Source organism: Chrysemys picta, chromosome 13 (assembly GCF_011386835.1).
Source record: "Chrysemys picta bellii isolate R12L10 chromosome 13, ASM1138683v2, whole genome shotgun sequence".
NCBI classification, from domain to species: Eukaryota; Metazoa; Chordata; order Testudines; family Emydidae; genus Chrysemys; species Chrysemys picta.
In genome coordinates, this window is record NC_088803.1 from 7,749,973 (window position 1) to 8,892,422 (window position 1,142,450).

At 51.6% G+C, this 1,142,450-nt stretch overlaps 25 protein-coding genes, 4 long non-coding RNA genes and 8 pseudogenes across 31 annotated transcripts; 19 read left to right on the plus strand and 18 right to left on the minus strand.

The window, feature by feature from the left end:
- Nucleotides 1-8,405: 8,405 nt before the first annotated feature.
- LOC135975475 (olfactory receptor 11A1-like) lies at nt 8,406-9,377 on the minus strand. Its single transcript, XM_065566525.1, has one exon. The coding sequence runs from the start codon at nt 9,375-9,377 to the stop codon at nt 8,406-8,408; it is 972 nt and encodes a 323-aa protein (XP_065422597.1).
- Nucleotides 9,378-17,333: 7,956 nt separating this feature from the next.
- Nucleotides 17,334-18,296, minus strand: LOC135975516 (olfactory receptor 14A16-like). Its single transcript, XM_065566732.1, has one exon. The coding sequence runs from the start codon at nt 18,294-18,296 to the stop codon at nt 17,334-17,336; it is 963 nt and encodes a 320-aa protein (XP_065422804.1).
- A 10,500-nt stretch (nt 18,297-28,796) lies between these two features.
- On the minus strand, nt 28,797-29,844 carry LOC135975211 (olfactory receptor 4D1-like). Its single transcript, XM_065565346.1, has one exon. The coding sequence runs from the start codon at nt 29,842-29,844 to the stop codon at nt 28,843-28,845; it is 1,002 nt and encodes a 333-aa protein (XP_065421418.1). The 3' UTR covers nt 28,797-28,842.
- A 7,931-nt stretch (nt 29,845-37,775) lies between these two features.
- Nucleotides 37,776-42,976, plus strand: LOC135975476 (olfactory receptor 4D2-like). Its single transcript, XM_065566526.1, has 3 exons — nt 37,776-38,059; nt 40,553-40,620; nt 41,955-42,976. Exon 3 carries the CDS (start codon nt 41,975-41,977, stop codon nt 42,974-42,976), a length of 1,002 nt encoding a protein of 333 aa, XP_065422598.1. The 5' UTR covers nt 37,776-38,059; nt 40,553-40,620; nt 41,955-41,974.
- A 12,958-nt stretch (nt 42,977-55,934) lies between these two features.
- On the plus strand, nt 55,935-56,891 carry LOC135975212 (olfactory receptor 14A16-like). The gene has a single exon (XM_065565348.1). The coding sequence runs from the start codon at nt 55,935-55,937 to the stop codon at nt 56,889-56,891; it is 957 nt and encodes a 318-aa protein (XP_065421420.1).
- Nucleotides 56,892-66,037: 9,146 nt separating this feature from the next.
- On the plus strand, nt 66,038-67,009 carry LOC135975477 (olfactory receptor 6N1-like). Its single transcript, XM_065566527.1, has one exon. It carries the CDS (start codon nt 66,038-66,040, stop codon nt 67,007-67,009), a length of 972 nt encoding a protein of 323 aa, XP_065422599.1.
- Nucleotides 67,010-78,780: 11,771 nt separating this feature from the next.
- On the plus strand, nt 78,781-81,491 carry LOC135975478 (olfactory receptor 10A4-like; annotated as a pseudogene).
- Nucleotides 81,492-139,650: 58,159 nt separating this feature from the next.
- On the minus strand, nt 139,651-140,737 carry LOC135975213 (apoptosis-stimulating of p53 protein 2-like). Its single transcript, XM_065565349.1, has one exon. The coding sequence runs from the start codon at nt 140,675-140,677 to the stop codon at nt 139,820-139,822; it is 858 nt and encodes a 285-aa protein (XP_065421421.1). The 5' UTR covers nt 140,678-140,737; the 3' UTR covers nt 139,651-139,819.
- A 107,670-nt stretch (nt 140,738-248,407) lies between these two features.
- LOC135975517 (apoptosis-stimulating of p53 protein 2-like) lies at nt 248,408-249,388 on the minus strand (annotated as a pseudogene).
- A 3,491-nt stretch (nt 249,389-252,879) lies between these two features.
- Nucleotides 252,880-255,866, plus strand: LOC135975231 (uncharacterized). The gene is made up of 2 exons (XM_065565390.1): nt 252,880-253,862; nt 254,090-255,866. Exons 1-2 carry the CDS (start codon nt 253,196-253,198, stop codon nt 254,818-254,820), a joined length of 1,398 nt encoding a protein of 465 aa, XP_065421462.1. The 5' UTR covers nt 252,880-253,195; the 3' UTR covers nt 254,821-255,866.
- Nucleotides 255,867-256,209: 343 nt separating this feature from the next.
- On the minus strand, nt 256,210-756,377 carry LOC135975479 (uncharacterized). Its single transcript, XM_065566528.1, has 4 exons — nt 756,371-756,377; nt 755,956-756,252; nt 753,816-754,109; nt 256,210-257,223 (listed from the first exon to the last, which is right to left on the minus strand). The coding sequence occupies exons 1-4, from the start codon at nt 756,375-756,377 to the stop codon at nt 256,613-256,615; spliced, it is 1,209 nt and encodes a 402-aa protein (XP_065422600.1). The 3' UTR covers nt 256,210-256,612.
- Nucleotides 258,764-262,544, plus strand: LOC135975518 (uncharacterized). Its single transcript, XR_010592455.1, has 3 exons — nt 258,764-259,329; nt 260,490-260,658; nt 262,388-262,544. It is a non-coding gene; the product is annotated as an uncharacterized LOC135975518 (long non-coding RNA).
- On the plus strand, nt 269,024-277,623 carry LOC103307131 (alpha-1B-glycoprotein-like). Of its 3 annotated transcripts, XM_065565350.1 has the most exons (6): nt 269,269-269,356; nt 269,441-269,479; nt 269,663-269,959; nt 273,984-274,280; nt 276,231-276,323; nt 277,113-277,623. In XM_065565350.1, exons 1-6 carry the CDS (start codon nt 269,326-269,328, stop codon nt 277,118-277,120), a joined length of 765 nt encoding a protein of 254 aa, XP_065421422.1. In that variant the 5' UTR covers nt 269,269-269,325; the 3' UTR covers nt 277,121-277,623. The 3 variants fall into 3 exon arrangements, with proteins under 3 accessions (XP_065421424.1, XP_065421422.1, XP_065421423.1); XM_065565352.1 differs by lacking the exon at nt 276,231-276,323 and having other exon boundaries at nt 269,024-269,356; XM_065565351.1 differs by lacking the exon at nt 276,231-276,323 and having other exon boundaries at nt 269,321-269,479.
- LOC135975430 (olfactory receptor 5AP2-like) lies at nt 350,073-352,840 on the minus strand (annotated as a pseudogene).
- Nucleotides 357,174-362,896, plus strand: LOC135975215 (olfactory receptor 10A7-like; annotated as a pseudogene).
- Nucleotides 368,402-369,373, minus strand: LOC135975431 (olfactory receptor 11A1-like). The gene has a single exon (XM_065566480.1). The coding sequence runs from the start codon at nt 369,371-369,373 to the stop codon at nt 368,402-368,404; it is 972 nt and encodes a 323-aa protein (XP_065422552.1).
- LOC112061788 (olfactory receptor 14A16-like) lies at nt 377,585-378,541 on the minus strand. The gene has a single exon (XM_024114729.2). It carries the CDS (start codon nt 378,539-378,541, stop codon nt 377,585-377,587), a length of 957 nt encoding a protein of 318 aa, XP_023970497.2.
- LOC135975519 (olfactory receptor 4D2-like) lies at nt 388,975-390,061 on the minus strand. The gene has a single exon (XM_065566733.1). It carries the CDS (start codon nt 390,051-390,053, stop codon nt 389,043-389,045), a length of 1,011 nt encoding a protein of 336 aa, XP_065422805.1. The 5' UTR covers nt 390,054-390,061; the 3' UTR covers nt 388,975-389,042.
- Nucleotides 401,934-402,944, plus strand: LOC135975432 (olfactory receptor 4D2-like). The gene has a single exon (XM_065566481.1). The coding sequence runs from the start codon at nt 401,934-401,936 to the stop codon at nt 402,942-402,944; it is 1,011 nt and encodes a 336-aa protein (XP_065422553.1).
- Nucleotides 415,449-416,974, plus strand: LOC135975216 (olfactory receptor 14A16-like; annotated as a pseudogene).
- LOC112061153 (olfactory receptor 14A16-like) lies at nt 418,656-421,858 on the plus strand. The gene is made up of 2 exons (XM_024113855.3): nt 418,656-419,037; nt 420,671-421,858. Exon 2 carries the CDS (start codon nt 420,698-420,700, stop codon nt 421,652-421,654), a length of 957 nt encoding a protein of 318 aa, XP_023969623.2. The 5' UTR covers nt 418,656-419,037; nt 420,671-420,697; the 3' UTR covers nt 421,655-421,858.
- Nucleotides 432,498-444,325, plus strand: LOC135975433 (uncharacterized). Its single transcript, XM_065566482.1, has 10 exons — nt 432,498-432,701; nt 432,786-432,824; nt 433,008-433,304; nt 437,411-437,613; nt 437,662-437,707; nt 440,871-440,963; nt 441,075-441,084; nt 442,410-442,470; nt 443,491-443,591; nt 444,223-444,325. The coding sequence occupies exons 1-10, from the start codon at nt 432,671-432,673 to the stop codon at nt 444,323-444,325; spliced, it is 984 nt and encodes a 327-aa protein (XP_065422554.1). The 5' UTR covers nt 432,498-432,670.
- On the plus strand, nt 522,887-527,863 carry LOC135975520 (uncharacterized). Its single transcript, XR_010592456.1, has 3 exons — nt 522,887-522,956; nt 523,141-523,437; nt 527,543-527,863. It is a non-coding gene; the product is annotated as an uncharacterized LOC135975520 (long non-coding RNA).
- LOC135975521 (apoptosis-stimulating of p53 protein 2-like) lies at nt 620,876-622,061 on the plus strand (annotated as a pseudogene).
- On the minus strand, nt 653,845-684,125 carry LOC122172861 (Fc receptor-like protein 5). Its single transcript, XM_065566483.1, has 5 exons — nt 683,860-684,125; nt 683,690-683,728; nt 680,062-680,358; nt 678,078-678,371; nt 653,845-654,203 (listed from the first exon to the last, which is right to left on the minus strand). Exons 1-5 carry the CDS (start codon nt 683,882-683,884, stop codon nt 653,845-653,847), a joined length of 1,014 nt encoding a protein of 337 aa, XP_065422555.1. The 5' UTR covers nt 683,885-684,125.
- Nucleotides 720,002-721,175, plus strand: LOC135975522 (apoptosis-stimulating of p53 protein 2-like; annotated as a pseudogene).
- On the minus strand, nt 728,203-750,371 carry LOC135975434 (alpha-1B-glycoprotein-like). The gene is made up of 7 exons (XM_065566484.1): nt 750,335-750,371; nt 741,546-741,839; nt 740,455-740,760; nt 738,485-738,826; nt 737,637-737,738; nt 731,039-731,160; nt 728,203-729,468 (listed from the first exon to the last, which is right to left on the minus strand). Exons 1-7 carry the CDS (start codon nt 750,369-750,371, stop codon nt 729,322-729,324), a joined length of 1,350 nt encoding a protein of 449 aa, XP_065422556.1. The 3' UTR covers nt 728,203-729,321.
- Nucleotides 756,378-765,421: 9,044 nt separating the features above from the next.
- Nucleotides 765,422-767,272, minus strand: LOC135975218 (uncharacterized). Its single transcript, XM_065565355.1, has 2 exons — nt 766,735-767,272; nt 765,422-765,924 (listed from the first exon to the last, which is right to left on the minus strand). The coding sequence occupies exons 1-2, from the start codon at nt 767,270-767,272 to the stop codon at nt 765,422-765,424; spliced, it is 1,041 nt and encodes a 346-aa protein (XP_065421427.1).
- A 23,816-nt stretch (nt 767,273-791,088) lies between these two features.
- Nucleotides 791,089-806,290, minus strand: LOC135975523 (alpha-1B-glycoprotein-like). Its single transcript, XM_065566734.1, has 6 exons — nt 806,033-806,290; nt 802,225-802,512; nt 795,100-795,399; nt 793,393-793,722; nt 792,857-792,958; nt 791,089-791,435 (listed from the first exon to the last, which is right to left on the minus strand). Exons 2-5 carry the CDS (start codon nt 802,490-802,492, stop codon nt 792,864-792,866), a joined length of 993 nt encoding a protein of 330 aa, XP_065422806.1. The 5' UTR covers nt 802,493-802,512; nt 806,033-806,290; the 3' UTR covers nt 791,089-791,435; nt 792,857-792,863.
- Nucleotides 806,291-878,332: 72,042 nt separating this feature from the next.
- Nucleotides 878,333-886,808, minus strand: LOC135975524 (uncharacterized). The gene is made up of 3 exons (XR_010592457.1): nt 886,652-886,808; nt 881,191-881,312; nt 878,333-879,619 (listed from the first exon to the last, which is right to left on the minus strand). It is a non-coding gene; the product is annotated as an uncharacterized LOC135975524 (long non-coding RNA).
- Nucleotides 886,809-927,046: 40,238 nt separating this feature from the next.
- On the minus strand, nt 927,047-933,308 carry LOC135975480 (uncharacterized). The gene is made up of 6 exons (XM_065566530.1): nt 933,300-933,308; nt 930,931-931,062; nt 930,171-930,176; nt 929,057-929,450; nt 928,521-928,622; nt 927,047-927,119 (listed from the first exon to the last, which is right to left on the minus strand). Exons 1-5 carry the CDS (start codon nt 933,306-933,308, stop codon nt 928,528-928,530), a joined length of 636 nt encoding a protein of 211 aa, XP_065422602.1. The 3' UTR covers nt 927,047-927,119; nt 928,521-928,527.
- Nucleotides 933,309-980,886: 47,578 nt separating this feature from the next.
- LOC101937067 (uncharacterized) lies at nt 980,887-981,592 on the plus strand. The gene is made up of 3 exons (XR_010592128.1): nt 980,887-980,999; nt 981,080-981,118; nt 981,302-981,592. It is a non-coding gene; the product is annotated as an uncharacterized LOC101937067 (long non-coding RNA).
- Nucleotides 981,593-994,430: 12,838 nt separating this feature from the next.
- LOC122173027 (Fc receptor-like protein 5) lies at nt 994,431-1,035,427 on the minus strand. The gene is made up of 9 exons (XM_065566531.1): nt 1,035,278-1,035,427; nt 1,027,723-1,027,843; nt 1,027,551-1,027,589; nt 1,026,374-1,026,670; nt 1,020,177-1,020,470; nt 1,006,977-1,007,270; nt 996,263-996,604; nt 995,808-995,908; nt 994,431-994,686 (listed from the first exon to the last, which is right to left on the minus strand). Exons 1-8 carry the CDS (start codon nt 1,035,425-1,035,427, stop codon nt 995,814-995,816), a joined length of 1,632 nt encoding a protein of 543 aa, XP_065422603.1. The 3' UTR covers nt 994,431-994,686; nt 995,808-995,813.
- Nucleotides 1,035,428-1,048,771: 13,344 nt separating this feature from the next.
- Nucleotides 1,048,772-1,051,757, minus strand: LOC135975219 (olfactory receptor 4D2-like). The gene is made up of 2 exons (XM_065565356.1): nt 1,051,439-1,051,757; nt 1,048,772-1,050,101 (listed from the first exon to the last, which is right to left on the minus strand). Exon 2 carries the CDS (start codon nt 1,050,079-1,050,081, stop codon nt 1,049,071-1,049,073), a length of 1,011 nt encoding a protein of 336 aa, XP_065421428.1. The 5' UTR covers nt 1,050,082-1,050,101; nt 1,051,439-1,051,757; the 3' UTR covers nt 1,048,772-1,049,070.
- Nucleotides 1,051,758-1,064,569: 12,812 nt separating this feature from the next.
- Nucleotides 1,064,570-1,065,637, plus strand: LOC135975183 (olfactory receptor 4D2-like). Its single transcript, XM_065565244.1, has one exon. It carries the CDS (start codon nt 1,064,570-1,064,572, stop codon nt 1,065,569-1,065,571), a length of 1,002 nt encoding a protein of 333 aa, XP_065421316.1. The 3' UTR covers nt 1,065,572-1,065,637.
- A 12,425-nt stretch (nt 1,065,638-1,078,062) lies between these two features.
- On the plus strand, nt 1,078,063-1,079,141 carry LOC135975525 (olfactory receptor 14A16-like). The gene has a single exon (XM_065566735.1). It carries the CDS (start codon nt 1,078,063-1,078,065, stop codon nt 1,079,023-1,079,025), a length of 963 nt encoding a protein of 320 aa, XP_065422807.1. The 3' UTR covers nt 1,079,026-1,079,141.
- An 8,364-nt stretch (nt 1,079,142-1,087,505) lies between these two features.
- LOC135975546 (olfactory receptor 6N1-like) lies at nt 1,087,506-1,088,642 on the plus strand (annotated as a pseudogene).
- Nucleotides 1,088,643-1,142,450: the final 53,808 nt, after the last annotated feature.

The following is a 1,142,450-nucleotide window of genomic DNA, read 5'->3' on the forward strand; positions in this document are numbered from 1 at the left end:
TCTAGCAGGAGGGTCTCTGCCGATTGCAGTCACTAAAAACAGGATTGGGGACTTCAACAGCAGAGTCCAGGGAAGGGGTAGGGACGGTTTTATGGCCTGCAGCATGCAGGGGGTCAGACCAGATGATCATAATGGTCCCTTCTGACCTTAAAGTCTATGAGTCTATGAGTATGAGCCAGAGAAGCCATTGGGGGGGCTACGCCACTGATCCCCACCAGAGACCTGGGCCATCCTTTGGACTCTCTGGTGAGAACCCTCAGCCTCCCGCCCTCAGGAGCTCACTTCAGTTTGTGGTGCGAGTGTGAGGAGCTGGGAGGAAGAGGCGCAAGGAGCTGAGAGTGAGAGGGTGTGCTGCTGGAGGACTGAGGAGCACAAGTGTTATCAGACACCAGGAGGAAGGTCCTGTGGTGAGAATAAGGAAGGTGTTTGGAGGAGGCCCTGGGGAAGTAGCCCAGGGAGTTGTCGCTGTCATGCAGCTGTTACAGGAGGCACTATAGACAGATGCAGTCCACAGGGCCCTGGGGTGGAACCCGGAGTAGAGGGCGGGCCCGGGTTCCCCCCAAACCTCCCAATTGACCTGGACTGTGGGTTCTTCCAGAGGGGAAGGTCTCTGGGCTGTTCCCTAACCCACATGGTGAATCTCTGAGGCAACAAAATCCGCCAATAAGCTCAGGACCCACCAAGATAGAAGAGGAACTTTGTCACAGTACCTAACAATGTATCCTGGTGCCCGAGTAGCAGCTGTATCTAATGCCCATCGATTTCCAATCCCACTGGGGGTCTGGGTCTTGAGGTGCCAAAAAAACACCCGAAATCTGCCCATCTGTGCACCACCTCCCATCTACAAATCAGGGGTAATGGCATCACATATGGGTAGTAGGGGGATAGATACATTCAAGGCAGTGAGGTGCCCAGATACCAGGGTGATGGAGGCCAGGAAAGGAGCTAGGATAGACATGACTTGACAGGACTTTCCTATTCCTAAAATCAGTCACTTTGCTTTCGGTTCGAAGTTTGAGAGAGATCAGTGCCCAGTTTCTCTTTGATTCCCATGGGATTAGTTACTGACCTACACTGTCTCAAACTCCTCAAGATTCAAGGATCAGAGCGGAAAAGATTGATTTACCTCTAAGGTGGGTCTGTCAGCAGCTGGGGTCTCTGTTGTCACCTGCTCACACAGCATTTCAGGTACCAGAATCCAGGTTATTCAGTTCATTTTCTGCCTCCGCTGCATTTACTCACTTCCATGTGCCCAGAAACTGGAACGACAACCTAGAAAAGCTACTGAGACCCCTTTGCCATGTCTGGTAACATGACCCTGCGCCTCATTCCCTCTGTCAAATGGGGAACGTCTTTTCTGATTCTTTATATATCCTTTGCGGGGAGAGGCCGTGTCCCGAGGCACGTCTGCTGTGGGGAATGCAACAGGCAAGGGGAAGCTGGTATTTACTGACATTTTCTAAAACTAAACCAGAGTCAAATTTCTAATCTCAAAGGGAGAGTCCTGGCGAGGGAAGAAACTTCCAATCTTGAAACAAATGTCTCTCTTTATTGCGTGAACGCTAGGGTGACTGTCAAGAAGTAATGCACCAATTCTAGATTTTACAGCTGCCAAAGTGATTTAGACACTGAGTTCCCATCCAATCCCCTTAGAAAGATTTGAAAATGGCACCAGAGTTAGCTGATCTTACATGTTCTCCATCCAACCCCCTGTTGCCCTCCATAGCAAGCACACATGCACCCAGTCCCCATCCAATGAGCTCACTCAAGTAGTTCAGGTAACATTTTAAAAAGACTGTAAGTGATTTAGAAGCCTAAGTCCCATTTTCAAACGTTTCTCAGTTACTCAGGCTTAGCAACCTAAATCTCACTGCAAGGCAACGGGACTTCGCCTCCTATGTCACTATTGACGTTTGCTTCATTGTTTTTGAAAATGTTACCCTTAGCTCAAGGCTGCTGGTCAGTGGTATCCGAAACGAGAAAGTGCAGCCTGCTGTGAGAAAATGCCGGTGCAACAGGTGCTTTACACATTGAGGTTGGGATCTCCAAAGGGGGGTTATGTACACAAGAAAGACCCAAGTCCCGTGACATTGCTATGAGAATTTGTCACCTAACTCCCATCGGGTTCTTGGAAAGGCCCATACCATGGAAGCATGGAACTCAGAGACCTGAGATTATAAAGTACAAATCATTTCTTCCCACGTCCCAGAAAAGTTTCAGAGTCTCACGCATCTTCAGAGTCACAGCACTTAATACAAATCATCTAATCCTGTGCCAGAAATGTAGGTCTGTAATTGGTCCGTTAGCGTTTGAGAACCAAAGAATAGCACTGATTCCATCCAGTAAAGGACACTGCTCTACATTCACAGTCGCCAAATCATGGGCCAGTTTGGGTACAGTCCATATAGTCATTTCAGTTGTGTGTATTGCAATATATTCTACAACTTGACTCCAACACTGCCCTTTTTCAGCATGAAGATTTTGACCTACTGTCACCTTTTTCCCTGAAGGGAAGGTTTCTTCCAGCATTTACAGAAGGATACAAATATCCACTTATATCTGAATGAAAAAAACAACTAGGAGACAGTTATAATTCCCAGTTCTCTACTACCATAATTTGCCCCCTAACCGTGCAGTAAGGTCTCGTTCCAATTTATCCCCAGAGTGAAAAATGTTGTGTCAAAGCTTTGTTGTTCGTAATGTCCAAATGTTGACTATTTGTGGCTCTCATAATAGCATTTTGAAAAAAAGGGGGTTGTTTGTTTGTTTCTTTAATTGACCTCTGGCAAATACATTGCTGACTGGCCTGGGTGGTGCATATTATACGCTGAGGGAGGTGAAAACTCCCCAAACAGCCCAGCATGGCCCGGCCCACACTCCACCTTGAGGCCCCTGCCTGGCTGCCGCTTTCTCCTTGGCCCCAAGCCCTGGCAGGTTGCTTGTCTTCTGGGAAGCGTGCTGGAGCTGGGGCTGGGGCTGGGGCTGGTGCCTGCAGCAGGGACTTGAGGCAGTTGGGGCTGCCCAGCGCTGGGAGCCCCTGGCACTGGGGCCATGCCGTCCACTGCTTGGGGGGCTGTGGGAGCTGTGGAGGGGTGGCCTGGTGCTCTTGTGGCGGGGTGCGGAGATAGGGGCTCGGGACTCCAGCGGGGCAGGGGAGGTGGATGGGGGCGGGGCCTCAGGCAGAAGGGGAGGGGCTGGGGGCGTGGTTCTCCCAAGAAGCGGCTCACACCCCGTCAATGCCAACAGGGATGAAATCCCATTGCTTAACTCTTCAAGGGAAACACGTCTCACCAGCACATTGGCTAGAAGACAAGGAGAGAGCTGAATCTTCTCACACTGCGGGTTAGGGTTTTAATTCCAAGTTGATTGACTCTTCATCACTTTAAGGATTATTAAACCTGAGATTTCAGTTAAAAAGAATTATTTTATTTGGTCGTTTCCTGTGATCAGCTGCCATGGAGAGATCATTAACAAGGCTACATAAAACATTGGCCACATTAACCTCTGCTTCCCCCAATGCCCAGTGCACAGTATAGCCGCCCCCTTCCCAGCCTTCCTCCCCTGCTCTCCCTAGTGCCCCCATGCTACAATAGAGCTGCCCCTTTCCCATTCCTCACCCTCTGCTGCCCCAGTGACCCTTAGCCCCAGGTACATTCTTGCATGTGCAGCTGGCACTGTACAAAACCAGGATGTACAGCAGCACACTGCTGGAAACCAACCAACCAACCCCGAACGCCATTCTGGGATGTATTAGCAGGTGTGTTGTAAGCAAAGTGTGAGACACACTTCTTTCCCTCTCTACCACGCTTATTAAGGCTGATCAGGAGTATTGTGTCCAGTTCAGGTAAGATGGGGACAAATAGAAAAAAGTCAACAGAGCCGACAGCAAGAGAAGAGAAGGGGGGCCGAGGACAGCCACATCTAGAATATGGAAATACCTTCCGAACCGCACAGGGACTGTGGAAGTAGCTTCAGTGAGATTTGAACTGGATGAATAGAGAATTTGCCCCTATGAATGGAGAAGATTTTCAAAGGCACATGTGACAGCCAGTTTCCCAAACACTTAAAAGTATTTAGGTGCCTAATTCCCATAGAAATCAATGAGAGTTAGTGACTGCTTTGACCACTGGGATACAGAGTCATTTTCGCTCACTATGAGGCCCGAGGAATATTTAACTGTTTTACACAGTGGAACAGCTTCAGCAAGAGCGATTGGAAAAGCACCGTATCAGGATATCCTTTAGTTAGGCTTGGCAGAATCCCATTTTTTTTCTAATTTCAATGCATGACACCAGTGTGCACCTTGAAGCATTCTGTTTACATTTTTATCAATTTATGTTTTCACAGTTGTGCAAAATTATGAGTTTTAAGGTTTTTTAAAATTATTTTTATTGATTTGAACAATCACAGTGTTAGAGGGTTTTCCGTTCACCTCCTACCCTGGTTCTCGTCACGCAGACAGAAAGCAGAAGACCAGAAGTCTAAAGTGCAGGCAATGTGATGTTTATTGGGGTTAGCCTCAAGCAAACATATCCACAGCTCTACATGCCGGCCGAGTCTGTTTTCCAGTGTTCCGTTCCCAGCTCTGATGCCGCAGAGCGTTTACCCCGTGTCTCCCTTCCTAGCTCTGACACCGCAGAACCTTGCCTGTGTCCCTGTTCCCCATTCCCCACTTCTTAGCAGGCCCAAATATACCTGCTGTGCACACCCCTGGTCCTACCCTTTACAACTTACGGTCATATTCCATTTTGGAGGGTCGTGAGTCTGGGGTCTTCATGCGACCTCTTTTGTACTCCATCGGAGAGGTAAGGAGTGACGTTTTGTTCTGGCCATGGCCAGACTTTTCTTTGGCTTTTAGTGTGTCTTATGCCTGCCCCCCGCCCCATTCCTCCTTGCCCTTCTTGATTGGTTGCTTGACCCTGGCTTGAGAGAAGATCCAGGCAACTTTCCAGTGTATGCTCACATATTACACTCCCACCATACCCTGTAAGACCTTAACACTATCTGCTTGTGGGCAGATGTAACACACACCGTCTTTGTTCTTTGTTCACACATATTAGTAAGGCTATAAGAGTATCAAAAAGTCAAACCCCAAATTCTATGCCAGGCTCACAAACAAGCCTATATACTAATACACAATTGTGGGAAATTGTGAGGATGGGTGACACAACAGGGCTGGACAGACAATAATTATTTATTGACAGGAAATGTTGATTTTAAAAAGTCAAAGCTTTATAGCTGTTAAAACACACAGTGACAACATCCATGCCCTGTCACCCAATCCCAGATTCTGGCAAACAGAGGCTAGGGACACCATTCCTGCCCATCCTGGTTAATAGCCATTGATGGACCTATACCCCATGAACGTATCTAGTTCTTTTTTGAACCCTGTTATAGTTTTCAACTTCACAACATTCTCTGGCAAGGAGTTCCACAGGTTAACTGTGTGTTGTGTGAAGGAATACTTCCTTTTATTTGTTTTAAACCTGCTCCCTATTAACTCAGTCTTTTAGCTCCCCTTACCCCAGGCTGATCCAGGGCCCATCCACACTATAACTCACGAGTCAGCGAATACCTGGCTCTGCAATCATTGCTTATGAACTGGTTCTTCTGCATGGGTCTTACTGTAAGTATTAGAACAGCTCTGGTAATTCAGGGCTCCCACATGAGCTGTGGTTTGCTACATCACACCATCTAATGAGTTCCTGTGCAGGCCAGTAAATGATATGATTGCCTGCAGTGGTAGTGAGATTAAAATGTATGTCTTGTGATATGGTGTCATTAACATACACACAGCTATCATTAGCTTGGAAGAGTAAGTGTCCTGTCAGGGTAGTTCCTTGTCCCCTACCCTCCCAGCAAACGTAGTCATAGACAGTGACAACTTCTCCTGGCTTCAGTTTACGTGTACACTGAAGCTGTGGGGGTTCTAATGGCCAGAATGTCCACAGGTTACCTAACCCCATCCAAATGTCAGGTGTAATCCTAGGAGCACTAACTAAGAATCGATTGGGCATACCAGGTGGTCTAATTTCCCAGATGTCTCGATGAATTACCCAATCCCATATGCATCCTCCCCATGGACCCGGCAGGATACGGTATGTGGGAGCCCACACCCCCTGTACCGGTCCATATGCTTGGAAGGAGCACTGAGAACGTCCACACTTCCACCCAGAAAGTTTCCAAGTATGTCTCCATGGCCACAGATCAGATGGTACTCCTGACGTGTCTGTAAGGGCAGTGGGCCAAGCCTGGTGCTCTAGATCATTCCGAATGGCCATTAGCTGGTCATTCAAGAAATCCTGAATCTCTGAGCATGCTAGATCCCACTGCAATGCCTTCCCAGCCTCAGTGATATTCAATACCATCTCTGTCATTAACTTCTGGGTCATAGAACTAAGGGCGGAGATAACATGTAACTCACCAACTCCAGCCTGTACCTGGGTTAGTTGTGCTCCAGAAACAAGGCCTATGGCCTTCTCTAGTTGGCCCAATTTCTCATCATGTTCCTGATTCTTAAAAATATTCCAAACTGCTGCTGCACTATTGGCCCCATCCCACAGGGATCCGGTCAAGTCTCTTCTCTTTCTAGAAGAAATAACCCAAGCCCTCTGTTGTGCTAATCTAATGGCAGCCCCTTGTGAACAGTTCGGGTATGTAGAGGTAATCTGGAAACTGGATAAGGGCAATGAAAATTTAACAGTTCCCAGTGTGGTGTTAATCACAGTCCATCGATATCCTACTACATCTCTCTTTGGTGTAGTACTATACCACATCTGTTGGTCAAATACCTTTATGTATTTCCGGGAGGCATTAACATTAATGGTATAAGATGGAGTGTATTGCAGTAAGGTACAAGTCACATTATCAGTCACTGGAATCATTTCTATGCAGGTAAAATTTCCAGTGGCAGAACAAACTCTTTGAGTGCTTGTTCGATTGTTCACTAATTGGGTGATCAAATAACAATAAGGGCCTCTTTCATTTAACACAGTACAAATTCCAGGAACAATCATCATATCTATTTCACTATAGAACCCATCAATTGCAGTTATTAATTCTTGGGGTTCACTAGTAGTGATATCATGTACTTTTATCTCTACAGATCCATTTGTTTTCCATTCAATTGTTTGCTCATATACATTATCTTGAACTTTAAAGAATAATTTCTCTGAGCAAAATTTCAGTAAATCACTGAGATGTGAAAGTCTTGGCCAATGAGTTTCATTGGAATGTGTAGTACTGTTTGTATCTGGATAAGTTACAGTGGTGGTGGCAAGGGTCAAGGGACTAGTGGTAGGTGTAGTCTTTGTGGTGGCAAGGCGTTTTTGATATTCATCATCTGAAAGCCAATTAGGGAGGGCAGTGCATCCTGAAGGTACCTGTCCATAAGCACAAAGCCCTGATCCTGGAAAGAATCCACCCCACCACTGGACCCCACATTCCCAGGAACGTTCCCCACAGTTCCCTCCTTGCCAATAAACAATACTTCGTTTCTTCCACCAGGGCCAGTTCTTAATGTCTTTTGTAGTTAGAAAGTTCTGGACTTTGGTGGTTTCAGCAGAGCGAGTGTTTCTTCTTTTCTTCTTCAAAAACAGTTGTGATTCACCACAGTGCAGGGGAGAGGTTACTAGCACTTCACCCTGTACTGGTGTGGTTCCTGTAAAAGAATTCAAAGGCACAGTAGATCTGTCAGTGGACAAGGGAGAGGTTACTAGCACTTCACCTTGTCCTCTTTCCCTGCTGTCCAGGAGGCACAGCAGAGCTAGCAGGAGAAACAGGCTGATCAGCTGCTGGAGAATCCTCTCCAGGCGGAGGGGTCTTTTTGCAGTGCGAAGCATGGGTCCAGGTGGGCAGTCCTTGGCACTTCACAGCAGTGTTGGTAGTTAGCAGGACTTGGAAAGGACCTTTCCAGCGTGGAGCCAGGGCAGTCTTTCGCTGATGGACCTTTATGTAGACCCAGTCTCCTGGTTCCAGCGAGTGGCAGGGCTGCACAGGATCCTTGGGTAGTGCTTCTTTCACCTGTGTATAGAAAGACTTAACACATTTCATTAGTGTCTGACAATACTTAAGCATTGTGTCATCCATTAAATGAATGTCCATCTGAGCTAGGGTCAGTGGGGGTGCAGTTGGTAGTCTCATCGGGCGCCCTGTCAGAATCTCATGAGGGCTGAGTCCAGTCTTTCGATTGGGAGTGGCCCTCATACTCATTAGTGCCAGAGGAAGGGCATCTGGCCACTTCAAGTTTGTTTCAGCACAAATCTTGGCCAGTTTATTTTTCAGAATTCCATTCTGGCGTTCCACTGTTCCAGCAGACTGCGGATGGTGGGGACAGTGAAGGTTGTGTTGAGTCTGCAAAGCTGCACATAACTCCTTTACACCTGTTATACACATTGAATTGCAATCTACAATAAATGCCTAGAAAAAAGTTTGTGATTGGTTATAAAAGTCATAGTCTTACTTAGAGCTTTTCTCAGAGCCTCCTTGACCTCTTTGTTTCTCAGACTGTAGATGAGGGGGTTCACTATGGGAGTCAGGACCGAATAGAAGATGGAGAACACTTTGTTCAGTGCCGCAGTGTCTGGGAGCATGTAGACAATGAACACGGTCCCATAGAAAATAGTGATGATGATGAGGTGAGAGGAGCAGGTGGAGAAAGCCTTTTCCCTCCCCGTGCTGGAAGGGATTCTCAGGACAGCGTGGATGATACACACGTAAAATGTCAGGGTTAAGAGAAATGGAGGAAGTATGAATATAAAGGAGAGAAGGAAATTCACAAGAACCATCCAGCTGGTGTCACTGCAGGACAGTTTTATCAATGGGGTGTAATCACAAAGGAAATGGTCAATTTCATTGGGGCCACAGAAAATCAATTGTGATAACCAACATGCCGCAATGGTGCTGACCACAGACCCACTTAGCCAAGACCCAGCTGCTAGCTGGAAGGAAAATCTTCTCGTCATGTGGGCTGCATAATGCAGAGGTTTGCATATGGCTAAATACCGATCGTAAGACATCATCGATAAGAGACAACATTCTGTAGCTAAAAGAGAACCAAAGATATCAAATTGTACGAGGCAGCCACTCACAGAAATGGTTCTGTCCCCAGTCAGGAGACTGGCCATCAACCTGGGCAGGATGGTGGAGCTGTAGCAGGTCTCCAGGCAGGACAAGTTCCCCAGGAAGAAATACATGGGGGTGTGAAGGTGCTGATCAGCCAAAACTAGTGCAATGAAGAGGATGTTCCCGGCCACAGTCATAATGTAGATCACTAGAAACAGCGGGAAGAGAAGAATTTGAAGTTCATGGAGATTCCCAAAGCCCAGGAGGATGAATCCAGTAATGGACGTTTTATTTCCCTCTGTTGTGTCTGCCATGGGGTCTATCAAGAAAAGTAATAATTAAAAAGCAGTAACAGTAGCCTGTGGGACATGACATGAAACAGATACATTTGTGGAGGGGTGGGGGTGTTACTTTATTTTATTTGATGTTTAAACTGGTTATAGAGGTAGGGAGAGGCTCTTTGGGATTTCTACACTTCGGGGGGAGGGATAGCTCAGTGATTTGAGCATTGGCCTTCTAAACCCAGGGTTGTGAGTTCAATCCTTGAGGGGGCCATTTAGGCATCTGGGGCAAAAATCTGTCTGGGGATTGGTCCTGCTTTGAGCAGGGGGGTGGATTAGATGACCTCCTGAGGTCTCTTCCAAACCTGATATTCTATGACCTTTCCCCTGCAAATACCATCAAAATCAGCAAGATGGATTTAGTTTAGATAGTAGAAAAACATTCTAACTCTAAGGGTAGTTACGCCCCGGAACAGGTTACCAAGGCAGGTTTTGGAATCCCTGTCATTGGACATTTGAAAAGCAGCTTAGACAAACACCTGTCAGAGATGGTCTAGATGGTCAGCACAGGAGGGTGGACGAGGTGACATCTCAAGATGCTTTCCAGCCCTTCATTTCTATGGTTTATGATTCTATCTCCTTGTGACACACATCTCTGAATTTTTTACTGATTCCTTAGTGGTGAATTTGTATGTGAAGTTTTAGTTAAGCAGTACAATATTAGTAGGTTGATTGTTATTCTATGTCTTTTTTTAGGGTGTTTTAACAGGTTTACAAATCCTAGACATGTAAATATCAGATACAATACTTGCCTATTTCTTCTTCATGTCACCTAGAAATTACATTATTTCAGTCATATCAAACTGTAAGCTCATGTGTTATAGGGTTGCTTTTATCGTCTGTAACCTAAAAAGCACTCTGATGACAAATCAATGAAGAAAGAGAGATAGATGGATGGAAGGAAAGGGAAAACCTTCTCTACCTCCTTCTGGGGTCTCACTGACCTCTGGGCTATAACCAACAACAATCCTGGAGGTTGGCTTTTATGCAGTGAATGACTGGGGATATACAAATGATCATAAATCCTCTGAAATTCCTGCCATTTTCTCTGGCTAGGGCTGACTGAGTAAACCCAGGGTGTTCTACATGCATCTAAACTGTCTGCTCAGGGTGTGTCTCACAGAAAGAAATCTGTTACACATCATTCATGACAATATACATACCTTCTGTGAATCTGATGAGAAGCTTTGTGCTTCCTCAAAAACAAGTATAACAAAAGCTGGACTCTCTGATGTGACCTCTTCATGCAGTCTTTCGCAGAGTACGATACAGGATCTAGAGTCTATCACCATCATCTTCATGGACCTCAGTAAAGAGACCTGAGAGTTCTACACAGGATGCCCAGTTCCATTCTCCTACTTGGCACTGCTGGCTTTTAACTGATCCCAAAAGTGACTGCCTCCTCTTATTCATTACACGAGAGAGCCACAACTCCCTGGAAACTTCTGCTAATGGGAATTTTCAACTGCCTCAAAGACAGAGTTAATACTGCATTTATTTTTAGAACTTACAAACAAGTGTAACAAGTGAACTCCTAACCTAAGTGAGAAAGTTGTGGAGATAGGAGAACTTCTAGCTTCAAAGAAGGTGTTTCTCTTTACCAGTGCTAAGGAACATAGGAGTTGCCACTTTACAGGAGGTCAGTCATCGACCTTACCCACTCTTCTATCTCTAAACTGGCTAGTACCAACTGATTTAGAAGAAGGTTCATAGTTGCACAGCAGAGACATTGAATCATCTTCTCTGACCTCCTGTACATAGCAGGACATTACTTTTAACCCAGTTAACTCTGTATTTAGTCCAATAATGTGTGATTGGTTAAAGCAACTTTCAGAAAAGCATCTGTTTTTGATCTGAAGAGCTCAAGAGGAGGAGAATTCACCACTTCCCCTGGTATCTTGTTCCAATGGTTAATCATCTTCTCTGGAAGAGTGACTCCCTGGCTGGCGTGCCTCCTCATGTTTGGGCATGGCCTAGCAGGGTCTTCTTCTTCGGCACCCCGTGCCAACTATCACTTTGGCCACTCTCTGGTGGTCTAGTTCTCGTGACTTGGCCCTCCAGCTAAATCACATAGAATCTCAGCCCTTCTGAGATAAACTTAGTTTAGCTCAACAGTAGTTCAGCAGCTGCACACCAGATCTTCAGCCTGACTTCAGATTTCATTGGCCTTCCAGCTCATCTCTGCGGGTCTTCTTTCCACCATCCTCAGCAGGCTGGTAGAGGAACCCCGGCCTGCCCTCTACTCTGGGTTCCAGCCCAGGGACCCTGTCGTAAGCAGCTCAGCTCTGTCTATTCACTCCCATTGCCTCCCCCCTGGGCTACTTTCTAACTCAGCCTGTCCCTAGGCCTTTCTCAAAGCCCCAAGAGCTAGTCATGCCTGACTAATCCAATTGCCTTCCATGATGAGCTAACTGGCTCTGTGGATGAGGGGAAAGCAGTGGACGTGTTATTCCTTAATTTAGCAAAGCTTTCGATACGGTCTCCCACAGTATTGTTGACAGCAAGTTAAAGAAGTATGGTTTGGATGAATGGACTATAAGGTGGATAGAAAGCTGGCTAGATTGTCAGGCTTAATGGGTAGTGATCAATGGCTCCATGTCTAGTTTGCAGCTGGTATCAAGCGGAGTGCCCCAAGGGTTGGTCCTGGGGCCGGTTTTGTTGGATATATTCATTAATGATCTGGAGGATGGCATGGATTGCACCCTCAGCAAGTTTGCAGATGACACTAAACCGGGAGGAGTGGGAGATACACTGGAGGGTAAGGATAGGATACAGAGGAACCTAGAAAAATTAGAGGATTGGGACAAAAGAAATCTGATGAGGTTCAACAAGGACAAGTGCAGAGTCCTGCACTTAGAACGGAAGAATTCCATGCACTGCTACAGACTAGGGATGAGTGGCTAGGAAGCAGTTCTGCAAAAAAGGACCTAGGGGTTACAGTGGATGAGAAGCTGGATATGAGTCAACAGTATGTCCTTGTTGCCAAGAAGGCTAACGACATTTTGGGCTGTATAAATAGGGGCATTGCCAGTAGATCGAGGGACGTGATCATTCCCCTCTAGTCAGCATTGGTGAGTCCTCATCTGGAGTACTCTGTCCAGTTTTAGGCCCCACACTACAAGAAGGATGTGGAAAAATTGGAAAGAGTCCAGCCGAGGGCAACAAAAATGATTAGGGGGCTGGAACACATGACTTATGAGGAGAGGCTGAGGGAACTGGGATTGTTTAGTCTGCAGAAGAGAAGAATGAGGGGGATTTGATAGCTGCTTTCAACTACCTGAAGGGGGTTCCAAAGAGGATGGATCTAGACTGTTCTCAGTGGTACCAGATGACAGGACAAGGAGTAATGGTCTGAAGTTGCAGTGCGGGAGGTTTAGGTTGGATATTTGGTAAAACTTTTTCACTAGGAGGGTGGTGAAGGACTGGAATGGGTTACCTAGGGAGATGGTGGAATCTCCTTCCTTAGAGGTTTTTAAGATCAGGCTTGACGAAGCCCTGCCTGGGATGATTTAGTTGGGGATTGGTCCTGCGTTGAGCAGGGGGTTGGACTAGATACCTCCTGAGGTCCCTTCCAACCCTGATATTCTATGATTCTACGCTTCTGTGGTTCTGTGAGTTGGCTGATTCCTCAGCTGCCTGGCTGTCCAGATGCCCATGCTGTCTGCCCATCTCCAAAGCTCCCAGCTGCCCAGCAGGAAATGTCAGTTTTGATGAAATCACATTTTTCAAGGGAAGAATCTCTCATGTGAAAAATCCCAAGCAGCCCTTGAAAGAATTTAAGGGGAAAAGTAAAGGCAGATTTCCTCTTGCAACCTTAACTCTGCCCCTCTGGGAATGCCACTCTTCAGTCTCCACCTTTGATCAAACAAACCCTTCTCAGGTCTACATCAATATCCATAATTTGTGTAGCTAGGATAGGAAAGGGTAGTTTGGAGCGCCCCTGGTGGCTTGGGATAGCTCTGCAGTGCCCCGACTTCCATTTGGCTTATGGGTCCCTTGTTGGGGTCTGGCTTATTAACATACATTTCAAAATAAACACAAAAGAATCGTCCAGACCAGTCCCAAGCCGGACACAGCCCCTCCTCAGTGAGGTCTCCCTGTCTGTCTATCTTCGAGTTCCCAAGTTGGGAACAGCTTTTCATCCCTTCCCAGGATCTGCTTCTGCTCTCCCCTGGGACAAAAGTCTGTCTCCTGTAGGAGCCCACTGAGCCCTGCAGCCTCTGCCACAGCTTCCTCCCCTATTTCCTGTTTCCCTCTGGCTCTTTAGAAAGAGCAGCTGTCCTCTATCAGGCCCCACTGAGAGGCTGGTGATAAGGTACAGATGGGTTGGGCCTATTCTCTCTTCAACGCCCAACTCACCTGCTGAGTGGTTGAGTGAAGAAAAGAAGGTTGAGTTGAGTATTATTATATTGGTTGTCAGACAAGGAAACCTTGTTCCCAGGAATATTCTCCCAGAAACATATGTTGTGGTGTCATTTCTATACATTCTCAGTTTACCTGATTTGTGTTTGAAGGCCTGATTATTTACAGCTGGGAGGACTAACAATTCTTTAAGTTAATATCTCTTAGTGGTATTTCTTATCCCACAATCATTCTTCCATGTTGATTCCCCAACAGAAAACATCTGCTATAACAATCATCACGTATTAGTTTCCCAAGGCTATATATGCTTATGTTAGCATTTATATATATGGCACCCAAGATTTATTAAATACAGCATAATGAATAAATTCCTAAATAGGGTTACTTATCAGGCAAGGACAAGTGTTACGAACAGGTGCTAACTAATGTAACTTTTTAAAAAGTTATCAATATAAAGCTGATTGGGAAAAACAAAATATTTCACGAATCTACAGAACAATTTCAAAAACATTTTCATTAAAAGGTTTTGAAACTTACTCCCCAAAAAAAACATATTTTACAAAAGATTTTTTTTTACTACTTCTGTCCCCATTTTCTCTATTTTTACATTCTTCTCTTTTTCTAAGGAAAAATGAAGGCGGGGAGGAGAAAAAGTGGAAGAAAAGCAAAACCCAAAGAGTAAATTAATTCAATTTTCAACTTTTTATTTTTATCCTCACAAAACTCTGGAAAATGTCTGATAAAATTTTCACTTTATTTCACTTTATTTATTTCAATAAAAAGCAACTTTTTTCATCATAACAAAGATTGCGCATCTCTGTTTACAAACACACTTTTACATCAGAATTGAGAGGAATGACAGCCAAAGAGAATTGAAGTTTAACATGTGAAGATAGAAATAGTAAAACATTGTATATAGGAATTAACTCCAATTATCTTTGAAAATAAACCTTCCGTTCACTAAGAAAGTTAATGATCCAAAATTGGTATGCTGGATATTAAGACTTATTTGAGGAGAAAATAATGGGGGAATGGACTATTGTACACATCACTCCCTTTCTGGGCCCTTAATGAAAGAAAGAATGTTGTGAGGAAAGTACAGAAAGAAGAAAAAGAAGAACAGATGGAGGATTCCGGATTGAGCTTCACCATCATGGCTGCCACGCCTACTGTCTCCTGGGACCCCAGGCCTTCGTCATCCTGACCCTGGGCAACAGAGAAGAGCCCAGAGGACATCGCCACCCCTACCGGCTCCAGCTGAATCCCAGCCACCACCTGGGATCACAGTTATTTCCATCTTTGATACCATTGAAGGGACTGACAAACTAGGAGGTTTTGCTTCTAAGACGGGACAGTAACAGCAACAGCAACAATGAGAGCTCCAGCCCAACTTCTTCTCTTTTCCTCAAAAGGATTGTTATTACCATCCCTGAACTTGTCTTCACTACCGGGGTAATTTGACTTAAGTTACTCTACTCCAGCTACATGAATAACGTAAGTCAACTTACCCTGGTTTCTTAACTGCGCTGCGTCGACAGGAAATGCTCTCTGGTTGACTTCCCTTACTCTTCTCAGAGAGGTGGAGGACTGGGGTAGGTCTGCACTAGATCCACTAAATCAATCCCTGTGTCGATCTCCCCATAGTGAAAACATGCCCTCTGATACCTCTAAGAGACTGCCAAATAGCTGGGGGCGGGGGGAGGGGTTCCTTTTAAAACTGCCTCCAGCTAAACTGAAAAGAACAAGGGGTGTGGATAAAATGAAAGCCTGACTTAATACTTTACATTTCAAATACTGTGAGTGGTTTCCTTTCCTGTCTGGATATTTAATAAAAGGTTAACCGGATTTTTAGTGGTGTGTTTGCCATGGTGAGAAGCAGGCTGTGGTCTCTGGACACCAAGCTCCGGAATTTGATTAAAACTGTTTAGTGTTGGACAGTGACTGGGTTATGTTAACACCTTCAGCCCATTTTTTCCCATCTAAATGAATAAATTAGGCACTTATCCAAGGGGCAAGGCCCCTAACATGTCATTACTAATACAATACAATCCCAGCACCATCCAAATAATCCTTTCAGTAGGAAAACAGCCATGCAGAAAGCTACAGAGGCTCCTTCCCATGTCTTGGTCATTGTGGAAAGCAAACTTTCAGCTTGCTCAGGAAATAGATATATCAAAGAGCTGACACATTGGCTTCCCAACCACAAGACCAAATATTGACACCCCATGTAACAATCATTTCCCTCTCCTCCCCCAAAAGAATAAAAGAACAAAACCAAATTGACCAACTGATCAATAAAACAATACAAAAGGCAGATAAGGAAGGTGTTAGAACGTGGCGCTTATCCAGCTGTCCAGTCACCTGTCTCTTGCAAGAGGGCCCAATCAATGGGAGCCACGTACTTCCAAGGCAACTTCATCTGGGTAGAGTCTCACCAGTGTTTCTAGCTCTGGGGCTCTAGGGAACACTCTGATCCCCTTCCATTGACTGTGGGAGGCCATTGTCCAGCTGCCTTAGAGTTCAAAACCAGTATCTGAGTTCTCCCAAGCCCCCAGTCACTCACACACTCCACCAGAGCTTCACCTAGCATGTGGTCCCTTTTGGCTTCTAGCTAAACCTCTTTAAGAAGAACAGGGCAGGAAGGCAAGGAACATGGGTGTAGCAAAGGGAAACTTTATGCCGTAAGCCCTAGACTGACACAGATCTGTAAAACAAGACAGTTCTGAGACAACCCCTCCCCTGGACTGATCGCACTGATTCTGTGAGTCCAGGGTTCATCTGTGTTTCAAACTTGGCAGAGTCCCACAGCCATCTTGCTTCTGAAAGTCTTTATTACACGTGGCCATGGATGGCCCCATGCGACCCCAACAGGGGCATTGCACTGTTAAGTAGGCCCCAGTCTCTTGGCCATGGGTTCAAACTGTGAAGTTCCATCTCCAACTTCCATGCCTGTGGGCCCCCTGTATAGAAAAATCATTTTCTCTTGGGGCTGGCAAGTAGCGGAGACACAATAAAGATGGATGGCCCCAGACTCTAGTCTTGATGGGCTCTCAATGACGATCATTCAATGAGGTGTCAAAGACCTCTCCCAGGCAGGGCAGCTGACTGGAATGCAGCACAATAGGCTGCCATTGAGCCAGGTCAGACTTGTCCTGTTACCGTGACAATATTTCCACATATACTACAACAAAGTTCACAACATGACACCATCACACCACACTGTCACACAAGCAAACAATTCACCAAAAGCCATGGTATCCAAAGCAGCATTTATACCCCCAAAAGGAAAAGGGTCAGAGACCTCATCGAGTCCATTGGGAACTTGATTATGGCTATTCGTTTTAGGTGGAAGGTGCTGAGATGGTGTGATGGTGGGTGGCAATACAGGATAGATAGATAGATTCTGATCTTATTTATACAGTTTTAAATAGATAGTAAGTCCATTGTCCTGACTCTGCATTTTTATCAGTGTAAATGCCCCTTTTTGCATAAGCAGATTTCAAAATATGGTTTCAATAATGTTTTCATTTGATTATATTTAAAAAGAAACACAGAAAGAAATCACGATCAAAGACGAAAGATGGACAGTTCATTTTTGCTGAATAACCTCCCCACCATGAGTTTCCTCAGGGCAGCTTTGATCTCCTTGTTCCTCATGCTGTAGATGATTGGATTCATCATTGGAGGCATCACAGAATAGAGAACAGGCACCATGAGATCCAGCACTGATGTTGAGCTTGAGGTGGGTTTCAGGTAGGCAAAGATTACAGTGAAGAAGAACAAGGAGACCACAATGAGGTGAGGGAGGCAGGTGGATAGAGCTTTATGCCGGCCCTGCTCAGAGGGGATTCTCAGCACTGTGGTGAAGATCTTAACATACGACACAACTATAAAAACAAAGCAGCTGAAGCCTAAGCATGTACTAAAGAGAATAACCCCAGTTTCACGGCGGTATGTGTCAGAGCAGGCAAGCTTGAGGAGCTGGGGGATTTCACAGAAAAACTGATCCACCATGTTGCCTCCACAGAAGGATAGTGCAAACGTGTTCCCGGTGTGCACTGCAGCGTAGACAAAAACAGTTATCCAAGCACTGGCTGCCATTTGGACACAAGCTCTCCTGTTCATCACTCTCTCATAGTGCAATGGTTGGCAGATGGCGACGTATCGGTCATACGCCATGACGGTAAGTATGGAGTACTCGGTTACAGCAAAGAACATAAAGAAAAAGACTTGTGTGACACATCCAGAATAAGAAATTGACTTGGTGTTCATGAGGGAGTTGGCCATGGATTTGGGGACTGGCACAGAAATGAAGCCAATGTCTAGAATGGACAAATTCATCAGGAAGAAGTACATGGGGGTGTGAAGATGGTGGTCGAGGGCTACGGCTGTGATGATGAGAAGATTCCCCACCAGGGCTGCCAGGTAAATTACCAGAAACACCACAAAGTGCAAAATCTGCAGCTCCCGAACGTCAGAGAATCCCAGGAGAAGGAACTCAGTCACGGTGGTTCGGTTGGACATTTCCATCTCCATACATTGTGTCCTGCCTGTGGATGGAAGGACAAGGGCAATGGGCAAGATTAGACTGACAGAGAAAATGATCTAATTCTCTCTCCGTAATATCTCATGATGGGCATGTCAAAGGTGCACAGTTCTTGTCACTTCCACTGAGAGTGCTCCTTACCCCTGAGAGTCAGAGCACTAGTGAGATGCATTGTCACATCGGTGAATACTGGATTATTGCCTTTAAAGCTAAGGGCGATGGATCAGTTTACACCATCTGAGGATCTGGCCAATGCGGTATGAAGGCTGGAACAAAGTACAACTACATCCAACATTAATAGCCCATATGGTACCCGATTGTGAGAAACAGAAGGCTCTAAATTTGCGCATGAAATGTAAATACTAACATGGCTAATACTGATAGCAATGCAGAAATAGTGATTCCCACTTTCCAGAGACGTTTAACATTGACTCACCCAGCCTCCTACGTGGCAGCTTTTCTGTAATGATTCCACCCCAAGACCATGTAAATGGCCAACTACTGATTTACACATTGATTTGTGGCAAGAGAAGTGTAAAAGTATAATTAGGCAGGCCAGAAAAGAATGCGAACAGCAACTAACAAAAGACACAAAAGTTAAGCAATTTTTCTTAAGTATTTCAGAAGCAGGAAGATTGCCAAAGAATGAGTGGGGTCGCTGGATGGTCAAGGTGCAAAAGGAGCTCTCAGGGAAGACAAGGCCGTTTGAAGGAAGCTAAATGAATTCTTCGCATCAGTCTTTGCTGTAGAGTATTTGAGGGAGATTCCCACACAAGAGCCATTCTTTTTAGGTGACAAATCTGAGGAACTGTCCCAGATTGCGGTCTCAGTAGAGGAGGTTTTGGAACAAATTGATAAATTAAACAGTAAAGTCTCCAGGTCCAGATTGTAGTCACCGAAGAGTTCTGAAGGAACTGAAATATGAAATCGCAAAAACTACTAAATGTGATAAATAAACCAACACTTAAATCAGCCTCTGGACCAGATGACTGCAGGGTAGCTAATCTAATGTGATCCAGTTAATATAACGTACTTGGACTTTCAGGAAGCTTTCGACAAAGTCCCACACTAACAGCTCTTCAATGAAGTTAGCAGTCATGGGATAAAAGGGAAGGTCCTCTCATGAATTAGTAACTTGCTAAAAGATAGGGAACAAAGGGTAGGAATAAATATTCAGTATTCACAATGGAGAGAGGTAAATAGCTGTGCTCCACAAGATCTTCCCTGAGACCTGTGCTGTTCAACATATTCATAAATGGAGTGAACAGTAAGGTGGTAAAATTTGCACAGAATACAAAATTACTCAGGATTGTTACGCCCAAAGCACACTGCGAAGAGCTGCAAAGGGATCTTACAAAACTGGGTGAATGGGCAATCAAATGGCAGATGGAATTCAATATTGATAAATGCATAGTAATGCACACTGGAAAACATAATCCTAACTATACATACAAAATGATGGTGTCTACTTTAGCTATTACTACTCAAGAAAGATCTTGCAGTCATTGTGGTTTGTTCTCTGAAAATATCTGCTCGATGTTCAGTAGCAGTGAAAAAAGCTAACAAGATGTTAGGAACCATTAGAAAAGGGATAGATAATAAAGCTGAAAATATAATGCCAGCATATAAATCCATGGTACGCTCATAGCTTGAATATTGTGTGCAGTTTTGTTTGCCTCATCTAAAAAAAAAAGATATATTGGAATTCGAAAAGATATAGAGAAGAGCAACAAAAATGCTTAGGGGCATGGAACACCTTCCATATGAGGAGATATAAAGAGACTAGAGCTTAGAAAAGAGATGACTAAGGGGGAATACGATAAATGTCTATCCAATCATGCATGTTCTGGAAAGAGTGAACAGGAAAGTGGTGTTTACCCCTTCACAGAACAGAAGGACCAGGCATCGCCCAATGAAATAAATAGGCAGTAGGTTTAAAACAAACAAAAGGAAGAATTTCTTCACACAATGCACAATCAACTTTTTGAACTCATTGCCAGGGGATCTTTTGAGGGCTGAAAGTATAACTGGGTTAAAAAAAGAATTAGACAAGTCCATGAAGGATACGTCAATCGATGGCTAAGAGCCAAGATGGTCAGGATGCAACCCCATGCTTTGGGTGTCCCTAAACCTCTGTTTGCCAGAAGCTGGGAATGGGCGACAGGGGATGGATCATTTGATAATTGCCCTGTTATGTTCATTCCCTCTGATGCTTCAGGCACCAGCCACTGTCACAGACAGGAAACTGGGCTAGATGGACCATTGGTCTGAGCCAGTGCAGCTGTTCTTATGCTCTTATTATTTAAGGCGCCAAATCCCACTGCATTTCCATCTCTGGGTGATGACAGACTAGTAGCATCCCTCCATTACTGTGCTGTATCCTTTCCCTCTGCGACTTTATGTCTGTACAGGCAGGAGACTTGGGTTCTGTTCTTGTTTCTGCCACTGACCTGCTGTGTGACCTTGGGACAGTCACTTCTCTTCCCTGTACCACTGATTCCCAAAACCCCTTTCTCTGGCTTGTCTTCTAGGACTGGGAGCTGTGGGGTGGATGGCCAGTGTCTTACTATGCGTATGTTCTGAGCACGTCTTGGCAGCATTGCCGCTTAGCTGGCTGCAGTATGGGACAGAGACTACAGTGGCGATATCCTAGGGCATGGTCAAGATGGAAAGGTTTTGGCTGGGAGCTTTGACTCTGTGTTTTCGCTTCAAGATGTTAGTATGTTTAAAATATATTCTGGTGTCAACTTCGCTTCTCACTCAGATTATCCAGCCTGCAACTATCCCTTTGTAACAGAAATTATAGAGAATGGGGCAGAGGGACTTGGGGATGAAATTTTAATATGAATTGAAACTATTAATTTTTCACACCCTAGCACAAATCTAAGTTTCCAATTAAGGACAATCAGACTTTTTTGGCTTTAATTATCACAAAGGAAAATTGGGTTTTCAATTGAACACATGTTGATGGAAAATCTCTGCTATGCTCCATATGTATTTTGTTTTTCAAGGATAGCAGAGGCTAAAACTCTTCAGTTTTCAACAGCTCTTGCCTAAAATTGCCTTGTTCTCACTTCCCAGAATGACAAAAAATGTTTGGCTTTTCCCAATTTCAATGAAAAGTCTATTTTTGCTGCTAGAAACATTTACAAATAAGTCAGTCTGACTGGTGCCAGATTAAATTGATAGTAAAAGACTTCAAGAGTTCTGACTGTCATGCGTATTTATGTTCTTAAATCTGCCCTGTGTATTAACAGTGGTAGCGTCCCTGGAAGGACCCTTGGCGAAAAACCCAGGGCTGAGGCACAAAGGGTGCCCCGAGGGGTTGGCAGAATAAAAAAATATATTTACTGTAGTATCATGTGACCTGGAATAGCTCGGAGCCCAGCGGCACCAGAAACTCAGTTGTCCTGGAATAGCCTGTTCCTTCATTAACGCCACATCATTGCCACTGCCGGAGCAGAGATGTCGTTCCCTTGCATTGCATCAACAGCTCTTGGGATGCAGCCACCACAGGAACCCACAGCTCAGCCTGCCCTGGCTGGTTGAATTGGGTTATTGAATTGGTGTGTATTGACAAAGTTCCACTGTCTTCGTAGTAGCTACGGCTATTTTCACCAACTGGGGATCTGGCCCTTTGATTCTAATGGAGCAATGGCTGATGTACACCAGCTGGGAAACTGGCCCATTACACAGTTTTAAATCAGTTAAATACAGTTTTAAATTCTTTGCCTGTGAGTTTAAACCGATGAGTCACAAGTACCGGACCTGTTTATTCATTCTTAGTTCTTTGTCCGATGGGATTAATTACAAGAATGTAACTTTTAAAGATTATGCTGTGATTAATTCTCACCAGGGCAGAACTTTGGAGGAATTCAGTGCTGCTAAGATTTTCTCTATCTGAGCTTCAGTTCGTATTGAGATGAATTATCCAAATTCTCTTGCTTGTTTTCTCAGCAATTACATTATTTCCTTACCTCAAACAACCCTGAAGGCGCATTAGGCTGCAGGTGCAATGCTGCATGACATTTTAAGATGTTTAGTTCATACTGGTTGCAGGTATGGCAGAGAGGCTCAACAAACATAAACGCCCAGATCCCCAGATGGTGTAAATTGGCATACTGCTGTGGAGCTGGGTCAATTTACATGAGCTGAACATCTGAAGTGTGAAACGTAGTGTGATGTTTATTCCTCCATCTGAGTTCTCTTGGTTTAACACCCAAATCCTGTTTTAATATTCCAAGCTGATGGTTAACATGCAGAAATCTGTGAGATGTGTACCCAGCTGGTAAATGAACTGATTAATATAGGGGCACAAGGAGCACCAGTATAATCAAAGTTGCTTGTGACACAGTTTAAAAGTTGACCTTTCGAAGAACACTAATATTGACATGCTTAGGGAAATTCCTTTGAAATTTGATGCTCTTCAGCTGGGTTCAAGTTAGGGTTAGTGACCCAAATTTAGGGTCATTTGAGCTAAGAGTTACAGAGATAAAAGTCCTGGGGGAAAAAGCAATTTCTCCAAAAAGTCATTTGATTGAGGGGGTTGCAGAGAGGAAAAAGGTTTCTAGGGCTGTTTTTGTGCACAAATCATTAATGTGATACGGGTCAGAAAGGTCTTCATCTTCCCAGTTTATTCCCTCAGGCTTCAGGTCCCTCACTGTATTTAAGGAAAGGTTCAGTGTGAACAGTCCGTATGCACCAGCACAGAGAACGGGCCTGGCTTTCCATTCCAGCCATGTTATGTGCTTAACTCTTGTAAGTGCTCTAAAATACAAATGGTCACTCGGATTGTTTTCAAGTTTGGTGTGCCTCATGGTGGGATAGGGCAGCATTAGTGACCCACATCTGGGGTCATTGCACCATTGGGTTCCAAGTTGTAGCCCTTTACCCTAGTTTCCTTTTGCTGCCTTGAACCATGAAACGGAGAGGTCCTGATGAGTGGATGAATCACAGAGATCGCTGAGAATGACAGCTGTGAATTCACCCTTCAGTCAATGGAACTAGGGAGCAGTTAATCACAAGAACCCCCTCAAACGGAGTCCTGGAACTCATGGCAGCCTTTTAAGAGCCCACTGCATGGCCAGGCATTCCTTCTCTATGGCCGCAGAGCCCTGCTCCCGGGGCAGCAGCTTCCTCCTCGGGTACATGACGGGGTGTTTCTCCCCCTTTGCAATGGCCTGCGCTGGCTCCGCACCCAGTCCTGTGTCTGGGGCATCGGTGAACACCATAAAGGGCTTGTCAAAGTCTGGGTTTCCCAACACCGGGCCCTTGACCAGATCCTCCTTCAGCGTGCAGAGAGCCCTCTGGCACTGCCTGGTCCAGACCAGCTTGTCTGGCTTCCCCTTCCTGCATAGCTCAGTGATGGGAGCTGACACAGAGCTAAAGTGGGGCACAAACCTCTGGTTGTGTCCCGCCACCCTAATAAAGGCCTGGGCCTGTTTCTTAGTCTGGGGAGCAGCCAGTCTCTGATCGCCCCCACCTTGGCTGGCTCTGGTTTTAATCAGCCATTTCCCACCTTGCGGCCCAGGTACGACACCTCTGCCATCCCCACCTTGCACGTCCCAACTTTTGCAGTCAGCCCTGCATCCTGGAGGTGACTCGGACCCGTCTTCACCTGGGACACATGGTCCTCCCAGGTCTGGCTAATGACACCAATATAATCCATGTACGGTAGGGTAAAATTCTCCATCCACCTCAGTAACTGATTCACCTGGTGTTCGCAGGTGACTGGTGCCTCCTTGAGGCTGACAGGTAGGACCAGGGACTTGTACAGCCCCAAAGGGGTGACAAAAGCAGGTTTCAACCTGGCATCTGGATCCAAAGGCACCTGCCAGTAGCCTTTGGTGAGATCCCTGGTCATGAGGTACTGAGTCTCCCGCCCACAACTTATCTAGGATCTCATCAGGCCTAGGTATGGGCAGGCACCAGATATGGTGATGGCATTGAGCTTCCGATAGGCCACAGAGAATCGGATAGACCCGTCTTTCCTGGGGACCAGCACCATGGGAGAGGCCCCCATGCCCATGAAGACCCATGAGCTCAGCGAGCTTTCCCCGGAAAGTCAGCACATGCTCCACCACTGATTCTCCACCGGGGGAGGCCTTCCCCGCCCACCAGTGCCTCACCAAGCCCAAGGCCACCTTCTGAACAGGCTCCTCTAGGACAGGCCGGTGTCCCAAGGCTGCTTTCCCCTTGTCCCAGGCCATTTGCCCCTCTGGACAAGGCAGCCCTGCTTGGCAGCTGTCCCACCCTGGCTGTGGTTCCCCACACTCAACTGGGGTCTCCGACCCCCCTGGGCTCAGCTTTGCCCCTTCTAGCCCAGTGAGGGCAGGCAGCGACCCCGCGGCTTTGCTCACAGCACCAGAACCAGCGTAAGCCACGTCCCTCGTGTGTGGGGGTGGGGGGGGGGGGGCATCTCTCTGTCGCACTCAGCTCAAGGGCTCTGGTTACAGACAGGCAGGTATCCTGAGCCCAGCCGCTCCTCCCGCCAGCCAGCCAGATCATTTGCATTTTCACTGACTGCTTCACTCTCAGCCAATTGGTTCCCTGGATTCAAATTCAAATCCTCGGCCCTTACAGGAGCAGGGCCTATATCCTGTCCCAAAGAGACACAGTTCATTCCTCAACAGGACCTCACAGCCGGTATCCTGGAGAACCCCAACTACCAGCCAGCCCATCCCCTCCTGTGTCATAGGCAGGGCGAGGGGCTTCATCCCTGGGACCTTCACCCAGGTCACACAGCCCCTTAGCATCTCATGAGGCTGCACCACACGGGGCCTGACAACAGTTCTCTCTGTCCCTGGATCTCGCCATCCCAGGAATGTCTCCCCAAAGACCACCACCTTCCACTCCCACTGGGGGTCTGAGGGTCCTCAGCCCAGGAGACTCCAGACAGACATATATGCTGAGGCTGGGACTTAGAGCCAGTCGGCCACCCCACCCATCTGGTTTAACAGCTCTATGGCCTTGGGACCCAGGAAGGGGGCTATATGCTGGAGCCTTTCCTCAGGGCCAGCCTGGTTCCAATTGCCAGCCTTCCCAAAGGCCGTGAGACAGGCATCTATAGCTCCCCCTTTCTTAACCTGGGGCAGCAATTTAGTGTCGAGGTTCCCTGCTGAATTGGCACCCTGGGGTCCATCCCCACTCACCCCTCGGCGGGTCCTTCTGCCTCTCAACTCGGCCATCGCCAGTTCATGCTACCTCTGTCTCTCCTGCTGTTCTGCTTCAAGCCTTCCCTGCCTCTCATGGTCCTCTGACTCCTTCAGTCGGAGCTCCAATTCCCTCCGTCTCAGATCCACCAACGGGGAATCCGGTGGAGACCCATGGCTGGTCGGGGACACGGGTCTCCAGATTGCCAGGTTGCTCCCGGCCTCTCTCATGCCCCCAGCTGGATCAGGAGATGATGCAGGTCTTGGGGCTGCCTGACTGCTCCCAGCCTCTCTTGCGGCCCAAGGTGGGTCAGAAACCAGTATGGGCCCTGGGGCTGCCTGGCGCCTCCCAGCCTCTCTCTTGCCCCCAGCTGGGTCAGGAACCAGCTCCTTAGAGCGATCCTCCTCTTCCAACTGAGCAATCAGCTGTGCATTAGTGAGCGTCCCGACAGGACGTGATAAATCGATCCCCGAGAGGTCGATTTCTACCCGCCGATTCAGGCGGGTAGTGTAGACCTAGCATCAGTGAGCTTTCCAATGCACCGCCCTCTCTCTGCACAGCTCTACAATGTCCTTCTTAAGGAGGTGGTTATAGGCCATATCCACGCTGCTCCCAAGTGGTCACAGACTCACAGGCTGTGCTCTCTCTGCTCCCCACAGTCCCTGGGAGGAACCCTTCAGTGTGACAGCCCTTCCTGGGGATCCACTCTTTCTCAGGGTTAATCTGTAGGCTCCTGCGCCTTCTGAAGCCACACCTCTATGAGCCTTCAGCCTGCCTGTCTCTCTTAAAAGCCTGCAGCTGGATCTATTTAAGCGGCGTTTCACATTGTATCTGGACCACACACCCTGCCATGGCTGCATCAGATAAGAGGGACCAACGTCAAGCCCTGAGGTGGAGTCTGCCATCCAGGATTATGAGATGGAGGTGGTCCATGTTAAGGGGAATGCAAATGTTATAGCTGATGCTTGTCCCGGAGAAGGAGGCCTGAACTTCCCGAGGTCACTGGCTAAAGTGACCCCGCTCAGTTCGGGGGAGAGAAGTGATGAAATGGGGATTTTCCCTTGTTATGTTGTCTGTGAGTCTTACTGAATCATGGAATCCCAGGGTTGGAAGGGACCCCAGGAGATCATCTAGTCCAACCCCCTGCTCAAAGCAGGACCAATTCCCAACTAAATCAGTAAATTAATGCTGGGTGTGACTTTTGCTGAGGCTGCTCCAGCTGCCTGCATGGATGCTATGGCCGCAGCTTCATAACCTGAAATACAGGAGGAGGGTGGGACCAGGTGACTCTGGCCTGGGAAGGCCTTTTTTTTTATCGGCTGGCTGAGCGTCGCGTCTGACTGCGGAGTCGGGGGGCAGGGCCCTCTGGCCCCCCCAGGACCCCACCGAGGCAGACTCGCTGCGGGAAGCGCACGGTGGGGCAGGGGAAGCTGAATGCTCTGAGGTCAGACCCAGAAAGGTGGAAGCTGTGGAAGCTTCTTGCCCCGGAGACAGTCTGATCACAGAGAGGAGACGCCCCAGAGTCCTGCCTGGCTTCATAGGGAGCAGTTCCAGAGTATTGCCCTGGTGACTCCGTGACAGCCCTTCCCCTCCACACCCTGCCCCTGTAATCCCTATGCAACCCCCTCCCCTCCACACCCTGCCCCCTGTAATCCCTGTGCAGCCCCCTCCCCTACACACCCTGATCTCAGTGACCCCTGTGAATCCCCCTCCCCTCCACACCCTGCTCTCAGTGACCCCTGTGCATCCCCCTTCCCCATTGCATCCTGCCCCCAGTGACACCTGTGTGGCCCCCTCCCCACCATAGAGTAACCTCAATGTCCCCTCTGCAACCCCCACCCCTTCACACCCTGCCCCCAGTAGCCCCTGTGCATCTCCCTCCTCTTGACGTCCTACCTTAATGACCCCTTTTCAGCCCCCTCCCCTTCACATCCTGACATCAGTGACCCCTGTGCAGCCCCCTCCTCTTCACACACTGCCCCCAGTGACCCCTGTGCAGCCCCATCCCCTCCACACCCTGCCCTCAGTGGCCTTTCTGCACCCCGACCCCTTCTCTCTCTGCCCCCCATGCACCGCCACTGAATACCCGTACTTTTTCAGATATTACTGCCAGAAATAGTATTTAGCTGTTCTTTCAGTGCAGAGTTGGTCAGGAGGTCTAAAAGGAGTTCAGACAGTTTTAACTAATTTTTGGATTAGAAAATCCAAGTGTGATACTCATTTCCCAGAGCTTTGTTCAGGAAGAAGTGCTAATTTTTACTTAAATATTTTTCAGTGCACAACAGTCTCTTCAGGAATTAAACTTTAAAGACATAGAAACTGATGAGAAAGAATCCCTACATTTTTTTTGAAAATTTACAAAAATATTTTTATTTAGAAATTTGTGTAAAGAACTGTGTATTTTCTCTTATAGTATAATTTCAAAATCTTCCCCCCACTTTATATAAATTTCACTTTCTTTCTTTCTTAGAAAAGAAAGGAGTAAATGTGGAAAAATCAAAATTTGTATATTTTGAATGAAAAGGATAATTTTAAGAAAATCCATCAAACATATTTCCTATTCTACTCCCATTCTATATCGGGATTAGAAGAAAAAGGAAACAAAGATAACTTCAGTTTAAACTGTGAAGTTATAGATAGAAATGTAATTTAGACACAACTAAAACCAATTCTTTTTGAAGGTAGGTTTTGTTTATCTTTTTAAAAAGTTCTGATGAGACTTGACACGATAAATGTAGATAAGTGGTGTATATATAGATAGATAGATATGATAAAAGAATTAGCCATAAAATAAAAGAATTATCTTATTCTCTGTTGGAACATTTGATAGAAATTTCATCACAATCAGTACAGTCATTATGATACATAATTTATTCAACAGACTTTTGTAAAGAGGATATTGATTTTCATGGATTTCTCATTAGAAAGTTAACCCCGCCCCGGGAGACTCCCTCCGCCCTCCCCCCCATGGAAGCTAACCCCGCCCCGGGAGACTCCCCCCCCGTAAGATCCCAACCTCAGAAGCTAACCCCACCCGGGGAGCCCCCCCCTCTGCAGCAGCTAATCCCACCTGGGGACCCTGCCCCAGCTCACTTCGGCTCCGCCTCCTCCGCTGAGCATGCCGGCGCCGCTCTAATTCTCCCCTCCCAGGCTTGCGGCGCCGATTGGAGGAGACTTAGAGCGGGAGCTGTGTGCTCAGCGGAGGAGGCAGAGTGGAGGTGATCTGGGGCGGGGAGCGGTTCTCCTGTGCGCCCCCCCCCCGGTACTGAGGGTGGCCCTCCCCGCACCCCCCCACCCCAGCTCACCTTCACCTCCTCGCCTGAGCAGGCTTTTAGGCACCCCCAACCACTAGGCGTCCTAGGCGGCTGCCTAGTTTGCCTAAATGGTTGCACCAGCCCTGGTTTTTAACACAAATGGACATTGAAAGATAGAGACATAATTTATCTCCTTCCCTGAGCACAGCATTCTGCTCATCAGCCTCCTGATGGCCTTCTTCATCTCGGCATTTCTCAGCGTGTAGATCATCGGGTTCAGCATTGGGGTGATTGCAGTGTAAATGACTGAGATCACCTTATTCAGGGTGAAGTTCTTGAAGAGCTGAACATAGATGAAGATGCTGGGTATGAATTGTAAACATATCACGATAATCTGGGCTCCACAGGTGGACAGAGCTTTCTGCTTCCCATCCGTGATGTGTGTCCTGATCTTGACTAAGATGGCGGTGTAAGAAACAAGCAGAATGATGAATACTATTATAATCGCTGCTCCATTGTTGAAGATCATCTGCAGTTCAGCCAACTGAGTGTCAGTGCAGGCCAGTTTGATGACCTGTGGGACATCACAGTAAAAATTGTCCAGGACGTTCGGCCCACACAACGGTAACTGGAGGAGCAGTCCAATCTGAACAGCAGAGTGGGCCAATCCACCCAGCCATGCCAGTACCATTATCCCCATGCACACACGCTGGTTCATGATAGTCAAGTACCGCAGTGGTTTATAGATGGCCACATACCGATCAATTGCCATCCCCACAAGGCATAACCCCATAGCACCAGCAATGAAGTGGAAGAAAAACATCTGGAGAATGCACTCATAGAATGAAATGGTTTTATGCTGTGAGAGGAGACCTGATAGCAATTTTGGAGTATTGACTGATGAGTCGCTGAGGTCTAGGAAAGCCAAGTTGGCCAGCAGGATGTACATGGGGGTGTGGAGCCGGTGGTCACTGATCACAGTGGTGATGATGATGAAGTTTCCCAGCCAGGTGTTCATGTAGATTATGAAGAAAGCCACATAAAGGAATTGCTGCAGCTCAGGACTCTGGGTGAGGCCCAAGAGGACAAATTCTGTCACTGGGTTGGTGAGATTCTTCTTCTCCATTTATTACCTTCTAAATAGTCCTCAAGAGGAAACGCTGATGATAATAATTATGATGTAATCTTAGTGCATTATGGATATTGCTAACTCCATGTTAACTGATACACGTGCTTGGAAATTCTCTGTGTTTACCATATTCCAGACTGTGTCCTTAGCCCCAGTGGTGAGTGCCCTGCTGCAGCAGAACACCTACACCCCACCAGTGGTTATCCCCAGTTTTGTGTGTTTGGGCATGAACAGTAGCAACCTACACACTCAAAATGCCCCCTGTTAACAACTGTCCCCTTTTGTCTTCCTGAACCCCTGGTGGTGCACACCTGGCGCAGGCCACAGATTCCTCATGTGCCCTAGAGGTTCAGGGTTGGGGAGAATGTGGATTTTCTGGGAGTCCAAGGATTCCAACAGTCCAGGTTTCTCATCGGGAGTGGGGGGGAGGGTCTGTCACATTCTGGGGTGCAATCCAGACCAGTGAGGGTTTGAGGCACCGCCTGCTCCATAACCCTGTGTGCCTCACAATGCTTTGCTGGTGTAGCTCCCAACCTGGGACACTCACAGCCAGCCTAGCAGCATGCGAGCTACACCCTGAGTGTCTGTGTAGAGATGCAGCACTGGTCCCGTATCTCTGACCCCAGCAGCCTGTCAGCAACACACCAGCCACACTGCGGCTTCCACCAGCCTTGGTTGCTACTTGCAGGTTGACCCCAGCCCACATCCAGTCCCAAATTTTCTCAAAAACCTGTGTTCTGCACTGTGCTGCCCTCTGCTGTACAGTTCAACTATTAAAGGTTCATTGCTCCTGTACAGAGTCAATATTCAATGGTTTGCCAGTTAAACTGGAGTTACCAAACAGTTCAGTTGAAACACAGCATTGGATTGGTTAGAGTTCAAATAAAAACAATGTATTAACAAAAAAGACAATATTTATAGTGAATTCAAATATAAGAGACCAAGTTAGAAATGGTTACCAGCAAACAAGCTTAGGTGGAGTGAGATTCCTTTCATAAAATATTTGGTAACAAACTTCCTTAAGCATTGGACAAATAGATGTGTTTTTAGCCTTTCTCCAGAAGGTTTTCCATTGTTCCAATTGATATCTGCTTTTAGATTTTTTTCTCATTTTCCATAAATATTCTCATGTCTTCCAGGTACATAAGAAGATAAGAACGGCCCTACTGGGTCAGATCAAAGGTCCATCTAGCCCATTGTCCTGTCTTCCGACAGTGGGCAGTGCTAGGTGCCCCAGAGGGAATGAACAGAACAGGTCATCATCAAGTGATCCATCCCCTGTCGGTCATTCCCAGCTTCTGGCAAACAGAGGCTAGGGACAATATTCCTACCCATCCTGGCTAATAGCCATTGATGGACCTGTCTTCCATGAATTTATCTAGTTCATTTTTGAACCCCGTTATGGGCTTGGACTTCACAATGTCCTCTGGCAAGGAGTTCCCCAGGTTGACTGTGTGTTGTGTGAAGAAATACTTCCTTTTTTTTTTGTTTTAAACCTGCTGCCTATTAATTTCATTTCATGATCCCTAGTTCTTGTGTTATGAGAAGTAGTAAACAACACTTACTTATCTACTTTCTCTACACCAGTCATGATTTATTGACCTCAATCATATCTCCCCTTAGCCATTTCTTTTCCAAGCTGGAAAGTCCCAGTCTTATTAATATCTCCTCATATGGAAGCTGTTCCATTCCCCTAATCATTTTTGTTGCCCTTTTCTGAACTTTTTCCAGTTCCAATATATCTTTTTTGAGATGGGGCGACCACATCTGCACACAGTATTCAAGATATGGGTATACCATGGATTTATATAGAGGCAACTTGATATTTTCTGTCCTATTATCTATCCCTTTCTTAATTATTCCCAGCATTCTGTGAGCTTTTTTGACTGCCACTGCACATTGAGTGGATGTTTTCAAAGAACTACCCATAATGACTCCAAGATCTCTTTCTTGAGTGGTAACAGACAATTTAGACCTCATCATTTTATCTGTATAGTTGGGATTATGCTTTCCAATGTGCATTATTTTGCATTGATCAACATTAAATTTCCTCTGCCATTTTGTTGCCAAGTCACCCAGTTTTGACAGATCCTTTTGTAGCTCTTCACAGTCTGCCTGGGCCTTAACTATCTTTAGTAATTTTGTATCATCTGCAAATTTTGCCACCTCACTGTTTACCCCTTTTTCCAGAACATTTATGAATATGTTGAATAGGACTGGTCCCAGAAGAGACCTCTGGGGGACACCACTATTTACCTCTCTCCCTTCTGAAAACTGACCATTTATACCTACCCTTTGTTTCCTATATTTTAACCTATCTATCCATGAGAGCACCTTCCCTCTTATCCCGTGGCAGATACTTTGTGTAAGATCCTTTGGTGGGGGACCTTGTCAAAGTACACTATATCCACTGGGTCCCCTTTGTCCACATGCTTGTTGACCCCCCTCAAAGAATTCTAGTAGATGGTGAAACAATTCATAGGACTAGGAAGTGGCACATTTCATAGCTTGTGTAGCATGAGCTCATTGCAGACACAGAGGGTTTCTTGCATTCTCCCTGCCCCCCCCCCAACTTCCTCCTTGAGACTCTCCCATCCCCCTCTATTTTAGGCACTCCCTGTTGCTCTCTATTCTCCTCCACCAGGTGTTCTACGTGCCACCCATGCCCCCTATTCCCAGAGTCCACCTTTCTCTCCCCAATTCCCACCATATGCACACCCCCATTCCCATCTTTCACCCACATGGCTCCCCCCTAGTTATTTGTCTCCTCTTCTCTGGGCAGTAAGTCAGTCAGGGGGTCAAACTGTTCTCCTGTGTTGGGAGGCTGGGCAGAGATGGGATGCAGTATTGTTATAATGGAAGGCCCAAAATTTTGGAATCGACCAAATGCCGTATTCAAGAGTGATCACATTACAGAGAGACAGACAGAAAAATGCTGATGAGTTTAGTGGAAGGTCATCATGAGCTCAGACAACCCCTGGGAAAACAGATTATCTGAAGTGTCCTTTCCCTTAGTTAATGGGTCAATCATTTTTAACATTCTACTGAAACTGTGGCTCCCCACACTAGATTATAAACTTTTTAGTTGTTTTTCCCCCAAACCCTGACATAAAATGTGTTTTTTGTTTGCAGTGTTGTTGCAGCTGCGTTGGACCCAGGATATGAGAAACATGAGGTAGGTGAGCTTGAAAACGTGTCCCTACCACATTTTATTTCTCTATGAAAAACACCATTTTTATTATAGTTGAAAATCATGAAAAATATTCTCAGAAATGCTCTGGTTTTTTTCCAAAAGGAAAGCAAAAAATCTGGGAAAAAACACACTTTTTGTCTTTCCTCCACCATAAACAGTTTCTCTACCTTCACTTATTTTTAGTAGGAAAATAGACAAAAGACTACTACTACTAATAAAAACAACCACAAAAGACTGAAATATGAAAATCTGAACATTTTCACTAAATGTTCATGAAAATTTTCAAACATTGGAAAATCAGTTCTTTTTTATAAAATTAATTTTTATAAAGCTTTTAAAACATTTCAAAAATAAGTATAGCATGTGTTTTCTTTCCTGAGAAACTCTATATTTGTAAGAATTGATAGTTCTGTTGTGCAGCTCTGCAAAGTAATTCAGTCAAAATGGCCTCCTCTTACTCAATTCAGAGATCTACTAAGCATGCGTGGTTAGTCATGTTTTCTGCAAAAAATATAAAAGAATAAATTGTAAATGCTGTTACTCCTCCCAGCCCTGCTCAGTGAACACAGATCTGGGAAAGTGGCTGGTGGCTGTTCTTGGCTGGAATATCTTCAGCACAATCGTGAAACGATTTTTCATCCAAGACTCTTGCAAAGTGACTGAAAGCAGCAGGGGTGCACAGTAGGGTGGGGTGCATAGGGGTCAGTGAGGGCAGGGTGTGAAAGAGAGGGGGCTGCACAGGGGTCACTTAAAGTTTGGTTTTGCCTGTAGAACGTTTGTTGCTGTTGATGATGACAGAGAAGTTGAGACAGCTTCACGCTCAAGTCCCAGGCTGAGTTCACAGAAGATGTAGGTAGGGAATTAAAGTTTGATTGGTAAACGGAGGCAAGTGTCCAAATGGCCTAGATAATGTCATTTTTACAGGCACGGTTCAGAAAGTTGTGCAACAGAGCCAGGAAGCTGTCCTAAGTGCGCACAGAGTGGGATGTCACTGGAGTCTGAAGACTCTGAATATTTTCCCTTCAATAGCCATTCATTGGCTTTATTATTGGTGTGTCAGTGCTTTAGTGCCTATGAGCACCAGTCCTGGGCCAGGACCCCAGTATGCAAGGTGCTGTACAAACACAGAACAAAAACACCACCTCTGTCCCACAGCGAACCTCACAGCTCACCTAGAACCCACTAGCACTGCCTCCTTTCCTCCTGCACTAACCCTTTGATAACATTTCTCTCCAGTGCCAGGAATAAAACTCACTGGGGTTCTCTCTGATTCACAGGCCATTCAAACACCCATTTCTTTCCCTGCACCCCCAACATCCCCCTTGTGTCCACCCAGCCAGGCAGGGAATTGCAGAGCAGGTTGGGTTTGGATGGCTAAAATAAACACATAACTGCACTGAGCCACTCCTGCAATTTATTAATGATTCCCCTTGTGCAGACTCCTGGAGCACTGGGGAAGTTCTCAAAGACTGGAAGAAAGCTAATGATGTGCCAATTTCCTTAAAGCGTCACTGGGATGACCTGGGAAATTGTAGCCTATTAACCTGTGATAAATGAAGGGTGGGGGTGGGGTGTAGCTCCCTTTTATGGACACCCAAACCAGCCAGTAGCTATAAAATCCCTCTTAGTGACTGTTCTCTAATTGCTCTACCTGTAAAGGGTTAAAAAGTCTCACTGCTATACATAGGTAAAAGGAAGTGAGTGGGCACCTGGCCAAAAGAGCCAATGGGAAGACTAGAACTTTTTAAAACTAGACCAATCAATAATTAGTATGGCACATGTTATAGGGATGAAAAACTGGCTAAGTTAGAGGTCTAAGCATGTAACTGTTAATTTGGGAATTGTCATTAAGCAGGTGTGTTTCCTTTGGGGCCCCACAAGGTACAATTCTTGGCTCTACCCTACACAATACTTTTATCAAACATAAAATCATCACTAATAAAGTTTGCAAATGACCCAAAATGTGGGGGAGTGGTAAATAGTGAACAGGACAGGTCACCGATTCAGAGCAATCTGGATTGCTTCGTAAACCAGGCACAAGCAAATATGCCTTGTAGCACAGCAACAGGTAAATGTATGCATCTAGGAGCAAAGAATGTAAGCTGTACTGAAAGGATGGGAGGGGGGGACCATCCCGGGGAGCAGTGACCTGACAAAGACTTGGGGGCCATGGTGGATAATGAGCTGAACATAAGAGCCTAGTGCGACACTGAGGCCAAACTAGCTAATGTGACCCTGGGATGCATAAACAGGGGAATCTCAAGCACTTATGCAACCACTGCTTGAAAACAGTGTCTAATTCTGGTGCCACAATTGGGGAAGGATGGTAAAAAAAATGGGAAAGGGTTCAGAGACGAGCCACTAGAATGAGTAAAGGGTTAGAAAATGTACCTTATAGTGATAAACCCCCAAGGCTCAATCTATTCAGTTTAAGCAAGAGAGAAGGATAAGGAGTGATTTGATTGCAGGCTAAGTATCTACACACTCCATATATTTATTAATGATTCCCCTTGTGTCTGAATCCCCAAAGCTGTGAAGTAGCATCTTCTTGATCGGGCCCGGGAAACCTCAGAGGGATTTCAGAGCATCTCTGATGTTAGTGGCAGCGTTAGTGCATGGGTCAGATGTGATATAAAGGGAAGATTTCTGAGGCAGTGTCCTCTTTGGAACAACATCCTCTTCCCCTGCCTGTTGGGAGAGCAATAATCAGTCTTCAAATGTGACTTTCCCTGGCCACCCCGATCATTAGGAGGCAGTCAGATCTGGGATCAACAACACGGCAGATTGTACAAGGTAGTGACTATTTTTATAAAAACTGAAATTTACTACAAGTGATGGGCTTTGTTACTGCAGGGGGGAAGAGGTGGTTGGGAGGCTTTTCAAATATAGGTGTGGGTTTTAGAGAAGTCTACGAGTTACGAGAACATCCTACAGAGCCTTGACAACCAAAATTATCTGAGACCTTTGTACGACAAGCTCTGTCTTCTCCTTAGGCAGCAGCTCTATGCTGCTCTGATCTGAAAAATGTTTTCCCTGGGGCTGGTTGGAGCTGGAAAGTTAAAAATGGAAAAAGCTGAGGGAAGTGCTCATATCTGCTTATGAAACCTAAGTGAGATTCCCAGCACCTACCTCCCTAATTCTACGATGACAATCCTAGACTGAAAAGTGATGTGAGTTACGGAGGGTCCCAGAAGGTGTCCATGGTAGGGCAGAAATTGAACCCAACTCCCCAGAATCCACAGCCAGTGATGTATCCATAAAGCCATCCTCCCTCTCACCTCCCGACACAGAGCACTGTCCTTTCAGAATGTGACTTTTAGGACTGGTTGATATTTTTTGCCCAAAAAAGAGAGAAAAAAATCTTGAAGAAAATGAGGTTTCCTCAAAACCTAAGTTTTGGGGAGGAAAATCAAGGTTTCCATTTTTTTATTAGAAAATTGGAACTGAACATGTCACTTCTTCTTTTTTATGTGCAAGCAAAGTGAAAGAAAGTGTTCCCTCACTGTGATGTTATCTAATTAAAATATAACCATATAGATTATTGTTGCAACCACTGTTATATATTTGCAGCAAATATTGTACAAAAGTTGTCGAGTGAAGTGTCTATGAAAAGGTTATGATTTGCTGGTTATGATTATGCTGTCTGTATGAATATACCATTTTTTGTATGTGAAGTTATAAGTATTGACTCTATACTTGGATTTCAAATGTTGGCTCCTGAGGTAACACCCACAAGGCAGCTAGCCAGCACATCTTGGAGGAGCTGTTCAAATTAAGTGGTTCATCACGAAACACTTGGTTGACAATGGACCATAGGAGATGCCCATCTACACTAAGTGGACTGTCGTGTAAATGTGCTGTCTGGAGTGTAGATAATGGCTTTCTGCAATGACTGAGGGAAATTGGGCATGAACATGTGACTTGCCCATGTGACTCCAAACTCCATCTTGTTGTTGTAATTTTCCACAGTAAGAACAATGGGGTGCCCTCCACATGGCAAAAGCTATCAAAGGTCCTGGAAACACCTCCATTTTGTCTTCAATCCTGCTTCTTACCTCTGGAGGGACCTTGCTACAAACTGAAGCTCTGAACAAAGGACTGAATAACCCATCCAAGCTGTGCATGTATTCCAGAGACTTGACCTAGCCCAGCAGTTTATTCCATCACTGCTGCAAGCCTGAACCAAGAACTTTGCCATTTCTGTATGTAACTGATTCCTTTAACCAATTTTAATGCTTTTCTTTCTTTCTTTCTTTCTTTCTTTCTTTCTTTCTTTCTTTCTTTCTTTCTTTCTTTCTTTCTTTCTTTGAATAAACCTTTAGATTTTAGATACAAAGGATTGGCACCAGCATGATTTTTGGGTAAGATCTAAGTTATATATTGACCTGGGTGTGTGGCTGGTCGTTTGGGATCAGAAGAAGCTATTATTTGATGAGACTGGTTGTAAAGAGCCACTCATCTCTGAATCCAGTGGTTGTGGTGGTGATATAAGAACTGGGATGCCTGAGGAAACTGCCTGTATGTTTTCTTGTTAGCCAATGTGCTGAACCAGGAGTTTACTTTTGTGGCTGGTTTGGTAAATCTTATAAAAGAATAGCCACCGGTTCTGAGTTCTGTTTGCCTATTTCTCAGCAGTTCGTCCTGAATTTGGCATCCTCAGTTGTGACCCACTAAGGCCCGGTTACAGTGGCGTAGTCTGGCTAGGATCCACAGAACCCCACGCTAGTCAACATTTGCTTTTTGATATTGAGAGTTTTAAAGGTTAAAGATCAGTGGCCATGAGGCATCAGCAGAAGCAATGAAACTTCAAGCCCTGAGAGACACCCCGTGTCTTAAACAGGAACAAAGACTGGCAGAGCTTAGAATGCAAGAGAAGCGAGCCTTGGCCCAGCTGGAAAGAGAAGCTTACAGGAGGCGTATGGAACGGCTGGCTGCAGAGGAGAGGGTTTGCCAGATGCAGCAAGAAACTGCCAGACTTGAGCTCCAAGTCAAAAAAGCAATGGAAGAACAGCACAAACTGTATCATCTTTAAAGTCCAGTTTATAACAGTGTTGGTATGTTGTATGACTCTGAACGGTTCCTGTGTTTAACCAGTTTTGCTCTGGCCAGGGACGGGGTGACTCTAACCTGGGAAAGGTGGCAAATAGCTGTTGGTCTGTGAATGAGGTTTCTGAATGTCTGTCTAGTGTCTCAGAAGAACTCACTGATCAGGAAAATGTTTATCTAGAGCAGATTAAAGTGGATGGTCAGGTTGAAGCCCTAATTGAGGAAGAAAAGGGGAGAATTGTTATGAGTGATGGATTGTTGGTTAGTAAAGCTTGGGAAAGTCAGCCTGACCCAGGTAACAGTGATGTGCTTAAAGTAGCTCAGCGTAATAAGACACTATTTGTGGAAAACAGCAGTTTGTCTGTTAAGGGAGGGGAAGGCAAAGAGAGTTTAGATGAGCAGAGGCAGCCCTCTGAGCTGATGGCTTTGTCTAATCAGCAGTTTGGGAAGGCCAGGTTAGTGGAACATGAGTATCCCTATACCTTACCTGTTACCAGTGTGGAGAATTGTGACAGTGAAGGAAATGTTCCTGTTTCCATTTGGGGTAATGACTTGCCCATGAAGGGAGCTACCCCGATCTCCAAGCCGGTGTCTGTGAATAGCCATGTGTGCTGGGACAAAGGAAAGGATATCCCAAGCTGTCTGTCTGGTAAAGGGGAATGTTTCTCCAGCTCTTTCTTGTCTGTAAAGCACACAGAAGAAGGCTGTCAGCCTATGATGGTTGAAAATTTATCAGTTGACCAAGAGTTGATTCTGGATACAACTAAAACCCAGGAAGGAAGTGGTCCTGAATTTGTGTCTGCTGGGGATGATGACACTGTAATTAGGTTGCATCCAGTTAATGTCACAGATAGCTCCCAGAGACCAAGCGATTCTGGTGTTTCTATTTTGCCTGTTGCTAGTGTGTTGCTGAGTAAAGATATGACAACTTGTCTGATCAGGGTGGTATCATGGCCAAGGCACAAGGAAAGCATGAAGGTGAATTGACTATGTTACCCAATGGCAGTGTGGAAACTTGTAACAAGGAAGAGAATACTTCTAATCTGTTAACTCTGAAGTCTAGTCGTTTACTTGAAAGGGGGTTGTGTGAAAATCCTCCTGATGGGCCAGAGGCGAGTCTGGATGTATGTGAAACTCAGAAGGAGTTTGATGATTTCTCTGTTGTGCCAAAAGGACATAAATAAATCTCAGAAAGAATCGGTTGCAGTGCAGGATATTGCAGAAGAAAAGGAATTTCTTGGTGAGGTCTTGAAAGTCTGGGAGAAGGAATTGTTTCCATTGACTCTTAATGGACCATTGTTGATAGTAAACAGTCTCTCTTCTGAGGAAAGGTGTTGGTGCCTAATGGGCAAAGTCTTTCAAACGTGTATGAATCTGCTGGCCTTGCTTTAGAAAGACCCAACGTGAATAGCTTTGAAGAGTTCAGATGAAATAAAATTTGTTAGGGAGTTTAAACAGCCTTATAAGCTTAACCAGCTTGTTGGGAAGACAATGTTATTGGTACACGAATGTCTCCGTGCTGATTCTTTGAGTAAGCAGTCTGTGACTCAGGTACTGAGGAAAGATTGGGTTACTTGTTTTTCGGAGCAGAACAGCCTTATGACTGAACCCAGGAGGATGCGGGGGATGGCAGGTAAGCTCTCATCTCTAGACACTTTGGATATGACTTGTAGTCTCTTAGTGGACTTAACGTCTGATTCCATTTGGAAGCAGAGGTTGGTAATGGAAGGACAAAAGAACCTTGAGTCTAGTGAAAATGGATGGTATCTCTTTAAGACAGAATCCAGCCTTGGAATTGGTAACAGTTAAGGATCTGAAAACTAGTAAACAAGCTAGTGTCTGTGTTGATGCAAATTACCTGACTGACTGGGGGGAGAAAGACTTGCCTGTAGCTGTTAGCAAAAAGGACAAACCCAGCCAGCCAATGGATTCTGTTAAGCAAAAGAACTCAGATTTTGACCCTGTGGAACAGAGAGAAAGGGAAAAAGTTTATCATGCTAATGAAAGCCACAGGTTAACCCTAAAATGCCAAAATCCCAATGGTATTGAGCCAAAGGCGTGGCATGAAAAAATGATTGTCAATGTACACCTGCAATGAATTTGATGTTAATATTAATGCTAATGTTAACTCTTGTGACTAATGTGTTGCTAATACCAAGAACTGTAAAAATTTACAAGGTGCCTAATCTTTTGGAAAAAACCCTTGAACATGTTAAGAGTGATACATAAGAGCACACTTTATGTTAAAAGATGTCGTGATACTAATATTTCACAGTTACTGCCTGTAACTAATGTGGAAATTGTACACGGAACAGAAGACATTGCAGACCTAATGTGCAGTATGAGAAGGGAAACTGAGGCACACTACCATATTGGTTTCATGGCTAAATGCCAAGATTCCAACACTATAAAGAACGTTAATATCTACATTGACTAGTTCTTAACTGGATTCCAAACATTTGCCAGAGCTCTCTCTCTCTCTTTAACCTAAGCAAGCCAGCAACTTTGGGTCTCCGGGAGAGATTCTGACCAAGGTAAGGGTCAGTCACCATCTTTCTGGAAGGCTGTGGGTGAGAAAGATTATCTCAATCAAAGCCTTGAATCAAAACTTTCTAGATTTAGATTCTGACTTTTAGCTGTGTTTTCGCGTTTGTTTGCTGGTAACTATTTCTAACTTGGTCTCTTATATTTGAATTTACTATAAATATTGTCTTTTTTGTTAATAAATTGGTTTTATTTGAAATCTAAAGCAATCCAATGCTGTGTTTCAACTGAACTGTTTGGTAACTCCAGTTTAACTAGCAAACCATTGAATATTGACTCTGTAGAGGAGCAATGAACCTTTAATAGCTGAACTGTCCAGCAGAGGGCAGGACAGTGCAGAACACAGGTTTTGGGGAAAATTTGGGACTGGAAGTGGGCTGGGGTCAACCTGCAAGTAGCAACCAAGGCTGGTGGAAGCCGCAGTGTGGCTGGTGTGTTGCTGACAGGCTGCCGGGGTCAGAGATATGGGACCAGTGCTGCATCTCTACACAGACACTCAGGGTGTAGCTCGCATGCTGCTAGGCTGGCTGTGAGTGTCCCAGGTTGGGAGCTACACCAGCAAAGCATTGTGAGGCACACAGGGTTATGGAGCCGGCGGTGCCTCAAACCCTCACTGGTCTGGATTGCACCCCAGAATTTGACAGACCCTCCCCCACTCCCGATGAGAAACCTGTACTGCTAGAACCCTTGGACTCCCAGAAAATCCACATTCTCCCCAACCCTGAACCTCTAGGCCAGTGGTCTCCAAACTTTTTTGATCATGCACCCCATCAATAAAAAATTTTTGAGCACGCACCCCCTGCCGCCGCGGCTCTACCATTTTTGCCGAAGCACAAAAAAAAAAAAAAAAGCCACTCGGACTCCCACCCGAACTGACGATGCAAAATAAATAAATATTTTTTTTAAAGCGCTCCTCCTGCTGCACACCCCCAAGGATCTCCTTTGACACCCCCCGGGGTGCACGCACCCCACGTTGGAGACCACTGCTCTAGGGCACATGCGGAATCTGTGGCCTGTAGGAGGTGTGCACCACCAGGACTTCAGGAAGACTAATGGAGACAGTTGTTATCCGGGGGCATTACGAGTGTGTAGGTTGCTACTGTTCATGCCCAAACACCCAAAACTGGGGATAACCACTGGTGGGGTGTAGGTGTTTTGCTGTAGCAGGGCACTCACCACTGGGGCTCAGGAAACAGTCTGGAATTTGGTAAACAAAGAAAATTTCCAAGCATGTGTATCAGTTAACATGCAGTTAGTATCCCTTTCATATCCGTAATGTACTAAGATCAAATTATAACTATTAACATCAGCGTTTCCTCTTCAGGACTATTTAGAGGTTAATAAATGGAGAAGAAGAATCTCACCAACCCAGTGACAGAATTTGTCCTCTTGGGCCTCACCCAGAGTCCTGAGCTGCAGCAATTCCTTTATGTGGCTTTCTTCATAATCTACATGAACACCTGGCTGGGAAACTTCATCATCATCACCGCTGTGATCAGTGACCACCGGCTCCACACCCCCATGTACTTCCTGCTGGCCAACTTGGCTTTCCTAGACCTCAGCGACTCATCAGTCAATACTCCAAAATTGCTATCAGGTCTCCTCTCACAGCATAAAACCATTTCGTTCTATGAGTGCATTCTCCAGATGTTTTTCTTCCACTTCATTGCTGGTGCTATGGGGTTTTGTCTTGTGGGGTTGGCAATTGATCGGTATGTGGCCATCTATAAACCACTGCGGTACTTGACTATCATGAACCAGCGTGTGTGCGTGGGGATAATGGTACTGGCATGGCTGGGTGGATTGGCCCACTCTGCTGTTCAGATTGGACTGCTCCTCCAGTTACCGTTCTGTGGTCCGAACGTCTTGGACAATTTTTACTGTGATGTCCCACAGGTCATCAAACTGGCCTGCACTGACACTCAGTTGGCTGAACTGCAGATGATCTTCAACAATGGAGCAGCGATTATAATAGTATTCATCATTCTGCTTGTTTCTTACACCGCCATCTTAGTCAAGATCAGGACACACATCACGGATGGGAAGCAGAAAGCTCTGTCCACCTGTGGAGCCCAGATTATCGTGGTATGTTTACAAATCATACCCAGCATCTTCATCTATGCTCGGCTCTTCAAGAACTTCACGCTGAATAAGGTGATCTCAGTCATTTACACTGCAATCACCCCAATGCTGAACCCGATGATCTACACGCTGAGAAATGCCGAGATGAAGAAGGCCATCAGGAGGCTGATGAGCAGAATGCTGTGCTCAGGGAAGGAGATAAATTATGTCTCTATCTTTCAATGTCCTTTTGTGTTAAAAACCAGGGCTGGTGCAACCATTTAGGAAAAGTAGGCGGCCGCCTAGGACGCCTAGTGGTTGGGGGTGCCTAAAAGCCCGCTCAGGCAAGGAGGTGAAGGTGAGCTGGGGTGGGGGGGCGCGGGGAGGGCCACCCTCGGTATCCGGGGGGGCGCACAGGAGAACCGCTCCCCACCCCAGATCACCTCCACTCTGCCTCCTCCGCTGAGCACACAGCTCCTCCAATCAGCGCCGCAAGCCTGGGAGGGGAGGAGATGGGATTAGCTGCCGCAGAGGGGGAGCTACCCGGGTGGGGTTAGCTTCTAAGGGTGGGGGCTTGAGGGGGGAGTCTCCCGGGGCGGGGTTAACTTTCTAATGAGAAAGCCATGAAAATCAATATCCTCTTTACAAAAGTCTGTTGAATAAATTATGTATCATAATGAATGTACTGATTGTGATGAAGAAATTTCTATCAAATATTCCAACAGAGAATAAGATAATTCTTTTACTTTATGGCTAACTCTTTTATTATATATATCTATCTATATATACACCACTTATCTACATTTATCGTGTCAAGTCTCATCAGAATTTTTTTAAAAGATAAACAAAACCTACCTTCAAAAAGAATTGGTTTTAGTTGTGTCTAAATTACATTTCTATCTATAACTTCACAGTTTAAACTGAAGTTATCTTTATTTCCCTTTTCTTCTAATCCTGATATAGAATGGGAGTAGAATAGGAAATATGTTTGATGGATTTTCTTAAAATTATCCTTTTCATTCAAAATATGCAAATTTTGATTTTTCCACATTTACTCCTTTCTTTTCTAAGAAAGAAAGAAAGTGAAATTTATGTAAAAGGGTGGGGAAGCTTTTAAAATTATACTATAAGAGAAAAAACACAGTTCTTTACACAAATTTCTAAATAAAAAATATTTTTGTAAATTTTCAAAAAAAATGTAGGGATTCTTTCTCATCAGTTTCTATGTCTTTAAAGTTTAATTCCTGAAGAGACTGTTGTGCACTGAAAAATATTTAAGTAAAAATTAGCACTTCTTCCTGAACAAAGCTCTGGGAAATGAGTATCACACTTGGATTTTCTAATCCAAAAATTAGTTAAAACTGTCTGAACTCCTTTTAGACCTCCTGACCAACTCTGCACTGAAAGAACAGCTAAATACTATTTCTGGCAGTAATATCTGAAAAAGTGCGGGTATTCAGTGGAGGTGCATGGGGAGCAGAGAGAGAAGGGGTCGGGTGCAGAAAGGCCACTGAGGGCAGGGTGTGGAGGGGATGGGGCTACACAGGGGTCACTGGGGGCAGGGTGTGAAGAGGAGGGGGCTACACAGGCATCACTGAGGGCAGGCTCTGGAGGGGAGGGGGCTGAAAAGGGGTCAATGAGTGAAGGGTGTGAAGGGTAGGGGGCTGGACAGGCATCACTGAGGGCAGGTGGTGAAGGGGAGGGGGCTGCACAGGTGTCATTGAGGGCAGGTGGTGAAGGGGAGAGGGCTGCACAGGGGTGACTGGGGGCAGGGTGTGAAGGGGAGGGGGCTGAAAAGGGGTCATTAAGGTAGGACGTCAAGAGGAGGGAGATGCACAGGGGCTACTGCGGGCAGGGTGTGAAGGGGTGGGGGTTGCAGAGGGGACACTGAGGTGGAGGGGAGGGGGCTGCACAGCGGTCACTGGGGGCAGGATGCAATGGGGGAGGGGGCTGCACAGGGGTCACTGAGAGCAGGGTGTGTAGGGGAGGGGGCTGCACAGAGGTCACTGGGGCCAGGATGCAATGGGGGAAGGGGCTACACTGGGGTCACTGAGAGCAGGGTGTGGAGGGGAGGGGGCTGCACAGAGGTCACTGGGGCCAGGATGCAATGGGGGAAGGGGCTGCACAGGGGTCACTGAGATCAGGGTGTGGAGGGGAGGGGGCTGCACAGGGGTCACTGGGGGCAGGATGCAATGGGGGAAGGGGCTGCACTGGGGTCACTGAGAGCAGGGTGTGGAAGGGAGGGGGCTGCACAGGGGTCACTGAGGGCAGAGTGTGGAGGGGAGGGGGCTGCACAGGTGTCACTGGGGGCAGGATGCAATGGGGAAGGGGGTGCACAGGGGTCACTCAGGACAGGGTGTGAAGGGGAGGGGGATTCACAGGGGTCACTGAGAGCAGAGTGTGAAGGGGAGGGGGCAGCATAGGGATTACAGGGGCAGGGCGTGGGGGGGAGGGGGCTGCATAGGGATTACAGGGGCAGGGTGTGGAGGGGAGGGGGCTGCACAGGGATTACAGGGGCAGGGTGTGGGGGGGAGGGGGCTGCATAGGGATTACAGGGGCAGGGTGTGAAGGGGAGGGGGCTGCATAGGGATTACAGGGGGCAGGGTGTGAAGGGGAGGGGGTTGCATAGGGATTACAGGGGCAGGGTGTTAAGGGGAGGGGGCTGCATAGGGATTACAGGGGGCAGGGTGTGAAGGGGAGGGGGCTGCATAGGGATTACAGGGGGCAGGGTGTGAAGGGGAGGGGGCTGCATAGGGATTACAGGGGCAGGGTGTGGGGGGGAAGGGCTGTCACGGAGTCACCAGGGCAATACTCTGGAACTGCTCCCTACGAAGCCAGGCAGGACTCTGGGGCGTCTCCTCTCTGTGATCAGACTGTCTCCGGGGCAAGAAGCTTCCACAGCTTCCACCTTTCTGGGTCTGACCTCGGAGAATTCAGCTTCCCCTGCCCCACCGTGCGCTTCCCGCAGCGAGTCTGCCTCGGCGGGGTCCTGGGGGGGCCAGAGGGCCCTGCCCCCCGACTCCGCAGTCAGACGCGACTCTCAGCCAGCCGGTAAAAAAGAAGGTTTATTAGTTGACAGGAACACAGCATAGAACAGAGTTTGCTATTACAGGAATCAGTGACTTTCAGCCAAGTCCATCTTGGGGGGAGGGGAGCCCATAGCCAGGGCTCTGGTCCTCCCCCTGCGCCCCAAGCCAGCGGAGACTGACTCGCTTCCAGTTGCCTGGTCCCTGCCCTGCCCGTTGCTCCTGTCTTACTTCCCAGGTCAGAGTCACCTGGTCCCACCCCTCTCCTGGATTTCAGGTTATGAAGCTGCGGCCATCGCATCCATGCAGGCAGCTGGAGCAGCCTCAGCAAAAGTCACACCCAGCATTAATTTACTGATTTAGTTGGGAATTGGTCCTGCTTTGAGCAGGGGGTTGGACTAGATGATCTCCTGGGGTCCCTTCCAACCCTGAGATTCTATGATTCTATGATTCATGCAAAACAGTAAGACTCACATACAACATAACAAGGGAAAATCCCCATTTCATCACTTCTCTCCCCCGAACTGAGTGGGGTCACTTTAGCCAGTGACCTCGGGAAGTTCAGGCCTCCTTCTCCGGGACAAGCATCAGCTATAACATTTGCATTCCCCTTAACATGGACCACCTCCATCTCATAATCCTGGATGGCAGACTCCACCTCAGGGCTTGACGTTGGTCCCTCTTATCTGATGCAGCCACAGCAAGGTGTGTGGTCCAGGTACAATGTGAAGCGCCACTTAAATAGATCCAGCTGCAGGATTTTAAGAGAGACAGGCAGGCTGAAGGCTCATAGAGGTGTGGCTTCAGAAGGCGCACGAGCCTACAGCTTAACCCTGAGAAAGAGTGGACCCCCAGGAAGGGCTGTCACACTGAAGGGTTCCTCCCAGGGACTGTGGGGAGCAGAGAGAGCACAGCCTGTGAGTCTGTGACCACTTGGGAGCAGCGTGGAGATGGCCTATAACCACCTCCTTAAGAAGGACACTGTAGAGCTGTGCAGAGAGAGTGCGGTGCATTGGAAAGCTCACTGAGGCTAGGTCTACACTACCCGCCTGAATCGGCGGGTAGAAATCGACCTCTCGGGGATCGATTTATCACGTCCCGTCGGGACGCGACAATCGATCCCCGAATCTACGCTCTTACTCCACCAGCGGAGGTGGGAGTAAGCGCTGTCGACAGGAAGCCGCAGAGGTCGATTTTGCCGCCGTCCCTACAGCGGGGTAAGTCGGCTGCGATGCGTTGGATTCAGCTACGCTATTCACGTAGCTGAATTTGCGTATCTTAAATCGACCCCCCCCCTGTAGTGTAGATGTAGCCTAAGGCACAGCTGATTGCTCAGTTGGAAGAGGAGGATCGCTCTAAGGAGCTGGTTCCTGACCCAGCTGGGGGCATGAGAGAGGCCGGGAGCAACCTGGCAATCTGGAGACCCGTGTCCCCGACCAGCCAGGGGTCTCCACCGGGTTCCCCGTCGGTGGATCTGAGACGGAGGGAATTGCAGCGCCGATTGAAGGAGTGAGAGGACCATGAAAGGCAGGGAAGGCATGAAGCAGAACAGCAGGAGAGACAGAGGTAGCATGAACTGGCGATGGCCGAGTTGAGAGGCAGAAGGACCCACCGAGGGGTGAGTGGGGATGGACCCCGGGGTGCCAATTCAGCAGGGAACCTCGACACTAAATTGCTGCCCCAGGTTAAGGAGTGGGGAGCTATAGATGCCTGTCTCACGGCCTTTGGGAAGGCTGGCAATTGGAACCAGGCTGGCCCTGCGGAAAGGCTCCAGCATATAGCCCCCTTCCTGGGTCCCAAGGCCATAGAGCTGTTAAACCAGATGGGTGGGGTGGCCGACTGGCTCTAAGTCCCAGCCCCAGCATATATGTCTGTCTGGAGTCTCCTGGGCTCAGGACCCTCAGACCCCCAGTGGGAGTGGAAGGTGGTGGTCAATGGGGAGACATTCCTGGGATGGCGAGATCCAGGGACAGAGAGAACTGTTGTCAGGCCCCGTGTGGTGCAGCCTCATGAGATGCTAAGGGGCTGTGTGACCTGGGTGAAGGTCCCAGGGATGAAGCCACTCACCCTGCCTATGACACAGGAGGGGATGGGCTGGCTGGTAGTTGGGGTTCTCCAAGCTTTCGGCTGTGAAGTCCTGTTCGGGGATGACTGTGTCTCTTTGGGACAGGATACAGGCCCTGCTCCTGTAAGGGCCGAGGATTTGAATTTGAATCGAGGGAACCAATTGGCTGAGACTGAAGCAGTCAGTGAAAATGCAAATGATCTGGCTGGCTGGCAGGAGGAGCCGCTGGGCTCAGGACACCTGCCTGTCTGTAACCAGAGCCCTTGAGCTGAGTGGGACAGAGAGATGCCCCTCCCCACCCCCACACACGAGGGAGGTGGCTTACGCTGGTTCTGGTGCTGTGAGCAAAGCCACGGGCTCGCTGCCTGCCCTCACTGGGACAGCAGGGGCAAAGCTGAGCCCAGGGGGATCGGAGACCCCAGCTGAGTGTGGGGAACCACAGCCAGGGTGGGACAGCTGCCAGCCAGGGCTGCCTGGTCCAGAGGGGCAAATGGCCTGGGACAAGGGGAAAGCAGCCTTGGGACACCTGCCTGTCCTAGAGGAGCCTGTTCAGAAGGTGGCCCTGGGCTTGGTGAGGACTGATGCGCGGGGAAGGCCTCCCCGGTGGAAAATCAGTGGTGGAGCATGTGCTATCTTTCCGGGGAAAGCTCACTGAGCTCATGGGTCTTCATGGCCATGGGGGCCTCTCCCATGGTGCTGGTCCCCAGGAAAGACGGGTCTGTCCGATTCTCTGTGGCCTATCAGAAGCTCAATGCCATCACCATATCTGGTGCCTGCTCATACCTAGGCCTGATGAGATCCTAGATAAGTTGGGGGTGGGAGACTCAGTACCTCATGACCAGGGATTTCACCAAAGGCTACTGGCAGGTGTCTTTAGATCCAGATGCCAGGTTGAAACCTGCTTTTGTCACCCCTTTGGGGCTGTACAAGTCCCTGGTCCTACCTTTCAGCCTCAAGGAGGCACCAGTCACCTGCCAGCACCAGGTGAATCAGTTACTGAGGTGGATGGAGAATTTTACCCTACCGTACATGGATTATATTGGTGTCATTAGCCAGACCTGGGAGGACCATGTGTCCCAGGTGAAGACGGGTCTGAGTCACCTCCAGGATGCAGGGCTGACTGCAAAAGTTGGGACGTGCAAGGTGGGGATGGCAGAGGTGTCGTACCTGGGCCACAAGGTGGGAAATGGCTGATTAAAACCAGAGCCAGCCAAGGTGGGGGCGATCAGAGACTGGCTGCTCCCCAGACTAAGAAACAGGCCCAGGCCTTTATTGGGGTGGCGGGACACAACCAGAGGTTTGTGCCCCACTTTAGCTCTGTGTCAGTTCCCATCACTGAGCTATGCAGGAAGGGGAAGCCAGACAAGCTGGTCTGGACCGGGCAGTGCCAGAGGGCTCTCTGCACGCTGAAGGAGGATCTGGTCAAGGGCCCAGTGTTGGGAAACCCAGACTTTGACAAGCCCTTTATGGTGTTCACCGATGCCCCAGACACAGGGCTGGGTGCGGAGCCGGCGCAGGCCAATGCAAAGGGAGAGAAACACCCCGTCATGTACCTGAGGAGGAAGCTGCTGCCCCGGGAGCAGGGCTCTGCGGCCGTAGAGAAGGAATGCCTGGCCATGGTGTGGGCTCTTAAAAGGCTGCAGCCGGATCTATTTGGGCAGCGCTTCACTGTGTACCTGGACCACTCGCCCTGCCGTGGCTGCACCCGATGAGGGGGCCAAAGCCAGGCTCCTGAGGTGGAGTCTGTCTCCCAGGATTAGGAGATGGAGGTGGTCCACATTAAGTGGTGGGCAAATGTTATGGCTGATGCTTTGTCCCAGAGAAGGAGGCCTGAACTTCCCCAGGTTACCAGCTGAAGTGACCCCGCTCAGTTCAGTCTCGAAGGAGGGCGAGATGGGACAAAGTGGGGATTTCCCCTTGTTATATTGTATGTGATCCTATGTGAATCTTACTGTATTGCATGAATGCTGTGTGTGCCTCAGTTTACCTTGTATTGCACCAATGTCTAGGTGGTGGGAATAAGGGAATGAGACTTATGCCGAGGCTGCCCCAGCTGTCTGCATGCATGCTATGGCCGCCCCTTCATAACCTGAGACCCAGGAGGGGGATGGGACCAGGGATACGAGGGGGAGTGGGCTGCACAGGGGTCACTGAGGGCAGGGTGTAAAGGGGAGGGGCTGCACAAGGGTCACTGATGTGAAGGTGTGAGGGGGATGCACAGGGGTCACTGAGGGCAGAGTGTGGATGGGAATGGGCCGGGCAGGGGTCATTGGGGCAGGGCATGAAGGGGAGGGGCTGCACAGGGGTCATTGAGGGCAGGGTGTGACAGGGAGGGGGCTGCACAGGGATCTCTCAGGGCAGGGGTGAAAGGAAGGACGCTGAGTCGTGGTCACAGGTGACAAATCTGAAGACTCTGCCCAGCAGCCCAGCGACGGTCCATAGCAGCTTGCGGCATACGGGCCCTTGGCAGGGAATCGCTAAGGGCAAGGATTGAAGAGCCAGCTGTCATCCTGCCATGAGTTCCAGGACTCTGTTTGTGGGGGTGCTTGTGATTAACTGCTCCCTAGTTCCGTTGACTGAAGGGTGAGTTCACAGCTGTCATTCTCAGGACCTCTCCGTTTCATGGTTCAAGGCAGCAAAAGGAAACTAGGGTAAAGGGGTACAACTTGGAACCCCATGGTGCAATGACCCCAGATGTGGGTCACTAATGCTGCCCTATCCCACCATGAGGCACACCAAACTTGAAAACTATCCGAGTGACCATGTGGATTTTAGAGCACTTACAAGAGTTAAGCTTTAAATCACATAACATGGCTGGAATGGAAAGCCAGGCCCTTTCTCTGTCTCGGTGTGTACGGACTGTTCACAGTGAACCTTTCCTTAAATATAGTGAGGGATTCGAAGCATGAGGGAATAAACTGAGCAGATGGAGACCTTTCTGACCCGTATCACATTAATGATTTGTGCACAAAAACAGCCCTAGAAACTTTTTCTCTCTGCAACCCCCTCAATCAAATGACTTTTTGGAGAAATTGCTTTTTCCCCCAGGACTTTTATCTCTGTAACTCTTAGCTCAAATGACCCTAAATTTGGGTCACTAACCCTACCTTGAACCCAGCTAAAGAGCATCAAATTTCAAAGAAATTTGCCTAAGCATGTCAATATTAGTGTTCTTCGGAAGGTCAACTTTTAAACTGTGTCACAAGCAACTTTGATTATACTGGTGCTGCTGCGCCCCCATATTAATCAGTTCATTTACCAGCTGGGTACACATCTCACAGGTTTCTGCCTATTAACCATCATCTTGGAATATTAAAACAGGATTTGGGTGTTAAACCATGAGAACTCAGATGGAGGAATAAACATCACACTAAGTTTCACACTTCAGATGTTTAGCTCATGTAAATTGGCCCAGCTCCACAGCACTATGCCAATTTACACCATCTGGGGATCTGGGCGTTTATGTTTGTTGAGCCTCTCTGCCATACCTGCAACCAGTATGAACTAAACATCTTAAAATGTCATGCAGCATTGCACCTGCAGCCTAATGCGCCTTCAGGGTTGTTTGAGGTAAGGAAATAATGCAATTGCTGAGAAAGCAAGCAAGAGAAGTTGGATCATTCATCCCAATACGAACTGAAGCTCAGATAGAGAAAATCTTAGCAGCACTGAATTCCTCTGAAGTTCTGCCCTGGTGGGAATTAATCACAGCATAACCTTTAAAAGTTACATTCTTGTAATTAATCCCACGGGACAAAGAACTAAGAATGAATAAACAGGTCAGGTACTCGTGACTCATCGGTTTAAACTCACAGGCAAAGAATTTAAAACTGTATTTAATTGATTTAAAACTGTGTAATGGGCCAGTTTCCCAGTTGGAGTAAATCAGCCGTTGCTCCATTAGAATCAAAGGGCCAGATCCCGAGATGGTGAAAATAGCCGTAGCTACTACGAAGACAGTGGAACTTTGTCAATACACCAGCTGAGGATCTGGTCCTTAGTTTTTAGTGTGTGCCTCTGGGTTCCTCTTAATAACCCAATTCAACCAGCCAGGGCAGGCTGAGCTGTGGGCTCCTCTGATGGCTGCATCCCAAGAGCTGTTGATGCAATGCAAGGGAACGACATGTCTGCTCTGGCCGTGGCAATGATGTGGCGTTAATGAAGGAACAGGCTATTCCAGGACAGCTGTGTTTCTGGTGCCGCTGGGCTCTGAGCTATTCCAGGTCACATGATGCTACAGTAAATATATTTTTTTATTCTGCCAACCCCTCGGGGCACCCTTTGTGCCTCAGCCCTCCCATGTTTTTAGCCAAGGGTCCTTCCAGGGATGCTACCACTGTGTGAGATCCAGGGCAGGTGCTGTTCCCCTCTCGGGGATTGGGCTCAGCTAGGGCCCGTTGTTAGGGTGGTTTGCTCCAGAGCTGAGAGCAGAGCTGGGTTCCCAGCCCTGGAGACCATATTCAGACATTTAGCCCCAGAGCAGGGACATCCTGCGCTGTGACCATCTCTGGAGCCTGCACAAGCTGGGGTCAGCTCTAGAGATAGGAGGGGCTTTCAGTCCCTCATCCTATTTAGTTCATCACGTCTCGGCCAGGAGGGGAGCAGGGAGCATCCATCTGTGGAGTGGATCCCTGTCTGCTGGGAACTGCAGAGAGACCCAGCAACTCCAGTGGAGGACACGGAAAGGGCTGTGGGCTAATACAGTGATGGGGGCATGAGAGACAGATAGATCAATAATGACAAAATAATCACAACCCTGGAGGATCAAATGCTTCGCTAGCTGTGAGAAATTCCACAAAAATCTGCATCGTAAGTTTGCTTTTTCAACTGAATATGTTGGTGTATTAATACACAGGGCAGATTTAAGAACATAAATACGCATGACAGTCGGAATTCTTGAAGACTTTTACTATCAATTTAATCTGGCACCAGCCACACTTATTTATTTGTAAATTTTTCTAGCAGCAAAAATAGACTTTTCATCGAAATTGGGAAAACCCAAACATTTTTTGTCATTCTGGGAAGTGAGAACAAGGCAATTTTAGGTAAGAGCTGTTGAAAACTGAAGAGTTTTAGCCTCTGCTATCCTTGAAAAACAAAATACATATGGAGGATAGCAGAGATTTTCCATGAACGTGTGTTCAATTGAAAACCCAATTTTCCTTTGAGATAATTAAAGCCAAAAAAGTCTGATTGTCCTTAATTGGAAACTTAGATTTGTGCTAGGATGCGGAAAATTAATAATTTCAATTCATATTAAAATTTCACCCCCAAGTCCCTCTGTTTCATCCTCTATTATTTCTGTTACAAAGGGATAGTTGCAGGATGGTTAATCTGAGTGAGAAGCGAAGTTGACACCAGAATATATTTTAAACATACTAACAACTTGAAGCGAAAACACAGAGTCAAATCTCCCAGCCAAAACCTTTCCATCTTGACCATGCCCTAGGACATCGCCACTGTAGTCTCTGTCCCACACTGCAGCCAGCTAAGGGGCAATGCTGCCAAGACGTGCTCAGAACATACGCATAGTAAGACACTGGCCATCCACCCCACATCTCCCAGTCCTAGAAGACAAGCCAGAGAAAGGGGTTTTGGGAATCAGTGGTACAGGGAGGAGAAGTGACTGGCCCAAGGTCACACAGCAGGTCAGTGCCATAAACAAAAACAGAACCCAAGTCTCCTGCCTGTACAGACATAAAGTCACAGAGGGAAAGGATACAGCACAGTAATGGAGGGATGCTACTAGTCCGTCATCACCCAGAGATGGAAATGCAGTGGGATTTGGTGTCTTAAATAATAAGAACATAAGAACAGCCGCACTGGCTCAGACCAATGGTCCATCTAGCCCAGTTTCCTGTCCGTGACAGTGGCTGGTGCCTGAAGCTTCAGAGGGAATGAACAGAACAGGGCAATTATCAAATGTTCCATCCCCTGTCGCCCATCCCCAGCTTCTGACAAACAGAGGTTTAGGGACACCCAAAGCATGGGGCTGCATCCTGACCATCTTGGCTCTTAGCCATTGATTGACCTATCCTTCATGGACTTGTCTCATTCTTTTTTTAACCCAGTTATACTTTCAGCCCTCACAAAATCCCCTGGCAATGAGTTCAACAAGTTGATTGTCTGGTATGTGAAGAAATTCTTCCTTCTGTTTGTTTTAAACCTACTGCCTATTTATTTCATTGGGTGATGCCTGGTCCTTCTGTTCTGTGAAGGGGTAAATACCACTTTCCTATTCACTCTTTCCAGAATATGCATGATTTTATAGACATTTATCATATTCCCCCTTAGTCATCTCTTTTCTAAGTTAAACAATACCAGTCTCTTTATATCTCCTCATATGGAAGCTGTTCCATGCCCCTAAGCATTTTTGTTGCTCTTCTGTATATCTTTTCAAATTCCAATATATCTTTTTTTTTTTTTTTTTTTTAGTTGAGGCAACCACAACTACACATAGTATTCAAGGTATGGGCGTACCATGGATTTATATGCCGGCATTATATTTTCAGCTTTATTATCTATCCCTTTTCTAATGGTTCTTAACATCTTGTTCACTTTTTTCACTGCTACTGAACATCGAGCAGATGTTTTCAGTGAATGAACCACAGTGACTGCAAGATCTGTCTTGAGTAGTAATAGCTAAATTAGACACCATCATTTTGTATGTATAGTTAGGATTATGTTTTCCAATGTGCATTACTATGCATTTATCAATATTGAATTTCATCTGACATTTGATTGCCCATTCACCCAGTTTTGTGAGATCCCTTTGTAGCTCTTCGCAGTGTGCTTTGGACGTAACAATCCTGAGTAATTTTGTATTCTGTGCAAATTTTACCACCTCACTGTTCACTCCATTTATGAATATGTTGAACAGCACAGGTCTCAGGGAAGATCCTTGTGGAGCACAGCTATTTACCTCTCTCCATTGTGAATACTGAATATTTATTCCTACCCTTTGTTCCCTATCTTTTAGCAAGTTACTAATTCATGAGAGGACCTTCCCTCTTATCCCATGACTGCTAACTTCATTGAAGAGCTGTTAGTGTGGGACTTTGTCGAAAGCTTCCTGAAAGTCCAAGTACCCTATATTAACTGGATCACATTAGATTAGCTACCCTGCAGTCATCTGGTCCAGAGGCTGATTTAAGTGTTGGTTTATTTACCACATTTAGTAGTTTTTGCGATTTCATATTTCATTTCCTTCAGAACTCTTCGGTGACTACAATCTGGACCTGGAGACTTATTACTGTTTAATTTATCAATTTGTTTCAAAATCTCCTCTACTGACACCTCAATCTGGGACAGTTCCTCAGATTTGTCACCTAAAAAGAATGGCTCTTGTGTGGGAATCTCCCTCACATCCTCTGCAGCAAAGACTGACGCGAAGAATTCACTTAGCTTCTCTGCAACGGCCTTGTCTTCCCTGAGAGCTCCTTTTGCACCTTGACCATCCAGCGACCCCACTCATTGTTTGGCAAACTTCCTGCTTCCAAAATACTTAAGAAAAATTGCTTAACTTTTGTGTCTTTTGTTAGTTGCTTTTCGCATTCTTTTCTGGCCTGCCTAATTATACTTTTACACTTCTCTTGCCACAAATCAATGTGTAAATCAGTAGTTGGCCATTTACATGGTCTTGGGGTGGAATCATTACAGAAAAGCTGCCACGTAGGAGGCTGGGTGAGTCAATGTTAAACTTCTCTGGAAAGTGGGAATCACTATTTCAGCATTGCTATCAGTATTAGCCTTGTTAGTATTTATATTTCATGCCCAAATTTAGAGCCTTCTGTTTCTCACAATCGGGTACCATATGGGCTATTAATGCTGGATGTAGTTGTACTTTGTTCCAGCCTTCATACCGCATTGGCCAGATCCTCAGATGGTGTAAACTGATCCATCGCCCTTAGCTTTAAAGGGGATAATCCAGTATTCACCGATGTGACAATGCATCTCACTAGTGCTCTGACTCACAGGGGTAAGGAGCACTCTCAACTTCGAGTCTGTGGAAGTGACAAGAACTGTGCACCTTTGACATTCCCATCATGGGATATTACGGAGAGAGAATTAGATCATTTTCTCTGTCAGTCTAATCTTGCCCATTGCCCTTGTCCTTCCATCCACAGGCAGGACACAACGAATGGAGAGGGAAATGTCCAACCGAACCACCGTGACCGAGTTCCTTCTCCTGGGATTCTCTGACATTCGGGAGCTGCAGATTTTGCACTTTGTGGTGTTTCTGGTGATTTACCTGGCAGCCTTGATGGGGAATCTTCTCATCGTCATAGTTGTTACCTTTGACCACCACCTTCACACCCCAATGTACTTCTTCCTGATGAATTTGTCCATTCTAGACATCGGCTCCATTTCTGTCCCAGTCCCCAAATCCATGGCCAACTCCCTCATGAACATCAGGTCAATTTCTTATTCTGGATGTGTCACACAAGTCTTTTTCTTTATATTCTTTGCTGTAACCGAGTACTCCATACTCACCGTCATGGCATACGACCGATACGTCGCCATCTGCCAACCACTGCACTATGAGAGAGTGATGAACAGGAGAGCTTGTGTCCAAATGGCAGCCAGTGCCTGGATCAGTGTTTTTCTCTACACTGCAGTGCACACCGGGAACACGTTTGCACTATCCTTCTGTGGAGGCAACATGGTGGATCAGTTTTTCTGTGAAATCCCCCAGCTCCTCAAACTCGCCTGCTCTGACTCATACCTCCATGAAACGGCGGTTATTATCTTTAGTGTTTGCTTAGCCTTCAGCTGCTTTGTTTTTATAGTTGTGTCGTATGTTCAGATCTTCACCACAGTGCTGAGAATCCCCTCTGAGCAGGGCCGGCATAAAGCTCTCTCCACCTGCCTCCCTCACCTCACTGTGGTCTCCTTGTTCTTTTTCACTATAGTCTTTGCCTACCTGAAACCTACCTCCAGCTCAACATCAGGACTAGATCTCATGGTGCCTGTTCTCTATTCTGTGGTGCCTCCAATGATGAATCCAATAATCTACAGCATGAGGAACAAGGAGATCAAAGCTGGCCTGAGGAAACTCATGGCGGGGAGGTTATTCACCAAAAATGAACTGTCCATCTTTCATCTTTGATCGTGATTTCTTTCTGTGTTTCTTTTTAAATATAATAAAATGAAAACATTATTGTCTCCCTGAAAACATGTTTTGAAATCTGCTTATGCAGAAAGGGGCATTTACACTGGTAAAAATGCAGAGTCAAGACAATGGACTTACTATCTATTTACAACTGTATAAATAAGATCAGAATCTATCCATCTATCCTGTATTACCACCCACCATCACACCATCTCAGCTCCTTCCACCTACAATGAATAGCCATAATCAAGTTCCCAATGGACTCGATGAGGTCTCTGACCCTTTTCCTTTTGGGGGTATAAATGCTGCTTTGGATACCATGGCTTTTGGTGAATTGTTTGCTTGTGTGACAGAGTGTGGTGTTATGGTGTCATGTTGTGAATTTTGTTGTAGTATATGTGGAAATATTGTCACGGTAACAGGACAAGTCTGACCTGGCTCAATGGCAGCCTATTGTGCTGCATTCCAGTCAGCTGCCCTGCCTGGGAGAGGTCTTTGACACCTCATTGAAGGACCATCATTGAGAGCCCCCATCAATGCTAGTCTGTGGCCATTGATCTTTATTGTGTCTCCGCTACTTGCCCACTCCCAGGGAAAATGATTTTTCTATACAGGGAGCCCACAGGCATGGAAGTGGGAGATGGAACTTCACAGTTTGAACCCATGGCCAAGAGACTGGGGCCTTCTTAGCAGTGTGATGCCCCTGTTGTGGTTGCATGGAGCCATCCATGGCCACGTGTAATAAAGACTTTCAGAAGCAAGATGGCTGTGGGACTCTGCCAAGTTTGAAACATGGATGAACCCTGGACTCACAGATCAGTCCGGGGGAGGGGGATTCTCAGAACTGTCTTGTTTTACAGATCTGTGTCTGTCAAGGGCTTACAGCATAAAGTTTCCCTTTGCTACACCCATGTTCCTTGCCTTCCTGCCCTGTTCTTCTTAAAGAGGTTTAGTTAGAAGCCAAAAGGGACCACAGGCTAGGTGAAGCTCTGGTGGAGTGTGTGAGTGATTGGGGGCTTGGGAGAACTCAGACACTGGTTTTGAACTCTAAGGCAGCTGGACAATGGCCTCCCACAGTCAATGGAAGGGGATCAGAGTGTTCCCTAGAGCCCCAGAGCTAGAAACACTGGTGAGACTCTACCCAGATGCAGTTGCCTTGGAAGTACATGGCTCCCATTGATTGGGCCCTCTTGCAAGAGACAGGTGACTGGACAGCTGGATAAGGGCCACGTTCTAACACCTTCCTTATCTGCCTTTTGTATTGTTTTATTGATCGGTTGGTCAATTTGGTTTTGTTCTTTTATTCTTTTGGGGGAGGAGAGGGAAATGATTGTTACATGGGGTGTCAATATTTGGTCTTGTGGTTGGGAAGCCAATGTGTCAGCTCTTTGATATTTCTATTTCCTGAGCAAGCTGAAGGTTTGCTTTCCACAATGACCAAGACATGGGAAGGAGCCTCTGTAGCTTTGTGCATGGCTGTTTTCCTACTGAAAGGATTATTTGAATGGTGCTGGGATTGTATTGTATTAGTAATGACATGTTAGGGGCCTTGCCCCTTGGATAAGTGCCTAATTTATTCATTTAGATGGGAAAAAATGGGCTGAAGGTGTTACCATAACCCAGTCACTGTCCAACACTAAACACTTTTAAACAAGTTCCGGAGCTTGGTGTCCAGAGACCACAGCCTGCTTCTCACTATGGCAAACACACCACTAAAAATCCGGTTAACCTTTTATTAAATATCCAGACAGGAAAGGAAACCACTCACAGTATTTGAAATGTAAAGTATTAAGTCAGGCTTTCATTTTATCCACACCCCTTGTTCCTTTCCCTTTAGCTGGAGGCAGTTTTTAAAAGGAACCCCCCCCCCCCCCCCCCCGCAGCTATCTGGCAGTCCCTTAAAGGTATCAGAGGGCTTGTTTTCACTATGGGGAGATCGACACAGGGATTGATTTAGTGGATCTAGTGCAGACCTACCCCAGTCCTCCACCTCTCTGAGAAGAGTAAGGGAAGTCAACCAGAGAGCATTTCCTGTTGATGTAGCGCAGTTAAGAAACCAGGGTAAGTCGACCTATGTTATTCATGTAGCTGGAGTAGAGTAACTTAAGTCAAATTACCCCGGTAGTGAAGACAAGTTCAGGGATGGTAATAACAATGCTTTTGAGGAAAAGAGAAGAAGTTGGGCTGGAGCTCTCATTGTTGCTGTTGCTGTTACTGTCCCATCTTAGAAGCAAAAGCCTCCGAGTTTGTCAGTCCCTTCAATGGTATCAAAGATGGAAATAACTGTGATCCCAGGTGGTGGCTGGGATTCAGCTGGAGCCGGTAGGGGTGGCGATGTCCTCTGGGCCCTTCTCTGTTGCCCAGGGTCAGGATGACGAAGGCCTGGGGTCCCAGGAGACAGTAGGCGTGGCAGCCATGATGGTGAAGCTCAATCCGGAATCCTCCATCTGTTCTTCTTTTTGTTCTTTCTGTACTTTCCTCACAACATTCTTTCTTTCATTTAGGGCCCAGAAAGGGAGTGATGGGTACAATAGTCCATTCCCCCATTATTTTCTCCTCAAATAAGTCTTAATATCCAGCATACCAATTTTGGATCATTAACTTTCTTAGTGAACGGAAGGTTTATTTTCAAAGATAATTGGAGTTAATTCCTATATACAATGTTTTACTATTTCTATCTTCACATGTTAAACTTCAATTCTCTTTGGCTGTCATTCCTCCCAATTCTGATGTAAAAGTGTGTTTGTAAACAGAGATGCGCAATCTTTGTTATGATGAAAAAAGTTGCTTTTTATTGAAATAAATAAAGTGAAATAAAGTGAAAATTTTATCAGACATTTTCCAGAGTTTTGTGAGGATAAAAATAAAAAGTTGAAAATTAAATTAATTTACTCTTTGGGTTTTGCTTTTCTTCCACTTTTTCTCCTCCCCTCCTTCATTTTTCCTTAGAAAAAGAGAAGAATGTAAAAATAGAGAAAATGGGGACAGAAGTAGTAAAAAAAATATCTTCTGTAAAAAATGTTTTTTTGGGGGGAGTAAGTTTCAAAACCTTTCAAATGAAAATGTTTTTGAAATTGTTCTGTAGATTCGTGAAATATTTTGTTTTTCCCAATCAGCTTTATATTGATAACTTTTTAAAAAGTTACATTAGTTAGCACCTGTTCGTAACACTTGTCCTTGCCTGATAAGTAACCCTATTTAGGAATTTATTCATTATGCTGTATTTAATAAATCTTGGGTGCCATATATATAAATGCTAACATAAGCATATATAGCCTTGGGAAACTAATACGTGATGATTGTTATAGCAGATGTTTTCTGTTGGGGAATCAACATGGAAGAGTGATTGTGGGATAAGAAATACCCACTAAGAGATATTAACTTAAAGAATTGTTAGTCCTCCCAGCTGTAAATAATCAGGCCTTCAAACACAAATCAGGTAAACTGAGAATGTATAGAAATGACATCACACCATATGTTTCTGGGAGAATATTCTTGGGAACAAGGTTTCCTTGTCTGACAACCAATATAATAATACTCAACTCAACCTTCTTTTCTTCACTCAACCACTCAGCAGGTGAGTTGGGCGTTGAAGAGAGAATTGGCCCAACCCATCTGGACCTTATCACCAGCCTCTCAGTGGGGCCTGATAGAGGACAGCTGCTCTTTCTAAAGAGCCAGAGGGAAACAGGAAATAGGGGAGGAAGCTGTGGCAGAGGCTGCAGGGCTCAGTGGGCTCCTACAGGAGACAGACTTTTGTCCAAGGGGAGAGCAGAAGCAGATCCTGGGAAGGGATGAAAAGCTGTTCCCAACTTGGAAACTCGAAGATAGACAGACAGGGAGACCTCACTGAGGAGGGGCTGTGTCCGGCTTGGGACTGGTCTGGACAATTCTTTTGTACTTATATTGAAATGTATGTTAATAAGCCAGACCCCAACAAGGGACCCATAAGCCAAATGGAAGTCGGGCACTGCAGAGCTATCCCAAGCCAGCAGGGGCGCTCCAAACTACCCTTTCCTATCCTAGCTACATAATTTATGGATATTGATGTAGACCTGAGAAGGGTTTGTTTGATCAAGGGTGGAGACTGAAGACTGGCATTCCCAGAGGGGCAGAGTTAAGGTTGCAAGAGGAAATCTGCCTTTACTTTTCCCCTTAAATTCTTTCAAGGGCTGCTTGGGATTTTTCACATGAGAGATTCTTCCCTTGAAAAATGTGATTTAATCAAAACTGACATTTCCTGCTGGGCAGCTGGGAGCCTTGGAGATGAGCAGACAGCATGGGCATCTGGACAGCCAGGCAGCTGAGGAATCAGCCAACTCACAGAACCACAGAAGCATAGAATCATAGAATATCAGGGTTGGACGGGACCTCAGGAGGTATCTAGTCCAACCCCCTGCTCAAAGCAGGACCAATCCCCAACTAAATCATCCCAGCCAGGGCTTCGTCAAGCCTGACCTTAAAAACCTCTAAGGAAGGAGATTCCACCATCTCCCAAGGTAACCCATTCCAGTCCTTCACCACTCTCCTAGTGAAAAAGTTTTACCTAATATCCAACCTAAACCTCCCGCACTGCAACTTCAGACCATTACTCCTTGTCCTGTCATCTGGTACCACTCAGAACAGTCTAGATCCATCCTCTTTGGAACCCCCTTCAGGTAGTTGAAAGCAGCTATCAAATCCCCCCTCATTCTTCTCTTCTGCAGACTAAACAATCCCAGTTCCCTCAGCCTCTCCTCATAAGTCATGTGTTCCAGCCCCCTAATCATTTTTGTTGCCCTCGGCTGGACGCTTTCCAATTTTTCCACATCCTTCTTGTAGTGTGAGGCCTAAAACTGGACAGAGTACTCCAGATGAGGCCTCACCAATGCTGAATAGAGGGGAATGATCACGTCCCTCGATCTACTGGCAATGCCCCTATTTATACAGCCCAAAATGTCGTTAGCCTTCTTGGCAACAAGGACATACTGTTGACTCATATCCAGCTTCTCATCCACTGTAACCCCTAGGTCCTTTTTTGCAGAACTGCTTCCTAGCCACTCATCCCTAGTCTGTAGCAGTGCATGGGATTCTTCCGTTCTAAGGGCAGGACTCTGCACTTGTCCTTGTTGAACCTCATCAGATTTCTTTTGTCCCAATCCTCTAATTTTTATAGGTTCCTCTGTATCCTATCGTTACCCTCCAGTGTATCTCCCACTCCTCCCGGTTTAGTGTCATCTGCAAACTTGCTGAGGGTGCAGTCCATGCCATCCTCCAGATCATTAATGAATATATCCAACAAAACCGGTCCCAGGACCAACCCTTGGGGCACTCCGCTTGATACCGGCTGCCAACTAGACATGGAGCCATTGATCACTACCCATTAAGCCTGACAATCTAGCCAGCTTTCTATCCACCTTATAGTCCATTCATCCAGCCCATACTTCTTTAACTTGCTGTCAAGAATACTGTGGGAGACCGTATCGAAAGCTTTGCTAAAATTAAGGAATAACACGTTCACTGCTTTCCCCTCATCCACAGAGCCAGTTAGCTCATCATAAAAGGCAATTGGATTAGTCAGGCATGACTAGCTCTTGGGGAATCCATGCTGACTGTTCCTGATCACTTTCCTCTCCTCTAAGTGCATCGGAATTGATTCTGTCAGAATTGATACTGTCAAGTTGAAGTCAACCAGGAGCCTGCCTGGTCTCCACTGAAAGTTTCAATTTAATCAACACATTCCCATGAAATCTTCTTATTCTGTCAAAGCAGCATCTTTCAATGGAAAATTGTTCCATAGGGTAATTTTTGGCCAGCTCCAATCATTATATTTTAACATATTTATCCCGCTAATGGGATGATGTGCAAGTTATTATCAAGACCACTCAAGAGAAGAAATGAGAATCCAACCTAGAGGTCTTCAGCTTCTCCGCTTAGCCCATTATGTGAGAAAGACTTTGGGTGAACATTGCATACCAAGCTATAGTAGTTAGTCCCTTACCAGTAATGATCAATGGGAAATTTGGGTAAACAAGAAAAGTAGGTTTTTACCCCCAGGACATCACTGCTTTTAGTGATAAATTATTTATTGCTTCAGATTTACCAGCAGTATCATCCCATATTAAGCCAACAGTTAACCGATTTGGATACTTGGAGACTTTCTATGGGGTCCTGGGGTTCTACCTCTCAGTCTTATCAAAAAGATGACTGAGAAGTGACTTGATTACAGCGTAGACCTTCCTTCATGCGGAGAAAGGACCTGGTACTAAAGGGCACTCTTAATTTAGCAGGACAGGAACCAGTGGCTGGAAACTGAAGCCAGACAAATGTAAATTAGAAAAATGGGGCACATGTGTTTAACCTTGAGGGCTTGAAGGGGGACACTGACTCCACACTGGCCGGAAAGAGGTTAATGAGGACCTGGGAGCTCAGTCAGCCCTACCCTATTACACCTACGAGAGAGGTCAAACCTTAAGTGAGGAATTAATAGAGGAAAAGCCCAATACAGTAGGGGATGAGCAGGAGAAGGGATGGTTCTCCTGTGCTAGCAACTTGAAGGAAGGGCTGGCTGAGGTCAGAGAAAAACTATAGATTGCATGGAGGAAGGCTAGTCTGGGGCCAGAGGATGTCCTGAGACTGATAAATACAAAGAGCCTCTTAGGGGCAGATAACCCTGGTGTAGGACCTCTACATTAGCTTTGTTCACCATAACAAATCTTCTTTCCTTCTGGGACTGTGGAGGAGTGGGCCCAAGAAGGGGCTTTGAGAAAGGCCTAGGGACAGGCTGAGTTAGAACATAGCCCAGGGGGGAGGCAATGGGAGTGAATAGACAGAGCTGAGCTGCTTACGACAGGGTCCCTGGGCTGGAACCCAGAATAGAGGACAGGCCGGGGTTCCCCTACCAGCCTGCCGAGGATGGTGGCATGAAGACCCACAGAGATGAGCTGGAAGGCCAATGAAATCTGAAGTCAGGCTAAAGATCTGGTGTGCAACTACACTACTGAACTACTGTTGAGCTGAACTGAGTTTATCTCAGAAGGGGTGAGATTCTATGTGATTTAGCTGGAGGGCCAAGTCACGAGAACTAGACCACCGGAGAGTGGCCAAAGTGATAGTTGGCACGGGGTGCTGAAGAAGAAGACCCAGCTAGGCCATGCCTAAACATGAGGAGGCACGCCAGCCAGGGAGTCACTCTTCCAGAGAAGATGATTAACCACTGGAACAAGATACCAGGGGAAGTGGTGAATTTTCCACCTCTTGAGATCTTCAGATCAAAAACAGATGGTTTTCTGAAAGTTGCTTTAACCAATCACACATTATTGGATTAAATACAGAGTTAACTGGGTTAAAAGTAATGTCCTGCTATGTACAGGAGGTCAGAAAAGATGATTCAATGTCTCTGCTGTGAAACTATGAACCTTCTTCTAAAGCAGTTGGTACTAGCCAGTTTAGAGACAGAAGAGTGGGTAAGGTGGATGACTGCCCTCCTCTAAAGTGGCAATTCACATGTTCCTTACAACTGGTAAAGAGAAACACCTCATTTGACATTAGAAATTTTCCTATCTCCACAACTTTCTCACTTAGGTTAGAAGTTCACCTGTTACACTTGTTTGTAAGTTCTAAAAATAAATGCAGTATTAACTCTGTCTTTGAGGCAGTTGAAAATTCCCATTAGCAGAAGTTTCCAGGGAGTTGTGGCTCTCTCATGTAACAAATAAGAGGAGGCAGTCACTTTTGGGATCAGTTAAAAGCCAGCAGTGCCAAGTAGGAGAATGGAACTGGGGGTCCTGTGTAGAACTCTCAGGTCTCTTTACTGAGGTCCATGAAGATGATGGTGATAGACTCTAGATCCTGTATTGTACTCTGGGAAAGACTGCATGAAGAGGTCACATCAGAGAGTCCAGCTTTTGTTATACTTGTTTTTGAGGAAGCACAAAGCTTCTCATCAGATTCACAGAAGGTATGTATATTGTCATGAATGATGTGTAACAGATTTCTTTCTGTCAGACACACCCTGAGCAGACAGTTTAGATGCATGTAGAACACCCTGGGTTTACTCAGTCAGCCCTAGCCAGAGAAAATGGCAGGAATTTCAGAGGATTTATGATCGTTTGTATATCCCCAGTCATTCACTGCATAAAAGCCAACCTCCAGGATTGTTGTTGGTTAAAGCCCAGAGGTCAGTGAGACCCCAGAAGGAGGTAGAGAAGGTTTTCCCTTTCCTTCATCCATCTATCTCTCTTTCTTCATTAATTTGTCATCAGAGTGCTTTTTAGGTTACAGACGATAAAAGCAACCCTATAACACATGAGCTTACAGTTTGATATGACTGAAATAATATAATTTCTAGCTGACATGAAGAAGAAATAGGCAAGTATTGTATCTGATATTTACATGTCTAGGATTTGTAAACCTGTTAAAACACCCTAAAAAAAGACATAGAATAACAATCAACCTACTAATATTGTACTGCTTAACTAAAACTTCACATACAAATTCACCACTAAGGAATCAGTAAAAAATTCAGAGATGTGTGTCACAAGGAGATAGAATCATAAACCATAGAAATGAAGGGCTGGAAAGCATCTTGAGATGTCACCTCGTCCACCCTCCTGTGCTGACCATCTAGACCATCTCTGACAGGTGTTTGTCTAAGCTACTTTTCAAATGTCCAATGACAGGGATTCCAAAACCTGCCTTGGTAACCTGTTCCGGGGCGTAACTACCCTTAGAGTTAGAATGTTTTTCTACTATCTAAACTAAATCCATCTTGCTGATTTTGATGGTATTTGCAGGGGAAAGGTCATAGAATCATAGAATATCAGGATTGGAAGAGACCTCAGGAGGTCATCTAATCCAACCCCCTGCTCAAAGCAGGACCAATCCCCAGACAGATTTTTGCCCCAGATCCCTAAATGGCCCCCTCAAGGATTGAACTCACAACCCCGGGTTTAGAAGGCCACTGCTCAAATCACTGAACTGTCCCTCCCCCCGAAGTGTAGAAATCCCAAAGAGCCTCTCCCTACCTCTATAACCAGTTTAAACATCAAATAAAATAAAGTAACACCCCCACCCCTCCACAAATGTATCTGTTTCATGTCATGTCCCACAGCCCACAGGCTACTGTTACTGCTTTTTAATTATTACTTTTCTTGATAGACCCCATGGCAGACACAACAGAGGGAAATAAAACGTCCATTACTGGATTCATCCTCCTGGGCTTTGGGAATCTCCATGAACTTCAAATTCTTCTCTTCCCGCTGTTTCTAGTGATCTACATTGTGACTGTGGCCGGGAACATCCTCTTCATTGCACTAGTTTTGGCTGATCAGCACCTTCACACCCCCATGTATTTCTTCCTGGGGAACTTGTCCTGCCTGGAGACCTGCTACAGCTCCACCATCCTGCCCAGGTTGCTGGCCAGTCTCCTGACTGGGGACAGAACCATTTCTGTGAGTGGCTGCCTCGTACAATTTGATATCTTTGGTTCTCTTTTAGCTACAGAATGTTGTCTCTTATCGATGATGTCTTACGATCGGTATTTAGCCGTATGCAAACCTCTGCATTATGCAGCCCACATGACGAGAAGATTTTCCTTCCAGCTAGCAGCTGGGTCTTGGCTAAGTGGGTCTGTGGTCAGCACCATTGAGGCATGTTGGTTATCACAATTGATTTTCTGTGGCCCCAATGAAATTGACCATTTCCTTTGTGATTACACCCCATTGATAAAACTGTCCTGCAGTGACACCAGCTGGATGGTTCTTGTGAATTTCCTTCTCTCCTTTATATTCATTCTTCCTCCATTTCTCTTAACCCTGACATCTTACGTGTGTATCATCCACGCTGTCCTGAGAATCCCTTCCAGCACGGGGAGGGAAAAGGCTTTCTCCACCTGCTCCTCTCACCTCATCATCATCACTATATTCTATGGGACCGTGTTCATTGTCTACATGCTCCCAGACACTGCGGCACTGAACAAAGTGTTCTCCATCTTCTATTCGGTCCTGACTCCCATAGTGAACCCCCTCATCTACAGTCTGAGAAACAAAGAGGTCAAGGAGGCTCTGAGAAAAGCTCTAAGTAAGACTATGACTTTTATAACCAATCACAAACTTTTTTCTAGGCATTTATTGTAGATTGCAATTCAATGTGTATAACAGGAACTCATTAGGTGGTGTGATGTAGCAAACCACAGCTCATGTGGGAGCCCTGAATTACCAGAGCTGTTCTAATACTTACAGTAAGACCCATGCAGAAGAACCAGTTCATAAGTAATGATTGCAGAGCCAGGTATTCGCTGACTCGTGAGTTATAGTGTGGATGGGCCCTGGATCAGCCTGGGGTAAGGGGAGCTAAAAGACTAAGTTAATAGGGAGCAGGTTTAAAACAAATAAAAGGAAGTATTCCTTCACACTACACACAGTTAACCTGTGGAACTCCTTGCCAGAGAATGTTGTGAAGTTGAAAACTATAACAGGGATCAAAAAAGAACTAGATACGTTCTTGTAGTATAGGTCCATCAATGGCTATTAGCCAGGATGGGCAGGAATGGTGTCCCTAGCCTCTGTTTGCCAGAATCTGGGATTGGGTGACAGGGCATGGATGTTGTCACTGTGTGTTTTAACAGCTATAAAGCTTTGACTTTTTAAAATCAACATTTCCTGTCATTAAATAATTATTGTCTGTCCAGCCCTGTTGTGTCACCCATCCTCACAATTTCCCACAATTGTGTATTAGTATATAGGCTTGTTTGTGAGCCTGGCATAGAATTTGGCGTTTGACTTTTTGATACTCTTATATCCTTACTAATATGTGTGAACAAAGAACAAAGACGCTGTGTGTTACATCTGCCCACAAGCAGATAGTGTTAAGGTGTTACAGGGTATGGTGGGAGTGTAATATGTGAGCATACACTGGAAAGTTTCCTGGATCTTCTGTCAAGCCAGGGTCAAGCAACCAATCAAGGAGGACAAGGAGGAATGGGGCTGGGGGCAGGCATAAAACACACTAAAACCAAAGAAAAGTCTGGCCTTGGCCAGAACACAACGTCACTCCTTACCTGTCCCATGGAGTACAAAAGAGGTCGCATGAAGACCCCAGACTCATGACCCTCCAAAATGGAATATGACTGTAAGTTGTAAGGGGTAGGACCAGGGGTGTGCACAGCAGGTATATTTGGGCCTGCTAAGAAGTGGGGAATGGGGAACAGGGACACAGGCAAGGTTCTGCGGTGTCAGAGCTGGGAAGGAAGACACGGGGTAAATGCTCTGCGGCGTCAGAGCTGGGAACGGAACACTGGAAAACAGACTCGGCCGGCCTGTAGAGCTGTGGATATGTTTGCTTGAAACTAACCCCAATAAACATCACATTGCCTGCACTTTGGACTTCTGGTCTTCTGCTTTCTGTCTGCGTGACAAGAACCAGAGTAGGAGGTGAAGGGAAAACCCTCTAACACTGTGATTGTTCAAATCAATAGAAATAATTAAAAAAAAAACTTAAAACTCATAATTTTGCACAACTGTGAAAACATAAATTGATAAAAATTGAAACAACATGTTTAAAGGTGCACACTGGTGTCATGCATTGAAATTAGGAAAAAAAATATGGGTTTCTGCCAAGCCTAACTAAAGGATATCCTGATACGGTGCTTTTCCAATCGCTCTTGCTGAAGCTGTTCCACTGTGTACAACAATTAAATATGTCTTGGGCCTCATAGTGAGCGAAAATGACTCTGTATCCCAGTGGTCAAAGCAGTCACTTCAGAGGTGGAAGATCCCTGTTCAGATCCCTTCTCCTGATTGACCTGAGGGGGGGATTTAACTGGGGCATCCCCCAGCCCAGGTGGGTACCCTAATCACTGCGCTAAATTTTATAAGGGAAGACACTGCTGTTGCTTCCTCCCCCGCCTCACCATCTTCCTCTGGCCACATTTTGTAGAGTTCTGCATGTTCCGAGCCTGCCTACTGGATAAGGTTTCACAGGTGAGATAGGCAGGGCAAGGCCCATCTTCACAGGTCTGTGGATTGTGCTGGGACTTAGGTGTCAGATGGGTGTCCAGAGGAGCATGCCCACACGCAGCAAGTTAGGCTCTTAGGGAATATTTACAGCTCAAATTTAGGGGACATGGGCCAGATTAGTAAAGGGATGGATTTTGGTGGGGTTTTGGGGCTTAGAAGCTTTTGAAAATCCCACTAGGTTCCTAAATACCTTTCAGTATCCGGCCATTAGTAATGTTAAGTGCCTACAGAGTTAAATGGCAGCAGAACATGTGATTGTGGATTGCAGTGGTGCCTAAAGCTGCTTACACCTAGTCTTCAGGTCCCTCGTCCCCTTGCGGAGCTGGGCCTGGGGGACCAGAGGTCATTGGAATCTGCTTCACTCATCGAAACACTCAGACACTAGGAACTTTAGCTCCTTTCACCTGGTCTGCTGCCACTTGACTTGTTATTTTTTGAGACCCTTACACGATGGGTCTGAGACATCAGTGTGTTATTCCAATTGTACAGTGACTGAAACTCCTGCAATCAAAGCTATTGTGCTGGCACGAAGCCGGGTGTGGAATCTTCGCCCGGACGTTGAAAGTTAACAATTAAAACGTTAAGCTTTACATGATCCCTTACAGGTGGAGAGTTTTCATTTTTCCCATTTTGTAATCAGGAAAGTCAAACAGAAAATTATTCTGATTGAGCGTTTCTGGAACACCATGAAAGTGTGCACGGGGACATAACTCACAAATAAAGGGAAAATGTTTTGCCCCAAAGTCATGTTGTGCTAAGTACTTTGATTTTATAGGATTAATTATTATTGTTGTTATTATGGTTGTTTTTATTTTAAAATCACGTAACATTTGATTTTGTTTTAACCACCATGTTAGCTAAAAAACACCACCACATATAAAATTGCCATCCTACCAGATCGCTAAGTAAATAGGTAGGTAGGGAGATAGATAGGGATGGGGATGGGTGGATGGATGGATGGCTACACACCATTCTCCAAGTTACCCATCTCCCATTGGGCACTTAATGCCACTATTCTCCTGGGAAACTCCTAGCCCGGGATCCTCCCACCAGCAGGGTATTTTCCAAATGGCAAAATTTGGAAAACAGTAAGAAATTGAGGGCGGGGGGGGGAACTACTTTCTGACTTTCCGCCAACTTTTTCCATTTGGAAAATAAGTGCAGAAAATATTACTTTCAGAGAGAGAAAGCAATACTTTAACTTTAAAAAAAGCCCACTTTCAATGCTTAGGAATATTCTGTGAAGCTGGAAATCATTTGGAAAAGATAAGAAAGTGTGGGAAAAAAACCAACAGTTTCCTATGTTTTCAAAATTTCATGCAGGACAATTGGAATTTCCAGACAGGAATATTTCTAATGGGGATTTTCCCCATAAACATTTCCCCAGGAAAATCCTGATTTTCCAGCCAGCTCTACCCAACATCAAGAGTTTTCCCACTATCACCAGAAAGATCTTGGATCCTCTTTCCATTCAGAGAACGGGTCAGGTGTTCACTTTAGCAATGCTCCGTCCTCTACTGATCCACATCATGTCAGTTAATCATGATCAGGGTGCAGTGACAATCAAATAGTTGTTTGTGAGCCACCTGTTGTATCCCAAGCTCTCAGCGATAGGGTCAGTATGCATCATTTGGGGTGAAATATTACCCTCCCCAGAGAGCCAGTATTAGGCCTACACAACACTTCAGCCATATTTGGAGTACTTAGCTGGGAGTCAGGTGGTGCATGGGCCTTTTGTTGATCTTCTGAACAGCAGTGAGTTTCACCCTTTAAGAACTCATGGCCTGGTCCAAAGCTCACAGACTTTAATGGGAGTCTCTCCATTGACTTCACTGGGCTTTGCCTCCATCCCTAAGAGGATTGAGAGACTCAGGAGTTGGTCAAAGGGTCTGTGAGAAAAATTCTCTTCTGTAGTGTATCTAGAATGGAGAAATTGGAGAACAACAAGCCAGCTGGCCTACTTTATATGGACCAGTTCTAGGAAGGAGAGGGAAGTATGAATGTCCATTGTCTTGCAACTTGTGCAATCGTTCCCACCTCTGAGTGAGAATATAAATACTCAGGATCTGTTTCTTCCCTGACTTATGCCTCTGTTGTCAGTGCAGTTGTTTCTGATTTACACGGGTGTCAGTCAGAGAAGAATCAGGCCTATCATTCTGCTCTGGCAGCATTTTACATTTCGCTCTGTAATTGCTTTGCACAAGTGTAATCGATGGCAGAAGCTGCAGGACCATGGAGAATCAGCCATCATACGCCAGGGTTTCTTTCAAAGCTTGGCCAAACAGGGCAGGGATGAATGGAAATTTGGAGGAACTTTCCTCACATATAGATACGCGTCTCGTGAAGGAATGACTGAACCACCAGTTTACTTTACAATGGTCAACTAAACATTCATGATTAAAAATAGCATTTGGTCAACCTTGACCTTAATCATTAAGAAAGGGAAAGATAATAAGACAGAAAATATCATATTGCCTCTAGATAAAGGCATGGTACACCCACATCTTGAATACTGCGTGCAGATGTGGTCGCCCCATCTCAAAAAAGATATATTGGAATTGGACAAGGTTCAGAAAAGGACAACAAAAATGATTAGGGGTCTGGAACAGCTGCCATATGAGGAGAGATAAATAAGACTGGACTTTTCAGCTCGAAAAAGAGACGACTAAGGGGGGATATGATAGAGGTCAATAAAATCATGACTGGTGTGGAGAAAGTAAATAAGGAAGTGTTATTTACTCCTTCTCATAACACAAGAACCAGGGGTCGCCAAATGAAATTAATAGGCAGCAGGTTTAAATTTAAATTTTAAAGGTTTATTCCTTCACACAACACACAGTCAATTTGTGAAACCTCTTGCCAGAGGATGGTGTGAAGGCCAAGACTATAACAGGTTCAAAAAAGAACTAGATAAATTCATGGAGGATAGGTGCATTAATGGTTATTAGCCTGGACAGGCAGGGATGGTGTCCCTAGCCCCTGTTTGCCAGAAGTTGGGAATAGGCGACAGGGGATGGATCACTTGATGATTACCTGTTCTGTTTATTCCCCCTAAGGCACCTGGCATTGGCCACTGTCAGGAGACAAGATACTGGGCTAGGTGGACCTTTGGTCTGACCCAGTGTCATAACTATAAAGGGAAGGGTAACAGCCCTCCTGTGTACACTACTATAAAATCCCTCCTGGCCAGAGACTCCAAAATCCTTTTACCTGTAAAGGGTTAAGAAGCTCAGGTAACCTGGTTGACACCTGACCCAAAGGACCAATAAGGGGACAAGATACTTTCAAATCTTGGTGGGGGGGAGGAAGGCTTTTGTTTGTGCTCTTTGTTTTGGGTGTTGTTCGCTCTTGGGACTGAGAGGGACCAGACATCAATCCAGGCTCTCCAAATCTTTCTGAACAAGTCTCTCGTATTTCAAACTTGTAAGTAAATAGCCCGGCAAGGCGTGTTAGTTTTATCTTTGTTTTCTCAACTTGTAAATGTACCTTTTACTAGGGTGTTTACCTCTGTTTGCTGTAACTTTGAACCTAAGGCTAGAGGGGGATTCCTCTGGGCTCTTTAAGTTTGATTACCCTGTAAAGTTATTTTCCCTCCTGATTTTACAGAGATGATTTTTACCTTTTTCTTTAATTAAAAGCCTTCTTTTTAAGAACCTGATTGATTTTTCCTTGTTTTTAGATCCAAGGGGGTTGGATCTTGATCCACCAGGAGTTGGTGGGAGAGAGGAGGGGGGATGGTTAATTTCTCCTTGTTTTAAAATCCAAGGGGTTTGGATCTGTATTCACCAGGGAATTGGTGAAGAGTCTCTCAAGGCTACCCAGGGAAGGGAATTAGGACATTGGGAGTGGTGGCAGCAGACCAGATCTAAGCTGGTAGTTAAGCTTAGAAGTTTTGATGCAGGCCCCCACATCTATACCCTAAAGTTCAGAGTGGGGAAGGAGCCTTGACTCCCAGTATGGCCGTTCTTAATGGTGCAATGAACCTAGAAGTGATGCTCTTCATATCCCCTTCCCAGATCCATGCAAGCCCTTTCCAGTAAATACAGATATCTAGAAGACAGTCATATACACATGTGGTCTCAAATACAATGATTTTACATAAAGGACATTAACATTATTTTCCAAAATTAGATATCTCAACAACATTTTTCATTCCAATTTTGAGTTGAAATGAAAACAATGAGAGACTATTTACATTAAATGCAGATGATTTTTTGTAATTTTTTTCTGTGTTTCAAGCAGCTATGAAGATAATCATCATTTCTGAAACATTGATTTCTAATTTGATTTCTGATTTCAATGCACACAAAAAATTTAAGAAATGTTAACATTTTTATGTGTTTCTTTTTGCAGTTTTTGAACCCTAGTTCAACTGTAGCATTGAATGCCACTGACTTCAAAGAGCTACTCCAGATTTGCACTGTTGTGTAATTCATATCAGAAAAAAGATATGCACCCAAATTACTTTCTGTGAGAAAATATTTTTCTCTTTCTCCTGTCTCCCAACAATCTCTTCAGAGCCCCATCACCTCCTTGTTTCTCAGGCTGTAGATAAAGAGGTTTAAGGTGGGGGTGATGGTTGTGTTAATCAGAGAGAGCATGTTGTTGCAGCCTTGTAAGTGAATAGAATTGTGTCTTAAATAGATCAGACTGCGTCTCCCATAATACAATGTCCCCACAATGAGGTGTGAGGAGCAGATGGAGAAGGCTTTGTGTGTGCCTTTGTGTAGGAAATGCTCCTGTCCTCTGAGAGGAAGTTCACCAGCATCTTGGGGACAGCGACCGAGGTGTAGCAAATCTCCAGGAAGGATAAGACCTGGAGAAAGAAATACATGGGGGTGTGAAGGGCTGCGTCCATGGTGATGATTATGAGAAGTTTTTTCCCCATGAGGGTAATGGTGTGAATTAACAGAGAGACGGAGAACAGAGGCACCTCCAGCTTGTGGTGGTTGGACAATCCCAGTAGAATGAATTCAGTCACCGTGGTGAGGTTCCCCCTTCTTGATTCTTCTGCATATTTCATCTGTGGGAGGACAATAATATCTAGATGACATGTAGAGGAATGACCCACTGCAGGAACTAATGGGGAGATGTTCAAAGGCACACATGGGAGTTATGGTCCCAATTCCCAAGGACATTCAGTAGGAATTGTGGCCCACATCCCCAAACATATGTAGGTGCCTAACTGTCATTGATTTCTATGGGAGTTAGGCACCTAAATACTTTTAAGTGTTTGGGAAACTGGCTGTCACATGTGCCTTTGAAAATCTTCTCCATTCATAGGGGCAAATTCTCTATTCATCCAGTTCAAATCTCACTGAAGCTACTTCCACAGTCCCTGTGTGGTTCGGAAGGTATTTCCATATTCTAGATGTGGCTGTCCTCGGCCCCCCTTCTCTTCTCTTGCTGTCGGCTCTGTTGACTTTTTTCTATTTGTCCCCATCTTACCTGAACTGGACACAATACTCCTGATCAGCCTTAATAAGCATGGTAGAGAGGGAAAGAAGTGTGTCTCACACTTTGCTTACAACACGCCTGCTAATACATCCCAGAATGGCGTTGGGGGTTGGTTGGTTTGTTTCCAGCAGTGTGCTGCTGTACATCCTGGTTTTGTACAGTGCCAGCTGCACATGCAAGAATGTACCTGGGGCTAAGGGTCACTGGGGCAGCAGAGGGTGAGGAATGGGAAAGGGGCAGCGCTATTGTAGCATGGGGGCACTAGGGATAGCAGAGAAGGAAGGCTGGGAAAGGGGCGGCTATACTGTGCACTGGGCATTGGGGGAAGCAGAGGTTAATGTGGCCAATGTTTTATGTAGCCTTGTTAATGATCTCTCCATGGCAGCTGATCACAGGAAATGACCAGATAAAATAATTCTTTTTAACTGAAATCTCAGGTTTAATATTCCTTAAAGTGATGAAGAGTCAATCAACTTGGAATTAAAAACCTACCCGCAGTGTGAGAAGATTCAGCTCTCTCCTTGTCTTCTAGCCAATGTGCAGGTGAGACGTCTTTCCCTTGAAGAGTTAAGCAATGGGATTTCATCCCTGTTGGCATTGACGGGGTGTGAGCCGCTTCTTGGGAGAACCACGCCCCCAGCCCCTCCCCTTCTGCCTGAGGCCCCACCCCCATCCACCTCCCCTGCCTCGGTGGAGTCCCGAGCCCCTATCTCCGCACCCCACCACAAGAGCACCAGGCCACCCCTCCACAGCTCCCCCAGCCCCCCGAGCAGTGGATGGCAGGGCCCCAGTGCCGGGGGCTCCCAGCGCTGGGCAGCCCCAACTGCCTCATGTCCCTGCTGCAGGCACCAGCCCCAGCCCCAGCTCCAGCCCCAGCTCCAGCACGCTTCCCGGAAGACAAGCAACCTGCCAGGGCTGGGGCCAAGGGGAAAGTGGCAGCCAGGCAGGGGCCTCAAGGTGGAGCGTGGGCCGGGCCATGCTGGGCTGTTTGGGGAGGTTTCCCCTCCCTCAGCCTATGATATGCACCACCCAGGGCAGTCAGCAATGTATTTGCCAGAGGTCAATTAAAGAAACAAACAAACCCCTTTTTTCAAAATGCAATGATGCGAGCCACAAATAGTCAACATTTGGACATTACGAACAACAAAGCTTTGACACAACATTTTTCACTCTGGGGATAAATTGGAACGAGACCTTACTGCACGATTAGGGGGCAAATTATGGTAGTAGAGGACTGGGAATTATAACTGCCTCCTACTTGTTTTTTTCATTCAGATATAAGTGGATATTTGTATCCTTCTGTAAATGCTGGAAGAAACCTTCCCTTCAGGGAAAAAGGAGACAGTAGGTCAAAATCTTCATGCTGAAAAAGGGCAGTGTTGGAGTCAAGTTGTAGAATATATTGCAATACACACAACTGAAATGACTATATGGACTGTACCCAAACTGGCCCATGATCTGGCGACTGTGAATGTAGAGCAGTGTCCTTTACTGGATGGAATCAGTGCTATTCTTTGGTTCTCAAACGCTAACGGACCAATGACAGACCTACATTTCTGGAACAGGATTAGATGATTTGTATTAAGTGCTGTGACACTGAAGATGTGTGAGACTCTGAAACTTTTCTGGGACGTGGGAAGAAATGATTTGTACTTTATAATCTCAGGTCTCTGAGTTCCATGCTTCCATGATATGGGCCTTTCCAAGAACCCGATGGGAGTTAGGTGATAAATTCTCATAGGAATGTCACAGGACTTGGGTCTTTCTTGTGTACATAACCCCCCTTTGAAGATCCCAACCTCAATGTGTAAAGCGCCCTGTTGCACCGGCATTTTCTCACAGCAGGCTGCACTTTCTCGTTTCGGATAACACTGACCAGCAGCCTTGAGCTAAGGGTAACATTTTCAAAAACAATGAAGCAAACGTCAATAGTGACATAGGAGGCGAAGTCCCGTTGCCTTTCAGTGAGATTTAGGTTGCTAAGCCTGAGTAACGGAGAAACGTTTGAAAATGGGACTTAGGCTTCTAAATCACTTACAGTCTTTTTAAAATGTTACCTGAACTACTTGAGTGAGCTCATTGGATGGGGACTGGGTACATGTGTGCTTGCTATGGAGGGCAACAGGGGGGTTGGATGGAGAACATGTAAGATCAGCTAACTCTGGTGCCATTTTCACATCTTTCTAAGGGGATTGGATGGGAACTCAGTGTCTAAATCACTTTGGCAGCTGTAAAATCTAGAATTGGTGCATTACTTCCTGACAGTCACCCTAGCGTTCACGCAATAACGAGAGACATTTGTTTCAAGATTAGAAGTTTCTTCCCTCGCCAGGACTCTCCCTTTGAGATTAGAAGTTTGACTCTGGTTTAGTTTTAGAAAATGTCCTTAAATACCAACTTCCCCTTGCCTGTTGCATTCCCCACAGCAGACGTGCCTCGGGAGACGGCCTCTCCCCGCAGACGGATGTATAAAGAATCAGAAAAGACGTTCCCCATTTGACAGAGGGAATGAGGCGCAGGGTCATGTTACCAGACATGGCAAAGGGGTCTCAGTAGCTTTTCTAGGTTGTCGTTCCAGTTTCTGGGCACATGGAAGTAAGTAAATGCAGCGGAGGCAGAAAATGAACTGAATAACCTGGATTCTGGTACCTGAAATGCTGTGTGAGCAGGTGACAACAGAGACCCCAGCTGCTGACAGACCCACCTTAGAGGTAAATCAATCTTTTCCGCTCTGATCCTTGAATCTTGAGGAGTTTGAGACAGTGTAGGTCGGTAACTAATCCCATGGGAATCGAAGAGAAACTGGGCACTGATCTCTCTCAAACTTCGAACCGAAAGCAAAGTGACTGATTTTAAGAATAGGAAAGTCCTGTCAAGTCATCTCTACCCTAGCTCCTTTCCTGGCCTCCATCACCCTGGTATCTGGGCACCTCACTGCCTTGAATGTATCTATCCCCCTACTACCCATATGTGATGCCATTACCCCTGATTTATAGATGGGAGGTGGTGCACAGATGGGCAGATTTCGGGTGTTTTTTTGGCACCTCAAGACCCAGACCCCCCCAGTGGGATTGGAAATCGATGGGCATTAGATACAGCTGCTACTCAGGCACCAGGATACATTGTTAGGTACTGTGACAAAGTTCCTCCTCTATCTTGGTGGGTCCTGAGCTTATTGGCAGATTTTGTTGCCTCAGAGATTTACCATGTGGTTAGGGAACAGCCCAGAGACCTTCCCCTCTGGAAGAACCCACAGTCCAGGTCAATTGGGAGGTTTGGGGGGAACCCGAGCCCGCCCTCTACTCCGGTTACCAGCCCAGGGCCCTGTGGACTGCAGCTGTCTATAGTGCCTCCTGTAACAGCTGCATGACAGCTACAACTCCCTGTAGTACTTCCCCATAGCCTCCTCCAAACACCTTCCTTATTCTCACCACAGGACCTTCCTCCTGGTATCTGATAATGCTTGTGCTCCTCAGTCCTCCAGCAGCACACCCTCTCACTCTCAGCTCCTTGCGCCTCTTGCTCCCAGCTCCTCACACTCGCACCACAAACTGAAGTGAGCTCCTTTTAAAACCCAGGTGCCCTGATTAGCCTGTCTTAATTGATTCTAGCAGCTTCTTCTTAATTGGCTCCAGGTGTTTTAATTAGCCTGCCTGCCCACTGGTCTGGGTCTGTCACAGTACCTACCAGCCTTTGGAAATCTGCCCTGAAAGTCACACAAGGGGTTGGTGAAGAAGCAGGGAACTGAACCAACATCTGCCCAATCCAAGGCCAGCGCTTCAAACACGGGAGCAGCCTCCGTTCCTCTCTCACCTCCCCTCCTCACCCCTACAGCGTTGTGCCCTCACTGGCAGCTCCGCCGTCACGGGGCGCTAAGTGAACGGCCGTGGGGAAAGCAGAGCTGCTGTTGGCTGCTGTGCTCGGTGCTCGGGGGCAGACACTGGCTGTAAGTAGACTTGGCAACATCGGTTTCTTTCTCCCCTTAGAGGGTTAATATTGGGATTATTTTATCTTTCAGATTTTGCCCCAATTTTTAACTATTAAGTTTTACAGTCACAGGAAGCTCAGGAGGGTTAAGGTGCGCGTCAGGGCGAGGACAGCGCTGCCAGTGGGGGGGAGGGGGGGCGGCTCCCGACCAGCTGAGGGACCCAAGACACCAGGGCACATGGGGCAGGGAAGGCGGCGGCCCTGGCCAGTGGAGCAGAGATCCATGGACAGGGCTGGGAGCAGGAGGAGGAGGCGGTGAGCCCCCGGCCACGGGAGTGGTCACCTCATTGTTGAACAGTGCTGTCGATGGGAAGAAACCATTCAGTAGCGGGGTGGCCTCCGCACAGCCAGAGACTCACCATCCTCCTCACAGCCCAGGCCCGCCAGGGCCGCAGCCTTCCCCGCACATTACGCCTGCAGGGATGGGTGTCGCCAGTCATGCGGCCATGCAGGAAGCCCTCAGCAACTCTGCTGTCCCAGCCCCGCTCATTGATTCCCGGGACCGCTGGGTGCAGAGGGCTCCCTGCCCGGCCGCAGGGCCGGTGACACCATCGCTGTGCGTGCAAGGTGCAGGGAGAGGCTGCACTAACCTCCACTCTTACTGACAGTTTCTGTTGTTGGTTTGGTTTTATCAGCTGATATCGACCTTTACCAATGTCTGTTGATGGAAATCAAATCCAGCCGAGCTGTACGTTTAAAGAAAGCTCAAGGCGTTCGCTGTCCAAATCCCTTTGAAATCAAAGGGGCCCATCCTAGAAGTCAGTGGAAATTTTAACTTAGATGTCAGCGGAGCAGTCTCGGACAGAACAGAATTATTCCCAGGGTGTAAAATTAAACTTGTGCATAACTCTGTGCAGGATCTGGGCCTTATTGAGCAATTAATAAAGATTAGTAAATCGGTCCGGGAAAAGTTACAACCTCACCCACCCTCTCTCTTTAAGGATCAGTAATGGGGAGAGACACAGTAATGGAAGACTAGAGAGAGAGGGGGGATTAATATTTCTTTTAACCAAAGATAAAGAAGAAAACATAGAGCTGATCAATATTTCTGATTGGCATTTTTGATGAAAAAAAGTTTTGTTGATAGGAATCAAAATGTTCCAGGGAACAGATCAATTTCTATGCAATTTTGATTAGGAAAAAAGTTATTGTATAGAGCTTTATGAAATAAAATAATATAAAAATGAATAGAAATAAATGTAAAGATCTATAATACACAATGTAATATTCTATAAAAATATCATAGAAAAAATAAAAAAATAGGTAAAAACATTGTAAAAAGTAAAATTGGAATGAAATCCAACATCTGAAATCATCCAATTGCCGATGAAATGGAAATTTGGGTCCTACACCACTCTCATAATGTGAAAATTGCACATTTCTTACACATTATGAATTTTATCCAGAATGTTTTCTTGCAAGGGAGGATCAATTTCTAGCTAATGTGGTGGTTTCTAGCAGGAGTTGTTTTGGTTTTGGTTTTTAATGAAGATCTCATCTCCATATGTCGAGTGTCCGACGGCAGGACAATGAAGTAGTGTCCTAGGGAAGGAGAGGCATTGGTCTGATGATAAAAACTTTCCAATGGCTCTGCTAGAGTTAGGTGGCCCATTTCCACTGCAATTCACTTGGAGTTGGCTGCCCACACACTGCAATTCCCAGCCTTTGTTGTTTAGTTTGTTTCTCTGTTGCGGCTCCCTCTACAATATCCAATCCTGGCCCGGTTCGCCCCTGGATCTCCAATCGATAAAGGTCATTGCCCTGCTCTGAGACACCAGGTAGTGAAACATGTGACTATTTGAAGCAACACGTTTTTGTACTGTTGTACCTAAGCCCCATCACCTTAATATTTGAGTGCTTGGTGTCATCTCTCAAGTTACTGCACGAGTTTCCAGAGAGATTAATGTTTTGTTGAACCTGCAGTCTGCTCAGATATGAAATCTGCCCCTGGGATCACGAGATGGCATTTCCCCTCCCCTGGCCTCCATTCTCCACTCACCCATATTTCCAGTAGCTAGCAGAGGGGGACAATGAAAAAAAAGGTTATGTTTTATCGAGTGAATTTTCTTCATTTATGTGGCAGAGTTCATTTCTTTCCCGTAGGGAAACCAAACGTCCATCACAGAATTCATCCTCCTGGGATTCGGGGATCTCCCAGAACTGCAGGTACTTCTCTTCCTCCTGTTCCTAGTGATCTACATCGCGACCGTGGCAGGGAACGTCCTTATCGTTGTGCTAGTTGTGACTGATCAGCACCTTCACAGCCCCATGTACTTCTTCCTGGGGAACTTGGCCTGCTTGGAGACCTGCTACAGCTCCACCATCCTGCCCAGGATGATGGCTGGTCCCCTGGCTGGGGACAGGACTATTTCATTCAATGGGTGTGTCACACAATTTTATTTCGTTGGTTCTCTGATTGCTACAGAACGCCTTCTCTGATCAGTGATGTCTTATGATCGATATTTAGCCATATGCAATCCTATGCACTATCCAACCCGTATGAGTCACAGGTCTTACCTGAAGCTCGCAGGTGGCTGTTGGATAGGTGGATTCCTAGGTAATATCATAAATATGTTGTCGATATCTCAGTTAATATTCTGTGGGCCCAATTGTATTGACCATTTTTTTTTGTGATCTCATCCCCCTTGTAAAACTCTCCTGCAATGACCCTCACCTGATGGAAATGGTGACTTTCACACTCAGCTTGCTATTCTCACTGGTCCCATTCCTGCTTACCTTGATATCCTACATCTGCATCATCTCCACCATCCTAAGAATCCCATCCACCACCGGGAGGTGAAAGGCCTTTTCCACCTGCTCCTCCCACCTCATCATGGTGAGCATTTATTATTCAACTCCGCTGACTGTCTATATGTTCCCAACCACCGACATCCTGAGCGACTTCAAGAAAGTTCTGTCTGTTGCTTACACAGTCCTGACTCCCCTGGTCAATCCCCTCATCTACAGCCTGAGAAACAAAGAGGTCCAGGAGGCCCTGAGGAAAGCTTGTAGAAAGTTCATGTTTGGACCACGCTAACCTGTCAATTTCCTTGGGTTAAAATAGATATAACATGGGTTGGGGTAGGGCCTGAAGCGAATCCTGCTGTAGTCCCAGGTCGTGTTTCCCTGAGTTTCATTGGGCTTCATGTCCTGCTCTTAAAACAGTGTCTCGCACCTTTCCAGGCGACTTTACCCCCTTCAGGAGTCTGATTTCTCTTGCCTATCTCCAAGTTTCACCTCACTTAAAAACTGTTTGCTTACAAAATCAGACATAAAAATACAAAACTATCACAGCGCACTGCTACTGAAAAACTGCCGAGTTTCTCATTGTTACCATATAATTATGAAATAAATAAATTAGAATACAAATATTGTTCTTACCTTTCAGTGTATAGTCTATAGAGCAGTATACACAAGTCATTGTCTGTATGAAATTTTAGTTTGTACAGACGTTGCTAGTGCTTTTTATGTAACCTGTTGTAAATCTAGGCAAATCTCTAGATGAGCTCATGTACCCCCTGGAACACCTCTATGTACCCCCAAGCTACACATGGCCCTGGTTGAGAACCACTGCTCTGACAGCCCTGGGAGACAGGCAATTTTGGCAATTAATTGTCTTTGACTACTAGCAGTAAATATGCCCAATGGCTTGTGATGGGATGTTACATGGGGTGGGATCTGAGTTATTACAGAGAATTCTTTCCTGGGTGTCTGGCTGGTGAGTCTTGCCCACATGCTCAGGGTTTAGCTGATCGCCATATTTGGGGTTGGGAAGGAATTTTCCTCCAGGGCAGATTAGCAAAAGCCCTGGTTTTTTTTTTTTTTTTTTTTTTTGCCTTCCTCTGCAGTGTGGGGCACGGGTCACTTGCTGGAAGATTCTCTGCACCTTGAAGTCTTTAAACCATGATTTGAGGACTTCAATGGCTCAGACACAGGTTTGATACAGGAGAGGGTGGGTGAGATTCTGTGGCCTGCTTTGTGCAGGAGGTCAGACTAGATGATCCTAATGGTCCCTTCTGAGCTTAAAGTCTATGATTCCATGAAAATGGACAGGCATCTTGATAGACAGACAGCAAGAAAGACAATTAGATGGATGGACAGATGATTATACAGATGGACAGTTGGATGGATGGATAGTTGGTTAAAGAGATGATTAGGTAGATCAGTGGGGATACATGTGCATGCTCTCTGTCTCGCCCCCCCCCCCCGACTCACCCCACATCAGGCAGTGTGCTCCATAAGTGCCCCAAGGTGCTCATTTCTATGGGTCAGAACCCAGAAGTTTGTTCACACTCCATGTCTATTGTCCCTTCATGCGGCATCTGAACCTGCCAGGAAGGAGGCCAATTGGTGTGGTCCACATGTGGCTGCTTGTCCAACTAAGGGCAGGGTTGAATGACCAGGGCTGTGAAATTCAGTTCTGGATTCTGAAACTCACCAGGTTTATTGGGGGTGTTTGGATCTGAGTTTTTTGTCTCAGATCCTGAAGTCCAGGAAGCTTCATTCAGGCCGGTTGCTGCTGTGGATTAGACTGAGACCACCAAGTGATTCCCAGAGCGGCTGGACAGAGCTGCAAGACCGTGGCAATAAACACTTGCTGCCAGTGATGCAGATGGCCCCATGGATGTCTCAGACAGGGTGCATCTAGCATCAGTCAGTTGAAGGCGCAGCTCTGTGGAGAACCATTGTGCCTGGACATCAGTGGTACGGGCAGCGATCAGGGAGACATTTGGAACATCCGGCTAGCTCCTCACTCTCGTTTTCACCACCCAACTCAGTTGTCCACAGTGGAGCTACTTTCACTTACCCCAGCTGAGGGTCTCCTTTCAGCTGTCTGTTACACAGAAAATTACAACTCTCACAAACACTAACCAAGAATTCATTTCCCAGCACGCACACACTGATACACAGGCAGGCACAAGGAGACACCCAGAGAGACACACACAATGCAGAAATACACAAAGCAGGCACTCACAAGCATATTCCATATAAGGTGGTTCACACAAAGGCCCCCACACACAATATGCATCCACACACACACACACAGTAGCACTATCACATACAAAGGCCCTTTGTTTTGAGTTTTTACCAATTTTTACTGAAAATTTACCCCAAGCTATTTTTTTTAACCAATTTTCACCCTAATTTTGGACCACTCAAAAGTACTGATGATGTTAAAGCCGGGGTTCTCAAACTGGGGGTCAGGACCCCTCAGGGGGTCACGAGGTTATTACATGGGGGATCGTGAGCTGTCAACCTCCACCTCAAACCCCGCTTTTTACTGTGGTTGGACACAGTGTGCAGAAGGCACTTGGAGCTCTATTTCCTTGGCCACATGTATCCTGTCCTTTTTCTGGTGGTTCGTCCAGAAAAGGAGGACAAGAGCTCACTACTGCTACCATCTGAGGGAGTTGCTGGGTTGAGATCAGCTGGTAGAAGGAGGCAATAGCCCAAGAATCCGGGACTTCAAGCCCCTAGAGTGACCTCTGACCTTTATAGACCCCCCCCCCCATCATACACAGCTATTTTAAAGTTTAGCGTGATAGTAAAGAGACCCCTTTTCAACCCTTCACCACACAAGAGAGAGCCAGCAGCATTTGTCATTAACTATTTATTTCTCCTCTCCTGGCTCCCAAACTGCTTCTCCTCCCTACTGCCGCCAGCCACCTTCCAGTTCTCCCTCTTCTCTCCCCGGCTCTGCTCACTTGATTGCAGCAGCTCAGCGGATGGTCCAGCTTTACTCTCACTTCCATTCTCCTTCCCTTCTTTGGGTGGCTGCATTTGCCATTGAGCAGCTGATGGAAATACCTGAGTGCTCGGCCTAGGCCAGGGGTCTCCAACACGCGGCCTGGGGGGCTATTTCTCTAGGTGAGCGGCTCCAGGCCAGAGCTCAATGCCGTCCTGCACCCTAACCCCCTGCCATGAGCCCCCTGCCTGCACCCCAACCCTCTGCCACACCTCACAATCCCTCCTGCACCCCACACAGCAACCCCGTGCCATGAGCCCCCTGCCTGCACCCCAACCCTCTGCCACACCTCGCACTCCCTCCTGCACCCCACACCCCAACCCCCTGCCCTGAGCCTTCCCCCTGCACTCCTGCCTGCATCCCAAACCCCAACCTCCTGCCCTGAGCGCCCTACCTGCACCCCAACCCTCTGCCACACCTTGCACTCCCACCTGCACCCCACACCCCAACCCCCTGTCATGAGCCTCCTGCCTGCACCCCAACCCTCTGCCACACCTCGCACTCCCTCCTGCACCCCACACCCCAACCCCCTGCCGAGCCTCCTCCCTGCACTCCCGCCTGCACCCCACACCCCAACCCCCTGCCCTGAGCCTCCTGCCTGCACCCCAACCCCCTACCTCACCCCTCCAACTCCCTGCGCTGAGCCCCCTGCCTGCACCCCAACCCTCTGCCACACCTCGCACTCCCTCCTGCACCTCAACCCCCTGCTGCACCCCAACTCCCTATCCTGAGCACCCTTCAGCATCCCGTACCCCTTCTGCACCCTAACCCCCTTCCATGAGCCCCTGCCTGCACCCCAACCCTCTGCCACACCTCACACTCCCTCCTGCACCCCACACCCCAAGCCCCTGCCCTGAGCCTCCTGCCTGCACCCCACACTCCAACCCCCTGCCATGAGCCCAGTGCCTGCACCCCAACCCTCTGCCACACCTCACACTCCCTCCTGCACCCCACATCCCAACCCCCTGCCCTGAGCCTCCTGCCTGCATCTCAAACCCCTGCTGCACCCCAACTTCCTGCCCTCAGGCCCCTGCCTCATGCCACATCCTTCCTGCACCCCAAACTCCTGCCCTGAGCCCCCTGTCTGAACCCCAACCCTCTGCCGCACCTCGCAGTCCCTCCTGCACCCCACCCCAACCCCCTGCCCTGAGCCTCCTGCCTGCACCTCAGCCCCCTGCTACATCTCACATCCTTCCTACACCCCAACTTCCTATCCTGAGCCCCCTTCTGCATCCCCCACCTCTTCTGCACCCCAACCTCCTCCCGAGCCGCCTGTCTGAACCCCAACCCCTCTGCCACACCTCGCACTCCCTCCTGCACCCCACACCCCGACCTCCTGCCCAGAGCCCCCTACTGCACCCTGCATCCCGACCCCCTGCCTCACCCCTCCAACTCCCTGCCCTGAGCCTCCTGCACCTCAACTCCCGCCCTGAGCCCCCGCCACACCCGTCCTGCCCCCTCTGGGGGCAGGGCTGGGGACAGTGAGTGGGGGTGTCAGCGATGTGGCCCTCGGGCCAATGAACTAGTCCTCAGGCGGCCGTCATGGTCATTTGAGTTTGAGACCCCTGGTCTAGGCTCACAGGCCCAGCAGCTAAAGCCAAGCCCCACTGAGAGCAGGGGGAGATTAGCCTGGAGTGTCAGGAGTGGAGGCTTGGCCCATGGGGACCCAGGCACTGCCGCTGCTGCCACCTTCATGGTGAATCCTCCAACGCCTCGCCAAAGGGCTCTTCCCCATTCTGCAAACTGGCCTCACGGGCTGACTGTCTAGGAGAACAGAAACCCTTTGTTAGAGCCAGAGAGGCTCTTGCCACAGCTCCCTGAGGGTCACAGTCAAACACCTGCGAGTCTCTAGGAGGCTCTCAAGCAGTTCCCTGCTCAGGCAGTTGGCACCCACTAGCAATGGTCTCTGACAGCGGCATTGCCAAGGGGAGCTCAGCAGATGGTCCCTTTTATGGCTTCCTGAGTGGGAGGGAGGTTGGTCTTGTCATTTAAGGCCTAGTGTCAGAGTCAGGGCTCCTGGGTTCTCTGACTTTGGAAGTGGCTGGAGTCTAGTGGTTGGAGCTGGACTGGTATCAGTCCCACGCTTCCTTCCTGCCTCTGTCAGGGACATCGTGTGTGACCTTGCAGCCAGTTGCTTTCTATCCCTATCCCTGTTCGCTGGGGCATAATACTGACCCCCCTCAGAGGGGCTGGCACGGGCAAGGTGGGGCTCCAAGTGGCCCTCCCTGAATGTTTCAATCACTTGATGGTGGCAGCGCTACTAAGGCAAGGAAGGAATTTGAGCCTTGGGGAAGTTTTTAACCTAAAGCTGGTAGACATAAGCTTAGGGGGTCTTTCATGCAGATCCCCACATCTGTACCCTAAAATTCAGAGTGGGGAGGGAACCCTGACATGCGCTGACCTTAGAACCTAACCCCCACGTAAGATGTGACTCCACTGTCTTCATTTTTGATAGTTTAGCGACGCTCCAGGGGGAGGGGAGGTGCTGGCCTCTCCTTTTGCCTCTCAGTTAGGGCTCAGTCTATAATCAGCTTGGCTAGGCCCCAGGCTGTGCAGCCCAGGGGAAAGCACCCTGTTACAGGCCTGCTCTGCTCACTCTGACTGTTCGTGGCCTGGGGTCCTTGCTCCCCATTTCACACCTGTTTTCCAGAGGGACTGAGGACACACAGGCTCCTCTGCCTGGAACTGGAGTTTTCTCGTTCTGGTGACTCTGACATTCAGAGGCTGACAGGTTTGGTGAGGGAGCTGGAGAAACCCCACTGCTGCGGGAAGAGGAGCTGGAGACAGGAGATGCCAGGTGATCAAGACTACCCGATGCTCTCTTCATGCCCCAGGGGCTGGAGTCTCCTGCCAGAAATGCTCTCAGGAGTCCAGGTTCGAGGACGTCTCTGGAGAGCCCCTTCCTAGGAAGGAAACCAGGGTGGTAGGATGATGGAGAAGTCTCTGTCCCAGAACTGGGAGCCAGGGACAGGGGAAGCTCCCAGACAGGCTATGCATCGGGGATGCCATTTTTCCCCCAAGAGACCCACACGCCCCAAGGAGTAAATGGCTCTTACCTCCATGAGGGACTGGGCTCTTCCATCTAGGCCTCTTTGAGAGCCAGCATTGCTTGCTTGGATGGGACGAGGTGACCTGTCCCCACTGCTCCCTGACGTGGCTCAGCTACAGGATGCGCCCGTCTGGGAGGCTGTGCCAGATCCCAGGGCCTGGAAGACAGCTGGGAAGGAGGCTCCTATTCCTGTCATACCTAGAGACCCCATAGAAGGGCCAAGGGCAGAATAAAGGGCAGGAGATGAAGCTAGCCCTGAGCCTCTGTCCCACCCCCACCTCCTCAAAAGTGGAGCTTTCCGAGCTCCAGTGGGCTGTGGCCCTGACATAAGGGGCTTTCTGCACCATATGGGCGCAGCAGGAATGGGAGGGGGTAGACCAAGGAAAGGGGGAAGGGGAGTGGGTGCAAGGGAAAGAGATCCTGCCCCATATGAAGGAATTTGGGGGGCAGAGGGAAGAACCCTGCTCCACAGAGAGGGGGGGAGAGAGTTTCTGTGAGTGCCAGGGGGCTCCATTTCCCCTTCCACTAGCTCTCCCTCTCGCTCTCCCACTCCAAGGGGGGCCACGCCGGCTGGCCCAGTCTGGTCTGGCCCAGAGTCTGCAGGGTACCAGTGGGCCAATAATAGGGCTGGGCGGTTTTGACAGGGTTGGGACTCACCACCATGGCGCCTCCCGCTGGTCGCTCCAGGAATTAGCTCACTCCATGGGGAATGCCCTCTGCTGGCAGCATCCCATCCATCTCTTGTCCTCTGTTGGCATCGGGACCCTTGTTGCTCACCGCTTGACAGTGCCCTTCAGCCACTGCCACTCCAGCAGTGCCCACTAGTCCATCCTCACCCCATTCCAGGGGGTGGGATTTAGCAACACTCCTTGCACCTGCCTCGGTGGCCATCCGCAACCTCCAAAGTTTAGCCCCTTGTCTCAAGGGCCGGTTACAATTTGTCTCGGCCATCGGATGGCCAGGTGCAGTACTGCCCAGCCCGAGATGCTGGTCTCCTGCTCGGGAGACAGACCTTCCCCCATGAAGTTCTGGGATAGAGTACCTGCTGCTCGCAGGGGCAGCCTTTATATAGGGCCTAGCCTAGCCCTGATTGGCTGACTCTAATCTCGGTCCTGACTGACTCTCATTTGGCCCTTCTCTGATTGGCTGCTAGCCTGTGCAGTCGCTCTGGCCTACTCTAGCGCCCTCTTGCATGGGGGTGGAGCAGCCGCCCTACCTCAGCGATCAGCTGTCGCAACCAGGTGCGGGGCCGGCTCCAGGCACCAGCGGAGGAAGCCCACGCCTGGGGCGGCATTCCGTCCATTCTTGGGGCAGCACAGGCCGGGCGACTTTTTTGTTTTTTGCACTTCGGCAGTTCGGGTGGCGGCAGTCCAAGTGGTTGGGGGTTTTTTGGTTTTCTTTTTGCTCGCTTTGGCAGTCCGAGCATTGTTTTTTGGGGTTCCTTTGCTTGGGGCGGCAAACGTGGTTGAGCCGGCGCTGCTGGGCTGAGGTCACTCAAGTGGTCAGCCTCTCAACACAGTGTATCGGGGGTGGCTCAGGCCTGGGCAGGGCCCAAGCACCCCACAAACAACCAAACTTCAAGGGCGGGCCCTGGCCTGGGTGGAACCCTGGCAGCCAGCAAACAGACAGACTTGATAGGGCTGGCTCTAGCCTGGGCGGGGCCCCGGTGGCCAGCCAACAAACAGTTCCTGTCCTGGGCTACAGCCTCCTTGCACTGTGTAAGGGGTCAGCCACCCGGGGTGGGGTGGCAGGGGGACGCGGTCCCACCCTCCTCCCCCGCGTCCCAGCCTAAGGCACTGGCAGGGGCAGGATTGCTTGCCCTTGCATCGACGGGGATCCAGCCGCAACACGCCGACTGAGTCGCGCCGGGCTCTGCAGCCAGCAGCTCCCGGGCTGCCTCTGGGCTACTTCCTGCCTCCCCGGGGTTTGGTTGCTGTGGCCTCCAGGCCTCTTCCGGCTCCTTGAGGTAAACTGCAGTGGGTACTCCGGGCCAGTCCTCGTCCATGCCTCGAGTTAGGGTTAGGGTTAGGGACCTCTGGAGAACAGTCCAAGTGTCCTCCTCTGTTGCAAGCTGTCCCCCAACTGTGGTGCAGGGCCGGCCTTTTATATTTCTGGCCCCACGCCCCGGTCCTTACGGCGAGGGGGGCGGGGTGATACAGGCTCCGCTCTCCAAGGGGCGTGTAGAGGGCCCCTCGCTCTCCTGCTGGGAGGGAGGCCACTCAGTCGTAACAGAGTGTACCAGAGGCCCCGGTGGCCGGGCAACAAACCGTCCAACAGATGAAGGGGATGGAGCGATATAGGCTCCGCCCTCCAAGGGGCGTGTAGGGGATCCCTCGCTCTCCTGCTCGGAGGGAGGCCACTCAGTCTCACCACACTCCCCGTTTACAGGGAGTGGAAGTTGCTGGTGGCCTTGGAGGCAGAACTCCTGCAGCGCCTCCAGCACTTGGCGCAAGTGCCGGATGATGTAAAGTTGGTTCATTATGTTGGCCGTGACGTCCTCCTGCTGCAAGAGAACGAGGACCTGTCAGAGACTCAGAGGCCCCACAGAATCATGGGGAATTAAGGGCACCTGGGACCAGCAGCATTTCCACCCAGCACCCGCGTACCTCTGAGGGATGGAGTCCCCCTCCTGACCCCCAGAATGGAGTCTTTCTAGGGACTCCAGTGTCAACCCCCCTCCTTGTAGGGGGAGCTCCTGCCACCTCCCGCCCAGTGACCCTGACAGCTGTTCCACCACCAATCCACAGCTCAAGTTCTCCGACCCCTCTCCTCCACCCCCACCCAGGTTGGGCAGGGAGGGGGCTCTAGCGGGGGTGGAGGGATTCTGGCAGCAGTGAAGTGGGATGTGGGGAGCTTGAGAGCTTTCCCCAAGTCATCCCAGCCACTGAGGCTGAAGCCACAGGATGGCAGCCCTGGTGAATGGGGCAGATCAGCAGCCCCTGCTGACTGAATCCTCCCGTTCTCTCTAGAGCGAGTCCAGCCCTGCCAGCAGCAGGACGAGCTTCCCCCGCCCACGTGCCTCAGAACTGCCCGGTCAGTCGCCATCACCCCTCAGTCCTTGGCCTCCCAGGCTGCCAGTGACGGGAACAACTCTGGGTGGTGGCGCGGGTGACAGGAGAGGCTCGCAGAGGGCATGTAGAGGACTCTGCTGCCCTGCCCAAGAACAGAAGTCTGTGCTGAGGCAATGCTTGTCATTCATTAGCCTTGCTAAAGAGCTGGGCTGGAACTGCTCCGGAGACAAGCTGGCTCCCTCCTGCTCATGGAGGTGAATTCATCTCCCTTCCCAGGAGCAGCTGCTCTCACTCTCATTCCCCACCAGTCGCCTTGCTGCCAGGCCGGCGAATGGCCAGAGGATGGGAATGAGGCCTGGGCCCCGCCCCAATCTCCTGAGTCTAATGCAGCTGCTCACCTTGCTCCCCATCAGCTGCTGGGCTTGCCCCAGGAGGGAGTAAGTGAGGAGCAGCCCAGCCTGGCTGACACGCAGCAGGGGGTCGTGCATGGCCAGCACTGCTGTCTGCAGGAAGAATCTTCTCTGCCCCTCCGAGAAGAATTTGCCAAAGACCTGAAACCAACCAGATGTGAGGCTTCAGCAGATTGCCCAGAACCAGGCTCCAAATCCTGGCCTAGAACGGCAACTCCGTCGCGTGGCTCCAGGAGGCAGCCACCTGTCCTGCAGAGCTGTGCCATGCGCTGGCAGAGTGTCCTTACCTCCCCCACCCTGGCGGTGTTCTTGTAGCCCAGGAGCCTGCTGTCCTGGTGCCAGTCCCAGCACCAAAGGTCTTCGACCTCATGGATGTTCAGGTCTGGGAAAGAGAGAGACACATACACATTGGTCATTCTGGTTGCAGGGCTTGTGTCCTTCCAATCCCATTGGTGGCTGCACAGTGGGCAGAGCCCAACAGAACTGCGGGGGTGGTGGAGAACACAGAAAGAGATAGAGAGAGAGACTTATCCGCCAGCCGGGGTCACTCGGAGAGAAATTGGCTGGGGTCCCAGTCTCACTCGTCTAACCGGGTTCCTTACCCCTCTGGCGCAGCAGGAGCTGGTAGAGCCACTAAACCCCCTCCCTGGCCTGCTGGCTGATGTCCTGGTCTGGGTCACTGATGGACAGAGCCAGCTGTGCCACGTGGTGGCCCATCCTGGGGAATTCGGCTGAGTTCTAATGGAAGGGAGAGGGAGAGGGGACTCCATCAGCATTTTCCTGTCAGCTCCCAGTCCCCGCCTGGGCCAGGACTCTCCTTCCCCTCAGCCCCTCTGCAGGAGATGCTAGAGGATAGGAGCTAGAGCTGGATCCTTAATTCTCTCTGCCCGCAAAGGAGCCCGGAGAACAGGGATGAGGGCAGGGCCCTCCAGGAGCATTTGCTTCCCCAACTGCTTCAGGATGACAAGAAGGCAAGAACCTGGAGCATGCTCCCCTTACAAGCGAGAGTCGCCACTTAACCAGGACAAGAAGAACTTGACTCAAGCCAGGCTCATTCTCTGCTCTGACTCTGCCTCCCCAAGTGGATCACTCCTAGCCCACAGCCCCTGCAGCAGCAGATCCTCCAGCCCGTTGGAGCCAGCCCCCCTACGCCTGGAGTCAGGAAGCTGGGCTCAGAGGCCACTTTCGTCAAAGTCAGGGAGGGTGATGACGGACGTGAGCAGGGCCGCGCTGCTCCTGATGGCCCTGGCTCTCTCTTGTGGCACCCTGGACACGGTCCAGTAGTTAATGTGCTGTGGGGAAAGGAGGCAGCTCAGGATTGATGGGGGGGGCGGGTGCATGTGTTGTGCTAATGTTGTACTTAAAGTACTGCACAGGATATTTTCAGGGGGAATAAGGCAGAGCACCACATTTATTAGGAATACATGTATTCATTAACACTGTATTATATGCATATAATATATTACACTTACACTTACACTCACACACACACACAAACACACTCCGTCTTGTTGTTACCAATTAGTTGCTCCCCTTAACTTCACTGGCCAGGTGAGTTAGATGGGGGAGGGGGTGGAGCCGGGCTTCTGCCGTTCCGGATCGATGCTCCCATGTTGACAAGATGAGACCCGGGGTCCTCTGCAAGACACCTCACTTTTATAGCAGCTTTCCTCTTATGCAAATCTATACCAGATTCAAACTCTGTGTCTGTGTCCATTGGTCCTTTGTGCTGCTTTCTTTTGAGTGTTGTCCCAATGCTGCAAAGAGGGTGTTTCCAAAGAAGGTGCTTGCTTCTAACCCCCGAGGCCATCGGTATGTCTGCTTGTCTTTAATGAGCCCACTTGACACATTTTATTGTCCTTGGGTCTGGCTCCCAGCCCCTCTCCAACAGTTGAGGCTGTCTGGAGGTGCTGCCTTCCATGCCTTCCTCATTCACACCTCATTCATTAAACAGGGCAATTGATTAAGAGTGGGGTGGGGGGAGAGCTCTTGTTCTACTGCTAGCAAAAAGAAATTTTTCTTCTATCTTATTCTATCCTTAGGGGCTATAATATTATACCAAGGGCAATGCAAAGTTTCTAAATGAGGCTTTGATACAAAGTCCCATGAAAACAGAGGTCACACGTGGGTAGACCCACCACAAGGTTATATGAAGAGGCACAATGTAAAGTAACATGAAAATTATCAGAGATTTATCTACACTAATGGCCCCTCTCCTCCCCAGGGGGCTGAGACATTGCATGCGGTTGGGGTGGAATATCAGATTCATTGACCGCAGAGCTTTAGAAGGGGACTCTTGCCCCAGGACGATACTTGTATCCTGCAGGTCACAGCTTGTCATTGTCTCTCTAGATTGGGACAATGCTTGGTGTCCGGGCTGGTCCCATCCTCCCTGAACTCCTGATTCCTGAACAGCTCCCCAGGAAGGAGACAGACCCCTCCCCCATCCCTGGTTCTCAAGTCCTTGGCTGGGTGAAGGGACTGAGTGTGAGCACAATCCCCCCAGGAATCTCGGGGCCGTGAGAGACAAGGACTGATTCTCTGGGGCCCTCCTGTTTCTCTAGGAATGAGGCTGTGGCTCTTCTCTGAGGACCATCTTCTGGATCTCCCAGGAGGGGTTCAGACTCTCACTCCCCAAGCCAGCCAGCGGCCCTGTGCTTAGTGCTCGACACAACCAGGCAGAGCTCTGGGTGAAGTCCCAGCTTCTTCCTCTGTCCTTCAAGGAGGAAGGGCCTGACCCTGCATTGCACTGACTGCCCTGACGAAGGACAGCCACTGGGGGCCCAGCTAGGAGGACAGATTGGAAAATGGATCTAAGAGTGAAGGTCAAATTGCCCCCACCCCTCTCATCGGGCTCACCTCCAAGATGTAGTGGAGCTTGTCCGTGTCTGGGGTCTTTGCCAGCAGGTTCCCCAGCATGGCGTCCAGAAGGTGTGGTATGACCCTATGCAGATCCTGCAAAGCAAGGGAGAGCCATGGGTCAGACTTAGGGAAACTGGGGCTACACCTGCCACAGGATGGGAAGAGGGGTCTCTGGGAAGCACTGGGGAGACCCCAAAACACATATCCTGGCCTCTCTCATTCACATCCCACTGCAGGCAATTAGCAAGGATTCGGGCAGGATGACAGCTGGTTCTTCAATCCATGATTTCGCTGATCTACCTGGACTTGAGTGGTGCCCTTCTCCGTGCCCAGGGTGAAGATGGCGTGCAGGGCGGCTTGGAGGAGGTGGGTCTCCAACTCCGGCTCCAGGGCAGGTGTCATGGTGCTGGCAAGAGAGTGTAGCCGGTATTAGACTGTGCAGTGCGGGGGTGGGACTGGCACCGACACGGACGTGAAACTGCAGGGAAATAGGCAGAGGCTGGCGAGAATGGAAACTGAGGCACCGAGCCAGGGAATGATAAGGCCGAGGTTTCCCAGACAGACTGTGGCAGGGCAGGAATAGCGCCTGTTCCCTGGACCCTGCTGCCCCTCCTGTATCTGATCCTGGGAGTCAGCCTCTCCCCAAAGCCATTGCAATGTGACTGGAGTGAAAAGCACAGAGCAGCCAGGAGTGGGAGTGACCCTTCCCCCCACCTCTAACAGAGGACCCCCCCCGGCTTAGGAGTTTAGCTGGGAGTGGGAGGGGCAGTGACTCCCAGCCACGGGCCTGAGCAGCACCGGGGTTGGGGAGAACCGGGCGGGAGGGTCTCGGTACCTGAGGTTGGCCACAGCAATGAGGGAGTTGGCCAGGACGGCGCTCGGTGGAGAGTCGGGAGGAAGCTCCTCAATGAGCTCCTGTGAGACCCAAAGGAGACAAAGGAGCGTGTGAGATTCGGGCCTCACTGACACTCCCCAAGGAGGAGATTACACAGCCAGCAGGATCCCCCCAGCTGCCTCCCGCTCCTCCGATTCCTGCCCACTAGTTCTGCCGTCTCTTCTCCCCAATCTTCAGCCCCAGCAATCCCTGCCCTCAGCTGCCCTCCAGCACCAGCCATCCCCCAACTGTAGGCCCGGGGAGACCCCTGCCTCTCCCATGTCTCTGTCCACACTCCAGCTGCCAGGCGCCGTGTCTCACTCACCACAATCCTCTCCACCACAGCCGCCTTCGAGCAGTGTGGCTCCAATGTGTCGTCCCCTCTCTGCTGGGCAGCGAGGCACGCGGGGTAGATGGCGTGCAGGAAATCGAGCTGCTGCGCCTGGTCCTGCGCCCACCAGGAGTGGGGTTAGGGGAGAGAGAGCCAGTTAGCCAGGGACCTCCCTGCCCCAACCACACCAGCTGCAGGAGTTAGGCCTGAATGGGGGATAGTGGGGACCCGCCTATTGCCCAAATCACCCACGACTCCTCCACAATCAGGGTCAGGAACTGGGACAGTGCCTGTCGGGGTAGGAGACCTCGGCTGGTGTGTGACAAACACCCCCATCTTGGGGGTCCCAGATCATGAAGGAGAAAGGTCCCCATTAGGGCCAAGACCTTCTGCAGGGGGTCGGGATGCTGGGAAGGAGCAAGACAATCTCAGTTCCAGCACAGCTGGGGAACGTTTGTACCTTTTCTCGGCCATGGAGCTGCTCTCGGATATTCATGAGAGCAGCCTCCTCCGTTACCAAGTCTACCCGTTCTTCTTCCTCCTCCTCTTCCTCGTCCTTGGAGTGCCTGGCGGACGCTGCACCAGGGAGAGATGGGGACAGGGTGACGCCTGCTGCCACTTGGGGGAAGGACAGGGGCATGGTTGGACAATGTGTCCCCTTCCCTCCTCCGGGACATAGGGCAGATTGGGCCCCACACTCCCCCCTCTCAGTGATGGCATCAGCCCCCAACTCCTTCAGGAGCCCATAGCAAAGAGACCCCCCACACTGTCCTGGACTCCCTTGGAGGTGCCTCCCCTCCCCAACCCCCACGCAAAATGGAGCACCAAGGACCAAAGTGGCAGCATCTAGTGTCCGTTGGGTTCACATGGCTCAGGCCAGACACCTGGGGGCTGGAGACCCACCCCCGTAGCACTGCTGGAGGGCCTGGGCCCAGGGTGTTCACAGCCCCCTCCTCACTCCTCCCTGAACCCAGCCTGGCTCCTCACCTTGAACGAAGCAGAAGCGTCCGTCGGCCAGGCTGCTGTCCGAGTCGCAGGCGCTGCTGCTGTCGGATGGGGAGCGGCCCAAGCTGCTGGGGCTGGCAGAGGGATCCTCCACCTCCTGCCCTGGGGAGGCTGGAAGGTCCTCACTGACCGAGCAGGGAGATGCCCCCTGTTGGAAGTTGGGGCTGGGCTACTGGGGCCGCTGCTGTCCACACAACAACAAGCCCCAGAGCCACCCTGCCTCGTTCCGCCCCTGGCTGGGTCCTGCCTGCCCAGCCGCAGCCTGGCCCAGCTCCATTTTGGCCTGGGAGGTGATGCTCCCACTTTGGCGCCTGTGCCGGGAGTGGGTTTCCTCCGCCAGAAGGCTGGGCACTTCCACCTCCTGGCGCGGCCGGGATCTGCTTCCCCGCCAGCGGGGACGGAGGGGCTGCTCCACTCCTGGGGAAGATGGTGGCTGCTTCCCTCAGGCTCTGGGGCCACCTGCAGAGCCTTCTTCCTGAACATCCTCAGGAGCCCGGCCATCCTGGAACCCAGCGGGGAGCAGGCGTGAGTCTGGGGTCAAGGCAGCCGCTCACTAACCAGCCTGTTTGGTCCCTCCCCATCCCTGCCCCAGCCAGAGCAGCTCCTGCTCCCCCCATGGGGGTGCAGGGAGTGCAAGCTACACACACTGGCAGGAGTTCATTGCATGCTCTGCTCCCCCTCAACGCTCCCCCTCGTCATCCCTGGGGCTGCAAGAACCGGGGAGTCTCGTCCTTTTCGAGCACTGGGGTCAGTCACAAAGACCACTGGTCACTTTGGACAGGCAGCTCCCTCTTGCCACCCCAGACCACACTCACACCCCCCACCCCCGGCCCAGGCTAGAGAAGGAACAGAACCCAGGCAGGGCCGGCTTTAGAACAATTCGCCCGATTCCCCGGAATCGGGCCCAGCGCCTAAGAGGGCCCCGCACACTCACCCCGGCGGCAGTCGTCTTTGGGGCTCCTGCTCCCCTTGCCAGAGCGCCGGCCGGAGCGCGGCAGCCCCATAGCCCCGCAACCCAGGCAGGAGCACGACAGTCCTGTGACCCCGTGACCCCGGCTGGAGCGCGGCAGCTCCACGACCGCGGCCAGACCACAGCAGCCCCACAGCCCCACGACCCCAGCCGGACCGCGGCAGCCCCGTGATCCCAGCTGGAGCTCCGGCCGGAGCACAGCAGCCCCACAGCCCCACGACCCTGGCTGGTCCGTGACAGCCCCACAGCTCTGCGACCCTGGCCAGACCTCCAGACGGAGCACGGCAAGCCCCGCGGGGCCCCCTCCCCCAGCCGGCAATCCGAAGTGCCTCCCCAGGAATCGGGCCCCGCACTTGCTAAAGCCAGCCCTGAACCCAGGAGTCCGGACTTCTTCTGCGAAACCATTCCCCACTTCAAAGTCCCTAGGCATAGCAAGGCCAGGGCCCCCTCAGTTCCCATTGATTTCCATGCTCAGCACCTCACGGGGTCTGGCCCAGCTTACAGACTCTCAGCCTGGGGAACAGTCTCCCACAAGGGAAGGGCTGGGAGCCCCATTGCTGGGACCTTGCCAAACACACTGGAGATGGCTCTTGAGAAGCCCCTCCCCGGTCTGAGTGCGAGGGGTTCCTGGGGGCTGTTTGCAAATCCAATCTCCTTTGGGAGAGATTCTCTCCCCGCCTTTCTGCCTCTCCCTGGACAGACAGGGGACGCCACCAAGGAATCCTAATGCCACTCACTTGCTCTGGTGACGGAGCGATGGATGGAGGATGTTCAGGGTCGTCCCTCGCCCTTCTCCTCACTCTCCAAGCCCAAGGCAGGCTGGAGAGGGTGGTGGTGAGCTGAGGAGTTACCCTGCCCAGCAAGCAGGCAGGGTGATGGCACGGGGCGATCGGCTGGCTGTGAAAACAAGAGTCTGTCTTATTGCCAAGGGACAGAGAAACTCGGCCAGCGGCAGGGGGTGCTGGACACCGTCCTAGTGCGGGGGTGACAGCGTGTCCGGGATCCCCACATCCCAGCACTTTACACACCTTCCTGGAGCCTCCCAACCCCCCTGGGCTGTCGGGACTGCGACCCCAACCCCACTGATGAGAACCAGACCTGGGGAGGGGAAGCTACTGGCTCAGGGTCACACCAAGTGTCAGAAGAATGGATGGGACCCAGCAGGCCTTCTTTCCAGGCCCCTTCGCTAACCACTGCTGCACACTCCCTCCCACAGCTGGCAATTACAACCAGGCCCTCACATCCGCTCCCCCTGCTTTGAGAGGGAGTGTGGTCCGCTGGAGTGACTGGACCAGGGGATTGGGAGTCAGGACTCCTGAGTTCCATTGCTGGGTTTCCTGTTGGTTCCACTGCTGGGTGTTTTCTTTTCCCTGTGGGACTTTGAGCAAATTGTTCCCCCTTCTCTGGCTCTGTCCCCAGCAGTCAAATGGGGATTTCATACTTTCCCACTATTGGAAAGTGCTGGGAGAAGCCCCCAGCAAAAGCTGCTCTGACAACGCTAAGCAGCATCTGCCCATTGAATGTGAGAGCGCACTGCCCAGGAGGAGGAGTGTTTGGCTCTGGGGTTTCACTTCAGCCCAGTCTAGAGAGAGGGGCCCAGCCATGGAGTCTGGCTCAAGAAGACCAAATCTCCAATTTGTTAAGGGCGTTTTGAATTCCAATCCTGTCCTCCAAAGCGCTTGGTGTCATTTGCAAATTGTAGAAGCATGCTCTCCACTCCATTTTCCAAATCCTTAAGGAAAATATTGAATACTACCGGCCCCCAGACTGATCCCTGCCGGACCCAGTAGGTATTGCCTCTCCGTTGGACAGCCAGACATGGAGAAGGGCTCTTGGAGTCTGGGCTTTCAACCAGCTCTGCACTCCCATTACACTGATTACATCTAGACCACATTTCCCTCGTTCGCTTGTGAGAATGTCCCATGGGACTGTGTCAAAAGCCTTAGAGACACCAAGAGAGATCACATCTACTGTTTACCCACCTCCGCTAGGCCCGGAACCCTGCCAAAGAAGGAGCTAGGATTGGTTTGGAATGATTTGTTCTTGACAAGTCCACGCTCACTAGTCCTAAGAACCAAATTATCCTGTTGGTGCTGACGAAGGGATTGTTTAATGATGTAGTCCAGTCTCTCTCCAGCTATGGAAGTGAGGCTGGCTAGTCTGTAAGTCCCGTTTCAGTCAGAAAATCCCATTCAGACTAAACGAGTTTGTTTCTTGAACTCATAACAAGTGGGATGAAAGTTCTTTGCAAAAAGATTTTGTTGCAAAACAAAAGAATCTCCTGTTTGTCACAGTGTGTTAAATTGTCTCCTCGCACACCAAGATCTCGAGAATTAGATAAGATGCCTCAGTCTGAACTAAGTAGTTGCTGCTCTTATCGATTTCAAAATAAAAAAATACAAATAAAATTGACTATTTCAGCTATTCTATTATGTCACAATCTGATCTGAGTAAATGTGATAGGACACCTCATCTTATGCACTGCTCCTAGTGACACTCTCCAATGGATCCCCAATGGATCCCGATCCTCCACCCACCGAGAGGTAGGTAGGAGCGGATCATTATTATCCGTACTTGAAAGAGGGAGAAGCTAAGGCTGAGAAAGGAGAATTGACTTGTCTTAGGTCACACAGCCAGTCAGTGGCAGAGTTGGGACTAGGACCCAAGAGCCCTGATTTTCAAACTAACCATCGGATCTTGAATTTCATACATTGAATGACCTGAATAAAGTGCTCTCAGATGTGTTCCAGACCAACAACAGTGCACAGTAATTATTCAGCAAGTATTTGAGGAGAACTGCAATGGTAGAGAGAATCATGAGCTGCTCAGAGACAATTCATGCAGAGAAGCAGCAAAATTCATCAAACCTAGAACTGCTTATGACTTATTTACTTGGTCTTAAAAGAGAACAAGGACCTGAGTCTCCTCCCTGTCAATAACCCCCTGCTCAGCCAGTCAGGGTAGAGGCTGAGGACGGGAGGCTGAGGGTTCTCACCAGAGAGCCCAAAGGATGGCCCAGGTCTCTGGTGGGGATCAGTGGAGTAGCCCCCCCATGGCTTCTCTGGCTGTGCCGTTCCGCCCCCGCGGCTCCCCCATGGCACCTCCGATCGTGCCCCCACCCATGGCTCCTCCGGCCATGCCGTGCTGCCCCCCTCTCCCCGCCCCGCATGGCTCCTCCGGCCATGCCGTGCCTCCCCCTCGGCCCCCGCCATGGCTCCTCCGGCCGTTCCATTCCGTGCCCTCGGCCCCCCCATGGCTCCTCTGGCCATCCCATTCCGCCCCCGCGGCCCCACCATGCCTCCTCCGGCCATGCCGTTCTGCCCCCACGGCCCCACCATGCCTCCTCCGGCCATGCAGTTCCACCCCCACAGCCCCTCCTCATGCCTCCTCCGGCCATGCCGTGCCATCTTCGTCCCCCCCATGCCTCCTCCGACCATGCCCCACCCCATGGCTCCTCCGGCCATGCCGTGCCGCCCCCTCGGCCCCGCCATGGCTCCTCCAGCCATGCAATGCCGCACCAGCGGCCCCCCCATGGCTCCTCCGGCCGTGCCGTTCCGTCCCCTCGGCCCCCCCCCATGGCTCTTGCGGCCATGCCGTGCCACCCCCGCGGTCCCCCCCATGGCTCCTCAGGCCATGCCGTGCCGCCCCCTTGCCCCCCCCCCCCATGGCTCCTCTGGCCGTGCCGTTCCATCCCCTCGGCCCCCCCCATGGCTCCTCTGGCCATGCCGTGCCGCCCCCTCGGCCCCCCTCATGACTCCTCCGGCTGTGCCCCCGCCATGGCTCCTGCGGCCATGCTCTGCCTCCCCCACGGCTCCCCTCTCATATTCCTCCGGCCGTACCATTCCGCCCCCGCGGCCCCCGCATGGCTCCTCCGACCATGCCGTGCCGCCCACGCCATGGCTCCGCCGGGCAGGCCAAGCTTCCGAGCCGAGCGTTGGCCCCACCTGCTGGAGCCATGGTAACCCCTAACTAAGGCGCCGCTTTTGGAAAATGTGCTGAGGGGAAATGGCTGCTTCCCCTGCACCCCCCCAGCTACGCTACTTGTGGGGATCACTGCCAGGGCACTATTTCAGCCCCACATTTTTGGGTGGACCTCCCACTGTGGGAGCTGCAGAGCACTCCCCGGCGAGAAACAAACACACACAGCCTGGTGCTGGGAGGGGAACAGGGCAAAGGACAAAAGAAGCAAGAGAATAAGAGAAAGGAGGGAGGGCTGGAGGAAAAGGTGAAACAAAACGGACAAACCCCAATGTCCCCAGTGATTCTAAGGGACAAAATCCCGGGTGTGGAATAAAATGCTGCCTCCTTAAGCTCGTGTTTTCCATGCCTAGAATTCAACTCCCACCCGATGGATCAGACTGAACAGGTTTCACACCTGGAGGAGGCTCTTACCTTCTACACAGGGATGTCTGCTTTCTAGTACAATCACGAAAAGGGAAGAGAACACTCGACAGAGGTTCCTCCCGCCGCTCACGTACGTGAACCCGAATGTTCTCTCAGTCCTCAAAGAGAGACCTCGAGACAGAGACTTGCTGAAGCAAAGCCCCAGGGGTCTCTGAGCTTTCCCGGGCCACTCGCCTCTGTCCTGCCTGGCTGATGTCAGCATCTCTCTGTGAGGTCACCACCTTTGACCAATAGTCTGAGGTCCTGCAAAAAGCCTTTGTGATGTCACTGCCACGCCCCTACCTTGCTGTGCTAATGTCCTGCCCCTGGCCAGGCACTTGGGAGCTTTGAGCTATTCACTGTGGATCACCCCACTCAAGGCGTGTTCATTTTAGGAAGCGAGCCGACTAGACAGTAAAACCTCAGACGCTGCTCCCAATGCCACACTCCGTTTTTCAGAAATTACTAGACTTGATGGCCAGAAGAGACCATTAGAGCATCTAATCTGACCCCCTGCATGTCACTGGCCTCCTGTATGACACCATAGCTACTTTGGGGGCAAAGACATTCCAGAAAGGCATCTAGTCTTCATTCAATGACATCAAGAGATGGAGAATCCTCCACTTTCCTTGGTAGCTTGTTCCTGTGGTGAATCATTCTCGCTGTTGAATATTTGTGCTTTATTTGTAATATGAATTTGTCTCTTTTCACCTTCCAGCCACTGGGTCTTGTTCTGCCTTTCTCTGCTCGATTAAAGAGCCCTTTAATAGCCAATCTTTTCTCTCCATTAAGGCACTTCAACACTTCAATGAAGTCACCTTTCAATCTTCTTTTGATAAGCTAAAGAGGTCGAGCTCTTTCAATCGCTCACTAGAAGGCATTTTTCTCCAGCCCTCAGAACATTTGGTGGCTCTTTGCCGCCCCAGCTCCAATTTCACAACATCTTTTTCAAAGGAGGACACCAAAACTGGATGCAGTATTCCAATATCAGTCTCACTGATGCCGTGTCACCTCCTGTGACGCTATTGACATAATCTGTAACTGTATAGATCACCGTTGCCACCACTGTTATATATTTGCAGCCAATATTTTCGTGGAAGGGGTCTATGGAGAGGTTCTGATTGGCTGATTAGAATTATGCTCTCTGTATATGTGTAGCAGTTTTGTAGTTGACGTTCTGAATATTGGTTTTAGTTCTGCCTAGCCTGCTTGATGGCCCACTAAGGACCATGAGCTATACAATTGACCCATTGAGAGAAGGTAGATACACCTTGTGACTCAGCAAGGCATGCAGGGACCTGCCTATGGACAGAACTCTAAGGTTTTTCTATGCCACATGCTGGAGAGAGTGTCCTTGGGACAAAGAAAGCAAAGACCACACGGCAAGAGACTATAAAAGGCTGATGCCTTGTCTCCATCTTGTCTTCAATCCTGCTTCATACTTCTGGAGGGACTTGGCTAAAAAAGGAAGCTCTATACAAAGGACTGAATGACCCATCGCAGCTGTGGATGTACTCCAAAGACTTGATTTGAACCTGCGGTTTATTCTATCACTGCTACAAGCCTGAACCAAGAACTTTGCCATTACTGTATGCAGGGCTGGATTTAGGAAGTGCGGGGTCCAATTTGAACATTTTAGGCGGGGCACAGACAGGGATGAGTAAAAAAAAAACACACGTAAAAAACCCCCTTTCATTTCTTCCATGTATTATTTACTTTCCATAACTATATAAATAAAATCAAAATTATATATTACATATATTGCTTGCTGGAGGCAGGGCAGGGGCAGGGCAGGGGTTGATTGGAAGTAGGGTCTGCCTGGAGGCAGGGCAGGAGGTGTGGGGCTGGCTACGGGTAGGGCAAGGGGTGCAGGGCTGGCTGTGGGCAGGACAGGGGGTGCGGAGCTGGCTGGAGACGGGCTGGCTGCGGGCAGGAGAGGGGGTGCGGGGCTGGAAGCAGGGCAGGGGGTGCAGCAGGGGCTGACTGCAGGCAGGGGCTGGCTGGAGACAGGGTCTGGTGGGGGCAAGGGGTGCGGGGCTGGCTGCAGGCAGAGGGTGCGGGGCTGGCTGGAGACAGGGGCTGGTGGGTGCAGGGGGTGTGGGGCTGGCTGCAGGCAGGGGCTGGTGCGGGCAGGAGAAGGGGTGCGGGGCTGGAGGCAGGGCAGGGGGTGCAGCAGGGGCTGGCTGCAGGTAGGGCAGGGGGTGCAGGGCTGGCTGGAGACAGGGGCTGGCTGCGGGCAGGAGAGGGGGTGCGGGGCTGGAGCCAGGGCAGGGGGTGTAGCTGGGGCTGGCTGCAGGCAGGGGGTGTGGGGCTGGCTGCAGGCAGGAGCTGGCTGGAGACAGGGCTGGTGGGGGCAGGGGGTGCGGGGCTGACTCCAGGCAGGGGGCGCGGGGCTGGCTGGAGACAGGGGCTGGTGGGTGCAGGGGGTGTGGGGCTGGCTGTAGGCAGGGGCTGGTGTGGGCAGGAAAGGGCGTGCTGGGCTGGAGGCAGGGCAGGGTGTACAGCAGGGGCTGGCTGCAGGTAGGGCAGGGGGTGTGGGGCTGGCTGCAGGCAAGGGCTAGTGCGGGCAGGCAGGGCCGGCCTTAGCAAGAGCCCCGCTCGGGCTGGGGTCGCGGGGTTTGGGTCCGGGCCGGAGCCGTTGGGGCCGGGGCCAGGCCGGAGTCGCTCGGTCCGGGGCCGAGCCGGCGCGCCGGGGCCTGAGCCAGAGCCGCCTGGGCCCGAGGGGCTCGGGCCAGGGCCGCTCGGGCCAGCACCCCAGGGCCCGAGCCGGGCCGGGGGTGCTCGGCCGGGGCCGGAGCCGTGGGGCCCGAGCCGGGCCGGGGGTGCTGGGCCGGGGCCGGAGCCGTGGGGCCCGAGCCGGGCCGGGGGTGCTCGGCCGGGGCCGGAGCCGTGGGGCCCGAGCCGGGCCGGGGGTGCTTGGCCAGGGCCGGAGCCGTGGGACCGTGCTGGGGGTGCTCGACCGGAACTGGGGCCACTGTCCCAGGGCCCGTGCCGGGCTGGAGCCAGAGCCGCCAGGGCCACTCGGCCAGGGTCGGACTGGGCCGCACCGCGCCTCCCAGGAGCCCTCCTCGCGCCCCGCCCTTACCTGTTGCTGCCGCCGCCTGCCCCTTTTCAGACTTCCCGCGAACATCTGATTCACGGGAAGCAGGGGAGGGGGAGGAACAGGAGGCGGAGCATTCAGGGGAGGGGAGAGGAGGAGGGGGAAGTGAGCTGGGGGCGGAGTGGACAGCTGTGGCGCCCTCTTAGGCACGGGGCCCAATTCAGCCAAATCAGCTGAATCGGCTTAAAGCCGGCCCTGCGAGCAGGGAAGGAGGTGCGGGGCTGGAGGTAGGGCAGGGGGTGCAGCGGGGGCTGGCTGCGGGAGGGAGAGGGGGTGCGGGGCTGGCTGGAGATAGGGGCTGGCTGCGGGAGGGAGAGGGGGTGTGGGGATGGAGGCAGGGCAGGGGGTGCATCGGGGGCTGGCTGCAAGTAGGACAGGGGGTGCGGGGCTGACTGAAGACAGGGGCTGGTGGGGGCAGGGGCTGCAGGGCTGGCTGCAGGAAGGACACGGGGTGTGGGGCTGGCTGGAGACAGGGGTTGGAGGCAGGGCAGGGGGTGCGGGGCTGGAGGCAGGGCAGGGGGTGCAGCAGGGGCTGGCTGCTGGTAGGGCAGGGGCCCCCCTGCTTCTACCACTCTGGCCCTTTAAATAGCTGCCGGAGCCCTGGGGAAGCTGTGGGGCTCTCGTGGCTATTTAGAGGACCGAGGCAGCAGAGGGAGCTGGAGCCCCGGCACTTTAAATAGCCCCCAGAGCCCCCTGTTACTCCAGGGCTCTGGTCCAACCACTAGACCCCTCTCCCGAAGCGCCAGAGCTCCCCCTTCTCCTCCACTGGGTACATAAAACTATAAGGCCCAGAATCCCTTGCTTCCCAGTCCCACCTCCTGAAGTGGCAGCCAATGGGCCGAAGCCGTTTCTGATTGGCAGGTGCGCGCGCCAGTGGGGGTGATCCCTGTCCCGGCGCGCGGGGGCAGCAGGCGATGGCGGCGCCGGGCTGGGAGCGGGCGCTGCGGCTCGTGCTGGGCGCGCTGGGGCTGGCGCTCTCCGTGTACGCGCTGCACGTGGAGAGCTCACGGGAGCGGGATCCCGTGTACCGGGCCATGTGCGGCCTGAGCCCCTCCGTCAGCTGCTCCAAGGTCTTCATCTCCAGGTGTGCGGGGGGGACGGCCTCATTGCAACCCCCCGCCCCAAGGCACGACTCCCCCTCGCCCCATTGAAACCCCTCGCCCCAAGGCATGACTCCCCCTCCCCCCATTGCAACCCCCCGCCCCAAGGCATGACTCCCCGTCGCCCCATTGCAACCCCCCGCCCCATGGCATGACTCCCCCTCCCCCCATTGCAACCCACCGCCCCAAGGCATGACTCCCCCTCCCCCTATCGCAACCCCCCGCCCCATGGCATGACTCCCCGTCGCCCCATTGCAACCCCCCGCCCCATGGCATGACTCCCCCTCCCCCCATTGCAACCCCCCGCCCCATGGCATGACTCCCCCTCACCCCATTGCAACCCCCTGCCCCATTGCATGACTCCCCCTCTCCCCATCGCAACCCCCCGCCCCATGGCATGACTCCCCCTCCCCCCATTGCAACCCCTTGCCCCATGGCATGACTCCCCCTCCCCCCATTGCAACCCCCCTCCCCATGGCATGACTCCTCCCCCCCCCTTGCAACCCCCCGCCCCATGGCATGACTCCTCCTCGTCTGCAACCACCCGCCCCAAGGCATGACTCCCCCTCACCCTATTGCAACCCTCTCGCCCCATGGCATGACTCCGCCTTGCCCCCATTGCAACCTCCTGCCCCATTTCATGACTCCCCCTGGCCCCACTGCAACCCCCCGCCCCATGGCATAACTCCCCCTTCCCCACCACCGGCCCCATGGCATGACTCCCCCTCGCTCCTCTGCAAGCCACCTACATCCCATTGCAGCCTCCGGCACCATTGCATGACTCTCCCTTCCTCCATTGCTACCCCCCGCCCCATTGCATGACTCTCCCTTCCCCTATTGCAACCCCCCGCCCCATGGCATGACTCCCCCTTCGCCCTATTGCAACGCCCTGCCCCATGGCATTACTCCCCCTTCCCCACCACCGGCCCCATGGCATGACTCCCCCTCGCTCCTCTGCAACCCCTGGTCCCCACTGCAATCCCTGGCCCCATGGCATGACTTCCCCTCTTGCCCCACTGCAAGCCCAGCTCCTTCTGCAATCCCCGGCCCCATTGCATGACTTCCCTCCCTCCACTGCAATCCCCGGCCCCATTGCACGACTACCCCTCGCCGCACTGCAACCCCAGCTCCCTCTGCAACACCCTGGCCCCATTGCATGACTCCCCTCCCCCCATTGCAACACCTGGCCCCAGTGCATGATTCCCCTTTGCCCACTGGAACCCCTGCTCCCCACTGCAACAGCCCAGCCCCATTGCATGAACCTCCCCTGCTCCCTACTGCAACACCCCTGTGCTATAGCCCCCTTTCCTCAGTCTCCCTGTGCAGTGACATCCGTGCTCCTGCCCTCCCTGTGCACTAGTCCCCCAACTGCCCCAGCCCCCCGTGCAATAGCTCCGCTGCCCCAATCCCATGCGCTGTGTTCCACCCTGCTGCCCCCTGTGCTGTGCCCACACCACTATGCCATGCTGCAGCCCTGTGCCCCTATCCCATGGGGCATACCCCAGCCTCCTAGGCCCTATGTGCTTTCCCACTCCATGGGAGAGCCCTGTGGTTGTGCACTCTCTGCTTAGTCCTTTCCTGCTGCCTCAGCCCTGCTGATGACCTGGCATCTCTGTTTCCAGCCTGTCCCCTTTGTGCTCTGTGTTGCCAACTCCCCCAGTTTGTTTGGTAGATCCAGAGAGACCCTGAGATCATCTGGTCTGACCTGGAGAGCGCAGGCTGGTCAGTTTCACCCAGTTAACTCTGCGTTGAGCGGGATCAGGCAGAGAACAGGCAAAACTGAGGGGGCCCCAATGCCTGAGGCCCTCGCGGTGCCAGGGAACGGATTAGCTGAGATGTGCCCAGGTGATCCACGCTGCAGAGGGAGGTGAAGTCTCCCCCAGGGTCCCTGCCAGTCTGAGCTGGGGGAATTCCTCTTCCCAAATCTGGCAACCCTCAGTGAGTCGGACCCACCAGCCAAGTGGCTACAACGTGGTTTCGCAGGAGCTCAGAGCTCTTGCTCAGCTCTCAGAGACAAGGTTTGTCATCTTGGCCCTGGTTTGTACAGACCCTGGAGCTGTGGGCTGTTGATCCTTCCTTGGCGCTTGTAGGAGCAACTGTAAAGATACCGAGACTGGGGAGTTTTAAAAAATATAGAGAAAATGGTTATAAAATGGCAAACATTTGGCAAAGGAATTGGGGGGGGGGGCACTTACAACTCCTTTTCAGTTGGAGGAGAGCGGAGCACTTGAAATTACTTTCCATTTCATTTGGAGGCCCTTGAAACGTCTTTTTCAAATGTTTTTGACGGGTCTGGAGTGAATTGCTGTCCTTTTTAGTAGAGGGGGAAAATGTTCCGAGGGGCGGAGGGAAAGAACCAGGGTTAAGTTTACTCAGTCTTCTGCAAACAGCCAGATCGAACGCAGGGATGGGGCAGAGGTGACGGATGCTTTATCGCTGGCAGAGAGAGGTGGAAGGGGAATGACCCTGGCCTGTCAACAGAACCAGGGAGGACTGGGCCATGTAGTGAGGCACTGGATTGGGACCCAGGAGATCTTGGTTTTGTTCCCAGCTCCGCCTCAGATGCTGCATCTGGGCCTCAGTTTCCCCATCTATAAAATGGGGAGAACTATCCTTTGTCTGTTTAGACTGTCAGCTCTGCGGGGCAGGGACTGTCTCACTGTGTGTCAGTCCAACATCTGGAACAATAGTAGGCCCTAATCTTGGTCGCGGAGTTGGGGTCTGTGCAGCACCTGGAGCAGTGGGAGATCTGGTTTTGGCTGGGGGGGTCCATGCAGTGTCTGGCATGACGGGGGTCCCAATCTCAGTCAGGGAAGGGCAAGTCAAGTCCATGCAGTACCGGGCACGCGGGGGGCACTGATACCACTTGAGGAGGGTGGGAGAGGTTTGCCCAGCATGACGGGGGGCCCTGATCTCGGTGAAAAACACACATGCGGGAATCTGGGGCGCGGGTGAAACACCTGTTCTGATACCGTCAGGACTCGTGTTTGGCTGTGTACGGACCCGATTGCGTGCACCTCAGACGCACACACATTCCTTCTGCCTGTGCTCCCCCCTCCCCTCGCAATGGAAAACACCCTGAAACATCTGGCAGCTGGATAAACAGCTGGCTTCCCTCCTGTGAGGGGGGGTGGGGAAGAGGGGAGTTTTTATCAATCAAAGCGTTTCCTGGGCTACCAGTCCCGCCTGCCACGCTGTGATGGGCGGGGGCCGTTGTCAGTCATTGCCAGGGTGTTCTATTTCTGCCACCGTTGTAGGGACTCCGTAGCGGCTGGCAATTGGTGGGCTCCCGAGAGCTGCAGTGTAACCCGGTTCTGGTCCCTATTAGGGCCCCAGGGGCTGTTCCACTCAGCTGAGCCAGTCCACCCCTGCGGCCCCCCAGCCTCAGCTCAGTGGGGTCCTTCAGTGCCAGGGGGTGTGAATTGAGCTATGAGAATTTATAGGCCCCCCTCCCTCCCCAGCTGGAGCAGGAGTTCGGGGCTTAGGAGTCAGGACTCCTGGGTTCTATCCCCGGCCTTGGGAGGGGAGTGGGGTCTAGTGGTTAGAGCAGAGTCCACATTGTGGAAGACAATAGCCGCTGTCTGTACGCAGAAGCCAATTCTAGTTCTCATCTATATCTTTTTCTCTTTCTGAATAAACCTTTAGATTTTAGCGTGGGGCAGGAGCGGTGACTGCGGGCCGGGAAGGTGGGGGGGGAAGGGCTGTGCTGGGGGAGGGTCCCGCCGAAAAAGGGGAGGGTCTGAGGGGGAAGGGCAGGCTCAGGCTCAGGGAGAAAGGGGCCACTAGGACCCTGAGGCAGCAGTTGATCCAGGTAGGCAGCATGGATCTGCACAGGAGAAGCAGGGACGCTCTGCTCCATGACCCCAGGGAGGTGCATGGGGGCAGCAAGGGGAAGGCGCGTGGGGGCGGCAGGTGAGGCTGGGGGCGGTGACCCGGCCCAAATATTGGTGGAGCCGGGCCCCTGGGCTCCACCAGGGAATATAATTCGCAGTCCCGCTCTCCTCATCAGTCTTTACCACTCGGCAGTATTTTGGCACCCGCCAATCTTAGCAGCAGTGATTCTACGTTATCTCCCAATTCACTGATCAAAAATATGTTTAAAAATGAGTCCTTGAGAGCGTCTTCAGACACTTAGTCCCCAGGACCTGCTCCCCACAGCACAGGGAGAAAAGGCCGTCCAGCCCTGCTGGGACCCGGGAGAGAAGCACTGAAGGAAGCAGGATCTCTCCCTCAGCAAGTGCCTGAAGTTCCCTCGCCCCGAGGGAAGGGAGGACCTGCTCCTGTTGCACCAGGGTGTGGTGTCTGTCCCAGCTAGTGGCGCTGAGACCACCTAGAGAGAGAATTAAAGGAGTCAGCCCCATAGCCTTAGCTACTAGCCCGTTGGCTTTTAGCTCCTGCTGGAGAGGCTCATGCACGAAGCCCCAGGTTGGATCCTGCCCGCTGACGACCGGGGTCTCTCGGTGTTCTAAGTGGGGGGTTGTGACATGAACTGTGACCGTATCGATCCTTGCTGCAACCAAGGCCCTAGAGTTGCACCAAATCTTGTACGCAGGTCATGTGAGGTGTCTGTGGAAAGGTTGTAATTTGCTGGGTATGATGCTGCTGTCTGTACGTGTGTATCACTTTTGTATTTGAAGTTATGAGTATTGGCTATGCACTTGTATCGCAATGTGTTTGGTTCTAAGTAGCATTCGTGAAGCATTTGGTCAGTTTCTTGAGAAAGGAATTTTCGGATTAAGGGCCCAATCAAGAATCACTTACCTCACAATGGAGCTTGGGAGACTTCAATCCACGTAGGAGATGCCTTCCTGGGAACGTTCAAGGTAGCAAGTGAGCAATGGCTGCTCTACCTGTAAAGAAGGGACTCACGCATGGACATGTGACTTGCCCATGTGACTCCAAACTCCACCTTGCTGCTGTGCTTTTCCACAGTAAGAACAAAGGGGTCCTTCCACACGGCAGAGGATAGAAAAGGCCCTGGAAACCCCTCCCTTCGGGAGGAACTTTGCTACCAACTGAACTCTGACAATGGCCTGAATGACCCATCCCAGCTGGGGATGTTCCAGAGACTTGATTTGTGCCTGCAGTTTATTCCATCACTGCTACAAGCCGGAAGCAAGAACTTTGCCATTTCTGTATGTCATTGATTCCTTTAACAATTTTAACTCTCCTCTTTCTTTCTTTCTTTTTATGAATAAACCTTTAGATTTTAGATGCTAAAGGATTGGCAACAGTGTGATTTGTGGGTAAGAGCTGACTTGTCTATTGACCTGGATGTGGGGCTTGGTCCTTTGAGAGAACCTTTTTTCTTTTCCTGGGGTATTGGTTTTCATAACCGTTCATCCCCATACGGAGCGGTGCTGGTGGTGATCCAAGGGAACTGGAATCTCTGAAGGAATTGCTTGTATGACGTCCGATTAGCCAGTGGGGTCAAACCAAAGTCCTCTCTGCATGGCTGGTGTGGCTTTAATAGTAAAGGACCCCCAGCCTTGGGCTGTAACTGCCCTGGTCCAAGCAATTTGTCCGGAATTGATACTCTCGGTAGGGTCCCGCCAGAGGCCGCATCGTTACAGGGGTCGTCCGGGAATACAACTGGGAACTCAGGACGCGCTTCCTCAGCTAGGGGAAGTATGTAACCACGCAGCTTGTGGGTGTGGTGGTGGGTCCCAGCCAGTGGCACCAAGACCACTTAGAGGGAGAGATAAAACGGGTCTTCTCCACAGCCATAGCTAACAGCCAGCTGGCTTTTAGCTCATGCTGTAGAGGCCCATGCACTAAGCTCCAGAGGTCTCCGGTTCGATCCCGGCCACCGACGAGTCGCCGACCGAGATCTGTCAGCGTTACAGAGGCAGCTGCCACCCCAAGAAGGAGAGAGCTGCCATGCCACGTCCGGCCGCGAAGAGGTGCCAAGCACCCTTCAGAGCTTCCTGTGATAAACTGCGAACTTTGGACAATAGCCCTGGGCTCCCCCACCATCTGCCGCGCCCTTCCCCCCCCCAAAGGGCTGAAACCCTGACCACTAGGCAACACCCCCCATGAGCGAAGGCCATCACGTGGCATTCGTCTTCGAAAGTTTGCAGAGGATGCAGGAACAGAAAGGGGAGAGAGGTTGAGGGTGGCTCTTGGGAAGAGAGAGAGAGGGAGCCTTCTGTGTTACCAACTTTGCCCATTACTTTGGGGTATGCTCATTTATTCGGGTTACTCCCCTGGGGAAGGGGGTTCTGTAATCCTGTCAATGTACTGCTTGTGTCACTTGTGTTTACATATGGAGCTCTACTTCTCCCTTCTGCAAGTCCCCTCCCAATGGAGCTATCTTGCAGGACCTCGGGTCCCAAGGGCTGGGTTACTCCCCCCCCAGAACCGGATGAACACCCACACACCCACATGTACATTAACGGAGCAAGTCTGAGTGGACCGGGTCAATCTGCACTGTCCAGCTGACCCCTTATATGTCTCTGGACTCACTGGGCTGGAGGAAGCAGCACTTTCAAGCTGTCTCTCCTTATATGCCCCTGGGCTCCATGGACTGGGTCAAGCAGCACTTTCAAGCTGGTACCCTTATGCGTCCCAGATTCAGCACGTCCCTGTCCCTATCCCCACTCCCCCAAGACAATTGTACTGGCAGTAACCTACTCGATGAGCGAACCCCGCAGTATTTTGGGCGCTGCAGGGATCTTTAGCTTAGGTAAAAGAAGCATTGCTGTAGAGTGAATGGGGGAAGCTAAAAACACAAACGAGTAAAGTTCAGCAAGAGAGAGAGAAGCAACCAACTTAACCATAGAAGTTATTTATTGAATAATAGTGATAACTACACAAGGAGGACTAAACCAACATAACATACATGATTAAAGGTTAATACCTAAGGTAGAAAGGAAAACAGAGAGAGAGAAACGGGGGGTGGTCTCACCCACTCCATGAGGCTTGAACTGGTCAGGGTTCCCAGATGATGGTGGTAGCTGAGGGTCCTGAGGGCAGGAGACAGGCAGAGCCCCCAGCACGATCAGTCAGGAGATGGAGTTCCAGTGGAACTGATGCATAGTGTGGATCTAAGCATCAGAACCCTGACTAGAGGGTGAGTAGGGATTTTTGTAGAGAAAATACAATGGTTGAAGGGAGAACACTAGATTTGTTTCTAGGTAAGCTGATGACTCAAGGGTTTTCTTTAGACTAGACAATAGGAGTTGATCACTCTGGGCTATGGGTGGTGTTTTCTTCCAGGGAGCTCACAATGCAACTAGGCTGCTTCAGTATTTGGATATCAATTAAGGATTCATGACTAGAATTGGTCTGATAACTGCTGAGCGGGGTGTGTGCAAGCGTAGGTTCATTAGCATCTGGAGCAGAGATTCCCAGGATGCAGTGCTTCCCTGCTTTTTCTGGTCCCAGAATTAGGTGTGGTTCTCTGTTCTCCATTCTGTATGGAAATTGAGATGTCTTCCTGTCCCATCTTTTATGCAGATGAGGCTGGGGGAGTTGTCTTTGCTCTCCATTCTGTATGCTAATGGAGATGTCTTAATCTTGTCACCCTTGTCAGGAGGGGTCTAGGTGTGTCTCCCAACGCCCTCCACTGCTCTCTGCAAGTTTCCTTTTTCTGATGGGTTTTGGTTTAAGCAGAGCCTGCGGAGGGGCAGGGGGTGTCTTTCATGAGTCTGGCTGGATACTGCACCCTGGTTCCCCAGGAACACAGAGGTGTCTGGTATCAAGTCCCCCCGTTGATGGGGTGCTTGCGCTGAGCGAGTATCCCCATCACATCCTTCCTCCGTGGTACCGGGTCTGATCTTCCATCCATTGCAGCCGCCGCATCAGTCGTTGTATCCAACAAACCAGCAGAACCAGACCAATTGTTAGTATCATTTGGAAACCGATGATCACCACTATGGGGTGAAGCATGACATTCAAAAGACCGGTTGCACTGGGGCTCCACCCAAGCAAAGTCTCCCACCAAGAGTGATGACCTGTGTTTTTACCTTAATGGCAATGAGACCCATTCCCAGTGAAATGGGGGAAACCTCCTTGTAGAGCTCAGGATAGGCATTTAAATGTTGTACAGTTCATATAGGCACAGAAAGCTTAACATCACAACTAACAATCGTGGTTACATTATAGAAACAGCGATTAACATAAGGCACCATGGGTTGGACCCAATGTCCCATTAATTAATACAATATTACATCTTGTCCTTACACACACACCTGCTTTACCAACATAGACAATAACAGACCCCTCTTCCTGGATAACATCTTAGGCTAGGTCTATACTACCCGCCTGAATCGGCGAGTAGAAATCGACCTCTCGGGGATCGATTTATCGCGTCCCGTCGGGACGCGACAGTCGATCCCCAAATTGGCGCTCTTACTCCACCAGCGGAGGTGGGAGTAAGCGCCACCGACAGAAAGCCGCAGAAGTCGATTTTGCCGCCGTCCTCACAATGGGGTAAGTCGGCGGCAATACGTTGAATTCAGCTACGCTATTCACATAGCTGAATTTGCGTATCTTAAATCAACTCTCCCCTGTAGTGTAGATGTACCCTAAGGAACATTGAGACTTATTCCCAGGTTACCCATTCATCCCAACCCTTATGGCTAGTTCCAATCAAGGGAGCACATGCAGGTGCAATGTGAATTTAAACTAAATCGCTGGCATGAGCTTGTCACAATGTGTGCCCCTTTAATGGAACTACCCAGTCTGGGGGACCTTGCTGAGTCAGGTCATGCTCAGCTAAAGTCCAGTTCAGCCGTTCCCAGTTTATGAGGAACCGTGTGATATTCTTGCCTGCTGGTGTGATCAGAGACAGCTGCAGTTCCTCTCTGGGTAACGGAGGTGTCTGAGTTCCAATGACAATGATGACAAGTAGGGGCATGGTTGTTCCCCAAACAGCGGAGGAAACCAGGGCTACCCTGCACCTTCCGGCACCCAGGAGGCTGTCACTGGGTGTGTTTGATGGTGTACGTCCCCATTCGAGACCACAACAGCTTATAGAAGAATGGGGTGGAGTCTGGAGTGATCTTAGTTTCATAACAAAAATTGAGTGACTCTCCGGTGGCACTCTGCGTGCTATTGGCAACGCTTTCCCAGGGGCAACCCGAGGAGTTGCCAACAGCGTAGAACTGGTAGCGATGCTGCAGGGCAAGGAGGTTGCTCCCAATCCCATAGAATCCATGCATGTGGCACAGCAATTTTACTTTCTGGGCTCCAGCTGGCAGGCACCTCCAGAGGTTCAGAGGGATCACAGGTACAGCATAGAGCCTGGACAGCATGAGACTCCAAACACTTATGAACAGCAGGGTGCTGGTGCACCGGTGAGATGTCATGGCTCGTGTACGGGACCTGTGAGGGGGCAGAGAAGAGAGAAAAACTTCCCACATTCCCCCCGTATATACTGGGAGAGACGGGGACCAATATTACAAGGTGAACATGAGGCAGTGACCTAGGTAAGGGTGGCCATAATAAGTTAAGGATTTTTCTGGCCTTTCCCTGTCTCAACATCGGGGTAGGCACTGACCAGCCCACTCGATGCGTATTTTCCAACGGCTCAAAGCCGTTCCTTCTTGATGGCCAAGAAGGGTGGCCGACAGAATGAAGAAGACAGTCTTGAGGGTCAGGTGGTTTATCCTTCCATTTTTTGAGCTGTGAAGAATGAAAACATTTCCGCCAGGGTTTTCCATTTCTCCCATTCAGGATTTCTACCTGACACACACTGGGGCTGGCCCGATTCACAATAGAGCAGCGGCCATCCCAGGTGTGTGTAAAGAGCTGTTTAGCAGTGACAGAGGCAGTGTTGGTTTTAGTAGGGATGGCTTCCACCCTGGATTTTTCTAAAACAAAGTCAGTGGATTCATACAAAGTTGAGAAACTTTAGCAGCTAGAAACTGAACCAAATTCCTCAGCACCTACACTGTTGCTTGCTACAGGCAAGGATTCATTCTGAGCTAACTCCATCAACTCACTTCCACACCCTTCAGTTGCAGCAAACTGCTTGCAAAGCTAGCATGAGGTTTTACTCCTTCAGGAGCACTTTTAGGCAATAATTCATTTTCCCCAGAAATGTTTCCTTTCCCTTTTCAGCGAGGGGTTGCTCTACAGAAACATCTTCCTGAGCATCTTTCTGGGTTTCAGTTGAGTCTAGAACGACTTCTGAGACAACGGACATATCCTCAGTCAGCATAAGCTGAGAGACACATTCTGTCTGCTCCTCAGAGAGAAGATTGGAGACAAACTCTTCCCCAGCAGATAAACTGCCATTCTTAACAGTCACCAGGTTTGGAATTTCTTCCCCTTTGTTTCCAGACAAACTTTTGGAGATTGGGATATCTCCTTCCACGGGCAAGTCATTGCCCCCAACAGACACAGTCCTAGGAACACTTCCTTCCTGGGTTTTAGTTGAGTCCAGAATCACATCTGGCACAACTGACAAGTCCTCAGTCAGCATAAACGGAGAGGTCCTTTCTGCCTGTTCCACAGACAGAACACTGGAGACAGTTTCTCCCCCGGCAGTTAAACTGCTTTTCTGCCTAGACAAACAGTTTGAACTTCCCTCCCCATTGTCACAGACCACATGAGTTTTCACAGACAAACACTGGGAGATTGGGATGGCTTTCTTAACAGGCAAATCGCCACTCCCAAGAGACAAACCACGGGAGACAGTTTCTCCCTCATACCCGTTGAGCTGAACCTGTTTAGTGGTGGGTCTCCCTTCGGAGATCCTGTCCACTGGCAATTGGGCTAACATCCCTGGGTTCCCCACTGTAGCCCTCACAGTGGGTCTCCTCCATACGTCGCACTGACGTCTTGCGATCAGCTGGGGAGGCCCGTGGGGAACCGGGCACCCCTACTGATCGTCAGACTCCCAGAGCCTCCACTCAGAAGAGGGGGCAGGGATCTGACAGGGAGTGGACGTGGGGGATGGACTCTGTACCGGGGCAGTGGGTTGTGGGGGAGATCTCTGCATTAACTCCATTTTCCGCATGACGTGAGACAAAGCATTAAGCAGGATGCTGAGGGGCTGGCAATCATATTTTCCCATATCCTCCCCTAAATTCACCAGCTCCTTCCAAATCATGTTCCTAAGGGTCTCCTTGGGTCAACGCTGCCCAGGGTTGTGGGAGGTAGGGGAATTAAGATTGGGAGGGTGCTTGGCAGAGTGAGGACCATTATTTGTAAATGTGATAGCCTGCACAGGCTCTGAGGTAGTCTTTTTGCTGACTTGTCTTTTTAAGACACCAGTTTCTCGCAGCAAATCTCCTGCTTGTTTGATTTTTGCCACTAGTTTACTCCAGGTGAGGTGTTCTAAATCCACAGTCCCCATGGTCAATTTCGTCTGAGAATTTAGTCCTGCATAAGTGCTCTGTACTAATTCATGTCCCTGATACTGGAAAGTGATGATCCCATTCTCTTCTGTCTGGGGTCATGAATCAGAGAGAGCTGCCAGCATTTTCTTTCGAATTAGGGAAGCTTCTGGGGCCTCTCCTGGTTTCTGCTCTTCCATTATATACAGTTTCTTAAGGGAAGACGCAGGCAGTAATATTTTAAGAGCACTTATCATCCATTCCCGGGGTGCAGGGGCAGTCCGCTCCCAAGAACTTATGCCTATGTCTAGAGCATCTGCATCACAAGGAGAGGCACATAACTGAGCCAGTTGGGTTAAGTCCATGCCATCAGCAGAGGGGTACATTTGCCAAACACGGGCCAACCATGCAACGGCTGTGTCACGGTTCAGTGGCCCCAGTCTCTCAGCAATAGCCTTGGCTTGACTAGGAGACCACCTTACTACATCCGTGGCCAGCTCTGTTGTGGGAAGATCAGCTCCTGCAACAATGCGCTTAACCTCCCTTGTGGAAACGGGCAACATTATGCCTGTGTGGCCAATTGGGGTTAAATGGGTTTTGTGGGACAGCATCAGGGGGTATCTTTGTTTTCCCAGGGGGCTCCAAATCACAATCCTCTCTTAACCTTACAGCTGCTACCACCCCGTTATGGGCACTGAGTTGGGCACGCAAGTTACTAATTTTTGCCTCACGCTCCTGATGGTCGGCTGCTGCCTTCGCTGCCCTGTTCTCTTCTGCCAAGAAGCCAGTTGCTGCTCTTGCTTCTTCTAACAGAACTTTTGTGCGTGTTAACTCTTTCCTCTACTGTTCTGCAGTCCTGCTGGCCTTGTCTCTCTCCTCTTGTATATCTCTGAGTACAGTCACCATTCTGAGCTTTTCTGCTATCAACTCACACCCGTCTGTCTCACATTTATTCAAACGTTGTTGTAACTGCTTTTTCTCCAGCTCTAATTCCTGCCCTCTCTTTACCATTTCAACCATGTCCAGACATGCATCAAATAATGCCCATGCAGCAGCTGCATCCTTTGCAGTGCCACGTGGCTTAACGGTTGTGCAATATTGTTCCAAGCTCAGACTAGCTTCAGTCAGGGGATTCTCACACTGAAAACACCCCCTTTCCCAAGGGCATTTCCCCTTTTTTATTACCCATCTCTCTAATCTGTTGGTTTTCTCCTGTCTCAAGCGAGCAGCAAAAAGGTCTTTTTCAGCCATCTCTATTTCCTTATTTCACTAATGATCCCCACCAACAGCTCTTTCTAACACCTTTACTTTGAAGGCTCTACTCTGAACTCCTTATTTCACAGTTCTACAGGTATTCTAAGCACAATTCTTATCAGAAGGTTACCAAATAGTGTATGAGAGAGAGAGAGACCTTGCTAGAGGAGCTTGGTCTGAAAAAAGAACAGAAAGAAAGGGTCTGTGCCTTAGTTTCCCCACTCCACAGCAACTACTCAACAATTACCACGTCATTAGAGTCACGTGCTGCCTGCATTCTCCACCCGTTTGTTACCAGATTTGCCCATTACTTTGGGGTATGCTCATTTATTGGGGTTACTCCTCTGGGGAAGGGGGTTCTGTAATCCTGTCAATGTACTGCTTGTGTCACTTGTGTTTACATATGGAGCTCTACTTCTCCCTTCTGCAAGTCCCCTCCCAATGGAGCTATCTTGCAGGACCTGGGGTCCCTCGGGCTGGGTTACTCCAGCCCCAGAACCGGATGAACACCCACACACCCACACGTACATTAACGGAGCAAGTCTGAGCGGACCGGGTCAATCTGCACTGTCAAGCTGCCCCCTTATATGTCTCTGGACTCACTGGGCTGGAGGAAGCAGCACTTTCAAGCTGTCTCTCCTTATATGCCCCTGGGCTCCATGGACTGGGTCAAGCAGCACTTTCAAGCTGTTACCCTTATGCCTCCCAAATTCAGCACGTCCCTATCCCCACTCCCCCAAGACAATTGTACTGGCAGTAACCTACTCGATGAGCAAACCCCGCAGTATTTTGGGCGCTGCAGGGATCTTTAGCTTAGGTAAAAGAAGCTTTGCTGTAGAGTGAATGGGGGAAGCTAAAAACACAAACGAGTAAAGTTCAGCAAGAGAGAGAGAAGCAACCAACTTAACCATAGAAGTTATTTATTGAATAATAGTAATAACTACACAAGGAGGACTAAACCAACATAACATACATGATTAAAGGTTAATACCTAAGGTAGAAAGGAAAACAGAGAGAGAGAGAGAGAAAGAGGGGGGGTCTCACCCACTCCATGAGGCTTGAACTGGTCAGGGTTCCCAGGTGATGGTGGTAGCTGAGGGTCCTGAGGGCAGGAGACAGGCAGAGCCCCCAGCACGATCAGTCAGGAGCTGGAGTTCCAGTGGAACTGATGCATAGTGTGGATCTAAGCATGAGAACCCTGACCAGAGGGTGAGTAGGGATTTTTGTAGAGAAAATACAATGGTTGAAGGGAGAACACTAGATTTGTTTCTAGGTAAGCTGATGACTCAAGAGTTTTCTTTAGACTAGACAATAGGAGCTGATCACTCTGGGCTATGGGTGATGGTTTCTTCCAGGGAGCCCACAATGCAACTAGGCTGCTTCAGTATTTGGATATCAATTAAGGATTCATGACTAGAATTGGTCTGATAACTGCTGAGCTGGGTGTGTGCAGGTGTAGATTCATTAGCATCTGGAGCAGAGATTCCCAGGATGCAGTGCTTCCCTGCTTTTTCTGGTCCCAGAATTCAGTGTGGTTCTTTGTTCTCCATTCTGTATGTAAATTGAGATGTCTTCCTGTCCCATCTTTTATGCAGATGAGGCTGGGGAAGTTGTCTTTGCTCTCCATTCTGTATGCTAATGGAGATGTCTTAATCTTGTCACCCTTGTCAGGAGGGGTCTAGGTGTGTCTCCCAATGCCCTTCACTGCTCTCTTTAAGTTTTCTTTTTCTGATGGGTTTTGGTTTAAGCAGAGCCTGCGGAGGGTGTGTGTGTGTGTGTGTCTTTCATGAGTCTGGCTGGATACTGCACCCTGGTTCCCCAGGAACACAGAGGTGTCTGGTATCATCTGGGAATCTGTTTACCGCCATCAACCCAATGATCAGATCATTGATGCCTAGAATCTTCCCTGACGTGTTGTAATTGATTGGATCTCTGAAAACGGTTCCCACATTTGCAGACGGAGAAATGTCAGCGAGTTGAGTGGAAGGCCATTGCAAGCTCAGCTAATTATGCAATGTGGCTTATGCCCCATCTAACAAGTTCCTTAAACAATAGCTCTCAATTGTCATTCACATTGTTCTGTTTAGTGTTTTTCTCCAAAATACTTTCACTAATCATTTTGGTCAGCTCTGGAAAGTTAGCCCTTTCAGTGCACCAAATATAAATATTGCAGGTGGGGACTGCCCTCTATTGGTCATAAGAACAGCCATACTGGATCAGACCAATGGTGCAGCCAGCCCAGAATCCTATCCTCCCACAGTGGCCAATGCCAGGTGCCCCAGAGGGAATCGACAGAACAGGTAATCATCAAGCGATCCATCCCCTGTCGCCCATTCCCAGCTTCCGGCAAACAGAGGCTAGGGACACTTCAAGAGCATGGTTTTGTATCCCTGCCCATCCTGGCTAACAGCCAATGATGGACCTGTCCTCCACGAACTTTAGTTCTTTGTTGGACCCTGTTATAGCCTTGGCCCTCACAACATCCTCTGGCAAAGAGTTTCCCCAGGTTGACTGTGTGTTGTGTGAAGAAATACTTCCTTTTGTTTGTTTTAAAACTGCTGCCTATTCATTTCATTTGGTGACCCCTAGTTCTTGTGTTCTGAGAAGGAGTAAAGAACACTTCCTTATTTACTTTCTCCATACCCGCCGTCGTTTTATAGACCTCTATCCTATCCCCCCTTAGTCATCTCTTTTCCAAGCGAAAACTCCCCTCAGTCTTATTAATCTCACCTCATAGGGAAGCTGTTCCATACCCCTAATCATTTTGGTTGCCCTTTTCTGTACCTTTTCCAATTCCTATATATCTTTTTGAGATGGGGGGACCAGCTCCAGTATTCAAGCTGTGGGTATACCATGGATTTATAGAGAGGCAATATTACATTTCTGTCTTGCTATCTATCCCTTCCCTAATGACTTCCCAACATTTTGTTTGCTTTTTTGACTGCCAATGCACATTGAGTGGATGTTTTCAGAGAACTATCCACAATGATTCCCATGTAATTTGATTTAAAGGTCAGGTTGCATACCACAGTTAGTACGGCAATTTCACATTTGAGTTTCTTCAGAACTCTTGGGTGAATACTATCTAGTTCCGGTGACTTAGTGCTGTTTACTTTATCAATTTGTTCCAAAACCTCCTTATAGAATAGTCAAGTCATGATCACTGGCCCCAGAGCAACCACGGCCATCCAGTCCAGTGATCAGTTCATCGTTATCCACCACAAGGAGGCCCACAATAGAGTCACCCCTAGTTGGGTACAAAACTTTGTATTAGAAAAGTATCTATAATTTTTCAAAATCTCCAAGGACAATTTACTCCTGGCTATGTGAGACCTCCCCCGTCTGTCTCCCAATAGGAAGTCCCCTGGGCTAACCTAATTTCTTCCCACAAGTCACAGACAGGTACAAAAGGAGAAACATTTCCTGCTCTCTGGTTTGGATTCAGTGAACTGTGCCAGCCCCCCACCGGTTTATCTGCTGGGCTGTGTTAGTTAGCAGATTGATCCCTGTCCATTCGAGGTCCTGGGGTTCTCAATAACGTAAACCAGGTAATGATGTATCTAATGCAGGGGTTCTCCAACTTCACTGCACTCCGACCCCCTTCTGACAACAACAATTACTACACGACCCCAGGAGGGGGGACCAAAGCCTGAGCCCTCTCAAACCCCAGGTGTGTGGGGAAAGCCAAAGTCCGAGTCCCCCCACCCTGCGTGGGGAGGCCAAAATCGAAGCCCAAGGGCTTCAGCCCCAGACAAGGGGCTTGCAACCTGAGCTTGACTGCCCAGGGCTGAGGCCCTCAGGCTTTGTCTTCGGCCTCAGTCAGTGGGGCTCAGGCTTTAACTTTGGCCCCAGGCCCCAGCATGTCTAAGCCAGCCCCGGTGACCCCACTAAAATGGGGTTGCAACTCACTTTGGGGTCCTGACCCACAGCGTGAGAACCGCCTCCCTGCCCACCACTTTTTGTACCCTCTCTCCCCTACCTCAGTGGGCTGTAACCAGCGACAGGAACATTACAGTCATACCCATCGTCCCCCCGGGTTTCACCATTTCCCCTCCCCAGGGAGAATTTCCATCTCCTCTTCCTTATTGCCCAGATTCCGCTGCCAAGAGCAGTGTTGCTTCCCTTCACGAGTGATATCCTGCAGTGCACATACACCACAGCACAGCATTCCCCAGCGTCCACACTGGTGTTCCTGGCTTACAGATAACTCATCCCGCAGTGAGAGACTCCATCTCCCGTGTCCCTTTCTTCCCTCCACTGCAAGGTGCTGGGGGAGAAAGAACATGTCCCGAGGGCTGAGGCCCCATGGGATTGCTGGCGTTGCAGCATGCTCTCCAGGAACCCTCAAGCCTCTGCAGCATCAGAACAGCAGAGCCTGGATTGGAGCAAGGGAAAGGCCTGTTTTCCCCAGAATCCTTCCCTCAGGCCTGGAGCATTTAGAGCAGAAATCCCTGGGGGAGTTAATGTTGCTCTAAAAAGAGCTGCCAAGGGGGGTGCAGGTTCTCGACACCCCCACACAAAGGGATCTGTTTGTTGAACTGTGTAAAGCCCTGCACTGATTCTCGGAGAGGATTCCCCTGAGCAGTTGGGGGAGGCAGGACCTTATTCCTTACCTCCCGTGACAGGACCATGTGAGAGCTTGTAGGAGGCCAGAGGCAGCTTTCTAGAGGGTTAATTCAGAAAGTCCCTGTGGAACCTAGGGGCTGCGGCCTACGGCAGGAAGGAGCCAGGCGGTGGTTGGAGAGACTCTAGGAGGAACGCTATGGGATGGCGCTCTGATCTCCTCTTCACTCTGCTTCTTCCCACCCCCACCTTTGGGGTAAGTGCATCACCTTCTCCTTACTGCCTGTGGGCTGGAAAGCAGAGATGGCAGGAGAGAGGTTGCCCATTCAGCCCATGCACAGGGGGATCCATTGCAGCTCACGTCCTCCTGCTTGTCCCAGCCCAGAGCAATGCCTCTCTCCGAGCCTGGACTCGGTGACTGCATTAGTCGCCGACAGGGGAGTGTGGTAGGAGAGGACACAACATGTCTACACAGAACTTTTTCTGGACTGCTGTGGTGGGGGGAGAGAGGCCAGATTCCATCTGGCTCTTTAGGGCTCTGAGGAAGCTCTGGGATCTGGAGAGACGTCTCTGGAGCCTCGGAACGTGCAGGTTTGGAGACATGTGGCTCCTACCTAGTCCAGCGTAACCTGCCGTGTTCCCCCACAAGAGCCATATGAACAGGCAACACTGCCTCTATTTCCTTGGCCACATGTACTGGGTGCTTTTCTGGTGGCTCGTCCAGAAAAGGAGGACAAGAGCTCACTACTGCTACCATCTGAGGGAGTTGCTGGGTTGAGATCAGCCGGTAGAAGGAGGCAATAGCCCAAGAATCTGGGACTTCAAGGCCCTAGAGTGACCTCTTACCTTTATAGACCCCCCCCCCCATCATACACAGATATTTTAAAGTTTAGCGTGATAGTAAAGAGACCCCTTTTCAACCTTCACCACACAAGAGAGAGCCTGCAGCATTTGTCATTAACTATTTATTTCTCCTCTCCTGGCTCCCAAACTGCTTCTCCTCCCTACTGCCGCCAGCCACCTTCGAGTTCTCCCTCTTCTCTCCCCGGCTCTGCTCACTTGATTGCAGCAGCTCAGCGGATGGTCCAGCTTTACTCCTTCACTTCCATTCTTCTTCCCTTCTTTGGGTGGCTGCATTTGCCATTGAGCAGGCTGATGGAAATACCTGAGTGCTCGGCCTAGGCCAGGGGTCTCCAACACGCGACCTGCGGGGCTATTTCTCTAGGTAAGCGGCTCCAGGCCAGAGCTCAATGCCGTCCTGCACCCCAAACCCCTGCCATGAGCCCCCGGCCTGCACCCCAACCCTCTGCCACACCTCGCACTCCCTCCTGCACCCCACACCCCAACCCCCTGCCCTGAGCCTCCTGCCTGCACTCCCACCTGCACCCCACACTCCAACCCCCTGCCATGAGCCCCCTGCCTGCACCCCAACCCTCTGCCACACCTCGCACTCCCTCCTGCACCCCACACCCCAACCCCCTGCCCTGAGCCTCCTGCCTGCACTCCCACCTGCACCCCACACCCCAACCCCCGCTCTGAGCCTCAACCCCGTGCTGCACCACAACTTCCTATCCTGAGCCCCCTTCTGCATCCCCCACCCCTTCTGCACCCAACCTCCTGCCCTGAGCCTCCTGCCTGCACGTCAACCCCGGGCTGCACCCCAACTCCCTGCCCTCAGCCCCCTGCCACATCCCACATGCTTCCTGCACCCCAGCTCCCTATCCTGAGCCCGCTTCTGCATCCCCTACCCCTTCTGCACCCCAACCTCCTGCCCTGAGCCCCCTGCCTGCACTCCCTCCTGCACCCCACAGCCCAACCCCCTGCCCTGAGCCTTCTGCCTGCATTTCAACCCCCTGCTGTACCCCAACTTCCTGCCCTCAGCCCCCTGCCACATCCTTCCTGCACCCCAACTTCCTATCCTAAGCCCCCTTCTCCATCTCCCACCCTTTCTGCACCCCAATCTCCTGCCCTGAGCCCCCTGCCTGCACCCCAACCCTGTGCCACACCTCGCACTCCCTCCTGCACCCCACACCCCAACCTCCTGCCCAGAGCCCCCTACTGCACCCTGCATCCCGACCCCCTGCCTCACCCCTCCAACTCCCTGCCCTGAGCCCCCTGCACCTCAACTCCCGCCCGGAGCCCCCGCCACACCTGTCCTGCCCCCTCTGGGGGCAGGGCTGGAGACAGCGAGTGGGGGTGTCAGCGATGCGGCCCTCGGGCCAATGAACTAGTCCTCAGGCGGCCCTCATGGTCATTTGAGTTTGAGACCCCTGGTCTAGGCTCACAGGCCCAGCAGCTAAAGCCAAGCCCCACTGAGAGCAGGGGGAGATTAGCCTGGAGTGTCAGGAGTGGAGGCTTGGCCCATGGGGACCGGCACTGCCGCTGCTGCCACCTTCATGGTGAATCCTCCAAGGCCTCGCCAAAGGGCTCTTCCCCATTCTGCAAACTGGCCTCACGGGCTGACTGTCTAGGAGAACAGAAACCCTTTGTTAGAGCCGGAGAGGCTCTTGCCACAGCTCCCTGAGGGTCACAGTCAAACACTTGCGAGTCTCTAGGAGGCTCTCAAGCAGTTCCCTGCTCAGGCAGTTGGCACCTACTAGCAATGGTCTCTGACAGCGGCATTGCCAAGGGGAGCTCAGCAGATGGTCCCTTTTATGGCTTCCTGACTGGGAGGGAGGTTGGTCTTGTCATTTAAGGCCTAGTCAGGGCTCCTGGGTTCTCTGACTTTGGAAGTGGCTGGAGTCTAGTGGTTGGAGCTGGACTGGTATCAGTCCCACGCTTCCTTCCTGCCTCTGTCAGGGACATCGTGTGTGACCTTGCAGCCAGTTGCTTTCTATCCCTATGCCCCAGCGAACAGGGATAATACTGACCCCCCTCAGAGGGGCTGGCACGGGCAAGGTGGGGCTCCAAGTGGCCCTCCCTGAATGTTTCAATCACTTGATGGTGGCAGCGCTACTAAGGCAAGGAAGGAATTTGAGCCTTGGGGAAGTTTTTAACCTAAGCTGATAGAAATAAGCTTAGGGGGTCTTTCATGCCAGTCTCCACATCTGTACCCTAAAATTCAGAGTGGGGAGGGAACCCTGACATGCGCTGACCTTAGAACCTAACCCCCGCATAAGATGTGACTCCACTGTATTCATTTTTGATAGTTTAGCGACGCTCCAGGGGGAGGGGAGGTGGGAGGCACTGGCCTCTCCTTTTGCCTCTCAGTTAGGGCTCAGTCTATAGTCAGCTTGGCTAGGCCCCAGGCTGTGCAGCCCAGGGGAAAGCACCCTGTTACAGGCCTGCTCTGCCCACTCTGACTGTTCGTGGCCTGGGATCCTTGCTCCCCATTTCACACCTGGTTTCCAGAGGGACTGAGGACACACAGGCCCCTCTGCCTGGAACTGGAGTTTGCTCGTTCTGGTGACTCTGACATTCAGAGGCTGACAGGTGTGGTGAGGGGGCTGGAGAAACCCCACTGCTGCGGGAAGTGGAGCTGGAGACCGGAGATGCCAGGTGATCAAGACTACCCGATGCTCTCTTCATGCCCCAGGGACTGGAGTCTCTTGCCAGAAATGCTCTCAGGAGCCCAGGTTCGAGGACGTCTCTGGAGAGCCCCTTCCTAGGAAGGAAACCTGGGTGGTAGGATGATGGAGAAGTCTCTGTCCCAGAACTGGGAGCCAGGGACAGGGGAAGCTCCCAGACAGGCTATGCATCGGGGATGCCATTTCTCCCCCAAGAGACCCACACGCCCCAAGGAGTAAATGGCTCTTACCTCCATGAGGGACTGGGCTCTTCCATCTAAGCCTCTTTGAGAGCCAGCATTGCTTGCTTGGATGGGACGAGGTGACCTGTCCCCACTGCTCCCTGACATGGCTCAGCTACAGGATGCGCCCATCTGGGAGGTTGTGCCAGACCCCAGGGCCTGGAAGACAGCTGGGAAGGAGGCTCCTATTCCTGTCATACCTAGAGACCCCATAGAAGGGCCAAGGGCAGAATAAAGGGCAGGAGATGAAGCTAGCCCTGAGCCTCTGTCCCACCCCCACCTCCTCAAAAGTGGAGCTTTCCGAGCTCCAGTGGGGCTGTGACCCTGACACAAGGGCCTTTCTGCACCACATAGGCACCGTGGGAATCGGAGGGGGGTAGACCAAGGAAAGGGGGGAGGGGAGTGGGTACAAGGGAAAGAGGTCCTGCCCCATATGAAGGAATTTGGGAGGCAGAGGGAAGAACCTTGCTCCACAGAGAGGGGAGAGAGTTTCTGCGAGTGCCAGGGGGCTCCATTTCCCCTTCCACTAGCTCTCCTTCTCGCTCTCCCACTCCGAGGGAGGCCATGCCGGCTGGCCCAGTCTGGTCTGGCCCAGAGTCTGCAGGGTAGCAGTGAGCCCACAATAGGGCTGGGCGGTTTTGACGGGGTTGGGACTCACCACCATAGCGCCTCCCGCTGGTCGCTCTGGGAATTAGCTCACTCCATGGGGAATGCCCTCTGCTGGCAGCATCCCATCCATCTCTTGCCCTCTGTTGGCATCTGGACCCGCGTTGTTCACCGCTTGACAGTGTCCTTCAGGCCACTTCCCCTCCAGCAGTGCCCACTAGTCCATTCTCACCCCATTCCAGGGGGCGGGGGTTAGCAACACTCCTTGCACCTGTCTCGGTGGCCAACTGCAACCCCCAAAGTCTAGCCCCTTGTCTCAAGGGCCAGTTCCAATTTGTCTCAGCCATCGGATAGTTAGGTACAGTACTGCCCAGCCCAAGATGCTGGTCTCCTGCTCAGGAGACAGACCTTCCCCCATGAAGTTCTGGGATAGACTACCTGCTTCTCTCCTGGACAGCCATTATATAGGGCCTAGCCTAGCCCTGATTGGCTGGCTCTAATCTCGGCCCTGATTGGCTCTAATTTGGCCCTCCTCTGATTGGCTACCAGCCTGTGCAGCCGCTCTGGTCTACTCTAGCGCCCTCTTGCATGGGGGTGGAGCAGCCACCCCACCTCAGCGATCAGCTGTCACAACCAGGTGCGGGGCCGGCTCCAGGCACCAGCAGAGGAAGTACATGCCTGGGGCGGCATTCCGTCCATTCTTGGGGCAGCACAGTCCAGGCGACTTTTTTGTTTTTTGCACTTCGGCAGTTCGGGTGGCGGTAGTCCAAGTGGTTGGGGATTTTTTGGTTTTCTTTTTGCTCGCTTTGGCAGTCCGAACGTTGTTTTGGGGGGTTTTTTTTCCTTGGGGCGGCAAACATGGTTGAGCCGGCGCTGCTGGGCTGAGGTTGCTCAAGTGGTCAGCTCCTCAACACAGTGTATCGGGGGTGGCTCAGGCCTGGGCGGGGCCCAAGCACCCCACAAACAACCAAACTTCAAGGGCGGGCCCTGGCCTGGGGGAACCCTGGCAGCCAGCAAACAGACAGACTTGATAGGGCTGGCTCTAGCCTGGGCGGGGCCCCGGTGGCCAGCCAACAAACAGTTCCTGTCCTGGGCTACAGTCTCCTTGCACTGTGTAGGGAGTCAGCCACCCGGAGTGGGATGGCAGGGGGACGCGGTCCCACCCTCCTCCCCCGCGTCCCAGCCCAAGGCGCTGGCAGGGCCAGGATTGCTTGCCCCTGCGTCGGCGGGGATCCAGCCGCAACACGCCGACTGAGTCGCGCCGGGCTCTGCAGCCAGCAGCTCCCGGGCTGCCCCTGGGCTACTTCCTGCCTCCCCGGGGTTTGGTAGCTGTGGCCTCCAGGCCTTTTCCGGCTCCTTGGGGTAAACCGCAGTGGGTACTCCGGGCCAGTCCTCGTCCATGCCTGGAGTTAGGGTTAGGGATAGGGGCCTCTGGAGAACAGTCCAAGTGTCCTCCTCTGTTGCAGAATGTCCCCCAACTGTGGTGCAGGGCCGGCCTTTTATATTTCTGGTCCCAGGCCCCGGTCCTTACGGCGAGGGGGGCGGGGTGATACAGGCTCCGCCCTCCAAGGGGCGTGTAGGGGATCCCTCGCTCTCCTGCTCGGAGGCAGGCCACTCAGTCTCAAGAGAGTCCACCAGAGGCCCTGGTGGCCAGCCAACAAACAGTCCTCCAGGCGAGGGAGGTGGGGCGATATAGTCTCCGCCCTCCAAGGGGCCTGTAGGGGATCCCTCGCTCTCCTGCTCGGAGGGAGGCCACTCAGTCTCACCACACTCCCCGTTTAGAGGGAGTGGGAGTTGCTGGTGGCCTTGCAGGCAGAACTCCTGCAGTGCCTCCGGCACTTGGCGCAAGTTCCGGATGATGTAAAGTTGGTTCATTATGTTGACCGTGACGTCCTCCTGCTGCAAGGGAACGAGGACCTGTCAGAGACTCAGAGGCCCCACGGAATCACGGGGAATTAAGGGCACCTGGGACCAGCAGCATTTCCACCCAGCACCCGCGCACCTCTGAGGGATGGAGTCCCCCTCCTGACCCCCAGAATGGAGTCTTTCTAGAGACCTCCAGTGACAACCCCCCTCCTTGTAGGGGGAGCTCCTGCCACCTCCCGCCCAGTGCCCCCGACAGCTGTTCCACCGCCAATCCACAGCTCAAGTTCTCTGACCCCTCTCCTCCACCCCCACCCAGGTTGGGCAGGGAGGGGGCTCTAGCGGGAGGGGGGGGGCGGATTCTGGCAGCAGTGAAGTGGGATGTGGGAAGCTTGAGACCTTTCCCCAAGTCATCCCAGCCACTGAGGCTGAAGCCACAGGATGGCAGCCCTGGTGTATGGGGCAGGTCAGCAGCCCCTGCTGACTGAATCCTCCCATTTTCTCTAGAGTGAGTCTAGCCCTGCCAGCAGCAGGACGAGCTTCTCCTGCCCACGTGCCTCAGAACTGCCCGGTCAGTCGCCATCACCCCTCAGTCCTTGGCCTCCCAGGCTGCCAGCAACGGGAACAACTCTGGGTGGTGGCGCGGGTCACAGGAGAGGCTCGCAGAGGGCACGTAGAGGACTCTGCTGCCCTTCCCAAGAACAGAAGTCCGTGCTGAGGCAATGCTTGTCATTCATTAGCCTTGCTAAAGAGCTGGGCTGGAACTGCTCCAGGGACAAGCTGGCTCCCTCCTGCTCATGGAGGTGAATTCATCTCCCTTCCCAGGAGCAGCTGCTCTCACTCTCATTCCCCACCAGTCGCCTTGCTGCCAGGCCGGCGAATGGCCAGAGGATGGGAATGAGGCCTGGGCCCCGCCCCAGTCTCCTGAGTCTAATGCAGCTGCTCACCTTGCTCCCCATCAGCTGCTGGGCTTGCCCCAGGAGGGAGTAAGTGAGGAGCAGCCCAGCCTGGCTGACACGCAGCAGGGGGTCGTGCATGGCCAGCACTGCTGTCTGCAGGAAGAATCTTCTCTGCCCCTCGCAGAAGAATTTGCCAAAGACCTGAAACCAACCAGATGTGAGGCTTCAGCAGATTGCCCAGAACCAGGCTCCAAATCCTGGCCTAGAACGGCAACTCCGTCGCGTGGCTCCAGGAGGCAGCCACCTGCCCTGCAGAGCTGTGCCATGCCCTGGCAGAGTGTACTTACCTCCCCCACCCTGGCGGTGTTCTTGTAGCCCAGGAGCCTGCTGTCCTGGTGCCAGTCCCAGCACCAAAGGTCTTTGACCTCATGGATGTTCAGGTCTGGGAAAGAGAGAGACACATACACATTGGTCATTCTGGTTGCAGGGCTTGTGTCCTTCCAATCACATTGGTGGCTGCACAGTGGGCAGAGCCCAACAGAACTGCGGGGATGGTGGAGAACACAGAGAGAGATAGAGAGAGACTGATCCGCCAGCCGGGGTCACTCGGAGAGAAATTGGCTGGGGTCCCAGTCTCACTCGTCTAGCCGGGTTCCTTACCCCTCTGGCGCAGCAGGAGCTGGTAGAGCCGGTAAACCCCCTCCCTGGCCTGCCGGCTGATGTCCTGGTCTGGGTCACTGATGGACAGAGCCAGCTGTGCCACGTGGTGGCCCATCCTGGGGAATTCGGCTGAGTTCTAATGGAAGGGAGAGGGAGAGGGGACTCCATCAGCATTTTCTTGTCAGTTCCCAGTCCCCACCTGGGCCAGGACTCTCCTTCTCCTCAGGCCCTCTGCAGGAGATGCTAGAGGATAGGAGCTAGAGCTGGATCCTTAGTTATCTCTGCCCCCAAGGGAGCCCGGAGAACAGGGATGCGGGCAGGGCCCTCCAGGAGGATTTGCTTCCCCAGCTGCTCCAGGATGACAAGACGGCAAGAACCTGGAGCCTGCTTCCCTTAAAAGCGAGAGTCGCCACTTAACCAGGACAAGAAGAACTTGACTCAAGCCAGGCTCATTCTCTGCTCTGAATCTGCCTCCCCAAGAGGATCACTCCTAGCCCACAGCCCCTGCAGCAGCAGATCCTCCAGCCCGTTGGAGCCGCCCACCTGCGCCAGGAGTCAGAAAGCTGGGCTCAGAGGCCACTTACGTCAAAGTCAGGGAGGGTGATGATGGACGTGAGCAGGGCCGCGCTGCTCCTGATGGCCCTGGCTCTCTCTCTTGTGGCACCCTGGACACGGTCCAGTAATTAATGTGCTGTGGGGAAAGGAGGCAGCTCAGGATTGATGGGGGGGTGCATGTGTTGTGCTAATGGCCCCTCTCCATCCCCAGGGGGCTGAGACATTGTATGCGGTGGGGGTGGAATCTCAGATTCATTGACCGCAGCACTTTAGAAGGGGACTCTTGCCCCCAGGATGATGCTTGTATCCTACACGTCACAGCTTGTCATTGTCTCTCTAGATTGGGACAATGCTCGGTGTCGGGGCTGGTCCCATCCTCCCTGAACTCCTGATTCCTGAACAGCTCCCCAGGAAGGAGACAGACCCCTCCCCCCTCCCTGGTTCTCAAGTCCTTGGCTGGGTGAAGGAACTGAGTGTGAGCACAATCCCCCCAGGAATCTCGGGGCCCGTCAGAGACAAGGGCTGATTCTCTGGGGCCCTCCTGTTTCTCTAGGAATGAGGCTGTGGCTCTTCTCTGAGGACCATCTTCTGGATCTCCCAGGAGGGGTTCAGACTCTCACTCCCCAAGCCAGCCAGTGGCCCTGTGCTTAGTGCTCGACACAACCAGGCAGAGCTCTGGGTGAAGTTCCGGCTCCTTCCTCTGTCCTTCAAGGAGGAAGGGCCTGACCCTGCATTGCACTGACTGCCCTGACCAAGGACGGCCACTGGGGGCCCAGCTAGGAGGACAGACTGGAAAATGGATCTAAGAGTGAAGGTCAAATTGCCCCCACCCCTCTCATCGGGCTCACCTCCAAGATGTAGTGGAGCTTGTCCGTGTCTGGGGTCTTTGCCAGCAGGTTCCCCAGCATGGCGTCCAGAAGGTGTGGTATGACCCTATGCAGATCCTGCAAAGCAAGGGAGAGCCATGGGTCAGACTTAGGGAAACTGGGGCTACACCTGCCACAGGATGGGAAGAGGGGTCTGTGGGAAGCAGTGGTGAGACCCCCAAACACATATCCTGGCCTCTCTCATTCCCATCCCACTGCAGGCAATTAGCAAGTATTCAGGCAGGATGACAGCTGGTTCTTGAATCCATGATTTCGCTGATCTACCTGGACTTGAGTGGTGCCCTTCTCCGTGCCCAGGGTGAAGACGGCGTGCAGGGTGGCTTGGAGGAGGTGCGTCTCCAGCTCCGGCTCCAGGGCAGGTGTCATGGTGCTGGCAAGAGAGTGGAGCAGGTATTAGACTGTGCAGTGCGGGGGTGGGACTGGCACCGACACGGACGTGAAACTGCAGGGAAATAGGCAGAGGCTGGCGAGAATGGAAACTGAGGCACCGAGCCAGGGAATGTTAAGGCCGAGGTTTCCCAGTCAGACTGTGGCAGGGCAGGAATAGCGCCTGTTCCCTGGACCCTGCTGTCCCTCCTGTATCTGATCCTGGGAATCAGCCTCTCCCCAAAGCCATTGCAATGTGACTGGAGTGAAAAGAACAGAGCAGCCAGGAGTGGGAGTGACCCTTCCCCCCACCACTGCCAGAGGACCCCCTGGCTTGGGAGGTGAGCTGGGAGTGGGAGGGGCAGTGACTCCCAGCCAGGGGCCTGAGCAGCACGGGGGTTAGGGGAAACGGGCGGGAGGGTCTCGGTACCTGAGGTTGGCCACAGCAATGAGGGAGTTGGCCAGGACGGCTCCGGGTGGAGAGTCAGGAGGAAGCTCCTCAATGAGCTCCTGTGAGACCCAAAGGAGACAAAGGAGCATGTGAGATTCGGGCCTCACTGACACTCCCCAAGGAGGAGATTACACAGCCAGCAGGATCCCCCCAGCTGCCTCCCGCTCCTCCGATTCCTGCCCACTAGTTCTCCGGTCTTCTCTCCACAATCTTCAGCCCCAGCAATCCCTGCCCTCAGCTGCCCTCCAGCACCAGCCACCCCCAACCATCGGCCCGGGGAGACCCCTGCCCCTCCCATGTCTCTATCCACCCTCCAGCTGCCGGGCGCCGTGTCTCACTCACCACAATCCTCTCCGCCACAGCCGCCTTCGAGCAGTGTGGCTCCAATGTGTAGTCCCCTCTCTGCTGGGCAACGAGGCACGCGGGGTAGATGGCCTGCAGGAAATCGAGCTGCTGTGCCTGGTCCTGCGCCCACCAGGAGTGGGGTTAGGGGAGAGAGAGCCAGTTAGCCAGGGACCTCCCTGCCCCAGCCACACCAGCTGCAAGACATAGTCCTGAATGGGGGATAGTGGGGACCCGCCTATTGTCCAAATCACCCACGACTCCTCCACAATCAGGGTCAGGAACTGGGACAGTGCCTGTCGGGGGAGGAGACCCCGGCTGGTGTGTGACAAACACCCCCATCTTGGGGGTCCCAGATCATGAAGGAGAGAGGTCCCCATTAGGGCGAAGACCTTCTGCAGGGGGTCGGGATGCTGGGAAAGAGCAGGACAATCTCAGTTCCAACACAGCTGGGGAACATTTGTACCTTTTCTCGGCCATGGAGCTGCTCTCGGATGTTCATGAGAGCAGCCTCCTCTGTTACCAAGTCTATGCGTTCTTCTTCCTCCTCCTCCTCGTCCTCGGAGTGCCTGGCGGACGCTACACCAGGGAGAGATGGGGACAGGGTGACGCCTGCTGCCACTCGGGGGGAGGACAGGGGCATGGTGGGACAATGTGTCCCCTTCCCACCTTCGGGACATTGGGCAGATTGGGCCCCACACTCCCCCTCTCAGTGATGTCGCCAGCCCCCAACTCCTTCAGGAGCCCATAGCAAAGAGACCCCCCCACACATTGTCCTGGACTCCCTTGGAGGTGCCTCCCCCCCCAACCCCCACGCAAAATGGAGGACCAAGGACCAAAGTGGCAGCATCTAGTGTCGGTGGGGTTCACATGGCTCAGGCCAGACACCTGGGCTGGAGACCTACCCCCATAGCACTGCTCGAGGGCCTGGGCCCAGGGTGTTCACAGCCCCCTCCTCACTCCTCCCTGAACCCAGCCTGGCTCCTCACCTGGAACGAAGCAGAAGCATCCGTCGGCCAGGCTGCTGTCCGAGTTGCAGGCGCTGCTGCTGTCCGATGGGGAGCGGCCCAAGCTGCTGGGGCTGGCAGAGGGATCCTCCACCTCCTGCCCTGGGGAGGCTGGAAGGTCCTCACTGACCGAGCAGGGCGATGCCCCCTGTTGGAAGTTGGGGCTGGGCTCCTGGGGCCGCTGCTGCCCACACAACAACAAGCCCCAGAGCCACCCTGCCTCGTTCCGGCCCTGGGCTGGGTCCTGCCTGCCCAGCCGCAGCCTGGCCCAGCTCCAGTTTGGCCTGGGAGGTGATGCTCCCACTTTGGAGCCTGTGCCGGGAGTGGGTTTCCTCCGCCAGAAGGCTGGGCGCTTCCACCTCCTGGCGCGGCCGGGATCTGCTTCCCCGCCAGCGGGGACGGAGGGGCCGCTCTGCTCCTGGGGAAGATGGTGGCTGCTTCCCTCAGGCTCTGGGGCCACCTGCAGAGCCTTCTTCCTGAACCTCCTCAGGAGCCTGGCCATCCTGGAACCCAGCGGGGAGCAGGCGTGAGTCTGGGGTCAAGGCAGCCGCTCACTAACCAGCCTGTTTTGTCCCTCCCCATCCCTGCCCCAGCCAGAGCAGCTCCTGCTCCCCCCACGGGGGTGCAGGGAGGGCAAGCTACAAACACTGGCAGGAGTTCATTGCATGCTCTGCTCCCCCTCAACGCTCCCTTCGTCATCCCTGGGGCTGCAAGAACCGGGGAGTCTTGTCCTTTTCGAGCACTGGGGTCAGTCACAAAGACCACTGGTCACTTTGGACAGGCAGCTCCCTCCTGCCACCCCAGATCACACTTACACCCCCGCACCCCCGGCCCAGGCTAGAGAAGGAAAAGAACAAAGGCAGGGCCGGCTTTAGGCCGATTCGCCCGATTCCTTGGAATCGGGCCCGCGCCTAAGAGGGCCCCGCGCACTCACCCCGGCGGCAGTCATCTTCGGGGGCCCCGCTCCCCTGGCCAGAGCGCCGGCCGGTGCGCGGCAGCCCCGGAGCGGGGCAGCCCCGTAGCCCCGCAACCCAGGCTGGAGCATGACAGCCCTGTGACCCCGTGACCCCAGCCGGAGTGCGACAGCTCCACGACCGCGGTTGGACCGCAGCAGCCCCGCAGCCCCGCAGCCCCGCAGCCCCACGACCCTGGCCGGACCGCGGCAGCCCCGTGATCCCAGCTGGAGCTCCGGCCGGAGCGCAGCAGCCCCGCAGCCCCACGACCCTGGCTGGACCGTGAAAGCCCTGCAGCTCCGCGACCCTGGCCAGACCTCCAGACGGAGCATGGCAAGCCCCACGGGGCCCCCTCCCCTAGATGGCACTCCGAAGTGCCTCCCCAAGAATCGGGCTCCGCACTTGCTAAAGCCAGCCCTGAACCCAGGAGTCTGGACTTCTTCTGGGAAACCATTCCCTCTTCAAAGTCCCTAGGCATAGCAAGTCCAGGGCCCCCACAGTTCCCATTGATTTCCATGCTCAGCAGCTCACCGGGTCTGGCCCAGCTCAGAGACTCTCAGCCTGGGGATCAGTCTCCCACAAGGGAAGGGCTGGGAGCCCCATTGCTGGGACCTTGCCAAACACACTGGAGATGGCTCTGGAGAAGCCCCTCCCCGGTCTGAGTGCGAGGGGTTCCTGGGGGCTGTTTGCAAATCCAATCTCCTTTGGGAGAGATTCTCTCCCCCTCTTTCTGCCTCTCCCTGGACAGAGAGGGGACGCCACCGAGGAATCCTAATGCCACTCACTTGCTCTGGTGACGGAGCGATGGATGGAGGATGTTCAGGGTCGTCCCTCGCCCTTCTCCTCACTCTCCAAGCCCAAGGCAGGCTGGAGAGGGTGGTGGTGAGCTGAGGAGTTACCCTGCCCAGCAAGCAGGCAGGGTGATGGCACGGGGCGATCGTCGGGCTGTGAAAACAAGAGTCTGTCTTATTGCCAAGGGACAGAGAAACTCGGCCAGCGGCAGGGGGTGCTGGACACTGGCCTAGTGCGGGGGTGACAGTGCATCCGGGATCCCGACATCCCAGCACTTTACGCACCTTCCTGGAGCCTCCTGACCCCACTGGGCTGTCGGGACTGCGACCCAACCCCACTGATGAGAACCAGGCCTGGGGAGCGGAAGCTACTGGCTCAGGGTCACACCAAGTGTCAGAAGAATGGATGGGACCCAGCAGGCCTTCTTTCCAGGCCCCTTCGCTAACCACTGCTGCACACTCCCTCCCACAGCTGGCAATTACAACCAGGCCCTCACGTCCGCTCCCCCTGCTCTGAGAGGGAGTGTGCTCCGCTGGAGTGACTGGACCAGGGGATTGGGAGTCAGGACTCCTGACTTCCATTGCTGGGTTTCCTGTTGGTTCCACTGCTGGGTGTTTCCCTTTCCCTGTGGGACTTTGAGCAAGTTGCTCCCCCCTCTCTGGCTCTGTCCCCAGCAGTCAAATGGGGATTTAATACTTTCCCACTATTGGAAAGTGCTGGGAGAAGCCCCTAGCAAAAGCTGCTCTGACAGCGCTAAGCAGCATCTGCCCATTGAAGGTGGGAGCGCACTGCCCAGGAGGAGGAGTGTTTGGCTCTGGGGTTTCACTTCAGCCCAGTCTAGAGAGAGGGGCCCAGCCATGGAGTCTGGCTCAAGAAGACCAAGTCTCCAATTTCTTAAGGGCGTTTTGAATTCCAATCCTGTGCTCCAAAGTGCTTGGTGTCATTTGCAAATTGTAGAAGCATGCTCTCCACTCCATTTTTCAAATCCTTAAGGAAAATATTGAATAGTACCGGCCCCCGGACGGATCCCTGCCGGACCCAGTAGGTACATCCTCTCAGTTGGACAGCCCGACATGGAGAAGGGCTCTTGGAGTCTGGGCTTTCAACCAGCTCTGCACTCCCATTACACTGATTACATCTAGACCACATTTCCCTCGTTCGCTTGTGAGAATGTCCCATGGGACTGTGTCAAAAGCCTTAGTGACACCAAGAGAGATCACATCTACTGTTTACCCACCTCCACTAGGCCCGGAACCCTGCCAAAGAAGGAGCTAGGATTGGTTTGGATTTGTTCTTGACAAGTCCACGCTCACTAGTCCTAAGAACCAAATTATCCTGTAGGTGCTGACAAAGGGATTGTTTAATGATGTAGTCCAGTTCCTCTCCAGCTATGGAAGTGAGGCTGGCTAGTCTGTAAGTCTAGTTGGGACTAGGACCCCAAAGCCCTGATTTTCAAACTAACCATCTGATCTTGAATTTCATACATTGAATGACCTGAATAAAGTGCTCTCAGATGAGTTCCAGACCAACAACAGTGCACAGTAATTATTCAGCAAGTATTTGAGGAGAACTGCAATGGTAGAGAGAATCATGAGCTGCTCAGAGACAATTCATGCAGAGAAGAAGCAAAATTCATCAAACCTAGAACTGCTTATGACTTATTTACTTGGTCTTAAAAGAGAACAAGGACCTGAGTCTCCTCCCTGTCAATAACCCCCTGCTCAGCCAGTCAGGGTAGAGGCTGAGGACGGGAGGCTGAGGGTTCTCACCAGAGAGCCCAAAGGATGGCCCAGGTCACTGGTGGGGATCAGTGGCGTAGCCCCCGCCATAGCTTCTCTGGCTGTGCCGTTCCGCCCCCTCGGCCCCGCATGGCTCCTCGGGCTGTGCCCCCACCATGGCTTCTCCGGCCATGCCACCCGCATGGCTCCTCCGGCCGTGCCGTTCCGCCCCCGCGCCCCCCCATGGCTCCTCTGGCTGTGCCCCCCCCATGGCTCCTCCGGCCGTGCCTCCCCCCTTTGCGTGCAGGAGGTCAGCGCCGGCCGGGCAGGCCAAGCTTCAGAGCGGAGCGTGGGCCCCGCCTGCTGGCGCCATGGTAACCCCTAACTAAGGCGCCGCTTTTGGAAAATGTGCTGAGGGGAAGTGGCTGCTTCCCCTGCACCCCCCCAGCTACGCTACTGGTGGGGGTCACTGCCGGGGCACTAGTTCAGCCCCACATTTTTCGGTGAACCTCCCACCGTGGGAGCTGCGGAGCACTCCCCCGCGACACACAAACACACACACCCTGGTGTTGGGAGGGGAACAGGGGAAAGGACAAAAGAAGCAAGAGAAGAAGAGAAAGGAGGGAGGGATGGAGGAAAAGGTGAAACAAAACGGACAAACCCCAATGTCCCCAGTGATTCTAAGGGACAAAATCCCGGGTGTGGAATAAAATGCTGCCTCCTTAAGCTCGTGTATTCCATGCCTAGAATTGAACTCTCACCCGATGGATCAGACCGACCAGGTTTCACACCTGGAGGAGGCTCTTACCTTCTACACAGGGACGTCTGCTTTCTAGTACAATCACAAAAAGGGAAGGAGAACACTCGACAGAGGTTCCTCCTGCCGCTCATGTACATGAACCCGAATGTTCTCTCAGTCCTCAAAGAGAGACCTCGAGACAGAGACTTGCTGAAGCAAAGCCCCAGGGGTCTCTGAGCTTTCCCGGGCCACTCGCCTCTGTCCTGCCTGGCTGATGTCAGCATCTCTCTGTGAGGTCACCACCTTTGACCAATAGTCTGAGGTCCTGCAAAAGGCCTTTGTGATGTCACTACCACGCCCCTCCCTTGCTGTGCTAATGTCCTGCCCCTGGACAGGCACTTGGGAGCTTTGAGCTACTCCCTGTGGATCACGCCACTCAAGGCGTGTTCATTTTAGGAAGCTAGCCGACTAGACAGTAAAACCTCAGACGCTGCTCCCAATGCCACACTCTGTTTTTCAGAAATTATTAGACCTGATGGCCAGAAGAGACCATTAGAGCATCTAATCTGACCCCCTGCATGTCACAGGCCTCCTGTATGACACCATAGCTACTTTGGGGGCAAACACATTCCAGAAAGGCATCTAGTCTTCATTCAATGACATCAAGAGATGGAGAATCCACCACTTTCCTTGGTAGCTTGTTCCTGTGGTGAATCATTCTCGCTGTTGAATATTTGTGCTTTATTTGTAATATGAATTGGTCTCTTTTCACCTTCCAGACACTGGGTCTTGTTCTGCCTTTCTCTGCTCAATTAAAGAGCCCTTTAATACCCAATCTTTTCTCTCCATTAAGGCACTTCAACACTTCAATGAAGTCACCTTTCAATCTTCTTTTGATAAGCTAAAGAGGTTGAGCTCTTTCAATCGCTCACTAGAAGGCATTTTTCTCCAGCCCTCAGAACATTTGGTGGCTCTTTGCTGCCTCAGCTCCAATTTCACAACATCTTTTTCAAAGGAGGACACCAAAACTGGATGCAGTATTCCAATATCGGTCTCACTGATGCCGTGTCACCTCCTGTGACGCTATTGACATAATCTGTAACTGTATAGATCACTGTTGCCACCACTGTTATATATTTGCAGCCAATATTGTATAAAGGTTGTCGTGGAAGGGGTCTATGGAGAGGTTCTGATTGGCTGATTAGAATTATGCTCTCTGTATATGTGTAGCAGTTTTGTAGTTGACGTTCTGAATATTGGCTCTATACTGTCTGTATTTCAAACTTGTGCTATGCTTCCAGGGAAGACCCCAGACAAGTTGGTGTTAGTTCTGCCTAGCCTGCTTGATGGCCCACTAAGGACCATGAGCTATACAATCGACCCATTGAGAGAAGGTAGATACACCTTGTGACTCAGCAAGGCATGCAGGGACCTGCCTATGGACAGAACTCTAAGGTTTTTCTATGCCACATGCTGGAGAGAGTGTCCTTTGGACAAAGAAAGCAAAGACCACACGGCAAGAGACTATAAAAGGCTGATGCCTTGTCTCCATCTTGTCTTAAATCCTGCTTCATACCTCTTGAGGGACTTGGCTAAAAAGGAAGCTCTATACAAAGGACTGAATGACCCATCCCAGCTGTGGATGTACTCCAAAGACTTGATTTGAACCTGCAGTTTGGAAAAGCAGAGGGCACTAGTTGAACATCAGGCTTGCTTAGGCCAGATGTAGCACAATGCCATTTGCTTGTAAGCAGCATTTCAGCTTATGGAATGCCCCCCTCCATTTGTGAATCCTTTGATCCTTCATTTGTTTTCAAGCACATTCTTCATTGCTTTCAAGTTACATTGTTATTAAAATAAGTCTCATGAAATTGGAACTAACACAAAATGATTTCTTTTATAGAAGTGATAAATCACCCTTGATTAGAACTTCATAACTCGGGATTCTGTGCAATTTCATGCCAAGCTTCTTTGCCTTGGTTTAATCCTTGGGTACAGCCCCAGCAGGTTGTGTGATATATATCCTTCCTTGTCATTTAGCCGTGCCCACCACCACTCAATTTCATCTTCATCTTCCCGGCGTAGTATTGTCCTGCAGTCTCCTTCTTTCATGGACAACTCATCGTCATTCTGTGCTTCATAATCCCAGAGTGCGTAGATCACTCCTTTGTTCATTATCCCCATTTTCTCCTGCACTCCGTACAGAAACTGAGAGCACTGGGTGTAGCCTTCTTCCATTTCTTCACATTTGTCTGCAGCTGTCTGCATGTCACTGTAGGTCATAGCAAACACAGCAGCACCTGATTCCACTAGGAATTTGCACACCTGGACGTTATTGCAAGATGCCGCGCAGTGTAAAGGGGTCCATCCATCACTATCTGCAGCGTTAACATTCACACCAAACTGTACCAGAAACTTTACAATCTCGGTGTGACCAGCACACACGGCATTGTGAAGTGCTGTAATTCCTTCATCATTGGGCAGGCTGGGATCTTCAACCTCATAAATGATTCTCTGCACAAGGTCAAATTCTCCCTCCAAAGATGAATCTAAAAGCAATGCAAGGGGGTTGAATTTCACTCTCATTCCATGGGCAATCCTCTCTGAGCCAGTTTTACGTAAGTTCGTCCTCTTCCCAGGAGGTAAGGAAAACTGTCCAGTGACTTCAGGGGGTCGCATACTGAAGGAGTCCTCTCCCAGTCCCTCTGGTTCTCCTGATGGGTAAGGTGGTGGTGGGTATGGAGGATATTCCTCCATGTAAACTTCCAGTGGTTCTGATGACTCTAGACTTGGTTCTTCCATTTCAGACTGCATGAGTGCATCACTGTCTGATGTTACCTCAGGCACGCTACCTAGCCCTGCTGAAGGTAGAGGCACTTCATTGTGATCTGTGCTTCTATCACTGCTACAAGCCTGAACCAAGAACTTTGCCATTACTGTATGCAGGGCTGGCGTTAGGAAGTGCGGGGTCCAATCTGAACATTTTAGGCGGTGCCCCGACAGGGATGAGTAAAAAAAAAAAAACACGTAAAAAACCCCCTTTCATTTCTTCCATGTATTATTTACTTTCCATAACTATATAAATAAAATCAAAATTATATATTACATATATTGCTTGCTGGAGGCAGGGCAGGGGCAGGGTAGGGGCTGATTGGAGGTAGGGTCTGCCTGGAGGCAGGGCAAGGGGTGTGGGGCTGGCTGCGGGTAGGGCAAGGGGTGCAGGGCTGGCTGCGGGCAGGACAGGGGGTGCGGGGCTCGCTGGAGACAGGGGCTGGCTGCGGGCAGGAGAGGGGGTGCGGGGCTGAAAGCAGGGCAGGAGGTGCAACAGGGGCTGGCTGCAGACAGGGGGTGCGAGGACAGCAACAGTGGGGTTCGTTGCCCGGTGTGCTTCGCGCCAATAAACATACCGGGGTGGAGAAAGAATCAAAGTTTATTTGAGATCTCAAAGTGATGCAAGGAGACAGGCAAGTCTCAAATCAAGCACACCAGCAAAAACAGTTTCTCTCTTCTTATACATTTTACAACTAAGCCCCCCGTCCCTCCCCGTCTCTATCACCCCCCCTCTACTCCCCCTCCCCTCTCTACCGAAGGCATGTTTATACATTTAAGCAATTAAATAATTCTAGGGCTATAAATCTAGCTTGTTAGTAACACTCCTCTAAACAGTTATTTGGTTCTGTTTACCCTGAGTTTATTACCCCTTCCCCAGCTAGAAACATGCAAACCTCATCATTATCGCTTGGTACCTGGTATGAGCAAGGTCGTAATTGCTAACTGGCTGTTTACACATTCCAATTCCTGTCCTTGGTTTTTGAGGCTGATTAGAGTTAAACATGGAAGAACTTTGGCTCAGGTAGGCCTAGTGACTCCAACAGCCCCACATGCCTTTTCCTACCTGCAGCCAGCCCCTGCCTGCAGCCAGCCCCACACCCTCTGCCCCCACCAGCCCCTGTCTCCAGCCAGCCCCTGTCTCCAGCCAGCCCCTGCCTGCAGCCAGCTCCGCACCCCCTGCCTGCAGCCAGCCCCTGCTGCATCCCCTGCCCTGCCCGCACCAGCCCCTGCCTGCAGCCAGCCCCTGCAGTGGTGGGAGGCGGAGTCATGCAATGGGAAGCAGGGGGGTTGCAGAGGAGCGAGGGGGAGTCATGCCATGCGGCGGGGCGTTGCAATGGGGGCAGGAGGAGTCATGCCATGGAGTGGGGGGTACCAATGGGGGGAGGGGGAGTAATGCCATGGGGTGGGGGGTTGCAGATGAGGGGCTGTCATGGGGCCGGGGGTTGCAGTGGGGCGAGGGGGAGTCATGCCATGGGGCCGGGGGTTGCAGTGGGGCGAGGGGGAGTCATGCCATGGGGCGGGGGGTTGCAATAGGGTGAGGGGAAGTCATGCCATGGGGCGGGGGGTTGCAATAGGGCGAGGGGGAGTCATGCCATGGGGCGGGGGGTTGCAATAGGGCGAGGGGGAGTCATGCCATGGGGCGGGGTGTTGCAATAGGGTGAGGGGGAGTCATGCCATGGGGCGGGGGGTTGCAATGGGGCGAGGTGGACTCATGCCATGGGGCAGGGGGTTGCAATGGGGTGAGGGGGAGTCATGCCATGGGGCGGGGGGTTGCAATGGGGCAGGTCCCCAGCTGACGGAAGCTATTTAAAGTGCTGGGGCTCCAGCTCCCTCTGCTGCCTCGGTCCTTCCCCAGGGCTCCGGCAGCTATTTAAAGGGCCAGGGTGGTAGAAGCAGGGGGGCCCCTGCCCTACCTGCAGCCAGCCCCTGCTGCACCCTCTGCCCTGCCTCCAACCCCTGCACCCCTTGCCCTGCCCGCACCAGCCCCAGAGACCAGACAAAGGTGGTGGAACCGGATCCCCTGCCAACGACTGCAACAGCCATAGTGGATCCAATCCCAGAGATCCAGCCAAAGCCAGTCCCAGAACCGGAACTGGCAACACAACCAGCACCAGAACCACTGCCAGCACTGAGTCCAGCGCTTGCAAACCCGTCTACAACTCCAACGCCAGAGGGCACCAGCGAGCCTGACCTGGCAGAAGCAGCAGATAACCCTACCCAAGAGGCTCAGCCAGAGCCTGAAATACAACATAGTGCACCAGCGGACAGCGGTTCACAGTCAACGGAAACAGCCCCAGCACCCGCATCATTTCCAGAGGGACCAAGCCCCAGTCCACAGTCCAAGGAAGAACTGATGTCTCCAGCATCAAGGGAACAGTTCCAGGCCGAGCAGGAAGCAGATGACAGCCTTCAGAAAGCTTGGGCGACAGCGCGGAGCACCCCACCGCCTCTCAGCTCTTCTAACCGATCCCGGTTTGTTGTAGAACAAGGACTTTTATACAAGGAGACTCTTTCTGGTGGGCACCAGGAAGACTGGCATCCTCAAAGACAGTTGGTAGTTCCCATTAAGTATCAGGTAAAGCTCTTGAGCTTAGCCCATGATCATCCCAGTGGCCATTCTGGGGTGAACAGAACCAAAGACTGGTTGGGGAAGTCCTTCCACTGGGAGGGAATGGGCAAGGACGTTGCTAATTATGTCCAGTCTTGTGAGGTGTGCCAACAAGTGGGAAAGCCCCAAGACCAGGTCAAAGCCCCTCTCCAGCCACTACCCATAATTGAGGTCCCATTTCAGCGAGTAGCTGTGGATATTCTGGGTCCTTTCCCAAAGAAGACACCCAGAGGAAAGCAGTACGTACTGACTTTCATGGATTTTGCTACCCGATGGCTGGAAGCAGTACCCTTAAGCAACACCAGGGCTAAAAGTGTGTGCCAGGCATTAGCAGACATTTTTGCCAGGGTAAGTTGGCCATCCGACATCCTTACAGATTCGGGAACTAATTTCCTGGCAGGGATCATGAAAAACCTGTGGGAAGCTCATGGAGTAAATCACTTGGTTGCCACCCCTTACCACCTCAAACCAATGGCCTGGTGAAGAGGTTTAATGGAACTTTGGGGACCATGATACGTAAATTTGTAAATGAACACTCCAATGATTGGGACCTAGTGTTGCAGCAGTTGCTTTTTGCCTACAGGGCTGTACCACATCCCAGTTTAGGGTTTTCACCATTTGAACTTGTGTATGGCGCGAGGTTAAGGGGCCATTACAGTTGGTGAAGCAGCAATGGGAGGGGTTTACGCCTTCTCTGGGAACTAACATTCTAGACTTTGTAAGCAACCTACAAAACACCCTCCGACACTCTTTAGCTCTTGCTAAAGAAAACCTCAAGGATGCTCAGGAAGAGCAAAAGGCCTGGTATGATAAACATTCCAGAGAACGGTCCTTCAAAGTAGGAGACCAAGTCATGGTCTTAAAGGCGCTCCAGGCCCATAAAATGGAAGCGTCGTGGGAAGGACCATTCATGGTCCAGGAGCGCCTAGGAGCTGTTAACTATCTCATAGCATCCCCCACCTCCAACATAAAGCCTAGGTATACCATGTTAATTCTCTTAACCCCTTTTATTCCAGAGAATTAAAGGTTTCCCAGTTTACAGCCAGGAAACAGATAACGCGGAGTGGCCTGAAGGTGTCTACTACGAAGAAAAAAGTGACGGTGGCGTGGAAGAGGTGAACCTCTCCACGACCCTTGGACGTCTGCAGCGGCAGCAGATCAAGGAGCTGTGCACAAGCTTTGCGCCAATATTCTCAGCCACCCCAGGATGGACAGAACGGGCATACCTCTCCATTGACACAGGTAATGCTCACCCAATTAGAACCCCACCCTACCGGGAGTCACCTCATGCCCAAACTGCTATAAACAGGGAGATCCAGGACATGCTACAGATGGGTATAATCCGCCCCTCTAATAGTGCATGGGCATCTCCACTGGTTCTAGTTCCCAAACCAGATGGGGAAATACGCTTTTGCGTGGACTACCGTAAGCTAAATGCTGTAACTCGTCCTGACAACTATCCAATGCCACGCACAGATGAGCTATTGGAGAAATTGGGACATGCCCAATTCATCTCTACCTTAGACTTAACCAAGGGGTACTGGCAAGTACCACTAGATGAACCCGCCAAGGAAAGGTCAGCCTTCGTCACCCAGGCAGGGGTGTATGAATTCAATGTACTCCCTTTCGGGCTGCAAAATGCACCCGCCACCTTCCAAAGACTTGTAGATGGTCTCCTAGCGGGATTGGGAGAATCTGCAGTTGCCTACCTAGGTGATGTGGCCATTTTTTCTGATTCATGGGCAGAACACCTGGAGCACCTGGGAAAAGTCTTCGAGCGCATCCGGCAGGCAGGACTAACTGTTAAGGCTAAAAAGTGTCAAATAGGCCAAAACAAAGTGACTTACCTGGGGCACCAGGTGGTCAAGGAATTATAAATCCCCTACAGGCCAAAGTGATTGCTATCCAAAAGTGGCCGGTTCCAAAGTCAAAGAAACAGGTCCAATCCTTCTTAGGCTTGGCTGGATATTATAGGCGATTTGTACCACACTACAGCCAAATCCCCGCCCCACTGACAGACCTAACCAGAAAGAAACAGCCAAATGCAGTTCAGTGGACTGATGAGTGTCAAAAGGCCTTTAACCAGCTTAAGGCAACACTCATGTCTGACCATGTGCTAAGGGCCCCAGACTTTGACAAACCATTCCTAGTAACCACAGATGCGTCCAAGCCTGGTGTGGTATCTCTGGAAGGTGCTAAACAGAAGCTACTAAAGTTAGATATTTTAAAATCAGCAAGTCCAGATAACTTGCAGCATAGAGTTTTAAAAAAAATGATTGCGGAGTTCGCTGGACTTGACTGATTGGATATTTTTATAAAAGATCCACTCTAGGAATTATTTTCGGAAAGCCCTATGGTCTGTGTTATCCAGGAGCTCAGACTAGGTGACCACAATGGTTCCTTCTGGCCTTGGACTCTATGAATCTATATGGGAAAGAATTTGCCGGTCAAAGTGGAGGGAGAATCAACCCATCTGCTGGCAATGCGGAGGATCTGACACAAACCGTGTGAGGGAGCACACAAATACCAGGTCTATCGATGAGACAGAGACTGAAGTAGGTTGGAGTAAACTTTAATTATGAAGCAGGAAGGGAGGGGAGTTTACAAGAATTCATACAGCTTGGAAACGAGTGGCAGATGGGATCTGGAAAATGAGAAGAAAGGTGAGCTTTCTTTCTTTCTTTCAGTTTAGAAGCAGCTCCCACATCAGCAGTGGAACCAACGGCAGTGATGTGACATGGAAGATTACAACAGCAGGCTAAAATATATTTTGTTTTGCATTCCCGGTGCTGCACAGGGTTCTAAAGCACATGATGTGACGTTATTGACATAAACTGGGACCGTATAGATCATTGTTGCAACCAAGGTCCTGTAGTGGCACCCAAATCTTGTATAAAGGGGGTCAAATGGGGTGTCTAGGACAAGGTTATGGTTTACTGGTTATGATTATGCTGTCTAGATGTGTGTATCAGTTTTGTAGTTGAAGTTATGAATATTGGCTCTATACTGTCTGTATGGCAAACTTATGCTATGCTTCTGGGTGACATCCCAGACAAGCTGAGATTAGCTCTGCCTAGCCTGCTTGATGGCCCATTAAGGACCATCAGCTATACAATGGACCCATTGAGAGAAGGCAGATACGCCTTGTACCTCAGCAAAGTATGCAGGGACTGGCCCATGTGACTCCAGACTCCATGTTGCTGTAATTTTCCACAGTAAGAACAAAGAGGTGATCTTACACCTGGAAAAGACTATATAAGGCTGATGCCTGATCTCCATCTTGTCTTCAATCCTGCTTCTTACCTCTGGAGGAACTTTGCTACAAGCTGAAGCTTTGAACAAAGGACTGAGGACCCATCCCAGCGGGGGATGTATTCCAGAGACTTGATTTGAACCTGCAGTTTATTCCACCGCTGCTGCAAGCCTGAACCAAGAACTTTGCCATTACTGTATGTAATTGATTCCATTTAACCAATTCTAACTCTCATCTCTATCTTTTTCCTTTTATGAATAAACCTTTAGATTTTAGATTCTAAAGGATCGGCAACAGCGTGATTTGTGGGTAAGATCTGATTTGTATATTGACCTGGGTCTGGGGCTTGGTCCTTTGGGATCAGGAGAACCTTTTTCTTTTACTGGGGTATTGGTTTTCATAACCATTTGTCCCCATAACGAGTGGTACTGGTGGTAATACTGGGAAACTGGAGTATCTAAGGAGATTGCTTGTGAGACTTGCAGTTAGCCAGTGGGGTGAGACTGGAGTCCTCTTAGTCTGGCTGGTGGTTTGCCTTAGAGGTGGAAAAAACCCCAGCCTTGGGCTGTAACTGCCCTATTTGAGCAATTTGTCCTGAGTTGGCACTCTCAGTTGGGTTCCGCCAGAACCGCATTGTCACAGTGGCGTAGTCGTGCTTGGATCCACAGAACCAGGTCAATTAAGCTTTGGGTCAGAACCCCACGCTATCCAAATTTGAATTTTGGGATTGAGAGTTTTGTTGGTTAAAGAGCTGCTGCAATGGCTGAGCAAAGAGCATATGAGGGACTTGGGAAAAAAGCCCTGGAAAATTTGTGTTCAGAAAAGAGGATAAGCTTTAGAAAGAAAGCTACAAAGGAAGAATTGAGAAATCTGCTAATAGCCAGTGATCAGGGGGCAAGAGCACAGCCCTTACCTGAGGCTGCAGAAGATGCAGAAAAAATTAGGATGCAAAGGGTGACAAGTCAACTGCAATTTGAGCATGAACAGAAGCTGGCAGATCTTCGATTGCTGGAGAAGCACAAAATAGCAGAGTTAGAAAGAGAGAGAGAGAAAGAGGCTGCTGAGAGAGAGAAAGAGGCTGCTGAGAGAGAGAAAGAGGCTGCTGAGAGAGAGAAAGAGGCTGATCAAAGAAAGAAGGAGGCTGAAGAGAGAGCCCGTAAGGGGCGTCTAGAGCTGCTCGCTGCTGAGCAGGAGACTCACAGGATGGAACAGGAGACTCACAAGATGGAACAGGAGACTGCCAGACTTCAGCTCCAAGTAATGGAAGAGCGGAGAAAGTCATCCCCACCTGGTACTCCACTTCCCCCCCGCCATGAGAAAAACTGGGAAAGGATGTGTCCCATTTACAATGATACTGAGGATATAGAGGAGTTTTTGTCTACCTTTGAACGCCTCTGCAATCTGTACCAGATCCCTGAGGGTCAGCGAATGCCTGTCCTGCTAACCAGACTGACTGGAAAAGCCAGGGAGGTATTTAATGACTTGGGGGAACAAGAAGCGTTAAATTATGAGCGGTTTAAGGATTCTGTGTTAAGGCGATTCAAGGTTACTCCTGAATCTTACAGAGTTAAGTTTAGAGAGTTTAAAATGCCTAAGGATTGTACTTTTGTAGAATGTGCTCATAAGCTGATGGGTTTTGTTAAAAAGTGGGTTATGGGAGCCAAGGTTCATGGGAGTTTTGAAAAACTGCTGGATTTAATAACTTTGGAACAGTTCTTAGACATTGTGCCTGACAATGTGAGAGCAGCTGTGTGTGACAGGGACCCTGAGTCAGTCCTACGGGCAGCAGAGATTGCCGATGCCCATACCCAAAACAGGGCTCGAGAAGGGTGTAAAACCCCGGGGAAAACTGATCACCAGTCTCCCCAGTTCAAGAGGAGGGAAGGATTTAAAAATAAACCTGACTCTTCTAAAGGAGTTCAAGGGGGCCCGGAGGGTAGGAACTCGCATCCCCAGCAGGTTACATGCTATCGCTGTGGTATGCTGGGCCACATGAGACCAGACTGCCCGACACTGAAGGGCAGCCCAAAACCAGCAACCCCAAATGCCACGGCCAATGCTAACCCTGTTGTTGTAAACTCACAGGCAAGCCACACAGAGCCCAGCATTGGTGCCCTGTGTGCAAATGCTGTTTCTGTGGTCTCTGAAGGATTTGATCTTAAAACTCACATTAAAGCTAAATATGGGGGAAATAATGCAGAGTTTATTAGCAGTGCAGAAGTGAATGGAGTGAGGTGTATGGCATGGAGGGACACCGCAGCAGATATTACTCTGGTTAAAGCAAGTCTTGTCAGGAAGGAAGATTATTTGCCAGGCGAAGATGTAACTGTTGTAGCCTTATCTAAGTATTTTGTCAGGGTGCCTTTGGCTAAAATCCACCTGAAATGGAAGGGATTGGAGGGCACCATGGTTGTGGGAGTAAAAGACATAATCCCTAAGGATATTATGATTGGAAATGATATTAAAGCTATGGTCAGTCAAGTTAATACAAACCAGGCACAAGAGAGGATTGATCCTAAGGTTGTGCCTATGGAGGGTTTCTCCAAAAGTTTGTCTTTGGAAAGTAGCTGTTTGGCTGTGAATGAAGTTTCTGAATGTCTATCTAATGTCTCAGAAGTAAATCTGGAATTAGATCAAGCGAAGGGAGAGGAGAACAAGGAGATTTTGGATGAGCCTAGGCAGTCTTATGAGCTGATGGCTTTATCTAGTCAGCAGTTTGGGAAGGCAAGGAGAGTGGAAGATGAGTGCCCCTATACCTTATCTGTTTCCTGTGCGAAGAACAGTGACAGTGAAGGAAATGTGCCTGTGTCTGTCAGGGGTGTTGACTTGCCTATGGAGGAAGCTACCCCAGTCTCCAAGCAGTTGTCTGTGAACAGCCCGGTGTGCTGGGACAAGGGAAATGAAATCCCAAACAGTATGTCTAGTAAAGGAAAATGCATCTCCAACTCTTTTTTGTCTGTGGAGCAGACAGAAGGTGCCTTTCGGCCTGTGATGGTTGAGAGTAATTTAGTTGTCTCAGAGTTGGTTCTGGATTCAACCAAAGCCCAGGAAGGGAATGGTCCTAAGTTTGCATCTGCTGGGGAGAATGGCCCCGTAACTAGGTTGCATCCAGTTAGTGGCTTAGCAAAATCCCAGAGACCAAACAGTTCTGGTGCTTGTATTTTGCCTGTTGCTCATGTGTGGTTGGAGAAGGGTGTAACAACTCTGTCTGATCAGGGTGATACCCTAGCCAGGGCACAAGGAGAGCAGAAAGGTAATTTGGTTGTGTTACCTACGGACAGTTTAACAACTTGTAGCAAAAAGGAAAAAATTCCTAAGCTTGTGTGTGGCAAAGAGAAGGGAAGTATTTCTAACCTTTTATCTAGGAAGTCTATGGGTTCGCCTGAAAGGGGATTGTGTAGAGATCTGCCTGATGGGCCAAAGGTGATCCTGAATGTAAGTAAGACCCAGACAGAGTCTGTTGTTGCTCAAGAAAGTGTGCCTTTAGAGCAAGCCCTAGGTGAAGAGGGTAAGGGCAGAATTTCTGTGAGGGGTGAATTGCTGCTTGGAAAAGCTCCTGGAGAAAGGAATCCTCATGGTACTCGGTGCAAGCAGTTCCCTGCAATTGAAGGGTGTGAGAGTGATTTAATCAAGGAAGTTTCAGTTCCTAGCAGCCAAAAATTGTCTGTTGTGAAGGGATCCACTAACTTTCCTTGTAAAAGATCCAGTGTGGGTAGCTTTGAGAAGGTCTCAGAGGAAGTAAAAGTTGTTAAGGGATTGAGGCATCCCTATAACCAAGTGGCTGTGTGGGGCCAACTTGTTGGGGAGACAATGGTGTTGGAACAGGAATGTCTCCTTTCTGATTCTTTAAATGAGCAGTTTGTGCTTCAGGGTTTGAGGACAGATTTGGTTACTGATGTGGCAGAGCAGAGCAGTTTTATGGCTAAATGCTTGAGGATGCGGGGGAGAGGAAGCAAACTCTCACCCGCAGACTTTTTGGATTTGTGTGGTATCTCTTTAAGACAGAGTCCAGCCTTGGAGATGATAGCAGTTACGAATATGAAAACTGGTGGACTGGCTCTGGTCTGGGGTAGTGCAAATTACTTGCCTGGCTGGGAAAGGAAGGACTTGCTAATAGCTGTTAGCACAGAGGGCCCACCCCATCAGCCAGTGAATTCTGTTAAGCAAGAGAAATCAGGGTTTGATCCTGCAGGACAAGGAGGAAAGAGAAAACTGAATTTTGCAAAGGGAAGCCACAGGTTAACCCTAAAATGCCCAAACTCCAATGGTATTGAGCCAAAGGGGTGGCATGACAAACATGACTGTAGATGGACACTTGCAATGAACTTGTTGTTATTGCTAAATTTTGTAATTAATGTGTTGCTATTGCCACAAACGGTAAAAATATACAATGTGCCTAATCTTTTGGAGAATTCATTGAACATGTTAAAAGGAATACATGAAAACACACGTTATGTTAAAAGGCCTTGTTACACTGGGGTTTCACAGGCAATGCATATAAACAATATGGGAACTTTTCACAGGGGAGAGGACATTCCAGACCTAATGTGCTGTATGAAAAGGAAGACTGAGGCACACTACCATATTGCTTTCATGGCTAAATGCCAAGATTCCTGGACTATGAAGAACATTAATATCTGCATTTATTCGATGTTAATTGGGTTCCAAACATTGGCCCGAGCTTGTATGGATAAAGTAGCAGTTTTCTTTAGCTCTTGGCAAGATCACATGGCACATACAGGAACCATGCTGCCAGAGCAGATCCAATCCACTATTGTTCTAACTAAGTGTTACCTTGAGTTTGTAAAGAGGTTCAATCATGTTATTGAACATGACTTTGATGAACCATTTCTGTTATACACTGGTATGGCTTCTAACCCAATACTAGCTGTAGTGAGACAGAACCCAGGATGGGGAGCTCTTGGGATGCAGTCAGTGATGTTTGTGTCATCCCTTCCTGCATCAATTTTGCGTTGGGGGTGTGACGTTATTGACATAAACTGGGACCGTATAGATCATTGTTGCAACCAAGGTCCTGTAGTGGCACCCAAATCTTGTATAAAGGGGGTCAAATGGGGTGTCTAGGACAAGGTTATGGTTTACTGGTTATGATTATGCTGTCTAGATGTGTGTATCAGTTTTGTAGTTGAAGTTATGAATATTGGCTCTATACTGTCTGTATGGCAAACTTATGCTATGCTTCTGGGTGACATCCCAGACAAGCTGAGATTAGCTCTGCCTAGCCTGCTTGATGGCCCATTAAGGACCATCAGCTATACAATGGACCCATTGAGAGAAGGCAGATACGCCTTGTACCTCAGCAAAGTATGCAGGGACTGGCCCATGTGACTCCAGACTCCATGTTGCTGTAATCTTCCACAGTAAGAACAAAGAGGTGATCTTACACCTGGAAAAGACTATATAAGGCTGATGCCTGATCTCCATCTTGTCTTCAATCCTGCTTCTTACCTCTGGAGGAACTTTGCTACAAGCTGAAGCTTTGAACAAAGGACTGAGGACCCATCCCAGCGGGGGATGTATTCCAGAGACTTGATTTGAACCTGCAGTTTATTCCATCGCTGCTGCAAGCCTGAACCAAGAACTTTGCCATTACTGTATGTAATTGATTCCATTTAACCAATTCTAACTCTCATCTCTATCTTTTTCCTTTTATGAATAAACCTTTAGATTTTAGATTCTAAAGGATCGGCAACAGCGTGATTTGTGGGTAAGATCTGATTTGTATATTGACCTGGGTCTGGGGCTTGGTCCTTTGGGATCAGGAGAACCTTTTTCTTTTACTGGGGTATTGGTTTTCATAACCATTTGTCCCCATAACGAGTGGTACTGGTGGTAATACTGGGAAACTGGAGTATCTAAGGAGATTGCTTGTGAGACTTGCAGTTAGCCAGTGGGGTGAGACTGGAGTCCTCTTAGTCTGGCTGGTGGTTTGCCTTAGAGGTGGAAAAAACCCCAGCCTTGGGCTGTAACTGCCCTATTTGAGCAATTTGTCCTGAGTTGGCACTCTCAGTTGGGTTCCGCCAGAACCGCATTGTCACACATGACCAGGGAAGAGACCTGCAGAATATTCAAAGCAAATATGTTAAGCTTCACAACACACGCATGGAAGGTGGAGATCATGAACACCATTTGTCAGATGGGGAAACCGAGGCAAGGGGCGGGGAAGATTGATTTGGCCTCAGCATCACAGACAGCTTGGAAAGATTCATGCTAAAGACCTTTGGAGGTTCTTCTTCGGGCTTGGATCTCCATCCTGTGATTCTCCTAGGAATCTGCAAACAAAAAGTGACAATACTGGAGTCTATACCACGCTTCAGTCCCACCTCTTATTTAGATCTCTAGCTAAGGGTGGGGGAGGGCAAGTTCTGAGGAAGGAGGGATGAAACTGCCGGGGGGAACAACCAGTGGCTGACTAACCGATGCTCTCCATGGGGCTAGGGGCACTGTGCTGCAGATAACAGGGTGAGCAGGTCACTAGGGGGCGCTCTCCCCCTTGGAGTCAGGGGTGACCCCACTTTCCCAGATCTGCAATACGGGGCTCTGCACTGCAGGGCGTGGGGCAGGGACACAGTAGCTGGTGCTCTCCCCTGGCAGTCAGGGCTGATGTCATAATGAGTCTCTAGGGGGCGCTGTGCTGCCGGGAGCCCCACGACCGACTGCTGGAGTGTGACCCCCAGCGATCAATCTCAACACAGCTGATTCCGCTCGGCCTACCCCCTTCCCACCCCTGCCATTTCAGTTCAGTTCAGGAGACTCCTTTGCTCCCCATCCAAAATGTTTGGGCAGCTGTCATGTACCCAACACACCCCGCCCCAGAGGTGGCTGCATGTCACCTGCCCATGACTGAAGAGCTGCCCATGGGAACAGAGCCTCTGACATACACGATACCTAGCCAACTGTGGTACTGGTAGGTGCAACCATCCCTCTGCAACTAACCTTGTGTAGGCTGAGAAAGAAAAGGGGAGAAATTTCAGCCTTGGTGGGTCGTTTTGAGTTCGGGGACAAGTCCCCAGGACCCTGCCAATCAGAGCTGCCTGCCCCGGAAGAAGCCAGTTACCTTCGCACTTCATCAGGAAGTAGGTGACGAGGAAGATGAGGCTGTTGAGGGTGAAGAACAAGCCCCCCACGGCCAACTCCCGGGACCAGCTGCCTGTGTGGGCTGTGAAGAGGAAATGTGATGGTGACGGAGGGGCAATGCACTGCTCAGTGTGTGTGTGTGTCTGTGTGTATGTGTGTCCCTGCCGCCCCCTGCTGGATGGGGTGATCCCTGCTCTGTGTGTGTGTCTGTGTGCGCATGAGGGCTGGGGATCATACGTCCTGGCAGCTGCTGAGAAAGACAGAAAACGAAGATCCAAGATATGAAACAAAATAATATAATAATTCTTGATTGCAATAATAAACAAAAACAACCACAAAATGTAACTGTTGCTTTGCAGGTACAGGTACAAAAGATCTCCGGTCTTCCCCAATGTTTCTGTTGGTCTTATTTATTTAGTAGTCCACTGACTGTGGGGAAAATAATGCCAAGTGACTTGGGGAAGTGTTTGTGCATGTGATAAATGAAGGTGGGGAGGGGTTACTTCCTTTTATGGACACCCAGCCAACCAGTTAGCTATAAAAACACTGTTAGTAACTCTTCTCTACTTGCTTTACCTGAATGGGTTAAGAAACCCACAGGTAAAAGGAAGTGAGTGGGCACCTGACCAACAGAGCCAATGGGAGAGCTGGAACTTTTTAAAATTGGGAAAAGACTCCTTGTCTGTGTGTTGTGGTTCTCTGGAGAAGAGGGGAACGGGGCAGCAGTTGTGCTGTGAGAAGCTTTAAGCCAGGTATGAAAAACCATCAGATCATACCTAGATCTTGCTTATCTCAAACCCCAGACATGTAAGTAAATTAAGGAATGTCTGGGAAGAGGCAATTAAGGTTATTTCTTTTATTTTGTATTGGCTTGTGGACTCCTCTGTGCTAACCCCAAATGCTTTTGTTTTGCTTGTAACCTTTAAGCTAAACCTCAAGAGAGCTATCTTGATGCTTAATTTTTGTAATTGTTTCTTTTAAAATCTAGCAAAAAGCCTAAGTTTCAGATGTATTTTCTTTCTTTTTGTTTTTAATAAAATTTACCTTTTTAAGAACAGGATTGGATTTTTGTGTCCTAAGAGGTTTGTGCATATGCTGTTTGATTAGCTGGTGGCAACAGCTGATTACCTTTCTTTTCTTTCTTAGCTCTTCCCCAGAGGAGGGGTGGAAGAGCTTGAGGGTACCCCACAGGGAGGAATTTCCAAGTGCGCCTTCCTGGGACCAAAGAGGGTTTTTTTGCACATGGGTGGTGGCAGCATCTCCCCATCCAAGGTCAGAGAGAAGCTGTGTCGTTGGGAGTTTAATAGCAGCCTGGAGTGGCCAGTATTAAGTTTTAGAATCCCTGCGGGCCCCACCTTCTGCACTCGCAGTGCCAGAGTGGGGAATGAGCCTTGATGGTGCATAACAAACGTTTGCCCCTGCAAGAGCAGAACAACTCATAGGTGCCGACTCCATGGGTGCTCCGGGGCTCAGGCACCCACCAAAAAAAATAGGGGGTGCTCAGCACCCACAGGGATAGATGACTCTTTCATGGGCCCGGCATCTGGACCATGGCCCGCCCCCTGCTTTGCCCCAAGGCCCTGTCCCCACTTGGCCTCTTCCTCCTGATACCTCACCCACACTTAGCCTCCTTCTCGTAAGGTCCTGCCCCCCGCAATGCTCCAAGGCCCTGTCCCCACTCAGCCTCTTCCCTCCACGGGCTGCCTCCCACTCACATGGGGGGAGGGGCCAGAGAGGAGCTCCCACCAGGAAAAAACAAAAGTCAGAACCTGTGGGACAACTAACAAAATGGCCACCTACAAAATGGTTTCACAAAAAAAAAAAAAAATGGGTCGATATTCCCCTACAAGCCGAGACAGCATGTTTATCCCCAGACTCTGTTTTACATTGGAAACTTTGGAAATTTAAAAAATAATCTGGAAACATCCCTGGACCCCAGGTTGAAAACCACTGCCCTAGAACAAGGATTTTGGTATTTTCCCCTTCGAAAGCGTGGGCAACAGCTACCAACAGGATTGGTTTTAAAAGTCTGTGGAAACTTTCCTTGGTTTAACAGCTTTTGAAAAGTAAGTCAGGCTCTTCTCTCTGCTACAAAGGGCGATCAGATCTTTTAGTCTTTAAGTCTTTCAAGCAGTTTGGGTTGCTTTTGCACCCTGGGCAAAACTTTCATAAGAACATAAGAACGGCCACACTGGGTCAGACCAATGGTCCACCTAGCCCCGTATCCTGTCTTCTGACAGTGGCCAATGCCAGGTGCTTCAGAGGGAATGAGCAGAACGGGCAATCAGCGAGTGATTCAAGAGCACTGTTTCTACCAAATAGCCCTTGCGGTTTTTATTTTGAAGAAAATATTCCCGAGGTTTGATGTTTTGATTCAAATGCAGGGGACAGGGCAGGAGGACGCGATGCTTGCTGAGAACTGTTGAGCTCCCAGCGGCTTAGCATCCTTAAGTGATCCGGCATATGGGCATAACCGGCAACGGCTTTAGAAAACCTATTCTGCTGGGCTCAGCCATGCGGCGGTGGATCCCCGAGACTGCCATCTCCTCGACTTGCTGCCATTTGTGTGGGGATGGGGACCGCCCTTGGGGTGTGGTGCTTTTTTCTCTCTGCCATTTACTTACCTTGTAACAGGCTGGGGGGCAGGGCAGAGCTTTCTTGCTGCTTTACAACGTTTTCTCTCACTTGATTTTCTCTCTTTCTGTGACTGGCCGGAGGGCTTTCCTGATGTTCTAACACTTTTCCTTCCTGGTTGATTTAAAACTCACTCTCTTCCTTTTTTCCCTTTCCTGCAGGTTTAACATTTTCTGTCCTTTCCCTCTTTTGCAGTTTTAAAACTCTTTCCTTGTTATTTTCCTTTCCTGCAGTTTTCAGACTTTCTCTCTGACCCTTTTCCTTTCTTGATCGCTAGGTGAGAATCCGCTTTCTTTTGTAAATGATTTAAAAGGGGCTCAACCTCCCTTTACTCGCTGTTATTTAAAATGTGTAGACACCTGGTTTTGTTCAAAAATCTTCTAACCTGAGCACGTGAAAACACACACAAGCTTCCTAATTCCCCACAGAAAGAAAAATGAAAACATGAATCTTTTCTCCAAAATGCCCAACATGGCAAAAGTGCACACATCCGTAAATGAGACTGGAAGGTGGGACATAAAGCAAAAAGGGGACATGGAAATCTCTCAAAATTGGTATGCTGGATAAAAGATGCAGAAGTACTACGCTCTCTCCTCAGGGGAGAAGAAGCCTGGTTGCTATTGACACCCACCTCCCCCCATCGCAGAACCACCAGCAGCTCAGCACCAGACAGGCCAAACCTGCAAAAAAAAAAAAAAAAAAAAAAAAAACCCACAGAAATTGGGCTTGTTTCTTCCTTAATAGGCTTGTGAGTTGCTTGATGGCTATTTTTTGGCTTGTAGCTTGTTGCTTCTTTTTTTTTATGAGCTCCCAGCAGGCAGGGGCAAGGAGAGGCGGGGCGGGGAAGAGAGTCAGGGATGCACAGCGGGCCCACCACAGTCCCAGACTGCACGCCGGGGGGATCTAGTCACATAGAGTGTTGGGGTTCTTAGGGATTGGCTTGTTGTGGCCTTGTTTTTCCCAGTACCTGCAGTAGGTACTTGGTCACCTAATTGGTCTCAGATGCCCCAGCCTATGGCCCTTGGGTTTCCCAGACACTCTAACAATGGCTGGTTCTCACACAGTTTATCAGACCTCTGTCAGGGCTTGGCTACACTTGCAAGTTAAAGTGCATTAAATGAGCACCGGGCACCCTAACTCCTGAGGTGGCCACACTGGCAAGGCACTTAGAGCGCCTGGACCCCGCGGCTGGAGTGCCCCAGTAATCCACCTCCACGAGAAGCATAGAGCTTGCTGTGCCCCGGCTGGAGCACCAGGGTGTCAGTGTGGATGACGTGTTGCATTACTGCGCTGTGATTGGCCTCCGGAAACGTCCCATAATCCCTTGAAGTCAAGTGGCCGCTCTGGTCATTGTTTTGAACTCGGCTGCAGGCGTGCGGATGTCCCCTTTCAAAGCTCCATTTCTGACAGCCGGCTGCTTATCTGCTCCAGGACACAGCAAACCATCACTGTGGAACGCTCCTGCTGCTGAGGCAGGCGTTTGTGCATGTGTGTGTGTGTGAGAGAGGTGAGGGGGTGGGGGCTGATGTCGGGGTTTCCCCCTTCCCCCTGCCATTGTCTGAACTTACAGGACAGCATGCTGACACACACTGCCCCCTAAAACACAGTGTCTCTCCCCCCACATACACACAACACATTCCCTGTCACACTCCACTCCGCCATTTGAGAAGCACGCTGCAGCCACTTGCACACTGGGATAGCTACCACAATGCACTGCTCTCTGTAGCGTTGCAAGAGCTGCTAATGTGGCCACATCACTGCACTTGCAGCTGACAGTGTGAACGCACGACAGCGCTTTCCCTGCTGCTGTTTCCAGGGGCTGGTTTAACTCCCGGCGCTCTACATCTGCTAGTGCAGCCATAGCCTTTGACTCAGGAAAATGCTCCCACGAGTTCCCTGGCAGATGGTTCTCTCCCCAGCTCCAGGAGGGGAGTGGGGTCTAGTGGTTAGAGCAGAGGAGGGCTGGGAGCCAGGACTTGGGTATTGCAGGGAACTCCTTCCTCATTCTGCCGCAAACAGCTGGTGACCTCGTTAGTGGCTAATCACTGAGATCTGTTAATCTCTGAAGCCAGAACAGCCCTTGTCCCTCTCACTTGGCCAACCGCTTTGTGCATTATCCACAGGCCCTGCTCGGCCTTTGTGTGGCAACGCCAAGAATGAGGCAGCCACCCACATGCCTCCCCTGTGGTCCTACATAGGCACCTGAGAAACCTTCTCCGGTTAAGGGGCTTGCGAAGGGGTTGACTCACTGCGAGAGCGCCTTCTCATGGCTAGGCGGGGCATAGCAGCTGCCTGTCGCTGTGGCACCCCCTGCTGATGTCCCTCGGCCAGGTCACACTATTGATGTCCACCCTTTTTGGGGTAACAAGTGGCAGCAACTGAAAGACCAACCAAAGTAACTCTGAGACCTTATGTCGGATCTCTGGTCCCTGTGGTCAGCACATCCCTGCGGGCTCCGGAGTGTGCTTAGCCCCTTAAATCAGGGGTCTTCACGCCACTGTCCCGGGGCTGGGTGGGCAACCTGGCCCTGTCTGCTGCAAGCCAAGTTCTGCGCCTGTCCCCACGCCTTGGGGCTGCTTTCCCACAGGTTTCTTCCTGCCCAGCCTCTCTCCAGCTTTCCTCCCACAGCTTCTCTGGCTTGACCCTTCTTTCAGGGTCCCTGGGCTCATTCTCCCCCGTGCCCAGGTTTTTGTCCTGTCCCTAACTCTGAGAGGGGAGTTGGGTCTAGTGGTTTGAGCACTGAGGGCTAGGACCCAGGCCTCCTTGGACCAACACCCCCTATCTAAGCCTCCCTTCTCCTTGTCCCCGACTGCCCCCTCCTGAGACCCCCCACCCTAACTGCCCCCCTAGGATCCCACCCCCTACCTGTCCCCTGACTGCCCCGACCCCATCCACACCCCCACCCCCTGAGAGACCCCCAGAACCCCCGACCCATCCAACCCTCCCTGTCCCTTGACTGCCCCCAGGATCCCCCGCCCCTTCTCCAACCCCATGTCCCCCTTACCGTGCCGCTCAGAGCAGTGCGCAGCCCCATTCCCCCAGAGTGCTGCCGGTGCGGCGCACTGAGGCTGTACGGGAGGAGAGGGGGGAGCAGGGGAGGGGCTCTGGCTCCTGGAGGCCCCGATGTGAGTGGCTTAATCCGGCCGGGCCGCCCTGTCAGCCGTGCCGCGCTCTGCATTGGGAGGGAAATCCCGGACCTTTTGAGAGTTTTACAAATTCCTCCCGGATGGCTATTTAAAACCCCAAAAGCCGGACATGTCTGTGAAAATACGGACGTATGGTAGGTAACTCTAGAATGGGGAACAAGTATGGCCAAGGAGTAGAAGGCTTTGCCCAGATAGCCCCTTCAGAAGACATCCCCAGACTGGATTAGGGATACTGGTGTGACCTCACCTTGCAGCCCCCAAAGAAAGAATTGGGTGGACAAAATGGACAGTGCCCCTCTCTATCTGAAGCCTAGCAAGGGAGGTACGTGGATCCCACTAGAATTGAAAATGAAAAGTAAGGGAGGGGAGGCTCTGGACCTGGGCAGCTTTAGATACAGTACCAGGCACAGAGGAGGATTTCCACTTCTGAGCCATGGAAGCAGAAATTGACTTTTCCTTTCCAGATATAGCCAATATTCAGAAAGGGAATCTAGCACCTGCCTTCCAGATTTGAACACCCTCAAAATTCAGGAGTGCTCACGCTCAATTTGGGGAGCTGGTACTTCATTTCCCCCAAATCAAATATACTGATCCACTGGAACTTGCTGTAGAAAAAGTAGAATAAATTGAGCAAGAAATGCTTCCCAGTGGTTATTTTCAACAGCCATTGCCATTTTTTTTTAGTTTTGTTTGTTTTAAAGGAAGACAGTGATATTGCATTGGCACATTCCCCGTAGAAACAAAGAGTGGAACGAAAGAATAATAAAGGCACCTCAACTTGTCCTCATTTATGTAGGACAGTCTTATAATATGCATCCAGATATCCTCCAATCACACAAGCTGAAAATTGTTCCACTTTACTGCAGTTCTGTAACCATAGGGGAACCAATCCTGTCTGTGTTCTGAGCACATCCAAAATTGCTGCTGAATGACCGGCCCTGGGAGCGAGTTACCAGTGACCCAGGGCAGGGGCGGCAGGAGGGTGCAGTTGTGGGGGGGAGGATAGCCCAGGGCTGTGGCGGCAGGGGGGTGCAGGTGAGGGGGGGGGCAGGGTTGGGGCAGCAGAGGGGTGTGGGGGGAGCCCAGGGCTGGGGTGGGGGGCAGCCAAAATTTTTTTTGCTTGGGGCGGCAAAAAATCTAGAGCTGGCCCTGCCTCCAGGTGCGGTTAGGTAACATAACCGGCCTGTGTGGGGCAGGCATGCTGTCCCAGGGCTTAAACCTCCCTGTGGTTCTGTTCCCAGGCCCTCCAGCACTTGGCACAGTCCTGGCATCTCCCTGGGCCAGGTCACAGGCCTCACATGGGATCTCCAAGATCTGCTCCTAGAGACGCTCACCTGGGTTCTCTCACCTGGTGGCATTTCCAGCTTCTGGGCTTTCCCCTCACTCTGGTTACTGATGCTCTTGTGTGTATTGCTCTTCGGTGATGTGCCAACTCCTCCCCGCCCCCAGCTCCTGTTAGGTGGAAATAAAGATGATATTGATCAGCTGGTGTCACTTATAAATCATGTTCCTCTCTTGGAGGTAGATAGATAGATTAGTGTCTGGGGATGGACAGACAGAGGATAATCTCATGTGCAAAGCCCTGAACACTGAATCGAAGATCAAAGCTGGGCCGTGAGACACCGCTGGTTCTGAAACAGCTGTTTCATAATGAAGTAAAAGGTGATGATTATTTCAATGAATAGATTCAATTAATTGTAAGCAAGAAGGTTCCCCTTTGAATCTGGTCCCAGGGGTGGGGACTGACTGGCTCATGGAGTGGGACATGGGGCCCTTTCCCCTCTAGCGGGTGGTGTCTCTGATCTGGCTCCAGGGTGGGGGACTGACTGGCTCAGGGGGTGAGGATGGAGATTTCGGGCTGCAGATGGAGCATTTCAGGACAAGAGAATTCAGGCTCAGATCATGAGGTTGCATCCCTGGCCGTCCTGGATAATAGCCATGGATGGACCTATCCTCCATGAACTTATCCCGTTCTTTTTTTAACCTAGTTATACTTTGGGATCTCACCACATCCCCCACCAGTGAGTTCCATAGGTTGACTGTGTATTGTGTGTGAAGAAATATTTCCTTTTTTTAGTTTTAAAATGGCTGCCTATTCATTTCATCGGGGGACCCCTGCTTCTTGTGTTATGAGAAGGGGTAAATAACACTTCTCTGTTCACTCTTTCCACACCAGTCATGATTTTATAGACCTCCATCATGTCCCCCCCTTAGTCATCTATTTTCTAGGATGAACGGTCCCAGTCTTTTAATCTCTCCTCATAGGGAAGTTGTTCCACACTCTGATAATGTTTGTTGCCGTTCTCTGTACCTTTTCGAATTAAAGTATATCTTTTTTTGAGATGGGGCGACCAGAACTGCATGCTGCATTCAAGGTGTGATAGTGGCGTTATATTTTCTATCCCTTTTCTAAAGGTTCCTAACATCCTATTAGCTTTTTTGACTGCCGCTGCACATTGAGCAGGTGTTTTCAGAGAACAACACGTGATGCCTCCAAGATCTCTTTCTTGAGTGGGAACAGCCAGTTTAGACCCCTTCATTTTGCAAGCACAGTTGGGATTATGTTTTCCAATGTGCATTACTTTCTGTTTCTCGGCATTGAATTTGCAGCAGTGTTAGGCAGAAGATGGGCCCCCAAAGGTACATGTTTCAGCTAGGAGTAGTCATAGCATGATTTTACAAGTTAAAAACTTTTTGCACCTCACTCAAATCCAACCTATCGGTTTGTATCAGTTTCTTAACTTGTTCGGTACCTTCCTTAGCTGGGCACTGATCCGTGAAGACATCTCCCTGGCTTGTACTAAGACAGAGAATGAATATGTCTTGATTTTAAAACATTTCCTATCAGTTTGTTCGAAATGCTCAGTTGTGTTATTGCAGGGTATTGTGGGGTGTAGCTTAGCAGACGCGAACAGAACTCTAGGAAACCATAGGTTAAATCAGTTCTTATAAGTGCCGAGGATTTGTGCCATGTAGTATACACTCTCCTAACCTAGCTATCTGTTGGCCAACAAGCAGTTATTTGCAAGGAAGTTATAAATAGATTCCCTTTCACAGAGGAACTTGTGATACTTCCTGTGCTCACATCACCTCTTTTGCTTTAACCCCTGTCACCCAGTGAAGGTGAAGCACAGACGGATTCTGCCCAGGGGCTAGGAGAGGACCCACCACCAAAATGCAGCCCCGGAGGTTTCTTCCAGGGGGTTAGCCAAGAACCATGCTCTTAGTTTCACAATGTGGGGTGTTTTCCCTGGAGCCCCAGCTGCAGGAGTCATGGGGTTGAATCACACAAAACAGCCAGAGCGGGAGCTCCCACCTCACTTTTAGTCCAGAGGCCCAGGTACCCCCCAGTTTGAGTTCCCCCTCTGCTTGATGAGGAGCTGGAGTCCTCAAACTTCCCACCTCCTTGTCCCCCGCTATGGAAGAAAGCAAAAAAACCTCAAGGTCGCTGCCAGGCTGACCTGAGCCCCACATGCTGGGGGAGTGCTCTACACACCAGGGTCATTCCAATGCCAGTGGAACTGCTTCAACAGGAGAGATTGAGAGGCTTCCCCATCAGAACACCCCATAGCTCAGTGGGGGACACTCACCTTGGATGTTTTTCTAAGAGATCTGCTTGAGGAATGATGTTGGGGACATTCTCTGGCCTGTGTCCCACAGCAGGTCAAACCAAGATGGTCCCTTCTGGGCTTGGAATCTAGGAAAGCTAGGTCTTATTTTCTTCAAAGTTCATGCTTAAGGGTTTCAGTCTGCCACCCGTAAGTGTCAGGAAGGGATTTTCCCCCTCCCCAATGTGTTCTGTTTTTTTTTTTTAAATCTTCTTGCTCTGAAGCATCAGGGATGGCCACGGCTGGAGATGGGCCATTGTGGGGTGGGCAGGGCTCTGAGGTGGCACCCAGAATCCTCTGTCTCAGGCGTTCAGCTTGATGCTTCTTGCCCCCATGCTCAGGGTCTCACTGATCGCCGCATGTGGTCAGGAAAGGTATCTCCCCCCAGGTAAGATTGGTAGCAACCTTGTTGGGCTTTCACCTCTTTCCGCAGCGCGGGGCATGGGTCACTTTCTGATTGGAACAAGAGGAACTGGTGGAAGGTGTGAGGACTGTAGTGTCTGGAGTCTGGGGCCTATTGCAGGGGTGGGTGGGTGTGGGTCTGGAGGTCAGATTAGACTATTATAATTGTCCCTTCTGGCCTTGTAGTCTATGAGAGTTAAGAAGTGGGATGCAGGTTGTGACCGGAGTCCCAGTGAGGAGCCAGCTATGGTCACTCAATTAGGGTGAACTGCAAAGAAATGGGGCAGCCAAACCCCAAAGAGCTGGTGGATCTTCCAATACTTAGATTTACCAACCAGCATAAAACAGCTTCTTTATTACCTTACTGGTTACTCAGAAGTCCAAACAACACAGTTCCCTTAAAGTGATCCAGCCTCAGGCCTCCATCCAGGTACCCACGTCAAATATGATGATTTCTGAAAATCTTCTTTCATCATATAAAAGAAAAGGTTCTACCAATACCAAAGGATCGGACACATTACCTCCCAGGTTATTGAATATTCCAGATCTTACCCAAATACACGCTACAGCCAATTCTTATTAACTAAAATCTAAATCTTATTTATAAAAAGAAATAAAGAAAAGGTGAGAGTTAAAATAGGTTAAAGGAATCAATTACATACAGTAATGGTAGAAGTTCTTGTCTCGGGTTTGTAGCAGTGATGCAATATACTGCTGGCTTAAGTCAAGTCTCTGGAATACATCCACAGCTTGGATGGTCATTCAGTCCATTGTTCAGAGTTTCAGTTTGTAGCAAAGTTCCTCCAGAGATAAGAAGCAGGATTGAAGACAAAATGGAGGTGTTTCCAGGGCCTTTTATAGCTTTTGCCATGTGGAGGGCATCCCATTGTTCTTATTATGGAAAATTCCAGCAACAAGATGGAGTTTGGAGTCACGTGGGCAAGTCACATGTCCATGCATTTCACCTAGTTACAGAAAGAAATTTCATTTAGTGTAGGTGGGCGTCTCCCATGGTCTATTGTCAGTTAAATGTTCTTTTGATGGGCCACTCAATTTGAATAGTCCCTCCAAGATATGCTGGCTAATTACTTCATGGGGGAGGGATAGCTCAGTGGTTTGAGCATTGGCCTGCTAAACCCAGGGTTGTGAGTTCAATCCTTGAGGGGGCCATTTACGGATCTGGGTCAAAAATCTGTCTGGGGATTGGTCCTGCTTTGAGCAGGGGGTTGGACTAGATGACCTCCTGAGGTCCCTTCCAACCCTGATATTCTATGATTCATGGGCATTACCCGAGGAACAAACATTTGAAATCCAGGTATAGAGCCAATACTTATAACTTCACATACAAAAGTGATCCATGCATACAGATAGCATAAACATAACCAGCAAACCAAAACCTTTTCATAGACATCTCACTCGACAACCTTTGCTGCAACAATGATCTATATGGTCATATTTTAATTGATAAAGTCACACAGGTGGTCTGGCCAAGTAGTCAGGTGTAGTGGGCAGAGCAGGCATCCAGTTGGGGAACAAAGCTGAGGGTCAACACCAGAGACAACGGCCAGTTAGGAGAGTCGGGGTCAAGCCAGAGGCAGAGAGTGAAGCTCAGGAATGGAGCCAAGGTCAGATACCAAACACCAGGGACAAGGGTTGAGCCAGAGTCAGAAGCTGGAGGCCGGGGTCGGAGCCAGGACTGGGAACTAATGGTTCAAGGCCAGGCATACGGGCAGGAACTGGAGGAGAAGGAAGGATCAAGCACAGAGCAGGAGCAAGGTGGGAACAGGAGCAGAGCAGGAACAGGGTTGGGTGCAGAAAGCAGCCACAACAGGAAATCACACAGCTGCTCAGACAACTTCCTTCTGGCTTAAATAGCTTGGTCAGGCCAATCGGTGGAGACGGGCGATCCTCCTATCATGGTTCCCGTGGGTGGTGCCTTGGCCGAGGTTCTGGTCCTCCTAGTTTCTGGTGCCACCAGCTGTTAGGGTTCTTGGGTGGAGACAAGGCTGAGGCAGCTGTCTGGGAATGCCTAGGCCTGGGTTCGAGAGCTGAGATGTCACAGTGAGTCTCCTGGCTTCTTGCAAAAAGGTGCTGAGTTCCTGACTAAGAATCTCAACCAGAGATAACCACCTAACTCTGGGAGAGGTGGGGTGTTTAGTGTACCTCCATATTCTTTGCATCTCTCATGGGCAAGCTCAGGTGGGGCTGGCCTATGTGACTAGCAGGAGATGTCCCTATCCATTGCACCGGGAGCCTAGCCGGGGTTTTGCTCATTCGGATCCTCTTCCCCTGGGTTTTTCCGTGTCTGCGCTGACCCCCCTGCCTCTCTTCCAGACCCCCTGCTGGCCCCTACGCTCACACTGCACCCGCCTCACTCTGCCTATCACCCCGGGGAGCTGGTCACCCTCAAATGCACGGTTCCCGGGGCCCACAGAGCGACGAGATACAGGTTCTACAAGCTAAAAGAGGAGAAGATCCTGGACGAAATCCCAAACCTGACCCAGCAGGATCTGGTCAAGCTCGCAGCTGCACCTGGACCATACACCTGTGACTTCATCCCCCGGCAATCCGCCCAGGAAGCCGTGTCTTTGCCGAGCCTCCCCCTTTTCATACCATTTCTCCTCTTAATATGCAACACTGGAGCCTGGTGGTAGAACTAATCTCCCACTGACTTTTATTAAGGTTTCCCACGACTCCACTTCCGTATTCCTTTATTAGACCACAGGCCATTTGGGGTTAATTACACTAAAAATACCGACACAGCCATACACACCCTTCGATTTTATAGCCTACCAGCAATATAGTTATAAGTCAAAATACTCATGACAAAATTGGGCTCGGACGATTCCTTCCCATCCTGGTGACTCTCCAACGGGGCAGAGAAAACTCTTGCACCAGAAAACCTTCGATTTCATAGAGATAAGACGGGTTGGGTGATATCTTTTATTGGACCAATTTGCGCTGGAGAATGGCTGACAAAGACCCCTGTGTAAGGTCGAAAGTTTGTCTCTCTAATATCCGGGGACTGACATGACTACAGCTACTCTTGCTTTATACCCATTAAAACAAACAAGTAACGTTATTGCTGGTCATTGGACGTTAGCCAATGCCAAAAAAGGGAGTTTCAAGATTACACTCTCTACATGATGGCCAGTTAACTATATTTTCTGTATTTCCATTACTTTAGCCCAGACTTCAATACACTAACGGTATGTCCAGAAACCCTACAAATTGACCACAAACAACTTTGCTTTCTTACAATCTTGGTCACATGTTTTAAGCCCATTACTCATGCTAATGTTTGAACTCGATTTGAAACCATCCATTTACTTAGGGCCTGTTTTCACACCTATTCTTACACAAGGCGTGGTGTTATATTGGGTGAATATATTGTAATATTCAACTTGCGGTGGGGTGGGATAGGGGTTCCCATCCTGGAAGAATTTGTGGGTTTTTTTGAAAATTTTTCCATCCTAGATCAAACTAAAACAGCACCATCTCATGGATTTTTGGGAACCAAAACAATTCAGTTTGTCTCAATTGAAACATTTTGTTTTCATCATTTCAGCCAGGCTCATTTCAGGCCCGACCCCCCCCCCCCAGCCTTTTCTTAAACCTTTTTTTAGTCTCAATTACAGATCAGAGAATTCCATTCCTCCTGGGATGCGGGGCAAGGCGTGGGATTAGAAAACTGGGGTGTAGATTAAACAGAAAAGTTCTCAGAAAGGATTGGCTTTTCCCATTTCGGGGAATATTAGACACCCCAAAAATAAAAAAGCTTAAGGGAGTCGGCAGTTTTCAACCTAAACTCTTCTGGTTTGGGGTTTTTTGACAAAATTCTAAATTTTGGGGAAGAATTACAACCAATTCTAGAACCAGAATACATTTGTCCTCCATATTCCCTTCCCACACTGCTATGCCTCTATTCCAGACTCCCTGCTGGCCCCCACTCTCTCTGAAACCCCCGTACCCTGCGTATCTCCCAGGGGAGCGTGTGACCCTCAGATGCTCGGCTCCGGAGGGCTTGGAGGTGATGGACTACAGATTCTTCAATCAGGAAGGGCAGCAGATCTTCAATCAGATCCCAGATACAAATGCAGAAGCCCAACTGGAGGTCACGGCAGAGATGAGGAAGACCGGGGCATACACCTGTGCATACTGGGCAAAGGAAAACATGCGAGTGATGTCATCTAGGGACAGCAACCCCATCTCCATAAAAGTGACAGGTGAGTCCCTGCGTTAACTGCTGTGAGATGGGAGAATCTCTAGGAATCTGCAGTTCCCCCCCACACCCCAGACCATTAACTTCACCCAGTCTCTGATCAGTGTTGTTCTCTGGGTCTCAGACACTCTGTGGGCAGCAGGGGTGCCATCAGCACCGAGGCAGGTGCCCAGTTGAGCAGTAAAGAGGAGGAATTAACAGGGCACTGCTGTGGGGAAGCTCACAGTCCTGAAGTCCTGGCACTGATGGGGCATCCAGGTGCGAATACTTGGCATCAAGCAACCCCAGGGCCATCAAAACTTTTTTCGTGGTGGAAAATTGCATTTTCCCTTAGACAAAATCTTCAGTGGAAATTGTCTTGTTTCCCCATTTTTAAAAAAAAAATTTCTTTGGACAATCAACCCCCCTTAAATGCAAAATTTTCAGTGCTTTTTGGCAGACATGTTGGGTTTCTGTGGCAGAAAACTGCCTGAAAAAATTCTTTTTAGAATTTGGTTATTTTGACTACAGGTCAGGTTGACCAGTGGAAGTAGAAACCATCCCCCAGCCAGCAAGACAGTGTTAACACTTTATCACCCAAGCGGTTAGCCATGAATGAATTTCTACCCAGGGAAGGTTATTTAAATTGCCCTTTTTAGTACCCCCCCTTCCCCCGCTTTATATTGAGCTCAACAACCCGTCCCTCTCTTCTTAAAGAGCAGGTCGGCTCCAAAATGTGACTTTTTAACACTAGCTTCTTCTGAATTGCAGATCTGCCGCTGGGTTCCACTCAGGGCCTGACTTGTCGCTGTCTAATGCATTGTGAGGTGATCTACCTGCAGGTCAAAGGGTGGGAAACTCATAGATTCATACATGAGATTTGATCAGTGTGTGTGTGTGCGTGTGTGTGTGTGTGTGTGTGTGTGTGTGTGTGTGTGTGTCAATGCTGTCACCTGCTGGAGGTAATGAGCCCTGCTCAGTGTATGTGTGTGTGGGGGGGATCTGAAGAATCATACATTGTCAGGTCAGCAAGGAGCAGTCTGATCATCTCACCCGGCCTCCTGCATAACACGAGCCAGAGACCTGACCTGCATCAATCCCTGTTTGCAGAAGAGGAGATCTTCCAGTGAAACCTCCCACTGCACCAAACCGCCCTCTACCCAACACCCCCTCCCAGTGCCTGCTGCCCTTGGAGGGTCCCCCAGTACCCCACATCCCAATCAGGCTGGCCCAGGGGAGAGCCCAGCTGGGGGACCCATGCACAGCTAGGCCCGGGGCATTAGCAGTGAAGAGGTGCTGGGCACTGTCTGGTCCCACTGTCCCTGGTCCCCTCAGGACCCAGCCCCCAATCCCCACAACCATGGCATCTACCCCAGCCCCACTACACCCCACTGCCACATGAGCCCCTTCTGGACCTGGGAGGAGGGGAAGAAGCTGCAGAGAGAGAACCCAGCTCCATTCACGCCATTGTAAGGTCTGGGTGTTGTCTGCCTTCCCCCCGCCATGCTGACCACCCCATGCTGACCCGTCCCTTTGTTGCCTCCCTCAGATCCCCCTCCCCAGCCAGTGCTGAGCATGGATCCCCCGTCTAGAGCGGTGAGTGAAGGGCTCCCCCTTCTCATCACCTGCGTGGCCCCCAGGGATGCCAGCGAGAGGAGGTTTCGCTTCTACAAGGATGGAGCTGAGATCATCCCCTGGGACGCAGGGTCTGAGATCAGCACCACGGAACCCGGCACTGGCTCTATGAACGTCTCTGTGCTCAGCATCCCATGGGCCGGTCCCATCAGCACTGGAGAATTCACATGCGGGTACGAGGAGACTGTGGGCGGGAGGTGGGTCCCGTCCACCGGGAGCCAGGCCTGGAATGTCACAATATCAGGTCAGGTGGCCCATGGCTGCTAAAGTCTCCCCAGATAAATTCACCCTCCTACCCCCACACACACTTCACAGGAGAGCACCCAGAGCCCCTGATAGCCCAGCTAAGACAGGGCAGGTCACAGGGGTGTTGGAGGACAGGCAGACAGGGGAGGGACACACAGAGAAGGGAAGAATCAGGAGTCAGTATCCACCTGAGAAGGTCTGTGGGTGGTTTTCACATCTCAGCTTGATGGCTCCTGAGATCCAGGGGAGTTTGTCACACGTCCTAGGGGCAAAGACACACCTACATCATCTGGGTCACCATTAGCAGTGACGTTCACCTGCTGGTTCCACTTGTGATTCTCCTCTCTCTGCAGGTCACAGCTTCCTCTGGGTCTGGGAGCTGGCAGTGGGTGGCTTCTTCTTTCTCACCAATGGCCTCATCTTCCTTGTCTCCCACTGCTGCTTCTAGAGCCCGGTAAACAGCCCTTTATGCTGCATCTCCAAGTCTCCCAGCAAAGTGACCCATGTGGGTGGAAAACTCTCCCTACCATTCTCAGCCAGGAAGGGTTGGTTGGTCCTGGGGAAATCTTGATCGGTGTGAAATTGACACAAACTGATCTGGAGCTAGCATCATTGGCCAGCTGGGATAGAACTGAGGCCTGGTCTACACTATGGGGTTAGGTCGAATTTAGCCGTGTTAGGTCGATTTAAAAATGACTGTGTCCACACAACCAACTCCGCTCCGTCGACCTAAAGGGCTCTTAAAATCGACTTCTGTACTCCTCCCCGGTGAGGGGAGTAGTGCTAAAATCGACTTCGCTGGGTCGAATTTGGGGTAGTGCGGATGCAGATTGACGGTACTGGCCTCCAGGAGCTATCCCAGAGTGCTCCATTGTGACCGCTCTGGACAGCACTTTGAACTCCGATGCACTAGCCAGGTACACAGGAAAAGCCCCGGGAACTTTTGAATTTTATTTCCTGTTTGGTCAGCGTGGTGAACTCAGCAGCACAGGTGACCATGCAGTCCCCCCAGAATCGTAGAGCGTAGAATGTTTCTACACTCCCCCTATCATCTTCACCCCGAGGTTATCGCAGATTATAAGGCAAAAAAACAGCACTCGCAATGACATGTTTTCTGAGCTCATGCAGTCCTCCCGCTTAATGCATGGAGGCATTCAGTGGCAGAGGCCAGGAAAGAATTAAGTGAGCACGAAAAGCGGAGGCAGGATGCGACGCTGAGGCTAATGGGGGAGCAAACAGACATGATGAAGTGTCTGTTGGGGGAGCAAACGGACATGATGAAGCATCTGTTGGAGCTGCAGGAAAGCCAACAAGAGAACAGACCCCCACTGCATCCACTGTATAACCGCCTACCCTCCTCCCCATGTTCCATAGCCTCCTCACCCAGATACCCAAGAATGCGGGGGAAGGGGAAGGCTCTGGGCACCCAGCCACTCCACTCCAGAGGATGGCCCAAGCAACAGAAGACTGTCATTCAAACAGTTTGATTTTTAGTGTGGCTACAATAAGCAATGTGGTCTTGTCCTTCCCTCCTCCCTGACCCCACCCGGGCTACCCATTATCTCATTTTTTAAAAAATTAATAAAGAAAGAATGCATAGTTTCAAAACAATAGCTACTTTATTTCAAAGGGGGGAGGGTGGTTGGCTTACGGGGAATTAAAATCAACAAAGGGGGCCGGTTTGCATCAAGGAGAAACACACACAACTGTCAGACTGAAGCCTGGCCAGTCATGAAACTGGTTTTCAAAGTCTCTCTGATGCGCAGCGCGCCTTGCTGTGCTCTTCTAATTGCCCTGGTGTCTGGCTGCTCAAAATCGGACACCAGGCGATTTGCCTCAACCTCCCACCCTGCCATAAACGTCTCCCCCTTACTCTCACAGATATTATGGAGCACACAGCAAGCAGCAATAACAATGGGAATGTTTGTGGCGCTGAGGTCTGACCTAGTCAGTAAACAGCGCCAGCGAGCTTTTAAAGTGCGTGACGGTGAGCTGAGCGGGCTCCATGCTTGCCGTAGTATGGCGTCTGCATGGGTAACCCAGGAAAAAAGGCATGAAATGATTGTCTGCCATTGCTTTCATGGAGGGAGGGGGACTGACGACATGTACCCAAAACCACCTATGACAATGTTTTTGCCCCATCAGGCATTGGGAGCTTAACCTATAATTCCAATGGGCAGTGGAGACTGCGGGAACTGTGGGATAGCTACCCACAGTGCACCGCTTCGTAAGTCGATGCTAGCCATGGTAGTGAGGACGCACTCAGCCAACTTAATGTGCTTAGTGTGGACATACACAATCGACAGTATAAAATCGCTTTCTAAAAATCCACTTCTATAAAATCGACATAATTTCGTAGTGTAGACATACCCTGAATCTATGATGGGATTTGAAAGCTGTTTAAACAGGCCCAAATTCAACACTAAACAGTGGTCTCCCTGCCGGTGCGGAGATGCAGCCACCTCTGGGGTGGGCCATGGCAGATCTGTGAGAGCCACAGGGCAATGCTGCATAAGGGACAAGAGAGGGGGAAGCCCGACACCAACTGGGGCTTTAGGGGACATTTTCAGGAATCAGCTGGTCACAGAGGTGCCAGGGGAACAATAAAGAACATGAGTGAAGAGGCAGCCAGATTTCCATCTGAAACGACAATACAGCTCCTGCAGCACAGCGCCCCCTAGCACCACCCTGGAGCAGTGGGATCACAACTGACTGTGAGTGGAGACCACCCCCTGCTTAGCTCCACACCAAACTCCTTGCAGCACAGCGCCCCCTAGCACCACCCTGGAGCAGTGGGATCACAACTAAGTCTAAGTGGAGACCACCCCCTGCTTAGCCCCACACCAAACTCCCTGCAGCACAGCGCCCCCTAGTGCTGCACTAGAGTCTGTGCTGACTCTGTGGGAAGAGCGCCCCCTACCACATTCCCTGCACCACAGTGCCCCTTAATGTGCATTGCACAGGTTTAGCTAGGGATCTGAAATCTCTAGAAATGTTGGATGCATGGGAAACAACTAAGTTTTTTTTTCCAGAAAAAGCAAAAATTTGGGGGACAATTGAAATACCTGCAGTAGTCACTTGCTTATCAAAACTAACTTTATTGACTTCTTTAAGAATGAGCAATGTATCATGTGTAATTATTTAGTACATAAATATACCAATCTGTACTCTTTTATGAAATAAATAAGTGTAAATTCTTTAGTTTTGATTCAAATAATACTAGCAAATATACCTAGTATATCTGCATGATATCCACATGCCTCAGAAATAGCACAGACCCGCACAGCCAAGGAGGAGAGTTGATCTCTCACGTGGTTCCCATCTCCACCAGGAGGGGCCAGCTGCGGTACACAGCTGAGGCAAAGAAACCAGCACCTCAGGCCTGGATAATCCAGGCCAGTCAATGGATTACAGATCATACTTTATAGATTATGAGGCCAGAAAGGACAACTGTGTCCATCTAGTCTGACCTCCAGCATTGCACAGGCCAGAGAACTAGAGCAGAACCAGTGCTAACGTCCCTCTGGCCCCCACTCCTGCCTCTTCTGATTCTGATTCTGCTTATTATCCTCTCTCCCTCCTTCAACGCTGGACTCTAGTCTCTGGATTTGCATCTGCTCCTTTTATTTCCCTCCTCTTCTCCCCCCTCTTTGCTCTTTCATGTTCCTGATGAGTCTCACGCCACAACATTCAGCCCCAACAGGGCTGCCCAGCATCCTGAGGTGAATCAAGAGGCTCTGGACAGAGAACACAGGTCTTCCATGAATACATTGAATTCTGGGCACCATCTCCACTTTCTCTCCCTCCATGTCCCTGCTGAACCCTCTCCTTTTTTGATCCCTGCAGATCCCCTTCCCCAGTCGGTGTTGAGCGTGGTGAGCGAAGAGCTTCCCCTGCTCATCACCTGTGTGGCCCCCCGGGAACTCTGGTGAGCAGTGGTTTCATTTCTACAAGGATGAGGCTGAGATCATCCCTGGGAATGTGGGCACCGGCTCTCTGAACATCTCTGTCCTCAGCATTCCCCAGGCCGGTCCCAACAACATCGGGGAATTCACCTGTGGGTACGAGGAGAATGTGAGCGGGAGGTGGATCCCGTCCCCCAGGAGCTGGGCTGTGAACGTCACTGTGAATGTCACCAGGACTGGTGAGACTTCCTTAATTTCTTAATTCAGCTCCTGGGAAAGGGAGGTCACATGAGGTGAGAGATGTCACATGGAGATAGAAAACAAAGTGGAGGCGGAAATTTCCTTTCTTCCCCAGGCCCTTTCTATCTATGATACTTCGATGGCCCAAGTATCTAAGCGGCTTACAATTTGTTAAAGGATATCGCTCCTCCATGCCCAGTGTAGAGATGGGGAATGGAGGCAAAGAGAGGGTAAGTCCCACAGGGGGCCTGAGGTACAACAGGGAATCCAACCCCGATAGCCAATGCCCCAGGCCAGCCCCATAACCACTGGACCGTCCTTCCCCTCTTTGGAACAAGAAGCAGGCTGTTACAGACAGGACGTGCCATAGACACGGTAAAGGGTTGTCACAGCAAATTTGTTGCAAGTGCAGATTCCTCTGTGGGACCCAGACCTTGTCCCAGGGCTGCCTGGCTGTTCTCATGTCCCCTCCCCTCTCTTTTCTTTGTCTCTTGCATAAACAGCCTCACACAATACCCCTGATATTCTGCTGACAACAGGCAGCGTCTTGCTTCTGGTTGGAGGCCTGGCTGCTCTCATCTGCTACTGCAGGAGGAAGCAAAGAGGTGTGTGAAAAGGGGTGAGGGGTTGTGAGTTCCCACCTGCTCCTACGATATTGTCTAGCCAAAAAACCCTATTCTGTAGTCATCAGTGTAAATAGTTTTAAACCATTAACAACCACAAAGCACCATACACGGTGTGGCTATGGAAACCAAATGGAAAATATGCATCGCAAATGAGGTATTTACCTTTCAATGAGAAGACAAAGTAGAAGAAGAAGATGGAGTTCTAAAGAAATATCGATGGGCTTCCCAATGTCCATTGGTGCATGTTCCATTGATTAGCGCAGGATGTCCAATAACCAGCTCAGCTGACGTTTGATGGAAGACAATCAATCAATCCCTCATACAGCGCTGCACAGAGAAACGCACGTTGTGCAATGCTCCCTTCTGACGCTGTTTGGCAGCTGCCTGGTTCATCCACTGCTTGCAGGAAGAGCTGCCGTTGGAGCTGGTGGGGGCTTGGAACCAGAGTGGGCCGGGAGCCCCGCCATCAGCTCCCCTAAGTTCCCTGTGCGGCAGCCGCCCAGCAGGCTATCAATCGCCGGCAGTTCAGGTGTCCCTCCTGCCACTGCCACGTGCTGCTCCAGCCCTCTGCCTTGGGACTGCTCCCGGGAGCCTCCTGCTTGCTGGCGGGGGAGGGGGGAAGAGGGGTGCTGATGTCAGGGTGTCCCCCTCCCTCCGCTCCTGCCCCCCACTCCTGTACCCCATCACCACAGAGTGGGTGGAGGGGACACGACAGGGCTCTGGATGGAGGGAGCTTGCTGGCAGCAGCTGCTGTCTCAACTTGCTGATCTACTTAAAAGGCAATGTGCTTAGAGTGGGGTCAGCGTATTTACAGCCAGTGGTGAGCTGGAGCCGGTTCACACCAGTTCGCGTGAACCGGTTGTTAAATTTAGAAGCCGGTTTAGAACCGGTTGTTAAAGGGCTGGGCAAACTCCGGGCTGCAGGCCACATCTGGCCTGCGGGACTGCCCTGTCCGGCCCGCCTGAGCCCCCGGCTGGGAAGGCTCCCCCAGCCCCTCCCCCACCTTCCCCCCTCTCGCAGAGCCCAGTGCCAGCGCTCTGGACCGCTCCTGGGCAGCTCTGCAGCTCCTGACGCTTTGAGCGGCATGGTAAGGGGGCCGGGCCGGGCCTGGGAGGAGGGGTTGGATAAGGGGCAGGGAGCAGTTGGAGGGGGCAGAGGTTCTGGGGGGATGGTCAGGGAACAGGGAATGTGGGGGGTTGGGTAGGCGTAGTAGTTCTGGGGGTCTGTCGGGGTGGTGGTGGATGGGGTTGGGGCAATCAGGGGACAGGGAGTGGGGTGAGTTGGATAGGGGGTGGGGCCCTGGGGGGCAGTTAGGGTGGGGGGGCTTGTACTCACCGGGCGGCACTTAATAACCGGTTCCCTACCGGGTCATCGTCGGCACTTTGGCGGCAGGTCCTTCACTTGCTCTGGGTCTTCGGCGGCACTGAAAGACCCGCCGCCAAAGACTTGGAGCTAGTGAAGGAACTTCCGCCGAAGTGCCGCCGATATGGTGCCCGTGCTACACCAATATTTAGGAATGTGGGCCTGTCTCCACCAATGTTTGGGCTTACCGTGCTTTGGGGGGCCCTGTGCTTCAGGGGGACGGAAGCTGGAAAGAGGTGGGGGCGGGGGTTTGGGGGAAGGAGTGGAATGGGGGCGGGCTGGGGCCAGGTCACTCCCTGCTGCTGGCCCCAGGCCGTTCGCTAACCCCCCAGGCCGCCCTGGACCCCATGTCCTCCTGAAGCACGGGGGCCCCAAAGCGCGGGGCCCGGGGCAGTTGTCCCGGTCTGTCCTGTGGACAGGACGGCTCTGGATCCAGGGTTGCCTGGGGAGTTAGTGGCCAGCCCCAACCTGCCCCTTCTCCGCCTCCATTCCACCCCTTTCCCCAAGCCCCCGCCCTGCCTCTTTCCGGCTTCCACCCCCTTCCCCGAGTGACGCCGGGAGCCAGCGGGGCGGAGCGGAGTGGGGTGGGCTGGGACAGGATGGCTCTGCTTAGACCTGTTCTGGGCACCACCAAAAATTGTACAAACCTGGTGCCCATGGGAGTGGTACACTCCAGTGGGATAACCTGGGTTCATCATCATGTTCAGTTTCCACAGGGAATGTTTGCAGCCGCTGCCATCTGTCCATTGTGTCTCCTCCCTCCATCCCTGCTGCCCTGTAGAGGGTGAGGCCACATTAACAATGTGTTAACCCTTGAGGGCTCAGCCGCGTGGTAGTTCATCATTTAGCAGCAAGGCATTCCCTGGGAAATGTCCCACCCTCTGACTCCACCACCTCAACCAAGCTTCACAATCAGCATTGCTGTGTACATTATTCAATTGTTTGTTTAACACTTATACTGTGTACGTGTATGTATAATGTCTTGTGTCTGGCAAAATAAATTTCCCTGGAACCAAACCCCCTTATTTACATGAATTCTTATGGGGAAATTGGATTCGCTTAACATCATTTCGCTTAAAATAGTATTTTTCAGGAACATAATTACCACATGAAGCGAGGAGTTACTGTATTAGTCTTTTAAGAATATCTTTAGTGTTTAGACTCTACGAAATGCTTGTATGTTGCTGCCTTCATTAATCTCACTGATAATATCCATATCCCATGTTATAAGCAGACATGCCAAACCCACGGAAAAAAAACGCGGCAATTGGGCTTGTTTGTGGCTTAATTGGCTTGTGAGTTGCATGTTGGCTAGTTTTTGGCTTGTAGCTTGTTTGTCTTGTAACTTCTTGTAGCTTGTTGCTTCTTTTTTTTGATGGGCTCCCGGCAATCAGGGGCAAGGAGGGAGAGAGTCAGGGATGCACAGCGGGCCCACCACAGTCCCAGACTGCACGCCGGGGGGATCTAGTCACATTGCGTGCTGGGGTTCTTAGGGATTGGCTTGTTTTTGCCTTGTTTTGAAATGGGATTAGCTTGATTTTGGGCTTATTGTGAAATTCAGGGTGTTTATTTATAGGGTGACCAGATGTCCTGATTTTATAGGGACAGTCCTGATTTTTGGGTCTTTTTCTTATATAGGCTCCTATTACCCCCCACTCCCTGACCCGATTTTTCACCCTTGCTGTCTGGTCACCCTATTTATTTACCATGTGAAAGTTGGCAACTGTGGTTATAAGGTGATATTTAAGTGTTTCCTCTGGAATTGTAAATGCCCACACAATCTGGAGAGAAGCATGGCCAAGTGTGAAAAACACGTTTGCCACAGGAGGTATAATTTCCTGCCCTGCAAAAGTAGGCCCACAGACACCAGGGAAACCATTGGAACATGAGAGGACAAAACACTTTATTGATTGCATCCCCCCACCCATGAAGAGGAGATGTGGATGGGAACTCGTCCCATCTTCTTGAACTCTGGGAGAAGGGAATAAAAATCCCTGATAAGAAGAAATTGCATCTTTTCAACTGTCTGAACTCAGAAGGGCCAGAGACACTGAACGGAAGCCAGAGATCCCCAGGGCTGCCTTCTAGGGCTGCCCTGACCTGAAAGACCCTTTGAATTGACAGATCACTACAAATCTGTCACTCTTTGGGTTTAGATGTTAACTCATGGGTGTGTTAATGGTTTTTTTTTTTTTTTTTTTTTGCGCTTTAACCTGCAGAGAACTCTTAATATTTTGCCTAGTTAATAAACCTTTAGATTCTTTATCACAGGATTGGCTACAGATGTTGTCTTTGGTGGAGGATCTAGGGTACCAGTTGATCTCAGGTAAGTGACTGGTCTCTTGGGCCAGGAAGCAACCTAAATGTGATGTGATTTTTGGTGTAAGTGACCATCACCACTAATTCCAGCTTGTCTGGCTGGCAAGAAAGACTGAAGAACCTAAGGGGACTGTCTGTGACTCCATGACGAGGGTGGTATAGTGATCTAGGAGTCCACATTTGTTACTGGCTTGGTGCAATCTAATTCTAGAAGCAACCACCAGTTGGGGTGTGTAGTGAGGCGGAGTGGCCTCCCTCTGAGCCAAAGCGGGAGGGACCATGCTCTGAGCCAGGCTGTGACTGACCCTCCCATCGGAAGTTAGGAGGCGGGACAGGAAGTATAAAAGGCGGGTCCTGGAGCTCAGTTGATCTGCAGCCCCCAGAGGAGACAGACGCCTTCTGCTCACTCCCGAGCCTGGAGACTGACGGGAGCCTCGCCGAGCTGGGGACTGGCCAGAGCTGCTGGAGCCGCCAGCCGACATAGACACTGAGAAGTGGCTGTGACCGCTGCTGGCTCCCTCCCCCGAGGAGACAGAGGTCACCCAGGGACACCCCGAAGGGAGGGGAGGACGTGGCTCAGGGATAGCGACTCCAGTCTGGCTGCATTGCAGTGTGAACGCAGTCAGCGTCTTACGGCTGGATTCCCTGCTGACCCAGTGGCAGTGCACCGCACCACCGTTAGGGCCTAGGCTGGGAGATGGTGGAGTCAGGTGGGCCCCAGTTCCTCTATGCCCTGCTGACAACCCCACCTGGAGGGGGCAGCCTCCCACCAAGGCCAGGAGGCCTGTGCTAGCCTCCCGTCTTCCAGAGCCAGGACGTTAAACTATCCACTGCTCTGCCCTGCCCAAGCCCTGAGCCTCCCAGACTGTTCCATGCTCTGCTCTGCAGCAGGGCCTGAGCCCTGAACCTTCACTGCCCTGCCCATGGCCTGAGCCTCCCAGACAGTTTGATGCTGAGCCCCTGCCCAAGGGCCTCCTGAGCCTTTGCTACTTATATCCTGCCTGCCCTGAACGTTGGACCTGCTGAAGGCTTTGAGCCCAGCACTGTGAGCTTCCCCCCAGAAGTGCCTAGTAGATGCTCAGTCTTTGCTGGGGGGATGGGACCCCCAAGCCCACCACAGAGTAGCTGAGATGCAGGGAGTGGCAGTGACTAGAAACAGGGGGAGAAACTGGGATGTTCAGGTGGGCTTCAGATTCCCAGCAACTCTCCCATCAAACTGCAGGAAAAGGGGGTTCACCTGTCACTGTGGTGGAGATGGGGGCACTGTCTCTAGATTGGATGTCTCCATTGGATTCCCATCTCCAGTACGCACTGGTTCATGACTGTTTCCCTTCTCTGCCGTGAGCTCCATCCGGGCTCCTGCATTTGGGACTATGTTGGGGAGCTGCTGCCTATTTGGATAGAAGGATCTGTACCCCAACACCAGTTCACACCAAGGAGCCTCACACCTCAGGATAACCCGCTCCCCTGTGGGTACACTATGCAGAAGGGATCCCAAGAGACTGCTGGGGAAGGCCGGCTAACTAAAATAGCAGCAGAGGGATCAATAAACGGACTCCTTCCTACCTTGGCTTCCCTCCTGGCCCTTTCCCCAGCTCCTCCCTGGGCTGTCTGCACAGATGCTTCTCTCTGGACCTTCACTCCAGCCTCCAGCCAGGCGGGAGAGCTTCTCCCCACTGCCTGTGGTGACGACACAGGAAAGGAAACAGAACGCCAGGTTTGTTGGTAGCCAGAGAGCTTCAAAAGCCTCTTGCAAAAAGCCTCCCAGGAAAACTTTCCTGGGTTTTTATTTCTCTCCTTACTTTGTTTACAACTCTTCTTAGTGGTTACATTCTTGCGCATAGAAAAGCCAGGCAGTATACATGCACATAAGATAACGAACCCATCTCTTGAGCGCGTGAACACCAGCTGCGAGGGTACAATCAAATCAGCCAAATAAGTTTCCCAAACACAAACGCTGGATTGAAGGTCACTCCTGCCTCGTAGCCATGGGAGCAGTTTGCCGCGCCTGTGGGCTAGCGATTCGGGAGCTATGCGTCCCTACAACTGCCCCCTCCATCTCGTCTGGGCTGCCTCCCTTTCTGCTCACTTCCCAGCCCTTCCCCAGCTGGGCTCCATCTCCAACTGGGCCGGGCCCTCCAGCTCCCGTTACCCCTCTCAGTGACAGTGTGGGGTCAATACCCATCACACGGGGTCAGGGTTTGGGGACTGGAAACCCTCCCCATCCCCGTCACTCCCCATGTGTGCTAAGCTCCCTGTGCTGCAGCAGAACCTCCAAATGTTAGATTAAAACACACCCCAAGGCCACAGCAGGACCAGAGGGCTGGTTTCCGAGTCTTTGCTGTGAATGAGCAAGATCCCCGCTGGGTGTCAATGGGCCGTAGCTCCATTGAGTGAATGGGGCCAGATCCCAGCTGGGGTCAATGGGCTGTAGCTCCACTGGAGTCACTGAGGCTAGATCCCAGCAGGTGTGAGCCAGTGTAACTCATCTGAGGTTCCTTTGCACCAGCTGAATCCCTGGCTCACCCCTGGGGGTGTCAGTAACCTGCGGCTGCTGCCCCACCCCCACACCAATTGTCAGCTCTGATAAATGGCCACGTCCCCTACGCATGCCCTACACACCAGGCGCCAGTGTCTCTCCAGTCCCTGAGCTGAGCAGTGACCACGTCTGAGGCTTTGACTTCCTCTGCCTTCGTCAGAGAGGAGGGGCCCATCCCTCTTCTTGCACCCAGACAGGGCTGGTGGCTGAGCTGAGAACCCAGCTCCGAGCCCAGAACGACCAGCTCAGCATGGTGCTAACTCTCCTTCTGCCTCTGCTGGGTAAGTGACCTTCCGCAGCCCCCCTCCCTCTGTGTGTCTGTCCAGTGATACCCCCGTCCCATATCCCTCCATCCTCATACACCCCCCATCCCCTCCCCAGAGCTCTCACTCCCTCTGTTCTCTTCTCTTCCAGCCCCTCTCCTGATTCTCCCCAGGCCGGTGACCCCTGCAGGTAACCGTCTCCTGTCCTTGCTGAGATGCTCGCAGTGGGGTGGGGAGGTCTCAGGCAGTGGGGGGTGGGAATCCCCCTCCTCCCACACTGTGATGTGTGGAATTCAAAGGAAGGGGGGATCCCTGGGTGCCCCCATGTCATTGGCTGGGTGGTCAGGCCGCCCCATTCACAGGCATCTCCTGTGGAACCTGTCCCAGCAGCAGCAGCTCCGGTCCGGAGCTATGTCCGTGGGGGTGGAAGAGAGACCCCAGCTGATGCCTCCCTTTGCTGGGTCCCAGCCCAGGCCATAGGGGAGAAGATGCCCCCATGCCCATGGGAGATACCCAGCCCCTCATTGGCAGCCTCAGCAGAGAGAGCGAGGGCTGGACGGGCCATGGAGACTGAGCACCAACCTCCCCATTACACTGAGTCCCCCCCAGACAGGGGTCCAGCAGGATGGGGCTGTGTGGAGGTGGGAGCTCTCCCTACCCCAGCTCTGGGCTCCCACAGTGGACTCAGGGCCAGGGGGCACAGACCCAGCACCGCCCAGTGGGACATTAAAAGCAGCTTCTGCAGAGACCCCAGAGGAAACATGGAGGATAGAAAAACTCCCCCCTCCCTTCCCCACATCCGCCTGAACTTCCTCATTTCTCTTTCACGCCTTTTAGCTACTGCCAGGCAGGTCTGAAAGTCGGCTGATGGGTTCTCCCCCCTCTTGCACTTCTGTCCCCCAGATGGAGGATGTGGGGTGAATACCCTGATGGGAATGAGGGTCTTGGGGCTGAACCATTGCATCAACAACCCTGCCCCATTCAACCCCCTCTGCACCCCACTTCCTCCAGTGTGGAGAATGTGTGGCAGTGAGAACCCAGCCCCACAGCTCCCTCGCATGAACGTGTTACTGGCTGAGACTCCAACACCCTGCGGGAAGGAGGGGAGAGTCCAGCAGGGACCGGAGGCTGCTCATTCCGGTGGTATCCAATCCCAGCTGTTCCCGGCTCATCTCCCACCCAGCTGGGGTGGGTGTAGGGCTCAGCCACTGGGAGAGGATCCAGCCCTGCTGCGCTGGGCCCAGCAGGTACTGGGGAGGGGGCTCTGTCCCCCTGGTTTACTGGAGAGCTCCCCCAGGTATATCTGCCGTGGGTTATTTCAGTCAGGGGGCAGGAGAAAGGGAGGTGGGACTAGGTTGAGGCCCTGCGTTGGGGTCTTGTTCCCCCACCTGCTCTTCCCCTCTGTAGCGAAGTGAGACTCACCCCTGCAGCGCCTCTTGCTGGTCATCTCGGGAATTAGCTCTTCCAGCCTCTGGAGCATCCTCTGCCACTGGACCCCATGTCCCTCCCAGACCCCAGTGTCCTTTACATCAGGGTTCTGCCCCCTACCAGCCACCCACAAACTCCCCTCCCAGGGGAACCCCCAAACCCCTATCCCCACCTTGCCTCAGTGGCTACTGCCAGTCTCCATCTAGCCCCCGCTCCCTGGGGCAGACGCCGTCTGTAATCCACTCATCATCGGCCAGGGGGGTTGGACCAGCTGCATCTGCCTATTCCTGGGCAGCCCCTCTGCAGCCCCAGTGCCCTTGTTGTGGGCCCTTAACTCAGCCTGGGGCTTAGCTAGGCCGGAGCTCCCCAGCTCCCTCTGCCCTTCCCCAGCACTGCTCCATCCTAGGTACCCACCTCAGCTCCCAGCAGCCAGGTCCTTCGCTCTCTAGCTTCTAGAGAGAGAGTCTCTCCTACAGCCTCTGGCCCTCAGCCCTATTGTAGGGCCAGCTGTGGCCTGGTTGGGGCATGGCCTCAGCTATGGCTGCTTCTCCAATCAGCCTGGCTTTTTCCAGCCACAGCCCTCTCCAGGGCTGCTTTAACCCCTTCAGGGCTGGAGCAGTGTGACCACCGTGCTACACCCTCACTCCATGGGGGTCTCTCCCCTGCCTCTATTCCAGACTCCCTGCCGGCCCCCAGCCTCAGGTTTCCACCTTCTGCCCAGTTACATCTGGAGAGAGAACGTGGAGATCTTGGTGGCTGTACAAGGACCATCAAACGCTCTCCCCATCCCTGGTCCTCAGCCACTTCTCCCTGGCAAAATCTACACCAGGATTTATTTCCTAGAGCAGCCAGGAGCTGGTCACCCACCTAGACACCACAGCGATCGGCAACCCAGAAACCCCAGTGGTGGCAGACTGGATGTGTGGTTTGGACACTGAACTGGGTCTCAGTGGGTCTGGGTCCAATTTATATTGCTAGGTAGTGCCATGGTAGACATTATGGGAAGCCCTGAGACAGATGTGTCTTGACAATTCGACAGTGCGCTGGGACTTAGAGAGGGTCCAGTTCCCAGTCCTGCCACAGAGTCTCCCCTTGGCCCTTGACCAGTCACTTCCCTTGGGGATCTCCAAGGAGACGAAGGGTGTTTGGTGCCAAAATCCCATTGACATTTTTTGGGAGCCTAACTCTTTTAAGCGCCTGATGCACTCTGTGCCTCAGTTCCCCCAATTAGAATGGGGATAATTCCTCCTTCTTGCCTCTTAGGGGTGGGGTGATGGCACATGCACGAATGTCCATGGCATACAAAGATGCCAGGATGAGAGACGCCATCTTACTCCTGGATTTGGCCCTGGAGTGACCACTGCTGGAATCCTGCATCCAGTTCTGGTCTCCACCATTCAAGGATGGTGATAAATTGGAGCGGGGGCAGGGCAGGGTTAAGGTTCTGATTAAACAGTTGCAAAACCTGCCTTAGAGTGAGAGACTCCAGGAGCTCGAGGTATTTAGCATAACAATTAGAAGGTTCCTATCTAGGGAACAGAAATTTGATAATCGACGGATCTTCGATTCAACCAACAAAGATCAAACAAAATCCAAAGGCTGGGAGCTGAAGCAAGACTAATTCAGACTGGCAATAAGGTGCAGATTTTAGCAGTGAGGGGATTCACCACTGGGACAATTTCCCAGGGTCAAGGTGGATTCTCCAGCACTGGCGATTTCTGAATCAAGCCTGAATGTTTCTCTCAGAGATCTGGTTTAGGTCACAGAGGAATCAGTTCAGGGAAGTTCTAGGGCCTGGGTGACACAGGAGGTCGGACTCCATGATCACAATGGTCCCTTTGGGATCTATGAAAAGATCCCATAGGGAGGGGGGGGGGGGAGAGAGAGAGAGAGAGACGGGCTGTGGTTCATTTGCCGTGGTGTATTTACCAGTGGGGGGGTGGGGGGGGGGCTGGGCAGTGAGATGAGGCTGGCTCTCCAGGACTCATTTCTTCCCCTTTCTCCCTTCTCCTTATTCCATCATGGCCTCTCCCTCTGCACTGACCCCTCTGCCTCTGTTCTAGATCCCCCGCCGGCCCCCACACTCTCTCGGTACCCCGAGTACACAGTGTATCTCCCAGGGGAGCGGGTTACCCTCACATGCTCGGCTCCTGGGTCTGAGCAGGTTTTGGGATACAGATTCTTCTCTCAAGAAGGGCAGCAGGACCCCAGCGCAGTCCAACACCCGAATGAAGGCCCCCGGCTGGTGCTCACAGCTGAGAAGGGAAATGCTGGGACATACACCTGTGCGTACTGGAGATGGGAATCCAATCGAGAGATCTCATCTTGGAACAGCAACTCCGTCTCCATCCCAGTGACAGGTGAGCCCCTGGTTTTCCTGCTGTTTGATGGGAGAGTCTCTAGGGATCTGACGCCCACCCTGTGACAGAGCCTCAGGTGCAGTGCTCTAGAGCCGCTCTGGAGCAGTCCCTGGGAGGGCCCCTTCCATGTGTCAGCCCCCGTAGGGTCACAGTCTCACTAGGGGCCATTTGGCTGCAGCACCTCCTGGGACTGAACCTTGGAGCCTTCAGCACCCCTGGGTCACGCCTCGAGCTCCCCGCAGCGACACCACCTCATTGCACACCTGAGACAGACACTTGCACACCCAAAGGGAGCAACGCGCCCCCCCCTTCCTTAAACTGCAGTGACTCTCAGCGAGTGCGGTAACAGCAGGAGGTTTATTGGCTATTTCGGAACCAGCGTAGAAAGTCCTTAGTTACCGTCGAGAACAGAAAGTTACAGCAAAGTCCATCTGGGTCAATCCAGAGTCCTCTGGCCCCTCTGTAGTCCCAGTCCCTGAGCGTCTTCTGCTGCCAGCAGCCCACACTGAGCAACCCCACCTGGCCCCTCCTCAGTCCTTTGTTCTTGTTACCGGGGAAACCTTGTCACCTGACCCTTCTCCTTAGCCCTTTGTTCTCCAGCTGGTGACAGCCCACTGCCGTCCTGCAGAGGGGGGGCCATCCATGGTCGTTAGTTGCTGGACATCAAATGTCCGGGAAATTGGAGTGGCCACTGTCTTCTTGGGCTCCTCATGGGCATGGGGCCCCAAGCCCCAGGCTCTAGGCATCAGCCACACCCAATATCTGGGTCTCTGCAAAGAGTCAACAATCTCTTCCCACCACCTCCTTAGCCGTGCAGCACATGGGGGAAACTGAGGCATGCACCCTTGTAATAGAAAATTGCCATATGGTGACACACCCCAACGTCTCAGCTTTATTCCCTGCCTCTAGTCAGAGCCATTCCCTGCATCTCAGACACTTTGTGGTGGGCACAGGGGTCCCACCTGATCAGCAAAGAATGGAAAACGAGAAGGCACTGCTGTGGTGAGCATGTTACTGCCAGAGACTCCAACACCCAACGGGCAGGAGTGGAGAGGCCAGCAGGGACTGGAGGCTGCTCATTTCTTGGTGGGATCCCCTCGCAGTTGTCCCCCTTCCCTCTCCCATCCAGGTGGGTGGGGGTTGGAGCTCAGACAGTGGGAGAGGATCTAGCCATGCTGTGCTGGGCCCAGCAGGTACTGGGGAGGGGGCGCTGTTCCCACAGGTTTACTGGAGAGTTCCCCCATGTATATCTGCCACCAAGTATGTCACAGGCACTGGGGCACGAGACAGGGAGGTGGGACTAGGTTGAGGCCCTGTGTTGGGGCCTTGTTCCGCCTTCTGCTCTTCCCCTCACTCCCTGGGGGTCTCTCCCCTGCCTCTGATCCAGACTCCCTGCTAGCCCCCAGGCTCTCTCTGCACCGTCCTCCGTCCGCCCCCATACACCATGTATCTCCTAGGGGAACCGCTCACATTCATCTGCTCAGCTCTCGGGCCTGTCGGAGGGATGAAATCAAGGTTCTACCAGGACTTGGGTGAAATCTCCAACCCCAGCAACTGGGACCAGATGGAAATCAAGGCTGGGCCAGGGCCCTACTCCTGTGACTATGCAATACACCAGGCTCCAGCAGAGGCCATATCCATGCGGAGTGACCCTCTCTCAATAGCAGTGCAGAATAAGGCCTCTTTCTTTTTCTCTTTAGCCCTGGGGCCAACCTACCTGATCTCCTACATCACACACAAGTCACACGGTACATTGGGTTGCAGGTCGATGCTGTACTGGGTGCAGTGTGGAGGTATCTAGGGCTGCAACTTCCTCTCCTATTGGTTTGCAGTAAGATCCTGGGGTGTGGTGCAGTGCTCTGTCGGGGTGCAGTGTAATACTGGGGTATGGTGTGATGCCAGATTGGGGTGCAGGGTCAGGTTGGGGTGCAGTTGAATTGCCGGGGGCAATTATTCTTCCTGTGGGATCCCTCCCTCGCTCCAGTTAGCCAGTAACAACCTTCTCTCCAGCATCTCCTCCTCCCGGCTCTCTGAGCCCCTTCTCCTGCAGTGAAATCTCACCCGTTGTCTTTTCCAGACACCCCTGCAGCCCCCACCCTCTCCCTGAGCCCCCCACACCAGCTGTACCTCCCCAGGGAGTCTGTTATGTTCACGTGTTCAGATCCTTCCAGTGATCACACTGTTACAGGATTCCAGTTTTCCAGATTATCTCCTCCAGTAACAGTGACACGCACACCCTGAGATATGTAATGCAGAAAAACACCGGATCATACACTTGTGCATACTGGGTAGAAGCATCAGCTGCAGGGCCAGCTCCAGGCACCAGCTTAACAAGAAGGTGCTTGGGGCGGCCAAGGGAGAGGGGCGGCACCTGCGGCAATTCGGGGACGGCAGCTCCCTCACTCCCTCTAGGAGCGAAGGACCTGCCGCTGAACTGCCGCCGCCGATCGCGGCTTTTTTTTTTTTCCCCAATTGCCGCCACCGGTCGCGATTGCGATCGGGGCTTTTTTTTTTTTTTTTTTTGCTTGGGGCGGCAGAAATGCTGGAGCCGGCCCTGATCTGGTGGCAGGATGAAAAATCTGTGGAGACTCCCCCTGTTTCCATCAACGTGACGTGTGAGCTCTGAGCTGTCCCCAGCTTCTCTTGGAGTTTGTACATTCTCGAGACACCCCATTTCCTTTGGGGAATCCAGAACCTGCTGCCAATGAGATGAATGTCACACACACAGAGCAGGGCGGATCCCCTCCAGCAGGGGGCAGCAGGGATAGACACAAACAGACATTGAGACACACAAACACACATGGATCTCTACTGAATGCCAGTCCCCCAAACCCCTTCCCCCACCTCCAGCTGAGCTCCTTTCCCCAACGTCTCGAGATGGACAGCGTGGGGTGAGGCGGCCTATGGGAATGGGGCTGTCAGAGTTCCATCAATGATCCTCCTGGCCTCAGCTTTCCAATCTCTGCCCAGTTACACCTGGCGAGAGAACATGGAGATCTTGGTGGTTGTACAAGGACCATCAAAGGCCCTCCCCATCCCCACTCCTCAGTCACTTCTCCCTGGCAAAATCTACACCAGGGTTTATTTCCTAGAGCAGTCGGGAGCTGGTCACCCACCTAGACACCACAGCGATCAGCATCCCATATACCCCAGTGGTGGCAGATTGGATGTGTGGTTTGGACACTGAACTGGGTCTCAGTGGGTCTGGGTCCAATTTATACTGCTAGGTAGTGCCATGGCAGACATTATGGGAAGCCCTGAGCCAGATGTGCCTTGACAATTCGTTAGTGCACTGGGACTTGGAGAGGGTCCAGTTCCCAACCCTGCCACAGACTCTTCCCATGACCTTGGATCAGTCACTTCCCTTCGGGATCTCCAAGGAGACTAAGGGTGTTTGAAGCCAAAATCCCATTGAGATTTGTTGGGGTCCTAACTCCTTTAAGCTCATGATGAACTCTGGGCCTCAGTTTCCCCCATTAGAATGGGGATAATTCCTCCTCCTTGACTCTCAGGGGTGGGGTAATGGCACATGCCCATACAAACATGCCAGGGTGTGAGAAGCCATCTTACCTCTGGATTTGGCCCTGCGGTGAGTACTGCTGGAATCCTGCATCAAGTTCTTGTCTCCACCATTCAAGGAGGATGATAAATTAGAGAGGGGGCAGGGCAGGGTTAGGGTTATGATTAAACGGTTTCAAAATCTGCCTTAGAGTGAGAGACTCCAGGAGCTCGAGCTGTTTAGCGTAACAACGAGAAGGTTCCTATCTGTGGAACAGAAATTTGATAATCGACGGCTCTTCAATTGAACAGACAAAGAACGAACATAATCCAAAGGTTGGGAGCTGAAGCTAGACAAATGCAGACTAGAAATAAGGCGCAGATTTTAGCAGTGAGGGGAATTAAACCCTGGGAGAATTCCCCAGGTGTCGTGGTGGATTCTGCAGCGCTGGTGATTTCTGAATCAAGCCTGAATGTTTCTGTCAGCGATCTGCTCTAGGTCAGAGAGGAATCAGTTCAGGGAAGTCCTAGGGCCTGGGTGACACAGGAGGTTGGACTCCATGATCAGAATGGTCCCTTCTGGCCTTGGGATCTATGAAAAGATCTCGGGGGAGAGGGGGAAGAAGAGAGAGAGAGAGAGACGGGCCGTTATTTATTTGCTGTGGTGTATTTCCCAGCATGTGGGGTGGGTGCTGGGCAGTGAGATGAGGCTGTTTTGTGATCATGGTTGTCCAGGATTTAGCTCTTCCCCCTTCTCCCTTCTCATTCTATCATGGCCTCTCCCTCTGCATTGACCCCTCTGCCTCTGTTCTAGATCGCCCGTCGGCCCCCACACTCTCTTTGTACCCCTGGTACACAGTGTATCTCCCAGGGGAGCGAGTTAACCTCACGTGTTCGGCTCCTGGGAGTGAGCAGGTTTCAGGATACAGATTCTTCTATCAAGGGCAGCAGGACCCCAACGTAGTCCAACCCATGAATGAAGGTGCTCAGCTGGAGCTCACAGCCGGGAAGGGAAATACTGGGACATACACCTGTGCGTACTGGAGACGGGAATCCAGTCGAGAGATCACATCCGAGAACAGTAACTCCGTCTCCATCCCAGTGACAGGTGAGTCCCTGTTTTTCCTGCTGTTGATGGGAGAGTCTCCAGGGATCTGACGCCCACCCTGTGACAGAGCCTCAGGTATGGTGCTCTAGAGCCGCTCTGGAGCAGTCTCTGGGAGGGCCCCTTCCCTGTGTCAGCCCCCGTAGGGTCACAGTCTCACTAGGGGCCATTTGGCTGCAGCGTCTCCTTGGACTGAACCTTGAAGCCTTCAGCACCCCTGGGTCACACCTCGAGCTCCCCGCAGCGACACCACCTCATTGCACACCTGAGACAGACACTTGCACACCCAAAGGGAGCAACGCGCCCCCACCTTCCTTAAACTGCAGTGACTCTCAGCGAGTGCGGTAACAGCAGGAGGTTTATTGGCTATTTCAGAACCAGCATAGAAAGTCCTTAGTTACCGTCGAGAACAGAAAGTTACAGCAAAGTCCATCTGGGTCAGTCTGGAGTCCAGAGTCCTCTGACCCCTCTGTAGTCCCGGTCCCTGAGCATCTTCTCCTTCCAGCAGCCCACACTTAGCAAGACTCTTCTCCTTAGCCCTTTGTTCTCCAGCTGGTCACAGCCCACTGCCTTCCTGCGGAGGGGGGGCCATCCATGCTCATTAGTTGCTAGGCATGAAATGTCTGGGAAATTGGAGTGGCCATTGTCTTCTTGGGCTCTTCATGACCATGGGACCCCATACCCCAGGCCGCTAGACATCAGCCACAGCCGATATCTGGGTCTCTGCAAATAGGGGAAACTGAGGCATGCACCATATTAATAGAAAATTGCCATATGGTCACCCCCCACACACCTCAGCTTTACTCCCTACCTCTAGTCAGGACCACTCCCCCCATCTCAGACACTCTGTGGTGGGCACGGGGGTCCCACCTGATGAGCAAAGAATGGGCATTGAGAGGGCACCGCTGTGGGGTAGCTCCAGCACTGGGGTCCCAGGTGGGCACTGCTCAGGGGAAGCTCACACTGCTGGAGACCTGACTGGGCACTGTCGGGGCCACCCACTGTGGATCTTCATCCCTGCAGCTGCCTGGATTCCTCAGTCCTGATTTCTATCAGGAGAGGGATTGGTTCCTGTCATGTTACCCTGACCCCCTGCTGGCACCAATACGCCAGGATCCTCTGCTGCCTTCGTGTATCAGAGGGGAAGGTGCTACCCCGAGGTGCTTGGCATTCGATACATAGGATACAAATTCTTCTCTCAAAGCAGGGATTACGTCTCTGAAGAAGGGTCGGTGTAAGGATATTTTGTGCCATCCGCGAAAGTTCCAGCTTGCCTCCCCCCTCCCCCGCACATCAGTTCATTGAGGGCCAAATCCCAATGAGCCTTTGTAGACCCCAGGGGCCAGCCTGCCCAGGGGCTGCTCCCCAGACCAGGTTCCCCCCTTCCCGCCCCCTGAACTCCCCTGGAGGGTGCACAGCCCCGCGCGAGCCCTCCTCTCCTCACCCCACCCCGGTGGCCCCCGCCCCGATTCCACTCACTGGCTTTGCCGGGCTTGGGCCGCTGCAGCAGCTCGGCAGGGAGGAGCTGCCGTCCGGAGGCACCGGAGAGCCAGAGCGTCGGCGGCGAGCCCCAGCCATGGAGGAGTCGGCACGGCGCAGGGGGGCAGCAGCTCTGCAAAGGCGGCAGCACGGCTAGTGGGGAGCAGCCGTGCCCCCCTGCCCCTCCTGCCCAGGCTGTGGCCTGCCCCCCCCCCCGGGGCTCCTGCAGGCTGCAGCAGATACATGTGGGCGCCAGCCCCCATGCACCCCCCGGCTTACCCCTCGCCACTCTCAGGCTCTGTAGCTCCCGGGCGTGTGAGCCGCCAGGGCTCCGCTTTTTGGTGCCCACAACCACTTGGCGCCCTAGCGACTGCCTAGTTCACCTCGTGGTTGCACCAGCCTTGCTCTGAAGAGGTCCCTGGTCCCGGTGGAGATTCGCACAGCTGAGACAGAGACAACCCGTCCCTTACCCCTACTGTGAACTGGGCAACCCAGTCCAGCCAGCGGATCCCACACAGAGTGTCCCTGCCTCCAGATGGGTAACATGTGGGCACAGTGCAGGGTTGGGGTTCAGTGAGATCCAGGGGGCAGTGAGAGGAAACGCGGTGGGTGGAAAAACTCCCCCCTCCCTTCCCCACATCCACACTGGCTTCCTCATTTCTGTGCAGTACTTTCTAGCTGTCACGGAGTGTGGGGAAGTCAGGGTCCTGCACCCCCTCTTCCTGTGATTCACTGTGACTCTCAGCCAGCCAGTAACACAGAAGGTTTATTAGATGACAGGAACCCAGTCCCAAGCAGAGCTTGTAGGTACAACCAGGACCCCTCAGCCAGGTCCCTCTGGGGGGGAGGGGAGGGAGCATAGACCCCAACCCTGGGGTTTCCCTTCATTTCCCCAGCCAGCTTCAAACTGAAACTCCCCTGCAGCCCTCTCCTTCCACCCTCCCCCCGGCTCCTCCTCCAGCCTTTGTCCAGTTTCCCAGGAAAAGGTGTCACCTGGCCCCATCCCCCTCCCAGCTCAGGTTACAGGCTCAGGTATTGTCCCTCAAATAAAGTCATCCCCTATGCAGGCAGTCCCAGTAAACCAAGAGGACATTCCCAGGTCAGTCGGCCCCACTCCCTACTGCGTCATATTAGCTACTGCTAGGCAGGTCTCATGGTTGGCTGACGGATTCTCCTCCTTCTTCTCCCTCTGCCCCCAGAATGGAGAACGTGGGGTGAATACCCTGATGGGAGTGGGGGTCTTGGGGTTGAAACGTTTGCATGAGCAACCCTTCCCCCCTCCAACACTCTTTCTGCACCCCACTTCCACCAGCATGGAGAGTGTGGGGTAGTGCGAGCCCAGCCCCACAACTCCCTAGGGTGAGCGTGTTACTGGTTGAGACTCCAACACCCACCAGACAGGACTAGGGACCGGAGGCTTCTCATTTCTTGGTTGGATCCCATCCCAATTGTCCCCCTCCCCTCTCCCGTCCAGGGGGATGGGGGTTGGAGCTCAGACACTGGGAGAGGATCTAGCCAGGCTGTGCTGGGCCCAGCAGGTCATGGGGAGGGGGTGCTGTTCCCGCAAGTTTACTGGAGAGCTCCCCCATTTATATCTGCCATCAAGTATGTCACAGGTACTGGGACACAAGAGAAGGAGGTGAGACTAGGTTGAGGCCCTGGGTTGGGGCCTTGTTCCCCAACCTGCTCTTCCCTTCACTCCCTGGGGGTCTCTCCCCTGCCTCTGTTCCAGACTCCCTGCCGGCCCCCAGGCTCTCTCTGTGCCCCCCAACCCCACCCCATGTATCTCCGAGTGGAGCCGCTCACTCTCATCTGCTCGGTTCCTGGGGCTGTCTGAGGGATGAAATCCAGGTTCTACCTGCACTTGGGTGAAATCCCCAAACCCAGTAATCGTGACCAGATGGAAATCAAGGCTGAGTCAGGGCCCCACTCCTGTGACCTCAAAATAAACCAGGCTCCAGGAGAGGCCATATCCATGCTGAGTGATCCTCTCTCAATATCAGTGCTGGGTGAGGCCTCTTTCGCCTTGTGTTTGGCCCTGGGCCTGACCTACCTGATCTCCTACATCACACACAAGTCACGCGGTACATTGGGTTGTAGGTCGATGCCGTACTGGGTGCAATGTGGAGGAAGCAAGTGCTGCAACTTCCTGTCCTATTGGTTGGCTGGTGTGCAGCGCGGTGCTTTGTCAGGGTGCAGTGTAATATTGGGGTGTGGTGTGATGCCAGATTGGGGTGCAGGGTCAGATTGAGGTGCAGTGGAATTGCCGGGGGCAACTATTTCTCCTGTGGGTGTCCCCTCCTCGCTCCAGTTAGCCAGTAACAACCTTCTCCCCGGCATCTCAGTGCTATGTCAAGGTGCAGTGTAATATTGGGGTGTGATGTTAGATTGGGGTGCATGGTCAGACTGAGGTGCAGTGGAATTGCCGGGGGCAACGATTCCTCTATGGGTATCAGTTCATAGCCGGATTTGATCACCTGGATGTTTAATTGAAACCGAGATTTAGGGCCAGGACTGTAACATTCGTCAGTATCATACAAACATCGAGATTTAAAAATCACCAGTGATGGCGCAACCGTCTGCCCCCCTCTGGGTGCCGGGAGCCAGGACGTAGGTGGTCTGGCCTGATTGTCTGAGCAGGGCCGGAACTAGGAACAAGTTCGGAGCAAGGCAGGAACCAGGATGGGAGTGGAGCAGGAACAGGGCTGGAGGCAGATTTCAGGAGCCAGGCAAAGACCAGGGTCCCACGCAGCAGCAGGACGTCACAGCTGCTCTGACGGCCCCCAGCCAGGTCATTTCCTGGTTTAGATAATGGGTGCCAGCCAATCAGGTGACCCCAAGCCTTGGGTATCCCGTCAGGCCATCCTATGCGGCCTGACATGCCAGCATTACTGGCAGCTGCTTCATCTGTCTCCCTTGGTGATGAAGAGGGAGCATCAGAAACCCTGGTTCCCCCCTGCCCTGGGCTCCAGACCTGCCCACTCAAGGACCCCACTCTCAGGTCCTTAGGATGGGTCCCAGTGCGCTTCATGGGTCTCAATCCATGCACCCTGGCACCACTGGAGCCCTTTGGAAGGGGGGCACCAGAACTGTGCAGAGCAGCTGGGGATGAAGTGGAGGCGGGAGAATCTCTGGGTGTGGCTGGCTGAGGGGCCAGGAACTTATTTCATACTTGGGGGGGGTTATTATTTACTTGAGTAGGATGTCGTTTCTAAAGAACATTCTCTCCACCCTCCCCACCCACCTTCAGTCCGTCCATCTGCCTCCAAACTCACTCTGAGCTCACAATACTTGATATTCGCAAGTGGTGAATCTGTGAGCCTGACATGCTCAGACCCCCTGTCTCCTGCTGTTTGCTCACCCTGTGGCTGGGTATCTCTGCTCCAAGTACCGGGTGTGACACAGCTCAGTTTCTCAGCTCCAGATGGACCCGTTCACCGGGTCAGTTTCAACCCCTGTCTCTGCTCAATGTCACTCCCTGGGTCTCTGGATCCCCTGGTGTGTTTGGAGGGAGCATAGCTGCTACTTTGGGGTTTGGGGGCTGCCAGTCAATAGTAACATCTGAAAGCTTAGGGTGGTTAATGAAACAAACTCCAAATCTCCCCCATATGTGGTCTCTGTCAGGTCCTGGTGTCATAGAATCATAGAATATCAAGGTTGGAAGGGACCTCAGGAGGCATCTAGTCCAACCCCCTGCTCACAGCAGGACCAGTCCCCAACTAAATCATCCCAGCCAGGGCTTTGTCAAGGCTGACCTTAAAAACCTCTTAGGAAGGAGATTCCTGCACCTCCCTAGGTAACCCATTCCAGTGCTTCACCACCCTCCTAGTGAAAAAGTTTTTCCTAATATCCAACCTAAATCTCCCCCAGACAAGCCGTGGTGGGGTTGGGCTCCCCAACAGAAGGGAGAGGCTCCCAGCTGATCAGTAAATTTGTCATTTAAGGGCACTGATTTGGGGAAGCTTGCAGCCCTGGGCACTGCTGTGGAGAGCTCGCTACATTGTCCATTCTAAGCCTCCAGACCTACCACTTCATTCATGATTATCATCCGGAGATGGATCAGTTAATGGCATCTTACTCAGTCCCCACGTTGGCACCAATACGCCGGAGAGGGATAATCCACTGTCTGCTGCTGGGTAACATGTGGGCACAGTGCAGGGTTGGAGCTCAGTGAGGTACAGGGGTACAGGGAGTTTCCCATGGAGAAGTTTCCATCCTCCTCTAATTCCTGAGATGAATTTGACCTGGTAACATCTGCCCCTCACCTCCCAGGCCTTCCAGAGCTCCTGGCCAGGTCGGACTTTCTGTATCTAACCCTGACCCCTGTTTTCCAGACCCCCTTGTGGCCCCGTCCCTCTCCCTGAGTCCTGATCTCCCCGGGGACCTGCCCAATGAGCCTGTTCCCCTCACATGCTGGGCTGCCCCTGGGGTCACAAAGCTGAAGGATCCAATTCAACATGGTGGGGGCATGGAGCACCTCAGCTGGGGGCTCATCCAGGGATAGCTTCACTCATCCCTAGAGCATTGCACAGCTGGGGGGCTCTGGGTTCGGCACCTGTCTGTACCGAGTACCCCGATCCAGCCGGGAGATCCAAGTTGGGAAGAGCCAGTCTCTCTCCACCAGCCTGGACACAGACCTGGGCATCCAACATGGTCACCTTGCACATCTACCCCCTGGGAAGGTAGAATCCCAGCAGGTTATCCAGCTCTCACAGTCTGGCCAGACGGGGCAGGAATCACAAGACGCCCTGGGCCCTCCCTGTCTACAGAGGGCTCCATAAATATCAGGGGCTGGGACACTGGTAATGGAGAAGTGACAGAAAACGAGTCAGATGCTGGTGACCCACGCCACCTTCTGACCCCCACATCCCAGCCCATATAATATCTGAAGGAAGCCATCCCCACCCCTTAGCCCGGCTCTCACTTATTTCAGTGGGGAGCCCCTCAGGATCCTGAGGTGAAGCAAGAGGCTCTGGAGAGAGAACACAGGTCAGCTCTGAATAAATTGAATTCTGGGCACCATCTCCACATTCCCCACTGCCATGTCCCTGCTGACCCCTCCCCTTTGCTGCTCCCACAGATCCCCCTCCCCAGCCAGTGCTGGGGCTGGATCCCCCTTCTGGAGCTGTGAGTGAAGGACTTCCCCTGCTCATCATCTGTGCGGTCTCCAGAGATGCCAGAGAGTGGAGATTTCACTTCTACAAGGATGGAGCCGAGATCGTCCCCAGGGACATGGGGTCTGAGATCAGCACCATGGTGCCTGGTACCGGCTCTGTGAATGTCTCTGTGCTCAGCATCCCACAGGCCGGTCCCAACAACACCGGGGAATTCACCTGCGGGTACGAGGAGAATGTGAGCGGGAGGTGGATCCCGTCCCCCAGGAGCCGGGCTGTGAACGTCACTGTGAATGTCACCGGGACAGGTCAGACTTCCCTAATTTCTTCATTCACCTCCCTGTGTTACTCCCATTCAAGGAGAACCATCCCCAGGAGCTCTCCTGGGAAAGGGAGGTCGGATGAGGTGACAGATGTCACATGGGGATAGAAAACAAAGTAGAGATGAAAATCCCCCTTCTCCTCCCAGGTCCTTTCTATCTATGGCTGGGTCTACACTACCCGCCTGAATCGGCAGGTAGAAATCGACCTCTCGGGGATCGATTTATTGCGTCCCGTCGGGACGCGACAATCGATCCCCGAATCGACGCTCTTACTCCACCAGCGGAGGTGGGAGTAAGCGCCGTCGACAGGAAGCCGCAGAGGTCGATTTTGCCGCCGTCCCTACAGCAGGGTAAGTCGGCTGCGATACGTCGAATTCAGCTACGCTATTCGCGTAGCTGAATTTGCGTATCTTAAATCAACCCCCCCCCGTAGTGTAGATGTAGCCTATGACACTTCCATGGCCCAAGTATCTGAGCCCCTCACAATGTTGTTAATAGATTTAGCCCAGAGGTGGGCAAACTATGGCCCGCGGGACCGCTCTCCCCGGCCCCTGAGCTCCTGACCCGGGAGGCTACCCCCAAGCCCTCCCCTGCTGTTCCCCCTCCCCCGCAATGCTCTGGGCGGTGGGGCTGTGAGTTCCTGGGGCAGCGCAGCTGCAGAGCCCAGCCTGACCCGGTCTCTGTGCTGCGTGGTAAGGGGGCAGAGAGCAGGGAGCGGGGGGGTTGGATAGAGGGCAGGGGAGTTTGGGGGAGTGGTCAGGGGGCGGGGGTGTGGATAGGGGTTGGAGCGGTCAGAGGGCGGGGAACAGGGGTTGAATGGGAGCAGGGATCCCAGGGGTGCAGTCAGGAAGGAGGGGGGGGTTGAATGGAGCGGCAGGGAGAAGTCAGGGGCAGGGGTTCCGGGGTCAGTCAGGGGACAAGGAGAAGAGATGGTTGGATGGGGCAGGAATCCTGAGTGGGCCGTCAGGAATGAGAGGAGGGGTTGGATGGGGTGGCGGGGGGCAGTCAAGGGCAGGGGTTCCGGGGCCGGTCAGGGGATGGGGGATGGATGGGGCAGGAGTCCCGGGGGGGCGGAGAGGGGGTGGGGGCCAGGCCATGACCCCCTCCCCTAACCAGCCCTCTATACAATTTCTGAAACCCGATGCGGCCCTCAGGCCAAAAAGTTTGCCTGCCCCTGAATTAGCCCTTCGGTGCCCATTTTAGAGATGGGGAATGGAGGCAAGGAGAGGATAAGTCCCTCAGGGGTCTTTGGGAGAACAGGGAATCGAACCCCGATAGCCAATGCCCCAGGCCAGCCCCATAACCACTAGACCATCCTGCCCCTCTTTGGAATGAGGTTATTACAGACTGAACGTGCCATAGACAACAGTAAACAGTTGTCAGAAAGCCTTTGCAGACAGTCCCAGTAAAACGAGACGACATTCCCAGGACAGTCGGCCCCACTCCCTACTGCGTCATATTAGCTACTGCTAGGCAGGTCTCATGGTCGGCTGACGAATTCTCCTCCTTCTTCTCCCTCTGCCCCCAGAATGGAGAACGTGGGGTGAATACCCTGATGGGAGTGGGGGTCTTGGGGTTGAACCATTTGCATCAGCAACCCTTCCCCACTCCAACGCTCTTTCTGCGTCCCACTTCCCTCAGCATGGAGAGTGTGGGGTAGTGAGAGCCCAGCCCCATAACTCCCTAGGGTGAGCATCTTACTGGTTGGGACGCCAACACCCACCAGACAGGACTAGGGAATCCAGCAGGGACCGGAGGCTTCTCATTTCTTGGTGGGATCCCATCCCAATTGTCCCCCTCCCCTCTCTCATCCAGGGGGGTGGGGGTTGGAGCTCAGACACTGGGAGAGGATCTAGCAATGCTTTGCTTGGCCCAGCAGGTACCGGGGATGGGGCACTGTTCCCACAAGTTTACTGGAGAGCTCCCCCATGTATATCTGCCATCAAGTATGTCACAGGCACTGGGACACAAGACAGGGAGGGGGGACTAGGTTGAGGCCCTGGGTTGGAGCCTTGTTCCCCCACCTGCTCTTCCCTTCACTCCCTGGGGGTCTCTCCCCTGCCTCTGTTCCAGACTCCCTGCCGGCCCCCAGGCTCTCTCTGTGCCCCCCAACCCCACCCCATGTATCTCCGAGTGGAGCCGCTCACTCTCATCTGCTCGGTTCCCGGGGCTGTCCGAGGGATGAAATCCAGGTTCTACCGGCACTTGGGTGAAATCCCCAAACCCAGTAATCGTGACCAGATGGAAATCAAGGCTGAGTCAGGGCCCTACTCCTGTGACCTCAAAATAAACCAGGCTCCAGGAGAGGCCATATCCATGCTGAGCAACCCTCTCTCAATATCACTGCTGGGTGAGGCCTCTTTCGCCTTGTGTTTAGCCCTGGGCCCAACCTACCTGATCTCCTACATCACACACAAGTCACGCGGTACATTGGGTTGCAGGTCGATGATGTACTGGGTTCAGTGTGAAGGTATCGTGGGTTTCTACTTCCTCTCCTATTGTGAGAGGTAACTCTTGTCTATTAACATCTCCCTAGACAAATTCACCCTCTTAACCCCACATACTCGTGCCCAGTTCCCTTAATGTCCAAATGAGGACAGGGCAGGTCACGGCAGTGTTGGAGGACAGGCAGACAGGAGGGGGACAGACACACAGATGGGAAGAATCAGAAATCGGTGTCCACCAGTGTAAGAGAGAAGTGCTGTGGGTGGGTTTCACATCTCAGCTGGATGGCTCCTGAGATCCAGGGGAGTTCATCACAAGTCTTAGAGGCACAAGCACACGGACATCATGTGCATCGTGCTCAGCAGTGATGTTAACCTGCTGGTTCCATTCAAGCTTCTCCTCTCTCTGCAGCTCGCAGCTTCCTCTGGGTCCGGGAGCTGGCAGTAGGTGGCTCCTTCTTCCTCATCAATGGTCTCATCTTCCTCGTCTCCCACTGCTGCTTCTAGATCCAGGTAACTGGTTTCCTCTGTGAAGGGGGCCCTTCATTCTGTGCCTTGGATTCTCTCCACAAGGTGACCCATTTCATCTGCAATCTCTCCCCTTGAATTACAACCTGGAGGGGGCGGTTCTGGTGGAAAGTCCAAGTGTGAGATCTGAGAAACATCAACAGGATCTGAAAGGGCTGTGGGAACTAGGAACACTTCAGCAACCAAGCAAAATGCAGCTGTATCTGGGGTGGGGCACGGCCGCTGTTTCACAGCGGCACAACCCTTGTGCACAGAATTTGCTTGCCCAGTGTGAACCCGGACAGTCCTGTATTCACACCATACAAGAGGTTGCAATGACGTGCGTACAAACTCTGCCTTGCGAGGTATCATTTCAAACTCCCACCACACTGGTCAATAATATCACTGTGGAGTATAGGTGAGAACACTGCAGGTGGAGATATGGCCGACCTCTGTGAGTCTCTTTTAAAGCCTGTATTTGAATACAGGAGAACCAGGTCTGCCCAGGGCTTGAATAGAAATGAAGCCGGGTGACCAGTGACAAGAGAAATAGGTGGTACATGGGCGTTAAACAAAGCCATCGAGCCACCAAGGAGAGGAGGTGACGACTCAGCTATCGACAGGGTGGGAGAAGGCACCCCCAGGAGACCTTCCTTCTTGAAGCAGTGTCAATGAACATAGAGAGACATGCTCTCCTGGACTATAGAGAGAGGAGCAGTGAACCCCCAAATTCTCTTCCCCCTAAGACAACAAGGGAAACCAGCACCTCGCACTTCCCAGGAAGGTCAGGATCGAGAGCCTGTTGCCCAGGCCAGACCAAGAATAACCGGAAAGCGAAATCACCTTCAACGCAGACTGTGCCTTGCTGCCTTGAGTTTGAGCCTTTCAGCTGTGTGTTTTCACTTTGATTTACTTGTAACCAACCCTAACTTGGTTTCTTTTCACTTGGCATCGCTTAACCCATGGCCTCTTGTTAATAAACTTGGTTTATTTCAATCTAAACCAACCCAGGGCTGGTTTGAATTTAAGTCACTGGCAATTCTAGTTAATGTGGGGAGCAGCTGGGGATTGTCTCTTAAACGGAGCAAGAGAACCTTATTATTTCTCTGGATGCTGCAGGAGAGGGCTGGACATTTCAGGGCAGAAGGTTTGAGGGACATTCAGGCCAGGGGAATGTTGGGGTTCCTTGGCTAGCAGTAACCGAGGCTGCTGGGGACCAAGGCATGGCAGGAGGTACCAAGCAGGCTGCTGGAGTCGGTGTTGCTAAACCAGGGCTGTTGATCACAGACACTCAGTAAATGCTTGTCTGCTGGCCGGGAAGCTGCAGCAGCCGAGCATTTCAAGGCACCCAGGGTTACAGGGCAGGTGGTTTTGGATCAAACCCCAAAACGTGACACCCAGCGCTTCCATTCACCCCCCCCCCCACCCCACGCTGTGGGGCAGAGTGGCTTTTCTGCCATGTCAGTGAGCAGCGATCCCAGCCAACATCCACCCATATACCCCCCGTCCCCAGTGTAGGACACCGGAGCTGTTGTAAAAAGGCGCAGACCTTTATCCATGAGCTCAGCAGAGCAAGATTTCTGTACCCAGTGGAAGAGGAGGTGGGAATTTTGGGGACAAGAGGAGCCAGTGGGTATTTAATGACCCTGCATGTCATTAGCTTCTCTGCACACCTTCCACAAGGTGACAAGTCCAGCAGCACAATACACCCTAAGGAGACACTCACGCCCCTTCCTGAAGCACAGCGCCCCCTAGCACAGTGCAGGGCATGGCAGCCAGCACTGCGTGCCAGGGGAGAGTGCCCCAGCTAATCCCCTGCGTTCCTCCTTCTGCCACGGCACCCCCAGGGCAATACAGTGAACATGCTTGGGGTCACCCAGTCTTGCTGAGCATGAGAGATTGGAGTGGATCACAGCTCACAAGGCAGGACATTGTGGGAAATGGAGCCCCAAGAGTTAGTGACCCTTCATTGCTCCTCGTGCTGCTGTCTTCTGGGGATTGCAAGAGGACAACAGGCAGAGCCCACAGGGGCTGTAGGACAACAGTGCCATTCTCTGGCACCCTCCATCTCCGTGATTCTCCATTGGTTTGGCTGAAGGTTCATGATGAAGAGTTGTCTCTGGTCCTCCCGTGCGTTCTTTTGAGGCAGCCAGCAGGGGGACTGGGAACCAGGTCTCCTGGGCTCTATTCTGGACTCTGGGAGTGGGGTGGAGTCTCATGGGTTCGAGCAGAGGGGAGCTCAGAGTCAGAAGCCTCTGTTCTAATCCAAGCTCTGGGAGGGAAGTGGGAGCCAGTGGGTTGGAGATGGGAATAACACAGTTACTCCGCCTTCAGTTAACCTTTCCAGCCCGCTTTGGTTGCTGTTCTCTTTTATGCTTTTTCCTACTGCAAAATGTCCACAAAGCTTGGAAAATTACATCCATGGTGTTTATGGGCCGTGCAAGGGAAGACAAAGAAAATCCCTAAAGCTCTTTGTCACTGGGTTCATCGAAATTTCTGCCTCGTACGAAGGCCTGAAACTCACAAGGCTCAGAGCGCAGAACTGGAGAGCAAAGCTGCAGCAGGTTCAATGCTGGTCTTTAGGTGGCAGGTTCACGATGAACTGAAAATGATGGATTTTCTCATCGGGGGGACATGAAAATTTCACCCTGAAAAGATGGTCTGTCCCCAGGCCAAGGTCTGGCTGGGTGGGGAAGAGGGGACTCACTGCTGGAGCTTCCCCTTGTGGCAGGGCCTGGCATAGCACCACTGCTGACAGTTCCTCAGGCCCTGCGGTGATTTCTCCACCCATGATGGGCCCTACAGCCGGCTGCCTCCTATGGGGATAAACAGAGAGTCCAATAAATTAAACTCAAATCAACATAATTCTCCATCTCTCGCCAGCCTCCCCCGGCCATCCCCCATACAGCCCCTTCACCGCTCCCCAGCTTCTGCAGGGTCGTTGTCTGGCTCTTGCACAGACCAACGCTGAGTAGAACTTTCTCTCCAGAGACCCTCCCCCAAACTCAGCAGTGCTTCTCCTTCTTGTGCCGGGGGATCTCACCCACCGTTCCCAGGGGCCGAGAGGGGAACCAAACCCAGAGTGCTGTGGTGAGCAGCAAGATCTGCTCCCCCAGACACCTCCCAGCTGCCTCCTGGACTCCTTCCTACCTTGGCTTCCCTTTGGGTCCTTTGCACAGCATCTCCCTGACCTCTCTGCACAGCTGCTTCTCTCCAGACCTTCCCCCCAGCCTCCAGCGACCAGAGAGAAATCAGAGAGCTTCTCCTCACAGCCCCCACCTTGTCTGGGCCACCTCCCTTCTGCTCACTTCCCAGCCCTTCCCCAGTTGAGCTTCATCTCCAAGTGGGCCGGGCCCACCCTCCAGCTCCAGTTACCCCTCTTAGTGCCAGTGCAGGGTCAATACCCATCACACGGGGTCATGGTTTGGAGATGGGAAACCCTCCCCAGCCCTGACACTCCCCATCTGTGCAAATGCTCCCTGTGCTGCAGCAGAACCTCCAAATGTTAGTTCAAAACACTCCCCAAGGCCACAGCTGGACCAGGGGGCTGGTTTCAGAGTCATCGCCGTGAATGAGCGAGATCCCCAGGTGGTGTCAATGGGCCGTAGCTCCACTGGAGTCAATGGGGCCAGATCCCCAGAGGGTGTAATACACTGAAACTCATCTAAGGTCCATTTACCCCAGCTCAGTCCCTGGCCCAACATCGGAGGTATCGGTCACCTGGGGCCGCTGCTCCAGCCCCCACACATACAGACAGCATAACCATAACCAGCAAACTACAACCTTTCCATAGACACCCCACTTGACCTCCTCTGTACAAGACCTGGTGTAACCATAGGACCCTGGTTACAACAATGATCTATACGATCACAGTTCATGTCAATAACACCACACTTACCTAGACACTTCAACACTGGATTAGATAAAACAGTAGAACAAGTTTATTAATTACAACGAGACAAATTTCAAGGAAGTATGAGCAATGAAGCATCAAAGTCAGAAATTGTTCCAAGAAAAATAAAGATGAAATGCTTCCTAGTATGTGCTTAAGAAACTACTGGAGTTACAAAGTAAACTTTCTCACCTTGTGCTCCAGCAGATGACATCAGGACCCCCTCCCCCAGAGTCCAACAGCTGTTTCCTTTGTCTTCTCCGGTGCAGAGAATGAGGTGCGCAGGGAGAGAGAGAGAGAAAGGTGTCTTGGTGTGTTTGTCACTCCTTTTGATAGTTTCAGTCCCCCTCTTGAAAATGTTTCCAGCTGAGACCCAGGAGCCAAAGAGTCTCTTTGGAAGGATGTTCCCTGCTGTTTTTTTCACCTGTTTGAAATTCCTTTGTTTTCCCTCCCTGCTTGATGACTCTGTTTACTGCTTAAATGCAAATTAAGGAAAGCACATGTTCCTTCCTTTGGCTGGGACAGATCTGCCTGAGCAGAGCTGTGGGGTTTGGAGCATGTGTTAATCTTGTAATGTCACATACAGTGGCATCACACATAGATTACCAGGACAATAATGACCAGCAAATTATGAGTTTTCAAATGGTACCTTATAAGGCATGCTTTGTAGAAAGATTATTACAACAATGTGTAGGGCATCAACATAGGAGTGTATTCTGTCATAAACACTCCCCTCCCAGAGCCAGGATAAAACCCAGGAATCCTGGATCCTAGCCACTTGCTGTAACCCACTGGACCCCATTCGTCTTCCCAAGCCAGGATAGAACCCAGGAGTCTTGGCTCCCAATACTTTTCCTGTGATCACTGGACTAGTACCTCTAGCTGATGCGCACAGATTGCAATAGAGAATTTTCGACAGTCAACAAACACAGTCAATGTCTGAGAAATAGTTCATTGGCACCAGCTGGGGATCTGGCCAATGAACTCCAATGTCGCTATGGCCGATTGACACTAGCTCCACTGAAGTTAAAGGATCAGATGCCCAGACAATCTACAAGAACGCCATATTGGTTAAAAACCTGACCTGATTTAGAGGGAAAGTGAAGGCAGCTATATTACCAATGGAAGAAAGAGAAATTGATAGTAATAAATATAAAACACAAGTTAGGAATTACAGAAAATTGATAAGGGAAGCAAAAGGAACACAAGGAGAAATCTATGGCCAGCAGCGTTAAGAACAATAAGAAGGAGGGTTTTAAGTATGTTAGGAATAAAAAGCATCCTGACAATGTTATCGGGCCATTACTAGATTGAAATGGTAGAATTATCAATAATAATGCAGAAAAGGCTGAAGTGTTCAATAAATATGTCTGTCCTGTATATATACAGATGATGTAGTCTCCTCATATGATGATGATAACACTCTTTCTATTCCACTAGTATCTCTGGAGGGTGCTAAATAGTAGCTACTAAAGTTAGATATTTTTAAATCAGTAAGTCCAGATAACTTGCAGCAAAGAGTTTTAAAAGAGATGACTGCAGAGCTCACTGGACTTGACTGATTGGATATTTTTCTAAAAGATCCACTCTAGAAATTATTTTGGGAAAGCCCTATGGTCTGTATTATCCAGGAGGTCAGACTAGGTGACCACAATGGTCTCTTCTTGCATTGGACTCTATGAATCTATATGGGAAAGAATTTGCTGGTCAAAGTGGGGGGAGAATCTCCCCATCTGCTGGCAATGCAGAGGATATGACACAAACCATGTGAGAGAGCACACAAATACCAGGTCCATCGATGAGACAGAGACTGAAATGGGTTGGAGTAAACTTTAATTATGAAGCAGGAAGGGAGGGGAGTTTACAGGAATCCATACAGCTTTGAAACGAGTGGCAGATGGGATCTGGAAAAGGAGAAGAAAGGTCAGCTTTCTTTCCTTCTTTCTTTCTGTTTAGAAGTGGCTCCCACATCAGCAGTGGAACCAACGGCAGTGTTGTGACTCGGAGGATTACAACAGCAGGCTAAAATATATTTTGTTTTGCATTCTCGGTGCTGCACAGGGCTCTAAAGCACATGACCAGGGAACAGACCTGCAGAATATTCAAAGCAAATATGTTAAGCTTCACATCACCCCAGATTGAAGCTGAAGATCATGAACACCATTTGTCTGATGGGGAAACTGAGGCAGGGGGCGGGAAAGATTGATTGGGCCTCAGCATCACAGACAGCTTGGAAAGATTCATGCTAAAGACCTTTGGAGGTTCTTCTTCAGGCTTGGATCTCAATCCTGTGATTCTCCTAGGATCCTGCAAAGAAAAAGTGACAACACTGGAGTCTATACCACGCTTGAGTCCCATCTGTTATTTAGATCTCTAGCTAAGGGTGGGGGAGGGCAAGTTCTGAGGAAGGAGGGATGAAACTGCCGGGGGGAAAAACCAGTGGCTGACTCACCGATGCTCTCCATGGGGCTAGGGGCACTGTGCTGCAGATAGCAGAGTTAGCGGGTCACTAGGGGGCGCTCTCCCCCTTGAAGTCAGGGGTAACCCCACTTCTCCAGAGCTGCAATACGGGGCTCTGCACTGCAGGGCGTGGGGTGGGGACACAGTAGCTGGTGCTCTCCCCTGGCAGTCAGGGATTGACTTCGATATTGCAATGAGTCTCTAGGGGGCGCTGTGCTGCTGGGAGCCCCACGACCGACTGCTGGAGTGTGACCCCCAGTGTTCAATCCCAACACAGCTTATTCCGCTCTGCCTACCCCCTTCCCACCCCTGCCATTTCAGTGCAGTTCAGGAGACTCCTTTGCTCCCCATCCAAAATGGTTGGGCAGCTGTCATGCACCCAACACACCCCGCCCCAGAGTTGGCTGCATGTCAGCCGATGGCTGAAGAGCTGCCCATGGGAACAGAGCCTCTGACATACACGATACCTAGCCAACTGTGGTACTGGTAGGTGCAACCATCCCTCTGCAACTAACCTTGTGTAGGCTGAGAAAGAAAAGGGGAGAAATTTCAGCCTTGGTGGGTCGTTTTGAGTTCAGGGACAAGTCCCCAGGACCCTGCCAATCAGAGCTGCCTGCCCCGGAAGAAGCCAGTTACCTTCGCTCTTCATCAGGAAGTAGGTAACGAGGAAGATGAGGCAGTTGAGGGTGAAGAATGAGTCCCCCACGGCCAACTCCCGGGACCAGCTGCCTGCGTGGGTTGTGGAGAGGAAACTTTGATGGTGACGGAGGGGCAATGCACTGCTCAGAGTGTGTGTGTGTGTGTGTATGTGTGTCCCTGCCGCCCCCTGCTGCAGGAGGTGAGCCCTGCTCTGTGTGTGTGTCTGTGTGCGCGCGAGGGCTGGGGATCATACACCTGGCAGCTGCTGAGAAAGACAGAAAATGAAGATCCAAGATATGAAACAAAATAATATAATAATTCTTTGGGGTCACTTGATTGCAATAATAAACAAATGCAAAAAAACAACAAACCACAAAATGTAACTGTTGCTTTGCAGGTACAGGTACAAAACATCTTCGGTCTTCCCCAATGTTTCTGTTGGTCTTATTTATTTAGTAGTCCACTGACCTGGGGAAGTGTTTGTGCATGTGATAAATGAAGGTGGGGAGGGGTTACTTCCTTTTATGGACACCCAGCCAGCCAGTTAGCTATAAAAACACTATTAGTAGCTCTTCTCTACTTGATTTACCTGAATGGGTTAAGAAACCCACAGGTAAAGGGAAGTGAGTGGGCACCTGACCAAAAGAGCCAATGGGAGGGCTAGAACTTTTTAAAATTGGGAAAAAACTCCTTGTGTGTGTGTTGTGGTTCTCGGGAGAAGAGGGGAACAGGGCAGCAGTTGTGCTGTGAGAAGCTTTAAGCCAGGTATGAAAAACCATCAGATCATACCTAGAGATGGCTTGTCTCAAATATCAGATATGTAAGTAAATTAGGGAATGTCTGGGAAGAGGCAATTAAGGTTATTTCTTTTATTTTGTATTGGCTTGTGGATTCGTCTGTGCTAACTCCAAATGCTTTTGTTTTGCGTGTAACCTTTAAGCTAAACCTCAAGAGAGCTATCTTGAGGCTTAATTTTTGTAATTGTTTCTTTTAAGATGTAGCAAAAAGCCTAAGTTTCAGATGTATTTTCTTTCTTTTTGTTTTTAATAAAATTTACCCTTTTAAAGAACAGGATTGGATTTTTGTGTCCTAAGAGGTTTGTGCACATGTTGTTTAATTAGCTGGTGGCAACAGCTGATTTCCTTTGTTTTCTTTTTCATCTCTTCCCCAGAGCGGTGGTTAAAGGGCTAGAGCAGGGGTAGGCAACCTCTGGCACGTGTGCCGAAGGCGGCACGCGAGCTGATTTTCAGTGGCACTCACGCAGCCTGGCCACTGGTCCGGGGGACTCTGCATTTTAATTTAATTTTAAATGAAGCTTCTTAAACATTTTAAAAACCTTATATACTTTACGTACAACAATAGTTTAGTTATATATTATAGACTTAGAGGAAGAGACCTTCTAAAAACATTAAAATGTATTACTGGCACGCGAAACCTTAAATTAGAGTGAATAAATGAAGACTCGGCACACCACTTCTGAAAGGTTGCCGACCCCTGGGCTAGAGGGTACCCCACAAGGAGGAATTTCCAAGTGTGCCTTCCTTCGCTTACTGTTTTCCCTTTCCTGCAGGTTTCACATTTTCTGTCCTTTCCCTTTTTTGCAGTTTTGAAACTCTTTCCTTGTCATTTTCCTTTCCTGCAGTTTTCAGACTTTCTCTCTGACCCTTTTCCTTTCTCGATCGCTAGGTGAGAATCCGCTTTCTTTTGTAAATGATTTAAAAGGGGCTCAACCTCCCTTTACTCGCTGTTATTTAACATGTGAAAAAACCTGGTTTTGTTCAAAAATCTTCTAACCTGAACACGTGAAAACACACACACTTCCTAATTCCCCACAGAAAGAAAAAATAAATCATTAATCTTTTTCCCATAATGCCTAACATGGCAAAAGTGCACACATCCGTAAATGAGACTGGAAGGTGGGACATAAAGCAAAAAGGGGACATGGAAACCTGTCAAACTTGGTATACTGGATAAAAGATGCAGAAGTACTACGCTCTCTCGTCAGGGGTATTACAGACTGGCAGGGCTCACCTCTCATGACCACTGGCTCACTCCTCCTGGCTGGGACATTCCGTCCGGACAGACGTACCCAGTATGAACAGCTGTACGACCCAAATACCGTTGGTCCAGTGATGTTCAAGTTGTAGATGTAGCTGTTCTTGGATGCAGCCAGCACTAACACAGTTATTCCATCTCCAAAGTACTGGAAACCTTTAACCCTGTCCACTGAAGGGGGTGCTGAACACACGAGTCCCACGGAGTCACCAGCATGGTACACCCGGCGCCGGGGATTCAAGGAGAGGGATGGGGCCGCAGGAGCATCTGGGAAACATCAATGGCACCTATCCATCCTAATGAACACAGGAACAGCATCTTCAATCCCAACCCAGTCCCTTCAGGCTGTGGGGGACCCCTCCCCAGTCTGTGGCCCACCCGTGTCCTTCCTGAGGTCCTCGTCAGAACTCACCGAGAACCCCATGGCCTGGATTAAGGGGACGCTGTATGGCAAATGTATCTGTGGTGCTTATACAGCCAGAGTAGCTGAGTGTCTCCCACTCTTTAATTCAGGAGGGGGGCAGTGCTGTTACTGGAGCAACGGGCACTCTCTAAAAGTGGGTGAGCCATGGGCACCCAAACCGTGGTCCTGCCCCTTCTCCCTGAGCCCCCACCCTTTTGTCACCCCCTTCCCCTGAGGCCCTGCCCACATGCCACCTCTTCCCCCCAAACACCCCACCCCCAGCTCGCTCCGCTCTGCCCCCAACCCTGCCCCCTCACCCTTACAGCTGGTAAAAAGGGGTAGGGCAGAGTCCTCCCACTTATAACAGTAATGGGGCCCTGCCTCCCCTCCCCGTTCTGGCTCCTCTGACTCCCTCCCCTACAACAGATGCTCAAAGAGCCAATGATTGGAGTTAGATGCCTACATGGCCCAGGCCCTTTGGAAAACCCCACTAGGGACCTAAATGCCTCTTGAGGTGCCTAAATACCTCTGAGAAATGGAGACTATGAATTTCAAAGGTATTTAGATGCCTAAAGACAGAGGTAGGTGCCGACCTCCCATTGATTTCATGGCTTCATAGATTCCAAGGTCAGAAGGGAGTGTTGTGATCATCTGGTCTGACCTCCTCTATCACCCTTGCCAGAGAACAGCCCCAAAATCATTCCTGGAGTGGCTCTTTTAGAAAAAAGATCTCCTATTGAGTTAAAAATTGCCGGTGGTGGCGCATCCACCATGACCCTTGGGAGATTGGTCCAGTGGTTAATTACCCTCACAGTTAAAAATGCCTGGTAATTTCCATTTCAGTGGGGGTTGGGTTCCACCCGTTAAGGGGGCTGCTCTAACCACTGAGCCATCTTCCCTCCCACAGCTAATACAGAAAAGGCCGAGCTAAATTAGGCATGTAAGCTCCTCGTTTGACGGCATTGGTCAGGTTTCTGTTCAGGACCAGGACTGAGAAGAAAGGAAATGCCTTCAAAGGATGAACCCAGGAGCTTAAATTCATGACTTTGCTAGACACCCAAATTCATGGACTCAGTAGAGACATTGGATTTATGGCTCGTTGCAACAGTCTCTCACCTCCTAACCCTCCTTCATCCTATAACTGCAGAGGTGTTCGCCACCCTTTTCACCTTGAATGGTTGCTCACAATGTGCTTTAACTCCTAGTGCTGAATAATAGGTTCCATCTTGGATGTAGCCATTCCGCCGTGACACCCCGAGAACCTTCCCCAGTCCAGAAGAAGAGCTCTGTATAGCCCAAAATGGAGTTGCCAACCCTCCAGGATCATCCTGGGGTCTCAAGGAATTAAAGAATATTCTCTCATTAGTGATGATGTCATGCGATGAAACCTCCAGGAATATGTCCAACAAAAATGGGCAACCTTAGCTCAAAAGCTTATTGCTTTCATCCACAGAAGTTGTTCCAATCAAAAAAATCACCTCCCCTGCCTTGTCTCTCTAATATCCTGGGATCAATACGGCTAGGACAAGGTGGCAGATTGGAGGAGGCTCCAGGGGGTGGGTGTGACATTCTCTGATTAAAATATGACCATATAGATCATTGTTGCAACCACTGTTATATATTTGCAGTGAATCTTGTACAAGGTTGTCAAGTGATAAATCTATGAAAAAGTTATGATTTGCTGGTTATGATTATGCTATTTACATGCATGTATCATTATTGTATTTGAAGTTATGAATATTGATTCTATACCTGGATTTCAAATGTTTGCTTCTGGAGTAACACCCACAAGGTAGCACCCAGCACATCTTGGAGGGACTATTCAAATTAAGTGACTCATCAAGAAAAACTTGGTTGACAATGGACCATGGGAGATGCCCATCTACACTGAGTGGACTGTCATGTAAACGTGCTGTCTGGAGGGTAGGTAATGGCTTCCTGCAATGACTGAGCGAAATGCATGGACATGGGACTTGCCCATGTGACTCCAAACTCCATCTGGTTGCTGTAATTTTCCACAGTAAGAACAATGGGATGCCCTCCACATGGCAAAAGCTATAAAAGGCCTTGGAAACACCTCCAGTTTGTCTTCAATCCTGCTTCTTACCTACAAACTGAAGCTCTGAACAAAGGACTGAATGACCTCTCCAAGCACAGTTGCCAACTTTCATGTGGTAAATAAGCACCCCAACTTTCATAATAAGCCAAAAATCAAGCTAATCCCATTTCAAAACAAGGCCAAAACAAGCCAATCCTAAGAACCTCTATGTGACTAGATCCCCCGGCATGCAGTCCCTGGGCCCACTGTGCATCCCTGACTCTCTCCCGACCTTGCCCCTGCTCGCCCCTTGCCACTGCTTGCCCCCCCTTAACCCTGCTTGCTCGGATTTGATCAAAAAACAGGAGCAACAAGCTACAACAAGCCAAACAAGCTACAAGCCAGAAACTACCCAACAAGCGACTCACAAGCCAATTAAGCCAAAAACAAGCCCAATTTCTGCATTTTGTCCATGGGTTTGGCATGTCTGCATCCAAGCTGTGGATGTATTCCAGAGACTTGACTCAAGCCAGCAGTTTATTCCATCACTGCTACAAGCCTGAACCAAGACCTTTGCAATTACTGTATGTATTTGATTCTTTTAACCAAATTTAACTCTCAGCTTCCTTTCCTTCTTTTTATGAATAAACCTTTAGATTTTAGATACTAAAGGATTGGCACCAGCGTGATTTTTGGGTAAGATCTAAGTTATATATTGACCTGGGTGTGTGGCTGGTCCTTTGGGATCAGAAGAAGCTATTATTTGATGAGACTGGTTGTAAAGAATCCAATGGTTTTAGTGGTGATGTAAGAACTGAGGAAACTGCCTTTATGTCCTCTTGTTAGCCAGTGTGGGGAACCAGGAGTTTATGTTTGTGGCTGGTTTGGTAAAGTCTATGGGGGATCAGCCACCAGTCTTGGGGTGTCTCTGCCTTATTTCTCAGCAGTTCGTCCAGAATTTGACATCCTCACTTATAACCCACTGAGGCCCGGTTACAGTGGGGGATGAACATGCAAACACAAAGACACACAATAACTCCTCGCTTAACGCAGTAGTTCTGTTCCTGGAAAATGCTACTTTAAGCAAAACAATGTTAAGCGAATCCAATTTCCCCATAAGAATTAATGTAAGTGGCGGGGCGGGGGTAGGTTCCAGGGAAATGTTGCCAGACAAAAGACATTATACATATTTATATATACACATAACCAGTGTAAGTTTTAAACAATTGAATACTATACACAGCAATGCTGGTTGTGAAGCTTGGTGAGGCGGTGGAGTCAGAGGGTGGGACATTTCCCAGGGAATGCCTTGCTGCTAAATGATGAACTAGCACTTGGCTGAGCCCTCAAGGGTTAACACATTGTTGTTAATGTGGTCTCACACTCTACAGGGCAGCAGGGATGGAGGGAGGAGACACAATAGACACATGGCAGCGGCTGGGTTGGGGAGCTGCATGTGTGTGTGAGACAGAGATACACACCATGTATGTATGTGTGTGTGTGCAAGAGAGACAGACAGACACACACACATTGTGTGTGAGGACAGAGACACGCATTGCCCCTTTAAGTACGCTGATTCCATTCTAAGTACATTGCCTTTTTAAGTAGATCAGCAAGTTGAGACAGCAGCAGCTGGTGCCAGCAAGCTCCCTCCGTCCTGAGCCCTTTGTGTCCCCCCACCCGTTCTGTGGACATGGGGTACAGGAGCAGGGGCAGGAGAGGGGAGAGGGGGACACCCTGACATCAGCACCCCCACACACACCCCGCACAGCAAGCTGCCAAACAACGTTATAAGGGAGCATTGCGCAACTTCAAACCAGCATGTTCTCCAATAGATCAGCGATGTAACAACGTTAACCGGGGACGGTAAGTGAGGAGTTACTGTACCCTTCACTTGAACGGAGACAGGCTGGCTCTTCTCAGATGGGGTTTCTTGCCCGGATGCCCCCCTCCAGTATGCACAGCTGTAGGCCCCAGTGGTTGCCAGCTGAGCTGTGAGATGGAGCCGAGCTTCTCTTAGGAATCAGGGGGTGTTTCGAGGAGCCGCTCCCCACTTTGGTCGAAGAACCGGTACCCTGTCAGTTCTGCAGCCCTGGGAGCCGAGCACCTGAGTGTCAGACGCTCCCCCTCAAAGAATTCCGGGTGTGGGGGGTGCAGAGAGAGTGTGGGGGCTGATAGGGGAGCTGGAATGGAAACACAGGGGTTAGTGCAGAGGGTGAGACCACCAGGGAGTGAGGGGGAGAGGAAATGCAGGGAGGAAACCTCGACACAGACCTCCCGCATCCCCCTGCCCATTCCTCCCCGGCCACATGAGGAAATATCCCAGAGCAGATACAGCACCTCTGGGTACATTAAAGTCCCTTTACCTGTAGGTGACACCAGGCTGGGGAAAAATCTGGAGAGAGGCTGAAAAAGAGAAGCGAGGGAGTGAGAATTCTGCAAAAGAAAGAAAGAAAGAAAAGGAGAGCCATTGGAAAGAAAGTCTCTCACCCAGCACAGGCAGAAGGAAAGTCAATTCCATGCTAAGCTGGTTCCTCTGCTGCTGAAATTTGAGTTCTCTGCTCAGCCACCAGCCTCGTGTCCTGCCTGGGGCCGTACCAAGCACTTCCCCTCCGCCAGCTGCACAAAGCCCCCTCTGGCAGATTTCCGGGGCTCAGCCCGGGCACACACCAGGCTCCTGGGCCAGGCTACTGCACCTGCCTGGGGCTCTAGGGATGTTTCTTCCCATACCTCTGCTTTTCTCTGGGAAATGGGAAGAATAATACTTGCCTGCCTGCCATATGGGATTATTGTATAAGGATTCGATTGAGATCTGTGGGGCCAGGAACATTACATTTTTAAACCTTACGTGACTTGCCACAAGCTGTCAGAACATATTAGTATTAGAGCTGGAAATGTCTCTCAGCCCCGATCCCCATTCTGCTCCTCTACCCTCCAGACCGCTCCCTCTCCTAGCTAATGAGTGAGACGATGGAGAATAAGGTTGTTCATTGGCATATCTTGTATGTCCAGCCTGACCAAAATAAATGTGGGTTTTTCTCTAAAGTCCAGTTGTGGTTAGAAAAGCGGCTCTTCAAAAACATCACCACAGTCACAGGCCTCCACTTGCTCTGTTTCAGGTCAAATCTGTTCATTTTATGGGTACAAACATGTTTTTGCTCTTAATGGTGCAAGAACCAATATCAGTCAAGGAACACAAGTTCTATTCTGTTTGGTCTCAGACAACAACAGAAGTGTTGAATGCATTACAGCTGAAGATGAAAGAAGCAGAAAGAACCTAATTTGGCTTTCAGGGTTACGCAAGGGCAGGAATTAAGAAAATTAACGGATCCAATTTAATCTGGAGTCAGAGGAAGAGGAACTATGGGAAAGCAACATTTAAATAGTAAATACAATATTTAAATATTAAGTAAACGTAAAGTTACAAAGTATTATGTGAATCTGTGAGCATGAGATAAAAGGAGATAAATGAAGATGAACTAAAATGAATTAAAAAACAAAGGTTTGTTTTTAACCACTTTCTAACTGCTATGCCATTGTTCTGTGATCTTATCTGAGATTTCCATTAGACACATAGTTCCTGGCAAAGACATCTAAATTTTCACATAATGCTGGGAAATACAGAGATCTGTGTGGTTACAAAAGTAAAATCCACAGTTTTAGTGCACAATAAAAATATTAACTACAAACATGAGCTCATGAAAACCAGTAAAGAGACTGGCAACTATTACTAGAACAAATAGAAGAATGCAGGTGATGACCAAGGGGGTTGCGTTGCACATGGGTTTCTTTTTCTAAAGAAAAACAGAACCGGAAAAGAGAAGTCCCCCCAGAAAAGAGAAGTCCCCCAAATTATGTTGAGACCAGGAACAGGGAACCAGCTGCAGCACGGAGGCATGGCGCAAGCGGCCAGGGATGAGAGCAGGGTTGGTTTTGTTCAACGGAACTGGCTCTGGTGTTGGGCCTGTCACGAAGTCAACAGTAAAGTCAGTAGCTCAGCCAGAGGCTAGGGGCTATTAGAGGAGCAGGTGGGCGAGGTTCTGTGGCCTGTGAGGAGCAGTAGGTCAGACTAGATGATCATGATGGTCCCTCTGGTGGAGGGTCACAGGGCTCCTTCTGCAGTCGAGGTAGCTGTGCTGTTCCCTTTGACCTCACCCGGGAAGCCAACGTCTCTGCTAGAGCTGCATGGGAACCAGGCGTATTGACCAGTGGTAGATTTGGCTATCTCAATTTTACTTCCCCTTCTGAAACGAAAACCAAGAGTTTCAAAATGTCCCCTGAAATATGATTCTGAGAACTCATCAGCGATCCCAAGAAGGTCACCGCAAGGACCCAGCCTGACCTCTCCTGCAACATATAATTCCTAAAGCCGATCTTTCAGAGAAACATCCCATATTGTTTATAACATTGTCGGGACAGAAAACCCACCACAGACTTTGGGATGTGGTTCCAACGCTCAATTCCCCTCACCGTTGAAAATTTGCACCTGATTTCCAGGCTGAATTTGTAAAGCGTCAACTTCCAGCTGTTGGATCATGTTAGATCTTTGTAGGCTGATGGAAGAACCCTCAATTATCCAATTTCTCTTCCCCCCATAGGCACTGATAAATTGTGATCAAGTCACCCCATAATCTTCTCTTTCTTTATCTCAATAGATCAAGCTCCTGGAATCGCTCACTCTAGGCAGGTTTCCTATTCCTTGAATCTTTCTCATAGCTCTTCTCAATCCCCTCTTCAATTTATCAACATCCTCCTTTTAATCTACAGGGTCCATAATTCAAGATTTCGAGGCTGTTCTGACCTCTAGTGCGACCTCCCGTCTAACTCAGAGCTGGGCACAGGATTTCAGTAGCCATCGAACCAGTGAGTTGAGGGAAACATTGTGTTTTGATGAAATCAGAACAAGTTTTGGCCAAAAAGGGACCCAAATCTCAGATGGCATCATCACTCGATGATTATCTGTCGTGTTCATTCCCTCTGAAGCACCTGGCATTGGCCACTGTCAGAAGACAGGATACTGGGCTAGATGGACCTTTGGTTTGACCCAGCAAGGCCACTCCTACGTTCTTATGACCTGTCAGCCGGAACGGGGCCAGAAGATTTTGTTCTGAGTTTGATCTTTAAAAACCTTTCCGTACAAAAACATTTCTGCTGCAACAATTTGTTCCAAAATGAAAAATCAAAGCAATCGGTTTTGAAAGGGTCCCAATGGATCATCATCAACATGCTTCATTTTGGGGCAGGTTTGTTTAGTGACATTTTGCCAAAATTGATACTTTTTTCTAAATATTTCAATTTTGACAAAACCAGCATGTGCGGAGGAAAATTGTCCACAAGCTTTGGCCCGTGCTGCAAACACGAGTTTTTGATTTGCCGATCACCCTCCTTCACTGAGTCAGCTGGTTCCCCTGCCATGGGGCCAAATCAGAGCCAGCACCCTGACCAGAGCCAATGGCCTCTACAGAGGAAAGGCCCCGTGTCCCATTCCCCTGAGCCCACCAGTCCCCACGCTGGGAACGGATCAGAGCTGAAATTGACTCAGATGAGGGCCGCAGCTTTGCAGTAGAGTCACAGTGAGCAGTGTGGTTGGGTGAGGAGCAACCCGGCTTCCTTCCTGTTCTCAGGGACCATAGAGGACAAACCTGACAGAGGCTACTGCTAATGTGAGGAGCATGTCAACCACAGGAAAGCAGCCTGGCAGAGCAGAGCGACTGCCTCGAAACAACGGCACAATCTGTCTGTTGTAGAATGAGCAAGGAGTCACCCACAGTAACCAAGAGAATACGCTCCTTTCTAAGGGCTTCTGAGAACCCAGGAGTCCGGGCTCTTTCCCCTCTCTTATTCTCTCTCCCTCCTCTCCTTTTCTCCCCTGCCCCCAGCTTTCCCATTAACCACCGACTCCCATCTCTGGAGGGAAGAACCCGGGAAGGTTGCAATGGCAGGATCTGAGCGAACCCAGAGGTTCTAGTGTAACAGGGTTGCACCGTGCAGGAGCTGGGAGGGTACCTGAGCAGAACAGCCCAGCCCCACTTGTAAACCATCACAACCTCCCCCATGGGAGGTGAGCTTCATGAGCTTCATGTGACTGATGGGGAAACTGAGGCACGGGGCAGGGCAGGTGATTACATACTGGAATTTTTTTTCTGCCCCGGGTCCCCAACCTGGGATTTTCCTTGGATTCCCTAAACGACAACACCCCCCAGGCTGGTCCTTAACCAGTGTCTGTCCTAGCCTGCTTGTGATCACAGCTGTAGTGGAGCCAGTCAGCCAGGGTCAGCATTTGGCTGGGAGACATTCCTGGGTGGTGAAGGGGGTGAAACTGATACAATAGGGGGCGCTGTGCTGCAAGAGGTGAGGTGAGGGTCTCAGTAGGGGGGGCTTTCCCCTGTAACTCAGTGCTGACCGCAATACTCCTCCACTATGCTAGGGGGTGCTGTGCTTCAGGGAGGAGGGCATGGGCTCAGCACCGCAGATCCTGCCCTAAGGCTGGGGCAAGCAGTGTGGAAACGTGGGCTGTTAACAGCCGCCATGCCCTGCTCCAGAGCCAGCTGCATTTCAGTGCTAGGCAATTTAGTCCTGGCCAGTGACACTTGGTGGCTACTAAACAGCAGCTGCGCCCCACCCCAGAGGCAGCTGCATCTCAGCAGGCAGCTCCAGGGTGGTGAAAGGCGAGGTAGAAGGGGGCTAGTCTTTTTCTCACAGCTCACACATCTGGATGCACCCCCAGAAGAAGCCCGGCACAGCTGAGAACCAGTTAGAGGAACTTGATAACCCGAGGCTGTGAGCTTCTCCGCAGCAGTGCCCTGTCAGCCACCAACCAGGGCCCCCAGTGCTATGAGCTACCCCAAAGCAGTGCCCAGCCTGGGGCCCCCCAGTGCTGTGAGCTTCCCTGCCACAGTGCCCTGTCAACCCCCAACTGGGGCCCCCAGGGCTGCAAGCTTCTCCCCTGCAGTTCCTGTCTGCAGGGGAAGAGAAGGGAAGATGGGGAGCAAAATCCCAACAAACATTCACCACCCTGCCCAGGATCCGCTGGGCGGGGGAGGCAGATCCCACACCGCTAGTCGCTAGTTGCCCAATGGGCACAGCACTCAGAAGAATGAGGTCGGGGAGATGAGGTTTCCCAGCTGGGTTTCCTGCTCCACCCCCATTCGACGGACAGACATTCCCCAGGGGGGACATGGAGGTGCCCATCTGGATGGTGCCCGGATGGGATCCTTCACCCAGCTTCCAGTACCCAGTCCCAGCAGGTGCCCACTCCAGCACCCCAACTACCAACAGCTGTCGTCATCGGCTGCCCCTGTTCAGAGGCTCTTGCCTGTCCCTGAAAACTCTGAATCCTGTTACTGCAGCCACCCCAGGTCACAGTCACGACAGGATGTCCCGATGAACCAAGATATCGGGGGGGGGGGGGGGGGATCCCAGGCTGGGGGGCCTGGTTGTGGGGGGTCAGGGGTGCAGGCAGAGGGAGGAGAGATCCCAGGCCGGGGGGGCTGTTTGGGAGGAGTGGGAGCCGGGGCAGAGGCAAGAAGAAGTCGGGGGGATCCCAGGATCGGGGAGTGCTGGTTGGGGGGAGGGGAGGCTGGGGGGGCAGGTGGGGGGAAGAGGGATTCCAGGCCGGGGGAGGTTGGTTGGGGGGTGTGGGAGCTGGGGCGGGGGCAGGCAGAGGGAGGGGGGATTCCAGGCTGGGGGAGGCTGGCTGGGGGGAGGGGCAGCGCTTGGATCTGCAGGAAGAAAAGGGCTGGGGAAGCCCAAGGCAGAGGGGAGTTCCCCTTTTCCCTCCCCTTCACATTGTCACAGGGGTCCCCGTCTCCCCTGCAGGATCGATGCCATCGACTGGGTTTCTCAGGCGGCTGGAATTTGGATCAACTGGTGCCAGGGGACCAGGGACGTGGTTCGGGGCAGGGGGGAGAACCCCCCTTCCAGTGCCCCCCCCCATTGCCCTCTGCTGGGAGAGGCTGGGACTGGAGTAGCCGTGAGCCCCAACCCTGCACACAGCGCCCCCTGTCAGGAGGAGAGGGGTGGGGGAGCCTGGCTGGTGGCAGAACCGGGTCCCCCCACCAGATGGCTCTTCTGTCCCTCCCCCTCCCAGCTTCATTCATATTCCAGCCATGTCTCCCCTGCTGCCCCCACCCTGAGCGCACACCCCCATCTCACAGAGGAGGGGAGGGGAAATGGAAGAGTGAAGGAGCCGTAATATTTAGAGGCCTGGGATTGCCCCTCACTCTTGATCCGCAGCCCCTGCTAGCCCAACCTGCCGGTGACCCTCACTCTTGACCCGCAGCCCCTGCTAGCCCAGCCCTGCCCCGCCCCTCCCCAGCCCTGCCGGTGCCCCTCACTCCCGACCCGCACTGATTTTACTCGGGGAGGGCAGAGGAGGTTTGCCCAGCATGACGGGGGGCCCTGATCTCGGTGAAAAACACACATGCGGGAATCTGGGGCGCGGGTGAAACAACCAGTTCTGATACCGTCAGGACTCGTGTTTGGCTGTGTACGTGTGTTAGCGTCAGGGGGCCTGATTGCCTGCACCTCAGACACACGCCAATTCTGCCTGGGCTCCCCCCTCCCCTCGCAGTGGAAAACGCCCTGAAACATCTGGCTGCGGGATAAACAGCTGGCTTCCCTCCTGTGAGGGGGTGGGGAAGAGGGGAGTCTTTATCAATGAAAGCGTTTCCTAGGCCACCAGTCCCACCTGCTGCGCTGTGATGGGTGGGGGCCACTGTCAGTCATTCCCAGGGTGTTCTATTTCTGCCACATATGTAGGGGCTCAAGCCTATGTAGCGGCTGGCAATTGCCGGGCACAGGGGAGCTGCAGTGTAACCTGGTTCTGGTCCCTCTTACGGCCCCAGGGGCTGTTCCACTCAGCTGAGCCAGCCCACCCCTGTGGCCCCCCAGCCTCAGCTCAGTGGGGTCCTTCAGTGCCAGGGGGTGTGAATTGAGCTATCATCAGAATTTGTTACTGGCATCAAAATTGCAAGGGGGAGGCAGCAAACAGGAAGGGGACATAGCTCCCTGCGCTAGGGGCTGCAGGAATCAGAGCCCCGCCCCCAGCTGGAACAGGAGTTAGGGGCCTGGGAGTCAGGACTCCTGGGTTCTATCCCCAGCCTTGGGAGGGGAGTGGGGTCTAGTGGTTAGAGCAGAGTCCACATTGTGGAAGACGAGAGCCGCTGTCTGTACACAGAAGCCAATTCTACTTCTCGTCTATATGTTTTTCCCTTTATGAATAAACCTTTAGATTTTAGTGTGGGGCAGGAGCGGTGACTGCGGGCAGGCTGTGCTGATGGAGGGTCCTACTGAAAAAGGGACGGATCTGAGGGGGAAGGGCAGGCTCAGGGTCAGTCTTCCCTGTCTGGGGAGAAAGGGGGAACTAGGACCCTGAGGGGGCAGTTCATGCAGGGAGGCAGCATGGAGCTGCACAGGAGAAGCAGGGACGCTCTGCTCCGGGGTCCCAGGAGGTGCATGGGAGCACCAAGGGGAGGCCGGGGGACGCGTGGGGGCGGCAGGTGGGGCCGTGGTGGAGACCCGGCCCCAAATATTGCTGGAGCCAGGCCCCTGGGCTCTGAATATTGCTAAGCCTGGGCACCACCGGAGAATAGAACTCGCTGCCCCGCTCTCCTCATCAGTCGTTACCACTCCGCCAGTAGCTTGTCACCCGCCAATCTTAGCAGCAGTGATTCTATGTTTTCTCCCAATTCACTGATACAAAATATTTTAAAAAAATAAGTCCTTGAGAGCGTCTTCAGACGCTTAGTCCCCAGGACCTGCTCCCCACAGCACAGGGAGAAAAGGCCGTCCAGCCCTGCTGGGACTCGGGAGAGAAGCACTGAAGGAAGCAGGATCTCTCCCTCAGCTACTGCCTGAAGGTCCCTCGCCCCGAGGGAAGGGAGGACCTGCTCCTGTTGCACCAGGGTGTGGTGTCTGTCCCCGCTAGTGGCGCTGAGACCACCTAGAGAGAGAATTAAAGGAGTCAGCCCCATAGCCTTAGCTACTAGCCCGTTGGCTTTTAGCTCCTGCTGGAGAGGCTCATGCACTAAGCCCCAGGTTGGATCCTGCCCGCTGACGACCGGGGTCTCTCGGTGTTCTAAGTGGGGGGTTGTGACATGAACTGTGACCGTATCGATCCTTGCTGCAACCAAGGCCCTAGAGTTGCACCAAATCTTGTACGCAGGTCATGTGAGGTGTCTATGGAAAGGTTGTAATTTGCTGGGTATGATGATGCTGTCTGTACGTGTGTATCACTTTTGTATTTGAAGTTATGAGTATTGGCTATGCACTTGTATCGCAATGTGTTTGGTTCTAAGTAGCATTCGTGAAGCATTTGGTCAGTTTCTTGAGAAAGGAATTTTCGGATTAAGTGCCCAATCAAGAATCACTTAACTCACAATGGAGCTTGGGAGACTCCAATCCACCTAGGAGACGCCTTCCTGGGAACGTTCAAGGTAGCAAGTGAGCAATGGCTGCTCTACCTGTAAAGAAGGGACTCACGCATGGACATGTGACTTGCCCATGTGACTCCAAACTCCACCTTGCTGCTGTGCTTTTCCACAATAAGAACAAAGGGGTCCTTCCACAGGGCAGAGGATAGAAAAGGCCCTGGAAACCCCTCCCTTCGGGAGGAACTTTGCTACCAACTGAACTCTGACAATGGCCTGAATGACCCATCCCAGCTGTGGATGTACTCCAGAGACTTGATTTGTGCCTGCAAATTTATTCCATCACTGCTACAAGCCTGAAGCAAGAACTTTGCCATTTCTGTATGTCATTGATTCCTTTAACAATTTTAACTCTCCTCTTTCTTTCTTTTTATGAATAAACCTTTAGAGTTTAGATGCTAAAGGATTGGCAACAGTGTGATTTGTGGGTAAGAGCTGACTTGTCTATTGACCTGGATGTGGGGCTTGGTCCTTTGAGAGAACCTTTTTTCTTTTACTGGGGTATTGGTTTTCATAACCGTTCATCCCCATACGGAGTGGTGCTGGTGGTGATCCAAGGGAACTGGAATCTCTGAAGGAATTGCTTGTATGGCGTCCGATTAGCCAGTGGGGTCAAACCAAAGTCCTCTCTGCATGGCTGGTGTGGCTTTAATAGTAAAGGACCCCCAGCCTTGGGCTGTGACTGCCCTGCTCCAAGCAATTTGTCCGGAATTGATACTCTCGGTAGGGTCCCGCCAGAGGCCGCATCATTACAGGGGTCGTCCGGGATTACAACTGGGAACTCAGGACGCGCTTCCTCAGCTAGGGGAAGTATGTAACCACACACCTTGTGGATGTGGTGGTGTGTCCCAGCCAGTGGCACCAAGACCACTTAGAGGGAGAGATAAAACCAGTCTTCTCCACAGCCATAGCTAACAGCCAGCTGGCTTTTAGCTCATGCTGTAGAGGCCCATGCACTAAGCTCCAGAGGTCTCCGGTTTGATCCCGGCCACCGACGAGTCGCCGACCGAGATCTGTCAGCGTTACAGAGGCAGCTGCCACCCCAAGAAGAAGAGAGCTGCCATGCCACGCCCGGCCGCGAAGAGGTGCCAAGCACCCTTCAGAGCTTCCTGTGATAAACTGCGAACTTTGGACAATAGCCCTGGGCTCCCCGACCATCTGCCACGCCCTTCCCCCCCGCAAAGGGCCGAAACCCTGACCACTAGGCAACATCCCCATGAGCGAAGGCCATCACGTGGCATCCGTCTTCGAAAGTTTGCAGAGGATGCAGGAGCAGAAAGGGGAGGGAGGATGAGGGTGGCTCTTGGGAAGAGGGAGGGAGGGAGCCTTCTGTGTTACCAGATTTGCCCATAACTTTGGGGTATGCTCATTTATTCGGGTTACTCCTCTGGGGAAGGGGGTTCTGTAATCCTGTCAATGTACTGCTTGTGTCACTTGTGTACGGGACCTGTGAGGGGGCAGAGAAGAGAGAAAAACTTCCCACACTCCCCCCGTATATACTGGGAGAGACGGGGACCAATATTACAGGGTGAACATGAAGCAGTGACCTACGTAAGGGTGGCCATAATAAGTTAAGGATTTTTCTGGCCTTTTCCTGTCTCAACATCGGGGTAGGCACTGACCAGCCCACTCGATATTTTCCAACGGCTCAAAGCCGTTCCTTCTTGATGGCCAAGAAGGGTGGCCGACAGAATGGAGAAGACAGTCTTGAGGGTCAGGTGGTTTATCCTTCCATTTTTTGAGCTGTGAAGAATGAAAACATTTCCGCCAGGGTTTTCCATTTTTCCCATTCAGGATTTCTACCTGACACACACTGGGGCTGGCCCGATTCACAATAGAGCAGCGGCCATCCCAGGTGTGTGTAAAGAGCTGTTTAGCAGTGACAGAGGCAGTGTTGGTTTTAGTAGGGATGGCTTCCACCCTGAATTTTTCTAAACCAAAGTTGAGAAACTTTGGCAGCTAGAAACTGAACGAAATTCCTCAGCACCTACACTGTTGCTTGCTACAGGCAAGGATTCACTCTGAGCTAACTCGATCAACTCACTTCCACACCCTTCAGTTGCAGCAAACTGCTTGCAAAGCTAGCATGAGGTTTTACTCCTTCAGGAGCACTTTTAGGCAATAATTCATTTTCCCCAGAAATGTTTCCTTTCCCTTTTCAGCTAGGGGTTACTCTACAGAAACATCTTCCTGAGCATCTTTCTGGGTTCAGTTGAGTCTAGAACGACTTCTGAGACAACGGACATATCCTCAATCAGCGTAAGCTGAGAGACCAATCTTCTCTCTGAGGAGCAGACAGAATGTGAGACAAACTCTCCCCCAGCAGATAAACTGCCATTCTTAACAGTCACCAGGTTTGGAATTTCTTCCCCTTTGTTTCCAGACAAACTTTTGGAGATTGGGATATCTCTTTCCACGGGCAAGTCATTACCCCCAACAGACACAGTCCTAGGAACACTTCCTTCCTGGGTTTAAGTTGAGTCCAGAATCACATCTGGCACAACTGAGAAGTCCTCAGTCAGCATAAACGGAGAGGTCCTTTCTGCCTGTTCCACAGACAGAACACTGGAGACAGTTTCTCCCCCGGCAGTTAAACTGCTTTTCTGACTAGACAAACAGTTTGAACTTCCCTCCCCCTTGTCACAGACCACATGGCTTTTCACAGACAAACACTGGGAGATTGGGATGGCTTTCTTAACAGGCAAATCGCCACTCCCAAGAGACAAACCACGGGAGACAGTTTCTCCCTCATACCCGTTGAGCTGAACCTGTTCAGTGGTGGGTCTCCCTTCTGAGATCCTGTCCGCTGGCAATTGGGCTAACATCCCTGGGTTCCCCACTGTAGCCCTCACAGTGGGTCTCCTCCATACATCGCACTGACATCTTGCGATCAGCTGGGGAGGCCCGTGGGGAACCGGGCACCCCTACTGATCGTCAGACTCCCAGAGCCTCCACTCAGAAGAGGGGGCAGGGATCTGACAGGGAGTGGACGTGGGGGATGGACTCTGTACCGGGGCAGTGGGTTGTGGGGGAGATCTCTGCATTAACTCCTTTTTCCGCATGACCTGAGACAAAGCATTAAGCAGGATGCTGAGGGGCTGGCAATCATATTTTCCCATATCCTCCCTTAAATTCACCAGCTCCTTCCAAATCATGTTCCTAAGGGTCTCCTTGGGTCAACGCTGCCCAGGGTCGTGGGAGGTAGGGGAATTAAGATTGGGAGGGTGCCTGGCAGAGTGAGGACCATTATTTGTAAATGTGATAGCCTGCACAGGCTGTGAGGTAGTCTTTTTGCTGACTTGTCTTTTTAAGACACCAGTTTCTCGCAGCAAATCTCCTGCTTGTTTGATTTTTGCCACTAGTTTACTCCAGGTGAGGTGTTCTAAATCCACAGTCCCCATGGTCAATTTCGTCTGAGAATTTAGTCCTGCATAAGTGCTCTGTACTAATTCATGTCCCTGATACTGGAAAGTGATAATCCCATTCTCTTCCGTCTGGGGTAATGAAGCAGAGAGAGCTGCTAGCATTTTCTTTCCAATTAGGGAAGCTTCTGGGGCCTCTCCTGGTTTCTGCTCTTCCATTATAAACAGTTTCTTAAGGGAAGATGCAGGCAGTAATATTTTAAGAGCACTTATCATCCATTCCCGGGGTGCAGGGGCAGTCCGCTCCCAAGAACCTATGCCTATGTCTAGAGCATCTGCATCACAAGGAGAGGCGCATAACTGAGCCAATTGGGTTAAGTCCGTGCCACCAGCAGAGGGGTACATTTGCCAAACACGGGCCAACCATGCAACGGCTGTGTCACGGTTCAGTGGCCCCAGTCTCTCAGCAATAGCCTTGGCTTGACTAGGAGACCACCTTACTACATCCGTGGCCAGCTCTGTTGTGGGAAGATCAGCTCCTGCAACTATGCGCTTAACCTCCCTTGTGGAAACGGGCAACATTATGCCTGTGTGGCCAATCGGGGTTAAATGGGTTTTGGGGGACAGCATCAGGGGGTATCTTTGTTTTCCCAGGGGGCTCCAAATCACAATCCTCTCTTAACTTACAGCTGCTACCACCCCCTTATGGGCACTAAGTTGGGCACGTAAGTTACTAATTTTTGCCTCACGCTCCTGATGGTCGGCTGCTGCCTTCGCTGCCCTGTTCTCTTCTGCCAAGAAGCGAGTTGCTGCTCTTGCTTCTTCTAACAGAACTTTTGTGTGTGTTAACTCTTTCCTCTACTGTTCTGCATTCCTGCTGGCCTTGTCTCTCTCCTCTTGTATATCTCTGAGTACAGTCACCATTCTGAGCTTTTCTGCTATCAACTCACACCCGTCTGTCTCACATTTATTCAAACGTTGTTGTAACTGCTTTTTCTCCAGCTCTAATTCCTGCCCTCTCTTTACCATTTCAACCATGTCCAGACATGCATCAAATAATGCCCATGCAGCAGCTGCATCCTTTGCACTACCACGTGGCTTAAAGTTTGTGCAATATTGTTCCAAGCTCAGACTAGCTTCAGTCAGGGGATTCTCCCCCTTAAAACACCCCCTTTCCCAAGAGCATTTCCCCCTTTTTATTACCCATCTCTCTAATCTGTTGGTTTTCTCCTGTCTCAAGCGAGAGGCAAAAAGGTCTTTTTCAGCCATCTCTATTTCCTTATTTCACTAATGATCCCCACCAACAGCTCTTTCTAACACCTTTACTTTGAAGGCTCTACTCTGAACTCCTTATTTCACAGTTCTACAGGTATTCTAAGCACAATTCTTATCAGAAGGTTACCAAATAGTGTATGAGAGAGAGACCTTGCTAAAGGAGCTTGGTCTGAAAAAAGAACAGAAAGAAAGCTTACTCGGGTCTGTGCCTCAGTTTCCCCACTCCACAGCAACTACTCAACAATTACCACATGATTAGAGTCACGTGCTGCCTGCATTCTCCACCAATTTGTTACCAGATTTGCCCATTACTTTGGGGTATGCTCATTTATTCGGGTTACTCCTCTGGGGAAGGGGGTTCTGTAATCCTGTCAATGTACTGCTTGTGTCACTTGTGTTTACATATGGAGCTCTACTTCTCCCTTCTGCAAGTCCCCTCCCAATGGAGCTATCCTGCAGGACCTAGGGTCCCTAGGGCTGGGTTACTCCCACCCCAGAACCGGATGAACACCCACACACCCACACGTACATTAACGGAGCAAGTCTGAGTGGACCGGATCAATCTGCACTGTCAAGCTGACCCCTTATATGCCCCTGGGCTCCATGGACTGGGTCAAGCAGCACTTTCAAGCTGTTACCCTTATGCGTCCCAGATTCAGCACGTCCCTATCCCCACTCCCCCAACACAATTGTACTGGCCGTAACCTACTCGATGAACAAACCCCACAGTATTTTGGGCGCTGCAGGAATCTTTAGCTTAGGTAAAAGCGTTGCTGTAGAGTGAATGGGGGAAACTAAAAACACAAATGAGTAAAGTTCAGCAAGAGAGAGAGAAGCAACCAACTTAACCATAGAAGTTATTTATTGAATAATAGTGATAACTACACAAGGAGGACTAAACCAACATAACATACATGATTAAAGGTTAATACGTAAGGTAGAAAGGAAAACAGAGAGAGAGAGAGAGAGAGAGAAAGAGGGAGGTCTCACCCACTCCATGAGGCTTGAACTGGTCAGGGTTCCCAGATGATGGTGGTAACTGAGGGCAGGAGACAGGCAGAGCCCCCAGCACGATCAGTCAGGAAATGGAGTTCCAGTGGAACTGATGCATAGTGTGGATCTAAGCATCAGAACCCTGACTAGAGGGTGAGTAGGGATTTTTGTAGAGAAAATACAGTGGTTGAAGGGCGAACATTAGATTTGTTTATAGGTAAGCTGATGACTCAAGGGTTTTCTTTAGACTAGACAATAGGAGCTGATCACTCTGGGCTATGGGTGGTGTTTTCTTCCAGGGAGCCCACAATGCAACTAGGCTGCTTCAGTATTTGGATATCAATTAAGGATTCATGACTAGAATTGGTCTGATAACTGCTGAGCTGGGTGTGTGCAAGCATAGGTTTATTAGCATCTGGAGCAGAGATTCCCAGGATGCAGTGCTTCCCTGCTTTTTCTGGTCCCAGAATTCAGTGTGGTTCTCTGTTCTCCATTCTGTATGTAAATTGAAATGTCTTCCTGTCCCATCTTTTATGCAGATGAGGCTGGGGGAGTTGTCTTTGCTCTCCATTCTGTATGCTAATGGAGATGTCTTAATCTTGTCATCCTTGTCAGGAGGGGTCTAGGTGTGTCTCCCAACGCCCTTCACTGCTCTCTGCAAGTTTTCTTTTTCTGATGGGTTTTGGTTTAAGCAGAGCCTGCGGGGTGTGTGTGTGTGTGTGTCTTTCATGAGTCTGGCTGGATACTGCACCCTGGTTCCTCAGGAACACAGTGGTGTCTGGTATCATCTGGGAATCTGTTTACCGCCATCAACCCAATGATCAGATCATTGATGCCTAGAATCTTCCCTGACGTGTTGTAATTGATTGGATCTCGATTTGAAAACGGTTCCCACATTTGCAGACGGAGAAATGTCAGCGAGTTGAGTGTTAGGCCATTGCAAGCTCAGCTAATTATGCAATGTGACTTATGCCCCATCTAACAAGTTCCTTAAACAATAGTTCTCAATTGTCATTCACATTGTTCTGTTTAGTGTTTTTCTCCAAAATACTTTCACTAATCATTTTGGTCAGCTTTGGAAAGTTAGCCCTTTCAGTGCACCAAATATAAATATTGCGGGTGGGGACTGCCCTCTATTGGTCATAAGAACAGCCATACTGGATCAAACCAATGGTGCAGCCAGCCAGAATCCTATCCTCCCACAGTGGCCAATGCCAGGTGCCGCAGAGGGAATCGACAGAACAGGCAATCATCAAGCGATCCATCCCCTGTCACCCATTCCCAGCTTCCGGCAAACAGAGGCTAGGGACACTTCAAGAGCATGGTTTTGTATCCCTGCCCATCCTGGCTAACAGCCAATGATGGACCTGTCCTCCATGAACTTTAGTTCTTTGTTGGACCCTGTTATAGCCTTGGCCCTCACAACATCCTCTGGCAAAGAGTTTCCCCAGGTTGACTGTGTGTTGTGTGAAGAAATACTTCCTTTTGTTTGTTTTAAAACTGCTGCCTATTCATTTCATTTGGTGACCCCTAGTTCTTGTGTTCTGAGAAGGAGTAAAGAACACTTCCTTATTTACTTTCTCCATACCCGCCGTCATTTTATAGACCTCTATCCTATCCCCCCTTAGTCATCTCTTTTCCAAGCGAAAACTCCCCTCAGTCTTATTAATCTCACCTCATAGGGAAGCTGTTCCATACCCCTAATCATTTTGGTTGCCCTTTTCTGTACCTTTTCCAATTCCAATATATCTTTTTGAGATGGGGAGACCAGCTCCAGTATTCAAGCTGTGGGCAGATCATGGATTTATAGAGAGGCAATATTACATTTCTGTCTTGCTATCTATCCCTTTCCTAATGACTTCCCAACATTTTGTTTGCTTTTTTGACTGCCGATGCCCATTGAGTGGATGTTTTCAGAGAACTATCCACAATGACTCCCATGTAATTTGATTTAAAGGACAGGTTGCATACCACAGTTAGTACGGCCATTTCACATTTGAGTTTCTTCAGAACTCTTGGGTGAATACTATCTAGTTCCGGTGACTTAGTGCTGTTTAATTTATCAATTTGTTCCAAAACCTCCTTATAGAATAGTCAAGTCATGATCACTGGCCCCAGAGCAACCACGGCCATCCAGTCCAGTGATCAGTTCATCGTTATCCACCACAAGGAGGCCCACAATAGAGTCACCCCTAGTTGGGTACAAAACTTTGTATTAGAAAAGTATCTATAATTTTTCAAAATCTCCAAGGACAATTTACTCCTGGCTACGTGAGACCTCCCCCGTCTGTCTCCCAATAGGAAGTCCCCTGGGCTAACCTAATTTCTTCCCACAAGTCACAGACAGGTACAAAAGGAGAAACATTTCCTGCTCTCTGGTTTGGATTCAGTGAACTGTGCCAGCCCCCCACCGGTTTATCTGCTGGGCTGTGTTAGTTAGCAGATTGATCCCTGTCCATTCGAGGTCCTGGGGTTCTCAATAACGTAAACCAGGTAATGATGTGTCTAATGCAGGGGTTCTCCAACTTCACTGCACTCCGACCCCCTTCTGACAACAACAATTACTACACGACCCCAGGAGGGGGGACCGAAGCCTGAGCCCTCTCGAACCCCAGGTGTGTGAGGAAAGCCAAAGTCCGAGTCCCCCCACCCTGTGTGGGGAGGCCAAAATCGAAGCCCAAGTGCTTCAGCCCCAGACAAGGGGCTTGCAACCTGAGCTTGACTGCCTAGGGCTGAGGCCCTCAGGCTTTGTCTTCGGCCTCAGTCAGTAGGGCTCAGGCTTTAACTTTGGCCCCAGGCCTCAGCATGTCTAAGCCAGCCCCGGTGACCCCACTAAAATGGGGTTGCAACTCACTTTGGGGTCCTGACCCACAGCGTGAGAACCGCCTCCCTGCCCACCACTTTTTGTACCCTCTCTCCCCTACCTCAGTGGGCTGTAACCAGCGACAGGAACATTACAGTCATACCCATCGTCCCCCCGGGTTTCACCATTTCCCCTCCCCAGGGAGAATTTCCATCTCCTCTTCCTTATTCCCCAGATTCCACTGCCAAGAGCGGTGTTGCTTCCCTTCACGAGTGATATCCTGCAGGGCACATACACCACAGCCCAGCATTCCCCTGCGTCCACACTGGTGTTCCTGGCTTACAGATAACCCATCCTGCAGTGAGAGACTCCATCTCCCGTGTCCCTTTCTTCCCTCCACTGCAAGGTGCTGCGGGAGAAAGAGAACATGTCCCGAGGGCTGAGGCCCCATGGGATTGCTGGCGTTGTAGCACGCTCTCCAGGAACCCTCAAGCCTCTGCAGCATCAGAACAGCAGAGCCTGGATTGGAGCAAGGGAAAGGCCTGTTTTCCCCAGAATCCTTCCCTCAGGCCTGGAGCATTTAGAGCAGAAATCCCTGGGGGAGTTAATGTTGCTCTAAAAAGAGCTGCCAAGGGGGGTGCAGCTTCTCGACACCACCACACAAAGGGATCTGTTTGTTGAGCTGCGTAAAGCCCTGCACTGATTCTCGGAGAGGATTCCCCCGAGCAGTTGGGGGAGGCAGGACCTTATTCCTTACCTCCCGTGACAGGGCCGTGGGAGAGCTTGTAGGAGGCCAGAGGAAGCTTTCTAGAGGGTTAATTCAGAAAGTCCCTGTGGAACCTAGGGGCTGCGGCCTACGGCAGGAAGGAGCCAGGTGGTGTTTGGAGAGACTCTAGGAGGAATGCTATGGGATGGGGCTCTGATCTCCTCTTCACTCTGCTTCTTCCCACCCCCACCTTTGGGGTAAGTGCATCACCTTCTCCTTACTGCCTGTGGGTGGGAAAGCAGAGATGGCAGGAGAGAGGTTGCCCATTCAGCCCATGCACAGGGTGATCCATTGCAGCTCACGTCCTCCTGCTTGTCCCAGCCCAGAGCAATGCCTGTCTCCGAGCCTGGACTCTGTGACTGCATTAGTCGCCAACAGGGGAGTGTGGGAGGAGAGGACACAACATGTCTACACAGAACTTTTTCTGGACTGCTGCGGTGCGGGGAGAGAGGCCAGATTCCATCTGGCTCTTTAGGGCTCTGAGGAAGCTCTGGGATCTGGAGCGAGGTCTCTGGAGCCTCGGAACGTGCAGGTTTGGAGACATGTGGCTCCTACCTAGTCCAGCGTAACCTGCCGTGTTCCCCCACAAGAGCCATATGAACAGGCAACACTGCCTCTATTTCCTTGGCCACATGTACTGGGTGCTTTTTCTGGTGGCTCGTCCAGAAAAGGAGGACAAGAGCTCACTACTGCTACCATCTGAAGGAGTTGCTGGGTTGAGGTTAGCTGGTAGAAGGAGGCAATAGCCCGAGAATCTGGGACTTCAAGGCCCTAGAGTGACCTCTTACCTTTATAGACCCCCCCCCCCGCATCATACACAGCTATTTTAAAGTTTAGTGTGATAGTAAAGAGACCCCTTTTCAACCCTTCACCACACAAGAGAGAGCCTGCAGCATTTGTCATTAACTATTTATTTCTCCTCTCCTGGCTCCCAAACTGCTTCTCCTCCCTACTGCCGCCAGCCACCTTCGAGTTCTCCCTCTTCTCTCCCCGGCTCTGCTCACTTGATTGCAGCAGCTCAGCGGATGGTCCAGCTTTACTCTTTCACTTCCATTCTTCTTCCCTTCTCTGGGTGGCTGCATTCGCCATTGAGCAGCTGATGGGAATCCCTGAGTGCTCGGCCTAGGCCAGGGGTCTCCAACACGCGGCCTGCGGGGCTATTTCTCTAGGTGAGCGGCTCCAGGGCAGAGCTCAATGCCGTCCTGCACCCCAACCCCCTGCCCTGAGCCCCCTGCCTGCACCCCAACCCGCTGCCACACCTCGCACTCCCTCCTGCACCCCACACCCCAACCCCGTCATGAGCCTACTGCCTGCACTCCCGCCTGCACCCCACACCCCAACCCCCGCCCTGAGCCTCAACCCCGTGCTGCACCACAACTTCCTATCCTGAGCCCGCTTCTGCGTCCCCTACCCCTTCTGCACCCAACCTCCTGCCCTGAGCCCCCTGCCTGCACTCCCTCCTGCACCCCACACCCCAACCCCCTGCCCTGAGCCTTCTGCCTCCATTTCAACCCCCTGCTGTACCCCAACTTCCTGCCCTCAGCCCCTTGCCACATCCTTCCTGCACCCCAACTTCCTATCCTAAGCCCCCTTCTCCATCTCCCACCCTTTCTGCACCCCAATCTCCTGCCCTGAGCCCCCTGCCTGCACCCCAACCCTCTGCCACACCTCGCACTCCCTCCTGCCCCCCACACCCCAACCTCCTGCCCAGAGCCCCCTACTGCACCCTGCATCCCGACCCCCTGCCTCACCCCTCCAACTCCCTGCCCTGAGCCCCCTGCACCTCAACTCCCGCCCTGAGCCCCCGCCACACCTGTCCTACTCCTCTGGGGCAGGGCCGGGGACAGCGATGGGGGGTGTCAGCGATGCGGTCCTCAGGCCAATGAACTAGTCCTCAGGCAGCCGTCATGGTCATTTGAGTTTGAGACCCCTGGTCTAGGCTCACAGGCCCAGCAGCTAAAGCCAAGCCCCACTGAGAGCAGGGGGAGATTAGCCTGGAGTGTCAGGAGTGGAGGCTTGGCCCATGGGGACCCAGGCACTGCCGCTGCTGCCACCTTCATGGTGAATCCTCCAACGCCTCGCCAAAGGGCTCTTCCACATTCCGCAAACTGGCCTCACGGGCTGACTGTCTAGGAGAACAGAACCCCTTTGTTAGAGCCGGAGAGGCTCTTGCCACGGCTCCCTGAGGGTCACAGTCAAACACCTGCGAGTCTCTAGGAGGCTCTCAAGCAGTTCCCTGCTCAGGCACTTGGCACCCATTGCCAAGGGGAGCTCAGCAGAGGGTCCCTTCTATGGCTTCCTGAGTGGGAGGGAGGTTGGTCTGGTCATTTAAGGCCTAGTGTCAGAGTCAGGGCTTCTGGGTTCTCTGACTTTGGAAGTGGCTGGAGTCTAGTGGTTGGAGCTGGACTGGTATCAGTCCCACGCTTCCTTCCTGCCTCTGTCAGGGACATCGTGTGTGACCTTGCAGGCAGTTGCTTTCTATCCCTATGCCCCAGCGAACAGGGGTAATACTGACCCCCCTCAGAGGGGCTGGCACGGGCAAGGTGGGGCTCCAAGTGGCCCTCCCTGAATGTTTCAATCACTTGATGGTGGCAGCGCTACTAAGGCAAGGAAGGAATTTGAGCCTTGGGGAAGTTTTTAACCTAAGCTGATAGAAATAAGCTTAGGGGGTCTTTCATGCAGATCCCCACATCTGTACCCTAAAATTCAGATTGGTGAGGGAACCCTGACATGCGCTGACCTTAGAACCTAACCCCCGCATAAGATGTGACTCCACTGTATTCATTTTTGATAGTTTAGCGACGCTCCAGGGGGAGGGGAGGTGGGAGGCGCTGGCCTCTCCTTTTGCCTCTCAGTTAGGGCTCAGTCTATAGTCAGCTTGGCTAGGCCCCAGGCTGTGCAGCCCAGGGGAAAGCACCCTGTTACAGGCCTGCTCTGCTCACTCTGACTGTTCGTGGCCTGGGGTCCTTGCTCCGCATTTCACACCTGGTTTCCAGAGGGACTGAGGACACACAGGCCCCTCTGCCTGGAACTGGAGTTTGCTCGTTCTGGTGACTCTGACATTCAGAGGCTGACAGGTGTGGTGAGGGGGCTGGAGAAACTGCTGCGGGAAGTGGAGCTGGAGACTGGAGATGCCAGGTGATCAAGACTACCCGATGCTCTCTTCATGCCCCAGGGGCTGGAGTCTCTTGCCAGAAATGCTCCCAGGAGTCCAGGTTCGAGGACATCTCTGGAGAGCCCCTTCCTAGGAAGGAAACCAGGGTGGTAGGATGATGGAGAAGTCTCTGTCCCAGAACTGGGAGCCAGGGACAGGGGAAGCTCCCAGACAGGCTATGCATCGGGGATGCCATTTCTCCCCCAAGAGACCCACACGCCCCAAGGAGTAAATGGCTCTTACCTCCATGAGGGACTGGGCTCTTCCATCTAGGCCTCTTTGAGAGCCAGCATTGCTTGCTTGGATGGGACGAGGTGACCTGTCCCCACTGCTCCCTGACATGGCTCAGCTACAGGATGCGCCCATCTGGGAGGCTGTGCCAGATCCCAGGGCCTGGAAGACAGCTGGGAAGGAGGCTCCTATTCCTGTCATACCTAGAGACCCCATAGAAGGGCCAAGGGGAGAATAAAGGGCAGGAGATGAAGCTAGCCCTGAGCCTCTGTCCCACCCCCACCTCCTCAAAAGTGGAGCTTTCCGAGCTCCAGTGGGGCTGTGACCCTGACACAAGGGCCTTTCTGCACCACATGGGCGCAGCAGGAATGGGAGGGGGTTAGACCAAGGAAAGGGGGGAGGGGAGTGGGTACAAGGGAAAGAGGTCCTGCCCCATACGAAGGAATTTGGGAGGCAGAGGGAAGAACCTTGCTCCACAGAGAGGGGAGAGAGTTTCTGTGAGTGCCAGGGGGCTCTATTTCCCCTTCCACTAGCTCTCCTTCTCGCTCTCCCACTCCGAGGGAGGCCACGCCGGCTGGCCCAGTCTGGTCTGGCCCAGAGTCTGCAGGGTAGCAGTGGGCCCACAATAAGGCTGGGCGGTTTTCACGGAGTTGGGACTTACCACCATGGCGCCTCCCACTGGTCGCTCCGGGAATTAGCTCACTCCATGGGGAATGCCCTCTGCTGGCAGCATCCCATCCACCTCTTGCCCTCTGTTGGCATCTGGACCCGCGTTGTTCACCACTTGACAGTGTCCTTCAGGCCACTTCCCCTCCAGCAGTGCCCACTAGTCCATCCTCACCCCATTCCAGGGGGCGGGGGTTAGCAACACTCCTTGCACCTGCCTCGGTGGCCAACCGCAACCCCCAAAGTCTAGCCCCTTGTCTCAAGGGCCAGTTCCAATTTGTCTCAGCCATCGGATAGTTAGGTACAGTACTGCCCAGCCCAAGATGCTGGTCTCCTGCTCAGGAGACAGACCTTCCCCCATGAAGTTCTGGGACAGACTACCTGCTTCTCTCCTGGACAGCCATTATATAGGGCCTAGCCTAGCCCTGATTGGCTGGCTCTAATCTCGGCCCTGATTGTCTCTCATTTGGCCCTTCTCTGATTGGCTACCAGCCTGTGCAGCCGCTCTGGCCTACTCTAGCGCCCTCTTGCATGGGGGTGGAGCAGCCGCCCCACCTCAGCGATCAGCTGTCACAACCAGGTGCGGGGCCGGCTCCAGGCACCAGCAGAGGAAGTACATGCCTGGGGCGGCATTCCGTCCATTCTTGGGGCAGCACAGGCCGGGCGACTTTTTTGTTTTTTGCACTTCGGCAGTTGGGGCGGCGGCAGTCCAAGTGGTTGGGGATTTTTTGGTTTTCTTTTTGCTCGCTTTGGCAGTCCAAACGTTGTTTTTTGGGGTTTTTTTGCTTGGAGCGGCAAACATGGTTGAGCCGGCGCTGCTGGGCTGAGGTCGCTCAAGTGGTCAGCCTCTCAATACAGTGTATCGGGGGTGGATCAGCCTGGGCAGTGCCCAAGCACCCCACAAACAACCAAACTTCAAGGGCGGGCCCTGGCCTGGGTGGAACCCTGGCAGCCAGCAAACAGACAGACTTGATAGGGCTGGCTCTAGCCTGGGCGGGGCCCCGGTGACCAGCCAACAAACAGTTCCTGTCCTGGGATACAGCCTCCTTGCACCATGTAGGGGGTCAGCCACCCGGGGTGGGGTGGCAGGGGGACGCGGTCCCACCCTCCTCCCCCGCGTCCCAGCCCAAGGCGCTGGCAGGGGCAGGATTGCTTGCCCCTGCGTCGGCGGGGATCCAGCCGCAACACGCCGACTGAGTCGCGCCGGGCTCTGCAGCCAGCAGCTCCCGGGCTGCCTCTGGGCTACTTCCTGCCTCCCCGGGGTTTGGTAGCTGTGGCCTCCAGGCCTCTTCCGGCTCCTTGGGGTAAACCGCAGTGGGTACTCCGGGCCAGTCCTCGTCCATGCCTGGAGTTAGGGTTAGGGTTAGGGGCCTCTGGAGAACAGTCCAAGTGTCCTCCTCTGTTGCAGGCTGTCCCCCAACTGTGGTGCAGGGCCGGCCTTTTATATTTCCGGTCCGACGCTCCGGTCCTTACGGCGAGGGGGGCGGGGTGATACAGGCTCCGCCCTCCAAGGGGCGTGTAGGGGATCCCTCGCTCTCCTGCTCGGAGGGAGGCCACTCAGTCTCACCACACTCCCTGTTTAGAGGGAGTGGGAGTTGCTGGTGGCCTTGGAGGCAGAACTCCTGCAGTGCCTCCGGCACTTGGCGCAAGTGCCGGATGATGTAAAGTTGGTTCATTATGTTGGCCGTGACGTCCTCCTGCTGCAAGAGAACGAGGACCTGTCAGAGACTCAGAGGCCCCACGGAATCACGGGGAATTAAGGGCACCTGGGACCAGCAGCATTTCCACCTAGCACCCGCGCACCTCTGAGGGATGGAGTCCCCCTCCTGACCCCCAGAATAGAGTCTTTCTAGAGACCTCCAGTGACAACCCCCCTCCTTGTAGGGGGAGCTCCTGCTACCTCCCGCCCAGTGCCTATGACAGCTGTTCCACCGCCAATCCACAGCTCAAGTTCTCCGACCCCTCTCCTCCACCCCCACCCAGGTTGGGCAGGGAGGGGGCTCTAGGCGGGGGGAGGGCGGAGGGATTCTGGCAGCAGTGAAGTGGGATGTGGGGAGCTTGAGACCTTTCCCCAAGTCATCCCAGCCACTGAGTTCAAAGCCACAGGATGGCAGCCCTGGTGAATGGGGCAGATCAGCAGCCCCTGCTGACTGAATCCTCCCGTTCTCTCTAGAGCAGGTCCAGCCCTGCCAGCAGCAGGACGAGCTTCCCCTGCCCACGTGCCTCAGAACTGGCCGGTCAGTCGCCATCACCCCTCAGTCCTTGGCCTCCCAGGCTGCCAGTGACAGGAACAACTCTGGGTGGTGGCGCGGGTGACAGGAGAGGCTCGCAGAGGGCACGTAGAGGACTCTGCTGCCCTTCCCAAGAACAGAAGTCCGTGCTGAGGCAACGCTTGTCATTCATTAGCCTTGCTAAAGAGCTGGGCTGGAACTGCTCCGGGGACAAGCTGGCTCCCTCCTGCTCATGGAGGTGAATTCATCTCCCTTCCAAGGAGCAGCTGCTCTCACTCTCATTCCCCACCAGTCGCCTTGCTGCCAGGCCGGCGAATGGCCAGAGGATGGGAATGAGGCCTGGGCCCCGCCCCAATCTCCTGAGTCTAATGCAGCTCCTCACCTTGCTCCCCATCAGCTTCTGGGCTTGCCCCAGGAGGGAGTAAGTGAGGAGCAGCCCAGCCTGGCTGACACGCAGCAGGGGGTCGTGCATGGCCAGCACTGCTGTCTGCAGGAAGAATCTTCTCTGCCCCTCCGAGAAGAATTTGCCAAAGACCTGAAACCAACCAGATGTGAGGCTTCAGCAGATTGTCCAGAACCAGGCTCCAAATCCTGGCCTAGAATGGCAACTCCTTTGCATGGCTCCAGGAGGCAGCCACCTGCCCTGCAGAGCTGTGCCATGCCCTGCCAGAGTGTCCTTACCTCCCCGACCCTGGCAGTGTTCTTGTAGCCCAGGAGCCTGCTATCCTGGTGCCAGTCCCAGCACCAAAGGTCTTCGACCTCATGGATGTTCAGGTCTGGGAAAGAGAGAGACACATACACATTGGTCATTCTGGTTGCAGGGCTTGTGTCCTTCCAATCCCATTGGTGGCTGCACAGTGGGCAGAGCCCAACAGAACTGCGGGGGTGGTGGAGAACACAGAAAGAGATAGAGAGAGACTGATCCGCCAGCCGGGGTCACTCGGAGAGAAATTGGCTGGGGTCCCAGTCTCACTCGTCTAGCCGGGTTCCTTACCCCTCTGGCGCAGCAGGAGCTGGTAGAGCCGGTAAACCCCCTCCCTGGCCTGCTGGCTGATGTCCTGGTCTGGGTCACTGATGGACAGAGCCAGCTGTGCCACGTGGTGGCCCATCCTGGGGAATTCGGCTGAGTTCTAATGGAAGGGAGAGGGAGAGGGGACTCCATCAGCATTTTCCTGTCAGCTCCCAGTCCCCGCCTGGGCCAGGACTCTCCTTCCCCTCAGCCCCTCTGCAGGAGATGCTAGAGGATAGGAGCTAGAGCTGGATCCTTAGTTCTCTCTGCCCGCAAGGGAGCCCGGAGAAAAGGGATACGGGCAGGGCCCTCCAGGAGGATTTGCTTCCCCAGCTGCTCCAGGATGACAAGAAGGCAAGAACCTGGAGCATGCTCCCCTTACAAGCGAGAGTTGCCACTTAACCAGACAAGAAGAACTTGACTCAAGCCAGGCTCATTCTCTGCTCTGACTCTGCCTCCCCAAGAGGAACACTCCTAGCCCACAGCCCCCGCAGCAGCAGATCCTCCAGCCCATTGGAGCCGGCCCACCTACGCCTGGAGTCAGGAAGCTGGGCTCAGAGGCCACTTATGTCAAAGTCAGGGAGGGTGATGAGGGACGTGAGCAGGGCCGCGCTGCTCCTGATGGCCCTGGCTCTTTCTCGTGGCACCCTGGACACGGTCCAGTAGTTAATGTGCTGTGGGGAAAGGAGGCAGCTCAGGATTGATGGGGGGGGCGGGGTGCATGTGTTGTGCTAATGGCCCCTCTCCATCCCCAGGAGGCTGAGACATTGTATGTGGTGGGGGTGGAATATCAGATTCATTGACCGCAGAGCTTCAGAAGGGGACTCTTGCCCCCAGGACGATGCTTGTATACTGCAGGTCACAGCTTGTCATTGTCTCTCTAGATTGGGACAATGCTCGGTGTCGGGGTTGGTCCCATCCCCCCTGAACTGCTAATTCCTGAACAGCTCCCCAGGAAGGAGACAGACCCCTCCCCACGCCCTGGTTCTCAAGTCCTTGGCTGGGTGAAGGGACTGAGTGTGAGCACAATCCCCCCAGGAATCTCGGGGCCGTGAGAGACAAGGGCTGATTCTCTGGGGCCCTCCTGTTTCTCTAGGAATGAGGCTGTGGCTCTTCTCTGAGGACCATCTTCTGGATCTCCCAGGAGGGATTCAGACTCTCACTCCCCAAGCCAGCCAGCGGCCCTGTGCTTAGTGCTCGACACAACCAGGCAGAGCTCTGGGTGAAGTCCCAGCTCCTTCCTCTGTCCTTCAAGGAGGAAGGGCCTGACCCTGCATTGCACTGACTGCCCTGACCAAGGACGGCCACTGGGGGCCCAGATAGGAGGACAGACTGGAAAATGGATCTAAGAGAGAAGGTCAAATTGCCCCCACCCCTCTCATCGGGCTCACCTCCAAGATATAGTGGAGCTTGTCCGTGTCTGGGGTCTTTGCCAGCAGGTTCCCCAGCATGGCGTCCAGAAGGTGTGGTATGACCCTATGCAGATCCTGAAAAGGAAGGGAGAGCCATGGGTCAGACTTAGGGAAACTGGGGCTACACCTGCCACAGGATGGCAAGAGGGGTCTCTGGGAAGCACTGGTGAGACCCCCAAACACATATCCTGGCCTCTCTCATTCCCATCCCACTGCAGGCAATTAGCAAGTATTCAGGCAGGATGACAGCTGGTTCTTGAATCCATGATTTCGCTGATCTACCTGGACTTGAGTGGTTCCCTTCTCCGTGCCCAGGGTGAAGACGGCGTGCAGGGCAGCTTGGAGGAGGTGGGTCTCCAGCTCCGGCTCCAGGGCAGGTGTCTTGGTGCTGGCAAGAGAATGGAGCCGGTATTAGACTGTGCAGTGCAGGGGTGGGACTGGCACCGACACGGACGTGAAACTGCAGGGAAATAGGCAGAGGCTGGCGAGAATGGAAACTGAGGCACCGAGGCAGGGAATGATAAGGCCGAAGTTTCCCAGACAGACTGTGGCAGGGCAGGAATAGCGCCTGTTCCCTGGACCCTGCTGCCCGTCCTGTATCTGATCCTGGGAGTCAGCCTCTCCCCAAAGCCATTGCAATGACTGGAGTGAAAAGAACAGAGCAGCCAGGAGTGGGAGTGACCCTTCCCCCCATCCCTGCCAGAGGTCCCCCCCGGCTTGGGAGGTGACCTGGAAGTGGGAGGGGCAGTGAATACCAGCCACGGTCCTGAGCAGCACTGGGGTTAGGGGAACCGGGCGGGAGGGTCTCAGTACCTGAGGTTGGCCACAGCAATGAGGGAGTTGGCCAGGACGGCGCTGGGTGGAGAGTCAGGAGGAAGCTCCTCAATGAGCTCCTGTGAGACGCAAAGGAGACAAAGGAGCGTGTGAGATTCGGGCCTCACTGACACTCGCCAAGGAGGAGATTACACAGCCAGCAGGATCCCCCCAGCTGCCTCCCGCTTCTCCGATTCCTGCCCACTAGTTCTCCCGTCTCTTCTCCCCAATCTTCAGCCCCAGCAATCCCTCCCCTCAGCTACCCTCCAGCACCAGCCATCCCCCAACCATCGGCCCGGGGAGACCCCTGCCCCTCCCATGTCTCTATCCACCCTCCAGCTGCCGGGCGCCATGTCTCACTCACCACAATCCTCTCTGCCACAGCCGCCTTCGAGCAGTGTGGCTCCAATGTGTCCTCCCCTCTCTGCTGGGCAGCGAGGCACGCGGGGTAGATGGCGTGCAGGAAATCGAGCTGCTGCGCCTGGTCCTGCGCCCACCAGGAGTGGGGTTAGGGGAGAGAGAGCCAGTTAGCCAGGGACCTCCCTGCCCCAGCCACACCAGCTGCAGGACTTAGGCCTGAATGGGGGATAGTGGGGACCTGCCTATTGTCCAAATCACCCACGACTCCTCCACAATCAGGGTCAGGAACTGGGACAGTGCCTGTGGGGGGAGGAGACCCCGGCTGGTGTGTGACAAACACCCCCATCTTGGGGGTCCCAGATCGTGAAGGAGAAAGGTCCCCATTAGGGCCAAGACCTTCTTCAGGGGGTCGGGATACTGGGAAGGAGCAGGACAATCTCAGTTCCAGCACAGCTGGGGAACGTCTGTACCTTTTCTCGGGCATGGAGCTGCTCTCGGATGTTCATGAGAGCAGCCTCCTCTGTTACCAAGTCTACCCGTTCTTCTTCCTCCTCCTCCTCCTCCTCGTCCTCGGAGTGCCTGGTGGACGCTGCACCAGGGAGAGATGGGGACAGGGTGACGCCTGCTGCCACTCGGGGGAAGGAGAGGGGCATGGTGGGACAATGTGTCCCCTTCCCACCTCCGGGACATAGGGCAGATTGGGCCCCGCACTACCCCCTCTCAGTGATGTTGTCAGCCCCCAATTCCTTCAGGAGCCCATAGCAAAGAGACCCCCCCACTGTCCTGGACTCTCTTGGAGGTGCCTCCCCTCCCCAACCCCCACGCAAAATGGAGCACTAAGGACCAAAGTGGCAGCATCTAGTGTCGGTGGGGTTCACATGGCTCAGGCCAGACACCTGGGCTGGAGACCCACCCCCATAGCACTGCTCGACGGCCTGGGCCCAGGGTGTTCACAGCCCCCTCCTCACTCCTCCCTGAACTCAGCCTGGCTCCTCACCTTGAACAAAGCAGAAGCGTCCGTCGGCCAGGCTGCTGTCCGAGTCGCAGGCGCTGCTGCTGTCCGATGGGGAGCGGCCCGAGCTGCTGGGGCTGGCAGAGGGATCCTCCACCTCCTGCCCTGAGGAGGCTGGAAGGTCCTCACTGACCGAGCAGGGCGATGCCCCCTGTTGGAAGTTGGGGCTGGGCTCCTGGGGCCGCTGCTGCCCACACAACAACAAGCCCCAGAGCCACCCTGCCCGGTTCCGCCCCTGGGCTGGGTCCTGCCTGCCCAGCCGCAGCCTGGCCCAGCTCCATTTTGGCCTGGGAGGTGATGCTCCCACTTCGGCTCCTGTGCCGGGAGTGGGTTTCCTCCGCCAGAAGGCTGGGCACTTCCACCTCCTGGCGCGGCCGGGATCTGCTTCCCCGCCAGCGGGGACGGAGGGGCCGCTCTGCTCCTGGAGAAGATGGTGGCTGCTTCCCTCAGGCTCTGGGGCCACCTGCAGAGCCTTCTTCCTGAACCTCCTCAGGAGCCTGGCCATCCTGGAACCCAGCGGGGAGCAGGCGTGAGTCTGGGGTCAAGGCAGCCTCTCACTAACCAGCCTGTTTGGTCCCTCCCCATCCCTGCCCCAGCCGGAGCAGCTCCTGCTCCCCCCACGGGGGTGCAAGGAGGACAAGTTGCATGCTCTGCTCCCCCTCAACGCTTCCCCTCGTCATCTCTGGGGCTGCAAGAACCGGGGAGTCTCGTCCTTTTCGAGCACTGGGGTCAGTCACAAAGACCACTGGTCACTTTGGACAGGCAGCTCCCTCCTGTGACCCCAGACCACACTTACCGCCCCCCACCCCCGGCCCAGGATAGAGAAGGAACTGAACCCAGGCAGGGCCGGCTTTAGGCCAATTGGCCCGATTCCCTGGAATTGGGCCCCGCGCCTAAGAGGGCCCCGCGCACTCACCCCGGCGCAGTCGTCTTCAGGGGCCCCGCTCCCCTGGCCAGAGCGCCGGCTGGAGCACGGCAGCCCCATAGCCCCGCAACCCAGGCTGGAGCACGACAGCCCTGTGACCCCGTGACCCCGTGACCCCGGCCGGAGCGCGGCAGCTCCACGACTGCGGCTGGACCACAGCAGCCCCGCAGCCCCACGACCCTGGCCTGGACCGCGGCAGCCCCGTGATCCCAGATGGAGCTCCGGCCGGAGCGCAGCAGCCCTGCAGCCCCACGACCCTGGCTGGACCGTGACAGCCCCGCAGCTCCGCGACCCTGGCCAGACCTCCAGACGGAGCACGGCAAGCCCCGCGGGGCCCCCTCTCCCAGACGGCACTCCGAAGTGCCTCCCCAGGAATCGGGCCCCGCACTTGCTAAAGCCAGCCCTGAACCCAGGAGTCCAGACTTCTTCAGGGAAACCATTCTCCACTTCAAAGTCCCTAGGCATAGCAAGGCCAGGGCCCCCTCAGTTCCCATTGATTTCCATGCTCAGCAGCTCACCAGGTCTGGCCCAGCTCAGAGACTCTCAGCCTGGGGAACAGTCTCCCACAAGGGAAGGGCTGGGAGCCCCATTGCTGGGACCTTGCCAAACACACTGGAGATGGCTCTGGAGAAGCCCCTCCCCGGTCTGAGTGCGAGGGGTTCCTGGGGGCTGTTTGCAAATCCAATCTCCTTTGGGAGAGATTCTCTCCCCCTCTTTCTGCCTCCGAGGACAGACAGGGGACGCCACCGAGGAATCCTAATGCCACTCACTTGCTCTGGTGACGGAGCGATGGATGGAGGATGTTCAGGGTCGTCCCTCGCCCGTCTCCTCACTCTCCAAGCCCAAGGCAGGCTGGAGAGGGTGGTGGTGAGCTGAGGAGTTCCCCTGCCCAGGAAGCAGGCAGGGTGATGGCACGGGGCGATCGGCTGGCTGTGAAAACAAGAGTCTGTCTTATTGCCAAGGGACAGAGAAACTCGGCCAGCGGCAGGGGGTGCTGGACACCGCCCTAGTGCGGGGGTGACAGCGCGTCCGGGACCCCGACATCCCAGCACTTTACACACCTTCCTGGAGCCTCCTGACCCCCCTGGGCTGTCGGGACTGCGACCCCAATCCCAATGATGAGAACCAGGCCTGGGGAGGGGAAGCTACTGGCTCAGGGTCACACCAAGTGTCAGAAGAATGGATGGGACCCAGCAGGCCTTCTTTCCAGGCCCCTTCGCTAACCACTGCTGCACACTCCCTCCCACAGCTGGCAATTACAACCAGGCCCTCACGTCCGCTCCCCCTGCTTTGAGAGGGAGTGTGCTCCGCTGGAGTGACTGGACCAGGGGATTGGGAGTCAGGACTCCTGAGTTCCATTGCTGGGTTTCCTGTTGGTTCCACTGCTGCGTGTTTTCCTTTCCCTGTGGGACTTTGAGCAAATTGCTCCCCCGTCTCTGGCTCTGTCCCCAGCAGTCAAATGGGGATTTAATACTTTCCCGCTATTGGAAAGTGCTGGGAGAAGCCCCCAGCAAAAGCTGCTCTGACAGCGCTAAGCAGCATCTGCCCATTGAAGGTGGGAGCGCACTGCCCAGGAGGAGGAGTGTTTGGCTCTGGGGTTTCACTTCAGCCCAGTCTAGAGAGAGGGGCCCAGCCATGGAGTCTGGCTCAAGAAGACCAAGTCTCCAATTTGTTAAGGGCATTTTGAATTCCAATCCTGTGCTCCAAAGTGCTTGGTGTCATTTGCAAATTGTAGAAGCATGCGCTCCACTCCATTTTCCAAATCCTTAAGGAAAAGATTGAATACTACCGGCCCCCGGACCGATCCCTGCCGGACCCAGTAGGTACTGCCTCTCCATTGGACAGCCAGACATGGAGAAGGGCTCTTGGAGTCTGGGCTTTCAACCAGCTCTGCACTCCCGTTACACTGATTACATCTAGACCACATTTCCCTCGTTCGCTTGTGAGAATGTCCCATGGGACTGTGTCAAAAGCCTTAGTGACACCAAGAGAGATCACATCTACTGTTTACCCACCTCCGCTAGGCCCGGAACCCTGCCAAAGAAGGAGCTAGGATTGGTTTGGAATGATTTGTTCTTGACAAGTCCACACTCACTAGTCCTAAGAACCAAATTATCCTGTAGGTGCTGACAAAGGGATTGTTTAATGATGTAGTCCAGTCTCTCTCCAGCTATGGAAGTGAGGCTGGCTAGTCTGTAAGTCTAGTTGGGACTAGGACCCAAGAGCCCTGATTTTCAAACTAACCATCGGATCTTGAATTTCATACATTGAATGACCTGAATAAAGTGCTCTCAGATGAGTTCCAGACCAACAACAGTGCACAGTAATTATTCAGCAAGTATTTGAGGAGAACTGCAATGGTAGAGAGAATCATGAGCTGCTCAGAGACAATTAATGCAGAGAAGCAGCAAAATTCATCAAACCTAGAACTGCTTATAACTTATTTACTTGGTCATAAAAGAGAACAAGAACCTGAGTCTCCTCCCTGTCAATAACCCCCTGCTCAGCCAGTCAGGGTAGAGGCTGAGGACGGGAGGCTGAGGGTTCTCACCAGAGAGCCCAAAAGATGGCCGAGGTCACTGGTGGGGATCAGTGGCGTAGCCCCCGCATGGCTTCTCTGGCTGTGCCATTCCATCCCCGTGGCTCCCCCATGGCTCCCCCGGCCATGCCGTGCTGCCCCCTTGCCCCCTGACCATGGCTCCTCCGGCCATGCCGTGCCACCCCCTCGGCCCCCCCCATGGCTCCTCCGGCCATGCCGTTCTGCCCCCTCGGTCCGCCCCATGGCTCCTCCGGCCATGCCGTTCCGCCCCCGCGGCCCCCCCTCATGGCCCCTCCAGCCGTGTCGCCCACCCCATGGCTCCTCTGGCCGTGCCATTCCGCCCCCTAGGCCCCCCCAATGGTTCCTCCGGCCATGCCGTGCCGCCCCCGCAGCCCCCACCCATGGCTCCTCTGGCCGCGCCGCCCCCCCCCATGGCTCCTCCGGCCATGCTGTACCGCCCCTTCCCCCCCCCCCCATGGCTCCTCTGGCCATGATGTGCCGGCCCCGCGGCCCCCCCTCATGGCTCCTCTGGCCGTGCCGCCCCCCCGCATGGCTCCTCCGGCCGTGCCGTTCCGCCCCCGCAGCCCCCCCCATGGCTCCTCCGGCCGTGCCCCCCCCACATGCCTCCTCCGGCCATGCCGTGCCGCCCCTTCAGCCCCCACATGACTCCTCCGGCTGTGACCCTCCCCATGGCTCCACCGGCCATGTCGTGCCGCCTCCCCTGTCCCCCCATGGCTCCTCCAGCGATGCCGTGCCGCCCCCTCGGCCCCCCCCATGGCTCCTCTGGCCATGCTGTGCTGCCCCCTCGGCCCCCGCATGGCTCCTCCGGCTGTGACCCTCCCCATGGCTCCACCGGCAATGCCGTGCCGCCCCCGCGGCCCCCGCTCATGGCTCCTCCGGCAATGCCATCCTGCCCCCCCGGGTCCCCTCATGGCTCCTCCGGCCATGCCGTGCCGCCCCCGCGGCCCCCGCTCATGGCTCCTCTGGCAATGCTGTGCCGCCCCCCCCCGGGGTCCCCCCATGGCTCCTCCGGCCGTGCCGTTCCACCCCCGCAGCCCCCCCATGGCTCCTCCGGCGTGACGTTCCGCCCCCGCAGCCCCCCCCCATGGCTCCTCTGGCCGTGCCGCCCCCACATGGCTCCTCCGGCCGTGCTGTGCCGCCCCTTTGGCCCCCCCCCATGGCTCCTCCGGAGATGCCGTGCCGCCCCTGCGGCCCCCCCATAACTCCTCCATCCATGCCGTTCTGCCCCCGCGGCCCCCCCAATGGCTCCTCCGGCCGTGCCGCCCCCGCGGCCCCCCCCTCATGGCTCCTCCGGCAATGCCATCCTGCCCCCCCAGGTCCCCTCATGGCTCCTCCGGCCATGCCGTGCCACCCCCGCGGCCCCCCGATGGCTCCTCTGGCCGTGCCGTTCCACCCCCCTCAACTCCTCCCATGGCTCCTCCGGCTGTGCCCCCCCATGGCTCCTCTGGCCGTGCCGTTACGCCCCCATGGCCCCCCGTGGCTCCTCTGGCCATGCTGTGCCGCCCCTGCGGCCCCCCCCATGGCTCCTCCGGCAGTGCCCCCCCTTTTGCGTGCAGGAGGTCAGCGCCGGCCGGACAGGCCAAGCTTCAGAGCGGAGCCCCGCCTGCTGACGACATGGTAACCCCTAACTAAGGCGCCGCTTTTGGAAAATGTGCTGAGGGGAAGTGGCTGCTTCCCCTGCACCCCCCCAGCTACGCTACTGGTGGGGATCACTGCCGGGGCACTAGTTCAGCCCCACATTTTTGGGTGGACCTCCCACAGTGGGAGCTGCAGAGCACTCCCCCGCCACACACAAACACACACACCCTGGTGTTGGGAGGGGAACAGGGGAAAGGACAAAAGAAGCAAGAGAAGAAGAGAAAGGAGGGAGGGCTGGAGGAAAAGGTGAAACAAAACGGACAAACCCCAATGTCCCCAGTGATTCTAAGGGACAAAATCCCAGGTGTGGAATAAAATTCTGCCTCCTTAAGCTCGTGTTTTCCATGCCTAGAATTCAACTCCCACCCGATGGATCAGACTGAACAGGTTTCACACCTGGAGGAGGCTCTTACCTTCTACACAGGGACGTCTGCTTTCTAGTACAATCACGAAAAGGGAAGGAGAACACTCGACAGAGGTTCCTCCTGCCACTCACGTACGTGAACCCGAATGTTCTCTCAGTCCTCAAAGAGAGACCTCGAGACAGAGACGTGCTGAAGCAAAGCCCCAGGAGTCTCTGAGCTTTCCCGGGCCACTCGCCTCTGTCCTGCCTGGCTGATGTCAGCATCTCTCTGTGAGGTCACCACCTTTGACCAATAGTCTGAGGTCCTGCAAAAGGCCTTTGTGATGTCACTGCCACGCCCCTCCCTTGCTGTGCTAATGTCCTGCCCCTGGCCAGGCACTTGGAAGCTTTGAGCTACTCCCTGTGGATCACCCCACTCAAGGCGTGTTCATTTTAGGAAGCGAGCCGACTGGACAGTAAAACCTCAGACGCTGCTCCCAATGCCACACTCCGTTTTTCAGAAATTACTAGACTTGATGGCCAGAAGAGACCATTAGAGCATCTAATCTGACCCCCTGCATGTCACTGGCCTCCTGTATGACACCATAGCTACTTTGGGGGCAAACACATTCCAGAAAGGCATCTAGTCTTCATTCAATGACATCAAGAGATGGAGAATCCACCACTTTCCTTGGTAGCTTGTTCCTGTGGTGAATCATTCTCGCTGTTGAATATTTGTGCTTTATTTGTAATATGAATTTGTCTCTTTTCACCTTCCAGCCACTGGGTCTTGTTCTGCCTTTCTCTGCTCGATTAAAGAGCCCTTTAATACCCAATCTTTTCTCTCCATTAAGGCACTTCAACACTTCAATGAAGTCACCTTTCAATCTTCTTTTGAGAAGCTAAAGAGGTTGAGCTCTTTCAATCGCTCACTAGAAGGCATTTTTCTCCAGCCCTCAGAACATCTGGTGGCTCTTTGCTGCCCCAGCTCCAATTTCACAACATCTTTTTCAAAGGAGGACACCAAAACTGGATGCAGTATTCCAATATCGGTCTCACTGATGCCGTGTCACCTCCTGTGACGCCATTGACATAATCTGTAACTGTATAGATCGCCGTTGCCACCACTGTTATATATTTGCAGCCAATATTGTATAAAGGTTGTCGTGGAAGGGGTCTATGGAGAGGTTCTGATTGGCTGATTAGAATTATGCTCTCTGTATATGTGTAGCAGTTTTGACGTTCTGAATATTGGCTCTATACTGTCTGTATTTGAAACTTGTGCTATGCTTCCGGGAACACCCCAGACAAGTTGGTGTTAGTTCTGCCTAGCCTGCTTGATGGCCCACTAAGGACCATGAGCTATACAATTGACCCATTGAGAGAAGGTAGATACACCTTGTGACTCAGCAAGGCATGCAGGGACCTGCCTATGGAAAGAACTCTAAGGTTTTTCTATGCCACATGCTGGATAGCGTGTCCTTGGGACAAAGAAAGCAAAGACCACACGGCAAGAGACTATAAAAGGCTGATGCCTCGTCTCCATCTTGTCTTCAATCCTGCTTCATACCTCTGGAGGGACTTGGCTAAAAAAGGAAGCTCTATACAAAGGACTGAATGACCCATCCCAGCTGGGGATGTACTCCAAAGACTTGATTTGAACCTGCAGTTTTGAAAAGTAGAGGGCACTAGTTGAACGTCAGGCTTGCTTAGGCCAGATGTAGCACAATGCCATTTGCTTGTAAGCAGCATTTCAGCTTATGGAATGCCCGCCTCCATTTGTGAATCCATTGATCCTTCATTTGTTTTCAAGCACATTCTTCATTGCTTTCAAGTTACATTGTTATTAAAAAACGTCTCGTGAAATTGGAACTAACACAAAATGATTTCGTTTAGAGAAGTGATAAATCACCCTTGATTAGAACTTCATAACTCGGGATTCTGTGCAATTTCATGCCAAGCTTCTTTGCCTTGGTTTAATCCTGGGGTACAGCCCCAGCAGGTTGCGTGGTATATATCCTTCCTTGTCATTTAGCCGTGCCCACCACCACTCAATTTCATCTTCATCTTCCCGGCGTAGTATTGTCATGCAGCCTCCTTCTTTCATGGACAACTCATCATCATTCTGTGCTTCATAATCCCAGAGTGCGTAGATCACTCCTCTGTTCATTATCCCCATTTTCTCCTGCACTCCGCACAGAAACTGAGAGCACTGGGTGTAGCCTTCTTCCATTTCTTCACATTTGTCTGCAGCTGTCTGCATGTCACTGTAGGTCATAGCAAACACAGCAGCACCTGATTCCACTAGGAATTTGCACATCTGGACGTTATTGCAAGATGCCGCGCAGTGTAAAGGGGTCCATCCATCACTATCTGCAGCGTTAACATTCACACCAAACTGTACAGAAACTTTACAATCTCGGTGTGACCAGCACACACGGCATTGTGAAGTGCTGTAATTCCTTCGTCATTGGGCAGGCTGGGATCTTCAACCTCATAAATAATTCTCTGCACAAGGTCAAATTCTCCCTCCAAAGATGAATCTAAAAGCAATGCAAGGGGGTTGAATTTCACTCTCATTCCATGGGCAATCCTCTCTGAGCCAGTTTTACGTAAGTTCGTCCTCTTCCCAGGAGGTAAGGAAAACTGTCCAGTGACTTCAGGGGGTCGCATACTGAAGGAGTCCTCTCCCAGTCCCTCTGGTTCTCCTGATGGGTAAGGTGGTGGTGGGTATGGAGGATATTCCTCCATGTAAACTTCCAGTGGTTCTGGTGACTCTAGACTTGGTTCTTCCATTTCAGACTGCATGAGTGCATCACTGTCTGATGTTACCTCAGGCACGCTATCTAACCCTGCTGAAGGTAGAGGCACTTCATTCTGATCTGTGCTTCTATCACTGCTACAAGCCTGAACCAAGAACTTTGCCATTACTGTATGCAGGGCTGGCTTTAGGAAGTGCGGGGTCCAATTTGAACATTTTAGGCGGGGCCCCGACAGGGATGAGTAAAAAAAAAAAAAATACGTAAAAACCCCACTTTCATTTCTTCCATGTATTATTTACTTTCCATAACTATATAAATAAAATCAAAATTATATATTACATATATTGCTTGCTGGAGGCAGGGCAGGGGCATGGCAGGGGCTGATTGGAGGTAGGGTCTGCTGGAGGCAGGGCAAGGGGTGTGGGGCTGGCTGCGGGTAGGGCAAGGGGTGCAAGGCTGGCTGCGGGCAGGAGAGGGGGTTCGGGGCTGGCTGGAGACAGGGGCTGGCTGCGGGCAGGAGAGGGGGTGCGGGGCTGAAAGCAGGGCAGGAGGTGCAGCAGGGGCTGGCTGCAGGCAGGGGGTGCGAGGACAGCAACAGTGGGGTTCGTTGCCCGGTGTGCTTCGCGCCAATAAACATACCGGGGTGGAGAAACAATCAAAGTTTATTTGAGATCTCAAAGTGATGCAAGGAGACAGGCAAGTCTCAAATCCAGCACACCAGCAAAAACAGTTTCTCTCTTCTTATACATTTTACAACTAAGCCCCCCTTCTCTCCCCCTCTCTACCAGCCCGCCTCTACTTCCCTTCCCCTCTCTACCGAAGGCATGTTTATACATTTAAGCAATTAAATCATTCTAGGGCTATAAATCTAGCTTGTTAGTAACACTCCTCTAAACAGTTATTTGGTTCTGTTTACCCTTAGTTTATTACCCCTTCCCCAGCTAGAAACATGCAAACCTCATCATTATCGCTTGGTACCTGGTATGAGCAAGGTCGGAATTGCTAACTGACTGTTTACACATTCCAATTCCTGTCCTTGGTTTTTGAGGCCGATTAGAGTTAAACATGGAAGGACAGAGTTTAAACATGGAAGAACTTTGGCTCAGGTAGGCCTAGTGACCCCAACAGCCCCGCACGCCCTTTCCTACCCGCAGCCAGCCCCTGCCTGCAGCCAGCCCCACACCCCCGGCCCCCACCAGCCCCTGTCTCCAGCCAGCCCCTGCCTGCAGCCAGCCCCTACTGCATCCCCTGCCCTGCCCGCACCAGCCCCTGCCTGCAGCCAGCCCCACACCCCCTGCCCCCACCAGCCCCTGTCTCCAGCCAGCCCCTGCCTGCAGCCAGCTCCGCACCCCCTGCCTGCAGCCAGCCCCTGCTGCATCCCCTGCCCTGCCCGCACCAGCCCCTGCCTGCAGCCAGCCCCTGCAGTGGTGGGAGGCGGAGTCATGCAGTGGGAAGCAGGGGGGGTTGCAGAGGAGCAAGGGGGAGTCATGCCATGGGGCCGGTGGTGGGGGAGCGGGAGTCATGCCATGGGGCTGGTGGTTGCAATAGGGGTAAGGGGAGTCATGCCATGAGGCGGGGGGTTGCAGTGGGGCGAGGGGGAGTCATGCAATGGGGCCAGGGGCTGCAATGGGAAGCAGGGGGGGGGTTGCAGAGCAGCGAGGGAGAGTCATGCCATGTGGCGGGGCGTTGCAATGGGGGGAGCGGAAGTCATGCCATGGGGTGGGGGGTTGCAATGGGGGAGCGGAAGTCATGCCATGGGGCGGGGGGTTGCAATGGGGGAAGGGGGAGTCATGCCATGGGGCGGGGGATTGCAGACAAGGGGGAGTCATGCCATGGGGCCAGGGGCTGCAGTGGGGGGAGGTGGAGTCATGCCATGGGGCGGGGTGTTGCAGTGGGGGGAGGTGGAGTCATGCCATGGGGCGGGGTGTTGCAATGGGGTGAGGTGGAGTCATGCCATGGGGAGGGGTGTTGCAATGGGGTGAGGTGGAGTCATGCCATGGGGTAGGGGGTTGCAATGGGGCCAGTCCCCAGCTGACAGAGGCTAATTAAAGTTCCGGGGCTCCAGCTCCCTCTGCTGCCTCGGTCCTTCCCCAGGGCTCTGGCAGCTATTTAAAGGGCCAGGGTGGTAGAAGCAGGGGGGCCCCTGCCCTACCTGCAGCTAGCCCCTGCTGCACCCCCTGCCCTGCCCGCACCAGCCCCAGAGACCAGACAAAGGCGGTGGAACCGGATCGCCTGCCAACGACTGCAACAGCCGTAGTGGATCCAATCCCAGAGACCCAGCCAAAGCCAGTCCCAGAACCGGAACTGGCAACACAACCAGCACCAGAACCACTGCCAGCACTGAGTCCAGCGCTTGCAAACCCGTCTACAACTCCAACGCCAGAGGGCACCAGCGAGCCTGACCTGGCAGAAGCAGCAGATAACCCTACCCAAGAGGCTCACCCAGATCCTGAAATACAACATAGTGCACCAGCGGACAGCGGTTCACAGTCAACGGAAACAGCCCCAGCACCTGCATCGCTTCCAGAGGGACCAAGCCCCAGTCCACAGTCCAAGGAAGAACTGATGTCTCCAGCATCAAGGGAACAGTTCCAGGCCGAGCAGGAAGCAGATGACAGCCTTCAGAAAGCTTGGGCGGCGGCACGGAGCACCCCACCAGCTCTCAGCTCTTCTAACCGATCCCGGTTTGTGGTAGAACAAGGGCTTTTATAAGAATCGGGTAAAGCTCTTGAGCTTAGCCCATGATCATCCCAGTGGCCATTCTGGGGTGAACAGAACCAAAGACCGGTTGGGGAAGTCCTTCCACTGGGAGGGAATGGGCAAGGACATTGCTAATTATGTCCGGTCTTGTGAGGTGTGGCAATGAGTGGGAAAGCCCCAAGACCAGGTCAAAGCCCCTCTCCAGCCACTACCCATAATTGAGGTCCCATTTCAGCGAGTAGCTGTAGATATTCTGGGTCCTTTCCCAAAGAAGACACCCAGAGGAAAGCAGTACATACTGACTTTCATAGATTTTGCTACCCGATGGCTGGAAGCCGAACCCTTAAGCAACACCAGGGCTAAAAGTGTGTGCCAGGCATTAGCAGACATTTTTGCCAGGGTAGGTTGGCCCTCCGACATCCTTACAGATTCGGGAACTAATTTTCTGGCAGGGACCATGAAAAACCTTTGGGAAGCTCATGGAGTGAATCACTTGGTTGCCACCCTTTACCACCATCAAACCAATGGCCTGGTGGAGAGGTTTAATGGAACTTTGGGGGCCATGATACGTAAATTCGTAAATGAACACTCCAATGATTGGGACCTACTGTTGCAGCAGTTGCTTTTTGCCTACAGGGCTGTACCACATCCCAGTTTAGTGTTTTCACCATTTGAACTTGTGTATGGCCGCGAGGTTAAGGGGCCATTACAGTTGGTGAAGCAGCAATGGGAGGGGTTTACGCCTTCTCCGGGAACTAACATTCTAGACTTTGTAAGCAACCTACAAAGCACCCTCCGACACTGTTTAGCTCTTGCTAAAGAAAACCTCAAGGATGCTCAGGAAGAGCAAAAGGCCTGGTATGATAAACATTCCAGAGAACGGTCCTTCAAAGTAGGAGACCAAGGGTATGTCTACACTACGGGATTAATCCGAATTTATATAATTCGGATTTGAAAAACAGGTTGTATAAAGTCGAAATGTATGCGGCCACACTAAGCACATTAATTCGGTGGTGTGCGTCCAAGTACCGGGGCTAGCGTCGATTTCTGCAGCGTTGCACTGTGGGTAGGTATCCCATAGCTATCCCATAGTTCCCGCAGTCTCCCGCGCCCATTGGAATTGTGGGTTAAGATCCCAGTGCCTGATGGAACAAAAAACATCGTCGCAGGTGGTTCTGGGTACAGCCTCACCTCCTTCCTCCCTCCTCCCTCCCTCCCTCCCTGCATGAAAGCAACGGACGGCAGACAACCATTTTCGCGCCTTTTTTCCTGGGTGGGTGAACACTGCAGACTCCATACCACGGCAAGCATGGAGCCTGCTGAGCTCAAGACAGCAGTCATGAACATTGTAAACACCTCGCGCGTTCTCGTGGAGTTTATGCTCAGCCAGGACCAGAAAAACGAGGCGAGGAGGCAGCGGCGGCGGCAGCGCAGTGACAAGCATGATGAGGACATTGACATGGACATGGACACGGACACGGATACAGAATTCTGTGAAACCACGGGCCCCGGTGCTTTGGAGATCATGTTGTTAATGGGGCAGATTCTATCCATGGAAAGCCGATTCTGGGCAAGGGAAACAAGCACAGACTGGTGGGACCGCATAGTGTTGCAGGTGTGGGACGATTCCCAGTGGCTGCAGAACTTTCGCATGTGTAAGGGCACTTTCATGGAACTTTGTGACTTGCTGTCCCCTGCCCTGAAATGCCAGAATACCAAGATGAGAGCAGCCCTCACAGTTGAGAAGCGCGTGGTGATAGCCCTGTGGAAGCTTGCAACGAAAGACAGCTACCGGTCAGTCGGGAATCAATTTGGAGTGGGCAAATCTACTGTGGGGGCTGCTGTGATGCAAGTAGCCAAAGCAATCACTCAGGTGCTGCTACGAAAGTTAAGTATCAGGGGGTAGCCGTGTTATTCTGTATCTACAAAAACAACAAGGAGTCTGGTGGCACCTTAAAGACTAACGGATTTATTTGGGCATAAGCTTTCGTGAGTTAAAACCTCACTTCTTCGGATGCAACCGAAGAAGTGAGGTTTTAACTCACGAAAGCTTATGCCCAAATAAATCTGTTAGTCTTTAAGGTGCCACCAGACTCCTTGTTGTTTTTACGAAAGTTAGTGACTCTGGGAAATGTGCAGGCTATAGTGGATGGTTTTGCTGCAATGGGATTCCCTAACTGTGGTGGGGCGATAGACGGAACCCATATCCCTATCTTGGCACCGGAACACCAAGCCACCGAGTACATAAACCGCAAGGGGTACTTTTCAATGGTGCTGCAAGCACTTGTGGATCACAAGGGACGTTTCACCAACATCAACGCGGGCTGGGCGGGAAGGGTTCATGACGCTCGCGTCTTCAGGAACACTACTCTGTTTAAAGGGCTGCAGCAAGGGACTTACTTTCCGGACCAGAAAATAACCGTTGGGGATGTTGAAATGCCAATAGTTATTCTTGGGGACCCAGCCTACACCTTAATGCCATGGCTCATGAAGCCGTACACAGGCAGCCTGGACAGGAGTCAGGAGCTGTTTAACTACAGGCTGAGCAAGTGCAGAATGGTGGTAGAATGTGCATTTGGCCGTTTAAAAGGTCGCTGGCGATCATTATTGACTCGCTCTGACCTCAGCCAAAGAAATCTCCCCATTGTTATTTCTGCTTGCTGTGTGCTCCACAATCTCTGTGAAAGTAAGGGGGAGACCTTTATGGCGGGGTGGGAGGCTGAGGCAAATCGCCTGGCTGCTGATTACGTGCAGCCAGACACCAGGGCGATTAGAAGAGCACACCAGGAAGCGCTGTGCATCAGAGAAGCTTTAAAAACCAGTTTCATGACTGGCCAGGCTACAGTGTGAAATATCTGTTTGTTTCTCCTTCATGAAAACCCGCCCCCTTTATTGACTGATTTTCTGTAAGGAACCCACCCTCCCCCTTCCCCCAGCTTTCTTTCAAACCAAATAAAGTCACTATCATTTAAAAATCATTTATTCTTTATTAATAGATTAGAAAAAGAGGGAGGGAACCCGGGTGGTATTTGGGAGGAGGATTGCTGGGAAGGAAAAAGCCACAAAGAAAAGGTTAAAAAAATGACAGCCTTTTGCTTGGGCTGTCTACTGGGGTGGAATGGGAAGGTGTACGGAGCCTCCCCCCCCCGCGTTCTTACACGTCTGGGTGAGGAGGATATGGAACATGGGGAGGGGGGAGGGTGGAACAGGGGCTGAAGCGGCAGTCTGTTTTCCAGCAGCCGTTCCTGAAGCTCCACCAGACGCCGGAGCATGTCTGTTTGCTCACGCAGCAGCCCCAGCGTTGCATCCTGCCTCCTCTGGTCTTCCTGACGCCACCTCTCATCTCGAGCGTCTCTCCTCTCCTCACGTTGGTCCCTCCTGTCCTCACGTTGGTCCCTCCTGTCCTCACGTTGGTCCCTCCTGTCCTCACGTTCACTGGCTTCTTTCCTATACTTTGAAACTGTTTCCTTCCACTCATTCAGATGAGCTCTGTCACTGTGGCTGGATTCCATAATTTCATAAAACATCTCGTCTCGCGTTCTCTTCTTACGACGCCTTATCTGTGATAACCTTCGGGATGGAGGAGGGAGGCTTGAGGAATTTGCAGCTGCTGTAGGGAGGGGAAAAAAGAGAGAATTGTTTAAAAAGCTACATTTTGCAGAACAATGCTTATACTCTTTCACGGTGACCAACACTATTCACATTACATAGCACATGTGATTTCTGTGCAAGGTCGCATTTTGCCTCTTAATGCTGAGTGCCTGTGGCTTTGCTGCTAGAGATCACAGGTCTGGGCAACAGAATTCGGCTTGCATGTGGCCATGCTAAGCCATTGTTTTACAGCTTCTGCGCCCTCCTTTCCCACATACCAAGCATAGCCTGTAGAGTGCTGCGGTTTTTCTGTTAACATTCAGCAGCAGCAGCAGAAAACAAACTAGCCCCCCCCCCTTCTCGCCATGAATTCTCTGGGATGATCGCTGTACCCCTCCCCCCCACCGCGTGGCTGGTATCAGGGAAGATCCCTGCAGGCACCAAACTAACCACCCCCCCCCGCCGCCGCCCCCCTCCCGCCATGAATTCTCTGGGATGATCACGGTACCCCTCCCCCCACCGCGTGGCTGGTAACTCAGGGCCAATTTCCCATCTGTGCTTGGCTAACTGCAGGGAAGGATTTATTTTCCGCCACAGGCAAACAGCCCAGTAGGAGCCCAGTAGGAACGGCCACCTCTGTCCCCTTAATTAAGTTCCCGTATTTCAACCAGGTTACCAGGAGTGATATCACTCTCCTGAGGATTACACAACAAGATAAAGAACGGATGTTGCTTGAATGCCAGCAAACACCGGGACCATACGCTGCCAGGCTTTGTCAGGCAATGATACCAGATTACTTGCTGCAAGCATGGCGTGGTCAAGTGTCCTACCATGGAGGAGGGAATAAGGATGCACTGCCCAGAAACCTTCTGGCAAGGCTTTCGGAGTACCTCCAGGAGAGCTTCATGGAGATGTCCCTGGAGGATTTCCGCTCCATCCCCAGACACGTTAACAGACTTTTCCAGTAGCTGAACTGACCGCGAATGCATCCCAAGTCCTCAGGGCAAAGTAATCATTAAAAACCGTTTGCTTTTAAAACAAGTTTTATATTTTAAAAGGTAAACTCACCTGAGGTCCCTTCCATGGGGTCAGAGTCTTGGGTACTGGCTTGGGAGGCTTGGGAGGGTACTTCAGTCAGGGTGAGAAAAAGATCCTGGCTGTTGGGGAGAATGGAGTGCTGTGTGCTCTCTGCAAGGTCATCCTCATCCTCCTCCTCCTCCTCTCCCCCATTGGCAGAATCCTCAGGCGTCGCTGATGAGACTATCCCCGACCCAGAATCCACGATCACAGGTGGGGTAGTGTTGGCAGCCCCCCCTAGAATTGCATGCAGCTCGGCGTAGAAGCGGCATGTCCGCGGCTCTGACCCGGAGCGACCGTTTGCCTCCTTTGTTTTTTGATAGGCTTGTCTGAGCTCCTTGACTTTCACGCGGCACTGCTCAGAGTCCCTATTGTGGCCTCTCTCCATCATGCCCTTGGAGATTTTTTCAAAAGTTTTTGCATTTCGTCTTTTAGAACGAAGTTCTGCAAGCACTGAATCCTCTCCCCATACAGCGATCAGATCCAGTACCTCCCTCACGGTCCATGCTGGTGCTCTTTTTCGATTATCAGCCTGCATGGTTGCCTGTGCTGATGAGCTATCTGTGGTCACCTGTGCTCTCCACTCTGGGCAAACAGGAAATGAAATTCAAATGTTCGCGGGGCTTTTCCTGTCTACCTGGCCAGTACATCCGAGTTTAGATTGCTGTCCAGAGTGGTCACAATGATGCACTGTGGGATAGCTCCCGGAGGCCAATACCATCGAATTGCGGCCACACTATCCCTAATTCGAAATGTTAAAATCGATTTTGGCGCTACTCCGCTCATCGGGGTGGAGTACAGACATCGATTTAAAGGGCCCTTTACATTGAAATAAATAGCGTCGTTGTGTGGACGGTTGCAGGGTAAATTCGAATTAAAGCTGATAAATCCGAATTAAAGTCGTAGTGTAGACCAGGCCTTAGGAGCATTGATAATTCCCAGTAGGTGCCTGTCTCCCTCTTTGTAATCCTGGCCCATAGATAACGCAGAAGTTGGGCTGGAATCAGGGAACCCTGGGGGAGATCACGGGCTCTGTGCTATGTAGGGGTCAGACTAGAGGACCAGAATGGCCCTTTTTAGCTTTATCACCTAGGCATCTATGCACTTGCCTCTGGGCCTCTGCTGCTGAGCTGTGCAGAGCTCCAGGGAGTGAGTCCCACTAGCCCTTAGGAAATAGACCTGGATAAATCACCTTCCCGCAGCATCAGTCCTTTAATGGCAATGCAGCTCAAAGCCAGCTCCACACAGGTCATCTGCAGAGAACAACAGGTGTGAATCCAGTTGTGTCAGTTCAGTCTCAGATTGAGGGGTGAAGGATTCTCAGATACTTGTGCCTTCAGCTTCTAGATTCTACTATGCAGATGGATATTGAACAGAGAATCCTGGTGCTGGATGACTGCATGCGTCATCTTTAGGGGGGAAATCCACAAAGACCAGTACAGTAAGTTTGTTATCTCAATTAAATATATTGGGAGATCAACATACAGGGGGAAATTAAGATGATAAATATGAAGTACAATATGAACCAATTAAGACGTTTCTCAGTTTAATCAATACCTACGGCTGATTGGTATTTTCCACCCTGCAGGAAAATTTTGACTTTTCATTGAAAACCCAAAATCTTTTTTTTTTTTTCCATTTTTTTGCAAATGAAAACTTTCTGCTGAAAACTGGACTTTTTTAAATCACAAAACCAAAACTCTTCGGTTTTTGAGTTTTTGTTTCTTTACAAACCAAACCAAAATGTTTGAGAGAAGCAGACAGATTTCTTTCTTATATTCATAAGAGTTTCCTTATGAATATAATCAGCTGATGACATTATTGCCTCCATGAGAAAATACTGTGCAAACCATTTATGCAGAATTGGGTATTTACACTTGTAAAAGTCCTGACAAACATGACTCAAGATAAAAGGATTAACTATAGGTTTACACCAATCTAAGTAAGAGTGGAATCTATCGATCATATCCTGCTATCCATCACCATGCTATCTTGCCCATAAAATCAGTAGCCATAGCATAGTCCGTACTGGGGTCTCTGGCTTTTCTTAGTTTGGGGGATAAAAACTCAGATTGAGGTATCAATGTATTTGTTATTTGTGCTTTTGTTTGTTTGTTTGCAGATTTTTATATTATTTTTGTTTAGCTGGTTGGTTGGTGATTTGGTTTGTTTCTTTGTTCCAGGAGGTCCTAGAGGTGCAAAGGGGAGATGGTGAGCATTTGGTTAGGCAGGATTTTCAATGTTTGCACTCTCTTGGGGGGCCCATATGGCATCTCTTTGATGGGGTTTTCTGAGCAAGCTGAAGGTTTGCTCCCTGCAATGATAAAAGGGGTAAAAGAGGTTTCTGCAGTGGCTTAGGACACACTGAAATGACTGTGTGTGTATTGTTGGGGTATTATTGGATTATTGATGGAAAGTTAGGGACATAAGAACCTCAGCTGGGCCTCTTTTTTATTATTTTAACCTAAATGAATATGTAAAAACGGTGTCATTCTTGCTAGGGTGGAAAGGCTGATTTCGAGAGAAACATTTTCCAGAGTTTCCTAAGGAAAACCTGACTCAGATAACGAGGCCAAATTGGGATTCCATGGAAATCACTGTGGTTTAGAACTTCACTTCAAGGACATCAAGATTTCGCCAATAGCCTCTACACACAAGGATCCAGATTTGGCTGACAGCACCCTGGAGAAAGTGAGTGTGACAGGGAAGTAAGGGTCAGATTTCCCAACTCAGCTAGACCAGCCCCAATGCAGAGATGACCCATTGGAATCACCAGTTTAATACTGAGGGGGTTCTGGCCCAGAGTCTCTGGGCTGCACTCAGTAGTGACATGAACACCAGTGTAATTTTCTTGTTTGGAGTCATTTTGTTCTAACCTTTGTGACGGGGCAAGGCCAGATGGCTACAGTAAAGTAATGAGGAACAGGTATGTTAGCCCCAGGCTAAACAAATCCCTGGTACCATGGTAACCAAATGGCAGTTGCTCCAGATTAATCAAGACACCTGGGGCCAATTAAGATCCTTCTAGAAAGCAGTGGAAATAGCTAGATTGATTGGGACACCTGAAGCCAATCAAGGGCTGGTTGGAACTAGTTAAAAGCCTCCCAGTTAGTCAGTGAGGCGCGTGCCAGGAGTTATAGGAGGAAGCTGTGCTGTTGGAGGAACTGAGCAGTACAAATCCATATCAGGTGCAAGGAAGGAGGCACTGAGGTAACGGTTAAGTAGATATTGAAGAAGTGGGGGCTGCTGTGGGGAAGTGGCCCAGGGAATTGTACACGTCCTATTTCCAAAAAGTCAGCTACCATAGCTGCTAATTTTAGGGTCCCTGGGCTGGAGCCCGGAGTAGAGGGCGGGCCTGGGCTCCCCCCTCTCCTCCCCAATTAATCACTGAGACTGGGAGACAACAGAGACGTGCGAGGGAGGGCTGCTTCTCCTCGCCTCCGTTGCTGGCTTCTGATGAAAATGGCTCAGTAGGCTGTGACCCTTGTCTCTAGAGAGAGAAGAGCTAATTTATTCATAATGACAGATTTCTATTTGATTGTGAATTATGTCAGCTAGCTAGAGAATGAGTCATCTATGGAGATGATTGTGCAAATTATTATGCTTCTTTTCCTGTTAACGATTGTCTATGTCCAGATCATAATTTTCTTATGAGTACTCCTTATTAAACATTATTTATCAAAGATTTTTTTATGACTACATCTTAGTCCATCACTCATTTACAAACAGTTCATCTTTAAGTGTGTGGGGTTTGAACTTGGAGCCGTTTTGACTGGATACATTTTGAACATGCTCTGGTTTGCTTCTCTGAACAAACGTCAGTTTCACTCTCGGTATCCTTGAAAATCCAGGGGCCGATCGTCAGCTGGTTTAACGTGACACAGCTCGACTAGAGCTCCGAGAATTGACACAGCTGAGGATCTGCTCCAGACACTCCTGATTCTGAATACAAGACTCATTTCCTTTGACTAGTCTGGACAGAGGCCCTGATTCCACAGCTGCTTCAGCACATTCTTAAATGTAATCATATGAGCGGCACCATTGAATTTAAACGCATGATTAAGTCCCTGTTGGATATGGGTGAGGAATATGGACAGGGTTGTCGTGGAAAAAGTCACCCACGCATTGATTTTAGTTCACAGACTCAAGCCTGAGGCCAATTTATTGCAAAACAAAGCAACGCGTTGGGGTAGCAGTCCGAAAACTACCACACCTAGCACAGCACGCAGGCTGCTTTATTCGCTCAAACCGCAAGCATAGTACAAAGAATGGGTCATTTATGCGTCATTTATGTGAAAATAAGAGTAGGGGTCTGTCCCTTTTTTCTGGTAGCTCCCTCATTATTTACGAGAATTGGGGGCCTATTGGGTGGGGGGGGTTCCGACATGGGTGATACTTGGCACCAGTTGGAGTGTTGTTTTCGTCAGGGTACATATTGTTTTTTTCCGGGGTTTTCTGGTTAAGGGCATGGGATGCCCAAAGATGATATATGATTGGCTGATTGGCAGATAGCTGGAACTATAGGGGAAGTTGGCATTTCCTAGAAGCAATTTCTTCATATAAGCCGTTATTATTTTTCATAAACAAGCACTTATCATGTTTTTACAGATAGGCAGTTATCATGTTTCACAACAAGCGGCTATCATGTTTTTCATAAACAAGCAGTTATTATGTTGCTAAGCCTTTCGCATTGCTCCCTCACACCCCTTTCCCTCCTCTGGTCATAGCCTTGACAGGGGCTTGTACAGCTGTGTTGTTCAGGCCCTGGCCTGTACTGTTCTATGTAAAGGCCGTCAGTATAGTCAGCTTCTGTCAGAGGGCCTGAACTTGGGCCTTCGGTGTTACTTTGGCTGCCATAAAGAAGGCCACCTAGTTCTTTGTCCCCACAGGGTTTAAGGCTAACACCAAATTGGTGTCAGACCCTCACACTGTCTCCATTTCTTTCCTTTCCCAGTCAAATAAAGCCCTACAATTGGTGCATGGGAATTACTCTCCACTTCTGGGGTCTGGATTAGTAACATAAAATAAAAGAACAGGAGTACTTGTGACACCTTAGAGACTAACAAATTTATTTGAGCATAAGCTTTCGTGGGCTACAGCCCACTTCATCGGATGCATAGAATGGAACATACAGTGAGGAGATATATATACACATACAGAGAACATGAAAAGGTGGGAGTTGCCCTACCAACTCTAAGAGGCTAATTAATTAAGAGGAAAAAACTTTTGGAGTGATAATCAAGATAGCCCATTACAGACAGCTTGACAAGAAGGTGTGAGGATACTTAACATGGGGAAATAGATTCAATGCGTGTAATGCCTCAGCCATTCCCAGTCTCTATTTGCATATCACTTCAAGTTCAGCAGTTTCTCATTGGAGTCTGGTTTTGAAGCTTTTCTGTTGCAAAATTGCCACCTTTAAGTCTGTTACTGAGTGGCCAGAGAGGCTGAAGTGTTCTCCTTCTGGTTTTTGAATGTTATGATTCCTGATGTCAGATTTGTGTCCATTTATTCTTTTGCGTAGAGACTGGCAATGCCCCTCTGCCATGTACATTGTCCAAAGCAGACAGTCTCTTATTTTGCAATAAGATTCTGTAGAGGCAACATGATGGATCAATTCTTCTGTGAAATGCCCGAGCTGCTCAAGCTCTCCTGCTCTGACATGTACCTTGGTGAAGTTGAGTTACTCATCTTGAGTGTTTGCTTAGGCTTAAGCTGTTTTGTTTTTATAATTGTGTTGTATGTTCAGATCTTCACCACAGTGCTGAGAATCCCCTCTGAGCAGGGCCAGCATAAAGCCTTCTCCACCTGCATCCCTCATCTCATTGTGGTCTCCTTGTTTGTTTCCACTGCCATCTTTGTCTACCTGAAGCCCACCTACAGCTCAGCATCGGTTCTAGATCTCATGGTGGCTGTTCTCTACTCCGTGCTGCCATCAGTGATGAATCCCATCATCTACAGCCTGAGGAACAAGGAGATCAAAGCTGCCCTGAGGAAACTGACTCGGTGGAGGTTATTCACCAAGAATAAAATGTCCATATTTCTCTTATGAACATAGTTTTATCTGTGTTTCTTTACACATACAATCAATTGATGACATTTTCCAATAAGAATATGGTGTGTGATTTTTTTTTATGCAAAATGTTGTATTTAAAGTGGTAAATCCATGGTAACTCCACAAAATCCATGGAGTTATTCTAGGTTTATATCACTATAAGAAAGACGGATATCTCTATGTTTCCTGGTTTTATACTGCCACCCATTGCCATGCTATCCGAGTGCCTTCCACATAAAATACCCAGTGGATTTCACGCAGTATCTGGTGGTTCTGCTTTTCTGGGGTCAACATTTTGTTTGTGGTCTGATGGCTTTGGGGTGTTCTGTTCACTGGTGTGGCAGAGTGGGCTATGACAGCATCAGATCATGGTCTCTGTGTTGTACTAGGTGTGGAACTATCAGCACGGTGACCGCCCCAGCCCGGGTTTGCTCCATAGCAGCCTATTGCTCTTTGTTCATCGCAGCTCTTCTACCTGAGAAAGGTGCATGTGACCTCGCTGAAGGACCATCACTCAGAGCCAGCAGGAGTGACGGTTGGTGCCTTTCACCTCCATGCCCTGCTGCATGGAACAAAGGCTTTGCTGTATAGGACGTCTGCCAGTGGGGGCTGGGGGAGCATGACTGGTGGGTCTGAAAATCTCACTTTTAGCACATGATCCTTAGAGAGTGGACCAATTTATGTGGTCAACTGACTCAGGCTCATGGGGCTCGCACTACAGGGCTAGACATTCCCACTTGGGCTCCAAACCCGGCAAAGGGGGGTGGGTCGGCAAGCCTGACTGGGACCGTCTACACTGCTATTTCTAGCACTGTAGTGCAGACCCAGTTCCAGGCTCTGAGACCTACTGCCATTGGCAGTGTAGACGTACCCAGCGAGGTATTACCCCTCTCTCCTGTCTGTCCCCCCCGATCTGTCCCCGCCCCACTCTCCTGTCTGTCCCCGCCCCACTCTCCTGTCTGTCCCCGCCCCACTCACCTGTCTGTCCTGGCCCCAATTTTTACCCCATAATAACAGGGCCACCCAGAGGATTCAGAGGGCCTGGGCACTTTGGCGGTGGGTCCCGGGCAGAAGGATCCCTAGCCGCAGGTCTTCAGGGCACTTCGGCGGCGTGTCCCGGAGTGGAAGGACCCTCCGCCGAATTGCCGCCGAAGACCCGGAGCGGAAGAAGCTTCGGGGGCTTGGGCCCCGCGAGAGTTTTCCGGGGCCCCCGGAGGAAGTGAAGGACCCCGCTCCAGGGGCCCTGAAAAACTCTCGTGGGGGCCTCTGCGAGGCCCGGGGCCTGGGGCAAATTGCCCCACTTGCCCCCCCCTCTGGGCAGCCCTGCATAATAATCATCCATAAATGAATCATCCACACCTCCCTTTGGAATTTTTTGGGGGTCTGCAAAAGAAAAACAGTTGAAAACCACTGATCTCCACCAGTCATGATTTTATAGACCTCTAGCATATCCCCCCTTAGTCGTCTCTATTCCAAGCTGAACTGTCCCAGTGTTTTTAATCTCTCCTCGTACGGAACGTGTCTGTAACTCCTCGGGGGAGGGGGATGGTAGGGTGACCAGATAGCAAGTGTGAAAAATTGGGACACTTATTTTTCGGAGCAGGTGTAGAGTTGCCTGGATAAGACAAAACCTCTAATATCAGGGGTCTGCTCACACTAGGGGATGATAATGTAGTTGCTGTGGTTATCAGCCCCTTTGAAGACACCCCCCTGGAGTGGTTCTCGTCTATTAGCACAAACTGGATTCTCCAGGAAGCTAACAGGCAAAGGAAGGGTTTGTAAATGAACCGCCTGGTTTTCAGTGGTCTTGGGCCTTTTTCCCAATGGACGGAGCCTCTGGCCCACGGCGGGTCGCCGAGCCTTAGGGTGCAGTTGCGAGGACTTGGCCCGCGGAGCCCCCCTAAGCCTAGCAGCTTGTTCTGAGCTGACGTTGTGATGAACAGAGAACCACAAGGAATTCCCGTGGGTGAGGTCTTGAAGCAGTGCTCCTGTTAGAGGAGTGAGGTAGGGGTGTGTGTGTGTGTGTGTCACTGCTGCCCCCTGCAGGAGAGGATGAGCCCTGCTGTGTGTGTATGTGTGTTTGTCCCTGCTGCCCCCCGCTAGAGGGGCTGACCGCCTAGAGGGATATGATGGCGTTCAGTGGCTAGAGGAGAGGGGACGTCCTGTCGTGACTGTGACCTGGGGTGGCTGCAGTATTGGGGTTCAGAGTTCACAGGGACAGTCAAGAGCCTCTGAACAGGGGCAACCGACGACGACAGCTGTTGGTAGTTGGGGCGCCGGAGTGGGCACCTGCCGGGACTGGGTACTGGAAGCTGGGTGAAGGATCCCATCCGGGCACCATCCAGATGGGCACCTCCATGTCCCCCTTGGGGAATGTCTGTCAAACGGGTGCGGGGGAAACCTGGCTGGGAACCCTCAACCCCCCCGACCTCATTCTTCTGAGTGCTGTGCCCATTGGGCAACTAGCCGTGTGTTTTGCTCCCCCGTCTCCTCTTCTCTTCCCCTGCTGACCAGGCACTGCTGAGGGGAAGAGAAGAGAAGAGAAGAGAAGAGAAGAGAAGAGGGGGCATTGCGGTCAGCACTGATTCACAGGGGAGAGCACCCCCTACTGAGACCCCCACCCCGCTCCTTGCAGCACAGCGCCCCCATTGTATCAGTTTCACCCCCTTCACCACCCAGGGAGGTCTCCCAGCCAAACGCTGACCCTGGCTGACCTGCTCCACTACAGCTGTGATCACAAGCAGGCTAGGACAGACACAGGCTAGGGACCAGCTTCGCGGGTTTGCCATTTATGAAATTCAAGGAAAATCCCAGGATGGGGATCCAAAGTAGGAAAAAAATTCCAGTGTCTGATCACCTGCCCCGCCCCGTGCCTCAGTTTGCCCACCAGTCACATGAAGCTCATGAATCCTGCCTCCCATGGGGGAGGTTGTGATGGTTTATAAGTGGGGCTGAGCTGTTCTGCTCACATTCCTTTCCAGCTCCTGGATGGTGCAACCCTGTTATGCTAGAACCTCTGGGGTCACTCAGATCCTGCCATTGCAACCTTCCCGGCTTCTTCCCTCCAGAGATGAGAATTTGTGGTTAATGTGAAAGCTGGGGGCGTGGGAAGAAAAGAAGAGGACGGAGAGAGAATAGGAGAAGGGAAAGAGCCCGGACTCCTGGGTTCTCAGAAGCCCTTAGAAAGGAACGTATTCTCTTGGTTACTGCAGGCTACTCCTTGCTCATTCTACCACAGACAGCACATGCCCTTGTTTCGGGCCAGTCGCTCTTCTCGCCTGGGCTGCTTTCCTGTGGTTGACATGCTCCTCACATTAGCTGTAGCCTCTGTCAGATTTGTCCTCTGTGGTCCCTGAGAACAGGAAGGAAGCCGGGTGGCTCCTCACCCAACCACACCGCTCACTGTGACTCAGCCAGAAACGGTTGCAAAAACCTCCCCGCCCCGACCAAGGAACTTAAAATGCTCCATGCCGTGGAGCCTGGTGGACCTACCAGCTCACTCCGCCCCAGGACAATGCTGACCCACCGGACGTCTGACCCATCCGTAGTGGAACCTAAGTGAGATCTGGATTGGGCAGATGTTTTCAGCTGCAAAGCTCGGGCCCTCATCCGAGTCTGTTTCAACTCTGATCTGGCCCCTGGATGGGGGGAGGGTTTGCTCAGGGGAATGGGACACGGGGACTTTCCTCTGTAGGTGGCATTGGCTCTGGTCAGGGCAATGGCTCTGACCTGGCCACAGGGCAGGGGGACTGGCTGACTCATTGAAGGAGGGTGATCGGCAAATCAAAAACACGTGTTTGCAGCACAGGCTAAAGCTTGTTGGAAAATTTTCCTCCGCACATGCTGGTTTTGTCAAAATTGAAATATTTAGAAAAAAGTATCAATTTTGGCAAAATGTCACAAAACAAACCTGCCCCAAAATAAGCATGTTGATGATGATCCGTTTGGACCCTTTTAAAACTGAGCACTTTGATTTTTCATTTTGGAGCAAGTTGTTGCAGCAGAAATCTTTCTATACGGAAAAGTTTTTAAAGATCAAACTCAGAACAAAATCTTCTGTCCCTGTTCCGGCTGAGAGGTCATAAGAACATAGGAATGCCTTGCTGGGTCAAACCAAAGGTCCATATAGCCCAATATCCTCTTCCAACAGTGGCCAATGCCAGGTGCTTCAGAAGGAATGAACAGAACAGGTAATCTTCAAGTGATGATGCCATCTGAGATCTGGGTCCCTTTTGGGCCCAAAACTGTTCTGATTTCATCAAAACATGACATTTCCCTCAACTCACTGGTTCGACCGCTACCGAAATCCTGTGCCCAGCTCTGAGTTAAACGGGAGGTCGCACTAGATGGTCAGAAAAGCCTCGAAATCTTGAATTATGGACCCTGTAGATTCACAGGAGGATGTTGATAAATTGAAGAGGGGACAGAGAAGAGCTATGAGAAAGATTCAAGGAGTAGGAAACCTGCCTAGAGTGAGAGAGTCCAGGAGCTTGATCTATTGAGATAAAGAAAGAGAAGATTATGGGGTGACTTGATCACAATTTATCAGTGCCTATGGGGGGAAGAGAAATTGGATAATTGAGGGTTCTTCCATCAGCCTACGAAGATCTAACATGATCCAATGGCTGGAAGTTGACGCTTTACAAATTCAGCCTGGAAATCAGGTGCAAATTTTCAACGGTGAGGGGAATTGAGCGTTGGAACCACATCCCAAAGTCTGTGGTGGGTTCTCTGTCCCAGCAATGTTAAAATCAAGATAGGATGTTTCTCTGAAAGATCGGCTTTCGGAATTCTGTGTCGCAGCAGAGGTCAGGCTGGGTCCTTGTGGTGACCTTCTTGGCATAGCTGATGAGTTCTTCTCATAATCGTATTTCACGGGGCATTTTGAAACTCTTGGTTTTCGTTTCAGAAGGGGAAGTAAAATTGAGATAGCCAAATCTACCACTGGTCAATACGCCTGGTTCCCAGGCAGATCTAGCAGAGACGTTGGCTTCACGATGAGGTCAAAGGGAACGGCACAGCTACCTCTACTGCAGAAGGAGCCCTGTGACCCTCCACCAGAGGGACCATCATGATCATCTCGTCTGACCTACTGCTCCTCACAGGCCACAGAACCTCGCCCACCTGCTCCTCTACTAGCCCCTAGCCTCTGGCTGAGCTACTGACTTTACTGTTGACTTCGTGACAGGCCCAACACCAGAGCCAGTTCCGTTGAACAAAACCAACCCTGCTCTCATCCCTGGCCGCTTGCGCCATGCCTCTGTGCTGCAGCTGGTTCCCTGTTCCCGGTCTCAGCACAATTTGGGGGACTTCTCTTTTCTGGGGGGACTTCTCTTTTCTGGTTCTGTTTTTCTTTAGAAAAAGAAACCCATGTGCAACGCAACCCCCTTGGTCATCACCTGCATTCTTCTATTTGTTCTAGTAATAGTTGCCAGTCTCTTTACTGGTTTTCATGAGCTCATGTTTGTAGTTAATATTTTTATTGTGCACTAAAACTGTGGATTTTACTTTTGTAACCACACAGATCTCTGTATTTCCCAGCATTATGTGAAAGTTTAGATGTCTTTGCCAGGAACTATGTGTCTAATGTAAATCTCAGATAAGATCACAGAACAATGGCATAGCAGTTAGAATGTGGTTTAAAACGAACCTTTGTTTTTTAATTCATTTTAGTTCATCTTCATTTATCTCCTCTTATCTCATGCTCACAGATTAACATAATACTTTGTAGCTTTACGTTTACTTAATATTTAAATCTTGTATTTACTATTTAAATATTGCTTTCCCATAGTTCCTCTTCCAATTTAATCTGGATCCGTTAATTTTCTTAATTCCTGCCCTTGCGTAACCCTGAAAGCGAAATTAGGTTCTATCTGCTTCTTTCATCTTCAGCTGTAATGCATTCAACACTTCTGTTGTTGTCTGAGGCCAAACAGAATAGAGCTTGTGTTCCTTGACTGATATTGGTTCTTGCACCATTAAGAGTAAAAACATGTTTGTACCCATAAAATGAACAGATTTGACCTGAAACAGAGCAAGTGGAGGCCTGTGACTGTGGTGATGTTTTTGCAGAGCCGCTTTTCTAACTACATCTGGACTTTAGAGAAAAACCCACATTTATTTTGGTCAGGCTGGACATACAAGATATGCCAATGAACAATCTTATTCTCCATCATCTCAGTCATTAACTAGGAGAGTGAGCGGTCTGGAGGGTAGAGGAGCAGAATGGGGATCCAGGCTGAGAGACATTTCCAGCTCTAATACTAATATGTTCTGACATCTTGTGGTAAGTCACGTAACGTTTAAAAATGTAATGTTCCTGGCCCCACAGATCTCAATCGAATCCTTATACAATACTCCCATATGGCAGGCAGGCAAGTATTATTCTTCCCATTTCCCAGAGAAAAGCAGAGGTATGGGAAGAAATATCCCTAGAGCCCCAGGCAAGTGCAGTAGCCTGACCCAGGAGCCTGGTGTGTGCCCGGGCTGAGCCCCGGAAATCTGCCAGAGGGGGGCTTTGTGCAGCTGGTGGAGGGGAACGGTGCTGGGTGCTGGGTACGGCCCCAGGCAGGACACGACGCCGGTGGCTGAGCAGAGAACTCAAATTTCAGCAGCAGAGAAACCAGCTTAGCATGGAATTGACTTTCCTTCTGCCTGTGCTGAGTGAGAGACTTTCTTTCCAATCGCTCTCCTTTTCTTTCTTTCTTTCTTTTGCAGAATTCTCACTCCCTCGCTTCTCTTTTTCAGCCTCTCTCCAGATTTTCCCCAGCCTGGTGTCACCTACAGGTAAAGGGACTTTAATGTACCCAGAGGTGCTGTATCTGCCCTGGGATATTTCCTCGTGTGGAGGTGGGAGGAAAGGGCAGGGGGATGGGGGAGGTCTGTGTCGGGGTTTCCTCCCGCATTTCCTCTCCCCCTCACTCCCTGGTGGTCTCCGCCTCTGCACTAACCTCTGTGTTTCCATTGCAGCTCCCCTATCAGCCCCAACACTCTCTCTGCACCCCCCACACCTGGAGTTCTTTGAGGGGGAGCGTCTGACACTCAGGTGCTCGGCTCCCAGGGCTGCAGAACTGACAGGGTACCGGTTCTTCGACCAAAGTGGGGAGCGGCTCTTCGAAACACCCCCTGATCTCTACAGGGAAGCCCAGCTCCATCTCACAGCTCAGCTGGCCACCACCGGGGCCTACAGTTGTGCATACTGGAGGGGGGCATCTGGACAAGAAACCCCATCTGAGAAGAGCCAGCCCGTCTCCGTTCAAGTGAAGGGTACAGTAACTCCTCACTTACCGTCCCCAGTTAACTTTGTTTCATTGGTGATTTATTAGAGAACATACTGGTTTAAAGTTGTGCAGTGCTCCCTTATAACCTTGTTTGGCAGCTTGCTGTGCAGGTGGGGGAAGAGGGGTGCTGATGTCAGGGTGTCCACCTCCCCCCGCTCCTGTACCCCATCTCCACAGAGCGGGTGGGGGGACACGACAGGGCTCAGGACGGAGGGAGCTTGCTGGCACCAGCTGCTGTCTCAACTTGCTGATCTACTTAAAAAGGCAGTGTAGTTAGAGTGGGGTCAGCATACTTAAAGGGGCAATGCACGTCTCTGTCTCTGTGTCTGTCTGTCTCTCTCTCACACACACACGGTGTGTGTCTTTGTCTCACACAGACATGCAGCTCCCCACCCCCAACCGCTGCCATGTGTCTATTATGTCTCCTTCCTCCATCCCTGCTGCCTTGTAGAGGGTGAGGCTACATTAACAACAACATGTTAACCCTTGCAGGCTCAGCCGAGTGCTAGTTCATCATTTAGCAGCAAGGAATTCCCTGGGAAATATCCCACCTTCTGACTCCAGCACCTCAAACAAGCTTCGCAATCAGCATTGCTGTGTACACTATTCAATTGTTTAAAACTTATACTGGTTATGTGCATATATAGATATGTAGAATGTCTTTTGTCTGGCAACATTTCCCTGGAACCTATCCCCGCCCCCACCTCTTATGGGGAAATTGGATTCGCTTAACATCGTTTTGCTTAAAGTAGCATTTTCCAGGAACAGAACTACTGCGTTAAGTGAGGAGTTATTGTGTGTCTTTGTGTTCGCATGTTCATCCCCCACTGTAACCAGGCCTCAGTGGGTTATAAGTGAGGATGTCAAATTCTGGACGAACTGCTGAGAAATAAGGCAGAGACACCCCAAGACTGGTGGCTGATCCCCCATAGGCTTTACCAAACCAGCCACAAACATAAACTCCTGGTTCCCCACACTGGCTAACAAAAGGACATAAAGGCAGTTTCCTCAGTTCTTATATCACCACCAAAACCACTGGATTCAGAGATGAGTGGTTCTTTACAACCAGTCTCATCAAATAATAGCTTCTTCTGATCCCAAAGGACCAGCCACACACCCAGGTCAATATATAACTTAGATCTTACCCAAAAATCACGCTGGTACCAATCCTTTAGTATCTAAAATCTAAAGGTTTATTCATAAATAGAAAGAAAGAAAGCTGAGAGTTAAAACTGGTTAAAAGAATCAAATACATACAGTAATTGCAAAGTTCTTGGTTCTGGCTTGCAGCAGTGATGGAATAAACTGCTGGCTTGAGTCAAGTCTCTGGAATACATGCACAGCTTGGATGCAGACATGCCAAACCCGCACAAAAAAAATGCAGAAATTGGGCTTGTTTTTGGCTTAATTGGCTTGTGAGTTGCTTGTTGGCTAGTTTTTGGCTTGTAGCTTGTTTGCTGCTTCTTCTTTTTTTTTTTTTTTTGAGTCAGGGAATCACAGTGGGCCCAGCCCAGTCCCAGACTGCACGCCAGGAAGATCTAGTCACATAGTGTGTTGGGGTTCTTAGGGATTGGCTTGTTTTGGCATTTGTATGTAATGGGATTAGCTTGATTTTTGGCTTTTTATGAAAGTCGACGTGATAATTTACCACATGAAAGTTGGCAACCATGTTTGTATAGGTCATTCAGTCCTTTGTTCAGAGCTTCAGTTTGTAGCAAAGTTTCTCCAGAGGTAAGAAGAAGGATTGAAGACAAAATGGAGGTGTTTCCAGCGCCTTTTATAGCTTTTGCGATGTGGAGGGCATCCCATTGTTCTTACTGTGGAAAATTACAGCAACCAGATGGAGTTTGGAGTCACATGGGCAAGTCCCATGTCCATGCATTTCGCTCAGTCATTGCAGGAAGCCATTACCTACACTCCAGACAGCACGTTTACATGACAGTCCACTCAGTGTAGATGGGCATCTCCCATGGTCCATTGTCAAGTTTTTCTTGACGAGTCACTTAATTTGAATAGTCCCTCCAAGATGTGCTGGGTGCTACCTTGTGGGTGTTACCCCAGAAGCAAACATTTGAAAGCCAGGTATAGAATCAATATTCATAACTTCAAATACAAACATGATACATGCATGCAAATAGCATAATCATAACCAGCAAATCATAACTTTTTCATAGATTTATCACTTGACAACCTTGTACAAGATTTACTGCAAATATATAACAGTGGTTGCAACAATGATCTATATGGTCATATTTTAATCAGAGAATGTCACACCCACCCCCTCGGGCCTCCTCCAATCTGCCACTTTTCCTAGCCGTATTGATATTAGGATATTAGAGAGACAAGGCAGGGGAGGTGATATCTTTGATTGGACCAACTTCTGTGGTGAAAGCAACAAGCCTTTGAGCTAATGTTGCCCATTTTGGTTGGACATATTCCTGGAGGTTTCATCGCATGACATCATGGTTAATGAGAGATTATTCTTTAATTCCTTGAGACCCCAGGACGATCCTGGAGGGTTGGCAACTCCATTTTGGGCTATACAGAGCTCTTCTTCTGGGCTGGGGAAGGTTCTCGGGGTGTCACGGCGGAACGGCTACATCCAAGATGGAACCGATTATTCAGCACTAGGAGTTAAAGCACATTGTGAGCAACCATTCAAGGTGAAAAGGGTGGCGAACACCTCTGCAGTTATAGGATGAAGGAGGGTTAGTAGGTGAGAGACTGTTGCAATGAGCCATAAATCCAGTGTCTCTACTGAGTCCATGAATTTGGGTGTCTAGCAAAGTCATGAATTTAAGCTCCTGTGCTCATTCTTTGAAGGCATTTCCTTTCTTCTCAGTCCTGGTCCTGAACAGAAACCTGACCAATGCCATCAAACGAGGAGCTTACATTCCTAATTTAGCTCGGCCTTTTCTGTATTAGCTGTGGGAGGGAAGATGGCTCAGTGGTTAGAGCAGCCCCCTTAAAAGGCGCTTCAGAAGCATGGAGGAACCCAACCCCATGGAAATTACCAGGCATCTTTAACTGGGAGGGTAATTAACCACTGGACCAATCTCGCAAGGGTCATGGTGGATGCTCCACCCCTGGCAATTTTTAACTCAAGATGAGATCTTTTTTCTAAAAGATCCAATCTAGGAATTATTTCAGGGCTGTTGTCTGGCAAGGGTGATAGAGGAGGTCAGACCAGATGATCACAACACTCCCTTCTGACCTTGGAATCTATGAAGCCATGAAATCCATGGGAGGTCGGTGCCTACCTCTGTCTTTAGGCATCTAAATAGCTTTGAAATTCATAGTCTCCATTTCTCAAAGGTATTTAGGCACCTCAAGAGGCATTTAGGTCCCTAGTGGGGTTTTCCAAAGGGCCTGGGCCATGTAGGCACCTAACTCCAATCGTTGGTTCTTTGTGCATCTGTTATGGGGGGGGAGTCAGGGATGACAGAACGGGGGCGGGGCAGGGCCTCATCACTGTTATAAGTGGGAGGACTCTGCCCTCCCCATTTTTACCAGCTGTAAGGGTGAGGGGCAGGGGTCGGGGGCAGAGCGGAGTGAGCCGGCGGTGGGGGTCTTGGGGAGAAGAGGTGGCGCGGGAGCAGGACCTCAGGGGAAGATGCCGCACGAGGGCAGGGCCTCGGGGGAAGGGGCGACACTAGGATGGGGGCTCAGGGAGAAGGGGCAGGGCCACGGTTTGGGAACCCATGGCCCACCCACTTTTAGAGAGTGCCTGTTGCTCCTGGGGAAGTAACAGCACTGCCCCCCTCCTGAATTAAAGACTGGGACACACTCAGCTACTCTGGCTCTATAAGCACCACAGATACATTTGCCATACAGAGTCCCTTTAATCCAGGCCATGGGGTTCTCGGTGAGTTCTGACGAGGACTTCAGGAAGGACACGGGTGGGCCGCAGACTAGGGATGGGTCCCCCACAGTCTGAAGGGACTGGGTTGGGATTAAAGATGCTGGTCCTGTGTTCATTAGGATGGATAGGTGTCATTGATGTTTCCCAGATGCTCCTGTGGCCCCATCCCTCTCCTTGAATCCCCGGCGCCGGGTGTACCGTGCTGGTGACTCCGTGGGACTCGTGTGTTCAGCACCCCCTTCAGTGGACAGGGTTAAAGGTTTCCAGTACTTTGGAGATAGAATAGCTGTGTTAGCGCTGGCTTCATCCAAGAAGAACTATACCTACAACTTGAACATCACTGGACCAACGGTATTTGGGTCGTACAGCTGTTCATACTGGGTACGTCTGTCCGGACGGAATGTCCCAGCCAGGAGGAGTGAGCCAGTGGTCATCAGCATGAGAGGTGAGCCCTGCCAGTCTGTAATACCCCTGAGGAGAGAGCATAGTACTTCTGCGCCTTTTATCCAGCATACCAATTTTGAGAGATTTCCATGTCCCCTTTTTGCTTTATGTCCCACCTTCCAGTCTCATTTACGGACGTGTGCACTTTTGCCATGTTGGGAATTTTGGAGAAAAGATTCATGTTTTCATTTTTCTTTCTGTGGGGTTTAGGAAGCTTGTGTGTGTTTTCACGTGTTCAGGTTAGAAGATTTTTGAACAAAACCGGGTGTTTACACATTTTAAATAACAGTGAGTAAAGGGAGGTTGAGCCCCTTTTAAATCATTTACAAAAGAAAGCGGATTCTCACCTAGCGATCAAGAAAGGAAAAGGGTCAGAGAGAAAGTCTGAAAACTGCAGGAAAGGAAAATAACAAGGAAAGAGTTTTAAAACTGCAAAAGAGGGAAAGGACAGAAAATGTTAAACCTGCAGGAAAGGGAAAAAAGGAAGAGAGTGAGTTTTAAATCAACCAGGAAGGAAAAGTGTTAGAACATCAGGAAAGCCCTCCGGGCAGTCACAGAAAGAGAGAGAAAATCAAGTGAGAGAAAACGTTTTAAAGCGATCACGATCTGCAGCGGCAATTCAGCGGGAGGTCCTTCGCTCCGAGCAGGAGTGAGGGACCACCCCCGAATTGCCGCCGAAGAGCTGGACATGCCGGCCCTCTCTGAAGTGGCCGCCCCAAGCACCTGCTTGGTAAGCTGGTGCTTGGAGCTAGCCTGGGTAAATGCTGCCACCACCCACGTACAAAAAAACCCTCTTTGGTCCCAGGAAGGCGCACTTGGAAATTCCTCCCTGTGGGGTACCCTCAAGCTCTTTCACCCATCCTCTGGGGAAGAGATGAGAACGAAAAGAAAGGTAATCAGCTGTTGCCACCAGCTAATCAAACAGGATATGCACAAACCTCTTAGGACACAAAAATCCAATCCTGTTCTTAAAAAGGGTAACTTTTCTTAAAAACAAAAAGAAAGAAAATACATCTGAAACTTAGGCTTTTTGCTAGATTTTAAAAGAAACACAAAAATTAAGCATGTAGATAGCTCTCTTGAGGTTTAGCTTAAAGGTTACAAGCAAAACAAAAGCATTTGGAGTTAGCACAGAGGAGTCCACAAGCGAATACAAAATAAAAGAAATAACCCTAATTGCCTCTTCCTAGACATTCCCTAATTTACTTACATATCTGGGGTTTGAGATAAGCAATCTCTAGCTATGATCTGATGGTTTTTCATACCTTAAAGCTTCTAACAGCACAACTGTTGCCCTGTTCCCCTCTTCTCCCGAGAACCACAACACACACACAAGGAGTCTTTTCCCAATTTTAAAAAGTTCCAGCTCTCCCATTGGCTCTTTTGGTCAGGTGCCCACTCACTTCCCTTTACCTGTGGGTTTCTTAACCCATTCAGGTAAAGCAAGTAGAGAAGAGCTACTAATAGTGTTTTTATAGCTAACTGGCTGGCTGGGTGTCCATAAAAGGAAGTAACCCCTCCCCACCTTCATTTATCACATGCACAAACACTTCCCCAAGTCATGTGGCATTATTTTCCCCACAGTCAGTGGGCTACTAAATAAATAAGACCAACAGAAACATTGGGGAAGACCGGAGATCTTTTGTACCTGTACCTGCAAAGCAACAGTTACATTTTGTGGTTGTTGTTGTTTTGCATTTGTTTATTATTGCAATCAAGTGACCCCAAAGAAATATTATATTATATTGTTTTGTTTCATACGTTGGATCTTCATTTTCTGTCTTTCTCAGTAGCTGCCAGGATGTATGATCCCCAGCCCTCGCGCACACACAGACACACACACAGAGCAGGGCTCACCCCCTGCAGCAGGGGGTGGCAGGGACCCACACACACTCTGAGCAGTGCATTGCCCCTCCCTCACCATCACATTTCTTCTCCACAACCCACCCAGGCAGCTGGTCCCGGGAGTTGGCCGTGGGGGGCTCATTCTTCACCCTCAACTGCCTCACCTTCCTCGTCACCTACTTCCTGATGAAGTGCGAAGGTAACTGGCTTCTTACGGGGAAGGCAGCTTTGATTGGCAGGGTCTTGGGGACTTGTCCCTGAACTCAAAACAACCCACCAAGGCTGAAATTTCTCCCCTTTTCTTTGTCAGCCTACACAAGGTTAGTTGCAGAGGGATGGTTGCACCTACCAGTACCACAGTTGGCTAGGTATCGTGTATGTGAGAGGCTCTGTTCCCATGGGCAGCTCTTCAGCCATCGGCTGACATGCAGCCACCTCTGGGGCGGGGTGTGTTGGGTACATGACAGCTGCCCAACCATTTTGGATGGGGAGCAAAGGAGTCTCCTGAACTGCACTGAAATGGCAGGGGTGGGAAGGAGGTAGGCAGAGCGGAATCAGCTGTGTTGGGATTGAACGCTGGGGGTCACACTCCAGCAGTCGGTCGTGGGGCTCCCGGCAGCACAGCGCCCCCTAGAGCCTCCCTGTGATATCGAAGTCAATCCCTGACTGCCAGGGGAGACCACCAGCTCCTGATTCCCCGCCCCGCCTCCCGCACCGCAGTGCCCCGTATTGCAGCTCTGGAGAAGTGGGGTCACCCCTGGATCCAAGGGGGACAGCGCCCCCTAGTGACCTGCTCACCCTGTTATCTGTAGCACAGGGCCCCTAGCCCCATGGAGAGCATCGGTGAGTCAGCCACTGGTTGTTACTCCAGCAGTTTCATCCCTCCTTCCTCAGAACTTGCCGTCCCCCATCCTTAGCTAGAGATCTAAATAACAGGTGGGACTGAAGCGTGGTGTAGACTCCAGTGTTGTCACTTTTTCGTTTGCAGGTTCCTAAGAGAATCACAGGATGGACATCCAAGCCCGAAGAAGAACCTCCAAAGGTCTTTAGCATGAATCTTTCCAAGCTGTCTGTGATGCCAAGGCCCAATCAATCTTCCCTGCCCCCTGCCTCAGTTTCCCCATCTGACAAATGATGTTCATGATCTTCATCTTCTATGTGGGGTGTTGTGAAGCTTAACATATTTGCTTTGAATAGTCTGCAGGTCGCTTCCCTGGTCATGTGGTTTGGAGCCCTGTGCAGCACCGGGAATGCAACACAAAATATATTTTAGCCTGCTGTTGTAATTTTCCATGTCACATCACTGCCGTTGGTTCCACTGCTGACGTTGGAGCCGCTTTTAAACTGAAAGAAAGAAAGAAAGAAAGAAAGAAAGAAAGAAAGAAAACTGACCTTTCTTCTCATTTTCCAGATCCCATCTGCCACTCGTTTCCAAGCTGAATGAATTCCTGTAAACTCCCCTGCCTTCCTGCTTCATAATTAAAGTTTACTCCAACCCACTTCAGTTTCTGTCTCATTGATGGACCTGGTATTTGTGTGCTCTCTCACACGGTTTGTGTCATATCCTCCGCATTGCCAGCAGATGGGGTGATTCTCCCCCCACTTTGACCAGCAAATTCTTTCCCACATAGATTATTAGAGTCCAAGGCCAAAAGGGACCATTGTGGTCACCTAGTCTGAGCTCCTGGATAACACAGACCATAGGGCTTTCTCAAAATAATTCCTAGAGTGGATCTTTTAGAAAAATATCCAATCAGTCAAGTCCAGAGAGCTCCGCAGTCATCTCTTTTAAAACCCTTTGCTGCAAGTTACTTGCACTTGCTGATTTTAAAATATCTAACTTTAGTAGCTTCTGTTTAGCACCCTCTAGAGATACTAGAGGAATAGAAAGAGTGTTATAATCATCATATGAGGAGACTACATCATCTGTATATATACAGAACAGAAATATTTATTGAACACTTCAGCCTCTTCTGCATTACTATTGATAATTCTACCATTTCAATCTAGTAATGGCCCAATAATATTGTCAGGATGCTTTTTATTCCTAATATACTTAAAACCCTCCTTCTTATTGTCCTTAATGCTGCTGGCCATAGAGTTCTCCTTGTGTTCCTTTTGCTTCCCTTATCAATTTTCTATAATTCCAAGCTTCTGTTTTATATTTATTACTATCAATTTCCTTTTCTTCCATATGTAATTAAGCTGCCTTCACTTTCCCTCTAAGCCAGGTCAGGCTTTTAACTAATATGGCCTTCTTGTAGATTGGCTGGGCATCTGATCCTTTAACTTCAGTGCAGCTAGTGTCAATCGGCCATAGCAACATTGGAGTTTATGGACCAGATCCCCAGCTGGTGCCAATGAGCTATTTCTCAGACATTGACTGTGTCTATTGACATGTCTCAACCAAAGGAAGGAACATGTGCTTTCCTTAATTTGCATTTAAGCAGTAAACAGAGTCATCAAGCAGGGAGGGAAAACAGAGGAATTTCAAACCAGTGAAAAAAACCAGCAGGGAACATCCTTCCAAAGAGACTCTTTGGCTCCTGGGTCTTAGCTGGAAACATTTTCAAGAGGGGGACTGAAACTATCAAAAGGAATGACAAACACCCCAAGACACCCTCCCCACTCTCTCTCCCTGTGCACCTCATTCTCTGCACGGGAGAAGACAAAGGAAACAGCTGTTGGACTCTGTGGCAGAGGGTCCTGATGTGATCTGCTGGAGCACAAGGTGAGAAAGTTTGCTTTTCAACTCCAGTACTTTCTTAAGCAGATACTAGGAAGTGTTTTATCTTTATTTTTCTTGGAACAATTTCTGACTTTGATGCTTCATTGCTCATACTTTCTTGAAATTTGTCTCGTTATAATTAATAAATTTGTTCTACTGTTTTATCTAATCCAGTGTTGAAGTGTCTAGGTAAGTGTGGTGTTATTGACATGAACTGTGACTGTATAGATCATTGTTGCAACCAGGGTACTATGGTTGCACCAGATCTTGAACAGAGGAGGTCAAGTGGGAAGGTTGTAGTTTGCTGGTTATGGTTATGCTGTCTGTATGTTTGGGGGACGGAGCAGCAGCCCCAAGTGACTGATACCTCCGATGTTGGGCCAGGGGTAAATGACCTTAGATGATTTACAGGCTCTCTGGTTCCGCGCTCTGAGCCTTGTGAGTTTCAAGCCTTCGTACGAGGCAGAAATTTCGATGAACCCAGTGACAAAGAGCTTTAGGGATTTTCTTTGTCTTCTCTTGCATGGCCCATAAACACCATGGATGTAATTTTCCAAGCTTTGTGGACATTTTGCAGTAGGAAAAAGCATAAAAGAGAACAACAACCAAAACGGGATGGAAAGGTTAACTGAAGGAGGAGTAACTGTGTTATTCCCATCTCCAACCCACTGGCTCCCACTTCCCTCCCAGAGCTTGGATTAGAACAGAGGCTTTCTGACTCTGAGCTCCCCTCTGCTCGAACCCATGAGACTCCACCCCACTCCCAGCGTCCAGAATAGAACCCAGGAGACCTGGTTCCCAGTCCCCCTGCTGGCTGCCTCAAAAGAACAAAAGGGAGGACCAGAGACAACTCTTCATCATGAACCTTCAGTCAAACCAATGGAGTGTCACAGAGATGGAGAATGCCAGAGAATGTCACTGTTCTCCTACAGCCCCTGTGGGCTCTGCCTGTGGGCCTCTTGCAATCCCCTGAAGACAGTAGCACAAGGAGCAATGAAGGGTCACCAACTCTTGGGGCTCCATTTCCCACAATGTCCTGCCTTGTGAGCTGTGATCCACTCCAATCTCTCATGCTCAGCAAGACTGAGTGACCCCAACCATGTTCGCTGTATTGCCCTGGGGGTGCCATGGCACAGGGAGCAAGAGGATTAGCAGGGGTGCTCTCCCATGGCAGGCAGTGCTGGCTCCCATGCCCTGCATAGTGCTAGGGGGCGCTGTGCTTCAGGAAGCAGCATGAGTGTCTCTTTATGGTTAATTGTGCTGCTGGACTTGTCACCTCGTGGAAGGTGTGCAGAGAAGCTAATGACATGTAGGGTCGTTAAATACCCACTGGCTCGTCTTGTCCCCAAAATTCCCACCTCTTCTTCCACTGGGCACAGAAATCTCACTCTGCTGAGTTCATGGATAAAGGTCTGCGCCTTTTTACAACAGCTCCGGTGTCCTACACTGCGGGGGTTGGATGGGTCAATGTTGGCTGGGATCGCTGCTCACTGACATGGCAGAAAAGCCGGTCTGCCCCACAGGAGGGGGGCTGAATGGAAGCGCTGGGTGTCACGTTCTGGGGTTTGATCCAAAGCCACCTGCCCTGTAACCCTGGTGCCTTGAAATGCTCGGCTGCTGCAGCTCCCTGTCTGGACATTCCCGGCCAGCAGACAAACATTTACTGAGTGTCTGCGATCAACAGCCCTGGTTTAGCAACACCAACTCCAGCAGCCTGCTTGGTACCTCCCAGGCCCTGGTCCCCAGCAGCCTCGGTTACTGCTAGCCAAGGAACCCCAACATCCCCTCGGCCTGAATGTCCCTCAAACCATCTGCCCTGAAATGTCCAGCCCTCTCCTGCAGCATCCAGGGAAATAATAAGGTTCTCTGCTCCCTTTAAGAGACAATCCCCAGCTGCTCCCCACATTAACTGGAGTTACCAGTGCCTTGAATTCAAACCAGCCCTCGGTTGGTTTAGATTGAAATAAACCAAGTTTATTAACAAGAGGCCATGGGTTAAGCGATGCCAAGTGAAAAGAAACCAAGTTAGGGATGGTTACAAGTAAATCAAAGTGAAAACACACAGCTGAAAGGCTCAAACTCAAGGCAGCAAGGCACAGTCTGTGTTGAAGGTGATTTCGCTTTCCGGTTACTCTTGGTCTGGCCTGGGCAACAGGCTCTCGATCCTGACCTTCCTGGGAAGTGCGAGGTGCTGGTTTCCCTTTTGTCGTAGGGGGAAGAGAATTTGGGGGTTCACTGCCCCTCTCTCTATAGTCCAGGAGAGCATGTCTCTCTGTGTTCATTGACACTGCTTCAGGAAGGAAGGTCTCCTGGGGGTGCCTTCTCCCGCCCTGTCGATAGCTGAGTCGTCACCTCCTCTCCTTGGTGGCTCGATGGCTTTGTTTAACACCCATGTACATCCTAATTCTCTTGTCACTGGTCACCCGGCTTCATTTCTATTCAAGCCCTGGGCAGACCTGGTTCCCCTGTGTTCAAATACAGACTTTAAAACAGATTCACAGAGGTCGGCCATATCTCCACCTGCAGCGTTCTCACCTATACTCCACAGTGATATTATTGACCAGTGTGTGGGAGTTTCAAATGATACCTCGCAAGGCAGAGTTTGTACACACGTCCTTTAAGCTGTGTGTAGGATGTGAATACAGGGGTGCCTGGGGTCACACTGGGCAAGCAAACCCTGTGCACAGGGGTTGTGCAGCTGTGAAACAGCGGCCTTGCCCCATCCCAAATAAAGCTGCATTTTGGTAAGTTGCTGAAGCGTTCATGGTGCCTAAAACCCTTTCAGATCCTGTGGATGTTTCTTAGATCTCACACCTGGACTTTCCACCCGAAGCTCCCCCTCCAGGCTGTAATTGAAGGGGAGAGATTGCAGATCAAACGGGTCACCTTGTGGAGAGAATCCAAGACACAGAATGAAGGGCCCCCTTCACAGAGGAAACCAGTTACCTGGATCTAGAAGCAGCAGTGGGAGCCGAGGAAGATGAGACCATTAATGAGGAAGAAGGAGCCACCTACTGCCAGCTCCTGCACCCTGAGGAAGCTGTGAGCTGCAGAGAGAGGAGAAGCTTGAATGGAACCAGCAGGTTAACATCACTGCAGAGCGCGATGCACATGATGTCCGTGTGTCTGTGCCTCTAAGACTTGTGATGAACTCCCCGGGATCTCAGGAGCCACCCAGCTGAGATGTGAAACCCACCCACAGCACTTCTCTCTCACACTGGTGGACACCGATTCCTGATTATTCCAGTCTGTGTGTCTGTCCCCAGGGCCGGCTTTAGGCCGATTCAACCAATTCCCCTGAATTGGGCCCCGCACCTAAGAGAGCCCCGCGCCCAAGCCCCGGTACAGCATACCGGTAAGAGCCCCAGGCCCTTTAAATTGCCACCAGAGCCCCACTGCTGGAGCCCTGGGTTAGGGTTGCAGGGCTCTGAGGGCTATTTAAAAAGTCCGGGGCTCCCGCTGCCTCTACCGCCCCAGCCCTTTAAATAGCCGCCGGAGCCCCATCGCTTCCCCAGGGCTCCCACGGCTATTTAATGGGCCGGGGCAGTAGAAGCAGGGGAGCCCCGGGCCATTTAAATAGCCCCCAGAGCCCTGGGATAGTGGGGGGCTCTGGGGGCTATTTAAAGGGCTGGGGCTCCAGCTGCCTCTGCTGCACCCCCCGCCTGCACCAGCCCTACATCCCCTGCCCTGCTCGCAGCCAGCCCCTGTCTCCAGCCAGCCCTGCACCCCCTGCCCGCAGCCATCCCCTGCTGCACCCCCTGCCCTGCCTCCAGCCCCCCACCTCCTGCCCGCACCAGCCCTGCACCCCCTGCCCTGCCTCCAGCCCCGCACCTCCTGCCCGCACCAGCCCTGCACCCCCTGCCCTGCCTGCACCAGCCCCGCCCCCCCTGCCCTGTCTCCAGCCAACCCGTGCCTCACCCTGCTGCAGCGCTGCCCGTAGCCAGCCAGCCCCACTAGGGTTACCATATTTCAGTGAGCAAAAAAGAGGACGGGAGGAGCCCCGCCCTAGCCCCGCCCCTGCCCCTCCCACTTCCCGCCCCCCCTGACCTCCCAACCCTCCCCCCGTTCCTTGTCCCCTGACTACCCCCTCCTGGGACCCCTGCCCCTAACTGCCCCCCAGGACTATCTAAGCCTCCCTGCCTCTTGTCCCCTGACTGCCCCAACCTTTATCCACACCCCCACCCCCAGACAGACCCCTGGGACTCCCACGCCCCATCCAACCACTCCCCACCCCCTGACAGCCCCCCCCAGAACTCCCAACCCATCTAAACCCCTCTGCTCCCTGTCCCCTGACTGCTCCGATCCCTCTCCGCACTCCTGCCCCCTGACAGCCCCCCCCAGAACTCCCAACCCATCTAAACCCCTCTGCTCCCTGTCCCCTGACTGCTCCGATCCCTCTCCCCACCCCTGCCCCCTGACAGCTCCCCCCCAGAACTCCCAGCCCCCTACCCCCCCTGCTCCTTGTCCCCTGACTGCCCCCTCCTGGGACCCCTGCTCCTAACTGCCCTCCAGAACCCCACCCCCTACCTAAGACTCCCTGTTCCTTGTCCCCTAACTGCCCCCTCCTAAGACTCCCCCCCAACTGCCCACCAGGACCCTACCCCCTACCTGTACCCTGACTGCCCAAAACTTTCTCCACTCCCCCCAAAAAGCCCCCCCCGTTTCTTGACTGCCCCCTCCAGAACCTCCCTGCCCCTTCTCCTGCCCCCCCTTACCCTGCTGCTCAGAACAGGGTGTTGGGCTCTGTGCGAGCCGGACACGTGGCTAAGCTCCCCAGCACAACAAAACCCGGTCCCTGGCCCTGCACAACAAAACCCGGTCCCTGGTCCGGACCGGGTTGCAGGGGAGAGCTGCCCTTGTATCAGCACAAAGTGCTCTCGCTCCCGTTTTGCTACGCTGCATGGCAGAAACCGCTCCCAGTTGCAAAAGGGGAGGGCTGCACTTTGTGCTGAGACACTTGCTCAGCATGCAGGGCGGAGCTCCTCTCCAGCTGCTCCGGAGTCCAGCCGGGGACTTTCCTGCAGCCCTCCCAGCCGCTCGCTCTGCTGTCCCGGGGGAGGGGGAAATCCCGGACATTGTGAGTGCTTTACAAATTCCCCCCGGACGCTATTTTTAGCACAAAAAGGAGGACATGTCCGGGTAAATCCGGACGAATGGTAACCCTAAGCCCCACACATACCTCTGCCCACACCAGCCCTACACCCCCTGCCCTGTCTCCAGCCAACCCCTGCCGCACCCCCCTGCCTGAAGCCAGTCAGTCCCGCACTCCTCTGTCTCCAGCCCTGCCAACCCCTGCCGCACCCCCCTGCGGCCCAGCCTGAAGCCAGCCAGCCCCACACACACACCCCTGTCTCTAGCCAGCCCCGCACCCCTTGCCCTGCCTGCAGTCAGACCCTCCCTCCAGTCAGCCCCTACCCTGCCTCCAGCCAGCCCCATGTCCACTGGTGCCCTGCAGTTCCCAGGGCAGTAACCCTGCACACCTGCTTCAATGAGAGGGGCAGGGAGCAGCTGGGACCCACACATGTGCACATCACTAGGGTGACCAGGCAGCAAGTGTGAAAAATCGGGACGGGGGTGGAGGGTAATAGGAGCCTATATAAGAAAAAGACCCAAAAATTGGGACTGTCCCTATAAAATCAGGATATCTGGTCACCCTAGCACACCCCCAGGGAGTGGCGGGGACCCACATATGTGAAACGGAGCTCATTAATAACCGATCAACAGCATATATGACGCAATGTACGTAATATATACTTTTATTATTTATATAGTTATGGAAAGTAAATAATACATGGAAGAAATGAAAGGCTTTTTTTTACATGGTTTTTTTTGTTGTTAGTCATCCATGCTGGGGCCCCTCAAAAATGTTCGAATTGGGCCCTGCACTTCCTAAAGCTGGCCCTGTCTGTCCCCCTCCTGTCTGCCTGTCCTCCAACACCGCCGTGACCTGCCCTGTCCTCATTTGGACATCAAGGGAACTGGGCACGAGTGTGTGGGGTTAAGAGGGTGAATTTCTCTGGGGAGATGTTAGCATCCAAGAGCCGCCTCACCTGACACTGTGATGTTCCTGGCGACAGTCACGGCCTGGCTCCTGGGGGACGGGATCCATCTCCCGCCCACATTCTCCTCGTACCCGCAGCTGAGTTCCCCGGTGTTGTTTGAACTGGCCAGCAGGATTCTGAGCACAGAGGTGTTCATAGAGACAGTCCTGGGCTCTGCCGTGTTGATCTCAGACCCCACGTCCCCAGGGATGAGCTCGGCTCTGTCCTTGTAGAAGTGAAACCTCCGCTGACCGGCATCCCTGGGGGCCGTGCAGGTCATGAGCAGGTGGATCCCTTCGCTCACTGTTCCAAATGGGGGATCCACTCTCAGTGCTGGCTGGGGAGGGGGATCTGTGGGGAGCAGGAAATGGGAGGGGTCAGCTGGGACATGGCAGTGGGAAATGTGGAGATGGTGCCTAGAATTCCACTTATTCAGAGCTGACCTGTGTCCTCTCTCCAGAGCCTCTTGTTTCACCTCAGGATCCTGAGGGTCTCCCCCCAGAAATGAGCGAGAACTGGGCTAGGGGGAGGGGATTCCGTCCTTCAGATACTTTATGGGTCCCAGATGTGGGATCAGAAGGAGGCCGGCGTCACCAGGACATGACTTGTTTTTTGTTATATCTCTCTTACTAATGTCCCAGCCCCTGATATTTCTGGAGCCCTCTGTAGATAGGGAGGGCCCAGGACATCTGGCGATCCCGCCCCCTCTGGACATACTGTTTGAGAGCTGGGTGGCCCTGCTGGGATTCTACCATCCCAGAGGGTAGAGGTGCAAGGCGGCCATGTTGAATATCCAGATCTGTATATTCTTGGGCTAGTTGAGCAGCCATATCTTGTGCTGCTGTCTGAAAGTCAGTCAGATTGGAAATCAGGCAGCTTCTCCAGTTACGTAGACAGGCTGCTGCAGGGACACAGTGAGCCGGGGAGCTGGGACGGGGGCTGGAAAAGACAAGGGGGTCGGGGGAGGAGATGGCTACTTGGACAACTGGTGACACAGAAGCAGAGGAAGGGCCAGTGAAGAGCAGAAGAGGGCGGGATCCTGGACACAGACCCCAGCCAGCCCTAGCTCAGTGCCCAGGTACCACGTCCCCACCGGGCCATGCAAACACTGAGCAGCAGAGATCTCACTGCCGGGGAACCCAGTGGGAGCAGCGTCCCCTCCTTGGTACCTGAGGGGGCAGCTCCTGCCCAGGGCCAGCTCAGCCTGCAGGGGCAGGGAGGGGAGGGCTTGTGCGGCTGAGGCTGGGGGTGTCGGGGAGCTGCCCCCAGCAGGCAAAGACCAGGCTTCCCTGTACAAAGGACACATGGTAGGAAGGTGCCTCAGAGCCCCGGGCATCCCCTGGGGAGCATCACACAGACCAGCTGGGATCTGGCCACAGTGACTCAAAAGGAGCTCGGGCTCATTTTCATTGGTCTTGCTGAACCCATAGACAACTTTGGCGATTTTGCTGATTCTCACCAGCCGGGATCTCGCTCATTCACAGCGAAGACTCTGAAACCAGCCCCCTGATCCCACTGGGACATTGGGGTGTGCTTTAACTAATGTTTTTGCTGCATCACAGGGAGCGACGGGGAGTGACGGGGATGGGGAGGGTTTCCAGTCCCCAAACCCTGATCCTGTGTGACGGGTATTGACCCTGCACTGGCACTAAGAGGGGTAACAGGAGCTGGAGAACTTGTCACATCAGAATCCTGCAAGTTGGTGATCCCTGGGGCAGCCCAGCATGTGAGGGGAACCGGCTCTCCAGGGGGGAACCCGGGGAGATCAGGCCTCAGGGAAAGGGACCGGGCCACAGACAGGTCTGGAAAACAGGGGTCAGCGTTAGATACAGAAGAAGGTCTCACCCGGCAGAGGTCTCTGGAAGGACCTGGGTGGTGAGGGGCAGATGTTACGCGCTGAGCCATGCAAACACTGAGCAGCAGAGATCTCACTGCCAGGAAACCCCGTGGGACCAGCGTCCCCTCCTTGGTACCTGAGGGGGCAGCTCCTGCCCAGGCCCAGCTCAGCCTGCAGGGGCGGGGAGGGGAGGGCTTGTGCGGCTGAGACCAGGCAGTCAGGGAGCTGCCCCCAGCAAGCACAGACCAGGCTGCCTCACGCTAAAGGCAGATGGTAGGAACATGCCCCAGAGCCCTGGTTATCCCTGGGGAGTGTCACACATGCTCTCTGCTGAGTAGGTCGTGCTGATCACTGACCATGTTGGATGCCCAGGTCTGTATCCAGGCTGGCTCTTCCCACCTTGGATCTCCCGGCCGGATCGGGGTACCCGGTACAGACAGGTGCCGAACCCAGGGCCCCCCAGCTGTGCAATGCTCTAGGGATGAGTGAAGCTGCCCCTGAATGAGCCCCCAGCTGAGGTGCTCCATGCCCCCACCATGTTGAATTGGATCCTTCAGCTTTGTGACCCCAGGGGCAGCCCAGCATGTGAGGGGAACAGGCTCACTGGGCAGGTCCCCAGGGAGATCAGGACTCAGGGAGAGGGAGGGGGCCACAAGAGGGTCTGGAAAAGACAACGGGTGAGATTTCACTGCAGGAGAAGGGGCTCAGAGAGCCGGGAGGCGGAGATGCCGGGGAGAAGGTTGTTACTGACTAACTGGAGCGAGGGAGGGATCCCACAGGAGGAATAGTTGCCCTGGCAATTCCACTGCACCCCAATCCTACCCTGCACCCCAATCTAGCATCACACCAGTCCCCAATATTACACTGCACCCCGACATAGCACCGCGCCGCACCCCAGGATCTCACTGCAGCCCAATAGGAGAGGTCGTTGTAGCCCCAGATACCTCCACACTGCACCCAGTACAGCATTGACCTGCAACTGAATGTACCGTGTGACTTGTGTGTGATGTAGGAGATCGGGTAGGTCGGCCACGGGGCTCAACACAAAGCACAGCACTGCTATTGAGAGAGGGTCACTCAGCATGGATTTGGCCTCTGCTGAACTCTTGTGTATTACGTGGTCACAGGAGTACGGCCCTGGCTCAGCCTTGGTTTCCACCTTGTCCCGGTTGTTGGGGTTGGGGATTTCACCCAAGTGCTGGTAGAACCTGGATTTCATCCCTCAGACAGGCCTGGGAGCTGAGCAGATGAGGGTGAGTGGCTCCCCTCCGAGATACAGTGTGTGTGTGTGGGGGGGGGGGGGGCACAGAGAGAGTGTGGGGGCCGGCAGGGAGTCTGGAACAGAGATAGCGGGGAGACCCCTAGGGAGTGAGGGGAAGAGCAGATGGGGGAATGAGGCACCGACACAGGGCTTCAACCCAGCCCCACCTTCCTGCCCCATGACTGTGAAATAACCCACGGCAGATATACATGGGGGAAGCTCTCCAGTAAACCAGTGGGAACAGAGCCCCCTCCCCAGTACCTGCTGGGCCCAGCACAGCATGGTTGGATCCCTTCCCAGTGGTTAAGCCCTACACCCACCCACCTGGACGGGAGAGGAGCCGGGGACACCAAGGATTGGATACACCAAGGAATGAGCAGCCTCCGGTCCCTGCTGGACTTTCCCCTCCTTCCCGAGGGGTGTTGGAGTCTCAGCCAGTAACACGCTCATGCGAGGGAGCTCTGGGGCTGGGATCTCACTGCCAAACATTCTCCACACTGGGGGAAGTGGGGTGCAGAGGGGGTTGAATGGGGCAGGGTTGTTGATGCAAATGGTTCAACCCCAAGACCCTCATTCCCATCAGGGTATTCACCCCACATCCTCCATCTGGGGGACAGAAGTGCAAGGGGGGGAGAACCCATCAGCCGACTTTCAGACCTGCCTAGCAGTAGCTAGAAAGCATCAAAGTGAAAGAGAAATGAGGAAGCTCAGGCGGATGTGGGGAAGGGAGGGGGGAGTTTTTCTATCCCCCGTGTTTCCTCTGGGGTCTCTGCAGAACCTACTATTAATGTCCCGCTGGGCAGTTCTGGGTCTGTGCCCCTGGCTCCGAGTTGACTGTGGGAGCCCAGAGCTGGGGCAGGGAGAGCTCCCCCCTCCACACACAGCCCCACAGTGATGGTCCCATGCATGGGGGGGACTCCATGAAATGGGGAGGTGGGTGCTCAGTCTCCAGGGCCCATCCAGCCCCCGCTCTCTTTGCTGAGGCTGCCAATGAAGGACTGGGGCATCTTCTCCCCTATGGCCTGGGCTTGGACCCACCAAAGGGACGCCCCAGAGAGGCATCAGCTGGGGTTTCTCTTCTGCCCCCAACGACGTGGCTCTGGACAAGAGCTGCTGCTGCTGGGGCAGGTTCCACAGGAGACACCTGTGAACTGGACGACCTGACCCACCCAGGGGATGATACAGGGGCATGCGGGGATGCCCCCTTCCTTGCAATGCCAAACATCACAGTGTGGGAGGAGGGGGATCCCATTGCCTGAGACCTCCCCACCCTCAACGAGAGCATCTCAGCAAGGACAGGAGATGTCGTTACCTGCAGGGGTCACTGGCCTGGGGAGAATCTGGAGAGAGGCTGAAAGAGAAGAGAACAGAGGGGCTGAGAGCTCTGGGGAGGGGATGTGGGGTGTATGAGGATGGAGGGATGTGGGACGGGGGTATCACTGGACAGACACACAGAGGGATGGGGGTTGAGGGAGGTCACTTATCCAGCAGAGGAAGAAGGAGAGTTAGCACCATGCTGAGCTGGTCGTTCTGGGCTCGGAGCTGGGTTCTCAGCTCAGCCACCGGCCCTGTCTGGGTGCAAGGAGGGGGACGGGCCCCTCATCTCTGATGAAGGCAGAGGAAGTCACAGCCTCAGGTGTGGTCACTGCTCAGCTCAGGGACTGGAGAGACACCGGCACCTGGTGCGTAGGGCGTGCGTAGGGGAGGTGTCCATTTATTAGGGCTGACAGTGGGCGGGGGACGGAGCAGCAGTCCCAGGTTACTGACACTTCCAGGGGTGAGCCAGGGTGCAAAGGAGCTTCAGATGAGTTCCACTGGCTCACACCCGCTGGGATCTAGACTTAGTGACTCCAGTGGAGCTACGGCCCATTGACTCCAGCTGGGATCTGGCCCCATTCACTCACTGGAGCTACGGCCCATTGACACCCAGTGGGGATCTCGCTCATTCATACCAAAGACGCGGAAACCAGCCCTCTGGTCCTGCTGTGGCCTTGGGGTGTGTTTTAAACTGACATTTGGAGGTGCTGGTGCGGTGCAGGGAGCTTAGCACACACAGGGAGTCACGGGGCTGGGGAGGGTTTCCAGTCCCCAATCCCTGACCCCGTGTGTTGGGTATTGACTCCTCACTGGCACTGAGAGGGGGAACAGGAGCTGGAGGGTGGGCCCAGCCCAGTTGGAGGTGGGGAAAGTGCATCATTTTTCATTCCCCTACCAGCCCCCGGGAATGGGGGCCGGGATTCCTAGACACAAGGAAGAGAAGCACCGCTGAGGTTGGGAGAGGGTCTCCAGAGGGAAAGTCCTAGGAAGCGTCGGTCTGTGCCAGAGCCGGATGAGCCTGGGGAGCGGTGAAGGGGCTGCGGGGGCAGGGGAGCCGGGGGAGAGATGGAGAATTATGTTTATCTGAGTTGAGTTTACTGGACTCTTTGTTTATCCCCACAGGGGAGAGTCTTTAAAGTGACCCGGCTGAAGGGCCCCATCATGGGAGGAGAAATCATCCCAGGGCTTGAGCTGCGCCCCACCCCTGACACGGCTGCATTTTAGTAGGTTGCTGGAGCATTCATTGACCCCTCTGCTGCTATTGTAGTTAGCCGGCCTTCCCCAGCAGTCTCTTGGGATCCCTTCTGCAGCCGGTTTGCTTCCGAACCGCACCTAGAGACCAACTGTACACGCTCGTGCTCCACACGTTGCATTTCCTCATCCACAAAGTGGTGGGACTATTTACCACCTGTGGAGGGTGAAGAGCCCCGCTGGGCCAGTGTCTATTCTGCCCTGGTCCCACGGCCCGCCGGGGATATCGGTTGGCAGCTCCTTCACAGAGCCGTGAACACAGGCATCTATCTGGCATGGTTCACTCCCATTCCTGAGGCCTGCCCCTTCTGCAGCGTGAGGGAGAACCTGGCGCATACCTACCTTGAATGCACCAGGTTGCAGCCCCTATTTCGGCTCCTCCAGAACCTCTTGTTGAAGTTCTGGCTGCACTTTTCCCCACACCTGTTTATTTTCGCACACCCTATCCTTGGCCCCACAAAGTCACAAGACCTCTTCGTCAACCTTCTCCTGGCCCTGGCTAAAGTCACCATCTATAACACCAGGATTAGGATGCTGACGAGGGGGTGCTCTGCAACTGTGGGGCCTATTTCCGTTCCTCCCTGCTCTCACGTCTCCGGGCAGAGTTCCACTGGGCAGCGTCCTTGACAGCTTTGAGGAGCAGTGGGCACTGTCTGGTGTCCTCTGCTCGGTGTCCCCATCTGGTACCCTCATTTTGAACCTCTGACCACCACTCCCGAACCTGTTTTCTCATTAGTTGTCCCAAGGAATCAGTTGGAACCTGGGTCCAGTGGTCCCTCCCGCTAGGCTGGGGGAGGGGCCTTTAGAAGTGGGCCGACTTGCGCCCATTCACATTCCAGGCTTTCCAATAAGCCTCACTACACACCCCAACAGGTGATTGGTTCTATAATTAGATTTCACCTAGCCAGTAACAAATGTGGACTCCTGGATCACTTTACCAGCCTTATCATGGAGTCACAGGACAGTCCCCTTAGGGTCTACAGTCTACCTTGCCAGGCAAACAAACTGGAATTAATTGTAATGGTCACTTACACCAAAAATCACATCACATTTAGGTTGCTTCCAGGTCCAAGAGACCAGTCACTTACCCCAGATCAACTGGTACCTTAGATCCTACACCAAAGACAACACCTGTAGCCAATCCTGTGATAAACTGTCTAAAACTTTATTAACTAGGAAAAAAGAATAAGAGTTATCAGCAGATTAAAGTAAGAAAACATTTACACGCCAATAAACTACCATCAAAATCCGAAGAGTGACAGATTTGTAGTGATCTGTCAATTCAAAGAGTCTTTAAGGCCAGACCTAGAAGGCAGCCCTGGGGATCTCTGGCTTCAGTTCAGAGTCTCTGGCCTCTCTGAATTCAAAAAGCCAAAAAGACGCAATTTCTTCTCGTCAGGGATTTTTATTCTCTTCCCCCAGATGTGAAGAGGACGGGACGAGTTCCCATCCACGTTTCCTCTTCATGTGTGGGGGGGACACAATCAACAAAGTGTTTCGTCCTCTGATGTTCCACAATGGTGTGTCAGGTCTCTATGGACCTTGTGTTGCTGGGCAGAAAATAACACCTCCTCTGGCAAAGTTGTATTTCACACTTGGTCATGCTTCTCTCCAGACTGTGTGGGCGTTTACAGTTACAGAGCAAACAAATATCACCTTATAACATGGGATATTGACATTATGCATGAGATTAATGCAGGCAGCAACATACAAGCATTTTATAGAGTCTAAACACGAAAGACATTCTTAGAAGAGTATTAACTATTTAGAGCAAAAAGAATATACAGGTGACCTGCTCTGATCTTCAGCTATGAGGTTGTCAGTTCTTAGCTAATGCCTGCAGCCTGGCAAAAGCGGAGCTCAGACTTCCCAGCATCACACAAGCCGTCCTGTTTTTCTTATCTGCCAGTTTGCTTGATGCATGGAGACTCATAAGTCCACATTCCTTTGTCTCCGGCCACCTTGTTTATCAAGTATCAGAGTGGTAGCTTATGCTCCAATACATCTGTTAGTCTATAAGGTGCCACAGGACTCTTTGTCGCTTGTTTAGCAACCACACCCACAACATATTTCCAGCATACATATGTAACTCTTTCTAACAACCCCTACATACATCATACAGTGATATTCCCGGGCAGTGGGTCACAAGCTTTTGTATGATACCCGACAAGCTGCTGGTTGGCTAAATAGTCTGACAAGTGTGTTGGGTGTGCGCTTTGCCAAGTGGCATAAAAGGGATCTTGAGATATAAAGGGTTAAGGATACGGCTGCCTGGAGGAGGAGAAGATGCAGAGAGACGTAGAGAGGGTTTCCCCTCCTTATTTAGCTGCCTTTCGGGTGCGCGTTGTCACCACCTCGCTATACAGCACATGCTGATCTTCAGCAGGCTTGGCTTTGTTTTTCGACTGGGTTGCCTGGGCCTCCAAGGCCGGGAATACCATGAGCGCGTAGGTGACTTCAGAGCCCTGGTGGGGGAGAAAGAGAAAGGGTGAGAGGGAGGGGTGCACGGACTGGTTGCACTGGTTGCAAGGATATTGGAGGACAGGATGAAAGTGAGCTCAAAAAATTGGAGAATTGCCCTAAAATCTGTAAAATGAAATTGAGGGAATTACAAAGTACTCCAGCGAGGAAGGAAAAATGAAAGGCAGCAGTACAAAATGGGGTATAACTGACGTGACAGGAGTGTTGCAGGAAAGGTGTTCTAGTGGAGCACAAAATCCATATGAAGCAACAGCACGGTGCTGCTGACAAACGGCTATCCCATAGGTAAGACGTGGGAGGTAATTGTCCCGCTCTACTCAGCACTGGGGAGCTCTGATCTGGCGCGCTGGGTCCAGCTCTGGGCATCGCACTTTAAGAAAGATGTGGATGAACTGGAAAGAGTCCAGAGAAAAGCAACAAAAATTGTAAGACATTTAGAAAATACAGCCTATGTGGAAAGGGTGAAAGAATCGGGCATCTTTAGTCTAGAGAGGAGAAAGCTGAGGGGGGCATAACTGTCTTCTAACATGACATTGTAAAGAGAACAGTGATCAATTGTTGTCCATGTCCACAGGGCCGGTGCAAGGAAGTTTCGTGCCCTAGGCGAAACTTACACCTTGCACCCCCTCCCAGCTCCCTGCCCCCCTCTGCCCTGAGGCGCTGCCTGCGGCAGCTCCCCTCCCCCCGGGGACCCATGCAGCTGCACCCCACCCCAGCTCACCTCTGCTACGCCCCCTCCCCGAGCACGCGGTCGCCGCTCCACTTCTCCCGCCTCCCAGGCTTGCGGCACCAATCAGCTGTTTGGCGCCGCAAGCCTGGGAGGGGAGGAGAATTCGAGCGGGGGCGGCGTGCTCGGGGAACAGGTGGAGCAGAGGTGAGCTGGGCTGGGGTGCTGCCGCATGGCTCCCCGGGGGGTGGGGAGCTGCCGTGGGGGGGAGCTGCCGCAGGGCTCCCTACTCCAGCTCACCTCTGCTACACCCCCTCCCCGAGCATGCCGCCCCCGCCAGCAATGACAATAATTGCATGGAGCGGCCGCTGCGCTGGGAGAGGGAGTCTGAGCCAGACGTGTCAGCGCGCTGCCAGCAGCCTAGCCCAGGAACGCTGTAAAAAAAATTGGGGGCACTGCTTTTTGGTGCCCCCAAATCTTGGCGCCCTAGGCAACCGCTTAGTTTGCCTTAATGGTAGCACCGGCCCTGCCTGTCCACTGATGGTAGGACAAGACGTAATGGGTTTTATCTGCAGCAAGGGGGATTTAGGTTGGATATTAAGAGAACATTTCTAATGAGATGACTCCTTGAGGTCCCTTCCCAGCCCTACATTTCAGTGACTCAGTGGAGGTTTGGGGTGATGGTGAAAGGGGTGACAAGTTCCCAGCGATGCCTCCTGTGTGAGCAAACCCTGTGCAGCATCTCGTTGTGGCTGTTCTCTGTCTGCCCCACCCTAGACAGGGAGCTCTATCTCAGGACTGCGGAAAAGATCCAGGCTGTGCAATGTTGAGGCCATTGGACTGTGCCTGGGTTTGAAGCTTAGCCTATAAATCCATTTTGTTACCTGTTCCATCTGCTCTGCACCAGGAACCCTGGCTTCAGATCCCTGATGATCATGACCAGGATGCAGGTTTCTGGCACATCCTCTGGGCTCAGATCCCTCAATGCTTTTCTGAGGCTTTGGAACTAAAACAGAACCAGATGAAAATGGAGATGAAGTCTGGAGTATCATGAGGAAATGACTTGCTATAATGTGCAATCTGGAGAAAGAAGAAGTTACACTCATCTTTTTACCTGTTGATTTCTGTACGTGTGTGATTCTGCAGCTTCTACCAGGGCACAGGGTGAAAACGGAGCCAACAATTTATCTCTGTTTGTTTAAGTTTATATTTCCCCGCACTTAACCATAACCACAACTGATGATCTTCATACTCACATCTAACCTTAGAGTTATTGCTTAGCCACAACCCAGCCCCTCACCATAACCCTAACAACTAACCCTAACAACCTGAGAAGAGGTTTGGACCTATCTCAGTGCTCTTGCCTTGGGTATGGGGAAACCAAGTTTGGACTGTCTGCTCTGCCACCCACTTCCTGTGTAATCTTGGACACCATGGGAGTTGGGCACCTCAATACCTTTAAAATTCTGGCCCATGGTGCCTCATTGTTCCACATGTGAAATGGGGATAATTGTCTTTCTCTGTCTTGCAGCAGTGTTGGGAGGATAAACACCTTAAAGACTGTGACATGCTCAGACACTTTGGTAATGGTGGTGATGTAAATACCTTAAAAATGAAATATGGAGCCCTTAGCCCAAACTCAGCTAATTAGTGATGGGGTTTCTTAGAATGGAAATAGATGCCCAAATCCTGATGAAATTAATTAAGGGGAGAAAAACTTTTGAAGTGATAATCAAGATGGCCCATTTCGGACAGTTGACATGAACATGTGAGGATACTTTACCCTGGGGAAATAGATTCAATTAGTGTAATGACCGAGCCATTCCCAGTCTCTGTTCAACAGTCTAATGACTCTTTGCCTCCTTTGAGAGTCACAACCTACACTTAAGATGAACCTCAGAAACCCAAAATTCAATTTGAACCCAAACCCTGAAGTATCATTGTAATGTTAACCCTAATTCTACATCCTATATTAAGTGTACCCTTGATCTAAGCTCTAAGGTCTGTGTTGTTGTTATGAAGACACAGACAGCTTGCATCCAACAGTGGAACTCTCTGATATTCAAACAGAGTAGCACACAATAGCCAGAGTTTGCTGTTTGTAACAGTCTGTAGTTTCCTGGTCTACCTGCATCGCTCACCTCCGCCTTGCAAGGGGAAGGTTGATCTTTGATCTCTGTTGCCACATCCCACTTTCTTACACGACAATGACAGCTATTCATCCTCAGCCCCTAGCTCAAAGCAGCCGGGACCTTGGGTGTTTTTCCCCGTCCTCTGCAGCAGGGGGAACACATCACCTGCTGGGATCATCTGAACACGTCTCTCCCAAGCAATCCCCTGCCCTTTCAAGTGTGTCCAGGCATTGGTGGGACGTTGGTCCCTCCTGTTCTCTGCTGGTGGGCTCAGTATAGGGGTGTCTGGCTGACATTAATAGCCCGTGATATATAGGAGGGGAGCGTAGATGATCTAATGGTTTCATCTGGCCTTGAACTCTATGAATCCCCTAATTCCTAGATTTAAATTATGCCCCAGTGTGACACAGGGCCTACATGACTTGCAGGCTAATTGACCCGGATTCAACCTTTACAGACAGATTAGTAGATAATGATTGTGTTTTGTGTGTGTTTACATATATATTGACAGGTTTCAGAGTAGCAGCCATGTTAGTCTGTATCCGCAAAAAGAACAGGAGTACTTGTGGCACCTTAGAGACTAACACATTTATTTGAGCATAAGCTTTCGTGGGCTGTGGTGACGACGCAGGAAAGGAAACAGAACACCAGGTCTGTGGTAGCCGAAAAGCCCCTCTACCTCCAGGAACTTTTCCTGGGGCTTTTATTCTTTACACTTCCCTGCTTACAACGCTTCTCATTGGTACAAATCTTGCGCATAGAAAAGCCAGGCAGTATACATGCACATAAGATAACGAACCCATCTCTTGAGCACGTGAACACCAGCTGCGAGGGTACAATCAAATCAGCCAAATAAGTTTCCCAAACACAAGCGCTGGATTGAAGGTCACTCCTGCCTCGTAGCCATGGGAGCAGTTTGCTGCGCCTGTGGGCTGACGATTCGGGAGCTATGCATCCCTACATCCCCCCCTGTTTTATTTTATAGATGCAGTGTTTAAACAAAACACTCTCGCAGGGTAACATACACAATGCCACTAGATTGGGTATACACTAAACAAAACAGCAAAGCAAAACGTCAATCCCATAAGGCTTGACCAATTGCCAAACACCCCCCACGGGGTTTGTAAGTAAAACAATTAACTACTTTGGCACAAGTATTATTGGCATAATTTGCTACAAAGGGGGTATAAAGCTATACCTAATCAATACTCTATTATTGCAAATTGAGTGGTTTGCAAACAGGAACAAGGCAGGTACTTAACAGACCTTGCATTTATACTTTTCATTACAGAAATAATGAGGGACAGCTGCATTTTGTTATACATAGGCCATCTTGATATCTTAATTCCTTACTTGTTTTGACTCTTGCCAACATACAATATTTTCTAGACCTTATCTACACAAGGTCACAATAACTTCTCACACAGTACTTTCTCACCCGCCTCACACAATCCTCGCTTCTACAAATCTCGCGTTATCAGGGTTACAGTTAGCCTGACTCTTACTAACAAACTGTCATGCATAACAGTTCTTTTCTGACAGTTCTTTCTCTGCTTCCACGACCCCTCCCCCCTTTTTTATTTTATTATTATTATTTTTTTTTTTACTTCTAGTACAACAAACATTCTTAAATCTCTATTTGCATTAAGTCCTGGACTTCAAATTCTACATCAGATGCTTCAATCTTAGGGGTTCTGATTGGATGTAATGACAATGCATGATTAGCATAAACATGAAAGGTACTACTATTATTACGTCTTTTACAACAATGATAACATAATCCTAAGCTAACTAATAGCAACACAAGCAATAACATTCCCATAACAATAATATAATGGGGCTGTTGTACAATCTTAATCATAAAGCACAATACATCCTACTTAGTACATAAAATGGATACTCTATAAGCTGTCTGGAAAGCATACTTTTCAACTTAATATATATTATAAAGCATGTGAATTTGCCCTTGTACTTCAGAGATTTTCGGAATCTCTGGTAACAGTGAAAACAAATTCTGAAATCAGATACTAAACTAGTCCAATTAAAGGGTATCTGGAACCTAAGGGCTACTTGAAAAACTCTATCTGCAGGCCAGTAAATAATATGATTGCCTGCAGTGGTAATGAGATTAAAATGTATGTCTTGCAATGTGGAGGCTTTAACATACACACAGCTATCATTAGCTTAAAAGAGTAAGTGTCCTGTCAGGGTAGTTCCTTGTCCACTACCCTTCCAGCAAACATAGTCATAAACAGTGACAACTTCTCCTGGCTTCAGTTTACATATATACTGAAGCTGTGGGGGTTCTAATGGCCAAAATGTCCATAGACTCCCTAACCCCATCCAAATGTCAGATGTAATCTCCGGAGCACTTACTAAAATCAATTGGGCATACCAGGTAGTCTAATTTCCCAGATGTCTTGGTGAATTACCCAATCCCACATGCATCCTCCCTATGGACCCGGCAGGATTCGGTATGTGGGAGCCCACACCCCCTCAACCGGTCCATATGCTTGGAAGGAGCACTGAGAACGTCTGCACTTCCACCCAGAAAGTCTTCAAGTATGTCTTCATGCCACAGATCAGATGGTACTCCTGATGTGTCTGTAAGGGCAGTGGGCCAAGCCTGAACATGCTAGATCCCACTGCAATGCCTTCCCAGCCTCAGTGATATTCAATACCATCTCTGTCAGCAACTTCTGGGTCATTGTCTGTATTTGGATGTGTTACAGGGGTAATAGTGTAATAGAGGAGATGGCAGGGGCAATGGCAACAAGGTGCCTTTGGTACTTATCATTTAAAATCCAATTAGGGAGGGCAATACATGCTGAAGGACTTATCCAAAACACAGGGCGCAGCCTGTAAAATAAACCTTAAAATCTAATCAATACCACGTTCCCAAGCATGGGTCCCAGAAGTTTCTTTCTGCTAGGGTATAATTCTTTGTTTCTTCACCAGGGCCAGTTCTTAATGTCTTTTGTAGTCAGGAATTCCTGGACTTTATGGTTTCAATTAAGCAGGTGTTCCTTCTTCTCTTTTCCTGAAACAGTGTGGTTTAGCATCATGTAGGGGAGAGGTTACTAGCACATCACCCTGTAATGGTTTTGCTTCTTCTAGAAAAATTCAAAGCAACAGTAGGTCTGTCAGTGGACAAGGGAGAGGTTACTAGCACTTCACCTTGTTCTCTTTCCCTGCTGTCCAGGAGGCACAGCAGAGCTAGCAGGAGAAATAGGCTGATTAGCAGCTGGAGAATCCTCTCCAGGTGGAGGGGTCTTTTTGCAGTGAGAAGCCTGGGTCCAGGTGGGCAGTCCTTGGCACTTCACAGCAGTGTTGGTGGTTAACAGGACTTGGAAAGGGCCTTTCCAGTGTGGAGCCAAAGCAGTCTTTCGTTGATGGACTTTACATAGACTCCGTTTCCTTGTTTCAATAAACGGCAGGGCTGCTAGGGTCTTTGGGTAGCACTTCTTTTATCTGTGAGAAAAAAACCTAACACATTTCATTAGTGCCTGGCATTGTTTTACAAATCTCAGTTGCTTGGGCACATTCAGGCCCCCCCCTTTTCGTGGCTGTCAGCCAGGTCTTATCTTTGGACTGAGCTTGCTAGCTATTTTTTCCTCAGTTAACTCATTCCGTGCTTTTTCCTCTTCTCCCTTTCTCGGCTTCTTTTAACCTACAAAGGAAACTTTCACTCTTCACTTATACACTTTTTTCCAACAATGAACGCATACACATTGCCATTATACAGTACATTAGTCTTATTATTCAATGTATGCCATGTACACTCTTCCAGTAAAATAACTTTATTACAGAGCTTTGGAGCAACAAACCGGGACAAGCACACCCACTTTTGAGGAGTTCACTCGGTACAATCTCAGGTGTCTAATCGCTTTCCTCCCTCCCCAGCCCTCTGGCTAGAAATCTGAAGTAGCCAGAAGGATTCCATGGGCAATATGGGGAGTGGGTTAACCTTCCATGTCCTTGTTTCCAAAGACTGTTGGTATGCAAATTTTAACAACAATTTTGCAATTAAAAATCTGGCCAATGAAGTTTCTTTTTCTTACTTAAGCAAATATATTAGACTTTAGTATATCACATTTTCCTGATTTATCCAAACACTTTGTATTCCAAGATGAATAAAACAAGTATCTGCTTTTTGATTTAACCCTTCTATTTAAATTTGAGCTAGACTGTCCTATGAAAATATTAAATCCAACAATTCTGGCCACAAGACAAACATCACAAGACAGGACAAAGAACACAAAAATAATTCCTATTGTACCAGTAAATGCATGGTACATCGAATGCTATTCAGCTGGCATCCGTTTTCTCTGATGATCTGAAAGACAAAAGAACCGAGGTCTACCCCTTCTGGGCAGTCAGTCATTACTTAAAATATTTCCTTTATATACACATACTCTTGTTGATTTTAGGCAAAACAGAGAAATCACCACATATTTCCTTGTATTTGTTTCATATGCAGCCCAGGTTTCAGTGGCTACTACCTTATTAGTTAGAAAATTGCATTAATACAGATGCTTTCTGGCTTGCTTCCAGATCCAAAGCTATCCACGGCTTAAAGATTCTTACTTAAAAAGGGACACAATTAACTTTCCCGGACTTTTGATTGCCTTTTACTTCTTTACAGTGATCTGAACAAGACAACACAACCTATATTGGTAGGTTTGCATTTCTTATACTTCTACTACAATATATACTGCACATGTTTTCCACAATTCAATTTCCACAACACTAGCCACATCAATTTCTACACAAGGTGTAACTATTTCTTTTTAAACACCGGGTAAAAGCCATTTACTTAACATATAATTCAAAGAGCTATCCTTAGAGGGTTTTACCAGAGAGTGTCTCCTTATCCTATTAGGACTCACCTTATCGGAGCACGAACCCCAGGGGCTGCGGTGAAGCAGAGAAAAGGGGCGAAACACCCCGTTGGCGCCATTCCCAGTTCGCCGCAGCCGTCCGGAGTCCAATGTCCGAGCCAGGAGAGTCCCGGCGGAGTCGCCAGAAACTGTTACCGAAATATCGGGTCCACCTAGCTGAGAGCCAATAACAGCCAGACAGGGATAAGGAGGAGTTGCTTTATTCTGCAGAATAAAGGAGAGCTTTGCACCTTGGTACAAAAACTCTGTCTCATACACATTTTACCGTTCCAGTTATCATCCTGGGGATTTGAAATCCCCATGCCTATAATTACTTACTCCTTTCCTTCCTCTATGCCCTCAAAGTTTCCAACCTGTTTTCCAGTCAAGAAGCCATACCGACCTGCAGTCCAGATACCAGGGGCACTGGCGGTCTATTTCCCTTAGGGGGTCCTCAATATGAGCGACCGGGACAACGATGCATGATCGCTGCCGTGTAATCTTGAACTCTCTTGTGTGCTCCTTCTGGGCACTGGAAAGTTCGACCCCCATACTCACGAATAAGGGGCGGCAAACAGCCGCGGGCGCGCTCGGCATATCCAGCCGGTGAGTATGGGGTCGTCACGTCGGGGTCACCAGCTGTGGTGACGACGCAGGAAAGGAAACAGAACACCAGGTCTGTGGTAGCCGAAAAGCCCCTCTACCTCCAGGAACTTTTCCTGGGGCTTTTATTCTTTACACTTCCCTGCTTACAACGCTTCTCATTGGTACAAATCTTGCGCATAGAAAAGCCAGGCAGTATACATGCACATAAGATAACGAACCCATCTCTTGAGCACGTGAACACCAGCTGCGAGGGTACAATCAAATCAGCCAAATAAGTTTCCCAAACACAAGCGCTGGATTGAAGGTCACTCCTGCCTCGTAGCCATGGGAGCAGTTTGCTGCGCCTGTGGGCTGACGATTCGGGAGCTATGCATCCCTACAGTGGGCTACAGCCCACTTCTTCGGATGCATAGAATGGAACATACAGTAAGAAGATATTTATACATACAGAGAACATGAAAAGGTGGAAGTACCCATACCAACTGTAAGAGGCTAATTAATTAAGAGAAGCTATTATCAGCAGGGGAGAAAAACTTTTGAAGTGATAATTAAGATGGCCCATTTCAGACAGTTGACAAGAAGGTGTGAGGATACTTTAACATGGGGAAATAGATTCAATTAGTGTAATCACTGAGCCATTCCCAGTCTCTGTTCAAACCTAAGTTAATGGTATCTAGTTTGCATATTAATTCAAGTTCAGCAGCTTCTCATTGGAGTCTGTTTTTAAAGCTTTTCTGTTGCAAAATGGCCACCTTAACATCTGTCACTGAGTGATTAGAGAGGTTAAAGTGTTCTCCTACTGGTTTTTGAATGTTATGATTCCTGATGTCAGATTTGTGTTAGTTTATTCTTTTGCGTAGAGACTGTCCGGTTTGGCCAATGTACATGGCAGAGGGGCATTGCTGGCACATGATGGCATATATCACATTGGTAGATGTGCAGGTGAACGAGCTCTGATGGCGTGGCTGATGTCCATCCAGGACACACCACACGATCCATTGTCTACAGCCAAGCTCTAAGATATAACCGCATTTGTTCCAATCCCTCAGACAGAGACAAACACCTACAAGGTCTCTATCAAGCATTCTTAAAACTACAATACCCACCTGCTAAAGTGAAAACACAGATTGACAGAGCCAGAAGAGTACCCAGAAGTCACCTACTACAGGACAGGCCCAACAAAGAAAATAACAGAACGCCACTAGCCATCACCTTCAGCCCGCAACTGAAACCTCTCCAGCGCATCATCAAAGATCTACAACCTATCTTAAAAGATGACCCCTCACTCTCACAGATCTTGGGAGACAGGCCAGTCCTCGCTTACAGACAGCCCCCCAACCTGAAGCAAATACTCACCAGCAACCATACACCATACAACAAAAACACTAACCCAGGAACCTATCCTTGCAACAAACCCCACTGCCAACTCTGTCCACATATCTATTCAAGTGACACCATCATAGGACCTAATCACATCAGCCACGCCTCAAGTACTCCTGTTCTTTTTACATATATATTGTTAGAGGTTCATAATGTAACCAAACAATTCCTGTCTGTATTCTGTTAGTTCAGAGATCAAAAAGAGATGTTAACACTTAGATGAACTGCGAATGTAGTAATATCATCCTTCTTATTTCTCTTTGAAGTTTGTAGTAAACTACCTATAAATGGCTGAAGATGGGTAATTACCTTATGCTAATCAATGTAGCTAATTACCGGTGATGCTTAGAAAATAAGAGGCCTACTTCAAAGGGGCAATGCTTTTCCTATTGTTCACCCAAGAACTATATGCTGTCCAGAGGCTGCAAGAGAACTACAAGATAAAAGGAATCTTGGGTCCTGATCGTGTTATCTCAGATCTGCTTAAGCTTCATCAGGGGACGTTTGAGTTGCAAGACAGATGTCTCCAGTTCCATTCTGGATTGCCCTGATATTGGACATTGGACTGGAACCTATGGAACTTGTTCCAAAAAGTCCTTTCAGAATTCTAAAGCTCATCATCTCTACCACGAAACTGACCTAAGATCTCTATTCATACCGGTATGTACAATGATCTGTTAACCTACACTCTCCCTATCTTTTCCTTTTTAATACATCTTAGTGTAGTGAATAAGAATTGGCTGGAAGCGCGTATTTGGGTAAGATATTCATTATCTTGGTGGGTAAGTGTCCAATCCTTGGGCACTGGTAGAGCTTTTCATATGATGAACAAAATGTTCAGTAATATTTGACTTGGCTGTCTGGGTGGGAGCCCAAGGCTGGGTTGCTTTAAGGGAACGGTGTTTTCGCTTCTGGGTAACCAGTAAGGTATCGTGGAAGCTGTTTTGTTGCTAGCTTGGTAAATCTAAGTATTAGAATAACCATCAGTTTGGGGGATCATCTGCCCCGTTCTTTGCCGTTTGCCCTGGTTGAGCAATCTCAGTGTGGGCCCTCTGGAGCCCCAGTCACAACCAGTTCTATACTTTACCCTCTCCTTAACCCTAACCCTAACCCTAACCACTGAACTAACCCCTCAGTCCCCAGCACAAAACCTGTGAACGGTTTTCAACTCTTTTGAATGTACTGATAATCTGCTGCTTGAAAACACAGATTACTGCCTCTCAAAAGCCTGTTTCTTTACCGGTTTATTGATGTTACTATTGGTAGTAAATATTAATCTTTTATGATTCCCTTTTGTATAAACAACTCTTGTTATTCCTCGGCCCAAAAGCTCAGCATCCTTTTAGCTAAACTCTACTCCCAAAGAGTGTTTTGTTTTAGACTAACGAATGTCTATAATCATAGTAGGTCTGTACTCAGCCTGTTCTCCACTCTACTTTTCCCCTGACCTTTTTGACCTACCCAGATATCCAGAAAGCAACTGCTAGTAAGTGACATGTCATTGCAATAGACTAACTGGTGTAGTTTATAAGGGATGCTTATAAATGCTCACTGTGGTTAATAAAATATTAGTAGTTACCAACATTTACAGGGAATATTTGTTATAACACATGTATTCTATAACCAGTATAACTGCAAACCATTAAATAATGTATTGATTAATGTCCAAGTCATTAAGAGCAAATTGTGGTGATAGACAGTCCCAGTAGTGATAGATTATCAGGGTTGAAAGGGACCTCAGGAGGTCATCTAGTCCAACCCCCTGCTCAAAGCAGGACCAATCCCCAGACAAATTTTTACCCTAGTTCCCTAAATGGCCCCCTCAAGGATTGAGCTCACACCCCTGGGTTTAGCAGGCCAAAGGATTTTCTTTGTTTTAAACCAGTATATAAGGTGTGACTTTGGGGGAGTGAGTTAGAAGTGAAGTAAGCTGCCAACACTTCTCCAGGCTCAGAGGGTTTGTACGTTTTCTTTCTTTTCTCTATAGACTGCAGTATTAAGGATTGATTCATTGTCTTAAATCAAGCTTCAGCTGAGTTGGTTAGCTGACAACATGTGTTATTAAAATAAATACGTACCAAGATACATTTGAAAACCCATAAATATTTTTACATCTCTATCTTCTTTTTAAACACTGCCTGCTCGTTGAAAGGTACATACCTCATTTGCCAGGCATAGTTCAGATTTGGTTTCCATGCCCACACCATGGCCCGTTGCTTTGCGGTTGTTAATAGTTTAAAACTATTTACGCTGATCACCACAGAATAGTTATTGGCAAGACCATATCGAGGGAGCAGATGGGTGATCACAGTGCGTCTCCCCCTTTCACTCACCTCTTTTCTTCCTCCTGCAGTAACAGATGAGAGCAGCAATGGCTCCAACCAGAAGCAAGAGGCCACCTGTTGTCAGCAGAATATCACGGGTCCTGTAAGAGGCTGTTCACGCAGCAGAATAAAAAAAGAGAGGGAAGGGCCATGAGAACAGCCAGACATCCCTGAGAAAAGTTCTGAGACCCACAAAGGAGTCAGATTTTGGTGCAAGGGCTTTCTAACCACTGTTCACTCTTGTCTATGGCACGTTCAGTCTGTAATAGTCTTGTTCCAAAGAGGGGAAGGATGGTTCAGTGGTTATGGGGTTGGCGTTGGGAATTGGATATTGGCGTTCAATTCCCTGTTCTCCTGCAGGCCCCCGGTGGGACTTACCCTCTTCTTGCCTCCATTCCCCATCTCTAAAATGGGCACCGAAGGGCTAAATCAGGGGTGGGCAAACTTTTTGGCCTGAGGTCCACATCGGGTTTCAGAAATTGTATGGAGGGCTGGTTAGGGGAGGGGGTTGTTGCCCGGCTCCCACACCCTATCCGCCCCCCGGGACTCCTGCCCCATCCAACCCCCCTCATCCCCTGACGACTCTCCCAGGATCCCTGCCCTATCCACCCCCCCATCCCCTGACCGCCCCCGGAATCCCTGTCCCTGAATGCCCCCCACCGCCCCATCCAACCCCTCCTCTCATTCCTGCCGGCCCCCCGGGACTCCTGCCCCATCCAACCACCCCTTCTCCCTGTTCCCTGACTGCCCCCGGAATCCCTGCCTCTGACTGCCCCGCCACCCCATCCAACTCCCCCTCCTTCCTGACTGCCCCCCCGGGACCCATTCAACCGCCTGTTATCCGCCCTCTGATCACCCCGACCCCTATCCACCCCCCCCCCCGTGACCACTCCCCCAAACTCCCCTGCCCTCTATCCAACCCCCCCCCCCCCCCCCTGCTCCCTGCCCCCTTACCACGCAGCACAGAGACCGGGTCAGGCCGGGCACTGCAGCTGCGCTACCCCAAGAGCTCACAGCCCCACCACCCAGAGCATGGTGCCGGTGGCGGCGGAGCGAGCAAGCTGAGGCTGTGGGGGCGGGGGAACAGGGGAGGGATAAGGGAGCAGGGGAGCGGCTGAGGCTAGGCTCCCAGGCCAGGAGCTCAGGGGCCGGGGAGAACAGTCCCGCAGGCCGGATGTGGCCTGCGGGCCATAGTTTGCCCACCTCTGGGCTAAATCTATTAACAACATTGTGAGGGGCTCAGATACTTGGGCCATGGAAGTGTCATAGATAGAAAGGACCTGGGAGGAGAAGCGGGGTTTTCATCTCTACTTTGTTTTCTATCCCCATGTGACATCTGTCACCTCATCTGACCTCCCTTTCCCAGGAGAGCTCCTGGGGATGGTTCTCCTCGAATGGGACTAACACAGGGAGGTGAATTAAGAAATTAGGGAAGTCTGACCTGTCCCAGTGACATTCACAGTGACGTTCACAGCCCGGCTCCTGGGGGACGGGATCCACCTCCTGCTCACGTTCTCCTCATACCCGCAGGTGAATTCCCCGGTGTTGTTGGGACTGGCCTGCGGGATGCTGAGCACAGAGACATTCATAGAGCCGGTGCCAGGCTCCGTGGTGTTGATCTCAGACTCCATGTCCCTGGGGACGATCTCGACTCCGTCCTTGTAGAAGTGAAATCTCCACTCTCTGGCATCTCTGGAGACCACGCAGGTGATGAGCAGGGGGAGTCCTTCACTCACCGCTCCAGAAGGGGGATCCAGCCTCAGCACTGGCTTGGGAGGGGGATCTGTGGGGAGCAGCAAAGGGGAGGGGTCAGCTGGGACATGGCAGTGCCCAGAATTCAATTTATTCAGAGCTGACCTATGTTCAGAGCCTCTTGCTTCACGTCAGGATCCTGAGGGGCTCCCCACTGAAATAAGTGAGAGCCGGGCTAAGGGGTGGGGATGGCTTCCTTCAGATACAATATGGGGCTGTGATGTGGGGGTGAGAAGGTGGCCAGGATGTGACTCATTTCCTGTCACTTCTCCATTTCTAATGTCTCAGCCCCTTGTATTTATGGAGCCGTTGGCAGATAGGGAGGGCTCAGCTTGTCTGGAAATCCCGCCCCCTCTGGGCAGACTGAGAGCTGGATGCCCTGGTGGGATTCTACCGTCCCGGAGGCTAGAGGTGCAAGGCGGCCATGTTGGATACCCAGGTCTGTGTCCAGGCTGGTGGAGAGGGGCTGGCTGTTCCCAGCAGGGATATCCCGGCCAGATGGGCATATCTCACGCAGACAGGTGCATGGCCCAGAGCCCCTGGCTCTGTGATGCTCTAGGGGTGAATGAAGCTGCCCGTGGATGAGCCCCCAGCTGAGATGCTCCATCAGCCCACCATGTCGAATTGGATCCTGCAGTTTAGTGAACACCAGGGGCAGCCCAGCGTGTGAGGGGAACAGGCTCTCCGGGGAGTTATTTGGGGTGCTCTGGGCTCAGGGAGAGGGATGGGGCCGCACTGGGGTCTGGAAAACAGGCGTCAGCTTTAGATACCAAAGAAGGGTCACACCTGGCAGGGATCTGGGAGGTGAGGGGCAGATGTTACCAGGTTACATTCATCTCAGGAATAAGGGGGAATGGAAACTTCTCCATGGGAAACTCCCGGCACCCCTGTACCTCACTGATCCCCAACCCTGCACTGTGCCCATATGTAACACAGCAGGAGGCAGGGTCTCCCTGTGTGGGATCCCATGGCTGGACTGCTTTAAGGACAGGTGGTCTCTGTCTCAGCTGTGAGCATCAGCCGGTCACTCCACCGGGGACCAGAGAGCTTTTTAGAGACCAAATCCCTGCTTTGAGAGAAGAATTTGCATTGATGGCGTTTTCCCCTGGGTGCTGAGCACCTGTGGGTAGCACCTTCTTCTCATGGGCAGCAGGGGATCCTGAGGGCATTGGCGCTGCCAGGGAGTCGAGGTAACATCAGTAACTGCTCCTGCTTGTGATAATAATCATGAATAAAGAGGCGGGGCTGGGACCTTAGAATTGGTTGCCCTGTCAGGTGGGATGACAGTGCAGCGAGCTCCCCCACAGCAGTGCCCTCTCAGTGCCAAACTTTACTGATCAGCTGGGAGCCTCTCCCTACTGCTGGGGCGCCCGACCTCCCCACAGCGTGTCTGTCACCAGGGCCTGACCCCTGCTACAGATGGGGGAGATTTGGGGTTTGTTTCCTTAAACCTCCCCAAGTTTTCAAAACCCAAAGTCGCACCAACACTCCCCCCAAACCCACCACAGGATCCAGAGAACCAGGGAGTGACACTGACCCGGTGGGTGCCCTGTCACGAGCTGAGTGACTGGGCTGTGATTCACCCCGTGAATGAAGGAGAGATACCCCGCCAGAGGGTGAGCAAACAGACGGGGGGATTCACCTGTCACTGCTATGGAGATGGGTTGGCTCCTCTCCGATGCAATTTCTCGCCCAGACACTGTCTTCCAGGATTCACAGCTGTAGTTTCCAGCTCGCAATCCAGACACCCCCAACAGTCGAATCGACTCAGAGTAACTGTCCCGGGGTGAGGGGAGTTCCTTGGAGTGGATTTTCTGGCCGTTCCTGAAGAACCGGACCCCGGACACGGTGGGCGTCCATGTAGCTGAGCACATCAGGGTCACAGCTTCTCCAGTTACATAGACAGGCGGCTGCGGGGACACGGTGAGCTGGGGAGCCGGGAGGGGGGCTGGAAAAGACAAGGGGGTTGGGAGAGGAGACGGTTCCTACTTGTGCGGCTGGTGACACAGAAGCAGAGGAAGGGCCAGTGAAGAGCAGAAGAGGGAGGGATCCTGGACACAGACCCCAGTCAGCCCCAGCTCAGTGCCCAGCAACCATGTCCCCGTCGGGCCATGCAAACACTGAGCAGCAGAGATCTCACTGCCGGGGAACCCCATGGGACCAGCGTCCCCTCCTTGGTACCTGAGGGGGCAGCTCCTGCCCAGGGCCAGCTCAGCCTGCAGGGGAGGGGAGAGGAGGGGAGGGCTTGTGTGGCTGAGGCCGGGGGTGTCGGGGAGCTGCCCCCAGCAGGCACAGAACAGGCTTCCCTGCACTAAGGGTAGATGGTAGAAAGGTGCCTCACAGCCATGAGTTCCACCCTGGGGAGCATCACACACGCCAGCTGGGATCTGGCCCCATTGACTCCAAAGGAGCTCGGGTCATTTACATTGATCTGGCTCTACCCATAGACTCCTTTGGAGATTTTGCTGATTCTCACCAGCCGGGATCTCGCTCATTCACGGCGAAGACTCTGAAACCAGCCCCTGGTCCCACTGGGCCTTGGGCTGTTTTTTAAACCAATGTTTCTTCTGCGTCACAGGGAGGATTTGCACAGACGGGGAGTTGTGGGGATGGGGAGGTTTTCCAATCCCCAAACCCTGACCCTGTGTGATGGGTATTGACCCCGCTCTGGCACTATGAGGTTTAACAGGCACTGGAGAGCTTGTCCCATCAGAATCCTGCCGGTTGGTGACCCCCAGGGCTGAAAGTGAGCCGGGCCGGGCCGGTACAGCGCACCGGTAAGAAGACGGTACCGGCCCATAGTAGCCCACATTAAAGCGCTGCCACGGCAGTGCTTTAACGTCCCTGCCCCTTTTGTGCCCCCCAACGGCGGCCCTGCCGGTAGGGTCCGTACTGGCAGGGCCGCAGACGGGGAAGGGGAGTGACGTTACAGCACTGCCGCTGCATCACTTTAAGGACCCTCAAAGTGCTGCTGTGGTGCCGCTTTAACGTTGCTGTCAACGCGGGGGGGAGTAAAAGGAGTATCTGCCCTGGGGCCGGCGATTTAAAAGGGCCTGGGGCTCTGCCCGACGCTGATGCTACCGCAGCACTGGTTGCAGCCCTGGACCCTTTAAATTGCCACTGGAGCCCTGGGCAGTGCGGATGGGTTGGCTGGGGGACGCTGACTCCCCCAGCTCTGCCCCTTCCGCCTGAGGCCCTGCCCCTTCTTTGCAATTACTTTCACCCCTGATGAACCCCGGGGCAGTGAAGTGTGTGAATGTAACAGATTCTCTGGGGAGGTACATGGGGGGCTCAGGGAGAGGGGTGGGTTCACGGGGGGGGCTGGAAACAGGCGTCAGTTAGGGTTACCATACGTCCGGATTTTCCCGGACATGTCCGGCTTTTGGGGGCTCAAATCCCCGTCCGGGGGGAAATCCCCAAAAGCCGGGCATGTCCGGGAAAATCGGGAGGGCTCGGTGGTGCTCGGCCGGGGCCGGCGGTGCGGGCCGGGGGCATGGTGCCGGGCCGGGAACCAGGGGCGCAGTGCCGGGCCAGGGTCACAGTGCCGGGCCGGGCGCGGGACCGGACGGGGAGCCGGGGGTGCGGTGCCGGGCCGGGAGCCGGGCCCGCGGGGAGCCAGGTCAGCCGGGCCGGCGGGGAGCCGGGTCAGCCGGGCCGGCGGGGAGCCGGGTCAGCCGGGCCGGCGGGGAGCCGGGCCGGCGGGGAGCCGGGTCAGCCGAGCCCGCGGGGAGCCGGGCCGGCGGGGAGCCGGGTCGGCCGGGCCAGCGGGGAGCCGGGCCGGCGGGGAGCCGGGTCAGCCGGTCCGGTGGGGAGCCGGGCCCGCGGGGAGCCGGGGAGCCGGGCAGCCGGGCCCGCGGGGATCCAGGCCGGCGGGGCGGGGAGCCGGGGGGTGCGCCGGGCCGCCGGGGGCCGGCAGTGCTGGGCGGGCCGGGGGTGGTCGGCCGGGGCCGGCACCCCAGGGCCCGAGCCGACCCAGGCTGGAAATGCCGGGGGCCAGCCTGGGCCGCGCCTCCTCCCCCCCACACCCCCCTTACCTGCTTCAGGCTTCCCGCGAATCAAATATTCGCGGGAAGCAGGGGAGGGGGCGGAGACTTTGGGGAGGGGGCGGGGGTGTGGGCGGGGCTGGGGGCGGGGCCGTGGGCCGTGGAGTGTCCTCCATTTGGAGGCACAAAATATGGTAACCCTAGCGTCAGTGTTACATACAGAAGAAGGGTCACAGCCTGCTGGGATCTCTGGAAGGATCTGGGAGGTGAGGGGCAGATGGTACCATGTTACATTCATCTCAGAAATTACAGGGGGATGGAGACTTCGCCGTGGGAAACTCCCTGTACCTCACTGAGGCCCAGCCCTGCACTGTGCCCACATGTTACCCAGAGGGAGGCAGGGCCTCTCTGTGTGGGAGTCGTTGGCTGGACCAGATTGCCCAGTGCACACCAGGAGTATGGGAGGTCTCTGTCTGAGCTGTGAGCTTCAGCCAATAACTCCACAGGGGTCAGGGACCTCTTCAGAAATCTTCCATAGAAAAATTTGCATCCGTTGGTGCCTTCACCCATGGGTGCAGAGTAACTTAGGATAGCACCTTCCCCTCTCATACACATATGCAATAGGGGATCCTGGTGTATTGGTACCGGCAGGGGAACTGGGTAAGACGCCATAAACTTATCCATGTCCCAGTGAGAATCATGAATGAAGCTGCAGGGCAGAGGACTTAGAATTGGGTCCCCTCAGCAGGGATCAGGGCTGTGAGCTTCCCTCCAGCAGTGCCATTATAATGCCAAACTTTAGTGTCTGACAGCAGGGTCTGACACTGGGCACAGACGGGGGAGATTTGGCGTTCATTGCATTAAACGTCCCCAAGTTCTCAAATGTTACTGCGGGCTGGAGCCCCCGAACCTCAAAGTAACACCGACCCCCCTCTCAGAAAACCATTGTAGGGCCCAGAAATTCCAGTGGGTGGCTCTGTGCAGAGCTGAGTAACCAGGCTGTGTCTCATCCCATCCATAGAGAAGCGATACCTGCCACTGGGCCAGCAAACAGCGGGAGACAGGGGCTCTCACCTGTCACGGCTACGGAGATGGGTCGGCTCCTCGCTGATGGGATTGCTCGCCCAGAATCTATCTCCCAGTAATCACAGGTGTACGCTCCGGCTCGCAGTCCAGACACCCCCAACAGTCGAATCGACTCAGTGTAACTGTACCAGGGTGAGGGGAATTCCTTGGAGTGGATTTTCTGGCCGTTCCTGAAGAACCGGATCCCGGACATGGTGGACACCCCGGCTGAGCACGTCAGGGTCACAGCTTCTCCAGTTACGTAGACAGGCGGCTGCGGGGACACGGTGAGCTGGGGAGCCGGGCCGGGGGCTGGAACAGACAAGGGGTTCAGGGGAGGGGATGACTACTTCGGCGGCTGGTGACACAGAAGCAGAGGAAGGAAGGGCCAGTGAAGAGCAGAAGAGGGCGGGATCCTGGACACAGACCCCAGCCAGCCCCAGCTCACTGCCCAGCAACCACGTCCCCGCCGGGCCATCCAAACACGGAGCAGCAGAGATCTCTCTGCTGGGGAACCCCGTGGGACCAATGTCCCCTCCTTGGTACCTGAGGGGGCAGCTCCTGCCCAGGGCCAGTTCAGCCTGCAGGGGTGGGGAGGGAAGGGGCGGGGCTTGTGCAGCTGAGGCCGGGGGTGGCAGGGAGCTGCCCCCAGCAGGCACAGACCAGGCTTCCTCACGCTAAGGGTGGGTGGCAGGAACATGCCCCAGGCCCTGGGTATCCCCGAGGAGCGTCACACATGCTCTCTGCTGAGTAAGTCGTGCTGATCACTGAGGTGCCCTGGCTGAAGACCCCTTTGGGGATCTGCTCCGCTCTGTGATTGAGGAACCTGTATCCCGTCGTCCTCTCACTCCTGGGAGCTGAGCACTTGAGGGTGACTGACTCCCCTCAGATAGAGATGGGGCGCAGGCAGCCAAGAGAGAGCGTGGGGGTGTTGGAGGGTCTGGAATGGAGATCGAGGAAGGAACCTCCACAAAGTGACGAGGACGGGGAGCTAGATGAATAAAGTCCCTAACACACACAAACCAGCCCAATCTCCCTTCCCAGTTCCGTCTTCCCCAGGCTGGTGGCTCTTCCCAGCTGGGCTCTCCCGGTCGGACAGGCATATCCAGTACAGGGAGGTGCATGACCCAGAGCCCCCCTGGCCCTGTGACATTCAGGGTATGAGGGAAGCTACCCCCAGATAGCCCGCAGCTGAGATGCTCCATGCCCCCACCATGTTGAATTGGAATCCTGAAGCTTTGTGACCCCAGGGGTAGCCCAGGGAGACCAGGGCTCAGGGAGAGGAACGGAGTTGCAGGGGGGTCTGGAAAAAGAGGGATCAGGGTTAGTTACTGAAGAGTGTCACACCCGGCCGGGATCTCTGGAAGGCCTGGGAGATGAGGGGCAGATGTTACCAGGTTACATTCATCTCAGAAATTAGAGGGGGATGGAGACTTCTCTGTGGGAAACTCCCTGCACCCCTGTACCACACTGAACCCCAATGCTGCACTGTGCCCACATCTTACCCAGATAGAGGCAGGGCCTCCTGGTGTGGGATCTGCTGGCTGGAATAGGATTCCCAGTGCACAGCAGGGCCAAGGGGCGGCTGGTCCCTGTCTGAGGTGTGAGCATCAGCCGGTCACTCCACTGGGACCGGGGACCTCTTTGCAGAGCAGATCCCTGCTTTCAGAGAAGAATTTGGATCTTATGGTACTTTCACCCCCGGGGCCCTAGCACCTCAGGGTGCACCTTTGTCTCCCACAGACATGGGCAGTAGGGGATCCTGGTGTATTGGTGACAGCAGGGGGATGGGGTGACAAGAGAAACTGATCCATCTCCTGATGATAATCATGAAAGAAGCAGCAGGGCTGGGTCCTCTGTGAGTCAGGAGAACAGGGCTGTGAGCTCTCCACAGCAGTGCCCAGGGCTGTGAGCTTGCCCCACAGCAGTGCCCTCTTAGTACCAAACATTAGTGATCAGCTGGGACCCTCTCCCCCCACGGCGTGTCGGACACCAGGGCCTGACACTGACCAGAGAGGGGGGAGATTTGGGGTTTGTTTCAATAACCATCTCCAAGTTTTCAAATGTTACTTCTGCCTGGGATCCCCCAAAACTTAAAATAACAGCAATGCCCCACCCCAAAAACCCACCACAGGATCCAGAGAGCCAGGGAGTGACACTGACCCGGTGGGTGCCCTGTCATGAGCTGAGTGACTGGGCTGTGTCTCACCCAGTGAATGGAGGAGAGAGACCCCGCCAGAGGGCCAGGAAACAGCAGGAGACAGGGGGGGTCTCACCTGTCAGTGCTATGGAGATGGGTTGGCTCCTCTGCGATACAATTACTCGCCCAGACACTGTCTTCCAGGATGCACAGCTGTACTCTCCAGCTCGCAATCCAGACACCCCCGACAGTCGAATAAACTCAGAGTAACTGTACCAGGGTGAGGGGAGTTTCTTGGAGTGGATTTCTTGGCCATTCCTGAAGAACCGGACCCCGGACACGGTGGACACCCCAGCTGAGCACCTCAGGGTCACAGCTTCTCCAGTTATGTAGACAGGCTGCTGCGGGGACACGGTGAGCTGGGGAGTCGGGAGGGGGTCTGGAAAAGACAAGGGGGTCGGGGAGGAGACGGTTCCTACTTGGGCGGCTGGTGACATAGAAGCAGAGGAGGGGCAAATGAAAGAGCAGAAGAGGGCGGGATCCTGGCCACAGACCCCAGCCAGCCCCAGCTCAGTGTCCAGTAATTTCATCACTACCAGTCCATGCAAACACGGAGCAGCAGAGATCTCACTGCCGGGGAACCCCATGGGACCAGCGTCCCCTCCTTGGTACCTGAGGGGGGCAGCTCCTGCCCAGGGCCAGCTCAGCCTGCAGGGGCTGGGAGAGGAGTACTAGTGCGGCTGAGGCTGGGGGTGTCGGGGGGCTGCCCCCAGCAGGCACAGACCGGGCTTCCCTGCACTAAGGGCAGATGGTAGGAAGGTGCCTCAGAGCTCCGGGCACCCCCTGGGGAGCATCACACACACCAGCTGGGATCTGGCCCCATTGACTCCAAAGGAGCTCGGGTCATTTACATTGATCTGGCTCTACCCATAGACTCCTTTGGAGATTTTGCTGATTCTCACCTGCTGGGATCTCGCTCATTCACGGCGAAGACTCTGAAACCAGCCCCTGGTCCCACTGGGCCCTTGGGCTGTTTTTTAAACCAATGTTTGTTCTGCGTCACAGGGAGGATTTGCACAGACAGGGAGTGACGGGTTTGGGGAGGGTTTCCAGTCCCCAAACCCTGACCCTGTGTGACGGGTATTGACCCCGCTCCGGCACTACGAGGTTTAACAGGCACTGGAGAGCTTGTCCCATCAGAATCCTGCCGGTTGGTGACCCCCAGGGCTGAAAGTGAGCCGGTACGGGCCCGTACAGCCTACCGGTAAGAAGACGGTACCGGCCCATAGTAGCCCACATTAAAGCGCTGCCACGGCAGTGCTTTAACGTCCCTGCCCCTTTTGTGCCCCCCAACGGCCGCCCTGCCGGTAGGGTCCGTACTGGCAGGGCCGCAGACGGGGAAGGGGAGTGACATTACAGCACTGCCGCTCCATCACTTTAAGCACCCTCAAAGTGCTGCTGTGGTGCCGCTTTAACGTTGCTGCCAACGCGGGGGGGAGTAAAAGGAGTAGCTGCCCTGGGGCCGGCGATTTAAAAGGGCCGGGGGCTCTGCCCGACGCTGACACTACCGCAGCACCGGCTGGAGCCCTGGGCCCTTTAAATTGCCACTGGAGCCCTGGGCAGTGCGGATGGGTTGGCTGGGGGACGCTGACCCCTCCAGCTCTGCCCCTTCCGCCCGAGGCCCTGCCCCTTCTTTGGACTTACTTTCACCCCCGGGGCAGTGAAGTGTGTGAATGTAACAGACTCTCTGGGGAGGTACATGGGGTGCTCAGGGCTCAGGGAGAGGGGTGGGTTCACGGAGGGGGTGGGGGTCTGGAAACAGGCGTCAGTGTTACATACAGAAGAAGGATCACAGCCAGATGGGATCTCTGGAAGGATCTGGGAGGTGAGAGGCAGATGTAACCATGTTACATTAATCTCAGAAATTAGAAGGGGATGGAGACTTTGCCGTGGGAAACTCCCTGTACCTCACTGAGGCCCAGCCCTGCACTGTGCCCACATGTTACCCAGAGGGAGGCAGGGCCTCTCTGTGTGGGAGTCGCTGGCTGGACTGGATTGCCCAGTGCACACCAGGAGTATGGGAGGTCTCTGTCTGAGCTGTGAGCTTCAGCCGATAACACCACAGGGGTCAGGGACCTCTTCAGAAATCTTCCATAGAAAAATTTGCATCCGTTGGTGCCTTCACTCTTGGGTGCAGAGTAACTTAGGATAGCACCTTCCCCTCTCATACACATATGCAATAGGGGATCCTGGTGTATTGGTACCGGCAGGGGAACTGGGTAAGACGCCATAAATTTATCCATGTCCTGATGAGAATCATGAATGAAGCTGCAGGGCAGAGGACTTAGAATTAGGTCCCCTCAGCAGGGATCAGGGCTGTGAGCTTCCCTCCAGCAGTGCCATTATAATGCCAAACTTTAGTGTCTGACAGCAGGGCCTGACACTGGGCACAGACGGAGGAGATTTGGCGTTCATTGCATTAAACGTCCCCAAGTTCTCAAATGTTACTGCGGGCTGGAGCCCCCGAACCTCAAAGTAACACCGACCCCCCCTCAAAAAACCATTGTAGGGCCCAGGAATTCCAGTGGGTGGCTCTGTGCAGAGCTGAGTAACCAGGCTGTGTCTCATCCCATCCATAGAGAAGAGATACCTGCCACTGGGCCAGCAAACAGCGGGAGACAGGGGCTCTCACCTGTCACGGCTATGGAGATGGGTCGGCTCCTCGCTGATGAGATCTCTTCCCCAGACTCTGTCTCCCAGTAATCACAGGTGTACGCTCTGGCTCGCAATCCAGACACCCCCGACAGTGGAATCGACTCAGTGTAACTGTACCAGGGTGAGGGGAATTCCTTGGAGTGGATTATCTGGCCGTTCCTGAAGAACCGGACCCCGGACACGGACCCAGCTGAGCACGTCAGGGTCACAGCTTCTCCAGTTACATAGACAGGCTGCTGCGGGGACACGCTGAGCTGGGGAGCCTGGAGGGGGGCTGGAAAAGACAAGGGGGTCGGGGAGGAGACGGTTCCTACTTGGGCGGCTGGTGACACAGAAGCAGAGGAAGGGCCAGTGAAGAGCAGAAGAGGGCGGGATCCTGGACACAGACCCCAGCCAGCCCCAGCTCAGTGCCCAGGAACCACGTCCCCTCCGGGACAGGTAAATATAAGGGGATTGTTGTCCCCTTACTAACATTCATTGGGATGTTTTGGTTGCTAGCTCCCAGTACCAAAAGGGGAAGAGTCAATGGAAATCAGGGGCCTGAGACTGACAGTCCCCAGGGGCAATGGGGAGAGGCCAATGCTCCAGGTCAGTCTGATTGACAAGAAGGGCAGGATGATCAGGGAGTCAGGAGTCCAGAGGGGTCCTGTCCTCCCTGTGAGCTGGAATGGCCTGGGTCAGACAGAGGGGGGCCGAGCTAAGGAGAGAGCAGGGGCCCGAGCTGAGATGGGGAGCAGAGCTGGGACAGCCGGAGAGAACCAGAGCACAGCCCAGAGAGCAGGTCAGAGCTGGAGGCAGAGTCACAGAAGCAGCCCACAGAGCCGACCTGTGCTGGGAGCAGAGCTGCAGCCACCGGAGCCAGGGGGCCAGAGAAGCCGCCCAGGGAGGCAGAGCAGCAGCAGCCGAGCTGGGCCAGGTGGTGGGGCTGGGGCTGGGGCAGGAGCCGTCCGGAGCCGGGTGCGGTGAGCAGCTGGGGAGAGCGGGGGTGGGGGACCCCAGGCAGTGGGCCCAGCACAGGGAGACGCCCCCAGCCAAGACGCTCTGCAGGCCAGACTGGGAGGGGGATCGTAACCCCGACCGGGCGGGGGTGACACGGAGTCCCCGGGCGATGCTCTTGAACTGCTCCCCACAAAGCCAGGCAGGACTCTGGGGACCCTCCTCTCCCTCGGAGCAGACCATCTTCAGGGCAAGAAGCTCACACAGCTTCATCTCCTGGGTCTCTCCTGGGAGCATTCAGCATATGCCCCTCCGTGCACTTCCCACAGCGAGTGCAGCCCGGCGGGGTCCTGGGGAAGCCAAAGGGTTCTGCACCCCCCACTTCGCAGTCAGACGTGACTCTCAGCCAGCCAGTAAAACAGAGGTTTATTAGACGACCGGAACGCAGTCTAAAACAGAGCTTGTAGGTCCAGTGAATGGGACCCCTCCGCCGGGTCCATTCTGGGGCCCAGTGAGGCAGACCCCCATCTGCCCTCTCTTCCAGTCCCCAGCTAACTTCAAACTCCCATCCAGCCCCTCCTTCTCTGGGCTTTGTCTCTTTCCCAGGCCAGGAGGTCACCTGATCCCTTTGTCTCCAACACCTTCAGTTGGTACCTTTGCAGAGGAGGGGCCCAGGCCATCAATTGCTAGGAGACAGAGTGTCAGGCATTTATGTACACTGGCCCTTTGCTCTGCAGCAACCATACACCCTTATCCCACCATCTAGATACTTAAGAACTGCATAGGGGAAACTGAGGAAAACATTAAGAACAGTCCCACTTCGTCACATCTCTCCCCCCTTCAAGACCGAACTGAGCGGGGTCACTGCAGCCAGTGACCTGGGGAAGTTCGAACCCACCAATGTTCCCATGGATGCCCCAACATCTCTCCCATTCCTTGGTGAGAGTTACACCAGGCCCTTCCAGTTTCATGCCCTCCCTTAATTCGAGTGCGCTTGATGGCACTCGCAGGCCGCATGTGGGAAGGTTTATGTGGCCCGTGCCCTTTTGCCACCCCAATACCCCTGGGGTTCAAACTGGGACTGGGTCTTCTCCCAGCACTTTGGTCTGGAGGGCTGCGATTCGGGCTCTTTTGGTTAAGAGCCCCTATCTTGACCTTGGCCAGCTCTGGACTTGGGCAGCCGTTCCCCACCTTGTGGCCCAGATACAACACCTCTGTCATCCCCCCCTTACACTTTCCAGATTTTACTGTCAATCCCACCTCCTTGAGGCAGCCCAGCACCCTCTTCACCTGGGACACATGTCCCTCCCTGGTCTGGCTAAAGACACACATGTCATCGATGTACGCCAGGGCCAAGTTCTCCATCCCCCTCAGCTTGTCTAGAATCTCCCCAGGCCTAGGCATGGGGTAGGCATCGGACACGGTGATGGCTTTAAGCTGCCAATAGTCCCCGCAGAACCAGATCATCCCGTCTTCCTTGGGGACCAGCCCCATGGGTGAGGCCCATGGGCTGTTGAACGGCTGGATCATATCTAAAGCCACCATGTCCTTGACCTCTCTCTCCAGGTTCTGGGCTACTTTCCCAGTGACTCTGAATGGGGAACACCTGATGGGGAGATTGGCTCCCACCTCAGGGAAGAGATCCACCAGGGGGTCTTCTCCCAATCCTCCCTTTTCAGGTCCAGGGGTCCCCTCACTTTCCTCCCATACAGCAGCTCGAAAGTGAAGAACGCTGTGGATTCCTGGGGCACCACCAGCTGCCTCCCGATTCCCCACAGTTCTACTTCCCCTTGGGGAGCCCATTCCTGGTACAGGAATCCCTTCTCCCACAGGACTCTGTCCCTGCATCCTTCCCCAAGGGGGTTTGCAGCACTGGCCAGCAAGTTCCCTCAGCTTCTCCAAGGAGGGATCCCTCTGCAGCTTGGTCTGGAATTCAGCTGCGGGGGAAGGGAGTGGGACCTGCTCCCTCTTGCTGGCTGGGCCTGGGGTCACAGCCCCACCCCCGAGCCCTGTCCCTGGTAGCTCCCTCCCTGCTGTGTAATCACTTTCCAGCAGCAAGTCTGGACCAGGCAAACGTGGTTGGCAGCCGAGCTGCCCTGTCTGGGTGTCCCCCCACTCAGCTGAGGTCTCAGCTCCCACCGTGCTCAGCGCTGCCCTTGCTGTCCCAGTGGGGCCAGGCAGCAAGCTCTCTGCTCTCCTTACAGCATCAGAGCCAGCGTGAGCTCCGGTATGCAGGGGGGCGGAGAGCATCTCTCCATCCCACTCAGCCCCAGGGGTCTGGTTACAGGTAGGCAGGTATTCTGAGCCCAGCAGCCCCTCCTTTCTGCCAGCCAGGTCATTTGCATTTTCACTGACCATTTCCATCTTAGCCAATTGGTTCCCTGGATCCTGTCCCAAAGAGACACAGTCACCCCCCAACAGGACCTCACAGCTGATATCCTCCTGGGTCTGCACAGGGATCCAGGCCATAGGCAGGGTGAGGGACTTCATCCCGGGGACCTTCACCCAGGTCACACAGCCCCTCAGCATCTGCGGCTGCACCACCCGGGGCCCGACAACAGTTCTTTCTGTCCCAGGGTCTCGCCACCCCAGGCATGTCCCCCCATTGACCATCACCTTCCGCTCCCAGTGGGGGTCCGAAGGGCCTGAGCCCAGGATACTCCACGCAGACATATAGGCCGAGGCCAGGAGTGGGAGCCTGTCCACCACCCCACCCATCTGGCTGACGGCATCTATGGCCTTGGGTCCCAGCAAGGGAGCTAGATACCGGGGCTTTTCCGCAGGGTTCCCCTGGTTCAAATCACCAGCCTGCATGAAGGCCGTGTGGTGGGCATCCACATCTCCTCCCTCCTTAACCAAGGGCAGCAATTTAGTGTCGAGGCTCCCTGCGGAACTGGCAGCCCGGGGTCTATCCCCACTCACCCCTGGGGAGCCCCCTATGCCTCTCCGCTCCACCATCGCCAGTCGATGCTGCTGTTGCTTTTTCTGCAGCTTTTCCTCGGGCTCTTGCTGTCTCTCACGGTCCTCTCGCTCTCTCGGACTCAGCTCCAGTCCCATCCGTCTCCGATCCCCTGATGGGGAACCCGCTCGTGAAGACCCCCGTCTGGTTGGGGACCAGACTCTTGGGGATGCCTGGCTACTGCTCCAGCTGCTCCCAGATCCTCTTGTAGCCCCGTCTGGGTCAGGAATCTGCTCCTTAGAGCAGTCCTAATCCTCCAGCTGCACGATTGACTGGGCCTTGGTGAACTTCCCAATGCGTAACCCTCTCTTTTTGCACAGGATTACAATGTCCTTCTTGAGGAGATGGTGATACGCCATCACCCCACTGTTCCCAAGTTGCTTTGGACTCACAGGCCCGTGTGCTCTCAGCTCCCCCACGGTTTCCAGGAAGAACCCCTAGTGTGCCAGCCCTTCTCGTGGTCACCACCTCTTTGCCAGGGTTGAGCTTCAGACTCCTCCACCCCTGGGACCACTCGCTGCAATCCCCAGGGGAACCCTGTTACTGCAAACATCCTTCTCTCTCCCAGGGTCGAGCGGCAAGCTCCTCCGCCCCTGAGACTGCTCGCTGCAGTCCTCAAGAGGACCCCGTTACTCCAACAGTCCTTCTCGCTGGTCACACACTCCTAGGGGTTAATCGCCCCCTGAAACTGTCCCTCTCTGAGCCTTCAGCACGCCTGGTCCTTGGTATCCCCCCTGTTTTACTGCTCCCCAGTCACTTACTGCAAGAAGCGCCATTCACGGGGTGCAGTACATCCCACCTCTGCCACCAGTTGTCACGGAGTCCCCAGGCGATACTCTGGAACTGCTCCCCACAAAGCCAGTCAGGACTTTGGGGAGCCTCCTCTCCCTCGGAGCAGACCGTCTTCAGGGCAAGAAGCTCACACAGCTTCACCTCCTGGGTCTCTCCTGGGAGCATTCAGCATATGCCCCTCCGTGCGCTTCCCACAGCGAGTCCGCCCAGGCGGGGTCCTGGGGAAGCCGAAGGGTTCTGCACCCCCCACTTCGCAGTCAGACGTGACTCTCAGCCAGCCAGTAAAACAGAGGTTTATTAGACGACCGGAACACAGTCTAAAACAGAGCTTGTAGGTCCAGTGAACAGGACCCCTCCGCCGGGTCCATTCTGGGGCCCAGCGAGGCAGACCCCCGTCTGCCCTCTCTTCCAGTCCCCAGCTAACTTCAAACTCCCATCCAGCCCCTCCTTCTCTGGGCTTTGTCTCTTTCCCAGGCCAGGAGGTCACCTGATCCCTTTGTCTCCAACACCTTTCAGTTGGTACCTTTGCAGAGGAGGGGCCTAGGCCATCAGTTGCTAGGAGACAGAGTGTCGGGCATTTATGTACACTGGCCCTTTGCTCTGCAGCAACCATACACCCTTATCCCACCACCTAGATACTTAAGAACTGCATAGGGGAAACTGAGGAAAACATTAAGAATAGTCCCACTTCGTCACAGGGGGTGACACTGGGAAGAAGGGTCCTGCCACCTAGAGCCTGAGAGCGTGTGGACACCGCCAGAGCAAGTGTCCGACCCGCATCGTCCCTGCAGCACAGCCAGGGCTGGAGAAGAGACCTGGGACATGTGGGGAACAGACTGAACTTCCCTGGCATTGCAGAGACGCTGGTTGTGCCGTCCCCGTGCCACAGAGCAGGGTGATGTGTTTTCCTTTTACCTTTCCCATTTTTCCCCTGGTTTGTCTATATTGGTTGCTGTTTAATAAATTGTACATTTGCTTTGAACTGTGTGGCTGGGTATCACTGCATGTATATCAGTAGGCCAGGGAAGTGCCCAGTGCAGAGAGAGCACCCGGAGTGGGGACACCCCAGCCCTGCCCTAAGTGACCACGACAAGGTTGGGGGTTGAGCCCCCAGGAATCCTGGGCCCAGCCTCATCGGGGTTACGAGGACTCTGCCACACAGGAGAGTGGAAGGGGAGCCTTGAGGTCAGGCAGCCTCTGGGGAAAGGGAGTGGGAGCGAGGACTCAGATCCTTCCACTAGCCCATTTCCCCAGGATAGTGTAAAAACCAGGGAAGTTCCCCACAATAGTGGGACCATCCCCCACTTACATAATCCCTGAGCAGCAGAGATCTCACTGCCGGGGAACCCAGTGGGGCCAGCGTCCCCTCCTTGGTACCTGAGGGGGCAGCTCCTGCCCAGGGCCAGCTCAGCCTGCAGGGGAGGGGAGAGGAGGGGAGGGGAGGGCTTGTGTGGCTGAGGCCGGGGGTGTCAGGGAGCTGCCCCCAGCAGCCACAGACCAGGCTTCCTCACGCTAAGTGCAGGTGGTAGCGATGTGCCTCACAGCCCTGGGTACCGCCAGGGACCATCACACACACCAGCTGGGGTCTGTGCCACAGACTGAATGGAGCTACGGCCGATTGACACCAGCTGAGGATGTGGCCCCCTTGACTATAATGGAACTACAGCGTTTTTCCGTTGGGCTGGCTGTACCTATAGGCTCCTTTGGAGGTGTTGCTGAGTCTCACCAACTGGGATCTCGCTCATTCACGGCAAAGACTCTGATACCAGCCCCCTGGTCCAAATGGGCCCTTGGTGTGTTTTAAACTAATGTCTGGAGGTTCTGCGGTGGCTCAGGGAGCCTTTGCACAGACAGGGGCTGACGGGACTGGGGAGGGTTTCCAATCCCCAAACCCTGACCCCGTGTGTTAGGTTTTGACCCCGCACTGGCACAAAAAGGGGTAACAGGAGCTGCAGAGCTCGTCACATTGGAATCCTGCAAGTTAGTGACCCCAGGGTCAGCCCCGTGTGTGAGAAGAACAGGCTCTCCGGAGAGGTACCCAGGGAGATCAGGGCTCAGGGAGAGGGTTGGGGCCACAGAGGGGCCTGGAAAAGAGGGGTCAATGTTAGATACAGAAGAAGAGTCACACCCAGCAGGGATCTCTGGAAGGACCTGGGACTTTAGGGTGAAATTCATCTCAGAAATTACAGGGGTATTGAGATTTCTCTGTGGGAAACACCCTGCATCCCTGTACGTCACTGAACCCCAACCCTGCACTGTGCCCACATGTTACCCAGAAGGAGAGAAAGCCTCTCTCCTGTGGGATCCACTGGCTTTATTGGGTTGCCCAGTGCACAGCAGGGGTACGGGACAGGTGGTCTCTGTCTCAGCTGTGAGCATCAGCCGGCCACTCCACTGGGACCAGGGAGCCCTTCACAGACCAAATCCTGACCTGATAGAGGAACTTTGTATCCTATTGTTTTTTTTTTGCTGCCAGGTGCCAAGCACCTCAGCGGAGCACCTTCCCCTCCGATACACGTGGCAGTAGGGGATCCTGGCACATTGGCGCCAGGAGTGGGTTATTGTAACATGATAGAAACCAATCCCTCTCTCGAGAGAAACCATGACCGAGGAATCCAGGCAGCTGCAGGGCTGAAGATTTACAGTGGGTGGCCCTGACAGTGCCCAGCTGTGTCCCTAGCACTGTGTGCCTCCCCACAGCAGTGTCCACCTGGGACCCCAGCGTTGTAAGCTTCCCTGTAGCAGTGCCCATTTTTTGTTGATCAGGTGGGACACCTCTGCCCATCACGGAATGTCTGAGATGAGGGGAGTGGCCCTGACCAGAGATGGAGTGAAGCTGACATGTTGCGGTGTGTGACCATATGGGGATTTTCCATAATATTTCCTATGATTACTGTGCATGTCTCAGTTTCCCCTATGTGGTGCATGGCTAACTAGGTAGAGGGAAAACGTTGTTTAGTCTTTGCAGAGACGCAGAGATCTGGGTGTGAGTAATGCCTAGCGGCCTGGGTCTTGGGGCCCCATTCCCATGGAGAGCTCGAGAAGACAGTGATCACTCCAACTGCCTGGACATTTGTTGCCTTGCAACTAATGACCATGGATGGCCCACCCTCTGCAGGAAGGCAGCCAGCATTGACCAACTAGAGAACAAAGCTCCAGCCTGGCTCCTGCATTAGTGCTGAGGACTGCACTGGGACCCTGCTCCCCTTTTTGATAGAAGAATCCGTATCCCGAAACCTGCTCATGCCGAAGAACCAAGCACCTGAGGGTAGCACACTCCTCTGGGAGATGCACTGTGTACCCGTGGTCCGGAGAGACCATGTAGGCCAGTGGGTGAGCTGGAACAGAGGCAGAGGGGTCAGTGGAGAGGGAGAGGCCACAACGGAATGAGGAGATTGGAGAAGGGGGGAAGAGATGAGTCCTGGACAGACATGATCACAAACCAGGCTCATCTGACTGCACGGCACCCACCCCCCATGCTGAGAAATACACCACGGCAAATAAACCACGGCCCCTCTCTCTCTGTCGGGGATCTTTCCATAGATCCCAAGACCAGAATGGACCCTTGTGATCATGGAGTCTGACCCCCTGTGTCACCCAAGCCCTAGGACTTCCCTGAATTGATTCCTATGTGACCTAGAGCAGATCTCTGAGAGAAACATTTAGGGCATGGCTACACTTGTAGATGTAGAGTGCTGAGAGTTAAACCAGCCTTCAGAAACCACAGCAGGGAAAACACTGACGTGTGTTTACACTGTCAGCTGCAAGCGCACTGGTGTGGCCACATTAGCAGCTCTTGCAATGGCCACAGAGAGCCATGCATTGTGGTAGCTATCCCAGCGTGCAAGTGGCTGCAACGTGCTTCTCAAATGGTGGTTGTGCGGAGGGTGGAGTGTGACAGGCAGTGTGTTGTGTGTATGTGGGGGGAGAGACAGTGTGGTTTGGGGGGCTGAGAGTGTGTCAGCATGCTGTCTTGTAAGTTCAGACAGCAGCAGACCCCCTCCTCCCCCTCATACACACTCACAACAAGAGCATTCCACACTAACGGTTGCTTTGTCGTGGAGCCGGTAAGCATGTGGGCTGTCAGAAACAGAGCTTTCAAAACAATGGGAAGAGTGGCCACTTGACTTGAGGGGATTATGGGACGTTTCCGGAGGCCAATCACAGCGCAGTAATGCAACACCTCGTTCACACTGACACATGGGCATTTCAGTCAGGGCTCAGCAAGCTTTATGCTTCTCGTAGAGGTGGATTACCAGGAGCTCTCCAGCTGCAGAGTCCAGGCCCTCTATGTGCCTTGCCAGTGTGGACATATCGGGAGTTAGGGCACCCAGGGCTGCTTTAATGTGCTCTCACTTGCAAGTGTAGACAAGCCCTCAGGCTTGATTCAGAAGTTGCCAGCGCTGGAGAATCCACCACGACCCCTGGGGAACTGTCCCAGTGGTGAATTCCCCTCACTGCTAAAATCTGCACCTTATTTCCTGCCTGAATTTGTCTAGGTCCAGCTTCCAGGCACTGGGTCGTGTTAGATCTTTGTCTGTCGATTGCCCAATTTCTGTTCCCATGTATGAACTGCTAGACTGTGATCAACTCCCTCTTAACCTTCTCTTTGTTACACTAAACACATCCAGCTCCTGGAGTCTCTCACTATAACATGGACCCACTCTTTGTGTGGCTGGGCAAATTCCAGCTCCCCCCATCTGTGAAACTTAACACCCCCCATCCCACAGCCTGCTCCCCCCATATCCTCCCACTGACCCCAAATCTGCTGCTCCACCATTCTGTGCACGGAGGAGATGACAGGGCGGATGGGACTAGACTGTTGCAAGGAGCAATTCAGGGAAAAGGGCAGGAGCCAAGGAGAGAATCTGTCTTTCTCACCAGGGATTAGGGGCATGAGCAGCAGAGCCGGGGGGGAAGGGTTCTTCATGTGCCTGGGGAGCACCAGGACCCCCTCTGTGTCCATCCTGGGGGAGCGGGTGAGGAGATGATGAGCATAGAAGGGTCCTTAATCCACCTGGGGCACCTGAAGATCCCCCAATCTCCCTCCTGGAGAAAGGGGGTTCAAATGGGGGCATGGTTGTAAATGCAAATATTCACCCCAAGTTCTCTATCTGGGGGGAGGGGAAGAATAGCGGGAAGGACCCATCAGCCGGCCATGAGACCTGCCGAGCTGTAGCTAGAAGGCTTCAAAGAGAGAGAGAAATGAGGAAGCTCAGGCGGATGAGGGGAAGGGAGGGGGGAAGTTTTTCTACCCACCGCATTTCCTCTGGGGTCTCTGCAGACCCTGCTGTTAATGTTCTGCTGGGCGGTGCTGGGTCTCTGCCCCCTGACCCTGAGCCCTGTGTGGGAGCCCAGAGCTGGGGTAGGGAGAGCTCCCACCTCCACACAGCCCCACCCCTATGGACCCCTGCCTGCGGGGCACTCAGTGTAATGGGGAGCTGGGTGCTCAGTCTCCACAGCCCGTCCAGCCCTCGCTCTCTCCGCTGAGGTTGCCAATGAGGGGCTGAGTAGAGCCCATGGGGACGGGGGATCTTCTTCACTACAGCCTGTGCTGGGACCCACCACATGGACCCCCACAAGCAGCCATGAGCTGAGGTCGCTCTCCCACCCCCATGGATGTGGCTCTGAAGTGGAGCTGCGGCTGCTGCAGGTTCCACAGGAGACACCTGTGAATGGGGCAGCCTGACCCACTCAGTGGATGACATGAGGGCACCCGGGGATCCCCCCTTCTTTGGAATGCCAAACATCACAGTGCGAGAGGAGGGGGATCCGTGCCACCACCCCTATTGTCCAAGACCCCACCCCCACTGCGAGCATCTCAGCAAGGACAGAAGACATTGTTACCTTGAGGGGACACCGGCCTGGGGAGCATCTGGAGAGAGGCTGGAAAGGAAGAGAAGAGAAGAGCGGGGGTGAGAGCTCTGGGGAGAGAATGAAGGGTGTAGAGGGATGGAGGGACGTGGGTGGGAGGATCACCAGGCAGACTGACAGAGGGAGGGATGTGGACCGAGGGAAGTGACTTACCCAGCAGAGGCAGAAGGAGAGTTAGCGCCATGCTGAGCTGGTCGCTCTGGGCTCGGAGCTGGGCTCTTAGCTCAGCCACTGGACCCGTCTGGACGCAGGGAGGGGAACGGGCTCCTCCTCTCTGACGAAGGCAGAGGAAGTCACAGCCTCACGTGTGGTCACCGCTCAGCTCAGGGACTGGAGAGACACTGGTTCCTTATCAAGTATCGGGGGTAGCCGCGTTAGTCTGTATCTACAAAAACAACAAGGAGTCTGGTGGCACCTTAAAGACTAACAGATTTATTTGGGCATAAGCTTTCGTGGGTAAAAACGTCACTTCTTCAGATGCATAGAGTGAAAGTTACAGATGCAGGCATTACATACTGACACATGGAGAGCAGGGAGTTACTTCGCAAGTGGAGAACCAGTGTTGACAGGGCCAATTCAATCAGGGTGGATTTAGTCCACTCCCAATAATGGATGAGGAGGTGTCAATTCCAGGAGAGGAAAAGCTGCTTCTGTAATGAGCCAGCCACTCCCAGTCCCTATTCAAGCCCAGATTAATGGTGTTAAATTTGCAAATGAATTTTAGTTCTGCTGTTTCTCTTTGAAGTCTGTTTCTGAAGTTATTTTGATCAATGATAGTGACTTTTAAATCTGTAATAGAATGACCAGGGAGATTCAAGTGTTCACTTACTGGCTTTTGTATGTTACCAATCCTGATGTCCGATTTGTGTCCATTTATTCTTTTGCGGAGGGACTGGCTGGTTTGGCCGATGTACATGGCAGAGGGGCATTGCTGGCACATGATGGCATATATAACATTAGTGGATGTGCAGGTGAATGAGCCCTTGATGGTGTGGCTGATGTGGTTGGGTCCTCTGATGGTGTCGCCAGAGTAGATATGGGGACAGAGTAGGCAACGAGGTTTGCTACAGGGATTGGTTCCTGGGCTGGTGTTTCTGTGGTGTGGTGTGTAGTTGCTGATGAGTATTTTCTTCAGGTTGGGGGGGCTGTCTGTAAGCAAGGACTGGCCTGCCTCCCAAGGTCTGTGAGAGTGAGGGATCACTTTCCAGGATAGGTTGTAGATCGTGGATAATGCCCTGGAGAGGTTTTAGCTGGGGGCTGTATGTGATGGCCAGTGGTGTTCTGTTATTGTCCTTGTTGGGCCTGTCCTGTAGTAGGTGATTTCTGGGTACCCGTCTTGCTCTGTCAATCTGTTTCCTCACTTCCCCAGATGGTTCCTTATGCGCAGGGCATGCGGAGGGGAGCTGGCCTTTTCACATGGCTGACACTGTTGGGGAGGGCTATAGCAACAGCCCCAGGTAACTGATACCTCCAGGTGTGGGCTAGGGACTCAGCGGGGCTAAAGGAACCTAAGGTGAGTTAACCTGGTTTACATCAGCTGGGGATCTTCCCCTATGAGTCCAGTGGAGCTACGTCCCATTGACCCCAGCTGGGATCTGGCCTCATTGACTCCGGTGGAGCTATGTAACAATGACCCCACCTGGGGATCTCGCTCATTCATGGCAATGGCTCTAAAACCAGCCCCCTGGTCCTGCTGTGGCCTTGGGGTGTGTTTTAAACTAACATTTAGAGGTTCTGTGCCTCTGCCATGGACTCACAGGACTCGTGCTCTCTAGACTCCGTACAGTCCCTGGGGGGAAAACCCTTCAGAGCCACAGCCCTTCTCGGGGAGCCACTCTGTCTCTCGGGGGTTAAGCTGTAGGCCTCTCTGCCTCCTGGAACCACAGCTGTCTGAAACTTCAACAAGCGTTTCGCTCGCCTACGCCCCCTCAGGGAGTCCACGCTCTGGCCCCCCGGGGCCTCCATGGCCAGAGGGAGCAATGCAACCCTGGTCTCTTGACTGGAGTGACTCTCAGCTGGCGTAAAGCAGAAGCGTTTATTGAATGTCTGAACACAGTATAGGAAACTATCCAGGTCCTCGGGCCTAGCAACCCTCAGCACAGCACAGCTAGGTCTCTCCTGCATCCAGGGGGCCTCTGGCTGCTCTCTCTCCCCAGTCCAGAAGCCCTCTCCTTCCAGCTGGGCATCCGATATCACTTTCCCCTAAGCCCCATCTCTGTTCTTTGTCTTTTGTCCAAGGTAAACAGGTCACCTGGGCCTCCTCTCCTCTCAGCCTCTCCTCTCATCCATCCTGTTTCCCCACTGGCTCGAACCAGCTGGTCGGGTCACTGGGGTCCTCTCTCCGCAGCCATTGTCCTCCCACTGGCCAGAACCAGCTGTGACTTCTGAGCTGAGCCTCCCAGTCACCAGGGTCACCAGTCGCTGGGGTATCCATTCTCCAGGCCCTGGTCCAGGGTCCCTACTGCCACCACTGGCCCTCTGTAACAACAAACTCCGTCTCCCACCACCTTGCTAAACCAGTAACACACAGGGAAACTGAGTCCCACACCCTCTGCATGCAAACCAGTGGAAAAAAAGAAACCCTCCTGCTTCGTCACATCTCTCCCCCTTTTGAGTCGGAACTATAGAAAACTCTCCAGCATGAACCTTCAGCAAAACAAATGGAGTGCCTCAGAGATGGAGGGTGCCAGAGAATTTCACTGTTGTCCTACAGCCGTGTGGGCACTTCCTGGGAGCATCTTGTAGATCCTGGAGGACACAAACGCCAGGAGCAATGCAGGGTCATCAACGCTCCGGGCTCCATTTCACACCACGTCCTGCCTCGTGAGCTGTGATTCACTCTGATCTCTCATTCTCAGCAAGATTGGGTGACCCCAACCGTGTTCAGTTCATTGCCCTGTGGGCGCCATGCTGCAGGGAGCAGGACAGGGGATCAGCAGGGGGCGCTCTCCACTGGCAGGCAGTGCTGGCTGCCATATCCTGTGTGCTGCCAGGGGGCGCTGTGCTTCAGGAAGGGGTGTGAGTGTCTCCTTGTGGTGCATTGTGCTGCTGGATTTGTCATCTCGTGGAAAGTGTCCATAGATGCTAATGACATGCCTGGTTGTTAAATACCCATTCTTCACATGCACAGTTCTTGTCCCCAAAATTCCCACGTCCACTTCAACTGGGCACATAAATCTTGCTCTGTTGAGCTCATGGATATAGGTCCTGTGTCTTTGTACAACAGCTCCTGTGTCTTAACATAAGAACATAAGAACGGCCATGCTGGGTCAGACCAAAGGTCCATCTTGCCCAGTATCCTGTCTACCGACAGTGGCCAACACCAGGTGCCCCAGAGGGAGTGAACCTAACAGGCAATAATCAAGTGATCTCTCTCCTGCCATCCATCTCCACCCTCTGGCAAACAGAGACTAGGGACACCATTCCTTACCCATCCTGGCTAATAGCCATTAATGGACTTAACCTCCATGACTTTATCCAGTTCTCTTTTAAACGCTGTTATAGTCCTAGCCTTCACAACCTCCTCAGGTAAGGAGTTCCACAAGTTGACCATGCGCCGCGTGAAGAAGAACTTCCTTTTATTTGTTTTGAACCCGCTGCCCATTAATTTCATTTGGTGGCCCCTAGTTCTTGTATTATGGGAATAAGTAAATAACTTTTCCTTATCTACTTTCTCCACATCACTCATGATTTTATATACCTCTATCATATCCCACCTTAGTCTCCTTATTTCCAAGCTGGAAAGTCCTAGCCTCTTTAATCTCTCCTCATATGGGACCCGTTCTAAACACCTAATCATTTTAGTTGCCCTTTTCTGAACCTTTTCTAGTGCCAGTATATCTTTTTTGAGATGAGGAGACCACATCTGTATGCAGTATTCGAGATGAGGGCGTACCATCGATTTATATAAGGGCAATAATATATTCTCAGTCTTATTCTCTATCCCCTTTTTAATGATTCTTAACATCCTGTTTGCTTTTTTGACCACCTCTGTACACTGCGTGGACGTTTTCAGAGAACTCTCCACAATAACTCCAAGATCTTTTTCCTGACTCGTTGTAATTAAATTAGGCCCCATCATATTGTATGTATAGTTGGGGTTATTTTTTCCAAGGTGCATTACTTTCCGTTTATCCACATTAAATTTTATTTGCCATTTTGTTGCCCAATCACTTAGTCTGACGCTAGGGGAGGGTGGATAAGTCTATGTTGGCTGGGATCACTGGTCACTGACTGTGCAAAAGCCGCTATGCCAACAGCAAGGGGGTTGCATGGAAGCGCTGAGTGTCACGTTGGGGTTTGATCCAAAACCGCCTGCCCTGTAACCCTGGGTGCCTTGAAATGATCAGCTGCAACAGCTCCCTGCTGGACATTCCCCGACAGCAGACAACCGTGTACCAGGGCCGGCTCCAGGCACCAGCGCAGGAAGCAGGTGCTTGGGGCGGCCAATGGAAAGGGGTGGTCCGTCCGGCTCTTCGGCAGCAATTCAGTGGTGGGTCCCTAGAGGGAGGGATGGACCCGCCGCCGAATTGCTGCCGAAGAATGAAGCGGTGCGGTAGAGCTGCCGCCGAATTGCTGCCGAAGAATGAAGCGGTGCGGTAGAGCTGCCGCCGAATTGCTGCCGAAGAATGAAGCGGCGCGGTAGAGCTGCCGCCGAAGTGCCGCTGATCGCGGCTTTATCTTTTTTTTTTTTTTGGCTTTGCCACTTGGGGTGGCAAAAAAGCTGGAGCCGGCCCTGCCGTGTACTGATGATGTACTGATGGGTGTGTGAGCCGCCACCACCACTACCCCTTCCGGAGCAGGCTCAGGGCCCCGCGCCCCGGCGACAGCTCACATGCCCGGGGAGCCGCAGAGCCTGAGCACGGTGAGGGAGGAGCCGGGGGGCACATGGCGGCTGGCGCCCGCATGCATCTGCTGCAGCCTGCAGGAGCCCCCGGGGTGGGTGGGCCGCAGCCTGGGCAGGAGGGGTGGGGGGCGTGGCTGCTCCCCGCTAGTGGCACCGCCGCCTTTGCAGGGCTGCTCCATGGCTGGAGCTCGCCACCCCCACAAGCCGACGCTCTGGCTCTCCAGTGCCTCCAGAAGGCGGCTCCTCCCTGCCGAGCCAGGGCACCGCTTTTTCACGCCCACAACCACTTGGCGCACAAGGCGACCTCCTAATTCACCTAGTGGTTGCACCGGCCCTGGGCCTCCGGCATTACACAGGCCAGAGAAGTAGAGCCTAACCAGCGCTTACTTCCCTCTGGCCCCTACTCCTACTTCTGATTATTATCCTCTCTCCCTCCTTCTATGCTGGACTCCAGCCTTTGAATTAACATCTGCTCCTTTTATTCCCCTCCTTTTCTGCCCCCTCTTTGCTCTTTCATGTTCCTGACAAGCCTCACGACACAAAAGTCACACCCAACATAGCTGCACAGGTGAGAAAATGACCTCCTCCCTGCCCTACATGCCCACCCAATCAGCAACATGGCCGCTATACAGAGGTCAACACAGCCATAAAACATGAGTGCTCAACACAGCCAAGGACAAATCTACCCACTGTGGCCACTTGATTTCCAATATGGCCGCCCTTCAGAGAGCAGCACAACGTATGGCCGCTCAACATGGCCAAGAACAGCTGCCCAGTAGACATAGATCTGTGCATTCAATATGTCTGCTTTGCACATCTACCCTCTGGGATGGAAGAAACCAGCAGGATCATCGAACCCTCAGCCAGTCTGGCCGCAGGGGGTGTGATTGCCAGATGCTCTAGGCCCTCCCTATCTGCAGAGGGCTCCATAAATATCAGGCGCTGGGGCATTAGTAACAGAGAGGTGACAGAAAATTAGGCATCTCCTGGTGACCCTGGCTGCCTTCTGACCCCACTTCCCAGCTCCATGTTATGTCTGAAGGACGCAATCCCCAGCCCCTCACCCAGCTCTTGCTCATTTCTGTGGGGAGCCCCTCAGGATCCTGAGGTGAAGCAAGAAGCTGTGGAGACAGACCACAAGTCAGCTCTGAATTCTGGGCACCATCTCCACACTCCCCACTGCCATGTCCCAGCTGAGCCCTCCCCTTTGGTGCTCCCCACAAATCCCCCTCCCCAGCCGGTTCTGAGCATGGATCCCCTGTCCAGTGTGGTGAGCGAAGGGCTCCCCGTCTTGATCACCTGCACGGCCCCTGGGGATGCTGGTGAACGGAGATTTCATTTCTACAAGAATGGAGCCGAGATCATCCCTGGGGAAATGGTGTCTGAGATCAGCACCACAGAGCTCGGCAGTGGCTCTGTGAATGTCTCTGTGCTCAGCATCCCGCAGGCCAGTTCCAACAACCCCGGGAAATTCACCTGTGGGTATGTGGAGAATGTGGGCGGGAGATGTATCCCATCCCCCAGGAGCCAGGCCGTGACTGTCACCAGGAACATCACAGAGACAGGTGAGGCAGCTTTTGGTTCCTAACATCTCTCCAGACAAATTCACCCTCCTAACCCCACACAGGGACATCATGTGCAACACGCTCAGCAGTGATGTTCACCTGCCGGATCCTCTCATGATTTTCCGCTCCCTTCAGCTCCAAGCTTCCTGTGGGTACAGAAGCTGGTGGTGGGTGGCTCCTTTTTCCTCATCAGTGGCCTCATCTTCCTTGTCTCCCACTGCTGCTTCTAGATCCAGGTAACTGGCGTGTTCTGGGAAGGGGTCCCTTCATTCTGTGCCTTGCATTGTCTCCACAAAGAAGCCCATTTGGGCTGCAATCGCTCCCCTTGAATTTCAGCCTGGGGGGAGGAAGGTTCTGGTGGAAAGTCTAAGAGTGAGATCTGAGAAACCTCCCCAGGATCTGAAAGGGCTTTAGGCATCATGAATGCTTTAGCGACTGTAACCCTTCTGCCCACCTGAGTTGTCAGCAACAAAGGCCGGGTTCAGTATCTAGGGGTTCCCCTTCAATAATGCAATGCAAAACCGGCTCAAGCCGCCACCCAGTGACCTGGGACAATTACATACCACGCCCTGGGCGCCTCTAAGAGGCAATACTTCCCCTCTTGCAAGCACCGAGCCTGAGAGTAGCAGAAAACGTTTAATAACATGAGGTAAACGACATCAGCAGTAAATTGGAAAAACACCACAAACAGGTTTCATAACACAAACCCTGAGCCAAAGACCCACCCCAGCAAATTGGGCCGTGTCCTTTCCCTTTGGTTCTTGAATCCAGCAACCCCAAAATCACCCAAAGTCCCAAAAGTCCAACAACCCAAAAGTCTCTGCCTCTGGTCAGTGCAGCCCCAGAGTTCTAAAGTTTATCTGCAGGGTTTTAGCCCCCCCAGCCTGGGTGGAAATGGGGGGGGGGAAGGGGGCACGCAGGGTGTTAAGGGGCACCTTACGTGGTCCGAGGCCGACTGCCTGCCTCTCCATGGGGTTCTGCTGCAGACTTCACCATGAGCCGCTCCACTCCACCAACTGTCCCGTGAGCTGCTCCTGCCACTGCACGAACTGCTCCACCCTACCAGCTCCTCCAGCTGTCCCCGCAAACTGCTCAGCTCCGCTCCGCTCACCATTCCATGGGCCACTCCAACCGTCCCACAAACTGCTCCGCTCCACCAGCTGTCTCACAAACTGCTCTACTCTGCCAGCTGCTCCACCAGCCACTTAGCAATATAGCTTCAGTCTCTCCCACTAGTTAACACAGCACTCAGTGATCTGAGCTCTTAGTAACTTCAGCTTTTAGTGATTTCAGTTTGTAGTAGGGAAGTCCCAGTGCTAATACAGCATTGGGCCAAAGTGAATTCCACATAGCAACCTATAACTAGGCTCTCAATAGAATCAAAATTAGTTCTGCTATTCAATATGGAAAGAGAAAGTGGCAGAATAGATTTTTCAGACCCTTAAAGAAAGAAAACCATACCATCAAATACAAACATCTGTACTCATCCTCTCTCACTTCACTGTGTTTTGGAACCTATGTCCCTTGTCTAGCGAGTGCTACCTAGGTGATGGTGAGACCCTCTGTCATAAAATAGTTCCACTGGCCTTGATTCACATAATCAGGGTAACAACACTTTATTCCTCCTGCCCCAATAACAGAGAAACTGGGGATCCCACAGCAGCAAAAGTGACCATTTTGAGCTGCCATGGGCTCATGCTAGGTGGGGTGGGTGTGCCTTATGCAAACAAGATCAGCCGCTGGAGTTCTTTTCCACACTTGCCATAATTCACCACCAGATGTCAGGGTAGAGCTCATCCTGACTCTGCTTACACAACTAACCAAAATACAGCTGCATCTGGGGTGGGGCATGGCCACTGTTTCACAGCTGCACAACCCTTGAGCACAGAGTTTGCTTGCTCGGTGAGGACCCAGGCACCCCTGTATTCAGATCCTACACATGACTGCAATGTCGTGTGTACAAACTCTGTCTTGCAAGGTATCATTTCAAACTCCCACCACACTGGTCAATAATATCACTGTGGAGTATATATGAGAACACCGCAGGTGGAGATATGGCTGACCTCTGCGAGTCTGTTTTAAAGCCTGCCTTTGAACAAAGGGGAACCAGGTCTGCCCAGAGATTGAATACAAAGGAAGCAGGGTGACTGGTGAGAAGACAATTAGGAAGGACATGTCTGGTAAACAAAGCCATCGAGCCACCAAGGAGAGGAAGTGATGACTCAGCTATCCACAGGGGGCTGGAGATGGCACCCCCAGGAGACCTTCCTGCTTCTTGAAGCAGTGTCAATGAATATAGCGAGACATGCTCTCTTGGACGATAGAGAGAGGGGCAGCAAACTCCCAAGTTACCATCCCCCAAGACGACAAGGAAAACCAGCACCTCGCACTTTGGTGGAAGGTACTGACCGAGAGCCAGTCAGACAGGCTTGACCAAACGTAATTGGAGAGTGAAACCATCTTCAATGCAGTCCGTCCTTTGCTACGTTGAGTTTGAGCCTTTCAGCTGTGTGCTCTCCCTTTGATTTACTCGTAACCGTCTGTAACTTGGTATCACTTAACCCATGGCCTGTTGTTAATAAACATGATTTATTTTAATCTAATCCAACCCAGGGTTGGGTTTATAATCATAGAATATCAGGATTGGAAGGGATCTCAGGAGGTCATCTAGTCCAACCCCCTGCTGAAGACAGATTTTTGCCCCAGTTCCCTAAATGGACCCCTCAAGACTTGAACATCAAGCCCTGGGTTTAGCAGGCCAATGCTCAAACCACTGAGCTATCCCTCCCCGAGCTATCCTTCACTGGTTAGTCACTGGTAACTCCAGTTAACGTGGCGAGCAGCTCGGGATTGTCTCTTTAAAGGAGCAAACGACTCTTGTTATTTATGTAGATGGTCCAAGAGAGGGCTGCACATTTCAGGGTGGACGGTCTGGGGGGAACTTAGGTCTTGGGGGGGGGAGGGTTTGGGGTCCCTTGGCTAGCACTAACCAAGGCTGGGGAAGCCCAGAGCATGACAGGAAGAACCAAGCAGGCTGCTGGAGTAGGAGTTTCTACACCAGGCCTGTTGATAACACAGACACTCAGTACTGGCTTGTCTCCTGGCTGGGAGCATCCAGACAGAGCTGCAGTAGCCCAGCATTTCAGGGTATCCAGGTTTACAAAGCAAGTGGTTTTGGATCAAAACCCAAATGTTGCAAAGTGAAATGTTGGGCCATGAACCTGTGTGTACTGCAGATGGAATCCAGTTGAGAGATCTTATCTAGAGACAGTGCCACCTTCTCCATCACAGTGACAGGTGAGCCCCTCTTTTTCCTGCTGTTTGGTGGGAGGGTGACTGGGAATATGAAGCCCAGCCCAACACCCCAGCTTCACCCCCTGTCTCCGTGGTGGGCTTGCGAAGCAGGGGGTGTCCAAGCTGATCACTAAAGACTGGGCACCAGCTAGTAAATGCTGTGGGGAAGTTCAGAGCACTTGTGTTCTGGCTGAGCACTGCTGTGGGGAAGCTCACAGCACTGGTGTTCTGGCTGGGCACTGCTGTGGGGAAGTTCACAGCGCTCGTGTCCCGGTTGAGCACTGCAGTGGGGAAGCTCACAGCACTCGTGTCCCGGTTTGGCACTGCGTTGGGGAAGCTCAGAGCGCCTGTGTTCTGGCTGGGCACAGCTGTTACATTCATCTCAGGAATTAGAGGAGGATGGAGACTTCTCTGTGGGAAACTCTCTGCACCCCTGTATCTCACTGAACCCCAACACTGCTCTGTGCCCACATGTTACCCAGCTGGAGGACGGGCCTCACGGTGTGGGATCTGCTGGCTAGACTGGGTTGCACAGTGTGAACCAGGGCTAAGGGACAGGTGGTCTCTGTCTCAGCTGTGCGAATCAGGCTGATTGGCTGGCACTCACTACTGAAGCCAGAAAATGACCTGGCTGGGGGCCGTCTGAGCAGCTGTGACCTCTTGCTGCCACGTGGGACCCTGCTCTTTGCCTGGCTCCTGCAATTCACATCCAGCCCTGTTCCTGCTCCGCTCCCATCCATTTTATTTCAGCCTTGATCCTCCCTTGTTCTCGGTTCCGGCCCTGCTCAGACAATCAGGCCAGACCGCCTATGTCCTGGCTCCCGGCACCCAGAGGGGGGCAGAGGGATGCGCCATCACTGGTGATTTTTCAGTCTGGACGAGGTGTCTTTTCTAACAGAGCTGCCCCAGTCCAAGCAGGATTAATTCAGGGCTGTTCCATGGCCGGTGTTCTGCCCGGGGTCAGTCGCTCCCTCTGGCCTCTGAATCGATGTTTCTATGATACTGACGAATGTTACAGTCCTGACCCTAAATCTGGGTTTCAGTTAAACACCCCAGGTGATCAAATCTTGCTATGAACTGAAGCAACTTTTACTGGTTGCCTGGAAGCTCCCCTCCCTCCCTCCCCATATCACGGCCAGCACCCCTCCCTCTGCACCTCCAAACTACCAGTGTGCCCAAGGACCCAGGGAGTAATACTGATCAGAGACGGAGGTGAAACTGACCCAGTGGGTGCCCTGTCTGGAGCTGAGTGACTGGGCTCTATCTCATGCAGTACATGGAGGAGAGATGCAGCAGCAGGAGACAGGGGGGGTCTCACCTGTCACTGCTAGTGAGATGGGTCGGCTTATCCCTGATGGGATCTGTCGCCAAGACTCCATCTTCCAGTAATCACAGGTGTACGCACTGGCATGCGATCCCGACACCCCTGACAGCTGAATGAAATCAGTGTAACTGTAACCAGGTAAGAACAATCCCTTGGTGTCAATTCTCTGGTTGTCCCTGAAGAACTGGATCCGGGCCACAGTGGACACCCCGGCAGCTGAACACATTAGGGAAGGGACTGACTCATACAGCAGACGTGTGTGTGTGTGTGTGTGTGTGTGTGTGTGTGTGTGCGCGTGTGTGTGCGCGCGCTGCCGAAAAAGAACAGGATCCGATGAAGTGGGCTGTAGTCCACGAAAGCTTATGCTCAAATAAATTTGTTAGTCTCTAAGGTGCCACAAGTCCTCCTGTTCTTTTTGCGGATACAGACTAACACGGCTGCTACTCTGAAACCTGCAGGTTCTGGATTGCCCACAGGAAATGGGGGGTCTCCGTAATGCAAAGGCACCAAGGGAAGCTGGAGAAAGCACAGCACTCACCTCTCACAGAGATGGAGACCGGGGCACTCTGCACAGATCGGATCTCCCTTCTGGATGGGCGTATCCAGTACAGGCAGGTGTACGACCCGGAGTGCTCTGGCTTCAATTTTAAGTCTTTGGTCCGGGAGTTGCTCCTTCTGGATAAGACATCAGGTGAGATGTTGCTTCCCCCTGTACTTGTAGAACTGAAATCCTGTAACTGCCTCATCTCCACGGGGAGCCGAACACGTGAGCCGAACAGACTCCCCGGTGAGGTACAGCTGGCGCGGGGGGCTCAGGGAGAGGGTGGGAGCCTCCAGGGTGTCTAGCAAATGTTAGAAGAAGGAGAAGGTTGACCCAAAGACGGATTTGAGTGCAAGGTTCTTTATTGCGATACTTGTTCCCCTGGACCCAATTGTTCAGTAAGAACTGAATTAGTTACAGCACATTTTTTTGTCTAAGTTAGTATGTAAATGCCTAAATCCGTTACAACACCCCAAAACCCTTATTAAGTAATAAAAACACCCACTTTGTTAGTAAACCCACCTCTATCAATTACTGATAGCATTACACATGTTACTTTTACTTGGAAGATACATTTCTTTGCAACACTCTGTTGCCATAAATCTTTCTCATTAGCAGTTCTCAGGGGAGGTGGGGAAGGGGCCCTAAGCCAGGGCTGGTTTGTGTAGCTGGGAAAGGGAGGGGGGGGAAGATAACATTCCTTTTACCTTCTTTACACAAAAGGCATTTCTCCTGCAGCTTTTGCAGCCGCATCCTTATCAATCTTTATGAGCAACAGAGATGGGAAGAATCTGGCAACTTATATTTTAGACAAAGAAATACTGAAGAATTTGCAACTTATGTATTAGAAACAAAAATATTGCCTACATATGCCTTTGTCCCCTAATACCATGTCAGCACATTGTTATACGGAACCCTAAAATATCCCAACAGAAAAGACAACGGGTGAGATTTCACTGCAGGAGAAGGGGCTCACGGAGCCGGGAGGAGGAGATGCCGGGGAGGAGGTTGTTACTGGCCAACAGAAGTGTGGGGGAGGGGATACCCATAGAGGAATTGTTGCCCCCTTGCAATCCCACTGCACCCCAATCTGACCCTGCACCCCAATCTAGCATCACACCACACCTCAATATAACACTGCACCCCGACATAGCCCCGCACCTCAGGATCTTACTGCAGCCCAATAGGAGAGGACATTACAGCCTTAGATACCTCCACACTGCACCCAGTACGGCATCGACCTGCAACCCAATGTACCGTGTGACTTGTGTGTGATGTAGGAGATCAGGTAGATCAGCCCCAGGGCTAAACACAAAAAGAAAGAGGCCTCACCCAGCACTGCTATTGAGAGAGGGTCACTCCGCATGGATATGGCCTCTCCTGGAGCCTGGTGTATTGCGTAATCACAGGAGTAGGGTCCTGGCTCAGCCTTGATTTCCATCTGGTCCCAGTTATTGGGGTTGGAGATTTCACCCAAGTGCTGGTAGAACCTGGATTTCATCCCTCGGACAGGCCTAGGAGCTGAGCAGATGAGGGTGAGCGGCTCCCCTCGGAGATACAGTGTGTGGGGGGGGGGGCAGGGGGGAGGCGCAGAAAGAGCCTGAAGCTGGCAGAGACCTGCTGATCAGGTGGGACCCCCGTGCCCAGAGTGTCTGAGATGCAGGGAGTGGCCCTGACTAGAGGCAGGGAGTAAAGCTGAGGTGTTGGGGGGGGGGTGACCATATGGCAATTTTTTATTAATAGGGTGCATGCCTCAGTTTCCCCTATGTGCTGCATGGCTAATGAGGTGGTGGGAAAAGATTGTTTCCTCTTTGCAGATACCCAGATATCGGGTGTGGCTGATGGCTAGCGGCCTGGGGCTTGGGGCCCCAGGCCCATGAAGAGCCCAAGAAGTCAATGGCCACTCCAATTGCTCACCTCATGGATGGCCCCCCCTCTGCAGGAAGGCAGTGGGCTGTGACCAGCTGGAGAACAAAGGGCTAAGGAGGAGGGTCAGGTGACAAGGTTTCCCTGGTAACAAGAACAAAGGACTGAGGAGGGGCCAGGTGGGGTTGCTAAGTGTGGGCTGTGGGAAGGAGAAGTCGCTCAGGGACTGGGACTGCAGAGGGGCCAGAGGACTCTGGACTCTGGACTGACCCAGATGGACTTTGCTGTAACTTTCTGTTCTCGACGGTAACTAAGGACTTTCTACGCTGGTTCCGAAATAGCCAATAAACCTCCTGCTGTTACCGCACTCGCTGAGAGTCACTGCAGTTTAAGGAAGGTGGGGGCGCGTTGCTCCCTTTGGGTGTGCAAGTGTCTGTCTCAGGTGTGCAATGAGGTGGTGTCGCTGCGGGGAGCTCGAGGCGTGACCCAGGGGTGCTGAAGGCTCCAAGGTTCAGTCCCAGGAGGTGCTGTAGCCAAATGGCCCCTAGTGAGACTGTGACCCTACGGGGGCTGACACATGGACGGGGCCCTCTCAGGCACGGCTCCAGAGCGGCTCTAGAGCACCGCACCTGAGGCTCTGTCACAGGGTGGGCTTCAAATCCCTAGAGACTCTCCCATCAAACAGGAAAAACAGGAGCTCACCTGTCACTGGGATGGAGACGGAGCTGCTGTTCCTAGACGAGATCTCTAAATTGGATTCCCGTCTCCAGTACGCACAGGTGTAGTTCCCAGCATTTCCCTTCTCACCTGTGAGCTCCAGCCGGGCGCCTTCATTTGGGTGTTGGACTGCGCTGGGGTCTTGCTACCCTTCGTGATAGAAGAATCTGTATCCCGAAAACAGCTCACGCCCAGGAGCCGAGCCCGTGAGGGTAACCGGCTCCCCTGGGAGATAAACTGTGTTCCTGGTGTACAGAGAGAGCGTGGTGGCCGGAAGGTGATGTAGAACAGAGGCAGAGGGATCAATACATAGAAAGAAGCCATGATGGGATGAGGAGAAGAGGGAAGAGATGAGACCTGGACAGACCTCCCAGCCTTCTGGGTTGCGTTTGATCTTTTTCTGTTCAATTGAAGAGCCGTCGATTATCAAATTTCTATTCCCAAAATCGGAACCTTCTCGCTGTTACACTAAACAGCTCGAGCCCCTGGAGTTTCTCACTCTAAGACAGGTTTTGCAACCATTTAATCATATCCCTAACCCTGCCCTGCCCCCTCTCCAATTTATCACCATCCTTGAATGGTGGAGACCAGAACTGGACACAGGATTCCAGCAGCAGTCACCCCAGGACCAAATCCAGAGGTAAAATGGCTCCTATCACACTGGCATCTTTGTATGCCATGGAAATTTTGCATGTGCCATAACCCCACCCCTGAAAGAGAAGGAGGAGGAATTATCCACATTCTAATGGGGAAAACTGAGGCCCAGAGTTCATCAGGAGCTTAAAGGATTTAGGCCCCCAACAAATTTCAATGGGATTTTGACATCAAACACCCTTAGTCTCCTTGGAGATCCCCAGGGGAAGTGACTGGTCCAAGGTCACGGGGAGAGTCTGTGGCGAGACTGGGAACTGGACCCTCTCCGAGTCCTGGAGCACTGTTGAGTTGTCAAGACACATCTGGCTCACGGCTTCCTATAATGTCTACCATGGCACTACCTAGCAGTATAAATTGGACCCAGACCCACTGAGACCCAGTTCAGTGTCCAAACCACACATCCAATCTGCCACCAGTGGGGTTCCTGGGATGCCAATCGCTGTGGTGTCTAGGTGGGTGATCAGCTCCCGGCTGCTCTAGGAAATAAACCCTGGTGTAGATTTTGCCAGGGAGAAGTGGCTGAGGAGCGGGGATGGGGAGAACGTTTATTGGTCGTTTTACAGCCACCAAGATCTCCACATTCTCTCTCCAACTATAAGTGGCCAGAAGGTGGAAAGCTGAGACTGGGAGGATCATTCATGCAACCCTGACAGTCCCATTCCCATCGTCTGTGTCACCCCACACTGTCCATCTGGGCATGTTGTGGAAGGGAGCTCAGCTGGAGGTGAGGGAAGGGGTTTGGGGGACTGGCATTCAGTAGAGATCTATGTACGTGTGTGTGGCTGGGTGTGTGTGTGTCTGTCCCTGCTGCCCCCTGTTGGAGAGAATCAGCCCTGCTCTGTGTGTGTGATATTCATCTCATTGGCTGCAGGTCCTGGATTCCCCAAAAGAAATGGGGTGTCTCGAGAATGTACAAACTCCAAGAGAAGCCAGGGATAGGTCAGAACTCACATGTCACATTGATGGAAACAGTGGAAGTCTCCACAGATTTCATCCTGCCACCTGATGGCTCTACCCAATACGCGCAGGGGTATGATCCGGTGTCTTTTTGCAATATATAGTTCAGGGTGTGTGTGTCACTGTTACCGGATGAAATAATCTTTCCAGCAGCTCTGAAGAAGTGGAATCCTGTAACAGTGTGATCACTAGGGGGAGCCGAACACATGAACATAACAGACTCCCTGGAGAGGTACAGCTGGCGGGGGTGTGGGGCTCAGGGACAGGTTCGGGGCCACCAGGGTGTCTGGAAAAGACAACAGGTGAGATTTCACTGCAGGAGAAAGGGCTCACAAAGCTGGGAGGAGGAGATGCCGGGGACAAGGTTGTTACTGGCTAACTGGAGCAAGGGAGGGATCCCACAGGAGGAATAATTGCCCCCGGCAATTCCACTGCAACCCAACCTGATCCTGCACCCCAATCTGGCATCACACTGTTGCCTGCCCAGATCGGGTCTCGAGATGGCAAACAGGGTTCGTTGCCCGGTGTGCTTGGCACCAATAAAGACACCGAGGGGAGAAAGCAAGCCAAGTTTATTTCAGAGCTCTGAAATGGCACTAGGAGACCAGCATGTCTCAAATCCAGAGCAACAAATACAAACAAATTTTCCCTTTTATATTCCAAGCAGTTTCTGTGTAAGCTTTTGTTCTGTTCCTCCCTCTTACCCCTCCCACCCCTCCCTTCTCTAGCAGTTACAATTAGAAAAGTTCCCATTCGTCTGCTTATCTTTTGGCCTTGCAAGGCCTGTTTACAGCAGCTGCCTGCTAGAAAAGCTGACCCTTACATTTCTGCTTCAGCATGTCAGCAGTTAGCACAGAAGTAGGTGAGAGTTCACAAGATGGAGTCACTGTGGTTCAGACAGGCCCAGAGCAGAAGAGCTTCATCGGCACTTTTGGCCTTCCACTCTCCCGAGTTACCTGGTAGCTATGCCTAGTGACACCAACAACACCACACCCCAATATATCACTGCACCCCGACATAGCACTGCACCACACCCCAGGAGAGGAGAGGAAGTTGTAGCCATAGATGCCTCCACACTGCACCCAGTACAGCATTGACCTGCAACCCAATGTACCGTGTGACTTGTGTGTGATGTAAGAGATCATGTAGGTCGGCCCCGGGGCTAAATACAAAGAGCAGAACTGATATTGAGAGAGGGTCTTTCAGCAAGGATATGGCCTCTGCTGGAGCCTGTCATATGGCGTAGTCACGGGAGTAGGGTCCCGGCTCAGCCTTGGTTTCCACCTCGTCCCAGTTATTGGGGTTGGGGATTTCACCCAAGTGCTGGAAAACCTGGATTTCATCCCTCGGACAGGCCTGGGAGCCGAGCAGATACACAGTGTGTGTGTGTGGGGGGGGGCACAGAGAGAGTGTGGGGGCCAGCAGGGAGTCTGGAATAGAGATAGCGGGGAGACCCCTAGAGAGTGAGGGGAAGAGCAGATGGGGAACGAGGCACCGACACAAGGCTTCAACCCAGCCCCACCTTCCTGCCTCATGCCCCATGATTGTGAAATAACCCATGGCAGATATACGTGGGGGAGCTCTCCAGTAAACCAGGGGGACAGAGCCCCCTCCCCAGTACCTGCTGGGCCCAGCACAGCATGGCTGGATCCTCTCCCAGTGGCTGAGCCCAACACCCACCCACCTGAACAGGAGAGGAGCCGGGGACAGCTGGGATTGGGTACACCAAGGAATGAGCAGGCTCCGGTCCCTGCTGGACTCTCCCCTCCTTCCCGAGGGGTGTTGGAGTCTCAACCAGTAACACGTTCATGCTAGGAAGCTCTGGGGCTGGGCTCTCACTGCCACACATTCTCCACACTGGGGGAGTGGGGTGCAGAGAGGGGATTGAATGAGGCAGGGTTGTTGATGCAAATGGTTCAACCCGAAGACCCTCATTCCCATCAGAGTATTCACCCCACATCCTCCATCTGGGGGACAGAAGTGCAAGGGGGGGGAGAACCCATCAGCCGACTTTCAGACCTGCCTAGCAGTAGCTAGAAAGCATCAAAGTGAAAGAGAAATGAGGAAGCTCAGGTGGATGTGGGGAAGGGAGAGGGGAGTTTTTCTATCCCCCACGTTTCCTCTGGGGTCTCTGCAGAACCAGCGTTTAATGATGAAGGCAGAGTCACTGCTCAGCTCAGGGACTGGAGAGAGAGTTTGGTGTGGGGCTAAGCAGGGGGTGGTCTCCACTCAGACTCAGTTGTGATCCCACTGCTCCAGGGTGGTGCTAGGGGGCGCTGTGCTGCAGGGAGTTTGGTGTGGGGCTAAGCAGGGCGTGGTCTCCATTCAGACTCAGTTGTGATCCCACTGCTCCAGTGTGGAGCTAGGGGGCGCTGTGCTGCAGGAGCTGTATTGTCGTTTCAGATGGAAATCTGGCTGCCTCTTCACTCACGTTCTTTATTGTTTCCCTGGCACCTCTGTGACCAGCTGATTCCCAAAAATGTCCCCTAAAGCCCCAGTTGGTGTCAGGCTTCCCCCTCTCTTGTCCCTTAAGCAGCGTTGCCATGTGGCTCTCACACATCTGCCATGGCCCAGCCCAGAGGTGGCTGCAACTCAGCACCAGTGAAGTGACACTTGTATAGTCTTGAGTTTGGGCCTGTTTAAACAGCTTTCAAATCCCATCATAGATTCAGTTCTATCCCAGCAGGCCAATGATGCTAGCTCCAGATCAACTTGTGTCGATTTCACACTGATCAAAATTTCCCCAGGACCAATCAACTCTTCCTGGCTGAGAATGGTAGGGAGAGTTTTCCGCCCACGTGGGTCACTTTGCTGGGAGACTCGGAGATGCAGCCTGATGGGCTGTTTACCAGGCTCTAGAAGCAGCAGTGGGTGACGAGGAAGATGAGGCTGTTGGTGAGGAAGAAGGAGCCACCCACTGCCAGCTCCCAGACCCAAAGGAAGCTACAAGCTACAGAGAGAGGAGAATCAGAAGTGGAACCAGCAGGTGAACATCACAGCTAATGGTGACACACATGATGTCCATGTGTCTTTGCCTCTCGGACTTGTGACAAACTCCCCTGGATTTCAGGAGCCATCAAACCCATCCACAGCCCTTCTCTCTTAGACTGGTGGATACCGACCCCTGATCCTTCCCTTCTATGTGTTTCCCTCTCCTCCAACACCCCTGTGACCTGCCCTGTCTTAGCTGGACTGTCAGGGGCTCTGGGTGCTCCTCCTGTGAAGTGTGTGTGGGGTTAGAAGGGTGAATTTATCTGGGGAGACTTTAGCACCCATGGGCCACCTCACCTGATATGGTGACATTCCAGGCCCAGCTCCTAGTGGACGGGACCCACCTCCCACCCACATTCTCCCCGTACCCGCATGTGAATTCTCCAGTTCGGTTGGGACTGGCCTGTGGGATGCTGAGCACAGAGATGTTCATAGAGCCAGTGCCAGGTTCCACAGTGCTGATCTCAGACCCTGCATCCCTGGGGCCAATCTCAGCTCCATCCTTTTACAAGTGAAACCTCCTCTCGCTGGTGTCCCCAGGGGCCGGGCAGGTGATGAACACGGGGAGCCCTTCCCTCCCCACTCTAGATGGCGGATCTATGCTCAGCGCCAGCTGGGGAGGAGATCTGAGGGGGGCAACAAAGGGGACTGGGCAGCAGATGGGGGATGGGGAGGAAATGCAGACAGCCCCGACATCACTGCAGAGATGAAGGAAGATGGGGACATGCATCAGGACCCTAATTTGGCCCTCGGTGATCGCTACTTCCCAACACCCAAAACAGATGTAATGAGGTCGAATAGTGCCCGTATAAGTAAAATTAAAATGACTAATTATTCCTCAGAAAGGGTTTTTAATGACTTTCGACTCTAAAGGCAACACAGACAAAATAGGAGAAGCAAGAATAAAGACCAGCACTGAATAAGGATCAATATAAATGGCAAGTTATACTGAAGCCAAGCACAAGTACATGTAAAGTTATTATTCATCAGCTACTCACTACTATTCTTAACACTATCGTATCGATACAACTTGAGATCAATTCAGCTCGAGTAACCAGACTTCTTTACTCCATAAACTTACCCTGCATTCGTCCAAAAATATGTTACCCTTCAGTCGCTGTTTTCCGCACTGGCCAGGTACAGACAGTCGACAACTGCACGTCCCTTTGGTTCAGGGGGTGTGAGTCAGGTTTCCTTTATGACTGAAACACACACACAGTCCCGAGCCTTCGTACTTTTTATCTGATCTGTCGGCCGTGTCTTAAAACAGGCCAAACAATTAGGGTCGGCCAAATCTTTAATGTGGTTAGTGTTGTCACTTTGGCTGTATAATTTATGCTTACTTATCTCCTCGTGTCGCTTTGACCATATAATTTATGTTTACTTATTTCCTTGTAGCCAATTGTTTTAAATGTGGGTTAGACACGCTGTGCCTGGGGGAACAACTTATGTCACCTTATAGGAGTTAGCATAATGTGTTATCTGCTTGCAGCATGTTTTGACCACAAGACTTAGCTTACTTCTGCAAAGCGTGCCCTTTTCACCTCTGCAAAGCGGAAGTTTGAGGTCTAACACTGACAATACCTTTGTTCATTTTAAGCTTGGCAATACTTTTGTTCAGAGATTAATCACAGTCACCATGGCATGAATGGAGCTGGGTTCTCCCTCTGCAGCTTCTGCCCCTCCTCCCAGGTCCAGAGGGGGCTCATGTAGCAGTGGGGTGTGGTGGGGCTGCGGTAGATGCCGTGGTTGTGGGGATTGGGGGCTGGGTCCTGAGGGGACCAGGGACAGCGGGACCAGACAGTGTCCAGCACCTCTTCACTGCTAATGCCTCGGCCCTGGCTGTGCATGGATACCCCAGCTGAGCTCTCCCCTGGGCCAGCCTGATTGGGATGTGGGGTGCTGGGGGACCCTCCAAGGGCAGCAGGCACTGGGAGGGGGTGTTGGGTAGAGGGCGGTTTGGTGCAGTGGGAGGTTCACTGGAAGATCTCCTCTTCTGCAAACAGGAATTGATGCAGATCAGGTCTCTGGCTCGTGTTATGCAGGAGGCCGGGTGAGATGATCAAACTGCTCCTTGCTGACCTGACAATGTATGATTCTTCAGATCCCCCCCGACCCCACACACACACACACACACACACACACACTGAGCAGGGCTCATTGCCTCCAGCAGGTGACAGCATGGACACACACACACACACACACACACACACACTGATCAAGTCTCATGTATGAATCTATGAGTTTCCCACCCTTTGACCTGCAGGTAGGTGACCTCACAATGCATTAGACAGCGACAGGTCAGGTCCTGAGTGGAGCTCTGGGGCTGATCTACAATTAAGAAGAGGCTAGTGTTAAAAAGTCGCATTTTGGAGCAGATCTGCTCTTTAAAAAGAGAGAGACGGCTTGTTGGACTCAATATTAAGCAGGGGGCAGAAGGGGAGTCCTAAAAAAGGGCAACTTAAATAATCTTCGCTGGGTAGAAATTTATTCCTGAGGTTGCATATAAAAGTCCATGTAAGTGAAGGAGTTGTTGGGTTGTACCTCTTTGAATCCAGAGCTATGAGTGTAAATGCGACACTTCACTGCACAGAGTAGTAAGAAGCCAATAATCTCCTTTGTAGAATGCGGAAGCTCAAACGAGCAGCCTCCATGCAAAGCGCACATGTGGGGATATTGTTTTAATACAGGTATGACTGTGTTATGGGTTAGGGTTAGGGTTCGAGGTGTGTGTGGCTGTCTTGCTGAATAGTGTGGTCTCATTATTCCCTTGTACTCCCCTGTCTGTCTTCATCTGTTTTCTTTTGTCTTAGATTGTCGGCTCTTCGAGGCAGAGACTGTCTTTTTGTTCGGGGTCTATACAGCACCTAGCGCGGCGGGGTCATGGTTCATGACTGGCGTGAAGCTCCTGGTCACAGTTTACCTCTCTCCAGAGACACTCAGCAGCGGTGAATCATCTAACATATAGAGGGACACTTTGCTCTGAGCCTAACACATTTACCATTCATTGCATAAAGCACAGGAGAGCACAGATCATACAAAACAATAAACAGTCTAAACCGCAACATCCCAACATCCATGCGTATGGGTACACGTGTGTATGTGTGTGCGTGCATGTATGTATGTGTGCATTTGTAAGTGTGTGCGTATGTGTGTGTGTGCATGAATATATGTGCGTGTGTATGTGCGTGTGCATATGTGTGTGTTTGTGTGCATATGTGTGTGTGGGCATATGTGTGCATGTGTGGATATGTGCTTGCATTTGTGTATGTGTCCATGCGGGTGTGTGTATGCATGTGTGTGCGCGTCCATGTGTGTCTGTGTGCGTGCGTGTGTCTGGATAAGTGTGCGTGTGTGAATGCATGTATGCACATATGCATGCATGTATGTGTATATGTGTTCATGTATGCATATCTGTGTGTGCGTGTGTGTGCGCGTGTGTGGATCTAGAAGTCTCCCATCTTACAATGAACGGACACTGAGCGTTCCTGCTGAGTCAATTTCACCTGCACCCTCTCTCTGAGCACAATCGCGGGTCATTGTCTGAACTTTGAGCAGCCACAAGTTCAAGTCTCGCACTAGCTCAGTGAAACCCACCTGTGGAATCTGAGACCGGCCCTAACAAGACTGGGGTCCCAGGTTTTAAGAGGTCTCTCCATCTCCACTGTCTCCCAGGGCTGTCAGAGCAGTGGTTCTCAACCAGGGCCATGTGTAGCTTGGGGGTACATAGAGGTGTTCCAGGGGGTACATCAGCTCATCTAGAGATTTGCCTAGATTTACAACAGGTTACATAAAAAGCACTAGCAAAGTCTGTACAAACTAAAATTTCATACAGACAATGACTTGTCTATACTGCTCTATAGCCTATACACTGAAATGTAAGAACAATATTTGTATTCTAATTTATTTATTTCATAATTATATGGTAAAAATGAGAAACTCGGCAGTTTTTCAGTAGCAGTGCACTGTGATAGTTTTGTATTTTTATGTCTGATTTTGTAAGCAAATAATTTTTAAGTGAGGTGAAACTTGGGGATACGCAAGAGAAATCAGACTCCTGAAGGGGGTAAAGTCGTCTGGAAAGGTGTGAGACACTGTGTAAGAGCAGGACATGAAGCCCAATGAAACTCAGGGAAAAACGACCTGGGACTACAGCAGGGTTTGGTTCAGTCTCTAGCCCAACCCATGTTATATCTACTTTAACCCAAGGAAACTGACAGGTTAGCGTGGTCCAAACATGAACTTTCTACAAGCTTTCCTCAGGGCCTCCTGGACCTCTTTGTTTCTCAGGCTGTAGATGAGGGGATTGACCGGGGGAGTCAGGACTGTGTAGGCAACAGACAGAACTTTCTTGAAGTTGCTCAGGATGTTGGTGGTTGAGAACATACAGACAGTCAGCAGAGTTGAATAATAAATGCTCACCACAATGAGGTGGGAGGAGCAGTTATAAAAGGCCTTTCGCCTCCCGGTGGTGGACGGGATTCTCAGGATGGTGGAGATGATGCAGATGTAGGATATCAAGGTAAGCAGGAATGGGACCAGTGAGAAAAGCAAGCTGAGTGTGAAAATCACCATTTCCATCAGGTGAGGGTCATTGCAGGAGAGTTTTACAAGGGGGATGAGATCACAAAAAAAAAATGGTCAATACAATTGGGCCCACAGAATATTAACTGAGATATCGACAACATATTTATGCTATTACCTAGGAATCCACCTATCCAACAGCCACCTGCGAGCTTCAGGTAAGACCTGTGACTCACACGGGTTGGATAGCGCATAGGATTGCATATGGCTAAATATCGATCATAAGACATCACTGATCAGAGAAGGCGTTCTGTAGCAATCAGAGAACCAACGAAATAAAATTGTGTGACACACCCATTGAACGAAATAGTCCTGTCCCCAGCCAGGGGACCAGCCATCATCCTGGGCAGGATGGTGGAGCTGTAGCAGGTCTCCAAGCAGGCCAAGTTCCCCAGGAAGAAGTACATGGGGCTGTGAAGGTGCTGATCAGTCACAACTAGCACAACGATAAGGACGTTCCCTGCCACGGTCGCGATGTAGATCACTAGGAACAGGAGGAAGAGAAGTACCTGCAGTTCTGGGAGATCCCCGAATCCCAGGAGGATGAATTCTGTGATGGACGTTTGGTTTCCCTACGGGAAAGAAATGAAGTCTGCCACATAAATGAAGAAAATTCACTCAATAAAACATAACCTTTTTTTTCATTGTCCCCCTCTGCTAGCTACTGGAAATATGGGTGAGTGGAGAATGGAGGCCAGGGGAGGGGAAATGCCATCTCGTGATCCCAGGGGCAGATTTCATATCTGAGCAGACTGCAGGTTCAACAAAACATTAATCTCTCTGGAAACTCATGTAGTAACTTGAGAGATGACACCAAGCACTCAAATATTAAGGTGATGGGGCTTAGGTACAACAGTACAAAAACGTGTTGCTTCAAATAGTCACATGTTTCACTACCTGGTGTGTCAGAGCAGGGCAATGGCCTTTATCGATTGGAGATCCATGGGCGAACCGGGCCAGGATTGGATATTGTAGAGGGAGCCGCAACAGAGAAACAAACTAAACAACAAAGGCTGGGAATTGCAGTGTGTGGGCAGCCAACTCCAAGTGAATTGCAGTGGAAATGGGCCACCTAACTCTAGCAGAGCCATTGGAAAGTTTTTATCATCAGACCAATGCCTCTCCTTCCCTAGGACAATACTTCATTGTCCTGCCGTCGGACACTCGACATATGGAGATGAGATCTTCATTAAAAACCAAAACCAAAACAACTCCTGCTAGAAACCACCACATTAGCTAGAAATTGATCCTCCCTTGCAAGAAAAAATTCTGGATAAAATTCATAATGTGTAAGAAATGTGCAATTTTCACATTATGAGAGTGGTGTAGGACCCAAATTTCCATTTCATCGGCAATTGCATGATTTCAGATGTTGGATTTCATTCCAATGTTACTTTTTACAATGTTTTTACCTATTTTTTATTTTTTCTATGATATTTTTATAGTATATTACATTGTGTATTATAGACCTTTACATACATTTATTTCTATTCATTTTTATATTATTTTATTTCATAAAGCTCTATACAATAACTTTTTTCCTAATCAAAATTGCACAGAAATTGATCTGTTCCCTGGAACATTTTGATTCCTATCAACAAAACTTTTTTTCATCAAAAATGCCAATCAGAAATATTGATCAGCTCTATGTTTTCTTCTTTATCTTTGGTTAAAAGAAATATTAATCCTCTCTCTCTCTCTAGTCTGCCATTACTGTGTCTCTCCCCATTACTGATCCTTAAAGAGAGAGGGTGGGTGAGGTTGTAACTTTTCCCGGACCGATTTACTAATCTTTATTAATTGCTCAATAAGGCCCGGACCCTGCACAGAGTTATGCACAAGTTTAATTTTACACCCCGGGAATAATTCTGTTCTGTCCGAGACTGCTCCACTGACATCTAAGTTAAAATTTCCACTGACTTCTAGGATGGGCCCCTTTGATTTCAAAGGGATTTGGACAGCGAACGCCTTGAGCTTTCTTTAAACGTATAGATCGGCTGGATTTGATTTCCATCAACAGACGTTGGGAAAGGTCGATATCAGCTGATACAACCAAACCAACAACAGAAACTGTCAGTAAGAGTGGAGGTTAGTGCAGCCTGTCCCTGCACCTTGCACCCACAGCGATGGTGTCACCGGCCCTGCGGCCGGGCAGGGAGCCCTCTGCACCCAGCGGTCCCGGGAGTCGATGAGCGGGGCTGGGACAGCAGAGTTGCTGAGGGCTTCCTGCACGGCCGCATGGCCGGCGACACCCATCCCTGCAGGCGTAAGGTGCGGGGAAGGCTGCGGCCCTGGCGGGCCTGGGCTGTGAGGAGGATGGTGAGTCTCTGGCTGTGCGGAGGCCACCCCGCTACTGAATGGTTTCTTCCCATCGACGGCGCTGTTCAACAATGAGGTGACCACTCCCGTGGCCGGGGGCTCACCGCCTCCTCCTCCTGCTCCCAGCCCTGTCCATGGATCTCTGCTCCACTGGGCCAGAGCAGCCGCCTTCCCTGCCCCATGCACCCTGGTGTCTTGGGTCCCTCAGCTGGTCGGGAGCCGCCCCCCCTCCCCCCCACTGGCAGCGCTGTCCTCGCCCTGACGCGCACCTTAACCCCCCTGAGCTTCCTGTGACTGTAAAACTTAATAGTTAAAAATTGGGGCAAAATCTGAAAGATAAAATAATCCCAATATTAACCCTCTAAGGGGAGAAAGAAACCGATGTTGCCAAGTCTACTTACAGCCGGTGTCTGCCCCCGAGCACCGAGCGCAGCAGCCAACAGCAGCTCTGCTTTCCCCAGGGCCGTTCACTCAGCGCCCCGTGACGGCGGAGCTGCCAGTGAGGGCACAACGCTGTAGGGGTGAGGAGGGGAGGGGAGAGAGGAACGGAGGCTGCTCCCGTGTTTGAAGCGCTGGCCCTGGATTCGGCAGATGTTGGTTCAGTTCCCTGCTTCTTCACCAACCCCTTGTGTGACTTTCAGGGCAGATTTCCAAAGGCTGATAAGTACGTAAGAATGCACCCTAGTGCCTGAGTAGCAGCTGTATCTAATGCCCATGGATTTCCAATCCCACTGGGGGTCTGGGTCTTGAGGTGCCAAAAAAACACCCTAAATCTGCCCATCTGTGCACCACCTCCCATCTATAATCAGGGGTAATGGCATCACATATGGGTAGTACGGGGATAGATACATTCAAGGCAGTGAGGTGCCCAGATACCAGGGTGATGGAGGCCAGGAAAGGAGCTAGGGTAGAGATGACTTGACAGGACTTTCCTATTCCTAAAATCAGTCACTTTGCTTTCGGTTCGAAGTTTGAGAGAGATCAGTGCCCAGTTTCTCTTCGATTCCCATGGGATTAGTTACCGACCTACACTGCCTCAAACTCCTCAAGATTCAAGGATCAGAGCGGAAAAGATTGATTTACCTCTAAGGTGGGTCTGTCAACAGCTGGGGTCTCTGTTGTCATCTGCTCACACAGCATTTCAGGTACCAGAATCCAGGTTATTCAGTTCATTTTCTGTCTCCGCTGCATTTACTTACTTCCATGTGCCCAGAAACTGGAACGACAACCTAGAAAAGCTACTGAGACTCCTTTGCCATGTCTGGTAACATGACCCTGCGCCTCATTCCCTCTGTCAAATGGGGAACGTCTTTTCTGATTCTTTATATATCCTTCTGCGGGGAGAGGCTGTCTCCCGAGGCACGTCTGCTGTGGGGAATGCAACAGGCAAGGGGAAGTTGGTATTTACTGACATTTTCTAAAACCGAACCAGAGTCAAACTCCTAATCTCAAAGGGAGAGTCCTGGCGAGGGAAGAAACTTCTAATCTTGAAACAAATGTCTCTCTTTATTGCGTGAACGCTAGGGTGACTGTCAGGAAGTAATGCACCAATTCTAGATTTTACAGCTGCCAAAGTGATTTAGACACCGAGTTCCCATCCAATCCCCCTAGAAAGATTTGAAAATGGCACCAGAGTTAGCTGATCTTACATGTTCTCCATCCAACCCCCTGTTGCCCTCCATAGCAAGCGCACATGTACCCAGTCCCCACCCAATGAGCTCACTCAAGTAGTTCAGGTAACATTTTAAAAAGATTCTAAGTGATTTAGAAGCCTAAGTCCCATTTCAAACGTTTCTCAGTTACTCAGGCTTAGCAACCTAAATCTCACTGCAAGGCAACGGGACTTAGCCTCCTATGTCACTATTGACGTTTGCTTAATTGTTTTTGAAAATGTTACCCTTAGCTCAAGGCTGCTGGTCAGTGGTATCTGAAACGAGAAAGTGCAGCCTGCTGTGAGAAAATGCAGGTGCAACAGGGTGCTTTACACATTGAGGTTGGGATCTTCAAAGGGGGGTTATGTACACAAGAAAGACCCAAGTCCTGTGACATTGCTATGAGAATTTGTCACCTAACTCCCATCGGGTTCTTGGAAAGGCCCATACCATGGAAGCATGGAACTCAGAGACCTGAGATTATAAAGTACAAATCATTTCTTCCCACGTCCCAGAAAAGTTTCAGAGTCTCAGGCATCTTCAGTGTCACAGCACTTGATACAAATCATCTAATCCTGTTCCAGTAATGTAGGTCTGTAATTGGTCCGTTAGCGTTTGAGAACCAAAGAATAGCACCGATTCCATCCAGTAAAGGACACTGCTCTACATTCACAGTCGCCAGATCATGGGCCAGTTTGGGTACAGTCCATATAGTCATTTCAGTTGTGTGTATTGCAATATATTCTACAACTTGACTCCAACACTGCCCTTTTTCAGCATGAAGATTTTGACCGACTGTCACCTTTTTCCCTGAAGGGAAGGTTTCTTCCAGCATTTACAGAAGGATACAAATATCCACTTATATCTGAATGAAAAAAACAAGTAGGAGACAGTTATAATTCCCAGTTCACTACTACCATAATTTGCCCCCTAACCGTGCAGTAAGGTCTCGTTCCAATTTATCCCCAGAGTGAAAAATGTTGTGTCAAAGCTTTGTTGTTCGCAATGTCCAAATGTTGACTATTTGTGGCTCGCATCATTGCATTTTGAAAAAAGGGGTTTGTTTGTTTGTTTGTTTGTTTCTTTAATTGACCTCTGGCAAATACATTGCTGACTGCCCTGGGTGGTGCATATCATACGCTGAGGGAGGTGAAACCTCCCCAAACAGCCCAGCATGGCCCGGCCCACGCTCCACCCTGAGGCCCCCGCCTGGCTACTGCTTTCCCCTTGGCCCAAGCCCTGGCAGGTTGCTTGTCTTCCAGGAAGCGTGCTGGGGCTGGAGCTGGAGCTGGGGCTGGGGCTGGGGCTGGGGCTGGGGCTGGGGCTGGGGCTGGTGCCTGCAGCAGGGACATGAGGCAGTTGGGGCTGCCCAGCGCTGGGAGCCCCTGGCACTGAGGCCATGCCATCCACTGCTCGGGGGGCTGTGGGAGCTGTGGAGGGGTGGCCTGGTGCTCTTGTGGCAGGGTGCGGAGATAGGGGCTCGGGACTCCAGCGGGGCAGGGGAGGTGGATGGGGGCGGGGCCTCAGGCAGAAGGGGAGGGGCTGGGGGCGTGGTTCTCCCAAGAAGCGGCTCACACCCCGTCAATGCCAACAGGGATGAAATCCCATTGCTTAACTCTTCAAGGGAAAGACGTCTCACCTGCACATTGGCTAGAATACAAGGAGAGAGCTGAATCTTCTCACACTGCGGGTTAGGTTTTTAATTCCAAGTTGATTGACTCTTCATCACTTTAAGGAATATTAAACCTGAGATTTCAGTTAAAAAGAATTATTTTATTTGGTCATTTCCTGTGATCAGCTGCCATGGAGAGATCATTGACAAGGCTACATAAAACATTGGCCACATTAACCTCTGCTTCCCCCAATGCCCAGTGCACAGTATAGCCGCCCCTTTCCCAGCCTTCCTCCTCTGCTATCCCTAGTGCCCCCATGCTACAATAGAGCTGCCCCTTTCCCATTCCTCACCCTCTGCTGCCCCCAGTGACCCTTAGCCCCAGGTACATTCTTGCATGTGCAGCTGGCACTGTACAAAACCAGGATGTACAGCAGCACACTGCTGGAAACAAACCAACCAACCCCGAACGCCATTCTGGGATGTATTGGCAGGCGTGTTGTAAGCAAAGTATGAGACACACTTCTTTCCCTCTCTACCACGCTTATTAAGGCTGATCAGGAGTATTGTGTCCAGTTCAGGTAAGATGGGGACAAATAGAAAAAAGTCAACAGAGCCGACAGCAAGAGAAGAGAAGGGGGGCCGAGGACAGCCACATCTAGAATATGGAAATACCTTCCGAACCGCACAGGGACTGTGGAAGTAGCTTCAGTGAGATTTGAACTGGATGAATAGAGAATTTGCCCTATGAATGGAGAAGATTTTCAAAGGCAAATGTGACAGCCAGTCTCCCAAACACTTAAAAGTATTTAGGTGCCTAACTCCCATAGAAATCAATGACAGTTAGGCACCTACATATGTTTTGGGATGTGGGCCACAATTCCTACTGAATGTCCTTGGGAATTGGGACCATAACTCCCATGTGTGCCTTTGAACATCTCCCCATTAGTTCCTGCAGTGTGTCATTCCTTCACATGTCGTCCAGATATTTATTGTCCTCCCACAGATGAAATATGCAGAAGAATCAAGAAGGGGGAACCTCACCATGGTGACTGAATTCATTCTACTGGGATTGTCCAAACACCACAAGCTGGAGGTGCCTCTGTTCTCCGTCTCTCTGTTAATTCACACCATTATCCTCATGGGGAACAAACTTCTCATAATCATCACCATGGACGCCGTCCTTCACACCCCCATGTATTTCTTTCTTCAGGTCTTATCCTTCCTGGAGATTTGCTATACCTCGGTCACTGTCCCCAAGATGCTGGTGAACTTCCTCTCAGAGGACAGGAGCATTTCCTACATGGCCTGCACTGCACAAATGTACTTCTTGGTCTTCCTTGGAATCTCTGCTTCCTACTGGCCGCCATGGCGTATGACCGCTACAGGGACATAAGTAACCCATTGATGTACAGGCTCATCATGAACAGGAGAGTCTGCCTTTCACTGACAGTTCTCTCGTGGTTCAGTGGTAACGTGGTGTCCCTAGTACAGACAGTCTGGGTTTTCGCCTTGCCATTTTGTGGGTCCAATAAAATTAACTATTTCTTCTGTGATATTCCCCCATTTATTAAGCTTTCTTGCATTGACACCTCTCAGTCTGAAATGCAGTTATTTACAGCTGCTATACTGGTCATCTTCATTTCATTTTCTCTCATCCTTCTGTCCTACATCTTTATTGTCTCCACCACCTTACAGATGGCATCAGCTGGAGGCAGCAAACAAACAGGGCGGCTAACAGGGGAGTTTGAGTGGGAGTTCTCATTGGAGGAGAAGGTACCTGTATTTGTGTCTGTCCTTGGTGTTCTTGTGTGTTTGTAGGGGCCTGCAGGGGCTGGGTGCTGGGAAGGACGCCGAGCCCTGAGTAGGGGGCCCATAAAAGCGGCCGCCCAGCCAGGCAGCGGCACAGCTGCGAGCAGCGGCACCGGAGGCAGCAAACAAACAGGGCGGCTAACAGGGGAGTTTGAGTGGGAGTTCTCATTGGAGGAGAAGGTGCCGTGGGCAGGGAGTGCAGCAGGCATGAGCCAAGCAGCAGGAGCAGACAGAATGCAGATGGCTGCATGTGGAAGCTGTGGTATGTATATGGTCCTAGCAGGGGAGCTGGAACACAGGTATGTGTGTATGAAGTGTCGCCTGATAGTGTTACTGGAGGAAAAGATTAAGGGGCTAGAGATGCAGGTAGATACCCTGGTGGAGTTTAGGTGGGGGTTCGAGCAGCTGATGGAGGACAGGCAAGGAGGGGCTGAAGGAGAATGCCCTGCAGCGCAGGTAGAGGCAGAGGACGGTGAGAGGGGAATGGAAGGGGGAGAACATGGGAGGTGGAAGCATGTGACTGTGAGAAGCAGGCCAAGGAAAAGAAGGGCCAGTGAGGGGGGAATAGAACTCAGGAATAGGTTCGAGTGTTTGGATAGCGAGGTGGAGGGGCAGCAGGTGGCGGCTGAAGGTGGGAGAGTGAGGAAGAAGAGAAGAGCAGCTAGTCCGAGAGAGAGAGGGGAGGAGTTGATGGAGACAGCACCAATTCTGGGCCCCGGGAGGAATCAGGAAGGCATAAGGGGGAGCATAAGGGAAGATAGGAACAGGCACAGGTCAGGACTAGAGGGATTAGAGACTAGATTACTAGATCGCACTGTTGCCAGGCGAAGGCAGGTGTATGTAATTGGAGACTCATTACTGAGGAGATTGGACAGGCCTGTGACCAGGGCAGACCCGGAGAACAGAAGGGTGTGCTGTCTACCGGGCGCAAAGATACGCGATGTGGACCTGCGGTTGAAAAGGATCCTAAAAGGAGCAGGTAAGAACCCCTTGATAATCCTTCATGTAGGAACAAATGACATGGCTAGGTTCTCGTTAGAGAGAATCAAGGGAGATTATGCTAGGCTGGGGAAGACACTCAAGGAGATAGAGGCTCAGATTATCTTTAGTGGGATTCTGCCCGTTCCGAGGGAAGGGCAGCAAAGGGCTGATAGGATTGTGAGAATAAATAGTTGGCTAAGAGAGTGGTGCTATAAGGAGGGCTTTGGGATGTATGGCCACTGGGAGGCTTTCGGGGACAGACACCTGTTCTCGCGGGATGGGCTTCACCTGAGTAGGGAAGGAAATAGACTTCTGGGAGGGAGGCTGGCTCATCTTATCAAAAGAGCTTTAAACTAGGAAGTTTGGGGAGAAGGTTGGGAGATGCACAGTTAATCTCCACGCCAGATTCCAGTATGGAAAAGGTGAGTAAAATGAGAGGAGACATAGCCAGGGAGATGAGATTGGACATAGGAAGGACAGGGGGGACGGACGCAAGGAGGCCCGCAACTTATAGTGCTACTAATGGGAGACAGGCTAAACGACATACATTAGGGTGTTTATACACCAATGCCAGAAGCCTAGGTAATAAAATGGAGGAATTGGAGCTCTTGGTCCAAGAGCTGAAACCAGATATCGTAGGAATAACAGTAACGTGGTGGAATGGCAGTCACGACTGGAACACAGGTATGGAGGGGTATGCGCTGTTTAGGAAAGACCGGAACAAAGGTAAAGGTGGGGGGGTGGCATTGTATGTCAATAGTGAAATAAGCTGTAAAGAAATAATAGTTGATGGATTAGATAACACAGAGTCCGTCTGGGCAATACTCACACTGGGTAATAGGACTACTAGAGCCTCTCCGGGGATAGTGCTTGGAGTGTGCTATAGACCGCCGGGATCGACCCAGGATATGGATAAGGAACTATTTAATGTGTTTAGAGAAGTAATTACTAATAGAAACTGTGTAATTATGGGGGACTTTAACTTCCCAGATATAGATTGGGGCACAAACGCTAGTAGTAATAATAGGGCTCAGATGTTCCTAGATGTGCTTGCTGATCAATTCCTTCATCAAGTGGTAGCTGAACCGACGAGGGGGGAGGCCATTTTAGATTTGATTCTGGTAAGTAGTGAGGACCTCGTTGAGGAAGTGGTAGTGGGGGACAATTTGGGCTCCAGTGATCATGAGCTAATTCGGTTTAAAATACATGGGAGGAGTAACAGAATTAAGTCAAAGACTAGGGTTTATAATTTTAAAAAGGCCAATTTTAACAAATTAAGGGGACTGGTAAGGGAAGTGGATTGGGCAAACGTATTAATGGATCTAAAGGCAGAAGAAGCCTGGGATTACTTCAAGTTAAAGATGCATGAGCTGTCGGAGGCCTGCATTCCAAAAAAGGGAAAAAGATTACAAAGCAGGAGATTTAGACCGAGCTGGATGAGCGACCGACTCAAAGGGGCGATTAGGAAAAAACAGAAAGCGTACAAAGAGTGGAAGAGGGGAGGGATTAGTAAAGAAACTTACCTTAGCGAAGTCAGAGAATGTAGAGATAGAGTGAGAAAGGCCAAAGGCCGTGTAGAGTTGGACCTAGCGAGGGGAATTAAAAGCAATAGTAAGAGGTTTTACAGCCACATAAATAGGAAGAAAGCAAAGAAAGAAGAAGTGGGACCGCTGAAGACTATTGCCGGAGAGGAGATTAAAGACAATTTAGGCATGGCGCAATATCTCAATGAATATTTTGCATCGGTGTTTAATGAGGCCAATGAAGGTATTAGGGATACTAGCACCACTACAGAGGGGCATTCAGGATGGGGGATTACCGTATCCGAGGTAGAAACAAAACTTGAATGCCTTAATGGGGCTAAGTCGGGAGGACCGGACGATCTTCATCCGAGAATATTGAAGGAATTGGCGCGGGAAATAGCAGGCCCATTAGCGATAATATTTAATGAATCTGTAAACTCGGGGGTGGTCCCGTTAGACTGGAGAATAGCTAATGTGGTTCCTATTTTCAAGAAAGGGAAAAAAAGTGATCCGGGTAACTACAGGCCTGTTAGTTTAACATCTGTAGTGTGCAAGGTGTTAGAGAAAATTCTGAAAGAGAAACTAGTTGAGGACCTGGAGGTTAGTGGCAATTGCGATAAATTACAACATGGTTTTACGAAGGGCAGATCGTGCCAAACGAATCTGATCTTCTTCTTTGAGAAAGTAACGGATTTATTAGATAAGGGAAATGCGGTGGACCTAATATACCTGGATTTCAGTAAAGCGTTTGATACTGTACCCCATGAGGAATTATTGGTTAAACTGAAAAACATGGGGATCGATATGAAAATCCAGAGGTGGATAAGGAATTGGTTAATGGGGAGAATGCAGCGGGTCGTATTAAAGGGTGAACTGTCAGGTTGGAGGGAGGTTACTAGTGGAGTGCCTCAAGGTTCGGTTTTGGGACCCATTTTATTTAATCTATTTATAACTGACCTCGGAACCGATTGCAGGAGTGGGCTGATAAAGTTTGCGGATGATACGAAGGTGGGAGGCGTTGTAAATTCGGAAGAGGATAGGGATATCCTGCAGGGAGACTTGAATGAGCTTGTGAATTGGAGTATCAGAAATAGGATGAAATTTAATAGTAAAAAGTGTAAGGTGATGCATTTGGGGATGACTAATAAAAATTTTAGTTACAAGATGGGGACACATTGGTTAGAAGTAACGGAAGAGGAGAAGGACCTAGGGGTCCTCGTAGACCGCAGGATGACTATGAGTCGACAATGCGACGTGGCGGTGAAAAAAGCCAATGCTGTCTTGGGATGCATTAGGCGAGGTATATCTAGTAGGGATAAGGAGGTCCTGCTTCCGTTGTACAAGGCGCTGGTGAGACCTCATTTGGAGTACTGTGTGCAGTTCTGGTCTCCCATGTTTAAAAAAGATGAACTCAAACTGGAACGGGTGCAGAGAAGGGCCACTAGGATGTTCAGAGGAATGGAAAACCTGTCGTATGAAAAGAGACTAGAGGAGCTTGGGTTGTTTAGTCTGACAAAGCGAAGGCTGAGGGGAGATATGATTGCTATCTTTAAATATATTAGAGGGATTAATACGAGGGAGGGAGAAGAATTATTCCAGCTTAGTACTAATGTGGATACGAGAACGAATGGATATAAACTGGCCGTGGGGAAGTTCAGGCTTGAAATTAGACGAAGGTTTCTGACCGTCAGAGGGGTGAAATATTGGAACGGCCTTCCGAGGGAAACGGTGGGGGCGACGGACCTGTCTGGTTTTAAGATTAAGTTAGATAAATTTATGGAGGGAATGGTTTAATGGTAAAACATAGTAGTCAAGGAAAACCAAGCAATGGTAGGTAAATTGTATAATGGCTGACAGGGGTCAGGCTGGAGACTCTTGCCTATATGCTCGGGGTCTTACTGATCGCCATATTTGGGGTCGGGAAGGAATTTTCCTCCAGGGCAGATTGGCTGAGCCTCTGGAGGTTTTTTGCCTTCCTCCGCAGCATGGGGCAGGGATCTCTAGCAGGAGGGTTTCTGCCGATTGAAGTCACCTAAAACAGGATTGGGGACTTCAACAGCAGAGTCCAGGGAAGGGGTAGGGACGGTTTTATGGCCTGCAGCATGCAGGGGGTCAGACCAGATGATCATAATGGTCCCTTCTGACCTTAAAGTCTATGAGTCTATAAGCCTTCTCCATCTGCTCCTCACACCTCATTGGTGACATTGTATTATGGGAGCCGCAGTCTGATCTATTTAAGACACGATTCTATTAACTTACAAGGCAGCAACAACGTGCTCTCTCTGATTAACACAACAGTCACCCCACCTTGAACCCCTTTATCTACAGCCTGAGAAACAAGGAGGTGATAGGGGCTCTGAAGAGATTGTCGGGGGACAGGAGAAAGAGAAAAATATTTTCTCACAGAAAGTAATTTGGATGCATATCTTTTTTCTGATATGAATTACACAACGGTGCAAATCTGGAGGAGCTCTTTGAAGTCAGTGGCATTCAATGCTACAGTTGAACTAGTGTTCAAAAACTGCAAAAAGAAACACATAAAAATGTTAACATTTCTTAAATTTTTTGTGTGCATTGAAATCAGAAATCAAATTAGAAATCAATGTTTCAGAAATGATGATGATCTTCATAGCTGCTTGAAACACAGAAAAAATTACAAAAAATCATCTGCATTTAATGTAAATAGTCTCTCATTGTTTTCATTTCAACTCAAAATTGGAATGAAAAATGTTGTTGAGATATCTAATTTTGGAAAATAATGTTAATGTCCTCTATGTAAAATCATTGTATTTGAGACCACATGTGTATATGACTGTCTTCTAGATATCTGTATTTACTGGGAAGGGCTTGCATGGATCTGGGAAGGGGATATGGACAGCATCGCCTCCATTAAGAACGGCCATAGTGGGTCAGACCAAAGGTCCACCTAGCCCAGTATCCTGTCTTCTGACAGTGGCCAATGCCAGGTGCCTTAGGGGGAATAAACAGAACAGGTAATCATCAAGTGATCCATCCCCTGTCGCCTATTCCCAGCTTCTGGCAAACAGAGGCTAGGGACACCATCCCTGCCTGTCCAGGCTAATAACCATTAATGGACCTATCCTCCATGAATTTACCTAGTTCTTTTTTGAACCTGTTATAGTCTTGGCCTTCACACCATCCTCTGGCAAGGGGTTTCACAGATTGACTGTGTGTTGTGTGAAGGAATACTTCCTTTTTTTGTTTTAAACCTTCTGCCTAATAATTTCATTTGGTGACCCCTGGTTCTTGTGTTATGAGAAGGAGTAAATAACACTTCCTTATTTACTTTCTCCACACCAGTCATGATTTTATTGACCTCTATCATATTCCCCCTCAGTCGTCTCTTTTCCAAGCTGAAAAGTCCAGTCTTATTTATCTCTCCTCATATGGCAGCCGTTCCATACCCCTAATCATTTTTGTTGCCCTTTTCTGAACCTTGTCCAATTCCAATATATCTTTATTGAGATGGAGTGACCACATCTGCACGCAGTATTGAAGATGTGGGTGTACCATGCCTTTATCTAGAGGCAATATGATATTTTCTGTCTTATTATCTTTCCCTTTCTTAATGATTAAGGTCAAGGTTGACCAAATGCTATTTTTAATCATGAATGTTTAGTTGACCATTGTAAAGTAAACTGGTGGTTCAGTCATTCCTTCACGAGACGCGTATCTATATGTGAGGAAAGTTCCTCCAAATTTCCATTCATCCCTGCCCTGTTTGGCCAAGCTTTGAAAGAAACCATGGCGTATGATGGCTGATTCTCCATGGTCCTGCAGCTTCTGCCATCGATTACACTTGTGCAAAGCAATTACAGAGCGAAATGTAAAATGCTGCCTGAGCAGAATGATAGGCCTGATTCTTCTCTGACTGACACCAGTGTAAATCAGAAACAACTGCACTGACATCAGAGGCATAAGTCAGGGAAGAAACAGATCCTGAGTATTTATATTCTCACTCAGAGGTGGGAACGATTGCACAAGTTGCAAGACAATGGACATTCATACTTCCCTCTCCTTCCTAGAACTGGTCCATATAAAGAAGGCCAGGTGGCTTGTTGTTCTCCAATTTCTCCATTCTAGATACACTACAGAAGAGAATTTTTCTCACAGACCCTTTGACCAACTCCTGAGTCTCTCAATCCTCTTAGGGATGGAGGCAAAGCCCAGTGAAGTCAATGGAGTGATTCCTATTAAAGTCTGTGAGCTTTGGACCAGGCCATGAGTTCTTAAAGGGTGAAACTCACTGCTGTTCAGAAGATCAACAGAAGGCCCATGCACCACCTGACTTCCAGCTAAGTACTCCAAATATGGCTGAAGTGTTGTGTAGGCCTAACACTGGCTCTCTGGGGAGGGTAATATTTCACCCCAAATGATGCATACTGACCCTATCGCTGAGAGCTTGGGATACAACAGGTGGCTCACAAACAACTATTTGATTGTCACTGCACCCTGATCATGATTAACTGACATGATGTGGATCAGTAGAGAACGGAGCATTGCTAAAGTGAACACCTGACACCTTCTCTGAATGGAAAGAGGATCCCAGATCTTTCTGGTGATAGTGGGAAAACTCTTGATGTTGAGTAGAGCTGGCTGGAAAATCAGGATTTTCCTGGGGAAATGTTTATGGGGAAAATCCCCATTAGAAATATTCCTGTCTGGAAATTCCAATTGTCCTGCATGAAATTTTGAAAACATAGGAAAGTGTTGGGTTTTTTCCCACACTTTCTTACCTTTTCCAAATGATTTCCAGCTTCACAGAATATTCCTAAGCATTGAAAGTGGGCTTTTTTTTAAAGTTAAAGTATTGCTTTCTCTCTCTGAAAGTAATATTTTCTGCACTTACTTATTTTCCAAATGGAAAAAGTTGGTGGAAAGTCAGAAAGTAGTTCCCCCCCCCCGCCCCCGCCTCAATTTCTTACTGTTTTCCACATTTTGCCATTTGGAAAATATCCTGCTGGTGGGAGGATCCCGGGCTAGGAGTTTCCCAAGAGAATAGTGGCATTAAGTGCCCAATGGGAGATGGGTAACTTGGAGAATGGGGTGTATCCATACATCCATCCACCCACCCATCCCCATCCCTATCCATCTCCCTACCTACCTATTTACTTAGCAATCTGGTGGGATGGCAATTTTATATGTGGCGGTGTTTTTTAGCTAACATCGTGGTTAAAACAAAATAAAATGTTACGTGATTTTAAAATAAAAACAACCATAATAACAACAATAATAATTAATCCTATAAAATCAAAGTACTTAGCACAACATGACTTTGGGGCAAAACATTTTCCCTTTATTTGTGAGTTAGATCCCCGTGCACACTTTCATGGTGTTCCAGAAATGCTCAATCAGAATAATTTTCTGTTTGACTTTCCTGATTACAAAATGGGAAAAACGAAAACTATCCACCTGTAAGGGCTCATGTAAAGCTTAACGTTTTAATTGTTAACTTTCAACGTGCTGGCGAAGATTCCACACCCTGCTTCGTGCCAGCACAATAGCTTTGATTTCAGGAGTTTCAGTCACTGTACAATCGGAATAACACACTGATGTCTCAGACCCATCGTGTAAGGGTCTCAAAAAATAACAAGTCAAGTGGCAGCAGACCAGGTGAAAGGAGCTAAAGTTCCTAGTGTCTGAGTGTTTCGATGAGTGAAGCCGATTCCAATGACCTCTGGTCCCCCAGGCCCAGCTCCACAAAGGGACGAGGGACCTGAAGACTAGGTGTAAGCAGCTTTAGGCACCACTGCAATCCACAAACACATGTTCTGCTGCCATTTAACTCTGTAGGCACTTAAATTACTAATGGCCGGATACTTAAAGGTATTTAGGTACCTAGTGGGATTTTCAAAAGCTTCTAAGCCCCAAAACCCCACCAAAATCCATCCCTTTACTAATCTGGCCCATGTCCCCTAAATTTGAGCTGTAAATATTCCGTAAGAGCCTAACTTGCTGCGTGTGGGCATGCTCCTCTGGACACCCATCTGACACCTAAGTCCCAGCACAATCCACAGACCTGTGAAGATGGGCCTTGCCCTGCCTATCTCACCTGTGAAGCCTTATCCAGTAGGCAGGCTCGGAACACGCATAACTCTACAAAACGTGGCCAGAGGAAGATGGTGAGGCGGGGGAGGAAGCAACAGCAGTGTCTTCCCTTATAAAATTTAGCGCAGTAATTAGGGTACCCACCTGGGCTGGGGGAGGCCCCAGTTAAATCCCCCCCCTCTGGTCAATCAGGAGAAGGGATCTGAACAGGGATCTTCCACCTCTGAAGTGACTGCTTTGACCACTGGGATACAGAGTCATTTTCGCTCACTATGAGGCCCGAGGCATATTTAATTGTTGTACACAGTGGAACAGCTTCAGCAAGAGCGATTGGAAAAGCACCGTATCAGGATATCCTTTAGTTAGGCTTGGCAGAATCCCATTTTTTTTTCTAATTTCAATGCATGACACTAGTGTGCACCTTTAAACATTTTGTTTCTATTTTTATCAATTTATGTTTTCACAGTTGTGCAAAATTATGAGTTTTAAGGGTTTCTTTTAATTATTTTTATTGATTTGAACAATCACAGTGTTAGAGGATTTTCCCTTCACCTCCTACCCTGGTTCTCGTCATGCAGACAGAAAGCAGAAGACCAGAAGTCTAAAGTGCAGGCAATGTGATGTTTATTGGGGTTAGTTTCAAGCAAACATATCCACAGCTCTACATGCCGGCCGAGTCTGTTTTCCAGTGTTCCGTTCCCAGCTCTGACGCCGCAGAGTGTTTACCTCGTGTCTCCCTTCCCAGCTCTGACACCGCAGAATCTTGCCTGTGTCCCTGTTCCCCATTCCCCACTTCTTAGCAGGCTCAAATATACCTGCTGTGCACACCCCTGGTCCTACCCCTTACAACTTACGGTCATATTCCATTTTGGAGGGTCATGAGTCTGGGGTCTTCATGCGACCTCTTTTGTACTCCATGGGACAGGTAAGGAGTGACGTTGTGTTCTGGCCAAGGCCAGACTTTTCTTTGGCTTTTAGTCTGTTTTATGGCTGCCCCCAGCCCCATTCCTTCTTGTCCTTCTTGATTGGTTGCTTGACCCTGGCTTGAGAGAAGATCCAGGCAACTTTCCAGTGTATGCTCACATATTACACTCCCACCATACCCTGTAAGACCTTAACACTATCTGCTTGTGGGCAGATGTAACACACAGCGTCTTTGTTCTTTGTTCACACATATTAGTAAGGCTATAAGAGTATCAAAAAGTCAAACCCCAAATTCTATGCCAGGCTCACAAACAAGCCTATATACTAATACACAATTGTGGGAAATTGTGAGGATGGGTGACACAACAGGGCTGGACAGACAATAATTAGTTAATGACAGGAAATGTTGATTTTAAAAAGTCAAAGCTTTATAGCTGTTAAAACACACAGTGACAACATCCATGCCCTGTCACCCAATCCCAGATTCTGGCAAACAGAGGCTAGGGACACCATTCCTGCCCATCCTGGCTAATAGCCATTGATGGACCTATACTCCATGAACGTATCTAGTTCTTTTTTGATCCCTGTTATAGTTTTCAACTTCACAACATTCTCTGGCAAGGAGTTCCACAGGTTAACTGTGTGTAGTGTGAAGGAATACTTCCTTTTATTTGTATTAAACCTGCTCCCTATTAACTCAGTCTTTTAGCTCCCCTTACCCCAGGCTGATCCAGGGCCCATCCACACTAGAACTCACGAGTCAGCGAATACCTGGCTCTGCAATCATTACTTATGAACTGGTTCTTCTGCATGGGTCTTACTGTAAGTATTAGAACAGTTCTGGTAATTCAGGGCTCCCACATGAGCTGTGGTTTGCTACATCACACCACCTAATGAGTTCCTGTTATACACATTGAATTGCAATCTACAATAAATGCCTAGAAAAAAGTTTGTGATTGGTTATAAAAGTCATAGTCTTACTTAGAGCTTTTCTCAGAGCCTCCTTGACCTCTTTGTTTCTCAGACTGTAGATGAGGGGGTTCACTATGGGAGTCAGGACCGAATAGAAGATGGAGAACACTTTGTTCAGTGCCGCAGTGTCTGGGAGCATGTAGACAATGAACACGGTCCCATAGAATATAGTGATGATGATGAGGTGAGAGGAGCAGGTGGAGAAAGCCTTTTCCCTCCCCGTGCTGGAAGGGATTCTCAGGACAGCGTGGATGATACACACGTAAGATGTCAGGGTTAAGAGAAATGGAGGAAGAATGAATATAAAGGAGAGAAGGAAATTCACAAGAACCATCCAGCTGGTGTCACTGCAGGACAGTTTTATCAATGGGGTGTAATCACAAAGGAAATGGTCAATTTCATTGGGGCCACAGAAAATCAATTGTGATAACCAACATGCCGCAATGGTGCTGACCACAGACCCACTTAGCCAAGACCCAGCTGCTAGCTGGAAGGAAAATCTTCTCGTCATGTGGGCTGCATAATGCAGAGGTTTGCATACGGCTAAATACCGATCGTAAGACATCATCGATAAGAGACAACATTCTGTAGCTAAAAGAGAACCAAAGATATCAAATTGTACGAGGCAGCCACTCACAGAAATGGTTCTGTCCCCAGTCAGGAGACTGGCCATCAACCTGGGCAGGATGGTGGAGCTGTAGCAGGTCTCCAGGCAGGACAAGTTCCCCAGGAAGAAATACATGGGGGTGTGAAGGTGCTGATCAGCCAAAACTAGTGCAATGAAGAGGATGTTCCCGGCCACAGTCACAATGTAGATCACTAGAAACAGCGGGAAGAGAAGAATTTGAAGTTCATGGAGATTCCCAAAGCCCAGGAGGATGAATCCAGTAATGGACGTTTTATTTCCCTCTGTTGTGTCTGCCATGGGGTCTGTCAAGAAAAGTAATAATTAAAAAGCAGTAACAGTAGCCTGTGGGACATGACATGAAACAGATACATTTTTGGAGGGGTGGGGGTGTTACTTTATTTTATTTGATGTATAAACTGGTTATAGAGGTAGGGAGAGGCTCTTTGGGATTTCTACACTTCGGGGGGAGGGATAGCTCAGTGATTTGAGCATTGGCTTTCTAAACCCAGGATTGTGAGTTCAATCCTTGAGGGGGCCATTTAGGGATCTGGGGCAAAAATCTGTCTGGGGATTGGTCCTGCTTTGAGCAGGGGGTTGGATTAGATGACCTCCTGAGGTCTCTTCCAATCCTGATATTCTATGACCTTTCCCTTGCAAATACCATCAAAATCAGCAAGATGGATTTAGTTTAGATAGTAGAAAAACATTCTAACTCTAAGGGTAATTACGCCCCGGAACAGGTTACCAAGGCAGGTTTTGGAATCCCTGTCATTGGACATTTGAAAAGCAGCTTAGACAAACAGCTGTCAGAGATGGTCTAGATGGTCAGCACAGGAGGGTGGACTAGGTGACATCTCAAAATGCTTTCCAACTCTTTCTATGGTTTATGATTCTATCTCCTTGTGACACACATCTCTGAATTTTTTACTAATTCCTTAGTGGTGAATTTGTATGTGAAGTTTTAGTTAAGCAGTCCAATATTAGTAGGTTGATTGTTATTCTATGTCTTTTTTTAGGGTGTTTTAACAGGTTTACAAATCCTAGACATGTAAATATCAGATACAATACTTGCCTGCCTATTTCTTCTTCATGTCAGCTAGAAATTACATTATTTCAGTCATATCAAACTGTAAGCTCATGTGTTATAGGGTTGCTTTTATCATCTGTAACCTAAAAAGCACTCTGATGACAAATTAATGAAGAAAGAGAGATAGATGGATGAAGGAAAGGGAAAACCTTCTCTACCTCCTTCTGGGGTCTCACTGACCTCTGGGCTTTAACCAACAACAATCCTGGAGGTTGGCTTTTATGCAGTGAATGACTGGGGATATACAAATGATCATAAATCCTCTGAAATTCCTGCCATTTTCTCTGGTTAGGGCTGACTGAGTAAACCCAGGGTGTTCTACATGCATCTAAACTGTCTGCTCAGGGTGTGTCTCACAGAAAGAAATCTGTTACACATCATTCATGACAATATACATACCTTCTGTGAATCTGATGAGAAGCTTTGTGCTTCCTCAAAAACAAGTATAACAAAAGCTGGACTCTCTGATGTGACCTCTTCATGCAGTCTTTCGCAGAGTATGATACAGGATCTAGAGTCTATCACCATCATCTTCATGGACCTCAGTAAAGAGACCTGAGAGTTCTACACAGGACCCCCAGTTCCATTCTCCTACTTGGCACTGCTGGCTTTTAACTGATCCCAAAAGTGACTGCCTCCTCTTCTTCGTTACATGAGAGAGCCACAACTCCCTGGAAACTTCTGCTAATGGGAATTTTCAACTGCCTCAAAGACAGAGTTAATACTACTTTTATTTTTAGAACTTACAAACAAGTGTAACAAGTGAACTCCTAACCTAAGTGAGAAAGTTGTGGAGATAGGAGAACTTCTAGCTTCAAAGAAGGTGTTTCTCTTTACCAGTGCTAAGGAACATAAGAATTGCCACTTTAGAGGAGGTCAGTCATCCACCTTACCCACTCTTCTGTCTCTAAACTGGCTAGTACCAACTGCTTTAGAAGAAGGTTCATAGATTCACAGATCTTAGGCCAGCAGAGACATTGAATCATCTTCTCTGACCTCCTGTACATAGCAGGACATTACTTTTCACCCAGTTAACTCTGTATTTAGTCCAATAATGTGTGATTGGTTAAAGCAACTTTCAGAAAAGCATCTGGGTTTGATCTTAAGATATCAAGAGATGGAGAATTCACCACTTCCTATGGTAGCTTGTTCCAGTGGTTAATCATCTTCTCTGGAAGGGTGACTCCCTGGCTGGCGTGCCTCCTCATGTTTGGGCGTGGCCTAGCAGGGTCTTCTTCTTCAGAACCCTGTGCTGATTGTCACTTTGGCCACTCTCCGGTGGTCTAGTTCTCGTGACTAGGCCCTCCAGCTAAATCACATATAATCTCACCCCTTCTGAGATAAACCCAGTTCAGCTCAACAGTAGTTCAGCAGCTGCACACCAGATCTTCAGCCTGACTTCAGATTTCATTGGCCTTCCAGCTCATCTCTGCGGGTCTTCGTGCCACCATCCTCGGCAGACTGGTAGGGGAACCCCGGCCTGCCCTCTACTCTGGGTTCCAGCCCAGGGACCCTGTCGTAAGCAGCTCAGATTTGTCAATTCACTCCCATTGCCTCCCCCCTGGGCTACTAATCCTGATGTCAAAGTGTGTTTGTAAACAGAGATGGGCAATCTTTGTTATGATGAAAAAAGTTGTTTTTTATTGAAATAAATAAAGTGAAATAAAGTGAAAATTTTATCAGACATTTTCCAGAGTTTTGTGAGGATAAAAATAAAAAGTTGAAAAATGAATTAATTTACTCTTTGGGTTTTGCTTTTCTTCCACTTTTTTCCTCCCCTCCTTCATTTTTCCTTAGAAAAAGAGAAGAATGTAAAAATAGAGAAAATGGGGATAGAAGTAGTAAAAAAAAATCTTTTGTAAAAAATGCTTTTTTTCCGGGGAGTAAGTTTCAAAACCTTTGAAATGAAAATGTTTTTGAAATTGTTCTGTAGATTCGTGAAATATTTTGTTTTTCCCAATCAGCTTTATATTGATAACTTTTTAAAAAGTTACATTAGTTAGCACCTGTTCGTAACACTTGTCCTTGCCTGATAAATAACCCTATTCGGGAATGTATTCATTATGCTGTATTTAATAAATCTTGGGTGCCATATATATAAATGCTAACATAAGCGTATATAGACTTGGGAAACTAATAAGTGATGTGCCAGCAATGCCCCTCTGCCATGTACATTGGCCAAACCGGACAGTCTCTACGCAAAAGAATAAATGGACACAAATCTGACATCAGGAATCATAACATTCAAAAACCAGTGGGAGAACACTTTAACCTGTCTGGTCATTCAATGACAGACCTGCGGGTGGCAATTTTGCAACAGAAAAGCTTCAAAAACAGACTCCAATGAGAAACTGCTGAGCTGGAATTGATATGCAAATTAGATACAATCAACCTAGGTTTAAATAGAGACTGGGAATGGCTGAGCCATTACAAACATTGAATCTATCTCCCCTTGTAAGTATTCTCACACTTCTTACCAAACTTTCTGTACTGGGCTAGATTGATTATCACTTCAAAAGTTTTTTTTCTCTTACTTAATTGGCCTCTCAGAGGTGGTAAAACAACTCCCACCTTTCATGCTCTCTGTATGTGTATATATATCTCCTCAATATATGTTCCATTCTATGCATCCAAAGAAGTGGGCTGTAGCCCATGAAAGCTTATGCTCAAATAAATTTGTTAGTCTCTAAGGTGCCACAAGTACTCCTGTTCTTTTAATAAGTGATGATTGTTATAGCAGATGTTTTCTGTTGGGGAATCAACATGGAAGAATGATTGTGGGATAAGAAATACCCACTAAGAGATATTAACTTAAAGAATTGTTAGTCCTCCCAGCTGTAAATACTCAGGCCTTCAAACACAAATCAGGTAAACTGAGAATGTATAGAAATGACACCACAACATATGTTTCTGGGAGAATATTCTTGGGAACAAGGTTTCCTTGTCTGACAACCAATATAATAATACTCAACTCAACCTTCTTTTCTTCACTCAACCACTCAGCAGGTGAGTTGGGTGTTGAAGAGAGAATAGGCCCAACCCATCTGGACCTTATCACCAGCCTCTCAGTGGGGCCTGATAGAGGACAGCTGCTCTTTCTAAAGAGCCAGAGGGAAACAGGAAATAGGGGAGGAAGCTGTGGCAGAGGCTGCAGGGCTCAGTGGGCTCCTACAGGAGACAGACTTTTGTCCAAGGGGAGAGCAGAAGCAGATCCTGGGAAGGGATGAAAAGCTGCTCCCAACTTGGAAACTCGAAGATAGACAGACAGGGAGACCTCACTGAGGAGGGGCTGTGTCTGGCTTGGGACTGGTCTGGACAATTCCTTTGTGCTTATTTTGAAATGTATGTTAATAAGCCAGACCCCAACAAGGGACCCATAAGCCAAATGGAAGTCGGGCACTGCAGAGCTATCCCAAGCCACCAGGGGCGCTCCAAACTACCCTTTCTTATCCTAGCTACATAATTTATGGATATTGATGTAGATCTGAGAAGGGTTTGTTTGATCAAGGGTGAAGACTGAAGACTGGCATTCCCAGAGGGGCAGAGTTAAGGTTGCAAGAGGAAATCTGCCTTTACTTTTCCCCTTAACTTCTTTCCAGGGCTGCTTGGGATTTTTCACATGAGAGATTCTTCCCTTGAAAAATGTGATTTCATCAAAACTGACATTTCCTGCTGGGCAGCTGGGAGCCTTGGAGATGGGCAGACAGCATGGGCATCTGGACAGCCAGGCATCTGAGGAATCAGCCAACTCACAGAACCACAGAAGCGTAGAATCATAGAATATCAGGGTTGGAAGGGACCTCAGGAGGTATCTAGTCTAACCCCCTGCTCAAAGCAGGACCAACCCCAACTAAATCATCCAAGCCAGGGCTTCTTCAAGCCTGACCTTAAAAACCTCTAAGGAAGGAGATTCCACCACCTCCCTAGGTAATCCATTCCAGTGCTTCACCACCCTCCTAGTGAAAAAGTTTTTCCTAATATCCAACCTAAACCTCCCCCACTGCAACTTCAGACCATTACTCCTTGTTCTGTCATCTGGTACCACTGAGAACAGTCTAGATCCATCCTCTTTGGAAACCCCCTTCAGGTAGTTGAAAGCAGCTATCAAATCCCCCCTCACTCTTCTCTTCTGCAGACTAAACAATCCCAGTTCCCTCAGCCTCTCCTCATAAGTCACGTGCTCCAGACCCCTAATCATTTTTGTTGCCCTCCGCTGGACTCTTTCCAATTTTTCCACATCCTTCTTCTAGTGTGGGGCCTAAAACTGGACACAGTACTCCAGATGAGGCCTCACCAATGTCGAATAAAGGGGAACGATCACGTTCCTCGATCTGCTGGCAATGCCCCTACTTATATAGCCCAAAATGCCGTTAGCCTTCTTGGCAACAAGGACACACTGTTGACTCATATCCAGCTTCTCGTCCACTGTAACCCCTAGGTCCTTTTCTGCAGAACTGCTGCCTAGCCACTCGGTCCCTAGTCTGTAGCAGTGCATGGGATTCTTCCGTCCTAAGTGCAGGACTCTGCACTTGTCCTTGTTGAACCTCATCAGGTTTTTTTCTGCCCAATCCTCTAATTTGTCTAGGTCCCTCTGTATCCGATCCCTACCCTCTAGTGTATCTACCACGCCTCCTAGTTTCGTGTCATCTGCAAACTTGCTGAGAGTGCAGTCCACACCATCCTCCAGATCATTAATAAAGATATTAAACAAAACCGGCCCCAGGACCGACCCTTGGGGCACTCCACTTGAAACCGGCTGCCAACTAGACATGGAGCCATTGATCACTACCCGTTGAGCCCGACGATCTAGCCAGCTTTCTATCCACCTTACAGTCCATTCATCCAGCCCATACTTCTTTAACTTGGTGGCAAGAATACTGTGGGAGACAGTATCAAAAGCTTTGCTAAAGTCAAGAAATAACACATCCACTGCTTTCCCCTCATCCACAGAGCCAGTTATCTCATCATAGAAGTCAATTAGGTTAGTCAGGCACGACTTCCCCTTCGTGAATCCATGCTGACTGTTCCTGATCACTTTCCTCTCCTCTAAATGTTTCATAATTGATTCCTTGAGGACCTGCTCCATGATTTTTCCAGGGACTGAGGTGAGGCTGACTGACCTGTAGTTCCCCGAATCCTCCTTCTTCCCTTTTTTAAAGATGGGCACTACATTAGCCTTTTTCCAGTCATCTGGGACCTCCCCCGATCGCCATGAGTTTTCAAAAATAATGGCTAATGGCTCTGCAATCTCACCCGCCAACTCCTTTAGCACCCTCGGATGCAGCGCATCCGGCCCCATGGACTTGTGCATGTCCAGTTTTTCTAAATAGTCCCAAACCACTTCTTTCTCCACAGAGGGTTGGTCACCTTCTCCCCATGCTGTACTGCCCAGTGCAGCAATCTGGGAGCTGACCTTGTGCGTGAAGACAGAGGCAAAAAAAGCATTGAGTACATTAGCTTTTTCCACATCCTCGGTCACTAGGTTGCCTCCCTCATTCAGTAAGGGGCCCACACTTTCCTTGAATTTCTTCTTGTTGCTAACATACCTGAAGAAACCCTTCTTGTTACTCTTAACATCTCTTGCTAACTGCAACTCCAAGTGTGATTTGGCCTTCCTGATTTCACTCCTGCACGCCTGAGCAATATTTTTATACTCCTCCCTGGTCATTTGTCCAATCTTCCACTTCTTATAAGCCTCTTTTTTGCGTTTAAGATCAGCAAAGATTTCACTGTTTAGCCAAGCTGGTCGCCTGCCATATTTACTATTCTTTCTACACATCGGGATGGTTTGTTCCTGCAACCTCAATAAGGATTCTTTAAAATACAGCCAGCTCTCCTGGACCCCTTTGCCCTTCATGTTATTCTCCCAGGGGATCCTGCCCATCTGTTCCCTGAGGGAGTCAAAGTCTGCTTTTCTGAAGTCCAGGGTCCGTATTCTGCTGCTCTCCTTTCTTCCTTTTGTCAGGATCCTGAACTCGACCATCTCATGGTCACTGCCTCCCAGGTTCCCATCCACTTTTGCTTCCCCTACTAGTTCTTCCCTGTTTGTGAGCAGCAGGTCAAGAAAAGCTTTGCCCCTAGTTGGTTCCTCCAGCACTTGCACCAGGAAATTGTCCCCTACACTTTCCAAAAATTTCCTGGATTGCCTGTGCACCGCTGTATTGCTCTCCCAGCAGATATCAGGGTGATTAAAGTCTCCCATGAGAACCAGGGCCTGTGATCTAGCAACTTCTGCTAGTTGCCAGAAGAAAGCCTCGTCCACCTCATCCCCCTGGTCTGGTGGTCTATAGCAGACTCCAACCACGACATCACCCTTGTTGCTCACACTTCTCAACTTTATCCAGAGACTCTCAGGTTTTTCTGCAGTATCATACCGGAGCTCTGAGCAGTCATACTCCTCTCTTATATACAACGCAACTCCCCCACCTTTTCTGCCCTGCCTGTCCTTCCTGAACAGTTTATATCCATCCATGACAGTACTCCAGTCATGTGAGTTATCCCACCAAGTCTCTGTTATTCCAAGCACATCATAGTTCCCTGACTGTGCCAGGACTTCCAGTTCTCCCTGCTTGTTTCCCAGGCTTCTTGCATTTGTGTATAGGCACTTAAGATAACTCAACGATCGTCCCTCTTTCTCAGCATGAGATCATCCCACAGCCATCTTGCTTCTGAAAGTCTTTATTACACTTGCCATGGATGGCCCCATGCAACCCCAACAGGGGCATCGCACTGTTAAGTAGGCCCCAGTCTCTTGGCCATGGGTTCAAACTGTGAAGTTCCATCTCTGACTTCCATGCCTGTGGGCTCCCTGTATAGAAAAATCATTTTCCCTGGGAGTGGGCAAGTAGCAGAGACACAATAAAGATGGATGGCCCCAGACTCTAGTCTTGATGGGCTCTCAATGATGGTGCTTCAATGAGGTGTCAAAGACCTCTCCCAGCCAGGGCAGCTGACTGGAATGCAGCACAATAGGCTGCCATTGAGCCAGGTCTGACTTGTCCTGTTACCGTGACAATATTTCCACATACACTACAACAAAGTTCACAACATGACACCATAACACCACACTCTGTCACACAAGCAAACAATTCACCAAAAGCCATCGTATCCTAATCAGCATTTATACCCGCAAAAGGAAAAGGGTCAGAGACCTCATCGAGTCCATTGGGAACTTGATTATGGCTATTCGTTTTAGGTGGAAGGTGCTGAGATGGTGTGATGGTGGGTGGCAATACTGGATAGATAGATAGATAGATTCTGATCTTCTTTATACAGTTGTAAATATACAATAAGTCCATTGACTTGACTCTGCATTTTTACCAGTGTAAATGCCCCTTTCTGCATAAACAGATTTCAAAACATGTTTTCAATAATGTTTTCATTTGATTATATTTGAAAAGAAACACAGAAAGAAATCACGATCAAAGACGAAAGATGGACAGTTCATTTTTGGTGAATAACCTCCCCACCATGAGTTTCCTCAGGCCAGTTTTGATCTCCTTGTTCCTCATGCTGTAGATGATCGGATTCATCATTGGAGGCATCACAGAATAGAGAACAGCCACCATGAGATCTAGTCCTGATGTTGAGCTGGAGGTGGGTTTCAGGTAGGCAAAGGCTATAGTGAAAAAGAACAAGGAGACCACAGTGAGGTGAGGGAGGCAGGTGGAGAGAGCTTTATGCCGGCCCTGCTCAGAGGGGATTCTCAGCACTGTGGTGAAGATCTGAACATATGACACAACTATAAAAACAAAGCAGCTGAAGGCTAAGCATGTACTAAAGACAATAGCCCCAGTTTCACGGAGGTATGAGTCAGAGCAGGCGAGCTTGAGGAGCTGGGGGATTTCACAGAAAAACTGATCCACCATGTTGCCTCCACAGAAGGATAGTGCAAATGTGTTCCCGGTGTGCACTGCAGTGTAGACAAAAACACTTATCCAAGCACTGGCTGCCATTTGGACACAAGCTCTCCTGTTCATCACTCTCTCATAGTGCAATGGTCGGCAGATGGCGATGTATCGGTCGTATGCCATGACGGTGAGTATGGAGTACTCGGTTACAGCAAAGAACATAAAGAAAAAGACTTGTGTGACACATCCAGAATAAGAAATTGACTTGGTGTTCATGAGGGAGTTGGCCATGGATTTGGGGACTGGCACAGAAATGAAGCCAATGTCTAGAATGGACAAATTCATCAGGAAGAAGTACATTGGGGTGTGAAGGTGGTGGTCAAAGGCAACAACTATGACGATGAGAAGATTCCCCATACAGGCTGCCAGGTAAATCACCAGAAACACCACAAAGTGCAAAATCTGCAGCTCCCGAACGTCAGAGAATCCCAGGAGAAGGAACTCGGTCATGGTGGTTCGGTTGGACATTTCCCTCTCCACACATTGTGTCCTGCCTGAGGATGGAAGGACAAGGGCAATGGGCAAGATTAGAGTGACAGAGAAAATGACCTAATTCTCTCTCCTTAATATCTCATGATGGGCATGTCAAAGGTGCACAGTTCTTGTCACTTCCACTGAGAGTGCTCCTTACCCCTGAGAGTCAGAGCACTAGTGAGATGCATTGTCACATCGGTGAATACTGGATTATCCCCTTTAAAGCTAAGGGAGGTGGATCAGTTTACACCATCTGAGGATCTGGCCAATGCGGTATGAAGGCTGGAACAAAGTACAACTACATCCAACATTAATAGCCCATATGGTACCCGATTGTGAGAAACAGAAGGCTCTAAATTTGGGCATGAAATGTTAATACTAACATGGCTAATACTGATAGCAATGCTGAAATAAAAACAACAAGGAGTCTGGTGGCACCTTAAAGACTAACAGATTTATTTGGGCATAAGCTTTCGTGAGTATAAAGCTTATGCCCAAATAAATCTGTTAGTCTTTAAGGTGCCACCAGACTCCTTGTTGTTTTTGTAGATACAGACTAACACGGCTACCCCCTGATACTTGATACAATGCTGAAATAGTGATTCCCACTTTCCAGAGAAGTTTAACATTGACTCACCCAGCCTCCTACGTGGCAGCTTTTCTGTAATGATTCCACCCCCAGACCATGTAAATGGCCAACTACTGATTTACACATCGATTTGTGGCAAGAGAAGTGTAAAAGTATAATTAGGCAGGCTAGAAAAGAATGCGAAAAGCAACTAACAAAAGACACAAAAGTTAAGCAATTTTTCTTAAGTATTTCGGAAGCAGGAAGATTGCCAAAGAATGAGTGGGGTCGCTGTTTGGTCACGGTGCAAAAGGAGCTCTCAGGGAAGACAAGGCCATTGCAGAGAAGCTAAATGAATTCTTCGCATCAGTCTTTGCTGCAGAGGATGTGAGGGAGATTCCCACACAAGAGCCATTCTTTTTAGGTGACAAATCTGAGAACTGTCCCAGATTGAGGTGTCAGTAGAGGAGGTTTTGGAACAAATTGATAAATTAAACAGTAATAAGTCTCCAGGTCCAGATTGTAGTCACCGAAGAGTTCTGAAGGAACTGAAATATGAAATTGCAAAAACTACTAAATGTGATAAATAAACCAACATTTAAATCAGCCTCTGGACCAGATGACTGCAGGGTAGCTAATCTAATGTGATCCAGTTAATATAGCGTACTTGGACTTTCAGGAAGCTTTCGACAAAGTCCCACACTAACAGCTCTTCAACAAACTTAGCAGTGATGGGATAAGAGGGAAGGTCCTCTCATGAATTAGTAACTTGCTAAAAGCTAGGGAACAAAGGGTAGGAATAAATATTCAGTATTCACAATGGAGAGAGGTAAATAGCTGTGCTCCCCAAGGATCTTCCCTGAGACATGTGCTGTTCAACAAATTCATAAATAGAGCAAAGAGTGAGGTGGTAAAATCTGCAGACAGTACAAAATTACTCAAGATTGTTACGTCCAAAGCACACTGCGAAGAGCTACAAAGGGATCTCACAAATCTGGGTGAATGGGCAATCAAATGGCAGATGAAATTCAATATTGATAAATGCATAGTAATGCACATTGGAAAACATAATCCTAACTAAACATAAAAAATGATGGTGTCTACTTTAGCTATTACTACTCAAGAAAGATCTTGCAGTCACTGTGGTTCATTCACTGAAAACATCTGCTCGATGTTCAGTAGCAGTGAAAAAAGCTAATAAGATGTTAGGAACCATTAGAAAAGGGATAGATAATAAAGCTGAAAATAAAATGCCGGCATATAAATCCATGGTACGCTCATAGCTTGAATATTGTGTGCAGTTGTGTTTGCCTCACCAAAAAAAAAAAAAAACAAGATATATTCGAATTCAAAAAGATATAGAGAAGAGCAACAAAAATGCTTAGGGGCATGGAACACCTTCCATATGAGGAGATAAAAAACAGACTGGTATTGTTTAGCTTAGAAAAGAGATGACTAAGGGGGAATATGATAAATGTCTATAAAATCATGCATGTTCTGGAAAGAGTGAATAGGAAAGTGGTGTTTACCCCTTCACAGAACCGAAGGACCAGGCATCACCCAATGAAATAAATAGGCAGTAGGTTTAAAACAAGCAAAAGGAAGAATTTCTTCACATACCACACAATCAACTTATTGAACTCATTGCCAGGGGATTTTGTGAGGGCTGAAAGTATAACTGGGTTAAAAAAAGAATTAGACAAGCCCACGAAGGATAGGTCAATCGATGGCTAAGAGCCAAGATGGTCAGGATGCAACCCCATGCTTTGGGTGTCCCTAAACCTCTGTTTGCCAGAAGCTGGGGATGGGCGACAGGGGATGGACCATTTGATAATTGCCCTGTTCTGTTCATTCCCTCTGAAGCTTCAGGCACCAGCCACTGTCACGGACAGGAAACTGGGCTAGATGGACCATTGGTCTGAGCCAGTGCGGCTGTTCTTATGTTCTTATTATTTAAAACGCCAAATCCCACTGCATTTCCATCTCTGGGTGATGACAGACTAGTAGCATCCCTCCATTACTGTGTTGTATCCTTTCCCTCTGTGACTTTATGTCTGTACAGGCAGGAGACTTGGGTTCTGTTCTTGTTTCTGCCACTGACCTGCTGTGTGAGCTTGGGCCAGTCACTTCTCCTCCCTGTACCACTGATTCCCCACACCCCTTTCTCTGGCTTGTCTTCTAGGACTGGGAGCTGGGGTGGATGGCCAGTGTCTATGTGTATGTTCTGAGCACGTCTTGGCAGCATTGCCGCTTAGCTGGCTGCAGTGTGGGACAGAGACTACAGTGGCGATGTCCTAGGGCATGGTCAAGATGGAAAGGTTTAGGCTGGGAGCTTTGACTCTGTGTTTTCGCTTCAAGGCGTTAGTATGTTCAAAATATATTCTGGCTGTTAACTTCGCTTCTCACTCAGATTAACCATCCTGCAACTACCCCTTTGTAACAGAAATAATAGAGGATGGGGCAGAGGGACTTGGGGGTGAAATTTTAATATGAACTGAAATTATTAATTTTCCGCATCCTAGCACAAATCTAAGTTTCCAATTAAGGGCAATCAGACTTTTTTGGCTTTAATTATCTCAAAGGAAAATTGGGTTTTCAATTGAACACATGTTCATGGAAAATCTCTACTATCCTCCATTTATATTTTGTTTTTCAAGGATAGCAGAGGCTAAAACTCTTCTGTTTTCAACAGCTCTTACCTAAAATTGCCTTGTTCTCACTTCCCAGAATGACAAAAAATGTTTGGGTTTTCGCAATTTCAATGAAAAGTCTATTTTTGTTGCAACAAAATATGCAAATAAATAAGTCTGGCTGGTGCCAGATTAAACTGATAGTAAAAGTCTTCAAGAGTTCTGACTCTCATGCGAATTTGTGTTCTTAAATCTGCCCTGTGTATTAATACACCAACATATTCAGTGAAAAAGCAAACTTACGATGCAGATTTTTGTGGAATTTCTCACAGCTAGCGAAGCATTTGATCCTCCAGGGTTGTGATTATTTTGTCATTATTGATCTGTCTGTCTCTCATGCCCCCATCACTGTATTAGCCCACAGCCCTTTCCGTGTCCTCCACTGGAGTTGCTGGGTCTCTCTGCAGTTCCCAGCAGACAAGGATCCACTCCACAGATGGATGCTCCCTGCTCCCCTCCTGGCCGAGAGGTGATGAACTAAATAGGATGAGGGACTGAAAGCCCCTCCTATCTCTGGAGCTGATCCCAGCTTGTGCAGGCTCCAGAGATGGTCACAGCGCAGGATGTCCCTGCTCTGGGGCTAAATGTCTGAATATGGTCTCCAGGGCTGTGAACCCAGCTCTGCTCTCACCTCTGGAGCAAACCACCCTGACAACGGGCCCTAGCTGAGCTCAATCCCCGAGAGGGGAACAGCACCTGCCCTGGATCTCACACAGTGGTAGCATCCCTGGAAGGACCCTTGGCTAAAAACAAGGCAGGGCTGAGGCACAAAGGGTGCCCTGAGGGGTTGGCAGAATAAAAAAATATATTTACTGTAGCATCATGTGACCTGGAATAGCTCAGAGCCCAGCGGCACCAGAAACTCCGTTGTCCAGGAATAGCCTGTTCCTTCATTAACGCCACATGATTACCGCTGCCAGAGCAGAGATGTCGTTCCCTTGCATTGCATCAACAGCTCTTGGGATGCAGCCATCAGAGGAGCCCACAGCTCAGCCTGCCCTGGCTGGTTGAATTGGGTTATTAAGAGGAACCCAGAGGCACACACTAAAAACTAAGGACCAGATCCTCAGCTGGTGTGTATTGACAAAGTTCCACTGTCTTCGTAGTAGCTACGGCTATTTTCACCACCTGGGGATCTGGCCCTTTGATTCTGATGGAGCAACGGCTCATTTACTCCAACTGGGAAACTGGCCCATTACACAGTTTTAAATCAATTAAATACAGTTTTAAATTCTTTGCCTGTGAGTTTAAACCGATGAGTCACAAGTACCGGACCTGTTTATTCATTCTTAGTTCTTTGTCCCATGGGATTAATTACAAGAATGTAACTTTTAAAGGTTATGTTGTGATTCATTCCCACCAGGGCAGAACTTTGGAGGAATTCAGTCTTGCTAAGATTTTCTCTATCTGAGCTTCACTTTGTATTGGGATGAATGATCCAACTTGTCTTTCCTTTCACCCCTGCCCTGAGAGAGCCCTCTGCAGCCACCTCCCCATCACACCCTACCCTCAATGACCCCTGTGCAGCCCCTCCCCTTCATGCCCTGCCCCAATGACCCCTGCCCGGCCCATTCCCATCCACACTCTGCCCTCAGTGACCCCTGTGCAGCCCCCTCCCCCTCACCCCTTCACATCAGTGACCCTTGTGCAGCCCCTCCCCTTTACACCCTGCCCTCAGTGACCCCTGTGCAGCCCACTCCCCATCGTATCCCTGGTCCCATCCCCATCCTGGCTCACATACAATATAACAAGGGGAAATCCCCACTTTGTCCCATCTCACCCCCCTTGGAGACTGAACTGAGTGGGGTCACTTCAGCTGGTGACCTGGGGAAGTTCAGGCCCCCTTCTCTGGGACAAAGCATCAGCCATAACATTTGCCCACCGCTTAACATGGACCACCTCCATCTCCTAATCCTGGGAGACAGACTCCACCTCAGGAGCTTGGCTTTGGCCTCTCATCGGGTGCAGCCACGGCAGGGCGAGTGGTCCAGGTACACTGTGAAGCGCCGCCCAAATAGATCCGGCTGCAGCCTTTTAAGATCCCACTCCATGGCCAGGCATTCCTTCTCTACAGCCGTATAGCCCTGCTCCCGGGGCAGCAGCTTCCTCCTCAGGTACATGACGGGGTGTTTCTCCCCCTTTGCAATGGCCTGCGCCGGCTCCGCACCCAGTCCTGTGTCTGGGGCATCGGTGAACACCATAAAGGGCTTGTCAAAGTCTGGGTTTCCCAGCACCGGGCCCTTGACCAGATCCTCCTTCAGCGTGCAGAGAGCCCTCTGGCACTACCCGGTCCAGACCAGCTTGTCTGGCTTCCCCTTCCTGTATAGCTCAGTGATGGGAGCTGACACAGAGCTAAAGTGGGGCACAAACCTCCGGTAGTGCCCCCCACCCCCAATAAAGGCCTGGGCCTGTTTCTTAGTCTGGGGAGCAGCCAGTCACCCCCACCTTGGCTGGCTCTGGTTTTAATCATCCATTTCCCACCTTGTGGCCCAGGTACGACACCTCTGCCATCCCCACCTTGCACGTCCCAACTTTTGCAGTCAGCCCTGCATCCTGGAGGTGACTCAGACCCGTCTTCACCTGGGACACATGGTCCTCCCAGGTCTGGCTAATGACACCAATATAATCCATGTATGGTAGGGTAAAATTCTCCATCCACATCAGTAACTGATTCACCTGGTGCTGGCAGGTGACTGGTGCCTCCTTGAGGCTGAAAGGTAGGACCAGGGACTTGTACAGCCCCAGAGGGGTGACAAATGCAGGTTTCAACCTGGCATCTGGATCCAAAGGCACCTGCCAGTAGCCTTTGGTGAAATCCCTGGTCATGAGGTACTGAGTCTCCCGCCCCCCGCCCCCAACTTATCTAGGATCTCATCAGGCCTAGGTATGGGCAGGCACCAGATATGGTGATGGCTTTGAGCTTCCGATAGGCCACAGAGAATCGGATAGACCCATCTTTCCTGGGGACTAGCACCATGGGAGAGGCCCCCATGTCCATGAAGACCCATGAGCTCAGCGAGCTTTCCCCGGAAAGTCAGCACATGCTCCACCACTGATTTTCCATCGGGGGAGGACTTCCTCGCCCATCAGTCCCTCACCAAGCCCAAGGCCACCTTCTGAACAGGCTCCTCTAGGACAGGCAGGTGTCACAAGGCTGCTTTCCCCTTGTCCCAGGCCATTTGCCCCTCTGGACAAGGCAGCCCTGGTTGGCAGCTGTCCCACCCTGGCTGTGGTTCCCCACACTCAACTGGGGTCTCTGATCCCCCCGGGCTCAGCTTTACCCCTGCTGGCCCAGTGAGGGCAGGCAGCGAGCCCGTGGCTTTGCTCACAGCACCAGAACTAGCGTAAGCCACCTACCTCTTGTGCGGCGGGGGGGGGGGGGGAGGCATCTCTCTGTCCCACTCAGCTCAAGGGCTCTGGTTACAGACAGGCAGGTGTCCTGAGCCCAGCAGCTCCTCCTGCCAGCCAGCCAGATCATTTGCATTTTCACTGACTGCTTCAGTCTCAGCCAATTGGTTCCCTGGATTCAAATTCAAATCCTCGGCCCTTACAGGAGCAGGGCCTGTATCCTGTCCCAAAGAGACACAGTCATCCCCGAACAGGACTTCACAGCCGAAAGCTTGGAGAACCCCAACTACCAGCCAGCCCAACCCCTCCTGTGTCATAGGCAGGGTGAGTGGCTTCATCCCTGGGACCTTCACCCAGGTCACACAGCCCCTTAGCATCTCATGAGGCTGCACCACACGGGGCCTGACAACAGTTCTCTCTGTCCCTGGATCTCGCCATCGCAGGAATGTCTCCCCATGGACCACCACCTTCCGCTCCCACTGGAGGTCTGAGGGTCCTGAGCCCAGGAGACTCCACGCAGACATATATGCTGGGGCTGGGACTTAGAGCCAGTCAGCCACCCCACCCATCTGGCTTAACAGCTCTATGGCCTTGGGACCCAGGAAGGGGGCTATATGCTGGAGCCTTTCCGCAGGGCCAGCCTGGTTCCAATTGCCAGCCTTCCCAAAGGCCGTGAGACAGGCATCTATAGCTCCCCGCTCCTTAACCTGGGGCAGCAATTTAGTGTCGAGGTTCCCTGCTGAATTGGCACCCCGGGGTCCATCCCCACTCACCCCTCGGCGGGTCCTTCTGCCTCTCAACTCGGCCATCACCAGTTCATGCTACCTCTGTCTCTCCTGCTGTTCTGCTTCATGCCTTCCCTACCGCTCATGGTCCTCTCACTCCTTCAATCGGCGCTGCAATTCCCTCCGTCTCAGATCCACCGACGGGGAATCCGGTGGAGACCCCTGGCTGGTCGGGGACACGGGTCTCCAGAATGCCAGGTTGCTCCCGGCCTCTCTCATGCCCCCAGCTGGATCAGGAGATGATGCAGGTCTTGGGGCTGCCTGGCTCCTCCCAGCCTCTCTCATGCCCCCAGCTGGGTCAGGAACCAGTGTGGGCCCTGGGGCTGCCTGGCTCCTCCCAGCCTCTCTCGTGCCCACTGCTGGGTCAGGAACCAGCTCCTTAGAGCGATCCTCCTCTTCCAACTGAGCAATCAGCTGTGCATTAGTGAGCTTTCCAATGCACCGCCCTCTCTCTGCACAGCTCTGCAATGTCCTTCTTAAGGAGGTGGTTATAGGCCATCTCCACGCTGCTCCCAAGTGGTCACAGACTCACAGGCTGTGCTCTCTCTGCTCCCCACAGTCCCTGGGAGGAACCCTTCAGTGTGACAGCCCTTCCTGGGGGTCCACTCTTTCTCAGGGTTAATCTGTAGGCTCCTGCACCTTCTGAAGCCACACCTCTATGAGCCTTCAGCCTGTCTGTCTCTTAAAAGCCTGCAGCTGGATCTATTTAAGTGGCACTTCACATTGTACCTGGACCACACACCCTGCCGTGGCTGCATCAGATAAGAGGGACCAACGTCAAGCCCTGAGGTGGAGTCTGCCATCCAGGATTATGAGATGGAGGTGGTCCATGTTAAGGGGAATGCAAATGTTATAGCTGATGCTTGTCCCGGAGAAGGAGGCCTGAACTTCCCCAGGTCACTGGCTAAAGTGACCCCGCTCAGTTCGGGGGAGAGAAGTGATGAAATGGGGATTTTCCCTTGTTATGTTGTCTGTGAGTCTTACTGTTTTGCATGAATCATAGAATCATAGAATCCCAGGGTTGGAAGGGACCCCAGGAGATCATCTAGTCCAACCCCCTGCTCAAAGCAGGACCAGTCCCCAACTAAATCAGTAAATTAATGCTGGGTGTGACTTTTGCTGAGGCTGCTCCAGCTGCCTGCATGGATGCGATGGCCGCAGCTTCATAACCTGAAATCCAGGAGGGGGGTGGGACCAGGTGACTCTGGCCTGGGAAGCAAGACAAAGGCCGGAGGAGGAGCAACGGGCAGGGCAGGGACCAGGCAGCTGGAAGCGAGTCAGTCTCCGCTGGCTTGGGGCGCAGGGGGAGGACCAGAGCCCTGGCTATGGGCTCCCCTCCCCCCAAGATGGACTTGGCTGAAAGTCACTGATTCCTGTAATAGCGAAATCTGTTCTATGCTGTGTTCCTGTCAACTAATAAACCTTCTTTTTTATCGGCTGGCTGAGAGTCGCGTCTGACTGCGGAGTCGGGGGGCAGGGCCCTCTGGCCCCCCCAGGACCCCGCCGAGGCAGACTCGCTGCGGGAAGCGCACGGTGGGGCAGGGGAAGCTGAATGCTCCGAGGTCAGACCCAGGAAGGTGGAAGCTGTGGAAGCTTCTTGCCCCGGAGACAGTCTGATCACAGAGAGGAGACGCCCCAGAGTCCTGCCTGGCTTCGTAGGGAGCAGTTCCAGAGTATTGCCCTGGTGACTCCGTGACAGCCCTTCCCCCCACACCCTGCCCCTGTAATCCCTATGCAACCCCCTCCCCTCCACACCCTGCCCCCTGTAATCCCTATGCAGCCCCCTCCCCTCCACACCCTGCCCCTGTAATCCCTGTGCAGCCCCCTCCCCCCCACACCCTGCCCCTGTAATCCCTATGCAGCCCCCTCCCCTCCACACCCTGCCCCCTGTAATCCCTATGCAACCCCCTCCCCTCCACACCCTGCCCCCTGTAATCCCTATGCAGCCCCCTCCCCTCCACACCCTGCCCCTGTAATCCCTATGCAGCCCCCTCCCCTCCACACCCTGCCCCCTGTAATCCCTATGCAGCCCCCTCCCCTTCACACCCTGCCCCTGTAATCCCTGTGCAGCCCCCTCCCCTCCACACCCTGCCCCCTGTAATCCCTATGCAGCCCCCTCCCCTTCACACCCTGCCCCCTGTAATCCCTATGCAGCCCCCTCCCCTCCACACCCTGCCCCTGTAATCCCTATGCAGCCCCCTCCCCTCCACACCCTGCCCTCAGTGACCCCTGTGCAGCCCCCTCCCCTTCACACCCTGCCCTGAGTGACCCCTGTGAATCCCCCTCCCCTCCACACCCTGCCCCCTGTAATCCCTGTGCAGCCCCCTCCCCTCCACACCCTGCCCCTGTAATCCCTATGCAACCCCCTCCCCCCCACACCCTGCCCCGTGTAATCCCTATGCAGCCCCCTCCCCCCACACCCTGCCCCCTGTAATCCCTATGCAACCCCCTCCCCCCACACCCTGCCCCGTGTAATCCCTATGCAGCCCCCTCCCCTCCACACCCTGCCCCTGTAATCCCTATGCAACCCCCTCCCCCCCACACCCTGCCCCTGTAATCCCTATGCAGCCCCCCTCCCGTCCACACCCTGCCCCTGTAATCCCTATGCAGCCCCCTCCCCTCCACACCCTGCCCCTGTAATCCCTATGCAGCCCCCTCCCCTCCACACCCTGCCCCCTGTAATCCCTATGCATCCCCCTCCCCTTCACACCCTGCCCCCTGTAATCCCTATGCAGCCCCCTCCCCTCCACACCCTGCCCCCTGTAATCCCTGTGCAGCCCCCTCCCCTTCACACCCTGCCCTCAGTGACCCCTTTGCATCCCCCTTCCACATTGCATCCTGCCCCCAGTGACCCCTGTGCAGCCCCCTCCCCTCCACACCCTGATCTTAGTGACTCCTGTGTAGCCCCCTCCCCTCCACACCCTGCTCTCAGTGACCCCTGTGCAGCCCCCTCCCCTACATACGCTGCTCTCAGTGACCCCTGTGCGCCCCCCTCCGATACTGAGGGTGGCCCTCCCCGCGCCCCCCCACCCCAGCTCACCTTCACCTCCTCGCCTGAGCGGGCTTTTAGGCACCCCCAACCACTAGGCGTCCTAGGCGGCCGCCTACTTTTCCTCAATGGTTGCACCAGCCCTGGTTTTTAACACAAAAGGACATTGAAAGATAGAGACATAATTTATCTCCTTCCCTGAGCACAGCATTCTGCTCATCAGCCTCCTGATGGCCTTCTTCATCTCGGCATTTCTCAGCGTGTAGATCATCGGGTTCAGCATTGGGGTGATTGCAGTGTAAATGACTGAGATCACCTTATTCAGGGTGAAGTTCTTGAAGAGCCGAGCATAGATGAAGATGCTGGGTATGATTTGTAAACATACCACGATAATCTGGGCTCCACAGGTGGACAGAGCTTTCTGCTTCCCATCCGTGATGTGTGTCCTGATCTTGACTAAGATGGCGGTGTAAGAAACAAGCAGAATGATGAATACAATTATAATCGCTGCTCCATTGTTGAAGATCATCTGCAGTTCAGCCAACTGAGTGTCAGTGCAGGCCAGTTTGATGACCTGTGGGACATCACAGTAAAAATTGTCCAGGACGTTCGGCCCACAGAACGGTAACTGGAGGAGCAGTCCAATCTGAACAGCAGAGTGGGCCAATCCACCCAGCCATGCCAGTACCATTATCCCCACGCACACACGCTGGTTCATGATAGTCAAGTACCGCAGTGGTTTATAGATGGCCACATACCGATCAATTGCCATCCCCACAAGACAAAACCCCATAGCACCAGCAATGAAGTGGAAGAAAAACATCTGGAGAATGCACTCATAGAACGAAATGGTTTTATGCTGTGAGAGGAGACCGGATAGCAATTTTGGAGTATTGACTGATGAGTCGCTGAGGTCTAGGAAAGCCAAGTTGGCCAGCAGGAAGTACATGGGGGTGTGGAGCCGGTGGTCACTGATCACAGTGGTGATGATGATGAAGTTTCCCAGCCAGGTGTTCATGTAGATTATGAAGAAAGCCACATAAAGGAATTGCTGCAGCTCAGGACTCTGGGTGAGGCCCAAGAGGACAAATTCTGTCACTGGGTTGGTGAGATTCTTCTTCTCCATTTATTAACCTCTAAATAGTCCTGAAGAGGAAACGCTGATGTTAATAATTATGATGTAATCTTAGTGCATTATGGATATTGCTAACTCCATGTTAACTGATACACGTGCTTGGAAATTCTCTGTGTTTACCATATTCCAGACTGTGTCCTTAGCCCCAGTGGTGAGTGCCCTGCTACAGCAAAACACCTACACCCCACCAGTGGTTATCCCCAGTTTTGGGTGTTTGGGCATGAACAGTAGCAACCTACACACTCGTAATGCCCCCGGATAACAACTGTCCCCTTTTGTCTTCCTGAACCCCTGGTAGTGCACACCTGGCGCAGGCCACAGATTCCTCATGTGCCCTAGAGGTTCAGGGTTGGGAAGAATGTGGATTTTCTGGGAGTCCAAGGATTCCAACAGTCCAGGTTTCTCATCGGGGGGGGGGGGGGTCTGTCACATTCTGGGGTGCAATCCAGACCAGTGAGGGTTTGAGTCACCACCGGCTCCATAACCCTGTGTGCCTCACAATGCTTTGCTGGTGTAGCTCCCAACCTGGGACATTCACAACCAGCCTAGCAGCATGCGAGCTACACCCTGAGTGTCTGTGTAGAGATGCAGCATTTGTCCCATATCTCTGACTGCAGCAGCCTGTCAGCAACACACCAGCCACACTGCTGCTTCCACCAGCCTTGGTTGCTACTTGCAGGTTGACCCCAGCACACACCCAGTCCCAAATTTTCTCAAAAACCTGTGTTCTGCACTGTGCTGCCCTCTGCTGGACAGTTCAGCTATTAAAGGTTCATTGCTCCTCTACAGAGTCAATATTCAATGGTTTGCTAGTTAAACTGGAGTTACCAAACAGTTCAGTTGAAACACAGCATTGGATTAGTTAGAGTTCAAATAAAACCAATTTATTAACAAAAAAGACAATATTTATAGTGAATTCAAATATAAGAGACCAAGTTAGAAATGGTTACCAGCAAACAAGCTTAGGTGGAGTGAGATTCCTTTCATAAAATATTTGGTAACAAACTTCCTTAAGCATTGGACAAATAGATGTGTTTTTAGCCTTTCTCCAGAAGGTTTTCCATTGTTCCAATTGATATCTGCTTTTAGATTTTTTTCTCGTTTTCCATAAATATTCTCATGTCTTCCAGGTACATAAGAAGATTAGAACGGCCCTACTGGGTCAGATCAAAGGTCCATCTAGCCCATTGTCCTGTCTTCTGACAGTGGGCAGTGCCAGGTGCCCCAGAGGGAATGAACAGAACAGGTCATCATCAAGTGATCCATCCCCTGTCGGTCATTCCCAGCTTCTGGCAAACAGAGGCTAGGGACAATATTCCTACCCATCCTGGCTAATAGATATTGATGGACCTGTCTTCCATGAATTTATCTAGTTCATTTTTGAACCCCGTTATGGGCTTGGACTTCACAATGTCCTCTGGCAAGGAGTTCCCCAGGTTGACTGTGTGTTGTGTGAAGAAATACTTCCTTTTTTTTTGTTTTAAACCTGCTGCCTATTAATTTCATTTCGTGATCTCTAGTTTCTTGTGTTATGAGAAGTAGTAAACAACACTTACTTATCTACTTTCTCTACACCAGTCATGATTTATTGACCTCAATCATATCTCCTCTTAGTCATCTCTTTTCCAAGCTGGAAAGTCCCAGTCTTATTAATCTCTCCTCATATGGAAGCTGTTCCATTCCCCTAATCATTTTTGTTGCTCTTTTCTGAACTTTTTCCAGTTCCAATATATCTTTTTTGAGATGGGGCGACCACATCTGCACACAGTATTCAAGATATGGGCATACCATGGATTTATATAGAGGCAACTTGATATTTTCTGTCCTATTATCTATCCCTTTCTTAATTATTCCCAGCATTCTGTTCGCTTTTTTGACGGCCGCTGCACATTGAGTGGATGTTTTCAAAGAACTACCCATAATGACTCCAAGATCTCTATCTTGAGTGGTAACAGCCAATTTAGACCTCATCATTTTATCTGTATAGTTGGGATTATGCTTTCCAATGTGCATTATTTTGCATTGATCAACATTAAATTTCCTCTGCCATTTTGTTGCCAAGTCACCCAGTTTTGACAGATCCTTTTGTAGCTCTTCACAGTCTGCCTGGGTCTTAACTATCTTTAGTAATTTTGTATCATCTGCAAATTTTGCCACCTCACTGTTTACCCCTTTTTCCAGAACATTTATGAATATGTTGAATAGGACTGGTCCCAGAAGAGACCTCTGGGGGACACCACTATTTACCTCTCTCCCTTCTGAAAACTGACCATTTATACCTACCCTTTGTTTCCTATATTTTAACCAGTTACCAATCCATGAGAGCACCTTCCCTTTATCCCATGGCAGATACTTTGTGTAAGAGCCTTTGGTGGGGGACCTTGTCAAAGGCCTTTTGAAAATCTAAGTACACTATATCCACCGGGTCCCCTTTGTCCACATGCTTGTTGACCCCCCTCAAAGAATTCTAGTAGATGGTGAAACAATTCATAGTACTAGGAAGTGGCACGTTTCATAGCTTGTGTAGGATGAGCTCATTGCAGACACATGGGGCTTCTTGCATTCTCCCAGCCTCCCCACCCCCCGAAAACTTCCTCTGTGAGACCCTCCCATCCCCCTCTATTTTAGGCACTCCCTGTTGCTCTCTATTCTCCTCCACCAGGTGTTCTACGTGCCACCCATGCCCCCTATTCCCAGAGTCCACCTTTCTCTCCCCAATTCCCACCATATGCACACCCCCATTCCCATCTTTCCCCCACATTGCTCCCCCCCTAGTTATTTCTCTCCTCTTCTCTGGGCAGTAAGTCAGTCAGGGGGTCAAACTGTTCTCCTGTGTTGGGAGGCTGGGCAGAGATGGGATGCAGTATTGTTATAATGGAAGGCCCAAAATTTTGGAATCGACCAAATGCCATATTCAAGAGTGATCACATTACAGAGAGACAGACAGAAAAATGCTGATGAGTTTAGTGGAAGGTCATCATGAGCTCAGACAACCCCTGGGAAAACAGATTATCTGAAGTGTCCTTTCCCTTAGTTAATGGGTCAATCATTTTTAACATTCTACTGAAACTGTGGCTCCCCACACTAGATTATAAACTTTTTAGTTGTTTTTCCCCCAAACCCTGACATAAAATGTGTTTTTTGTTTGCAGTGTTGTTGCAGCTGCGTTGGTCCCAGGATATGAGAAACATGAGGTAGGTGAGCTTGAAAACGTGTCCCTACCACATTTTATTTCTCTATGAAAAACACCATTTTTATTATAGTTGAAAATCATGAAAAATATTCTCAGAAATGCTCTGGTTTTTTTCCAAAAGGAAAGCAAAAAATCTGGGAAAAAACACACTTTTTGTCTTTCCTCCACCATAAACAGTTTCTCTACCTTCACTTATTTTTAGTAGGAAAATAGACAGAAGACTACTACTACTAATAAAAACAACCACAAAAGACTGAAATATGAAAATCTGAACATTTTCACTAAATGTTCATGAAAATTTTCAAACATTGGAAAATCAGTTCTTTTTTATAAAATTAATTTTTATAAAGTTTTTAAAACATTTCAAAAATAAGTATAGCATGTGTTTTCATTCCTGAGAAACTCTATATTTGTAAGAATTGATAGTTCTGTTGTGCAGCTCTGCAAAGTAATTCAGTCAAAATGGCCTCCTCTTACTCAATTCAGAGATCTACTAAGCATGCGTGGTTAGTCATGTTTTCTGCAAAAAATATAAAAGAATAAATTGTAAATGCTGTTACTCCTCCCAGCCCTGCTCAGTGAACACAGATCTGGGAAAGTGGCTGGTGGCTGTTCCTGGCTGGAATATCTTCAGCACAATCGTGAAACGATTTTTCATCCAAGACTCTTGCAAAGTGACTGAAAGCAGCAGGGGTGCACAGTAGGGTGGGGTGCATAGGGGTCAGTGAGGGCAGGGTGTGAAAGAGAGGGGGCTGCACAGGGGTCACTTAAAGTTTGGTTTTGCCTGTAGAACGTTTGTTGCTGTTGATGATGACAGAGAAGTTGAGACAGCTTCACGCTCAGGTCCCAGGCTGAGTTCACAGAAGATGTAGGTAGGGAATTAAAGTTTGATTAGTAAACGGAGGCAAGTGTCCAAATGGCCTAGATAATGTCATTTTTACAGGCACGGTTCAGAAAGTTGTGCAACAGAGCCAGGAAGCTGTCCTAAGTGCGCACAGAGTGGGATGTCACTGGAGTCTGAAGACTCTTCAATAGCCATTCATTGGTTTTACTATTGGTGTGTCAGTGCTTTAGTGCCTATGAGCACCAGTCCTGGGCCAGGACCCCAGTATGCAAGGTGCTGTACAAACGCAGAACAAAAACACCACCTCTGTCCCACAGCGAACCTCACTGCTCACCTAGAACCCACTAGCACTGCCTCCTTTCCTCCTGCACTAACCCTTTGATAACATTTCTCTCCAGTGCCAGGAATAAAACTCACTGGGGTTCTCTCTGATTCACAGGCCATTCAAACACCCATTTCTTTCCCTGCACCCCCAACATCCCCCTTGTGTCCACCCAGCCAGGCAGGGAATTGCAGAGCAGGTTGGGTTTGGATGGCTAATATAAACACATAACTGCACTGAGCCACTCCTGCAATTTATTAATGATTCCCCTTGTGCAGACTCCTGGAGCACTGGGGAAGTTCTCAAAGACTGGAAGAAAGCTAATGATGTGCCAATTTCCTTAAAGGGTCACTGGGATGACCTGGGAAATTGTAGCCTATTAACCTGTGATAAATGAAGGGTGGGGATGGGGTGTAGCTCCCTTTTATGGACACCCAAACCAGCCAGTAGCTATAAAATCCCTCTTAGTGACTGTTCTCTAATTGCTCTACCCTATACAATACTTTTATCAAACATAAAATCATCACTAATAAAGTTTGCAAATGACAAACATTTTGGGGAGTGGTAAATAGTGAACAGGACAGGTCACCGATTCAGAGCAATCTGGATTGCTTCATAAACCAGGCACAAGCAAATATGCATTGTAGCACAGCAACATGTAAATGTATGCATCTAGGAGCAAAGAATGTAAGCTGTACTGAAAGGATGGGAGGGGGGGGGACCATCCCAGGAAGCAGTGACCTGACAAAGACTTGGGGGCCATGGTGGATAATGAGCTGAACATAAGAGCCTAGTGCGACACTGAGGCCAAACTAGCTAATGTGACCCTGGGATGCATAAACAGGGGAATCTCAAGCACTTATGCAACCACTGCTTGAATACAATGTCTAATTCTGGTGCCACAATTGGGGAAGGATGGTAAAAAAAACTGGAAAGGGTTCAGAGACGAGCCACTAGAATGAGTAAAGGGTTAGAAAATGTACCTTATAGTGATAAACCCCCAAAGCTCAATCTATTCAGTTTAAGCAAGAGAGAAGGATAAGGAGTGATTTGATTGCAGGCTAAGTATCTACACACTCCATATATTTATTAATGATTCCCCTTGTGTCAGAATCCCCAAAGCTGTGAAGTAGCATCTTCTTTATCGGGCCCGGGAAACCTCAGAGGGATTTCAGAGCATCTCTGATGTTAGTGGCAGCATTAGTGCATGGGTCAGATGTGATATAAAGGGAAGATTTCTGAGGCAATGTCCTCTTTGGAACTACATCCTCTTCCCCTGCCTGTTGGGAGAGCAATAATCAGTCTTCAAATGTGACTTTCCCTGGCCACCCCGATCATTAGGAGGCAGTCGGATCTGGGATCAACAACACGGCAGATTGTACAAGGTAGTGACTATTTTTATAAAAACTGAAATTTACTACAAGCGATGGGCTTTGTTACTGCAGGGGGGAAGAGGTGGTTGGGAGGCTTTTCAAATATAGGTGTGGGTTTTAGAGAAGTCTACGAGTTACGAGAACATCCTACAGAGCCTTGACAACCAAAATTATCTGAGACCTTTGTACGACAAGCTCTGTCTTCTCCTTAGGCAGCAGCTCTATGCTGCTCTGATCTGAAAAATGTTTTCCCTGGGGCTGGTTGGAGCTGGGAAGTTAAAAATGGAAAAAGCTGAGGGAAGTGCTCATATCTGCTTATGAAACCTAAGTGAGATTCCCAGCACCTACCTCCCTAATTCTACTTTGACAATCCTAGACTGAGAAGTGATGTGAGTTACGGAGGATCCCAGGTGTCCATGGTAGGGCAGAAATTGAACCCAACTCCCCAGAATCCACAGCCAGTGATGTATCCATAAAGCCATCCTCCCTCTCACCTCCCGACACAGGGCACTGTCCTTTCAGAATGTGACTTTTAGGACTGGTTGATATTTTTTGCCCAAAAAAAGAGAGAAAAAAATCTTGAAGAAAATGAGGTTTCCTCAAAACCTAAGTTTTGGGGAGGAAAATCAAGGTTTCCATTTTTTTATTAGAAAATTGGAACTGAACATGTCACTTATTTTTTATGTGCAAGCAAAGTGAAAGAAAGTGTTCCCTCACTGTGATGTTATCTAATTAAAATATAACCATATAGAGTATTGTTGCAACCACTGTTATATATTTGCAGCAAATATTGTACAAAGTTTGTTGAGTGAGGTGTCTGTGAAAAGGTTATGATTTGCTGGTTATGATTATGCTGTCTGTATGAATATACCATTTTTTGTATGTGAAGTTATAAGTATTGACTCTATACTTGGATTTCAAATGTTGGCTCCTGAGGTAACACCCACAAGGCAGCTAGCCAGCACATCTTGGAGGAACTGTTCAAATTAAGTGGTTCATCACGAAACACTTGGTTGACAATGGACCATAGGAGATGCCCATCTACACTAAGTGGACTGTCGTGTAAATGTGCTGTCTGGAGTGTAGATAATGGCTTCCTGCAATGACTGAGGGAAATTGGGCATGAACATGTGACTTGCCCATGTGACTCCAAACTCCATCTTGTTGCTATAATTTTCCACAGTAAGAACAATGGGGTGCCCTCCACATGGCAAAAGCTATCAAAGGTCCTGGAAACACCTCCATTTTGTCTTCAATCCTGCTTCTTACCTCTGGAGGGACCTTGCTACAAACTGAAGCTCTGAACAAAGGACTGAATAACCCATCCAAGCTGTGCATGTATTCCAGAGACTTGATTTAAAACAGCAATTTATTCCATCACTGCTGCAAGCCTGAACCAAGAACTTTGCCATTACTGTATGTAATTGATTCCTTTAACCAATTTTAACTCTCACCTTTCTTTCTTTCTTTCTTTCTTTCTTTCTTTCTTTCTTTGAATAAACCTTTAGATTTTAGATACCAAAGGATTGGCACCAGCATGATTTTGGGGTAAGATCTAAGTTATATATTGACCTGGGTGTGTGGCTGGTAGTTTGGGATCAGAAGAAGCAATTTTTTGATGAGATTATCAAATAATGTAAAGAACCACTCATCTCTGAATCCAGTGGTTGTGGTGGTGATATAAGAACTGGGATGCCTGAGGAAACTGCCTTTATGTTTTCTTGTTAGCCAATGTGCTGAACCAGGAGTTTACTTTTGTGGCTGGTTTGGTAAATCTTATAAACAAATAGCCACCAGTTCTGGGTTCTGTTTGCCTATTTCTCGGCAGTTCGTCCTGAATTTGGCATCCTCAGTTGTGACCCACTAAGGCCCGGTTACAGTGGCGTAGTCTGGCTAGGATCCACAGAACCCCACGCTAGTCAACATTTGCTTTTTGATATTGAGAGTTTTAAAGGTTAAAGATCAGTGGCCATGAGGCATCAGCAGAAGCAATGAAACTTCAAGCCCTGAGAGACACCCCGTGTCTTAAACAGGAACAAAGACTGGCAGAGCTTAGAATGCAAGAGAAGCGAGCCTTGGCCCAGCTGGAAAGAGAAGCTTATAGGAGGCGTATGGAACGGCTGGCTGCAGAGGAGAGGGTTTGCCAGATGCAGCAAGAAACTGCCAGACTTGAGCTCCAAGTCAAGAAAGCAATGGAAGAACAGCCCAAACTGTATCCTCTTGAAAGTCCAGTTTATAACAGTGTTGGCGGGTTGTATGACTCCGAACAGTTCCTGTGTTTAACCAGGTTTGCTCTGGCCAGGGACGGGGTGACTCTAACCTGGGAAAGGTGGCAAATAGCTGTTGGTCTGTGAATGAGGTTTCTGAATGTCTGTCTAGTGTCTCAGAAGAACTCACTGATCAGGAAAATGTTTATCTAGAGCAGATTAAAGTGGATGGTCAGGTTGAAGCCCTAATTGAGGAAGAAAAGGGGAGAATTGTTATGAGTGATGGATTGTTGGTTAGTAAAGCTTGGGAAAGTCAGCCTGACCCAGGTAACAGTGATGTGCTTAAAGTAGCTCAGCATAATAAGACACTATTTGTGGAAAACAGCAGTTTGTCTGTTAAGGGAGGGGAAGGCAAAGAGAGTTTAGATGAGCAGAGGCAGCCCTCTGAGCTGATGGCTTTGTCTAATCAGCAGTTTGGGAAGGCCAGGTTAGTAGAACATGAGTATCCCTATACCTTACCTGTTACCAGTGTGGAGAATTGTGACAGTGAAGGAAATGTTCCTGTTTCCATTTGGGGTAATGACTTGCCCATGAAGGGAGCTACCCCAATCTCCAAGCCATTGTCTGTGAATAGCCATGTGTGCTGGGACAAAGGAAAGGATATCCCAAGCTGTCTGTCTGGTAAAGGGGAATGTTTCTCCAGCTCTTTCTTGTCTGTAAAGCACACAGAAGAAGCCTGTCAGCCTATGATGGTTGAAAATTTATCAGTTGACCAAGAGTTGATTCTGGATACAACTAAAACCCAGGAAGGAAGTGGTCCTGAATTTGTGTCTGCTGGGGATGATGACACTGTAATTAGGTTGCATTCAATTAATGTCACAGATAGCTCCCAGAGACCAAGCGATTCTGGTGTATCTATTTTGCCTGTTGCTAGTGTGTTGCTGAGTAAAGATATGACAACTTGTCTGATCAGGCTGGTATCATAGCCAAGGCACAAGGAAATCATGAAGGTGAATTGACTATGTTACCCAATGACAGTGTGGAAACTTGTAACAAGGAAGAGAATACTTCTAATCTGTTAACTATGAAGTCTAGTCGTTTACTTGAAAGGGGGTTGTGTGAAAATCCTCCTGATGGGCCAGAGGCGATTCTGGATGTATGTGAAACTCAGAAGGAGTTTGATGATTTCTCTGTTGTGCCAAAAGGACATAAATAAATCTCAGAAAGAATCGGTTGCAGTGCAGGATATTGCAGAAGAAAAGGAATTTCTTGGTGAGGTCTTGAAAGTCTGGGAGAAGGAATTGTTTCCATTGACTCTTAATGGGCCATTGTTGAAAGTAAACAGTCTCTCTTCTGAGGAAAGGTATTGGTGCCTAATGGGCAAAGTCTTTCAAATGTGTATGAATCTGCTGGCCTTGCTTTAGAAAGACCCAACGTGAATAGCTTTGAAGAGTTCAGGCGAAATAAAATTTGTTAGGGAGTTTAAACAGCCTTATAAGCTTAACCAGCTTGTTGGGAAGACAATGTTATTGGTACACGAATGTCTCCATGCTGATTCTTTGAGTAAGCAGTCTGTGACTCAGGTACTGAGGAAAGATTGGGTTACTTGTTTTTCGGAGCAGAACAGCCTTATGACTGAACCCAGGAGGATGCGGGGGATGGCAGGTAAGCTCTCATCTCTAGACACTTTGGATATGACTTGTAGTCTCTTAGTGGATTTAACGTCTGATTCCATTTGGAAGCAGAGGTTGGTAATGGAAGGACAAAAGAACCTTGAGTCTAACATGCTAGTGAAAATGGATGGTATCTCTTTAAGACAGAGTCCAGCCTTGGAATTGGTAACAGTTAAGGATCTGAAAACTAGTAAACAAGCTAGTGTCTGTGTTGATGCAAATTACCTGACTGACTGGGGGGAGAAAGACTTGCCTGTAGCTGTTAGGAAAAAGGACAAACCCAGCCAGCCAATGGATTCTGTTAAGCAAAAGAGCTCAGATTTTGACCCTGTGGAACAGAGAGAAAGGGAAAAAGTTTATCATGCTAATGAAAGCCACAGGTTAACCCTAAAATGCCAAAATCCCAATGGTATTGAGCCAAAGGTGTGGCATGAAAAAATGATTGTCAATGTACACCTGCAATGAATTTGATGTTAATATTAATGCTAATGTTAACTCTTGTGACTAATGTGTTGCTAATACCAAGAACTGTAAAAATTTACAAGGTGCCTAATCTTTTGGAAAAAACCCTTGAACATGTTAAGAGTGATACATAAGAGCACACTTTATGTTAAAAGACGTCGTGATACTAATATTTCACAGTTAGTGCCTGTAACTAATCTGGAAATTGTACACGGAACAGAAGACATTGCAGACCTAATGTGCAGTATGAGAAGGGAAACTGAGGCACACTACCATATTGGTTTCATGGCTAAATGCCAAGATTCCAACACTATAAAGAATGTTAAGATCTACATTGACTAGTTCTTAACTGGATTCCAAACACTTGCCAGAGCTCTCTCTCTCTCTTTAACCTAAGAAAGCCAGCAACTTTGGGTCTCCGGGAGAGATTCTGACCAAGGTAAGGGTCAGTCACCATCTTTCTGGAAGGCTGTGGGTGAGAAAGATTATCTCAATCAAAGCCTTGAATCGAAACTTTCTAGATTTAGATTTTGACTTTTAGCTGTGTTTTCACTTTTGTTTGCTGGTAATCATTTCTAACTTGGTCTCTTATATTTGAATTCACTATAAATATTGTCTTTTTTGTTAATAAATTGGTTTTATTTGAAAACTAAAGCAATCCAATGCTGTGTTTCAACTGAACTGTTTGGTAACTCCAGTTTAACTAGCAAACCATTGAATATTGACTCTGTAGAGGAGCAATGAACCTTTACTAGTTGAACTGTCCAGCAGAGGGCAGGACAGTGCAAAACACAGGTTTTTGGGAAAATTTGGGACTGGGTGTGTGCTGGGAACAACCTGCAAGTACCAACCAAGGCTGGTGGAAGCCGCAGTGTGGCTGGTGTGTTGCTGACAGGCTGCCGGGGTCAGAGATACGGGACCAGTGCTGCATCTCTACACAGACACTCAGGGTGTAGCTCGCATGCTGCTAGGCTGGCTGTGAGTGTCCCAGGTTGGGAGCTACACCAGCAAAGCATTGTGAGGCACACAGGGTTATGGAGCAGGCGGTGCCTCAAACCCTCACTGGTCTGGATTGCACCCCAGAATGTGACAGACCCTCCCCCCACTCCCGATGAGAAACCTGTACTGCTAGAACCCTTGGACTCCCAGAAAATCCACATTCTCCCCAACCCTGAACCTCTAGGGCAGTGGTCTCCAAACTTTTTTGATCACGCACCCCTATCAGTAAAAAAATTTTGAGCACGCACCCCCTGCCGCGGCGGCTCTACCATTTTTGCTGATTCACACACACACAAAAAAATAGCCGCTCGGACTCCCACCCAAACTGATGACGCAAAATAAAGAAATTTTTTTTTTAAAAGCGCTCCTCCTGCTGCACACCCCCAAGGATCTCCTTGCACACACCCCGGGGTGCACGCACCCCACGCTGGAGACCACTGCTCTAGGGCACATGCGGAATCTGTGGCCTGCACGAGGTGTGCACCACCAGGACTTCAGGAAGACCAATGGAGACAGTTGTTATCTGGGGGCATTACGAGTGTGTAGGTTGCTACTGTTCATGCCCAAACACCCAAAACTGGGGATAACCACTGGTGGGGTGTAGGTGTTTTGCTGTAGCAGGGCACTCACCACTGGGGCTAAGGACACAGTCTGGAATTTGGTAAACAAAGAAAATTTCCAAGCATGTGTATCAGTTAACATGGAGTTAGTATCCCTTTCATATCCGTAATGTACTAAGATCAAATTATAACTATTAACATCAGCGTTTCCTCTTCAGGACTATTTAGAGGTTAACAAATGGAGAAGAAGAATCTCACCAACCCAGTGACAGAATTTGTCCTCTTGGGCCTCACCCAGAGTCCTGAGCTGCAGCAATTCCTTTATGTGGCTTTCTTCATAATCTACATGAACACCTGGCTGGGAAACTTCATCATCATCACCACTGTGATCAGTGACCACCGGCTCCACACCCCCATGTACTTCCTGCTGGCCAACTTGGCTTTCCTAGACCTCAGCGACTCATCAGTCAATACTCCAAAATTGCTATCAGGTCTCCTCTCACAGCATAAAACCATTTCGTTCTATGAGTGCATTCTCCAGATGTTTTTCTTCCACTTCATTGCTGGTGCTATGGGGTTATGCCTTGTGGGAATGGCAATTGATCGGTATGTGGCCATCTATAAACCACTGCGGTACTTGACTATCATGAACCAGCGTGTGTGCGTGGGGATAATGGTACTGGCATGGCTGGGTGGATTGGCCCACTCTGCTGTTCAGATTGGACTGCTCCTCCAGTTACCGTTCTGTGGGCCGAACGTCCTGGACAATTTTTACTGTGATGTCCCACAGGTCATCAAACTGGCCTGCACTGACACTCAGTTGGCTGAACTGCAGATGATCTTCAACAATGGAGCAGTGATTATAATAATATTCATCATTCTGCTTCTTTCTTACACCGCCATCTTCGTCAAGATCAGGACACACATCACGGATGGGAAGCAGAAAGCTCTGTCCACCTGTGGAGCCCAGATTATCGTGATATGTTTACAATTCATACCCAGCATCTTCATCTATGCTCGGCCCTTCAAGAACTTCACCCTGAATAAGGTGATCTCAGTCATTTACACTGCAATCACCCCAATGCTGAACCCGATGATCTACACGCTGAGAAATGCCGAGATGAAGAAGGCCATCAGGAGGCTGATGAGCAGAATGCTGTGCTCAGGGAAGGAGATAAATTATGTCTCTATCTTTCAATGTCCATTTGTGTTAAAAACTAGGGCTGGTGCAACCATTGAGGAAAAGTAGGCGGCCGCCTAGGACGCCTAGTGGTTGGGGGTGCCTAAAAGCCCGCTCAGGCAAGGAGGTGAAGGTGAGCTGGGGTGGGGGGGCACGGGGGCGTGGGGGGGGCCACCCTCAGTACCGGGGGGGGTGCACAGGAGAACCGCTCCCCGCCCCAGATCACCTCCACTCTGCCTCCTCTGCTGAGCACACAGCTCCCGCTCTAAGTCTCCTCCAATCGGCGCCGCAAGCCTGGGAGGGGAGGAGAATTAGAGCGGCGCCGGCATGCTCAGCAGAGGAGGCGGAGCCGAGGTGAGCTGGGGTGGGCTCCCCCGGGCGGGGTTAGCTGCTGCGGTGGGCGGGGGGGGGGGGAGTCTCCCAGGGCGGGGTTAGCTTCCATGGGGAGGGGGGCGGGGGGAGTCTCCTGGGGCGGGGTTAACTTTCTAATGAGAAATCCATGAAAATCAATATCCTCTTTACAAAAGTCTGTTGAATAAATTATGTATCATAATGAATGTACTGATTGTGATGAAGAAATTTCTATCAAATGTTTCAACAGAGAATAAGATAATTATTTTACTTTATGGCTAATTCTTTATCATATCTATCTATCTATATATACACCACTTATCTACATTTATCGTGTCAAGTCTCATCAGAATTTTTTAATAACATAAACAAAACCTACCTTCAAAAATAATTGATTTTAGTTGTGTCTAAATTACATTTTATCTATAACTTCACAGGTTAAACTGAAGTTATCTTTGTTTCCTTTTTCTTCTAATCCCGATATAGAATGGGAGTAGAATAGGAAATATGTTTGATGGATTTTCTTAAAATTATCCTTTTCATTCAAAATATACAAATTTTGATTTTTCCACATTTACTCCTTTCTTTTCTAAGAAAGAAAGAAAGTGAAATTTATATAAAGCGGGGGCGGGGGGGGAGCCTTTGAAATTATACTATAAGAAAAAAAACACAGTTCTTTACACAAATTTCAAAATAAAAAATATTTTTGTAAATTTTCAAAAAAAATGTCGGGATTCTTTCTCATCAGTTTCTATGTCTTTAAAGTTTAATTCCTGAAGAGACTGTTGTGCACTGAAAAATATTTAAGTAAAAATTAGCACTTCTTCCTGAACAAAGCTCTGGGAAATGAGTATCACACTTGGATTTTCTAATCCAAAAATGATTTAAAACTGTCTGAACTCCTTTTAGACCTCCTGACCAACTCTGCACTGAAAGAACAGCTAAATACTATTTCTGGCAGTAATATCTGAAAAAGAGCAGAGAGAGAAGGGGTCGGGGTGCAGAAAGGCCACTGAGGGCAGGGTGTGGAGAGGATGGGGCTGCACAGGGGTCACTGGGGGCAGGGTGTGAAGAGGAGGGGGCTACACAGACGTCACTGAGGGCAGGCTGTGGAGGGGAGGGGGCTGAAAAGGGGTCAATGAGTGAAGGGTGTGAAGGGGAGGGGGCTGGACAGGCGTCACTGAGGGCAGGTGGTGAAGGGGAGGGGGCTGCACAGGTGTCATTGAGGGCAGGTGGTGAAGGGGAGGGGACTGCACAGGTGTCATTGAGGGCAGGTGATGAAGGGGAGGGGGCTGCACAGGGGTGACTGGGGGCAGGGTGTGATGAGGAGGGGGCTGCACAGGGGTCACTGATGTCAGGGTGTGAAGGGGAGGGGGCTGAAAAGGGGTCACTAAGGTAGGACGTCAAGAGGAGGGAGATGCACAGGGGCTACTGGGGGCAGGGTGTGAAGGGGTGGGGGTTGCAGAGGGGACACTGAGGTCACTCTATGGTGGGGAGGGGGCCACACAGGTGTCACTGGGGGCAGGATGCAATGGGGAAGGGGTCTGCACAGGGGTCACTGAGATCAGGGTGTGGAGGGGAGGGGGCTGCACAGAGGTCATTGGGGATAGGATGCAATGGGGAAGGGGTCTGCACAGGGGTCACTGAGGGCAGGGTGTGGAGGGGAGGGGGCTGCACAGGTGTCACTGGGGGCAGGATGCAATGGGGAAGGGGGGTGCACAGGGGTCACTGGGGGCAGGGTGTGAAGGGGAGGGGGCTGCATAGGGATTACAGGGGGCAGGGTGTGGAGGGGAGGGGGCTGCACAGGGGTCACTGAGATCAGGGTGTGGAGGGGAGGGGGCTTCACAGGGGTCACTGAGGTCAGGGTGTGGAGGGGAGGGGGCTGCACAGGAGTCACTAAGATCAGGGTGTGGAGAGGAGGGGGCTGCACAGGGGTCACTGGGGGCAGGATGCAATGGGGAAGGGGGATGCACAGGGGTCACTCAGGGCAGGGTGTGAAGGGGAGGGGGATGAACAGGGGTCACTGAGGGCAGGGTGTGAAGGGGAGGGGGCTGCATAGGGATTACAGGGGCAGGGTGTGGGGGGGAGGGGGCTGCACAGGGATTACAGGCGGCAGGGTGTGGAGGGGAGGGGGCTGCATAGGGATTACAGGGGCAGGGTGTGGGGGGAAGGGCTGTCACGGAGTCACCAGGGCAATACTCTGGAACTGCTCCCTACGAAGCCAGGCAGGACTCTGGGGCGTCTCCTCTCTGTGATCAGACTGTCTCCGGGGCAAGAAGCTTCCACAGCTTCCACCTTCCTGGGTCTGACCTCGGAGCATTCAGCTTCCCCTGCCCCACCGTGCGCTTCCCGCAGCGAGTCTGCCTCGGCGGGGTCCTGGGGGGGCCAGAGGGCCCTGCCCCCCGACTCCGCGGTCAGACGCGACTCTCAGCCAGCCGGTAAAAAAGAAGGTTTATTAGTTGACAGGAACACAGCATAGAACAGAGTTTGCTATTACAGGAATCAGTGACTTTCAGCCAAGTCCATCTTGGGGGGAGGGGAGCCCATAGCCAGGGCTCTGGTCCTCCCCCTGCGCCCCAAGCCAGCGGAGACTGACTCGCTTCCAGTTGCCTGGTCCCTGCCCTGCCCGTTGCTCCTCCTCCGGCCTTTGTCTTGCTTCCCAGGCCAGGGTCACCTGGTTGCATCCCCCTCCTGGATTTCAGGTTATGAAGCTGCGGCCATCGCATCCATGCAGGCAGCTGGAGCAGCCTCAGCAAAAGTCACACCCAGCATTAATTTACTGATTTAGTTGGGGACTGGTCCTGCTTTGAGCAGGGGGTTGGACTAGATGATCTCCTGGGGTCCCTTCCAACCCTGGGATTCTATGATTCTATGATTCATGCAAAACAGTAAGACTCACAGACAACATAACAAGGGAAAATCCCCATTTCATCACTTCTCTCCCCCGAACTGAGCGGGGTCACTTTAGCCAGTGACCTGGGGAAGTTCAGGCCTCCTTCTCCGGGACAAGCATCAGCTATAACATTTGCATTCCCCTTAACATGGACCACCTCCATCTCATAATCCTGGATGGCAGACTCCACCTCAGGGCTTGATGTTGGTCCCTCTTATCTGATGCAGCCACGGCAGGGTGTGTGGTCCAGGTACAAGTGAAGCGCCACTTAAATAGATCCAGCTGCAGGCTTTTAAGAGAGACAGGCAGGCTGAAGGCTCATAGAGGTGTGGCTTCAGAAGGTGCAGGAGCCTACAGCTTAACCCTGAGAAAGAGTGGACCCCCAGGAAGGCCTGTCACACTGAAGGGTTCCTCCCAGGGACTGTGGGGAGCAGAGAGAGCACAGCCTGTGAGTCTGTGACCACTTGGGAGCAGCGTGGAGATGGCCTATAACCACCTCCTTAAGAAGGACATTGCAGAGCTGTGCAGAGAGAGGGCGGTGCATTGGAAAGCTCGCTAAGGCACAGCTGATTGCTCAGTTGGAAGAGGAGGATCGCTCTAAGGAGCTGGTTCCTGACCCAGCTGGGGGCACGAGAGAGGCTGGGAGGAGCCAGGCAGCCCCAGGGCCCACACTGGTTTCTGACCCACCTTGGGCCGCGAGAGAGGCTGGGAGCAGTCAGGCAACCCCAAGACCTGCATCATCTCCTGATCCAGCTGGGGGCATGAGAGAGGCCGGGAGCAACCTGGCATTCTGGAGACCCGTGTCCCCGACCAGCCAGGGGTCTCCACCGGATTCCCCGTCGGTGGATCTGAGACGGAGGGAATTGCAGCGCCGATTGAAGGAGTGAGAGGACCATGAGCGGTAGGGAAGGCATGAAGCAGAACAGCAGGAGAGACAGAGGTAGCATGAACTGGTTATGGCCGAGTTGAGAGGCAGAAGGACCCGCCGAGGGGTGAGTGGGGATGGACCCCAGGGTGCCAATTCAGCAGGGAACCTCGACACTAAATTGCTGCCCCAGGTTAAGGAGCGGGGAGCTATAGATGCCTGTCTCACGGCCTTTGGGAAGGCTGGCAATTGGAACCAGGCTGGCCCTGAGGAAAGGCTCCGGCATCTAGCCCCCTTCCTGGGTCCCAAGGCCATAGAGCTGTTAAACCAGATGGGTGGGGTGGCCGACTGGCTCTAACTCCCAGCCCCAGCATATATGCCTGCCTGGAGTCTTCTGGGCTGAGGACCCTCAGACCCCCAGTGGGAGTGGAAGGTGGTGGTCTTTGGGGAGACATTCCTGGGATGGCGAGATCCAGGGACAGAGAGAACTGTTGTCAGACCCCGTGTGGTGCAGCCTCATGAGATGCTAAGGGGCTGTGTGACCTGGGTGAAGGTCCCAGGGATGAAGCCCCTCGCCCTGCCTATGACACAGGAGGGGTTGGGCTGGCTGGTAGTTGGGGTTCTCCAGGATACCGGCTGTGAGGTCCTGTTGAGGAATGAACTGTGTCTCTTTGGGACAGGATACAGGCCCTGCTCCTGTAAGGGCCGAGGATTTGAATTTGAATCCAGGGAACCAATTGGCTGAGAGTGAAGCAGTCCGTGAAAATACAAATGATCTGGCTGGCTGGCAGGAGGAGCCGCTGGGCTCAGGATACCTGCCTGTCTGTAACCAGAGCCCTTGAGCTGAGTGGGACAGAGAGATGCCCCCCCGCCCCCACACACGAGGGAGGTGGCTTACGCTAGTTCTGGTGCTGTGAGCAAAGCCGCGGGGTCGCTGCCTGCCCTCACTGGGCTAGCAGGGGCAAAGCTGAGCCCAGGGGGGTCGGAGACCCCAGTTGAGTGTGGGGAACCACAGCCAGGGTGGGACAGCTGCCAAGCAGGGCTGCCTTGTCCAGAGGGGCAAATGGCCTGGGACAAGGGGAAAGCAGCCTTGGGACACCTGCCTGTCCTAGAGGAGCCTGTTCAGAAGGTGGCCTTGGGCTTGGTGAGGGACTGATGGGCGGGGAAGGCCTCCCCCGATGGAAAATCAGTGGTGGACCATGTGCTGACTTTCCGGGGAAAGCTCGCTGAGCTCATGGGTCTTCATGGGCATGGGGGCCTCTCCCATGGTGCTCGTCTCCAGGAAAGACGGGTCTATCCGATTCTCTGTGGCCTATCGGAAGCTCAATGCCATCACCATATCTGGTGCCTGCCCATACCTAGGCCTGATGAGATCCTAGATAAGTTGCGGGCGGGAGACTCAGTACCTCATGACCAGGGATTTCACCAAAGGCTACTGGCAGGTGTCTTTAGATCCAGATGCCAGGTTGAAACCTGCTTTTGTCACCCCTCTGGGGCTGTACAAGTCCCTGGTCCTACCTTTCAGCCTCAAGGAGGCACCAGTCACCTGCCAGCACCAGGTGAATCAGTTACTGAGGTGGATGGAGAATTTTACCCTACCATACATGGATTATATTGGTGTCATTAGTCAGACCTGGGAGGACCATGTGTCCCAGGTGAAGAGGGGGCTGAGTCACCTCCACTGGAGGTGGATGCAGGGCTGACTGCAAAAGTTGGGACGTGCAAGGTGGGGATGGCAGAGGTGTCGTACCTGGGCCACAAGGTGGGAAATGGATGATTAAAACCAGAGCTGGCCAAGGTGGGGGCGATCAGAGACTGGCTGCTCCCCAGACTAAGAAACAGGCCCAGGCCTTTATTGGCGGGGGGCGGGGGGCACAACCAGAGGTTTGTGCCCCACTTTAGCTCTGTGTCAGTTCCCATCACTGAGCTATGCAGGAAGGGGAAGCCAGACAAGCTGGTCTGGACCGGGCAGTGCCAGAGGGCTCTCTGCACGCTGAAGGAGGATCTGGTCAAGGGCCCGGTGTTGGGAAACCCAGACTTTGACAAGCCCTTTATGGTGTTCACCGATGCCCCAGACACAGGACTGGGCGCGGAGCCGGCGCAGGCCAATGCAAAGAGGGAGAAACACCCCGTCATGTACCTGAGGAGGAAGCTGCTGCCCTGGGAGCAGGGCTATGCAGCCATAGAGAAGGAATGCCTGGCCATGGAGTGGGCTCTTAAAAGGCTGCAGCCGGATCTATTTGGGCGGCGCTTCACGGTGTACCTGGACCACTCGCCCTGCCGTGGCTGCACCCGATGAGGGGGCCAAAGCCAAGCTCCTGAGGTGGAGTCTGTCTCCCAGGATTAGGAGATGGAGGTGGTCCACGTTAAGCGGTGGGCAAATGTTATGGCTGATGCTTTGTCCCAGGGAAGGGGGCCTGAACTTCCCCAGGTCACCAGCTGAAGTGACCCCACTCAGTTCAGTCTCGAAGGGGGGCGAGATGGGACAAAGTGGGGATTTCCCCATGTTATATTGTATGTGAGCCTATGTGAATCTTACTGTATTGCATGAATGCTGTGTGTGCCTCAGTTTACCTTGTATTGCACCAATGTCTAGGTGGTGGGAATAAGGGAATGAGACTTATGCCGAGGCTGCCCCAGCTGTCTCCATGCATGCTATGGCCGCCCCTTCATAACCTGAGACCCAGGAGGGGGATGGGACCAGGGATACGAGGGGGAGTGGGCTGCACAGGGGACACTGAGGGCAGGGTATAAGGGGAGGGTCACTGATGTGAAGGTGTGAGGGGGAGGGGGATGCACAGGGGTCACTGAGGGCAGAGTGTGGATGGGAATGGGCTGGGCAGGGGTCATTGGGGCAGGGCATGAAGGGGAGGGGCTGCACAGGGGTCATTGAGGGCAGGGTGTGATGGGGGAGGGGGCTGCACAGGGCTCTCTCAGGGCAGGGGTGAAAGGAAGGACGCTGAGTCGTGGTCACAGGTGACAAATCTGAAGACTCTGCCCAGCAGCCCAGCGACGGTCCATAGCAGCTTGCGGCATATGGGCCCTTGGCAGGGAATCGCTAAGGGCAAGGATTGAAGAGCCAGCTGTCATCCTGCCATGAGTTCCAGGACTCCATTTGTGGGGGTGCTTGTGATTAACTGCTCCCTAGTTCCGTTGACTGAAGGGTGAATTCACAGCTGTCCTTCTCAGCGATCTCTGTGATTCAACCACTCATCAGGACCTCTCCGTTTCATGGTTCAAGGCAGCAAAAGGGAAGTGGGGTAGACAGCTACAACTCAGGAACGCCGTGGTGCAATGACCCCAGATTTGGAACACTAACGCTGCCCTATCCCACCATGAGACACACCAAACTTGAAAAGGGGGACCTAGACAAATTAGAGGATTGGGCCAAAAGAAACCTGATGAGGTTCAACAAGGACAAGTGCAGAGTCCTGCACTTAGGACGGAAGAATCCCATTCACTGTTACACACTAGGGACTGAATGGCTAGGCAGCAGTTCTGCAGAAAAGGACCTAGGGGTTACAGTGGATGAGAAGCTGGATATGAGTCAACAGTGTGCTCTTGTTGCCAAGAAGGCTAACGGCATTTTGGGCTGTATAAGTAGGGGCATTGCCAGCAGATTGAGGGACATGATCATTCCCCTCTATTCGGCATTGGTGAGGCCTCATCTGGAGTACTGTGTCCAGTTTTGGGCCCCACACTACAAGAAGGCTGTGGAAAAATTGGAAAGAGTCCAGCGGAGGGCAACAAAAATGATTAAAGGTCTGGAGCACATGACTTATGAGGAGAGGCTGAGGGAACTGGGATTGTTTAGTCTGTGGAAGAGAAGAATGAGGGGGGATTTGATAGCTGCTTTCAACTACCTGAAAGGGGGTTCCAAAGAGGATGGATCTAGACTGTTCTCAGTGGTAGCAGATGACAGAACAAGGAGTAATGGTCTCAAGTTGCAGTGGGGGAGGTTTAGGTTGGATATTAGGAAAAACTTTTTCACTAGGAAAGTGGTGAAGCACTGGAATGGGTTACCTAGGGAGGTGGTGGAATCTCCTTCCTTAGAGGTTTTTAAGGTCAGGCTTGACAAAGCCCTGCCTGGGATGATTTAGTTGGGAATTGGTCCTGTTTTGAGCAGGGGATTGGACTAGACGACCTCCTGAGGTCCCTTCCCACCCTGATATTCTATGATTCTAAGATTCTATGATTCTATGAAAGCAATCCGAGCGACCATTTGGATTTTAGAGCACTTACAAGAGTTAAGCTTTAAAGCACATAACATGGCTGGAATGGAAAGCCAGGGCCCTATCTCTGTCTTGGTGCGTACGGACTGTTCACAGGGAACCTTTCCTTAAATACAGTGAGGGATTCGAAGCCTGAGGGAATAAACTGGGCAGATTGAGACCTTTTTGACCCATATCACATTAATGGTCTGAGCTCCAGCACTGTGCACAAAAACAGCCCTAGAAACGTTTTCTCTCTGCAACCCCCTCACTCAAAAGACTTTTGGGAGAAATTGCTTTTCCCCCAGGACTTTTATCTCTGCAACTCTTAGCTCAAATGACCCTAAATTTGGGTCACTAACCCTACCTTGAACCCAGCTAAAGACCATCAAATGTCAAAGCACCAAGTTAAAAGAAAGCATGTCAATGATAGTGTTCTTAGAACGGTCACCTTTTAAACTGTAGTCATGATGCAACTTTGACTATACTGGTGCTGCTATGCCCCCATATTAATCAGTTCATTTACCAGCTGGGTACACATCTCGCAGCTTTCTGCCTATTAACCATCAGCTTGGAATATTAAAACAGGATTTGGGTGTTAAACCATGAGAACTCAGATGGAGGAATAAACATCACACTACGTTTCACACTTCAGATGTTCAGCTCATGTAAATTGGCCCAGCTCCACAGCAGTATGTCAATTTACACCATCGGGGATCTGGGCGTTTATGTTTGTTGAGCCTCTCTGCCATACCTGCAACCAGTATGAATTAAACATCTTAAAATGTCATGCAGCATTGCACCTGCAGCCTAATGCGCCTTCAGGGTTGTTTGAGGTAAGAAAAAATGCAATTGCTGAGAAAACAAGCAAGAGAATTTGGATCATTCATCCCAATACAAACTGAAGCTCAGATAGAGAAAATCTTAGCAACACTGAATTCTTCCAAACTTCTGCCCTGGTGGGAATGAATCACAACATAACCTTTAAAAGTTACATTCTTGTAATTAATCCCATGGGACAAAGAACTAAGGGCACGTCTTCACTACCCGCCGGATCAGCGGGTAGCAATCGATCTATTGGGGATCGACTTATCGCGTCTAGTGAAGACGCAATAAAATTGACCCCTGATCGCTCTGCCGTCGACTCCGGAAATCCACCGCGGCAAGAGGCGGAAGCGGAGTTGACGGCGGAGCAGCAGCGGTCAACTCGCCGCCGTCCTCACAGCCAGGTAAGTCGACCTAAAATACGCAACTTCAGACAGACCGATCAATAATGACAAAATAATCACAACCCTGGAGGATCAAATGCTTCGCTAGCTGTGAGAAATTCCACAAAAATCTGCATCGTAAGTTTGCTTTTTCAACTGAATATGTTGGTGTATTAATATAAAGGGCAGATTTAAGAACACAAATTTGTATGAGAGTCAGAACTCTTGAAGACTTTTACTATCAATTTAATCTGGTACCAGTCAGACTTATTTATTTGCATATTTTGTTGCAACAAAAATAGACTTTTCATTGAAATTGGGAAAACCCAAACATTTTTTGTCATTCTGGGAAGTGAGAACAAGACAATTTTAGGTAAGAGCTGTTGAAAACTGAAGAGTTTTAGCCTCTGCTATCCTTGAAAAACAAAATACTTATGGAGGATAGCAGAGATTTTCCATCAACATGTGTTCAATTGAAAACCCAATTTTCCTTTGAGATAATTAAAGCCAAAAAAGTCTGATTGCCCTTAATTGGAAACTTAGATTTGTGCTAGGATGCAGAAAAATAATATTTTCTATTCATATTAAAATTTCATCCCCAAGTCCCTCTGCCCCATCCTCTATTTCTGTTACAAATGGGTAGTTGCAGGCTGGTTAATCTGAGTGAGAAGCGAAGTTAACAGCCAGAATATATTTTAAACATACTAACGCCTTGAAGCGAAAACACAGAGTCAAAGCTCCCAGCCAAAACCTTTCCATCTTGACCATGCCCTAGGACATCGCCACTGTAGTCTCTGTCCCACACTGCAGCCAGCTAAGCGGCAATGCTGCCAAGACATGCTCAGAACATACGCATAGTAAGACACTGGCCATCCACCCCACAGCTCCCAGTCCTAGAAGACAAGCCAGAGAAAGGGGTGTGGGGAATCAGTGGTACAGGGAGGGGAAGTGACTGGCCCAAGGTCACACAGCAGGTCAGTGGCAGAAACAAGAACAGAACCCAAGTCTCCTGCCTGTACAGACATAAAGTCACAAAGGGAAAGGATACAGCACAGTAATAGAGGGATGCTACTAGTCTGTCATCACTCAGAGATGGAAATGCAGTGGGATTTGGCACCTTAAATAATAAGAACATAAGAACAGCCGCACTGGCTCAGACCAATGGTCCATCTAGCCCAGTTTCCTGTCCGTGACAGTGGCTGGTGCCTGAAGCTTCAGAGGGAATGAACAGAACAGGGCAATTATCAAATGGTCCATTTCCTGTCGCCCATCCCCAGCTTCTGGCAAACAGAGGTTTAGGAACACCCAAAGCATGGGGTTGCATCCTGACCATCTTGGCTCTTAGCCATTGATTGACCTATCCTTCATGGACTTGTCTAATTCTTTTTTTAACCCAGTTATACTTTCAGCCCTCACAAAATCCCCTGGCAATGAGTTCAACAAGTTGACTGTGCATTGGTTGAAGAAATTCTTCCTTTTGTTTGTTTTAAACCTACTGCCTATTTATTTCATTGGGTGATGCCTGGTCCTTCTGTTCTGTGAAGGGGTAAACACCAATTTCCTGTTCACTCTTTCCAGAACATGCATGATTTTATAGACATTTATCATATTCCCCCTTAGTCATCTCTTTTCTAAGCTCTAGTCTCTTTATATCTCCTCATATGGAAGGTGTTCCATGCCCCTAAGCATTTTTGTTCTTCTCTATATCTTTTCGAATTCAAATATATCTTTTTTTTTTAAGATGAGGCAAACACAACTGCACACAATATTCAAGCTATGAGCGTACCATGGATTTATATGCCGGCATTATATTTTCAGCTTTATTATCTATCCCTTTTCTAATGGTTCCTAACATCTTATTAGCTTTTTTCACTGCTACTGAACATCGAGCAGATGTTTTCAGAGAACAAACCACAATGACTGCAAGATCTTTCTTGAGTAGTAATAGCTAAAGTAGACACCATCATTTTTTTTATGTTTAATTAGGATTTTGTTTTCCGATGTGCATTACTATGCATTTATCAATATTGAATTCCATCTGCCATTTGATTGCCCATTCACCCAGTTTTGTGAGATCCCTTTGCAGCTCTTCACAGTGTGCTTTGGACGTAACAATCCTGAGTAATTTTGTATTCTGTGCAAATTTTACCACCTCACTGTTCACTCCATTTATGAATATGTTGAACAGCACAGGTCTCAGGGAAGATCCTTGTGGAGCACAGCTATTTACCTCTCTCCATTGTGAATACTGAATATTTATTCCTACCCTTTGTTCCCTATCTTTTAGCAAGTTACTAATTCAGGAGAGGACCTTCCCTCTTATCCCATGACTGCTAACTTCATTGAAGAGCTGTTAGTGTGGGACTTTGTCGAAAGCTTCCTGAAAGTCCAAGTACGTTATATTAACTGGATCACATTAGATTAGCTACCCTGCAGTCATCTGGTCCAGAGGCTGATTTAAGTGTTGGTTTATTTACCACATTTAGTAGTTTTTGCGATTTCATATTTCAGTTCCTTCAGAACTCTTCGGTGACTACAATCTGGACCTGGAGATTTATTACTGTTTAATTTATCAATTTGTTCCAAAACCTCCTCTACTGAGACCGCAATCTGGGACAGTTCCTCAGATTTGTCACCTAAAAAGAATGGCTCTTGTGTGGGAATCTCCCTCAAATCCTCTACAGTAAAGACTGATGCGAAGAATTCATTTAGCTTCCTTGCAACGGCCTTGTCTTCCCTGAGAGCTCCTTTTGCACCTTGACCATCCAGCGACCCCACTCATTCTTTGGCAATCTTCCTGCTTCTGAAATACTTAAGAAAAATTGCTTAACTTTTGTGTCTTTTGTTAGTTGCTTTTCGCATTCTTATCTGGCCTGCCTAATTATACTTTTACACTTCTGTTGCCACAAATCAATGTGTAAATCAGTAGTTGGCCATTTACATGGTCTTGGGGTGGAATCATTACAGAAAAGCTGCCACGTAGGAGGCTGGGTGAGTCAATGTTAAACTTCTCTGGAAAGTGGGAATCCCTATTTCAGCATTGCTATCAGTATTAGCCATGTTAGTATTTACATTTCACGGGCAAATTTAGAGCCTTCTGTTTCTCAGAATAGGGAACCATATTGGCTAGAAATGTTTTATTTGTGTTATACTTTATTCCAGCCTTAATACTGCATTGGTCAGATCCTCAGATGGTGTAAACTGTCCCACCTCCCTTAGCTTTAAAGGGGATAATCCAGTATTCAGCGATGTGACAATGCATCTCACTAGTGCTCTGACTCTCAGGGGTAAGGAGCACTCTCAGTGGAAGTGACAAGAACTATGCACCATTGACATTCCCACCATGGGATACTAAGGAGAGAGAATTAGATCATTTTCTCTGTCAGTCTAATCTTGCCCATTGCCCTTGTCCTTCCATCCACAGGCAGGACACAACGAATGGAGAGGGAAATGTCCAACCGAACCACCGTGACCGAGTTCCTTCTCCTGGGATTCTCTGACGTTCGGGAGCTGCAGATTTTGCACTTTGTGGTGTTTCTGGTGATTTACCTGGCAGCCCTGGTGGGGAATCTTCTCATCATCACAGCTGTTGCTTTTGACCACCATCTTCACACCCCCATGTACTTCTTCCTGATGAATTTGTCCATTCTAGACATCGGCTCCATTTCAGTCCCAGTCCCCAAATCCATGGCCAACTCCCTCATGAACACCAAGTCAATTTCCTATTCTGGATGTGTCACACAAGTCTTTTTCTTTATGCTCTTTTCTTCAACAGATATTGCCTTACTCACCGTCATGGCGTATGACCGATACGTCGCCATCTGCCAACCACTCCACTGTGAGAGAGTGATGAACAGGAGAGCTTGCATCCAGATGGCAGCCAGTGCCTGGATATCTATTTTTGTCTACACTGCACTGCACACCGGGAACACATTTGCACTATCTTTCTGTGGAGGCAACATGGTGGATCAGTTTTTCTGCGAAATCCCCCAGCTTCTCAAGCTCGCCTGCTCTGACTCATACCTCCGTGAAACTGGGGTTATTGTCTTTAGTACATGCTTAGCCTTCAGCTGCTTTGTTTTTATAGTTGTGTCGTATGTTCAGATCTTCACCACAGTGCTGAGAATCCCCTCTGAGCTGGGCCGGCATAAAGCTCTATCCACCTGCCTCCCTCACCTCACTGTGGTCTCCTTGTTGTTCTTCACTATAGCCTTTGTCTACCTGAAACCCACCTCCAGCTCAACATCAGGGCTGGATCTCATGGTGGCTGTTCTCTAGTCTGTGATGCCTCCAATGATGAATCCGATCATCTACAGCATGAGGAACAAGGAGATCAAAGCTGGAATGAGGAAACTTCACCAAAGTTGTTCACCAAAAATGAACTGTCCATCTTTCGTCTTTGATCGTGATTTCTTTCTGTGTTTCTTTTTAAATATAATCAAATGAAAACATTATTGAAAACATGTTTTGAAATCTGCTTATGCAGAAAGGGGCATTTACACTGGTAAAAATGCAGAGTCAAGACAATGGACTTATTGTATATTTACAACTGTATAAATAAGATCAGAATCTATCTATCCTGTATTGCCACCCACCATCACACCATCTCAGCACCTTCCACCTACAATGAATAGCTATAATCAAGTTCCCAATGGACTCGATGAGGTCTCTGACCCTTTTCCTTTTGCGGGTATAAATGCTGATTTGGATCTGCCCGGGCGGACTCGCTGTGGGAAGTGCATGGTGTGGAAGGGGATGCTGAATGCTCCAAGGAAGGTGGAAGCTGTGGAAGGTTCTTGCCCTGGAGACAGTCTGCTCAGAGAGAGGAGACTCCCTCAGAGTCCTGACTGGCTTCGTAGGGAGCAGTTCCAGAGCATCGCCCCGATGACTCCGTGACAAAGAGTTCATCCCCTCATTATTTTCTCCTCCAGTTTGGCTTAATATCCAACATACCAATTATTGCAGGTGGGGTGGGGCGGAGGTGGTCCCTTCTCCACCTACAGCAGCTGGGGCTGGTCCCTCCAGGAGTCACTGCTCTGAGCAGGGCTGTTCCCAGGAGCCTGAGGAAAGAGGCACCTTTATTCCCATAAAGCTCAGCTGACTCTCAGGGCTGGATCCAGACACCCCAGGTGACGCATGGGAAAGAGAAGCTGGGAAAGTGGCAGGGGACCCCTGTTCCCTCCCAGAAGAGGCAGCAGGTGACTCTCCCCCACCCCTTGGGATCAGCAAGGTGCCCACAGACAGGCATGGGGCAGCCGTGATCACCCCAGTCTTCACCTCCACACCTAGGCTGTATCCCTTGATTGAAGGGGTAGGGAAAGCCGTGCTCCTCCCCTCCTCCTGCAGACAGAGCCTCCTCATGGGGTGAGGTGGGTAGGATTCTCCAAAACAGTGGTCAGGAGTTGGAACCCATGGAGGTGCCTGGAGCAGTTCCCCCCTCTCAGAGCCATTGTCTCAGGCTCTCTGCAGACTCAGGCAGATGATGCTGCAGCTGCTGCACTGGGGGCAGATCTCCACATCACACCCCTATTGTTACAGCCTGTGGGTAGCGCAGTATCTGGCGCTGGCCCAGGGCACTGGACTCCTGTGGAAAATGGGAAAATTCTGGTGGGGCGGGCAAATATTTCACCAAGATCTATGAAAACTCATTAAGAGCTCAAACAGAACTGAATCATAGATCATCTCTAAATAAGTCATTCACTATGAATTATTCAGCCAGCCTCAGTTATAATCCTCCAGATTTTGGTAAAGTGAGGCACAGAGAGTTGAGCTGATATAGATACATAGCTGGGCTTAGATCACAGGAGTGCCTGGCATCTTGACCTCCTCTCTCTAGATGCCTGGCTCTACTTGTTATCATTTCAGGCTGGGATTCTCAAGGGAGTCTAAGGGAGTTAGGATCCCAAGATGTACGTGCCTTAATCCCATAGGCTCCTTTGCAACCCCCAACCCTCGTTTTCTGAAATTCAGGACAAGCCCAGGCCATGGAAATTAACAATATAGACGTGAAGCCAGAATTACAAAGGAGTTTAGGAACCTCAAGAAGGAGATAGGAGCCTATTGGGATTTACAATAGCATCTCAGCAGGTTAGGCACCTAACTCCCACTGAATGACCATGGGGTTTAGCCACCTAGCTCACTTAGGAGCATTGATAATTCCCAGTAGGTACCTGTCTCCCTCTTTGTAATCCTGGCCCACAGATAACGCAGAAGTTGGGCTGGAATCAGGGAACTGTGGGGGTCAGACTAGAGGACCAGAATGGCCCTTTTTAGCTTTATCACCTAGGCATCTATGCACTTGCCTCTGGGCCTCTGCTGCTGAGCTGTGCAGAGCTCCAGGGAGTGAGTCCCACTAGCCCTTAGGAAATAGGCCTGGATAAATCTCCTTCCCACAGCATCAGTCCTTTAACGGTAATGCAACTCAAAGCCAGCTCCACACAGGTCATCTGTAGAGAACAACAGGTGTGAATCCAGTTGTGTCAGTTCAGTCTCAGATTGAGGGGTGAAGGATTCTCAGATACTTGTGCCTTCATCTTCTAGATTCTAGTATGCAGATGGATATTGAACAGAGAATCCTGGAGCTGGATGACTGCATGCGTCATCTTTAGGGGGGAAATCCACAAAGACCAGTACAGTAAGTTTGTTATTTCAATTAAATATATTGGGGGATCAACATACAGGGGGAAATTAAGATGATAAACATGAATTACAATATGAACTCATTAAGACTTTTCTCAGTTAAATCAATACCTACGGCTGATTGGTATTTTCCCACCCTGCAGGAAAATTTTCATTGAAAACCCAAAATCTTTTTTTTTTTCATTTTTTGGCAAATGAAAAATTTCTGCTGAAAACTGGATTTTTTAAAATCACAAACCCAAAACTCTTTGGGTTTTGAGTTTTCATTTCTTTACAAACCAAACCAAAATGTTTGAGAGAAGCAGATAGATTCTGAGATTTGTTGTTGTTCAGCAGGAAAACCAATCTCCATTAAAAGGAACACAGCTGAAAACTTCCAACCTGCCATACACTTTAAATAAATTGGGGAACATTAATATTGCCTGGTTAGACCTTAATTCCAAACCCATTTATTCTGTTGCGTCTGGGCAATTTCTCTTTCAACGAGAGAGTTGCACAGAAGTAACGACTGAATAACCAGTAAAGTTGCCAGCGCACACAATGTTTTGTACAGATTAGCCCCTTTAAACCCTGGCTTAGAGTAGAACCAAGCAGCCAACGTTTGTCTATCCTGACCCCATTCAAGGGCATACGGGAGCTCACTGGGAGTGGAACCCAGAACTCCACACTGGTGCTGGCTGAGTACAAATGGAGTAAATTACACATAACAAGACACGGGACCATGTTTTCAAAGGGATTTAGGCACCTAGTGGGATTTTCAGAAGCACCGAGGAGCCTGGGGTTGGGTGCCTAAGTGGTTTTGAAAACCTCACTAGGTTTCTCAATACCTTTAAAACTGCCGCACAGCCCCTTTGCAAAGGACCTTACAGTCCTAGTAGCCAAGGCAGAGAAAGGGAGGGAGGGGAAACAGAGGCAGAAAGAGGGGAAATGACTGGCCCAAGGTCACACAGCAGGTCGCTGACAAAGACAAAAGTAGAGCCCAAGTGTCCTGGCAACAATGCACCGCACAGTGCAGAGTAATTGAAACAACATGGCAGTAATGGAGGGCTGCTGCTAGCCCCGTGTTACATGCCGGCAGAAGAGCAGCTGGGATTTGGTGCCAGAAATCAATTTGGAAGCAGTCTATAGGCCGTCCAGGCCCAGATCTTGGGATAGAAAAATTACCGATGAGTTGCCACTTATGATGTTGGGTGAGTCTATGTGATGTCTATGTGATATTGCCCTGCAAAGTGGAAATCGGGCTGTGCTGGCATTTTAGCAGACCAGTTTCGTCGCCAAGCTATGAGCTTGGAGAGAGACGTTCTTTGCAAGAGTTGCTGGGTTTGGATTGTGCTTTGTTCCATCCTTCATACTGCATTTTAACAAGCCACACCCTGGGCCAAATCCTCAGATGGGGTAAAGTGGGGAAGCTCCATTGAGTTTAAAGGAGCTGACCCAATTCACACTAGTGTGATAACAGGACTGATGGATCATCAGAGGCGAGGAGCATTAACAACACCTGGTCATAGTAAATGATGAGTGCTGGGCACCTTTGACATTCATACAAAGAGATATAAAGAGAAGGGGAATCACGGCAATTCCCTCTGTCGCTCTTATCCTGACCATTGTCCTTCTTATTCCCCCTACAGCCATCACATGATGTTCGGAAGAAGGAAATGTTCAACCAAACGACAATGACCGAGTTCCTTCTCTTGGGATTCTCTGACATTCAGGAGCTGCAGATTTTGCACTTTGTGGTGTTCCTGGTGGTTTATCTGGCAGCCCTGGTGGGAAACCTTCTCATCATCACAACCATAGCCCTCGACCTCCACCTTCACACCCCCCTGTTCTTCTTCCTGATGAATCTGTCCATCCTAGACCTCGGCTCCAACTCTGTCACCACCCCCAAATCCATGGCCAATTCCCTCATGAACACCAGGTCCATTTCTTATTCTGGATGCGTCACCCAAGTCTTTCTCGTCTTCTTCTTTGCTTCAGCAGATTTTGCCATACTGACCATCATGGCATACGACCGATACGTGGCGATCTGCCAACCACTGCACTATGAGAGAGTGATGAACAGGAGAGCTTGTGTCCAAATGGCAGCCAGTGCCTGGATCTGTGGTCTTCTCTACTCTGCCCTGCACACTGGGAATACGTTTGCAATTATCTTCTGTGGAGGGAACATGGTGGATCAGTTCTGTGAAATCCCCCAGCTACTCAAGCTTGCCTGCTCTGACACATACCTCAGTGAAGTTGGGGTTATTGTCTTTAGTGTGTGCTTAGTCTTCAGCTGCTTTGTTTTCATAATTGTGTCGTATGTTCAGATCTTCACAACAGTGCTGAGAATCCCCTCTGAGCAGGGCCGGCAAAAAGCCTTCTCCACCTGCCTCCCTCACCTCGTTGTCATCTCCTTGTTCCTTTCTACTGCTACCTTTGCCTACCTGAAACCTACCTCCAGCTCAACCTCAGGTCTGAATCTCATGGTGGCTGTTCTCTATTCTGTGTTGCCACCAATAATGAATCCAATCATCTATAGCAGGAGAAACCAGGAGATCAAAGGTGCCCTGAGTAAATGGATAGGTTGGCGGTTACTCACTAAGAATAAACTGTCCATATTTTTCCTTCAGTAGCAATTTCATTCTGAGTTTCCTTATGAATTCAATCAGCTGATGACATTATTGCCTCCAGGAGAAAATACTGTGCAAACCATTTATGCAGAATTGGGTATTTACACTTGTAAAAGTCCAGACAAACATGACTCAAGATAAAAGGATTAACTATAGGTTTACACCAATTTAAGTAAGAGTGGAATCTATCCATCATATCCTGCTATCCATCACCATGCTATCTTGCCCATAAAATCCGTAGCCATAGCATAGTCCGTACTGGGGTCTCTGGCTTTTCTTAGTTTGGGGGATAAAAACTCAGATTGAGGTATCAATGTATTTGTTATTTGTGCTTTCGTTTGTTTGTTTGCCAGATTTTTAGATTATTTTTGTTTAGCTGGTTGGTTGGTGATTTGGTTTGTTTCTTTGTTCCAGGAGGTCCTAGAGGTGCAAAGGGGAGATGGTGAGCATTTGGTTAGGCAGGATTTTCAATGTTTGCACTCTCTTGGGGGGCCCATATGGCATCTCTTTGATGGGGTTTTCTGAGCAAGCTGAAGGTTTGCTCCCTGCAATGATAAAAGGGGGTAAAAGAGGTTTCTGCAGTGGCTTAGGACACACTGAAATCATTGTGTGTGTATTGTTGGGGTATTATTGTATTATTGATGGAAAGTTAGGGACATAAGAACCTCAGCTGGGCCTCTTTTTATTATTTTAACCTAAATGAATATGTAAAAACGGTGTCATTCTTGCTATGGTGGAAAGGCTGATTTGGAGAGAAACTTTTTCCCGAGTTTCCTAAGGAAAACCTGACTCAGATAACGAGGCCAAATTGGGATTCCATGGAAATCACTGTGGTTTAGAACTTCACTTCAAGGACATCAAGATTTCACCAATAGTATCTACACACAAAGATCCAGATTTGGCTGACAGCACCCTGGAGAAAGTGAGTGTGACAGGGAAGTAAGGGTCAGATTTCCCAACTCAGCTAGACCAGCCCCAATGCAGAGATGATCCATTGGCATCACCAGTTTAATACTGAGGCGGTTCTGGCCCAAAGTCTCTGGGCTGCACTCAGTAGTGACATGAACACCAGTGTAATTTTCTTGTTTGCAGTCATTTTGTTCTAACCTTTGTGACGGAGCAAGGCCAGATGGCTACAGTAAAGTAGTGAGGAACAGGTATGTTAGCCCCAGGCTAAACAAATCCCTGGTACCATGGTAACCAAATGGCAGTTGCTCCAGGTTAATCAAGACACCTGGGGCCAATTAAGATCCTTCTAGAAAGCAGTGGCAATAGCTAGATTGATTGGGACACCTGAAGCCAATCAAGGGCTGGTTGGAACTAGTTAAAAGCCTCCCAGTTAGTCAGTGAGGTGCGTGTCAGGAGTTATAGGAGGAAGCTGTGCTGTTGGAGGCACTGAGCAGTACAAACCATTTCAGGTGCAAGGAAGGAGGCCCTGAGGTAACGGTGAAGTAGATATTGAGGAAGTGGGGGCTGCTGTGGGGAAGTGGCCCAGGCAATTGTACACGTACTATTTCCAAAAAGTCAGCTACCATAGCTGCTAATTTTAGGGTCCCTGGGCTGGAGCCCGGAGTAGAGGGTGGGCCTGGGCTCCCCCCCTCTCCTCCCCAATTAATCACTGAGACTGGGAGACAACAGAGACGTGCGAGGGAGGGCTGCTTCTCCTCACCTCCCTTGCTGGCTTCTGATGAAAATGGCTCAGTAGGCTGTGACCCTTGTCTCTAGAGAGAGAAGAGCTAATTTATTCATAATGACAGATTTCTATTTGATTGTGAATTATGTCAGCTAGCTAGATAATGGGTAATCTATGGAGATGATTGTGCAAATTATTATGCTTCTTTTCCTGTTAACGACTGTCTATGTCCAGATCATAATTTTCTGATGAGTTCTCCTTAGTAAACATTATTTATCAAAGATTTTTTTATGACTACATCTTAGTCCATCACTCATTTCCAAACAGTTCATCTTTAAGTGTGTGGGGTTTGAACTTGGAGCCGTTTTGACTGGATACATTTTGAACATGCTCTGGTTTGCTTCTCTGAACAAACATCAGTTTCACTCTCGGTATCTTTGAAAATCCAGGGGCCGATCGTCAGCTGATTTAACGTGACACAGCTCGACTAGAGCTCCGAGAATTGACACAGCTGAGGATCTGCTCCAGACACTCCTGATTCTGAATACAAGACTCATTTCCTTTGACTAGTCTGGACAGAGGCCCTGATTCCACAGCTGCTTCAGCACATTCTTAAATGTAATCATATGAGCGGCACCATTGAATTTAAACGCATGATTAAGTCCCTGTTGGATATGGGTTAGGAATATGGACAGGGTTGTCGTGGAAAAAGTCACCCACGCATTGATTTTAGTTCACAGACTCAAGCCTGTGGCCAATTTATTGCAAAACAAACCAACGCGTTGGGGTAGCAGTCCGAAAACTACCACACCTAGCACAGCACGCAGGCTGCTTTATTCGCTCAAACCGCAAGCATAGTACAAAGAATGGGTCATTTATGCGTCATTTATGCGAAAATAAGAGTAGGGGTCTGTCCCTTTTTTCCGGTAGCTCCCTCATTATTTACGAGAATTGGGTGCCTATTGGGTGGGGGGGTTTCCGACATGGGTGGTACTTGGCACCAGTTGGAGTGTTGTTTTTGTCAGGGTACATATTGTTTTTTTCCGGGGTTTTCTGGTTAAGGGCATGGGATGCCCAAAGATGATATATGATTGGCTGATTGGCAGATAGCTGGAACTATAGGGGAAGTTGGCCTTTCCTAGAAGCAATTTCTTCATATAAGCCGTTATTATTTTTCATCAACAAGCAGTTATCATGTTTTTACAGATAGGCAGTTATCATGTTTCACAAGCGGCTATCATGTTTTTCATAAACAAGCAGTTATTATGTTGCTAAGCCTTTCGCATTGCTCCCTCCCGCCCCCCTTTCCCTCCTCTGGTCATAGCCTTGACAGGGGCTTGTACAGCTGTGTTTTGTTCAGGCCCTGGCCTGTACTGTTCTATGTAAAGGCCGTCAGTATAGTCAGCTTCTGTCAGAGGGCCTGAACTTGGGCCTTCGGTGTTACTTTGGCTGCCATAAAGAAGGCCACCTAGTTCTTTTTCCCCGCAGGGTTTAAGGCTAACACCGAATTGGTGTCAGACCCTCACACTGTCTCCATTTCTTTCCTTTCCCAGTCAAATAAAGCCCTACAATTGGTGCATGGGAATTACTCTCCGCTTCTGGGGTCTGGATTATTAACATAAAATAAAAGAACAGGAGTACTTGTGACACCTTAGAGACTAACAAATTTATTTGAGCATAAGCTTTCGTGGGCTACAGCCCACTTCATCGGATGCATAGAATGGAACATACAGTGAGGAGATATATATACACACATACAGAGAACATGAAAAGGTGGGAGTTGCCCTACCAACTCTAAGAGGCTAATTAATTAAGAGGAAAAAACTTTTGGAGTGATAATCAAGATAGCCCATTACAGACAGCTGGACAAGAAGGTGTGAGGATACTTAACATGGGGAAATAGATTCAATGGGTGTAATGCCTCAGCCATTCCCAGTCTCTATTTGCATATCACTTCAAGTTCAGCAGTTTCTCATTGGAGTCTGTTTTTGAAGCTTTTCTGTTGCAAAATTGCCACCTTTAAGTCTGTTACTGAGTGGCCAGAGAGGCTGAAGTGTTCTCCTTCTGGTTTTTGAATGTTATGATTCCTGATGTCAGATTCGTGTCCATTTATTCTTTTGCGTAGAGACTAGCAATGCCCTCTGCCATGTACATTGTCCAAACCAGACAGTCTCTTATTTTGCAATAAGATTCTGTAGAGGCAACATGATGGATCAATTCTTCTGTGAAATGCCCGAGCTGCTCAAGCTCTCCTGCTCTGACATGTACCTTGGTGAAGTTGAGTTACTCATCCTGAGTGTTTGCTTAGGCTTAAGCTGTTTTGTTTTTATAATTGTGTTGTATGTTCAGATCTTCACCACAGTGCTGAGAATCCACTCTGAGCAGGGCCAGCATAAAGCCTTCTCCACCTGCATCCCTCATCTCATTGTGGTCTCCTTGTTTGTTTCCACTGCCATCTTTGTCTACCTGAAGCCCACCTACAGCTCAGCATCGGTTCTGGATCTCATGGTGGCTGTTCTCTACTCCGTGCTGCCATCAGTGATGAATCCCATCATCTACAGCCTGAGGAACAAGGAGATCCTGCCCTGAGGAAACTGACTCGGTGGAGGTTATTCACCAAGAATAAAATGTCCATATTTCTCTTATGAACATAGTTTTATCTGTGTTTCTTTACACATACAATCAATTGATGACATTTTCCAATAAGAATATGGTGTGTGATTTTTTTTTAATGCAAAATGTTGTATTTAAAGTGGTAAATCCATGGTAACTCCACAAAATCCATGGAGTTATTCTAGGTTTATATCACTATAAGAAAGACGGATATCTCTATGTTTCCTGGTTTTATACTGCCACCCCTTGCCATGCTATCCGAGTGCCTTCCACATAAAATACCCAGTGGATTTCACGCAGTATCTGGTGGTTCTGCTTTTCTGGGGTCAACATTTTGTTTGTGGTCTGATGGCTTTGGGGTGTTCTGTTCGCTGGTGTGGCAGAGTGGGCTATGACAGCATCAGATCATGGTCTCTGTGTTGTACTAGGTGTGGAAATATCAGCACGGTGACCGCCCCAGGCCAGGTTTGCTCCATAGCAGCCTATTGCTCTTTGTTCATCGCAGCTCTTCTACCTGAGAAAGGTGCATGTGACCTCGCTGAAGGACCATCACTCAGAGCCAGCAGGAGTGAAGGTTGGTGCCTTTCACCTCCATGCCCTGCTGCATGGAACAAAGGCTTTGCTGTATAGGACGTCTGCCAGTGGGGGCTGGGGGAGCATGACTGGTGGGTCTGAAAATCTCACTTTTAGCACATGATCCTTAGAGAGTGGACCAATTTATGTGGTCAACTGACTCAGGCTCATGGGGCTCGCACTACAGGGCTAGACATTCCCACTTGGGCTCCAAACCCGGCAAAGGGGGGTGGGTCGGCAAGCCTGACTGGGACCGTCTACACTGCTATTTCTAGCACTGTAGTGCAGACCCAGTTCCAGGCTCTGAGACCTACTGCCATTGGCAGTGTAGACGTACCCAGCGAGGTATTACCCCTCTCTCCTGTCTGTCCCCCCCGATCTGTCCCCATCCCACTCTCCTGTCTGTCCCCATCCCACTCTCCTGTCTGTCCCCCCCGATCTGTCCCCGCCCCACTCTCCCGTCTGTCCCCGCCCCACTCTCCCGTCTGTCCCCGCCCCACTCTCCTGTCTGTCCTGGCCCCAATTTTTACCCCATAATAACAGGGCCACCCAGAGGATTCAGAGGGCCTGGGCACTTTGGCGGTGGGTCCCGGGCAGAAGGATCCCTAGCCGCGGGTCTTCGGGGCACTTCGGCGGCGTGTCCCGGAGTGGAAGGACCCTCCGCCGAATTGCCGCCGAAGACCCGGAGCGGAAGAAGCTTCGGGGGCTTGGGCCCCGCGAGAGTTTTCCGGGGCCCCCGGAGGAAGTGAAGGACCCCGCTCCAGGGGCCCTGAAAAACTCTCGTGGGGGCCTCTGCGAGGCCCGGGGCCTGGGGCAAATTGCCCCACTTGCCCCCCCCCTGGGCAGCCCTGCATAATAATCATCCATAAATGAATCATCCACACCTCCCTTTGGAATTTTTTGGGGGTCTGCAAAAGAAAAACAGTTGAAAACCACTGATCTCCACCAGTCATGATTTTATAGACCTCTAGCATATCCCCCCTTAGTCGTCTCTATTCCAAGCTGAACTGTCCCAGTGTTTTTAATCTCTCCTCGTACGGAACATGTCTGTAACTCCTCGGGGGAGGGGGATGGTAGGGTGACCAGATAGCAAGTGTGAAAAATTGGGACACTTATTTTTCGGAGCAGGTGTAGAGTTGCCTGGATAAGACAAAACCTCTAATATCAGGGGTCTGCTCACACTAGGGGATGATAATGTAGTTGCTCCGGTTATCAGCCCCTTTGAAGACACCCCCCTGGAGTGGTTCTCGTCTATTAGCACAAACTGGATTCTCCAGGAAGCTAACAGGCAAAGGAAGGGTTTGTAAATGAACCGCCTGGTTTTCAGTGGTCTTGGGCCTTTTTCCCAATGGACGGAGCCTCTGGCCCACGGCGGGTCGCCGAGCCTTAGGGTGCAGTTGCGAGGACTTGGCCCGCGGAGCCCCCCTAAGCCTGGCAGCTTGTTCTGAGCTGACGTTGTGATGAACAGAGAACCACAAGGAATTCCCGTGGGTGAGGTCTTGAAGCAGTGCTCCTGTTAGAGGAGTGAGGTAGGGGGTGTGTGTGTGTGTGTGTGTGTGTGTGTGTGTGTGTGTGTGTGTGTGTGTGTGTGTGTGTGTGTGTGTCACTGCTGCCCCCTGCAGGAGAGGATGAGCCCTGCTGTGTGTGTATGTGTGTTTGTCCCTGCTGCCCCCCGCTAGAGGGGCTGACCGCCTAGAGGGATATGATGGGGTTCAGTGGCTAGAGGAGAGGGGACGTCCTGTCGTGACTGTGACCTGGGGTGGCTGCAGTATTGGGGTTCAGAGTTCACAGGGACAGTCAAGAGCCTCTGAACAGGGGCAACCGACAACGACAGCTGTTGGTAGTTGGGGCGCCGGAGTGGGCACCTGCTGGGACTGGGTACTGGAAGCTGGGTGAAGGATCCCATCCGGGCACCATCCAGAGGGGCACCTCCATGTCCTCCTTGGGGAATGTCTGTCAAACGGGGGTGGGGGGGAAACCTGGCTGGGAACCCTCATCCCCCCGACCTCATTCTTCTGAATGCTGTGCCCACTGGGCAACTAGCCGTGTGTTTTGCTCCCCCATCTCCTCTTCTCTTCCCCTGCTGACCAGGCACTGCTGGGGAGAAGAGAAGAGAAGAGAAGAGAAGAGGGGGCATTGTGGTCAGCACTGATTCACAGGGGAGAGCACCCCCTACTGAGACCCCCACCCCGCTCCTTGCAGCACAGCGCCCCCCTTGTATCAGTTTCACCCCCTTCACCACCCAGGGAGGTCTCCCAGCCAAACGCTGACCCTGGCTGACCTGCTCCACTACAGCTGTGATCACAAGCAGGCTAGGACAGACACAGGCTAGGGACCAGCTTCGCGGGTTTGCCATTTATGAAATTCAAGGAAAATCCCAGGATGGGGATCCAAAGTAGGAAAAAAATTCCAGTGTCTGATCACCTGCCCCGCCCCGTGCCTCAGTTTGCCCACCAGTCACATGAAGCTCATGAATCCTGCCTCCCATGGGGGAGGTTGTGATGGTTTATAAGTGGGGCTGAGCTGTTCTGCTCACATTCCTTTCCAGCTCCTGGATGGTGCAACCCTGTTACGCTAGAACCTCTGGGGTCACTCAGATCCTGCCATTGCAACCTTCCCGGCTTCTTCCCTCCAGAGATGGGAGTTTGTGGTTAATGTGAAAGTTGGGGGCGTGGGAAGAAAAGAAGAGGACGGAGAGAGAATAGGAGAGGGGAAAGAGCCCGGACTCCTGGGTTCTCAGAAGCCCTTAGAAAGGAACGTATTCTCTTGGTTACTGCAGGCTACTCCTTGCTCATTCTACCACAGACAGCACATGCCCTTGTTTCGGGCCAGTCGCTCTTCTCGCCTGGGCTGCTTTCCTGTGGTTGACATGCTCCTCACATTAGCTGTAGCCTCTGTCAGGTTTGTCCTCTGTGGTCCCTAAGAACAGGAAGGAAACCGGGTGGCTCCTCACCCCACCCCACCGCTCACTGTGACTCAGCCAGAAACGGTTGCAAAAACCTCCCCGCCCCGACCAAGGAACTTAAAATGCTCCATGCCGTGGAGCCTGGTGGACCTACCAGCTCACTCCGCCCCAGGACAATGCTGACCCACTGGACGTCTGACCCATCCGTAGTGGAACCTAAGTGAGATCTGGATTGGGCAGATGTTTTCAGCTGCAAAGCTCGGGCCCTCATCCGAGTCTGTTTCAACTCTGATCTGGCCCCTGGATGGGGGGATGGTTTGCTCAGGGGAATGGGACACGGGGACTTTCCTCTGTAGGTGGCATTGGCTCTGGTCAGGTCACTGGCTCTGACCTGGCCCCAGGGCAGGGGGACTGGCTGACTCATTGAAGGAGGGTGATCGGCAAATCAAAAACACGTGTTTGCAGCACAGGCTAAAGCTTGTTGGAAAATTTTCCTCCGCACATGCTGGTTTTGTCAAAATTGAAATATTTAGAAAAAAGTATCAATTCTGGCAAAATGTCACAAAACAAACCTGCCCCAAAATAAGCATGTTGATGATGATCCGTTTGGACCCTTTTAAAACTGAGCACTTTGATTTTTCATTTTGGAGCAAGTTGTTGCAGCAGAAATCTTTCTATACGGAAAAGTTTTTAAAGATCAAACTCAGAACAAAATCTTCTGTCCCTGTTCCGGCTGAGAGGTCATAAGAACGTAGGAATGGCCTTGCTGGGTCAAACCAAAGGTCCATATAGCCCAATATCCTCTTCCAACAGTGGCCAATGCCAGGTGCTTCAGAGGGAATGAACAGAACAGGTAATCTTCAAGTGATGATGCCATCTGAGATCTGGGTCCCTTTTGGGCCCAAAACTGTTCTGATTTCATCAAAACATGACATTTCCCTCAACTCACTGGTTCGACCGCTACCGAAATCCTGTGCCCAACTCTGAGTTAAACAGGGAGGTCGCAGTACATGGTCAGAAAAGCCTCGAAATCTTGAATTATGGACCCTGTAGATTCACAGGAGGATGTTGATAAATCTAAGAGGGGACAGAGAAGACCTATGAGAAAGATTCAAGGAGTAGGAAACCTGCCTAGAGTGAGAGACTCCAGGAGCTTGATCTATTGAGATAAAGAAAGAGAAGATTATGGGGTGACTTGATCACAATTTATCAGTGCCTATGGGGGGAAGAGAAATTGGATAATTGAGGGTTCTTCCATCAGCCTACGAAGATCTAACATGATCCAATGGCTGGAAGTTGACGCTTTACAAATTCAGCCTGGAAATCAGGTGCAAATTTTCAACGGTGAGGGGAATTGAGCGTTGGAACCACATCCCAAAGTCTGTGGTGGGTTCTCTGTCCCAGCAATGTTAAAATCAAGATAGGATGTTTCTCTGAAAGATCGGCTTTCGGAATTCTGTGTCGCAGTAGAGGTCAGGCTGGGTCCTTGTGGTGACCTTCTTGGCATAGCTGATGAGTTCTTCTCATAATCGTATTTCACGGGGCATTTTGAAACTCTTGGTTTTCGTTTCAGAAGGGGAAGTAAAATTGAGATAGCCAAATCTACCACTGGTCAATACGCCTGGTTCCCAGGCAGCTCTAGCAGAGACGTTGGCTTCACGATGAGGTCAAAGGGAACGGCACAGCTACCTCGACTGCAGAAGGAGCCCTGTGACCCTCCACCAGAGGGACCATCATGATCATCTAGTCTGACCTACTACTCCTCACAGGCCACAGGACCTCACCCACCTGCTCCTCTACTAGCCCCTAGCCTCTGGCTGAGCTACTGACTTTACTGTTGACTTCGTGACAGGCCCAACACCAGAGCCAGTTCCGTTGAACAAAACCAACCCTGCTCTCATCCCTGGCCGCTTGCGCCATGCCTCTGTGCTGCAGCTGGTTCCCTGTTCCTGGTCTCAGCACAATTTGGGGGACTTCTCTTTTCTGGGGGGACTTCTCTTTTCTGGTTCTGTTTTTCTTTAGAAAAAGAAACCCATGTGCAACACAACCCCCTTGGTCATCAACTGCATTCTTCTATTTGTTCTAGTAATAGTTGCCAGTCTCTTTACTGGTTTTCATGAGCTCATGTTTGTAGTTAATATTTTTATTGTGCACTAAAACTGTGGATTTTACTTTTGTAACCACACAGATCTCTGTATTTCCCAGCATTATGTGAAAGTTTAGACGTCTTTGCCAGGAACTATGTGTCTAATGTAAATCTCAGATAAGATCACAGAACAATGGCATAGCAGTTAGAATGTGGTTTAAAACGAACCTTTGTTTTTTAATTCATTTTAGTTCATCTTCATTTATCTCCTCTTATCTCATGCTCACAGATTAACATAATACTTTGTAGCTTTACGTTTACTTAATATTTAAATATTGTATTTACTATTTAAATATTGCTTTCCCATAGTTCCTCTTCCTCTGACTCCAGATTAAATTGGATCAGTTAATTTTCTTAATTCCTGCCCTTGCGTAACCCTAAAAGTGAAATTAGGTTCTTTCTGCTTCTTTCATCTTCAGCTGTAATGCATTCAACACTTCTGTTGTTGTCTGAGGCCAAACAGAATAGAGCTTGTGTTCCTTGACTGATATTGGTTCTTACACCATTAAGAGTAAAAACATGTTTGTACCCATAAAATGAACAGATTTGACCTGAAACAGAGCAAGTGGAGGCCTGTGACTGTGGTGATGTTTTTGCAGAGCCGCTTTTCTAACTACATCTGGACTTTAGAGAAAAACCCACATTTATTTTGGTCAGGCTGGACATACAAGATATGCCAATGAACAATCTTATTCTCCATCATCTCAGTCATTAACTAGGAGAGGGAGCGGTCTGGAGGGTAGAGGAGCAGAATGGGGATCGGGGCTGAGAGACATTTCCAGCTCTAATACTAATATGTTCTGACATCTTGTGGCAAGTCACGTAACGTTTAAAAATGTAATGTTCCTGGCCCCACAGATCTCAATCAAATCCTTATACAATAATCCCATATGTCAGGCAGGCAAGTATTATTCTTCCCATTTCCCAGAGAAAAGCAGAGGTATGGGAAGAAATATCCCTAGAGCCCCAGGCAGGTGCAGTAGCCTGGCTCAGGAGCCTGGTGTGTGCCCGGGCTGAGCCCCGGAAATCTGCCAGAGGGGGCTTTGTGCAGCTGGCAGACGGGAAGTGCTTGGTACGGCCCCAGGCAGGACACGACGCCGGTGGCTGAGCAGAGAACTCAAATTTCAGCAGCAGAGGAACCAGCTTAGCATGGAATTGACTTTCCTTCTGCCTGTGCTGGGTGAGAGACTTTCTTTCCAATGGCTCTCCTTTTCTTTCTTTCTTTCTTTTGCAGAATTCTCACTCCCTCGCTTCTCTTTTTCAGCCTCTCTCCAGATTTTCCCCAGCCTGGTGTCACCTACAGGTAAAGGGACTTTAATATACCCAGAGGTGCTGTATCTGCCCTGGGATATTTCCTCGTCTGGAGGGGGGAGGAATGGGCAGGGGGATGGGGGAGGTCTGTGTCGGGGTTTCCTCCCGCATTTCCTCTCCCCCTCACTCCCCGGTGGTCTCCACCTCTGCACTAACCTCTGTGTTTCCATTGCAGCTCCCCTATCAGCCCCCACACTCTCTCTGCACCCCCCACACCCAGAGTTCTTTGAGGGGGAGCGTCTGACACTCAGGTGCTCGGCTCCCAGGGCTGCAGAGCCGACGGGGTACCGGTTCTTCGACCAAAGTGGGGAGCGGCTCTTCGAAACACCCCCTGATCTCTACAGGGAAGGCCAGCTCCATCTCACAGCTCAGCTGGCCACCACCGGGGCCTACAGTTGTGCATACTGGACGGGGGCATCGGGGCAAGAAACCCCATCTGAGAAGAGCCAGCCCGTCTCCGTTCAAGTGAAGGGTACAGTAACTCCTCACTTACCGTCCCCAGTTAACTTTGTTTCATTGGTGATTTATTAGAGAACATACTGGTTTAAAGTTGTGCAATGCTCCCTTATAACCTTGTTTGGCAGCTTGCTGTGCAGGTGGGGGGGAAGAGGGGTGCTGATGTCAGGGTGTCCACCCCCCCCCCGCTCCTGTACCCCATCTCCACAGAGCGGGTGGGGGGACACGACAGGGCTCAGGACGGAGGGAGCTTGCTGGCACCAGCTGCTGTCTCAACTTGCTGATCTACTTAAAAAGGCAGTGTAGTTAGAGTGGGGTCAGCGTACTTAAAGGGGCAATGCACGTCTCTGTCTCTGTGTCTGTCTGTCTCTCTCTCACACACACACGGTGTGTGTCTTTGTCTCACACAGACATGCAGCTCCCCACCCCCAACCGCTGCCATGTGTCTATTGTGTCTCCTTCCTCCATCCCTGCTGCCTTGTAGAGGGTGAGGCTACATTAACAACAACATGTTAACCCTTGCAGGCTCAGCCGAGTGCTAGTTCATCATTTAGCAGCAAGGAATTCCCTGGGAAATATCCCACCTTCTGACTCCAGCACCTCAAACAAGCTTCGCAATCAGCATTGCTGTGTACACTATTCAATTGTTTAAAACTTATACTGGTTACGTGCATATATAGATATGTAGAATGTCTTTTGTCTGGCAACATTTCCCTGGAACCTATCCCCGCCCCCACCTCTTATGGGGAAATTGGATTCGCTTAACATCGTTTTGCTTAAAGTAGCATTTTCCAGGAACAGAACTACTGCGTTAAGCGAGGAGTTATTGTGTGTCTTTGTGTTCACATGTTCATCCCCCACTGTAACCGGGCCTCAGTGGGTTATAAGTGAGGATGTCAAATTCTGGACGAACTGCTGAGAAATAAGGCAGAGAAACCCCAAGACTGGTGGCTGATCCCCCATAGGCTTTACCAAACCAGCCACAAACATAAACTCCTGGTTCCCCACACTGGCTAACAAGAGGACATAAAGGCAGTTTCCTCAGTTTTTATATCACCACCAAAACCACTGGATTCAGAGATGAGTGGTTCTTTACAACCAGTCTCATCAAATAATAGCTTCTTCTGATCCCAAAGGACCAGCCACACACCCAGGTCAATATATAACTTAGATCTTACCCAAAAATCAGGCTGGTGCCAATCCTTTAGTATTTAAAATCTAAAGGTTTATTCATAAATAGAAAGAAAGGAAGCTGAGAGTTAAAACTGGTTAAAAGAATCAAATACATACAGTAATTGCAAAGTTCTTGGTTCAGGCTTGTAGCAGTGATGGAATAAACTGCTGGCTTGAGTCAAGTCTCTGGAACATCCACAGCTTGGATGCAGACATGCCAAACCCGCAAAAAAAAATGCAGAAATTGGGCTTGTTTTTGGCTTAATTGGCTTGTGAGTTGCTTGTTGGCTAGTTTTTGGCTTGTAGCTTGTTGCTTGTTTGTTGCTTCTTCTTTTTTTTTTTTTTTTTTTTTGATCGGCTCCCGACAAGCAGGGGCAAAAGGGGGCAAGGATAGGCAAGGTGGGGAGAGAGTTAGAGACGCACAGTGGGCCCAGCACAATCCCAGACTGCACGCCAGGGAGATCTAGTCACATAGTGTGTTGGGGTTCTTAGGGATTGGCTTGTTTTGTCATTTTTATGAAATGGGATTAGCTTGACTTTTGGCTTATTATGAAAGTCGGCGTGCCTATTTACCACATGAAAGTTGGCAACCATGTTTGTATAGGTCATTCAGACCATTGTTCAGAGCTTCAGTCTGTAGCAAAGTTCCTCCAGAGGTAAGAAGAAGGATTGAAGACAAAATGGAGGTGTTTCCAGCGCCTTTTATAGCTTTTGCGATGTGGAGGGCATCCCATTGTTCTTACTGTGGAAAATTACAGCAACCAGATGGAGTTTGGAGTCACATGGGCAAGTCCCGTGTCCATGCATTTCGCTCAGTCATTGCAGGAAGCCATTACCTACACTCCAGACAGCACGTTTACATGACAGTCCACTCAGTGTAGATGGGCATCTCCCATGGTCCATTGTCAACCAAGTTTTTCTTGATGAGTCACTTAATTTGAATAGTCCCTCCAAGATGTGCTGGGTGCTACCTTGTGGGTGTTACCCCAGAAGCAAACATTTGAAAGCCAGGTATAGAATCAATATTCATAACTTCAAATACAAACATGATATGTGCATTCAAATAGCATAATCATAACCAGAAAATCATAACTTTTTCATAGATTTATCACTTGACAACCTTGTACAAGATTTACTGCAAATATATAACAGTGGTTGCAACAATGATCTATATGGTCATATTTTAATCAGATAACATCACACCCACCACCTGGGGCCTCCTCCAATCTGCCACTTTTTCCTAGCCGTATTGATCCCAGGATATTAGAGAGACAAGGCAGGGGAGGTGATATCTTTGATTGGACGAACTTCTGTGGTGAAAGCAACATGCTTTTGAGCTAATGTTGCCCATTTTGGTTGGACGTATTCCTGGAGGTTTCATCGCATGACATCATGGTTAATGAGAGATTATTCTTTAATTCCTTGAGACCCCAGGACAATCCTGGAGGGTTGGCAACTCCATTTTGGGCTATACAGAGCTCTTCTTCTGGGCTGGGGAAGGTTCTCGGGGTGTCACGGCAGAACGGCTACATCCAAGATGGAACCGATTATTCAGCACTAGGAGTTAAAGCACATTGTGAGCAACCATTCAAGGTGAAAAGGGTGGCGAACACCTCTGCAGTTATAGGATGAAGGAGGGTTAGTAGGTGAGAGACTGTTGCAACGAGCCATAAATCCAGTGTCTCTACTGAGTCCATGAATTTGGGTGTCTAGCAAAGTCATGAATTTAAGCTGCTGGGCTCATCCTTTGAAGGCATTTCCTTTCTTCTCAGTCCTGGTCCTGAACAGAAACCTGACCAATGCCGTCAAACGAGGAGCTTACATTCCTAATTTAGCTCGGCCTTTTCTGTATTAGCTGTGGGAGGGAAGATGGCTCAGTGGTTAGAGCAGCCCCCTTACCAGGCGCTTCAAAAGCATGGAGGAACCCAACCCCCACTGAAATGGAAATTACCAGGCATCTTTAACTGGGAGGGTAATTAACCACTGGACCAATCTCGCAAGGGTCATGGTGGATGCTCCACCCCTGGCAATTTTTAACTCAAGATGAGATCTTTTTTCTAAAAGATCCACTCTAGGAATTATTTCAGGGCTGTTCTCTGGCAAGGGTGATAGAGGAGTTGAGACCAGATGATCACAACACTCCCTTCTGACCTTGGAATCTATGAAGCCATGAAATCCATGGGAGGTCGGCGCCTACCTCTGTCTTTAGGCATCTAAATAGCTTTGAAATTCATAGTCTCCATTTCTCAGAGGTATTTAGGCACCTCAAGAGGCATTTAGGTCCCTAGTGGGGTTTTCCAAAGGGCCTGGGCCATATAGGCACCTAACTCCAATCATTGGCTCTTTGTGCATCTGTTATGGGGGGGAGTCAGGGATGACAGAATGGCGGGGGGGGCAGGGCCTCATCACTGTTATAAGTGGGAGGACTCTGCCCTCCCCATTTTTACCGGCTGTAAGGGCAAGGAGGCAGGGGTAGGGGGCAGAGCGGAGTGAGCTGGCAATGGGGGTCTTGGGGAGAAGAGGTAGCACGGGAGCAGGACCTCAGGGGAAGATGCCGCACGAGGGCAGGGCCTCGGGGGAAGGGGCGACACTAGGATGGGGGCTCAGGGAGAAGGGGCAGGGCCACGGTTTGGGTGCCCGTGGCCCACCCACTTTTAGAGAGTGCCTGTTGCTCCTGGGGAAGTAACAGCACTGCCCCCCTCCTGAATTAAAGACTGGGACACACTCAACTACTCTGGCTCTATAAGCACCACAGATACATTTGCCATACAGAGTCCCCTTTAATCCAGGCCATGGGGTTCTCGGTGAGTTCTGACGAGGACCTCAGGAAGGACATGGGTGGGCCGCAGACTAGGGATGGGTCCCCCACAGCCTAAAGGGACTGGGTTGGGATTGTAGATGCTGGTCCTGTGTTCATTAGGATGGATAGGTGTCATTGATGTTTCCCAGATGCTCCTGCGGCCCCATCCCTCTCCTTGAATCCCCGGAGCCGGGTGTACCATGCTGGTGACTCCGTGGGACTCGTGTGTTCAGCACCCCCTTCAGTGGACAGGGTTAAAGGTTTCCAGTACTTTGGAGATAGAATAGCTGTGTTAGCGCTGGCTTCATCCAAGAAGAGCTACACCTACAACTTGAACATCACTGGACCAACGGTATTTGGGTCGTAGAGCTGTTCATACTGGGTACGTCTGTCCGGACAGAATGTCCCAGCCAGGAGGAGTGAGCCAGTGGTCATCAGCATGAGAGGTGAGCCCTGCCAGTCTGTAATACCCCTGATGAGAGAGCATAATACTTCTGCGCCTTTTATCCAGCATACCAATTTTGAGAGATTTCCATGTCCCCTTTTTGCTTTATGTCCCACCTTCCAGTCTCATTTATGGACGTGTGCACTTTTGCCATGTTGGGCATTTTGGAGAAAAGATTCATGTTTTCATTTTTCTTTCTGTGGGGAATTAGGAAGCTTGTTTGTGTTTTCACGTGTTCAGGTTAGAAGATTTTTTGAACAAAACCAGGTGTTTACACATTTTAAATAACAGTGAGTAAAGGGAGGTTGAGCCCCTTTTAAATCATTTACAAAAGAAAGCGGATTCTCACCTAGCGATGAAGAAAGGAAAAGGGTCAGAGATAAAGTCTGAAAACTGCAGGAAAGGAAAATAACAAGGAAATAGTTTTAAAACTGCAAAAGAGGGAAAGGACAGAAAATGTTAAACCTGCAGGAAAGGGGAAAAAAGGAAGAGAGTGAGTTTTAAATCAACCAGGAAGGAAAAGTGTTAGAACATCAGAAAAGCCCTCCGGCCAGTCACAGAAAGAGAAAGAAAATCAAGTGAGAGAAAACGTTTTAAAGCAGCAAGAAAGCTCTGCCCTGCCCCCCAGCCTGTTACAAGGTAAGTAAATGGCAGAGAGAAAAAAGCACCACACCCCAAGGGCGGTCCCCATCCCCACACAAATGCCAGCAAGTCGAGGAGCTAGCAGTCTCGGGGATCCACCGCCGCATGGCTGAGCCCAGCAGAATAGGTTTTCTAAAGCCGTTGCCAGTTATGCCCATATGCCGGATCACTTAAGGATGCTAAGCCGCTGGGAGCTCAACAGTTCTCAGCAAGCATCGCGTCCTCCTGCCCTGTCCCCTGCATTTGAATCAAAACATCAAACCTCGGGAATATTTTCTTCAAAATAAAAACCGCAAGGGCTATTTGGTAGAAACAGTGCTCTTGAATCACTCGCTGATTGCCTGTTCTGCTCATTCCCTCTGAAGCACCTGGCATTGGCCACTGTCAGAAGACAGGATACTGGGCTAGGTGGACCATTGCTCTGACCCAGTATGGCCGTTCTTATGTTCTTATGAAAGTTTTGCCCAGGGTGCAAAAGCAACCCAAACTGCTTGAAAAATTTAAAGACTAAAAAAGCTGATCGCCCTTTGTACCAGAGAGAAGAGCCTGACTTACTTTTCAAAAGCTGTTAAACCAAGGAAAGTTTCCACAGACTTTTAAAACCAATCCTGTTTGTAGCTGTTGCCCACGCTTTCGAAGGGGGAAAATAACCAAAATCCTTGTTCTAGGGCAGTGGTTTTCAACCTGGGGTCCATGGATGTTTCCAGATTATTTTTTAAATTTCCAAAGTTTCAAATGTAAAACAGGGTCTGGGGATAAACATGCTGTCTCGGCTTGTAGGGGAATATCGATCCATTTTTTTTTTTTTTTAGTGAAACCATTTTGTAGGTGGCCATTTTTTTAGTTGTCCCACAGGTTCTGACTTTTGTTTTTTTCCGGGTGGGAGCTCCTCTCCGCCCCCTCCCCCCATGTGAGTGGTAGGTAGCCCATGGAGGGAAGAGGCTGAGTGGGGGCGGGGCCTTGGAGCATTGCGGGGGGTGGGACCTCACGAGAAGGAGGCTAAGTGGGGGTGAGGTGTCAGGGGGAAGAGGCTGAGTGGGGGCAGGGCCTTGGAGCAGAGCGGGGGGGGGACCTCACGAGGAAGAGGCTAAGTGGGGTTAGGTATCAGGAGGAAGAGGCCGAGTGGGGACAGGGCCTTGGGGCAAAGCAGGGGGTGGGCCATGGTCCAGATGCCGGGCCCATGAAAGAGTCATCTATCCCTGTGGGTGCTGAGCACCCCCAATTTTTCTTGGTGGGTGTCTGAGCCCCAGGGCACCCACAGAGTCGGCACCTATGAGTTGTTCTGCTCTTCCAGGGGCAAACGTTTGTTATGCACTGTCAAGGCTGATTCCCCACTCTGGCACTGCGAGTGCAGAATGTGGGGCTCGCAGGGATTCTAAAAATTAATACTGGCCACTCCAGGCTGCTATTAAACTCCCAAGGTCACAGCTTCTCTCTGACCTTGGATGGGTAGATGCACGGCCGGCTCCAAGGTTTTGGCCGCCCCAAGCAGCCAAACAAACAAACAAACAAACAAAAAGACGCAATCATGATCTGTGGCGACAATTCAGCGGGAGGTCCTTCGCTCTGAGCAGGAGTGAGGGACCATCCCCGAATTGCCGCCGAAGAGCTGGACGTGCCGCCCCTCTCCGAAGTGGCCGCCCCAAGCACCTGCTTGGTAAGCTGGTGCTTGGAGCCGGCCCTGGGTAGATGCTGCCACCACCCATGTGCAAAAAACCCCTCTTTGGCCCCAGGAAGGCGCACTTGGGTATTCCTCCCTGTGGGGTACCCTCAAGCTCTTTCACCCCTCCTCTGGGGAAGAGATGAGAAAGAAAAGAAAGGTAATCAGCTGTTGCCACCAGCTAATCAAACAGGATATGCACAAACCTCCAATCCTGTTCTTAAAAAGGGTAACTTTTATTAAAAACAAAAAAGAAAGAAAATACATCTGAAACTTAGGCTTTTTGCTACATCTTAAAAGAAACAATTACAAAAATTAAGCATCAAGCTAGCTCTCTTGAGGTTTAGCTTAAAGGTTATAAGCAAAACAAAAGCATTTGGGGTTAGCACAGAGGAGTCCACAAGCGAATACAAAATAAAAGAAATAACCCTAATTGCCTCTTCCTAGACATTCCCTAATTTACTTACATATCTGGGGTTTGAGATAAGCAAGATCTAGGTATGATCTGATGTTTTTTCATACCTGGCTTAAAGCTTCTAACGGTACAACTGCTGCCCTGTTCCCCTCTTCTCCAGAGAACCACAACACACACACAAGAAGTCTTTTCCCAATTTTAAAAAGTTCTAGCCCTCCCATTGGCTCTTTTGGTCAGGTGCCCACTCACTTCCCTTTACCTGTGGGTTTCTTAACCCATTCAGGTAAAGCAAGTAGAGAAGAGCTACCAATAGTGTTTTTATAGCACACAGACACACACACAGAGCAGGGCTCACCCCATCCAGCAGGGGGCGGCAGGGACACACACACTCTGAGCAGTGCATTGCCCCTCCCTCACCATCACGTTTCCTCTTCACAACCCACCCAGGCAGCTGGTCCCGGGAGTTGGCCGTGGGGGGCTCATTCTTCACCCTCAACAGCCTCATCTTCCTCGTCACCTACTTCCTGATGAAGCGCGAAGGTAACTGGCCTCTTACGCGGAAGGCAGCTCTGATTGGCAGGGTGCTGGGGACTTGTCCCCGAACTCAAAACGACCCACCAAGGCTGAAATTTCTCCCCTTTTCTTTCTCAGCCTACACAAGGTTAGTTGCAAAGGGATGGTTGCACCTACCAGTACCACAGTTGGCTAGGTATCGTGTATGTCAGAGGCTCTGTTCCCATGGGCAGCTCTTCAGCCATCGGGTGACATGCAGCCACCTCTGGGGCGGGGTGTGTTGGGTACATGACAGCTGCCCAACCATTTTGGATGGGGCGCAAAGGAGGCTCCTGAACTGCACTGAAATGGCAGGGATGGGAAGGGGGTAGGCAGAGCGGAATCAGCTGTGTTGGGATTGATCGCTGGGGGTCACACTCCAGCAGTCAGTCGTGGGGCTCCCGGCAGCACAGCGCCCCCTAGAGCCTCCCTGTGATATCGAAGTCAATCCCTGACTGCCAGGGGAGAGCACCAGCTCCTGAGTCCCCGCCCCGCCCCACCCCGCAGTGCCCCATATTGCAGCTCTGGGGAAGTGGGGTCACCCCTGACTCCAAGGGGGACAGCGCCCCCTAGTGACCTGCTCACCCTGTTATCTGTAGCACAGTGTCCCTAGCCCCATGGAGAGCATCGGTGAGTCAGCCACTGGTTGTTACTCCAGCAGTTTCATCCCTCCTTCCTCAGAACTTGCCGTCCCCCATCCTTAGCTAGAGATCTAAATAACAGGTGGGACTGAAGCGTGGTATAGACTCCAGTGTTGTCACTTTTTGTTTGCAGGTTCCTAAGAGAATCACAGGATGGACATCCAAGCCCGAAGAAGAACCTCCAAAGGTCTTTAGCATGAATCTTTCCAAGCTGTCTGTGATGCCAAGGCCCAATCAATCTTCCCTGCCCCCTGCCTCAGTTTCCCCATTTGACAAATGATGTTCATGATCTTCATCTTCTATGCGGGGTGTTGTGAAGCTTAACATATTTGCTTTGAATATTCTGCAGGTCTCTTCCCTGGTCATGTGGTTTGGAGCCCTGTGCAGCACCGGGAATGCAACACTAAATATATTTTAGCCTGCTGTTGTAATTTTCCCTGTCACATCACTGCCGTTGGTTCCACTGCTGACGTGGGAGCCGCTTTTAAACTGAAAGAAAGAAAGAAAGAAAGAAAGAAAGAAAGAAAGAAAGAAAGAAAGAAAGAAAACTGACCTTTCTTCTCATTTTCCAGATCCCATCTGCCACTCGTTTCCAAGCTGTATGAATTCCTGTAAACTCCCCTCCCTTCCTGCTTCATAATTAAAGTTTACTCCAACACACTTCAGTCTCTGTCTCATTGATGGACTTGGTATATTTGTGCTCTCTCACATGGTTTGTGTCATATCCTCCACATTGCCAGCAGGTGGGGTGATTCTCCCCCCAACTTTGACCAGTAAATTCTTTCCCACATAGATTAATAGAGTCCAAGGCCAGAAGCTCTGGGGAGGTGATGCGGGAGGGTATGAGGATGGAGGTATGTGGGATGGGGGTATCACTGGACAGACACACAGAGGGATGGGGGCTGAGGGAGGTCACTTACCCAGCAGAGGCAGAAGGAGAGTTAGCGCCATGCTGAGCTGGTCGTTCTGGGCTCGGAGCTGGGTTCTCAGCTCAGCCACCGGCCCTGTCTGGGTGCAGGGAAAGAGATGGGCCCCTCATCTCTGATGAAGGCAGAGGAAGTCACAACCTCAGGTGTGGTCATTGCTCAGCTCCGGGACTGGAGAGACACTGGCGCCTGGTGCGTAGGGCGTGCGTAGGGGAGGTGGCCATTTATCAGGGCTGACAGTGGGTGGGGGACGGAGCAGCAGTCCCAGATTACTGACACCCCCAGGGGTGAGCCAGGGTGCAAAGGAGCTTCAGATGAGTTACACTGGCTCACACCCGCTGGGATCTAGACTTAGTGACTCCAGTGGAGCTACGGCCCATTGACCCCAGCTGGGATCTGGCCCATTCACTCACTGGAGCTACGGCCCATTGACGCCCACCGGGGATCTCGCTCATTCATACCAAAGACTCGGAAACCAGCCCTCTGGTCCTGCTGTGGCCTTGGGGTGTGTTTTAAACTGACATTTGGAGGTGCTGGTGCGGTGCAGGGAGCTTAGCACACACAGGGAGTCACGGGGCTGGGGACGGTTTCCAGTCCCTAAACCCTGACCCCGTGTGTTGGGTATTGACTCCGCACTGGCACTGAGAGGGGGAACAGGAGCTGGAGGGTGGGCCCAGCCCAGTTGGAGGTGGGGAAATTGCATCATTTTTCATTCCCCTACCAGTCCCCGGGAATGGGGGCTGGGATTCCTAGACACGAGGAGGAGAAGCACCGCTGAGGTTGGAAGAGGGTCTCCAGAGGGAAAGTCCTAGGAAGCGTCGGTCTGTGCCAGAGCCGGATGAGCCTGGGGAGGGGTGAAGGGGCTGCGGGGGCAGGGGAGCCGGGGGAGAAATGGAGAATTATGTTTATCTGAGCTGAGTTTACTGGACTCTTTGTTTATCCCCACAGGGGAGAGTCTTTAAAGTGACCCGGCTGAAGGGCCCCATCATGGGAGGAGAAATCATCCCAGGGCTTGAGCTGCGCCCCACTCCTGACACGGCTGCATTTCAGTAGGTTGCTGGAGCGTTCATTGACACCTCTGCTGCTATTGTAGTTAGCCGGCCTTCCCCAGCAGTCTCTTGGGATCCCTTCTGCAGCCGGTTTGCTTCCGAACCGCACCTAGAGACCAACTGTACCCGCTCGTGCTCCACACGTTGCATTTCCTCACGCACAAAGTGGTGGGACTATTTACCACCTGTGGAGGGTGAAGAGCCCCGGTGGGCCAGTGTCTATTCTGCCCTGGTCCCACGGCCCGCCGGGGATATCGGCTGGCGGCTCCTTCAGAGAGCCGTGAGCACAGGCATCTATCTGGCATGGTTCACTCCCATTCCTGAGGCCTGCCCCTTCTGCAGCGTGAGGGAGAACCCGGCGCACACCTGCCTCGAATGCACCAGGTTGCAGCCCCTATTTCGGCTCCTCCAGAACCTCTTGTTGAAGTTCTGGCTGCACTTTTCCCCACACCTGTTTATTTTCGCACACCCTATCCTTGGCCCCACAAAGTCACGAGACCTCTTCGTCAACCTCCTCCTGGCCCTGGCTAAAGTCACCATCTAGAACACCAGGAGGAGGATGCTGACGAGGGGGTGCTCTGCGACTGTGGGGCCTATTTCCGTTCCTCCCTGCTCTCACATCTCCGGGCAGAATTGCACTGGGCAGCGTCCTTGACGGCTTTGAGGAGCAGTGGGCGCTGTCTGGTGTCCTCTGCTCGGTGTCCCCATCCGGTACCCTCGTTTTGAACCTCTGACCACCACTCCCGAACCTGTTTTCTCGTTAGTTGTCCCAAGGAATCAGTTGGAACCGGGTCCAGTGGTCCCTCCCGCTAGGCTGGGGGAGGGGCCTTTAGAAGTGGGCGGGCTTGCGCCCACTCACATTCCAGGCTTTCCAATAAGCCCCACTACACACCCCAACTGGTGGTTGGTTCTAGAATTAGATTTCACCAAGCCAGTAACAAATGTGGATTCCTCGATCACTATACCAACCTTATCATGGAGTCACAGGACAGTCCCCTTAGGGCAGGCCTGCACAACATATGGCCCACGGGCTGCATGCGGCCCATGGGGGCTCACTGTGTGTCCCGTGGGGGGATTCTAAACCCCACGCACACATCTGTCTCGCGTCCCAACCACACATTGGTCGGGACGCCCTTTAACCGCTCGCTCACCATCACCGCCAAAGTCCCGAGGCTGGCGTGGCAGCGCTTCCTGGGGCAGCTCCCGGTGGCGTGCCCACCCGCCGACAGGAGCCAGCAATGCGGGCGGGCTGCTGAGTCCAGCCCAATCAGAGCTGCGGGGCCCCCCCTGACCCAAAGCCGGCGCAAGGATATTTTTGCGCCTTCTCGCGCCACCGGCCCCCCTGCCCCAAGTGGGACACGGGCACGGAGCCCTCGTGCGCTGCTGGTGCCCCGCCACACACACCAAGTGGGATACAGGGATGGAGTCCTCGTGCGCTGCTGGCCCCCCCCACCCCAAGCGGGACACGGAGCCCGCGCGCACCGCCGCACCCCCCAGGCCCCAAGAGGGACACGGGGATGGAGCCCTCACGTGCCTCCACCCCCCCCACCCGGCCCCAAGCAGGACACGGAGCCCGCGCGCGCTGCTGCCCCTCCCCCCTGCCCCAAGCGGGACAGGGGCACAGAGCCCTCGCGCGCTGCCACCTCCCCCTCCCCACCAGCGGGACACGGGCACAGAGCCCTCACCCCTACCCCAGCGGGACACGGGGCTCAGCCACCGCCCCAGTCCTTTGCGCTTTTTGGCCCACCCCCCCCGGGACTCCTGCCCCATCCAACCTCTCGCGTTCCTTGATGCCCTCCCACCCCCCTTCCCTGTCCCCTGACTGCCCCCCGCTGCCCCATCCAACCCCTCCTCTCATTCCTGATGGCCCCCCGGGACCCCTGCCCCATCCAACCACCCGTTCTCCCTGTCCCCTGACAACCCTTGGAACCCCTGCCCCTGACTGCCTCCCACCGCCCCATCCAACCCCTGCTCCTTCCTGACTGCCCCCTGGGACCCTTGCCCCCATTCAATCCCCCTGTTCCCTGCCCTCTGACCGCCCCGACCGCTATCCAGCCCCCCACCCCTCTGAACTCCCCTGCCCTCTATCCAACACCCCCTCCCTGCTCCCTTACCGCGCTGCCTGGAGGTGGCTGGCGGCGCTACAGCCGCGCTGCTCGGCTGGAGCCGGGCCACGCCGCCACCGCGCAGGGCCTGGAGCACCGGGTCAGGCTGAGCTTGCAGTCCCCCCACTTCCCGCAAATCAGCTGTTCGCGCAGGAAGCCTGGAGGGCTGAGAAGCAAGCGGCACCTTCGCGCTCAGGCCCAGGGAGGCGGAGCGGAGGTGAGCTGGGGCGGGGAGCGGTTCCCATGCGCGCCCCTCCCCCCGGGTTACCTGCTGTGGCGCGGACGGCTCCCCCCACCCCAGCTCACCTCCGCTCCATCTCCGCCTCCCTGGGCTTGAGCACGAAGCCGACGCTTGCTTCTCGGCCCTCCCAGGCTTCCCGCACGAACACATGATTCGCGGGAAGCGGGGGGGGAGGGGGAGAAGCGGGGCGGAGTGTTCAGAGGCGGAGGCGGAGTGGAGGTGAGCTGGGGTGGGGGGAGCCACGGGGTGGAGCTGAGGAAGGAGGGGTTGTTTCCACGGGGCCGAGCGGCGCTGGTGTGGGGTTGTTTCCGCGGGGCCGGGGGGTTTTGGCCCTCAGCTGTTTTCTTTGCAGTAATATGGCCCTCGCCGCTTTACGAGTTGTGCAGGCCTGCCTTAGGGTCTACAGTCTACTTTGTCAGCCAAACAAACTGGAATTAATTGTAATGGTCACTGACACCAAAAATCACATCACGTTTAGGTTGCTTCCAGGTCTAAGAGACCAGTCATTTACCCCAGATCAACTGGTACCTTAGATCCTACACCAAAGACAACACCTGTAGCCAATCCTGTGATAAACTGTCTAAAGCTTTATTAACTAGGAAAAAAGAATAAGAGTTATCAGCAGATTAAAGTAAGAAAACATTTACACGCCAATAAACTACCATCAAAATCCGAAGAGTGACAGATTTGTAGTGATCTGTCAATTCAAAGAGTCTTTAAGGCCAGACCCAGAAGGCAGCCCTGGGGATCTCTGGCTTCAGTTCAGAGTCTCTGGCCTCTCTGAATTCAAAAAGCCAAAAAGACGCAATTTCTTCTCGTCAGGGATTTTTATTCTCTTCCCCCAGATGTGAAGAGGACGGGACGAGTTCCCATCCACGTTTCCTCTTCATGGGTGGAGGGGACACATTCAACAAAGTGTTTCGTCCTCTGATGTTCCACAATGGTGTGTCAGGTCTCTATGGGCCTTCCTTTGCTGGGCAGGAAATAACACCTCCTGTGGCAAAGTTGTATTTCACACTTGGTCATGCTTCTCTCCAGACTGTGTGGGCGTTTACAGTTACAGAGCAAACAAATATCACCTTATAACATGGGATATTGACATTATGCATGAGATTAATGCAGGCAGCAACATACAAGCATTTTGTAGAGTCTAAACACGAAAGACATTCTTAGAAGAGTATTACCTATTTACAGCAAAATGAATATACAGGTGACCTGCTCTGATTCATAGAATATCAGGGTTGGAAGGGACCTCAGGAGATCATCTAGTCCAACCCCCTGCTCAAAGCAGGATCAATCCCCAACTAAATCCCCAAATGGCCCCCTCAAGGATTGAACTCACAACCCTAGGTTTAGCAGGCCAATGCTCAAACCATTGAGCTATCTCCAGCTAGGAGGTTGTCAGTTCTTTGCTAATGCCTGCAGCCTGGCAAGAGCGGAGATCAGACTTCTCAGCATCACACAAGCCATCCTGTTTTTCTTATCTGCCAGTTTGCTTGATGCATGGAGACTGATAAGTCCACATTCCTTTGTCTCAGGCCACCTTGTTTATCAAGTATCAGAGTGGTAGCTTATGCTCCAATACATCTGTTTAGGCCTGGTCTACACTATGGGTTTAGGTCGACTTTAGCAGCGTTAAATCGAATTAAGCCTGGACACGTTCACACGACGAAGCCCTTTCTTTCGACTTAAAGGGCCCTTTAAACCGGTTTCTTTACACCACCTTCGACGAGGGGATTAGCGATAAAATCGGCCTTTGCGGGTCGGAATTGGGGTAGTGTGGACGGAATTCGACGTTATTGGCCTCCGGGAGCTATCCCACAGTGCTTCATTGTGACCGCTCTGGACAGCACTCTCAACTCAGATGCACTGACCAGGTAGACAGGAAAAGACCTGCGAACATTTGAATTTCATTTCCTGTTTGCCTAGCGTGGAGAGCATAGGTGACCACGCAGAGCTCATCAGCACAGGTAACCATGATGGAGTCCCAGGATCGTAAAAGAGCTCCAGCATGGACCGAACGGGAGGTACGGGATCTGCTCGCCATATGGGGAGATGAATCAGTGCTAGCTGAACTCCGTAGCAGTAAAAGAAATGGCAAAGTATTAGAAAAGGTCTCCAAGGCCATGAAGGACCGAGGCCATAACAGGGACACACAGCAGTGCCGCGTGAAAATTAAGGAGCTACGGCAAGCCTACCACAAAGCCAGAGAAGCAAAAGGAAGGTCCAGGGCAGAGCCGCAAACTTGCCGCTTCTACGCGGAGCTGCATGCCATTCTAGGGGGTGCAGCCACCACTACCCCAACCGTGTGCTATGACTCCGTCAATGGAGAAACGCACAGGGAAGAGGGTTCGGGGAACGAGGAAGATGAGGATGGAGGTAATGTAGGTAGCTCACAGCAGCAAGGAAGCGGAGAAACCGGTTTCCCCAACAGCCAGGATATGTTTGTCACCCTGGACGTGGAACCAGTAACCCCCGAACTCACCCAAGACCCTGAGGGCACACAGGAGACCTCTGGTGAGTGTAACTTTGTAAATAGTACACATGGTTTAAAAGCAAGCGTGTTTAATGATTAATGATTAATTTGCCCTGGCAATCGCGGTCAGTACAGCTACTGGAAAAGTCTGTTAACGTGTATGGGGATGGAGCGGAAATCCTCCAGGGACATCTCCAGAAAGCTCTCCTTCATATACTCCCAAAGCCTTTGCAAAAGGTTTCTGGGGAGGGCTGCCTTATCCCGTCCGCCATGGTAGGACACTTTACCACGCCAGGCCAGTAGCATGTAGTCTGGAATCATTGCATAACAAAGCATGGCAGCATATGGTCCCGGTGTTTGCTGGCATGCAGACAACATTCATTCCTTATCTCTCTTTGTTATCCTCAGGAGAGTGATATCATTCACGGTCACCTGGTTGAAATGGGGTGATTTTATTAAGGGGACATTCAGAGGCGCCCGTTCCTGCTCTTCTGAACAGAAATGTTCCCCGCTGTTAACCACGCGGTGGGGGGAGGGGTGAAGTGATCATCCCAGAGAATCGTGTGTGTGTGTGCGGGGGTGGTTTACTTGAGATTGTGCTGCATGTTAACCCGGAAACCGCAGCCCCTCCTTTTACATTGAAAACCCATTTTAAATGGCCAACCCACTTCATCCTTGATATGGGAAATGCGTTGCTGTTTGAAACCATTCCCACATGTTAAGAAGGTTAAAAAAGCCAAAAGACTGTGGCTTACCATGGCTGCCTGCAAGCCGAAATCTGTTGCCTGGCACTGCGTGAGTGATCTCTCATACCAAACCGGCAGGCAGAGAAAAAATGCGACCTTGTAACGAAAGAGTGTACCCATTGTTCTCTAAAATGTGTCTTTTTTAACCACCTCTCCCTTTTCCTCCACCAGCTGCAAATGTTTCTCCTTCGCAAAGGCTAGTGAACATTAGAAAGAGAAAACGGAGGACGTGGGATGATATGTTCATGGAGCTCCAGATGTCCTCCCACGCTGATAGAGCACAGCAGAATGCGTGGAGGCAGTCAATGTCGGAGATGAGAAAAGCACAATATGGACGAGAGGAGAGGTGGCGTGCTGAATGGCGGGATGAAAAGAGCAAGTGGCGGGCTGAAGACGATAGGTGGCGTCAGCTTGCATACAGAAGACAAGAGTCGATGCTCCGTCTGCTGGAGCATCAAACTGATATGCTCCAGCGTATGGTTTAGCTGCAGGAAAGGCAGCAGGAGCAGAGACCGCCGCTACAGCCCCTGTGTAACCAACAGCCCTCCTCCCCAAGTTCCATAGCCTCCTCACCAGACGCCCAAGAACACGGTGGGGGGGCCTCCGGCCACCCAGTCACTCCACCCCAGATGATTACCCAAGCATCAGAAGGCTGGCCTTCAATAAGAGTTAAAGTTTTAAAATGCAGTGTGTCCTTTTCCATCCCTCCTCCCCCACCCATCCCAGGCTACCTTGGCAATTATCCCCCTACTTGTGTGAGGAATTAATAAAGAATGCATGAATGTGAAATAACAATGACTTTATTGCCTCTGCAAGCGGTGCTCGAAGTGGGGAGGGGAGGGTGGGGTGGTTGGTTTACAGGGAAGTAGAGTGAACCGGGTGTGTGTGGGGGGTTGGAGGGTTCATCAAGGAGAAACAAACAGAAGTTTCACACCGTAGCCTGGCCAGTCACAAAACTCATTTTCAAAGCTTCTCTGATGCGCACCGCGCCCTGCTGTGCTCCTCTAACCACCCTGGTGTCTGTCTGCGCGTAATCAGCGGCCAGGCGAGTTGCCTCAACCTCCCACCCCACCATAAAGGTCTCCCCCTTACTCTCACAGATATTGTGGAGTGCACAGCAAGCAGCAATAACAATGGGGATATTCTTTTCACTGAGGTCTGAGCGAGTCAGTAAGCTGCGCCAGCGTGCTTTTAAACGTCCAAATGCACATTCCACCACCATTCGGCACTTGCTCAGCCTGTAGTTGAACAGGTCCTGACTCCTGTCCAGGCTGCCTGTGTACGGCTTCATGAGCCATGGCATTAAGGGGTAGGCTGGGTCCCCAAGGATCATGATAGGCATTTCAACATCCCCAACGGTTACTTTCTGGTCCGGGAAGAAAGTCCCTTCCTCCAGCTTTCGAAACAGACCAGAGTGCCTGAAGACGCGAGCATCATGTACCTTTCCCGGCCATCCCACGTTGATGTTGGTGAAACGTCCCTTGTGATCCACCAGGGCTTGCAGCAGCATTGAAAAGTACCCCTTGCGGTTTATGTACTCGGTGGCTTGGTGCTCCGGTGCCAAGATAGGGATATCTTTGAGCGTTGGCCTGCTAAACCCAGGGTTGTGAGTTCAATCCTTGAAGGGGCCATCTGGGGATTTAGTTGGGGATTGATCCTGCTTTGAGCAGGGGGTTGGACTAGATGATCTCCTGAGGTCCCTTCCAACCCTAATAATCTATGATTCTATGATTCTATGATATGGGTTCCGTCTATGGCCCCACCACAGTTTGGGAAGCCCATTTCAGCAAAACCATCCACTATTGCCTGCACATTCCCCAGAGTCACTACCCTTGATATCACCAGGTCTTTCATTGCCCTGGCAACTTGGATCACAGCAGCCCCCACAGTAGATTTGCCCACTCCATATTGATTCCCGACTGACTGGTAGCTGTCTGGCGTTGCAAGCTTCCACAGGGCTATCGCTACTCGCTTCTTAACTGTGAGGGCTGCTCTCATCCTGGTATTCTGGCGCTTCAGGGCAGGGGAAAGCAAGTCACAAAGTTCCATGAAAGTGCCCTTACGCATGCGAAAGTTTCGCAGCCACTGGGAATCGTCCCACACCTGCAGCACGATGCGGTCCCACCAGTCTGTGCTTGTTTCCCGGGCCCAGAATCGGCGTTCCATGCCATGAACCTGCCCCAGTGACACCATGATTTCCACATTGCTGGGGCCTGTGCCTTGTGAGAGGTCTATGTCCATGTCAATTTCCTCATCACTCTCTTTGCCGCGCTGCAATCGCCTCCTCGGCTGGTCTGAGTTTCGCCTTGGCATGTCCTGGCTCTGCATATACTCCAGGACAATGCGCGTGGTGTTCATAGTGCTCATAATTGCCGCGGTGATCTGATCCCATGATCCCAGTGCTAGCTATGGCGCCTGGTCTGAAAAAAGGCACGAAACTAGTATCTGACGGACCAGGAAAAGGAGGGAGGGCGGGAGGGCCGAGTGATGACATGGTGTACAGGTACAGGGAATTAAAATCAAGAAAGGTGGCTGTGCATCAGGGAGAAACACAAACAACTGTCACACAGAATGGTCCCCCCCAAAGATTAAATTGAAAACCCTGGGTTTAGCAGGCCGTTGATTTCACGGAGGGAGGGGAAGCAAATGAATACAGAACAAATCTATTTTTTACATCTTAAGCTGGCAGCCGACGGTGCAGCATGACTGATAGCCTCTGCAGTATGATGACGACGGTTACCAATCATAATATACCATCATCTGCCAAAAGGCAAGGGGCTGCTGCTGTGTAGCAATGCAGCCCCACATCTGCCAGCCCCACGTCTGCCAGCATCCAGATCGCCCTCGGCCTCTTCTGGGTGCTTAGCAGACAATACTGGGCAATTGGCAGAAAATAGCATACTACGACTGATAGCCATCATCATCGAGACAGTAGCATGTCTGCCCAGGTGCCCATGATTGACAGCCACTGCAGTACGATGATGACAGATACCAGTCGTAATATACCATCTTCTACCAAAAGGCAAGGGGCTGGTGCAATGCAGTCCTATGGCTGCCAGCCCCACGGCTATTAGTCATGCTACACCGTCTACCGCCAAAAGGCAGTTAGCAGCTGCTGCTGTGTAGCAATGCAGTCCCACGTCTGCCGGCACCCAGATGACATATGGTGACGGTGAGCTGAGCGGGCTCCATGCTTGCCGTGGTATGTTGTCTGCACAGGTAACCCAGGTAAAAAGGCGTGAATCTATTGTCTGCCGTTGCTGTGACGGAGGGGGAGGGGCCTGACGACATGTACCCAGAACCTCCCGCGACACTGTTTTGCATCATCCGGGCATTGGATTCTCAACCCAGAATTCCAATGGGCGGCGGAGACTGTGGGAACTGTGGGATAGCTACCCATAGTGCAATGCTCCGGAAGTCGATACTAGCCTCGGTACTGTGGACGCGGTCCGCCGACTAGAGCACTTAGAGCATTTTATGGGGGGACACACACAATCGACTGTATACAACCGATTTCTATAAAACCGGCTTCTATAAATTCGACCTAATTTCGTAGTGTAGACATACCCTAAGTCTATAAGGTGCCACAGGACTCTTTGTTGCTTGTTTAGCAACTACACCCACAACATATTTCCAGCATACATATGTAACTCTTTCTACATAACCCGTACATACATCATACATTGATATTCCGGGCAGTGGGTCACAAGTTTTTATATGATGCCCGACAAGCTGCTGGTTGGCTAAATAGTCTGACAACAGTGTGTTGGGTGTGCTCTTTGCCAAGTGGCATAAAAGGGAGCTTGAGATATAAAGGGTTAAGGATACGGCTGCCTGGAGGAGGAGAAGATGCAGAGAGACGTAGAGAGGGTTTCCCCTCCTTATTTAGCTGCCTTTCGGGTGCGCGTTGTCACCACCTCGCTATACAGCACATGCTCATCTTCAGCAGGCTTGGCTTTGTTTTTCGACTGGGTTGCCTGGGCCTCCAAGGCCGGGAATACCATGAGCGCATAGGTGACTTCAGAGCCCTGGTGGGGGAGGAAAGAGAAAGGGTGAGAGGGAGGGGTGCACGGACTGGTTGCACTGGTTGGAAGGATATTGGAGGACAGGATGAAAGTGAGCTCAAAAAACTGGAGAATTGCCCTAAAATCTGTAAAATGAAATTGAGGGAATTACAAAGTACTCCCGTGAGGAAGGAAAAATGAAAGGCAACAGTACAAAATGGGGTATAACTGATGTGACAGGAGTATTGCAGGAAAGGTGTTCTAGTGGAGCACAAAATCCATATGAAGAAACAGCACGGTGCTGCTGACAAACGGCTATCCCATAGGTAAGACATGGGAGGTAATTGTCCCGCTCTACTCTGCACTGGGGAGCTCTGATCTGGCGCGCTGGATCCAGCTCTGGGCATCACACTTTAAGAAAGGTGTTGATGAACTGGAAAGAGTCCAGAGAAAAGCAACAAAAATTATAAGACATTTAGAAAATACGGCCTATGTGGAAAGGATGAAAGAATCGGACATCTTTAGTCTAGAGAGGAGAAAGTTGAGGGGGGACATAACTGTCTTCTAACATGACATTCTAAAGAGGACAGTGATCAATTGTTGTCCATGTCCACTGATGGTAGGACAAGACGTAATGGGTTTTATCTGCAGCAAGGGGGATTTAGGTTGGATATTAAGAGAAAATTTCTAATGAGATGACTCCTTGAGGTCCCTTCCCAGCCCTACATTTCAGTGACTCAGTGGAGGTTTGGGGTGATGGTGAAAGGGGTGACGAATTCCCAGCCCTGCCTCCTGGATGAACAAACCCTATGCAGCATCTCGTTGTGGCCAGGGCCGTAGCAACAAAGAACGTGGCCCCCTCCGAACATATGTCCGGGTGGAGCCCCTTACAATGCAGAAACTGGAATGCGGTATTTTTTTGCCACTTTTAGGGGCCCCCTTCTTTGCGGGGCCCCCTCCGGTTGGAGGGTACGGAGGGCGCTCGCTACGCCTCTGGTTGTGGCTGTTCTCTGTCTGCCCCACCCTAAACAGGGAGCTTTATCTCAGGACTGCGGAAAAGATCCAGGCTGTGCAATGTTAAGGCCGTTGGACTGTGCCTGGGTTTGAAGCTTAGCCTATAAATCCATTTTGTTACCTGTTCCATCTGCTCTGCACCAGGAACCCTGGCTTTAGATCCCTGATGATCATGACCAGGATGCAGGTTTCTGGCACATCCTCTGGGCTCAGATCCCTCAATGCTTTTCTGAGGCTTTGGAACTAAAACAGAACCAGATAAAAATGGAGATGAAGTTTGGAGTATCATGAGGAAATGACTTGCTATAATGTGCAATCTGGAGAAAGAAGTTACACTCATCTTTTTACCTGTTGATTTCTGTATGTGTGTGATTCTGCAGCTTCTACCAGGGCACAGGGTGAAAATGGAGCTAACAATTTATCTCTGTTTGTTTAAGTTTATATTTCCCCGCACTTAACCATAACCACAACTGATGATCTTCATGCTCACATCTAACCTTAGAACTATTGCTTAGCCACAACCCAGCCCCCTCACCATAACCGTAACAACTAACCCTAACAACCTGAGAAGAAGTTTGGACCTATCTCAGTGCTCTTGCCTTGGATATGGGGAAAACAAGTTTGGACTGTCTGCTCTGCCACCCACTTCCTCTGTAATCTTGGACACCATGGGAGTTGGGCACCTCACTCAATACCTTTAAAATTCTGGCCCATGGTGCCTCATTGTTCCGCATGTGAAATGGGGATAATTGTCTTTCTCTGTCTTGCAGAATTGTTGAGATTAAAGATTGTGACATGCTCACATACTTTGGTAATGGTGGTGATGTAAATACCTTAAAAATGAAATATGTAGCCCTTAGCCCAAACTTCGCTAATTAGCGACGGGGTTTCTTAGAATGGAAATAGATGCCCAAATCCTGATTAAATTAATTAAGGACTGAACATCTAATGACTCTTTGCCTCCTTTGAGAGTCACAACCTACACTTAAGATGAACCTCAGAAACCCAAAATTCAATTTGAACCCAAACCCTGAAGTATCACTGTAATGTTAACCCTAATTCTAAATCCTATTTTATGTGTATCCTTGATCTAAGCTCTGAGGTCTGTGGTGTTGTTATGAAGACACAGACAGCTTGCATCCAACAGTGGAACTCTCTGATATTCAAACAGAGTAGAACACAATAGCCAGAGTTTGCTGTTTGTAACAGTCTGTAGTTTCCTGGTCTACCTGCATCGCTCACCTCCGTCTTGCAAGGGGAAGGTTGATCTTTGATCTCTGTTGCCACATCCCACTTTCTTACACAATAATGACAGCAGGGCCGGATTTAGGCCAATTCCACCAATTCCCCCGAATCAGGCCCCGCGCCTAAGAGGGCCCTGCACCAAGTGGCAGGGCCGCCCAGAGTGGGGGGCAAGTGGCAGAGAATCCCTTCCTTGGCTAGAGGCACCTTTTTAATTTTTACTCACCTGACGGCGCTCTGTGTCTTTGGCGGCAGGTCCTTCAGTGCCACCGAAGACCCGTAGCGAGTGAAGGACCCACCGCCAAAGACTAGGAGCGTGGCCCAGTGAGTACAAGCCTCATGTGGTTTTTTTATGTTTTTTTTGTTTTTGTTTTTTTAAGTCAACCCTGCCGGGGCCCCGTCAAAACTATTTGAATCGGGCCCCGCACTTCCTAAAGCCGGCCCTGAATGACAGCTATTCATCCTCAGCCCCTAGCTCAAAGCAGCCTGGACCTTGGGTGTTTGGCGCCTTCCTTTGCAGCAGGGGGAACACATCACCTGCTGGGATCATCTGAACACGTCTCTCCCAAGCAATCCCCTGCCCTTTCAAGTGTGTCCAGGCATTGGTGGGACGTTGGTCCCTCCTGTTCTCTGCTGGTGGGCTCAGTATAGGGGTGCCTGGCTGACATTAATAGCCCGTGATATATAGGAGGGGAGCGTAGATGATCTAATGGTTCCATCTGGCCTTGAATTCTATGAATCCCCTAATTCCTAGACTTAAATTATGCCCCAGTGTAACATAGGGCCAGAAAAGGTTACAGGACTTGCAGGCTAATTGACCCAGATTCAACCTTTACGGACAGATTAGTAGATAATGATTGTGTTTTGTGTGTGTTTACATATATATTGTTAGAGGTTGACAATGTAACCAAACAGTTCCTGTCTGTTGCTGTATTCTGTTAGTTCAGAGATCAAAAAGAGATGTTAACACTTAAATGAACTGTGAATGTAGTAATATCATCCTTCTTATTTCTCTTTGAAGTTTGTAGTAAACGACCCATAAATGCCTGAAGCTGGGTAATTAGCTACATTGATTAGCATAAGGTAATTACCAGTGATGCTTAGGAAATAAGAGGCCTACTTCAAAGGGACAATGCTTTGCCTGTTGTTCACCCAAGGACTGTATGCTTTCCAGAGGCTGCAAGAGAACTCCAGGATAAAAGGAATCTTATGTCCTGATTGTGTTATCTCAGATCTGCTTAAGCTTCATCAGGGGACGTTTGAGTTGCAAGACTGAGGTCTCCAGTTCCATTCTGGATCGCCCTGATATTGGACATTGGACTGGAACCTATGGAACTTGTTCCAAAAAGTCCTTTCAGAATTCTAAAGCTCACCATCTCTACTACGAAACTGACCTAAGATCTCTATTCATACCGGTATGTACAACGATCTGTTAACCTACACTCTCCCTATCTTTTCCTTTTTAATACATCTTAGTGTAGTTAGTAAGAATTGGCTGGCAGCGCGTATTTGGGTAAGATATTCATTATCTTGGTGGGTAAGTGTCCAATCCTTGGGCACTGGTAGAGCTTTTCATATGATGAACAAAATGTTCAGTAATATTTGACTTGGCTGTCTGGGTGGGAGCCCAAGGCTGGGTTGCTTTAAGGGAACGGTGTTTTCTCTTCTGGGTAACCAGTAAGGTATCGTGGAAGCTGTCTTGTTGCTAGCTTGGTACATCTAAGCATTAGAATAACCATCAGTCTGGGGGATCATCTGCCCCGTTCTTTGCCGTTTGCCCTGCTTGAGCAATCTCAGTGTGGCCCCTCTGGAGCCCCAGTCACAACCAGTTCTATACTTTACCCTCTTCTTAACCCTAACCCTAACCCTAACCACTGAACTAACTCCTCAGTCCCCAGCACAAAACTTGTTAATGGTTTTCAACTCTTTTGAATGTACTGATATTCTGCTGCTTGAAAACACAGATTACTGCCTCTCAAAAGCCTATTTCTTCACCTGTTTATTGATGTTACTATTGGTAGTAAATATTAATCTTTTATGATTCTCTTTTGTATAAACAACTCTTGTTATTCCTCGGCCCAAAAGCTCAGAATCCATTTAGCTAAACTCTACTCCCAAAGAGTGTTTTGTTTTAGACTAACGAATGTCTATAATCATAGTAGGTCTGTACTCAGCCTGTTCTCCACTCTACTTTTACCCTGACCTTTTTGACCTACCCAGATATCCAGAAAGCAACTGCTAGTAAATGACGTGTCATTGCAATAGACTAACTGGTGTAGTTTACAAGGGATGCTTATAAATGCTCACTGTGGTTAATAAAATATTAGTAGTTACCAACATTTAACAGGGAATATTTGTTATAACACATGTATTCTATAATCAGTATAACTGCAAACCGTTAAATAATGTATTGATTAATGTCCAAGTCATTAAGAGCAAATTGTGGTGATAGACAGTCCCAGTAGTGATAGATTATCAGGGTTGAAAGGGACCTCAGGTCGTCATCTAGTCCAACCCCCTGCTCAAAGCAGGACCAATCCTCAGACAATTTTTTACCCTAGTTCCCTAAATGGCCCCCTCAAGGATTGAGCTCACAACCCTGGGTTTAGCAGGCCAAATGCTCAAACCACCGAGCTATCCCTCCCCCTCATCACAGGTGTCACTGGCTTATTAATAAAAAAAAATCAAAACACAAGAAAGGATTTTCTTTGTTTTAAACCAGTATATAAGGTGTGACTTTGGGGGGAGTGAGTTAGAAGTGAAGTAAGCTGCCAACACTTCTCCAGGCTCAGAGGGTTTGTACGTTTTCCTTTCTTTTCTCTATATAGCGCTGTATTAAGGAATGATTGATTGTCTTAAATCAAACTTCAGCTGAGTTGGTTCTTTGACAACATGTGTTATTAAAATAAATACGTACCAAGATACATTTGAAAACCCATACATATTTTTACATCTCTATCTTCTTTGTAAACACTGCCTTCTCATTGAAAGGTACATACCTCATTTGCCAGGCACAGTTCAGATTTGGTTTCCATGCCCACACCATGGCCCGTTGCTTTGTGGTTGTTAATAGTTTAAAACTATTTACACTGATCACTACAGAATAGTTATTGGCAAGACCATATCGAGGGAGCAGATGGGCGATCACAGTGCGTCTCCCCCTTTCACTCACCTCTTTTCTTCCTCCTGCAGTAACAGATGAGAGCAGCAATGGCTCCAACCAGAAACAAGAGGCCACCTGTTGTCAGCAGAATATCACGGGTACTGGAAGAGGCTGTTCACGCAGCAGAATAAAAAAAAAGAGAGGGAAGGGCCATGAGAACAGCCAGACTTTGTGAAACCCACAAAGGAGTCAGATTTTGGTGCAAGGGCTTTCTGACAACTGTTCACTGTTGTCTATGGCACGTTCAGTCTGTAATAGCCTAGTTCCAAAGAGGGGAAGGATGGTTCAGTGGTTATGGGATTGGCGTTGGGTATTGGATATTGGAGTTCAATTCCCTGTTCTCCTGCAGGCCCCCTGTGGGACTTACCCTTTCCTTGCCTCCATTCCCCATCTCTAAAATGGGCACCAAAGGGCTAAATCAGGGGCGGGCAAACTTTTTGGCCTGAGGTCCACATCAAGTTTCAAAAATTGTATGGAAGGCTGGTTAGGGGAGGGGGTTGTGGACCGGCCCCCACCCCCTATCTACCCCCCGGGACTCCTGCCCCATCCAACCCCCCCTTTCCCTGATGGCCCTGACCGCCCCCAGAACCCCTGCCCCTGAATGCCCCCCACCGCCCTATCCAAACCCTCCTCTCATTCCTGACGGCCCGCCCGGGACTCCTGCCCCATCCAACCATCTCTTCTCCCTGTCCCCTGACTGCCCCTGGAACCTCTGCCCCTGACTGCCCCCCGCCACCCCATCCAACCCCTCTCCTTTCTGACTGTTCCCCCGGGACCCCTGCCCCCATTCAACCCCCCTGTTCCCTGCCCTCTGACTGCCCCGACCCCTCTCCACACCCCCGTCCCCTGCCCTCTATCCAACCCCCCCCCTGCCCCCTTACCACGCAGCACAGAGACCGGGTCAGGCCAGGCTCTGCAGCTGCGCTGCCTCAGGAGCTCACAGCCCCACCGCCCAGAGCATTGCGGGGGAGGAGGAACAGCAGGGGAGGGACTGGGGGTAGCCACCCGGGCCAGGAGCTCAGGGGCCGGGCAGGAGGGTCCGGTGGGCCGGATGTGGCCTGTGGGCCATAGTTTGCCCACCTCTGGGCTAAATCTATTAACAACATTGTGAGGGGCTCAGATACTTGGGCCATGGAAGTGTCATAGATACAAAGGACTTGGGAGAAAAGGGGGATTTTCATCTCTACTTTGTTTTCTATCCCCATATGACATCTGTCACCTCATCTGACCTCCCTTTCCCAGGAGAGCTCCTGGGGATGGTTCTCCTCAAATGGGAGCAACACAGGGAGGTGAATTAAGAAATTAGGGAAGTCTCACCTGTCACAGTGACATTCACTGCCCGGCTCCTGGGGGACGGGATCCACCTCCCGCTCACATTCTTCTCATACCCGCAGGTGAATTCCCCGGCGTTGTTGGGACTGGCCTGCGGGATGCTGAGCACAGAGACATTCATAGAGCCGGTGCCAGGCTCCGTGGTGTTGATCTCAGACCCCATATCCCCGGGAATGATCTCGGCTCCGTCCTTGTAGAAGTGAAATCTCCACCCTCTGGCATCCCTGGAGACCGCGCAGATGATGAGCAGGGGGAGTCCTTCGCTCACTGCTCCAGAAGGGGGATCCAGGCTCAGCACTGGTTGGGGAGGGGGATCTGTGGGGAGCAGCAAAGGGGAGGGCTCAGCTGGGACATGGCAGTGGGGAATGTGAATATGGTGCCCAGAATTCAATTTATTCAGAGCTGACCTGTGCTCTCTCTCTCCAGAGCCTCTTGTTTCACCTCAGGATCCTGAGGGGCTCCCCACTGAAATAAGTGAGAGCCGGGCTAGGGGGTGGAGATGGCCTCCTTCAGATACAATATGGGGCTGTGATGTGCGGGTCAGAAAGTGGCCTGGATCACCAGGATCTGACTCATTTTCTGTCACTTCTCCATTACCAAGGTCCCAGCCCCTGATATTTATGGAGCCCTCTGTAGATAGGGAGGGCCCAGGGCATCTGGTGATTCCCACCCCGTCTGGCCAGACTGTGAGAGCTGGATAACCTGCTGGGATTCTACCTTCCCAGGGGGTAGATGTGCAAGGTGACCATGTTTGATGCCCAGGTCTGTATCCAGGCTGGTGGAGAGGGACTGGCTCTTCCCAACATGGATCTCCTGGCTGGATCGGGGTACTCGGTACAGACAGGTGCCGAACCCAGAGCCCCCCAGCTGTGCAATGCTCTAGGGATGAGTGAAGCTGCCCCTGGATGAGCCCCCAGCTGAGGTGCTCCATGCCCCCACCATGTTGAATTGGATCCTTCAGCTTTGTGATCCCGGGGCAGCCCAGCATGTGAGGGGAACAGGCTCACTGGGCAGGTCCCCGGGGAGATCAGGACTCAGGGAGAGGGACAGGGCCACAAGGGGGTCTGGAAAACAAGGGTCAGGGTTAGATACAGAAGGTCCGACCTAGCCGGGATCTCTGGGAGGTGAGGGGCAGATGTTACCAGGTCAAATTAATCTCAGGAATTAGAGGGGGATGGAGACTTCTCCATGGGAAACTCCCTGCACCTCACTGAGCTCCAACCCTTCACTGTGCTCACATGTTACCCAGCAGGAGACAGCGGATTATCCCTCTCTGGCCTATTGGTGCCAACGTGGGGACTGGGTAAGATGCCATTAACTGATCCATCTCCTGATGATAATCACGAATGAAGCGGTAGGTCTGGAGGCTTAGAATGGACAATGTAGTGAGCTCCCCACAGCAGTGCTCAGGGCTGTGAGCTTCCCCAAAGCAGTGCCCCCTAAATGACAAATTTACTGATCAGCTGGGAGCCTCTCCCTGCTGTTGGGGAGCCCAACCCCACCATGGCTTGTCTGGGGGAGGTTTAGGTTGGATATTAGGAAAAACTTTTTCACTAGGAGCATGGTGAAGCACTGGAATGGGTTACCTAGGGCGATGGTGGAATCTCCTGTCTTAGAGATTTTTAAGGTCAGGCTTGACAAAGCCCTGGCTGGGATGATTTAGTTGGGGATTGGTTCTGCTTTGAACCAGGGGGTTGGACTAGATACCTCCTCAGTTTCCTTCCAAACCTGATATTCTATGATGCTATGACACCAGGGCCTGATAGAGGCCATAGATGGGGGAGATTTGGAGTTTGTTTCATTAAACCTCCCTAAGTTTTCAAATGTTACTACTGACTGGCAGCCCCCGAACCTCAAAGTAGCAGCTATGCCCCCTCCAAACACACCAGGGGATCCGGAGACCTAGGGAGTGACACTGAGCAGAGACAGGGGTTGAAACTGACCCGGTGAACGGGCCCATCTGGAGCTGAGAAACTGAGCTGTGTCACACCCCGTACTTGGAGCAGAGATACCCAGCCACAGGGTGAGCAAACAGCAGGAGACAGGGGGTCTGAACATGTCAGAGTCACAGATTCACCACTTAGGAATATCAAGTAATATGAGCTCAGAGTACGTTCGGAGGCAGATGGATGGACTGAAGCGGGGAGGAGGGAGAGAATGTTCTTTAGAAATGACGTCCTACTCAAGTAAATAATAACATCCCCCCACCCCCCCCGTATGAAATAAATTCCTGCCCCCTCAGCCAGCCACACCCAGAGATTCTCCCACCTCCCCTTCATCCCAAGCTGCTCTGCACAGTTCTGGTGCCCCCCTTCCAAAGGGCTCCAGTGGTGCCAGGGTGGAGGGATTGAGACCCATGAAGCGCACTGGGACCGGTCCTAAGGACCTGAGAGTGGGGTCCTTGAGTGGGCAGGTCTGGATCCCACGGCAGGGGGGAACCAGGGTCTCTGACGCTCCCTCTTCATCACCAAGGGAGACAGATGAAGCAGCTGCCAGTAATGCTGGCATGTCAGGCCGACGGGATACCCAAGGCTTGGGGTCACCATTGCCTAAACCAGGAAATGACCTGGCTGGGGGCCGTCAGAGCAGCTGTGACGTCCTGCTGCTGCGTGGGACCCTGCTCTTTGCCTGGCTCCTGAAATCTGCCTCCAGCCCTGTTCCTGCTCCTCTCCCATCCTGGTTCCTGCCTTGCTCCGAACTTGTTCCTAGTTCCGGCTCTGCTCAGACAATCAGGCCAGACCACCTACGTCCTGGCTCCCGGCACCCAGACAGGGGCAGACGGTTGCGCCATCACTGGTGATTTTTCAATCTCGATGTTTCTATGATACTGACAAATGTTACAGTTCTGGCCCTAAATCTCGGTTTCAATTAAACATCCAGATGATCAAATCCTGCTATGAACTGATACCCATAGAGGAATTGTTGCCCCCGGCAATTCCACTGCACCCCAGTCTGACCATGCACCCAATCTAACATCACACCCCAATATTACACTGCACCCTGACATAGCACTGAGTTGCCGGGGGAGAAGGTTGTTACTGGCTAACTGGAGCGAGGGGAGAAGGATACCCACAGGAGAAATAGTTGCCCCCAGCAATTCCACTGCACCCCAACCTGACCCTGCACCCCAATCTAGCATCACACCACACCCCAATATTATACTGCACCCTGACTTAGCACCAAGCCACACCCCAGGATCTTACTGCAACCCAATAGGAGAGGAAGTTGCAGCCCTTGATACCTCCACATTGCACCCAGTACAGCATTGACCTGCAACCCAATGTACCGTGTGACTTGTGTGTGATGTAGGAGATCAGGTAGGTCAGGCCCAGGGCTAAACACAAGGCGAAAGAGGCCTCACCCAGCAGTGATATTGAGAGAGGGTCACTCAGCATTAGGGTGACCAGACAGCAAGGGTGAAAAATCGGGACGGGGGTGGGGGGTAATAGGAGCCTATATAAGAAAAAGACCCAAAAATCGGGACTGTCCCTATAAAATCGGGACATCTGGTCACCCTACTCAGCATGGATATGGCCTCTCCTGGAGCCTGGTTTATTTTGAGGTCACAGAAGTGGGGCCCTGACTCAGCCTTGATTTCCATCTGGTCATGATTACTGGGTTTGGGAATTTCATCCAAGTGCAGGTAGAACCTGGATTTCATCCCTCAGGCAGCCCCGGGAACCGAGCACGTGAGAGTGAGCGGCTCCCCTTGAGATACATGTGGGGGGGGGCACAGAGAGAGCCTGGGGGCTGGCAGGGAGTCTGGAACAGAGGCAGGGGAGAGACCCCCAGAGAGTGAGGGGAAGAGCAGGTGGGGGAACAAGGCCCCAACCCAGGGCCTCAACCTAGTCTCACCTCCTTGTCTTGTGTCCCAGTGCCTGTGACATACTTGATGGCAGATATAAATGGGGGAGCTCTCCAGTAAACTTGTGGGAACAGCACCCCCTCCCCATGACCTGCTGGGCCCAGCACAGCCTGGCTAGATCCTCTCCCAGTGTCTGAGCTCCAACCCCCATCCCCCTGGACGGGAGAGGGGAGGGGGACAATTGGGATGGGATCCCACCAAGAAATGAGAAGCCTCCGGTCCCTGCTGGATTCCCTAGTCCTGTCTGGTGGGTGTTGGAGTCTCAGCCAGTAAGACGCTCACCCTAGGGAGTTGTGGGGCTGGGCTCTCACTACCCCACACTCTCCATGCTGGTGGAAGTGGGGTGCAGAAAGAGAGTTGGAGGGTGGAAGGGTTGCTGATGCAAATGGTTCAACCCCAAGACCCCCATTCCCATCAGGGTATTCACCCCACGTTCTCCATTCTGGGGGCAGAGGGAGAAGAAGGAGGAGAATTCATCAGCCGACCATGAGACCTGCCTAGCAGTAGCTAATATGACGCAGTAGGGAGTGGGGCCGACTGACCTGGGAATGTCCTCTTGGTTTACTGGGATTGTCTGCATAGGGGATGACTTTATTTGAGAGACAATACCTGAGCCTGTAACCTGAGCTGGGAGGGGGATGGGGCCAGGTGACACCTTTGCCTGGGAAACTGGACAAAGGCTGGAGGAGGAGCCGGGGGGAGGATGGAAGGAGAGGGCTGCAGGGGAGTTTCAGTTTGAAGCTGGCTGGGGAAATGAAGGGAAACCCCAGGGTTGGGGTCTATGCTCCCTCCCCCCCCCCAGAGGGACCTGGCTGAGGGGTCCTGGTTGTACCTACAAGCTCTGCTCGGGACTGTGTTCCTGTCGTCTAATAAATCTTCTGTGTTACTGAGAGTCACAGTGAATCGCAGGAAGATGGGGGTGCAGGACCCTGACTTCGCACCACTCCGTGACAGCTAGAAAGTACCGCACAGAAATGAGGAAGCCAGGGTGGATGTGTTGAAGGCAGGGGGGAGTTTTTCCACCCACCGCGTTTCCTCTCACTGCCCCCTGTATCTCACTGAGCCCCAATCCTGCACAGTGCCCACATGTTACCCAGCTGGAGGCAGGGACACTCTGTGTGGGATCCGCTGGCTGGACTGGTTTGCCCAGTTCACAGTAGGGGTAAGGGACCGATGGTCTCTGTCTTAGCTGTGCGAATCTCCACCGGGACCAGGGACCTCTTCAGAGCAGGGCTGGTGGAACCACGAGGTGAACTAGGCAGTCGCCTAGGGCACCAAGTGGTTGTGGGCGCCAAAAAGCGGAGCCCTGGAGGCTCACACGCCCGGGAACTGCAGAGCCTGAGCGTGGCGAGGTGGAAGCCGGGGGGCACATGGGGGCTGGCACCCACATGCATCTGCTGCAGCTTCCAGGAGCCCCGGGGGGGGGGGGGCGCTGGGCCACAGCCTGGGCAAGAGGGACAGGGGGGCGCGGCTGCTCCCCGCTAGCCCTGCTGCCACCTTTGCAGGGCTGCTGCCCCCCTGCGCCGCGCCGGCTCCTCCATGGCTGGGGCTCGCCGCCGACACTCTGGCTCTCCGGTGCCTCCGGAAGGCAGCTCCTCCCTGCCGAGCTGCTGCAGCAGCCCAAGCCCGGCAAAGCCAGTGAGTGGAATCGGGGCGGGGGCTGCCGGGGTGGGGTGAGGAGGGCTCGCGGGGGGCTGTGCACCCTCCAGGGGAGTTCAGGGGGCGGGAAGGGGGGAACCTGGTCTGGGGAGCAGCCCCTGGGCAGGCTGTCCCCTGGGGTCTACAAAGGCTCATTGGGATTTGGCCCTCAATGAACTGATGTGCGGGGGAGGGGGGAGGAAAGGTGATCGTTTCACCGAGGGCGCAAAATATCCTTGCACCGACCCTTCTTCAGAGACCAAATCCCTGCTTTGAGAGAAGAATTTGTATCCTATGGTGCTTTCACCCCCGAATGCCAAGCACCCCAGGGTAGCACCTTCCCCTCTGATACACGAAGGCAGCAGAGGATCCTGGCGTATGGTGCCAGCAGGGGGTCAGGGTAACATGACAGGAACCAATCCCTCTCCTGATAGAAATCAGGACTGAGGAATCCAGGCAGCTGCAGGGATGAAGATTCACAGTGGGTGGCCCCGACAGTGCCCAGTCAGGTCTCCAGCAGTGTGAGCTTCCCCTGAGCAGTGCCCACCTGGGACCCCAGTGCTGGAGCTACCCCACAGCGGTGCCCTCTCAATGCCCATTCTTTGCTCATCAGGTGGGACCCCCGTGCCCACCACAGAGTGTCTGAGATGGGGGGAGTGGCCCTGACTAGAGGTAGGGAGTAAAGCTGAGGTGTGTGTGGGGGTGACCATATGGCAATTTTCTATTAATGTGGTGCATGCCTCAGTTTCCCCTATTTGCAGAGACCCAGATATCGGCTGTGGCTGATGTCTAGCGGCCTGGGGTATGGGGCCCCATGGTCATGAAGAGCCCAAGAAGACAATGGCCACTCCAATTTCCCAGACATTTCATGCCTAGCAACTAATGAGCATGGATGGCCCCCCCTCTGCAGGAAGGCAGTGGGCTGTGACCAGCTGGAGAACAAAGGGCTAAGGAGAAGAGTCTTGCTAAGTGTGGGCTGCTGGAAGGAGAAGACGCTCAGGGACTGGGACTACAGAGGGGTCAGAGGATTCTGGACTCCGGACTGACCCAGATGGACTTTGCTGTAACTTTCTGTTCTCGACGGTAACTAAGGACTTTCTACGCTGGTTCCAAAATAGCCAATAATCCTCCTGCTGTTACCGCACTAGCTGAGAGTCACTGCAGTTTAAGGAAGGTGGGGGCGCGTTGCTCCCTTTGGGTGTGCAAGTGTCTGTCTCAGGTGTGCAATGAGGTGGTGTCGCTGTGGGGAGCTCGAGGCGTGACCCAGGGGTGCTGAAGGCTTCAAGGTTCAGTCCCAGGAGACGCTGCAGCCAAATGGCCCCTAGTGAGACTGTGACCCTACGGGGGCTGACACAGGGAAGGGGCCCTCCCAGAGACTGCTCCAGAGCGGCTCTAGAGCACCGCACCTGAGGCTCTGTCACAGGGTGGGCGTCAGATCCCTGGAGACTCTCCCATCAACAGCAGGAAAAACAGGGACTCACCTGTCACTGGGATGGAGATGGAGTTGCTGTTCCTAGATGAGATCTCTCGATTGAATTCCCGTCTCCAGTACGCACAGGTGTATGTCCCAGCATTTCCCTTCTCGGCTGTGAGCTCCAGCCGGGCGCCTTCATTCGGGGGTTGGACTACGTTGGGGTCCTGCTGCCCTTGATAGAAGAATCTGTATCCTGAAACCTGCTCACTCCCAGGAGCCGAACACATGAGGGTAACTCGCTCCCCTGGGAGATACACTGTGTACCAGGGGTACAAAGAGAGTGTGGGGGCCGACGGGCGATCTAGAACAGAGGCAGAGGGGTCAATGCAGAGGGAGAGGCCACGATAGAATGAGAAGGGAGAAGGGGGAAGAGATAAATCCTGGACAACCATGATCACAAAACAGCCTCATCTCACTGCCCAGCACCCACCCCACATGCTGGGAAATACACCACAGCAAATAAATAACGGCCCGTCTCTCTCTCTCTCTCTCTCTCTTCTTCCCCCTCTCCCCCGAGATCTTTTCATAGATCCCAAGGCCAGAAGGGACCATTGTGATCATGGAGTCCAACCTCCTGTGTCACCCAGGCCCTAGGACTTCCCTGAACTGATTCCTCTCTGACATAGAGCAGATCGCTGACAGAAACATTCAGGCTTGATTCAGAAATCACCAGCGCTGCAGAATCCACCACGACCCCTGGGGAATTCTCCCAGGGTTTAATTCCCCTCACTGCTAAAATCTGCGCCTTATTTCTAGTCTGCATTTGTCTAGCTTCAGCTCCCAACCTTTGGATTATGTTCGTTCTTTGTCTGTTCAATTGAAGAGCCGTCGATTATCAAATTTCTGTTCCCCAGATAGGAACCTTCTCGTTGTTACGCTAAACAGCTCGAGCTCCTGGAGTCTCTCACTCTAAGGCAGATTTTGCAACCGTTTAATCATAACCCTAACCCTGCCCTGCCCCCGCTCCAATTTATCTCCATCCTTGAATGGTGGAGACAAGAACTTGATGCAGGATTCCAGCAGTGGTCACCGCAGGGCGAAATCCAGAGGTAAGATGGCTTCTCACACCCTGGCATGTTTGTATGGGCATGTGCTAGCACCCCACCCCTGAGAGTCAAGGAGGAGGAATTATCCCCATTTTAATGGGGGAAACTGAGGCCCAGAGTTCATCATGAGCTTAAAGGAGTTAGGATCCCAACAAAACTCAATGGGATTTTGGCTTCAAACACCCTTAGTCTCCTTGGAGATCCCGAAGGGAAGTGACTGATCCAAGGTCATGGGGAGAGTCTGTGGCAGGGTTGGGAACTGGACCCTCTCCAAGTCCCAGTGCACTAACGAATTGTCAAGGCACATCTGGCTCAGGGCTTCCCATAATTTCTGCCATGGCACTACCTAGCAGTATAAATTGGACCCAGACCCACTGAGACCCAGTTCAGTGTCCAAACCACACATCCACTCTGCCACCACTGGGGTATATGGGATGCTGATCGCTGTGGTGTCTAGGTGGGTGACCAGCTCCCGACTGCTCTAGGAAATAAACTCTGATGTAGATTTTGCCAGGGAGAAGTGGCTGAGGACCAGGGATGGGGAGAGCCTTTGATGGTCCTTGTACAACCACCAAGATCGCCATGTTCTCTCTCCAGCTGTAACTGGGCAGAGGTTGGAAAGCTGAGGCTGGGAGGATCATTGATGGAACTCCGACAGCCCCATTCCCATCGGCCGCCTCACCCCACGCTGTCCATCTCGAGACGTTGGGGAAAGGAGCTCAGCTGGAGGTGGGGGAAGGGGTTTGGGGGACTGGCATTCAGTAGAGATCCATGTGTGTCTGTGTGTCTCAATGTCTGTTTGTGTCTATCCCTGCTGCCCCCTGCTGGTGGGGATCAGCCCTACTCTCTGTGTGTGACATTCATCTCATTGGCTGCAGGTCCTGGATTCCCCAAAGGAAATGGGGTGTCTCGAGAATGTACAAACTCCAAGAGAAGCTGGGGACAGCTCAGAGCTCACACGTCACGTTGATGGAAACAGGGGGAGTCTCCACAGATTTTTCATCCTGCCACCTGATCAGGGCCGGCTCCAGCATTTCTGCCGCCCCAAGCAAAAAAAAAAAAAAAAAGCCCCGATCGCAATCGCGACCAGCGGCGGCAAGTGTGGGGGGGGAGCCACGATCGGCGGTGGCAGTTCAGCGGCAGGTCCTTCGCTCCTAGAGGGAGTGAGGGACCTGCCGCCCCCGAATTGCCGCAGGTGCCGCCCCAAGCACCTGCTTGTTAAGCTGGTGCCTGGAGCCGGCCCTGCAGCTGATGCTTCTACCCAGTATGCACAAGTGTATGATCCGGTGTTTTTCTGCATTACATATCTCAGGGTGTGCGTGTCACTGTTACCGGAGGAGATAATCTGGAAAACTGGAATCCTGTAACAGTGTGATCACTGGAAGGATCTGAACACGTGAACATAACAGTCTCCCTGGGGAGGTACAGCTGGTGTGGGGGGCTCAGGGAGAGGGTGGGGGCTGCAGGGGTGTCTGGAAAAGACAACGGGTGAGATTTCACTGCAGGAGAAGGGGCTCAGAGAGCCGGGAGGAGGAGATGCCGGAGAGAAGGTTGTTACTGGCTAACTGGAGCAAGGGAGGGATACCACAGGAGGAATAGTTGCCCCCGGCAATTCAAGTGCACCCCAACCTGACCCTGCACCCCAATCTGGCATCACACCATACCCCAGTATTACACTGCACCCCGACAGAGCACTGCACCACACCCCAGGATCTTACTGCAAACCAATAGGAGAGGAAGTTGCAGCCCTAGATACCTCCACACTGCACCCAGTACAGCATTGACCTGCAACCCAATGTACCGTGTGACTTGTGTGTGATGCAGGAGATCAGGTAGGTCGGCCCCAGGGCTAAAGAGAAAGAGAAAGAGGCCTTATTCTGGACTGATATTGAGAGAGGGTCACTCCGCATGGATATGGCCTCTCCTGGAGCCTGGTGTATTGCATAGTCACAGGAGTAGGGCCCTGACTCAGCCTTGATTTCCATCTGGTCCCAGTTGTTGGGGTTGGAGATTTCACCCAATAGCTGGTAGAACCTTGATTTCATCCCTCGGACAGCCCGAGAGCTGAGCAGATGAATGTGAGCGGTTCCCCTAGGAGATACATGGTGTATGGGGGGCGGACGGAGGACGGTGCAGAGAGAGCCTGGGGGCTGGCAGGGAGTCTGGATCAGAGGCAGGGGAGAGACCCCCCAGGGAGTGAGTGGAAGAGCAGAAAGCGGAACAAGGCCCCAACACAGGGCCTCAACCTAGTCCCACCTCCCTGTCTCGTGCCCCAGTGCCTGTGACATACTTGGTGGCAGATATACATGGGGGAGCTCTCCAGTAAACCTGTGGGAACAGCGCCCCCTCCCCAGTACCTGCTGGGCCCAGCACAGCCTGGCTAGATCCTCTCCCACTGTCTGAGCTCCAACCCCCACCCACCTGGACGGGAGAGGGAAGGGGGACAACCGCGAGGGGATCCCACCAAGAAATGAGCAGCCTCCAGTGCTTCCTGGCCTCTCCACTCCTGCCCGTTGGGTGTTGGAGTCTCTGGCAGTAACATGCTCACCACAGCAGTGCCTTCTCGTTTTCCGTTCTTTTCTGATCAGGTGGGATTCCCGTGCCCACCACAGAGTGTCTGAGATGCAGGGAATGGCCCTGACTAGAGGCAGGGAATAAAGCTGAGACGTTGGGGTGTGTCACCATATGGCAATTTTCTATTAAAAGGGTGCATGCCTCAGTTTCCCCCATGTGCTGCACGGCTAAGGAGGTGGTGGGAAGAGATTGTTGACTCTTTGCAGAGACCCAGATATTGGGTGTGGCTGATGCCTAGAGCCTGGGGCTTGGGGCCCATGCCCATGAAGAGCCCAAGAAGACAATGGCCACTCGAATTTCCCGGACATTTGATGTCCAGCAACTAACGACCATGGATGGCCCCCCCTCTGCAGGAAGGCAGTGGGCTGTGACCAGCTGGAGAACAAAGGGCTAAGGAGAAGGGTCAGGTGACAAGGTTTCCCCGGTAACAAGAACAAAGGACTGAGGAGGGGCCAGGTGGGGTTGCTCAGTGTGGGCTGCTGGCAGCAGAAGACGCTCAGGGACTGGGACTACAGAGGGACCAGAGGACTCCGGACTGACCCAGATGGTCTTTGCTGTAACTTTCTGTTCTCGACGGTAACTAAGGACTTTCTACGCTGTTTCCGAAACAGCCAATAAACCTCCTGCTGTTACCGCACTCGCTGAGAGTCACTGCAGTTTAAGGAAGGTGGGGGCGCGTTGCTCCCTTTGGGTGTGCAAGTGTCTGTCTCAGGTGTGCAATGAGGTGGTGTCGCTGCGGGGAGCTCGAGGTGTGACCCAGGGGTGCTGAAGGCTCCAAGGTTCAGTCCCAGGAGGTGCTGCAGCCAAATGGCCCCTAGTGAGACTGTGACCCTACGGGGGCTGACACATGGAAGGGGCCCTCCCAGGCACGGCTCCAGAGCGGCTCTAGAGCACCGCACCTGAGGCTCTGTCACAGGGTGGGCGTCAGATCCTTGGAGACTCTCCCATCAACAGCAGGAAAACCAGGGGCTCACCTGTCACTCTGATGGAGACGGAGTTGCTGTTCCTAGATGAGATCTCTCGATTGGATTCCTGTCTCCAGTACGCACAGGTGTATGTCCCAGCATTTCCCTTCTCAGCTGTGAGCTCCAGCCGGGCACCTTCATTCGGGTGTAGGACTATGCTGGGGTCCTGCTGCCCTTGATAGAAGAATCTGTATCGCGAAACCTGCTCAGACCCAGGAGCCGAGCACATGAGGGCAACCCACTCCCCTGGGAGATACACTGTGTACTCGGGGTCCTGAGAGAGCGTGGGGGCCGGCGGGGGATCTAGAACAGAGGCAGAGGGGTCAATGCAGAGGGAGAGGCCATGAAGGAATAAGGAGAAGGGAGAAAGAGGAATTGATGAGTCCTGGAGAGCCAGCCTCATCTCCCTGCCCAGCACCCACCCCACATACTGGTAAATACACCATGGCAAATGAACCATAGCCCGTGTCTCTCTCTCTCTCTCCCCCCCTCCCTATGGGATCTTTTCATAGATCCCAAAGCCAGAAGGGACCATTGTGATCATATAGTCCAACCTCCTGTGTTACCCAGGCCCAAGGACTTCCCTGAACTGATTCCTCTGTGACCTAAAGCAGATCAATGAGAGAAACATTCAGGCTTGATTTAGAAATTGCCAGCAATTGAGAATCCACCTTGACCCTGGGGAATTGTCCCAGTGGTGAATTCCCCTCACTGTTAAAATCTGCACCTTATTGCCAGTCTGAATTAGTCTTGCTTCAGCTCCCAGCCTTTGGGTTGTGTTTCATTTTTGTCGGTTCAATTGAAGAGCCATTGATTATCAAATTTCTGTTCCCCAGATAGGAACCTTCTCGTTGTTACGCTAAACAGCTCGAGCTCCTGGAGTCTCTCACTCTAAGGCAGGTTTTGCAACTGTTTAATCAGAACCCTAACCCTGCCCTGCCCCCTCTCCAATTTATCACCATCCTTGAATGGTGGAGACCAGAACTGGATGCAGGATTCCAACAGCAGTCGGCCCAGGGCCAAATCCAGGGATAGGATGGCTCCTCTCATCCTGGCATCTTTGTATGCAATGGACATTCGTGCATGTGCCATCACCCCACCCCTGAGAGGCAAGAAGGAGGAATTATCCCCATTCTAATTGGGAGAACTGAGGTCGAGAGTTCATCAGGTGCTTAAAAGAGTTAGGCCCCCAAGAAATTTCAATGGGATTTTGGCACCAAACACCCTTGGTCTCCTTGGAGATCCCCAAGGGAAGTGACTGATACAAGGTCAAGAGGAAAGTCTGTGCCAGGGCTGGGAACCGGACCCTCTTCAAGTCCCAGGGCACTGTCAAATTGTCAAGGCACATCTGACTCAGGGCTTCCTAGAATGTCTGCCATGGCACTACCTAGCAGTATAAATTGGACCCAGACCTACTGAGACCCAATTCAGTGTCCAAACCACACATCCAGTCTGCCACTGCTGGGGTTTCTCAGTTGCCGATTGCTGTGGTGTCTAGGTGGGTGACCAGCGCGTGGCTGCTCTAGGAAATAAACCCTGGTGTAGATTGCCAGGGAGAAGTGGCTGAGGACCAGGGATGGGGAGAGCGTTTGATGGTCCTTGTACAGCCACCAAGCTCTCTATGTTCTCTCTCCAGATATAGCTGGGCAGAAGGTGGAAACCTGAGGCTGGGGGCCAGCAGGGAGTCTGGAACAGAGGCAGGGGAGAGACCCCCATGGAGTGAGGGGGTAGCAGGGTGGTCACACTGCTCCAGCCCTGAAGGGGTTAAAGCAGCCCTGGAGAGGGCTGTGGCTGGAAAAAGCTAGGCTGATTGGAGAAGCAGCCACAGCTGAGGCCACACCCCAACCAGGCCACAGCTGGCCCTATAAGAGGGCTGAGGGCCAGAGGCTGTAGGAGAGATTCTCTCTCTAGAAACTAGAGAGTGAAGGACCTGGCTGCTGGGAGCTGAGGTGGGTACCTAGGGTGGAGCAGTGCTGGGGAAGGCAGAGGGAGATGGGGGGACTCCAGCCAAGCTAAGCCCCAGGCTGAGTTAAGGACCCACAACAAGGGCACTGGGGCTGCAGAGGGGTAGCCTGGGAATAGGCAGACGCAGCTGGTCCAACCCCCATGACCAATGATGAGTGGGTTACAGATGGTGTCTGCCCCAGGGAGTGGGGGCTAGATGGAGACTGGCAGTAGCCACTGAGGCAAGGTGGGGATAGGGGTTTGGGGGTTCCCCTGGGAGGGGAGTTTGTGGGTAGCTGCTAAGGGGCAGAACCCTGATGTAAAGGACACTGTGGTCTGGGAGGGACATGGGGTCCAGTGGCAGGTGAGACACCAGCCTGCAGAGGGTGCTCCAGAGCCTGGAAGAGAGAATTCCTGAGATGACCTGCAAGAGGCGCCACGGGGTGAGTCTCACTTCGCTAGAGAGGGGAAGAGCAGGTGGGGGAACAAGGCCCCAACCCAGGGCCTCACTTGATAGCCTATATACATGGGGGAGCTCTCCAGTAAACTTGTGGGAGCGGCGCCCCCTCCCCAGTACCTGCTGGGCACAGCACAGCATGGCTAGATGCTCTCCCAGTATCTGAGCTCCAACCCCCACCCACTTGGACGGGAGAGGGGAGGGGGACAACTGCGAGGGGATCCCACCAAGAAATGAGCCACCTCCGGTCCCCGCTGGACTCTCCCCTCCTGCCTGGTGGGTGCTGGAGTCTCAGCCAGTAACACGCTCACCCTAGGGAGTTGTGGGGCTGGGCTCTCATTACCCCACACTCTCCATGATGGAGAAGTGGGGTGCAGAAAGAGTGTTGGAGGGGGGAAGGGTTGCTGATGCAAATGGGTCAACCCCCAAGACTCCCATTTTCTCCATTCTGGGGACAGAGGCAGAAGAGGGAGGAGAACCCGTCAGCCGACCATTAGACCTGCCTAGCAGTAGCTAGAAAGTACTGCACAGAAATGAGGAAGCCAGGGTGGATGTGGGGAAGGGAGGGGGGAGTTTTTCCACCCACCGCGTTTCCTCTCCCTGCTCCCCTGTATCTCGCTGAGCCCCAACCCTGCACAGTGCCCACATGTTTCCCAGCAGGAGGCAGGGACACTCTGTGTGGGATCCGCTGGCTGGACTGGGTTACCTAGTGCACAGCAGGGGTACGGAACGGGTTGTCTCTGTCTCAGCTGTGACCATCAGCCGGTCACTCCACTGGGACCAGGGACCTCTTCAGAGACCAAATCCCTGCTTTGAGAGAAGAATTTGTATCCTATGGTGCTTTCACCCCCGAACGCCGAGCACCTCAGGGTAGCAACTTCCCCTCTGATACAGAAAGGCAGGAGAGGATCCTGGCGTATTGGTGCCAGCAGGGGGTCAGGGTAACATGACAGTAACCAATCCCTCTCCTGATAGAAATCATGACTGAGGAATCCAGGCAGCTGCAGGGATGAAGATTCACAGTGGGTGGCCCTGAAGTGCCCAGCCAGGTCTCCAGCGGTGTGAGCTTCCCTCAAGCAGTACCCACCTAGGACCCCAGTGCTGGAGCTACCCCACAGCAGTGCCCTCTCAGTGCCCATTCTTTGCAGTCAGGTGGGACCTCCCTACCCACCACAGAGTGGTGAGGGGAGTGGCCCTGACTACAGGCAGGGAGTAAAGCTGAGGTGTTGGGGGGTGACCATATGGCAATTCCCTATTAATAGGGTGCATGCCTCAGTTTCCCCTATGTGCTGCATGGCTAACGAGGTGGTGGGAAAAGATTGTTTCCTCTTGCAGAGGCAACAGATATCGGGTGTGGCTGATGCCTAGTGGCCTGGGGCATAGGGCCCATGCCCATGAAGAGCCCCAGAAGACAACGGGCACTCCAATTGCTCGGACATTTGATGCCTAGCAGCTAAGGACCATGGATGCCCCCCCCCCTCTGCAGGAAGGCAGTGGGGTGTGTCCAGCTGGAGAACAAAGGGCTAAGGAGAAGGGTCAGGTGACAAGGTTTCCCTGGTAACAAGAACAAAGGATTTAGGAGGGGCCAGGTGGGGTTGCTCAGTGTGGGCTGCTGGCAGTAGAAGACGCTCAGGGGCTGGGACTACAGAGGGGCCAGAGGACTCTGGACTGACCCAGATGGTCTTTGCTGTAACTTTCTGTTCTCGACGGTAACTAAGGACTTTCTACACTGGTTCCGAAATAGCCAATAAACCTCCTGCTGTTACCGCACTCGCTGAGAGTCACTGCAGTTTAAGGAAGGTGGGGGCGCGTTGCTCCCTTTGGGTGTGCAAGTGTCTGTCTCAGGTGTGCAATGAGGTGGTGTCGCTGCGGGGAGCTCGAGGCGTGACCCAGGGGTGCTGAAGGCTCCAAGGTTCAGTCCCAGGAGGTGCTGCAGCCAAATGGCCCCTAGTGAGACTGTGACCCTACGGGGGCTGACACAGGGAAGGGGCCCTCCCAGGGACTGCTCCAGAGCGGCTCTAGAGCACCGCACCTGAGGCTCTGTCACAAGGTGGGCGTCAGATCCCTAGAGACTCTCCCATCAAACAGGAAAAACAGGAGCTCACCTATCACTCTGATGGAGACAGAGTTGCTGTTCCTAGATGAGATCGCACGATAGGATTCCCATCTCCAGTATGCACAGGTGTATGTCCCAGCATTTCCTTTCTCAGCTGTGAGCTCCAGCCGGTTGCCTTCATTCGGGTGTTGGACTACACTGGGATCCTGCTGCCCTTGATAGAAGAATCTGTATCTCCAATCCAGCCTAGGAGCCGAACACGTGAGGGTAACCCGCTCCCCTGGGAGATACACTGTGTACCTGGGGTACGGAGAGAGTGTGGGGGCTGGTGGATGAGCTAGAACAGAGGCAGAGGGGTTACTGCAGAGGGAGAGGCTATGATGGAATGAGGAGAAGGGGAAAGAGATGAATCCTGGAGAGACATGATCACAAACCAGCCTCATTTCACTGCCCTGCACCCACCCCCACGCTGGGAAATACACCACGGCAAATAAGCCATAGCCCATCTCTCTCTCTCTCTCTCTCTCTCTCTCTCCCCCTCCCCCCGAGATCTTTTTATAGATCCCAAGGCCAGAAGGGATCATTGTGATCATGGAGTCCAACCTCCTGTGTCACCCAGGCCCTAGGACTTCCCTGAACTGATTCCTCTGTGACCTAGAGCAGATCTCTGAGAGAAACATTCAGGCTTGATTCAGAAATTGCCAGCACTGGAGAATCCACCACGACCCCTGGGGAATTGTCCCGGTAGTGAATCCCTTCACTGGTAAAATCTGTGCCTTATTTCCATTTGCATTTGTCTAGCTCCAGCTCCCAGCCTGGAATAGAGATAGTGGGGAGACCCCTAGGAAGTGAGGGGAAGAGCAGATGGGGGACCGAGGCACTGACACAGGGCTTCAACCCAGCCCCACCTTCCTACCTTCTTCCCCATGACTGTGAAATAACCCATGGCAGATATACCTGGGGGAGCTCTCCAGTAAACCAGAGGGAACAGAGCCCCCTCCCCGGTACCTACTGGGCCCAGCACAGCATGGCTGGATCCTTTCCCAGTGGCTGAGCCCTACACCCACTCCCCCCAGTTCCCATCAAGGTATTCACCCCACATTCTCCATCTGGACTACAAAGTGCAAGAGGGGGAAAAACCCATCAGCCGACCTTCAAACCTGCCTAGCAGTAGCTAGAAGGCATAAAAGAGAAAGAGAAATGAGAAAACTCAGCCGGATGTGGGGAAGGGAGGGGGGAGTTTTTCCACTCCTCGTGTTTTCTCTGCGGCCTCTGCAGAATCTACTTTTAATGTCCCGCTGGGCAGTGCTGGGTCTGTGCCCCCTGCCCCTGAGTCCTGTGCAGGAACCCAGAGCTGGGGCAGAGAGAGCTCCACACACACACACACACACACACACACACCCATCCCAATGGGCCCCTGCCCAGGGCTATTCTGTGTAATGGGGAGGTGGGTGCTCAGTCTCCATGACCCGTCCAGCCCTCGCACTCTCTGCTGAGGCTGCCAATGAGGGGCTGGGTAGTGCCCATGGGGACGGGGGCATCTTTTCCCCTATGGCCTGGGCTGGGACTCAGCAAATGGAGGCATCAGCTGGGGTCTCTCTTCCACCCCCACGGACATAGCTCCGGACCGGAGCTGCTGCTGCTGGGACAGGTTCCACAGGAGATGTCTGAATGGGGCGGCCTGACCACCCAGGGGATGACATGGGGGCACCCAGGGATCCCCCCTTCCTTTGAATTCTAAACATTACAGTGTGGGAGAAGGGGGATCCCCACCCTCCCCACCCCCCACTGCCCGAGACCTCCCCACCCCCACCGCGAGCATCTCAGCAAGGACAGGAGATGTTGTTACCTGCGGGTGACACCAGCCTGGGGAGCATCTGGAGAAAGGCTGGAAGAGAAGAGAACAGAGGGGTGAGAGCTCCAGGAAGGGGATGGGGGGCATACAAGGATGGAGAGATGTGGGTTGGGGTATCACCGGACAGACACAAAGAGGGATGGGGGCCGAAGGAGGTCACTTACCCAGCAGAGGCAGAAGGGGAGTTAATGCCATGCTGAGCTGGTCGTTCTGGGCTCGGAGCTGGGTTCTCAGCTCCGCCACTGTCCCCATCTGGGTGCAAGGAGGGGGATGGGCCCCTCATCTCTGACGAAGGCAGAGGAAGTCACAGCCTCAGGTGTGGTCACTGCTCAGATCAGGGACTGGAGAGACACCAGCGCCTGGTGCGTAGGGCGTGCATAGGGGAGGTGGCCATTTATCAGAGCTGACAATTGGTGTGGGGGTGGGGCAACAGCCGCAGGTTACTGATACCCCCAGGGGTGAGCCAGGGATTCAGCTGGTGCAAAGGAACCTCAGATGAGTTACACTGGCTCACACCCGCTGGGATCTAGCTCTAATGACTCCAGTGGAGCTACGGCCCATTGACCCCAGCTGGGATCTTGCCCCATTCACTCAATGGAGCTATGGCCCATTGACCCCAGCTGGGATCTCGCTCATTCACAGTGAAGACTTGGAAACCAGCCCTCTGGTCCTGCTGTGGCCTTGGGGTGTGTTTTAATCTAACATTTGGAGGCTCTGCTGCAGCATAGGGAGCTTAGCACACACAGGGAGTGACCGGGCTGGGGAGGGTTTCCAGTCCCCAAACCCTGATCCCGTGTGATGGGTATTGACCCCACACTGTCACTGAGAGGGGTAACGGGAGCTGGAGGGTGGGCCAGGCCCAGTTGCAGGTGGTGCCCAGTTGGGGAAGGGCTGGGCAGTGAGCAGAAAGGGAGGCAGCCCAGACAAGATGGGGGCTGTAGGGAGAAGCTCTCCAGCCTCTCTGGTCGCTGGAGGGAAGGTCTAGAGAGAAGCAGCTGTGCAGACAGCCAAGCGAGTGGCTGGGGAAAGGGCCAGGAGGGAAGCCAAGGTAGGAAGGAGTCCGGGAGGCACCTGTGAGGTGTCTGAGGGAGCAGGTATTAGCTGTTCAGCACAGCGTCTTGGGTATGGAACCCCGGGAAAGAGCGGCAGTTTTCATTCCCCTACCAGCCCCCAGGAATGGGGGCCGGGATTCCTAGACACAAGGAGGAGAAGCACCGCTGAGGTTGGAAGAGGGACTCCGGAGAGAAAGTCCAAGGAAGCATCGGTCGATTCAAGAGCTGGATGAGCCTGGGGAGCGGTGATGGGGCTGCGGGGTCAGGGGGAGCCTGGGGATGGAGAAATATGTTTATCTGAGTTGAGTTTACTGGACTCTCTGTTTATCCCCACAAGGGAGAGTCTTCAAAGTGACCTGGCTGAAGGGCCCCATCATGGGAGGAGAAATCACCCCAGAGCTTGAGCTGTGCCCCACCCCTTACACGGCTGCATTTCAGGAGGTTGCTGGAGCATTCATTGACCCCTCTGCTGCTATTGTAGTTAGCTGGCCTTCCCCAGCAGATTCTTGGGATCCCTTCTGCATAGTGTACCCACAGGGGAGCGGGTTCCCCTCAGGTGTGTGGCTCCTTCTCATGAACTTGTGTTGGGGTACGGATCCTTCTATCCAAAAAAGCAGGAGCTCCGCAACATAGTCCCAAATGCAGGAGCCCGGATGGAGCTCACGGCAGAGAAGCGAAACGCTGGGTCATGAACCAGTGCGTACTGGAGATGGGAATCCAATGGAGACATCCTATCTAGAGACAGTGCCCCCATCTCCACCACAGTGACAGTTGAGCCCCTGTTTTCCTGCAGTTTGATGGGAGAGTTGCTGGGAATCTGAAGCCCACCTGAACATCCCAGTTTCTCCCCCTGTTTCTAGTCAGTGCCACTCCCTGCATTTCAGATACTCTGTGGTGGGCTTGGGGGTCCCATCTCACCAGCAAAAACTGGGCAACCACTAGGCACTCCTGTGGGGAAGCTCACTGTACTGGTATCATAAGAAAATAAGAACTTGCCTAGTGGTCAGACCAAAGATCCATCTACCCCAGTATCCTGTCTTCCAACAGTGGCCAATGCCAGGTGCCCCAGAGGGAATGAGCAGAACAGGTAATCATCATGTGATCTATCCCCTGTTGCCCATTCCCAGCTTCTGGCAAACAGAGACTAGGGACACCATCCCTGCCCATCCTGGCTAATAGCCATTGATGGACCTATCCTCCATGAATTTATCTAGTTTTTTTTTTAACCCTGTTACGGCCTTGGCCTTCACAATATCCTCTGGCAAGGAGTTCCAGAGGTTGACAGTGCGTTGTATGAAGAAATACTTCCTTTTATTTGTTTTAAACCTGCTGCCTATTAATTACATTTGGTGACCTCTGTCATCAGATGCCACCAGTGCAGTGCTCTGCTCTGTTCAATGTTGCTAACAGTTGGCTGCGTGTATGTTCCCTCTGTGTGCTGCCCTGGCTCTGCAGATCGCTGGCACAGCAAACCCCGAGAGAACCCCCAATGACCATGGACTCTGATAAGGTACGAAGGCACCGGACAGGTTTATTGTCAAACGAAGCACAGTAATAGTTTCCTGCATACTCTACAGGACATAATACAAAGATGTGCCCCCCGACAATGGACCGGCTCAGTCAATGGCGGGACTCTCCACTGCCCCGTAGGCCAGACAAAGACGTACACTCAGGAATGCATTCTTATACACAGGTACAAACAGGTTTCTCATCATTGAACGCACTGAGGTACAGCCCCCTGTATGCATTATGGTGCAGATTGGTTCGAACAAATAAGTCTATCCATCATACTGTCTATTCATAGTATTGTCCTTTCATATTGTCTATCCATCATATTGTCCTTTCATACTGTCTTTAGACTGGGTCTGCCTGTTCCTTGTTAGCTGTGTGGGTGCCGTCCTGGCATACGTTTATCTTATTAGTACTTACATGTGTATAAGCTCTTGCCAACCTCTGTGAGCAGGTCATTCAGTGACAGACCTGCGGGTGGCTATATTACAACAGAAAAACTTCAAAAACAGACTCCAACGAGAGACTGCTGAGCTGGAATTGATATGCAAACTAGACACAATCAACTCCGGTTTGAATAAGGACTGGGAATGGCTGAGCCATTACAAACATTGATTCTATCTCCCCTTGTAAGTATTCTCACACTTCTTATCAAACTGTCTGTACTGGGCTAGCTTGATTATCACTTCAAAAGTTTTTTTTCACTTAATTAATTGGCCTCTCAGAGTTGGTAAGACAACTCCCACCTGTTTATGCTCTCTGTATGTGTGTATATACATCTCCTCAATATATGTTCCATTCTATATGCATCCGAAGAAATGGACTGTAGTCCACGAAAGCTTATGCTCTAATAAATTTGTTAGTCTCTAAGGTGCCACAAGTACTCCTGTTCTTCTTTCTGTGAGCAGGGCCTTCCTCTGGCTCACAGCCTAACTTTGCTTTATGTTGGCAATGTCTAGATCATTACTTCAGTTCAGGCCTCAGGCCTCATACCGAGCCTCTGATAGCAAGGGTTTATGTCTCAGGGCTTCATCTTACTACAACCTCTAGTTCTTGTGTTATAAGAAGTAGTAAACAACAATTCCTTATCTACTTTCTCTACACCAATCATGATTTTATATCCTGGCTGGGCACTGCTGCAGGGAAGCTCACAGTGCTGGAGTTCCACAGACTGGCTTTAAAATATATTCTTTGGAAAGTAAACCCAGGCAAAGTTCTTCCTCTCCTGCTGGTTTGGTCCATTTGCGTTCTCGATTGGCTTGGTCCCTTCACCTTAGATGCAAATGTACTTCTCTGGTCCTATGCTTGGAATCAAGCTGCCACGCTGTCCGGAGTGGCTGAGCACCATGGGTCCCTACCTCAGGGCAGTCTGTCAAAACAGGGCAGACACTTTTAGTGGGTTAGGGGTGGTCCTCCGTCCCCCTCTGGGTCAGTGGGAAGCCACTCCGCCTCACTGTGTCAGTGGGCATCGCCCACAGTCAGGGTGTTAGCAGAGTTTGGTGGGAGAGTCCGGGGTGGAGAGGGCTCAAAGTCTTCAGCAGGTCCAACGTTCAGGGCAGGCAGGATATAAGTAGCAAAGACTCAGGGCTCAGCAGGCCCTTGGGCAGGGGCATAGCACCACAAAGTCTAGGGCTCAGCCCTGAGGCAGGGCACCAAGAGCTCCAAGAACTCAGCCCTCAGGCCAGGGTGGATTTGATTTAAATCACTAGTCAGGAAGACTTGATTTCATCATGGATCTCTACATTAAAAGTGCATCCTTAATGGTTGATATAACCTTAATACATATTCTTCACAACTCAGAGATAGATGTAGGTGTCATTTTTAGAAGTGTTACAAAGTTCCTCCTCTATCTTGGTGGGTCCTACACTTATTGGCAGATTTTCTTGCTTCAGAGATTCACCATGTGGGTTGGGGAACAGCCCAGAGACCTTCCCCGCTGGAAGAACCCACAGTCCAGGTCAATTGGGAGGTTTTGGGGGAACCCAGGCCCGCCCTCTACTCCGGGTTCCAGCCCAGGGCCCTGTGGACTGCAGCTGTCTATAGTGCCTCCTGTAACAGCTGCATGACAGCGACAACTCCCTGGGCTACTTCCCCACGGCCTCCTCCAAACACCTTCCTTATTCTCACCACAGGACCTTCCTCCTGGTGTCTGATAACACTTGTGCTCCTCAGTCCAGCACCAGCACACCCTCTCACTCACAGCTCCTTGCACTTCTTGCTCCCAGCTCCTCACACTCACACCACAAACTGAAGTGAGCTCCTTTTAAAACCCAGGTGCCCTGATTAGCCTGCCTTAATTGATTCTAGCACCTTCTTCTTAATTTACTCCAGGTGTCCTAATTAGCTTGCCTTAACTGGTTCTAGCAGGTTCCTGATTACTGTAGTCCAGCCCCTGCTCTAGTCACTCAGGGAACAGACAACTGTTCAGCTAGTGACCAGGGTGTTTGCCTGTATCCTACTGGCCTGGAGGAAGGTAGGTAGAGAGCTACTCCTCCTCCTACTAGGCCCTGGGTTTTCCCTACAACTGCTGTCTGTTGCTGCTGCTCCAGCTACTCCCCTGGCTAGACTAACCCCCCCCCCTGCATCTCTGCTACCTGCTGGCTGGCTGCTAGACCCGGCCCCCCCGCTTTGGTTGTTGCTGCTCCAGTTACAGCCCCTTGGGGGGGGCTGCTGGCCCACTCCCCAGAGGAGAGGAGGAAGGGAGCCAGCTATTGCTCCTGAGGACACCACCACCACCTGAGAGGGGTCCTTCCTGCTGGCCACCAGACTGCTGTTTAAAGCTGCTGTGTTTGCTGCTGGGAGCTGCTGGAGCCCCGAGGAGAAGGAGAAGACCATTTGCCAGCTGGGAAGCACGTAGGAACAGACCACCGTGGAGGGGGTTCTCACGGACTGAGTAACTTTTGAACTGTGCTCCAGTGGTGGGGGTCTAGACTGTGTTTGTGGGACACAGGGGGTGTGGTGTGGAGCCTGCCCCCTGGTCCATTTGTGTCCCGACCCCCACTACCACCATCATCGTTGCCCCCTCCACCACCCCCACTGGCTACTCACCATCTGCCTTGGGCTCCTGCCTCTGGGACTCAGCTGCTCCCCATTGCTTGCCACGCCCTGTTGCCACCATTGGGCCTGATGTAGCAGCCAGCTTACAAGGACTTTCTTTTTGTTGCAAGCACACGTGGGTGCACGTGCCCCCCCCTTTTGGACTGACCCCCTCCTCCCTACAGCAAGCCCCAAGCTTTGCCCCTGCTGCCTACCTATTTGCCCCTTACTGCCTTTTTCCCCTCCCCCTTGCCCCAGCCCCTCGCTAGCTCCTGTCTGTTTGCCTGCCCCGCCCTTTCCCTCTGCAGCTTTTGTTTGTTTGACCCGCCCCAGCCTCTGAAGCGAGCCCCGTGGTTCCTCTGGCCCACTCCCTGCCTGGTTGCTCCCTTCCCCCTGCGGTCCCCTTGCCCTGATTAGCCCCTCCCCTCGTGCGCCCATGTCCCCTCCTATGCGCTTGTGCCCCTCCCTGTTTTAGTTTGACCCTGTTTCACTGCACCCCCACCCAATGCTGTTACCTTCTCCCTTCCTTGGTGCAACTAGAGGAGCCGGAAACCTTCCCATAGTCGGTGACTGACCCCTAGCCCTTGATAGCCCCCCCATCCAGCCCCCCTCTTTTTTTTTTTTTTGGCGCCCTCCTCCCCTGCCTACAGCCTAGCGGGGAGGAGTGGTCGACCTGCTTCCCCCTTCCCTATCCCCCCTCCAGTGTTTGCTCTCCCCCCGTCCTCATTATGGCAGGGGACGAGGAGAGTGAGACCCCTCGGGCAGACCCTACTGCCCCTCCTCCACCTGCCCCACCATCACTCCCCCTAGCCTCTACCTCAACCGCCGCTGCCGAGCCACCTACTACCACTCCTGCTGGAGCGCCGGCAGCGGTGGGTACCGAGGTGAACTCCGCTGCTGCCACGTCCCTCGCCCCCTCTGACTCTGGGGGAGTCCCCCCAGCCAGCAGGAAGGGCCAGGGCACGAAGAAGGGTAAAGGCCCCGCTAAAAAAGCCAGGCCCTCCATGGCAGGGGGTGCCCCCACTGCCGCGGCCCCACAACAAGCCGCGGCGTCCCTCCCTGCTGTTCCCTCCACCAGCTCTATGGGTGTCCCACCCCCAGCTCGCAGGGCGTACGCCCAGGTGGCAGTGGCCCCCCCGCCTGCCGCTACGTCATCTCCCCCATCCACCGCCTCTGCTACCATCTATAGCAGCCGGGGCCCCTTCCCCACCTTGACCAGGAAGCACGGCGTCCGTTGCCTCCTGGTACCCACCTCGCCCCACGTGGAGACCTACGTGCAGGCGTTGGCGAGGGTGGTGGGGCCCACGGCCATTGTGGCGGCCTCCAAGAAGTACGGAAAGGTCGTCTTCTTCCTAGCATCGGAGGCCACTGCCCACGAGGCAGTGGAGAAGGGCCTGGCGGTGGGGGGCGTGTATGTCCCCCTGGAGCCGCTAGAAGACCTAGGCGCCCGACTGGTCCTGACTTCTGTCCCTCCCTTCCTTCCAAATGCCGCCCTGTTACCCGCCCTCTCTACCCCGGGGAGGCTGATCTCTGTGGTCAGCCCTCTCCCATTGGGCTGCAAAGACCCTGCCCTCCATCACGTCCTCTCGTTCCGCCGGCAGGTACAGTTACAACTGCCGCCGGCGGCACGTGACGGTGAGGCGCTCGAGGGGTCCTTCTTGGTCCCCTACCAGGGGCCCGCTACCGGGTACGTTATTCAACGGGGGAGGCCCGGTGCTACCTCTGCCGGGCGATGGGACACGTCCAGAGGGACTGCCCTTTGGCCCGGCACGGAGGGACATCCGGGACCCCCGAGCCCCGGCAGGGCGCCAACCCCGTCATCACCGGCGCCCCTAGCTGCCCGGCGCCCGAAGCCGCCCCTCCTCCTTTCCGGCCCACCAATGCTCCCGCTCGGGCCCAAGGGGTATCTCCCCCGGTGCGCCTAGACGAGCGAGAGGGCCCCGCCTCTGCCGCCTGCGATCTGGCGGGGCCTGTGGAGGAGGGTGAGTTAGGGATATCGCCGGGCATAGAAGAGGGCATGCCCCAGAGAGAATCCTCCCTCCTACATGCTGCCCCACCATTGCCTCCACGAGTCCCTAAGTCTTCGCTCTTGCTCCCTGACCCAACTCCTGTTAGCCAGCCCCCGGATGATGCCATGGAGGGCTGGTCCTTAGTGCAGGGGAAGTGGGGCAAGCGGAAGGCTCGAGCTCCGCTCCTCCCATCTGATGCGGTAGCCCCCCGGAAGACCAGGAAGGGGGGAACCGATGCTGAGCCTTCCGCTTTGCCCCCGGGTGGGTTTTGTCCACCATTGCCGGCTAGGGAAGACGTGGCAGCATCGGAGGAAATCACTACCCCTTCTCCGGTGTCCCTTCCTATGGAAACCCCTGATGGAGCCCCTCTCGCCCCCTTACAATCTGAAGCCCCTGCACGCACCAAGGCGAGCGTCGCTTCGGGTGCAGGAGGGGAGAGCCCTGGGGTGGTGGAAGGTGATCTCCCTTCCATTTATGAGGAGATCGAGGCCCTGGGTCTGACCCCTGTTACCCAGGGGGAGGACGACCCTCTGCCAGCGGGCCTCGATCTGAGCGACCTCGCCTCGGCCCCCCTTTCCCCGTATTCCGTCCCCTTACCCACTGCTTCCACTCCCGCCTCCAAGGAGCCCCTGGACTCTTCCACCATCCCAGCTGCAGATGGCACCTCGCTAGCGGCCGCCGAACCTCTTGAGGCGACGGCCAGTGCCACGCAACCGGGACCCGAGTCGCCAGGGGACTCCCTCATGGCTGAGGGACAGCCGACCTCCTTTCCGGGTGGGGGCCCCATCGTTGCTTCTCCACCTGCAGAAGCCGTGGCCTTACCATCTGCCTTGGAGCACGAGTCCGGCATCGCCGAGGGCCCACCTCCCTCCCTGCAAATCCCTGAGCCCCTTTGTGGGGTGCCACCCCCCCCACACCCAGTGGCCTGACTGCTGAGGCCCCCGATCCCACTATCACCCCTTCCCCTGTCCCTATTCCTGACTCCGACCCTGCCCCTGTCACCGACCCCGTCCCTGTCCCCTCCACTTCCCATGATGCTATTGCCACCCCTAGGGCCGTTTCCTTCCATATCCCAGAGGATGACCCCCAAGGAGCGGCCTTTGTTTTTCCCTGTCCTGACTCACCAGGGGCTGCTGTTTTACCTCCGCCGCCCCCCATTGAGCCAGGGTCTGAGGCGGGCCACGTGGCGCCAGCCCATCGGACGCCACGTCGAGGGTCTGCCCCCTGCTTGCCCATCTCGGTGGGCCACGGGGTTGTGATAGGGGTCCCGCTGGGGGATAGCCATAGATCAATAACCCCACCGCCCCCATACGCTGAGAGAGGAGCTACGGGAATTCCTTGAGGACGTCCGTGGCTCCCGCAACAAGGTACAGCTTGCACTCCAGCGATGGGGGAGATTTCCATCAGATCCTCCGGGCCGCGAGGGCCCTCATGGGGGAGGGTAAGAGGACCGGGAGGCAGGCCGCCGCGGCCTACCAACGGGTCCGCCTCTTCCGTGACTCCTTAATCGCTTATGGGGTAGGTCACGGATTGTTGCGCAGCCCGATGGAGGCCGTGGGTGTCTCTGCTAGCGAGGATCCCCCCACAGCCCTCCTCATGGCACCGATCATCTTCGCAACATTAAACACCCGGGCCTGTAGGATGGGTCTCCGCAGGAGCCAGGTGCTCTCCTTCCTTCAGGGGGGGAGGGGGTACTCTGTGATTTTCCTGCAGGAGACCCATACGGATCCGGCCGCTGAAGCTAGCTGGCGGCTGGAGTGGGGGGACAGGGTCTATTTTAGCCACCTCACAGTTCGTACGGCTGGAGTGGCGACCCTGTTCTCCCCCGACCTATGGCCCAAGGTGCTGGGGGTCACCGAGGCTGTGCCGGGCTGCCTGCTGCACCTCCGGGTCCGCATGGAGGGGCTTGTGGTTAATCTCTTCAACGTTTACGCCCCAACATTGGGCCTGGAGAGGTTGTGTTTTTATCAGCAGGAGTCCGCCTTCCTCGGCACCTTGGATCCTCGCGAGTGCCTGGTCCTGGTCAGGGACTTTAACGCCACCCTTGAGGAACGGGACCGCTCGGGGACCGAGCAGCACCAGGCCGCCGCGGACGTCCTCCGGGAGATCGTCGAACATCACTCCCTGGTGGACGTCTGGCGTGACCACCACCCGGATGACGTTTCGATATTCACTTTTGTCCGGGTGGAAGTCCATCGGTCGTACCACTCCCGGTTGGACCGCATCTATATGTCACGCTTCCATCTTTCCCGGGCCCACTCCTCCAGCGTCCGTCCGGCCCCTTTTTCAGATCACCATCTAGCCACCGTGACAGCCTCTCTTTGCGCGGAGAGGCCGGGGCCGGCCTATTGGCACTTTAATAATAGCTTGTTGGAGGATGTGGGCTTCGTGGCGTCCTTCCGGGAGTTCTGGTTGGCCTGGCGAGGGCAGCGGCGTGCCTTTCCCTCGGCGCGGCGGTGGTGGGACCTGGGGAAGGTGCGCGCCTGGCTCTTCTGCCGTGACTACACCCGGGGCGCCAGGCGACGGAGGGATGCGGCGATAGCGCAGTTGGAACGGGAGGTCTTAGAGCTGGAGAGGCGTCTGGCCGCCAGCCCCGATGATCCATCCCTCTGCGGAGCATGCCGGGAGAAGCGGGAAGAGCTGCGGACCCTCGAGGACCATTGGGCCCGAGGTGCTTTTGTTCGATCCCGCATCCGCCTCCTTCGGGAGATGGATTGCGGCTCCCGCTTCTTCTACGCCCTGGAGAAAAAGAGGGGGGCCAGGAAGCACATCACCTGCCTTCTAGCAGAGGACGGCACCCCCCTCACGGATCTGGCGGAAATGTGCAGGAGTGCCAGGGCCTTCTACGCAGGCCTTTTCTCCCCGGATCCGACTGATCCTAACGCTTGCAGAATGCTCTGGGATGAACTCCCGATGGTCAGCGTGGGCGACTGAGACCGGCTGGAGCTGCCTCTCACTCTGGCCGAGTTCTCAGAAGCCCTCCACCGCATGCCCACCAATAAATCTCCGGGCATGGACGGGCTGACCGTGGAGTTCTACCGCGTGTTTTGGGACGTCCTCGGCCCGGACCTTGTCACCATCTGGGCCGAGTCCTTGCAGGGCGGGGTCCTCCCTCTTTCGTGCAGGCAAGCTGTGCTCACCTTATTGCCGAAGAAGGGGGACCTCCGCGATTTACGGAATTGGCGTCCCATCTTGCTCCTCAGCACGGACTATAAAATCGTAGCAAAGGCCATCTCGCTGTGGCTAGGATCCGTGCTGGTGGACGTGATCCACCCAGACCAGACCTACACCGTCCCGGGCCGCACCATCTTCAACAACTTGTATCTGGTTCGGGACCTCTTGGAACTCGGATGTAGGGATGGTCTGTCGTTCGCCCTCCTGACCCTGGATCAGGAGAAGGCGTTCGACAGGGTGGACCATGGGTATCTCCTGGGCACTCTGCGAGCGTTTGGCTTCAGGCCCCAGTTTGTGGGTTTTCTCCATGTGCTGTAGAGTGTTTGGTCCGGCTCAACTGGACCCTGACCGAACCGGTCAGCTTCGGGCGAGGAGTACATCAAGGGTGCCCCCTCTCGGGCCAGCTGTATGCTCTGGTGATCGAGCCCTTCCTCTGTCTCCTCCGTAGGAGGTTGGCAGGGTTGGTGCTGCAGGAACCAGAGCTGCGGCTGGTCCTGTCGGCGTACGCCGACGATGTGCTCCTCGTGGTCCAGGACCCGGGCGACTTGGTGTGGGTGGAGGCTTGCCAGACCATTTATTCAGCAGCCTCCTCCACCTGGGTTAACTGGGTCAATTGCTCTGGCCTGGTGGTAGGGGACGGGTGGCAAGCGAGCTCCCTCCCACCCGTGCTTCAGGCCATCCGGGGGAGCGCGGGTCTGCTGCTCTATCTCGGTGTTTACCTTTCTGCCAGGCATCCGTCTCCGCTGGAGAACTGGCTAGGTTTAGAGGGCAGGGTGTCGGAGAGGCTCCAGAAATGGACAGAACTGCTCCGGTGTCTCTCCCTTCGAGGGACAGCACTGGTACTCAATCAACTGGTCCTGTCCATGCACTGGTACCGGCTCAACACCCTGGTCCCAGCCCCGGGTTTCCTGGCCAACCTCTGGACGTCGATTCTGGAGTTCTTTTGGCCAGGACTGCACTGGGTCTCTGCGGGGGTTCTCCATCTACCCCTGGAGCAGGGAGGGCAGGGCCTGAAGTGTTTGCATGCTCAGGTCCACGTCTTCCGCCTCCAGGCCCTGCAGAGGCTCCTTTATGGTACAGGTAGTCTGGCGTGGAGCGTATTGGCGCACGCCTTCCTGCGCCACTTCCGAGGGCTCCGATATGACCGACAGCTCTTTTGTCTCCATCCGAGAGGTCTTCCGCGGGACCTCTCCGGGCTGCCGGTCTTCTACCAGGACCTCCTCCGGACCTGGAAACTGTTCTCAGTAACCAGGTCCGTGGCAGCCACCGTGGGGGCAGATCTCTTCGCGGAGCCCCTGCTACACAACCCTCAGCTCCGTGTGCAGGTGGCAGAGTCCCCCATGGTGCACCAGAGGTTGGTCCTAGCAGAAGTCACCAAAGTTGGAGACCTCCTGGACTACGACCAGGGAGACTGGCTGGATCCCCTGACGCTCGCTCAGCGCATGGGGCTCTCCAGACCTCGTACTCCCCGGCACGTTCTTCAGGAGGTGAGGACCGCTTTACTGCCCGCTGCTCGGGACTATCTCGACCGGGTCCTGCGAGAGGGCACGCCCCGCCCACCCTCCACTCCGAGCCCTCCATACATTTTCATCGGGCCCCTGCCCCGTAGACCCAATCGGGGTGCGCCCCCCCCCGTCCCTTCGCCATGAGCCGGCTGCACGATCTGCAGCCGGTTCTGTTCTGGACCGCGCCAAGGAAACATCTATACACGCTCGTGCTCCATGTTCTTCATGTCCTCACCCTCGCGTCCCGCCCCGATACGAAGTGACGGGACCTCCTGCCACCTCTGGAGGGTGAGGAGCCAGCCGGTGGGCCAGCCTTTATTCTACTCTGATCCCGAAGCCCACCGGGGACATAACTTGGCAGCTGCTTCACAGAGCCGTGAGCACGGGCGTGTACTTGGCGCGGTTTACCCCTATCCCAGACACCTGCCCCTTTTGCGGCGTGAGGGAGACCCTGGCGCATGTTTACCTAGAGTGCGCCAGGCTGCAGCCCCTATTCCGGCCCCTCAAGGATATTTTGTTACGATTTTGGTTGCACTTTTCTCCTCACCTTTTTATTCATGCACTCCCTATCCGTCGCCCCACAATGTTACGGGTCCTCCTGGTCAACCTCCTCCTGGCCCTCGCAAAACTGGCCATCTATAAAACCAGGGAGAGGAGGTTGGCTGATGGAGTCTCCTGTGACTGTGGGGCCTATTTCCGATCCTCCGTTCATTCACGTATCCGGGCAGAGTTCCTCTGGGCGACGTCTACTGGCTCACTTGCTGCATTCGAGGAGCAGTGGGCGCTGTCTGGGGTTCTCTGCTCGGTGTCCCCGTCTGGTTCCCTTCTTTTGACCCTTTGACCTCACTCCTGTCCCTGTTCTTTTATTAGTTGTCCCCCGTAATTTTTTGGTCTCCAGGCCCTGTGGATCCCCTCCTTAGGCTGGGGGGGATCCTTTAGCAGAGGGCGAAGCCCGCCCACATCCTGGATCCCAATAGGACCAGACTCCTGTATCCCACTGGTCTGGGTCTGTCACAGAAGGTACACACTATACATTTTTAAAGTGATTTATTTTGAAAACTTTTCATATTAGTTTTACAGCTATATCAGAAAATGAATGATTGTTTGGTTATTTCATTTACCCAAGGAACATCACCGGACACTGGCAGAAGAAGCTACTGCTGTTAAAAGTGAGATTATCACTTCAGCATCTCTGAATCCAAGTGCTTAAGTGACTTCCACCAGTTCACTGGTGTGACTTTCTTTAAAACATCATCAGCAAACATATTTCTTGAATGGTTCGCCCTTAGCTCTGAAGTTTATTATAGTTGGCATTGTGGAGGGATCATTGCTGGATGTCCATGTCATAGCCAACTCCTCTTCTTCAGCAGTTAAGGTTTGTCCCTGGTATCGAGTATTGAGAATATTTGCAAGAAAATGAGCTGGAGATAGTGCTTGTCTCATTCGTTTTTTTTTTTTTTTTTTTTTTAATGCTTGTAATTTAACTCTGTCATTGCATATTTCTCTTTTTAAGATCTCATTCAGCTCCTTCCGAATTTCAACAGTGTCAGCATTAAAACAGCTATTTCCCTTCATTTTGTTCAAGGCTACAGAAATAGGCTTCAGGATACTCAGCATGTGTTCAACATTTCTCTTAAGCCCAATGTTGAGAACTTTGGCTGTGACCAGGGCCGGCTCTGGCTTTTTTGCCGCCCCAGGCAAAAAAGCCTCCTGCCATTTCCGCCAGAGGCAGTGCCGGGGGGAGGTCAGCGAGCCCAGTCACGGCCCCGCTCTCAGGCCGGAGCGCCGCGCCGCCCCCCCTCCAGGTGCTGCTCCAAGCACCAGCTTGGTGGGCTGGTGCCTGGAGGTGGGCTGGTGCCTGGAGCCGGCCCTGGCTGTGACAGTGCCAATGATTTTGTTCACAAACATCATCAGATTAGGCCAATTCTTGATGTAGTGCTCAAAACAGTCCACTACTGAGTTCCATCGCACGTCTTGTGGGAGAGTTAGCTTGGTTCCGCCCACTTTTTTCAGAGCAGCTGCTGCAAAGTGGTTGTTACAGAAGTATTTTGCAATTTCCACAACATTAGCCTTTATTTCTGGAACACTGAAGTCTTTGCTTAGGAAGCCCATCAAATGAGCACTGAAACCGTAGGTTATTAGCTTGGGACTCTTCACTCTCTTCTAAATTTCTTCTCATCTTGGATACATTTGCAGCATTGTCTGTGACCAATCTGCGTACTAGACATTTGATTTTTTTTTCACAATTTGTTATAGCTTTTACTACAACTTCTTGTAAGTGTTGCCTGATTTAGGAGGTTAATATTGATTTGGATAGTGTGGGTTTTAGGCTCGCCAATCTGTTTGATCAGAAGATAAAGTTCTTGTCCACAGAACAGGTTCCACAGAATTTACAAAGGACCCTCGGGGGTATGACAGGAAGCTCACACTGACACAGATATAGCTGTAAAGACTTTTTATTAAAATAAATGAAGTAATAATTAAATGGTAAAATAATTAGAGTTACAATGTTACACTTGTATTACTGCTATTCAAAAGATACATCTGGTATTATATGCTACAAAGCTTTGGTTAATACACTCACACCCTTCCTTGATGACCCGGTGATGAGAGACACAGGACCAGCCTCGCTTCTGGCGGTTCAGGTTCCTCAATTCTTGAGTGAGAGGTGCAACGCTTAGAAGAAGATAGAGCTAAGAGCTATCGAAAGTAAACTCTAAGTTAGCTAACTAACTTAAAATTAAAACCTAAGAAACAAAACTACGAACAAAAGCTTGGGGAAACCAAGCTTAGCCTAGTCCCCTTGGAACTTAGAAAAGTTAAGAAAAACAAATACAGCCTATTAGTCAAAGTCTACTAATTTATGTCTAAGTCTAGCAAGTGCCTGAAATCCTTCCTCCTATGCCCAAACTTCATTCCTCACCCACAGAAATGTTAGGGTGCACTTACCCCATAGGCTAGTATGTTTGTATGTATTGATGACATGTACGTACATATTAATGACATAAGATCATACCCACATGTTATTTTTGTTCTTCGGTTCTTTCCTTGTTGTGTACCTGTTAAGTCTGTGGGTACAGACTTGGAAACCCCCTATACCATTATTCCATTATCTATCTAGGTGAAAGGTCCCAGACAGGTGTGAGTGTTGACTTGCTATCTGGGTGAAAGGTCCCAGACATAGATATGCTAACTTTGCCTTAGCTCAACATACAGCCAAGCTTACTTTAATATAAATCTATAAACTTATTACAATAAACCAAATACTCAAACTATAAGATATATATGTAACCCTTCTGCCCATCTAAGTTGGCAGCAACAAGGGCCGGGTTCTGTATCTAGGGATTCCGTTTCAATAACGCAATGCAAAACCGGCTCGAGCCCCCACCCAGTGACCTGGGACAATTACATACCACCCCCTGGGTGCTTCTAAGAGGCAATACTTCCCCTCTCGCAAGCATGGAGTCTGAGTGTAACAGAAAATGTTTAATAACATGAGGTAAACGACATCAGCATTAAATTGGAAAAACACCACAAACAGGATTCATGACACAAACCATGAGCAAAAAAAACCCACCCCAGCAAGTTGGGCTGTGTCCTTTCCCTTGGGTTCTTGAAACCAGCAACCCAAGGATCACCAAAGTCCCAAAAGTCCAACAACCCCCCCAAAGTCTCTGTCCCTGGTCAGTGCAGCCCCAGAGTTCGGGGGGAGGGGGGCGCACGCAGGGTGTTAAGGGGCACCTTACGTGATCTGAGGCCGACGGGGTTCCGCCGCAGCCTTCACCACGAGCCGCTCCACTCCACCAGCTGTCCCGTGAGCTGCTCCCGCCGTCCCACGAACTGCTCTGGCAGCTGCTCCACTCTGCTCACCGACCTGTGAGCCTCTCAGCTCTGCTCCACATCAGCCGTCCCTTGGGCCGCTCCCACAAGGCTCCACTCTGCTAGCTGCTCCGCCAGCCGCTTAGCAATATAGCTTCAGGCTCCCCCACTAGTTAACACAGCCTCAGTGATCTCAGCTCTTAATAACTTTAGCTCTTTTGTGATTTCAGCTCTTAGCAATTTCAGCTCATAATAGGGGAGCCCCAGTGCCCCATTGGCCCAAAGTGGATTCAGCTCAGCAGCCTGTAACTAGACTTCTAATGGAATCAAAGTTAGCTCTGATATTCAACAGTGGAGAGAGAAGGTAGGGTAATTGGTATTTCAACCCCTCAGAGAGGGCCCATACTATCAGGTACAAATACCTGTCCCCATCCTCTCTCTATTCACTGGGTTTTGTAACCCATGCCCCTTGTCAAGCAAGTGCTACTTAGGTAATGGTGAAGGACTCACTCAGTCCTTCTGTCATACAACAGTTTCACTGGCCTTGATTCACAGAATCAGGGTAACAAAACTTTATTCTTCCTGCCCCAATAACAGAGAAAACTGGGGATCCCACACCAGCCAAAGTAACCACTTTGAGTTGCTGTTGTTTCATGCCAGGTGAGTGGGTGTGCCTATGCAAACAAGATCAGCCCCTGGAGTTCTTTTCCACACTCGCCATAATTCACCACCAGATGTCAGGGTAGAGCTCATCCTGACTCTGCTTACATATAATATATATGCAAGCAAGCAGGTTAATCCTATAGGCTATATAAGTATTCTGCTGTGTGCGCATTTCCTGATGTGTCAATTGTTTCTGTAAGGAAGACATTCTCTTCTTCTGTTGTCACACAAGCACATACAACAGGATCATTGTGGACATTGCTCCACCCATCAAGACTCGGGTTAACTATTTCACCTTCTAAAACTGAGCGGTGTGCAAAAGGTCATCTTTCATACACTTTATCCAGAAATTTGCCTGCGGCTATGTGACATACATGATGTGACTGAAACACTATCATGGGCAGATAACTCTGAAACTATAGAAAATGATGGTCATCTTGAAGGTGGATAGTCTTCAGAATCCTGTATGTTGAGGATGGATTCTCCTAAACAAAATAAGTCAATGCAGTTATTTAATTATTACCATACTGCTCATTTAGTATTACTCATTGCATTCACTGACACTCAGTACTACTTTAAAGGTGACATTGTAAAAGGAAGATCTGCCTATTTCAGTTATTTATTTTATTTATCACAACTGCATCTAAAATGATAGTACCATAGAGCAGTGGTCCCCAACCTTTTTGTGGCCAGTAGCACATTCATGATTTCAGAATAGTGTGGCGGGCAGAGAGAAGCCGGAGAGAAGCCGCTGCCCTGTGCCTGCCAGGGACAGAGAACACCGGCGCCTGCGGCCCTGGAGTTCTCTGTCCCCAGCAGGTGCGGGGCCGTGGCTTCTCTCCCCTGCTAGGCACTAGGCGGGAGCACATAAATGCCCCGGCTGGTGCCATGGCACCCGCGGGCACCGTGCTGGGGACCACTGCCATGAGTAACAAGTATATTTTTTTCTCAAACATGAGAATTCAAGAATAGTCCAGAAGGAAGACAGGCAGTCTTTAAGAAAGAAGTATGAAATAAAAATATTTACCAACCTGAAGATCCTGTATGTTCATACATGTTCCTGTCATCATCTTCAACGTAGCTTCCTCCTGAGAAGGAACACTTCTCATGATGTTGTTTCATTTGGGCAACCAGGCCTTGCATTTCTTTGTTGCACTGTTTGCATTTTGCACGCATGCCTGTTTTACCCACAGGTAGAGGAACTTCCTTAAAATATTCCCAAACTGGATCTCTTTTACCACCTGCTGCCATTATAGGTTTTCCCTTCTAGTGAGAGAATGGTATGGCAGATCTCAAATCAATTAAGGCTACACTCAGAAAGACCTCAAGGCTTCTTGAATATGCTGCTCAAACAGTTTCACTTTTGTTTCTACTGCCTGTCCCTCCCTTCTCACATTTATCTCCAGACTTCTTCTCCTTATCCAGATCTATTCCACCCCCAAGAATCTTCTGTTCATTGAACTTTTTGAAACTGCACTTGTAGAGAGAGGTAAGGGATTGACTCTACGTACACAAATTTGCAGAGGGACAATAGGGTGGAGGTCTGTTATTTCTCACTGCTATATATTATTTATTTACAAACGTTTTTGCTGTTAACAAGCATGTTATCTCTGCAGACCCAAATCCAGTTTGAGAACTGCAAAACTAAGCATATCTGATGGTATCTTCTAGACCGAGCACTGAGTCCCATTGGGTAGTGTGACAAAGCTCCAAGCCTGTATTGGTGCGTCCCGCACTTCCAGGTGGATTCAGTGGCCTCAGAAGCTCACTAAGGCCCTCAATGTGATCTCCCTTTCCCAGTATAGCAGCAAAGGTCACCGCTTATTGAGCTACTTTCATCACAGGCCAGTATGGGAGGTGGGAAGGTGAAATATCCACAGTCTCTGTTGCTCCTTAGAGCTCAGTAGGTGCAAATCAGCCTCCTGCCTGGACAAAAGTCTGCTTCCCCTCTCAAGAGGATCTCTGTAGAGCATGGGGGGAGAGGGGGAAACCTGGGCCCACCCTCTACTCCAGGTTCCAGCCCAGGGACCCTAATGGTAGCAACTGTTGGTGGCTTCCCCTTCACTACTGATGCTGCTTTGATTCCCTGGGCCACTTCCCTGTGATCCCCTTTTCCCAGCTTCACCCTTACCTCAGGCTTCAGCAATGTGTGGAAGCAGAAAATAAGAGAAAAAGGCAGATCTAGGGGTAAATGTCTTTAGGCCATTTTAAGTTTTGAGCAAAAGGTAACTTTGACCCTAACAACGGGAGAGTTGTAAGAGATACTGTTTTCGCCTTGCTTTAGTTGATAAGAATGGAATGCTGACTTAAGCAGAAACCTGTGACATAAAGTAGTTTCTGGAGGGAGTTTGTATAAACAAAGGATAACCGTCAGCCATTGATGTATGAAACGGGAACCTATAAATACTTGTCTTATACTGCTTGTAGGGGGAAGATCTGCCTAAGGTCAGGGGGACCCCCTGTCCGACTGCAGTCTTCCCTTGCAATTGCCCGTAATAAACTGTCTCTGACTAGTTGCTAACAAACGCAGAGTGAGGACTTGTTTTCTTCCACAATTTGGTGCTGCGACTCGGATGGCAACGCCCGGTTGAGACAGCGGCAATCACTACGGACTGTTCCCCTCTGAACTCCAAGGTGCCAGACAAGAGGTAAGAGACCTTTTGAAATCTCTAGTGGGGTTCGGAGGAGGACTGCCCGCAGGGCCGTCTGTCCCTCTTGGGCTCACGCCATGCAAACGTATTGATTCTGCAACAAGGCCAGATGCAAAGCGGTGCTGAGGAGATTGCTGCCACAAATAAGGGACAGTTTGCAGCTGTATATCGGTGCTGAGGCGATTGCCGCCTCACATAAGGAAAGGTTGTGATAAATCCGGTCGTAAGGAATTAAGGTTATGGTTAAACGAGATGCATCCAGGTATGGGGGAATGAATGAGACTGAGTGAGGAGTGAATGCCGCTGACCAGGTCTAAAGACTTAAGCTGACTCCAGCCGCCGCAGGACTACCCCATGCGGGAGTTCTGAAAGCAAGGGGAGTCAGCCGAACCCCGTGGCTCAGTGAACTTTCCCGGAGTGCCTGAAAAATGGGTGGTGCTCAGTCTAAGAATATTCCCGCACCGCCGAAGTGCACCCCTGCATACTACATGTACGTGCATTATGGTCCTAGGACTTGTAAGTATCTAGATATTTGGAATTTTTACACGCGTGATAATCCATCTAAACAGTTTCTGTTAGAAGGTACCTTAGATTTAGATAAGATAATACATCTCAGAGGAGCTCTTGAATCACCAAAAACCCCTGACATACAGTGGGAACAATTTGTCTATTCATGGGAGGAAGCCACAAAGAGACTCCATGAGTCTCGAGTGTGGAGTCTAAAGGACTCCCAGGAACAGTTAAAAACCCAAGTGCAGGATTTAAAAACTAAATGCAAGACATCCGGATGTCCCCTTACCCAAACTACTTCATCAAACCCCTCTACCTCATCAACCCCCTCAGCTCCTTTATATCCCCAATTAGTAAAGACTGGGAGTGAGGAGGAGACAGCCGAGGACATTGTGGATTTTTTCAGCGGTGTTACTCAGCGGACTGTGCCTTTGGCAGGGCATGGGCAGCAGTCGCCGCCATCTTCCCCCCCCAGCACCTCGGGCTGCAGCGCCATCATCACCACCACTCGTATCGGCGAGACAGGCCATTCATTCTGGAGAGGAACCCCCTCCTCCACTGCCCTATCCACATCGGCAGCCGAGGGCTGTTCCTGATCGATCCAACATCTTGCCCAGCTCTGATACTGACAGCCCAGTCTCCAAACACACTAGGAGCCGACAAGAACAGTCAGTAGTGACCTGGTGAAGGAGATCACTTGGTTACAGTACATGCCCCCTGGACTCCAAGGAAATCTTAGAAATTTAGTTAAGGAATTTCCTAATATTAGAGAGAAACCAGAAAAATGTAGAAAGGAACTCCAGACAGTGATTCAGTGTTACAATCCATCTTGGGCAGACGTTAACCAACTCTTGCGAGTAGCTCAGCCATCAGAAGTCCAACAACGGCTACTCGCTCAGGCCGAATGGCCCAGTGCTGACCCCGGAATTGGAGATGCCCTGGCTTAGGCTAGAAATCGCTTTGTGGAGGCCATACCGGAAATTTGCCCTAGGAAAACGGATTGGACAACGATCAACAACTGTAAACAGAACAAAGGTGAGTCCCCCGCCGATTATTTAGATAAATTGACAAAAGTTTGAACAATATTCGGGGATTGCCCAGCCGGTTGACAATGCCAGAGAGGCAGTGGGGGCTGCTTTTGTCCAAGGACTCTTGCCAAAGGTTCAACAGCAGTTGAAGTTGATCAGCAACAGCTGGCAAACTAAACCCCTTTCTGAATTGCTGACAGTTGCCAACCATTATACAGCCTGCATAGAGCAGAAGAAAGAAAGTTCTGAAACAAAACTACTGGCCTTGCAGTTGCAAACTTATCAACATAGAGGCCGTGGGGTAATGAGGGGTGGGAGAGGACAAAGTTGGGGAACAGGAAGTGGGAGAGGTCTCTCACGCCCTGACTCGACAGGGAACAATACAAGCCATTACTGTGGCCAGGAGGGGCATTGGAAAAATGAATGCCCGAACCGACCTCCTCAAATCCCCCCACCCCAATTCCCAAACCCTGATGGGCCTGCTTTTTCTTCATGAAATGATTCCTATTAGGACAGCCTGAGGGAAGGTAACTGCTTCATGCATCCTTTAATTCCCCTTGATCAAAAAGGCCCATATGTACTGTGCTGGATGGGACATGCCCCCAGCTTAGTAACATTCACTCCTACAGCTGGTCAGAAGAATTCCAACTAAACAGGTGTTTCATTGGAATCTGCAAATTTGTCACCATTGAAATGTTTCATGCAGATGGTTATATTTCAACAAAGTTCTAATGGATCCCGGGCCAAGTTCCATCAGAAATCGCCTGGCTTCCTTCCTGCTTGCCCACCCAGCATGGGCTCCAGCTTCTTGGTAAATGAGGAGCTGAGGCCTTGGAAGATTTAGCTCCCAGGACTTCTGGGCTCACTCGGTGGATTGCCCCAGAGTCACGGCTCCATTCCCTTCAAGGGAGGACTTTGAAATTCTTGGCTTTTGTTCCAAATTGCAATTAAACCAGATTTTGAAGTATGGAAATCCTCAGTGAAATGGGATCAGCTTTCCCCACCCATCCTCCAGCTCCATCAAAGAGCAACATGAATGGGGGACTCACCCAGCACTGAAACAGAGACCGGTTGGCTTCCCACTGACAGTATCTCTTGCCCTGACTGTGCTCTCCAGTATTTGCATGTATATGGTCCAGCATCCGCCATGAGAAGTGCAAGGAAGACCAGTTTGGCTCCCCGGCTTGGGTCAGGTTTATAACTGGAGATCTCCCTACTTCTTTCATTGTAGAATCTGTATCCTGTCACCTCCCCGACTTTGGGATCTGTGCAGCTGAGCGTTGCCTGTTCCCCCAGCAGGTACTCGAGGCAGGGGGGATTCAGAGAGAGTGAGGGGGGTGGTGGTCGGTCTGGAATAGGAGCAGAGAGGTTAGTGAAAAGAGAGTGACTCAAAGTGATACCCGATTCACTGGTACAAACAATCCCACATTTTGGTTCCCACCCCATAGCCAGTGAACTATCCCCTAAGAAACAGATCTTGTAATAGCTCAACAGGATCTGATTCCTCTGCAAGGGATGTAGCTCAAGAGAAGCGGCGATGTGGGGAGCATGAAGTTGTCTCTGAAAAATGTTCATCCCCCAGTTCCCATTACCAGAGCACTCTATGTCTGGAGATACAGTTAGTTAACAGATAAAACACCACTAGATGGCGCTCAAGAATATGTAGTATGGTTCTTGGTAGAACATTTTCCACTGAATGGATTTATTTCATTGGAAAGTGGGGTTGTTGGTTTTTTTTATTTAAATGGAAAGAAAATAATTTCTAATGGTGTTTTTTTTTCATTTTCTGAAATTATTTAATTATAAGGAAAAAACTGGAAATAAAACCTGAGGGTTTCCCCCCCCAAAATGAAAAAAATCAGTATTAAAACATCCAATATTTTGAAAATGTTTGTTTCAAAACCATTGAGTTTTCCTCCACATTTTCTTAACTCACCACTTTGTTACCTTTTTCCATTGGGCAAAAGTTGGAAGAAAGTTTCCAAACACAAATGAATACTCTCATTTATAAGTATGGAGAGAGAATCTTTGAATCATAGGACTGGAAGGGACCTTGAAAGGTCATCTAGTCCAGTCCCCTGCACTCATGGCAGGATGAAGTATTATTTAGACCATTCCTGACAGGTGTTTGTCTAACCTGCTCTTAAAAATCTCCAATGATGGAGATTCCACAACCTTCCTGAGACATTTATTCCAGTGCTTAACCACCCTGACAGGTAGAAAGTTTTTCTTAATGTCCAACCTTAATCTCCCTTGCTGCAGTTTAATCCCATTGTTTCTTGTCCTATCCTCAGAGGTTAAGAAAACCATTTTTTGTCCCTCATCCTTGTAACAAACTTTTATATACTTGAAAACCGTTCTCATGTCTCTCTCAATCTTCTCTTTTCCAGACTAAACAAACCCAGTTTTTTCAATCTTCCCTTATAGGTCATGTTTTCTAGACCACTCTTCTTTGGACTCTCTTCAATTTGTCCACATCCTTCCTGAAATGTGGCACCCAGAACCGGACACAATACTACAGTTGAGGCCTAATCAGAGTGGAAGAATTACTTCTCATGTCTTGCTTACAACACTCCTCCTAATACATCCCAGATTTATGTTTGGTTTTTTTTGCAACAGCATTACACTGTTGACTCATATTTAGCTTGTGGTCCACTATGACCCTCAGATCCCTTTCCACAGTACTTCCTAGGCAGTCATTTTCCATTTTGTATGTGTGCAACTGATTGTTCCTTCCTAAATTCAGTACTTTGCATTTGCCCTTACGAATTTCATCCTATTTATTTCTGATCATTTCTCCAGTTTGTCCAGATCATTTTGAATTTTAATCCTATCCTCCAAAGCACTTGCAACCCCTCCAAGCTTGGTATCATCCACAAATTTTATAACTGTACCCTCTCGCCATTATCTAAATCATTGATGAAGACATTGAACATAACCAGACCCAGAACTGATCCCCGTGGGACCCCAATCATTATGTTCTTCCAGCATGACTGTGAACCACTGATAACTACTCTCTGGGAACAGTTTTCCAACCAATTTTTCACCCACCTTATAGTAGCTCCATCTAGGTTGCATATCTCTAGTTTGTTTATGAGAAGGTCATGCGAGACAGTATCAAAAACTTTACTAAAGTCAAGATATACCATGTCTACCGCTTCCCCCCATCTACAAGACTTGGAACACTGTCAAAGAAAGCTATCAGGGTGGTTTGACATGATTTGTTCTTGATAAATCCATGCTGACTCTTACTTATCACCTTATTACCTTTCAGATGTTGGCAAATTGATTTTGCTTAATTATTTGCTCCATTATCTTTCCGGGGACAGAAGTTAAGCTGACTGGTCTGTAATTCCCTGGGTTGTCCTTATTCCCCTTTTTATAGATGGGCACTATATTTGCCCTTTTCCAGTCTTCTGGAATCTCTCCCATCTTCCATGACTGTCACAGGTTTCACCCCCACTCTGAACTTTAGAGTACAGATATGGGGACCTGCATGTGAACCCCTAAGCTCAATTACAAGCTTAGAGCTGGTTTTGCTGCCACCACTCCCAAGTATTATAACCCTTCCCTGGGTAGCCTTGAGAGACATCTCCACAAATTTCTTGGGGAACACTGATCCAAACCCTTGGATCTTAACACAGGGAGAATTTAACCATCCCCGCTCCTTTCCCCCACCAATTCCTGGTGAGTCCAGATCCAATCCCCTTGGATCTTAAAACAAGGAAAAATCAATCAGGTTCTTAAAAATAAGACTTTTAATTAAAGAAAAGAAATGTACAAGAAAAACCTCTGGGAGATAGCTTACATGCTGACCTCACAGACAACAGATTCAAAAACACAGAGGATGTTCCCCTGGGCAAAACCTTAGTTACACAAAAAGAATACCCATTTTGATTATTCCCCTAATACACAAGACAAGTTACAAAAAGAAAATAAACAAAAGCTAATTCCTTCACTAAATACTCACTACCCTGTTTGATTCCTGATTCCTTTTCCTCTCCGGGCAGACTGAAACTTAAAGACAAAGGAACTCAATTCCCTCCTTCCTTTTGAACCACCTAGTCCCACCATTGGTTCCTCTGGTCAGGTGTTAGCTAGGCTAGTTGAACTTCTTAACCTTTTACAGGTAAAAGAGACATTAACCCTTAACTATCTGTTTATGACAATGACTTTTCAAAGATAATCACTAATGGCTCAGATATCTCATCAGTCAGCTCCTTGAGTATTCTAGGATGCATTTAATCAGGCTCTTGTTACTTGAAGACATCTAACTTGTCTAAGTAATTTTTAATTTGTTCTTTCCCTATTTTAGCTTCTTCTGATCCTCCCTCATTTTCACTGGTATTCACTATGTTAGACGTCCAATCACCACCAACCTTCTTGGGGAAAACCGAAACAAAGACGTCATTAAGCACCTCTGCCATTTCCACATTTGATGTTATTGTTTTCCTCCCCTCATTGCATAACGGGCCTACCCTGTCCTTGGTCTTCCTCTTGCTCTAATGTATTTGGAGAATGTTTTCTTGTTACCCTTTTTGTCTCTAGCAGGTTTGATCTCACTTTGTGCCTTGGCCTTTCTAATTTTGTCACTACATACTTGGGTTATTTGTTTATATTCATCTTTTGTAATTTGACATTATTTCCCCTTTTTGTAGGACATTTTTGTAATTTTTAGATCATTGAAGATTTCCTGGTTCAGCGAGGGTGGTCTTTTGCCATACTTCCTATCTTTCCTACACAGTGGGATAGTTTGCTCTTGTGCCCTTCATAATGTCTCTTTGAAAAACTGCCTACTATATTCAATTGCTTTTCCCCTTATATTTGCTTTCCATGGGATCCTACCTACCAACTTCCTGAGTTGCTAAATTCTGCCTTCTTGAAATCCATTGTATTTATTTTGCTATTCTCCCTCCTACCATTCCTTAGAATCATTAACTCTGTTATTCATGATCACTTTCACCCAAGCTGCCTTCCACTTTCAAATTCTCAACCACTTACTCCCTATCTGTCAAAATCAAATCTAGAACAGCCTCTCCCCTAGTAGCTTTCTCCACCTTCTGAAATAAAAAAATTGTCACCAATACATTCCAAGAACTTACTGGATAATATGTGCCCTGCTGTGTTATTTTCCCAACAGATGTCTGAGTAGCTGAAGACCCCCATCACCACCAAGTCCTGTGATTTGGATGATTTTGTTAGTTGTTTAAAGAAAGCCTCATCCACCTCTTCTTCCTGGTTAGGTGGTCTGTAGTAGAGCCCCACCATGACATCACCCTTGCTTTTACCCCTTTTATCCTTACCCAGAGCCTTTCAACAAGTCTGTCTCCTATTTCCATCTCAACCTCAGTTCAAGTGTATACATTTTTAATATATAAGGCAACACCTTTTCCCTTTTTTCCCTGATTGTCCTTCCTGAGCAAGCTGTACCCTTCTATACCAATATTCCAGTCATGCGTATTATCCCACCAGGTCTCTGTGATGCCAACTGTGTCATAGTTGTGTTTATTTACTAACATTTTGAGTTCATCCTGCTTCTTCCCCATACTTCTCACATTACTATACAGAATCTAAGATAATGATTTGATTCTTCCCCCAGTTCTGTCTCATATGTCCTTTATCCCTGCTATAACAGCCCAGGCTCCCGCCTAAATCTGAACCTTCTCCCAGGTCTCCATGTTCTTGACTTACCTGTGGGTTTTGGTCACCTGCCTCCTTCGAACCTAGTTTAAAGCCCCCCTCACTAGGTTAGCCAGTCTGTATCCAAATATGTTCTTCCCCTTCCTCAATAGGTGGACCCCATCTCTGCAATACCATCCTCGCAGCCAGGCATTCACCTCCAGGATGCATCTGTCTCTACCTCACAGTATCATTAGTGCCCATATGGATGAGTAGCATGGGGTAGTAGTCAGAGGGCCAGATGATCCTCGATAATTCCTCCGCAAGATCTCAGATACAGGCCCCTGGCAGGCAGCATACCTCCTGGGATGCCATGTCAGGGTGACAGATCGGTGCCTCCATCCCCCACAGAAGAGAGTCACCAACGACCACTACCCTACGTTTCCTCCTGGGAGTGGTAGCTGTGATTCTCCTAGCCCTGTGGATACGTGGCTTCTCCTCCTCCATTTTTGGGGATGATTCCTCATCTCTCGTTGCCAGGGCAGGTGGATGGGTTGGGTTGGGAGTAGGGGTGGAGCACTGCCTGCTGCCAGAAGTAACCAGCAGCCAGTGTCCTCCCTGTGACAGAGCCATATCCTCCTCCCCCGGTGGTGTGACAGCAATCGTCTGTAGCTTCCTCAGCCTTGGATGTCTCTTGAGGAATTCCTTGTGGGCACGGATGCTCCTCAGCCTAGCCACCTCCTCCTGCAGCTCTCCCACCTGCTTCCTGAGAGATTCCACCAGTCATCACCTCTCACACTAGATGCTCCCCCCAGACTGGGTTTCTGTGAGTGGGAAATGCAGGCCACAGTCTCTGCAAGTCCACACCAGGATCTGGGTAGAGGTATCCGTGGTCAGGTTGTCTGTCTGGATACAGGCGCAGGTGGAGGAGACAGGAGCAGCATTGGCAGTGGCGATGCGGCCCTTCCTAACCATAGCAACTATATTACAACTTGCTCCTACAAACTCCCTCTCACAATCCCCTGTGCGCTAGCTCCCCTTGGTCACTTAGCCTCCAGCTTTTAAGACCTTCTCTCCTACGTCAGCCCTACCCCCTCGTTAGTCACGTAGGGGGAGGATGATCATAAGGTTGATCACAAGGTGATCACAAGGTGATCACAAGGTTGATTCTAAGATCAAACATGATCATGGATGATCCAGGGAACAAAGGCTCAAACAGGCCCCAGACACACACAATCCCACCTGACCCAGTAACTGAAATAACTGAAATAACTTGAAAGAGAAAGAAACACCCAAGCAGTCAAACAAACTCACTCACCCCTAGGTTACTACTCACACCTTGTTCATTCCGCTGGGGGATCTCCTTCTCCCGCTCTCAAACTGCCCTGTTTGCGGTCCCCGGTTTCCTAGCTGAGATAATGGGTGAGGTAATATCGTTTATTGGACCAATTGTCTGTTAGTGGGAGAGACAAAGAAGAGCTCTCTGTAGCTTGAGAGCTTGTCTCTTTCACCAACAGAAGTTGATCCAAGAAACTGTATTATTTCACCCACCTTGTCTCGCCAATGTCCTGGGACCAACATTGCTCCAATGACGCTGTGCACAACTATTGAAATGAAACATTTCACAAAATCCTCTAAATGTTGGGCTGGAAGGAAACTTGAGAAGTCACAAATCCAACCTCCTGTGCTGCGGCAGGACCAAGTAAACCTAGACTATCGCAGGTGGATGTTTGTCCATCCTGTCCTTCAAAACCTCTAGTGATGGGGATTCCACAACTAGCCCTGGAAGCCAATTCTAGAGCTTAGCTCCTCTTAGAGTTAGAAATTTTTTCCTTCTATGTAACCTTAATTTCCCTTGCTGCAGATTAAGCCCGTAACTTCTTGTCCTTCCTTCACTGGACATGGAGAACAATTGATCCCCATCTTCTTTAGCACAGCCCATAACATAGCTACAGAGTGTTATCTGTTTTGCAGATATTTCCAGCCCATTCCCTCCAGTCCTCTTTTCTGAAGACTAAACATGCCAAGTTTTTTTAAACCTTTCCTCTTAGATCTGATTTTTCTAAACCTTTCATCATTTTTGTTGCTCTCCTCTGGACTCCAGTTGAGGCCTCACCAATGCTGAGCAGACCAGGACAATTACCTCCCATGTCTTACATACGACCCTCCTTTAATGATATTTGCCCACCCCACAATGATATATGGCTTTTTCTCAACTGCATCACACTCTTGACTCATCTTCAAAGTGTGATCCACTATATCCCCCAGATCCTTTTCAGCAGTACTACCATCTAGCCAGTTATTCCCCATTCTGTAGTTGTGCATTTGATTTTTTTCCTTTACGAATTACTATCTAAGTGTTGCACTTTGCACTTGTCTTTATCGAATTTCATCTTGTGGATTTCAGGGCAAATTCTCCAATTTCTCAAGGTCCTTTTTAAATATAACTAAAATCAACCTACAATAAAGTTCTGTCTGCTTCCTCTTGAAACTTCTTGAGATTGGGACATTCCCACAGGGTGTTTTGATTTTGACAAAACCAGATACTTCGATAAAAACAGGTCTGGTTGAAACTTTCTGGCCAGCCCTGTGAATAGCTTAGTCTTGTACATAGGAACATAAAAACAGCGATACTGGGCCAGACCAAAGGTCTATCTAGCCTAGTATCCTGTCTTCCAACAGTGGCCAATGCCAGGTGCCCCAGAGGGAATGAACAGAACAGATAATCATCAAGTGATTACCTTTTCCCAGTTTCTGGCAAACAGAGGCTAGGGACACCATCCCTGCCCATCCTGGCTAAAAGCCATTGATGGACCTATCCTCCAGGAACTTATCTAATTCTTTTTTGAAACCTATTATAGTCTTGGTCTTCACAACATCCTTTGGCAAAGAATTCCACAGGTTGACTGTGTGCTGTGTGAAAAAATACTTCCCTTTCTTTGTTTTAAACCTGCTGCCTATTAATGTCATTTGGTGACCCCTGGTTTTTGTATTATGAGCAGTAAACAACACTTCCTTATTTACTTCTCCACATCAGTCATGATTTTATAGACCTCTATCATACCTCCCCTTAGTCAAGTCTTTTCCAAGCTGAAAAGTCCCAGTCTTATTAATCGCTCCTCATATGGAAGCTGCTCCATACCCCTAACCATCATCTTTTAACATCTCCTCACTGAAATCTCTCCTTTCCCACATTCATAGACTTATTATAAGGTCAGAAGGGAACATCTGTGATCATCTACCCTGACTTCCTGTAGTATAACGCACGCCAGAGAGTCCCATTGAGCCCATATATTGTGGTTGAGGTAGAGCACAAGATACTCTTCCAAGCCCCAGTGACAATTGAAATACTAACACCTAGTCTATAAGAGCGAGGCTCTAACCACTGAGTGATGTGGCCATTGTAGCTGGAAGACTCTCCACCTGATAACATGGACTCACCATAGACATTTAGGGTGATAAGATCACTCAGTTTGGACGGGATCTTCTGCCCAGGTGTCCAGTACCTACAGTGGTAGGACCCGGAGTCATGCACATTTAGACTAGGCAGATTGTAGGTATAGGGAAGCTGACTTTGGGTCTCTGGAGAGTCCACTTCAGCTCCATCCCTTAGAAACTGGAATTGCATGGCCTGGTGCCCTTTGGGTGTTAAGCATGTGAAGGTAACAGAATCGCCAACACGGTAGGTGGAATATTCTGGGCTCACAGTCAGCAATGGCTTCAGGGAAGCGTCATCTGGAAGCAAAAAGTGGTTTAATAATAATATTTCCTAGCGCTTTTCATCAGTCAGTCTCCAAGCATGAGGTCTGTCTCATTATCCCCATTTTACAGATGGGGAAACTGAGGCACGGGTAAATGACTTGTCCCAGGTCATGCAGTTGGCCAGGACAGCTCTAGACCACAATACCCACAAATTAGTAAAAGCTGCAGCAAGTAGAGTGTGATAGAGGTTAGATGTCCCCGCCCCCGCCCCCACCCCTACCACCATGCCATCCCAAACTTGCAGTCTATGGAGCCATCCCAGCCCACTTCCTAACCTTCCCAGGAACTGAACTTCTTCAGCGGACCCCAGGGCACAGTCCCATAGCAACAGAGGGATTGCCACCTGGATCAGACTCCAGGTCGCCCAACGCAGTATCTCGTCTCATTATTCTAACTCTGGCTATTCTTGTTAAACATACAACCCCCTCTTTGCATCTTTCTAAACTTGTGTCCTCAGCCATGTCTTGTGGCAGTGAGTTTCAAAGCCCAATGATCTGTTGTGCGGAAAAAAATATTTCTTTTGGCTGGTTTTGAATTTGCCGCTTTTCAGTTTCACTCTTTTTATTGCATTATGAGCAGAGCTGTTTGAAAAATGGATTTATTTTGTTCGAAAAGTCAAAAAGAAAATGTTTTGCATTGGACTGAACATTTCTGAGATATGTGGCACACCAAAGAGTAACATCAGCAAAAAATCACTTAGCATTGAAGGAACCATTTAGTTTAGACAAAATCAAAATGTCTCGTTTTAACTTTGAGCATTTTTACAGACATTTCTGTAAATTTTAAAAAAATGAACATGGAAGGAAATGTTGAAAGGAAAATATCAAAACTCTCCATTTTGTTTCATTTCCCTAAATGAAAAATGGAATGAAATTCACACATAGTTGCGAAATGTTTTGACATCACCGAATCTGCATTTCTGGATGAAAAAATGTTCTATGTGGCAAATTTTTGCCCAGCCCGAGTGGTTATAGAATTGTAGGACTGGAAGGAACCTCAAAACGTTTTCTAATCCAGTCCCCTGCACTCAAGACAGGACTAAATATCAGCTAGACTTATGAGATAGGCAGATCAGTAGCTCCCAGCTGAAGAGAAAATTCCAGTCTCCTTCTCTACAGTTTGATATGTCTCATTCTCAAACACACAGCTGTTTCCAAAGGCTGAGGACTATAAGGTCAGTGGAGCCGCGAGGGGTACTGAGCAATGGCTGGAACAGGGAAAGTGCGAAAGCTGTGGGGTCGTGGGGAGTAATCTTTTAAACCGTGAGCTCCCCCTGCGACTCCGTAGCCAAAAGGGCTAGCGTGGTCTTTGGAGGCATAAACGGGAATCTTGGAAGGGACTAGAGAGGTTATTTAGCCCCTGTAGTTGAGACTGGGGCAACCGCTGCCAGAATCCTGCATCCGGAATTCTGGTGTCCCCAATTCAGGAAGGATGGTGATAAATTGGAGAAGGGTCAGGGAAGAGCTGTGAGAATGATTAAAGGATTAGAAGGAGAGACTCAATGAGCTCAATCAATTTAGTTTACCAAAGATCTGGATAACGAGTGAGGTGATTACAGTATCTACAGTACCTACAGGGGGACCAAAAATGTGATAACGGACTGTTCACTCTAGAGGACTAAGGTCTAAGAAGATCTAATGACATTAAGCCTGATAAACCCAGATGCTCTCGTAATCCACTTCAAGGTCCCTCCCCGCTTTGAACCTTGCTAACTCTTGGCCTTTGCAACATCCTGTGGGCAGGAGATCTGCAGTCTAACCACAAGTTTTATGTGAGTGTGTTTGAGGGGGAAAGGCCCTGCCCCACTCCTGCGGCCCCTGTCTCTCAGGGCAGGGCAGGGCTAAGGAAGGAGTTCCTGTCTTGTGCATTGTACCAGATTTGTCATTACTTGTCCTGGCTGTGACTAGGAAAAATGAGGAAGCTGAGTAGCGAGTGCAATGCACAAATGAGGTTCTCTCCATGACTGCAGACCGGGGGCAGGTGGGAACGGAAGTCTATTCATAAACTACTTTAAACGTTTCCTCTGCAGCCGTGCTAGCAGCCCCTGAGGAACAGATTGTCTCCTTCCCAGGACAGGCGTCAGCTGGGTGAGCTCTCCATACGCCATCCTGCTAACATGCAGAGAACCCAAAAACTGAGCCATTACGTGACTCACTCTTCAGCCGTTGAGCATGTTTGTGTGTGGGGAGATCACAGCTACTCATTGCATGGGTAGGTGGGTGGGTGTTCGGGGGCAAGACAGTTTTCCCAGCGTGTGAGAATTTGTGACACTTTGACATTTTTGTTCAGTCCCAAATTGTGAAGAAAATTCTAAATCTCCCAAAGTGTGTGAATCTAAATCTGAGCAACACTCCAGCTGGGGGTCAATTGAAATGATGGTTTTGAGAGGCCCACATTTGGTTCTCCAACTCTTTTGTAGTGGAACTTTACTAACATTTCCCAAAAAAAGTTTGCCTCCAAAAAAATGAAAGTTTCTGGTTCAACAATGCCAAAGCTACTTTCACCCGAAATCTCAAAACTACCTTAACCATTTTTCCCCTCAAAACATTTGCTTTCAACAAAGTGGCATTTCTCAATGAAAAAAAAAGAACAATGGGGTTCCAGCTTTAACTATGATATGGGCTGAGACCCTCTGACTCGTGTCTCTCAGCGGCCATCATGTGAGTCTTGACTAAAGCAGACAGTTTGATTTCTTATACAACATTTTGAAAGAGCAAGAGGCCAGTGAGACTGTGGAACTCAGTGCCACAGCATGGGGCAGATCTACGTGTGATATGACCCGAGACCCTTCAACTCATTTCCCTCAGAGGCCACCTCCTGAGCATGGACAAAGTGGATAGTTGGCTTCCATAGGAGATGCTTTGGAAGGGGAGTAGGCAAGTGAGCCTGTGGGTTGAGGTAAGGGACTTAAAAGGATTCAAAGAGGGCTGGGATGTTTATCTGACTGCCACAAGCTACCAGAATTTATGCCAATGCAAATGTTGCCAGGGTATAAAACCTCAAACTTCAAGCATTAACCCAATCTCTACCCACTAAGGATCAAGGTGAGAGATTCGAGTGAGGGTCAGATTACCCCACGCCTTTGGGCACTGGCTGCTGTCAGGGACAGGCTAGTGGAGTCAACAGACCTTGGGTCCTATGGGGCCCCTTGAGCCATCCACAGGGGTGGACATGGGATTGGGATAGAAAACCCCTCCTTCCCCTCTAGGCGAGAGCGTTACCTGCTGGGGACGCCAGCTGGGGGAGGATCTGGAGACAGGCTGAAAGAGAGAAGAGAGGGGATGAGGGGTCCAGATGTGGGACAGAGGGATGCAGTGAGCTCAGGACAGACAGGTGGGGTGAGGCCTGAGGGAGGTCACTTACCCAGCACGGGCAGAAGGAGAGTTAGCGCCATGCAGAGCTGGTGGCTCGGGGGCTGGGAGCTGGGTTCTCCGTTCTGCCGCCGGTGCCATCTCCAAGCTGCAATTAGAGACTCGTCCCCTCTGCACATCCCCTGTGGCAGGAAATGCAGATGCCAGGCCAAGCCGCCAGTTCCCCCTCGGAAATGTGAAAACCCCAGGCAGGCCACCTCGCGTGATGCAGTATCTCCCACGATACCTTGCAGTGAAGCAATGGTCTCTTCTGGTCATAGAGGCTGGAACTGGCTTTGATCCCCCCCCCGCCCCGGATCGGACCTGATGCACCCTAATCTCCCCCCACACACACCAAATTTGGTCAGAGTCCATCAAGGTAGGGCTGGATTAGAAAAAGGAACAGATCCCATATCTCATTCCCTGAGCCAGTCCAGCCTCCTCACCCCTGGGGCTGGATCAGAGCTAGCACCCCCTACAGGGCAAAGGCCCTGTGCCCCATTCACCACACCCCCGCACCACCCAGTCCCCCCAGTTGGAATCCCAGTTTCCCATGATCTAACCAGTAGAGCACACTCCCTTCTCAGAGCCATGGCAGTTTATTGATTTAAACACCTAATCCTCTGAAGCTTAAGTATAAATCAACCCTAGAACAGTATCGGCAGAGTTCAGTTGCCTTCCAAAGCTTCTCCTAAGCTTTGTTAGGAGTTAGAGCTGTAATAGTCTTGTCTTTCACATAGACGTGTTTCACCCTATTTGGACTGCTGCTTTGCTCCCGGGCTCAAAATGAGGTCATGTGGCAAGGAGTCCCACAGGCTAATGCTGCATTGTGAGTTTTTTTAATGTGACTATTTCTGTGTATTGGTGCAGACTCAGCCGGGAGATGAGGATGGCAAGGGTCAAAGCGCCTGTCTGTGTGAGGAGAGGAAGGTTGTGTTTTTGTTTAAGGGATTGGAGCTGGGCTCTGGTGACCTGGGTTCATCTGCTTCTCCGCCATAGACTTCCATTGTGACCTGGGGAAAAGCTTGTGTTGTCAAAGTTCCTAAATCCCCCTGCAATCCAGTGGGAGTTGGGTGCTTAGCTTCTTTATGCTCCTGTTACTCTCTGTGATTCAGTTTCCCCATTTGTCAACTGCTCTCTAGCTCACGAAAGAGAAAGTTAAGGGAGGGGGAGACTTGATCACAGTTTGTAAGTACCTAGATGGGGACCAGATATGTGCGAATGGGCTCTGCAATCTAGCTCAGAAACGTCTAACACAAGCCAGTGTCTGGAAGCTGAATCTCCACAAATTCAGACCAGAAATAAGGTGTCCAATTTGTAAGACTGAGGATGATTAATCAGGGGGACAATTTCCCCAGGGACATGGTGGAGTCTGCATCACTGGCTGTGTTTCAATGAAGACGGGATATTTTTCTACACGACCGACTCTAGGCTGAAGCAGGAATTCATTCAGGGCAGTCCTATGGCCCGTGGTATACAGAAAGCCGGACGGGGTAGCCGCTGTGGTCTCTTCTGGACTCGGAAGCCATGAATTGATGGAAATACACATCATGTTGAGAAGGTCGCACACCCCTTGTCTGAGTGGAAATCTGTGAGGGCAAATCTCCTAAATATTTGGGAGTCATCCAGTATCTTCAGCGATGGAGGCCATATCAGGACGGGTGGAAAGCTCATGGAGTGGAGAACATTGGGTAGATACGATCGGCTCTCAGAGCGATGGGCTTTCTAGTCTTGGAGATGAGTGGGCCACGTTGCAAGACATTGTGGGAAACAAGGAGGCGATGGATGTGTGACTGTGGGCAGCTCCTTTCAGTAGAGGCCATGTGGCTCAGGAGATGGTTCTGTGACCTTCTCAAGCGCCCTGGTGTGACCTCACCTCTCTACGGGCAGGGCTTCCTCCGGACTTGGGATTTGCAGTCCCCCTGCAATTCCTGGTGGTTTCAGGTCTCGTCTGAGCTCATATCCTGCAGCTCACACTTTCCCAGGTGGAAGGAAACTCAGCAAACCTTCCCCGTGACGTTGGAACGAGATCTCTGGCCCACACCAGGTGCAGCTCACGTTGACAAAGTCGATGCAATAGACTCCAAGATACTGTGTTTGTCACCCCCCCTTCACCTACAAGGGTGGCAGGGTGCCCCAACGGGAGGACTCTGTCTGTCCTATCACATCTCCTCTTAGCACCATCGGCTCCAATCCCAACCCACTTTGGCAGTAACCAAGAGTCATTCCCCCACTTCCCCAGCAGCTCCTTGGGTGAACTGAATTTGCTGGCTCTCGGCCCAGTTCGATGGCAGCCCATATGGCACAAGTGCCTGACACTCGCCAGCTGCCCTCCATGACTGCTGGCTAGAGTGAGCGATGGACAATGTCCTTCTTAGAGGGAGCACAAGGACATCAGGTCAGTGGTCCACCTAGCCCAGTATCCTGTCTTCCAACACTGGTCGTTCCCAGATGCTTCACAGGGAAGGGACAGAACAGGGCAATCATTGAGTGATCCATCCTTTGTTGTCCACTTCCAGCTTCTGCCAGTTGGAGGTTTAGGACATCCGGAGCTTGGGGTTGCATCTCTGACCATCTTGGCCAATAGCCATTGATGGACCTACTCTCCATGAACTTCTCTAATTCTTTTTTGAACCCAGTTATATTTTTGGCCTTCACGATATTCCTAGGCATGACGTTCCATGGGTTATGTTCTTATCATATCCCTCCTAGAATGGAAGTCCTTCCAGGGTGGGCAGGACTGTGTTTTTTGGTGGAGGCTAGATTCAGTGAATCATGGCCTTCCCCACCCCATGCCCCCATGGCCCCACCTGTGCCAGAGTTCCCCATTTCTGAATCCCCATAACTCCTTCCAGCCAATGGAAATTATCCCCCAAGTCCCATCTGGATGTAGAGCATGAAGCTGAAAGTGCAAAGGAGGAGGATGCATCAGAAGCTTGGATGACCCCAAGATCCCAGATGGGAGATATCATCTTGTGGGGTCTTGTGGCTTTCACCTTCCTAGTGTCGGTCAATCATTCCTTCTGGGAGCTCTGGCTTCCAATGGACCCTGAGCGCTCATCGGGAAGTCAGAGAGGAGAGTATAAAGGGAAAGGACGAGAAACACAGGGTGGAGATAGTGTTGACCTAAAGGGAAGGACAATGGGTAAGTCTATCCATGGTGGCACATCTTAGAGCCCAGGTCAACTTACTCAGGCTCACGGAGCTCACACTTCAGGGCTAGACATTCCCACTGGGGATCCAAAACCCGGCAAAGGGGGGTGGGTCTCCAAGCCCGACTGGGACCATCTACACTGCTATTTTTAGCCCTGTAGTGCAGACCCAGATCCAGGCTGTGAGACCTACTGCCATTGGTAGTGTAGACGTACCCAGCGAGTATTACCCCGCTTTCTCATCTGTGTCCTCCCCCCATCTGTCCCCGCCCCGCTCTCCCATCTGTCCCCACCCCGCTCTGCTCCACTTGCCCATTTGTCCCCATCCGATCCCACTCTTTCATCAGTCTCTTCCCCGCTCCACCCCGCTCTCCCGTCTGTCCCAGCCTCGCTCTCCTGTCAGTCTCCGCCCCGCTCTGCTCCACTCTCCCATCTGTCCCCATCCCACTCTCTCATCAGTTTCTTTCCCGCTCCATCACACTTTCCCATCTGTCCCCGCCCTGCTATCCTGTCAGTCTCCTCTCCGCTCTGCCCCCTGTCCCGTCTGCCCCGCCTCATTCTCCCACCTGTCCCCGCCCCGCTCTCCTGGCAGTCTCCGCCCCACTCTCCTGTCTGTCTCCACCTTGTTCTCCTGTCTGTCCCCGCCCCGCTTTTTGCCAATAATAATCATCCATAAATGAATCATCTGCACCTCCCTTTGGAATTTTTTAGGAGTCTGTAAATGAAAAACAGTTGAAAACCACTGATCTCCACCAGTCATGATTTTATAGACCTCTAGCATATCCCCCCTTAGTTGTGTGTATTCCAAGCTGAACTGTCCCAGTGTTTTTAATCTCTGCTCGTACGGAACGTGTCTGTAACTCCTCGGGGGAGGGGGATGGTAGGGTGACCAGATAGCAAGTGTGAAAAATTGGGACACTTATTTTTCGGAGCAGGTGTAGAGTTGCCTGGCTAAAACAAAACCCCCAATATCAGGACGTGGGCTCACACTAGGGGATGATAATGTAGTTGCTCCGGTTATCAGCCCCTTTGAAGACACCCCCCTGGAGTGGTTCTCGTCTATTAGCACAAACTGGATTCTCCAGGGAGCCAACGGGCAAAGGAAGGGTTTGTAAATGAACCACCTGGTTTTTATTGGTCTTGGGGCCTTTTTCCCAACGGACAGAGCCCCTGGTCCACGGAGGATCACTGAGCCTTAGGGTGCAGTTGCAAGGATGTGGCCTGCGGGGCCCCCCTAAGCCCAGCAGCTTGTTCTGAGCTGAAGTTGTGATGAACAGAGAACCAGAAGGAAATCCCGTGGGTGCGGTGTTGAAGGAGGGCTCCTGTTAGAGAGATGGGGGGGGTCACTGCTGCCTCCTGCAGGAGAGGATGAGTCCTGCTCTGTGTGTGTGTTTGTCCCTGCAGCTCCTCCAGGAGGGGCTGACCCCCAGAGGGATATGATGGGTCCAGTGGCTAGAGGAGAGGGGGCTGGGAACCAGGATGCCTGAGTTCCATCCCCTGCTCGGGGAGGGGAGGGGAGTCTAGGAGCCAGGACACCTGGGTTCCATTCCCCAGATCTGGGAGGCAGTGGGGTCTAGTGGTTAGAGCATGGGGGAGGCAGGCTGGGACCCTAGACTCCTGGGCTCTTTCACTGAGTGGCTGGGCCTGTGTTAGTAGCTGTGCAGTACAGATAACCCTTTGCTGATACTCTCTCAGCCTCCCGTTGCCAGGTGAAGACCCCCTCCCCACGAGACAAAAAAGCCACTGGCTTCTCCCTCAGCCCTTCCTTTTCTTCATCCTTCCTCTCAGCCCCTTGTGATGTCTCTCCTCCCCTCTTTCTCATAGAATCTCAGGGTTGGAAGGGACCTCAGAAGGTTCTAGACCAACCCACTGCTCAAAGCAGAACCAATCCCCAGACAGATTTTTACCCCAGTTCTCTAAATGGCCCCTCAAGGATTGAGCTCATAGCCCTGCGTTTCGCAGGCCAATGCTCAAACCACTGAGCGATCCCTCCCCCCTCCTTGCCTCTATTCCCCATTCCTCCCTCAGTCCCACTTTCCCCTCCCTGGCTCCTTTTCTTCCGCCTTGCTCTGCTGCCCTCACCCCTTTCATGCCCTCAGCCTTTTCTCTTGTTTTCAAGCACCCAATGGCGAGGCCGCGCAAATACCACAAATACCCCGCCCCCCCCCCCGCCCCCCCCCAGCCCAAAGCACCAGGGACAGAAATTCAATTCATTGAGAAGCAAATTCAGTTGGGTGATGAGGGCAAGGAGAGGACGGATGGGGCTGGCATGCCCCCCCCCCCCGCCCCTGTGATACGGGCACAGCCAAAGGGAAACAACAGAGAGAATCCAATGCCAGATGAACAGCAGGGGGCTGCGGGTCGGGAGTGAGGGGCACGGGCAGGGCTGGGGGGACGGACCAGGGCTGGGCTAGCAGGGCCTGCCTGTCAGGAGTGAGGGGCAATCCCAGGCCTCTAAAAATTACAGCTCCTTCACTCCACCATTTCCCCTCCCCTCCCCTGTGCGATGGTGGCGGGCACTTGGGGGTGGGGAGATGCTGCAATTTTGGGTTGGGGGGCGGGGGGACTGCGTGGCTGGAATATGAATGAAGCTGGGAGGAGAAGGGGCAGCAGCACCACCTGGTGGGGGGACCTAGCTCTGCTGCCAGCCAGGCTCCCTCCCCCCCCACCCCAGCAGGGGGCGCTGTGTGCAGGATGGGGGCTCATGGCTACTTCAGTCTCAGCCTCTCCCAGCAGGAGGTGCTGGGGGGGCACTGGAAGGGGGGTTCTCCCCCCTGCCCCGAACCACGTTCCTAGTCCCCCAGCACCAGTTGATCCAGATTCCAGCTGCCTGAGAAACCTGGTCGATGGCATCTATCCTGTGGCAGGGGGGATCCCTGTGATGATGTGGGGGGGGGAGGGAAAGGGGGAACTCCCCCCTCCCCTGGGCTTCCCCAGCCCTTTCCTTCCTGCAGACCCAAGTGCTTCCCCTCCCCCCAACCAGCCTCCCCCGGCCTGGAATCCCCCCTCCCTCCGCCTGCCCCCCCAGCCTCCTCTTCCCCGAACTAGCACCTCCTCAGCCTGGGATCCCCCCTCCCTCTTCTTTCCCCCACCCCAGCTCCCACGCCCCCCAACCAGCCCCCCTGGCCTGGGATCTCTCCTCCCTCTGCCTGCACCCCTGATCCCCCCTCCCCCCAACCAGGCCCCCATGGCCAGGGATCCCCCCTTCCTCCCTCACTCCACCCTCCCCCAAGATGTTGGCTCATCGGAACATCCTCTCCTGACTGTGACCTGGGGTGGCTGCAGTATCGGGGTTCAGAGTTTTCAGGGACAGGCAAGAGCCTCTGAACAGGGGCAGCCGATGACGACAGCTGTTGGTAGTTGGGGCGCTGGAGTGGGCACCTGCCAGGACTGGGTACTGGAAGCTGGGTGAAGGATCCCATCCGGGCACCATCCAGATGGACACCTCCATGTCCCCCTTGGGGAATGTCTGTCTCTCGAATGGGGGTGGGGCGGAACCCTGGCTGGGAACCCTCATCCCCCCGACCTCATTCTTCTGAGTGCTGTGCCCATTGGCAACTAGCCGTATGTGATATGCCTCCCCTGACCAGCAGATACTGGGCGGGGTGGTGAATATTTGTTGGGATTTTGATCCCTCGTCTCCCCTTCTCTTCCCCTGCTGATGGGACACTGCTAGGGAGAAGCTGACAGCCTCGGGTTCCCAAGTACCTCTAACTGGTTCTCAGCTGTACCAGGCTCCATCTGGGGGTGCATCCAGGTGTGTGAGACTTGAGAAAAAGACTAGCCCCCTTCTACCTCACCTTTCATCACCCTGGAGCTGCCTGCTGAGATGCAGCTGCCTCTGGGGTGGGGCGCAGCTGCTGTTTAGTAGCAACCAAGTGTCACCGGCCAGGGCTAGATTGCCTAGCACTGAAATGCAGCTGGCTCTGGAGCAGGGCACTGCAGCTGTTAACAGCCTATGTTTCCACACTTAGGGCAGGAGCTGACGTGCTGAGCCCGTGCCCTCCTCCCTGCAGCACAGCGCCCCCTAGCACAGCACTGGGGCATTGCGGTCAGCACTGATTCACAGGGGAGAGCACCCACTACTGAGACCCCCACCCTGCTCCTTGCAGCACAGCGCCCCCTATTATATCAGTTTCACCCCCTTCACCACCCAGGGAGGTCTCCCAGCCAAACGCTGACTCTGGCTGACTTACTCCACTACAGCTGTGATCGCAAGCAGGCTAGGACAGACACATGCTAGGGACCAGCCTTGGGGGTTTGTCATTTATGAAATTCAAGGAAAATCCCAGGATGGGGACCCAGGGCAGAAAAAAAATTCCAGTGTCTGATCACCTGCCCCGCCTTGTGCCTCAGTTTCCCCACCAGTCACATGAAGCTCATGAATCCTGCCTCCCGTGGGGGAGGTTGTGATGCTTTACAAGTGGGGCTGAGCTGTTCTGCTCAGGTTCCCTCCCAGCTCCTGGACGGTGCAACCCTGTTACGCTAGAACCTCTGGGGTCACTCAGTTCCTGCCATTGCAACCTTCCCGGTGTCTTCCCTATAGAGATGGGAGTCAGTGGTTAATGGGAAAGCCGGGGGTGGGGGAAAGAAAAGGAGAGAGAATAGGAGAGGGGAAAGTGCCCGGACTCCTGGGTTCTCAGAAGTGCTTAGAAAGGAACATATTCTCTTGGTTACCTCAGGTGACTCCTTGCTCATTCTACCACAGACAGCACGTGCCCTTGTTTCGGGCCAGTTGCTCTTCTCGCCTGGGCTGCTTTCCTGTGTTTGACATGCTCCTCACATTAGCTGTAACCTCTGTCAGGTTTGTCCTCTGTGGTCCCTGAGAACGGGAAGGAAGCCGGGTTGCTCCTCACCCAACCACACGGCTCACTGTGACTTAGCCAGAAACGGTTGCAAAAACTTCCTCACCCCGACCAAGGAACTTAAAATGCTCCATGCCGTGGAGCCTGGTGGACCTACCAGCTCACTCAGCCCCAGGACAATGCTGACCCACCGGACGTCTGACCAATACATGGTGGGACCTAAGTGTGATCTGGATTGGGCAGATGTGCTCAGCTGCAAAGCTTGGGCACTCATCTGAGTCTGTTTCAGCTCTGATCCACCCCAGGGTGGGGACTGGCTGGCTCAGGGGAATGGGACAAGGGCCCTTCCCCTCTAGGGAGTGCTGGCTCTGATCTGGCCCCCGGGTGGGGGGATGGTTTGCTCAGGGGAATGGAACACGGGGACTTTCCTCTGTAGGTGGCATTGGCTCTGGTCAGGGCACTGGCTCTGACCTGGCCCCAGGGCAGGGGGACTGGCTGACTCATTGAAGGAGGGTGATCGGCAAATCAAAAACGTGTGTTTGCAGCACAGGCCAAAGCTTGTTGGAAAATTTTCCTCCGCACATGCTGGTTTTGTTGAAATTGAAATATTTAGAAAAAAGTATCAATTTTGGCAAAATGTCACAAAACAAACCTGCCCCAAAATGAAGCATGTTGATGATGATCCGTTTGGACCCTTTCAAAACCTATCGCTTTGATTTTTCATTTTGGAGCAAGTTGTTGCAGCAGAAATGTTTCTATACGGAAAGGTTTTTAAAGATCAAACTCAGAACAAAATCTTCTGTCCCTGTTCCGGCTGAGAGGTCATAAGAACATAGGAATGGCCTTGCTGGGTCAAACCAAAGGTCCATATAGCCCAATATCCTCTTCCAACAGTGGCCAATGCCAGGTGCTTCAGAGGGAATGAACAGAACAGGTAATCTTCAAGTGATGATGCCATCTGAGATCTGGGTCCCTTTTGGGCCCAAAACTGTTCTGATTTCATCAAAACATGACGTTTCCCTCAACTCACTGGTTCGACCGCTACCGAAATCCTGTGACCAGCTCTGAGTTAAACGGGAGGTTGCACTAGATGGTCAGAACAGCCTCGAAATCTTGAATTATGGACCCTGTAGATTCACAGGAGAATGTTGATAAATTGAAGAGGGGACAGAGAAGAGCTACGAGAAAGATTCAAGGAGTAGGAAACCTGCCTAGAGTGAGAGAGTCCAGGAGCTTGATCTATTGAGATAAAGAAAGAGAAGGTTATGGGGTGACTTGATCACAATTTATCAGTGCCTATGGGGGGAAGAGAAATTGGATAATTGAGGGTTCTTCCACCAGCCTACGAAGATCTAACGTGATCCAACGCCTGGAAGTTGACGCTTTACAAATTCAGCCTGGAAATCAGGTGCAAATTTTCAACGGTGAGGGGAATTGAGCGTTGGAACCACATCCCAAAGTCTGTGGTGGGTTCTCTGTCCCGGCGATGTTAAAATCAAGATAGGATGTTTCTCTGAAAGATCGGCTTTCGGAATTCTGTGTCGCAGCAGAGGTCAGGCTGGGTCCTTGTGGTGACCTTCTTGGCATAGCTGATGAGTTCTTCTCATAATCGTATTTCATGGGGCATTTTGAAACACTTGGTTTTCGTTTCAGAAGGGGAAGTAAAATTGAGATAGCCAAATCTACCACTGGTCAATACGCCTGGCTCCAAGGCAGCTCTAGCAGAGACATTGGCTTCACGGTGAGGTCAAAGGGAACGGCACAGCTACCTCTACTGCAGAAGGAGCCCTGTGACCCTCCACCAGCGGGACCATCACGATCATCTCGTCTGACCTACTGCTCCTCACAGGCCACAGAACCTCGCCCACCTGCTCCTCTAATAGCCCCTAGCCCCTGGCTGAGCTACTGACTTTACTGTTGACTTTGTGACAGGCCCAACACCAGAGCCAGTTCCGTTGAACAAAACCAACCCTGCTCTCATCCCTGGCCGCTTGCGCCATGCCTCTGTGCTGCAGCTGGTTCCCTGTTCCTGGTCACAGCACAATTTGGAGGACTTCTCTTTTCTGGGGGGACTTCTCTTTTCTGGTTCTGTTTTTCTTTAGAAAAAGAAACCCATGTGCAACGCAACCCCCTTGGTCATCAACTGCATTCTTCTATTTGTTCTAGTAATAGTTGCCAGTCTCTTTACTGGCTTTCATGAGCTCATGTTTGTAGTTAATATTTTTATTGTGCACTAAAACTGTGGGTTACTTTTGTATCCACACAGATCTCTGTATTTCCCAGCATTATGTGAAAGTTTAGATGTCTTTGCCAGGAACTAGGTGTCTATTGTAAATCTCAGATAAGACCACAGAACAATGGCATAGCAGTTAGAATGTGGTTAAAAACGAACCTTTGTTTTTTAATTCATTTTAGTTCATCTTCATTTATCTCCTTTTATCTCATGCTCACAGATTAACATAATACTTTGTAACTTTATGTTTATTTAATATTTAAATCTTGTATTTACTATTTAAATATTGCTTTCCCATAGTTACTCTTCCTCTGACTCCAGATTAAATTGGATCAGTTAATTTTCTTAATTCCCGCCCTTGCGTAACCCTGAAAGCCAAATTAGGTTCTTTCTGCTTCTTTCATCTTCAGCTGTAATGCATTCAACACTTCTGTTGATGTCTGAGGCCAAACAGAATAGAGCTTGTGTTCCTTGACTGATATTGGTTCTTGCACCATTAAGAGTAAAAACATATTTGTACCCACAAAATAAATAGATTTGACCTGAAACAGAGCAAGTAGAGGCCTGTGACGGTGGTGATGTTTTTGCAGAGCCGCTTTTCTAACCACAACTGGACTTTAGAGAAAAACCCACATTTATTTTGGTCAGGCTGGACATACAAGATATGCCAATGAACCATCTTATTCTCCATCCTCTCAGTCATTAACTAGGAGAGTGAGCGGTCTGGAGGGTAGAGGAGCAGAATGGGGATCCAGGCTGAGAGACATTTCCAGCTCTAATACTAATATGTTCTGACATCTTGTGGCAAGTCACTTAAAGTTTAAAAATGTAATGTTCCTGGCCCCACAGATCTCAATCGAATCCTTATACAATAATCCCATATAGCAGGCAGGCAAGTATTATTCTTCCCATTTCCCAGAGAAAAGCAGAGGTATGGGAAGAAATATCCCTAGAGCCCCAGGCAGGTGCAGTAACCTGACCCAGGAGCCTGGTGTGTGCCCGGGCTGAGCCCCGGAAATCTGCCAGAGGGGGGCTTTGTGCAGCTGGTGGAGGGGAAGTGCTGGGTACGGCCCCAGGCAGGACATGAGGCTGGTGGCTGAGCAGAGAACTCAAATTTCAGCAGTAGAGAAACCAGCTTAGCATGGAATTGACTTTCCTTCTGACTGTGCTGGGTGAGAGACTTTCTTTCCAATGGCTCTCCTTTTCTTTCTTTCTTTCCCAGAATTCTCACTCCCTCGCTTCTCTTTTTCAGCCTCTCTCCAGATTTTCCCCAGCCTGGTGTCACCTACAGGTAAAGGGACTTTAATGTACCCAGAGGTGCTGTATCTGCCCTGGTATATTTCCTCATGTGGAGGGGGGAGGAATGGGCGGGGGGATGGGGGAGGTCTGTGTCGAGGTTTCCTCCCTGCATTTCCTCTCCTCCTCACTACCTGGTGGTCTCCCCCTCTGCACTAACCTCTGTGTTTCCATTGTAGCTCCCCTATCAGCCCCCACACTCTCTCTGCACCCCCCACACCCGGAATTCTTTGAGGGGGAGCGTCTGACACTCAGGTGCTCGGCTCCCAGGGCTGCAGAACTGACAGGGTACCGGTTCTTCGACCAAAGTGGGGAGCGGCTCTTCGAAACACCCCCTGATCTCTACAGGGAAGGCCAGCTCCATCTCACAGCTCAGCTGGCCACCACCGGGGCCGACAGTTGTGCATACTGGAGGGGGACATCTGGGCAAGAAACCCCATCTGAGAAGAGCCAGCCCGTCTCCGTTCAAGTGAAGGGTACAGTAACTCCTCACTTACCGTCCCCAGTTAACTTTGTTTCGTTGGTGATTTATTAGAGAACATACTGGTTTAAAGTTGTGCAGTGCTCCCTTATAACCTTGTTTGGCAGCTTGCTGTGCAGGTGGGGGGGGAAGAGGGGTGCTGATGTCAGGGTGCCCACCTCCCCCCGCTCCTGTACCCCATCTCCACAGAGCGGGTGGGGGGACACGACAGGGCTCAGGACGGAGGGAGCTTGCTGGCACCAGCTGCTGTCTCAACTTACTGATCTACTTAAAAAGGCAGTGTAGTTAGAGTGGGGTCAGCGTACTTAAAGGGGCAATGCATGTCTCTGTCTCTATGTCTGTCTGTCTCTCTCTCACACACACACGGTGTGTGTCTTTGTCTCACACACACATGCAGCTCCCCACCCCCAACCGCTGCCATATGTCTATTGTGTCTCCTTCCTCCATCCCTTCTGCCTTGTAGAGGGTGAGGCTACATTAACAACAACGTGTTAACCCTTGCAGGCTCAGCCGAGTGCTAGTTCATCATTTAGCAGCAAGGAATTCCCTGGGAAATATCCCACCTTCTGACTCCAGCACCTCAAACAAGCTTCACAATCAGCATTGCTGTGTACACTAGTCAATTGTTTAAAACTTATCCTGGGTATGTGCATATATAGATATGTATAATGTCTTTTCTCTGGCAACATTTCCCTGGAACCTATCCCCGCCCCCACCACTTATATTAATTCTTATGGGGAAATTGGATTCGCTTTACATCGTTTTGCTTAAAGTAGCATTTTCCAGGAACAGAACTAGTGCGTTAAGCAAGGAGTTATTGTGTGTCTTTGTGTTCGCATGTTCATCCCCCACTGTAACTGGGCCTCAGTGGGTTATAAGTGAGAATGTCAAATTGTGGACGAACTGCTGAGAAATAAGGCAGAGAAACCCCAAGACTGGTGGCTGATCCCCCATAGGCTTTACCAAACCAGCCACAAACATAAACTCCTGGTTCCCCACACTGGCTAACAAGAGGACATAAAGGCAGTTTCCTCAGTTCTTATATCACCACCACAACCATTGGATTCAGAGATGAGTGGTTCTTTACAACCAGTCTCATCAAATAATAGCTTCTTATGATCCCAAAGGACCAGCCACACACCCAGGTTAATATATAACTTAGATCTTACCCAAAAATCACGCTGGTACCAATCCTTTAGTATCTAAAATCTAAAGGTTTATTCATAAATAGAAAGAAAGGAAGCTGAGAGTTAAAACTGGTTAAAAGAATCAAATACATACAGTAATCGCAAAGTTCTTGGTTCAGGCTTGTAGCAGTGATGGAATAAACTGCTCGCTTGAGTCAAGTCTCTGGAATACATCCACAGCTTGGATGCAGACATGCCAAACCCGCACACAAAAAATGGGGCTTGTTTTTGGCTTAATTGGCTTGTGAGTTGCTTGTTGGCTAGTTTTTGGCTTGTAGCTTGTTGCTTGTTTGTTGCTGCTTTTTTTTTTTTTTGATCGGCTCCCGACAAGCAGGGGCAAGAGGGGGCAAGGAGAGGCAAGATGGGGAGAGAGTCAGGGGATCACACTGGGCCCAGCACAATCCCAGACTGCACGCCAGGGAGATCTAGTCATATAGTGTGTTGGGGTTCTTAGGGATTGGCTTGTTTTGGCATTTGTATGAAATGGGATTAGCTTGATTTTTGGCTTATTATGAAAGTCCATGTAATAATTTACCACATGAAAGTTGGCAACTGAGTTTGTATAGGTCATTCAGTCCTTTGTTCAGAGCTTCAGTTTGTAGCAAAGTTTCTCCAGAGGTAAGAAGAAGGATTGAAGACAAACTGGAGGTGTTTCCAGGGCCTTTTATAGCTTTTGCCATGTGGAGGGCATCCCATTGTTCTTACTGTGGAAAATTACAGCAACCAGATGGAGTTTGGAGTCACATGGGCAAGTCCCATGTCCATGCATTTTGCTCAGTCATTGCAGGAAGCCATTACCTACACTCCAGACAGCACGTTTACATGACAGTCCACTCAGCGTAGATGGGCATCTCCCATGGTCCATTGTCAACCAAGTTTTTCTTGATGAGTCACTTAATTTAAATAGTCCCTCCAAGATGTGCTGGGTGCTACCTTGTGGGTGTTACTCCAGAAGCAAACATTTGAAAGCCAGGTATAGAATCAATATTCATAACTTCAAATACAAAAATGATACATGCATGCAAATAGCATAATCATAACCAGCAAATCGTACCTTTTTCATAGATTTCTCACTTGACAACTTTTGTACAAGATTTACTGCAAATATATAACAGTGGTTGCAACAATGATCTATATGGTCATATTTTAATCAGATAACATCACACCAACCCCCTGGGGCCTCCTCCAATCTGCCACTTTGTCCTAGCCATATCGATCCCAGGATATTAGAGAGACAAGGCAGGGGAGGTGATATCTTTGATTGGACCAACTTCTGTGGTGAAGGCAACAAGCTTTTGAGCTAATGTTGCCCATTTTGGTTGGACGTATTCCTGGAGGTTTCATCGCATGACATCATGGTTAATGAGAGATTATTCTTTAATTCCTTGAGACCCCAGGACGATCCTGGAGGGTTGGCAACTCCATTTTGGGCTATACAGAGCTCTTCTTCTGGGCTGGAGAAGGTTCTCGGGGTATCACGGTGGAACGGCTACATCCAAGATGGAACCGATTATTCAGCACTAGGAGTTAAAGCACATTGTGAGAAACCATTCAAGGTGAAAAGGGTGGCGAACACCTCTGCCGTTATAGGATGAAGGAGGGTTAATAGGTGAGAGACTGTTGCAATGAGCCATAAATCCAGTGTCTCTACTGAGTCCATGAATTTGGGTGTTTAGCAAAGTCATGAAGTTAAGCTCCTGGGCTCATCCTTTGAACGCATTTCCTTTCTTCTCAGTTCTGGTCCTGAACAGAAACCTGACCAATGTCGTCAAACAAGGAGCTTATATTCCTAATTTAGCTCAGCCTTTTCTGTTTTAGCTGTGGGAGGGAAGATGGCTCAGTGGTTAGAGCAGCCCCCTTAACAGGCGCTTCAAAAGCATGGAGGAACCCAACCCCCACTGAAATGGAAATTACCATGCATCTTTAACTGGGAGGGTAATTAACCACTGGACCAATCTCCCAAGGATCATGGTGGATGCTCCACCCCTGGCAATTTTTAACTCAAGTTGAGATCTTTTTTCTAAAATATCCACTCTAGGAATTATTTCAGGGCTGTTGTCTGGCAAGGGTGATAGAGGAGGTCAGACCAGATGATCACAACACTCCCTTCTGACCTTGGAATCTATGAAGCCATGAAATCAATGGGAGGTTGGCGCCTACCTCTGTCTTTAGGCATCTAAATAGCTTTGAAATTCATAGTCTCCATTTCTCAGAGGTATTTAGGCACCTCAAGAGGCATTTAGGTCCCTAGTGGGGTTTTCCAAAGGGCCTGGGCCATGTAGGCACCTAACTCCAATCGTTGGCTCTTTGTGCATCTGTTATGGGGGGGAGTCAGGGATGACAGAACGCGGGGGGGGGCAGGGCCTCATCACTGTTATAAGTGGGAGGACTCTGCCCTCCCCATTTTTACCGGCCATAAGGGCGAGGGGGCAGGGGTAGGGGGCAGAGCGGAGTGAGCTGGCGGTGGGGGTCTTGGGGAGAAGAGGTGGCGCGGGAGCAGGACCTCAGGGGAAGATGCCGCAGGAGCGCAGGGCCTCAAAGGAAGGGGCGACACTAGGATGGGGGCTCAGGGAGAAGGGGCAGGGCCACGGTTTGGGTGCCCATGGCCCACCCACTTTTAGAGAGTGCCCGTTGCTCCTGGGGGAAGTAACAGCACTGCCCCCCTCCTGAATTAAAGACTGGGACACACTCAGCTACTCTGGCTCTATAAGCACCACAGATACATTTGCCATACAGCGTCCCCTTTAATCCAGGCCATGGGGTTCTTGGTGAGTTCTGACGAGGACCTCAGGAAGGACATGGGTGGGCCGCAGACTAGGGATGGGTCCCCCACAGCCTGAAGGGACTGGGTTGGGATTGAAGATGCTGGTCCTGTGTTCATTAGGATGGATAGGTGCCATTGATGTTTCCCAGATGCTCCTGCGGCCCCATCCCTCTCCTTGAATCCCCGGCGCCGGGTGTACCGTGCTGGTGACTCCGTGGGACTCGTGTGTTCAGCACCCCCTTCAGTGGACAGGGTTAAAGGTTTCCAGTACTTTGGAGATAGAATAGCTGTGTTAGCGCTGGCTTCATCCAAGAAGAGCTACACCTACAACTTGAACATCACTGGACCAACGGTATTTGGGTCGTACAGCTGTTCATACTGGGTACGTCTGTCCGGACGGAATGTCCCAGCCAGGAGGAGTGAGCCAGTGGTCATCAGCATGAGAGATGAGCCCTGCCAGTCTGTAATACCCCTGAGGAGAGAGCGTAGTACTTCTGCATCTTTTATCCAGCATACCAATTTTGAGAGATTTCCATGTCCCCTTTTTGCTTTATGTCCCACCTTCCAGTCTCATTTACGGACGTGTGCACTTTTGTCATGTTGGGCATTTAGGAGAAAAGATTCATGTTTTAATTTTTCTTTCTGTGGGGAATTAGGAAGCTTGTGTGTGTTTTCACATATTCAGGTTAGAAGATTTTTGAACAAAACCAGGTGTTTACACATTTTAAATAACAGCGAGTAAAGGGAGGTTGAGCCCCTTTTAAATCATTTACAAAGAAAGCGGATTCTCACCTAGCGATCAAGAAAGGAAAAGGGTCAGAGAGAAAGTCTGAAAACTGCAGGAAAGGAAAATAACAAGGAAAGAGTTTTAAAACTGCAAAAGAGGGAAAGGACAGATAATGTTAAACCTGCAGGAAAGGGAAAAAAGGAAGAGAGTGAGTTTTAAATCAACCAGGAAGGAAAAGTGTTAGAGCATCAGGAAAGCCCTCCGGCCAGTCACAGAAAGAGAGAGAAAATCAAGTGAGAGAAAACGTTGTAAAGCAGCAAGAAAGCTCTGCCCTGCCCCCCAGCCTGTTACAAGGTAAGTAAATGGCAGAGAGAAAAAAGCACCACACCCCAAGGGCGGTCCCCATCCCCACACAAATGCCAGCAAGTCGAGGAGCTGGCAGTCTCGGGGATCCACGGCCGCATGGCTGAGCCCAGCAGAATAGGTTTTCTAAAGCCGTTGCCGGTTATGCCCGTATGCCGGATCACTTAAGGATGCTAAGCCGCTGGGAGCTCAACAGTTCTCAGCAAGCATCGCGCCCTCCTGCCCTGTCCCCTGCATTTGAATCAAAACATCAAACCTCAGGAATATTTTCTTCAAAATACAAACCGCAAGGGCTATTGGGTAGAAACAGTGCTCTTGAATCACTCGCTGATTGCCTGTTCTGCTCATTCCCTCTGACGCACCTGGCATTGGCCACTGTCAGAAGACAGGATACTGGGCTAGGTGGACCATTGGTCTGACCCCGTATGGCCGTTCTTATGTTCTTATGTAAGTTTTGCCCAGGGTGCAAAAGCAACCCAAACTGCTTGAAAGACTTAAAGACTAAAAGAGCTGATCGCCCTTTGTACCAGAGAGAGGAGCCTGACTTACTTTTCAAAAGCTGTTAAACCAAGGAAAGTTTCCACAGACTTTTAAAACCAATCCTGTTTGTAGCTGTTGCCCACGCTTTCGAAGGGGGAAAATAACCAAAATCCTTGTTCTAGGGCAGTGGTTTTCAACCTGGGGTCCATGGATGTTTCCAGATTATTTTTTAAATTTCCAAAGTTTGCAATGTAAAACAGGGTCTGGGGATAAACATGCTGTCTCGGCTTGTAGGGGAATATCGACCCCCTTTTTTTTTTTTTTTTTAGTGAAACCATTTTGTAGGTGGCCATTTGTTTAGTTGTCCCACAGGTTCTGACTTTTGTTTTTTTTTCTGGTGGGCGCTCCTCTCCGCCCCCTCCCCCCACGTGAGTGGGAGGCAGCCCGTGGAGGGAAGAGGCTGAGTGGGGACAGGGCCTTGGAGCAGAGCGGGGGGCAGGACCTCACGAGAAGGAGGCTAAGTGGGGGTGAGGTGTCAGGAGGAAGAGGCCGAGTGGGGACAGGGCCTTGGGGCAAAGCAGGGGGTGGGCCATGGTCCAGATGCCGGGCCCATGAAAGAGTCATCTATCCCTGTGGGTGCTAAGCACCCCCTATTCTTTTTGGTGGGTGCCTGAGCCCCGGAGCACCCACGGAGTCGGCACCTATGAGTTGTTCTGCTCTTCCAGGGGCAAACGTTTGTTATGCACTGTCAAGGCTGATTCCCCACTCTGGCACTGCGAGTGCAGAAGGTGGGGCCCGCAGGGATTCTAAAAATTAATACTGGCCACTCCAGGCTGCTATTAAACTCCCAAGGTCACAGCTTCTCTCTGACCTTGGATGGTGAGATGCACGGCCGGCTCCAAAGTTTTGGCCGCCCCAAGCAGCCAAACAAACAAAAAGCTGCGATCACGATCTGCGGCAGCAATTCAGCGGGAGGTCCTTTGCTCCGAGCAGGAGTGAGGGCCCATCCCCGAATTGCCGCTGAAGAGCTGGACGTGCCGCCCCTCTCCGAAGTGGCCGCCCCAAGCACCTGCTTGGTAAGCTGGTGCTTGGACCCGGCCCTGGGTAGATGCTGCCACCACCCATGTGCAAAAAAACCCTCTTTGGTCCCAGGAAGGCGCACTTGGAAATTTCTCCCTGTGGGGTACCCTCAAGCTCTTTCACCCCTCCTCTGGGGAAGAGATGAGAAAGAAAAGAAAGGTATCAGAGGGGTAGCCATGTTAGTCTGAATCTGTAAAAAGCAACAGAGGGTCCTGTGGCACCTTTGAGACTAACAGAAGTACTGGGAGCATAAGCTTTCGTGGGTAAGAACCTCACTTCTTCAGATGCAAGAGAAAAGGTAATAAGCTGTTGCCACCAGCTAATCAAACAGCATATGTACAAACCTCTTAGGACACAAAAATCCAATCCTGTTCTTAAAAAGGGTAACTTTTCTTAAAAACAAAAAAGAAAGAAAATACATCTGAAACTTAGGCTTTTTGCTACATCTTAAAAGAAACAATTACAAAAATTAAGCATCAAGATAGCTCTCTTGAGGTTTAGCTTAAAGGTTATAAGCAAAACAAAAGCATTTGGAGTTAGCACAGAGGAGTCCACAAGCCAATACAAAATAAAAGAAATAACCCTAATTGCCTCTTCCTAGACATTCCCTAATTTACTTACATATCTGGGGTTTGAGATAAGCAAGATCTCGGTATGATCTGATGGTTTTTCATACCTGGCTTAAAGCTTCTCACAGCACAACTGCTGCCCTGTTCCCCTCTTCTCCAGAGAACCACAACACACACACAAGGAGTCTTTTCCCAATTTTAAAAAGTTCTAGCCCTCCCATTGGCTCTTTTGGTCAGGTGTCCACACACTTCCCTTTACCTGTGGGTTTCTTAACCCATTCAGGTAAAGCAAGTAGAGAAGAGCTACTAATAGTGTTTTTGTAGCTAACTGGCTGGCTGGGTGTCCATAAAAGGAAGAAACCCCTCCCCAACTTCATTTATCACATGCACAAACACTTCCCCAAGTCATGTGGCATTATTTTCCCCACAGTCAATGGGCTATTAAATAAATAAGACCAACAGAAACATTGGGGAAGACCGGAGATCTTTTGTACCTGTACCTGCAAAGCAACAGTTACATGTTGTGGTTGTTGTTGTTTTGCATTTGTTTATTATTGCAATCAAGGGACCCCAAAGAATTATTATATTATATTGTTTTGTTTCATATGTTGGATCTTCATTTTCTGTCTTTCTCAGCAGCTGCCAGGATGTATGATCCCCAGCCCTCGCGCGCACACAGACACACACAGAGCAGGGCTCACCCCCTGCAGCAGGGGGCGGCAGGGACACACACACTCTGAGCAGTGCATTGCCCCTCCGTCACCATCACGTTTCCTCTCCACAACCCACCCAGGCAGCTGGTCCCGGGAGTTGGCCGTGGGGGGCTCATTCTTCACCCTCAACTGCCTCATCTTCCTCGTCACCTACTTCCTGATGAAGTGCGAAGGTAGCTGGCTTCTTCCAGGGCAGGCAGCTCTGATTGGCAGGGTGCTGGGGACTTGTCCCCGAACTCAAAACAACCCACCAAGGCTGAAATTTCTCCCCTTTTCTTTCTCAGCCTACACAAGGTTAGTTGCAGAGGGATGGTTGCACCTACCAGTACTGCAGTTGGCTAGGTAGCGTGTATGTCAGAGGCTCTGTTCCCATGGGCAGCTCTTCAGCCATCGGCTGACATGCAGCCACCTCTGGGGCGGGGTGTGTTGGGTACATGACAGCTGCCCAACTGGGAAGGGGGTAGGCAGAGCGGAATCAGCTGTGTTGAGATTGATCGCTGGGGGTCACACTCCAGCAGTCGGTCGTGGGGCTCCCGGCAGCACAGCGCCCCCTAGAGACTGATTGTGACATCAGCCCTGACTGCCAGGGGAGAGCGCCAGCTACTGGGTCCCTGCCCCGCGCCCTGCAGTGCAGAGCCCCGTATTGCAGCTCTGGGAAAGTGGGGTCACCCCTGACTCCAAGGGGGACAGCGCCCCCTAGTGACCTGCTCACCCTGCTCTCTGTAGCACAGGGCCCCTAGCCCCATGGAGAGCATCGGTGAGTCAGCCACTGGTTGTTACTCCAGCAGTTTCATCCCTCCTTCCTCAGAACTTGCCCTCCCCCACCCTTAGCTAGAGATCTAAATAACAGGTGGGACTGAAGCGTGGTATAGACTCCAGTGTTGTCACTTTTTGTTTGCAGGTTCCTAGGAGAATCACAGGATGGAGATCCAAGCCCGAAGAAGAACCTCCAAAGGTCTTTAGCATGAATCTTTCCAAGCTGTCTGTGATGCCGAGGCCCAATCAAACTTCCCTGCCCCCTGCCTCAGTTTCCCCATCTGACAAATGATGTTCATGATCTTCATCTTCTATTACGGGGTGTTGTGAAGCTTAACATATTTGCTTTGAATATTCTGCAGGTCTCTTCCCTGGTCATGTGATTTGGAGCCCTGTGCAGCACCGGGAATGAAACACTAAATATATTTTAGCCTGCTGTTGTAATTTTCCATGTCACATCACTGCCATTGGTTCCACTGCTGACGTGAGAGGCGCTTTTAAACTGAAAGAAAGAAAGAAAGAAAGAAAGAAAGAAAGAAAGAAAGAAAGAAAACTGACTTTTCTTCTCATTTTCCAGATCCCATCTGCCACTCGTTTCCAAGCTGAATGAATTCCTGTAAACTCCCCTCCCTTCCTGCTTCATAATTAAAGTTTACTCCAACCCACTTCAGTCTCTGTCTCATTGATGGACCTGGTATTTGTGTGCTCTCTCACACGGTTTGTGTCATATCCTCCGCATTGCCAGCAGATGGGGTGATTCTCCCCCCACTTTGACCAGCAAATTCTTTCCCACATAGATTAATAGAGTCCAAGGCCAGAAGGGACCATTGTGGTCACCTAATCTGAGCTCCTGGATAACACGGACCATAGGGCTTTCTCAAAACAATTCCTAGAGTGGATCTTTTTGAAAAATATCCAATCAGTCAAGTCCAGAGAGCTCCGCAGTCATCTCTTTTAAAACTCTTTGCTGCAAGTTACTTGCACTTGCTGATTTTAAAATATCTAACTTTAGTAGCTTCTGTTTAGCACCCTCTAGAGATACTAGTGGAATAGAAAGAGTGTTATCATCATCATATGAGGAGACTACATCATCTGTATATATACAGAACAGAAATATTTATTGAACACTTCAGCCTCTTCTGCATTACTATTGATAATTCTACCATTTCAATCTAGTAATGGCCCAATAATATTGTCAGGATGCTTTTTATTCCTAATACACTTAAAACCCTCCTTATTGTTCTTAACGCTGCTGGCCATAGTGCTCTCCTTGTGTTCCTTTTGCTTCCCTTATCAATTTTCTATAATTCCAAGCTTCTGTTTTATATTTATTACTATCAATTTCCCTTTCTTCCATTTGTAATAAAGCTGCCTTCACTTTCCCTCTAAGCCAGGTCAGGCTTTTAACCAATATGGCCTTCTTGTAGATTGGCTGGGCATCTGATCCTTTAACTTCAGTGCAGCTAGTGTCAATCGGTCATAGCAACATTGGAGTTTATAGACCAGATCCCCAGCTGGTGCCAATGAGCTATTTCTCAGCCATTGACTGTGTCTGTTGACATGTCTCAACCAAAGGAAGGAACATGTGCTTTCCTTAATTTGCATTTAAGCAGTAAACAGAGTCATCAAGCAGGGAGGGAAAACAGAGGAATTTCAAACCGGTGAAAAAAACCAGCAGGGAACATCCTTCCAAAGAGACTCTTTGGCTCCTGGGTCTTAGCTGGAAACATTATCAAGAGGGGGACTGAAACTATCAAAAGGAATGACAAACACCCCAAGACACCCCTCTCTCTATCTCCCTGCGCACCTCATTCTCTGCACGGAAGAAGACAAAGGAAACAGCTTTTGGACTCTGTGGCAGAGGGTCCTGATGTGATCTGCTGGAGCACAAGGTGAGAAAGTTTGCTTTTCAACTCCAGTACTTTCTTAAGCAGATACTAGGAAGTGTTTTATCTTTATTTTTCTTGGAAAAATTTCTGACTTTGATGCTTCATTGCTCATACTTTCTTGAAATTTGTCTCGTTATAATTAATAAATTTGTTCTACTGTTTTATCTAATCCAGTGTTGAAGTGTCTAGGTAAGTGTGGTGACATGAACTGTGACTGTATAGATCATTGTTTCAACCAGGGTACTATGGTTGCACCAGATCTTGAACAGAGGAGGTCAAGTGGGGTGTCTATGGAAAGGTTGTAGTTTGCTGGTTATGGTTATGCTGTCTGTATGTTTGGGGGATGGAGCAGCAGCCCCAAGTGACTGATACCTCCGATGCTGGGCCAGGGGTAAATGACCTTAGATGACTTACAGGCTCTCTGGTTCCGCGCTCTGAGCCTTGTGAGTTTCAAGTCTTCGTACGAGGCAGAGATTTCAATGAACCCAGTGACAAAGAGCTTTAGGGATTTTCTTTGTCTTCTCTTGCATGGCCCATAAATACCATGGATGTAATTTTCCAAGCTTTGTGGACATTTTGCAGTAGGAAAAAGCATAAAAGAGAACAGCAACCAAAGCCGGATGGAAAGGTTAACTGAAGGAGGAGTAACTGTGTTATTCCCATCTCCAACCCACTGGCTCCCACTTCCCTCCAAGAGCTTGGATTAGAACAGAGGCTTTCTGACTCTGAGCTCCCCTCTGCTCGAACCCATGAGACTCCACCCCACTCCCAGAGTCCGGAATAGAACCCAGGAGACCTGGTTCCCAGTCCCCCTGCTGGCTGCCTCAAAAGAACACATGGGAGGACCAGAGACAACTCTTCATCATGAACCTTCAGTCAAACCAATGGAGTGTCACAGAGATGAAGGGTGCCAGAGAATGTCACTGTTGTCCTACAGCCCCTGTGGGCTCTGCCTGCGGGCCTCTTGCAATCCCCAGAAGACAGTAGCACAAAGAGCAATGAAGGGTCACCAACTCTTGGGGCTCCATTTCCCACAATGTCCTGCCTTGTGAGCTGTGATCCACTCCAATCTCTCATGCTTAGCAAGACTGGGTGACCCCAACCATGTTCACTGTATTGCCCTGGGGGTGCCATGGCACAGGGAGCAAGAGGATTAGCAGGGGTGCTCTCCCCTGGCAGGCAGTGCTGGCTGCCATGCCCTGTGCAGTGCTGGGGGGTGCTGTGCTTCAGAAAGGGGCATGAGTGTCTCCTTAGGGGCATTGTGCTGCTGGACTTGTCACCTCATGGAAGATGTGCAGAGAAGCTAATGACATGCAGGGTCGTTAAATACCCACTGGCTCCTCTTGTCCCCAAAATTCCCACCTCCTCTTCCACTGGGCACAGAAATCTCGCTCTGCTGAGCTCATGGATAAAGATCTGCGCCTTTTTACAACAGCTCCGGTGTCCTACACTGCGGGGGTTGGATGGGTCAATGTTGGCTGGGATCGCTGCTCACTGACATGGCAGAAAAGCCGCTATCCCCCACAGGAGGGAGGCTGAATGGAAGCGCTGGGTGTCACATTTTGGGGTTTGATCCAAAACCACCTGCCCTGTAACCCTGGGTGCCTTGAAATGCTCGGCTGCCGCAGCTCCCTGTCTGGACATTTCCGGCGAGCAGACAAACATTTACTGAGTGTCTGTGATCAACAGCCCTGGTTTAGCAACACCAACTCCAGCAGCCTGCTTGGTACCACTCATGCCCTGGTCCCCAGCAGCCTCGGTTACTGCTAGCCAAGGAACCCGAACATCCCCCTGGCCTGAATGTCCCTTAAACCGTCTGCCCTGGAATGTCCAGCCCTCTCCTGCAGCATCCAGGGAAATAATGAGGTTCTCTTGCTCCGTTTAAGAGACAATCCCCAGCTGCTCCCCACATTAACTGGAGTTACCAGTGACTTGAATTCAAACCCAGCCCTCAGTTGGTTTAAATTGAAATAAACCAAGTTTATTAACAAGAGGCTATGCCATAACAAGAGGTTATGCGATGCCAAGTGAAAAGAAACAAAGTTAGAGATGGTTACAAGTAAATCAAAATGAAAACACACAGCTGAAAGGCTCAAACTGAAGGCAGCAAGGCACAATCTGCATTGAAAGTGATTTCGCTTTCCGGTTACTCTTGGTCTGGCCTGGCCAACTGGTTCTCAATCCTGACCTTCCTGGGAAGTGCGAGGTGCTGGTTTCCCTTGTTGTCTTAGGGGGAAGAGAATTTGTGGGTTCACTGCCCCGCTCTCTGTAGTTCAGGAGAGCATGTCTCTCTGTGTTCATTGACACTGCTTCAAGAAGGAAGGTCTCCTCGGGGTGCCTTCTCCCGCCCTGTCGATAGCTGAGTCGTCACCTCCTCTCCTTGGTGGCTCGATGGCTTTGTTTACCACCCATGTACATCCTAATTCTCTTGTCACTGGTCACCCGGCTTCATTTCTATTCAAGCCCTGGGCAGACCTGGTTCCCCTGTGTTCAAATACAGACTTTAAAACAGACTCACAGAGGTCGGCCATATCTCCACCTTCAGCGTTCTCACATATACCCCACAGTGATATTATAGACCAGTGTAGTGGGAGTTTGAAATGATACCTCACAAGGCAGAGTTTGTACACACGTCCTTTAAGCTGTGTAGGATGTGAATACAGGACTGTCTGGGTTCACACTGGGCAAGCAAATTCTGTGCACAAGGGTTGTGCAGCTGTGAAACAGCGGCCATTCCCCACCCCGGATACAGCTGCATTTCGGTTGGTTGCTGAAGTGTTCATGGTTCCCACAGCCCTTTCAGATCCTGTTGATGTTTCTCAGATCTCACACTTGGACTTTCCACCAGAACCTCCCCCTCCAGGCTGTAATTCAAGGGGAGAGATTGCAGATCAAAAGGGTCACCTTGTGGAGAGAATCTAAGGCACAGAATGAAGGGCCCCCTTCACAGAGGAAACCAGTTACCTGGATCTAGAAGCAGCAGTGGGAGCCGAGGAAGATGAGGCCATTGATGAGGAAGAAGGAGCCACCTACCGCCAGCTCCTGGACCCAGAGGAAGCTGCGAGCTGCAGAGAGAGGAGAAGCTTGAATGGAACCAGCAGGTTAACATCACTGCTGAGCGTGATGCACATGATGTCCATGTGCTTGTGCCTCTAAGACTTGTGACGAACTCCCCTGGATCTCAGGAGCCATCCAGCTGAGATGTTGAACCCACCCACAGCCCTTCTCTCTTACACTGGTGAACACCGATTCCTGATTCTTCCCATCTGTGTGTCTGTCCCTCTGCTGTCTGCCTGTCCTCCAGCACCCCTGTGACCTGCCCTGTCCTCATTTGGCCATCAAGAGAACTGGGCACGAGTGTGTGGGGTTAAGAGGGTGAATTTCTCTGGGGAGATGTTAGCAGCCAAGAGCCACCTCACCTGACACTGTGACGTTCCTGGCGACAGTCACGGCCTGGCTCCTGGGGGACGGGATCCATCTCCCGCCCACATTCTCCTCGTACCCGCAGCTGAGTTCCCCGGTGTTGTTTGAACTGGCCAGCAGGATTCTGAGCACAGAGGTGTTCATAGAGACAGTCCTGGGATCTGTCGTGTTGATCTCAGACCCTACGTCCCCAGGGATGAGCTTGGCTCTGTCCTTGTAGAAGTGAAACCTCCGCTGACCGGCGTCCCTGGGGGCCGTGCAGGTCATGAGCAGGTGGATCCCTTCGCTCACTGTTCCAAATGAGGGATCCACTCTCAGCGCTGGCTGGGGAGGGTGATCTGTGGGGAGTAGCAGAGAGGAGGGGTCAGAAGGGACATGGCAGTGGGAAATGTGGAGATGGTGCCTAGAATTCCACTTATTCAGAGCTGACCTGTGTCCTCTCTCCAGAGCCTCTTGTTTCACCTCAGGATCCTAAGGGTCTCCCCACAGAAATGAGCAAAAACTGGACTAGGGGGAGGGGATTCCGTCCTTCAGATACTATATGGGTCCCAGATGTGGGATCAGAAGGAGGCCGGCATCACCAGGACATGACTTGTTTTTTGTTATATCTCTGTTACTAATGTCCCAGCCCCTGATATTTCTGGAGTCCTCTGTAGATAGGGAGGGCCCAGGACATCTGGCGATCCCCCCCCCCTCTGGACATACTGTTTGAGAGCTGGGTGGCCCTGCTGGGATTCTACCGTCCCAGAGGGTAGAGGTGCAAGGCGGCCATGTTGAATATCCAGATCTGTATATTCTTGGGCTAGTTGAGCAGCCATATCTTGTGCTGCTGTCTGAAAGTCAGCCAGATTGGAAATCAGGCAGCTTCTCCAGTTACGTAGACAGGCTGCTGCAGGGACACAGTGAGCTGGGGAGCTGGGACGGGGGCTGGAAAAGACAAGGGGGTCGGAGGAGGAGACGGTTCCTACTTGGGCAACTGGTGACACAGAAGCAGAGGAAGGGCCAGTGAAGAGCAGAAGAGGGAGGGATCTTGGACACAGACCCCAGCCAGCCCCAGCTCAGTGCCCAGGGACCAAATCTCCACCGGGCCATGCAAACACTGAGCAGCAGAGATCTCACTGTCGGGGAACCTCTTGGGACCAGCGTCCCCTCCTTGGTACTTGAGGGGGCAGCTCCTGCCCAGGGCCAGCTCAGTCTGCAGGGGCTGGGAGGGGACGGGAGGGCTTGTGTGGCTGAGGCTGGGGGTGTCGGGGAGCTGCCCCCAGCAGCCACAGACCAGGCTTCCCTGCACTAAGGGCAGATGGTAGGAAGGTGCCTCAGAGCCCCGGGCACCCCCTGGGGAGCATCACACACACCAGCTGGGATCTGGCCACATTGACTCCAAAGGAGCTCGGGCTCATTTTCATTGGTCTTGCTGAACCCATAGACTCCTTTGGAGATTTTGCTGATTCTCACCAGCCGGGATCTCGCTCATTCACAGCGAAGACTCTGAAACCAGCCCTGGTTCCACTGGGGCATTGGGGTGTGCTTTAACTAATGTTTTTGCTGCACCACAGGGAGTGACGGGGAGTGACGGGGATAGGGAGGGTTTCCAGTTCCCAAACCCTGACCCCGTGTGATGGGTATTGACCCCGCACTGGCACTAAGAGGGGTAAGAGGAGCTGGAGAACTTGTCACATCAGAATCCTGCCAGTTGGTGATCCCTGGGGCAGCCCAGCCTGTGAGGGGAACCGGCTCTCCGGGGGGACCCGGGGAGGTCAGGCCTCAGGGAGAGGGACCGGGCCACAGACAGGTCTGGAAAACAGGGGTCAGTGTTAGATACAGAAGAAGGTCTCACCCGGCAGAGATCTCTGGAAGGATGTGGGAGGTGAGGGGCAGATGTTACCCACCGGGCCATGCAAACACTGAGCAGCAGAGATCTCACTGCTGGGAAACCCAGTGGGACCAGCATCCCCTCCTTGGTACCTGAGGGGGCAGCTCCTGCCCAGGGCCAGCTCAGCCTGCAGGGGCGGGGAGGAGAGGGCTTGTGTGGCTGAGGCTGGGGGTGTCGGGGGGCTGCCCCCAGCAGGCACAGACCAGGCTTCCCTGCACTGGTGGTAGCGACGTGCCTCACAGCCATGGGTACCCCCACCCCCGGGAGCATCACACACGCCAGCTGGAGTCTGCCCCATTGACTCCATGGGCAGTAGGGAATTCTGCCGTACTGGTGCTGGCAGGAGGTCGGGTTATGTGATAGTAACCAATCCTCCTCCTGACAGAAATCATGACTGAGGAATCCAGGCAGCTGCAGGGCCAAAGATTCACATTGCCCGGTCTTTGCTGATCAGCTGGCACCCTAAGCCCACTACAGAGTTGCTGAGATGTGTGGAATGGAGCTGACCAGAGACAGAGGGTGAAGCTGAGGTGTTGGGGTGGGCTTCAGATCCCTAGAGACTCTCCCATCAAACAGCAGGAAAAACAGGGGCTCACCTGTCACTGGGATGGAGACGGAGTTGCTGTTCCTAGATGAGATCTCTCGATTGGATTCCTGTCTCCAATACGCACAGGTGTATTTCCCAGCATTTCCCTTCTCAGCTGTGAGCTCCAGCCAGTTTCTTGTATTTGATTGTTGGACTATGTCGGAGCCCCACTGCCTTTTTTGATAGAAGAATCTGTATCCCGAAGCCAGCTCACGTCCAGGAGCTGAGCACGTGAGGGTAACCCGCTCCCCTGGGAGATACACTGTGTACCTGGTGTCCAGAGAGAGTGTGGGGGCTGGCGGGGGATCTAGAACAGAGGCAGAGGGGTCAGTGGAGAGGGAGAAGCCATGATAGAATCAGGGGAAGGGGGAAGAGATGAATCCTGGACAGACATGATCACAAACCAGCCGCATCTCACTGCCCAGCAGCCACCCCCATGCTGGGAAATACACCACGGCAAATAAACCATGGCTCATCTCTCTCTCTCTCTCTTCCCCCCGACCCCAAGATCTTTTTATAGATCCCAAGGCCAGTAGGGACCATTGTGATCATGGACTCCGACGTCCTGTGTCACCCAGGCCCTAGGACTTCCCTGAATTGATTCCTCTGTGACCTAGAGCAGATCTGAGAGAAACATTCCGGCTTGATTCAGAAATCGCCAGCGCTGCAGAATCCACCACGACCCCTGGGGAATTCTCCCAGGGGTTAATTCCCCTCACTGCTAAAATCTGTTCCTTATTTCTAGTCTGCATCTCTCTAGCTTCAGCTCCCAGCCTTTGGGTTGTGTTCGTTCTTTGTCTGTTCAATTGAAGAGCCGTCGGTTATCAAATTTCTGTTGCCTGGATAGGAACCTTCTCGTTGTTACAATAAACAGCTCGAGCTCCTGGAGTCTCTCACTCTAAGGCAGGTTTTGCAACTATTTAATCATAACCCTGTGGAAGCAGACAAAGAACTGACAGGAAGGGGATGCAATGCGTGACAGTTCGTTAGCAAGAGTCAGGCTAATTGCAACCCTAATAACGTGAGATTTGTAGAAGCGAGGATTGTGTGAGGCGAGTGGGAAAGAACTGTGTGAGAAGTTGTTACGACCTTGTGTAGATAATGGGTAGAAAATATTGTATGTAGACTAGAGTCAAAACAAGTGAGAAAAATAAGATATCAAGATGGCCTGTGTCTAAACAAAATGCAGCTGTTGCTTATTATTGTCTGTAATGAAAGGTATAAAGGTTTGCTGTAATTGTTTACCTGTAGAGAGACCTGCTTAGCTCTCTCCCTCTACGCAATTGTTAGAGAAAATAAAGTATCTAACTTGCTGTACCCAAACAAAAAGTGAGAATTCTGTTATTCTCCGACAATTTGGGGGCTCGTCCGGGATGGCAACGCCCGCAGAAGCACCGGCAGCTGCTACAGATCGTTCCCCTGCGAACCCCATGGCGCCACAATAGAGGTAAGAGACCTTTTGAAAGGGTGTTGGAGGAGGACTGTCCGTGGGGCCGTCTGTCCCTGTTGGGCTCACGCCATCCGAACTTATTGACTGTGCAGCAAGGTCAGATGCAGAGCGGTTCTGGGGAATTGTTTTGCCGCCCCCAATAAGGTAGTTGTATGCGGTTCTGGGGACCTGTTAGTTTGGCCATCCCCATTTTCCAATCACACACACAGGGGGGAGGAGGCCCTATCTGTGCCAGTGGCTTATAAACTAAGGATGTCTCCCTACAGGGTACTCACACAGGAGAGGCTAATGAAGATGGCCACGACCCTCCTACACCTCCCTTCAGCAAAGAGAGTCGGCTAGTCTCAGAAAGACGGCGCCGCTTACTCTGTTGCATCCAGTGAGATGATCAGACTGTCAGTGGCTCACACAGAGAGGAAAAGGGGAGGGAAGGCATTGCAGTGGGATCTGGGGGTGGTGGGGGATGGTTGCTGCAGTTAACCGAGATTGGTGTGCATTCGGTTTCCCAGTCATTGCACATCACTACTGTCAACAATGTGTGATTTGTCAGCAGCATAACATTGGGAAAGCTGTTAAAGTTAGGCAGGCAGCTCCCCCTCCCCCTTGGGGACCTTTTGTAAGTATTCAGATTGATTTTATTCAACTGTCTAAATGTTGTGGTGATGAATATGTATTGGGTTTAGTGGATGTATTTTCAAATTGGGTTGAAGCTTTTCCCTGCAGGAAAGCAGATGCCAGGACCGTTGTGAAACTTCTGCTCAAAGATTTTGTACCCCGATTTGGCATCCCTGTGAGTCTCAACAGTGACCGTGGAACTCATTTTACTGGACAGATTGTAAAGGAGTTATGTGCAGCTTTGCAAATCCAACACAACCTTCACTGCCCCCACCACCCGCAGTCTGCCGGGGCAGTGGAACACCAGAATGGAATTCTGAAAAATAAACTGGCCAAGATTTGTGCTGAAACACACGTAAAGTGGCCAGACGCCCTTCCGCTGGCACTAATGAGTATGAGGGCCACTCCCAATCGAAAGACTGGACTCAGCCCTCATGAGATTTTGACAGGGCGCCCGATGCGACTACCAACTGCGCCCCCACTGACCCTAGCTCAGATGGACATTCATTTAATGGATGACACGATGCTTAAGTATTGCCAGGCACTAACGAAATGTGTTAAGTCTTTTTATACACAGGTGAAAGAAGCACTACCCAAGGATCCTGTGCAGCCCTGCCACTCGCTGGAACCAGGAGACTGGGTCTACATAAAGGTCCATCAGCGAAAGACTGCCCTGGCTCCACGCTGGAAGGGCCCTTTCCAGGTTGACAGTAGTGATGTGCAATGACTGGGAAACCGAATGCACACCAATCTCGTTTAATTGCAGCAACCATCCCCCTCCTAGATCCCACTGCAATGCCTTCCCAGCCTCAGTGATATTCAATACCATCTCCGTCAACAAATGTAAACTGAAGCCAGGAGAAGTTGTCACTGTTCATGACTAGGTTTGCTGGGAGGGTAGGGGACAAGGAAGTACCCTGACAGGACACTTACTTTTTCAAGCCAATGATAGCTGTGTGTATATTAATGCCACCACATTGCAAGACATACATTTTAATCTCACTACCACTGCAGGCAATCATATTATCTACTGGCCTGCAGATAGAGTTTTGCAAGTAGCTCTTTGGTTCCAGATACCCTTTAATTGGACTAGTTTAGTACCTGATAGATTTCAGAATTTGTTTTCATTATTACCAGAGGTTGAGAAAATCTCTGAAGTACAAGGGCAAATTCACATGCTTCAACATATATATCAAGTTGAAAAGTATGCCTTTCAGACAGCTTATAGTACTAAGTTAGCTGTATTGTGTTTTATGACTAAGATTGTACAACAACCCCATCATATTATCGCTATGAGAATGTTATTGCTTGTGTTGTTGTTAGCTAGTGTAGGAGTATGTTAGTGTTGTTGTAAAGGATGTAATAATAGTAATACCTTTCATGTCCATGCTCACCATGCATTGTCATTACATCCAATCAAAACCACTAAGGTTGAAGCATCTGATGTAGAATCTGAATTCCAAGACTTAATGCAAATAGAGATTTGAGAAGGTTTGTTGTACTAGTAGTACAAAAGGGGGGGGTTGTGGAAGCAAAGAAAGAACTGACAGGAAGGGGATGCAATGCGTGACAGTTCATTAGCAAGAGTCAGGCTAATTGTAACCCTAATAACGTGAGATTTGTAGAAGCGAGGATTATGTGAGGCGAGTGGGAAAGAACTGTGTGAGAAGTTGTTACGACCTTGTGCAGATAATGGGTAGAAAATATTGTATGTAGACTAGAGTCAAAACAAGTGAGAAAAGTAAGATATCAAGATGGCCTATGTCTAAACAAAATGCAGCTGTTGCTTATTATTGTCTGTAATGAAAGGTATAAAGGTTTGCTGTAATTGTTTACCTGTAGAGAGACCTGCTTAGCTCTCTCCCTCTACGCAATTGTTAGAGTAAATAAAGTATCTGACTTGCTGTACCCAAACAAAAAGTGAGAACTCTGTTATCCTCGACAACCCTAACCCTGCCCTGCCCCTCTCCAATTTATCTCCATCCTTGAATGGTGGAGATCAGAACTAGACTCAGGATTCCAGCAGTGCTCGCCGCAGGGCCAAATCCAGAGGTAAGATGACTCCTTCAACCCTGGTATGTTTGTATGTGTATGTGCCATCACCCCACCCCTGAGAGGCAAGGAGGAGCAATTATCCGCATTCTAATGGGGGAAACAGACGCCCAGAGTTCATCTTGAGCTTAAAGGAGTTAGGCCCCCAACAAATCTCAATGGGATTTTGGCTCCAAACACCCTTAGTCTCCTTGGAGATCCCCAAGGGAAGTGACTGATCCAAGGTCAAGAGGAGAGTCTGTGGCAGGACTGGGAACTGGACCCTCTCCAAGTCCCAGTGCACTGTTGAATTGTCAAGACACATCTGGCTCAGGGCTTCCTAGAATGTCTGCCATGGCACTACCTAGCAGTATAAATTGGACCCTGACACACTGAGACTCAGTTCAGTGTCGAAACCACGCATCCAATCTGCCACCGCTGGGGTATATGAGATGCTGATCGCTGTGGTGTCTAGGTGGGTGACCAGCTCCCGGCTGCTCTAGGAAATAAACCCTGGTGTAGATTTTGCCAGGGAGAAGTGGCTGAGGAGCGGAGATGGGGAGGGCCTTTGATGGTCTTTGTACAGACACCAAAGTCTCTATGTTCTCTCGCCAGGTGTAACTGGGCAGAGGCTGGGAAGCTGAGGCTGGGAGGATCATTGATGGAACCCCGACAGCCCCATTCCCATCGTCCTTGTCACCCCACGCTGTCCATCTGGGGATGTTGGGGAAAGGAGCTCAGCTGGAGGTGGGGGAAAGGGTTTGGGGGACTGGCATTCAGTAGAGATCCATGTGTTTGTGTGTCTGAATTTGTATCTGTGTGTGTGTGTGTGTGTGTGTGTGTGTGTGTGTGTGTGTGTGTGTGTGTGTGTGTGTGTGTGTGTGTGTGTGTGTGTGTGTGTGTGTCTTTCCCTGCTGCCCGCTGCTGGAGGGGATCAGCCCTGCTCTGTGTGTGCGACATTCATCTCATTGGCTGCAGGTCCTGGATTCCCCAAAGGAAATGGGGTGTTTCGAGAATGAGAAGATGGAGACAGCTCTGAGGTCACATTGATGAAAACAGTGGAAGTCTCCACAGATTTCATCCTACCACCTGATGGCTCTACCTAGTATGCAGAGGTGTATGATCTGGTGTCTTTCTGTGTTATATAGCTCCGTGTGTGTGTGTCACTGTTACCGGATGAGATAATCTTTCCAGCAGCTCTGGAGAACTGGAATCCTGTAACAGTGTGATCACTGGGAGCAGCCAAACATGTGAACAGAACAGACTCCCCAGAGAGGTACAGCTGGCATGGGGGGGCTCAGGGACAGGTTGGGGGCCACCGGGGTGTCTGGAAAAGACAACGGGTGAGATTTCACTGCAGGAGAAGGTGCTCACAGAGCTGGGAGGAGGAGATGCCGGGGAGAAGGTTATTACTGGCTAACTGGCGTGAGGGAGGGATCTCACAGGAGGAAGAGTTGCTCCCGGAAATTCCACTTCTTCCCAATCTGGCATCACACCACACCCCAATATAACACTGCATCTTGACATAGCCCCACGTTGCACCCCAGGATGTTACTGCAACCCAATAGGAGAGGAAGTTGCAGCCCTCGATACCTCCACACTTCACCCCAGTGCAGCATTGACCTGCAACCAATGTACCGTGTGACTTGTGTGTGATGTAGGAGATCATGTAGGTCGGCCCCAGGGCTAAACATAAAGAGAAAGAGGCCTTATTCTGGACTGATATTGAGAGAGGGTCACTCAGCATGGATATGGCCTCTCCTGGAACCTGGTGTATTGTGTAATCACAGGATTAGGGCCCCGGCTTGTTGTGTAATTGGTTGTCGTGGTAATAGAAGCTTGTGTTGCTATGGCAACTGAGTTAGATTATTAGGGGATAGCCCAGCCAGTTTTGGCTGGCTGTTGGTTAGTTCTGTGTGTGGCAATAAATGGTTGCTCCAAGGTTTACAGCTCTCTGTGTCTCCAGTGATTTCTTCCTAAAACTGTTGCCCCCAAGGATACAACAACGTGGCGATGAGGGTGGGATCCCTGTGCTGCCCCAGTAACAGAAGGAAGTTGAAGTTAAGGTACAAAAAAACCAAACAAATCTTTTTGCTGCTGGAAGGGGCTGAGAACTGGCTTGTTTGCACTGATTGTGCAAACTGAAACGAGAACCATGGCTACATTTATGGGGCCACTGGAACCTTTCGAGGAGACTATAGTGCAATGGCCCATATATACTGAGTGTTTTGAGCTTTTTGTTATTGCAAATGACATTGCAGAAGAGAAGAAGGTGCCAATATTCTCAAGTGTTGTAGGGGCTAAGACCTATCCCTGCTACGCAGCTTACTGCACCCTGTTAAGCCTGACACTAAATTTACCAGGGTCGGCTCTAGGTCTATTGCTGCCCCAAGCAAAAAAAAATTTGGCCGCCCATTCCCCCCCCCCCCTTTTTTGGCTTTTACACGTTTGCACTTTGCAATGTTGTTGTTTTGTTTTGTTTTGTTTTGTGTTACTGGGTGCGGTACTGATGCAGCATTGGGCAACGACTGCATCTGAATCTGCTTGAGCCGGGTGTATCTGCCTGAATTTCTTATTGAGACAGAGGAGCTGAAAAGCCCCATGGGCCACTAGAGCACCTGAGTAACTCGTGTGCCTGGGATATGTGCGGAGGGGAAATACAGACTAGAGAGGGACATTTCAAGAGGCTTAAATCACCGCGTGCTTTGCTGCCCCGGTGTCACGTCTGGGTCTCTTGAAGGAAGGCTATGGGGTAGTGCAGCCGCGATCGGAGGCTGAGCGAGAGCCCTCAACAGGGGACAGTTATCTCCTGAGACAGCCCTTGGGCTTTCCTGGGCACGCTCCGTAGTTCAGTCTTACTAGGAGCTGGACTGTGGCTTCTGAGCGCTTTCTGCTACTTTCGCTCATTTCAAATGAGCCTGGTGTTCCCCAGATCATTCACTGACATGGGTGAGGAGCGCGCTGGAGAATTGCCTGCTGTCCGACGGGGGCTAATCCCGACACTGCCACTTGGTCAAAGGGTCGGGTCATTATCTTTAAAAAGTTGTGCCTGAATGAAAGGATTTCTCCCGGCTCAGATTCGTTTCCAAGGGGGCGGGGGAGGGAGAGAAGAAGGGGGAAGCCGGGCTAACCCTTGAAGGAGTATTTCATGGCACTCTCTCCCGGTGCGTCTCCCTGAGCCCCACCGGCTGTACTGCAGCGCAGGGTTACCTGGCTGGTGGCACTGACGGTGTTATTGGCTGCTCGGGGCTTCCTTCCCGGCCCTGGCAAGTTCTCGGCGGCTTTCTCCTTGTTCCTCGGGGGACTCGGGCTGTAGGACTTTAGGAACATGAAGTCGTTCTTGGTGGACTCCAGTGTCAGGCAGACTTTGTAGCACTGCTTGCCACATCCAGGCAGTTGGTGGGCACTTTGTTGCCCGAGGAGAGCTGGGGCTTGATGTTGGAATTTTTGAAGATGTTGGCCGGAATGCCGCCCCTGGAAATGTGCCTCCCGAAGCACCTGCTTGCTTTGCCGGTGCCTAGAGCCGGTCCCAAATCTTACAGTGACATTGTGGGGTACTATTTTTCTCCCAAACCACTGGTAATTGCTGAACGATCTAGGTTCCACAAAAGAGACCAGAAAGAAGATGAAACAGTTGTACAATTTGTAGCAAATTTGAGAAAGCTTGCGGAACACTGAATTTAAGGAGATGTTAAATGACGCCCTATGTGACAGGTTAGTGTGTGGCCTGCACAGTGAAGCTATACGGAAGCGCCTATTGACAGAGGCTCAGCTTACCTTACAGAAGGCCGTTGATATTGCGATCTCCATGGAACTGGCTACAACGGAGGCACAATACATTGGTGCATCCCCTAGGGTGCATAAGGTGTCACAAGAACCTACCCACAAAACTGTGGGGAGTCAGGAATGTTACCGCTGTGGTAAGCCGGGTCACCAGGCATCAGAATGCTGATGTAAGGACCTGGTGTGTCAACACTGTGGCAAAAAGGGACACATTGCGTGTGCCTGTAAACAAAATAAAAAGAGGCCTGTGGTCTGGCCAACCAAAAAGGGAACCCTGCATAACCCTAGAGCAGACCCGGGCTGACCAAGGAGATACCTCCTCACAAGAAGAGCCACTCCACGTTTTGTCTTTGGCAGCGGGCTCACATGAATACTGGGTAACCCCGTTGATGGATGGCAAACCTATACGCATGGAACTGGACACCGGTGCAGCCGTCTCGCTGGTCTCAGAGACTGTGTATAAAGAAAAGCTACAGCATCTTCCACTTAAAGCAAAAAAAACAGTGCTGAAGACATACATGGGAGAAGCTGTGCCCATGTTGGGCACTACGGATGTTAAGGTGGAGCTCAATAGACAGGCTGCTAAATTGCCGCTGTTTGTGGTGAGAGGTAATTACCCAGCCTTAATGGGTAGGTCTTGGCTTGGGAAGATCCAGCTGAACTGGGCAGAAGTGCAGCGAATGACTAAAGAAGAAGCCGGTCTGAGCACAGGACTAAGGAAACGTGCTGCTGTTTTTGGAGAGGATCTGGGAAGTATGAAGGGAATCACTGTGACATTGAACATTAAACCTGACAGTCCACCAAAATATCTGAAACCCAGAACTGTGCCATATGCCATCAGGCCGAAGGTTAAAGCAGACCTGGAGCACCTGGTCACCAATGGAGTCCTAATACCAGTTACCCATAGCCCATGGGCCACTCCTATCATTCCAATAGTGAAGAAGGATGGCTCCCTCCAAATTTGCAGTGATTTTAAAGTCATTTTCAACCTAGTGTTGTGTGCAGAGCAATACCCACTTCCCCGCATCAATGACCTCTTCGCAGGCCTGGCTGGGGGACAAAAGTTCAGTGAGATTGATCTGAGTCAAGCGTATTTACAGATGCACGTTGATGAAAAGTCCCAAGAGCTGTTGACTATTGTGACGCATAAGGGGCTTTATCGATACTGTCGCCTACCCTGTTCCAGAGGGCGATGGACCAGATCTTGTGTGGCTTGCCAGGAGTCCAGTGCTATCTGGATGACATCCTGGTCACTGGAAGGAATGACGAGGATCACCTAAAGAATTTAGAGGCTACCCTACAAAGACTGGAAGAGTATGGACTGCGAGTCCGCAAAGACAAGTGTGAATTCTTCCAGCCTCTGTTGAATATTTGGGACACATCGTTGATGCTACAGGTCTTCGTAAGGCCCCTGCCAAGGTTAAGGCTATTGTGGAGGCTCCACCTCCTCGAAATGTTAGCCAGCTGCGCTTGTTTCTAGGACTATTGTACTATTATGGAAAGTTCATCTCACAGTTAGCCACACGGCTAAAACCACTTCACAAACTCCTTGGGCAGAACAAGGCCTGGAAGTGGCCTGAAGCCTGTGATGTTGCATTTAACCTAGCTAAGGATGCATTGCTAAATTCTGAAGTTCTGACGCTCTTTGAGCCATCTTTACCCCTACAGTTGGCCTGCGATGCGTCCCTTTATGGAGTGGGAGCAGTCGTGTCACACATTATGCCTTCGGGAGAAGAGAGACTTATTGCTTTTGCTTCACGCACTCTAAGCAAAGCAGAAACTAACTATGCCCAAATCGAACGTGAGGCATTGGGAATCGTTTTCGGAATTCGGAAGTTTCATCAGTACCTGTTCAGACGGAAGTTTACTCTTCTCACAGACCATCGACCCCTGACTTCAATTTTTGGACCCCACACAGGCATTCCTCCATTAGCCGCTAGTCGTATGCAACGGTGGGCATTATTGCTTTCCGCGCACACATATGAAATCAAATATCGGAAATCCACTCTGCACGGCAATGCAGATGGTTTCTCAAGGCTGCCTTTGCCAGTCAACCATTGAGATATTGCCCAGAAGGAAATCTTTTACTTTGAACATGTAGAGAACGCACCCATCACAGCTACTCAGGTAAAGAAGGCAACTCGAGTTGACCCAGTATTGTCCCAGGTTATGGACCTGGTGATGCATGGAACATCTCGACGAACCTCTCTGGTTTCACCCGACCTTGTTACCTACATGTCCAGGAGGACGGAGTTATCAATCCAATCTGGTTGTTTGTTGTGGGGGAGACGTGTCATTATCCCACCACCACTGAGATCACAGATATTAGAACAGCTCCATTCCGGTCACTGTGGAATAGTGTGCATGAAGGAAATTGCACGAAGCTATTTTTGGTGGCCTGGATTGGACAGTGCTATTGAAGAGAAGGCAAGAGCTTGTATGTCATGTCAGGGTGTGAGGAATGCACCCCAGTGGGCACCCCTATATCCATGGGACTGACCTGAAAACCCGTGGCAATGTATTCACATTGACTTTGCTGGCCCCCTTGAAGGAAGCATGTTCTCGGTGGTGGTAGATGCCCATTCCAAATGGCCAGAATGCAGTCCACTACTGCAGAGAGTACTATCCAAAAACTACGAGGACTCTTTACTCGTTTCGGTCTGCCAGGACAACTGGTGAGTGACAACGGACCGCAGTTCGTCTCTCAGGAGTTTCAAAAGTTTATGAAGGCAAATGGGATACACCACATCACTTCAGCACCATATCATCCATCCACCAATGGATTAGCTGAAAGATTTGTGCGGACAATGAAACAAGCTTTGAAATTGGCAAGGGGACAATTATCCATTCAAAACCGTTTGGACACCTTCTTACTATCCTACAGAAACACACCTCAGGCTATGACCAAGGCATCCCCAGCCTTTCTAATGATGGGACAACAGCTGCGCACTTGCTTTGATCAGCTGAAACCTTCTGAACCCCGACAAATTGTGCAATGTCAGCAGCAAGATCAAGTCATCAGGCGTGCACCCAGAGCAAAAGACCGAACCTTTAGCCCGGGACAGCCGGTTTTGGCTTGGAATTATACTTCTGGAGCTAAATGGGTCCCTGCCACTGTCATCGCTCAAACGGGACCTGTTTCCTACACAGTCCGGACTGCAGAGGATCTCACCTGGCGGCGACATGTAGATCAGCTGCTGCCAGGTCATACGAGTCCTCAGGACACATCTTCAGTTGAGTTGCCCGACTTCACCAGCTCCGGCGAGACACCGAATCAAGAGTCACCTGTTCCTGACTTTTCCCCTCCATTACTACCAGCGGCAGAGATACCCCTCTGCCCGGAACGAGCTGATACCCCATCCTCACCCATTCACCCTATGAACCCTGAGCCCATTGTCAGGCCCGCGCCCAAGACACTTTCGGATGCAACAACACCCGAAGTCCACCGTAATCCACCTGGAGACAGAAGGCCTCCTTGTCAGCTGGATCTTTGGCTAGGGCGAAACCACGGTTATGGGGCAAAATAATCCCCAGGGTTTAGCTGGGAATGGAGGCAGTCTACCTTCCTTCTCTAGTTTAGTGTTTGTTTTATTTAGGGGACATTCTTATTAAGGGGGGAGGAATATATTGTGTATTTGGTTGTTGTGGTAATAGAATCTTGTGTTGCTATGGCAACTGAGTTAGATTATTAGGGGATAGCCCAGCCAGTTTTGGCTGGCGGTTGGCTAGTTCTGTGTGTGGCAATAAATGGCTGCTCCAAGGTTTACAGCTCTCTGTGTCTCCAGTGATTTCTTCCTAAAACTGTTGCCCCCAAGGATATAACAGTGGAATCTCCTTCCTTAGAGGTTTTTAAGGTCAGGCTTGACAAAGCCCTGGCTGGGATGATTTAGTTGGGGATTGGTCCTGCTTTGAGCAGGGGGTATGATTAGATGACCTCCTGAGGTCCCTTCCAACCCTGATATTCTATGATGCTATGACACCAGGGCCTGACAGAGACCATAGATGGGGGAGATTTGAAGTTTGTTTCATTAAACCTCCCTAAGCTTTCAAATATTACTACTGACTGGCAGCCTCCAAACCTCCAAAATAGCACCTATGCCCCCTCCAAACACACCAGGGGATCCAGAGACCCAGGGAGTGACACTCAGCAGAGACAGGGATTGAAACTGAGGGTCCAGATAAACTGAGCTGTGTCACACGCGGTACTTGGAGCAGGGTCCCAGATTCACCACTTAGGAATATCAAGTACTGTGAGCTCAGAGTGAGTTTGGAGGCAGATGGACGGACTGAAGGGGGGTGGGGGAGGGTGGCGAGAATGTTCTTTAGAAACGACATCCTACTCAAGTAAATAATAACCCCCCCCCAAATATGAAATAAGTTCCTGCCCCCTCAGCAAGCCACACCCAGAGATTCTCCCGCCTCCCCTTCATCCCAAGCTGCTCTGCTCAGTTCTGGTGCCCCCCTTCCAAAGGGCTCCAGCTTCTCCATTGGACTGGTGCCAGGATGGACGGATTAAGACCCATGAAGCGCACTGGGATGCGTCGTAAGGACCTGAGAGGGCAGGTCTGGAGCCCAGGGCAGGAGGGAACCAGGGTCTCTGATGCTTCCTCTTCAAGGGAGACAGATGAAGCAGCTGCCAGTAATGCTGGCATGTCAGGCCGCATAGGATGGCCTGTCGGGATACCCAAGGCTTGGGGTCACCTGATTGGCTGGCACCCATTATCTAAACCAGGAAATGACCTGGCTGGAGGCCGTCAGAGCAGCTGTGACGTCCTGCTGCTGCGTGGGACCCTGCTCTTTGCCTAGCTCCTGAAATCTGCCTCCAGCCCTGTTCCTGCTCCGCTCCCATCCTGGTTCCTGCCTTGCTCTGAACTTGTTCCTAGTTCCGGCCCTGCTCAGACAATCAGGCCAGACCACCTATGTCCTGGCTCCCGGCACCCAGACGGGGGCAGAGGGATGCCCCATCACTGGTTATTTTTCAGTCTGGACGAGGTGTCTTTTCTAACAGAGCTGTCCTAGTCCAAGCAGGGTTAATCCAGGGCTGTTCCATGGCCTGTGTTCTGTCGGGAGTCAGGGCAGACGATCAGTCACCCCCTCTGGGCTCGGAAGCGATGTTTCTATGATATTGACGAAAGTTACAGTCCTGGCCCTAAATCTGGGTTTTAGTTAAACACCCCAGGTGATCAAATTCTGCTATAAACTGAAGCAACGTCTATTGATTGCCTGGAATCCCCCATCCCTCCCTCCCCATATCACGGCCAGCAGCCCTCCCCCTGCACCTCCAAACTACCAGGGTGCCCAAGGACCCAGGGATAGGCAGTGACCGGAGACCGGGATGAAACTGACCCAGTGGGTGCCCTTGTTAGGATATAGATATTCACGACTGTCTGCAAAGGCCTAGACTTTATGAATTAAGGTGTATTCCTATCACTTAGCTAGTTATAGATGTACAAAACAAGAATCAAAATCACAATCCACCTGTGTCTGGGCCTTCGCTCACTATGATGGTCTGAGGCCTTGTTCTTAGGCTAAGGCCTTTGGCTAAGCAGCAGGGGCAGCCATACGGTGGGAAGCGAACGGTCACATCCTCCCATCCCAAACCAGCCCCACTGAAATAAGGTGGGATGGGCTGTTAGGAAGACGATCCTGTCCTGATAGTGCCCATCCCCACCAGATAAAGAAACAGATCTTAAGATGGTTAAAGAAAACTTAGTTTGGTAGCATCTGGTCTGGCAAGAATTCACTTATCAATAGCTGGGATGTGAAATCCTCATTTCTGTATTGTTCTATCACTGTAGTCTTCACTTCCCTATTGTTTGTCTGTATAATCTCTGTCTGGTTCTGTGATTGTTTTTGTCTGCTGTATCATTAATTTTGCTGGGTGTAAACCAGTTAAGGTGGTGGGGTATAATTGGTTAAATAATCATGTTACAATATGTTAGGATTGGTTAGTTAAATTTCAGTAAAATGATTGGTTAAGGTATAGCTAAGCAGAACTCAAGTTTTACTATATAGTCTGCAGTCAATTAGGAAGTAAGTGGGGGAATGGGAACAGGGATACAGGCAAGGCTCTGTGGTGTCAGAGCTGGGAAGGAAGACACTTAGGAAGGAAATTGAAATCATTGCTTCCTCAAAGATCACCCCAATAAACATTGAATTGTTTGCATCTTCGGACTTCAGATATTGTTGCTCTCTGTTCATGCGAGAAGGACCAGGGAAGTGAGAGGATGAAGGAATAAGCCCCTAACAGCCCTGTGTGGAGCTGAGTGACTGGGCTGTATCTCACCCAGTACATGGAGAAGAGATTCCTGCTGTTTGCTGCCCCATGGCAGGGTCACAGGGGGTCTCACCTGTCACTGCTACTGAGATGGGTCGGCTCATCTCTGATGGGATCTCTCGCCCAGACTCCATCTTCCAGTAATCACAGGTGTACGCTCTGGCATGCGATCCCGACACCCCTGACAGCTGAATGATATCAGTGTAACTGTAACCAGGTAAGAACAATCCCTTGGTGTCAATTCTCTGGTTGTCCCTGAAGAACTCGATCCGGGCCACAGTTTCACTGCAGGAGAAGGGGCTCAGACGCCCCAGCAACTGTAGCCCACGAAAGCTTATGCTACAATAAATTTGTTAGTCTCTAAGGTGCCACAAGTAGTCCTGTTCTTTTTGCGGATACAGACTAACACGGCTGCTACTCAAACCCAGCAACTGAGCACGTCAGGGTCACAGCTTCTCCAGTTATGTAGACAAGCTGCTGCGGGGACACGGTGAGCTGGGGAGCGGGGGGGGGGGGGGCTGAAAAGACAGGAAGGGACTGACTGTCATACAGCAGAAAGTAAGAGAGAGACAGTGTGTGTGTGTGTGTGTGTGTGTGTGTGTGTGTGTGTGTGTGTGTGTGTGTGTGTGTGTGTGTCCGTCCACTACCCCCTGCTAGAGATGACCAGCTCTGCTCTGTGTGTGTGACATTCATCTCATTAACTGCAGGTTCTGGATTTCCCACAGGAAATGGGGGGTCTCCATAAAGCAAAGGCACCAAGGGAAGCTGGAGAAAGCACAGCACTCACCTCTCACAGAGATGGAGACCGGGGCACTCTGCAAGGATTGGATCTCCCTTCCGGATGGGCGTATCCAGTACAGGCAGGTGTACGACCCGGAGTCCTCTGGCTTCAATTTAAAGTCTTTTGTCTGGGAGTTGCTCCTTCTGGATAAGACATCAGATGAGATGATGCTTCCCCTGTACTTGTAGAACTGAAATCTTGTAACTGCCTCATCCCCACGGGGAGCCGAACACGTGAGCCGAACAGACTCCCCGGTGAGGTACAGCTGGCGCGGGGGGCTCAGGGAGAGGGTGGGGGCTGCCGGGGTGTCTGGAAAAGACAACGGGTGAGATTTCACTGCAGGAGAAGGGGCTCAGAGCCAGGAGAAGGAGATGCTGGGGAGAAGGTTGTTACTGGCTGACAGTAGTGGGGGGAGGGGATACCCATAGAGGAATCATTGCCCCCTTGCAATCCCACTGCACCCCAATCTGACCCTGCACCCCAATCTAGCATCACACCACACCCCAATATTACATAGCACCCCAACATAGCACCACGCTGCACCCCCACATCATACTACAACCCAATAGAAGAGGAAATTTCAGCCCTAGACACCTTCACACTGCACCCAGTACGGCATTGACCTGCAACCCGATATACCCGTCAGGTTATTCACCCCATGTTCTCCATTCTGGGGGCAGAGGCAGAAGAGGGGGGAGAACCCGTCAGCCGACCATCAGACCTGCCTAGCAGTAGCTAGAAAGTACTGCACAGAAATGAGGAAGCCAGTGTGGATGTGGGGAAGGGAGGGGGGAGTTTTTCCACCCACCGCGTTTCCTCTCACTGCTCCCCTGTATCTCGCTGAGCCCCAACCCTGCACAGTGCCCACATGTTTCCCAGCAGGAGGAAGGGCCTCAGGGTGTGGGATCCGCTGGCTGGACTGTGTTGCCCTGTGAACAACAGGGGTACAGGACGGGTGGTATCTGCATCAGCTGTGCAAATCAGCCGGTCGCTCCACTGGGACCAGAGACCTCTTCAGAGAACAAATCCCTGCTCTGAGAGAGAAATTGTATCCTATGGTGCTTTCACCACTGAATGCCGAGTGCCTCAAGGTAACACCTTCCCCTCTGATACACGAAGTCAGTAGAGGGTCCTAGCTGCAGGCCCTAGATTCCCCAAAGGAGATGGGGTGTCTCGAGAATGTACATACTCCAAGAGAAGCCAGGGACAGCTCAGAGGCCACACATCACTTTGATGGAAACAGTGGGAGTTTCCACAGATTTCATCCTGCGACCTAGTACGCACAGGTGTATGATCCGGTGTCTTTCTGCGTTATATAGCTCAGGGTGTGTGTGTCACTGTTACCGGAGGAGATAATCTTTCCAGCAGCTCTGGAGAACTGGAATCCTGTAACAGTGTGATCACTGGAATGAGCCAAACACGTGAGCCGAACAGACCCCCTAGAGAGTTACAGCTGGCATGGGGGGCTCAGGGAGAGGGTGGGGGGCACTGGGGTGTCTGGAAAAGACAACAGGTGACATTTCACTGCAGGAGAAGGGGCTCAGAGAGCCGGGAGAAGGAGATGCTGGGGAGAAGGTTGTTACTGACTAACTGGAGCAGGAGGGGCGGGGGGAATAATTGCCCATGGCAATTCCACTGCATCCCAATCTGACCCTGCACCCTAATCTAATATCACACCACACCCCAATATTACACTGCACCCTCAGATAGCACCATGCTGCACCACCACATCATACCACAACCCAGTAGGAGAGGAAGTTGCAGCCCTCGATACCTCCACATTATACCCCATTACGGCATTGACCTGCAACCCAATGTACTGTGTGACTTGTGTGTGATGTAGAAGATCATGTAGGTCGGGCCCAGGGCGCCTTCATTCGGGTGTTGGACTACGCTGGGGTCCTGCTGCCCTTTTTGATAGGAGAATCTGTATCCCAAAGCCAGCTCACGCCCAGGAGCCTAGCACGTGAGGGCAACCCGCTCCCCTGGGAGATACACTGTGTACCCGGGGTCCTGCAAGAGTGTGGGGGCTGGCAGGTGAGCGAGAACAGAGGCAGAGGGGTCAGTAGAGCGGGAGAGGCCATGATGGAATGAGGAGAAGGGGGAAGAGATGAATCCTGGACAGACATGATCACAAACAGTCTCATCTCATTGCCCTGCACCCACCCCCCGAGCTGGGAAATACACCACGGCAAATGAACCGTGGTCCACCTCTCTCTCTCTCTTGCTCTCCCGCTCTGGCAGGGCCGTCCCTATCGATACGCAAATTAGGCAGCTGCCTAGTGCACCAGGAAATTTGGGGCAACACATTTCCTGGTCCCCTGCGCCACTGCGTGCTGCTCCAGCCCCTTCTACGCCTCTTCCCCATGGTCCCAGCCCCTGCTCTGCCCCAACTCTGCCTCTTCCCACCCTCACTCCCTGAGGACTGCAGAAGCGGTCAGGCCTGCCATCACTGTAAGTAGAGCGACCCGGGCCCAGCCTGTTCTGCTCCCCTGGCTCCCAGCCGCACTGCCAGCGAGTACTGGGGGGAGGTTCTCATCTGCCCCCCAAGCCTAGGACTCAGGGGAGTGGAGCAGGCTGGGGCCAGTTCACTCCACTTCCCGCAGGAAGTGGCTAGTTCCCCTTCCCTCGGAGGACTGGGGCGGGCCCCACACAGCCCCCCAGCAGAGGTCGGGGACCCCTCACAGTCCCCCAGTGGGGGCCTGGGGCCCCACAGAGGCCCCCCCCGGAATCAATATAGCTAGGGGCGGCCCGGCCTCTGGGATCTTTTTATAGAAGGATAAGGCCAGAAGGAACCATCGTGATCATGGAGTCCAACGTTCTGTGTCACCCAGGCCCTAGGACTTCCCTGAACTGATTCCTCTGTGACCTAGAGCAGATCTGAGAGAAACATTCAATCTTGATTCAGAAATCGCCAGCGTTGGAGAATCCACCACGACCCCTGGGGAATTCTCCCAGGGGTTCATTCCCCTCACTGTTAATATCTGAGCCTTATTTCCAGTTTGCATCTGTCTAGTTTCAGCTCCCAGCCTTTGGGTTGTGTTTGATCTTTGTCTGTTCAATTGAAGAGCCGTCGATTATCTAATTTCTGTTCTCCAGATAGGAACCTTCTCGTTGTTACACTAAACAGCTCAAACTCCTGGAGTCTCTCACTCTAAAGCAGGTTTGCAACTGTTTAATCATAACCCTAAACCTGCCTTGCTTCCTCTCCAATTTATCTCCATCCTTGAATGGTGGAGACCAGAACTGGATACAGGATTCCAGCAGCGGTCGTCCCAGGGCGAAATCCAGAGGTAAGATGGCTCCTCGCACACTGGAATCTTTGTATGCCATGGACATCCGTGCATGTTTCATCACCCCACCCCTGAGAGGCAAGGAGGAGGAATTATCCCCATTCTAATGGGGGAAACTGACACCCAGAGATCATCATGAGCTTAAAGGAGTTAGGCCCCCAACAAATCTCAATGGGATTTTGGCACCAAATACCCTTCATCTCCTTGGAGATCCCCAAGGGAAATGACTGATCCAAGGTCACGGGCAGAGTCTGTGGCAGGGCTGGGAACTGGACCCTCTCCAACTCCCAGCGCACTGTCGAATTGTCAAGGCACATCTGGCTCAGGGCTTCCTAGAATGTCTGCCATGGCACTACCTAGCAGTATAAATCAGACCCCAACACACTAGTTCAGTGTCCAAACAACACATCCAGTCTGCCACCGCTGGGGTTCCTCGGTAGCCGATGGCTGTGTGTCTAGGTGGGTGACCAGCTCCCGGCTGGGGATGATGGGGAAAGGAGCTCAGCTGGAGGTGGGGGGAAGGGGCTTGGGGGACTGGCATTCAGTAGAGAGCCAGGTGTGTTTGTGTGTCTCAATGTCTGTTTGTGTCTATCCCTGCTGCCCCCTGTTGGAGGGGATCAGCCCTGCTCTGTGTGTGCGACATTCATCTCATTGGCTGCAGGTCATGGATTCCCCCAAGGAGATGGGGTGTCTCGAAAATGTACATACTCCAAGAGAAGCTGGGGACAGCTCAGAGCTCACAGGTCACATTGATGGAAACAGTGGGAGTCTCCACAGATTTCATACTGCCACCTGATGGCTCTACCCAGTACGCACAAGTGTATGATCCGGTGTCTTTCTGCATTACATATCTCACTGTGTGTGTGTCACTGTTACCGGAGGAGATAATCTTTCCAGCAGCTCTGGAGAACTGGAATCCTATAACAGTGTGATCACTGGGAGGATCTGAACACGTGAACATAACAGACTCCCCAGAGAGGTACAGCTGGTGTGGGGGGCTCAGGGAGAGGGTGGGTGCTGCAGGGGTGTCTCAAAAATATAAGAGAACAGGCTCAGAGAGCCGGGAGGAGGAGATCCCGGGGAGAAGGTTGTTACTGGCTAACTGGAGCGAGGGAAGGATACCCACAAGAGGAATAGTTGCCCCCGGCAATTCAACTGCACCCAACCTGACCCTGCACCCCAATCTAGCATCACACCACACCCCAATATAACACTGCACCCCGACATAGCACCGCGCCGCACCCCAGATCTCACTGCAACCCACTAGGAGAGGAAGTTGCAGCCCTAAACACCTCCACACTGCACCCCAGTGCAGCATTGACCTGCAACCCAATGTACCGTGTGACTTGTGTGTGATGTAGGAGATCAGGTAGGTCAGCCCCAGGGCTAAAGAGAAAGAGAAAAAGGCCTTATTCTGCACTGATATTGAGAGAGGTTCGCTCAGCCTGGATATGGTCTCTGCTGGAGCCTGGCGTATTGTGTAGTCACAGGAGCAGGGCCCCGGCTCATCCTTGATTTCCATCTGGTCCCAGTTATTGGGGTTGGAGACTTCACCGAAGTGCCAGTAGAACCTCTATTTCATCCTTCTGACAGCCCGAGAGCTGAGCAGATGACTGTGAGCGGCTGCCGTCGGAGATACATGGTGTATGGGCGGGAGGTGGGGAGGCACAGAGAGAGCCTGGGGGCCGGCAGGGAGTCTGGAACAGAGGCAGGGGAGAGACCCTCAGGGAGTGAGGGGAAGAGCAGATGGGGGAACAAGGCCCCAACACAGGGCCTCACCCTAGTACCACCACCTCTCTCTCGTGCTCCAGTGCCTGTGACATACTTGATGGCTGATATACATGGGGGAGCTCTCCAGTAAACCTGTGGGAACAGTGCCCCCTCCCCGGTACCGGCCACTCCACTGGGACAGGGACCTCTTCAGAGACCAAATCCCTGCTTTGAGAGAAGAATTTGTATCCTATGGTGCTTTCACCCCCAAATGCCGAGCACCTCAAGATAGCCCCAGAAGACAATGGCCACTCCAATTTCCTGGACATTTCATGCCTAGCAGCTAACGACCATGGATGGCCCACCCTCTGTAAGACGGCAGTGGGCTGTGTCCAGCTGGAGAACAAAGGGCTAAGGAGAAGCGTCAGGTGACAAGGTTTCCCTGGTAACAAGAACAAAGGACTGAGGAGGGGCCAGGTGGGGTTGCTAAGTGTGGGCTGCTGGCAGCAGAAGACGCTCAGGGACTGGGACTACAGAGGGGCCAGAGGACTCTAGACTGACCCAGATGGACTTTACTGTAACTTTCTGTTCTCGACGGTAACTAAGGACTTTCTACGCTGGTTCCGAAATAGCCAATAAACCTCCTGCTGTTACCGCACTAGCTGAGAGTCACTGCAGTTTAAGGAAGGTGGGGGCGTGTTGCTCCCTTTGGGTGTGCAAGTGTCTGTCTCAGGTGTGCAATGAGGTGGTGTCGCTGCAGGGAGCTCGAGGCGTGACCCAGGGGTGCTGACGGCTCCAAGGTTCAGTCCCAGGAGGTGCTGCAGCCAAATGGCCCCTAGTGAGACTGTGACCCTATGGGGGCTGACACAGGGAAGGGGCCCTCCCAGGCACTGCTCCAGAGCGGCTCTAGAGCACCGCACTGAGGCTCTGTCACAGGGTGGGCGTCAGATCCCTAGAGACTCTCCCATCAAACAGCAGGAAAAACAGGGGCTCACCTGTCACTGGGATGGAGACGGAGCTGCTGTTCCCAGATGAGATCTCTCGATTGGATTCCCGTCTCCAGTACGCACAGGTGTATGTCCCAGCATTTCCCTTCTCAGCTGTGAGCTCCAGCCGGGGGCCTTCATTCGGGTGTTGGACTACGCTGGGGTCCTGCTGCCCTTCTTGAGAGAAGAATCTGAATCTCCAATCTGGCTTACTCTTAGGAGCCGAACACGTGAGGGTAACCCGCTCCCCTGGGAGATACACTGTGTACCTGGGGTACCGAAAGAGTGTGGGGGCCGGCGGGCGATCTAGAACAGAGGCAGAGGGGTCAGTGGAGAGGGAGAGGCCATGATGGAATAAGGAGAAGGGGGAAGAGATGAGTCCTGGAGAGACATGATTGCAAACCAGCCTCAGTTCACTGCCCAGCACCCGCCCCCCACGCTGGGAAATACACCACGGCAAAAAAACCATGGCTCCTCTCTCTCTCTCCCTATGGGATCTTTTCATAGACCCCAAGGCCAGAAGGGACCATTGTGATCATGGAGTCCGACCTCCTGTGTCACCCAGGCCCTAGGACTTCCCTGAACTGATTCCTCTGTGATCTAAACCAGATCTCTGAAAGAAACATTTAGGTTTGATTCAGAAATCGCCAGTGCTGGAGAATCCACCTTGACCCTGGGGAAATTGTCCCAGTGGTGAATTCCCCTCACTGCTAAAATCTGCACCTTATTGCCAGTCTGAATTTGTCTAGCTTCAGCTCCCTGCCTTTGGGGTTGTGTTTGATCTTTGTCAGTTCAATTGAAAAGCCGTCGATTATCAAATTTCTGTTCCCCAGATAGGAACCTTCTCGTTGTTACGCTCGAACTCCTGGAGTCTCTCACTCTATGGCAGGTTTTGCAACTGTTTAATCAGAACCCTAACCCTGCCCTGCCCCCGCTCCAATTTATCACCATCCTTGAATGGTGGAGATCAGAACTGGACCCAGGATTCCAGCAGCAGTCGCCGCAGGGCCAAATCCAGGGGTAAGATGGCTCCTCTCACCTTGGCATCTTTGTATGCAATGGACAATCGTGCATGTGCCATCAGCCCACCCCAGAAAGCCAAGAAGGAGGAATTATCCCCATTCTAATTGGGGAAACTGAGGCAGAGAGTTCATCAGATGCTTAAAATAGTTAGGCCCCCATCAAATTTCAATGGGATTTTGGCACCAAACACCATTAGTCTCCGTGTAGATCCCCAAGGGAAGTGACTGGTCCAAGGTCACGGGGAGAGTCTGTGGCAGGATTGGAAACTGGAACCTCTCCAAGTCAGAAATCGCCAGTGCTGGAGAATCTACCTTGGGATTCTCTCCAAGTCCCAGCACACTGTCGAGTTGTCAAGGCACATCTGGCTCAGGGCTTCCTATAATGTCTGCCATGGCACTACCTAGCAGTATAAATCAGACCCTGGCACACTGAGACCCTGTTCAGTGTCCAAACGACACATCCAATCTGCCATTGCTGGGGTTTCTCATTTGCCGATGCCTGTGGTGTCTAGGTCGGTGATCAGCTCTGGGCTGTTCTAGGAAATAAACCCTGGTGTAGATTTTGCCAGGGAGAAGTGGCTGAGGAATGGGGATGGGGAAAGCGTTTGATGGTCCTTGTACAGCAACCAAGATCTCCACGTTCTCTGTCCAGATGTAACTGGGCAGAAGGTGGAAACCTGAGGCTGGGGGCCGGCATGGAGTCTGGAATAGAGGCAGGGGAGAGACCCCCATGGAGTGAGGGTGTCGCGGGGTGGTCACCCCGCTCCAGCCCTGAAGGGGTTAAAGCAGCCCTGGAGAGGGCTGTGACTAGAAAAAGCCAGGTTGATTGGAGAAACAGCCACAACTGAGGCCATGTCCCAACCAGGCCACAGCTGGCCCTACAATAGGGCTGAGGGCCAGAGGCTGTAGGAGAGACTCTCTCTCTAGAAGCTAGAGAGTGAAGGACCTGGCTGCTGGGAGCTGAGGTGGGTACCTAGGGTGGAGCAGTGCTGGGGAAGGCCGAGGGAGCTGGGGAGCTCCAGCCTAGCTAAGCCCCAGGCTGAGTTAAGGGCCCACAACAAGGGCACTAGGGCTGCAGAGGGGCTGCCCAGGAATAGGCAGACGCAGCTGGTCCAACCCCCCTTGCCGATGATGAGTGGGTTACAGACGGCGTCTGCCCCAGGGAGCGGGAGCTAAATGGAGACTGGCAGTAGCCACTGAGGCAAGGTGGGGATAGGGGTTTGGGGGTTCCCCTGGGAGGGGAGTTTGTGGGTTGCTCATAGGGGGCAGAACCCTGATGTAAAGGACACTGGGGTCTGGGAGGGACATGGGGTCCAGAGGCAGGCGAGACACCGGCCTGCAGAGATGCTCCAGAGTCTGGAAGAGCTAATTCCTGAGATGACCAGCAAGAGGCGCTGCAGGGGTGAGTCTCACTTCGCTACAGAGGGGAAGAGCAGAAGGGGGAACAAGGCCCCAACCCAGGGCCTCAACCTAGTCCCACCTCCCTTTCTCCTGCCCCAATGCCTGTGACATACTTGATGCAGATATACATGGGGGAGCTCTCCAGTAAACTTGTGGGAACAGTGCCCCCTCCCCAGTACCTGCTGGGCCCAGCACAGCATGGCTAGATCCTCTCCCACTGCCTGAGCTCCAACCCCCACCCCCCTGGATGGGAGAGGGAAAGGGGGACAATTGCGAGGGGATCCCACCAAGAAAAGAACCACCTCCGGTCCCTGCTGGACTCTTCCCTCCTGCCTGGTGGGTGCTGGAGTCTCAGCCAGTAACACGCTCACCCTAGGGAGTTGTGGGGCTGGACTCTCACTACCTCACACTCTCCATGCTGGTGGAAGTGGGGCGCAGAAAGAGCGTTGGAGGGTGGAAGGGTTGCTGATGCAAATAGTTCAACCCCAAGACCTCCATTTCCATCAGGGTATTCACCCCACGTTCTCCATTCTGGGGGCAGAAGAAAGGGGAGAACCCGTCAGCCGACCATCAGACCTGCCTAGCAGTAACTAGAAAGTACTGCACAGAAATGAGGAAGCCAGGGTGGATGTGGGGAAGGGAGGGGGGCTTTTTCCACCCACCGCGTTTCCTCTCACTGCTCCCCTGTATCTCACTGAGCCCCAACCCTGCACAGTGCCCACATGTTTCCCAGCAGGGGCAGGAACACACTGTGTGGGATCCGCTGGCTGGACTGGGTTGCCCAGTGCACAGCCGGGGTACGGGACGGGTGGTCTCTGTCTCAGCTGTGAGCATCAGCCGGTCACTCCACTGGGATCAGGGACCTCTTCAGAGACTAAATCCCTGCTTTGAGAGAAGAATTTGTATCCTATGGTGCTTTCACCCCCAAATGCCGAGCACCCCAGGGTAGCACCTTCCCCTCTGATACATGGAGGCAGCAGAGGATCCTGGCGTATTGGTGCCAGCAGGGGGTCAGGGTAACATGACAGTAACCAATCCCTGCCTGATAGAAATCATGACTGAGGAATCCGGGCAGCTGCAGGGATGAAGATTCACAGCGGGTGGCCCAACAGTGCCCAGCCAGGTCTCCAGCAGTGTGAGCTTCCCCCGAGCAGTACCCACCTGGGACCCCAGTGCTGGAGCTACCCCACAGCAGTGCCCTCTCAGTGCTCATTCTTTGGTGTTCAGGTGGGACCCCCGTGCCCACCACAAAGTGTCTGAGATGCCGGGAGTGGAGAGGACTAGAAGCAGGGAGTAAAGCTGAGTTGTTGGCGGGGGGGGGGGGGGGGGGGGGGGGGGGGGGGGAGAGAGATGACCATATGGCAATTTTCTATTAATAGGGGAAACTGAGGCATGCACCCTATGTGCTGCATGGCTAACATGGTGGTGGGAAAAGACTGTTTCCTCTTTGCAGAGACCCAGATATCCGGTGTAGCTGATGCCTAGTGGCCTGGGGCATGGGCACCACGCACATGAATAGCCCAAGAAGACAATGGCCACTCGAATTGCCTGGACATTTGATGCCTAGCAGTTAACGACCATGGATGGCCCTCCCTCTGCAGGAAGACAGTGGGCTGTGTCCAGCTGGAGAACAAAGGGCTAAGGAGAAAGGTCAGGTGACAAGGTTTCCCTGTAACAAGAACAAAGGACTGAGGAGGGGCAAGGTGGGGTTGCTAAGTGTGGGCTGCTGGAAGCAGAAGACGCTCAGGGACTGAGACTACGGAGGGGTGTGATGCTATGAGTGTAATATAATATCTCATTGAAAGGTGACAGGGCCAGAAAGAGTTAATTACCTCCCAGACTGACCTGACCCATGGCCGAACTTTAGTGACTGGTTAGGATGATATGTAAATGACTAGAGCTTTGAAATGCAAGTCTGCATTGTTAGAGGTAAAAGGGGAGATGTTTGCTCAGGGCTTGTAATGTCAGCAAACAAGTCTTCTCTATTGCTATAGCTTTGATTCAAAGATCAAAAAAGGAGTATCCGTATTTAGGAAGACACTTGAGGGAAATAGTATTATTGTCTCTATAGCCTTGGCTACACTGGCGCTGTACAGCGCTGCAACTTGCTGCGCTCAGGGGTGTGAAAACGCCCCCTCCCCCCCCCCCCCGAGCGCAGCGAGTACCGCGCTGTAAAGCGCCAGTGTGATCAGAGCCTGCAGCTCTGCACGCTCGCTCGCAGCGCTGCAAGCTATTCCCCTCGGAGAGGTGGAGTACAGACAGCGCTGTGAGAGCTCTCTCGCAGCGCTGGTGGCGCGACTACACTCGCGCTTCACAGTGCTGCCGCGGCAGCGCAGTGAAGTCCCGAGTGAAGCCAAGGCCTATGTCTCTTTGAAGGTTGTGGTAACCTGGATCTGAACTGTTCAATGGATAAATTACCCTGTGCTAATTGCCAGGATGTTTAGAAGAAGGAAAGCTGAGTTTTCTCAGGCCAAAAGGCTGCTGGAAATGTATAAAAACCCCGGGACACGATCCTGCTGCATCTCAGATCTGCTTCGGGTTTCAACAGGAGGAAACCTTAAGCCATAAGGATTGAGATCCCCAGTCACTGACTGGAGCCATCCTGAATGTGGACATTGGACTATAACCTATGGACTATATCGAAAAGGACTTTTGGCAATTACAAGCTCATCTCTGCTGTGTATCTGACCTCAAGAATTGAATTCACGTCTGTCTGTATATTGATCTTTTAACCAACTCTCTCTCTCTTTTCTTTTTTAATAAATTTTAGTTTAGTTAATAAGAATTGGCTATAGCGTGTATTTTGGGTAAGATCTAAATTATAATTGGACCTGGGTATGGGGCTGATCCTTTGGGACTGGAAGAACCTTTTCTTTTATATGATGAGATAAGATTTTCAGTAATCATCATCATATCTGACAGGTGTGTCTGGATGGAGGCCTGAGGCTGGGTACTTTAAGGGGACTGCGTTGTTTGGACTTCGGAGTAACCTGTAAGGTACTATAGAAGCTGTTTTGTGCTGGTTGGTAAATCTAAGGATTGGAAGATCCACCAGCGTTTGGGGTTTGTCTGCCCCATTTTGTTTGCAGTTCACCCTGATTGAGTGACCTCAGTTGGCTCCCACGGGCAACACCGTCACAAGGGTTCAGAGGACTCTGGACTCCGGACTGACCCAGATGGACTTTGCTGTAACTTTCTGTTCTCGACGGTAACTAAGGACTTTCTACGCTGGTTCCGAAATAGCCAATAAACGTCCTGCTGTTACCGCACTCGCTGAGAGTCACTGCAGTTTAAGGAAGGTGGGGGCGCGTTGCTCCCTTTGGGTGTGCAAGTGTCTGTCTCAGGTGTGCAATGAGGTGGTGTCGCTGTGGGGAGCTTGAGGCGTGACCCAGGGGTGCTGAAGGCTCCAAGGTTCAGTCCCAGGAGGTGCTGCAGCCAAATGGCCCCTAGTGAGACTGTGACCCTACGGGGGCTGACACAGGGAAGGGGCCCTCCCAGGGACTGCTCCAGAGCGGCTCTAGAGCACCGCACCTGAGGCTCTGTCACAGGGTGGGCGTCAGATCCCTAGAGACTCTCCCATCAAACAGCAGGAAAACCAGGGGCTCACCTGTCACTGGGATGGAGACGGAGTTGCTGTTCCAAGATGAGATCGCACGTTTGGATTCCCGTCTCCAGTACACACAGGTGTATGTCCCAGCATTTCCCTTCTGAGCTGTGAGCTCCAGCCGGGCGCCTTCATTCGGGTGTTGGACTGCGCTGGGGTCCTGCTGCTGTTGATAGAAGAATCTGTATCCCAAAACCAGCTCATGCTCGGGAGCCGAACACGTGAGGGTAACCCGCTCCCCTGGGAGATACACTGTGTACTCGGGGTCCCGAGAGAGCGTGGGGGCCCGCGGGGGATCTAGAACAGAGGCAGAGGGGTCAGTGCAGAGGGAGAGGCCACGATGGAATAAGGAGAAGGGGGAAGAGATGAGTCCTGGAGAGACATGATTGCAAACCAGCCTCATTTCACTGCCCAGCACCCACCCCCCACACTGGGAAATACACCACGGCACAAAAACCATGGCTCCTCTCTCTCTCTCCCTATGGGATCTTTTCATAGACCCCAAGGCCAGAAGGGACCATTGTGATCATGGAGTCCGACCTCCTGTGTCACCCAGGCCCTAGGACTTCCCTGAACTGGTTCCTCTGTAACCTAAACCAGATCTCTGAGAGAAACATTCAGGTTTGATTCAGAAATCGCCAGTGCTGGAGAATCCACCTTGACCCTGGGGAAATTGTCCCAGTGGTGAATTCCCCTCACTGCTAAAATCTGCACCTTATTGCCAGTCTGAATTTGTCTAGCTTCAGCTCCCTGCCTTTGGGTTGTGTTTGATATTTGTCTGCTCAATTGAAAAGCCGTCGATTATCAAATTTCTGTTCCCCAGATAGGAACCTTCTCGTTGTTACGCTAAACAGCTCCAGCTCCTGGAGTCTCTCACTCTATGGCAGGTTTTGCAACTGTTTAATCAGAATCCTAACCCTGCCCTGCCCCCGCTCCAATTTATCACCCTCCTTGAATGGTGGAGACCAGAACTGGATGCAGGATTCCAGCAGCAGTCGCTCCAGGGCCAAATCCAGAGGTAAGATGGCTCCTCGCACACTGGAATCTTTGTATGCCATGGACATCCATGCATGTTTCATCACCCCACCCCTGAGAGGCAAGGAAGAGGAATTATCCCCATTCTAATGGGGGAAACTGACACCCAGAGTTCATCATGAACTTAAAGGAGTTAGGCCCCCAACAAATCTCAATGGGATTTTGGCACCAAATACCCTTCGTCTCCTTGGAGATCCCCAAGGGAAGTGACTGGCCCAAGGTCACGGGGAGAGTCTGTGGCAGGACTGGAAACTGGACCCTCTCCAAGTCAGAAATCGCCAGTGCTGGAGAATCCACCTTGGGATTCTCTCCAAGTCCCAGCACACTGTCGAGTTGTCAAGGCACATCTGGCTCCGGGCTTCCTATAATGTCTGCCATGGCACTACCTAGCAGTATAAATCAGACCCTGGCACACTGAGACCCTGTTCAGTGTCCAAACGACACATCCAATCTGCCACCGCTGGGGTTTCTCATTTGCCGATGCCTGTGGTGTCTAGGTAGGTGACCATCTCTGGGCTGCTCTAGGAAATAAACCCTGGTGTAGATTTTGCCAGGGAGAAGTGGCTGAGGAATGGGGATGGGGAAAGCGTTTGATGGTCCTTGTACAGCCACCAAGATCTCCACGTTCTCTCTCCAGATGTAACTGGGCAGAAGGTGGAAACCTGAGGCTGGGGGCCGGCATGGAGTCTGGAATAGAGGCAGGGGAGAGACCCCCATGGAGTGAGGGTGTCGCGGGGTGGTCACCCCGCTCCAGCCCTGAAGGGGTTAAAGCAGCCCTGGAGAGGGCTGTGGCTGGAAAAAGCCAGGCTGATTGGAGAAGCAGCCACAGCTGAGGCCATGTCCCAACCAGGCCACAGCTGGCCCTACAATAGGGCTGAGGGCCAGAGGCTGTAGGAGAGACTCTCTCTCTAGAAGCTAGAGAGTGAAGGACCTGGCTGCTGGGAGCTGAGGTGGGTACCTAGGGTGGAGCAGTGCCGGGGAAGGGCAGAGGGAGCTGGGGAGCTCCAGCCTAGCTAAGCCCCAGGCTGAGTTAAGGGCCCACAACAAGGGCACTAGGGCTGTAGAGGGGCTGCCCAGGAATAGGCAGACGCAGCTGGTCCAACCCCCCTGGCCGATGATGAGTGGGTTACAGACTGCGTCTGCCCCAGGGAGCGGGGGCTAAATGGAGACTGGCAGTAGCCACTGAGGCCAGGTGGGGATAGGGGTTTGGGGGTTCCCCTGGGAGGGGAGTTTGTGGGTAGCTGCTAAGGGGCAGAACCCTGATGTAAAGGACACTGGGGTCTAGGAGGGACATGGGGTCCAGTGGCAGGCGAGACAGTGGCCTGCAGAGGGTGCTCCAGAAGCTGGAAGAGCTAATTCCCGAGATGACCAGCAAGAGGCGCCGCAGGGGTCAGTCTCACTTCGCTACAAAGGGGAAGAGCACATGGGGGAACCAGGCCCCAACACAGGGCTTCAACCTAGTCCCACCTCCCTTTCTCCTGCCCTCTGACTGTGACATACTTGATGGCAGATATACATGGGGGAGCTCTCCAGTAAACTTGTGGGAGCGGTGCCCCCTCCCCAGTACCTGCTGGGCCCAGCACAGCATGGCTAGATCCTCTCCCAGTATCTGAGCTCCAACCCCCACCACCTGGACGGGAGAGGGGAGGGGGACAACTGTGAGGGGATCCCACCAAGAAATGAGCCACTTTCGGTCCCCGCTGGACTCTCCCCTCCTGCCCGGTGAGTGCTGGAGTCTCAGCCAGTAACACGCTCACGCTAGGGAGTTGTGGGGCTGGGCTCTCACTACCCCACACTCTCCATGCTGGAGAAGAGGGGTGCAGAAAGAGCGTTGGAGTGGGGAAGGGTTGCTGATGCAAATGGTTCAACCCCAAGACCCCCATTTCCATCAGGGTATTCACCCCATGTTCTGCATTCTGGGGGCAGAGGCAGAAGAGGGAGGAGAACCCGTCAGCCGACCATTAGATCTGCGTTGCCGTACCTAGAAAGTACTGCACAGAAATGAGGAAGCCAGTGTGGATGTGGGGAAGGGAGTGGGGAGTTTTTCCACCCACCGCATTTCCTCTCACTGCTCCGCTGTATCTCACTGAGCCCCAACCCTGCACAGTGCCCACATGTTTCCCAACAGGAGGCAGGGACACTCTGTGTGGGATCCGCTGGCTGGACTGGGTTGCCCAGTGCACAGCAGGGGTAAGGGACGGGTTGTCTCTGCCTCAGCTATGAGCATCAGTCGGTCACTCCACTGGGACCAGGGACCTCTTCAGAGACCAAATCCCTGCTTTGAGAGAAGAATTTGTATCCTATGGTGCTTTCACACCTGACTGCCGAGCACCTCAGAGTAGCACCTTCCCCTCTGATACACAACGGCAGCAGAGGATCCTGGCGTATTGGTGCCAGCAGGGGGTCAGGGTAACATGACAGTAACCAATCCCTCTCCTGATAGAAATCATGACTGAGGAATCCAGGCAGCTGCAGGGATGAAGATTCACAGTGGGTGGCCCTGACAGTGCCCAGCCAGGTCTCCAGCGCTGTGAGCTTCCCCAGAGCAGTGCCCACCTGGGACCCCAGGGCTGGAGCTACCCCACAGCGGTGCCCTCTCAGTGCCCATTCTTGCTGATCAGGTGGGATCCCCCTACCCACCACAGAGTGTCTGAGAAGCAGGGAGTGGCCCTGACTAGAGGCAGGGAGTGAAGCTGAGGTGTTGGGGGGTGGGGGGTGACCATATGGCAGTTTTCTATTAATATTGTGCATGGCTCAGTTTCCCCTATGTGCTGCATGGCTAATGAGGGGGTGGGAAAAGATTGTTTAGCCTTTGCAAAGACCCAGATATCGGGTGTGGGTGATGCCTAGCGGCCTGGGGCATGGGGCCCCATGCCCATGAAGAGCCCCACAAGACAATGGTCACTCAAATTTCCTGGACATTTCATGTCTAGGAGCTAACGACCATGGATGGCCCACCCTCTGCAGGAAGGCAGTGGGGTGTGACCAGCTGGAGAACAAAGGGCTAAGGAGAAGGGTCAGGTGACAAGGTTTCCTCGGTAACAAGAACAAAGGACTGAGGAGGAGCCAGGTGGGGTTCCTGACTTTGAGCTGCTGGAAGGAGAAGACGCTCAGGGACTGGGACTACAGAGGGGTGGGAGGACTCTGGACTGACCCAGATGGACTTTGCTGTAACTTTCTGTTCTCTACGGTAACTAAGGACTTTCTACGCTGGTTCCGAAATAGCCAATAAACCTCCTGCTGTTACCGCACTCGCTGAGAGTCACTGCAGTTTAAGGACGGTGGGGGCGCGTTGCTCCCTTTGGGTGTGCCAGTGTCTGTCTCAGGTGTGCAATGAGGTGGTGTCGCTGTGGGGAGCTCGAGGCGTGACCCAGGGGTGCTGAAGGCTCCAAGGTTCAGTCCCAGGAGATGCTGCAGCCAAATGGCTCCTAGTGAGACTGTGACCCTACGGGGGCTGACACATGGCCCTCCCAGGGACTGCTCCAGAGCGGCTCTAGAGCACCGCACCTGAGGCTCTGTCACAGGGTGGGCGTCAGATCCCTAGAGACTCTCCCATCAAACTGCACGAAAAACAGGGGCTCACCTGTCACTGTGATGGAGACAGAGCTGCTGTTCCATGATGAGATCTCTCGATTGGATTCCCATCTCCAGTACGCACAGGTGTATGTCCCAGCATTTCCCTTCTCAGCTGTGAGCTCCAGCCGGGCGCCTTCATTCGGGTGTTGGACTACGGTGGGGTCCTGCTGCCCTTTTTGATAGGAGAATCTATATCCCGAAACCAGCTCACCCCTAGGAGCCGAGCACGTGAGGGTAACCTGCTCCCCTGGGAAATACACTGTGTACCTGGTGTCCAGAGAGAGTTTGGGGGCCGGCAGGTGATCTAGAACAGAGGCAGAGGGGTCAGTACAGAGAGAGAGGCCATGATGGAATTAGGAGAAGGAACAAGGGGGAAGAGAGGAGTCCTGGACAGACATGATCACAGGCAGCCTCATCTCACTGCCCGGCACCCACCCCCACGCTTGGAAATACGCCACGGCAAACGAAGCACGGCCTGTCTCTCTCCCTCTCTCTTCCTCCTATATTTTTATAGATCCCAAGACCAGAAAGGACCATCGTGATCATGGAGTCCGACCTCCTGTGTCACCCAGGCCCTAGGACTTCCCTGAACTGATTCTTGTGTCACCTAGAGCAGATCTCTGAGAGAAACATTCAGGCTTGATTAAGAAATCGCCAGCGCTGGCGAATCCACCATGACCCCTGGGTAATGTTCCGAGTATTGAATTCCCCTCACAGTTAATATCTGCAGCTTATTTCCAGTCTGCATTTGTCTAGCTTCAGCTCCCAGCTTTGGGTTGTGTTTGATCTTTGTCTGTTCAATTGAAGAGCCGTCGATTATCAAATTTCTGTTCCCCAGATAGGAACCTTCTTGTTGCTACGCTAAACAGCTCGAGCTCCTGGAGTCTCTCACTCTAAGGCAGGTTTTGCAACTGTTTAATCACATCCCTAACCCTGCCCTGCCCCCTCTCCAATTTATCTCCATCCTTGAATGGTGGAGACCAGAACTGGATGCAGGATTCCAGCAGCGGTCACCCCAGGGCCCAATCCAGCGGTAAGATGTCTCCTCTCGCCCTGGCATCTTTGTATGCCATGGACATTTGTGCATGTGTCATCACCCCACCCCTGAAAGGCAAGAAGGAGGAATTATCCCCATTCTAATTGGGGAAACTGAGGCTCAGACTTCATCAGGTGCTTAAAAGAGTTAGGCCCCCAAGAAATTTCAATGGGATTTTGGCACCAAACAGCCTTAGTCTCCTTGGAGATCCCCAAGGGAAGTGACTGGTCCAAGGTCAAGGGGAGAGTCTGTGGCAGGACTGGGAACTGGACCCTCTCCAAGTCCCAGTGCACTGTCAAATTGTCAAAGCACATCTGGCTCAGGGCTTCCCATAATGTCTACCATGGCACTACCTAGCAGTATAAATCAGACCCCGACACACTGAGACCCTGTTCAGTGTCCAAACAACACACCCAATCTGCCACCGCTAGGGTTTCTGGGTTGCCGATCGCTGCGGTGTCTGGGTGGGTGACCAGCTCCCGGCTGCTCTAGGAAATAAACCCTTGTGGAGATTTTGCCAGGGAGAAGTGGCTGAGGACCAGGGATGGGGAGAGCGTTTGATGGTCCTTGTACAGCTACCAAGATCTCCACGTTCTCTCTCCAGGTGTAACTGGGCAGAAGGTGGAAACCTGAGGCTGTGGGCCGGCAGGGAGTCTGGAGTAGAGGCACAGGAGAGACACCCATAGAGTGAGGGTGTGGGGGAGTGGTCACCCCGCTCCAGCCCTGAAGGGGTTAAAGCAGCCGTGGAGAGGGCTGTGGCTGGAAAAAGCTAGGCTGATTGGAGAAGCAGCCAGAGCTGAAGCCCCGCCCCAACCAGGCCACAGCTGGCCCTATAAGAGGGCTGAGGGCCAGAGGGTGTAGGAGAGACTCTCTCTCTAGAAGCTAGAGAGTGAAGGACCTGGCTGCTGGGAGTTGAGGTGGGTACCTAGGGTGGAGCAGTGCTGGGGAAGGCAGAGGGAGCTGGGGAGCTCCAGCCTAGCTAAGCCCCAGGCTGAGTTAAGGGCCCACAACAAGGGCACTGGGGCTGCAGAGGGGCTGCCCAGGAATAGGCAGACGCAGCTGGTCCAACCCCCCCTGGCCGATGATGAGTGGGTTACAGACGGCATCTGCCTCAGGGAGTGGGGGCTAGATGGAGACTGGCAGTAGCCACTGAGGCAAGGTGGCGATAGGGGTTTGGGGGTTCCCCTGGGAGGGGAGTTTGTGGGTTGCTGGTAGGGGGCAGAACCCTGATGTAAAGGACACTGGGGTCTGGGAGGGACATGGGGTCCAGTGGCAGGCGACACACCGGCCTGCAGAGGATGCTCCAGAGGCTGGAAGAGATAATTCCCGAGATGACCAGCAAGAGGTGCCGCAGGGGTGAGTCTCACTTCGCTACAGAGGGGAAGAGCAGGTCGGGGAACAAGGCCCCAACACAGGGCTTCAACCTAGTCCCACCTCCCTGTCTTGTGCCCCCTGACTGTGAAATAACCCATGGCAGATATACATGGGGGAGCTCTCCAGTAAACCAGTGGGGACAGAGCCCCCTCCCCAGTACCTGCTGGGCCCAGCACAGCATGGCTGGATCCTCTCCCAGTGGCTGAGCCCTACACCCACCCCATCTGGATTGGAGATGAGCCGGGGACAGCTGGGATTGGATACCACCAAGGAATGAGCAGCCTCCGGTCCCTGCTGGACTCTCCCCTCCTTCCCAAGGGGTGTTGGAGTCTCAACCAGTAACATGCTCATGCTGGGGAGTCATGGGGCTGGGTTCTCACTGCCACACATTCTCCACACTGGGGGAAGTGGGGTGCAGAGAGGGGGTTGAATGGGGCAGGGTTGTTGATGCAAATGGTTCAACCCCAAGACCCTCATTCCCATCAGGGTATTCACCCCACATCCTCCATCTGGGGGACAGAAGTGCAAGAGGGGGGAGAACCCATCAGCCGACCTTCAGACCTGCCTAGGAGTAGCTAGAAGGCGTGAAAGAGAAATGAGGAAGTTCAGGCGGATGTGGGGAAGGGAGGGGGGAGTTTTCCACCCACCGCGTTTCCTCTGGGGTCTCTGCAGAACCTGCTTTTAATGTCCCACTGGGCGGTGCTGGATCTCTGCCCCCTGGCCCCGAGTCCACTGTGGGAGCCCAGAGCTGGGGTAGGGAGAGCTCCCCCCTCCACACAGCCCCATCCCGCTGGAGCTCTGTCTCGGGGGGACTCAGTGTAACGGGGAGGTGGGTGCTCAGTCTCCATGGCCCGTCCAGCCCTCGCTCTCTCTGCTGAGGCTGCCAATGAGGGGCTGGGTAGCTCTCATGGGCATGGGGGCATCTTCTCCCCTATGGCCTGGGCTGGGACCCAGCAAAGGAAGGCATCAGCTGGGGACTCTCTTCCACCCCCACGGACATAGCTCCGGACTGGAGCTGCTGCTGCTGGGACAGGTTCCACAGGAGATGCCTGTGAATGGGGCGGCCTGACCACCCAGCCAATGACACGGGTGCACCCAGGGATCCCCCCTTCCTTTGAATTCCACACACCACAGTGTGGGAGGAGGGGGATTCCCACCCCCCACTGCCTGAGACCTCCCCACCCCCATCGCGAGCATCTCAGCAAGGACAGGAGACGTCGTTACCTGCAGGGGTCACCGGCCTGGGGAGAATCTGGAGAAAGGCTGGAAGAAAAGAGAACAGAGGGAGTGAGAGATCTGGGGAGGGGATGGGGGGTGTATGAGGATGGAGTGATAGGGGACAGGGGTATCACTGGACAGACACACAGAGGGATGGGGGCTGAAGGTCACTTACCCAGCAGAGGCAGAAGGTGAGTTAGCGCCATGCTGAGCTCGTCGTTCTGGGTTCTCAACTCAGCCACCGGCCCCGTCTGGGTGCAGGGAGGGGGATGGGCCCCTCCTCTCTGACGAAGGCAGAGGAAGTCAAAGCCTCAGACGTGGTCACTGCTCAGATCAGGGACTGGAGAGACATTGGCGCCTGGTGCGTAGGGCGTGCATAGGGGAGGTGGCCATTTATCAGAGCTGACAATTGGTGTGGGGCAGCAGCCCCAGGTTACTGACACCCCCAGGGGTGAGCCAGGGATTCAGCTGGTGCAAAGGAACCTCAGATGAGTTACACTGGCTCACACCCGCTGGGATCTAGCTCTGACTCCAGTGGAGCTACGGCCCATTGACCCCAGCTGGGATCTGGCCCCATTCACTCAATGGAGCTACGGCCCATTGACACTACCTGGGGATCTCGCTCATTCACAGCAAAGACTCGGAAACCAGCCCTCTTGTCCTGCTGTGCCCTTGTGGTGTGTTTTGATCTAACATTTGGAGGTTCTGCTGCAGCGCAGGGAGCTTAGCACACACGGGGAGTGACGGGGCCGGGGAGGGTTTCCAGTCCCCAAACCCTGATCCCGTGTGATGGGTCTTGACCCCACACTCTCACTGAGAGGGGTAACGAGAGCTGGAGGGCCTGGCCCAGTTGGAGATGGAGCCGAGCTGGGGAAGGGCTGGGCAGTGAGCAGAAAGGGAGGCAGCCCAGACGAGATGGGGGGGGGCTGTGGGGAGAAGCTCTCCCATTTCTCTCTGGTCGCTGGAGGCTGGAGTGAAGGTCCAGAGAGAAGCATCTGTGCAAACAGCCCAGGGAGGAGCTGGGGAAAGGGCCAGGAGGGAAGCCAAGGTAGGAAGGAGTCCGTTTATTGATCCCTCTGCCGCTATTGTACTTAGCCGACCTTCCCCAGCAGTCTCTTGGGATCCCTTCTGCATAGTGTGCCCACAGGGGAGCGGGTTCCCCTGAGGTGTGAGGCTCCTTGGTGTGAACTGGTGTTGGGGTACAGATCCTTCTAGCCAAATAGGCAGCAGCTCCCCAACATAGTCCCAAATGCAGGAGCCCGGATGGAGCTCATGGCAGAGAAGTGAAACGCTGGGTCATAAACAAGTGTGTACTGGAGATGGGAATCCAATGGAGACATCCAATCTAGAGACAATGTCCCCATCTCTACCACACTGACAGGTGAACCCCCTTTTCCTGCAGTTTGAGAGAGTTGCTGGGAATCTGAAGCCCACCTGAACATCCCAGTTCCTCCCTCTGTTTCTAGTCAGTGCCACTCCCTGCATCTCCGATACTCTGTGGTGGGCTTAGGGATCCCATCCTCCCCGCAGCAAAGACTGCGCAACCACTAGGCACTTCTGTGGGGAAGCTCACAGTGCTGGGCTCAAAGCCTTCAGCAGGTCCAGCATTCAGGACAGGCAGGATATAAGTAGCAAAGGCTCAGGAGGCCCTTGGGCAGGGGCTCAGCATCAAACTGTCTGGGAGGCTCAGGCCAGGGGCAGGGCAGTGAAGGTTCAGGGCTCAGGCCCTGCTGCAGAGCAGAGCATGGAACAGTCTGGGAGGCTCAGGGCTTGGGCTGGGCAGAGCAGTGGATAGTTTAACGTCCTGGCTCTGGCGGACGGGAGACTAGCACAGGCCTCCTGGCCTTGGTGGGAGGCTGCCCCCTCAGGGGTGGGGTTGTCAGCAGGGCATAGAGGAACCGGGGCCCAGCTGACTCCACCATCTCCCAGCCTAGGCCCTAACAGTGGTGCAGTGCACTGCCACTGGGTCAGCAGGGAATCCAGCCGTGAGACGCTGACTGCGTTCACACAGCAATGCAGCCAGACTGGAGTCGCTCTCCCTGAACCACGTCCTCCCTCCCTTCGGGGTGTCCCTGGGTGACCTCTGTCTCCTCGGGGGAGGGAGCCAGCAGCGGTCACAGCCACTTCTCAGTGTCTATGTTGGCTGGCGGCTCCAGCAGCTCTGGCCAGTCCCCAGCTCAGCGAGGCTCCCTTCAGTCTCCAGGCTCGGCAGTGGGCAGAAGGCGTCTGTCTCCTCTGGGGGCTGCAGATCAACTGAGCTCCAGGACCCGCCCTTTATACTTCCTGTCCCGCCTCCTAACTTCCGATGGGAGGGTCAGTCACAGCCTGGCTCCGCCCATCTGGGCTCAGAGCGTGGTCCCTCCCACTTTGGCTCAGTGGGAGGCCACTCCGCCTCACTACACACCACAACTGGTGGTTGGTTCTAGAATTAGATTGCACCAAGCCAGTAACAAATGTGGACTCCTAGATCACTATACCAGCCTTAGCATGGAGTCACAGACAGTCCCCTTAGGTTCTCCAGTCTATCTTGCCAGACAGACAAGCTGGAATTAGTGATAATGGTCACTTACACCAAAAATCACATCACATTTAGGTTGCTTCCTGGGCCAAGAGACCAGTCACTTACCTGAGATCAACTGGTAGCCTAGATCCTACACCAAAGACAACATCTGTAGCCAATCCTGTGATAAAGAATCTAAAGGTTTATTAACTAGGCAAAATATTAAGAGTTCTCTGCAGGTTAAAGCAAAAAAAATAACATTAACACACCAATGAGTTACCATCTAAATCCAGGTTTCAGAGTAGCAGCCGTGTTAGTCTGTATCCGCAAAAAGAACAGGAGTATTTGTGGCACCTTAGAGACTAACAAATTTATTAGAGCATAAGCTTTCGTGGACTACAGCCCACTTCTTCGGATGCATATAGAATGGAACATATATTGAGGAGATATATATACACACATACAGAGAGCATAAACAGGTGGGAGTTCTCTTACCAATTCTGAGAGACCAATTAAGTAAGAGGAAAAAAAACTTTTGAAGTGATAATCAGGGTAGCCCAGTACAGACAGTTTGATAAGAAGTGTGAGAATACTTACAAGGGGAGATAGATTCAATGTTTGTAATGGCTCAGCCATTCCCTGTCCTTATTCAATCCTTTGTTGATTGTGTCTAGTTTGCATATCAATTCCAGCTCAGCAGTCTCTCGTTGGAGTCTGTTTTTGAAGTTTTCCTGTTGTAATATAGCCACCCGCAGGTCTGTCATAGAATGACCAGACAGGTTAAAGTGTTCTCCCACTGGTTTTTGAGTATTATGATTCCTGATGTCAGATTTGTGTCCATTAATTCTTTTGCGGAGAGACTGTCCGGTTTGGCCAATGTACATGGCAGAGGGGCCTTGCTGGCACATGATGGCATATATCACATTGGTAGATGTGCAGGTGAACGAGCCCCTGATGGTATGGCTGATGTGATTAGGTCCTATGATGATGTCACTTGAATAGATATGTGGACAGAGTTGGCATCGGGCTTTGTTACAAGGATAGGGTCCAGGGTCAGTGGTTTTGTTCAGTGATGTGTGGTTGCTGGTGAGTATTTGCTTTAGGTTGGGGGGTTGTCTGTAAGCGAGGACAGGTCTGTCTCCCAAGATCTGTGAGAGTAAAGGATCATCTTTCAGGATAGGTTGTAGATCTCTGATGATGCGCTGGAGAGGTTTTAGTTGGGGGCTGAAGGTGACAGCTAGTGGTGTTCTGTTATTTTCTTTGTTGGGCCTGTCTTGTAGGAGGTGACTTCTGGGTACTCGTCTGGCTCTGTCAATCTGTTTTTTCACTTCGGCAGGTGGGTATTGTAGTTTTAAGAATGCTTGATAGAGATCTTGTCTCTATCTGAGGGATTGGAGCAAATGCGGTTATATCTTAGAGCTTGGCTGTGGACAATAGATCGTGTGGTGTGTCCTGGATGGAAGCTGGAAGCATGTAGGTAAGTGTAGCGGTCAGTAGGTTTCCGGTATAGGGTGGTATTTATGTGACCATCGCTTATTAGCACAGTAGTGTCCAGGAAATGGACCGCTTGTGTGGATTGATCTAGGCTGAGGTTGATGGTGGGATGGAAATTATTGAAATCATGGTGAAATTCCTCAAGGGCTTCTTTTCCATGAGTCCAGATGATGAAGATGTCATCAATGTAGCGCAAGTAGAGTAGGGGCGTAGTGGACGAGAGCCAAGGAAGCGTTGTTCTAAGTCAGCCATAAAAATGTTGGCATATTGTGGGGCCATGCGGGTACCCATAGCAGTGCCGCTGACTTGAAGGTATATATTGTCCCCAAATGTGAAATAGTTGTGGGTGAGGACAAAATCACAAAGTTCAGCCACCAGGTTAGCTGTGACATTATCGGGGATACTGTTCCTGATAGCTTGTAGTCCATCTTTGTGTGGAATATTGGTGTAGAGGGCTTCTACGTCCATAGTGGCCAGGATGGTGTTTTCTGGAAGATCACCGATGGATTGTGGTTTCCTCAGGAAGTCAGTGGTGTCTCGAAGATAGCTGGGAGTGCTGGTAGCGTAGGGTCTGAGGAGAGAGTCCACATAACCAGACAAGCCTGATGTTAGGGTGCCAATGCCTGAGATGATGGGGCGTCCAGGATTTCCAGGTTTATGGATCTTGGGTAGCAAATAGAATACCCCTGGTCGGGGTTCTAGGCATGTGTCTGCACAGATTTGTTCCTGTGCTTTGTCAGGGAGTTTTTTTAGCAGATGGTGTAGTTTCTTTAGGTAATCCTCAGTGGGATCAGAGGATAATGGCCTGTAGAATGTGGTGTTAGAGAGCTGTCTAGCAGCCTCTTGGTCATATTCCAATTGATTCATGATGACGACAGCACCTCCTTTGTCAGCCTTTTTGATTATGATGTCAGGGTTGTTTCTGAGGCTGTAGATGCCGTTGTGTTCAGCATTGCTGAGGTTATGTGGCAAGTGATGTTGCTTTTCCACAATTTCAGCCTTTGCACGTTGACAGAAGCAATCTATATAGAAATCCAGTCTGTTTCGACCGTCCGGAGGAGTCCATGCAGAATCCTTTTTTTTTTGTAGTGCTGGTAGGGGGGATTCTGTGGGTTAGTATGCTGTTCAGAGGTATGTTGGAAATATTCTTTGAGTCGGAGACGTCGAAAGTAGGATTCAAATCCAAAGAGTGACAGATTTGTAGTGATCTGTCAATTCAAAGGGACTTTCAGGTCAGGGCAGCCCTAGAAGGCAGCCCTGGGAATCTCTGGCTTCAGTTCAGCGTCTCTAGCCCTTCTGAGTTCAGACAGTTGAAAAGATGCAACTTCTTCTTATCAGGGATTTTTATTCCCTTCTCCCACAGTTCAAGAAGATGGGACGAGTTCCCATCCACGTCTCCTCTTCATGGGTGGGGGGATGCAATCAATAAAGTGTTTTGTCCTTTCATGTTCCACAATGGTTTCCCTGGTGTCTGTGGGCCTACTTTTGCTGGTCAGGAAATGATACCTCCTGTGGCAAACCTGTTTTTCACACTTGGCCATGCTTGTCTCCAGACTGTGTGGGCATTTACAGTTCCAGAGGAAACACTTAAATATCACCTTATAACCACAGTTACCAACTTTCACGTGGTAAATAAATAGGATGACCAGATAGCAAGTGTGAAAACTCGGGACAGGGAGTGGGGGCTAATAGGAGTCTATATAAGAAAAAGACCCAAAAATCGGGACTGTCCCTATAAAATCGGGACATCTGGTCACCCTATGAATAAACACCCTGAATTTCACAATAAGCCCAAAATCAAGCTAATCCCATTTCAAAACAAGGCCAAAACGAACCAATCCCTAAGAACCCCAACACTCTATGTGACTAGATCCCCCCGGCGTGCAGTCTGGGACTGTGGTGGGCCCACTGTGCAGCCCTGACTCTCTCCCCCCTTGACCCTGCTTGCCGGGAGCCGATCAAAAAAAAGAAGCAACAAGCTATAACAAGTTACAAGACAAACTACAAGCCAACAAGCAACTCACAAGCCAATTAAGCCAAAAACAAGCCCAATTGCCGCATTTTTTTTCCGTGGGTTTGGCATGTCTGCTTATAACATGGGATATGGATATTATCAGTGAGATTAATGAAGGCAGCAACATACAAGCATTTCATAGAGTCTAAACACTAAAGATATTCTTAAAAGACTATTACAGTAACTCCTCGCTTCACGTGGTAATTATGTTAGTGAAAAATACTATTTTAAGCAAAATGATGTTAAGCGAATCCAATTTCACCATAAGAATTAATGTAAATAAGGGGGGTTTGGTTCCAGGGAAATTTTTTTTGCCAGACAAGACATTATATATATATATACACACACACACACACACACACACACACACAGACAGTATAAGTGTTAAACAAACAATTGAATACTGTACACAGCAATGCTGATTGTGAAGCTTGGTTGAGGTGGTGGAGTCAGAGGGTGGGATATTTCCCAGGGAATGCCTTGCTGCTAAATGATGAACTAGCATGCAGCTGAGCCCTCAAGGGTTAACACGTTGTTGTTAATGTGGCCTCACCCTCTACAAGGCAGCAGGGATGGAGGGAGGAGACACAATAGATGCATGGCAGCGGCTGCAAACATTCCCTGTGGAAACTGAACATGATGATGAACCCAGGTTATCCCACTGGAGAGCACCACTCCTATGGGCACCAGGTTTGTACAATTTTTGGTGGTGCCCAGAACAGGTCTAAGCAGAGCCATCCTGTCCCAGTCCCAGCCCACCCTGCTCCGCCCCGCTGACTCCTGGCGTCACTCGGGGGAGAGGGTGAAAGCCGGAAAGAGGCAGGGCGGGGGCTTGGGGAAAGGGGTGGAATGGGGGCGGAGCAGGGGCAGGTTGGGGCTGGCTCACTGGCTGCTACCAGCACCAGGCTGCCCACTAAATCCCCAGACCACCCTGGATCCAGAGCCATCCTGTCCACAGGACAGACCGGGACAACTGCCCTGGGCCCCGCGCTTTGGGGGGCCCCGTGCTTCAGGAGGACGTGGGGTCCAGGATGGCCTGGGGGGTTAGTGGACGGCCTGGAGCCAGCAGCAGGGAGTGACCTGGCCCCAGCCCGCCCCCATTCCACTCCTTCCCCCAAGCCCCCGCCCCCACCTCTTTCCAGCTTCCAGCCCCTCCCCCTAGCGATGGCAGGAGCTGGTGGAGCAGAGTGGGGCAGGCTGGGGCCGGGTTGCTCGCTGCTGCCAGAGACATACCCCCCGCTAGACCTCCAGGCCAACCTGGACCCTGCGTCCCCCTGAAGGACAGGGCCCCCCAAAGCACGGTAAGCCCAAACATTGGCGGAGACAGGCCCACATTCCTAAATATTGGTGTAGCCCGGGCACCATATCGGCGGCACTTCGGCGGAAAGTCTTTCACTCGCTCCAAGTCTTCGGCAGCGGGTCTTTCAGTAGTGCTGCCGAAGACCCAGAGCAAGTGAAGGACCCGCTGTCGAAGTGCTGACAATGACCCGGTAGGGAACCGGTTATTAAGGGCTGCCCGGTGAGTACAAGCCCCCCACCCTAACTGCCCCCCAGTGCCCCACTCCCTATCCAATTCGCCCCACTCTCTGTCCACTGACTGACCCGACCCCATCCACCACCACCCCGACAGACCCCCAGAACTCCCACGCCTACCCAACCCCCCAATCCCTGTCCCCTGACCGCCCCCCCAGAACCTCCGCCCCCTCCAACTGCTCCCTGCCCCTTATCCAACCCCTCCTCCCAGCCCCAGCCCAGCCCCCTTACCATGCTGCTCAGGGCAGCGTGTATGGATGCTGCACGGCCCACTGGAGCTCGCAGCCCCACCCCCTTACCATGCCGCTCAAAGCGTCAGGAGCTGCAGAGCTGCCCAGGAGCGGTCCAGAGCGCTGGCACCGGGCTCTGCGAGAGGGGGGAAGGTGGGGGAGGGGCCGGAGGAGCCTTCCCAGCTGGGGGCTCAGGCAGGCCGGACAGGACAGTCCCGCAGTCGGATGTGGCCCGCTGCCCGGAGTTTGCCCAGCCCTTTAACAACCGGTTCTAAACCGCTTCTAAATTTAACAACTGGTTCATGCGAACCGGTGCGAACCGGCTCCAGCTCACCACTGGCTGTAAATACGCTGACCCCACTCGAAGCACATTGCCTTTTTAAGTAGATCAGCAAGTTGAGACAGCAGCTGCTGCCAGCAAGCTCCCTCCGTCCTGAGCCCTGTTGTGTCCCCCTCCCCAGCTCTGTGGTGATGGGGTACAGGAGTGGGGGGCAGGAGCGGGGAAAGGGGTACCAGGGCCAGCTCCAGGCACCAGGCACCCAAACACATGCTTGGGGCGGCACCTGGTAAGGGGCGGCGGGGGGAGCGCAGCGCAGCATTCCGCGAGGGGGGGCGCTCCAGCGGCACGGCGCGGCGGGCTCCGGTTGCGCGGGGCTCGGCGAGGGGGTGGCGCGGGCGCGGCGCTGGAGGGGGGGTTCCGGCGGCGCTCGGCGGGAGGCAGGGGCGGGCTCCGGCGGCGCAGCGGGGGGGGCGGCGCGGGGCTTGGCGCTCAGGGGCGGGTGTGGCGCGGGCGCGGCGCTGGGGGGGCAGCGCGGGGCTCGGCAGGGGGTGGGGGCGGGCTCCGGCAGCGCGACGGGGGGGCAGCGCGGGGCTCGGCGCTCGGGGTGTGGCGCGGGCGCGGCGCTGGAGGGGGTTTCCGGCGGCGCTGGGCGGGGGCGGACTCCAGTGGCTCGGGGCTCGGGGGGGGGTCCAGCAGCGCTCGGCGGGGGGGTGGCACGGCGCTCGGCGGGGGGGCTCGGGGCGGCGCTTTTCTTTGCTGCTTAGGGCAGCAAAAAAGCTAGAGCCAGCCCTGAGGGGGACACCCTGACATCAGCACTCCTCTTCCCCCCTTCCCTCCCCCCCAGCAAGCAGGAGGCTCCCGGGAGCAGCCCCAAGGCAGAGGGCTGGAGCAGCACGTGGCAGTGGCGGGAGGGACACCTGAACTGCCGGCGATTGATAGCCTGCTGGGCAGCTGCCGCACAGGGAACTTAGGGGAGCTGCCGGGGGGGCTGCCGGCCCACTCTGGTTCCAAGCCCCCACCAGCTCCAACGGCTGCTCTTCCTGCAAGCAGTGGATGAAGCAGGCAGCGTCAGAAGGGAGCATTGCACAAGGTGCGTTTCTCTGTGCAGCTCTGTATGAGGGATTGATTGATTGTCTTCAATCAAACGTCAGCTGAGCTGCTTATTGGACATCCTGCGCTAATCAATGGAACATGAACCAATGGACATTGGGAAGCCTATCGATATTTCTTTAGAACTCCATCTTCTTCTTCTACTTTGTCTTCTCATTGAAAGGTAAATACCTCATTTGCGAAGCATATTTTCGATTTGGTTTCCATACCCACACCGTGTATGGTGCTTTGTGGTTGTTAATGGTTTAAAACTATTTACACTGATTACTACAGAATAGGGGTTTTTTTGGCTAGACAATATTGTAGGAGCAGGTGGGAACTCACAACCCCTCACCCCTTTTCACACACCTCTTTGCTTCCTCCTGCAGTAGCAGATGAGAGCAGCCAGGCCTCCAACCAGAAGCAAGACACTGCCTGTTGTCAGCAGAATATCAGGGGTATTGTGTGAGGCTGTTTATGCAAGAGACAAAGAAAAGAGAGGGGAGGGGACATGAGAACAGCCCTGGGACATGGTCTGGGTCCCACAGAGGAATCTGCACTTGCAACAAATTTGCTGTGACAACCCTTTACCGTGTCAATGGCACGTTCTGTCTGTAACAGCCTGCTTCTTGTTCCAAAGAGGGGAAGAATGGTCCAGTGGTTATGGGGCTGGCCTGGGGCATTGGCTATCGGGGTTGGATTCCCTGTTGTACCTCAGGCCCCCTGTGGGACTTACCCTCTCTTTGCCTCCATTCCCCATCTCTACAACGGGCATGGAGGAGCTATATCCTTTAACAAATTGTAAGCCACTCAGATACTTGGGCCATCGAAATATCATAGATAGAAAGGGCCTGGGGAAGAAAGGAAATTTTCACCTCCACTTTTTCTATCTCCATGTGACATCTCTCACCTCATGTGATCTCCCTTTCCCAGGAGCTGAATTAAGAAATTAGAGAAGTCTCACCAGTCCTGGTGACATTCACAGTGACGTTCACAGCCCAGCTCCTGGGGGACGGGATCCACCTCCCGCTCACATTCTCCTCGTACCCACAGGTGAATTCCCCGATGTTGTTGGGACCGGCCTGGGGAATGCTGAGGACAGAGACGTTCATAGAGCCGGTGCCCACATTCCCAGGGATGATCTCAGCCTCATCCTTGTGTAACCCTTCTGCCCATCTAAGTTGGCAGCAACAAGGGCCGGGTTCTGTATCTAGGGGTTCCGTTTCAATAACGCAATGCAAAACCGGCTGGAGCCCCCACCCAGTGACCTGGGACAATTACATACCACCCCCTGGACGCCTCTAAGAGGCAATACTTCCCCTCTCGCAAGCACGGAGTCTGAGCGTAACAGAAAATGTTTAATAACATGAGGTAAACGACATCAGCATTAAATTGGAAAAACAACACAAACAGGCTTCATGAGCAAAAAACCCACCCCAGCAAATTGGGCTGTGTCCTTTCCCTTTGGTTCTTGAGACCAGCAACCCAAGAATCACCAAAGTCCGAAGGGTCCAACAACCCCAAAGTCTCTTGGGTCCAGCAACCCAAGGATCACCAAAGTCCCAAAAGTCCAACAACCCCCCAAAGTCTCTGTCCCTGGTCAGTGCAGCCCCAGAGTTCAAGCGGGGGGGGGGGGGGAAGGCACGCAGGGTGTTAAGGGGCACCTTACATGATCCGAGGCCGACTGGCTGCCTCTCCGTGGGGTTCTGCCGCAGCCTTCTCCACGAGCCGCTCCACTCCACCAGCTGTCCCGTGAGCTGCTCCCGCCGTCCACGAACTGCTCTGGCAGCTGCTCCGCTCACCAACCTGTGAGCCGCTCAGCTCCGCTCTAACCGTCCCCGTGAGGCTCCACTCTGCTAGCTGCTCCGCCAGCCGCTTAGCAATATAGCTTCAGGCTCCCCCACTAGTTAATACAGCCTCAGTGATCTCAGCTCTTAATAACTTTCACTCTTTTGTGATTGCAGCTCATAATAGGGGAGCCCCAGTGCTAGTGCATTATTGGCCCAAAGTGAATTCAGCTCAGCAGCCTGTAACTAGACTCCTAATGGAATCAAAGTTAGCTCTGACATTCAACAGTGGAGAGAGAAGGTAGGGCAATTGGTGTTTCAACCCCTCAAAGAGGGCCCATACCATCAGGTAGAAATACCTATCCCCATCTTCTCTCTCAATTCACTGGGTTTTGTAACCCATGCCCCTTGTCAAGCAAGTGCTACTTAGGTAATGGTGAAGGACTCACTCAGTCCTTCTGTCATACAACAGTTCCACTGGCCTTGATTCACAGAATCAGGGTAACAAAACTTTATTCTTCCTGCCCCAATAATAGAGAAACTGGGGATCCCACACCAGCCAAAGTAACCACTTTGAGTTGCTGTTGTTTCATGCCAGGCGAGTGGGTGTGGCTATGCAAACCAGATCAGCCCCTGGAATTCTTTTCCACACTCGCCATAATTCACCACCAGATGTCAGGGTAGAGCTCATCCTGACTCTGCTTACACTTGTAGAAATGAAACCACTGCTCACCAGAGTTCCCGGGGGGCCACACAGGGGATGAGCAGGGGAAGCTCTTTGCTCACCACTCCGGATGGGGGATCCACACTCAACACCGGCTGGGGAAGGGGATCTGCAGGGATCAAAAAAGGAGAGGGCTCAGCAGGGACATAGAGGGAGAGAAAGTGGAGATGGTGCCCAGAATTCAATTTATTCACAGATGACCTGTGTTCTCTGTCCAGAGCCTCTTGATTCACCTCAGGATGCTGGGCAGCCCTGTTGGGCCTGAATGTTGTGGCTTGAGTCTCATCAGGAACATGAAAGAGCAAAGAGGGGGCAGAAGAGGAGGGGAATAAAAGGAGCAGATGCAAATTCAGAGACTAGAGTCCAGCATGGAAGGAGGGAGAGAGGATAATAAGCAGAACCAGAATCAGAAGAGGCAGGAGTGGGGGCCAGAGGGACGTTAGCGCTGGTTCTGCTCTAGTTCTCTGGCCTGTGCAATGCTGGAGGTTAGACTAGATGGACACAGTGGTCCTTTCTGGCCTCATAATCTATAAAGTATGATCTGTAATCCATTGACTGGCCTGGATTATCCAGGCCTGAGGTGCTGGTTTCTTTGCCTCAGTTGTGTACCGCAGCTGGCCGCTCCTGGTGGAGATGGGAACCACGTCAGAGATCAACTCTCCTCCTTGGCTGTGGGGCTGTGCTATTTCTGAGTCATGTAGATATCATGCAGATTTACTAGGTATATTTGCTAGTATTATTTGAATCAAAACTAAAGAATTTACACTTATTTATTTCATAAAAGAGTACAGATTGGTATATTTATGTACTAAATAATTACACATGATGCATTGCTCATTCTTAAAGAAGTCAATAAAGTTAGTTTTGATAAGCAAGTGACTACTGCAGATATTTCAATTGTCCCCCAAATTCTGGAAAAAAAACTTAGTTTTTTCACATGCATTCAACATTTCTAGACATTTCAGATCCCTAGCTAAACCTGTGCAATGCACATTAAGAGGCACTGTTCTGCAGGGAATGTGGTAGGGGGCGCTCTTCCCACAATGTCAGCACAGACTCTAGTGCGACACTAGGGGGCGCTGTGCTGCAGGGAGTTTGGTGTGGGGCTAAGCAGGGGGTGGCCTCCACTCAGACTCAGTTGTGATCCCACTGCTCCAGGGTGGTGCTAGGGGGCGCTGTGCTGCAGGAGCTGTATTGTCGTTTCAGATGGAATCTGGCTGCCTCTTCACTCACGTTCTTTATTGTTCCTCTGGCACCTCTGTGACCAGCTGATTCCCAAAAATGTCCCCTAAAGCCCCAATTGCAGTCAGGCTTCTCCCTCTTTTGTCCCTTATGCAGCGTTGCCATGTGGCTCTCACAGATCTGCCATGGCCCACCCCAGAGGTGGCTGCATCTCAGCACCAGCAGCGAGACTCCTGCGTTGAGTTTGGGCCTGTTTAAACAGCTTTCATATCCCATCATAGATTCAGGGTATGTCTTCACTATGAAATTAGGTCGATTTTATAGAAGTGGATTTTTAGAAAGCGATTTTATACTGTCGATTGTGTATGTCCACACTAAGCGCATTAAGTCAGTGGAGTGCGTCCTCACTACCATGGCTAGCATCGACTTACGGAGCGGTGCACTGTGGGTAGCTATCCCACAGTTCCCGCAGTCTCCACTGCCCATTGGAATTATAAGTTAAGCTCCTAATGCCTGATGGGGCAAAAACATTGTCGCAGGTGGTTTTGGGTACATGTCGTCAGTCCCCCTCCCTCCATGAAAGCAATGGCAGCCAATCATTTCATGCCTTTTTTCCTGGGTTACCCATGCAGACGCCATACTACGGCAAGCATGGAGCCCGCTCAGCTCACCGTCACGCACTTTAAAAGCTCCCTGGCGCTGTTTACTGACTAGGTCAGACCTCAGCGCAACCAACATTCCCATTGTTATTGCTGCTTGCTGTGTGCTCCATAATATCTGTGAGAGTAAGGGGGAGACGTTTATGGCAGGGTGGGAGGTTGAGGCAAATCGCCTGGTGTCCGATTTTGAGCAGCCAGACACCAGGGCAATTAGAAGAGCACAGCAAGGCGTGTTGCGCATGAGAGAGACTTTGAAAACCAGTTTCATGACTGGCCAGGTTTGGTGTGACAGTTGTGTGTGTTTCTCCTTGATGCAAACCTGCCCCCTTTACTGATATTAATTCCCTGTAAGCCAACCACCCTCCCCCCTTTGAAATAAAGTAGCTATTGTTTTGAAACCATGCATTCTTTCTTTATTAATTAAAAAATATGAGATAATGGACAAGGTAGCCAGGGTGGGGTGGGGGAGGAGGGAAGGACAAGGCCACATTGCTTATTGTAGCCACACTGAAAATCAAACTGTTTGAATGACAGCCTTCTGTTGCTTGGGCCATCCTCTAGAGTGGAGTGGCTGGGTGCCCGGAGCCTCGTCCCCTCACCACCGCGTTCTTGGGCGTCTGGGTGAGGAGGCTATGGAACATGGGAAGGAGGGTAGGCGGTTATACAGTGGATGCAGCGGAGGTCTGTGCTCTTGTTGGCTTTCCTGCAGCTCCAACAGATGCTTCATCATGTCCATTTCTCCCCCAACAGACACTTCATCATGTCTGTTTGCTCCCCCATTAGCCTCAGCATTGCGTCCTGCCTCTGCTTTTCATGATCACTTAATTCTTTCCTGGCCTCTGCCACTGAATGCCTCCATGCATTAAGTGGGAGGACTGCATGAGCTCAGAAAACATGTCATCACGAGTGCTTTTTTTTTTTGGCCTTCCAGTCTGCGATAACCTCAGGGGTGAAGATCATAGGGGGAATGTAGAAACATTCTACGCTCTACAATTCTGGAGGGACTGCATGGTCACCTGTGCTGCTGAGTCCGCCACGCTGACCAAACGGGAAATGAAATTGAAAAGTTCCCAGGGCTTTTCCTATGTGCCTGGCTAGTGCATCGGAGTTCAAAGTACTGTCCACAGCGGTCACAATGGAGCGCTCTGGGATAGCTCCCGGAGGCCAATACCGTCGATCTGCATCCGCACTACCCCCAATTCGACCCAGCAAAGTCAATTTTAGCGCTACTCCCCTCGCCGGGGAGGAGTACAGAAGTCGATTTTAAGAGCCCTTTAGGTCGACAGAATGGGGTTGGTTGTGTGGACACAGTCACTTTTAAATCAACCTAACGTGGCTAAATTCGACCTAACCCCATAGTGTAGACCAGGCCTCAGTTCTATCCCAGCATCAGCTAGCTGATCAGCTTGTGTCAATTTCGCACTGATCAAGATTTCCCCAGGACCAACCAACCCCTCCTGGCTGAGTATGGTAGGAAGAGTTTTCCACCCACATGGATCACTTTGCTGGGAGACTCGGAGATGCAGAAAGAAGGGCTGTTTACCGGGCTCTAGAAGCAGCAGTGGGAGATGAGGAAGATGAGGCTGTTGGCGAGGAAGAAGGAGCCACCCACTGCCAGCTCCTGGACCCAGAGGAAGCTGTGACCTGCAGAGAGAGGAGAATCACAAATGGAACCAGCAGGTGAACGTCACTGCTAATGGTGACCCAGATGATGTAGGTGTGTCTTTGCCTCTAGGATGTGTGACAAACTCCCCTGGATCTCAGGAGCCATCAAGCTGAGATGTGAAACCCATCCACAGGCCTTCTCTCTTAGACTGGTGGATACCGACCCCTGATTCTTCCCTTCTGTGTGTGTCCCTCCCCTGTCTGCCTGTCCTCCAACACCCCTGTGACCTGACCTGTCTCAGCTGCGCCGTCAGGGGCTCTGGGTGCTCTCCTGTGAAGTGTGTGTGAGGGTAAGAGGATGAATTTATCTGGGGACACTTTAGCAGCCATGGGCCACTTCACCTGATACTATGACATTCCAGGCCTGGCTCCTGGTGGACGGGACCCACCTCCCGCCCACATTCTCGTCGTACCCGCATGTGAATTCTCCAGTGCTGATGGGACCGGTCTGTGGGATGCTGAGCACAGAGACGTTCCTAGAGCCAGGGCCGGGTTCCGCGGTGCTGATCTCAGACCCTGCATCCCAGGGGATGATCTCAGCTCCATCCTTGTAGAAGGGAAACCTCCTCTCCTGGCGTCCCCAGGGGCCACGCAGGTGATCAGAAGGGGGAGCCCTTCGCTCACCGCTCCAGACGGGGGATCCATGCTCAGCACTGGCTGGGGAGGGGGATCTGAGGGAGGCAACAAAGGGACGGGTCAGCATGGGCTGGGCACCGTGGGGGAGGGGGGAAGGCAGACAACCCCCAGACCTTACGATGGCGTGAATGGAGCTGGGTTCTCTCTCTGCAGCTTCTGCCCCTTCTCCCAGGTCATGTGGCAGTGGGGTGTGATGGGGCTGGGGTAGATGCCGTGGTTGTGAGGATTGGGGGCTGGGTCCTCAGGGGACCAGGGACAGTGGGACCAGACAGTGCCCAGCACCTCTTCACTGCTAATACCCTGGGCCTGGCTGTGCATGGATCCCCCAGCTGAGCTTTCCCCTGGGCCAGCCTGATTGGGATGTGGGGTGCTGGGGGACCCTCCAAGGGAAGCAGGCACTGGGAGGGGGTGTTGAGTAGAGGGCGGTTTGGTGCAGTGGGAGGTTTCGCTGGAAGATCTCCTCTTCTGCAAACAGGGATTGATGCAGGTCAGGTCTCTGGCCCGTGTTATGCAGGAGGCCGGGTGAGATGATCAGACTGCTCCTTGCTGACCTGACAATGTATGATTCTTCAGATCCCACCCCCCCACACACACACTGAGCAGGGCTCATTGCCTCCAGTAGGTGACAGCATGGACACACACACACACACAGATCAAGTCTCATGTATGAATCTCTGAGTTTCCCACCCTTTGACCTGCAGGTAGGTGACCTCACAATGCATTAGACAGCGACAAGTCAGGCCCTGAGTGGATCCCGGGGGCAGATCTGCAATTCAGAAGAAGTTAGTGTTAAGAAGTCGCATTTTGGAGCCGATCTGCTGTTTTAAGAAGAGAGAGGCGGGTTGTTGAGCTCAATATTAAGCAGGGGGGAGGGGGGCACTAAAAAGGGCAATTTAAATAACCTTCCCTGGGTAGAAATTCATTCCTGAGGTTGCATATAAAAGTCCATGCAACTGAAGGAGTTGCTGTGAGTTGGGTTGTACCTCTTTGAATCCAGAGCTATGAGTGTAAATGCGACACTTCACTGCACAGTGTTGTAAGAAGCCAATAATCTCCTTTATAGAGTGAGGAAGCTCAAACGAGCAGCCTCCACCCAAAGCGCACATGTGGATATTGTTTTAATAGAGGTGTGACCGTGTCGTGGAGTTAACAGAGGTGTGTGTGGGTGTCATGCTGAATAGTGTCATCTCATTATTCCTTTGTACTTCCCTGTCTGTCTGTCTGTCTCCATCTGATTTCTCTTGTCTTAGATTGTCTTTTTGTTCGGGGTCTATACAGCACCTAGCGCGGTGGGGTTATGGGTCATGACTGGCACTCTTGTGTGCTACCACAATACAAACAATAATAAGGAAGCAGATGACACAGCACAGAAGGAGACAGAGAAGGAAGTCCCGTACACAGCCTACAGAAGGACTAGTAACCTGACCCTGAGACAAAGCTACGAGAGAGAGAGAGAGCTGTTGGGCAGAGTGTTGACTGAAAGAGGCTCAGGATTGCATTTCAATGCAGCCAAATGTAAAAAATGAAGCCGAAAGAAACTGCCTCCTGTTGTTTGAGTCCTTTTGTGTTCAGGCAAACATGATTTTGTGCACTCTTTGTAAATCAACAGCATTGCATCACAGGAATAATTGACACCAGCATCAATTTCTTCTCCTAACAGAAACAACTGTCAGAGAAAAACAGAGTTCTCACTATTTGTTTAGGTACAGCAAGTCAGATGCTTTATTAACTCTCACAATTGCACAGAGGGAGAGAGTTAAGCAGGTCTCTCAACAGGTAAACAATTACAGCAAGCATTTATACCTTTTGTTACAGACAATAATGAGCAACAGTTGCATTTTGTTTATACATAGGTCATTCTGATATCTTGTTTTGCTCACTAATGTAGACTCTTAGTCTACATTCCATATTATCTACACAAGGTCGCAACAACTTCTCACACAGTTCTTTCCCACTCGCCTCACACATTCCTCGCTTCTACAAATCTCGCGTTATCAGGGTTACAGTTAGCCTAACTCTTGCTAACGAACTGTCATGCATTGCATCCCCTTCCTGTCGGTTCTTTCTCTGCTTCCACAACCCCCCCTTTTGTACTACTAGTACAACAAACATTTTCAAATCTCTATTTGCATTAAATCTTGGAATTCAGATTCTACATCAGATGCTTCAACCTTAGGGGTTTTGATTGGATGTAATGACAATGCATGATGAGCATGGACATGAAGGGTATTACTATTATTACGTCCTTTACAACAACAATAACATACTCCTGCACAACACAAGCAATAACATTCCCATAGCGATAATATGATGGGGTTGTTGTACAATCTTAGTCATATAACACAATACATCATACTTAGTACATAAGGTGGATACTCTATAAGCTGTCTGAAAGGCATACTTTTCAACTTGATACATATTTTGAAGCATGTGAATTTCCCCTTGTACTTCAGAGATTTTCTGAACCTCTGGTAACAGTGAAAACAAATTTTGAAATCGATCAGGTACTAAACTAGTTCAGTTAAAGGGTATCTGGAACCTAAGAGCTACTTGCAAAATTCTATCTGCAGGCCAGAAAATAATATGATTGCCTGCAGTGGTAATGAGATTAAAATGTATGTCTTGCAATGTGGTGGCTTTAACATACACACAGCTATCATTAGCTTGAAAAAATAAGTGTCCTGTCAGGGTAGTTCCTTGTCCCCTACCCTCCCAGCAAACGTAGTCATGAAGAGTAACAACTTCTCCTGGCTTCAGTTTACGGATACACTGAAGCTGTGTGGGTTGTAACGGCCAAAATGTCCATTGACTCCCTAACCCCATCCAAATGTCAGATGTAATCCCAGGAGCACTGACTAAAAATCGATTGGGCATACCAGGAGGTCTAATTTCCCAGATGTCTCGGTGAATTACCCAATCCCACATGCATCCTCCCCATGGACCCGGCAGGATTCGGTATGTGGGAGCCCACACACACCCCCAACCGGTCCATATGCTTGGAAGGAGCACTGAGAATGTCTGCACTTCCACCCAGAAAGTCTCCAAGTATGTCTCCATGGCCACAGATCAGATGGTACTCCTGATGTGTCTGTAAGGGCAGTGGGCCAAGCCTGATGCTCTAGATCATTCCGAATGGCCATTAGCTGGTCATTCAGGAAATCCTGAATTTCTGAACATGCTAGATCCCACTGCAATGCCTTCCCAGCCTCAGTGATATTCAATACCATCTCTGTCAGCAACTTCTGGGTCATTGAACTAAGGGCGGAAAAAACATGTAACTCACCAACTCCAGCCTGTACTTGGGTTAGTTGTACTCCAGAAACAAGGCCAATGGCCTTCTCTAGTTGCCCCAATTTCTCATCATGTTCTTGGTTCTTAAAAGTATTCCAAACTGCTGCTGCATTATTGGCCCCATCCCAAAGGGATCCGGTCAAGTCTCTCTTCTTTCTAGAGGAAATAACCCAAGCCCTTTGTTATGCTAATCTAATGGCAGCCCCCTGTGAGCAATTTGGGTATGTAGAGGTAATCTGGAAACTGGATACGGGCAATGAAAATTTAACAGTCCCTAGTGTAGTGTTAATCACAGTCCATTGATATCCTAATACATCTCTCTTTGGTGTAGTACTATACCACATCTGTTGGTTGAACACCTTTATGTACTTCCGGGAGGCATTGATATTAATGGCATAAGAAGGGGTGTATTGCAGTAAGATGCAGGTCACATTATTAGTCACTGGAATAATTTCTATGCAGGTAAAATTTCCAGTGGCAAAACAAACTCTGGGTATTCGTTTAATTGTTCACTAATTGGGTGACCAAATAACAATAAGGGCCTCTCTCATTTAACACAGTGCAAATTCCAGGAACATTCGCTATAGAACCCATCAATTGCATTTACAGATTCTTGGGGTTCACTGGTAGTGATATCATATACTTTTATCTCCACTGATCCATTCAATTGTTCGCTTATATGGGATATCCTGAACCTTAAAAATATATTTTTTCAAACAATATTTAAATAAATCACTAAAGTGTGAAGGCCTTAGTCATTGGTTTTATCAAATATATGGCATTGTCTGTATTTGGATGTGTTACAGGGGTAATAGTGTAATGGAGGAGATGGCAGGGGCAATGGCAACAAGGTGCCTTTGGTACTTATCATTTAAAATCCAATTAGGGAGGGCAATACATGCTGAAGGACTTATCCAAAACACAGGGCGCAGCCTGTAGAATAAACCCCAAAATCCAATCAATACCACGTTCCCAAGCATGGGTCCCACAAGTTTCTTCCTGCCAGTGTATAATTCTTTGTTTCTTCACCAGGGTCAGTTCTTAATGTCTCTTGTAGTCAGGAATCCCTGGACTTTGTGGTTTCAATGAAGCAAGTGTTCCTTCTTCTCTTTTCCTGAAACAGTGTGGTTTAGCATCATACAGGGGAGAGGTTACTAGCACATCACCCTGTAATGGTTTTGCTTCTTCTAGAAAAATTCCAGAGGCACAGTAGGTCTGTCAGTGGACAAGGGAGAGGTTACTAGCACTTCACCTTGTCTTTTTTTTTTTTTCTTTTTCCTGCTGTCCAGAAGATATAGCAGAGCTAGAAGGAGAAATAGGCTTATCATCAGTCGGAGAGTCCTCCCGGGGTGGAGGGGTCTTTTTACAGTGAGAAGCATGGGTCCAGGCAGGTAGTCCTTGGCACTTCACAGTGGTGGTGGTGGTTAACAGGACTTGGAAAGGGCCTTTCCAGTGTGGAGCCAAAGCAGTCTTTTATTGATGGACTTTACGTAGACTCAGTCTCCTTGTTTCAATCAATGGCAGGGCTGTTAGGGTCTTTGGGTAGCACTTCTTTTATCTGTGAGAAAAGAAACCTAACACATTTCATTAATGCCTGGCAGTGTTTTGCAGATCTCATAGTTGCTTGGGCACATTCAGGCCCCCCTTTTCTTGGCTGTCAGCCAAGTCTTAGCTGTGGGTAGTATCCTTGGATGGGGCCAGCGTCTTATCTTTGGACTGAGCTTGCTAGCTATTTTTTCCTCAGTTAACTCATTCTGTTCTTTTTCTTTCTCCCCTTCTTGGCTTCTTTTAACCTACAAAGGAAACTTCCACTCTTCACTCATACACCTTTTCCCAACAATGAACACATACACATTGCCATTATACAGTACATTAGTCTTATTACTCAATGTATGCCAGGTACACCCTTCCAGTAAAATAACTTTATTACAGAGCTTTGGACCAACAAACCAGGACAAGCACACCCACTTTTGAGGAGTCCACTCGGTACAACCTCTGGTGTCCAATAGCTTTCCTCCCTCCCCAGCCCTCTGGCTAGAAATCTGAAGTAGCCAGAAGGATCCCATGGGCAATATGGGGAGTGGGTTAACCTTCCATGTCCTTGCTTCCAAAGACTGTTGGTATGCAAATTTTAACAACAATTTTTTCAATTAAAAAAAATCTGGCCAATGAAGTTTCTTTTTCTTACTTAAGCAACTGTATTAGACTTTAGTATATCACATTTTCCTGATTTATCCAAACACTTTTTGTATTCCAAGTTGAATAAAAACAAGTATCTGCTTTTTGATTTAACCCTTCTATTTAATTTTGAACTAAACTGTCTTATGAAAATATTAAACCCAACAATTCTGGCCACATGACAAACACCACAAGACAGGACAAAGAACACAAAAATAATTCCTATTGTACCAGTAAATGCATGGTACGTTGAATGCTGTTCAGCTGGCATCTGTTTTCTCTGATGATCTGAAAGACAAAAGAACAGAGGTCTACCCCTTCTGGGCAGTCAGTCATTGCTTAAAATATTTCCTTTATATACACACATACTCTTGTTGATTTTAGACAAAACAGAGGAATTACCCCATATTTCCTTGTATTTGTTTCATAGGCAGCCCAGGTTTCAGTGGCTTCTACCTTAGTAGTTAGAAAATTGCATTAATACAGATGCTTTCTGGCTTGCTTCCAGATCCAAAGCTATCCACAGCTTAAAGATTCTTACTTAAGAAGTCACAATTAACTTTCCCAGACTTTTGATTGCCTTTTACTTCTAACTCCTGCTTTCAAACACCCAGTGATCTGAAAGAGACAACACAACCTATATTGGTAGGTTTGCATTTCTTTTACCTCTGCTACAATATACACTGCACATGTTCTGGGGAAAATGCACATCCTCTCCACAATTCAATTTCCACAACACTAGCCACATCAATTTCTACACAAGGTGTAACTGTTTCTTTTGTGCTTACAAAATCTCCATGCACCCCTAGTAAAGTGACAGCTCGACCACACAGAGCCAGGGGCACTGTCCTTCTCTCTCTTTTTACCAGATCTTTTATCTGCTATTTTGTTACCCAAAAACAAATTCAAATCTTTATTCTTTCCTGAACACCGGGTAAAGGCCATTTACTTAACATATAATCCAAAGGGCTATCCTTAGAGGGTTTTACCAGAGACCCACCCATCTGCCTGCTGACACTCTAACAGAGAATTACACAGAGAACAGAGGGAATTATGGCCTAATAGGATCCTATTACAGGAATTTCTACTAATACTGACCGCTACAGGGGACGGGACAGAAGGATCCCAATTCGACCTCAGAGCTTCATCGCACGCGATGGCTTCCACTCTGAGGAATTACGAATGAGAGGCTCAGTTCCATCCACACACCTAACGCCTAAATGTATAAGACAGAAATTCATTAACCGGAGTCGCCAGTAACTGTCACCAAAATATCGGGTCCACCTAGCTGAGAGCCAATAACAGCCAGACAGGGATAAGGAAGAGTTGCTTTATTCAGCAGAAGAAAGGAGAGCCTTGCACCTTGGTACAAAGACTCTGTCTTACACACATTTTACCATCTCAATTATTATCCTGGGGATTTGAAATCCCCATGCTTATAATTACTTACTCCTTTCCTTCCACTATGCCCTCAAAGTTTCCAACCTGTTCTCCAATCTCTCTATCTATTGCCTGCCCGCTTGGGCCCGATCCTGCTTTTCTCGCTGAACCGTCCCTTCCATGGGCACCAGCTTTTTCACTACCAATTTAGATAGGAGGGTGGGCTTCTCAACTAGCCCCCACCCTTCCTGGTCTCTTCTCTTAAACATTCTTACTCACAAGGCTACCCGAGTCCTCCCTCGTGAGGCTTGCCACCTGGGCAAAACGCATGGCCCATTGGCGTTTAACTATTCAATTTTCTCTTGTGGCAAACACACTGCTCTTACAGCATATGCAAACACAAATGGTTAAATTCTGACAAGTCCCTAAAGGACCGGTACTTGCTTAGCCAATGCTTCCTTTTCTGCCTGGAAGTCCTGTCTCAAGGCTTGCAACTTGCCCTGGGCGTAGGGTTGAGCTGCTGCCTGGTTCATGATCTATGCTCTTAATTGCACAATTCTAGTTATCAAGTACACAACTCTTCCCTTTTCTCCAACTTCTCTATTGCCCAGTCCTGCTACGACTGGGGTAGATCCACCTGACACCCTTCCCGGTCAGCCGGGGTGGAAAGAGGAATGCTAAACCCCTCTCTGGTTCTCAGACTTACTGCGGCTGAGAGTAGGCACACTTTCATACTCACACACGTACGTCCAGACTGGCCACGTCTGTGTATAACGTTCAGAGAAGGTGCTGTGCAATCTCCACCTTGCTTCCTCTCTTGGGAGGGCAGTTCTTTTACACCCTGAGGTCTCCTGGGGCGTCTTTTCAGTGATTCCAGTCCAGGCCGGCTGCCTGTGGCTTCTTCAGCTTCCCCAAACCACACCGGCTCCAGGGTCGCAAAGGCAGACTGTTGGATCTCACTGGACAGTTAAGCTTTGCAAATGTAATCTCAGCACTGTAACTTGTATTGCCTTTGGTTTGACTATGTCTATATTTTTTCACAGCCAGCTGGGGCCAAAAGCAATTTTTCTTTGTACTTAGCCTGGTCTGCGTTGATTCTTGACCTTGAACTCAGATTAACTTTCTCTTTATCTCTGGACCAAGCTGAATTTCAAATTAACCCGTTCCTTTCCTCAATAGACAAATTGCTCCCATTGTGTGTCAGAGGCTTTTTGGTGATTAAAAGCTCCTCTGAGATGTATGATCTTATCTAGATTGAAGGTACCTTCTAGTGGGCATTGTTTAGATGAATTTTCATGCGTGTAATGATTCCAATTCTCTAAATACCTGCAGGTTTTAGTACCATAATGTACGTACATGAAATAAGCTGGGGTGCCCTTAGTGGGTGAGAGGGAATCCTTAGACTGTCCCCCACCCATTTTCCAATCACACACACAGGGAGGAGGATGCCCTGTCCGCGCTAGCGGCACATAAACTAAGGATCTCTCCCTACAGGGTATTCACACAGGAGAGACTAACGAGGATGGCCACGACCCTCCTACACCTCCCTTCAGCAAAGAGCGTCGGCTAGTCTCAGAGAGACGGCGCCGCTTACTCTGTTGCATCCAGTGAGGTGATCAGACTGTCAGTGGCTCACAACGAGAGGAAAAGGGGAGGGAAGATGGGTTCACACACTCCTAGACCCAGGTAGCCTCCTCGCCGGACGATGCCAGGCCGAGTTAGCCCAACGTGGGTCGGATCTCCTAAAAGATCCTCTAGTTACCGGGCTTGCGTTAGAGTAGTTCTGGTCACGAGCCAAAAGACTTCGCAGAGTACTCTGGGCGTCTTCCGGTAACACTCAATTCACACACACACACACACACACACCAAGGCCTTATTCCAGGTACTATTCCCAAGTACCTCCAGGTACTATTCCCAAGTACCTCGATGCATCACTCGAGGCGGTAAAAACCCCTCCTGAGGCAGTAACAACCCCTCAACACCGGTACATACCTATGCACCTCGCATATGCATACAGGGGGCGGCAACAATTCCCCTACTACGCTGCTCAGCATCTGACCTTGCTGCACAGTCAATAAGTTCAGATGGCGTGAGCCCAACAGGGACAGACGGCCCCACGGACAGTCCTCCTCCGACACCCCAATAGAGATTTCAAAAGGTCTCCTACCTCTATTGTGGCGCCATGGGGTTCGAAGGGGAACGATCCGTAGCAGCTGCCGGTGCCTCTGTGGGCGTTGCCATCCCAGACGAGCCCCCAAATTGCCGGAGAAAAACAGAGTTCTCACTATTTGTTTAGGTATAGCAAGTCAGATGCTTTATTAACTCTCACAATTGCGCAGAGGGAGAGAGCTAAGCAGGTCTCTCAACAGGTAAACAATTACAGCAAGCATTTATACCTTTTGTTACAGACAATAATGAGCAACAGTTGCATTTTGTTTATACATAGGTCATTCTGATATCTTGTTTTGCTCACTGATGTAGACTCTTAGTCTACATTCCATATTATCTACACAAGGTCGCAACAACTTCTCACACAGTTCTTTCCCACTCGCCTCACACATTCCTCGCTTCTACAAATCTTGCGTTATTAGGGTTACAATTAGCCTGACTCTTGCTAACCAACTGTCATGCATTGCATCCCCTTCCTGTCAGTTCTTTCTCTGCTTCCACACAACACAGCAGACCCCAAATTTTGGATAACCGCAGTGTCTTGTTGCCTGGGGGATGGTTTCTACTTCCACTGGTCAACCTGACCTGTAGTCAAAGTAACCAAAAGCTAAAAAGAATTTTTTCCAGGCAGTTTTCAGCCACAGAAACCCAACATGTCTGCCAAAAAGCACTGAAAATTTTGCATTTTGGGGGGTTTTGATTGTCCAAAGAATTTTTTTTTTAAAAAATGGGAAACAAGACAATTTCCACTGAAGATTTTTCCACTGATCAGAGACAGGGGATGAAGTTCATGGACTGGGGTGTGGGGGGGGACTGCAGATTCCTAGAGATTCTCCCATCTCACAGCAGTTAAAGCAGGGACTCACCTGTCACTCTTATGGAGATGGGGTTGCTGTCCCTAGATGAGGTCACTCGCATGTTTTCCTTTGCCCAGTATGCACAGGTGTATGCTCCGGTCTTCCTCATCTCTGCCGTGACCTCCAGTTGGGCTTCTCCATTTGTATCTGGGACCTGTCTGAAGATCTGCTGCCCTTCCTGACTGAAGAATCTGTAGTCCATCACCTCCAAGCCATCCGGAGCCGAGCATCTGAGGACCACACGCTCCCCTGGGAGATACACAGTGTATGGGGGGTTCAGAGAGAGAGTGGGGGCTGGCAGGGAGTCTGGAATAGAGGCATAGCAGTGTGGGAAGGGAATATGGAGGACAAATGTATTCTGCTTCTAGAACTGGTTGTAATTCTTCCCCAAAATTTAGAATTTTGTCCAAAAAACCCCAAACCAGAAGAGTTTTGGCTGAAAACTGCCGACTCCCCTAAGCTTTTTTATTTTGGGGGTGTCTAATTTTCCCAAAAGCCGATCCTTTCTGAGAACATTTCTGTTTCATCTACACCCGTTTTCCAACCCCACGCCTTGCCCCTCAACCCAGGAGGAATGGAATTCTCTGATCTGTAATTGAGACTAAAAAATGGTTTAAGAAAAGGCGGGGGGGAGGTCGGGCCTGAAATGAGTCTGGCTGAAATGATGAAAACAAAATGTTTTGATTGAGACAAACTGAAATGTTTTGGTTCCCAAAAATCCACGAGATGGTGCTGTTTTAATTTGATCTAGGATGGAAAACTTTTCAGAAAACCCCACAAATTCTCCCAGGATGGGGAACCCCTATCCCACCCCACCGCAAGTTGAATATTACAATATATTCACCCAATATAACACCATGCCTTGTGTAGGAATATGGGCCTAAACAGGCCCGAAGTATCAGGATGGTTTCAAATCCAGTTCAAACATTAGCATGAGTAATGGGCTTAAAACATGTGACCAAGATTGTAAGAAAGCAAAGTTGTTTGTGGTCAATTTGTAGGGTTTCTGGACATACCAGCATTAGTGTAATGAAGTCTGGGCTAAAGTAATGGAAATACAGAAAATATAGTTAACTGGCCATCATGTAGAGAGTGTAACCTTGAAACTCCCTTTTTTGGCATTGGCTAACGTCCAATGACCAGCAATAACGTTACTTGTTTGTTTTAAGGGGTATAAAGCAAGAGTAGTTGTAGTCATGTCAGTCCCCAGATATTAGAGAGACAAACTTTCGACCTTACACAGGGGTCTTTGTCAGCCATTCACCAGCGCAAATTGGTCCAATAAAAGATATCACCTCACCCCTCTTATCTCTATGAAACCGAAAGATTTTTGGTGCAAGCGTTTTCTCTGCCCCTTTGGAGAGTCACCAGGATGGGAAGGAATCGTCCAAGCCTGATTTTGTCTTGAGTATTTTGACTTATAACTATATTGCTGGTAGGCTATAAAATCGAAGGGTGTGTAGGGCTGTGTTGGTATTTTCAGTGTAATTAACCCCAAATGGCCTGTGGACTAATAAAGGAATATGGAAGTGGAGTCGTGGGAAACCTTAATAAAAGTCAATGGGAGATTAGTTCTACCACCAGGCCACAATGTTGCATATTAAGAGGAGAAATCCTCCTGCCTCAATGGTATGAAAAGGGGGAGGCTCGGCAAAGACACGACTTCCTGGGCGGATTGCCAGGTGATGAAGTCACAGGTGTATGGTCCATGTGCAGCCGCGAGCTTGAGCAGATCCTGCTGGGTCGGGTTTGGGATTTCGTCCAGGATCTTCTCCTCTTTTAGCTTGTAGAACCTGTATCTCATCACTCTGTGGGCCCCGGGAGCCGTGCATTTGAGGGTGACCAGCTCCCCGGGGTGAGAGGCAGAGCGAGGCGGGTGCAGTGTGAGCGTAGGGGCCAGCAGGGGGTCTGGAAGAGAGGCAGGGGGCTCAGCGCAGACAGGGAAAAACCCAGGGGAAGAGGATCTGAAGGAGCAAATCCCCGGCTAGGCTCCCGGTGCAATGGATAGGGACATCTCCTGCTAGTCACATAGGCCAGCCCCACCTGAGCTTGCCCATGAGAGATGCAAAGAATATGGAGGTACACTAAACACCCCACCTCTCCCAGAGTTAGGTGGTTATCTCTGGTTGAGATTCTTAGTCGGGAACTCAGCACCTTTTTGCAAGAAGCCAGGAGACTCACTGTGACATCTCAGCTCTCGAACCCAGGCCTAGGCATTCCCAGACAGCTGCCTCAGCCTCATCTCCACCCAAGAACCCTAACAGCTGGTGGCACCAGAAACTAGGAGGACCAGAACCTCGGCCAAGGCACCACCCATGGGAACCCTGATTGGAGGATCGCCTGGCTCCACCAATTGGCCTGACCACGCTATTTAAGCCAGAAGGAAGTTGTCTGAGCAGCTGTGTGATTTCCTGTTGTGGCTGCTTTCTGCACACAGCCCTGTTCCTGCTCTGTTGCTGTTCCCACCTTGCTCCTGCTCTGTGCTTGATCCTTCCTTCTCCTCCAGTTCCTGCCCGTATGCCTGGCCTTGAACCATTAGTTCCCAGCCCTGGCTCCGACCCCGGCCTCCAGCTTCTGACTCTGGCTCAACCCTTGTCCCTGGTGTTTGGTATCTGACCTTGGCTCCAATCCTGAGCTTCACTCTCTGCCTCTGGCTTGACCCCGACTCTCCTAACTGGCCGTTGTCTCTGGTATTGACCCTCAGCTTTGTTCCCCAACTGGATGCCTGCTCTGCCCACTACACCTGACTACTTGGCCAGACCACCTGTGTGACTTTATCAATTAAAATATGACCATATAGATCATAGTTGCAGCAAATATTGTACAAAGGTTGTTGAGTGAGATGTCTATGAAAAGGTTTTGGTTTGCTGGTTATGTTTATGCTATCTCTATGCATGGATCACTTTTGTATGTGAAGTTATAAGTATTGGCTCTATACCGGGATTTCAAATGTTTGTTCCTGGGGTAACGCCCATGAAGTAATTAGCCAGCACATCTTGGAGGGACTATTCAAATTGAGTGGCCCATCAAAAGAACATTTAACTGACAATGGACCATGGGAGACGCCCACCTACACTAAATGAAATTTCTTTCTGTGACTAGGTGAAACGCATGGACATCTGACTTGCCCACGTGACTCCAAACTCCATCTTGTTGCTGGAATTTTCCACAATAAGAACAATGGGATGCCCTCCACATGGCAAAAGCTATAAAAGTGAGACCCTGAGTGTTGGGGCAAGAAGCATCAAGCTGAACGCCTGAGACAGAGGATTCTGGGTGCCACCTCAGAGCCCTGCCCACCCCACAATGGCCCATCTCCAGCCGTGGCCATCCCTGATGCTTCAAAGCAAGAAGATTTAAAAAAAAAAAAAAAAAAAGAACACATGGGGGAGGGGGAAAATCCCTTCCTCACACTTACGGGTGGCCGACTGAAACCCTGAAGCATGAACTTTGAGGAAATTAAGACCTAGCTTTCCTAGATTCCAAGCCCAGAAGGGACCATCTTAGTTTGACCTGCTGTGGGGGACAGGCCAGAGAACGTCCCCAACATCATTCCTCAAGCAGATCTCTTAGAAAAACATCCAAGGTGAGTGTCCCCCACTGAACTATGGGGTATTCTGATGGGGAAGCCTCTCAATCTCTCCTGTTGAAGCAGTTCCACTGGCATTGGAATGACCCTGGTGCGTAGAGCACTCCCGCAGCATGTGGGGCTCAGGTCAGACTGGCAACGACCTTGGGATTTTTTTGCTTTCTTCCATAGCGGGGGACAAGGAGGTGGGAAGTTTGAGGACTCCAGCTCCTCATCAAGCAGAGGGGGAACTCAAACCGGGGGGTACCTGGGCCTCTGGACTAAAAGTGAGGTGGGAGCTCCCGCTCTGGCTGTTTTGTGTGATTCAACCCCACGACTCCTGCAGCTGGGGCTCCAGGGAAAACACCCCACATTGTGAAACTAAGAGCATGGTTCTTGGCTAACCCTCTGGAAGAAACCTCCGGGGCTGCATTTTGGTGGTGGGTCGTCTCCTAGCCCCTGGGCAGAATCCGTCTGTGCTTCACCTTCACTGGGTGACAGGGGTTAAAGCAAAAGAGATAATGTGAGGACAGGAAGTATCACAAGTTCCTCTGTGAAAGGGAATCTATTTATAACTTCCTTGCAAATAACTGCTTGTTGGCCAACAGATAGCTAGGTTAGGAGAGTGTATACTACATGGCACAAATCCTCGGCACTTACAAGAACTGATTTAACCCATGTTTTCCTAGAGTTCTGTTCACTTCTGCTAAGCTACATCCCACAATACCCTGCAATAACACAACTGAGCATTTCGAATAAACTGATAGGAAATGTGTTAAAATCAAGACATATTCATTCTCTGTCTTAGTACAAGCCAGGGAGATGTCTTCACGGATCAGTGCCCAGCTAAGGAAGGTACCGAACAAGTTAAGAAACTGATACAAACTGATAGGTTGGATTTGAGTGAGGTGCAAAAAGTTTTTAACTTGTAAAATCATGCTATGACTACTCCTAGCTGAAACATGTACCTTTGGGGGCCCATCTTCTGCGTAACACTGCTGCAAATTCAATGTCGAGAAACAGAAAGTAATGCACATTGGAAAACATAATCCCAACTGTGCTTGCAAAATGAAGAGGTCTAAACTGGCTGTTCCCACTCAAGAAAGAGATCTTGGAGGCATCATGTGTTGTTCTCTGAAAACACCTGCTCAATGTGCAGCGGCAGTCAACAAAGCTAATAGGATGTTAGGAACCTTTAGAAAAGGGATAGAAATTATAACGCCACTATCACACCTTGAATGCAGCATGCAGTTCTGGTCGCCCCATCTCAAAAAAAGATATACTTCAATTCGAAAAGGTACAGAGAACGGCAACAAACATTATCAGCGTGTGGAACAACTTCCCTATGAGGAGAGATTAAAAGACTGGGACTGTTCATCCTAGAAAATAGATGACTAAGGGGGGGACATGATGGAGGTCTATAAAATCATGACTGGTGTGGAGAAAGTGAACAGAGAAGTGTTATTTACCCCTTCTCATAACACAAGAAGCAGGGGTCCCCCAATGAAATGAATAGGCAGCCGTTTTAAAACTAACAAAAGGAAATATTTCTTCACACACAATACACAGTCAACCTGTGGAACTCACTGGTGGGGGATGTGGTGAGATCCCAAAGTATAACTAGGTTAAAAAAAGAACGGGATAAGTTCATGGAGGATAGGTCCATCCATGGCTATTACCCAGGACGGCCAGGGATGCAACCTCATGATCCGAGCCTGAATTCTCTTGTCCTGAAATGCTCCATCTGCAGCCTGAAATCTCCATCCTCACCCCCTGAGCCAGTCAGTCCCCCACTCTGGAGCCAGATCAGAGACACCACCCGCTCGAGGGGAAAGGGCCCCATGTCCCATTCCCCACTCCATGAGCCAGTCAGTCCCCACCCCTGGGACCAGATTCAAAGGGGAACCTTCTTGCTTACAATTAATTGAATCTATTCATTGAAATAATCATCACCTTTTACTTCATTATGAAACAGCTGTTTCAGAACCAGCGGTGTCTCACGGCCCAGCTTTGATCTTCGATTCAGTGTTCAGGGCTTTGCACATGAGATTATCCTCTGTCTGTCCATCCCCAGACACTAATCTATCTATCTACCTCCAAGAGAGGAACATGATTTATAAGTGACACCAGCTGATCAATATCATCTTTATTTCCACCTAACAGGAGCTGGGGGCGGGGAGGAGTTGGCACATCACCGAAGAGCAATACACACAAGAGCATCAGTAACCAGAGTGAGGGGAAAGCCCAGAAGCTGGAAATGCCCCCAGGTGAGAGAACCCAGGTGAGCGTCTCTAGGAGCAGATCTTGGAGATTCCATGTGAGGCCTGTGACCTGGCCCAGGGAGATGCCAGGCCTGTGCCAAGTGCTGGAGGGCCTGGGAGCAGAACCACAGGGAGGTTTAAGCCCTGGGACAGCATGCCTGCCCCACACAGGCCGATTATGTTACCTAACCACACCTGGAGGCAGGACCGGCTCTAGGTTTTTTGCCGCCCCAAGCAAAAAAAATTTTGGCTGCCCCCCACCCCAGCCCTGGGCTGCCCCCACACCCCTCTGCTGCCCCAACCCTGGGCCCCCCCTCACCCGCACCCCCCTGCCGCCCCAGCCCTGGGCTATCCTCCCCCCCAACTGCACCCTCCTGCCACCCCTGCCCTGTGTCACTGGTAACTCGCTCCCATGGCGGGTCATTCAGCAGCAATTTTGGATGTGCACAGAACACAGACAGGATTGGTTCCCATATGGTTACAGAACTGCAGTAAAGTGGAACCATTTTCAGCTTGTGTGATTGGAGGATATCTGGGTGCATATTATAAGACTGTTCTCCATAAATGAGGAAAAGTTGAGGTGCCTTTATTATTCTTTCGTTCCACTCTTTGTTTCTATGGGGAATTTGCCAATGCAATATCACTGTCTTCCTTTTAAACAAACAAACAAACAAAAAAAATGGCAATGGCTGTTGAAAATAACCACTGGGAAGCATTTCATGCTCAATTTTATCCTACTTTTTCTACAGCAAGTTACAGTGGATCAGTATATTTGATTTGGGGGAAACGAAGTAACAGCTGCCCAAATTGAGCGTGAGCTCTCCTGAATTTTGAGGGTGTTCAAATCTGGAAGGCAGGTGCTAGATTCCCTTTCTGAATATTGGCTAAATCTGGAAAGGAAAAGTCAATTTCTGCTTCCAGGGCTCAGAATTGGAAAACCTCCTAAGTGCCTGGTACTGTATCTAAAGCTGCCCAGGTCCTCTAGTAGAGCCTCCCCTCCCTTACTTTTCATTTTCAATTCTAGTGGGATCCACGTACCTCCCTTGCTAGGCTTCAGATGGAGAGGGGCACTGTCCATTTAGTCCACCCAATTCTTTCTTTGGGGGCTGCAAGGTGAGGTCACACCAGTATCCCTAATCCAGTCTGGGGATGTCTTCTGAAGGGGCTATCTGGGCAAAGCCTTCTACTCTTTGGCCATACTTGTTCCCCATTCTAGAGTTACCTACTATCCGTCCGTATTTTCACAGACATGTCCGGCTTTTGGGGTTTTAAATAGCCATCCGGGAAGAATTTGTAAAATTCTCAAAAGGTCCGGGATTTCCCTCCCAATGCAGAGCGCGGCACGGCTGACAGGGCGGCCTGGCCGGATTAAGCCACTCACATTGGGGCCTCCAGGAGCCAGAGCCCCTCCCCTGCTCTCCCCCTCTCCTCCCGTGCAGCCTCAGCGTGCCGCACCGGTTGGAGAAGGGTCGGGGGATCCTGGGGGTCTCTCAGGGGGTGGGGGTGTTGATGGGGTCGGGGCAGTCAGGGGACAGGTAGGGGGTGGGATCCTAGGGGGGCAGTTAGGGTGGGGGGTCTCAGGAGGGGGCAGTCGGGGACAAGGAGAAGGGAGGCTTAGATAGGGGGTGTGGTCCAAGGAGGCCTGGGTCCTAGCCCTCAGTGCTCTAACCACTAGATCCCACTCCCCTCTCAGAGTTAGGGACAGGACAAAAACCTGTGTAGGGGGGAGAATGAGCCCAGGGATCCTGAAAGAAGGGTCAAGCTGGAGCAGACGTGGGAGGAAAGCTGGAGAGAGGCTGGGCAGGAAGAAACCTGTGGGAAAGCAGCCCCAAGACGTGGGGACAGGCGCAGAACTTGGCTTGCAGCAGACAGGGCCAGGTTGCCCACCCAGCCCCAGGACAGTGGCGTGAAGACCCCTGATTTAAGGGGCTAAGCACACTCCAGAGCCCGCAGGGATGTGCTGACCACAGGGACCAGTGATCTGACATAAGGTCTCAGAGTTACTTTGGTTGGTCTTTCAGTTGCTGCCACTTGTTACCCCAAAAAGGGTGGACATCAATAGTGTGACCTGGCCGAGGGACATCAGCAGGGGTGCCACAGCGACAGGCAGCTGCTACGCCCCGCCTAGCCATGAGAAGGCGCTCTCGCAGTGAGTCAACCCCTTCGCAAGCCCCTTAACCGGAGAAGGTTTCTCAGGTGCCTATGTAGGACCACAGGGGAGGCGTGTGGGTGGCTGCCTCATTCTTGGCATTGCCACACAAAGGCCGAGCAGGGGCTGCAGATAATGCACCAAGTGGTTGGCCAAATGAGAGGGACAAGGGCTGTTCTGGCTTCAGAGATTAACAGATCTCAGTGATTAGCCACTAATGAGGTCACCTGCAGTTTGTGGCAGAATGAGGAAGGAGTTCCCTGCAATACCCAAGTCCTGGCTCCCAGCCCTCCACTGCTCTAACCACTAGACCCCACTCCCCTCCTGGAGCTGGGGAGAGAACCATCTGCCAGGGAACTCGTGGGAGCATTTTCCTGAGTCAAAGGCTATGGCTGCACTTGCAGATGTAGAGCGCCGGGAGTTAAACCAGCCCCTGGAAACAGCAGCAGGGAAAGCGCTGTCGTGCGTTCACACTGTCAGCTGCAAGTGCAGTGATGTGGCCACATTAGCAGCTCTTGCAACGCTACAGAGAGCAGTGCATTGTGGTAGCTATCCCAGTGTGCAAGTGGCTGCAGCGTGCTTCTCAAATGGCGGAGTGGAGTGTGACAGGGAGTGTGTTGTGTGTATGTGGGGGGAGAGACACTGTGTTTTAGGGGGCAGTGTGTCAGCATGCTGTCCTGTAAGTTCAGACAATGGCAGGGGGAAGGGGGAAACCCCGACATCAGCCCCCACCCCCTCACCTCTCTCTCACACACACACCTGCACAAACACCTGCCTCAGCAGCAGGAGGGTTCCACAGTGATGGTTTGCTGTGTCCCGGAGCAGATAAGCAGCCGGCTGTCAGAAATGGAGCTTTGAAAGGGGACATCCGCACGCCTGCAGCCGAGTTCAAAACAATGACCAGAGCGGCCACTTGACTTCAAGGGATTATGGGACGTTTCCGGAGGCCAATCACAGCGCAGTAATGCAACACGCCATCCACACTGACACCCTGGTGCTCCAGCCGGGGCGCAGCAAGCTCTATGCTTCTCGTGGAGGTGGATTACCAGGGCACTCCAGCCGCGGGGTCCAGGCGCTCTAAGTGCCTTGCCAGTGTGGCCACCTCAGGAGTTAGGGTGCCCGGGGCTCATTTAATGCACTTTAACTTGCAAGTGTAGCCAAGCCCTGACAGAGGTCTGGTAAACTGTGTGAGAACCAGCCATTGTTAGAGTGTCTGGGAAACCCAGGGGCCATAGCCTGGGGCATCTGAGACCAATTAGGTGACCAAGTACCTACTGCAGGTACTGGGAAAAACAAGGCCACAACAAGCCAATCCCTAAGAACCCCAACACTGTATGTGACTAGATCCCCCCGGCGTGCAGTCTGGGACTGTGGTGGGCCCACTGTGCATCCCTGACTCTCTTCCCCGCCCCGCCTCTCCTTGCCCCTGCCTGCTGGGAGCTCATAAAAAAAAAAGAAGCAACAAGCTACAAGCCAAAAAATAGCCAACAAGCAACTCACAAGCCAATTAAGGAAGAAACAAGCCCAATTTCTGTGGGTTTTTTTTTTTGTTTGTTTGGGGTTTTTTTTTTTTTTTTTTTTTTCAGGTTTGGCCTGTCTGGTGCTGAGCTGCTGGTGGTTCTGCGATGGGGGGAGGTGGGTGTCAATAGCAACCAGGCTTCTTCTCCCCTGAGCAGAGAGCGTAGTACTTCTGCATCTTTTATCCAGCATACCAATTTTGAGAGATTTCCATGTCCCCTTTTTGCTTTATGTCCCACCTTCCAGTCTCATTTACGGACGTGTGCACTTTTGCCATGTTGGGCATTTTGGAGAAAAGATTCATGTTTTAATTTTTCTTTCTGTGGGGAATTAGGAAGCTTGTGTGTGTTTTCACGTGTTCAGGTTAGAAGATTTTTGAACAAAACCAGGTGTTTACACATTTTAAATAACAGCGAGTAAAGGGAGGTTGAGCCCCTTTTAAATCATTTACAAAAGAAAGTGGATTAACACCTAGTGATCAAGAAAGGAAAAGGGTCAGAGAGAAAGTCTGAAAACTGCAGGAAAGGAAAATAAGAAGGGAAGAGTTTTAAAACTGCAAAAGAGGGAAAGGACAGAAAATGTTAAACCTGCAGGAAAGGGAAAAAAGGAAGAGAGTGAGTTTTAAATCAATCAGGAAGGAAAAGTGTTAGAACATCAGGAAAGCCCTCCGGCCAGTCACAGAAAGAGAGAGAAAATCAAGTGAGAGAAAACGTTGTAAAGCAGCAAGAAAGCTCTGCCCTGCCCCCCAGCCTGTTACAAGGTAAGTAAATGGCAGAGAGAAAAAAGCACCACACCCCAAGGGCGGTCCCCATCCCCACACAAATGCCAGCAAGTCGAGGAGCTGGCAGTCTCGGGGATCCACCGCCGCATGGCTGAGCCCAGCAGAATAGGTTTTCTAAAGCCATTGCCGGTTATGCCCGGACGCCGGATCACTTAAGGATGCTAAGCCGCTGGGAGCTCAACAGTTCTCAGCAAGCATCGCGTACTCCTGCCCTGTCCCCTGCATTTGAATCAAAACATCAAACCTCGGGAATATTTTCTTCAAAATACAAACCGCAAGGGCTATTGGGTAGAAACAGTGCTCTTGAATCACTCGCTGATTGCCTGTTCTGCTCATTCCCTCTGAAGCACCTGGCATTGGCCACTGTCAGAAGACAGGATACTGGGCTAGGTGGACCATTGGTCTGACCCAGTATGGCCGTTCCTATGTTCTTATGAAAGTTTTGCCCAGGGTGCAAAAGCAACCCAAACTGCTTGAAAGACTTAAAGACTAAAAGAGCTGATCGCCCTTTGTACCAGAGAGAAGAGCCTGACTTACTTTTCAAAAGCTGTTAAACCAGGGAAAGTTTCCACAGACTTTTAAAACCAATCCTGTTTGTAGCTGTTGCCCACGCTTTCATAGGGGGTAAATAACCAAAATCCTTGTTCTAGGGCAGTGGTTTTCAACCTGGGGTCCATGGATGTTTCCAGATTATTTTTTAAATTTCCAAAGTTTCCAATGTAAAACAGGGTCTGGGGATAAACATGCTGTCTCGGCTTGTAGGGGAATATCGATCCATTTTTTTTTTTTTTTTTTTTTTTTAGTGAAACCATTTTGTAGGTGGCCATTTTTTTAGCTGTCCCACAGGTTCTGACTTTTCTTTTTTCTGGTGGGAGCTCCTCTCCGCCCCCTCCCCCCACGTGAGTGGGAGGCAGCCCGTGGAGGGAAGAGGCTGAGTGTGGGTGGGGCCTTGGAGCAGAGCGGGGGGTGGGACCTCACGAGGAAGAGTCTAAGTGGGGGTTAGGTGTCAGGAGGAAGAGGCCGACTGGGGACAGGGCCTTGGGGCAAAGCAGGGGGCGGGCCATGGTCCAGATGCAAGGCCCATGAAAGAGTCATCTATCCCTGTGGGTGCTGAGCACCCCCTATTTTTCTTGGTGGGTGCCTGAGCCCCGGAGCACCCACGGAATCGGCACCTATGAGTTGTTCTTCTCTTGCAGGGGCAAACGTTTGTTATGCAGCGTCAAGGCTGATTCCCCACTCTGGCACTGCGAGTGCAGAAGGTGGGGCCCGCAGGGATTCTAAAACTTAATACTGGCCACTCCAGGCTGCTATTAAACTCCCAAGGTCACAGCTTCTCTCTGACCTTGGATGGGGAGATGCTGCCACCACCCATGTGCAAAAAAAAACCCTTTGGACCCAGGAAGGTGCACTTGGGAATTCCTCCCTGTGGGGTACCCTCAAGCTCTTCCACCCCTCCTCTGGGGAAGAGCTAAGAAAGAAAAGAAAGGTAATCAGCTGTTGCCACCAGCTAATCAAACAGGATATGCACAAACCTCTTAGGACACAAAAATCCAATCCTGTTCTTAAAAAGGGTAACTTTTATTAAAAACAAAAAGAAAGAAAATACATCTGAAACTTAGGCTTTTTGCTACATCTTAAAAGAAACAATTACAAAAATTAAGCATCAAGATAGCTCTCTTGAGGTTTAGCTTAAAGGTTACAAGCAAAACAAAAGCATTTGGGGTTAGCACAGAGGAGTCCACAAGCCAATACAAAATAAAAGAAATAACCCTAATTGCCTCTTCCTAGACATTCCCTAATTTACTTACATATCTGGGGTTTGAGATAAGCCATCTCTAGGTATGATCTGATGATTTTTCATACCTGGCTTGAAGCTTCTCACAGCATAACTGCTGCCCCGTTCCCCTCTTCTCCTGAGAACCACAACACACAGACAAGGAGTCTTTTCCCAATTTTAAAAAGTTCCAGCTCTCCCATTGGCTCTTTTGGTCAGGTGCCCACTCACTTCCCTTTACCTGTGGGTTTCTTAACCCATTCAGGTAAAGCAAGTAGAGAAGAGCTACTAACAGTGTTTTTATAGCTAACTGGCTGGCTGGGTGTCCATAAAAGGAAGAAACCCCTCCCCACCTTCATTTATCACATGCACAAACACTTCCCCAAGTCACTTGGCATTATTTTCCCCACAGTCAGTGGACTACTAAATAAATAAGACCAACAGAAACATTAGGGAAGACGGAGATCTTTTGTACCTGTACCTGCAAAGCAACAGTTACATTTTGTGGTTGTTGTTGTTTTGCATTTGTTTATTATTACAATCAAGTGACCCCAAAGAATTATTATATTATTTTGTTTCATATCTTGGATCTTCGTTTTCTGTCTTTCTCAGCAGCTGCCAGGACGTATGATCCCCAGCCCTCGTGCGCACACAGACACACACACAGAGCAGGGCTCACCCCATCCAGCAGGGGGTGGCAGGGACACACACACTCTGAGCAGTGCATTGCCCCTCCCTCACCATCACGTTTCCTCTCCACAACCCACCCAGGCAGCTGGTCCCGGGAGTTGGCCGTGGGGGGCTCATTCTTCACCCTCAACTGCCTCATCTTCCTCGTCACCTACTTCCTGATGAAGTGCGAAGGTAACTGGCTTCTTCCGGGGAAGGCAGCTCTGATTGGCAGGGTCTTGGGGACTTGTCCCCAAACTCAAAACGACCCACCAAGGCTGAAACTTCTCCCCTTTTCTTTCTCAACCTACACAAGGTTAGCTGCAGAGGGATGGTTGCACCTACCAGTACCACAGTTGGCTAGGTATCGTGTATGTCAGAGGCTCTGTTCCCATGGGCAGCTCTTCAGCCATCGGTTGACATGACACCTCTGGGGCGGGGTGTGTTGGGGGCATGACAGCTGCCCAACCATTTTGGATGGGGAGCAAAGGAGGCTCCTGAACTGCACTGAAATGGCAGGGGTGGGAAGGAGGTAGGCAGAGCGGAATCAGCTGTGTTGGGATTGAACGCTGGGGGTCAGACTCCAGCAGTCGGTCGTGGGGCTCCTGGCAGCACAGCGCCCCCTAGAGACTCATTATGACATCAGCCCTGACTGCCAGGGGAGAGCGCCAGCTACTGGGTCCCTGCCCCGCGCCCTGCAGTGCAGAGCCCCGTATTGCAGCTGTGGGAAAGTGGGGTCACCCCTGACTCCAAGGGGGAGAGCACCCCCTAGTGACTTGCTCACCCTGTTATCTGCAGCACAGTGCCCCTAGCCCCATGGAGAGCATCGGTGAGTCAGCCACTGGTTGTTCCCCCCGGCAGTTTCATCCCTCCTTCCTCAGAACTTGCCCTCCTCCACCCTTAGCTAGAGATCTAAATAACAGGTGGGACTGAAGCGTGGTATAGACTCCAGTGTTGTCACTTTTTGTTTGCAGATTCCTAGGAGAATCACAGGATGGAGATCCAAGCCTGAAGAAGAACCTCCAAAGGTCTTTAGCATGAATCTTTCCAAGCTGTCTGTGATGCTGAGGCCAAATCAATCTTCCCCGCCCCTTGCCTCGGTTTCCCCGTCTGACAAATGGTGTTCATGATCTCCACCTTCCATGCGTGTGTTGTGAAGCTTAACATATTTGCTTTGAATATTCTGCAGGTCTCTTCCCTGGTCATGTGCTTTAGAACCCTGTGCAGCGCCGGGAATGCAACACAAAATATATTTTAGCCTGCTGTTGTAATCTTCCATGTCACATCACTGCCTTTGGTTCCACTGCTGATGTGGGAGCTGCTTCTAAACTGAAAGAAAGAAAGAAAGAAAACTGACCTTTCTTCTCATTTTCCAGATCCCATCTGCCACTCATTTCCAAGCTGTATTAATTCCTGTAAACTCCCCTCCCTTCCTGCTTCATAATTAAAGTTTACTCCAACCCACTTCAGTCTCTGTCTCATCGATAGACCTGGTATTTGTGTGCTCCCTCACACGGTTTGTGTCAGATCCTCCGCATTGCCAGCAGATGGGGTGATTCTCCCTCCACTTTGACCGGCAAATTCTTTCCCATATAGATTCATAGAGTCCAAGGCCAGAAGGAACCATTGTGGTCACCTAGTCTGAGCTCCTGGATAACACAGACCATAGGGCTTTCCCAAAATAAATCCTAGAGTGGATCTTTTATAAAAGTATCCAATCAGTCAAGTCCAGCGAACTCCGCAATCATTTTTTTTAAAACTCTATGCTGCAAGTTATCTGGACTTGCTGATTTTAAAATATCTAACTTTAGTAGCTTCTGTTTAGCACCCTCCAGAGATACCAAGCCCCGCTGGGACGCATCTGTGGTTACTAGGAACGGTTTGTCAAAGTCTGGGGCCCTTAGCACAGGGTCAGACATGAGTGTCACCTTAAGCTGGTTAAAGGCCTTTTGACACTCATCAGTCCACTGAACTGCATTTGGCTGTTTCTTTCTGGTTAGGTCTGTCAGTGGGGCGGCGATCTGGTTGTAGTGTGGTACAAATCGCCTATAATATCCGGCCAAGCCTAAGAAGGATTGGACCTGCTTCTTTGACTTTGGAACCGGCCACTTTTGGATAGCATCTGCTTTGGCCTGTAGGGGATTTATAGTTCCTTGACCCACCTGGTGCCCCAGGTAAGTCACTCTGTTTTGGCCTATTTGACACTTTTTAGCCTTAACAGTTAGTCCTGCCTGCCTGATGCGCTCAAAGACTTTTCCCAGGTGCTCCAGGTGTTCTGCCCATGAATCAGAAAAAATGGCCACATCACCTAGGTAGGCAACTGCAGATTCTCCCAATCCCGCTAGGAGACCATCTATAAGTCTTTGGAAGGTGTCGGGTGCATTTCGCAGCCCGAAAGGGAGTACATTAAATTCATACACCCCTGCATGGGTGACGAAGCCTGACCTTTTTTTGGCGGCTTCATCTAGTGGTACTTGCCAGTACCCCTTGGTTAAGTCTAAGGTAGAGATGAATTGGGCATGTCCCAGTTTCTCCAATAGCTCATCTTTGCGTGGCATTGGATAGTTGTCAGGGCGAGTTACAGCATTTAGCTTACGGTAGTCCACGCAAAAGTGTATTTCCCCATCTGGTTTGGGCACTAGAACCACTGCAGATGCCCATGCACTATTAGAGGGGCGGATTATACCCATCTGTAGCATGTCCTAGATCTCCCTTTGTATAGCAGTTTGGGCATGAGGTGACTCCCGGTAGGGTGGGGTTCTAATTGGGTGAGCATTACCTGTGTCAATGGAGTGGTATGCCCGTTCGGTCCATCCTGAGGTGGCTGAGAACATTGGCGCAAAGCTTGTGCACAGCTCCTTGATCTGCTGCCGCTGCGGACGTCCAAGGGTCGTGGAGAGGTTCACCTCTTTCATGCCACCATTACTTTTTCCTTCGTAGTAGACACCTTCAGGCCACTCCGCGTTATCTGTTTCCTGGCTGTAAACTGGGAAACCTTTAATTCTCTGGAATAAAAGGGGTTAAGAGAATTAACATGGTATACCTAGGCTTTATGTTGGAGGTGGGGGATGCTATGAGATAGTTAACAGCTCCTAGGCGCTCCTGGACCATGAATGGTCCTTCCCACGACGCTTCCATTTTATGGGCCTGGAGCACCTTTAAGACCATGACTTGGTCTCCTACTTTGAAGGACCGTTCTCTGGAATGTTTATCATACCAGGCCTTTTGCTCTTCCTGAGCATCCTTGAGGTTTTCTTTAGCAAGAGCTAAAGAGTGTCCGAGGGTGCTTTGTAGGTTGCTCACAAAATCTAGAATGTTAGTTCCCGGAGAAGGCGTAAACCCCTCCCATTGCTGCTTCACCAACTGTAATGGCCCCTTAACCTCGCGGCCATACACAAGTTCAAATGGTGAAAACCCTAAACTGGGATGTGGTACAGCCCTGTAGGCAAAAAGCAACTGCTGCAACACTAGGTCCCAATCATTGGAGTGTTCATTTACAAATTTACGTATCATGGTCCTCAAAGTTCCATTAAATCTCTTGACCGGGCCATTGGTTTGAGGTGGTAAGGGGTGGCAACCAAGTGATTCATTCCATGAGCTTCCCACAGGTTTTTCATGGTCCCTGCCAGGAAATTAGTTCCCGAATCTGTAAGGATGTCGGAGGGCCAACCTACCCTGGCAAAAATGTCTGCTAATGCCTGGCACACACTTTTAGCCCTGGTGTTGCTTAAGGGTACTGCTTCCGGCCATCGGGTAGCAAAATCCATGAAAGTCAGTATGTACTGCTTTCCTCTGGGTGTCTTCTTTGGGAAAGGACCCAGAATATCTACAGCTACTCGCTGAAATGGGACCTCAATTATGGGTAGTGGCTGGAGAGGGGCTTTGACCTGGTCTTGGGGCTTTCCCACTCGTTGGCACACCTCACAAGACCAGACATAATTAGCAACGTCCTTGCCCATTCCCTCCCAGTGGAAGGACTTCCCCAACCGGTCTTTGGTTCTGTTCACCCCAGAATGGCCACTGGGATGATCATGGGCTAAGCTCAAGAGCTTTACCCCATACTTAGTGGGAACTACCAACTGTCTTTGAGGATGCCAGTCTTCCTGGTGCCCACCAGAAAGAGTCTCCTTGTATAAAAGCCCTTGTTCTACCACAAACCGGGATCGGTTAGAAGAGCTGAGAGGCGGTGGGGTGCTCCGTGCCGCTGCCCAAGCTTTCTGAAAGCTGTCATCTGCTTCCTGCTCGGCCTGGAACTGTTCCCTTGATGCTGGAGACATCAGTTCTTCCTTGGACTGTGGACTGGGGCTTGGTCCCTCTGGAAGCGATGCGGGTGCTGGGGCTGTTTCCGTTGACTGTGAACCGCTGTCCGCTGGTGCACTATGTTGTATTTCAGGCTCTGGCTGAGCCTCTTGGGTAGGGTTATCTGCTGCTTCTGCCAGGTCAGGCTCGCTGGTGCCCTCTTGCGTTGGAGTTGTAGACAGGTTTGCAAGCGCTGGACTCAGTGCTGGCAGTGGTTCCGGTGCTGGTTGTGTTGCCAGTTCCGGTTCTGGGACTGGCTTTGGCTGGGTCTCTGGGATTGGATCCACTATGGCTGTTGCAGTCGTTGGCAGGGGATCCGGTTCCACCGCCTTTGTCAGGGCTCTTGGGCTGGTGCGGGCAGGGCAGGGGATGCAGGGGCTGGAGGTAGGGTGACCAGATGAGAGGAACAAAATATCGAGACATGGGGGTGGGTGGGAGGGGAGGTCTGCAGGTGGAGAAAAAAAAAAAAAAGCTGAGTGCTGCTGGCAGAGCGAAATATCGGGACAAATTGCATCCCGATCAGAGATTGGTCGGAACACAGGACAAACACTGAAAAATCGGGACGATCCCGATTTTATCAGGACGTCTGGTCACCCTAGCTTCTAGAGGCAGGGCAGGGGGTGCAGGGGCTGGAGGCAGGGCAGAGGGTGCAGCAGGGGCTGGCTGCAGGTAGGGCAGGGGCCCCCCTGCTTCTACCACCCTGGCCCTTTAAATAGCTGCCGGAGCCCTGGGGAAGGACCGAGGCAGCAGAGGGAGCTGGAGCCCCAGCACTTTAAATAGCTTCCGTCAGCTGGGGACCGGCCCCATTGCAACCCCCTGCCCCATGGCATGACTCCCCCTCACCCTATTGCAACCCCCCGCCCCATGGCATGAGTCCCCCTCAGCCTATTGCAACCCCCCGCCCCAAGGCATGACTTCCCCTCCCCCCTTGCAACCCCCCGCCCCATGGCATGACTCCCCCTCCCCCCCTTGCAACCCCCCGCCCCATGGCATGAGTCCCCCTCACCCTATTGCAACCCCCCTCCCCATGGCATGACTTCCCCTCCCCCCTTGCAACCCCCCCGCCCCATGGCATGACTCCCCCTCCCCCCCTTGCAACCCCCCGCCCCATGGCATGACTCCCCCTCGCCCTATTGCAACCCCCCGCCCCAAGGCATGACTCCCCCTCCCCCTATTGCAACCCCCGCCCCATGGCATGACTCCCCCTTGCCCCACTGCAGCCCCCGGCTCCATGGCATGACTCCCCCTCACCCCCTTGCAACCCCCGGCCCCAAGGCATGACTCCCCCTTGCCCCACTGCAGCCCCCGGCTCCATGGCATGACTCCCCCTCCCCCCTTGCTGCCCCCCGCCCCATGGCATGACTCCCCCTCCCCCCTTGCTGCCCCCCGCCCCATGGCATGACTCCACCTCACCCCATTGCAACCCCCCACCCCATGGCATGACTCCCCCTCGCCCTACTGCAACCCCCGGCCCCATGACAGCCCCTCATCTGCAACCCCCCACCCCATGGCATGACTCCCCTCCCCCCATTGCAGCCCCCAGCCCCATGGCATGACTCCACCTCATCTGCAACCCCCTGCTCCATGGCATGACTCCCCCTCCCCCCATTGCAACCCCCCGCCCCATGGCATGACTTTCGCTCCCCCATTGCAACCCCCCACCCCATGGCATGACTACCCCTCCCCCCATTGTAACCCCACGCCCCATGGCATGACTCCTCCTGCCCCCATTGCAATGCCCCGCCCCATGGCATGACTCCCCCTCGCTCCTCTGCCACCCCCCTGCCCCCCATTGCAGCCCCCGGCCCCATTACATGACTCCCCCTCGCCCCACTGCAACCCCCGGCCCCATGGCATGACTCCCCCTTGCCCCACTGCAACCCCCCGCCCCATAGCATGATTCCCCTTCACCCTATTGCAACCCCCCACCCCATGGCATTACACCTCCTTCCCCCATTGCAAACACCGGCCCCATGGCATGACTCCCCCTCGCTCCTCTGCAACCCCCCCTGCTTCCCACTGCATGACTCCGCCTCCCACCACTGCAGGGGCTGGCTGCAGGCAGGGGCTGGTGCAGGCAGGGGGTGCGGAGCTGGCTGCAGGCAGGGGCTGGCTGGAGACAGGGGCTGGTGGGGGCAGGGGGTGTGGGGCTGGCTGCAGGCAGGGGCTGGCTGCGGGTAGGAAAGGGCGTGCGGGGCTGTTGGGGTCACTAGGCCTACCTGAGCCAAAGTTCTTCCATGTTTAAACTCTGTCCTTCCATGTTTAACTCTAATCGGCCTCAAAAACCAAGGACAGGAATTGGAATGTGTAAACAGTCAGTTAGCAATTACGACCTTGCTCAGACCAGGTACCAAACGATAACGATGAGGTTTGCATGTTTCTAGCTGGGGAAGGGGTAATAAACTAAGGGTAAACAGAACCAAATAACTGTTTAGAGGAGTGTTACTAACAAGCTAGATTTATAGCCCTAGAATGATTTAATTGCTTAAATGTATAAACATGCCTTCGGTAGAGAGGGGAGGGGGAGTAGAGGGGGGGTGGTAGAGACGGGGAGAGAGGGGGGGCTTAGTTGTAAAATGTATAAGAAGAGAGAAACTGTTTTTGCTGGTGTGCTTGATTTGAGACTTGCCTGTCTCCTTGCATCACTTTGAGATCTCAAATAAACTTTGATTGTTTCTCCACCCCGGTATGTTTATTGGCACGAAGCACACCGGGCAACGAACCCCACTGTTGCTGTCCTCGCACCCCCTGCCTGCAGCCAGCCCCTGCTGCACCTCCTGCCCTGCTTTCAGCCCCGCACCCCCTCTCCTGCCCACAGACAGCCCCTGTCTCAAGCCAGCCCCACACCCCTTGCCCTGCCTCCAGGCAGACCCTACCTACAATCAGCCCCTGCCCTGCCCCTGCCCTGCCTCCAGCAAGCAATATATGTAATATATAATTTTGATTTTATTTATATAGTTATGGAAAGTAAATAATACATGGAAGAAATGAAAGGGGTTTTTTTACGTGTTTTTTTTTACTCATCCCTGTCGGGGCGCCGCCTAAAATGTTCAAATTGGACCCCGCACTTCCTAACGCCAGCCCTGCATACAGTAATGGCAAAGTTCTTGGTTCAGGCTTGTAGCAGTGATAGAAGCACAGATCAGAATGAAGTGCCTCTACCTTCAGCAGGGCTAGGTAGCGTGCCTGAGGTAACATCAGACAGTGATGCACTCATGCAGTCTGAAATGGAAGAACCAAGTCTAGAGTTAGCAGAACCACTGGAAGTTTACATGGAGAAATATCCTCCATACCCACCACCACCTTACCCATCAGGAGAACCAGAGGGACTGGGAGAGGACTCCTTCAGTATGCGACCCCCTGAAGTCACTGGACAGTTTTCCTTACCTCCTGGGAAGAGGACGAACTTACGTAAAACTGGCTCAGAGAGGATTGCCCATGGAATGAGAGTGAAATTCAACCCCCTTGCATTGCTTTTAGATTCATCTTTGGAGGGAGAATTTGACCTTGTGCAGAGAATCATTTATGAGGTTGAAGATCCCAGCCTGCCCAATGATGAAGGAATTACAGCACTTCACAATGCCGTGTGTGCTGGTCACTCCGAGATTGTAAAGTTTCTGGTACAGTTTGGTGTGAATGTTAACGCTGCAGATAGTGATGGATGGACCCCTTTACACTGCGCGGCATCTTGCAATAACTTCCAGGTGTGCAAATTCCTAGTGGAATCAGGTGCTGCTGTGTTTGCTATGACCTACAGTGACATGCAGACAGCTGCAGACAAATGTGAAGAAATGGAAGAAGGCTACACCCAGTGCTCTCGGTTTCTGTGCGGAGTGCAGGAGAAAATGGGGATAATGAACAAAGGAGTGATCTACGCACTCTGGGATTATGAAGCACAGAATGACGATGAGTTGTCCATGAAAGAAGGAGACTGCATGACGCCGGGAAGATGAAGATGAAATTGAGTGCTGGTGGGCACGGCTAAGTGACAAGGAAGGATATATATCACACAACCTGCTGGGGCTGTACCCAAGGATTAAACCAAGGCAAAGAAGCTTGGCATGAAATTGCACAAAATCCCGAGTTATGAAGTTCTAATCAAGGGTGATTTATCACTTTTATAAAAGAAATTATTTTGTGTTAGTTCCAATTTCATGAGACTTATTTTAATAACAATGTAACTTGAAAGCAATGAAGAATGTGCTTGAAAACAAATGAAGGATCAATGGATTCACAAATGGAGGAGGGCATTCCATAAGCTGAAATGCTGCTTACAAGCAAATGGCATTGTGCTACATCTGGCCTAAGCAAGCCTGACGTTCAACTAGTGCCCTCTGCTTTTCCAAACTGCAGGTTCAAATCAAGTCTTTGGAGTACATCCACAGCTGGGATGGGTTATTCAGTCCTTTGTATAGAGCTTCCTTTTTTAGCCAAGTCCCTCCAGAGGTATGAAGCAGGATTGAAGACAAGATGGAGACAAGGCATCAGCGTTTTATAGTCTCTTGCCGTGTGGTCTTTGCTTTCTTTGTCCCAAGGACACTCTCCAGCATGTGGCATAGAAAAACCTTAGAGTTCTGTCCATAGGTATGGTCCCTGCATGCCTTGCTGAGTCACAAAGTGTATCTACCTTCTCTCAATGGGTAAATTGTATAGCTCATGGTCCTTAGTGGACCATCAAGCAGGCTAGGCAGAACTAACACCAACTTGTCTGGGGTGTTCCCCGGAAGCATAGCACAAGTTTGAAATACAGACAGTATAGAGCCAATATTCAGAACGTCAACTACAAAACTGCTACACATATACAGAGAGCATAATTCTAATCAGCCAATCAGAACCTCTCCAGAGACCCCTTCCATGACAACCTTTATACAATATTGGCTGCAAATATATAACAGTGGTGGCAACGGTGATCTATACAGTAACAGAGTATGTCAATAGCGTCACAGGAGGTGACACGGCATCAGTGAGACCGATATTGGAATACTGCATCCAGTTTTGGTGTCCTCCTTTGAAAAAGATGTTGTGAAATTGGAGCTGGGGCAGCAAAGAGCCACCAAATGTTCTGAGGGCTGGAGAAAAATGCCTTCTAGTGAGCGATTGAAAGCGCTCAACCTCTTTAGCTTCTCAAAAGAAGATTGAAAGGTGACTTCATTGAAGTGTTGAAGTGCCTTAATGGAGAGAAAAGATTGGGTATTAAAGGGCTCTTTAATCGAGCAGAGAAAGGCAGAACAAGACCCAGTGGCTTGAAGGTGAAAAGAGACAAATTCATATTACAAATAAAGCACAAATATTCAACAGCGAGAATGATTCACCACAGGAACAAGCTACCAAGGAAAGTGGTGGATTCTCCATCTCTTGATGTCATTGAATGAAGACTAGATGCCTTTCTGGAATGTGTTTGCCCCCAAAGTAGCTATGGTGTCATACAGGAGGCCTGTGACATGCAGGGGGTCAGATTAGATGCTCTAATGGTCTCTTCTGGCCATCAAGTCTAGTAATTTCTGAAAAACGGAGTGTGGCATTGGGAGCAGCGTCTAAGGTTTTACTGTCCAGTCGGCTCGCTTCCTAAAATAAACACGCCTTGAGTGGGGTGATCCACAGGGAGTAGCTCAAAACTCCAAAGTGCCAAACCAGGGCAGGACATTAGCACAGCAAGGGAGGGGCGTGGGAGTGACATCAGAAAGGCCTTTTGCAGGACCTCAGACTATTGGTCAAAGGTGGTGACCTCACAGAGAGATGCTGACATCAGCCAGGCAGGACAGAGGCTAGTGGCCCGGGAAAGCTCAGAGACCCCTGGGGCTTTGCTTCAGCAAGTCTCTGTCTCGAGGTCTCTCTTTGAGGACTGAGAGAATATTCGGGTTCACGTACGTGAGCGGCAGGAGGAACCTCTGTCGAGTGTTCTCCTTCCCTTTTCGTGATTTTACTAGAAAGCAGACATCCCTGTGTAGAAGGTAAGAGCCTCCTCCAGGTGTGAAACCTGTTCAGTGTGATCCAATGGGTGGGAGTTGAATTCTAGGCATGGAAAACACGAGCTTAAGGAGGCAGAATTTTATTCCGCACCTGGGATTTTGTCCCTTAGAATCACTGGGGACATTGGGGTTTGTCCTTTTTGTTTCACCTTTTCGTCCAGCCCTCCCTCCTTTCTCTTCTTCTCTTGCTTCTTTTGTCCTTTCCCCTGTTCCCCTCCCAGCACCAGGGTGTGTGTGTTTGTGTGTGGCGGGGGAGTGCTCTGCAGCTCCCACGGTGGGAGGTCCACCCAAAAATGTGGGGCTGAACTAGTGCCCCGGCAGTGATCCCCACCAGTAGCGTAGCTGGGGGGGTGCAGGGGAAGCAGCCACTTCCCCTCAGCACATTTTCCAAAAGCGGCGCCTTAGTTAGGGGTTACCATGGCGCCAGCAGGCGGGGCCCACGCTCGGCTCTGAAGCTTGGCCTGCCCAGCCGGCGCTGACCTCCTGCACGCAAAGGGGGGGGGCACGGCCGGAGGAGCCATGGGGGGGGCCGTGGGGGCGGAACAGCACGGCCGGAGGTGCCATGGGGGGGGCATGGCCAGAGAAGCCATGTGGGGGCCGCAGGGCGGAACGGCATGGCTGGAGGAGCCATGGGGGGGGCCGCAGGGGCGGCACAGCATGGCCAGAGGAGACATGGGGGGCCATGGGGACGGAACGGCACGGCCGGAGGAGCCATGGGGGGGCACAGCCGGAGGAGCCATGGGGGGGGTTGAGGGGGGTGGAACGGCACGGCCAGAGGAGCCATGAGGGGACCCGGGGGGACAGGATGGCATTGCCGGAGGAGCCATGAGGGGGGGCCGCGGGGGCGGCACGGCCGGAGGAGCCATTGGGGGGCCGCGGGGGCGGAACGGCATGGCTGGAGGAGTTATGGGGGGGGCCGCAGGGGCGGCACGGCATCTCCGGAGGAGCCATGGGGGGGGGGGCCGAAGGGGCGGCACAGCACGGCCGGAGGAGCCATGTGGGGGCGGCACGGCCAGAGGAGCCATGGGGGGGGGGCTGCGGGGGCGGAACATCACGGCCAGAGGAGCCATGCGGGGGCCGAGAGGGCGGCACAGCATGGCCGGAGGAGGCATGTGGGGGGGCACGGCTGGAGGAGCCATGGGGGGGGCTGCAGTGGCGGAACGGCACGGCCGGAGGAGCCATGGGGGGACCCCGGGGGGGGCGGCACAGCATTGCCGGAGGAGCCATGAGCGGGGGCCGTGGGGGCGGCACGGCACAGCCAGAGGAGCCATGGGGAGACCGGGGGGGCGGCACGACATGGCCGGTGGAGCCATGGGGAGGGTCACAGCCGGAGAAGTCATGCGGGGGCTGAAGGGGCGGCACGGCATGGCCGGAGGAGCCATGCGGGGGGGCGACGCGGCCAGAGGAGCCATGAGGGGGGGCCGCGGGGCCGGCACATCATGGCCAGAGGAGCCATGGGGGGGGGGGGCGAGGGGGCGGTACAGCATGGCCGGAGGAGCCATGGCGGGGCCAAGGGGGCGGCATGGCATGGCCGGAGGAGCCATGGGGGGGGGCGGCGCGGCCGGAGGAGCCATGAGTGGGGGCTGCGGGGGCAGCACGGCATGGCCGGAGGAACCACTGGGGGGGCCTAGGGGGCGGAATGGCACGGCCAGAGGAGCCATGGGGTGGGCGGCACGCTGGAGGGGCCATGAGGGGGGGCTGCGGGGGCGGAACGGCATGGCCGGAGGAGCCATGGGGCGGACCGAGGGGGCAGAACGGTACGGCCGGAGGAGCCATGGGGGGGCTACGCCACTGATCCCCACCAGTGACCTCGGCCATCTTTTGGGCTCTCTGGTGAGAACCCTCAGCCTCCCGTCCTCAGCCTCTACCCTGACTGGCTGAGCAGGGGGTTATTGGCAGGGAGGAGACTCAGGTCCTTGTTCTCTTTTAAGACCAAGTAAATAAGTTATAAGCAGTTCTAGGTTTGATGAATTTTGCTGCTTCTCTGCATTAATTGTCTCTGAGCAGCTCATGATTCTCTCTACCATTGCAGTTCTCCTCAAATACTTGCTGAATAATTACTGTGCACTGTTGTTGGTCTGGAACTCATCTGAGAGCACTTTATTCAGGTCATTCAATGTATGAAATTCAAGATCCGATGGTTAGTTTGAAAATCAGGGCTCTTTGGTCCTAGTCCCAACTAGACTTACAGACTAGCCAGCCTCACTTCCATAGCTGGAGAGAGACTGGACTACATCATTAAACAATCCCTTTGTCAGCACCTACAGGATAATTTGGTTCTTAGGACTAGTGAACGTGGACTTGTCAAGAACAAATCATTCCAAACCAATCCTAGCTCCTTCTTTGGCAGGGTTCCGGGCCTAGTGGAGGTGGTTAAACAGTAGATGTGATCTCTCTTGGTGTCACTAAGGCTTTTGACAGTGTCCCATGGGAAATTCTCACAAGCGAACGAGGGAAATGTGGTCTAGATGTAATCAGTGTAATGGGAGTGCAGAGCTGGTTGAAAGCCCAGACTCCAAGAGCCCTTCTCCATGTTTGGCTGTCCAACGGAGAGGCAGTACCTACTGGGTCCGGCAGGGATCAGTCCGGGGGCCGGTAGTATTCAATCTTTTCCTTAAGGATTTGGAAAATGGAGTGGAGAGCATGCTTCTACAATTTGCAAATGACACCAAGCACGTTGAGCAAAGGATTGGAATTCAAAACGCCCTTAACGAATTGGAGACTTGGTCTTCTTGAGCCAGACTCCATGGCTGGGCCCCTCTCTCTAGACTGGGCTGAAGTGAAACCCCAGAGCCAAACACTCCTCCTCCTGGGCAGTGCGCTCTCACCTTCAATGGGCAGATGCTGCTTAGCGCTGTCAGAGCAGCTTTTGCTGGGGGCTTCTCCCAGCACTTTCCAATAGTGGGAAAGTATTAAATCCCCATTTGACTGCTGGGGACAGAGCCAGAGAGGGGGGGAGCAATTTGCTCAAAGTCCCACAGGGAAAGGAAAACACCCAGCAGTGGAACCAACAGGAAACCCAGCAATGGAAGTCAGGAGTCCTGACTCCCAATCCCCTGGTCCAGTCACTCCAGCGGAGCACACTCCCTCTCAAAGCAGGGGGAGCGGACGTGAGGGCCTGGTTGTAATTGCCAGCTGTGGGAGGGAGTGTGCAGCAGTGGTTAGCAAAGGGGCCTGGAAAGAAGGCCTGCTGGGTCCCATCCATTCTTCTGACACTTGGTGTGACCCTGAGCCAGTAGCTTCCCCTCCCCAGGCCTGGTTCTCATCATTGGGATTGGGGTCGCAGTCCCGACAGCCCAGGGGGGTCAGGAGGCTCCAGGAAGGTGTGTAAAGTGCTGGGATGTGGGGATCCCGGACGCGCTGTCATCCCCGCACTAGGGCGGTGTCCAGCACCCCCTGCCGCTGGGCGAGTTTCTCTGTCCCTTGGCAATAAGACAGACTCTTGTTTTCACAGCCAGCCGATCGCCCCGTGCCATCACCCTGCCTGCTTGCTGGGCAGGGTAACTCCTCAGCTCACCACCACCCTCTCCAGCCTGCCTTGGGCTTGGAGAGTGAGGAGAAGGGTGAGAGACGACCCTGAACATCCTCCATCCATCGCTCCATCACCAGAGCAAGTGAGTGGCATTAGGATTCCTCGGTGGCGTCCCCTGTCTGTCCAGGGAGAGGCAGAAAGAGGGGGAGAGAATCTCTCCCAAAGGAGATTGGATTTGCAAACAGCCCCCAGGAACCCCTCGCACTCAGACCGGGGAGGGGCTTTTCCAGAGCCCTCTCCAGTGTGTTTGGCAAGATCCCAGCAATGGAGCTCCCAGCCCTTCCCTTGTGGGAGACTGTTCCCCAGGCTGAGAGTCTCTGAGCTGGGCCAGACCTGGTGAGCTGCTGAGCATGGAAATCAATGGGAACTGAGGGGGCCCTGGCCTTGCTATGCCTAGGGACTTTGAAGTGGGGAATGGTTTCCCAGAAGAAGTCCGGACTCCTGGGTTCGGGGCTGGCTTTAGCAAGTGCGGGGCCCGATTCCTGGGGAGACACTTCGGAGTGCCGGTTGTGGGAGGGGGCCCTGCGGGGCTTGCCGTGCTCCATCTGGACGTCTGGCCAGGGTCGCGGAGCTGCAGGGCTGTCACGGTCTAGCCAGGGGCGTGGGGCTGCGGGGCTGCTGCGCTCTGGCCGGAGCTCCAGCTGGGATCACGGGGCTGCCACGGTCCGGCCGGGGTCGTGGGGCTGCGGGGCTGCTGTGGTCCGGCCGCGGTCGTGGAGCTGCCACGCTCCGGCTGGGGTCACAGGGTCACACGTCTGTTGTGCTCCAGCATGGGTTGTGGGGCTACGGGGCTGCCGTGCTCCGGCCGGCGCTCTGGCCAGGGGAGCGGGGCCCCCGAAGATGACTGCTGCCGGGGTGAGTGTGCGGGGCCCTCTTAGGCGCGGGGCCCGATTCCAGGGAATCGGGCCAATCGGCCTAAAGCCGGCCCTGCCTGGGTTCAGTTCCTTCTCTAGCCTGGGCCGGGGGTGGGGGGGTGAGTGTGGTCTGTGGTCACAGGAGGGAGTTGCCTGTCCAAAGTGACCAGTGGTCTTTGTGACTGACCCCAGTGCTCGAAAAGGACGAGACTTCCCGGTTCTTGCAGCCCCAGGGATGACGAGGGGGAGCGTTGAGGTGGGGCAGAGCATGCAATGAACTCCTGCCAGTGTGTGTAGCTTGCCCTCCCTGTACCCCGGTGGGGGGAGCAGGAGCTGCTCCGGCTTGGGCAGGGACGGGGAGGGACCAAACAGGCTGGTTAGTGAGCGGCTGCCTTGACCCCAGACTCACGCCTGCTCCCCGCTGGGTTCCAGGATGGCCGGCTCCTGAGGATGTTCAGGAAGAAGGCTCTGCAGGTGGCCCCAGAGCCTGAGGGAAGCAGCCACCATCTTCCCCAGGAGCGGAGCGGCCCCTCCGTCCCCGCTGGCGGGGAAGCAGATCCCGGCCGCGCCAGGAGGTGGAAGTGCCCAGCCTTCTGGTGGAGGAAACCCACTCCCAGCGCAGGCGCCGAGGTGGGAGCATCACCTCCCAGGCCAAAATGGAGCTGGGCCAGGCTGCGGTTGGGCAGGCAGGACCCAGCCCAGGGGCGGAACCGGGCAGGGTGTCTCTGGGTCTTGTTGTTGTGTGGACAGCAGCGGCCCCAGGAGCCCAGCCCCAACTTCCAACAGGGGCCATCGCCCTGCTCGGTCAGTGAGGACCTTCCAGCCTCCCCAGGGCAGGAGGTGGTGGATCCCTTTGCCAGCCCCAGCAGCTCGGGCCGCTCCCCATCCGACAGCAGCAGCGCCTGCGACTCGGACAGCAGCCTGGCCGACGGACGTATCTGCTTCGTTCAAGGTGAGGAGCCAGGCTGGGTTCAGAGAGGAGTGAGGAGGGGGCTGTGAACACCCTGGGCCCAGGCCCTCGAGCAGTGCTACGGTGGTGGGTCTCCATCCCAGGTGTCTGGCCTGAGCCATGTGAACCCCACTGACACTAGATGCTGCCACTTTGGTCCTTGGTGCTCCATTTTGCGTGGGGGTTGGGGAGGGGAGGCACCTCCAAGAGAGTCCAGAACAGTGTGTGGGGGGGTCTCTTTGCTATGGGCTCCTGAAGGAGTTAGGGGCTGACGACATCACTGAGAGGGGGGAGTGTGGGGCCCAATCTGCCCTATGTCCCGGAGGTGGGAAGGGGACACATTGTCCCACCATGCCCCTGTCCTTCCCCCAAGTGGCAGCAGGCGTCACCTTGTCCCCATCTCTCCCTGGTGCAGCGTCCGCCAGGCACTCCGAGGACGAGGAGGAGGAAGAAGAACGGGTAGACTTGGTAACAGAGGAGGCTGCTCTCATGAACATCCGAGAGCATCTCCATGGCTGAGAAAAGGTACAAACGTTCCCCAGCTGTGCTGGAACTGAGATTGTCCTGCTCTTTCCCAGCATCCCGAGCCCCCGCAAGAAGGTCTTGGCCCTAAGGGGACCTTTCTCCTTCATGATCTGGGACCCCCAAGATGGGGATGTTTGTCACACACCAGCCGGGGTCTCCTCCCCCCACAGGCACTGTCCCAGTTCCTGACCCTGATTGTGGAGGAGTCGTGGGTGATTTGGACAATAGGCGGGTCCCCACTATCCCCCTTTCAGGCCTAAGTCCTGCAGCTGGTGTGGCTGGGGCCGGGAGGTCCCTGGCTAACTGGCTCTCTCTCACCTAACCCCACTCCTGGTGGGCGCAGGACCAGGCACAGCAGCTCGATTTCCTGCACGCCATCTACCCCGCGTGCCTCGCTGCCCAGCAGAGAGGGGACGACACATTGGAGCCACACTGCTCGAAGGCGGCTATGGTGGAGAGGATTGTGGTGAGTGAGACACGGCGCCCGGCAGCTGGAGGGTGGACAGAGACATGGGAGGGGCAGGGGTCTCCCCGGGCTGATGGTTGGGGGATGGCTGGTGCTGGAGGGCAGCTGAGGGCAGGGATTGCTGGGGCTGAAGATTGGGGAGAAGAGATGGGAGAACTAGTGACAGGAATCGGAGGAGCGGGAGGCAGCTGGGGGGATCCTGCTGGCTGTGTAATCTCCTTCTTGGGGAGTGTCAGTGAGGCCCGAATCTCACACGCTCCTTTGTCTCCTTTGGGTCTCACAGGAGCTCATTGAGGAGCTTCCTCCTGACTCTCCACCCAGCGCCGTCCTGGCCAACTCCCTCATTGCTGTGGCCAACCTCAGGTACCGAGACCCTCCCGCCCGGTTCCCCTAACCCCGGTGCTGCTCAGGCCCGTGGCTGGGAGTCACTGCCCCTCCCACTCCCAGGTCACCTCCCAAGCCGGGGGGTCCTCTGGCAGAGGTGGGAGGAAGGGTCACTCCCACTCCTGGCTGCTCTGTTCTTTTCACTCCAGTCACATTGCAATGGCTTTGGGGAGAGGCTGACTCCCAGGATCAGATACAGGAGGGGCAGCAGGGTCCAGGGAACAGGTGCTATTCCTGCCCTGCCACAGTCTGTCTGGGAAACCTCGGCCTTATCATTCCCTGGCTCGGTGCCTCAGTTTCCATTCTTGCCAGCCTCTGCCTATTTCCCTGCAGTTTCACATCCATGTCGGTGTCAGTCCCACCCCTGCACTGCACAGTCTAATACCGGCTCCACTCTCTTGCCAGCACCATGACACCTTACCTGGAGCTGGAGCTGGAGACCCACCTCCTCCAAGCCGCCCTGCACGCCCTCTTCACCCTGGGCACGGAGAAGGGCACCACTCAAGTCCAGGTAGATCAGCGAAATCATGGATTCAAGAACCAGCTGTCATCCTGCCTGAATACTTGCTAATTGCCTGCAGTGGGATGGGAATGAGAGAGGCCAGGATATGTGTTTGGGGGCCTCACCAGTGCTTCCCAGAGACCCCTCTTCCCATCCTGTGGCAGGTGTAGCCCCAGTTTCCCTAAGTCTGACCCATGGCTCTCCCTTGCTTTGCAGGATCTGCATAGGGTCATACCACACCTTCTGGACGCCATGCTGGGGAACCTGCTGGCAAAGACCCCAGACACGGACAAGCTCCACTACATCTTGGAGGTGAGCCCGATGAGAGGGGTGGAGGCAATTTGACCTTCTCTCTTAGATCCATTTTCCAGTCTGTCCTCCTAGCTGGGCCCCCAGTGGCTGTCCTTGGTCAGGGCAGTCAGTGCAATGCAGGGTCAGGCTCTTCCTCCTTGAAGGACAGAGGAAGGAGCTGGGACTTCACCCAGAGCTCTGCCTGGTTGTGTCGAGCACTAAGCACAGGGCCGCTGGCTGGTTTGGGGAGTGAGAGTCTGAACCCCTCCTGGGAGATCCAGAAGATGGTCCTCAGAGAAGAGCCACAGCCTCATTCCTAGAGAAACAGGAGGGCCCCAGAGAATCAGCCCTTGTCTCTCATGGCCCCGAGATTCCTGGGTGGATTGTGCTCACACTCAGTCCCTTCACCCAGCCAAGGACTTGAGAACCAGGGTGTGGGGAGGGGTCTGTCTCCTTCCTGGGGAGCTGTTCAGGAATTAGCAGTTCAGGGGGGATGGGACCAACCCCGACACCGAGCATTGTCCCAATCTAGAGAGACAATGACAAGCTGTGACCTGCAGGATACAAGCATCGTCCTGGGGGCAAGAGTCCCCTTCTAAAGCTCTGCCGTCAATTAATCTGATATTCCACCCCCACCGCATACAATGTCTCAGCCTCCTGGGGATGGAGGGGGCCATTAGCACAACACATGCACCCCCCCATCAATCCTGAGCTGCCTCCTTTCCCCACAGCACATTAACTACTGGACCGTGTCCAGGGTGCCACGAGAGAGAGCCAGGGCCATCAGGAGCAGCGCGGCCCTGCTCACGTCCGTCATCACCCTCCCTGACTTTGACGTAAGTGGCCTCTGAGCCCAGCTTCCTGACTCCAGGCGTAGGGGGGCCGGCTCCAACGGGCTGGAGGATCTGCTGCTGCAGGGGCTGTGGGCTAGGAGTGTTCCTCTTGGGGAGGCAGAATCAGAGCTGAGAATAAGCCTGGCTTGAGTCAAGTTCTTCTTGTCCTGGTTAAGTGGCAACTCTCGCTTGTAAGGGGAGCAGGCTGCAGGTTCTTGCCTTATTGTCATCCTGGAGCAGCTGGGGAAGCAAATCCTCCTGGAGGGCCCTGCCCTCATCCCTGTTCTCCAGGCTCCCTTGGGGGCAGAGATAATTAAGGATCCAGCTCTAGCTCCTATCCTCTAGCATCTCCTGCAGAGGGGCTGAGGGGAAGGAGAGTCCTGGCCCAGGCGGGGACTGGGAGCTGACAGGAAAATGCTGATGGAGTCCCCTCTCCCTCTCCCTTCCATTAGAACTCAGCCGAATTCCCCAGGATGGGCCACCACGTGGCACAGCTGGCTCTGTCCATCAGTGACCAAGACCAGGACATCAGCCAGCAGGCCAGGGAGGGGGTTTACCGGCTCTACCAGCTCCTGCTGCGCCAGAGGGGTAAGGAACCCGGCTAGACGAGTGAGACTGGGACCCTAGCCAATTTCTCTCTGAGTGACCCCGGCTGGCGGATAAGTCTCTCTCTCTCTCTTTCTGTGTTCTCCACCACCCCCGCAGTTCTGTTGGGCTCTGCCCACTGTGCAGCCACCAATGGGATTGGAAGGACACAAGCCCTGCAACCAGAATGACCAATGTGTATGTGTCTCTCTCTTTCCCAGACCTGAACATCCATGAGGTCGAAGACCTTCGGTGCTGGGACTGGCACGAGGACAGCAGGCTCCTGGGCTACAAGAACACTGCCAGGGTGGGGGAGGTAAGGACACTCTGCCAGGACATGGCACAGCTCTGCAGGGCAGGTGGCTGCCTCCTGGAGCCACGCGACGGAGTTGCCGTTCTAGGCCAGGATTTGGAGCCTGGTTCTGGGCAATCTGCTGAAGCCTCACATCTGGTTGGTTTCAGGTCTTTGGCAAATTCTTCTCGGAGGGGCAGAGAAGATTCTTCCTGCAGACAGCAGTGCTGGCCATGCACGACCCCCTGCTGCGTGTCAGCCAGGCTGGGCTGCTCCTCACTTACTCCCTCCTGGGGCAAGCCCAGCAGCTGATGGGGAGCAAGGTGAGCAGCTGCATTAGACTCAGGAGATTGGGGCGGGGCCCAGGCCTCATTCCCATCCTCTGGCCATTCGCCGGCCTGGCAGCAAGGCGACTGGTGGGGAATGAGAGTGAGAGCAGCTGCTCCTGGGAAGGGAGATGAATTCACCTCCATGAGTAGGAGGGAGCCAGCTTGTCCCCGGAGCAGTTCCAGCCCAGCTCGTTAGCAAGGCTAATGAATGACAAGCATTGCCTCAGCACGGACTTCTGTTCTTGGGAAGGGCAGCAGAGTCCTCTACGTGCCCTCTGCGAGCCTCTCCTGTCACCCGCGCCACCACCCAGAGCTGTTCCCGTCGCTGGCAGCCTGGGAGGCCAAGGACTGAGGGGTGATGGCGATTGACCGGGCAGTTCTGAGGCACATGGGCGGGGGAAGCTCGTCCTGCTGCTGGCAGGGCTGGACTCGCTCTAGAGAGAACGGGAGGATCCAGTCAGCAGGGGCTGCTGATCTGCCCCATTAGCCAGGGCTGCCATCCTGTGGCTTCAGCCTCAGTGGCTGGGATGAAAGGTCTCAAGCTCCCCACATCCCACTTCACTGCTGCCAGAATCCACCCCCCCCCCCCGCGCGAGCCCCGTCCCTGCCCAACCTGGGAGGGGGTGGAGGAGAGGGGTCGGAGAACTTGAGCTGTGGATTGGTGGTGGAACAGCTGTCATAGGCACTGGGCGGGAGGTGGCAGGAGCTCCCACTACAAGGAGGGGGGTTGGCACTGGAGGTTCCTAGAAAGACTCCATTCTGGGGGTCAGGAGGGGGACTCCATCCCTCAGAGGTGCGCGGGTGCTGGGTGGAAATGCTGCTGGTCCCAGGTGCTCTTTATTCCCCATGATTTCGTGGGGCCTCTGAGTCTCTGACAGGTCCTCGTTCCCTTCCAGCAGGAGGACGTCACAGCCAACATAATGAACCAACTTTACATCATCCGGCTCTTGCGCCAAGTGCCAGAGGCGCTGCAGGAGTTCTGCCTCCAAGGCCACCAGCAACTCCCACTCCCTCTAAACGGGGAGTGTAGTGAGACTGAGTGGCCTCCCTCCGAGCAGGAGAGCGAGGGATCCCCTACAGGCCCCTTGGAGGGCGGAGCCTATATCGCCCCACCTCCCTCGCCTGGAGGACTGTTTTTTGGCTGGCCACCAGGGCCTCTGGTGGACTCTGTTGCGACTGAGTGGCCTCCCTCCGAGCAGGAGAGCGAGGGATCCCCTACGTGCCCCTTGGAGGGCGGAGCCTGTATCACCCCGCCCCCCTCACCGTAAGGACCGGGGCGTGGGACCAGAAATATAAAAGGCCGGCCCTGCACCACAGTTGGGGGACAGCCTGCAACAGAGGAGGACACTTGGACTGTTCTCCAGAGGCCCCTAACCCTAACCCTAACCCTAACCCCAGGCATGGACGAGGACTGGCCCGGAGTACCCACTGCGGTTTACCTCAAGGAGCCGGAAGAGGCCTGGAGGCCACAGCTACCAAACCCCGGGGAGGCAGGAAGTAGCCCAGGGGCAGCCCAGGAGCTGCTGGCTGCAGAGCCCGGCACGACTCAGTCGGCGTGTTGCGGCTGGATCCCCGCCGACGCAGGGGCAACCAACCCTGCCTCTGCCAGTGCCTTGGGCTGGGACGCGGGGGAGGAGGGTGGGACCGCGTCCCCCTGCCACCCCACCCCGGGTGGCTGACTCCCTACACAGTGCAAGGAGGCTGTAGCCCAGGACAGGAACTGTTTGTTGGGTGGCCACCGGGGCCCCGCCCACGCTAGAGCCAGGCCTGTCAAGTCTGTCTGTTTGCTGGCTGCCAGGGCTCCACCCAGGCCAGGGCCCGCCCTTGAAGTTTGGTTGTTTGTGGGGTGCTTGGGCCCTGCCCAGGCCTGAGCCACCCCCGATACACTGTGTTGAGGGGCTGACCACTTGAGCGACCTCAGCCCAGCAGCGCCGGCTCAACCATGTTTGCCGCTCCAAGCAAAAAAACCCCAAAAAACAATGCTCGGACTCCCAAAGCGAGCAAAAAGAAAACCAAAAAATCCCCAACCACTTGGACTGCCGCCACCCGAACTGCCGAAGTGCAAAAAACAGAAAAGTCGCCCGGCCTGTGCTGCCCCAAGAATGGACGGAATGCCGCCCCAGGCGTGGGCTTCCTCCGCTGGTGCCTGGAGCCGGCCCCGCACCTGGTTGTGACAGCTGATCGCTGAGGTGGGGCGGCTGCTCCACCCCCATGCAGGAGGGCGCTAGAGTAGGCCAGAGCGGCTGCACAGGCTGGTAGCCAATCAGAGAAGGGCCAAATGAGAGCCAATCAGGGCCGAGATTAGAGCCAGCCAATCAGGGCTAGGCTAGGCCCTATATAATGGCTGTCCAGGAGAGAAGCAGGTAGTCTGTCCCAGAACTTCATGGGGGAACGTCTGTCTCCTGAGCAGGAGACCAGCATCATGGGCTGGGCAGTACTGTACCTAACTATCCGATGGCTGAGACAAATTGGAACTGGCCCTTGAGACAAGGGGCTAGACTTTGGGGGTTGCGGTTGGCCACCGAGGCAGGTGCAAGGAGTGTTGCTAACCCCCACCCCCTGGAATGGGGTGAGGATGGACTAGTGGGCACTGCTGGAGGGGCAGTGGCCTGAAGGACACTGTCAAGCGGTGAGCAACGCGGGTCCAGATGCCAACAGAGGGCAAGAGATGGATGGGATGCTGCCAGCAGAGGGCATTCCCCATGGAGTGAGCTAATTCCCGGAGCGACCAGCGGGAGGCGCCATGGTGGTGAGTCCCAACTCCGTGAAAACCGCCCAGCCTTATTGTGGGCCCACTGCTACCCTGCAGACTCTGGGCCAGACCAGACTGGGCCAGCCGGCGTGGCCTCCCTCGGAGTGGGAGAGTGAGAAGGAGAGCTAGTGGAAGGGGAAATGGAGCCCCCTGGCACTCACAGAAACTCTCTCCCCTCTCTGTGGAGCAAGGTTCTTCCCTCTGCCTCCCAAATTCCTTCATATGGGGCAGGACCTCTTTCCCTTGTACCCACTCCCCTCCCCCCTTTCCTTGGTCTACCCCCCTCCCATTCCCACGGCGCCCATGTGATGCAGAAAGGCCTTTGTGTCAGGGTCACAGCCCCACTGGAGCTCGGAAAGCTCCACTTTTGAGGAGGTGTGGGTGGGAGAGAGGCTCAGGGCTAGCTTCATCTCCTGCCCTTTATTCTCCCCTTGGCCCTTCTATGGGGTCTCTAGGTATGACAGGAATAGGAGCCTCCTTCCCAGCTGTCTTCCAGGCCCTGGGGTCTGGCACAACCTCCCAGACGGGTGCATCCGGTAGCTGAGCCACGTCAGGGAGCAGTGGGGACAGGTCACCTCGTCCCATCCAAGCAAGCAATGCTGGCTCTCAAAGAGGCTTAGATGGAAGACCCCAGTCCCTCATGGAGGTAAGAGCCATTTACTCCTTGGGGCGTGTGGGTCTCTTTGGGGAGAAATGGCATCCCCGATGCATAGCCTGTCTGGGAGCTTCACCTGTCCCTGGCTCCCAGTTCTGGGACAGAGACTTCTCCATCATCCTACCAGCCTGGTTTCCTTCCTAGGAAGGGGCTCTCCAGAGACGTCCTCGAACCTGGACTCCTGGGAGCATTTCTGGCAAGAGACTCCAGCCCCTGGGGCATGAAGAGAGCATCGGGTAGTCTTGATCACCTGGCATCTCCGGTCTCCAGCTCCACTTCCCGCAGCAGTGGGGTTTCTCCAGCCCCCTCACCACACCTGTCAGCCTCTGAATGTCAGAGTCACCAGAACGAACAAACTCCAGTTCCAGGCAGAGGGCCTGTGTGTCCTCAGTCCCTCTGGAAACCAGGTCTGAAATGGGGAGGAAGGACCCCAGGCCACGAACAGTCGGAGTGAGCAGAGCAGGCCTGTAACAGGGTGCTTTACCCTGGGCTGCACAGCCTGGGGCCTAGCCAAGCTGACTATAGACTGAGCCCTAACTGAGAGGCAAAAGGAGAAGCCAGCGCCTCCCACCTCCCCTCCCCTCCCCCTGGAGCGTCGCTAAACTATCAAAAATGAATACAGTGGAGTCACATCTTATGCGGGGGTTAGGTTCTAAGGTCAGCGCATGTCAGGGTTCCCTCCCCACTCTGAATTTTAGGGTACAGATGTGGGGACCTGCATGAAAGACCCCCTAAGCTTATTTCTACCAGCTTAGGTTAAAAACTTCCCCAAGGCTCAAATTCCTTCCTTGCCTTAGTAGCGCTGCCACCATCAAGTGATTGAAACATTCAGGGAGGGCCACTTGGAGCCCCACCTTGCCCCTGCCAGCCCCTCTGAAGGGGATCAGTATTATCCCTGTTCGCTGGGGCATAGGGATAGAAAGCAACTGGCTGCAAGGTCACACACGATGTCCCTGACAGGGGCAGGAAGGAAGCGTGGGACAGATACCAGTCCAGCTCCAACCACTAGACTCCAGCCACTTCCAAAGTCAGAGAACCCAGGAGCCCTGACTCTGACACTAGGCCTTAAATGACAAGACCAACCTCCCGCCCACTCAGGAAGCCATAGAAGGGACCATTTGCTGAGCTCCCCTTGGCAATGCCGCTGTCAGAGACCATTGCTAGTGGGTGCCAAGTGCCTGAGCACGGAACTGTTTGAGAGCCTCCTAGAGACTCGCAGGTGTTTGACTGTGACCCTCAGGGAGCCGTGGCAAGAGCCTCTCCGGCTCTAACAAAGGGTTTCTGTTCTCCTAGACAGTCAGCCCGTGAGGCCAGTTTGCAGAATGGGGAAGAGCCCTTTGGCGAGGCGTTGGAGGATTCACCATGAAGGTGGCAGCAGCGGCAGTGCCTGGGTCCCCATGGGCCAAGCCTCCACTCCTGACACTCCAGGCTAATCTCCCCCTGCTCTCAGTGGGGCTTGGCTTTAGCTGCTGGGCCTGTGAGCCTAGACCAGGGTCTCAAACTCAAATGACCATGACGGCTGCCTGAGGACTAGTTCATTGGCCGAGGGCCGCATCGCTGACACCCCCACTCGCTGTCCCCAGCCCTGCCCCAGAGGGGGCAGGACAGGTGTGGTGGGGGCTCAGGGAGAGAGTTGAGGTGCAGGGGGCTCAGGGCAGGGAGTTGGAGGGGTGAGGCAGGGGATCGGGATGCAGGGTGCAGTAGGGGGCTCTGGGCAGGAGGTTGGGGTGTGGGGTGCAGGAGGGAGTGTGAGGTGTGGCAGAGGGTTGGGGTGCAGGCAGGGGCTCATGGCAGGGGGTTGGGGTGCAGGACGGCATTGAGCTCTGGCCTGGAGCCGCTCACCTAGAGAAATAGCCCCGCAGGCCGCGTGTTGGAGACCCCTGGCCTAGGCCGAGCACTCAGGGATTTCCATCAGCCTGCTCAATGGCGAATGCAGCCCCCCAAAGAAGGGAAGAAGAATGGAAGTGAGAGTAAAGCTGGACCATCCGCTGAGCTGCTGCAATCAAGTGAGCAGAGCCGGGGAGAGAAGAGGGAGAACTCGAAGGTGGCTGGCGGCAGTAGGGAGGAGAAGCAGTTTGGGAGCCAGGAGAGGAGAAATAAATAGTTAATGACAAATCCTGCAGGCTTTCTCTTGTGTGGAAGGTTGAAAAGGGGTCTCTTTACTATCACGCTGAACTTTAAAATAGCTGTGTATGTGGGGGGGGGTCTATAAAGGTAAGAGGTCACTCTAGGCGCTTGAAGTCCCGGATTCTCGGGCTATTGCCTCCTTCTACCAGCTGATCTCAACCCAGCAACTCCCTCAGAGGGTAGCAGTAGTGAGCTCTTGTCCTTTTCTGGACGAGCCACCAGAAAAAGCACCCAGTACATGTGGCCAAGGAAATAGAGGCAGTGTTGCCTGTTCATACGGCTCCTGTGGGGGAACACGGCAGGTTACGCTGGACTAGGTAGGGGCCACATGTCTCAAAACCTGCACGTTCCTAGGCTCCAGAGACCTCGCTCCAGATCCCAGAGCTTCCTCAGAGCCCTAAAGATCCAGATGGAATCTGGCCTCTCCCCCCACCGCAGCAGTCCAGAAAAAGTTCTGTGTAGACATGTTGTGTCCTCTCCTCCCACACTCCCCTGTTGGCAACTAATGCAGTCACCGAGTCCAGGCTCGGAGACAGGCATTGCTCTGGGCTGGGACAAGCAGGAGGACGTGAGCTGCAATGGATCCCCCTGTACGTGGGCTGAATGGGCAACCTCTCTCCTGCCATCTCTGCTTTCCAGCCCACAGGCAGTGAGGAGAAGGTGATGCACTTACCCCAAAGGTGGGGGTGGGAAGAAGCAGAGTGAAGAGGAGATCAGAGCGCCATCCCATAGCATTCCTCCTAGAGTCTCTCCAACCACCACCTGGCTCCTTCCTGTCGTAGGCCACAGCCCCTAGGTTCTACAGGGACATTCTGAATTAACCCTCTAGAAAGCTGCCTCTGGCCTCCTACAAGCTCTCACACGGCCCTGTCAGGGGAGGTAAGGAATAAGGTCCTGCCTCCCCCAACTGCACGGGGGAATCCTCTCCGAGAATCAGTGCAGGGCTTTATGCAGCTCAACAAACAGATCCCTTTGTGTGGTGTTGTCAAGAAGCTGCACCCCCCCCCCCACCTTGGCAGCTCTTTTTAGAGCAACATTAACTCCCCCAGGGATTTCTGCTCTAAATGCTCCAGGCCTGAGGGCACAACGCCAGCAATCCCATGGGGCCTCAGCCCTCGGGACATGTTCTCTTTCTCCCCCAGCACCTTGCAGTGGAGGGAAGAAAGGGACACGGGAGATGGAGTCTCTCACTGCAGGTTGGGTTATCTGTAAGCCAGGAACACCAGTGTGGACGCAGGGGAATGCTGTGCTGTGGAGTATGTGCCCTGCAGGAGATCACTCGTGAAGGGAAGCAACACTGCTCTTGGCAGCGGAATCTGGGCAATAAGGAAGAGGAGATGGAAATTCTCCCTGGGGAGGGGAAATGGGGAAACCCGGGGGGACGATGGGTATGACTGGAATGTTCCTGTCGCTGGTTACAGCCCACTGAGGTAGGGGAGAGAGGGTACAAAAAGTGGTGGGCAGGGAGGCGGTTCTCACGCTGTGGGTCAGGACCCCAAAGTGAGTTGCAACCCCATTTTAATGGGGTCACCAGGGCTGGCTTAGACTTGCTGGGGCCTGGGGCCAAAGTTAAAGCCCGAGCCCCACTGACTGAGGCCGAAGCCAAAGCCTGAGGGCCTCAGCCCTAGGCAGTCAAGCTCAGGTTGCAAGCCCCTTGTCTGGGGCTGAAGCCCTTGGGCTTCGATTTTGGCCTCCCCACGCAGGGTGGGGGGACTCGGACTTTGGCTTTCCCCCCACACCTGGGGTACGAGAGAGCTCAGGCTTCGGTCCCCCCACCTGGGGTCGCGTAGTAATTGTTGTTGTCAGAAGGGGGTCGGAGTGCAGTGAAGTTGGAGAACTCCTGCATTAGACACATCGTTACCACTTGCATCTGAAGAAGTGAGGTTCTTACCCACGAAAGCTTATGCTCCCAGTACTTCTGTTAGTCTCAAAGGTGCCACAGGACCCTCTGTTGATCGTTACCTGGTTTACATTATTGAGAACCCCAGGACCTCGAATGGACAGGGATCAATCTGCTAACTAACACAGCCCAGCAGATAAACCGGTGGGGGGCTGGCACAGTTCACTGAATCCAAACTCATAGACTCATAGACTCATAGACTTTAAGGTCAGAAGGGACCATTATGATCATCTGGTCTGACCCCCTGCATGCTGCAGGCCACAAAACCGTCCCTACCCTTCCCTTGACTCTGCTGATGAAGTCCCAAATCCTGTGTCTTGGTGACTTCAATTTGCAGAGAACCCTCCTGCTAGTGATCCCTGCCCCATGCTGCGGAGGAAGGCGAAAAACCTCCAGGGCCTCAGCCAATCTACCCTGGAGGAAAATTCCTTCCCGACCCCAAATATGGCAATCAGTAAGACCCCGAGCATGTGGGCAAGAGTCTCCAGCCTGACCCTTGTTAGTCATTATACTATTTACCTGCTATTGCTCGGTATTCCCCACCAATTATGTTTTACCATTAAACCATTCCCTCCATAAACTTATCTAATTTAATCTTAAAACCAGACAGGTCCCTCGCCCCCACCGTTTCCCTTGGAAGACCGTTCCAATATTTCACCCCTCTGACGGTCAGAAACCTTCGTCTAATTTCAAGCCTAAACTTCCCCACGGCCAGTTTATATCCATTCGTTCTCGTGTCCACATTAGTACTAAGCTGGAATAATTCCTCTCCCTCCCTGGTATTTATCCCTCTGATATATTTAAAGAGAGCAATCATATCCCCCCTCAGCCTTCGTTTTGTCAGACTAAACAGCCCGAGCTCCTCTAGTCTCCTTTCATACAACAGATTTTCCATTCCTCAGATCATCCTAGTGGCCCTTCTCTGCACCCATTCCAATTTTAGTTCATCTTTTTTAAACATGGGAGACCAGAACTGCATACAGTACTCCAAATGAGGTCTCACCAGCGCCTTGTACAACGGAAGCAGAACCTCCTTATCCCTACTAGATATACCTCGCCTAATGCATCCCAAGACCGCATTGGCTTTTTTCACCGCCACGTCACATTGTCAACTCATAGTCATCCTGCAATCTACAAGAACCCCTAGGTCCTTCTCCTCTTCCGTTACTTCTAACCAATGCGTCCCCAGCTTGTAACTAAAATTGTTGTTAGTCATCCCTAAATGCATCACTTTACACTTTTCACTATTAAATTTCATCCTATTTCTGATACTCCAATTCACAAGCTCATTCAAGTCTCCCTGCAGAATATCCCTATCCTCCTCCGAATTGGCAATGCCTCCCACCTTCGTATCATCCGCAAACTTTATCAGTCCACTCCTGCAATCGGTTCCGAGGTCAGTTATAAATAGATTAAATAAAATGGGTCCCAAAACCAAACCCTGAGGAACTCCACTGAGAGAAGGAAATGTTTCTCCTTTTGCACCTGTCTGTGACTTGTGGGAAGAAATTAGGTTAGCCCTGGGGACTTCCTATTGGGAGACAGACGGGGGAGGTCTCATGTAGCCAGGAGTAAATTGTGGAGATTTTGAAATCTGCCACAAGGGGAAGCTCCAGCGGTGAGTCCCCTCTTCCCCACGCAGCCAGACTCTTGGCCTGGGGACAGACCGTTTTGCCAGGGTGAAATTTTCATGTCCCCTGATGAGAAAATCCATCATTTTCAGTTCATTGTGAACCTGCCGTCTAGAGACCAGCGTTGAACATGCTGCGGCTTTGCTCTCCGGTTCTGCGCTCTGAGCGTTGTGAGTTTCAAGCCTTCGTACGAGGCAGAGATTTCGATGAACCCAGTGACAAAGAGCTTTAGGGATTTTCTTTGTCTTCCCTTGCATGGCCCATAAACACCATGGATGTAATTTTCCAAGCTTTGTGGACATTTTGCAGTAGGAAAAAGCATAAAAGAGAACAGCAACCAAAGTGGGCTGGAAAGGTTAACGGATGTGTTATTCCCATCTCCAACCCACTGGCTCCCACTTCCCTGCCAGAGCTGGGATTAGAACAGAGGCTTTCTGACTCTGAGCTCCCCTTTGCTCGAACCCATGAGACTCCACCCCACTCCCAGAGTCCAGAATAGAGCCCAGGAGACCTGGTTCCCAGTCCCCTGCTGGCTGCCTCAAAAGAACAAAAGGGAGGACCGGAGACAACTCTTCATCACGAACCTTCAGTCAAACCAATGGAATGTCACAGAGATGGAGGGTGCCAGAGAATGTCACTGTTCTCCTACAGCCCCTGTGGGCTCTGCCTGCGGGCCTCTTGCAATCCCCAGAAGACAGTAGCACAAGGAGCAGTGAAGGGTCACCAACTCTTGGGACTCCATTTCCCACAATGTCCTGCCTTGTGATCTGTGATCCACTCCAATCTCTCATGCTCAGCAACACTGGGTGACCCCAACCATGTTCACTGTATTGCCCTGGGGGTGCCGTGGGTGGCACAGGGAGCAAGGCAGGGGATTAGCAGGGGGTGCTCTCCCCTGGCAGGCAGTGCTGGCTGCCATGCCCTGCACTGTGCTAGAGGGCGCTGTGCTTCAGGAAGGGGCGTGAGTGTCTCCTTAGGGGCACTGTGCTGCTGGACTTGTCACCTCGTGGAAGGTGTGCACAGAAGCTAATAACATGCAGGGTCGTTAAATACCCACTGGCTCGTCTTGTCCCCAAAATTCCCACCTCCTCTTCCACTGGGTACAGAAATCTCACTCTGCTGAGCTCATGGATAAAGGTCTGCGCCTTTTTACAACAGCTCCGGTGTCCTACACTGGGGGGGTGCATGGGTCAATGTTGGCTGGGATCGCTGCTCACTGACATGGCAGAAAATCTGCTCTGCCCCACAGGAGAGGGGCTGAATGGAAGTGCTGGGTGTCACGTTTTGGGATTTGATCCAAAACCACCTGCCCTGTAACCCTGCTGCCTTGAAATGCTCGGCTGCTGCAGCTCCCTGTCTGGACATTCCTGGCCAGCAGACAAACATTTACTGAGTGTCTGCGATCAACAGCCCTGGTTTAGCAACACCGACTCCAGCAGCCTGCTTGGTACCTCCCATGCCCTGGTCCCCAGCAGCCTGGGTTACTGCTAGCCAAAGAACCCCAACATCCCCTCAGCCTCAATTTCCCCCAAACCGTCTGCTCTGAAATGTCCAGCCCTCTCCTGCAGCATCCAGAGAAATAATAAGGTTCTCCTGCTCCGTTTAAGAGACAATCCCCAGCTGCTCCCCACATTAACTGGAGTTACCAGTGCCTTGAATTCAAACCAGCCCTGGGTTGGTTTAGATTGAAATAAACCAAGTTTATTAACAAGAGGCCATGGGTTATGCAATGCCAAGTGAAAAGAAACCAAGTTAGAGACAGTTACAAGTAAATCAAAGTGAAAACATACAGCTGAAAGGCTCAAACTCAAGGCAACAAGGCACAGTCTGCGTTGAAGGTGATTTCACTTTCCGGTTACTCTTGGTCTGGCCTGGGCAACTGGTTCTCAATCCTGACCTTCCTGGGAAGTGTGAGGTGCTGGTTTCCCTTGTTGTCTTAGGGAGAAGAGAATTTGGGGGTTCACTGCCCCTCTCTCTATAGTCCAGGAGAGCATGTCTCTCTGTGTTCATTGACAGTGCTTCAAGAAGGAAGGTCTCCTGGGGGTGCCTTCTCCCGCCCTGTCGATAGCTGAGTCGTCCCCTCCTCTCCTTGGTGGCTCGATGGCTTTGTTTAACACTCATGTACATCCTAATTCTCTTGTCACTGGTCACCCGGCTTCATTTCTATTCAAGCCCTGGGCAGACCTGGTTCCCCTGTGTTCAAATACAGGCTTTAAAACAGACTCACACAGGTCAGCCATATCTCCAGCTGCAGTGTTCTCCCCTATACTGCACAGTGATATTATTGACCAGTGTGGTGGGAGTTTGAAATGATACCTCGCAAGGCAGAGTTTGTACACACGTCATTACAACCTCTTGTACGGTGTGAATACAGGGGTGGCTGGGTTCACACTGCGCAAGCAAATTCTGTGCACAAGGGTTGTGCAGCTGTGAAACAGCGGCCATGCCCCACTCCGGATACAGCTGCATTTCGCTTGGTTGCTGAAGTGTTCATGGTTCCCACAGCCTTTTCAGATCCTGTGGATGTTTCTCAGATCTCACACTTGGACTTTCCACCAGAACCTCCCCCTCCAGGCTGTAATTGAAGGGGAGAGATTGCAGATCAAACGGGTCACCTTGTGGAGAGAATCCAAGACACAGAATGAAGGGCCCCCTTCACAGAGGAAGCCAGTTACCTGGATCTAGAAGCAGCAGTGGGAGACGAGGAAGATGAGACCATTAATGAGGAAGAAGGAACCACCTACTGCCAGCTCCTGCACCCAGAGGAAGCTGCGAGCTGCAGAGAGAGGAGAAGCTCGAATGGAACCAGCAGGTTAACATCACTGCTGAGCGCAATGCACATGATGTCCGTGTGTCTGTGCCTCTAAGACTTGTGATGAACTCCCCTGGATCTCAGAAGCCATCCAGCTGAGATGTGAAACCCACCCATAGCCCTTCTCTCTTACACTGGTGGACACCGATTTCTGATTCTTCCCATCGGTGTGTCTGTCCCCCTCCTGTCTGCCTGTCCTCCAACACTGCCGTGACCTGCCCTGTCCTCATTTGGACATCAAGGGAACTGGGCACGAGTATGTGGGGTTAAGAGGGTGAATTTGTCTAGGGAGATGTTAATAGCCAAGAGTCACCTCACCTGACACTGTGACGTTCCCAGTGACAGTCACGGCCCGGCTCCTGGGGGACGGGATCCATCTCCCACCCACATTCTCCTCGTACCCACAGGTGAATTCCCCGGCGTTATTTGAACTGGCCAGCAGCATTCTGAGCACAGAGGTGTTCATAGAGACAGTCCTGGGATCTGTCGTGTTGATCTCAGACCCCACGTCCCCAGGGATGAGCTCGGCTCTGTCCTTGTAGAAGTGAAACCTCCGCTGACCGGCCTCCCTGGAGGCCGTGCAGGTCATGAGAAGGTGGATCCCTTCGCTCACCGCTCCAGACGGGGGATCCACACTCAGCGCTGGCTGGGGAGGGTGATCTGTGGGGAGCAGGAAATGGGAGGGGTCAGCAGGGACATGGCAGTGGGAAATGTGGAGATGGTGCCTAGCATTCCATTTATTCAGAGCTGACCTATGTCCTTTCTCCAGAGCCTCTTGTTTCATCTCAGGATCCTAAGGGTCTCCCCACAGAAATGAGCAAGAACTGGGCTAGGGGATGGGGATTTCGTCCTTCAGATACTGTATGGGTCTCAGATGTGGGATCAGAAGGAGGCCGGCGTCACCAGGACATGACTTGTTTTTTGTTATATCTCTGTTACTAATGTCCCAGCCCCTGATATCCCTGGAGCCCTCTGTAGATAGGGAGGACCCAGGGCATCTGGCGATCCCGCCCCCTCTGGACATACTGTTTGAGAGCTGGGTGGCCCTGCTGGGATTCTACCGTCCCAGAGGGTAGAGGCGCAAGGCGGCCATGTTGAAAATCCAGATCTGTATATTCTTGGGCTAGTTGAGCAGCCATATCTTGTGCTGCTGTCTGATAGTCAGCCAGATTGGAAATCAGGCAGCTTCTCCAGTTACATAGACAGGCTGCTGCAGGGACACAGTGACCCAGGGAGCTGGGACGGGGGCTGGAAAAGACAAGGGGGTCGGGGGAGGAGATGGCTACTTGGGCGGCTGGTGACACAGAAGCGGAGGAAGGGCCAATGAAAGAACAGAAGAAGGAGGGATCCTGGACACAGACCCCAGCCAACCCCAGCTCAGTGCCCAGGGACCACATCCCCACCGGGCCATGCAAACACTGAGCAGCAGAGATCTCACTGCTGGGAAAGCCAGTGGGAGCAGTGTCCTCTCCTTGGTACCTCAGGGGGCAGCTCCTGCCCAGGGCCACCTCAGCCAGCAGGGGTGGGGAGGGGAGGACTTGTGCGGTTGAGGCTGGGGGTGTCAGGGAGCTGCCCCCAGCAGGCACAGACCAGCGCAGGGCAGATGTTAGCGACATGCCTCAGAGCCTTGGGTATAGCCGGGGTTCACCACACATGCCAGCTGGCTCCAGGTGCATTTACATTGATCTAACTGTACCTATAGGCTCCTTTGGAGAGTTTGCTGATTCTCACCAGCTGGGATCTCGCTCATTCACAGCGAAGACTCTGAAACCAGCCCTGGTTCCACTGGGGCCTTGGGGTGTGTTTTAACTAATGTTTTTGCTGCATCACAGGGAGCGTTTGAACATACGGGGAGTGACGGGGATGGGGAGGGTTTCCAGTCCCCAAACCTTGACCCCATGTGATGGATATTTACCCTGCACTGGCACTAAGAGGGGGAACAGGAGCTTGAGAGCTTGTCACATTGGAATCGTGCAAGTTGGTGATCCCCGAGGTAGCCCAGCCTGTGAAGGGAATTGGCTCTCCAGGGGGGAACCCGGGGAGATCAGAGCTCAGGGAGAGGGACAGGGCCACAGACAGGTCTGGAAAACAGGGGTCAGCGTTAGATACAGAAGAAGGTCTCACCCGGCAGAGATCTCTGGAAGGACCTGGGAGTTGAGGGGCAGATGTTACGCGCTGAGCCATGCAAACACGGAGCAGCAGAGATCTCACTGCCAGGAAACCCAATGGGCCCAGCGTCCCCTCCTTGGTACCTGAGGGGGCAGCTCCTGCCCAGGGCCAGCTCAGCCTGCAGGGGTGGGGAGGGGAGGACTTGTGCGGCTGAGACCAGGCAGTCAGGGAGCTGCCTCCAGCAAGCACAGACCAGGCTTCCTCACGCTAAAGGCAGATGGTAGGAACATGCCGCAGAGCCCTGGGTGTCCTCGGGGAGCATCACACGTGCTCTCTGCTGGGTAGGTCGTACTGATCACTGACCATGTTGGATGCCCAGGTCCGTATCCAGGTTGGTGGAGAGGGACTGGCTTTTCCCAACATGGATCTCCCGGCCGGATCGGGGTACCCGGTACAGACAGGTGCTGAACCCAGAGCCCCCCAGCTGTGCAATGCGCTAGGGATGGGTGAAGCTGCCCCTGAATGAGCCCCCAGCTGAGGTGCTCCATGCCCCCACCATGTTGAATTGGATACTTCAGCTTTGTGACCCCAGGGGCAGCCCAGCATGTGATGGGAACAGGCTCACTGGGCAGGTCCCCGGGGAGATCAGGACTCAGGGAGAGGGACGGGGCCACAGGGGGGTCTGGAAAACAGGGGTCAGGGTTAGATACAGAAGGTCCGACCTGGCCAGGAGCTCTGGAAGGCCTGGGAGGTGAGGGGCAGATGTTACCAGGTCAAATTCATCTCAGGAATTAGAGGAGGATGGAAACTTCTCCATGGGAAACTCCCTGTACCCCTGTACCTCACTGAGCTCCAACCCCGCACTGTGCCCACATGTTACCCAGCAGGAGACAGTGGATTATCCCTCTCCGGTGTATTGGTGTCAACATGGGGACTGGGTATGATGCTATTAACTGATCCATCTCCTGATGATAATCATGAATGAAGTGCTAGTTCTGGAGGCTTAGAATGGACAATGTAGCAAGCTCCCCACAGCAGTGCCCAGGGCTGTGAGCTTCCCCAAGAAGTGCCCTCTAAATGACAAATTTACTGATCAGCTGGGAGCCTCTCCCTGCTGTTGGGGAGCCCAACCCCACCTCGGCCTGTCTGGGGGAGGTTTAGGTTGGATATTGGGAAAAACTTTTTCACTAGGAGGGTGTTGAAGCACTGGAATGGGTTACCTAGAGAAGTGCTAGAATCTCCTTCCTTAGAGGTTTTTAAGGTCAGGCTTGACAAAGCCCTGGCTGGGATGATTTAGCAGGGGGTTGGACTAGATACCTCCTGAGGTCCCTTCCAACCCTGATATTCTATGATTCTATGACACCAGGGCCTGACAGAGACCATAGATGGGGGAGATTTGGAGTTTGTTTCATTAAACCTCCCTAAGCTTTCAGATGTTACTATTGACTGGCAGCCCCCAAACCCCAAAGTACCACCTATGCCCCCTCCAGACACACCAGGGGATCCAGAGACCCAGGGAGTGACACTGAGCAGAGACGGGGTTGAAACTGACCCAGTGAACGGGCCCATCTAGAGCTGAGAAACTGAGCTGTGTCACACCCGGTACTTGGAACAGAGATACCCAGCCACAGGGTGAGCAAACAGCAGGAGACAGGGGGTCTGACCATGTCAGGGTCACAGATTCACCACTTGTGAATATCAAGTACTGTGAGCTCAGAGTGAGTTTGGGGGCAGATGGACGGACTGAAGGGGGGTGGGGGAGGGTAGCGAGAATGTTCTTTAGAAACGACGTCCTACTCAAGTAAATAATAACCCCCCCAGTATGAAATAAGTTCCTGCCCCCTCAGCCAGCCACACCCATGGATTCTCCCGCCTCCACTTCATCCCAAGCTGCTCTGCACAGTTCTGGTGCCCCCCTTCCAAAGGGCTCCAGTGGTGCCAGGGTGGAGGGATTGAGACGCATGAAGCGCACTGGGACCCGTCCTAAGGACCTGAGAGTGGGGTCCTTGAGTGGGCAGGTCTGGATCCCACGGCAGGGGGGAACCAGGGTCTCTGACGCTCCCTCTTCATCACCAAGGGAGACAGATGAAGCAGCTGCCAGTAATGCTGGCATGTCAGGCCAACGGGATACCCAAGGCTTGGGGTCACCATTACCTAAACCAGGAAATGACCTGGCCGGGGGCCGTCAGAGCAGCTGTGACGTCCTGCTGCTGCGTGGGACCCTGCTCTTTGCCTGGCTCCTGAAAACTGTCTCCAGCCCTGTTCCTGCTCCGCTCCCATCCTGCTTCCTGCCTTGCTCCGAACTTGTTCCTAGTTCCGGCCCTGCTCAGACAATCAGGCCAGACCCTCTACGTCCTGGCTCCCGGCACCCAGATAGGGGCAGAGGGTTGCGCCATCACTGGTGATTTTTCAATCTCGATGTTTCTATGATACTGACGAATGTTACAGTTCTGGCCCTAAATCTCGGTTTCAATTAAACATCCAGATGATCAAATCCTGCTATGAACTGATACCCATAGAGGAATTGTTGCCCCCGGCAATTCCACTGCACCCCAGTCTGACCATGCACCCAATCTAACATCACACCCCAATATTACACTGCACCCTGACATAGCACTGAGTTGCCGGGGGAGAAGGTTGTTACTGGCTAACTGGAGCGAGGGGAGAAGGATACCCACAGGAGAAATAGTTGCCCCCAGCAATTCCACTGCACCCCAACCTGACCCTGCACCCCAATCTAGCATCACACCACACCTCAATATTACACTGCACCCTGACAAAGCACTGAGATGACGGGGGAGAAGGTTATTACTGGCTAACTGGAGCGAGGTGGGGATACCCACAGGAGAAATAGTTGCCCCCGGCAATTCCACTGCACCCCAACCTGACCCTGCACCCCAATCTAGCATCAAACCAGACCCCAATATTACACTGCACCCCGACTTAGAAGCACGCCACACCCCAGGATCTTACTGCAACCCAATAGGAGAGGAAGTTGCAGCCCTTGATATTTCCCCACTGAACCCAGTACGTCATCGACCTGCAACCCAATGTACCGCGTGACTTGTGTGTGATGTAGGAGATCATGTAGGTCAGGCCCAGGGCTAAACACAAGGCAAAAGAGGCCTCACCCAGCAGTGATATTGAGAGAGGGTCACTCCGCATGGATATGGCCTCTCCTGGAGCCTGGTTTATTTTGAGGTCACAGGAGTAGGACCCTGGCTCAGCCTTGATTTCCATCTGGTCATGATTACTGGGTTTGGGGATTTCACCCAAGTGCAGGTAGAACCTGGATTTCATCCCTCAGACAGCCCCGGGAACTGAGCACATGAGAGTGAGCGTCTCCCCTTGAGATACATGTGGGGGTGGGGGGCACAGAGAGAGCCTGGGGGCCGGCAGTGAGTCTGGAACAGAGGCAGGGGAGAGACCCCCAGGGAGTGAAGGGAAGAGCAGGTGGGGGAACAAGGCCCCCAACCCAGGGCCTCAACCTAGTCCCACCTCCCTGTCTTGTGCCCCAGTGCCTGTGCCATACTTGATGGCAGATATACATGGGGGAGATCTCAGGTAAACTTGTGGGAACAGCGCCCCCTCCCCAGGACCTGCTGGGCCCAGCACAGCCTGGCTAGATCCTCTCCCAGTGTCTGAGCTCCAATCCCCATCCCCCTGGATGGGAGAGGGGAGGGGGACAATTGGGATGGGATCCCACCAAGAAATGAGAAGCCTCCGGTCTCTGCTGGACTCTCTACTCCTGTTCGGTGGGTGTTGGAGTCTCAGCCAGTAACACGCTCACCCTAGGGAGTTGTGGGGCTGGGCTCTCACTACCCCACACTCTCCATGCTGGTGGAAGTGGGGTGCAGAAAGAGCATTGAAGGGGGGAAGGGTTGCTGATGCAGATGGTTCAACCCCAAAACCCCTATTCCCGACAGGGTATTCACCCCACGTTCTCCATTCTGGGGGCAGAGGGAGAAGAGGGAGGAGAACCTGTCAGCCAACCATGAGACCTGCCTAGCAGTAGCTAATATGACGCAGTAGGGAGTGGGGTGGACTGACCTGGGAATGTTGTCTTGGTTTACTGGGACTACCTGCATAGGGGATGACTTTATTTGAGAGACAATACCTGACCCTGTAACCTGAGCTGGGAGGGGGATGGGGCCAGGTGACACCTTTGCCTGGGAAACTGGACAAAGGCTGGAGGAGGAGCCGGGGGAGGGTGGAAGGAGAGGGCTGCAGGGGAGTTTCAGTTTGAAGCTGGCTGGGGAAATGAAGGGAAACCCCAGGGTTGGGGTCTATGCTCCCTCCCCTCCCCCCCAGAGGGACCTGGCTGAGGGGTCCTGGTTGTACCTACAAGCTCTGCTTGAGACTGTGTTCCTGTCATCTAATAAACCTTCTGTGTTACTGGCTGGCTGAGAGTCACGGTGAATCCCAGGAAGAGGGGGGTGCAGGACCCTGACTTCCCCACACTCCGTGACAGCTAGAAAGTACTGCACAGAAATGAGGAAGCCAGGGTGGATGTGGGGAAGGGAGGGTGAATTTTTTCACTCACGGCGTTTCCTCTCACTGCTCCCCTGTATCTCGCTGAGCCCCAACCCTGCACTGTGCCCACATGTTACCCAGCTGGAGGCAGGGACACTTTGTGTGGGATCCGCTGGCTGGACTGGGTTGCCCAGTGCACAGTAGGGGTAAGGGACCGATGGTCTCTGTCTCAGCTGTGCGAATCTCCACCGGGAGCAGGGACCTCTTCAGAGCAGGGCTGGTGCAACCACGAGGTGAACTAGGCAGTCGCTAGGGTGCCAAGTGGTTGTGGGCGCCAAAAAGCGGAGCCCTGGCACCTCACACGCCCGGGAGCTGCAGAGCCTGAGCGTGGCGAGGGGTAAGCCGGGGGGCGTATGGGCGCTGGCGCCCACATGCATCTGCTGCAGCCTCCAGGAGCCCCGGGGTGGGGCGCCAGGCCACAGCCTGGGCAGGAGGGGCGGGGGGGCACGGCTGCTCCCCGCTAGCCGTGCTGCCGCCTTTGCAGGGCTGCTGCCCCCCTGCACCGCGCCGGCTCCTCCATGGCTGGGGCTCGCCGCCGACGCTCTGGCTCTCCAGTGCCTCCGGACGGCAGCTCCTCCCTGCCAAGCTGCTGCAGCGGCCCAAGCCCAGCAAAGCCAGTGAGTGAACTCGGGGCGGGGGCTGCCGGGGTGGGGTGAGGAGGGCTCGCGCGGGGCTGTGCACCCTCCAGGGGAGTTCAGGGGGCGGGGAGGGGGGAACCTGGTCTGGGGAGCAGCCCCTGGGCAGGCTGGCCCCTGGGGTCTACAAAGGCTGATTGGGATTTGGCCCTCAATGAACTGATGTGCAGGGGAGGGGGAGGGAAGGTGGAAGTTTCGCCGAGGGCACAAAATATCCTTGCACCGACCCTGCTTCAGAGACCTAATCCCTGCTTTGAGAGAAGAATTTGTATCCTATGTATCGAATGCCGAGCACCTCAGGGTAGCACCTTCCCCTCTGATACACGAAGGCAGCAGAGGATCCTGGCGTATTGGTGCCAGCAGGGGATCAGGGTAACATGACAGGAACCAATCCCTCTCCTGATAGAAATCATGACTGAGGAATCCAGGCAGCTGCAGGGATGAAGATTCACAGTGGGTGGCCCTGACAGTGCCCAGCCAGGCCTCCAGCGCTGTGAGCTTCCCCAGAGCAGTGCCCACCTGGGACCCCAGTGCTGGAGCTACCCCACAGCGGTGCCCTCTCAGTGCCCATTTTTGCTCATCAGGTGGGACCCCCCTACCCACCACAGAGTGTCTGAGATGTGGGGAGTGGCCCTGACTAGCGGTAGGGAGTAAAGCTGAGGTGTAGGGGGTGTGTGTGTCCATATGGCAATTTTCTATTAATACGGTGCCTGCCTCAGCTTCCCCTATTGGCAGAGACCCAGATATCGGGTGTGGCTGATGCTTAGCGGCCTCGGGTATCAGGCCCCATAGTGATGAAGAACCTAAGAAGTCAATGGCCACTCCAATTTCCCAGACATTTCATGCCTAGCAACTAACGAGCATGCATGGCCCACCCTCTGCAGGAAGGCAGTGGGCTGTGACCAGCTGGAGAACAAAGGCCTAAGGAGAAGGGTCAGGTGACAAGGTTTCCACAGTAACAAGAACAAAGCACTGAGGAGGGGCCCGGTGGGGTTGCTAAGTGTGGGCTGCTGGAAGGAGAAGACGCTCAGGGACTGGGACTACAGAGGGGTCAGAGGATTCTGGACTCTGGACTGACCCAGATGGACTTTACTGTAACTTTCTGTTTTCTACGGTAACTAAGGACTTTCTACGCTGGTTCCGAAATAGCCAATAAACCTCCTGCTGTTACCGCACTCGCTGAGAGTCACTGCAGTTTAAGGAAGGTGGGGGCGCGTTGCTCCCTTTGGGTGTGCAAGTGTCTGTCTCAGGTGCGCAATGAGGTGGTGTCGCTGCGGGGAGCTCGAGGTGTGACCCAGGGGTGCTGAAGGCTCCAAGGTTCACTCCCAGGAGGTGCTGCAGCCAAAAGGCCCCTAGTGAGACTGTGACCCTACGGGGGCTGACACAGGGAAGGGGCCCTCCCAGGGACTGCTCCAGAGCGGCTCTAGAGCACCGCACCTGAGGCTCTGTCACAGGGTGGGCATCAGATCCCTAGAGACTCTCCCATCGAACAGCAGGAAAATCAGGGGCTCACCTGTCACTCTGATGGAGACGGAGCTGCTGTTCCTAGATGAGATCTCTCGATTAGATTCCCATCTCCAGTACGCACAGGTGTATGTCCCAGCATTTCCCTTCGCAGCTGTGAGCTCCAGCCGAGCACCTTCATTCGGATGTTGGACTGTGCTGGGATCCTGCTGCCCTTGATAGAAGAATCTGTATCCCGAAACCAGCTCACGCCCAGGAGCCGAGCATGTGAGGGTAACCCGCTCCCCTGGGACATACACTGTGTACCTGGTGTCCAGAGAGAGTGTGGGGGCCGGCGGGGGATCTAGAACAGAGACAGAGGGGTCAATGCAGAGGGAGAGGCCATGATAGAATGAGAAGGGAGAAGGGGGAAGAGATAAATCCTGGACAGCCATGATCACAAAACAGCCTCATCTCACTGCCCAGCACCCGCCCCACATGCTGGGAAATACACCAGGGCAAATAAATAACGGCCCGTCTCTCTCTCTCTCTCTTCTTCCCCCTCCCCCTCCCCGAGATCTTTTCATAGCTCCCAAGGCCAGAAGGGACCATTGTGATCATGGAGTCCGACCTCCTGTGTCACCCAGGCCCTAGGACTTCCCTGAATTGATTCCTCTGTGACCTAGAGCAGATCTCTGAGAGAAACATTCAGGCTTGATTCAGAAATCACCAGTGCTGCAGAATTCACCACAACACCTGGGGAATTCTCCCAGGGTTTAATTCCCCTCACTGCTAAAATCTGTGCCTTATTTCTATTCTGCATTTGTCTAGCTTCAGCTCCCAACCTTTGGATTATGTTCGTTCTTTGTCTGTTCAATTGAAGAGCCGTCGATTATCAAATTTCTGTTCCCCAGATAGGAACCTTCTCGTTGTTACGCTAAACAGCTCGAGCTCCTGGAGTCTCTCACTCTAAGGCTGATTTTGCAACTGTTTAATCATAACCCTAACCCTGCCCTGCCCCCTCTCTAATTTATCACCCTCCTTGAATGGTGAAGACAAGAACTTGATGCAGGATTCCAGCAGTACTCGCCGCAGGGCCAAATCTAGAGGTAAGATGGCTCCTCACACCCTGGCATGTTTGTATGTGTATGTGCCATCACCCCACCCCTGAGAGTCAAGGAGGAGGAATTATCACCATTTTAATGGGGGAAACTGAGGCCCAGAGTTCATCATGAGCTTAAAGGAGTTAGGACCCCAACAAATCTCAGTGGGATTTTGGATTCAAACACCCTTAGTCTCCTTGGAGATCCGCAAGGGAAGTGACTGATTCAAGGTCATGGGGAGAGTCTGTGGCAGGGATGGGAACTGGTCCCTCTCCAAGTCCCAGCGCACTGTTGAATTGTCAAGGCACATCTGGCTCAGGGCTTCCCATAAAGTCTGCCATGGCACTACCTAGCAGTATAAATTGGACCCAGACCCACTGAGACCCAGTTCAGTGTCCAAACCACACCTCCAGTCTGCCACCACTGGGGTATATGGGATGCTGATCGCTGTGGTGTCTAGGTGGGTGACCAGCTCCCGGCCGCTCTAGGAAATAACCCTGGTGTAGATTTTGCCAGGGAGAAGTGGCTGAGGAGCGGGGATGGGGAGGGCCTTTGATGGTACTTGTACAGCCACCAAAGTCTCTATGTTCTCTCTCCAGCTGTAACTGGGCAGAGGCTGGGAAGCTGTGGCTGGGAGGATCATTGAGGGAACCCCGACAGCCCCATTCCCATCGTCCTTGTCACCCCACGCTGTCCATCTGGGGATGTTGGAGAAAGGAGCTCAGCTGGAGGTGGGGGAAAGGATTTGGGGGACTGGCATTCAGTAGAGATCCATGTGTTTGTGTGTCTGAATTTGTATATGTGTGTGTGTGTGGCTGCAGGTCCTGGATTCCACAAAGGAAATGGGGTGTCTCGAGAATGTACCTACTCCAAGAGAAGATGGAGACAGCTCAGAGCTCACACATCACAGTGGAAAACAGTGGAAATCTCCACAGATTTCATCCTACCACCTGATGGCTCTACCTAGTATGCACAGGTGTATGATCTGGTGTCTTTCTGTTATATAGCTCAGGATGTGCGTGTCACTGTTACCGGATGAAATAATCTTTCCAGCAGCTCTGGAGAACTGGAATCTTGTAACAGTGTGATCACTGGGAGGATCTGAACACGTGAACATAACAGACTCCCTGGAGTGGTACAGCTGGCATGGGGGGGAGGGCTCAGGGACAGGTTGGGGGCCACCGGGGTGTCTGGAAAAAACAACAGGTGAGATTTCACTGCAGGAGAAGGGGCTCACAGAGCCAGGAGGATGACATGCCGGAGAGAAGGTTATTACTGGCTAACTGGAGTGAGGGAGGGATCCCACAGGAGTAATAGTTGCCCCCGGAAATTCCACTTCATCCCAATCTGACCCTGCACCCCAATCTGGCATCACACCACACCCCAATATAACACTGCATCTTGACATAGGTCCGCGCCGCACTCCAGGATCTTACTGCAACTCAATAGGAGAGGAAGTTGCAGCCCTAGATACCTCCACACTGCACCCAGTACAGCATTGACCTGCAACCCAATGTACCGTGTGACTTGTGTGTGATGTAGGAGATCATGTAGGTTGGCCCAGGGCTAAACACAAAGAGAAAGAGGCCTTATTCTGGACTGATATTGAGAGAGGGTCACTCAGCATGGATATTGAAGGGTTAAAATCCATGTGCATGTTATATAACAACCTGGTATATATGGATTGTGCCAGCTCTTTTTCAGACCCGAAGTCCAGAGTTTGGTCTGGAGACCAGAGGCCTAACTAATAGTGATCAGCTACGAGAAAGCTGGGGTAAACAAAATAACATTGCCTTTGCTAAGATCTGCTTGGTCAGTAGAAATGCCAGATGTTGAAGCAATAACTGAATAATTATGTTTCATCCAATGTTTCAAATTGAACAAAGGATCCCTGTTCCTATTGTGTTTCTCCTGAAGGGAAAACAGTCTTCCCACAGATCCAACCTTGAGTTTATGAAATATTGGCACATGTCACTATAATGATATGGCACCCTTCCACCTCCCTTCCAAGGGACCAATGCCCTGCCTTAAGACATAAAGGAGACAATCTCTATTTTCATATGCTTTCACTGTTTCTTTGCTTTATCCCCTAGACATGTACCTGTCGGACAATCAAAGGACTTACTCCATTCCTATGGACCCCAAATCAGAATTCAACATATATATTTTATACTAATAACATTTTATCAAAGTATTAATCAAATGTTAATTTGCTAACTTGAGACCATGGGCGGAGACATTGTGTAACCTTTTAACCATTGGCTATTGTGCTATCTTGTCTTGCTGCAAAACCTATCCCGGGGTGTGGAACTGCGTACCCCGTCACTTTCCCCCGCCCATGGAAAATCTATATATTTCATTGTAATCAATTAATTGACAGTGTCTCTGAGCCTGATAAGCCAGGTGACACTCCGCCAGCGCTGTGTGTAATAAACCCCTATGCTTTGACCTCTACACGGTGTGGATTTATGTCCTTCAGATATGGCCTCTCCTGGAACCTGGTGTATTGTGTAATCACAAGAGTAGGGCCCGGCTTGTTGTGTATTTGGTTGTTGTGGTAATAGAATCTTGTGTTGCTATGGCAACTGAGTTATATTATTAGGGGATAGCCCAGCCAGTTTTGGCTGGCTGTTGGTTAGTTCTGTGTGTGGCAATAAATGGCTGCTCCAAGGTTTACAGCTCTCTGTGTCTCCAGTGATTTCTTCCTAAAACTGTTGCCCCCAAGGATACAACAACGTGGCGACGAGGGTGGGATCCCTGTGCTGCCCCAGTAACAGAAGGAAGTTGAAGTTAAGGTACAAAAAAACCAAACAAATCTTTTTGCTGCGGGAAGGGGATGAGAACTGGCTTGTTTGCACTGACTGTGAAACTGAAACTAAAACCATGGCTACACTTACGGGGCCGCTGGAACCTTTCGAGGAGACTGTAGTGCAATGGCCCATATATACTGAGTGTTTTGAGCTTTTTGTTATTGCAAATGACATTGCAGAAGAGAAGAAGGTGCCAATATTCTTAAGTGTTGTAGGGCAAAGACCTACTCCCTGCTACGCAGCTTACTGCACCCTGTTAAGCCAGAGACTAAATCTTACCAGGGCCGGCTCCAGGTCTTTTGCTGCCCCAAACAAAAAAAATTTCCCCCCCCCCCCCGTTTTTTTTGGCTTTTACACGTTTGCACTTTGCAATGTTGTTGTTTTGTTTTGTTTTGTGTTACTGGGTGCGGTACTGATGCAGCATTGGGCAACGACTGCATCTGAATCTGCTTGAGCCGGGTGTATCTGCCTGAATTTCTTATTGAGACAGAGGAGCTGAAAAGCCCCATGGGCCACTAGAGCGCCGGAGTAACTCGTGCGCCTGGGATATGTGCGGAGGGGAAATACAGACTAGAGAGGGACATTTCCAGAGGCTTAAATCCCCGCGTGTTTTGCTGCCCCGGTGTCACGCCTGGGTCTCTTGAAGGAAGGCTACGGGGTTGTGCAGCCGCGATCGGAGGCTGAGTGAGAGCCCGCAACGGGGGACAGTTATCTCCTGAGACAGCCCTTGGCTTTCCTGGGCACGCTCCGTAGTTCAGTCTTACTAGGAGCTGGGCTGCTGCTTCTGAGCGCTTTCTGCTCCTTTCCCTCCTTTCAAATGAGCCTGACGTTCCCCAGATCATTCACTGACATGGGTGAGGAGCGTGCTGGAGAATTGCCTGCTGTCCGACGGGTGCTAATCCCGACACTGCCACTTGATCAAAGGTCGGGTCATTATCTTTAAAAAGTTGTGCCTGAATGAAAGGATTTCTCCCGGCTCAGATTCGTTCCCAAGGGAGTTGGGGAGGGAGAGAAGAAGGGGGAAGCCGGGCTAACCCTTGAAGAGGTATTTCATGGCACTCTCTCCAGGTGCATCTCCCTGAGCCCCACCGGCTGTACTGCAGTGCAGGGTTACCTGGCTGGTGGCAACGACGGTGTTATTGGATGCTCGGGGCTTCCTTCCCGGCCCTGGTAAGTTCTTGGCGCCTTTCTCCTTGTTCCTCGGGGGACTCGGGCTGTAGGGATTTAGGAACATGAAGTCATTCTTGGTGGACTCCGGTGTCAGGCAGACTTTGTAGCACTGCTTGCCACATCCAGGCAGTTGGTGGGCACTTTGTTGCCCGAGGAGAGCTGGGGATTGATGTTGGAATTTTTGAAGACGTTGGCCGGAATGCCACCCCTGGAAATGTGCCTCCCCAAGCATCTGCTTGCTTTGCTGGTGCCTAGAGCCAGTCCCGAATCTTACAGTGACATTGTGGAAATCCTGGGATACCATTTTTCTCCCAAACCACTAGTAATTGCTGAACGATCTAGGTTCAACAAAAGAGACCAGAAAGAAGATGAAACAGTTGTACAATTTGTAGCAACTTTGAGAAAGCTTGTGGAACACTGTGAATTTAAGGAGATATTAAATGACGCCCTACGTGACAGGTTAGTGTGTGGCCTGCACAGTGAAGCTATACGGAAGCGCCTATTGACAGGGGCTCAGCTTACCTTACAGAAGGCCGTTGATATTGCGATCTCCATGGAACTGACTACAATGGTGGCACAATACATTGGTCATCCCCTAGGGTGCATAAGGTATCACAAGAACCTACCCACAAAACTGTGGGGAGTCAGGAATGTTACCGCTGTGGTAAGCCGGGTCACCAGGCATCAGAATGCTGGTGTAAGGACCTGGTGTGTCGACACTGTGGCAAAAAGGGACACTTTGCGTGTGCCTGTAAACAAAAGAAAAAGAGGCCTGTGGTCTGGCTGACCAAAAAGGGAACCCTGCATACCCTAGAGCAGACCCAGGATGACCAAGGAGATACCTCCTCACAAGAAGAGCCACTCCACGTTTTGGCTTTGGCAGTGGGCTCACATGAATACTGGGTAACCCCGTTGATGGATGGCAAACCTATTCGCATGGAACTGGACACTGCTGCAGCCGGTTCGCTGGTCTCAGAGACTGTGTATAAAGAAAAGCTACAGCATCTTCCGCTTAAAGCAACAAAAACTGTGCTGAAGACCTCGGAGTCCTGGTTGATTGCAGGATGACTATGAATCGGCAATGAGACGTGGCCGTGAAAAAAGCTAATGCGGTCTTGGGATGCATTAGGCAAGGTATATCTAGTAGGGATAAGGAGATGCTGCTTCCGTTATACAAGGCACTGGTGAGTCCTCATTTGGAGTACTGTGTGCAGTTCTGGTCTCCCATGTTTAAAAAGGATGAACTCAAACTGGAACGAGTACAGAGAAGGGCCACTAGGATGATCCGAGGAATGGAAAACCTGTCGTATGAAAGGAGACTCGAGGAGCTCGGTTTGTTTACCCTAACCAAAAGAAGGCTGAGGGGGGATATGATTGCTCTCTTTAAATATATCAGAGGGATAAATACCAGGGAGGGAGAGGAATTATTTCAGCTCAGTACTAATGTGGACACGAGAACAAATGGATATAAATTGGCGGTCGGGAAGTTTAGGCTTGAAATTAGACGACGGTTTCTAACCGTCAGAGGGGTGAAGTTCTGGAGCAGCCTTCCGAGGGAAACGGTGGGGGCGAAAGACCTCTCTGACTTTAAGCTTAATAAGTTTATGGAGGGGATGGTTTGATGGGATAACATGATTTTAGTCAATAGGTCAATAACGTGCCATCGCTGGTAATTAGTATCAATGGTCAATGCGGGTCTGGCTGGAGAATCTTGCCCGCATGCTTGGGGTTCTGCTGATCGCCATATTTGGGGTCGGGAAGGAATTTTCCTCCAGGGTAGATTGGCAGAGGCCCTGGAGGTTTTTCGCCTTCCTCCGCAGCATGGGGTAGGGGTCGCTTGCTGGAGGATTCTCTGTGACTTGAAGTCTTTAAATCACGATTTGGGACTTCAACAGCTGAGTCAAGGGAGAGAATTATTCCAGGAGTTGGTGGGTCAGCTTTTGTGGCCTGCATCATGCGGGAGGTCAGACTAGATGATCATAATGGTCCCTTCTGACATTAAAGTCTATGAGTCTATGAGTCTATGAGTCTATGACATATACGGGAGAAGCTGTGCCCATGTTGGGCACTACTGATGTTAAGGTGGAGCTCAATGAACAGGCTGTTAAATTGCCACTGTTTGTGGTGAGAGGTAATTACCCAGCCTTAATGGGTAGGTCTTGGCTTGGGAAGATCCAGCTGAACTGGGCAGAAGTGCATCAAATGACTAAAGAAGAAGCCGGTCTGAGCACTGTACTAAGGAAACATGCTGCTGTTTTTGGAGAGGATCTGGGAAGTATGAAGGGAATCACTGTGACATTGAACATTAAACCTGACAGTCAACCAAAATATCTGAAACCCAGAACTGTGCCATATGCCATCAGGCCGAAGGTTAAAGCGGACCTGGAGTGCCTGGTCACAAATGGAGTCCTAATACCAGTTACCCATAGCCCATGGGCAACTCCTATTGTTCCAATAGTGAAGAAAGATGGCTCCCTCCGGATTTGCGGTGATTTTAAAGTCATTTTCAACCCAGTGTTGTGTGCAGAGCAATACCCGCTTCCCCGCATCGATGACCTCTTCGCAGGCCTGGCTGGGGGACAAAAGTTCAGTAAGATTGATCTGAGTCAAGCGTATTTACAGATGCACGTTGATGAAAAGTCCCAAGAGCTATTGACTATTATGACGCATAAGGGGCTTTATCGATACTGTCGCCTACCCTGTTCCAGAGGTCTATGGACCAGATCTTGTGTGGCTTGCCAGGAGTCCAGTGTTATCGGGATGACATCCTGGTCACTGGAAGGAATGAGGAAGGTCACCTAAAGAATTTAGAGGCCACCTTACAAAGACTGGAAGAGTATGGACTGCGAGTCTGCAAAGACAATTGTGAATTCTTCCAGCCCTCTGTTGAATATTTGGGACACATCATTGATGCTACAGGTCTTTGTAAGGCCCCTGCCAAGGTTAAGGCTATTGTGGAGGCTCCCCCTCCTCGAAATGTTAGCCAGCTTCGCTCGTTTCTAGGACTATTGAACTATTATGGAAAGTTCATCTCAAAGTTAGCCACACGGCTAAAACCACTTCACGAACTCCTTGGGCAGAACAAGGCCTGGAAGTGGACTGAAGCCTGTGATGTTCCATTTAACCTAGCTAAGGATGCATTGCTAAATTCTGAAGTTCTGACGCACTTTGAGCCATCCTTACCCCTACAGTTGGCCTACGATGCGTCCCTTTATGGAGTGGTAGCAGTCGTGTCACACATTATGCCTTCGGGAGAAGAGAGACTTATTGCTTTTGCTTCACGCGCTCTAAGCAAAGCAGAAACTAACTGTGCCCAAATCCAACGTGAGGCATTGGGAATCGTTTTCGGAATTCGGAAGTTTCATCAGTACCTGTTCAGACGGAAGTTTACTCTTCTCACAGACCATCGACCCCTGACTTCAGTTTTTGGACCACACACAGGCATTCCTCCATTAGCCACTAGTCGTATGCAACGGTGGGCATTATTGCTTTCCGCGCACACATATGAAATCAAATATCGGAAATCCACTCTGCACGGCAATGCAGATGGTCTCTCAGGGCTGCCTTTGCCAGTCAACCATTAAGATATTGCCCAGAAGGAAATCTTTTACTTTGAACACGTAGAGAGCACACCCATCACAGCTACTCAGGTAAAGAAGGCAACTCGAGTTGACCCAGTATTGTCCCAGGTTATGGACCTGGTGATGCATGGAACATCTCAACGAACCTCTCTGGTCTCACCCGACCTTGTTACCTACATGTCCAGGAGGATGGTGTTATCAATCCAATCTGGTTGTTTGTTGTGGGGGAGACGTGTCATTATCCCACCACCGCTGAGATCACAGATGTTAGAACAGCTCCATTCCGGTCACTGTGGAATAGTGCGCATGAAGGAAATTGCACGAAGCTATTTTTGGTGGCCTGGATTGGACAGTGCTATTGAAGAGAAGGCAAGAGCTTGTATGTCATGTCAGGGTGTGAGGAATGCACCCCTGTGGACACCCCTATATCCAGGGCCGGCTCTAGGTCTTTTGCTGCCCCAAGCAAAAAAAAATGTGGCCGCCCCCCCACCCCTGTTTTTTGGCTTTTATACGTTTGCACTTTGCAATGTGTGCCTGGGATATGTGCGGAGGGGAAATACAGAATAGAGAGGGACATTGCAAGAGTCTTAAACCACTGCTTCCTTTGCTGCCCCGGTATCACATCTGGGTCTCTTGAAGGAAGGCTACGGGGCTGTGCAACTGCGATCGGAGGCTGAGCGAGAGCCCTCAACAGGGGACAGTTATCTCCTGAGACAGCCCTGGGCTTTCCTGGGCATGCTCCGTATTTCAGTCTTACTAGGAGCTGGGCTGCTGCTTCGGAGCGTTTTCTGTTACTTTCGCTCATTTCAAATGACGTTCCCCAAATCATTAACTGACATGGGTGAGGAGCGCGCTGGAGAATTGCCTGCTGTCCGACGGGTGCTAATTCCGACACTGCCACTTGATCAAAGGGTCGGGTCATTATCTTTAAAAAGTTGTGCCTGAATGAAAGGATTTCTCCCGGCTCAGATTCGTTTCCAAGGGGGCAGGGGAGGGAGAGAAGAAGGGGGAAGCCGGGCTAACCCTTGAAGGGGTATTTCATGGCACTCTCTCCCGGTGCGTCTCCCTGAGTCCCACTGGCTGTACTGCAGCGCAAGGTTACCTGGCTGGTGGCACTGACGGTGTTATTGGCTGCTCGGGGCTTCCTTCCCGGCCCTGGCAAGTTCTCGGTTGCTTTCTCGTTGTTCCTCGGGGGACTCGGGCTGTAGGGCTTTAGGAACATGAAGTCATTCTTGGTGGACTCCGGTGTCAGGCAGACTTTGTAGCAGTGGGCCGGAGGGCCGCTGCCCGCCACATCCAGGCGGTTGGTGGGAACGTTGTTGCCCGAGGAGAGCTGGGGCTTGATGTTGGAATATTTGAAGACGTTGGCCGGAATGCCGCCCCTGGAAATGTGCCTCCCCAAGCACCTGCTTGCTTTGCTGGTGCCTAGAGCCGGTCCCGAATCTTACAGTGACATTGTGGGGTACTATTTTTCTCCCAAACCACTGGTAATTGCTGAACGATCTAGGTTCAACAAAAGAGACCAGAAAGAAGATGAAACAGTTGTTCAATTTGTAGCAACTTTGAGAAAGCTTGCGGAACACTGTGAATTTAAGGAGATATTAAATGACGCCTACGTGACAGGTTAGTGTGTGGCCTGCACAGTGAAGCTATACGGAAGTGCCTATTGACAGAGGCTCAACTTACCTTACAGAAGGCCGCTCATATTGCGGTCTCCATGGAACTGGCTACAATGGAGGCACAATACATCGGTGCATCCCCTAGGGTGCATAAGATGTCACAAGAACCTACCCACAAAACTGTGGGGAGTCAGGAATGTTACCGCTGTGGTAAGCCGGGTCACCAGGCATCAGAGTGCTGGTGTAAGGACCTGGTGTGTCGACACTGTGGCAAAAAGGGACACACTGCGTGTGCCTGTAAACAAAAGAAAAAGAGGCCTGTGGTCTGGCCGACCAAAAAGGGAAATCTGCATACCCTAGAGCAGACCCAGGATGACCAAGGAGATACCTCCTGTCATAACTATAAAGGGAAGGGTAACAGCTGTCCTGTGTACAGTACTATAAAATCCCTCCTGGCCAGAGACTCCAAAATCCTTTTCCCTGTAAAGGGTTAAGAAGCTCAGGTAACCTGGCTGGCATCTGACCCAAAGGACCAATAAGGGCATAAGATACTTTCAAATCTTGGGGGGGGGGGAGGCTTTTGTTTGTGTTCCTTGTTGGGGAGTGAGTTTGCTCTTGGGACTGAGAGGGACCAGACATCAATCCAGGTTCTCCACATCTTTCTAAACAAGTCTCTCCTATTTCAAACTTGTAAGTAAATAGCCAGGCAAGGCGTATTAGTTTCACTTTGTTTTCTCAACTTGTAAATGTACCTTTTACTAGAGTGTTTATCTTTGTTTGCTGTACTTTGAACCTAAGACTAGAGGGGAGTCCTCTGAGCTCTTTAAGTTTGATTATCCTGTAAGGTTAATTTCCATACTGATTTTACAGAGATGATTTTTACCTTTTTCTTTAATTAAAAGCCTTCTTTTTTAAGAACCTGATTGATTTTTCCTTGTTTTAAGATCCAAGGGGTTTGGATCTTGATCCACCAGGAGTTGGTGGGAGGAAGGAGGGGAATGGTTAATTTCTCCTTGTTTTAGATCCAAGGGGGTTGGATCTTTATTCACCAGGAGTTGGTGGGAGGAAGGAGGGGGGATGGTTAATTTCTCCTTGTTTTAAGATCCAAGGGGTTTGGATCTGTATTCACCAGGGAATTGGTGAAGGTCTCTCAAGGCTTCCCAGGCATGGGAATTCTGGGGATGGTGGCAGCGGACCAGAGCTAAGCTGGTAGTTAAGCTTAGAAGTTTTCATGCAGGCCCCTACATTTGTACCCTAAAGTTCAAAGTGGGGATACAGCCCTCACATGGTGGCAGAGGTGGGATCATTTTAAACCCAAAAGCCAGTAAGATTTTTTTTCCCTTCTAGCTGCTTGGAAAGCAGAGCTGAAAGTAGATAGATGCATATCTTATCTCTCCTTGCCTGAAGGCAGAGGTGTTAAGTTTTTTTCACAAGGTCCTTTGTTAACAGAAGGGTTCAATTAGCAAACGGCTGGTAAAAGGAATTTACAAGCTGAACTGTTTTTTTTTTTTCTTTTTACATCCTCAGGAGTAGCTAGTTAGAAACTCTGTTAACTCAGCAGCAGCCAGAGCTGAGTACATCCCAGTTTCAGTCAACTGCAGAGGGGGTGACCCAGCACAAGAAAACAGGAAAATGATTACCAAAGAAGTAGCTAAAATAATAGATTTGGCCAAACTAGAAGCAGAAGAAAATGAAAGAAAACATCAGAGACTGCTTCAATTAACAAAACTCGAGACACAGCAGAGAGAAAGAGAAGAGAAAGCCAAAAAGGAGGCCCATGAAAGAGAGATGGAGCTGGAAAAAGCCAAAGAGGAGACTCACAAGAGAACTATGGAGCTGAAAGAAAAGAAGATGGAGGAGAGAGAAAAAGAAAGGAAGCATGAACGTGAAGTAGCAAAGGCTAGGCAGGAGGCACCAGCCAATCCTAACAACCCCCCTCCAGGTACCACTTCCCATCCCAGAAAATTCCCCACCTACAAGGCAGGCGATGATACTGAGGCCTTCTTAGAAAATTTTGAAAGGGCCTGCCTTGGATACAGCATCATTCCAGACCAGTACATGGTAGAGCTGAGGCCGCAGCTCAGTGGACCCTTAGCAGAGGTGGCGGCTGAAATGCCTAAGGAACACATGAACAGTTATGAACTTTTTAAAAACAAGGCCAGAATCAGAATGGGGCTAACACCCGAGCATGCCCGTCGGCGATTCAGAACCCTAAAGTGGAAACCCGATGTGTCATTTACCCGACATGCCTACCACATTGGGAAAAATTGGGATGCCTGGATATCAGGAGCAAATGTTAAATCTACGGAAGAGTTGCCCTTCCTAATGCAAATGGAGCAGTTTTTAGAGGGTGTTCCTGAGGAAATAGAAAGGTACATCCTAGATAGGAAGCCCAAAACTGTAACCGAGGCAGGGGAGATTGGAGCCCAATGGGTGGAGGTGGCAGAAAAGAAAAAAACTAGTAGCAGTTGGAGCGAATATCAGAAGGGGCAAGCCGAAACAAAACCTTACCACCAGGGACAACCCAAGGCCCCACCCACATCCCAAGGGAAACCCCAGATGTCTTCTCACCCCACCCCACCAGTCTCCACAAACCAACATTGCCACGGTGATACCTTAGCAGGGCGATGTTTTAAATGTAATGAACAGGGACATATAAAGGCTCACTGCCCCAAGAACCCCAACCGATTACAGTTCATTACACCCCAATCACACCAAAGATCCCCAGACCCAGATGCCTCTCTCATACCCTCGGAGCGAAGGGAAACCTTGAGACTGTGCGGAAAGAAGGTTATCGCTTGAAGGGACACTGGGGCACAAGTGTCAACTATCCACCAATCCCTAGTGGACCCCAAACTCATCAACCCGGAGGCTACAGTGACAATTCAACCCTTCGTGTCACAGTCGGTAACCTTGCCTACAGCCAAGTTGCATGTCCAGTACAAGGGCTGGTCAGGAATGTGGACTTTTGCAGTCTATGACAATTATCCCATTCCCATGCTGCTGGGGGAAGACTTGGCCAACCATGTGAAGCTAGCCAAGAGGGTGGGAATAGTCACCCGCAGCCAGGCTAAGCAAGCTTTCACCCCCATCCCTGTTCCTGAGCCGTCCACCAGGGCCCCGTCTGTGTTACCAGAGACCCAAACAAAGGTGGCGGACCGGATCGCCTGCCAACGACTGCAACAGCCATAGTGGATCCAATCCCAGAGACCCAGGCAAAGCCAGTCCCAGAACCGGAACTGGCAACGCAACCAACACGAGAACCATTGCCAGCACTGAGTCCAGCGCTTGCAAACCCGTCTATAACTCCAATGCCAGAGGGCACCAGCGAGCCTGACCTGGCGGAAGCAGCAGATAACCCTACCCAAGAGGCTCAGCCAGAGCCTGAGATACCACATAGTGCACCAGCGGACAGCGGTTCACAGTCAATGGAAACAGCCCCAGCACCTGCATCGCTTCCAGAGGGACCAAGCCCCAGTCCACAGTCCAAGGAGGAACTGATGTCTCCAGCATCAAGGGAACAGTTCCAGGCCGAGCAGGAAGCAGATGACAGCCTTCAGAAAGCTTGGGCGGCGGCGCGGAACACCCCACCGCCTCTCAGCTCTTCTAACCGATCCCGGTTTGTTGTAGAACAAGGACTTTTATAAAAGGAGACTTTTTCTGGTGGGCACCAGGAAGACTGGCATCCTCAAAGACAGTTGGTAGTTCCCACTAAGTATCGGGTAAAGCTCTTGAGCTTAGCTCATGATCATCCCAGTGGCCATTCTGGGGTGAACAGAACCAAAGACCGGTTGGGGAAGTCCTTCCACTGGGAGGGAATGGGCAAGGACGTTGCTAATTATGTCCGGTCTTGTGAGGTGTGCCAATGAGTGGGAAAGCCCCAAGACCAGGTTAAAGCCCCTCTCCAGCCACTACCCATAATTGAGGTCCCATTTCAGCGAGTAGCTGTGGATATTCTGGGTCCTTTCCCAAAGAAGACACCCAGAGGAAAGCAGTATGTACTGACTTTCATGGATTTTGCTACCCGATGGCCGGAAGCAGTACCCTTAAGCAACACCAGGGCTAAAAGTGTGTGCCAGGCATTAGCAGACATTTTTGCCAGGGTAGGTTGGCCCTCTGACATCCTTACAGATTCGGGAACTAATTTCCTGGCAGGGACCATGGAAAACCTGTGGGAAGCTCATGGGGTGAATCACTTGGTTGCCACCCCTTACCACCATGAAACCAATGGCCTGGTGGAGAGGTTTAATGGAACTTTGGGGGCCATGATACGTAAATTCGTAAATGAACACTCCAATGATTGGGACCTAGTGTTGCAGCAGTTGCTTTTCGCCTACAGGGCTGTACCACATCCCAGTTTAGGGTTTTCACTATTTGAACTTGTGTATGGCCGCGAGGTTAAGGGGCCATTACAGTTGGTGAAGCAGCAATGGGAGGGGTTTAAGCCTTCTCCAGGAACTAACATTCTAGACTTTGTAAGCAACCTACAAAGCACCCTCCGACACTCTTTAGCCCTTGCTAAAGAAAACCTAAAGGATGCTCAGGAAGAGCAAAAGGCCTGGTATGATAAACATTCCAGAGAACGGTCCTTCAAAGTAGGAGACCAAGTCATGGTCTTAAAGGCGCTCCAGGCCCATAAAATGGAAGCGTCGTGGGAAAGACCATTCACGGTCCAGGAGCGCCTAGGAACTGTTAACTATCTCATAGCCTCCCCCACCTCCAACATAAAGCCTAAGATATACCATGTTAATTCTCTTAAGCCCTTTTATTCCAGAGAATTAAACGTTTGCCAGTTTACAGCCCAGGAAACAGATGACGCGGAGTGGCCTGAAGGTGTCTATTACGAAGGAAAAAAGGATGGTGGCGTAGAAGAGGTGAACCTCTCCACGAACCTTGGATGTCGCAGCAACAGCAGATCAAGGAGCTGTGCACAAGCTTTGCACCAATTTTCTCAGCCACTCCAGGACGGACCGAATGGGCATACCACTCCATTGACACAGGTAATGCTCACCCAATTAGAACCCCACCCTACCGGGAGTCACCTCATGCCAAAACTGCTATACAAAGGGAGATCCAGGACATGCTACAGATGGGTATAATCCGCCCCTCTAATAGTGCATGGGCATCTCCAGTGGTTCTAGTTCCCAAACCAGATGGGGAAATACGCTTTTGCATGGACTACCGTAAGCTAAATGCTGTAATTCGTCCTGACAACTATCCAATGCCACGCACAGATGAGCTATTGGAGAAATTGGGACATGCCCAATTCATCTCTACTTTAGACTTAACCAAGGGGTACTGGCAAGTACCACTAGATGAACCCGCCAAGGAAAGGTCAGCCTTCGTCACCCAGGCAGGGGTGTATGAATTCAATGTACTCCCTTTCGGGTTGCGAAATGCACTCGCCACCTTCCAAAGACTTGTAGATGGTCTCCTAGCGGGATTGGGAGAATCCGCAGTTGCCTACCTCGATGATGCGGTCATTTTTTCTAATTCATGGGCAGAGCACCTGGAGCACCTGGAAAAAGTCTTCGAGCGCATCCAGCAGGCAGGACTAACTGTTAAGGCTAAAAAGTGTCAAATAGGCCAAAACAGAGTGACTTACCTGGGGCACCAGGTGGGTCGAGGAACTATAAATCCCCTACAGGCCAAAGAGGATGCTATCCAAAAGTGGCCGGTTCCAAAGTCTAAGAAACAGGTCCAATCCTTCTTAGGCTTGGCTGGATATTATAGGCGATTTGTACCCCACTACAGCCAAATCGCCGCCCCGCTGACAGACCTAACCAGAAAGAAACAGCCAAATGCAGTACAGTGGACTGATGAGTGTCAAAAGGCCTTTCACCAGCTTAAGGCAACACTCATGTCTGACCCTGTGCTAAGGGCCCCAGACTTTGACAAACCATTCCTAGTAACCACAGATGCGTCCGAGCGAGGCATGGGAGCAGTTTTAATGCAGGAAGGACCGGATCAAGAATTCCATCCTGTCGTGATTCTCAGCAAGAAACTGTCTGAGAGGGAAAGCCACTGGTCAATCAACGAAAAGGAATGCTACGCCATTGTGTACGCGCTGGAAAAGCTACGCCCATATGTTTGGGGACGGCATTTCCAACTACAAACTGACCATGCTGTGCTACAGTGGCTTCATACCGCCAAGGGAAATAACAAAAAACTTCTTTGGTGGAGTTTAGCTCTCCAAGATTTTGATTTTGAAATACAACACATTTCGGGAGCTTCTAACAAAGTGGCTGATGCTCTCTCCCGGGAAAGTTTCCCAGAGTTAACTGGTTAACAATTGTTCTTGGAATGAAACATATTGTTAGTTTTTATATAATCAGTAGTATGTCTAAAGGTACATGTGTCTTATTAACTCTGTTTTCTCCTAGAACTCCAGGAAGAAATCACAGCCAGTGTAGAACCGAATGCCCAACACTATCTGTGATTTGGGGGGCGTGTCATAACTATAAAGGGAAGGGTAACAGCTGTCCTGTGTACAGTACTATAAAATCCCTCCTGGCCAGAGACTCCAAAATCCTTTTCCCTGTAAAGGGTTAAGAAGCTCAAGTAACCTGGCTGGCATCTGACCAAAGGACCAATAAGGGGACAAGATACTTTCAAATCTTGGGGGGGGGAAGGTTTTTGTTTGTGTTCTTTGTTGGGGAGTGCGTTCGCTCTTGGGACTGAGAGGGACCAGACATCAATCCAGGTTCTCCACATCTTTCTAAACAAGTCTCTCTTATTTCAAACTTGTAAGTAAATAGCCAGGCAAGGCGTCTTAGTTTCACTTTGTTTTCTCAACTTGTAAATGTACCTTTTACTAGAGTGTTTATCTTTGTTTGCTGTACTTTGAACCTAAGACTAGAGGGGAGTCCTCTGAGCTCTTTAAGTTTGATTACCCTGTAAGGTTAATTTCCATACTGATTTTACAGAGATGATTTTTACCTTTTTCTTTAGTTAAAAGCCTTCTTTTTAAGAACCTGATTGATTTTTCCTTGTTTTAAGATCCAAGGGGTTTGGATCTTGATTCACCAAGGAATTGGTGAAGGTTTCTCAAGGCTTCCCAGGCATGGGAATTCTGGGGATGGTGGTAGCGGACAAGAGCTAAGCTGGTAGTTAAGCTTAGAAGTTTTCATGCAGGCCCCTACATTTGTACCCTAAAGTTCAAAGTGGGGATACAGCCCTGACACCTCCTCACAAGAAGAGCCACTCCACGTTTTGTCTTTGGCAGTGGGCTCAAACAAATACTGGGTAACCCCGTTGATGGATGGCAAACCTATACGCATGGAACTGGACACCGGTGCAGCCATTTCGCTGTTCTCAGAGACTGTGTATAAAGAAAAGCTACAGCATCTTCCGCTTAAAGCAACAAAAATAGTGCTGAAGACATATACAGCAGAAGCTGTGCCCATGTTGGGCACTATTGATGTTAAGGTGGAGCTCAATGGACAGGCTGCTAAATTGCCACTGTTTGTGGTGAGAGGTAATTACCCAGCCTTAATGGGTAGGTCTTGGCTTGGGAAGATTCAGCTGAACTGGGCAGAAGTGCACCGAGTGACTAAAGAAGAAACCGGTCTGAGCACTGTACTAAGGAAACATGCTGCTGTTTTTGGAAAGGATCTGGGAAGTATGAAGGGAATCACTGTGACATTGAACATTAAACCTGACAGTCAACCAAAATATCTGAAAGCCCAAACTGTGCCATACGCCATCAGGCCGAAGGTTGAAGCGGACCTGGAGCGCTTGGTCACAAATGGAGTCCTAATAACAGTTGCCCATAACCCATGGGCAACTCCTATTGTTCCAATAGTGAAGAAAGATGGCTCCCTCCGGATTTGCGAAGATTTTAAAGTCACTGTCAACCCAGTGTTGTGTGCACAGCAATACCCACTTTCCCGCATCAATGACCTCTTCGCAGGCCTGGCTGGGGGACAAAAGTTCAGTGAGATTGATCTGAGTCAAGCGTAATTACAGATGCATGTTGATGAAAAGTCTCTAGAGCTGTTGACTATTGTGACTCATAAGGGGCTTTATCGATACTGTCGCCTACCCTTTGGAATAACATCTGTTCCTGCCCTGTTCCAGAGGGCTACGGACCAGAACTTGTGTGGCTTGCCAGGAGTCTAGTGCTATCTGGATGACATCCTGGTCACTGGAAGGAATGAGAAGGATCACCTAAAGAATTTAGAGGCTACCCTACAAAGACTGGAAGAGTATGCACTGCGAATCCGCAAAGACAAGTGTGAATTCTTCCAGCCCTCTGTTGAATATTTGAGACACATCATTCATGCTACAGGTCTTTGTAAGGCCCCTGCCAAGGTTAAGGGTATTGTGGAGGTTCCCCCTCCTCGAAATGTTAGCCAGCTCTGCTCGTTTCTAGGACTATTGAACTATTATGGAAAGTTCATCTCACAGTTAGCCACACTGCTAAAACCACTTCACGAACTCCTTGGGCAGACCAAGGCCTGGAAGTGGACTGACTACTGTGATGTTGCATTTAACAACGCTAAGGATGCACTGCTCAATTCTGAAGTTCTGATGCACTTTGAGCCATCCTTACCCCTACAGTTGGCCTGCAATGTGTCCCCTTATGGAGTGGGAGCAGTCGTGTCACACATTATGCCTTCGGGAGAAGAGAGACCTATTGCTTTTTATTCACGCAGTCTAAGCAAAGCAGAAACTAACTATGCCCAAATTGAATGTGAGGCACTGGGAATCATTTTCGGAATTCAGAAGTTTCATCAGTACCTGTTTGGATGGAAGTTTACTCTTCTCACAGTCCATCGACCCCTGACTTCAGTTTTTGGACCCCACACAGGCATTCCTCTGTTAGCCGCTAGTCGTATGCAACGGTGGGCATTGTTCCTTTCCGCGCCCACATATGAAATCAAATATCGGAAATCCATTTTGTACGGCAATGCAGATGGTCTCTCAAGGCTGCCTTTACCAGTCAACCATTGAAATATTGCCCAGAAGGAAATCTTTCTCTTTGAACAGATAGAGAACACACCCTTCACCGCTACTCAGGTAAAGAAGGCAACTCGAGTTGACCCAGTATTGTCCCATGTTATGGACCTGGTGATGCATGGAACATCTGGACGAACCTCTCTGGTCTCACACAACCTTGTTACCTACATGTCCAGGAGGAGGGAGTTATCAATCCAATCTGGTTCTTTGTTGTGGGGGAGACGTGTCATTATGCCACCACCACTGAGATCACAGATGTTAGAACAGCTCCATTTCGGTCACTGTGGAATACTGCGCATGAAGGAAACTCTCAGGAGTTTCAATAGTTTATGAAGGCAAATGGGATACACCACATCACTTCAGCACCATATCATCCATCCACCAATGGATTAGCTAAAAGATTTCTGCAGACAATGAAACAAGCTTTGAAGTCGGCAAGTGGACAATTACCATTCAAAAGCGTTTGGCCACCTTCTTACTATCCTACAGAAACACACCTCATGCTATGACCAAGGCGTTCCCAGCCTTTCTAATGATGAGACGACAGCTGCGCACTTGCTTTGATTTCCTGAAACCTTCTGAACCCAAACAAATTGTGCAACGTCAGCAGCAAGATCAAGTCATCAGGCGTGCATCCAGAGCAAAAGATCGAACCTTTAGCCCGGGACAGCCGGTTTTGGCTCGGAATTATACTTCTGGAGCTAAATGGCTCCCTGCCACTGTCATCGCTCAAACGGGACCTGTTTCCTACACAGTCCGGACTGCAGAGGATCTCACCTGGCGGCGACATGTAGATCAGCTGCTGCCAGGTCATACCAGTCCTCAGGACACATCTTCAGTTGAGTTGCCTGACTTCACCACCTCCGCCGAGACACCAAATCAAGAGTCACCTGTTCCTGACTTTTCCCCTCCATTACTGCCGGCGGCAGAGATACCCCTCTGCCCGGCACGAGCTGATATCCCATCCTCACCCATTCGCCCTACGAACCCTGAGCCCATTGTCAGGCCCGCGAGCAAGACACTTTCAGGTGCAACAACACCAGAAATCCACCATAATCCACCTGGAGACAGAAGGCCTCCTCCTTGGCTGGATCTTTAGCTAGGGCGAACAAACGGTTACAGGGCAAAATAATCCCCAGGGTTTAGCTGGGAATCGAGGCAGTCTACCCTCCTTCTCTAGTTCAGTGTTTCTTTTATTTAGGGGACATTCTCATTAAGGGGGGAGGAATATGTTGTGTATTTGTTTGTTGTGGTAATAGAATCTTGTGTTGCTATGGCAACTGATTTAGATTACTAGGGTATTGCCCAGCCAGTTTTGGCTGGCAGTTGACTAGTTCAGTGTGTGGCAATAAATGGCTGCTCCAAGGTTTACAGCGCTCTGTGTCTCCAGTGATTTCTCCCTAAAACTGTTGCTCCCAAGGATATAACAGTGGAACCTCCTTCCTTAGAGGTTTTTAAGGTCCGGCTTGACAAAGCCCTGGCTGGGATGATTTAGTTGGGGATTGGTCCTGCTTTGAGCAGGGGGTTGGACTAGAAGACCTCCTGAGGTCCCTTCCAACCCTGATATTCTATGATTCTATGACACCAGGGCCTGACAGAGACCAGAGATGGGGGAGATTTGGAGTTTGTTGCATTAATCCTCCCTAAGCTTTCAAATGTTACTACTGACTGGCAGCCCCCGGACCTCCAGAGTAGCACCTATGTCTCCTCCAAACACACCAGGGGATCCAGAGACCCAGGGAGTGACACTGAGCAGAGACAGGATTGAAACTGAGGGCCCCATCTGGAGCTGAGAAACTGAGCTGTGTCACAGCCGGTACTTGGAGCTGAGATACCCAGCCACGGGTTGAGCAAACAGCAGGAGATGGGTGGTCTGAGCATGTCAGGGTCCCAGATTAACCACTTAGGAATATCAAGTACTGTGAGCTCAGAGTGAGTTTGGAGGCAGATGGACGGACTGAAGGGAGCTGCGGAAGGGTGGCGAGAATGTTCTTTAGAAATGACGTCCTACTCAAGTAAATAATACCCACCCCCCAGTATGAAATAAGTTCCTGCCCCCTCAGCCAGCGTCACCCAGAGATTCTCCTGCCTCCCCTTCATCCCTAGCTGCTCTCCTCAGTTCTGGTACACTCCTTCCAAAGAGCTCCAGCTTCTCCATTGGAGTGGTGCTAGGGTGGACGGATTAAGACCCATGAAGCGCACTGGGATGCGTCATAAGGACCTGAGAGGGCAGGTCTGGAGCCCAGGGCAGGGGGGAACAAGGGTCTCTGACGCTCCCTCTTCATCACCAAGGGAGACAGATGAAGCAGCTGCCAGTAATGCTGGCATGTCAGTATGCATGGGGTGGCCTGACGGGATACCCAAGGCTTGGGGTCACCTGATTGGCTGGCACCCATTACCTAAACCAGGAAATGACCTGGCTGGGGGCCGTCAGAGCAGCTGTGACATCCTGCTCTGCTCCCATCCTGCTTCCTGCCTTGCTCCAATCTTGTTCCTAGTTCCAGCCCTGCTCAGACAATCAGGCCAGACCACCTACGTCCTGGCTCCCGGCACCCAGACGGGGGCAGAGGGATGCACCATCACTGGTGATTTTTCAGTCTGGACGAGGTGTCTTTTCTCACAGAGCTGCCCTAGTCGAAGCAGGCTTAATCCAGGGCTCTTCCATGGCCTGTTTTCTGTAGGGGCTCAGAGCAGACGATCAGTCGTCTACTCTGGCCTCGGAATCGATGTTTCTGTGATAATGACGAATGTTACAGTCCTGGCCCTATATCTGTGTTTCAGTTAAACACCCCAGGTGATCAAATCCTGCTATAAACTGAAGCAACGTCTATTGGTTGCCTGGGATCTGCCCTTCCTCCCCCCTTCCTCCCCATATCACTGCCAGCACCCCTCCCCCTGCACCTCCAAACTACCAGGGTGCCCAAGGACCCAGGGATTGGCACTGACTGCAGAGGGGGGTTAAACTGACCCAGTGGGTGCCCTTGTTAGGATATAAATATTCAGGCCTGTCTGCAAAGGCCTAGATTTTTAGAATTTATGTGTATTCTTATCACTTAGCTAGTTATAGACGTACAAAACAAGAATCAAAATCACTGTCTGCCTGTGTCTGGGCCTTCGCTCACTAGGACAGTCTGAGGCCTTGTTCTTAGGCTAAGGCCTTTGGCTAAGCAGCAGGGGCAGCCATAAGGTGGGACGCGAACGGTCACATCCTCACATCCCAAACCAGCCCCACTGAAATAAGGTGGGATTGGGCTGTTAGGAAGACAATCCTGTCCCGATAGCGCCCATCCCCACCAGATAAAGGAACAGATCTTAATATGGTTAAAGGAAACTTAGTTTGGTAGCATCCGGTCTGGCAAGAATTCACTTATCAATAGATGGGATGTGAAATCCTCATTTCGTTGTTGTTCTATCACTGTAGTCCCCACTTCCCTATTGTTTGTCTGTATAATCTCTGTCTGGTTAGAAGCATAGAATATCAGGGTTGGAAGGGACCTCAGGAGGTCATCTAGTCCAACCCCCTGCTCAAAGCAGGACCAAATCCCAACTAAATCATCCCAGCCAGGGCTTTGTCAAGCCTGACCTTAAAACCCTCTAAGGAAGGAGATTCCACCACTTCCCTAGGTAACCCATTGCAGTGCTTCACCACCGTCCTAGTGAAAAAGTTTTTCCTAATATCCAACCTGAACCTCCCACACTGCAACTTGAGACCATTACTCCTTGTTCTGTCACTTGGTACCACTGAGAACAGTCTAGATCCATCCTCTTTGGAACCCCCTTCAGGTAGTTGAAAGCAGCTATCAAATCCCCCCTCATTCTTCTCTTCTGATTGTTCTGTGATTCTTTCTGTCTGCTGTATAATTAATTTTGCTGGGTGTAAAACAATTAAGGTGGTGGGGTATAATTGGTTAAATAATCATCTTACAATATGTTAGGATTGGTTAGTTAAATTTCAGTAAAATGATTGGTTAAGGTATAGCTAAGCAGAACTCAAGTTTTACTATATAGTCTGCAGTCAATCAGGAAGTAAGGGGGGAATGGGAACAGGGATACAGGCAAGGCTCTGTGGTGTCAGAGCTGGGAAGGGGGACACCAAGGAAGGAAATTGAAATCATTGCTTGCTGGAAGTTCACCCCAATAAACATTGAATTGTTTGCACCTTTGGACTTCGGGTATTGTTGCTCTCTGTTCATGCGAGAAGGACCAGGGAAGTGAGAGGATGAAGGAATAAGCCCCTAACAGCCCTGTGTGGAGCTGAGTGACTGGGCTGTATCTCACCCAGTACATGGAGCAGAGATACCTGCTGTTTGCTGCCCCATGGCAGGGTGACAGGGGGTCTCACCTGTCACTGCTACTGAGATGGGTCGGCTCATCTCTAATGGGATCTCTCGCCCAGACTCCATCTTCCAGTAATCACAGGTGTACGCTCTGGCATGCGATCCCGACACCCCCAACAGCTGAATGAAATCAGTGTAACTGTAACCAGGTAAGAACAATTCCTTGGTGTCAATTCTCTGGTTGTCCCTGAAGAACTGGATCCGGGCCACAGTGGACGCCCCAGCAACTGTAGCCCACGAAAGCTTATGCTACAATAAATTTGTTAGTCTCTAAGGTGCCACAAGTACTCCTGTTCTTTTTGCGGAGACAGACTAACACGGCTACTACTCAAACCCAGCAACTGAGCACGTCAGGGTCACAGCTTCTCCAGTTATGTAGACAGGCTGCTGCAGGGACACGGTGAGCTGGGGAGCTGGGAGGGGGGCTGGAAAAACAGGAAGGGACTGACTGTCATACGGCAGAAAGTAAGAGAGAGACAGTGTGTGTGTGTCTGTGTGTGTCTGTGTGTCCACTACCCCCTGCTAGAGATGACCAGCTCTGCTCTGTGTGTGCGACATTCATCTCATTAACTGCAGGTTCTGGATTGCCCACAGGAAATGGGGGGGTTTCCATAAAGCAAAGGCACCAAGGGAAGCTGGAGAAAGCACAGCAATCACCTGTCACAGAGATGGAGACCGGGGCACTCTGCACAGATGGGATCTCCCTTCCGGATACGCGTATCCAGTACAGGCAGGTGTACGACCCGGAGTCCTCTGGCTTCAATTTAAAGTTTGTGGCCCCGGAGTTGGATAAGACATCAGGTGAGATGTTGCTTCCCATGTACTTGTAGAACTGAAATCCTGTAACTGCCTCTTCTCCACGGGGAGGCGAACACGTGAGCCGAACAGACTCCCCGGTGAGGTACAGCTGGTGCGGGGGGCTCAGGGAGAGGGTGGGGGCTGCCGGGATGTCTGGAAAAGACAACGGGTGAGATTTCACTGCAGGAGAAGGGGCTCAGAGCCAGGAGAAGGAGATGCCGGGAGAAGGTTGTTACTGGCTGACAGTAGTGGGGGGAGGGGATACCCATAGAGGAACCGTTGCTCCCTTGCAATCCCACTGTACCCCAAACTAGCATCACACCACACCCCAATATTACACTGCACCCCAACATAGAACCACGCTGCACCCCCACATCATACTACAACCCAATAGAAGAGGAAATTTCAGCCCTAGACACCTTCAGACTGCACCCAGTACGGTATTGACCTGCAACCCGATGTACCCGTCAGGTTATTCACCCCATGTTCTCCATTCTGGGGGCAGAGGCAGAAGAGGGGAGAGAACCCGTCAGCCGACCATCAGACCTGCCTAGCAGTAGCTAGAAAGTACTGCACAGAAATGAGGAAGCCAGTGTGGATGTGGGGAAGGGAGGGGGGAGTTTTTCCACCCACCGTGTTTCCTCTCACTGCTCCCCTGTGTTTCACTGAGCCCCAGCCCTGAACAGTGCTCACATGATTCCCAGCATGAGGCAGGGACACTCTGTGTGGGATCCGCTGGCTGGACTGGGTTGCCCAGTGCACAGCAGGGGTACGGAACGGGTGGTCTCTGTCTCAGCTGTGAGCATCAGCCGGTCACTCCACTGGGACCAGGGACCTCTTCAGAGACCAAATCCCTGCTTTGAGAGAAGAATTTGTATCCTATGATGCTTTCACCCCCCGAATACCGAGCACCTCAGGGTAGCACCTTCCCCTCTGATATACGAAGGCAGTAGGGGATCCTGGTGTATTGGTGCCAGCAGGGGGTCAGGGTAACATGACAGTAACCAATCCCTCTCCTGATAGAAATCATGACTGAGGAATCCAGGCAGCTGCAGGGATGAAGATTCACAGTGGGTGGCCCTGACAGTGCCCAGCCAGGCCTCCAGCGCTGTGAGCATCCCCCAAGCAGTGCCCACCTGGGACCCCAGGGCTGGAGCTACCCCACAGCAGTGCCCTCTCAGTGCTTATTCTTTGCTGATCAGGTGGGACTGCCGTGCCCACCACAGAGTGTCTGAGATGCAGGGAGTGGCCCTGACTAGAGGCAGGGAATAAAGCTGAGGTGTTGGGGTATGTGACTCTATGTCAATTTCCTATTAATATGGTGCATGCCTCAGTTTCCCCTATGTGCTGCATGGGGAATGTTTACTCTTTACAGAGACTCCGATATTGGGTGTGGCTGATGCGGACTGACCCAGATGGACTTTGCTGTAACTTTCTGTTCTCGACGGTAACTAAGGCCTTTCTACGCTGTTTCCGAAATAGCCAATAAACCTCCTGCTGTTACCGCACTCGCTGAGAGTCACTGCAGTTTAAGGAAGGTGGGGGCGCGTTGCTCCCTTTGGGTGTGCAAGTGTCTGTCTCAGGTGTGCAATGGGGAGGTGTCGCTGCGGGGAGCTTGAGGCGTGACCCAGGGGTGCTGAAGGCTCCAAGGTTCAGTCCCAGGAGGTACTGCAGCCAAATGGCCCCTAGTGAGACTGTGACCCTAGGGGGGCTGACACATGGAAGGGGCCCTCCCAGGCACGGCTCCAGAGCGGCTCTAGAGCACCACACCTGAGGCTCTGTCACAGGGTGGGCGTCAGATCCCTAGAGACTCTCCCATCAAACAGGTAAAACAGGGACTCACCTGTCACTGTGATGGAGACGGAGCTGCTGTTCCCAGATGAGATCTCTCGATTGGATTCCCGTCTCCAGTACACACAGGTATAATTCCCAGCATTTCCCTTCTCAGCTGTGAGCTCCAGCCAGGCATCTTCATTTGGATGTTGGACTACGCTGGGCTCCTGCTTCCCTTTTTGATAGAAGAATCTGTATCCCAAAGCCAGCTCACGTCTAGGAGCCGAGCACCTGAGGGTAACCCGCTCCCCTGGGAAATACACTGTGTACCCGGGGTTCTGAGAGAGCGTGGGGGCCGATGGGCGATCTAGAACAGAGGCAGAGGGGTCAGTCAGAGGGAGAGGCCATGATGGAATAAGGAGAAGGGACAAAGGGGAAGAGATGAGTCCTGGACAGACATGATCACAGACAGCCTCATCTCACTGCCCAGCACCCACCCCCACGCTTGGAAATACGCCACGGCAAACGAAGCACGGCCTGTCTCTCTCTCTCTCTCTTCCTCTGGGATATTTTTATAGATCCCAAGACCAGAAAGGACCATCGTGATCATGGAGTCCGACCTCCTGTGTCACCCAGGCCCTAGGGCTTCCCTGAACTGATTCTTCTGTCACCTAGAGCAGATCTCTGAGAGAAACATTCAGCCTTGATTAAGAAATCGCCAGCGCTGGAGAATCCACCACGACCCCTGGGGAATGTTCCGAGTATTGAATTCCCCTCACAGTTAATATCTGCACCTTATTTCTAGTCTGAATTTGTCTAGCTTCAGCTCCCAGCTTTGGGGTTGTGTTTGATCTTTGTCTGTTCAATTGAAGATCCGTCGATTATCAAATTTCTGTTCCCCAGATAGGAACCTTCTCGTTGCTACGCTAAACAGCTCGAGCTCCTGGAGTCTCTCACTCTAAAGCAGGTTTTGCAACTGTTTAATCACATCCCTAACCCTGCCCTGCCCCCTCTCCAATTGATCACCATCCTTGAATAGTGGAGACCAGAACTGGATGCAGGATTCCAGCAGCGGTCACCCCAGGGCCCAATCCAGGGGTAACATGTCTCCTCTCGCCCTGGCATCTTTGTATGCCATGGACATTCGTGCATGTGTCATCACCCTACCCCTGAAAGGCAAGAAGGAGGAATTATCCCCATTCTAATTGGGGAAACTGAGGCTCAGACTTCATCAGGTGCTTAAAAGAGTTAGGCCCCCAAGAAATTTCAATGGGATTTTGGCACCAAACAGCCTTAGTCTCCTTGGAGATCCCCAAGGGAAGTGACTGGTCCAAGGTCAAGCGGAGAGTCTGTGGCAGGACTGGGAACTGGACCCTCTGCAAGTCCCAGCGCACTGTCAAATTGTCAAAGCACATCTGGCTCAGGGCTTCCCATAATGTCTACCATGGCACTACCTAGCAGTATAAATCAGACCCCGACACACTGAGACCCTGTTCAGTGTCCAAACAACACACCCAATCTGCTACCGCTGGGGTTTCTGGGTTGCCGATCGCTGCGGTGTCTGGGTGGGTGACCAGCTCCCGGCTGCTCTAGGAAATAAACCCTTGTGGAGATTTTGCCAGGGAGAAGTGGCTGAGGACCAGGGATGGGGAGAGCGTTTGATGGTCCTTGTACAGCAACCAAGATCTCCACGTTCTCTCTCCAGGTGTAACTGGGCAGAAGGTGGAAACCTGAGGCTGTGGGCCGGCAGGGAGTCTGGAGTAGAGGCACAGGAGAGACACCCATAGAGTGAGGGTGTGGGGGAGTGGTCACCCCGCTCCAGCCCTGAAGGGGTTAAAGCAGCCCTGGAGAGGGCTGTGGCTGGAAAAAGCCAGGCTGATTGGAGAAGCAGCCAGAGCTGAAGCCCCGCCCCAACCAGGCCACAGCTGGCCCTATAAGAGGGCTGAGGGCCAGAGGCTGTAGGAGAGACTCTCTCTCTAGAAGCTAGAGAGTGAAGGCCCTGGCTGCTGGGAGCTGAGGCGGGTACCTAGGGTGGAGCAGTGCTGGGGAAGGCAGAGGGAGCTGGGGAGCTCCAGCCTAGCTAAGCCCCAGGCTGAGTTAAGGGCCCACAACAAGGGCACTGGGGCTGCAGAGGGGCTGCCCAGGAATAGGCAGACGCAGCTGGTCCAACCCCCCTGGCCGATGATGAGTGGATTACAGACGGCGTCTGCCCCAGGGAGCGGGGGCTAAATGGAGACTGGCAGTAGCCACTGAGGCAAGGTGGCGATAGGGGTTTGGGGGTTCCCCTGGGAGGGGAGTTTGTGGGTTGCTGGTAGGGGTCAGAACCCTGATGTAAAGGACACTGGGGTCTGGGAGGGACATGGGATCCAGTGGCAGGCGAGACACCAGGCTGCAGAGGATGCTCCAGAGGCTGGAAGAGCTAATTCCCGAGATGACCAGCAAGAGGCGCTGCAGGGGTGAGTCTCACTTCGCTACAGAGGGGAAGAGCAGGTCGGGGAACAAGGCCCCAACACAGGGCTTCAACCTAGTCCCACCTCCCATTCTCCTGCCCCATGACTGTGAAATAACTCATGGCAGATATACATAGGGGAGCTCTCCAGTAAACCAGTGGGGACAGAGCCCCCTCCCCAGTACCTGCTGGGCCCAGCACAACCTGGCTGGATCCTCTCCCAGTGGCTGAGCCCTACACCCACCCCATCTGGATTGGAGATGAGCCGGGGACAGCTGGGATTGGATACCACCAAGGAATGAGCAGCCTCCGGTCCCTGCTGGACTTTCCCCTCCTTCCCGAGGGGTGTTGGAGTCTCAACCAGTAACATGCTCATGCTGGGGAGTCATGGGGCTGGGTTCTCACTGCCACACATTCTCCACACTGGGGGAAGTGGGGTGCAGAGAGGGGGTTGAATGGGGCAGGGTTGTTGATGCAAATGGTTCAACCCCAAGACCTTCATTCCCATCAGGGTATTCACCCCACATCCTCCATCTGGGGGACAGAAGTGCAAGAGGGGGGAGAACGCATCAGCCGACCTTCAGACCTGCCTAGCTGTAGCTAGAAGGCGTGAAAGAGAAATGAGGAAGTTCAGGCGGATGTGGGGAAGGGAGGGGGGAGTTTTCCACCCACCGCGTTTCCTCTGGGGTCTCTGCAGAACCTGCTTTTAATGTCCCACTGGGCGGTGCTGGGTCTGTGCCCCCTGGCCCCGAGTCCACTGTGGGAGCCCAGAGCTGGGGTAGGGAGAGCTCCCCCCTCCACACAGCCCCATCCCGCTGGAGCCCTGTCTCGGGGGGACTCAGTGTAACGGGGAGGTGGGTGCTCAGTCTCCATGGCCCGTCCAGCCCTCGCTCTCTCTGCTGAGGCTGCCAATGAGGGGCTGGGTAGCTCCCATCAGGACGGGCTCATCTTCTCCCCTATGGCCTGGGCTGGGACCCAGCAAAGGAAGGCATCAGCTGGGGTCTCTCTTCCACCCCCACGGACATAGCTCCGGACCGGAGCTGCTGCTGCTGGGACAGGTTCCACAGGAGATGCCTGTGAATGGGGCGGCCTGACCACCCAGCCAATGACATGGGGGCACCCAGGGATCCCCCCTTCCTTTGAATTCCACACACCACAGTGTGGGAGGAGGGGGATTCCCACCCCCCACTGCCTGAGACCTCCCCACCCCCATTGCGAGCATCTCAGCAAGGACAGGAGACGTCGTTACCTGCAGGGGTCACCGGCCTGGGGAGAATCTGGAGAAAGGCTGGAAGAAAAGAGAACAGAGGGAGTGAGAGATCTGGGGAGGGGATGTGGGGTGTATGAGGATGGAGGGATATGGGACGGGGGTATCACTGGACAGACACACAGGGATGGGGGCCGAAGGAGGTCCCTTACCCAGCAGAAGGAGAGTTAGCACCATGCTCAGCTGGTACTTCTGGGCTCGGAGCTGGGTTCTCAACTCAGCCACCGGCCCCGTCTGGGTGCAGGGAGGGGGATGGGCCCCTCCTCTCTGACGAAGGCAGAGGAAGTCAAAGCCTCAGGCGTGGTCACTGCTCAGCTCAGGGACTGAAGAGACACTGGCGCCTGGTGCGTAGGGCGTGCGTAGGGGAGGTGTCCATTTATCAGAGCTGACAATTGGTGTGGGGCAGCAGCCCCAGGTTACTGACACCCCCAGGGGTGAGCCAGGGATTCAGCTGGTGCAAAGGAACCTCAGATGAGTTACACTGGCTCACAGCCGCTGGGATCTAGCTCTGACTCCAGTGGAGCTACGGCCCATTGACCCCAGCTGGGATCTGGCCCCATTCACTCAATGGAGCTACGGCCCATTGACACCCAGCGGGGATCTCGCTCATTCACAGTGAAGACTTGGAAACCAGCCCTCTGGTCCTGCTGTGCCCTTGGGTGTGTTTTAATCTAACATTTGGAGGTTCTGCTGCAGCGCAGGGAGCTTAGCACACACGGGGAGTGACGGGGCTGGGGAGGGTTTCCAGTCCCCAAACCCTGACACCGTGTGATGGGTCTTGACCCCACACTGTCACTGAGAGGGGTAACGGGAGCTGGAGGGCCCGGCCCAGTTGGAGACGGAGCCCAGCTGGGGAAGGGCTGGGCAGTGAGCAGAAAGGGAGGCAGCCCAGAGGAGATGTGGGGCTGTGGGGAGAAGCTCTCCCACCTCTCTGGTTGCTGGAGTGAAGGTCCAGAGAGAAGTATCTGTGCAGACAGCCCAGGGAGGAGCTGGGGAAAGGGCCAGGAGGGAAGCCAAGGTAGGAAGGAGTCCGTTTATTGATCCCTCTGCTGCTATTGTAGTTAGCCGACCTTCCCCAGCAGTCTCTTGGGATCCCTTCTGCATAGTGTACCCACAGGGGAGCGGGTTCTCCTGAGGTGTGAGGCTCCTTGGTGTGAACTGGTATTGGGGTACAGTTCCTTCTATCCAAATAGGCAGCAGCTCCCCAACATAGTCCCAAATGCAGGAGCCCGGATGGAGCTCACGGCAGAGAAGCGAAACGCTGGGTCGTGAACCTGTGCGCAGGGCCGGCTCCAGGCACCAGCCGACCAAGCACGTGCTTGGGGCAGCACCTTGGGGCAGGGCGGCGCTCGATTTTTTTATTTTTATTTTTTTGGATTCGGTGGCGTAGCGCTCGGAGGGGAGGTGGGGGCTTCAGGCGGCGCGGCGCTCGGAGGGGGGGGCGGGGGCTTCGGGCGGCGTGGCGCTCGGAGTGGGGAGCGGGGGCTTTGGGCGGCGCGGCGCTCGGAGTGGGGGGTGGGGGCTTTGGGCGGCGCGGCGCTCGGAGGGGGAGCGGGGGCTTCGGGCGGCGTGGCGCTCGGAGGGGAGCGGGGGCTTCGGGCGGCGTGGCGTTCGGAGGGGCGGCGGGGGCTTCGGGCGGCGCGGCGCTCGGAGGGGGCGGGGGATTCGGGCGGCGCGGCGCTCGGAGGGGGGGTGGGGGCTTCGGGCGGCGCGGCGCTCGGAGGGGGGGTGGGGGCTTCGGGCGGCGCGGCGCTCGGACGGGGGGCGGGGGCTTCGGGCGGCGTGGTGCTCAGAGGGGCGGCGGGGGCTTCGGGCAGCGCTCGGAGTGGGGGGCGGGGGCTTCGGGCGGCGCGGCGCTCGGAGTGGGGGGCGGGAGCTTCGGGCGGCGCGGCGCTCGGAGTGGGGGGCGGGGGCTTCGGGCGGCGCGGCGCTCGGAGGCGGGGCAGGGCTTCGGCCGGCGTGGTGCTTGGAGGGGGCGGGGCTTTAGGTGGCGTGGTGCTGCGGGGGTGGGGATTTCGGCGGCGCTCGCGTGGGGCGGGGTTCGGCAGGGCGGCGCTCTTCGTTTTTGCCTGGGGCGGAAAAAAACTTAGAGCCGGCCGTGCCTGTGCGTACTGGAGATGGTAATCCAATGGAGAGATCCTATCTAGAGACAGTACTCCCATCTCCACCACAGTGACAGGTGAACCCCCTTTTCCTGCAGTTTGATGGGAGAGTTGCTGGGAATCTGAAGCCCACCTGAACATCCCAGTTTCTCCCTCTGTTTCTAGTCAGTGCCACTCCCTGCATCTCAGCTACTCTGTGGTGGGCTTAGGGATCCCATCCCCCCAGCAAAGACTGCGCAACCACTAGGCACTTCTGTGGGGAAGCTCACAGTGCTGGGCTCAAAGCCTTCAGCAGGTCCAACGTTCAGGACAGGCAGTATATAAGTAGCAAAGGCTCAGGAGGCCCTTGGGCAGGGGCTCAGCATCAAACTGTCTGGGGAGGCTCAGGCCATGGGCAGGGCAGTGAAGGTTCAGTGACCGCCCCCCCAGAACCTCCGCCCCCTCCAACTGCTCCCTGCCCCTTATCCAACCCCTCCTCCCAGGCCCGGCCCGGCCCCCTTACCATGCTGCTCAGGGCAGCGTGTATGGATGCCGCGCGGCCCGCTGGAGCTCGCAGCCCCACCCCCTTACCATGCCGCTCAAAGCGTCAGGAGCTGCAGAGCTGCCCATGAGCGGTCCAGAGCACTGGCACCGGGCTCTGCGGCAGGGGGAAGGTGGGGGAGGGGCCGGAGGAGCCTTCCCAGCCGGGAGCTCCGGCGGGCCGGACAGGACAGTCCCGCAGGCCGGATGTGGCCCGCGGCCCGGAGTTTGCCCAGCCCTTTAACAACTGGTTCTAAACCGGCTTCTAAATTTCACAACCGGTTCACGCGAACCAGTGTGAACCGGCTCCAGCTCACCATTGGCTGTAAATACGCTGACCCCACTCGAAGCACATTGCCTTTTTAAGTAGATCAGCAAGTTGAGACAGCAGCTGCTGCCAGCAAGCTCCCTCTGTCCTGAGCCCTGTCGTGTCCCCCCCCCAGCTCTGTGGTGATGGGGTACAGGAGTGGGGGGCAGGAGCGGGGGGATGGGGACACCCTGACATCAGCACCCCTCTCTTCCCCCCCCCCCCCCCAGCAAGCAGGAGGCTCCAGGGAGCAGCCCCAAGGCAGAGGGCTGGAGCAGCACGTGGCAGTGGCGGGAGGGACACCTGAACTGCCGGCGATTCATAGCCTGCTGGGCGGCTGCCGCACAGGGAACTTAGGGGAGCTGACGGGGGGGCTGCTGGCCCACTCTGGTTCCAAGCCCCCACCAGCTCCAACGGCTGCTCTTCCTGCAAGCAGTGGATGAACCAGGCAGCTGCCAAACAGCGTCAGAAGGGAGCATTGCACAAGGTGCGTTTCTCTGGGCAGCGCTGTATGAGGGATTGATTGATTGTCTTCCATCAAACGTCAGCTGAGCTGCTTATTGGACATCCTGCGCTCATCAATGGAACATGAACCAATGGACATTGGGAAGCCCATCGATATTTCTTTAGAACTCCATCTTCTTCTTCTACTTTGTCTTCTCATTGAAAGGTAAATACCTCATTTGCGAAGCATATTTTCGATTTGGTTTCCATACCCACACCGTGTATGGTGCTTTGTGGTTGTTAATGGTTTAAAACTATTTACACTGATGACTACAGAATAGGGGTTTTTTTGGCTAGACAATATCGTAGGAGCAGGTGGGAACTCACAACCCCTCACCCCTTTTCACACACCTCTTTGCTTCCTCCTGCAGTAGCAGATGAGAGCAGCCAGGCCTCCAACCAGAAGCAAGACGCTGCCTGTTGTCAGCAGAATATCAGGGGTATTGTGTGAGGCTGATTATGCAAGAGACAAAGAAAAGAGAGGAGAGGGGACATGAGAACAGCCAGGGAGCCCTGGGACAAGGTCTGAGTCCCACAGAGGAATCTGCACTTGCAACAAATTTGCTGTGACAACCCTTTACCGTGTCTATGGCACATTCTGTCTGTAACAGCCTGCTTCTTGTTCCAAAGAGGGGAAGGATGGTCCAGTGGTTATGGGGCTGGCCTGGGGCACTGGCTATCGGGGTTGGATTCCCTGTTGTACCTCAGGCCCCCTGTGGGACTTACCCTCTCTTTGCCTCCATTCCCCATCTCTACAACGGGCATGGAGGAGCGATATCCTTTAACAAATTGTAAGCCGCTCAGATACTTGGGCCATCAAAGTATCATAGATAGAAAGGGCCTGGGGAAGAAAGGAAATTTCCGCCTCCACTTTGTTTTCTATCTCCATGTGACATCTCTCACCTCATGTGACCTCCCTTTCCCAGGAGCTGAATTAAGAAATTAGAGAAGTCTCACCAGTCCTGGTGACATTCACAGTGACGTTCACAGCCCAGCTCCTGGGGGACGGGATCCACCTCCCACTCACATTCTCCTCGTACCCACAGGTGAATTCCCTGATGTTGTTGGGACCGGCCTGGGGAATGCTGAGGACAGAGACGTTCAGAGAGCCGGTGCCCACATTCCCAGGGATGATCGCAGCCTCATCCTTGTAGAAATGAAACCACTGCTCACCAGAGTTCCCGGGGGGCCACACAGGTGATGAGCAGGGGAAGCTCTTCGCTCACCACGCTCAACATCGGCTGGGGAAGGGGATCTGCAGGGATCAAAAAAAGAGAGGGTTCAGCAGGGACATGGAGGGAGAGAAAGTGGAGATGGTGCCCAGAATTCAATTTATTCATGGAAGACCTGTGTTCTCTGTCCAGAGCCTCTTGATTCACCTCAGGATGCTGGGCAGCCCTGTTGGGCCTGAATGTTGTGGCGTGAGACTCATCAGGAACATGAAAGAGCAAAGAGGGGGGAGAAGAGGAGGGAAATAAAAGGAGCAGATGCAAATCCAGAGACTAGAATCCAGCGTTGAAGGAGGGAGAGAGGATAATAAGCAGAATCAGAATCAGAAGAGGCAGGAGTGGGGGCCAGAGGGACGTTAGCACTGGTTCTGCTCTAGTTCTCTGGCCTGTGCAATGCTGGAGGTCAGACTAGATGGACACAGTTGTCCTTTCTGGCCTCATAATCTATAAAGTCTGATCTGTAATCCATTGACTGGCCTGGATTATCCAAGCCTGAGGTGCTGGTTTCTTTGCCTCAGCTGTGTACCGCAGCTGGCCCCTCCTGGTGGAGATGGGAACCACGTGAGAGATCAACTCTCCTCCTTGGCTGTGGGGTCTGTGCTATTTCTGAGGCATGTGGATATCATGCAGATATACTAGGTATATTTGCTAGTATTATTTGAATCAAAACTAAAGAATTTACACTTATTTATTTCATAAAAGGGTACCAATTGGTATATTTATGTACTAAATAATTACACATGATACATTGCTCATTCTTAAAGAAGTCAATAAAGTTAGTTTTGATAAGCAAATGACTACTGCAGATATTTCAATTGTCCCCCAAATTTTTGCTTTTTCTGGAAAAAAACTTAGTTGTTTCCCATGCATCCAACATTTCTAGACATTTCAGATCCCTAGCTAAACCTGTGCAATGCACATTAAGGGGCACTGTGGTGCAGGGAATGTGGTAGGGGGCGCTCTTCCCACAGAGTCAGCATAGACTCTAGTGCAGCACTAGGGGGCGCTGTGCTGCAGGGAGTTTGGTGTGGGGCTAAGCAGGGGGTGGTCTCCACTCACAGTCAGTTGTGATCCCACTGCTCCAGTGTGACGCTAAGGGGTGCTGTGCTGCAGGAGCTGTATTGTCGTTTCACATGGAAATCTGGCTGCCTCTTCACTCATGTTCTTTATTGTTCCCCTGGCACCTCTGTGACCAGCTGATTCCCGAAAATGTCCCCTAAAGCCCCAGTTGGTGTCGGGCTTCCCCCTCTCTTGTCCCTTATGCAGCGTTGCCCTGTGACTCTCACAGATCTGCCATGGCCCACCCCAGAGGTGGCTGCATCTCCGCACCAGCAGCGAGACTCCTGCGTTGAGTTTGGGCCTGTTTAAACAGCTTTCAAATCCCATCATAGATTCAGGGTATGTCTACACTATGAAATTATGTCGATTTTATAGAAGTGGATTTTTAGAAAGCGATTTTATACTGTCGATTGTGTATGTCCACACTAAGCACATTAAGTTGGCTGAGTGCGTCCTCACTACCATGGCTAGCATCGACTTACGAAGCGGTGCACTGTGGGTAGCTATCCCACAGTTCCCGCAGTCTCCACTGCCCATTGGAATTATAGGTTAAGCTCCCAATGCCTGATGGGGCAAAAACATTGTCATAGGTGGTTTTGGGTACATGTCGTCAGTCCCCCTCCCTCCATGAAAGCAATGGCAGACAATCATTTCATGCCTTTTTTCCTGGGTTACCCATGAAGACGCCATACTACGGCAAGCATGGAGCCCGCTCAGCTCACCGTCACGCACTTTAAAAGCTCGCTGGCGCTGTTTGCTGACTAGGTCAGACCTCAGCGCAACCAACATTCCCATTGTTATTGCTGCTTGCTGTGTGCTCCATAATATCTGTGAGAGTAAGGGGGAGACGTTTATGGCAGGGTGGGAGGTTGAGGCAAATCGCCTGGGGTACGATTTTGAGCAGCCAGACACCAGGGCAATTAGAAGAGCACAGCAAGGCATGCTGCGCATCAGAGAGACTTTGAAAACCAGTTTAATGACTGGCCAGGCTTCAGTCTGACAGTTGTGTGTGTTTCTCCTTGATGCAAACCCGCCCCCTTTGTTGATTTTAATTCCCCGTAAGCCAACCACCCTCCCCCCTTTGAAATAAAGTAGCTATTGTTTTGAAACTATGCATTCTTTCTTTATTAATTTTTTAAAAAATGAGATAATGGACAAGGTAGCCCGGGTGGGGTCGGGGAGGAGGGAAGGACAAGACCACATTGCTTATTGTAGCCACACTAAAAATCAAACTGTTTGAATGACAGTCTTCTGTTGCTTGGGCCATCCTCTGGAGTGGAGTGGCTGGGTGCCCAGAGCCTTCCCCTTCCCCCCGCATTCTTGGGCATCTGGGTGAGGAGGCTATGGAACATGGGGAGGAGGGTCGGTGGTTATACAGTGGATGCAGCGGGGGTCTGTTCTCTTGTTGGCTTTCCTGCAGCTCCAACAGATGCTTCATCATGTCCGTTTGCTCCCCCAACAGACACTTCATCATGTCTGTTTGCTCCCCCATTAGCCTCAGCGTCGCATCCTGCCTCCACTTTTCGTGCTCACTTAATTCTTTCCTGGCCTCTGCCACTGAATGCCTCCATGCATTAAGCGGGAGGACTGCATGAGCTCAGAAAACATGTCATTGCGAGTGCTGTTTTTTTGCCTTATAATCTGCGATAACCTCGGGGTGAAGATGATAGGGGGAGTGTAGAAACATTCTACGCTCTACGATTCTGGGGGGACTGCATGGTCACCTGTGCTGCTGAGTTCACCACGCTGACCAAACAGGAAATGAAATTCAAAAGTTCCCGGGGCTTTTCCTGTGTACCTGGCTAGTGCATCGGAGTTCAAAGTGCTGTCCAGAGCGGTCACAATGGAGCACTCTGGGATAGCTCCTGGAGGCCAGTACCGTCAATCTGCATCCGCACTACCCCAAATTCGACCCAGCAAAGTCGATTTTAGCGCTACTCCCCTCACCGGGAAGGAGTACAGAAGTCGATTTTAAGAGCCCTTTAGGTCGACGGAGCGGATTTGGTTGTGTGGACACAGTCATTTTTAAATCGACCTAACACGGCTAAATTCGACCTAACCCCATAGTGTAGACCAGGCCTCAGTTCTATCCCAGCCGGCCAATGATGCTAGCTCCAGATCAGCTTGTGTCAATTTCACACTGATCAAAATTTCCCCAGGACCAACCAACCCTTCCTGGCTGAGAATGGTAGGGAGAGTTTTCCACCCACATGGGTCACTTTGCTGGGAGACTTGGAGATGCAGCATAAAGGGCTGTTTACCGGGCTCTAGAAGCAGCAGTGGGAGACGAGGAAGATGAGGCCGTTGGTGAGAAAGAAGAAGCCACCCACTGCCAGCTCCCGGACCCAGAGGAAGCTGTGACCTGCAGAGAGAGGAGAATCACAAGTGGAACCAGCAGGTGAACGTCACTGCTAATGGTGACCCAGATGATGTAGGTGTGTCTTTGCCTCTAGGACGTGTGACAAACTCCCCTGGATCTCAGGAGCCATCAAGCTGAGATGTGAAAACCACCCACAGACCTTCTCAGGTGGATACTGACTCCTGATTCTTCCCTTCTCTGTGTGTCCCTCCCCTGTCTGCCTGTCCTCCAACACCCCTGTGACCTGCCCTGTCTTAGCTGGGCTATCAGGGGCTCTGGGTGCTCTCCTGTGAAGTGTGTGTGGGGGTAGGAGGGTGAATTTATCTGGGGAGACTTTAGCAGCCATGGGACACCTGACCTGATATTGTGACATTCCAGGCCTGGCTCCCGGTGGACGGGACCCACCTCCCGCCCACAGTCTCCTCGTACCCGCATGTGAATTCTCCAGTGCTGATGGGACCGGCCCATGGGATGCTGAGCACAGAGACATTCATAGAGCCAGTGTTGTGTTCCGTGGTGCTGATCTCAGACCCTGCGTCCCAGGGGATGATCTCAGCTCCATCCTTGTAGAAGCGAAACCTCCTCTCGCTGGCATCCCCGGGGGCCACGCAGGTGATGAGAAGGGGGAGCCCTTCGCTCACCACTCTAGACAGGGGATCCATGCTCAGCACTGGGTGGGGAGGGGGATCTGAGGGAGGCAACAAAGGGACGGGTCAGCATGGGGTGGTCAGCATGGCGGGGGGAAGGCAGACAACACCCAGACCTTACGATGGCGTGAATGGAGCTGGGTTCTCTCTCTGCAGCTTCTTCCCCTCCTCCCAGGTCCAGAAGGGGCTCATGTGGCAGTGGGGTGTAGTGGGGCTGGGGTAGATGCCATGGTTGTGGGGATTGGGGGCTGGGTCCTGAGGGGACCAGGGACAGTGGGACCAGACAGTGCCCAGCACCTCTTCACTGCTAATGCCCCGGGCCTAGCTGTGCATGGGTCCCCCAGCTGGGCTCTCCCCTGGGCCAGCCTGATTGGGATGTAGGGTGCTGGGGGACCCTCCAAGGGAAGCAGGCACTGGGAGGGGGTGTTGGGTAGAGGGCGGTTTGGTGCAGTGGGAGGTTTCGCTGGAAGATCTCCTCTTCTGCAAACAGGGATTGATGCAGGTCAGGTCTCTGGCCAGTGTTATGCAGGAGGCCGGGTGAGATGATCAGACTGCTCCTTGCTGACCTGACAATGTATGATTCTTCAGATCCCCCCCACACACACATACACTGAGCAGGGCTCATTACCTCCAGCAGGTGACAGCATTGACACACACACACACACACACACACACACACACACACACACACACACACACACACACACACACACACACACACACACACACACACACACACACACACACACACACACACACACACACACTGATCAAATCTCATGTATGAATCTATGAGTTTCCCACCCTTTGACCTGCAGGTAGATCACCTCACAATGCATTAGACAGCGACAAGTCAGGCCCTGAGTGGAGCCCAGCGGCAGATCTGCAATTCAGAAGAAGCTAGTGTTAAAAAGTCACATTTTGGAGCCGACCTGCTCTTTAAGAAGAGAGGGACGGGTTGTTGAGTTCAATATAAAGCAGGGGAAGGGGGGGTACTAAAAAGGGCAATTTAAATAACCTGGGTAGAAATTCATTCATGGCTAACCGCTTGGGTGATAAAGTGTTAACACCGTCTTGCTGGCTGGGGGATGGTTTCTACTTCCACTGGTCAACCTGACCTGTAGTCAAAATAACCAAATTCTAAAAAGAATTTATTCAGGCCGTTTTCTGCCACAGAAACCCAACATGTCTGCCAAAAAGCACTGAAAATTTTGCATTTTAGGGGGGGGTTGATTGTCCAAAGAAATTTTTTTTAAAAAATGGGGAAACAAGACAATTTCCACTGAAGATTTTGTCTAAGGGAAAATGCAATTTTCCACCACGAAAAAAGTTTTGATGGCCCTGGGGTTGCTTGATGCCAAGTATTCGCACCTGGATGCCCCATCAGTGCCAGGACTTCAGGACTGTGAGCTTCCCCACAGCAGTGCCCTGTTAATTCCTCCTCTTTACTGCTCAACTGGGCACCTGCCTCGGTGCTGCTGGCACCCCTGCTGCCCGCAGAGTGTCTGAGACCCAGAGAACAACACTGATCAGAGACTGGGTGAAGTTAATGGTGTGGGGTGTGGGGGGGAACTGCAGATTCCTAGAGATTCTCCCATCTCACAGCAGTTAAAGGAGGGACTCACCTGTCACTCTTATGGCGATGGGGTTGCTGTCCCTAGATGAGGTCACTCGCATGTTTTCCTTTGCCCAGTATGCACATGTGTATGCCCCGGTCTTCCTCATCTCTGCCGTGACCTCCAGTTGGGCTTCTCCACTTGTATCTGGGACCTGTCTGAAGATCTGCTGCCCTTCCTGATTGAAGAATCTGTAGTCCATCACCTCCAAGCCATCCGGAGCCGAGCATCTGAGGGTCACACGCTCCCCTGGGAGATACACAGTGTATGGGGGGTTCAGAGAGAGAGTGGGGGCTGGCAGGGAGTCTGGAATAGAGGCATAGCAGTGTGGGAAGGGAATATGGAGGACAAATGTATTCTGCTTCTAGAATTGGTTGTAATTCTTCCCCAAAATTTAGAATTTTGTCAAAAAAACCCAAACCAGAAGCGTTTTGGCTGAAAACTGCCGACTCCCCAAAGCTTTTTTATTTTGGCGGTGTCTAATTTTCCCCCAAATGGAATGCTTTGGCGAAAGCCGATCCTTTCTGAGAACTTTTCTGTTTAATCTACACCCGTTTCCCAACCCCACGCCTTGCCTCCCATCCCAGGAGGAATGGAATTCTCTGATCCGTAATTGAGACTGAAAAAAGGTTTAAGAAAAGGCAGGGGGGAGGTCGGGCCTGAAATGAGCCTGGCTGAAATGATGAAAACAAAATGTTTCAATTGAGACAAATTGAAATGTTTTGGCTCCCAAAAATCCATGAGATGGTGCTGTTTTTGTTTGATCTAGGATGGAAAATTTTTCAAAAAACCTCACAAATTCTTCCAGGATGGGGAACCCCTATCCCACCCCACTGCAAGTTGAATATTACAATATATTCACCCAATATAACACCACGCCTTGTGTAAGAATAGGTGCGAAAACGGGCCCTAAGTATATGGATGGTTTCAAATCGAGTTCAAACATTAGCATGAGTAATGGGCTTAAAACATGTGACCAAGATGGTAAGAAAGCAAAGTTGTTTGTGGTCAATTTGTAGGATCTCTGGATATACCAGAGTTAGTGTATTGAAGTCTGGGCTAAAGTAATGGAAATACAGAAAATATAGTTAACTGGCCATCATGTAGAGAGTGTGATCTTAAAACTCCCTTTTTTGGCGTTGGCTAACGTCCAATGACCAGCAATAACGTTACTTGTTTGTTTTAAGGGGTATAAAGCAAGAGTAGCTGTAGTCATGCCAGTCCCCGGATATTAGAGAGAAACTTTCAGCCTTACACAGGGGTCTTTGTCAGCCGTTCACCAGCGCAAATTGGTCCAATAAAAGATATCACCTCACCTGTCTTATCTCTATGAAACCGAAGGTTTTTTGGTGCAAGCGTTTTCTCTGCCCCTATGGAGATTCGCCAGGATGGGAAGGAATTGTCCGAGCCTGATTTTGTCATGAGTATTTTGACTTATAACTATATTGCTGGTAGGCTATAAAATCGAAGGGTCTGTAGGGCTCTGTTGGTATTTTCAGTGTAATTAACCCCAAATGGCCTGTGGACTAATAAAGGAATACGGAAGTGGAGTCGTGGGAAACCTTAATAAAAGTCAGTGGGAGATTAGTTCTACCACCAGGTCCCAATGTTGCATATTAAGAGGAGAAATGGTATGAAAAGGGGGAGGCTCGGCAAAGACACGACTTCCTGGGCGGATTGCTGGGTGATGAAGTCACAAGTGTATGGTCCAGGTGCAGCCGCGAGCTTGACCAGATCCTGCTGGGTCGGGTTTGGGATTTCGTCCAGGATCTTCTCCTCTTTTAGCTTGTAGAACCTGTATCTCATCGCTCTGTGGGCCCCGGGAGCCGTGCATTTGAGGGTGACCAGCTCCCCGGGGTGAGAGGCAGAGCGAGGCGGGTGCAGTGTGAGCGTAGGGGCCAGCAGGGGGTCTGGAAGAGAGGCAGGGGGCTCAGCGCAGACAGGGAAAAACCCAGGGGAAGAGGATCCGAATGAGCAAAACCCTGGCTAGGCTCCTGGTGCAATGGATAGGGACATCTCCTGCTAGTCACATAGGCCAGCCCCACCTGAGCTTGCCCATGAGAGATGCAAAGAATATGGAGGTACACTAAACACCCCACCTCTCCCAGAGTTAGGTGGCTATCTCTGGTTGAGATTCTCAGTCGGGAACTCAGCACCTTTTTGCAAGAAGCCAGGAGACTCACTGTGACATCTCAGCTCTCGAACCCAGGCCTAGGCATTCCCAGACAGCTGCCTCAGCCTCATCTCCACCCAAGAACCCTAACAGGTGGTGGCACCAGAAACTAGGAGGACCAGAACCTCAGCCAAGGCACCACCCACGGGAACCCTGACTTGAGGATTGCCTGGCTCCACCGATTGGCCTGACCACGCTATTTAAGCCAGAAGGAAGTTGTCTGAGCAGCTGTGTGATTTCCTGTTGTGGCTGCTTTCTGCACCCAACCCTGTTCCTGCTCTGCTCCTGTTCCCACCTTGCTCCTGCTCTGTGCTTGATCCTTCCTTCTCCTCCAGTTCCTACCCGTATGCCTGGCCTTGAACCATTAGTTCCCAGTCCTGGCTCCGACCCCGGCCTCCAGCTTCTGACTCTGGCTCAACCCTTGTTCCTGGTGTTTGGTATCTGACCTTGGCTCCAATCCTGAGCTTCACTCTCTGCCTCTGGCTTGACCCCGACTCTCCTAACTGGCCGTTGTCTCTGGTACTGACCCTCAGCTTTGTTCCCAAACTGGATGCCTGCTCTGCCCACTACACCTGACTACTTGGCCAGACCACCTGTGTGACTTTATCAATTAAAATATGACCATATAGATCATTGTTGCAGCAAATATTGTACAAAGGTTGTTGAGTGAGATGTCTATGAAAAGGTTTTGGTTTGCTGGTTATGATTATGCTATCTCTATGCATGGATCACTTTTGTATGTGAAGTTATAAGTATTGGCTCTATACCGGGATTTCAAATGTTTGTTCCTGGGGTAACGCCCATGAAGTAATTAGCCAGCACATCTTGGAGGGACTATTCAAATTGAGTGTCCCATCAAAAGAACATTTAACTGACAATGGACCATGGGAGATGCCCACCTACAGAAATTTCTTTCTGTGACTAGGTGAAATGCATGGACATGTGACTTGCCCACGTGACTCCAAACTCCATCTTGTTGCTGGAATTTTCCACAATAAGAACAATGGGATGCCCTCCACATGGCAAAAGCTATAAAAGGTCCTGGAAACACCTCCATTTTGTCTTCAGTCCTGCTTCTTATCTCTGGAGGAACTTTGCTACAAACTGAAGCTCTGAACAAAGGACTGAATGACCCATCCAAGCTGTGGATGTATTCCAGAGACTTGACTTAAGCCAGCAGTATATTCCATCACTGCTACAAACCCGAGCCAAGAACTTCTACCATTACTGTATGTAATTGATTCCTTTAACCTATTTTAACTCTCACCTTTTCTTTATTTCTTTTTATAAATAAATCTTTAGATTTTAGTTAATAAGAATTGGCTGTAGCGTGTATTTGGGTAAGATCTGGAATATTCAATAACCTGGGAGGTAATGTGTCTGATTTTTTGGTATTGGTAGAACCTTTTCTTTTATATGATGAAAGAAGATTTTCAGAAATCATCATATTTGACGTGGGTACCTGGATGGAGGCCTGAGGCTGGATCACTTTAAGGGAACTGTGTTGTTTGGACTTCTGAGTAACCAGTGAGGTAATAAAGAAGCTGTTTTATGCTGGTTGGTAAATCTAAGTATTGGAAGATCCACCAGCTCTTTGGGGTTTGGCTGCCCCATTCTTTGCAGTTCACCCTAATTGAGTGACCATAGCTGCTCCTCACTGGGACTCTGGTCACAACCTGCATCCCACTTCTTAACCCTCATAGACTACAAGGCCAGAAGGGACAATTATAATAGTCTAATCTGACCTCCAGACCCTCACCCACCCACCCCTGCAATAGGCCCCAGACTCCAGATACTACAGTCCTCACACCTTCCACCAGTTCCTCTTGTTCCAATCAGAAAGTGACCCATGCCCCGCACTGCGGAAAGTGGTGAAAGCCCCACAAGGTTGCTACCAATCTTACCTGGGGGGAGATACCTTTCCCGACCACATGCGGCGATCAGTGAGACCCTGAGTGTGGGGGCAAGAAGCATCAAGCTGAACGCCTGAGACAGAGGATTCTGGGTGCCACCTCAGAGCCCTGCCCACCCCACAGTGGCCCATCTCCAGCCATGGCCATCCCTGATGCTTCAAAGCAAGAAGATTAAAAAAAAAAACAGAACACATGGGGGAGGGGAAAAATCCCTTCCTGACACTTATGGGTGGCCAACTGAAACCCTGAAGCATGAACTTTGAGGAAAATAAGACCTAGCTTTCCTAGATTCCAAGCCCAGAAGGGACCATCTTAGTTTGACCTGCTGTGGGACACAGGCCAGAGAACGTCCCCAACATCATTCCTCGAGCAGAGCTCTTAGAAAAACATCCAAAGTGAGTGTCCCCCACTGAGCTATGGGGTATTCTGATGGGGAAGCGTCTCAATCTCTCCTGTTGAACAGTTCCACTGGCATTGGAATGACCCTGGTGCGTAGAGCACTCCCCCAGCATGTGGGGCTCAGGTCAGACTGGCAGCGACGTTGGGGTTTTTTTGCTTTCTTCCATAGCAGGGGACAAGGAGGTGGGAAGTTTGAGGACTCCAGCTCCTCATCAGGCAGAGGGGGAACTCAAACTGGGGGGTACCTGGGCCTCTGGACTAAAAGTGAGGTGGGAGCTCCCGCTCTGGCTGTTTTGTGTGATTCAACCCCATGACTCCTGCAGCTGGGGCTCCAGGGAAAACACCCCACATTGTGAAACTAAGAGCATGGTTCTTGGCTAACCCCCTGGAAGAAACCTCCGGGGCTGCATTTTGGTGGTGGGTCGTCTCCTAGCCCCTGGGCAGAATCCGTCTGTGCTTCACCTTCACTGGGTGACAGGGGTTAAAGCAAAAGAGATGATGTGAGCACAGGAAGTATCACAAGTTCCTCTGTGAAAGGGAATCTATTTATAACTTCCTTGCAAATAACTGCTTGTTGGCCAACAGATAGCTAGGTTAGGAGAGTGTATACTACATGGCACAAATCCTCGGCACTTACAAGAACTGATTTAACCCATGTTTTCCTACAGTTCTGTTCACTTCTGCTAAGCTACACCCCACAATACCCTGCAATAACACAACTGAGCATTTCGAATAAACTGATAGGAAATGTGTTAAAATCAAGACATATTCATTCTCTGCCTTAGTACAAGCCAGGGAGATGTCTTCACGGATCAGTGCCCAGCTAAGGAAGGTACCGAACAAGTTAAGAAACTGATCCAAACCGATAGGTTGGATTTGAGTGAGGTGCAAAAAGTTTTTAACTTATAAAATCATGCTATGACTACTCCTAGCTGAAACATGTACCTTTGGGGGCCCACCTTCTGCGTAACACTGCTGCAAATTCAATGCCGAGAAACAGAAAGTAATGCACATTGGAAAACATAATCCCAACTGTGCTTGCAAAATGAAGAGGTCTAAACTGGCTGTTCCCACTCAAGAAAGAGATCTTGGAGGCATCATGTGTTGTTCTCTGAAAACACCTGCTCAATGTGCAGCGGCAGTCAAAAAAGCTAATAGGATGTTAGGAACCTTTAGAAAAGGGATAGAAAATATAACGCCACTATCACACCTTGAATACTGCATGCAGTTCTGGTCGCCCAATCTCAAAAAAAGATATACTTTAATTCGAAAAGGTACAGAGAACAGCAACAAACATTATCAGAGTGTGGAACAACATCCCTATGAGGAGAGATTAAAAGACTGGGACTGTTCATCCTAGAAAATAGATGACTAAGTGGGGGACATGATGGAGGTCTATAAAATCATGACTGGTGTGGAAAGAGTGAACAGAGAAGTGTTATTTACCCCTTCTCATAACACAAGAAGCAGGGGTCCCCCAATGAAATGAATAGGCAGCTGTTTTAAAACTAACAAAAGGAAATATTTCTTCACACACAATACACAGTCAACCTGTGGAACTCACTGCTCGGGGATATGGTGAGATCCCAAAGTATAACTAGGTTAAAAAAAGAACGGGATAAGTTCATGGAGGATAGGTCCATCCATGGCTATTACCCAGGACGGTCAGGGATGCAACCTCATGATCCGAGCCTGAATTCTCTTGTCCTGAAATGCTCCATCTGCAGCCTGAAATCTCCATCCTCACCCCCTGAGCCAGCCAGTCCCCCACCCTGGAGCCAGATCAGAGACACCACCCGCTAGAGGGGAAATGGCCCCATGTCCCATTCCCCACTCCATGAGCCAGTCAGTCCCCACCCCTGGGACCAGATTCAAAGGGGAACCTTCTTGCTTACAATTAATTGAATCTATTCATTGAAATCATCATCACCTTTTACTTCATTATGAAACAGCTGTTTCAGAACCAGCGGTGTCTCACGGCCCAGCTTTGATCTTCGATTCAGTGTTCAGGGCTTTGCACATGAGATTATCCTCTATCTGTCTGTCCATCCCCATACACTAATCTATCTATCTACCTCCAAGAGAGGAACATGATTTATAAGTGACACCAGCTGATCAATATCATCTTTATTTCCACCTAACAGGAGCTGGGGGCGGGGAGGAGTTGGCACATCACAGAAGAGCAATACACACAAGAGCATCAGTAACCAGAGTGAGGGGAAAGCCCAGAAGCTGGAAATGCCCCCAGGTGAGAGAACCCAGGTGAGTGTCTCTAGGAGCAGATCTTGGAGATCCTATGTGAGGCCTGTGACCTGGCCCAGGGAGATGCCAGGCCTGTGCCAAGTGCTGGAGGGCCTGGGAACAGAACCACAGGGAGGTTTAAGCCCTGGGACAGCATGCCTGCCCCACACAGGCCGGTTATGTTACCTAACCGCACCTGGAGGCAGGGCCGGCTCTAGGTTTTTTGCCGCCCCAAGCAAAAAAAATTTTGGCTGTCCCCCACCCCAGCCCTGGGATCCCCCCACACCCCTCTGCTGCCCCTGCCCTGGCCCCCCCCCTCACCCGCACCCCCCTGCCGCCCCAGCCTGGGCTATCCTCCCCCCCGCAACTGCACCCTCCTGTCACCCCTGCCCTGGGTCACTGGTAACTCGCTCCCAGGGCGGGTCATTCAGCAGGAATTTTGGATGTGCACAGAACACAGACAGGATTAGTTCCCATATGGTTACAGAACTGCAGTAAAGTGGAACCATTTTCAGCTTGTGTGATTGGAGGATATCTGGATGCATATTATAAGACTGTCCTCCATAAATGAGGAAAAGTTGAGGTGCCTTTATTATTCTTTTGTTCCACTCTTTGTTTCTATGGGGAATGTGCCAATGCAATATCACTGTCTTCCTTTTAAACAAACAAAACTAAAAAAAATGGCAATGGCTGTTGAAAATAACCACTGGGAAGCATTTCTGCTCAATTTATCCTACTTTTTCTACAGCAAGTTACAGTGGATCAGTATATTTGATTTGGGAGAAATGAAGTACCAGCTGCCCAAACTGAGCATGAGCACTCCTGAATTTTGAGCGTGTTCAAATCTGGAAGGCAGGTGCTAGATTCCCTTTCTGAATATTGGCTATATCTGGAAAGGAAAAGTCAATTTCTGCTTCCAGGGCTCAGAAGTGGAAAAGCTCCTCTGTGCCTGGTACTGTATCTAAAGCTGCCCATGTCCTCTAGTAGAGCCTCCCCTCCCTTACTTTTCATTTTCAATTCTAGTGGGATCCACGTACCTCCCTTGCTAGGCTTCAGATAGAGAGGGGCACTGTCCATTTAGTCCCCCCAATTCCTTCTTTGGGGGCTGCAAGGTGAGGTCATACCAGTATCCCTAATCCAGTCTGGGGTTGTCTTCTGAAGGGGCTATCTGGGCAAAGCCTTCTACTCCTTGGCCATACTTGTTCCCCATTCTAGAGTTACCTACCATACGTCCGTATTTTCACAGACATGTCCGGCTTTTGGGGTTTTAAATAGCCATCCGGGAGGAATTTGTAAAACTCTCAAAAGATCCGGGATTTCCCTCCCAATGCAGAGCACGGCACGACTGACAGGGCGGCCCGGCCGGATTGAGCCACTCACATCGGGGCCTCCAGGAGCCAGAGCCCCTCCCCTGCTCTCCCCCTCTCCTCCCGTGCAGCCTCAGCGCGCCGCACCGGCAGCACTCTGGGGGAATGGGGCTGCGCATTGCTCTGAGCGGCACGGTAAGGGGGACATGGAGTTGGAGAAGGGGCGGGGGATCCTGGGGGCAGTCAAGGGACAGGGAGGGTTGGATGGGTCGGGTGTTCTGGGGGTGTATCAGGGGGTGGGGGTGTGGATGGGGTCGGGGCAGTCAGGGGACAGGTAGGGGGTGGGATCCTAGGGGAGCAGTTAGGGTGGGGGGGTCTCAGGAGGGGGCAGTCGGGGACAAGGAGAATGGAGGCTTAGATAGGGGGTGTGGTCCAAGGAGGCCTGGGTCCTAGCCCTCAGTGCTCAAACCACTAGACCCAACTCCCCTCTCAGAGTTAGGGACATGACAAAAACCTGTGTAGGGGGGAGAATGAGCCCAGGGATCCTGAAAGAAGGGTCAAGCTGGAGAAGCCGTGGGAGGAAAGCTGGAGAGAAGCTGGGCAGGAAGAAACCTGTGGGAAAGCAGCCTCAAGGCGTGGGGACAGGCGCAGAACTTGGCTTGCAGCAGACAGGGCCAGGTTGCCCACCCAGCCCCGGGACAGTGGCGTGAAGACCCCTGATTTAAGGGGCTAAGCACACTCCGGAGCCCGCAGGGATGTGCTGACCACAGGGACCAGAGATCCGATATAAGGTCTCAGAGTTACTTTGGTTGGTCTTTCAGTTGCTGCCACTTGTTACCCCAAAAAGAGTGGACATCAATAGTGTGACCTGGCCGAGGGACATCAGCAGGGGGTGCCAGAGCGACAGGCAGCTGCTACGCCCCGCCTAGCCATGAGAAGGCGCTCTCGCAGTGAGTCAACCCCTTCGCAAGCCCCTTAACCGGAGAAGGTTTCTCAGGTGCCTATGTAGGACGACGGGGGAGGCGTGTAGGTGGCTGCCTCGTTCTTGGCATTGCCACACAAAGGCCGAGCAGGGGCTGTGGATAATGCACAAAGCGGTTGGCCAAGTGAGAGGGACAAGGGCTGTTCTGGCTTCAGAGATTAACAGATCTCAGTGATTAGCCACTAACGAGGTCACCTGCTGTTTGCGGCAGAATGAGGAAGGAGTTCCCTGCAATACCCAAGTCCTGGCTCCCAGCCCTCCACTGCTCTAACCACTAGACCGCACTCCCCTCCTGGAGCTGGGGAGAGAACCATCTGCCAGGGAACTCGTGGGAGCATTTTCCTGAGTCAAAGGCTATGGCTGCACTTGCAGATGTAGAGCGCCGGGAGTTAAACCAGCCCCTGGAAACAGCAGCAGGGAAAGCGCTGTCGTGCGTTCACACTGTCAGCTGCAAGTGCAGTGATGTGGCCACATTAGCAGCTCTTGCAACGCTACAGAGAGCAGTGCATTGTGGTAGCTATCCCAGTGTGCAAGTGGCTGCAGCGTGCTTCTCAAATGGCGGAGTGGAGTGTGACAGGGAGTGTGTTGTGTGTATGTGGGGGGAGAGACACTGTGTTTTAAGGGGCAGAGTGTGTCAGCATGCTGTCCTGTAAGTTCAGACAATGGCAGGGGGAAGGGGGAAACCCCGACATCAGCCCCCACCCCCTCACCTCTCTCTCACACACACACATGCACAAACGCCTGCCTCAGCAGCAGGAGCGTTCCACAGTGATGGTTTGCTGTATCCCGGAGCAGATAAGCAGCCGACTGTCAGAAATGGAGCTTTGAAAGGGGACATCTGCACGCCTGCAGCCGAGTTCAAAACAATGACCAGAGCGGCCACTTGACTTCAAGGGATTATGGGATGTTTCCGGAGGCCAATCACAGCGCAGTAATGCAACACGTCATCCACACTGACACCCTGGTGCTCCAGCCGGGGCGCAGCAAGCTCTGTGCTTCTCGTGGAGGTGGATTACCGGGGCACTCCGGCCGCGGGGTCCAGGCGCTCTAAGTGCCTTGCCAGTGTGGCCACCTCAGGAGTTAGGGCACCCAGGGCTGCTTTAATGCACTTTAACTTGCAAGTGTAGCCAAGCCCTGACAGAGGTCTGATAAACTGTGTCAGAACCAGCCATTGTTAGAGTGTCTGGGAAACCCAAGGGCCATAGCCTGGGGCATCTGAGACCAATTAGGTGACCAAGTACCTACTGCAGGTACTGGGAAAAACAAGGCCACAACAAGCCAATCCCTAAGAACCCCAACACTGTATGTGACTAGATCCCCCCGGCGTGCAGTCTGGGACTGTGGTGGGCCCGCTGTGCATCCCTGACTCTCTTCCCCGCCCCGCCTCTCCTTGCCCCTGCCTGCTGGGAGCTCATAAAAAAAAGAAGCAACAAGCTACAAGCCAAAAAATAGCAACAAGCAACTCACAAGCCAATTAAGGAAGAAACAAGCCCAATTTCTGTGGGTTTTTTTTTTTTGTTTTTGTTTGGTTGGTTTTTTTTGTTTTGTTTTGTTTTGTTTTTTTGCAGGTTTGGCCTGTCTGGTGCTGAGCTGCTGGTGGTTCTGCGATGGGGGGAGGTGGGTGTCAATAGCAACCAGGCTTCTTCTCCCCTGAGGAGAGAGCGTAGTACTTCTGCATCTTTTATCCAGCATACCAATTTTGAGAGATTTCCATGTCCCCTTTTTGCTTTATGTCCCACCTTCCAGTCTCATTTACGGACGTGTGCACTTTTGCCATGTTGGGCATTTTGGAGAAAAGATTCATGTTTTAATTTTTCTTTCTGTGGGGAATTAGGAAGCTTGTGTGTGTTTTCACGTGTTCAGGTTAGAAGATTTTTGAACAAAACCCGGTGTTTACACATTTTAAATAACAGCGAGTAAAGGGAGGCTGAGCCCCTTTTAAATCATTTACAAAAGAAAGTGGATTCACACCTAGTGATCAAGAAAGGAAAAGGGTCAGAGAGAAAGTCTGAAAACTGCAGGAAAGGAAAATAAGAAGGGAAGAGTTTTAAAACTGCAAAAGAGGGAAAGGACAGAAAATGTTAAACCTGCAGGAAAGGGAAAAAAGGAAGAGAGTGAGTTTTAAATCAATCAGGAAGGAAAAGTGTTAGAACATCAGGAAAGCCCTCCGGCCAGTCACAGAAAGAGAGAGAAAATCAAGTGAGAGAAAACGTTTTAAAGCAGCAAGAAAGCTCTGCCCTGCCCCCAAGCCTGTTACAAGGTAAGTAAATGGCAGAGAGAAAAAAGCTCCACACCCCAAGGGCGGTCCCCATCCCCACACAAATGCCAGCAAGTCGAGGAGCTGGCAGTCTCGGGGATCCACCGCCGCATGGCTGAGCCCAGCAGAATAGGTTTTCTAAAGCCGTTGCCGGTTATGCCCGTATGCCGGATCACTTAAGGATGCTAAGCCACTGGGACCTCAACAGTTCTCAGCAAGCATCGCGTCCTCCTGCCCTGTCCCCTGCATTTGAATCAAAACATCAAACCTCGGGAATATTTTCTTCAAAATAAAAACCGCAAGGGCTATTTGGTAGAAACAGTGCTCTTGAATCACTCGCTGATTGCCTGTTCTGCTCATTCCCTCTGACGCACCTGGCATTGGCCACTGTCAGAAGACAGGATACTGGGCTAGGTGGACCATTGCTCTGACCCAGTATGGCCGTTCTTATGTTCTTATGAAAGTTTTGCCCAGGGTGCCAAAGGAACCCAAACTGCTTGAAAGACTTAAAGACTAAAAGAGCTGATCGCCCTTTGTACCAGAGAGAAGAGCCTGACTTACTTTTCAAAAGCTGTTAAACCAAGGAAAGTTTCCACAGACTTTTAAAAGCAATCCTGTTTGTAGCTGTTGCCCACGCTTTCACAGGGGGAAAATAACCAAAATCCTTGTTCTAGGGCAGTGGTTTTCAACCTGGGGTCCATGGATGTTTCCAGATTATTTTTTAAATTTCCAAAGTTTCCAATGTAAAACAGGGTCTGGGGATAAACATGCTGTCTCGGCTTGTAGGGGAATATTGACCCATTTTTTTTTTTTAGTGAAACCATTTTGTAGGTGGCCATTTTTTTAGTTGTCCCACAGGTTCTGACTTTTGTTTTTTTCTGGTGGGAGCTCCTCTCCGCCCCCTCCCCCCATGTGAGTGGGAGGCAACCCGTGGAGGAAAGAGGCTGAGTGGGGGCGGGGCCTTGGAGCATTGCCAGGGATGGGACCTCACGAGAAGGAGTCTAAGTGGGGTTAGGTATCAGGAGGAAGAGGCCGAGTGGGGACAGGGTCTTGGAGCAAAGCAGGGGGTGGGCCATGGTCCAGATGCCAGGCCCATGAAAGAGTCATCTATCCCTGTGGGTGTTGAGCACCCCCTATTTTTTTTGGTGGGTGCCTGAGCCCTGGAGCACCCACGGAGTCGGCACCTATGAGTTGTTCTGCTCTTGCAGGGGCAAACGTTTGTTATGCACTGTCAAGGCTGATTCCCCACTCTGGCACTGCGAGTGCAGAAGATGGGGCCCGCAGGGATTCTAAAAATTAATACTGGCCACTCCAGGCTGCTATTAAACTCCCAACGACACAGCTTCTCTCTGACCTTGGATGGGTAGATGCTGCCACCACCCATGTGCAAAAAAAAACCTCTTTGGACCCAGGAAGGTGCACTTGGGAATTCCTCCCTGTGGGGTACCCTCAAGCGCTTCCACCCCTCCTCTGGGGAAGAGCTAAGAAAGAAAAGAAAGGTAATCAGCTGTTGCCACCAGCTAATCAAACAGCATATGCACAAACCTCTTAGGACACAAAAATCCAATCCTGTTCTTAAAAAAGGTAAATTTTATTAAAAACAAAAAGAAAGAAAATACATCTGAAACTTAGGCTTTTTGCTACATCTTAAAAGAAACAATTACAAAAATTAAGCATCAAGATAGCTCTCTTGAGGTTTAGCTTAAAGGTTACAAGCAAAACAAAAGCATTTGGGGTTAGCACAGAGGAGTCCAGAAGCCAATACAAAATAAAAGAAATAATCCTAATTGCCTCTTCCTAGACATTCCCTAATTTACTTACATGTCTGGGGTTTGAGATAAGCCATCTCTAGGTATGATCTGATGGTTTTTCATACCTGGCTTAAAGCTTCTCACAGCATAACTGCTGCCCCGTTCCCCTCTTCTCCTGAGAACCACAACACACAGACAAGGAGTCTTTTCCCAATTTTAAAAAGTTCCAGCTCTCCCATTGGCTCTTTTGGTCAGGTGCCCACTCACTTCCTTTTACCTGTGGGTTTCTTAACCCATTCAGGTAAAGCAAGTAGAGAAGAGCTACCAATAGTGTTTTTATAGCTAACTGGCTGGGTGTCCATAAAAGGAAGAAACCCCTCCCCACCTTCATTTATCACATGCACAAACACTTCCCCAAGTCACTTGGCATTATTTTCCCCACAGTCAGTGGATTACTAAATAAATAAGACCAACAGAAACATTGGGGAAGACCGGAGATCTTTTGTACCTGTACCTGCAAAGCAACAGTTACATTTTCTGGTTGTTGTTGTTTTGAATTTGTTTATTATTGCAATCAAGTGACCCCAAAGAATTATTATATTATTTTGTTTCATATCTTGGATCTTCATTTTCTGTCTTTCTCAGCAGCTGCCAGGACGTATGATCCCCAGCCCTCGCGCGCACAGACACACACACAGAGCAGGGCTCACCCCATCCAGCAGGGGGTGGCAGGGATACACACACTCTGAGCAGTGCATTGCCCCTCCGTCACCATCACGTTTCCTCTCCACAGCCCACCCAGGCAGCTGGTCCCGGGAGTTGGCCGTGGGGGGCTCATTCTTCACCCTCAACTGCCTCATCTTCCTCATCACCTACTTCCTGATGAAGTGCGAAGGTAACTGGCTTCTTCCGGGGAAGGCAGCTCTGATGGGCAGGGTGCTGGGGACTTGTCCCTGAACTCAAAACAACCCACCAAGGCTGAAATTTCTCCCCTTTTCTTTCTCAGCCTACACAAGGTTAGTTGCAGAGGGATGGTTGCACCTACCAGTACCACAGTTGGCTAGGTATCGTGTATGTCAGAGGCTCTGTTCCCATGGGCAGCTCTTCAGCCATCGGGTGACATGCAGCCACCTCTGGGGTGGGGTGTGTTGGGTACATGACAGCTGCCCAACCATTTTGGATGGGGAGCAAAGGAGGCTCCTGAACTGCACTGAAATGGCAGGGGTGGGAAGGAGGTAGGCAGAGCGGAATCAGCTGTGTTGAGATTGAACGCTGGGGGTCACACTCCAGCAGTCGGTCGTGGGGCTCCCGGCAGCACAGCGCCCCCTAGAGACTCATTATGACATCAGCCCTGACTGCCAGGGGAGAGCGCCAGTTACTGAGTCCCTGCCCCGCGCCCTGCAGTGCAGAGCCCCGTATTGCAGCTCTGGGAAAGTGGGGTCACCCCTGACTCCAAGGGGGAGAGCGCCTCTAGTGACCTGCTCACCCTGTTATCTGCAGCACAGTGCCCCTAGCCCCATGGAGAGCATCGGTGAGTCAGCCACTGGTTGTTCCCCCGGCAGTTTCATCCCTCCTTCCTCAGAACTTGCCCTTCCCCACCCTTAGCTAGAGATCTAAATAAGAGGTGGGACTGAAGCATGGTATAGACTCCAGTGTTGTCACTTTTTGTTTACAGATTCCTAGGAGAATCACAGGATGGAGATCCAAGCCCGAAGAAGAACCTCCAAAGGTCTTTAGCATGAATCTTTCCAAGCTGTCTGTGATGCTGAGGCCCAATCAATCTTCCCCACCCCTTGCCTCGGTTTCCTCGTCTGACAAATGGTGTTCATGATCTCCACCTTCCATGCGTGTGTTGTGAAGCTTAACATATTTGCTTTGAATATTCTGCAGGTCTCTTCCCTGGTCATGTGATTTAGAACCCTGTGCAGCACCGGGAATGCAACACAAAATATATTTTAGCCTGCTGTTGTAATCTTCCATGTCACATCACTGCCGTTGTTTCCACTGCTGATGTGGGAGCTGCTTCTAAACTGAAAGAAAGAAAACTGACCTTTCTTCTCATTTTCCAGATCCCATCTGCCACTCGTTTCCAAGCTGTATGAATTCCTGTAAGCTCCCCTCCCTTCCTGCTTCATAATTACAGTTTACTCCAACCCACTTCAGTCTCTGTCTCATCGATAGACCTGGTATTTGTGTGCTCCCTCACACGGTTTGTGTCAGATCCTCCGCATTGCCAGCAGATGGGGTGATTCTCCCTCCACTTTGACCGGCAAATTCTTTCCCATATAGATTCATAGAGTCCAAGGCCAGAAGGAACCATTGTGGTCACCTAGTCTGAGCTCCTGGATAACACAGACCATAGGGCTTTCCGAAAATAATTCCTAGAGTGGATCTTTTATAAAAATATCCAATCAGTCAAGTCCAGCGAACTCCGCAATCATTTTTTTTAAAACTCTATGCTGCAAGTTATCTGGACTTGCTGATTTTAAAATATCTAACTTTAGTAGCTTCTGTTTAGCACCCTCCAGAGATACCACACCCCGCTCGGACGCATCTGTGGTTACTAGGAACGGTTTGTCAAAGTCTGGGGCCCTTAGCACATGCTCAGACATGAGTGTCGCCTTAAGCTGGTTAAAGGCCTTTTGACACTCATCAGTCCACTGAACTGCATTTGGCTGTTTCTTTCTGGTTAGGTCTGTCAGTGGGGTGGCGATTTGGCTGTAGTGTGGTACAAATCGCCTATAATATCCGGCCAAGCCTAAGAAGGATTGGACCTGTTTCTTTGACTTTGGAACCGGCCACTTTTGGATAGCATCCACTTTGGCCTGTAGGGGATTTATAGTTCCTTGACCCACCTGGTGCCCCAGGTAAGTCACTCTGTTTTGGCCTATTTGACACTTTTTAGCCTTAACAGTTAATCCTGCCTGCCTGATGCGCTCGAAGACTTTTTCCAGGTGCTCCAGGTGTTCTGCCCATGAATCAGAAACAATGGCCACATCATCTAGATAGGCAACTGCAGATTCTCCCAATCCCGCTAGGAGACCATCTACAAGTCTTTGGAAGGTGGTGGGTGCATTTCGCAGCCCGAAAGGGAGTACATTAAATTCATACACCCCTGCCTGGGTGACGAAGGCTGACCTTTCCTTGGCGGGTTCATCTAGTGGTACTTGCCAGTACCCCTTGGTTAAGTCTAAGGTAGAGATGAATTGGGCATGTCCCAGTTTCTCCAATAGCTCATCTTTGCGTGGCATTGGATAGTTGTCAGGACGAGTTACAGCATTTAGCTTACGGTAGTCCACGCAAAAGCGTATTTCCCCATCTGGTTTGGGAACTAGAACCACTGCAGATGCCCATGCACTCTTAGGGTATGTCTACACTACGAAATTAGTTCGAATTTATAGAAGCCGGTTTTATTGAAACCGGTTGTATACAGCCGATTGTGTGTGTCCCCATATAAAATGCTCTAGGTGCTCAAGTCGGCGGACCGCGTTCACAGTACGAGGGTAGCGTCGACTTCCGGAGCATTGCACTATGGGTAGCTATCCCACAGCTATCCCACAGTTCCCGCAGTCTCCGCCGCCCCTTGGAATTCTGGGTTGAGATCCCAATGCCCGGATGATGCAAAACAGTGTCGCGGGCGGTTCTGGGTACATGTCGTCAGGCCCCTCCCCCCTCGTCACAGCAACGGCAGACAATAGATTCGCGCCTTTTTACCTGGGTTACCTGTGCAGACAACATACCACGGCAAGCATGGAGCCCGCTCAGCTCAGCTGAGCTCACCGTCACCATATGTCCTCTGGGTGCCGGCAGACGTGGGACTGCATTGCTACACAGCAGCAGCTGCTAACTGCCTTTTGGTGGTAGACGGTGCAGTAGACTGGTAGCCTTCATCGGCGATCTGGGTGCTGGCCGCCGTGGGGCTTGCCTTTTGGCAGTAAATGGTGTATTACGACTGTTAACCGTCCTATTACAAGTCGGGTCATCGCACATTAGCAGAGTCTTCCCCGAGCACCCGATCGTGCAATAGGCCTGAAGACCATCATCATACACTAACTGCCAAGCGCCCAGTATTTGCTGCCAAGCACCCAGAAAGATGCCGAGGGCTATCAGTCACGCTGCACCGTCGTCTTAAGATGTAAAAAATAGATTTGCTCTGTATTCATTTGCTTCCCCCTCCCTCCGTCAAATCAACGGCCTGCTAAACCCAGGGTTTTCAGTTTAATCTTTGGGGGGACCATTCTGTGTGACAGTTGTTTGTGTTTCTCCCTGATGCACAGCCACCGTTCTTGATTTTAATTCCCTGTACCTGTACGCCATGTCATCACTCGGCCCGCCCTCCCTCCTTCCCCTAGTCCGTCAGATACTACTTTCGCGCCTTTTCTTTGAATTCTGGGTTGAGATCCCAATTGCCGGATGATGCAAAACAGTGTCGCGGGCGGTTCTGGGTACATGTTGTCAGGCCCCTCCCCCCCCGTCACAGCAATGGCAGACAATAGATTCGCGCCTTTTTACCTGGGTTACCTGTGCAGACAACATACCACGGCAAGCATGGAGCCTGCTCAGCTCAGCTGAGCTCACCGTCACCATATGTCCTCTGGGTGCTGGCAGACGTGGGACTGCATTGCTACACAGCAGCAGCTGCTAACTGCCTTTTGGCGGTAGACGGTGTAGCATGAGTGATAGCCGTGGGGCTGGCAGCCATAGGGCTGCGTTGCACCAGCCCCTTGCCAGGCGATGGTATATTATGATTGGTACCCATCGTCATCGTACTGGAGTGGCTGTCAATCATGGCCACCTGGGTAGACATGTTTCGATGATGATGGCTACCAATTGTAATATACTATTTTCTGCCAATTGCCCAGTATTGTCTGCTAAGCACCCAGAAGAGGCCGAGGGCGATGCTGGGTGCTGGCGGACGTGGGGCTGGCAGACGTGGGGCTGCATTGCTACCCAGCAGCAGCCCCTTGCCTTTTGGCAGACGATGATATATTATGACTGGTATCCGTCGTGATCATAATGGAGAGGCTATCAGTCATGCTGCACCGTCGGCTGCCAGCTTAAGATGTAAAAAATAGATTTGTTCTGTATTCATTTGCTTCCCCTTCCTCCGTGAAATCAATGGCCTGCTAAGCCCAGGGTTTTCAGTTTAATCTTTGGGGGGACCATTCTGTGTGACAGTTGTTTGTGTTTCTCCCTGTTCCTGTACCTGTACGCCATGTCGTCACTCGGCCCTCCCTCCCTCCCGCCCTCCCTCCTTCTCCTGGTCCATCAGATACTACTTTCGCGCCTTTTTTCTGACCAGGCGCCATAGCTAGCACTGGGATCATGGAGCCCGCTCAGATCACCGCGGCAATTATGAGCACTATGAACACCACGCGCATTGTCCTGGAGTATATGCAGAGCCAGGACATGCCAAGGCGAAACCCGGACCAGCCGAGGAGGCGATTGCAGCACGGCGACGAGAGTGATGAGGAAATTGACATGGACATAGACCTCTCACAAGGCACAGGCCCCAGCAATGTGGAAATCATGGTGTCACTGGGGCAGGTTCATGCCGTGAAACGCCGATTCTGGGCCCGGGAAACAAGCACAGACTGGTGGGACCGCATCGTGCTGCAGGTATGGGACGATTCCCAGTGGCTGCGAAACTTTCGCATGCGTAAGGGCACTTTCATGGAACTTTGTGACTTGCTTTCCCCTGCCCTGTAACGCCAGGATACCAAGATGAGAGCAGCCCTCACAGTTGAGAAGCGAGTGGCAATAGCCCTGTGGAAGCTTGCAACGCCAGACAGCTACCGGTCAGTCGGGAATCAATTTGGAGTGGGCAAATCTACGGTGGGGGCTGCTGTGATCCAATTTGCCAGGGCAATGAAAGACCTGGTGATAGCAAGGGTAGTGACTCTGGGAAACGTGCAGTCAATAGTGGATGGTTTTGCTGAAATGGGATTCCCAAACTGTGGCAGGGCCATAGACGGAACCCATATCCCTATCTTGTCACCGGAGCACCAAGCCACCGACTACGTAAACCGCAAGGGGTACTTTTCAATGCTGCTGCAAGCCCTGGTGGATCACAGGGGACGTTTCACCAACATCAAAGTGGGATGGCCGGGAAAGGTACATGATGCTCGTGTCTTCAGGAACTCTGCTCTGTTTCGAAAGCTGGAGGAAGGGACTTTCTTCCCGGACCAGAAAGTGACCATTGGGGATGTTGAAATGCCTATCGTGATCCTTGGGGACCCAGCCTACCCCTTAATGCCATGGCTCATGAAGCCGTACACAGGCAGCCTGGACAGGAGTCAGGACCTGTTCAACTACAGGCTGAGCAAGTGCCGAATGGTGGTGGAATGTGCATTTGGACGTTTAAAAGTGCGCTGGCACAGCTTACTGACTCGCTCAGACCTCAGCGAAAAGAATATCCCCATTGTTATTGCTGCTTGCTGTGCGCTCCACAATATCTGTGAGAGTAAGGGGGAGACCTTTATGGCGGGGTGGGAGGTTGAGGCAACTCGCCTGGCCGCTGATTACGCGCAGCCAGACACCAGGGCGGTTAGAGGAGCACAGCAGGGCGCGGTGCGCATCAGAGAAGCTTTGAAAACGAGTTTTGTGACTGGCCAGGCTACTGTGTGAAACTTCTGTTTGTTTCTCCTTGATGAACCGTCCAACGCCCCCCCCCCCCCCGACCCGGTTCACTCTACTTCCCTGTAAACCAACCACCCCACCCCACCCTCCCCTCCCCAATTCGAGCACCGCTTGCAGAGGCAATAAAGTCATTGTTTTTTCACATTCATGCATTCTTTATTAGTTCCTCACAGAAGTAGGGGGATAATTGCCAAGGTAGCCTGGGATGGGTGGGGGAGGAGGGATGGAAAAGGACACACTGCATTTTAAAACTTTAACTCTTATTGAAGGCCAGCCTTCTGATGCTTGGGCGATCATCTGGGGTGGAGTGACTGGGTGGACGGAGGCCCCCCCACCGTGTTCTTGGGCGTCTTGGTGAGGAGGCTATGGAACTTGGGGAGGAGGGCTGTTGGTTACACAGGGGCTGTAGCGGCGGTCTCTGCTCCTGCTGTCTTTCCTGCAGCTCAACCATACGCTCGAGCATATCACTTTGATGCTCCAGCAGACGGAGCATTGCCTCTTGCCGTCTGTCTGCAAGCTGACGCCACCTATCGTCTTCAGCCCGCCACTTGCTCTTTTCATCCCGCCATTCAGCCCGCCACCTCTCCTCTCGTTCATATTGGGCTTTTCTCATCTCCGACATTGACTGCCTCCACGCATTCTGCTGTGCTCTATCAGCGTGGGAGGACATCTGCAGCTCTGTGAACATATCGTCCCTCGTCCTACGTTTTCTCTTTCTAATGTTCACAAGCCTTTGCGAAGGAGGAACATTTGCAGCTGGTGGAGGAGAAGGGAGAGGTGGTTAAAAAAGACACATTTTAGAGAACAATGGGTACACTCTTTCATTACAAGGTCGCATATTTCGGCTTGCAGGCAGCCATGGTAGGCCACAGTATTTTGGCTTTTTTAACCTTCTTAACATGCGGGAAAGGTTGCAAACAGCAGCGCATTTCCCATATCAAGGATGAATTGGGTTGTCCATTTAAAATGGGTTTGCAATGTAAAAGGAGGGGCTGCGGTTCCCAGGTTAACATGCAGCACAAACCTAACTAACCCCCCTCACTCCCCCACACCCAATTATCGGGGATGATCACTTCACCCCTCCCCCCCACCGCGTGGCTAACAGCGGGGAACATTTCTGTTCAGCCGAGCAGCAACGGGCACCTCTGAATGCCCCCTTAATAAAATCACCCCATTTCAACCAGGTGACCGTGAATGATTTCACTCTCCTGAGGATAACAAAGAGAGATAAGGAATGGATGTTGTCTGCATGCCAGCAAACACCGGGACCATACGCTGCCATGCTTTGTTATGCAATGATTCCAGACTACGTGCTACTGGCCTGGCGTGGTAAAGTGTCCTACATGGCGGACGGGATAAGGCAGCCCTCCCCAGAAACCTTTTGCAAACGCTTTAGGAGTACATAAAGGAGAGCTTTCTGGAGATGTCCCTGGAGGATTTCCGCTCCATCCCCATACACGTTAACAGACTTTTCCAGTAGATGTACTGGCCGCGATTGCCAGGGCAAATTAATCATTAAACACGCTTGCTTTTTTTGTGTAACGTTTACAAATATTTACAAAGGTACACTCACCAGAGGTCTCCTGTGTGCCCTGAGGGTCTTGGGTGAGTTCGGGGGTTACTGGTTCCAGGTCCAGGGTCACAAACATATCCTGGCTGTTGGGGAAACCGGTTTCTCCGCTTCCTTGCTGCTGTGAGCTACCTACAGTACCTCCATCCTCATCTTCCTCATTCCCCGAACCGTCTTCCCTGTGTGTTTCTCCAGTGAGAGAGTCATAGCACACGGTTGGGGTAGTGGTGGCTGCACCCCCTAGGATCGCATGCAGCTCCGCGTAGTAGCGGCAAGTTTGCGGCTCTGCCCCGGACCTTCCGTTTGCTTCTCTGGCTTTGTGGTAAGCTTGCCGTAGCTCCTTAATTTTCACGCGGCACTGCTGTGTGTCCCTGTTATGGCCTCGGTCCTTCATGGCCTTGGAGATCTTTTCTAATACTTTTCCATTTCTTTTACTGCTACGGAGTTCAGCTATCACTGCTTCATCTCCCCATATGGCGAGCAGATCCCGTACCTCCCGTTCGGTCCATGCTGGAGCTCTTTTGCGATCCTGGGACTCCATCACGGTTACCTGTGCTGATGAGCTCTGCGTGGTCACCTGTGCTCTCCACGCTGAGCAAACAGGAAATGAAATTCAAACATTCGCGGGTCTTTTCCTGTCTACCTGGTCAGTGCATCTGATTTGAGAGTGCTGTCCAGAGCGGTCACAATGAAGCACTGTGGGATAGCTCCCGGAGGCCAATAACGTCGAATTCCGTCCACACTACCCCAATTCCGACCTGCAAAGGCCGGTTTTATTGCTAATCCCCTCGTCGGAGGTGGTGTAAAGAAACCGGTTTAAAGGACCCTTTAAGTCGAAAGAAAGGGCTTCGTTGTGTGGACGTGTCCAGGCTTAATTCAGTTTAATGCTGCTAAAATCGACCTAAACCCGTAGTGTATACCAGGCCTTAGAGGGGCAGATTATACCCATCTGTAGCATGTCCTGGATGTCCCTTTGTATAGCAGTTTGGGTATGAGATGACTCCCGGTAGGGTGGGGTTCTAATTGGGTGAGCATTACCTGTGTCAATGGAGTGGTATGCGCGTTCGGTCCATCCTGGGGTGGCTGAGAATATTGGCGCAAAGCTTGTGCACAGCTCCTTGATCTGCTGCCGCTGCAGACGTCCAAGGTCGTGGAGAGGTTCACCTCTTCCACGCCACCATTACTTTTTCCTTCGTAGTAGACACCTTCAGGCCACTCCGCGTTATCTGTTTCCTGGCTGTAAACTGGGAAACCTTTAATTCTCTGGAATAAAAGGGGTTAAGAGAATTAACATGGTATACCTAGCTTTTATGTTGGAGGTGGGGGATGCTATGAGATAGTTAACAGCTCCTAGGCGCTCCTGGACCGTGAATGGTCCTTCCCACGACGCTTCCATTTTATGGGCCTGGAGCACCTTTAAGACCATGACTTGGTCTCCTACTTTGAAGGACCATTCTCTGGAATGTTTATCATACCAGGCCTTTTGCTCTTCCTGAGCATCCTTGAGGTTTTCTTTAGCAAGAGCTAAAGAGTGTCGGAGGGTGCTTTGTAGGTTGCTTACAAAGTCTAGAATGTTAGTTCCCAGAGAAGGCGTAAACCCCTCCCATTGCTGCTTCACCAACTGTAATGGCCCCTTAACCTTGCGGTCATACACAAGTTCAAATGGTGAAAACCCTAAACTGGGATGTGGTACAGCCATGTAGGCAAAAAGCAACTGCTGCAACACTAGGTCCCAATCATTGGAGTGTTCATTTACAAATTTACGTATTATGGTCCCCAAAGTTCCATTAAACCTCTTCACCAGGCCATTGGTTTGAGGTGGTAAGGGGTGGCAACCAAGTGATTCACTCCATGAGCTTCCCACAGGTTTTTCATGGTCCCTGCCAGGAAATTAGTTCCCGAATCTGTAAGGATGTCGGAGGGCCAACCTACCCTGGCAAAAATGTCTGCTAATGCCTGGCACACACTTTTAGCCCTGGTGTTACTTAAGGGTACTGCTTCCGGCCATCGGGTAGCAAAATCCATGAAAGTCAGTACGTACTGCTTTCCTCTGGGTGTCTTCTTTGGGAAAGGACCCAGAATATCCACAGCTACTCGCTGAAATGGGACCTCAATTATGGGTAGTGGCTGGAGAGGGGCTTTGACCTGGTCTTGGGGCTTTCCCACTTGTTGGCACACCTCACAAGACTGGACATAATTAGCAACGTCCTTGCCCATTCCCTCTCAGTGGAAGGACTTCCCCAACCGGTCTTTGGTTCTGTTCACCCCAGAATGGCCACTGGGATGATCATGGGCTAAGCTCAAGAGCTTTACCCAATACTTAGTGGGAACTACCAACTGTCTTTGAGGATGCCAGTCTTCCTGGTGCCCACCAGAAAGAATCTCCTTGTATAAAAGCCCTTGTTCTACAACAAATCGGGATCGGTTAGAAGAGCTGAGAGGTGGTGGGTTGGTCCGTGCTGCCGCCCAAGCTTTGTGAAGGCTGTCATCTGCTTCCTGCTTGGCCAGGAACTGTTCCCTTGATGCTGGAGACACCAGTTCTTCCTTGGACTGTGAACTGGGGCTTGGTCCCTCTGGAAGCGATGCAGGTGCTGGGGCTGTTTCCGTTGACTGTGAACCGCTGTCCGCTGGTGCACTATGTTGTATTTCAGGCTCTGGCTGAGCCTCTTGGGTAGGGTTATCTGCTGCTTCTGCTAGGTCAGGCTCGCTGGTGCCCTCTGGCGTTGGAGTTGTAGGCGGGTTTGCAAGCGCTGGACTCGGTGCTGGCAGTGGTTCCGGTGCTGGTTGTGTTGCCAGTTCCGGTTCTGGGACTGGCTTTGGCTGGGTCTCTGGGGTTGGATCCACTATGGCTGTTGCAGTCGTTGGCAGGGGATCCGGTTCCACCGCCTTTGTCTGGTCTCTGGGGCTGGTGCGGGCAGGGCAAGGGGTGCAGGGGCTGGAGGCAGGGCAGAGGGTGCAGGGGCTGGAGGCAGGGCAGAGGGTGCAGCAGGGGCTGGCTGCAGGTAGGGGAGGGGCCCCCTGCTTCTACCACCCTGGGCCTTTAAATAGCTGCCGGAGCCCTGGGGAAGGACCGAGGCAGCAGAGGGAGCTGGAGCCCTGGCACTTTAAATAGTTTCCGTCAGCTGGGGACCGGCCCCATTGCAACCCCCAACCCCATGGCATGACTCCCCCTCACCCTATTGCAACCCCCCGCCCCAAGGCATGGCTCCCCCTCGCCCCACTGCAACCCCCGGCCCCATGACAGCCCCTCGTCTGCAACCCCCACCCCATGGTATGACTCTCCCTCCCCCCATTGCAACCCCCCACTCCATGGCATGACTCCTCCTGCCCCCATTGCAACGCCCCGCCCCATGGCATGACTCCCCCTCGCTCCTCTGCAACCCCCCTGCTTCCCATTGCAGCTCCTGGCCCCATTGCATGAATCCTCCACGCACCCCCGGGCAACCGCCGGCCCCATGGCATGACTCACCCTTGCCCCACTGCAACCCCCCGCCCCATCGCATGACTCCCCTTCACCCTATTGCAACCCCCCGCCCCATGACATGACTCCCCCTTCCCCCATTGCCACCACCGGCCCCATGGCATGACTCCCGCTCCCCCACCACCGGCCCCATGGCATGACTCCCCCTCGCTCCTCTGCAACCCCCCCTGCTTCCCACTGCATGACTCCGCCTTCCACCACTGCAGGGGCTGGCTGCAGGCAGGGGCTGGCTGCAGGTAGGAAAAGGCAAGTGGGGCTGTTGGGGTCACTAGGCCTACCTGAGCCAAAGTTCTTCCATGTTTAACTCTAATCAGCCTCAAAAACCAAGGACAGGAATTGGAATGTGTAAACAGCCAGTTAGCAATTACGACCTTGCTCATACCAGGTACCAAGCGATAATGATGAGGTTTGCATGTTTCTAGCTGGGGAAGGGGTAATAAACTCAGGGTAAACAGAACCAAATAACTGTTTAGAGGAGTGTTACTAACAAGCTAGATTTATAGCCCTAGAATTATTTAATTGCTTAAATGTATAAACATGCCTTCGGTAGAGAGGGGAGGGGAAGTAGAGGGGGGGTGATAGAGAGGGGGAGAGAGGGGGGGCTTAGTTGTAAAATGTATAAGAAGAGAGAAACTGTTTTTGCTGGTGTGCTGGATTTGAGACTTGCCTGTCTCCTTGCATCACTTTGAGATCTCAAATAAACTTTGATTGTTTCTCCAACCCGGTATGTTTATTGGCGCGAAGCACACCGGGCAACGAACCCCACTGTTGCTGTCCTCGCACCCCCTGCCTGAAGCCAGCCCCTGTTGCACGTCCTGCCCTGCTTTCAGCCCCGCACCCCCTCTCCTGCCCGCAGCCAGCCCCTGTCTCCAGCCAGCCCCGTACCCCCTGTCCTGCCTGCAGCCAGCCCGGCACCCCTTGCCCTACCCGCAGCCAGCCCCACACCCCTTGCCCTGCCTCCAGGCAGACCCTACCTCCAATCAGCCCATGCCCTGCCCCTGCCCTGCCTCCAGCAAGCAATATATGTAATATATAATTTTGATTTTATTTATATAGTTATGGAAAGTAAATAATACTTGGGAGAAATGAAAGGGGGTTTTTTACATGGTTTTTTTTTTACTCATCCCTGTCGGGGCCCCGCCTAAAATGTTCAAATTGGACCCCGCACTTCCTAAAGCCAGCCCTGCATACAGTAATGGCAAAGTTCTTGGTTCAGGCTTGTAGCAGTGATAGAAGCACAGATCAGAATGAAGTGCCTCTACCTTCAGCAGGGCTAGATAGCGTGCCTGAGGTAACATCAGACAGTGATGCACTCATGCAGTCTGAAATGGAAGAACCAAGTCTAGAGTCATCAGAACCACTGGAAGTTTACATGGAGGAATATCCTCCATACCCACCACCACCTTACCCATCAGGAGAACCAGAGGGACTGGGAGAGGACTCCTTCAGTATGCGACCCCCTGAAGTCACTGGACAGTTTTCCTTACCTCCTGGGAAGAGGACGAACTTACGTAAAACTGGCTCAGAGAGGACTGCCCATGGAATGAGAGTGAAATTCAACCCCCTTGCATTGCTTTGAGATTCATCTTTGGAGGGAGAATTTGACCTTGTGCAGAGAATCATTTATGAGGTTGAAGATCCCAGCCTGCCCAATGATGAAGGAATTACAGCACTTCACAATGCCGTGTGTGCTGGTCACACCGAGATTGTAAAGTTTCTGGTACAGTTTGGTGTGAATGTTAAGGCTGCAGATAGTGATGGATGGACCCCTTTACACTGCACGGCATCTTGCAATAACGTCCAGGTGTGCAAATTCCTAGTGGAATCAGGTGCTGCTGTGTTTGCTATGACCTACAGTGACATGCAGACAGCTGCAGACAAATGTGAAGAAATGGAAGAAGGCTACACCCAGTGCTCTCAGTTTCTGTACGGAGTGCAGGAGAAAATGGGGATAATGAACAGAGGAGTGATCTACGCACTCTGGGATTATGAAGCACAGAATGAAGATGAGTTGTCCATGAAAGAAGGAGACTGCATGACGCCGGGAAGATGAAGATGAAATTGAGTGGTGGTGGGCACGGCTAAGTGACCAGGAAGGATATATACCACGCAACCTCTGGGGCTGTACCCAAGGATTAAACCAAGGCAAAGAAGCTTGGCATGAAATTGCACAGAATCCCGAGTTATGAAGTTCTAATCAAGGGTGATTTATCACTTCTCTAAAAGAAATCATTTTGTGTTAGTTCCAATTTCATGAGACTTATTTTAATAACAATGTAACTTGAAAGCAATGAAGAATGTGCTTGAAAACAAATGAAGGATCAATGGATTCACAAATGGAGGAGGGCATTCCATAAGCTGAAATGCTGCTTACAAGTAAATGGCATTGTGCTACATCTGGCCTAAGCAAGCCTGACGTTCAACTAGTGCCCTCTGCTTTTCCAAACTGCAGGTTCAAATCAAGTCTTTGGAGCACATCCACAGCTGGGATGGGTCATTCAGTCCTTTCTATAGAGCTTCCTTTTTTAGCCAAGTCCCTCCAGAGGAATGAAGCGGGATTGAAGACAAGATGGAGACAAGGCATCAGCCTTTTATAGTCTCTTGCCGTGTGGTCTTTGCTTTCTTTGTCCCAAGGACACTCTATCCAGCATGTGGCATAGAAAAACCTTAGAGTTCTGTCCATAGGCAGGTCCCTGCATGCCTTGCTGAGTCACAAGGTGTATCTACCTTCTCTCAATGGGTCGATTGTATAGCTCATGGTCCTTAGTGGGCCATCAAGCAGGCTAGGCAGAACTAACACCAACTTGTCGGGGGTGTTCCCCGGAAGCATAGCACCAGTTTGAAATACAGACAGTATAGAGCCAATATTCAGAACGTCAACTACAAAACTGCTACACATATACAGAGAGCATAATTCTAATCAGCCAATCAGAATCTCTCCATAGACCCCTTCCATGACAACCTTTATACAATATTGGCTGCAAATATATAACAGTGGTGGCAACGGTGATCTATACAGTAACAGAGTATATCAATAGCGTCACAGGAGGTGACACGGCATCAGTGAGACCGATATTGGAATACTGCATCCAGTTTTGGTGTCCTCCTTTGAAAAAGATGTTGTGAAATTGGAGCTGGGGCAGCAAAGAGCCACCAAATGTTCTGAGGGCTGGAGAAAAATGCCTTCTAGTGAGCAATTGAAAGAGCTCAACCTCTTTAGATGGGGGAGGGATAGCTCAGTGGTTTGAGCATTGGCCTGCTAAACCCAGGGTTGTGAGTTCAATCCTTGAGGGGGCCAATTAAGGATCTGGGCAAAATCAGTACTTGGTCCTGCTAGTGAAGGCAGGGGGCTGGACTCAATGACCTTTCAAGGTCTCTTCCAGTTCTAGGAGATAGAATATCTCCATTAATTTATTTAGCTTATCAAAAGAAGATTGAAAGGTGACTTCATTGAAGTGTTGAAGTGCCTTAATGGAGAGAAAAGATTGGGTATTAAAGGGCTCTTTAATCAAGCAGAGAAAGGCAGAACAAGACCCAGTGGCTTGAAGGTGAAAAGAGACAAATTCATATTACAAATAAAGCACAAATATTCAACGGCGAGAATGATTCACCACAGGAACAAGCTACCAAGGAAAGTGGTGGATTCTCCATCTCTTGATGTCATTGAATGAAGACTAGATGCCTTTCTGGAATGTGTTTGCCCCCAAAGTAGCTATGGTGTCATACAGGAGGCCTGTGACATGCAGGGGGTCAGATTAGATGCTCTAATGGTCTCTTCTGGCCATCAAGTCTAGTAATTTCTGAAAAACGGAGTGTAGCATTGGGAGCAGCGTCTGAGGTTTTACTGTCTAGTCGGCTCCCTTCCTAAAATGAACACGCCTTGAGTGGGGTGATCCACAGGGAGTAGCTCAAAGCTCCCAAGTGCCTGGCCAGGGGCAGGACATTAACACAGCAAGGGAGGGGCGTGGCAGTGACATCACAAAGGCCTTTTGCAGGACCTCAGACTATTGGTCAAAGGTGGTGACCTCACAGAGAGATGCTGACATCAGTCAGGCAGGACAGAGGCGAGTGGCCCGGGAAAGCTCAGAGACCCCTGGGGCTTTGCTTCAGCAAGTCTCTGTCTCGAGGTCTCTCTTTGAGGACTGAGAGAACATTCGGGTTCACGTACGTGAGCGGCAGGAGGAACCTCTGTCGAGTGTTCTCCTTCCCTTTTCGTGATTGTACGAGAAAGCAGACGTCCCTGTGTAGAAGGTAAGAGCCTCCTCCAGGTGTGAAACCTGTTCAGTCTGATCCATCGGGTGAGAGTTGAATTCTAGGCATGGAAAACACGAGCTTAAGGGGGCAGCATTTTATTCCGCACCTGGGATTTTGTCCCTTAGAATCACTGGGGACATTGGGGTTTGTCCGTTTTGTTTCACCTTTTCCTCCAGCCCTCCCTCCTTTCTCTTCTTCTCTTGCTTCTTTTGTCCTTTCCCCTGTTCCCCTCCCAGCACCAGGGTGTGTGTGTTTGTGTGTCGCGGGGGAGTGCTCTGCAGCTCCCACGGTGGGAGGTCCACCCAAAAATGTGGGGCTGAACCAGTGCCCCGGCAGTGATCCCCACCAGTAGCGTAGCTGGGGGGGTGCAGGAGAAGCAGCCACTTCCCCTCAGCACATTTTCCAAAAGCAGCGCCTTAGTTAGGGGTTACCATGGCGCCAGCAGGCGGGGCCCATGGTCGGCTCTGAAGCTTGGCCTGCCCAGCTGGCGCTGACCTCCTGCACGCAAAGGGGGGGGGGGGCACGGCCGGAGGAGCCATGGGGGGGCCGCGGGGGCGGAACGGCACGGCTGGGGGAGCCATGGGGGGGCGGCACGGCCGGAGGAGCTATGGGGGTGGCCGCGGGGGCAGAACGGCATGGCCGTAGGAGCCATGGGGGGGCCGCGGGGGCGGAACAGCATGGCCGGAGGAGCCATGGGGGGCCGCGGGGGCGGCACGGCATGGCCGGAGGAGCCATGGGGGGGCCGCGGGGGTGGAACAGCATGGCCGGAGGAGCCATGGGGGGCCGCGGGGGCGGAACGGCATGGCCGGAGGAGCCATGGGGGGGGGGGGCGCGGGGGTGGCTCGGCAGGGCCGGAGGAGCCATGGGGGGGGCCGTGGGGGCAGCACGGCATGGCCGGAGGAACCATGAGGGGGCCGAGGGGGCGGTTCGGCATGGCTGGAGGAGCCATGCGGGGGGGCACGGCCGGAGGAGCCATGGGGGGGGTGGCGCGCCCGGAGGAGCCATGGAGGGGGCCGCGGGGGCGGCACGGCATGGCCGGAGGAACCATCGGGTGGGGCCGCGGGGTGGAACGGAATGTATCCAGGCTGGCTAAGTCTCATAGCACCACGCCGCACCCCAGGATCAAACTGCAGCCCAATAGGAGAGGTCGTTGTAGCCCCAGATAGCTCCACACTGCACCCAGTACAGAATTGACCTGCAACCCAATGTACCGTGTGACTTGTGTGTGATGTAGGAGATCAGGTAGGTCGGCCATGGGGCTCAACACAAAGAGCAGCACTGCTATTGAGAGAGGGTCACTCAGCGTGGATATGGCCTCTGCTGAACTCTTGTGTATTACGTAGTCACAGGAGTAGGGCCCTGGCTCAGCCTTGGTTTCCACCTTGTCCCGGTTGTTGGGTTTGGGGATTTCACCCAAGTGCTGGTAGAACCTGGATTTCATCCCTCAGACAGGCCTGGGAGCTGAGCAGATGAGGGTGAGCGGCTCCCCTCGGAGATACACAGTGTGTGGGGGGGAGCACAGAGAGAGTGTGGGGGCCGGCAGGGAGTCTGGAACAGAGATAGCGGGGAGACCCCTAGGGAGTGAGGGGAAGAGCAGATGGGGGAATGAGGCACCGACACAAGGCTTCAACCCAGCCCCACCTTCCTGCCCCATGACTGTGAAATAACCCATGGCAGATATACATGGAGGAGCTCTCCAGTAAACCAGTGGGAACAACGCCCCCTCCCCAGTACCTGCTGGGCCCAGCACAGCATGGTTGGATCCCTTCCCAGTGGCTGAGCCCTACACCCACCCACCTGAACAGGAGAGGAGCCAGGGACACCAGGGATTGGATACCACCAAGGAATGAGCAGCCTCCGGTCCCTGCTGGACTTTCCCCTCCTTCCCGAGGGGTGTTGGAGTCTCAGCCAGTAACATGCTCATGCTAGAGAGCTCTGGGGCTGGGTTCTCACTGCCACACATTCTCCACACTGGGGGAAGTGGGGTGCAGAGGGGGTTGAATGGGGCAGGGTTGTTGATGCAAATGGTTCAACCCCAAGACCCTCATTCCCATCAGGGTATTCACCCCACATCCTCCATCTGGGGGACAGAAGTGCAAGAGGGGGGAGAACCCATCAGCCGACTTTCAGACCTGCCGAGCTGTAGCTAGAAAGCATCAAAGTGAAAGAGAAATGAGGAAGCTCAGGTGGATGTGGGGAAGGGAGGGGGAAGTTTTTCTATCCCCCATGTTTCCTCTGGGGTCTCTGCAGAACCAACTATTAATGTCCCGCTGGGCAGTTCTGGGTCTGTGCCCCTGGCTCTGAGTTGCCTGTGGGAGCCCAGAGCTGGGGCAGGGAGAGCTTCCCCAGTCCACACACAACCCCACAGTGATGGTCCCATGCATGGGGGGGACTCCATGAAATGGGGAGGTGGGGGCTCAGTCTCCACGGCCCATCCAGCCCCCGCTCTCTTTGCTGAGGCTGCCAATGAAGGACTGGGGCATCTTCTCCCCTATGGCCTGGGCTTGGACCTACCAAAGGGATCCCCCCAGAGAGGCATCAGCTGGGGTTTCTCTTCTGCCCCCAACGACATGGCTCTGGACAGGAGCTGCTGCTGCTGGGGCAGGTTCCACAGGAGATGCCTGTGAACTGGACGACCTGACCCACCCAGGGGATGATACGGGGGCATGCGGGGATGCCCCCTTCCTTGCAATGCCAAACATCACAGTGTGGGAGGAGGGGGATCCTATTGCCTGAGACCTCCCCACCCTCAACGAGAGCATCTCAGCAAGGACAGGAGATGTTCTTACCTGCAGGGGTCACCGGCCTGGGGAGAATCTGGAGAGAGGCTGGAAGAGAAGAGAACAGAGGGGCTGAGAGCTCCGAGGAGGGGATGGGGGGTGTATGAGGATGGAGGGATGTGGAACAGGGTATCACTGGACAGACACACAGAGGGATGGGGGCTGAGGGAGATCACTTACCCAGCAGAGGAAGAAGGAGAGTTAGTACCATGCTGAGCTGGTCATTCTGGGCTCGGAGCTGGGTTCTCAGCTCAGCCACCGGCCCTGTCTGGGTGCAAGGAGGGGGACGGGCCCCTCATCTCTGATGAAGGCAGAGGAAGTCACAGCCTCAGGTGTGGTCACTGCTCAGCTCAGGGACTGGAGAGACACCGGCGCCTGGTGCGTAGGGCGTGCGTAGGGGAGGTGGCCATTTATCAGGGCTGACAGTGGGCGGGGGACGGAGCAGCAGTCCCAGATTACTGACACCCCCAGGGGTGAGCCAGGGAGCAAAGGAGCTTCAGATGAGTTACACTGGCTCACACCCGCTGGGATCTAGACTTAGTGACTCCAGTGGAGCTACGGCCCATTGACCCCAGCTGGGATCTGGCCCATTCACTCACTGGAGCTACGGCCCATTGACACCCACTGGGGATCTCGCTCATTCATACCAAAGACTCGGAAACCAGCCCTCTGGTCCTGCTGTGGCCTTGGGGTGTTTTTTAAAATGACATTTGGAGGTGCTGGTGTGGTGCAGGGAGCTTAGCACACACGGGGAGTGACGGGGCTGGGGAGGGTGTCCAGTCCCCAATCCCTGACCCCGTGTGTTGGGTATTGACTCCGCACTGGCACTGAGAGGGGGAACAGGAGCTGGAGGGTGGGCCCAGCCCAGTTGGAGGTGGGGAAAGTGCATCATTTTTCATTCCCCTACCAGCCCCCGGGAATGGGGGCCGGGATTCCTAGACACAAGGAAGAGAAGCACCGCTGAGGTTGGGAGAGGGTCTCCAGAGGGAAAGTCCTAGGAAGCGTTGGTCTGTGCCGGAGCCGGATGAGCCCGGGGAGCGGTGAAGGGGCTGCGGGGGCAGGGGAGCCGGGGGAGAGATGGAGAATTATGTTTATCTGAGTTGAGTTTACTGGACTCTTTGTTTATCCCCACAGGGGAGAGTCTTTAAAGTGACCCGGCTGAAGGACCCCATCATGGGAGGAGAAATCATCCCAGGGCTTGAGCTGCGCCCCACCCCTGACACGGCTGCATTTCAGTAGGTTGCTGGAGCATTCATTGACCCTCTGCTGCTATTGTAGTTAGCCGGCCTTCCCCAGCAGTCTCTTGGGATCCCTTCTGCAGCCGGTTTGCTTCCGAACCGCACCTAGAGACCAACTGTACCCGCTCGTGCTCCACACGTTGCATTTCCTCACCCACAAAGTGGTGGGACTATTTACCACCTGTGGAGGGTGAAGAGCCCCGGTGGGCCAGTGTCTATTCTGCCCTGGTCCCACGGCCCGCCGGGGATATCGGTTGGCGGCTCCTTCCCAGAGCCTTGAGCACAGGCATCTATCTGGCATGGTTCACTCCCATTCCTGAGGCCTGCCCCTTCTGCAGCATGAGGGAGAACCTGGCGCATACCTACCTCGAATGCACCAGGTTGCAGCCCCTATTTCAGCTCCTCCAGAACCTCTTGTTGAGGTTCTGGCTGCACTTTTCCCCACACCTGTTTATTTTCGCACACCCTATCCTTGGCCCTACAAAGTCATGAGACCTCTTCGTCAACCTCCTCCTGGCCCTGGCTAAAGTCACCATCTATAACACCAGGAGGAGGATGCTGACGAGGGGTTGCTCTGCGAGTGTGGGGCCTATTTCCGTTCCTCCCTGCTCTCACGTCTCCAGGCAGACTTCCACTGGGCAGCGTCCTTGACAGCTTTGAGGAGCAGTGGGCGCTGTCTGGTGTCCTCTGCTCGGTGTCCCCATCCGGTACCCTCATTTTGAACCTCTGACCACCACTCCCGAACCTGTTTTCTCATTAGTTGTCCCAAGGAATCAATTGGAACCTGGGTCCAGTGGTTCCTCCCGCTAGGCTGGGGGAGGGGCCTTTAGAAGTGGGCGGGCTTGCGCCCATTCACATTCCAGGCTTTCCAATAAGCCTCACTACACACCCCAACAGGTGATTGGTTCTATAATTAGATTTCACCTAGCCAGTAACAAATGTGGACTCCTGGATCACTTTACCAGCCTTATCATGGAGTCACAGGACCGTCCCCTTAGGGTCTACAGTCTACCTTGCCAGCCAAACAAACTGGAATTAGTTGTAATGGTCACTGACACCAAAAATCACATCACGTTTAGGTTGCTTCCAGGTCCAAGAGACCAGTCACTTACCCCAGATCAACTGGTACCTTAGTTCCTACACCAAAGACAACACCTGTAGCCAATCCTGTGATAAAATGTCTAAAGCTTTATTAACTAGGAAAAAAGAATAAGCGTTATCAGCAGATTAAAGTAAGAAAACGTTTACACGCCAATAAATTACCATCAAAATCTGAAGAGTGACAGATTTGTAGTGATCTGTCAATTCAAAGAGTCTTTAAGGCCAGACCTAGAAGGCAGCTGAAAAGATGCAATTTCTTCTCATCAGGGATTTTTATTCTCTTCCCCCAGATGTGAAGAGGACGGGACGAGTTCCCATCCACGTTTCCTCTTCATGTGTGGGGGGACACAATCAACAAAGTGTTTCGTCCTCTGATGTTCCACAATGGTTTGTCAGGTCTCTATGGGCCTGCTTTTGCTGGGCAGGAAATAACACCTCCTCTGGCAAAGTTGTATTTCACGCTTGTTCATGCTTCTCTCCAGACTGTGTGGGCGTTTACAGTTACAGAGCAAACAAATATCACCTTATGACATGGGATATTGACATTATGCATGAGATTAATGAAGGCAGCAACATACAAGCGTTTTATAGAGTCTAAACACGAAAGACATTCTTAGAAGAGTATTACCTATTTAGAGCAAAATGAATATACAGGTGACCTGCTCTGATCTCCAGCTATGAGGTTGTCAGTTCTTAGCTAATGCCTGCAGCCTGGCAAAAGCGGAGATCAGACTTCCCAGCATCACACAAGCCATTCTGTTTTTCTTATCTGCCAGTTTGCTTGATGCATGGAGACTCATAAGTCCACATTCCTTTGTCTCGGGCCACCTTGTTTATCAAGTATCAGAGTGGTAGCTTATGCTCCAATACATCTGTTAGTCTATAAGGTGCCACAGGACTCTTTGTCGCTTGTTTAGCAACCACACCCACAACATATTTCCAGCATACATATGTAACTCTTTCTACACAACCCCTACATACATCATACAGTGATATTCCCGGGCAGTGGGTCACAAGTTTTGATATGATACCCGACAAGCTGCTGGTTGGCTAAATAGTCTGACAAGTGTGTTGGGTGTGCGCTTTGCCAAGTGGCATAAAAGGGATCTTGAGATAGAAAGGGTTAAGGATACGGCTGCCTGGAGGAGGAGAAGATGCAGAGAGATGCAGAGAGGGTTTCCTCTCCTTATTTAGCTGCCTTTCGGGTGCGCGTTGTCACCACCTCGCTATACAGCACATGCTCATCTTCAGCAGGCTTGGCTTTGTTTTTCGACGGGGTTGCCTGGGCCTCCAAGGCCGGGAATACCATGAGCGCGTAGGTGACTTCAGAGCCCTGGTGGGGGAGGAAAGAGAAAGGGTGAGAGGGAGGGGTGCAGGGACTGGTTGCACTGGTTGCAAGGATATTGGAGGGCAGGATGAAAGTGAGCTCAAAAAACTGGAGAATTGCCCTGAAATCTGTAAAATGAAATTGAGGGAATTACAAAGTACTCCAGTGAGGAAGGAAAAATGAAAGGCAGCAGTACAAAATGGGGTATAACTGACGTGACAGGAGTATTGCAGGAAAGGTGTTCTAGTGGGGCACAAAATCCATATGAAGCAACAGCACGATGGTGCTGACAAACGGCCATCCCATAGGTAAGACATGGGAGGTAATTGTCCTACTCTACTCAGCACTTGGGAGCTCTGATCTGGCGCGCTGTGTCCAGCTCTGGGCATCACACTTTAAGAAAGATGTGGATGAACTGGAAAGAGTCCAGAGAAAAGCAACAAAAATTATAAGACATTTAGAAAATACGGCCTATGTGGAAAGGGTGAAAGAATCGGGCATCTTTAGTCTAGAGAGGAGAAAGCTGAGGGGGGCATAACTGTCTTCTAACATGACATTGTAAAGAGAACAGTGATCAATTGTTGTCCATGTCCACAGGGCCGGTGCAAGGAAGTTTCGTGCCCTAGGCGAAACTTCAACCTTGCGCCCCCTCCCAGCTCCCTGCCCCCCTCTGCCCTGAGGCGCCGCCCGCGGCAGCTCCCCTCCCCCCGGGGACCCATGCAGCAGCACCCCACCCCAGCTCACCTCTGCTATGCCCCCTCCCCGAGCACGTGGTCGCCGCTCCACTTCTCCCGCCTCTCAGGCTTGTGGCACCAATCAGCTGTTTGGCGCCGCAAGCCTGGGAGGGCAGGAGAATTCGAGCGGTGGCGGCGTGCTCGGGGAGCAGGTGGAGCAGAGGTGAGCTGGGATGGGGTGCTGCCGCATGGCTCCCCGGGGGGTGGGGAGCTGCCGTGCGGGGGTGAGCTGCTGCAGGGCTCCCTACTCCAGCTCACCTCTGCTACGCCCCCTCCCCGAGCATGCCGCCCCAGCCAGCAATGACAATAATTGCATGGAGCGGCCGCTGCGCTGGGAGAGGGAGTCTGAGCCAGACGTGTCAGTGCACCGCCGGCAGCCTAGCCCAGGAACGCTGTAAAAAAAATTGGGGGCACTGCTTTTTGGTGCCCCCAAATCTTGGTGCCCTAGGCAACCGCCTAGTTTGCCTTAATGGTAGCACCGGCCCTGCCTGTCCACTGATGGTAGGACAAGACGTAATGGGTTTTATCTGCAGCAAGGGGGATTTAGGTTGGATATTAAGAGAAAATTTCTAATGAGATGACTCCTTGAGGTCCCTTCCCAGCCCTACATTTCAGTGACTCAGTGGAGGTTTGGGGTGATGGTGAAAGGGGTGACAAGTTCCCAGCCCTGCCTCCTGTGTGAGCAAACCCTGTGCAGCATCTCGCTGTGTCTGTTCTCTGTCTGCCCCACCCTAGACAGGGAGCTCTATCTCAGGACTGCGGAAAAGATCCAGGCTGTGCAATGTTGAGGCCATTGGACTGTGCCTGGGTTTGAAGCTTAGCCTATAAATCCATTTTGTTACCTGTTCCATCTGCTCTGCACCAGGAACCCTGGCTTCAGATCCCTGATGATCATGACCAGGATGCAGGTTTCTGGCACATCCTCTGGGCTCAGATCCCTCTGTGCTTTTCTGAGGCTTTGGAACTAAAACAGAACCAGATAAAAATGGAGATGAAGTCTGGAGTATCATGAGGAAATGACTTGCTATAATGTGCAATCTGGAGAAAGAAGTTACACTCATCTTTTTACCTGTTGATTTCTGTATGTGTGTGATTCTGCAGCTTCTACCAGGGCACAGGGTGAAAACGGAGCCAACAATTTATCTCTGTTTGTTTAAGTTTATATTTCCCCGCACTTAACCATAACCACGACTGATGATCTTCATGCTCACATCTAACCTTAGAGTTATTGCTTAGCCACAACCCAGCCCCTCACCACAACCCTAACAACTAACCCTAACAACCTGAGAAGAAGTTTGGACCTATCTCAGTGCTCTTGCCTTGAATATGGGGAAACCAAGTTTGGACTGTCTGCTCTGCCACCCACTTCCTGTGCAATCTTGGACACCATGGGAGTTGGGCACCTCAATACCTTTAAAATTCTGGCCCATGGTGCCTCATTGTTCCGCATGTGAAATGGGGATAATTGTCTTTCTCTGTCTTGCAGCAGTGTTGGGAGAATAAACACCTTAAAGACTGTGACATGCTCAGACACTTTGGTAATGGTGGTGATGTAAATACCTTAAAAATGAAATATGGAGCCCTTAGCCCAAACTCAGCTAATTAGTGATGGGGTTTCTTAGAATGGAAATAGATGCCCAAATCCGGATGAAATTAATTAAGGGGAGAAAAACTTTTGAAGTGATAATCAAGATGGCCCATTTCGGACAGTTGACATGAACGTGTGAGGATACTTTACCCTGGGGAAATAGATTCAATTAGTGTAATGACCGAGCCATTCCCAGTCTCTGTTCAAACGTCTAATGACTCTTTGCCTCCTTTGAGAGTCACAACCTACACTTAAGATGAACCTCAGAAACCCAAAATTCAATTTGAACCCAAACCCTGAAGTATCACTGTAATCACAGGTTTCAGAGTAGCAGCCGTGTTAGTCTGTATCAGCAAAAAGAACAGGAGTACTTGTGGCACCTTAGAGACTAACAAATTTATTTGAGCATAAGCTTTCGTGGGCTACAGCCCACTTCATCGGATGCATAGAATGGAACATACAGTAAGAAGATATTTATACATACAGAGAACATGAAAAGGTGGAAGTACCCATACCAACTGTAAGAGGCTAATTAATTAAGAGAAGCTATTATCAGCAGGGGAGAAAAACTTTTGAAGTGATAATCAAGATGGCCCATTTCGGACAGTTGACAAGAAGGTGTGAGGATACTTTAACATGGGGAAATAGATTCAATTAGTGTAATGACCGAGCCATTCCCAGTCTCTGTTTAAACCTAAGTTAATAGTATCTAGTTTGCATATTAATTCAAGTTTAGCAGCTTCTCATTGGAGTCTGTTTTTAAAGATTTTCTGTTTCAAAATTGCCACCTTAACATCTGTCACTGAGTGATTAGAGAGGTTAAAGTGTTCTCCTACTGATTTTTGAATGTTATGATTCCTGATGTCAGATTTGTGTTCGTTTATTCTTTTGCATAGAGACTGCCCGGTTTGGCCAACGTACATGGCAGAGGGGCATTGCTGGCACATGATGGCATATATCACATTGGTAGATGTGCAGGTGAACGAGCTCCGATGGCGTGGCTGATGTCCATCCAGGACACACCACACGATCCATTGTCTACAGCCAAGCTCTAAGATACAACCGCATTTGTTCCAATCCCTCAGACAGAGACAAACACCTACAAGATCTCTATCAAGCATTCTTAAAACTACAATACCCACCTGCTGAAGTGAAAACACAGATTGACAGAGCCAGAAGAGTACCCAGAAGTCACCTACTACAGGACAGGCCCAACAAAGAAAATAACAGAACGCCACTAGCCGCCACCTTCAGCCCCCAACTAAAACCTCTCCAGCGCATCATCAAAGATCTACAACCTATCTTAAAAGATGATCCCTCACTCTCACAGATCTTGGGAGACAGGCCAGTCCTCGCTTACAGACAGCCCCCCAACCTGAAGCAAATACTCACCAGCAACCACACACCATACAACAAAACACTAACCCAGGAACCTATCCTTGCAACAAACCCTGCTGCCAACTCTGTTCACATATCTATTCAAGTGACACCATCATAGGACCTAATCACATCAGCCACGCCTCAAGTACTCCTGTTCTTTTTACATATATATTGTTAGAGGTTGACAATGTAACCAAACAGTTCCTGTCTGTATTCTGTTAGTTCAGAGATCAAAAAGAGATGTTAACACTTAGATGAACTGTGAATGTAGTAATATCATCCTTCTTATTTCTCTTTGAAGTTTGTAGTAAACTACCTATAAATGCCTGAAGATGGGTAATTACCTTATGCTAATCAATGTAGCTAATTACCGGTGATGCTTAGAAAATAAGAGGCCTACTTCAAAGGGACAATGCTTTTCCTATTGTTCACCCAAGAACTATATGCTGTCCAGAGGCTGCAAGAGAACTACAAGATAAAAGGAATCTTGGGTCCTGATCGTGTTATCTCAGATCTGCTTAAGCTTCATCAGGGGACGTTTGAGTTGCAAGACAGAGGTTTCCAGTTCCATTCTGGATCACCCTGATATTGGACATTGGACTGGAACCTATGGAACTTGTTTCAGAATTCTAAAGTTCACCATCTCTACTACGAAACTGACCTAAGATCTCTATTCATACCGGTGTGTACAATGATCTGTTAACCTACACTCTCCCTATCTTTTCCTTTTTAATACATCTTAGTGTAGTGAATAAGAATTGGCTGGAAGCGCGTATTTGGGTAAGATATTCATTATCTTGGTGGGTAAGTGTCCAATCCTTGGGCACTGGTAGAGCTTTTCATATGATGAACAAAATGTTCAGTAATATTTGACTTGGCTGTCTGGGTGGGAGCCCAAGGCTGGGTTGCTTTAAGGGAACGGTGTTTTCGCTTCTGGGTAACCAGTGAGGTATCGTGGAAGCTGTTTTGTTGCTAGCTTGGTACATCTAAGTATTAGAATAACCATCAGTCTGGGGGATCATCTGCCCCGTTCTTTGCCGTTTGCCCTGATTGAGCAATCTCAGTGTGGACCCTCTGGAGCCCCAGTCACAACCAGTTCAACCCTCTTCTTAACCCTAACCCTAACCCTAACCACTGAACTAACCCCTCAGTCCCCAGCACAAAACCTGTGAACGGTTTTCAACTCTTTTGAATGTACTGACAATCTGCTGCTTGAAAACACAGATTACTGCCTCTCAAAAGCCTGTTTCTTTACCGGTTTATTGATGTTACTATTGGTAGTAAATATTAATCTTTTATGATTCTCTTTTGTATAAACAACTCTTGTTATTCCTCGGCCCAAAAGCTCAGAATCCTTTTAGCTAAACTCTACTCCCAAAGAGTGTTTTGGTTTAGACTAACGAATGTCTATAATCATAGTAGGTCTGTACTGAGCCTGTTCTCCACTCTACTTTTCCCCTGACCTTTTTGACCTACCCAGATATCCAGAAAGCAACTGCTAGTAAATGACGTGTCATTGCAATAGACTAACTGGTGTAGTTTATAAGGGATGCTTATAAATGCTCACTGTGGTTCATAAAATATTGGTAGTTACCAACATTTACAGGGAATATTTGTTATAACATGTATTCTATAATCAGTATAACTGCAAACCATTAAATAATGTATTGATTAATGTCCAAGTCATTAAGAGCAAATTGTGGTGATAGACAGTCCCAGTAGTGATAGATTATCAGGGTTGAACGGGACCTCAGGTCATCATCTCGTCCAACCCCCTGCTCAAAGCAGAACCAATCCCCAGACAAATTTTTACCCTAGTTCCCTAAATGGCCCCCTCAAGGATTGAGCTCACAACCCTGGGTTTAGCAGGCCAAATGCTCAAACCACTGAGCTATCCCTCCCCCTCATCACAGGTGTCACTGGCTTATTAATTAAAAAAAATGAAAACACAAGAAAGGATTTTCTTTGTTTTAAACCAGTATATAAGGTGTGACTTTGGGGGAGTGAGTTAGAGGTGAAGTAAGCTGCCAACGCTTCTCCAGGCTCAGAGGGTTTGTACGTTTTCTTTCTTTTCTCCATAGACTGCAGTATTAAGTATTGATTCCCAGAGCCCAAAAGCAAGCTATTCCGCTGGTTAGGAAAGATAGAAAATGTGGCAAAAGACCACCTTGGCTTAACCATGAGATCTTGCATGATCTAAAAAAATAAAAAGGAGTCATATAAAAAATGGAAACTGGGACAGATTAAAAAGGATGAATATAGGCAAACAACACAGGAATGCAGGGGCAAGATTAGAAAGGCAAAGGCACAAAATGAGCTCAAACTAGCTACGGGAATAAAGGGAAACAAGAAGACTTTTTATCAATACATTAGAAGCAAGAGGAAGACCAAAGACAGGGTAGGCCCGCTGCTTAGTGAAGAGGGAGAAACAGTAACAGGAAACTTGGAAATGGCAGAGATGCTTAATGACTTCTTTGTTTCGGTCTTCACCGAGAAGTCTGAAGGAATGCCTAACATAGTGAATGCTAATGGGAAGGGGGTAGGTTTAGCAGATAAAATAAAGAAAGAACAAGTTAAAAATCACTTAGAAAAGTTAAATGCCTGCAAGTCACCAGGGCCTGATGAAATGCATCCTAGAATACTCAAGGAGCTAATAGAGGAGGTATCTGAGCCTCTAGCTATTATCTTTGGAAAGTCATGGGAGATGGGAGAGATTCCAGAAGACTGGAAAAGGGCAAATATAGTGCCCATCTATAAAAAGGGAAATAAAATCAACCCAGGAAACTACAGACCAGTTAGTTTAACTTCTGTGCCAGGGAAGATAATGGAGCAAGTAATTAAGGAAATCATCTGCAAACACTTGGAAGGTGGTAAGGTGATAGGGAACAGGCAGCATGGATTTGTGAAGAACAAATCATGTCAAACCAATCTGATAGCTTTCTTTGATAGGATAACGAGCCTTGTGGATAAGGGAGAAGCGGTGGATGTGGTATACCTAGACTTTAGTAAGGCATTTGATATGGTCTCGCGTGATATTCTTATCGATAAACTAGGCAAATACAATTTAGATGGGGCTACTATAAGGTGGGTGCATAACTGGCTGGATAACCGTACTCAGAGAGTTGTTATTAATGGTTCCCAATCCTGCTGGAAAGGCATAACGAGTGGGGTACCACAGGGGTCTGTTTTGGGACCGGCGCTGTTCAATATCTTCATCAACGACTTAGATATTGGCATAGAAAGTACACTTATTAAGTTTGCGGATGATACCAAACTGGGAGGGATTGCAACTGCTTTGGAGGACAGGGTCATAATTCAAAATGATCTGGACAAATTGGAGAAATGGGCTGAGGTAAACAGGATGAAGTTTAACAAAGACAAATGCAAAGTGCTCCACTTAGGAAGGAAAAATCAGTTTCACACATACAGAATGGGAAGAGACTGTCTAGGAAGGAGTACGGCAGAAAGGGATCTAGGGGTTATAGTGGACCACAAGCTAAACATGAGTCAACAGTGTGATGCTGTTGCAAAAAAAGCAAACATGATTCTGGGATGTATTAACAGGTGTGTTGTGAGCAGGACACGAGAAGTCATTCTTCCGCTCTACTCTGCTCTGGTTAGGCCTCAGCTGGAGTATTGTGTCCAGTTCTGGGCACCGCATTTTAAAAAAAATGTGGAGAAATTGGAAAGGGTCCAGAGAAGAGCAACAAGAATGATTAAAGGTCTTGAGAACATGACCTATGAAGGAAGGCTGAAAGAATTGGGTTTGTTTAGTTTGGAAAAGAGAAGACTGAGAGGGGACATGATAGCAGTTTTCAGGTATTTAAAAGGGTGTCATAAGGAGGAGGGAGAAAACTTGTTCACCTTAGCCTCTAAGGATAGAACCAGAAGCAATGGGTTTAAACTGCAGCAAGGGAGGTCTAGGTTGGACATTAGGAAAAAGTTCCTAACTGTCAGGGTGGTTAAACACTGGACTAAATTGCCTAGGGAGGTTGTGGAATCTCCATCTCTTGAGATATTTAAGAGTAGGTTAGATAAATGTCTATCAGGGATGGTCTAAACGGTATTTGGTCCTGCCATGCGGGCAGGGGACTGGACTCGAAGACCTCTCGAGGTCCCTTCCAGTCCTAGAATCTATGAATCTATGAATCTATGATTCATTGTCTTAAATCAAGCTTCAGCTGAGTTGGTTATTTGACAACATGTGTTATTAAAATAAATACGTACCAAGATACATTTGAAAACCCATAAATATTTTTACATCTCTATCTTCTTTTTAAACACTGCCTGCTCATTGAAAGGTACATACCTCATTTGCCAGGCATAGTTCAGTTTTGGTTTCCATGCCCACACCATGGCCCGTTGCTTTGCGGTTGTTAATAGTTTAAAACTATTTACACTGATCACTACAGAATAAGACCATATCGCGGGAGCAGATGGGCGATCACAGTGCGTCTCGCCCTTTCACTCACCTCTTTTCTTCCTCCTGCAGTAACAGATGAGAGCAGCAATGGCTCCAACCAGAAACAAGAGGCCACACGTTGTCAGCAGAATATCACGGGTACTGTAAGAGGCTGTTCACGCAGCAGAATAAAAAAAGAGAGGGAAGGGCCATGAGAACAGCCAGACATCCCTGAGAAAAGTTCTGAGACCCACAAAGGAGTCAGATTTTGGTGCAAGGGCTTTCTAACCACTGTTCACTGTTGTCTATGGCACGTTCAGTCTGTAATAGCCTTGTTCCAAAGAGGGGAAGGATGGTTCAGTGGTTATGGGGTCGGCGTTGGGTATTGGATATTGGAGTTCAATTCCCTATTCTCCTGCAGGCCCCCTGTGGGACTTACCCTCTTCTTGCCTCCATTCCCCATCTCTAAAAAGGGCACCGAAGGGCTAAATGAGAGGTTGGGCAACGGCGACGGCATGGCGACGGCGGCGGCGGAGTGAGCAAGCTGAGGCTGTGGGGGCGGGGGAACAGGGGAGGGATAAGGGAGCAGGGGAGGGGCTGGGGCTGGGGCTAGCCTCTCAGGCCAGGAGCTCAGGGGCCGGGGAGAACAGTCCCGCGGGCCGGATGTGGCCTGCGGGCCACAGTTTGCCCACCTCTGGGCTAAATCTATTAACAACATTGTGAGGGGCTCAGATACTTGGGCCATGGAAGTGTCATAGATAGAAAGGACCTGAGAGGAGAAGTGGGGTTTTCATCTCTACTTTGTTTTCTATCCCCATTTGACATCTGTCACCTCATCCGACCTCCCTTTCCTGGGGATAGTTCTCCTCGAATGGGAGTAACACAAGGAGGTGAATTAAGAAATTAGGGAAGTCTGACCTGTCCCGGTGACATTCACAGTGACCTTCACAGCCCGGCTCCTGGGGGACAGGATCCACCTCCCGCTCACGTTCTCCTCGTACCCACAGGTGAATTCCCCAGTGTTGTTGGGACCGGCCTGTGGGATGCTGAGTACAGAGACATTCATAGAGCCGGTGCCAGGCTCCATGGTGTTGCTCTCAGACACCATGTCCCTTGGGACGATCTCGACTCCGTCCTTGTAGAAGTGAAATCTCCACTCTCTGGCATCTCTGGAGACTGCGCAGGTAATGAGCAGGGGGAGTCCTTCACTCACTGCTCCAGAAGGGGGATCCAGCCTCAGCACTGGCTGGGGAGGGGGATCTGTGGGGAGCAGCAAAGGAGAGGGGTCAGCTGGGACATGGCAGTGCCCAGAATTCAATTTATTCAGAGCTGACCTGTGCTCTCTCTCCAGAGCCTCTTGCTTCCCGTCAGGATCCTGAGGGGCTCCCCACTGAAATAAGCGAGAGCCGGGCTAAGGGGTGGGGATGGCTTCCTTCAGATACAATATGGGGCTGGGATGTGGGGGTGAGAAGGTGGCCAGGATGTGACTCATTTCCTGTCACTTCTCCATTACTAATGTCTCAGCCCCTTGTATTTATGGAGCCGTTGGCAGATAGGGAGGGCTCAGGTTGTCTGGAAATCCCGCCCCCTCTGGGCAGACTGAGAGCTGGATGCCCTGGTGGGATTCTACCGTCCCAGAGGGTAGAGGTGCAAGGCAGCCATGTTGGATACCCAGCTCTGTGTCCAGGCTGGTGGAGAGGGCTGGCTGTTCCCAGCAGGGATATCCCGGCCAGATGGGCATATCTCACGCAGACAGGTGCATGGCCCAGAGCCCCTGGCTCTGTGATGCTCTAGGGGTGAATGAAGCTGCCCGTGGATGAGCCCCCAGCTGAGATGCTCCATCAGCCCACCATGTCGAATTGGATCCTGCAGTTTAGTGAACACCAGGGGCAGCCCAGCGTGTGAGGGGAACAGGCTCTCCGGGAAGTTATTTGGGGTGCTCAGGGCTCAGGGAGAGGGATGGGGCCGCACTGGGGTCTGGAAAACAGGCGTCAGCTTTAGATACCAAAGAAGGGTCACACCTGGCAGGGATCTGGGAGGTGAGGGACAGATGTTACCAGGTTACATTCATCTCAGGAATAAGGGGGAATGGAAACTTCTCCATGGGAAACTCCCGGCACCCCTGTACCTCACTGATCCCCAATCCTGCACTGTGCCCATATGTAACACAGCAGGAGGCAGGGCCTCTCTGTGTGGGATCCCCTGGCTGGACTGCTTTAAGGGACAGGTGGTCTCTGTCTCAGCTGTGAGCATCAGCCGGTCACTCCACTGGGGACCAGAGATCTTTTTAGAGAGCAAATCCCTGCTTTGAGAGAAGAATTTGCATTGATGGCGCTTTCCCCTGGGTGCTGAGCACCTGTGGGTAGCACCTTCTTCTCATGGGCAGCAGGGGATCCTGAGGGCATTGGCGCTGCCAGGGAGTCGGGGTAACATCAGTAACTGCTCCCGCTTGTGATAATAATCATGAATAAAGAGGCGGGGCTGGGACCTTAGAAGTGGTTGCCCTGTCAGGTGGGATGACAGTGCAGCGAGCTCCCCCACAGCAGTGCCCTCTCAGTGCCAAACTTTACTGATCAGCTGGGAGCCTCTCCCCACTGCTGGGGTGCCCGACCTCCCCACAGCGTGTCTGACACCAGGGCCTGACCCCTGCTACAGATGGGGGAGATTTGGGGTTTGTTTCCTTAAACCTCCCCAAGTTTTCAAAACCCAAAGTCGCACCAACACTCCCCCAAACCCACCAGAAGAGCCAGAGAGCCAGGGAGTGACATTGACCCAGTGGGTGGCGTGGCCCTGTCCGGAGCTGAGGGAACGGGCGGTGTCACACCCTGTGCATGGAGCAGAGATACCCCACCAGGGGGACATCAACAGCAGGACACAGGGGGTCTCACCTGTCAGTGCTATGGAGATGGGCCGGCTCCTCACTGATGGGATCTCTCGCCCAGAGTCCCTCCTCCAGTATTCACAGCTGTACGCTCCAGCGTCCAACATAACCACCCCCGACAGCCGAATCGAGTCAGTGTAACTGTACTGAGGTGAGGGGAGATCTTTGGAGTGGATTTTCTGGCCGTCCCTGAAGAACCGGACCCCGGACATGGTGAGCATCCCAGCAGCTGAGCACGTCAGGGTCACAGCTTCTCCAGTTACGTAGACAGGCTGCTGCGGGGACACGGTGAGCTGGGGAGCCGGGTAAGGGTCTAGAAAAGACAAGGGGGTCGGGGAGGAGACGGTTCCTACTTGGGCGGCTGGTGACAGAGAAGCAGAGGAAGGGCCAGTGAAGAGCAGAGGAGGGCGGGATCCTGGACACAGACCCCAGCCAGCCCCAGCTCAGTGCCCAGCAACCACGTCCCCGCCGGGCCATGAAAACACTGAGCAGCAGAGATCTCACTGCCGGGGAACCCAGTGAGACCAGCGTCCCCTCCTTGGTACCTGAGGGGGCAGCTCCTGCCCAGGGCCAGCTCAGCCTGCAGGGGCGGGGAGGGGAGTACTAGTGCGGCTGAGGCTGGCGGTGTCGGGGAGCTGCCCCCAGCAGGCACAAACCAGGCTTCCCTGCACTGGTGGTAGCGACGTGCCTCACAGCCATGGGTACCCCCACCCCCGGGAGCATCACACACGCCAGCTGGAGTCTGCCCCATTGACTCCAGTGGAACTACGGCCCAGTGACCCCATCTGGGAATATGCCCCATTGACTCCATGGGCAGTAGGTAATTCTGCCATACTGGTGCTGGCAGGAGGTCGGGTTATGTGATAGTAACCAATCCTTCTCCTGACAGAAATCATGACTGAGGAATCCAGGCAGCTGCAGGGCCAAAGTTTCACATTGCCCGGTCTTTGCTGATCAGCTGGCACCCTAAGCCCACTACAGAGTTGCTGAGATGTGTGGAATGGGGCTGACCAGAGACAGGGTGAAGCTGAGGTGTTGGGGTGGGCTTCAGATCCCTAGAGACTCTCCCATCAAACAGCAGGAAAAACAGGGGCTCACCTGTCACTGGGATGGAGACGGAGCTGCTGTTCCTAGATGAGATCTCTCGATTGGATTCCTGTCTCCAGTACGCACAGGTGTATGTCCCAGCATTTCCCTTCTCAGCTGTGAGCTCCAACCGGGCGCCTTCATTCGGGGGTTGGACTGCGCTGGGGTCCTGCTGCCCTTGATAGAAGAATCTGTATCCCGAAACCTGCTCATACCGAGGAGCCGAGCATGTGAGATTAACCCACTCCCCGGGGAGATACACTGTGTACCTGGTGTCCAGAGAGAGCGTGGGGGCAGGCGGGGGATCTAGAACAGAGGCAGAGGGGTCAGTGGAGAGGGAGAGGCCATGATAGAATGAGGAAAAGGGGGAAGAGATGAATCCTGGACAGACATGATCACAAACCAGCCTCATCTCACTGCCCAGCACCCGCCTCCACGCTGGGAAATACACCACGGCAAACAAACCATGGCTCATCTCTCTCTCTCTCTTCCCCCCACCCCTCCCCGAGAACTTTTTATAGATCCCAAGGCCAGTAGGGACCATTGTGATCATGGACTCCGACGTCCTGTGTCACCCAGGCCTTAGAACGTCCCTGAATTGATTCCTCTGTGACCTAGAGCAGATCTCTGAGAGAAACATTCATGCTTGATTCAGAAATCGCCAGCGCTGCAGAATCCACCACGACCCCTGGGGAATTCTCCCAGGGTTAATTCCCCTCACTGTTAAAATCTGTTCCTTATTTCTAGTCTGCATCTCTCTAGCTTCAGCTCCCAGCCATTGGGATGTGTTCGTTCTTTGTCTGTTCAATGAAAGAGCCGTCGATTATCAAATTTCTGTTCCCCAGATAGGAACCTTCTCGTTGTTACGCTAAGCTCCTGGAGTCTCTCACTCTAAGGCAGGTTTTGCAACCATTTAATCATAACCCTAACCCTGCCCTGCCCCTCTCCAATTTATCTCCATCCTTGAATGGTGGAGACCAGAACTAGACTCAAGGAGGAGCAATTATCCGCATTCTAATGGGGGAAACAGACGCCCAGAGTTCATCATGAGCTTAAAGGAGTTAGGACCCCAACAAATCTTAATGGGATTTTGGCTCCAAACACCCTTAGTCTCCTTGGAGATCCCCAAGGGAAGTGACTGATCCAAGGTCAAGAGGAGAGTCTGTGGCAGGACTGGGAACTGGACCCTCTCCAAGTCCCAGTGCACTATTGAATTGTCAAGGCACATCTGGCTCAGGGCTTCCTAGAACGTCTGCCATGGCACTACCTAGCAGTATAAATTGGACCCAGACACACTGAGACTCAGTTCAGTGTCCAAACCACACATCCAATCTGCCACCGCTGGGGAATATGGGATGCTGATCGCTGTGGTGTCTAGGTGGGTGACCAGCTCCAGACTGCTCTAGGAAATAAACCCTGGTGTAGATTTTGCAGGGAGAAGTGGCTGAGGAGCGGGGATGGGGAGGGCCCTTGATGGTCCTTGTACAGCCACCAAGGTCTCTATGTTCTCTCTCCAGGTGTAACTGGGCAGAGGCTGGGAAGCTGAGGCTGGGAGGATCATTGATGGAACCCCGACAGCCCCATTCCCATCGTCCTTGTCACCCCACGCTGTCCATCTGGGGATGTTGGGGAAAGGAGCTCAGCTGGAGGTGGGGGAAAGGGTTTGGGGGACTGGCATTCAGTAGAGATCCATGTGTTTGTGTGTCTGAATTTGTATCTGTGTGTGTGTGTGTGTCTTTCCCTGCTGCCCCCTGCTGGAGGGGATCAGCCCTGCTCTGTGTGTGCGACATTCATCTCATTGGCTGCAGGTCCTGGATTCCCCAAAGGAAATGGGGTGTTTCGAGAATGTACATACTCCAAGAGAAGATGGAGACAGCTCAGAGGTCACATTGATGAAAACAGTGGAAGTCTCCACAGATTTCATCCTAACACCTGATGGCTCTACCCAGTATGCACAGGTGTATGATCCAGTGTCTTTCTGCGTTATATAGCTCAGGGTGTGTGTCACTGTTACTGGATGAGATAATCTTTCCAGCAGCTCTGGAGAACTGGAATCCTGTAACAGTGTGATCACTGGGAGGACCCGAACACATGAACATAACAGACTCCCCGGAGAGGTACAGCTGGCATGGGGGGGCTCAGGGACAGGTTGGGGGCCACCGGGGTGTCTGGAAAAGACAACGGGTGAGATTTCACTGCAGGAGAAGGCGCTCACAGAGCTGGGAGGAGGAGATGCTGGGGAGAAGGTTGTTACTGGCTAACTGGCGTGAGGGAGGGATCCAACAGGAGGAAGAGTTGCTCCTGGAAATTCCACTTCATCCCAATCTGGCATCACACCACACCCCGATATAACACTGCATCTTGACATAGCCCCACGCCGCACCCCAGGATGTTACTGCAACCTAATAGGAGAGGAAGTTGCTGCCCTAGATACCTCCACACTGCACCCAGTACAGCATTGACCTGCAACCAATGTACCGTGTGACTTGTGTGTGATGTAGGAGATCAGGTAGGTCGGCCCCAGGGCTAAACACAAAGAGAAAGAGGCCTTATTCTGGACTGATATTGAGAGAGGGTCACTCAGCATGGATATGGCCTCTCCTGGAACCTGGTGCATTGTGTAATCACAGGAGTAGGGCCCGATTTGTTGTGTTTTTGGTTGTCGTGGTAATAGAATCTTGTGTTGCTATGGCAACTGAGTTAAATTATTAGGGGATAGCCCAGCCAGTTTTAGCTGGGTGTTGACTAGTTCTGGTGTGGCAATAAATGGCTGCTCCAAGGTTTACAGCTCTCTGTGTCTCCAGTGATTTCTTCCTAAAACTGTTGCCCCCAAGGATACAACAACGTGGCGACGAGGGTGGGATCCCTGTGCTGCCCCAGTAACAGAAGGAAGTTGAAGTTAAGGTACAAAAAAAAAAAAAAACTTGTTTGCTGCTGAAGGGGCTGAGAACTGGCTTGTTTGCACTGATTGTGCAAACCGAAACTAAAGCCATGGCTACACTTACGGGGCCGCTGGAACCTTTCGAGGAGACTATAGTGCAATGGCCCATATATACTGAGTGTTTTGAGCTTTTTGTTATTGCAAATGACATTGCAGAAGAGAAGAAGGTGCCAATATTCTTAAGTGTTGTAGGGCAAAGACCTACTCCCTGCTACGCAGCTTACTGCACCCTGTTAAGACAGAGACTAAATCTTACCAGGGCGGCTCTAGGTCTTTTGCCGCCCCAAGCAAAAAAAAATTTGGCCACCCCCGCCCCCTTTTTTTGGCTTTTACACGTTTGCACTTTGCAATGTTGTTGTTTTGTTTTGTTTTGTTTTGTTTGTTTGACTGGGTCCGGTACTGATGCAGCATTGGGCAACGACTGCATCTGAATCTGCTTGAGCCGGGTGTATCTGCCTGAATTTCTTATTGAGACAGAGGAGCTGAAAAGCCCCATGGGCCACTAGAGCACCTGAGTAACTCGTGCCGCCTGGGATATGTGCGGAGGGGAAATACAGACTAGAGACGGACATTTCCAGAGGCTTAAATCCCCGCGTGCTTTGCTGCCCCGGTGTCACGCCTGGGTCTCTTGAAGGAAGGCTACGGGGTTGTGCAGCCGCGATCGGAGGCTGAGCGAGAGCCCTCAGCAGGGGACAGTTATCTCCTGAGACAGCCCTGGGCTTTCCTGGGCACGCTCCGTAGTTCAGTCTTACTAGGAGCTGGGCTGCTGCTTCTGAGCGCTTTCTGCTACTTTCCCTCCTTTCAAATGAGCCTGACGTTCCCCAGATCATTCACTGACATGGGTGAGGAGCGCGCTGGAGAATTGCCTGCTGTCCGACGGGGGCTAATCCCGACACTGCCACTTGATCAAGGTCGGGTCATTAGCTTTAAAAAGTTGTGGCTGAATGAAAGGATTTCTCCCGGCTCAGATTCGTTCCCAAAGGGGCAGGGGAGGGAGAGAAGAAGGGGGAAGCCAGGCTAACCCTTGAAGGAGTATTTCATGGCACTGTCTTCCGGTGCATCTCCCTGAGTCCCACCGACTGTACTGCAGCGCAGGGTTACCTGGCTGGTGGCACTGACGGTGTTATTGGCTGCTCAGGGCTTCCTTCCCGTCCCTGGTAAGTTCTCAGCAGCTTTCTCGTTGTTCCTCGGGGGACTCGGGCTGTAGGGCTTTAGGAACATGAAGTCGTTCTTGGTGGACTCCAGTGTCAGGCAGACTTTGTAGCGCTGCTTGCCACATCCAGGCAGTTGGTGGGCACTTTGTTGCCCGAGGAGAGCTGGGGCTTGATGTTGGAATTTTTGAAGACGTTGGCCGGAATGCCACCCCTGGAAATGTGCCTCCCCAAGCACCTGCTTGCTTTGCTGGTGCCTAGAGCCGGTCCCGAATCTTACAGTGACATTGTGGAAATCCTGGGGTACTATTTTTCTCCCAAACCACTGGTAATTGCTGAACGATCTAGGTTCAACAAAAGAGACCAGAAAGAAGATGAAACAGTTGTACAATTTGTAGCAACTTTGAGAAAGCTTGCGGAACACTGAATTTAAGGAGATATTAAATGACGCCTACGTGACAGGTTAGTGTGTGGCCTGCACAGTGAAGCTATACGGAAGCGCCTATTGACAGGGACTCAGCTTACCTTACAGAAGGCCGTTGATATTGCGGTCTCCATGGAACTGGCTACAATGGAGGCACAATACATCGGTGCATCCGGTAGGGTGCATAAGGTGTCACAAGAGCCTACCCACAAAACTGTGGGGAGTCAGGAATGTTACCGCTGTGGTAAGTCGGGTCACCAGGCATCAGAATGCTGGTGTAAGGACCTGGTGTGTCAACACTGTGGCAAAAAGGGACACATTGAGTGTGCCTGTAAACAAAAGAAAAAGAGGCCTGTGGTCTGGCCGACCAAAAAGGGAACCCTGCATACCCCAGAGCAGACCCAGGATGACCAAGAAGATACCTCCTCACAAGAAGAGCCACTCCACGTTTTGGCTTTGGCAGTGGGCTCACATGAATACTGGGTAACCCCGTTGATGGATGGCAAACCTATACGCATGGAACTGGACACCGCTGCAGCCATTTCGCTGGTCTCAGAGACTGTGTATAAAGAAAAGCTACAGCATCTTCCGCTTAAAGCAACAAAAACTGTGCTGAAGACCTCGGAGTCCTGGTTGATCGCAGGATGACTATGAATCGGCAATGAGACGTGGCCGTGAAAAAAGCTAATGCGGTCTTGGGATGCATTAGGCGAAGTATATCTAGTAGGGATAAGGAGGTGCTGCTTCCGTTATACAAGGCACTGGTGAGACCTCATTTGGAGTACTGTGTGCAGTTCTGGTCTCCCATGTTTAAAAAGGATGAACTCAAACTGGAACGGGTACAGAGAAGGGCCACTAGGATGATCCAAGGAATGGAAAATCTGCTGTATGAAAGGAGACTCGAGGAGCTCGGTTTGTTTACCCTAACCAAAAGAAGGCTATGGGGGGATATGATTGCTCTCTTTAAATATATCAGAGGAATAAATACCAGGGAGGGAGAGGAATTGTTTCAGCTCAGTACTAATGTGGACACGAGAACAAATGGATATAAACTGGCCGTCGGGAAGTTTAGGCTTGAAATTAGACGACGGTTTCTAACCGTCAGAGGGGTGAAGTTCTGGAGCAGCCTTCCGAGGGAAACAGTGGGGGCGAAAGACCTCTCTGACTTTAAGCTTGATAAGTTTATGGAGGGGATGGTTTGATGGGATAACGTGATTTTAGTCAATAGGTCAATAACGTGCCATCACTGGTAATTAGTATCAATGGTCAATGCGGGTCTGGCTGGAGAATCTTGCCTGCATGCTCGGGGTTCTGCTGATCGCCATATTTGGGGTCGGGAAGGAATTTTCCTCCAGGGTAGATTGGCAGAGGCCCTGGAGGTTTTTCGCCTTCCTCCGCAGCATGGGGCGGGGGTCGCTTGCTGGAGGATTCTCTGCGACTTGAAGTCTTTAAATCACGATTTGGGGACTTCAACAGCTGAGTCAAGGGAGAGAATTATTCCAGAAGTTGGTGGGTCAGCTTTTGTGGCCTGCATCATGCGGGAGGTCAGACTAGATGATCATAATGGTCCCTTCTGACCTTAAAGTCTATGAGTCTATGACATATACGGGAGAAGCTGTGCCCATGTTGGGCATTACGGATGTTAAGGTGGAGCTCAATGAACAGGCTGTTAAATTGCCACTGTTTGTGGTGAGAGGTAATTACCCAGCCTTAATGGGTAGGTCTTGGCTTGGGAAGATCCAGCTGAACTGGGCAGAAGTGCAGCGAATGACTAAAGAAGAAGCCGGTCTGAGCACTGTACTAAGGAAACGTGCTGCTGTTTTTGGAGAGGATCTGGGAAGTATGAAGGGAATCACTGTGACATTGAACATTAAACCTGACAGTCCACCAAAATATCTGAAACCCAGAACTGTGCCATATGCCATCAGGACGAAGGTTGAAGCAGACCTGGAGCACCTGGTCACAAATGGAGTCCTAATACCAGTTACCCATAGCCCATGGGCAACTCCTATTGTTCCAATAGTGAAGAAAGATGGCTTCCTCCTGATTTACGGTGATTTTAAAGTCATTTTCAACCCAGTGTTGTGTGCAGAGCAATACCCGCTTCCCTGCATCCATGACCTCTTCACAGGCCTGGCTGGGGGACAAAAGTTCAGTGAGGTTGATCTGAGTCAAGCGTATTTACAGATGCACGTTGATGAAAAGTCCCAAGAGCTGTTGACTATTGTGACGCATAAAGGGCTTTATCGATACTGTCGCCTACCCTTCGGAATAACATCTGCTCCTGCCCTGTTCCAGAGGGCTATGGACCAGATCTTGTGTGGCGTGTCAGGAGTCCAATGCTATCTGGATGACATCGTGGTCAGTGGAAGGAATGAGGAGGATCACCTAAAGAATTTAGAGGCTACCCTACAAAGACTGGAACAGTATGGACTGCGAATCCGCAAAGACAATTGTGAATTCTTCCAGCCCTCTGTTGAATATTTGGGACACATCATTGATGCTACAGGTCTTTGTAAGGCCCCTGCCAAGGTTAAGGGTATTGTGGAGGCTCCCCCTCCTCAAAATGTTAGCCAGCTTCGCTCATTTCTAGGACTATTGAACTATTATGGAAAGTTCATCTGACAGTTAGCCACACGGCTAAAACCACTTCACGAACTCCTTGGGCAGAACAAGGCCTGGAAGTGGACTGACGCCTGTGATGTTGCATTTAACAAAGCTAAGGATGCATTGCTAAATTCTGAAGTTCTGACGCACTTTGAGCCATCCTTACCGCTACAGTTGGCCTGCGATGCGTCCCCTTATGGAGTGGGAGCCGTCGTGTCACACATTATGCCTTCGGGAGAAGAGAGACCTATTGCTTTTTCTTCACGCACTCTAAGCAAAGCAGAAACTAACTATGCCCAAATTGAAAATGAGGCACTGGGAATCGTTTTCAGAATTCGGAAGTTTCATCAGTACCTGTTCGGATGGAAGTTTACTCTTCTCACAGACCATCGACCCCTGACTTCAATATTTGGACCCCACACAGGCATTCCTCCATTAGCCGCTAGTCATATGCAACAGTGGGCATTGTTGCTTTCCGCACACACATAAGAAATCAAATATCGGAAATCCACTCTGCACGGCAATGCAGATTGTCTCTCAAGGCTGCCTTTGCCAGTCAACCGTTGAGATATTGCCCAGAAGGAAATCTTTCTCTTTGAACAGGTAGAGGACACACCCATCACCGCTACTCAGGTAAAGAAGGCAACTCGAGTTGACCCAGTATTGTCCCAGGTTATGGACCTGGTGATGCATGGAACAATTCGATGAACCTCTCTGGTCTCACCCGACCTTTTTATCTACATGTCCAGGAGGATGGAGTTATCAATCCAATCTGGTTGTTTGTTGTGGGGGAGACGTGTAATTATCCCACCACCACTGAGATCACAGATGTTAGAACAGCTCCATTTCGGTCACTGTGGAATAGTGTGCATGAAGGAAATGGCACAAAGCTATTTTTGGTGGGCTGGATTGGACAGTGCTATTGAAGAGAAGGCAAGAGCTTGTATGTCATGTCAGGGTGTGAGGAATGCACCCCAGTGGGCACCCCTACATCCATGGGACTGGCTTGAAAACCCGTGGCAACATATTCACGTTGACTTTGCTGGTCCCCTTGAAGGAAGCATATTCTTGGGGGTGGTAGATGCCCATTCTAAATGGCCAGAATGCAGTCCACTACTGCAGAGAGTACTATCCAAAAACTACGAGGACTCTTTACTCGTTTCTGTCTGCCAGGACAACTGTTGAGGGACAACGGACCGCAGTTCGTCTCTCAGGAGTTTCAAAAGTTTATGAAGGCAAATGGGATACACCACATCACTTCAGCACCATATCATCCATCCACCAATGGATTAGCTGAAAGATTTGTGCGGACAATGAAACAAGCTTTGAAATCGGCAAGGGGACAATTATCCATTAAAAAGCGTTTGGACACCTTCTTACTATCCTACAGAAACACACCTCATGCTATGACCAAGGCATCCCCAGCCTTTCTAATGATGGGACGACAGCTGCGCACTTGCTTTGATTTGCTGAAACCTTCTGAACCCCGACAAATTGTGCAACGTCAGCAGCAAGATCAAGTCATCAGGCTTGCACCCAGAGCAAAAGACTGAATCTTTAGCCCGGGATAGCCGGTTTTGGCTTGGAATTATACTTCTGGAGCTAAATGGGTCCCTGCCACTGTCATCGCTCAAACGGGACCTGTTCCCTACACAGTCCGGACTGCAGAGGATCTCACCTGGCGGCGACATGTAGATCAGCTGCTGCCACGTCATACCAGTCCTCAGGACACATCTTCAGTTGAGTTGCCTGACTTCACCACCTCCAGCGAGACTCCAAATCAAGAGTCACCTGTTCCTGACTTTTCCGCTCCATTACTGCCAGCGGCAGAGATACCCCTCTGCCCGGCACGAGCTGATATCCCATCCTCACCCATTCACCCTACGAACCCTGAGCCCATTGTCAGGCCTGCGCCCAAGACTCTTTCGGATGCAACAACACCAGAAGTCCACCGTAATCCACCTGGAGACAGAAGGCCTCCTTGTCGGCTGGATCTTTAGCTAGGGCGAACCCACAGTTATGGGGCAAAATAATCCCCAGGGTTTAGCCGGGAACGGAGGCAGTCTACTCTCCTTCTCTAGTTTAGTGTTTGTTTTATTTAGGGGACATTCTTATTAAGGGGGGAGGAATATATTGTGTATTTGGTTGTTGTGGTAATAGAATCTTGTGTTGCTATGGCAACTGAGTTAGATTATTAGGGGATAGCCCAGTCAGTTTTGGCTGGCTGTTGGTTAGTTCTGTGTGTGGCAATAAATGGCTGCTCCAAGGTTTACAGCTCTCTGTGTCTCCAGTGATTTCTTCCTAAAACTGTTGCCCCCAAATATAAAACAGTGGAATCTCCTTCCTTAGAGGTTTTTAAGGTCAGGCTTGACAAAGCCCTGGCTGGGATGATTTAGTTGGGGATTGGTCCTGCTTTGAGCAGGGGGTTGGACTAGATGACCTCCTGAGGTCCCTTCCAACCCTGATATTCTATTATTCTATGACACCAGGGCCTGACAGAGACCATAGATGGGGGAGATTTGGAGTTTGGTTCATGAAACCTCCCTACGTTTTCAATGTTACTATTGAGTGGCAGCCCCCGAACTCCAAAGTAGCAGCTATGCCCCCTCCAAAACCACCAGGGGATCCAGAGACCCAGGGAGTGACACTGAGCAGAGACAAGGGTTGAAACTGACCCGGTGGACGGCTCCATCTGGAGCTGAGAAACTGAGCTGTGTCACACCCGATACTTGGAGGAGAGATACCCAGCCACAGGGTGAGCAAACAGCAGGAGACGGGGTCTGAGCATGTCAGGGTCACAGATTCACCACTTACAAATATCAAGTACTGTGAGCTCAGAGTGAGCTTGGGGGCGGATGGACGGACTGAAGGGGGGTGGGGGAGGGTGGCGAGAATGTTCTTTAGAAATGACATCCTACTCAAGTAAATAATAACATCCCCCCCAGTATGAAATAAGTTAATGCCCCCTTAGCCAGCCACACCCAGAGATTCTCCCGCCTCCCCTTCATCCCAAGCTGCTCTGCACAGTTCTGGTGCCCCCCTTCCAAAGGGCTCCAGTGGTGCCAGGGAGGAGGGATTGAGACCCATGAAGCTCACTGGGACCCCTCCCCCCGAACCTCCAAACTACCAGGGTACCCAAGGACCCAGGGATTGGCACTAACCGGAGTGGGGGGTGAAACTGACCCAGTGGGTGCCCTTGTTAGGATATCGATATTCAGGACTGTCTGCAAAGGCCTAGACTTTAAGAATTTAGGTGTATTCTTATCACTTAGCTAGTTATAGACGTACAAAACACGAATCAAAATCACTGTCTGCCTGTGTCTGGGCCTTCGCTCACTAGGACAGTCTGAGGCCTTGTTCTTAGGCTAAGGCCTTTGGCTAAGCAGCAGGGGCAGCCATAAGGTGGGAAGCAAACGGTCACATCCTCACATCTCAAACCAGCCCCACTGAAATAAGGTGGGATGGGCTGTTAGGAAGACAATCCTGTCCTGATAGTGCCCATCCCCACCAGATAAAGAAACAGATCTTAAGATGGTTAAAGAGAACTTAGTTTGGTAGCATCCGGTCTGGCAACAAATCACTTATTAATCAATAGCTGGGATGTGAAATCCTCATTTCTTTGTTGTTCTATCACTGTAGTCCCCACTTCCCTATTGTTTGTCTGTATAATCTCTGTCTGGTTAGAATCATAGAATATCAGGGTTGGAAGGGACCTCAGGAGGTCATCTAATCCAAGCCCCTGCTCAAAGCAGGACCAAATCCCAACTAAGTCATCCCAGGCAGGGCTTTGTCAAGCCTGACCTTAAAAACCTCCAAGGAAGGAGACTCCACCACCTCCCTAAGTAACTCATTCCAGTGCTTCACCACCCTTCTAGTGAAATAGTGTTTCCTAACATCCAAGCTAAACCTCCCCCACTGCAACTTGAGACTATTACTCCTTGTTCTGTCATCAGGTACCACTGAGAACGGTCTAGATCCATCCTCTTTGGAACCCACTTTCAGGTAGTTGAAAGCAGCTATCAAATCCCCCCTCATTTTTCTCTTCTGATTGTTCTGTGATTGTTTCTGTCTGTTGTATATTTAATTTTGCTGGGTGTAAACCAATTAAGGTGGTGGGGTATAATTGGTGAAATAATCATGTTACAATATGTTAGGATTGGTTACCAGTTAAATTTCAGTAAAATGATTGGTTAAGGTATAGCTAAGCAGAACTCAAGTTTTACTATATAGTCTGCAGTCAATCAGGAAGTAAGGGGGGGATGGGAACAGGGATACAGGCAAGGCTCTGTGGTGTCAGAGCTGGGAAGGGGGACACCAAGGAAGGAAATTGAAATCATTGCTTGCTGGAAGTTCACCCCAATAAGCATTGAATTGTTTGCACCTTCGGACTTCGGGTATTGTTGCTCTCTGTTCATGCGAGAAGGACCAGGGAAGTGAGAGGATGAAGGAATAAGCCCCTAACAGCCCTGTGTGGAGCTGATGGAGCAGAGATTCCTGCCGTTTGCTGCCCCATGGCAGGGTGACAGGGGGTCTCACCTGTCACTGCTACTGAGATGGGTCGGCTCATCTCTGATGGGATCTCTCGCCCAGACTCCATCTTCCAGTAATCACAGGTGTACGCTCTGGCACGCGATCCCGACACCCCTGACAGCTGAATGAAATCAGTGTAACTGTAACCAGGTAAGAACAATCCCTTGTTGTCAATTCTCTGGTTGTCCCTGAAGAACTGGATCCGGGCCACAGTGGACGCCCCAGCAACTGTAGCCCACGAAAGCTTATGCTACAATAAATTTGTTAGTCTCTAAGGTGCCACAAGTACTCCTGTTCTTTTTGCGGATACAGACTAACACGGCTACTTCTCAAACCCAGCAACTGAGCACGTCAGGGTCACAGCTTCTCCAGTTATGTAGACAGGCTGCTGCAGGGACACGGTGAGCTGGGGAGCTGGGAGGGGGGCTGAAAAAACAGGAAGGGACTGACTGTCATACAACAGAAAGTAAGAGAGAGAGAGAGAGACTGTGTGTGTGTGTGTGTGTGTGTGTGTGTCCCCACTACCCCCTGCTAGAGATGACCAGCTCTGCTCTGTGTGTGCGACATTCATCTCATTAACTCCATAAAGCAAAGGCACCAAGGGAAGCTGGAGAAAGCACAGCACTCACCTCTCACAGAGATGGAGACCGAGGCACTCTGCACAGATGGGATCTCCCTTCCGGATGGGCGTATCCAGTACAGGCAGGTGTACCACCCGGAGTGCTCTGGCTTCAATTTAAAGTTTGTGGCCCAGGAGTTGGGTAAGACATCAGGTGAGATGTTGTTTCCCCTGTACTTGTAGAACTGAAATCTTGTAACTGCCTCATCTCCACGGGGAGGCGAACACGTGAGCCGAACAGACTCCCCGGTGAGGTACAGCTGGTGCGGGGGGCTCAGGGAGAGGGTGGGGGCTGCCGGGATGTCTGGAAAAGACAACGGGTGAGATTTCACTGCAGGAGAAGGGGCTCAGAGCCAGGAGAAGGAGATGCTGGGGAGAAGGTTGTTACTGGCTGACAGTAGTGGGGGGAGGGGATACCCATAGAGGAATCGGTGCTCCCTTGCAATCCCACTGTACCCCAATCTAGCATCACACCACACCCCAATATTACACTGCACCCCAACATAGAACCACGCTGCACCCCCGCATCTACCGCAACCCAATAGAAGAGGAATTTTCAGCCCTAGACACTTTCACACTGCACCCAGTATGGAATCGACCTGCATCCCGATGTACCCGTCAGGGTATTCACCCCATTTTCTCCATTCTGGGGGCAGAGGCAGAAGAGGGGGGAGAACCCGTCAGCCGACCATCAGACCTGCCTAGCAGTAGCTAGAAAGTACTGCACAGAAATGAGGAAGCCAGTGTGGATGTGGGGAAGGGAGGGGGAGTTTTTCCACCCACCGCGTTTCCTCTCTCTGCTCCCCTGTATCTCGCTGAGCCCCAACCCTGCACAGTGCCCACATGTTTGCCAGCAGGAGGCAGGGACACTCTGTGTGGGATCCGCTGGCTGGACTGGGTTGCCCAGTGCACAGCAGGGGTACGGGACGAGTTGTCTCTGCCTCAGCTGTGAGCATCAGCTGGTCACTCCACTGGGACCAGGGAACTCTTAGGAGACCAAATCCCTGCTTTGAGAGAAGAATTTGTATCCTATGGTGCTTTCACCCCCGAATGCCGAGCACCTCAGGGTAGCACCTTCCCCTCTGATACACGAAGGCAGGACAGGATCCTGGAGTATTGGTGCCAGCAGGGGTCAGGGTAACATGACAGGAACCAATCCCTGCCTGATAGAAATCATGACTGATTTCCCCCGTGCTCACCACAGAGTGTCTGAGATGCAGGGAGTGGCCCTGACTAGAGGCAGGGAATGAAGCTGAGACGTTGGGTTGTGTCACCATATGGCAATTCTCTATTAATAGGGTGCATGCCTCAGTTTCCCCTATGTGCTGCATGGCTAACAAGGTGGTGGGAAAAGATTGTTCACGCTTTGCAGAGACCCAGATATTGGGTGTGGCTGATGGCTAGCAGCCTGGAGTATGGGGCCCCATGCCCAGGAAGAGCCCCACAAGAAAATGGTCACTCCAATTTCCTGGACATTTCATGTCTAGGAGCTAACGACCATGGATGGCCCCCCCTCTGCAGGAAGGCAGTGGGCTGTGTCCAGCTGGAGAACAAAGGGCTAAGGAGAAGAGTCAGGTGACAAAGTTTCTCTGTTAACAAGAACAAAGGACTGAGGAGGGGCCAGGTGGGGTTGCTAAGTGTGGGCTACTGGAAGCAGAAGACGCTCAGGGACTGGGACTACAGAGGGGTCAGAGGACTCTGGACTCCGGACTGACCCAGATGGACTTTTCTGTAACTTTCTGTTCTCAACGGTAACTAAGGACTTTCTACGCTGTTTCCGAAATAGCCAATAAACCTCCTGCTGTTACCGCACTAGCTGAGAGTCACTGCAGTTTAAGGACGGTGGGGGCGCGTTGCTCCCTTTGGGTGTGCAAGTGTCTGTCTCAGGTGTGCAATGAGGTGGTGTCACTGCGGGGAGCTCGAGGCGTGACCCAGGGGTGCTGAAGGCTCCAAGGTTCGGTCCCAGGAGACGCTGAAGCCAAATGGCCCCTAGTGAGACTGTGACCCTACGGGGGCTGACACAGGGAAGGGGCCCTCCCAGGGACTGCTCAAGAGCGACTCTAGAGCACCGCACCTGAGGCTCTGTCACAGGGTGGGCGTCAGATCCCTAGCGACTCTCCCATCAAACAGCAGGAAAAACAGGGGCTCACCTGTCACTGGGATGGAGACGGAGCTGCTGTTCCTAGATGAGATCTCTCGATTGGATTCCCATCTCCAGTACGCACAGGTGTATGTCCCAACATTTCCCTTCGCAGCTGTGAGCTCCAGCCGGGCACCTTCATTCGGGGGTTGGACTGCGCTGGGCTCCTGCTGCCCTTCTTGAGAGAAGAATCTGTATCCCGAAGCCAGCTCATCCCCAGGAGCCGAGCACGTGAGGGTAACCCGCTCCCCTGGGAGATACACTGTGTACTCGGGGTCCCAAGAGAGCTTGGGAGCCGGCGGGTGATCTAGAACAGAGGCAGAGGGGTCAGTGCAGAGGGAGAGGCCATAAAGGAATAAGGAGAAGGGAGAAAGGGAAGAGATGAGTCCTGGTGAGCCAGCCTCATCTCACTGCCCAGCACCCACCCCCCATACTGGTAAATACACCATGGCAAATGAACCACCCCCCCCCCTCTCTCTTTCTCCCCCTCCCTCTGGGATCTTTTCATAGATCCCAAGACCAGAAGGGACCATTGTGATCATGGAGTCTGACCCCCTGTGTCACCCAGGCCCTAGGACTTCCCTGAACTGATTCCTCTGTGACCTAGAGCAGATCTCTGAGAGAAATATTCAGGTTTGATTCAAAAATCGACAGTGCTGGAGAATCTACCTTGACCCTGGGGAATTGTCCCAGTGGTGAATCCCCTCACTGCTAAAATCTGCGCCTTATTGCCAGTTAGAATTTGACTAGCTTCAGCTCCCAGCCTTTGGGTTGTGTTTGATCTTTGTCGGTTCAATTGAAGAGCCATCGATTATCAAATTTCTGTTCCCCAGATAGGAATCTTCTCGTTGTTACGCTAAACAGCTCCAGCTCTTAGAGTCTCTCACTCTAAGGCAGGTTTTGCAACCGTTTAATCAGAACCCTAACCCTGCTCTGCCCCCTCTCCAATTTATCACCATCCTTGAATGGTGGAGACCAGAACTGGATGCAGGATTCCAACAGCGGTCAGCCCACGGCCAAATCCAGGGGTAAGATGGCTCCTCTCATCCTGGCATCTTTGTATGCCATGGACATTCGTGCATGTGCCATCACCCCACCCCTGAGAGGCAAGAAGGAGGAATTATCCCCATTCTAATTGGGGGAACTGAGGCCCAGAGTGCATCAGGCGCTTAAAAGAGTTAGGCCCCCAACAAATTTCAATGGGATTTTGGCACAAAACACCATTGGTCTCCTTGTGGATCCCCAAGGGAAGTGACTGGTCTAAGGTCACAGGGAGAGACTGTGGCAGGCTGGGAACTGGACCCTCTCCAAGTCCCAGGGCACTGTCGAATTGTCAAGGCACATCTGGCTCAGGGCTTCCTATAATGTCTGCCATGGCACTACCTAGCAGTATAAATCAGATCCCGGCACACTTAGGGTACATCTACACTACAGGGGGGAGTCGATTTAAGATACGCAAATTCAGCTACGTGAATAGCGTAGCTGAATTCGACGTATCGCAGCCGACTTACCCCGCTGTGAGGACGGCGGCAAAATCGACTTCTGCGGCTTTTTGTAAACGGCGCTTGCTCCCACCTCCGCTGGTGGAGTAAGAGCGTCGATTCGGGGATCGATTGTCGCGTCCCAACGGGACGCGATAAATCGATCCCCGAGAGGTCGATTTCTACCCGCCGATTCAGGCAGGTAGTGTAGACCTAGCCTGAGTGTCCAAACCACACATCCAGTCTGCCACCGCTGGGGTTTCTCGGTTGCCGATGGCTGTGGTGTTTGGGTGGGTGACCAGCTCCTGGCTGCTCTAGGAAATAAACCCTAGTGTAGATTTTGCCAGGGAGAAGTGGCTGAGGACCAGGGATGGGGAGGGCCTTTGATGGTCCTTGTACAGCCACCAAGATCTCTATGTTCTCTCTCCAGCTGTAACTGGGCTGAGGTTGGAAAGCTGAGGCTGGGGGCCGGCAGGGAGTCTGGAGTAGAGGCAAGGGAGAGACCCCCATGGAGTGAGGGTGTCGCGGGTTGGTCACCCCGCTCCAGCCCTGAAGGGGTTAAAGCAGCCGTGGAGAGGGCTGTGGCTGGAAAAAGCTAGGCTGATTGGAGAAGCAGCCACAGCTGAGGCCACGCCCCAACCAGGCCACAGCTGGCCCTATAAGAGGGCTGGGGGCCAGAGGCTGTAGGAGAGACTCTCTCTCTAGAAGCTAGAGAGCGAAGGACCTGGCTGCTGGGAGCTGAGGTGGGTACCTAGGGTGGAGCAATGCTGGGGAAGGCAGAGGGAGCTGGGGAGCTCCAGCCTAGCTAAGCCCCAGGCTAAGTTAAGGGCCCACAACAAGGGCACTAGGGCTGCAGAGGGGCTGCCCAGGAATAGGCAGACGCAGCTGGTCCAACCCCCCTTGCTGATAATGAGTGGATTACAGACGGCGTCTGCCCCAGGGAGCAGGGGCTAAATGGAGACTGGCAGTAGCCACTGAGGCAAGGTGGGGATAGAGGTTTGGGGGTTCCCCTGGGAGGGGAGTTTGTGGGTTGCTGCTAAGGGGCAGAACCGTGATGTAAAGGACAGTGGGGTCTGGGAGGGACATGGGGTCCAGTGGCAGGCGAGACACCGGCCTGCAGAAGGTGCTCCAGAGGGTGGAAGAGCTAATTCCCGAGATGACCAGCAAGAGGCGCCGCAGGGATGAGTCTCACTTCGCTACAGAGGGGAAGAGCAGGTGGGGGAACAAGGCCCCAACCCAGGGCCTCAACCTAGTCCCACCTCCCTCTCTCATGTCCCAGTGCCTGTGACATACTTGATGGCAGATATACATGGGGGAGCTCTCCCATAAACTTGTGGGAACAGCACCCCCTCCCCAGTACCTGCTGGGCCCAGCACAGCCTGGCTAGATCCTCTCCCAGTATCTGAGCTCCAACCCCCACCCACCTGGACGGGAGCGGGGAGGGAGACAACTGTAAGGGGATCCCAGTAAGAAATGAGCCACCTCCAGTCCCCGCTGGACTCTGCCCTCCTGCCTGGTGGGTGCTGGATTCTCAGCCAGTAACACGCTCACCCTAGGGAGTTGTGGGGCTGGGCTCTCACTACCCCACACTCTCCATGGGGTGCAGAAAGAGCATTGGAGGGGGGAAGGGTTGCTGATGCAAATGGTTCAACCCCAAGACCCCCATTTCCATCAGGGTATTCACCCCATGTTCTCCAACCCACAGCAGATATACATGGGGGAGCTCACCAGTAAACCAGTGGGGACAGAGCCCTCTTCCCAGTACCTGCTGGGCCCAGCACAGCATGGCTGGATCCTCTCCCAGTGGCTGAGCCCTACACCCACCCCATCTGGATGGGAGATGAGCCGGGAACAGCTGGGATTGGATACCACCGGAATGAGCAGCCTCCGGTCCCTGCTGGACTTTCCCCTCCTTCCCGAGGGGTGTTGGAGTCTCAACCAGTAACATGCTCATGCGAGGGAGCTCTGGGGCTGGGTTCTCACTGCCACACATTCTCCACACTGGGGGAGTGGGGTGCAGAGAGGGGATTGAATGGGGCAGGGTTGTTGATGCAAATGGTTCAACCTGAAGACCCTCATTCCCATCAGGGTATTCACCCCACATCCTCCATCTGGGGGAACGAAGTGTAAGTGGGGGGAGAACCCATCAGCCGACCTTCAGCCCTGCCTAGCTGTAGGTAGAAGGCGTGAAAGAGAAATGAGGAAGTTCAGGCGGATGTGGGGCAGGGAGGGGGGAGTTTTCCACCCACTGTGTTTCCTCTGGGGTCTCTGCAGAACCTGCTTTTAATGTCCCACTGGGCGGTGCTGGGTCTGTGCCCCCTGGCCCCGAGTCCACTGTGGGAGCCCAGAGCTGGGGTAGGGAGAGCTCCCCCCTCCACACAGCCCCATCCCGCTGAAGCCCTGTCTGGGGGGACCTCAGTGTAACGGGGAGGTGGGTGCTCAGTCTCCATGACCCGTCCAGCCCTCGCTCTCTCTGCTGAGGCTGCCAATGAGGGGCTGGGTATCTCCCATGGGCATGGGGGCATCTTCTCCCCTATGGCCTGGGCTGGGACCCAGCAAAGGGAGGCATCAGCTGGGGTCTCTCTTCCACCCCCACGGACATAGCTCCGGACCGGAGCTGCTGCTGCTGGGGCAGGTTCCACAGGAGATGCCTGTGAATGGGGCGGCCTGACCCACCCAGCCAATGACACGGGCGCACCCAGGGATCCCCCCTTCCTTTGAATTCCACACATCACAGTGTGGGAGGAGGGGGATCCCCACCCCCCACTGCCTGAGACCTTCCCACCCCACCGCGAGCATCTCAGCAAGGACAGGAGACGTCGTTACCTGCAGGGGTCACCGGCGTGGGGAGAATCAGGAGAGGGGCTGGAAGAGAAGAGAACAGAGGGAGTGAGAGCTCCGGGGAGGGGATGGGGAGTGTATGAGGATGGAGGGATGTGGGTTGGGGGTGTCACTGGACAGACACACAGAGGGATGGGGGCCGAGGAAGGTCACTTACCCAGCAGAGGCAGAAGGTGAGTTAGCGCCATGCTGAGCTGGTCGTTCTGGGCTCGGAGCTGGGTTCTCAGCTCAGCCACCGGCCCCGTCTGGGTGCAAGGAGGGGGATGGGCCCCTCCTCCCTGACGAAGGCAGAGGAAGTCAAAGCCTCAGACGTGGTCACTGCTCAGATCAGGGACTGGAGAGACACCAGCGCCTGGTGCGTAGGGCGTGCATAGGGGAGGTGGCCATTTATCAGAGCTGACAATTGGTGTGGGGGTGGGACAGCAGCCGCAGGTTACTGACACCCCCAGGGGTGAGCCAGGGATTCAGCTGGTGCAAAGGAACCTCAGATGAGTTACACTGGCTCACACCCGCTGGGATCTAGCCTCAGTGACTCCAGTGGAGCTACGGCCCATTGACCCCAGCTGGGATCTGGCCCCATTCACTCAATAGAGCTTACGGCCCATTGACACCCAGCGGGAATCTCGCTCATTCACAGCAAAGACTCGGAAACCAGCCCTCTGGTCCTGCTGTGGCCTTGGGGTGTGTTTTAAACTGACATTTGGAGGTTCTGCTGCAGCGCAGGGAGCTTAGCACACACGGGGAGTGACGGGGCTGAGAAGGGTTTCCAGTCCCCAAACCCTGATCCCGTGTGATGGGTCTTGACCCCACACTGGCACTGAGAGGGGTAACAGGAGCTGGAGGATGGGCCCAGCCCAGTTGGAGATGGAGCCCAGGTGGGGAAGGGCTGGGCAGTGAGCAGAAAGGGAGGCAGCTCAGAGGAGATCTGGGGGGCTGTGGGGAGAAGCTCTCCTACCTCTCTGGTTGCTGGAGGCTGGAGTGAAGTTCCAGAGAGAAGCATCTGTGCAGACAGCCCAGGGAGGAGCTGGGGAAAGGGCCAGGAGGGAAGCCAAGGTAGGAAGGAGTCAGTTTATTAATCCCTCTGCCGCTATTGTAGTTAGCCGACCTTCCCCAGCAGTCTCTTGGGATCCCTTCTGTATAGTGTACCCACAGGAGAGCGGGTTATCCTGAGGTGTGAGGCTCCTTGGTGTGAACTGGTATTGGGGTACAGATCCTTCTATCCAAATAGGCAGCAGCTCCCCAACATAGTCCCAAATGCAGGAGCCCGGATGGAGCTCACGGCAGAGAAGCGAAATGCTGGGTCATGAACCAGTGCTTACTGGAGATGGGAATCCAGTGGAGACATCCTATCTAGAGACAGTGCCCCCATCTCCGCCACAGTGACAGGTGAACGCCCTTTTCCTGCAGTTTGATGGGAGAGTTGCTGGGAATCTGAAGCCCACCTGAACATCCCAGTTTCTCTCCCTGTTTCTAGTCAGTGCCTCTCCCTGCATCTCAGGGTATGTCTACACTACGAAATTAGTTCGAATTTATAGAAGCCGGTTTTATAGAAATCGGTTGTATACAGCCGATTGTGTGTGTCCCCACATAAAATGCTCTAAGTGCTCTAGTCGGCGGACCGCGTCCACAGTACCGAGGCTAGCGTCGACTTCCGGAGCATTGTACTATGGGTAGCTATCCCACAGCTATCCCAAAGTTCCCGCAGTCTCCGCCGCCCCTTGGAATTCTGGGTTGAGATCCCAATGCCCGGATGATGCAAAACAGTGTCGCGGAAGGTTCTGGGTACATGTCATCAGGCCTCTCCCCCTCCGTCACAGCAACGGCAGACAATAGATTCGCGCCTTTTTACCTGGGTTACCTGTGCAGACAACATACCACGGCAAGCATGGAGCCTGCTCAGCTCACCGTCACCATATGTCATCTGGGTGCCGGCAGACGTGGGACTGCATTGCTACACAGCAGCAGCAGCTAACTGCCTTTTGGCAGTAGACGGTGCAGTAGATTGGTAGCCTTCATCAGTGATCTGGGTGCTGGCAGCTGTGGGGCTGCATTGCACCAGCCCCTTGCCTTTTGGCAGTAGATGGTGTATTATGACTGGTAACCGTCCTATTACAAATTGGATCATCGCACATTAGCAGAGTCTTCCCTGAGCAGCAGATCGTGCAATAGGCCTGAAGGCCATTGTAATACACTAACTGCCAAGCGCCCAGTATTTGCTGCCAAGCACCCAGAAAGATGCCGAGGGCTATCAGTCACGCTGCACCGTCGTCTTAAGATGTAAAAAATAGATTTGCTCTGTTATCATTTGCTTCCCTCTCCCTCCGTCAAATCAACGGCCTGCTAAACCCAGGGTTTTCAGTTTAATCTTTGGGGGGACCATTGTGTGTGACAGTTGTTTGTGTTTCTCCCTGATGCACAGCCACCTTTCTTGATTTTAATTCCCTTTACCTGTACGCCATGTCGTCACTCGGCCCGCCCTCCCTCCTTCCCCTAGTCCGTCAGATACTAGTTTCGCGCCTTTTTTCAGACCAGGCGCCATAGCTAGCACTGGGATCATGGACCTAGCGTCGACTTCCGGATCATTGCACACAGTTCCCGCAGTCTCCGCCCCCCATTGGAATTCTGGGTTGAGATCCCAATGCCCGGATGATGCAAAACAGTGTCGCGGGAGGTTCTGGGTACATGTCGTCAGGCCCCTCCCCCTCCATCACAGCAACGGCAGACAATAGATTCACGCCTTTTTACCTGGGTTACCTGTGCAGACAACATACCACGGCAAGCATGGAGCCCGCTCAGCTCAGCTGAGCTCACCGTCACCATATGTCCTCTGGGTGCCGGCAGACGTGGGACTGCATTGCTACACAGCAGGAGCTGCTAACTGCCTTTTGGCGGTAGACGGTGTAGCATGACTAATAGCCATGGGGCTGGCAGCCGTAGGGCTGCATTGCACCAGCCCCTTGCCAGAAGATGGTATATTACGACTGGTAACCGTCATCATCATACTGCAGTGGCTGTCAATCATGGGCACCTGGGCAGACATGCTACTGTCTCGATGATGATGGCTATCAGTCGTAGTATACTATTTTCTCCCAATTGCCCAATATTGTCTGCGAAGCACCCAGAAGAGGCCGAGGGCGATCTGGGTGCTGGCAGACGTGGGGCTGGCAGACGTGGGGCTGCATTGCTACGCAGCAGCAGCCCCTTGCCTTTTGGTAGAAGATGGTATATTACGATTGGTATCCGTCGTCATACTGCAGAGGCTATCAGTCATGCTGCACCGTCGGCTGCCAGCTTAAGATGTAAAAAATAGATTTGTTCTGTATTCATTTGCTTCCCCTTCCTCCGTGAAATCAATGGCCTGCTAAGCCCAGGGTTTTAAGTTTAATCTTTGGGGGGACGATTCTGTGTGACAGTTGTTTGTGTTTCTCCCTGATGCACAGCCACCTTTCTTGATTTTAATTCCCTGTACCTGTACCTGTTCGCCATGTCGTCACTCGGCCCTCCCTCCCTCCCGCCCTCCTTCTCCTGGTCTGTCAGATACCAGTTTCGCGCCTTTTTTCTGACCAGGCGCCATTGCTAGCACTGGGATCATGGAGCCCACTCAGATCACCGCGGCAATTATGAGCACTATGAACACCACGCGCATTGTTCTGGAGTATATGCAGAGCCAGGACATGCCAAGGCGAAACCCGGACCAGCCGAGGAGGCGATTGCAGCGCGGCGAAGAGAGTGATGAGGAAATTGACATGGACATAGACCTCTCACAAGGCACAGGCCCCAGCAATGTGGAAATCTTGGTGTCACTGGGGCAGGTTCATGGCGTGGAACGCCGATTCTGGGCCCGGGAAACAAGCACAGACTGGTGGGACCGCATCGTGCTGCAGGTGTGGGACGATTCCCAGTGGCTGCGAAACTTTCGCATGTGTAAGGCCACTTTCATGGAACTTTGTGACTTGCTTTCCCCTGCCCTGAAACGCCAGGATACCAAGATGAGAGCAGCCCTCACAGTTGAGAAGCGAGTGGCGATAGCCCTGTGGAAGCTTGCAACGCCAGACAGCTACCGGTCAGTCGGGAATCAATTTGGAGTGGGCAAATCTACGGTGGGGGCTGCTGTGATCCAATTTGCCAGGGCAATGAAAGACCTGGTGATATCAAGGGTAGTGACTCTGGGCAACGTGCAGGCAATAGTGGATGGTTTTGCTGAAATGGGATTCCCAAACTGTGGTGGGGCCATAGACGGAACCCATATCCCTATCTTGGCACCGGAGCACCAAGCCACCGACTACGTAAACCGCAAGGGGTACTTTTCAATGCTGCTGCAAGCCCTGGTGGATCACAAGGGACGTTTCACCAACATCAACGTGGGATGGCCGGGAAAGATACATGATGCTCGCGTCTTCAGGCACTCTGGTCTGTTTCGAAAGCTGGAGGAAGGGACTTTCTTCCCGGACCAGAAAGTAACCGTTGGGGATGTTGAAATGCCTATCGTGATCCTTGGGGACCCAGCCTACCCCTTAATGCCATGGCTCATGAAGCCGTACACAGGCAGCCTGGACAGTAGTCAGGACCTGTTCAACTACAGGCTGAGCAAGTGCCGAATGGTGGTGGAATGTGCATTTGGACGTTTAAAAGCGCGCTGGCGCAGCTTACTGACTCGCTCAGACCTCAGCGAAAAGAATATCCCCATTGTTATTGCTGCTTGCTGTGCGCTCCACAATATCTGTGAGAGTAAGGGGGAGACCTTTATGGCGGGGTGGGAGGTTGAGGCAAGTCGCCTGGCCGCTGATTACGTGCAGCCAGACACCAGGGCGGTTAGAGGAGCACAGTAGGGCGCGGTGCGCATCAGAGAAGCTTTGAAAATGAGTTTTGTGACTGGCCAGGCTACTGTGTGAAACTTCTGTTTTGTTTCTCCTTGATGAACCCTCCAACCCCCCCTCCCAGACCCGGTTCACTCTACTTCCCTGTAAACCAACCACCCCACCCCACCCTCCCCTCCCCAATTTGAGCACCGCTTGCAGAGGCAATAAAGTCATTGTTATTTCACATTCATGCATTCTTTATTAGTTCCTCACAGAAGTAGGGGGATAATTGCCAAGGTAGCCTGGGATGGGTGGGGGAGGAGGGATGGAAAAGGACACACTGCATTTTAAAACTTTAACTCTTATTGAAGGCCAGCCTTCTGATGCTTGGGCGATCATCTGGGGTGGAGTGACTGGGTGGCCGGAGGCCCCCCCACCGTGTTCTTGGGCATCTGGGTGAGGAGGCTATGGAACTTGGAGAGGAGGGCTGTTGGTTAAACAGGGGCTGTAGCGGCGGTCTCTGCTCCTGCTGCCTTTCCTGCAGCTCAACCATACGCTCGAGCATATCAGTTTGATGCTCCAGCAGACGGAGCATTGACTCTTGCCGTCTGTCTGCAAGCTGACGCCACCTATCGTCTTCAGCCCGCCACTTGCTCTTTTCATCCCGACATTCAGCCCGCCACCTCTCCTCTCGTTCATATTGTGCTTTTCTCATGTCCGTCATTGACTGCCTCCACGCATTCTGCTGTGCTCTATCAGCGTGGGAGGACATCTGCAGCTCCGTGAACATATCGTCCCGCGTCCTACGTTTTCTCTTTCTAATGTTCACTAGCCTCTGCGAAGGAGAAACATTTGCAGCTGGTGGAGGAGAAGGGAGAGGGGGTTAAAAAAGACACATTTTAGAGAACAATGGGTACACTCTTTCATTACAAGGTCACATTTTTCCTCTGCCTGCCGGTTTGGTATGAGAGATCACTCACGCAGTGCCCCAGGCAACATATTTCGGCTTGCAGGCAGCCATGGTAGGCCACAGTGTTTTGGCTTTTTTAACCTTCTTAACATGCGGGAAAGGTTTCAAACAGCAGCGCATTTCCCATATCAAGGATGAATTGGGTTGGCCATTTAAAATGGGTTTTCAATGTAAAAGGAGGGGCTGCGGCTTCCCGGTTAACATGCGGCACAAACCCAAGTAAACCACCCCCCCACACACACACACACGATTCTCTGGGATGATCACTTCACCCCTCCCCCCACCGCGTGGTTAACAGCGGGGAACATTTCTGTTCAGAAGAGCAGGAACGGGCACCTCTGAATGTCCCCTTAATAAAATCACCCCATTTCAACCAGGTGACCGTGAATGATATCACTCTCCTGAGGATAACAAAGAGAGATAAGGAATGGATATTGTCTGCCTGCCAGCAAACACCGGGACCATACGCTGCCATGCTTTGTTATGCAATGATTCCAGACTACGTGCTACTGGCCTGGAGTACATGAAGGAGAGCTTTCTGGAGATGTCCCTGGAGGATTTCTGCTCCATCCCCATACACGTTAACAGACTTTTCCAGTAGATGTACTGGCCGCGATTGCCAGGGCAAATTAATCATTAAACACGCTTGCTTTTAAACCATGTGTAATGTTTACAAATATTTACAAAGGTACACTCACCAGAGGTCTCCTGTGTGCCCTGAGGGTCTTGGGTGAGTTCGGGGGTTACTGGTTCCAGGTCCAGGGTCACAAACATATCCTGGCTGTTGGGGAAACCAGTTTCTCCGCTTCCTTGCTGCTGTGAGCTACCTACAGTACCTCCATCCTCATCTTCCTCGTTCCCCGAACCGTCTTCCCTGTGTGTTTCTCCATTGACGGAGTCATAGCACACGGTTGGGGTAGTGGTGGCTGCACCCCCTAGAATGGCATGCAGCTCCGCGTAGAAGCGGCAAGTTTGCGGCTCTGCCCCGGACCTTCCGTTTGCTTCTCTGGCTTTGTGGTAAGCTTGCCGTAGCTCCTTAATTTTCACGCGGCACTGCTGTGTGTCCCTGTTATGGCCTCGGTCCTTCATGGCCTTGGAGACCTTTTCTAATACTTTGCCATTTCTTTTACTGCTACGGAGTTCAGCTAGCACTGATTCATCTCCCCATATGGCGAGCAGATCCCGTACCTCCCGTTCGGTCCATGCTGGAGCTCTTTTGCGATCCTGGGACTCCATCACGGTTACCTGTGCTGATGAGCTCTGCGTGGTCACCTGTGCTCTCCACGCTGAGCAAACAGGAAATGAAATTCAAACGTTCGCGGGTCTTTTCCTGTCTACCTGGTCAGTGCATCTGAGTTGAGAGTGCTTTCCAGAGCGGTCACAATGAAGCACTGTGGGATAGCTCCCGGAGGCCAATAACGTCGAATTCCATCCACACTACCCCAATTCCGACCCGCAAAGGCCGATTTTATCGCTAATCCCCTCGTCGGAGGTGGTGTAAAGAAACCGGTTTAAAGGACCCTTTAAGTCGAAAGAAAGGGCTTCGTCGTGTGGACGTGTCCAGGCTTAATTCGATTTAACGCTGCTAAAGTCGACCTAAACCCGTAGTGTAGACCAGGCCTCAGTGTCTATGTCGGCTGGCAGCTCCAGCAGCTCTGGCCAGTCCCCAGCTCGGCGAGGCTCCCTTCAGTCTCCAGGCTTGGGAGTGGGCAGAAGGCGTCTGTCTCCTCTGGGGGCTGCAGATCAACTGAGCTCCAGGACCCGCCCTTTCTACTTCCTGTCCCGCCTCCTAACTTCCGATGGGAGGGTCAGTCACAGCCTGGCTCCGCCCATCTGGGCTCACAGATGATCCCTCACGCTTTGGCTCAGTGGGAGGCCACTCCGCCTCACTACACACCACAACTGGTGGTTGGTTCTAGAATTAGATTGCACCAAGCCAGTAACAAATGTGGACTCCTAGATCACTATACCAGCCTTATCATGGAGTCACAGACAGTCCCCTTAGGTTCTCCAGTCTATCTTGCCAGCCAGACAAGCTGGAATTAGTGGTAATGGTCACTTACACCAAAAATCACATCACATTTAGGTTGCTTCCTGGCCCAAGAGACCAGTCATTTACCTGACATCAACTGGTACCCTAGATCCTACACCAAAGACAACATCTGTAGCCAATCCTGTGATAAAGAATCTAAAGGTTTATTAACTAGGCAAAATATTAAGAGTTCTCTGCAGGTTAAAGCAAAAAAAAACAAACAAACAAAAAAAACATTAACACACCAATGAGTTACCATCTAAATCCAAAGAGTGACAGATTTGTAGTGATCTGTCAATTCAAAGGGTCTTTCAGGGAAGTCCTAGAAGGCAGCCCTGGGAATATCTGGCTTCAGTTCAGTGTCTCTGGCCCTTCTGAGTTCAAATGGTTGAAAAGACGCAATTTCTTCTTATCAGGGATTTTTATTCCCTTCTCCCAGAGTTCAAGAAGATGGGACGAGTTCCCATCCACGTCTCCTCTTCATGGGTGGGGGGATGCAATCAATAAAGTGTTTTGTCCTCTCATGTTCCACAATGGTTTCCCTGGTGTCTGTGGGCCTACTTTTGCTGGGCAGGAAATGACACCTCCTGTGGCAAACCTGTTTTTCACACTTGGCCATGCTTGTCTCCAGACTGTGTGGGCATTTACAATTCCAGAGGAAACACTTAAATATCACCTTATAACCCCAGTTGCCAACTTTCACGTGGTAAATGAATGGGGTGACCAGACAGGAAGTGTGAAAAATCTGGAGGGGGAGTGGGGGGTAATAGGAGCCTATATAAGAAACAGACCCAAAAATCGGGACTGTCCCTATAAAATCGGGACATCTGGTCACCCTATAAATAAACACCCTGAATTTCACAATAAGCCCAAAATCAAGCTAATCCCATTTCAAAACAAGGCCAAAACGAACCAATCCCTAAGAACCCCAACACGGTATGTGACTAGATCCCCCCGGCGTGCAGTCTGGGACTGTGGTGGGCCCACTGTGCAGCCCTGACTCTCTCCCTCCTTGTCCCTGATTGCCGGGAGCCGATCAAAAAAAAAAAAAGCAACAATCTACAAGCCAAAAACAAGCCAACAAGCAACTCACAAGCCAATTAAGCCAAAACAAGCCCAGTTGCCGCATTTTTTTCGTGGGTTTGGCATGTCTGCTTATAACATGGGATATGGATATTATCAGTGAGATTAATGCAGGCAGCAACATACAAGCATTTCATAGAGTCTAAACACTAAAGATATTCTTAAAAAACTAATACAATAACTCCGCACTTTACGTGGTAATTATGTTCCTGAAAAATACTATTTTAAGCGAAATGATGTTAAGCGAATCCAATTTCCCCATAAGAATTAATGTAAATAAGGGGGGGTTGGTTCCAGGGAAATTTATTTTGCCAGACACAAGACATTGTACATACACACACACACACACACATACACAGTATAAGTGTTAAACAAACAATTAAATACTGTACACAACAATGCTGATTGTGAAGCTTGGTTGAGGTGGTGGAGTCAGAGGGTGGGACATTTCCCAGGGAATGCCTTGCTGCTAAATGATGAACTAGCACGCTGCTGAGCCCTCAAGGGTTAACACATTGTTGTTAATGTGGCCTCCCCCTCTACAAGGCAGCAGGGATGGAGGGAGGAGACACAATGGGCACATGGCAGCGGCTGCAAACATTCCCTGTGGAAACTGAACATGATGATGAACCAGGCTATCCCACTGGAGCGCAGCACTCCTATGGGCACCAGGTTTGTACAATTTTTGGTGGTGCCCAGAACGGGTCTAAGCAGAGCCGTCCTGTCCCAGTCCCAGCTGTCACAGACTCACAGATCGTGCCCACTCTTGGCCACGTGCGGTCAATGGGGGGTGCCCCTTTCAGTGAGACAGCCCTTCTCGGGGGTCCACTCTCCCTCGGGGTCAGGCCCCTCCACCTCCTGGAGCCGCACCTCTCGGAGCCTGGCCTCCCTCAGCCCAGCACATCCCAGTCTCTCCACATCCAGGTGGGCTCTGCCTGCTCCCCCTCTCCTGCCCAGAGCCCCCTGCTCCCAGCTGGGCATCTGAGATCACCAGCCCCAGGCTCCGCCTCTGTCCATTGTCTTCTCTCCAGGGAAACAGGGCTGTAAACCGGGGCCTCCTCTCCTCGCTTCTGTCCTCTGGCTGGAACCGGCTGGTTAGGTCACTGGGTCCTCACTCTGCAGCCCATTGTCCGCCCACTGGCCAGAACTGGCTGCGTCTCCTCAGCTGGGCCTCCGGGTCGCCAGGTCACCGGTCGCTGGGATATCCATCCTCCCGGCCATCGGCTGGGTCCTCAAGTCCTCTCTCCGGTCCTCTGGAAAACACACTCCCTCTCCCCTCACCTCGTTAAACCAGTAATACCCAGGGAAACTGAGTCCCACCCCCTCCGCATGCAAACCATTGAAACTCCAGAGAAAACAAGTAAACCCCCCACTTTGTCACACCAGCCCACCCCGCTCCTCCCCGCTGGCTCCCAGCGTCACTTGGGGGAGGAGGCAGAAGCCGGAAAGAGGCAGGGCGGGGGCTTGGGGAAAGGGGTGGAATGGGGGCGGAGCAGGGGCAGGCTGGGGCTGGCTCGCTCGCTGCTGCCAGCACCAGGCTGCCCACTAACTCCCCAGACCACCCTGGATCCAGAGCCATCCTGTCCACAGGACAGACCGGGACAACTGCCCCGGGCCCCGCGCTTTGGGGGCCCCGTGCTTCAGGAGGACGTGGGGTCCAGGATGGCCTGGGGGGGTTAGCGGACGGCCTAGGGCCAGCAGCAGGGAATGACCTGGCCCCAGCCTGCCCCCATTCCACTCCTTCCCCCAAGCTCCCGCCCCCATCTCTTTCCAGCTTCCGGCCCCTCCCCTGAGCGATGGCGGGAGCTGGTGGAGCAGAGTGGGGCGGGTTGGGGCCGGGTTGCTCGCTGCTGCCAGAGACATGCCCCCTGCTAGACCTCCAGGCCAACCTGGACCCTGCGTCCCCCTGAAGCACGGGGTCCCCCAAAGCATGGTAAGCCCAAACATTGGTGAAGCCAGGCCCACATTCCTAAATATTGGTGTAGCACGGGCACCATATCGGCGGCACTTCGGCAGAAAGTCCTTCACTCGCTCCAGGTCTTCAGCGGCACTTTGGCGGCGGGTCCTTCAGTGTCGCCGAAGACCCAGAGCAAGGCCTTGAAGGACCTGCCGCCGAAGTGTCGACGACAACCTGGTAGGGAACCAGTTATTAAGTGCCGCCCAGTGAGTACAAGCCCCCCACCCTAACTGCCCCCCAGGGCACCCCCTATCCAACTCGCCCCACTCCCTGTCCCCTGACTGCCCCGACCTCATCCACCACCACCCCGACAGACCCCCGGAACTCCCACGCCTCCCCAACCCCCCATTCCCTGTCCCCCGACCGCCATCCCAGAACCTGCGCCCCCTCCAACTGCTCCCTGCCCCTTATCCAACTCCTCCTCCCAGCCCCGGCCCAGCTCCCTTACCATGCTGCTCAAAGCGTCAGGAGCTGCAGAGCTGCCCAGGAGCGGTCCAGAGCACTGGCACCGGGCTCTGCGAGAGGGGGGAAGGTGGGGGAGGGGCCGGGGGAGCCTTCCCAGCCAGGGGCTCAGGCGGGCCGGACAGGACAGTCCCGCAGGCCGGATGTGGCCCGCAGCCCGGAGTTTGCCCAGCCCTTTAACAACCGGTTCTAAACCGCTTCTAAATTTAACAACCGGTTCACGCGAACCGGTGTGAACCGGCTCCAGCTCACCACTGGCTGTAAATACGCTAACCCCACTCTAAGTACATTGCCTTTTTAAGTAGATCAGCAACTTGAGATAGCAGCTGCTGCCAGCAAGCTCCCTCCGTCCTGAGCCCTGTCGTGCCCCCCCGCAGCTCTGTGGTGATGCGGTACAGGAGTGGGGGGCAGGAGCGGGGGGAGGGGGACACCCTGATATCAGCACCCCTCTTCCCCCCCACCCCCCAGCAAGCAGGAGGCTCCCGGGAGCAGCCCCAAGGCAGAGGGCTGGAGCAGCACATGGCAGTGGTGGGAGGGACACCTGAACTGCCGGCGATTCATAGCCTGCTGGGCGGCTGCCGCACAGGGAACTTAGGGGAGCTGACGGGGGGGCTCCCGGCCCACTCTGGTTCCAAGCCCCCACCAGCTCCAACGGCTGCTCTTCCTGCAAGCAGTGGATGAAGCAGGCAGCTGCCAAACAGCGTCAGAAGGGAGCATTGCACAAGGTGCGTTTCTCTGTGCAGCGCTGTATGAGGGATTGATTGATTGTCTTCAATCAAACGTCAGCTGAGCTGCTTATTGGACATCCTGTGCTGATGTAAGCAGAGTCAGGATGAGCTCTACCCTGACATCTGGTGGTGCATTATGGCGAGTGTGGAAAAGAACTCCAGGGGCTGATCTTGTTTGCATAGGCACACCCACTCGCCTGGCATGAAACAACAGCAACTCAAAGTGGTTACTTTGGCTGGTGTGGGATCCCCAGTTTCTCTGTTATTGGGGCAGGAAGAATAAAGTTTTGTTACCCTGATTCTGTGGATCAAGACCAGTAGAACTGTTGTATGACAGAAGGACTGAGTGAGTCCCTCACCATTACCTAAGTAGCACTTGCTTGACAAGGGGCATGGGTTACAAAACCCCGTGAATGGAGAGAGAGGATGGGGATAGGTATTTGTATCTGATGGCATGGGCCCCTTCTGAGGGTTTGATACACCAATTGCACTATCTCCTCTCTCCACTGTGGAATGTCAGAGCTAACTTTGATTCCATTAGAAGTCTAATTACAGGCTGCTGAGCTGAGTTCACTTTGGGCCAATGGTGCACTAGCACTGGGGCTCCCCTACTATGAGCTGAGATCACAAAGGAGCTAAAGTTGTTAAGAGCTGAGATCACTGAGTGCTGTGTTAACTCGTGGGGGAGCCTGAAGCTATAATGCTAAGCAGCTGGTGGAGCAATTTGTGGGGATGACTGGAGGAGCAGCGAGCAGCGCGCAGCCTTGTGGGGCAGGTTGGAGTGGCCCAAGTAACGGCGAGCGGAGCTGTTTGCGGGGATAGCTGGAGCGGCTCACAGGTCGGTGAGCGGAGCGGAGCAGTTTGTGGGACGGCAGGAAGTGGACTGGCTGGTGGTGAAGGCTGTGGAAGAACCCCACGGAGAGACGGCCGGCCTTGGATCATGTAAGGTGCCCCTTAACACCCTGTGTGCCGCCCCCCCCTTTTACTCTGGGGCTGCAGTGACCAGGGACAGAGACTTTGGGGTTTGTTGGACATTTGGGACTTTGGGTGGTTGCTGGACCCAAGAGACTTTGGGGGTGTTGGACTTTGGGGACTCTGGGTGATTTTTGGGTTGCTCGATTCAAGAACCAAAGGGAAAGGACACAGCCCAATTTGCTGGGGTGGGTTTTTTGCTCATGGTTTGTGTTATGAATCCTGTTTGTGGTGTTTTTCCAATTTAATGCTGATCTCATTTACCTCATGTTATTAAACATTTCCTGCTACACTCAGACTCCGTGCTTGCAAGAGGGGAAGTATTGCCTCTTAGAGGCACCCAGGGGGTGGTATGTAATTGTCCCAGGTCACTGGGTGGGGGCTCGAGCTGGTTTTGCATTGCGTTATTGAAATGGAACCCCTAGATACAGAACCCGGCCCTTGTTGCTGCCAACTTAGATGGGCAGAAGGGTTACACTAATAAATGGAACATGTACCAATATACATTGGAAAGCCTATCAATATTTCTTTAGAACTCAATCTTCTTATTATACTTTGTCTTCTCATTGAAAGCTAAATACCTCATTTGCGATGCATATTTTTGATTTGGTTTCCATACCCACACCGTGTATGGTGCTTTGTGGTTGTGAATGGTTTAAAACTAATTACACTGATTACTACAGAATAGGGGTTTTTTTGGCTAGACAATATCGTAGGAGCAGGTGGGAACTCACAACCCCTCACCCCTTTTCACACACCTCTTTGCTTCCTCCATGCAGTAGCAGATGAGATCAGCCAGGCCTCCAACCAGAAGCAAGACACTGCCTGTTGTCAGGAGAATATCACAGGTATTGTGTGAGGCTGTTTATGCAAGAGACAAAGAAAAGAGAGGGGAGGGGACATGAGAACAGCCAGGCAGCCCTGGGACAAGGTCTGGGTCCCACAGAGGAATCTGCACTTGCAAAAAATTTGCTGTGACAACCTTTCACCATGTCTATGGCATGTTCTGTCTGTAACAGCCTGCTTCTTGTTCCAAAGAGGGGAAGGATGGTCCAGTGGTTATGGGGCTGGCCTGGGGGATTGGCTATCGGGGTTGGATTCCCTGTTGTACCTCAGGCCCCCTGTGGGATTTACCCTCTCTTTGCCTCCATTCCCCATCTCTACACTGGGCATGGAGGAGCTATATCCTTTAACGAATTGTAAGCCGCTCAGATACTTGGGCCATCAAAGTATCATAGGTAGAAAGGGCCTGGGGAAGAAAGGAAATTTCCACCTCCACTTTGTTTTCTATCTCCATGTGACATCTCTCACCTCATGTGACCTCCCTTTCCCAGGAGCTGAATTAAGAAATTAAGGAAGTCTCACCAGTCCTGGTGACATTCACAGTGACGTTCACAGCCCAGTTCCTGGGGGACGGGACCCACCTCCCACTCACATTCTCCTCGTACCCACAGGTGAATTCCCTGATGTTGTTGGGACCGGCCTGGGGAATGCTGAGGACAGAAATGTTCGTAGAGCCGGTGCCAGGCTCCGTGGTGCTGATCTCAGACCCCACATTCCCAGGGATGATCTCAGCCTCATCCTTGTAGAAATGAAACCTCTGCTCACCAGAGTTCCCAGGGGACCGCACAGGTGATGAGCAGGGGAAGCTCTTCGCTCACCACTCCGGATGGGGGATCCAAGCTCAACACCGGCTGGGGAAGGGGATCTGCAGGGATCAAAAAAGGAGAGGGTTCAGCAGAGATATGGAGGGAGAGAAAGTGGAGATGGTGCCCAGAATTCAATTTATTCATGGAAGACCTGTGTTCTCTGGCCAGAGCCTCTTGATTCACCTCAGGATGCTGGGCAGCCCTGTTGGGCCTGAATGTTGTAGCATGAGACTCATCAGGAACATGAAAGAGCAAAGAGGGGGCAGAAGAGGAGGGGAATAAAAGGAGCAGATGCAAATTCAGAGACTAGAGTCCAGCATGGAAGGAGGGAGAGAGGATAATAAGCAGAACCAGAATCAGAAGAGGCAGGAGTGGGGGCCAGAGGGACGTTAGCGCTGGTTCTGCTCTAGTTCTCTGGCCTGTGCAATGCTGGAGGTCAGACTAGATGGACACAGTGGTCCTTTCTGGCTTCATAATCTATAAAGTCTGATCTGTAATCCATTGACTGGCCTGGATTAGCCAGGCCTGAGGTGCTGGTTTCTTTGCCTCAGTTGTGTACCGCAGCTGGCCCCTCCTGGTGGAGATGGGAACCACGTCAGAGATCAACTCTCCTCCTTGGCTGTGGGGTCTGTGCTATTTCTGAGGCATGTGGATATCATGCAGATATACTAGGTATATTTGCTAGTATTATTTGAATCAAAACTAAAGAATTTACACTTATTTATTTCATAAAAGAGTACAGATTGGTATATTTATGTACTAAATAATTACACATGATACATTGCTCATTCTTAAAGAAGTCAATAAAGTTAGTTTTGATAAGCAAGTGACTACTGCAGATATTTCAATTGTCCCCCAAATTTTTGCTTTTTCTGGAAAAAAACTTAGTTTTTTCCCATGCATTCAACATTTCTAGACATTTCAGATCCCTAGCTAAACCTGTGCAGTGCACATTAAGGGGCACTGTGCTGCAGGGAATGTGGTAGGGGGCGCTCTTCCCACAGAGTCAGCACAGACCCTAGTGCGACACTAGGGGGCGCTGCGCTGCAGGGAGTTTGGTGTGGGGCTAAGCAGGGGGTGGTCTCCACTCACAGTCAGTTGTGATCCCACTGCTCCAGTGTGGTGCTAGGGGGCGCTGTGCTGCAGGAGCTGTATTGTCGTTTCAGATGGAAATCTGGCTGCCTCTTCACTCACGTTCTTTATTGTTCCCCTGGCACCTCTGTGACCAGCTGATTCCCGAAAATGTCCCCTAAAGCCCCAATTGCAGTCAGGCTTCTCCCTCTTTTGTCCCTTATGCAGCGTTGCCCTGTGGCTCTCACAGAGCTGCCATGGCCCACCCCAGAGGTGGCTGCATCTCAGCACCGGCAGCGAGACTCCTGTGTAGTGTTGAGTTTGGGCCTGTTTAAACAGCTTTCAAATCCCATCATAGATTCAGGGTATGTCTACACTATGAAATTAGGTCGATTTTATAGAAGTGGATTTTTAGAAAGCGATTTTATACAGTCGATTGTGTATGTCCACCACACTAAGCGCATTAAGTTGGCTGAGTGCGTCCTCACTACCATGGCTAGCATCGATTTACGGAGCGGTGCACTGTGGGTAGCTATCCCACAGTTCCCACAGTCTCCACTGCCCATTGGAATTCTGGGTTAAGCTCCCAATGCCTGATGGGGCAAAAACATTGTCGCTGGTGGTTTTGGGTACATGTTGTCAGTCGCCCCTCCCTCCTTGAAAGCAACGGCAGACAATCGTTTCACGCCTTTTTTCCTGGGTTACCCATGCAGATGCCATACCACGGCAAGCCTGGAGCCCGCTCAGCTCACCGTCACACACTTTAAAAGCTCGCTGGCGCTGTTTGCTGATTAGGTCAGACCTCAGCGCAACCAACATTCTCATTGTTATTGCTGCTTGCTGTGTGCTCCATAATATCTGTGAGAGTGAGGGGGAGACGTTTATGGAGGGGTGGGAGGTTGAGGCAAATCGCCTGGGGTACGATTTTGAGCAGCCAGACACCAGGGCAATTAGAAGAGCACAGCAAGTCATGCTGCGCATCAGAGAGACTTTGAAAACCAGTTTCATGACTGGCCAGGCTTCGGTGTGACAGTTGTGTGTGTTTCTCCTTGATGCAAACCCGCCCCCTTTACTGATTTTAATTCCCTGTAAGCCAACCACCCTCCCCCCTTTGAAATAAAGTAGCTATTGTTTCGAAACCATGCATTCTTTCTTTATTAATTAAAAAAAATGAGATAATGGACAAGGTAGCCCGGGTGGGGTGCGGGAGGAGGGAAGGACAAGGCCACATTGCTTATTGTAGCCACACTAAAAATCAAACTGTTTGAATGACAGCCTTCTGTTGCTTGGACCATCCTCTAGAGTGGAGTGGCTGGGTGCCCAGAGACTTCCCCCACGTTCTTGGGCATCTGGGTGAGGAGGCTATGGAACATGGGGAGGAGGGTCGGCGGTTATACAGTGGATGCAGCGGGGGTCTGTGCTCTTGTTGGCTTTCCTGCAGCTCCAACAGATGCTTCATCATGTCCGTTTGCTCCCCCAGCAGACACTTCATCATGTCCGTTTGCTCCCCCATTAGCCTCAGCATCGCATCCTGCCTCCGCTCTTCACGCTCACTTAATTCTTTCCTGGCCTCTGCCACTGAATGCCTCCATGCATTACACTGTCCCCTATCAGTGTGGGAGGACTGCATGAGCTCGGAAAACATGTCATCGCGAGTGCATTTTTTTCACCTTCTAATCTGTGATAACCTCAGGGACAGAGATGATAGGGAGAGCGTAGAAACATTCTACGCTCTACGATTCTGGGGGGACTGCATGGTCACCTGTGCTGCTGAGTTCGCCACGCTGACCAAACAGGAAATGAAATTCAAAAGTTCCCGGGGCTTTTCCTATGTGCCTGGCTAGTGCATCGGAGTTCAAAGTGCTGTCCACAGCGGTCACAATGGAGCACTCTGGGATAGCTCCTGGAGGCCAGTACCATCAATCTGCATCCGCACTACCCCCAATTTGACACAGCAAAGTCAATTTTAGCGCTACTCTCCTCACCGGGGAGGAGTACAGATGTCGATTTTAAGAGCCCTTTAGGTCGACAGAACAGGGTTGGTTGTGTGGACACAGTCATTTTTAAATCGACCTAACGTGGCTAAATTTGACCTAACCCCATAGTGTAGACCAGGCCTCAGTTCTATCCCAGCATCAGCTAGCTGATCAGCTTGTGTCAATTTCGCACTGATCAAGATTTCCCCAGGACCAATCAACCCTTCCTGGCTGAGAATGGTAGGGAGAGTTTTCCACCCACATGGGTCACTTTGCTGGGAGACTTGGAGATGCAGAATGAAGGGCTGTTTACCAGGCTCTAGAAGCAGCAGTGGGAGATGAGGAAGATGAGGCTGTTGGCGAGGAAGAAGGAGCCACCCACTGCCAGCTCCCGGACCCAGAGGAAGCTGCAACCTGCAGAGAGAGGAGAATCACAAGTGGAACCAGCAGGTGAACGTCACTGCTAATGGTGACCCAGATGATGTAGGTGTGTCTTTGCCTCGAGGACGTGTGACAAACTCCCCTGGATCTCAGGAGCCATCAAGCTGAGATGTGAAACCCACCCACAGGCCTTCTCTCTTAGACTGGTGGATACCGACCCCTGATTCTTCCCTTCTGTGTGTGTCCCTCCCCTATCTGCCTGTCCTCCAACACCCCTGTGACCTGACCTGTCTCAGCTGCGCCGTCAGGGGCTCTGGCTGCTCTCCTGTGAGGTGTGTGTGAGGGTAAGAGGGTGAATGTATCTGGGGACACTTTAGCAGCCATGGGCCACCTCACCTGATTCTGTGACATTCCAGGCCCAGCTCCTGGTGGATGGGACCCACCTCCCGCCCACAGTCTCCTCATACCCGCATGTGAATTCTCCAGTGCTGATGGGACCGGCCCGTGGGATGCTGAGCACAGAGACGTTCATAGAGCCAGTGCCGGGTTCCGCGGTGCTGATCTCAGACCCTGTGTCCCCGGGGATAATCTCAGCTTCGTCCTTGTAGAAGTGAAACCTCCTCTCGCTGGCGTCCCCAGGGGCCACGCAGGTGATGAGAAGGGGGAGCCCTTCGCTCACCGCTCCAGACGGGGGATCCGTGCTCAGCACTGGCTGGGGAGGGGGATCTGAGGGAGGCAACAAAGGGACGGGTCATCATGGGCTGGGCACCATGGGGGCGGCGGGAGGGAAGGCAGACAACCCCCAGATCTTATGATGGCGTGAATGGAGCTGGGTTCTCTCTCTGCAGCTTCTTCCCCTCCTCCCAGGTCATGTGGCAGTGGGGTGTGATGGGGCTGTGGTAGATGCCGTGGTTGTGGGGATTGGGGGCTGGGTCCTGAGGGGACCAGGGACAGTGGGACCAGACAGTGTCCAGCACCTCTTCACTGCTAATACCCCGGGCCTGGCTGTGCATGGATCCCCCAGCTGAGCTCTCCCCTGGGCCAGCCTGACTGGGATGTTGGGTGCTGGGGGACCCTCCAAGGGAAGCAGGCACTGGGAGGGGGTGTCGGGTAGAGGGTGGTTTGGTGCAGTGGGAAGTTTCGCTGGAAGATCTCCTCTTCTGCAAACAGGGATTGATGCAAGTCAGGTCTCTGGCTCGTGTTATGCAGGAGGCTGGGTGAGATGATCAGACTGCTCCTTGCTGACCTGACAATGTATGATTCTTCAGATCCCCCCCACACACACACACACACACTGAGCAGGGCTCATTGCCTCCAGCAGGTGACAGCATGGACACACACGCACACACAGAGACAACACACACACACACACAAACACACTGACCAAGTCTCATGTATGAATCTATAAGTTTCCCACCCTTTGACCTGCAGGTAGGTCACCTCACCATGCATTAGACAGGGACAAGTCAGGCCCTGAGTGGTTGCAGGGGGCAGATCTGCAATTCAGAAGAAGCTAGTGTTAAAAAGTCGCATTTTGGAGACGATCTCCTCTTTTAAGAAGAGAGAGGCGGGTTGTTGAGCTCAATATTAAGCAGGGGGGAGAGGGGTACTAAAAAGGGCAATTTAAATAACCTTCCCTGGGTAGAAATTCATTCCTGAGGTTGCATATAAAAGTCCATGCAAGTGAAGGAATTGTTGTGAGTTGGGTGGTACCTCTTTGAATCCAGAGCTATGAGTGTAAATGCGACTCTTCACGGAACAGAGTTGTAAGAAGCCAATAATCTCCTTCATAGGATGAGGAAGCTCAAACGAGCAGCCTTCACCCAAAGCGCACATGTGTGGATATTGTTTTAATAGAGGTGTGACCGTGTCGTGCAGTTAACAGAGGTGTGTGTTGGTGTCATGCTGAATAGTGTCGTCTCATTATTCCTTTGTACTCCCCTGTCTGTCTGTCTGTCTCCATCTGATTTCTCTTGTCTTAGATTGTCTTTTTGTTCAGGATCTATACAGCACCTAGCGCAGTGGGGTTATGGGTCATGACTGGCACTCCTGTGTGCTACCACAATACAAACAATAATAAGGAAGCAGATGACACAGCATAGAAGGAGATAGAGAAGGAAGTCCCATACACAGCCCACAGAAGGACTGGTAACCTGACCCTCAGACAAAGCTACGAGAGAGAGAGAGAGAGAGAGAGAGAGAGAGAGAGAGCGAGAGAGCTGTTGGGCAGAGTGTTGACTGAACGAGGCTCGGGATTGCATTTCAATGCAGCCAAATGTAAAAAATGAAGCCGAAAGAAACTGCCTCCTGTTGTTTGAGTCCTTCTGTGTTCAGGCAAACATGATTTTGTGCGCTCTTTGTAAATCAACAGCATTGCATCACAGGAATAATTGACACCAGAATCAATTTCTTCTCCTAACAGAAACAACACAGCAGACCCCAAATTTTGGCTAACTGCTTGGGTGACAAAGTGGTAACACCGTCTTGTTGGCTGGGGGATGGTTTCTACTTCCACTGGTCAACCTGACCCGTAGTCAAAATAACCAAAAGCTAAAAAGAATTTTTTCCAGGCAGTTTTCTGCCACAGAAACCCAACATGGCTGCCAAAAAGCACTGAAATTTTTGCATTTTGGGGGGGTTTGATTGTCGAAAGAAAATTTTTTAAAAAATGGGAAACAAGACAATTTCCACTGAAGATTTTTCCACTGATCAGAGACAGGGGATGAAGTTCATGGACTGGGGTGTGTGGGGGGGGACTGCAGAATCCTAGAGATTCTCCCATCTCACAGCAGTTAAAGCAGGGACTCACCTGTCACTCTTATGGAGATGGGGTTGCTGTCCCTAGATGAGGTCACTCACACATTTTCCTTTGCCCAGTATGCACAGGTGTATGCCCCGGTCTTCCTCATCTCTGCCGTGACCTCCAGTTGGGCTTCTCCATTTGTATCTGGGATCTGATTGAAGATCTGCTGCCCTTCCTGATTGAAGAATCTGTAGTCCATCACCTCCAAGCCATCCGAAGCCAAGCACCTGAGGACCACACGCTCCCCTGGGAGATACGCAGGGTACGGGGGTTTCAGAGAGAGAGTGGGGGCTGGCAGGGAGTCTGGAATAGAGGCATAGCAGTGTGGGAAGGGAATATGGAGGACAAATGTATTCTGCTTCTAGAACTGGTTGTAATTCTTCCCCAACATTTAGAATTTTGTCAAAAAAACCCCAAACCAGAAGAGTTTTGGCTGAAAACTGCCAACTCCCCTAAGCTTTTTTATTTTGGGGGTGTCTAATTTTCCCCCAAATGGGAAAAGCCAATCCTTTCTGAGAACATTTCTGTTTCATCTACACCCATTTCCCAACCCCACGCCTTGCCCCCCATCCCAGGAGGAATGGAATTCTCTGATCTGTAATTGAGACTAAAAAATGATTTAAGAAAAGACTGGGGGGAGGTCAGGCCTGAAATGATGAAAACAAAATGTTTCGATTGAGACAAACTGAAATGTTTTGGTTCCCAAAAATCGACGAGATGGTGCTGTTTCAGTTTGATCTAGGATGGAAAACTTTTCAGAAAACCCCACAAATTCTCCCAGGATGGGGAACCCCTATCCCACCCCACCGCAAGTTGAATATTACAATATATTCACCCAATATAACACCATGCCTTGTGCAGGAATATGGGCCTAAACAGGCCAGAAGTATAAGGATGGTTTCAAATCCAGTTCAAACATTAGCATGAGTAATGAGCTTAAAACATGTGACCAAGACTGTAAGAAAGCAAAGTTGTTTGTGGTCAATTTGTAGGGTTTCTGGACATACCAGCATTAGTGTAATGAAGTCTGGGCTAAAGTAATGGAAATACAGAAAATATAGTTAACTGGCCATCATGTAGAGAGTGTAACCTTGAAACTCCCTTTTTTGGCATTGGCTAACATCCAATGACCAGCAATAACGTTACTTGTTTGTTTTAAGGGGTATAAAGCAAGAGTAGCTGTGGTCATGCCAGTCCCCGGACATTAGAGAGACAAACTTTCGACCTTACACAGGGGTCTTTGTCAGCCGTTCACCAGCACAAATTGGTCCAATAAAAGATATCACCTCACCTGTCTTATCTCTATGAAACCGAAGGATTTTTGGTGCAAGCGTTTTCTCTGCCCCTTTGGAGAGACGCCAGGATGGGAAGGAATCGTCCAAGCCTGATTTTGTCATGAGTATTTTGACTTATAACTATATTGCTGGTAGGCTATAAAATCAAAGGTTGTGTACGGCTGTGTTGGTATTTTCAGTGTAATTAACCCCAAATGGCTTGTGGACTAGTAAAGGAATACGGAAGTGGAGTTGTGGGAAACCTTAATAAAAGTCAATGGGAGATTAGTTCTACCACCAGGCGCCAATGTTGCATATTAAGAGGAGAAATCCTCACACCTCAATGGTATGAAAACGGGGAGGCTCGGCAAAGACACGACTTCCTAGGCGGATTGCCGGGTGATGAAATCACAGGTGTATGGTCCAGGTGCAGCCGCGAGCTTGACCAGATCCTGCTGGGTCGGGTTTGGGATTTCGTCCAGGATCTTCTCCCCTTTTAGCTTGTAGAACCTGTATCTCGTCGCTCTGTGGGCCCCGGGAGCCGTGCATTTGAGGGTGACCAGCTCCCCGGGGTGATAGGCAGAGCGAGGCGGGTGCAGCGTGAGCATGGGGGCCGGCAGGGGGCTTGGAAGAAAGGCAGGGGGGTCAGCGCAGACAGGGAAAAACCCAGGGGAAGAGGATCCGAAGGAGCAAAAAACTGGCTAGGCTCCCGGTGCAATGGATGGGGACATCTCCTGCTAGTCACATAGGCCAGTCCCACCTGAGCTAGCCCATGAAAGATGCAAGGAATATGAAGGTACACTAAACACCCCACCTCTCCCAGAGTTAGGTGGCTATCTCTGGTTGAGATTCTCAGTCGGGAACTCAGCACGTTTTTGCAAGAAGCCAGGAGACTCACTTTGACATCTCAGCTCTCCAACCCAGGCCTAGGCATTCCTAGACAGCTGCCTCAGCCTTGTCTCCACCCAAGAACCCTAACAGCTGGTGGCACCAGAAACTAGGAGGACCAGAACCTCGGCCAAGGCACCACCCACGGGAACCATGATTGGAGGATCGCCTGGCTCCACCAATTGGCCTGACCACACTATTTAAGCCAGAAGGAAATTGTCTGAGCAGCTGTGTGATTTCCTGTTGTGGCTGCTTTCTGCACACAACCCTGCACACAACTCTGCTCCTGTTCCCACTTTGCTCCTGCTCTGTGCTTGATCCTTGCTTCTCCTCCAGTTCCTGCCCATATGCCTGGCCTTGAACCATTAGTTCCCAGTCCTGGCTCCGACCCCGGCCTCCAGCATCTGACTCTGGCTCAACCCTTGTCCCTGGTGTTTGGTATCTGACCTTGGCTCCAATCCTGAGCTTCACTCTCTGCCTCTGGCTTGACCCCGACTCTCCTAACTGGCCGTTGTCTCTGGTATTGACCCTCAGCTTTGTTCCCCACCTGGATGCCTGCTGTGCCCACTACACCGGACTACTTGGCCAGACCACCTGTGTGACTTTATCAATTAAAATATGACCATATAGATCATTGTTGCAGCAAATATTGTACAAAGGTTGTCGAGTGAGATGTCTATGAAAAGGTTATGGTTTGCTGGTTAGGTTTGTGCTATCTGTATGCATGGATCACTTTTGTATGTGAAGTTATAAGTATTGGCTCTATACCTGGATTTCAAATGTTTGTTCCTGGGGTAACGCCCATGAAGTAATTAGCCAGCACATCTTGCAGGGACTATTCAAATTGAGTGGCCCATCGAAAGAACATTCAACTGACAATGGACCATGGGAGACGCCCACCTACACTAAATGAAATTTCTTTCTGTGACAAGGTGAAATGCATGGACATGTGACTTGCCCACGTGACTCCAAACTCCATCTTGTTGCTGTAATTTTCCACAATAAGAACAATGGGATGCCCTCCACATGGCAAAAGCTATAAAAGGCACTGGAAACACCTCCATTTTGTCTTCAGTCCTGCTTCTTATCTCTGGAGGAACTTTGCTACAAACTGAAGCTCTGAACAATGGACTGAATGACCCATCCAAGCTGTGGATGTATTCCAGAGACTTGACTTAAGCCAGCAGTATATTGCATCACTGCTACAAACCCGAGCCAAGAACGTCTACCATTACTGTATGCAATTGATTCCTTTAACCTATTTTAACTCTCACCTTTTCTTTATTTCTTTTTATAAATAAACCTTTAGATTTTAGTTAATAAGAATTGGCTGTAGCATGTATTTGGGTAAGATCTGGAATATTCAATAACCTGGGAGGTAATGTGTCTGATTCTTTGGTATTGGTAGAACCTTTTCTTTTATATGATGAAAGAAGATTTTCAGAAATCATCATATTTGACGTGGGTACCTGGATGGAGGCCTGAGGCTGGATCACTTTAAGGGAACTGTGTTGTTTGGACTTCTGAGTAACCAGTAAGGTAATAAAGAAGCTGTTTTATGCTGGTTGGTAAATCTAAGTATTGGAAGATCCACCAGCTCTTTGGGGTTTGGCTGCCCATTTCTTAGCAGTTCACTCTAATTGAGTGACCATCGCTGAATCCTCACTGGGACTCCGGTCACAGCCTGCATCCCACTTCTTAACCCTCATAGACTACAAGGCCAGAAGGGACAATTATAATAGTCTAATCTGACCTCCAGACCCTCACCCACCCACCCCTGCAATAGGCCCCAGACTCCAGACACTACAGTCCTCACACCTTCCACCAGTTCCTCTTGTTCCAATCAGAAAGTGACCCATGCCCCGCCCTGCGGAAAGAGGTGAAAGCCCCACAAGGTTGCTACCAATCTTACCTGGGGGAGATTCCTTTCCCGACCACATGCGGCGATCAGTGAGACCCTGAGCGTGGGGGCAAGAAGCATCAAGCTGAACGCCTGAGACAGAGGATTCTGGGTGCCACCTCAGAGCCCTGCCCACCCCACAATGGCCCATCTCCAGCCATGGCCATCCCTGATGCTTCAAAGCAAGAAGATTAAAAAAAAAACCAGAACACATGGGGGTGGGGAAAATCCCTTCCTGACACTTATGGGTGGCCGACTGAAACCCTGAAGCATGAACTTTGAGGAAAATAAGACCTAGCTTTCCTAGATTCCAAGCCCAGAAGGGACCATCTTGGTTTGACCTGCTGTGGGACACAGGCCAGAGAATGTCTCCAACATCATTCCTCAAGCAGATCTCTTAGAAAAACATCCAAAGTGAGTGTCCCCCACTGAGCTATGGGGTATTCTGATGGAGAAGCCTCTCAATCTCTCCTGTTGAAGCAGTTCCACTGGCATTGGAATGACCCTGGTGCGTAGAGCACTCCCCCAGCATGTGGGGCTCAGGTCAGACTGGCAATGACCTAGGGTTTTTTTTGCCTTCTTCCATAGCGGGGGACAAGGAGGTGGGAAGTTTGAGGACTCCAGCTCCTCATCAAGCAGAGGGGGAACTCAAACCGGGGGGTACCTGGGCCTCTGGACTAAAAGTGAGGTGGGAGCTCCCGCTCTGGCTGTTTTGTGTGATTCAACCCCATGACTCCTGCAGCTGGGGCTCCAGGGAAAACACCCCACATTGTGAAACTAAGAGCATGGTTCTTGGCTAACCCCCTGGAAGAAACCTCCGGGGCTGAATTTTGGTGGTGGGTCGTCTCCTAGCCCCTGGGCAGAATCCGTCTGTGCTTCACCTTCACTGGGTGACAGGGGTTAAAGCAAAAGAGATGATGTGAGCACAGGAAGTATCACAAGTTCCTCTGTGAAAGGGAATCTATTTATAACTTCCTTGCAAATAACCGCTTGTTGGCCAACAGATAGCTAGGTTAGGAGAGTGTATACTACATGGCACAAATCCTCGGCACTTACAAGAACTGATTTAACCCATGTTTTCCTACAGTTCTGTTCACTTCTGCTAAGCTACACCCCACAATACCCTGCAATAACACAACTGAGCATTTCGAACAAACTGATAGGAAATGTGTTAAAATCAAGACATATTCATTCTCTGCCTTAGTACAAGCCAGAGAGATGTCTTCACGGATCAGTGCCCAGCTAAGGAAGGTACCGAACAAGTTAAGAAACTGATACAAACCAATAGGTTGGATTTGAGTGAGGTGCAAAAAGTTTTTAACTTATAAAATCATGCTATGACTACTCCTAGCTGAAACATGTACCTTTGGGGGCCCACCTTCTGCGTAACACTGCTGCAAATTCAATGTCGAGAAACAGAAAGTAATGCACATTGGAAAACATAATCCCAACTGTGCTTGCAAAATGAAGAGGTCTAAACTGGCTGTTCCCACTCAAGAAAGAGATCTTGGAGGCATCATGTGTTGTTCTCTGAAAACACCTGCTCAATGTGCAGCGGCAGTCAAAAAAGCTAATAGGATGTTAGGAACCTTTAGAAAAGGGATAGAAAATATAACGCCACTATCACACCTTGAATACTGCATGCAGTTCTGGTCGCCCAATCTCAAAAAAAGATATACTTTAATTTGAAGAGGTACAGAGAACGGCAACAAACATTATCAGAGTGTGGAACAACTTCCCTATGAGGAGAGATTAAAAGACTGGGACTGTTCATCTTAGAAAATAGATGACTAAGGGGGGGACATGATGGAGGTCTATAAAATCATGACTGGTGTAGAAAGAGTGAACAGAGAAGTGTTATTTACCCCTTCTCAGAACCCAAGAAGCAGGGGTCCCCCGATGAAATGAATAGGCAGCCGTTTTAAAACTAACAAAAGGAAATATTTCTTCACACACAATACACAGTCAACCTATGGAACTCACTGGTGGGGGATGTGGTGAGATCCCAAAGTATAACTAGGTTAAAAAAAGAACGGGGTAAGTTCATGGAGGATAGGTCCATCCATGGCTATTACCCAGGACGGTCAGGGATGCAACCTCATGATCCGAGCCTGAATTCTCTTGTCTTGAAATGCTCCATCTGCAGCCTGAAATCTCCATCCTCACCCCCTGAGCCAGTCAGTCCCCCACCCTGGAGCCAGATCAGAGACACCACCCGCTAGAGGGGAAAGGGCCCCATGTCCCATTCCCCACTCCATGAGCCAGTCAGTCCCCACCCCTGGGACCAGATTCAAAGGGGAACCTTCTTGCTTACAATTAATTGAATCTATTCATTGAAATAATCATCACCTTTTACTTCATTATGAAACAGCTGTTTCCGAACCAGCGGTGTCTCACGGCTCAGCTTTGATCTTCGAGTCAGTGTTCAGGGCTTTGCACATGAGATTATCCTCTGTCTGTCCATCCCCATACACATCTAATCTCTCTATCTACCTCCAAGAGAGGAACATGATTTATAAGTGACACCAGCTGATCAATATCATCTTTATTTCCACCTAACAGGAGCTGGGGGCGGGGAGGAGTTGGCACATCACCGAAGAGCAATACACACAAGAGCATCAGTAACCAGAGTGAGGGGAAAGCCCAGAAGCAGGAAATGCCCCCAGGTGAGAGAACCCAGGTGAGCGTCTCTAGGAGCAGATCTTGGAGATCCGATGTGGGGCCTGTGACCTGGCCCAGGGAGATGCCAGGCCTGTGCCAAGTGCTGGAGGGCCTGGGAACAGAACCACAGGGAGGTTTAAGCCCTGGGACAGCATGCCTGCCCCACACAGGCCAGTTATGTTACCTAACCGCACCTGGAGGCAGGGCCGGCTCTAGGTTTTTTGTCGCCCCAGCCCTGGGCTCCCCCCACACCCTCCTGCCGCCCCAGCCCTGCCCCCCCCCACCCGCATCCCCCTGCCGCCCCAGCCCTGGGCTATCCTCCCCCCCCAACTGCACCCTCCTGCCACCCCTGCCCTGGGTCACTGGTAACTCACTCCCAGGGCGGGTCATTCAGCAGCAATTTTGGATGTGCACAGAACACAGACAGGATTAGTTCCCATATGGTTACAGAACTGCAGTAAAGTGGAACCATTTTCAGCTTGTGTGACTGGAGGATATCTGGATGCATATTATAAGACTGTCCTCCATAAAGGAGGAAAAGTTGAGGTGCCTTTATTATTCTTTCGTTCCACTCTTTGTTTCTATGGGGAATGTGCCAATGCAATATCACTGTCTTCCTTTTAAACAAACAAAACTAAAAAAAATGGCAATGGCTGTTGAAAATAACCACTGGGAAGCATTTCATGCTCAATTTATCCTACTTTTTCTACAGCAAGTTCCAGTGGATCAGTATATTTGATTTGGGAGAAATGAAGTAACAGCTGCTCAAATTGAGCGTGAGCACTCCTGAATTTTGAGGGTGTTCAAATCCGGAAGGCAGGTGCTAGATTCCCTTTCTGAATATTACCTAAATCTGGAAAGGAAAAGTCAATTTCTGCTTCCATGGCTCAAAAGTGGAAAACCTCCTCTGTGCCTGGTACTGTATCTAAAGCTGCCCAGGTCCTCTAGTAGAGCCTCCCCTCCCTTACTTTTCATTTTCAATTCTAGTGGGATCCACGTACCTCCCTTGCTAGGCTTCAGATGGAGAGGGGCACTGTCCATTTAGTCCACCCAATTCTTTCTTTGGGGGCTGCAAGGTGAGGTCACACCAGTATCCCTAATCCAGTCTGGGGATGTCTTCTGAAGGGGCTATCTGGGCAAAGCCTTCTACTCCTTGGCCATACTTGTTCCACGTTCTAGAGTTACCTACCATACGTCCGTATTTTCACAGACATGTCCAGCTTTTGGGGGTTTAAATAGCCATTTGGGAGGAATTTGTAAAACTCTCAAAAGGTCCGGGATTTCCCTCCCAATGTAGAGCGCGGCACGGCTGACAGGGCAGCCCGGCCGGATTAAGCCACTCACATCGGGGCCTCCAGGAGCCAGAGCCCCTCCCCTGCTCTCCCCCTCTCCTCCCGTGCAGCCTCAGCGCGCCGCACCGGCAGCACTCTGGGGGAACGGGGCTGCGCGCTGCTCTGAGCGGCACGGTAAGGGGGACATGGGGTTGGAGAAGGGGCGGGGGATCCTGGGGGCAGTCAAGGGACAGGGAGGGTTGGATGGGTGGGGGGTTCTGGGGGTCTCTCAGGGGGTGGGGGTGTGGATGGGGTCGAGGCAGTCAGGGGACAGGTAGGGGGTGGGATCCTAGGGGGGGCAGTTAGGGTGGGGGGTCTCAGGAGGGGGCAGTCGAGGACAAGGAGAATGGAGGCTTAGATAGGGGGTGTGGTCCAAGGAGGCCTGGGTCCTAGCCCTCAGTGCTCAAACCACTAGACCCCACTCCCCTCTCAGCGTTAGGGACAGGACAAAAACCTGTGTAGGGGGGAGAATGAGCCCAGGGATGCTGAAAGAAGGGTCAAGCCGGAGCAGCCGTGGGGGGAAAGCTGGAGAGAAGCTGGGCAGGAAGAAACCTGTGGGAAAGCAGCCCCAAGGCGTGGGGACAGGCGCAGAACTTGGCTTGCAGCAGACAGGGCCAGGTTGCCCACCCAGCCCCAGGACAGTGGCGTGAAGACCCCTGATTTAAGGGGCTAAGCACACTCCGGAGCCCGCAGGGATGTGCTGACCACAGGAACCAGTGATCCGATATAAGATCTCAGAGTTACTTTGGTTGGTCTTTCAGTTGCTGCCATTTGTTACCCCAAAAAGGGTGGATGTCAATAGTGTGACCTGGCCGAGGGACATCAGCAGGGGGTGTCACAGCGACAGGCAGCTGCTACGCCCCGCCTAGCCATGAGAAGGCGCTCTCGCAGTGAGTCAACCCCTTCGCAAGCCCCTTAACCGGAGAAGGTTTCTCAGGTGCCTATGTAGGACGACGGGGGAGGCGTGTGGGTGGCTGCCTCGTTCTTGGCGTTGCCACACAAAGGCCGAGCAGGGGCTGCGGATAATGCACAAAGCGGTTGGCCGAGTGAGAGGGACAAGGGCTGTTCTGGCTTCAGAGATTAACAGATCTCAGTGATTAGCCACTAACGAGGTCACCTGCTGTTTGCGGCAGAATGAGGAAGGAGTTCCCTGCAATACCCAAGTCCTGCCTCCCAGCCCTCCACTGCTCTAACCACTAGACCCCACTCCCCTCCTGGAGCTGGGGAGAGAACCATCTGCCAGGGAACTCGTGGGAGCATTTTCCTGAGTCAAAGGCTATGGCTGCACTTGCAGATGTAGAGTGCCGGGAATTAAACCAGCCCTTGGAAACAGCAGCAGGGAAAGCGCTGTCGTGCGTTCACACTGTCAGCTGCAAGTGCAGTGATGTGGCCACATTAGCAGCTCTTGCAACGCTACAGAGAGCCGTGCATTGTGGTAGCTATCCCAGTGTGCAAGTGGCTGCAGCGTGCTTCTCAAATGGCGGAGTGGAGTGTGACAGGGAGTGTGTTGTGTGTATGTGGGGGGAGAGACACTGTGTTTTAGGGGGCAGTGTGTCAGCATGCTGTCCTGTAAGTTCAGACAATGGCAGGGGGAAGGGGGAAACCCCGACATCAGCCCCCACCCCCTCACCTCTCTCCCCTGGTGACAGAAGCTATTAGCAGATCACTGTGAGCAGCTATAAACAAAGTTGTAAGCTGTTGGTGACAGAGCTAGGAAGGAGTCCCTGAAAAAGCCCAAGAGAATAACACTCCTTTCCCACAACCAGGAATAGAACCCAGGAGTCCTGGCTCCCAACCCCCCTGCTCTAACTCAGTAGATCTCCACGCCCCTCCCAGAGCTCGGGATAGAACTGGGAATCCTGGTTCCCAGCCCCCCTTGCTTCAACTACTAGACCCCATTCCCTTCCCAGAGCTTGGAACACAACCCAGGGGTCCTGGCTGCCAGCCCTTCCTGCACCAACCCAGTAGACCTCCTTTCTGTCACAGACCTGGAAACAGATCCTAAGTGGCTTGACTCCCAGTTGCCCCCTGCTCTAACCCCTGGGCGTGCAGCCTCTGAAGAACCCTTTCACCCATGGAAGGACGCAGTTGGGAGCATGGAGAATTCTTGGCCCTCGGCATTCACCAAATAAACGGACTGCATCGTGAAACGGAGAGACTGAGAATGGCCGGGAGCCTTTTATTGATCCAAAATCCCCTACCCGATTCTGCCTGGGAGCGTCCTGCAGACCCTGGGAACACAAATGCAAGAAGCAATGAGCATTCTTTAGCCCTTTCTGCCCCACCACCCAGTGCGCTTCAGCTACTGCTCTCCTGCCCCAGGGTTGGGGTCTCGTAAACACCCCCCAGCTAAACAGGGTTGGCTAGAGCCAATTCGGAGGCAAAAAATGGAAGAGAGCAGGGTGTGGGAGGACTCACTAGGGGTGCTCTCTTCTTTGAGTCTGTTCAGGCCCCAATTCCCCTGTGCAGCTCTAGGGGGTGCTGTGGTGCAGGGAGCAGTGTGGGACGCTCAGTAGAGGTGCTGTCCTGGTTGGAGTCAGTGCTGAGTCCAGTACCCCACTGAGGTGCTAGTTGGCGCTATGCTGCAGGGAGTGTGTTGGGGGCTCGGTACGGGGTGCTGTCCCAGTTGAGTCCTTCCTGACTGTAATACCCCCGTGTGCTGCTGGGGGGCGCTTCACCATGCAAAACCACCTTCACCACCACTCATGGTCGTTCTGGATCCCCTGGCATTTTTCATTCATAGCTTTCATCTCCTGACAATTCCTCCTCCAGGTTCCAATGGATGCAATAGCCTCCATGTCCCCATTTCATGCACGGCTGTTGCATGGTCCTGCTCCGATTCCTGACCTTGGCTCTGCCCCTTGGCCTCTGACTCCAGTTCTGACCCTTGCCTCCAATTCCTGATGGCTGCTCTATCCACTGGCCACAACTGCCCATGTCTCGGTCACTGGCATTAGGATTGCCTGCAGCTCAGAGAGTTGGTGATGTCTCACAGGTCGCAGATTTCCCCTGTAAACCCACTGCTCTGAGCTGAAAATGGGGTGGGGGTGGACTTTTGAGACCTCTAAAGGTTTATTTTCTTGGGAACAGTCCATGCATCAGAGCTGCCGCATTTAAGATATCTCTTCAGAAGCTGGTTTACCTGCTTGGTCTCTCTCTCTGTCCCAGAGGGAACGAACAAAGAGAGCACAAACAAAACCTTCCCCCACCGCCCCCAGATTTGAAAGTATTTTCTTTCCCCATTGGTTTCAGAGTAGCAGCCGTATTAGTCTGTATCCGCAAAAAGAAAAGGAGTACTTGTGGCACCTTAGAGACTAACAAATTTCCCCATTGGTCCTTCTGGTCAGGTGCCAACTAGGTCAATTGAACTGATTAACCCCTTACAGGTAAGTGATTCTGTACCTCTGGCCAGGAGGGATTTGATGTTACTGCATACATACAGGTTGTTACCCTTCCCTTTCTATGTATGACACTAGGATTGTCTGCAGGTCAGAGGGTTGGTTATTTCTCACAGGTCCCAGACTTCCCCTTAAACCCACTGTTCTGAGCTGAAATTCTGGAGGGGTGCAGGGGGAGGGGACATTTGAGGCCGCTAAAGGGTTATTTTCATGGGAACAGTCCATGCATCAGAGCTGCCGCCTTAACCACTTACCTGTGTGCTACAAGCAGCAGTGGGAGATGAGGAAGATGAGGCCATTGATGATGAAGAAGGAGCCACCCACCACCAGGAACCGGAGCAGGAAAACTTTGTCCGCTGCAGAGACAGTAGAGAAAAGAATTCCCCTGTGAAATGATGCACTGAATCTTGTATTTGGTTATCTGCTGCCCCCTAAAGGAGGGATTGAGACTCTTTCTCTCTCTCTCCCTCAATGTGTGTGTGCAGGTGCAGGTACGTGCTGCCCCCTGGTGGAGGAAATGCGGCCAGCTCTCCAGGTGTGTGAGTCACTCCGTGGTGTGGATGGCCGCACAGAATATACAAGTATTAACGCTGCTGCAGTGACAATAGACTTCCGTTGTTATACAAGGGCAGGGGGCCGGGCTGTGGGATCAGTGGGTGCCGCCAGGTTCTGTCCCTAATACTGCACGTTTCCCCAATACGCTCATTGTGTTCTCTGCTCTCTCTTTGCATCATGTGGCATTGATGGGGGAGTCTTTATCTTGGTAGTTAGGAAGCAGGAGTTTCCTCACCTGTCACGGTGATGGTCACAGCCTGGCTCCTGGGGGACGGGACCCACTTCCGGCACACTTTCTCCTCATACCCGCAGGTGAATTTCCCAGTGATGTCGGGACTGGCCCGTGGGATGCTGAGCACAGAGACATTCATAGAATCAGGCCCTGGCCCCGTGGTGTTGATCTGAGACTGTGTGTTCCCAGGGATGAACTCAGCTCCATCCTTGTAGAAGTGGAACCTTTGCTCACCGGTGTCCCTAGGGGCCGTGCAGGTGATCAGCAGGGGGAGCCCTTCCTTAATTACGCCAGATGGGGGATCCAGGCTCAGGGCCGGTTGGGAAGGAGGATCTGAGGGGAGCAGCAAAAGGAAGGGGTTAGCAGAGGCAGGTCTCATGTGGTGTGGGACACCAGGCTAGAGGAGGAGATTAAAGAGGTGAAATGGTTTTATTCAGAGGGACTTTGGGGTCTCTGGGACCCAAGAGACTGGAAATAAATTGCAATCCCTTCCGAGTCATTGTCTTTCCATTGCCACCAGCATTGCCCAACTCCCTGGTGTCCATGAAGACCTTCATCAATGGGAAAGCATTGAGCACATACATAAGGCCCACTCTCTGTGGCCAGGATGACTCTCAGTTGAAAGGTCCTATTGGATTCTGCAGTGAGCTGGAGTAGCCAATTAAGGCGGTCACATTAGACAGCCCTATCTTTGGTACTATTGGAGACCATATTGCTAGACATTGGCCAGCATATTGATCAGCCATGTTGCTGGCAATTGGCAAGTCATGTTGTCACTTGGGTGCCAATCTTGGGCTGCTTGGTTTTGGCCATTGTCCCTTTTGTGAAACATATTGTTGGCTGTTGGGTTGCCATGTTGGCAGTTGCGTTTCCATGATATGCCCCTCAAATTTTGATCATTGGCCATATTGAAAGGCCATATTAGGCAGTCATATTGTTGGTTGGTTGGCAATCATGTTGGCAGTTGGGTTGCCATGTTAAGTGGCTTGGGTCTGCCCATTGGCTCTATGGAGAGGCTGTTAGGTGGTCATGTTGGCTATTTTGGGCCCAATTTGAGAGACTCAGAGAATGGAAGGAGTGGGGAGGGGGGAAATCACAGATCAGGAAAGAATTCTTACCAGGTTCTGGAGAGGAAAGAGGAGAAACTCTGGAGAGAGGCTAATGAGCAGAAACTAGTTCTGCAGGGTCAATTTCACCCCAATAACATGATCTCACCCTCTAGTGCTATGGAGATAGGCTTACTCTGCTGGATGGGACATAACCTCAGTTTAGTAACACTCACTCCTACAGCTGGTCAGAAGAATTCCAACTAAACAGGTGTTTAACTGGAAATTGCCAATTTGTGACAATTGAAATGTTTCACGCAGACGGTTATATTTCAACCAAGTTCTGATGGAACCCAGGCCGAGTTCCATGAGAAATGACCTGGCTTCCTTCCAGTTTTCCCACCCAGCATGGGCTCCAGCTTCTTGGTAAATGAGGAGCTGAGGCCTTGGAAGATTTAGCTCCCAGGGCTTCCGGGCTCACCCGGTGGATTGCCCCAGAGTCGCAGCTCCATTCCCTTCAAGGGAGAACTTTGAAATTCTTGGCTTTTGTTCCAAACTGGAATGAAACCAGATTTTGAACTATGGAAATCCTCAGTGAAATGGGATCAGCTTTCCCCACCCATCCTCCAGCTCCATCAAAGAGCAGCATGAATGGGGGACTCACCCAGCACTGAAACAGAGACCGGTTGGCTTCCCACTGACAGTATCTCTTGCCCAGACTGTGCTCTCCAGTATTTGCATGTATATGATCCAGCATCAGCCATGTGAAGTGCAAGGAAGCCCAGTTTGGCTCCCCCGCTTGGGTCAGGTTTATAGCTGGAGATCTCCCCACTTCTTTCATTGTAGAATCTGTATCCTGTCACCTCCCCGACTTTGGGATCTGTGCAGCTGAGCGTTGCCTGTTCCCCCAGCAGGTACTCGAGGCAGGGGGGGTCCAGAGAGAGTGAGGGGGGTGGTGGTCGGTCTGGAATAGGAGCAGAGGGGTTAGTGAAAAGAGAGTGACTCAAAGTTATACCCGATACACTGGTACAAACAACCCCACAGTTTGGTTCCCGCCCCATAGCCAGTGAACTATCCCCTAAGAAACAGATCTTGTGATAGCTCAACAGGAGCTGATTCCTCTCCAAGGGATGTATCTCAAGAGAAGCAGCGATGTGGGGAGCATGAAGTTGTCTCTGAAAAATGTTCATCCCCCAGTTCCCATTACCAGAGCACTCTGTGTCTGGAGATACAGTTAGTTAACAGATAAAACACCACTAGATGGCGCTCAAGAATATGTAGTATGGTTCTTGTTAGAACATTTTCCACTGAATGGATTTATTTCATTGGAAAGTGGGGTTGTTGTTTTTTTTATTTAAATGGAAAGAAAATAATTTCTAATGATGTTTTTTTTCATTTTCTGAAATTATTTCATAATAAGGAAAAAACTGGAAATAAAACCTGAGGGTTTTTCCTCCCAAAATGAAAAAAATCAGTATTAAAACATCCAATATTTTGAAAATGTTTGTTTCAAAACCATTGAGTTTTCCTCCACATTTTCTTAACTCACCACTTTGTTACCTTTTTCCATTGGGCAAAAGTTGGAAGAAAGTTTTCCAGACACAAATGAATACTCTCATTTATAAGTATGGAGAGAGAATCTTTGAATCATAGGACTGGAAGGGACCTTGAAAGGTCATCTAGTCCAGTCCCCTGCACTCATGGCAGGATTAAGTATTATTTAGACCATTCCTGACAGGTGTTTGTCTAACCTGCTCTTAAAAATACCCAATGATGGAGATTCCACCACCTCCCTGAGCAATTTATTCCAGTGCTTAACCCCCCTGACAGGTAGGAAGTTTTTCTTAATGTCCAACCTAAATCTCTCTTGCTGCAATTCATGCCCATTGTTTCTTGTCCTATCCTCAGAGGTTAAGAGAACCAATTTTTCTCCCTCATCCTTGTAACAACCTTTTATATACTTGAAAACTGTTCTCATGTCCCTCTCAATCTTCTCTTTTCCAGACTAAACAAATCCAGTTTTTTCAATCTTCTCTCATAGGTCATGTTTTCTAGACCTTTAATCATTTAGTCGGTCTTCTTTGGACTCTCTCCAATTTGTCCACATCCTTCCTGAAATGTGGCACCCAGAACTGGATACAATACTACAGTTGAGGCCTAATCAGTGCAGAGTAAAGTGGAAGAATTACTTCTCGTGTCTTGCTTACAACATCCCAGAATGATGTTTGCTTTTTTTGCAACAGCATTACACTGTTGACTTATATTTAGCTTGTGGTCCACTATGACCCACAGATCCCTTTCCGCAGTACTTCCTAGGCAATCATTTCCCATTTTGTATGTGTGCAACTGATAGGGTGACCAGACAGCAAATGTGAAAAATCGGGACAGGGAGTGGGGGGTAATAGGAACCTATATAAGAAAAAGACCCAAAAATCGGGACCGTCCCTATAAAATCAGGACATCTGGTCACCCTAGCAACTGATTGTGCCTTCTTAAATTGAGTACTTTGCATTTGCCCTTATTGAATTTCATCCTATTTACTTCAGACCATTTCTCCAGTTTGTCCAGATCATTTTGAATTTTAATCCTATCCTCCAAAGCACTTGCAACCCCTCCCAGCTTGGTATCATCCACAAACATTATAACTGTACCCTCTCTGCCATTATCTAAATCATTGATGAAGACATTGAACAGAACCTGACCCAGAACTGATCCCTGCGGGACCCCAATTGTTATGTTCTTCCAGCATGTCTGTGAACCACTGATAACTACTCTCTGGGAATGGTTTTCCAACCAATTTTGCACCCACCTTATAGTAGCTCCATCTAGATTGCATTTCTCTAGTTTGTTTGTCTAGTCAAGATATACCACGCTTCCCCCCATCTACAAGACTTGTAACCCTGTCAAGGAAAGCTATCAAGGTGGTTTGACATGATTTGTTCTTGACAAATCCATGCTGACTCTTACTTATCACCTTATTATCTTTAAGATGTTGGCAAATTGATTGCTTAATTATTTGCTCCATTATCTTTCCGGGTACAGAAGTTAAGTTGACTGGTCTGTAATTGTCCTTATTCCCCTTTTTATAGATGGGCACTATATTTGCCCCTTTCCAGTCTTCTGGAATCTCTCCTGTCTTCCATGCCTTTTCAAAGATAATCACTAATGGCTCAGATATCTCCTCAGTAAGCTCCTTGAGTATTCTAGGATGCATTTCATCTGGTTAGTTGAAGACATCTAACTTGTCTAAGTAATTTTTAATTTGTTCTTTCCCTATTTTAGCGTCTTCTGATCCTACCTCATTTTCACTGGCATTCACTATGTTAGATGTCCAATCACCACCAACCTTCTTGGGGAAAACCGAAACAAAGAAGTCATTAAGCACCTCTGCCATTTCCACATTGTTATTGTTTTTCTCCCCTCATTGAGTAACGGGCCTACCCTGTCCTTAGTCTTCCTCTTGCTTCTAATGTATTTGTAGAATGATTTCTTGTTACGCTTTATGTCTCTAGTAGGTTTGATCTCGTTTTGTGCCTTGGCCTTTCTAATTTTGTCCCTACATACTTGTGTTATTTGTTTATATTCATCCTTTGTAATTTGACCTAATTTCCACTTTTTGTAGGACATTTTTTTTTTAATTATTTTAGATCATTGAAGATCTCCTGGTTTAGCCAGGGTGGTCTTTTGCCATACTTCCTATCTTTCCTACACAGTGGGATAGTTTGCTCTTGTGCCCTTAAGAATGTCTCTTTGAAAAACTGCCAACTGTCTTCAATTGTGTTTCCCCTTAGATTTGCTTTCCATGGGATCCTACCTACCCAAACTCCCTGAGTTAGCTAAAGTCTGCCTTCTTGAAACCCATTGTCATTATTTTGCTGTTCTCCCTCCTACCATTCCTTAGAATCATTAACGCTGTCATTCATGATCGTTTCACCCAAGCTGCCTTCCACTTTCAAATTCTCAACCAGTTCCTCCCTATCTGTCAAAATCAAGTCTAGAACAGCCTCTCCCCTAGTAGCTTTCTCCACCTTCTGAAATAAAAAATTGTCACCAATACATTCCAAGAACTTACTGGATAATCTGTGCTCTGCTGTGTTATTTTCCCAACAGATGTCTGAGTAGCTGAAGACCCCCCTCACCACCAAGTCCTGTGCTTTGGATGATATTGTCAGTTGTTTAAAGAAAGCCTCAACCACCTCTTCTTCCTGGTTAGGTGGTCTGTAGTAGAACCCCACCATGACATCACCCTTGGTTTTTACCCCTTTTAACCTTACCCAGAGCCTTTCAACAAGTCTGTCTCCTATTTCCATCTCAACCTCAGTTCAAGTGTATACATTTTTAATATATAAGGCAACACCTCCTCCCTTTTTTCCCTGCCTGTCCTTCCTGAGCAAGCTGTACCCTTCTATACCAATATTCCAGTCATGCGTATTATCCCACCAGGTCTCCGTGATGCCAACTGTGTCAGAGTTGTGTTTATTTACTAGCATTTTGAGCTCATCCTGCTTCTTCCTCATACTTCTCGCATTACTATACAGACATCTAAGATACTGATTTGATTCTTCCCCCAGTTCTGTCTCGTATCTCCTTTATCCCTGCTATAACAGCCCATGCTCCCGCCTAAATCTGAACCTTCTCCCAGGTCTCCATGTTCTTGACTTACCTGTGGGTTTTGGTCACCTGCCTCCTTCGAACCTAGTTTAAAGCCCTCCTCACTAGGTTAGCCAGTCTGTATCCAAATATGTTCTTCCCCTTCCTTGATAGGTGGACCCCATCTCTGCAATACCATCCTTGCAGCCAGGCATTCACCTCCAGGATGCATCTGTCTCTACCTCACAGTATCATTAGTGCCCATATGGATAAGTAGCATGGGGTAGTAGTCAGAGGGCCAGATGATCCTCGACAATCTCTCCGTAAGATCTCAGATACAGGTCCCTGGCAGGCAGCATACCTCTCGGGGTGCCATGTCAGGGCGACAGATGGGTGCCTCCGTCCCCCTCAGAAGAGAGTCACCAACCACCACTACCCTACATTTCCTCCTGGGAGTGGTGGCTGCGATTCTCCTAGCCTTGGGGATACATGGCTTCTCCTCCTCCTCCTTTGGGGGTGATTCCTCATCGCTCGTTGCCAGGCCAGCTTATCGATTTTCCATCATCATGGTGGGTGGTTTGGGAGTAGGGGTGGAGAACTGCCTGCTGCCAGAAGTAACCAGCAGCCAGTGTCCTCCCTGTGACAGAGCCATATCCTCCTCCCCCGGTGGTGTGACAGCAGTCGTCTGTAGCTGGAGAGTTTCCTCAGCCTTGGATGTCTCCATGTGAATACTCTTGAAGAATTCTTCGTGGGCACGGATGCTCCTCAGCCTAGCCACCTCCTCCTGCAGCTCACTCACCTGCTTCCTGAGAGATTCCACCATCAGGCACCTTTCACACTGGATGCTCCCCCCAGCCTGGGTTTCTGTGAGTGGGAAATGCAGGCCACACTCTTTGCAAGTCCACACCAGGATCTGGGTAGAGGTATCCGTGGTCAGGTTGTCTGTCTGGATACAGGCGCAGGTGGAGGAGACAGGAGCAGAGTTGGCAGTGGTGATGCGGCCCTTCCTAACCATAGCAACTATATTGTAACTCCCTCCTACAACCTCCCTCTCAAAATCCCCTGTGCGCTAGCTCCCCTTGGTCACTTAGCCTCCAGCTTTTAAGGCCTTCTCTCCTAGGTCAGTCCTACCCCCTCGTTACTCACACGGGTAGGGTGATCACAAGGTTGATTGAGGCTGATCTAATATGATCAAGGATGATCCAGGGAACAAAGGCTCAAACAGGCCCCAGACACACACAATCCCACCTGACCCAGTAACTGAAATAACTGAAATAACGGAAAGAGAAAGAAACACACAAGCAGTCAAACAAACTCACTCACCCCAAGGTTAGTATTCGCATCTTGTTCATTCAGCTGGGAGATCTCCTTCTCCCCCTCTCAAATTGCCCTGTTTGCGGTTCCCGGTTTGCTAGCTGAGATGGTGGGTGAGGTAATATCGTTTATTGGATCAATTGTCTGTTAGTGGAAGAGACAAAGAGCTCTGTGTAGCTTGAAAGCTTTTCTCTTTCACCAACAGAAGTTGATCCAAGAAACAATATTACTTCATGCACCTTGTCTCTCCAGTGTCCTGGGACCAACACTGCTCCAACGACACTGCATACAACTATTGAAATGAAACATTTCACAGAATCCTCTAAATGTTGGGCTGGAAGGAAACTTGAGAAGTCATAAATCCAACCTCCTGCGCTGCGGCAGGACCAAGTAAACCTAGACTATCCCAGGTGGATGTTTGTCCATCCTGACCTTCAAAACCTCTAGTGATGGGATTCCGCAACTAGCCCTGGAAGCCGATTCTAGAGCTTAGCTCCTCTTAGAGTTAGACATTTTTTCCTTCTATTTAACCTTAATTTCCCTTGCTGCAGATTAAGCCCGTAACTTCTTGTCCTTCCTTCACTGGACATGGAGAACAATTGATCCCCATCTTCTTTAGCACAGCCCATAACATAGCTACAGATTGTTATCTGTTTTGCAGATATTTCCAGCCCATTCACTGCAGTCCTCTTTTCTGAAGACTAAACATGCCCAGTTTTTTTAAACCTTTCCTCTTGGATCTGATTTTTCTAAACCTTTCATCATTTTTGTTGCTTTCCTCTGGACTCTTTCCAATTTGTCCACAACTCTCCTAAAGTGTGGCGTCTTGAACTGGAGCGGTACTCCAGTTGAGGCCTCACCAGTGCCGAGCAGACCAAGACAATTACCTCCCATGTCTTACATACGACCCTCCTTTAATGATATTTGCCCACCCCACAATGATATATGGCTTTTTCTCAACTGCATCGCATTCTTGATTCATCTTCAATGCGCGATCCACTATATCCCCCAGATCCTTTTCAGCAGTACTACCATCTAGCCAGTTATTCCCCATTCTGTAGTTGTGCATTTTATTTTTTTCCCTTCCTAATGACTATCTAAGTGTAGCACTTTGCACTTGTCTTTATCGAATTTCATCTTGTGGATTTCAGGGCAATTCTCCAATTTCTCAAGGTCCTTTTTAAATATAACTAAAATCAACCTACAGTAAAGTTCTCTCTGCTTCCTCTTGAAACTTTTTGAGATTGGGACATTCCCACAGGGTGTTTTGATTTTGACAAAACCAGATAGTTCGATAAAAACAGCTCTGGTTGAAACTTTCCAGCCAGCCCTGTGAATAGCTTAGTCTTGTACATAGGAACATAAGAACAGGCATACTGGGCCAGACCAAAGGTCCATCTACCCTAGTATCCTGTCTTCCAACAGTGGCCAATGCCAAGTGCCCCAGAGGGAATGAACAGAACAGGTAATCATCAAGTGATTGCCCATTCACAGCTTCTGGCAAACAGAGGCTAGGGACACTATCCCTGCCCATCCTGGCTAATAGCCATTGATGGACCTATCCTCCAGGAACTTATCTAATTCTTTTCTGAACCCTGTTATAGTCTTGGTCTCCACAACATCCTTTGGCAAAGAATTCCAGTCAGAAGGGACCTTCTGTGATCATCTACCCTGACCTCCTGTAGGATAACGCAGGCCAGAGAGTCCCACCCAATCATTCGTCCATTGAGCCCATATATTGTGGTTGAGGTAGAGCACAAAATATTCTTCCAAGCCCCAGTGACAATTGAAATGCTAACACCTAGTCTATAAGAGCGAGGCTCTAACCACTGAGCGATGGGGCCATTGTAGCTGGAAGACTCACCACCTGATACCATCAACTCACCGTAGACATTTAGGGTGATAGGATCACTCAGTTTGGACGGGATCTTCTGCCCAGGTGTCCAGTACCTACAGTGGTAGGTCCCGGAGTCATGCACATTTAGATTAGGCAGATTGTAGGTATGGGGAAGCTGACTTTGGGTCTCTGGAGAGTCCACTTCAGCTCCATCCCTTAGAAACTGGATGGCCTGGTGCCCTTTGGGTGTTAAGCATGTGAAGGTAACAGAATCGCCAACACGGTAGGTGGAATATTCTGGGCTCACAGTCAGCATTGGCTTCAGGGAAGCTCCATCTGGAAGCAAAAAGTGGTTTAATAATAATATTTCCTAGCGCTTTTCATCAGTCAATCTCCAAGCATGAGGTCTGTCTCATTATCCCCATTTTACAGATGGGGAAACTGAGGCACGGGGTGTGGAAATGACTTGTCCCAGGTCATGAAGCTGGCCAGGACAGCTCTAGACCACAATACCCACAAATTAGTAAAAGCTGCAGCAAGTAGAGTGTGATAGAGGTTAGATGCCCCCGCCCCCACCCCTACCCCCATGCCATCCCAAACTTGCAGTCTCTGGAGCCATCCCAGCCCACTTCCTAACCTGCCCAGGAACTGAACTTCTTCAGCTGACCCCAGGGCACAGTCCTATAGCAACAGAGGGATTGCCACCTGGATCAGACTCCAGGTCGCCCAACGCAGTATCTCGTCTCAGTGCGGATGTTTCAGGAGAAGCTGCATGGGACCTTGAGGATGTGGAATAATCTCTCCTCCTGAGTTACTGATTGGCCTAAGCCCTGAAGCTTTGTCTCCACAACATCCTTTGGCAAAGAATTCCAGTCAGAAGGGACCTTCTGTGATCATTTACCCTGACCTTCTGTAGGATAACGCAGGCCAGAGAGTCCCACCCAATCATTCGTCCATTGAGCCCATATATTGTGGGTTCAGAGTTAGTGATTGGCCTAAGCCCTGAAGCATGAAGTTTAATATCCCTTCCAGTGTTTTTTGTTAGCATTGTTCTGGCTATTCTTGTTAAACATACAACCCCCTCTTTGCATCTTGCTAAACTTGTGTCCTCAGCCATGTCTTGTGGCAATGAGTTCCAAAGCCCAATGATCTGTTGTGCGGAAAAAAAATATTTCTTTTGGCTGGTTTTGAATTTGCCGTTTTTCAATTTCACTCTTTTTATTGCATTATGAGCGGAGCTGTTTGAAAAATGGATTTTTTTTTGTTCAAAAAGTCAAAAAGAAAATGTTTTGCGTTGGACTGAACATTTCTGAGATATGTGGCACACCAAAGAGTAACAACAGCAAAAAATCATTTAGCATTGAAGGAACCATTTAGTTCAGAGAAAATCAAAATGTCTCGTTTTAACTTTGAGCATTTGAACACATTTCTGACATTTAAAACAAAATAACATGGAAGGAAATGTTGAAAGGAAACATTCTTTCATTTAGAGAATATCAAAACTCTCCATTTTGTTTCATTTCCCTAAAAGAAAAATAGGATGAAATTCACACATAGTTATGAAATGTTTTGACATCACCGAATCTGCATTTCTGGATGAAAAAATGTTCTATGTGGCAAATTTTTGCCCAGCCCGAGTGGTTATAGAATTGTAGGAGTGGAAGGGACCTCGAAACGTTTTCTAATCCAGTCCCCTGCACTCAAGACAGGACTAAATATCAGCTAGACTTATGAGATAGGCAGAACAGTAGCTCCCAGCTGAAGAGAACATTCCAGTCTCCTTCTCTACAGTTTGATATGTCTCATTCTCAAACACACAGCTGTCTCCAAAGGCTGAGGACTATAAGGTCAGTGGAGCCGCGAGGGGTACTGAGCAATGGCTGGAACAGGGAAAGTGTGAAAGTTGTGCGGTCGTGGGGAGTAATCTTTTAAACCGTGAGCTCCCCCTGCGACTCCGTGGCAAAAAGGGCTAGCGTGGCCTTTGGAGGCATAAACAGAAATCTCGGATGGGACTAGAGAGGTTATTAGCCCCTGTAGTTGAAACTGGGGCGACCGCTGCTGGAATCCTGCATCCAATTCTGGTGTCCTCAATTCAGGAAGGATGGTGATAAATCAAGAGGGGTCAGAGAAGAGCTAGGAGAATGATTGAAGGATTAGAATGAGAGACTCAATGAGCTCAATCTATTAGTTTACCAAAGATCAGGATAACGGGTGAGGTGATTACAGTACCTACAGGGGGACCAAAAATGTGATAACGGACTGTTCACTCTAGAGGACTAAGGTCTAAGAAGATCTAATGACATTAAGCCTGATAAACCCAGATGCTCTCATAATCCACATAAAGGTCCCTCCCCACTTTGAACCTTGTTAACTCTTGGCCCTTGCGACATCCTGTGGGCAGGAGATCTGCAGTCTAACCACAAGTTTTATGTGAGTGTGTTTACGGGGGAAAGGCCCTGCCCCACTCCTGGGGCCCCTGTCTCAGGGCAGGGCAGGGCTAAGGAAGGAGTTCCTGTCTTGTGCATTGTACCAGATTTGTCATTACTCATCCTGGCTGTGACTAGGAAAAATGAGGAAGCTGAGTAGCGAGTGCAATGCACAAATGAGCTTCTCTCCATGACTGCAGACCGGGGGCGGGTGGGAGCGGAAGTCTATTCATAAACCACTTTAAACGTTTCCTCTGCAGCCGTGCTAGCAGCCCCTGAGGAACAGACTGTCTCCTTCCCAGGACAGGCGTCAGCTGGGTGAGCTCTCCGTATGCCATCCTGCTAACATGCAGAGAACCCAAAAACTGAGCCATTACGTGACTCACTCTTCAGCCATTGAGCATGTTTGTGTGGGGGGAAATCACAGCTACTCATTGCATGGGTAGGTGGGTGGGTGTTCGGGGACAAGACAGTTTTCCCAGCGTGTGAGAATTTGTGACCCTTTGAAATTTTTGTCCAGTCCCAAATTGTGAAGAAAATTCTAAATCTCCCAAAGTGTGTGAATCTAAAATCTGAGCAACACTCCAGCTGGGGGCCAATTGAAATGATGGTTTTGAGAGGCCCGCATTTGGTTCTCCAACTCTTTTGGAATGGAAATTTACTAACATTTCCCCAAAAAAGTTCACCTCGGAAAAATGAAAGTTTCTGGTTCAACAATGCCAAAGCTACTTTCACCCAAAACCTCAAAACTTGTTTAACCGTTCTTTCCCCACAAAACTCTTGCTGTCAACAAAGTGGCATTTCTCAATGAAAAAACAAAACAAAATGTCACCGGAGAATTCCTGACTATATCTAATTGTGAGACCCTCCAACTCATTTCCCCCAGCGGCCATCATGCAAGTCTAGACTGAAGCAGGTATAGGAGACGCACCAGAGGGGTAAAAGGCAAACGAGACTGTGGAACTACGTGTGATGTGACCCGAGACCCTTCAACTCATTTCCCTCAGAGGCCACCTCCTGAGCGTGGACAAAGTGGATAGTTGGCTTCCACAGGAGACCCTCTGGAAGGGGAGTAGGCAAGTGAGCCTGTGGGTTGAGGTAAAGGACTTAACAGGATTCAGAGCGGGCTGGGATGTTTATCTGACTGCCACAAGCTACCAGAATTTATGCCAATGTAAATGTTGCCAAGGGTATGAAACCTCAAGCTTCAAGCTTTAACCCAGTCTCTACCCACTAAGGATCAAGGTGAGAGATTCGAGTGAGGGTCAGATTACCCCACGCCTTTGGGCACTGGCTGCTGTCAGGGACAGGCTGGTGGAGTCAACAGACCTTGGTTCCTACGCTCCTATGGGGCCCCTTGAGCCATCCACAGGGGTGGCCATGGGCTCGGGGTGGAAAACCCCTCCTTTCCCTCTAGGCGAGAGCGTTACCTGCGGGGGACGCCGGCCGGGGGAGGATCTGGAGACAGGCTGAAAGAGAGAAGAGAGGGGATGAGGGGTCCAGATGTGGGACCGAGGGATGCAATGTGCTCAGGACAGACAGGCGGGGTGAGGCCTGAGGGAGGTCACTTACCCAGCACGGGCAGAAGGAGAGTTAGCGCCATGCAGAGCTGGTGGCTCGGGGGCTGGTAACTGGGTTCTCTGTACTGCCACCGGTGCCGTCTCCAAGCTGCAATCAGAGACTCATCCCCACTGCACATCCCCTGTGGCAGGAAATGCAGATGCCAGGCCAAGTCACCTGTTCCCCCTCGGAAATGTCAAAACCCCGGGCAGGCCAGCTAATGATGATGCACCATCTCCCACGAAGCCTTGCAGTGAAGCAATGTTCTCTTCTGGTCATAGAGGCTGGATCCAGCTTTGATCCCCCGCCCTCCGCCCCAGCCTGGACCTGGTGCACCCTAATCTCCCCGCACACACACACCAAATTCGGTCAGGGTGCATCAAGGTGGGGCTGGTTTAGAAAAAGGAACAGATCCCGTATCTCATTCCCTGAGCCAGTCCAGTCTCCCCACCCATGGGGCTGGATCAGAGCTGGTGCCCCTACAGGGGAAAGGCCCTGTGCCCCATTCCCCACACCCCCGCACCACCCAGTCCCCCCAGTTGGAATCCCAGTTTCCCATGCTCTAACCAGTAGAGCACACTCCCTTCTCAGAGCCATGGCAGTTTATTGATTTAAACACCTAATCCTCTGAAGCTTAAGTATAAATCAACCCTAGAACAGTATCGGCAGAGTTCAGATGCCTTCCAAAGCTGCTGGTTATTTTGTTAGGAGTTAGAGCTGTAATAGTCTTGTCTTTCACATAGACGTGTTTCACCCTATTTGGACTGCTGCTTTGCTCCCGGGCTCAAAATGAGGTCATGTGGCAAGGAGTCCCACAGGCTAATGCTGCATTGTGGGTTTTTTTTAATGTGACTATTTCTATGTATTGGTGCAGACTCAGCCAAGAGATGAGGGTGGCAAGGGTCAAAGCGCCTGTCTGTGTGAGGAGAGGAAGGTTGTGATTTTGTTTAAGGGATTGGAGCTGGGCTCTGGTGACCTGGGTTCATCTGCTTCTCTGCCATAGACTTCCATTGTGACCTGGGGAAAAGCTAGTGTAACCCTTCTGCCCATCTAAGTTGGCAGCAACAAGGGCCGGGTTCTGTATCTAGGAGTTCCGTTTCAATAACGCAATGCAAAACCGGCTCGAGCCGCCACCCAGTGACTTGGGACAATTACATACCACTCCCTGGGTGCCTCTAAGAGGCAATACTTCCCCTCTCGCAAGCACGGAGTCTGAGTGTAGCAGAAAATGTTTAATAACATGAGGTAAATGACATCAGCATTAAATTGGAAAAACACCACAAACAGGATTCATAACACAAACCATGAGCAAAAAACCCACCCCAGCAAATTGGGCTGTGTCCTTTCCCTTTGGTTCTTGAATCCAGCAACCCAAAAATCACCCAGAGTCCCCAAAGTCCAACACCCCCAAAGTCTCTGTCCCTGGTCAGTGCAGCCCCAGAGTAAAAAGGGGGGGGGCACACAGGGTGTTAAGGGGCACCTTACGTGATCCAAGGCCGGCCAGCTGTCTCTCCGTGGGGTTCCACCACAGCCTTCACCACAAGCCAGTCCACTTCCTGCCATCCCACAAACTGCTCCGCTCGCCGTTCCTTGGGCCGCTCCAACCAGCCCCGCAAGGCTCCGCGCCCCTCAAGGCTCCGTGCCCCTCAAGTCATCCCCACAAATTGCTCTGCCAGCTGCTTAGCAATATAGCTTCAGGCTCTCCCACCAGTTAACACCACACTCAGTGATCTTAGCTCTTAATAACTTTCTCTTTTGTGATTTTAGCTCTTCTGTGATTTCAGCTCATAATAGAGAAGCCCCAGTCCTGGTGCACCATTGGCCCAAAGTGAAATTAGGTCAGCAGTCTGTAACTAGACTCCAAATGGAATCAAAGCTAGATCTGACATTCAATAGTGAAGAGAGATAGTAGTGCAATTGGTGTTTCAAACCCTCAAAGGGGAGCTCCTATACTATCAGGTACAAATACCTGTCCCCATTCTCTCTCAATTCATTGGGTTTTGTAACCCATGCCCCTTGTCAAGCAAGTGCTACTTAGGTAATGGTGAAGGACTCCCTCAGTCCTTCTGTCATACAACAGCTCCACTGGCCTTGATTCACAGAATCAGGGTAACAAAACTTTATTCTTCCTGCCCCAATAACAGAGAAAACTGGGGATCCCACACCAGCCAAAGTAACCACTTTCAGTTGCTGTTGTTTCATGCCAGGCGAGTGGGTGTGCCTATGCAAACAAGATCAGCCCCTGGAGTTCTTTTCCACACTCGCCATAATTCACCACCAGATGTCAGGGTAGAGCTCATCCTGACTCTGCTTACACTAGTGTTATCAAAGTGCCTAAATCCCCCTGCAATCCAGTGGGAGTTGGGTGCTTAGCTTCTTTATGCTCCTGTTACTCTCTGTGATTCAGTTTCCCCATTTGTCAACAGCTCTCTAGCTCACGAAAGAGAAAGTTAAGTGGGGGGGGGAAGACTTGATCCCAGTTTGTAAGTACCTAGATGGGGACCAGATATGTGCGAATGGGCTCTGCAATCTAGCTCAGAAACGTCTAACACGAGCCAGTGTCTGGAAGCCGAATCTCCACAAATTCAGACCAGAAATAAGGTGTCCATTTGTAAGACTGAGGATGATTAATCAGGGGGACAATTTCCCCAGGGACATGGTGGCATCACTGGCTGTGTTTCAATGAAGATGGGATATTTTTCTACACGATCGACTCTAGGTTGAAGCAGGAATTCATTCAGGGCAGTCCTATGGCCTGTGTTATACAGGAAGCCGGACTGGATGGCCGCTGTGGTCTCTTCTGGACTCGGAAGCCATGAATTGATGGAAATACACACCATGTTGAGAAAGTCGCATATCCCTAGTCTGAGTGGAGATCTGTGAGCGCAAATCTCCTAAAGATTTGGGAGTCATCCAGTATCTTCAGCGATGGAGGCCATATCAGGATCTGGGTGGAAAGCTCATGGAGTGGAGAACATTGGGTAGATATGATCAGCACTCGGAGAGATGGGCTTTCTAGTCTCGGAGATGAATGGGCCATGTTGCAAGACATTGTGGGAAATGAGGTGACGGACCTGTGACTGTGGGCATCTCCCTTCAGTAGTTGCTGTGTGATTCTGAAGATGGTTCTGTGACCTTCTCAAGCATCCTGGTGTGACCTCACCTCTCTACGGGCAGGGCTCCCTCCCCCTGCAATTCCTGGTGGTTTCAGGTCTCGTCTGAGCTCATATCCTGCAGTTCACGCTTTCCCAGGGGGAAGGAAACTCGGCGAACCTTCCCCATGATGTTGGAATGAGATCTCTGGCCCACACCAGGTGTAAATCACGTTGACAAAGTCGAAGCAATAGCCTACAAGATACTGTGTTTGTCACCCTCCCTTCACCTACAAGGGTGGCGGGGTGCCCCAAATGGAGGGCTCTGTCTGTCCTATCACATCTCCTCTTAGCACCATCGGCTCCAATCCCAACCCACATTGGCAGTAACCAAGAGTCATTCCCCCACTTCCCCGGCTGCTCCTTGGGTGAACTGAATTTGCTGGCTCTCGGCCCAGTTCGATGGCTGCCCATATGGCACAAGTGCCTGGCACTCGCCAGCTGCCCTCCATGACTGCTGGCTAGAGTGAGCGATGGACAATGTCCTTCTTAAAGGGAGCACAAGGCCATCAGGTCAGTGTTCCAGCTAGCCCAGTATCCTGTCTTCCAACACTGGCCATTCCCAGATGCTTCACAGGGAAGGAACAGAACAGGGTAATCATTGAGTGATCCATTCTTTGTTGTCCACTGCCAGCTTCGGCCAGTTGGAGGTTTAGAGGCACCCAGAGCATGGGGTTGCATCTCTGACCATCTTGGCCAATAGCCATTGATGGACCTACTCTCCATGAACTTCTCTATTTCTTTTTTGAACCCAGTTATATTTTTGGCCTTCACAATACTCCCAGGCATCACGTTCCATGGGTTATGTTCTTACCATATTCCTGGGTTATGTTCTTACCATATTCCTCCTAGAAGGGTGGTCCTTCCAGGGTAGGCAGGACTGTGTTTTTTGGTGGAGGCTAGATTCAGTGAATCATGGCCTTCCCCACACCATGCCCCCATAGCCCCACCTGTGCTGGAGGTTCCCCATTTCTCAATCCCTGTAACTCCTTCCAGCCAACGGAAATTATCCCCCAAGTCCCATCTGGATGTAGAGCGTGAAGCTGAAGATGCAAAGGAGGAGGATGCATCAGAAACTTAGATGACCCCCAAGATCCCAGATGGGAGACATCATCTTGTGGGGTCTTGTGGCTTTCACCTTCCTAGTGTCAGTCAATCATTCCTTCTGGGAGCTCTGGCTTCCAATGGGCCCTGAGCACTCATCGGGAAGTCAGAGAGGAGAGTATAAAGGGAAAGGAAGAGAAACACAGGGTGGAGATAGTGTTGACCTAAAGGGAAGGACAGTGGGTTCATCTATCCATGGTGGCACATCTTAGAGCCCAGGTCAACTGACTCAAGCTCATGGGGCTCGCACTACAGGGCTAGACATTCCCACTGGGGATCCAAAACCCGGCAAAGGGGGGTGGGTCAGCAAGCCTGACTGGGACCGTCTACACTGCTATTTCTAGCACTGTAGTGCAGACCCAGTTCCAGGCTGTGAGACCTACTGCCATTGGCAGTGTAGACGTACCCAGAGAGGTATTACCCCTCTCTCCCATCTTTCCCAACACCTCTCTCCCATCAGTCTCTTCTCCGCTCTCCTGTCTGTCCCCACCCCACTCTCCTGTCAGTCTCTGCTCTGCTCTGCCCCACTCTCCCATCTGTCCCCACCACACTCTCCCATCTGTCCCTGCCCTGCTCTCCCATCAGTCCCCACACCACTTATTAAATAATTATCATTCATAAGTGAATTTTAGGGAGATAGATGTTTTGAGAATCCCACTGGGCCCCTAAATAACCGGTATGAAATACTATGAAGTCCTGAATTCATATGCCAACCCATGGGCCATATTTAAACATAGAATCTACCCCTCTCCTACCTATCTGTCTCCCATCACTCTAGTATGTGGGACCCACCCAACCTTTAATGAATTCATCCTCACAGCCCCCTTCCCCCATGAGATTGGGCAGGGCTACTCCCCTCCATTTTTCAAGGGGGGGAAGTGAGGCACAAGATGTCTGTGGTAGAACAGGGAATTGAACTGGGCTCTCCCAACTCCTAGGTGAGCATCCTAATGCTTGGTGCATTCTTCCCTGTCGTTAGTTAAAATACTAGAGATGTTCTCCCAGGCTCTGAGTGACCCACTCGCATTCACCACCGAATAAATGTCATTCAGTTAAATCCCAACCCTGAGAAATCCTCAGTGCCGTGGGAGTTCAGCTGGCCACTGCCCCCTTTTATCTTCTGGGAAGCAGACCTTCACCTTTCTCCAAGAACCTCCCAGTCTTTTGCAGCATAGCCAAAAGCCAGCAAAGTCATGCAAATTCAGAGCAACGGGGAAAGAGTCTCAAGCAACTGTTCGGGGATCAGTCTCCAGTGCCCATCCCACACTGGAGCCCCTGTTACGCTCACCAGCTTGGCACCCAGGGGCTATCACCTGAGCTGATTCCAGTACATCAAGGACAGGACAGAAGTGGCGTATGGATGGGCTGATGAGGAGCACTCCTGGGGTTACCAGATCTCTAGTCTCGGTGTGGACAACTCAGGCTCAGACGTCTGCACATACTTGGCACAGCTATATGGGGGGGAAGCGCCCGTCCTTGAAGAATGCCTCTCTGTCTCTGGCATGTGATGTGAGTACTGTGATAAAACAGCTCAAGGGTGGGAGAGGGTGACGGATATAACAACATCCTGTACTTACCCTATGGTGTTCAGATAAACTTTATGAAATTTTGAGTGGCCCAGTCCCAGCTTCCGGCAGTCAGAGGCTTAGGGACACCAGAGCATGGAGTTGCATCACTGACCCTCACTGCTAATAGCCATTGATAGACCTATCTTCCATGAGTGTATTTCCTTCTTTTTTTGACCCCAGTTATATTTTGGGCCTTCACAACACCCCCCAGCAGTGAGTTCCACAGGTTGACCGTGCTTTGTGTGAAGAAGTACTTTGTTCTGTTTGTTTTAAACCCACTGCCCAATAATTTTTTTGGGTGGCCCTGTCACGGAGTGTGGGGGAGTCAGGGTCCTGCACCCCTCTCTTCCTGAGATTCACCGTGACTCTCAGCCAGCCAGTAAAACAGAAGGTTTATTAGATGACAGGAACACAGTCCCAAGCAGAGCGTGTAGGTACAACCAGAACCCCTCAATCAAGTCCTTCTGGGGGGTTTAGGGAGCTTAGCCCCCAGTTTGGGGTTCCCTGCGTTGCACCACCCAGCCTAAACTGAAACCAAACCCAAAAAACCTTCAGCAGCTCCTCTCTTCCCCCTCCCCCCAGCTCCTCCTCTCCTTTGTTCAGTCTCCTGGGCAGAAGGTGTTATTTCTCCCAACCCCGCTCCTGGCTCAGGTTACAGCTCAGGTAGCTTCCTTCAAGGGAAGTCCCCCATCCCCAATGCAACCCCCCTGCAGCAGTCCCAGGTCAAATCTGCCCCGCTCCCTGCTCCGTCACAGGCCCCTAGTTCTTCTGTTATGCAAAGGGGTAAATAACACCTCTCTCTTCGCTTTCTCTACATCCATAGTTTTCAACCTGTGATCTGTGGACTCCTGGGGGTCTGCAGACTTCCTCTGAGATTTCCAAAGGGCTCTGAACCTCCCTTTGGAATTTTTTAGGGGTCTGCAAATGAAAAACAGTTGAAAACCACTGATCTTCACCAGTCATGATTTTGTAGACCACTAGCATATCCCCTCTTAGACATCTCTTTTCCAAGCTGAACTGTCCCAGTGTTTTTAATCTCTCCTCGTACGGAACGTGTCTGTAACTCCTCAGGGGAGGGGGATGGTAGGGTGACCAGATAGCAAGTGTGAAAAATTGGGACATTTATTTTTCGGAGCAGGTGTAGAGTTGCCTGGATAAGACAAAACCCCAAATATCAGGATGTGTGCTCACACTAGGGGATGATAATGTACTTGCTCCGGTTATCAGTCCCTTTGAAGACACCCCCCTGGAGTAGTTCTTGTCTATTAGCTCAAACTGGATTCTCCAGGGAGCCAACGGGCAAAGGAAGGGTTTGTAAATGAACTGCCTGGTTTTCAGTGGTCTTGGGCCTTTTTCCCAATGGACAGATCCCCTGGTCTGCGGATGATCACTGAGCCTTAGGGTGTGATTTAAAGGACTTGGCCCGTGGGGCCCCCCTAAACCTGGCAGCTTGTTCTGAGCTGAAGTTGTGATGAACAGAGAACCACAAGGAAATTCCATGGGTGGGGTGTTGAAGGAGGGCTCCTGTTGGAGGGGATGAGCTCTGTGTGTGTGTGTGTCACTGCTGCCCCCTGCTGGAGAGGGTGAGCCCTTCTCTCTCTCTCTCTTTCTCTCTCTCTCTCTCTCTCTCTCTCTCTCTCTCTCTCTGTATCACTGCTGCCCCCTGCTGGAGTGGCTGACCCCCTAGAGGGATATGATGGTGAGGACACTGCTTCCCCCAGCTCAGGGTGAATTATCGGCATGCGAGCTCCATGGTAGTTTATCTGCTGGGGGCTATTTTACACCAGTGCGGGGGGCCCAGCCTTGCCTGGTTACAGGGCCATGGGCCAACTCCTCCACTGCCCCAGCTTCTCTCTCTGTTCTGCCAGCCTCCCAAAATGACCCTTCACCCCCTTTCATCCTCTGATTTCCAGCCCCCACATGGATCCTGTCTCTCCAGAGCACCCCCTCTCCTCAAGGAGCTGGGATCTGGTTCTTCCACGGCGGTTGGAGAATTTATGCCAGGGAGCTGCATGCCCCATGGGGCGAACCAGGGGCCAGGGCACCTGATTACTACATGTCCCACCTGGCATCGGGGAGCCCTGTGGCACCAGGTGCTGTGTAAGCCCCCCTCTGCCCTAGATCCGGGGCTCCTTTGTGCCTGGCACTGCACAGACACCCCTCTGCCCCAGCTTGGGGTCTCCCGTTGTGCCGGGCTCTGCACGGACCCTCCCCCAATAAAACACACCGGAGAAGGAGGGAGCTGTCATTGGATCAAGAAGCAGACCAGGAGGGTGGATTGGGGGGAACACCCAGATTTACTGGGAGCGCGGTGGGGGAGGAGTAGGGAACTCCCCATCTCTGGGTTTTATCCTCTCCTTGGTGGGGAGATTTCTTGTGGCCAAGCCTGCTAGCCTTTCACTTCATCCTCCCAACTCCCTGTTTTCCAGCCTCCCCTGCCCCTGAGGTCTTGGCTTACCGGGACGTCCTGTCATGATCGTGACCTGGGGTGGCTGCAGTATCGGGGTTCAGAGTTCACAGGGACGGGCAAGAGCCGCTGAACAGGGGCAGCCACCGGCGACAGCTGTTGGTAGTTGGGGCGCCGGAGTGGGCACCTGCTGGGACTGGGTACTGGAAGCTGGGCGAAGGATCCCATCTGGGCACCATCCAGATGGATGTCTCCATGCCCCCCGGGGAAGGTCTGTCTGTCGAATGGGGTGGGGGAAACCCAGCTGGGAACCCTCATCTCCCCGACCTCATTCTTCTGAGTGCTGTGCCCATTGGGCAACTAGAGGTGTGGGATCTACCTCCCCCACCCAGCGGATACTGGGCAGGGTGGTGAATGTTTGTTGGGATTTTGCTCCCCCGTCTCCCCTTCTCTTCCCGTGCCGACGGGACACTGCTGGGGAAAAGCTTGCAGCCCTGGGGGCCTTGGTGGGGTTGACAGGACACTGCTGCAGGGAAGCTCACAGCCCCAGGGATCTCCAGGCTAGACACTGCTGCAGGGAAGCTCACAGCCTTTGGGGTCCCCAGGCTGGGCACTGCTGTGGAGAAGCTCACAGCCTCGGGGGTCATTCCCTCCTGCAGGGGCCAGCAGGAACACGTACACCAGACTTCATTCCCCAGCCTGGGCAATACAAATCAATGAGTGTTTCTCTCTCCAGCTCTGTGCTGTCCCTGGCTTTGGAAGCTGACCCTGCAAGCAGTTTTCATCATTATCATCCTCCTCATCATCTTCATTCCCAGCTGCCGCCTGCAGAGACAAAGGAAGTGACTTGCAACCAACATCCGCTTGAGGTTTTTCCTTTGCCACTTGCAATTATCCGGGGCATGGTGGGTCCCCTGGCAGGACCTGTTCAAACCCTAGTTCCTCTAACTCAGGGGCCTGAGGGCTGCATCAAGTTTCGTAAATTGTATGGCAGGCCGGTTAGGGGAGGGGGTCGTGGCCCGGCTCCCACCTCCTATCTGCCCCCCAGGATTCCTGCCCCATCCAACCCCCGCTGTTCCCTAATGGACCCCCCCGGGACCCCTGCCCCATCCTCATCCCCCACTCCCTGTCCCCTGACCATCCCCGGATCCCCGCCACCCCATCCAACCCCTCCTCTCATTCCTGACGCCCCCCCTGGGACCCCTGCCCCATCCAACCATCCCTTCTACCTGTCCCCTGACTGCCCCAGGAAGCCCTGCCCCTGACTGCCCCCTGCCACCCCATCCAACCCCCCTCCTTTCTGACTGCCCCCCCGGGGACCCCTGCCCCCATTCAAGCCCTGTTCCCCGCCCTCTGACTGCCCCTATCCACACCCCCGCCCCCTGACCACCACCCTGAACTCCCCTGCCCTCTATCGAACCCCCCCTGCTCCGTGCCCCCTTACCGCACTGCCTGGAGCACCAGTGGCTGGGGCACTGGAGCCGGGCCACGCCACCGCCGCCGCGCAGCACAGAGACCGGGTCAGGCAGGGCTCTGCAGCTGCGCTGCCCCAGGAGCTCGCAGCCCCACCGCCCAGAGCATGGCGCCGGCGGCAGGGTGAGCGAGCTGAGGCCGCGGGGGAAGGAGGACAGCAGGGGAGGGGCCGGGGGTAGCCTCCCAGGCCAGGAGCTCGGGGGCCGGGCAGGACAGTCCCGTGGGCAGGATGTGACCCGTGGGCCGTAGTTTGCCCACCTCTGCTCTAACTGGTTCTCAGCTACACCAGGCTCCTGCTGGGGGTGCGTCCAGGTGTGCGAGCCTTGAGAAAAAGACTAGCCCCCTTCTACCTCGCCTTTCTCCACCCTGGAGCTGCCTGCTGAGATGCAGCTGCCTCTGGGGTGGGGCGCAGCTGCTGTTTAGTAGCTACCCAGCGCCACCGGCCAGGTCTAGATTACCTAGCACTGAAATGCAGCTGGCTCTGGAGCAGGGCATGGCGGCTGTTAACAGCCCACGTTTCCACACTGCTTGCCCCAGCCTTAGGGCAGGATCTGAGATGCTGAGCCTGTGCCCTCCTCCCTGAAGCACAGCGCCCTCTAGCACAGCGCTGGGGCATTGCGGTCAGCACTGAGTCACAGGGGAGAGCGCCCCCTACTGAGACCCCCACCTCGCTCCTTGCAGCACAGCGCCCCCAATTGTATCAGTTTCACCCCCTTTCACCACCCAGGGAGGTCTCCCAGCCAAACGCTGACCTTGGCTGACTTGCTCTACTACAGCTGTGATCACAAGCAGGCTAGGATGGACACAGGTTAGTGACTAGCCTGGGGAGTTTGTCATTTATGAAATCCCAGGATGGGGACCCAGGGCAAAATAAAAATTCCAGTGTCTGATCACCTGCCCTGCCCCGTGCGTCAGTTTCCCCACCAGTCACATGAAGCTCATGAGTCCCGCCTCCAATGGGGGAGGTTGTGATGCTTTACTACTGGGGCTGGGCTCTTCTGCTCAGGTTCCCTCCCAGCTCCTGGACAGTGCAACCCTGTTACGCTAGAACCTCTGGGTTCGCTCAGATCCTGCCATTGCAACCTTCCCGGCTTCTTCCCTCCAGAGACGGGAGTCAGTGGTTAATAGGAAAGCCGGGGGCAGGGGAGAAAAGGAGAGGAGGGAGAGAGAATAAGAGAGGGGAAAGAGCCCGGACTCCTGGGTTCTCAGAAGAGCTTAGAAAGGAGCGTATTCTCTTGGTTACCTCAGGCAACTCCTTGCTCATTCTACCACAGACAGCATGTGCTGTTGTTTCGGGCCAGTCACTCTGCTCTCCGGGGCTGCTTTCCTGTGGTTGACATGCTCCTCACATTAGCTGTAGCCTCTGTCAGGTTTGTCCTCTGTGGTCCCTGAGAACGGGAAGGAAGCCGGGTTGCTCACTGTGACTCAGCCAGAAACGGTTGCAAAAACCTTCCCGCCCCAATCAAGGAACTTAAAATGCTCCATGCCGTGGAACCTGGTGGACCTACCAGCTCACCGGGCCCCAGGACAATGCTGACCTCCTGGACGTCTGACCCATCCGTGGGGGGACCTGAGTGTGATCTGGATTGGGCCGATGTGCTCAGCTTCAAAGCTGAGGCCCTCATCTGAGTCCATTTCAGCTCTGATCTACCCCAGGGTGGGGACTGGCTGGCTCAGGGGAATGGGACATGGGGCCCTTCCCCTCTAGGGGGAGCTGGCTCTGATCTGTCCCGAGTGTGGAGGACTGACTGGTTGTCTCAGTGTGGCAGGAATGGGACACGGGCCTTTCCCCTCTAGGGGGCACTGGCTCTGGTCAGGATGCTAGCTCTGATCTGGCCCCAGGGCAGGGGGCTGGCTGACTCGGGGGGCAGGTAATGGGAAATGGAGCCTTTCCTCTCTAGGAGACACCAGCTGCAATCCGTCCCTAAGGTGGGGCCTGGCTGGCTCAGGGGAATGGGTCATGGGGGCTTTACCCTCTAGGGCAGAGGTTCCCAAACTTATTTGGCCTACCGCCCCCTTTTCAGAAAAAAAATTACTCAGCGCCCCCCTGGAAATCTACCTTCTTTAAGCGAACAAACAAAGAGGCAGTCACAAATTTGCGTTCTTTTATGTATCTATATTTCTACCTACGTCCTACAATATAGTAAAGAAAGATGTTGTTGTAAATAAGACACCTTGAAGCTTGAAATTATAAAATTATTTATTAAAATCAACCATAGTAACATTTGCATTACACACAGAAAATTAAGATAACGAAGGATAATATTAAAATAAAAATTACGAATAACATTAAAAATAATCCTAATGAGAAGGATGAACCTGGTGCGCTGCTATCAATTTATTAATGTTCGGCTCTATTTTTGTCAGCAGCATTCTTAAATCACCGCGATTAGCTATTTGCAGTCGGTTTCTTTTTTTAGTTAACAGATTTGTGACCGCACTGAACCCACGTTCCACTAAATATGACGAAGGAAATGCAATTAAAAACTTTTGTACTATAGCCCATAATCCAGGATAAAGTGTAGGTATCTGCTTTTGCAGCCAGAACTGTTGGTAGCCGTCTTTGAATTTAAATTTCAATTCCTCATTTGTTGTTACTTCTATCAGTTCTTCTTGTAATTGTGGAGATTCTTCTGTGTTTGTACTTGAAAAAGGGTCCAAAACCCAATCGGGTATGTTCATTTTAAGAATATCTTCAAATCGTTGATTGAAGTCAGAATGGAGACCCTCCAAGTGCTGACAATAGGTAAGCAAGTCTTCATCATGTTTTTCTACTGTTGATAAATTTGGAAACTGGCTGAATTCTCCTTGTCCTAAATTTCATTTGTACAGAAGAAGTTTTGCCACAAACACGGAAATAAGTTTTTGTTTTGATTAAATTCAGCTCATCGCCTTGGAGCTGTAAATTTGTTTGTTTAAATTTATTAAACAAGTCTGTCAAATAAGCTATGTCATTTTTGGAATCAATCAAGTTGGCTCATAAAGCATCATCTTTGTTTTCTAGGAACTCTAGCACTGAGTCAAAGAGTTTATAAAACTGATCCAAACAGGCACCTTTTGATAGCCAACGAACTTCTGTATGAAGCAGCAAGCGATTGAATTCTTCATCGTTTTCAATACAAAGTTGTCCAAACAATCTGTCATTCAGTGAATTGCTTCTGATTTTGTTGATTGCTTTAATGACATAATGTAATGACCTATGTAGGCGTTCACTCAGATTTTTGGCAACTAAATGTTGACGATGAATGACACAGCATACAGCGAATACATTCAGAACCGCTTTTTTTAAATATGCAAGAAAACCCCTCTAGCGCCCTATCATCGCTGGAGCACCATCAGTAGCAACTGACAAGATATTACTCAGGGGGATCTCTTTTTCTTTAAAAAAAACTCTTCCAATGCATGAAATATCGATTCTCCTTTAGTATCAGTTTGCAAATTTTTAGCAAATAATAATTCTTGGCAATTTTTTTCTTCTTTTATGAATCGCATGTATGCTAAAAGTAAGGCTTCATTTCCTGGCAAAGTTGACTCATCAAGCTGTATAGAGAACTGGGATGTTTTTAAATACTCACATAATGAGTCTTCAACATCTTGAACCATTTCATCAATTCTTCTTTGCACTGTATTATTGCTCAAAGAAATTTTCTTGGTAATATTAGATGCTGACTTGTGTAGTATAGTGCGTATTACCTCACTTATAGCCGGTAGAATTAGTTCTTCACCAATAGTATGCGGTTTTCCCGATTTAGCAATCAGTAACGAAATGTTGTAAGAAGCACGCAACCCATCGTCATCTTCTTTGGATGCTATTGAAAAGAGTTTTGCCAATGTCGGCTGTCTCAAAAAAATTTCTTTAAATGCTTGAAAATAAGATAAATCCTTATCTTTCTTATCAGCATGAACTTTTGTCAAATGTTCTTGTAGTCTTGAAGGCTTCACAGCTTCATTTGATAAAACTTTTTGGCAAATCAGGCACATTGGTAATGTTTTGTTTGTAGGCGACTGAATAAAGCCATAGTTCAAATATTCAATACTATATTGTGTACATTTTTTCTTGGGTTCAGCCATGATATTATCTGTAAAAGAAATAAAATTTGTGTGTTTATCATAATGGGGTATAAAATTATCAAGATATATAACAATTTATATAATTGAAAAAGTGCAATTTCTCTCGCCGGAACCAACATTTTTTTGCAATAGTTGTGTTGTTAGAATATCGCCCACGACATCAGGTATACAGTGGTTTTTGCATAAGACGGCAAAAGACAATCAAACTAAAATACTAATGAAACTAATAAACTGGGTTTTGTTCTTTGCTCAGCATTAGATATATGTATTTGATATTGAATTGTCAAATATCAAACTAAATTTATCAAGAAATAATTAATTTAAAAAATAATCAATATGCAATTAAAAATCAGTTAATAGTTTTACTTTAGTTTGCCCTTATTTAAATAATTGTTCCTTATTAACACATGCCTTATTTACCAATTAACACAGATGATTCGATAGATATAAATAAATGTTAATAGTTAACAGTTTTTTTATGATTTCATTCCCCTGTTTTCGTTAATATTGTAATAAAAAATATGACAAATATATTGACTGTACACTTCAAATAGTACTGTACCCACACAAGCCTGCTACGATTTTATTATTAGTAAGCACAAGAGACACAGAAACGTACGGTAGATATGTAAGAAAATGTATAAAAATACTCACGTGTAAATTGCTGTTTTATTGAAACAACAATAATACAATTTGCTTTGTATGTGATCCATAATCCGTAAAGATTGAAGGTATCAAATATGAATAAATATTTTTAAATACTTATTGCACGATTGTTAACTGCTTTTTACAAAATTCAGAAACAATCTAAATTAGATTTCATACATGTCGCCTATTTATAGTATCGTATTGTAAACAAGTCATTACACGCACATATTCCTGCAGGTGCATGCTGGACTTCCCGACAATGCGCGACACGCTTGCCTGCCAACACTTGCTTGTTAAGAGCTGTTGGCGGACTTGACACCTGATCAGTTATAATTTGTGAATTTATTTGGAAAATAAAGTAATCACTACAACTTTGAAACATGTATGAACGGTTTTTCAAAATTTTCTTATATTCTCTTCTTACTTTATGCTTCCACCGCCCCCTTATTTTTATTCAACGCCCCCCACTTGCACCCGAGGCTACTACTGCCCCCCTGGATCGTTCCAGCGCCCCCCAGGGGGAGGTATCGCCCACTTTGGGAACCTCTGCTCTAGGGGGTGCTGGCTATGGTCAGGGAGCTGGCTCTAATCTGGCCCCAGGGCAGGGGGACTGGCTGACTCAGTGAAGGAGGGTGGTCAGCAAATCAAAAACTCATGTTTACAGCATGGGCCAAAGCTGGTTGGAAAATTTTCCTCCGCACATGCTGGTTTTGTCGAAATTGAAATATTTAGAAAAAAGTATCAATTTTGGCAAAATGAAGCATGTTGATGATGATCCGTTTGGACCCTTTCAAAACCGATTGCTTTGATTTTTCATTTTGGAGCGACTTGTTGCAGCAGAAGTGTTTCTATATAGAAAGGTTTTTAAAAGTCAAAATCAAAACAAAATCTTCTGGCCCTGTTCTAGCTGACAGTGTGACAGATTTTTGTTACCAATCTGCCTGAGGTGTCAGGTGATCAGGCTGAGGCCGCAGGATTGGTGGGGGAGGGGATGAAGGAGCATACCAAGTGTCTACGTTTTAAAGCTTTATTAATAAAAATAATAAAATAACAGGGGAGAGTGCAGGGTGTTCTCCACGTCACTCAGAGGAGGGAAGAAAGCGTTAGCCCTAACCCACTTTCATACTCACACACGCACGGCCTGAGGCTGGCCAAGGCTGGGTGTAACGTAAGAAGAAGAGGGGGAGGGGTGGATGGGAGTTCTTGTCCTGGGCCCAGGTCGTCCAGGGTCCACTGTGATCTCCGAATTGCTCTAGCTCTCAGGATGGTTTTTAACTCCACGGTTCCTTTGGGGGTGTTTCGTTCCCCAACCTCTGTTCCTTTGTACCAGTCCAAACCGGCTTTCTGTGGTCTCCTCAACTTTACCAAAACACACCAGTTTCAGGGATGCTTCCCCCTTTCCCCCCCCCCGCCCCCTCCCCGTCGTCTCACCTGTGTTTTCCATCTCTGCAGCCCTGGTTCAGTGTGCTTTTTCTTTTCTCATGGCTGGCTGTGGCTCAGTGAGAGATAAATGCAGCTGCAGATTTCTCGTCTAGGGCCGTGATCTTGGACTGGGGCCAGCGTAGCATCTTATCGTCGGACTGAGCTAGCTAGCTACAGTGTTGAGTTAACCCGTTCTCTGCTCTCTTCCTCCTTCCTCCTCTTGGCCTCTTGTACCCTGCAAAGGAATCTTCCATTCCACACTCACACCTTTGACCCTCCCCAAAATGCCCTGCAATGCCTGCAACAGCGTTAGCAATATACAATGCTGATCTGCCTCCCCAGGGGGACCCCTTGAGGGAGGGGGCCATTGGGGTGTGACAACAGGAACGGCCATGCTGGGTCAAACCAAAGATCCATCTAGCCCAGTATCCTGTCTTCTGACAGCGGCCAATGCCAGGTGCTTCAGAGGGAATGAACAGAACAGGTAATCTTCAAGTGATGATGCCAGCTGAGATCTGAGTCCCTTTTTGGCTGAAAAATGTTCTGATTTTGTCAAAACACAACATTTCCCTCAACTCACTGGTCCGATAGTTACTGATATCCTGTGCCCAGCTCTGAGTGAGACGGGAGGTCGCACTAGATGGTCAGAACAGCCTCGAAATTTTGAATTATGGACCCTGTAGATTCACAGGAGGATGCTGACAAATTGAAGAGGGGACAGAGATGAGCTACGAGAAAGATTCAAGGATTAGGAAACCTGCCTAGAGTGAGAGACTCAGGAGCTTGATCTGTTTAGTTTCACAAAGAGAAGATTATGGGGTGACTTGATCACAATTTATAAGTGCCTATGGGGGGAAGAGAAATTGGATAATCGAGATGGGATGTTTCTCTGAAAGATCGGCTTTCGGAATTCTGTGTCGCAGCAGAGGTCAGGCTGGGTCCTTGCGGTGACCTTCTTGGGATCGCTGATGAGTTCTTCTCAGAATCGTATTTCACGGGGCATTTTGAAACTCTTGGTTTTCGTTTCAGAAGAGGAAGTAAAATTGAGATAGCCAAATCTACCACTGGTCAATATGCCGGGCTCCCAGGCAGATCTAGCAGAGACGTTGGCTTCACGGTGAGGTCAAAGGGAATGGCACAGCTACCTCTACTGCAGAAGGAGCCCTGTGACCCTCCACCAGAAGGGACCATCATGATCATCTAGTCCAGGGGTAGGCAAACGTTTTGGCCCGAGGGCCACATTGGGGTATCAAAATGGTATGGAGGGCCGGGTAGGGAAGGCTGTGCCACCCCCAAACAGCCTGGCCACTGCCCTATATCTGACCAAGGGGAAAATTCCTTCCTGACCTCAAATCTGGTGATCAGTTAGACCCTGAGTGTGTGGATGAGACCCACCAGCTAGCCACCTGGGAAAAAATTCACTGTAGTATCTCAGAGCCATCCCTATCTCTAGCCGTTGGAGATATTTGCTAATAGCAGTTGCAGATGGGCCATGTGCCATCGTAGGCAACATCATCAGACCATCCCCTCCATAAATTTATTAAGCTCAGTCTTGAAAAAAGTTAGGGTTTTTTTGCTCCCATTGCTTCCTTTGGAACTTCACTCCAATGTTAAATCTTAATTCAACCCTGTTCAATAAGGTTTGTCAGGGATCTTATAGGACGATTGTGACGATTATGGCGATGGGAAGGCATGGGATCAGGCGAGGTATTTCTAGGAGAGATGTGGAAGCATTCATGCCATGGGATAAGGCACTGTTTGGACCACCTCCGGAATAGCTTGTCCAGTTCTGGTCACCCAGGTCACCCAGGCTCAAGAAAGAGGAATTCCAACTGGAACAGGTTCAAAGAAAGGCTGGTGGGATGTGCAGAAGATGGGAGAGGAAAGTGAAAAGCATCAAATGCAGGCTGAGACAGGACCTAGTTGCTCTCTAGAAATATTTTAGAGGGCTAAACCCCTGGGAGGAAGAAATAAATACTCCTGGAGCTAAAGGAGGCACGAGAAAAAATGGGGAGAAGAAATGGTCTCAAGAAGAAATCTGGCCAGGGGTCAGTTGAAGCTGGAGATGAGGAAAAGGTTTCTAACCATCAGAAGAGGGAGGCTTGGAACAACCTCCCAGAAGGAGCAGCAGGGGGCAAACAACCTGATTAGCATGAAGACTGAGCTTGATAAATTTGTGAATGTTATTATAGAATGGGGGCTGCCCGGCCTCAAGGACTGGGGAGGTCCCTTTGTGTCCCACGTTCCTATCTCCATATCTCTCTTATTGACTCCTCTCTCTGGGCATTAACCCCTGTGTCTCTCTTCCAGGCCCACCACCAGGCCCTACGCTCACTTGGGACCCCTCCAAGGTGGCGTATCTCCCAGGGGAATCTCGTAACTTCACATATGTGGCCCCTGGGCACCAGACACTGATCCGATTCCAGTTCTTCAAAGGGAAGCTGGAAGTGGCCTCTCCAGAGGCCAAAGGTCAGCACACCCAGAGTTATCAGATCCCGGCCTTGCGGTGAAAGAGACTGGGTGATAGGGATGTCGCATCCCAGGAGGGTGGGCCTGCCTCCGTGTCCTTCATGGGTAAGTGTGTGCTACCGGAGTGAGCTTCCTATACCTCGAGCATGGTTTTAGGGAAGGATTGATGCAATCTAGCCCCCTCCCTAAGGACTCAGCTCCTGAAGTCATGTGGTTAGAGCGGCATCTGCTCCATCATTGAAAAACAAAGTTGGTCGCTAGCACTCTGGGCTGGGAGGAAAAATTTGATAATGTAATGGGATTTTCACTGATGCAGTGACTCTGCCTGAGTATGCAGAGAGCCTGATCCTGTTGCTGTGAGAGTGGGGAGCTGCCCTGAGTTTAACCGATGCAGCAACATAAAGAAAATATTGTCAGAGAACTAGAGAAATTGACCTAAGGGCTGCTACGGGTGATTAGAATTGATCATGATTGAGGATTTTTCTTTAATAAAATCTATCCAGTTCTTCCATCTCCCCTCTGCTCCACCCTTATTTTCCAGCCTCATTGTTCAAACCCCAGATCTCCCGAGCCCGGACTATCCCATCTACATCATGGGAGAGACTGTCACCCTGAGGTGTTCAGCACCGCCGGGTGCTGCAGCCTCATGGATCCAATTTTCAAGGGACGGCCATGAAATGAACTCCTATCCAGCCAGTGGCACAGGAGAGCTACCACTGCTGTGTATAAGCAGGGCAGATGCTGGCATCTACACCTGCTGCTACTGGAGAACTGAGTCCCGGCAACACACCCAATCCAATCAGAGCGATGCTGCCTGGGTATCTGTGGTGGGTGAGTCTCCGTGGGCCTCTTTAGGGTGTGTTGCCCTTGGGGAGAGGTAGATCTTGGAGGAGCTTCCCCCATCCATGCGGGCAGGGGACTGGACTCGATGACCTCTCGAGGTCCCTTCCAGTCCTTTAATCTATGATTCTATGATCCCCATCATCCCCATCCCCAAAGCACCTGGAATCCTACCAGGATTGTCCTGGAGCCCAGGTGACAGAAACGCCATTGGCAGACACCCATCCTCTGCTTCTCAAGCTCTAGCACCCACTGCGATATCTGGGTGGGCAGAGCACCAGGGAACCAACGGACCAGTGAGACAGGCACTTTGGGATTGCAAGACAGCGACAGTAACACCCCACACAACTCAATCCCTATCTGATAGAATATAACCTCCTCTTCCCCACTCCTCACCCTCTGCTGCCCCCTAGTGCCCATTATACAGTATAGCCGCCTCTTCACACCTCCACCCTCTGCTGCCCCCTAGTGCCCATCATACAGTACAGCCGCCCCTTCCCCGCCCCCACCCTCTGCTCCCCCTCGTGCCCATTATACAGTTAAGCTGCCCCTTCCCCATCCGTCACCCTCTGCTGCCCCTAGAGCCCATCATACAGTATAACTACCCTTTCCTACCCCCACCCTCTTCTGCCCCAAGTGGCCATCATACAGTATAGCTGCCACTTTCCCACGCCTCACCCTCTGCTGCCCCTAGTGCCAATCATACAGTATAACTGCCCCTTCCCCGCCCCCACCCTCTGCTGCCCCCAGTGCCCATTATACAGTATAGCTGCCCCTTCCCCACCCTCTGCTGTCCCTAGTGCCCATTATACACTATAGGCACCACTTCCCCACCCCTCACCCTCTGCTGCCCCTCGTTCCCATTGTTAGAGGGTTTTCCCTTCACCCTCCCACTTCCCTGGTTCTTGTCACGCACACAGCAAGCAGCAAAAGACCAGAAGTCCGAAGCGCAGACACTGCGATGTTTACTGGGGTTAGTTTCCAAACAAGCATATTCTGAAGCCCTTCCCACCAGTCGGGCTTATCTCTATACGCCAATAGAGTCTGTTCCCCAGTGTTCCCTTCCCAGCTCTGACACTGCCCGCAGAGCGTTTACTCCGCGTCCCCCTTCCCGGCTCTGACACCCCCCACAGAGCATTGCCTGTGTCCCTGTTCCCGTTCCCTATTCCCTGTTCCCATTCTCCCCCGTTAGCCAGCATGATTCCAATTTCCCTTCCCCCCAATTCCTGTTTGACCCCAGTCTATATAGTAATATTCTCAGCTGTACCTTAACCAATTATTTTACTGAAATTTAACTAACCAATCCTAACACATTGTAACATCATTCTCTAACCAGTTATATCCCACTACCCTAATTAACTTACACTGTAGCAAAATTAATTATACAGCAGACAGAAACAATTACAGAACCAGACAGATTAAGAATAGAAAAGTGGGGGCCATAAAGATAAAACATACAGAAACGAGGGTTTCACAACCACAACCTCTGATAAGTGAATTCTTGCCAGACCAGATGCTATCAAACTAAGTTCTCTTTAACCATCGTAAGATCTGTTTATCTGGTGGGGATGGGCACTATCAGGACAGGATTGTCTTCCTAACAGCCCATCCCACCTTATTTCAGTGGGGCTGATTTGGGATGTGAGGATGTGACCGTTCGCTTCCCACCTTATGGCTGCCCCTGCTGCTTAGCCAAAGGCCTTAGCCTAAGAACAAGGCCTCAGACTGTCCTAGTGAGCGAAGGCCCAGACACCGGTGGACTGTGATTTTGATTCTTTGTTTTATACCCTTGTAACTACCTAAGTGATAAAAAATACACCTAAGTTCTTAAAGTATAAGCTTTACAGGCAGGCCTGAATATCTATATTCCAACACCCATTATACTGTATAGCCGCCCCTTCCCCACCCCCACCCTCTGCTGCTCCCCTCAGACCGTCCCCCACAGGTGTTGAGCGTGGTTGCCCTGTCCAGCGTGGTGAGTGAAGGGATCCCCCTGCTCATTACCTGCACAGCCCTTGAGGACATCGGTGATCAGAGGTTTCACTTCTACAAGGACAGAGCCAAGCTCGTCCCTAGGAATGCACAGTCTGAGATCAACACCGTGGAGCCCGGCATCATCAGCTCTACGAATGTCTCTCTGTTCAGCATCCCGCGGGCTGGTCCCAGCAACACTGGGGAATTCACCTGAAGTAAGAGGAGAACATGGGTGGGAGGTGGATCCCATCCCCCAGAGCTGGGAATGTCACTGGGGATGTCACAGGTAATACCATATCATTGTAGCCATGTTGGTCCCTGGATATTAGAGAGACAAGGCGGTTGAGGTGATATCATATCCTGGACCCACGTCTGATGGTGGAAGTTCAAATTTTCATGCTTACGCTGAGCTCTTCTTCAAGGCCGAGAAAGGGGCTGAGCATGTCACAGCTAAATACAAGGTTGACCAACTCATTTAGCAGAGTAAGTAGTTAGCTCATATCGTAAGGGACCATCAAGGTGAAGTGCTACCACCAACACAACAGGTGAGGTCCCCCGAGAATTGTAGGGTGCAATTTTCAGAGCCAGCCACAAGATCTGCCCCATCCCCCCAATTCCTGGTGATATGTCCAGACATGGGGCATCAAAATCCAATAGGGGGTTGGGGAAACCCATCTTTAAAATCCCCCCAAATTCTCCCTTTCCCCTACGCTTGGCTACAAAAGAGAAGCAGTGATACACAGACGCTTAGTAGGGCTCGTTCCCTCCAGCAGGGGGCAGCAGGGACACTCACGCATATACAGAACCAGTCTCATTCCCCAGCTATTCATTACTGTTAAATTAGAAGAAAGGAAGAAAAGGACTAAAGAAGGAAAGGAGGAGAGATGAAAAAGGAAGGAAGGAAAAAGGAGAGGAAAGAGGAAGAAAGAAGGAAAAAGAGGAAGAAAAGGAGAGGGGAAAACAAGGGAAGAAAGTAAAGGAGAAGAATGGTTGATGAGAAAGGGGGAAGGAAAGAAGAAATGGAGAGGAAGAAGAAAAGAAAGAAAGCGGGAAAGAAGAGAGAAAGGAAGAACAGAAGAGGGGGAGGGAAAGAAAGAAAAGTGTCCATCCTGGTTCCTCAGCTCTGATGCAAATACAGTCCCGGACAGCTGGATATATGTGATTTTTTTATTTATTTGTATTATTGTAGTGCCTAGGAGCTGTGGTCCTGAACCGGCCTCCCGGTGTGCCAGGTGCTGTACGAACAGAATGAATTCCCTCTGTTCTCACTAGCAATTAACCCCCACACACACTCCTTTGCCTCAGTCTGAGCAGTTTTCCTTTGGCCCTTGGGTGCCTAAACCCCTTCAGCTGCTTTACAAGGCCACGGATGGAAGTCTGAACCCAACATCCACCCCAAGGGATTCCAACCCACATCCCTAGCTCCTGCTGAAGTGCCCTAGGTGCTCCTTCATCCCCCCTTCTCTTGATTCATCTTCAGCTGTGAGTAGTGTCCCAAAATCCCCCCCCCCCCCACTCCCATTCCCACCCCCAGTGCTTCTCTTCTCCAGCTTCTGCCCCAGATTAGCGGGCCTCACCTGCACAGCCAGTGGACTCACGCCGGCTGGTTTCTTCCATGACTCAGACAGGTGTTGGTGTCTGGTTTGACAACAAACCACAAGGGATAGTGGGTTGAGTGGGAAACCGCAGGGAGCCAACCACAGATGTTAGATATCAGTTCCTCTACACATTAGGTGTCTCTAGGCTGGGAGACTCACGGTGATGCCCCTAGAGTTTGTCCCGGTGTCTAAATAACATGCCCTGCGTTTGTCTAGTAGGTGGCAGCAAACATGAAGGCACACAGCAGGGCTCAGCCCCTCCAGCAGGGGGCAACAGAGGGCATCAGGGACACACTCTCACACACACACACACACACACACACAGAGCAGGGCTCATCTACTCCAGCAGGGGGAAGCACACACACACACACACACACACACACACACACACACACACACAAAGCAGGTCCTCTGTCTTCCAGCAGAGGGCAGCAGGGAAACACACACACACACACCCAGAAGGAGCAGGGTCCATCCCCTCCACCAGGAGGCAGCAGGGAGGAACACACACACACACACAGAGTGGGTCCCAGCCCCTCCAGCAGCTGCACAATAATTTTGCTGATTTTCCTCAACTTCGTGACAGGCCCAACACCAGAGCCAGTTCCGTTGAACAAACCCAAACCTGGCCACTTGCGCTGCAGCTGGTTCCCTGTTGCTGGTCTCAGCACCATCTGGGGCACTTCTCTTTTCTGGGGGGGACTTCTCTTTTCTGGTTCCGTTTGTTTTTCTTTAGAAAAAGAAACTCACAGGCAACGCAACCCCCTTGGTCATCAACTGCCAGAAAATGAAGTAAAATAACCCCAGCCTCCACCCCCGTGTGATCACAGGCGTGAGGACTGGACTGTCAGGAAGCAGGGACATGGAGACTGAAAACTTCCTGTTTGCAGGCATTGTCCTTGTTCCAGTGGCGCTGGTGTGCCCCAGATCAGAGCAGGGCCTTGCTGTGCTAGTGCCATCTATTCACCTCCAGAGAAACAGCCCCTGCCCCAAAGCCCTGGCAGTTTAAAGACACAACAGAGGTGATGGCTGGGAGGGAAAACTGAGGCACGGGGAGGGTTATGTGCTGAAGGTTCCCCGGCAGAGCCGAGAATATAATCTGTGAGTTGCTTACTGTGCATGCGCTGGTCAGGGTTTGTTCCCTCCAGCAGGGGGCGGCAGGGATGGGGACACACACACACACATACACAGAGAACAGGGCTCATCCCCTCCAGCAGGGGTCAGCAATCGCACAGACTTTTTCAGGATAGTTTTTCCCCTTTGCCTGACTTCTGAATTACAGCAACCAGGTGAGTGCTGTAATAGCTTACATTGGACCAACCCTTGTTAGTAATAAAAGCTATCACCACCCCGCACCATGTATCTCTAATATCCTGGGCCCAACATAAGAACGGCCAGACTGGGTGAGATCAAAGGTCCATCTAGCCCAGTAGTCTGTCTTCAGACAGTGGCCAAAGCCAGGTGCCCCAGTGGGAACGGACAGAACAGGGAATCATCAAGTGATCCATCCCCTGTCACCCATTCCCAGCTTCTAGCTAACAGAGGCTCGACACCATCCCTGCCCATCCTGGCTAATAGCCATTGATGGACCTATCCTCCATGAATGCATCTAGCTACAGCAACACTTCTTAATTACATGCTTTCCCTGCGTCTTCCGCGTCCCCTGCCTCTGGTGCAAATAATAAACTGGACTGCAACTTTCAGCAATCCCCCCATCTCATTTTTGCATTTAAAATTTGTTTTGAAGGAAATTCCAAACTGATTTTTTATTCTCCCCAAATTCTCAGTTTGTCAAAAAACTTCATTATTTGGCTCAAGTGAAAATGAATCTCCCCCTTCCCTGATTTTGTCAGAGCTGCTGCCAAATGGAAAAATCCATCTTTTACCCAGCTCTGCGCCGGACTCCCTCTCTGAGATTGTGGCTAGGTGCTCTCTCTCTCTCTCTCTCTCTCTCTCTCTCTCTCATGGGTGATGCTCCATGGTGACGAGCGTCATATATAAGGCACAAGAGGTAATAATCATGTTCGACAATCCCAGAGGGTTCTGGAATGATAGAGTCTATAAAATCATGACTGGTGTGGAGAAAGTAAATAAGGAAGTGTTATATACTCCTTCTCTAAACGCAAGAACTAGGGGTCACCACATGAAATTAATAGGCAGCAGGTTTCAAACAAACAAAAGGAAGTATCTCTTCACACAATGCACAGTCAGTGGAATTCTTTGCCCAGAGGATGTTATGAAAGCCAAGACTATAACAGGGTTAAAAAAGGAACTAGTTAAGTTCCTGGAGGATAGGTCCATCAATGGCTATTAGCGAGCATGAACCGGGATGGTGTCCCTAACCTCTATTTGTCAGAAGCTGAGAATGGGAGACAGGGGTTGGATCACTTGATGATTGTCTGTTCTGTTCATTCCCTCTGGGGCACCTGGCATTGGCCACTGTAGGAAGACAGGATACTGGACTAGATGGACCTTTGGTCTGACCCAGTATGGCCATTCTTATGTTCTTATGTCGGCAACCCTACGTGATAACAGTCTTCAAATGTGTTATAAAGAGGTGTTAGTACCTGTTAGTAAATAGTAATACTTTTAGTTCTTTCTGTATATTTATATATATTAACTATTCATTAGAATCTTTATCTTCAAAAAAGAGTATGTCTAAATTCTAATGCCCAGAACGTTGGTCCTTGACTGATAAGTAACCCTAGTCAGGAATTTATTCAATATGCTGTATTTAATAACTCTGGGGTGCCTTCATTTCTATACAACTCCAGATATTCTTGGAAACCAGCTCCTTAAAAATATATATAAAACGCTGACATACGCATATGAATACTTGGGAATCTAATAAGCAATGTTTGTTATAGCAGATATTTTCTGTTGGGGAAATCAACATTGAAGAGTGATTGTGGGGTAAGAAAGACCCCCTGAGAGATATTGACTTGAAGAATGGTTAGTCCTCCCAGCTGTCAATAATCAGTCCTTCACCCATGAGTCAGGTAAACTGAGAATGTCTAGACTGTATATGTTCTCTGTGTCCACTCGAGGCAGGACAAGAAGTAATGGGCTTAATCTGCAGCAAGGGAGATTGAGGTTAGACATTAGGAAGAACTTTCTAACTTGAAGGGGAGTGGATCTCCCGAATCGGCTTCCAAGGGAGATTGTGGAAGACCCATCATTGGGTGCAGGCTTGGCCTGCTCGCCCACTCTGAAGCCTGACTGTGCTGTCTTCACTTCTGTTGTTACTCATGCCAGCTGGATTCAAATTAGCTCGGAGAGACTAGCCAATGCACAGCTTTTGCTGTGTAGACATAGCTTTAAACCTGATGATGACAGAGGCTGGTAGCACCTTGTCTGCATCAGGACTACAATGGTGGTAGCTCTGGTGGGGAACTTCTTATACAGTTCCTTACTATGGACATAGCCATTTTAGCCCTGCGTGAATTTCCTAGTGCCAGTAATGTCAGACTTAATCTGGGCATCAGTTTCTTCTTCTGGAAAGAGGGAAAGTATGGCCTAAATCAAGTGTCACCTCAACCCATCCACAGTTACATTTGCCATACAGAGTCCCCTTTAATCCAGGCCATGGGGTTCTCGGTGAGTTCTGACGAGGACCTCAGGAAGGAGACAGGTGGGCCGCAGACTGGGGATGGGTCCCCCACAGCCTAAAGGGACTGGGTTGGGATTGAAGATGCTGGTCCTGTGTTCATGAGGATGGATAGGGGCCAATGAAAATTGTTGTTTCCCAGATGCCCCCGCAGCCCCATCCCTCTCCTTGAATCCCCGGCACTGGGTGTACCATACTGGTTGTCATTAGCATGAGAGGTGAGCCCTGCCTGTCTGTAATACCCCTGAGGAGAGAGTGTAGTACTTCTGCACCTTTTATCCAGCATACCAATTTTGACAGGTTTCCATGTCCCCTTTTTGCTTTTTGTTCCACCTTCCAGTCTCATTTACGGACCTGTGCACTTTTGCCATGTTGGGCATTTAGGAGAAAAGATTCATGTTTTAATTTTTCTTTCTGTGGGGAATTAGGAAGTGTGTGTGTTTTCACGTGTTCAGGTTAGAAGATTTTTGAACAAAACCAGGTGTTTACACATTTTAAATAACAGTGAGTAAAGGGAGGTTGAACCCCTTTTAAATCATTTACAAAAAAAAGCGGATTCTCACCTAGCGATCAAGAAAGGAAAAGGGTCAGAGAGAAAGTCTGAAAACTGCAGGAAAGGAAAATAACAAGGAAAGAGTTTTAAAACTGCAAAAGAGGGAAAGGACAGAACATTTTAAACCTGCAGGAAAGGAAAAAAAGGAAGAGAGTGAGTTTTAAATCAACCAGAAAGGAAAAGTTTTAGAACATCAGGAAAGCCCTCCGGCCAGTCACAGAAAGAGAGAAAATCAAGTGAGAGAAAACATTTTAAAGCAGCAAGAAAGCTTCCCCCCCACCCCACCCCAAGCCTGTTACAGGGTAAATAAATGGCAGAGAGAAAAAAGCACCACACCCCAAGGGCGGTCCCCATCCCCACACAAATGCCAGCAAGTCGAGGAGCTGGCAGTCTCGGGGAACCACCGCCGCATGGCTGAGCACAGCAGAATAGGTTTTCTAAAGCCGTTGCCGGTTATGCCCGGACGCCAGATCACTTAAGGATGCTAAGCCGCTGGGAGCTCAGCAATTCTCAGCAAGCATCGCGCCCTCCCGCCCTGTCCCCTGCGTTCAGGGCCGACGAGAGGGGGGGGGGGGGGGAGCCGGTACAAATTACCGGAGCCCGGCGGTCCGGAAGGGGGCCCAGGGCCCGGCAGTCCGGAAGGGGGCCTGGGGCCCGGCTTCCCCACCTTCTCGTCAGCCCTGTTTAGCCAGTCCGCCCTTGCTGGGAGGCCCGAAAAAAAATTTCACTGGGGCCCGAACCCGCTCTCAGCAGCCCTGCCTGCATTTGAACCAAAACGTCAAACCTCGGGAATATTTTCTTCAAAATAAAAACCACAAGGGCTATTTGGTAGAAACAGTGCTCTTGAATCACTCGCTGATTGCCTGTTCTGCTCATTCCCTCTGAAGCAGGGCCGGCTCCAGGCACTAGCTTAACAAGCAGGTGCTTGGGGCGGCCAAGGGAGAGGGGCGGCACCTGCGGCAATTCGGGGGCGGCAGGTCCCTCACTCCCTCTAGGAGCGAAGGACCTGCTGCTGAACTGCCGCCGCCGATCGCGGCTTTTTTTTTTTTTTTTTTTGCTTGGGGCGGCAGAAATGCTGGAGCCGGCCCTGCTCTGAAGCACCTGGCATTGGCCACTGTCAGAAGACAGGATACCGGGCTAGATGGACCATTGCTCTGACCCAGTAGGGCCGTTCTTACGAAAGTTTTGCCCAGGAGGCAAAAGCAACCCAAACTGCTTGAAAGACTAAAAGAGCTTATCACCCTTTGTACCAGAGAGAAGAGTCTGACTTACTTTTCAAAAGCTGTTAAACCAAGGGAAGTTTCCACAGACGTTTAAAACAAAGCCTGTTTGTAGCCGTCACCCATGTTTTCGAAGGGGGAAAATAACCAAAATCCATGTTCTAGGGCAGCGGTTTTCAACCTGGGGTCCACGGACCCCTGGGGGTCTGCAGACTATGTCTAAAATTTCCAAAGTTTACCATGTAATACAGGGCCTGGGGATAAACATGCTGTCTAGGCTTGTAGGGGAATATCAATCCATTTTTTTTTAGTGAAACCATATTGTAGGTGGCCATTCTTTTCTTTGTCCGACAGGTGCTGACTTTTGTTTTTTTCTGGTGGGAGCTCCTCTCCGCCCCCTCCCCCCATGTGAGTGGCAGGCGGGCCATGGAGGGAAGAGGCAGAGTGGGGGCGGGGCCTTAGGGCAGAGCGGGGGCGAGACCTCAAGGGGAAGAGGCTAAGTGGGGGTGGGGTATCAGAAGAGGCTGAGTAGGGACAGGGCTTCAGGGCAGAGCAGGGAGCGGGCCACGGTCCAGATGCTGGGCCCACCAAAGATTAATCTAGCCCCGTGGGTGCTGAGCACCCCCTATTTTTTTGGTGGGTGCTTGAGCCCCGGAGCACCCACAGAGTTGGCGCCTATGAGTTGTTTAGCTTTCTCAGGGGAAATGTTTGTTATGCACAAACACAAGTTGTGCGGCATTATTTTCCCCACAGTCAGTGGACTACTAAATAAATAAGACCAACAGAAACATTGGGGAAGACCGGAGACCTTTTGTACCTGTACCTGCAAAGCAACAGTTACATTCTGAGGTTGTTGTTGTTTTGCATTTGTTTATTATTACGATCAAGTGACCCCAAAGAATTATTATATTGTTTTGTTTCATACGTTGGATCTTCATTTTCTGTCTTTCCCAGCAACTGCTTGGACGTATGATCCCCAGCCCTCGCGCGCACACAGACACACACACAGAGCAGGGCTCACCCATCCAGCAGGGGGTGGCAGGGACACACACACTCTGAGCAGTGCATTGCCCCTCCGTCACCATCACGTTTCCTCTCCACAGCCCACGCAGGCAACTGGTCCCGGGAGTTGGCCGTGGGGGGCTCATTCTTCACCCTCAACAGCCTCATCTTCCTCGTCACCTACTTCCTGATGAAGCGCGAAGGTAACTGGCTTCTTCCTGGGCAGGCAGCTCTCATTGGCATGGTGCTGGGGACTTGTCCCCGAACTCAAAACGACCCACCAAGGCTGAAATTTCTCCCCTTTTCTTTCTCAGCCTACACAAGGTTAGTTGCAGAGGGATGGTTGCACCTACCAGTACTGCAGTTGGCTAGGTATCGTGTATGTCAGAGGCTCTGTTCCCATGGGCAGCTCTTCAGCCATCGGCTGACATGCAGCCACCTCTGGGGCGGGGTGTGTTGGGTGCATGACAGCTGCCCAACCATTTTGGATGGGGAGCAAAGGAGTCTCCTAAACTGCACTGAAATGGCAGGGATGGGAAGGGGGTAGGCAGAGCGGAATCAGCTGTGTTGGGATCGAACGCTGGGGGTCAGACTCCAGCAGTCGGTTGTGGGGCTCCCGGCAGCACAGCGCCCCCTAGAGCCTCCCTGTGATATCGAAGTCAATCCCTGACTGCCAGGGGAGACCACCAACTACTGAGTCCCTGCCCCGCCCCGCCCTGCGCCCTGCACCACAGTGCCCCGTATTGCAGCTCTGGGGAAGTGGGGTCACCCCTGACTCCAAGGGGGACAGCGCCCCCTAGTGACCTGCTGACCCTGCTATCTGTAGCACAGTGTCCCTAGCCCCATGGAGAGCATCGGTGAGTCAGCCACTGGTTGTTACTCCAGCAGTTTCATCCCTCCTTCCTCAGAACTTGCCCTCCCCCACCCTTAGCTAGAGATCTAAATAACAGGTGGGACTGAAGTGTGGTATAGACTCCAGTGTTGTCACTCTTTGTTTGCAGGTTCCTAGGAGAATCACAGGATGGAGATCCAAGCCCGAAGAAGAACCTCCAAAGGTCTTTAGCATGAATCTTTCCAATCTGTCTGTGATGCCGAGGCCCAATCAATCATCCCTGTCCCCTGCCTCAGTTTCCTTACCTGACAAATGATGTTCATGATCTTCATCTTCCATGCGGGGTGCTGTGAAGCTTAACATATTTGCTTTGAATATTCTGCAGGTCTCTTCCCTGGTCATGCGCAGCACCAGGAATGCAACACAAAATATATTTTAGCCTGCTTTTGTAATCTTCCATGTCACATCATTGCCATTGGTTCCACTGCTGATGTGGGAGCCTCTTCTAAACTGAAAGAAAGAAAGAAAGCTTTCTTCTCCTTTTCCAGATCCAATCTGCCACTTGTTTCTAAGCTGTATGAATTCCTGTAAACTCCCCTCCCTTCCTCCTTCATAATTAAAGTTTACTCCAACCTACTTCAGTCTCTGTCTCATCGATGGACCTGGTATTTGTGTGCTCTCTCACACGGTTTGTGTCATATCCTCCGCATTGCCAGCAGATGGGGTGATTCTCCCTCCACTTTGACCAGCAAATTCTTTCCCACATAGATTCATAGAGTCCAAGGCCAGAAGGAACCATTGTGGTCATTTAGTCTCACCTCCTGGATAACACAGACCATAGGGCATTCTGAAAATAATTCCTAGGGCTTGGCTACACCCACGGCAGCGCTGTGAAGAGCCTTCACTTTCCCTCTAAACCAGTTCAGGTTTTTAACCAATATGGCCTTCTTGTAGATTGGCTGGGAATCTGATCCATTAACTTCAGTGGAGCTAGTGTCAATCAGCCATAGCGACATTGGAGTTCATTGGCCAGATCCCCAGCTGGTGCCAATGAGCTATTTCTCAGACACTGGACTGGTACTAGTCCAGTGATCACAGCAGGAGTATTGGGAGCCAGGACTCCTGGGTTCTATCCTAGCTCGGGAAGGGAAGTGGGATCCAGTGGGTTACAGCAAGTGGCTAGGATCCAGTATTCCTGGATTTTACCCTGGCTCTGGGAGGCAGGGCCGGCTCCAGGCACCAGGCCTCCACGCATGTGCTTGGGGCAGCACCTGGAGGGGGGCGGTGCTCACCCGGGGAGAGCGGGGCCGCGGCTGGGCTCGCCACCCTCCCACAGCGCTCTGGCCGGTTGGGGAGAGCGGTGCCCCAGCTGGGCTCTCCGCCCTCCTCCCGGTGCTCTGGCCGGCCGGGGAGAGCGGGGCCCCAGCTGGGCTCGCTGCCCTCCCCCCGGCACTCCTGCTGCTGGGAAGAGCGGAGCCGCGGTGGGCTCGCCGCCCTCTCCCGGTGCTCCGACCGGCCGGGGAGACTGGGGCCGTAGCCGGGCTCGGCGCCCTCCCCTGCTGCGCTCCCCGCTGTGCAGCAAAAAAGCCAGAGTCGGCCCTGCTGGGAGGGGAGGGTGTATGATATAATACACCCCTGTATTCACGCCCTACACATTATTGTAATAATCTTCGTACAAAGCATAGTCCAGGTGGACTTCAACAATTTCTACCCCACCATCAACCTCAGCCTGGACCAGTCCACACAAAAGATCCACTTCCTGGACACTACAGTGCAAATAAGTGATGGTCACATAAACACCACCCTATACCGGAAACCTACTGACCGCTATACGTACCTACATGCCTCCAGCTTCCATCCAAGACACACCACACGATCCATTGTCTACAGCCAAGCCCTAAGATACAACCGAATTTGCTCCAACCCCTCAGACAGAAACACCTACAAGATCTTTATCAAGCATTCGTAAAACTACAATGCCCACCTGGGGAAATGAGGAAACAGATTGACAGAGCAAGACGGGTACCCAGAAATCACCTACTACAGGACAGGCCCAACAAGGACAATAACAGAACACCACTGGCCATCACATACAGCCCCCAGCTAAAACCTCTCCAGCGCATTATCTATGATCTACAACCTATCCTGGAAAATGATCCCTCATTCTCACAGACCTTGAGAGGCAGGCCAGTCCTCGCTTACAGACAACTCCCCAACCTGTAGCAAATACTCACCAGCAACTACACACCACACCACAGAAACACCAACCCAGTAACCAATCCCTGTAGCAAACCTCGTTGCCTACTCTGTCCCCATATCTACTCTGGCGACACCATCAGAGGACCCAACCACATCAGCCACACCATCAAGGGCTCATTCACCTGCACATCCACAATGTTATATATGCCATCATGTGCCAGCAATGCCCCTCTGCCATGTACATCGGCCAAACCGGACAGTCCCTCCGCAAAAGAATAAATGGACACAAATCGGACATCAGGAATGGTAACATACATAAGCCAGTAAGTGAACACTTCAATCTCCCTGGTCATTCTATTACAGATTTAAAAGTCACTATCATTGAACAAAAAAACTTCAGAAACAGACTTCAAAGAGAAACAGCAGAACTAAAATTCATTTGCAAATTCAACACCATTAATCTGGGCTTAAATAGGGACTGGGAGTGGCTGGCTCATTACAGAAGCAGCTTTTCCTCTCCTGGAATTGACACCTCCTCATCTCTTATTGGGAGTGGACTACATCCACCCTGATTGAATTGGCCCTGTCAACACTGGTTCTCCAGTTGCGAAGTAACTCCCTGCTCTCCATGTGTCAGTATATAATGCCTGCATCTGTAACTTTCACTCTATGCATCCGAAGAAGTGAGGTTTTTACTCACGAAAGCTTATGCCCAAATAAATCTGTTAGTCTGTAAGGTGCCACCAGACTCCTTGTTGTTTTTACAGGAGGTGACACGGCATCAGTCATACTGATATTGGAATACTGCATCCAGTTTTGGTGTCCTCCTTTGAAAAAGATGTTGTGAAATTGGAGCTGGGGCAGCAAAGAGCCACCAAATGTTCTGTGGGCTGGAAAAAAATGCCTTCTAGTGAACGATTGAAAGAGCTCAACCTCTTTAGCTTCTCAAAAGAAGATTGAAAGGTGACTTCATTGAAGTGTTGAAGTGCCTTAATGGAGAGAAAAGATTGGGTATTAAAGGGCTCTTTAATCGAGCAGAGAAAGGCAGAACAAGACCCAGTGGCTAGAAGGTGAAAAGAGACAAATTCATATTACAAATAAAGCACAAATATTCAACAGCGAGAATGATTCACCACAGGAACAAGCTACCAAGGAAAGTGGTGGATTCTCCATCTCTTGATGTCATTGAATGAAGACTAGATGCCTTTCTGGAATGTGTTTGACCCCAAAGTAGCTATGGTGTCATACAGGGGACCAGTGACATGCAGGGGGTCAGATTAGATGCTCTAATGGTCTCTTCTGGCCATCAAGTCTAGTAATTTCTGAAAAACGGAGTGTGGCATTGGGAGCAACGTCTGAGGTTTTACTGTCTAGTCGGCTCGCTTCCTAAAATGAACACTCCTTGAGTGGGGTGATCCACAGGGAGTAGCTCAAACCTCCCAAGTGCCTGTCCAGGGGCAGGACATTAGCACAGCAAGGGAGGGGCGTGGCAGTGACATCACAAAGGCCTTTTGCAGGACCTCAGACTATTGGTCAAAGGTGGTGACCTCACAGAGAGATGCTGACATCAGCCAGGCAGGACAGAGGTGAGTGGCCCGGGAAAGCTCAGAGACCCCTGGGGCTTTGCTTCAGCAAGTCTCTGTCTCGAGGTCTCTCTTTGAGGACTGAGAGAACATTCGGGTTCACGTACGTGAGCGGCAGGAGGAACCTCTGTCGAGTGTTCTCCTTCCCTTTTCGTGATTGTACTAGAAAGCAGACGTCCCTGTGTAGAAGGTAAGAGCCTCCTCCAGGTGTGAAACCTGTTCAGTCTGATCCATCTGGTGAGAGTTGAATTCTAGGCATGGAAAACACGAGCTTAAGGAGGCAGCATTTTATTCCGCACCCGGGATTTTGTCCCTTAGAATCACTGGGGACACTGGGGTTTGTCCTTTTTGTTTCACCTTTTCCTCCAGCCATCCCTCCTTTCTCTTCTTCTCTTGCTTCTTTTGTCCTTTCCCCTGTTCCCCTCCCAGCACCAGGGTGTGTGTGTTTGTGTGTCGCGGGGGAGTGCTCTGCAGCTCCCACGGTGGGAGGTCCACCCAAAAATGTGGGGCTGAACTAGTGCCCCGGCAGTGATCCCCACCAGTAGCGTAGCTGGGGGGGTGCAGGGGAAGCAGCCACTTCCCCTCAGCACATTTTCCAAAAGCGGCGCCTTAGTTAGGGGTTACCATGGCGCCAGCAGGCGGGGCCCACGCTCGGCTCTGAAGCTTGGCCTGCCCGGCTGGCGCTGACCTCCTGCACCCAAAGGGGGGGGGCACGGCCGGAGGAGCCATGGGGGGGGCACAGCCGGAGGAGCCATGGGGGGGGCCGCGGGGGCGGAACAGCACGGCCAGAGGAGCCATGGGGGGGGCGGCGCGGCCGGAGGAGCCATGGGGGCGGGGGGCACGGGGGCGGCACGGCATGGCCGGAGGAGCCATGGGGGAGGCACAGCCGGAGGAGCCATGCGGGGGGCTGAGGGGGCGGAAAGGCATGGCCGAAGGAGCCATGGGGGGGGGCGAGGGGGCAGCATGGCATGGCTGGAGGAGCCATGGGGGGGCTGCGGGGGTGGAACGGCATGGCCGGAGGAGCCATGAGGGGGGGCCGTGGGGGCAGAACGGCATGGCCGGAGGAGCCATGGGGGGGACCGAGGGGGTGGCACGGCACGACCGGAGGAGCCATGGGGGGGGCCGAGGGGGATGGCACGGCATGGCCGGAGGAGCCATGGCGGGGGCACAACCGGAGGAGCCATGGGGGGGCCGCGGGGGCGGAACGGCATGGCTGGAGGAGCCATGGGTGGGGGCACGACCGGAGGAGCCACAGGCGGGGCCGCGGGGGCGGAACGGCACAGCCAGAGAAGCAATGGGGGGGCTACGCCACTGATCCCCACCAGAGACCTGGGCCATCCTTTGGGCTCTCTGGTGAGAACCCTCAGCCTCCCGTCCTCAGCCTCTACCCTGACTGGCTGAGCAGGGGGTTATTGGCAGGGAGGAGACTCAGGTCCTTGTTCTCTTTTAAGACCAAGTAAATAAGTTATAAGCAGTTCTAGGTTTGATGAATTTTGCTGCTTCTCTGCATGAATTGTCTCTGTGCAGCTCATGATTCTCTCTACCATTGCATTTCTCCTAAAATACTTGCTGAATAATTACTGTGCACTGTTGTTGGTCTGGAACTCATCTGAGAGCACTTTATTCAGGTCATTCAATGTATGAAATTCAAGATCCGATGGTTAGTTTGAAAATCAGGGCTCTTGGGTCCTAGTCCCAACTCTGCCACTGACTGGCTGTGTGACCTAAGACAAGTCAATTCTCCTTTCTCAGCCTTAGCTTCTCCCTCTTTCAAGTACGGATAATAATGATCCGCTCCTACCTACCTCACGGTGGGTGGAGGATGGGGATCCATTGGGGATCCATTGGAGAGTGTCATTAGGAGCAGTGCATAAGATGAGGTGTCCTATCATGTTTACTCAGATCAGATTGTGACATAATAGAATAGCTGAAAAAGTCGATTTTATTTGTATTTTTTTATTTTGAAATCGATAAGAGCAGCAACTACTTAGCTCAGACTGAGGCATCTTATCTAATTCTCAAGATCTAAGTGTCTCCTCTTGGTGTGCGAGGAGACAATTTAACACACTGTGACAAACAGGAGATGCTTTTGCTTTGCAACAAAATCTTTTTGCAAAGAACTTTCATCCCACTTGTTATGAGTTCAAGAAACAAACTGGTTTAGTCTGAATGGGATTTTCTGACTGAAACGGTTTCAATGAAATTTCCCCACCATCTCGATTCCTGGGCTCTATCCCTGCCCAGAGGTGAAAGGAACTTAAAGGATTTACCGTTCTGCCGGAGTCCTGAGTGGGGGTGTGGCCTCAACAGGAAGAGGCGGGGCCTTTCAAGATTTAAAGGCCCTGGGGCTACAGCTGGGAGCCCCGGTGCTCAGGGGCGAATTAAAGGGCCCGGGGCTCCCCACAGTGGCAGGAGCTCCAGCCCTTTAAATCACTGCGGGAGCCTGGCTGCCTGGCAGCCGGAGCTCCGGCAGCGCTTTAAAGGGCCCAGGGCGCCCCACAGTGGCAGGAGCACCGGCCATTTAAATCACTGCTTGAGCCCAGCTGCTGGAGCTCCAGCGGTGCTTTAAAGGGCCCAGGGCTCCCCGCAGCGGCCAAAGCTCCAGGCTCTTTAAATCCCCGTCCGAGCCCGGCTGCCGGAGCTCCGGCGGCTCTTTAAAGGGCCTGGGGCTCCCCGCAGCAGCTGGAGCCCTGGGCCCTTTAAATCACCGCCGCAGAAGCTGGTCCAGTCCGGCACGGCGTACTGGCTCTTGCCGGTACGCTGTACCAGACCGGCCCGGCTTACTTTCCCCTCTGCCGTGCCTCTGGGGGGTTTGTTGTCCATTAGAACAGAAGTCAGGACTGGTGGCTTCTCTTTCTGGCTCTGCCACCGCCTTGCTGTCTAGGCCTTTGGATAGGTCCCTTCCCTTCTCTGTAGCTCAGGCTTCTCCCCATCTGTCCAATGCGAACAGGGACAATTCTCAAACTCTGGGTGGTCCTGAGCCTAAGTGAGATAAGGGGCGTTAAAGCCCTCTGTGAAGGAGAAAGGGGAATTTCTCAGTGTTTAGCACCAAGGAATTCTAAAGTTTGCTAAAATATCTAGTCTGCAGAAAAAAGAAATGGTTGGGGCCAAATTTTTTAAGCATTGTCTATTTAAAAACCCATTCAGGGATGTGAGGCCCTGTCTTTTAGGTACCTGGGGTTCTTTGCCAGTAGGAGAGAAGAGGTTCCTGCCTCCATTTTTGGGGCCTTAACAAAGCAGGTGCTGTGCCCCAGTTCTCGTCTGAGATCCCTGAAAAAGAACATCTTCCCATGTATTAACAAGACAGGACCTATCTGTAAAAGGGGAACAAAGAGAACCCTGGGACTTACAGACTAGCCAGCCTCACTTCCATAGCTGGAGAGAGACTGGACTACATCATTAAACAATCCCTTTGTCAGCACCTACAGGATAATTTGGTTCTTAGGACTAGTGAGCTTGGACTTGTCAAGAACAAATCATTCCAAACGAATCCTAGCTCCTTCTTTGGCAGGGTTCCGGGCCTAGTGGAGGTGGGTAAACAGTAGACGTGATCTCTCTTGGTGTCACTAAGGCTTTTGACACAGTCCCATGGGACATTCTCACAAGCAAACGAGGGAAATGTGGTCTAGATGTAATCAGTGTAATGGGAGTGCAGAGCTGGTTGAAAGCCCAGACTCCAAGAGCCCTTCTCCATGTCTGGCTGTCCAACGGAGAGGCAGTACCTACTGGGTCCGGAAGGGATCAGTCCGGGGGCCGGTAGTATTCAATCTTTTCCTTAAGGATTTGGAAAATGGAGTGCAGAGCATGCTTCTACAATTTGCAAATGACACCAAGCACTTTGGAGCACAGGACTGGAATTCAAAACGCCCTTAACAAATTGGAGACTTGGTCTTCTTGAGCCAGACTCCATGGCTGGGCCCCTCTCTCTAGATTGGGCTGAAGTGAAACCCCAGAGCCAAACACTCCTCCTCCTGGGCAGTGCACTCCCACCTTCAATGGGCAGATGCTGCTTAGCGCTGTCAGAGCAGATTTTGCTGGGGGCTTCTCCCAGCACTTTCCAATAGTGGGAAAGGATTAAATCCCCATTTCACTGCTGGGGACAGAGCCAGAGACGGGGGAGCAATTTGCTCAGAGTCCCACAGGGAAAGGAAAACACCCAGCAGTGGAACCAACAGGAAACCTAGCAATGGAACTCAGGAGTCCTGACTCCCAATCCCCAGGTCCAGTCACTCCAGCGGAGCACACTCCCTCTCAAAGCAGGGGGAGCGGACGTGAGGGCCTGGTTGTAATTGCCAGCTGTGGGAGGGAGTGTGCAGCAGTGGTTAGCGAAGGGGCCTGGAAAGAAGGCCTGCTGGGTCCCATCCATTCTTCTGACACTTGGTGTGACCCTGAGCCAGTAGCTTCCCCTCCCCAGGCCTGGTTCTCATCAGTGGGGTTGGGGTCGCAGTCCCGACAGCCCAGGGAGGTTGGGAGGCTCCAGGAAGGTGTGTAAAGTGCTGGGATGTCGGGATCCCAGACGCGCTGTCACCCCCGCACTAGGGCGGTGTCCAGCACCCCCTGCCGCTGGCCGAGTTTCTCTGTCCCATGGCAATAAGACAGACTCTTGTTTTCACAGGAAGCCGATCGCCCCGTGCCATTATCCTGCCTGCTTGCTGGGCAGGGTAACTCCTCAGCTCACCACCACCCTCTCCAGCCTGCCTTGGGCTTGGAGAGTGAGGAGAAGGGCGAGGGACGACCCTGAACATCCTCCATCCATCGCTCCGTCACCAGAGCAAGTGAGTGGCATGAGGATTCCTCGGTGGCGTCCCCTGTCTGTCCAGGGAGAGGCAGAAAGAGGGGGAGAGAATCTCTCCCAAAGGAGATTGGATTTGCAAACAGCCCCCAGGAACCCCTCGCACTCAGACCGGGGAGGGGCTTCTCCAGAGCCATCTCCAGTGTGTTTGGCAAGGTCCCAGCAATGGGGCTCCCAGCCCTTCCCTTGTGGGAGACTGTTCCCCAGGCTGAGAGTCTCTGAGCTGGGCCAGACCCGGTGAGCTGCTGAGCATGGAAATCAATGGGAACTGAGGGGGCCCTGGCCTTGCTATGCCTAGGGACTTTGAAGTGGGGAATGATTTCCCCGAAGAAGTCCGGACTCCTGGGTTCAGGGCTGGCTTTAGCAAGTGCGGGGCCCGATTCCTGGGGAGGCACTTTCGAGTGCTCTCTCGGGGAGGGAGCCCCGCAGGGCTTGCCGTGCTCCGTCTGGAGGTCTGGCCAGGGTCGCGGAGCTGCACGGCTGTCACGGTCCAGCCAGGGTCGTGGGGCTGAGGGGCTGCTGTGCTCCGGCCGGAGCTCCAGCTGGGATCACGGGGCTGCCACGGTCCGGCCGCGGTCGTGGAGCTGTCGCGCTCCGGCCGGGGTCACGGGGTCACAGGGCTCTCGTGCTCCAGCCTGGGTTGCGGGGCTACGGGGCTGCCGCGCTCCGGCCGGCGCTCTGGTCAGGGGAGCGGGCCCCCGAAGATGACTGCCGCCGAGGTGAGTGCGCGGGGCCCTCTTAGGCAGGGCCTAAAGCCGGCCCTGCCTGGGTTCTGTTCCTTCTCTAGCCTGGGCCGGGGGTGGGGGGGTGTGAGTGTGGTCTGGGGTGGCAGGAGGGAGCTGCCTGTCCAAAGTGACCAGTGGTCTTTGTGACTGACCCCAGTGCTCGAAAAGGACGAGACTTCCCGGTTCTTGCAGCCCCAGGGATGACGAGGGGGAGCGTTGAGGTGGGGCAGAGCATGCAATGAACTCCTGCCAGTGTGTGTAGCTTGCCCTCCCTGTACCCCTGTGGGGGGAGCAGGAGCTGCTCCGGCTGGGGCAGGGATGGGGAGGGACCAAACAGGCTGGTTAGTGAGTGGCTGCCTTGACTCTAGACTCACGCCTGCTCCCCGCTGGGTTCCAGGATGGCCGGCTCCTGAGGATGTTCAGGAAGAAGGCTCTGCAGGTGGCCCCAGAGCCTGAGGGAAGCAGCCACCATCTTCCCCAGGAGCGGAGCGGCCCCTCCATCCCCGCTGGCGGGGAAGCAGATCCCGGCCGTGCCAGGAGGTGGAAGTGCCCAGCCTTCTGGCGGAGGAAACCCGCTCCCGGCGCAGGTGCCGAGGTGGGAGCATCACCTCCCAGGCCAAAATGGAGCTGGGCCAGGCTGCGGCTGGGCAGGCAGGACCCAGCCCAGGGGCGGAACCGGGCAGGGTGGCTCTGGGGCTTGTTGTTGTGTGGGCAGCAGCGGCCCCAGGCGCCCAGCCCCAACTTCCAACAGGGGCCATCGCCCTGCTCGGTCAGTGAGGACCTTCCAGCCTCCCCAGGGCAGGAGGTGGAGGATCCCTCTGCCAGCCCCAGCAGCTCGGGCCGCTCCCCATCCGACAGCAGCAGCGCCTGCAACTCGGACAGCAGCCTGGCCGACGGACGCTTCTGCTTCGTTCAAGGTGAGGAGCCAGGCTGGGTTCAGGGAGGAGTGAGGAGGGGGCTGTGAACACCCTCGACCCAGGACCCCGAGCAGTGCTATGGGGGTGGGTCTCCAGCCCAGGTGTCTGGCCTGAGCCATGTGAACCCCACCGACACTAGATGCTGCCACTTTGGTCCTTGGTGCTCCATTTTGCGTGGGGGTTGGGGAGGGGAGGCACCTCCAAGGGAGTCCAGGACAGTGGAGGGGGGTCTCTTTGCTATGGGCTCCTGAAGGAGCTGGGTGCGGACGCCAACACTGAGACGGGGGAGTGTGGGGCCCTATCTGCCCTATGTCCCGGAGGTGGGAAGGGGACACATTGTCCCACCATGCCGCTGTCCTCCCCCCGAGTGGCAGCAGGCGTCACCCTGTCCCCATCTCTCCCTGGTGCAGCGTCCGCCAGGCACTCCAAGGACGAGGAGGAGGAGGAAGAAGAACGGGTAGACTTGGTAACAGAGGAGGCTGCTCTCATGAACATCCGAGAGCAGCTCCATGGCCGAGAAAAGGTACAAATGTTCCCCAGCTGTCCTGGAACTGAGATTGTCCTGCTCCTTCCCAGCATCCCGACCCCCTGCAGAAGGTCTTGGCCCTAATGGGGACCTTTCTCCTTCATGATCTGGGACCCCCTAAAATGGGGGTGTTTTTCACACACCAGCCGGGGTCTCCTCCCCCCACAGGCACTGTCCCAGTTCCTGACCCTGATTGTGGAGGGGTTGTGGGTGATTTGGACAATAGGCGGGTCCCCACTTTCCCCCATTCAGGCCTCGCTGCCCAGCAGAGAGGGGACTACACATTGGAGCCACACTGCTCGAAGGCGGCTGTGGCAGAGAGGATTGTGGTGAGTGAGACACGGCGCCCGGCAGCTGGAGGGTGGACAGAGACATGGAAGGGGCAGGGGTCTCCCCGGCCGACGGTTGGGGGATGACTGGTGCTGGAGGGCAGCTGAGGGCAGGGATTGCTGGGGCTGAAGATTGGGAGAAGAGATGGGAGAACTAGTGGGAAGGAATCGGAGGAGCGGGAGGCAGGTGGGGGGATCCTGCTGGCTGTGTAATCTCCTCCTTGGGGAGTGTCAGTGAGGCCCGAATCTCACACGCTCCTTTGTCTCCTTTGGGTCTCACAGGAGCTCATTGAGGAGCTTCCTCCTGACTCTCCACCCAGCGCCATCCTGGCCAACTCCCTCATTGCTGTGGCCAACCTCAGGTACCGAGACCCTCCCGCCCGGTTCTCCTAACCCCGGTACTGCTCAGGCCCCTGGCTGGGAGTCACTGCCCCTCCCACTCCCAGGTCACCTCCCAAGCCGGGGGGGTCCTCTGGCAGAGGTGGGGGAAAGGGTCACTCCCACTCGTGGATGCTCTGTTCTTTTCACTCCAGTCACATTGCAGTGGCTTTGGGGAGAGGCTGACTCCCAGGATCAGATACAGGAGGGGCAGCAGGGTCCAGGGAACAGGCGCTATTCCTACCCTGCCACAGTCTGTCTGGGAAACCTCGGCCTTATCATTCCCTGGCTCGGTGCCTCAGTTTCCATTCTCGCCAGCCTCTGCCTATTTCCCTGCAGTTTCACGTCCGTGTCGGTGCCAGTTCCACCCCCGCACTGCACAGTCTAATACCGGCTGCACTCTCTTGCCAGCACCACGACACCTGCCCTGGAGCCAGAGCTGGAGACCCACCTCCTCCAAGCCGCCCTGCACGCCGTCTTCACCCTGGGCACGGAGAAGGGCACCACTCAAGTCCAGGTAGATCAGCTAAATCATGGATTCAAGAACCAGCTGTCATCCTGCCTGAACACTTGCTAATTGCCTGCAGTGGGATGTGAATGAGAGAGGCCAGGATATGTGTTTGGGGGTCTCACCAGTGCTTCCCAGAGACCCCTCTTCCCATCCTGTGGCAGGTGTAGCCCCAGTTTCCCTAAGTCTGACCCATGGCTCTCCCTTGCTTTGCAGGATCTGCATAGGGTCATACCACACGTTCTAGACGCCATGCTGGGAAACCTGCTGGCAAAGACCCCGGACACGGAGAAGCTCCACTACATCTTGGAGGTGAGCCCGATGAGCGGGGTGGGGGCAATTTGACCTTCACTCTTAGATCCATTTTCCAGTCTGTCCTCCTAGCTGGGCCCCCAGTGGCCGACCTTGGTCAGGGCAGTCAGAGCAATGCAGGGTCAGGCCCTTCCTCCTTGAAGGACAGAGGAAGGAGCTGGGACTTCACCCAGAGCTCTTCCTGGTTGTGTCGAGCACTAAGCACAGGGCCGCTGGCTGGCTTGGGGAGTAAGAGTCTGAACCCCTCCTGGGAGATCCAGAAGATGGTCCTCAGCGAAAAGCCACAGCCTCATTCCTAGAGAAACAGGAGGGCCCCAGAGAATCAGCCCTTGTCTCTGACGGGCCCCGAGATTCCTGGGGGGATTGTGCTCACACTCAGTCCCTTCACCCAGCCAAGGACTTGAGAACCAGGGACGGGGGGAGGGGTCTGTCTCCTTCCTGGGGAGCTGTTCAGGAATCAGGAGTTCAGGGAGGATGGGACCAGCCCCGACACCGAGCATTGTCCCAATCTAGAGAGACAATGACAAGCTGTGACCTGCAGGATACAAGCATCGTCCTGGGGGCAAGAGTCCCCTTCTAAAGCTCTGCGGTCAATGAATCTGAGATTCCACCCCCACCGCATACAATGTCTCAGCCCCCTGGGGATGGGGAGGGGCCATTAGCATAACACATGCACCCCCCCATCAATCCTGAGCTGCCTCCTTTCCCCACAGCACATTCACTACTGGACTGTGTCCAGGGTGCCACAAGGGAGAGCCAGGGCCATCAGGAGCAGCGCGGCCCTGCTCACGTCCGTCATCACCCTCCCTGACTTTGACGTAAGTGGCCTCTGAGCCCAGCTTCCTGACTCCAGGCGTAGGGGGGCTGGCCCAACGGGCTGGAGGATCTGCTGCTGCAGGGGCTGTGGGCTAGGAGTGTTCCTCTTGGGGAGGCAGAGTCAGAGCAGAGAATGAGCCTGGCTTGAGTCAAGTTCTTCTTGTCCGGTTAAGTGGCAGCTCTCGCTTGTAAGGGGAGCATGCTCCAGGTTCTTGCCTTCTTGTCATCCTGGAGCAGCTGGGGAAGCAAATCCTCCTGGAGGGCCCTGCCCGTATCCCTGTTCTCCGGGCTCCCTTGCGGGCAGAGAGAACTAAGGATCCAGCTCTAGCTCCTATCCTCTAGCATCTCCTGCAGAGGGGCTGAGGGGAAGGAGAGTCCTGGCCCAGGCGGGGACTGGGAGCTGACAGGAAAATGCTGATGGAGTCCCCTCTCCCTCTCCCGTCTGTTAGAACTCAGCCGAATTCCCCAGGATGGGCCACCACGTGGCCCAGCTGGCTCTGTCCATCAGTGACCCAGACCAGGACATCAGCCGGCAGGCCAAGGAGGGGGTTTACCGGCTCTACCAGCTCCTGCTGCGCCAGAGGGGTAAGGAACCCGGCTAGACGAGTGAGACTGGGACCCCAGCCAATTTCTCTCCGAGTGACCCCGGCTGGCGGATAAGTCTCTCTCTATCTCTTTCTGTGTTCTCCACCCCCCCCCCTGCAGTTCTGTTGGGCTCTGCCCACTGTGCAGCCACCAATGGGATTGGAAGGACACAAGCCCTGCAACCAGAATGACCAATGTGTATGTGTCTCTCTCTTTCCCAGACCTGAACATCCATGAGGTCGAAGACCTTTGGTGCTGGGACTGGCACCAGGACAGCAGGCTCCTGGGCTACAAGAACACCGCCAGGGTTGGGGAGGTAAGGACACTCTGCCAGGGCATGGCACAGCTCTGCAGGGCAGGTGGCTGCCTCCTGGAGCCACGCGACAGAGTTGCCGTTCTAGGCCAGGATTTGGAGCCTGGTTCTGGGCAATCTGCTGAAGCCTCACATCTGGTTGGTTTCAGGTCTTTGGTAAATTCTTCTCGGAGGGGCAGAGAAGATTCTTCCTGCAGACAGCAGTGCTGGCCATGCACCACCCCCTGCTGCGTGTCAGCCAGGCTAGGCTGCTCCTCACTTACTCCCTCCTGGGGCAAGCCCAGCAGCTGATGGGGAGCAAGGTGAGCAGCTGCATTAGACTCAGGAGATTGGGGCGGGGCCCAGGCCTCATTCCCATCCTCTGGCCATTCGCCGGCCTGGCAGCAAGGCGACTGGTGGGGAATGAGAGTGAGAGCAGCTGCTCCTGGGAAGGGAGATGAATTCACCTCCATGAGCAGGAGGGAGCCAGCTTGTCCCCGGAGCAGTTCCAGCCCAGCTCTTTAGCAAGGCTAATGAATGACAAGCATTGCCTCAGCACGGACTTCTGTTCTTGGGAAGGGCAGCAGAGTCCTCTACGTGCCCTCTGCGAGCCTCTCCTGTCACCCGCGCCCCCACCCAGCGTTGTTCCCGTCACTTGCAGCCTGGGAGGCCAAGGACTGAGGGGTGATGGCGACTGACCGGGCAGTTCTGAGGCACGTGGGCGGGGGAAGCTCATCCTGCTGCTGGCAGGGCTGGACTCGCTCTAGAGAGAACGGGAGGATTCAGTCAGCAGGGGCTGCTGATCTGCCCCATTCACCAGGGCTGCCATCCTGTGGCTTCAGCCTCAGTGGCTGGGATGACTTGGGGAAAGGTCTCAAGCTCCCCACATCCCACTTCACTGCTGCCAGAATCCCTCCGCCCTCCCCCCGCCTAGAGCCCCCTCCCTGCCCAACCTGGGTGGGGGTGGAGGAGAGGGGTCGGAGAACTTGAGCTGTGGATTGGCGGTGGAACAGCTGTCAGGGGGACTGGGCGGGAGATGGCAGGAGCTCCCCCTACAAGGAGGGGGGTTGGCAGTGGAGGTCCCTAGAAAGACTCCATTCTGGGGGTCAGGAGGGGGACTCCATCCCTCAGAAGTGCGCGGGTGCTGGGTGGAAATGCTGCTGGTTCCAGGTGCCCTTAATTCCCCGTGATTCCATGGGGCCTCTGAGTCTCTGACAGGTCCTCGTTCCCTTGCAGCAGGAGGACGTCACGGCCAACATAATGAACCAACTTTACATCATCCAGCACTTGCGCCAAGTGCCGGAGGCGCTGCAGGAGTTCTGCCTCCAAGGCCACCAGCAAGTCCCGCTCCCTCTAAACGGGGAGTGTAGTGAGCCTGAGTGGCCTCCCTCCGAGCAGGAGAGCGAGGGCCCCTCTACACGCCCCTTGGAGGGCGGAGCCTATATCGCTCCATCCCCTTCGTCTGTTGGACTGTTTGTTGCCCGGCCACCGGGTCCTCTGGTACACTCTGTTGCGACTGAGTGGCCTCCCTCCGAGCAGGAGAGCGAGGGCCCCTATACATGCCCCTTGGAGGGCGGAGCCTGTATCGCCCCGCCCCCTTCGCCTGTTGGACGGTTTGTTGCCCGGCCACCGGGGCCTCTGGTACACTCTGACTGAGTGGCCTCCCTCTGAGCAGGAGAGCGAGGGATCCCCTACACGCCCCTTGGAGGGCAGAGACTATATCGCCCCACCTCCCTCGCCTTGAGGACTGTTTGTTGGCTGGCCACCAGGGCCTCCTTTGGACTCTCTTGAGACTGAGTGGCCTCCCTCCGAGCAGGAGACCGAGGGAGCCTATATCGCCCTGCCCGCCTCGCCGTAAGGACCGGGGCGTGGGACCAGAAATATAAAAGGCCGGCCCTGCACCACAGTTGGGGGACAGCCTGCAACAGAGGAGGACACTTGGACTGTTCTCCAGAGGTCCCTAACCCTAACCCTAACTCCAGGCATGGACGAGGACTGGCCCGGAGTCCCCACTGCAGTTTACCTCAAGGAGCCGGAAGAGGCCTGGAGGCCACAGCTACCAAACCCCGGGGAGGCAGGAAGTAGCCCAGGGGCAGCCCGGGAGCTGCTGGCTGCAGAGCCCGGCGCGACTCAGTCGGCGTGTTGTGGCTGGATCCCCGCCGACGCAGGGGCAAGCAATCCTGCCCCTGCCAGCACCTTGGGCTGAGACACGGGGGAGGAGGGTGGGACCGCGTCCCCCTGCCACCCCACCCCGGGTGGCTGACACCCTACACAGTGCAAGAAGGCTGTATCCCAGGACAGGAACTGTTTGTTGGCTGGCCACCGGGGCCCCGCCCAGGCTAGAGCCAGCCCTATCAAGTCTGTCTGTTTGCTGGCTGCCAGGGTTCCACCCAGGCCAGGGCCCGCCCTTGAAGTTTGGTTGTTTGTGGGGTGCTTGGGCCCCGCCCAGGCCTGAGCCACCCCCGATACACTGTGTTGAGAGGCTGACCACTTGAGCGACCTCAGCCCAGCAGCGCTAGCTCAACCATTTTTGCCACCCCAAGCAAAAAAACCCCAAAAAACAATGCTCGGACTGCCAAAGCGAGCAAAAAGAAACCCAAAAAAACCCCAACCACTTGGACTGCCGCCACCCGAACTGCCGAAGTGAAAAAAACAAAAAAGTCACCCGGACTATGCTGCCCCAAGAATGGACGGAATGCCGCCCCAGGCGTGGGCTTCCTCCGCTGGTGCCTGGAGAGAAGATCTGTCTCCAGACCAGGAGACCAGCATCTCAGAAAGAGCAGTGCTGGGCAGGCTCAAGGGAGCATACTACAGCTCTGGATTAAGACCTGCCAGACTGCGGGCCCTGATAGAAAGGGCCTGGAGGGGAAGTTGGACAAGGGGAGAGCAGGGAGGCTGCTACTAGAGCATCCCTGGGTTGGGAACCAGAGTAGTGGGTGGGCCTGGGTCCCCCTCTTCCCTCTTGTACTGCACCTGGCCATGCAGTGGCTGAGTCCAACTGCAACCAGCCCTTGAGACAAGAGGCTAGACTTTAGGGGTTGTGGTTGGCCACTGAGGCAGATGCAAGGACTGTGGCTAACCTGATTCCCCCCTCCCCCTGCCCCGGAAGGAGGTGAGGATGGATTAGGGGGCACTGCCGGAGGGCAGTGGCCTGAAGAAGGACACCGTCAAGTGGACTAGGCAGATTGTGCCACATTGAGATACAAAATGGTGGAGAAAAGAGACTTCTATTGGAGGGCCTGGGCGGCTCGGGTCATCGAGCAGCAGAGGGAGTTGTTCTGGCTGCTGTGGAGGTCGGCACCCAGACCAAACAAGAGATCCGGCACCAAGGGCGAGAGTCCGGGGCCGGGAACGCTTAACTGTTTCGCCTATAGGCGATGGGGACATTAAAAGAGGGAGAGTCCCTACTGGGAGGGGGCAGAGAGGTCCCACCCAGAAAAGGCACCCCGTGTGAGAGTAACAGGGGGGTCCCTAGCTTGTTGGGTCTGTGGGGAGCCGGGGCACCTGAAGAGAGAGTGCCCCTACAGGACTCCCAAGGCCCGGGCCAGCCCAGAAGGAAGGGCTAGGGCCCGGGCCCAAACAAGCAGGAGTAGGGACGTGGCAGGGGAAAGACCCAGAAAGTGCTTCCATTGCCACCAAGGGGGACATTTAAAGAGGCACTGCCCCCTGAGGCAGAAAGGGGGAGTGTCCGAGACAAGGGCTCGGTCAGAGACCAGCCCCAGGGAAGAGGTGGTGAAGACGGAGGCCCCTAGAGAGAAAGGGGCTGGGGTTGAGAGGCCCCACCAAAATGAGGAAACCCATCTAGGAGCCAGGTGAGCCTATGTGGGAACCCAAACAGAAGTAGGAACCCACGTAGGACCAGGGCATTCTACAGTGGGAACCCAGACCCTAGAGATGGGAAGCAGGTGGCTCCAGACTTTGGAGGGCCTGCAAGAGGAAAGGGATGCCCTGCAGGCCCCGTGGCAAAGGAAGCTGGGGCTATAGGAACCCTTTCCTCCCCTCCCCCGTGAGCATTTTTAAGGGAGAGGGTTTGTGATGGGGCAGCTGCCCCACCCCCATGTGAGAGGGGGCTAGAGAAGGCCAGAATGGCTGTGCAACCCAGCAGCCAATCAGGGAAGGACCTACTGAGAGCCAATCAGGGCCGAGATTAGAGCCAGCCAATTGGGGCTAGGCTAGGCCCTATATAATGGCTGCCCAGGAAAGCAGCAGGTAGTCTGTCCCAGAACTTCATGGGGGAAGGTCTGTCTGCAGGAGACCAGCACCTCGGGCTGGGCAGTACTGCACCTGGCTATTGGATGGCTGAGACAAATTGTAACCGGCCCTTGAGACAAGTGGCTAGACTTTGGGGGTTGTGGTTGGCCACTGAGGCAGGTGCATGGAGTGTTGCTAACCCCCACCCCCTGGAATGGGGTGAGGATGGACTAGTGGGCACTGCTGGAGGGGCAGTGGACTGAAGGACACTGTCAAGCGGTGAGCAACGTGGGTCCAGATGCCAATGGCGTACAAGAGATGGATGGGATGCTGCCAGCAGAGGGCATTCCCCATGGACTGAGATAATTCCTGGAGCAACCAGTGGGAGGCGCCATGGTGGTGAGTCCAACCCTGTGAAAACCGCCCAGCCCTATTATAGGCCCACTGCTACCCTGCAGACTCTGGTCCGGACCAGACTGGGCCAGCTGGAGTGGCCTCCCTCAGAGTGGGAGAGCGAGAGGGAGAGCTAGTGGAAGGGGAAATGAAGCCCCCTGGCACTCACAGAAACTCTCCCCCCTCTCTGTGGAGCAGGGTTCTTCCCTCTGCCCCCCAAATTCCTTCATATGGGACAGGACCTCTTTCCCTTGCACCCTGTCCCCTCCCTGCTTTCCTTGGTCTACCCCCCTCCCATTCCCGGTGCGCCCATGCAGAGCTCTCCCTGCCCCATGTGAGGCAGAAAGGCCCTTGTGTCAGGGCCACAGCCCCACTGGAGCTCGGAAAGCTCCACTTTTGAGGAGGTGGGGGTGGGATAGAGGCTCAGGGCTAGCTTCATCTCCTGCCCTTTATTCTCCCCTTGGCCCTTCTACGGGGTCTCTAGGTATGACAGGAATAGGAGCCTCCTTCCCAGCTGTCTTCCAGGCCCTGGGATCTGGCACAGCTTCCCAGACGGGCGCATCCTGTAGCTGAGCCACGTCAGGGAGCAGTGGGGACAGGTCACCTCGTCCCATCCAAGCAAGCAATGCTGGCTCTCAAAGAGGCTTAGATGGAAGAGCCCAGTCCCTCATGGAGGTAAGAGCCATTTACTCCTTGGGGTGTGTGGGTCTCTTGGGGGAGAAATGGCATCCCCGATGCATAGCCTGTCTGGGAGCTTCCCCTGTCCCTGGCTCCCAGTTCTGGGACAGAGACTTCTCCATCATCCTACCACCCAAGTTAGGAAGGGGCTCTCCAGAGACGTCCTCGAACCTGGACTCCTGAGAGCATTTCTGGCAGGAGACTCCAGCCCCTGGGGCATGAAGAGAGCATCGGGTAGTCTTGATCACCTGGCATCTCCGGTCTCCAGCTCCACTTCCCGCAGCAGTGGGGTTTCTCCAGCCCCCTCACCACACCTGTCAGCTTCTGAATGTCAGAGTCACCAGAACGAGCAAACTCCAGTTCCAGGAAGAGGAGCCTGTGTGTCCTCAGTCCCTCTGGAAACCAGGTGTGAAATGGGGAGCAAGGACCCCAGGCCACGAACAGTGGGAGTGAGCAGAGCAGGCCTGTAACAGGGTGCTTTCCCCTGGGCTGCACAGCCTGGGGCCTAGCCAAGCTGATTATGGACTGAGCCCTAACTGAGAGGCAAAAGGAGAGGCCAGCACCTCCCACCTCCCCTCCCCCTGGAGCGTCGCTAAACTATGAAAAATGAATACAGTGGAGTCACATCTTACGTGGGGGTTAGGTTCTAAGGTCAGCGCATGTCAGGGTTCCCTCCCCACTCTGAATTTTAGGGTACAGATGTGGGGACCTGCATGAAAGACCCCCTAAGCTTATGTCTACCAGCTTTAGGTTAAAAACTTCCCCAAGGCTCAAATTCCTTCCTTGCCTTAGTAGCGCTGCCACCATCAAGTGATTGAAACATTCAGGGAGGGCCACTTGGAGCCCCACCTTGCCCTTGCAAGCCCCTCTGAGGTGGTTCAGTATTATCCCTGTTCGCTGGGGCATAGGGATAGAAAGCAACTGGCGTCCCTGACAGAGGCAGGAAGGAAGCGTGGGACTGATACCAGTCCAGCTCCAACCACTACACTCCAGCCACTTCCAAAGTCAGAGAACCCAGGAGCCCTGACTCTGACACTAGGCCTTAAATGACAAGACCAACCTCCCTCCCACTCAGGAAGCCATAGAAGGGACCCTCTGCTGAGCTCCCCTTGGCAATGCCGCTGTCAGAGACCATTGCTAGTGGGTACCAAGTGCCTGAGCAGGGAACTGCTTGAGAGCCTCCTAGAGACTCGCAGGTGTTTGACTGTGACCCTCAGGGAGCCGTGGCAAGAGCCTCTCCGGCTCTAACAAAGGGTTTCTGTTCTCCTAGACAGTCAGCCCGTGAGGCCAGTTTGCGGAATGTGGAAGAGCCCTTTGGCGAGGCGTTGGAGGATTCACCATGAAGGTGGCAGCAGCGGCAGTGCCTGGGTCCCCATGGGCCAAGCCTCCACTCCTGTCACTCCAGGCTAATCTCCCCCTGCTCTCAGTGGGGCTTGGCTTTAGCTGCTGGGCCTGTGAGCCTAGACTAGGGGTCTCAAACTCAAATGACCATGATGGCTGCCTGAGGCCTAGTTCATTGGCCCGAGGGCTGCATCGCTGACACCCCCACTCGCTGTCCCCAGCCCTGCCCCCAGAGGAGCAGGACGGGTGTGGCGGGGGCTCAGGGCGGGAGTTGAGGTGCAGGGGGCTCAGGGCAGGGAGTTGGAGGGGTGAGGCAGGGGGTCAGGATGCAGGGTGCAGTAGGGGGCTCTGGGCAGGAGGTTGGGGTGTGGGGTGCAGGAGGGAGTGCGAGGTGTGGCAGAGGGTTGGGGTGCAGGCAGGGGGCTCAGGGCAAGAGATTGGGGTGTGGGGTGCAGGAGGGAGTGTGGGGTGTGGCAGAGGGTTGGGGTGTGGGGTGTGGCAGGGGGTTGGGGTGTGGGGTGCAGGCAGGAGGCTCAGGGCAAGGGGTTGGGGTGTGAGGTGTGGCAGGGGGTTGGGGTGTGGGGTGCAGGCAGGAGGCTCAGGGCAGGGGTTTGGGGTGTGGGGTGCAGGAGGGAGTGCGAGGTGTGGCAGAGGGTTGGGGTGCAGGCAGGGGGCTCAGGGCAGGGGGTTAGGGTGCAGGACGGCATTGAGCTCTGGCCTGGAGCCGCTTACCTAGAGAAATAGCCCCGCAGGCCGCGTGTTGGAGACCCCTGGCCTAGGCCGAGCACTCAGGGATTCCCATCAGCTGCTCAATGGCAAATGCAGCCACCCAAAGAAGGGAAGAAGAATGGAAGGGAAAGAGTAAAGCTGGACCATCCGCTGAGCTGCTGCACTCAAGTGAGCAGAGCCGGGGAGAGAAGAGGGAGAACTCGAAGGTGGCTGGCGGCAGTAGGGAGGAGAAGCAGTTTGGGAGCCAGGAGAGGAGAAATAAATAGTTAATGACAAATGCTGCCGGCTCTCTTGTGTGGTGAAGGGTTGAAAAGGGGTCTCTTTACTATCACGCTAAACTTTAAAACAGCTGTGTATGATGCGGGGGTGGGGGGGGGGTCTATAAAGGTAAGAGGTCACTCTAGGGGCTTGAAGTCCCAGATTCTCGGGCTATTGCCTCCTTCTACCACCTGATCTCAACCCAGGAACTCCCTCAGATGGTAGCAGTAGTGAGCTCTTGTCCTCCTTTTCTGGACGAGCCACCAGAAAAAGCACACAGTACGTGTGGCCAAGGAAATAAAGGGAGTGTTGCCTGTTCATACGGCTCCTGTGGGGGAACACGGCAGGTTACGCTGGACTAGGTAGGAGCCACATGTCTCCAAACCTGCACGTTGCGAGGCTCCAGAGACGTCTCTCCAGATCCCAGAGCTTCCGCAGAGCCCTAAAGAGCCAGATGGAATCTGGCCTCTCTCCCAACCACAGCAGTCCAGAAAAAGTTCTGTGTAGACATGTTGTGTCCTCTCCTACCATACTCCCCTGTTGGCGACTAATGCAGTCACAGAGTCCAGGCTCGGTGACAGGCATTGCTCTGGGCTGGGACAAGCAGGAGGACGTGAGCTGCAATGGATCTCCCTGTGTGTGGGCTGAATGGGCAACCTCTCTCCTGCCATCTCTGCTTTCCCACCCACAGGCAGTAAGGAGAAGGTGATGCACTTACCCCAAAGGTGGGGGTGGGCAGAAGCAGAGTGAAGAGGAGATCAGAGCGCCATCCCATAGCATTCCTCCTAGAGTCTCTCCAACCACCACCTGGCTCCTTCCTGCCGTAGGCCGCAGTCCCTAGGTTCCACAGGGACTTTCTGAATTAACCCTCTAGAAAGCTGCCTCTGGCTTCCTACAAGCTCTCACATGGCCCTGTCAGGGGAGGTAAGGAATAAGGTCCTGCCTCCCCCAACTGCTCGGGGGAATCCTCTCCGAGAATCAGTGCAGGGCTTTATGCAGCTCAGCAACCAGATCCCTTTGTGTGGTGGTGTCAAGAAGCTGCAACCCCCGTGGCAGCTTTTTAGAGCAACATTAACTCCCCCAGGGATTTCTGCTCTAAATGCTCCAGGCCTGAGGGAAGGATTCTGTGGAAAACAGGCCTTTCCCTTGCTCCAATCCAGGCTCTGCTGTTCTGATGCTGCAGAGGCTTGAGGGTTCTGGAGATCATGCTGCAACGCCAGCAATCCCATGGGGCCTCAGCCCTCGGGACATGTTCTCTTTCTCCCCCAGCACCTTGCAGTGGAGGGAAGAAAGGGACACGGGAGATGGAGTCTCTCACTGCAGGATGGGTTATCTGTAAGCCAGGAACACCAGTGTGGACGCAGGGGAATGCTGTGCTGTGGTGTATGTGCCCTGCAGGATATCACTCGTGAAGGGAAGCAACACTGCTCTTGGCAGCGGAATCTGGGCAATAAGGAAGAGGAGATGGAAATTCTCCCGGGGGAGGGGAAATGGGGAAACCCGGGGGGACGATGGGTATGACTGGAATGTTCCTGTCGCTGGTTACAGCCCACTGAAGTAGGGGAGAGAGGGTACAAAAAGTGGTGGGCAGGGAGGCGGTTCTCACGCTGTGGGTCATAACCCCAAAGTGAGTTGCAACCCCATTTTAATGGGGTCACCAGGGCTGACTTAGACTTGCTGGGGCCCGGGGCCAAAGTTAAAGCCCAAGCCCCACTGACTGAGGCCGAAGCCAAAGCCTGAGGGCCTCAGCCCTAGGCAATCAAGCTCAGGTTGCAAGCCCCTTGTCTGTGGCTGAAGCCCCTGGCTTCGATTTTGGCCTCCCCACGCAGGGTGGGGGGACTCGCACTTTGGCTTTCCCCCCGCACCTGGGGTTCGAGAGGGCTCAGGCTTCGGTCCCCCCTCCTGGGGTCGTGTAGTAATTGTTGTTGTCAGAATGGGGTTGGAGTGCAGTGAAGTTGGAGAACCCCTGCATTAGACACATCATTACCTGGTTTACGTTATTGAGAACCCCAGGACCTCGAATGGAGAGGGATCAATCTGCTAACTAACACAGCCCAGCAGATAAACCGGTGCGGGGCTGGCACAGTTCACTGAATCCAAACCAGAGAGCAGGAAATGTTTCTCCTTTTGCACCTGTCTGTGACTTGTGGGAAGAAATTAGGTTAGCCCGGGAGACTTCCTATTGGGAGACAGACGGGGGAGGTCTCACGTAGCCAGGAGTAAATTGTCCTTGGAGATTTTGAAAAATTATAGATACTTTTCTAATACAAAGTTTTGTACCCAACTAGGGGTGACTCTATTGTGGGCCTCCTTGTGGTGGATAAGGATGAACTGATCACTGGACTGGATGGCCGTGGTTGCTCTGGGGCCAGTGATCATGACTTGACTATTCTATAAGGAGGTTTTGGAACAAATTGATAAATTAAACAGCACTAAGTCACCGGAACTAGATAGTATTCACCCAAGAGTTCTGAAGAAACTCAAATGTGAAATGGCCGTACTAACTGTGGTATGCAACCTGTCCTTTAAATCAAATTACATGGGAGTCATTGTGGATAGTTCTCTGAAAACATCCACTCAATGTGCATCGGCAGTCAAAAAAGCAAACAAAATGTTGGGAAGTCATTAGGGAAGGGATAGATAGCAAGACAGAAATGTAATATTGCCTCTCTATAAATCCATGGTCTGCCCACAGCTTGAATACTGGAGCTGGTCTCCCATCTCAAAAAGATATATTGGAATTGGAAAAGGTACAGAAAAGGGCAACCAAAATGATTAGGGGTATGGAACAGCTTCCCTATGAGGCGAGATTAATAAGACCGAGGAGAGTTTTCGCTTGGAAAAGAGATGACTAAGGGGGGATAGGATAGAGGTCTATCCTCCCCGCCGGCTCCCCGCCAGCCCGGCTCCCCGCCGGCCCGGCTGACCTCCCGATTTTCCCGGACATGCCCGGCTTTTGGGGATTTCCCCCCGGACGGGGATTTGAGCCCCCAAAAGCCGGACATGTCCGGGAAAATCCGGACGTATGGTAACCCTAGGAACCAGGGTGCAGTATCCAGCCAGACTCATGAAAGACACCTCCCACCCCCCCCGCAGGCTCTGCTTAAACCAAAACCCATCAGAAAAAGAAAACTTGCAGAGAGCAGGGAAGGGCGTTGGGAGACACACCTAGACCCCTCCTGACAAGGGTGACAAGATTAAGACATCTCCATTAGCATACAGAATGGAGAGCAAAGACAACTCCCCCAGCCTCATCTGCATAAAAGATGGGACAGGAAGACATCTCAATTTACATACAGAATGGAGAACAGAGAACCACACTGAATTCTGGGACCAGAAAAAGCAGGGAAGCACTGCATCCTGGGAATCTCTGCTCCAGATGCTAATAAACCTACGCTTGCACACACCCAGCTCAGCAGTTATCAGACCAATTCTAGTCATGAATCCTTAATTGATATCCAAATACTGAAGCAGCCTAGTTGCATTGTGGGCTCCCTGGAAGAAAACACCACCCATAGCCCAGAGTGATCAGCTCCTATTGTCTAGTCTAAAGAAAACCCTTGAGTCATCATCTTACCTATAAACAAATCTAGTGTTCTCCCTTCAACCATTGTATTTTCTCTACAAAAATCCCTACTCACCCTCTAGTCAGGGTTCTGATGCTTAGATCCACACTATACATCAGTTCCACTGGAACTCCATCTCCTGACTGATCGTGCTGGGGGCTCTGCCTGTCTCCTGCCCTCAGGACCCTCAGTTACTACCATCATCTGAGAACCCTGACCAGTTCAAGCCTCATGGAGTGGGTGAGACCCCCCCTCTTTCTCTCTCTCTCTCTCTCTCTGTTTTCCTTTCTACCTTAGATATTAACCTTTAATCATGTATGTTATGTTGGTTTAGTCCTCCTTGTGTAGTTATCACTATTAATCAATAAATAAATTCTATGGTTAAGTTGGTTGCTTCTCTTTCTCTTGCTGAACTTTACTCGTTTGTGTTTTTAGCTTCCCCCATTCACTCTAGAGCAACGCTTCTTTTACCTAAGCTAAAGATCCCTGCAGCACCCAAAATACTGCGGGGTTTGCTCATCAAGTAGGTTACTGCCAGTACAATTGTGTTGGGGGAGTGGGGATAGGGATGTGCTGAATTTGTGACACATAAGGGTACCAGCTTGAAAGTGCTGCTTGACCCAGTCCATGGAGCCCAGGGGCATATAAGGAGAGACAGCTTGAAACTGCTGCTTCCTCCAGCCCAGTGAGTCCAGAGACATATAAGGGTCAGCTTGACAGTGCAGATTGACCCGGTCCGCTCAGACTTGCTCCGTTAATGTTCGTGTGGGTGTGTGGGTGTTCATCCGGTTCTGGGGCTGGAGTAACCCAGCCCTAGGGACCCTAGGTCCTGCAAGATAGCTCCATTGGGAGGGGACTTGCAGAAGGGAGAAGTAGAGCTCCATATGTAAACACAAGTGACACAAGCAGTACATTGACAGGATTACAGAACCCCCTTCCCCAGGGGAGTAACCCGAATAAATGAGCATACCCCAAAGTAATGGGCAAATCTGGTAACAAACTGGTGGAGAATGCAGGCAGCACGTGACTCTAATCAGGTGGTAATTGTTGAGTAGTTGCTGTGGAGTGGGGAAACTGAGGCACAGACCCTTTCTTTCTGTTCTTTTTTCAGACCAAGCTCCTCTAGCAAGGTCTCTCTCTCTCATACACTATTTGGTAACCTTCTGATAAGAACTGTGCTTAGAATACCTGTAGAACTGTGAAATAAGGAGTTAAGAGTAGAGCCTTCAAAGTAAAGGTGTTAGAAAGAGCTGTTGGTGGGGATCATTAGTGAAATAAGGAAATAGAGATGGCTGAAAAAGACCTTTTTGCTGCTCGCTTGAGACAGGAGAAAACCAACAGGTTAGAGAGATGGGTAATAAAAAACGGGAAATGCCCCTGGGAAAGGGGGTGTTTTAAGGGGGAGAATCCCCTGACTGAAGCTAGTCTGAGCTTGGAACAATATTGCACAACCGTTAAGCCACGTGGTAGTGCAAAGGATGCAGCTGCTGCATGGGCATTATTTGATGCATGTCTGGACATGGTTGAAATGGTAAAGAGAGGGCAGGAATTAGAGCTGGAGAAAAAGCAGTTACAACAACGTTTGAATAAATGTGAGACAGACGGGTGTGAGTTGATAGCAGAAAAGCTCAGAATGGTGACTGTACTCAGAGATATACAAGAGGAGAGAGACAAGGCCAGCAGGAATGCAGAACAGTAGAGGAAAGGGTTAACACACACAAAAGTTCTGTTAGAAGAAGCAAGAGCAGCAACTCGCTTCTTGGCAGAAGAGAACAGGGCAGTGAAGGCAGCAGCCGACCATCAGGAGCGTAAGGCAAAAATTAGTAACTTGCGTGCCCAACTTAGTGCCCATAAGGGGGTGGTAGCAGCTGTAAGTTAAGAGAGGATTGTGATTTGGAGCCCCCTGGGAAAACAAAGATACTCCCTGATGCTGTCCCACAAAACCCATTTAACCCCGATTGGCCACACAGGCAGAATGTTGCCCGTTTCCACAAGGGAGGTGAAGCGTATAGTTGCAGGAGCTGATCTTCCCACAACAGAGCAGGCCACGGATGTAGTAAGGTGTCTCCTAGTCAAGCCAAGGCTATTGCTGAGAGACTGGGGCCACTGAACCGTGACACAGCCGTTGCATGGTTGGCCCGTGTTTGGCAAATGTACCCCTCTGCTGATGGCATGGACTTAACCCAATTGGCTCAGTTATGCGCCTCTCCTTGTGATGCAGATGCTCTAGACATAGGCATAGGTTCTTGGGAGCGGACTGCCCCTGCACCCGGGAATGGATGATAAGTGCTCTTAAAATATTACTGCCTGCGTCTTCCCTTAAGAAACTGTATATAATGGAAGAGCAGAAACCAGGAGAGGCCCCAGAAGTTTACCTAATTCGAAAGAAAATGCTGGCAGCTCTCTCTGATTCATTACCCCAGACAGAAGAGAATGGGATTATCACTTTCCAGTATCAGGGACATGAATTAGTACAGAGCACTTATGCAGGACTAAATTCTCAGACGAAATTGACCATGGGGACTGTGGATTTAGAACACCTCACCTGGAGTAAACTAGTGGCAAAAATCAAACAAGCAGGAGATTTGCTGCGAGAAACTGGTGTCTTAAAAAGACAAGTCAGCAAAAAGACTACCTCAGAGCCTGTGCAGGCTATCACATTTACAAATAATGGTTCTCACTCTGCCAGGCACCCTCCCAATCTTAATTCCCCCACCTCCCACAACCCTGGGCAGCGTTGACCCAAGGAGACCCTTAGGAACATGATTTGGAAGGAGCTGGTGAATTTAGGGGAGGATATGGGAAAATGTGATTGCCAGCCCCTCAGCATCCTGCTTAATGCTTTGTCTCAGATCATGCGGAAAACGGAGTTAATGCAGAGATCTCCCCCACAACCCACTGCCCCGGTACAGAGTCCATACCCCACGTCCACTCCCTGTCAGATCCCTGCCCCCTCTTCTGAGTGGAGGCTCTGGGAGTCTGACGATCAGTAGGGGTGCCCGGTTCCCCACGGGCCTCCCCAGCTGATCGCAAGCCGTCAGTGCGATGTATGGAGGAGACCCACTGTGAGGGCTACATTGGGGAACCCAGGGATGTTAGCCCAATTGCCAGCAGACAGGATCTCCGAAGGGAGACCCACCACTAAACAGGTTCAGCTGAACGGGTATGAGGGAGAAACTGTCTCCCGTGGTTTGTCTCTTGGGAGTGGCGATTTGCCTGTTAAGAAAGCCATCCCAATCTCCCAGTGTTTGTCTGTGAAAAGCCAGGTGGTCTGTGACAACGGGGAGGGAAGTTCAAACTGTTTGTCTAGACAGAAAAGCAGTTTAACTGCCGGGGGAGAAACTGTCTCCAGTGTTCTGTCTGTGGAACATGCCATGGGGCGGAGGGTTGCAAGGGGGGGAGGGGGAGTCATGCCATGGGGGGGGGGTTGCAAGGGGGAGAGGGGGAGTCATGCCATGGGGCGGGGGGTTGCAAGGGGGAGAGGGGAAGTCATGCCATGGGGCGGGGGTTTCAATGGGGCGAGGGGGAGTCATGCCATGGGGCGGGGGGTTTCAATGGGGCGAGGGGGAGTCATGCCATGGCGTGGGGGGTTGCAATGGGGCGAGGGGGAGTCATGCCATGGGGCCGGGGGGTTGCAGTGGTGACCAGGGGTTGCAGTGGGGGGGGAGGAGTCATGCAGTGGGAAGCAGGGGGGGTTGCAGAGGAGCGAGGGGGAGTCATGCCATGGAGCTGGTGGTGGGGAAGGGGGAGTTATGCCATGGGGCAGGGGGTTGCAATAGGGCCAAGGGGAGTCATGCAATGGGGCTGGGAGTTGCAATGGGGGGAGGGGGAGTCATGCCATGGGGCGGGGGGTTGCAAGGGGGAGAGGGGGAGTCATGCCATGGGGCGGGGGGTTGCAATGCGGGGAAGGGGAGTCATGCCATGGGGCGGGGGGTTGCAATGGGGCGAGGGGGAGTCATGCCATGGGGCGGGGGTTTCAATGGGGCGAGGGGGAGTCATGCCATGGGGCCGGGGGGTTGCAGTGGTGACCAGCGGTTGCAGTGGGGGGAGGAGGAGTCATGCAGTGGGAAGCAGCGGGGGTTGCAGAGGAGCGAGGGGGAGTCATGCCATGTAGCCGGTGGTGGGGAAGGGGGAGTAATGCCATGGGGTGGGGGGTTGCAATAGGGTCAAGGGGAGTCATGCCATGGGTCGGGGGGTTGCAAGGGGGGAAGGGGGAGTCATGCAATGGGGCCGGGGGCTGCAATGGGAAACAGGTAGCTTGCAGAGGAGCGAGGGGGAGTCATGCCATGGGTCGGGGGGTTGCAATGGGGGAAGGGAGAGTCATGCCATGGGGCAGGGGGTTGCAATGGGGGAAGGGAGAGTCATGCAATGGGGCAGGGGGCTGCAATGGAATGCAGGTGGGTTGCAGAGGAGCGAGGGGGAGTCATGCCATGGGGCGGGGGGTTGCAATGGGGGTGTTGACGTCATTAAACCTCACCCTAGGTAACTCGGGAGGGTGGAAGGCCACTAAGTGTCAATGAAGCCTTCCTGCACTAGGCCTAAGTGAACCAAACTCTATCCTTCCATGTTTAAACTCTAATCCACCTCAAACGCCAGGTGCAATTGGAATATGTAAGCAACCAGTTATCTGTGTGCAACCCCATGCTCAAGCGGTAATAATGAGGCCTGCATGTTTCTGGCTGAAGGGAAAAAGGACAAGATAACGGTTTAAAGAAGTTACTAACAAACTAGGCTTATAGCTGCCAAGAATGACTTAACTGCTTAAATGTAATCGTTAATTGCTTAGTAACTGTTACCAGGGACGGGAGGGGTAGAGGGAGGAATGGGGGGAAGAAAGGGAGGGGTAGAGGGGAAAGGGGGGGCGGGTGAGGCTTAACTGCAAAATGTATAAAAGAAGAAAAACTGTTCCTGTTAATGTGCCTGTCTCCTAGCACCGCTTTGGGATCCCAAATAAACTTTGTTTGCTTCTCCACCTGGTGTGTTTATTGACAGGAAGCACACCGGGAAACGAACCCGCTGTTGCTTTGCCTCGGGCACTCTGTGCTGGCAACAGGGGGAGGGGGAGTCATGCCTTGGGGCGAGGGGTTTCAATGGGGGGAGGGGGAGTCGTGCCTTGGGGCGAGGGGTTTCAATGGGGGGAGGGGGAGTCATGCCTTGGGGCGGGGGGTTGCAATGGGGCCGGTTCCCCCCGCGCACCTGGAGGTGAAGACCTTGGAGCAGCTGACGGAGAGGCTCAGGCCGCACATGGCCGGTACCCGGGGTCCCGCTCCCGCGAGCTCTCCACGTGCAGCGCGTACACGGAGAGCGCCAGCCCCAGCGCGCCCAGCATGAGCCCCAGCACCCGCTCCCAGCCCGGCGCCGCCATCGCCTCCTGCCCCCGTGCGCCGGGACCGGGATCACCCCACTGGCACGCACACCTGCCAATCAGTAAATAGCTCCGGCCCATTGGCTGCCTCTTCAGGAGGTGGGATGGGGAAGCAAGGGATTCTGGGACTTGTAGTTTTATGTACCCAGTGGAGGAGAAGGGGGAGCTATGGCGCTTGCGGGGGGTTTAGAGGTTGGAGCAGAGCCCTGGGTTAACAGGGGGCTCTGGGGGCTATTTAAAGTGCCGGGGCTCCAGCTCCCTCTGCTGCCTCAGTCCTCTAAATAGCCGTGAGGGCCCCACAGCTTCCCCAGGGCTCCGGCCAGGGTGGTAGAAGCAGGGGGGCCCCTGCCCTACCTGCAGCCCTGCACCCCCTCTCCTGCCCGCAGCCAGCCCCGCAGCCCCTGCCCCCACCAGCCCCTGTCTCCAGCCAGCCCCTGCTGCACCCCCTGCCCTGCCTCCAGCCCCGCACCTCCTGCCCTACCTGCAGCCAGCCCCCGCTGCACCCCCTGCCCTGCCTCCAGCCCCGCACCCCCTCTCCCTCCCGCAGCCAGCCCCTGTTTCCAGCCAGCCCCGCACCCCCTGCCCTACCTGCAGCCAGCCCCCGCTGCATCCCCTGCCCTGCCTCCAGCCCCGCATCCCCTCTCCTGCCCACAGCCAGCCCCTGTCTCCAGCCAGCCCCGCACCCCCTGCCCTACCTGCAGCCAGCCCCTCCCGCACCCCCTGCCCTGCCAACACCAGCCCCTGCCTACAGCCAGCCCTGCACCCCCTACCCTGCCCGCACCAGCCCCTGCCTGCAGCCAGCCCCGCATGCTCTGCCTGCAGGCAGCCCCGCACCCCTTGCCCCCACCAGCCCCTCTCTCCAGCCAGCCCCTGTCTCCAGCCAGCCCCACACCCTCTGCCTGCAGCCAGCCCCGCACCCCTTGCTCCCACCAGCCCCTCTCTCCAGCCAGCCCCTGTCTCCAGCCAGCCCCGCACCCCCTGTCATGCCCGCAGCCAGCCCTGCACCCCTTGCCCTGCCTCCAGGCAGACCCTACCTCCAATCAACCCCTGCCCTGCCCCTGCCCTGCCTCCAGCAAGCAATATATGTAATATATAATTTTGATTTTATTTATATAGTTATGGAAAGTAAATAATACATGGAAGAAATGAAAGGGTTTTTTTTACGTGTGTTTTTTTTTTTTACTCATTTCTGTCAGGGCCCCGCCTAAAATGTTCAAATCGGACCCTGCACTTCCTAAAGCCAGCCCTGCATACAGTAATGGCAAAGTTCTTGGTTCAGGCTTGTAGCAGTGATAGAATAAACTGCAGGTTCAAATCAAGTCTTTGGAGTACATCCACAGCTGGGATGGGTCATTCAATCCTTTGTATAGAGCTTCCTTTTTTAGCCAAGTCCCTCCAGAGGTATGAAGCAGGATTGAAGACAAGATAGAGACGAGGTATCAGCCTTTTATAGTCTCTTGCCGTGTGGTCTTTGCTTTCTTTGTCCCAAGGACACTCTCTCCAGCATGTGGCAAAGAAAAACCTTAGAGTTCTGTCCATAGGCAGGTCCCTGCATGCCTTGCTGAGTCACAAGGTGTATCTACCTTCTCTCAATGGGTCAATTGTATAGCTCATGGTCCTTAGTGGGCCATCAAGCAGGCTAGGCAGAACTAACACCAACTTGTCTGGGGTGTTCCCCGGAAGCATAGCACAAGTTTGAAATACAGACAGTATAGAGCCAATATTCAGAATATCAATTACAAAACTGCTACACATATACAGAGAGCATAATTCTAATCAGCCAATCAGAACCTCTCCATAGACCCCTTCCATGACAACCTTTATACAATATTGGCTGCAAATATATAACAGTGGTGGCAACGGTGATCTATACAGTAACAGATTATGTCAATAGCGTCACAGGAGGTGACACGGCATCAGTGAGACCGATATTGGAATACTGCATCCAGTTTTGGTGTCCTCCTTTGAAAAAGGTGTTGTGAAATTGGAGCTGGGGCAGCAAAGAGCCACCAAATGTTCCGAGGGCTGGAGAAAAATGCCTTCTAGTGAGCGATTGAAAGAGCTCAACCTCTTTAGCTTCTCAAAAGAAGATTGAAAGGTGACTTCATTGAAGTGTTGAAGTGCCTTAATGGAGAGAAAAGATTGGGTATTAAAGGGCTCTTTAATCGAGCAGAGAAAGGCAGAACAAGACCCAGTGGCTGGAAGGTGAAAAGAGACAAATTCATATTACAAATAAAGCACAAATATTCAACAGCGAGAATGATTCACCACAGGAACAAGTTACCAAGGAAGGTGGTGGATTCTCCATCTCTTGATGTCATTGAATGAAGACTAGATGCCTTTCTGGAATGTCTTTGCCCCCAAAGTAGCTATGGTGTCATACAGGAGGCCTGTGACACGCTGGGGGTCAGATTAGATGCTCTAATGGTCTCTTCTGGCCATCAAGTCTAGTAATTTCTGAAAAACGGAGTGTGGCATTGGGAGCAGCGTCTGAGGTTTTACTGTCTAGTCGGCTCGCTTCCTAAAATGAACACGCCTTGAGTGGGGTGATCCACAGGGAGTAGCTCAAAGCTCCCAAGTGCCTGGCCAGGGGCAGGACATTAGCACAGCAAGGGAGGGGCGTGGCAGTGACATCACAAAGGCCTTTTGCAGGACTTCAGACTATTGGTCAAAGGTGGTGACCTCACAGAGAGATGCTGACATCAGCCAGGCAGGACAGAGGTGAGTGGCCCGGGAAAGCTCAGAGACCCCTGGGGCTTTGCTTCAGCAAGTCTCTGTCTCGAGGTCTCTCTTTGAGGACTGAGAGAACATTCGGGTTCACGTATGTGAGCGGCAGGAGGAACCTCTGTCGAGTGTTCTCCTTCCCTTTTCGTGATTGTACTAGAAAGCAGACGTCCCTGTGTAGAAGGTAAGAGCCTCCTCCAGGTGTGAAACCTGTTCAGTCTCATCCATCGGGTGGGAGTTGAATTCTAGGCATGGAAAACACGAGCTTAAGGAGGCAGCATTTTATTCCGCACCCGGGATTTTGTCCCTTAGAATCACTGGGGACATTGGGGTTTGTCCGTTTTGTTTCACCTTTTCCTCCAGCCCTCCCTCCTTTCTCTTCTTCTCTTGCTTCTTTTGTCCTTTCCCCTGTTCCCCTCCCAGCACCAGGGTGTGTGTGTTTGTGTGTGGCGGGAGAGTGCTCTGCAGCTCCCACGGTGGGAGGTCCACCCAAAAATGTGGGGCTGAACTAGTGCCCCGGCAGTGACCCTCACCAGTAGCGTAGCTGGGGGGTGCAGGGGAAGCAGCCACTTCCCCTCAGCACATTTTCCAAAAGCGGCGCCTTAGTTAGAGGTTACCATGGCGCCAGCAGGCGGGGCCCATGGTCGGCTCGGAAGCTTGGCCTGCCCGGCCGGCGCTGACCTCCTGCACGCAAAGGGGGGGGCACGGCCGGAGGAGCCATTGGGTTGGCCGCGGGGGTGGAACGGCACGGCCGGGGGAGCCATGGGGGGGCTGCACGGCCGGAGGAGCCATGGGGGTGGCCGCGGGGGCAGAACGGCATGGCCGGAGGAGCCATCGGGGGCCGCGGGGGCGGAACAGCATGGCCGGAGGAGCCATGGGGGGGCGCACTGTGACAGGTTGGATCACAGAAACCCCCTTGGGAGCTGCCACCTGATGTGCAAAGACTACCCCTGCTCCTGTTTTCCCTGCCAGCTCAGGACTCCAGCACCCTGTCTTGCTGAGCCAGACACTCCCGTTTGGCTCCAGACACAGATCCAGGGTCTGAATCACTTGTCTCAAAGCTGCAAGTTTACCTGAAAACAGCTCACAGTAGTGTGCTTGTCTTTAGCACTCAGATGCCCAACTCCCAATGGGGTCTAAACCCAGATAAATCCGTTTTACCCTGCATAAAGCTTATGCAGGGCAAACTCATAAATTGTTCGCCCTCTATAACACTGATAGAGAGATATGCACAGTTGTTTGCTCCCTCAGGTATTAATACATACTCCGAGTAAATTACTAAATAAAAAGTGATTTTATTAAATACAGACAGTAGGATTTAAGTGGTTCAAAGTAGTAACAGACAGAACAAAATAAGATAAAATGCGCAAATCTATGCTAATCAAACTGAATACAGATAATCTCACCCTCAGAGATGCTTCAATAAGTTTTTTCTCAGACTGGACACCTTCCAGGCCTGGGCACAATTCTTTCCCCTGGTACAGCTCTTGTTGGAGCTCAGGTGGTAGCTAGGGGATTCTTCATGATGGCTCCTCTCCCTCTCTGTTCTCTTCCCCCCTTTATATATCTTTTGCATAAGGTGGGAACTCTTTGTCTCTCTGGGTTTCCACCCCCCCTCACTGGAAAAGCACCAGGTTAAAGATGGATTCCAGTTCAGGTGACATGATCACATGTCACTGCAAGACTTCATTACTCACTTGCCAGCACACACATATACAGGAAGACTCGCAGGTAAATACAGCCATCTGCAGACAATGGGAGTCATCAAGATTCCAAACCATCATTAATGGTCCACACTTTACACAATTACAATAGGCCCTCAGAGTTACATTTTATATTTCTAGTTTTAGATACAAGAGTGGTACATTTATACAAATCAGATGATCATACTCAGTAGATTACAAGCTTTGTAATGATACCTTACAAGAGACCTTTTGCATGAAGCATATCCCAGTTACGTTACATTCACTTATTACCGTATTTTCTCTAAAACTATCTCAGTTACATTATATTGACTTATTATCAAGTTTTTATAAAACCATATAGACTGCACAATGTCACACCATGGGGGGCCGCGGGGGTGGCACGGCATGGCCGGAGGAGCCATGGGGGGGTGTGACAATGTGGTTCTGGCGGAACCCAACTGAGAGTGCCAACTCAGGACAAATTGCTCAAATAGGGCAGTTACAGCCCAAGGCTGGGGTTTTTTCCACCTCTAAGGCAAATCAAACCAGCCAGACTAAGAGGACTTTGGTCTCACCCCACTGGCTAACCGCAAGTCTCACAAGCAATCTCCTTAGACACTCCAGTTTCCCAGTATTACCACCAGTGCCACTCGTTATGGGGATGAATGGTTCTGAAAACCAGTACCCCAGTAAAAGAAAAAGGTTCTCCTGATCCCAAAGGACCAAGCCCCAGACCCAGGTCAATATACAAATCAGATCTTACCCACAAATCACGCTGTTGCCAATCCTTCAGAATCTAAAATCTAAAGGTTTATTCATAAAAGGAAAAAGATAGAGATGAGAGTTAGAATTGGTTAAATGGAATCAATTACATACAGTAATGGCAAAGTTCTTGGTTCAGGCTTGCAGCAGCGATGGAATGAACTGCAGGTTCAAATCAAGTCTCTGGAATACATCCCCCGCTGGGATGGGTCCTCAGTCCTTTGTTCAAAGCTTCAGCTTGTAGCAAAGTTTCTTCAGAGGTAAGAAGCAGGATTGAAGACAAGATGGAGATGAGGCATCAGCCTTATATAGTCTTTTCCGGGTGTAAGAACACCTCTTTGTTCTTACTGTGGAAAATTACAGCCAAATGGAGTCTGGAGTCACATGGGCCAGTCCCTGCATACTTTGCTGAGTTACAAGGCGTATCTGCCTTCTCTCAATGGGTCCATTGTACAGCTGATGGTCCTTAATGGGCCATCAAGCAGGCTAGGCAGAGCTAATCTCAGCTTGTCTGGGATGCCACCCAGAAGCATAGCATAAGTTTGCCATACAGACAGTATAGAGCCAATATTCATAACTTTAACTACAAAACTGATACACACATATAGACAGCATAATCATAACCAGTAAACCATAACCTTGTCCTAGACACCCCATATAACCCCCTTTATACAAGATTTGGGTGCCACTACAGGACCTTGGTTGCAACAATGATCTAGACGGTCCCAGTTTATGTCAATAACGTCACAGGGGGGCTGCGGGGACAGTACGGCATGGCCGGAGGAGCCATGGGGGGGGGCCGAGGGGGCGGCACGGCATGGCCGGAGGAGCCATGGTGAGGGGGCACGGCCGGAGGAGCCATGGGGGGGGCCGAGGGGGCGGCACAGCACTGCCGGAGGAGCCATGGGGGGGACCGCGGGGGTGGCTCGGCAGGGCTGGAGGAGCCATGGGGGGGCCGTGGGGGCAGCACGGCATGGCCGGAGGAACCATGAGAGGGCCGAGGGGGCGGCACGGCATGGCTGGAGGAGCCATGGGGGGTGGCCGCGGGGGCAGAACGGCATGGCCGTAGGAGCCATGGGGGGGCCGCGGGGGCGGAACAGCATGGCCGGAGGAGCCATGGGGGGCCGCGGGGGCGGCACGGCATGGCCGGAGGAGCCATGGGGGGGCTGCGGGGGCGGAACAGCATTGCCGGAGGAGCCATGGGGGGCCGCGGGGGCGGCACGGCATGGTCGGAGGAGCCATGAGGGGGGGCCGCGGGGGCGGCACGGCATGGCCGGAGGAGCCATGAGGGGGGGCTGCGGGGGCAGCACGGCATGGCCGGAGGAGCCATCGGGGGGGGGCGAGGGGGCGGAACAGCATGGCCGGAGGAGCCATCGGGGGGGGCCGAGGGGGTGGCATGGCATGGCCGGAGGAGCCATGGGTGGGGGCACGACCGGAGGAGCCATGTGCGGGGCCGCGAGGGCGGCACGGCATGGCCGGAGGAGCCATGGCGGGGGGCACAGCCGGAGGAGCCAGGGGGTGGGCCGCGGGGATGGAACGGCATGGCCGGAGGAGCCACGAGGGGAGTCGAGGGGGCGGCACGGCATGGCCGGAGGAGCCCAGGGACCACATCTCCGCCGGGCCATGCAAACACTGAACAGCAGAGATCTCACTGCCAGGGAACCCAGTGGGACCAGCGTCCCCTCCTTGGTACCTGAGGGGGCAGCTCCTGCCCAGGGCCAGCTCAGCCTGCAGGGGCGGGGAGGGGAGGGCTTGTGTGGCTGAGACCATGCAGTCAGGGAGCTGCCCCCAGCAAGCACAGACCAGGCTGCCTCACACTAAAGGCAGGTGGTAGGAACATGCCCCAGAGCCCTGGTTATCCCCGGAGAGCATCACACATGCTCTCTGCTGAGTAGGTCGTGCTGATCAGTGACCATGTTGGATGCCCAGGTCTGTATCCAGACTGGTGGAGAGGGACTGGCTCTTCCCACCTTGGATCTACCGGCCGGATCGGGGTACCCGGTACAGACAGGTGCCGAACCCAGAGCCCCGAGCTGTGCAATGCTCTAGGGATGAGTGAAGCTGCCCCTGAATGAGCCCCCAGCTGAGGTGCTCCATGCCCCCACCATGTTGAATTGGATCCTTCAGCTTTGTGACCCCAGGGGCAGCCCAGCATGTGAGGGGAACAGGCTCACTGGGCAGGTCCCCGGGGAGATCAGGACTCAGGGAGAGGGAGGGGGCCACAAGAGGGTCTGGAAAAGACAATGGGTGAGATTTCACTGCAGGAGAAGGGGCTCAGAGAGCCGGGAGGCGGAGATGCCGGGGAGAAGGTTGTTACTGGCTAACTGGAGCGAGGGAGGGATCCCACAGGAGGAATAGTTGCCCTGGCAATTCCAGTGCACCCCAATCTGACCCTGCACCCCAAACTAGCATCACACCACTCCCCAATATTAAACTGCACCCCGACATAGCACCGCGCTGCACCCCAGGATCTCACTGCAGCCCAATAGGAGAGGACGTTGTAGCCCTAGATACCTCCACACTGCACCCAGTACAGCATTGACCTGCAACCCAATGTACCGTGTGACTTGTGTGTGATGTAGGAGATCAGGTAGGTCGGCCACGGGGCTCAACACAAAGAGCAGCACTGCTTTGAGAGAGGGTCACTCAGCGTGGATATGGCCTCTGCTGAACTCTTGTGTATTACGTGGTCACAGGAGTATGGCCCTGGCTCAGCCTTGGTTTCCACCTTGTCCCGGTTGTTGGGTTTGGGAATTTCACCCAAGTGCTGGTAGAACCTGGATTTCATCCCTCAGACAGGCCTGGGAGCTGAGCAGATGAGGGTGAGCGGCTCCCCTCGGAGATACACAGTGTGTGGGGGGGAGCACAGAGAGAGTGTGGGGGCCGGCAGGGAGTCTGGAACAGAGATAGCGGGGAGACCCCTAGGGAGTGAGGGGAAGAGCAGATGGGGGAATGAGGCACCGACACAAGGCTTCAACCCAGCCCCACCTTCCTGCCCCATGACTGTGAAATAACCCATGGCAGATATACATGGGGGAGCTCTCCAGTAAACCAGTGGGAACAGAGCCCCCTCCCCAGTACCTGCTGGGCCCAGCACAGCATGGTTGGATCCCTTCCCAGTGGTTGAGCCCTACACCCACCCACGTGAACAGGAGAGGAGCCAGGGACACCAGGGATTGGATACCACCAAGGAATAAGCAGCCTCTGGTCCCTGCTGGACTTTCCCCTCCTTCCCGAGGGGTGTTGGAGTCTCAGCCAGTAACATGCTCATGCTAGAGAGCTCTGGGGCTGGGTTCTCACTGCTACACATTCTCCACACTGGGGGAGTGGGGTGCAGAGGGGGTTGAATGGGGCAGGGTTGTTGATGCAAATGGTTCAACCCCAAGACCCTCATTCCCATCAGGGTATTCACCCCACATCCTCCATCTGGGGGACAGAAGTGCAAGAGGGGGGAGAACCCATCAGCCGACTTTCAGACCTGCCGAGCTGTAGCTAGAAAGCATCAAAGTGAAAGAGAAATGAGGAAGCTCAGGTGGATGTGGGGAAGGGAGGGGGGAGTTTTTCTATCTCCCACGTTTCCTCTGGGGTCTCTGCAGAACCTACTATTAATGTCCCGCTGGGCAGTTCTGGGTCTGTGCCCCTGGCTCTGAGTTGACTGTGGGAGCCCAGAGCTGGGGCAGGGAGAGCTTCCCCCGTCCACACACAGCCCCACAGTGATGGTCCCATGCATGGGGGGGACTCCATGAAATGGGGAGGTGGGTGCTCAGTCTCCACAGCCCATCCAGCCCCCGCTCTCTTTGCTGAGGCTGCCAATGAAGGACTGGGGCATCTTCTTCCCTATGGCCTGGGCTTGGACCCACCAAAGGGACCCCCCAGAGAGGCATGAGCTGGGGTTTCTCTTCTGCCCCCAACGACATGGCTCTGGACAGGAGCTGCTGCTGCTGGTGCAGGTTCCACAGGAGATGCCTGTGAACTGGACGGCCTGACCCACCCAGGGGATGATCCGGGGGCATGCGGGGATGCCCCCTTCCTTGCAATGCCAAACATCACAGTGTGGGAGGAGGGGGATCCCATTGCCTGAGACCTCCCCACACTCAACGAGAGCATCTCAGCAAGGACAGGAGATGTTGTTACCTGCAGGGGTCTCTGGCCTGGGGAGAATCTGGAAAGAGGCTGGAAGAGAAGAGAACAGAGGGGCTGAGAGCTATGGGGAGGAGATGGGGTGGGGTGTATGAGGATGGAGGGATGTGGAACAGGGTATCACTGGACAGACACACAGAGGGATGGGGGTTGAGGGAGGTCACTTACCCAGCAGAGGCAGAAGGAGAGTTAGCACCATGCTGAGCTGGTCGTTCTGGGCTCGGAGCTGGGTTCTCAGCTCAGCCACCGGCCCTGTCTGGGTGCAAGGAGGGGGACGGGCCCCTCATCTCTGATGAAGGCAAAGGAAGTCACAGCCTCAGGTGTGGTCACTGCTCAGCTCCGGGACTGGAGAGACACTGGCGCCTGGTGCATAGGGCGTGCGTAGGGGAGGTGGCCATTTATCAGGGCTGACAGTGGGCAGGGGACGGAGCAGCAGTCCCAGATTACTGACACCCCCAGGGGTGAGCCAGGGTGCAAAGGAGCTTCAGATGAGTTACACTGGCTCACACCCGCTGGGATCTAGACTTAGAGTGACTCCAGTGGAGCTACGGCCCATTGACCCCAGCTGGGATCTGGCCCCATTCACTCACTGGCGCTACGGCCCATTGACACCCAGTGGGGATCTCGCTCATTCATACCAAAGACTCTGAAACCAACCCTCTGGTCCTGCTGTGGCCTTGGGGTGTGTTTTAAACTGACATTTGGAGGTGCTGGTGTGGTGCAGGGAGCTTAGCACACACGGGGAGTGACGGGGCTGGGGAGGGTTTCCAGTCCCCAATCCCTGACCCCGTGTGTTGGGTATTGACTCCGCACTGGCACTGAGAGGGGGAACAGGAGCTGGAGGGTGGGCCCAGCCCAGTTGGAGGTGGGGAAAGTGCATCATTTTTCATTCCCCTACCAGCCCCCGGGAATGGGGGCCAGGATTCCTAGACACAATGAGGAGAAGCACCGCTGAGGTTGGGAGAGGGTCTCCAGAGGGAAAGTCCTAGGAAGCATCGGTCTGTTCCAGAGCCGGATGAGCCTGGGGAGGGGTGAAGGGGCTGCGGGGGCAGGGGAGCCGGGGGAGAGATGGAGAATTATGTTTATCTGAGTTGAGTTTACTGGACTCTTTGTTTATCCCCACAGGGGAGAGTCTTTAAAGTGACCCAGCTGAAGGGCCCCATCATGGGAGGAGAAATCATCCCAGGGCTTGAGCTGCGCCCCACCCCTGACACGGCTGCATTTCAGTAGGTTGCTGGAGCGTTCATTGACACCTCTGCTGCTATTGTAGTTAGCCGGCCTTCCCCAGCAGTCTCTTGGGATCCCTTCTGCAGCCGGTTTGCTTCCGAACCGCACCTAGAGACCAACTCTACACGCTCGTGCTCCACACGTTGCATTTCCTCACCCACAAAGTGGTGGGACTATTTACCACCTGTGAAGGGTGAAGAGCCCCGGTGGGCCAGTGTCTATTCTGCCCTGGTCCCACGGCCCACCAGGGATATCGGTTGGCAGCTCCTTCACAGAGCGGTGAGCACAGGCATCTATCTGGCATGGTTCACTCCCATTCCTGAGGCCTGCCCCTTCTGCAGCATGAGGGAGAACCTGGCGCACACCTACCTCGAATGCACCAGGTTGCAGCCCCTATTTCGGCTCCTCCAGAACCTCTTGTTGAAGTTCTGGCTGCACTTTTCCCCACACCTGTTTATTTTCGCACACCCTATCCTTGGCCCCACAAAGTCACGAGACCTCTTCGTCAACCTCCTCCTGGCCCTGGCTAAAGTCACCATCTATAACACCAGGAGGAGGATGCTGACGAGGGGGTGCTCTGCGACTGTGGGGGCCTATTTCCGTTCCTCCCTGCTCTCACGTCTCCGGGCAGAGTTCCACTGGGCAGCGTCCTTGACAGCTTTGAGGAGCAGTGGGCGCTGTCTGGTGTCCTCTGCTCGGTGTCCCCATCCGGTACCCTCATTTTGAACCTCTGACCACCACTCCCGAACCTGTTTTCTCGTTAGTTGTCCCAAGGAATCAGTTGGAACCCGGGTCCAGTGGTCCCTCCCGCTAGGCTGGGGGAGGGGCCTTTAGAAGTGGGCGGGCTTGCGCCCACTCACATTCCAGGCTTTCCAATAAGCCTCACTACACACCCCAACAGGTGATTGGTTCTATAATTAGATTTCACCTAGCCAGTAACAAATGTGGACTCCTGGATCACTTTACCAGCCTTATCATGGAGTCACAGGACAGTCCCCTTAGGGTCTACAGTCTACCTTGCCAGGCAAACAAACTGGAATTAGTTGTAATGGTCACTGACACCAAAAATCAAATCACGTTTAGGTTGCTTCCAGGTCCAAGAGACCAGTCACTTACCCCAGATCAACTGGTACCTTAGTTCCTACACCAAAGACAACACCTGTAGCCAATCCTGTGATAAAATGTCTAAAGCTTTATTAACTAGGAAAAAAGAATAAGAGTTATCAGCAGATTAAAGTAAGAAAACATTTACATGCCAATAAATTACCATCAAAGTCCGAAGAGTGACAGATTTGTAGTGATCTGTCAATTCAAAGAGTCTTTAAGGCCAGACCTAGAAGGCAGCCCTGGGGATCTCTGGCTTCAGTTCAGAGTCTCTGGCCTCTCTGAATTCAAAAAGCCAAAAAGACGTAATTTCTTCTCGTCAGGGATTTTTATTCTCTTCCCCCCAGATGTGAAGAGAACGGGACGAGTTCCCATCCACGTTTCCTCTTCATGTGTGGGGGGATGCAATCAACAAAGTGTTTCGTCCTCTGATGTTCCACAATGGTGTGTCAGGTCTCTATGGACCTTCTGTTGCTGGGCAGAAAATAACACCTCCTCTGGCAAAGTTGTATTTCACACTTGGTCATGCTTCTCTCCAGACTGTGTGGGCGTTTACAGTTACAGAGCAAACAAATATCACCTTATAACATGCGATATTGACATTATGCATGAGATTAATGCAGGCAGCAACATACAAACATTTTATAGAGTCTAAACACGAAAGACATTCTTAGAAGAGTATTACCTATTTAGAGCAAAAAGAATATACAGGTGACCTGGTTTGATCTCCAGCTATGAGGTTGTCAGTTCTTAGCTAATGCCTGCAGCCTGGCAAAAGCGGAGATCAGACTTCCCAGCATCACACAAGCCATCCTGTTTTTCTTATCTGCCAGTTTGCTTGATGCATGGAGACTCATAAGTCCACATTCCTTTGTCTCGGGCCACCTTGTTTATCAAGTATCAGAGTGGTAGCTTATGCTCCAATACATCTGTTAGTCTATAAGGTGCCACAGGACTCTTTGTCGCTTGTTTAGCAACCACACCTACAACATATTTCCAGCATACATATGTAACTCTTTCTACACAACCCCTACATACATCATACAGTGATATTCCCGGGCAGTGGATCACAAGTTTTTATATGATACCCGACAAGCTGCTGGTTGGCTAAATAGTCTGACAACAGTGTGTTGGGTGTGCGCTTTGCCAAGTGGCATAAAAGAGATCTTGAGATATAAAGGGTTAAGGATACAGATGCCTGGAGGAGGAGAAGATGCAGAGAGACCTAGAGAGGGTTTCCCCTCCTTATTTAGCTGCCTTCCGGGTGCGCATTGTCACCATCTCGCTATACAGCACATGCTCATCTTCAGCAGGCTTGGCTTTGTTTTTCGACTGGGTTGCCTGGGCCTCCAAGGCCGGGAATACCATGAGCGCGTAGGTGACTTCAGAGCCCTGGTGGGGGAGGAAAGAGAAAGGGTGAGAGGGAGGGGTGCACGGACTGGTTGCACTGGTTGCAAGGATATTGGAGGACAGGATGAAAGTGAGCTCAAAAAACTGGAGAATTGCCCTGAAATCTGTAAAATGAAATTGAGGGAATTACTAAGTTCTCCAGCGAGGAAGGAAAAATGAAAGGCGGCAGTACAAAATGGGGTATAACTGACGTGACAGGAGTATTGCAGGAAAGGTGTTCTAGTGGGGCACAAAATCCATATGAAGCAACAGCACGGTGCTGCTGACAAACGGCCATCCCATAGGTAAGACATGGGAGGTAACTGTCCCGCTCTACTCAGCACTGGGGAGCTCTGATCTGGCGCGCTGGGTCCAGCTCTGGGCATCGCACTTTAAGAAAGGTGTGGATGAACTGGAAAGAGTCCAGAGAAAAGCAACAAAAATTATAAGACATTTAGAAAATACGGCCTATGTGGAAAGGGTGAAAGAATCGGGCATCTTTAGTCTAGAGAGGAGAAAGCTGAGGGGGGACATAACTGTCTTCTAACATGACATTCTAAAGAGAACAGTGATCAATTGTTGTCCATGTCCACAGGGCCGGTGCAAGGAAGTTTCGTGCCCTAGGCGAAACTTACACCTTGCACCCCCTCCCAGCTCCCTGCCCCCCCTCTGCCCTGAGGCGCTGCCCGCGGCAGCTCCCCTCCCCCCGGGGACCCATGCGGCTGCACCCCACCCCAGCTCACCTCTGCTACGCCCCCTCCCCGAGCACGCGGTCGCCGCTCCACTTCTCCCGCCTCCCAGGCTTGCAGCACCAATCAGCTGTTTGGCGACGCAAGCCTGGGAGGGCAGGAGAATTCGAGCGGGGGCGGCGTGCTCGGGGAGCAGGTGGAGCAGAGGTGAGCTGGGGTGGGGTGCTGCCGCATGGCTCCCCAGGGGGTGGGGAGCTGCCGCGTGGGGGAGCTGCCACAGGGCTCCCTACCCCAGCTCACCTCTGCTACGCCCCCTCCCCGAGCATGTCGCCCCCGCCGGCAATGACAATAATTGCATGGAGCGGCCGCTGCGCTGGGAGAGGGAGTCTGAGCCAGACGTGTCAGCGCGCTGCCGGCAGCCCAGCCCAGGAACACTGTAAAAAAAAATTGGGGACACTACTTTTTGGTGCCCCCAAATCTTGGCGCCCTAGGCAACCGCCTAGTTTGCCTTAATGGTAGCACCGGCCCTGCCTGTCCACTGATGGTAGGACAAGACGTAATGGGTTTTATCTGCAGCAAGGGGGATTTAGGTTGGATATTAAGAGAAAATTTCTAATGAGATGACTCCTTGAGGTCCCTTCCCAGCCCTACATTTCAGTGACTCAGTGGAGGTTTGGGGTGATGGTGAAAGGGGTGACGAATTCCCAGCCCTGCCTCCTGGATGAACAAACCCTGTGCAGCATCTCTTTGTGGCTGTTCACTGTCTGCCCCACCCTAGACAGGGAGCTCTATCTCAGGACTGAGGAAAAGATCCAGGCTGTGCAATTTTAAGGCAGTTGGACTGTGCCTGGGTTTGAAGCTTAGCCTATAAATCCATTTTGTTACCTGTTCCATGTGTTCTGCACCAGGAACCCTGGCTTTAGATCCCTGATGATCATGACCAGGATGCAGGTTTCTGGCACATCCTCTGGGCTCAGATCCCTCTGTGCTTTTCTGAGGCTTTGGAACTAAAACAGAACCAGATAAAAATGGAGATGAAGTCTGGAGTATCATGAGGAAATGACTTGCTATAATGTGCAATCTGGAGAAAGAAGTTACACTCATCTTTTACCTGTTGATTTCTGTATGTGTGTGATTCTGCAGCTTCTACCAGGGCACAGGGTGAAAACGGAGCCAACAATTTATCTCTGTTTGTTTAAGTTTACATTTCCCCGCACTTAACCATAACCACAACTGATGATCTTCATGCTCACATCTAACCATAGAGCTATTGCTTAGCCACAACCCAGCCCCTCACCACAACCCTAACAACTAACCCTAACAACCTGAGAAGAAGTTTGGACCTATCTCAGTGCTCTTGCCTTGGATATGGGAAAACCAAGTTTGGACTGTCTGCTCTGCCACCCACTTCCTGTGTAATCTTGGACACCATGGGAGTTGGGCACCTCAATACCTTTAAAATTCTGGCCCATGGTGCCTCATTGTTCTACATGTGAAATGGGGATAATTGTCTTTCTCTGTCTTGCAGCAGTGTTGGGAGGATAAACACCTTAAAAACTGTGACATGCTCAGACACTTTGGTAATGGTGGTGATGTAAATACCTTAAAAATGAAATATGGAGCCCTTAGCCCAAACTCAGCTAATTAGTGATGGGGTTTCTTAGAATGGAAATAGATGCCCAAATCCTGATGAAATTAATTAAGGGGAGAAAAACTTTTGAAGTGATAATCAAGATGGCCCATTTCGGACAGTTGACACGAACATGTGAGGATACTTTACCCTGGGGAAATAGATTCAATTAGTGTAATGACCGAGCCATTCCCAGTCTCTGTTCAAACGTCTAATGACTCTTTGCCTCCTTTGAGAATCACAACCTACACTTAAGATGAACCTCAGAAACCCAAAATTCAATTTGAACCCAAACCCTGAAGTATCACTGTAATGTTAACCCTAATTCTAAATCCTATTTTATGTGTACCCTTGATTTAGGCTCTGAGGTCTGTGTGTTGTTATGAAGACACAGACAACTTGCATCCAAAGGTGGAACTCTCTGATATTCAAACAGAGTAGAACACAATAGCCAGAGTTTGCTGTTTGTAACAGTCTGTAGTTTCCTGGTCTACCTGCATCGCTCACCTCCGCCTTGCAAGGGGAAGGTTGATCTTTGATCTCTGTTGCCACATCCCACTTTCTTACACAACAATGACAGCTATTCATCCTCAGCCCCTAGCTCAAAGCAGCCGGGACCTTGGGTCTTTCTCTCCGTCCTCTGCAGCAGGGGGAACACATCACCTGCTGGGATCATCTGAACACGTCTCTCCCAAGCAATCCCCTGCCCTTTCAAGTGTGTCCAGGCATTGGTGGGACGTTGGTCCCTCCTGTTCTCTGCTGGTGGGCTCAGTATAGGGGTGCCTGGCTGACATTAATAGCCTGTGATATACAGGAGGGGAGTGTAGATGATCTAATGGTTCCATCTGGCCTTGAATTCTATGAATCCCCTAATTCCTAGATTTAAATTATGCCCCAGTGTGACACAGGGCCTACATGACTTGCAGGCTAATTGACCCGGATTCAACCTTTACAGACAGATTAGTAGATAATGATTGTGTTTTGTGTGTGTTTACATATATATTGACAGGTTTCAGAGTAGCAGCCATGTTAGTCTGTATCAGCAAAAAGAACAGGAGTACTTGTGGCACCTTAGAGACTAACAAATTTATTTGAGCATAAGCTTTCGTGGGCTACAGACCACTTCTTCAGATGCATAGAATGGAACAGTAAGAAGATATTTATACATACAAAAAGAACAGGAATACTTGTGGCACCTTAGAGACTAACACATTTATTAGAGCATAAGCTTTCGTGGACTACAGAAGTGGGCTGTAGTCCACGAAAGCTTATGCTCTAATAAATTTGTTAGTCTCTAAGGTGCCACAAGTATTCCTGTTCTTTTTGCGGATACAGACTAACACGGCTGCTACTCTGAAACCTGTCTTTATACATACAGAGAACATGAAAAGGTGGAAGTACCCATACCAACTGTAAGAGGCTAATTAATTAAGAGAAGCTATTATCAGGAGGGGAGAAAAACTTTTGAAGTGATAATCAAGATGGCCCATTTCAGACAGTTGACAAGAAGGTGTGAGGATACTTTAACATATGGAAATAGATCCAATTAGTGTAATGACCGAGCCATTCCCAGTCTCTGTTCAAACCTAAGTTAATGGTATCTAGTTTGCATATTAATTCAAGTTCAGCAGCTTCTCATTGGAGTCTGTTTTTAAAGCTTTTCTGTTGCAAAATTGCCACCTTAACATCTGTCACTGAGTGATTAGAGAGGTTAAAGTGTTCTCCTACTGATTTTTGAATGTTATGATTCCTGATGTCAGATTTGTTTATTCTTTTGCCTAGAGACTGCCCGGTTTGGCCAATGTACATGGCAGAGGGGCATTGCTGGCACATGATGGCATATATCACATTGGTAGATGTGCAGGTGAACGAGCTCTGATAGCGTGGCTGATGTCCATCCAGGACACACCACACGATCCATTGTCTACAGCCAAGCTCTAAGATACAACCGCATTTGTTCCAATCCCTCAGACAGAGACAAACACCTACAAGATCTCTATCAAGCATTCTTAAAACTACAATACCCACCTGCTGAAATGAAAACACAGATTGACAGAGCCAGAAGAGTACCCAGAAGTCACCTACTACAGGACAGGCCCAACAAAGAAAATAACAGAACGCCACTAGCCGCCACCTTCAGCCCCCAACTAAAACCTCTCCAGCGCATCATCAAAGATCTACAACCTATCTTAAAAGATGATCCCTCACTCTCACAGATCTTGGGAGACAGGCCAGTCCTCGCTTACAGACAGCCCCCCAACCTGAAGCAAATACTCACCAGCAACCACACACCATACAACAAAACACTAACCCAGGAACCTATCCTTGCAACAAACCCTGCTGCCAACTCTGTCCACATATCTATTCAAGTGACACCATCATAGGACCTAATCACATCAGCCATGCCTCAAGTACTCCTGTTCTTTTTACATATATATTGTTAGAGGTTCATAATGTAACCAAACAGTTCCTGTCTGTATTCTGTTAGTTCAGAGATCAAAAAGAGATGTTAACACTTAGGTGAACTGTGAATGTAGTAATATCATCCTTCTTATTTCTCTTTGAAGTTTGTAGTAAACTACCTATAAATGGCTGAAGATGGGTAATTACCTTATGCTAATCAATGTAGCTAATTACCGGTGATGCTTAGGAAATAAGAGGCCTACTTCAAAGGGACAATGCTTTTCCTATTGTTCACCCAAGAACTATATGCTGTCCAGAAGCTGCAAGAGAACTACAAGATAAAAGGAATCTTGGGTCCTGATCCTGTTATCTCAGATCTGCTTAAGCTTCATCAGGGGACGTTTGAGTTGCAAGACAGAGATTTCCAGTTCCATTCTGGATCGCCCTGATATTGGACATTGGACTGGAACCTATGGAACTTGTTCCAAAAAGTCCTTTCAGAATTCTAAAGCTCACCATCTCTACTACGAAACTGACCTAAGATCTCTATTCATACCGGTATGTACAACGATCTGTTAACCTACACTCTCCCTATCTTTTCCTTTTCAATACATCTTAGTGTAGTGAATAAGAATTGGCTGGCAGCGCGTATTTGGGTAAGATATTCATTATCTTGCTGGGTAAGTGTCCAATCCTTGGGGACTGGTAGAGCTTTTCATATGATGAACAAAATGTTCAGTAATATTTGACTTGGCTGTCTGGGTGGGAGCCCAAGGCTGGGTTGCTTTAAGGGAATGGTGTTTTCGCTTCTGGGTAACCAGTAAGGTATCGTGGAAGCTGTCTTGTTGCTAGCTTGGTAAATCTAAGTATTAGAATAACCATCAGTTTGGGGGATCATCTGCCCCGTTCTTTGCCGTTTGCCCTGATCGAGCAATCTCAGTGTGGGCCCTCTGGAGCCCCAGTCACAACCAGTTTTATACTTTACCCTCTTCTTAACCCTAACCCTAACCCTAACCACTGAACTAACCCCTCAGTCCCCAGCACAAAACCTGTTAACGGTTTTCAACTCTTTTGAATGTACTGACAATCTGCTGCTTGAAAACACAGATTACTGCCTCTCAAAAGCCTGTTTCTTTACCGGTTTATTGATGTTACTATTGGTAGTAAATATTAATCTTTTGTGATTCTCTTTTGTATGTACAACTCTTGTTATTCCTCGGCCCAAAAGCTCAGAATCCTTTTAGCTAAACTCTACTCCCAAAGAGTGTTTTGTTTTAGACTAACGAATGTCTATAATCATAGTAGGTCTGTACTCAGCCTGTTCTCCACTCTACTTTTCCCCTGACCTTTTTGACCTTCCCAGATATCCAGAAAGCAACTGCTAGTAAATGACGTGTCATTGCAATAGACTAACTGCTGTAGTTTATAAGGGATGCTTATAAATGCTCACTGTGGTTAATAAAATATTAGTAGTTACCAACATTTACAGGGAATATTTGTTATAACACATGTATTCTATAATCAGTATAACTGCAAACCATTAAATAATGTATTGATTAATGTCCAAGTCATTAAGAGCAAATTGTGGTGATAGACAGTCCCAGTAGTGATAGATTATCAGGGTTGAACCGGACCTCAGGTCATCATCTCGTCCAACCCCCTGGTCAAAGCAGGACCAATCCCCAGACAAATGTTTACCCTAGTTCCCTAAATGGCCCCCTCAAGGATTGAGCTCACAACCCTGGGTTTAGTAGGCCAAATGCTCAAACCACTGAGCTATCCCTCCCCTGCATCACAGGTGTCACTGGCTTATTAATTAAAAAAAAATGAAAACACAAGAAAGGATTTTCTTTGTTTTAAACCAGTATATAAGGTGTGACTTTGGGGGAGTGAGTTAGAAGTGAAGTAAGCTGCCAACACTTCTCCAGGCTCAGAGGGTTTGTACGTTTTCTTTCTTTTCTCTATAGACTGCAGTATTAAGGATTGATTCATTGTCTTAAATCAAACTTCAGCTGAGTTGGTTATTTGACAACATGTGTTATTAAAATAAATACGTACCAAGATACATTTGAAAACCCATAAATATTTTTACATCTCTATCTTCTTTGTAAACACTGCCTTCTCGTTGAAAGGTACATACCTCATTTGCCAGGCACAGTTCAGTTTTGGTTTCCATGCCCACACCATGGCCTGTTGCTTTGCGGTTGTTAATAGTTTAAAACTATTTACGCTGATCACTACAGAATAGTTATTGGCAAGACCATATCGAGGGAGCAGATGGGTGATCACAGTGCGTCTCCCCCTTTCACTCACCTCTTTCCTTCCTCCTGCAGTAACAGATGAGAGCAGCAATGGCTCCAACCAGAAGCAAGAGGCCACCTGTTGTCAGCAGAATATCACGGGTACTGTAAGAGGCTGTTCACGCAGCAGAATAAAAAAAGAGAGGGAAGGGCCCATGAGAACAGCCAGACATCCCTGAGAAAAGTTCTGAGACCCACAAAGCAATCAAATTTTGGTGCAAGGGCTTTCTGACAACCCTTCACTGTGTTGTCTATGGCACATTCAGTCTGTAATAGCCTCATTCTAAAGAGGAGAAGGGTGGTTCAGTGGTTATGGGGTTGGCATTGGATATTGGGATTCAAATCCCTGTTCTCCCGCAGGCCCCCTGTGGGACTTACTCTCTCCTTGCCTCCATTCCCCATCTCTAAAATGGGCACTGAGGGGCTAAATCGGGGAAGGCAAACTTTTTGGCCTGAGGGCCGCATTGGGTTTCAGAAATTGTATGGAGGGCCGGTTAGGGGAGGGGGTTGTGGCCCGGCCCCCACCCCCTATCCGTCCCCCCCCCGGGACTCCTACCCCATTCAACCCCCCCGTTCCCTGATGACCCCTGCCTCATCCACCCCCCTGCTCCCTGTCTCCTGATTGCACCCAGACCCCCTGCCCCTGACTGCCCCCCACCGCCCCATCCAACCCCCTCCTGTTCCTGACTGCCTCCCCGGGACCCCTGCCCCCATTCAACCACCTGTTCCCTGCACTCTGACTGCCCCGACCCCTATCCACACCACCACCCCAAACTCCCCTTCCCTCTATCCAACCCCCCCGTGCTGCCCAGCTGGAGCCAGCCACCCCACTGCACAGCTCAGACACTGGGTCAGGCTGGGCTCTGCAGCTGCGCTGCCCCAGAAGCTCACAGCCCTCCAACCCGGAGCATTGTGGTGGCGGTAGAGCGAGCTGAGGCTGCGGGGGAGGGGGAACAGCAGAGATGGGGCCGGGGTAGCCTCCCGGGCCAGAAGCTCAGGGGCCGGAAAGGAGGGGTCCCGCGGGCCAGAGTTTGTGCACCTCTGGGCTAAATCTATTAACAACATTGTGAGGGACTCAGATACTTGGACCATGGAAGTGTCATAGATAGAAAGGACCTGGGGGGGGGGGGAGAAGGGGATTTTCATCTCTACTTTGTTTTTTATAACCATGTGACATCTGTCACCTCATCTGACCTCCCTTTCCCAGGAGAGCTCCTGGGGATGGTTCTCCTCAAATGGGAGCAACACAGGGAGCTGAACTAAGAAATTAGGGAAGTCTGACCTGTCCTGGTGACATTCACAGTGATGTTCACTGCCCAACTCCTAGGGGACGGGATCCACCTCCCACTCACTTTCTCCTCGTACCCGCAGGTGAATTTCCCGGTGTTGTTGGGACTGGCCCGGGGGATGCTGAGCACAGAGACATTTGTAGAGCTGATGCCGGGCTCCTTGGTGTTGTTCTCAGACCCCATGTCCCCAGGGATGATCTCGACTCTGTCCTTGTAGAAGTGAAATCTCCGCTCTCTGGCATCTCTGGAGACCGCGCAGGTGATGAGCAGGGGGAGTCCTTCGCTCACTGCTCCAGAAGGGGGATCCAGCCTCAGCACTGGCTGGGGAGGGGGATCTATGGGGAGCAGCAAAGGGGAGGGGTCAGCTGGGACATGGCAGTGGGGAATGTGGAGATGGTGCCCAGAATTCAATTTATTCAGAGCTTACCTGGGCTCTCTCTCCAGAGCTTCTTGCTTCACCTCAGGATCCAGAGGGGCTCCCCACTGAAATAAGTGAGAGCCGGACTAGGGGGTGGAGATGGCCTCCTTCAGATATTCTATGGGGCTGGGATGTGGGGGTCAGAAGGTGGCCTGGGTCACCAGGATCTGACTCGTTTTCTGTCACTTCTCCGTTACTAATGCCCCAACCCTGATATTTATGGAGCCCTCTGTAGATAGGGAGGGCCCAGGGCATCTGGTGATTTCTGCCTCTTTGGGCCAGACTGTGAGAGCTGGATATCCTGGTGGGATTCTACCATTCCAGGGGGTAGAGGTGCAAGGTGACCATGTTGGATGCCCAGGTCTGTGTCCAGGCTGGTGGAGAGGGACTGGCTCTTCCCAACATGGATCTCCCTGCCGGATCGGGGTACCTGGTACAGACAGGTGCCGAACCCAGAGTCCCCCGCTGTGCAATGTTCTAGGGATGAGTGAAGCTGCCCCTGGATGAGCCCCCAGCTGAGGTGCTCCATGCCCCCACCATGTTGAATTGGATCCTTCAGCTTTGTGACCCCAGGGGCAGCCCAGCATGTGAGGGGAACAGGCTCACTGGGCAGGTCCCCGGGGAGATCAGGACTCAGGGAGAGGGATGGTCGACACGGGGGTCTGGAAAACAGGGGTCAGGATTAGATGCAGAAGGTCCGACCTGGCTGGGATCTCTGGAAGGCCTGGGAGGTGAGGGGCAGATGTTACCAGGTCAAATTCATCTCAGGAATTAGAGGGGGATGGAGACTTCTCCATGGGAAACTCCCTGTACCCCTGTACCTCACTGAGCTCCAACCCTACACTGTGCCCACATGTTACCCAGCAGGAGACAGCGGATTATCCCTCTCTGGCGTATTGGTGCCAACATGGGGACTGGGTAAGATGCTATTAACTGATCCGTCTCCTGATGATAATTATGAATGAAGTGCTAGTTCTGGAGGCTTAGAATGGACAATGTAGGGAGCTCCCCACAGCAGTGCCCAGAGCTGTGAGCTTCCCCAAAGCAGTGCCCTCTAAACAACAAATTTACTGATCAGCTGGGAGCCTGCTGTTGGGGAGCCCAAACCCACCATGGCTTGTCTGGGGGAGGTTTAGGTTGGATATTAGGAAAAACTTTTTCACTAGGAGGGTGGTGAAGCACTGGAATGGGTTACCTAGGGAGGTGGTGGAATCTCCTTCCTTAGAGGTTTTTAAGGTCAGGCTTGACAAAGCCCTGGCTGGGATGATTTAGTTGGGAATTGCTCCTGCTTTGAGCAGGGGATTGGACTAGATGACCTCCTGAGGTCCCTTCCAACCCTGCTATTCTATGATTCTATGACACCAGGGCCTGACAGAGACCATAGATGGGGGAGATTTGGAGTTTGTTTCATTAAACCTCTCTAAGTTTTAAAATGTTACTACTGACTGGCAGCCCCCGAACCCAAAAGTAGCACCTATGGCTATGCCCCCTCCAAACACACCAGGGGATCCAGAGACCCAGGGAGTGAAACTAAGCAGAGACAGGGGTTGAAACTGACCCAGTGGACGGCCCCATCTGGAGCTGAGAAACTGATCTGTGTCACACCCGGTACTTGGAGCAGAGATTCCCAGCCACAGGGTGAGCAAACAGCAGGAGACAGGGGGTCTGAGCAAGTCAGGGTCACAGTTTCACCACTTACAAATATCAAGTACTGTGAGCTCAGAGTGAGTTTGGAGGCAGATGGAAGGACTGGAAGGGGAGGGTGGAGAGAATGATCTTTAGAAATGATGTCCTACTCAAGTAAATACAGCACTCACCTCTCACAGAGATGGAGACCGGGGCACTCTGCACAGATCGGATCTCCCTTCCGGATGGGCGTATCCGGTACAGGCAGGTGTACCACCCGGAGTCCTCTGGCTTCAATTTTAAGTCTTTGGCCTGGGAGTTGCTGCTTCTGGATAAGACATCAGGTGAGATGTTGCTTCCCCCGGACTTGTAGAACTGAAATCCTGTAACTGCCTCATCTCCAATCGGAGCTGAACATGTGAGCAGAACAGACTCCCCGGAGAGGTACAGCTTGTGCGGGGGGCTCAGGGAGAGGGTGGGGGCCGCCGGGGTGTCTGGAAAAGACAACGGATGAGATTTCACTGCAGGAGAAGGGGCTCAGAGGAGCCAGGAGGAGGAGATGCCGGGGACAAGGTTATTACTGGCTAACTGGAGTGAGGGGGAGGGGATACCCATAGAGGAATCATTGTCCCAGGCAATTCCACTGCACCCCAATCTGACCCTGCATCCCAATCTACCATCACACTGTTGGGGTCCACTAGGCATAGCTACCAGGTAACTCGGGAGAGTGGAAGGCCAAAAGTGCCGATGAAGCTCTTTTGCTCTGGGTCTGTGAACCACAGTGACTCCATCTTGTGAACTCTCACCTACTTCTATGCTAACTGTTTACATGCTCTGAAGTAGGCTGAAGCAGAAATGTAGCAGATGGCTGCAGTTTCACTCACACTAGCAGAAATAATAGAGATAAGAAGCGGGGTAGTTAGTTTGCAGGCATCTAATCCAAGGTCGCAAAGACTGGGAAAGTTTTCTCACAAGCTTATGTAGAGCTTATTGTAACAGTTGTCTGGAAGGGAGGGGGAAGGGGGAACAGCCAGACAAAGAGATGTATGCAAACAGTTTGGAGTATAAAAGGTAAAAGTTGTTTCTATTTGTTGCACTGGATTTGAGACATGCTGGTCTCCTAGTGCCATTTCAGAGCTCTGAAATAAACTTGGCTTGCTTTCTCCCCTCGGTGTCTTTATTGGTGCCAAGCACACTGGGCGACGGACCATTGTTGTCCCCTCGAGCCCTTTAGGGCGGGCAACAACACGACTCCCCAATACAACACTGCACCTTGACAGAGCACCTCACCATGCCCCAGGATCTTACTGCAACCCAATAGGAGAGGAAGTTTCAGCCCTCAATACCTCCACACTGCACCCAGTACAGCATTGACCTACAACCCAATGTACCGTGTGACTTGTGTGTGATGTAGGAGATCATGTAGGTCAGGCCCAGGGCTAAACACAAGGCAAAACAGGCCTCACCCAGCACTGATATTGAGAGAGGGTCACTCCGCATGGATATGGCCTCTCCTGGAGCCTGGTGCATTTTCAGATTACAGGAGTATGGCCTTGATTTCCCTCTGGTCACGATTACTGGGGTTGGGGATTTCACCCAAGTTCCAGTAGAACCTGGATTTCATCCCTCGAACAGCCCTGGAAATCGAGCAGATGAGAGTGAGCGGCTCCCCTTGGGGATACATGGTGTGTGTGAGGGGGATGGGGGCACAGCGAGAGCCTGGGGGCCGGCAGGGAGTCTGGAACAGAGGCAGGGGAGAGACCCCCACAGAGTGAGGGGAAGAGCAGAACGGGGAACAAGGCCCCAACACAGGGCCTCAACCTAGTCCCACCTCCCTGTCTCGTGCCCCAGTGCCTGTGACATACTTGATGGCAGATATACGTGAGGGAGATCTCCAGTAAGCTTGTGGGAACAGCGCCCCCTCCCCCGTACCTGCTGGGCCCAGCACAGCCTGGCTAGATCCTCTCCCAGTGTCTCAGCTCCAACCTCCACCACCTGGATGGAAGGGGGGAGGGAGACAAATGGGATGGGATCCAAGAAATGAGCAGGCTCCAGTCCCTGCTGGACTCTCCCCTCCTGCCTCATGGGTGCTGGAGTGTCAGCCAGTAACACGCTCACCCTAGGGAGTTGTGGGGCTGGCCTCTCACTACCCCACACTCTCCATGCTGGAGAAGTGGGACCCAGAAAGTGTGTTGGAGGGGGGAAGAGTTGCTGATGCAAATGATTCAACCCCAACACCCCCATTCCCTCAGGGTATTCACCCCATGTTCTCCATTCTAGGGGCAGAGGCAGAAGAGGGGGGAGAACCCGTCAGCCGACCATCAGACCTGCCTAGCAGTAGCTAGAAAGTACTGCACAGAAATGAGGAAGCCAGGGTGGATGTGGGGAAGGGAGGGGGGAGTTTTTCCACCCACCGCGTTTCCTCTCACTGCTCCCCTGTATCTCACTGAGCCCCAACCCTGCACTGTGCCCACATGTTTCCCAGCAGGAAGCAGGGACACTCTGTGTGGGATTCGCTGGCTGGACTGGATTGCCCAGTGCACAGCAGGGGTACGGGACGGGTTGTCTCTGTCTCAAATGTGAGCATCAGCCGGTCACTCCACTGGGACCAGGGACCCCTTCAAAGACGAGATCCCTGACTTGAGAGAAGAATTTGTATCCTATGGTGCTTTCACCCCCGTGCCCACCACAGAGTGTCTGAGAAGCAGGGAGTGGCCCTGACTAGAGGCAGGGAGTAAAGCTGAGGTGTTGGGGGGGGGGGTGACCATATGGCAATTTTCTATTAATACCGTGGATGCCTCAGTTTCCCCTATGTGCTGCATGGCTAATGAGGTGGTGGGAAAAGATTGTTTCCTCTTTGCAGAGACCCAGATATCGGGTGTGGCTGATGCCTAGCGGCCTGGGACTTGGGGCCCCATGCCCATGAAGAGCCCAAGAAGACAATGGTCACTCCAATTGCTTGGACATTTGATGACTAGCAGCTAACGACCATGGATGGCCCCCCCCTGCAGGAAGGCAGTGGGGTGTGTCCAGCTGGAGAACAAAGGGCTAAGGAGAAGGGTCAGGTGACAAGGTTTCCCCTAACAAGAACAAAGGACTGAGGAGCGGACAGGTGGGGTTGCTAAGTGTGGGCTCCTGGAAGGAGAAGATGCTCAGGGACTGGGACTACAGAGGGGTCAGAGGACTCTGGACTCCGGACTGACCCAGATGGTCTTTGCTGTAACTTTCTGTTCTCTACGGTAACTAAGGACTTTCTACGCTGGTTCCGAAATAGCCAATAAACCTCCTGCTGTTACCGCACTCGCTGAGAGTCACTGCAGTTTAAGGAAGGTGGGGGCGCGTTGCTCCCTTTGGGTGTGCAAGTGTCTGTCTCAGGTGTGCAATGAGGTGGTGTCGCTGCGGGGAGCTCGAGGCGTGACCCAGGGGGGCTGAAGGCTCCAAGGTTCAGTCCCAGGAGGTGCTGCAGCCAAAAGGCCCCTAGTGAGACTGTGACCCTACGGGGGCTGACACATGGAAGGGGCCGTCCCAGGCACGGCTCCAGAGCGGCTCTAGAGCACCGCACCTGAGGCTCTGTTACAGGGTGGGCGTCAGATCCCTAGAGACTCTCCCATCAAACAGCAGGAAAAACAGGGGCTCACCTGTCACTCTGATGGAGATGGAGCTGCTATTCCATGATGAGATCTCTCGATTTGATTCCCATCTCCAGTACGCACAGGTGTATGTCCCAGCATTTCCCTTCTCAGCTGTGAGCTCCAGCCGGGCGCCTTCATTCGGGTGTTGGATTCCTCTGGGCTCCTGCTGCCCTTGATAGAAGAATGTGTATCCCGAAACCAGCTCATACCCAGGAGCCAAGCACTTGAGGGTAACCCGCTCCCCTGGGAGATACACTGTGTACCCGGAGTCCTGAGAGAGCGTGGGGGCCAGCGGGCGAGCTAGAACAGAGGCAGAGGGGTCAGTGCAGAGGGAGAGGCCATGATGGAATGAGGAAAAGGGAGAACGGGGAAGAGATGAGTTCTGGAGAGACATGATCACAAACCAGCCTCATCTCACTGCTCGGCACCTGCCCCCATGCTGGGAAATACACCATGGGAAATAAACCACGGCTCGTCTCTCTCTCTCTCTCTCTCCCTCTGGGATCTTTTTATAGATTCCAAGGCCAGAAGGGACCATTGTGATCATGGACTCTGACCTCCTGTGTCACCCAGGCCTTAGGACTTCCCTGAACTGATTCCTCTGTGACCTACAGCAAATCTCTGAGAGAAACATTCAGCCTCAATTCAGAAATCATCAGCGCTGGAGAATCCACCACGACCCCTGGGGAATTGTCCCAGTGGTTAATTCCCCTCACTGTTGGCAGTCTGAATTTGTCTTGCTTCAGCTCCCAGCCTTTGGGTTGTGTTTGATCTTTGTCTGTTCAATTGAAGAGCCATCGATTATCAAATTTCTGTTCCCCAGATAGGAACCTTCTCGTTGTTACGCTAAACAGCTCGAGCTCCTGGAGTCTCTCACTCTAGGCAGGTTTTGCAACCATTTAATCATAACCCTAAACCTTCCCTTCCCCTTCCCCAATTTATCTCCGTCCTAGAATGGTGGAGACCAGAACTGGACGCAGGATTCCAGCAGCGGTTGGCCCAGGGCCAAATCCAGAGGTAAGATGGCTCCTCGCACCCTGGCATCTTTGTATGCCATGGACATCTGTGCATGTGCCATCACCCCACCACTCAGAGGCAAGGAGGAGGAATTATACCCATCCTAACTGGTGAAACTGAGGCCCAGAGTTCATCAGGAGCTTAAAGGAGTTAGGCCTCAACACATTTCAATGGGATTTTGGCACCAAACACCCTTCGTCTCCTTGGAGATCCCCAAGGGAAGTGACTGGTCAAGGGCCAAGGGGAGACTCTGTGGCAGGACTGTGAACTGGACCCTCTCTAAGTCCCAGCGCACTGTCGAATTGTCAAGACACATCTGGCTCAGGGATTCCTATAATGTCTACCATGGCACTACCTAGCAGTATAAATTGGACCCAGCCCCACTGAGACCCAGTTCAGTGTCCAAACCACACATCCAGTCTGTCACCGCTGGGGTTTCTGGGTTGCCGATCGCTGCGGTGTCTGGGTGAGTGACCAGCTCCCGGCTGCTCTAGGAAATAAACCCTGGTGCAGATTTTGCCAGGGAGAAGTGGCTGAGGAGTGGGGATGGGGAGCGTCTTTGATTGTCCTTGTACAGCCACCAAGATCTCCACATTCTCTCTCCAGATGTAACTGGGCAGAAGGTGGAAAGCTGAGGCTGGGGGACCATTGATGGAACCCCGACAGCCCCATTCCCATCGGCCGCTTCATCCCACACTGTCCATCTGGGGATTTTGTGGAAGGGAACTCAGCTGGTGGTGGGGGGTGGAGTTTGGGGGACAGGCATTCAGCAGAGGTGTGTGTGTGTGTGTGTGTGTGTGTCTGCACGCGCGCGCTCCCTGCCGGAGAGAATGAGTCATGCTCTGTGTGTGCAACATTCATCGCATCGGCCACAAGTCCTGGATTCTGCAAAGGAAATGGGGTGTCTCCGAAATGCAGATACTCCAAGGGAAGCCGAGGACAGCCCAGAACTCACCTTTCACAGAGATGGAGACAGCAGGACTCTCCACAGATTTCATCCTGTAACCTGATGGCCCTACCCAGTACGCACAGGTGTATGATCCGGTGTCTTCATGCGTTATATAGCTCAGGGTGTGCGTGTCACTGTTACCGGAGGAGATAATCTGTCCAGCAGCTCCGGAGAACTGGAATCCTGTAACAGTGTGATCACTGGGAGGAGCCAAACACGTGAACATAACAGACTCCAAGGTGACGTACAGCTGGTATTGGGGGCTCAGCGAGAGGGTGGGGGCTGCCGGGGTCTCTGGAAAAGACAACAGGTGAGATTTCACTGCAGGAGAAGGGGCTCAGAGAGCCGGGAGGAGGAGATGCCGGGGAGAAGGTTGTTACTGGCTAACTGGAGCTGGGGGGTGGATAACCACAGAAGAAATAGTTGCCCCTAGCAATTCCACTCCACCCCAATCTGACCCTGCACCCCAATCTACCATCACACCACACCCCAATATAACACTGCACCCCGACATAGCACCGCGCCGCACCCCAGGATCTCACTGCAACATAATAGGAGAGGAAGTTGCAGCCCTCGATACCTCCACACTGCACCCAGTACAGCATCGACCTGCAACCCAATGTACCGTGTGACTTGTGTGTGATGTAGGAGATCAGGTAGGTCGGACCCAGGGCTAAACACAAGGCAAAAGAGGCCTCACCAAGCACTGATATTGAGGGTTGCTCAGTAAGGATATGGCCTCTGCTGGAGCCTGGTGTATTGTGAGGTCACAGGAGTAAGGCCCCGGCTCAGCCTTGATTTCCATCTGGTCCCAGTTATTGGGGTTGGATATTTCACCCAAGTGCTGGTAGAACGTGGATTTCATCCCTCGGAGAGCCCCGAGAGCTGAGCAGATGAATGTGAGCGGTTCCCCTAGGAGATACATGGTGTATGTGGGGGGGGATGGTGCAGAGGGAGCCTGGGGGCCGGCAGGGAGTCTGGAACAGAGGCAGGGGAGAGACCCCCAAGAGAGTGGGGGGAAGAGCAGAAGGGGGAACAAGGCCCCAACAAAGGCCCTCAACCTAGTCCCACCTCCCTGTCTTGTGTCCCAGTGCCTGTGACATGCTTGATGGCAGATATACATGGGGGAGCTCTCCAGTAAATTTGTGGGAACAGTGCCCCCTCCCCAGTACCTGCTGAGCCCAGCACAACCTAGCTAGATCCTCTCCCAGTGTCTGAGCTCCAACCTCCACCCTCTGGATGGGAGAGGGGAGGGGGACAAATGGGATGGGATTCACCAAGAAATGAGCAGCTTCTGGTCCCTGCTGGACTCTCCCCTCCTGCCTCATCGGTGCTGGAGTCTCAGCTAGTAACACACTCACCCTAGGGAGTTGTGGGGCTGGGCTCTCACTACCCCACACTCTCCATGCTGGAGAAGTGGGGCCCAGAAAGAGCGTTAGAGGGGGGAAAGGGTTGCTGATGCAAATGGTTCAACCTCAAGACCCTCATTCCCATCAGGGTATTCACCCCATGTTCTGCATTCTGGGGGCAGAGGCAGAAGAGGGGGGAGAACCCGTCAGCCGACCATCAGACCTGCCTTGCCGTAGCTAGAAAGTACTGCACAGAAATGAGGAAGCCAGTGTGGATGTGGGGAAGGGAGTGGGGAGTTTTTCCACCCACCGCGTTTCCTCTCACTGCTCCCCTGTATCTCACTGAGCCCCAACCCTGCACAGTGCCCACATATTTCCCAGCAGGAGGCAGGGACACTCTGTGTGGGATCCGCTGGCTGGACTGGGTTGCCCAGTGCACAGCAGGGGTACGGGACGGGTGGTCTCTGCCTCAGCTGTGAGCATCAGCTGGTCACTCCACTGGGACCAGGGACCTCTTCAGAGACCAAATCCTGCTTTGAGAGAAGAATTTGTATCCTATGGTGCTTTCACCCCTGAATGCCGAGCACCTCAGTTTAGCACCTTCCCCTCTTATACGCGAAGACAGCAGAGGATCCTGGTGTATTGGTGCCAGCAGGGGGTCAGGGTAACATGACAGGAACCAATCCCTGCCTGATAGAAATCAGGACTGAGGAATCCAGGCAGCTGCAGGGATGAAGATTCACAGTGGGTGGCCCTGATAGTGCCCAGCCAGGTCTCCAGCGCTGTGAGCTTCCCCCAAGCAGTGCCCACCTGGGACCCCAGTGCTGGAGCTACCCCACAGCAGTGCCCTCTCAGTGCCCATTCTTTTGCTGATCAGGTGGGACCCCCGTGCCCACCACAGAGTGTCTGAGATGCAGGGAGTAGCCCAGACTAGAGGCAGGGTGTAAAGCTGAGGTGTTGGGATGTGTGATCATATGGCAATTTTCTATTAAAAGGGTGCATGCCTCAGTTTCCCCTATGTGCTGCATGGCTAACGAGGTGGTGGGAAAAGATTGTTTCCTCTTTGCAAAGACCCAGATATCGGGTGTGGCTGATGCCTAGCGGCCTGAGGCATGGTGCCCGTGCCCATGAAGAATCCAAGAAGACAGTGACCACTCCAATATCCCGGACATTTGATGTCTAACAGCTAATGAGCATGGATGCCCCCCCCTCTGCAGGCAGGCAGTGGGCTGTGACCAACTGGAGAACAAAGGGCTAAGGAGAAGAGTCAGGTGACAAGATTTCTCCGGTAACAAGAACAAAGGACTGAGGAGCGGACAGGTGGGGTTGCTAAGTGTGGGGTCTTGGAAGGAGAAGATGCTCAGGGACTGGGACTACAGAGGGGTCAGAGGACTCTGGACTCCGGACTGACCCAGATGGTCTTTGCTGTAACTTTCTGTTCTCTACAGTAACTAAGGACTTTCTACGCTGGTTCCGAAATAGCCAATAAACCTCCTGCTGTTACCGCACTAGCTGAGTCACTGCAGTTTAAGGAAGGTGGGGGCGCGTTGCTGCCTTTGGGTGTGCAAGTGTCTGTCTCAGGTATGCAATGAGGTGGTGTCGCTGCGGGGAGCTCGAGGCGTGACCCAGGGGTGCTGAAGGCTCCAAGGTTCAGTCCCAGGAGACGCTGCAGCCAAATGGCCCCTAGTGAGACTGTGACGCTACAGGGGCTGACACAGGGAAGGGGCCCTCCCAGGGACTGCTCTAGAGCGGCTCTAGAGCACCGCACCTGAGGCTCTGTCACAGGATGGGCGTCAGATCCCTAGAGACTCTCCCATCAACAGCAGGAAAAACAGGGGCTCACCTGTCACTGGGATGGAGACGGAGTTGCTGTTCCTAGATGAGATCTCTCGATTGGATTCCCGTCTCCAGTACGCACAGGTGTATGTCCCAGCATTTCCCTTCTCAGCTGTGACCACCAGGCGAGCGCCTTCATTCGGGTGTTGGACTGTGCTGGGCTTCTGCTGCCCTTCTTGAGAGAAGAATCTGTATCCCGAAAACAGCTCATGCCTAGGAGCCTTGCATGTGAGGGTAACCCGCTCCCCTGGGAAATACACTGTGTACTTGGGGTCCCGAGAGAGTGTGGGGGCCGACGGGCGATCTAGGAACAGAGGCAGAGGGGTCAATGCAGAGGGAGAGGCCACGATAGAATGAGGAGAAGGGGGAAGAGATAAATCCTGGACAGACATGATCACAAACCAGCCTCATCTCACTGCCCAGCACCCACCCCACATGCTGGGAAATACACCACAGCAAATAAACCACGGGGGAAACTGAGGCCCAGAGTTCATCTGGCGCTTAAAAGAGTTAGGCCCCCTAGAAATTTCAATGGTATTTTGGCTCCAAACATCCTTAATCTCCTCGGAGATCCCCAAGGGAAGAAACTGATCCAAGGTCCTGGGGAGAGTCTGTGGTGGGACTGGGAACTAGACCCTCTCCAAGTCCCAGCGCACTGTCGAATTGTCAAGGCACATCTGGCTCAGGGCTTCCCATAATGTCTGCCATGGCACTACCTAGCAGTATAAATTGGACCCAGCCCCACTGAGACCCAGTTCAGTGTCCAAACCACACACCCAGTCTGCCACCGCTGGTGTTTCTGAGTTGCCGATCGCTGTGATGTCTAGGTGGGTGTCCAGCTCCCGGCCGCTCTAGGAAATAAACCCTGGTGTAGATTTTGCCAGGGAGAAGTTGCTGAGGAGCGGGGATGGGGAGGGCCTTTGATTGTCCTTGTACAGCCACCAAGATCTCCACATTCTCTCTCCAGATGAAACTGGGCAGAAGTTGGAAAGCTGAGGCTGGGGGGATCATTGATGCAACCCCAACAACCCCATTCCCATCGTCCTTGTCACCCCACGCTGTCCATTTGGGGATGTTGTGGAAGGGACCTCAGCTGGTGGTGGGGGATGAAGTTTGTGTGTGTGTGTGTGTGTGTGTGTCCATCCCTGCTGCTCCCTGCTGGAGGGAATGAGTCCTTCTCTGTGTGTGCAACATTCATTGCATTGGTCACAAGTCCTGGATTCTGCAAAGGAAATGGGGTATTTCAAAAATGCAGGTACTCCAAGGGAAGCCAAGGACAGCCCAGAGCTCACCTTTCACAGAGATGGAGACAGCGGGACTCTCCACAGATTTCATCCTGTAACCTGATGGCCCTACCCAGTACGCACAGGTGTATGATCCGGTGTCTTCATGCGTTATATAGCTCAGGGTGTGCGTGTCACTGTTACCGGAGGACATAATCTGTCCAGCAGCTCTGGAGAACTGGAATCCTATAACAGTGTGATCACTGGAAGGAGCCAAACACGTGAGCCAAACAGACTCTCCGGAGAGGTAGAGCTGGTGTTGGGGGCTCAGGGAGAGGATAGGGGCTTCGGGGGTGTCTGGAAAAGACAACGGGTGAGATTTCACTGCAGGAGAAGGGCCTCAGAGAGACGGGAGGAGGAGATGCCGGGGAGAAAGTTGTTACTGACTAACTGGAGCGAGTGGGGGGGATACCCACAGGAGGAATAACTGCCACCAGCAATTCCACTGCATCCCAATCTGACCCTGCACCCCAATCTAGCATCACACCACTCCCCAATATTACACTGCACCCTGACATAGCACCATGCCGCACTGCCACATCATACCACAACCCAATAGGAAAGGAGGTTGCAGCCCTCGATACCTCCACATTACACCCCATTACAGCATTAACCTGCAACCCAATGTACCGGGTGACTTGTGTGTGATGTAGGAGGTAATGTAGGTCGGGCCCAGGGCTAAACACAAAGAGAAAAAGGCCTCATCCAGCACTGCTATTGAGAGAGGGTCACTCCGCATGGATATGGCCTCTCCTGGAGCCTGGCTTTTGATGTAGTCACAGGAGTAGGGCCCCGGCTCAGCCTTGATTTCGACCTCGTCCCAGTTATTGGGGTTGGGGATTTCACACAAGTCCCGGTAGAACCTGGATTTCATCTCTTGGACAGGCCTGGGAGCCGAGCAGATGGGGGTTAGCAGCTCCCCTCGGAGATACACAGTGTGTGGGGGGTGCAGAGAGAGTGTGGGGGCCAGCAGGGAGTCTGGAATAGAGACAGCGGGGAGACCCCTAGGGAGTGAGGGGAAGAGCAGATGGGGCGAGGCACCGACACAGGTCTTCAGCCCAGCCCCACCTTCCTGCCTCCTGACCCATGACTGAATTAACCCACGGCAGATATTCATGGGGGAGCTCTCCAGTAAACCAGTGGGAACAGAGCCCCCTCCCCAGTACCTGCTGGGCCCAGCACAGCATGGCTGGATCCTCTCCCAGTGGCTGAGCCCTACACCCACTCCCCCCCATTCCCATCAGGGTATTCACCCCACATTCTCCGTCTGGAGGACAGAAGTGCAAGAAGGGGGAGAACTCTTCAGCCGACCTTCAAACCTGCCTAGGAGTAGCTAGAAGGCGTGAAAGAGAAATGAGGAAGCTCAGGCGGATGAGGGGAAGGGAGCGGGGAGTTTTCCACCCACCGCGTTTCCTCTGGGGTCTCTACAGAACCTGCTGTTAATGTCCCGCTGGGCAGTGCTGGGTTTCTCCCCCTAGCCCTGAGTCCTGTGTGGAAACCCAGGACTGGGGCAGAGAGAGCTCCCCCCGACACACAGACCCAGCCCAATGGGCCTCTGCCCAGGGCAACTCAGTGTAATGGGGAGGTGGATGCTCAGTCTCCATGGCCCGTCTGCCTTTTGCCCTCTCTGCTGAGGCTGCCAATGAGGGGCTGGGTAGCGCCCATGGGGACAGGGGCATCTTGTCCCCTGAGGCTTGCACTGGCACCCACCAAAGAGATCCCCAGGGAGGCACCAGCTGGGGTCGTTCTTCCGCCCCCATGGACGTGAGTCTGGACTGGAGCTGCTGCTGCTGGGGCAGGTTCCACAGGAGATGCCTGTGAACGGGGCGGCCTGACCCACCCAGGGGATGATACGGGGGCAAGCGGGGATCCCCCCTTCCTTTGAATTCCAAACATCACAGTGTGGGAGGAGGGGGATCCCCACCCCCCACTGCCTGAGACCTCCCCACTCCCACTGTGAGCATCTCAGCAAGGAGAGGAGACGTCATTACCTGAGGGGGACACCGGCCTGGGGAGCATCTGGAGAGAGGCTGGAAGAGAAGAGAACAGAGGGGCTGAGAGCTCCGGGGAGGAGATGGGGGCGGGTGTATGAGGATGGAGGGATGTGGGACGGGGGTATCACTGGACAGACACACAGAGGGATGGGGGCTGAGGAAGGTCACTTACCCAGCAGAGGCAGAAGGAGAGTTAGCGCCATGCTGAGCTGGTCGCTCTGGGCTCGGAGCTGGGTTCTCAGCTCAGCCACCGGCCTCGTTTGGATGCAGGGAGGGCGATGGGCCCCTCCTCTCTGACGAAGGCAGAGGAAGTCAAAGCCTCAGGCGTGGTCACTGCTCAGCTCAGGGACTGGAGAGACACCGGTGCCTGGTGCGTAGGGCGTGCATAGGGGAGGTGGCCATTTATCAGGGCTGACAGTGGGTGGGGGAGGGGCCGCAGCCCCAGGTTACTGACACCCCCAGGGGTGAGCCAGGGTGCAAAGGAGCTTCAGATGAGTTACACTGGCTCACACCCACTGGGATCTAGCCCTAGTGACTCCCATGGAACTATGGCCCATTGACCCCAGCTGGGATCTGGCCCCATTCATACCAAAGACTCGGAAACAAGCCCTCTGGTCCTGCTGTGGCCTTGGGGTGTGTTTTAAACTGACATTTGGAGGTTCTGCTGCGGCGCAGGGAGCTTAGCACACATGGGGAGTGTTGGGGCTGGGGAGGGTTTCCAGTCCCCAAACCCTGACCCTGTGTGATGGGTATTGACCCCACATTGTCACTAAGAGGGGGAATAGGAGTTGGAGGATGGGCCGGGCCCAGTTGCAGGTGGTGCCTAGCTGGGGAAGGGCTGGGAAGTTAGCAGAAAGGGAGGCGGCCCAGACGAGATGGGGGGGGGGGCTGTGGGGAGAAGCTCTCCCCCCTCTCTGGTTGCTGGAGGCTGGAGTGAAGGTCCAGAGAGAAGCATCTGTGCAGACAGCCCAGGGAGGAGCTGGGGAAAGGGCCAGGAGGGAAGCCAAGGTAGGAAGGAGTCTGGGAGGCAGCTGTGAAGCACTGGAGGGAGAAGGAATTAGCTGTTCAGCACAGCGTCTTGGGTATGGAACCCCGGGAAAGAGCGGCAGTTTTCATTCCTCATCAACCCCCGGGAATGGGGGCCGGGATTCCTAGACACGAGGAGGAGAAGCACCGCCGAGGTTGGGAGAGGGTCTCCAGAGGGAAAGTCCTAGGAAGCGTTGGTCTGTGCCAGAGCCGGATGAGCCTGGGGAGCGGTGAAGGGGCTGCGGGGGCAGGGGAGCCGGGGGAGAGATGGAGAATTATGTTTATCTGAGTTGAGTTTACTGGACTCTTTGTTTATCCCCACAGGGGAGAGTCTTTAAAGTGACCCGGCTGAAGGGCCCCATCATGGGAGGAGAAATCACCCCAGAGCTTGAGCTGTGCCCCACCCCTGACACGGCTGCATTTCAGTAGGTTGCTGAAGCGTTTATTGATCCTTCTGCCGCTATTGTAGCTAGCCGGCCTTCCCCAGCAGTCTCTTGGGATCCCTTGTGCATAGTGTACTCACAGGGGAGCAGGTTCCCCTCAGGTGCGAGGCTCCCTGGCATGAACTGGTATTGGGGTACAGATCCTTCCATCCAAAAAAGCAGCAGCTCCCCAACATAGTCCCAAATCCAGGAGCCTGGCTGGAGCTCACAGCAGAGAAGCAAAATGTTGGGTCATGAACCAGTGCATACTGGAGATGGGAATCCAGTGGAGACATCCTATCTAGAGACAGTGCCCCCATCTCCACCACAGAGACAGGTGAACCCCCTTTTCCTGCAGTTTGATGGGAGAGTTGCTGGGAATCTGAAGCCCACCTGAACATCCCAGTTTCTCCCTCTGTTTCTAGTCAGTGCCTCTCCCTGCATCTCAGATACTCTGTGGTGGGCTTGGGGGTCCCATCCCCCCAGCAAAGACTGAGCATCTACTAGGCACTTCTGGGGGGAAGCTCACAGTGCTGGGCTCAAAGCCTTCAGCAGGTCCAACGTTCAGGGCAGGCAGGATATAAGTAGCAAAGGCTCAGGAGGCCCTTGGGCAGGGGCTCAGCATCAAACTGTCTGGGAGGCTCAGGCCAGGGGCAGGGCAGCGAAGGTTCAGGGCTCAGGCCCTGCTGCAGAGCAGAGCATGGAACAGTCTGGGAGGCTCAGGGCTTGGGCAGGGCAGAGCAGTGGATAGTTTAACGTCCTGGCTCTGGCGGACGGGAGGCTAGCACAGGCCTCCTGGCCTTGGTGGGAGCTGCCCCCTCAGGGGTGGGGTTGTCAGCAGGGCATAGAGGAACCGGGGCCCACCTGACTCCACCATCTCCCAGCATAGGCCCTAACGGTGGTGCAGTGCACTGCCACTGGGTCAGCAGGGAATCCAGCCGTAAGACGCTAACTGCGTTCACACTGCAATGCAGCCAGACTGGAGTCGCTCCCCTCCCTTCGGGGTGTCCCTGGGTGACCTCTGTCTCCTCGGGGGAGGGAGCCAGCAGCGGTCACAGCCACTTCTCAGTGTCTATGTCGGCTGGCGGCTCCAGCAGCTCTGGCCAGTCCCCAGCTCGACGAGGCTCCCTTCAGTCTCCAGGCTCGGGAGTGGGCAGAAGGCGTCTGTCTCCTCTGGGGGCTGCAGATCAACTGAGCTCCAGGACCCGCCCTTTATACTTCCTGTCCCGCCTCCTAACTTCCGATGGGAGGGTCAGTCACAGCCTGGCTCGGCCCATCTGGGCTCAGAGCCTGGTCCCTCCCGCTTTGGCTCAGTGGGAGGCCACTCCGCCTCACTACACACCCCAACTGGTGGTTGCTTCTAGAATTAGATTGCACCAAGCCAGTAACAAATGTGGACTCCTAGATCACTATACCACCCTCGTCATGGAGTCACAGACAGTCCCCTTAGGTTCTCCAGTCTATCTTGCCAGCCAGACAAGCTGGAATTAGTGGTGATGGTCACTTACACCAAAAATCACATCACATTTAGGTTGCTTCCAGGCCCAAGAGACCAGTCATTTACCTGACATCAACTGGTAGCCTAGATCCTACACCAAGGACAACATCTGTAGCCAATCCTGCGATAAACTATCTATAGGTTTATTAACTAGGCAAAATATTAAGAGTTCTCTGCAGGTTAAAGCAAAAAAACATTAACACACCAATGAGTTACCATCTAAATCCGAAGAGTGACAGATTTGTAGTGATCTGTCAATTCAAAGGGTCTTTCAGGGCAGCCCTAGAAGGCAGCCCTGAGGATCTCTGGCTTCAGTTCAGTGTCTCTGGCCCTTCTGAGTTCAAACAGTTGAAAAGATGCAATTTCTTCTTACCGGGGATTTTTATTCCCTTCTCCCACAGTTCAAGAAGATGGGACGAGTTCCCATCCACGTCTCCTCTTCACGGGTGGGGGGATGCAATCAATACAATGTTTTGTCCTCTCATGTTCCACAATGGTTTCCCTGGTGTCTGTGGGCCTAGTTTTGATGGACAGGAAATGATACCTCCTGTGGCAAACCTGTTTTTCACACTTGGCCATGCTTCTCTCCAGACTGTGTGGGCATTTACAATGCCAGATTGAACACTTAAATATCACCTTATAACCACAGTTGTCAACTTTCACGTGATAAATAAACACCCTGAATTTCACAATAAGCCCAAAATCAAGCTAATCCCATTTCAAAACAAGGCCAACACAAGCCAATCCCTAAGAACCCCAACATGCTATGTGACTAGATCCCCCCGGCGTGCAGTCTGGGACTGTGGTGGGCCCACTGTGTGTCCCTGACTCTCTCCCTCCTTCTCCCTGATTGCCCCCCCTTGACCCTGCTTACCGGGAGCCAATCAAAAAAAAGAAGCAACAAGCTACAAGACAAACAAGCTACAAGCCAAAAACTAGCCAACAAGCAACTCACAAGCCAACTCACAATTCCAGTTGCTGCATTTTTTTCGTGGGTTTGGCATGTCTGCTTATAACATGGGATATGGATATTATCAGTGAGATTAATGAAGGCAGCAACATACAAGCATTTCGTAGAGTGTAAACACTAAATATATTCTTAAAAGACTAATACAGTAACTCCTCGCTTCATGTGGTAATTATGTTCCTGAAAAATACTATTTTAAGCGAAATGATGTTAAGCGAATCCAATTTCCCCATAAGAATTAATGTAAAAAAGGGGAGTTTGGTTCCAGAGAAATTTATTCCACCAGACACAAGACATTATACATACATATATATACACACACACACAGTATAAGTGTTAAACAAACAACTGAATACTGTACACAGCAATGCTGATTGTGAAGCTTGGTTGAGGTGGTGGAGTCAGAGGGTGAGACATTTCCCAGGGAATGCCTTGCTGCTAAATGATGAACTAACACTCGGCTGAGCCCTCAAGGGTTAACACATTGTTGTTAATGTGGCCTCACCCTCTACAAGGCAGCAGGGATGGAGGGAGGAGACACAATAGACACATGGTAGTGGCTGCAAACATTCCCTGTGGAAACTGAACATGATGATGAACCCAGGTTATCCCACTGGAGCGCTCCACTCCCATGGGCACCAGGTTTGTACAATTTTTGGTGGTGCCCAGAACAGGTCTAAGCAGAGCCGTCCTGTCCCAGTCCCAGCCCACCCCGCTCCGCCCCGCTGGCTCCCGGCGTCACTTGGGGGAGGAGGCAGAAGCCGGAAAGAGGCAGGGCGGGGGCTTGGGGAAAGGGGTGGAATGGGGGCGGAGCAGGGGCAGGCTGGGGCTGGCTAGCTCGCTGCTGCCAGCACCAGGCTGCCCACTAACTCCCCAGACCACCCTGGATCCAGAGCCGTCCTGTCCACAGGACAGACCGGGACAACTGCCCCGGGCCCCGCGCATTGGGGGGCCCCGTACTTTAGGAGGATGTGGGGTCCAGGGTGGTCTGGGGGGCTAGCAGACGGCCTGGGGCCAACAGCAGGGAGTGACCTGGCCCCAGCCAACCCCCATTCCACTCCTTCCCCCAAGCCCCAGCCCCCACCTCTTTCCAGCTTCTGTCCCTTCCCCTGAGCGATGGCGGGAGCTGGTGGAGCAGAATGGGGCGGGCTGGGGCCGGGGTGCTCGCTGCTGCCAGAGACATGCCCCCCGCTAGACCTCCAGGCCAACCTGGACCCTGCGTCCTCCTGGAGCACAGGGTCCCCCAAAGTATGGTAAGCCCAAACATTGGTGGAGACAGGCCCACATTCCTAAATATTGGTGTAGCACGGGCACCATATCGGTGGCACTTCGGCGGAAAGTCCTTCACTCACTCCAGGTCTTTGGCTGCACTTCGGCGGCGGGTCCTTCAGTGCCACCGAAGACCCAGACCAAGTGAAGGACCTGCCGCCGAAGTGCCGACGACAACCTGGTAGGGAACCGGTTATTAAGGGCCGCCCAGTGAGTACAAGCCCCCCACCCTAACTGCCCCCCAGGGCCCCACCCCCTATCCAACTTGCCCCACTCCCTGTCCCCTGACTGTCCCGACCCCATCCACCACCACCCCGACAGACCCCCAGAACGTCCACACCTACCCAACCCCCCATTCCCTGTCCCCTGACCGCCCCCTCAGAACCTCCGCCCCCTCCAACTGCTCCCTGCCCCTTATCCAACCCCTCCTCCCAGGCCTGACCCGGCCCCCTTACCATGCCGCTCAAAGCGTCAGGAGCTGCAGAGCTGCCCAGGAGTGGTCCAGAGCGCTGGCACCGGGCTCTGCGAGAGGGAGGAATGTGGGGGAGGGGCCGGGGGAGCCTTCACAGCTGGGAGCTCAGGCGGGCCGGACAGGACAGTCCCGCAGGCCGGATGTGGCCCGCGGCTCGGAGTTTGCCCAGCCCTTTAACAACCGGTTCTAAACCGCTTCTAAATTTAACAACCGGTTCACGCGAACCGGTGTGAACCGGCTCCAGCTCACCACTGGCTGTAAATACGCTGACCCCACTCGAAGCACACTGCCTTTTTAAGTAGATCAGCAACTTGAGACAGCAGCTGCTGCCAGCAAGCTCCCTCCGTCCTGAGCCCTGTCGTGTCCCCCCCCCCAGCTCTGTGGTGATGGGGTACAGGAGTGGGGGGCAGGAGCAGGGGGAGGGGGACACCCTGACATCAGCACCCCTTTCCCCGCACTCCCTGCACAGCAAGCAGGAGGCTCCCGGGAGCAGCCCCAAGGCAGAGGGCTGGAGCAGCACAGGGCATTGAGGGGAGGGACACCTGAACCATTGATAACCTGCTGGGCGGCTGCCGCACAGGGAACTTAGGGGAGCTGATGGGGGGGCTCCCGGCCCACTCTGGTTCCAAGCCCCCACCAGCTCCAACGGCTGCTCTTCCTGCAAGCAGTGGATGAAGCGGGCAGCTGCCAAACAGCGTCAGAAGGGAGCATTGCACAAGGTGCGTTTCTCTGTGCAGCGCTGTATGAGGGATTGATTGATTTTCTTCCATCAAACATCAGCTGAGCTGGTTATTGGACATCCTGCGCTAATCAATGGAACATGCACCAATGGACATTGGGAAGCCCATCGATATTTCTTTAGAACTCCATCTTCTTCTTCTACTTTGTCTTCTCATTGAAAGCTAAATACCTCATTTGCGATGCATGTTTTCGATTTGGTTTCCATAGCCACACCGTGTATGGTGCTTTGTGGTTGTTAATGGTTTAAAACTATTTACACTGATTACTACAGAATAGGGATTTTTTTGGCTAGACAATATCGTAGGAGCAGGTGGGAACTCACAACCCCTCACCCCTTTTCACACACCTCTTTGCTTCCTCCTGCAGTAGCAGATGAGAGCAGCCAGGCCTCCAACCAGAAGCAAGACGCTGCCTGTTGTCAGCAGAATATCAGGGGTATTGTGTGAGGCTGATTATGCAAGAGACAAAGAAAAGAGAGGGGAGGGGACATGAGAACAGCCAGGCAGCCCTGGGACAAGGTCTGGGTCCCACAGAGGAATCTGCACTTGCAACAAATTTGCTGTGACAACCCTTTACCATGTCTATGGCACGTTCTGTCTGTAACAGCCTGCTTCTTGTTCCAAAGAGGGGAAGGATGGTCCAGTGGTTATGGGGCTGGCCTGGGGGATTGGCTATCGGGGTTGGATTCCCTGTTGTACCTCAGGCCCCTTGTGGGACTTACCCTCTCTTTGCCTCCATTCCCCATCTCTACACTGGGCATGGAGGAGCTATATCCTTTAACAAATTTTAAGCCGCTCAGATACTTGGGCCATCAAAGTATCATAGATAGAAAGGGCCTGGGGAAGAAAGGAAATTTCCACCTCCACCTTGTTTTCTATCTCAATGTGACATCTCTCACCTCATGTGACCTCCCTTTCCCAGGAGCTGAATTAAGAGATTAGGGAAGTCTCACCAGTCCTGGTGACATTCACAGTGACATTCACAGCCCAGCTCCTGGGGGACGGGATCCATCTCCCGCTCACATTCTCCTCGTACCCACAGGTGAATTCCCTGATGTTGTTGGGACCGGCCTGGGGAATGCTGAGGACAGAGACGTTCATAGAGCCAGTGCCCACATTCCCAGGGATGATCTCAGCCTCATCCTTGTAGAAATGAAACCTCTGCTCACCAGAGTTCCCGGGGGGCCACACAGGTGATGAGCAGGGGAAGCTCTTCGCTCACCACTCCGGATGGCGGATCCACGCTCAACACCAGCTGGGGAAGGGGATCTGCAGGGATCAAAAAAGGAGAGGGTTCAGCAGGAACATGGAGGGAGAGAAAGTGGAGATGGTGCCCAGAATTCAATTTATTCACAGATGACCTGTGTTCTCTGTCCAGAGCCTCTTGCTTCTCTTCAGGATGCTGGGCAGCCCTGTTGGGCCTGAATGTTGTGGCGTGAGACTCATCAGGAACATGAAAGAGCAAAGAGGGGGCAGAAAGGAGGGGAATAAAAGGAGCAGATGCAAATTCAGAGACTAGAGTCCAGTGTGGAAGGAGGGAGAGAGGATAATAAGCAGAACCAGAATCAGAAGAGGCAGGAGTGGGGGCCAGAGGGACGTTAGCGCTGGTTCTGCTCTAGTTCTCTGGCCTGTGCAATGCTGGAGGTCAGACTAGATGGACCCAGTGGTCCTTTCTTCCCTCAGAATCTATAAAGTCTGATCTGTAATCCATTGACTGGCCTGGATTATCCAGGCCTGAGGTGCTGGTTTCTTTGCCTCAGTTGTGTACCGCAGCTGGCCCCTCCTGGTGGAGATGGGAATCACGTGAGAGATCAACTCTCCTCCTTGGCTGTGGGGTCTGTGCTATTTCTGAGGCATGTAGATATCACGCAGATATACTAGGTATATTTGCTAGTATTATTTAAATCAAAACTAAAGAATTTACACTTATTTCTTTCATAAAAGAGTACAGATTGGTATATTTATGTACTAAATAATTACACATGATGCATTGCTCATTCTTAAAGAAGCCAATAAAGTTAGTTTTGATAAGCAAGTGACTACTGCAGATATTTCAATTTCTCCCCAAATTTTTGCTCTTTCTGGAAAAAAACTTAGTTTTTTCCCATGCATTCAACATTTCTAGACATTTCAGATCCCTAGCTAAACCTGTGCAATGCACATTAAGGGGCACTGTGGTGCAGGGAATGTGGTAGGGGGCGCTTTTCCCACAGAGTCAGCACAGACTCTAGTGCAGCACTAGGGGGCGCTGTGCTGCAGGGAGTTTGGTGTGGCGCTAAGCAGGGGGTGGTCTCCACTCAGACTTAGTTGTGATCCCACTGCTCCAGTGCGGTGCTAGGGGGCACTGTACTGCAGGAGCTGTATTGTCGTTTCAGATGGAAATCTGGCTGCCTCTTCACTCACGTTCTTTATTGTTCCCCTGGCACCTCTGTGACCAGCTGATTCCCGAAAATGTCCTCTAAAGCCCCAATTGCAGTCGGGCTTCTCCCTCTTTTGTCCCTTATGCAGCGTTGCCCTGTGGCTCTTACAGATCTGCCATGGCCCACCGCAGAGGTGGCTGCATCTCAGCACTGGCAGGGAGACCCCTGTGTAGTGTTGAGTTTGGGCCTGTTTAAACAGCTTTCAAATCCCATCATAGATTCAGGGTATGTCTACACTACAAAATTAGGTCAATTTTATAGAAGTGGATTTTTAGAAATCGATTTTATACAGTCGATTGTGTATGTCCACACTGAGCACATTAAGTCGGCGGAGTGCGTCCTCACTATCGTGGCTAGCATGGACTTACGGAGCGGTGCACTGTGGGTAGCTATCCCACAGTTCCTGCAGTCTCCGCCACCCATTGGAATTCCGGGTTAAGCTCCCAATGCCTGATGGGGCAAAAACATTGTCATGGGTGGTTTTGGGTACATGTCATCAGTCGCCCCCCCCCCTCCATGAAAGCAACGGCCGACAATCATTTCACGCCTTTTTTCCTGGGTTACCCATGCAGACACGATACCATGGCAAGCCTGGAGCCTGCTCAGTTCACCGTCACGCACTTTAAAAGCTCGCTGGCGCTGTTTGCTGACTAGGTCAGACCTCAGCTCAACCAACATTCCCATTGTTATTGCTGCTTGCTGTGTGCTCCATAATATCTGTGAGAGTGAGGGGGAGACGTTTATGGAGGGGTGGGAGGTTGAGGCAAATCACCTGGCATCCGATTTTGAGCAGCCAGACGCCAGGGCAATTAGAAGAGCACAGCAAGGCGTGCTGCATATCAGAGAGACTTTGAAAACCAGTTTCATGACTGGCCAGGCTTTGGTGTGACAGTTGTATGTGTTTCTCCTTGATGCAAAGCCGTCCCCTTTGTTGATTTTAATTCCCTGTAAGCCAACCACCCTCCCCCCTTTGAAATAAAGTAGCTATTGTTTTGAAACTATGCATTCTTTATTAATTAAAAAAAAATGAGATAATGGACAAGGTAGCCCAGGTAGGGTGGGGGAGGAGGGAAGGACAAGGCCACATTGCTTATCGTAGCCACACTAAAAATCAAACTGTTTGAATGACAGCCTTCTGTTGCTTGGGCCATCCTCTGGAGTGGAGTGGCTGGGTGCCCAGAGCCTTCCCCTCCCCCCCCCCCACGTTTTTGGGCATCTGGGTGAGAAGGCTATGGAACATGGGGAGGAGGGTAGGCGGTTATACAGTGGATGCAGTGGGGGTCTGTTCTCTTGTTGGCTTTCCTGCAGCTCCAACGGATGCTTCATCATGTCTGTTTATTCCCCCCAACAGACACTTCATCATGTCCGTTTGCTCCCCCATTAGCCTCAGCTTCACTTTCTGCCTCCGCTTTTCGTGCTCACTTAATTCTTTCCTGGCCTCTGCCACTGAATGCCTCCATGCATTAAGTGGGAGGACTGCATGAGCTCAGAAAACATGTCATTGCGAGTGCGTTTTTTTTGCCTTCTAATCTGCAATAACCTCAGGGATGGAGATGATAGGGGGAGTGTAGAAACATTCAGCCTATCCTGAAAGATGATCCTTTACTCTCACAGATCTTGGGAGACAGACCTGTCCTCGCTTACAGACAACCCCCCAACCTAAAGCAAATACTCACCAGCAACCACACATCACGGAACAAAACCACTAACCCAGGAACCTATCCTTGTAACAAACCCCGATGCCAACTCTGTCCACATATCTATTCCAGTGACATCATCATAGGACCTAATCACATCAGCCATACCATCAGGGGCTCGTTCACCTGCACATCTACCAATGTGATATATGCCATCATGTGCCAGCAATGCCCCTCTGCCATGTACATTGGCCAAACCGGACAGTCTCTACGCAAAAGAATTAATGGACACAAATCTGACATCAGGAATCAAAATACTCAAAAACCAGTGGGAGAACACTTTAACCTGTCTGGTCATTCAGTGACAGACCTGCGGGTGGCTATATTACAACAGAAAAACTTCAAAAACAGACTCCAACGAGAGACTGCTGAGCTAGAATTGATATGCAAACTAGACACAATCAACTCCGGTTTGAATAAGGACTGGGAATGGCTGAGCCATTACAAACATTGAATCTATCTCCCCTTGTAAGTATTCTCACACTTCTTATCAAACTGTCTGTACTGGGCTAGCTTGATTATCACTTCAAAAGTTTTTTTTCTCTTAATTAATTGGCCTCTCAGAGTTGGTAAGACAACTCCCACCTGTTTATGCTCTCTGTATGTGTGTATATATATCTCCTCAATATATGTTCCATTCTATATGCATCCGAAGAAGTGGGCTGTAGTCCACGAAAGCTTATGCTCTAATAAATTTGTTAGTCTCTAAGGTGCCACAAGTACTCCTGTTCTTCATTCTACGCTCTACGATTCTGGAGGGACTGCATGGTCACCTGTGCTGCTGAGTTCGCCACGCTGACCAAATAGGAAATGAAATTCAAAAGGTCCCGGGGCTTTTCCTATGTGCCTGGCTAGTGCATCAGAGTTCAAAGTGCTGTCCAGAGTGGTCACAATGGAGCATTCTGGGATAGCTCCCAGAGGCCATCGATCTGCGTCCGCACTACCCCAAATTCGACCCAGCAAAGTCGATTTTAGTGCTACTCCCCTCACCGGGGAGGAGTACAGAATTGATTTTAAGAGCCCTTTAGGTCGACGGAACAGGTTTGGTTGTGTGGACACAGTCATTTTTAAATCAACCTAACGCGGCTAAATTCGACCTACCCCCATAGTGTAGACCAGGCCTCAGTTCTATCCCAGCAGACCAATGATGCTAGCTCCAGATCGGCTTGTGTAAATTTCGCACTGATCAAGATTTCCCCAGGACCAACCAACCCTTCCTGGCTGAGAATGGTAGGGAGAGTTTTCCACCCACATGGGTCACTTTGTTGGGAGATGCAGAATGAAGGGCTGTTTACCAGGCTCTAGAAGCAGCAGTGGGAGATGAGGAAGATGAGGCTGTTGGCGAGGAAGAAGGAGCCACCCACTGCCAGCTCCCAGACCCAGAGGAAGCTGCAACCTGCAGAAAGCGGAGAATCACAAGTGGAACCAGCAGGTGAACTTCACTGCAAATGGTGACCCAGATGATGTAGGTGTGTCTTTGCCTCTAGGACATGTCACAAACTCCTCTGGATCTCAGGAGCCATCAAGCAAATAGCGTAGCTGAATTCGACGTATCCTAGTCAACTTACCCCGCTGTGAGGACGGCGGCAAATCGACCGCCGCGGCTCCCCCGTCAACGGCGCTTACTCCTCCTGATGAGGTGGGAGTACACGCGTCGATTCGGGGATCGATTTATCCGTCTAGATGAGACACAAAAATCAATCCCCGAGAGATCGATTTCTACCCGACGATCCGGGCGGGTAGTGTAGACTAGCCCTTAGACTGGTGGATACCGACTTCTGATACTTCCCTTCTGTGTGAGTCCCTCCCCTGTCTACCTGTCCTCCAACACCCCTGTGACCTGCCCTGTCTTAGCTGGGCCGTCAGGGGCTCTGGGGCTCTCCTGTGAAGTGTGTGTTGGGTTCGGAGGGTGAATTTATCTGGGGAGACTTTAGCGACCATGGGCCACCTCATCTGATACTGTGACATTCCAGGCCTGGCTCCCGGTGGACGGGACCCAACTCCCGCCCACATTCTCGTCGTACCCACATGTGAATTCTCCAGTGCTGATGGGACCGGCCCGTGGGATGCTGAGCACAGAGATGTTCATAGAGCCAGTGCCGGGTTCCGCGGTGCTGATCTCAGACCCTGCGTCCCCGGGGATGATCTCAGCTCCGTCCTTGTAGAAGTGAAACCTCCTCTTGCTGGCATCCCCGGGGGCCACGCAGGTGATGAGAAGGGGGAGCCCTTCGCTCACCGCTCTAGACGGGGGATCCATGCTCAGCACTGGCTGGGGAGGGGGATCTGAGGGAGGCAACAAAGGGACGGGTCAGCATGGGGTGGTCAGCATGGCGGGGGGAAGGCAGACATCCCCAGACCTTACGATGGTGTGAATGGAGCTGGGTTCTCTCTCTGCAGCTTCTTCCCCTCCTCCCAGGTCCAGAGGGGGCTCATGTGGCAGTGGGGTGTGGTGGGGCTGGGGTAGATGCCGTGGTTGTGGGGATTGGGAGCTGGGTCCTGAGGGGACCAGGGACAGTGGGACCAGACAGTGCCCAGCACCTCTTCACTGCTAATGCCCCGGGCCTGGCTGTGCATGGATCCCCCAGCTGAGCTTTCCCCTGGGCCAGCCTGATTGGGATGTGGGGTGCTGGGGGACCCTCCAAGGGAAGCAGGCACTGGGAGGGGGTGTTGGGTAGAGGGCGGTTTTTTGCAGTGGGAGGTTTTGCTGGAAGATCTCCTCTTCTGCACACAGGGATTGATGCAGGTCAGGTCTCTGGCCTGTGTTATGCAGGAGGCCGGGTGAGATGATCAGACTGCTCCTTGTTGACCTGACAATGTATGATTCTTCAGATCCCCCCCCACACGCACACACTGAGCAGGGCTCATTGCCTCCAGCAGGTGACAGCATAGACACACACACACACACACACACACACACACACTGATCAAGTCTCATGTATGAATCTATGAGTTTCCCACCCTTTGACCTGCAGGTAGGTCACCTCACAATGCATTAGACAGCGACAAGTCAGGCCCTGAGTGGAGCCCGGCAGCAGATCTGCAATTCAGAAGAAGCCAGTGTTAAAAAGTCACATTTTGGAGCCGACCTGCTCTTTAAGAAGAGAGGAACGGGTTGTTAAGCTCAATATAAAGCAGGGGAAGGGGGGGTACTAAAAAGGGCAATTTAAATAGCCTTCCCTGGGTAGAAATTCATTCATGGCTAACTCATGATAAAGTGTTAACACCGTCTTGCTGGCTGGGGGATGGTTTCTACTTCCACTGGTCAACCTGACCTGTAGTCAAAATAACCAAATTCTAAAAAGAATTTATTCAGGCAGTTTTCTGCCACAGAAACCCAACATGGCTGCCAAAAAGCTCTGAAAATTTTGCATTTTAGGGGGGGTTCATTGTCCAAAGGAATTTTTTAAAAAAATGGGGGAAACAAGACAATTTCCACTGAAGATTTTGTCTAAGGGAAAATGCAATTTTCCACCACGAATAAAGTTTTGATGGCCCTGGCGTTGCTTGATGCCAAGTATTCGCATCTGGATGCCCCATCAGTGCCAGGACTTCAGGACTGTGAGCTTCCCCACAGCAGTGCCCTGTTAATTCCTCCTCTTTACTGCTCAACTGGGCACCTGCCTCGGTGCTGCTGGCACCCCTGCTGCCCGCAGAGTGTCTGAGACCCAGAGAACAACACTGATCAGAGACTGGGTGAAGTTAATGGTCTGGGGTGTGGGGGGGAACTGCAGATTCCTAGAGATTCTCCCATCTCACAGCAGTTAACGCAGGGACTCACCTGTCACTCTTATGGAGATGGGGTTGCTGTCCCTAGATGAGGTCACTCGCATGTTTTCCTTTGCCCAGTATGCACAGGTGTATGCCCCGGTCTTCCTCATCTCTGCCGTGACCTCCAGTCGGGCTTCTCCATTTGTATCTGGGATCTGATTGAAGATCTGCTGCCCTTCCTGATTGAAGAATCTGTAGTCCATCACCTCCAAGCCCTCCGGAGCCAAGCACCTGAGGGTCACACGCTCCCCTGGGAGATACACAGTGTATGGGGGGTTCAGAGAGAGAGTGGGGGCTGGCAGGGAGTCTGGAATAGAGGCATAGCAATGTGGGAAGGGAATATGGAGGACAAATGTATTCTGCTTCTAGGACTGGTTGTAATTCTTCCCCAAAATTTAGAATTTTGTCAAAAACCCCAAACCAGAAGAGTTTTGGCTGAAAACTGCCGACTCCCCAAAGCTTTTTTATTTTGGCGGTGTCTAATTTTCCCCCAATTGGAATGCTTTGGCGAAAGCCGATCCTTTCTGAGAACTTTTCTGTTTAATCTACACCCGTTTCCCAACCCCACGCCTTGCCTCCCATCCCAGGAGGAATGGAATTCTCTGATCCGTAATTGAGACTGAAAAAAGGTTTAAGAAAAGGCAGGGGGGAGGTCAGGCCTGAAATGAGCCTGGCTGAAATGATGAAAACAAAATGTTTCAATTGAGACAAATTGAAATGTTTTGGCTCCCAAAAATCCACGAGATGGTGCTGTTTTTGTTTGATCTAGGATGGAAAACTTTTCAAAAAACCTCACAAATTCTTCCAGGATGGGGAACCCCTATCCCACCCCACTGCAAGTTGAATATTACAATATATTCACCCAATATAACACCACGCCTTGTGTAAGAATAGGTGCGAAAACGGGCCCTAAGTATACGGATGGTTTCAAATCGAGTTCAAACATTAGCATGAGTAATGGGCTTAAAACATGTGACCAAGATGGTAAGAAAGCAAAGTTGTTTGTGGTCAATTTGTAGGATCTCTGGATATACCAGAGTTAGTGTATTGAAGTCTGGGCTAAAGTAATGGAAATACAGAAAATATAGTTAACTGGCCATCATGTAGAGAGTGTAACCTTAAAACTCCCTTTTTTGGCGTTGGCTAACGTCCAATGACCAGCAATAACGTTACTTGTTTGTTTTAAGGGGTATAAAGCAAGAGTAGCTGTAGTCATGCCAGTCCCCGGATATTAGAGAGAAACTTTCAGCCTTACACAGGGGTCTTTGTCAGCCGTTCACCAGCGCAAATTGGTCCAATAAAAGATATCACCTCACCTGTCTTATCTCTATGAAACCGAAGGTTTTTTGGTGCAAGCGTTTTCTCTGCCCCTGTGGAGATTCGCCAGGATGGGAAGGAATTGTCCGAGCCTGATTTTGTCATGAGTATTTTGACTTATAATTATATTGCTGGTAGGCTATAAAATCGAAGGGTGTGTACGGCTGTGTCGGTATTTTCAGTGTAATTAACCCCAAATGGCCTGTGGACTAATAAAGGAATACGGAAGTGGAGTCGTGGGAAACCTTAATAAAAGTCAGTGGGAGATTAGTTCTACCACCAGGTCCCAATGTTGCATATTAAGAGGAGAAATGGTATGAAAAGGGGGAGGCTCGGCAAAGACACGACTTCCTGGGCGGATTGCTGGGTGATGAAGTCACAAGTGTATGGTCCAGGTGCAGCCGCGAGCTTGACCAGATCCTGCTGGGTCGGGTTTGGGATTTCGTCCAGGATCTTCTCCTCTTTTAGCTTGTAGAACCTGTATCTCGTCGCTCTGTGGGCCCCGGGAGCCGTGCATTTGAGGGTGACCAGCTCCCCGGGGTGAGAGGCAGAGCGAGGCGGGTGCAGTGTGAGCGTAGGGGCCAGCAGGGGGTCTGGAAGAGAGGCAGGGGGCTCAGCGCAGACAGGGAAAAACCCAGGGGAAGAGGATCCGAATGAGCAAAACCCTAGCTAGGCTCCTGGTGCAATGGATAGGGACATCTCCTGCTAGTCACATAGGCCAGCCCCACCTGAGCTTGCCCATGAGAGATGCAAAGAATATGGAGGTACACTAAACACCCCACCTCTCCCAGAGTTAGGTGGCTATCTCTGGTTGAGATTCTCAGTCGGGAACTCAGCACCTTTTTGCAAGAAGCCAGGAGACTCACTGTGACATCTCAGCTCTCGAACCCAGGCCTAGGCATTCCCAGACAGCTGCCTCAGCCTCATCTCCACCCAAGAACCCTAACAGGTGGTGGCACCAGAAACTAGGAGGACCAGAACCTCAGCCAAGGCACCACCCACGGGAACCCTGACTTGAGGATTGCCTGGCTCCACCGATTGGCCTGACCACGCTATTTAAGCCAGAAGGAAGTTGTCTGAGCAGCTGTGTGATTTCCTGTTGTGGCTGCTTTCTGCACCCAACCCTGTTCCTGCTCTGCTCCTGTTCCCACCTTGCTCCTGCTCTGTGCTTGATCCTTCCTTCTCCTCCAGTTCCTGCCCGTATGCCTGGCCTTGAACCATTAGTTCCCAGTCCTGGCTCCGACCCCGGCCTCCAGCTTCTGACTCTGGCTCAACCCTTGTCCCTGGTGTTTGGTATCTGACCTTGGCTCCAATCCTGAGCTTCACTCTCTGCCTCTGGCTTGACCCCGACTCTCCTAACTGGCCGTTGTCTCTGGTGTTGACCCTCAGCTTTGTTCCCCAACTGGATGCCTGCTCTGCCCACTACACCGGACTACTTGGCCAGACCACCTGTGTGACTTTATCAATTAAAATATGACCATATAGATCATTGTTGCAGCAAATATTGTACAAAGTTTGTCGAGTGAGACGTCTATGAAAAGGTTTTGGTTTGCTGGTTATGTTTATGCTATCTCTATGCATGGATCACTTTTGTATGTGAAGTTATAAGTATTGGCTCTATACCGGGATTTCAAATGTTTGTTCCTGGGGTAACGCCCATGAAGTAATTAGCCAGCACATCTTGGAGGGACTATTCAAATTGAGTGTCCCATCAAAAGAACATTTAACTGACAATGGACCATGGGAGATGCCCACCTACAGAAATTTCTTTCTGTGACGAGGTGAAATGCATGGACATGTGACTTGCCCACGTGACTCCAAACTCCATCTTGTTGCTGGAATTTTCCACAATAAGAACAATGGGATGCCCTTCACATGGCAAAAGCTATAAAAGGCGCTGGAAACACCTCCATTTTGTCTTCAGTCCTGCTTCTTATCTCTGGAGGAACTTTGCTACAAACTGAAGCGCTGAACAATGGACTGAATGACCCATCCAAGCTGTGGATGTATTCCAGAAACTTGACTTAAGCCAGCAGTATATTCCATCACTGCTACAAACCCGAGCCAAGAACGTCTACCATTACTGTATGCAATTGATTCCTTTAACCTATTTTAACTCTCACCTTTTCTTTCTTTCTTTTTATAAATAAATCTTTAGATTTTAGTTAATAAGAATTGGCTGTAGCGTGTATTTGGGTAAGATCTGGAATATTCAATAACCTGGGAGGTAATGTGTCCGATCCTTTGGTATTGGTAGAACCTTTTCTTTTATATGATGAAAGAAGATTTTCAGAAATCATCATATTTGACGTGGGTACCTGGATGGAGGCCTGAGGCTGGATCACTTTAAGGGAACTGTGTTGTTTGGACTTCTGAGTAACCAGTAAGGTAATAAAGAAGCTGTTTTATGCTGGCTTGGTAAATCTAAGTATTGGAATAGCCACCAGCTCTTTGGGGTTTGGCTGCCCATTTCTTAGCAGTTCACTCTAATTGAGTGACGATAGCTGCTCCTCACTGGGACTCCGGTTACAGCCTGCATCCCACTTCTTAACCCTCATAGACTACAAGGCCAGACCCTCACCCACCCACCCCTGCAATAGGCCCCAGACTCCAGATACTGCAGTCCTCACACCTTCCACCAGTTCCTCTTGTTCCAATCAGAAAGTGACCCATGCCCCGCGCTGTGGAAGAAGGTGAAAGCCCCACAAGGTTGCTACCAATCTTACCTGGGGGGAGATACCTTTCCCGACCACATGCGGTGATCAGTGAGACCCTGAGCGTGGGGGCAAGAAGCATCAAGCTGAATGCCTGAGACAGAGGATTCTGGGTGCCACCTCAGAGCCCTACCCACCCCACAATGGCCCATCTCCAGCCATGGCCATTCCTGATGCTTCAAAGCAAGAAGATTTAAAAAAAAAACAGAACACATGGGGGTGGGGAAAATCCCTTCCTGACACTTATGGGTGGCCGACTGAAACCCTGAAGCATGAACTTTGAGGAAAATAAGACCTAGCTTTCCTAGATTCCAAGCCCAGAAGGGACCATCTTGGTTTGACCTGCTGTGGGACACAGGCCAGAGAACGTCCCCAACATCATTCCTCAAGCAGATCTCTTAGAAAAACATCCAAAGTGAGTGTCCCCCACTGAGCTATGGGGTATTCTGATGGAGAAGCCTCTCAATCTCTCCTGTTGAAGCAGTTCCACTGGCATTGGAATGACCCTGGTGCGTAGAGCACTCCCCCAGCATGTGGGGCTCAGGTCAGAGTGGCAATGACCTTGGGGTTTTTTTGCCTTCTTCCATAGCGGGGGACAAGGAGGTGGGAAGTTTGAGGACTCCAGCTCCTCATCAAGCAGAGGGGGAACTCAAACCGGGGGGTACCTGGGCCTCTGGACTAAAAGTGAGGTGGGAGCTCCCGCTCTGGCTGTTTTGTGTGATTCAACCCCATGACTCCTGCAGCTGGGGCTCCAGGGAAAACACCCCACATTGTGAAACTAAGAGCATGGTTCTTGGCTAACCCCCTGGAAGAAACCTCTGGGGCTGCATTTTGGTGGTGGGTCGTCTCCTAGCCCCTGGGCAGAATCCGTCTGTGCTTCACCTTCACTGGGTGACAGCGGTTAAAGCAAAAGAGATGATGTGAGCACAGGAAGTATCACAAGTTCCTCTGTGAAAGGGAATCTATTTATAACTTCCTTGCAAATAACTGCTTGTTGGCCAACAGATAGCTAGGTTAGGAGAGTGTATACTACATGGCACAAATCCTCGGCACTTACAAGAACTGATTTAACCCATGTTTTCCTAGAGTTCTGTTCACTTCTGCTAAGCTACACCCCACAATACCCTGCAATAACACAACTGAGCATTTCGAACAAACTGATAGGAAATGTGTTAAAATCAAGACATATTCATTCTCTGCCTTAGTACAAGCCAAGGAGATGTCTTCACGGATCAGTGCCCAGCTAAGGAAGGTACCGAACAAGTTAAGAAACTGATCCAAACCGATAGGTTGGATTTGAGTGAGGTGCAAAAAGTTTTTAACTTATAAAATCATGCTATGACTACTCCTAGCTGAAACATGTACCTTTGGGGGCCAACCTTCTGCCTAACACTGCTGCAAATTCAATGTCGAGAAACAGAAAGTAATGCACATTGGAAAACATAATCCCAACTGTGCTTGCAAAATGAAGGGGTCTAAATTGGCTGTTCCCACTCAAGAAAGAGATCTTGGAGGCATCATGTGTTGTTCTCTGAAAACACCTGCTCAATGTGCAGCGGCAGTCAACAAAGCTAATAGGATGTTAGGAACCTTGAATACAGCATGCAGTTCTGGTCGCCCAATCTCAAAAAAAGATATACTTCAATTCGAAAAGGTACAGAGAACGGCAACAAAAATTATCAGAGTGTGGAACAACTTCCCTATGAGGAGAGATTAAAAGACTGGGACTGTTCATCCTAGAAAATAGATGACTAAGGGGGGGACATGATGGAGGTCTATAAAATCATGACTGGTGTGGAAAGAGTGAACAGAGAAGTGTTATTTACCCCTTCTCAGAACACAAGAAGCAGGGGTCCCCCGATGAAATGAATAGGCAGCCGTTTTAAAACTAACAAAAGGAAATATTTCTTCACACACAATACACAGTCAACCTGTGGAACTCACTGCTCGGGGATGTGGTGAGATCCCAAAGTATAACTAGGTTAAAAAAAGAACGGGATAAGTTCATGGAGGATAGGTCCATCCATGGCTATTACCCAGGACGGCCAGGGATGCAACCTCATGATCCGAGCCTGAATTCTCTTGTCTTGAAATGCTCCATCTGCAGCCTGAAATCTCCATCCTCACCCCCTGAGCCAGCCAGTCCCCCACTCTGGAGCCAGATCAGAGACACCACCCGCTAGAGGGGAAAGGGCCCCATGTCCCATTCCCCACTCCATGAGCCAGTCAGTCCCCACCCCGGGACCAGATTCAAAGGGGAACATTCTTGCTTACAATTAATTGAATCTGTTCATTGAAATAATCATCACCTTTTACTTCATTATGAAACAGCTGTTTCAGAACCAGCGGTGTCTCACGGCCCAGCTTTGATCTTCGATTCAGTGTTCAGGGCTTTGCACATGAGATTATCCTCTGTCTGTCCATCCCCAGACACATCTAATCTCTCTATCTACCTCCAAGAGAGGAACATGATTTATAAGTGACACCAGCTGATCAATATCATCTTTATTTCCACCTAACAGGAGCTGGGGGCGGGGAGGAGTTGGCACATCACCGAAGAGCAATACACACAAGAGCATCAGTAACCAGAGTGAGGGGAAAGCCCAGAAGCTGGAAATGCCCCCAGGTGAGAGAACCCAGGTGAGCGACTCTAGGAGCAGATCTTGGAGATTCCATGTGAGGCCTGTGACCTGGCCCAGGGAGATGCCAGGCCTGTGCCAAGTGCTGGAGGGCCTGGGAGCAGAACCACAGGGAGGTTTAAGCCCTGGGACAGCATGCCTGCCCCACACAGGCCGGTTATGTTACCTAACCGCACCTGGAGGCAGGGCCGGCTCTAGGTTTTTTGTCGCCCCAAGCAAAAAAAATTTTGGCTGTCCCCCACCCCAGCCCTGGGCTCCCCCCACACCCGTCTGCCGCCCCAGCCCTGGGCCCCCCCCCTCACCCGCACCCCCCCTCACCCGCACCCCCCTGCCGCCCCAGCCCTGGGCTATCCTCCCCCCCCCCCCCCCCCCACAACTGCACCCTCCTGTCACCCCTGCCCTGGGTCACTGGTAACTCGCTCCCAGGGTGGGTCATTCAGCAGGAATTTTGGATGTGCACAGAACACAGACAGGATTGGTTCCCATATGGTTACAGAACTGCAGTAAAGTGGAACCATTTTCAGCTTGTGTGATTGGAGGATGTCTGGATGCATATTATAAGACTGTTCTACATAAATGAGGAAAAGTTGAGGTGCCTTTATTATTCTTTCGTTCCACTCTTTGTTTCTACGGGGAGTTTGCGAATGCAATATCACTGTCTTCCTTTTAAACAAACAAAACTAAAAAAAAATGGCAATGGCTGTTGAAAATAACCACTGGGAAGCATTTCTTGCTCCATTTTATCCTACTTTTTCTACAGCAAGTTCCAGTGGATCAGTATATTTGATTTGGGAGAAACGAAGTAACAGCTGCCCAAATTGAGCGTGAGCACTCCTGAATTTTGAGGGTGTTCAAATCCGGAAGGCAGGTGCTAGATTCCCTTTCTGAATATGAGCTAAATCTGGAAAAGAAAAGTCAATTTCTGCTTCCAGGGCTCGGAATTGGAAAACCTCCTAAGTGCCTGGTACTGTATCTAAAGCTGCCCATGTCCTCTAGTAGAGCCTCCCCTCCCTTACTTTTCATTTTCAATTCTAGTGGGATCCAGGTACCTCCCTTGCTAGGCTTCAGATGGAGAGGGGCACTGTCCATTTAGTCCACCCAATTCTTTCTTTGGGGGCTGCAAGGTGACGTCACACCAGTATCCCTAATCCAGTCTGGGGATGTCTTCTGAAGGGGCTATCTGGGCAAAGCCTTCTACTCCTTGGCCATACTTGTTCCACGTTCTAGAGTTACCTACCATACGTCCGTATTTTCACAGACATGTCTGGCTTTTGGGGGTTAATATAGCCATTTGGGAGGAATTTGTAAAACTCTCAAAAGGTCTGGGATTTCCCTCCCAATGCAGAGCGCGGCACGGCTGACAGGGCGGCCCGGCCGGATTAAGCCACTCACATTGGGGCCTCCAGCAGCCAGAGCCCCTCCCCTGCTCCCCCCCTCCTCCCGTGCAGCCTCAGCGCGCCGCACCGGCAGCACTCTGGGGGAATGGGGCTGCGCGCTGCTCTGAGCGGCACGGTAAGGGGGACATGGGGTTGGAGAAGGGGCAGGGGATCCTGGGGGCAGTCAAGGGACAGGGAGGGTTGGATGGGTCGGGGGTTCTGGGGGTCTCTCAGGGGGTGGGGGGGTGGATGGGGTCGGGGCAGTCAGGGGACAGGTAGAGGGTGGGATCCTAGGGGGGCAGTTAGGGTGGGGGGTCTCAGGAGGGGGCAGTCGGGGACAAGGAGAAGGGAGGCTTAGATAGGGGGTGTGGTCCAAGGAGGCCTGGGTCCTAGCCCTCAGTGCTCAAACCACTAGACCCCACTCCCCTCTCAGAATTAGGGACAGGACAAAAACCTGTGTAGGGGGGAGAATGAGCCCAGGGATGCTGAAAGAAGGGTCAAGCTGGAGCAGCCGTGGGAGGAAAGCTGGAGAGAGGCTGGGCAGGAAGAAACCTGTGGGAAAGCAGCCTCAAGGCGTGGGGACAGGCACAGAACTTGGCTTGCAGCAGACAGGGCCAGGTTGCCCACCCAGCCCCAGGACAGTGGCGTGAAGACCCCTGATTTAAGGGGCTAAGCACACTCTGGAGCCCGCAGGGATGTGCTGACCACAGGGACCAGAGATCCGACATAAGGACTCAGAGTTACTTTGGTTGGTCTTTCAGTTGCTGCCATTTGTTACCCCAAAAAGGGTGGACGTCAATAGTGTGACCTGGCCGAGGGACATCAGCAGGGGGTGCCAGGGTGACAGGCAGCTGCTACGCCCCGCCTAGCCATGAGAAGGCGCTCTCGCAGTGAGTCAACCCCTTCGCAAGCCCCTTAACCGGAGAAGGTTTCTCAGGTGCCTATGTAGGACGACGGGGGAGGCATGTGGGTGGCTGCCTCGTTCTTGGCGTTGCCACACAAAGGCCGAGCAGGGCCTGTGGATAATGCACAAAGCGGTTGGCCAAGTGAGAGGGACAAGGGCTGTTCTGGCTTCAGAGATTAACAGATCTCAGTGATTAGCCACTAACGAGGTCACCTGCTGTTTGCGGCAGAATGAGGAAGGAGTTCCCTGCAATACCCAAGTCCTGCCTCCCAGCCCTCCACTGCTCTAACCACTAGACCGCACTCCCCTCCTGGAGCTGGGGAGAGAACCATCTGCCAGGGAACTCGTGGGAGCATTTTCCTGAGTCAAAGGCTATGGCTGCACTTGCTGATGTAGAGCGCCGGGAGTTAAACCAGCCCCTGGAAACAGCAGCAGGGAAAGCGCTGTCGTGCGTTCACACTGTCAGCTGCAAGTGCAGTGATGTGGCCACATTAGCAGCTCTTGCAAGGCTACAGAGAGCAGTGCATTGTGGTAGCTATCCCAGTGTGCAAGTGGCTGCAGCATGCTTCTCAAATGGCGGAGTGGAGTGTGACAGGGAGTGTGTTGTGTGTATGTGGGGGGAGAGACACTGTGTTTTAGGGGGCAGTGTGTCAGCATGCTGTCCTGTAAGTTCAGACAATGGCAGGGGGAAGGGGGAAACCCCGACATCAGCCCCCACCCCCTCACCTCTCTCTCACACACACATGCACAAACGCCTGCCTCAGCAGCAGGAGCGTTCCACAGTGATGGTTTGCTGTGTCCCGGAGCAGATAAGCAGCCGGCTGTCAGAAATGGAGCTTTGAAAGGGGACATCCGCACGCCTGCAGCCGAGTTCAAAACAATGACCAGAGCGGCCACTTGACTTCAAGGGATTATGGGACGTTTCCGGAGGCCAATCACAGCACAGTAATGCAACACGTCATCCACACTGACACCCTGGTGCTCCAGCCGGGGCACAGCAAGCTCTATGCTTCTCGTGGAGGTGGATTACCGGGGCACTCCAGCCGCGGGGTCCAGGCGCTCTAAGTGCCTTGCCAGTGTGGCCACCTCAGGAGTTAGGATGCCCGGGGCTCATTTAATGCACTTTAACTTGCAAGTGTAGCCAAGCCCTGACAGAGGTCTGATAAAGTGTGTGAGAACCAGCCATTGTTAGAGTGTCTGGGAAACCCAAGGGCCATAGCCTGGGGCATCTGAGACCAATTAGGTGACCAAGTACCCCCATGCCCCTCCCAGAGCTCAGGATAGAACTGGGAATCCTGGTTCCCAGCCCCCCTTGCTTCAACTACTAGACCCCATTCCCTTCCCAGAGCTTGGAACACAACCCAGGGGTCCTGGCTGCCAGCCCTGCCTGCGCCAACCCAGTAGACCTCCTTTCTGTCACAGAACTGGAAACAGATCCTAAGTGGCTTAAATAAATAAATAAATTAATTAATGGAGATATCCCATCTCCTAGAACTGGAAGGGACCTTGAAAGGTCATTGAGTCCAGCCCCCTGCCTTCACTAGCAGGACCAAGTACTGATTTTGCCCCAGATCCCCAAGTGGCCCCCTCAAGGATTGAACTCACAACCCTGGGTTTAGCAGGCCAATGCTCGAACCACTGAGCTATCCCTCCCCCCTGCTCTAATCCCTGGGCGTGCAGCCTCTGAAGAACCCTTTCACCCATAGAAGGACACAGATGGGAGCATGGAGAATTCTTGGCCCACGGCATTCACCAAATAAACGGACTGCATCGTGAAACGGAGAGACTGAGAATGGCCGGGAGCCTTTTATTGATCCAAAATCCCCTATCCGATTCTGCCTGGGAGCGTCCTGCAGACCCTGGGAACACAAACGCAAGAAGCAATGAGCATTCTTTAGCCCTTTCTGCCCCACCACCCAGTGCGCTTCAGCTACTGCTCTCCTGCCCCAGGGTTGGGGTCTCGTAAACACCCCCCTGCTAAACAGGGTTGGCTAGAGCCACATTCGGAGGCAAAAAATTGAAGAGAGCAGGGTGTGGGAGGACTCACTAGGGGCGCTCTCTTCTTTGAGTCTGTTCAGGCCCCAATTCCCCTGAGCAGCTCTAGGGGGCGCTGTGGTGCAGGGAGCAGTGTGGGACCCTCAGTAGAGGTGCTGTCCTGTTTGTACCCCACTGAGGTGCTAGTTGGCGCTATGCTGCAGAGAGTGTTTTGGGGGCTCGGTACAGGGTGCTGTCCCAATTGAGTCCTTCCTGTCTGTAATACCCCAGTGTGCTGCTGGGGTCGCTTCACCATGCAAACCACCTTCACCACCACTCATGGTCATTCTGGATCCCCTGCATTTTTCATTCATAGCTTTCATCTCCTGACAATTCCTCCTCCAGGTTCCAATGGATGCAATAGCCTCCATGTCCCCATTTCATGCACGGCTGTTGCATGGTCCTGCTCCGATTCCTGACCTTGGCTCTGCCCCTTGGCCTCTGACTCCAGTTCTGACCCTTGCCTCCAATTCCTGATGGCTGCTCTATCCACTGGCCACAACTGCCCATGTCTCGGTCACTGGCATTAGGATTGCCTGCAGCTCAGAGAGTTGGTGATGTCTCACAGGTCGCAGACTTCTCCTGTAAACCCACTGCTCTGAGCTGAAAATGGGGTGGGGGTGGACTTTTGAGACCTCTAAAGGTTTATTTTCTTGGGAACAGTCCATGCATCAGAGCTGCCGCATTTAAGATATCTCTTCAGAAGCTGGTTTACCTGCTTGGTCTCTCTCTCTGTCCCGAGAGGGAACGAACAAAGAGAGCACAAACAAAACCTTCCCCCACCGCCCCCAGATTTGAAAGTATTTTCTTTTCCCATTGGTTTCAGAGTAGCAGCCGTGTTAGTCTGTATCCGCAAAAAGAAAAGGAGTACTTGTGGCACCTTAGAGACTAACAAATTTCCCCATTGGTCCTTCTGGTCAGGTGCCAACTAGGTTAATTGAACTGATTAACCCCTTACAGGTAAGTGATTCTGTACCTCTGGCCAGGAGGGATTTGATGTTACTGCATACATACAGGTTGTTACCCTTCCCTTTATATGTATGACACTAGGATTGTCTGCAGGTCAGAGGGTTGGTTATTTCTCACAGGTCCCAGACTTCCCCTTAAACCCACTGTTCTGAGCTGAAATTCTGGAGGGGTGCGGGGGCAGGGGACATTTGAGGCCGCTAAAGTGTTATTTTCATGGGAACAGTCCATGCATCAGAGCTGCCGCCTTAACCACTTACCTGTGTGCTACAAGCAGCAGTGGGAGATGAGGAAGATGAGGCCATTGATGATGAAGAAGGAGCCACCCACCACCAGGAACCGGAGCAGGAAAACTTTGTCCGCTGCAGAGACAGGAGAGAAAAGAATTCCCCTGTGAAATGATGCAATGAATCTTGTATTTGGTTATCTGCTGCCCCCTAAAGGAGGGATTGAGACTCTTTCTCTCTCTCTCCCTCAATGTGTGTGTGCAGGTGCAGGTACGTGCTGCCCCCTGGTGGAGGAAATGCAGCCAGCTCTCCAGGTGTGTGAGTCACTCCGTGGTGTGGATGGCCGCACAGAATATACAAGTATTAACGCTGCTGCAGTGACAATAGACTTCCGTTGTTATACAAGGGCAGGGGGCCGTGCTGTGGGATCAGTGGGTGCCGCCAGGTTCTGTCCCTAATACTGCACGTTTCCCCAATACGCTCATTGTGTTCTCTGCTCTCTCTTTGCATCATGTGGCATTGATGGGGGAGTCTTTATCTTGGTAGTTAGGAAGCAGGAGTTTCCTCACCTGTCACGGTGATGGTCACAGCCTGGCTCCTGGGGGACGGGACCCACTTCCGGCACACTTTCTCCTCATACCCGCAGGTGAATTTCCCAGTGATGTCGGGACTGGCCCGTGGGATGCTGAGCACAGAGACATTCATAGAACCAGGCCCTGGCCCCGTGGTGCTGATCTGAGACTGTGTGTTCCCAGGGATGAACTCAGCTCCATCCTTGTAGAAGTGGAACCTTTGCTCACCGGTGCCCCTGGGGGCCGTGCAGGTGATCAGCAGGGGGAGCCCTTCCTTAATCACGCCAGATGGGGGATCCAGGCTCAGGGCCGGTTGGGAAGGAGGATCTGAGGGGACCAGCAAAAGGAAGGGGTTAGCAGAGGCAGGTCTCATGTGGTGTGGGACACCAGGCTAGTGGAGGAGATTAAAGAGGTGAAATGGTTTTATTCAGAGGGACTTTGGGGTGTCTGGGACCCAAGAGACTGGAAATAAATTGCAATCCCTTCCGAGTCACTGTCTTTCCATTGCCACCAGCATTGCCCAACTCCCTGGTGTCCATGAAGACCTTCATCAATGGGAAAGCATTGAGCACATACATAAGGCCCACTCCCTGAGGCCAGGATGACTCTCAGTTGTAAGGTCCTATTGGATTCTGCAGTGAGCTGGAGTAGCCAATTAAGGTGGTCACACTAGACAGCCCTATCTTTGGTACTATTGGAGACCATATTGCTAGACATTGGCCAGCATATAGATCAGCAATGTTGCTGGAAATTGGCAAGTCATGTTGTCACTTGGGTGCCAATCTTGGGCTGCTTGGTTTGGCCATTGTCCCTTTTTGAAACATATTGTTGGCTGTTGGGTTGCCATGTTGGCAGTTGTGTTTCCATGATATGCCCCTCAAATTTTGATCATTGGCCATATTGAAAGGCCATGTTAGGCAGCCATATTGTTGGTTGGTTGGCAATCATGTTGGCAGTTGGGTTGCCATGTTAAGTGGCTTGGGTCTGCCCATTGGCTCTATGGAGAGGCTGTTAGGTGGTCATGTTGGCTATTTTGGGCCCAATTTGAGAGACTCAGAGAATGGAAGGAGTGGGGGGGGGGGGAAATCACAGATCAGGAAAGAATTCTTACCAGGTTCTGGAGAGGAAAGAGGAGAAACTCTGGAGAGAGGCTAATGAGCAGAAACTAGTTCTGCAGGGTCAATTTCACCCCAATAACATGATCTCACCCTCTAGTGCTATGGAGATAGGCTTACTCTGCTGGATGGGACATGACCTCAGTTTAGTAACACTCACTCCTACAGCTGGTCAGAAGAATTCCAACTAAACAGGTGTTTCACTGGAAATTGCCAATTTGTGTCAATTGAAATGTTTCACGCAGACGGTTATATTTCCACCAAGTTCTGATGGAACCGAGGCCCAGTTCCATGAGAAATGACCTGGCTTCCTTCCAGTTTTCCCACCCAGCCTGGGCTCCAGCTTCTTGGTAAATGAGGAGCTGAGGCCTTGGAAGATTTAGCTCCCAGGGCTTCCGGGCTCACCCGGTGGATTGCCCCAGAGTCGCAGCTCCATGGAGTGGAGCACTGCCTGCTGCCAGAAGTAACCTGCAGCCAGGGTCCTCCCTGTGACAGAGCCATATCCTCCTCCCCCGGTGGTGTGACAGCAGTCGTCTGTAGCTGGAGAGCTTCCTCAGCCTTGGATGTCTCCATGTGAATTCTCTTGAGGAATTCCTTGTGGGCACGGATGCTCCTCAGCCTAGCCACCTCCTCCTGTAGCTCACTCACCTGCTTCCTGAGAGATTCCACCAGTCGTCACCTCTCACACTAGATGCTCCCCCCAGCCTGGGTTTCTGTGAGTGGGAAATGCAGGCCACAGTCTCTGCAAGTCCACACCAGGATCTGGGTCGAGGTATCCATGGTCAGGTTGTCTGTCTGGATACAGGCGCAGGTGGAGGAGACAGGAGCAGAGTTGGCACTGGCGATGTGGCCCTTCCTAACCATAGCAACTGAAATAACTGAAATAACCTGAAAGAGAAAGAAACACACAAGCAGTCAAACAAACTCACTCACCCCTAGGTTAGTACTCACACCTTGTTCATTCAGCTGAGGGATCTCCTTCTCCCCCTCTCAAACTGCCCTGTTTGCAGTCCCGTTTCCTAGCTGAGATGGTGGGTGAGGTAATATCGTTTATTGGACTAATTGTCTGTTAGTAGAAGAGACGAGACAAAGAGCTCTGTGTAGCTTGAAAGTTTGTCTCTTTCACCAGCAGAAGTTGATCCAATAAATGACATTACTTCACCCACCTTGTCTCTCGAATCTCCTGGGACCAACACTGCTCCAACGACACTGCATACAACTATTGAAATGAAACATTTCACAGAATCCTCTAAATGTTGGGCTGGAAGGAAACTTGAGAAGTCACAAATCCAACCTCCTGTGCTGCGGCAGGACCAAGTAAACCTAGACTATCCCAGGTGGATGTTTGTCCATCCTGACCTTCAAAACCTCTAGTGATGGGATTCCACAACTAGCCCTGGAAGCCAATTCTAGAGCTTAGCTCCTCTTAGAGTTAGACATTTTTTCCTTCTATTTAACCTTAATTTCCCTTGCTGCAGATTAAGCCCGTAACTTCTTGTCCTTCCTTCACTGGACATGGAGAACAATTGATCCCCATCTTCTTTAGCACAGCCCATAACATAGCTACAGATTGTTATCTGTTTTGCAGATATTTCCAGCCCATTCCCTCCAGTCCTCTTTTCTGAAGACTAAACATGCCCAGTTTTTTTAAACCTTTCCTCTTAAGTCTGATTTTTCTAAACCTTTCATCATTTTTGTTGCTTTCCTCTGGACTCTTTCCAATTTGTCCACAACTCTCCTAAAGTGTGGCGTCTTGAACTGGAGCAGTACTCCAGTTGAGGCCTCACCAGTGCCGAGCAGACCAAGACAATTACATCCCATGTCTTACATACGACCCTCCTTTAATGATATTTGCCCACCCCACAATGATATATGGCTTTTTCTCAACTGCATTACACTCTTGACTCATCTTCAATGCGTGATCCACTACATCCCCCAGATCCTTTTAAGCAGTACTACCATCTAGCCCGTTATTTCCCCATTCTGTAGTTGTGCATTTTATTTTTTTCCCTTCCTAATGACTATCTAAGTGTAGCACTTTGCACTTGTCTTTATCGAATTTCATCTCGTGGATTTCAGGGCAATTCTCCAATTTCTCAAGGTCCTTTTTAAATATAACTAAAATCAACCTACAATAAAGTTCTGTCTGCTTCCTCTTGAAACTTTTTGAGATTGGGACATTCCCACAAAGTGTTTTGATTTTGACAAAACCAGATACTTCGATAAAAACAGCTCTGGTTGAAACTTTCCAGCCAGCCCTGTGAATAGCTTAGTCTTGTACATAGGAACATAAGAACAGCCATACTGGGCCAGACCAAAGGTCCATCTACCCTAGTATCCTGTCTTCCAACAGTGGCCAATGCCAGGTGCCCCAGAGGGAATGAACAGAACAGATAATCATCAAGTGATTGCCCATTCTCAGCTTCTGGCAAACAAAGGCTAGGGACACCATCGCTGCCCATCCTGGCTAAAAGCCATTGATGGATCTATCCTCCAGGAACTTATCTAATTCTTTCTTGAACCCAATTATAGTCTTGGTCTTCACAACATCCTTCGGCAAAGAATTCCACAGGTTGACTGTGTGCTATGTGAAAAAATACTTCCCTTTTTTTGTTTTAAACCTGCTGCCTATTAATGTCATTTGGTGACCCCTGGTTCTTGTGTTATGAGCAGTAAACAATTCCTTATTTACTTCTCCACATCAGTCATGATTTTATAGACCTCTAGCATACCTCCCCTTAGTCAAGTATTTTCCAAGCTGAAAAGTCCCAGTCTTATTAATCTCTCCTCATATGGAAGCTGCTCCATACCCCTAATCATCATCTTTTAACATCTCCTCACTGAAATCTCTCCTTCCCCCCATTCATAGACTCATTATAAGGTCAGAAGGGGCCATCTGTGATCATCTACCCTGACTTCCTGTAGTATAACGCAGGCCAGAGAGTCCCACCCAATCATTCGTCCATTGAGCCCATATATTGTGGTTTAGGTAGAGCACAAAATATTCTTCCAAGCACCAGTGAGAATTGAAATGCTAACACCTAGTCTATAAGTGGTAGGCTCTAACCACTGAGCGATGGGGCCATTGTAGCTGGAAGATTCTACACCTGATAACGTGGACTCACCGTAGACATTTAGGGTGATAGAATCACTCAGTTTGGATGGGATCTTCTGCCCATGTGTCCAGTACCTACAGTGGTAGGACCCGGAGTCATGCACATTTAGATTAGGCAGATTGTAGGTATAGGGAAGCTGACTTTGGGTCTCTGGAGAGTCCACTTCAGCTCCATCCCTTAGAAACTGGAACTGCATGGCCTGGTGCCCTTTGGGTGTTAAGCATGTGAAGGTAACAGAATCGCCAACACGGTAGGTGGAATATTCTAGGCTCACAGTCAGCAATGGCTTCAGGGAAGCTTCATGTGGAAGCAGAAAGTGGTTTAATAATAATATTTCCTAGCGCTTTTGGTCAGTCAGTCTCCAAGCATGAGGTCTGTCTCATTATCCCCATTTTACAGATGGGGAAACTGAGGCACGGGTAAATGACTTGTCCCAGGTCATGCAGTTGGCCAGGACAGCTCTAGGTGACCATACCCACAAATAAGTAAAAGGTGCAGCAAATAGAGTGTGATAGAGGCTAGATGCCCTCACCCCCGCCCCCACCCCTACCACCATGCCATCCCAAACTTGCAGCCTATGGAGTCATCCCAACCCACTTCCTAACCTGCCCAGGAACTGAACTTCTTCAGCTGACCCCAGGGCACAGTCCCATAGCAACAGAGGGATTGCCACCTGGATCAGACTCCAGTCCCCCAACAAAGTATCTCGTCTCATTATTCTAACTCTGGCTATTCTTGTTAAACATACAACCCCCTCTTTGCATCTTGCTAAACTTGTGTCCTCAGCCATGTCTTGTGGCAGTGAGTTCCAAAGCCCAATGATCTGTTATGCGGAAAAAAATATTTCTTTTGGCTGGTTCTGAATTTGCCGCTTTTCAGTTTCACTCTTTTTATTGCATTATGAGTGGAGCTGTTTGAAAAATGGATTTATTTTGTTCAAAAAGTCAAAAAGAAAATGTTTTGCATTGGACTGAACATTTCTGAGATATGTGGCACACCAAAAAGTAACAACAGCAAAAAATCATTTAGCATTGAAGGAACCATTTAATTTAGACAAAATCAGAATGTCTCATTTTAACTTTGAGCGTTTTTGCAGATTTCTGACATTTAAAAAAAATGATCATAGAAGGAAATGTTGAAAGGAAACATTCTTTCATTTAGAAAAGATCAAAACTCTCCATTTTGTTTCATTTCCCTAAATGAAAAATGGGATGAAATTCACACATAGTTGCGAAATATTTTGACATCACCGAATCTGCATTTCTGGATGAAAAAATGTTCTATGTGGCAAATTTTTGCCCAGCCCGAGTGGTTATAGAATTCTAGGACTGGAAAGAACCTCAAAAGGTTTTCTAATCCAGTCCCCTGCACTCAAGACAGGACTAAGTATCAGCTAGACTTGTGAGATAGGCAGAACAGTAGCTCCCAGCTGAAGAGAAAATTCCAGTCTCCTTCTCTACAGTTTGATACGTCTCATTCTCAAACACACAGCTGTCTCCAAAGGCTGAGGACTATAAGGTCAGTGGAGCCGCGAGGGGTACTGAGCAATGGCTGGAACAGGGAAAGTGCGAAAGTTGTGCGGTCGTGGGGAGTAATCTTTTAAACCATGAGCTCCCCCTGCGACTCCGTGGCCAAAAGGGCTAGCGTGATCTTTGGAGGCATAAACGGGAATCTTGGAAGGGACTAGAGAGGTTATTGAGCCCCTGTAATTGAGACTGGGGCGACCGCTGCCGGAATCCTGCATCCGGAATTCTGGTGTCCCCAATTCAGGAAGGATGGTGATAAATTGAGAGGGATCAGGGAAGAGCTACGAGAATGATTAAAGGATTAGAATGAGAGACTCAATGAGCTCAATCTATTTAGTTTACCAAAGATCAGGATAACGGGTGAGGTAATTACAGACATCAGTACCTACAGGGGGACCAAAAATGTGATAACGGATTGTTCACTCTAGAGGACTAAGGTCTAAGAAGATCTAATGACATTAATCCTGATAAACCCAGATGCTCTCGTAATCCACTTCGAGGTCCCTCCCCGCTTTGAACCTTGTTAACTCTTGGCCTTTGCAACATCCTGTGGGCAGGAGATCCGCAGTCTAACCACAAGTTTTATGTGAGTGTGTTTACGGGGGAAAGGCCCTGCCCCACTCCTGCGGCCCCTGTCTCTCAGGGCAGGGCAGGGCTAAGTAAGGAGTTGCTCTTTGTGTGCATTGGAGCAGATTTGTGATTACTCGTCCTGGCTGTGACTAGGAAAAATGAGGAAGCTGAGTAGCGAGTGCAATGCACAAATGAGCTTCTCTCCATGACTGCAGACCGGGGGCGGGTGGGAGCGGAAGTCTATTCATAAACCACTTTAAACGTTTCCTCTGCAGCCGTGCTAGCAGCCCCTGAGGAACAGACTGTCTCCTTCCCAGGACAGGCGTCAGCTGGGTGAGCTCTCCGTACTCCATCCTGCTAACATGCAGAGAACCCAAAAACTGAGCCATTACGTGACTCACTCTTCAGCCATTGAGCATGCTTGTGTGGGGGGAAATCACAGCTACTAATTGCATGGGTAGGTGGGTGGGTGTTCGGGGACAAGACAGTTTTCCCGGCGTGTGAGAATTTGTGACACTTTGACATTTTTGTCCAGTCCCAAATTGTGAAGAAAAATCAAAATCTCTCAAAGTGTGTGAATCTAAATCTGAGCAACAATCCAGCTGGGGGTCAATTGAAATGATGGTTTTGAGAGGCCTGCATTTGGTTCTCCAACTCTTTTGTAGTGGAACTTTACTAACATTTCCAAAAAAAGTTTGCCTCAGAAAAATGAAAGTTTCCAGTTTAACAATGCCAAAGCTACTTTCACCCAAAATCTCAAAACTAGCTTAACCGTTTTTCCCCTCAAAACATTTGCTTTCAACAAAGTGGCATTTCTCAATGAAAAAAAAAAAAACAATGGGGTTCCAGCTTTAACTATGATATGGGCTGAGACCCTCTGACTCGTGTCCCTCAGTGGCCATCATGTGAGTCTTGACTGAAGCAGACAGTTTGATTTCTTATACAACATTTTGAAAGAGCAAGAGGCCAATGAGACTGTGGAACTCAGTGCCACAGCATGGAGCAGATCTACGTGTGATCTGACCCGAGACCCTTCAACTCATTTCCCTCAGAGGCCACCTCCTGAGCGTGGACAAAGTGGATAGTTGGCCTCCACAGGAGATGCTTTGGAAGGGGAGTGGGCAAGTGAGCCTGTGGAACTCATTGCCACCAGATGGGTTTGAGGTAAAGGACTTAACAGGATTCAAAGAGGGCTGGGATGTTTATCCGACTGCCACAAGCTATCAGAATTTATGCCAATGCAAATGTTGCCAGGGGTATAAAACTTCAAGCTTCAAGCCTTATCTCAATCTCTACCCACTAAAGATCAAGGTGAGAGATTCGAGTGAGGGTCAGATTACCCCACGCCTTTGGGCACTGGCTGCTGTCAGGGACAGGCTAGTTGAGTCAACAGACTTTGGTTCCTGTGTGGCCCCTTGAGCCATCCACAGAGGTGGCCATGGGCTCGCGGTAGAAAACCCCTCCTTTCCCTCTAGGCGAGAGCGTTACCTACGGGGGACGCCGGCCGGGGGAGGATCTGGAGACAGGCTGAAAGAAAGAAGAGAGGGGATGAGGGGTCCGGATGTGGGACCGAGGGATGCAATGTGCTCAGGACAGACAGGCGGGGTGAGGCCTGAGGGAGGTCACTTACCCAGCACGGGAAGAAGGAAAGTTAGAGCCATGCAGAGCTGATGGCTCGGGGCCTGGGAGCTGGGTTCTCAGTTCTTCCGCCGGTGCCGTCTCTGAATTTAGAGACTCGTCCCCTCTGCACATCCCCTGTGGCAGGAAAAGCAGATGCCAGGCCAAAGCGCCAGTTCCCCCTCAGAAATGTGAAAACCCCGTTAGGCCAGCTGGGGTGATGCACCATCTCCCACGATGCCTTGCAGTGAAGCAATGGTCTCTTCTGGTCTTAGAGGCTGGAACCGGCTTTGATCCCCCCCAGATCGGACCTGGTGTACCCTAATCTCCCCACACACCCACCAGATTTGGTCAGAGTCCATCAAGGTGGGGCTGGATTAGAAAAAGGAACAGATCCCATATCTCATTCCCTGAGCCAGTCCAATCTCCCCACCCATGGGGCTGGATCAGAGCCTGCACCCCGTACAGTGCAAAGGCCCTGTGCCCCATTCCCCACACCCCCGCACCACCCAGTCCCCCCAGTTGGAATCCCATTTTCCCATGCTCTAACCAGTAGAGCACACTCCCTCTCAGAGCCATGGCAGTTTATTGATTTAAACACCTAATCCTTTGAAGCTTAAGTATAAATCAACCCTAGAACAGTGTCGGCAGAGTTCAGCTGCCTTCCAAAGCTGCTGGTTATTTTGTTAGGAGGTAGAGCTGTAATAGTCTTGTCTTTCACATAAAAAGCAACAGAGGGTCCTGTGGCACCTTTGAGACTAACAGAAGTATTGGGAGCATAAGCTTTCGTGGGTAAGAACCTCACTTCTTCAGATGCAAGTAATGGAAATCTCCAGAGGCAGGTATAAATCAGTGTGGAGATAACGAGGTTAGTTCAATCAGGGAGGGTGAGGTGCTCTGCTAGCAGTTGAGGTGTGAACACCAAGGGAGGAGAAACTGCTTCTGTAGTTGGATAGCCATTCACAGTCTTTGTTTAATCCTGATCTGATGGTGTCAAATTTGCAAATGAACTGGAGCTCAGCAGTTTCTCTTTGGAGTCTGGTCCTGAAGTTTTTTTGCTGTAAGATGGCTACCTTTACATCTGCTATTGTGTGGCCAGGGAGGTTGAAGTGTTCTCCTACAGGTTTTTGTATATTGCCATTCCTGATATCTGACTTGTGTCCATTTATCCTCTTGCGTAGTGACTGTCCAGTTTGGCCAATGTACATAGCAGAGGGGCATTGCTGGCATATGATGGCATATATAACATTGGTGGACGTGCAGGTGAATGAGTTGGTAATGTTGTAGCTGATCTGGTTAGGTCCTGTGATGGTGTTGCTGGTGTAGATATGTGGGCAGAGTTGGCATCGAGGTTTGTTGCATGGGTTGGTTCCTGAGTTAGAGTTGTTATGGTGCGTGTTATGTGTTGGTCTCTGTCTGAGGGGTTGGAGCAGATGCGATTGTACCTCAGTGCCTGGCTGTAGACGATGGATCGTGTGGTGTGACCGGGGTGGAAGCTAGAGGCCTCTAGCTTCAACACCTACAAGATCTTCACCAAGCATTCTCAAAACTACGATACCCACACAAGGAAATAAAGAAACAAATCAACAGAGCCAGACGTGTACCCAGAAGCCTCCTGCTACAAGACAGGCCCAGAAGGGAAACCAACAGAACTCCACTGGCCATCACCTACAATCCTCAGCTTAAACCTCTCCAACGCATCATCAGTGATCTACAACCCATCCTGGACAATGATCCCTCACTTTCACAGACCTTGGGAGGCAGGCCAGTCCTCGCCCACAGACAACCTGCCAACCTTAAGCATATTCTCACCAGCAACCACGCACCGCACCATAACAACTCTAACTCAGGAACCAACCCATGCAACAAAGTCACGTTGCAAGACATTGTGGGAAACAAGGACGTGATGGACCTGAGACTGTGGGCAGCTCCCTTCAGTAGTTGCTGTGTGGCTCAGGAGATGGTTGTGTGACCTTCTCAAGCACCCTGGTGTGACCTCACCTCTCTACAGGCAGGGCTCTCTCCAGACTTGGGATTTGTAGCCTCCCTACAATTCCTGGTGGTTTCAGGTCTCATCTGAGCTCATATCCTGCAGCGCGCACTTTCCAAGGGGAAGGAAGGTCGACGAACCTTCCCTATGATTTTGGAACAAGATCTCTGGCCCACATCAGGTACAGATGCAATAACCTCCTGTGTTCGTCACCCCCCCCCCTTCACCTACAAGGGTGGCAGGGTGCCCCAACTGGAGGGCTCTGTCTGACCTATCACATCTCCTCTTAGCACCATCGGCTCCAATCCCAACCCACTTTGGCAGTAACCAAGAATCATTCCCCCACTTCCCCAGCAGCTCCTTGGGTGAACTGAATTTGCTGGCTCTTGGCCCAGTTTGATGGTTGCCCATATGGCACAAGTGCCTGGCACTCGCCAGCTGCCCTTCATGACTGCTGGCTAGAGTGAGCAATGGACATTGTCCTTCTTAGAGGGAACACAAGGACATCAGGTCAGTGGTCCACCTAGCCCAGTATCCTGTCTTCCAACACTGGCCATTCCCAGATGCTTCACAGGGAAGAGTCAGAACAGGGCAATCATTGAGTGATCCATACTTTGTTGTCCAGTCCCAGCTTCTGTCAGTCGGAGGTTTAGGGACATCCAGAGCATGGGATTGCATCTCTGACCATCTTGGCCAATAGCCATTGATGGACCTACTCTCCATGAACTTCTCTAATTCTTTTTTGAACGCAGTTATATTTTTGGGTTTCACGATATTCCTGGGCATCACGTTCCATGGGTTATGTTTTTTTCATATCCCTCCTAGAAGGGAAGTCCTTCCAGGGTGGGCAGGACTGTGTTTTTCGATGGAGGCTAGATTCAGTGAATCATGGCCTTCCCCACCCCACACCCCTATGGCCCCACCTGTGTCAGAGTTCCCCATTTCTCAATCCCTGTAACTCCTTCCAGCCAATGGAAATTATCCCCCAAGTCCCATCTGGATGTAGAGCATGAAGCTGACGGTGCAAAGGAGGAGGATGTATCAGAAGCTTGGATGACCACCAAAATCCCAGATGGGAGACATCATCTTGTGGGGTCTTGTGGCTTTCACCTTCCAAGTGTCTATCAGTCATTCCTTCCAGGAGCTCTGGCTTCCAATGGACCCTGAGCGCTCATCGGGAAGACAGAGAAGAGAGTATAAAGGGAAAGGACGAGAAACACAGGGTGGAGATAGTGTTGACCTAAAGGGAAGGACAATGGGTTCGTCTATCCATGGTGGCACATCTTAGAGCCCAGGTCAACTGACTCAAGCTCATGGGGCTCGCACTACAGGGCTAGACATTCCCACTGGGGATCCAAAAGCCCTCAAAGGGGGGTGGGTCTGCAAGCCCGACTACGACCGTCTACACTACTATTTTTAGCCCTGTAGTGCAGACTCAGATCCAGGCTCTGAGACCTACTGCCATTGGCACTGTAGATGTACCCAGCGAGTATTACCCCGCTCTCTAGTCTGTGTCCTCCCCCCATTTGTCCCCACCCCGCTCTCCCATCTGTCCCAACCCCGCTCTCCCATCAGTCTCCACCCCACTCTCCCATCTGTCCCTGCCCCTCTCCTGTCAGTCTCCACCCCGCTTTCCCATCTGCCCCTGCCCTACTCTCCCATCAGACTCCGTCCCGCTCTCCCGTCTGCCCCCGCCTCGCTCTCCCACCTGTCCTTGCCCCGCTCTCCTGTCAGTCTCCACCCCCTCTCCTGTCTGTTCCCACCTTGCTCTCCTATCTGTCCTCGCCCTGCTTTTTACCAATAATAATCATCCATAAATGAATCATCCACACCTCCCTTTGGAATTTTTTAGGGGTCTGTAAATGAAAAACAGTCGAAAACCACTGATCTCCACCAGTCATGATTTTGTAGACCACTAGCATATCCCCTCTTAGTCATCTCTTTTCCAAGCTGAACTGTCCCAGTCTTTTTAATGTCTCCTCGTACAGAACTTGTCTATAACTCCCCTAGGAGGGAGGATTGTAGGGTGACCAGATAGCACGTGTGAGAAATTGGGACACTTATTTCTCGGAGCAGGTGTAGAGTTGCCTGGCTAAGACAAAACCCCTAATATCAGGACGTGGGCTCACACAAGGGGATGATAATGTGGTTGCTTCGGTTATCAGCCCCTTTGAAGACGCCCCCCTGGAGTGGTTCTCGTCTATTAGTGCAAACTGGATTCTCCAGGGAGCCAACGGGCAAAGGAAGGGTTTGTAAATGAACCACCTGGTTTTCAGTGGTCTTTGGCCTTTTTCCCCAATGGACAGAGCCCCTAGTCCACGGCAGGTCGCTGAGCCTTAGGATGCGGTTGTAAGGACATGGCCCGCGGGGCCCCCCAAGCCTGGCAGCTTGTTCTGAGCTGAAGTTGTGATGAACAGAGAACCACAAGGAAATCTCATGGGTCAGGTGTCAAAGGAGGGCTCCTGTTGGAGGGTGTGTGTGTGTGTGTGTGTGTGAGAGAGAGAGAGAGAGAGAGAGAGAGAGAGAGAGAGAGAGAGAGAGAGAAAAAAAACAGAGTTTGTAGATACAACGAATGGTACCCCTCAGCCGGGTCTATTCTGGGGCCCAGCAAGGCAGACAACCCCATCTGCACTCCCTTCCCCATTCCCAGCCAGCACCCAACTGAAACCCTCTCCTTCTCTGGGCTTTGTCTCTTTCCCGGGCCAGGAGGTCACCTGATCTCTTTGTTCACCTTTAGCTATTTCCTTGCAGGGGGAAAGGGCCCTGGCCATTTGTTGCCAGGGAGACAGAATGTCAGTGATTTATACACACTGGCCTTTATCCCACCACCTACAGACTTAAGAAATGCATAGGGGAAACTGAGGCACCAACACAGTATTCAGAGGAAACATTAAGAACAGTCCCACTTCATCACATCAGTAAAAGAAAAAAGGTTCTCTCAAAGGACCCCAAAGGACCAAGCCCCAGACCCAGGTCAATATACAAATCAGATCTTACCCACAAATCACGTTGTTGCCAATCCTTTAGAATCTAAAATCTAAAGGTTTACTCATGAAGGGAAAAAGATATAGATGAGGGCTAGAATTTGTTAAATGAAATCAATTACATACAGTAATGGCAAAGTTCTTGGTTCAGGCTTGTAGCAGTGATAGAATAAACTGCAGGTTCAACTCAAGTCTCTGGAGTACATCCACAGCTGGGATGGGTCATTCAGTCCTTTGTATAGAGCTTCAGTTTGTAGCAAAGTCCCTCCAGAGGTATGAAGCAGGATTGAAGACAAGATGGAGACAAGACATCAGCCTTTTATAGTCTCTTGCCATGTGGTCTTTGCTTTCTTTGTCCCAAGGACACTCTATCCAGCACGTGGCATAGAAAAAACCTTAGAGTTCTGTCCATATGCAGGTCCATCATACCTTGCTGAGTCACAAGGTGTATCTTCCTTCTCTCAGTGGGTGAATTGTATAGCTCAGGGGTAGGCAACCTATGGCATGCGTGCCGAAGGCGGCACGCGAGTTGATTTTCAGTGGCACTCACACTGCCCGGGTCCTGGCCACCGGTCCGGGGGGCTCGCATTTTAATTTAATTTCAAATGAAGCTTCTTAAACATTTTTAAAACCTTATTTACTTTATATACAACAATAGTTTAGTTATATATTATAGACTTATAGAAAGAGACCTTCTAAAAATATTAAAATGTATTACTGGCACACAAAACCTTAAATTAGAATGACTAAATGAAGACTCGGCACACCACTTCTGAAAGGTTGCCGACCCATGGTATAGCTCATGGTCCTTAATGGGCCCTCAAGCAGGCTAGGCAGAACTGACACCAACTTGTCTAGGATGTTCCCCAGAAGCATAGCACAAGTTTGAAATACAGACAGTATAGAGCCAATATTCAGAACATCAACTACAAAAATGATACACGTATACAGATAGCATAATTATAATCAGCCAATCATAACCTCTCCGTAGACCCCTTCCACGACAACCTTTATACAATATTGGTTGCACATATATAACAGTGGTCGCAACAGTGATCTATACAGTTACAGAGTATGTCAATAGGATCCCAGGAGGTGACACGGCATCAGTGAGACTGATATTGGAATACTGCATCCAGTTTTGGTGTCCTCCTTTGAAAAAGATGTTGTGAAATTGGAGCTGGGGCAGCAAAGAGCCACCAAATGTTCTGAGGGCTGGAGAAAAATGCCTTCTAGTGAGCGATTGAAAGAGCTCAACCTCTTTAGCTTATCAAAAGAAGATTGAAAGGTGACTTCATTGAAGTATTGAAGTGCCTTAATGGAGAGAAAAGGTTGGGTATTAAAGGGCTCTTTAATCGAGCAGAGAAAGGCAGAACAAGACCCAGTGGCTGGAAGGTGAAAAGAGACAACTTCATATTACAAATAAAGCACAAATATTCAACAGCGAGAATGATTCACCACAGGAACAAGCTACCAAGGAAAGTGGTGGATTCTCCATCTCTTGATGTCATTGAATGAAGACTAGATGCCTTTCTGGAATGTGTTTGCCCCCAAAGTAGCTATGGTGTCATACAGGAGGCCTGTGACATGCAGGGGGTCAGATTACATGCTCTAAAAGTCTACTAATTTCAGAAAAACTGAGTGTAGCATTGGGAGCAGCATCTGATGTTTTACTGTCTAGCTGGCTTGCTTCCTAAAATGAACACGCCTTGAGTGGGGTGATCCACAGGGAGTAGCTCAAAGCTCCCAAGTGCCTGGCCAGCGGCAGGACATTAGCACAGCAAGGGAGGGGTGTGGCAGTGACATCACAAAGGCCTTTTGCAGGACCTCAGACTATTGGTCAAAGGTGGTGACCTCACAGAGAGATGCTGACATCAGCCAGGCAGGACAGAGGCGAGTGGCCCAGGAAAGCTCAGAGACCCCTGGGGCTTTGCTTCAGCAAGTCTCTGTCTCCACGTCTCTCTTTGAGGACTGAGAGAATATTTGGGTTCACGTACGTGAGCGTTTTCTTTTGAGGTTTCTCCTTTCCTTTGATTGATTGTACTAGAAAGCAGACGTCCCTGTGTAGAAGGTAAGAGCCTCCTCCAGGTGTGAAACCTGTTCAGTCTGATTCATCGGGTGAGAGTTGAATTCTAGGCATGGAAAACACGAGCTTAAGGAGGCAGCATTTTATTCCGCACCTGGGATTTTATCCCTTAGAATCACTGGGGACATTGGGGTTTGTCCTTTTTGTTTCACCTTTTCCTCCAGCCCTCCCTCCTTTCTCTTCTTCTCTTGCTTCTTTTGTCCTTTCCCCTGTTCCCCTCCCAACACCAGGGTGTGTGTGTTTGTATGTCACGGGGGAGTGCTCTGCAGCTCCCACGGTGGGAGGTCCATCCAAAAATATGGGGCTGAAATAGTGCTCGGGCAGTGATCCTTACCAGTTTCCTGGGCCATCCTTTGGGCTCTCTGGTGAGAACCCTCAGCCTCCTGTCCTCAGTCTCTACCCTGATTGGCTGAGCAGGGGATTATTGACAGGGAGGAGACTCAGGTCCTTGTTGTTGTCTTTTAAGACCAAGTAAATAAGTCATAACTAGTCATATGTTTGATGAATTTTGCTGCTTCTCTGCATTAATTCTCTCTAGCTTTCCAGTTCTCCTAAAATACATGCTGAATAATTACTGTGCACTGTTGTTGGTCTGGAGCTCATTTGAAAGCACTTTATTCAGGTCATTCAATGTATGAAATTCAAGATCCGATGGTTAGTTTGAAAATCAGGGCTCTTGGGTCCTAGTCCCAACTCTGCCACTGACTGGCTGTGTGACCTAAGACACGTCAATTCTCCTTTCTCAGTCTTAGCTTCTCCCACTTTCAAGTAGGGATAATAATGATCCGCTCCTACCTACCTCACGGTGGGTGGAGGATGGGGATCCATTAGAGGAGTGCATAATATGAGGTGTCCTATCATGTTTACTCAGATCAGATTATGACATAATAGAATAGCTGAAATATTCTATTTTATTTATATTTTTTAATTTTGAAATTATTAAGAGCAGCCACTACTTAGCTCAGACTGTAGCATCTTATCGAATTTTTCAGATCTAAGTGTGACGAGACAATTTAACACACTGTGACAAACAGGAGATGCTTTTGTTTTGCAACAAAATATTTTTGCAAAGAACTTTCATCCCACTTGTTATCATTTCAAGAAACAAACATAAGAACGGCCATACTGGGTCAGACCAAAGGTCCATCTAGTCCAGTATCCTGTCTACCGACAGTGGCCAATGCCAGGTGCCCCAGAGGGAGTGAACCTAACAGGCAATGATCAAGTGATCTCTCTCCTGCCATCCATCTCCACCCTCTGACAGACAGAGGCTAAGGACACCATTCCTTACCCATCCTGGCTAATAGCCATTAATGGACTTAACCTCCATGAATTTATCCAGTTCTCTTTTAAATGCGGTTATAGTCCTACCCTTCACAACCTCCTCAAGCAAGGAGTTCCACAAATTGACTCTGCGTTGTGTGAAGAACTTCTTTTTATTTGTTTTAAACCTGCTACCCATTAATTTCATTTGGTGGCCTCTAGTTCTTTTATTATGGGAATAAGTAAATAACTTTTCCTTATCTACTTTCTCCACATCACTCATGATTTTATAGACCTCTATTATATCCCCCCTTAGTCTCCTCTTTTCCAAGCTGAAAAGTTGGGACCCATTCCAAACCCCTAATCATTTTCGTTGCCCTTCTCTGAACCTTTTCTAGTGCCAGTATATCTTTTTTGAGATGAGGAGATCACATCTGTACCCAGTATTCAAGATGTGGGCATACCATCGACTTATATAAGGGCAATAATATATTCTCAGTCTTATTCTCTATCCCCTTTTTAATGATTCCTAACATCCTGTTTGCTTTTTTGACCGCCTCTGCACACTGCGTGGACATCTTCAGAGAACTATCCACAATGACTCCAAGATCTTTTTCCTGATTCGTTGTAGCTAAATTAGCCCCCATCATATTGTATGTATAGTTGGGGTTATTTTTTCCAATGTGTATTACTTTCCATTTATCCACATTACATTTCATTTGCCATTTTGTTATCCAATCACTTAGTTTTCTGAGATCTTTTTGAAGTTCTTCACAGTCTGCTTTGGTCTTAACGATCTTGAGCAGTTTAGTATCATCTGTAAACTTTGCCACCTCACTTTTTACCCCTTTCTCCAGATCATTTATGAATAAGTTGAATAGGATTGGTCCGAGGACTGACCCTTGGGGAACACCACTAGTTACCCCTCTCCATTCTGAGAATTTACCATTTATTCTTACCCTTTGTTCCCTGTCTTTTAACCAGTTCTCAGTCCATGAAAGGACCTTCCCTTTTATCCCATGACAACTTAATTTACATAAGAGCCTTTGGTGAGGGACCTTGTCAAAGGCTTTCTGGAAATCTAAGTACACTATATCCACTGGATCCCCCTTGTCCACATGTTTATTGACCTCTTCAAAGAACTCTAATAGATTAGTAAGACACGATTTCCCTTTACAGAAATATGTTGACTTTTGCCCAACAATTTATGTTCTTCTATGTGTCTGACAATTTTATTCTTTACTATTGTTTCAAATAATTTGCCCGGTACTGACGTTAGACTTACCGGTCTGTAATTGCCGGGATCACCTCTAGAGCCCTTTTTAAATATTGGCGTTACATTAGCTAACTTCCAGTTGTTGGGTACGGAAGCCAATTTAAAGGACAGGTTACAAACCATAGTTAATAGCTCTGCAACTTCACATTTGAGTTCTTTCAGAACTCTTGGGTGAATGCCATCTGGTCCCGGTGACTTGTTACTGTTAAGTTTATCAATTAATTCCAAAACCTCCTCTAGTGACACTTCAATCTGTGACAGTTCTTCAGATTTGTCACCTACAAGAGCCGGCTCAGGTTCGGGAATCTCCCTAACATCCTCAGCCGTGAAGACTGAAGCAAAGAATCCATTTAGTTTCTCCGCAATGACTTTATCATCTTTAAGCGCTCCTTTTGTATCTCGATCATCAAGGGGCCCCACTGGTTGTTTAGCAGGCTTCCTGCTTCTGATGTACGGTACTTAAAAAAACATTTTGTTATTACCTTTGGAGTTTTTGGCTAACTGTTCTTCAAACTCCTCTTTGGCTTTTCTTATTACATTTTTCCACGTAATTTGGCAGGGTTTATGCTCCTTTCTATTTGCCTCACTAGGATTTGACTTCCACTTTTTAAAAGATGCCTTTTTATCGCTCACTGCTTCTTTTACAAGGTTGTTAAGCCACGGTGGCTCTTTTTTAGTTCTTTTACTGTGTTTCTTAATTTGGGGTATACATTGAAGTTGGGCCTCTATTATGGTGTCTTTGAAAAGCGTCCATGGAGCTTGCAGGGATTTCACTCTAGTAATTGTACCTTTTAATTTCTGTTTAACTAACCCCCTCATTTTTGTATAGTTTCCCCTTTTGAAATTAAATGCCACAGTGTTGGGCTGTTGAGATGTTCTTTCCACCACAGGGATGTTGAATGCTATTGTATTATGGTCACTATTTCCAAGCAGTCCTGCTATAGTTACCTCTTGGACCAGCTCCTGTGCTCCACTCAGGACTAAATCTAGAGTTGCCTCTCCCCTCGTGGGTTCCCGTACCAGCTGCTCCATGAAGCAGTCATTTAAAGTATCGAGAAATTTCATCTCTGCATTTCGTCCTGAAGTGAAATGTTCCCAGTCAATATGGGGATAATTGAAATCCCCCACTATTACTGAGTTCTTAATTTTGATAGCCTCTCTAATTTCCCTTAGCATTTCATCATCACTATAACCGTCCTGGTCAGGTGGTCGATAATAGATCCCTAATGTTATATTCTTATTAGACCATGGAATTACTATCCATAGAGATTCTATGGAACATGTGGATTCACTTAAGATTTTTACTTCATTTGATTCTACATTTTCTTTCAGATATAATGCCACCCCCCCCTTCGTCCCTGCACGACCTGTTCTGTCCTTCCGATATATTTTGTACCCCATTGTGTCCCATTGATTGCTCTCACTCCACCAGGTTTCTGTGATGCCTATTATATCAATATCCTCCTTTATCACGAGGCACTCTAGTTCACCCATCTTATTATTTAGACTTTTAGTATTTGTGTACAAGCACTTTAAAAACTTGTCACTGTTTATTTGTCTGCACTTTTCTGATGTGTCCGATTCTTTATGTGAATGTTTCTCGTCTGATCTGGCTCTTACATTATCCTCTTCCATCCTCTGCTTCTGTCAATAATCTAGAGAATCTCTATCAATAGACTCTCCTCTGAAAGAGAAGTCTCTGTCCGATCCACATGCTCCTCTGCAGCAGTCGGCTTTCCCCCATCTCTGAGTTTAAAAACTGCTCTACAACCTTTTTTAATGTTTAGTGCCAGCAGTCTGGTTCCACTTTGGTTTAGGTGGAGCCCATCTCTCCTCTATAGGCTCCCCCCATCCCAAAAGTTTCCCCAGTTCCTAATGAATCTAAACCCCTCCTCTCTACACCATCGTCTCATCCACGCATTGAGACTCTGAAGCTCTGCCTGCCTACCTGGCCCTGCGCGTGGAACTGGGAGCATTTCTGAGAATGCCACCATAGAGGAACTGGTTTATTCTGAATGGGATTTTCTGACAGAAACGGTTTCAATGAAATTTCCCCGCCTTCTCAATTCCTGGGCTCTATCCCTGCCTCTGGGGGGTTTGTTGTCCATTAGAACAAGAGTCAGGACTGGTGGCTTCTCTTTCTGGCTCTGAAACCGCCTTGCTGTGTAGAGTCTTGGGTAGGTCACTTCCCTCCTCTGTACCTCAGGCTCCCCTCCTGTCCAATGGGAACAGGGACAATTCTCGAACTCTGGGCAGTCGTGAGCCTGAGTGAAAGAAGCGTTAAAGCCTCTGTGAAGGAGAAAGGGGAATTTCATGGTGTTGAGCACCAAGGAATTCTAAAGTTTGCAAAAATGTCTAGTCTGCGGAAACAAGAAATGGTCGGGGCCAAATTTTTTAACCATTGTCTTTTTAAAAGCTCATTCAGGGATCTGAATCCCTGTCTTTTAGGTACCTGGGGTTCTTTGCCAGCAGGAGAGAAGAGGTTCCTGCCTCCATTTTTGTGGCCTTAACAAACCAGGTGTTGTGCCCCAGTCAGGGCTGGCTCCAGGGTTTTGGCCGCCCCAAGCAGCCAAAAAAAAAAAAAAAAAAGCCGCGATCGCGATCTGCGGCGGCAATTTGGCGGGAGGTCCTTCGCTGTGAGCCGGAGTGAGGGACCGTCTGCCGAATTGCCGCCGAATAGCTGGACGTGCCACCCCTCTCCGGAGTGGCCGCCCCAAGCACCTGTTTGACAAGCTGGTGCCTGGAGCCGGCCCTGGCCCCAGGTCTCGTCAGAGATCCCTGAAAAAGAACATCTTCCCATCCATTAACAAGACAGGACCTATCTTTAAGAGGGGAACAAAGAGAACCCTGGGATTTACAGACTAGCTAGCCTCACTTCCATAGCTGGAAAGATACTGGAATACATTATTAAACAATCAGTTTGTCAGCACCTACAGGATAATTTGGTTCTTAGGACTAGTGAGTGTGGACTTGTCAAGAACAAATCATTCCAAACCAATCCTAGCTCCTTCTTTGGCAGGGTTCCGGGCCTAGTGGAGGTGGGTAAACAGTAGACGTGATCTCTCTTGGTGTTACTAAGGCTTTTGACACAGTCCCATAGGACATTCTCACAAGCGAACGAGGGAAATGTGGTCTAGATGCAATTAGTGTAATATGGGTGCAGAGCTGGTTGAAAGCCCAGACTCCAAGAGCCCTTCTCCACGTTTGGCTATCCAACGGAGAGGATGTACCTACTGGGTCCGGCAGGGATCAGTCCGGGGGCCGAAACTATTCAATATTTTCATTCATGATTTGGAAAATGGAGTGGAGAGCGTGCTCCTAAAATTTGCAAATGACACCAAGCATTTTGGAGCACAGGATTGGAATTCAAAACGCCCTTAACAAACTGGAGACTTGGTCTTCTTGAGCCAAACTCCATGGTTGGGCCCCTCTCTATAGACTGGGCTGAAGTGAAACCCCAGAGCCAAACACTCCTCCTCCTGGGCAGTGCGCTCCCACCTTCAATGGGCAGATGCTGCTTAGCGCTGTCAGAGCAGATTTTGCTGGGGGCTTCTCCCAGCACTTTCCAATAGTGGGAAAGTATTAAATCCCCATTTGACTGCTGGGGACAGAGCCAGAGACGGGGGAGCAATTTGCTCAAAGTCCCACAGGAAAAGGAAAACAACCAGCAATGGAACTTAGGAGTCCTGACTCCCAATCCCCAGGTCCAGTCACTCCAGCAGAGCACACTCCCTCTCAAAGGCAGGGGGAGCGGACATGAGGGCCGGGCTGTAATTGCCAGCTGTGGGAGGGAGTGTGCAGCAGTGGTTAGCGAAGGGGCCTGGAAATAAGGACTGCTGGGTCCCATCCACACTTCTGACACTTGGTGTGGACCCTGAGCCAGGCCCGTTTCTCATCAGTGGGGTTGGGGTCGCAGTCCTGACAGCCCAGGGGGGTCGGGAGGTTCCAGGAAGGTGTGTAAAGTGCTGGGATGTCAGGATCCTGGAGGCGCTGTCACCCCCGCACTAGGGCGGTGTTTTGCACGCCCAGCTGCTGGCTGAATTCCTCCGTCCCATGGCAATAAGACAGACTCTTGTTTTCACAGCCAGCCGATCGCCCCGTGCCATCACCCTGCCTGCTTGCTGAGCAGGGTAACTCCTCAGCTCACCACCACCCTCACCAGCCTGCCTTGGGCTTGGAGAGTGAGGAGAAGGGTGAGGGACGACCCTGAACATCCTCCATCCATCGCTCCATCACCAGAGCAAGTGAGTGGCATTAGGATTCCTCGGTGGCGTCCCCTGTCTGTCCAGGGAGAGGCAGAAAGAGGGGGAGAGAATCTCTCCCAAAGGAGATTGGATTTGCAAACAGCCCCCAGGAACCCCTCGCACTCAGACCGGGGAGGGGCTTCTCCAGAGCCATCTCCAGTGTGTTTGGCAAGGTCCCAGCAATGGGGCTCCCAGCCCTTCCCTTGTGGGAGACTGTTCCCCAGGCTGAAAGTCTCTGAGCTGGGCCAGACCCAGTGAGCTGCTGAGCATGGAAATCAATGGGAAATGAGGGGGCCTGGCTTTGAAATGCCTAGTGACTTTGAAGTGGGGAATGGTTTCCCAGGAGAAGTCTGGACTCCTGGGTTCTGTTCCTTCTCTAGCCTGGGCCGGGGGTGGGGGTGGGGGTGAGTGTGGTCTGGGGTGGCAGGAGGGAGCTGCCTGTCCAAAGTGATCAGTGGTCTTTGTGACTGACCCCAGTGCTCGAAAAGGACGAGACTCCCCAGTTCTTACAGCCCCAGGGACGACGAGGGGGAGCGTTGAGGGGGAGCAGAGCATGCAATGAACTCCTGCCAGTGGGGGTAGCTTGCCCTCCCTGCACCCCCGTGGGGGGAGCAGGAGCTGCTCCGGTTGGGGCAGGGATGGGGAGGGACCAAACAGGCTGGTTAGTGAGCGGCTGCCTTGACCCCAGACTCACACCTACTCCCCGCTGGGTTCCAGGATGGCCAGGCTCCTGAGGATGTTCAGGAAGAAGGCTCTGCAGGTGGCCCCAGAGCCTGAGGGAAGCAGCCACCATCTTCCCCAGGAGCGGAGCGGCCCCTCCGTCCCCTCTGGTGGGGAAGCAGATCCCGGCCGTGCCAGGAGGTGGAAGTGCCCAGCCTTCTGGCGGAGGAAACCCACTCCCGGCACAGGCGCCGAGGTGGGAGCATCACCTCCCAGGCCAAAATGGAGCTGGGCCAGGCTGCGGCTGGGCAGGCCGGACCCAGCCCAGGGGCGGAACCGGGCAGGGTGGCTCTGGGGCTTGTTGTTGTGTGGGCAGCAGCGGCTCCCAGGAGCCCAGCCCCAACTTCCAACAGGGGGCATCGCCCTGCTCGGTCAGTGAGGACCTTCCAGCCTCCCCAGGGCAGGAGGTGGAGGATCCCTCTGCCAGCCCCAGCAGCTCGGGCCACTCCCCATCCGACAGCAGCAGCGCCTGCGACTCGGACAGCAGCCTGGCCGACGGACGCTTCTGCTTGATTCAAGGTGAGGAGCCAGGCTGGGTTCAGGGAGGAGTGAGGAGGGGGCTGTGAACACCCTGGGCCCAGGCCCTCGAGCATTGCTATGGGGGTGGGTCTCCAGCCCAGGTGTCTGGCCTGAGCCATGTGAACCCCACCGACACTAGATGCTGCCACTTTGGTCCTTGGTGCTCCATTTTGCGTGGGGGTTGGGGAGGGGAGGCACCTCCAAGGGAGTCCAGGACAGTGGGGGGGGGGGTCTCTTTGCTATGGGCTCCTAAAGGAGTTGGGGGCTGACGACATCACTGAGAGTGGGGAGTGTGGGGCCCAATCTGCCCTATGTCCTGGAGGTGAGAAGGGGACACATTGTCCCACCATGCCCCTGTCCTTCCCCCGAGTGGCAGCAGGCGTCACCCTGTCCCCATCTCTCCCTGATGCAGCGTCCACCAGGCACTCCGAGGAGGAGGAGGAGGAGGAGGAGGAAGAAGAACGGGTAGACTTGGTAACAGAGGAGGCTGCTCTCATGAACATCCGAGAGCAGCTCCATGCCCGAGAAAAGGTAGAAACGTTCCCCAGCTGTGCTGGAACTGAGATTGTCCTGCTCCTTCCCAGCATCCCGACCCCCTGCAGAAGGTCTTGGCCCTAATGGGGACCTTTCTCCTTCACGATCTGGGACCCCCAAGAAGGGGGTGTTTGTCACACACCAGCCGGGGTCTCCTCCCCCCACAGGCACTGTCCCAGTTCCTGACCCTGATTGTGGAGGAGTCGTGGGTGATTTGGACAATAGGCAGGTCCCCACTATCCCCCATTCAGACCTAAGTTCTGCAGCTGGTGTGGCTGGGGCAGGGAGGTCCCTGGCTAACTGGCTCTCTCTCCCCTAACCTCATTCCTGGTGGGCGCAGGACCAGGCGCAGCAGCTCGATTTCCTGCACGCCATCTACCCCGCGTGCCTCGCTGCCCAGCAGAGAGGGGAGGACACATTGGAGCCACACTGCTCGAAGGCGGCTGTGGCGGAGAGGATTGTGATGAGTGAGACACGGCGCCCGGCAGCTGGATGGTGGATAGAGACATGGGAGGGGCAGGGGTCTCCCCAGGCCAACGGTTGGGGGTTGGCTGGTGCTGGAGGGCAGCTGAGGGTAGGGATTGCTGGGGCTGAAGATTGGGGAGAAGAGACGGGAGAACTAGTGGGCAGGAATCGGAGGAGCGGGAGGCAGCTGGGGGGATCCTGCTGGCTGTGTAAGCTCCTCCTTGGCGAGTGTCAGTGAGGCCCGAATCTCACACGCTCCTTTGTCTCCTTTGGGTCTCACAGGAGCTCATTGAGGAGCTTCCTCCTAACTCTCCACCTGGCGCCGTCCTGGCCAACTCCCTCATTGCTGTGGCCAACCACAGGTACCGAGACCCTCCCGCCCGGTTCCCCTAACCCCGGTGCTGCTCAGGCCCCTGGCTGGGAGTCACTGCCCCTCCCACTCCCAGGTCACCTCCCAAGCCGGGGGGGGGACCTCTGGCAGGGGTGGGGGGAAGGGTCACTCCCACTCCTGGCTGCTCTGTTCTTTTCTCTCCAGTCATTGCAATGGCTTTGGGGAGAGGCTGACTCCCAGGATCAGATACAGGACGGGCAGCAGGGTCCAGGGAACAGGCACTATTCCTGCCCTGCCACAGTCTGTCTGGGAAACTTCGGCCTTATCATTCCCTGGCTCGGTGCCTCAGTTTCCATTCTTGCCAGCCTCTGCCTATTTCCCTGCAGTTTCATGTCCATGTCGGTGCCAGTCCCACCCCTGCACTGCACAGTCTAATACCGGCTCCACTCTCTTGCCAGCACCATGACACCTGCCCTGGAGCCGGAGCTGGAGACCCACCTCCTCCAAGCCGCCCTGCATGCCGTCTTCACCCTGGGCACGCAGACGGACACCAACCAAGTCCAGGTAGATCAGCCAGCTGTTATCCTGCCCGAATCCTTGTAATCTCCTGCAGTGGGATGTGAATGAGAGAGGCCAGGATATGTGTTTGGGGGTCTCACCAGTGCTTCCCAGAGACCCCTCTTCCCATCCTGTGGCAGGTGTAGCCCCAGTTTCCCTAAGTCTGACCCATGGCTCTCCCTTGCTCTGCAGGATCTGCATAGGGTCATACCACACCTTCTGGACGTCATGCTGGGGAACCTGCTGGCAAAGACCCCAGACATGAACAAGCTCCACTACATCTTGGAGGTGAGCTCGATGAGAAGGGTGGGGGCAATTTGACCTTCTCTCTTAGATCCATTTTCCAGTCTGTCCTCCTAGCTGGGCCCCCAGTGGCCGTCCTTGGTCAGGGCAGTCAGTGCAATGCAGGGTCAGGCCCTTCCTCCTTCAAGGACAGAGGAAGGAGCTGGGACTTCACCCAGAGCTCTGCCTGGTTGTGTCGAGCACTAAGCACAGGGCCGCCGGCTGGCTTGGGGAGTGAGAGTCTGAACCCCTCCTGGGAGATCCAGAAGATGGTCCTCAGAGAAGAGCCACAGCTTCATTCCTAGAGAAACAGGAGGGCCCCAGAGAATCAGCCCTTGTCTCTCACGGCCCCGAGATTCCTGGGGGGATTGTGCTCACACTCAGTCCCTTCACCCAGCCAAGGACTTGAGAACCAGGGCGTGGGGAGGGGTCTGTCTCCTTCCTGGGGAGCTGTTCAGGAATTAGCAGTTCAGGGGGGATGGGACCAACCCCGACACCGAGCATTGTCCCAATCTAGAGAGACAATGACAAGCTGTGACCTGCAGGATACAAGCATCATCCTGGGGGCAAGAGTCCCCTTCTAAAGCTCTGCGGTCAATGAATCTGATATTCCACCCCCACCACATACAATGTCTCAGCCTCCTGGGAATGGAGAGGGGCCATTAGCACAACACATGCACCCGCCCATCAATCCTGAGCTGCCTCCTTTCCCCACAGCACATTCACTACTGGACCGTGTCCAGGGTGCCACGAGAGAGAGCCAGGGCCATCAGGAGCAGCGCGGCCCTGCTCACGTCCGTCATCACCCTCCCTGACTTTGACGTAAGTGGCCTCTGAGCCCAGCTTCCTGACTCCAGGCGTAGGGGGGCCGGCTCCAACGGGCTGGAGGATCTGCTGCTGCAGGGGCTGTGGGCTAGGAGTGATCCTCTTGGGGAGGCAGAGTCAGAGCAGAGAATGAGCCTGGCTTGAGTCAAGTTCTTCTTGTCCTGGTAAAGTGGCAACTCTCGCTTGTAAGAGGAGCATGCTCCAGGTTCTTGCCTTCCTGTCATCCTGGAGCAGCTGGGGAAGCAAATCCTCCTGGAGGGCCCTGCCCGCATCCCTTTTCTCCGGGCTCCCTTGCGGGCAGAGATAATTAAGGATCCAGCTCTAGCTCCTATCCTCTAGCATCTCCTGCAGAGGGGCTGAGGGGAAGGAGAGTCCTGGCCCAGGCGGGGACTGGGAGCTGACAGGAAAATGCTGATGGAGTCCCCTCTCCCTCTCCCTTCCATTAGAACTCAGCCGAATTCCCCAGGATGGGCCACCACGTGGCACAGCTGGCTCTGTCCATCAGTGACCCAGACCAGGACATCAGCCAGCAGGCCAGGGAGGGGGGTTACCAGCTCTACCAGCTCCTGCTGTGCCAGAGGGGTAAGGAACCCGGCTAGACGAGTGAGACTGGGACCCCAGCCAATTTCTCTCCGAGTGACCCCGGCTGGCGGATAAGTCTCTCTCTATCTCTTTCTGTGTTCTCCACCACCCCCGCAGTTCTGTTGGGCTCTGCCCACTGTGCAGCCACCAATGGGATTGGAAGGACACAAGCCCTGCAACCAGAATGACCAATGTGTATGTGTCTCTCTCTTTCCCAGACCTGAACATCCATGAGGTCGAAGACCTTTGGTGCTGGGACTGGCACCAGGACAGCAGGCTCCTGGGCTACAAGAAAACTGCCAGGGTCGGGGAGGTAAGGACACTCTGCCAGGGCATGGCACAGCTCTGCAGGGCAGGTGGCTGCCTCCTGGAGCCATTCAATGGAGTTGCCGTTCTAGGCCAGGATTTGGAGCCTGGTTCTGGGCAATCTGCTGAAGCCTCACATCTGGTTGGTTTCAGGTCTTTGGCAAATTCTTCTGCGAGGGACAGAGAAGATTCTTCCTGCAGACAGCAGTGCTGGCCATGCACGACCCCCTGCTGCGTGTCAGCCAGGCTGGGCTGCTCCTCACTTACTCCCTCCTGGGGCAAGCCCAGCAGCTGATGGGGAGCAAGGTGAGCAGCTGCATTAGACTCAGGAGATTGGGGCGGGGCCCAGGCCTCATTCCCATCCTCTGGCCATTCGCCGGCCTGGCAGCAAGGCGACTGGTGGGGAATGAGAGTGAGAGCAGCTGCTCCTGGGAAGGGAGATGAATTCACCTCCATGAGCAGGAGGGAGCCAGCTTGTCCCCGGAGCAGTTCCAGCCCAGCTCGTTAGCAAGGCTAATGAATGACAAGCATTGCCTCAGCACGGACTTCTGTTCTTGGGAAGGGCAGCAGAGTCCTCTACGTGCCCTCTGCGAGCCTCTCTTGTCACCCGCGCCACCACCCAGAGTTGTTCCCGTTGCTGGCAGCCTGGGAGGCCAAGGACTGAGGGGTGATGGCGACTGACCGGGCAGTTCTGAGGCAAGTGGGCAGGAGAAGCTCGTCCTGCTGCTGGCAGGGCTGGACTCGCTCTAGAGAAAATGGGAGGATTCAGTCAGCAGGGGCTGCTGACCTGCCCCATACAACAGGGCTACCATCCTGTGCCTTCAGCCTCAGTGGCTGGGATGACTTGGGGAAAGGTCTCAAGCTCCCCACATCAGTCTTCACTGCTGCCAGAATCCGCCCCCCCCCCCGGCTAGAGCCCCCTCCCTGCCCAACCTGGGTGGGGGTGGAGGAGAGGGGTTGGAGAACTTGAGCTGTGGATTGGCGGTGGAACAGCTGTCGGGGGCACTGGGCGGGAGGTGGCAGGAGCTCTCCCTACAAGGAGGGGGGTTGTCTCTGGAGGTCTCTAGAAAGACTCCATTCTGGGGGTCAGGAGGGGGACTCCATCCCTCAGAGGTGCGCGGGTGCTGGGTGGAAATGCTGCTGGTCCCAGGTGCCCTTAATTCCCCATGATTCCATGGGACCTCTGAGTCTCTGACAGGTCCTCGTTCCCTTGCAGCAGGAGGACGTCACGGTCAACATAATGAACCAACTTTACATCATCCGGCACTTGTGCCAAGTGCCGGAGGCACTGCAGGAGTTCTGCCTCCAAGGCCACCAGCAACTCCCACTCCCTCTAAACGGGGAGTGTAGTGAGACTGTGTGGCCTCCCTCCGAGCAGGAGAGCGAGGGATCCCCTACAGGCCCCTTGGAGGGCGGAGACTATATCGCCCCAACTCCCTCGCCTGGAGGACTGTTTGTTGGCTGGCCACCAGGGCCTCTGGTGGACTCTGTTGCGACTGAGTGGCCTCCCTCCCAGCAGGAGAGCGAGGGGCCCTCTACACGCCCCTTGGAGGGCGGAGACTATATCGCCCCACCTCCCTCGCCTGGAGGACTATTTGTTGGCTGGCCACCAGGGCCTCCTTTGGACTCTCTTGAGACTGAGTGGCCTCCCTCCGAGCAGGTGAGCGAGGGATCCCCTACACGCCCCTTGGAGGGCGGAGCCTGTATCACCCCGCCCCCCTCGCCGTAAGGACCGGGGCGTGGGATCGGAAATATAAAAGGCCGGCCCTGCACCACAGTTCGGGGACAGCCTGCAACAGAGGAGGACACTTGGACTGTTCTCCAGAGGTCCCTAACCCTAACCCTAACTCCAGGCATGGACGGGGACTGGCCCGGAGTACCCACTGCGGTTTACCCCAAGGAGCCGGAAGAGGCCTGGAGGCCACAGCTACCAAACCCCGGGGAGGCAGGAAGTAGCCCAGGGGCAGCCCGGGAGCTGCTGGCTGCAGAGCCCAGCGCGACTCAGTCAGCGAGTTGCGGCTGGATCCCCGCCGACGCAGGGGCAAGCAATCCTGCCCCTGCCAGTGCCTTGGGCTGGGACGCGGGGGAGGAGGGTGGGACTGCGTCCCCCTGCCACCCCACTCCGGGTGGCTGACTCCCTACACAGTGCAAGGAGGCTGTAGCCCAGGACAGGAACTGTTTGTTGGCTGGCCACTGGGGCCCCGCCCAGGCTAGAGCCAGCCCTATCAAGTCTGTCTGTTTGCTGGCTGCCAGGGTTCCACCCAGGCCAGGGCCCGCCCTTGAAGTTTGGTTGTTTGTGGGGTGCTTGGGCCCCGCCCAGGCCTGAGCCACCCCCGATACACTGTGTTGAGGGGATGACCACTTGAGCGACCTCAGCCCAGCAGCGCCGGCTCAACCATGTTTGCCGCCCCAAGGAAAAAAAACCCAAAAAACAACGCTCGGACTGCCAAAGCGAGCAAAAAGAAAACCAAAAAATCCCCAACCACTTGGACTGCCGCCACCCGAACTGCCGAAGTGCAAAAAACAAAAAAGTCGCCCGGACTGTGCTGCCCCAAGAATGGACGAAATGCCGCCCCAGGCGTGGGCTTCCTCCGCTGGTGCCTGGAGCCGGCCCCGCACATGGTTGTGACAGCTGAGGTGAGGCGGTCGCTGAGGTGGGGCGGCTGCTCCACCCCCACGCAAGAGGGCGCTAGAGTAGGCCAGAGCGGCTGCACAGGCTGGTAGCCAATCAGAGGAGGGCCAAATGAGAGCCAATCAGGGCCGAGATTAGAGCCAGCCAATCAGGGCTAGGCTAGGCCCTATATAATGGCTGTCCAGGAGAGAAGCAGGTAGTCTGTCCCAGAACTTCATGGGGGAAGGTCTGTCTCCTGAGCAGGAGACCAGCATCTTGGGCTGGGCAGTACTGTACCTAACTATCCGATGGCTGAGACAAATTGGAACTGGCCCTTGAGACAAGGGGCTAGACTTTGGGGGTTGCAGTTGGCCACCGAGACAGGTGCAAGGAGTGTTGCTAACCCCCACCCCCTGGAATGGGGTGAGGATGGACTAGTGGGCACTGCTGGAGGGGAAGTGGCCTGAAGGACACTGTCAAGCGGTGAACAACGCGGGTCCAGATGCCAACAGAGGGCAAGACATGGATGGGATACTGCCAGCAGAGGGCATTCCCCATGGAGTGAGCTAATTCCCGGAGCGACCAGCGGGAGGCGCTATGGTGGTGAGTCCCAACCCCGTCAAAACCGCCCAGCCCTATTGTGGGCCCACTGCTACCCTGCAGACTCTGGGCCAGACCAGACTGGGCCAGCCGGCGTGGCCTCCCTCGGAGTGGGAGAGCGAGAAGGAGAGCTAGTGGAAGGGGAAATGGAGCCCCCTGGCACTCACAGAAACTCTCTCCCCTCTCTGTGGAGCAAGGTTCTTCCCTCTGCCTCCCAAATTCCTTCGTATGGGGCAGGACCTCTTTCCCTTGTACCCACTCCCCTCCCCCCTTTCCTTGGTCTACCCCCCTCCCATTCCCACGGTGCCCATGTGGTGCAGAAAGGCCCTTGTGTCAGGGTCACAGCCCCACTGGAGCTCGGTAAGCTCCACTTTTGAGGAGGTGGGGGTGGGACAGAGGCTCAGGGCTAGCTTCATCTCCTGCCCTTTATTCTCCCCTTGGCCCTTCTATGGGGTCTGTAGGTATGACAGGAATAGGAGCCTCCTTCCCAGCTGTCTTCCAGGCCCTGGGATCTGGCACAGCCTCCCAGACGGGCGCATCCTGTAGCTGAGCCACGTCAGGGAGCAGTGGGGACAGGTCACCTCGTCCCATCCAAGCAAGCAATGCTGGCTCCCAAAGAGGCCTAGATGGAAGAGCCCAGTCCCTCATGGAGGTAAGAGCCATTTACTCCTTGGGGCGTGTGGGTCTCTTGGGGGAGAAATGGCATCCCCGATGCATAGCCTGTCTGGGAGCTTCCCCTGTCCCTGGCTCCCAGTTCTGGGACAGAGACTTCTCCATCATCCTACCACCCAGGTTTCCTTCCTAGGAAGGGGCTCTCCAGAGATGTCCTCGAACCTGGACTCCTGGGAGCATTTCTGGCATGAGACTCCAGTCCCTGGGGCATTAAGAGAGCATTGGGTAGTCTTGATCACCTGGCATCTCCGGTCTCCAGCTCCACTTCCCGCAGCAGTGGGGTTTCTCCAGCCCCCTCACCACACCTGTCAGCCTCTGAATGTCAGAGTCACCAGAACGAACAAACTCCAGTTCCAGGCAGAGGGGCCTGTGTGTCCTCAGTCCCTCTGGAAACCAGGTGTGAAATGGGGAGCGAGGACCCCAGGCCACGAACAGTCAGAGTGAGCAGAGCAGGCCTGTAACAGGGTGCTTTCCCCTGGGCTGCACAGCCTGGGGCCTAGCCAAGCTGACTATAGACTGAGCCCTAACTGAGAGGCAAAAGGAGAGGCCAGCGCCTCCCACCTCCCCTCCCCCTGGAGCGTCGCTAAACTATCAAAAATGAATACAGTGGAGTCACATCTTATGCAGGGGTTAGGTTCTAAGGTCAGCGCATGTCAGGGTTCCCTCCCAACTCTGAATTTTAGGGTACAGATGTGGAGACTGGCATGAAAGACTCCCTAAGCTTATTTCTACCAGCTTAGGTTAAAAACTTCCCCAAGGCTCAAATTCCTTCCTTGCCTTAGTAGCGCTGCCACCATCAAGTGATTGAAACATTCAGGGAGGGCCACTTGGAGCCCCACCTTGCCCGTGCCAGCCCCTCTGAGGGGGGTCAGTATTATCCCTGTTCGCTGGGGCATAGGGATAGAAAGCAACTGGCTGCAAGGTCACACACGATGTCCCTGAGAGAGGCAGGAAGGAAGTGTGGGACTGATACCAGTCCAGCTCCAACCACTAGACTCCAGCCACTTCCAAAGTCAGAGAACCCAGGAGCCCTGACTCTGACACTAGGCCTTAAATGACAAGACCAACCTCCCTCCCACGCAGGAAGCCATAGAAGGGACCCTCTGCTGAGCTCCCCTTGGCAATGCCGCTGTCAGAGACCATTGCTAGTGGGTGCCAACTCCCTGAGCAGGGAACTGCTTGAGAGCCTCCTAGAGACTCGCAGGTGTTTGACTGTGACCCTCAGGGAGCCGTGGCAAGAGACTCTCCGGCTCTAACAAAGGGTTTCTGGTCTCCTAGACAGTCAGCCCGTGAGGCCAGTTTGCAGAATGTGGAAGAGCCCTTTGGCCAGGGATTGGAGGATTCACCATGAAGGTGGCAGCAGCGGCAGTGCCGGTCCCCATGGGCCAAGCCTCCACTCCTGACACTCCAGGCTAATCTCCCCCTGCTCTCAGTGGGGCTTGGCTTTAGCTGCTGGGCCTGTGAGCCTAGACCAGGGGTCTCAAACTCAAATGACCATGACGGCTGCCTGAGGACTAGTTCATTGGCCCGAGGGCCGCATCGCTGACACCCCCACTCGCTGTCTCCAGCCCTGCCCCCAGAGGGGGCAGGACGGGTGTGGCGGGGGCTCAGGGCGGGAGTTGAGGTGCAGGGGGCTCAGGGCAGGGAGTTGGAGGGGTGAGGCAGGGGGTCGGGATGCAGGGTGCAGTAGGGGGCTCTGGGCAGGAGGTTGGGGTGTGGGGTGCAGGAGGGAGTGCGAGGTGTGGCAGAGGGTTGGGGTGCAGGCAGGGGGCTCAGGGCAGGAGATTGGGGTGCAGAAAGGGTGGGAGATGGAGAAGGCGGCTTAGGATAGGAAGTTGGGGTGCAGGAAGGATGTGGCAGGGGGCTGAGGGCAGGAAGTTGGGGTACAGCAGGGGGTTGAAATGCAGGCAGAAGGCTCAGGGCAGGGGGTTGGGCTGTGGGGTGCAGGAGGGAGTGCAGGCAGGGGGCTCAGGGCAGGAGGTTGGGGTGCAGAAGGGGTAGGGGATGCAGAAGCGGGCTCAGGATAGGGATTTGGGGTGCAGGAAGCATGTGGGATGCGGCAGGAGGCTGAGGGCAGGGAGTTGGGGTGCAGCCCGGGGTTGACGTGCAGGCAGGAGGCTCAGGGCAGGAGGTTGGGTGCAGAAGGGCTGGGGGATGCAGAAGGGGGCTCAGGATAGGAAGTTGTGGTGCAGCACGGGGTTGAGGCTCAGAGCGGGGGTTGGGGTGTGGGGTGCAGGTGGGAGTGCAGGCAGTAGGCTCATGGCAGGGGGTTGGAGTGTGGGGTGCAGGAGGGAGTGCGAGGTGTGGCAGAGGGTTGGGGTGCAGGCAGGGGGCTCATGGCAGGGGGTTAGGGTGCAGGACGGCATTGAGCTCTGCCCTGGAGCCGCTCACCTAGAGAAATAGCCCCGCAGGCCGCGTGTTGGAGACCCCTGGCCTAGACCGAGCACTCAGGTATTTCCATCAGCTGCTCAATGGCAAATGCAGCCGCCCAAAGAAGGGAAGAAGAATGGAAGTGAAAGAGTAAAGCTGGACCATCCACTGAGCTGCTGCACTCAAGTGAGCAGAGCCGGGGAGAGAAGAGGGAGAACTCGAAGGTGGCTGGCGGCAGTAGGGAGGAGAAGCAGTTTGGGAGCCAGGAGAGGAGAAATAAATAGTTAATGACAAATGCTGCAGGCTTTCTCTTGTGTGGTGAAGGTTGAAAAGGGGTCTCTTTACTATCACGCTAAACTTTAAAATAGCTGTGTATGATGGGGGGGGGGGGGGTCTATAAAGGTAAGAGGTCACTCTAGGGCCTTGAAGTCCCAGATTCTTGGGCTATTGCCTCCTTCTACCGGCTGATCTCAACCCAGCAACTCCCTCAGATGGTAGCAGTAGTGAGCTCTTGTCCTCCTTTTCTGGACGAGCCACCAGAAAAGCACCCAGTACATGTGGCCAAGGAAATAGAGGCAGTGTTGCCTGTTCATATGGCTCTTGTGGGGGAACACGGCAGGTTACGCTGGACTAGGTAGGAGCCACATGTCTCCAAACCTGCACGTTCCGAGGCTCCAGAGACGTCTCTCCAGATCCCAGAGCTTCCTCAGAGCCCTAAAGAGCCAGATGGAATCTGGCCTCTCTCCCCCCACCGCAGCAGTCCAGAAAAAGTTCTGTGTAGACATGTTGTGTCCTCTCCTACCACACTCCCCTGTCGGCGACTAATGCAGTCACCGAGTCCAGGCTCAGAGACAGGCATTGCTCTGGGCTGGGACAAGCAGGAGGACGTGAGCTGCAATGGATCCCCCTGTGCATGGGCTGAATGGGCAACCTCTCTCCTGCCATCTCTGCTTTCCAGCCCACAGGCAGTAAGGATAAGGTGATGCACTTACCCCAAAGGTGGGGGTGGGAAAAAGCAGAGTGAAGAGGAGATCAGAGCGCCATCCCATAGCGTTCCTCCTAGAGTCTCTCCAACCACCAACCCTGCCGTAGGCCGCAGCCCCTAGGTTCCACAGGGACTTTCTGAATTAACCCTCTAGAAAGCTGCCTCTGGCCTCCTACAAGCTCTCACACGGCCCTGTCACGGGAGGTAAGGAATAAGGTCCTGCCTCCCCCAACTGCTCGGGGGAATCCTCTCCGAGAATCAGTGCAGGGCTTTACACAGTTCAACAAACAGATCCCTTTGTGTGGTGGTGTCAAGAAGCTGCACCCCCCTTGGCAGCTCTTTTTAGAGCAACATTAACTCCCCCAGGGATTTCTGCTCTAAATGCTCCAGGCCTGAGGGCAGGATTCAGTGGAAAACAGGCCTTTCCCTTGCTCCAATCCAGGCTCTGCTGTTCTGATGCTGCAGAGGCTTGAGGGTTCCTGGAGAGCATGCTGCAACGCCAGCAATCCCATGGGGCCTCAGCCCTCGGGACATGTTCTCTTTCTCCCCCAGCACCTTGCAGTGGAGGGAAGAAAGGGACACGGGAGATGGAGTCTCTCACTGCAGGATGGGTTATCTGTAAGCCAGGAACACCAGTGTGGACGCAGGGGAATGCTGTGCTGTGGTGTATGTGCCCTGCAGGATATCACTCGTGAAGGGAAGCAACACTGCTCTTGGCAGCGGAATCTGGGCAATAAGGAAGAGGAGATGGAAATTCTCCCTGGGGAGGGGAAATGGTGAAACCCGGGGGGACGATGGGTATGACTGTAATGTTTCTGTCGCTGGTTACAGCCCACTGAGGTAGGGGAGAGAGGGTACAAAAAGTGGTGGGCAGGGAGGCGGTTCTCACGCTGTGGGTCAGGACCCCAAAGTGAGTTGCAACCCCATTTTAGTGGGGTCACCGGGGCTGGCTTAGACATGCTGGGGCCTGGGGCCAAAGTTAAAGCCTGAGCCCCACTGACTGAGGCCGAAGACAAAGCCTGAGGGCCTCAGCCCTAGGCAGTCAAGCTCAGGTTGCAAGCCCCTTGTCTGGGGCTGAAGCCCTTGGGCTTCGATTTTGGCCTCCCCACGCAGGGTGGGGGGACTCGGACTTTGGCTTTCCCCACACACCTGGGGTTCGAGAGGGCTCAGGCTTTGGTCCCCCCTCCTGGGGTCGTGTAGTAATTGTTGTTGTCAGAAGGGGGTCGGAGTGCAGTGAAGTTGGAGAACCCCTGCATTAGACACATCATTACCTGGTTTACGTTACTGAGAACCCCAGGACCTCGAATGGACAGGGATCAATCTGCTAACTAACACAGCCCAGCAGATAAACCGGTGGGGGGCTGGCACAGTTCACTGAATCCAAACCAGAGAGCAGGAAATGTTTCTCCTTTTGTACCTGTCTGTGACTTGTGGGAAGAAATTAGGTTAGCCCAGGGGACTTCCTATTGGGAGACAGACGGGGGAGGTCTCACGTAGCCAGGAGTAAATTGTCCTTGGAGATTTTGAAAAATTATAGATACTTTTCTAATACAAAGTTTTGTACCCAACTAGGGGTGACTCTATTGTGGGCCTCCTTGTGGTGGATAACGATGAACTGATCACTGGACTGGATGGCCGTGGTTGCTCTGGGGCCAGTGATCATGACTTGACTATTCTATAAGGAGGTTTTGGAACAAATTGATAAATTAAACAGCACTAAGTCACCGGAACTAGATAGTATTCACCCAAGAGTTCTGAAGAAACTCAAATGTGAAATGGCCGTACTAACTGTGGTATGCAACCTGTCCTTTAAATCAAATTACATGGGAGTCATTGTGGATAGTTCTCTGAAAACATCCACTCAATGTGCATCGGCAGTCAAAAAAGCAAACAAAATGTTGGGAAGTCATTAGGGAAGGGATAGATAGCAAGACAGAAATGTAATATTGCCTCTCTATAAATCCATGGTCTGCCCACAGCTTGAATACTGGAGCTGGTCTCCCCATCTCAAAAAGATATATTGGAATTGGAAAAGGTACAGAAAAGGGCAACCAAAATGATTAGGGGTATGGAACAGCTTCCCTATGAGGTGAGATTAATAAGACCGAGGGGAGTTTTCGCTTGGAAAAGAGATGACTAAGGGAGGATAGGATAGAGGTCTATAAAACGACGGCGGGTATGGAGAAAGTAAATAAGGAAGTGTTCTTTACTCCTTCTCATAACACAAGAACTAGGGGTCACCAAATGAAATGAATAGGCAGCAGTTTTAAAACAAACAAAAGGAAGTATTTCTTCACACAACACACAGTCAACCCGGGGAAACTCTTTGCCAGAGGATGTTGTGAGGGCCAAGGCTATAACAGGGTCCAACAAAGAACTAAAGTTCATGGAGGACAGGTCCATCATTGGCTGTTAGCCAGGATGGGCAGGGATACAAAACATGCTCTTGAAGTGTCCCTAGCCTCTGTTTGCCGGAAGCTGGGAATGGGCGACAGGGGATGGATCGCTTGATGATTACCTGTTCTGTCGATTCCCTCTGGGGCACCTGGCATTGGCCACTGTGGAAGGATAGGATTCTGGGCTGGCTGCACCATTGGTCTGATCCAGTATGGCTGTTCTTATGACCAATAGAGGGCAGTCCCCACCAGCAATATTTATATTTGGTGCACTGAAAGGGCTAACTTTCCAGAGCTGACCAAAATGATTAGTGAAAGTATTTTGGAGAAAAACACTAAACAGAACAATGTGAATGACAATTGAGAGCTATTGTTTAAGGAACTTGTTAGATGGGGCATAAGCCACATTGCATAATTAGCTGAGCTTGCAATGGCCTTCCACTCAACTCGCTGACATTTCTCCCTCTGCAAATGTGGGAACCGTTTTCAAATCGAGATCCAATCAATTACAACATGTCAGGGAAGATTCTAGGCATCAATGATCTGATCATTGGGTTGATGGCGGTAAACAGATTCCCAGATGATACCAGACACCTCTGTGTTCCTGGGGAACCAGGGTGCAGTATCCAGCCAGACTCATGAAAGACACACACACCCCCCGCAGGCTCTGCTTAAACCAAAACCCATCAGAAAAAGAAAACTTGCAGAGAGCAGTGAAGGGCGTTGGGAGACACACCTAGACCCCTCCTGACAAGGGTGACAAGATTAAGACATCTCCATTAGCATACAGAATGGAGAGCAAAGACAACTTCCCCAGCCTCATCTGCATAAAAGATGGGACAGGAAGACATCTCAATTTACATACAGAATGGAGAACAAAGAACCAGACTGAATTCTGGGACCAGAAAAAGCAGGGAAGCACTGCATCCTGGGAATCTCTGCTCCAGATGCTAATGAATCTACACCTGCACACACCCAGCTCAGCAGTTATCAGACCAATTCTAGTCATGAATCCTTAACTGATATCCAAATACTGAAGCAGCCTAGTTGCATTGTGAGCTCCCTGGAAGAAAACACCACACATAGCCCAGAGTGATCAGCTCCTATTGTCTAGTCTAAAGAAAACTCTTGAGTCATCAGCTTACCTAGAAACAAATCTAGTGTTCTCCCTTCAACCATTGTATTTTCTCTACAAAAATCCCTACTCACCCTCTAGTCAGGGTTCTGATGCTTAGATCCACACTATGCATCAGTTCCACTGGAACTCCATCTCCTGACTGATCGTGCTGGGGGCTCTGCCTGTCTCCTGCCCTCAGGACCCTCAGTTACCACCATCATCTGGGAACCCTGACCAGTTCAAGCCTCATGGAGTGGGTGAGACCCCCCCCTTCTCTCTCTCTCTCTGTTTTCCTTTCTACCTTAGGTATTAACCTTTAATCACGTATGCTATGTTGGTTTAGTCCTCCTTGTGTAGTTATCACTATTATTCAATAAATAACTTCTATGGTTAAGTTGGTTGCTTCTCTCTCTCTTGCTGAACTTTACTCGTTTTTTTTTTTAGCTTCCCCCATTCACTCTACAGCAACACTTCTTTTACCTAAGCTAAAGATCCCTGCAGCGCCCAAAATACTGCGGGGTTTGCTCATCGAGTAGGTTACGGCCAGTACAATTGTCTTGGGGGAGTGGGGATAGGGACGTGCTGAATTTGGGACGCATAAGGGTAACAGCTTGAAAGTGCTGCTTGACCCAGTCCATGGAGCCCAGGGGCATATAAGGAGAGACAGCTTGAAAGTGCTGCTTCCTCCAGCCCAGTGAGTCCAGAGACATATAAGGGGTCAGCTTGACAGTGCAGATTGACCTGGTCCACTCAGACTTGCTCCGTTAATGTACGTGTGGGTGTGTGGGTGTTCATCCGGTTCTGGGGTGGGAGTAACCCAGCCCTAGGGACCCTAGGTCCTGCAAGATAGCTCCATTGGGAGGGGACTTGCAGAAGGGAGAAGTAGAGCTCCATATGTAAACACAAGTGACACAAGCAGTACATTGACAGGATTACAGAACCCCCTTCCCCAGGGGAGTAACCCCAATAAATGAGCATACCCCAAAGTAATGGGCAAATCTGGTAACAAACTGGTGGAGAATGCAGACAGCACGTGACTCTAATCACATGGTAATTGTTGAGTAGTTGCTGTGGAGTGGGGAAACTGAGGCACAGACCCGCGTAAGCTTTCTTTCTGTTCTTTTTTCAGACCAAGCTCCTTTAGCAAGGTCTCTCTCTCTCATACACTATTTGGTAACCTTCTGATAAGAATTGTGCTTAGAATACCTGTAGAACTGTGAAATAAGGAGTTAAGAGTAGAGCCTTCAAAGTAAAGGTGTTAGAAAGAGCTGTTGGTGGGGATCATTAGTGAAATAAGGAAATAGAGATGGCTGAAAAAGACCTTTTTGCCTCTCGTTTGAGACAGGAGAAAACCAACAGATTAGAGAGATGGGTAATAAAAAAGGGGGAAATGCCCTTGGGAAAGGGGGTGTTTTAAGGGGGAGAATCCCCTGACTGAAGCTAGTCTGAGCTTGGAACAATATTGCACAACCGTTAAGCCACGTGGCAGTGCAAAGGATGCAGCTGCTGCATGGGCATTATTTGATGCATGTCTGGACATGGTTGAAATGGTAAAGAGAGGGCAGGAATTAGAGCTGGAGAAAAAGCAGTTACAACAACGTTTGAATAAATGTGAGAGACGGGTGTGAGTTGATAGCAGAAAAGCTCAGAACGGTGACTGTACTCAGAGATATACAAGAGGAGAGAGACAAGGCCAGCAGGACTGCAGAACAGTAGAGGAAAGGGTTAACACACACAAAAGTTCTGTTAGAAGAAGCAAGAGCAGCAACTCGCTTCTTGGCAGAAGAGAACAGGGCAGTGAAGGCAGCAGCCGACCATCAGGAGCGTAAGGCAAAAATTAGTAACTTGCGTGCCCAACTTAGTGCCCATAAGGGGGTGGTAGCAGCTGTAAGTTAAGAGAGGATTGTGATTTGGAGCCCCCTGGGAAAACAAAGATACCCCCTGATGCTGTCGCACAAAACCCATTTAACCCCCATTGGCCACACAGGCATAATGTTGCCCGTTTCCACAAGGGAGGTTAAGCGCATAGTTGCAGGAGCTGATCTTCCCACAACAGAGCTGGTCACAGATGCAGTAAGGTGTCTCCTAGTCAAGCCAAGGCTATTGCTGAGAGACTGGGGCCACTGAACCGTGACACAGCCGTTGCATGGTTGGCCCGTGTTTGGCAAATGTACCCCTCTGCTGATGGCATGGACTTAACCCAATTGGCTCAGTTATGCGCCTCTCCTTGTGATGCAGATGCTCTAGACATAGGCATAGGTTCTTGGGAGCGGACTGCCCCTGCACCCGGGAATGGATGATAAGTGCTCTTAAAATATTACTGCCTGCGTCTTCCCTTAAGAAACTGTATATAATGGAAGAGCAGAAACCAGGAGAGGCCCCAGAAGTTTACCTAATTCGAAAGAAAATGCTGGCAGCTCTCTCTGATTCATTACCCCAGACGGAAGAGAATGGGATTATCACTTTCCAGTATCAGGGACATGAATTAGTACAGAGCACTTATGCAGGACTAAATTCTCAGACGAAATTGACCATGGGGACTGTGGATTTAGAACACCTCACCTGGAGTAAACTAGTGGCAAAAATCAAACAAGCAGGAGATTTGCTGTGAGAAACTGGTGTCTTAAAAAGACAAGTTAGCAAAAAGACTACCTCAGAGCCTGTGCAGGCTCTCACATTTACAAATAATGGTCCTCGCTCTGCCAGGCACCCTCCCAAACTTAATTCCCCCACCTCCCACAACCCTGGGCAGCGTTGACCCAAGGAGACCCTTAGGAACATGATTTGGAAGGAGCTGGTGAATTTAGGGGAGGATATGGGAAAATGTGATTGCCAGCCCCTCAGCATCCTGCTTAATGCTTTGTCTCAGGTCATGCGGAAAACGGAGTTAATGCAGAGATCTCCCCCACAACCCACTGCCCCGGTACAGAGTCCATCCCCCACGTCCACTCCCTGTCAGATCCCTGCCCCCTCTTCTGAGTGGAGGCTCTGGGAGTCTGACGATCAGTAGGGGTGCCCGGTTCCCCACGGGCCTCCCCAGCTGATCGCAAGACGTCAGTGCGACGTATGGAGGAGACCCACTGTGAGGGCTACAGTGGGGAACCCAGGGATGTTAGCCCAATTGCCAGCGGACAGGATCTCCGAAGGGAGACCCACCACTAAACAGGTTCAGCTCAACGGGTATGAGGGAGAAACTGTCTCCCGTGGTTTGTCTCTTGGGAGTGGCGATTTGCCTGTTAAGAAAGCCATCCCAATCTCCCAGTGTTTGTCTGTGAAAAGCCAGGTGGTCTGTGACAACGGGGAGGGAAGTTCAAACTGTTTGTCTAGACAGAAAAGCAGTTTAACTGCCGGGGGAGAAACTGTCTCCAGTGTTCTGTCTGTGGAACAGGCAGAAAGGACCTCTCCGTTTATGCTGACTGAGGACTTGTCAGTTGTGCCAGATGTGATTCTGGACTCAACTAAAACCCAGGAAGGAAGTGTTCCTAGGACTGTGTCTGTTGGGGGTAATGACTTGCCCATGGAAGGAGATATCCCAATCTCCAAAAGTTTGTCTGGAAACAAAGGGAAGAAATTCCAAACCTGGTGACTGTTAAGAATGGCAGTTTATCTGCTGGGGGAGAGTTTGTCTCCAATCTTCTCTCTGAGGAGCAGACAGAATGTGTCTCTCAGCTTATGCTGACTGAGGATTTGTCAGTTGTCTCAGAAGTCGTTCTAGACTCAACTGAACCCAGAAAGATGCTCAGGAAGATGTTTCTGTAGAGCAACCCCTAGCTGAAAAGGGAAAGGACAACATTTCTGGGGAAAATGAATTATTGCCTAAAAGTGCTCCTGAAGGAGTAAAACCTCATGCTAGCTTTGCAAGCAGTTTGCTGCAACTGAAGGGTGTGGAAGTGAGTTGATCGAGTTAGCTCAGAATGAATCCTTGCCTGTAGCAAGCAACAGTGTAGGTGCTGAGGAATTTGGTTCAGTTTCTAGCTGCCAAAGTTTCTCAACTTTGTATGAATCCACTGACTTTGTTTTAGAAAAATCCAGGGTGGAAGCCATCCCTACTAAAACCAACACTGCCTCTGTCACTGCTAAACAGCTCTTTACACACACCTGGGATGGCCGCTGCTCTATTGTGAATCGGGCCAGCCCCAGTGTGTGTCAGGTAGAAATCCTGAATCCGAAAAATGGAAAACCCTGGCGGAAATGTTTTCATTCTTCACAGCTCAAAGAATGGAAGGATAAACCACCTGACCCTCAAGACTGTCTTCTTCATTCTGTTGGCCACCCTTCTTGGCCATCAAGAAGGAACGGCTTTGAGCCATTGGAAAATACGCATCGAGTGGGCTGATCAGTGCCTACCCCGATGTTGAGACAGGAAAAGGCCACAAAAATCCTTAACTTATTATGGCCACCCTTACGTAGGTCACTGCTTCATGTTGACCCTGTAATATTGGTCCCCGTCTCTCCCAGTATATACGGGGGGAGTGTGGGAAGTTTTTCTCTCTTCTCTGCCCCCTCACAGGTCCCGTACACAAGTGACACAAGCAGTACATTGACAGGATTACAGAACCCCCTTCCCCAGAGGAGTAACCCGAATAAATGAGCATACCCCAAAGTAATGGGCACATTTGGTAACACAGAAGGCTCCCTCCCTCCCTCTTCCCAAGAGCCACCCTCATCCTCTCTCCCCTTTCTGCTCCTGCATCCTCTGCAAACTTTCGAAGATGGATGCCGCGTGATGGCCTTCGCTCATGGGGATGTTGCCTAGTGGTCAGGGTTTCGGCCCTTTGGGGGGGAAGGGCGCGGCAGATGGTGGGGGAGCCCAGGGCTATTGTCCAAAGTTCGCAGTTTATCACAGGAAGCTCTGAAGGGTGCTTGGCACCTCTTCGCGGCTGGGCGTGGCATGGCAGCTCTCTCCTTCTTGGGGTGGCAGCTGCCTCTGTAACGCTGACAGATCTCGGTCGGCAACTCGTCGGTGGCCGGGATCGAACCGGAGATCTCTGAAGCTTAGTGCATGGGCCTCTACAGCATGAGCTAAAAGCCAGCTGGCTGTTAGCTATGGCTGTAGAGAAGACTGGTTTTATCTCTCCCTCTAAGTGGTCTTGGTGCCACTAGCTTGGACCCACCACCACACCCACAAGGTGTGTGGTTACATACTTCCCCTAGCTGAGGAAGCGCGTCCTGAGTTCCCAGTTGTAATCCCGGACAACCCCTGTAATGATGCGGCCTCTGGCGGGACCCTACCGAGAGTATCAATTCCAGACACATTGCTTGGAGCAGGGCAGTCACAGCCCAAGGCTGGGTGTCCTTTACTATTCAAGCCACACCAGCCATGCAGAGAGGACTTTGGTTTGACCCCACTGGCTAATCGGACGTCATACAAGCAATTCCTTCAGAGATTCCAGTTCCCTTGGGTCACCACCAGCACCACTCCGTATGGGGATGAACGGTTATGAAAACCAATACCCCAGGAAAAGAAAAAAGGTTCTCTCAAAGGACCAAGTCCCACATCCAGGTCAATAGACAAGTCAGATCTTACCCACAAATCACACTGTTGCCAATCCTTTAGCATCTAAAATCTAAAGGTTTATTCATAAAAAGAAAGAAAGAAAGAGGAGAGTTAAAATTGTTAAAGGAATCAATGACATACAGAAATGGCAAAGTTCTTGCTTCAGGCTTGTAGCAGTGATGGAATAAACTGCAGGCACAAATCAAGTCTCTGGAGTACATCCACAGCTGGGATGGGTCATTCAGGCCATTGTCAGAGTTCAGTTGGTAGCAAAGTTCCTCCCGAAGGGAGGGGTTTCCAGGGCCTTTTCTATCCTCTGCCATGTGGACGGACCCCTTTGTTCTTACTGTGGAAAAGCACAGCAGCAAGGTGGAGTTTGGAGTCACGTGGGCAAGTCACATGTCCATGCATGAGTCCCTTCTTTACAGGTAGAGCATCCATTGCTCACTTGCTACCTTGAACGTTCCCAGGAAGGCTTCTCATACGGGGATTGGAGTCTCCCAAGCTCCATTGTGAGTTAAGTGATTCTTGATTGGGCACTTAATCCGAAAATTCCTTTCTCAAGAACCTGACCAAATGCTTCACGAATGCTACTTAGAACCAAACACATTGCGATACAAGTGCATAGCCAATACTCATAACTTCAAATACAAAAGTGATACACACATACAGACAGCATCATCATACCCAGCAAATTACAACCTTTCCACAGACACCTCACATGACCTCCTGCGTACAAGATTTGGTGCAACTCTAGGGCCTTGGTTGCAGCAAGGATCGATACAGTCACAGTTCATGTCACAACCCCCCACTTAGAACACCGAGAGACCCCGGTCGTCAGCGGGCAGGATCCAACCTGGGGCTTCGTGCGTGAGCCTCTCCAGCAGGAGCTAAAAGCCAACGGGCTAGTAGCTAAGGCTATGGGGCTGATTCCTTTAATTCTCTCTCTAGGTGGTCTCAGCGCCACTAGCTGGGACAGACACCACACCCTGGTGCAACAGGAGCAGCTCCTCCCTTCCCTCGGGGCGAGGGACCTTCAGGCAGTTGCTGAGGGAGAGATCCTGCTTCCTTCAGTGCTTCTCTCCCGGGTCCCAGCAGGGCTGGACGGCCTTTTCTCCCTGTGCTGTGGGGAGCAGGTCCTGGGGACGAAGCGTCTGAAGACGCTCTCAAGGACTTATTTTTTTAAAATATTTTGTATCAGTGAATTGGGAGATAACGTAGAATCACTGCTGCTAAGATTGGCGGGTGACAAGCTACTGGCGGAGTGGTAACGACTGATGAGGAGAGCGGGGCAGCGAGTTCTATTCTCCGGTGGTGCCCAGGCTTCAGCAATATTCAGAGCCCAGGGGCCTGGCTCCAGCAATATTTGGGGCCGGGTCTCCACCACGGCCCCACCTGCCGTCCCCACGCGTCCCCCGGCCTCCCCTTGGTGCCCCCATGCACCTCCTGGGACCCCGGAGCAGAGCGTCCCTGCTTCTCCTGTGTAGGGTTACCATATTTCAGCAAGCAAAAAAGAGGACGGGAGGAGCCCCGCCCTAGCCCCGCCCCTGCCCCTCCCACTTCCCGCCCCCCCAGAACCCCCAACCCTCCCCCCGTTCCTTGTCCCCTGACTGCCCCCTCCTGGGACCCCTGCCCCTAACTGCCCCCCAGGACTCCACTCCCTATCTAAGCCTCCCTGCCTCTTGTCCCCTGACTGCCCCAACCCTTATCCACACCCCCACCCCCAGACAGACCCCTGGGACTCCCACGCCCCATCCAACCACTCCCCACCCCCTGACAGCCCCCCCCCAGAACTCCCAACCCATCTAAACCCCTCTGCTCCCTGTCTCCTGACTGCTCCGATCCCTCTCCCCACTCCTGCCCCCTGACAGCTCCCCCCCAGAACTCTCAGCCCCCCACGCCCCCGCTCCTTGTCCCCTGACTGCCCCCTCCTGGGACCCCTGCTCCTAACTGCCCTCCAGAACCCCACCCCCTACCTAAGACTCCCTGTTCCTTGTCCCCTAACTGCCCCCTCCTAAGACCCCCCCCAACTGCCCCCCAGGACCCTACCCCCTACCTGTACCCTGACTGCCCAAAACTTTCTCCACTCCCCCCAAAAAGCCCCCCCCCCGTTTCTTGACTGCCACCTCCAGAACCTTCCTGCCCCCTGGCCCCCTTACCCTGCTGCTCAGAACAGGGTGTTGGGCTCTGTGCGAGCCGGACACGTGGCTGAGCTCCCCAGCACAACAAAACCGGGTCCCTGGCCCTGCACAACAAAACCCGGTCCCTGGCCCGGACCGGACTGCAAGGGAGAGCTGCCCTTGTATCAGCACAAAGTGCTCTTGCTCCCGTTTTGCTACGCTGCATGGCAGAAACCGCTCCCAGTTGCAAAAGGGGAGGGCTGCACTTTGTGCTGAGACACTTGCTCAGAATGCAGGGCGGATCCGGCTCCTCTCCAGCTGCTCCGGAGTCCAGCCCGGGACTTCCCTGCAGCCCTCCCAGCCGCTCGGTCTGCTCTGCCTGGGGGGGAAATCCCGGACATTGTGAGTGCTTTACAAATTCCCCCCGGACGCTATTTTTAGTACAAAAAGGAGGACATGTCCGGGTAAATCCGGACGAATGGTAACCCTACTCCTGTGCAGCTCCATGCTGCCTCCCTGCATCAACTGCCACCTCAGGGTCCTAGTTCCCCCTTTCTCCCCAGACAGGGAAGACTGACCCTGAGCCTGCCCTTCCCCCTCAGATCCGTCCCTTTTTCAGCAGGACCCTCCATCAGCACAGCCCGCCCGCAGTCACCGCTCCTGCCCCACACTAAAATCTAAAGGTTTATTCATAAAGGGAAAAACATATAGACGAGAACTAGAATTGGCTTCTGTGTACAGCGGCTCTCGTCTTCCACAATGTGGACTCTGCTCTAACCACTAGACCCCACTCCCCTCCCAAGGCTGGGGATAGAACCCAGGAGTCCTGACTCCCAGGCCCCTAACTCCTGCTCCAGCTGGGGGCGGGGCTCTGATTCCTGCAGCCCCTAGCGCAGGGAGCTATGTCCCCTTCCTGTTTGCTGCCTCCCCCTTGCAATTTTGATGCCAGTAACAAATTCTGATGATAGCTCAATTCACACCCCCTGGCACTGAAGGACCTCACTGAGCTGAGGCTGGGGGGCCACAGGGGTGGGCTGGCTCAGCTGAGTGGAACAGCCCCTGGGGCCGTAAGAGGGACCAGAACTGGGTTACACTGCAGCTCCCCTGTGCCCGGCAATTGCCAGCCGCTACATAGGCTTGAGCCCCTACATATGTGGCAGAAATAGAACACCCTGGGAATGATTGACAGTGGCCCCCACCCATCACAGCGCAGCAGGTGGGACTGGTGGCCTAGGAAATGCTTTCATTGATAAATGCTCCCCTCTTCCCCACCCCCTCACAGGAGGGAAGCCAGCTGTTTATCCCGCAGCCAGATGTTTCAGGGTGTTTTCCACTGCGAGGGGAGCGGGGAGCCCAGGCAGAATTGGCGTGTGTCTGAGGCGCACGCAATCAGGCCCCCTGACGCTAACACACGTACACAGCCAAACATGAGTCCTGACGGTATCAGAACTGGTTGTTTCACCCGCGCCCCAGATTCCCGCGTGTGTGTTTTTCACCGAGATCAGGGCCCCCGTCATGCTGGGCAAACCCTGTGACAATGTGCGGGGGAGGGAAAGGGGTAACTCCCCTCTGCCCTGGGCTTCCCCAGCCCTTTCCTTCCTGCAGACCCAAGCGCTGCCCCTCCCCCCAGCCAGCCTCCCCGAGCCTGGAATCCCCCCTCCCTCTGCCTGCCCCCGCCCCAGCTCCCACGCCCCCCAACCAACCTCCCCTGGCCTGGAAGCTGGGCAAAGGATCCCATCTGGGCACCATCCAGATGGGCACCCCCATGTCCCCCCTGGGGAATGTCTGTCCATCGAATGGGGGTGGAGCGGGAAACCCAGCTGGGAACCCTCATTGCCCCGACCTCATTCTTCTGAGTGCTGTGCCCATTGGGCAACTAGCGACTAGCGGTGTGGGATCTGCCTCCCCCGCCCAGCGGATCCTGGGTGAGGTGGTGTATGTTTGTTGGGATTTTGCTCCCCATCTCCCCTTCTCTTCCCCTGCTGACGGGACACTGCAGGGGAGAAGCTTGCAGCCCTGGGGGGTTGACAGGGCACTGTGGCAGGGAAGCTCACAGCACTGGGGGGCCCCAGGCTGGGCACTGCTTTGGGGTAGCTCACAGCACTGGGGGCCCTGGTTGGTGGCTGACAGGGCACTGCTGCAGAGAAGCTCACAGCCTCGGATTCTCAAGTTTCTCTAACTGGTTCTCAGCTGTGCCGGGCTCCATCTGGGGGTGCATCCAGGTGTGCGAGCCTTGAGAAAAAGACTAGCCCCCTTCTACCTCACCTTTCATCACCCTGGAGCTGAGATGCAGCTGCCTCTGGGGTGGGGCGCAGCTGCTGTTTAGTAGCCACCCAGTGCCATCGGCCAGGGCTAGATTGCCTAGCACTGAAATGCAGCTGGCTCTGGAGTAGAGCACAGCAGCTGTTAACAGCCCATGTTTCCACACTGCTTGCCCCAGCCTTAGGGCAGGATCTGCGGTGCTGAGCCTGTGCCTTCCTCCCTGCAGCACAGCGCCCCCTAGCACAGCGCTGGGGCATTGCGGTCAGCACTGAGTCACAGGGGAGCGCGCCCCCTACTGAGACCCCCACCTCGCTCCTTGCAGCACAGCACCCCCTAGCACAGCACTGGGGCATTGCGGTCAGCACTGAGTCACAGGGGAGCGTGCCCCCTACTGAGACCCCCACCTCGCTCCTTGCAGCACAGCACCCCCTAGCACAGCACTGGGGCATTGCGGTCAGCACTGAGTCACAGGGGAGAGCGCCCCCTACTGAGACCCCCCACCTCACTCCTTGCAGCACAGCACCCCATTATATCAGTTTCAGCCCCTTCACCACCCAGGAATGTCTCCCAGCGAAGTGCTGACCCTGGCTAACTGGCTCCACTACAGCTGTGATCACAAGCAGGCTAGGACAGACACAGGGTAAGGACCAGCCTGGGGGGGTTGTCGTTTACGGAATCCAAGGAAAATCCCAGGTTGGGGACCCGGGGCAGAAAAAAAATTCCAGTATGTAATCACCTGCCCTGCCCCGTGCCTCAGTTTCCCCATCAGTCACATGAAGCTCATGAATCACACCTCCCGTGGGGGAGGTTGTGATGCTTTACTACTGGGGCTGGGCTGTTCTGCTCAGGTTCCCTCCCAGCTCCAGGACAGTGCAACCCTGTTACGCTAGAACCTCTGGGTTCGCTCAGATCCTGCCATTGCAACCTTCCCGGCTTCTTCCCTCCAGAGACGGGAGTCGGTGGTTAATGAGAAAGCCGGGGGGGGGGGGGGAGAAAAGGAGAGGAGGGAGAGAGAATAGGAGAGGGGAAAGAGCCCGGACTCCTGGGTTCTCAGAAGCGCTTAGAAAGGAACGTATTCTCTTGGTTACTGCAGGCGACTCCTTACTCATTCTACCACAGACAGCACATGCCCTTGTTTCGGGCCAGTCCCTCTGCTCTGTGGTTGACATGCTCCTCACATTAGCTGTAGCCTCTGTCAGGTTTGTCCTCTGTGGTCCCTGAGAACGGGAAGGAAGCTGGGTCGCTCCTCCCCCTACTCCACCGCTCACTGTGACTCAGCTGCAAACCTGAGTCTGTTTCAACTCTGATCCGGCCCCAGAGTGGGGATTGGCTGGCTCAGGGGAATGGGACACGGGGCCTTTCCCCTCTAGGGAGTGCTGGCTCTGATCTGGCCCCTGGATGGGGGGATGGTTTGCTCAGGGCAATGGGACACGGGGCCTTTCCTCTGTAGGGGGCATTGGCTCTGGTCAGGGCACTGGCTCTGACCTGGCCCCAGGGCAGGGGGACTGGCTGACTCATTGAAGGAGGGTGATCAGCAAATCAAAAACTTGTGTTTGCAGCACAGGCCAAAGCTTGTGGAAAATTTTCCTCCACACATGCTGGTTTTGTCAAAATTGAAATATTTAGAAAAATTATCAATTTTGGCAAAATGTCACTAATCAAACCTGTCCGAAAATGAAGCATGTTGATGATGATCCGTTTGGACCCTTTCAAAACCGATCGCTTTGATTTTTCATTTTGGAGCGAGTTTTTGCACCAGAAATGTTTCTGTATGGAAAGGTTTTTAAAGATCAAACTCAGAACAAAATCTTCTGTCCCCGTTCCGGCTGACAGGTCATAAGCACATAGTCAAACCAAAGGTCCATCTAGCCCAGTATCCTGTCTTCCGACAGTGGCCAATGCCAGGTGCTTCAGAGGGAATGAACACGACAGATAATCATCAAGTGATGACGCCATCTGAGATTTGGGTCCCTTTTTGGCCAAAACCTGTTCTGATTTCATCAAAACACGACGTTTCCCTCAACTCACTGGTTCGATGGCTACTGAAATCCTGTGCTCAGTTCTGAGTTAGACGGGAGGTCACACTAGAGGTCAGAACAGCCTCGAAATCTTGAATTATGGACCCTGTAGATTCACAGGAGGATGTTGATAAATTGAAGAGAGGACAGAGAAGAGCTACAAGAAAGATTCAAGGAGTAGAAAACCTGCTTAGAGTGAGAGATTCCAGGAGCTTGATCTATTGAGATAAAGAAAGAGAAGATTATGGGGTGACTTGATCACAATTTGTAAGTGCCTATGGAGGGAAGAGAAATTGGATCATTGAGGGTTCTTCCATCAGCCTACAAAGTTATAACATTATCCAACAGCTGGAAGTCGACACTTTACAAATTCAGCCTGGAAATCATGTGCAAATTTTCAACGGTGAGGGGAATTGAGTGTTGGAACCACATCCCGAAGTCTGTGGTGGGTTTTCTGTCCCGGCAATGTTATAAACAATATGGGATGTTTCTCTGAAAGATCGGCTTTCGGAATTATGTGTCACAGCAGAGGTCAGGCTGGGTCCTTGCGTAACCTTCTTGGGATCGCTGATGAGTGCTTCTCAGAATCATATTTCATGGGGCATTTTGAAACACTTGGTTTTCGTTTCAGAAGGGGAAGTAAAATTGAGATAGCCAAATCTACCACTGGTCAATACGCCTGGTTCCCAGGCAGCTCTAGCAGAGACGTTGGCTTCACGGTGAGGTCAAAGGGAACGGCACAGCTACCTCTACTGCAGAAGGAGCCCTGTGACCCTCCACCAGAGGGACCATCATGATCATCTCGTCTGACGTACTGCTCCTCACAGGCCACAGAACCTCGCCCACCTGCTCCTCTAATAGCCCTTAGCCTCTGGCTGAGCTACTGACTTTACTGTTGACTTCGTGACAGGCCCAACACCAGAGCCAGTTCCGTTGAACAAAACCAACCCTGCTCTCATCCCTGGCCGCTTGTGCCATGCCTCTGTGCTGCAGCTGGTTCCCTGTTCCTGGTCTCAGCACAATTTGGGGGACTTCTCTTTTCTGGGGGGACTTCTCTTTTCTGGTTCTGTTTTTCTTTAGAAAAAGAAACCCATGTGCAACGCAACCCCCTTGGTCATCAACTGCATTCTTCTATTTGTTCTAGTAATGGTTGCCAGTCTCTTTACTGGCTTTCATGAGCTCATGTTTGTAGTTAATATTTTTATTGTACACTAAAACTGTGGATTACTTTTTGTATCCACACAGATCACTTTATTTCCCAGCATTATGTGAAAGTTTAGACGTCTTTGCCGGGAACTAGGTGTCTATTGTAAATCTCAGATGAGACCACAGAACAATGGCATAGCAGTTAGAATGTGGTTAAAAACAAACCTTTGTTTTTTAATTCATTTTAGTTCATCTTCATTTATCTCCTTTTATCTCATGCTCACAGATTCACATAATACTTTGTAACTTTACGTTTATTTAATATTTAAATATTGTATTTACTATTTAAATGTTGCTTTCCCATAGTTCCTCTTCCTCTGACTCCAGATTAAATTGGATCCGTTAATTTTCTTAATTCCTGCCCTTGCATAACCCTGAAAGCCAAATTAGGTTCTTTCTGCTTCTTTCATCTTCAGCTGTAATGCATTCAACACTTCTGTTGGTGTCTGAGGCCAAACAGAACAGAGCTTGTGTTCCTTGACTGATATTGGTTCTTGCACCATTAAGAGCAAAAACATGTTTGTACCCATAAAATAAACAGATTTGACCTGAAACAGAGAAAGTAGAAGCCTGTGACTGTGGTGATGTTTTTGCAGAGCCGCTTTTCTAACCACAACTGGACTTTAGGGAAAAACCCACATTTATTTTGGTCAGGCTGGGCATACAAGATATGCCAATGAACAATCTTATTCTCCATCATCTCAGTCATTAGCTAAGAGGGGGAGCGGTCTGGAGGGTAGAGGAGCAGAATGGGGATTGGGGCTGAGAGACATTTCCAGCTCTAATACTAATATGTTCTGACATCTTGTGGTAAGTCACGTAACGTTTAAAAATGTAATGTTCCTGGCCCCACAGATCTCAATCGAATCCTTATACAATAATCCCATATGGCAGGCAGGCAAGTATTATTCTTCCCATTTCCCAGAGAAAAGCAGAGGTATGGGAAGAAATAGCCCTAGAGCCCCAGGCAGGTGCAGTAGCCTGGCCCAGGAGCCTGGTGTGTGCCCGGGCTGAGCCCCGGAAATCTGCCAGAGGGGGCTTTGTGCAGCTCGCGGAGGGGAAGTGCTGGGTACGGCCCCAGGCAGGACACGACGCCGGTGGCTGAGCAGAGAACTCAAATTTCAGCAGCAGAGGAACCAGCTTAGCATGGAATTGACTTTCCTTCTGCCTGTGCTGAGTGAGAGACTTTCTTTCCAATGGCTCTCCTTTTCTTTCTTTCTTTCCTAGAATTCTCACTCCCTTGCTTCTCTTTTTCAGCCTCTCTCCAGATTTTCCCCAGCCTGGTGTCACCTACAGGTAAAGGGACTTTAATGTACCCAGAGGTGCTGTATCTGCCCTGGTATATTTCCTCGTGTGGAGGTGGGAGGAAAGGGCAGGGGGATGGGGGAGGTCTGTGTCGGGGTTTCCTCCCGCATTTCCTCTCCCCCTCACTCCCTGGTGGTCTCCCCCTCTGCATTAACCTCTGTGTTTCCATTGCAGCTCCCCTATCAGCCCCCACACTCTCTCTGCACCCCCCACACCCGGAGTTCTTTGAGGGGGAGCGTCTGACACTCAGGTGCTCGGCTCCCAGGGCTGCAGAACTGACAGGGTACCGGTTCTTCGACCAAAGTGGGGAGCGGCTCTTCGAAACACCCCCTGATCTCTACAGGGAAGCCCAGCTCCATCTCACAGCTCAGCTGGCCACCACCGGGGCCTACAGTTGTGCATACTGGAGGGGGACATCCGGGCAAGAAACCCCATCTGAGAAGAGCCAGCCCGTCTCCATTCAAGTGAAGGGTACAGTAACTCCTCACTTACCGTCCCCGGTTAACGTTGTTTCGTTGGTGATTTATTAGAGAACATGCTGGTTTAAAGTTGTGCAATGCTCCCTTATAACGTTTGGCAGCTTGCTGTGCAGGTGGAGGGGGAAGAGGGGTGCTGATGTCAGGGTGTCCACCTCCCCCCGCTCCTGTACCCCATCTCCACAGAGCGGGTGGGGGGACACGACAGGGCTCAGGACAGAGGGAGCTTGCTGGCACCAGCTGCTGTCTCAACTTGCTGATCTACTTAAAAAGGCAGTGTAGTTAGAGTGCGGTCAGCGTAGTTAAAGGGGCAATGCACGTCTCTGTCTCTCACACACACGGGATGTGTGTCTGTCTGTCTCTCTCTCACACACACACATGGTGTGTGTCTTTCTCTCACACACACATGCAGCTCCCCAACCCCAGCCGCTGCCATGTGTCTATTGTGTCTCCTCCCTTTATCCCTGCTGCCCTGTAAAGTGTGAGGCCACATTAACAACAATGTGTTAACCCTTGAGGGCTCAGCCGAGTGCTAATTCATCATTTAGCAGCAAGGCATTCCCTGGGAAATGTCCCACCCTCTGACTCCACCATCTCACCAAGCTTCACAACCAGCAATGCTGTGTACAGTATTCAATTGTTTAAAACTTACACTGGTTATGTGTATATATAAATATGTATAATGCCTTTTGTCTGGCAAAATTTCCCTGGAACCTATCCCCGCCCCCGCCACTTACATTAATTCTTATGGGGAAATTGGATTTGCTTAACACTGTTTTGCTTAAAGTAGCATTTTCCAGGAACAGAACTACTGCGTTAAGCGAGGAGTTACTATGTGTCTTTGTGTTTGAATGTTCATCCCCCACTGTAACCGGGCCTCAGTGGGTTATAAGTGAGGATGTCAAATTCTGGATGAACTGTTTAGAAATGGGGCAGAGACACCCCAAGACTGGTGGCTGATCCCCCATAGGATTTACCAAACCAGCCACAAACAAACTCCTGGTTCACCACACGGGCTAACGAGAAAACATAAAGGCAGTTTCCTCAGTTCTTATATCACCACCACAACCACTGGATTCAGAGATGAGTGGTTCTTTACAACCAGTCTCATCAAATAATAGCTTCTTCTGATCCCAAAGGACCAGCCACACACCCAGGTCAATATATAACTTAGATCTTACCCAAAAATCACGCTGGTACCAATCCTTTAGTATCTAAAATCTAAAGGTTTATTCATAAAAAGAAGGAAAGGAAGCTGAGAGTTACATTTGGTTAAAAGAATCAAATACATACAGTAATTGCAAAGGTCTTGGTTCAGGTTTGTAGCAGTGATGGAATAAACTGCTGACTTGAGTCAAGTCTCTGGAGTACATTCACAGCTTGGTTGCAGACATGCCAAACCTGCGGAAAAAATGCAGAAATTGGGCTTGTTTTTGGCTTAATTGGCTTGTGAGTTGCTTGTTGGCTTATTTCTGGCTTGTAGCTTGTTTGGCTTGTGCTAGCTTGTTGCTCCTGTTTTTTTAATCGTATCCGAGCAAGCAGGGTTAAGGGGGGGCAAGCAGTGGCAAGGGGCAAGCAGGGGTAAGGTCGGGAGAGAGTCAGGGATGCACAGTGTGCCCAGGGACTGCATGCCGGGGGGATCTAGTCACATAGAGGTTCTTAGGATTGGCTTGTTTTGCCCTTGTTTTGAAATGGGATTAGCTTGATTTTTGGCTTATAGCTTGATTTTTGGCTTATTATGAAAGTTGGGGTGCTTATTTACCACATGAAAGTTGGCAACTGTGCTTGGAGAGGTCATTCAGTCCTTTGTTCAGAGCTTCAGTTTGTAGGTAAGAAGCAGGATTGAAGACAAACTGGAGGGGTTTCCAAGGCCTTTTATAGCTTTTGCCTTGTGGAGGGCATCCCATTGTTCTTACTGTGGAAAATTATAGCAACCAGATGGAGTTTGGAGTCACATGGGCAAGTCCCGTGTCCATGCATTTCGCTCAGTCATTGCAGGAAGCCATTACCTACCCTCCAGACAGCACGTTTACATGACAGTCCACTCAGTGTAGATGGGCATCTCCCATGGTCCATTGTCAACCAAGTTTTTCTTGATGAGTCACTTAATTTGAATAGTCCCTCCAAGATGTGCTGGGTGCTACCTTGTGGGTGTTACCCCAGAAGCAAACATTTGAAAGCCAGGTATAGAATCAATATTCATAACTTCAAAAACAAACATGATACATGCATGCAAATAGCATAATCATAACCAGCAAATCATAACTTTTTCATAGATTTATCACTTGACAACCTTGTACAAGATTCACTGCAAATATATAACAGTGGTTGCAGCAATGATCTATATGGTCATATTTTAATCAGAGAATGTCACCCCCACCCCCTGGGGCCTTCTCCAATCTGCCACTTTGTCCTAGCCGTATTGATCCCAGGATATTACAGAGACAAGGCAGGGGAGGTGATTTTTTTTATTGGAACAACTTCTGTGGTGAAAGCAACAAGCTTTTGAGCTAATGTTGCCCATTTTGGTTGGACATATTCCTGGAGGTTTCATCGCATGACATCATGGTTAATGAGAGATTATTCTTTAATTCCTTGAGACCCCAGGACAATCCTGGAGGGTTGGCAACTCCATTTTGGGCTATACAGAGCTCTTCTTCTGGGCTGGGGAAGGTTCTCGGGGTGTCACGGCGGAACGGTTACATCCAAGATGGAACCGATTATTCAGCACTAGGAGTTAAAGCACATTGTGAGCAACCATTCAAGGTGAAAAGGGTGGCGAACACCTCTGCAGTTATAGGATGAAGGAGGGTTAGGAGGTGAGAGACTGTTGCAACGAGCCATAAATCCAGTGTCTCTACTGAGTCCATGAATTTGGGTGTCTAGCAAAGTCATGAATTTAAGCTGCTGGGCTCATCCTTTGAAGGCATTTCCTTTCTTCTCAGTCCTGGTCCTGAACAGAAACCTGACCAATGCCGTCAAACGAGGAGCTTAAATTCCTAATTTAGCTCGGCCTTTTCTGTATTAGCTGTGGGAGGGAAGATGGCTCAGTGGTTAGAGCAGCCCCCTTAACGGGTGGAACCCAACCCCCACTGAAATGGAAATTACCATGCATTTTTAACTGTGAGGGTAATTAACCACTGGACCAATCTCGCAAGGGTCATGGTGGATGCTCCACCACTGGCAATTTTTAAAGCCAGATGAGATCTTTTTTCTAAAAGATCCATTCTAGGAATTATTTCAGGGCTGTTCTCTGGCAAGGGTGATAGAGGAGGTCAGACCAGATGATCACAACACTCCCTTCTGACCTTGGAATCTATGAAGCCATGAAATCCATGGGAGGTCGGCGCCTACCTCTGTCTTTAGGCATCTAAATAGCTTTGAAATTCATAGTCTCCATTTCTCAAAAGTATTTAGACACCTCAAGAGGCATTTAGGTCCCTAGTGGGGTTTTCAAAAGGGCCTGGGCCATTTAGGTGCCTAACTGCAATTGTTGGCTCTTTGTGCATCTGTTATGTGGGGGGAGTCAGGGATGACAGAACGGGGGGGGGCAGGGCCTCATCACTGTTATAAGTGGGAGGACTCTGCCCTCTCCATTTTTACCAGCTGTAAGGGCGAGGGGGCAGTGGTAGGGGGCAGAGCGGAGTGAGCTGGGGGTGGGGAGTTTTGGGGGAAGAGGTGGCGTGTGGGCAGGGCCTCAGGGGAAGGGGATGACAAAAGGGTGGGGGCTCAGGGAGAAGGGGCAGGACCACGGTTTGGGTGCCCGTGGCCCACCCACTTTTAGAGAGCACCCATTGCTCCTGGGGGAAGTAACAGCACTGCCCCCCTCCTGAATTAAAGACTGGGAGACACTCAGCTACTCTGGCTCTATAAGCACCACAGATACATTTGCCATGCAGAGTCCCCTTTAATCCAGGTCATGGGGTTCTCGGTGAGTTCTGACGAGGACCTCAGGAAGGACACGGATGGACCGCAGACTAGGGATGGGTCCCCCACAGCCTGAAGGGACTGGGTTGGGATTAAAGATGCTGGTCCTGTGTTCATTAGCATGGATAGGTGCCATTGATGTTTCCCAGACGCTCCTGCGGCCCCATTCCTCTCCTTGAATCCCCGGCGCTGGGAGTACCGTGCTGGTGACTCTGTGGGACTCGTGTGTTCAGCACCCCCTTCGGTGGACAGGGTTAAATGTTTCCAGTACTTTGGAGATAGAATAGCTGTGTTAGCGCTGGCTTCATCCAAGAGCAGCTACATCTACAACTTGAACATCACTGGACCAACGGTGTTTGGGTCGTACAGCTGTTCATACTGGGTACGTCTGTCCGGACGGAATGTCCCAGCCAGGAGGAGTGAGCCAGTGGTCATCAGCATGAGAGGTGAGCCCTGCCAGTCTGTAATACCCCTGAGGAGAGAGCGTAGTACTTCTGCACCTTTTATCCAGCATACCAATTTTGACAGGTTTCCATGTTCCCTTTTTGCTTTATGTCCCACCTTCCAGTCTCATTTACGGACGTGTGCACTTTTGCCATGTTGGACATTATGGGAAAAAGATTCATGTTTTCATTTTTCTTTCTGTGGGGAATTAGGAAGCTAGTGTGTGTTTTCACGTGTTCAGGTTAGAAGATTTTTGAACAAAACCAGGTGTTTAAACATTTTAAATAATAGCGAGTAAAGGGAGGTTGAGCCCCTTTTAAATCATTTACAAAAGAAAGCGGATTCTCACCTAGCGATCAAGAAAGGAAAAGGGTCAGAGAGAAAGTCTGAAAACTTCAGGAAAGCAAAATGACAAGGAAAGAGTTTTAAAACTGCAAAAAAGGGAAAGGACAGAAAATGTGAAACCTGCAGGAAAGGGAAAACAGGAAGTGAAGGAAGACACACTTGGAAATTCCTCCCTGTGGGGTACCCTCTAGCCCAGGGGTCGGCAACCTTTCGGAAGTGGTGTGCCGAGTCTTCATTTATTCACTCTAATTTAAGGTTTTGCGTTCCAGTAATACATTTTAACGTTTTTAGAAGGTCTCTTCCTCTAAGTCTATAATATATAACTAAACTATTGTTGTATGTAAAGTAAATAAGGTTTTTAAAATGTTTAAGAAGCTTCATTTAAAATTAAATTAAAATGCAGAGCCCCCCGGATCAGTGGCCAGGACCCAGGCTGCGTGAGTGCCACTGAAAATCAGCTCGCGTGCCGCCTTCGGCTCACGTGCCATAGGTTGCCTACCCCTGTTCTAGCCCTTTAACCGCCGCTCTGGGGAAGAGATGAGAAAGAAAAGAAAGGTAATCAGCTGTTGCCACCAGCTAATCAAACAGCGTATGCACAAACCTTTTAGGGACACAAAAATCCAATCCTGTTCTTAAAAAGGGTAACTTTTATTAAAAACAAAAAGAAAGAAAATACATCTGAAACTTAGGCTTTTTGCTAGATCTTAAAAGAAACAATTACAAAAATTAAGCATGTAGAGAGCTCTCTTGAGGTTTAGCTTAAAGGTTACAAGCAAAACAAAAGCATTTGGAGTTAGCACAGACGAATCCACAAGCCAATACAAAATAAAAGAAATAATCCTAATTGCCTCTTCCTAGACATTCCCTAATTTACTTACATATCTGGGGTTTGAGATAAGCCATCTCTAGATATGATCTGATGGTTTTTCATACCTGGCTTAAAGCTTCTCACAGCACAACTGCTGCCCTGTTCCCCTCTTCTCCCGAGAACCACAACACACACACAAGGAGTCTTTTCCCAATTTTAAAAAGTTCCAGCCCTCCCATTGGCTCTTTTGGTCAGGTGCCCACTCACTTCCCTTAACCTGTGGGTTTCTTGACCCATTCAGGTAAAGCAAGTAGAGAAGAACTACTAACAGTGTTTTTATAGCTAACTGGCTGGCTGGGTGTCCATAAAAGGAAGTAACCCCTCCCCACCTTCATTTATCACATGCACAAACACTTCCCCAAGTCACCTGGCATTATTTTCCCCAGGTCAGTGGACTACTAAATAAATAAGACCAACAGAAACATTGGGGAAGACCGGAGATCTTTTGTACCCGTACCTGTAAAGCAACAGTTACATTTTGTGGTTTGTTGTTTTTTTGCATTTGTTTATTATTGCAATCAAGGGACCCCAAAGAATTATTATATTATATTGTTTTGTTTCATATTTTGGATCTTCATTTTCTGTCTTTCTCAGCAGCTGCTGGGACGTATGATCCCCAGCCCTCACGCGCACACAGACACACACACAGAGCAGGGCTCACCCCCTGCAGCACGGGGTGGCAGGGACACACACACTCTGAGCAGTGCATTGCCCCTCCGTCACCATCACGTTTCCTCTTCACAGCCCACCCAGGCAGCTGGTCCCTGGAGTTGGCCGTAGGGGGCTCATTCTTCACCCTCAACAGCCTCATCTTCCTCGTCACCTACTTCCTGATAAAGCGCAAAGGTAACTGGCTTCTTCCGGGGCAGGCAGCTCTGATTGGCAGGGTGCTGGGGACTTGTCCCCGAACTCAAAACGACCCACCAAGGCTGAAATTTCTCCCCTTTTCTTTCTCAGACTACACAAGGTTAGTTGCAGAGGGATGGTTGCACCTACCAGTACCACAGTTGGCTAGGTATCGTGTATGTCAGAGGCTCTGTTCCCATGGGCAGCTCTTCAGCCATCGGCTGACATGCAGCCACCTCTGGGGCGGGGAGTGTTGCGTGCATGACAGCTGCCCAAACATTTCAGATGGGGAGCAAAGGAGGCTCCTGAACTACACTGAAATGGCAGGGGTGGGAAGGGGGTAGGCAGAGCAGAATAAGCTGTGTTGGGATTGAACGCTGGGGTCATGCTCCAGCAGTCGGTCGTGGGGCTCCCGGCAGCACAGCGCCCCCTAGAGACTCATTGCAATATCGAAGTCAAGCCCTGACTGCCAAGGGAGAGCACCAGCTACTGAGTCCCTGCCCCGCGCCCTGCAGCGCAGTGCCCCGTATTGCAGCTCTGGGGAAGTGGGGTCACCCCTGACTCCAAGGGGGAGAGCGCCCCCTAGTGACCCGCTAACTCTGCTATCTGCAGCACAGTGCCCCTAGCCCCATGGAGAGCATCGGTGAGTCAGCCACTGGTTGTTCCCCCCGGCAGTTTCATCCCTCCTTCCTCAGAACTTGCCCTCCCCCACCCTTAGCTAGAGATCTAAATAACAGGTGGGACTGAAGCATGGTATAGACTCCAGTGTTGTCACTTTTTGTTTGCAGATTCCTAGGAGAATCACAGGATGGGGATCCAAGCCCGAAGAAGAACCTCCAAAGATCTTTAGCATGAATCTTTTCAAGCTGTCTGTGATGCTGAGGCCCAATCAATCTTTCCCGCTCCCTGCCTCAGTTTCCCCATCAGACAAATGGTGTTCATGATCTTCAGCTTCAATCTGGGGTGTTGTGAAGCTTAACATATTTGCTTTGAATATTCTGCAGGTCTCTTCCCTGGCCATGTGCTTTAGAGCCCTGTGCAGCACCGAGAATGCAACACAAAATATATTTTAGCCTGCTGTTGTAATCCTCCGAGTCACAACACTGCCGTTGGTTCCACTGCTGATGTGGGAGCCACTTCTAAACAGAAAGAAAGAAGGAAAGAAAGCTGACCTTTCTTCTCCTTTTCCAGATCCCATCTGCCACTCGTTTCCAAGCTGTATGGATTCCTGTAAACTCCCCTCCCTTCCTGCTTCATAATTAAAGTTTACTCCAACCCACTTCACTCTCTGTCTCATCGATGGACCTGGTATTTGTGTGCTCTCTCACACGGTTTGTGTCATATCCTCCGCATTGCCAGCAGATGGGGAGATTCTCCCCCCACTTTGACCAGCAAATTCTTTCCCACATAGATTCATAGAGTCCAATGCAAGAAGAGACCATTGTGGTCACCTAGTCTGACCTCCTGGATAATACAGACCATAGGGCTTTCCCAAAATAATTTCTAGAGTGGATCTTTTAGAAAAATATCCAATCAGTCAAATCCAGTGAGCTCTGCAGTCATCTTTTTTAAAACTCTTTGCTGCAAGTTATCTGGACTTGCTGATTTAAAAATATCTAACTTTAGTAGCTACTGTTTAGCACCCTCCAGAGATACTAGTGGAATAGAAAGAGTGTTATCATCATCATATGAGGAGACTACATCATCTGTATATATACAGAACAGAAATATTTATTGAACACTTCAGCCTTTTCTGCATTATTATTGATAATTCTACCATTTCAATCTAGTAATGGCCCAATAACATTGTCAGGATGCTTTTTATTCCTAATATACTTAAAACCCTCCTTCTTATTGTTCTTAACGCTGCTGGCCATAGATTTCTCCTTGTGTTCCTTTTGCTTCCCTTATCAATTTTCTATAATTCCTAACTTGTGTTTTATATTTATTACTATCAATTTCTCTTTCTTCCATTGGTAATATAGCTGCCTTCACTTTCCCTCTAAACCAGGTCAGCTTTTTAACCAATATGGCCTTCTTGTAGATTGGCTGGGCATCTGATCTTTTAACTTCAGTGGAGCTAGTGTCAATCGGCCATAGCGACATTGGAGTTCATTGGCCAGATCCCCAGCTGGTGCCAATGAGCTATTTCTCAGACACTGACTGTGTTTGTTGACTGTCGAAAATTCTCTATTGCAATCTGTGCGCATCAGCTAGAGGTACTAGTCCAGTGATCACAGGAAAAGTATTGGGAGCGAAGACTCCTGGGTTCTATCCTGGCTTGGGAAGAGGAATGGGGTCAAGTGGGTTACAGCAAGTGGCTAGGATCCAGGATTCCTGGGTTTTATTCTAGCTCTGGGAGGGGAGTGTTTATGACAGAATACACTTCTATGTTGACGCCCTACACACTGTTGTAATAATCTTTCTACAAAGCATGCCTTATAAGGTACCATTTGAAAACTCATAATTTGCTGGTCATTATTGTCCTGGTAAACTATGTGTGACGCCATTGTATGTGACATTACAAGATTAACACATGCTCCAAACCCCACAGCTCTGCTCAGGCAGATCTGTCCCAACCAAAGGAAGGAACATGTGCTTTCCTTAGTTTTCATTTAAGCAGTAAACAGAGTGATCAAGCAGGGAGGGAAAACAGAGGAATTTCAAACCGGTGAAAAAAACAGCAGGGAACATCCTTCCAAAGAGACTCTTCGGCTCCTGGGTCTCAGCTGGAAACATTTTCAAGAGGGGGACTGAAACTATCAAAAGGAATGATAAACACACCAAGACACCTCTCTCTATCTCTCTCTCTCTCTCCCTGTGCACCTCATTCTCTGCACCGGAGAAGACAAAGGAAACAGCTGTTGGACTCTGGGGGAGGGGGTCCTGATGTCATCTGCTGGAGCACAAGGTGAGAAAGTTTGCTTTGTAACTCCAGTAGTTTCTTAAGCAGATACTAGGAAGCATTTTATCTTTATCTTTCTTGGAACAATTTCTGACTTTGATGCTTCATTGCTCATACTTTCTTGAAATTTGTCTCGTTGTAATTAATAAACTTGTTCTACTGTTTTATCTAATCCAGTGTTGAAGTGTCTAGGTAAGTGTGGTGTTATTGACATGAACCGTGATCGTATAGATCATTGTTGTAACCAGGGTCCTATGGTGTCTATGGAAAGGTTGTAGTTTGCAGGCTATGGTTATGCTGTCTGTATGTGTGGGGGCTGGAGCAGCAGCCCCAAGTGACTGATACCTCCGATGTTGGGCCAGGGACTGAGCTGGGGTAAATGGACCTTAGATGAGTTTCAGTGTATTACACCCGCTGGGGATCTGGCCCCATTGACTCCAGTGGAGCTACGGCCCATTGACACCACCTGGGGATCTCGCTCATTCACGGCGATGACTCTGAAACCAGCCCCCTGGTCCTGCTGTGTCCTTGGGGAGTGTTTTGAACTAACATTTGGAGGTTCTGCTGCAGCACAGGGAGCGTTTGCACAGATGGGGAGTGTCGGAGCCGGGGAGGGTTTCCCATCCCCAAACCATGACCCCGTGTGATGGGTATTGACCCCGCACTGGCATTAAGAGGGGTAACTGGAGCTGGAGGGTGGGCCCGGCCCAGTTGGAGATGAAGCTCAGCTGGGGAAGGGCTGGGAAGTGAGCAGAAGGGAGGTGGCCCAGACAAGATGGGGGCTGTGAGGAGAAACTCTCCCATTTCTCTATGGTCCCTGGAGGCTGGAGGGAAGGTCTGGAGAGAAGCAGCTGTGCAGAGAGGCCAGGGAGGAGCTGTGCAAAGGACCCAAAGGAAAGCCAAGGTAGGAAGGAGTCCAGGAGGCAGCTGGGAGGTGTCTGGGGGAGCAGATTTTAGCTGTTCACCACAGCACTCTGGGTTTGGTTCCCCTCTCGGCCCCTGGGAACGGTGGGTGAGATCCCCCGGCACAAGAAGGAGAAGCACTGCTGAGTTTGGGGGAGGGTCTCTGGATAGAAAGTTCTAGTCAGCGTTGGTCTGTGCAAGAGCAAGATGACAACCCTGCAGAAGCTGGGGAGCGGCGAAGGGGCTGCACGGGAGATGGCGGGGGTGTGTGTGTGTGTGGAGCGAGATGGAGAATTATGTTGATTTGAGTTTAATTTATTGGACTCTGTTTAGCCCATAGGAGGCAGCCGGCTGGAGGGCCCATCATAGGGGGAGAAATCACTGCAGGGCCTGAGGAACTGTCGGCAGTGGTGCTATGCCAGGCCCTGCCACAAAGGGGAGCTCCAGCGGTGAGTCCCCTCTTCCCCACCCAGCCAGACTCTTGGCCTGGGGACAGACCATCTTTCCAGGGTGAAATATTCATGTTCCCCGATGAGAAAATCCATCATTTTCAGTTCACCGTGGACCTGCCGTCTAGAGACAAGCGTTGAACCTGCTGCGGCTTTGCTCTCCGGTTCCGCGCTCTGAGCGTTGTGAGTTTCAAGCCTTCGTACGAGGCAGAGATTTCGATGAACCCAGTGACAAAGAGCTTTAGGGATTTTCTTTGTCTTCTCTTGCACGGCCCATAAACACCATGGATGTAATTTTCCAAGCTTTGTGGACATTTTGCAGTAGGAAAAAGCATAAAAGAGAACAGCAACCAAAGTGGGCTGGAAAGGTTAACTGAAGGCGGAGTGTCATGGAGTCCCCGGGCGATGCTCTGGAACTGCTCCCCACAAAGCCAGTCAGGACTCTGGGGACCCTCCTCTCCCTTGGAGCAGACTGTCTTCAGGGCAAGAAGCTCACACGGGCTTCACCTCCTGGGTCTCTCTAGGGAGCATTCAGCCTATGCCCCTGTGTGCTTCCCACAGCGAGTCCACCCAGGCGGGGTCCTGGGGAAGCCAAAGGGTTCTGCACCCCCACTTCGCAGTCAGACGTGACTCTCAGCCAGCCAGTAAAACAGAGGTTTATTAGATGACAGGAACACGGTCTAAAACAGAGCTTGTAGGTACAGCAGCGAAAAGGACCCCTCGGCAGGGTCCATTATGGGGTTCAGAGAGCCAGACACCTATGTCTGCCCTCACTCCTAGTCCCCAGGTAGCTCCAACTCTCAACCCCCCTCCAACCCCTCCTTCTCTCGGCTTTATCTCTTTCCTGGGCCAGGAGGTCACCTGATCTCTTTGTTCACCTTTAGCTATTTCCTTGCAGGGGGGAAGGGGCCCTGGCCATTTGTTGCCATGAGACTCCACACCACTCCCAGAGTCCAGAATAGAGCCCAGGAGACCTGGTTCCCAGTCCCCCTGCTGGCTGCCTCAAAAGAACAAAAGGGAGGACCAGAGACAACTCTTCATCATGAACCTTCAGTCAAACCAATGGAGTGTCACAGAGATGAAGGGTGCCAGAGAATGGCACTGTTCTCCTACAGCCCCTGTGGGTTCTGCCTGCGGTCCTCTTGCAATACCCAGATGACAGTAGCACAAGGAGCAATGAAGGGTCACCAACTCTTGGGACTCCATTTCCCACAATGTCCTGCCTTGTGAGCTGTGATCCACTCCAATCTCTCATGCTCAGCAAGACTGGGTGACCCCAACCATGTTCACTGTATTGCCCTGGGGGTGCCGTGGCACAGGGAGCAAGGCAGGGGATTAGCAGGGGGTGCTCTCCCCTGGCAGGCAGTGCTGGCTGCCATGCCCTGCATAGTGCTAGGGCGCGCTGTGCTTCAGGAAGGGGCGTGAGTGTCTCCTTATGGTGCATTGTGCTGCTGGACTTGTCAGCTCGTGGAAGGTGTGCAGAGAAGCTAATGACATGCAGGGTCGTTAAATCCCCACTGGCTCGTCTTGTCCCCAAAATTCCCACCTCTTCTTCCACTGGGCACAGAAATCTCGCTCTCCTGAGCTCATGGATAAAGGTCTGCGCCTTTTTACAACAGCTCCGGTGTCCTACACTGCGGGGGTTGGATGGGTCAATCTTGGCTGGGATCGCTGCTCACTGACATGGCAGAAAAGCTGCTCTGCCCCACAGGAGGGGGGCTGAATGGAAGCGCTGGGTGTCACGTTCTGGGGTTTGATCCAAAACCACCTGCCCTGTAACTCTGGTGCCTTGAAATGCTCGGCTGCTACAGCTCCGTGTCTGCACATTCCCGGTGAGCAGACAAACATTTACTGAGTGTCTGTGATCAACAGCGCTGGTTTAGCAACACCAACTCCAGCAGCCTGCTTGGTACCTCCCATACCCTGGTCCCCAGCAGCCTCGGTTACTGCTAGCCAAGAAACCCCAACATCCCCTCGGCCTGAATGTCCCTCAAACCATCTGCCCTGAAATGTCCAGCCCTCTCCTGCAGCATCCAGGGAAATAATAAGGTTCTCTGCTCCCTTTAAGAGACAATCCCCAGCTGCTCCCCACATTAACTGGAGTTACCAGTGCCTTGAATTCAAACCAGCCCTGGGTTGGTTTAGATTGAAATAAACCAAGTTTATTAACAAGAGGCCATGGGTTAAGCGATGCGAAGTGAAAAGAAATCAAATTAGGGTTGGTTACAAGTAAATCAAAGGGAAAACACACAGCTGAAAGGCTCAAACTCAAGGCAGCAAGGCACAGTCTGCGTTGAAGGTGATTTCGCTTTCCGGTTATTCTTGGTCTGGCCTGGGCAACAGGCTCTCGATCCTGACCTTCCTGGGAAGTGTGAGGTGCTGGTTTCCCTTGTTGTCTTAGGGGGAAGAGAATTTGGGGGTTCACTGTCCCTCTCCCTGTAGTCAGAGCCGGCTCTACTGTTTTTGCCGCCCCAAGCAGCGCACCGAATTGCCGCCGCAGATGGCGGGAGCAGTCCGTGTACCGTTAGGGAGGCACGCACGTTTCCAGGGCGGTGGCAATTCAGCGGCTCCTGTCTTCAGCCGGAAGACAGAAGCCGCCGAATTGCCGCCGCGGGCAGCTGAACATAGAAGCTGCCGCCAAATTGCCACCGCCGCGGAAATGCACGTGCCGTCCTAATTGCACACGGACTGCCCCTGCCACCCGCGGCGGCAATTTGGTGCACTGCTTGGAACGACAAAACCACATGGAATGCCGCCCCTTGCAGATTGCTGCCCTAAGCACCTGCTTGGAATGCTGGTGCCTGGAGCCGGCCTTGTCTGTAGTTCAGGAGAACATGTCTCTCTGTGTTCATTGACACTGCTTCAGGAAGGAAGGTCACCTGGGGGTGCCTTCTCCTGCCCTGTCCATAGCTGAGACGTCACCTCCTCTCCTTGGTGGCTCAATGGCTTTGTTTAACGCCCATGTACATCCTATTTCTTTTGTCACTGGTCACCCGGCTTCATTTCTATTCAAGCCCTGGGCAGACCTGGTTCCCCTGTGTTCAAATACAGGCTTTAAAACAGACTCACAGAGGTCGGCCATATCTCCACCTTCAGCGTTCTCACCTATACTCCACAGTGATATTATTGACCAGTGTGGTGGGAGTTTGAAATGATACCTCGCAAGGCAGAGTTTGTACACACATCATTGCAACCTCTTGTACGGTGTGAATACAGGATTGTCTGGGTTCACACTGGGCAAGCAAATTCTGTGCACAAGGGTTGTGCAGCTGTGAAACAGTGGCCATGCCCCACCTCGGATACAGCTACATTTTGGTTGGTTGCTGAAGTGTTCATGGTTCCCACAGCCGTTTCAGATCCTGTGGATGTTTCTCAGTCCTCACACCTGGACTTTCCACCAGAACCTCCCCCTCCAGGTTGTAATTCAAGGGGAGAGATTGCAGATCAAACGGGTCACCTTGTGGAGAGAATCCAAGGCACAGAATGAAGGGCCCCCTTCCCAGAACACGCCAGTTACCTGGATCTAGAAGCAGCAGTGGGAGACGAGGAAGATGAGACCATTAATGAGGAAGAAGGAGCCACCCACCACCAGCTCCCGGACCCAGAGGAAGCTGCGAGCTGCAGAGAAAGGAGAAGTTCGAATGGAACCAGCAGGTTAACATCCCTGCTGAGCGCGATGCATATGATGTCCGTGTGCTTGTGCCTCTAAGACTTGTGATGAACTCCCCTGGATCTCAGGAGCCATCCAGCTGAGATGTGAAACCCACCCACAGCCCTTCTCTCTTACACTGGTGGACACCGATTCCTGATTCTTCCCATCTGTGTGTCTGTCCCTCTGCTGTCTGCCTGTCGTCCAGCACCACCGTGACCTGCCCTGTCCTCATTTGGCCATCAAGGGAACTGGGCACGAGTGTGTGGGGTTAGGAGGGTGAATTTGTCTGAGGAGATGTTAACAGCCAAGAGCCGCCTCACCTGACACTGTGACATTCCCGGTGACAGTCACGGCCCAGCTCCTGGGGGACGGGATCCATCTCCCGCCCACATTCTCCTCATACCCGCAGCTGAATTCCCCGGTGTTGTTTGAACTGTTCAGTGGGATTCTGAGCACAGAGGTGTTCATAGAGACAGTCCTGGGCTCTGTCGCGTTGATCTCAGACCCCACGTCCCCAGGGATGAGCTCGGCTCTGTCCTTGTAGAAGTGAAACCTCTGCTGACCGGTGTTCCGCGGGGCCGTGCAGGTGATGAGCAGGGGGATCCCTTCGCTCACCACTCCGGACGGGGGATCCACACTCAGTGCCGGCTGGGGAGGGGGATCTGTGGGGAGCAGGAAATGGGAGGGGTCAGCTGGGACATGGCAGTGGGTAATGTGGAAATGGTGCCTAGAATTCCACTTATTCAGAGTTGACCCGTGTCCTCTCTCCAGAGCCTCTTGTTTCATCTCAGGATCCTGAGGGTCTCCCCCCAGAAATGAGTGAGAAGTGGGTTAGGAGGAGGGGATTCCGTCCTTCAGATACTATATGGGTCCCAGATGTGGGATCAGAAGGAGGCTGGCGTCACCAGGACATGACTTGTTTTTTGTTATATCTCTGTTACTAATGTCCCAGCCCCTGATATTTCTGGAGCCCTCTGTAGATAGGGAGGGCCCAGGACATCTGGCGATCCCGCCCCCTCTGGACATACTGTTTGAGAGCTGGGTGGCCCTGCTGGGATTCTACCATCCCAGGGGGCAGAGGCACAAGGCGGCCATGTTGAATATCCAGATCTGTATATTCTTGGGCTAGTTGAGCAGCCATATATTGTGCTGCTGTCTGAAAGTCAGCCAGATTGGAAATCAGGCAGCTTCTCCAGTTATGTAGACAGGCTGCTGCGGGGACACGGTGAGCCAGGGAGCTGGACGGGGGCTGGAAAAGACAAGGGGGTCGGGGGAGGAGATGGCTTCTTGGACAACTGGTGACATAGAAGCAGAGGAAGGGCCAGTGAAGAGCAGAGGAGGGAGGGATCCTGGGCACAGACCCCAGGCAGCCCCAGCTTAGTGCCCAGCAACCACGTCCCCGCCGGGCCATGCAAACACTGAGCAGCAGAGATCTCACTGTCGGGGAACCCCATGGGACCAGCGTCCCCTCCTTGGTACCTGAGGGGGCAGCTCCTGCCCAGGGCCAGCTCAGCCTGCAGGGACAGGGAGGGGAGGGCTTGTGCAGCTGAGACCAGGCAGTCAGGGAGCTGCCCCCAGCAAGCACAGACCAGGCTTCCTCATGCTAAAGGCAGGTGGCAGGAACATGCCCCAGAGCCCTGGGTGTCCCCGAGGAGCATCACACATGTTCTTTGCTGAGTAGGTCATACTGATCACTGACCATGTTTGATGCCCAGGTCTGTGTCCAGGCTGGTGGAAGGGACTGGCTCTTCCCACCTTGGATCTCCCGGCCGGATCGGGGTACCCGGTACAGACAGGTGCCGAACTCAGAGCCCCCCAGCTGTTCAATGCTCTAGGGATGAGTGAAGCTGTCCCTGAATGAGCCCCCAGCTGAGGTGCTCCATGCCCCCACCATGTTGAATTGGATCCTTCAGCTTTGTGACCCCAGGGGCAGCCCAGCATGTGAGGGGAACAGGTTCACTGGGCAGGTCCCCAGGGAGATCAGGACTCAGGGAGAGGGACGGGTCCGCAAGTGGGTCTGGAAAACAGGGGTCAGGGTTAGATACAGAAGGTCCGACCTGGCCGGGATCTCTGGAAGGCCTGGGAGGTGAGAGGCAGATGTTACCAGGTCAAATTCATCTGAGCAATTAGAGGGGGATGGAGACTTCTCCATGGGAAACTCCCTGTACCCCTGTACCTCACTGAGCTCCAATCCTGCACTGTGCCCACATGTTACCCAGCAGGAGACAGTGGATTATCCCTCTCCGGCGTATTGCTGCCAACGTGGGGACTGGGTAAGATGCCATTAACGGATCCATCTCTTGATGATAATCATGAATGAAGTGCTAGTTCTGGAGGCTTAGAATGGACAATGTAGCAAGCGCCCCAAAGCAGTGCCCAGGGCTGTGAGCTTCCCCAAAGCAGTGCCCTCCACATGACAAATTTACTGATCAGCTGGGAGCCTCTCCCTGCTGTTGGGGAGCCCAACCTGACCTGGGTTGTCTGGGGGATGTTTAGGTTGGATATTAGGAAAAACTTTTCACTAGGAGGGTGGTGAAATACTGGAATGGGTTACCTAGGGAGGTGGTGGAATCTCCTTCCTTAGAGGTTTTTACGGTCAGGCTTGACAAATCCCTGGCTGGGATGATTTAGTTGGGATTTGGTCCTGCTTTAAGCAGGGGGTTGGACTAGATGACCTCCTGAGGTCCCTTCCAACCCTGATATTCTATGATGCTATGACACCAGGGCCTGACAGAGACCAGAGATAGGGGAGATTTGGAGTTTGGTTCATTAAACCTCCCTAAGTTTTCAAATGTTACTACTGACTGGCAGGCCCCGAATCCCAAAGTAGCACCTATGCCCCCTCCAAACACACCAGGGGATCCAGAGACCCAGGGAGTGACACTGAGCAGAGACGGGTTGAAACTGACCCGGTGGACGGACCCATCTGGAGCTGAGAAACTGAACTGTGTCACACCCGGTACTTGGAGCAGAGATACCCAGCCACAGGGTGAGCAAACAGCAGGAGACAGGGGGTCTGAGCATGTCAGGGTCACAGATTCACCACTTACAAATATCAAGTACTGTGAGCTCAGTTTACATGCATCCGACGAAGTGGGTATTCACCCACGAAAGCTTATGCTTCAATACGTCTGTTAGTCTTAAAGGTGCCACAGGACTCTCTGTTGCTTTTTGTGAGCTCAGAGTGAGTTTGGGGGCAGATGGACGGACTGAAGCGGGGGGAGGGAGGATGGAGAGAATGTTCTTTAGAAATGACGTCCTACTCAAGTAAATAATAACCCCCCTCAGTATGAAATAAGTTCCTGCCCCCTCATCCAGCCACACCCACGGATTCTCCCGCCTCCACTTCATCCCAAGCTCCTCTGAACAGTTTGCTCCCCTTCCAAAGGGCTCCAGCTGCTCCATTGGAATAGTGCCAGGGTGGATGGATTGAGACCCATGAAGCGCACTGGGACCCGTCCTATGGACCTGAGAGTGGGGTCCTTGAGTGGGCAGGTCTGGAGCCCAGGGCAGGGGGGAACCAGGGTCTCTGATGCTCCCTCTTCATCACCAAGGGAGACAGATGAAGCAGCTGCCAGTAATGCTGGCATGTCAGGCCGCATAGGATGGCCTGACGGGAGACCCAAGGCTTGGGGTCACCTGATTGGCTGGCACCCATTACCTAAACCAGGAAATGACCTGGCTGAGGGCCGTCAGAGCAGCTGTGACATCCTGCTGCTGCGTGGGACCCTGCTCTTTGCCTGGCTCCTGAAATCTGCCTCCAGCCCTGTTCCTGCTCCGCTCCCATCCTGGTTCTGCCTTGCTCCGAACTTGTTCCTAGTTTCGGCCCTGCTCAGACAATCAGGCCAGACCACCTACGTCCTGGCTCCCAGCACCCAGAGGGGGGCAGAGGGATGCCCCATCACTGGTGATTTTTCAGTCTGGACGAGGTGTTTTTTCTAACAGAGCTGCCCGAGTCCAAGCAGGGTTAATCCAGGGCTGTTTCATGGCCTGTGTTCTGCCGGGGGTCAGAGCAGACTATCAGTTGCCCCCTCTGGGCTTGGAATTGATGTTTCTATGATACTGACGAATGTTACAGTCCTGGCCCTAAATCTGGGTTTCAGTTAACACCCCAAGTGATCAAATCCTGATATGAACTGAAGCAACTTCTATTGATTGCCTGGGAGCTCCCCTTCTTCCCTCCCTCCCCATATCACTGCCAGCATCCCTCCCCCTGCACCTCCAAACTACCAGAGTGCCCAAGGACCCAGGGATTGGCAGTGACCGGAGACCGGAATGAAACTGACCCAGTGGGTGCCCTTGTTAGGATATAGATATTCAGGACGGCCTGAAATATTGGAACGGCCTTCCGAGGGAAACGGTGGGGGCGACGGACCTGTCTGGTTTTAAGATTAAGTTAGATAAGTTTATGGAGGGAATGGTTTAATGGTAAAACATAGTAGCCAAGGAAAACCAAGCAATGGTAGGTAAATAGTATAATGGCTAACAGGGGTCAGGCTAGAGACTCTTGCCTACATGCTCGGGGTCTTACTGATCGCCATATTTGGGGTCGGGAAGGAATTTTCCTCCAGGGCAGATTGGCTGAGCCTCTGGAGGTTTTTCGCCTTCCTCCGCAGCATGGGGCAGGGATCACTAGCAGGAGGGTCTCTGCCGATTGAAGTCACTAAAACACAGGATTGGGGACTTCAACAGCAGAGTCAAGGAAGGGTAGGGACGGTTTTGTGGCCTGCAACATGCAGGGGGTCAGACCAGATGATCATAATGGTCCCTTCTGACCTTAAAGTCTATGAGTCTATGAGTCTATGAGGACTGTCTGCAAAGGCCTATACTTTACAAATTAAGGTGTATTCCTATCACTTAGCTAATTATAGCGGTACAAAACAAGAATCAAAATCACTGTCTGTCTGTCTATGGTAGGGTTACCATATTTCAGCAAGCAAAAAAGAGGACGGGAGGAGCCCCGCCCCGTCCTGCCCTAGCCCCGCCCTGCCCCACCCACTTCCCGCCCCCCTCAGAACTCCCAACCCTCCCCCCCGCTCCTTGTCCCCTGACTGCCCCCTCCTGGGACCCCTGCCCCTAACTGCCCCCCCAAGACTTCACCCCCTACCTAAGCCTCCCTGCCTCTTGTCCCCTGACTGCCCCCTTCTGAGACCCTCCCCCCATCCTAACTGGCCACCTAGGACCCTACCCCCTACCTGTGCCCTGACTGCTCCAACCCTTATCCACCCCCCCCACCCCCAGACAGACCCCTGGGACTCCCACGCCCCATCCAACCACTCCCCACCCCCTGACAGCCCCCCCCCAGAACTCCCGGCCCATCTAAACCCCTCTGCTCCCTGTCCCCTGACTGCTCCGATCCCTCTCCCCACTCCTGCCCCCTGACAGCCCCCCCCCAGAACTCCCAATCCCCCCCCTGCTCCTTGTCCCCTGACTGCCCCCTCCTGGGACCCCTGCTCCTAACTGCCCTCCAGAACTCCACCCCCTACCAAAGCCTCCCTGTTCCTTGTCCCCTAACTGCCCCCTCCTAGGACCCCCCCCCAAACTGCCCCCCAGAACCCTACCCCCTACCTGTACCCTGACTGCTCAAAACCTTATCCACACCCCTCCCAGAAAGCCCCCCCCGAACTCCCGATCCCCCCCGTCTCCTGACTGCCCCCTCCAGAACCTCCCTGCCCCTTCTCCGACCCCCTGGCCCCCTTGTCGTTGGCCTTCGGTTCGCCTAAGGTCTCTCTGGGAGCTTGCTCAGTCTGAGCCGTTCTCCCGGCACGCTGGGCAGCAGTGCAGGAGGAGCTCCAGACTGCCGGAGGTGAATGCAGGGAGGGAGGGAGGGAGTGAGTGAGCTCTGCTGCAGGAGGGAGGAGGGACTCTCTCTCGCTGTCGGAGCCACATGTAAGTGGCACCATCCGGCTGCCCTGTTAGCCGCGCATACTCTGCAAGGGGGGGGGAAGTCCGGACATTAACAAATTCCCCCCGGACGCTATTTTTAGTTCAAAAATCCGGACATGTCTGGGGGAATCCGGACGAATGGTAACCCTAGTCTATGGGCCTTCGCTCACTAGGACAGTCTGAGGCCTTGTTCTTAGGCTAAGGCCTTTGGCTAAGCGGCAGGGGCAGCCATACGGTGGGAAGCGAATGGTCACATCCTCACATCCCAAACCAGCCCCACTGAAATAAGGTGGGATGGGCTGTTAGGACACGATCCTGTCCTGATAGTGCCCATCCCCACCAGATAAAGAAACAGATCTTAAGATGGTTAAAGAGAACTTAGTTTGGTAGCATCCGGTCTGGCAAGAATTCACTTATCAATAGCTGGGATGTGAAATCCTCATTTCTGTGTTGTTCTATCACTGTAGTCCCCACTTCCCTATTGATTGTCTGTATAATCTCTGTCTGGATAGAATCATAGAATATCAGGGTTGGAAGGGACCTCAGGAAGTCATCTAGTCCAACCCCCTGCTCAAAGCAGGACCAAATCCCAACTAAATCATCCCAGCCAGGGCTTTGTCAAGCCTGACCTTAAAAACCTCTAAGGAAGGAGATTCCACCACCTCCCTAGGTAACCCATTGCAGTGCTTCACCACCCTCCTAGTGAAAAGTTTTTCCTAATATTCAACCTAAACCTCCCCCACTGCAAGTTGAGACCATTACTCCTTGTTCTGTCATCAGGTACCACTGAGAACAGTCTAGACCCATCCTCTTTGGATCCCCCTTTAAGGTAGTTGAAAGCAGCTATCAAATCCCCTCTCATTCTTCTCTTCTGATTGTTCTGTGATTGTTTCTGTCTGCTGTATATTTAATTTTGCTGGGTGTAAACCAATTAAGGTGGTGGGGTATAATTGGTTAAATAATCATGTTACAATATGTTAGGATTGGTTACTTAAATTTCAGTAAAATGATTGGTTAAGGTATAGCTAAGCAGAACTCAGGTTTTACTATATAGTCTGCAGTCAATCAGGTAGTAAGGGGGGGAATGGGAACAGGGATACAGGCAAGGCTCTGTGGTGACAGAGCTGGGAAGGGGGACACCAAGGAAGGAAATTGAAATCATTGCTTGCTGGAAGTTCACCCCAATAAACATTGAATTGTTTGCAACTTCGGACTTCGGGTATTGTTGCTCTCTGTTCATGCGAGAAGGACCAGGGAAGTGAGAGGATGAAGGAGTAAGCCCCTAACAGCCCTGTGTGGAGCTGAGTGACTGGGCTGTATCTCACCCAGTACATGGAGCAGAGATTCCTGCCGTTTGCTGCCCCATGGCAGGGTGACAGGGGGTTTCACCTGTCACTGCTACTGAGATGGGTCGGCTCATCTCTGATGGGATCTCTCGCCCAGACTCCATCTTCCAGTAATCACAGGTGTACGCTCTGGCATGCGATCCCGACACCCCCAACAGCTGAATGAAATCAGTGTAACTGTAACCAGGTAAGAACAATCCCTTGGGGTCAATTCTCTGGTTGTCCCTGAAGAACTGGATCCGGGCCACAGTGGACGCCCCAGCAACTGTAGCCCACGAAAGCTTATGCTACAATAAATTTGTTAGTCTCTAAGGTGCCACAAGTACTCCTGTTCTTTTTGCGGATATAGACTAACACGGCTACTACTCAAACCCAGCAACTGAGCACGTCAGGGTCACAGCTTCTCCAGTTATGTAGACAGGCTGCTGCGGGGACATGGGGAGTTGGGAGGGGGCTGAAAAAACAGTAAGGGACTGACTGTCATACAGCAGAAAGTAAGAGAGAGACAGTGTGTGTGTGCGTGTGTACGTGCGTGCGTGTGTGTGTGCGTGCCAGGGCCGGCTCCAGGAACCAGCCTGGCAAGCAGGTGCTTGGGGTGGCCGCTCCGGAGAGGGGTGGCATGTCCAGGTATTCGGCGGCAATTCGGCGGACGGTCCCTCACTCCTGCTCGGAGCGAAGGACCTCCCGCCGAATTGTCGCCGCAGATCGCGATCGCAGCTTTTTTTTTTTTTTTTTGGCTGCTTGGGGCGGCCAAAACCCTGCAGCCGGCCCTGGTGTGTGTCCACTACCCCCTGCTAGAGATGACCAGCTCTGCTCTGTGTGTGCAACATTCATCTCATTAACTGCAGGTTCTGGATTGCCCACAGGAAATGGGGGGGTCTCCGTAAAGCAAAGGCATCAAGGGAAGCTGGAGAAAGCACAGCAATCACCTGTCACAGAGATGGAGACCGGGGCACTCTGCACAGATTGGATCTCCCTTCCGGATGGGCGTATCCAGTACAGGCAGGTGTACGACCCGGAGTGGTCTAGCTTCAATTTAAAGTTTGTGGCCCAGGAGTTGGATAAGATATCAGATGGGATGATGCTTCCCCTGTACTTGTAGAACTGAAATCTTGTACCTGCCTCATCTCCACGGGGAGGCGAACACGTGAGCCGAACAGACTCCCCGATGAGGTGCGGGGGGCTCAGGGGGAGGGTGGGGGCTGCCGGGATGTCTGGAAAAGACAACGGGTGAGATTTCACTGTAGGAGAAGGGGCTCAGAGCCAGGAGAAGGAGATGGAGAGAAGGTTGTTACTGGCTGACAGTAGTGGGGGAGCGGATACCCATAGAGGAATCGTTGCTCCCTTGCAATCCCACTGTACCCCAAACTAGAATCACACCTGTCATAACTATAAAGGGAAGGGTAACAGCTGTCCTGTGTACAGTACTATAAAATCCCTCCTGGCCAGAGACTCCAAAATCCTTTTCCCTGTAAAGGGTTAAGAAGCTCAGGTAACCTGGCTGGCATCTGACCTAAAGGACCAATAAGGGGACAAGATACTTTCAAATCTTGGGGGAGGAAGGTTGTTGTTTGTGTTCTTTGTTTGGGAGTGTGTTCGTTCTCGGGACCGAGAGGGACCAGACATCAATCCAGGTTCTCCACATCTTTCTAAACAAGTCTCTCCTATTTCAAACTTGTAAGTAAATAGCCAGGCAAGGCGTGTTAGTTTTCCTTTGTTTTCTCAACTTGTAAATGTACCTTTTACTAGAGTGTTTATCTTTGTTTGCTGTACTTTGAACCTGAGACTAGAGCGGAGTCCTCTGAGCTCTTTAAGTTTGATTACCCTGTAAGGTTAATTTCCATACTGATTTTACAGAGATGATTTTTACCTTTTTTTTCTTTAATTAAAAGCCTTCTTTTTAGAACCTGATTGATTTTTCCTTGTTTTAAGATCCAAGGGGTTTGGATTTTGATTCACCAGGAGTTGGTGGGAGGAAGGAGGGGGGATGGTTAATTTCTCCCTGTTGTAGATCCCAGGGGGGTTGGAACTGTATTCACCAGGAGTTGGTGGGAGGAAGGAGGGGAATGGTTAATTTCTCCTTGTTTTAAGATCCAAGGGGTTTGGATTTTGATTCACCAGGAGTTGGTGAAGGTTTTTCAAGGTTTCCCAGGAATGGAATCCATTGAAATGGTGGCAGCAGAACCAGAGCTAAGCTGGTAGTTAAGCTTAGAAGTTTTTCATGCAGGCCCCTACATTTGTACCCTAAAGTTCAAAGTGGGGATCCAGCCTTGACAACACCACACTCCAATATTACACTGCACCCCAACATAGCACCACGCTGCACCCCCTCATCATACCGCAACCCAATAGAAGAGGAAATTTCAGCCCTAGACACCTTCACACTGCACCCAGTACGGAATCGACCTGCAACCCGATGTACCCATCAGGTTATTCACCCCATTTTCTCCATTCTGGGGGCAGAGGCAGAAGAGGGGGGAGAACCCATCAGCCGACCATCAGACCTGCCTTGCCGTAGCTAGAAAGTACTGCACAGAAATGAGGAAGCCAGGGTGGATGTGGGGAAGGGAGGGGGGAGTTTTTCCACCCACCGCGTTTCCTCTCACTGCTCCCCTGTATCTCAATGAGCCCCAACCCTGCACAGTTCTCACATGTTTCCCAGCAGGAGGCAGGGACACTCTGTGTGGGATCCGCTGGCTGGACTGGGTTGCCCAGTGCACAGCAGGGGTATGGGACGGGTGGTCTCTGTCTCAGCTGTGACCATCAGCCGGTCACTCCACTGGGACCAGGGACCTCTTCAGAGACCAAATCCCTGCTTTGAGAGAAGAATTTGTATCCTATGGTGATTTCACCCCCAAATGCCGAGCACCCCAGGGTAGCACCTTCCCCTCTGATACACAAAGGCAGTAGAGAATCCTGGCATATTGGTGCCAGCAGGGGGTCAGGGTAACATGACAGTAACCAATCCCTCTCCTGATAGAAATCATGACTGAGGAATCCAGGCAGCTGCAGGGATGAAGATTCACAGTGGGTGGCCCTGACAGTGCCCAGCCAGGTCTCCAGTGCTGTGAGCTTCCCTCGAGCAGTGCCCACCTAGGACCCCAGTGCTGGAGCTACCCCACAGCAGTGCCCTCTCAGTGCTTATTCTTTGCTGATCAGGTGGGACCCCCGTACCCACCACAGAGTGTCTGAGATGCGGGGAGTGGCCTTGACTAGAGGCAGGGAGTAAAGCTGAGGTGTTGGGGTGTGTGACTCTATGTCAATTTTCTATTAATATGGTGCATGCCTCAGTTTCCCCTATGTGCTGCATGGGGAACGTTTACTCTTTATAGAGACACAGATATTGGGTGTGGCTGATGTGGACTGACCCAGATGGACTTTGCTGTAACTTTCTGTTCTCGACGGTAACTAAGGACTTTCTACGCTGGTTCCGAAATAGCCAATAATCCTCCTGCTGTTACCGCACTCGCTGAGAGTCATTGCAGTTTAAAGAAAGTGGGGGCGCGTTGCTCCCTTTGGGTGTGCAAGTGTCTGTCTCAGGTGTGCAATGAGATGGTGTCGCTGTGGGGAGCTCGAGGCGTGACCCAGGAGTGCTGAAGGCTCCAAGGTTCAGTCCCAGGAGGTGCTGCAGACAAATGGCCCCTAGTGAAGCTGTGACCCTACGGGGGCTGACACATGGAAGGGGCCCTCCCAGGCACTGCTCCAGAGCGGCTCTAGAGCACCGCACCTGAGGCTCTGTCACAGGGTGGGATCAGATCCCTAGAGACTCTCACATCAAACAGCAGGAAAAACAGGGGCTCACCTGTCACTGGGATGGAGACGGAGCTGCTGTTCCTAGATGAGATCTCTCGATAGGATTCCTGTCTCCAGTACGCACAGGTGTATGTCCCAGCATTTCCCTTCTCAGCTGTGAGCTCCAGCCGGGCACCTTCATTCGGGGGTTGGACTACGCTGGGGTCCTGCTGCCCTTGATAGAAGAATCTGTATCTCCAATCCAGCTCACTCCCAGGAGCCGAGCACGTGAGGGTAACCCGCTCCCCTGGGAGATACACTGTGTACTCGGGGTCCAGAGAGAGCGTGGGGGCAGGCGGGGGATCTAGAACACAGGCAGAGGGGTCAGTGCAGAGGGAGAGGCCACGATGGAAAGAGGAGAAGGGAGAAGGGGGAAGAGAGAAATCCTGGACAGACATGATCACAAACCAGCCTCATCTCACTGCCCAGCACCCACCCCACATGCTGGGAAATACACCACGACAAATAAACCATGGCCCGTCTCTCTCTCTCTCTCTCTCCTCTCTCTCTCTCTCTCTTCCCCCCCCCCCGAGATCTTTTTATAGATACCAAGGCCAGAAGGGACCATTGTGATCATGGAGTCCGACCTCCTGTGTCACGCAGGCCCTAGGACTTCCCTGAATTGATTCCTCTGTGACCTAAAGCAGATCTCTGAGAGAAACATTCAGGCTTGATTCAGAAATCGCCAGCACTGCAGAATCCATCATGACCCCTGGGGAATTCTCCCAGTGGTTAATTCCCCTCACTGTTAAAATCTGTTCCTTATTTCTAGTCTGCATCTGTCCAGCTTCTGCTCTCAGCCTTTGGGTTGTGTTCGTTCTCTGTCTGTTCAATTGAAGAGCCATCGATTATCAAATTTGTGTTCCCCAGATAGGAACCTTCTCGTTGTTACGCTAAACAGCTCGAGCTCCTGGAGTCTCTCACTCTAAGGCAGGTTTTGCAACTGTTTAATCATAACCCTAACCCTGCCCTACTCCGTCTCCAATTTATTTCCATCCTTGAATGGTGGAGACCAGAATTAGATGCAGGATTCCAGCAGCGGTCGCCCCAGGGCGAAATCCAGCGGTAAGATTGCTCCTCCCCCCCGGCTTGTTTGTATGTGCATGTGCCATCACCCCACCCCTGAGAGGCAAAGAGGAGGAATTATCCCCATTCTAATGGGGGAAACTGAGGCCCAGAGTTCATCATGAGCTTAAAGGAGTTAGGCCCCCAACAAATCTCAGTGGGATTTTGGCTCCAAACACCCTTAGTCTCCTTGGAGATCACCAAGGGAAGTGACTGATCCAAGGTCAAGGGGAGAGTCTATGGCAGGGCTGGGAACTGGACCCTCTCCAAGTCCCAGCGCACTGTCGAATTGTCAAGACACATCTGGCTCAGGGCTTCCCATAATGTCTACCATGGCACTACCTAGCAGTATAAATTGGACCCAGACCTACTGAGACCCAGTTCAGTGTCCAAACCACACATCCAGTCTGCCACCGGTGGGGTTTCTGGGTTGCTGATCGCTGCGGTGTCTAGGTGGGTGACCAGCTCCTGGCTGCTCTAGGAAATAAACCCTGATGTAGATTTTGCCAGGGAGAAGTGGCTGAGGAGTGGGGATGGGGAGGGACTTTGATGTTCCTTGTCCAGCCACCAAGGTCTCTATGTTCTCTCACCAGGTGTAACTGGGCAGAGGCTGGGAAGCTGAGGCTGGGAGGATCATTGATGGAACCCCGACAGCCCCATTCCCATCGTCCTTGTCACCCCATGCTGTCCATCTGGGGATGTTGGGGAAAGGAGCTCAGCTGGAGGTGGGGGAAAGGGTTTGGGGGACTGGCATTCAGTAGAGATCCATGTATTTGTGTGTCTGAATTTGTATGTGTTTGTGTATGTGTGTCTTTCCCTGCTGTCCCCTGCTGAAGGAGATCAGCCCTGCTCTGTGTGTGTGACATTAATCTCATTGGCTGCAGGTCCTGGATTCCCCAAAGGAAATGGGGTGTCTCGAGAATGTACAAACTCCAAGAGAAGATGGAGACAGCTCAGAGCTCACACGTCACATTTATGGAAACAGTGGAAGTCTCCACAGATTTCATCCTACTACCTGATGGCTCTACCTAGTATGCACAAGTGTATGATCCGGTGTCTTTCTGTGTGTCACTGTTACTGGAGGAGATAATCTTTCCAGCAGCTCTGGAGAACCGGAATCCTATAACAGCGTGATCACTGTGAGGAGCCGAAAACGTGAACATAACAGACTCCCCGGAGAGGTACAGCTGGCATGGGGGGGCTCAGAGACAGGTTGGGGGCCACTGGGGTGTCTGGAAAAGACAACGGGTGAGATTTCACTGCATGAGAAGGGGCTCACAGAGCCGGGAGAAGGAGATGCTGGGAAGAAGGTTATTACTGGGTAACTGGCGTGAGAGAGGGATCCCACAGGAGGAATAGTTGCCCCCGGAAATTCCACTGCATCCCAATCTGACCCTGCACCCCAATCTGGCATCATACCACACCCCAATATAACACTGCATATTGACATAGCCCCGCGCCGCACTCCAGGATCTTACTGCAACTCAATAGGAGAGGAAGTTGCAGCCCTCGATACCTCCACACTTCACCCCAGTGCAGCATTGACCTGCAACCAATGTACTGTGTGACTTGTGTGTGATGTAGGAGATCATGTAGGTTGGCCCCAGGGCTAAACACAAAGAGAAAGAGGCCTTATTCTGGACTGATATTGAGAGAGGGTCACTCAACATGGATATGGCCTCTCCTGGAACCTGGTGTATTGTGTAATCACAGGAGTAGGGCCAGGTTTGTTGTGTATTTGGTTGTCGTGGTAATAGAATCTTGTGTTGCTATGGCAACTGAGTTAGATTATTAGGGGATAGCCCAGCCAGTTTTGGCTGGCTGTTGGTTAGTTCTGTGTGTGGCAATAAATGGCTGCTCCAAGGTTTACAGCTCTCTGTGTCTCCCGTGATTTCTTCCTAAAACTGTTTCCCCCAAGGATATAACAATGTGGTGATGAGGGTGGGATCCCTGTGCTGCCCCAGTAACAGAAGGAAGTTGAAGTTAAGGTACAAAACAAACAAACAAACCCTTTTTCTGCGGGAAGGGGATGAGAACTGGCTTGTTTGCACTGACTGTGAAACTGAAACTAAAACCATGGCTACACTGGAACCGCTGGAACCTTTCGAGGAGACTATAGTGCAATGGCCCATATATACTGAGTGTTTTGAGCTTTTCGTTATTGCAAATGATATTACAGAAGAGAAGAAGGTGCCAATATTCTCAAGTGTTGTAGGGCTAAGACCTACTCCCTGCTATGCAGCTTACTGCACCCTGTTAAGACAGAGACTAAATCTTACCAGGGCGGCTCTAGGTCTTTTGCCGCCCCAAGCAAAAAAAAATTTGGCCGCCCCCGCCCCCTTTTTTTGGCTTTTACACGTTTGCACTTTGTAATGTTGTTGTTTTGTTTTGTTTGTTTGACTGGGTGCGGTACTGATGCAGCATTGGGCAACGACTGCATCTGAATCTGCTTGAGCCGGGTGTATCTGCCTGAATTTCTTATTGAGACAGAGGAGCTGAAAAGCCCCATGGGCCACTAGAGCACCTGAGTAACTCGTGTGCCTGTGATATGTGCGGAGGGGAAATACAGACTAGAGAGGGACATTTCAAGAGGCTTAAATCCCCGCGTGCTTTGCTGCCCCGGTGTCAGGCCTGGGTCTCTTGAAGGAAGGCTACGGGGTTGTGCAGCCGCGATCGGAGGCTGAGCGAGAGCCCTCAAAAGGGGACAGTTATCTCCTGAGACAGCCCTGGGCTTTCCTGGGCACGCTCCGTAGTTCAGTCTTACTAGGAGCTGGGCTGCTGCTTCGGAGCGCTTTCTGCTCCTTTCCCTCATTTCAAATGAGCCTGACGTTCCCCAGATCATTCACTGACATGGGTGAGGAGCGCGCTGGAGAATTGCCTGCTGTCCGACGGGGGCTAATCCCGACACGGCCACTTGATCAAAGGGTCGGGTCATTATCTTTAAAAAGTTGTGCCTGAATGAAAGGATTTCTCACGGCTCAGATTCGTTTCCAAGGGGGCGGGGGAGGGAGAGAAGAAGGGGGAAGCCGGGCTAACCCTTGAAGGGGTATTTCATGGCACTCTCTCCCGGTGCGTCTCCCTGAGCCCCACTGGCTGTACTGCAGCGCGGTGTTACCTGGCTGGTGGCACTGACGGTGTTATTGGCTGCTCGGGGCTTCCTTCCCGGCCCTGGCAAGTTCTCGGCGGCTTTCTCGTTGTTCCTCGGGGGACTCGGGCTGTAGGGCTTTAGGAAAATGAAGTCGTTCTTGGTGGACTCCGGTGTCAGGCAGACTTTGTAGCAGTAGCCCAGAGGGCAGCTGCCCGCCACATCCAGGCAGTTGGTGGGCACTTTGTTGCCCGAGGAGAGCTGGGGATTGATGTTGGAATTTTTGAAGACATTGGCCGGAATGGCGCCCCTGGAAATGTGCCTCCCCAAGCACCTGCTTGCTTTGCTGGTGCCTAGAGCCGGTCCCGAATCTTACAGTGACATTGTGGGGTACTATTTTTCTCCCAAACCACTGGTAATTGTTGAACGATATAGGTTCCACAAAAGAGACCAGAAAGAAGATGAAACAGTTGCACAATTTGTAGCAACTTTGAGAAAGCTTGCGGAACACTGAATTTAAGGAGATATTAAATAACGCCCTACGTGACAGGTTAGTGTGTGGCCTGCACAGTGAAGCTATACGGAAGCGCCTATTGACAGAGGCTCAGCTTACCTTACAGAAGGCCGTTGATATTGCGGTCTCCATGGAACTAGCTACAAAGGAGGCACAATGCATCGGTGCATCTCCTAGGGTGCATAAGGTGTCACAAGAGCCTACCCACAAAACTGTGGGGAGTCAGGAATGTTACCGCTGTGGTAAGCCGGGTCACCAGGCATCAGAATGCTGGTGTAAGGACCTGGTGTGTCAACACTGTGGCAAAAAGGGACACCTTGTGTGTGCCTGTAAACAAAAGAAAAAGAGGCCTGTGGTCTGGCCGACTGAAAAGGGAAATGTGCGTACCCTAGAGCAGACCCAGGATGACCAAGGAGATACCTGCTCACAAGAAGAAGAGCCACTCCACGTTTTGTCTTTGGCAGTGGGCTCACACAAATAGTGGGTAACCCCGTTGTTGGACGGCAAACCTATATGCATGGAACTGGACACCAGTGCAGCCGCCTCGCTGGTCTCAGAGACTGTGTATAAAGAAAAGCTACAGCATCTTCCGCTTAAAGCAACAAAAACAGTGCTGAAGACATATACGGGAGAAGCTGTGCCAATGTTGGGCACTACGGATGTTAAGGTGGAGCTCAATGGACAGACTGCTAAATTGCCACTGTTTGTGGTGAGAGGTAATTACCCAGCCTTAATGGGGAGGTCTTGGCTTGGGAAGATCCAGCTGAACTGGGCAGAAGTGCACCAAATGACTAAAGAAGAAACCGGTCTGACCACTGTACTAAGGAAAAGTGCTGCTGTTTTTGGAGAGGATCTGGGAAGTATGAAGGGAATCACTGTGACATTGAACATTAAACCTGACGGTCAACTAAAATATCTGAAACCCAGAACTGTGCCATATGCCATCAGGCCAAAGGTTGAAGTGGACCTGGAGCACCTGGTCACCAATGGAGTCCTAATACCAGTTACCCATAGCCCATGGGCAGCTCCTATCATTCCAATAGTGAAGAAAGATGGCTCCCTCCAGATTTGCAGTGATTTTAAAGTCATTTTCAACCCAGTGTTGTGTGCAGAGCAATACCCACTTCCCCGCATCGATGACCTCTTCGCAGGTCTGGCTGGGGGACAAAAGTTCAGTAAGATTGATCTGAGTCAAGCGTATTTACAGATTCACGTTGATGAAAAGTCCCAAGAGCTGTTGACTATTGTGACTCATAAGGGGCTTTATCGATACTGTCGCCTACCCTTTGGAATAACATCTGCTCCCGCCCTGTTCCAGAGGTCTATGGACCAGATCTTGTGTGGCTTGCCAGGAGTCCAGTGCTATCTGGATGACATCCTGGTCACTGGAAGGAATGAGGAGGATCACCTAAAGAATTTAGAGGCTACCCTACAAAGACTGGAAGAGTATGGACTGCGAATCCGCAAAGACAATTGTGAATTCTTCCAGCCCTCTGTTGAATATTTGGGACACATCATTGATGCTACAGGTCTTTGTAAGGCCCCTGCCAAGGTTAAGGCTATTGTGGAGGCTCCCCCTCCTTGAAATGTTAGCCAGCTTCGCTCGTTTCTAGGACTATTGAACTATTATGGAAAGTTCATCTCACAGTTAGCCACACAGCTAAAACCACTTCACGAACTCCTTGGGCAGAACAAGGCCTGGAAATGGACTGAAGCCTGTGATGTTGTATTTAACAAAGCTAAGGATGCATTGATAAATTCTGAAGTTCTGATGCACTTTGATCCATCCTTACCACTACAGTTGGCCTGCGATGCCTCCCCTTATGGAGTGGGAGCAGTCGTGTTACACATTATGCCTTCGGGAGAAGAGAGACCTATTGCTTTTGCTTCATGCACTCTAAGCAAGGCAGAAACTAACTATGCCCAAATCGAAAGTGAGGCATTGGGAATTGTTTTTGGAATTCAGAAGTTTCATCAGTATCTGTTCGGATGGAAGTTTACTCTTCTCACAGACCATCAACCCCTGACTTCAATTTTTGGACCCCACACTGGCTTTCCTCCATTAGCCGCTAGTCGTATGCAACAGTGGGCATTGTTGCTTTCCGCGCACGCATATGAAATCAAATATTGGGAATCCACTCTGCACGGCAATGCAGATGGTCTTTCAAGGCTGCCTTTGCCAGTAAACCGTTGAGATATTGCCCAGAAGGAAATCTTTTACTTTGAACAGGTAGCGAATATACCCATCACCGCTACTCAGGTAAAGAAGGTAACTCGAGTTGACCCAGTATTGTCCCAGGTTATGGACCTGGTGCTGCATGGAACATCTCGATGAACCTCTCTGGTCTCACCCGACCTTGTTACCTACATGTCCAGGAGGACAGAGTTATCAATCCAATCTGGTTGTTTGTTGTGGGGGAGACGTGTCATTATCCCACCACCACTGAGATCACAGATATTAGAACAGCTCCATTCCGGTCACTGTGGAATAGTGTGCATGAAGGAAATTGCACAAAGCTATTTTTGATGGCCTGGATTGGACAGTGCTATTGAAGAGAAGGCAAGAGCTTGTATGTCATGTCAGGGTGTGAGGAATGCACCCCAGTGGGCACCCCTACATCCACGGGACTGGCCTGAAAATCCGTGGCAACCTATTCACGTTGACTTCGTTGGCCCCCTTGAAAGAAGCATGTTCTTGGTGGTGATAGAGGCCCATTCTAAATGCCAGAATGCAGTCCACTACTGAAGGGAGTACTATCCAAAAACTATGAGGACTCTTTACTCGTTTCGGTCTGCCAGGACAACTTGTGAGTGACAACGGACTGCAGTTCGTCTCTCAGGAGTTTCAAAAGTTTAAGAAGGCAAATGGGATACACCACATCACTTCAGCACCATATCATCCATCCACCAATGGATTAGCTGAAAGATTTGTGCAGACAATGAAACAAGCTTTGAAGTCGGCAAGGGGACAATTATCCATTCAAAAGCGTTTGGACACCTTATTGCTATCCTACAGAAACACAACTCATGCTATAACCAAGGCATCCCCAGCCTTTCTAATGATGGGACGACAGCTGCCCACTTGCTTTGATCTGCTGAAACCTTCTGAACCCCGACAAATTGTGCAACGTCAGCAGCAAGATCAAGTCATCAGGCGTGCACCCAGAGCAAAAGACCGAACCTTTAGCCCGGGACAGCCGGTTTTGGCTTGGAATTATACTTCTGGAGCTAAATGGGTCCCTGCCACTGTCATCGCTCAAACGGGACCTGTTTCCTACACAGTCCGGACTGCAGAGGATCTCACCTGGCGGCGACATGTAGATCAGCTGCTGCCACGTCATACCAGTCCTCAGGACACATCTTCAGTTGAGTTGCCTGACTTCACCACCTCCGGCGAGACACCGAATCAAGAGTCACCTGTTCCTGACTTTTCCCCTCCATTACTACCAGTGGCAGACATACCCCTCTGCCCGGTACGAGCTGATACCCCATCCTCACCCATTCACCCTATGAACCCTGAGCCCATTGTCAGGCCCGCGCCCAAGACACTTTTGGGTCCAACAACACCAGAAGTCCACCGTAATCCACCTGGAGACAGAAGGCCTCCTCGTCGGCTGGATCTTTAGCTAGGGCGAACCCACGGTTATGGGGCAAAATAATCCCCAGGGTTTAGCCGGGAATGGAGGCAGTCTACCCTCCTTCTCTAGTTTAGTGTTTGTTTTATGTAGGGGACATTCTTATTAAGGGGGGAGGAATATGTTGTGTATTTGGTTGTTGTGGTAATAGAATCTTGTGTTGCTATGGCAACTGAGTTAGATTACTAGGGTATTGCCCAGCCAGTTTTGGCTGGCGGTTGCCTAGTTCTGGTGTGGCAATAAATGGCTGCTCCAAGGTTTACAGCTCTCTGTGTCTCCAGTGATTTCTTCCTAAAACTGTTGCCCCCAAGGATATAACAGTGGAATCTCCTTCCTTAGAGGTTTTAAGGTCAGGCTTGACAAAGCCCTGGCTGGGATGATTTAGTTGGCGATTGGTCCTGCTTTGAGCAGGGGGTTTGACTAGATGACTTCCTGAGGTCCCTCCCAACCCTGATATTCTATGATTCTATGACACCAGGGCCTGACAGAGACCAGAGATGGGGGAGATTTGGAGTTTGTTTCCTTAAATCTCCCTAAGCTTTCAAATGTTACTACTGACTGGCAGCCCCCGAAATCCAAAGTAGCACCTATGTCTCCTCCAAACACACCAGGGAATCCAGAGACCCAGGGAGTGACAGTGAGCAGAGACAGGGATTGAAACTGAGGGCCCCATCTGGAGCTGAGAAACTGAGCTGTGTCACACGCGGGTACTTGGAGCACGGTCCCAGATTCATCACTTAGGAATATCAAGTACTGTGAGCTCAGAGTGAGTTTGGAGGCAGATGGACGGACTGAAGGGGGGTGGGGGAGGGTGGCAAGAATGTTCTTTAGAAATGACATCCTACTCAAGTAAATAATAACCCCCCAGTATGAAATAAGTTCCTGCCCCCTGAGCCCTATTGGTATCAACTGGGAGGTGGGCGGGCTTCCCCGCTCACTTCTAAAGGCCCCTCCCCCAGCCTAGTGGGAGGAACCACTGGACCCAGGAACCAAGTAATTTCTTGGGACAACTAATGAAAAAACAGGGAGTGAGGTGACGGTCAAAGGTTCAAAATCAGGGTACGCAATGCGGACACCGAGCAGAGAACCCCGGACAGCGCCCACTGTTCCTCAAAGGTGGCAAAGGTTCTCCCTCCTCCCCTTCATTCCAAGCTGCTCTGCTCAGTTCTGGTGCCCTCCTTCCAAAGGGCTCCAGTTTCTCCATTGGAGTGGTGCCAGGGTGGATGGATTGAGACCCATGAAGCGCACTGGGATGTGTCGTAAGGACCTGAGAGGGCAGGTCTGGAGCCCAGGGCAGGGGGGAACCAGGGTCTCTGATGCTTCCTCTTCATCACCAAGGGAGACAGATGAAGCAGCTGCCAGTAATGCTGGCATGTCTGGCCGCATAGGATGGCCTGACGGGATACCCAAGGCTTGGGGTTACCTGATTGGCTGGCACCCATTATCTAAATCAGGAAATGACCTGGCTGGGGGCCGTCAGAACAGCTGTGACGTCCTGCTGCTGCGTGGGACCCTGCTCTTTGCCTGGCTCCTGAAATCTGCCTCCAGCCCTGTTCCTGCTCCGCTCCCATCCTGCTTCCTGCCTTGCTCTGAACTTGTTCCTAGTTCCGGCCCTGCTCAGACAATCAGGCCAGACCACCTACGTCCTGGCTCCCGGCACCCAGACAGGGGCAGAGGGATGTGCCACCACTGGTGATTTTTCAGTCTGGACGAGGTGTCTTTTCTAACAGAGCTGCCCTAGTCCAAGCAGGGTTAATCCAGGGCTGTTCCATGGCCAGTGTTCTGCTGGGGATCAGACTAGACAATCAGTCGCCCCCTCTGGGCTCGGAATCGATGTTTCTATGATACTGACGAATGTTACAGTCCTGGCCCTAAATCTGGGTTTTAATTAAACACCCCAGGTGATCAAATCCTGATATGAACTGAAGCAACTTCTATTGATTGCCTGGGATCCCCCATCCCTCCCTCCCCATATCACGGCTAGCACCCCTCCCCCTGCACCTCCAAACTGCCATGGTGCTCAAGGACCCAGGGATTGGCACTGACTGGAGACCGGGATGAAACTGACCCAGTGGGTGCCCTTGTTAGGATAAATATATTCAGGCCTGTCTGCAAAGGCCTAGACTTTACGAATTTAGATGTATTCTTATCACTTAGCTAGTTATAGACGTACAAAACAAGAATCAGAATCACAGTCCACCTGTGTCTGGGCCTTCGCTCACTGGGATAGTCTGAGGCCTTGTTCTAGGGTGACCAGATCACCCAAGTCAAATATCAGGACGCGGGGGGAGGGGGGAGGGTGACGCGGGGGGGGCGCGGCAGGGGGGCGGGACAAAAAAAACCCACCTTTCCTCCACAAGCGCTGGAGGGAGGCCCGGGAGACGCAGGGGAAGCGCGGGGCCGGGGTGAGTAAGAGTCCGGCCTGGCCCCGAGCAGGCAGGACTCAGTTGGTGGTTGGGAGAGGAGGGGGGCGGCCCGCGGGGCCAGGCGGCGGCTGTTCTTCCCCCCGGGCAGCGGGACTCGGGAGCAGCCGCTGCTGCAGCTCCCACTGCCGTGGCGGGAGGAAGCGGCCAATGGCCAAGCTCGGCGGCTGTGGCTCTGGCGCCCCCGAACCCCCCGAGCCGGGGCCTGCTGCAGGGACGCAGCAGCGCGTACGCTGGGCCCAGCCCCTGGCCAGGCGCGTCTGGGCTGCTGCCCAGCTGGTGCTATCCCACAGCGGCCCCGGAGTGGGGACAGCAGGCCCCAGCCCCCCGGTCCCCCTCGGGTCCCGCAGGGGAACCAACGGGGCTGGGCTGCCGATGCCTCCGCCCCGGGGCCGCCGCAGGATTGCACCAGCTGGGCAGCAGCCCAGACGCGACTGGCCAGGGGCTGGGCTCAGCGTGCGCGCTGCTGGGTCCCCGCAGCAGGCCCCGGCTCGGGGGGTTCGGGGGCGCCAGAGCCGCAGCCGCCGAGCGCCATGGCCGCTTCCTCCCCCGCGGCAGTGGGAGCTGCAGCAGCGGCTGCTCCCGAGTCCCGCTGCCCGGGGGGGAGAACAGCCGCCGCCTGGTCCCGCGGGCCGCCCCCCTCCTCTCCCTACCGCCCGACTGAGTCCTGCCTGCTCGGGGCCAGGCCGGACTCTTACTCACCCTGGCCCCGCGCTTCCCCTGCGTCTCCCGGGCCTCCCTCCAGCGCTTGCGGAGGGAGGAGGAATGGTGAGCCTGGGGAAAAGGCGGGGATTCGGGGAGGGAGCCAATGTGGGGAGGAGGGGGCGGAGTTGGGGCGGGGGGGGGGGGGTGCGAGCACTTCCGGGCTCCAGGCTCCGACGCATTTCCTTGTTTGTCCAGGACAAACAAGGAAATATCGGGACAGTCCCGATAAAATCGGGACGTCTGGTCACCCTACCTTGTTCTTAGGCTAAGGCCTTTGGCTAAGCAGCAGGGGCAGCCATACGGTGGGAAGCGAATGGTCACATCCTCACATCCCAAACCAGCCCCACTGAAATAAGGCGGGATGGGCTGTTAGGAAGACAATCCTGTTATGATATTGCCCATCCCCATTAGATAAAGAAACAGATCTTAAGATGGTTAAAGAAAACTTAGTTTGGTAGCATCCGGTCTGGCAACAAATCACTTATCAATAGCTGGGATGTGAAATCCTCATTTCTTTGTTGTTCTATCACTGTAGTCCCCACTTCCCTATTGTTTGTCTTTATAATCTCTGTCTGGTTCTTTGATTGTTTCTGTCTGCTGTATCCTTAATTTTGCTGGGTGTAAACCAATTAAGGTGGTGGGGTATAACTGGTTAAATAATCATGTTACAATATGTTAGGATTGGTTAGTTAAATTTCAGTAAAATGATTGGTTAAGGTATAGCTAAGCAGAACTCAGGTTTTACTATATAGTCTGCAGTCAATCAGGTAGTAAGGGGGGGAATGGGAACAGGGATACAGGCAAGGCTCTGTGGTGTCAGAGCTGGGAAAGGGGACACCAAGGAAGGAAATTGAAATCATTGCTTACTGGAAGTTCACCCCAATAAGCATTGAATTGTTTGCACCTTTGGACTTCGGGTATTGTTGCTCTCTGTTCATGCGAGAAGGACCAGGGAAGTGAGAGGGTGAAGGAATAAGCCCCTAACAGCCCTGTGTGGAGCTGAGTGAGTGGGCTGTATCTCACCCAGTACATGGAGCAGAGATTCCTGCTGTTTGCTGCCCCATGGCAGGGTGACAAGGGGTCTCACCTGTCACTACTACTGAGATGGGTCGGCTCATCTCTGATGGGATCTCTCGCCCAGACTCCATCTTCCAGTAAACACAGGTGTACGCTCTGGCATGCGATCCCGACACCCCCAACAGCTGAATGAAATCAGTGTAACTGTAACCAGGTAAGAACAATCCCTTGGTGTCAATTCTCTGCTTGTCCCTGAAGAACTGGATCCGGGCCACAGTGGACGCCCCAGCAACTGTAGCCCACGAAAGCTTATGCTACAATAAATTTGTTAGTCTCTAAGGTGCCACAAGTACTCCTGTTCTTTTTGCAGATACAGACTAACACGGCTACTACTCAAACCCAGCAACTGAGCACGTCAGGGTCACAGCTTCTCCAGTTATGTAGACAGGCTGCTGCGGGGACATGGGGAGTTGGGAGGGGGGCTGAAAAAACAGTAAGGGACTGATTGTCATACGGCAGAACGTAAGAGAGAGACAGTGTGTGTGTGTGTGTGTGTGTGTGTGTGTGTGTGTGTGTGTGTGTGTGTGTGTGTGTGTGTGTGTGTGTGTGTGTGTCCTCTACGCCCTGCTAGAGATGACCAGCTCTGCTCTTTGTGTGCAACATTCATCTCATTAACAGCAGGTTCTGGATTGCCCACAGGAAATGGGGGGGGGGGTCTCCATAAAGCAAAGGCATCAAGGGAAGCTGGAGAAAGCACAACACTCACCTCTCACAGAGATGGAGACCGGGGCACTTTTCACAGATGGGATCTCCCTTCCGGATGGATGTATCCAGTACAGGCAGGTGTACGACCCGGAGTCCTCTAGCTTCAATTTAAAGTTTGTGGCCCCGGAGTTGGATAAGACATCAGGTGAGATGATGCTTCCCCTGTACTTGTAGAACTGAAATCTTGTAACTGCCTCATCTCCACGGGGAGGCGAACACGTGAGCCGAACAGACTCCCCAGTGAGGTACAGCCAGCGCGGGGGGCTCAGGGAGAGGGTGGGGGCTGCAGGGGTATCTGGAAAAGACAACAGGTGAGATTTCACTGTAGGAGAAGGGGCTCAGAGCCAGGAGAAGGAGATGCTGGGGAGAGGGTTGTTACTGGCTGACAGTAGTGGGGGGAGGGTATACCCATAGAGGAATTGTTGCCCTCTTGCAATCCCACTGTACCCCAATCTAGCATCACACCACACCCCAATATTACATAGCACCCCAACATAGCACCATGCTGCACCCCCGCATCATACTATAACCCAATAGAAGAGGAAATTTCAGCCCTAGACACCTTCACACTGCACCCAGTACGGAATCGACCTGCAACCCGATGTACCCATCAGGTTATTCACCCCATTTTCTCCATTCTGGGGGCAGAGGCAGAAGATTGGGGAGAACCCATCAGCTGACCATGAGACCTGCCTAGCAGTAGCTAGAAAGTACTGCCCAGAAATGAGGAAGCCAGGGTGGATGTGGGGAAGGGACGGGGTAGTTTTTCCACCCACCGCGTTTCCTCTAACTGCTCCCCTGTATCTCACTGAGCCCCAACCCTGCACAGTGCCCACATGTTTCCCAACAGGAGGAAGGGCCTCAGTGTGTGGGATTCACTGGCTGGACTGGGTTGCCCCGTGAACAGCAGGGGTATGGGACGGGTGGTCTCTGCATCAGCTGTGCAAATCATCCGGTCACTCCACTGGGACCAGGGACCTCTTCAGATACCAAATCCCTGCTCTGAGAGAGGAATTTGTATCCTATGGTGCTTTCACCACTGAATGCCGAACACTTCAAGGTAACACCTTCCCCTCTGATACACGAAGTCAGTAGAGGGTCCTGGCTGCAGGTCCTAGATTCCCCAAAGGAGATGGGGTGTCTCGAGAATGTACATACTCCAAGAGAAGCCAGGGACAGCTCAGAGGCCACACATCACTTTGATGGAAACAGTGGGAGTTTCCACAGATTTCATCCTGCGACCTAGTACGCACAGGTGTATGATCCGGTGTCTTTCTGCGTTATATAGCTCAGGGTGTGCGTGTCACTGTTACCGGATGAGATAAACTTTCCAGCAGCTCTGGAGAACTGGAATCCTGTAACAGTGTGATAACTGGAAAGAGCCAAACACGTGAGCTGAACAGACCCCCTTGAGAGTTACAGCTGGCATGGGGGGCTCAGGGAGAGGGTGGGGGGCACTGGGGTGTCTGGAAAAGACAACAGGTGACATTTCACTGCAGCAGACGGGGCTCAGAGAGCCGGGAGAAGGAGATGCCGGGGAGAAGATTGTTACTGACTAACTGGAGCAAGGGGAGCGGGGGGAATAATTGCCCATGGCAATTCCACTGCATCCCAATCTGACCCTGCACCCTAATCTAATATCACACAACACCCCAATATTACACTGCACCCTGAGATAGCACCATGCTGCACCACCACATCATACTACAACCCAATAGGAGAGGAAGTTGCAGCCCTTGATACCTCCACATTATACCCCATTACGGCATTGACCTGCAACCCAATGTACCGTGTGACTTGTGCGTGATGTAGGAGATCATGTAGGTCGGGCCCAGGGCTCCTTCATTCGGGTGTTGGACTACGCTGGGGTCCTGCTGCCCTTTTTGATAGAAGAATCTGTATCCCAAAGCCAGCTCACGCCCAGGAGCCGAGCACGTGAGGGCAACCCGCTCCCCTGGGAGATACACTGTGTACCCGGGGTCCTGCAAGAGTGTGGGGGCCGGCAGGTGAGCAAGAACAGATGCAGAGGGGTCAGTGGAGCGGGAGAGGCCATGATGGAGTGAGGAGAAGGGGGAAGAGATGAATCCTGGAGAGACATGATCACAAACAGTCTCATCTCATTGCCCCGCACCCACCCCCCAAGCTGGGAAATACACCACGGCAAATGAACCGTGGTCCACCTCTCTCTCTCTCTCTCTCTCTCTCTCTCCCCCTTTGGCAGGGCCGTCCCTACCCATACGCAAATTACGCAGCTGCCTAGTGCACCAGGAAATTTGGGGCAACAAATTTCCTGGTCCCCTGCGCCGCTGCGTGCTGCCCCAGCCCATTCTACGCGTCTTCCCCATGGCCCCCACCCCTGCTCTGACCCAAATCCGCCTCTTCCCGCCCCTGCTCCACCCCCACTCCCTGAGGACTGCAGAAGTGGTCGGGCCTGCCCTCACCGGTAAGTAGAGCGACCCGGGCCCAGCCTGTTTCGCTCCCCTGGCTCCCAGCCGCACTGCCAGCGAGTACTGGGAGGAGGTTCTCCCCTGCTCCTCAAACCTACGAGTCAGGGGAGTGGAGCAGGCTGGGGCCAGTTCACTCCACTTCCCGCAGGAAATGGCTAGTTCCCCTTCCCTCGGAGGACTGGGGCGGGCCCCACACAGCCCCCCAGTGGAGTCCTGGGACCCCACACAGCCCCCCCCCGTGGAGGCCTGGGGCCCCACAGAGGCCCCCCTCCTGGCATCAAAATAGCTAGGGTCAGCCCGGCCACTGGGATCTTTTTATAGATCCCAAGGCCAGAAGGAACCATCGTGATCATGAAGTCCAACGTCCTGTGTCACCCAGGCCCTAGGACTTCCCTGAACTGATTCCTCTGTGACCTAAAGCAGATCTGAGAGAAACATTCAGTCTTGATTCAAAAATCGCCAGCGTTGGAGAATCCACCACGACCCCTGGGGAATTCTCCCAGGGGTTCATTCCTCTCACTGTTAATATCTGAGCCTTATTTCCAGTCTGCATCTGTCTAGCTTCAGCTCCCAGCCTTTGGGTTGTGTTTGATCTTTGTCTGTTCTATTGAAGAGCCGTCGATTATCAAATTTCTGTTCCCCAGATAGGAACCTTCTCGTTGTTACACTAAACAGCTCAAACTCCTGGAGTCTCTCACTCTAAAGCAGGTTTGCAACCATTTAATCATAACCCTAACCCTGCCCTTCCCCCTCTCCAATTTATCACCATCCTTGAATGGTGGAGACCAGAACTTGATGCAGGATTCCAGCAGTGCTCGCCGCAGGGCCAAATCAAGAGGTAAGATGGCTCCTCGCACCCTGGCATGTTTGTATGTGCATGTGCCATCACCCCACCCCTGAGAGTCAAGGAGGAGGAATTATCCCCTTTTTAATGGGGGAAACTGAGGCCCTGAGTTCATCATGAGCTTAAAGGAGTTAGGCCCCCAACAAATCTCAATGGGATTTTGGCACCAAACATCCTTCATCTCCTTGGAGATCCCCCAGGGAAGTGACTGCTCCAAGGTCACGGGCAGAGTCTGTGGCAGGGCTGGGAACTGGACCCTCTCCAAGTCCCAGGGCACTGTCGAATTGTCAAGGCACATCTGCCTCAGGGCTTCCTATAATGTCTGCCATGGCACTACCTAGCGGTATAAATCAGACCCCAACCCACTAGTTCAGTGTCCAAACCATACATCCAGTCTGCCACCGCTGGGGTTTCTCAGTAGCCGATGGCTGTGTGTCTAGGTGGGTGACCAGCTCCCGGCTGCTCTAGGAAATAAACCCTTGTGTAGATTTTGCCAGGGAGAAGTGGCTGAGGAACGGGGATGGGGAGGGCCTTTGATGGTCCTTGTACAGCCACCAAGGTCTCTATGTTCTCTCGCCAGGTGTAACTGGGCACAGGCTGGAAAGCTGAGGCTGGGAGGATCATTGATGGAACCCCGACAGCTCCATTCCATCATCTTCATCACCCCACGCTGTCCATCTGGGGATGTTGGGGAAAGGAGCTCAGCTGGAGATGGGGGAAAGGGTTTGGGAGACTGGTATTCAGTAGAGAGCCACGTGTGTTTGTGTGTCTCAATGTCTGTTTGTTTCTGTCCCTGCTGCCCCCTGCTGGAGGGGATCCGCCCTGCTCTGTGTGTGCGACATTCATCTCATTGGCTGCAGGTTCTGGATTCCCCAAAGGAGATGGGGTGTCTCGGGAATGTACATACTCCAAGAGAAGCTGGGGACAGCGCAGAGCTCACACGTCACATTGATGAAAACAGTGGGAGTCTCCACAGATTTCATCCTGCCACCAGATGGCTCTACCCAGTACGCACAAGTGTATGATCCGGTGTCTTTCTGCATTACATATCTCACTGTGTGCGTGTCACTGTTACCAGATGAGATAATCTTTCCAGCAGCTCTGGAGAACTGGAATCCTGTAACAGTGTGATCACTGGGAGGATCTGAACATGTGAACATAACAGACTCCCCGGAGAGGTACAGCTGGTGTGGGGTCTCAGGGAGAGGGTGGGAGCTGCAGGGGTGTCTTGAAAATATAACGGGTGAGATTTCACTGCAAGAGAACAGGCTCAGAGAGCCGGGAGGAGGAGATGCCAGGGAGAAGGTTGTTACTGGCTAACTGGAGCGAGGGAAGGATACAGGAGGAATAGTTGCCCCTGGCAATTCAACTGCACCCAACCTGACCCTGCACCCCAATCTAGCATCACACCACTCCCCAATATAACACTGCACCCCAACATAGCACTGCACCACACCCCAGATCTCACTGCAATCCAATAGGAGAGGAAGTTGCAGCCCTAAACACCTCCACACTGCACCCCAGTGCAGCATTGACCTGCAACCCAATGTACCGTGTGACTTGTGTGTGATGTAGGAGATCAGGTAGGTCGGCCCCAGGGCTAAAGAGAAAGAGAAAAAGGCCTTATTCTGCACTGATATTGAGAGAGGTTCGCTCAGTCTGGATATGGTCTCTGCTGGAGCCTGGCGTATTGTGTAGTCCCAGGAGCAGGGCCCCGGCTCATCCTTGATTTCCATCTGGTCCCAGTTATTGGAGTTGGAGATTTCACCCAAGTGCCAGTAGAACCTGAATTTCATCCTTCTGACAGCCTGAGAGCTGAGCAGATGACTGAGAGCGGCTCCCTTCGGAGATACATGGTGTATGGGCGGGAGGTGGGGAGGCACAGAGAGAGCCTGGGGGCTGGCAGGGAGTCTGGAACAGAGGCAGGGGAGAGACCCCAAGGGAGTGAGGGGAAGAGCAGATGGGGGAACAAGGCCCCAACCCTAGTCCCACCACCCCTCTCTCGTGCTCCAGTGCCTGTGACATACTTGATGGCTGATATACATGGGGGAGCTCTCCAGTAAACCTGTGGGAACAGTGCCCCCTCCCCAGTACTGGCCACTCCACTGGGACCAGGGACCTCTTCCGAGACCAAATCCCTGCTTTGAGAGAAGAATTTGTATCCTATGGTGCTTTCACCCCCGAATGCCGAGCACCTCAAGGTAGCCCCAGAAGACAATGGCCACTCCAATTTCCCGGACAGTTCATGCCTAGCAACTAACGAACATGGATGGCCCACCCTCTGCAAGAAGGCAGTGAGCTGTGTCCAGCTGGAGAACAAAGGGCTAAGGAGAAGGGTCAGGTGACAAGGTTTCCCTGGTAACAAGAACAAAGGATTGAGGAGGGGCCAGGTGGGGTTGCTCTGTGGGCTGCTGGCAGCAGAAGACGCTCAGGGACTGGGACTACAGAGGGGCCAGAGGACTCTGGACTGACCCAGATGGTCTTTGCTGTAACTTTCTGTTCTCTACGGTAACTAAGGAATTTCTACGCTGGTTCTGAAACAGCCAATAAACCTCCTGTTGTTACCGCACTCGCTGAGAGTCACTGCAGTTTAAGGAAGGTGGGGGCACGTTGCTCGCTGTGGGTGTGCAAGTGTCTGTCTCAGGTGTGCAATGAGGTGGTGTCACTGCGGGGAGCTCGAGGCGTGACCCAGGGGTGCTGAAGGCTCCAAGGTTCAGTCCCAGGAGGTGCTGCAGACAAATGGCCCCTAGTGAGACTGTGACCCTACGGGGGCTGACACATGGAAGGGGCCCTCCCAGGGACTGCTCCAGAGCGGCTCTAGAGCACCGCACCTGAGGCTCTGTCACAGGGTGGGTGTCAGATCCCTAGAGACTCTCCCATCAAACTGCAGGAAAAACAGGGGCTCACCTGTCACTGGGATGGAGACGGAGTTGCTGTTCCTAGATGAGATCTCTCGATTGGATTCCTGTCTCCAGTACGCACAGGTGTATGTCCCAGCATTTCCCTTCTCAGCTGTGAGCTCCAGCCGGGCGCCTCCATTTGGGTGTTGGACTACGCTGGGGTCCTGCTGCCCTTCTTGAGAGAAGAATCTGTATCCCGAAACCCGCTCAGGCTCAGGAGCCGAGCACGTGAGGGTAACCCGCTCCCCTGGGAGATACACTGTGTACCTGGTGTCCAGAGAGAGCGTGGGGGCCGGCGGGCGATCTAGAACAGAGGCAGAGGGGTCAGTGCAGAGGGAGAGGCCACGATAGAATGAGGAGAAGGGGGAAGAGATGAGTCCTAGAGAGACATGATTGCAAACCTGCCTCATTTCACTGCCCAGCACCCACCCCCCACGCTGGGAAATACACCACGGCAAATAAACTACAGCCCATCTGTGTAAGTGTAAGAGGGGGGAGAACCCATCAGCCGACCTTCAGACGTGCCTAGCTGTAGCTAGAAGGCGTGAAAGAGAAATGAGGAAGTTCAGGCGGATGTGGGGAAGGGAGAGGGGAGTTTTCCACCCACCGCATTTCCTCTGGGGTCTCTGCAGAACCTGCTTTTAATGTCCCACTGGGCGGTGCTGGGTCTGTGCCCCCTGGCCCCGAGTCCACTGTGGGAGCCCAGAGCTGGGGTAGGGAGAGCTCCCCCCTCCACACAGCCCCATCCCGCTGGAGCCCTGTCTGGGGGGGACTCAGTGTAACGGGGAGGTGGGTGCTCAGTCTCCATGACCCGTCCAGCCCTCGCTCTCTCTGCTGAGGCTGCCAATGAGGGGCTGGGTATCTCCCATGGGCATGGGGGCATCTTTTCCCCTATGGCCTGGGCTGGGACCCAGCAAAGGGAGGCATCAGCTGGGGTCTCTCTTCCACCCCCACGGACATAGCTCCGGACCGGAGCTGCTGCTGCTGGGACAGGTTCCACAGGAGATGCCTGTGAATGGGGCGGCCTGACCACCCAGCCAATGACACGGGCGCAACCAGGGATCCCCCCTTCCTTTGAATTCCACACATCACAGTGTGGGAGGACGGGGGATCCCCACCCCCCACTGCCTGAGACCTCCCCACCCCACCGCGAGCATCTCAGCAAGGACAGGAGACGACGTTACCTGCAGGGATCACCGGCGTGGGCAGAATCAGGAGAGGGGCTGGAAGAGAAGAGGACAGAGGGAGTCAGAGCTCTGGGGAGCGGATGTGGGGTGTATGAGGATGGAGTGATAGGGGACAGGGGTATCACTGGACAGACACACAGAGGGATGGGGGCCGAGGAAGGTCACTTACCCAGCAGAGGCAGAAGGTGAGTTAGCGCCATGCGGAGCTCGTCGTTCTGGGCTCGGAGCTGGGCTCTTAGCTCAACCACCGGCCCCATCTGGGTGCAAGGAGGGGGATGGGTCCCTCCTCTCTGACGAAGGCAGAGGAAGTCAAACCCTCAGGCGTGGTCACTGCTCAAATCAGGGACTGGAGAGACACTGGTGCCTGGTGCATAGGGCGTGCATAGGGGAGGTGGCCATTTATCAGAGCTGACAATTGGTGTGGGGGTGGGGCAGCAGCCGCAGGTTTCTGACGCCCCCAGGGGTGAGCCAGGGATTCAGCTGGTGCAAAGGAACCTCAGATGAGTTACACTGGCTCACACCCGCTGGGATCTAGCTCTAATGACTCCAGTGGAGCTACGGCCCATTGACCCCAGCTGGGATCTGGGTCCATTCACTCAATGGAGCTACGGCCCATTGACCCCAGCGGGGATCTCGCTCATTCACAGGGAAGACTCGGAAACCAGCCCTCTGGTCCTGCTGTGGCCTTGGGGTGTGTTTTAATCTAACATTTGGAGGTTCTGCTGCAGCGCAGGGAGCTTAGCACACACGGGGAGTGACGGGGCTGGGGAGGGTTTCCAGTCCCTAAACCCCGACCCCGTGTGATGGGTCTTGACCCCACACTGTCACTGAGAGGGGTAACGGGAGCTGGAGGGCCCGGCCCAGTTGGAGACGGAGCCCAGCTGGGGAAGGGCTGGGCAGTGAGCAGAAAGGGAGGCAGCCCAGAGGAGATGTGGGGCTGTGGGGAGAAGCTCTCCCACCTCTCTGGTTGCTGGAGGCTGGAGTGAAGGTCCAGAGAGAAGTATATGTGCAGACAGCCCAGGGAGGAGCTGGGGAAAGGGCCAGGAGGGAAGCCAAGGTAGGATGGAGTCCGTTTATTGATCCCTCTGCCGCTATTGTAGTTAGCCGACCTTCCCCAGCAGTCTCTTGGGATCCCTTCTGCATAGTGTACCCACAGGGGAGCGGGTTCTCCTGAGGTGTGAGGCTCCTTGGTGTGAACTGGTGTTGGGGTACAGATCCTTCTAGCCAAATAGGCAGCAGCTCCCCAACATAGTCCCAAATGCAGGAGCCCGGATGGAGCTCACGGCAGAGAAGCGAAACGCTGGGTCGTGAACCTGTGCGCAGGGCCGGCTCCAGGCACCAGCCGACCAAGCACGTGCTTGGGGCAACACCTTGGGGCAGGGCGGCGCTCGATTTTTTAATTTTTATTTTTTTGGATTCGGTGGCGTAGCGCTCGGAGGGGGGGTGGGGGCTTCGGGCGGCGCGGCGCTCGGAGGGAGGGCGCGGGCTTCGGGCGGCGTGGCGCTCGGAGTGGGGGGCGGGGGCTTCGGGCAGCGCGGCGCTCGGAGTGGGGGGCGGGGGCTTCGGGCAGCGTGGCGCTCGGAGTGGGGGGCGGGGGCTTCGGGCGGCGCGGCGCTCGGAGGGGGGGCGGGGGCTTCGGGCGGCGTGGCGCTCGGAGGCGGGGCAGGGCTTCGGCCAGCGTGGTGCTTGGAGGGGGCGGGGCTTTAGGTGGCGTGGTGCTGCGGGGGTGGGGATTTCGGCGGCGCTCGCGTGGGGCGGGGTTCGGCAGGGCGGCGCTCTTCGTTTTTGCCTGGGGCGGAAAAAAACTTAGAGCCGGCCTTGCCTGTGCGTACTAGAGATGGTAATCCAATGGAGAGTTCCTATCTAGAGACAGTACTCCCATCTCCACCACAGTGACAGGTGAACCCCCTTTTCCTGCAGTTTGATGGGAGAGTTGCTGGGAATCTGAAGCCCACCTGAACATCCCAGTTTCTCCCTCTGTTTCTAGTCAGTGCCTCTCCCTGCATCTCAGCTACTCTGTGGTGGGCTTAGGGATCCCATCCCCCCAGCAAAGACTGCGCAACCACTAGGCACTTCTGTGGGGAAGCTCACAGTGCTGGGCTCAAAGCCTTCAGCAGGTCCAGCATTCAGGACAGGCAGGATATAAGTAGCAAAGGCTCAGGAGGCCCTTGGGCAGGGGCTCAGCATCAAACTGTCTGGGAGGCTCAGGCCAGGGGCAGGGCAGTGAAGGTTCAGGGCTCAGGCCCTGCTGCAGAGCAGAGCATGGAACAGTCTGGGAGGCTCAGGGCTTGGGCAGGGCAGAGCAGTGGATAGTTTAACATCCTGGCTCTGGCGGACGGGAGGCTAGCACAGGCCTCCTGGCCTTGGTGGGAGGCTGCCCCCTCAGGGGTGGGGTTGTCAGCAGGGCATAGAGGAACCGGGGCCCACCTGACTCCACCATCTCCCAGCCTAGGCCCTAACGGTGGTGCAGTGCACTGCCACTGGGTCAGCAGGGAATCCAGCCGTAAGACGCTGACTGCGTTCACACAGCAATGCAGCCAGACTGGAGTCGCTATCCCTGAGCCACGTCCTCCCCTCCCTTCAGGGTGTCCCTGGGTGACCTCTGTCTTCTCGGGGGAGGGAGCCAGCCGCGGTCACAGCCACTTCTCAGTGTCTATGTCGGCTGGCGGCTCCAGCAGCTCTGGCCAGTCCCCAGCTCAGCGAGGCTCCCTTCAGTCTCCAGGCTCGGCAGTGAGCAGAAGGCGTCTGTCTCCTCTGGGGGCTGCAGATCAACTGAGCTCCAGGACCCGCCCTTTATACTTCCTGTCCCGCCTCCTAACTTCCGATGGGAGGGTCAGTCACAGCTTGGCTCCGCCCATCTGGGCTCAGAGCGTGGTCCCTCCCGCTTTGGCTCAGTGGGAGGCCACTCCGCCTCACTACACACCACAACTGGTGGTTGCTTTTAGAATTAGATTGCACCAAGCCAGTAACAAATGTGGACTCCTAGATCACTATACCAGCCTTATCATGGAGTCACAGACAGTCCCCTTAGGTTCTCCAGTCTATCTTGCCAGCCAGACAAGCTGGAATTAGTGGTAATGGTCACTTACACCAAAAATCACATCACATTTAGGTTGCTTCCTGGCCCAAGAGACCAGTCACTTACCTGAGATCAACTGGTACCCTAGATCCTACACCAAAGACAACATCTGTAGCCAATCCTGTGATAAACTATCGAAAGGTTTATTAACTAGGCAAAATATTAAGAGTTCTCTGCAGGTTAAAGCAAAAAAAAAAAAAAAACATTAACACACCAATGAATTACCATCTAAATCCAAAGAGTGACAGATTTGTAGTGATCTGTCAATTCAAAGGGTCTTTCAGGGCAGTCCTAGAAGGCAGCCCTGGGGATCTCTGGCTTCAGTTCAGTGTCTCTGGCCCTTCTGAGTTCAAACAGTTGAAAAGATGCAATTTCTTCTTATCAGGGATTTTTATTCCCTTCTCCCAGAGTTCAAGAAGATGGGACGAGTTCCCATCCACATCTCCTCTTCATGGGTGGGGGGATGCAATCAATAAAGTGTTTTGTCCTCTCATGTTCCACAATGGTTTCCCTGGTGTCTGTGGGCCTACTTTTGCTGGGCAGGAAATGATACCTCCTTTGGCAAACCTGTTTTTCACACTTGGCCATGCTTCTCTCCAGATTGTGTGGGCATTTACAATTCCAGAGGAAACACTTAAATATCACCTTATAACCACAGTTGCCAACTTTCATGTGGTAAATCACAATAAGCCCAAAATCAAGCTAATCCAATTTCAAAACAAGGCGAAAACAAGCCAATCCCTAAGAACCCCAACACTCTATGTGACTAGATCCCCCCGGCGTGCAGTCTGGGACAGTGGTGGGCCCACTGTGCATCCCTGACTCTCTCTCCCCTTGACTCTGCTTGCCGGGAGCCCATCAAAAAAAAGAAGCAACAAGCTACAAGAAGTTACAAGACAAACAAGCTACAAGCCAAAAACTAGCCAACATGCAACTCACAAGCCAATTAAGCCACAAACAAGCCCAGTTGCTGCATTTTTTTTCGTGGGTTTGGCATGTCTGCTTATAACATGGGATATGGATATTATCAGTGAGATTAATGAAGGCAGCAACATACAAGCATTTCGTAGAGTCTAAACACTAAAGATATTCTTAAAAGACTAATACAGTAACTCCTCGCTTCATGTGGTAATTATGTTCCTGAAAAATACTATTTTAAGCGAAATGATGTTAAGCGAATCCAATTTCCCAATAAGAATTAATGTAAATAAGGGGGGTTTGGTTCCAGGGAAATTTTTTTCACCAGACACAAGACATTATACATACACATACACAGTATAAGTGTTAAACAAACAATTGAATAATGTACACAGCAATGCTGATTGTGAAGCTTGGTGAGGTGGTGGAGTCAGAGGGTGGGACATTTCCCAGGGAATGCCTTGCTGCTAAATGATGAACTAACATTCGGCTGAGCCCTCAAGGGTTAACACGTTGTTGTTAATGTGGCCTCACCCTCTACAGGGCAGCAGGGATGGAGGGAGGAGACACAATGGACACATGGCAGTGGCTGCAAACATTCCCTGCGGAAACTGAACATGATGATGAACCCAGGTTATCCCACTGGAGTGCACCACTCCCATGGGCACCAGGTTTGTACAATTTTTGGTGGTGCCCAGAACAGGTCTAAGAAGAGCCGTCCTGTCCCAGTCCCAGCCCACCCCGCTCCGCCCCGCTGGCTCCCGGCGTCACTCAGGGAAGGGGGTGGAAGCCGCAAAGAGGCAGGGCGGGGGCTTGAGGAAAGGGGTGGAATGGGGGCGGAGCAGGGGCAGGCTGGGGCTGGCTCGCTAGCTGCTGCCAGCACCAGGCTGCCCACTAACTCCCCAGACCACCCTGGATCCAGAGCCATCCTGTCCACAGGACAGACCGGGACAACTGCCCCGGGCCCCGCGCTTTCGGGGGCCCCGTGCTTCAGGAGGACATGGGGTCCAGGGCGGCCTGGGGGGTTAGCGGACGGCCTGGGGCCAGCAGCAGGGAGTGACCTGGCCCCAGCCCGCCCCCATTCCACTCCTTCCCCCAAGCTCCCACCCCCACCTCTTTCCAGCTTCCGGCCCCTCCCCCGAGCGATGGCGGGAGCTGGTGGAGCAGAGTGGGGCGGGCTGGGGCCGGGTCGCTCGCTGCTGCCAGAGACAGGCCGCCCACTAGCCCCCCAGGCCTACCTGGACCCTGTGTCCCCCTGAAGCACGGGGCCCCTCAAAGCATGGTAAGCCCAAACATTGGTGGAGCTGGGCCCACATTCCTAAATATTGGTGTAGCACGGGCACGACAGGCCCATATAAGTCGCCGCCTATCACCACTCCCTCCACTTTCCAAAGTGTGTGTGTGTGTAAGACCGAGACGCACCTTCCACCTGTAAGCAGTGATGAGCTGCCAAAATCTTAATGACTGGTTCCCTACCGGGACTTTGGCGGAAAGTCCTTCTCTCGCTCCGGGTCTTCGGCAGCACTTTGGCGGCGGGTCCTTCAGTGCCGCCGAAGACCCAGAGCAAGTGAAGGACCCGCTGTCGAAGTGCCGACAACGACCCGGTAGGGAACTGGTTATTAAGTGCTGCCCAGTGAGTACAAGCCCCCCACCCTAACTGCCCCCCAGGGCCCCACTCCCTATACAACTCGCCCCGCTCCCTGTCCCCTGACTGCCCTGACCCCATCCACCACCACCCCGACAGACCCCCGGAACTCCCACACCTCCCCAACCCCCCATTCCCTGTCCCCCGACCGCCACCCCAGAACCTCCGCCCCCTCCAACTGCTCCCTGCCCCTTATCCAACCCCTCCTCCCAGGCCCGGCCCGGCCCGGCCCGGCCCCCTTACCATGCTGCTCAGGGCAGCGTGTATGGATGCCGCACGGCCCGCTGGAGCTCGCAGCCCCACCCCCTTACCATGCCGCTCAAAGCGTCAGGAGCTGCAGAGCTGCCCATGAGCGGTCCAGAGCGCTGGCACCGGGCTCTGCGGCAGGGGGAAGGTGGGGGAGGGGCCGGAGGAGCCTTCCCAGCCAGGGGCTCAGGCGGGCCGGACAGGACAGTCCCGCAGGCCGGATGTGGCCCGCGGCCCGGAGTTTGCCCAGCCCTTTAACAACTGGTTCTAAACCGCTTCTAAATTTCACAACCGGTTCACGCGAACCGGTGTGAACCGGCTCCAGCTCACCACTGGCTGTAAATACGCTGACCCCACTCGAAGCACATTGCCTTTTTAAGTAGATCAGCAAGTTGAGACAGCAGCTGCTGCCAGCAAGCTCCCTCCGTCCTGAGCCCTGTCGTGTCCCCCCCCCCCAGCTCTGTGGTGATGGGGTACAGGAGTGGGGGGCAGGAGCGGGGGGATGGGGACACCCTGACATCAGCACCCCTTTTCCCCACCCCCCAGCAAGCAGGAGGCTCCCGGGAGCAGCCCCAAGGCAGAGGGCTGGAGCAGCACGTGGCAGTGGCGGGAGGGACACCTGAACTGCCGGCGATTCATAGCCTGCTGGGCGGCTGCCGCACAGGGAACTTAGGGGAGCTGATGGGGGGGCTCCCGGCCCACTCTGGTTCCAAGCCCCCACCAGCTCCAACGGCTGCTCTTCCTGCAAGCAGTGGATGAAGCAGGCAGCGTCAGAAGGGAGCATTGCACAAGGTGCGTTTCTCTGGGCAGCGCTGTATGAGGGATTGATTGATTGTCTTCCATCAAACGTCAGCTGAGCTGCTTATTGGACATCCTGCGCTAATCAATGGAACATGAACCAATGGACATTGGGAAGCCCATCGATATTTCTTTAGAACTCCATCTTCTTCTTCTACTTTGTCTTCTCATTGAAAGGTAAATACCTCATTTGCGAAGCATATTTTCGATTTGGTTTCCATACCCACACCGTGTATGGTGCTTTGTGGTTGTTAATGGTTTAAAACTATTTACACTGATTACTACAGAATAGGGGTTTTTTTGGCTAGACAATATCGTAGGAGCAGGTGGGAACTCACAACCCCTCACCCCTTTTCACACACCTCTTTGCTTCCTCCTGCAGTAGCAGATGAGAGCAGCCAGGCCTCCAACCAGAAGCAAGACGCTGCCTGTTGTCAGCAGAATATCAGGGGTATTGTGTGAGGCTGTTTATGCAAGAGACAAAGAAAAGAGAGGGGAGGGGACATGAGAACAGCCAGGGAGCCCTGGGACAATGTCTGGGTCCCACAGAGGAATCTGCACTTGCAACAAATTTGCTGTGACAACCCTTTACTGTGTCTATGGCATGTTCTGTCTGTAACAGCCTGTTTCTTGTTCCAAAGAGGGGAAGGATGGTCCAGTGGTTATGGGGCTGGCCTGGGGCACTGGCTATCGTGGTTGGATTCCCTGTTGTACCTCAGGCCCCTTGTGGGACTTACCCTCTCTTTGCCTCCATTCCCCATCTCTACAATGGGCATGGAGGAGCTATATTCTTTAACGAATTGTAAGCTGCTCAGATACTTGGGCCATCGAAGTATCATAGATAGAAAGGGCCTGGGGAAGAAAGGAAATTTCCGCCTCCACTTTGTTTTCTATCTCAATGTGACATCTCTCACCTCATGTGATCTCCCTTTCCCAGGAGCTGAATTAAGAAATTAGGGAAGTCTCACCAGTCCTGGTGACATTCGCAGTGACGTTCACAGCCCAGCTCCTGGGGGACGGGATCCACCTCCCGCTCACATTCTCCTCGTACCCACAGGTGAATTCCCCGATGTTGTTGCAACCGGCCTGGGGAATGCTGAGGACAGAGATGTTTGTAGAGCCGGTGCCAGGCTCCATGGTGCTGATCTCAGACCCTACATTCCCAGGGATGATCTCAGCCTCATCCATGTAGAAATGAAACCTCTGCTCACCATAGTTCCCGGGGGGCCACACAGGTAATGAGCAGGGGAAGCTCTTTGCTCACTACTCCGGATGGGGGACTGTGGTGCAGGGAATGTGCACCTTAAGGGGCACTGTGGTGCAGGGAATGTGGTAGGGGGCGCTCTTCCCACAGAGTCAGCACAGACTCTAGTGCGGCACTAGGGGGCACTGTGCTGCAGGGAGTTTGGTGTGGAGCTAAGCAGGGGGTGGTCTCCACTCACAGTCAGTTGTAATCCCACTGCTCCAGTGTGACGCTAGGGGGTGCTGTGCTGCAGGAGCTGTATTGTCGTTTCACATGGAAATCTGGCTGCCTCTTCACTCACGTTCTTTATTGTTCCCCTGGCACCTCTGTGACCAGCTGATTCCCGAAAATGTCCCCTAAAGCCCCAATTGCAGTCAGGCTTCTCCCTCTTTTGTCCCTTATGCAGCGTTGCCATGTGGCTCTTATAGATCTGCCATGGCCCACCCCAGAGGTGGCTGCATCTCAGCACCGGCAGCGAGACTCCGGCGTAGTGTTGAGTTTGGGCCTGTTTAAACAGCTTTCAAATCCCATCATAGATTCAGGGTATGTCTACACTACGAAATTAGGTCAATTTTATAGAAGACGATTTTTAGAAAGCGATTTTATACTGTCGACTGTGTATGTCCACACTAAGCGCATTAAGTCAGTGGAGTGCGTCCTCACTACCGTGGCTAGCATCGACTTACGGAGCGGTGCACTGTGGGTAGTTATCCCACAGTTCCTGCAGTCTCCACTGCCCATTGGAATTCTGGGTTAAGCCCCCAATGCCTGATGGGGCAAAAACATTGTCGCGGGTGGTTTTGGGTACATGTCGTCAGTCGCCCCTCCCTCCGTGAAAGCAACGGCAGACAATCGTTTCACGCCTTTTTTCCTGGGTTACCCATGCAGATGCCATACCACGGCAAGCATGGAGCCCGCTCAGCTCACCGTCATGCACTTTAAAAGCTCACTGGCGCTGTTTGCTGACTAGGTCAGACCTCAGCGCAACCAACATTCCCATTGTTATTGCTGCTTGCTGTGTGCTCCATAATATCTGTGAGAGTGAGGGGGAGACGTTTATGGAGGGGTGGGAGGTTGAGGCAAATCGCCTGGCATACAATTTTGAGCAGCCAGACACCAGGGCAATTAGAAGAGCACAGCAAGGCGCGCTGCGCATCAGAGAGACTTTGAAAACTAGTTTCATGACTGGCCAAGCTTCAGTGTGACAGTTGTGTGTGTTTCTCCTTGATGCAAACCCGCCCCCTTTACTGATTTTAATTCCCTGTAAGCCAACCACCCTCCCCCCTTTGAAATAAAGTAGCTATTGTTTTGAAACCATGCATTCTTTCTTTATTAATTAAAAAAAATGAGATAACGGACAAGATAATCCGGGTGGGGTGGGGGAGGAGGGAAGGACAAGGCTACATCGCTTATTGTAGCCACACTAAAAATCAAACTGTTTGAATGACAGCCTTCTGTTGCTTGGGCCATCCTCTAGAGTGGAGTGGCTGGGTGCCCGGAGCCTCGTCCCGCCACCACCGCGTTCTTGGGCATCTGGGTGAGGAGGCTATGGAACATGGGGAGGAGGGTCGGTGGTTATACAGTGGATGCAGCGGGGGTCTGTGCTCTTGTTGGCTTTCCTGCAGCTCCAACAGATGCTTCATCATGTCCATTTCTCCCCCAACAGACACTTCATCATGTCTGTTTGCTCCCGCATTAGCCTCAGCATTGCGTCCTGCCTCCGCTTTTCATGGTCACTTAATTCTTTCCTGACCTCTGCCACTGAATGCCTCCATGCATTAAGTGGGAGGACTGCATGAGCTCAGAAAACATGTCATCATGCGTTTTTTTTTTTTTTTTTTGCCTTCTAATCTGCGATAACCTCAGGGACGGAGATGATAGGGGAATGTAGAAACATTCTACGCTCTACGATTCTGGGGGGACTGCATGGTCACCTGTGCTGCTGAGTTCGCCACGCTGACCAAACAGGAAATGAAATTCAAAAGTTCCCAGGGCTTTTCCTATGTGCCTGGCTAGTGCATCGGAGTTCAAAGTGCTGTCCTCAGCGGTTACAATGGAGCGCTCTGGGATAGCTCCCGGAGGCCAATACCATCGATCTGCAATTAGTAACTGAATTAGTAACTTGCTAAAAGCTAGGGAACAAAGGGTAGGAATAAATATTCAGTTTTCACAATGGAGAGAGCTAAATAGCTGTACTCCCCAAGGATCTTCCCTGAGACATGTGCTGTTCAACAAATTCATAAATAGAGCGAACAGTGAGGTGGTAAAATCTGCAGACAATACAAAATTACTCAAGATTGTTACGTCCAAAGCACACTGCGAAGAGCTACAAAGGGATCTCACAAATCTGGGTGAATGGGCAATCAAATGGCAGATGAAATTCAATATTGATAAATGCATAGTAATGCACATTGGAAAACAAAATCCTAACTAAACATAAAAAATGATGGTATCTACTTTAGCTATTACTACTCAAGAAAGATCTTGCAGTCACTGTGGTTCATTCACTGAAAACATCTGCTCGATGTTCAGTAGCAGTGAAAAAAGCTAACAAGATGTTAGGAACCATTAGAAAAGGGATAGATAATAAAGCTGAAAATATAATGCCAGCATATAAATCCATGGTACTCTCATAGCTTGAATATTGTGTGCAGTTGTGTTTGCCTCATCTAAAAAAAAAAAACAAGATATATTCGAATTCAAAAAGATATAGAGAAGAGCAACAAAAATGCTTAGGGGCATGGAACACCTTCCATATGAGGAGATAAAAAAGAAACTGGTATTGTTTAGCTTAGAAAAGAGATGACTAAGGGGGAATATGATAAATGTCTATAAAATCATGCATATTCTGGAAAGAGTTAATAGGAAAGTGGTATTTACCCCTTCACAGAACCGAAGGACCAGGCATCGCCCAATGAAATAAATAGGCAGTAGGTTTAAAACAAGCAAAAGGAAGAATTTCTTCACATACCACACAATCAACTTGTTGAACCCATTGCCAGGGGATTTTGTGAGGGCTGAAAGTATAACTGGGTTTAAAAAAAGAATTAGACAAGTCCATGAAGGATAGGTCAATCAATGGCTAAGAGCCAAGATGGTCAGGATGCAACCCCATGCTTTGGGTGTCCCTAAACCTCTGTTTGCCAGAAGCTGGGGATGGGCGACAGGGGATGGATCATTTGATAATTGCCCTGTTCTGTTCATTCCCTCTGAAGCTTCAGGCACCAGCCACTATCACAGACAGGAAACTGGGCTAGATGGACCATTGGTCTGAGCCAGTGCGGCTGTTCTTATGTTCTTATTATTTAAGGCGCCAAATCCCACTGCATTTCCATCTCTGGGTGATGACGGACTAGTAGCATCCCTCCATTACTGTGCTGTATCCTTTCCCTCTGCGACTTTATGTCTGTACAGGCAGGAGTCTTGGGCTCTGTTCTTGTTTCTGCCACTGACCTGCTGTGTGACCTTGGGACAGTCACTTCTCCTCTCTGTACCACTGATTCCCCACACCCCTTTCTCTGGCTTGTCTTCTAGGACTGGGAGCTGTGGGGTGGATGGCCAGTGTCTTACTATGCGTATGTTCTGAGCACCTCTTGGCAGCATTGCCGCTTACCTGGCTGCAGTGTGGGACAGAGACTACAGTGGCGATGTCCTAGGGCATGGTCAAGATGGAAAGGTTTTGGCTGGGAGCTTTGACTCTGTGTTTTCGCTTCAAGTTGTTAGTATGTTTAAAATATATTCTGGCTGTTAACTTCGCTTCTCACTCAGATTAACCAGCCTGCAGCTACCCCTTTGTAACAGAAATTATAGAGGATGGGGCAGAGGGACTTGGGGGTGAAATTTTAATATGAATTGAAACTATTAATTTTCCGCATCCTAGCACAAATCTAAGTTTCCAATTAAGGACAATCAGACTTTTTTGGCTTTAATTATCACAAAGGAAAATTGGGTTTTCAATTGAACACATGTTGATGGAAAATCTCTGCTATGCTCCATATGTATTTTGTTTTTCAAGGATAGCAGAGGCTAAAACTCTTCAGTTTTCAACAGCTCTTGCCTAAAATTGCCTTGTTCTCACTTCCCAGAATGACAAAAAATGTTTGGGTTTTCCCAATTTCAATGAAAACTCTATTTTTGCTGCTAGAAAAATTTACAAATAAATCAGTCTGACTGGTGCCAGATTAAATTGATAGTAAAAGACTTCAAGAGTTCCGACTGTCATGCGTATTTGTGTTCTTAAATCTGCCCTGTGTATTAATACACCAACATATTCAGTTGAAAAAGCAAACTTACGATGCAGATTTTTGTGGAATTTCTCACAGCTAGCGAAGCATTTGATCCTCCAGGGTTGTGATTATTTTGTCATTATTGATCTGTCTGTCTCTCATGCTCCCATCACTGTATTAGCCCACAGCCCTTTCCGTGTCCTCCACTGGAGTTGCTGGGTCTCTCTGCAGTTCCCAGCAGACAGGGATCCACTCCACAGATGGATGCTCCCTGCTCCCCTGCTGGCCGAGAGGAGATGGACTAAATAGGATGAGGGACTGAAAGCCCCTCCTATCTCTAGAGCTGACCCCAGCTTGTGCAGACTCCAGAGATGGTCACAACACAGGATGTCCCTGCTCTGGGGCTAAATGTCTGAATATGGTCTCCAGGGCTGTGAACCCAGCTCTGCTCTCACCTCTGGAGCAAACCACCCTGACAACGCGCCCTAGCTGAGCCCAATCCCCGAGAGGGGAACAGCACCTGCCCTGGATCTCACACAGTGGTAGCATCCCTGGAAGGACCCTTGGCGAAAAACAAGGCAGGGCTGAGGCATGAAGATTGCCCTGAGAGGTTGGAAGAATAAAAAAATATATTTACTGTAATATCCTGTGACCTGGAATAGCTCAGAGCCCAGCGGCACCAGAAACTCAGTTGTCCTGGAATAGCCTGTTCCTTCATTAACGCCACATCATTGCCACTGCCAGAGCAGAGATGTTGTTCCCTTGCATTGCATCAACAGCTCTTGGGATGCAGCCACCAGAGGAGCCCACAGCTCAGCCTGCCCTGGCTGGTTGAATTGGGTTATTAAGAGGAACCCAGAGGCACACACTAAAAACTAAGGGCCAGATCCTCAGCTGGTGTGTATTGACAAAGTTCCACTGTCTTCGTAGTAGCTATGGCTATTTTCACCACCTGGGGATCTGGCCCTTTGATTCTAATGGAGCAATGGCTGATGTACACCAGCTGGGAAACTGGCCCATTACACAGTTTTAAATCAATTAAATACTGTTTTAAATTCTTTGCCTGTGAGTTTAAACCGATGAGTCACAAGTACCTGACCTGTTTATTCATTCTTAGTTCTTTGTCCCGTGGGATTAATTACAAGAATGTAACTTTTAAAGGTTATGTTGTGATTCATTCCCACCAGGGCAGAACTTTGGAGGAATTCAGTCTTGCTAAGATTTTCTCTATCTGAGCTTCAGTTTGTATTGGGATGAATGATCCAACTTCTCTTGCTTGCTTTCTCAGCAATTGCATTATTTCCTTACCTCAAACAACCCTGAAGGCGCATTAGGCTGCAGGTGCAATGCTGCATGACATTTTAAGATGTTTAGTTCATACTGGTTGCAGGTATGGCAGAGAGGCTCAACAAACATAAACGCCCAGATCCCCAGATGGTGTAAATTGGCATAGTGCTGTGGAGCTGGGCCAATTTACATGAGCTGAAAACTTAGTGTGATGTTTATTCCTCCATCTGAGTTCTCTTGGTTTAACACCCAAATCCTGTTTTAATATTCCAAGCTGATGGTTAATAGGCAGAAACCTGTGAGATGTGTACCCAGCTGGTAAATGAACTGATTAATATGGGGGCGCAGCAGCAGCAGTATAATCAAAGTTGCTTGTGACACAGTTTAAAAGTTGACCTTTCGAAGAACACTAATATTGACATGCTTAGGCAAATTTCTTTGAAATTTGATGCTCTTTAGCTGGGTTCAAGGTAGGGTTAGTGACCCAAATTTAGGGTCATTTGAGCTAAGAGTTACAGAGATAAAAGTCCTGGGGGAAAAAGCAATTTCTCCAAAAAGTCATTTGATTGAAGGGGTTTCAGAGAGAAAAAGTTTCTAGGGCTGTTTTTGTGCACAAATCATTAATGTGATACGGGTCAGAAAGGTCTCCATCTGCTCAGTTTATTCCCTCATGCTTCGAATCCCTCACTATATTTAAGGAAAGGTTCACTGTGAACAGTCCGTACACACCGAGACAGAGAAAGGGCCTGGCTTTCCATTCCAGCCATGTTATGTGATTTAAAGCTTAACTCTTGTAAGTGCTCTAAAATCCACATGGTCACTCGGATAGTTTTCAAGTTTGGTGTGCCTCATGGTGGGATAGGGCAGCATTAGTGACCCACATCTGGGGTCATTGCACCACGGGGTTCCAAGTTGTAGCCCTTTACCCTAGTTTCCTTTTGCTGCCTTGAACCATGAAACGGAGAGGTCCTGAGAATGACAGCTGTGAACTCACCCTTCAGTCAACGGAACTAGGGAGCAGTTAATCACAAGAACCCCCACAAATGGAGTGCTGGAACTCATGGCAGGATGACAGCTGGCTCTTCAATCCTTGCCCTTAGCGATTCCCTGCCAAGGGCCCGTATGCCGCAAGCTGCTATGGACCGTCGCTGGGCTGCTGGGCAGAGTCTTCAGATTTGTCACCTGTGACCACGACTCAGCGTCCTTCCTTTCACCCCTGCCCTGAGAGATCCCTGTGCAGCCCCCTCCCTGTCACACCCTGCCCTCAATGACCCCTGTGCAGCTCCTCCCCTTCATGCCCTGCCCCAATGACCCCTGCCCAGCCCATTCCCATCCACACTCTGCCCTCAGTGACCCCTGTGCATCCCCCTCACACCTTCACATCAGTGACCCTTGTGCAGCCCCTCCCCTTTACACCCTGCCCTCAGTGACCCCTGTGCAGCCCACTCCCCCTCGTATCCCTGGTCCCATCCCCCTCCTGGGTCTCAGGTTATGAAGGGGCGGCCATAGCATGCATGCAGACAGCTGGGGCAGCCTCGGCATAAATCTCATTCCCTTATTCCCACCACCTAGACATTGGTGCAATACAAGGTAAACTGAGGCACACACAGCATTCATGCAATACAGTAAGATTCACATAGGATCACATACAATATAAAAAGGGGAAATCCCCACTTTGTCCCATCTCGCCCTCCTTCGAGACTGAACTGAGTGGGGTCACTTCAGCTGGTGACCTGGGGAAGTTCAGGCCCCCTTCTCTGGGACAAAGCATCAGCCATAACATTTGCCCACCACTTAATGTGGACCACCTCCATCTCCTAATCCTGGGAGACAGACTCCACCTCAGGAGCCTGGCTTTGGCCCCCTCATCGGGTGCAGCCACGGCAGGGCGAGTGGTCCAGGTACACAGTGAAGCGCTGCCCAAATAGATCCGTCTGCAGCCTTTTAAGAGCCCACACCATGGCCAGGCATTCCTTCTCTACGGCCGCAGAGCCCTGCTCCCGGGGCAGCAGCTTCCTCCTCAGGTACATGACGGGGTGTTTCTCTCCCTTTGCATTGGCCTGCGTCAGCACCGCGCACAGCCCTGTGTCTGGGGCATCGGTGAACACCATAAAGGGCTTGTCAAAGTCTGGGTTTCCCAACACTGGGCCCTTGACCAGATCCTCCTTCAGCGTGCAGAGAGCCCTCTGGCACTGCCCGGTCCAGACCAGCTTGTCTGGCTTCCCCTTCCTGCATAGCTCAGTGATGGGAACTGACACAGAGCTAAAGTGGGGCACAAACCTCTGGTTGTGTCCCGCCACCCCAATAAAGGCCTGGGCCTGTTTCTTAGTCTGGGGAGCAGCCAGTCTCTGATCGCCCCCACCTTGGCTGGCTCTGGTTTTAATCATCCATTTCCCACCTTGTGGCCCAGGTACGACACCTCTGCCATCCCCACCTTGCACGTCCCAACTTTTGCAGTCAGCCCTGCATCCTGGAGGTGACTCAGACCCGTCTTCACCTGGGACACATGGTCCTCCCAGGTCTGGCTAATGACACCAATATAATCCATGTACGGTAGGGTAAAATTCTCCATCCACCTCAGTAACTGATTCACCTGGTGCTGGCAGGTGACTGGTGCCTCCTTGAGGCTGAAAGGTAGGACCAGGGACTTGTACAGCCCCAAAGGGGTGACAAAAGCAGGTTTCAACCTGGCATCTGGATCTAAAGACACCTGCCAGTAGCCTTTGGTGAAATCCCTGGTCATGAGGTACTGAGTCTCCCACCCCCAACTTATCTAGGATCTCATCAGGCCTAGGTATGAGCAGGCACCAGATATGGTGATGGCATTGAGCTTCCGATAGGCCACAGAGAATCGGATAGACCCGTCTTTCCTGGAGACGAGCACCATGGGAGAGGCCCCCATGGCCATGAAGACCCATGAGCTCAGTGAGCTTTCCCCGGAAAGATAGCACATGCTCCACCACTGATTTTCCACCGGGGGAGGCCTTCCCCGCGCATCAGTCCTCACCAAGCCCAGGGCCACCTTCTGAACAGGCTCCTCTAGGACAGGCAGGTGTCCCAAGGCTGCTTTCCCCTTGTCCCAGGCCATTTGCCCCTCTGGACAAGGCAGCCCTGGCTGGCAGCTGTCCCACCCTGGCTGTGGTTCCCCACACTCAGCTGGGGTCTCCGATCCCCCTGGGCTCAGCTTTGCCCCTGCTGTCCCAGTGAGGGCAGGCAGCGAGCCCGCGGCTTTGCTCACAGCACCAGAACCAGCGTAAGCCATCTACCTCTTGTGTGGGGGTGGGGGGGCATCTCTCTGTCCCACTCAGCTCAAGGGCTCTGGTTACAGACAGGCAGGTATCCTGAGCCCAGCGGCTCCTCCTGCCAGCCAGCCAGATCATTTGCATTTTCACTGACTGCTTCAGTCTCAGCCAATTGGTTCCCTCGATTCAAATTCAAATCCTCGGCCCTTACAGGAGCAGGGCCTGTATCCTGTCCCAAAGAGACACAGTCATCCCCGAACAGGACTTCACAGCCGAAAGCTTGGAGAACCCCAACTACCAGCCAGCCCATCCCCTCCTGTGTCATAGGCAGGGTGAGTGGCTTCATCCCTGGGACCTTCACCCAGGTCACACAGCCCCTTAGCATCTCATGAGGCTGCACCACACGGGGCCTGACAACAGTTCTCTCTGTCCCTGGATCTCGCCATCCCAGGAATGTCTCCCCATTGACCACCACCTTCCACTCCCACTGGGGGTCTGAGGGTCCTCAGCCCAGGAGACTCCAGACAGACATATATGCTGAGGCTGGGACTTAGAGCCAGTCGGCCACCCCACCCATCTGGTTTAACAGCTCTATGGCCTTGGGACCCAGGAAGGGGGCTAGATGCTGGAGCCTTTCCGCAGGGCCAGCCTGGTTCCAATTGCCAGCCTTCCCAAAGGCCGTGAGACAGGCATCAATAGCTCCCCGCTCCTTAACCTGGGGCAGCAATTTAGTGTCGAGGTTCCCTGCTGAATTGGCACCCCGGGGTCCATCCCCACTCACCCCTCGGTGGGTCCTTCTGCCTCTCAACTCGGCCATCACCAGTTCATGCTACCTCTGTCTCTCCTGCTGTTCTGCTTCATGCCTTCCCTACCGCTCATGGTCCTCTCACTCCTTCAATCGGCGCTGCAATTCCCTCCGTCTCAGATCCACCGACGGGGAACCCGGTGGAGACCCCTGGCTGGTCGGGGACACGGGTCTCCAGAATGCCAGGTTGCTCCCAGCCTCTCTCATGCCCCCAGCTGGGTCAGGAACCAGCTCCTTAGAGCGATCCTCCTCTTCCAACTGAGCAATCAGCTGTGCCTTAGGCTACATCTACACTACAGGGGGGGGGGGTCGATTTAAGATATGCAAATTCAGCTACGTGAATAGCGTAGCTGAATTCAACGCATCGCAGCCGACTTACCCCGCTGTAGGGACGGCGGCAAAATCGACCTCTGCGGCTTCCTGTCGACAGCGCTTACTCCCACCTCCGCTGGTGGAGTAAGAGCGTAGATTCGGGGATCGATTGTCGCGTCCCGATGGGACGTGATAAATCGATCCCCGAGAGGTCGATTTCCACCCGCCGATTCAGGCGGGTAGTGTAGACCTAGCCTCAGTGAGCTTTCCAATGCACCGCCCTCTCTCTGCACAGCTCTACAGTGTCCTTCTTAAGGAGGTGGTTATAGGCCATATCCACGCTGCTCCCAAGTGGTCACAGACTCACAGGCTGTGCTCTCTCTGCTCCCCACAGTCCCTGGGAGGAACCCTTCAGTGTGACAGCCCTTCCTGGGGGTCCACTCTTTCTCAGGGTTAAGCTGTAGGCTCGTGCGCCTTCTGAAGCCACACCTCTATGAGCCTTCAGCCTGCCTGTCTCTCTTAAAATCCTGCAGCTGGATCTATTTAAGTGGCGCTTCACATTGTACCTGGACCACACACCCTGCCGTGGTTGCATCAGATAAGAGGGACCAACGTCAAGCCCTGAGGTGGAGTCTGCCATCCAGGATTATGAGATGGAGGTGGTCCATGTTAAGGGGAATGCAAATGTTATAGCTGATGCTTGTCCCGGAGAAGGAGGCCTGAACTTCCCGAGGTCACTGGCTAAAGTGACCCCGCTCAGTTCGGGGGAGAGAAGTGATGAAATGGGGATTTTCCCTTGTTATGTTGTATGTGAGTCTTACTATTTTGCATGAATCATAGAATCATAGAATCCCAGGGTTGGAAGGGACCCCAGGAGATCATCTAGTCCAACCCCCTGCTCAAAGCAGGACCAATTCCCAACTAAATCAGTAAATTAATGCTGGGTGTGACTTTTGCTGAGGCTGCTCCAGCTGCCTGCATGGATGCGATGGCCACAGCTTCATAACCTGAAATCCAGGAGAGGGGTGGGACCAGGTGACTCTGACCTTGGAAGTAAGACAGGAGCAACGGGCAGGGCAGGGACCAGGCAACTGGAAGCGAGTCAGTGTCAACTGGCTTGGGGCAGACGGGGAGGACCAGAGCCCTGGCTATGGGCTCCCCTCCCCCCAAGATGGACTTGGCTGAAAGTCACTGATTCCTGTAATAGCAAACTCTGTTCTATGCTGTGTTCCTGTCAACTAATAAACCTTCTTTTTTACCGGCTGGCTGAGAGTCGCGTCTGACTGCGGAGTCGGGGGGCAGGGCCCTCTGGCCCCCCCAGGACCCCGCCGAGGCAGACTCGCTGCGGGAAGCGCACAGTGGGGCAGGGGAAGCTGAATGCTCCGAGGTCAGACCCAGAAAGGTGGAAGCTGTGGAAGCTTCTTGCCCCGGAGACAGTCTGATCACAGAGAGGAGACGCCCCAGAGTCCTGCCTGGCTTCGTAGGGAGCAGTTCCAGAGTATTGCCCTGGTGACTCCGTGACAGCCCTTCCCCCCCCACCCTGCCCCTGTAATCCCTATGCAACCCCCTCCCCCCCACACCCTGCCCCTGTAATCCCTGTGCAGCCCCCCGCCCTCACACCCTGCCCCTGTAATCCCTATGCAGCCCCCTCCCCCCCACACCCTGCCCCTGTAATCCCTGTGCAGCCCCCTCCGCTCCACACCCTGCCCCTGTAATCCCTATGCAACCCCCTCCCCCCCACACCCTGCCCCCTGTAATCCCTATGCTGCCCCCTCCCCTTCACACTCTGCTCTCAGTGACCCCTGTGAATCCCCCTCCCCTTCACACCCTGTCCTGAGTGACCCCTGTGCACCCCCTCCCCCATTGCATCCTGGCCCCAGTGACCTCTGTGCAGCCCCCTCCCCTACACACCCTGATCTCAGTGACCCCTGTGCAGCCCCCTCCCCCATTGCATCCTGCCCCCAGTGACCGCTGTGCAGCCCCCTCCCCTCCACCTCAGTGTCCCCTCTGCAACCCCCACCCCTTCACACCCTGCCCGCAGTAGCCCCTGTGCATCTCCCTCCTCTTGACGTCCTACCTTAGTGACCCCTTTTCAGCCCCCTCCCCTTCACACCCTGCCCCCAGTCACCCCTGTGCAGCCCTCTCCCCTTCACCACCTGCCCTCAATGACACCTGTGGAGTCCCCTCCCCTTCACCACCTGCCCTCAATGACACCTGTGGAGTCCCCTCCCCTTCACCACCTGCCCTCAATGACACCTGTGGAGTCCCCTCCCCTTCACCACCTGCCCTCAATGACACCTGTGGAGTCCCCTCCCCTTCACCACCTGCCCTCAATGACACCTGTCCAGCCCCCTACCCTTCACACCCTTCACTCATTGACCCCTTTTCAGCCCCCTCCCCTCCACAGCCTGCCCTCAGTGATGCCTGTGTAGCCCCCTCCTCTTCACACACTGCCCCCAGTGACCTCTGTGCAGCCCCATCCCCTCCACACCCTGTCCTCAGAGGCCTTTCTGCACCCCGACCCCTTCTCTCTCTGCCCCCCATGCACCGCCACTGAATACCCGCACTTTTTCAGATATTACTGCCAGAAAGAGTATTTAGCTGTTCTTTCAGTGCAGAGTTGGTCAGGAGGTCTAAAAGGAGTTCAGACAGTTTTAACTCATTTTTGGATTAGAAAATCCAAGTGTGATACTCATTTCCCAGAGCTTTGTTCAGGAAGAAGTGCTAATTTTTACTTAAATATTTTTCAGTGCACAACAGTCTCTTCAGGAATTAAACTTTAAAGACATAGAAACTGATGAGAAAGAATCCCGACATTTTTTTTGAAAATTTACAAAAATATTTTTTATTTAGAAATTTGTGTAAAGAACTGTGTTTTTTCTCTTATAGTATAATTTTAAAAGCTTCCCCCCCCCCCTTTTACATAAATTTCACTTTCTTTCTTTCTTGGAAAAGAAAGGAGTAAATGTGGAAAAATTTGCATATTTTGAATGAAAAGGATAATTTTAAGAAAATCCATCAAACATATTTCCTATTCTACTCCCATTCTATATCAGGATTAGAAGAAAAGGGAAATAAAGATAACTTCAGTTTAAACTGTGAAGTTATAGATAGAAATGTAATTTAGACACAACTAAAACCAAATCTTTTTGAAGGTAGGTTTTGTTTATCTTTTAAAAAAATTCTGATGAGACTTGACACGATAAATGTAGATAAGTGGTGTATATATAGATAGATATATATAATAAAAGAGTTAGCCATAAAGTAAAAGAATTATCTTATTCTCTGTTGGAATATTTGATAGAAATTTCTTCATCACAATCAGTACATTCATTATGATACATAATTTATTCAACAGACTTTTGTAAAGAGGATATTGATTTTCATGGCTTTCTCATTAGAAAGTTAACCCCGCCCCGGGAGACTCCCCCCTCAAGCCCCCACCCTTAGAAGCTAACCCCACCCGGGTAGCTCCCCCTCTGCGGCAGCTAATCCCATCTCCTCCCCTCCCAGGCTTGCGGCGCTGATTGGAGGAGCTGTGTGCTCAGCGGAGGAGGCAGAGTGGAGGTGATCTGGGGTGGGGAGCGGTTCTCCTGTGCGCCCCCCCGGATACCGAGGGTGGCCCTCCCCGCGCCCCCCCACCCCAGCTCACCTTCACCTCCTCGCCTGAGCGGGCTTTTAGGCACCCCCAACCACTAGGCGTCCTAGGCGGCCGCCTACTTTTCCTCAATGGTTGCACCAGCCCTGGTGTTTAACACAAAAGGACATTGAAAGATAGAGACATAATTTATCTCCTTCCCTGAGCACAGCATTCTGCTCATCAGCCTCCTGATGGCCTTCTTCATCTCGGCATTCCTCAGCGTGTAGATCATCGGGTTCAGCATTGGGGTGATTGCAGTGTAAATGACTGAGATCACCTTATTCAGGGTGAAGTTCTTGAAGAGCCGAGCATAGATGAAGATGCTGGGTATGATTTGTAAACATACCACGATAATCTGGGCTCCACAGGTGGACAGAGCTTTCTGCTTCCCATCCGTGATGTGTGTCCTGATCTTGACTAAGATGGCGGTGTAAGAAACAAGCAGAATGATGAATACAATTATAATCGGTGCTCCATTGTTGAAGATCATCTGCAGTTCAGCCAACTGAGTGTCAGTGCAGGCCAGTTGGATGACCTGTGGGACATCACAGTAAAAATTGTCCAAGACGTTCGGACCACAGAACGGTAACTGGAGGAGCAGTCCAATCTGAACAGCAGAGTGGGCCAATCCACCCAGCCATGCCAGTACCATTATCCCCACGCACACACGCTGGTTCATGATAGTCAAGTACCGCAGTGGTTTATAGATGGCCACATACCGATCAATTGCCAACCCCACAAGACAAAACCCCATAGCACCAGCAATGAAGTGGAAGAAAAACATCTGGAGAATGCACTCATAGAACGAAATGGTTTTATGCTGTGAGAGGAGACCTGATAGCAATTTTGGAGTATTGACTGATGAGTCGCTGAGGTCTAGGAAAGCCAAGTTGGCCAGCAGGAAGTACATGGGGGTGTGGAGCCGGTGGTCACTGATCACAGCGGTGATGATGATGAAGTTTCCCAGCCAGGTGTTCATGTAGATTATGAAGAAAGCCACATAAAGGAATTGCTGCAGCTCAGGACTCTGGGTGAGGCCCAAGAGGACAAATTCTGTCACTGGGTTGGTGAGATTCTTCTTCTCCATTTATTAACCTCTAAATAGTCCTGAAGAGGAAACGCTGATGTTAATAGTTATAATTTGATCTTAGTACATTACGGATATGAAAGGGATACTAACTCCATGTTAACTGATACACATGCTTGGAAATTTTCTTTGTTTACCAAATTCCAGACTGTTTCCTGAGCCCCAGTGGTGAGTGCCCTGCTACAGCAAAACACCTACACCCCACCAGTGGTTATCCCCAGTTTTGGGTGTTTGGGCATGAACAGTAGCAACCTACACACTCGTAATGCCCCCGGATAATAACTGTCTCCATTAGTCTTCCTGAAGTCCTGGTGGTGCACACCTCCTACAGGCCACAGATTCCGCATGTGCCCTAGAGCAGTGGTCTCCAACGTGGGGTGCGTGCACCCCGGGGGGTGTCAAAGGAGATCCTTGGGGATGTGCAGCAGGAGGAGCGCTTTAAAAAAAATATTTATTTATTTTGCATCGTCAGTTCGGGTGGGAGTCCGAGTGGCTTTTTTTTTTTTTTTTTTGTGCTTCGGCAAAAATGGTAGAGCCGGCGCGGCAGGGGGTGCGTGCTCAAAATTTTTTTATTGATGGGGTGCATGATCAAAAAAGTTTGGAGACCACTGGCCTAGAGGTTCAGGGTTGGGGAGAATGTGGATTTTCTGGGAGTCCAAGGGTTCTAGCAGTACAGGTTTCTCATCGGGAGTGGGGGGAGGGTCTGTCACATTCTGGGGTGCAATCCAGACCAGTGAGGGTTTGAGGCACCGCCTGCTCCATAACCCTGTGTGCCTTACAATGCTTTGCTGGTGTAGCTCCCAACCTGGGTCACTCACAGCCAGCCTAGCAGCATGCGAGCTACACCCTGAGTGTCTGTGTAGAGATGCAGCACTGGTCCCGTATCTCTGACCCCGGCAGCCTGTCAGCAACACAGCAACCACACTGCGGCTTCCACCAGCCTTGGTTGCTACTTGCAGGTTGATCCCAGCACACACCCAGTCCCAGATTTTCCCAAAAACCTGTGTTTTGCACTGTCCTGCCCTCTGCTGGACAGTTCAGCTATTAAAGGTTCATTGCTCCTCTACAGAGTCAATATTCAATGGTTTGCTAGTTAAACTGGAGTTACCAAACAGTTCAGTTGAAACACAGCATTGGATTGCTTTAGATTTCAAATAAAACCAATTTATTAACAAAAAAGACAATATTTATAGTGAATTCAAATATAAGAGACCAAGTTAGAAATGGTTACCAGCAAACAAAAGTGAAAACACAGCTAAAAGTCAGAATCTAAATCTAGAAAGTTTTGATTCAAGGCTTTGATTGAGATAGTCTTTCTCACCCACAGCCTTCCAGAAAGATGGTGACTGACCCTTACCTTGGTCAGAATCTCTCCCGGAGACCCAAAGTTGCTGGCTTGCTTAGGTTAAAGAGAGAGAGAGAGCTCTGGCAAATGTTTGGAATCCAGTTAAGAACTAGTCAATGTAGATCTTAACGTTCTTTATAGTTTTGGAATCTTGGCATTTAGCCATGAAACCAATATGGTAGTGTGCCTCAGTTTCCCTTCTCATACTGCACATTAGGTCTGCAATGTCTTCTGTTCCGTGTACAATTTCCACATTAGTTACAGGCAGTAACTGTGAAATATTAGTATCACGACGTCTTTTAACATAAAGTGTGCTCTTATGTATCACTCTTAACATGTTCAAGGGTTTTTTCCAAAAGATTAGGCACCTTGTACATTTTTACAGTTCTTGGTATTAGCAACACATTAGTCACAAGAGTTAACATTAGCATTAATATTAACATCAAATTCATTGCAGGTGTACATTGACAATCATTTTTTCATGCCACACCTTTGGCTCAATACCATTGGGATTTTGGCATTTTAGGTTAACCTGTGGCTTTCATTAGCATGATAAACTTTTTCCCTTTCTCTCTGTTCCACAGGGTCAAAATCTGAGTTCTTTTGCTTAACAGAATCCATTGGCTGGCTGGGTTTGTCCTTTTTCCTAACAGCTACAGGCAAGTCTTTCTCCCCCCAGTCAGTCAGGTAATTTGCATCAACACAGACACTAGCTTGTTTACTAGTTTTCAGATCCTTAACTGTTACCAATTCCAAGGCTGGATTCTGTCTTAAAGAGATACCATCCATTTTCACTAGACTCAAGGTTCTTTTGTCCTTCCATTACCAACCTCTGCTTCCAAATGGAATCAGACGTTAAGTCCACTAAGAGACTACAAGTCATATCCAAAGTGTCTAGAGATGAGAGCTTACCTGCCATCCCCCGCATCCTCCTGGGTTCAGTCATAAGGCTGTTCTGCTCCGAAAAACAAGTAACCCAATCTTTCCTCAGTACCTGAGTCACAGACTGCTTACTCAAAGAATCAGCACGGAGACATTCGTGTACCAACAACATTGTCTTCCCAACAAGCTGGTTAAGCTTATAAGGCTGTTTAAACTCCCTAACAAATTTTATTTCATCTGAACTCTTCAAAGCTATTCACATTGGGTCTTTCTAAAGCAAGGCCAGCAGATTCATACACGTTTGAAAGACTTTGCCCATTAGGCACCAACACCTTTCCTCAGAAGAGAGACTGTTTACTATCAACAATGGTCCATTAAGAGTCAATGGAAACAATTCCTTCTCCCAGACTTTCAAGACCTCACCAAGAAATTCCTTTTCTTCTGCAATATCCTGCACTGCAACCGATTCTTTCTGAGATTTATTTATGTCCTTTTGGCACAACAGAGAAATCATCAAACTCCTTCTGAGTTTCACATACATCCAGACTCGCCTCTGGCCCATCAGGAGGATTTTCACACAACCCCCTTTCAAGTAAACGACTAGACTTCAGAGTTAACAGATTAGAAGTATTCTCTTCCTTGTTATAAGTTTCCACACTGCCATTGGGTAACATAGTCAATTCACCTTCATGCTTTCCTTGTGCCTTGGCCGTGATACCACCCTGATCAGACAAGTTGTCATATCTTTACTCAGCAACACACTAGCAACAGGCAAAATTGAAACACCAGAATCGCTTGGTCTCTGGGAGCTATCTGTGACATTAACTGGATGCAACCTAATTACAGTGTCATCATCCCTAGCAGACACAAATTCAGGACCACTTCCTTCCTGGGTTTTAGTTGTATCCAGAATCAACTCTTGGTCAACTGATAAATTTTCAACCATCATAGGCTGACAGCCTTCTTCTGTGTGCTTTACAGACAAGAAAGAGCTGGAGAAACATTCCCCTTTACCAGACAGACAGCTTGGGATATCCTTTCCTTTGTCCCAGCACACATGGCTATTCACAGACAATGGCTTGGAGATTGGGGTAGCTCCCTTCATGGGCAAGTCATTACCCCAAATGGAAACAGGAACATTTCCTTCACTGTCACAATTCTCCACACTGGTAACAGGTAAGGTATAGGGATACTCATGTTCTACTAACCTGGCCTTCCCAAACTGCTGATTAGATAAAGCCATCAGCTCAGAGGGCTGCCTCTGCTCATCTAAACTCTCTTTGCCTTCCCCTCCCTTAACAGACAAACTGCTGTTTTCCACAAATAGTGTCTTATTACGCTGAGCTACTTTAAGCACATCACTGTTACCTGGGTCAGGCTGACTTTCCCAAGCTTTACTAACCAACAATCCATCACTCATAACAATTCTCCCCTTTTCTTCCTCAATTAGGGCTTCAACCTGACCATCCACTTTAATCTGCTCTAGATAAACATTTTCCTGATCAGTGAGTTCTTCTGAGACACTAGACAGACATTCAGAAACCTCATTCACAGACCAACAGCTATTTGCCACCTTTCCCAGGTTAGAGTCACCCCGTCCCTGGCCAGAGCAAAACTGGTTAAACACAGGAACCGTTCAGAGTCATACAACCCGCCAACACTGTTATAAACTGGACTTTCAAGAGGATACAGTTTGGGCTGTTCTTCCATTGCTTTTTTGACTTGGAGCTCAAGTCTGGCAGTTTCTTGCTGCATCTGGCAAACCCTCTCCTCTGCAGCCAGCCGTTCCATATGCCTCCTGTAAGCTTCTCTTTCCAGCTGGGCCAAGGCTCGCTTCTCTTGCATTCTAAGCTCTGCCAGTTTTTGTTCCTTTTTAAGACACGGGGTGTCTCTCAGGGCTTGAAGTTTCATTGCTTCTGCTGATGCCTCATGGCCACTGATCTTTAACCTTTAAAACTCTCAATATCAAAAAGCAAATGTTGACTAGCGTGGGGTTCTGTGGATCCTAGCCAGACTACGCCACTGTAACCGGGCCTTAGTGGGTCACAACTGAGGATGCCAAATTCAGGACGAACTGCTGAGAAATAGGCAAACAGAACCCAGAACTGGTGGCTATTCTTTTATAAGATTTACCAAACCAGCCACAAAAGTAAACTCCTGGTTCACCACATTGGCTAACAAGAAAACATACAGGCAGTTTCCTCAGGCATCCCAGTTCTTATATCACCACCACAACCACTGGATTCAGAGATGAGTGGCTCTTTACAACCAGTCTCATCAAATAATAGCTTCTTCTGATCCCAAACGACCAGCCACACACCCAGGTCAATATATAACTTAGATCTTACCCAAAAATCATGCTGGTGCCAATCCTTTGTATCTAAAATCTAAAGGTTTATTGAAAGAAAGAAAGAAAGAAAGAAAGAAAGAAAGAAAGAAAGAAAGAAAGAAAGAAAGAAAGAAAGAAAGGTGAGAGTTAAAATTGGTTAAAGGAATCAGTGACATACAGTAATGGCAAAGTTCTTGGTTCAGGCTTGCAGCAGTGATGGAATAAACTGCTGGGCTAGGTCAAGTCTCTGGAATACATGCACAGCTTGGATGGGTTATTCAGTCCTTTGTTCAGAGCTTCAGTTTGTAGCAAGGTCCCTCCAGAGGTAAGAAGCAGGATTGAAGACAAAATGGAGGTGTTTCCAGGACCTTTGATAGCTTTTGCCATGTGGAGGGCACCCCATTGTTCTTACTGTGGAAAATTATAGCAACAAGATGGAGTTTGGAGTCACATGGGCAAGTCACATGTTCATGCCCAATTTCCCTCAGTCATTGCAGGAAGCCATTATCTACACTCCAGACAGCACATTTACACGACAGTCCACTTAGTGTAGATGGGCATCTCCTATGGTCCATTGTCAACCAAGTGTTTTGTGATGAACCACTTAATTTGAACAGCTCCTCCAAGATGTGCTGGCTAGCTGCCTTGTGGGTGTTACCTCAGGAGCCAACATTTGAAATCCAAGTATAGAGTCAATACTTATAACTTCACATACAAAAAATGATATATTCATACAGACAGCATAATCATAACCAGCAAATCATAACCTTTTCACAGACACTTCACTCGACAACTTTTGTACAATATTTGCTGCAAATATATAACAGTGGTTGCAACAATAATCTATATGGTTATATTTTAATTAGATAACATCACAGTGAGGGAACACTTTCTTTCACTTTGCTTGCACATAAAAAAGAAGAAGTGACATGTTCAGTTCCAATTTTCTAATAAAAAAATGGAAACCTTGATTTTCCTCCCCAAAACTTAGGTTTTGAGGAAACCTCATTTTCTTCAAGATTTTTTTCTCTCTTTTTTGGGCAAAAAATATCAACCAGTCCTAAAAGTCACATTCTGAAAGGACAGTGCTCTGTGTCGGGAGGTGAGAGGGAGGATGGCTTTATGGATACATCACTGGCTGTGGATTCTGGGGAGTTGGGTTCAATTTCTGCCCTACCATGGACACCTGGGATCCTCCGTAACTCACATCACTTCTCAGTCTAGGATTGTCAAAGTAGAATTAGGGAGGTAGGTGCTGGGAATCTCACTTAGGTTTCATAAGCAGATATGAGCACTTCCCTCAGCTTTTTCCATTTTTAACTTCCCAGCTCCAACCAGCCCCAGGGAAAACATTTTTCAGATCAGAGCAGCATAGAGCTGCTGCCTAAGGAGAAGACAGAGCTTGTCGTACAAAGGTCTCAGATAATTTTGGTTGTCAAGGCTCTGTAGGATGTTCTCGTAACTCGTAGACTTCTCTAAAACCCACACCTATATTTGAAAAGCCTCCCAACCACCTCTTCCCCCCTGCAGTAACAAAGCCCATCGCTTGTAGTAAATTTCAGTTTTTATAAAAATAGTCACTACCTTGTACAATCTGCCGTGTTGTTGATCCCAGATCCGACTGCCTCCTAATGATTGGGGTGGCCAGGGAAAGTCACATTTGAAGACTGATTATTGCTGTCCCAGCAGGCAGGGGGAGAGGATGTAGTTCCAAAGAGGACACTGCCTCAGAAATCTTCCCTTTATATCACATCTGACCCATGCACTAACGCTGCCACTAACATCAGAGATGCTCTGAAATCCCTCTGAGGTTTCCCGGGCCCGATCAAGAAGATGCTACTTCACAGCTTTGGGGATTCTGTCACAAGGGGAATCATTAATAAATAGATGGAGTGTGTAGATACTTAGCCTGCAATCAAATCACTCCTTATCCTTCTCTCTTGCTTAAACTGAATAGATTGAGCTTTGGGGGTTTATCACTATAAGGTACATTTTCTAACCCTTTACTCATTCTAGTGGCTCGTCTCTGAACCCTTTCCCATTTTTTTTACCATCCTTCCTCAATTGTGGCACCAGAATTAGACACTGTATTCAAGCAGTGGTTGCATAAGTGCTTGAGATTCCCCTGTTTATGCATCCCAGGGTCACATTAGCTAGTTTGGCCTCAGTGTCGCACTAGGCTCTTATGTTCAGCTCATTATCCACCATGGCCCCCAAGTCTTTGTCAGGTCACTGCTTCCCGGGATGGTCCCCCCCCCCCATCCTTTCAGTACAGCTTACATTCTTTGCTCCTAGATGCATACATTTACCTGTTGCTGTGCTACAATGCATATTTGCTTGTGCCTGGTTTACGAAGCAATCCAGATTGCTCTGAATCGGTGACCTGTCCTGTTCACTATTTACCACTCCCCCAAATTTTGGGTCATTTGCAAACTTTATTAGTGATGATTTTATGTTTGATAAAAGTATTGTGTAGGGTAGAGCCAAGAATTGTACCTTGTGGGGCCCCAAAGGAAACACACCTGCTTAATGACAATTCCCAAATTAACAGTTACATGCTTAGACCTCTAACTTAGCCAGTTTTTCATCCCTATAACATGTGCCATACTAATTATTGATTGGTCTAGTTTTAAAAAGTTCTAGTCTTCCCATTGGCTCTTTTGGCCAGGTGCCCACTCACTTCCTTTTACCTATGTATAGCAGTGAGACTTTTTAACCCTTTACAGGTAGAGCAATTAGAGAACAGTCACTAAGAAGGATTTTATAGCTACTGGCTGGTTTGGGTGTCCATAAAAGGGAGCTACACCCCGCCCCCACCCTTCATTTATCACAGGTTAATAGGCTACAATTTCCCAGGTCATCCCAGTGACCCTTTAAGGCAGGGGTGTCAAACTCAATTGCACAGGGGGCCAAAACTCAAAACTCGCGGGCCGAACAGTATAACCATTTATTTAACAGACTAAATATTTATGTTTTTTAACCATTAATATGAACCAAAATACAGGATATCATTCCAAAATAAATACATTTCAACTTAAAATATTTTGCTCTTCATAAAAAAATATCCTGTCAATACAATACATTCAAAATCTGTACATGCTGGAATATTAAAAAATCTGAAAATATAAATAAAAAATTGAATTTAAAGCAAAAGTATAATCATAACAAATCATAACATTCCATTTTCTTGTCCTATTTAGTCAGAGCCTGATACTTGGAGTCTTTTCTTTGCAACAAGTTCGTTTATGTTTGGGGTTAGGTTCTGTGTTGTGAAGATTCTCAGGATCGATTGCAGGTGTTCATCAGTGAGGCGACTCCTGTGTGACGTTTTGTTAATTTTCATCACAGAGAACAGCTGCTCGCACAGATATGTGCTGCCAAACATGGACAGGATTCGAGCCGCATGTTGGCGGAGCTGCGGCATCGCTTCAGGAATGAAGCGAGTGAACTGTGCTGGCCCCGCAGTGTCGTACTTTGCCTTCAGTGTCCCGTTACATTGCAGTTCTATCAGCTCCATCTGCATTTCTACAGGTGCGGTTTCCACATCGACTGCAAATGGGTTGCGAAGCAGCTCGAAGTTACTTTTCTGTGCCTCAAAGTCACTGAAGCGCCGTGCGAACTCAGTGCGCAGCGCGCTGAGTTTTTCAGCAAAGGTGGCATTTGGGAAAACTGTGGCACTTTCTTGGTTCCGTATTACTTGGCAACAGGGAAAGTGAGACAAGTTGCATTGGTGCATTTGTGTCTCCCATAAGCGCAGCTTCACTTGAAATGCCTTCACTGCATCATGCATATCGGTTATTATGTGCTCCCGTCCCTGGAGTTGAAGGTTTAAAGCGCTAAGATGCGACGTTATGTCAGCCAGGAACGCCAACTCACATTTCCACTTTTCATCCCGCAGAACTGTGCAGTCTTTCCCCTTACTGTCCATGAACTGGCAGATTTCCTCTCGCAGCTCAAAGTGTCTTTTGAGAACTTTTCCCCGACTTAGCCACCGGACCTCCGTATGATATGGCATATCGCCAAACTCGCTATCTATTTCCCGCAGAAAAGACTGGAATTGGCGGTGATTTAAACCGTGGGCTCTGATAAAGTTGACGGTTTGTGTTACAGTGTTCATCACATGATCCATTTTTAGGACTTTAGCACTCAGCGATTCCTGGTGTATGATGCAGTGATACACTGTCAACTCACCGGCACAGTTCTCCTCCCGCATCTTTGAGCGCATCCTTCCCACCAGTCCATTTTTTTCACCACACATAGCAGGTGCGCCATCTGTTGTAAGTCCAACGAGTTTTTCCCACGGCAGTTTCATGTCGGTTACACTTTGAAATACATTTCCAAAGATGTCTTCTCCTTTCGTTGTCCCGTGCATCGATTTAATGTCCAGTATTTCCTCTGTTACGCACAAATTGGAATCCACACCACGGATAAATATCGCCAGCTGTGCAGTGTCAGTCGCGTCAGTAGTTTCATCCACGGCAAGGGAGTATGCAACAAAATCTTTTGCTCTTTCAATCAACTGTGTTTTCAAATCAGTCGCCATCTCACAAACCCGATTAGCAACAGTGTTTCTGCTGAGGCTTACATTTGCAAACGCTCGCGTTTTATCTGGACAAAGGACGTCGCACACTTTCATCATACAATTCTTTACGAATTCCCCCTCGGTAAACGGCCGTCCTGATTTGGCGATCTCTTCGGCCACAATGAAACTTGCTTTCACAGCAGCTTCACTTTGTGATTTTGCTTTGGTGAAAAACGTCTGCTGGGATGTCAAATTCTTCTTCAACTCCTCTACCTTTTGTAGCTTCTGTCCTGCGCTCAGGTTTTTGAATTTGTTCTCATGTTTCGTCTCGTAGTGCCGTCTTAGGTTATACTCCTTCATTACAGCGATATTACTCCCGCAAAGGAGACACACTGGTTTACCTGCAATTTCAGTAAACATATACTCATTCTCCCACCGGCTTTGAAAGCCTCGGTTTTCAGAATCAAGTTTTCTCTTGGCCATTGTTGGGGTCTAGCTTTGATTTGATATTAGCGTTGTATACATCAACAGACCGCGAACTTGAACCGCGGCTTGCCGTTGGCGGCAATTGCACTGCATCATGGGATTTGTAGTGTGTGTTATTGGGGCGTCATATCACAGGGCCATTAAAAACAGATATATAAAACGATTTCGCGGGCCGGATATAGTTGTATGGCGGGCCGGATGTGGCCCGCGGGCCTTGAGTTTGACACATGTGCTTTAAGGAAATTGGCACATCATTAGCTTTCTTCCAGTCTTTGAGAACTTCCCCAGTGCTCCAGGAGTCTGCACAAGGGGAATCATTAATAAATTGCAGGAGTGGCTCAGTGCAGTTATGTGTTTATTTTAGCCATCCAAACCCAACCTGCTCTGCAATTCCCTGCCTGGCTGGGTGGACACGAGGGGGATGTTGGGGGTGCAGGGAAAGAAATGGGTGTTTGAATGGCCTGTGAATCAGAGAGAACCCCAGTGAGTTTTATTCCTGGCACTGGAGAGAAATGTTATCAAAGGGTTAGTGCAGGAGGAAAGGAGGCAGTGCTAGTGGGTTCTAGGCGAGCAGTGAGGTTCGCTGTGGGACAGAGGTGGTGTTTTTGTTCTGTGTTTGTACAGCACCTTGCATACTGGGGTCCTGGCCCAGGACTGGTGCTCATAGGCACTAAAGCACTGACACACCAATAATAAAGCCAATGAATGGCTATTGAAGGGAAAATATTCAGAGTCTTCAGACTCCAGTGACATCCCACTCTGTGTGCACTTAGGACAGCTTCCTGGCTCTGTTGCACAACTTTCTGAACCGTGCCTGTAAAAATGACATTATCTAGGCCATTTGGACACTTGCCTCCGTTTACCAATCGAACTTTAATTCCCTACCTACATCTTCTGTGAACTCAGCCTGGGACCTGAGCGTGGAGCTGTCTCAACTTCTCTGTCATCATCAACAGCAACAAACGTTCTACAGGCAAAACCAAACTTTAAGTGACCCCTGTGCAGCCCCCTCTCTTTCACACCCTGCCCTCACTGACCCCTATGCACCCCACCCTACTGTGCACCCCTGCTGCTTTCAGTCACTTTGCAAGAGTCTTGGATGAAAAATCGTTTCACGATTGTGCTGAAGATATTCCAGCCAAGAACAGCCACCAGCCACTTTCCCAAATCTGTGTTCACTGAGCAGGGCTGGGACGAGTAACAGCATTTACAATTTATTCTTTTATATTTTTTGCAGAAAACATGACTAACCACGCATGCTTAGTAGATCTCTGAATTGAGTAAGAGGAGGCCATTTTGACTGAATTACTTTGCAGAGCTGCACAACAGAACTATCAATTCTTACAAATATAGAGTTTCTCAGGAATGAAAACACATGCTATACTTATTTTTGAAATGTTTTAAAAGCTTTATAAAAATTAATTTTATAAAAAAGAACTGATTTTCCAATGTTTGAAAATTTTCATGAACATTTAGTGAAAATGTTCAGATTTTCATATTTCAGTCTTTTGTGGTTGTTTTTATTAGTAGTAGTAGTCTTTTGTCTATTTTCCTACTAAAAATAAGTGAAGGTAGAGAAACTGTTTATGGTGGAGGAAAGACAAAAAGTGTGTTTTTTCCCAGATTTTTTGCTTTCCTTTTGGAAAAAAACCAGAGCATTTCTGAGAATATTTTTCATGATTTTCAACTATAATAAAAATGGTGTTTTTCATAGAGAAATAAAATGTGGTAGGGACACGTTTTCAAGCTCACCTACCTCATGTTTCTCATATCCTGGGACCAACGCAGCTGCAACAACACTACAAACAAAAAACACATTTTATGTCAGGGTTTGGGGGAAAAACAACTAAAAAGTTTATAATCTAGTGTGGGGAGCCAGAGTTTTAGTAGAATGTTAAAAATGATTGACCCATTAACTAAGGGAAAGGACACTTCAGATAATCTGCTTTCCCAGGGGTTGTCTGAGCTCATGATGACCTTCCACTAAACTCATCAGCATTTTTCTGTCTGTCTCTCTGTAATGTGATCACTCTTGAATACGGCATTTGGTCGATTCCAAAATTTTGGGCCTTCCATTATAACAATACTGCATCCCATCTCTGCCCAGCCTCCCAACACAGGATAACAGTTTGACCCCATGACTGACTTACTGCCCAGAGAAGAGGAGACAAATAACTAGGGGGGAGCCATGTGGGTGAAAGATGGGAATGGGGGTGTGCATATGGTGGGAATTGGGGAGAGAAAGGTGGACTCTGGGAATAGGGGGCATGGGTGGCACGTAGAACACCTGGTGGAGGAGAATAGAGAGCAACAGGGAGTGCCTAAAATAGAGGGGGATGGGAGAGTCTCAAGGAGGAAGTTGCGGGGGGTGGGGGGGCTGGGAGAATGCAAGAAACCCTCTGTGTCTGCAATGAGCTCATCCTACACAAGCTATGAAATGTGCCACTTCCTAGTCCTATGAATTGTTTCACCATCTACTAGAATTCTTTGAGGGGGATCAACAAGCATGTGGACAAAGGGGACCCGGTGGATATAGTGTACTTTGACAAGGTCCCCCACCAAAGGCTCTTACACAAAGTATCTGCCACGGGATAAGAGGGAAGGTGCTCTCATGGATAGATAGGTTAAAATATAGGAAACAAAGGGTAGGTATAAATGGTCAGTTTTCAGAAGGGAGAGAGGTAAATAGTGGTGTCCCCCAGAGGTCTCTTCTGGGACCAGTCCTATTCAACATATTCATAAATGTTCTGGAAAAAGGGGTAAACATTGAGGTGGCAAAATTTGCAGATGATACAAAATTACTAAAGATAGTTAAGGCCCAGGCAGACTGTGAAGAGCTACAAAAGGATCTGTCAAAACTGGGTGACTTGGCAACAAAATGGCAGAGGAAATTTAATGTTGATCAATGCAAAATAATGCACATTGGAAAGCATAATCCCAACTATACAGATAAAATGATGAGGTCTAAATTGTCTGTTACCACTCAAGAAAGAGATCTTGGAGTCATTATGGGTAGTTCTTTGAAAACATCCACTCAATGTGCAGTGGCAGTCAAAAAAGCTCACAGAATGCTGGGAATAATTAAGAAAGGGATAGATAATAGGACAGAAAATATCAAGTTGCCTCTATATAAATCCATGGTATACCCATATCTTGAATACTGTGTGCAGATGTGGTCGCCCCATCTCAAAAAAGATATATTGGAACTGGAAAAAGTTCAGAAAAGGGCAACAAAAATGATTAGGGGAATGGAACAGCTTCCATATGAGGAGAGATTAATAAGACTGGGACTTTCCAGCTTGGAAAAGAAATGGCTAAGGGGAGATATGATTGAGGTCAATAAATCATGACTGGTGTAGAGAAAGTAGATAAGTAAGTGTTGTTTACTACTTCTCATAACACAAGAACTAGGGATCATGAAATGAAATTAATAGGCAGCAGGTTTAAAACCAAAAAAAAGGAAGTATTTCTTCACACAACACACAGTCAACCTGGGGAACTCCTTGCCAGAGGACATTGTGAAGTCCAAGCCCATAACGGGGTTCAAAAATGAACTAGATAAATTCATGGAAGACAGGTCCATCAATGGCTATTAGCCAGGATGGGTAGGAATATTGTCCCTGGCCTCTGTTTGCCAGAAGCTGGGAATGACCGACAGGGGATGGATCACTTGATGATGACCTGTTCTGTTCATTCCCTCTGGGGCACCTGGCACTGCCCACTGTCGGAAGACAGGACAATGGGCTAGATGGACCTTTGATCTGACCCAGTAGGGCCGTTCTTATCTTCTTATGTACCTGGAAGACATGAGAATATTTATGGAAAATGAGAAAAAAATCTAAAAGCAGATATCAATTGGAACAATGGAAAACCTTCTGGAGAAAGGCTAAAAACACATCTATTTGTCCAATGCTTAAGGAAGTTTGTTACCAAATATTTTATGAAAGGAATCTCACTCCACCTAAGCTTGTTTGCTGGTAACCATTTCTAACTTGGTCTCTTATATTTGAATTCACTATAAATATTGTCTTTTTTGTTAATACATTGTTTTTATTTGAACTCTAACCAATCCAATGCTGTGTTTCAACTGAACTGTTTGGTAACTCCAGTTTAACTGGCAAACCATTGAATATTGACTCTGTAGAGGAGCAATGAACCTTTAATAGCTGAACTGTCCAGCAGAGGGCAGCAGAGTGCAGAGCACAGGTTTTTGAGAAAATTTGGGACTGGAAGTGGGCTGGGGTCAACCTGCAAGTAGCAACCAAGGCTGGTGGAAGCCGCAGTGTGGCTGGTGTGTTGCTGACAGGCTGCTGGGGTCAGAGATACGGGACCAGTGCTGCATCTCTACACAGACACTCAGGGTGTAACTCGCATGCTGCTAGGCTGGCGTGAGTGTCCCAGGTCGGGAGCTACACCAGCAAAGCATTGTAAGGCACACAGGGTTATGGAGCCGGTGGTGACTCAAACCCTCACTGGTCTGGATTGCACCCCAGAATGTGACAGACCCTCCCCCACTCCCGATGAGAAACCTGGACTGTTGGAATCCTTGGACTCCCAGAAAATCCACATTCTTCCCAACCCTGAACCTCTAGGGCACATGAGGAATCTGTGGCCTGCGCCAGGTGTGCACCACCAGTGGTTCAGGAAGACAAAAGGGGACAGTTGTTAACAGGGGGCATTTTGAGTGTGTAGGTTGCTACTGTTCATGCCCAAACACACAATCACTGGTGGGGTGTAGGTGTTCTGCTGCAGCAGGGCACTCACCACTGGGGCTAAGGACACAGTCTGGAATATGGTAAACACAGAGAATTTCCAAGCACGTGTATCAGTTAACATGGAGTTAGCAATATCCATAATGCACTAAGATTACATCATAATTATTATCATCAGCATTTCCTCTTGAGGACTATTTAGAAGGTAATAAATGGAGAAGAAGAATCTCACCAACCCAGTGACAGAATTTGTCCTCTTGGGCCTCACCCAGAGTCCTGAGCTGCAGCAATTCCTTTATGTGGCTTTCTTCATAATCTACATGAACACCTGGCTGGGAAACTTCATCATCATCACCACTGTGATCAGTGACCACCGGCTCCACACCCCCATGTACATCCTGCTGGCCAACTTGGCTTTCCTAGACCTCAGCGACTCATCAGTCAATACTCCAAAATTGCTATCAGGTCTCCTCTCACAGCATAAAACCATTTCATTCTATGAGTGCATTCTCCAGATGTTTTTCTTCCACTTCATTGCTGGCACTATGGGGTTTTGCCTTGTGGGGATGGCAATTGATCGGTATGTGGCCATCTATAAACCACTGTGGTACTTGACTATCATGAACCAGCGTGTGTGCGCGGGGATAATGGTACTGGCATGGCTGGGTGGATTGGCCCACTCTGCTGTTCAGATTGGACTGCTCCTCCAGTTACCGTTCTGTGGGCCGAACGTCCTGGACAATTTTTACTGTGATGTCCCACAGGTCATCCAACTGGCCTGCACTGACACTCAGTTGGCTGAACTGCAGATGATCTTCAACAATGGAGCAGCGATTATAATAGTATTCATCATTCTGCTTGTTTCTTACACCGCCATCTTAGTCAAGATCAGGACACACATCACGGATGGGAAGCAGAAAGCTCTGTCCACCCGTGGAGCCCAGATTATCGTGGTATGTTTACAAATCATACCCAGCATCTTCATCTATGCTCGGCTCTTCAAGAACTTCACCCTGAATAAGGTGATCTCAGTCATTTACACTGCAATCACCCCAATGCTGAACCCGATGATCTACACGCTGAGGAATGCCGAGATGAAGCAGGCCATCAGGAGGCTGATGAGCAGAATGCTGTGCTCAGGGAAGGAGATAAATTATGTCTCTATCTTTCAATGTCCATTTGTGTTAAAAACCAGGGCTGGTGCAACCATTTAGGCAAACTAGGCAGCCGCCTAGGACGCCTAGTGGTTGGGGGTGCCTAAAAGCCCGCTCAGGCGAGGAGGTGAAGGTGAGCTGGGGTGGGGGGGTGCGGGGAGGGCCACCCTCAGTACCGGGGGGGGCGCACAGGAGAACCGCTCCCCGCCCCAGATCACCTCCACTCTGCCTCCTCCGCTGAGCACACAGCTCTCGCTCTAAGTCTCCTCCAATCGGCGCCGCAAGCCTGGGAGGGGAGAATTAGAGCGGCGCCGGCATGCTCAGCGGAGGAGGCGGAGCCGAGGTGAGCTGGGGCAGGGTCCCCAGGTGGGATTAGCTGCTGCAGAGCGGGGGGCTCCCCGGGTGGGGTTAGCTTCTGAGGTTGGGGTCTTAGGGGGGGGAGTCTCCCGGGGCGGGGTTAGCTTCCATGGGGGGGAGGGCGGAGGGAGTCTCCCGGGGCGGGGTTAACTTTCTAATGAGAAAGCCATGAAAATCAATATCCTCTTTACAAAAGTCTGTTGAATAAATTATGTATCATAATGACTGTACTGATTGTGATGAAGAAATTTCTATCAAATGTTCCAACAGAGAATAAGATAATTCTTTTACTTTATGGCTAATTCTTTTATCATATATATCTATCTATATATACACCACTTATCTACATTTATCGTGTCAAGTCTCATCAGATTTTTTTAAAAAGATAAACAAAACCTACCTTCAAAAAGAATTGGTTTTAGTTGTGTCTAAATTACATTTCTATCTATAACTTCACAGTTTAAACTGAAGTTATCTTTGTTTCCTTTTTCTTCTAATCCCGATATAGAATGGGAGTAGAATAAGAAATATGTTTGATGGATTTTCTTAAAATTATCCTTTTCATTCAAAATATACAAATTTTGATTTTTCCACATTTACTCCTTTCTTTTCTAAGAAAGAAAGAAAGTGAAATTTATATAAAGTGGGGGGAAGATTTTGAAATTATACTATAAGAGAAAATACACAGTTCTTTACACAAATTTCTAAATAAAAAATATTTTTGTAAATTTTCAAAAAAAATGTAGGGATTCTTTCTCATCAGTTTCTATGTCTTTAAACTTTAATTCCTGAAGAGACTGTTATGCACTGAAAAATATTTAAGTAAAAATTAGCACTTCTTCCTGAACAAAGCTCTGGGAAATGAGTATCACACTTGGATTTTCTAATCCAAAAATTAGTTAAAACTGTCTGAACTCCTTTTAGACCTCCCGATCAACTCTGCACTGAAAGAACAGCTAAATACTCTTTCTGGCAGTAATATCTGAAAAAGTACGGGTATTCAGTGGCGGTGCATGGGGAGCAGAGAGAGAAGGGGTTGGGGTGCAGAAAGGCACTGAGGGCAGGGTGTGGAGGGGATGGGGCTGCACAGGGGTCACTGATGTCAGGATGTGAAGGGGAGGGGGCTGAAAAGGGGTCATTAAGGTAGGACGTCAAGAGGAGGGAGATGCACAGGGGCTACTGGGGGCAGGGTGTGAAGGGGTGGGGGTTGCAGAGGGGACATTGAGGTCACTCTATGGTGGGGAGGGGGCCACACAGGTGTCACTGGGGGCAGGATGCAGTGGGGAAGGGGGATGCACAGGGGTCACTGAGAGCAGGGTGTGGAGGGGAGGGGGATTCACAGGGGTCACTGAGATCAGGGTGTGTAGGGGAGGGGGCTGCATAGGGATTACAGGGGGCAGGGTGTGGAGGGGAAGGGCTGTCACGGAGTCACCAGGGCAATACTCTGGAACTGCTCCCTACGAAGCCAGGCAGGACTCTGGGGAGTCTCCTCTCTGTGATCAGACTGTCTCCGGGGCAAGAAGCTTCCACAGCTTCCACCTTCCTGGGTCTGACCTCAGAGCATTCAGCTTCCCCTGCCCCACCGTGCGCTTCCCGCAGCGAGTCTGCCTCGGCGGGGTCCTGGGGGGGCCAGAGGGCCCTGCCCCCCGACTCCGCAGTCAGACGCGACTCTCAGCCAGCCGGTAAAAAAGAAGGTTTATTAGTTGACAGGAACACAGCATAGAACAGAGTTCGCTATTACAGGAATCAGTGACTTTCAGCCAAGTCCATCTTGGGGGGAGGGGAGCCCATAGCCAGGGCTCTGGTCCTCCCCGTCTGCCCCAAGCCAGTTGACACTGACTCGCTTCCAGTTGCCTGGTCCCTGCCCTGCCCGTTGCTCCTGTCTTACTTCCCAGGTCAGAGTCACCTGGTCCCACCCTCCACCTGTATTTCAGGTTATGAAGCTGCGGCCATAGCATCCATGCAGGCAGCTGGAGCAGCCTCAGCAAAAGTCACACCCAGCATTAATTTACTGATTTAGTTGGGGACTGGTCCTGCTTTGAGCAGGGGGTTGGACTAGATGATCTCCTGGGGTCCCTTCCAACCCTGGGATTCCATGATTCTATGATTCATGCAAAACAGTAAGACTCACAGACAACATAACAAGGGAAAATCCCCATTTCATCACTTCTCTCCCCCGAACTGAGCGGGGTCACTTTAGCCAGTGACCTCGGGAAGTTCAGGCCTCCTTCTCCGGGACAAGCATCAGCTATAACATTTGCATTCCCCTTAATATGGACCACCTCCATCTCATAATCCTGGATGGCAGACTCCACCTCAGGGCTTGACGTTGGTCCCTCTTATCTGATGCAGCCACGGCAGGGTGTGTGGTCCAGATACAATGTGAAACGCCGCTTAAATAGATCCAGCTGCAGGCTTTTAAGAGAGACAGGCAGGCTGAAGGCTCATAGAGGTGTGGCTTCAGAAGGCGCAGGAGCCTACAGATTAACCCTGAGAAAGAGTGGATCCCCAGGAAGGGCTGTCACACTGAAGGGTTCCTCCCAGGGACTGTGGGGAGCAGAGAGAGCACAGCCTGTGAGTCTGTGACCACTTGGGAGCAGCGTGGAGATGGCCTATAACCACCTCCTTAAGAAGGACATTGTAGAGCTGTGCAGAGAGAGGGCGGTGCATTGGAAAGCTCACTGATGCTAGGTCTACACTACCCGCCTGAATCGGCGGGTAGAAATCGACCTCTCGGGGATCGATTTATCATGTCCTGTCGGGACGCTCACTAATGCACAGCTGATTGCTCAGTTGGAAGAGGAGGATCGCTCTAAGGAGCTGGTTCCTGACCCAGCTGGGGGCAAGAGAGAGGCTGGGAGGAGCCAGGCAGCCCCAGGGCCCATACTGGTTCCTGACCCAGCTTGGGCCGCAAGAGAGGCTGGGAGCAGTCAGGCAGCCCCAAGACCTGCATCATCTCCTGATCCAGCTCGGGGCATGAGAGAGGCCGGGAGCAACCTGGCAATCTGGAGACCCGTGTCCCCGACCAGCCAGGGGTCTCCACCGGATTCCCCGTTGGTGGATCTGAGACGGAGGGAATTGGAGCTCCGACTGAAGGAGTCAGAGGACCATGAGAGGCAGGGAAGGCTTGAAGCAGAACAGCAGGAGAGACAGAGGTAGCATGAACTGGCGATGGCCGAGTTGAGAGGCAGAAGGACCCGCCGAGGGGTGAGTGGGGATGGACCCCGGGGTGCCAATTCAGCAGGGAACCTCAACACTAAATTGCTGCCCCAGGTTAAGGAGTGGGGAGCTATAGATGCCTGTCTCACGGCCTTTGGGAAGGCTGGCAATTGGAACCAGGCTGGCCCTGCGGAAAGGCTCCAGCATATAGCCCTCTTCCTGGGTCCCAAGGCCATAGAGCTGTTAAACCAGATGGGTGGGGTGGCCAACTGGCTCTAAGTCCCAGCCTCAGCATATATGTCTGTCTGGAGTCTCCTGGGCTGAGGACCCTCAGACCCCCAGTGGGAGCGGAAGGTGGTGGTCAATGGGGAGACATTCCTGGGATGGCGAGATCCAGGGACAGAGAGAACTGTTGTCAGGCCCCATGTGGTGCAGCCTCATGAGATGCTAAGGGGCTGTGTGACCTGGGTGAAGGTCCCAGGGATGAAGCCCCTCGTCCTGCCTATGACACAGGAGGGGATGGGCTGGCTGGTAGTTGGGGTTCTCCAGGATACCGGCTGTGAGGTCCTGTTGAGGAATGAACTGTGTCTCTTTGGGACAGGATATAGGCCCTGCTCCTGTAAGGGCCGAGGATTTGAATTTGAATCCAGGGAACCAATTGGCTGAGAGTGAAGCAGTCAGTGAAAATGCAAATGATCTGGCTGGCTGGCAGGAGGAGCGGCTGGGCTCAGGATACCTGCCTGTCTGTAACCAGAGCCCTTGAGCTGAGTGGGACAGAGAGATGCCCCCCCCCACCCCCACACACGAGGGAGGTGGCTTACGCTGGTTCTGGTGCTGTGAGCAAAGCCGCGGGCTCGCTGCCTGCCCTCACTGGGACAGCAGGGGTAAAGCTGAGCCCGGGGTGATTGGAGACCCCAGCTGAGTGTGGGGAACCACAGCCAGGGTGGGACAGCTGCCAGCCAGGGCTGCCTTGTCCAGAGGGGCAAATGGCCTGGGACAAGGGGAAAGCAGCCTTGGGACACCGGCCTGTCCTAGAGGAGCCTGTTCAGAAGGTGGCCTTGGGCTTGGTGAGGGACTCGTGGGCGGGGAAGGCCTCCCCCGGTGGAGAATCAATGGTGGAGCATGTGCTGACTTTCCGGAGAAAGCTCGCTGAGCTCATGGGTCTTCATGGCCATGGGGGCCTCTCCCATGGTGCTGGTCCCCAGGAAAGACGGGTCTATCCGATTCTCTGTGGCCTATCGGAAGCTCAATGCCATCACCATATCTGGTGCCTGCCCATACCTAGGCCTGATGAGATCCTAGATAAGTTGCGGGTGGGAGACTCAGTACCTCATGACCAGGGATCTCACCAAAGGCTACTGGCAGGTGCCTTTGGATCCAGATGCCAGGTTGAAACCTGCTTTTGTCACCCCTTTGGGGCTGTACAAGTCCCTGGTCCTACCTGTCAGCCTCAAGGAGGCACCAGTCACCTGCCAGCACCAGGTGAATCAGTTACTGAGGTGGATGGAGAATTTTACCCTACCGTACATGGATTATATTGGTGTCATTAGCCAGACCTGGGAGGACCATGTGTCCCAGGTGAAGAGGGGGCTGAGTCACCTCCACTGGAGGTGGATGCAGGGCTGACTGCAAAAGTTGGGACGTGCAAGGTGGGGATGGCAGAGGTGTCGTACCTGGGCCACAAGGTGGGAAATGGATGATTAAAACCAGAGCCAGCCAAGGTGGGGGCGATCAGAGACTGGCTGCTCCCCAGACTAAGAAACAGGCCCAGGCCTTTATTGGGGTGGCGGGACACAACCAGAGGTTTGTGCCCCACTTTAGCTCTGTGTCAGCTCCCATCAGTGAGCTATGCAGGAAGGGGAAGCCAGACAAGCTGGTCTGGACCAGGCAGTGCCAGAGGACTCTCTGCACGCTGAAGGAGGATCTGGTCAAGGGCCCGGTGTTGGGAAACCCAGACTTTGACAAGCCCTTTATGGTGTTCACCGATGCCCCAGACACAGGACTGGGTGCGGAGCCAGCGCAGGCCATTGCAAAGGGGGAGAAACACCCCGTCATGTACCCGAGGAGGAAGCTGCTGCCCCGGGAGCAGGGCTCTGCGGCCATAGAGAAGGAATGCCTGGCCATGCAGTGGGCTCTTAAAAGGCTGCCATGAGTTCCAGGACTCCGTTTGAGGGGGTTCTTGTGATTAACTGCTCCCTAGTTCCATTGACTGAAGGGTGAATTCACAGCTGTCATTCTCAGCGATCTCTGTGATTCATCCACTCATCAGGACCTCTCCGTTTCATGGTTCAAGGCAGCAAAAGGAAACTAGGGTAAAGGGCTACAACTTGGAACCCAATGGTGCAATGACCCCAGATGTGGGTCACTAATGCTGCCCTATCCCACCATGAGGCACACCAAACTTGAAAACAATCCGAGTGACCATTTGTATTTTAGAGCACTTACAAGAGTTAAGCACATAACATGGCTGGAATGGAAAGCCAGGCCCGTTCTCTGTGCTGGTGCATACGGACTGTACAGTGAGGGACCTGAAGCCTGAGGGAATAAAGTGGGAAGATGGAGACCTTTCTGACCCGTATCACATTAATGATTTGTGCACAAAAACAGCCCTAGAAACCTTTTTCCTCTCTGCAACCCCCTCAATCAAATGACTTTTTGGAGAAATTGCTTTTTCCCCCAGGACTTTTATCTCTGTAACTCTTAGCTCAAATGACCCTAAATTTGGGTCACTAACCCTAACTTGAACCCAGCTGAAGAGCATCAAATTTCAAAGGAATTTCCCTAAGCATGTCAATATTAGTGTTCTTCGAAAGGTCAACTTTTAAACTGTGTCACAAGCAACTTTGATTATACTGGTGCTCCTTGTGCCCCTATATTAATCAGTTCATTTACCAGCTGGGTACACATGTCACAGATTTCTGCATGTTAACCATCAGCTTGGAATATTAAAACAGGATTTGGGTGTTAAACCAAGAGAACTCAGATGGAGGAATAAACATCACACTAAGTTTCACACTTCAGATGTTCAGCTCATGTAAATTGGCCCAGCTCCACAGCAGTATGCCAATTTACACCATCTGGGGATCTGGGCGTTTATGTTTGTTGAGCCTCTCTGCCATACCTGCAACCAGTATGAACTAAACATCTTAAAATGTCATGCAGCATTGCACCTGCAGCCTAATGCGCCTTCAGAGTTGTTTGAGGTAAGGAAATAATGTAATTGCTGAGAAAACAAGCAAGAGAATTTGGATAATTCATCTCAATACGAACTGAAGCTCAGATAGAGAAAATCTTAGCAACACTGAATTCCTCCAAAGTTCTGCCATGGTGGGAATTAATCACAGCATAATCTTTAAAAGTTACATTTTTGTAATTAATCCCATGGGACAAAGAACTAAGAATGAATAAACAGGGCCGGTACTTGTGACTCATCAGTTTAAACTCACAGGCAAAGAATTTAAAACTGTATTTAATTGATTTAAAACAGTGTAATGGGCCAGTTTCCCAGTAAATCAGCCATTGCTCCATCAGAATCAAAGGGCCAGATCCCCAGTTGGTGAAAATAGCCGTAGCTACTACGAAGACAGTGGAACTTTGTCAATACACACCAATTCAATAACCCAATTCAACCAGCCAGGGCAGGCTGAGCTGTGGGCTCCTCTGACGGCCGCATCCCAAGAGCTGTTGATGCAATGCAAGGGAACGACATCTCTGCTCCGGCAGTGGCAATGATGTGGCGTTAATGAAGGAACAGGCTATTCCAGGACAACTGAGTTTCTGGTGCCGCTGGGCTCCGAGCTATTCCAGGTCACATGATGCTACAGTAAATATATTTTTTTATTCTGCCAACCCCTCGGGGCACCCTTTGTGCCTCAGCCCTGCCTTGTTTTTCGCCAAGGGTCCTTCCAGGGATCCTACCACTGTGTGAGATCCAGGGCAGGTGCTGTTCCCCTCTCGGGGATTGGACTCAGCTAGGGCCCGTTGTCAGGGTGGTTTGCTCCAGAGGTGAGAGCAGAGCTGGGTTCACAGCCCTGGAGACCATATTCAGACATTTAGCCCCAGAGCAGGGACATCCTGCGCTGTGACCATCTCTGGAGCCTGCACAAGCTGGGATCAGCTCTAGAGATAGGAGGGGCTTTCAGTCCCTCATCCTATTTAGTTCATCTCCTCTCGGCCAGGAGGGGAGCAGGGAGCATCCATCTGTGGAGTGGATCCCTGTCTGCTGGGAACTGCAGAGAGACCCAGCAACTCCAGTGGAGGACATGGAAAGGGCTGTGGGCTAATTCAGTGATGGGGGCATGAGAGACAGACAGATCAATAATGACAAAATAATCACAACCCTGGAGGATCAAATGCTTCGCTAGCTGTGAGAAATTCCACAAAAATCTGCATCGTAAGTTTGCTTTTTCACTGAATATGTTGGTGTATTAATACACAGGGCAGATTTAAGAACATAAATACGCATGACAGTCAGAACTCTTGAAGTCTTTTACTATCAATTTAATCTGGCACCAGTCAGACTGACTTATTTGTAAATGTTTCTAGCAGCAAAAATAGACTTTTCATTGAAATTGGGAAAAGCCAAACATTTTTTGTCATTCTGGGAAGTGAGAACAAGGCAATTTTAGGCAAGAGCTGTTGAAAACTGAAGAGTTTTAGCCTCTGCTATCCTTGAAAAACAAAATACATATGGAGCATAGCAGAGATTTTCCATCAACATGTGTTCAATTGAAAACCCAATTTTCCTTTGTGATAATTAAAGCCAAAAAAGTCTGATTGTCCTTAATTGGAAACTTAGATTTGTGCTAGGGTGTGAAAAATTAATAGTTTCAATTCATATTAAAATTTCATCCCCAAGTCCCTCTGCCCCATCCTCTATAATTTCTGTTACAAAGGGGTAGTTGCAGGCTGGATAATCTGAGTGAGAAGCGAAGTTAACAGCCAGAATATATTTTAAACATACTAACATCTTGAAGCGAAAACACAGAGTCGAAGCTCCCAGCCAAAACCTTTCCATCTTGACCATGCCCTAGGATATCGGCACTGTAGTCTCTGTCCCACACTGCAGCCAGCTAAGCGGCAATGCTGCCAAGACGTGCTCAGAACATACGCATAGTAAGACACTGGCCATCCACCCCACAGCTCCCAGTCCTAGAAGACAAGCCAGAGAAAGGGGTTTTGGGAATCAGTGGTACAGGGAAGAGAAGTGACTGTCCCAAGGTCACACAGCAGGTCAGTGGCAGAAACAAGAACAGAACCCAAGTCTCCTGCCTGTACAGACATAAAGTCGCAGAGGGAAAGGATACAGCACAGTAATGGAGGGATGCTACTAGTCCGTCATCACCCAGAGATGGAAATGCAGTGGGATTTGGCGCCTTAAATAATAAGAACATAAGAACAGCCGCACTGGCTCAGACCAATGGTCCATCTAGCCCAGTTTCCTGTCTGTGACAGTGGCTGGTGCCTGAAGCTTCAGAGGGAATGAACAGAACAGGGCAATTATCAAATGGTCCATCCCCTGTCGCCCATTCCCAGCTTCTGGCAAACAGAGGTTTAGGGACACCCAAAGCATGGGGTTGCATCCTGACCATCTTGTCTCTTAGCCATCGATTGACCTATCCTTCATGGACTTGTCTAATTCTTTTTTTAACCCAGTTATACTTTCAGCCCTCAAAAGATCCCCTGGCAATGAGTTCAAAAAGTTGATTGTGCATTGTGTGAAGAAATTCTTCCTTTTGTTTGTTTTAAACCTACTGCCTATTTATTTCATTGGGCGATGCCTGGTCCTTCTGTTCTGTGAAGGGGTAAACACCACTTTCCTGTTCACTCTTTCCAGAACATGCATGATTGTATAGACATTTATCGTATTCCCCCTTAGTCATCTCTTTTCTAAGCTCTAGTCTCTTTATATCTCCTCATATGGAAGGTGTTCCATGCCCCTAAGCATTTTTGGTGCTCTTCTCTATATCTTTTCGAATTCCAATATATCTTTTTTTTTTAGATGAGGCAAACACAACTGCACACAATATTCAAGCTATGAGCGTACCATGGATTTATATGCTGGCATTATATTTTCAGCTTTATTATCTATCCCTTTTCTAATGGTTCCTAACATCTTGTTAGCTTTTTTCACTGCTACTGAACATCGAGCAGATGTTTTCAGAGAATGAACCACAATGACTTCAAGATCTTTCTTGAGTAGTAATAGCTAAAGTAGACACCATCATTTTTTATGTTTAGTTAGGATTATGTTTTCCAGTGTGCATTACTATGCATTTATCAATATTGAATTCCATCTGCCATTTGATTGCCCATTCACCCAGTTTTGTAAGATCCCTTTGCAGCTCTTTGCAGTGTGCTTTGGGCGTAACAATCCTGAGTAATTTTGTATTCTGTAAAAAGAAGAACAGGAGGACTTGTGGCACCTTAGAGACTAACAAATTTATTAGAGCATAAGCTTTCGTGGACTACAGCCCACTTCTTCGGATGCATATAGAATGGAACATATATTGAGGAGATATATATACACACAGACAGAGAGCATAAACAGGTGGGAGTTGTCTTACCACCTCTGAGAGGCCAATTAATTAAGAGAAAACAAACTTTTGAAGTGATAATCAAGCTAGCTCAGTACAGACAGTTAGATAACAAGTGTGAGAATACTTACAAGGGGAGATAGATTCAATGTTTGTAATGGCTCAGCCATTCCCAGTCTTTATTCAAACCGGAGTTGATTGTGTCTAGTTTGCATATCAATTCTAGCTCAGCAGTTTCTCGTTGGAGTCTGTTTTTGAAGTTTTTCTGTTGTAATATAGCCACCCGCAGGTCTGTCACTGAATGACCAGACAGGTTAAAGTGTTCTCCCACTGGTTTTTGAGTATTTTGATTCCTGATGTCAGATTTGTGTCCATTAATTCTTTTGCGTAGAGACTGTCCGGTTTGGCCAATGTACATGGCAGAGGGGCATTGCTGGCACATGATGGCATATATCACATTGGTAGATGTGCAGGTGAACGAGCCCCTGATGGTATGGCTGATGTGATTAGGTCCTATGATGATGTCACTGGAATAGATATGTGGACAGAGTTGGCATCGGGGTTTGTTACAAGGATAGGTTCCTGGGTTAGTGGTTTTGTTCAGTGATGTGTGGTTGCTGGTGAGTATTTGCTTTAGGTTCGGGGGTTGTCTGTAAGCGAGGACAGGTCTGTCTCCCAAGATCTGTGAGAGTAAAGGATCATCTTTCAGGATAGGTTGTAGATCTCTGATGATGCGCTGGAGAGGTTTTAGTTGGGGGCTGAAGGTGACAGCTAGTGGTGTTCTGTTATTTTCTTTGTTGGGCCTGTCTTGTAGGAGGTGACTTCTGGGTACTCGTCTGGCTCTGTCAATCTGTTTTTTCACTTCAGCAGGTGGGTATTGTAGTTTTAAGAATGCTTGATAGAGATCTTGTAGGTGCTTGTCTCTATCCGAGGGATTGGAGCAAATGCGGTTATATCTTAGGGCTTGGCTGTAGACAATGGATCGTGTGGTGTGTCCTGGATGGAAGCTGGAGGCATGTAGGTAAGTGTAGCGGTCAGTAGGTTTCCGATATAGGGTGGTATTTATGTGACCATCGCTTATTAGCACAGTAGTGTCCAGGAAATGGACCGCTTGTGTGGATTGATCTAGGCTGAGGTTGATGGTGGGATGGAAATTATTGAAATCATGGTGAAATTCCTCAAGGGCTTCTTTTCCATGGGTCCAGATGATGAAGATGTCATCAATGTAGCGCAAGTAGAGTAGGGGCGTTAGGGGACGAGAGCTAAGGAAGCGTTGTTCTAAGTCAGCCATAAAAATGTTGCCATACTGTGGGGCCATGCGGGTACCCATAGCAGTGCCGCTGACTTGAAGGTATATATTGTCCCCAAATGTGAAATAGTTGTGGGTGAGGACAAAGTCACAGAATTCAGCCACCAGGTTAGCTGTGACATTATCGGGGATACTGTTCCTGATAGCTTGTAGTCCATCTTTGTGTGGAATATTGGTGTAGAGGGCTTCTACGTCCATAGTGGCCAGGATGGTGTTTTCTGGAAGATCACCAATGGATTGTAGTTTCCTCAGGAAGTCAGTGGTGTCTCGAAGATAGCTGGGAGTGCTGGTAGCGTAGGGTCTGAGGAGAGAGTCTACATAACCAGGCACCCTAACATCAGGCTTGTCTGGGACAGTTCTCAGATTTGTCACCTAAAAAGAATGGCTCTTGTGTGGGAATCTCCCTCAAATACTCTACAGTAAAGACTGATGCGAAGAATTCATTTAGCTTCCTTCAAACGGCCTTGTCTTCCCTGAGAGCTCCTTTTGCACCTTGACCATCCAGCGACCCCACTCATTCTTTGGCAATCTTCCTGCTTCTGAAATACTTAAGAAAAATTGCTTAACTTTTGTGTCTTTTGTTAGTTGCTTTTCACATTCTTTTCTAGCCTGCCTAATTATACTTTTACACTTCTCTTGCCACAAATCGATGTGTAAATCAGTAGTTGGCCATTTACATGGTCTTGGGGTGGAATCATTACAGAAAAGCTGCCACGTAGGAGGCTGGGTGAGTCAATGTTAAACTTCTCCGGAAAGTGGGAATCACTATTTCAGCATTGCTATCAGTATTAGCCATGTTAGTATTTACATTTCATGCGCAAATTTAGAGCCTTCTGTTTCTCACAATCGGGTACCATATGGGCTATTAATGTTGGATGTAGTTGTACTTTGTTCCAGCCTTCATACGGCATTGGCCAGATCCTCAGATGGTGTAAACTGATCCATCGCCCTTAGCTTTAAAGGCGATAATCCAGTATTCAGCGATGTGACAATGCATCTCACTAGTGCTCTGACTCACAGGGGTAAGGAGCACTCTCAACTTCTAGTCAGTGGAAGTGACAAGAACTGTGCACCTTTGACATGCCCATCATGGGATATTACACAGAGAGAATTAGATCATTTTCTCTGTCAGTCTAATCTTGCCCATTGCCCTTGTCCTTCCATCCACAGGCAAGACACAATGTATGGAGATGGAAATGTCCAACCGAACCACCATGACCGAGTTCCTTCTCCTGGGATTCTCTGACGTTCGGGAGCTGCAGATTTTGCACTTTGTGGTGTTTCTGGTAATTTACCTGGCAGCCCTGGTGGGGAATCTTCTCATCATCACAGCCGTAGCCCTCGACCACCATCTTCACACCCCCATGTACTTCTTCCTGATGAATTTGTCCATTCTAGACATTGGCTTCATTTCTGTCCCAGTCCCCAAATCCATGGCCAACTCCCTCATGAACACCAAGTCAATTTCTTATTCTGGATGTGTCACACAAGTCTTTTTCTTTATGTTCTTTGCTGTAACCGAGTACTCCATACTCACCGTCATGGCATACGACCGATACGTCGCCATCTGCCAACCATTGCACTATGAGAGAGTGATGAACAGGAGAGCTTGTGTCCAAATGGCAGCCAGTGCTTGGATAAGTGTTTTTGTCTATGCTGCAGTGCACACCGGGAACACGTTTGCACTATCCTTCTGTGGAGGCAACATGGTGGATCAGTTTTTCTGTGAAATCCCCCAGCTCCTCAAGCTCGCCTGCTCTGACACATACCGCCGTGAAACTGGGGTTATTCTCTTTAGTACATGCTTAGGCTTCAGCTGCTTTGTTTTTATAGTTGTGTCGTATGTTAAGATCTTCACCACAGTGCTGAGAATCCCCTCTGAGCAGGGCCGGCATAAAGCTCTATCCACCTGCCTCCCTCACCTCATTGTGGTCTCCTTGTTCTTCTTCACTGTAATCTTTGCCTACCTGAAACCCACCTCCAGCTCAACATCAGTGCTGGATCTCATGGTGCCTGTTCTCTATTCTGTGATGCCTCCAATGATGAATCCAATCATCTACAGCATGAGGAACAAGGAGATCAAAGCTGCCCTGAGGAAACTCATGGCGGGGAGGTTATTCACCAAAAATGAACTGTCCATCTTTCATCTTTGATCGTGATTTCTTTCTGTGTTTCTTTTTAAATATAATCAAATGAAAACATTATTGAAACCATATTTTGAAATCTGCTTATGCAGAAAGGGGCATTTACACTGATAAAAATGCAGAGTCAGGACAATGGACTTACTATCTATTTACAACAATATAAATAAGATCAGAATCTATCTATCTATCCTGTATTGCCACCCACCATCACACCATCTCAGCACCTTCCACCTAAAATGAATAGCCATTATCAAGTTCCCAATGGACTCGATGAGGTCTCTGACCCTTTTCCTTTTGCAGGTATAAATGCTGCTTTGGATACGATGGCTTTTGGTGAATTGTTTGCTTGTGTGACAGAGTGTGGTGTGATGGTGTCATGTTGTGAACTTTGTTGTAGTATATGTGGAAATATTGTCACGGTAACAGGACAAGTCAGACCTGGCTCAATGGCAGCCTATTGTGCTGCATTCCAGTCAGCTGCCCTGCCTGGGAGAGGTCTTTGGCACATCATTGAAGGATCGTCACTGAGAGTCCATCAAGACTAGAGTCTGGGGCCATCGATTTTTATTGTGTCTCTGCTACTTGCCAGCCCCAAGAGAAAATGATTTTTCTATACAGGGAGCCCACAGGCATGGAAGTTGGAGATGGAACTTCACAGTTTGAACCCATGGCCAAGAGACTGGGGCCTACTTAACAGTGCAATGCCCCTGTTGTGGTTGCATGGGGCCATCCATGGCCACGTGTAATAAAGACTTTCAGAAGCAAGATGGCTGTGGGACTCTGCCAAGTTTGAAACACAGATGAACCCGGACTCACAGATCAGTCCAGGGGAGGGGTTGTCTCAGAACTGTCTTGTTTTACAGATCTGTGTCAGTCAAGGGCTTACGGCATAAAGTTTCCCTTTGCTACACCCATGTTCCTTGCCTTCCTGCCCTGTTCTTCTTAAAGAGGTTTAGCTAGAAGCCAAAAGGGACCACAGGCTAGGGGAAGCTCTGGTGGAGTGTGTGAGTGACTGGGGGCTTGGGAGAACTCAGACACTGGTTTTGAACTCTAAGGGAGCTGGACAATGGCCTCCCACAGTCAATGGAAGGGGATCAGAGTGTTCCCTAGAGCCCCAGAGCTAGAAACACTGATGAGACTCTACCCAGATGAAGTTGCCTTGGAAGTACGTGGCTCCCATTGATTGGGCCCTCTTGCAAGAGACAGGTGACTGGACAGCTGGATAAGGGCCACGTTCTCACACCTTCCTTATCTGTCTTTTGTATTGTTTTATTGATCAGTTGGTCAATTTGGTTTCGTTCTTTTATTCTTTTGGGGGAGGAGAGGGAAATGATTGTTACATGGGGTGTCAATATTTGGTCTTGTGGTTGGGAAGCCAATGTGTCAGCTCTTTGATATATCTATTTCCTGAGCAAGCTGAAGGTTTGCTTTCCACAATGACCAAGACATGGGAAGGAGCCTCTGTAGCTTTCTGCATGGCTGTTTTCCTACTGAAAGGATTATTTGGATGGTGCTGGGACTGTATTGTATTAGTAATGACATGTTAGGGGCCTTGCCCCTTGGATAAGTGCCTAATTTATTCATTTAGATGGGAAAAAATGGGCTGAAGGTGTTAACATAACCCAGTCACTGTCCAACACTAAACAGTTTTAAACAAGTTCCAGAGCTTGGTGTCCAGAGACCACAGCCTGCTTCTCACCATGGCAAACACACCACTAAAAATCCGGTTAACCTTTTATTAAATATCCAGACAGGAAAGGAAACCACTCACAGTATTTGAAATGTAAAGTATTAAGTCAGGCTTTCATTTTATCCACACCCCTTGTTCCTTTCCCTTTAGCTGGAGGCAGTTTTTAAAAGGAACCCCCCCCCCTAGTTATTTGGCAGTCTCTTCGAGGTATCAGAGGGCTTGTTTTCACTATGGGGAGATCGACACAGGGATTGATTTAGTGGATCTAGTGCAGACCTACCCCAGTCCTCCACCTCTCTGAGAAGAGTAAGGGAAGTCAACCAGAGAGCATTTCCTGTTGATGTAGCGCAGTTAAGAAACCAGGTTAAGTCGACCTATGTTATTCATGTAGCTGGAGTAGAGTAACTTAAGTCAAATTACCCCGGTAGTGAAGACAAGTTCAGGGATGGTAATAACAATGCTTTTGAGGAAAAGAGAAGAAGTTGGGCTGGAGCTCTCATTGTTGCTGTTGCTGTTACTGTCCCATCTTAGAAGCAAAAGCCTCCTAGTTTGTCAGTCCCTTCAATGGTATCAAAGATGGAAATAACTGTGATCCCAGGTGGTGGCTGGGATTCAGCTGGAGCCGGTAGGGGTGGCGATGTCCTCTGGGCCCTTCTCTGTTGCCCAGGGTCAGGATGACGAAGGCCTGGGGTCCCAGGAGACAGTAGGCGTGGCAGCCATGATGGTGAAGCTCAATCCGGAATCCTCCATCTGTTCTTCTTTTTGTTCTTTCTGTACTTTCCTCACCACATTCTTTCTTTCATTTAGGGCCCAGAAAGGGAGTGATGGGTACAATAGTCCATTCCCCCATTATTTTCTCCTCAAATAAGTCTTAATATCCAGCATACCAATTTTGGATCATTAACTTTCTTAGTGAACGGAAGGTTTATTTTCAAAGATAATTGGAGTTAATTCCTATATACAATGTTTTACTATTTCTATCTTCACATGTTAAACTTCAATTCTCTTTGGCTGTCATTCCTCTCAATTCTGATGTCAAAGTGTGTTTGTAAACAGAGATGCGCAATCTTTGTTATGATGAAAAAAGTTGCTTTTTATTGAAATAAATAAAGTGAAATAAAGTGAAAATTTTATCAGACATTTTCCAGAGTTTTGTGAGGATAAAAATAAAAAGTTGAAAATTGAATTAATTTACTCTTTGGGTTTTGCTTTTCTTCCACTTTTTCTCCTCCCCGCCTTCATTTTTGCTTAGAAAAAGAGAAGAATGTAAAAATAGAGAAAATGGGGACAGAAGTAGTAAAAAAAAAAATCTTTTGTAAAAAAATTTTTTTTGGGGAGTAAGTTTCAAAACCTTTGAAATGAAAATGTTCTTGAAATTGTTCTGTAGATTCGTGAAATATTTTGTTTTTCCCAATCAGCTTTATATTGATAACTTTTTAAAAAGTTACATTAGTTAGCACCTGTTCGTAACACTTGTCCTTGCCTGATAAGTAACCCTATTTAGGAATTTATTCATTATGCTGTATTTAATAAATCTTGGGTGCCATATATATAAATGCTAACATAAGCATATATAGCCTTGGGAAACTAATACGTGATGATTGTTATAGCAGATGTTTTCTGTTGGGGAATCAACATGGAAGAGTGATTGTGGGATAAGAAATACCCACTAAGAGATATTAACTTAAAGAATTGTTAGTCCTCCCAGCTGTAAATAATCAGGCCTTCAAACACAAATCAGGTAAACTGAGAATGTATAGAAATGACATCACAACATATGTTTCTGGGAGAATATTCTTGGGAACAAGGTTTCCTTGTCTGACAACCAATATAATAATACTCAACTCAACCTTCTTTTCTTCACTCAACCACTCAGCAGGTGAGTTGGGCGTTGAAGAGAGAATAGGCCCAACCCATCTGTACCTTATCACCAGCCTCTCAGTGGGGCCTGATAGAGGACAGCTGCTCTTTCTAGAGAGCCAGAGGGAAACAGGAAATAGGGGAGGAAGCTGTGGCAGAGGCTGCAGGTCTCAGTGGGCTCCTACAGGAGACAGACTTTTGTCCAAGGGGAGAGCAGAAGCAGATCCTGGAAAGGGATGAAAAGCTGCTCCCAACTTGGAAACTCGAAGATAGACAGACAGGGAGACCTCACTGAGGAGGGGCTGTGTCAGGCTTGGGACTGGTCTGGATGATTCTTTTGTGTTTATTTTGAAATGTATGTTAATAAGCCAGACCCCAACAAGGGACCCATAAGCCAAATGGAAGTCGGGCACTGCAGAGCTATCCCAAGCCACCAGGGGCGCTCCAAACAACCCTTTCCTATCCTAGCTACATAATTTATGGATATTGATATAGACCTGAGAAGGGTTTGTTTGATCAAGGGTGGAGACTGAAGACTGGCATTCCCAGAGGAGCAGAGTTAAGATTGCAAGAGTAAATCTGCCTTTACTTTTCCCCTTAAATTCTTTCAAGGGCTGCCTGGATTTTTCAAATGAGAGATTCTTCCCTTGAAAAATGTGATTTCATCAAAACTGACATTTCCTGCTGGGCAGCTGGGAGCCTTGGAGATGGGCAGGCAGCATGGGCATCTGGACAGCCAGGCAGCTGAGGAATCAGCCAACTCACAGAACCACAGAACCATAGAATCATAGAATATCAGGGTTGGAAGGGACCTCAGGAGGTATCTAGTCCAACCCCCTGCTCAAAGCAGGACCAATCCCCAACTAAATCATCCCAGCCAGGGCTTCGTCAAGCCTGACCTTAAAAACCTCTAAGGAAGGAGATTCCACCATCTCCCTAGGTAACCCATTCCAGTGCTTCACCACTCTCCTAGTGAAAAAGTTTTACCTAATATCCAACCTAAACCTCCCCCACTGCAACTTCAGACCATTACTCCTTGTCCTGTCATCTGGTACCACTGAGAACAGTCTAGATTCATCCTCTTTGGAACCCCCTTTCAGGTAGTTGAAAGCAGCTATCAAATCCCCCCTCATTCTTCTCTTCTGCAGACTAAACAATCCCAGTTCCCTCAGCCTCTCCTCATAAGTCATGTGCTCCAGCCCCCTAATCATTTTTGTTGCCCTCTGCTGGACTCTTTCCAATTTTTCCACATCCTTCTTGTAGTGTGGGGCCTAAAACTGGACAGAGTACTCCAGATGAGGCCTCACCAATGCTGACTAGAGGGGAATGATCACGTCCCTCGATCTACTGGCAATGCCCCTACTTATACAGCCCAAAATGTCGTTAGCCTTCTTGGCAACAAGGACATACTGTTGACTCATATCCAGCTTCTCATCCACTGTAACCCCTATGTCCTTTTTTGCAGAACTGCTGCCTAGCCACTCGATCCCTAGTCTGTAGCAGTGCATGGGATTCTTCCGTTCTAAGGGCAGGACTCTGCACTTGTCCTTGTTGAACCTCATCAGATTTCTTTTGTCCCAATCCTCTAATTTTTCTAGGTTCCTCTGTATTCTATCCTTACCCTCCAGTGTATCTCCCACTCCTCCCGGTTTAGTGTCATCTGCAAACTTGCTGAGGGTGCAATCCATGCCATCCTCCAGATCATTAATGAATATATCCAACAAAACCGGCCCCAGGACCAACCCTTGGGGCACTCCGCTTGATACCGGCTGCCAACTAGACATGGAGCCATTGATCACTACCCATTAAGCCCAACAATGATCAAAGGGAAATTTGGGTAAACAAGAAAATCAGGTTTTTACCCCCAGGACATCACTGCTTTTAGTGATAAATTATTTATTGCTTCAGATTTACCAGCAGTATCATCCCATATTAAGCCAACAGCTAACTGATTTGGATACTTGGAGACTTTCTATGGGGTCCTGGGGTTCTACCTCTCAGTCTTATCAAAAAGATGACTGAGAAGTGACTTGATTACAGCGTAGACCTTCCTTCATGCGGAGAAAGGACCTGGTACTAAAGGGCACTCTTAATTTAGCAGGACAGGAACCAGTGGCTGGAAACAGAAGCCAGACAAATGTAAATTAGAAAAATTGGGCACAAGTGTTTAACCTTGAGGGCTTGAAGGGGGACACTGACTCCACACTGGCCGGAAAGAGGTTAATGAGGACCTGGGAGCTCAGTCAGCCCTACCCTATTACACCTACGAGAGAGGTCAAACCTTGAGTGAGGAATTAATAGAGGAAAAGCCCAATACAGTAGGGGATGAGCAGGAGAAGGGATGGTTCTCCTGTGCTAGCAACTTGAAGGGCTGGCTGAGGTCAGAAAAAAACTATAGATTGCATGGAGGAAGGCTAGTCTGGGGCCAGAGGATGTCCTGAGACTGATAAATACAAAGAGCCTCTTAGGGGCAGATAACCCTGGTGTAGGACCTCTACATTAGCTTTGTTCACCATAACAAATCTTCTTTCCTTCTGGGACTGTGGAGGAGTGGGCCCAAGAAGGGGCTTTGAGAAAGGCCTAGGGACAGGCTGAGTTAGAAAGTAGCCAAGGGGGAGGCAATGGGAGTGAATAGACAGAGCTGAGCTGCTTACGACAGGGTCCCTGGGCTGGAACCCAGAGTAGAGAGCAGGCCGGGGTTCCCCTACCAGTCTGCCAAGGATGGTGGCACGAAGACCCGCAGAGATGAGCTGGAAGGCCAATGAAATCTGAAGTCAGGCTGAAGATCTGGTGTGCAGCTGCTGAACTACTGTTGAGCTGAACTGAGTTTATCTCAGAAGGGGTGAGATTATATGTGATTTAGCTGGAGGGCCAAGTCACGAGAACTAGACCACAGAAGAGTGGCCAAAGTGACAGTTGGCACGGGGTGCTGAAGAAGAAGACCCTGCTAGGCCATGCCCAAACATGAGGAGGCACGCCAGCCAGGGAGTCACCCTTCCAGAGAAGATGATTAACCACTGGAACAAGCTACCATGGGAAGTGGTGAATTCTCCATCTCTTGATATCTTAAGATCAAATCCAGATGCTTTTCTGAAAGTTGCTTTAACCAATCACACATTATTGGACTAAATACAGAGTTAACTGGGTTAAAAGTAATGTCCTGCTATGTACAGGAGGTCAGAAAAGATGATTCAATGTCTCTGCTGTGAAACTATGAACCTTCTTCTAAAGCAGTTGGTACTAGCCAGTTTAGAGATAGAAGAGCGGGTAAGGTGGATGACTGACCTCCTCTAAAGTGGCAATTCCCATGTTCCTTACAACTGGTAAAGAGAAACACCTTCTTTGAAGCTAGAAGTTGTCTTATCTCCGCAACTTTCTCACTTAGGTTAGGAGTTCACTTGTTACACTTGTTTGTAAGTTCTAAAAATAAATGCAGTATTAACTCTGTCTTTGAGGCAGTTGAAAATTCCCATTAGCAGAAGTTTCCAGGGAGTTGTGGCTCTCTCATGTAATGAATAAGAGGAGGCAGTCACTTTTGGGATCAGTTAAAAGCCAGCAGTGCCAAGTAGGAGAATGGAACTGGGGGTCCTGTGTAGAACTCTCAGATCTCTTTACTGAGGTCCATGAAGATGATGGTGATAGACTCTAGATCCTGTATCATACTCTGTGAAAGACTGCATGAAGAGGTCACATCAGAGAGTCCAGCTTTTGTTATACTTGTTTTTGAGGAAGCACAAAGCTTCTCATCAGATTCACAGAAGGTATGTATATTGTCATGAATGATGTGTAACAGATTTCTTTCTGTGAGACACACCCTGAGCAGACAGTTTAGATGCATGTAGAACACCCTGGGTTTACTCAGCCCTAGCCAGATAAAATGGCAGGAATTTCAGAGGATTTATGATCATTTGTATATCCCCAGTCATTCACTGCATAAAAGCCAACCTCCAGGATTGTTGTTGGTTAAAGCCCAGAGGTCAGTGAGACCCCAGAAGGAGGTAGAGAAGGTTTTCCCTTTCCTTCATCCATCTATCTCTCTTTCTTCATTAATTTGTCATCAGAGTGCTTTTTAGGTTACAAACGATAAAAGCAACCCTATAACACATGAGCTTACAGTTTGATATGACTGAAATAATGTAATTTCTAGCTGACATGAAGAAGAAATAGGCAAGTATTGTATCTGATATTTACATGTCTAGGATTTGTAAACCTGTTAAAACACCCTAAAAAAAGACATAGAATAACAATCAACCTACTAATATTGTACTGCTTAACTAAAACTTCACATACAAATTCACCACTAAGGAATCAGTAAACAATTCAGAGATGTGTGTCACAAGGAGATAGAATCATAAACCATAGAAAGAGTTGGAAAGCATTTTGAGATGTCACCTAGTCCACCCTCCTGTGCTGACCAGCTAGACCATCTCTGACAGGTGTTTGTCTAAGCTGCTTTTCAAATGTCCAATGACAGGGATTCCAAAACCTGCCTTGGTAACCTGTTCCGGGGCGTAACTACCCTTAGAGTTAGAATGTTTTTCTACTATCTAAACTAAATCCATCTTGCTGATTTTGATGGTATTTGCAGGGGAAAGGTCATAGAATATCAGGATTGGAAGAGACCTCAGGAGGTCATCTAATCCAACCCCCTGCTCAAAGCAGGACCAATCCCCAGACAGATTTTTGCCCCAGATCCCTAAATGGCCCCCTCAAGGATTGAACTCACAACCCCGGGTTTAGAAGGCCAATGCTCAAATCACTGAGCTATCCCTCCCCCCAAAGTGTAGAAATCCCAAAGAGCCTCTCCCTACCTCTATAACCAGTTTATACATCAAATAAAATAAAGTAACACCCCCACCCCTCCACAAATGTATCTGTTTCATGTCATGTCCCACAGGCTACTGTTACTGCTTTTTAATTATTACTTTTCTTGCTAGAACCCATGGCAGACACAACAGAGGGAAATAAAACGTCCATTACTGGATTCATCCTCCTGGGCTTTGGGAATCTCCATGAACTTCAAATTCTTCTCTTCCCGCTGTTTCTAGTGATCTACATTGTGACTGTGGCCGGGAACATCCTCTTCATTGCACTAGTTTTGGCTGATCAGCACCTTCACAGCCCCATGTACTTCTTCCTGGGGAACTTGGCCTGCTTGGAGACCTGCTACAGCTCCACCATCCTGCCCAGGATGATGGCTGGTCCCCTGGCTGGGGACAGGACTATTTCATTCAATGGATGTGTCACACAATTTTATTTCGTTGGTTCTCTGATTGCTACAGAATGCCTTCTCTGATCAGTGATGTCTTATGATCGATATTTAGCCATATGCAATCCTATGCGCGATCCAACCCGTGTGAGTCACAGGTCTTACCTGAAGCTCGCAGGTGGCTGTTGGATAGGTGGATTCCTAGGTAATAGCATAAATATGTTATCGATATCTCAGTTAATATTCTGTGGGCCCAATTGTATTGACCATTTCTTTTTGTGATCTCATCCCCCTTGTAAAACTCCTTGTAAAACTCCCTGCAATGACCCTCACCTGATGGAAATGGTGACTTTCACACTCGGCTTGCTTTTCTCACTCGTCCCATTCCTGCTTACCTTCATATCCTACATCTGCATCATCTCCACCATCCTCAGAATCCCGTCCATCACCGGGAGGCGAAAGGCCTTTTCCACCTGCTCCTCCCACCTCATCATGGTGAGCATTTATTATTCAACTCTGCTGACTGTCTATATGTTCCCAACCACCGACATCCTGAGCGACTTCAAGAAATTTCTGTCTGTTGCTTACACAGTCCTGACTCCCTGGTCAATCCCCTCATCTACAGCCTGAGAAACAAAGAGGTCCAGGAGGCCCTGAGGAAAGCTTGTAGAAAGTTCATGTTTGGACCACGCTAACCTGTCAATTTCCTTGGGTTAAAATAGATATAACATGGGTTAGGGTAGGGCCTGAAGCGAATCCTGCTGTAGTCCCAGGTCGTGTTTCCCTGAGCTTCATTGGGCTTCATGTCCTGCTCTTAAAACAGTGTCTCGCACCTTTCCAGGCGACTTTACCCCCTTCAGGACTCTGATTTCTCTTGCCTATCTCCAAGTTTCACCTCACTTAAAAACTGTTTGCTTACAAAATCAGACATAAAAATACAAAACTATCACCGCGCACTGCTACTGAAAAACTGCCGAGTTTCTCATTGTTACCATAAAATTATGAAATAAATGAATTAGAATACAAATATTGTTCTCACCTTTCAGTGTATAGTCTATAGAGCAGTATAGACAAGTCGTTGTCTGTATGAAATTTTAGTTTGTACAGACTTTGCTAGTGCTTTTTATGTAACCTGTTGTAAAACTAGGCAAATCTCTAGATGAGCTGATGTACCCCCTGGAACACCTCTATGTACCCCCAAGCTACACATGGCCCTGGTTGAGAACCACTGCTCTGACAGCCCTGGGAGACAGGCAATTTTGGCAATTAATTGTCTTTGACTACTAGCAGTAAATATGCCCAATGGCTTGTGATGGGATGTTACATGGGGTGGGATCTGAGTTATTACAGAGAATTCTTTCCTGGGTGTCTGGCTGGTGAGTCTTGCCCACATGCTCAGGGTTTAGCTGATCGCCATATTTGGGGTTGGGAAGGAATTTTCCTCCAGGGCAGATTAGCAAAAGCCCTGTTTTTTTTTTTTTTCCTTCCTCTGCAGTGTGGGGCACGGGTCACTTGCTGGAAGATTCTCTGCACCTTGAAGTCTTTAAACCATGATTTGAGGACTTCAATGGCTCAGACACAGATTTGATACAGGAGTGGGTGGGTGAGATTCTGTGGCCTGCTTTGTGCAGGAGGTCAGACTAGATGATCCTAATGGTCCCTTCTGAGCTTAAAGTCTATGATTCCATGAAAATGGACAGCCATCTTGATAGACAGACAGCAAGAAAGACAATTAGATGGATGGACAGATGATTATACAGATGGACAGTTGGATGGATGGATAGTTGGATAAAGAGATGATTAGGTAGATCAGTGGGGATACATGTGCATGCTCTCTGTCTCGCCCCCCCCCCCCGACCCACCCCACATCAGGCAGTGTGCTCTGTAAGTGCCCCAAGGTGCTCATTTGTATGGGTCAGAACCCAGAAATTTGTTCACACTCCATGTCTATTGTCCCTTCATGCGGCATCTGAACCTGCCAGGAAGGAGGCCAATTGGTGTGGTCCACATGTGGCTGCTTGTCCAACTAAGGGCAGGGCTGAATGACCAGGGCTGTGAAATTCAGTTCTGGATTCTGAGACTCACCAGGTTTATTGGGGGTGTTTGGATCTGAGTTTTTTGTCTCAGATCCTGAAGTCAAGGAAGCTTCATTCAGGTCCGTTGCTGCTGTGGATTAGACTGAGACCACCAAGTGATTCCCAGAGCGGCTGGACAGAGCTGCAAGACCGTGGCAATACACACTTGCTGCCAGTGATGCAGATGGCCCCAAGGATGTCTCAGACAGGGGTGCATCTAGCATCAGTCAGTTGAAGGCGCAGCTCTGTGGAGAACCATTGTGCCTGGACATCAGTGGTACGGGCAGCAATCAGGAAGACATTTGGAACATCCGGCTAGCTCCTCACTCTCGTTTTCACCACCCAACTCAGTTGTCCACAGTGGAGCTACTTTCACTTACCCCAGCTGAGGGTCTCCCTTCAGCCGTCTGTTACACAGAAAATTACAACTCTCACAAACACTAACCAAGAATTCATTTCCCAGCACGCACACACTGATACACAGGCAGGCACAAGGAGACACCCAGAGAGACACACACAATGCAGAAATACAGAAAGCAGGCACTCACAAGCATATTCCATATAAGGTGGTTCACACAAAGGCCCCCCCACACGATATGCATCCACACACACACACACAGTAGCACTATCACATACAAAGGCCCTTTGTTTTGAGTTTTTACCAATTTTTACTGAAAATTTACCCCAAGCTATTTTTTTAACCAATTTTCACCCTAATTTTGGACCATTCAAAAATACTGATTATGTTAAAGCCGGGGTTCTCAAACTGGGGGTCAGGACCCCTCAGGGGGTCACAAGGTTATTACATGGGGGATCGTGAGCTGTCAACCTCCACCTCAAACCCCGCTTTTTACTGTGGTTGGACACAGTGTGCAGAAGGCACTTGGAGCTCTATTTCCTTGGCCACATGTATCCTGTCCTTTTTCTGGTGGCTCGTCCAGAAAAGGAGGACAAGAGCTCACTACTGCTACCATCTGAAGGAGTTGCTGGGTTGAGATCAGCTGGTAGAAGGAGGCAATAGCCCGAGAATCCGGGACTTCAAGCCCCTCAAGTGACCTCTTACCTTTATAGACCCCCCCACCCCCCCATCATACACAGCTATTTTAAAGTTTAGCGTGATAGTAAAGAGACCCCTTTTCAACCTTCACCACACAAGAGAGAGCCTGCAGCATTTGTCATTAACTATTTATTTCTCCTCTCCTGGCTCCCAAACTGCTTCTCCTCCCTACTGCCGCCAGCCACCTTCGAGTTCTCCCTCTTCTCTCCCCGGCTCTGCTCACTTGATTGCAGCAGCTCAGCGGATGGTCCAGCTTTACTCCTTCACTTCCATTCTTCTTCCCTTCTTTGGGTGGCTGCATTTGCCATTGAGCAGCTGATGGAAATCCCTGAGTGCTCGGCCTAGGCCAGGGGTCTCAAACACGCGGCCTGCGGGGCTATTTCTCTAGGTGAGCAGCTCCAGGCCAGAGCTCAATGCCGTCCTGCTCCCCAACCCCCTGCCATGAGCCCCCGGCCTGCACCCCAACCCCCTGCTGCACCCCAACTTCCTATCCTGAGCCCCCTTCTGCATCCCACAACACTTCTGCACCCCAACCTCCTGCCCTGAGCCTCCTGCCTGCACCTCAACCCCGGGCTGCACCCCAACTCCATGCCCTCAGCCCCCTGCTGCATCCCACATCCTTCCTGCACCCCAACTCCCTATCCTGAGCACCCTTCAGCATCCTGTACCCCTTCTGCACCCTAACCCCCTGCCATGAGCCCCTGCCTGCACCCCAACCCTCTGCCACACCTCGCACTCCCTCCTGCACCCCACATCCCAACCCCCTGCCCTGAGCCTCCTGCCTGCACTCCCGCCTGCACCCCACACCCCAATCCCCTGCCACACCTCGCACTTCCTCCTGCACCCCACACCCCAACCCCCTGCCCTGAGCCTCCTGCCTGCACTCCCACCTGCACCCCACACTCCAACCCCCTGCCGTGAGCCCAGTGCCTGCACCTCAACCCTCTGCCACACCTCACACTCCCTCCTGCACCCCACATCCCAACCCCCTGCCCTGAGCCTCCTGCCTGCACTCCCGCCTGCACCCCACACTCCAACCCCCTGCCATGAGCCCAGTGCCTGCACCCCAACCCTCTGCCACACCTCACACTCCCTCCTGCACCCCACACCCCAACGTCCTGCCCTGAGCCTCCCGCCTGCACCCCACACCCCAATCCCCTGCCACACCTCACACTTCCTCCTGCACCCCACACCCCAACCCCCTGCCCTGAGCCTCCTGCCTGCACTCCCGCCTGCACCCCACACTCCAACCCCCTGCCATGAGCCCAGTGCCTGCACCCCAACCCTCTGCCATACCTCACACTCCCTCCTGCACCCCACATCCCAACCCCCTGCCCTGAGCCCCCTGCCTGCACCCCAACCCTCTGCCACACCTCACACTCCCTCCTGCACCCCACATCCCAACCCCCTGCCCTGGCCCTCCTGCCTGCATCTCAAACCCCTACTGCACCCCAACTTCCTGACCTCAGGCCCCTGCCGCATACCACATCCTTCCTGCACCCCAACCTCCTGCCCTGAGCCCCCTGTCTGAACCCCAACCCTCTGCCACACCTCGCACTCCCTCCTGCACCCCACCCCAACCCCCTGCCCTAAGACTCCTGTCTGCACCTCAGCCCCCTGCTACATCCCACATCCTTCCTCCACCCCAACATCCTATCCTGAGCCCCCTTCTGCATCCCACACCCCTTCTCCACCCCAACCTCCTCCCGAGCCGCCTGTCTGAACCCCAACCCCTCTGCCACACCTCACACTCCCTCCTGCACCCTGCACCCCAACTCCCTGCCCTGAGCCCCCTGCACCTCAACTCCTGCTCTGAGCCCCCACACACACCCCTCCTCCCCCTCTGGGGGCAGGGCTGGGGACAGTGATGGGGGGTGTCAGCGATGCGCTCCTCCGGCCAATGAACTAATCCTCAGGCGGCCCTCATGGTCATTTGAGTTTGAGACCCTGGTCAAGGCTCACAGGCCCAGCAGCTAAAGCCAAGCCCCACTGAGAGCAGGGGGAGATTAGCCTGGAGTGTCAGGAGTGGAGGCTTGGCCCATGGGGACCCAGGCACTGCCGCTGCTGCCACCTTCATGGTGAATCCTCCAACGCCTCGCCAAAGGGCTCTTCCACATTCTGCAAACTGGCCTCACAGGCTGACTGTCTAGGAGAACAGAAACCCTTTGTTAGAGCCGGAGAGGCTCTTGCCACGGCTCCCTGAGGGTCACAGTCAAACACCTGCGAGTCTCTAGGAGGCTCTCAAGCAGTTCCCTGCTCAGGCACTTGGCACCCACTAGCCATGGTCTCTGACAGCAACATTGCCAAGGGGAGCTCAGCAGATGGTCCCTTTTATGGCTTCCTGAGTGGGAGGGAGGTTGGTCTTGTCATTTAAGGCCTAGTGTCAGAGTCAGGGCTCCTGGGTTCTCTGACTTTGGAAGTGGCTGGAGTCTAGTGGTTGGAGCTGGATTGGTATCAGTCCCACACTTCCTTCCTGCCCCTGTCAGGGATGTCGTGTGTGACCTTGCAGCCAGTTGCTTTCTATCCCTATGCCCCAGCGAACAGGGATAATACTGACCCACCTCAGAGGGGCTGGCAGGGGCAAGGTGGGGCTCCAAGTGGCCCTCCCTGAATGTTTCAATCAGTTGATTGTGGCAGCTCTACTAAGGCAAGGAAGGAATTTGAGCCTTGGGGAAGTTTTTAATCTAAGCTAGTAGAAATAAGCTTAGGGGGTCTTTCATGCAGGTCCCCACATCTGTACCCTAAAATTCAGAGTGGGGAGGGAACCCTGACATGCGCTGACCTTAGAACCTAACCCCCACGTAAGATGTGACTCCACTGTATTCATTTTTGATAGTTTAGCGACGCTCCAGGGGGAGGGGAGGTGGGAGGCGCTGGCCTCTCCTTTTGCCTCTCAGTTAGGGCTCAGTCTATAATCAGCTTGGCTAGGCCCCAGGCTGTGCAGCCCAGGGGAAAGCACCCTGTTACAGGCCTGCTCTGCTCACTCCCACTGTTCGTGGCCTGGGGTCCTTGCTCCCCATTTCACACCTGGTTTCCAGAGGGACTGAGGACACACAGGCTCCTCTGCCTGGAACTGGAGTTTGCTCGTTCTGGTGACTCTGACATTCAGAGGCTGACAGGTATTGTGAGGGGGCTGGAGAAACCCCCCTGCTGCGGGAAGTGGAGCTGGAGACCGGAGATCCCAGGTGATCAAGACTACCGGATGCTCTCTTCATGCCCCAGGGGCTGGAGTCTCCTGCCAGAAATGCTCTCAGGAGTCCAGGTTCGAGGACGTCTCTGGAGAGCCCCTTCCTAGGAAGGAAACCAGGGTTGTAGGATGATGGAGAAGTCTCTGTCCCAGAACTGGGAGCCAGGAACAGGGGAAGCTCCCAGACAGGCTATGCATCGGGGATGCCATTTCTCCCCCAAGAGACCCACACGCCCCAAGGAGTAAATGGCTCTTACCTCCATGAGGGACTGGGCTCTTCCATCTAAGCCTCTTTGAGAGCCAGCATTGCTTGCTTGGATGGGAGGAGGTGACCTGTCCCCACTGCTCCCTGACGTGGCTCAGCTACAGGATGTGCCCGTCTGGGAGGCTGTGCCAGATCCCAGGGCCTGGAAGACAGCTGGGAAGGAGGCTCCTATTCCTGTCATACCTAGAGACCCCATAGAAGGGCCAAGGAGAGAATAAAGGGCAGGAGATGAAGCCAGCCCTGAGCCTCTGTCCCACCCCCACCTCCTCAAAAGTGGAGCTTTCCGAGCTCCAGTGGGGCTGTGGCCCTGACACAAGGGCCTTTCTGCACCACATGGGCGCAGCAGGAATGGGAGGGGGGTAGACCAAGGAAAGGGGGAAGGGGAGTGGGTGCAAGGGAAAGAGGTCCTGCCCCATATGAAGGAATTTGGGGGGCAGAGGGAAGAACCCTGCTCCACAGAGAGGGGGGGGGGGGGAGAGTTTCTGTGAGTGCCAGGGGGCTCCATTTCCCCTTCCACTAGCTCTCCCTCTCGCTCTCCCACTCCGAGGGGAGCCACTCCCGCTGGCCCAGTCTGGTCTGGCCCAGAGTCTGCAGGGTAGCAGTGGGCCCATAATAGGGCTGGGTGGTTTTGACAGGATTGGGACTCACCACCATGGCGCCTCCCGCTGGTCGCTCCGGGAATTAGCTCACTCCATGGGGAATGCCCTCTGCTGGCAGCATCCCATCCATCTCTTGTCCTCTGTTGGCATCGGGACCCGCGTTGCTCACCTCTTGACAGTGTCCTTCAGGCCACTTTCCCTCCAGCAGTGCCCACTAGTCCATCCTCACCCCATTCCAGGGGGTGGGGATTAGCAACACTCCTGCACCTGCCTCGGTGGCCAACCACAACCCCCAAAGTCTAGCCCCTTGTCTCAAGGGCCAGTTCCAATTTGTCTCGGCCATCGGATGGCCAGGTGCAGTACTGCCCAGCCCGAGATACTGGTCTCCTGCCCGGGAGACAGACCTTCCCCCATGAAGTTCTGGGATAGACTACCTGCTGCTCGCCGGGGCAGCCTTTATATAGGGCCTAGCCTAGCCCTGATTGGCTGGCTCTAATCTCGGCCCTGACTGACTCTCATTTGGGCCTTCTCTGATTGGCTGCTAGCCTGTGCAGTCGCTCTGGCCTACTCTAGCGCCCTCTTGCATGGGGGTGGAGCAGCCGCCGCACCTCAGCGATCAGCTGTCGCAACCAGGTGCGGGGCCGGCTCCAGGCACCAGTGGAGGAAGCCCACGCCTGGGGCGGCATTCCGTCCATTCTTGGGGCAGCACAGGCCAGGCGACTTTTTTGGTTTTTGCACTTCGGCAGTTCGGGTGGCGGCAGTCCAAGTGGTTGGGGGTTTTCTGGTTTTCTTTTTGCTCGCTTTGGCAGTCCGAGCGTTGTTTTTTGGGGTTTTTTTTTGCTTGGGGCGGCAAACATGGTTGAGCCGGCGCTGCTGGGCTGAGGTCGCTCAAGTGGTCAGCCTCTCAACACAGTGTATCGGGGTGGCTCAGGCCTGGGCAGGGCCCAAGCACCCCACAAACAACCAAACTTCAAGGGCGGGCCCTGGCCTGGGTGGAACCCTGGCAGCCAGCAAACAGACAGACTTGATAGGGCTGGCTCTAGCCTGGGCGGGGCCCTGGTGGCCAGCCAACAAACAGTTCCTGTCCTGGGCTACAGCCTCCTTGCACCGTGTAGGGAGTCAGCCACCTGGGGTGGGGTGGCAGGGGGACGCGGTCCCACCCTCCTCCCCCGCGTCCCAGCCCAAGGCGCTGGCAGGGGCAGGGTTGGTTGCCCCTGCGTCGGTGGGGATCCAGCCGCAACACGCCGACTGAGTCGCGCCGGGCTCTGCAGCCAGCAGCTCCCGGGCTGCCCCTGGGCTACTTCCTGCCTCCCTGGGGTTTGGTAGCTGTGGCCTCCAGGCCTCTTCCGGTTCCTTGGGGAAAACTGCAGTGGGTACTCCGGGCCAGTCCTCGTCCATGCTTGGAGTTAGGGTTAGGGTTAGGGACCTCTGGAGAACAGTCCAAGTGTCCTCCTCTGTTGCAGGCTGTCCCCCAACTGTGGTGCAGGGCCGGCCTTTTATATTTCCGGCCCCACGCCCCGGTCCTTACGGCGAGGGGGGCGGGGTGATATAGGCTCCGCCCACCAAGGGGCATGTAGGGGATCCCTCGCTCTTCTGCTCGGAGGCAGGCCACTCAGTCTCAAGAGAGTCCAAAGGAGGCCCTGGTGGCCAGCCAACAAATAGTCCTCCAGGCGAGGGAGGTGGGGCGATATAGTCTCCGCCCTCCAAGGGGCGTGTAGAGGGGCTGTCGCTCTCCTGCTCGGAGGGAGGCCACTCAGTCTCACTACACTCCCCGTTTAGAGGGAGCGGGAGTTGCTGGTGGACTTGGAGGCAGAACTCCTGCAGCGCCTCCGGCACTTGGCGCAAGTGCCGGATGATGTAAAGTTGGTTCATTATGTTGGCCGTGACGTCCTCCTGCTGCAAGAGAACGAGGACCTGTCAGAGACTCAGAGGCCCCACGGAATCATGGGGAATTAAGGGCACCTGGGACCAACAGCATTTCCACCCAGCACCCGCGCACCTCTGAGGGATGGAGTCCCCCTCCTGACCCCCAGAATAGAGTCTTTCTAGGGACCTCCAGTGCCAACCCCCCTCCTTGTAGTGGGAGCTCCTGCTACCTCCCGCCCAGTGCCCCTGACAGCTGTTCCACCGCCAATCCACAGCTCAAGTTCTCCGACCCCTCTCCTCCACCCCCACCCAGGTTGGGCAGGGAGGGGGCTCTAGCGGGTGGGGGCGGATTCTGGCAGCAGTGAAGACTGATGTGGGGAGCTTGAGACCTTTCCTCAAGTCATCCCAGCCACTGAGGCTGAAGGCACAGGATGGCAGCCATGGTGTATGGGGCAGGTCAGCAGCCCCTGCTGACTGAATCCTCCCGTTCTCTCTAGAGCGGGTCCAGTCCTCCCAGCAGCAGGACGAGCTTCCCTTGCCCATGTGCCTCAGAACTGCCCCGTCAGTCGCCATCACCCCTCAGTCCTTGGCCTCCCAGGCTGCCAGTGACGGGAACAACTCTGGGTGGTGGCACGGGTGACAGGAGAGGCTCGCAGAGGGCACGTAGAGGACTCTGCTGCCCTTCCCAAGAACAGAAGTCCGTGCTGAGGCAATGCTTGTCATTCATTAGCCTTGCTAAAGAGCTGGGCTGGAACTGCTCCGGGGACAAGCTGGCTCCCTCCTGCTCATGGAGGTGAATTCATCTCCCTTCCCAGGAGCAGCTGCTCTCACTCTCATTCCCATTCCCCACCAGTCGCCTTGCTGCCAGGCCGGCGAATGGCCAGAGGATGGGAATGAGGCCTGGGCCCCGCCCCAATCTCCTGAGTCTAATGCAGCTCCTCACCTTGCTCCCCATCAGCTGCTGGGCTTGCCCCAGGAGGGAGTAAGTGAGGAGCAGCCCAGCCTGGCTGACACGCAGCAGGGGGTCGTGCATGGCCAGCACTGCTGTCTGCAGGAAGAATCTTCTCTGCCCCTCCGAGAAGAATTTGCCAAAGACCTGAAACCAACCAGATGTGAGGCTTCAGCAGATTGCCCAGAACCAGGCTCCAAATCCTGGCCTAAAACGGCAACTCCATTGCATGGCTCCAGGAGGCAGCCACCTGCCCTGCAGAGCTGTGCCATGCCCTGGCAGAGTGTCCTTACCTCCCCCACCCTGGCGGTGTTCTTGTAGCCCAGGAGCCTGCTGTCCTGGTGCCAGTCCCAGCACCAAAGGTCTTCGACCTCATGGATGTTCAGGTCTGGGAAAGAGAGAGACACATACACATTGGTCATTCTGGTTGCAGGGCTTGTGTCCTTCCAATCCCATTGGTGGCTGCACAGTGGGCAGAGCCCAACAGAACTGCGGGGGTGGTGGAGAACACAGAAAGAGATAGAGAGAGACTGATCCACCAGCCAGGGTCACTCGGAGAGAAATTGGCTGGCGTCCCAGTCTCACTCGTCTAGCCGGGTTCCTTACCCCTCTGGCGCAGCAGGAGCTGGTAGAGCCGGTAAACCCCCTCCCTGGCCTGCCGGCTGATGTCCTGGTCTGGGTCACTGATGGACAGAGCCAGCAGTGCCACGTGGTGGCCCATCCTGGGGAATTCGGCTGAGTTCTAATGAGAGGGAGAGGGAGAGGGGACTCCATCAGCATTTTCCTGTCAGCTCCCAGTTCCCGCCTGGGCCAGGACTCTCCTTCCCCTCAGCCCCTCTGCAGGAGATGCTAGAGGATAGGAGCTAGAGCTGGATCCTTAGTTATCTCTGCCCGCAAGGGAGCCCGGAGAACAGGGATGCGGGCAGGGCCCTCCAGGAGGATTTGCTTCCCCAGCTGCTCCAGGATGACAAGAAGGCAAGAACCTGGAGCATGCTCCCCTTACAAGCGAGAGTTGCCACTTACCCAGGACAAGAAGAACTTGACTCAAGCCAGGCTCATTCTCTGCTCTGACTCTGCCTCCCCAAGAGGAACACTCCTAGCCCACAGCCCCTGCAGCAGCAGATCCTCCAGCCCGTTGGAGCCGGCCCCCCTACGCCTGGAGTCAGGAAGCTGGGCTCAGAGGCCACTTACGTCAAAGTCAGGGAGGGAGATGACGGATGTGAGCAGGGCCGCGCTGCTCCTGATGGCCCTGGCTCTCTCTTGTGGCACCCTGGACACGGTCCAGTAGTGAATGTGCTGTGGGGAAAGGAGGCAGCTCAGGATTGATGGGGGGGTGCATGTGTTGTGCTAATGGCCCCTCTCCATCCCCAGGGGGCTGAGACATTGTATGCGGTGGGGGTGGAATCTCAGATTCATTGACCGCAGCGCTTTAGAAGGGGACTCTTGCCCCCAGGACGATGCTTGTATCCTGCAGGTCACAGCTTGTCATTGTCTCTCTAGATTGGGACAATGCTCGGTGTCGGGGCTGGTCCCATCCTCCCTGAACTCCTGATTCCTGAACAGCTCCCCCGGAAGGAGAAAGACCCCTCCCCCCTCCCTGGTTCTCAAGTCCTTGGCTGGGTGAAGGGACTAAGTGTGAGCACAATCCCCCCAGGAATCTCGGGGCCCGTCAGAGACAAGGGTTGATTCTCTGGGGCCCTCCTGTTTCTCTAGGAATGAGGCTGTGGCTCTTCTCTGAGGACCATCTTCTGGATCTCCCAGGATGGGTTCAAACTCTGACTCCCCAAGCCAGCCAGGGGCCCTGTGCTTAGTGCTCGACACAACCAGGCAGAGCTCTGGGTGAAGTCCCAGCTCCTTCCTCTGTCCTTCAAGGAGGAAGGGCCTGACCCTGCATTGCACTGACTGCCCTGACCAAGGACGGCCACTGGGGGCCCAGCTAGGAGGACAGATTGGAAAATGGATCTAAGAGTGAAGGTCAAATTGCCCCCACCCCGCTCATCAGGCTCGCCTCCAAGATGTAGTGGAGCTTGTCCGTGTCTGGGGTCTTTGCCAGCAGGTTCCCCAGCATAGCGTCCAGAAGGTGTGGTATGACCCTATGCAGATCCTGCAAAGCAAGGGAGAGCCATGGGTCAGACTTAGGGAATCTGGGGCTACACCTGCCACAGGATGGAAAGAGGGGTCTCTGGGAAGCATTGGTGAGACCCCCAGAAACATATCCTGGCCTCTCTCATTCACATCCCACTGCAGGCAATTAGCAAGTATTCAGGCAGGTTGACAGCTGGTTCTTGAATCCATGATTTCGCTGATCTACCTGGACTTGGTTGGTGTCCGTCTGCGTGCCCAGGGTGAAGACGGCATGCAGGGCGGCTTGGAGAAGGTGGGTCTCCAGCTCCGGCTCCAGGGCAGGTGTCATGGTGCTGGCAAGAAAGTGGAGCCGGTATTAGACTGTGCAGTGCGGGGGTGGGACTGGCACCGACACGGACGTGAAACTGCAGGGAAATAGGCAGAGGCTGGCGAGAATGGAAACTGAGGCACCAAGCCAGGGAATGATAAGGCCGAGGTTTCCCAGACAGACTGTGGCAGGGCAGGAATGGCGCCTGTTCCCTGGACCCTGCTGCCCCTCCTGTATCTGATCCTGGGAGTCAGCCTCTCCCCAAAGCCATTGCAATGTGACTGGAGTGAAAAGAACAGAGCAGCCAGTAGTGGGAGTGACCCTTCCCCCCACCTCTGCCAGAGGACCCCCCGGCTTGGGAGGTGACCTTGGAGTGGGAGGGGCAGTGACTCATAGCCAGGGGCCTGAGCAGCACCGGGGTTAGGGGAACCGGGCGGGAGGGTCTCGGTACCTGAGGTTGGCCACAGCAATGAGGGAGTTGGCCAGGACTGCGCTGGGTAGAGAGTCAGGAGGAAGCTCCTCAATGAGCTCCTGTGAGACCCAAAGGAGACAAAGGAGCGTGTGAGATTCGGGCCTCACTGACACTCCCCAAGGAGGAGATTACACAGCCAGCAGGATCCCCCCAGCTGCCTCCCGCTTCTCCGATTCCTGCCCACTAGTTCTGCCATCTCCTCTCCCCAATCTTCAGCCCCAGCAATCCCTGCCCTCAGCTGCCCTTCAGCACCAGCCATCCCCCAACCGTCGGCCCCGGGGAGACCCCTGCCCCTTCCATGTCTCTATTCACCCTCCAGCTGCCGGGCGCCGTGTCTCACTCACCACAATCCTCTCCGCCACAGCCGCCTTCGAGCAGTGTGGCTCCAATGTGTAGTCCCCTCTCTGCTGGGCAGTGAGGCACGCGGGGTGGATGGCGTGCAGGAAATCGAGCTGCTGCGCCTGGTCCTGTGCCCACCAGGACTGGGGTTAGGGGAGAGAGAGCCAGTTAGCCAGGGACCTCCCTGCCCCAGCCACACCAGCTGCAGGACTTAGGCCTGAATGGGGGATAGTGGGGACCTGCCTATTGTCCAAATCACCCACGACTCCTCCACAATCAGGGTCAGGAACTGGGACAGTGCCTGTTGGGGGAGGAGACCCCAGCTGGTGTGTGACAAACACCCCCATCTTGGGGGTCCCAGATCGTGAAGGAGAAAGGTCCCCATTAGGGCCAAGACCTTCTTCAGGGGGTCGGGATGCTGGGAAGGAGCAGGACAATCTCATTTCCAGCACAGCTGGGGAACGTTTGTACCTTTTCTCGGCCATGGAGCTGCTCTCGGATGTTCATGAGAGCAGCCTCCTCTGTTACCAAGTCTACCCGTTCTTCTTCCTCCTCCTCCTCGTCCTCGGAGTGCCTGGCGGACGCTGCACCAGGGAGAGATGGGGACAGGGTGACGCCTGCTGCCACTCGGGGGAAGGACAGGGGCATGGTGGGACAATGTGTCCCCTTCCCACCTCCGGGACATAGGGCAGATTGGGCCCCACACTTCCCCCTCTCTGTGATGTCGTCAGCCCCCAACTCCTTCAGGAGCCCATAGCAAAGAGACCCCTCGCACTGTCCTGGACTCCCTTGGAGGTGCCTTCCCCCTAAACCCCCACGCAAAATGGAGCACCAAGGACCAAAGTAGCAGCATCTAGTGTCGGTGGGGTTCACATGGCTCATGCCAGACACCTGGGCTGGAGAGCCACCCCCATAGCACTGCTCGAGGGCCTGGGCCCTGGCTGTTCACAGCCCCCTCCTCACTCCTCTCTGAACCCAGCCTGGCTCCTCACCTTGAACAAAGCAGAAGCGTCCGTCGGCCAGGCTGCTGTCTGAGTCGCAGGCGCTGCTGCTGTCGGATGGGGAGCGGCCCGAGCTGCTGGGGCTGGCAGAGGGATCCTCCACCTCCTGCCCTGGGGAGGCTGGAAGGTCCTCACTGACCGAGCAGGGCGATGGCCCCTGTTGGAAGTTGGGGCTGGGCTCCTGGGGCCGCTGCTGTCCACACAACAACAAGCCCCAGAGCCACCCTGCCCGGTACCGCCCCTGGGCTGGGTCCTGCCTGCCCAGCCGCAGCCTGGCCCAGCTCCATTTTGGCCTGGGAGGTGATGCTCCCACCTCGGTGCCTGCGCCGGGAGTGGGTTTCCTCCTCCAGAAGGCTGGGCACTTCCACCTCCTGGCGCGGCCGGGATCTGCTTCCCCGCCAGCGGGGACGGAGGGGCCGCTCCGCTCCTGGGGAAGATGGTGGCTGCTTCCCTCAGGCTCTGGGGCCACCTGCAGAGCCTTCTTCCTGAACTTCCTCAGGAGCCTGGCCATCCTGGAACCCAGCGGGGAGCAGGCGTGAGTCTGGGGTCAAGGCAGCCGCTCACTAACCAGCCTGTTTGGTCCCTCCCCATCCCTGCCCCAGCCAGAGCAGCTCCTGCTCCCCCCACGGCGGTACAGGGAGGGCAAGCTACCCCCACTGGCAGGAGTTCATTGCATGCTCTGCTCCCCCTCAACGCTCCCCCTCGTCATCCCTGGGGCTGTAAGAACTGGGGAGTCTCGTCCTTTTTGAGCACTGGGGTCAGTCACAAAGACCACTGGTCACTTTGGACAGGCAGCTCCCTCCTGCCATCCCAGACCACACTCACCCCCTCCCCACCCCCGGCCCAGGCTAGAGAAGGAACCGAACCCAGGCAGGGCCGGCTTTAGGCTGAGTGGCCCGATTCCCCAGAATCGGGCCCCGCGCCTTAGAGGACCCCGCGCACTCACCCCGGCGGCAGTCGTCTTCGGGGGCCCGCTCCCCTGGCCAGAGCGCCGGCCGGAGCGCGACAGCCCCATAGCCCCGCAACCCAGGCTGGAGCACGACAGCCCTGTGACCCCGTGACCCCGGCCGGAGCGCGACAGCTCCACGACCACGGCCGGAGCGCAGCAGCCCCGCAGCACCATGACCCTGGCTGGACCGTGACAGCCCCGCAGCTCTGCGACCCTGGCCAGACCTCCAGATGGAGCACGGCAAGCCCCGCGGGGCCCCCTCCCACACACGGCACTCCGAAGTGCCTCTCCAGGAATCGGGCCCCGCACTTGCTAAAGCCAGCCCTGAACCCAGGAGTCCGGACTTCTTCTGGGAAACCATTCCCCACTTCAAAGTCCCTAGGCATAGCAAGGCCAGGGCCCCCTCAGTTCCCATTGATTTCCATGCTCAGCAGCTCACCGGGTCTGGCCCAGCTCAGAGACTCTCAGCCTGGGTAACAGTCTCCCACAAGGGAAGGGCTGGGAGCCCCATTGCTGGGACCTTGCCAAACACACTGGAGATGGCTCTGGAGAAGCCCCTCCCTGGTCTGAGTACGAGGGGTTCCTGGGGGCTGTTTGCAAATCCAGTCTCCTTTGGGAGAGATTCTCTCCCCCTCTTTCTGCCTCTCCCTGGACAGACAGGGGACACCACCGAGAAATCCTAATGCCACTCACTTGCTCTGGTGACGGAGCTATGGATGGAGGATGTTCAGGGTCGTCCCTTGCCCTTCTCCTCACTCTCCAAGCCCAAGGCAGGCTGGAGAGGGTGGTGGTGAGCTGAGGAGTTACCCTGCCCAGGAAGCAGGCAGGGTGATGACACAGGGTGATCGGCTGGCTGTGAAAACAAGAGTCTGTCTTATTGCCAAGGGACAGAGAAACTCGGCCAGCAGCAGGGGGTGCAGAACACTGCCCTAGTGCAGGGGTGACAGTGTGTCCGGGATCCCGACATCCCTGCACTTTACACACCTTCCTGTAGCCTCCCGACCCCCCTGGGCTGTTGGGACTGCGACCCCAACCCCACTGATGAGAACCAGGCCTGTGAGGGGAAGCTACTGGCTCAGGGTCACACCAAGTGTCAGAAGAATGGATGGGACCCAGCAGGCCTTCTTTCCAGGCCCCTTCGCTAACCACTGCTGCACGCTCCCTCCCACAGCTGGCAATTATAACCAGGCCCTCATGTCCGCTCCAACTGCTTTGAGAGGGAGAGTGCTCCACTAGAGTGACTGGACCAGGGGACTGGGAGTCAGGACTCCTGAGTTCCATTGCTGGGTTTCCTGTTGGTTCCACTGCTGGGTGTTTTCCTTTCCCTGTGGGACTTTGAGCAAATTGCTCCCCCCTCTCTGGCTCTGTCCCCAGCAGTCAAACGGGGATTTCATACTTTCCCACTATTGGAAAGTGCTGGGAGAAGCCCCCAGCAAAAGCTGATCTGACAGCGCTAAGCAGCATCTGCCCATTGAAGGTGGGAGCGCACTGCCCAGGAGGAGGAGTGTTTGGCTCTGGGGTTTCACTTCAGCCCAGTCTAGAGAGAGGGGCCCAGCCATGGAGTCTGGCTCAAGAAGACCAAGTCTCCAATTTGTTAAGGGCGTTTTGAATTCCAATCCTGTGCTCCAAATTGCTTGGTGCCATTTGCAAATTGTAGAAGCATGCTCTCCACTCCATTTTCCAAATCCTTAAGGAAAAGATTGAATACTACCGGCCCCCGGACTGATCCCTGCCGGACCCAGTAGGTACTGCCTCTCCGTTGGGAAGCCAGACATGGAGAAGTCTTGGAGTCTGGGCTTTCAACCAGCTCTGCACTCCCATTACACTGATTACATCTAGACCACATTTCCCTCGTTCGCTTGTGAGAATGTCCCATGGGACTGTGTCAAAAGCCTTAGTGACACCAAGAGAGATCACATCTACTGTTTACCCACCTCCACTAGGCCTGGAACCCTGCCAAAGAAGGAGCTAGGATTGGTTTGGAATGATTTGTTTTTGACAAGTCCATGCTCACTAGTCCTAAGAACCAAATTATCCTCTAGGTGCTGACAAAGGGATTGTTTAATGATGTAGTCCAGTCTCTCTCCAGCTATGGAAGTGAGGCTGGCTAGTCTGTAAGTCCCAGGGTTCTCTTTTTCCCCTTTTACAGATAGGTCCTGTCTTGTTAATGCATGGGAAGATGTTATTTTTCAGGGATCTCAGATGAGAACTGGGGCACAGCACCTGCTTTGTTAAGGCCACAAAAATGGAGGCAGGAACCTCTTCTCTCCTGCTGGCAAAGAACCCGAGGTAGCTAAAAGACAGGGCCTCACATCCCTGAATGAGCTTTTAAAAAGACAATGCTTAAAAAATTTGGCCCCGACCATTTCTTGTTTCTGCAGACTAGATATTTTAGCAAACTTTAGAATTCCTTGGTGCTAAACACTGAGAAATTCCCCTTTCTCCTTCACAGAGGCTTTAACGCCCCTTATCTCACTTAGGCTCAGGACCGCCCAGAGTTTGAGAATTGTCCCTGTTCGCATTGGACAGATGGGGAGGAGCCTGAGCTACAGAGAAGGGAAGGGACCTATCCAAGGGCCTAGACAGCAAGGCGGTGGCAGAGCCAGAAAGAGAAGCCACCAGTCCTGACTCCTGTTCTAATGGACAACAAACCCCCCAGAGGCACGGCAGAGGGGAAAGAGCCAGTACGCCATGCAGGACTGGACCGGCTTCTGCGGCGGTGATTTAAAGGGCCCAGGGCTCCAGCCGCTGCGGGGAGCCCTGGGCCCTTTAAAGTGCCGCCGGAGCTCCGGCAGCCGGGCTCGGATGGGGATTTAAAGAGCCCGGAGCTTTGGCCGCTGCGGGGAGCCCCGGGCCCTTTAAAGCGCCGCCGGCGCTCTGGCAGCTGGGCTCAAGCAGTGATTTAAATGGCCAGGGCTCCTGCAACTGTGGGGCCCCCTGGGCCCTTTAAAGCACTGCCGGAGCTCCGACAGCTGGGCTCCCGCGGTTCTTTAAGGGGCCGGAGCTCCTGCCGCTGCGGGGCGCCCCGGGCCCTTTAAAGCGCTGCCGGAGCTCTGGCAGCCGGGCTCCTGCGGTGATTTAAAGGGCCCAGGGCTCCAGCCGCTTCGGGGAGCCCTGGGCCCTTTAAAGCACCACCGGAACTCCGGCTGCCAGACAGCTGGGCTCCCGCAGTGATTTAAAGGGCCGGTGCTCCTGCCACTGCGGGGTCCCCCGGGCCCTTTAAAGCGCTGCCGAAGCTCCGGCAGCCGGGCTCCTGCAGTGATTTAAAGGGCCCAGAGCTCTGCAGTGGCCGGAGCCGCGGGCCCTTTAATTCGCCCCTGAGCACCGCGGCTCCCAGCTGGAGCCCCTGGGCCTTTAAATCTTGAAAGGCCCTGCCTCTTCCCGTTGAGGCCACACCCCTGCTCAGGACTCCGGCGGAACGGTAAATCCTTTAAGTTCCTTTCACCCCTGGGCAGGGATAGAGCCCAGGAATCGAGATGGTGGGGAAATTTAATTGAAACCGTTTCTGTCAGAAAATCCCATTCAGACTAAACCAGTTTGTTTCTTGAACTCATAACAGGTGGGATGAAAGTTCTGTGCAAAAAGATTTTGTTGCAAAACAAAAGCAGCTCCTGTTTGTCACAGTGTGTTAAATTGTCTCCTCGCACACCAAGAGGAGACACTTAGATCTCGAGAATTAGATAAGATGCCTCAGTCTGAGCTAAGTAGTTGCTGCTCTTATCGATTTCAAAATAAAAAAAATACAAATAAAATCGACTATTTCAGCTATTCTATTATGTCACAATCTGATCTGAGTAAACATGATAGGACACCTCATCTTATGCACTGCTCCTAGTGACACTCTACAATGGATCCCCAATGGATCCCCATCCTCCACCCACCGTGAGGTAGGTAGGAGCGGATCATTATTATCCGTACTTGAAAGAGGGAGAAGCTAAGGCTGAGAAAGGAGAATTGACCTGTCTTAGGTCACACAGCCAGTCAGTGGCAGAGTTGGGACTAGGACCCAAGAGCCCTGATTTTCAAACTAACCATCGGATCTTGAATTTCATACATTGAATGACCTGAATAAAGTGCTCTCAGATGAGTTCCAGACCAAGAGTGCACAGTAATTATTCAGCAAGTATTTGAGGAGAACTGCAATGGTAGAGAGAATCATGAGCTGCTCAGAGACAATTCATGCAGAGAAGCAGCAAAATTCATCAAACCTAGAACTGCTAATGACTTATTTACTTGGTCTTAAAAGAGAACAAGGACCTGAGTCTCCTCCCTGTCAATAACCCCCTGCTCAGCCAGTCAGGGTAGAGGCTGAGGACGGGAGGCTGAGGGTTCTCACCAGAGAGCCCAAAGGATGGCCCAGGTCACTGGTGTGGATCAGTGGCGTAGCCCCCGCATGGCTTCTCTGGCTGTGCCGTTCTACCCCCGCGGCTCCCCCATGGCTCCTCCGGCCGTGCCGTGCCACCCCCTCGGCCCCCCCCATGGCTCCTCCGGTCATGCCGTTCTGCCCCCGCAGCCCCCCCCATGGCTCCTCCGGACGTGCCGTTCCGCCCCCGCGGCCCCCCCATGGCTCCTCTGGCTGTGCCCCCCCCTTTGTGTGCAGGAGGTCAGCGCCGGCTGGGCAGGCCAAGCTTCAGAGCGGAGCGTGGGTCCCGCCTGCTGGCACCATGGTAACCCCTAACTAAGGCGCCGCTTTTGGAAAATGTGCTGAGGGGAAGTGGCTGCTTCCCCTGTACCCCCCCAGCTACGCTACTGGTGGGGATCACTGCCGGGGCACTAGTTCAGCCCCACATTTTTGGGTGGACCTCCCACCGTGGGAGCTGCAGAGCACTCCCCCGCCACACACAAACACACACACCCTGGTGTTGGGAGGGGAACAGGGGAAAGGACAAAAGAAGCAAGAGAAGAAGAGAAAGGAGGGAGGGCTGGAGGAAAAGGTGAAACAAAAAGGACAAACCCCAATGTCCCCAGTGATTCTAAGGGACAAAATCCCAGGTGTGGAATAAAATTCTGCCTCCTTAAGCTTGTGTTTTCCATGCCTAGAATTCAACTCCCACCCGATGGATCAGACTGAACAGGTTTCACACCTGGAGGAGGCTCTTACCTTCTACACAGGGACGTCTGCTTTCTAGTACAATCACGAAAAGGGAAGGAGAAAACTCGACAGAGGTTCCTCCTGCCGCTCACGTACGTGAACCCGAATATTCTCTCAGTCCTCAAAGAGAGACCTCGAGACAGAGACTTGCTGAAGCAAAGCCCCAGGGGTCTCTGAGCTTTCCCGGGCCACTCGCCTCTGTCCTGCCTGGCTGATGTCAGCATCTCTCTGTGAGGTCACCACCTTTGACCAATAGTTTGAGGTCCTGCAAAAGGCCTTTGTGATGTCACTGTCACGCCCCTCCCTTGCTGTGCTAATGTCCTGCCCCTGGCCAGGCACTTGGGAGCTTTGAGCTACTCCCTGTGGATCATGCCACTCAAGGCGTGTTCATTTTAGGAAGCGAGCCGACTAGACAGTAAAACCTCAGACGCTGCTCCCAATGCCACACTCCGTTTTTCAGAAATTAGTAGACTTGATGGCCAGAAGAGACCATTAGAGCATCTAATCTGACCCCCTGCATGTCACTGGCCTCCTGTATGACACCATAGCTACTTTGGGGGCAAACACATTCCAGAAAGGCATCTAGTCTTCATTCAATGACATCAAGAGACGAAGAATCCACCACTTTCCTTGGTAGCTTGTTCCTGTGGTGAATCATTCTCGCTGTTGAATATTTGTGCTTTATTTGTAATATGAATTTGTCTCTTTTCACCTTCAAGCCACTGGGTCTTGTTCTGCCTTTCTCTGCTCGATTAAAGAGCCCTTTAATACCCAATCTTTTCTCTCCATTAAGGGACTTCAACACTTCAATGAAGTCACCTTTCAATCTTCTTTTGATAAGCTAAAGAGGTTGAGCTCTTTCAATCGCTCACTAGAAGGCATTTTTCTCCAGCCCTAAGAACATTTGGTGGCTCTTTGCTGCCCCAGCTCCAATTTCACAACATCTTTTTCAAAGGAGGACACCAAAACTGGATGCAGTATTCCAATATCAGTCTCACTGATGCAGTGTCACCTCCTGCGACGCTATTGACATAATCTGTAACTGTATAGATCACTGTTGCCACCACTGTTATATATTTGCAGCCAATATTGTATAAAGGTTGTCGTGGAAGGGGTCTATGGAGAGGTTCTGATTGGCTGATTAGAATTATGCTCTCTGTATATGTGTAGCAGTTTTGTAGTTGACGTTCTGAATATTGGCTCTATACTGTCTGTATTTCAAACTTGTGCTATGCTTCCGGGGAACACCCCCGACAAGTTGGTGTTAGTTCTGCCTAGACTGCTTGATGGCCCTCTAAGGACCATGACCTATACAATTGACCCATTGAGAGAAGGTAGATACACCTTGTGACTCAGCAAGGCATGCAGGGACCTGCCTATGGACAGAACTCGGGATTCTGTGCAATGCCGCATGCTGGAGAGAGTGTCCTTGGGACAAAGAAAGCAAAGACCACATGGCAAGAAACTATAAAAGCCTGATGCCTTGTCTCCATCTTTTCTTCAATCCTGCTTCATACCTCTGGAGGGACTTGGCTAAAAAAGGAAGCTCTATACAAAGGACTGAATGACCCATCGCAGCTGTGGATGTACTCCAAAGACTTGATTTGAACCTGCAGTTTATTCTATCACTGCTACAAGCCTGAACCAAGAACTTTGCCATTACTGTATGCAGGGCTGGCTTTAGGAAGTGCGGGGTCCAATTTGAACATTTTAGGCGGGGCCCTGACAGGGATGAGTAAAAAAAAAACACACGTAAAAAAACCCCTTTCATTTCTTCCATGTATTATTTACTTTCCTTAACTATATAAATAAAATCAAAATTATATATTACATATATTGCTTGCTGGAGGCAGGGCAGGGGCAGGGCAGGGGCTGATTGGAGGTAGGGTCTGCCTGGAGGCAGGGCAGGGGGTGTGGGGCTCGAGGCAGGGCATGGGGTGCGGGGCTGGAGGCAGGGCAGGGGGTGCAGCAGGGGCTGGCTGCAGGTAGGGCAGGGGCCCCCCTGCTTCTACCACCCTGACCCTTTAAATAGTTGCCGGAGCCCTGGGGAAGCTGTGGGGCTCTCGCGGCTATTTAGAGGACCGAGGCAGCAGAGGTAGCTGGAGCTCCGGCCCTTTAAATAGCCCCCAGAGCCCCCTGTTACCCCAGGGCTCTGGTCCAACCACTAGACCCCCCCAGGCGCCAGAGCTCCCCCTTCTCCTCCACTGGGTACATAAAACTACACGTCCCAGAATCCCTTGCTTCCACATCCCACCTCCTGAGAGGCAGCCAATGGGCTGCAGCCGTTTCCTGATTGGCAGGTGTGCGCGCCAGTGGGAGTGATCCCGGTCCCGGTGCACGGGGGCAGGAGGCGATGGCGGCGCCAGGCTGGGAGCGGGCGCCGCGGCTCGTGCTGGGCTGGGCGCGCTGGCGCTGGCGCTCTCCGTGTACGCGCTGCACGTGGAGAGCTCGAGGGAGCAGGACCCCGGGTACCGGCCATGTGCGACCTGAGCCCCTCCGTCAGCAGCTCCAAGGTCTTCATCTCCTCCAAGGTCTTCATCTCCAGGTGTGCGGGGGGGACCAGCCTCATTGCAACTCCCCGCCCCAAGGCATGACTCCCCCTCCCCCCATTGCAACCCCCTGCCCCATGGCATGACTCCCCCTCCCCCCATTGCAACCCCCTGCCCCATGGCACGACTCCTCCTCCCCCCATTGAAACCCCCCGCCCCAAGGCATGACTCCCCCTCCCCCTATCGCAACCCCCCGCCCCAAGGCATGACTCCCCCTCGCCCCATTGCAACCGCCTGCCCCAAGGCATGACTCCCCCTCCCCCCATTGCAACCCCTCGCCCCAAGGCATGACTCCCCCTCGCCCCATTGCAACCCCCCGCCCCAAGGCATGACTCCCCTTCCCCCATTGCAACCGCCCGCCCCATGGCATGACTCTCCTTCACCCTATTGCAACCCCCCACCCCAAGGAATGACTTCCCCCTCCCCCTATCACAACCCCCTGCCCCATGGCATGACTCCCCCTAGCACCATCGCAACCCACTGCCCCAAGGAATGACTCCCCCTTCCCCCATTGAAACCCCACGCCCCATGGCATGACTCCTCCTCGCCCTATTGCAACCCCCTCGCCCCATGGCATGACTCCCCCTCGTCTGCAACCCCCCACCCCAAGGCATGACTCCCCTTCCCCCCCATTGCAACCCCCCGCCCCATCGCATGACTCCCCTTGGCCCTATTGCAACCCCCCACCCCATGGCATGACTCCCCCTTCCCCACCACTGGCACCATGGCATGACTCCCCCTCGCCCCATTGCAATCCCCCGCCCCATGGCATGTCTCCCCCTCCCCCCTTGCAACCCCTCACTCCATGGCATGACTCCCCCTTGTCTGAAACCCCCCGCCCCAAGGCATGACTCCCCCTCGCCCCACTGCAACCCCCCGCCCCAAGGCATGACTCCCCCTTGCCCCATTGCAACCCCCCGCCCCATGGTATAACTCCCCCTGCCCCCATTGCAACCCCCCGCCCCATGGCATGACTCCCCCTCGCTCCTCTGCAACCCATCTGCTTCCCATTACATGACTCTCCCTTCCCCCATTGCAACCCCCCGCCCATGGCATTACTCCCCCTTCCCCACCACCGGCCCCATGGCATGACTCCCCCTCGCTCCTCTGCAAGCCACCTGCATCCAATTGCAGCCTCCGGCCCCATTGCATGACTCTCCCTTCCCCCATTGCTACCCCCGCCCCATTGCATGACTCTCCCTTCCCCCATTGGAACCCCCCGCCCCATGGCATTACTCCCCCTTTGCCCTATTGCAACCCCCCGCCCCATGGTATTACTCCCCCTTCCCCACCACCGTCCCCATGGCATGACTCCCCCTCGCTCCTCTGCAACCCCCCCTGCTTCCCACTGCATGACTCCCCCTCCCCCCATTGCAACCCCAGGTCCCCACTGCAACCCCTGGCCCCATGGCATGACTCCCTTCCCCCCACTGCAACCCCCAGCCCCATGGCAAGACTCCCCTTCCCCCACTGGAACCCCCGGCCCCATGGCATGAATTCCCCTCTTGCCCCACTGCAAGCCCAGCTCCTTCTGCAATTCCCGGCCCCATTGCATGACTTCCCTCCCTCCACTGCAACCCTGGCCACATTGCATGACTCCCCCTCGCCGCACTGCAACCCCAGCTCCCTCTGCAACACCCCGGCCCCACTGCCTGACTCCCCTCCCCCCATTGCAACACCTGGCCCCAGTGCATGATTCCCCTTTGCCCACTGGAACCCCTGCTCCCCACTGCAACAGCCCGGCCCCATTGCATGACCCGTGCTTCCTATTGCAGCCCCAGCCCCATTGCATGAACCTCCCCTGCTCCCTACTTCAACACCCCTGTGCTATAGCCCCCTTTCCTCAGTCTCCCTGTGCAGTGACATCCGTGCTCCTGCCCTCCCTGTGCACTAGTCCCCCAACTGCCCCAGCCCCCCGTGCAATAGCTCTGCTGCCCCAATCCCATGCGCTGTGTTCCACCCTGCTGCCCCCTGTGCTGTGCCCACACCACTATGCCATGCTGCAGCCCTGTGTGCCTATCCCATGGGGCATACCCCAGCCTCCTAGGCCCTATGTGCTTTCCCACTCCATGGGAGAGCCCTGTGGTTGTTCACTCTCTGCTTAGTCCTTTCCTGCTGCCTCAGCCCTGCTGATGACCTGGCATCTCTGTTTCCAGCCTGTCCCCTTTGTGCTCTGCGTTGCCAACTCCCCCAGTTTGTTTGGAGACCCTGAGATCATCTGGTCTGACTTGGAGAGCGCAGGCCGGTCAGTTTCACCCAGTTAACTCTGCGTTGAGCGGGATCAGGCAGAGAACAGGCAAAACTGAGGGGGCCCCAATGCCTGAGGCCCTCGCGGTGCCAGGGAACGGATTAGCTGAGATGTGCCCAGGTGATCCACGCTGCAGAGGGAGGTGAAGTCTGCCCCAGGGTCCCTGCCAGTCTGAGCTGGGGGAATTCCTCCTCCCAAATCTGGCAACCCTCAGTGAGTCGGACCCACCAGCCAAGTGGCTACAACGTGGTTTCGCAGGAGCTCAGAGCTCTTGCTCAGCTCTCAGAGACAAGGTTTGTCATCTTGGCCCTGGTTTATACAGCGCCTGGCGCTGTGGGCTGTTGATCCTTCCTTGGCGCTTGTAGGAGCAACTGTAAAGATACCGAGACTGGGGAGTTTTTAAAAAATATAGAGAAAATGGTTATAAAATGGCAAACATTTGGCAAAGGAATTGGGGGGGGGGCACTTACAACTACTTTTCAGTTGGAGAACAGCGGAGCACTTGCAATTACTTTCCATTTCATTTGGAGGCCCTTGAAACGTCTTTTTCAAATGTTTTTGACGGGTCTGGAGTGAATTGCTGTCCTTTTTAGTAGAGGGGGAAAATGTTCCGAGGGGCGGAGGGAAAGAACCAGGGTTAAGTTTACTCAGTCTTCTGCAAACAGCCAGATCGAACGCAGGGATGGGGCAGAGGTGACGGACGCTTTATCGCTGGCAGAGAGAGGTGGAAGGGGAATGACCCTGGCCTGTCAACAGAACCAGGGAGGACTGGGCCATGTAGTGAGGCACTGGATTGGGACCCAGGAGATCTTGGTTTTGTTCCCAGCTCCGCCTCAGATGCTGCATCTGGGCCTCAGTTTCCCCATCTATAAAATGGGGAGAACTATCCTTTGTCTGTTTAGACTGTCAGCTCTGCGGGGCAGGGACTGTCTCTCACTGTGTGTCTGCCCAGCATCTGGAACAATGGTAGGCCCCAATCTTGGTCGCGGAGCTGGGGTTTGTGCAGCACCTGGAGCAGTGGGAGATCTGGTTTTGGCTGGGGGGGTCCATGCAGTGTCTGGCATGACGGGGGTCCCAATCTCAATCAGGGAAGGGCAAGTCAAGTCCATGCAGTACCGGGCACGCGGGGGGCACTGATACCACTTGAGGAGGGTGGGAGAGGTTTGCCCAGCATGACGGGGGCCCTTATCTCGGTGAAAAACACACGTGCGGGAATCTGGGGCACCGGTGAAACAGCAGTTCTGATACCGTCAGGACTCGTGTTTGGTTGTGTATGGACACGATTACGTGCACCTCAGACTCACACACGTTCCTTCTACCTGTGCTTCCCCCTCCCCTCGCAGTGGAAAACACCCTGAAACATCTGGCAGCAGGATAAACAGCTGGCTTCCCTCCTGTGAGGGGGGGTGGGGAAGAGGGGAGCTTTTTTCAATCAAAGCGTTTCCTAGGCTACCAGTCCCCCCTGCCACGCCGTGATGGGCGGGGGCCGTTGTCCGTCATTGCCAGGGTGTTCTATTTCTGCCACTGTTGTAGGGGCTCCGTAGCGGCTGGCAATTGGTGGGCTCCCGAGAGCTGCAATGTAACCCGGTTCTGGTCCCTATTAGGGCCCCAGGGGCTGTTCCACTCAGCTGAGCCAGCCCACCCCTGCGGCCCCCCAGCCTCAGCTCAGTGGGGTCCTTCAGTGCCAGGGGGTGTGAATTGAGCTATCAGAATTTATAGCCCCCCTCCCTCCCCAGCTGGAGCAGGAGTTAGGGGCTTAGGAGTCAGGACTCCTGGGTTCTATCCCTGGCCTTGGGAGGGGAGTGGGGTCTAGTGGTTAGAGCAGAGTCCACCTTGTGGAAGACAAGAGCCGCTGTCTGTACGCAGAAGCCAATTCTAGTTCTCATCTATATCTTTTTCTCTTTCTGAATAAACCTTTAGATTTTAGCGTGGGGCAGGAGCGGTGACTGCGGGCGGGGTGAGGGGGAAGGGCTGTGCTGGTGGAGGGTCCCGCCGAAAAAAGGAAGGGTCTGAGGGGGAAGGGCAGGCTCAGGCTTAGGGAGAAAGGGGCCACTAGGACCCTGAGGCGGCAGTTGATCCAGGTAGGCAGCATGGAGCTGTACAGGAGAAGCAGGGACGCTCTGCTCCAAGGCCCCGGGGAGGTGCGTGGGGGCAGCAAGGGGAAGGCGCGTGGGGGCGGCCGGTGAGGCCGGGGCAGGAGACCCGGCCCAAATATTGGTGGAGCCGGGCCCCTGGGCTCCACCAGGGAATATAACTCGCCATCCCGTTCTCCTCATCAGTCGTTACCACTCCGCAGTATTTTGTCACCTGCCAATCTTAGCAGCAGTGATTCTACGTTATCTCCCAATTCACTGATCAAAAATATGTTTAAAAACGAGTCCTTGAGAGCGTCTTCAGACGCTTAGTCCCCAGGACCTGCTCCCCACAGCACAGGGAGAAAAGGCCGTCCCAGCCCTGCTGGGACCCGGGAGAGAAGCACTGAAGGAAGCAGGATCTCTCCCTCAGCAACTGCCTGAAGGTCCCTCGCCCCGAGGGAAGGGAGGACCTGCTCCTGTTGCACCAGGGTGTGGTGTCTGTCCCAGCTAGTGGCGCTGAGACCACCTAGAGGGAGAATTAAAGGAGTCAGCTCCATAGCCTTAGCTACTAGCCCGTTGGCTTTTAGCTCCTGCTGGAGAGGCTCATGCACGAAGCCCCCAGGTTGGATCCTGCCCGCTGACGACCGGGGTCTCTCGGTGTTCTAAGTGGGGGGTTGTAACATGAACTGTGACCGTATCGATCCTTGCTGCCACCAAGGCCCTAGAGTTGCACCAAATCTTGTACGCAGGAGGTCATGTGAGGTGTCTATGGAAAGGTTGTAATTTGCTGGGTATGATGATGCTGTCTGTACGTGTGTATCACTTTTGTATTTGAAGTTATGAGTATTGGCTATGCACGTGTATCGCAATGTGTTTGGTTCTAAGTAGCATTCGTGAAGCATTTGGTCAGTTTCTTGAGAAAGGAATTTTCGGATTAAGTGCCCAATCAAGAATCACTTAACTCACAATGGAGCTTGGGAGACTCCAATCCACGTAGGAGATGCCTTCCTGGAAACGTTCCAGGTAGCAAGTGAGCAATGGCTGCTCTACCTGTAAAGAAGGGACTGACGCATGGACATGTGACTTGCCCATGTGACTCCAAACTCCACCTTGCTGCTGTGCTTTTCCACACTAAGAACAAAGGGGTCCTTCCACACGGCAGAGGATAGAAAAGGCCCTGGAAACCCCTCCCTTCGGGAGGAACTTTGCCACCAACTGAACTCTGACAATGGCCTGAATGACCCATCCCAGCTGTGGATGATCCAGAGACTTGATTTGTGCCTGCAGTTTATTCCATCACTGCTACAAGCCTGAAGCAAGAACTTTGCCATTTCTGTATGTCATTGATTCCTTTAACAATTTTAACTCTCCTCTTTATTTCTTTTTATGAATAAACCTTTAGAGTTTAGATGCTAAAGGATTGGCAACAGTGTGATTTGTGTGTAAGATCTGACTTGTCTATTGACCTGGATGTGGGGCTTGGTCCTTTGAGAGAACCTTTTTTCTTTTCCTGGGGTATTGGTTTTCATAACGGTTCATCCCCATACGGAGTGGTGCTGGTGGTGATCCAAGGGAACTGGAATCTCTGAAGGAATTGCTTGTATGACGTCAGCCAGTGGGGTCAAACCAAAGTCCTCTCTGCATGGCTGGTGTGGCTTTAATAGTAAAGGACACCCACCCTTGGGCTGTGACTGCCCTGCTCCAAGCAATTTGTCCGGAATTGATGCTCTCGGTAGGGTCCCGCCAGAGGCCGCATCGTTACAGGGGTCGTCCGGGATTACAACTGGGAACTCAGGACGCGCTTCCTCAGCTAGGGGAAGTATGTAACCACACACCTTGTGGGTGTGGTGGTGGGTCCCAGCTAGTGGCACCAAGACCACTTAGAGGGAGAGATAAAACCAGTCTTCTCCACAGCCATAGCTAACAGCCAGCTGGCTTTTAGCTCATGCTGTAGAGGCCCATGCACTAAGCTCCAGAGGTCTCCGGTTCGATCCCGGCCACCGACGAGTCGCCGACCGAGATCTGTCAGCGTTACAGAGGCAGCTGCCACCCCACGAAGGAGAGAGCTGCCATGCCACGCCCGGCCGCGAAGAGGTGCCAAGCACCCTTCAGAGCTTCCTGTGATAAACTGTGAACTTTGGACAATAGCCCTGGGCTCCCCGACCATCTGCCGCGCCCTTCCCCCCAAAGGGCTGAAACCCTGACCACTAGGCAACACCCCCATGAGCGAAGGCCATCATGCGGCATCCGTCTTCGAAAGTTTGCAGAGGATGCAGGAGCAGAAAGGGGAGAGAGGATGAGGGTGGCTCTTGGGAAGAGGGAGAGAGGGAGCCTTCTGTGTTACCAGATTTGCCCATAACTTTGGGGTATGCTCATTTACTGGGGTTACTCCTCTGGGGAAGGGGGTTCTGTAATCCTGTCAATGTACTGCTTGTGTCACTTGTGTACGGGACCTGTGAGGGGGCAGAGAAGAGAGAAAAACTTCCCACACTCCCCCCGTATATACTGGGAGAGACGGGGACCAATATTACAGGGTGAACATGAAGCAGTGACCTACGTAAGGGTGGCCATAATAAGTTAAGGATTTTGCTGGCCTTTTCCTGTCTCAACATCGGGGTAGGCACTGACCAGCCCACTCGATGCGTATTTTCCAACGGCTCAAAGCCGTTCCTTCTTGATGGCCAAGAAGGGTGGCCGACAGAATGGAGAAGACAGTCTTGAGGGTCAGGTGGTTTATCCTTCCATTTTTTGAGCTGTGAAGAATGAAAACATTTCTGCCAGGGTTTTCCATTTCTCCCATTCAGGATTTCTACCTGACACACACTGGGGCTGGCCCGATTCACAATAGAGCAGCGGCCATCCCAGGTGTGTGTAAAGAGCTATTTAGCAGTGACAGAGGCAGTGTTGGTTTTAGTAGGGATGGCTTCCACCCTGGATTTTTCTAAAACAAAGTCAGTGGATTCATACAAAGTTGAGAAACTTTGGCAGCTAGAAACTGAACCAAATTCCTCAGCACCTACATACACAGTTGCTTGCTACAGGCAAGGATTCATTCTGAGCTAACTCGATCAACTCACTACCACACCCTTCAGTTGCAGCAAACTGCTTGCAAAGCTAGCATGAGGTTTTACTCCTTCAGGAGCACTTTTAGGCAATAATTCATTTTCCCCAGAAATGTTGTCCTTTCCCTTTTCAGCTAGGGGTTGCTCTACAGAAACATCTTCCTGAGCATCTTTCTGGGTTCAGTTGAGTCTAGAACGACTTCTGAGACAAATGACATATCCTCAATCAGCATAAGCTGAGAGACACATTCTGTCTGCTCCTCAGAGAGAAGATTGGAGACAAACTCTTCCCCAGCAGGTAAACTGCCATTCTTAACAGTCACCAGGTTTGGAATTTCTTCCCCTTTGTTTCCAGACAAACTTTTGGAGATTGGGATATCTCCTTCCACGGGCAAATCATTGCCCCCAACAGACACAGTCCCAGGAACACTTCCTTCCTGGGTTTTAGTTGAGTCCAGAATCACATCTGGGACAACTGACAAGTCCTCAGTCAGCATAAATGGAGAGGTCCTTTCTGCCTGTTCCACAGACAGAACACTGGAGACAGTTTCTCCCCTGGCAGTTAAACTGCTTTTCTGCCTAGACAAACAGTTTGAACTTCCCTCCCCGTTGTCACAGACCACATGGCTTTTCACAGACAAACACTGGGAGATTGGGATGGCTTTCTTAACAGGCAAATCGCCACTCCCAAGAGACAAACCACGGGAGACAGTTTCTCCCTCATACCCCATGAGCTGAACCTGTTTAGTGGTGGGTCTCCCTTCGGCGATCCTGTCCGCTGGCAATTGGGCTAACATCCCTGGGTTCCCCACTGTAGCCCTCACAGTGGGTCTCCTCCATACATCGCACTGACATCTTGCGATCAGCTGGGGAGGCCCGTGGGGAACCGGCCACCCCTACTGATCGTCAGACTCCCAGAGCCTCCACTCAGAAGAGGGGGCAGGGATCTGACAGGGAGTGAACGTGGGGGATGGACTCTGTACCGGGGCAGTGGGTTGTGGGGGAGATCTCTGCATTAACTCCATTTTCCGCATGACCTGAGACAAAGCATTAAGCAGGATGCCTAGGGGCTGGCAATCATATTTTCCCATATCCTCCCCTAAATTCACCAGCTCCTTCCAAATCATGTTCCTAAGGGTCTCCTTGGGTCGACGCTGCCCAGGGTCGTGGGAGGTAGGGGAATTAAGATTGGGAGGGTGCCTGGCAGAGTGAGGACCATTATTTGTAAATGTGATAGCCTGCACAGGCTCTGAGGTAGTCTTTTTGCTAACTTGTCTTTTTAAGACACCAGTTTCTCGCAGCAAATCTCCTGCTTGTTTGATTTTTGCCACTAGTTTACTCCAGGTGAGGTGTTCTAAATCCACAGTCCCCATGGTCAATTTCGTCTGAGAATTTAGTCCTGCATAAGTGCTCTGTACTAATTCATGTCCCTGATACTGGAAAGTGATAATCCCATTCTCTTCCGTCTGGGGTAATGAATCAGAGACAGCTGCCAGCATTTTCTTTCGAATTAGGTAAGCTTCTGGGGCCTCTCCTGGTTTCTGCTCTTCCATTATATACAGTTTCTTAAGGGAAGATGCAGGCAGTAATATTTTCAGAGCACTTATCATCCATTCCCGGGGTCCAGTGGCAGTCCGCACCCAAGAACCTATGCCTATGTCTAGAGCATCTGCATCACAAGGAGAGGCGCATAACTGAGCCAATTGGGTTAAGTCCATGCCATCAGCAGAGGGGTACATTTGCCAAACACGGGCCAACCATGCAACGGCTGTGTCACGGTTCAGTGGCCCCAGTCTCTCAGCAACAGCCTTGGCTTGACTAGGAGACACCTTACTTCATCCGTGGCCAGCTCTGTTGTGGGAAGATCAGCTCCTGCAACTATGCGCTTAACCTCCCTTGTGGAAACGGGCAATATTATGCCAGTGTGGCCAATCGGGGTTAAATGGGTTTTGGGGGCAGCATCAGGGGGTATCTTTGTTTTCCCAGGGGGCTCCAAATCACAATCCTCTCTCAACCTTACAGCTGCTACCACCCCCTTATGGGCACTAAGTTGGGCACGCAAGTTACTATTTTTTGTCTCACGCTCCTGATGGTCGGCTGCTGCCTTTGCTGCCCTGTTCTCTTCTGCCAAGAAGGGAGTTGCTGCTCTTGCTTCTTCTAACAGAACTTTTATGTGTGTTAACTCTTTCCTCTACTGTTCTGCATTCCTGCTGGCCTTGTCTCTCTCCTCTTGTATATCTCTGAGTACAGTCACCATTCTGAGCTTTTCTGCTATCAACTCACACCCGTCTGTCTCACATTTATTCAAACGTTGTTGTAACTGCTTTTTCTCCAGCTCTAATTCCTGCCCTCTCTTTACCATTTCAACCATGTCCAGACATGCATCAAATAATGCCCATGCAGCAGCTGCATCCTTTGCACTACCACGTGGCTTAACGGTTGTGCAATATTGTTCCAAGCTCAGACTAGCTTCAGTCAGGGGATTCTCCCCCTTAAAACACCCCCTTTCCCAGGGGCATTTCCCCTTTTTTATTACCCATCTCTCTAATCTGTTGGTTTTCTCCTGTCTCAAACGAGAGGCAAAAAGGTCTTTTTCAGCCATCTCTATTTCCTTATTTCACTAATGATCCCCACCAACAGCTCTTTCTAACACCTTTACTTTGAAGGCACTACTCTTAACTCCTTATTTCACAGTTCTACAGGTATTCTAAGCACAATTCTTATCAGAAGGTTACCAAATAGTGTATGAGAGAGAGAGACCTTGCTAAAGGAGCTTGGTCTGAAAAAAGAACAGAAAGAAAGCTTACGTGGGTCTGTGCCTCAGTTTCCCCACTCCACAGCAACTACTCAACAATTACCACGTGATTAGAGTCACGTGCTGCCTGCATTCTCCACCCGTTTGTTACCAGATTTGCCCATTACTTTGGGGTATGCTCATTTATTCGGGTTACTCCCCTGGGGAAGGGGGTTCTGTAATCCTGTCAATGTACTGCTTGTGTCACTTGTGTTTACATATGGAGCTCTACTTCTCCCTTCTGCAAGTCCCCTCCCAATGGAGCTATCTTGCAGGACCTAGGGTCCCTAGGGCTGGGTTACTCCCACCCCAGAACCGGATGAACACCCACACACCCACACGTACATTAACGGAGCAAGTCTGAGCAGACCGGGTCAATCAGCACTGTCAAGCTGCCCCCTTATATGTCTCTGGACTCACTGGGCTGGAGGAAGCAGCACCTTCAAGCTGTCTCTCCTTATATGCCCCTGGGCTCCATGGACTGGGTCAAGCAGCACTTTCAAGCTGGTACCCTTATGCGTCCCAAATTCAGCACGTCCCTATCCCCACTCCCCGAAGACAATTGTACTGGCAGTAACCTACTCGATGAGCGAACCCCGCAGTATTTTGAGCGCTGCAGGGATCTTTAGCTTAGGTAAAAGAAGCTTTGCTGTAGAGTGAATGGGGGAAGCTAAAAACACAAACGAGTAAAGTTCAGCAAGAGAGAGAGAAGCAACCAACTTAACCATAGAAGTTATTTATTGAATAATAGTAATAACTACACAAGGAGGACTAAACCAACATAACATACATGATTAAAGGTTAATACCTAAGGTAGAAAGGAAAACAGAGAGAGAGAGAAAGCGGGGGGGTCTCACCCACTCCATGAGGCTTGAACTGGTCAGGGTTCCCAGGTGATGGTGGTAGCTGAGGGTCCTGAGGGCAGGAGACAGGCAGAGCCCCCAGCACGATCAGTCAGGAGATGGAGTTCCAGTGGAACTGATGCATAGTGTGGATCTAAGCATCAGAACCCTGACTAGAGGGTGAGTAGGGATTTTTGTAGAGAAATTACAATGGTTGAAGGGAGAACACTAGATTTGTTTATAGGTAAGCTGATGACTCAAGGGTTTTCTTTAGACTAGACAATAGGAGCTGATCACTCTGGGCTATGGGTGGTGTTTTCTTCCAGGGAGCTCACAATGCAACTAGGCTGCTTCAGTATTTGGATATCAATGAAGGATTCATGACTAGAATTGGTCTGATAACTGCTGAGCTGGGTGTGTGTGCAGGCGTAGGTTCATTAGCATCTGGAGCAGAGATTCCCAGGATGCAGTGCTTCCCTGCTTTTTCTGGTCCCAGAATTCAGTGTGGTTCTCTGTTCTCCATTCTGTATGGAAATTGAGATGTCTTCCTGTCCCATCTTTCATGCAGATGAGGCTGGGGGAGTTGTCTTTGCTCTCCATTCTGTATGCTAATGGAGAAGTCTTAATCTTGTCACCCTTGTCAGGAGGGGTCTAGGTGTGTCTCCCAACACCCTTCCCTGCTCTCTGCAAGTTTTCTTTTTCTGATGGGTTTTGGTTTAAGCAGAGCCTGCGCGGAGGGTGTCTTTCATGAGTCTGGCTGGATACTGCACCCTGGTTCCCCAGGAACACAGAGGTGTCTGGTATCATCTGGGAATCTGTTTACCGCCATCAACCCAATGATCAGATCATTGATGCCTAGAATCTTCCCTGACGTGTTGTAATTGATTGGATCTCGATTTGAAAACGGTTCCCACATTTGCAGACGGAGAAATGTCAGCAAGTTGAGTGTTAGGCCATTGCAAGCTCAGCTAATTATGCTATGTGGCTTATGCCCCATCTAACAAGTTCCTTAAACAATAGCTCTCAATTGTCATTCACATTGTTCTGTTTAGTGTTTTTCTCCAAAATATTTTCACTAATCATTTTGGTCAGCTTTGGAAAGTTAGCCCTTTCAGTGCACCAAATATAAATATTGCGGGTGGGGACTGCCCTCTATTGGTCATAAGAACAGCCATACTGGATCAGACCAATGGTGCAGCCAGCCCAGAATCCTATCCTCCCACAGTGACCAATGGCAGGTGCCCCAGAGGGAATCGACAGAACAGGTAATCATCAAGCGATCCATCCCCTGTCGCCCATTCCCAGCTTCCGGCAAACAGAGGCTAGGGACACTTCAAGAGCATGGTTTTGTATCCCTGCCCATCCTGGCTAACAGCCAATGATGGACCTGTCCTCCATGAACTTTAGTTCTTTGTTGGACCCTGTTATAGCCTTGGCCCTCACAACATCTTCCTGCAAAGAGTTTCCCCAGGTTGACTGTGTGTTGTGTGAAGAAATACTTCCTTTTGTTTGTTTTAAAACTGCTGCCTATTCATTTCATTTGGTGACCCCTAGTTCTTGTGTTATGAGAAGGAGTAAAGAACACTTCCTTATTTACTTTCTCCATACCCGCCGTCGTTTTATAGACCTCTAATCTATCCTCCCTTAGTCATCTCTTTTCCAAGTGAAAACTCCCCTCAGTCTTATTAATCTCATCTCATAGGGAAGCTGTTCATCGTTCATCATTATCCACCACAAGGAGGCCCACAACAGAGTAACCCCTAGTTGGGTACAAAACTTTGTATTAGAAAAGTATCTATAATTTTTCAAAATCTCCAAGGACAATTTACTCCTGGCTACGTGAGACCTCCCCCGTCTGTCTCCCAATAGGAAGTCCCCTGGGCTAACCTAATTTCTTCCCACAAGTCACAGACAGGTACAAAAGGAGAAACATTTCCTGCTCTCTGGTTTGGATTCAGTGAACTGTGCCAGCCCCCCACCGGTTTATCTGCTGGGCTGTGTTAGTTAGCAGATTGATCCCTGTCCATTCGAGGTCCTGGGGTTCTCAATAACGTAAACCAGGTAATGATGTGTCTAATGCAGGGGTTCTCCAACTTCACTGCACTCCGACCCCCTTCTGACAACAACAATTACTACACGACCCCAGGAGGGGGGACCGAAGCCTGAGCCCTCTCGAACCCCAGGTGTGTGGGGAAAGCCAAAGTCCGAGTCCCCCCACCCTGCGTGGGGAGGCCAAAATCAAAGCCCAAGAGCTTCAGCCCCAGACAAGGGGCTTGCAACCTGAGCTTAATTGCCTAGGGCTGAGGCTCTCAGGCTTTGTCTTCAGCCTCAGTCAGTGGGGCTCAGGCTTTAACTTTGGCCCCAGGCCCCAGCATGTCTAAGCCAGCCCCGGTGACCCCACTAAAATGGGGTTGCAACTCACTTTGGGGTCCTGACCCACAGCGTGAGAACCGCCTCCCTGCCCAACACTTTTTGTACCCTCTCTCCCCTACCTCAGTGGGCTGTAACCAGCGACAGGAACATGCCAGTCATACCCATCGTCCCCCCGGGTTTCACCATTTCCCCTCCCCAGGGAGAATTTCCATCTCCTCTTCCTTATTGCCCAGATTCCGCTGCCAAGAGCAGTGTTGCTTCCCTTCACGAGTGATATCCTGCAGGGCACATACACCACAGCACAGCATTCCCCTGTGTCCACACTGGTGTTCCTGGCTTACAGATAACCCATCCTGCAGTGAGAGACTCCATCTCCCGTGTCCCTTTCTTCCCTCCACTGCAAGGTGCTGGGGGAGAAAGAGAACATGTCCCGAGGGCTGAGGCCCCATGGGATTGCTGGCGTTGCAGCATGCTCTCCAGGAACCCTCAAGCCTCTGCAGCATCAGAACAGCAGAGCCTGGATTGGAGCAAGGGAAAGGCCTGTTTTCCCCAGTATCCTTCCCTCAGGCCTGGAGCATTTAGAGCAGAAATCCCTGGGGGAGTTAAGGTTGCTCTAAAAAGAGCTGCCAAGGGGGGGGGGGGTGCAGTTTCTTGACACCACCACACAAAGGGATCGGGTTGTTGAGCTGCGTAAAGCCCTGCACTGATTCTCGGAGAGGATTCCCCCGAGCAGTTGGGGGAGGCAGGACCTTATTCCTTACCTCCCGTGACAGGGCCGTGGGAGAGCTTGTAGGAAGCCAGAGGCAGCTTTCTAGAGGGTTAATTCAGAAAGTCCCTGTAGAACCTAGGGGCTGTGGCCTACGGCAGGAAGGAGCCAGGTGGTGGTTGGAGAGACTCTAGGAGGAATGCTATGGGATGGCGCTCTGATCTCCTCTTCACTCTGCTTCTTCCCACCCCCACCTTTGGGGTAAGTGCATCACCTTCTCCTTACTGCCTGTGGGCTGGAAAGCAGAGATGGCAGGAGAGAGGTTGCCCATTCAGCCCATGCACAGGGGGATCCATTGCAGCTCACGTCCTCCTGCTTGTCCCAGCCCAGAGCAATGCCTGTCACCGAGCCTGGACTCTGACTGCATTAGTCGCCAATAGGGGAGTGTGGTAGGAGAGGACACAACATGTCTACACAGAACTTTTTCTGGACTGCTGCGGTGGGGGGAGAGAGGCCAGATTCCATCTGGCTCTTTAGAGCTCTGAGGAAGCTCTGGGATCTAGAGCGAGGTCTCTGGAGCCTCGCAACGTGCAGGTTTGGAGACATGTGGCTCCTACCTAGTCCAGCGTAACCTGCCGTGTTCCCCCACAAGAGCCATATGAACAGGCAACACTGCCTCTATTTCCTTGGCCACATGTACTGGGTGCTTTTCTGGTGGCTCGGCCAGAAAAGGAGGACAAGAGCTCACTACTGCTACCATCTGAGGGAGTTGCTGGGTTGAGGTTAGCTGGTAGAAGGAGGTAATAGCCCGAGAATCTGGGACTTCAAGACCCTAGAGTGACCTCTTACCTTTATAGACCCCCCCCCTCATCATACACAGCTATTTTAAAGTTTAGCGTGATAGTAAAGAGACCCCTTTTCAACCCTTCACCACACAAGAGAGAGCCTGCAGCATTTGTCATTAACTATTTATTTCTCCTCTCCTGGCTCCCAAACTGCTTCTCCTCCCTACTGCCGCCAGCCACCTTCGAGTTCTCCCTCTTCTCTCCCCGGCTCTGCTCACTTGATTGCAGCAGCTCAGCGGATGGTCCAGCTTTACTCTTTCCCTTCCATTCTTCTTCCCTTCTTTGGGTGGCTGCATTTGCCATTGAGCAGCTGATGGAAATACCTGAGTGCTCGGCCTAGGCCAGGGGTCTCCAACACGCGGCCTGCGGGGCTATTTCTCTAGGTAAGCGGCTCCAGGCCAGAGCTCAATGCCGTCCTGCATCCTAACCCCCTGCCATGAGCCTCCTGCCTGCACCCCAACCCTCTGCCACACCTCACACTCCCTCGTGCACCCCACACAGCAACCCCGTGCCCTGAGCCCCCTGCCTGCACCCCAACCCTCTGCCACACCTCGCACTCCCTCCTGCACCCCACACCCCAACCCCCTGCCCTGAGCCTCAACCCCGTGCTGCACCACAACTTCCTATCCTGAGCCCCCTTCTGCATCCCCCACCCCTTCTGCACCCAACCTCCTGCCCTGAGCCTCCTGCCTGCATGTCAACCCCGGGCTGCACCCCAACTTCCTGCCCTCAGCCCCCTGCTGCATCCCACATGCTTCCTGCACCCCAACTCCCTATCCTGAGCCCGCTTCTGCATCCCCTACCCCTTCTGCACCCCAACCTCCTGCCCTGAGCCCCCTGCCTGCACTCCCTCCTGCACCCCACAGCCCAACCCCCTGCCCTGAGCCTTCTGCCTGCATTTCAACCCCCTGCTGTACCCCAACTTCCTGCCCTCAGCCCCCTGCCACATCCTTCCTGCACCCCAACTTCCTATCCTAAGCCCCCTTCTCCATCTCCCACCCTTTCTGCACCCCAATCTCCTGCCCTGAGGTCCCTGCCTGCACCCCAACCCTCTGCCACACCTCGCACTCCCTCCTGCCCCCCACACCCCAACCTCCTGCCCAGAGCCCCCTACTGCACCCTGCATCCCGACCCCCTGCCTCACCCCTCCAACTCCCTGCCCTGAGCCCCCTGCACCTCAACTCCCGCCCTGAGCCCCCGCCACACCTGTCCTGCCCCCTCTGGGGGCAGGGCTGGGGACAGCGATGGGGGGTGTCAGCGATGCGTCCCTCGGGCCAATGAACTAGTCCTCAGGCAGCCGTCATGGTCATTTGAGTTTGAGACCCCTGGTCTAGGCTCACAGGCCCAGCAGCTAAAGCCAAGCCCCACTGAGAGCAGGGGGAGATTAGCCTGGAGTGTCAGGAGTGGAGGCTTGGCCCATGGGGACCCAGGCACTGCCGCTGCTGCCACCTTCATGGTGAATCCTCCAACGCCTCGCCAAAGGGCTCTTCCACATTCTGCAAACTGGCCTCACGGGCTGACTGTCTAGGAGAACAAAAACCCTTTGTTAGAGCCGGAGAGGCTCTTGCCACGGCTCCCTGAGGGTCACAGTCAAACACCTGCGAGTCTCTAGGAGGCTCTCAAGCAGTTCCCTGCTCAGGCACTTGGCACCCACTAGCAATGGTCTCTGACAGCGGCATTGCCAAGGGGAGCTCAGCAGATGGTCCCTTTTATGGCTTCCTGAGTGGGAGGGAGGTTGGTCTTGTCATTTAAGGCCTAGTGTCAGAGTCAGGGCTTCTGGGTTCTCTGACTTTGGAAGTGGCTGGAGTCTAGTGGTTGGAGCTGGACTGGTATCAGTCCCACGCTTCCTTCCTGCCTCTGTCAGGGACATCGTGTGTGACCTTGCAGACAGTTGCTTTCTATCCCTATGCCCCAGCGAACAGGGGTAATACTGACCCCCCTCAGAGGGGCTGGCACGGGCAAGGTGGGGCTCCAAGTGGCCCTCCCTGAATGTTTCAATCACTTGATGGTGGCAGCGCTACTAAGGCAAGGAAGGAATTTGAGCCTTGGGGAAGTTTTTAACCTAAGCTGATAGAAATAAGCTTAGGGGGTCTTTCATGCAGATCCCCACATCTGTGCCCTAAAATTCAGATTGGTGAGGGAACCCTGACATGCGCTGACCTTAGAACCTAACCCCCGCGTAAGATGTGACTCCACTGTATTCATTTTTGATAGTTTAGTGACGCTCCAGGGGGAGGGGAGGTGGGAGGCGCTGGCCTCTCCTTTTGCCTCTCAGTTAGGGCTCAGTCTATAGTCAGCTTGGCTAGGCCCCAGGCTGTGCAGCCCAGGGGAAAGGACCCTGTTACAGGCCTGCTCTGCTCACTCCCACTGTTCGTGGCCTGGGGTCCTTCCTCCCCATTTCACACCTGGTTTCCAGAGGGACTGAGGACACACAGGCCCCTCTGCCTGGAACTGGAGTTTGCTCGTTCTGGTGACTCTGACATTCAGAGGCTGACAGGTGTGGTGAGGGTGCTGGAGAAACTGCTGCGGGAAGTGGAGCTGGAGACTGGAGATGCCAGGTGATCAAGACTACCCGATGCTCTCTTCTTGCCCCAGGGGCTGGAGTCTCTTGCCAGAAATGCTCCCAGGAGTCCAGGTTCGAGGACATCTCTGGAGAGCCCCTTCCTAGGAAGGAAACCAGGGTGGTAGGATGATGGAGAAGTCTCTGTCCCAGAACTGGGAGCCAGGGACAGGGGAAGCTCCCAGACAGGCTATGCATCGGGGATGCCATTTCTCCCCCAAGAGACCCACATGCCACAAGGAGTAAATGGCTCTTACCTCCATGAGGGACTGGGCTCTTCCATCTAGGCCTCTTTGAGAGCCAGCATTGCTTGTTTGGATGGGACGAGGTGACCTGTCCCCACTGCTCCCTGACGTAGCTCAGCTACAGGATGCGCCCATCTGGGAGGTTGTGCCAGATCCCAGGGCCTAGAAGACAGCTGGGAAGGAGGCTCCTATTCCTGTCATACCTAGAGACCCCATAGAAGGGCCAAGGGGAGAATAAAGGGCAGGAGATGAAGCTAGCCCTGAGCCTCTGTCCCACCCCCACCTCCTCAAAAGTGGAGCTTTCCGAGCTCCAGTGGGGCTGTGACCCTGACACAAGGGCCTTTCTGCACCACATGGGTGCCGTGGGAATGGGAGGGGGGTAGACCAAGGAAAGGGGGGAGGGGAGTGGGTACAAGGGAAAGAGGTCCTGCCCCATACGAAGGAATTTGGGAGGCAGAGGGAAGAACCTTGCTCCACAGAGAGGGGAGAGAGTTTCTGTGAGTGCCAGGGGGCTCCATTTCCCCTTCCACTAGCTCTCCTTTTCGCTCTCCCACTCCGAGGGAGGCCACGCCGGCTGGCCCAGTCTGGTCTGGCCCAGAGTCTGCAGGGTAGCAGTGGGCCCACAATAAGGCTGGGCGGTTTTCACGGAGTTGGGACTTACCACCATGGCGCCTCCCGCTGGTCGCTCCGGGAATTAGCTCACTCCATGGGGAATGCCCTCTGCTGGCAGCATCCCATCCATGTCTTGCCCTCTGTTGGCATCTGGACCCGCGTTGTTCACCACTTGACAGTGTCCTTCAGGCCACTTCCCCTCCAGCAGTGCCCACTAGTCCATCCTCACCTCATTCCACGGGGCGGGGGTTAGCAACACTCCTTGCACCTGCCTCGGTGGCCAACCGCAACCCCCAAAGTCTAGCCCCTTGTCTCAAGGGCCAGTTCCAATTTGTCTCAGCCATCGGATAGTTAGGTACAGTACTGCCCAGCCCAAGATGCTGGTCTCCTGCTCAGGAAACAGACCTTCCCCCATGAAGTTCTGGGACAGACTACCTGCTTCTCTCCTGGACAGCCATTATATAGGGCCTAGCCTAGCCCTGATTGGCTGGCTCTAATCTCGGCCCTGATTGGCTCTCATTTGGCCCTTCTCTGATTGGCTACCAGCCTGTGCAGCCGCTCTGGCCTACTCTAGCGCCCTCTTGCATGCGGGTGGAGCAGCCGCCCCACCTCAGCGATCAGCTGTCACAACCAGGTGCGGGGCCGGCTCCAGGCACCAGCGGAGGAAGCGCATGCCTGGGGCGGCATTCCGTCCATTCTTGGGGCAGCACAGGCCGGGCGACTTTTTTGTTTTTTGCACTTCGGCAGTTCGGGTGGCAGCAGTCCGAGCGTTGTTTTTTTTTTTTTTCTGCTTCGGCAGTTCGGGTGGCGGCAGTCCAAGTGGTTGGGGGTTTTTTTGGTTTTCTTTTTGCTCGCTTTGGCAGTCCGAGCGTTGTTTTTTTTTTTTTTCTGCTTCGGCAGTTCGGGTGGCGGCAGTCCAAGTGGTTGGGGGTTTTTTTGGTTTTCTTTTTGCTCGCTTTCGCAGTCCGAACGTTGTTTTTTGGGGTTTTTTTGCTTGGAGCGGCAAACATGGTTGAGCCGGCGCTGCTGGGCTGAGGTCGCTCAAGTGGTCAGCCTCTCAACACAGTGTATCAGGGGTGGATCAGCCTGGGCAGGGCCCAAGCACCCCACAAACAACCAAACTTCAAGGGCGGGCCCTGGCCTGGGTGGAACTCTGGCAGCCAGCAAACAGACAGACTTGATAGGGCTGGCTCTAGCCTGGGCGGGGCCCCGGTGGCCAGCCAACAAACAGTTCCTGTCCTGGGCTACAGCCTCCTTGCATCGTGTAGGGGGTCAGCCACCCGGGGTGGGGTGGCAGGGGGACGCGGTCCCACCCTCCTCCACCGCGTCCCAGCCCAAGGCGCTGGCAGGGGCAGGGTTGGTTGCCCCTGCGTCGGTGGGGATCCAGCCGCAACACGCCGACTGAGTCGCGCCGGGCTCTGCCGCCAGCAGCTCCCGGGCTGCCCCTGGGCTACTTCCTGCCTCCCTGGGGTTTGGTAGCTGTGGCCTCCAGGCCTCTTCCGGCTCCTTCAGGTAAACCGCAGTGGGTACTCCAGGCCAGTCCTCGTCCATGCCTGGAGTTAGGGTTAGGGTTAGGGGCCTCTGGAGAACAGTCCAAGTGTCCTCCTCTGTTGCAGGCTGTCCCCCAACTGTGGTGCAGGGCCGGCCTTTTATATTTCTGGTCCCACGCCCCGGTCCTTACGGCGAAGGGGGCGGGGCGATATAGGCTCCGCCCTCCAAGGGGCGTGTAGGGGATCCCTCGCTCTCCTGCTCGGAGGGAGGCCACTCAGTCGCAACAGAGTCCACCAGAGGCCCTGCTGGCCAGCCAAAAAACAGTCCTCCAGGCGAGGGAGGTGGGGCGATATAGTCTCTGCCCTCCAAGGGGCCTGTAGGGGATCCCTCGCTCTCCTGCTCGGAGGGAGGCCACTCAGTTTCACCACACTCCCTGTTTAGAGGGAGTGGGAGTTGCTGGTGGCCTTGGAGGCAGAACTCCTGCAGTGCCTCCGGCACTTGGCGCAAGTGCCGGATGATGTAAAGTTGGTTCATTATGTTGGCCGTGACGTCCTCCTGCTGCAAGAGAACGAGGACCTGTCAGAGACTCAGAGGCCCCACGGAATCACGGGGAATTAAGGGCACCTGGGACCAGCAGCATTTCCACCCAGCACCCGCGCACCTCTGAGGGATGGAGTCCCCCTCCTGACCCCCAGAACAGAGTCTTTCTAGAGACCTCCAGTGACAACCCCCCTCCTTGTAGGGGGAGCTCCTGCCACCTCCCGCCCAGTGCCTATGACAGCTGTTCCACCGCCAATCCACAGCTCAAGTTCTCCGACCCCTCTCCTCCACCCCCACCCAGGTTGGGCAGGGAGGGGGCTCTAGGCGGGGGGAGGGCGGAGGGATTCTGGCAGCAGTGAAGTGGGATGTGGGGAGCTTGAGACCTTTCCCCAAGTCATCCCAGCCACTGAGGCTGAAGCCACAGGATGGCAGCCCTGGTGAATGGGGCAGATCAGCAGCCCCTGCTGACTGAATCCTCCCGTTCTCTCTAGAGCAGGTCCAGCCCTGCCAGCAGCAGGACGAGCTTCCCCCGCCCACGTGCCTCAGAACTGGCCAGTCAGTCGCCATCACCCCTCAGTCCTTGGCCTCCCAGGCTGCCAGCGACGGGAACAACTCTGGGTGGTGGCGCGGGTGACAGGAGAGGCTCGCAGAGGGCACGTAGAGGACTCTGCTGCCCTTCCCAAGAACAGAAGTCCGTGCTGAGGCAATGCTTGTCATTCATTAGCCTTGCTAAAGAGCTGGGCTGGAACTGCTCCGGGGACAAGCTGGCTCCCTCCTGCTCATGGAGGTGAATTCATCTCCCTTCCCAGGAGCAGCTGCTCTCACTCTCATTCCCCACCAGTCGCCTTGCTGCCAGGCCGGCGAATGGCCAGAGGATGGGAATGAGGCCTGGGCCCCGCCCCAATCTCCTGAGTCTAATGCAGCTGCTCACCTTGCTCCCCATCAGCTGCTGGGCTTGCCCCAGGAGGGAGTAAGTGAGGAGCAGCCCAGCCTGGCTGACACGCAGCAGGGGGTCGTGCATGGCCAGCACTGCTATCTGCAGGAAGAATCTTCTCTGCCCCTCGCAGAAGAATTTGCCAAAGACCTGAAACCAACCAGATGTGAGGCTTCAGCAGATTGTCCAGAACCAGGCTCCAAATCCTGGCCTAGAACGGCAACTCCTTTGCATGGCTCCAGGAGGCAGCCACCTGCCCTGCAGAGCTGTGCCATGCCCTGGCAGAGTGTCCTTACCTCCCCGACCCTGGCGGTGTTCTTGTAGCCCAGGAGCCTGCTGTCCTGGTGCCAGTCCCAGCACCAAAGGTCTTCAACCTCATGGATGTTCAGGTCTGGGAAAGAGAGAGACACATACACATTGGTCATTCTGGTTGCAGGGCTTGTGTCCTTCCAATCCCATTGGTGGCTGCACAGTGGGCAGAGCCCAACAGAACTGCGGGGGTGGTGGAGAACACAGAAAGAGATAGAGAGAGACTGATCCGCCAGCCGGGGTCACTTGGAGAGAAATTGGCTGGGGTCCCAGTCTCACTCGTCTAGCCGGGTTCCTTACCCCTCTGGCGCAGCAGGAGCTGGTAGAGCCGGTAAACCCCCTCCCTGGCCTGCCGGCTGATGTCCTGGTCTGGGTCACTGATGGACAGAGCCAGCTGTGCCACGTGGTGGCCCATCCTGGGGAATTCGGCTGAGTTCTAATGGAAGGGAGAGGGAGAGGGGACTCCATCAGCATTTTCCTGTCAGCTCCCAGTCCCCGCCTGGGCCAGGACTCTCCTTCCCCTCAGCCCCTCTGCAGGAGATGCTAGAGGATAGGAGCTAGAGCTGGATCCTTAGTTATCTCTGCCCCCAAGGGAGTCCGGAGAACAGGGATGTGGGCAGAGCCCTCCAGGAGGATTTGCTTCCCCAGCTGCTCCAGGATGACAAGAAGGCAAGAACCTGGAGCCTGCTCCCCTTACAAGCGAGAGTTGCCACTTAACCAAGAAAAGAAGAACTTGACTCAAGCCAGGCTCATTCTCTGCTCTGACTCTGCCTCCAAGAGGATCACTCCTAGCCCACAGCCCCTGCAGCAGCAGATCCTCCAGCCCGTGGGAGCCAGCCCACCTACGCCTGGAGTCAGGAAGCTGGGCTCAGAGGCCACTTACGTCAAAGTCAGGGAGGGAGATGACGGACGTGAGCAGGGCCGCGCTGCTCCTGATGGCCCTGGCTCTCTCTCTCGTGGCACCCTGGACACGGTCCAGTAGTTAATGTGCTGTGGGGAAAGGAGGCAGCTCAGGATTGATGGCGGGGTGCATGTGTTGTGCTAATGGCCCCTCTCCATCCCCAGGGGGCTGAGACATTGCATGCGGTGGGGGTGGAATCTCAGATTCATTGACCGCAGAGCTTTAGAAGGGGACTCTTGCCCCCAGGACGATGCTTGTATCCTGCAGGTCACAGCTTGTCATTGTCTCTCTAGGTTGGGACAATGCTCGGTGTCGGGGCTGGTCCCATCCTCCCTGAACTCCTGATTCCTGAACAGCTCCCCAGGAAGGAGACAGACCCCTCCCCCCTCCCTGGTTCTCAAGTCCTTGGCTGGGTGAAGGGACTGAGTGTGAGCACAATCCCCCCAGGAATCTGGGGGCCCGTCAGAGACAAGGGCTGATTCTCTGGGGCCCTCCTGTTTCTCTAGGAATGAGGCTGTGGCTCTTCTCTGAGGACCATCTTCTGGATCTCCCAGGAGGGGTTCAGACTCTCACTCCCCAAGCCAGCCAGCGGCCCTGTGCTTAGTGCTCGACACAACCAGGCAGAGCTCTGGGTGAAGTCCCAGCTCCTTCCTCTGTCCTTGAAGGAGGAAGGGCCTGATTCTGCATTGCACTGACTGCCCTGACCAAGGACGGCCACTGGGGTCCCAGCTAGGAGGACAGACTGGAAAATGGATCTAAGAGTGAGGGTCAAATTGCCCCCACCCCTCTCGTCGGGCTCACCTTCAAGATGTAGTGGAGCTTGTCCATGTCTGGGGTCTTTGCCAGCAGGTTCCCCAGCATGGCATTCAGGAGGTGTGGTATGACCCTATGCAGATCCTGCAAAGCAAGGGAGAGCCATGGGTTAGACTTAGGGAAACTGGGGCTACACCTGCCACAGGATGGGAAGAGGGGTCTCTGGGAAGCACTAGTGAGACCCCCAAACACATATCCTGGCCTCTCTCATTCACATCCCACTGCAGGCAATTAGCAAGTATTCAGGCAGGATGACAGCTGGTTCTTCAATCCATGATTTCGCTGATCTACCTGGACTTGAGTGGTGCCCTTCTCCGTGCCCAGGGTGAAGACGGCGTGCAGGGCGCCTTGGAGGAGGTGGGTCTCCAGCTCTGGCTCCAGGGCAGGTGTCATGGTGCTGGCAAGAGAGTGGAGCCGGTATTAGACTGTGCAGTGCGGGGGTGGGACTGGCACCGACACGGACGTGAAACTGCAGGGAAATAGGCAGAGGCTGGCGAGAATGGAAACTGAGGCACCGAGCCAGGGAATGATAAGGCCAAGGTTTCCCAGTCAGACTGTGGCAGGGCAGGAATAGCGCCTGTTCCCTGGACCCTGCTACCCCTCCTGTATCTGATCCTGGGAGTCAGCCTCTCCCCAAAGCCATTGCAATGTGACTGGAGTGAAAAGAACAGAGCAGCCAGGAGAGGGAGTGACCCTTCCCCCCACCTCTGCCAGAGGACCCCCCCCCAGCTTGGGAGGTGAGCTGGGAGTGGGGGGGCAGTGACTCCCAGCCATGGGCCTGAGCAGCACCGGGGTTAGGGGAACCGGGCGGGAGGGTCTCAGTACCTGAGGTTGGCCACAGCAATGAGGGAGTTGGCCAGGACGGCGCCGGGCGGAGAGTCAGGAGGAAGCTCCTCAATGAGCTCCTGTGAGACCCAAAGGAGACAAAGGAGCGTGTGAGATTCCGGCCTCACTGACACTCCCCAAGGAGGAGATTACACAGCCAGCAGGATCCCCGCAGCTGCCTCCCGCTCCTCCGATTCCTGCCCACTAGTTCTCCGGTCTTCTCTCCACAATCTTCAGCCCCAGCAATCCCTGCCCTCAGCTGCCCTCCAGCACCAGCCACCCCCAACCGTCGGCCCGGGGAGACCCCTGCCCCTTCCATGTCTCTGTCCACCCTCCAGCTGCCGGGCGCCGTGTCTCACTCACCACAATCCTCTCCACCACAGCCGCCTTTGAGCAGTGTGGCTCCAATGTGTAGTCCCCTCTCTGCTGGGCAGCGAGGCACGCGAGGTAGATAGCATGCAGGAACACGAGCTGCTGCGCCTGGTCCTGTGCCCACCAGGAGTGGGGTTAGGGGAGAGAGAGCCAGTTAGCCAGGGACCTCCCTGCCCCAGCCACACTAGCTGCAGGACTTAGGCCTGAATGGGGGATAGTGGGGACCCGCCTATTGTCCAAATCACCCACGACTCCTCCACAATCATGGTCAGGAACTGGGACAGTGCCTGTGGGGGGAGGAGACCCCGGCTGGTGTGTGACAAACAACCCCATTTGGGGGTCCCAGATCGTGAAGGAGAAAGGTCCCCATTAGGGCCAAGACCTTCTGCAGGGGGTCGGGATGCTGGGAAGGAGCAGGACAATCTCAGTTCCAGCATAACTGGGGAACGTTTGTACCTTTTCTCGGCCATGGAGCTGCTCTCGGATGTTCATGAGAGCAGCCTCCTCTGTTACCAAGTCTACCCGTTTTTCTTCATCCTCCTCCTCCTCGTCTTCGGAGTGCCTGGCGGACGCTGCACCAGGGAGAGATGGGGACAGTGTGACACCTGCTGCTACTCGGGGGAAGGACAGGTGCATGGTGGGACAATGTGTCCCCTTCCCACATCCAGGACATAGGGCAGATTGGGCCCCACACTCCCCCCCCCTCAATGATGTCGTCAGCCCCCAACTCCTTCAGGAGCCTATAGCAAAGAGACCCCCCCACTGTCCTGGACTCCCTTGGAGGTGCCTCCCCTCCCCAACTCCCACGCAAAATGGAGCACCAAGGACCAAAGTGGCAGCATCTAGTGTCGGTGGGGTTCATATGGCTCAGGCCAGACACCTGGGCTGGAGAGCCACCCCCATAGCACTGCTCGAGGGCCTGGGCCCAGGGTGTTCACAACCCCCTCCTCACTCCTCCCTGAACCCAGCCTGGCTCCTCACCTTGAATCAAGCAGAAGCATCCGTCTGCCAGGCTGCTGTCCGAGTCGCAGGCGCTGCTGCTGTCGGATGGGGAGCGGCCCGAGCTGCTGGGGCTGGCAGAGGGATCCTCCACCTCCTGCCCTGGGGAGGCTGGAAGGTCCTCACTGACCGAGCAGGGCGATGCCCCCTGTTGGAAGTTGGGGCTGGGCTCCTGGGGCCGCTGCTGCCCACACAACAACAAGCCCCAGAGCCACCCTGCCCGGTTCCGCCCCTGGGCTGGGTCCTGCCTGCCAAGTCGCAGCCTGGCCCAGCTCCATTTTGGCCTGGGAGGTGATGCTCCCCCCTCAGCGCCTGCGCCGGGAACGGGTTTCCTCCGCCAGAAGGCTGGGCACTTCCACCTCCTGCCGCGGCCGGGATCTGCTTCTCCGCCAGCGGGGACGGAGGGGCCGCTCCACTCCTGGGGAAGATGGTGGCTGCTTCCCTCAGGCTCTGGGGCCACCTGCAGAGCCTTCTTCCTGAACCTCCTCAGGAGCCGGCCATCCTGGAACCCAGCGGGGAGCAGGCGTGAGTCTGGGGTCGGCAGCCGCTCACTAACCAGCCTGTTTGGTCCCTCCCCATCCCTGCCCCAGCCAGAGCAGCTCCTCCTCCCCCCACGGGGGTGCAGGAAGGGCAAGCTACACACACTGGCAGGAGTTCATTGCATGCTCTGCTCCCCCTCAACGCTCCCCCTCGTCATCCCTGGGGCTGCAAGAACCTGGGAGTCTCGTCCTTTTCGAGCACTGGGGTCAGTCACAAAGACCACTGGTCACTTTGGACAGGCAGTTCCCTCCTGTGACCCCAGACCACACTCACCCCCCCACCTCCTGCCCAGGCTAGAGAAGGAACAGAACCCAGGCAGGGCCGGCTTTAGGCCGATTGGCCCGATTCCCCGGAATCGGGCCCCGCGCCTAAGAGAACCCCGCGCACTCACCCCGGTGGCAGTCGTCTTCGGGGGCCCACTCCCCTGGCCAGAGCGCCGGCCGGAGCGTGGCAGCCCCGTAGCCCCGCAACCCAGGCTGGAGCACGACAGCCCTGTGACCCCGTGACCCCAGCTGGAGCGCAACAGCTCCACAACGGCGGCCGGAGCGCAGCAGCCCTGCAGCCCCACGACCCTGGCTGGACCGTGACAGCCCCGCAGCTCTGCGACCCTGGCCAGACCTCCAGACGGAGCACGGCAAGCCCCGCGGGGCCCCCTCCCCCAGACGGCACTCCAAAGTGCCTCCCCAGGAATCGGGCCCCGCACTTGCTAAAGTGAGCCCTGAACCCAGGAGTCCGGACTTCTTCTGGGAAACCATTCCCCACTTCAAAGTCCCTAGGCATAGCAAGGCCAGGGCCCCCTCAGTTCCCATTGATTTCCATGCTCAGCAGCTCACCGGGTCTGGCCCAGCTCAGAGACTCTCAGCCTGGGGAACAGACTCCCACAAGGGAAGGACTGGGAGCCTCATTGCTGGGACCTTGCCAAACACACTGGAGATGGCTCTGGAGAAGCCCCTCCCCGGTCTGAGTGCGAGGGGTTCCTGGGGGCTGTTTGCAAATCCAATCTCCTTTGGGAGAGATTCTCTCCCCCTCTTTCTGCCTCTCCCTGGACAGACAGAGGACGCCACCAAGGAATCCTCATGCCACTCACTTGCTCTGGTGATGGAGCGATGGATGGTGGATGTTCAGGGTCGTCCCTCGCCCGTCTCCTCACTCTCCAAGCCCAAGGCAGGCTGGAGAGGGTGGTGGTGAGCTGAGGAGTTCCCCTGCCCAGCAAGCAGGCAGGGTGATGGCACGGGGCGATCGGCTGGCTGTGAAAACAAGAGTCTGTCTTATTGCCAAGGGACAGAGAAACTCGGCCAGCAGCAGGGGGTGCTGGACACCGTCCTAGTGCGGGGGTGACAGCGCGTCCGGGATCCCCACATCCCAGCACTTTACACACCTTCCTGGAGCCTCCCAACCCCCCTGGGCTGTCGGGACTGCGACCCCAACCCCACTGATGAGAACCAGGCCTGGGGAGGGGAAGCTACTGGCTCAGGGTCACACCAAGTGTCAGAAGAATGGATGGGACCCAGCAGGCCTTCTTTCCAGGCCCCTTTGCTAACCACTGCTGCACACTCCCTCCCACAGCTGGCAATTACAACCAGGCCCTCACGTCCACTCCCCCTGCTTTGAGAGGGAGTGTGCCCCGCTGGAGTGACTGGACCAGGGGACTGGGAGTCAGGACTCCTGACTTCCATTGCTGGGTTTCCTGTTGGTTCCACTGCTGGGTGTTTTCCTTTCCCTGTGGGACTTTGAGCAAATTGCTCCCCCCTCTCTGGCTCTGTCCCCAGCAGTCAAATGGGGATTTCATACTTTCCCACTATTGGAAAGTGCTGGGAGAAGCCCCCAGCAAAAGCTGCTCTGACAGCGCTAAGCAGCATCTGCCCATTGAAGGTGGGAGCGCACTGCCCAGGAGGAGGAGGGTTTGGCTCTGAGGTTTCACTTCAGCCCAGTCTAGAGAGAGGGGCCCAGCCATGGAGTCTGGCTCAAGAAGACCCAGTCTCCAGTTTGTTAAGGGCGTTTTGAATTCCAATCCTGTGCTCCAAAGTGCTTGGTGCCATTTGCAAATTGTAGAAGCATGCTCTCCACTCCATTTTCCAAATCCTTAAGGAAAATATTGAATACTACCGGCCCCCCGACTGATCCCTGCCGGACCTAGTAGGTACTGCCTCTCCGTTGGACAGCCAGACATGGAGAAGGGCTCTTGGAGTCTGGGCTTTCAACCAGCTCTGCACTCCCATTACACTGATTACATCTAGACCTCATTTCCCTCGTTCGCTTGTGAGATTGTCTCATGGGACTGTGTCAAAAGCCTTAGAGACACCAAGAGAGATCACATCTACTGTTTACCCACCTCCACTAGGCCCGGAACCCTGCCAAAGAAGGAGCTAGGATTGGTTTGGAATGATTTGTTCTTGACAAGTCCACGCTCACTAGTCCTAAGAATCAAATTATCCTGTAGGTGCTGACAAAGGGATTGTTTAATGATGCAGTCCAATCTCTCTCCAGCTATGGAAGTGAGGCTGGCTAGTCTGTAAGTCCCAGGGTTCTCTTTGTTCCCCTTTTACAGATAGGTCCTGTCTTGTTAATGCATGGGAAGATGTTCTTTTTCAAGGATCTCAGATGAGAACTGGGGCACAGCACCTGCTTTGTTAAGGCCACAAAAATGGAGGCAGGAACCTCTTCTCTCCTGCTGGCAAAGAACCCCAGGTACCTAAAAGACAGGGCCTCACATCCCTGAATGGGCTTTTAAAAAGACAATGCTTAAAAAATTTGGCCCCGACCATTTCTTGTTTCCGCAGACTAGATATTTTAGCAAACTTTAGAATTCCTTGGTGCTAAACACTGAGAAATTCCCCTTTCTCCTTCACAGAGGCTTTAACGCCCCTTATCTCACTTAGGCTCAGGACCGCCCAGAGTTTGAGAATCGTCCCTGTTCGCATTGGACAGATGGGGAGGAGCCTGAGCTACAGAGAAGGGAAGGGACCTATCCAAGGGCCTAGACAGCAAGGCGGTGGCAGAGCCAGAAAGAGAAGCCACCAGTCCTGACTCCTGTTCTAATGGACAACAAACCCCCCAGAGGCAGGGCAGAGGGGACAGTAAGCCGGGCCGGTCTGGTACAGCGTACCGGCAAGAGCCAGTACGCCGTGCCGGACTGGACCGGCTTCTGTGGCGGTGATTTAAAGGGCCCAGGGCTCCAGCCGCTTCGGGGAGCCCAGTGCCCTTTAAAGCACCACCGGAGCTCTGGCTGCCAGGCAGTTGGGCTCCCGCGGTGATTTAAAGGGCTGGAGCTCCTGCCACTGCGGGGACCCCTGGGCCCTTTAAAGCGCCGCCGGAGCTCCGGCAGCTGGGCTCAAGCAGTGATTTAAATGGCCGGTGTTACTGCCACTGTGGGGCTCCCTGGGCCCTTTAAAGCACCGCTGGAGCTCCGGCTGCCAGGCTTGGGCGGGGATTTAAAGGGCCCGGAGCTCTGGCAGCCAGGCTTCCGCGGTGATTTAAAGGGACGGAGCTCCTGCCATTGCGGAGAGCCCCGGGCCCTTTAAAGCGCTGCCAGAGCTCCGGCAGCCGGGCTCCCGCGATGATTTAAAGGGCCAGTGCTCCTGCCACTGCGGGGAACCCCGGGCCCTTTAATGCGCTGCCGGAGCTCAGGCAGCCGGGCTCCTGTGGTGATTTAAAGGGCCCAGAGCTCCGCAGTGGCCGGAGCCACGGGCCCTTTAATTCGCCCCTGAGCACCGGGGCTCCCAGCTGGAGCCCCAGGGCCTTTAAATCTTGAAAGGCCCCGCCTCTTCCTGTTGAGGCCACACCCCCGCTCAGGACTCCGGCAGAACGGTAAATCCTTTAAGTTCCTTTCACCCCTGGGCAGGGATAGAGCCCAGGAATCGAGATGGTGGGGAAATTTCATTGAAACCGTTTCAGTCAGAAAATCCCATTCAGACTAAACCAGTTTGTTTCTTGAACTCATAACAAGTGGGATGAAAGTTCTTTGCAAAAAAATTTTGTTGCAAAACAAAAGCATCTCCTGTTTGTCACAGTGTGTTAAATTGTCTCCTCGCACACCAAGAGGAGACCCTTAGATCTCGAGAATTAGATAAGATGCCTCAGTCTGAGCTAAGTAGTTGCTGCTCTTATCGATTTCAAAATAAAAAAATACAAATAAAATCGACTATTTCAGCTATTCTATTATGTCACAATCTGATCTGAGTAAACGTGATAGGACACCTCATCTTATGCACTGCTCCTAGTGACACTCTCCAATGGATCCCCAATGGATCCCCATCCTCCACCCACCGTGAGATAGATAGGAGTGGATCATTATTATCCGTATTTGAACGAGGGAGAAGCTAAGGCTGAGAAAGGAGAATTGACTTGTCTTAGGTCACACAGCCAGTCAGTGGCAGAGTTGGGACTAGGACCCAAGACCCCTGATTTTCAAACTAATCATCGGATCTTGAATTTCATACATTGAATGACCTGAATAAAGTGCTCTCAGATGAGTTCCAGACCAACAACAGTGCACAGTAATTATTCAGCAAGTATTTGAGGAGAACTGCAATGGTAGAGAGAATCATGAGCTGCTCAGAGACAATTCATGCAGAGACGCAGCAAAATTCATCAAACCTAGAACTGCTTATAACTTATTTACTTGGTCTTAAAAGAGAACAAGGACCTGAGTCTCCTCCCTGTCAATAACCCCCTGCTCAGCCAGTCAGGGTAGAGGCTGAGGATGGGAGGCTGAGGGTTCTCACAAGAGAGCCCAAAGGATGGCCCAGGTCACTGGTGGGGATCAATGGCGTAGCCCCCGCATGGCTTCTCTGGCTGTGCCGTTCCGCCCCCGCGGCTCCCCCATGGCTCCTCTGGCCGTTCCGTCCCCGCGGCCCCCCCATGGCTCCTCCAGCCGTGCCGTTCCGCCCCAGCGGCTCCCCCATGGCTCCTCCGGCTGTGACCCCCCCAGGGCTCCTCCGGATGTGCCCCCCGCATGGCTCCTCCGGCCATGCCGCCCCCCCCCATGGCTCCTCTGGCCATGCCGTGCTGCCTCCGTGGCCCCCCCTCATGGCTCCTCCAGCCGCGCCGCCCCCCCCGCCATGGCTTCTCCGGCCATGCCGTGCCGCCCCCGCGGCCCCCCCATGGCTCCTCCGGCCGTGCCCCCCCACCATGGCTCCTCCGGATATGCCGTGCCGCCCCCTCGGCCCCTCCGCATGTCTCCTCCGGCTGTGTGGTTCCACCCCCTTGGCCTCCCCCATGGCTCCTCCGGCCATGCCGTTCCGCCCCCTCGGTCCTCCCCATGGCTCCTCCGGCCGTGCCGCCCCCACATGGCTCCTCCGACCGTGCCCCCCCCCGTTTGCGTGCAGGAGGTCAGCGCCGGCTGGGCAGGCCAAGCTTCAGAGTGGAGCGTGGGCCCCGCCTGCTGGCGCCATGGTAACCCCTAACTAAGGCGCCGCTTTTGGAAAATGTGCTGAGGGGAAGTGGCTGCTTCCCCTGCACCCCCCCAGCTACGCTACTGGTGGGGATCACTGCCGGGGCACTAGTTCAGCCCCACATTTTTGGGTGGACCTCCCACCATGGGAGCGGCAGAGCACTCCCCCGCGACACACAAACACTCACACCCTGGTGCTGGGAGGGGAACAGGGGAAAGGACAAAAGAAGCAAGAGAGGAAGAGAAAGGAGGGAGGGCTGGAGGAAAAGGTGAAACAAAACGGACAAACCCCAATGTCCCCAGTGATTCTAAGGGACAAAATCCCAGGTGCGGAATAAAATTCTGCCTCCTTAAGCTCGTGTTTTCCATGCCTAGAATTCAACTCCCACCCGATGGATCAGACTG

Excerpts from the sequence above, each read along its gene's own strand:
- LOC135975475 (XM_065566525.1), bottom strand. The coding sequence starts at position 9,377 with ATGGCAGACACAACAGAGGGAAATAAAACGTCCATTACTGGATTCATC.
- LOC135975516 (XM_065566732.1), bottom strand. The coding sequence starts at position 18,296 with ATGGAAATGTCCAACCGAACCACCGTGACTGAGTTCCTTCTCCTGGGA.
- LOC135975211 (XM_065565346.1), bottom strand. The coding sequence starts at position 29,844 with ATGGAGAAGAAGAATCTCACCAACCCAGTGACAGAATTTGTCCTCTTG.
- LOC135975476 (XM_065566526.1), top strand. The coding sequence starts at position 41,975 with ATGGAGAAGAAGAATCTCACCAACCCAGTGACAGAATTTGTCCTCTTG.
- LOC135975212 (XM_065565348.1), top strand. The coding sequence starts at position 55,935 with ATGTCCAACCGAACCACCGTGACCGAGTTCCTTCTCCTGGGATTCTCT.
- LOC135975477 (XM_065566527.1), top strand. The coding sequence starts at position 66,038 with ATGGCAGACACAACAGAGGGAAATAAAACGTCCATTACTGGATTCATC.
- LOC135975213 (XM_065565349.1), bottom strand. The coding sequence starts at position 140,677 with ATGCAGTCTGAAATGGAAGAACCAAGTCTAGAGTCATCAGAACCACTG.
- LOC135975231 (XM_065565390.1), top strand. The coding sequence starts at position 253,196 with ATGAAAGCAACGGACGGCAGACAACCATTTTCGCGCCTTTTTTCCTGG. Across the intron at positions 253,863-254,089 it reads GGTGCTGCTACGAAAGTTAA|TGACTCTGGGAAATGTGCAG; the intron begins GTATCAGGGGGT and ends TACGAAAGTTAG.
- LOC103307131 (XM_065565350.1), top strand. The coding sequence starts at position 269,326 with ATGGAATTGACTTTCCTTCTGCCTGTGCTGA. Across the intron at positions 269,480-269,662 it reads CAGCCTGGTGTCACCTACAG|CTCCCCTATCAGCCCCAACA; the intron begins GTAAAGGGACTT and ends TTTCCATTGCAG. Across the intron at positions 269,960-273,983 it reads CGTCTCCGTTCAAGTGAAGG|ATGCTCCTGTGGCCCCATCC; the intron begins GTACAGTAACTC and ends GATGTTTCCCAG.
- LOC135975431 (XM_065566480.1), bottom strand. The coding sequence starts at position 369,373 with ATGGCAGACACAACAGAGGGAAATAAAACGTCCATTACTGGATTCATC.
- LOC112061788 (XM_024114729.2), bottom strand. The coding sequence starts at position 378,541 with ATGTCCAACCGAACCACCATGACCGAGTTCCTTCTCCTGGGATTCTCT.
- LOC135975519 (XM_065566733.1), bottom strand. The coding sequence starts at position 390,053 with ATGGAGAAGAAGAATCTCACCAACCCAGTGACAGAATTTGTCCTCTTG.
- LOC135975432 (XM_065566481.1), top strand. The coding sequence starts at position 401,934 with ATGGAGAAGAAGAATCTCACCAACCCAGTGACAGAATTTGTCCTCTTG.
- LOC112061153 (XM_024113855.3), top strand. The coding sequence starts at position 420,698 with ATGTTCAACCAAACGACAATGACCGAGTTCCTTCTCTTGGGATTCTCT.
- LOC135975433 (XM_065566482.1), top strand. The coding sequence starts at position 432,671 with ATGGAATTGACTTTCCTTCTGCCTGTGCTGG. Across the intron at positions 432,825-433,007 it reads CAGCCTGGTGTCACCTACAG|CTCCCCTATCAGCCCCCACA; the intron begins GTAAAGGGACTT and ends TTTCCATTGCAG. Across the intron at positions 442,471-443,490 it reads GGGAGGGTATGAGGATGGAG|GGGAGAGTCTTTAAAGTGAC; the intron begins GTATGTGGGATG and ends TTATCCCCACAG.
- LOC122172861 (XM_065566483.1), bottom strand. The coding sequence starts at position 683,884 with ATGGTGCTAACTCTCCTTCTGCTGG. Across the intron at positions 680,359-683,689 it reads CAGGCCGGTGACCCCTGCAG|ATCGCCCATCGGCCCCCACG; the intron begins GTAACGACGTCT and ends CCTCTGTTCTAG. Across the intron at positions 654,204-678,077 it reads GGTCTCCATCTCTGTGACAG|ATCCCCCGCCGGCCCCCACA; the intron begins GTGATTGCTGTG and ends TCTCTGTTCTAG.
- LOC135975434 (XM_065566484.1), bottom strand. The coding sequence starts at position 750,371 with ATGACGTGGCAGCAGCTGATCTACATGTCGCCGCCAG. Across the intron at positions 738,827-740,454 it reads CATCTCCATAGCACTGACAG|ATCCCCCTCCCCAGCCAGTG; the intron begins GTGAGACCCCCT and ends TGCTCCCCACAG. Across the intron at positions 737,739-738,484 it reads TGTGAATGTCACCGGGACAG|CCTCTTACAGTACCCGTGAT; the intron begins GTCAGACTTCCC and ends CTGCGTGAACAG.
- LOC135975479 (XM_065566528.1), bottom strand. Across the intron at positions 754,110-755,955 it reads CGTCTCCATCCCAGTGACAG|ACATCCCGGCAGCCCCCACC; the intron begins GTGAGCCCCTGT and ends TGTCTTTTCCAG. Across the intron at positions 257,224-753,815 it reads GGTCTCCATCTCTGTGAGAG|AGTGGAGAGCACAGGTGACC; the intron begins GTGAGTGCTGTG and ends CTGTTTGCCCAG.
- LOC135975218 (XM_065565355.1), bottom strand. The coding sequence starts at position 767,272 with ATGGAGTCCCAGGATCGCAAAAGAGCTCCAGCATGGACCGAACGGGAG. Across the intron at positions 765,925-766,734 it reads GGGCACACAGGAGACCTCTG|CTGCAAATGTTTCTCCTTCG; the intron begins GTGAGTGTACCT and ends CTCCTCCACCAG.
- LOC135975523 (XM_065566734.1), bottom strand. The coding sequence starts at position 802,492 with ATGCTGACTGTGAGCCCAGAATATTCCACCTACCGTGTTGGCGATTCT. Across the intron at positions 795,400-802,224 it reads TATCACCCTAAATGTCTACG|ACCGACCACCACCCCCCTCA; the intron begins GTGAGTTGATGG and ends CTCCTATTCCAG. Across the intron at positions 792,959-793,392 it reads TGTGACCATCACCGTGACAG|CGGACAAAGTTTTCCTGCTC; the intron begins GTGAGGAAACTC and ends CTGTCTCTGCAG.
- LOC135975480 (XM_065566530.1), bottom strand. Across the intron at positions 928,623-929,056 it reads TGTGACCATCACCGTGACAG|CGGACAAAGTTTTCCTGCTC; the intron begins GTGAGGAAACTC and ends CTGTCTCTGCAG.
- LOC122173027 (XM_065566531.1), bottom strand. The coding sequence starts at position 1,035,427 with ATGGATGAGGCTGAGATCATCCCTGGGAATGTAGGGTCTGAGATCAGC. Across the intron at positions 1,027,590-1,027,722 it reads TCACCTTCTGCCTCTGCTGG|CCCCTCTCCTGATTCTGCCC; the intron begins GTAAGTGACCTT and ends CTTCTCTTCCAG. Across the intron at positions 1,026,671-1,027,550 it reads CACGCCGGTGATCCCTGCAG|ATCGCCCGCCGGCCCCCACG; the intron begins GTAACGTCGTCT and ends CCTCTGTTCTAG.
- LOC135975219 (XM_065565356.1), bottom strand. The coding sequence starts at position 1,050,081 with ATGGAGAAGAAGAATCTCACCAACCCAGTGACAGAATTTGTCCTCTTG.
- LOC135975183 (XM_065565244.1), top strand. The coding sequence starts at position 1,064,570 with ATGGAGAAGAAGAATCTCACCAACCCAGTGACAGAATTTGTCCTCTTG.
- LOC135975525 (XM_065566735.1), top strand. The coding sequence starts at position 1,078,063 with ATGGAAATGTCCAACCGAACCACCATGACCGAGTTCCTTCTCCTGGGA.